This window comes from Lutra lutra, chromosome 5 (assembly GCF_902655055.1).
Source record: "Lutra lutra chromosome 5, mLutLut1.2, whole genome shotgun sequence".
NCBI classification, from domain to species: Eukaryota; Metazoa; Chordata; class Mammalia; order Carnivora; family Mustelidae; genus Lutra; species Lutra lutra.
Window position 1 is genome coordinate 131227249 of NC_062282.1, and position 854820 is coordinate 132082068.

General features: G+C 37.4%; 2 protein-coding genes and 1 pseudogene across 4 annotated transcripts; 2 read left to right on the forward strand and 1 right to left on the reverse strand.

Moving 5' to 3' along the window:
- Positions 1 to 27591: 27591 nt before the first annotated feature.
- On the reverse strand, positions 27592 to 548605 carry FBXL17 (F-box and leucine rich repeat protein 17). 3 transcript variants are annotated; one of them, XM_047731562.1, is made up of 10 exons: positions 547601 to 548605; positions 528640 to 528762; positions 524935 to 525192; positions 500457 to 500588; positions 382438 to 382545; positions 356982 to 357112; positions 196486 to 196562; positions 56583 to 56725; positions 30337 to 30499; positions 27592 to 30293 (listed from the first exon to the last, which is right to left on the reverse strand). In XM_047731562.1, the coding sequence occupies exons 1-9, from the start codon at positions 548582 to 548584 to the stop codon at positions 30359 to 30361; spliced, it is 2097 nt and encodes a 698-aa protein (XP_047587518.1). In that variant the 5' UTR covers positions 548585 to 548605; the 3' UTR covers positions 27592 to 30293; positions 30337 to 30358. The 3 variants fall into 3 exon arrangements, with proteins under 3 accessions (XP_047587518.1, XP_047587517.1, XP_047587519.1); XM_047731561.1 differs by having other exon boundaries at positions 27592 to 30499; XM_047731563.1 differs by lacking the exons at positions 27592 to 30293; positions 30337 to 30499; positions 56583 to 56725 and adding an exon at positions 184508 to 185045.
- Positions 191668 to 191775, forward strand: LOC125101350 (uncharacterized; annotated as a pseudogene).
- Positions 538523 to 554783, forward strand: LOC125101207 (collagen alpha-1(I) chain-like). The gene is made up of 4 exons (XM_047731803.1): positions 538523 to 538600; positions 547698 to 548223; positions 548277 to 549943; positions 553680 to 554783. The coding sequence occupies exons 1-3, from the start codon at positions 538523 to 538525 to the stop codon at positions 549389 to 549391; spliced, it is 1719 nt and encodes a 572-aa protein (XP_047587759.1). The 3' UTR covers positions 549392 to 549943; positions 553680 to 554783.
- Positions 554784 to 854820: the final 300037 nt, after the last annotated feature.

Consider the following 854820-nt stretch of genomic DNA (forward strand, 5'->3'; position numbering starts at 1 on the left):
CCAGCTCTGGCTTTCTGAGTTATTTAATGGTCAGGTAAAACACAATCCTAATATCTGTCCAGCAGATCTCACTGCTGAGCCTGGAGGGCAGTGGTAGAAAACGATCAGGATCCCCTTGAACCTTTTACAAATGAAGGACCAAAAAGGTTCCTGATCAAAAAGTTTCTTCACCATAAATATCTCAGTTCTCCCTAAACCAAGTTATAAATTCAACATGACCTCAGTAAAAGTACTAACAGCTCTTTTCTAGACTTAAATAAGCCAGATGATTTTAAAGTTCATATGGAAAAATAAATAATCAAAATAACCCAGAAACTTCTGAAAAACAACTGGCCAGAGGAGGATTTCTAGAGGCCAGCTCTAGTTGATATTAATAAAAAGTCCCAATTTTTAAACATTTTAATCTATTTTGTTTTATTTTGTTCACCCAGCAGGGAGCCGTAAGTGGGGCTTACACTTACGACCCTGTGATCAAGACCTGAGCTGAGATCAAGCCCCAAAGTCCCAGTTTTTAAACAGTGTGGTGCTGCCATATAAAAAGACAGACCTTTGGAACAGAATAGAAATTATAGAACAATAAAATACATATAGAATTTAGTATATTATAAAGATTGACTTTTTATACTAGACTTGGAACCACTAAGTGTCATGTGCTAAGGGATAAAATGGGATCCATACTTTATATAATTCACCAAGATCAATCACTTACATGTGAAAAATGGAACATAAAAGTACTAGAAGGAAGCATGGGAGAATCCTGGTATAGGAAAGCCCTTTCTAACTATGACTAAAAATTCAGAATCCATAAAGAAGGAGACTGATAAATTCAGCTACATTAAAAAAAAAAATTTCTCCATGCAAAAGTAACATAAAGTCAAAGAGAAAAAATAATTGCAATTCATAGACAAAGTGCTAATTTCTCTATAAAAAGAACCCTTAGAAAAGAAGATAGAATCCAACACAGAATAATTACAAATAACATGAAAAAACTATGGAAAAAGAAATACAAATGCCAAAACATACATATATCAAGATGGTCCGTGTCACTCATTACAAGAGAAAAACAAAATAAAAATCTACAGAGATTCCATTTCTTTCCATGAGACAGACAATAATCCAGAAGTTGGACAACACATTCTATTGGAGAGGCAGGGCAAGAGGAAACTGAATATACTCTCTTACTTTAAATAACAATGACAAACAGAAGAAATATTTGAGGCAAAAATGTTTATCCATTGGAGAACAGCATACAGAACAACTGTGATGGTTAATTTTATGTGTCAACTTGACCAGGCTACAGGATACCCAGATATTACTTTGGATATGTCTCTGAGGGCATTTCTGGATGAGATTAATGTATGAAACATATTCAGTAGACTAGATAAAGCAGATTGCCCTCCCTAGTGTGGGTGAGCCTCATTCAATCAGGTGAAGGCCTGACTAGAAGGCCTAGAGGATACCTTGAAATAAGAAAGAACACCTTCCTGACTGCCTCAGAGCTGGGACATTATTTTTTCCCTATTTTCAGACTCAAACTGACACATCGGCTTCTCCTGGATCTCGGACTAGAATTACACCATCTGCTTTCCTGGGTCTCCATCCAGCTTGCCGACTGCAAATCTCAGGACTTGTCAGACTCCATAATCACATGAGCCAATTCTGGAGAGACTCTCCTGGTTCCAGCCTGGGGGTGGGGGAGTCCCAAATCACCTTCAGCATGGGTAAAGTTGAGTTCAGATTTCAGGGAGGTTCAACTTCATGGGACAAAGTCCCAGCGGCATGAGATCTCACTGAGAGAACACCAGAGATCACAGTGTTCCCTTTGGATCTTTGCCTAGGACACTCTTGATCTATAAGTTGGTGTCAGTTGTAGCTACCTCTCATGGTGGGAGCATCTTTACAGATTGTGATCCTTGACTTCAAAGACCCAGTCTCCACACAACAGCACCTCCACGGCCCAGCTCTCTACTTCATTTGGTGCACAACCTGAGAAACAGAGATCTAGCCTGAAGGCAAATGTGTCTGTGTTGGACTCAGTGGAAGACCTGTACTTGTTTCCAGCATAGTGCCTTTCTAAGAGATTTCAGAGATCATTTTGATCACCTGCTATTTTCACCTGCTGTAGACTTTATCTCTGTGCAAAATGCAAATCAAATGAAATGATAAGAGTACTAGATTTTGAGTCATGAGATTGTTGTAGGCTCCAATCTGTCACAGGACCTTTCTGGGTGTGTTCTCATCTTTACAAAAGAAAGTTGCTTGGCTACTTGATCTCTAAAGACCCTTGAGTTCTAGAATTCTAAGAAAATTTCTAATAATGCATCACAGTTACAAATTTACAATACTCCAAGATAAGGCATAATTGCACTAGTTCTAAAATATATAGTTATGCTACTTAATTTTATAATGCGACTTAATTAATTCTTTCCCCCCCAACCCCGCTGTCAAAAACCCCCAGGGAATAATTGTCTTTGCAAGCAGTACAGAGATTTGGTGTGCTGATTGGACACTCTGGGTCCCCATTTGCTCTCATAGAAGCAGGAGAAAACCTTGGCAAGCAGCAATACTTTATTCACTGGAGAAAAGGACAAGGGAAAGCCACCTCTCTCCCTCTCTTTGCAGCCCCAGAAGCCCTTCCCAAAGAGATGGGGCCAGGTAAATGGTGCCAGGTAAGTGCCATGGAAAGGCTTTAATTCCATGGATAAATTTTGTTCTTTCGGCTGCCTAGAACAGGTGAATCCAGCTGAAGCCAATGTTCCAGTGCGCACTCTTTCATATAGCCTTTTTGAAATAGTCAGTGCCCCTAGGCCCCAGAGCCACCAGGGAATGTCTGACGTAACCACAGTTTTACTCATCTTTCAGCTGAAGCAGACCTTCAAACATAGACTGGAGTCATTGGGGGCATTGAGTGGATTTGTGACCCTCCTGGAGGCGGTTGGCTCCAAACCCCGAGAATGTGTTATATAAAAAAATAAATGCCTTTTTTTTAACCATCTGTGAATGAAAAACATTCTTCATATGTTTAACTTTTTTAAATTGCCATATGTCACACACACACACACACACACACACACACACACACACACACACATGCACACACACGCACCCCACATGCCTGTTTCGGGGTTGGAAGCAAGTTGGTTCTATAGGCTTTAGGCTCTTCTTCCAACCCTCTGCTTTTTCTCTCAAGGAGGCTATATAGGTAAACAACTTCCAGGTTTGGACCTACCCAGAAATAGAGCAATTTTAATCTTAGCAGGGGTGCTACGGCTGACTTTTCTGGAATTTCAACCATCTGCTGTAATTCTCCCCCTCCCCTTCCAACCATTCGCTAAACTGCCCCCATGCTGCCACAGAATCATAAACATCTGAGCCCCAAACCATGGCAAAATAGGGCAAGGGCATTTTATGTAGTTTTATATTATGAGTGGAATAGATGGGTAGAGAGAAAAGGGAAAAGGAAGAAATTAAAAGAACCTTCTGAATTCAACTGTCCCTCATTAACTTTGAGTTAAAAAAAAACTAATTGGCTTCTTTTAAAGACTTTTTGTTTGGTTGTTTGTTTAAAATCATATTTCTGGAAAAACTAACAAACTAGAGTTTCTCTTACTGTCTGAAGTTTACTAGTCATCCGTCAGAGCTCTTGGAGGATGAAGCAAAATCCTTAATAGTACCCACGGTGGGATCTGTTTGGATCTGACCCTCCCATGGTGGTTAAGGAATTGTCCATGAGCAGGGTGCTAACTCATGGAAGCATTATTTTCTAAATCTAGGAGCAAATAAATCCTCTTATGAAGGACCTTTCTGACTCACAGATATTGCCAAATAAGCCCTTTAATAGCAAGCAGTCCGTACTGTTATTTGCCTACCCAGACCGGCCCCCTCCCTGACCTGCTGGCACAAATGTTTCTGAATTGCCCCAGAGGATTGATAGTGATTCCATTCTCCCTGAATAAGGTTTTCATTTGGTCATGACCATGTGACCCAATTCCAGACAAAGAGCTGTAAAAGATTTGGAACTTCTGGGGAAAGTGCTTTCTGGAAGATAAAGCTAAAGTTCACTAATATCGGGTTCTCCTTTCCTTCCAAACACATGGAAAACTGTGCTTCCCCATTTCCTTGAAGTGAGGCAGGGCCTTGGTAGAGTTCTGGCCAATGAAATGGAAGAGGAAGTTACACGGATCATGTTAGGCCAAAGGATTTGACAGCAGGAGCTAGAGTTTTCGACCTTCTCTTCCCTGCCACTGCAAAATCTGAAGCTCTTTTTAAAATGAGAGCCTCGCTCAGCATGGGTTGGTTAGAGTGAGCTAGCAAAATGTGCAAGGCATGGAGCATGAGCAAGCAGTGTACTTTTACCATCTTAAGCCATGAAGATTTAGAGATTTATTTGTTACTACAATAGAACCTATTTTTTAGAAGATTTTATTTATTTATTTGAGAGAGAGGGAGCCGCAGGTAGAGGCCAAGGGAGAAGCAGGCTTTCTGCTGAGCAGGGAGCCTCATGTGGGGCTCGACCCCAGGACCTGAGGATCACGACCTGAGCTGAAGGCAGAGGCTTAACCGACTGGGCCACCTGGTTGTCCCAGTATAATCTATTTTATCATGACCAATACAGCTTTTCTTGGTCTTGAGAAACAGACACCAGGTGCAAGAAGGCCGAGCCTCCTTTCCTAACCCAGAGACTGTTCTGTGAGGCTCTGACACTTGGAGCTGCTGCTGCAGTCCTGCAGCCACGAGGGCACAGACTGGATCAGCTCAAGTCGGAGGTGAATACCAAGACCAAGAAAGGGGGCCCCTGAGAATATCATCGAACCTCAAAATTAAACCTAGAAGGGCTTGTGTCCAGAGTTCCTCTTATGTGAGTTAATCAACGTCTCATTTTTACACCACTTTCACCAGGTTTTCTTATTTGCAGCCAAAGACATCTTAACTGATACACTGCCGAGGAGTTCATCTGCCTCTCTCCTTCTCTGTGTATCCGTCCATTCATCCATCCACCCACCCACCCATCCTTGTGACAAACCAATATAACACTTCCTTTTCAAGACATGCTAGCCATGGGAAACAAAACAAAACAAAGAACTCTGTAGTTTTAACTAAAGTTATTTACAGAATTCCTGGAACTCCAAATTTCCTCCAAATCCCCCCAGTCAGTGATCACTGACCCTGCTTTTATTACTGACCACCTCACCTCCTCCAGGAGGCCACACGGAGTCTTCTAAGGCAGTGCTGGAAAGCTGAAGGTCATCTGAACTATAGGGCCTCTTCTCTGGCTACTTTCAGTGTTTCCGTTTAGTCCTTCGACAGATAAATCTCCTGGGTATATGCTGGGTGCCGCAGGGGTAGGAAGAAGAAGTGGGGGGCTGGGCAGGGAGGTGAGACAGACAAATCAACAGGCCACTTGAATACAGGGCTTGCCACTGTGATCTGCAATTTCCCTGCAGCTTCTCATCACCTTCTCTTCTGGAACCCACTTTGCCCAGCGTATCTGTGTCCAAAGCTGGCTGCTCATCACAGCAGGGCTGGGCCTGTCTTATAAGCTCTGAACCCTCACAGCCAAGGATTCATCAAGCCCTGAAAGAGGCTTAGCTCTGTGAGGTCTAGACTGATGCCTGTAGGTGGAGCGGAGCTTTTCTTTAACTCTCCACCTGCCATATTACAGCCCTGCTTTGCCCACGTCTAGCAGGTTGAGTGTTTCAGGATGGTTCCTACCTGCCGGAGGCTTCCAAAGCACCCATCACCAGGATTAGGAGGCGGTCTTCACCTCTGTCCCTCTGGCCCCTGCCTCTAGGGCCAAAGATCCTCTCAGAGTTGGAAATGGAATGAGTAGTCCAGAAGCAGATGCTTATAGATAGAGTTTGGGGTACCAGATTTTCTTTAGGGAATTACGGCTGTGAAGGGAAAGCAGAGAAGGTAGGATTAGGCAGAGGAAGAAGTCACACTGTGCCACAGGACCAACAACCCCCTGCCAACCTAGGGTGAGTACTGCCCTTCAGTGGGGACGCCATCTGGATGAAATGGCCAGGACTTCACACTGCTTCTCTCACTCAGTCTTCAAATGAGAGGTGCCCTGGAAAGAGCATGATCCTGAGAAAGGCAGCCTCCACAGCGGAGGCAGACCACCATGGTAACCTGGTGGCTGGAACAGTGTCTGCTGTCATGGCTGGGCGGCAAGTTCTTCCCTAACGGGAATCTGGAAGGCACGTCTCAGTGCCCCACCCCTCCACATGCCACCTTTGAGCCGCTTGGATTTCCTTCTCCATATGTGTTCAGGGAACAGCATTTCTAGGAATCCCATGGGCCTCTTTTAGAAAGGGGAAACTAGTGAATAATTACAGCTGCCAGTGTGGTCATCTGAGCAAGGCAAGTGCTTTCAGGGCCCATAGTGAGGTTCATTTTCGTATTCTCCAGTCACAGGAACCACCTCTGCTAACCTTGGTGGCTGGACCTAGACCATCTTCTCAAAGGATCACCATATCTTTCTTTAATGATGTTGCTGGTTCTGTCTAGTTAGAGTGACAAGTAGGCAAGTCATCTTGTTTCCCATAGACTGGTTCCACACATAGTCCTCCTTGCTCCCACAGTCTAACAGAAGCCCACCAACCCCTGGTGATCAGGGTCAGTTACCTCTGTCATTCATCTTGCCAACATCTCCCTGAGTATGAGGATCTTAAAATGCCTAGGCAACAGAAACAGTTAGAATTTAATGGGATCCTTGCTATGTCCTCTAGAGGAAGTCTATCCCCTTTGGGGCAACTATGGATTTGCAGGGACATGAAGCACAAATTTCCCCAGTGGGTCATTGGGAGTGGGGTCCATTCCTACTTTTCTCTTCCTATTGAAAGCATAGTGCTGTAGGGACACAGTGCCCTACAAAGGCCTTTGGTTCAATGCATGTCTTATATCCTGGGCAGTGTGGAATGTAATATGATCTCAGAGTCACCCCTGTGCTATAAAGTGGGTCCCCTGATGGGATGCAATGTTACGTGGGTTCCTATGCCAATGGATCAAGTATTACTACATGAGGCCTTGGAGAATAGGGCTGACTCTGGCCCTGTTAGTAGGAAAAGTAAAGTCGTGTCTAGATTATATGTGTCTATTTTGTGACAATGAACTGCTTGTTGGCCCTTCTAGGAAGGAAGAGGCTCAGTGTAGTGAACTTACCACTAAGGGACTAGCTGATATCCTTGAGGAATGCCACCATTTTGAGCACTCAGGGTCAGTCACTGTTGCTGGAAGGTGGGACAACCAGCAGAGCCTTAGCTTGAGAGCCTTGGTAAGTGGGAGTCCCTGCTCTATGTCCAGCACATAGACCCCAACTCTGTTGCTGTAGCCCTTTCATTCAGGTGCTCATCAGGCCAGCACCAAGGTGGCTGATAACAAAGGTTGGTCAAGGTCAACTGGCCTCGTTGTTTTATCTATCTTCTCCCGTAGTGCTTCTGGAGTGGTTGTTCTCTGGTAGGCATTATTATATTATACCATGATCTTCACACTTTGTGTGCTCTCCTGTATACTCATCTATATGCCTCTGCCCCACACTGCCTTGTCCTCAACCTTTGAATCTGTTTCCTATGAGGCATATGACCAGCAAGCCAGCATATTTGTTATAGTCCACAATATATATTCTAATCTTGGGTCATTTCTCTTTCTACGATTTGATGACCAGATACACCATATGAAACTGCTCATATGGAAGATTTTCTCTTGACACTGTCCTTCAAGGCCATTGCTGATGAGGCTATATCAAAGCTGCCTTCCCTTTTTGGTCAAAACCCACATACGGAACCAGATTCTGGTTCTTCCCTCCATTTTCAGTAAGTCACACAAGATGTCCCACACACCCATAAGGAAGAGCTGAGGCAGGGGCACATTCCACAAGGGAAGTGCCACGGGTCTGGGCTACCTGGTCATGTAGTTTGCTTATGTACTCGGACCTGCTTATGCTTGATCCCAAATGGATCATGTCCCTCTTATCATGGATTGTTGCCAGGTCTTCAGAGGTGGTGGCTCTGACAGGAACCAAAACTTGATGGGCAGGGTAGGCTCCCTGCACTTGGTGTCCTGTGCTTAGGCGACCAAGTTTGCTTAGGACTGAGGGATTTCCTGTAACAAGGGACTTTCATTGCTGAAAATCATGGGCAAAGTACGATGTGTTGGTCATCCTACCCATGGTCAGACATTCGTATCTAGTAAGGCTCTGTTACCATGATAGAGTTGTATTTCAAAAGGTACCAAATTCCACAATGAAGATACCTTGGCTTTGTTCCAGAACTTCAAAGCCTGCACTGTTGTTCTCCCACTAGGATTTGCCATACATCCCATTGGATGTTCTCATGTGTCAAGGTCCCAAGTTTCCTAGACAGGACCCTGACCTTGGGTTAACAGATCTTTCTTGGTTGGCTCAGCCACTCTGACTTGAAGACCTGGGCTTAGTCCTTGCTGTGCTGTACTCTCCACCTAGGGAAGAGGAATGCTTCACTGTGGGCAAGCAAGGAGACTGTAGGCTTTCATCTCTGGTTTTCAGTTACTTGTTACTTGTCTTCAGCTGTTTGTGATCTTTCCTTAGAGTATCAGCGATACTTAGCAGTATTTGTCTAATCCCTCATCTTGATGTCCACATAATCATGTTTCAGGTACCTTATATATTGTTGTCACTAGTATTCTCTTCCACCAATATGCATACCAATCCACCACTGAGGAAAGTTTGTTAAAACTTATAGGACCACCACCTGGTGCCAGAAAATGGGCCCTAATGGTGAGACAGTTGGAGTGATTTGGCATTAAAGCTCCATCTTATCACCCTCCTACTTTCTCAGACCTCTCTCAGTACCCAAAGGCTGATTCTCCAGAGGCAGTTGCTGAGGCAGTTTGGAATGCAAGATATTTATTAAGGATTAATACCCATAAAGGGAAGGGGAAAGAGTGGAGGATTGGTCCAAGGAAGAAAGTGATCTGCAGTGCAGGCCTGACAAAGCTCTGGCCAACTGGGCAGAGTGCTCTAGAATAAATGTTGTCTAGAGTCTCACCCAGGCTGCCTGGGAAGAGTGTAACTGGCCACGTGACTCCTGCCGCTAAAGTTGCTGCTAAAGCAGCTAAACTCCTGCAGGCTGAAGTTGCTGACAGCTGGAGGCTGGCTGTTTAATTGCACTCATTCCCTATGGCTGGCCAGGAGGACCCACCATGAACAGGAATCTGCAAAGCACATGTCCATGTCTAGCACCCAGTTCCCCTCAGACAACTCAGAGACCTCAAGAGACAGTGCTGAGGCATTGCACAGGGTGGGGGGTGGGGGCAGGAACTAAGCCACACTGTGCATGGGTTCTATTAACCAGACCCTTTATTTTCCCATCGTAGAAGGAGGGGGAAGATGGCAGGGAGGACCTAAAGAATAACTGTGTACAAGTTAAAAGATTAAAAGAAAAAAGTACCACAATGATCTAAGGAGAAGAAAACCAAAAGCTTGTCCCTCTCCAAATACTCTCTTTCTTTGTATTTTCTCCCCTACCTTTTTTAGTCCAAAACCCAGAATAAGAGCATCTGAGCTGGGAATTTCCCTAAAACCTCCAGGAAGAGAACCAGGCATATCTGTGTGGACCTTCCTTCCATATTTTTGGCAGAAATGTTCACATGGTGGTTGCTCTTCCTTGTACAGGAGTCCCCCGTTATCTGCAGGGGACATGTTCCAAGCCCTGCAGTGGATGCCTGAAACCGCGGATAAGCACCACATCTTATACATACATACCTGTGTAAAGTTTAACTTATGAATTAGGCAGAGTAAGAGGTCAACCGCAATACCAGGTAATAAAGTAGAAAAATTATAACAGTATTCTGTACTAAAAGTTATATGAATGTGGCCTCTCTCAAAATATCTTACTGTATTGTACTCACCCTTCTTCTTCTTGTGATGATGTGAGACCATAAAATCTCTGCATGATGAGATGGGAGGTGAATGACGCAGGTATAGTGAGGTAAATTCAGGCTACTATTGACCATCAGATGATTCGTCAGAAAAGGGTCGTCTGCTCTGGACCCTAGTGGACCATGAGCAACTGAAACTGGAAGGTGGAACTACTGACAAGAGGGGACTACTGTATTTGGAAATCCAAATGGAGAAAGAGAGATCTCTTACTGTGTTCCATAAATGCCGGTTCCAGGAATTCCACCGTTGGTCCCATTTCCCACCCTATCCCTAACCATCTTGAACCCTCCACACACTGATCATCTTGTAGGAAACTGACCAAATGTGTCATCGTTCTGCTATGACCAGCCATGCAAATACAGTGAGGCATTTTCTATAGGTCTACAACATTGCATGTTTAAAAAGTTAAGATCCATTTAAAGTGCAAGTATTACTCTGAAAATGCTCCCTAATTAATAAATGTTCTACATTTTTATGTGGGAATGTTTAATATTTAATTTTTCAATAATTTTATCATTTATAATTTATTAAATTTATTTTGTGGCTTGTATTTATTAAAAATTGATATACTTCCTATTTTTTTACTCCAATGTTAGATTATTTTCATGCAAAATGAAAAAAACTGGCGCTTTTAAGTCACAGAATTCTTTTTTTTTTTAAAGCCTCGATGGCAGCATATTAAAGTTCCAATATCCTAGGCCTCCCTTATGATATCTCTCTCAATATTTTTTCAATGACTATGGTGTTTCTGTAGGTCAGGGGATCAGCAACCCTTTAGAAGTGAGCTAAGATGTTCAGTTTTTGTCTCCAGTGATCTGGGAGCAGAGGTTATTGCAGTGCTAAATTTCCTGGTAAAAGAACAATAGGACTTAGAGCCACGATGGTACACAGGTCCCTGAAAATGCAGACTGGAGATATATGCAGATGGGTTGAGTTGGGACTTGGTAGCTCAAGCGTGTGACTTTGCAGTCAGGTAATATAAAAAGAGGAAGCAGTGGCAGAAAATACTACAAGCGGAGTTGGTGGTAAATGTCTCAACCATTCAAAACCATTGTTTTCAAAGAAACAAAACATGTCTGATGTCTGTGGTCCGGGTACTGCAAGTTTATAGCCTCTGCAAGGGAACCATTGAGACTTGAAACTGAAGTCTGAATATAGGGCCGTATGTCCTCCTAGGCGGAGGAAATGGCATTATTACACGTCTTTTCATACTGTGCATTTGGGGCAGCTCAAATTACGATTAAGGTCAGGAGACCACATGTGTGCTAATGGAGAGGGATACTAGGATAACATTTGGCAAGTACACAGCAGGTCCGGTTCATTCAGCACACACGTGTTTATTGAACATTTACTATGTGAACTGCCCACAGGGTCAGATAAAAAAAGAGGTGTGAACAGCATTTTGGTGAGATTTGGCAGCATGAACAACAGAAGCGAAGCATGAGCTCTGCCGCATTGTTAGTCACCACAATTCTATGAACCAAAGTCCAGTTACTGCGGCTACGAAGTGTTGGGAGATGCTGGGTTTAAAAATATGATATAAAATCACTAATGTCACTGCTCACCACATTTGACATTTTTAATGACAACTCGTGAATATGTTTCCTCATCCCCGTTAGAACCAAGGTCAGAGTCCACATCTGTTTTATCTTTATTTCTTGGCATCCTGCGTAGGGCTTTGCTCATAGTAACTCCCATAAAGATGGGCCAAATGAATCAATGCTTATACCCAGACCATCTCTAGCTTGTAAGGTACAGGAGAATAGATTGTATTTTTCATCAACATGTCTTGAAAGGAGCCTAGAACAGTTTTTTTTGCATGGAAGGTGCCGAATAAATGTTGATTCGGTCAGAGAAACCTCCGATACCCAATTCTTTTTCTCATCCAGACCTCCCCCAGTGCCCTTCTCCCAAACCGGCAATGCTGAGCTGGGTCTCCTTCAGTGCCAAGCACTCCTGTAATCTAGCTGCTGAGTGTCTGTAGCATTCTGATATAATGCATTAAAACATTTCCTCAGCCAAGTGTTTTACACAACATAAAATATTTTCCTATGCTAATGTTTCTTTTATTGCGTTTTTTACAAAAAAAATTATCACACATTCTACAGATATTCAGCAACACTTACTCAACTGAAACACAAAATAAAATTACAGAAACACCAAATACAGACATTCTCTCAAATTAACTGGAAAGAACGGATTGTTTGTGAGGAATACATGCCACCAGGTAAATTGCAGCATGGCCCTTGCCTAGGGCTCTCTTCCATCAGACATCACACAGTTGGGGCACCTCACGGTGGGGGGGGGGGGTCAGGGCTACTGTCCCTTTGTCGGCTAACCCAGCCGTCAGGACTGAGCGATTCACGGTTATGTCCTAGGAGATGGCTTACACTGGAGCTCCCGGTTTCACAAAGCAGACAGAGGCTACCCCTTGTAGGGCCCTAAAGGAAGGAAATGAGGAAGAGATGTAGACTTGCTAAGAACTACTGAGTTGAGAAGACACTCCCTGCCAGAGGAAAGTAGAAGTGGCATCACCCTGGGGAAGGACCATTGCCTGGGATAAGAAAACGTAACGTTGTCAGAGGAGAACAGATATTAAAGGGCTGGGCATGGAGATTGTGACCAGGAGGAGGTATAGGGAGGGTGGTGGGTAGGAAGTCAGTAAAGGATGGTCATGTGGTGGTGCCTCTGTTCTGGGAAGTAAGGCCTCAGCTTGTGTATGGCATGAGGGGGAAGACATAGAGTGGGCTGACCGTGCAAAGTTCAGCTTTCTTTTTTTTTTTTTAAAGATTTTATTTATTTGACAGAGAGATCACAAGTAGAGAGAGAGAGAGAGAGGAGGAAGCAGGCTCCCCGCCCAGCAGAGAGCCCGATGCGGGACTCGATCCCAGGACCCTGAGATCATGACCCGAGCCGAAGGCAGAGGCTTAACCCACTGAGCCACCCAGGCAGCCCCAAAGTTCAGCTTTTTATATTTCCATCTGCAACCTGAACCACACCCATTTCAACCCCTGTGGCTCAGAGGCCAAGGGCCAAGGGGCCTGGACCTGGGGCCCAGAGGGGTAGCAGTTGTGCATACACGCATCATATCTGATTCTTCAAGTCACCCACACATTTGTCATGAGTGTTTTCACTTCTTTTTTTTTTTTTTTTTTAAAGATTTTATTTATTTATCAGAGAGAGAGAGGAAGAGAGAGCGAGCACAGGCATACAGAGTGGCAGGCAGAGGCAGAGGGAGAAGCAGGCTCCCTGCCGAGCAAGGAGCCCGATGTGGGACTCGATCCCAGGACTCTGGGATCATGACCTGAGCTGAAGGCAGCTGCTTAACCAACTGAGCCACCCAGGCGTCCCGAGTGTTTTCACTTCTGCTTGACAGATGAGGAGACCAAGGACTGGGAAGCCAGACTAGCTTGCAGCTGGCAATCTGTTGTACTCCACAGAGAGGGGGAGGCCAGGCTGGATTCAGTTCCTCTGACCACTCACCCACTGGTGTGCTCTTCCACTTCATTTACATCTCTGTTTGGATTTCACTCTTTAGGGGAAGGTTTCTCTGATCACCATTTTTTAAAAGATTTATTTATTTTTACGGAGAGAGAGGGAGAGAGAATCTCAAGCAGACTCCATGCTGAGCACAGGGCCTGACATGGGCTCCATCTCATGGCCCCGATATCACAACCTGAGCCGAAACCAAGATTGTGTCATCCACACGCCCCCATCACCATTTATAAATAGGAACCCTCCCTCCACATCAACACCTATTCCCCCTTTCCCTAACCCCACACCTACGGCCCCAGAAATACTAATACTTACTTGTCTGCTTGTTTATTGATCTTTTTCCTTCCCCCACCACAATGCAAGCAGAATTTGTCTGCTATATTTACTACTGTATCCGCCCAACTTAGAACTGTGCCTGGCACATCACCCTTGCCTAATCCTATTCAAAACGTGTGGACCAGGACCTCTGAATCCCCTGGACATCTTGTGCAATTGCAGATTCTGATGCCTGGCATAGGGCCTGTGGTGCTGATGTGCTGATGTGCCTGGTCTGGGGACCACCTCCCATGAAGTTTGATGTTCCTTCAGCTCTGACTGGGTGGTAGATGGAGATGGCCATAGAGGAGGGCAAAGCAGAGATAGAACGGAGAGGGTAATTAAAGCGAGTCTCTTGCAGATAATTTTCTATGCTTGGTAATTTCTCTTTAATCTTATGAGCATCTTGAGTGTGTGATATTTCTAAATTCTAAATTCCATAACATCCTGATCAGCCACCAAGCCTCAGATCCACCAGCCTCCCTCAAGGGGACGTTAGGAGCCGCACTGCAGCTGGAAACCTGGTTCAATTCCAAGCATACCTTAAAAACAGAAAAGTCTCAAAGGCTGCAGCTGAAGGAACCAACTCTCTGAAAACAGGGATTTTCTTTAGGGTCTGTTTGGCAAACACGTATGTTTCTTACTTTGAGGCAGGTCATGTCAGCAGTTTAATTTAAGACATCAAATGAGAAACAATCTGTCTGGTATAACCTTTTGCCGGTGAAATGAACAGCCTCTGAGCCAGCTCCCAGAGAACACTCTCATTATCCTGGTCTTCGTGACATGGGACATATTGTCTCTTTTCTTGACTTGACCTTAACACATCACTGATGCAAAACATATTTCTAGTTTGAAAAATAGTCATCTAGAAAATAAAACCATTTCATCATCTCAGCCACAGTTCTGAGCCTCAGCACTGTTGAAAATGTGTTTTATTTGTTTGATTTGTACCACTGACTGGTTCTAGCCTTTTAAAAAATTAGGGAAATATTTGTGAGCAGAGAGGTACACTGCAAAAATGTATCCTTTCCATTCCGAACATAAGGGGAGCAAACTCAGATCAATGGGAATATGGATTCTTTGATTTTGGTCACCAAAGTGCCTTAAAAACTGAAGGTTGGGGCACCTGGGTGGCTCAGTGGGTTAAGCCGCTGCCTTTGGCTCAGGTCATGATCTCAGGGTCCTGGGATCGAGGCCCGCATCGGGCTCTCTGCTCAGCAGGGAGCCTGCTTCCCTCTCTCTCTCTCTCTCTGCCTGCCTCTCTGCCTGCTTGTGATCTATCTCTGTCAAATAAATAAATAAATTCTTTAAAAAAAAAAAAAACAAAACTGAAGGTTGAAGAGAGTTTTGTTTGGAAGTAAAGGCTCATGATCAAATTAAAGGAAAAAATACCTAAAAGCTCCCAAACTCTTTAAAATTGCAAAAACATGGTTTATATCATGGCGAGTTTGGGTGGAATGGGGGGAGAAAAGTTAGGGACCATTGAACTTAACGAGAGACTTTCACAGATGAGGAAATTGTGGCCTAGAGAGGGACACTTGCTCAAAAATATGTAGCCGCAGTTGGAAGAGGCCGAACTAGAATTCAGGTCTCCTGGTCTGCAGGCTAACGGCCTTTCCACTGCAGTTACTTTTCTCCCTGACAAAAGTCCTATACATGTTGGGGTTATGGACATTGGGGAGGGTATGTGCTATGGTGAGTGCTGTGAAGTGTGTAAACCTGGCGGATCCACAGACCTGTACCCCTGGGGCTAATAATACATTATATGTTTATAAAAAAATAAAAAAATTAATTAAAAAAAAGTCCTATACAATGGGCATACTGGTATTTATTGGTGCATTACTTGTATGAGGGCCTCACTGGACTTACATCACTTAGGGTTAGCCTCAACTATTACCAACAATGGCTGAAATAAGATAAAAATTTATATTTCACTTATTTGAAAGAAGACGGGTTGTAGGCAGTTCTGGCGGAGCAACTCCCCAGAAATTCGGACCCACTCTCCTTTTAACTTTGCGCTACATCTTTTTATTGTCAATTCATGACCCAAGATGGATGCTGAGATTCCAGCCATTATGTCCACATTATATACTGGAAAATGAGAAGAAATAAAGGATAAAGTATCTTTCTTCTGCTGTCTCTTGAGGAGACCTCCACAAATTTCCTTCCAATAATTTCTGCTTACATCTCACCAGCCAGAACTTAAATTGCTGGGAGACTGGGAAATGTGACTCCATATCAAATTGGGGCTCTGTTTCTGAGGAAGAAAAAGAACATGGGTGTTGGGAGGCAATGAGCCGTCTCTGACATGGTATACTGTCGATGTACCACTAAAAGCACTCCCCTGTATGTCTAAATTTGGCCTCTTTCAACCAATACGGTAGGAGTTATGGTTCTGGGAGTGGTAGAGCAGCTTGTATTGGACTAACCCTCCCACAGGTAACAATTAAACTCTGGGGATGAACACAAAAACAACCTCTTGAAGTTACTGGAGAGCAACCCAAAGTGGGCAGTTAGTAAAGGTATTTCAGCCATCTCAAGAAAGGAACCACACTCATTGGTCCACATTTACATGGTTTCCCTTGAGGGTGCTCCCCACTTTACATAGTACCTGCGCAGAAAGGTGCTATCTGTAGACTTGAAGGATCAGAGGAGTCCAGGAAATGGGAAATTGAATGGGGGAAATCCTGGAAATAAAAGAGACCCATCAGAAGCTGCATACAAACTCTCTGCCAATTCTTGCCTGACTCCTCCTCTGTGCCTTCATGGGGAAGACTAAAGAACCCAGTAAAAAGCAACAGTTGGAAAATTGAAAAGATTAAAAAGGTGTTTCAGCTCTGTCAACGCAGGCAAGAAAGGGTTGAGAGTTGAAGTCCCCCCTAAGTTAGAGGGACTTGGCTATTATTCTTAAAAATATTTTTCTCTCCCTTTCTTTTCTTTGTCTGGGATTTCAACTGAACATATATTAGGCCTCTTGTACTGCAGGCCACTGAGGCTTTGTTCTTTTTCTTCCCTTTTTTTTTTTTTTTTTTTTTGCTTTCCATTCTTCAGATGACATCATTTCTATTGCTATATATTCACATCCAGTGACTCTTTTGCCAACTCGCATTTGCTCTTAAGCCCATATTCAATGAATTTTCTATTTCAGATATTGTACTTTTCAGTTCTAGAATTTCCATTTTTTAAAATATAGTTTCCATTTCTCTGCTAAGATTCCCCATCTGTTCACTCATTATGATCATTTTTTTTTCTCAAAGTACCAGGGCATATTTATAATAGTTCCTTTAAAGTTCTCGTCTGCTAATTCCAATATCTGGATCGTATCAGGCTTATTTCAACTGACTGATTTTTTTTTTCTTGATTATGAGTAAGCTTTTCTTTTTCCTTCACATACCTATTAGTGTACTATTCTGTTGTACACAGGACACTGTATAGATCGTATGTTGCAGAGATTCTGACTTCTCTTCCTTTGTTGATTTTCCCTTTTTTCCATTAGACAGTTAGATTATTGGTTGATGACCTTGAACTAATGAAGGCTTTGTTAGAAAGAAAACACAGGTCACCAATAGCAGGATGGAAAAAGGCTATCATTTTAGATCTTATAAACATTTAAAAAAACTAACAAGGGACTATGAACAATTTTATGCTAATAAATCCTATAGTCAGATGCAATGAAAAAAATCTCTTGTGTTCTTCTGATACGAGAGAAAATTAAAAAATGGAAAACCTTCCCACAGAGAAACTCCAGGCCCTATGATTTCATTGGGGAATTCTTTTTTTTTTTTTTTAAAGATTTTGTTTATTTATTTGACAGACAGAGATCACAAGAATTCTTTTAAGAAATAAATATACCTGGGGCACCTGGGTGGCTCAGTGGGTTGGGGCCTCTGCCTTCGGATCAGGTCGTGATCCCGGGGTGCTGGGATTGAGCCCCACATCAGGCTCTCAGCTCAGCGGGGAGCCTGCTTCCCCTTCTCTCTCTGCCTGCTACTCTGCCTACATGTGATCTCTGTCTGTCAAATAAATAAATAAAATCTTAAAAAAAAGAAAGAAATATACCAGCTTTACATAGTCTTTCAGAAAATAAAGAAATACGAGATCATAATATAGCAGAAAAAAAATGAATGTGATAATCTACATGACCATATCAATCAATTTAAAGAAATACTAAAAAGAATTTCTTCAGGATAAAGAAAAATGATATTAGAAGAAACTTACCTAAAATTATATAACTATATAGTTTATATATATTTACAATTACTTATATAAAGATAGGGTAAAGAAAATAATATTTGAAGAAACTTATATAAACTTACATAAATATATAGTGTTTATATATTTATAAATATTAGTATAAATATAAAGTAATGAAGGCTACCAGAAATAATACATTTGAGGGTAGATACTAAAAGATTAAGAAAAACATTTGACAAAATTCACTATACATTTGTGATAAAAACTCTCAGGGGACTAAAAATAGAAGTGAATCTTTACAATCTTATGAAGGTCATCTACAAAACCCTATAACTAAGAACACACTTAATTGGGAAAGACTAAACGCTTTTTCCCTAAGATCAGGAACAAGGATGTCAGCTCTCACCAAGTCCATTAATATTGTATTGGAGCTTATAAGCCAGTGCAATAGATCAAGTACAGGGATTAAAAGGCATAAAGATTGGAAAGAAATAAGCATTATGCTTAATTACTGCAATTTTTTGGTTTAAAAAATCCTAGGAATCTGCAAAATAACTAAGATGTAATAGTGAGTTTGGCAAGGTTGCTGGATGCAAGACAATATACAAAAATAAACTGTAATTCTATAACCTAGTAATAAAAAATTTTTAAAAATTTATATTCCACTTACAGTAGCATCAAAATACATAAAAAACATCGGAGTGATTTTAATAAAAGCAGGGCAAGACTTCTGAAAAATACAAAATATTGAGAGTAACTAAAGAAGACTCTGATAAATTGAGAAATATGCTTATGGACTAGAAGACCCAGTATTGTTGATAAGTCTATTATTCACAACTTTATCCAGACTTTGAAATAAAACCCCAGTTAAAGTTCTAATGGACCCTCAAAACAGCTAAATTTAAAAGATTGATAACATAAAATGTCAGTCAGGTTGTGGAATAATGGGAACTCTCATTCAATGGTATTAGTCATAGTAGAAATATGTATAACCAATTTAGAAAACAGTTTGATAGTACAAGGTCTATGTTTATATATATATTCTATCAGTCAGCAATTCTACTCCTAGGTATTTACCAAAGTAAATTCACTCCTAGGAATATATACCATAAAAAGAGTTGTACAAAATTATTTATAGCTGCATTATATATGGTAGTCAACAACTGGTACCAACTCAAATATCTATTAACAACAGAATGAAGAGATAAATTGTGGTATATTCATACAATGGAATACTACTCAGCAACAATGGATACACACAATAGCATGGATAAATCTCAAAAACAATCATGTGAGGGAAAGACCTTAGACCCAAAGAATACATACTGTATTCTTCCATGTATAAGATATTCAATAAAAGGCAAACACAGTATGTGACAGAAATCAGAACAGTTGCTTGTCTGTGGTGGGGTGAGAGGATTGGGGAAATTTCTGGGGTTGTATATACTCATGTGTATATATAGACACAAACACGTATGTATTATATGTATATAGTTTTTAATAAATTGTATTGCTTGTTTGCAATGCTTGTTACAAAAGTCTACACCTTTGTCAAAGTGCAGAGAATGGTACCTTAATATATGTGTATTTTATTGTAGGTGAATTACACCTCAATTGAAAAAACATGAATTCTCATCAATTGTCTGTTTTGGTTTGAGCACGCAGAGGAAAAGCCCACTTTTCAGCAAAGTCAGGACAGCTAGCTGGCCACTTAATTGAAAAGTTTATTAAAATAATCATTTAAGGGGCGCCTGGGTGGCTCAGTGGGTTAAGCCCCTGCCTTCAGCTCAGGTCATGATCTCAGGGTCCTGGGATGGAGCCCCGCAACGGGCCCTCTGCTCAGCAGGGAGCCTGCTTCCTCCTCTCTCTCTGCCTGCCTCTCTGCCTGCTTATGATCTCTCTGTCAAATAAATAAATAAAATCTTAAAAAAAATAAATAATCATTTAAGGTCGGTGGCTCAGTGGGTTGGGCCTCTGTGTTCGGCTGGGGTCATGATCTCGGGGTCCTGTGATCGAGCCCTGCATCAGGCTCTCTGTTCGGCGGGGAGCCTGCTTCCTCTTCTCTCTCTGCCTGCCTCTCTGCCTGCTTGTGGTCTCTCTCTCTCTATCAAATAAATAGATAAAATCCTAAAAAAAAATCATTTAAAAGTATATATGTTCATATAGTATTTCAATACTTTATTTTAATGTAAAACAAATAAACATATATCTCATATATATACACTTATATTAAGATAAAACACACACACATACATATACACCTTCACTGGCTAATCTTTTGATATGTAGCTAAGGCCATTTTTCTTTGATTTGTGTTCTACTTTGTCATTCTTGTATAAATCATCACCATAACATATCATCTATGATTTTGAGTGTCAATTTCTTTAAAAAGGAGTAAGAGCAGTAAGAAATTAAATTCACTGTTGAAGCAGTCTAAATGCAAACTCCTTCTAGGTTTTTATAATTTTTCCCACATTCTACATCTTGTGAGTCCTGTCACTGACTTAAAGATTTGTTTTTGTGCTGCTCCTTCCATCTCAATTTCCAAAGCATTCGACTTTGTTTTCATAACAGAGTGACAACTCTCTTTTTCCATTCTTATTTGATTTGTTTATATCATATTTAATTTAACTGCATCATCACAATAACCATACAATCTTGCATTAAGGCACTGCTCGGATCCCTGTAACTTCTCATTTAAGCCCAGGATAATGGCCTCCCTCCACATCCATCAAGATGTAATAAGGTCACAGTCACGATAAAGTCCATGTAATAAAGGAAGGTAAAAGCTTTGTCTTTTTTTTTTTTAAGATTTTATTTATTTATTTGATAGAGAGAGATCACCAGCAGGCAGAGAGGCAGGCAGAGAGAGAGGAGGAAGCAGGCTCCCTGCTGAGCAGAGAGCCTGATGCGGGGGCTTGATCCCATGACTCTGAGATCATGACCTGAGCCGAAGGCAGCGGCTCAACCCACTGAGCCACCCAGACGCCCAAGCTTTGTCTTTTTTTTTTTTTCAGCATAACAATATTCATTGTTTTTGTACCACACCCAGTGCTCCATACTGTCCGTGCCCTCTCTAATACCCACCACCTGGTTCCCCCAACCTCCCACCCCCCCACCTCTTCAAACCCTTCAGATTGTTTTTCAGAGTCTTTCTAATCTATAAACCTCTTAAAGGGTCCCTCACCTTCCTTGCCCTCTTTGCCTACCTTTTGTCCCACCAGCTAAAATTCACAGTGAAACTTGGATACTTGATACTTTCACACCTTTCATGTCTATGTTCTTTCTTTTCTCTGAAATGGAAAGGCAAACATTGTTTTAGAGATCTTTAGAATGATTTTTTCCTAAGTGGCCACTAAATATAATAATATGGTACCCAGCTTTTTTAATATTTGGAGAATGCAGACTACAATCATGATAAGATACCACTATAGGCCCATCGGAAGCAAATGAGTGGTCATGACGAACTTTCATCCTCTGCCGGGGGAAATGTGAACTGGTTCACTCTTTGGAAAATGGTGGAGCATCACCTAATCAAACTGAAGGTGCGCAAATACTAGCACTTACTCTCCTAGGTCTGTATCCGGAGATGCGTGCTCACACCTGTACAAGAATGTTTTTGGCAGCAGGATTTGTAATTGTCCCAAACTGGAAGCAAGCCAGATGCTTTTTCAATAGCAGAATGGATAAATGATAGCATATCTACACAATAGAATATTAAGTAGCAATGAAACCTCTAGTGTGAACTAGAGGTACACACAACAAAACGGATGGATCCTAGAAACACTATCAAGTAAAGAAAGGAAGGCACAAAACCAAACACAGAGTATGATTCTTTCATATAAAGTTCAAAACCAGGCAAAACCAAATTAGATTTTTAAGGATGCATATAGGTAGTACAACAAAAGTAACAAGAAAATTATTTCCATAGAGGCCAGGAGAGTGGTTACATTTGAAGGTAGGGTGATGCTTGGGCCAGGAAGGGGTCCTTGAGGAAAGGGCTGTTAGGGTGCCAGTCGTGCTCTATTTCTTCACCTAAGAAGAACTTCCTTCACAACCATATTACAACTTTACAAATATGTGTTATATTCCCTGTTGTGTTCACAGCAAAATGTTTTAAAATAGTGAACGTTTTACGTAATTCATTTAATTCTTCTTGTCACCATCATCACCCCATGTTCCCAATTCCATGTTCGGGGATCAATTTCAAATATATCATTCGTCCTTAGAGGCATGAACAGTGTGATCACTAATTTTCTTAGATTCTTTGGTTAATGATAAGAACGAACTCCGGCTAAGAAGAAACAGGAACAGTAACATTCAACAGCAGGAAAAAGAGGAGAGAAGGGGACTATCATTCATTAGTATACATTTGAGCAAATTCAGTCATTTAAATTATCTAATAGAGATATCTAATTTTCACATTAAACCCAATTATTTAAGTTATCTGTAAGTGTGCTTCCTAGTATTTGTCTCTCCGCATCCAGTATAGTAATCCAACTTTTCATTTGGAATCAAAGAAACATTAATAAAAGCTTTTATTGAAATCCAATTATCAAGACGCCTTTTTTTTCCACTCAATAAGTGACTCAGTTGCAAGATGTTGCTTATCATTTCTATTAACAAAACCAAGCTTGCTGAGATAGTTCCACTTATTTTGGTGTTATTTATAAAAATTACCCTTGCCATCACCACCCAAGACCATCAAGGCTCATCTTTTTTTTTTTTTTTTTTAATAGCACTTATTTTTAAAAAGCCCCTCTTCAGGCACTAATTTTTCATTTTCCATTATGTTGCTTACTAAAAATTTCAAAGAAACAACAGAAAGTTGAATAGACTGCATTCAGTAGGCATCATTTATGATTGGATTTTACACATGAGCACACGATCATGTATACACACACGCGCGCGCGCACGCACACACACACGCACACACACAGAGGACTACAGTCACACCATTGGGAGATTTTAGGCTAGGGAAAGGAATTCAGTCAGTGCCCATCAGCCTGTCTAGCTGTACATTCCCAGGCCACTCCATGTTAATGCCTCTCACCTCCAGATCTCTCAAGCGATCCCAAACTGTGGGAAAAGTGCACGAAACATTTATCCAAAGAGCCAAAACAAGCACTTGCCCTTTGGGTGTTTCTCTTTCCTTGGGCTAATGGAATCCATACATAGCTTTATTAGCCAAGCAGAATCATAAAAAAGGGATGCTATTTGGAGTTCTTAGAGAGATGATTTTAGTTTGCTGAATTTTTTTTTTTTTTTCTTTTCTGGAGATGGCTGTGTTTCAGGGACCGAGGAAGCTATATCCCTGTATTTGTAACTACAAAATATATCAAGAAACTGCAATTAATTTTTATAAGCATGATGCTCCAAACAGAAAGCAACACAATATCCACAAATGGTAGCATGGGTAAATAAATTACGGTTTATTCATATAGTGAAACGGAGAGACTTGACCCTAACTGTTCATTTTAGCTATAGGTTATCACATTATCAGACAAGTCTCTGTATTACTAAGTGGTTTGAAACCAGATTTATCTGTGTAATTAAAAATGAAGTGATAATGAAAGGGTCCCCCACTGCTTTACAAAACAGTGTAGAGGTTCTTTGATTCCTGTGGGAATGACATGACAGATATGCCACAAGAATTCTCACAGCTGTCTCAGTGCCACATGGACAGCTGTTCTGCTTAGAATTCCAACGATAGTCGGAGAGAAATCAGGAAGTTGTGCAATGCTATGCTCCCAGCACAGGAGAGGAGAAGGGTAAGACTAATGTGTGCCCCACCGCTGCCAGCAGTTTCGACATGGGATTGTGTAAACTCTGCTTCACACAGAGCTAACCTCCACTACTGAACTGGTAGGGAACCTGGATCTAGGTTTAGCAACTCTTGATAATCAATTTAAACAAGGTATACTACCTTTTCCCCTTAAACTTTAAATAAAATCTTTGACACAAAATAATTTTTTACATAAACATACATTATGAAGCAGATTAATAAAACAAATACTGGCGAAGCCTCTCTTCAACTTAGGGAACCTACAGATTCAGTTGAAGTCCTTTGCGTCAGGGCACCTGGTTGGCTCAGTGGGTTAAAGCCTCTGCCTTCAGCTCAGGTCGTGATCCCAGGGTCCTGGGATCAAGCCCCGCATCGGGCTCTCTGTACAGCAGGGAGCCTGCTTCCCCCCACCCTCTGCCTGCTTCTCTGCCTACTTGTGATCTCTGTCTGTCAAATAAATAAATAAAATCTTAAAAAAAAAAGAAGAAGAAGAAGTCCTTTGTGTGGTCTTGCAATCTTAACCCACTGTCTGCTCCTCACAAAGATTATCACTGCTCTGTGGCTTTCCAACTGTTACCTTTTTCTTTTTCCCTTTCTATAAATACATGTGTGTCCCTAAATAATGGCTTACATAATTTTGCTTGTTCTCACTTGATTCTAGGATAGAACACACTTCGGGTTTTCCTCCTACCATTCAGATTATTCCACCTTCTTTCCCTTGCTTTTCCAGCCTTGCAAATCTTGGAGCGTCTGAAGACACCATCCTGAGATCTCTTTCTAGCCAACCTAAGGGGTTATGATGATCACAGACAGGTTTGTGGGTTTGTTTTTTTTTTTAAAGATTTTATTTATTTATTTGACAGAGAGAGATCACAAGTAGACGGAGAGGCAGGCAGAGAGAGAGAGAGAGAGAGAGGGAAGCAGGCTCCCTGCTGAGCAGAGAGCCCGATGTGGGCCTCGATCCCAGGACCCTGAGATCATGACCTGAGCTGAAGGCAGCGGCTTAACCCACTGAGCCACCCAGGCACCCAGGTTTGTGGTTTTTTTTTTTTTTTTTTAAAGATTTTATTTATTTATTTGACAGAGAGAGATCACAAGTAGACAGAGAGGCAGGCAGAGAGAGAGAGAGAGAGGGAAGCAGGTTCCCTGCTGAGCAGAGAGCCCAATGTGGGACTCGATCCCAGGACCCTGAGATCATGACCTGAGCCGAAGGCAGCGGCTTAACCCACTGAGCCACCCAGGCGCCCGGTTTGTGGTTTTTTTTTTTTTTTTATTTATTTATTTTAAAGATTTTATTTATTTATTTGACAGAGAGAAATCACAAGTAAGCAGAGAGGCAGGCAGAGAGAGAGGATGAAGCAGACTCCCTGCTGAGCAGAAAGCCCGATGCGGGGCTTGAACCCAGGACCTGGGATCATGACCTGAGCCGAAGGCAGCGGCTTAACCCACTGAGTCACCCAGGCGCCCCCGGTTTGTGGTTTTTTAATGCCACCTATAAACCTCTCTTCTGAACACACCTCCTATATCCAACTGTATATTCAACCTACTCACTTGAATGTCTAATAAGCACCTCAAAAGTAACTCTTCCAAAACTGAGCCTTTGATACTCTCCTCCAACATTTTTTTCTTCTCCACAAACAAATGGAAACTCCATTATCTCTTTAAATATTGCCTGTCTCCTATTCTATTTTTCCATCTGCAAGATTAGATAGATAGGTTGGAAAAGTCTCACACTATGTCCCATGTGTCTTAACCTCTCAGTCTTCCACCTGGAAATTATCCATACAAAAGAAAAAAGACTATTTTTTTTTAAACTTCCTTTTTACTTTATTCAGATCTGCTTTTCAGTTTATAAATTCTTCCCTTAGCTGATTACCACTACTACTCAAGCCTTCCATTTTAATTTCAATTATTACATTTTTCCTTTCTAAAAATTCTATTTAGTTCTTTTAAAAATATATCTGTTCATTTTTTGATTTTTTTCTTCTATATGTTTTAAATAACATATCTTTGAATATACCAAACCTTTATTTTGTACTGTGTATTTGAAAATTTAATATTGAAGCCTTTGAGGATGGGGGTCTATTGCTCGTTTTTTCTTGCTGACTTGCACTAGTGTTGACTTATTTTCTGTTGTTCTCTGTGATTTTAGCTTGTGAGTTTATATTTACTGCCTTTCTATTTGTGGGGTTTCTTTTAAGGCCTGGATTAAAGGTTATCTTTCTCAAGGGATGATTTTTTTGTCTGCTTTTCTTAGGCAATGAGCACTCCTATAATGAACCCTTTTAAAAATACAAATAAGCAACACAAAATATGCAAATAGTGTAGATTCAGGTACTAAACCATGTGAATGGTAGCCAGTGGCTACTAATTTTCAAAAAACATTTAAAAAGAGAACAAAAAAACCCTAAACCCATGAATAACCACGGCTGAAAATGACAATTTTCCTTGCTATTTGTGTCTTCAATTTTTGTTTTATTTTTGTTCACTATTTGTAAAACGGTATTGCCTTTCAGGATTCTGGCTTTATGTGAGATGAACTCTTGATTTCTCTCCCTGTTATTCACTGACCCGAAGTTTTGTACACATTCTCTAGGCTACAGTGAACAATATAGTCTCCCATATTTTGTTAGTTTCTAAGCTTCTCTAGAGATAGAAGTTTTAGCCTGCATCAGAGTCATCCAGGATGGGCGATTTTCTAAAATACAGACTGTATGCCCTTTGTCACAACCACTCAGTTCTGCTGTTGTAGCATAAAAGCAGCCACGGAGAATACATTAAAAAAAAATGCATGCAGTTGCAGTCCAATAAAACTTTATTTACAAAAATATGCATCAGGGCATATTTGGCCTGGGGCCATCGTTTGCTGACCCCTGCTCTAGACTGATGCTCTTATTCCGTACCTGGTCACAAGGGGTTTCTTTCACTTTCTTGCACGCATGTCTAGTCAGTGAAAAGGGTTTAAAAATATGAAATATGAAATATAAAACTGAAAAGTTTTAGACATTACATGGCAGAAAATCTTTCAGGATCTTCATTCTAGCATACGGACAGAAATAGAAGTCCTGCATTTAAATTTCTACTTGTTGAAAGAATTTAGGGCAAGACATTTTAAGAAATGACCTTTCCTACAAGTCTCGCCTCTCCAGTGTCGAAGAGGAGTTTATGGTTAGCCCTTGTTTTTCTGTTGAGGCTTTTTCTACCCCCTGCCCCTATAGAACACATACTCTTCTACTTGACTTGGTTGCCTCAAACACCCTAAATTTGCCTTGCTGTCTCATACTCTCATGACTTTGCACATATTTTTCCATCTTCCAGGTTGTTCTCCCTTCCTTCCCACAGTAAGTTTGGTAAATTCCTGTTATTCCTTCAACCCTCATTAAAAGGACCTCTTCTGTGAAGCTCTTCCTTCCCAAAGCTGCTACTGTTTCCTATGCGTTCCCTCTAATTATGCCCACCATTTCACCTATTGTACTCCACTGTTATTGCTAGTTTTCAAGAATGTCTCTTTGCTAGGCTATGAGAAACTCGAGGATGGGAGTGAGTTTTATTTATCGTTAAATGACCAGTGCCTGGTCCATGTTTTTTACTCAATATATTTATTTATTTGCTTTTGAAAAATTGAATAAATGGCTAAGCAAATGAATGAGTCTTTAGGGAATGGGATTTTAAACAAACCACTTGTTTAGGGTTTTAATCTATCTCAGTAATCACTGACCAAATTAGAACCTCCTAAACCCAGGCTTGTTTATTATTCCGGTTAGTCAAACCTACATAAAGTCAGTAGTGAAACACACAAGGACACGGACCACTGCATGCATCCCACCCAGCCAGCACCAGGGAGGCCATTTATTGTCTCTAAAATAAAACAAAAGACACAGTGTTTTGTTTCTCTTTTATTGCAACCCATTGCAAGGTCAAAAGATTCACGGAAATATAGAAACTACAAACTGGGTGAATTTCCTTTATCCACTCAAAAAGACATTAAAGACAAAGGACCAGAATTTTTCACTACAGCAATATATTTCATAGTCTTTATTCTGAAAATACTGTTGACATTTTGGAGAGGATAAAAAGCCCTGCATTAAATGTGTTCACATATATTTATGACATTCTAAGCAAAACAAGAAACTCTATATTGCCCAGAAATCATTTTAAGCCTCATTTCAAAGCATCTAATGAGAACACATTCAACAACCATCACAGGATCACTCAAGGTGATGCTTTTTTTTTTTTTTTTCCTGGTTGTTTTTGAGATTAATGCTTTGAGGCTGGATATGATATTTCTACAGATTTCTACAAATATACCAAAGCAGTTTTCCAGGTTATGTTGCATCAGGCTTTCTGGATTAGTCAACATCTTAAGGAATAAGTGCAAGTCCCCCACCCCACCCCACCCCCCAAGCTAAAGCATGTTATAGTGCTGTATTTTAGATTCAAACAATGCAACATTTAAAAAAAATCAATTATACACTTCTGAAACCGTTTGACAACCGAACTGTAACACTCTGAAGATTATTACAACTTTGAACTGAAATGGCACCATCCCTATCATCAATGACTCTCTCCCTTTTTTTGTCTTTTTTAAACTATTTAAAATATAGTGTGACATATATAAAAATTAAACTTTTGTTTATTCACTCAAGCTACTATTACTATACATACTGTCTTATAAATTAGTTTTGGATTAAAAACCAGTTAAAATATTGTGAATTAAAATATTTTTTCAGTGGTGGGGAAATGAATATGAAAATGATACCAATTGATGTGCAAGAAGAACTTTTTTATTAATAATAAACAGCTTTTTTTTCCTTACACAAATTTTATTCCTTTCAAATTAAATTAGTAACCTATTTAGTGATGGAAAAAATACCCTTAAGATTTTCTTAACTGATTGGGATTAAAAGCAAAAAACATGCCACATCACAAACATGTTGACATAATCAAAGGAATCAGTGTTTACAAAAAAGGAGTCATTATAAATAAGGGAATGGTATTTGAATGTAAAGCTATATTTTGTTTCTTACAGCTAGTATCATTTTAGCCATATTGGGACTTACTGAAAGTGAAACTCAAACCTTAGTATATCTGTTAAAGACCAAAAAACCAGTTATGTCCACACTGGGGAAGAATAAATAGCAAACTCACAAGGCAGGGTTTTGTGTCTAGCTCTACTGTGAAAGATAATCAGTCTTTAGCTTAAAAAGGCTCCCTGCTGTCTTGATCTAGACACAGGAAAGTTTACTTGAGCCCGAGTCCCTACTATGAATTAATTATAAAGATGTGTGAAATCAAAACATATATTCATTTACTGATAGATATTGTCTTAACTGAAAGCTGGCAATCTTTAAACAAAGAAATGCTTATTTCTGACGAGTGTAAACAGAATCTTAAGGAAAAGATTTTCTTAATTTTTCTCTTAACTCATACATTAACCAGCAATAGATCTTTATAGTAGCACAAGAACTATTCAAAAATAACATGCATATATCCAAAAAACCTGTTCTAAAGCCCAAAGCAAAGCAAAAAAAAAAAGAAAAAGAAAGAAAAAAAAGATAAATCAATAGAAAGATTGTCTACTTATATCTCACTCATTAATCTTCTATTCATGTGATTACCTCCAAATCTCAGGAATATATTTTCATAATTACCAAAATTAACAAAAATAATTAAATGATCTGTAGGTTTTTTCTTTTTAAAATAACTGCACACTATTAATTACATTGGTGCCTTTAATGTGGATAATGCTAAGATTAGCTCCAAGTATCATTAAAATATATCCGGACCAGTTACTATCCATGAAATAAAAACTAATACAACGTTAACATAAAACTTAAGTAAAATATTCAGGACTCAATAGAACACATTTGCAGAATAATGAATAATTAACTTTTGTAAGCTGGCCAGGGGAGTTCAGATTGCTGCCTCCACATAAAAATCTTCACAGAAGGCTTTATTTTCTCTAGTCCCTACCTCACCTCTAGACAGCAAGTCAGCTCCTGCAGGTAGACTGAGGCAGAGCCACAGCGGATGACATGTTCCCTCAGGGACCTGGAGGAAGGCCCCTTCTGTCAGAAAACGATGTAGAAAGAAACTGCCCTGGAGTTTGTGCACACGTGCTCATGTACACGTAGAGGAGGGGGTGTGAGAACCTATATGTGTGGGTGTGCCTACAATTTCGCAAAGTACTGGTTTCCTAGTTTCTAATTAGTGCAACCTCACTTCTGGTCTGGTCATCCTCAGGAGAAGTGCACGATTCTATCTCATCAAAAGAGAAGGCACATGCCTTCCTGTTGGGGCATCTTTAAGAGGCAGTAATTAGAAGATCAAAATAATAGACCAAAGTTTTTTGGTTTTATGGTAAAAAAAAAAATTTCCTTTAGAGAAATAAGCCTTTGAACTTAAAAACTAAAGGTTCTGTGGCTTTCGAAATCTTTAATTTTTAAGGAAAATAACTCCCAGCTCACCTGGGAACAAATAGCAGTTGCGCTTATGCTATGCAGTATGCAAACAAGACACAAACATACACACTAGGGTACACCCGTAGACATGGAACAGTTAAAACCTTTCCAAGGGATCACCCACCCCAGATCTCCAATTACCCTCCACCCTGCTGAATGATCCGAGTGGACGTGCCACGGACAGGAGTGTTAGGAGGAGGCGGCAGACATGTTGGGGGTCCACCCCATCTGATAGGCTCTCTCCAAGGTCCTCTTGCAATCCTGCAGCACGGTGCTGAAGGTGATGTGGGGGTACTGCTGTACCAGCTGCTCCACCGTCACTTCGTTGACCTGCAACCACAGAAGAGCTGCCGTCACGCACACAGACTGCTGAAACCACCAGCTGCCCACATCCTCGGGCTTGCTGTCGGTGGCACTGGGAACCCTCACCCTCACCCTCAGCAGCATGAGAAAGCGTTTTATAAGTTACGTGTTCCTTTTTGTCTGGCCTTCCTGATTTCCTAAGTACTGGTATTCATTCACCCTTGGAGATTTGGAGATTTTTGAAAAATACTTTTGCATTAAGTAATGTCTACCTGTACCTGGAGATTTGGAGATTTTTGAAAAAGACATAAGAAATCAAGTGTGTTTTCTAGAAGCACAAATGATGGTGACTTACTGAGAGCTTAACAATACCCATGGAAAAGCTAATGCTTGGGAGGAGAGGCAGTGGTACGATAGCATTCTTATGTGCGTTTGACTTCATCATCGACCTCACAGCTTCTTTAGGATAAAACTGTAGCTTGGTACAGAAGATCCACAGGATTCTAGATAGAAGTGTTGAGGAAAATGTTTATTTTTCTTTCCTTTAAATGTTAAGGTATTGCAAACTTCAAGTCCCTTTGTGAAAAGGGCTGAAATGTGAGGAATCAATAATTAAAACATACATGGCTGGCAGGTCAGGGATGGCCCCGGTAGACCTTAACCATCAAAGATACCACCTTGATTCTTGATTAGACAAGGCAATCAGACAGGCCTAATTAAAACTAACACCTTTACAATTGCTGTGCTGTGAAGGGATTAATTTGTCAATTATTTTTAAGCTGATTGCAGTTCATATCACAGAAGTAGACAGCTTCCTTCATCCTTTAGATAAATAAATGATTAACCTAAGAACCACAACTTTTAGGTAGCTTTATTTAAAATCTTTATTGAACACTTGGGCATTTTCAAATACATCAATATTTCATTTATCCTGAGTAAGCTGGTCTGAAAGAAGGTGCTTATGATACACAATTTTATGCTCCCTCTCCATGTCTGTCCATTATCGAAAAAGATCAGGACCACCAGGAAAAACCTAAAACAACATCAAACCCTTGCTGTTTGCTTTGAAAGTCTGTTTAGAAGTATGATGACCATGACATTCAGTCATCTCCACTTTTCTGAAATAACATGATGTTTCTGGATGATTTGGAAAACTATGTTATATATAATCTTTTTTTTTAATTGAGAATTGATATTTCAACATTGCATTGATGATACTTAATCTGTCAGAATACCTCTCTATTCAAGACTTGTTTGTATTTAAATCAACTTTCGTTCCAAATTCAATCAAATCGTGTAGTTAATTCTTTTTTGTATCTTTTTAGATACAGTGTATAACATTGTTTTCAAAAACAAGAAGAAAATAATCTTAAATAAAAAGGAAAAACTGATATATAAATTAGAGTTGAGAATATGAACTGAAGGCCTTAAGAGGATTTTTAAGCAGTGTTTTTAATTTTTTAATTTAAACTTATGCTCTAAGTATTGCTTGAGTTGAGGCAGCTTATAACAGTACAGATAAAAGCTCATGTACCATAGAGCCCTGCCTATCTCTCTAGCATATTTTTGATACTCCAGTCACCTGACATAATTTCAGATCATCAAAATATCCAAGTTTCTTCTGGTCTCAGGGTCCTTGCACATGTTATTTTCTTTCTTTCTTTTTTTTTTTTTTTTAAAGATTTTATTTATTTATTTGACCGACAGAGATCACAAGCAGGCAGAGAGGCAGGCGGAGAGAGAGGAGGAAGCAGGCTTCCCGCTGGGCAGAGAGCCCGATGTGGGGCTCGATCCCAAGACCCTGGGATCATGACCTGAGCCGAAGGCAGAGGCTTTAACCCACTGAGCCACCCAGGCGCCCCGCACATGTTATTTTCTTTCCTGGAATACTTTTTAATCCACTTTCCCCTAAAAACCCCTTCCTTATGTCTACTTCCTAGTCATTCTTGAGTTCTCAGCTTCAGTGTCATTGCCCGAGGAGACTCTGACCACTGCCCTATCCTTGCTCCCCTTCCGAAGCTAGGTAAGGATTCCGGGTTATTTATTCTTTCGCCATTGCCCACTTTGACTTCATAGCACTTATAAAGTTAGTTTATAATTGCTTCATTTAATATCTCTTTCTCCTGCTCCAATGTACAATCCACAAGAGCCAAGATCATGTTTGTGTCCCATAAGTCAGGCCTAGTGATTAGTGAATGAATGATAACATAAATACCAAATAATAAAGAAAAAATAGAAACTAAAAGCAAGGCAAAGTCATACACTAACATATTAATCACAAAGACCAATGATTCCCTGGGGAATTCCTATTTGGCTCAGGAATTCCCTTCTTCAGAAGTCTTCCCTAAGCAGGCCTATCTCCCAGAAAGGTTGGGGTAGGTAACCCCTTTCCTGTGCACCTGTGGTGGGCACCTTGCATGGTTTTTCTTTACTTAAGCACTCTCACGTTGCAGTCATCTCTTTACTTGCCTGTCCCTTCCACCTGAACATAAGCCTCCGGGGACCAGGGGACTGCCTTTTATCTTTAAGCCTAGCAAGCTGCACTCAACATGGAGAAGAAACATGGCAACTGTGGTTCATATCATGGACTTCAAAGTCAACCAGAAACAGGCTAGAACCCTGGTTTCACTTTATTTCTTCAAGATTTAGTTTCCTCAACTGTATACACAGGAAAAAAGTACTTAAGTAATAGGACTGAGTATAATGATATGCTTAACATTGTGACTGACTTAAAAAGGTCCTCAAGTGGTAGCTCTTAATATTTTTTTTAATTAATTTTATTTTTTTAAAACATATATTTTTGTCCCCAGGGGTACAGGTCTGTGAATCGCCAGGTTTACACATTTCACAGCACTCACCATAGCACATACCCTCCCCAATATCCATAACCCCACCACCCCCCTCCCAACCCCCCCCCCCCCCCCACCAACCCTCAGTTTGTTTTGTGAGATTAAGAGTCACTTATGATTTGTCTCCCTCCCAATCCCATCTTGTTTCATTTACTCTTCTCCTACCCCCTTAACCCCCCATGTTGCATCTCCTCTCCCTCATATCAGGGAGATCATATGATAGTTGTCTTTCTCCGATTGACTTACTTTGCTAAGCATGATACCCTCTAGTTCCATCCACGTCGTCGCAAATGGCAAGATTTCATTTCTTTTGATGGCTGCATAGTATTCCATTGTGTATATATACCACATCTTCTTTATCCATTCGTCTGTTGATGGACATCTAGGTTCTTTCCATAGTTTGGCTATTGTGGACATTGCTGCTACAAATGTTCGGGTGCATGTGCCCCTTCGGATCACTACGTTTGTATCTTTAGGGTAAATACCCAGTAGTGCAATTGCTGGGTCATAGAGTAGTTCTATTTTCAACATTTTGAGGAACCTCCATGCTGTTTTCCAGAGTGGTTGCACCAGCTTGCATTCCCACCAACAGTGTAGGAGGGCTCCCCTTTCTCCGCATCCTCGCCAGCATCTGTCATTTCCTGACTTGTTAATTTTAGCCATTCTGACTGGTGTGAGGTGATATCTCATGGTGGTTTTAATTTGTATTTCCCTGATGCCGAGTGATATGGAGCACTTTTTCATGTGTCTGTTGGCCATTTGGATGTCTTCTTTGCAGAAATGTCTGTTCATGTCCTCTGCCCATTTCTTGACTGGATTATTTGTTCTTAATGTGTTGAGTTTGCTAAGTTCTTTATAGATTTTGGACACTAGCCCTTTATCTGATATGTCATTTGCAAATATCTTCTCCCATTCTGTCAGTTGTCTTTTGGTTTTGTTAACTGTTTCCTTTGCTGTGCAAAAGCTTTTGATCTTGATAAAATCCCAAGAGTTCATTTTTGCCCTTGCTTCCCTTGCCTTTGATGATGTTTCTAGGAAGATGTTGCTGCGGCTGAGGTCGAAGAGGTTGCTGCTGGTGTTCTCCTCAAGGATTTTGATGGTTTCCTTTCTCACATTGAGGGCCTTCATCCATTTTGAGTCTATTATTGTGTGTGGTGTAAGGAAATGGTCCAATTTCATTTTTCTGCATGTGGCTGTCCAATTTTCCCAACACCATTTGTTGAAGAGGCTTTTTTCCATTGGACATTCTTTCCTGCTTTGTCGAAGATTAGTTGACCATAGAGTTGAGGGTCTATTTCTGGGCTCTCTATTCTGTTCCATTGATCTATGTGTCTGTTTTTGTGCCAGTACCATGCTGTCTTGATGATGACAGCTTTGTAATAGAGCTTGAAGTCCGGAATTGTGATGCCACCAACTTTGGCTTTCTTTTTCAATATTCCTTTGGCTATTCGAGGTCTTTTCTGGTTCCATATAAATTTTAGGATTATTTGTTCCATTTCTTTGAAAAAAAAAAAACGGATGGTACTTTGATAGGAATTGCATTAAATGTGTAGATTGCTTTGGGTAGCATAGACATTTTCACAATATTTATTCTTCCAATCCAGGAGCATGGAACATTTTTCCATTTCTTTGTGTCTTCCTCAATTTCTTTCATGAGTACTTTATAGTTTTCTGAGTATAGATTCTTAGTCTCTTTGGTTAGGTTTATTCCTAGGTATCTTATAGTTTTGGGTGCGATTGTAAATGGGATGGACTCCTTAATTTCTCTTTCTTCTGTCTTGTTGTTGGTGTAGAGAAATGCAACTGATTTCTGTGCATTGATTTTATATCCTGACACTTTACTGAATTCCTGTACAAGTTCAAGCAGTTTTGGAGTGGAGTCTTTTGGGTTTTCCACATATAGTATGATATCATCTGCGAAGAGTGATAGTTTGACTTCTTCTTTGTCGATATGGATGCCTTTAATTTCCTTTTGTTGTCTGATTGCTGAGGCTAGGACTTCTAGTACTATGTTGAATAGCAGTGGTGATAATGGACATCCCTGTCGTGTTCCTGATCTTAGCGGAAAAGCTTTCAGTTTTTCTCCATTGAGAATGATATTTGCGGTGGGTTTTTCATAGATGGCTTTGATAATATTGAGGTATGTGCCCTCTATCCCTACACTTTGAAGAGTTTTGATCAGGAAGGGATGCTATACTTTGTCAAATGCTTTTTCAGCATCTATGGAGAGTATCATATGGTTCTTGTTCTTTCTTTTATTAATGTGTTGTATCACATTGATTGATTTGCAGATGTTGAACCAGGCTTGCAGCCCTGGAATAAATCCCACTTGGTCGTGGTGAATAATCCTTTTAATGTACTGTTGAATTCTATTGGCTAGTATTTTGGTGAGAATTTTTGCATCTGTGTTCATCAAGGATATTGGTCTGTAGTTCTCTTTTTTGATGGGATCCTTGTCTGGTTTTGGGATCAAGGTGATGCTGGCCTCATAAAATGAGTTTGGAAGTTTTCCTTCCATTTCTATTTTTTGGAACAGTTTCAGGAGAATAGGAATTAGTTCTTCTTTAAATGTTTGGAAGAATTCCCCCAGGAAGCTGTCTGGCCCTGGGCTTTTGTTTGTTTGGAGATTTTTGATGACTGTTTCAATCTCCTTACTGGTTATGGGTCTGTTCAGGCTTTCTATTTCTTCCTGGTCCAGTTGTGGTAGTTTATATGTCTCTAGGAATGCATCCATTTCTTCCAGATTGTCCAATTTGTTGGCGTAGAGTTGCTCATAGTATGTCTTATAATTGTCTGTATTTCTTTGGTGTTAGTTGTGATCTCTCCTCTTTCATTCATGATTTTATTTATTTGGGTCCTTTCTCTTTTCTTTTTGATAAGTCTGGCCAGGGGTTTATCAATCTTATTAATTCTTTCAAAGAACCAGCTCCTAGCTTCGTTGATTTGTTCTATTGTTTTTTTGGTTTCTATTTCATTGATTTCTGCTCTGATCTTTATGATTTCTCTTCTCCTGCTGGGTTTAGGCTTTCTTTCTTGTTCTTTCTCCAGCTCCTTTAGGTGTAGGGTTAGGTTGTGTACCTGAGACCTTTCTTGTTTCTTGAGAAAGGCTTGTACCGCTATATATTTTCCTCTCAGGACTGCCTTTGTTGTGTCCCACAGATTTTGAACCGTTGTGTTTTCATTATCATTTGTTTCCATGAATTTTTTCAATTCTTCTTTAAATTCCTGGTTGACCCATTCATTCTTTAGAAGGATGCTGTTTAGTCTCCATGTATTTGGGTTCTTTCCAAATTTCCTCTTGTGATTGAGTTCTAGCTTCAGAGCATTGTGGTCTGAAAATATGCAGGGAATGATCCCAATCTTTTGATACTGGTTGAGACCTGATTTGGGACCCAGGATATGATCTATTCTGGAGAATGTTCCATGTGCACTAGAGAAGAATGTGTATTCTGTTGCTTTGGGATGAAATGTTCTGAATATATCTGTGATGTCCATCTGGTCCAGTGTGTCATTTAAGGCCTTTATTTCCTTGTTGATCTTTTGCTTGGATGATCTCTCCATTTCAGTGAGGGGAGTGTTAAAGTCCCCTACTATTGTTGTATTATTGTTGATGTGTTTTTTTGATTTTGTTATTAATTGGTTTATATAGTTGGCTGCTCCCACGTTAGGGGCATAGATATTTAAAATCGTTAGATCTTCTTGTTGGACAGATCCTTTGAGTATGATATAGTGTCCTTCCTCATCTCTTATTATAGTCTTTGGCTTAAAATCTAATTGATCTGATATAAGGATTGCCACTCCTGCTTTCTTCTAATGTCCATTAGCATGGTAAATTCTTTTCCACCCCCTCACTTTAAATCTGGAGGTGTCTTCGAGTTTAAAATGAGTTTCTTGTAGGCAACATATAGATGGGTTTTGTTTTTTTATCCATTCTGATACCCTGTGTCTTTTGATTGGGGCATTTAGCCCATTAACATTCAGGGTAACTATTGAGAGATATGAATTTAGTGCCATTGTATTGCCTGTAAGGTGACTGTTACTGTATATTGTTTATGTTCCTTTCTGATCTACTACTTTTAGGATCTCTCTTTGCTTAGAGGACCCCTTTCAACATTTCCTGTAGAGCTGGTTTGGTGTTTGCAAATTCTTTCAGTTTTTGTTTGTCCTGGAAGCTTTTAATCTCTCCTTCTATTTTCAATGATAGCCTAGCTGGATATAGTATTCTTGGCTGCATGTTTTTCTCATTTAGTGCTCTGAATATATCATGCCAGCTCTTTCTGGCCTGCCAGGTCTCTGTGGATAAGTCTGCTGCCAATCTAATATTTTTACCATTGTACGTTACAGACTTCTTTTCCCGGGCTGCTTTCAGGATTTTCTCTTTGTCACTAAGACTTGTAAATTTTACTATTAGGTGACGGGGTGTGGACCTATTCTTATTGATTTTGAGTGGGGTTCTCTGAACCTCTTGGATTTTGATGCTTATTCCCTTTGCCATATTGGGGAAATTCTCTCCAATAATTCTCTCCAATATACCTTCTGCTCCCCTCTCTCTTTCTTCTTCTTCTGGAATCCCAATTATTCTAATGTTTCGTCTTATGGTGTCACTTATCTCTCAAATTCTCCCCTCGTGGTCCAGTAGCTGTTTGTCCCTCTTTTGCTCAGCTTCTTTATTCTCTGTCATTTGGTCTTCTATATCACTAATTCTTTCTTCTGCCTCATTTATCCTAGCAGTGAGAGCCTCCATTTTTGATTGCACCTCATTAATAGCTTTTTTGCTTTCAACTTGGTTAGATTTTAGTTCTTTTATTTCTCCAGAAAGGGCTTTTATATCTCCCGAGAGGGTTTCTCTAATATCTTCCATGTCTTTTTCGAGCCTGGCTAGAACCTTGAGAATCGTCATTCTGAACTCTAGATCTGACATATTACCAATGTCTGTATTGATTAGGTCCCTAGCCTTTGGTACTGCCTCTTGTTCTTTTTTTTGTGGTGAATTTTTCTGCCTTGTCATTTTGTCCAGATAAGAGTATATGAAGGAGCCAGTAAAATACTAAAAGGGTGGCAACAACCCCAGGAAAATATGCTTTAGCCAAATCAGAAGAGATCCCAAATCGTGAGGGGGGAGATAGGGGATAAAAAGAGGTTCAGTAAGAAAAAAAAAAAATGAAACAATTAAAAGAAGAAAACGAATAAAGAAAAAATATAAAAAGGAAAAAATATATATATATTAGATAAACTAGTTAAAAAACGTTAAAAAAGAAAAGGGTAAAAGTTAAAAAAATTTAGCAGAAAAAGGAGAAAAAAATTGAAAAAGAAAAAAAATTAAATTAACTGCAAGGCTAAAGAATCACGGGGAGAAAGCCATGAGTTCCGTGCTTTGCTTTCTCCTCCTCTGGAATTCCGCTGCTCTCCTTGGTATTGAAACTGCACACCTTGGTAGGTGAACTTGGTCCTGGCTGGATTTCTTGTTGATCTTCTGTGGGAGGGGCCTGTTGTAGTGATTCTCAAGTGTGTTTGCCCCAGTCGGAGTTGCACTGCCCTTACCAGGGGTCGGGCTGAGTAATCCGCTCGGGTTTGCTTTCGGGAGCTTTTGTTCCCTGAGCGCTTTCCGTAGAGTTCCGGAGGGCGGGAATGAAGATGGCGGCCTCCCAGTCGAGAGCCCGGGGCCCCACTCCTCAGTGCGCCCTCAGAGAACAGCGCCCAATTACTCCCGTCACCCTGCCTCCAGCCATGCTCTGAGCTGACCGAGCCTGCGACCGATTCAAGGTAACCCCCAGCTTAGAGCTCACTCCTCGGCTCTGTCTCTGTAGCCGGCTTCCCTGTTCTAATACCTGTAAGCTCTGCGACACTCAGACACCCCCGATCCTTCTGTGACCCTGTGGGATCTGAGGCCACGCTGACCCCCCATGGGCTTCACCCCGGTTAAGCCTCTGGAGCGATGTCCCTCAGCGGAACAGACTTTTAAAAGTCCTGATATTGCTCCATTGCTCCGCCGCTTGCCGGGAGCCGGCCCCTCCCCCCGCGGTCTATCTTCCCGTTGCTTTAGATTCACTTCTCCGCCAGTCCTACCTTTCAGAAAGTGGTTGATTTTCTGTTTCTAGAGTCGCTGTTCTTCTTCTCTTCGATCTCCCATTGGATTTGTAGGTGTTTGCAATCTTTAGATAAGCTATCTAGCTGATATCCCGCTACCTGAAGTAGTCTCAGCCTGCTACTTCTCTGCCATCTTGACTCCTCCAATATTTTTTTTTTTTTTAAGATTTTATTTGTCAGAGAGAGAGCGAGTGAGCGAGCACGGGAGAACACAAGCAGGCAGAGCAGCAGGCAGACGCAGAGAGAGAAGCAGGCTTCCCACTGAGCAAGGTGCCCAATGTGGGACTCAATCCCAGGACCCTGGGATCATGACCTGAGCCGAAGGCAGCGGCTTAACTGAGCCACCCAGGCATCCTGGTAGCTCTTAATATTAAAGCAGGTGCTCAATAACCAATTAATTCATGATATGTTAGGGTGACCAATTCTCTATAGTGATGCTAAATATTGTTCAATTTCTGAGATATTTCAGAAATGAGCTCTGATAACATTAGTTGTAATGTTCAAAATAAAATCATCACAGGGCAAGAGGTAACCTTTAAAACGTACTTCATATACAAGCAGAATCTATTATATCTTATTATTCTCTGTGAGAGATTCCAGAACTTTCCTTAATAAAACAGTTCAGGCTTTAAATATCTACTTTCGGAAAATCCTCCCTTTTCTTTACTTGATGCTCCCCATTCTGTTGTTAGTTTACCTTCCTCCCTCCTGCCATCAACAAACCCGTAAGGATGCAGTTCCCATTAAGAAAGAAATGAAGTCACTTGGTCAGAGAGGATGCCCAGAAAATCTACATTGCATTGCAAGGGAAGAAAGTGTGGTCCGAGCCACTTGATATTCAAGGAACAGCTACCTGAAAAGAGACGATAAAGAATGGAGAAGAAAAGACATTTAAACCCACCCTAAAGATGGGGACAGCCCATCTGTATGCTGTATGTTTTCTAATCTACACATGGGCCCGAATAAAGTCCTTTACCTAGGACTGACAGGCAATTGTTTTGGAGATCCAATTTTTAAAAACAGAAAATATCTCTATGTGATAACTGTTTTACAGGGATATAGATATAGATACAATTCACCTTAAGCAAACTTGATATGTGACGATAAATTTATGAAGCACACCGATGAGGGGATAATTGTCCACTTGGTAAAGTCCTCCACGGTGAGGTTAATTTACTTTTTCATCTCTCCCAATGTCTTTTATACATCCGTTGATTTACCAAAATTCAAGTTACCTACTTCTTTTGCATTAAGTAATGTCTACCTGTACCTGGGAATACAGAGTATATTAGCTCTCTGGCTTTCACAGGTTATGAGTAAGAATAGACATTAACTTGGCCTCATATGGCTGTATGAAAAGCAGAACAAATAATCCTCTGTGGATAGAATATGTCTTCAAAGCAATCTTTTTGCTAACAGTGCTCTGTAAATTCTAGAAAACAAAGCAGAGGGGAAAATGCAAATATTCCATGTTGGAGCTTTGTTGGGCAGAAGCTATTCAGAGGAAATATCTATCTTTTCCTTATAGTGTCTCCTGGCGATAGAGTGTGACAAATTTTATACTAAAGTTATTTTCATTTACTCCTCAGAAGTACAAATTATGCTCACCTCTTTGTATAGAATCCATAAGCACTTTGGTGTCTTAGAGAAAGAGTTCAGTGTAAGACACCAGGAGGGTCCAAATCATTTTAAATCGTTACGCCTACATACACATTTCTGCAGACATTTTGTCATGCACAACTCTACTGGCTAGAATGAAAAGAACCATTCTCTGTTCCAACTCACAAAATGTGTGTAATATAAAAAAGGAACGTAGATGAATTTTTTTAAATTTCCCCATGATCCCTGGTTTTCTGTATTTAATTTCTTTTCCTCTTGCTGAAAACTATCAATGGCAGCTCCTATATTACACAGGAGATTTGAAAAATGCAGCCTATCTTCCTAAAGAAATATGCACTGGTGTCATTTGAAGAAATTACTGTGATTAAAGGGAAAACAGTGTGTACCACAGGTTTTTGTTTTTTTTTTTAAATATAAGAAAGACTGGATTTTATAGTTCTCTCCAAAGACTACATAACCATAATTTACATTTTCAAAATTATTATAACTCTTTTCAAGGTAGTAGCAATTTGTCTGGTATTTTAATCTATTTTGAGTTAACATCTATTAGCACTTTTTGAAAATGTGAGGTAAATTGCTATGCTAATTAAGGTAAATCACACCATAGTTTCATTCTACTGCTGCTGCTACTATGGAAGGGTGAGGAGAGAACCTTCAGAGCTTCAGAGATTCAGCTAAACTAATTTATCTAGACCATCACACTGCTGTTTCACCTCCTTATCAATACTTTCCCCAGAAAGTTCCAGCTAAGTGTAAGCCCAAGCCTGAAGTAGCTCCCTAATGATACCTACGGTTCAAAAAAATACTATTTCTGATAAAATTTGCTGAAGAAACCATTTATATTATGTGATTCTTATTTCCTCTTTGCCTTATGTTTTTAAAATAGGACATGTTTCTTATGAGGGAGGAAATATTTGACACCTGAGTATATAAAAATCACACTTATAAATATAATAACCCACCTAAAATCACTTTTTTAAAAATCACTTTTTTCTAAATGGAGAAAGTTTCCCTGCAGAAAGTGGCCACTACTGAAAATACCATTACCAATAACACATATTGCGTTATCTCTAGACTGAAAGTTCCTTGACAGCAAAGAGTATTTGAGTCATCCCTTTGTTTTCAGTCCTATGTACATTGCCCACTGTGTTCTTACCCCATTAGATTATGAGCTCAAGAGACACGAGTTTCTATTGGTTTTGTTCAATGCCAAATCCCTAGCACCTGTAGAATGCCTAGCACCTAGTAACAACTCAGTAAATATTTGCTGGCTCAATTAATGCAGCAGTCATTCAATGAATAGGTATTGAGTAAACACAGAAGCACCGATAAGTACTGCGCCAGACATTGTGGAGGTAAGCTCACCTTGTTCCCAGACTGTTCCAGCTACAGTGATGGCAGTCTCTAAAGTCTTGACATTATAGCGGCTCCAAACTCCTTTCGTCCCTTGAAGCTCATACCCAAGGTGATTCTTTGTGCTACCCTCCTTTCCATGTGACATCACAGGGTGCCTCTTTCCAGACACACCTTCCCTCGGGTTTCCAACAGTTTTACACAGGAGACCAAAGTAGCTCATGATGGTGGTTCAGCCATTTTTGTTGGGTCATGCTGTTGTCAGGCAGTACTCAGGAAATGCCCAAGCTGTGCTTCAGTTAAATGATAGTAGCCTTCCTTACTGGAGATCAGTGACATATCATACTGGTTGGACAACACCGAGAAAGATGTTTATGGTCACTAGATATGAGCCAGTTTCCAAAACTTCGCGAAAACCCACATGGTTCAGAAGATTTAATGCTTCTGCTTACGGCATCAGCACCCTGCTTAGTGTGGCAGACCCAGGAGGGCCCCACAGAAGATTCTGAAATTCTGTGACATTTAAGGTCCCTTCTCATGTCACAGTTATCTGGTGGTGGAAGGGGAACTGTAGGCATATCTCCTGACTCCGAACAATGCTATCTCCTGTAATTTTTTGGGCTTCCATAATTCTACCTGTCTTCACTGCTACCTGGGGGAAAATGGCAACCCGAGGAACTTTTTGTTGTTGTTGGTTTTGTCATCATGGTGGTGTTAGGGATTTTTCATTCCAGATAGCACAAAAGTAATACTCAAGCCATCATGAGTGACTCATGGTAGAGTCTCAGACAAGGAAAAATTCTGCGACCCAAACTGTCCAATGCACTCCACTGAGAAACACTGTGCTCATCAGAATTAAGTACTCATGTGGTAGGGGACAAATCAAACACATTTCTTCTCTTCAGCATGGTTTACTTTGGCAAAATACTTGAACATAATTTGCTCATTTTTAATCCTAATGACCAATAGAGGCAAAACAAAAGCATGTCCCCATTCTAGCATGGAGGGAATGGGAAAAGTATTCAATGAGCATTTACAATTTTTTAGGCATATAAGCATTAATGTTCCCTATTATAGGTGACCTGTGGCTCAGAAAGAACTGGTATTTCACACAGGGTCATGCAGCTGGTAAATAGGAGCCAGGATTTGAATCCAGGACCCCTAAACACGAATGTTCTCTGCCTTGTGCTGTGTTGGCCCGGCATACAGATAACAGAGACTGACTGGGGCCTAACCGATCACCGGCCCCAGTAAAACATTCACTGACGTTCAATTTCCATCTACGTGACAAAAAATGATTTCAATTTACATACAAACAGATTTCAAAGTCCTTTACAATGTTTTCAAAATGGCTGTTCTGTGCAATGTAAATTCTAATGGATCTCACATGGCTTGGGGAATATTCTGTTGAGGACTTGTGGTTGCACAAGACTTTGAAACATGACAGAGACGTAATGATGCTGCAGGACAGACAAGGGACCTCCTGGCAGGGCACACAGGCCCATGACATAAACAGGCACTGCTTTCTCTCCAGTCCCTGGCCCATCAAAACATTTTTCTGTGTCCCAGAGGTACAATGACCAACATGACAGATATGGTCCCTGTCCTCTGGGAACAGGGAAAATTGACAATTACACAGCCACAGCAAAGCCTGAGAAGCCCTTTCTAGGGGAAGTGCAGGTGGCTGTGGACAGAGGCACCCAGCCTTCTCCAGGAGCGTGGGAAAAGGCTTTCCGAAAGAAGTGGTATTTAGTTGAACTTCTGAAGGACAAGGAGGCATCAGCCTGTGCACATATGTGTCAAATACACACATATTATTCAGGGAAGAAAGGAAACCTGTTCGTGCGCCCAGAAAACAACTCCACTCTGTCCCTTACTTTGTAAGCTTTGTTAAGGCAATGTTTCTGCAGCTCACCTAGCAAACTCAAGGGTATAACTGAAGTAGATCTTGTTTCACGTGGCTCTGTTCTGAGGAGAGGAGGGTGAAGAAAATGAACCCCTCTATCTGCAGGGGGGGAAGTAAGGAACCCACAGCACATCTGTGAAGGGGCTGCAAATAGCACACTCAACTCCTCTCTCCTAATTCAGGGCTCTTGCCCTCACACTGGTCTGTCATTCTTCACAGACTCCCTGGGCAATGTCACTCACTGCTAACAGCCCCAGCGGCTGACTCCTGGCGGCCCAGAGGCAGAGTGTTGTCTGTCGGGCAATCCACCTCCAGAATCTGCTTCTCTCTGACTTTCTTGGCTCTCTGGGAAACTGTACTGCTTATCTGTGGAACCTGGCATTCACAAGGTGTAGCAAAAGCCATCATGGAAAATGCATATTCATATGAGGCCCAATAGCTCTTTAGGCAAGTGCCCACTGGCCCCAAGACGGGCACATATCAAAATGGATAAAATGAGGGTAATGTAAATTCTAGTAATACGTCAAATTTCCATGTAAATGAGATGAGTCATCTAAGTGCAGTTTAAAATATTTTAAATAGGATACTAAGAAAAGAATAAAACAGCAGATGATACATTGATTTTCCTGGGACCCTGCACAGCCAACACCATGCGCCAGGCTCTCTTCAGGGATTCCAATTCCTTCCCTTGCAGCAGGACTTGTCACGTCCCTGTTTGGGTGATGTGCTGTATCCCGCTGATGCTGCCCTATGTTAGAACACAGAGGTCCAGAACACCAAAAATTGGGAGTGACTATACACTCTCTCACTTCACCTTTCTCTTCAGAGGCAAAGCTAAGCCTCCCAGAAGTCTGGAGGAGGATACAGCAGTAGCTCGGTAGGCACGAACAGACTGTGGGCAGAGCCCACAATGAAGAGAAAGGGTCTTCCCCAGACTGGTGAGGGCTGTGAAAATGATTCTAGGTGTGAGCCAAAGCACCTGCTCTTTGTCTCTACTCTACAGGCAACTTCCCATTCTTTTCCTTCCCTCCACCTCTCTCAGTCAAACCAATGTCCTTCTCCATGAACTCCATAGTAACTCATACATAACAAATGTGTGATATGTGTTTCTGGACATGGGATGAGTTAAACTGTGTCTGCAACCAACAACACAAACAAGAATATAGTGGATCTCAGCCCAGCTGCTCACTAGAATCACCTGGAGAGCTTTTAAAAATCCTGACACTCAGGTCATATCCCAGACCGATTGTATCTGAATCTTGGGGGAGTGGATCCCACACACCAGTAGTTTTTAAAGCCCTCCCCTCTGACTCCATATTTCAATGTGCAGCTCAAGTTGACACCTACTGGTCTATAGATTTCAACTGAAGAGCCTGTAGGGGGTACAGGTAATTTCTGTTCTTGGGAATCTGAAGGCAAGGTCTAAACTAAGATCACTTAAAGATAACAAGTACGTCCTTGCCTCCCACATTGCCCTCTGTGTTAACGTGAGTCAGGGCTTCTGGAGAAAGAAACTGCTGCTCCTACAGCTTATTAGTCCATCATTTTACAAATACTCATCACTACGTGAAATAAAAGGTACATTTTTTGAATGCGGTAAAAACAGACTAGTTTCCTCTCCTTCAGCGTCGATCAGTATTAGGACTCTAGCTGGGCACAGCCAAGGAAGGTCACCTTCTCACCTTCCCAACAGCTGATGAAAGGGAAGCCTCCATTAAACCAAGCTGTCACATGGGTGTAGGCGGTGCTTCCTCAAGGGACCACCCATGAGATGGAAGTATGGGGCATACACGACTACATATTTAATAAAATTTTAAGAAGAAAAACAGATAATCTTATTGGAGACTAAAGGCCGCCTGCTGAAGATGGGAGTCAACTGACCGATTATAGGCCACTCACAATGCACTACGCTTCATGCATGAACCTCTTACTACTGGCCTGAGGCCTTTAAGGACTTTTTTTTTTTTTTTTACAGAGAGAGGTAAGAAATATTACTCTTGGGTGGCAAAAAACTCATCTAAAAGTCCCAAAGCATAGAAAGAGACAGATACTGAGAATGCAATGAACCTGACAGAGGCAGGCTCATAAATTCAGTCAACTTTGTCAAATGCAGTCATTCCATTTCAGAATCTGCAATGATTGGAAGTGCTATGCTCTGTCAATATCACAACAGGCCTGGCTTCATGCTGTCTCTTTTTCATGAAATGTGGGTTGCCTGTTAACACTAGCATTGCTTTCTATTCACTTGAATTAGCACAGTGAGAAAGCAGCAAAGAACCTGGGAGGACGAGGATCACAGAAACGCCTGCAGTGTTAAGTTGAGAATCGGGGCTCGCCAACCTGAAGCCTCTAATTAGAGATTAGTGTGACAGGAGTCCAACAACCAGACTGTCAGAGAGAGAAATTAGTGACATTTTCATTCCCTGTTCCACCAAGCAATCTTCCACCAAGGAGGATGTTTCAAGTCAAGTGTAAGCTCTATGTATAGCCTCGTGTCATCCATTCAGAAGCCACAGACCACTGGCCTTGGAATTGACCTATGGCACAAATCTACACACTTTTTTTTGGTATAGATTTGCATGTGTGGCACAGATGGGAACCAAAGCAGACCTGTGTGGGACATCAAGATGGAGAAAGCCACTTGGGGAGTCATCTGCGAAGCTCTAAATGGTTCAGCAAAAGACTGACTATTTGAGAAACACTGGGCCCTAATAAGATAATTAATGTAGTCACTAACTGAGCAGTAAGTGCAATGTATTTTTAGAACACATCTGGGTGTTTCTAAATTCAACTCTTCAAGTTAAGCTGAAAAACACAATCGAGAAAGAAGACTCTCAGAACTAAAAATGTCTTGTCTTTTATGTTTAATGGGTTTCTTGATTTCAGTTTTTATTTTCTTACATAAAGCCTAGGGCAGTGGTAATCACCGGTGAACACCTAATGAAAAAAAAAAATCTTTCTAAAAATGGCTGTTTCCATCAGGTAGAATTGATGGGGTTGACCTGTTTCCTAAAAACAAATTTATTACCAACAAAAATTTATTCTACATAAAAGTGATCTGTAAATCTGTAGATGAGAAAACCTGAAAACAGGTGATATTTTTGGTGCTCAGAAGAGAGACTCTACATAAATCAGAGCATTTGGGGGTTAGGCTCTGAAGGGATCAGAGTCCAATCATACAACAGATGCCTGGACTCCATCTGTGACTCTCCTGAACCCCAGGGGCTTTTGGCTACACTCGGAATCCCCCAGTTACAAAAACTGGTATTAAATCCAAGGTATCATCTTTCTTAGTCATTTATTTCCCTCTGTCCAGATAGTTTTTAAAAATGATTTTATTGATCTATTTGACACAGAGTTGAGAGAGAGAGAGAAAGAGAGAGAGAACACAAGCAAGGGAAACAGGAGAGCGAGAGGGAGAAGCAGACTCCCCGCCGAGCAGGGAGCCTGACTGGGGGACTTGATCCCAGAACGCCGGGATCACGACCTGAGCCAAAGGCAGATGCTTAACCCACTGAGCCACCCAGGTGCCCCTCCAGCTACTCCTTGCAATCTATAAAACTATTAGAAGGAAGTGGGAGCTAATGTTTTTCAAACTTGCTTGTAGCTGTATAATACCTCGGCAAACCAAAATAACAAGCAAACCAAATAAGTAAACTAAATGAATGAACCAATGAAAGTGGTTGAAGTTAGATGTAAGGACCAGGCCCCCTGCCCACTCTGTCATTCCCAGAGCCTCCTCAGAACCTTGGAGCTACACAGAATGCAGAAGAGAAACACAGCCCATCCTCCCCGCCACTGAAACATGTTTGTTTAGTAACTGTTATGTACCATCCACTGTGGTAGGCTCTGGCAAGACAACCTAGAAGCAGAAATCCATGGATCTTATATTCAAATGAGCAGGAGAGGGATGGGGACAAGGAAGGTAAGCATTCACCGTCACAGCAAATAAGAGCTAATGTTTATTGCTTGCTAAGGAACTTTCCATACATTAACTCCTTTAATCCTCTCCATAGTTTACGGGAGAGGTATTATTTTTATTTCCACTTCACAGATGAGGGAAGCAGCCCGGGAGATGGAGATAGAAAAGCCAGGAGCATGGTGACATTGAAGGCAAGAGAAAAGCATTCTCATGAAGGAGGACATGGTTACCACAGTGATGCAGCTGCTGCGATACGAAGCAAACTATGGACAGAAAAGTGGCCACTGGATGTGGTGATGAGGAAGTGACTGGTGATGCTGGAAAGAGCAGAATTAGCAGAGTGGCAGAAAACAGAATGGCAGAGGACCTCGGCTGAAGGCAGATGCAGGATCAAAGCAAGGTTCTTTATGGAAAGGAAATATACTTTGGGGTGCCATTTCTGACAATTAATTTGCAGACTCACAGGACACACTGTAATTGCCTGCTTGCTTGTCTGTTTCCCCCCCGGAGACTGCGGGCTCCGTGGGGGTAGGGACTGTCTCATTCACTGTTTTTTCAACCTGTCACCTATCACAGTGACTGGAACACAGGAAGCGACTCAATGGAGATATCTTGAATAAACGGACAAAATATATGATAACTATTGGGGCAGGGGAGGGAGTTTAGGTTTCTTCTTGAAAAACTACTTGCCAAACAAAATTTTCCCTGCAAACCGGCTGCTGAATGGCTGGGTCTCCCATGCAGGCTAAGCCGGTTCCTTCCAGAGGGGCAGTCATCCCCCAGTCTCCTAAGCCATTGCAAGCTGTCCTTGCTTCTACTGTGAAGTCAGGTGCTTAGGAGTTCTGGGATCTAATCTGAGCCTTGTTAAGAAACTGCTGTTACCTTTTCTATTTCTAAATTAGAAAAATAATATGAACCTGAAACCTAATTCTTTCATATAATTATTTAAGCCAAATCAAAGTTCCAAGGAGATTATTTACTGCAAAGCAATGACGCTCCCAGGTGCCTTCAGGCAAACTCCAGCATAATATTCTATTCACCCTACAGCATCTGGGGAACAGCAGACCCTCTCCTTCCTTTCTAAAAAAAAAAAAATTCACTATACATCAATCCCATAACAGAAGTGAACAAAATAGAAGCAGTTACTTACAGCGTACTCCCTTAAAAGGTTCTAGGGGAGATGTCGATTTTCCTGAAGAAGCAAACCAAACAAGTCTCAGCCTGGACACTGTGTGGCCATCTAACCTGGCAAGTCTTTACTCTGTTCATAAGAAAGGACTGCGACCTACCGGTCTCTGAATTTCTTCTTCCTTTATAAGTGTTATTTAATGGGTTTTAAGTATGAAAAAAATAGATTCTACTTGTTCCTGAGAACTGCTACGTCTTGGGGCTTAGTTTTTCTTTGTAAGATATTAGCATGTGAATTTATATTCACGGATACAATCTTATGAACCAGGTAGTTCATGTCATGGTTAAATATCACACACAAGGTTCCAGAACAGATATGTATATGAGAATAAATACGGTAGTAGTCACAGCTGACATTTACTGAGGGCTTACAGCGTGTGTGACATTGGGCTGAGCACTCTGTGCTAATAGCTCATTTAATCTCAGAACAACCCTATGGAGTAAATACATCGCAGTTTTTTCAAGCAGTGAAACTGAGGCTTTTAGGGATTAAGCTGTCCAAAATCCCACAGACAGTAAAGTGAAGTTAGTAGAATCTGAAAACCCAGCAGTCTGACACCGGTGCTCACCAGTTTAACTTCTGCCGTAAAGCTTCATGTTGTGTTTCTTGCCCTAATACTGAAATACAGGGAAGGCCTTTTGGGTGAATAGGACTGGAAGAGGAGGCGGTGGGAACGCTTGGCTGCTTCGAGGTTGTGAGGTAACCTCTGAATTCCAGCTGATGTGTTTTTCTGTTTCAATTACCAAGAATAATCAGGAGAGAGTTGTAAAAATGTGTTTTAAAGTGTTCCTATGCGAAAATCACCTGGAGAAACTGTTTTATCAGCAAAAGGAACAAGATGCTGATCCTTCAAGGGAAGGACTGAGGTTCAGATTTTCGAGGCCCAGCCAGGCTCTTTGACCATTTTTCATCTTCCCTATTCCTCTGAGGACAGGATGGTGGGCCCTCCCGGTCATGGTTCTGTCTCCCAGGCCCCGGATGGCACAGTCAAATACAGTCAACACCACTCCTGCCTTATTAGGACAGAATATTTTGTTTTTGTTTTTGTTTTCACTGATAAGGCATAAATTTTCAATTTTCAGTTTTGGCTATGGGCAGTCTGGAAACAGCTGTGCATGCATTGCAGTGGAGCGGGGAGTCCCCGCAGGTACACACTTTGTTTCATGGCTGAATTGCTACCAAAACTGTTCTGGACACAGAGCCCCACAAATTATTTTTCCTTTAAACTGATTTTTCCAGTTAGTTCTGTATATTAGTTACAGAGTCCTATATTATTTTCCCCATAGGGCTTTCCTGCTCCTGACTCCTAAACAAGCTGATAAAAACTCCATTTTCTCCACAGAAATATTTAGGTGGTTGAGAATTTCTCTTACCATAATTACTTCCTGAAAAATGCAGTGGTCAATTTTTCCCTGAATATTTTTACATTAAATGGGGCACACTAAAGTTGGCCCTTGATATTTTAAGGTTGTAAAGTAGATTTCTGGCTTTAAGGAGATGACTGGTTTCTATTACTTGCTTTCTGTGTTGGCTTCTCATTGATTTGATTAAATCTCTCTACCATTTAAATGAGGAACTCTGTGTGAACACAAGAATTTATTATGACCTGAAGAAATCATTTCTTACTGAAAGAAATCATCTATTTCACTCCTCAACTAAGTACTTCAGGAATTGGAGCAGGTGAGGAGAAACTGGTCTCGTCAATGGCAGTTTGATGAGAAATGAATTAATTCGATTATTTCCATGGTGTGGATCAATAATAGTCAGCCTCACAGAGGCCCCTGGCCTGAAGGCAGCTGGATAATCAATAGGATCACACAGAGGCCTCTCCTCCCCCTGCAGCCTCTCTGATCTTTTCTGGGCGGACTCTTCACGCCTGTGTAATTCTAATTTATGTCAACTAGAAATCAAAGAAATTCCAAGAGGCTTTGGTCATAGGACATTGGGGTGGACCTTTCAAAATCTATTTATGTCTATTCCTTAAGTAATGTGGCCCCCACGACCCTCCCGGTGCCTCTAGAGGCCAAAGAGAAGGAGCCTCCTGACAAAAGCTACCTGCTCCAGGCAGAGGAGCAGCGTGAGGTAAATCGAGGCACACTTTCTCCTTCCTGTCTACAACTCTGCAGGGACATAAGAACAAATAAGCATTTTTAAGCAAAATGCTTTGCCAAGAGTGGCTCCTTCAATAACGCTCTTTAATGATACCCCAGACGCTGGCATTTTCAAATCAAATGAACAGTGTATAAAATTAGTTCTGCATGAAGTTAAAAAAAGAGAGAGAGAGAGAGAGAGTGAAAGGGAGCTTTTAAAAGCTCCAGCATTTCTTCATCCAACTGCTTTTCACAAGGGTTTGGCATTTGAGAATTGCTACATTTATGATGTTATTCGCTGCTCATAATTCAGGCCCGCTGTCTCCAAACTTCTGTATTAACACACACTGCAGAGGTTCCCACCACGACATTTTATCACCGAGGTTTTCCACACCAGCCAGGCTGCCTCTGGCGAGGTCTGGTTTCTCAGCCAGTGCCATGCCACTGGGTTCCCTCCCTTCTCATCAACCCTGTTACCCCAAACATTTTTCATTAACCTCGAACATTGCATTTCCATTTGCCCTACAGCTTTCCCATGATTTTTTTGGGTCCTTTTCAGTTTTGTTCTCCATCCAAACTGCCTTGTAAGAAAGGAAAATATCATATTATTAGAAGAAACGGATCTATCGGGAATCTAGAGTTCTAAAGGATATTTTATTCTGAAGTTCTGAAAATGATTTCTATGACCAAAGCCATTGAATGTCTATAATCATGGAAAGCAGAGTAAACATATCGCTCGTATTAGAGTCCCGTTGATTATACAAGCAGTTTTAACTAAATCACCAAATAAATGCGTGTTAAGTTGATAGGTGATTTCGGGTCAACTCTAATTCCCAAGGTCAAGTAAGCCTTTGAACAGTCTTTAAGAATATAAGTTCACCCCAATTCATCAAAGCCGTCTCACACAGCGTTTTCTTCTCTTGGTTCTTACAATGCACTAAAGTTTAGGAGATTAAGTGGCGTCGGCTTTAAAACTCAAAGTAATGCCTCTAACATGCTTATCCATCCAGCAATCAGAACAGCTACTCAAACACGGGCTTCTTAATGCACTTCCTAATTTTACAAGTGCTCAGGGAATGCTGCGTTTGAGGAATGGCTAGAGGACTCCGCCCTGGGAGTCACCAATGTTGCCGCCCGGACACACTCACTGCAGTTTAGCTTAGTTTAGCTTAGACGTTGTCTGACAATCTAAGCGTACGTTGCTTTCACTGCGAAGAATACATTGAACGTTTCTCTTCAGTTCTTTGTTTACCAAATGAAAGAGAGAAAGAAGAGGGAGACAGAGGAAAACACCTTTTCCTACAACAAACGCATTTTGTTACTCTTTCAATATCTCAAAAGCCCAAGTGAGGAAAAAAGCTCAAGCTTGGTAAAATATAGCTCCCATATTAAATATAAGTGGCCCCAAATGAAACTGGCTGCCTGTGAAAGAAAATATTACTTGCCCTCAATATTTCGCAGAACCACAGGATCACAGAACTCAAGCCTGGGACACACAGACATCACTAACGCCATCTCTCCCCAAAGCAGGATCCCCGGGACAACATTCCTGACAAGGGCGTTAATTGTGTAGATTGTCAAGGCTTCTTGCCTCTCCTCTGTCACCAGTTGGTGTGCAGAAAGGGGAAGAACTCAAATTGGCGAGTTATTAATAGTTAGCAAATTTGGTTAGGGTACAAAGAGAAGGCCGATAGACCCAAACCAGTTTTGTTTTTTTTTTTTTATTTGACAGAGAGAGATCACAAGTAGATGGAGAGGCAGGCAGAGAGAGAGAGAGAGAGAGAGGGAAGCAGGCTCCCTGCTGAGCAGAGAGCCCGATGTGGGACTCGATCCCAGGACCCCGAGATCATGACCTGAGCTGAAGGCAGCGGCTTAACCCACTGAGCCACCCAGGCGCCCACCAGTTTTGTTCTTAATTATTGGTTGGCACAGCTGATCACACTGAGATAGATAATAGGGTCTTTTTCTCCATATCTTGATCATGATGTCTCTGTGTTTTCTATTTCTATTCTTATTTTTCTCCATTATTATTACTTTTTGTTTGTTTGTTTCCCTGCTTATTTGAATTGTCTTATCTTCAACTCAGCCTCTTCTCCCACTGCAAATCTTTCTTTATCCCTCTGCCCAGGTCTGTAAGTTGATTCCAAATACAGAAGGTTCCAGGAGGTATTAGTTTCCCTTTGTCGAGTGTGTAGAAAATGTAAATATTGACATCTTAGTACAGAAAATAATAATCTTAATTTTAAATTTAACTGAGGAAAAAGTAAAAGGGTAATGTCTTCTCTAATCTCAGTTTGTATTTTCTCTCTAATTTCTTTTCAAAATCGGACAACAGTACAATTTTTTTCTCATTTGGAAATTTCAAATATCAAAACACAGGTTAATATGACATCGATAAGGATAATCAGTAGCACTGAGCATTTTATATATCACAAACATGATTATTCTAAGAATTTGGTATATGTTCATTTATTTAAATGCTCACAACAACGCTACAAGATAGGTACTATCATTATTGTCATTTTACAAATGAGGAAACAGAGGCACTGAGTAGGCAACCACCAAAGATGAAAACTACAGAGAGCAGAGCCCAGATTTGAACCCGAATTCTGGCCTCCAAGTTCATGCCCTCAGCTATTTTAACCTCTTTGCTACTCAAGTCTTTCTGAGTCTTGATAAAAATTTAAAATCTGGAGATAGATTGCATAACATAAATTTTGAAAGCTGAGTAGCTACTTAACTCTAGATTTCCTTCCAACTAAATCAACAAACAGGCTATTATGTGCAAGGCTTTACTTGCACTTTGTGGGTGGTTTGGAAACTTCGTCCGTCCTCACAGAACCTCTCATGTCTGGCTCTGAGCTGCATAAACCTAGGGACGCCAGGCAGCAAGTCTGGACCCAGCATGCCCCGGGGCCGGGCTGCTCACCGATTAAGGGCAGACAGGGTGGTGCTAGAGCCAGCAGCTCACAGAGCAGCTCACTGGTTGGAGAAAGGACTCAGAGGCCGCCTGAGGAAAGGACTACTACAGTCTCAGGGATACTGCTAATCAGAACAGCCTCCCCATCTCACTTTGGAGAATTTGCATTTAGGTAGAAAAGGATCTATTCCGGGATGCCTGGGTGGCTCAGTTGGTTGGACGACTGCCTTCGGCTCAGGTCATGATCCTGGGGTTCCAGGATTGAGTCCCACATCGGGCTCCCAGCTCCATGGGGAGTCTGCTTCTCCCTCTGACCTTCTCCTCGCTCATGCTCTCTCTCACTGTCTCTCTCTCAAATAAATAAATAAAATAAAATCTTTAAAAAAAAAAAAAGAAAAGGATCTATTCCTTCACTTAAAATAAGCAAGATACTGGTCAGCAAATATGTCTGGAATAATCTCCAGTAATAACTGGAACATAAACTTCTACAACTCATCTCTGAAGGTGGAGCTGACCTCAACAAATCTAATGAGCGTGGACTAGAAATATGGTAATTTCTAAGAATGCTCGTGGATACGCAGATACATTTTGAACACATACATTTTGGTGCCCTTGGTGGGGAGTACTCAGGTAGCAGTTTCTTCTGGCAGACACTGAGCAAAGCTGTTGTCATTGTTTAGTGTTTCTAGAATACTCTTTCTACTGTAGACTCTTTAACTTGTTTTAAAAAGAAATCCTTTTTTTTAAGATTTTATTTTTAAGTAGTCTCCAACGTGGGGCTTGAACTCATGACCCCAAGATCAAGAGTCACATGTTCCACTGACTGAGCCAGCCAGATGCCCCTAAAAGAAGTCATTTTAAAGTGACAGGGTTAGTAGCAGCATCAGGTTGGTTAGTAGTGAAATTTGACGGAAACTTGCAACCCCTGGGTCTCAGTGCTGTTGCTTAGTAACAAAGTCAGTCAGCTTTTTAGGCTCGGCTGAGAATATATAGTAAATTCTCTGTAAACATAACTAACTGGCAAAGGCCTAGTATAAGTTGGGATTTTAAAGCATTTGGAGACAAGAACTAGGTCAATTAACAAAAATGACATAGCACACAAAGGATTTGGGCCATTCTCCTATTTGCCCCCAAATATGCTACATTTAGAAAATGCATGTCCTTGGAGAGAAATATATATTTAGTTTCACTCTCTTTTGCTAGATTTCTCCCTAATCACCATTTGCAAAAGTAGCACACATGTGTAAATTATTTTAAGATGCTAGCAAGTTCTGAGCAAGTATCCGAGCTGGATCTTCCCCGAGAAAGCCATCTCTGTGCCCAACGACTGCACCCAGGTGTGCCATGACCCCTACCCAGACTCCAAAGACCTGGGGTCAGACCTTGGGTAAGTAGCCTCTGGCCAGTGCCTGCTCTTTCTGAGCCTCCATTTTCTCCCCTTCGCAGTACAGATACACACTTCTAAATTTACAGGGGAGAAAGCACCTCTGTAGTGGCTGGTGATCAATACAGATTTTTATCATTTTTCTTCTTAGTCCTCAAAGGGCCCCATGTTAAATGTGGCACAGTTTCCCAAACTCACACCCACATCTCCTGGCTAGCTCCACACACCTTCAGTGGGACCTTGGGACCATTTCTCATCATGTGCTAAAAGTGGCATCTTAAGTGTGGAAAGGTGCAAATTCCCACATAATATCCCCTCCCTGGCCCTTTCTTGCCCCCAGATGGCTGGAATACATAGATGTTGAACACTGAAATCACACACTTCAAATTGCGAAAAACCAATTTGGCACCATTCTTTCCCCCTTACTCTTGCAGGAAACTTGGAACCCAGAAAAGAATTTTACTGTTAGACCCTGCACATTGCTATGTGCCATGCAAACATTTTTAATTTTGGTTCATGGACTTAGGGAGAGGAGGCCAAAATCTAATTTGACTGTGTATGACTGCTTTTCCTTTCTGCCTAAGCACAAAATTCATTTTTAAACAGAGAAATGCAAAAATAATCTCAGATTCATTTTAAAAATCAGGCATCTTGCGATGAGTAGCTATCATAGTACCTGTATATGCATGTACACATTTGTACATATATATATAGAGAGAGAGAGAGAGAGTGCTAGAAAGCTATTACCTACTCTGATATACAGAAAACAAATTTGAGAGATAACTCTTACTTTATCGCATCTCATCAGCCCCAGATATCTCAGGGATTTGCTGCTCTGTGCAATGAGGGTGGCTCCTTGATCTGTAATTTCCTTACACCATCCAACATCCACAGTCTCTATCGTCATGCTATACCGGCCGATGGCTATCAGCGCTGCAAGGGGGGACAGAGAGAGAGGGAGAGAAAGCAAGCATAAATGTTAGTGGTGAAAGGGGCCTCTATCTTATTATGACTATTCCTCTCATTTCCTCACTAAATTTGTTCCTGAAAGGTTGTGTGTAAACGAGTGTTTTGTAAACGAAATTAAATTTGAAATGCTTTAGGAAAGCTTGCTCTGTGACAAACCCTTGCACAAAGTGAATAATCATTCCATAATTCCCCTTCATGGGAACACAGCCTCTTATCAGTTTTACTCATTACAAGTTTACCTGTACTTTCAAACATTCACATCTGCAGAAGGAATAAATTAAAATGAATTACATATATAAGGTTACAGAAAACCCCAAGTAGAAACTAAATTTCACCCAAGATAACTTGAATAATTTTTTAAAAGAAAAAATCCACGGAAGCACCATTTTGAGGTGTGTTATAATGCATGTGAATTTCTTTACCGACTGACATAATTTTTTCCATCTGTTCATGATCTGTAAAGTGTAAGACTATGTAATATTTTTCACATTAGGCCCTCTTGGCACTGTTAGGAATTAAGAGTACATTATACATACAGTTGAACTTAATTGGTGCCATGCTAGAGTGCAGTAAAGGGAATGTGTTTGTTATGGTAAATTTCCTCACCATTATCAGAAGTCTTCCTTCTATTAACATATAAAATGAAGCCTGTCATCTGCAGACTATCAGTATCTCTAGTCTTCTTGGCTGTTTAGCATTGTACCACTAAACTAAAGTGCAAATGCTTATCCCATAATCTACGATATGCACTACTTATCGCTGCTCCATTACCCCTCACCCTAGTCCTGAATGGTCAGAGCGACCAATTGGGGAAGGTGGCTCTTTGCTACAGTATCTGATTTGATAGACGTGCACACCTCTACATTTGTTGGGCAGAGAAACAGACTTCAACACCTCCAGCCAGAATAAGTTTATGGTGCATTGGTTTGTAAATGAGAACCCTGAAAACAATGCCACACATATTAAAAAGGAAAGAAATTGTTTGCTAATTATTTCCTCATTCTAAGATAGGATGCGTTGATTTCTGTGACATTAAAGGCGGATGATATTTTCCAATTGACTAGATTGATAAGAGCAGAGTGAATTACTCATGTAAATAAATGTTAACTCTTACAGCTCACAGAAAAGAACTTGGCAAAATCTCTTTGCTAATTACCTCAGTAATTTTTTTCTTTTAACTAGGAAATTCATGCCCATGCATTCAAGTGTCAAGGCACTTCTAAGTAGCCAGACATTTAAGGTTTATAAAAACAACCATGATCCCAGTGTTTTCCAGTGAACATGCTACAAAGGACAACTTTTTTTTTTTTCTCCTAGAAGTTCCTCATGCCATGAATTTGTTCATGCTGTCATCTTTACATGCTACCTCGACATTCGGTTTCCAAGGGAGTGGGAGCAGGATGGAGGGGGAGCTGCCAAAGGTTTGGTTGCTGAATGGTCTGAGTGGTATTTTGTGTGTGGAAGCTGTATCCGAGGTTAATCCCAGCAGTGTCCTTGCCCTAAGAAAACTGTTATATCTGGTATTGTCATAATTTTCACTAGTTATGATATCCCGAGGATCTCCTATGATAAATGAAGTAGAAGATACATAAAAGAAATTTCTTTCAATACAGAGTGCTCAAACTCTGATTTCAAAAGACGACAAAGGACAAGTTGCAGGATGGCCCCAGATCAGTAGATTGTGTACTTTTATTTAGGTTTGGGGCTAGAACATGAAAGCCCGGCACCAGCCAGGAAAGGATAAAAACAAACGATCTGAGGATTTTTCAGAGGCTGCTTTATAAGCAAATGAAGAGTCAATAGCTATTGATTCTAACTGCTAAAAACTCTGGTGGTTAGTATTTCCCTTTTTTCCCCCCTTTCTTGTCCAAATGAAAATAAGCAGTAAATAAGACACCTGAAGATAAATCAGGGTATTCGGTCTTTGTTTTGACATAGTTCTATATACTGAAGTAAGAATTACACTTTGTTATTCCTTCGTTCCTTCAGTTGCTCAGCCAACACCTCATGAGTCCTCACGCTAGAGCACTTTGCCCAATATCCATTGACCGTCCCCGTGTTAGGCACTGGGCTAAGAATTTTAGGCATATTGTCTCATTTAATCCTCTCAGAAACCTTACAAAGTTTTATTATTATTTCCATTTTAAAGGTCAGGAAACTGAGTCACAGAAAGACTGAATAACTTTCCCAGTCACAAGATACTAAGTGGGAGAGTGAATAATAAGCTGAGAATTGGCTCTCAGCCCTGTCACCTACCAGATGGACTGTGTTAGATGCCTGGGGCCTTCTACCACCATTCAGGACTTCAATATTACAGCTTATAGGTAGCCAAAGATTTACCCTGTGACCATAACCATGGGTGCAACAGAATCTTTCAATTCCACAATCTATAGAGCAACTTACCTCTTTGTGACTACATCCTACCTTTGGATATATTTTCATTGTTGTTCACAAGCTAGCTGTGAAACTTGTAGTGTGGTCTAGTCTCTAATTCATGTCCAGCCTCACTACTTAGTTGATGTCTGATCTTGGGATATTTCACTTTTCTGAGTCTCCACTTTCTCATCTGGACAATGGGGATGTTGACTCTATGTCCTTACTTCTCAGGGTTGGTCTGAAGTTCAAATGACATAATACATGGAAGGGACTTTGTCCTATATAAGTGTCATGATCTATGTGATATTTCCCTAAAGCATTCTACAGTGGTGCAGTTGATATGAAATGAAAAGACTTGAAAGGGTTTTGAAAAATAAAATGCTCTGGGCAAATGAGAGCATTACAGAAGCACTTAGTCATTATGTCAGTGCTGGTTCCTGAACTGCCCACTCTACATTGGTGAGCATGAACTCATGGACTGCATTTGGGACGATAGAGCTGTAAGTGTAATGTGTGATTAGTACCTTCATTAGGACCTGTTGACACATTACGGTGATATTTACTGAGCCTTGAAAAGGGATAAATTATGCAAGGCTAATTCCTAATCTCAGTGCAATTTTAATATACTTTTTAATGTGCTAAGTACAGTAAAAAAAATGAAATTCTAAAAAGTTACACAAGTTAAAAAATGTGATTCAGTAACTTATATAGTGATCATGGATATACATTAACCCATTAGAAGGCATTCCCATAGGCATACAGAGGAACTGAAAGCCATGAGCACATAGGTACTTAATTTTGACTAAGACATTCCATTTCTAGGAATCTGCCCCCAAAATACACTTTTAATAGTACAAAATTACATATATATGTAAGTTTATTCATTGGAGCAACGATTATTATTGCAAAATAATGGAAATGGCCTAAATACTCCCAAATAGGAGAATAGTTAAATGATGCTACACTCTCACAGAATACTACACAGCTGAAAAAAAATGGACAGGGGAAGATCACTAGGTACTTCTAAATCATTCAGTGAAAAAGGTAAAGTGCAAAGATTTATATGGTGTGCTAACACTATATAAAAGAGAATGTAATTTAAAAAAAAAAACACAAACAAATCTGCTCCTTTGTGAAAAAGGAATATGGGAAATATAAACCAGATAATAGGGACTGTTTAACTATAGAGTGTTGGTGGGGAAGGGGAGGGAAGAAGGGGGCACAGAATTTGGGGGGTGAGGGGTCAGGAGAAAGGGACACTTTCAGGAAGATCTCTTTGGATATAGCTTGACTGAGCATCACGGTAACATTTTACATACCTCCCAAAATAAAAAAATTAAAACCAACAAGGATTTGGAGGAAAGAGGAGTAGAATACAAACAGTAACAAATGAAGCTAATTGTATTACAAATGAAGAGCATGACCCAGGCGAATAAAATAACTACACAGAAGGGGATGGGAATTAAGAATTAAGTCACTTTGGAAAACATTATTTCGGCAGGATATTGCAAGGTGAAACCCAAAAAGAACTGTCAGCAAATACTGTACTCTAGTTACTAAATCTATTTCTCACAGGGGTATGAGTTAGTGATTCAGTAACTACTTTATGTGTAATCTAGGATTGTAAATAATGAGAGCTAGTCTTTTTACTGTTAGAGAAAGAAGTTATAAATAAGAAAAGAGGAGCAGTTTATAAAGATCCCAGTGTTACTGAATTGGAGTCAGAGGTATTAGAATGAATTCATGGTCATACATATATATATATATATATATATATATATATATATATATATATATATATAACAGATACACAGATTTCAATATAACTAATAAATATGATGTATGTGCACGCATGGCTTAGTATACAGACATATACTTCCTATCTTTTTCAGCTCAGAGAATCTAGGAACAATGATGCTCCGGTAGCAGTGATCTACTAGCACCCAGATCTTGGTTTATAAATATCATTCTCCAATAAAAAGAATTAGGGCTTCTTACAGAAATGGTTGATTCCTAGACTGGGGCAAAGAAAATACAAGATGAGTTTGAAACATCTTGTGATATCAGAAAAAAAGAAGTGCTTAAAAAAGAATGAGTGGGGCGCCTGGGTGGCTCAGTGGGTTAAAGCCTCTGCCTTCAGCTCAGGTCATGATCCCAGGGTTCTGGGATCGAGCCCCACATCAGGCTCTCTGCTCAGCGGGGAGCCTGCTTCCTCCTCTCTCTCTCTCTCTGCCTGCCTCTCTGCCTACTTGTGATCTCTGTCAAATAAATAAATAAAATATTAAAAAAAAAGAGAGAGAGAATGAGGGCATGTCAAAAGGACACAGGATCCAATCAGAAGAAGCTTCCAGTGGCCACAGCTGGAACAATGTGAGCATCAAAATAAATAATGAGAGTATTGGGCTATACTTGAGAAAACTGAATAAGCATCCACAAGTCTATATGGTAGAGATAGATAGATAGATAGATAGATAGATAGATAGATAGATAGGCAAGCTAGGAAGGACAATTCTTCCTTACAGAAAAATCCCAATTAATAAGTGAGGAAGGAATGGGGGAAATACAAAACAATCGTCAGGCAAAGACCACGGTAATAACTGCTGCAGGCCAAACCCACCAATGGATGCTAAAATCGGAAGAGACCCAGCAGCCACCACCTTAACCAAAAGACCAAGCAAGATTCACATCACCGGCAATAATACATAGAGATACCATGTACCCCCTGAGCACTTCTGCAGTATTCTTGCCAAAATAAATAATCTCCATCTATGCATTAGGAAACGCCACACAAACCCAAACTGAGAAATATTCTACAGATCTAAAGGGCAGGGGTAATGGAATGTAAGAAAAGAATGGGCAAGTGTCACAGATAGGAGAAGATTAAGGAGACACCCCAACTGTGAGATCCTGGATTGGATCCTGGAATAGACAAAAGAATTAGGGGAAAAAATACTTGGTGAAATTCAAATAAGATTTGGAACTTAGTTATCCCACTGTTTTCAATGTTAATTTCCTGGTTTGATAATTATACTATGGTTATATGAATTGACAACATCAGAGGTAGCTAGGGGAACAGTATATGTGAACTGTCTACTATTTTTTCAACTTTTCTGTAATTCTAAAAGTATTTCGGGGCACCTGGCTGGCTCAACTGGTGGGGCATGTGACTCTTGATCTCCGAATTGTGAGTTCGAGCCCCATGCTGAATGTAGAGATTACTTAAAAAAAAAAAAAAAAGTATTTCGAAACAAAGATTTAAAACACACAGATAAGCTGGGGCGCCTGGGTGGCTCAGAGGGTTAAGCCTCTGCTTTCAGCTCAGGTCATGGTCCCAGGGTCCTGGGATCGAGTCCCACATCGGGCTCTCTGCTCAGCGGGAGCCTGCTTCTCTCTCTCCCTCTGCCTGTCATGTCCTCTGTTTGTGCTCTGTCTCTGGCAAATAAATAAATAAAATCTTAAAAAAAAAAAAAAACCACACACACACACACACACAGATAAGCTAATAACAGATCACAAATGAATGAACTAAGGAGAGAACTAAAATTTCCCAAGTGAAAGCAGGTATTACTTTCACAGTGAACAATCTGATATATAAATGTTACCACTAGAAATACATTTTTCTCTTCAGAGGAAGAAGATTAGTCATACGAGTGCATTAACAAGTGACCTGCAGCTGCCATTTTGTCCTTTCCAGTTCTATCTTCCACTACGGATCTCTGTACCTGAAACACAATCAGAAGAAATGCCCTAGTGCTTGAAAGAACGGGGGTTAAAATTTAACAGTAGAATTAACATCTTTCATGTAATACATGGATAAAAGCCATTTGCAAAGAAATTTCTTGGCATGGGTACAAAGAGATAAATGTGAGAAGCGCTCTTCTTTGTAGAAGCCACAGAAGCTCCCAAAACAAAGACAGGACACTTGGAGACATTTGTTGCGGTGTGATGGTCCCAGGGAGGGCTCCCTTCGCCCTGCGGGGACTACGGCAACCACTGGCGCTTCCGGCTAGCCCTGGTGTTTCCGGGGAATCACAGGGGCCTAGAAAAAGTACAGATGCCCAAGTCCTACCCCTGGAGATTCTGATTCAGGAGAAGAGATGAAAGCTCCCTGGATCTTGGTGGCAGGCAGGGCGGAGAACCCCTAGAACAGCCTCCGACTCGGGCAAAGTCAATCGACTGAAAACAAAAGAACTCATTGTTAAGGATCTGCAGAGCTTTGTGTTCTGATATTTTAATACAACTTTATCTCTCAAACAGTAGTGACTTCTTGCATAGACTCCAATACTTTTTAATTTCTTTATTTCTAATTTATATCCTTTCCTTCCATTTTTATACATTACCATTATATTCCTCCTATTATTAGGTAGTAACTGGACAGTGACCATATTCTATTTTTAGTAAATATTTTTCTTTACTTCATTGCACTTACTTATATTTCTAATGCAGCACTTATCAGCATTTGTTTCATATTAGAATTATTTATCGACATGCCTGTCTTCCTACTAGACTGTAAAGTCTTGTTAGCAGCAAACGTGGGGAATGCTTTTCTAGGACCTCCAATTCTCTGAAAATCAAGTGTCACTCATTTTTTACAGTTTCAATGAACTTTTCGGAAGTATAGCATGCATGCAGAAAATTGCACAAGTCCTAAGGGTACAATTTGATGGATTCTGACAAAGTTAACCCAGCTGTGAAACAGTATCTAGATTGAGAGACAGGGCATGACCACACCGCAGAAGCTCGCTCGTCCCCAACGCCAGTCACTACTATTCTGCCAACAAGGATAACCACTATCCTCACTTTTAAACACATAGCCGAGTGTTCTTGTGTTTGAACTTCATATTCATAGAGTTAAACACTGTGCGCTCTCATTTCTGGTTTTTCAGCTGTCCATCTACATTGTCGTGTGTACTGGTAGTTCGTTCATTCTCAATGCCCTCTAATATTCCATTCTACTGGCTATGAAGTATAATGCTACTGTAAACATGAACATACATGTGTGGACGTATGTTTTCCTTTCATCTAGGCAACTACTGAGGAGCGAGGTGGGATTTATGGGCTGTATGGTTAAATGTATGTTGAACTTCATAAACTGCCAAAATATTTTCCAAAGTGGCTCTTTTCCCACCAGTAATGTCTGAAGCTTTCAGGGTCTCTACATTCTTGCCAATACTTGGTAATATCCGTCTCTCTGATTATAGGCATTCTGGTGTGGGTGAATTGCTACCTTATCGTGGGTCTTAATTTTCATTTCCATAAGCACTAATGATATTGTGCATCTTGTCATGGTGTCATACATTGTTTTAAAATCCTAGCATAAAATTATGTGCTTTTATCCTTACAAGTACTCAATAAATATCTATTAAATTAAACTGATAAACAAGGAAAGGCACGTAACTTTTCTATTATTAAACTACATAGCAAATAATAGCTTTCTAGACAACAGATAATTTTCCACATAATTTGAGGGAAAGTACCAGTAAAATAAACTTAGTCTATCCTCTGGAGACATGAAAAATCTTAAAGTTTCTTAAAATAAGAAAGTAAATTTAAAAGAATTACAGTTATAGAAAGCTTTCCAAATGCTCATTTATTTGTGGAATTTCAAAGATTGTGGAGTATGCTTTATATAGGAACTCTAAATCTCTGAAAATCAAGTGAAAAATAAATATAATACAAAAATTGCCCAACAATGGTGGATAACATTAGAGTGAAAACTTTGAATTATGGCAGGATTTTCAAGACATTGCACGTAGGGGCATTCATTTTACAGAATTCTGTTTACAGAGTTCAGAGTAACAACAACGCAAGTCGTATCTGACAAAGGGAACAAGCTGGCTGTGGCCCTTGACCTTTCGGGGAGAAGACTCTGTTGCCCTATACATCCTGAAATGGAAACGCAACATTATTTATAGGCTGCACCTGTTTTCCTTCTTATGAGATAAACAAGTTGGTGGAAAAGTAAGAGTTCAAGTGAAGAATTTTTTTTTAAAGGTCTTTAAATTCATCAGAAGCAAGGATAAGTGTTTTTTACCTTTTATGTTTTTCACATTTTTATTTTAATAGCAGGAAGACACAAATCTGATTGGGTAGGTAGAAGCTATCTTTGAGTATGTGACTTCTGAAAATGTAATAAACAAAAGGCATATTTAGAACTAACCTCCATTTAACAGGAAACCAATCCACTGCCCTGGTTTTCAGTGGTGCTATGTTTGGTAATAACCAGCCTTCTGAGTGGAATGTTAGGTTCTCTTGATAATCCTTTATTAAACTTTAGAATCCAAGATGAACAAGAAAAAAAGCCTTACTACTCTTAACATTGGCTGAGAACCTTAAAGTCCCTGGGTCAATGATTCTTTTTTATTGTAGCCTACATACATACATATATTACTTATCAAAGAATTATCCATCTTTTTCAAAATGCTGACATTATATTAGAGTTCTCCACTTTATGAGAAGTGAATGCCAGGCTTAAATATGTTGGTTCATGGATATGGAAAAGGACATTAGTGTTTCTGTCATATATCCGCCTTGTCCATCTTTCTAGGCTGTATTTTGCAGACCACCCTAAAGACACGATGTCAGTTTCAAGCGGGCATCAGATACAAATATTTACGTGACCCAGTGCAGGACAGAGAAGGATGTGACTGCAGCAACTACCTTCTAGAGGTACCAAGGCTGCTGACAACACGTGTTATCAGACTGCCCAACCCACACTGTAAAAGTGTCTTGATATTGAAGGGAAGCAAGCCAAAGAAAGAGGGAAGAATACATGGGGATGTCAGCAGAGTGAATATATGATCTCTTTCTTCTTTAAACAAGCACTAATTGAGTACCTACTATGCACCAGGGAGTGTTTCAGCAGCTAGGAATAAAGAGATCAAATCCCTGCCCTTGTGGGGCTTGTATTCTGAATACAAATAAGTAATTATTATACATAATTTGTCAGGTGGTAATGAGACTTTGGAGAAAAATTAAGCAAGGACCAGGAGTGAGAGTGCTACAATTTTAATTAGGGTGAACAGGGAAGGCCTCATGGAGAAAATGACATTTGAACAAAGATCTGAAGAGGTGGGGGAACAAGCCATATAGACATCTCAGGGAAAGGCATTACGTGTAGAGAAAACTCAATGTCAAGGCCATGAGATAGGAAGGTTGCTGCCTTGTTTTAGATTGAGCAGAAGAGCAAGATGGTGAGTGGTGGAGAGGAGATTGGGGAGAGTTAATGGAAAAGGGGGTGGTCAAAATCGTCTCACAGATCATTTTAATGACACTGGCTTCCCCTCTAAATTAAATTAGAATCCACTGTAGAATTTGGGACAGAGGAGTGATATGGTCTAACTTAAACTTTCAAAGGACTTCTCTGGCTTCTGGGTTGAAGACAGACTGTAAGGAGGCAAGAGCAGAAACAAGGAGACCAAGAAGGAGGCCACGGCAATTATCTAGACAAGAAGTGATAGTGGCTTGGCCCAGGGCTGTGTTATAAAAATGGGGAGGAGGAGTTGAATTATGACCATTTTAGAGAGGACCAACAATACTGCTGATAGATTAGATGTGGAGTTAGAGAAAGAGAAGAGTCAAGGATGTTAAAAGAAATCTTTTTTTGGCACTTAGATTTGAAAGAAATTTCCTGCGTAAGATTTTACATAGCTGCTCTCTGTGTCCTTGTGTGTCTCAGTGTCCTTGCATTAGTAGGAATATATTGGTTTCTTTGCTGGGATATAAACTCCGAGAGGAGCAAAGACCACCTTTACTCATCTTTATATCCATTGTGTAGCACAGCATCTTCACTTGTTAGTATTCAATATATGTTCATTTAAATATGTGCATCTTACATATCACAATTAAAGGCACTTAGGGGAAAAACTCAGAAAGGGCTCTATGATGTCTGCAGGTATCTTTGGGGGAGATTATAAGCAATAAATATTTTCCCTGTATATTTCTGCATTTAAAAATTTTCAACACTAGGCATGCTTTGCTTAACAAAGGAAGTAAAAACCAGTTTTTAAAAAGGTGTGCTGGACAGATTTCTGTATTTTATCAGAGTGAAGGGAAAAACTTAACATTTCTGACAGTAGGGTTTCTCTCTAACCTTGCTCCTCAAGGCAAACACACACATTTCCTGGTGCCAAAATTCAATACCTAAAATCATGTGAAATCCTGTGAAAAAAAGCATAAAGCTATTTGGAAACTAGAACTAAACAAAAAAGGTAACCTCACTTATTCCTCCTTAACTACAACCAGAACAACTGTAACTCAGAGGCTCGTTGCCCTGAGCATGGATTAGCTTAGATACTGGCAACAATTTTGCTTATGGACCTTTCTACCATAAGAAGGGAAAAGGAAATAAAACCATGAAATTCAAAACATTTCAATTTGAGTTTTTAAAGCTTATTAGAGAACTAGATTAAGATTCAGAGAACACTAAACTTTCTATATTCTTTTTGTTTTCAAGGGAGAAGAGAGAATCCCAGTTCTGGATCTACTCACCTGTAAGCTTGAACCACGCACACTAGTGCACATGATTACACATGCAGGGAGACAACAGTCACAGACCTGCAGATGTACACACATTATTCTTGGGCCCTAATTCACAGGTAGACTTACTTTGAAGCTACTGAAGGTTAAGCTTCAGGGTCCATCATTTATATGGACCTTCATAAAGGCCTGGATCACAGAAATGTATTCACGGGGTAATGTATTTTCATAAAATTTGTAAAAAAAAAAAAACAAAACCAAAAAATCAACAGGATGCTTTTCTCTTATTTTCTTAAAGAGAGACCTCAAATTGTTTAAACCTCAGGCCGTGAAAAATACTGAATTTGTCCCTGATCCAACTAAGAATATTCTGATTCAGTGGCTTTGGGGGTGGATACCAGGGGGCTGTATCTTTTTCCTTCTTTCTTTTTTTCATGTCACCAAGTGATTTTGATACACAGCCAGGTTTGGAAATCACTGATGAAGGACCACAGACTGATCAGTTTAATGAGTCCCTGACGTCTAGGTAGTATTTCTTTCTGGAGCTCTGCCACCATCGATTGGGACATAAACCATATAACACTATGTAGTTTGGAAAAGCTGACAATTGGCAACATTCACTTCCACATTGCAGTGATGAGTCACATAACCCTCTGTGCCGAGTAATTAACTATCCATTTGTATGTACTGGCTGTAGCGATATAGTTCTTTTCAACGAGGAAGGAAGGGAATTTGGACATAACATTAACAGTTGTTAATACCAAGCAAATAGAGTAAATTGGATTTATTAAAAAGAGTATGTGTGTGGATTTTTGCCCTAGGAGTTGATATAATTTGTCTAGCTTTCTAATTATAGCTGGGACAGAAAATGGCTGAACCCAAAGACCTCTCACGGTATCTAATAAACTTTTACTTACAGGGAGAATATTTCTTGGGTTGGAGAATGACAAATAATTTACTAAGCTTTTCCTGAAAGATAGCTAAAGGTGTTTCACCTATATCTAGCTGATGAATTAGCTTTAGCTAATAATCAGTGTCATGAGACAAGGAAGAAGCAGCCTGTAATTACTTTGAAAGGAATGAAGGAACAGATCTGATAAAGGAACTAAATCAGCTAATTCCTCTAGGGGCATACTGAGTGGGAGAGAAGCTTACCTTACTGCCAGTTTAAAGGGAGGCAAAGATAGAGGGCATGGGTGGTTTTCACCTGCCCGACTTCCAGCCCCACTTTCTGGTAACAAACCCTTAATTTTCCTTTCGAAAGGTGCAGTATAGAGGCTCTAATCAAAGGTTCTCTCCCTTCTCCAAGATGTGGGTGGGCATGGGACCCAAGTCCATCTAAGCATACTCACTCCCCAACATCTGAATTCCGCCCAGAATGATGTCAGAAGAAAAACACTGGAGACAACCACCTGGGGGAGGTTCCCAAAAGAGACTGTCATTAGTCCCAGCCACCTAGAGATCCCATGTTCTTGTCTTTCTCACAGCCCAATTTATATTTTCATTCTTGAAGTGACCCCATCTTCTTCCAATAATTTCTTTGCTTTTTTGGGTTTTGTTTTCACTTAAAGTGGCTCGGTTGGTTTCTGTAACTTGCAACCAAAGAATCTTAACTAATACAGAAAACTACGCACACGGTAACTGTTATTTTCTACAATAACGGAAAGTCAAATGGATTCTCAACAATGCCCAGCTGAAAGAGTCACACCAGCAGAAAATATAAATATGGTTCAGTAAGTAAACATTTGTTTTGTCGGTAGATGTTCCTGACATACCTGTACTTATTCTTCAGCAGTCAAATTAAAATAATTTTATTCAGTTCCATGGTATCTTTTTAAAATTTTAATAATAACTCTATTGACTGCATAAAAAATGGCACAACTTACTGTAAAAGTTAAATCAATAAAGGAAAGTACAATAAAGCTTTAAAATTATCCCAAATCCCATTGTCCAGAAAAACCATCATTAATATTTGGTAAGCATTCTTCCAGCACCTTCCACATACAGACAGCACAAAAGAAAGAGAAAAAATAATATTGGAAATCTTGTATATAATTACATGTGTTTTTAAAAAAGTATTTAACTTGTTTTTACTTGAATTTATCCAAAAAAAGGAAATTGAATTGAAAAAGGATCACAAAACTTCAGTTAAGTATTTCTTTACCAAACAAGGTAGTTTTTCAAAAAGTCTACATAAATTTAAAAAATTTGTGGGGATGCTGGATGGCTCATTTGGTTAAGCATCTGACTTTGGCTCAGGTCATAGTTGCAGCGTCCTGGGATGGAGTCCTGCATTGTGCTCACACTCAGTGGGGAGTCTGCTTCTCCCTCTGCCCTTCCCCCAGCTCATGCTCTCTCTCTCTAAAATAAACAAAATCTTAAAAAGAAAAAAGAAGAAAAATTATGAAAACCTTTAAGAATATGGAATTATCTATACTTTACCTCAGACAGAATTCACTGACTCCCTTCTAGAAAAATTTTAAAAAAAAAAAGATAAGAAGAAAACTGGCATTTCTCCTTCTTCCTTTCATATTCATCAGCTATATAATTATTTTTACATTGTCAGGTTCCAATGTTCCCACCTGCTTTTGTAACCACAATTGTCAAGGTTGTTTTGCTCTGGTTCTATACTAAGTGGACAAAACACAATGAACTTCTTCATCATTTTTCTTTTTTCATTCCTGAGGTCTTTTTTCAACTAAACTTTTGGGAGGCTAGACACAATCTTTAAGTAGTGTTTTTGTTTGTTTGTTTTTGTGTTTGTTTTTAAAGAAAGATTCATCATATATCTCCTAAATTTTGAATGCTAGAGAAAGATTGTTATGCTTATGTTTAAGTAACAACATGGGCTAAATACTAAATTTGGGGTCATACTTATTTTTTATCTTCAGATGCTTCAGTTTTGCTGTGGAGAAACTTAAGTCCAATCTGATTTCTTCCCCTTCATACGTATCTTGCTTTAATATCTGGAAGCTGTATGATTCTTCTTTTATCTCTTAGAATCAATATCTTTATCAGACTAAGTCTTTGTTATTCTGCAGTGATTTTATGGAACATGGCAAATGCTTCTGATTGTTGTAGATTCAGAACTCTTTAGATGCAGGATCCATGTGTTTCACTCTTGTTCTGTTGGCCTCACTTCCCCCCACCCCCACCCTTTGCAAATGATGTCTTCAAATAAAATGCTAGGAATAGATGCTGTAAATGATCCTATATTTGTTCTTTTCAAATTCTTCTACTTAAATTAACCGAGGATGGCTATCTGTTGGGAATATGGGGAGGTGAGTAAAAAGCTGGAGCTAACTGAGAATCATGGTGTCCAGTATCTTCATTACAAGTGGGTTATTACCTTTATCCTGACACAGCTGTTCTCTCAGATTTCTACGTTCAAGATGTTATGTGTTACTAATAACAAAACTGAGCCATTCTGTACTGAATTTTGGTACCTTCTGCTTCTCTCCCTCCTTCACCCATTTCATTTCTGCCAGTCTCCTCAATTCTGAAGCAAGGTGGCAGAGATAGCTCATTAACATGGTTTCTGCTTTGGGGACCTCTTCTCTGACATTTTGGAATGTAAAACTGGGACTCTACACGGGCATAGGGATTTGTGGCTCAAATGAAAGAATTGCTGGTTGTGCATTTCTGAATGGTGATACCTATTTCATGGTAATCATAAGTATCCCCCAAGATGTTTTTTAAGATTTATTTTTTTGAGAGAGAGAGAGAGACACAGAGAGAGTGAGCAGGAGAAGAGGTAAAGGGAGAGAGTGAGCATGGAGCCCACAATGGGACTCCATCGGAGGACCCCGAGATCATGACCTGAACTAAAATTAAGAATCGGCCATCCAACTGCCTGAACCACCCAGTGTACCCCTCCCCTCAAGATTTTTTTTAAAAGAATTATGACGTTAGAGTCAATAGTGTTGACAAATATCAAATTATGTAGAGAATTATTGAACTGTAGGCTAACTTGACTAATATTTATTGGAGGCTTACCACATGCAAAATAACGGGGGTAAAAAGATGAGTAAAACAAAGTCCTTGTCTTTGTTTTCAGTGTGATTAGGGAGAATAAATTAAATAGAAGATATTTATATTATAATGACTATGTAAATACTGTTCATTACTGAGCCAAGTGGTATACTATGACCAAGCTTCATTTCTTAATTTTTATCTGGAGTTTATATTTGCCTTATATTTTGTTTACTTTTTGTCTATTATTATTCTTTAAATTTTCCTACAGATAGTTCAAATCCCTATCCATATTTTTTCAAAAGCTAAAAAAATAAATCAACTGATTAGTTTACATTACCCAACCATATCATCCTGTCTCCGTGCCCCCTCTTCTGAAGTCCTCTAAACTCCTGCTTGTGGCTAAGCTGTAGGCTATTAGGGGTAAGTACAAAATCAATCTAAGATTTCCCCTTTCAGCTCTCTTATGGGTGCCATGTCTTCTCCTTACCATTGTTTATTCATTTTTGGATGAAACACATCTTCTAAAGGGTTGATGGGAGATAAAATTTGAGCCCTTACATGTCTAAAAGCATCTTTATTTTACTCTCATAATTAATTAATAGTAGGGCATTGTATAGAATTCTAGATTGAAAACCATTTCTCCTTAGTTTTGAAGGCACTGCTTCATCATTTTCTAGCTTCTCATATTGCTTTTTCCCCAGTGTCATTGAGGTTTAATTGATATAGAACATTGTGTAAGATTGTACATAATGTATTGATTTTATAGACTTACATATTGCAAAATGATTACTATCCATATTTCTTTTAAGATATTTGGAATCACCCTATTTTCTGTAGCATGGATCCGATCTTCTTTGTTAGGAAAAATTTAAAATTTTCTTTTCATCCTTCACAATCTAAAATTTCAAGATAGATCATCTTTATTTGCTTTCAGGTAGATCTATTTTCATACAAGGTGCTGGGCATTTGGTGGACCCATTCAATCTGGAAACCCATGTCCTTCTTTCTTTCATAGCAGCCTCTTCTTTTTAAGGATGGAATTATTTTTCTTATTTCTGAAAATAGTACTTACAGTTTTTAATGTTTTCTTCTGCAATCTGCATTGCTACTGTTTCCTCATAACTTGATTTTTCGGTTTGTTTTTTCTTTTATGTTGGATGCTTTTCTCAAAAGGCTTGTAACCTAAGGATCTTTGACCATTTGAGGTTTCTTTTTTTTAATTAATTTTTTAATTTTTTATTAACATATAATGTATTATTAGCCCCAGGGATACAGGTCTGTGTCACTTGAGGTTTCTAGAGTATCTGATGCCTCTGAGGGCTAAGACTTGCTGGGGATCTGTAGGCCAATAAACTCACCTGTTATGGAGTCCCTCTCTCATAGTATGTGGTCTATAAGTTCCTTTGCTTTTGTTAAGATAGTTAGCACTCTTAATGTCTGATTTCTAAAAATGTGTTGACATCTCTCATCCTTTCTTACCTCCTTTCCTATTTTCTTTGCCTTAAAAAATCCCTTTAACATCATTTTTCCAAGATTTTATGATACAGAAAAGATTAATGCATGTGGACTGCTGGCAATTTTAATTGGTGAGAAAGAGCATGGGAAATGCATGGTCTTTCCTAAGTGTTCCCAGTTTTAGGTGTTCATTAAAAATTGCTTCCTTTGAGCTTGAGTGAAATGTATCATTAAAGGAAAGGTCAGTCTCTTTACATATGTATGTGTTACAGACCCAGTCTATTAAAGGCAGAGTAAAAGAAGGACATCAAGGGTGACCGGTATATCCTGGAAATGTAAGTAAACTTAATAATTAAATAATATCTTTTTAGTTATTCCTGGCTCCTGAACTATTATTCTCCTATGTATTTTATATTACTCTCCTCTATATTTAGGCTAATCTATATGGGTAATAGACTGTTACTTGAGGTAACAGTCTCTTACCATAATAAGATTTTATTTTATTTTACTTTATTTTATCAAGTAGATAAAATACTTTATTTTATCAAGTAGAATACAGTATTTGCCATTGAGTTAAACAACATTTGAAATTAAATCCCAGATGCTTGAAAATTCTCCATATATTCTCAAGGAATAGTTTCTGTAATTTGGATGTTTCCTTCATAATATATTTGAAACACTTTTCCTGATTTCATTAATACCTTAATACATGAAATATTTTTATTTTAAGATATTTGAAAACAAACAAGTAAATACCTGGTGTTTTATGCAAGAGAATATTTTTAGTAAAGAGAGTATTTTTGCTAAAAAAGGTGTACTAATATGACTCGCTCAGTGCATCAGCTTGGTTAATTGTAACAAATCCTAATGAAATAGTACTGTGCTTCCATTTACTTCATTCGATCATCTATCTATAATATATGTAATAGTCATGAAATTCAGTCAACTTTTTTTTCAAGTTCAGAGAGACATGTCTTCAAGAAAATAGCCTATGACTGACATCTCCCTCAAATAAGCAATATCATAAATATTTATATATACAGTTATAAACAAACTATTACTAGTTTAAGAAATGCAATTTATGCTCAGTGATAATAGCTTTGAAAGTGAAAAAGCAGAATTTAAACATTTCAGTTCTCTGGAATTTTATGCTTTCAACAAAAATAAATTGTTCTAACTAAAGAATATCAGATAATGTAGTTCTCTATTTACTAATCATTACATTTCTTTCCTTTTTTTGGGTATGCATGCAGAATGTAGTAACTATTACATGGTTAAAAATTATTTGTGTGCACTAAATACATTACTTTAAGAACTGTTCATATGCCAAGAAATTAAAGATCTTAAATAAAATTGCATCCCCCAAAGTTTCTGTTTTAAGGCCTTTTCATTTATTGAAGCTTCTTATAAAATCTACTGAATTTCAGGTAATGACCACTTTTTAAGATGAACCTCATGAATTCAAGCAGAAAGTTGCACCCATAGAGGAGAACCAACAAAGTGCAATGTAGTTAGTTTCTAAAATGTATTTATTAGATGCTAAATAGAGTAAGCATCTCCAGAGAGAGCATTACATATCGGGGGATGAGAAGATTTGTAAAGCTACTATTCTCTCACAATGAGGGTTTTATCTACACAAAATATTTTCAGTCATTTCACTCAGAGTACATTTATCACATCCATGAACATAAGCTATATTTCAGACTGTAATCAAGCAAGGTATTATATATTTCTATTGTTTTTATAAGATTCATATAATATCTGTAACTATTCTTCAGAATATTATGAATTTTATTAACTCAGATAAAGCACTGTCTCATTAATTTGGAATTGCAGGATAGAATGAGTTCCATATAAGTGAAATAAAAAAGTAGCAGACACCACTTTACAACAGATTCATATGAAGTTGCCATTTTTGTGGGTCGAAAATTATTAAATATGGAAATTTTACATAGATCAGTATTTACATACCAAATGATTCTTATTTTAACTATTTTAGAGACAAAGAGTTCTGGAAAGTTTTACCTATTTCTTTATTTTTTTTTTAAGTAGCATTTAATGTACCCAAACTTCCTTGATTATCATGATTTTATGCTACTCTAATAGGAAGTTCAGAACTATAGAAGGGCTCTCAAGTAAGCCCAAATGTCTAATGGGGCGTAGGTAAAGTAAATGAGCAAAGTTGCTTTCTTATATTATTTTGACATACTTAGTTTACATATTACACACAGAAATATTCTTCTCCTTCATAAAAAAAATGTACTTGTTCCCTTTCTATACCACTCAGTCCACTAAGACTGCTTTCCTATTCCTTGTTTTGATGGAGACTCAGATGTAATTTAAACCACATTGTCAAAAAATATACAAAGACAAATGGCAACCAATACTAATCTTCAGTGTTGGGGAGACATTGGGGCTGAGTGGGGACTGTTAATATTGAAATACCCTCCCTAAAAGTGGAGGACTGGCAAAGTGGATACCACATACACTGCAGTCAGTCTGAACTCCCAAGAGCTAATGCCTTTTAGGAATGTAAATTCAGTTCTGCTAGATCTTCAATCTTAAAGAGGGGCCTGAAATCAATTTTTTAAAATGTGAATCTGATACTTTAGTGTTAGCACCTGAAAACAAGAAATATTGTGTAGATCAACATAATGGGAGCTAAACAAAACATATCTGAGAGATGAGTATGGCCTATTAAGCACTAATGTGAAATATTTGCTCTAACTGGTCTCACATTATGCTGGGTGGTTTTAAGTTCTTCTATGTATTTCTCTCTTCCTTCTTGTCATGGCTATTTTTCAGTGTCTCCTGAGATTGTTGGATGGCTTGAGAAATCAGATAATCTCATTTGTCACAACTGTATACAAAGTTGAGATGAACAGGTTCTATAGGAGTAAAGGACAAGAGGTTTCTCTGAAAATAATTTTTAACTTAATTTATTGATTCCCACATGACATCACAGCATGGGTTTTAACCAAATATTTACTGTTGATGCAGTACTAATACAACTAGGAATGTCAGATAGACAGGCAAGAAGAGTAGTTGCCATGCATTTTTACCCTATCACAGCATCCCCCCTTTAGGGTAGGAGTCGCAGTCAAAATTGTTAACACTGTAAGTTTTCAAACAGCTAAATTAGGACTGTCCTTCAGTACCTAAGCAAAAAACATGGGTAGCTCAGAGTCTATTTTCTTCGTTCCACAATGTAAAAAGCTATCTGAAGATGATGTACTCTCGAAAACCATCTAAAAATATCTTTTCATACTTTCTTCTCATCTGCCTTTATTTATTTTTTAAAAGTTCTTATTATGGAAATTTAAAAACAAAAGTAAGAGATTTTATGCATGTACTTTGTGGTATCTATTTTAATTGCACAAAGTTTTTTTTGTTTTTTTTTTTTTAAATAACTTGCAGGCTTTTGGTTTGTGTTCTAGTTGAAGTTGGTTGATAATTGATCTCCAGACAATTGAAATTTTACTGTAGTTTGTATAATAAAAATCATCATTCAGAGCATTGACTAAATAAAAAGTAAAGAGAACAGAAATTTGTGTTTTATCTCAGTAACTTATGAGACCCAAGACCTTTCTTTGTGTATTTCATCAAACTCTCTATATAAAAATGAAAACCATTAAGTCATTTTGATTGTGTCTTTGTAACTGTACCTTGATATATAATCTAAGTTTAAACAAAAAGATTTAGGCAACATACTTCTGGAAAATATTTCATATTTCACAGACCATATAGTGAGACATTCCTCCAACCACTTCAGATTTTCAATTTAAGCAATTTTAGCTTTCCTTGCTATTTATACATTTAAAAAGACTACCATTGAATACAGTTAATTGAGGTACATTTTTAGTGGTAGTAGTAGTCACATAGTAACTATTGAAAAAATTATTTACTAAGAAACTTCAAGATAGCTTAAACACAGTATCTCATCCTCACTATAAGGTTACACAGTATTAGACTGAACCACATGGAACTGCTGTTTAGGGAGACCAGCAACTGCAAATGATTCAATCTAATAAGTAATATTAGCATAACCCTTATATTACAGAAAAGAAAACTGAGCAGATAGAGATCGATAGACAGACTTATCCAAGGTCATGTAGCCAGTTAACAGCAAAGCTAGGAATCACACCCAGATCCACTTGGTCCCAAAGTCTTTGTTCTTATATTAAGGAACTGTGGTGGGAACATCTGATGATAGGTCAAGATAGAACTAAGTGGGAGAGGTAGAAGATAGTCCCTTAACTCTAAGAGGTTTATAGTTTGCTTGAGGAGAAAATAAAAATACCCAAATTAACCAGGAAAAATAGAAACCATCATACCACAAAGTGCAAAATGATTGGACATTTGCTTTCACACCATGACTTGAATTTACTCTTACAACTTCAGAAGCAATTTTTCTCTGTCCCTATTCATTCCCCCAGAACAAGTCTCCCAAGGACACCAGGGCATCATGTCATGTGCTGGTAGGAGGGAAGCCTTGATCTTATGATCCAAGGACTACAAGGGCAAATTTGTCTAATACATTTATGATCACACACTTATAAGGGTAATATTTTGACTTCTGTATATTTCACTATAAAAGAAACATTAATGACTCTAAGCCTAACCACATCTCCAGAACTACATACTGCACTTAGGCTTCACCTAAATTCTCCAGAGGTACTCAAATGCAACAGGTCTAAAAAGAGACTCACTACTCTTGACTCCAAATCCATTATTCTTCTTATTTCCTATCAGGTGATGGCACCAATGAGTCACCCGGGTCAGAGTCAGGAGTGTCATCCCTTGTTCTTCCACTTCCCTGGCCTTCATATACAATCAGTAACTTTCTATTGATTCTGTTTAACAGCTCTTCAGTCTCCCCCAATCTCTGCATCCCCAAAGCCTGTGTTCTAATTTGGATCCTCATCATTCCTTGCTGACCAATGACCCAGTCAAATTGGTTTCCCTGCCTTTAGTCTTGCCCCACTTCAATTTAGCCTTCACAGAAAGCAAGCTTTCTGATACATTCATTGTCTAGTTTCTAGACACATCAAGCTATTTAAAGATGATAAATGATCTTCTTTACTTACATATGTTAATCTGTGGCTTGGATCCCAAAGCAAGGACATAATAAATATTAGATAACTCTATTTCTTGGCAGGTAAGGAACACTCACTGACAACAAGATTGGGCCTATACACATAGGTTCTTAAGGGAGTATTAATTCATGCCAATAATCAAATATCACTGATTAATGACCAAAAACCTAAGTATATTTTCCCTAAATAAAGTCACCAAAGGATTAAAGGTATAATACAATAACAACAGCAACAATTTCAATGCTTATATAAACTTATATAAATATAACTTATGCTGAATTGCTATTACTGTTTGTGTATTTGTATTACTATTGCTGTTGTTTACTTTGGGAGCACCACTCCAGCAAATTGCTAAAGAACGCTGAATTCTGCTGAAGTACCTCCAGATACTTCACCAATTCTGGTGGGGGGGGGGCAGAAAAGGAAGAGGGTGATGGAGAGAAGCACAGGGAGAAAGAAACAAGAGAAAAGGGAAACTTCAAGTAACTTAGATTCCTGGGACCTGCTTCCATCTCAAACAGGGCAACTCAACTTTTTATTTTTGCTAAATATATTGTGGCTCTTCATAAGATTTAATTATAAAAGGGTAATAATGCTTAAAAGAATTATTTAAAAGTTAATGCCCTATAATCTAAAAATTTAAAGTAGATGAAAAATATTTCAATTAAAGTGTAGTCACTAATGATGTATGTAAAAAATAGCTTTTTGTTAAATAATTGTTAACACAAAGCCTATCCCCTTTCCATAAATATAAAACTACTCTTTCTGCACCATAGAGGAGAACACAGGCAGTAACCTCTTCGATAACAGCCACAGCAACTTCTTTTAAGATATGTCTCCAAAGGCAAAGGAAACAAAAGTGAAAATGAACTTTTGGGACTTCATCAAGATCAAAAGCTTCTGCACAGCAAAGGAAACAGTCAATAAAACAAAGAGGCAACCCACAGAATGGGAGAAGATATTTGCAAATTACAGTACAGACAAAAGGCTGATATCCAGGATCTATAAAGAACTTCTCAAACACAACACACACAAAACAGATAATCATGTCAAAAAATGGGCAGAAGACATGAACAGACACTTCTCCAATGAAGACATACAAATGGCTATCAGACACATGAAAAAATGTTCATCATCACTAGCCATCAGGGAGATTCAAATTAAAACCACATTGAGATACCACCTTACACCAGTTAGAATGGCCAAAATTAGTAAGACAGGAAACAACGTGTGTTGGAGAGGATGTGGAGAAAGGGGAACCCTCTTACACTGTTGGTGGGAATGCAAGCTGGTGCAGCCAATTTGGAGAACAGTGTTAAGAAATTAAAATTAATTAAGAAATTAAAAATAGAGCTTTCCTATGACCCTGCAATTGCACTATTTACCCCAAAGATACAGATGTAGTTGAAAGAAGGGCCATCTGTACCCCAAAGTTCATAGCAGCAGTGGCCATGGTCGCCAAACTGTGGAAAGAACCAAGATGCCCTTCAATGGACGAATGGGTAAGGAAGATGTGTTCCATATACACTATGGAATATTATGCCTCCATCAGAAAGGATGAATACCCAACTTTTGTATCAACAAAAGGGGATGGAAGAGATTGTGCTGAGTGAAATAAGTCAAGCAGAGAGAGTCAAATACCATATGGTTTCACTTATTTGTGGAGCATAACAAATAACACGGAGGACATGGGGAGATGGAGAGGAGAAGGGAGTTGAGGGAAATTGGAAGGGGAGATGAACCATGAGAGACTATGGACTCTGAAAACAATCTGAGGGTTTTGAAGGGGCGGGAGGGTGGGAGGTACGGGGAGCCAGGTGGTGGGTTTTATGGAGGGCATGTATTGCATGGAGCACTGGGTGTGGTGCATAAACAATGAATACTGTTACACTGAAAAGAAATTAAATAAAAAAAATTTAAAAGAAAAGGAAAATTCTATCACTGTCAATGAAAAATAAAACAAAACAAAACCTACCCTTTCTGCATCTTCTTAAAGATTTTCTGTTTACAAGACAATATATATATTTTTTAATTTTATTTATTTATTTGACAGATAGAAATCACAAGTAGGCAGAGAGGCAGGCAGAGAGAGGAGGAAGCAGACTCCCCGCAGAGCAGAGAGCCTGATGCCGGGCTCGATCCCAGGACCCTGAGATCATGACCTGAGCTGAAGGCAGAGGCTTTAACCCGCTGAGCCACCCAGGTGCCCCCAAGACAATATATTTTTAAAAGGAGTTTAGCCCAAACTGAAGACTTTATCCAACATTATTCTGATAAATTCACTCTGCTCCAATTTCTCACACAATCTACTTTTGATTTTTGAACAAGAGTACCCATAAAACAAGGTGTGTTGAATACATCCCCAGACTTCCATGTTAGTATTTGTTTACTATTTGTGGAATAGTGTAGAGCTAATACTTAGTATATATTATGAAAATTAGACCTTCAAATATATCAAATATGGACAATGGCAGACATTTGTAGTTAGATATGGCCAGTGACAGGTAAACCTAAACATACAGTCACAATGTGTGTGTATGTATATATGTTTATGTGTGTATATATATATATATATATATAGCTCTTCTCTTTGGATATATAGATGATGTTACAAGTCACTTACCCTAATGTACCACTTTTAGGTCTTTGCCCTTTTGGAATTATTTTCATAATGGAATTTCATATTTTGGGGGTGAAGTCTTACCTTTTAATAAATTATGTATGTTTCACATTTTCTCTGGGCCTCATCTACCTCAGGTAGCTGTGGCCTCCTGTGGTAATTTGTGGGTCTAAGTTTGTGCCTCTGGGCAACATTTCTTGAGAAAGAAGCATGGGACTGCAGTCAAGCTCAGCAGGAATATAAGGGTATGCCCATGTTGGGAACCAATCTAATATTATGCCCAAATGAACTGAAAAGAAAGAGAGGCAGATTACATGCTTAGCATGAACTCTTTTCTCGGGAAGTTTAGCAAATCTGGTTAAACTCCATAGAGCCAAATGTACATTTTGACCTTTTCTTGGAAACTAGATGACAAGCCAGTCAAAGAGTGAGAATCATTTTTACTAATTCACATTTTTGGAAAGCATGTTTTTTAAACATCTCAAGTATCTAAGATGTGTTCTATTTAGCAGGTGCATACTAGATGTAAATAAATATATTGGAAATTATTACTTTAAGCTTCATATACTAAAGCAAAGTGGGTAAAACTATTTTAAATAAAGGTAAAATAAACAATAAAGAAATACAGTATCTGCTGAAGAGACTATGAATAATATAATAATAACAAAAGAAGCAATAGTTTATGACCATGTGTTATCTGGTAAGTGCTTCTAAATACCTTTACATACATATTTGGTAAGTGCTTTTCTATACATTTACCTAATTAATCCTCATCTCATTCTTGTTATATAGATGCTATTTGTATTATATAAATGAGGGGACTGGGCGCCTGGGTGGCTCAATGGGTTAAACCTCTGCCTTCAGCTCAGGTCATGATCTCAGGGTCCTGGGATCGAGTCCTGCATCAGGCTTTCTGCTCAGCAGGGGGCCTGCTTCCCTCTCAGTCTCTCTCTCTCTGCCTGCCTCCCTGCTACTTGTGCTCTCTCTCTGTCAAATAAATAAATAAAATCTTAAATAAATAAATAAATAAATGAGAGGACTACATTTCCAATGAGGTTAAACAACTGAAGTCCAACAGTTAATGAGAGGTAGGGCCAGGAGTGGGGCCCAGGTCCATCGACTGTGTCAGACTCCATCCTACCTCACACCACTAAGTAATTAAATATAACCCAGAAAAGAAGGAAGGCAAAAGAATCTGGGTAGAGAGAACATGTCCATAAACAGAGCTAATAAATGTGAATTGTTATAAATAGTAAACTAAAGTAACCAAAGAGATTAAAAAACAACAAAGCAATGGGATATCCTTTCTTTTAAACGTCCAAACAAGACCAAAAAAGTATATAGTCATAAACATTATGCAATATTTGGTAGCATATAATACCACTGTTACATTAAACTTAATTTTCTTTCAATCAGGTATATCTCTAAAGTAGTTTCCATTCTGCATGGAAAGTAACGTGATGCTACAATGCAAGGGCAGATATCTCCTAGTCAGACTTAGAAATATAGTCAACTTTGACTCACAATTAATATCTCAGTAAAACAGATAAAACTCCCATGACATGTACAGTAATTCGTTGACAAATGGGGCAAAATATTAATAGCTAATTTGCACCTCCCTACCCTCTTGTCCTCTACCTCTCCTTGGCTGTATCATCCATTCACACTTCACACATTTACCTTATAAAGATCTATGAAGTGTGACTACAGTGTAATGAATAAGGAATAATCTCAAAAGATGACTAATTTGAAGGCAATAACAGTGATCTAAATAAAGAAGTTCTAGTATGTTGGTTAAAGATTAGTAACATTACTTTATAGACATTCTTTGTGCATTGTGAGTGAAATTATGCAGTAGCCACAAACTATTATATGTTCATACATACTCAATACTAAACGCCTGTGTAATCCCAGGTCAGGATGGCTGCAAACTAATCCCTCTTCAAAGTAAAGCAGAACACAGAAAACAAAAAAATGGAACCAACCTAGCAAACAACCCACAGGATTCCATTTGGTATCCCCTATACTTAGTAATATGTTAATAACTAATTCTCCCTATGTTGGTTACTTAGTCATAACTAGATTTCTGCTAATTTCCCCAATATTCAAATATTGTCTTCTGCATGCAGAGAAATCCATTCATTTACTCAACAAATGATTTTAAGTATCTACTAGGTTCCAGGCAAAGTTCTTAGGCACTAGAATATGAAAGAATGGATTGGATGGGATAGTGTTAAAAACATACGACTTTTTAAGCCAAAATGTCCATATGTTCAAATTTAAAGGAAACTTGAGCCCATTAAAAAAAATGATATATATAAAAACTGAGAAACATGACCAAAAATCTGTACAACTAATTCCCGATAAAGAGCCATGGGTTCAAAGATAGGGAGAATACCATGTGTGCTAGGGTAGTCGGGAAGACTTAAGTAGTAGTGGGCCATAAACTCAGCTATGAGACCATGGGCTGAGAAGGGAGGAGAGGGCGCTCAGAAAAGGGCGAGGGGAAGCGAAGGCTCTGGGGAGGGAATGTGCATGGTGGAATGTAGTTCAACCAACATATCCATGAACATATGAATCTATGCGGATAAATAGTGGGCATCAAGGTAATAAATGCAGGTTGGGTTCTTCCTACAAATGTCTTAAAGTGCTCGTTTGGGAAGTTGAACTGTGCCGAAAGCTCCCACCAGCCTTACACTTCAGAGCTTAGAACAGCGATCTCCTTCTGAAATGGTTCTTTTTGCTGGGCTGACCCATGCTTGTGCAGGCTGTACTCTGCCCTGTGTGAATTGTGATTAACCAAACCTGTGACGATCCTACCTGCACATGTAAATGAACATAGACAGATGTTTAGAGCAGCCTATACTGAGATTCTGGTGAGGAAAAAAATGAACAAAATTAAACATAATTCTATACTACAAACCAGTGTAGACTGACTAAAAACACAGAGAAGAAGTATTTCCAGTCAGACCGTTTTGAAGTCTCATTATTAACTTGTTTAAGTGGGTCCTGAGTACTTCAGAACAATTGTGCCAAGTTTCCATGGAAAGAAACACAATTTGTGCACAGTGCTTCAAGACTGTCAAATTAGTTTCAATAATGATACCTACTGTATGTGAACAATGTTTATTGCTCAGTGGCTACACATAACTTGAATATTCTTTAGACTAACAGCGCTTTAAACCATAATTAGCTGCCTTGCCTAATGAGCACATGGAACTTTAGGAAGGTGATTGAATGAAATCGTCTTCAAAATCCTTAAGCAACCATGTGAATGATGGAAATACAAAGAACAGCTATTAGGTTTGCAGGCCTTTGAAACATTTTTCTCCTGAACTAAAACATTTCGCCAGCCTATCCTGCATCATAAGCTTAAGTAGCAAAATCTTACTTTTCTCACTAATTAAGGCCTTTTTGCCTCAGGGACTGTTCAGGAAAACACAATACAAATGGCAGCATCTCCTCCACTTCCTTGCCCAATGAATTCTGAGACTTTAAATAAAATATAAAGCTTGAATGTGAAGATAAGAGAGGTAAGGAGGAAGGCTGCATACAAAGATGGGAAGAATGTTAAAATCAATCTGTGTTAACATAGCTTATCCCAAAGAATCCTGGGCAGAATTTGGTAAGCCTCATGCTCTGGGTGCTGGGACCAGACCAGAACTGGCCTCTACTTCAAGAAAGCTTAACCATTTAAAGCACGAAAGTTGATCTTGAAGAAGGTAGACAAGTATGCTTATAATTACCTTATTGTTATTGAGGCTTAATGGCTTAATATATAGAACATACTGATTGCATTATAAGAATACATCTTCTTTAGAAAAGTCAAGCCACTAAATTATTCTTGGAGAGCTACATACACTGAACTAAAATGACCTCACATAAGCCCCTCAGATAAATGCAGTTCAGAATCTCCAATATCATTTGCTTGTAGGAAAAGAGATAATTCAGATGGGGTGAATTCTTGGCCATGGGAGACTGAGGGACAAACTACTCAAAGAATTCAAGAAAAGGACAATTACAGAAAGAAAAGAAATCATGGAGTTGGGCCTGATTCTTCTGAAAACTAAGAAAGAAGCAAAAGAAAATTAATTTTAAAATCTTACACTCCCAAGTGACAAATTACAAGTAAAACTACTAGGACTTCCACTAGGATACAGATGAAGAAGGCCGCCATAGACTTCTTAGGCTAATTGTTTCAGTCTTCAAAAGTACAAAATGAGCAACGAGAGGGTCCCAAGAAAGAGCGTCCCTCTGAAACCCACAGCAAACATCAGACCGGATGGTGCAATAGTGTAAGTGTCCATTACAGCCAGAAACATGCCAGGGATGTCTCTGACATTTGTAGCACCCAGCACATTCATGGCCCTAGAAAACGGTGATAAAACAAGAAAATATATGAGAAGGAGAGAAAATAATCAGGAGTTTCAAAAATTGTGATTTCAAGAGACTCAAAGTATTAACTATTAAAAATACTAGGAAAGTTTCGTATGTAAGCCAGTTATAACATCCACAGATCCAACTGCATTCTGATGTAATAACAACCACCAGTTAGAATTTAAGAGAGAAAGAAGATCCCACTGATAATAGTAACAAAAAAAAGTGTTATACCAGACTAAAGCTTACAAAACATGAAATAGCTTTGTAGAGAAAATTGTTAAACTTTATTAGAAGATGTAAAAGAAGACCAGAAATAGAGAGCTATGCCTAATTTATGGACGGGAAAATACAATGCTATATATATGTCCTTTCACTTCAGAAAAATCTATACATTCAATGTAATTCCCCCCAAAATACCAACATAGTTTTTAAATGAAATTTAAGAATTGATTATAAAATTCATATGGAAGGATACTGTATAAGAAGAAGGAAGACAATTTTGAAAAAGAATTAAGGGGGGATAAATCTACCAGATGTCCAGTCAGAATGTGAAGTTATAATAATTAAAACAGTATAGTACTGGTGATAGAATAGAAAAATTGAAGACATTCCAGAAACAGGCCCCAGAATATAAGAAAATGTTGTCTATAAGAGAAGTGCCATAACCAGTCAGAGGGGAAAAGATATCAATAAATGATGTAGAAACAATTCATGATCCTTATATAAAAATAGGTAGATCCCAACCTCATAAATAAAATAAATTTCAAGTGGATTAAAGACCTAAATATTAAAATAAAACTGAAATAAGTACAATACTATAGGAGAGTATCTTCTGTATTTAGGGTTGGGGGAGGACTGACTTAATAATAGAAAACATATTATGTTGGCTCTGAAGCAAGCACTTTACATGTATTAATTCATATACCTTGTGACAATCTATAAAGTAGATACTATTATTATCCTCATTTTACAGCTCAGAAAATGAAAGTAACTAGAGGTTATGTAAGTTGTCTAAGACCTCAGAGTCAGTAAGGGGCAGAGCTAGCTCTCCAATCCCAACTGCAAAGCCTAAAGCACAGAAAAGATCGGTAAATGTGGCCCTATAAAATTCAGCCTTTTTAAAGACAAAGATACTCAAAGCTAAGGTAAGAGAGAAAACATTTGCAGCATGTAAACAACAATTAGTTTTAAAGTTAGTACATTTTTTAAAGTGTGGTAAAAGTCTACAAAAATAGCAAAATGTCCTAGGGTACAAATAATTTAAAGGAGTAATAAAATGAGCTAATAAACACATAAAAAGTATTCATCTTCATTAATAATCAGGAAAATTCAAATTAAAACATCACTCAGAGGACATTTCTTATTGGACAGAATAGCAAATAAAACGGTTTGATAATACAATGTCTTAGGAGGAGTTGGGAAAATGAACACTCTCTTATACTGCTCAGGGAATTCTAAATCAATGTGGCCACTTTAAAGAGCAATTTGGAAGGACCGATTAAACTGAAAATGAGTACAATTTAGGATCTAGACATTTATGACACTAACAGCTCACTTTATGGAGCACTTACTATGTACCAAGCCTGTAATTCAGCACCTTTCATGCCTAAACTCATCTAATCCTTAAAATAACTCTATGGTGAGGAGAAAGAAGCTTAGATTGTTTACGTAACTCATCCAAGGTCCCATAGCCAGTAGGGTAAGAGTTGGGATTTAACAAGCAAAATATATTGCTTCACTACACAAAAGGAGATGCACTGAGGAATTTGTAATAGTGAGAAATAAAAACAGAACTTAATGGCTTTCAACAGGGGAACAGACAAATACAACATGGTATATTCATTTCATGGAGTTCACAGAGTAGTTAAAAGGATGAACTAGATCTATGTGCATCAATACAGATGAATCCCAAAGAATATTGCTGAATGAAGAAGGATATTGTTAAAAGATGTTTATGCTAGAATTCATTTGATAAAAAATAAAAACAATACTATCTATTTTCAAGGAGTGCATACACATATAAATGTGTATAAAAATAGTCAAAAAGAACTACACATGTCTCAGTGGGAAGTAGGGTGGTAGCTAAAAGGAATTTCAGTTTCATCTTCATAATTTCATAATACATGTTTTTTTACAAAGTAGTCATCTGTTATCAGTGTAATTAAAATGTAACAATAAAATTCATAATTTGGTACCCAAAAGGCCTGGGTTCAAATTCTAACTTTGCCACTTACTTCCATATTTGGCCAAGGAATCAAATGTTATAAAGAGGTGTGCTATAGGACTTGAGGAAGACTTTATGTCTGATGTCTAGGTGAGCCCTAGGCCACTTTGAGAGAGAGTTTCAGTGGCTTGACAAGGTGGAAAATGGTTCTCATAAGATTGTAAGTGGCTTAAAAGCAGACTATATTGTATCTATTTGTATCTTAACAGTAATTAGATTTTCACACAATAGGCTTACAATAAATATTTACTGAATTATTAGAGACCTTAGGAGGACATGAGTTTGTGAGGGTAGAAGTGGAGGAAGCTGATATGGACCATGACTGACTGCAGAGACAGCAGCCATGAAGGACGAAGAGATGGTGACATTTTTGTGGGATTGACAGATTGAAAAGAGGTTTATTTTGCTCCTTCATTGCATTCCGAATATGTTGAGGAGGAGATACAGGAATGGTGTGAAAGTCTTAGAGCTGGGCAGAGGACATGGGACATGAGAAGCCTATGTGAAGACTGCTGAGTTAAGGGAAGTAATATTTTCTTCTGAGATAGGAACAAAGGAAAAGAAAAACCATGAAGAGATGGTGGTGATGGTGACAATCATGATAATGAGGATGGTGTCTTCTTGTAGGTTCCCTTGATCCCCTCGGAACTGCACTTGGGGATTAAAGGCTTTGAGCTGCCTTAAGAATTTTTGAACCTTAAGTGAAGCAGAGCCATGACTTTTTTTTTACTGAACCCCATCTTGGAGAATAGGAGTGTAGGTTGGTAGGGATGAAATGCCATATTCTAATCCTAGGACTTCTCCCCTTTTCATGTCTAAGGAGAGCATTCAGGGCTTGGCTTCATAAACTCAGCACAGGAGGATGCTATTTGCTGAGGGTTAACAGTATCACTGCTCATTCTGTGAATACTGATAGTGGTGGGTGGAAATCCAAATCCAAATCAGGACCAACGAGGGCAATTTAGAGCTGCTAAAAACATAAAAACATGTGCCATACAGGACTGAAATGTACCTATTTGGATGAGCTTGTGCAGAGAAACAGAAAAAAATAAAGGAGGAAAACTTCTGATTCCAAAGTTTCCATCCTATGAGGGGTTTTGTTTTGGTTTAGCACAAGAGGCACTCCACACAATGACATGAATGTAAAATGCAACCATGAGTCCATCATACAAAAGTCCAGCATTCTACAGGAATACGTCATTATAGATTTAGTAGAAAATCTTAATGTAAAACCTGTAAAACGTTTCCTGTTGAATGAAGCTTTTCTCTAAATCCTACAAGTGGTTTATTGAAACCAGAAGAGTGGTTCAAACCAGAGTATAGTCAATTGAGGTGGGCTGTTGAGGTACTAGAATCAAGGGGGAAGACTCTACTTATGTCTAACGATGACTTTTCTCCTTTGAAAAGTGAATTTGCTTCTAACAGATGTTAAAAGTTAACATTTTGAGATAAGGTTGCACCATCCCGACTGGAAATACCCAAATAATGGGATTGCATTGTCTGCTGAGAGGTAAAAGGGATGATGGGCAAGATAAACTTTCCTAAACCAACTTAAGCCTCGGCAGGTGAGACAGTCTCCTTTTTAGGTACACAGTTGCAGAGAACGGTCACTGGCTTCCTCCTAATTATTTGGTCTCCATCCTCTTTCCCTTGTCCTAAAAACACTCGGAGCTTTTAAGAATCAACCTGTCCCCAAATTCCTAGCTGTATGATATGGGACTGCACCCATCTTCAACGCTGGGGTTAAGGCTTCAAAGAGCTAAAACACACCTGTGAATCCCGTCGACTTGGCCACAGTGATTAGTGGACATTAGCCAATTCTACCAGAGTAAACCCCACAGCTTTCTGCTGGGAATGCTGGGACAGATTTTTTCTTTCCTTAGGATGGTAATTATGATGTTATAGGTCCAGAACCACCATGGCCCTTGTTGCTTCACAAGGAGAGTTGGCCTAAGGACACCACCAATATATTGAAGGAGGCAAATTGAAAAGATTGCAGAAATACAGAGCTGGAGGCTGAGAATCTGGAACTGCTGGTCTAAACCTCACATGTAATGACAACTATTTTTTCAGTTCTGTGAGCCAATCAGATTCACCTCTCTTTTTTTGTTTAGATCAGGTAAGCTGGCATTTTTATTAATTGCAACCAAAAGATTCCTAACCGACAGTATTTCATTTACTTGATTAATGGTTTTTAAAATATGGATAGAACACTGAAAAAAATCTTTTAGTCTTTGATGGAGAGGCTAATAAACTGTCTTTTGTGTAGAGGAAAAACTAGTTTCTTACTATAATTGAAAATTTAAAATATATTATTTGCTTAGACCCAAGCATCCCTTCATTATTTTTGGCACTTCCTAAAATTTATTCCATATGGAATATGGAGGGGGATGTTTGAATTCTAAATGAAGAGTCTCAACCATTACAAGCTGCATAAAACATAAGTAAAACATTTTTGCCAATTTTTTTTATTTGTATACCCTATTTTAGATCTGGGAATCTGACACTAAAAATGGTCTCAGATTTAATGCTGATTTGTATTCAATGCCAACAATAAAAAGAAAAAAGAACCCTAGTTAATATGTCTTTGGTGTTTTTATTTTAGAGAACTGCTATTTCATAAGAGTGCTTTCCCAGATTGTGTAGGGGCTGGGGTGGGGGAATGGTTTATTCTTTATATGTTAAGAAAAATTTCCACCAATAGTCTGGAAAAAACATACAACAGTCTTTCTGCAAGAACTTATGAAAGTAATGAGATTCATCCCCCCCTTGGCTTCTAAGAAATTTACAGCGAGCCACATTGTTTCTTGCGTCATCTAGTCTTGGGACATATAATTTTAGAATCTGAATGTACCTTTTTGCATGCAAAAATAAAAGTGATTTTGGTACTTATAATAAATCAATAGCTAAACAGGAGAGCTGTGTTTACTCTAGCCTTGTCTGCTGCCTTGTTCAACTGCTAGAACCAAATACCTTAATCCAAACTTGACTTCCCAAACATTTCATCGTTATTGCTGATTCCTGCTGTCTCCCGTCTGTGTTCAATCAGGCTGACATCTACTGGTTCAAAGACCTTTACACATCTGCCCGCAGACAAAGAGCGCTTGGTGCCAGATCTCCACGCTTACCAGTAGGCACCTCTGGACTTCTCACCTCACTGTTTTGCAGGTATTTTCTTTCACTATATAAAGTCTCATTTAATACCTTCTTCACTTCGAACAACAGATTTTTCTTCTGGTGATGTGCAGTCTAATAAGAATCTAAACTGCTTGCTTCAATATCTTCTGTGTAGTGCAGACCTCACCTAAGCCCGGCTGGTTAGTGTAGAAGGTGCAGGACACACGAAGTCCAGATCCCAGGTATTAGGTCCATATTTATTCAATAAGGACTACCTGGTATGGGACTATAATAATCAATCCCTTGTTTTCACAAGGTTTTATAAAATGTAAGACCACCTAAATACATTTAAGGTCATGCTTCTAAAGTCTAAAACAAAATGTACAACAGAGGTTGAGAAGGCTCTTAAGTTGTGGCTGACGTCACTGTAAAGACCCCACCTTATCCACATCCCAGGGGAGCACAGGGCTGGGTAGGGTTACCCCACTTGCCCCAACCTCTTTTCTGACGCTGAGATTTTCCTTGAAGCTGCATCATTTCCTACTTGCCTTTTTAAATGTAGTTTCATGAGATAAAAATGACACGAAATAAAGAGGTTTGGGAATCTACAATTCCGACAAGACTGTTTTTTCATCCAAGAAATTCAGCAGTAAATAGGCATTATGTTTAATCATTTTAAATGAAGTCAAGTCTAAAATTTGCTATTTTTATTCCAAAGCACAGGCTATACAAACATCTTTCTTCTTTCTTATATAAGGAAATAAACTTCTTAAATAAGCTAACCTATTTCCCATGGCTGCTGGGCATAAAATGTGCTATTTAACAGAAGAATATTTTACCTCTTCCCTTTATCTTGTTCATTTCCCACAAAATAAATGTACACCCTTCACCTTCAGATAGATCAAATAAGGAAATGCCTTAAACATATGTGGTTAAAGAAGTTTGTTTTCTGAATTAAAAATACTCCGAGTGAGAAACTGTTTTCTCAACATGCTAAAAATGCTAGTCTTCGAGCATGATCAAAGGTGTGTTGCTAAGACATAGCAACTTTTGGTCTAAGAATCCTATTTAGGATTTCCTATTTCACAGCCTGGCAGGGCATTTCTATCCTTTCCTAAAGGTACTTCAAAGAAACGAGTAAAAAGTTTCTTGAATATATAGACCTTAAATATGTTTTACCTTGTTAGCTTGTAAATATTAATAGATTACAACCACCACCACCACCATTACTGTTACAAGTATTTGCTGACAGCAAACGTCAACTCACTGGAAGGGAACATATATATGGGGTGGGGGAGGCTTCCTATTTTCCTGTTCTAATTTCTAAGACTCCTGAGGATTTAAAGTGATCTTGTGCTGGTAAAACCACAGCTGAAAATCCAGAGAATGAGCATTCTATAAAGCCCAAGAATGCAATAGTATCAAAAGCTTTAGAAAGCTGTGGATTTTTTTTTTTTAAGAAGGTAAAAGATGAAAGGAAAACCTGTACAAGTAGCACACCAAGAAACAGATGGTCTTTTTAAAAAATGAACCAAGAGTGTGCCTTCCACAAGCATGCTTCTTAATTGTAGCATACTGCGTACTTTTATGCAGATTATTCAATTGCTAAGCGCAGAGCTGAATAAACAGGGTTAGCTCATTGACACTAAATGACATAGTGTACTTTGCAGCTCATCTACTATTTAGTCTGTAAACACCTGATATGCAAAATTGTGTGAAGAAACTAGTGCCAAGACGGTTTAAGATTAACCAATGTTCAGGGAAGACTTAAAAGCTTGGCTTTCATTTTGCTAAAGATGCTCCCTTTCATATTGAATCAATGAACTCAGTTCCATCTTACGAGCTTGATTTAGAAGGTAGGATTTTGTTTTATTTCGGCTTATTCCAAAATAAGTTAAAGAAAGATTATAACTGGGGAGGGGAAGTGTAACTCAAGAACTGATATGAGTTAAAAAGCAACAAAATTTCACAAGAAAAATTAAAAAACAAAGAGGTTACTGGATTTACCTTCTGCTGGGCAGACTGAGGAATCCTGGTTTGAATGTTTATTTCTGTTTAGCCTAGGAGCAAAGAAACGTGAATGATAACCTTCAACTAAGGTCTTCCCCTGCCTTCCTCAGTTTGGTTTGCTGGCTTAGTGTCCCCTCATTGCTTGCTGTCCAAGCCTTTCAGCGAGGGGAGAGGCATATCTACTCATGCTTAGGAAAGCAAGCTCTTCCTTGGTTCCCTGGTGGGAGGAGAGTCGGAGCAATGGGGCCTGCTCTGTAGGAAGAGAGGCAGATCTCCCTTGGTGGGCTGAGGGGAGCCCTGTAGGTGACAAAGCCAGAAGTGACTCAGAAAATACGGGCACAACTGTTCTCCGGCTTCCTTGGACAGCTGTTAACACAGCCACCGGCACCTTTCAGAGTGGGCTGGGGACTCCTGGGGCATTTGGGAGAGTTGTTGAGATTATACTACTCATTATTTAATGCATAGAGATTTTTCTTTTAAAGAAATCTTGCTCAATATATTCTCATTAATATGGGTATTAAGTTTCCAAACTGAACTTTTTTGTGGACAAAACAAACATGTTGAGGGGCACCTGGGTGGCTCAGTGGGTTAAGCCTCTGCTTTCGGCTCAGGTCATGATCCCAGAGTCTTGGGATCGAGCCCCACATCAGGCTCTCTGCTCAGCAGGGAGCCTGCTTTCCTCCTATCTCTCTCTGCCTGCCTCTCTTTCTACTTGTGAGCTCTCTCTGTCAAAAAAAAAAACCAAAACAAACAAACAAACAAACATGTTGAGCAGTTTATATGTACCCTTAGTTTACTATTGCTTTTACTGATCATTGTAGCCAAACAAGTTCTGAATACTAAAATTTGGAACAAGAATACGAGTAAGTTTGTATTCATATAACTATACTGCTGGCCTACATATACATAAAAAACATACCCTGTAATAGCTACATGAATCTATCTTTAATATATCTATATCTTTATTTGTAAATTCCATTACTGACATATATCTCTGCAAATGATATAAATAAAATCCTAGTTCTACACTGAGTCATGAGAGGCAAATTGCTTTCACTAGACTTTTAGCTCCTCAAGGACAAGAAATATGTCATATCCCTTTGTTGATTTCCAGAGCTTAGCCTTACTGTGAGTGAGTAACTATATCAACCAATCTTTGTTCAGCCTGCCTCTGGATTTTGTCTCCTGATCAAGGGAAGTCATGCATGAGCTCATGTTTTTGTTCCACTTATATTTCAAACTTGACCCTCTCTCTGCTTGCATTACTCATGAACTGTAAGATGGGGGAGGGATTGTGTCAGAGGGGTTGTATTTGGTAACATAATTTTCAAGCAGCATCTCTATTTCGTGTTACAGTAGTAAAACTTTGTTTACCTTGCAACAAATACTTCTTGTATCATGTTGTTCTTTTTATAGACAAAGAAACAGATTTTCACTGAGTCAGTAAGAGAAAAAATACACAGGGTCCTGAAAAAACAGAGACTGGATTCCCTGTTTTGGATACTACATAACAAGTCATTGGGACTACGAGGCTGGCAGTCTTGACTTCCGTCTTGCTCTCATAGCCGTATCATAGCCGTATCTGTTCCATTAGTGAGTCCTGTTTGCTCTGCCTTCCATTGATCTAGAATCCAACTGCTTCTCCCCACCTTAACTACCCCTTTCTACCCCAGGTTCAAGCCAGTCTCCTCTCCTGCCTCAATTACCAATGATTGCAACAGACTCCTGACTGGTCCCTCCTCATCTGCCTTTGCTCCCCTAGAATTTATTCTCATGAATGGCCAAAGGGATTCTTTTAAAGGGAATCAGCTCAAATCCCTCCTCTGCACATCAGCCATCTACAAGGGCTCTCACCTCACTCAGAGTAATGCCTAAAAGGCTCTACACACTCTGGCTCCGGCCTCCTTCACCTCCTGGTCTTTATCTCTTCCCGCTCCTGCTCTTGCCCTCTCCACTCCAGCCACACTGCCCTCATCACTGTTCTATCAAGAAATGAACCATCCCCCCATCTCATGGCCTTTGCACCTGTTGTTCCCTTTACCTAGATATGCTCCAACCTCCCTCCCCCCAGATCCTCCTGGCTCACACTCTCACCTCTTTCAGACCTTTCTTTCATAGTTTCCTTCTCCCTAAGGCCTTTTTCTCACTCCCTCTGTTAAAAAGACACTTATTCCACCGCCCCCTATCTGCCCCCCCATCTGCCCTGTTTTATTGGCTTATTCTATTTATTTACTTAAACTAGAATGTAACTCCTCCCCCTCCCCATAAGGATTTTTGTCTGTTTTTTTTTTTTTTTTTTTAATTGTTTGTTTCTTTCTTTCTTTCTTTTTTTCCCACTGCTTTACTTCCAGGACCTAGGACAAATCTGGGATACAGTGCTCAGTAAGTGCTTAAAGAATAAATGAACAACAGTTAAATAGTTCAGCCCAGCAGACTTTCAAGATCTAGCTTTATGCTACAAGTTGCAAAATGCATATTCGAAACTTAAACCAAAAGAGCAAAGTTATTTAGTGTCCTGACTCTTCAGCCATTATAATTTTTTTTAGATATTTTTTAATGACATACTACTAGTCCTTTTTGACAAATTTGCAAATTGAGAGCCAAAGTGCCTGAGCTTGCTACCTTCGTACTTGAACTGTGGACGTGAATCTTAATTTATGTCCCATAAGCCCTGGCAGCACTGACTTCGTCACTTTGTCAACACAACTCTGGGGCCAGAAAGAGTTAATACAATGTTTGGGCAGATAGGAATTACTACAAAGGACTGGGACAGGCTAGCTCTATAGGAATCTGTGAAGAATTTCTAGATGGTCAACGTTAAGGACAACGGTGTGATGCCTGGGATATGAATAAATCCACACCCCAAATTCTGAAGTGAACTTCTAAGAAAATTGAATGACTTCTGTATAGCACCTTTTATAAATCTAGCAGAAACCAAATTTACATCAATGCCAAAGGCAGAGTGAATCTTTCTCCAGGAAGTGCCTAATCCTGCAATAAACCTGTTGAAGAGACAGGTTTAATGTTCACCAAGGCTAAGTGTTTAAGAGGTCTCCACGGTATAATTTATCACGACTACGAGTTTCTCCTTTCTTTTAAAAGCCATGAAAATTGCTCCACAGTCCCACTAGGAACTAAGTTGCTCATGTCAGGAACACGGTTTACAATTCATTTCTATTTTTATAGCAATTCTTTGTTTATTCCTTGTTGAAAAAAAATATATGCTATTTTATATACTACAGAGCCACAGGGTATAGTCACATGAAAATTCAGAGGATAAAATATTTAAAAACTAGCACTGCTTGACTATAATAAACTGAGTAAAAACAGTATTATATTGTTTATTTGACATGGCACAACAATTTGAAAAGAAGGTTTCAAATTTACATGGGAATGAGGGAGGTGGTCATTGTATTTTTATTTCCAACCTAGTCAAAAAATTATTTCTTCTTGCTTTTAGCAATTATTATTATTCTTGCTTTTAGCACAGTGACTAGACTGTAGTCTGTAAGACTTATTCAGGAATTCTGTAAGGCTGAACATCCCTGAATCCTTTTCATCATACCGGTTGTAAAAGAAAACGTGTACTAAATTTACCAAGAAGAGCAGTGTTCGAGATTAGTGTTGCAGAAATATAAAGAGAACATTTTTTGTATTTAAATGCCAAATACATAAAAGAATAAATAAGACACAGTTGGCAAAGACAGTATTTTCCTCTTATTCTGCTTTAAAAACAAACCAATTTAAAAAATTGTGCAAGTCTATATACATACACATATATATTTGATGTCAGGGTCCATTTCCGGGAGACATCCATTTACTACAATACTGCTTATTACTAAATAGTCCTTCATAAGAGGACTGGTAAGGTATGAGGAGCTTTTTATCATTAGTGATAAACTAGAACGTTCTCAGATTTCAGTTCAGAATATCCTATGGTAGAGTTTTATGTAAAGTGGTAGGAGGCGATTTGGTGCTAGTTTTTAAAAAAATTCTGAATATTTACTCCCAACTTTTGATTGACATTTCAGATTTTGGCCTAGAAGGACTTGCTTTAGAAATGAAATTTGCTTCTCATCTCCCTCATCTCTAGTTTATGTATCATATATGATGCAGAGGGCAGTGGCTGGGCACATAGATTCCCACATTCATATATAACACCACACTGTTCCACATATTTTCATACATAGTATTAAGATATCAACAATACAAAACTTGGTGTTGATCAGCTCATCTAATGAATTTTTCACAGCCAAAAGCAATGCAATCGAGAAGCAGAAAGCAGTGTGGTAAAGAGCAAGGCATAACAGGTGGCGTGGCATGAAGGAAAGGGCCAGTCATAGAAGAGAATGGAGAAAATGGAGGCAACCAGCCAAAATTCTCATACTTATTATACAAAACACAACTCCACATAGAAGTTGAGGAATTAAATCTAAGCTGGCTGTCGTGATGGATAATGAAAACTAGGAAGGAGCAGCCAGGACGAACAGACCAACACTTAGGCGTCCCTGGTGAGGGATTAAGTGGACTGGGGTAGACTCCTGTGATCCCAGGAGGGGACCCGGGACCAACATTGCATCACATCCATGATCTTGGCCAGGATGCTGGTTGACTGAGAGGTAAGACCAGGAAAGAAGAATCTGATAATAAAAATCAAGCATCGATCAGAGATTTGGCCAGGGAGAGTCACACTTTAGGATAGGGGAGAGACACTCCCCCCTCAATCTATACATAAAGGAGATCTCTTCTCTTTATTGCGCATGGGTCGACTGTACCTGAAATCAAAAAAGACTTGATTTCTCTCTCCTTTTCTGCTATCACTGCTACTCCTTCCCCCATCTCTTGCTTTCCAGGGAAGATACAGTTCACGTATCTCAAACCTGATTTGGCTCAGATTTACTAAGTCCTGATTCAATTCAACTTTAATATCTATGAAGCACCTGCTGAATACAAAGCTCACATTTCCTGTAACCACATGAATAGACAGTACTGCTGGGAGTCAGGAGAGTGAAAAACAGATCCTCAAGCCCTTGGCAGAGATCTGGATAGCACCAAACAGATTCTGAGCACGGATGCCTGCCGTTGGCTTCTCTACACATGTACCAAGGGATGACAGGAAAGCCAGAGAGAGGCCATTAAGACCTTCTTTCCCTTAGTGTATGGAACATTTTATTTCCAAAATGGATTGAAGTCAGACAGAAATACCACAAGGCATGCTGAATCTCTGAATGTGAAAGGTTTGTGATGTGTGCTGTGGGCACTGGAGTTACTAATATGTATGAAAGTCCATGGGACTATTTTACCATATAATACATTACAATGTTGGAAAAATCAATGTCCTAGGGCACAAAAAGATGAATACAGAGCTTTTCAATTATCTTTTTTCCCCCTAAAAATGTTTCTCCCCTCAAACAGATTCAAAAGGCAGTATGATATTGTTTTCATTTTTGTTAAGAAGATATTGAGTCTATGCAAGGATCTCACCAGTCAATCCCACTGGGTAATGGCCCACTGGGCAGAAGACTGTATAGACCCTGAAAACACAGTAGGTTAATAAAACTCTCCCTGAGAACTCAATGAATGAGGATGAGATATCTTCAGGAATTGACTTGTCTGTTGAACAGTCTAGCTGCACCCAATTGCTTTCAGATTGACATTGTCTTTTTTTTTTTTTTTTTAAACCAATGTCTTCTGTCAGTAAGTACACAGATCACGGTATTGTTTTAAAATAAAAATTTCCTGTCATACTCACATCTTGGGAAATATAACAGAAGCATTCCTAAAATCCTAGCTTCTTCATATTCAGTCAAATAAGAAACCAGAGTCGGTTTATGACAATAGCAGAAACCTAACTTTCAATCTCAATTACCCAAAAGGCACAGGGTCACTTGCTACCTTTGAAAAAAAACAGGCCTACATGTAAATGATGAGCTCCCAAGAATAAGTCTGGAGTCTTTCCAACTTGTTGGGGGGCAGCAAAGAATATTCTAGTGGGACACAAAGCATTCACTCTGTGTTTTGGAATAGATATATTTTACCTAATACCTAAAGCACTCTCTACCAGTGCTAATACGGTGTGAGGAGAAGGCTTGTTGGTCTTGTTATAGCAGCAAAGCCCTTTCTCCAAACTAAATTTTATACAAAAGGCCAATAAATAATAAAATCAAAAGCTGAGTGTCTCTGTAGCAATGGGTATGCAAGTGTGCTGGGAGCGGGCGAAGGAAGAGACGAAGGAGGCTGGAGTCAAAATAGTGCTCGTGCACAGAAGCTGCTTGAGAAATACTTGTTATTAAGAATAAATGGCTTATCATTTCAGGAAAGGACAGACTGGATTGCTCTAAAGTCCCACAGTGCGTTTACCTCAAATAGACTCAGCCTGTCCTTTCCTCTGGTGGCCTATTATGGCATTTTCATCTACTCTTGGTCTCGGGAAGAAGGCCCTTATAACCAGGGAATGCCTGAGGTGCCTGAGCCTTGAAAAGGTGGGGATTTATTGAGCCTTTGATTCTTCCTGTTTCTTAGTTGATTCATGTTGTGTTAAGTCCCAGGTACTCCCCCAATACAGCTCCCCAGCTGCCTGACACACTGAGCACAAGGGTCTGCTTCTGGCCATCCAACCCTTGCATCTACTGTGCCCTTGTCAGAAAATCTGTACTCAACAGCTCAACATTCTACTGAGAGGCTGCCTCTTTTTCAGGTTTTTACATTGTTACTGCAGTGAAATAAAATGCATTTTTTAAAGCTAGAAAGAGTTAAAGTTCTTCCCTAAAACACTAGGGTACTTGATATGCTACATTTATTTTCAAGGACACAGGATTCTTAATATCCATTCTTTCATTGATTCATTCAACAAAAATTTATTGAGCGCCTACTCTGCGGGAAGTGCTGTCCTTGACATTGGGGGATAACAATGAATAAGATAAATTCTCTTCCTCCATGGCAGTAACATTCCAGTGGGTAAAGTCAGAAAAACATACAAACAAATAAAGGAACAAGAATAAATAAAGAACACAAGAGAGTTATGAGTGGGCTGAAGAAAATTAAATAATGAGGTCATGGAGATGAGGGACGGGGATGAGGGTCTATTTTAAACGGAATGACCAGAGAGGTTCTACCTGAGGCGGTAACATTTGGGCTCAGTGAGACTTGACTTTTTGAGTGTGTGTTCCTTCGAGATGTAACTTTGTAGCCTTCACCAGGAAATACCAAAAATATGAAGGAAGTACATAAAATATCTTTTATTTGTCTCCATTTATGTGTTTAGGTTCCACTAAAAGCTGAGCTTCATGGCAAAGAGCCACATGTATTTCTAATTGGGTACAAGGAGTCTTATTAGAGAAATATTTATTACATGAAACTGGGTAGAATACTCCAGATGGTATCTGGGCATTTGCATATAGCTTCATGACAAATTAATAATCATTAATTAAGGTTTAGATTATTCAGAATAAACTGGATTGGACAAAGATAAATAATTGGTCAAGCCAGGGCACCTGGGTGGCTCATTTGGTTAAGTGATTGCCTTCGGCTCTGGTCATGATCCTGGAGTCCTGGGATGGAGTCCCACATTGGGCTCCCTGCTCAGCAGGGAGTCTGCTTCTCCCTCTGACCCCCTCCCCTCTCATGCTTTCTCTCTCTCTCTCTCTCTCTCAAGTAAATAAATAAAATCTTAAAAAAAAATAATTGGTCAGGCCAGTACTAACCCCCTGTGAAAATTTCAAGTAGACAAAGTTTGGCCTTGAGGCTGCTCAAACCTCCTTCTAGAATTCTCTTTTTATCATACTCACCACCAATGCACCCAGGGTCTTCAAACTTTACATTTTAGCAATTCTGGACTTAACCAAGTAATTGAAAGAATCTGCCCTAGAAGAGTCTGAGGAACCCTCCTTTTAACCTAAAAGCAATTTCACCAGATGATCTGTTTTAAATTGAGTAAACCATCCATCACAAAATTCTTGAGACCAATTTAAGAATTCAACAAAATTTCTTGTGCCTAATAACACCCTTGCTCAGCTGCAGAGGAAAGTTAAGAAGATAATATGTGAAATAGAGTGATTCTGAAATCTTTGCATTTTCTGATTTGTGTTATGGTATAATACAATGAAAGAATTGCTTTTGACCCTGTCAAGTGGAACCTCAAGGACAAAGATTTTATCGTTTCTTTTCCTGGAAAATTGATGTAAAGATTCAATTTACTTTGGAGTGTCCAAGTGCTTCAGCAACTAAGGAAAAAAAAAGATTGATTTTTTTTTCATATAGATGTCATGTAATTAAGTTCTAATTTGATAAAAGAGCTGATCAAAATGTGGTGACCATTCTGAAATGTTCCTTGGTGCCAAACAATCACTTGTAATGCTTTTAGAAAGAAAAACGCCTAGGTCTATTTCCTTTAGGTAAGTCAGGTGTTGTGTTTCCATACTAATGGTCCCACCCTTATTCTGAGAAAGGAATTGGAAATCCAGTGTTTGTGCACTCCTCTTATGTTTCTATGTATTTTGAGCATGCCACATACTGCCTTATATCGTAGTTTTTGGGTGAAGATCTATGTAGCAAATGCTATTGGCGCCCTCTCAGATCCCTTCAAAAGTCATTGTTTCTGAAAAGGCCAAGGGCTTCCTGTTGCAAGCACCTCTGATTGCTGAGAGCATCTCTGGCCCCACAACATGCCTGGACTGCACATGGTGCTGGATGGAAATGCTACGGAATTAACTCCCCAGAAGCAGCCTTTGGCCAATGATAGAAAGGCAATGGTTGAAAAGTACCCCAGCTTATTTTCCCCTTGGGGATACAACTCAGCGTCCTACTCTAGGTCATCTTCTAGAGACCCCCAAGTGGGACAGAGTCCCAGTTGCCTGCTGCTGTGATGTGTTCATTAACGTATCTTCTAATGGCTTTCCTTTCCTGCCCTGTTTTCCATCTCCACTCCCTTACCAGTGCTTCTTGGGATAACCTCCTAAATAAACCACTTGCATTCAAATCTTTGCCTCAGAGTCTCTTGGGAATTACAACCTAAAGTTATCTACATCTTAAATATGCAGAGTCCAGAGTGCTAACCATTACACCATGGGGCCCACTTGCATATGCACTTCTTTGCATATGCATACTATTAATGCTAAAGAATAGGTCCAAAACAGGACTTTTTTTTTTTTTTTGCATTTCTTAAAACTTAAAGCTTAATGCACTGCCTTTGTACAGAAAATGTGGCACAGATAACGAGGAAGAAAACATCCAACATCGACTGAATACATCTATGTCATGCGCTGAGCTAAACTTTATATCTGATTTTCTCAACAGCCTGGTAAGGTAGATACTATTAAAGGCACAGACTTTATCTGGTTTGCTGCTGAGCCTCAGCTCCTAGAACAGTACCTAAAACATACCAGGTATTTGTTAAATACCTGTTGCATAAATCCAATTTTACAGATGATGTAACAGTGACTTGGAAAAGGTTAAGTAACTTGCGATGGTTCTGCAGCTATTAACCACAGAGCTGTTGCTACAGTTCGAGCTCTTAAGCCCCACTCTCCTAGAAGATGGCCTAGATGAGGAAGAGGACTAGGGAGTCCACTTGGTAAATATTTATTTGCTCTGGGCTTTGCAGAGAGATTAAGCTATTTGTGGGTTTGCCAACGCAGCTGTTGTAACACACACATAAAATCTGTACCCCTTGCATCTTCATTTGCTGATTATAGTAGTCCTAATCCTTCTGGCTACCTGTATTCTCTCCTATTTTTTTTTCCTGGGATCTTCTGAATAAGCAAACCCATGTGTCTGTCCTTACATATGTATGGTAACATATCAACATTTCATTTGGTGATTAACACGTGTCGTGATCTCTGGCAAATGTCCTACTTGTCTAACAGCAATTTTTCAGGTTAAAAGTTAGAAAGTCAGAGTAACTAACCTGCCTGTGCTAGGTAATATGTATTTATATTTTCTTTTATTATTCTTCTCATTCTCATTATTATCTTTAAAAAACACCAATATGGAAAGAAGCAGGTACAAGTGGTAGTAGTGACAGTATTTATTTTCTGCCTCAAAATAAATTAGGAACATTTAGTATGTCAAGAAAAAAAATTTTTTTTCAGTTACTAGTACACATATTTGAGCTATCTATATGTTACTTATTAACTTACTAAAGTTAATTGCTAGCCCATCAACTGGAAACTTCTTGATTTGTGCTGAGTTTTGTTTAAAATCAAAGCATAATAAAATTATGAATTAAGCATGTAAAGAAAACAAAACAATAAATGATGTATCTAAAAACAATTATAAATTGCACAGGTGAATGAGCAATTAAAAAATAAGCTAAACTTAGAGTGATCTACAGAACAGGTCTCATTAAAATAATGCCCCTAAAGTCCTATGACTTTTAATAAAAACACTTCATAGAAAAATAAATGCTAAATCAATTTCTCTTCAAATATTTAAAATGTTAAAGGTTAATCTATTTGGGTGAACTAGCCATGACAGACGGACATACTGTAAATAATAAACGACCTCTAATAATAAGAACTGTAACTACATTACATAATAGCAACGTTTAAATAATGGCTCAGAGCCACATTGCATGCTGTAGGCAATTAGCTGCGTGAGGGGAAAAAAAAGCAATGGTGATGCGTACTACAGACTTCTGTTACCCAAGATTTTGTAGAGGAGCAAGTGAGTACTTGAGACTCTTTGGAAAGCTTTAAAGTCTGATTCTTGAAAATCCCATCTGTCCAATAGCTAAGAACAATCATTTCCTTTTATATAAAAGATTATGAACCAAATGTGAAAAACAAAACATCCAGAGAAGAATTTCTCCAGTTAATAAGCTCTCATAAGTCTTTCACTGTAAACACATAAGGATTCTCTAGTAAATAAAACCAGATATAAAAGAGCTTTTTATCTACCACAAGGTTGTATTTTTCACCAACACAGTAATTTTTTTCTGAAGAAAAGAGTCTTCAACTTCAGATAAGGGCTCTTTCATTAGGGGGGAAAAACCCTTCAATTAAAAAAATTATGGTAAATTGACACCCAACATAAGCAACCTTTTCTCTTGACACTTGCTGATTGGCATTCTACATGTCTTCCAAGAAGTTAAGGAGCAAGAATGAGGGGGGTGGCACGCTGTTCTTTTTCAGATCATGTTAGCAATTACTCTTTCAAATTTGCCTGTCCTTACAACTGACCTCATTTGGCATTTAGATATCAAATATCCAAATATTTTAAGGGTGGCAAATGATATTATAAAATGACTAATTTCCTACCATTCATCTACAGAGCCTTTAAAAATATTAAGGTTACCCTGAGAAGAGAAATTCTGGGGTAGTTCCTCTCAACTATGACAAAGGAAATTCTAAATAATAATTAATATGAGAAAATACGACGGCTCTTCGAGCACTGGAGTAGGGAACGTGGGTATGTCTTAAAGTCTGGTAAAGAGAAGCAGCGTGTAGAAACACATAAAGAGAAAATAGGGCTCCTATGGGGCCTGCTCAAGCTCCAAGGAAAGCTTTTCACTAAGATTAAAGAGGTAGTAGGAGAAAAAAAGCCTTTGACTAGCTTTGCAGGAAAATACATATACAGTAGCAATCCATCACATCCTTAGTTGTGAAACATTTATTCTTTTAAACCTGTATTTACTTAAGTGAGTTTGGCTCTAGGATTGTTCTAAGAGACAAAAAGCTACTTTGATTTTTAAAAAAGCCAGCAAAGATGACCTACCGGAATACTCGCTAGCTGTTTCTTTTTGAAGAAGCTACAACTGCATTCAAAAATAAAAACACATTTTTAATTTTACGTACAGAAACTCAACAATTATTCCTACTTCTCAATGATCTTATATGCTCATACTTGAGGAAGGCATGTAGTTTGCACATTTCGTTCACTGATCGATAGCTTCAAAATTTTATTTTATGGGAAGGACAGTGTCTGAAGAGAAAGAGGTAGCGGTTTTAACAGGATTAATACCTAACATATTATTACTATGAGAGCGAGAAGGCATGTATCCCTAATCTTCCGAGTCAAGTTCTTTCATCTGCTATTTAGCTGTAGGCCTGCCTATGATTATGCAATCATCACTGGAAGTGAAAGCAGCCGTTTGTGGAAAACGTGCTCTTAAAACAGAAGTTATGTATTTCCTAATTACCTCTCTGGAAGAAGAATCTCTTGCTAAAGCAGATTTTTTTTTTTCCCCAAACGCACACTGACACCAGAAAAAAAGAAAACAATCTCCCTGTGCAGAAGTGAATCATCTAAGGCTCTCCATCTCGTGCATTGCCATTTTACCATTTACCTTTCTTTACATAGTTCAGTAGAGGGGAAATAACACAAGGCAATGAAAGGTGAAATCTCTCTCCACCTCAAAGGAACTTTCCATATTGGTAGTGAAAAGAAACTCACTGTCAATATTGAAAACTGTGAAGACTAAACAGACACAATAGGGAAAAGTCTTCAGAAAAGAATTCATTTTTAAATGGCTTGTCTTTTGTTTCCTTTGGAGTTGGGGGGAGGATATGGAGTCAAGTGCTTTTGAAAGTCTAAATCTAATTATTCTGTGGTTTCCGATTTTTCCCGATGCTTCTTTTCCTACTCTAGTCTCATTACTTCAAATGAGCCACATTTGTTTGGCATTATTAAATCTGATAAATTAACCTAAATGCTGTAAAATTACTTTTACTACTACTTAGTGGAGAAACATGAAATTATTATGAAAACAACATTTAACTATGATAGGTATATAAGTGTGTGTGCTAGTAAAAATGAAAATATTTTACATTTTTTTTCTGATTTTTAGAGCTTCTAAACACTTCAGCAGACTTTCTTGGATTTTATTCTCAATCTAAAATGTTCGTTCATTCATTAAAAATATGAACATGGCATTTAAAGCAAAATTAGGAGTTGGAATCAGATACCTGTGAAACACAATGGCTCCAAGAAACATTTGCTGATACAATTACAGGACCCCATAATGCTTACAGATCCCTGTGGGAGGAATCAAAGAGAGAAAGGCTCACTCTGCTTCCTGCCCCTCTGTGTATGCAAAGGCAAAATGCTTTTGTGATGACCTCCCCAAAGAGGACAAAGCATAGGGTGGAGAAGGGATGGGAGCTAGGAGCTGTGAAATGTTTAGTCCCTATAGTCCTTTCATTTCTATACCTATAAAGTCTGGATTTGCATATATTCTTCCTGAAAATAATACTCTAAAAATGTATGTAAATTCCAGAAGAAAATCCAATCCTTCAGCAAAGTCCATTTATTCTGCCTCCAAAATATACTTTGAATCCCTTCACTTTGTCCATCTTCATGCTTACCATCATCTCTCTTTGGACCGCAGCAACAGTCCCCTAACTGGTCATTTTTGCAACCCTTTCCCTCCCCAACTATTCTGTATGCAGTAGCCAAAGAAATTTCATGAACAGTATTTTTGATCACATTGCTTTGCAGAATACTCTTCAACAGCCTCTCACTGTGTTTAAAATAAAAGCCAAGTGCATTGCCACTGCCCATACAGGATAGTTCCACCTACCTATCTGACTTCCTCTGCGTATTTTCCTTGTCACTTGGGTTCTGTTGCAATTCCATCAGTTCCTTCAACTTGCCAAACTCTCTCCCCCTGCAGGGCCGCTGTGGCTGTTGTCCTCTCAGTTTGTTTATCCAACTCTTCCTATACCTGTCTCTTTCTCATCTTTCAGGTTGGGACTTCGATATTACCTTCAAAGAGTGGCCTTCTCTGATAATTCTGTGTCAAGTTGGCCCCCCACCCTGTTTTGTGTCTCAGAATCCTTAAGTTCCCGTAAGAACAATTTCGTTCCTTAGTTTGTTCACACTGGTATGGCCCGCTCTCCAACCAGTACACAAACTCCAAGTGCTGGGCATGGTTACGTGTGCTCATTCTAGGCTGCAGCCCAGTGCCAGGCATTGCCACTCAATAAGAATTTGTTAAATGAAGAAACACAGAAGAAGAAAGTGAGGTGAACAGGAGATCTAGCAGCGTCCTAGTGTTCTGTATTTCACTTCATTGTGCTGCCTGTGTATATATAAGTATGACCTACAGTCCAAACTGTTACTGCAGGCTTATCTATAAAAGATGACTGATTTTAGACATTTGTACCTTAAAACTAATAAATACTGGAAAGTTATGTTCTTTTTTTTTTTTAATAGGTTTATTTATACTCGTTTGTCAATATTTTCTACCTTCACATTTCCTATTGATTTTTAAGCGTCTTTTGGACTTTAGCTCTATTTGTCAATTTTTTGTGCTGGGTAAAAAGTAAATACGGATATTTTTCCTTGGGGCTCTCTGTGTAGCCTATGTGACTAGTTTTTGTGAGCCACCACTTGGGGTTGAGCAGAGAGGCTGGTTGACCTGAGCAGAACATAAAGGCAAATGATGTATACTTTCGAGACCCAGTGCACATCTAAACCGATCAGGCAATAGGGATATCCTCAAGTTGAGCTACTTGATACTGCTTTTGCTACAAATTGGGTAAGAAACCAAGACGTCTTTAGCATTTTTGGGCTATTCATGCTGAAGACAATGCTTTTAATTGAGTAATTTAAACAGGTACCTTTCTACTTTACTCCATAGTAGATTTATTCTTACTCATTACAAACATGATTTCATTTGACATTTCCAGTTCAAAACAGAATCTCTAGAACAATATGTTTAATTAATTTCTATTAAAGTATAAAGGCACCTAAGGCATGGAATTCTAGATAAATGTTTATCTGTGTTGTCATGTCACATGTTCAGATTTTATATCCATTAGAAACATAAATTTAAGGGGCGCCTGGGTGGCTCAGTGGGTTAAAGCCTCTTTCTTCGGCTCGGGTCATGATCCCAGGGTCCTGGGATCGAGCCCCGCATCAGGCTCTCTCTGCTCAGCAGGGAGCCTGCTTCCCCCTCTCTCTCTGCCTGCATCTCTGCCTATTTGTGATCTCTATCTGTCAAATAAATAAATAAAATCTTAAAAAAAAAAAAAAGAAACATAAATTTAAATCAAGTATTAATCAGGGTGCCTCGGTGGTCCCAGTCAGTTAACTGTCTGTCTTTGGCTTGGGTCTTGGACCCAGGGTCCTGGGATGGAGCCCTGCATCAGGTTCCCTGCTCAGCATGGGTCCTGCTTCTCCCTCTTCCTCCGTCCCTCACTACCCCCGCTCTTTGTGTCAAATAAAAAAATAAAATCCTTAAAAAAAATAAATCAAGTATTTCTCAATGCCATTTCTACTAGAATAACTATCACTTAGTGTTACACTAATTTCTTTTTGTGTCCATCTTCTTGATATACAGGTGCCCTCAAATTAAGGAGAAACACTGAATAACTTTATTTAGGAGTACATCTTCCTAGGTCCTACCTGCAGATTATGAATTAGTAGGTCTGGGCTGGCATCCAGGAATCTGCATTTTTAACAAATTCTGCAGGTGACATGGATGCTGATAGAAAGAGACACACACAGTGAAAGCCCTGGTCTAGTCTTTCTTCCTTTGCAGGATTTTTATCTAGTACTTTTTAATGTCTCCTGTAACACTTTGCACATTACCTGGCATCTCATAGGCATCGATAAATTTTCACTGAATGAACTGTTCATGAGAATAGAAAGTTTATTATATGACTTCATGAAACATCTAATGGACTATTCTCATTGATATAATATATCCTTTGAATAGTAATAATAGCTAATACTAGTTTTTTTTTTTAAAGAACTACATTTAAGGAATACATTTATGTTTAAAACTTTCTATGAATACAATGAAATTGGATATTTTAATGACCTCCATGTGACTAGCTGCAGGTGGAATTACTGTGAAGAATACGAAAGCACTCTTTACTACTTGATCTATTTTATGCAATTCCATGAAGCGGCTTGAAATAAAATGCTGACTGTTGTCTACTGAACTCTCAACCCCAAATATATTTAATAAAACAAATTTGATTTGTTTTAAAAGCATTATCATATCTCAAATCACTGAACTAAGACCGTCTTTTTTCTCCTTTAGCATATGGCGAAAAGATTTTTAAGAATCAAAGAAAATCCTAAAATATTCAAATTGAACATGACTTATTTCAAAATAAGACAGTCTTTTTTCTTCTTTAGCATATGGTGAAAAGATTTTTAAGAATCAAAGACAATCTTAAAATATTTAAATTGAACATGATTTATTTCAAAATAAGAGATATCTGTTAAAATAAGTTTAAAGAGAAACTGGAAAGAACAGTGGTGGGGGGAAGGGACCCCATAGATGATCTCTAAAATGGTTTTTAGAATCCAAATTACTCTAAGCCTGAAAAATCTATCACCACCAAAAGTAAAGAGCCTGTGAAGGAATATGCAGGAAGTCTAGTTCCATGTTGATTGTGGATATACACAGGAGTGCTAGGAGTTGAGGATAAGATTATGGTTATTATGAGAGCACAAATGGAGATAGAAATGGCTTGAGGAGGGATAACTGAATAGTATCAGAAGATAGGAGGAAGCAGAAGTAAAGAAAGAACAGGACTTTGGATCAGAATATACAAGTTTGAGGTCCAGAAACATGACCTTGTCCAAGTTACTTTAAAAGAAATCTCAGTGTTCTTGAGGTGGGAAGTGGTATGGAACTCAGAATTCTAGGTAATCGTTTTCTGACTGCCATCTAATACATTACATGAGAATTTTACATCTGTTAAATGAATCTTTTTCTTAATTTCAAAATAGTCATCCTGGCAGAATAAGCAGATGTGATATTATGATATTTTTTAAAAATACTTTTTTTAAGGGGCGCCTGGGTGGCTCAGTGGGTTAAAGCCGCTGCCTTCGGCTCAGGTCATGATCCCGGGTCCTGGGATCGAGCCCCGCATCGGGCTCTCTGCTCAGCAGGGAGCCTGCTTCCCTTCCTCTCTCTCTCTGCCTGCCTCTCAGCCTACTTGTGATCTCTGTCAAATAAATAAATAAAATCATAAAAAAAATACTTTTTTTAAATAACAAAGTTATTGAAAATTCAGTTAAGCCTTAAGCCTTTTTCGAAGCAGGATAACTTTACCAAAGGTGTTTTTTTCTTTTTGAAACTAAATACATAGCTCCCAATGTCAACGATTGTTTTCTTCCTATTTTGTTTTCTTAATTTCATTGTCTTCTCATTCTTTCACAATGCACTCTTCATCTGCAGAATGAATCTGGTTACCAGATCCAAAATGTGGTCCCTATCGGGGAGAGTTAGAGAGGGGGGATTTCCAGCCATTGCTCTGAGTTCATTTCAGACTGGCCCCTGACAGCAGGAGACACAAAAGCTGGAATCTCTCACTTTGTATTGTATTTCCTATAAAAGTACAGGAATGCAGCCTGAACTACTGCCCTACTTACACACATTTTATCACATATTTTAATATACTTTGTAAAGTACATAAAGTCATGTTCAAAAGGTAGGTGCCAAATGTCACTCTAAAACACAGCACTCTTGTGGTTGGAAAGAAAATGTGTTCTGAAAGCGTGGACTTCAAGTCAGGTGGCCTGTGAAATGAGTTGTTCTAAGGAGGTTGTTGTCATCTATCTACGGTAAAGAATGGTCGGTAAATCAGCTAGGTGATGTCTTTTGTTTTATTGTACTTTTTATACACAAGGTGCTGTTTAAGTAAAAAGTAGTATTTTTTATATATGACTTAAATGTCAGTTTCCTTACAGAAGATGCAGAACAGGCCTAGATGAATCTCTTTGGTTGTTACATGTGAGTAACTACCTTCAAAAATCAAGGACTCTTAGGAATTGATTTCAAAGTAATTGCTGCCCTTTTTGCTTTAGCAGGAAGACTGTAGAAAAGGTATATAAATATTACTGACTTGCCTTAACTTTCCCATAAAAACCAAACTAAAGCAAACAAAACAATGCTTTTGATTCCCAAAACAAAAGGCATGGACATGCACACACACAGACTCCTCTCAAAAGTGTTGTCAGGGGCAGCAGAACACTTTCCACGGTGATTGTTGGGAATCTTTTAAGAAAGAAGGTAACTGTGCTTTCAAAGTTTACCTTAAAAATATTTTACACTGAACTGCTTTAGAAGTAACGATGAAATAAATGCTTTACAAAATAGCATTACATCGTTTGTTTCTTAGACAGTTTTGCAAAATGTAAACATGTTAGCTGGCATATAGGACCACTTTCTATTTACTAAACCAAAAAGGAATGTTAGGTAACATATGTGAATAGAAGTGCCCGCACCAGTTTGTCCAAGAGGTTCACAAGATCTCGTTGTACAGATCAGTCTAAGCAGGGGAAGAAGCAAAGGAGGGGAAGCTAAGATATCACCATGGCAACCTGAGAGGGTGTGGAAAGACAGAGAACCACATGCTACCTGCTAATCAATTAGGAGAACTGTTTGCAAGCTCAAGAAACCCTGAAGAATCTGAGTAGGGCTGGCTGTACTACTATAGTTCAGAGTCAAGTAACACAGATAAACTTAATTGGGCATTCTCTTTTCAACTTTTAACACTCTGTCAATATTGCTAACACCCATATATTAATACTACTGTATTTCATAGCAGCCACGTTGCTGTATGCCATTTGTCCCAAAGAAATCTTATTTCTTTATTACTGTAAGTATGATAACCATTAAAAAAAAGGTTGCATCAATAATTTCCTTTTAGTTTGCATTAAACTGAATTATCAGATGAGTTTGAAAAAGAACTTGATTTTTGTTTTAAGAGATAAGGGGTAGGTGAGAGAGAGAGAGAATTTTAAGCAGACCCCACACCCAGCACAGAGCCCAACGCGGGGCTTGACAGCATGACCCTGAGATCATGACCAAGTGGAAATCAAGAGTCCAACACTTAACCAACTGAGCCACCCAGGTGCCCTTGATTTTTTGAACATAGCCTCTCACTAAGGCATCCTGTAATTGTCTATTTTATACTCTTAAATCTGTTCAAATTTAATAAAACAATTTAAAAATTTAAAAAACAAAATTAAAAAAAATTTAAAAAACAAATCTGTTCAAATCTTAATAGCTTAATAAGTCAAGTATAAATTATTCCTAAGATTTATTTTCTTTGTGTGCCAAGATTATTTAACTTATTGTTGATGGGCGCCTGGGTGGCTCAGTGGGTTAAGCCTCTGCCTTCGGCTCAGGTCATGATCCCGGGGACCTGGGATAGAGCCCCGCATCGGGCTCTCTGCTCAGCAGGGAGCCTGCTTCCTCCTCTCTCTCTGCCTGCCTCTCTGCCTACTTGTGATCTCTCTCTGTCAAATAAATAAATAAAATATTAAAAAAAAAACCTTATTGTTGAGTGGGGTCAAAGAAGCTTGCAAGTCACTTAATTTACTATTTTTTATTTTTAACTTACTCCCTCAGACTAAGAATCCTCTTAAGTTTGTTACTTTCTTTTGCCTTCTGGCTAACTATTCCTCCACCCCTTGTGCCATCTTCTACCTTGGCAGATCTAACGAGCATTCTTTGTCCTACTTTTCTTGAATTGAAAACTATTGATGACTCTACATTAGAAGGATGACTGATGTGTTACACAAAGGCCCCTATGTAGGTGAAGTCTGGAGATGTCCTAAGAAGCCCATTATTTTTTACAGTACAGTGATCTGCTTGTGGAATTTTCAGAAAACATTTCCAAGAGACAAGACATCAGAGCCTGCATTCCTGTTTTATATTGACTTTTGACCTAACATTGGACCAGTAAATCGCATGTGTAAATATGAGGCTGGGTGGCAAGACTCACTTTCCTAAATATTTATAGTGGTAAATTCCCCAGATTATAGATTACAACAGCAACAAGATGATCAGCTTTACCCACCATGAACTTGTCTTTAACACTTATTTTTGTGTTATATTAAGCAGGCTAGCAAGAGTTCGACTAGTAGTATAAAGAAACTCAAAGAGGAACAAAAAGTAGTTTAAACAGTTCACTGAAAATAACTATGGATAAGAAAAATGACTGGGGAAAAAACACAACAGCCAATGTTAGCATAGGGAAATGCTTCCTAAATTAAAAGAAGAAGAAGAAGGAGAAGGAGAAGGAGAAAGAGAAGGAGGAGAAGAGGTAGTAGTAGTTGTCAAGATAAAACTTGGGTAACAAATAAGTCTTATTATTATGCAAAACTTCTATATTCTCATTTATAAACACAAAAGTGTGTGAATTAACTTAGTGATAAAAACATATTAAATGACATATATGAAACATCCAATAATCATCTGAACGTAAAGCCGAGATGCTCAGTCAGCAGTCGGGGAAGCAGGGATGCAAATCAGCTCCATCTTACTCAACCTATTGTGTGCAGTGATTCTCTGAGCATAGAATAAAGGGCTCAGAAGCCTGGGTTAGACTGTGATTTTTGTCTTCTGAGAAACACCACTTAATGGCTCTGAATATCATTAAGAGCTTTTGAGATAGTCATTCAAAGGCTGCTGCTGTAGACTGACATGGGAACTTTCAAAATGCACACACAGAAAGAGAACTCATGGTTATAGATCTTTTTACAAAAAAAGTCCAGTGGCCAAAATGCTGAAAAGCTTACTCTGACCTCCAGTAGCCCTTTTTTGTCTGTCCCTCCCAATCACAAGATAGACTTTTATCATCACACAGTAACACTGTAAGCTCCTTGAAGGTAGAAATTGTACCTGTATCTCTTTCTATCTTGTGGCACCTTGTATGTGTCTCAGTGAATGGCAGGTGTGTAATAAAAAGATGCTGAATTGAATTACCGCATGAGATCATGTACTCGTCCCCATCAGCAGAACCCACACACCGCTCACTGCCAATATTGAGATGACAGGGGTCACTGGCAGCACTCTGCCTAATGGTGTGCTGACTGACAGAGTAGAAAATCAAATCAAGAGGGCCAGCATGACCTTTGTGTCAGGCAGACAGGGTGCACACTCACTGTAGCAACAAGGTCAAGATCAAAGTGATGAATGTCCAACCTTCTGGTACATGGCTAGAGACCTGAACTGACCACATCGGATTATCTGCGCAATTTCATCAGCATCACCTGTGAGTAATATGTTAGCTGATAGTAAGCAATGAGAGAGAAGCACAAATAACACATTCCCAGACTGCAGCAAATTTACCAGCTTGAAGAAGTGCACTTGACAACAGGCTTCTTGTGGATTATGCAAGCCTGCCGATTAGACACGAAAACAACTGCTTTGTGGTGACCCGAAATGGGATTAACGTAAGCTGGGTAAGTGTTAGAAATTCTTTAAAGAACCTGGTGAAGTACCATTCAAAATGATACAGCCACATCATTAAAAAAAAAAAAAAAATCCTGGGAAAACAGAGAAGATGAGATGAATCTGGTTATCAGTAATCAAGAAATGGGACAGCTCGTAGTGAGAAACACTGTGGGAAAACATGATTCCAGGCATCAAAGTCACCAGTTTCTATGAATCTAGGGGTGAAAAGGGTTATTAGTCACTTTTCTGTCTTTTAGCCACATCAGTCGTCAGAAACGGCAGTCAGAACCAGTAGCATTATCTTTAAACACTAAGGACAAAAATAAATACACCGTATGTAAATAAATGCTTAAACGATTTTTACATTTAAAAATAACTTCACTTTTGGCTATTGAAAAGCTCCTTTAATTCTAAGAGAGATAGTAGGTGACTAAGGCATGGCAATTTACATCTGCTTAGTGGTGATATATTAGTCTAATCTCCAGAGGGCTTCCAACTTGATTTTCTCCATATGTTACCCATATGTTATATTACCATAAACATGTCTTCTGGAAAACAGCCATATGCTTCACTTTTATACCTGAATAATAGTGGCCCTTCTTTATCCTTTGGTTGTATTCTCTTTTGTGGATTTTGAAATATTTACAGGAATTGAATATGAAAGGAATTACTTTAAAATCAGTTGAAAGTAACCCCTATTATTCACAATACTGCATTTCTAGGGCCTACAAGCATCTTTCTATAATACTAACATTCTCAAGCTCGAGGATCAAGGTAGGGCTATTGTTTAAATTTGGGTCAAACAGAATTTAGCACGAATTTTAATGTATCATCCCAACCAATGTTACTAAGACTGCACTGGAAGTGGAGGATTTTCTACTGACGAATGAGTCATGGACAATCACCATCAATCATCAGCATCAACCTCATGAGATCAACAACAGTTTATGGTTACTGAGTACAGATGACATGCCAAGTATTGTGCTATGGGACATAATATATCTTTTTTTTTTTTTAACCTACAAGTAAAATGTAGTAAAAAATGTAGTAATGATGTTTATAGCAACATCATTTAATGTTGAATTAATATAATTTTCAGTCATCACAATGGTGATTTGCATATATCTGACCCTGACAATCCTGGTGCTTCTGGGGCATGCAACATGAGAAAGAGTGAATAAATGATCTGATTCTTTGATTACTCTTTTTTCTCCTTATTTCTCCTTCTAACCTTCTAACTACTAGAATCTCCAGACTTAGACTAGGGATCCAGAAGGGCTGTGATGATCTGATTTCAATGAATGCCTCTGGGCAGATGACTGTAGCTATAAAATATTAGTGTGTATACAATTTTTTATTTCTGCTCTGGAGGCAGAAATTCATAATCAGTCTCTACCCTAGGTAGACTCTCATTATCTCACTTCAGATTTTGGAGGAATTACTCTATTTCCAGTATTTCCTATTTCCAATCACATAAAACTGTATAAAATGATTCTGTTCATATACAATCTCAATTGTTTCACTCTCTTGCTATGGCATATCCTTTAGAAATCTAGGACCCTCTGCTTGTCTTTCAAACTATTCTACAAACTGATTCCATGCAGCTCTGTCTACTCCCTTCTCCAAGCCAGCCAGTAAGGCCTGGGAAGTGGGGCAGGAAGGCTCAGCCAACCCACACCAGATGAATGCAAGCTTCACTGACCCTGCTTCACCTGCTGCCTGCTCTATCCCTATCACAGGTAATCCTTATAGTTACATCCAGTTAGAAATCAATTAGGAGGCAATAAGAACAATACCAGTAGCATTTAATGCTTGCTACGCACTAGGTACTATCTTACCCACTTTGTGAGTACGATCCCATTTAATTCTCACAAGCCCAGGTAGGAAATAGTATTATCCCCACTTAACGGATAATGAAATTGAGACTCAGAAACATTAAATAACTTGCTCAATGTTGCCAAGCTGGTACGTGGCAGAGCTTTCATTTGAACCCAGCCCATCTGACTCTGAAACCCATGCTATTACTCCCCATCAAATGAATCTTTATAATAAACCTCATTCCTTCATATGCTGGGTCCTCATTATGTGTTAGGTATTGTATAATAATACAAAGAATGGCAAGGCCTGGACCCAATCCCCAGCTAACCCGGTGTTTTGGAGGAGGGAACCATACAGATCAACAGCGGTAAGTGAGCAACTGAGGGTGATAAGGATACACGGTGCAAAGAGAAGTGAAGGCTGCCTGAGAGAACCACGACAGTTTTGCTAAGTAAGGGTCCTGTTGCCTAAGGGGCATCTTAAAAAGTGGAAAGACTTCAGTGGGCAAGGAGAGGGTCTCTGCTCCAAAATATTTGCTAAAGCATTTGAGATGGAGGTATTTGAGAAAATGGAGTATTACTGTGGTAACCATTTCGCAATATATGCAAGTCAAATCATTATGCTGTACACCTTATACTTATACAGTGTCGTGTGCCAATTACATCTCAAGAGAAGTAGAAAAAAGTGGGGGAGTTAACGGGTATGTAAATAGAGCAGACTAGCATGGGCTTACCATTCTAGGAAGGATCTTAAACCCTAAGGAGTTAGGCTGTTTTCTGTTCACAAAGGTTACTGAGTTTAGAGGCATACAGTTAGATTTGCATTTTAAAAGGCAGGGGTTCACAAACCTGGCTGCATATTAGAATCATCAGGGGATCTTTTAAAGAACTACTGGAGCCCCAACTCCACTTCCAGAGAATCAAATTCAATTGATCTGAGGGAGGACCTGGGCATCAGTATTTTAAAAAGCTCCCTAGGTGATTCAAAAATGCAGTCCTGGCTGAGAACCAAAGTCTCCTGGCTTCTAGTGTCTCATTTATAAAAAATGTATTTTTACTAAGCATTTGACACACAAAAGCAAAACATAACCACCAAAATCCACAAGATTCCACCTAAGATATAATTCTGAATAATGTCTCAAACAAAATTAATGCTAAATAAAGTGAAAATTCAAAAACAAAACCACTTTTGCCTGTGATTACATGTGAAAGTAAGGGTTTGCTGGCCACATGTGCATCAGAATGCCGAGGTGTTAAGTGACAGCATGAGACGATGAAGCAGTGTGGAAAAGCCATGACATTTCAAGGGGTAGAAAGGAAATCAACCACTCCTCTTAAAAACCTTCTTCTCCTAAAATTCCATGATTCTCTACCAATGTCTCTTGGGTGACAATAGTTAAAAATCATCTCTGTCTTCACACGATCCTACAGAACCATGGCTAAGCTCTGGAACACGCTCAGCTGAGTTACATAACGGATGTCTCTGAAGCAGTGAAAGTTATTCCAGCTCTTGGGTAGAATGATAGATGCTCTGCAGTTTCTCCGGACGTGGAGCCACGAGGGACCTGGCTGCAAGCATGCATTTTTTTAGACACCTCAGCTAATGTGAAAGTCCTCGTGCAAACATTAGTGCTTGGGAACATTAAATAGGCTTGGGATGCTTCCCCAGAGAGTTTCAGTTCCATTAACACAAGACTTGGTGGCTGAGGATGGATATAATCCCGATCCCATGTTAGAGATATAGAAAGAGAAACTCTCCACTGTCTTCAACTTAGCACTCACATTTCAAAAGATAAGAACCTTTCAGTGTCGACAGGACTAAAGAATTCAAGCAGCACCTAATTTAGCATCTTACACATACCCCCTTCCCCCAAAAGAGCTCAAGTGGCAGAACAGAGCTAAACTATTTCAATCATTAGAAGAGAGGAAGAGAGATTTTTAGGCCTCATTTCAGTGACTGCTGTGACTGAAAGTTCTGTTATTGAGGTACTGGCCTTTGGTGGTTCTAACTGTTGGCTCTCGAATCCCTAAAGCACTGTGGCTGCAAGTGAAGATGTCTGCTGCCACCTCAGAGATGCCATGATGGCCGCTGCCCACAGAAGTCCACTGTACACATATGTTCTTGTGTAGAGCTTCTATCTCTCTGCACAAGACTAACGTAGCAACACCAGCAAATCTGCTGAGCTCCCATAATTGGTCTTAAAGTGCCTAACATTCCCTCACTAGGCCTTTCCCCAACACCATGGTCCCTCAAATCACATAAGGCAGGCCCTAAAAAGAAAAACAAGACTGTTCTCTTGGAGAGTTCTGAGAAGAGGTGGGGGGGTCTCCATGGACATTTAAGGTTCCCCAGAAGCAGGTCCCACAGCCATTCTTTCCTCACTACCAACCCCCTCCATTCCAGAACACCACCACCCTCCGTTCTGCAGCATTCGCTCAGTCATCCTTTTCCCCTATTCCTACTTTCACAATTCTGGTTTGGAACTTCATTTTTTTTTTTTTAACACCCTATCCAGTCCAGTCATTCTATAGTTGACCTTCCTGCCCCTACTACATCTTCTCCTCAATCTATCCTCTATCCAGTGATTGGTAAGCTATGACCAAAGGCCATCTCCTGCCTTCTGCCTGTTTCTGTACATGAAATTTAATCAGAACAAAGCCACTCCCATTCATTTATGTATTCTCTATGGCTTCTTTCACGCTACAATGGAGAAAGAGACCACATGGCCCACAAAACCCAAATTATTTACAATCTGGCCCTTCATAGAAAAAAGTTCACCAGCCACACTATTGCCAGGATGATTCTGATCAAAAGTATAAATCTGATCACCCTGGTTCCATGCTTAAAAGACTTCTGTAGCTACACTTGGTAGCGAAGGACCAAACTGTAGTTGCCAAATGTAGTATTTCTGACCACATTAAATAAACTCCTGCTCTTGAAGGTGTCTTGCATACGCACACCTTCTTTATTTCTATAAAACTTTATATATTTTTCTATTTGTATTTATTGTTTGGTATTTCCTTCATTCTTCCATCTACATGTCTGGCTGCCTTGCTGAGTTGTAAGGAACTGGCTTAAACTTCCCAGGATTAAACTTTCAAATGAAAATAATGAAGATTTTATGCTCCTATTTATATTGAGACTACTGTTCTTTCAAAATACTTTGTGTCTGCCTTCAGCATGCAAGGAAAGCAATCTTAGCAATCTGCCATTATATCTCATTTTAAGTTAAATAAAAAGTCACTCTTCAGCTTCATCACCAAGCTTATTCTAAATTAAATCTGACCGTAAGGGGAAAAAAAATCTACCAGTGATGGTAGGTATTAAATAGTTTACAGCAGGCTTTAAATGTATCTTATAAAAGAGAAATTTCCAAAGTATTTTCAGTGATGGCATCCATTTTGAAATAAATATTTCTGTTGGGCTATTAACTTTGATGGGAATGCTTTGTGGTCTAGAATGTATTTTTTATTTAATGACACTGTACAAAGGATGGAATACTCAATACATGATTAGCCACATTTAAAAAAAATTGGATTCAGGTGGATAATAGACCTAAGTATAAAAACAAACTAAACCTTTTAGGAGAAAATGATCTTTATAAATATTACATGGGGAAAGCTCCTAAAAGGTGAAAGAGAAGAAACAAAAGAAAGCAAATGATGATAAATCTATCCCCATTAAAATGAAAAACTTGTCCGTGAAGATACCAGAAACAAAGTAAAGTCAAACCATAAATTTAAAGAAGGCATTTGTAAAGCATACAACTGACAAAAGATTAACACCCAGATTGTCTAAGAGTGACTGCAAATCAATAAGATAAAAGCCATCTCCTAAACAGGGGGGAAAAAAAAAAAGACATGAATAGGCAATCCAAAATAAGATTGGACTTAAGGTCCAATAAACATTCCTAAAAATTCCCTACCTCATCATAAATCAAGTAAATATAAATTAAAGTCATAACGAGATATCATTTCACACCTATCAGTCTGGCAAACATTAAAAAATCTGGCAACACCAAGTGTTGGCAGGGATACTGAGCAATGAGAAATCTTATACCTGATGGTTGGGAGTGTAAATTAACACAACTTTCAGAGCAAACTGGCAATATCTAATAAAGTTAAAGATGCACTCCTACATTTATTCTTAGACACAAAGATAAACACACACACACACACACACACACACACACACACAATATTCACTGCAGCTCTGTTTGTGATAGAAAAGAGAAAAATCACCCAAACGTCCTTCAACTGGAGAATGGGAAATTAAATAGGGATTTTTTACAGAACTTTTTACAGAACAGAATAAAAAATAATTGAGTTAGGACACATATACCAATGAGGATAATCTCAAAAGCATAATGCAGAATAATAACAAAAAAAGTGAGAAGCACAAAATGTTTATAGTAAAATAACACTCATGTCAAAATTAAAAAACCTAAAGAGGAATGATCAATTATAATGTTCAGGGATACATGCAAATGATGCAAAAGCACATAGATGTGTGTGAGAATGATAAATACCAAAATCAGGAGAGTAGTTATTTTTGAAGGAGAAAGGCAGGCATGTAATTAGGGACTTTAATTGTATCAGTAATCATTTGCTTCATTAAGTGAAGGAGTACTGATGGTTTTATACTATTCTCTGTGCTTTTCTGACTATCTGGAATTTTCACAATTTAAAAAGTCAATCACTTTGAAGACCGTTCCTTTTGAAGGAAGTTGCTGTAACATGTACCTCCACATCATGAATCTAACAGCCAGACATATTCCAGTGCCTGACAACAAATTGGTAAGATTTTAAACTACTTAAACAGTGTTTTTCAGTCCTCGAATTAGAATTTACCTTGAAGTTTGGCCAGTCTCACACTCTCGAATTTACAAGGAAGGAAATGGCAGGAGTAACTCTGTATTATCAGACTGGCCAGTGAAAGGGCTGGACAGCTGGATCTGTACCCTCGCTGCTACAACCCGAGACACAGAGTATAATTAGATAGGGGCACTCTCAAGCATTCCCAGTATTATTACTTTTGTCAATCTTACTTAAGCTTGAATCACAAACATGTATGTTGAAACTTTCATTAAGGGCAGAAGCCCCTAGATACATTCTGGGCTTGAGATGGCTGTGTACTGTGAGTCCTTATAATTATTTATCAAATGAAAATGGAAGGTGCACAACAGTGTGTATAATACAGAATCACTTTTTTTTGTTTAATGAAGGGAAACAAGAATATTATATTTGTTTGGCTTGTGTATGTGGAAAAATACCTATAAAGGATAAATCAGAACAGGGTTAACTGTTAGGAGGAGTGGGTACAGGGCAGAGGTGACATGATTTGGAAGGTGACTTTTCACTATATACCTTTTTACAGCTCCTCTATTATGAAAGATACATTATTTTTCTCACCTTCTTCTCTCGGTAAACACTAGTTCCAGCTTCTTATCATGCTTACATGACTTTCTTTCATGGACTGATCAGAAAATGATGGCTGATGGTCAGGGCCTGATGGCCATGACTTAAGCATTGCTATGGGCCCCAATGTCAATGTTAAGTCATCTTCTTATGTACTAAGACTTTGGTTTTAGCTCCAGAGTTGAGATGCTTAATGCCTATTGTCTTTTGCCACTAAGGAAAGCTCTTCAAGCTTGCCTCAGCTGTGAGGTGCTCAGGTTTCCTTTGGTGTCTGAAATATACTTGCCAGGCCCCCCCCCCGGTAAGGCTGTCACCCCTTAAGTCCTAGCTGCCAGTGCTTATTGGTCCTCATTATCCTGTCTCATCTGCCTGACCTTGACCCTGTGCTGCTGACTCTCACTAGGGTATCTGTGCTAAGCTCCTTTCCCTTTCTTCTCATCTGCCTCACCTACTGATCTCTAAAATGTGAAGTTCTTGCTGACATAATTTTCTGCTATGATTACTACCACCACTCAGGTGGAAGCTACTTCTTCCTTAACTTTGAATTTTTTTTTTCTTCTACAGCTCCTTTCTAAAGAGCAGGGTTTTTGAAGAAGGTGTTAAGAAAAGTCATAGCCACTGAGAGATCCTAAGACTGAGGATCTAAGGCTCCCAGGCTGGACAGAAAGAACAACTTCTCTTGTCCTTACTTCTTCAACTTGAAAATGAACAGTTTAGTAGACATTATTGGTAAGGTTCCTTATAGAGCTGAAATTCTATGACTCTCCATTTTTTTTTGTTTTTGTTTTTTTTTTTAGATTTTTATTTATTTATTTGACACAGAGAGAGAGATCACAAGCAGGCAGAGAGGCAGGCAGAGAGAGAGGGGGAAGCAGGCTCCCTGCTGAGCAGAGAGCCCGATTCGGGCCTCGATCTCAGGACCCTGAGATCATGACCTGAGCTGAAGGCAGAGGCTTTAACCCACTGAGCCACCCAGGCGCCCATGACTCTCCGTTTTTAAAAAGAATTCTCTTCTACCTCCTACCCCTTCTGTTCCTTCTTCCACCTTAACATTTCCAACATGCTCTGAACAGAACAGATGTGTTTAGACACATGTACCCAGGATTTAATCTCATAGAAATCTATCAAAGAAGACTAAAAAGATTGGAAACATAAAGGCACAAGTGGGAATTGTTGCCTGCCAACTTTTCTCATGGGAAAAAGACATTCTCTCCTGGACAGAAAAGTCTCTTGAGGTACTATGGCTATAAAAAGGCCTCCGTTTTCTCATAAGGACATTGTCTTATATAATTTCTCTAAGGATGAGGTAACAGAGAAGTAAACCTTTTGAAAGCAGTCTCTTAGTTTTAGCTTTAACGTATAGCATCCATGCATGTAGCACCAAGATAGTTTCTAAACACATAATCATCTAAGTAATTTCTCCTTAGCCAATTTATGTTTTTAATCACCACTGTCATCTTGTGGCTGAAGCTAGAACCCTGTGAGTCACCTTGGAGTCCTCCTTTCCCTTGACCACGTGTCCAACTAACCACTAAACCCTACTCAAACTCCAGAAGAGACTTTGAACTACCCACTTCTCTGCTGCTCTTCTGCCCATGCAGCCATGTCTTGTCTGAACTCTTCCAAAGCCTTGTGGTGACTTCAGCGCCCTCTGGCCATCCTCTAATCTCCTCTCTGCAGAGGAGCCAGAGCACTCTTCTATTTATTTCTTATTTTTAAAAATTTTTTAAATTAACATATAATGTATTATTTGTTTCAGGGGTACAGGTCTGTGATTCCTCAGTCTTACACAACACACAGAGCTCACCACAACATATACCCTCCCCGAATCCATCACCCAGCCACCCCCTTCCTCTAACCCCTCCCCTTCAGCAACCCCAGAGCAATCTTTTAAACCACAGACCTGGCTGTGCCCCTCCCCAGGAATCAGTCATCAGTGTCATACCAGTGGCTTTTAAAGCAAACCGACGCTCCTTCTCTAGCCTACAAACATACAGGATTTGGTTCTTGTCTACCTCTCCATCACTAACTAGCTATGTGAGCTTGAGCAAGTTATGAAATCTCTCTTTACATTAGAAATCATATGCTATAAAATGCAGCTCAGGCATAGAACCTATCTTTAAAGTGCTCATATTTCCTGGTATACAACAAGCACCCAATGAGTGTTAACTACCTGAATATTTTATAGTTAACAGACACACAGGACATCCACTCTGGGTAGTACACCAAGCTAGGCACTTCAAAAAACTAGTAAACTCTTTCTAATACCTCTCCCATCATATACCCTTTTCTCATTGCTGTGTCAACAAGGCGATTACTATATTTAACTTAACTATATAAAGACTTACGCTTGGGTTAAAGTATGAGTAATACCAAAAATGCCTTAGAGTACTTCACAGCTAATGTAAAAAGACCTTGAGAATCTTAGGTTACTGAAAGCAGCTAAGAGAAAAGAGCATGGTGGCTTCCACACCATGCACACACAATGCACACATGAAAAATAATCTAAAGAAATTCTAGACCGTGATATTACTGAGAACTAAAGCAAGTCACATGTTTCAAGAAGTCACATGTTTCACTGGTCAGATAACATTTGGTTTTATTCTAGGCCCTACATTTTACTAGCGGGATTCACATGTGAATTAAAGATGAATTTAGGACAAGTAGGAAGGGAAGGGGCCTGCAAACAATGTTACATATGAGACAGTCAAGAGAACTGAGGTAATTAGCCTTGGGAAGAAAAGACCTGAAAGAGAGGATGGACGAGATGTTTCAAATATTTGAAAAGTCTTTTTATAGAAAACACATTATATATATCTTAATGAGCAGAGCCAGACCCAAAGTATAGAAGTCACAAGGAAGAAGACTTCAATTCTCATCATTAGAACTACTCAGAAATAGGAGGAAATAGGAGAATAACAAATGGCTCTTCACAGGGAAAGTTTTAAGTACAGGCTGAATGCTCATCTTCTAAAAACCATGTGGAAAGAATTTCCTTTTTGGATAAGAGCAGGGACTGGATAATAATAGCTAATATTTACTAAGCACTTAATGATGTGCTTAGAGCTTTAGAAAATTACTCATTTAATCCTCACAACAACTCTATGAGATAGATACTATCATTTTGTCGATGAGAAAATTGATATAGGTTAAATGACGTGCCTACAGTATAACAGGAAAATAGCTGAAACAGGAGTTGAATACAGGCTGCTTAACTCCAGAATTTGGACTCAGCCTCCTTGCTACAAAACATCTTCTAACCAAGCTGATTTCTGAGTTCTCCACCTATAATTCCCATGTCTCCATCTCTCACAACTTTCTGCAGTTACTTGTTAACTGGCATCCCATGTGCCTACAATTTCCTGTTACTAAGATTTGTTAGGAAAGGAAGGTTTTCTGAAATAGATGATGGTGTAGCATTTCTTGGAGATATACAGGAATTCATAGGTCAGAGAGATAGTTGCAGCAGAAGGGAAGCATTAATCTATATAAGCCCTCCAAGGGAAAGAAGTCTCTGTAACCAAAAAGGACCCTGTAAGGTTAGAAGGAAAATTTCTGAGATGGTTTTAGATATGCAATCATTTAAAAGATACAATACTCAATACTTAACAAAGAGATCCAAGAGAAAAGTCAAAAGCTATTGCAACCTTTACAAATATCTCCTGCTTGATTAAAAAAATGATAATTGCAGATAGTTATTAAGACTGATAATGTTCGGGGCACCTGGGTGGCTCAGTGGGTTAAAGCCTCTGCCTTCAGCTCAGGTCGTGATCCCAGGGTCCTGGGATCGAGCCCCCCATCGGGCTCTCTGCTCAGCAGGGAGCCTGCTTCCTCCTATCTCTCTCTCTCTGCCTGCCTCTCTGCCTACTTGTGATCTCTGTCTGTCAAATAAATAAATAAAATCTAAAAAAAAAAAAAAAGGAAAAAAAAAGACTGATAATGTTCTGAAAATAGAATTATAATACCATATTCCCCATAAGGAGAGAGTTTATAAAGTAAACTTTTCTGGAGTATTTTTGAGATCCAGATAAAAAGAGGGTGGATGTATAATGACAAAGAGCAAAACACCCCACAGAACGCACAGATATTCTGTTCTGATAAAAACTTCTGGGTGTATTACTATGCTCAAATGTCTCAGATGGTCTCATCTGGCACAATTTTGCAGTGATAGTAAAAAATACAATTTGCTCATTTAGAACATGTTTTAGAGCTGGGTGAGAAATAATTTCCCTAAATTGAATATTTGGGAACCAATTACAACCCCAAATCTGCTATTAACCTCAGAATAGGTAATTGCAAGTTTGTGTCTAAATCCATTTGTCATAATAGAGCAAATTAAGAATCACGTGATGGACGTGATTAATGTGTGACAGTTATCATGAGCACCATGAGCCAAACTAATAACAACATCAAAGAGAGATTCCAAATGTGATGCAGCCATGAAGGCAAAACTAATTTTCGAATTATAATAGCAACATCCAAGAAAGCTAATGTTTTCTTTGTGTGATAGTCACGGCTGGGCATCTGGAGATGGCTGTCCACTAATGTCCTAATAAATGGTAGGCACACACTGGAAAGGTTGTCATCGTGGGGCAAGCTGAGCACCGTTGTTGCTGCTCTTGTCATAATGGACCAGTCAGGCAGTGGGTCACAGGGTGCTGGAAAAAAGTAAGTCTCATTACAGGCTCAGCTCAGGGCTCTATGTGCCTGTCAGTTCTGACTCACACCACAGAAACACACTTTCAGTGCATATAAGTAATATTCCTGCTTTATTCTCATGCAACATTTCTTCCCTATTTTCTCTCAACAGAGAATACCAGAAAACTCCGTAGTGTTACAGCAAGAGCTTGCATGAGGCAATAGCCACCTTGGAGTTAAGATAAGAAACTTCGTGCAGATTCTGTGAGAACAGGGGCTTTAAGCTGATGTCACCTGATACCTGGGGGTGGGGGCCGGGGGAGACACTCAAAACTAGCACGCGCTGGCACGCCTGGTACTGCCAGGTGAACCACGCAAGGGGAGGCACTGACCCTCTTCCACCAGCCTGAGTGCCATGAGATCAGAAAGAAAGTCTTTTTCATCTCCACATCCCTGGCACCAGGCATGGGGCCCAGACTAGAGAGCCCAGAATTGAAGGATATATTATATAAGAGAGTTAAGCAAATAGCTTTGGAATCCCGGCTCCGCCACTGTCTAACCTCTGTGACCCTGGGCAACTTATTTGAGCTAAGTCTCAATTTTTCTCTGCAAAAATGAAAAACAATTGTGAGGATTAAATTGAATAATGAATAAAGCACTTTGTACACAGTTGTGCTAAAAATTGCATCAAATACATTTTAATGATGAGAGCTGCCCAGGAAGTATAAGGTAAGGGAAGACAGAGAAAAAGCCAAGATAGTCATTTTTCATAGATCAAAGGTGGCAACAAAACTTTCCCACATAGTGCTCCATGAGGTGAATACAAATAACCTATACTTGTCCCAAGTACTTAGAAAAAAATCTAATTGGCTTTTTAGCATTTTTCTTGTAATGGTTAAACAAGTTTTCCCCCAAACAGTAAATCTCGTGAGAATAAATACTGATTAGAATTAATATGTCTTGCCTGACTTTAGATCAACAAACTTCTTAAAATCTTGACTACTTTAACATCTGTAAAACCTCAAGGATAGGAATACACATATATTTAAACAAAACCAAATCTCCTTTTTTACTTTTAGTCATTGGTGTATGTAACAACGTATCTGCCAATTTAAGTGTTGAAACATAAAATAACTAATGGCTTCTCTGTCTCAAACATTTTTCACATTTAGTCTTTGTATTCTTCTGTAATGACATTTGCGTGGTTTTATCTCTTTTGAGAGGATATAAATTGATTTTTTTTCTTTTTTTGCATTGCTAATAGTCTTAAAACTAAAGTAGATATTTTAGGTGTTGGCAATTTTCCCCTATCTGCCTCCAATATTACTGAAGCTATCTTAGTATCATCTCTGAGGATAAATAGTATTATTAGTTATTTGTAGACTCTAGTCACAGAGTTCATTAAAAATGATGAGTATGTTAACATAGTTCTTTTTCACTGAAAAGTTAAATTTGAAGAAATGTCTGTTAGGCCTTTGAGGACCTCTATGCATTACAATTTTCTGATGTGTATCAAATTTTGGGTTCAAAATGTATTTGTATTATCTACTATATCACCAAATAGCTTAGATAATCAAATGACGTTTTCAGTAGTTCTGTTTAAAATGTTGGCACGTTTCCAAAATATGGACCTAGAATAAGTCATCAGAGATCAAACTGAGGTTATTTGAACTATTTAAATGGCATAAGTGGGACATTAAAACATCCACATGTTCTGACTAAACTACATTGGGTATGTGAATATGATTTATCCTAAAGAAGTCCAGCTTTTCTTAGAACAGGCAACATGTTAATTTGACTTTCCTGATGCGTTAGATATAAATATTCAATTCGTATAACAAGGTGAAATCCATATATATGTCTTGTGATTTGTGATTATTACCTTCTAAGAAACACTTCTCTGGTGCTACAGCATGATGTCCATCTCCTCAGACACAAAGACGGGACAGATAGTCGGGAGCCAGGCACTGTGACTCCTTCAGTGATTCCCCTTACTCTGCGTAAGCTGTCATCTCACATGAGGGTTATCACTTCTCCTTAACACTATCTCTGACCCTTGACAACACATTCCCGTCTGCTTTGTTTTCCAATTCAAAAACCACAGTGTTCCTCCAGGCTCAGCCCTCCTCCTTCACTCTCGGTAAGTATCCTCTATTCTCAAAGGTCAATGTCCTTTTATGCATTCAACTACGACTTATCTGTGGGCAAGTCTGAAATGTTTCTTTGTGAAATGTTAAAATGCAAGGCATCTTAGGACTCTCTTATTTTACATGTAAGAAATGGAAGCCGGAAGCCATGAAGTCACTTGACTAAACCTACCCACCTGGTTGGTTGGCATCTGGGAGAATAGAGCACAGGTGTCCACAGATTCCAGCTGTCTGCTCTCTACCATAGAATACTGCATCCATTTCTAGCCTTGGTGTCTCATTTTATCTTCTGTACTTCTACCTTCTTACTGGATATCACACTTGAATTGTCCAAAACCAGATTTTTGACCTTCTGTCTTAAGCCAGCTCTCATGACATCTTTTTCACTAATGGTATCTCATTCTCCAGGTTATCCTAGCATGAAATTTTAAGATCACCATTGACTCCTTCCTTTTATCTTCTAAATATAATTAATAGGAGGTCTTTGATATAGAGATGACATAGATGTATACCCATCTTTCAAGGACAAGTGTGACTACCAGCTCTTCAAACAAGGTTTCCAAGGTCATCAATTTATACTGATTTCTCTTTTTTTAAGATTTTATTTATTTGTCAGAGAGAGAGCACACAAGGCATGGGGAGTGGCAGGCAGAGGGAAAAACAGGCTCCTCGCTGAGCAGGAAGCCTGATGTGGGATGTGATGCCAACACCCTGCGATCAGGGCCTGAGCCGAAGGCAGATGCTCAACTGAATGAGCCACCCAGACATCCCTTGATTTCTCTTTCCTCTGAAATCACAGAGCATTGCTTGAGTCTACACATTATTTTGATACTTAATCATTTACTTTATTGTGTCATTAATTACCAAACTTTATTATTTTTTTTAAAGATTTATTTATTTATTTGACAGACAGAGAACACAATTAGGCAGAAAGGCAGGCAGAGAGAGAGAGAGAGAGAGAGGAGGAAGCAGGCTCCCCGCTGAGCAGAGAGCCCAACGCGGGGCTCGATCCTGGGATCGTGACCTGAGCTGAAGGCAGAGGCTTTAACCCACTGAGCCACCCAGGCACTCCTACTAATTACCAAGCTTTAATAAACTTTTTTTTTTTTTAATTTTTTGTAAGACCTAGAAAAGTTTATGCACATAACAGGTACTTGGTAAGTCCTCATTGCTGAATATTTCTTTGTAAATGTTACTGCCTGATATATCTCTAAAATATGAATAAGTGGCTTAAAAATATTTTCTGAGAGTTTTGAATATTAAAACAAAAAATTGAATTCTAAATAAATATTTCTTTAGGAGAGCATCTTATTTAATATAATATTTTCCAGTGAAGAGAAAGGTAAATAGCACCTATGCACAAGATAAAATGGATATAAAATAACTCTATCAAGTATTACCAAAATGTTTTTCCTGACACATCTTTGAAACACACAAAAATAATTTAAAATAGCAACAGCTTTAAGAGGTCAGTGCTGTCTTATTAGGAAAGATCAGTTCAGAAAGTAGGCTGAGTCATGCACTGAATAGCAGTCACTGGGCCTGCAGGGCAATGGGGGGTGCACTGTTAGAGCGTGCAGGGGTCCTCCAAAGGAAAACATTCCATTTCAATTTCCCACCTCTAACTTGGGGAATCATTAGCAGGCAAAGACAGCTGATTTTAATTGTTCACACTGGTACACAGGGAGAATGACAATCTCAAAAGTAAAGAATTCTTTTCCCCCTCCTAATTAGTCAAAGAAAGTTGACATACCATGGCATATTCATGAGTCTACAGGAGAGGAAACAGATTTTAAAAGGAGAGATGAATGAAAAGATAGCAGATGGAGAGAAAAATGGTTTTGATCACAGATGACTAAAAATGAAGGAAAACTAGGATAAACTAGTATTAGAAAGCTGAAATGGTTAGCACAAAATTAATAAATGTAAAAACCAGAAAAGAAATGGAAAAAGGTTAATTATAGGAAAACTTTCTCATTTTTATTGTTATCTATAGAATTAGGCTCAAGGAACTAACTATAGATTGTATAATTACTGCTTTGATACAAAATGTGACTTTAAAGCCAGAGACTTACTCCAAAAGTCACCCAGGAAATTTACGCTCATTAATTTACTGACAGACCTTAGATATATTAAGTATGGAACATGTAATGCATTTTGAAAATTGACTCTAAATTTTATTCAACTTCAAAGAAATATTTTTTTTAAACTACAAAACAAACTCTCACAAGAAGTAAATCCTGACAACCAGTAAACTATAAGGAATTTTATTTTTTATTATATTTGCTGATATTTGAAAATTATTTCTAATAAAGAATACAGTTCTATAAACAAAATAAATGCATTAAGGAGGAGGAAGTGAGGTCCAAAAGAACCACAAATTCCATGCATTTCACAAAATCATTCTCCCTTGCACCTGAACAGCATAAGAGGAAAAAAAAAAATTAGAATGAATAATATCAGTAGCATGAGTTTGGGATTTTTTAAAAACAAATAGCTTAGAAAGATTACAAAGATGTTTCACTTTTTAAAAACTAATGACTAAGAAAGATCACAGAGATGCTTCACTTTACCACAAACTGATTCTGAAACCGTCTTTAGTGTTGATTTTGCAATCAGGGTAGAGGAGCTCAGAGCTATCGCAGCTCCCTGTGACAGGAGTCTCCAGAGGAGATGAATGAGATCATCTTATTGATAAGGTCGCAATCGATCTGAAGCAGACCTTTTTTAAATTAGCAAAATGTTGCAGCACTTTAGGAAGTGTCACCAACTGCCTTTCTCCATGAAAAATGTACTGGCTTATGGAAAACTAATTTTTTAAATTAAAAATTTGTCTTATAACAACAACCAAAAAAAGTGTTGCTACACTTATTTTTCCCCAATTTTTTATTATTTCAGAGACACAGATTCTCAAGATCGCTCACTCTCATATCTGGTTTCAGAAGAAACCAAACTCTTCTAAAATAAGTTGTGCCCACTAATTAAAATCAATGTTTGTGGCTAAACATGTCAAAAGAAAGATTCCCCAAAATACTAAGATATCAATCTTAAATAAAATTCTGATCCCATCAAAATGAAAACATCTTTAGCATTACTTAAAGTGACTTAACTCAAAATCAATGACTCTTGAATTAATCTAGAAAGCAAACCAACAGCTTCGGCTTTCTTGGGAAGAAGAAAGTGGGCAGATAAGGAATACTTAGATTGTGAAGGGGCTGACATTAAAGTCACCAAAATCTTAACCATCATTTGGCAAGAGAAGTAAAGATACAGATATACACAGGATGGATAGATGATTAGATAGATAGACACAGATGATTTTATTAATGCCTTTAGAAAAGTGATTCACGATGTGAAAATCTGTTTCAGAATTACCTGGGGTACTGTTAAAAATTCAAATTCCTAAGGACACATAGGTGGCTCAGTTGGTTAAGCATCTGACTCTTGATTTTGGCTCAGGTCATGATCTCACAGTTGTGAGAGTCAGCCCCGTGTTGGGCTCTGTGCTCAGTGTGGAATCTGCTTAAGATTCTCTCTCTCCCTCTGCCTCTGCCCCTCACCACCACACTCCCTTTCTCAAATAAATAAATAAAATCCCAGAAAACATTCGGATCCCTAGAATCTGCAAGTAAGGCAAAGGATGTGCAATATTACAGTGTTCCCCATGTGATTATTTTGCACAGTAAGGTCTTGGAACTACTGCCATAGAAGGACTTGGTTAGCCACTTGTGTACAGCATAGTACTGGTAATCTCTGGCTTTCTTTCTTTTTCTTTCTTTCTTTCTTTCTTTTAAAGGTTTTATTTATTTATTTGACAGAGATCACAGGTAGGCAGAGAGGCAGGCAGAGAGAGAGGAAGGGAAGCAGGCTCCCTGCTGAGCAGAGAACCCGATGTGGGGCTCTATCCCAGGATCCTGGGATGTCGACCTGAGCGGAAGGCAGAGGCTTTAACCCACTGAGCCACCCAGTCGCCCCTCTGGCTTTCTTTCCAAAGGAATAAGGTGTAGTGATCAGAGGTCACATAGACTGAAGGCTCCAACTCTCATTCTTCCCTCCACAATCTAACTTTGGGCAAGTTATTCTGACTCTCTGAAATCTGGGTTCCTTGTTTTGAAAATAAAGCTTTTAATACATCATAGAGGTGCTATGGGGATTAAAGAAAATTTATGTTAGGAGTCTGGCACACAGGAGGCTCTCAAAGATAGAATTATTCGTTCAATCCCCACAGTGACAATTAACTTGTTGTGCAGCTGGTCCACAGAATGTACCTCGAAACAGCAGCCAAGAAAAGAAATGGGCTATTTTGGGTTGTGTGTTCCTATTCCCCATGACATGGTGATTTGATGAAGCCCTGAGAAGTTTTAGTAATACTCCACAAAGTTAATTTTGTGGGAGTGGGTAGAAGAGACACTGTTTCTTGGACAGTTAAGGGGAAAGTCAAGAAAAGCACTGAAAAGAAATGATTCTAAAACAAAGGTAAATTTTTGCATTTTCTCTGTGCCCAAATCTAAGAATGTATAATGTTGGGAAGGTAGCAAGTGAATTTGCATAGATTTCACATTTAAAATTAGGACATAATTTGTCACCTTCAGGACTGTAAGATTGATTTAATTTTAAAATTTACATGGTTTCACTACTTTGCTTAATATAGTCACTTCTTGATTATTCCTTTCTTTCCTCTGTGCTTTCTCAACCTTCTAGTGTCACTGATTAGGAGTCCTTACACCACACATACACAGCCAAGAGGACAAAGGGCATTGGCTTTATAAGTAATCCAGGTGAGGATAATGGAGACAGAGACCCAGGAAGAGCGGGTATAAACAGCATCTGGTTCCACCAACTGTTCCACTATACTCAGCCAATTAGTGTGATCAGGAAGTAACAGGCTAATAGACAGTTCTAATACTGGAAAGGAGAGAAAGGAAACAAGGTATTTTCATTGGTTAGGGAAAAAAATGGCTTCAGGCCAAACTATTTTTAAAAAATCACTTAGGAAGAAGAGATTCTTTAATTCCTATTTAGAATATACATTTAGAAATACTTTACTTGAAAAGGACTGTCCTTAAAACTGATATTTTGGTGAAGACAATGTTAAACGTCCTCTGTTGGAGTTTCATAAAGACTTTAATGCATTCATGATATTTGATTCCTCAAACTGGGGTACGATCTTTCTCTCCATCTAACAAAGCCATGGAGCTCTCTGCCCACATCGACTCAGGTACAACCTAAGCGGCTCTGTGTGTCCAAACACAGCACAAAACACATATTTACGTACACATGTAACAAAAGGAAACAGTTTTGGTAGTATTTTGACTATAGTGCATACAGTCAGTGAATATTTAAAACACAATTGTGGTAGAAACTTCCTAGTGATTCAAGTGGATTGAGAAAAAAACAAAGGGTGTTTAAAAATGAACCTCCATTTCCCATTTTCAAGGAGCAGGTTGAAGATGATCTACTTGATTCTTCAGGATGATGTCCGTCGACATGTAGAACGTGTCCTGAAACAGCAGTTTCTGGACCAGGCATCCTGCGCAAGGTGTGAGGCCCTATATGCCCACGTAATGAATTCTTAACTGCCGATGTGGTGGAGAAAAGATCTAAGGTACAACGGCCATGTAGTACAGGTAGAAAACATAATTATCTCCTTTATGATTGAGTCAACTATGGTACACAGAGATGGAGTGGTTTGTAAAAAAAAGTGAGTCATGAGTAAAAATAGAAGGAGAAAAGATAGCCCAGATTTTTTTTTTTTTGTCAGTTGCTCTCAGCACAGAGATACAGAACTGTTCCTTTATGTCTGTAACTTTAAATATCTCCTTTCCTCTGATTAGCCATCAATGTTTCCCCTTATTTGGCTTTAAGACTCCGATTGACTAATATAAAATCTTTACTCTGAGAACCAAAGATCTACTGTACTGATCTCAGAATGATATGTACTACCACCAGGCAGCTCAAAATTCGAGAATCTACATCTCACATAGCTTTTCCTACCTCCTCTTGTGAAGAAAGAAAAACTTTAATTATTTATTCCTCTGTAGTAATTCCAGCCAAAATTAACTTGTCCTTAAAAAGAACCGAAACACAAGTAACTTAGCTGTTTAATGTGGAGATACCTGTTCCATGCTCCTCTGTCCTACGGCCTCACTTTTTTTTTTTTTTAATCCTCCATTTCCTCTCTAATTTTATTTCAAATTGATGTTACATAACTAGAGTCCAGTAAAAACATGACAAATGAGAATTTACAAAAAGCCACATGTTCTTTATTTTATTTAAAGGTGTGACCTACAGCATGCTTGTGGTTTGTACACTTCAAAAAATACCTTATGAAGAGCTCCTTCCTCATCCCACATGGAGAGTTACTGGAGCCCTCGCCCACACCACATCCTTCAATAGCTGCTCTTTTAAAGACCTCTGCTCATGCCAAAGCTGTGACCTGTTCATCAGCAGCCTACGTGGGACACAAATGTGATGGGGGTCTGGTGATTGTGCAAGCTCTGGCCTTACTTCTCTGAGGAATGGTGCAAGGGCTCCCAGCACACCCCTGAACAACTGGCTCTTCCTCTCGTCCTTGTCTCTTCCCACTTAATGGGGCTGCCAGCTAACACCCTGTGAAGTGCTTTCCTTCCATTAGACAGCCCTCTGCTTCCTCAGAGGTATCTAAATTAAAAGGATAACTTTCAAAATTACACACAAAATGATCCTGTCATAAAGCGAAGACGTAAGAAAATGAAGGAAAAATTGCATCACGTTCTACATTTTATAGGTTATTGCACATCTTTCAAAATTTTGCATCTTTAGTTTTATGAATGATGGGCAATCACACATCACACATTTTCTTAAAATAAATTCTGTCACATTGTAGTTTAAAATGTCAAGTGTGGTTGGTCAAGGTTCTGTGGAAATTAGTGGAGACGTGAAGATCAGGTGCTTTAGCATCAGGAAGTGACTTGAATCATGTGGTCTCCATGGTAACAGCCTTGGTGCTTACATCAAAGGGCCTTCTCTTACATGCACAATACCCCATGATATTTCTGATGAGAGCTTGGGCCATAGGATTGTTCTCCTCATAGGTGGGGGCCCTCTGAATTCAGGGCTGCTCATTAACCTAAGTCTGGGATACTGATGGGTGAAATTATCAATCACAGAACCCTGGCTCTAACAAGAGTACAAAACCCACTTTGTGCACAGAGGAATGTTCAGGAATCAATTAGAAGAACCTCGTGTATTTTCAACTTACTTTTATCCAAGTACACGAAAAATTAAAGTGTTTTGAGCTGTGATCACTATTTAATATACAAGGCTGTTATATAATTATCACACACACATACACACACCCACAAGCAACTTTCATTATCGAGAAAGATTTAATTTCCATATACATTTTGTGATGTGCCTCACCTGCCTTTCACCTGGTTCCAATCAACACCTTATACCTCCTTTCATTCGCTTATCAAATTCACTAGCTTATTTGCTTGGTCAGACTTCAAAGCTAATCACTCCTCTTCATGTTATATTTTAATAGCAGTAGCTTTTATTATGCAAAAATATTTACATCCCCAATGTACAAAGTATCAGTTATTACAACATGGGGACTATGCTGTGTTTTTGTTTTTGTTTTTTTGTGGGTTTTTTTTTGTTTGTTTTTTTAACTAAAAACAGTTTCACAACCCTTCCCACGTGGTCCTGATCAAAGCAGAATAGAGTTTAAAGTGGCTTGCTAAATTTGTGGCTAGAAATGGCCTCTGAGCTCCCTGTTTTTTGTTTTTGTTTTTTTAAATACTTTGTCTTTTTGTCTTTGGAACTAACATGGTCTCACAAAGGCAAGAGAAGCTCTGGGAGGTTTATTCAGCACTTTGTAACAAAATCCATACTTACTGCAGGGAATGTTTCAGTAGATCTGTTCTCAATGACTAAAATTAATCTGTGCACCTTCCTTCTCACGTAACACACAAGTCCCAGGGACTTATTCTGTTGTGGAAACCAATATTCAGATTAATCAAGAACAGGAATGATATGGGCAGCCCAGAAGGCAAATTTGGAGAATTTTGCGGTTCCTGTTGGTTTTCAATTCCTTTTAATTTTTGTTCCTCTGAATAACTTGCTTTTCAGGTGGGCCAGAGCCCACTCATTTATCCACGGTTCTGGGAATTAACTTGTTCTCACTGAGTCTCCTGACATGCATAGTTGCTCATTCATCTACTTTCTTCTTAAAAGTACGCCCTAAAGGTTCCTGATAGACTGAAAATACAAATACAGCAATTCATTGTTCTGGCTGGCTACAATTGGAAAAATTCCCATACTGTAAGATTTATCTAATAACTATTTACCGACTGCCTCCTCTGTGCCATATACTGTGCCAGGACATAGGGATGCAAACATTTGTAACTCTCAATACCAAGACTTAGGGAGTTCCCAGTCTAGAGGGAAAGCAGGACAGTAAGTATGAGTTCTCAGAGGACTGTAATGCAGGTTACCTGAGTGCACAAACAGGAAGTTATGGGTATACAGAGGGAAGGAATGTAGGCTGACCGTCAGAGAAGGTTTCCTTGAAAGCTGAAGTCTGAGCTCAGCCCAAAGTGATAGGAAGAACCAGCCTGTCTGCAAAGAAGTGGGAGTCCAACCAGGAAGGGACACATGATGAAATAAGCAACACACAAAAGAGGCACAGCCACGGGAAACTCAAGCACAGTCAACTTCAGATAAACCAAGCTAATGAGCGGGGAATGGGCACCAAAAGGATGGGGCAAAGACGGGGGAAATAGTTAGAGGCGATTCAAACTTGTGGTTCAAATAAAATCCAAACCTGGCACAATGTGGATAAAATGGAACTAATATAAAATGTTTGTCTTAGTAAATACTTATTTCTTTTTTTAATGAAAAAAATTTTATTACAAAAGTAGCACATATTTGTAAAAAAATTCAAAGAAAAGAGAAGTGCATAAAACAGATGTTATGAGTGCCCAGTATTCCCTCCCACCCTCAGGAACAGCTACTATGAAGAGTTTGAATATTCTTCCATTTCTATTAGCCACGTCAGATGGACAGACAGATAAATAAAATACAGACAGATCTGCCACTTTTCCCCTGGTCTTTTTTCCTTTTTCAGATATTTCTCCAGTTAATATCTCATTCTGCTTAACATATGAAAAACTGGTGAAGCCATTCAGCAAATTAAATACTTATTTCATAAAATGATACCTGGTCTGAGAATGCTCTCATTGAGATGTGAGAAAGACTCAGTTGCACAGCTTTCTCAGCTGAACTTTTTAATTTCAAGTGGCCGAGGGTTGGGGTATGTGTATGTGGGACTGGATAGGAAGGAGCAAAGGACAGAAGACGGGTTCTTGGAATTTGGGGAAGAAAAGATCAAGGTCTTCATAATGAGAACTTTTAGTCATTGATCCCTTATAGTAAATGTGACTTATAAGAGAGCAAAATGCTTTTGGGAAAAAAATAGGGAACTCAATAAATGTTCACCATAGATCTGTGAAATACACTTTTGTGGTCTAAGTTCTTAAAAATAAAACATATACATAGTTTCTGTTTGGAAAGTTCTATAAATGGGTAGTGATGGTAGCTGCACAATACTGTGAAGGTACTTAATATCATTGAATTGTACACTTAAAAATGATTAAAATAGCAAGTTTTTTGTTATGCACCTTTTACCAAAAAGTTAAAATATATATAAAGTTACGTATAGTAGTCTCCCTTTATCTATGGGGAATCTGTACCAAGACCCCCAGTAAATGCTTGAAACCAACCATGGATAGTACCTAATTCAAAATATACTATGTTCTTCCTATATATATATATATATATATGTACCTATGATAAAGTTTAATTTATAAATTAGGCATGATAAGACATTAATAATAATAACTAATAATAAAATATAATAATTATAACAACTTACTGTAATGAAAGTTATGTGAATGTGGTCTTCCCCCTCTGAAAATATCCTATTTTCCTGTATCCACCCTTCTGCCTCTTGTGATGATATGACATGATAAATGATGAGATGAATTGAGGTGAATGACATAGGCATTGTGACATAGCATATAATTATTGATCTTCTGATGACACACCAGAGGAGAATTATCTGTTTCTGGACCACGGTTAACTACAGGTAATAGAAACTGTGGGAGGTAAAACTGCAGATGAGGGTAACTACCATATATATTATATGTTAGCTATAATACATAACATAACCTATGTAAATTAGGATTTATAGTACAAAACTTTTTATGTAGGGTAAAACATCATTGACAACATTAGTTAATAACACATGCCTTCACTGTGGCTGTGAACAGTCTGCTCTATAAATAGCTAAGCATTATTGACCATCTACTCTGGCAGGCCTCCCACACAACATACAACACTGGCTGTATGTTGATACTAGTATTAATCCCCTTTTACAGATGAAGAATGCATATTATTAGGGTAATGACAAATGTCATTTACAAGCAAAACTGAAAGACCGTCAAGTAGAAGTTATTGCTTTTACCTCACAATCCGAATGGGATTCTGTCCTTGTTTCTCATACTCTTAAATGCACTTTAGAAGTTATCTATAAGCCATTTTCTTTTAAACTAATAACAGCAATTGTCAGGTTTTTTTCATGAACAACTTTCTGTTTTATTTTTTTAAAAATTTGTCTAGCCATAAGCTAATTATTTTCTTCATAAATTAGAACAGAGAAGTGGTTTATCAATAAATTTACATAGCTGATGAATTTCTTTTAATGACTTCAGTAATTTCAAGGTCCATAGAGGAGTCCTCATAGATATGTCTGAATTTGGTAAAATGATAACATTTTGTAGGTAAGACAGTTATTTTAAACAATGCATGTTACTCAATCATCTAGTTTTAAAAAGCTATCTGAATAATTTCATAGTACAAAACCCATCCTCCTTTAAGGAAGCTTTTTTTATTTGTAACAAGAAGTTATCTATTTGTGATGGAGGAAAAAAACATGTAAAATATTTGGAAGAGGTAATCACAAACTACTGAAGAATAAAGTATTTTCTTATTATTCGTAGGATTCTAGAATCTTGACCTTTTATTAAACTACACATATTTTATAAATACCAGGACTTTACCAGAATACTTACAGAATCAGCTTCAAAGTTAGAAGCCTATGGCTCTGGTACTGGCACACCCATCCACCTATTCCTTGAAGAACTACTGTGGGCCAGACAATGTTCTTAGGCACTGATGAACATGACTGATTGATTGATTGATTTTTAAAGATTCTATTTATTTATTTGATATATAGACAGAGAACACAAGGAGGATAGCAGCAGAAGGAGATAGAGATAGAAAGGTGGACATCCCGCTGAGCAGGGAGCCCAACATGGGGCTCCACTTGGGACTCTAGGATCATGATCTGAGCCAAAGGCAGATGCTTCACCGAGTGAGCCACCCAGATGCCCCCAAAACTGGATTTGAATCCTGGCTTCTCTAGTTAGTAGTTCTGTTACTCAACAGCTGTGCTACTGAAACTTTCTAAACTTTAATTTTCTTACCTGTAAAATGAAGAGAGCATTTCTTTTTGAGTGTTATTCTAAATGTAAAGTATATAAAGTATATAAAATGCCCAATAAGACCAATGAAATACATGGTAGGTGTTATTATTATCATAACACCTCTATTTTTTTTATAAAGTACAAAACTGAGCATGAAACACATTAATTCTGGGAGCATGGAAAATCATTTTACTTCTCTATGACTGTCGGTCATCTGTCATTGTAGCATACAGACAGTCCCCAATGTACAGTGGTTCAACTTCCGATTTCTCGACTTTACAATGGTTCAAAAGCAATATGTATTCAGTAGAAACCATACCTTCAATTTTGGTCTTTTCCGGGGCTAGCCATATGCAGTAAATAGTCTCTCTTGATGCTGGGCAGTGGCAGTGAGCCACAGCTCCAGTCAGCTAGGTGATCACGAGGGTAAACAACCCACACTTATAACCACACTTTGTATCCCTACAGACCTTTTTTTCACTTTCAGTAGAGTATTCAATAAATTATGCAAGATATTCAACACTTTGTTATAAAATAGACTTTGCGTTAGATGATTTTATCCAACTGTAAGCTAATAGAAGTGTTCTGAGCAAGTTTAAGATAGGCTAGGCTAAGCTGTGATATTTGGTCGGTAGGGATATTAAATGTATTTTTGATTTATCGTATTTTCATTGTAGGATGGGTCTATTGAGACGACCCTACCGTAAGCTGAGGAAGATCTGTATTCAAATTTTGGAGATGCAAAGCAACAATTTAATTATTTGGATACTTGCCCTAGGGTTTATGGAACAGAAAGTAAATTGTGGTTAAGTAGATTATTTTCTAGTTAAGGAGGTTAATCATCAGATAATTTAGAACATCTAAAAATTCTGAACAAATGCTTAAGTTTGTTTTCTCTTTGCTGGTACAAAAGAGAACTAGCACATTTATCACTGAGGCAAATGTCCAAATGAACAAAGTTTGAGGAATATGAATAAAGTAGAATAATTTTTATATCAATATGAGCTTTTTAAGATTTATTATAGTCCCAGTCTAACAGAGACAGGTGAATTCACGGCACAGCTGCCAATTTTTTATTTCACCTTGTGTAGGGACAACCTGGCATCAAGCAAAGGTGCACATTTTCTTTATCCAAATGGATAATTTCTGCCCAAAGAGATCACTTTGTCATATGAGCTATCATGTGGTGAGCTGGCAGATTTGTGGCCCCCTTATATGATCAAACAACAACCATAAAAATCACAGGGGAGGCAGTGCATGGGCAAAGCACAATTAGAGCCATGAATAATTCTCAGGGATAAAAATTATTACTTGGAGAATAAACACCATGAAATTACTGATTCCTATTCCTTTCATAAAATTACCCAAAGTGAAGAGTACTGAAATGTAATACAAATATCAAACGTAATACAAATATCCTGACAGGATCCTAACTGCAGGAGATGACAATCCTGAGCCAAGAAGCTGCACCCAAATCACATATTTTAAACAAAGTATCTTAATAAAAATGATAGTTCCATTCAATGTTGTCCCATTATCATTAGCACACAGTTACAAGTTTGTATAGAATGGATAACTTTACCTTCAAGGCTATTTATAGGACGCTAATAACCGAGACCCCAAAGACCTCAATTTGCATAAAAAGAAGGCAAGGCTACATTCACTCAGGTATACAAATGGCAACCATATAGACAAAAGCTCTAAGAACTCATAATCTCTTCTTTTCGGATTTCGTCAGGGATGGCTGGCTAATTGGAGGAACTCATGAAAGTTCCTTACAATCCAATTAGCACTTCAGTGCAATTAAGTGGTAGAGGCTTCCCTATTCTGCAGAGACTGCCTTTGATCTTGCAGTGAAAAGTGTCCTTCCTTAAAGCTCGGGTTTTGATTTTTTTCTCAGTAATTAGTGCTAATTGTAAACCCAAGCCTGACCTGCTATAAACAGAGTGTTTTACCGCATTTGACACTAGGACCTTAAATCAGTGTTCTCTTTTGTCTATATTGTACTTGCTTATTAGAAGTCTGGCTATTTTGCTCATTATTTGATGCACAATGGATAAGTACATACTAAAGTCAGCTGAAACAAATGCCTTGATCTTAAGAGCTTGTGTGGGTATTTTCACTGATGTCTTTTAAGCCCAGTTACCATAAAAGTAGTTGATTGAATTTCATTTAAGGAATATACTGTAGTTTTTCCAAATAAAGAATGACTATTCAAAAGCAATTTCTAAAGAGGTTTAGTGACCCTTGTATGTTTGGAAAATAAAAACAAAAGATGAAAATGGTCTTTTCATGAGAACAAACATAAAGAACTGCATAAATCAACTGCAGTGGTCCGCTGAAAAATACCTACTATAACAATGTCTGCAAAATCAACTCATTTGTTTAGACTCATAAAAATGAATTAAAATGTAAGCCTATTAATGAGTAGGCCAATGATGTATCTCTATATGGAAATAAGATACTGCAAAATATAAAATCCCAGACCTTCTCTAAGATAGAGATAAGACCCTTTGAAATCAGCACACATTTTCTATGCAAAGCGGCTAGATATTAGATAGGACATTTCTCCCTCAAACATGTTTTTAAACATACCCTATTCCATTACTTAGTAAATGGCTTTCTCAGAAAAAATCATAAATGAAACTAGGCCCACTCTGATTATACTATTAGACATTCTGAATTAGGACCAAATTAGTGATCTTGAAGTCGACATAGTCTGATGTACAGACACTAAATTATCAGAGGGAAAAATACGTATCTAAGTAGAAACACACAGTACACATAAAATATGATGACACCAATTAGCACTCCTTAGAAATAGCTATTTTGGTGAATCTCTAGATTTCAAGAAATCTAGAAACAGTATTTTCTGTAGAGGGCAATATGACTGAATATGACTGAAACAAATAAAAGACAAGATGGGCTCTTATAAATCTTCCCTTGTTTTATGTTTTTTAAATTTATTTTAATCATTCACAAAATCAAAGTATTATATGCATATAGTTTAGAAATCAAATAATGATTAAAGGCCTGTTAAAAACTTAGGGGTAACTAAAGAGAAACAAAAATCAGAAAAGAAACTGGTAGTTGATGGGGAGGGGAGGTGGGTGGGGGAGGGGTGGTGAAATAGATAAAGGGGATCAAGAGTACATTTATCACTGAGCACTGAGTCAAGTATGGAATTGCTGAATCATTATATTGTACACCTGAAACTAATATAACGCTATGTTAATTATATGTCAATAAAAAAAGAAAAAACCCTTAGGGTTATTTGTTGTGTCGCATCCCCTCCTTTCCTTCTCTCCGAAGGAAATGACTATCAACTCTTTCAGTCATTGCTTTGGCTCTGAACCTCCATGTTTTTAAATCAGCTATGACTCTTCTAGCGAGAGAGCACCCAGGGATAAGTCCTGACTATCTGCATTCTGGGGCTCATCATGGAGAAATATCTCACATTTAATACCAGACTTGCACTTGTGTTTTCTTTATGGTTGCTCACCCTCTTCAGGCCATGTAGTCTCCGAGTCCTGAGACTCTCTGATTTAGTCTTCCCGAGAGCTTATGCTCAGGCCTGGACAGAAGTGGTGAGGTCATCTAACCAGGCACAGTGGAGATGTGGAGGAGGGGAAGATCAGGAGGTCTAGTTGCAACTCGCACACAATTTCAAGCAACCCCTGTTTTCACTATCCTCATCTTTTATTACTATCTGGCCTCCAACTTTGGAGCCTTCTCTGAGAAGCAGATTGGCTAGCTGTTCTTTGGTACTTCCGACCTGTAAGTGTTTTTGTTTGACCTCTCTTCTCCTTAGTAAATCACTTACTCATTTTTTTTTTTTAATACTTACTGTGGTACAATACATATTAAAAACCTACCATTTTAACTATTTTTTTCATTTTAACTATTTTTAAATGCACAATTCAATGGCAACAGTTATACTTCACATTATTGTGCGACCATACCAATATCTATTTCCAAAGCTTTTTCATTATCCCAGTCATTTCTCATTTTTCCATCTACTTTTAGCTTCACAACTGTGTTCTCAGGCTAGAGGGAGCTCCTACTTTCATTGCAATTGAAACTTATGTTTGGGCTTTTTTTTTTTTTTTCTAGTTTTAGGGTGATTTTCAAGAGAAGGGTACAGAAATGTTTTTATTCTGTCATCATAAAACCTAAAGTCCCACCGCTTTATTTTAAAGATGGGACAACTCTAGCTTGAAAAGATTAAGCAACTTGCTACTGATGATTTGCCTAATTATCTGCCACAGCACTTTCCATCAACTACACTATTCATATCATTACTGGAGTCCCTGTGAATTTAGATCTTCTCTTTCTTTCTTTTCCCTCCTTTCCTTTCTTTCTTTCTTGTACACAATTTTAATTTATGTATACCACAGAGATCGAAGATGGTGTTGCTATAGTAATTATGAGAACAGTATTGGACAGTTGATGCTCAGGAAGTTAGATCTTCCTAAATTCCTGTGGTAACATCAACCAGGAAATTAAATAATAGAATTAAACCTCTGGAACTTCTTGGAAGTGCAGTCATGGAGGAACTTGCTGACCAATGTTGATAGCTAAACTTATCACCTTCTCCTAGAGCTGGCAGACTTTATTTCAGAAACTGTGTAATACAAAATGTTCTATATTTTGCTGAGAATGCATCCCAAATCAGATGTAGATAATACTTGAAACATCTAATAATGTAATAGTAAAGTGATAAAATTACATCTTCTGTGCTATGATGTGGCTTTTTATGTTATAAAGCCCCACTGCCTATATTCCATATATCACTATGGCCGCCTATTTCAAAGTGAGAGAAATTATTTTAATCTTAGGGATTATCTCCTTCAGTGATGAACTGGAAAGAAAAAGAGCCTCGACAGGACAGTGTAACTTAAATGGCATGTTAAATGTTAAACCTGTTGTTAATGTGAGTGCTGCTGGAGGAAGAGGGGAGGAAAAAGAGAAGAATAAGGGAAAAAACCCCAAAGAAATAGAACAACAATGCTCTCTGATAGGTACCTTTGTCACCTCTATTTTATAGATGAAAGAGCTAAGGTTCAGAAAAGTCAAGTAACTTGCCTAACACCACACAGCTATGATCTGAACCCAGATCCAGTGCTCTCAACAGCTCAGTTCTGTGGGTAGGCTAAAAAGTTCCCAATAACTCAAAAACAAAGTTTGGTTATGTGAATAAAGTAAACTGAGAGTAAGCACAAAATATTACAGTACGCTGATCATGGTGAGGGCAGGGCAGTTTCTTCTTGTTTGAACGGCAATTTAGTCTCTTCTTTTTGAGTAGACACATCTGTTACTCTTGATAACTAGTCATAAATATGGAAAACACCGGACGAGACACACTAAACTATGCCCATGAAAATGTAGTTGAAAAATTTGTTCTTACTTTTAAGCGAATTTGATGTAGAGTTATAAAAACCCATTGAACCACAACAAAATTATTTTAACACAAAACATATTTTACACAATTTGGTCAAGAATCATAAAAATGGCCTCTGAGCAAGCACAGAGAAATGCACCGTTTGCTTTCTCTACTAGAAAGCCCTTGGCCCCTCCCTTGGGAGTCCGGTGACTCTTCTTTTAGGGACAGTTCTAGTAAGTGAGTTTTTTTCTTTTTTCTTATAAACCAAAGCCCATCAAAAGCAATAATCAGAAAGGGATGAGATACTGCTAAAAGAAGGAACACAAGAACATCAAAACATGACCGTAATGAACTACTAAATTACTCAAGAAGGTGGTAGCTGAGGTCAGAGGTTGTCAAACCACAGCCTACAGGCCAAATTCAACTCCTGCTTGTTTAGTGACAAAGTTTTAATGCAAATCAGCTATGCCCAGGGCAACTCACAGAGCTGAGCAGCAGCAACAGAGACTACATTGCCTGCAAAACTTAAGAGTATTAGTATTTGGTCCTTTACAGAAAAAGTTTGTTGACCCTGTGATCTAGCTCATTAAAAGCCTGGGTAAACAGCTTCCCATACCTCACTGGGGCCTATGGTCATAGTACATCTAAGTTACCCAGAAATTATCGGCTTATGTTTCGTATACTTCAGTATGTACTAATTAATGAAGCATTGAAGGCCACAATCCACTTTATAAAGGTCTCCGGGAAAAATTATTATTTTTAACTGACATGGAACAAACATTTCAGCCAACCAGGAAACTGCCTCTATAGAACCCCCGAATGAATTATGTTTCTAAAGGAAAATCTAATATTTCCAAAAAAAAAAAAAAAAAATCAAACCTATTCAGAAGTTAAAATCTTAAAGTTATTTATTGGCACAAGCAGGTCAACAAAATGAAATCATTTCAGATGCCCTTGCTGCAGTATTCTTTCCCCTTAAGATCAAAGTTCAAGTTCTAATTTCCTTCAGGTGATCCAGTCTCGGGGCTATAGAAGACTCATGTTCCCTAAACTGAGCACATTGGAAACACTGATATCAGACAAGTGAATTGGCATTTTTTGAAGAACTACTGCTGTAATTTAAACTACTCCTTGATCTTCCCCAAAGCATGCTAGAGAACCTAATTTCCATAAAACTTTCTAACCCAATTTGAAAAGTATAATGTGGACAGTGGGGAATAAATGGGTTTGATCAATTATGAATTTATATGATATGTTAGTAAGCTATTCAGGCTAAGTCTTACAATTCAGTATTTTGAACACTAATGCCATGCAACATAATTTTAAAAATGGTGCATTTCAGAAAAACCTCACTAGGGCATATTTGCATATTTGGAAATCTAATTAACCCAAGCATATCTTAAAGCTTTCAAGAGAGAACATACAATAACATTTTTGTCAGCTGAATGTTTGCTTGAGGCTATGTAAGGATTTTATCATCTGGTATAACTTAACCCTTCAGCTCCCAATTTTTATGCAAGGGCTGTTTAACCTGGGAGTGGGGTGTGGGCACACAGAACATTCCCCTCTCTCTGGGCCTGCGATTGGGGGTTTGGCATGAACAAGAGGACTCTGGCCACTTCAAGAACACCACGAAGGGCCCCTGATGTCTCTCTCTGCTACCAAATCCAAGTCCCAAACTGTCTCTTCTCCTTTATCTTAGATAGTATAACTAAGAGCTGTTTTTCTTACAGGAACACTTGAATTAGCTGGGAAAAAACAAAACAAAACAAAACACCACATTGCATAGATGAAAATCATCTCTCTTACATTTTTTATGGGGGAAACTATTTCAAAAGGACACACGGGCCTTAAAAGGGACACTGGCTGACCCACCCTGACAGGTACCACCTTATCTGGCCCTGAGTATAATTTCCTCCAGTGAGATTCTCCTCTTCCTATAAGCCTGAATCAGTGCCCACTACCAAAAAGGAGAGAGCAGAAAGTAAAGGCCAGTTCTTTGGACCTACTAGCTCCCTACCAAAAGGCAACACTTTGATCCCTATATGCATCACTCTCTCCACATGCCTGGTAGTGGAGACTAATCCATGGTCAAAGCCCCAGTCTCCTGAGATCATTCCTTTGTAGTTGTGGCCATTTGCCTTGCCTGTGTGAAACAAACCAACCAACCTGCTGTCCTGTTACTGCATCTTTCCAAGGGTTGCTGTAAACATGGAGGCTCAGACTGCAAGGCACTATTTGCACTCACACGGCCTTCACCTGTTTTGCCCAGTTCCCTGTAGATGCTTCTATTAGAGAAGCCTACAGAAAAATATTGCTCTGGAAGAAATGGAAGTCCCAGTATTAGCATTAGTTAAGTAGAAAACAAAATTTATGAGAAATCCTGATATGCTCAGTAGAATCCAAACACATTATATTTGAAATTTCAGGAGATATAATAAAAAAAATTATGTACTTAATTTGCAACAATATATAGTCAGTTCTGCAATAACGCTCCTTTTAAAATTGAAAATTTGCTCCAATAGGACTGATTTATTAGGGAACAATTTGAGCATAATGCAAATTTTGCATTTGCTTATTGTGGATTTCTTGGTAAGAAATGCTAGGTGAGCACAGAAAACTGTACCCAGGTGAATGGAATTGTGGAGAAATTTACAAAATGCACACAAACACCCATCTCAAACTTCTCATTTCACTTCTTGTGTTATGACTCAGTTACGAGCCACATTTGTGCCCATCTGCTACACAACTTTCCATCAGATTTCAAATCACCTCCTTCCACTACACTTCACCCTCTGATTCAGACTTCCACAAGCGTTTTTCATGGTCTTTTTCATGGTACACTGCCATACTTATTGTAGTATCCATGTAATGACTGTAGTATTACTATATGTTCCTTAACTATTTAACATGCATAAAAACCAGGCCGCTATTTTTCTATAGTTCACGATATAACCTTGAATTTGTTCCATTTTTTGAAATGTCATTTATGTAATACATTAAGGTCATTTTGAATTCTAGTTCTAGCTTTCCAAATGTTTGTGACCCCTGTTAGCTTAGTGTAATGTCCAAACCTAAAGATTTTGTATGTCCCTCATGAAGTTTTTGAATGTTTGTCTCTAACCCCATTTCCCCCTAAGCTATAATTTTCTATGCAGCATGATGAATTTAGAAACATGTATGTCACCTTATAACAAAACTGACTGTAAGTCAGATTTCATTGTTTTATTAAAGATCAAAGAAAGGGCAGAGGACAGAATCAATAACATTTTAGTTGATAAAATGAAACAAATGTTTTTATGTGTCTTGCTAGCTAGAAATAATCAGTTCACATAGGATAGTCCTCTTGGCATTTTAGCGCGCACTGGGCCCCTCTTCCCATAACACCTCGATTCAGCTCAGATGTCATCTCCTCCGGCAAACCCTACCCAACTTCCAGAACCACCCTGATCTGTATTAGATGCATCTACTACGTCCCATGTATTTCAAAGCTGCCTGCTCATTCCTTTGGCCCAGCCCTCATCACATCACACTGCAATTCTGTTTACTCATTATTCTCATTCTCTACACTGTGAGCTCGAGAGCCGTCTTTGCACATGTATTTGGATTCCGAGCATGTAGCATAGTGTCTAGCACAGGGGAGGTGCCCAGAAAATGTATGTGAAGGGAGAATAAAGGAATGTCCAGTTATTTGTATTACTCACAGCCTTGAGCATAACGCTTTGCAGAGAGAGCAGGCACTCAATGGACATTGTTGAATACACGACAGAAAACCAAAAACAAGAAGTGTACTTATTTAGACAGGAAAACGGCAAGCAAAGTCATTTCTTGAACGTGTCAAATAAAGCCTTAGTATACTTAACTTTATAGATGCATAAGAAAGGAAGAGGACTATGACATTTTACGACCATGAAATAATGCTTAAATTCCTCAAGAGGTAATCTGCCTTAGCTCTACCATCAAGCAGATCAGCTCTTAAGCTCTCCAACCAGGAAGGCTGATTCCATTTTAAACACCTTCGAAGATGGTATTGTGTCTCTTGGTAGCCTTAGACAATGCTTAATGATAGTTTATAATCAAGAAATCCCTACCAATGTAAAAGCAAGCTCTCCCTTGCTACTGTAAACTAATGTTCTTTTGTTCTTTCTTCTGTAGGGATGGAGAACTGGTCAGCATTCTTATTATAACCCTCTGTATACTGTAAGACAGATATTAAGTCATCTCTTAGCTTTCTATTTTCCTGGCTAAGCAACGAAACTCCTTTAATCTTCCCCCACATGACCTATTTTACATCCCATTAAGCATTTCTGTTGTTCTTCTACAGACCTTTTCCAATTTTCACAGTTCCTTTTAAAATGTGGAAACTCAAAGTTGACAAAACAGTTTAATAAAAGCTTATACAACGCCAAAAATAACAAAGGATTATTTCCTAACTCCCTAAATCCCAGTATCGTATGAGTTTTATAGCATGCTTTGCTAAAAGCCAACAAGCTCTTACCACCTCTCTGTGCCTGTCAATCCTCATGCACTCTGTGAACGTGTGGCGTCTGAACGGACAGCTGCTCAATGGTGCCCTGAGCACATGCGATACCCTCTGCGTCTGTTCTCACCAGCTTGCTGAACTAGGGCTTTGGGGTGTGGAGTGTGTTCCAAGTGTGCCTCATCCTGATTTTCTATAGTTCAGGCCATGAAGGAGCTAAGCGTGTCTTTGGCAGAGCAAAGCTTGGCCTTTATCATCTTGTTTTAGGCTGGGCACTACTCTCCTGACTCACCTTGAGCTCACAGCCCTCTTCTTGTCATTTCTGTGCTTGGATAATCTTCTTTCCTCTGCTGAGAGTATTGTTTACTTTCTTCTCTCAGGATATAACCTTGAATTTGTCCCATTTTTTTGAAATGTGATTTATATAATTTATTAAGATCATTTTGAATTCTAGTTCTAACTTTCCAAATGTTTGTGACCCCTGTTAGCTTAGTGTAATCTCCAAACCTAATCAGTATGCTTTTCATTCTGTCACCTAGGAAATAACGAAATGCAGAATGAAATCTAACATAGGCACCAGGACTGAATCCTGAAGATCTCTAATTAACAGACCCCTATGGCTTATGATAAGGACTTTAGAGGGTGATCTAAAAAAAAAAAAAAAAAAAAAGCCATGTTTACTTAATTGTGATTTGTGATGGGATCTACTTAGACATAATCTTCTTACTTACTGATAAAGGGTAAAAGGGTAGTAGTTTATGGGACGGAATTAAGCATGATCGCAAACAGATAATTACTCCATCCATTGCTTTCCTTTAGCCTGTGTAGGTTAATATTTCACCATAAAAGGAAATTATACCACTTTGGATGATTTCCTATTCGAAAAACAAAAAGATGAAATTATAACCAAGGTTGTATTATTTATTCATTTATTTATTTTTTAAATAGTCTCTATGCCCAATGTGGGGCTCGAACTCATAATCCCAAGATCAAGAGCCAGATGCCCCTATAATGAGGTTTTGTAATGGTGATCGTTATTGATTATTGTCACTGTGGAGCTTAAAAATAAATCAATACCTAATTAACTATTTAAAATATAAAATGTAAAAAGATTTTTAAGTCGATCCAAGAGCTAAATATAGGGACCTGATTAATTTAGATGACTGTGATAATCATATTGTCTTGAGCTCAAGTTGCTGAATGATTCACCAAAATACTATGTAACTGCACAGAAAGGGAAAAACTAGTGAAAAGGAACATTAAAGTTAAATACCTTCACTAAAAAGATTCTATTACTATTATAACTACTATTACTTTCTAAACTTCAAACTAACTTCAAACTAAATACTCTATACAGTTACAAAAGAGTAAAGCAATTATATCTTAATGGTTGTAAAGGCTTTCTTCGTTGGTAACTTTAAATTAGGTAAGTAAATTTAATTTCCTCTTAAAAATATTTGATAGTAGAGCATTTCCATCAGATAACATTTTTATCATTATTGCAACAATTTCCAAAAGATATAAACAATACACCTAGAGACAATTAACAAAATGTCCTTAAATAACAGTGTTCAGTTACTCAAGAATATTTATTGACTGAAAATTCAGTTGCTCCATAGAACCTCTACTTGATTATTTCTTAATTTCTTTTAGTTCCAGGTTCAGTTATTTTGTTATTTTAGGCTACTAGGTTGTTTTATGCCACTGTTTATTAGATGTTTTCAAAACTGCACAGAAATGGGTCAAGGGAGAATTACAAAATATTATCTCACCAGACTCAGATTTATGGAATGTTTGATAAAGGGATATCTGCTGTTAACAGAAAAAGGAACATATATCAAAAAGAAGAAAAAAATCTGAGCTGTTTGTTCAGCAAAGAGTGAACTGACCTTGGAATTGTATTGTATAAACATACAATTCTCCCCCATTTAGTTTTCTGCTGGCATATACACTCTGTCTGCATATAATGTTAATGCATCATTTATTTATATCAAAAGCCTTCCCTAGACAAGCATCCTAAAAATATAATAAGATAACTATGTTCTGGTAGTAAAGAAACTTAAGAAAATTCTGATTCTTAAAATATGCTCTTCTATAAAATCAATTCTCAGATATTCAGCGTCTAATCAATGAGCTGTGGATTGTCTATAAACATGCTCAAATACTTCTCTTCCTCTTCCTTCCTTCTCTTCATGTATTGGCTTTCAATGCTCATTAGCACATCCAGGACAAGATGGGCTAGGTGACACAAATCTATCAACTTAGAAGCCTTGCCAAAAACTTGTGGAAATTCATTTCCCTTCAGTAATCTTGTTTTTCATTACAGATCTTGAAATATGTTTAATTAACAGGATTAAGTCCAAGGTCAAGTAAACAGGTCATATAAAGGAATGATATCATAAAATATAATTTTAATTCTAACATATCATCAGCTTATATTCTTACTAAATACTACTTGGTATTTGTTTTCCTTTTAATTTTATATACTTTTTAAGATTAAAAATTTACATAGACCCTTAAAAATTAATGCATGGCTTTTATTTGCTTGGGCACATTCTGTTACACTGAAGAGTACTTGAAAAAATTTGTCATTGTCGGAGATTTGGATACTATTTTATTATAGTGGGTTTTTTATTATAATGGCATGAGGATTAGTAGAATTTGACTTATGAATTGAAATGTGCAGGACAAACTTACTGTTTTCTTCAATAACACACAAAGAATTCTAGAAATCAAAAGGTAAAAGATGTGTGGAATCTGAATCAATCTAGTGTAAATTTGACAGTCCATTTTTACTACGAATGATAATTAGAGTTTTTGAGATAATAGGCTTATAAATAATATCAAAGATTCCGTTTGTATGGTTCAGTGAGGAGTCTTACTCATGCTAGATTGTTCTGATATTCCTACTTTAGTTAAATCAGATTTTTCAAAAAGAAACTTAAAGATGGTTTACCTATTATAGGTAACAAAGTTTTACAGGGTAAATGTTTAATATTCCAACATGAAGATAATCATGCCAATAGGGGGCATTTGTAAAATTGTTGTGTAATATCAAAATAAATATACATTATAGTTTTTCCAGCCCTTTGTTTTATAATACATCTAACAAATGTGGCTATGATAGCAGGAAATTCAACAAAAGTTAGAATGATTATGTTTGTATGTTTGAATTGCTGGAGTGATGAAATTTTCCCCTACAACTTCTGTATCTTTCAAATGTTTGACTAAGAATAGGTATCATTTTTACAGACAGATAAAAAAGATGTTAAAATAAAAAAGTTTAAAAACTAAATACAATTCTGAGAAGACTGGAAGATTTCTGCTAGCATCCTCCAAGGGATCATAAATCTCCAGATGTTATATATGATACATGCTGACTTCTCTCAAGGCTGATATACAATCACTTGGAAGAATCATGACTTTATTTTAAAAGTCTATCTTATCTCCACTGGTTACAAGTAAAGAACATTTTAAGCATTAAGGAAACAGAAAAATCTAAGATTCTCTATCTGCAATTTTTCTTCTCATTGCTAGATTTCCCTCAAACCAACTACTGAAGTTGATGTAAAAATGTCTGAAATACAGGGGAAGAAAAGATATTTGAATTATTCATGCTATTTGAAGCAAATTCATAGTATTTAGTCAACAAAGAGTTATTGGGTTAATTTTAGTCAGCAGTAGATGCTGGATAAAAATGAAGGAAAAAAAGACCCTACCCTTTCCCTCTCGGGTCTCATGATGTATGAACTCAAAGTCTAGCTGGTGGTGACAGTGGTGGCAAGGATCTGTGGGCAGGAGGGATCTGCCCATCATTTCTCATGGTCCTGTAGTGTGGGCTTTCACCCTGTTTAGAGATGCCTCATTCCAGACAACAGTGAAGAAACAACCACAGGAGATAAGATATAAGTAGAAAATGGAACACATTTCATTTTTTAAAAATGCTTTAATGACATTTTTTTTTCTCTCTTTGAGACATTTTATGTTATGGCAAGCAATTGGAGGGGAAAAAGGATAAGACAATAAAAGAGATCCTGGAGGAGATTCCAGTATAAATAAATAGTGTTTAAAATGAGGTCTCAAGCTATAACATCTAGAGTTAAAAACAACTGATTCTAGTCTTGTGGCGGCGGGGAGGGGGGTAGTGGGTGGGAAGATGGGATAGTATAAGTACTAGAATGTATGTCTAGTATATTCTCATAGAAGACCAAGACACATTTTAAGTCCACATTCACCTTCACTCTCTTCCCTCTTTCCAATGTCATTATCATTGGGAATTGACTGGAGAAGGGGTTGGAAATTTCAAGGGTGTCTCCTATTTAAGTACAAGTTAAAATTAAAAAATGTGTATCCCCTGCCACACTATAGGACAAAGAATATATAGTTGGGTGTAGGCAGACAGGGATTAAGTCTTATTTGTGTATTACACTAAATTATTCATTAAACATAATTCTTTCCAGGCAGGTTGACAAAGAATCATAATAAACTTTTTAGTAAAAGCAGGGTTTACCAAACTGTGCATATCCCAAATGCAGTTTTAAAAATGAGAGGCAAGTGGGTTATCTCTGAGTTATTTATTTTATTTATGGGTTATCATTTATTTTCTTTGTAATTTTCTATATTTTCCAAATGATAAGGATACACATACATACGTACACACACACACACACACACACACACACACACACACAATTTAATGAGTGCCTTACATAATGCCAGGAGTTTTAAATTTATTAACGCTAAATTTTCAATGATTCTAAAATATGAGTATTATTACCCCTACATTTATAAAGGAAAAAAAAAATGAGGCTCAGAAAAGGTTAGCCCTGCTTAAGTTCACACATAGATAATTAAATGCCACAGGTCAGACTTTTTTCTTTAAGGAAAAATACTAAAGAACAGAGATGAACTGCTTATTGTTGCTGTGAGGGGCATTTATGGGTCTTGGATATTACCGTGACAAATCTTTATAGCTATTACCTGAGGTTCTTTACCTAAATCCCAGGGACATCTCATGGACTGGTTCCAGGCAAACATGATTAACAAATTCTACCGGGGCATACATATGTGTCTGGATAGACGTATTTGTCTGGGCAAGAGGTTCATAACTTTGATCAGAGGATGATTAAGGTGCTTGTTCCTGAGAGAAACCTAGTACATAGTTTGTTCTTCTAATAAACTTAAGCAGTATTCCGGGGTGCCTGGGTGGCTCAGTGGGTTAAAGCCTCTGCCTTCAGCTCAGGTCATGATCCCAGGGTCCTGGGGTGGAGCCCCACGTCGGGCTCTCTGCTTGGTGGGGAGTCTGCTTCCCCCCACCTCTCTCTCTGCCTGCCTCTCTGCCTACTTGTGATCTCTCTCTCTCTGTGTGTCAAATAAATAAAAATAAAAATAAAAATAAAATAAAATAAAAAAATAAATTAATTAATTAAAATTAAAATTAAAAAAATAATTAAAAAAATAACCTTAAGCAATATTCCTTGTATGGTTGGATTCATTAAAGATAGCAAAGTGATTAAAGGAGGGGTTGGGGGTGTGTGGGCTCTAGTGTGTGTGTGGTGGGGTGGGAAGTGTGGCGGGGAAGCCAGAAGGCAGCTGTAGCTGGGACAGATGTAGGCTGGGAAAGCTGGCTGGGAACTGAAGCTTGAGAGAATAATGGAAGGCCGTGATTCTCAAATTTCAGCATCATCAGAATCACCCTGAGGTGTTGTTAAAACACAGGTTGCTAAGCTCCATCCCCAGAGCTCCTGAATCGGTCAGGCTGTAGTGGGGTCTGAGAATCCACATTTCTAACAAGTTTCCAGGTAATGCTGCTGTTGCTGGATAGGGAGTAACACACTGGTTTGAGACAGACTCTGGGACTCAATAGGGTTTAAATCCTTAGTCTACTGCTTACAAGGGTAGGATCAGTAACAAATTACTTAGCCTAACTCTACCTCAGTTTTCTAATCTGTAAAGTGGGCATGATTATATCTAATAAAATTGAATGGGATAACACATGCGAAGGGCTTATTCCAGTGTATGACACACATTAAGAGTGCAGCAGACTTTATGCATAAATCAATAAACTCAATAGCTTAGTAAACATATATATACACATCTAATAAAGTTTTATATATATATGTATGAATACACACACACACACACACACACACACACTTGGATTAGAGTTATAAAATAAAACAACTCCCATAGAATAGGATAATATACCAAATCAAAGCAAGTTGAGTATAGTATAGTTAAGATAGTTTTAATTGTCGTTCAGATAAATAAGCCCTTTTCAAATTATTGAGTCAAGCTAATCATATCATTGCTATTTCCTTAAATTTGCAGCAATTCAATCACGGCAGACCCACCAATGCTAAGAGAATCCATGGTAACCACACAAAGTAAACATCCACCTACCCGTTAGTGCCAGCAATTATTTGGCATTTGTTATGTTAGTTAAACTGTGTAATGGTGTGTGAGAAATCAGTTTCTGCTTCCTTGACCCTTTGGAAAGCTGGTTTTCCAACCCAGCATGCCTTGCCGAGACTCCAAAGTGTGACAGCTGTGACTTCAGGCACTGATTCTCTCACAAGCCCCTGCTGGAAATGAGGCAGCAAACATCATGATCTCCACCAAAAGAGTAAGAATCTATTACAGGAGCTTGATTATTGATAATGACCATTTCTATTTTGGGGCTAACAGCTAACTAGGACTTATACTGTTCATTTTAACAAGTATTCATCATGAACCCTGAACTATCTTTCAGAGAATATTAATTTTAGATGCATGTTATACACAAGAACACAATGAAAAGATTATTTTCATGCTTTTAGATATTAAGAAATACATCCTGTTTACTTGTATAGAAGATGTACAAAGAGATTTAAAAATAGTTAAGGACAGTTTTTTTTTTTTTAAAGATTTTTATTTATTTATTTGACAGATAGAGATCACAGGTAGGCAGCGAGACAGGCAGAGAGAGAGAGGAGGAAGCAGGTTCCCTGCTGAGCAGAGAGACCGATGTGGGGCTCGATCCCAGGACCCTGGGATCATGACCTGAGCCGAAGGCAGAGGCTTTAACCCACTGAGCCACCCAGGAGCCCCAGTTAAGGACAGTTTTAAATGTAAATGCATCTTCTTGCTCTCACAAATCCTTAACCTTAATTTTAAAGATACTAAGGATCCAAAACTACACAGAAATTTTACTCAATATAATTTTTAACTCACCAGATATTTACTATGTCTCCTTAGTAAAATCTCCTGTATCAAATTCTTGGAGAGATACAAAAGTGAATAAGCAGCTTAACTATTATTAGGGAACTGATAATTCATAGAGATGAGATGTGATCATGAGGGGGAGAGGGAGGGCCTCTGGGGCATGGCCAAAGTCACAGAGACTGGACTGAGGATGAAACATTTATAATACAGTGAGAAGAAGCCCAGCATGGCTTGAGTAGAAATTCATGTTCTAGAGAAGTAGGAGATACTGTGAAATAAAAGAAGACCTGGGGGTGAAAATGAATTCTACGGACCTGATCATTCTGTTTACAGCCATAGGTTTTGTTAGCCAGAATCCTAATGCCATCATAAGGCCCCCCCCCCCCCCCCCCCCCGCTTTACTGTTTCTGCATCTTTGTGCCTCTCGTGGATATACCTAGGAAGCTGTTTACAAGGAATGACCACAGCCCTGGGTCAGGCTCTTCTCTGTCTCAACAGACACCAAGATTTGACTAGGAAAGTAACCTTTGGTAGGAGCAGAACATAAAGAGTAAAGGTGGAAAGCTGCTTGGCTTTCAGCCAAGGAAGGTGGTGGAGAAGGAATGGTGGGGAAGGGCTAACAAGGTCATCCCCCATCCCCTCCATTAAGCTTCGAGTGTCCCACTTGTCTAATGAACACGTGCTCTATTCTGGCCTGAAGACAGTATGTTCTCTTTAAAGAAATCTGGGTTGGCAATGGCAGCTTCTATTTTAAAGCATAACACAATATGGCACCAGGGCAGGGGACATTATACAAGAAAAACATTCTCCTTGACATTCTTGCTGGCATGCGAAGGGGAGAGAAACCAGTGAATAAACATAGTAAGAAAACCAAATATTTATTCTAGAGCCACGCCCAGATGACTTTTTTATTCCATGTTCGTTGACCTCGTCCACTTCTTCCCTTCATTGCAGCAGAAAACACAATGCCTCCCTACGGATAGAGTTATGTTTACATGTAATTTTACCAGAGAAATAGGAACAAAGAGATTTGAACTAAGCTTTATTAAGAAAATGTTAAACACTGCAGCTTGTTTACTGTGTAATATTTCTAATATAATTTTAGAGTAATGCAGAGTGGGGTCCTAACTATAAGGATAAAGAGGAGAGTTTCACATAATATTTTTTAGGTGGAAAAAAAGAGGCAAGAATGAATCCTGAGCACAAAGGTAAATAAAATACATTTGAGAGTACTTACTCTCCACTTAAAGTCAGAGAGATTCTCATCTTTAACTGCTATGCAGATAATATATAAATGAATTTTCTTTCATTTGTAAGCAGAAAAGCTTAAGAGGATATTTGTACATCAGGGCATACTTTACAGGATAATAGTAGTAGGCCATCAATATTGACCTTATCTATACAAAGATTTTTATATTGGGATGTCAAGGAAATGTACCAAGTTCATACAAAAACAAGTGCTTCAACATTCAGTAACACAGCTGTGAAGTGAGTATTCTGTTTTATAATCCTTTCACTCTGTGCACTGCTGAATATAATACATGGCAATGAACTTGCTATGAAAACAACAACTGATATTTCAAAATGAAACTTTGCTCTGCTGAGACCCAGAGGAAGAATGCATCCATTTGCTCAGGGCGCTGCCTGGCTACACTTCATTTATGCAGATTTTAGGTTAATTGATAGGACTCACAGACAAGGGTTCTATAAACCATTTTACTGAGCATACATCCTGATTATAATGTCATGTTAAGAAATGGAGTGCAATCTGTCTTCATGTCATATTTAATAGATTTCTAGTAAATAGCCCACAAGTGCTCCTTCTAACAGGTGATGAATTATATTAATGCCCTGTTGTACTTTCATAATTAAGGGTCTGGCAGGATTTCCATTATAATCAAGACTCATGGTAGGAAACAAAAGGAGTGGTTTTTGTGTTTCCTGGCCCTGACCACAGTGCTCCCTTCATGCTCACAGCCACTTTGGGCCATGGGGAATACACCTATGAGGCTAGACTCAGAAAAAAAACCTGCTGTTTGGGTATTATCAAACTCCATTTTTATCAAAGCATTCCCTTTCTTTTCCTGGCTCACTTGCTCCTTCCATGAGCGTCTGCTCTCCCTTTTTTCACTCATAAAAGTTGAGTTTTCCTTCATCAGGAGCAGGTCTGGTGGCTCCTCTTTGATGCCATTTCCTTTCCCAGACTTCATTGACCTGCTGTTTCCTCTGGAAGAAACCTGGCTTCCCTGTATCTGAGATGCACAGTGGCAGCATTCTTTACCTTTTGAATAACAATGAATGAAGTTCATAAACAAAACCAATATGAAGATGGCAAAGGGAGAGGTGAATATGATTTATGGGAACACTCTCTACACAAAACAAAGATGAATTTACCAGAAAATTCAGAGGATAGAACTAGAGTCTCTAAGAGCCATTCTAAAGTAGCACTTCTAACAGTAGGAACATCAGAACACCTAAGCCAGAGGGAGGAGGGCAGAGGCCAGATAGGATGGGAAACCGACCCTGTGTCATTTTTCCTCAAGTTCTTTTGGGTGGAGGCATCACACCCCATGTGTGTTAAGACTCATCAGAAATGGAAAGAGAAGGGGTTGGGTAGCGTGGAGAATAACAGAAGTGGAAGGAGAGATGGGAAAAAGAGGAAGACACGATGAGAAAAAAGGAGGGGGTGTGTTCAGGATTGGTTTAACCTACTTTGAAGTAAAAGAACTGAGGTCCAAAAGGGAAAAGGGAAAGAATAGAGTTGCCATTCATCCCCTTTCACGGATTAGCAATTTTGAAAAATCTTGTTATTTCAATCACAGGCAGACGATGTGGTCTAGTGAGCAAGCCCAACCTTCAGTGTCTGTACAGGTGAGGTCTCTGATCCTTACCTCTGCCCCGCCCCACCCTGCCTCCCATGAACCAATTGCATCAAATTAGACAAGTTACATGGGGACAACAATATTAATTTCCCAGAGCTTTTATTTATTTATTTTATTTTTTATTTAGATACTTAAAATATTTTCAAGGAGTCACAGTCTCACTTCTATCTCCTTTTATGTCATATAAATTTCAAGTTATTTAATTTTATAAATTTGTAATCTAAGTTGTACTCAAGTCTTATTTTTACAAAATTCAGACATAGTTCATTACTATTGCTGGTGTGTTAATATTGCTGAGTGACAATATTAAAAAGGTCTAGTCCCTAATAGTGTGAGGTCCACAGAGATGTTCTGGGTCTGTTCCACACTGTAAGAAGCCAGACATACAACTTCGGTTCCCAGATGCCCACGAGTTCCTGTTACCTACTTTTTACAACATATACTCCAACCTTCTAATGACCTTTCCCTTTGGTCAAACCTGAGCAAATTTTTGCTCTTGCAACCTAAAACAGTTGAATCAAAGTCAGATAAAAATGAAAAGAATGCTTATCATGCCATCTAAATTCCTACTTGTTTTGCATTGGAATTATATGACCGTGAGGGAAAATAATTTGTTATGCTTTTAAGGTAGGTGAGATATTCAAATATTGAGAGATACTATTCAGAAAACGAGTATCCATTTTATCTAGCACACATAAGAATATTATGCATAGAATCCTCATATACGCATTTCTGGGCAAAAGAAAGTATTTTTGTTGCTAAAGTTGTATATACTTTTCTAGAGTAAAACTTTATACTAACCTTTTGTAGAAAATCAGAATGAATTAGTATGGTATATATGATAACCTACTATGTCATCGTGCCAGAAGTTTGACCAATTCCTTTTCATGGAAGTTTGAAAATGTCAAGTTCATTTTTAAACCCATGGCTAGTTTCATCTACTTTAAACCAAAAGTGACAAAATAGGAATTGACTGGGGGGAAAATTCTGCAATCCACTGTTCTTAATATTTGATAATCCATGTGAAGCAGGTTTACCACAAACTGCTGTGACAGAACAAAGATGACAGATAAACTCCTGTGACCAAATTAATTGGAAATAGATGCCTCAGTCTTGTGATCCTATTTCAGTTTTTGAAAGAATTATATGCACCTTCAGAGCATGCCACGTCTAAGGATGATTAGTCCTTGTACTGCTGGCATCAGGCTGATATGGCATGTTGCCAAGTGTCTCAAGAGAAAGCTAAAAGTTCAGTGGAGGTGGTGCAGACTGTGTAGCTATTCCAGGATTACCTCAGAGAACATTCTGGCTTTTCTGCTGAAAGCTTGTCAGAGTTTGATATCTATTCTCTTTGTGCCTGTGATGTGTGTTTTCAGACTGCCATAAATGGGCTTCCTTAAATTGGTCTCTTGTTTTTTTCACTTTTGCCATATTGCTGAGAAACATAAGGTAACTTCAGGCATTTTATCAGGCCATCTACAGCCACATATCTTTTTCTACCTTTATTAGGATTTATACCTGTCAGAGTGATCTGGTATTAAACCATGGCTACTAATCCCAAAGAGAACTCTTAATGTTTTCCGTTTGGCTGGAAACAAGAACATGATGTTTATTACATAGAGGTAAATGGTCAAGCATCTATAAATTTGCAACTAGCCAAACTAGACCCAAATATTAAACATAACCAAAAATGCTGTTAATTAAATAATGAAATATCCTACAAATGACAAATTATAAACATATCATAATGTCTCTTGCATTTGCTTCAAAATAATTCAGTATGTGGGAAGTGAGTAGGGAAGGTGAGAGTATAGACAGAACCAGTTTAGCTGTCTATTGTAACCACTGAGGCTGGACACTATGTCCATAGGCTTTCATCATAGTTTTCTGTAGAGACTTACGTTAACATTTGAAATTTTCCATGATAAAAACATTTTAAAACATAAAGCCTAGCAACTTTGGAAGGTTATATTATCTAATGTGGTTGAAATAAATTTAGTTTTCAGACTAGAAATACAATCTACTGAATCATCAGTATCGAATCTACTTTACACAGTAACCATTAATATATGAGATAAAATATATCTGTAGCTAGAGTAAATATTTCAAAGTCCAATATAGATATATGCTTTTTATACTGATAAATCTACTGCTTGCCTTGTCAAACCAACCATAACTAATGTCATATAAGGAAACCTGAAAGAAACAATTATTTTCACAGAGACTTTTCTTGTGGCATGTTTAACTTCAAATGACAAAGATGTACATGCTCTCAAATTAACCTTTTGTTAAGGCAAAAGGAAAATTAGAAAATTAAACATACACAAAAAAACAGTCTACTCAAATGTTAGAACAACCTACACAAACTTGACACTAATTTTGACATATTTATCCTTTCAGCTGAAATATGAATAAGGCTACAAGAAGTATCTCCATTTACACTAAAAGAACTCAGCTATCCATAAAATATCTCGATAGTCTCTTTTTTTCCCTAAACAAAAGCTTTTTGGGATCTTTTTTTTTTAATTTAAATTCAATTAGCCAACATATGCTAATGATTAGTTTTTGATGTGTGTTTATTAATGATAGTTTTTTTAATGTAATAAGGATATACATTGAAATCAAGTAAACTGTTTGAAACAGACCTAATTGCCTAACTTAAAATGTAAGTTTAAGTAGAATAGTCTTTCAAATCATATTATATTAGAGTTATTTTGACAACTTGGTAGCTATTCTCGTTTAAAAAACATATTACATATTAACCCACTGAGTGTTTTACTTTTTTAAAAAGATTTTATGTATGTATTTGAGAGAGAGAGAGAGAGAGAGCACAAGTAGGCAGAGAGGCAGGCAGAGAGGGAGGGGGAAGCAGGCTCCCCACAGAGCAGGGAGCACGATGTGAGGCTCAATACCAGGACCCTGGGATCATGACCTGAGCTGGAGGCAGAAGCTTAACCCACTGAGCCACCCAGGCTCCCCTGAGTGTTCTACTTAATAGAGTGACACACTTACGAATGTGCAGCCTATTTATGACAATTTCAAGAACTATCATTCAAAAATCAAAAATATGTTCCAAAAATCAGTAAATATCTAACAAATAATATAATTTTATTATCTGTAAGATCAATTGTGGGAAAACTATATTGATATGGCTGGGCACATTTTTTTAATTTTAATACTACCAAATTTTCTTAAAAGTTATATAAATTTAGTGATATCTTAAATTGAAAATTACTAATAAACTCAGGCCAAAAAAGTCACATTATTGAAACTTTAACAAATTTTTGAGTGAGTGCATTTATAAAAGGATAACTGGGGAGGATTTGCTTCTTTGAGAAGAACTAGGGAAACACAGGAGTGGGAATTTACAAGTATATTACAGCTCATATACTTCAGATATTTTGTCTGTATAGTCTTTAATTATTAGGAAAAAAGAAGAAAAGGTAGTATTAAGAGAAAAGATATTTTTATGTGATACAGAAAAGCCTCAAACCACATAAGTAGTATAGATTTTCAGCTACTCATATCTGTTATTCCTAATGTTTTAGCCAACACTCTGCCTTTCTTAAAAGAAAAAACAAAACAAAAAATAAAATAAAACAAAACAATAAACCTTTAGATGCAATACAGTCATTTCTCCTAATTGTAAAAAACCTATCCTGGAAAATTTTTTATTTTAAAAGAATAACAGCAATCACAGAATTAAATTTTTTATACTAGGTGCTTTGTATAAGTTCTCTCATGTCCTCCTTCCTGAACTCTTAAATTATTTTCAGGTTAGGAAAAAGGCTCATGTAAATTCAGCAGCTCAAGACACAATCTAGTAAGAGAGTAGTAGTTCCTGGGCTCAATGCCTGCTCAGTTCTTTGCATATTGTATGTCCAAAAAATAAAACCTGTCTTCAGTGGGCATCTTGTTTATTGTCTTTAAACAATGTTTACAATAAAAAAACTGAAAGCCAAGAAATTTAGCATAACTTAGCATATATTAAATAGATGCTCTAAACCATGGCTGAGTATGAGAAAATTGAGAAATGGGTTTTAAGTGTCCTTAGGAATGAATAAGAAGCTCGGTCAGGGCAAGCAATGAGTAAATCTATACCTATCTTAATGATAAAAGATAATACTTTGGTAGTATTTAATTCATCATGAATGTATTAGGTGAAACTGAATTGATGCTGATGCCTGAATTATTTTCTAAATTAATTAGATTCTTTTATAGAAATATTGGTACCAAAGAATACCAATGGAACTTTTTTGTGTGTATATACACGTGATATATGTACAAACACACACACACCGTGTGTGTGTGTGTGTGTGTGTGTGTGTGTGTGTGTATATATTTGAAAACAAAAATCTAATAATGAGAATTTAAAATCACCAATACAAATGAGTGGTATCACCTGGTGTTCTTTAGCGCACCAAAACAATCTTAAAATATTTCTTCTTTTTTTTTTTTAAAGAAAAATAAACTTTCAAAAAATAAGGATCAAATGACAAAAAAAATTCAGAATCTCCTCATAATATATGCTGTATGTAATATAGTTACAACACCCTGAATTCTATGATTAGTATGAAACCAAGTAATTCTATACCCAGGAGCCTAGCAAGGTATCACCTTTCAATTCATTACCACTTTTTTCCTGCCGTAGAAACAGATTAATCTGAGAACTTACTGGCCAAACACTTTTCCTCCACTTTTGCAATTAAAATTTTTTTCAATCATTTTTTCTTGAAGATGTCATACAGGGTGCTAACGCTTTTATAAGCACAATCAACACCTTCAGAGCACTGAAAAATTGATATGAGTTGAACATATAGGGCTGCTTCAAATAGTCTCTTTCTAAGTAGTTTTAGAAGTAGTACTCTTGAAGAACCAAACAAATGATTTTATAAAAAGTAGAGCAATACATTTACAGATCATTTACTACATATGAATGAAACCTCAAACACAAATAATCAGTACTATTGAAAATAGACCACATTTGGATGTTTAGTTTCTAAACGTGAAAATTTTGCTTAAATTGATTAAAAGAATAAAATTACTCATCTAGATATGGCAACACAGTTGAATGTTTTGATCCATTAGTTTAAAAGTGATTCATTAATTAAAGCAGCATGATAATCTGATCTTTTGTTCAGCCTAATGTAGGTAACCACCCACCTGGAATTTAACCCCAAGCTAAATTTTCTCTTAGACAGCAATGAAATTTGGCAGAGAAAGAATTTTGTGCAAAGGCAATTTTTGACTAGACTTAATAAGTAAGAGGATAATCCCAAATGGCTATTTAACCTCATATTATGTCTATTTGCCCATAAAGTGTTCTCATCTGAACATCTAAATAAAAGTCTATTTGATGTATTTGGAGTTTTTAATATTTCTAGATAAATATGAAGACATGCTGTGATTCCCTGAATTAAGTTAATTTCTCCACCAGGTTCTCCCTGTTGGAACTGTTTGTGGATCTCTACTCAAAAAGGCCACCACTGCTAGGCTCCAAGAGGGAGCTTTGATGTTCCCTTCTTCTCCTCCCTTAACTTCTCCACATTTCTCTCCAGGGGGGGAATCATGTGGACCTCAAGTTGAGTAACAAGTTCTAGGGATGAAACTTTCACAAGACGCAAGAACTTTTCTTTACCCAGTATGGTGTCACTTGCTTCTGGCATCCTTCTATGAGGTCCTACTCAACACACTCCCCACCATCCCTTTTCCCTCAGGATGGGCAGGCAAAAGTGGAGCTACTGCTCCAGGCAGAGAAGGTGCAGATGGATGTACCTTTTTGTTTCTGTGCGGTTACCAATTTTAAGGATTGGAGTTTGGGGACAGAAATCCACTTGGTTTTTCCTTGGACAAAAGGAGCACTCCATGTATTTTTTTTTTTTTAAGAGTTCTGTGTTAGGTTTGGGGCCAAGATATTAGAATATCACTTATTCATTCAACAGTTGATTATCAGGTGAGTAATAATTCAGGGTGCACACTCAAGAGTCAGTCTCTGTAATCTGAATTCTAGTTCTATCACTGTAAAACTGCATAACTTTAGCATTAATTTCTTTGTGTCTTAGTTTTCTCATCTGTAACTTGGGAATAGTAATAATAATAACTCCCAAGTCAGGTGGTTGTAAGAATTGATTAAGTTAATAAATGTGGAAACTCTTAAAATGGATCTCACATATAATGAGTGCTCAATAAACATTAGCTACTATTATTGATAATTAATATAATAAATACTAGTAATGCCAATCTTGCTTGGCAAGCAGCTAAGCAAAGTGAAAGATAACGTTCACAGCTAAGCATGTGAAAGATAACGTCTCTGCCCCCAGGGAAACTGTCTTACAGTACTAAGCATTCATCTTCTTAAGGACTGCTAGGATTTGTCTGAGTCATGATTCCTAAGGTAAAGTACCATCTTAATAATAATCTAAAATTTTATCTTTATAACAAATATCAACTTTCAGAATAAGACCAGGGCCAAATCTGAGGCTCATGGGCTAACAGGCTAAAATCTTCTGTATATTTAAAGGGGCCTAATTTTATACTTGAAGCTTGATTTACTAACAAGTGATTTTTATAAAAGTGAAAATATTAAATAGGTATCTGAAAGTCAGATGTCATGAGAATGAATTAAAACATATTTGACACAAAGGATGCTTCTGAGCTATTTATGCCTGCCTTCAGTCATGGGGTCTTGTTTTCTCAAAGCCTCTGGTTCGTCTAACATGACTTCCCAGCTAACACGGCTATGTGTGTGCACAGATGGAGCAGGTAAATGGTCCTTCTGAAAGCAGAGACAAGAGTATAAAGGCTGAGTCCAAGGAGCAAGGCTGAGGCTTCATGGGTAATAGTGCTAGAGGCCTGGGAAGCGTCATCAAAAGCAGACGTCATGCACGTAGAAGATGCATTTATTTTTTAATTCACCTTGTTTTGATTTAAAAGAGCATAGTGTTTTTAAGTGTGCTATTTAAAATAGCATAGTTGAAGCAGTGAAACCTAAAATATAACCAATTGTAAAACTCATCAGAGAAACACTAAATGGCATTAACAAAATCCACAGAACTCTGCTCACCACCCCTAACCCTCACGCCATCCCCGCCGAGAGTCAGATTTCATAGGTCTGGTAGAAAGATGGTCATTTGTAGTTTCCCCATTCGCAGAGCTACCCAGAATATTTGAAAATATTACCAGGGTTGGAGGCACTCATCTCAATCTGTTCTTCAGAATTATCATCCAGCCCCCAACTTCTTCTTTTTTTTTTTTTTAAGATTTTATTTATTTATTTATTTATTTGACAGAAAGATCACAAGTAGTCAGAGAGGCAGGCAGAGAGAGAGAGAGGAGGAAGCAGGCTCCCTGCTGAGCAGAAAGCCTGATGCGGGGCTCAATCCCAGGACCCTGAGACCATGACCTGAGCCGAAGACAGAGGCTTTAACCTACTGAGCCACCCAGGCGCCCCTAGCCCCCAACTTCTACAGAGACTGTGGTTTTACCAGTCTAGGGTGGGACCTAACACTAGTATTTTAATAAGGCATGCCTACATGTTTCTAAGGTACAGTCAGACCTAGGGACTATTGGCTTAGTTCAACACTTTCCTTCTGAGCAGTTTATTACAAAACTGGATGTGATTTCTGTGCTTCAAATCTAAGATATGCCAATGTCATTACCGGCAGAAGTTACATGAGCTCTTACTCTGCATAACCTACGGCACCAAGTGAAGATGCAAGAATAACTTGGGGTATACATCCTAACTACTGATGAAGCCAAATTATAGATAAGATTAAAAATTAAATTCCAGGGTGACAGAAATACCATATAATCTTCATCCACTTCCACAGAAATAACCCGAAGACTGCTCTTTCAGATCTAATTTTCTCTTACTACTTTATCTCTTTCTCTTTTTGGTATTTAGATACTGCTTATGCTGGGAGAAAAACAATACTGCACGGTTTATCTGCTTTTTTACAATATCCTTTCATCCGCTTGGAAAAATGAAGAGTCAACATAATTTATTTTCAGGGGTACCTTACATAAAGCACACTTTAACATATCTAAGCATATCATTCCAGTGCTTAGGGTAGGGAGATTTAATCACAGTATTTAGTGAAATAAGAACGAATTACCTAAATCAGAATTTCTTTCAGATGAAGTGAGAGGAGTGATGAAATAGGACTTTATCTATTTGCATCTAAAAATACTGAGATAAAAATTACACATACACACATACATGCATACATACTGACATTTAAGGATATAAATTTGGGGGCAGCTGGGTGGTTAAGTTGGTTAGGCAACTGCCTTTGGTTCAGATCATGATCTGGGACAGAGCCCCACATCGGGTACCCCTGCTTCTCCGGGGAATCTGCTTCTCCCTTGCCCCCCCCCACAAATAAATAGATAAATAAATAAAATCTTAAAGAGGAAAAGATATAAAGCTGAGGTAGGTATATGACCACCTATAATGTGCATATGACCATAATACCATGTAATGCTGAGATTTTCCTTATAACAAGGACTAGTCAGAACAAGGTACAGATCAGCTCTTTATACAGTTTAATGATCAACAGATTCAGTTAGACTCGGAAGGAACTAACTTCCCACTATGGGAATACAACATACCACAAATATCCTGTATTAACATGAAAAGTATAATTAAATACAGAGAAAAATGAAATTTTCTATTATTGCACATCAGACAAGAACACTTTGTCTCCCTGAGACTGGAACGAGACTTGCAAAACTGCAAATGTATAAACAAGGCTATGACTCTTCCAATTTCTATCATTATTTTTTTAATGTTAAAAAAATCTTTCAAATTGAAGAAGACACAAAAAGATGGAAAAACATTCCACGCTCACGGATCGGAAGAATAAACATTGTTAAAATGTCTATGCTGCCCAGAGCAATCTATACTTGCAACGCCATCCCAATCAAAATACCATTGGCATTTTTCAAAGTGCTGGAAAAAACAATCCTAAAATTTGTATGGAACCAGAAATGACCCTGAATTGCTAAGAAAATGTTGAAAAAGAAAAACAAAGCTGAGGGCATCACATCGTCTAATTTCAAGCTTTATTACAAAGCTGTGATAACCAAGACAGCATGGTACTGGTACAAAAACAGACACACAGATCAACAGAACAGAGCAGACAGCCCAGATACAGACCCTCAACTCTATGGTCAATTAATCTTCAACAAGGCAGGAAAAAATATCCAATGGAAAAAAGACAGTCTCTTCAATAAATAGTGCTGAGAAAAATGGACAGCTATATACAGAAGAATGAAACTCAACCATCTCTTATGCCATACACAAAGATAAACCCAAAATGGATAAAAGACCTCAGTGTGAGATAGGAATGGATCAAAATCCTAGAGGAGAACATAGGCAGTAACCTCTTCGACATCAGCCACAGCAACTTCTTTCAAGACATGTCTCCAAAGGCAAAGAAAACAAAAGTAAAAATGAACTTTTGGGACTTCATCAAGATCAAAATGTTCTGCACAGCAAAGGAAACAGTCAACAAAACAAAGAGGCAACCCACCAAATGGGAGAAGATATTTGCAAATGACACTGCAGACAAACGGCTGATATCCAAGATCTATAAAGAACTTCTCAAACTCAACACCCAAATAACAAATAATCAAGTCAAAAAATGGGCAGAAGATGGGGTGCCTGGGTGGCTCAGTGGGTTAAAGCCTCTGCCTTCAGCTCAGGTCATGATCCCGGGGTCCTGAGATTGAGCCCCACATCGGGCTCTTTGCTTGGCGGGGAGCGTGCTTCCCTTCCTCTCTCTCTCTGCCTGCCTCTCTGCCTACTTGTGATCTCTGTCTGTCAAATAAATAAATAAATAAAATATTTTTTAAAAAATGGGCAGAAGACATGAGCAGACACTTCTCCAAAGAAGACATACAAATGGCTAACAGACACCTGAAAAAGTGTTCATCATCATTAGCTATCAGACTAAGCAAAATCAGGCAAATCAAAACCACATTGAGATACCACCTTACACCAGGTAGAACGGCCAAAATTAACGAGGCAAGAAACAACAAATGTTGGAGAGGATGTGGAGAAAAGGGAACCTCTTACACTGTTGGTGGGAATGCAAGTTTGTGCAGCCACTTTGGAAAACAGTGTGGATGTTCCTCAAAAAATTAAAAATAAAGCTACTCTATAACCCAGCAATTGCACTACTGGGTATTTACCCCAAAGATACAGATGTAGTGAAAAGAAGGGCCACGTGCACCCCAATGTTCATAGGAGCAATGTCCACAATAGCCAAACTGTAGAAAGAGCTGAGATGCCCTTCAACAGACAAATGAATAAAGAAGATGTGATCCACATAAACAATGGAATATTACTCAGCCATCAGAAAGGATGAATACCCAACTTTTGCATCAACATGAATGGGACTGGAGAAGATTATGCTGAGTGAAATAAGTCAATCAGAGAAAGTCAATTATCCTATGGTTTCACTTATTTGTGGAACATAAGGAATAGCATGGAGGACATTAGGAGAAGGAAGGGAAAAAGGAAGGGGGGAATCAGAGGGGGAGATGAACCATGAAAGACTGTAGACTCCGAGAAACAAACAGTGTTTTAAAGGGGAAGGGGGTAGGGCGATGGGTCGGCTCGGTGATGGGTATTAAGGAGGGCACAGATTACATGGAGCACTGGGTGTTATACGCAAACAATGAATCATGGAACACACTACATCAAAAACTAATGACGTACTATATGATGACTAACATAATAAAAGTAATAAAAAAAAAAACCTTTCTGTTATTAAGCAGATTTTCCTCTTTATCCTTCTACATGATATAAAAGGTAACTGGTGGCACCTTAGAACAGAATTATTTATATAAGTTTTAAATGTGCTTTGGGAGACAAAACTTTAAAACTTTTGTCATGAAAAATTTCCAACATACACAGAAGTCAAAACATTAGTACAATGAACTTCCATGTATCCATCACCTAGTTTCAACAATTAACCCACTGGCAACATTGATTTATTAAACCCCCATTCACAAATATGTTCTAAACAAACCTATTAATGTGTGCAGTTTTCCTGATAGTCCAGACATCAGGAGCGTTCAATGTCAGTGCAGCCTCTACTTTACCTTCATTTGACTAAGCAATCAATAGTCTATGCAGATGCTTTTCATGTATCTAAAAGCCAAGGCCCACATAAACATGAAAATCTCTTATTTTTCCCTAAGTTTAAAGTTTAATTCAATATACATTTTTCCTAGTGTGTTCCATTTTCACATGTACTGTCTTCTTTTAATATAACATATATGTTGAGAAAGAAGGTATGTGTTACTCTTTGGAGACCCTGCTTCAAATCATACTTCTTAGTATCATGATGCTACCCCAAAGAGATAAGTCATAGCAATGCTAAAACAAAATGTGGTGGTAAATCAAAATTTATATTTGAGAATTCCACAGCCAACCAATTTTTGAATAGACCCCCCCTCCTACCAGATCGAGCTCACTTCAAATTAACTTCCTTTAGCTGAAGAATAAGCCTTCCTGTAGGTGACTGTGGTGTGGAACTCGAAGAACTAGGAGCGATTCTCAGTATTACATTAAAATCATACTGAATTTATCCTTATGGTTAATTCTACATATTTAAAAACAAATTTTAAAGGTAAAAATTGTGTCTTATTAAAGAAGGCTTGAAAGAGGCAGAATAATACTGATTGATAAATAGAATATACTCTGATTCATAAAGCTGGAATTTTTTTCTTTATTTTAAGACTTCAAAATTACTTCCAATAAAGGCTAGTGACATGGTGTCATAAAAATTGTTTTAAAAAAGAAAATCCTCGGGGCGCCTGGGTGGCTCAGTGAGTTAAGCCGCTGCCTTCGGCTCAGGTCATGATCCCAGGTCCTGGGTTCAAGCCCCACATCGGGCTTTCTGCTCAGCAGGGAGCCTGCTTCCTCCTCTCTCTCTGCCTGCCTCTCTGCCTACTTGTGATTTCTCTCTGTCAAATAAATAAATAAAATCTTTAAAAAAAAAAAAAAGAAAATCCTCCATTTTGATGCCAAATAATTCCAAATGTAAAAAAAATTTTTTTTTAAATTAATGAAATAGTGTGTTTTCTTACTATTGCACTGTTTTAAGTCAGAAGAATTAGTGATAGGACAAAATCTTTGTGTGTGTGTGTACTCACACATGCGCAGATTATTAGCCTTCCTTCCTCCCTTTCAGATCACAGGTAATTAATTTATAAATAGTTTATCTTCAGGCTGAAGACAGCATTACATTTCATATTTAAAATAAAACATAAAAAACAACAACAAAACTTTAGATACTACTATAATGCTACATATATTTAAAGAAAAACATTCTCTAAGCAGAAAAGGAGGCAAAATTAATCTGTGCTATTAGAAGGTAACGATACTGATTACCCTTAGAGTAGCGTGATGACTGGAAAGGGTCAGGAGGGGTGAGGACTGTGGGGCAGTGAAAATGTTTCTTGATCTTGACGTTTATTACAGATATTCAGTTTGCCAAGATCCACCGAACTTACGATATATGTGCACTTCTCTTCACATTACACTTTATAAGTTTTTAAAGTAGAAAATGAATTAAAATATTAGACCATTTTTAAACTTTCTATATTTGTATATATTAGTAAATAGTTTCACATTCATTTTATTTACATACGTATGTAAAATATAGAAGTGGTTCTTTTAATGTCAATGCTGTACAAGACAAATTATTTCCTACCTAACCTGATTTATTTAAAATACATATTCCTTTGAGGAATTAGGAATAATTCTGGATATGACTTAGCCTCCACCGGGAGTAAAGATGGATAAATAAACTCTTTTAGTATAGTATATTTAAACTATCTCCATCAGGTAAACCAAAAGAACCAAAGAACAAGTATATATTCTTCATTAATTTTAACAGGCCTTGTTTTAGAGACTACAACATTCCCCTTACTTTTAAGGAAAAAAAAACCTCATAAGTTCTATAAGTTTGTATCAATGTAACCGAAACCGTGCATCAGTGTAACTGAAAGCCTAATGAACTCAAATTTCTGAGGGCTTTTATAAATTATTCAAGACCTTTAAAATAGTTATTTTTGAAAAATGATATGAGATGTATAGTAAGAAATTCAAGTAGTCTGGTCTCACTTAAAGTTTAATTTAATAATATTATCAAATAAAAATAAATAATATTAAATAAATAAATAGTATTAGGTCAATGAGCATTTAAATTAATTCTGTGAAGCCTAATAAAAGACATAAAGCTGTTATCCTAAAAGTAGGTGAAAGTTCTGGACATGGAACATTGAAAATGGAAAAATGCAGACATCAAAGAAGACATTCAGACAAAAACCTGAAATCGGCAGCTGGTGAAGTATATGGAGTAGCTGATTCTGGAAGAGACCCACTGTGACAGATTTCTCTGTTTAGATACATTAAACACTCAGGCAGAAGAAACTACCTAATTTTATGGTTAGATTATGACCAAAAGCCATTAACTTGAACCATGTCAAAATGCTCAGAATCATTACAGATTCCAAATGTTCTCATATATGCCATGTCTGTTGTCACCTTTGTTTCTGTGATACAGCTCACTGTATTGCCCAGTTTTCCTGTCCAAATCCTTCGTTCCTTCTTCCACCAGCCTGACATCGTCATCCTTTTTGAAATCTTCTCGGATCACACCCCAGCTCCCAATATCTTTTTCCTTCTCTGAATCCTCTAACACTAAGAACTTAAGTCTTACATAAGATGTGTTTTATAAGTGAAACTCTTTTTTTTTTTTCTGATAGGAAAAGTAAAGAAAGGACAGATTCCATCTACTACTTTTTCTCATTGAATCTTTCTAACAGTCCAATTCATAGATGAAGAAATTGAGACTCATGGAGAGACTAAATAATTTGCCTGTCTTCATACAGATATTAAGAAGCAAGACTGGGTTCTGAACATGGGCCTGCTTGACTCCAAAATATTAAAGCCTCCAACTGCCTTCAAGAAGATGGTGACTTTGAAAGGACAGAGAGAACTGTACTTTACTATGGTATCTCTTCTAGAAAGTGGGTTGCATTAGTAACTTCACTACTCCTTGCACCTTGCCTGAGAAAGACTTAGATGTAAAATATTAGAAGATAAGGAATCTGCATATGTTCATATACTCTGTGAATGGCAGGGCAGGTACTAGAACTGTCTCCTAACTTCTCTGCACCATGTTCCACTGAACACTCATAGCATAGAGTGTTTAAGGGTGAAAGATTTTATCTAAGCACACAGCATACTGCGGTGGAAAGGATACCAGATTCAGGGCAGAGAAATCTGAGTTTAAATCCTTTCTAGCATTACTTTATATCCTTAGGCAACATTTGCAAATACACAGCATATCTCCTTATTAGTACAATAATAGTAATAAAGATATTAAAGATCTATAATAAGACTAAGGGATTTGATAAATATTAAATTACTAACAAAATACCAGTCTTGCCCAGTCCCAACTTATATGTAATAGTGAAATGCTGAACTCTGGTTTTCTACTGACACGTCATCATCTGCAGGGGTTTATCATAAAGCACAGTCCAGAAATCAGGAACATGTTCTCTACTCTACAAGGCCCCTCCATGTTTCCCTATACAAGAATAGTGCTCCCTGCTATTTAATACTCAAGAGTACTCAGGAGATGGCCTCTTGAAAATAATTTCAAGATTATTCATTATCATATCAAATAATACAGAGGGCAAGGAGATGGATTCCTTTTTATTTCTGTCCGATTTGTTCCTGTCTATCCTCCAGGATGGCTGGTGAACAGTCGTTTTATTTATAAATTACCCTACAGCTGAGAACAAAACGATGAGATCATAAAAAGCCTCAGAAAGATGAAGAAGGAGGAAAACTTAAACTCTGTTAACTAGATGGATGAATTAACAACCTGATTCAACAAGGTAATAAAATAAATGAAATCCATGTTCAGTGACTGGTTACATCTTAGCCATAAAAGGAAAAAAAAACAAAAAACAGAAGTCAGACTGACATTCATTTTTCTCATATGTCACTAAATTTAGAAAGAATCCTAGAATGGAGATTTACACTAAAGATGGATAATCTAGAGCTGTGTTCCAATACAGTAGCCACTAGCGACACATGGCTATTGAGCACCCCAAACATGGCTAGACAGAATTGAGATGTGCTGTAAATGTAAAATACACACCAGATTTCAAAGATGTACTATATAAAAGAGAATGTAAAATATCTCAATAGTGATATTTTTACTTGATTACATGCTGAAATGATATTTTAGATATATTTTATTAAATAAAATACATTATTAAAATGAATTTTACCAGTTTCTTTTTACTTTTTTCAATGCACTTCTAGAAAATCTGAAACTGCATGTGTAGCTCAAATTTGTGGCTTGCATTACATACTTGTTAGCCAGTGTTGGCCTAGAATAAGAATCAAAGATACTGACATTCAAGCAAGTGATCAGACATGAGAAATACTCTCTTCAAATCAAACAAGGGGAGCTGAACTTCATTAAGAATTACATCTGCCAACTGTTTCCCGAGTTACAGACATTCATGTGATAGTATTCAGTAGGTATTTAGCGTGTTACATTGCTACCTGAAACGTTTTTGCTCTTCAATATAGTGATCTGCAGAGATAACATTTGAAGAACTTAATTCTAAATATATATTTAAAGCATAAGTTCTAAATATTTTTAGTGACATAGATGTCACTAGAATACCAGATTTCAGTGTATCGTGTATATAAATGTATAAATATGTATATGTGTTTATTTGTTTACTTTGAGGTCAGAAAGTCAAAAGCAAAAGCAAAATCTCTGAGAAACCTTAGATTTGTCATCTCTTTCCTAAACTACTCCAACATCTTCCTTCTTTATTGGTCTCTTCATGATCTCGTCTCATTGCAACCCATCCTCCACACCACTGCTAGAGTTCTGGTTTGGAAGATAAATTGGATTTTGTCACTTTTCCTCCTCAAACACCTCCGATAACTCCCAACATTTATAGCATAAAGTCTAAATTCTTCAGAGTTAAAGCTTGCCAACATCTCACTCCAAATTTCTTTCCATTCTCATCTCAGAACTCTCCATCACAAGCAAATGCCTTGCTCTTCCCAATTGTGCCAAGCCTGCTCAGAGCTCTGCTTCCCCCATCTCCCTCCTTGTGTGCTGGTGGTATGTCCTTGCTTTCAGTGATACCCCTAGATGACTTGGGATGGCCTTTTCTCTACTCTTTGGATATCTCGTATATTGATATCATCATATATCCCATTCATCACATTATATTGTACAGGGCTATCACTCCACCCAAAATCAGTTTGAGAGGGAGGAGAGAAAGATAAGTGCCTTGATATTATGCTTTTGTATTTCTAGATCTAGTACAGTGACAGACATGAACTGGGTCTTCAATAAATATTCATTTTTTTCCCTTCATCTTAGGTATCAGCCATATAAGTCTCTCATGGTTTTGAAACATTTAGAGCTATCTTACAACTGTAACCTATATCCCTACTCTCCTTCCACAGTTTGGAATGTTTTTTTTTTCTCCTCTTAAAAATTTTAAAAGAAGATTCTACTTATTTGAGAGAGAGCAAAAGAGAGAGAGATCACAGAAGGAGAGGGAGAAACAGACTTGCCGCTAAGTGGCAAGTTCGAGGCAGGGTTCAATCCCAGGACTGAGATCATGACCTTAGCCAAAGGCAGATGGTTAACTGACTGAGCCACCCAATGGAATGTTTTTCTTTTTGAAATTTGTTTCCTTTTGTTTTTACTTTTATCAGAAAAATACATGCAAAGGGTTTGGAAAAAAAAGTTAGGGGCACCTGGGTGGCACAGTGTTAAGTGTCCAATGCACTGGGCTCCGCACTTGATGTGGAGTCTGCTTGAGATTCCCTCTTCCCTCTCACTCTGCCCCTCCTCTACACTCTTCCTCTCTCTCAAATAAATTTTTTTTTTAAAGATTTTATTTATTTATTTGACAGAGAGAGATCACAAGTAGACGGAGAGGCAGGCAGAGAGAGAGAGAGAGAGGGAAGCAGTCTCCCTGCTGAGCAGAGAGCCCGATGCGGGCCTCGATCCCAGGACCCTGAGATCATGACCTGAGCCGAAGGCAGCGGCTTAACCCACTGAGCCACCCAGGCGCCCTCAAATAAATTTTTAAAAACCACCTAAAAAAAAAGTTGAATACCACAACCAGCAGTCTCATGTTGTATGTGTCCTCATTTCCAAGACCTACTTCCTGAAGTCAAAAAACTTCCAACTCCTTTAGGTGTTTCTTTTTATTCTTCCTTCATTCTTGTATTTTTTAGACCTTGCTCTCAAAGAGCACATAGGCACAAGAAGGCAGGTTCATCCGATTCTGCATGCTTCCTAAAATATCTTGTAGAGTACTTTACACATAATAGATACTCAACAAACACTTGTTAATTGATTAAAGGAATGGATAAGTGAATATTCATGCTCTTTGGTGCTTGAGCATAAACTACTCAACAGTCTTAAGAGTGGAGATGCATTCATATACCAGAGTCAAGGCAAAGAAATAAGTTAAAATGGGTACCAGTTAAGAACAAACAGGAAGGAGATAATGAAAGGCTAGACAAGGAGGGCAGATACCAGGAATCTTCTAAACCAAGAAAGTCAGGGTAGCCTGGGAATAGAGGCTATGTGAATGAGTTTTAAAATCAGATACATTTAGATTTGCCTTCTAGCTAAATAACCTTGAGCAAATCACAGAACTTTCCAGGCCTCTCTATTTACTTATCTACAAATGGAAATAATACTCTCTTCAAGATTTGCTATAAATGAAAGCTGCTTTATTATTATTTTGCATGCATATGCAAACAATAATAACAATAAAAACAACATCACTCTTGCAACCTTGAAGATGGGCTGACTTCTGGTCTAACCAGAAGCTTCTTGTACATTTACTGCTGAGGCTTCCTCAGGCTAGGGCAGAAACAGAAGGAAGTGGTTATAATCAGTAATGGGAAATATACAGGAAGACATGAGGACAGATTCCTTCCTTCTAAAGCAGAATTCTACTTACATCTATATGTTAATCATCTTTTTTGTTGCTTGTTTGTTTCAGAGAGTCTACCATGAAAAATGTCTCTTTTTTAAATGGCACACTCAAAACACAATAACAGTGTTTTAGAAATGACAACGGATATCTGATTACTGCTAAAATTTAATACATATACTTGATGGAAGAGTATATTTCATAATATCCTATACTAATGTAATCCATACACTGACTAAAAACTCTATATTCAACTTTCTATTAAGATAGATTTGCCAGAATCTCAAGACAATAAAATCTCACCAGAGAATATCATATACCAGAACCTTAAATTGCTCTCAGCATCTCCATGATGATTCAGTGCATTAATGATAAGTGATTGGTTAAAAGCATTTAAATCAACCTTATGATCTTGAAATTTTCCATGAACAAAACCAATATCCGTTTAGAAAGATCTTATAAAAATGATTTTGTTGTAAAGAAAAAGAGAAATACAGCACAATAAATTATTTTAAAGCATTTAGCGAGTGAAGTAATGTCATCTCCTAGAAGGAAGGTAACACAAGCCCCTGAATCACAAACTGCTTGTAGATGGCAGGTAATCAAAAACACCAGGGCCCACTTCCACCTACCACAGACACATGAAATTATGAAGTAGCTGATACACAAAATCATTGAGCTCACCTGCAAATATAAAACTTCAAAGGGACGAACAATAACAGACTATTGTCCTTACAGCCCTAAATAACCTAAGGGTGGAGGGCAGAAAAATTCTCTTCACATATGGTAGTGACTTTGCTAGTTTTGCAATATTTTTATATATATAACAACTGTAACTACTTAGCAGTTGTGAATCACTTTAGAGAAAAGAAGACGCCAAAAAGAAAAATAAGGATGGTTTAAATATGGATGTTTTTGTTTTTAATGAAAGTACAGCAAGTCTAAACCAAGTCTCTAAAAATGGAATCAATTTCCAATTAAATGACTTTAGCATTACAAATTTTTAAAGTCAATGCTCATTCTAATAGCAAAAGTAGAATTTCAGTGATCTGAATTTGGATATTTAAATAAGTTAAAAATGTATTTCTTTCAACCTAATTCTTTGGCTAACAGAAAAGAAGAGAAACTCACTTCTTTGGGGCAGTTCTTTGTGTCCTACAATAAAAAACTAAAACAAATGACAAAAATATCTGTGGCTAATACATTTGACATTCTATTGGTGTTTTCCTCCTGGGCTGGTAAGGGCCTGTGATGACTATAATAATCACAAAAAGAGAGAGAGACACACACACACACACACACACACACACACACACACACACCCAGGGAGAGAGTGGAGGGAAAGGAATAGGCACGGATATGATCACTATATTGCAAGTGAATATTTTCAAATGACAAAAATTTCAACTCAAATTTCTCTTATTAAATTGTAGATTAAAAACAAACAAAAAACCTTCTCTTTCAAACATTGGTGTGCCCCAGATATACCAAAAAACCTTTAGATTTCAAAATAGCTAGAAATGCTGGATGATTTAGAATAAGCATTCTTCAAAACACACAGCTGACTTTGTAAGAAAGCAAGTAAAAATTTACCATACAACTCGGCAATTCTTCTAAGTATCCACTCAAGAGAAATGAAAATGTACCCATATTGAGACTTGCATGAGAGTGTTCATAATAGTGTTTCATAATAGTAAAAATGTAGAAACAATCCAAATGTCCATTAACTGATAAACAGATAAAGGCAATATGGTATATGCATGCAATGGGATACTACAGAGCAGTAAAAAGGGATGAAATATTGAGATATGCTTCAACATAAATGAATCTCAAAAACATAATGCTAAGTGAAAGAGGCACATGCAGAACTGCACACCTTGTATGATTCTGCCTCTATGAGATGTCCACACAATGGAAATCTATATAACCAGAAACTAGAATAGCAGTTGCCTGGGGCTGAATATGGGAATAGAGATTAACTGTTAACAGATAAGAGGATCTCACTGGGGTGGTGGAAATATTCAAAAACTGGATTTTGATGATAGTTGTATAACTCTGTTAATTTATTAAAATAATTGAGTTGTGTGCTTAAAATGCACTTATATATTTTACGATGTATAAATAAATATGTATAAATAAATAAATTTCTTTTATAAAAAGAAAGTGAAAAAAACTAAGGACCCCCAAATTAAGGAAGAATGTTACAATTACCTTGGGGAGACTTGCTAATCTTGGTAGTCTGAGTTTAATGACCCATGTAGGGCTGAGAACAGAAAGCTATCTCATCTGAGAATCAGCCCTATACCATCCCTCACATAAATTTGGACTATGAATTACCCTTTTTTCCTGCTCTTGGAAATCCTTGCCCAAGAAGTAAACTCAAACTCATTTGTCCAAATTGGTGGTGCCCCAGAGCTCCTGGTGGAAGTAAACACAAATTTTTAAAGGCACATCCATTAGCCCAAGTCCATCTGTAGTTCCACAGATAAAGCTCAGAGGAGCTCACAGTTAAAACACAAAACAAAACAAAAATAAGAATAAGCCCCAGAGGACTTCAGATTTTAAATTACAAGATTATAAATGTAACAAATGTATTTAAACTATTTGAGAAATAAAAAGGAAACTGAAAACATGAACAAATAAAAAGACTATCTAAAAATGAACCAGAATTTCTAAAAATTAAAACTACGATCATCAAAATGCAACAGACAGCTTAAAGGGTAAATTAGATCGAACTGAAGAAAAAATTAATTCATTGGAAGACAGATCTGAAGATAACATCCTTCATAACACAGGGATAGATAATATAAAAGAGATCAATAGAAAAGAAAGTCTAATATATTACTAACTAAATTAAATTAACTAAGTATCCAGAAGAAAAGCATAGAGATAATAGAAGAAAGGCAATGTTTGAGAACATAATAATTGAAAGTTGCCCCAAACTGATTAAAGAATTGAGTCTCAGATTTAATATGGTCTGCAAATTCTAAGCATGACAAATAAAGAGAAATATGTAAGTAAAGCTGTCATAGAAAAACTGCAGAAGAACTAAAAGAAAAAAATAAAAAAGGTATTACAATAGAGGAAAAAGGAATCACTAACAAAGGAATGATTATTCTCAGTTCTCTCAATACAATGGAAGCCAGAAGATAGTGGAACAGTATCTTCAAAATACTGAAAGAAAATAACTGTAATGTTAATATTGTATACATAGCTAAATACCATTCAGGTACTGGGTAAACAAATTGTGATCTTGTATTTTTAAAATACTTCTGTATAAAAGTCCCACACACTTTTCTTCACAAACACAACTTTCCCATTCTTGAATAAACTGACAAATAACAACATTATCCTATATAATCCAAACTATTAGGTAAGAAATTATATATTATTTTTTAAATTTATGTAAGAAGTTAATAAAGACATTTCTGAAATCAACATACTAAAGAAATAATATTCTGTTATAACATGATTTACTTAAATGATGAACATATTTTCTACCCCCTTTCCAATTCTAAGGAAAGGTAGGCCTGAATGGTCGCACAAAGAAGCCTGAGGTTAGAAGATGGGGGCACCACGTGATTTGATGGGAGACCAAGGCCTCCAGCCAGGGAAAGAGGACTGGTTCTGGAGCTGGGGGAAACTGAACCTCGGTCTCCTCCACTTTAAAAAGCAGGGGCTTCAAAGAAATCCCTATTTCTGATGGCTCCTATAGCTCTCAACCCTGATAATCTTTTAGCCCAATCCTATAGGATGAAATTTCTGTCTTCCATAATCTCAGAACCTATAAAAAAAAGCTAGCTGGAAATACTTCTAGATGGAATTTGTAGCACATTATATAACACATTCTTGCAATAGTTTCCCACTAATAATTGTATTAGCTAGAAGTTTCCAACTTTGACTGCTCATCCCCCAATCCCAGGAGATTTAAAAATAGAAACACCTGCTTTAAAAGATGTTTACAGCTTTTTTTCCAAGAACACTGTGCTGGTTAGGGGATACTAGGTGCCAGTTTACAGGTCTGTCCAACAATAGCAAAGAAAATTGCTACAGTAGCAAATTTTCAATGACTTTTTTTTTTTTTTTTTTTCCTGTTTAGTTGTGCCATTTGGGGACTAGACTGATACATTAGGGATGCTTGTGCTAGTCGTAGTGATTTTGCTGCCTCGTGTTAGCTAGGCCTCCTCCCTCATGCAAAAACAAAATGGAAACTCTAAAAGTGCTTGTACTTGCCACTAAGTCTGGACTGTGTGTAAGGTTTCAAGAGTCCCCAGTAAGGCCAGGTAGTCCAGAGTAGTAGTCCAGAGGCAGGAAAAAAAGGGTACAGAGACAGCAGTGCCATACTGCTGAATGGCTTACACCTTTTATCTCAGTTTTAGGAGTAAAATGTCTGTTCCTTAAAAAACAAACAAACAATGCTGGGCAGAAAAAGCAAGAAATATGGTAGTTAGATATCTGCCCTCTAATAAATACAAAATAATGTTAAAATTAATGTCAAATCTCAAGCTGATTTAAAGATCCTACAGTGGGTTAAGAGCTAACAAACGTCTCCTTTTCTGAATGAGAAGTTGACCTTTGGTTAACTTCCTAGATCTGTTCCCCTAAAATGGTACATTAACCATGTTACTTTAAAGTAACATTGCTTTAAAGTAACATTGCTTTAAAGTAACAATGACAGCTAATTGGTAGATAGCAAAGAGCAGTATAAATACCTGATGGGGATACCAATGCTTTGGATTCCTTCAGTGCAATCATTCTTGTAACTAGCCATGTAACTTTCAGGGATGCTAGATGTTATGCCTATTGGTCATTCCATGAGATAGTAGTTCTTGGGAGTTTTATGTTTCTAAGCCAGGGCAGTGCCCATAACCACACTATGTGGATCTCATCTCCTTGCACTTGAGCTTCATCTGGTGGTAAAAGAAAATGCTTCCCTGACTGCTGGGTGAGCTGTGGCATGGAGTGCTGCAAGGTCTACAGAAGAGGACTGACTAACACTGTCCTCTGGCAAGCTGAGGTTCCCATCCTCATCATTCTGAATCAGCCGTGCCAGTGGTGGTCTATGATGGCTTAATGTTAAATGTTTAGTTGCACATAGTAAATCTTATGGTAGGCAAAGCTTCTACATGTTTAATTTTTAGTGTTTCTCATGGTTTTAGGTCTATAATCCAGGACAAACAGCATATTGCTAAAGTCATGAACTAATTAACTTTAGTAACATTTTAATTTGTTCTCCATTCAAGAATTTTTTAGAGGGTTCATTAGTAGCCACTCTGTGATAAACAGACTGTAAAGTGAGAAGACAAACAGGAAATACAATGAAGTGGCCAGTGTGGTTATCAGTGGAGTTGGCTCTATTTGAGATCTATTTCAAGGGTAGAGCAAACCTGGCTTATTAATGGATGTGATGAGAGGTATGAAGAAAAGTGAGGCATCAGGGACGTCTAAGTTTCGGCTGGGATAACAAGGTGAACAGTGATGCCATTTACTGAGTCAGAGAAGACCAGCAGCGGTTATAAAGGAGCAGTAGAAATGGGGGTGATGAATAACAGCCCTTCTACTCTGCATTTAGATTAACCCACTGAAAAGTAAGTACTTCCACTCGGCAGTGTGGGGAAATGATGCTTTGAGAAAAGTGATAATATAGATCCAGTTTTATAATCGGCATTATAGACCTAATTCCTTTTATAGGAAGTGGGGATGAATAAAGAAGAAAAGGTAGGAAAGGCAAAACACAGCTTTAAGTGTGCAGCACATCATGTGTTAAATTGAAACAACCCCAAAGTTCAACTTCCTTCACTGTTCAAGGAGAAAATCCTTCACTATGTACTTCAGGATAAAGGATTTGCAACTATATGGTGCTTGAGAAATATGCTATTGCTGTAATTTAACTCACTGTATGTGGGCTTCAAGATGCACAGTGGCATTCCAAACCAACTTTTAAAGAAAATTGCATGGAATTTTCAAGACATCAGGAGCGTTCTTTAAAGTTATGCAGAGAAAACGGATTTTTGATAGTTATGAATTACATTTAGTGCTGCCAGATTGCAGGGAACACTCTTTTTGCCTCGGTATGGTTAGAATTACTGTTGACAAAGTTTTAATTTAAATTTTTAAGGATTTAAATGGAAGAATATAGATCACTGAATTTTCATTCATTGTGTAAGTATTACTGGTGGCAGAAAGCAAGCTTTGTTAGTGAGGGTCCAATTTTGGCCTGGGAGTCCATCTTTTCTGTAGTAGTTGGGAATTGAGTATGTGTTAGTGAGAATAATTTGGCTCTCAGTCAGTCAATCAGTGGGCTGAACACGCACAGTTAGAAACCTGCCTGGCACAGAACAGAAGCTCGGTTCAGAAATATTAAATGCATTTGTGAGACAGACTCAAGTCCACACAAATCATATATTACAATCACAAGCTGGAAGGGATTCGATCTTTCCTAGCAGGTTGTAGATTTAGATAGATTTGTAATAGTCAGAAAATACCCTACACAGCCCCAAAGTCTAATTCTACAATTTTCTACTGGTTTCCTGAAGTTGAAAAACAGAGGTAAATATTTGTAGAGCCCACTGCATGTAAAAAATGTTTTCGGGAGCCTTGCCATATCCAGGAAACCATAAGAAATTATAGTAGGTGTCTAATTTAAATGTTGTATCTTAAAATAACAAATGTAAAAGTATATGCTGTGTAGGCTATTAAAAATAAAGACCACTTCCTTGAATAGAAATTTAAAAATTATATTTTTTCACAAATGTGGAAGAGTAGAGTAAGTTTCACAGCTACAATCTAGCAAAAGGATAAAGTATGTGCTGCGTGAGAAAAGCAGCATATTGTAGAAAGGCACAGCCTCTCGTGCCTTTGTGTGTGTAGTTGAGAGGGTCTTTCCTCGGGTCTGTGCTGTTTGGTGTCTTATTGTCCTCAAGGGCCACCAGCTCTAGAACCCATGTTTTCCTCCACAGAATGATAAATATGATGGATAACACTGACATGTATGGCACATACTCAGGAGCATTCCCTAAATTACTTCAGCCCAAAATATTGCTGAAATAAAAGAACATGACAGAAATTTGGGGGGAACATGCATATGGAGAAGTGGTGACTGGCTTTCATAATAACACAATTCACAAGCATGTCAATAATGAATAATACTATACTGGTAAATACCGCACGCCAAAAGCTGTGACAAGAAAGAACCTACAAATTATGTGCAAATTTCAACATGCTTGCTAAACTCACCCCTCCTGCTGCTCAAGAAAATTCTACCAGAATCCAAGTGACTTTAAGACGAGAAATTATTGAATTTGTCCTAATTTATAATTCTTTAGAGAGTAAATCATTTCCAAGTCTTGAATGCAAGGTGTGTTGTAATGGCAAAGCCGAAAACGAATGCTTTAAAAGATTTCATGCAATTTCTTATGTAAACTAGAGCAGAAGGTATGATTCTCAGAAAAAGCCAAGATACATTTGCCTCAACATAAAATAGGACTGATTGAATTACAAAGTCTTCGTTTATTTTGTAGAGCTGAAATGTTAAGTTCCTTATTGCTGTTCAAAATTGGCTTGAATTGTATGCTATTATATATGTGTAATTATAATATATATATTATTCTCATTCATTTAAAAGAAGTTTTTGGTTACTATAGGATGTACATGATGTAAATTTCAAATATATTCTCCTCAAGCACATTCAGAAAGTGTCATTCTGGATGATTTCAGCTTGGTCATGAGCAGCTTCTTGAACAACTGTCTTGTCCTCAGTACACCAGAGAAGCATCTTTGGACTTTAGATCTCCAAAACGGACTTCCCAAAGCTGACTTCAGAGAGATTCTCAAACAGACAGAGGGCAGGGAAGGGGCTGGAGCCTACTAGGCTATTACTGTGATTTTAAATCTAGAAGAACAGAAGAATCCTTTATGAGAGAAAATAAAACACCTTCATAGCAAAACTGCTTTCTTGGAGAAGCTCCTAGACTTACATATATGTGAGGAAAGAGTTAGTAGGAAGGAAAAAAATTTCATCTGAGAAAGAGAGACATGATTAAAAATCATCATTCAATCATCAAACGATACTTAGCTACTTTTCTATGTAATTTTTTTCTGCTTCTAAGAATTATTTACCATGTAAAAATATCATGGCAAGCAAATTTTACATTGTATCAGTATGAACGTAGTTCATTTTGATGGATATATATATATACACACATATATATATATCTCAACTAGAAAAGTAACATAACTCCCTAAAGATAGACAGAATTTTCTTTTGTTTACTTCTTATTTCTAATTCGTAAAATCTCTTTCTCTCTGCCCACACTCAGTCATTCTTAATGAAAGACAAGTCGCTTTCAGGTGTTCGGCACACACTGCACACAGACACACATAGGCTGGATCAGCCACGTCAACTCAATACAATTGTTTGAAAAGTTGAAAAGTTCAAACTATTTATTTAATGTCATGCAGATAAACCTAAGAAAAGGAACACATTTGACAGATAAATTTTAGGTGACTGAATCTTAAAATCCCAAGGAAACGTATTAGGATAAGGGTTAAAATGAATAGTTTAATATATAAATTGAAAGTACATTTGATTTACCAAATTAGGAAATTAACAAAACTACCTTTTTTGCCTCCAGAGAAAGTTCCATTTAGTATCTGTCTAAGGTGAAATCAATCATCAGGAGAATCTCTTTGCCTCTCTTTCTCCCAAAGATATAAGATGGAAGCACTACTAATCCCTTATTTCACAGATAATAAAAGCAACATGCAGGATTTGATGAGCATGGGAAGGTTGGCACCTTCTACCTCAAGAAGATCAGTGACCATTTTGTATCAAGGAAATCCATCTGTTTTCTACTCTTGAGCAGGTCATTGACTGACAGATGTAGTTCTTATCTATACATCGAAGAAGCTGAATCACAGCAGTTCAACTGCTGGTCATTCTAGTAAGAGATGAAATCAATTTAGTGAGAGTACAACAAGCACTATAAATGCAAAATGCATTTTTCACTGTAGGACAAGAAAGTCTAAAAGCCCCTGAATGAGATTATATAAGACCATACAGTTTGAACAGTTTTCTACTTATTTCCAAATGGATCCAAGAGGTCTAATTTTAGTCCTTACTTAAAACAAACGCAGAAAATCAGACAAATAAAATCAGAAGGAAATCTCCAAAAAGTTGATGGAGTACCTAAAATGTAAAACTACTTCTCCTTCCTAAGTCCCACCTCTAACTTCTCCAAAAGCAGAACATGCCAGTAAGATTAAGAGAGTGTCGGATATAAGGGACTAGAAGTTTCTAGTATGTAGGAAATCCCTAAATGAGGATGCTTTAAAACTCAAGGACTGATATCGCTGAATTGTAATGGGAGGATTGGATTTGTGCTGAAATATAGAGTAAGTTTTAAGCTGGAGGAATAAAAGAAAATACAGTGATATGAGATTCAGAGTGCAACAGACTTTAAAGGAGGAAGTTCTCTAAATTAAAGAAGAAGGGGGAAAAAAGCCTAATTCACTCAAAGAACCAGAGTTCTTTAGAAAAGCAGCTGATGCCATGTCTCTAATATGAAATGCACAAAGTGAGCCTGTTGTATCTTGACATAATTGTTCTATATCAAAAGCACACAGGAACAAACTTACAGAAGCTTCCACTACCAAAGGCAGGACAAACTGAGTATCAGTAAGAAAACAACTACAATAGATTGCTGAGCTTATAATGATAATGCAACAACAATAACTCTTCACAGGTTACGTTTAGAAGATGGAAACCTAACTAATATTTTGAAAGCTGGTCAATAAAGAGAAAAAATAATGTATTATTCTTTTCTTTCCTGTATTAATTGAACTCAGGTAAACCAAAAAGTCAATAACAGAAAGCTGTTCTTAATATACAGAAGTCCTACTAATAAGTGGAAAGAGAAAGACCTGCTATAAAGCTCAATTACTGTCAGTGTTAGTGGATATAATGATGTGAGCCTACCTAGTGACAGACATACAGTAAAATTAATTATTTTCATGTTCGATTTATATTTTAATATGAGCATTACTATCACTTCCTAAGGGGAAACTTAATATGTGTTTGTTTTGTTTTGTTTCAAAATAAGTTAGATGACAAGTATCTTAAGTACAAGTATACTTAAGTATACTTATATACATATATGTACTTATACTTAAGTACAAGTATACTTAAGTATCTTAAGTATCTAATTGACCAGCAAATCATGAAAAAGATTTAGTCAAACATCCGCTGAGGAGGACAAAACCATTTCAAAGAGAAGGTAAAACCCTAAAAAAACACTTTTAATTGCAGGATATATGGTTTGATGCTTTAGAAGGAAGAGATGCAGCTCTTGGGTTCTCCTCCCTTTCTACTCTTACTTTTCATGATATCTGAGAAAATGAGCTGCTCTAAAATTAAGAGCATAGAGGAGGTAGAGAGCAAAGCTACACCAAAGAGATTCTGTTCTGACTTTTCAGAGAAAATTATTGGAAGAGGCTCTCCTTAAGGGAAGAAAAGTAATGGGCACCTGAGACAGATGATGACACTGAGGAACTTCTGAGCTCAGGTTCACGGTAGATGAACTTAAAGAACAGTTGCTTACGTTTTTGAGAATGGTACAACTGCATATCTCTAGAAATAGCTGTACTTTTAAAAACTGCTATGAAATTATGTCATTTAATGTTGGCTAAAATTGCTTTCAAAGGACTATTTCAATGAAGAAATTATTTCTATATGAAAAGCAGAGACATTTGAGGAGTTATCTGCACATAATTCAGTAAGCGATTTACAGTAGGAGATTTTAGTTCTAGCTTTACTTAATTAATTAAAACTGTCTGGGCTCAACTTTATTCTCTATTTAAAAAAATCAATAATATTTCTGCTTCCTTCATAAATTTGGGGGGAAAATTTAGAAAGGAGATGTAAAAAAAAAATTTTATTCCTGAAGAATTATAGATAGTTTTGAAATTATTAAGAAAATATTTGTTGAATACATGAATACACATTGAACATCAATGAGAGTCTCTACCTTCCGGCTAGGGAATGTTTAATCACAGCATGCAACTGGTATTTGGTGTCGGCATAACAAAGTTATAGTGAATAAGCACATTAAACCTATTAAGTTCTATAATGATATAATTAGATCTTAAGGGGTAGCTGCTTTGTGACATTGTTTTTTATACACAGATGGACAAACATGGTAGCACAGGATTCAGTTATATTTTTTAAGCTCTGAGAACTGGGAAAATCTAATAAGGCTGTCTAGCAATAAATACTTATAAGCACATCACTGACCTATGAGTGATTACGCAAGAGACTTGACGTACCACTGAACCCATACCACATCACTACTCACAAACTATGTGAACCTAAGCCTTTCCAGGCCTCAGTTTCTATATCTGCAGGCCTAAATTTAATAGTACAATCTAAAGTGGGGTGTTAAGGGGATTAAATAAATAATACCCGCAGAAAACACCTAAAAAATATTAACTATTTTATTATTATGATTATCATGAAAGTTTACCATTTGATTTCCTTCAATTGAACTGGATACTTGATTACTTAGAACTCAAAGTAGTGTTTCCTTTTATATATGTTAAGTGAAGTTGTTACCATGGGAATGGTGAATAAGACAGGAAAAGTTGAGATGAAAGTTGGAACTTACCCTGAATTTTCAACTAGAATATTTTCATAAGGTTTCTTCAAAATTTGCCCGTGTGTGCACGTAATCACTTTGGATGATTTCTGTTCTTTCTTTAGATTAACCAACGCATACAAACTCATCCATTCAGACACCTGTTCTTGCTCTGAGCCTTTCCTAGGGCTGCACTACCTCAAATGCCCTTCCTTCTCATCTCTGTCCTCCCATGCCTCTTCCACCACAGATAGTTCCCCAACGATTTAAATCTCTGATGATCGGCCCTCCTGAACCCCTATTTCTTAGAAGGCCTATTTTTATATTTGACCTCATCATATTGTTTAATATGTTAGGGAGCTTTTCACTGCTTCTATCTTATTTCTCAACATAAGAGTGTATACTTTCTATCCATCTCCATATTCTCCACACCCCCCAGGCAGCACTTACACAGTAAATATCTGCTGAATGAAATAAAGCACAAAACCAGTCCAGAATAAATCACAGGATTAGAAAGGAATTTAAACATCATATAGGTCAATTCCTTACTCAATGCTTCCATCTTTCCATATTCTCCTAAAAGAGATTATCTCAGCATAAATAATGCTTTTTAAAGATTTTTAAAAAGTAATCTCTACACCCGATGTGGGGCTCGAACTCCTAATTCTGAGATCAAAAGTAGCATCCTCCACCGACTGAGCCGGCCAGGTGGCCCTCAGCTTGAATAATCCTTGTAATAGAGAAGTCACTACTACTCAGGACTTCTATTTTGAAGAAGTTGCTTTTTTTTTTTTTTAATTTTTTAAGATTATTGATTTATTTGACAGAGAGAGAGAGATAACAAGTAGACAGAGAGGCAGGCCGAGAGAGAGGGGGAAGCGGGCTCCCTGCTGAGCAGAGAGCCCGATGTGGGGCTCGATCCCAGGACCCTGAGATCATGCATGACCTGAGCTGAAGGCAGAGGTTTAACCTACTGAGCCACCCAGGCGCCCCTTGAAGAAGTTTTAACATCAGGAAATTGTTACTCGTGTAGGATCTAGGATTATTGCGATTATCTTGGTGTTCATTGCAGTCCCCTTTAGATCTATTAACCACTGATAATAATCAATAATAATTCTATTTATAGTAAAGCATGGTGCAAGGAAAACAAATGCTTAGTCTGCATACTCAAGGACACAAAGCAATGAGGGTTAAAGATGAAAACTCTGAAAAATGACTCTGATTTGGGACAAATTTCTTTTACAAGATTAATGTTAAAAACAGCTAATTAAAATTAAATACTACATTTTAGAAATGCTAAAAGTGAGAAAAGTTGGAAAGTTAATATTTCACTTAATAATTCAGTTAAATATAGAAATTTAGTATTTATTTATAAAAAATTAATAAATTAATTTAGAGCAACAACATATATGCATTTGGAGTTATAAGAAAATTTAGGGGCAATCAAATAGAAATTGGTCTGTTTGTCTTTTAAATGTAGGTTAAAGGTTTCTTAATTAAAAAAAAACAACAACTCCATTATAGATGAAGCAAGAGTTCATCTTTGAATTGGTTATGGGAGTATTTTCTTGAAGAAATGTCTTTTAAGTCCTTCTCAAAAGATTTGAGATTCTGTGGTCTATTATGGCAAGCCAAAGTGATAAGCATTATTATTGTTCAGCCTTTTATTTCAAGGTTATGTAGCTGTGGTCTTAGGATGACCTAGGAACTGAGGAAGAAAGTCAACAATTTCTTTGCTGCTAAGCAAAGAAAAACATTTAGAAAAAAGTTGCAATTAAATACCAAATACCAAATTTTTGGTGAGAAATTATGACCATTACTGAGAAGAAAAAAAAAAGGATATAGTATTTGCTAAGGACAACAGTAGGCATATCAATCTAGTAGTGAGGAACTCCAGGAATAAAAATAGAGAATTAGAAGTGAAAAGAAATAACTCTTAAGATGGACATATAAACAAGGGAAATTTGCAACAATAGAAGATTTAGCAATTTAGTACTATTTTGTTAGAAACAATAAAAGCTATCTATATTTAAATGATAGAATGGAATAAAAGCATGAATAATCAACAGTAAACAATAAGACATTCTTTTTGACTTGCAAATGTATTTTCTAAAGTTCTTTTCTGTCACTTTACAACTATTAGAGTTATTCCTGCTGACAAAAGGAGCTGAATTTTACCCAGCAATCTTGGAACAGTTTGAAATACAATTTGAAAATGAAAAAAAAATGTAAAAGGAAAAACCAGGAATTTAATTTTAAATGGAACATCATTGTATGTAATGTATACCTAGTAATATGAAAAATAATGTAATATATATAAAAAGAACAAAATTATTTTTGGTATGAGCCTTTTTCTTGAATAATTTATCAGTGTTGGTTTGATAAGAAAAGATGAAGCACTCTTGATATGAGCATAATCCAGAACGCTTGTTAGGATTTCTTTTTGTTTCTTCAGTGTGCTTATTTAATTTAATAATGCATCCAGGATCCTAATTTGGGTTAACTAACAGATGAAGAGATCTGGTTGTCCAAGAAGAGATAGGGAATGTACAACCTATAAATCATTCAATAACATTAGAAGGTCAACAAGGCTGAGGTGAGGTGTGGGTTACAACAAAGAAAAGATTAATGTCAGCAGGCCACTCCCTGCCATTCTTCTTGTCTGGAGGAAGGAGATGAATTACCCTTTTTTTTTCCCTTAAAATGAGCAGGTTATCCCTGTTCTCTCAATCCCATCCGATTGAAAGCTCCGAGAATACAGAAACTATTTATATCTTGCATCGAGAACAGACCCCAGCACACAGTAGGTGCTGAATCTATCTGCTGACAGAATGAATATGTATCATGTCTGTTGCATGGCAGACCAATTGAAATGACATCTCAAGCTTTGTGCAGTGGCAGTATCGTAGCCAATGAGGTTTATCCGAGGCGCGATTATTGCTGATTGAAATGACATCTCAAATAGATAATTATGGGAATAGTGACATCCTTGACTTGGGAGACCTTTTGCTCAGAGCAATCCCAAAGTTTTGCAGGAGGCTTGAGGTTAGGTTTAAAAGTCCCAAATCAGACAGCAGTCCAATGGCAAACAGAGTAAGAGGCAACCAAAGACTGCCCTGGAGCAGTAGCCCCAGGGACCGTGGGAGTGAGAGAGAGCCCACGGAGTGGCACAGAGTGAGTCCGTGGGTTGTCAGTGACCTTGTAGGCCACAAATATCAGTCAGCAGTTAAGTGTTTACAGTCCTCTTTAATTAAAGTTTATTTGACAACTTGAGAGGTAAATCAAAAGATACCCTCTAGAGTATATTTCTAGGGGGTCTCAGGAGTGGCTGAAGTCAAAGGAAATACGATAATAACCCAGAAGGAAACCTAGGTCCTTTTTACAACTGCTCCCTGACACAGGGTCACACTGGTAAAACTCACTCTGGAGATATCAGGGGAGGCAAGCGCTTTATTCATCCATCCCATTCATTACACTTCCTGTTCTGTGCCATGCAGCCCCAGACAGACTGGCTCTGACCTCCACAGGCTTGAAGGATACATGTCACTTTCTATTCCTTGTCTTCCTTTCAATCCCAAGGATACAATTTAAGAGGACTTTCAACAGAAAAGTATTTGAAGGCAAGTGGAGAGGTAGGTTGAAAACTAGCTGACAATTCTCAGAACAAAAGAAAGCATAATGGGAGCCGAGAGAAAATTATCCAAACAAAAATGAAGAAGAGATGCCTCCCCTAAGATGGGGAGGCAAATGAAAGATTTTAGCTTTCTGCCGCATCTTTCCCTTTGCTCCCTACTAATAAGAATCTGGCTTAGATAGCTTAGGTATAGAAGTCAACGAGACAAGTACAGACTAATACAGGCCAAACTTCTAGATCATGATTGCATAGACAGGAAAGCCACACTAGGAGAGGTTTGAGGGAAGAGGGGGAGGTGGGAGAGGAGGCGGAGGAGAGCCGATTCTTCTTCAGAGAAAGAGATGATTCTATTATATTAAGAATTGCCAATTAATGAGTACCCACTATGCCACGAGGCATGACGCAGATGTTTTAAATTCATATTCACTACCTTTTATGGTACATTTTATTATGTGCTTAACAGATGACAAAACTAGGAGCTTAAGTAACTTGTTCAAGGTCATAAAGAAAAGAAAAGGCAAAACTAGATTCTAACCTAACTCTCTGACTCCTAAATTTGAGTTTTTCCTCACAATACTGCCTATATAACATTTATTTGTTCAGTGATAGAAAAGTGACGATATTAGATTTCTCTTCAGGGAGCAATTTCCCAAGACTATATTTTCCGTTTAGCTGGCTTGAATTATTGATTTGTTTATAATTGCCATCCTTTACCATAAAGATCTATGTTCAGTTTGGGGAATAAGAAGTCTATTAGAATGATAGTTTTCTTCATGACAGCTATATCATATGTCAATTAAAATGAACATAACTTCATAACAGCCTGGCCAGGTGTTGCTACGTACTATAATAACACATTCAACATCTGTGAGAATCTTGACAAAAATTACAAATGATACACCAGGCGAGCTGCTGTTTCTGAATCAATGCATTCTGCAAAAACTTCAAAAATCTCCGTATACTATAATGAAAGCATGTACAATCACAGCACCACAGAGGGAGGAGGTGAGGACAAGACTAACTAGCTCGAATATGACTAAAGCAATAGGAAGCAGAATTCTGGAGTAGTCTCTCAAAGGATGAAACTCCCTCAGTATCAGGTGTACAACAAATCTTACAACTTTTCAGTAGCCTCAATAATCTAAATAGGAATATATCTAATCTAAATAATCAATAATCTAAAAGGAATATATCTCTACTTATTCAGTTAAAGAAGAAAACAGGCATCTGTTTTTCTGTCTTAAAATTTATAATTAACACAGGGCAAAGGATCACAGCCAGCCTTCCCCAGCAGAGCAGTTACCTCCAATAACATGCCGTTTCTCTGGTTACAAATGAATAATCCTTTTTGCTGTCTTTTTTGACAAAAATTATTCATGTGTTATTGGCATGTTACCAGGGGAAAAGAGCTGAGCTGAGCTGAACTTTCAGCGATTTTTTAAAATTTTATAATCAAATAGCAATTATACTATAATCTCATAAACTATCGACCTTTACCCCTCCTCCTCAATTGTGCCCCAACATTTTGAAGAACAGAATCAAGAGATGAACACTGGCTTTCCATGAACCCTCTGAATACCTAAAACCAAAGGAAAGATGGAAGAGAGATGAGGTGAGGCAGAGAGCTTAGAGCTGACACGACTAAGGTACCAGAAAAATTGTGATAGATTTCTCATCACCACGGCAAGGAAGTCCCCTATATGGCCATTTCTGGCCCTTTCAAATGGACTGGATCAGTTGTTCTCAACTTTGGTTCATGTAACATCATTTAGGCAGGTTTTACAAAACCTGTGCCCGGTGCTACCTCATAGAAATTCTGATTTAATTAGTCTTGAATAAAATTCAGGCATCAATATGCTTTAGAAACTCCCCAGGTGACACTAATGTGCAAAGATCCACCAACCTAAGTGAATAAACGTAAACCATATTGGCAAGGTTTTAACAATGTTTTTGCCTCACCAGGAGAAAAAAATCCCAAAATTTCTAAACACCAAAACATGTTAATATCAAGAAACAACAGCAATAAACAATAACAATACACAATGGCAACAACAAAAACCTCTTCCAAAACCTAGGAAAGGAAAGATGGTAGAAGAATTTTGTAAAAAATCTTTTCCCCCTTCTGTAGGAAAGCAACATTTACCAACACTAATCATTAGACTTGGTGCTGGGTACATAAATATGACATCAGACATGTCATTTGACTCAAAAAACTCATTTGACAAATGAGGAAACTGAGCCTCAGAAATGTGAAGGAACTTCCCTAAGGCCAAAGAACAAATAAAGACAAAAAGACTGAACTTGGTCCCAATTGTATCTCAAGTCCAAAGCTTTTGTTCTTCTTCACATCGCCTGGAACATTTCTTTGCACTTGCTAACTTAACAGGTGCTGGGACAGAGTGTAATTTTAGCAACATTTCCACTGTAGGACCTTGAAGAGTTCATTCTAAGGAACTTAATCTGTAGCTCTCTGGGCCATTATCAATCTGACATTGGCACTGCATAGGTAAAGGGGAGAAATATATAAAATAAGATTGGAGGGGCAGGTAGTAGACTAATGGTAAAGGAGCTTGAATGCCAAGAAAAGAGTTGGAATGAATGAATGTATTAGCTAATTAACAAATCTACCTGTATGCCCTAGATTGACAGAACTCTCTAAGGGCTACACAACAGGGAGATAGAATAGGTTTTAGAATTACTGTATCTAAATGGCAATCTAATATGTGAAACCAGAAAACAAAGTACAAGGAAAAAAAATATCAAAACACTCCTTTTGCATGGTATAAGTAGGAAAAGACCCCAACAACCCAGAAACATGATGAATAAATCCACATAAGACTCATTTTCCATTCTAAAAAATAAACTCGGAAAAAGAAATTAGCATTATTTTAAACCGAATATTTTATGTTATTTTTTTTATCATAGCTATAGTAGGTAGAATTTTTCTAATGATTTAATTTAGTAGCTGATAAAATACAGTTCTCCCACTCAGGACAGATGGTCACCATGACATCCTAGGATTGGAGTCATTTATTAGCATATGTCAGAGTTAACAATAAAAAAACCTTGATGAATTATTAGTTTCCCTCAAGGTAAAAAGCACAGTCTCAAATTTAAACAAACAAATTAAAAAATCAGAAAAGAAAAAAGAAAACCAGTTCAGTCTCCCATAAAAACTGCTTAAAACTCTAAATTAAATACACAAATTACTAAGAAAAAAATACATAAAGCTGAATAAAAAAGGAAAGGCTAGGTTATTTTCCTTTTATTACTCCAACAGGATGATTTCACACTTCTCTTTTTTTTATAAAACAACTTGCTTTTCTCTACTTTAAAGAGATATTGAAAATTAAGATAATTTAAAATCTTGCATACAAATGTATACCCTTCACTTCCTACATATCTAAACGTGGAAGTTTCCAAAGCTTTAAAAAATGTGAAGCATTAGGGGTGCCTGGGTGGCTCAGTGGGTTAAAGCCTCTGCCTTCGGCTCAGGTCATGATCTCAGGGTCCTGGGATCGAGCCCCGCATCGGGCTCTCTGCTCAGCAGGGAGCCTGCTTCCTCCGCTCTCTCTCTCTCTCTCTCTGCCTGCCTCTCTGCCTACTTGTGATCTCTGTCAAATAAATAAATAAAATCTTTAAAAAAAAATGTGAAGCATTAAACAGTGTGCCATTTGGAATGTCAGCAGGGAATGTATTTGACATGACATTAAATTAAGCAAATTAACTCTAGTAATAACTTCTTTAGTTATATTTATTATACCAAATATTTAGTTCTCCCAGTATTTATTTTCATTTTATAGCTTTTTTAACAACACATTTTAACCCTATGTGAGTGTGTGTGTGTGTGTGCACACACGTGTGTGTGTGAACTGATACACATGTTCATTTTACTCTGGGTCCTAGCCTTATGATTTCTTAATTTCCTTTGGTGTGACCAGAGTTAGTGCAAATAAAGATTAAGTAGATTCTATGAGGTAGTAGCTCGTGATTTCTTTCAAAAAGTTTTCACAGATTTTATAACTTTTCATTCTAAAAAAAGAGTAGGACAATGACTCTTTACATACCATAATCTGTGATTTTACAGGACACCAAATACAGCTCTTTCAGGTTTTGTCCTTCCTTTGCAATGACCTCCACACACCTAAAACACACACAAAAAAGTGGTGAGTTACACTAATATATTTCAAGTTAAATTAGCAAGAGTTTGGCCATGACTGGAACAGGAAGAGGTCAGCTTTTGATGAATGCCACAGCTCTCTTCTTTCAACAAACTTCTTTCAAGGTGTTTCAGGAAAAAGTGTTATATTCCTTGCTTTAAACTCAAGTGCTCTAATACCCAAATGACTTTAATTAAGTACATTTATGACTAGTGCATATTTTAAAACCAAAGTGATGAAAAGTGTTATTTCTATCAGAGTAATGTCACTCTTAGCAATAGACCAGTAAATAGGTTATACAATGAACATGTCATTTACATAATAATATAAAAGCAATTATAATGAAACTAGAATATAGATGATGGTCATTATAGGTGGATAGTAATATTATTCATGTTTCAGTTATTAATGATGGAGTCTGATAACATTAAAATATACATTTTTGTGTATTGTATTCAATATAAACCAGAAATATTTAAAAATCTAACACTGGTGATAGATAAAAGAAAAAGTCTGCACATGTAAGAACTGTAAGATCTTTTACTTTGAAATTTTTAAATCTTAATATTTTAAGTGAATTGTTGCATAGATATGTAATATAGATATAGATACATAAGATTTACAGTCTTTTCTGGTTTCATTTAAGTTAAAAGGTTTTTGAATGGTGCACTCAGATTTAATAGCCATAGCAGAACATGCAGTACAGAACTGAATGAACTTTAAAAATAATGATTAACAACGCCATCCATTTTGTGGCTCAGCCTCCTACAATATCAGAAAAACCTGTACAGTCATACTGACACATAGGAATATGCATCCTTCAACGTAGTCGCTGCTTTAATCTTTATAAATAACAGTTAAGTAAAAGGGTAAAAGCAAAAAGAGTCATTAACCTTTCCTAGGAAGTAAGGATCAAGTAATTTGATACCTGTGTGTATAATCCATCAAAAAATTACTGAGTATCCATCTCTGTCTTGCAGATATTTTATTTGCTGTCTGGCTTATTTGTAGGAATCTTCATAAAATGTCAGAAAATTTTATACAATTTTCCTTCACATAATTCATTACTGAAGGTTAAATTAGTTATAAAGAGGACATATTTTTCCTTTAGAATATTTTTATAGAATATTGTTTTAATGGAATGATAAACATTTCAAAGTTCCTTGGAATAACTGAATAAACATTCTTTTTTGGCTTTTTTTTTTTTTTTAAAGGATTTATGACAAAAATGGAGAGGTTCTTCCATGGCTACAGCAGAAAACTTAAGACAGCGATACAATGCAATTACCATTGATACAGCTTATTATAAAGGGAAAATTTTAAACCTAATTCCATGTCATTTGACTTTAATGTAATATTTGAATAAACTCATAAAAACGGAAGAACAAAAGCAGATAAGACATTACAGGCAACAACTATGTTTTATTTACAACTTTAAAAATGAATTTTCATATGCTAAGGATAAAAATAAAGACCCTAGATGATTACAAAATCCTAAATTTAAAAAAAGTCTGATTACTTTCTGCCATATCAAAGATACACATTTCATCCTCCTCTATCACCTACCAAAAGTTAACAGTGCAGCATTCTGTATGACTACCACAAAATGAAATGAATTAGTACAGAAATAATGTGTATGTCATTTATTTTTTTCTCATGCTCTTTCTAAATAGTCCAAAAAGCCTGATTTTACATTTGATTGTGAAAAAACTCTAAACAAATGCCATATCCTCTCTGCATTCCTGCCACCTGAGTCTATAAGATACATGACAAGCACATAGGAACATTAAAGACACACAGAGCCCACTACAAAGAAAAAAATAACACAAATTGATTTCACTGTGTAAGCCAGATCAAGTGCTGTTTCATAGGCAACAAGAACCAGTATTCATAGAAAATAAGGTAATCAAACACTGGATGAAAAGTCTCTAAAAACTGATGAAAGGCCATGAGCATCAGGTTTCCCCCCTGTGTGTCAGAGGGAAGTTTTTATGAATAGATATAGTAACTAAATTTAGCTTATTCAAGAGGCAATAGCCAAGAGATAACACATGATCAACAAATAAGCAGTAAATATCTTTTAGACAGAAAAAGAGAAAGGAAATATAAGAGAAAAGTACTTTGCTTTCACAAAGGATCACCTAGGATTTTTGCTCTGGTTTTAAAAGTTCGGTTGCACAAGGTTTTCCAACTAGTTTTAATTACCCTGTAATCACAGCCACTGTGCTAGAAGTTATGCATAACATGGAAGTATTCCTTGAATAAAGATTTGTGGAGAAAAACACATTCCTTAGAAGATTTGTAGCAAAACTTAATTTCTTTAATGGAAATATCACATCATTCCCAGATGTGGTATTTGAGGAGAGAAACCCCAAGTTCTGTGAATGTGGACTGAAACTCTCAACACAAAAATATTACACAAAATTGAGTGGTTCAAATAAATACCTCAAATAGCTATTGTTTTGAGAATTGAAAGTGGAAATGGTTTGTATTGTCCTGTTACTGCAAATTGATGGAAATGAAACCCCACATCAACTAGCTAGTGCCTGAAACCTAGTGATTAGTCCAGGTCTCCTCTCCCAGGCAGCCTGCAGTGACAGCACGTCTTGACAAGAGGCCTGCACGGTGACTATCCTTTCCTCTTGAAACTTCTAGAGTCCATTATAGTATGTATTTACAAGAAGTACATGAACATAACTCTGGTCTGTGGACTTCATTTATTCTAAATGATTCTCTGTTTTAAAGGAGTCCTGGCTGTAGTCATGACATTGAGTGTTATTAATATCAGAGCATTTCCCAGGTCACTGTATAGTAGGTATGCAGGCAACAAACAAGGTGGTAAAGGGCAGTAATTATTGAAACTTTTTGATTATAGGTACTTATGTAAGTTTTTTAAAGGGTATTTTTTAAATGGTACCAATAAAATAAGAGAAACGTTTGTAAAGTGATAGAATCTTAAAGGAGAGTAAAAGACTGCCTGGGTGACTTAGTCAAGTGTCTGACTTGATTTTGGCCCAGGTCTTAATCTCACAGGCATCATTTTGAGGCCCACCCTGGGCTCCACGCTGCATATGAAGAAGAAAGAAAGAAAGAAAGAAAGAAAGAAAGAAAGAAAGAAAGAAAGAAAGAAAGAAAGAAAGAAAAGAAAGAAAAGAAAGGAAAAGGAGAGTAAAAGAATCAAAAATCACATTTAAAACCTTCGTTTCTCCATCTTCTCTCCTATTCACAAATAATACATCAGAGAGTATCCATTAATCTCAAAAATAAATTATAGTTTTGTCCCTAGGGACAAGCCATGAGTCCCTAAACTCAGAATCTAGAATTCAAATTTTTCCCATTCTTCACCCCACCCCCTGTTCCCATTATCCCTGAGGACAAACTTCAAAATATCATGTGATGGACATTCTCCATAGGTCAGTACATTCAAAGATTTCTCATTTCATGCATGACAACATAAAGAATTATAAAACTTGGGAAAAGAACTATATCCTCAGGGAAAGTAACAATCTATAAGATTATTAAGGAGAAATTAATAATGGGAAAATGGCATAGTTGAAAACAGCAGAAAATCCAATATTCTTAGACTAGCCCATGAACATCAAACACAAGCCAACTAAACTATTTTCCCAAATTCTGAGAAACGAAATGATATGTATCTTAACAAGAAAGAATTTAAAAATCTGGAAAAACCCACCCTATTCTTACCTCCATGAAACCACAGAACCACCTACCTCCTTTGAAACCCCATACTCTCATTCTCTATAACATGAAGACCTGTACAAAGAGTTTCTCCAAATCAAATGTTCCAGGTTCAATATATTTTAGTTTAATCCTGCATTGCCTCCCTTCAAATATTTTCTTCTTTGACAGGGTTCAGGAGAAAAAAAAATTGTTGCTGAGAGAAAGAGCAGGGGTGAAGGGAGGGTGCTACATAGGGAGAGAATCTGATTGATTGATTGATTGATTGATTGATTGATTTTAGAGAGGGAGTGGGAGGAATCAGGGGAGAGGGAGAGAGAGAATCTTAAAGCAGGCTCCACGCTCAACGCAGAGGCTGAGGCAGGCTCCATCTCACAACCCTGAGATCACGGCCTAAGCCAAAATCAAGAGTCAGATACTTAACCGACTAAGCCACTCAGGTGCCCCTGAAGAAAATTTTTAAAATTGCAACCTTTGTAAATTCTTGAGTAACAGCTATTGAGTGTGTGTGTGTGCGTGTGTGTATGCATGTGTATACATACATATATATATATACAGTGAGTATATATAAGTATATATGTATATACTCTTCTAGAGTATATACATATAGAATGTATATTCTATATACATATAGAAGAGTATATATGTATATACTCTTCTAGAACTCCAAAAAGCATAAGAAAACCTCCGAAGTATCCAGAATTATTATTTATAATAACACAATGTTATGCTCACTTGCTTTTGATAATGTTCTAAAATGCACCTAAAATATCTGATGGAATCTGAAAAGCAACAAAAAGGTTACTTTTGTCAGTTATATGGGATTTTTTTTTTTTTTTGAGAAGGCATTTACTTAGTTTCAGTGGAGGGAAAATCTGTCTCCTTAGCAATAGATTCCTAATCACCTGATTTATGTGAAGGGTAAAGGTTAATGAATTAAGCTGTGTAAGCTTCAAAACTATCAAAGGAATTCAAAAGAGCCCTGAATTATGGAAAACAATGGCTCATTCTACATACATACCAAATTTTTATGTTTTTTGTCTCCTACTCAAAAGCTGGAACATGGCATTAGTGACAATTGAAAAGAACTAATGAGGAAATATGACTACATTGCTTGCAAGAGGAGTGTCCTAGGAGACCTTGTTACTGTTTGTGATGTGCTTCAAACCCAAAAGAAGCTAATTGGAGCTGCCAGACACTGGTTTGCAAATCTCACTTTAAAGGACAGGCTCAATCACCTTAGAGGTGTGGAAAGAAATGTCCCCATTAGAGATGCATTAGTATGGGCTTGGTGAATTTCTAAATAAACTTTAGGATGTTCTTTCCTAAGCCACTTTTATATTTGAATAATAGATATATCTTCAAGCAGAGGAAAAAATGCAACAAGACAAAAACAACCCCACAGATTTAAAACAAAAAGTATGAAAAGGGCTGTAAAGTAATTGGCAAATAAGTACAATGGGGAGCTAGATATCTTTAAGACTGAATAAACATGTAGATCAAACCTTAAAACGTCTGAAATGCAAACACATTGTAAAAGGGATCTATTTAGGGGTTTAAGGAATAGAACTTCATTTTCATCATTTCTTGAAACTCAATAAGCCACCCTATATTATATAGCTTATAAATGGGTAAAAGCATAAAAAGCTGCAACCCACAGACACATACAAATGAAAAAGGAATAAACAGGATTTAAAAGATCTAAAGAGAGCAAAAAGGGAGCAAACTTGGCCCAATCCTGTGCTATGAAAGCTCATCCTGACTTTAGGTCATTTAAATGATAGCAGAGGTCACCAAAACACAATTTGGCATCATATAGAAAGAATAATGATATTTGATTGATTTTTCTAAATCCTCAAATTGAGTTTACTGAAGAATAATCCGATCCCAGTGTAGCAAATGAATTGGCATGATTTACAGGTATATTCTGCTTTCAGAAAATGCCTTTCTGCTTTCAGAAAAAGATTTCTATTTACATAAAAAAGGCATATTTACAGGTAAATATGTACAAGATGAATCAATTCAATAATCTATTAATAATAGTATATTTCCTCTTATTACATAGGACTATAATTGTATCTATAAGCACTCTATTTATAGTTACTTTTTCTAGTAATGTAATACTTTAACCTCACAGAAATAATATGCAGTATTATTGCTGTCTTTAACTTAAACAAGTGCACATAATGACAAATGAAAGACACAAGGCATCAGAATGATATGTGGAGTGTCCTTTGTATTTTATAATACACTTTCTTGTAAATGTTCTTCTATTCTATCCCATTAACAACACAGTACCAAATATATACATAAGTCAATTTTTCACATAAATGTCCAAAAATATTCTCATAGAAGAGATGTTCATTGCAAGAGAGATTTTTTTTTTAAAGGTTGACTTGCAATGAAAATGCTAAAGCATTTGCTCAAAGCACGTTCTTAATATACCACAGGGGCAAAGACTAGCAGTGACATGCAAAATGTCACCAGCTCCACCAGTTAACAATAGTTATCTTGGGACACTCATTAAGTTCTCACTTACCAAATGTTATTCTCCAGAAAGCCAATATCTGATTAGTGAAATCTAAGATTAACTTAGTCATTTGCTACTTAAAAGAGTGGAGAACTGATGCCCGTTTTGTCACACAAAGATAGCAAAAGGTTACAAAATGAGAATAGTAGGTGTTTTGTTTTTTTTTAATGAGACTTTAATAAGTGGCTACAAATGGATATGTTATTGAAACTTAAGGTCTACTGGTTTCTACCTTTGCCAAAAGAGGTGTTACACCTTTGAGGGAGGCAGAGCACATGCTGTCATCGCTGGTTCATTCTGGACCACTCTTTACCTAAGTGTCTCTAACATCAGGTCGTTTCCCAACTAGTGAGTAAGTAGGAGTCAGCACTGAAAAAAGGAGTTATACAACAATAATATTTTATAATATATTTAGGAAAGACCATTACAAACTAGCTCTTACAGAAATATTTTGTAAAACAAGTTTTAATTTATTTCTTAAAGTGCTTTAAAAATGTTCACATAGAACGAAGCCTGCACTATTTTAAAAACGTACATTTTCCTTAAGCTACTAAGAAACAAAATGGTTAAAGGCTCTTCTAAAATGGGTGGGGGGAAGGAGATTAAACTAACAAATTTGTGATAAACTTGGCTTTGGCTTTAATGTTTCAGATGTATTTATCCAAAAGTCTTACTTTTAATTTTACCCATTGTTCCATCTTTTTACCGCAATTACACTAAATTATATAACAGCTTGAGCTCACTTCTTCTAAGTATTCCTCAAAATATGCAAGAGGCAGAAAAAAGATTCTAAGGTTCTATTTATTTATTTAACTCAACCATGTTCTATTGAGTGTAAACTCTGTGTTAGAAATATTCAAAGATATAATCAGAAGCCCACATTATTATAAAATGATGGCCGTAATGCTTATAATCTTGATAGATCAGCTACTATTTATTTTTGTTATTGTTGATGATAATATTCCCACCTAGGAACAGAAAAATCTTATCATTGAAAATAGTTATATTTCAGGACTAAAGGAAATGCTAGAAGAGAAAGGGAGAGGGAAATGCAAGGGTAAGACTTCCTAATTCAGCCGTTTATTCGTTCTTCAATGGGGAAAAATGTAGTTACTTTGAAATAGGAAAAGTTAAGAATACTCCTCCTTTTCAACTTTTTGGGATTCCATTAATTTATGACCAATAACTCTGGGGGGAATCCAGGCACTGCACAGTGTTGATACAGTTAAGACTGGTGCTATCTTTATGGTTTCCTGGCATATTTTAAGACAGAGGACAGAAGAGAAGGTTTTTAGTATCCTACATGTTAGAAAAATTTATTGTGTGGAAGCAAAAGTCCAGGCCCTTAAAAAACTCAGGAATATAAAAACATATAAAACTATGGTCCAGTTTAGTGCATGATAATTCATCAGAGGCCACTTCTTTTCTAGAAAAAAAGTGAGGCAATACTGTGGCAGCTCTAAACCAAGCCCTACCACCACTATCACCAATAATAAATATCAACTTTAACAGTAAAGCTAAAACTATTTCAAAGAGATCGTTGGGCTTCCAAACAACTAAAATGAAATTTAGGAGGACTATTCAACATATAATTGAAAATAATCTTCCCGCCCATCTCTACCCCACTTACTGTGGTTGCTTTAAGTATTGATAAGAAAGTCTCAATTCAAGAGACATCATATACTTTATGCTCACCTTTGGTTTAAAATGGCTACGACTTAAAACTAAATTATTTTAGTGGACTATAAAAACACCCAGAAGATGAGATTCTAGGCATCGTTCAGGAAAGAGTTAAGTACTTCCTTACCAGAAGACGCCACAAGTCGGCTTTGTAGTGACTAATTGCCTCTTTAACCTCTGTACTCTGGGAGCTGGCCTATGCTTCAATACCAGTTTTGTGATAGAGCCAAAGACTGATGTTCAACATAGACCTCCCATGACCTACGTAGCCAAGGAGTTAACTCAGACAAGATGCTGACAAAAGGTTTCCTTCTCACTTGGGAAGGCACACAATCTCTTTTTGGATAAGCCAAATTCTCAGAAGACTATAAAGCACAGTAGGTAAAGACAATTTATAAAAGTCAAAAGAATAGTTTCACTTTGGCTAACAATGATTCTAAACATCCAAATGTATCATTCAAAATTTTGTCTGAGAGATAGTTTTAGAAAAGAAGTAGATTACTTATTTTAAAATGCAATGAAGAGGGCACCTAATTCGATATCTTTGAAAGCTCATGATTAGATAGCAGTAATAAGACACAAAGAAAGGAGGTCAAACATTCTCCATTCCAAATGCTTTCTATATGCTCCAACCATTCATACTCAGGAAGCCTGTACTTTGTCATTAATTTTTAAGCTTAGAAAGTTTCTGGCCTGATCAAAAGCCAAATGAATAATTTTTACAGGTGATTTTCAGTAGTGATTACATAAAATGTAAATAAAACAAATTCTGCAATTGTGAGAAAACCCTAGTGAAGGTTTCTTGTTAGTTTCTAAAAAAGAAGGGATGAGGAAGGAGTTCTGGATTAGGGAGCTGGAAAAGGGTGGGCAGTGGTAATAAAGTAACCCACATAATTCACCACAAAGAAGAAAAAAGAAAGATCACATGGGCTTGATGAAGGCAGGGACATTACATAAGTTTGACTTTACTAATACTCAGCTAGATTGAACTCTGAACCCTCTGAGGCCTAAGTATCATCACTGCTGAATTCATAAAACCTACTTCCAAAGCCCTGAAACTGCAGCTACTTTATTCTTATTTTCTCCCATATCACTGCATAATTAACATTCACGTCAGAGGTAAAATAATCTTTGCTCTAACATTTACAGGAAAGAGAGGAAGCAGGTCATGTTTAGTTGTGTTGGTACACTGAATTTACACAGAGAGATAACTTTTTTACTTAAAAAAAGGGAAGGATTACACTTCTTTTTCAAAAAAAGTACAAATATTTCTACAAATGACAATAAGGGATATCAACCAAGAATTCTCTTATGAAAAGTATACAGTTTACATTTTCTAAATCCCAACAGAAGGATGTTGGCTGGTTTCAGTTAATTTTTATCTGAAGAATACAGAAAAAAGGTCCTTCAAATTTTCTTCTTAAATAACATTCAAGTAAATATAATAGAATGAAATTTAGAAATTCCAGGGAAAGGCTATTAAACCTTAGTTTTTCTGGCTACCAGGACAATTCAGTAATTCCTAATATAAAGTCCATTTGCCTATAAAATATCCATCTCAAGGATTCTCTCGTAACTCTCTCCATCAATGAAAAGACTTGTTCATCAACCATTTAATTTATATTCAAAAGAGAATGTGGTATGTATATGTGCATACATGTATATATATTTATGAATATAACGCTTAACAAATACATTTTCCCTTACCAACACTGTCATTAAACCAACAAAAATATAATTATTATAAATGCACTCAGTAAAAGAATTTTAGCAGCCTAGCCCCTAAAATGTCATAATCACTAAAATCCAGGTTGCTTTGCTTGGACCAGTCACCAGCCTATTCTCTATAGGGAAAAACTTCATCTCCTTGTTCCTGGGGAGTGTGGTGGAAAGCTAATGAAACCAGTGTGTAAGACTGATAGAAACCATGGAGGGAAGCATTACTCAATTTTCCCTTGCAGAAAGTTGCAAAAGCATGGAGAAGTAAGGAGGTCATTTCACCATTTGTTTCAGACAGTGGGTACCTTTGCAGGCAACATCACATCAGACAGCCAGCAAGAAAAAGCAACACTCCCAAACCCAGTACTCAGCTTTGTGTTATTTTAAACTATAAATCAAAATGAATAGTACATCTTTGGCATATTTCTCAATGTTCTACTGTTGATTACAGTACAGTTCTGTCTGCATAAGCAACAAAGCATGTAGCAAAATGGAGTAACAATATTAAGATTCCTGCTCTACACACACACAAAAAACACTGCTCTCAAGTACCCAGTAAAGAAAACATGCTGCTATTCTGAGGAAAAAGCAAGACTTGGAATTGAGAAGAGAGTTTATTGTTTTTAAAAGTCATTAGTGGAATAAAGAGGCAAGAGCAATGCCAGGCATTTGAAAAAAGGACATCAGGTAAATGTGCTTGTAATTCAACTGCTCAGTTTTGTGCTGCCATGGGTCGTGAGAGTATCATGAGGTCTGCCGTGATAATGATAGAATTTTATTAAAAAAAATTTTTGGAGCACAAATTCCTTTTTGTGATCTTTTACTGAAAGGTAAAAGCATAATCATCAGACACACAACACACTCAGGCGCTTTGGCAAAACTGGGGGTTTTGGGGGAAATAATGGCAATTTAATGCCACATCATACTTTTAAAAAGGAGAAAGAAAATATAAAGGGCAATAGTATAAGCAAGTCAGCAAATGTGATATAAACTCAGGGATGTACTAGTTGAGTTAGTGGCTTGACTTAAGGTTGAGGAAAGAATATTGTAGAGGAAAAAGAAGAAAACAATATATGCTATGTATAACAATAAAAATATATAACATAATATATGCAATAATTCTTGTTACATGTAACATATATGTAATAATGAATATATAACAACATATTCATATATTTCATCATTAGTAAGGGACCTGAATTTATTTTATCTGTTTACTTACATCTGGCCTTATTCCACTAGAAATGCATACAAAATTATAAAAGAAATATTTAAGTCAAGAAAGGTAAGAAATATGGATAGTAAAATAGTGAGTCAGGGGTATACTCACCTTAAAGGGATTCATATGATTCAGTCCTGAAAAGCCTCTACAAGTGGGTTAAGATTTTGGAAAGGCTTTCAAGGAATCAAAGTAAAGAGAAAAGTATGATTATTTCTTAGATTCATAATATCAATGACTTAAAAAAATCAGATGTTCAAAAGAAGCTACAAAAGACTAGATATGCTAAATTTTACCTCTGAAACTAATACACTATATGTTAATTAATTGAATTTAAATTTAAAAAAAAAGACTAGATATGATTGAGGCAGTTCTGGGGAAAGGCTAAGGTTTCAAGAAAAGTAACCAAATATTTTGCATCATTTAGAAAATTTCCTTTCATTTCTTAACACCACTATAGACTTAATCCACGAGAAACTGGACATTCAAAAAATTTAAAAATTAAAACTATATTGCACATGATTAAAAACATAGTGCAATAATATAACAGATTTAGCTACATCAAGATTTTGCTAAATTTTAACATTGCACGCACAAAATCAATCAGTTATGGATAATGGAAATATGTTTCAGATGCTCAGACTGTCAAAGTTGTGTGAGCATCTGTGTATGTGTGTATACACAGTCCCTGTATTGGGAATGTAATTCAACTTTTCTAAATCTTTTCTGTAAAATGGAAATTACAGTATCTACCTCCAAGGACTTTATAAAGGTTACATTTCATAATGTTTGCAAAGGCTCTTTTAGTTATTCAACAAACATTTACTAACCCTTACAATGCCCCTAACTGTATGGATACAAAGATGGATAAGCCAAGTCTCTTCCCAAGGGGTATTCAAATCTTGTCAACTTTAACATCCTCCACACAAATAAGACAGGGTTATTTAGAACAGAATATAATTTCCTAACGTATATTTCTCAGAAAGCTAGCACTTTGGGGCTTTAATAGTTTAATAGCATATGCAAGAAAGAAATGTATGGTTCAATAAGTTCATGTTAAATAACTTTTTTTTTTCCTTAGTAAAAGGAAAGTAAAGCACATAGGAGAGCACCAGGAACACAGTAAGCAATTAAACATTAATTAATATTATTTAGGCCCAAGCACAGAACTTGGCACATAAAAAAATGTCTGCAGCAGGCTGAAGAACAGCCCTGAAAGATAATAACTCCTGATCCATGGAACCTGTAAATGTTACATTTTATGGAAAAAGTGTCTGTGCAGATGTGATTAAATTAAGGATTTTGAGATGGGGAAATCATCCTGGTTTATCTGAATAGCCTCTTAAAACAATTCCTAGTGTACTTATAAGATAGCAGCAGATGGAGATTTGACAAAGGAGAGAAGGCAAAATTACTGGAGGCAGAGATAGAAGTGATTTGGCCACAAGCCAAGGAATGCTGGTAGCCACCAGAAGCTGACAAGAGGACTAAAAGATTCTTCCCTAGAGCTCTTGAGGGGGTGGTGTGGTGGTGTGTGAAACCTTGATTTGGACCCAGTGAAACTGATCTGGGATGTTTGGCCTCCACAACTGTGAGAGAATAAATATTTGACGGTTTGTTGTTGGTGGTAAATAATAGAAATGTTTAACTGTACCTGTTTTGAGATGTTTCCTTTTGTGAATTTAAAAAAGGAAAGGAGACAAATTTCTCTTTTACAAAAAACAGAATGAGTTGCCTTTTTGTTGTAGATGGCTCCAAAAGAATTTAGTTTTGGTGTTACTGATCTGGAATTGCTTGGGGTTACTGGATGAAGACTTGAAAGACAAAGCAAAAATCTGACTTGGCCCCTCAACCAGAACAGATCAGAAAGCTGAGGGAGCAATGTAGGCTGCTCTGTAGTCCCTGTGGCAGTACCCCATGACCCTAAGGCTGCCCGATGACTGCCTGGCACTTGGCTGTGGTTGGCGTTCAACCTGTCACAAGCGGCTTCTGAGAGCGCCTCACTTGCTCCTCTGCAGGCGGTCGAGTGCTTGCCGAGCCCTAGTGTCCAGGATCCAGACTTTGGGCAAGGCGAGGGAGGATGCCTGCAGGAGACTGTACTCCTGGAAGCGCAAGTGTGTAGGGAGCGGGTTCTAGGCTGTAACTGGCGGGGACCAACCCCATGGGCAAGGCAGGAAAGGGCTCTGGGTTAGGTGGGGATCCGATCCTACCAGAACAGCTTTCTCTGTTCTGTCTCACTGACTGTGGTGCTCAGGGAAACCTGATTCACCTGTTTCTTCTTCTCTACAGGATTCCATTAAGCTTCCCAACAACTCTTTAATTTCTTCCTCATGACTGAAGAATCCAATTTTCTAGGCGGTTCTTTCTCTCTGGGTGTTTGAAAATTCCTCTTTCCCAAAATGTGCTTCAGGGGATATACTTTCCACGGGTGGTTCTCTGTTCTTTAGAAACCTACTGCCCCTCCCACTCCACCAAAGGGCTTTCCTGGGCTTGTCTCTGGGACATTTTATCTCGGCTGTCCCTGGCAGACTATCCCTCACAGGTCCTCCGGTCAGAATCCAAGTAGGATGAAGCCACTTTCACGGGTGCCACATGGCCCTGAGATTCCAGGGGGTTGGTTGGGCATCTACCGGAGAAGAGCCTGAGCCCACTACCCACATCACCCTTCTTTTTCAGGAGTGTGTTACTCCCATAGTTTGGTTTCTTTTTAGAAATCTGCTATGAGTGGATGCTATTTTGGTAAGACTTCTACTGAATTTCAAGTTTCTTATTTCTTCCATTTTTGCATTTTCTAAGGAAATATCACTGAAATCACCAAAAAATATTCCATGTGGGGGGGGGTCTGGTTTTTCTTATTGAAGCTATTCTGCATAACGGGCACCTTTTAGCTGGAAGGATGTGGTGAAGGGGAAGTAGAGAGCACTGGAATGTTAACACCTATCTTTGTTCCTACTTGCAGCTGAGGCCAGGAGATGACTCAGCCCAGGCCATTCTGTGGGTGAGAGGGAAAGCCTGACTATGAGGCCACTATTCTGGCATTGTTTTAAGCTACCAAGTTTATAGTAATTTGCTATACTACCAACAGGAAATAAATACAGTGCCCAATAAATGTTATTAAACTAATCACTGGATTATACATGTGGCAACCAAGGAATATGATTTGCAAAGGTAAAAGCTAAATGCCATTAATATGATGTTACTGGAGGAAGCAAGATGGCAGAGGAGTAACAGACTGAAATATCATTAAGTCACAGGAATTCAGCTAGATAGTTATTAAACCATTCCAAACGCCTACGAACTCAAAAGGAGATAGAAGGGAAGAAGAGCAGCAATTCTAGGAACAGAAAATTGACCACTTTCTGGAAGGTAGGATGTGCGGAGAAGTGAATCTGAAGCAATGGGAAGACAGACTACAGGGGGAGGGGCCGGCTCCTGGCAAGTGAGAGAGAAGTGGAGCACAACATTGGAACTTTTAGAAGTTGGCTCCACTGAGAGACATCGCTCCAGAGGCTAAGCAGGGAGTGAAGCCCTTGCAGGGACAGTGTGGTCTCAGGACCCACGGGGTCACACAAAGACTGGGGGTGTCTGAGTGTGGTAGAAATGCCAGGTATTGGAGAGGGGAAGCTGGCTACAGAGACGGAGACGAGGAGTGAGCTCTCAGCTCAGGGTTACCTTAAACCGTGATCTAAGGCACAGTCAGACCACTGCTCTTTGAGCAGGAACCCCACAAGTGGCAGATCCAGGGAGACCTCTCTCCTTCCTCCTCTGGGAAGAGCTGTGGAGGGCACAGCAGGAATCTGCTGGGTTTGGAGACTCCAAACAGGGCTGTGCACCAGAGACAGAAACTGTCACAGGCTGGGTGAGTACAGAGTGTGGCTGGAACCAGGGAGACAGGAGGGATTAACAGCTTTTCTCTGAGGACACACTGAGGAGTGGGGCCCCGAGCTCTCAGCTCCTCTGGGCCGGAGATTGGGAGGCCGCCATTTTCATTCTCTTCCTCCAAAGCTGTACAGAAAGCGTTCAGGAAACAAAAGCTACCGAGAGCATACTGGAGCAGATTATTTAGCCTGGCCCCTGGCAAAGGTTGTGCAATTCTGCCTTGGGTAAAGACACTGGAGAATCACTGCAACAGGCTCCTCCCCCAGAAGATCAGCAAAAACAGCCAGCCAAGACCAAGTTCACAGATCACCAAGAACTGTGGAACTCCAGAGCCAGGGAAAAGCAACACATAGAATTCATGGCTTTCTTTCCATGATCCTTTAGTTTTGCAAAGTTAAATTTTTTTAATTTTATTTTTTTCTTATTCTATTTTTTTAACTTGTCCTCTTTTCTCTTTTAACTTTTTTGAACTATTTTATCTTAACAATACCTTCTTAAAAAAAACTTTTTAAATTTTCATTGTTACAGTCATATTTTAACCCTTCATTGTATTTAAAATTACTTTGGGTATACATACAGGGTTTTTTTTTCCTTAAAATTTTGGGATAAAACTTCTAATAGATCAAAATATACCCTAAATCTACCACATGGCTTTGTTCTAGTCCCCAGTCTAGATCACAGTCTCTCCATCTTTTTTTTTCTTTTTCCAACCAACATATCACAGTCTCTCCATCTTTTTTTTTCCAACCATCTTATCAATTCCTTTTTTAAAATCTTTTTTTAAAATTTTCATCCTTACAATCATATTCCATCCCTTCATTGTATTTACCCTTATTTTTGTATATACGTAAGTTTTCTTTCTTTAAAATTTAGGGAGGTCGTTTCTTCTAAGAGACCAGAAAACACCCTAAAACAAGTGGGTACCTCTGTTCTATTCACCAGTTTAATATACATATATACATATACATATATATATACATATACATATATATATATGTGTGTATATATATATTCCCCCCCCCTTTCTTCTCCCTCCGGTTTCAGGTATCTTCTGATTTGGTTAGCATATATTTTTCTGGGGCCGTTGCCACACTTTTCATATATTATTCTCTCACTCATATATTCTTATCTGGATAAAATAACAAGGAGGAAAAACTCTCCTCAAAAAAAAAAAAAAAAAAAAAAGAACAAGAGGCAGTACTGACAGCTAAGGACCTAATCAATATGGACATTGGTAATATGTCAGAACTAGAGATCAAAATGACGATTATCAAGGTGCTAGCTGGGCTTGAAAAAGGCATGGAAGATATTAGAGAATCCCTGTCTGGAGAAATAAAATCCGTCTCTGGAGAAATTAAAGAACTAAAATCTAACCAAGTTGAAATAAAAAAAGTTATTAATGAGGTGCAATAAAAAAATGGAGGCTCTTACTGCTATGATAAAGGAGGCAGAAGAGAGAATTAGTGATATAGAAGACCAAATGACGAAGAATAAAGAAGCTGAGCAAAAGAGAGACAAACAACTACTGGACCATGAGGGGAGAATTAGAGAGATAAGTGATACCATAAGACAAAACAATATTAGAATAATTGGAATCCCAGAAGAAGAAGAAAGAGAGAGAGAGAGGAGCAGAAGGTATATTGGAGCAAATTATAGTAGAGAATTTCCCTCATACAGCAAAGGGAACAAACATCAAAATCCAGGAGACACAGAGAACCCCTCCAAAATCAATAAAAATAGGTCCACACCCCATCATCTAATAGTAAAACTTACGAGTCTTGGTGACTAAGAGAAAATCATGAAAGCAGCACGGGACAAGAGGTTTATAACATACAATGGTATAAATATTAGATTGGCAGCAGACTTATCTATAGAGACCTGTCAGGCCAGAAAGGACTGGCATGATACATTCAGAGCACTAAAAGAAAAAAATATACAGCCAAGAATACTATATCCAGTTAGGCTGTCATTGAAAACTGAAGGAGAGATAAAAAGCTTTCAGGACAACAAAAAAAATTAAAAGAATTTCCAAACACCGAACCAGCCCTAGAGGAAATATTGAAAAGGGTCCTCTAAGCAAAGAGAAAGCCTAAAAGTAACAGATCAGAAACTGACAGAGACAATATACAGTAACAGTCATCTTACAGGCAATACAATGGCACTAAATTCATATCCTTCAATAATTACCCTGAATGTAAATGGGCTAAATGCCTCAACAAAAGACACAGGGTATCAGAATGGATTAAAAAAAACCAGGATCCATTGATATGCTGTCTACAAGAAACTCATTTTAGACCCAAAGACACCTCCAGATTGAGAGTGAGGAGGTAGAAAACAATTTACCGTGCTAAAGGACATCAAAAGAAAGCTGGGGTGGCAATCCTTATATCAGATCAATTAGATTTTAAGCCAAAGACTATACTAGATGAGTACAGTCTAGAGAGGAGGAAGGACACTGTATCATACTTAAAGGGTCTGTTCAATAAGAAGAGCTAACAATTTTAAATAACTATGCCCCTAACATGGGAACAGCCAATTATATAAACCAATTAATAACAAAATCAAAGAAACACGTTGACAATAATACAATAATAGTAGGGGACTTCAACACCCCCTCACTGAAATGGACAGATTATCTAAGCAAAAGATCAACAAGGAAATAAAGGCTTTAAGTGACACGCTGGACCCCATGGACATCACAGATATACTCAGAACATTCCATCCCAAAGCAACAGAATACACATTCTTCTCTAGTGCACATGGAACATTCTCCAGAATAGATCACATCCTGGGTCACAAATCAGGTTTCAACTGGTACCAAAAGACTGGGATCATTCCCTGCATATTTTCAGACCACAATGCTCTGAAACTGGAACTCAATCACAAGAGGAAAGTTGGAAAGAATTCAAATACATGGAGGCTAAAGAGCATCCTACTGAAGAATGAATGGGTCAACCAAGAAATTAAAGAAGCACTGAAAAAATGCACGGAAACAAATGAAAATGAAAACACAGCTGTTCAAAATCATGGGGACAGAGCAAAGGCAGTCCTGAGAGGAAAGTATATAGCAATACAAGCCTTTCTCAAGAAACAAGAAAGGTCTCAAGTACACAACCTAACCCTATACCTAAAGGAGCTGGAGAAAGAACAGCAAGAGAAGTCTAAACCCAGGAGGAGAAGAGAAATAATAAACATCAAAGCAGAAATCAATGCAATAGAAACCAAAAGAACAGTAGAACAGATCAATGAAACTAGGAGCTGGTTCTTTGAAAGAATTAATAAGATTGATAGACCCCTGGCCAGACTTATCAAAAAAAAAAAAAAAAAAGAAAGAAAGAAAGAGAAAGGACCCAAATTAATAAAATCAGGAAGGAAAGAGGAGAGATCACAATCAACATCAAAGAAATACCAACAATTATAAGAACATATTATGAGCAACTATACACCAGCAAATTTGACAATCTGAAGAAATGGATGCATTCTTGGAGACACATAAACTACCAAAACTAAACCAGGAAGATATAGAAAACCTGAACAAACCATAACCAGTAAGGAGACTGAAGCAGTCATAAAAAATCTCCCAACAAACAAGAACCCAGAGCCAAATGGTTTCCCAGGGGAATTCTACCAAACATTTAAAGAAGAATCAATACCTATTCTCCTGAAACTGTTCCAAAAAATAGAAATGGAAGGAAAACTTCCAAACTCATTTGATGAGGCCAGCATTACCCTGATCCCAAAACCCGACAGAGACCCCATCAAAAAGGAGAATTACAGACCAATACCCTGGATGAACACAGATGCAAAAATTCTCACCAAAATACTAGCCAATAAGGTCCAACAGTACATTAAAAGGATTATTCAGGGGCGCCTGGGTGGCTCAGGTCATGATCTCAGAGTCCTGGGATCGAGCCCCGCATCGGGCTCTCTGCTCAGCAGGGAGCCTGCTTCCTCCTCTCTCTCTGCCTGCCTCTCTGCCTGCTTGTGATCTCTCTGTCAAATAAATAGATAAAATCTTTAAAAAAATAAATAAATAAATAAATAAAATAAATAAAAGGATCATTCACCATGACCAAGTGGGATTTATCCTGGGCTACAAGTCTGGCTCAACATCTGCAAGTCAATCAATGTGATATAATACATTAATAAAAGAAAGAACAAGAACCATACAATACTCTCAATAGATACTGAAAAAGCATTTGACAAAGTATAACATCCTTTCATGATCAAAACTCTTCAAAGTGTAGGGACAGAGGGTACATACCTCAATATCATCAAAGCCATCTACGAAAAACCCACAGCGAATATCATTCTCAATGGGGAAGAACTGAGAGCTTTTCCAATCAGGAACATGGCAGGGATGTCCACTATCACCACTGCTACTCAACATAGTACTAGAAGTTCTAGCCTCAGCAATCAGACAACAAAAAGAAATAAAAGACATCCAAATCGGCAAAGAAGTCAAACTCTCACTCCTTGCAGATGATATGATACTTTCTACGGAAAACCCAAAAAGACTCCACTCCAAAACTGTGGAACTCATACAGGAATTCAGTAAAGTGTCAGGATACAAAATCAATGCACAGAAATCAGTTGCATTTCTATACACCAACAGCAAGATAGAAGAAAGAGAAACTAAGGAGTCAATCCCATTTACAAGTGCACCCAAAACATAAGATACCTAGGAATAAACCTACCTAAAGAGGCAAAGAATCTGTACTCAGAAAACTATTAAGTACTCATGAAAGAAAATAAGGAAGACACAAAGAAATGGAAAAAAACATTCCATGCGTATGGATTGGAAGAACAAATATTGTGAAAATGTCTATGCTACCTGAAGCAATCTACATATTTAATGCAATTCCTATCAAAATACCATCAATTTTTTTCACAGAGCTGGAACAAATAATCCTAAAATTTATATGGAACCAGAAAAGACCCCAAATAGCCAGAGGAATGTTGAAAAAGAAAGCCAAAGTTGGCAGCATCACAATTCCAGACTTCAAGCTCTATTACAAAGCTGTCATCATCAAGACAGTATGGTACTGGCACAAAAACAGACACATAGATCAATAGAACAGAATAGAGAGCTCAGAAATAGACCCTCAACTCTATGGTCAACTAATCTTTGACATAGCAGGAAAGAATGTACAATGGAAAAAAGATAGTGTCTTCAACAAATGGTGTTGGGAAAATTGGACAGCCACATGCAGAAGAATGAAACTGGACCATTTCCTTACACCCCACAGAGAAATAGACTCGAAATGGATAAAAGACCTCAATGTGAGACAGGGATCCATCCAAATCCTTGAAGAGAACACAGGCAGTAACCTCTTCCACCTCAGCCACAGCAACTTCTTCCTAGAAATATCGCCAAAGGCAAGGGAAGCAAGGGCAAACATGAACTCTTGGGACTTCATCAAGATCAAATGCTTTTGCACAGCAGAGGAAACAAAACCAAAAGATAACTGACAGAATGGGAGAAGATATTTGCAAATGACATATCAGATAAAGGGCTATAAAGAACTTATCAAACTCAACACCCAAAGAATAATCCAATCAAGAAATGGGCAGAAGACAGGAACAGACATTTCTGCAAAGAAGACACCCAGATGACCAGCAGACGCATGAAAGAGTGCTCAACATCACTTGGCATCAGGGAAATACAAATCAAAACCACATGAGATACCACCTCACACCAGTCAGAATGGCTAAAATTAACAAGTGGGAAACAACAGATGTTGGCAAGGATGCAGAGAAAGGTGAACACTCTTACACTGTGGTTGGGAATGCAAGCTCGTGCAGCCACTGTGGAAAACAGTATGGAGGTTCCTCAAAAAGTTGAAAATATTGTAAAATTTATCTATATTTCTATAGTTTTTTTAAGTGTACACAACATTAAAAGTATATATATGATATAATTTCCTCATTATGCAGAAAATGCTTGGTATAAACTTTTTGCAATAGCTATTTTGCCCAGATGCAACATTTCATCTGCTAGGTCTTTGGGAAATCTTCAGGACTAATTCTATTCCTTTAATCATCTTTATTGCAGGCAATCTAACTATCCAACAATAACCAGGTAACTTTAGGAAAGAGGCCTTAGTCCTTTCATATACATTATTTTATATGTTGTCTTCCATATTATCTCTCATAAGTTGAACTAGAAGCTGGAAACCAATTTAAAATCAGCTTCGAACAATGACTTCCCCTTTAAGCATCAAGATTTTCATTTCTAGCTGACATGAATATTTGGTGGAAGACATTACATAATATTGTGACTTACAAGGTAGACTGCTTATTCTATCATCAAGAGCACTGTAAAAAAAAAAAAAATATGGCCAGAAACTGGATACTGGATTAGGACTCTGGCATTAGTCAGCAAATAGTAAAAGCTGGATACCATGGATCTCTCTGCAGAATTTTCTTCAATTACAGAGGATAAAAATAATGGAATTTTCTTTCTTTTACTGTTTCTAATTATTTAAGTGAATTGCCCAATTTTAAGAAACTTGCAATCTACTGATTTTCATAGCTACATAAAACACATATAAAATAAAAATCTTCACTGAAACATGCTGGAAACATGGACATTTTCAAATAGATGGTTAGTACTGCTGAAGAGACAAATTAGAGATTCTCTAATCATAAGTGAACACAGAACAAAAAAGATCAAAGAGAACTTAACCCAACAGTTTATCTTTTTCACTCCATTGTAAATTTTATTTATGTCTCACATACAGTGATTAACCTATGACCTAGCTGATTTGTGCAAAGCAACCAAACTCCAGGTATTTAAAGAACTCTTTGTAAACACAGCTTCCAAATAGGAACAAGGAAAGAAACAGTCATACATCTTTTAAAGTAAAGGTTCAAGATATACAAAAGTTCATGGTAAGCCATGCTATGATGTGTCAAGCACATATTTGAGGATTTCTGCTACATGTGAAAGACCTTTCTCATATATAATATAAAGATAACTTGAAGGTATTAATAACTTTATGCATATTACTATAAACCCTACATGATCAAAGTCTGGTATTCAGTGAGAGAAAAAGATACCTTTTTCACAAGTATGTAAAAATATGGTAAGAATTCTATGAGTTACTGTATTATTTTTCATAGTATCTATTTAAAAATGAAACCATGGAGAAATAATTGCTAAGTTATTAACTCTATGAAAGCTTTTAAAAGTAATTTTACACATTAAACGTACATTATTCAATTATCTCATATAATTTTCAAAACATTCAACCTAATTCTTTTTAAAGTAAACTTTAAGTACTGACTAGAATCAATGTTCACACATCCCTGCAAGGGGGAATGAATGCATGTCTATTGCAAAAATTAATACAGGCCACAAATCTGTAAGTTTGGGAATCTCTCTTAATAGCTAGTATAACCAGTATCAAACATTAATTATAGTCATTCAGAATTATCTGGGGAAGGAAGGAGACTTAATGGCCTGTGGGTTATATATTCATAAAAATAGAATATGGCTGTATTTGTTATTGAGTCTAGCTTCCAACACCCATGCTCAGTCACCCTGAGTCTGGTCTTCAGCCAAACACCTAACTTCTCTATTCTTGGAATCTTAAATTTTATTGCCTTATTCAGGCCACATTAAGGAATATAGAGGCCATGACATCCTGGGGGGAAAAAATATGGCTCCTCTTCCATCTGTAATTGTGTAACGATTTAAAATTCCACTAAACTGTACAATTCCTGAAAGGAAGATCAAAGTTGTTTTGTTGTTTGTTTGTTTGTTTGTTTAATTTGTTGGGTTGTTTCAGATTGTTTATGTTGTCCTTCTGGTACTAATATCCTAAGCATGCACTTGGTCTGCTTAACAGTAATCCAGTAGAATCCCTGATCTTGTAGCAACTGACTGCTACTTCACTGGGAAGACTATCACCCCATTTTATGGATCAAAATGATTTTGCCACTTTTTTTTTGTTCAAGTTTTGTCCTTCATCTATTTCTTTCAATGTAGACTGAAACACCAGGTACTCACTTTTGGCCCATATATTCTACATAACTGTCTGATTTGGTCCACTGAACACATGTATTGCCTAGACGGTTTCTCAAAACACTATGCCTTTCATGTATTTAGACTCACCAGAGCCAGAAATAGACAGCCCAGCCACATTTTGTATGGCTGAGTCTGTGTTTTAAGCAAATATCTGAATATGATGCCTTTAGATCAGACATGTGCTCTCAGTTGTAACAGTCCCCACCATTCCCTAATGAATACGTTTGATCCACTTTATTCATTTCTATTTGTTGTATGGTTTTTATGGACATTTAGGTTTGCAACCCCTGAAAATACCATGTATATTCATCCACGTGTGTTTAAAACCCTTATATCAGTGTTGGTCTCTTCTCAGACTGACTGTTGCTCCTGACCCTTAGTTCTCCCTCCCCTCTGTTGTGATCACTGTCTGAAGTATATGTCATCATCCTGACTTGACTTCTAGATCTGACCTTATGCAGGGCCCAAGTTTTACTCTTCTTTGATGTGATGCTCAAGGCAGGTTTGTTGAATGAATGAGTGAAGGATTGGTGCTGATAAGATGCTGATAAGACAAGTTGTGCCCTTGTATATAATTAGAATGCTGAATAAAAAGAACAAATGCATCATTTTTATTAAGAACATGTCAACAAAGTAGGGCATTATTTTTAGGGATAAGGACTAGATCATTTGTAGTTATAAAGAGAAACATCTATGTTAAATTTGGCTAATAAAAAGGATGAAGAGCACATAATAACAAAATATAAAGGGATTTAACAGGAGAAAAACTGTACACGAAGATCCGTAAGGTTCAAGGATAATAATAAGAACGTATATTGGAAACATAAAGTAGGTTCTGCTAAATTTCTTTTAGTAGAAATATCGTCTATACTAGATAAGCCAAAATGATTGAGAAGATGCTATAATATTCATTCTTAAGCAAACAAAAGAAGCAACAAAAAATAATAAATTTTTTGAAAATGCTATGGCTACTGAAAATTATAAATTGCTATTAATTTCAAGGAGCTCACCTTATACTTCTTGATATTGGAAAATATTTACCTAAGGGAAGTAAATTCATTTTCCATGAAAAGTTCCACTTCAGGACAAAGAAAATATCACAATTTGTCAATGTGAGAGTAAATATCAGAGTAAGAAAATAAATGTAGGTTCTACAAGGTATTATTTTCAAAGAAGGTAGATGAGGTAAACAACATGGTTTGAAAGTGCTTTTTTATTTAAAATACATACCCTTTAACACTTATTTGCTTACAGAATTAAGACAGTGTGTTTACTAGAAGGGTCTGGAACACACTTCTTTTTAGTGTAATTTAGAAATGTCAGTGCTTTCAAGAGACAGAATGACAGACAGGCTGCTATGGAGCACAGATTCAGCAGTCGGAGTGCCAGGAAGCAGAACAAATCCAGACTTGGGGACATGAGCAAGTTACCAAGCCTCCCTGTGCCTTACTTTCCTTAACTGCACAGGGTTGATACGAACATTTACTTCAAAGGCGTTTTGTAAAGATTGAAAGAAATAATATATGTAAAATGTTTAGAATAGTGCCTTGCACATATCAAATGATACATGTGTTAGCTATTGTTACTTTATTTAAAATTTCCATTATCTCTAGACATTATGTGCCTCCTGTTTTAATGAAGGCATATCCAGCATCACCTATCCAGTACATTGCTAAAACCCAGGAACCCAATTTAATCAACTTCCTATTTACCTGTCAATTCATAGGCAATATGGGGGGTTGGCAAGGAGCAACATATTTTATGGCACCATAAGAAGACAATCAGCTAAATCCAGAATGTAAGAAATTTGGCAAGACAGATGATTCATGATTTTCAACAAATAAATGACATGCAAAGGCAGAGGGGTAGGGGGTATAATTCACCAAAAGAAACTTAAGAGATGTATCAAATCAATCCGATGCAATATGTGACCTAGTTTGGATCCTAATTCAAATAAACAAGCCAAAAAAAAGTTTTAAGAAATTACTGTTATGTTTGTTAGCTGTAATAATAGTACTGTATGTGTACATTAAAAAAATCTTTATCTGTTAGAGATAATTGAAAAATTTAGATACAGGAATTTGTCCAGGATTTAGTTTAAAATACTCCAGGGGGAAAAAAAGTTTGGGGGAAATCAATTGATGAATAAGAATGGCAAAATATTGGTAATTATTAAGTTTGGGTGATAGGAACACAAAAGTTCATTTTTTGATTCTGTATTTATATGTGTTTGAAACTTTCCATGATGAAGTCTAAATTTTACAAAATTTATTGTATGGTGGATTTAACACAGGTTTGACCTCAAGTCTCTTTATGCCAGGCATATTTGTTATTCTAATTATGCAATTTAACTAAATATTATAATAAATTAAATGTGAAAGCAAAAAAGAGAGTTTTATTTTTATAAAACAATGTTGAATGGTTTATATATATTTGATAAAGGCAACTCACTAAAAAATGTTTTTGAATTAGGTGTGAGATAATCTAAAAAGTTTAGGGGAAAGTCTATAATATTTAGAAGGATTTTACTTATATTGCTTCAAAGTGTTTTAGTGCTCATTCCACTTTAATGTACTGAAAGCTGGAAATCACTGATGATACAGTTGGGGTTTATGATACAGAATGATTTGAAACTCCCATCGGCATGCTCTTATACAAATAAAAGGTCTTGGTCCTTTAGCAGAAGACTGGTGAATAAGTAGGCATTTACAGAATTTTAAATGATGGAAATTATTTAAATATTTTATTTTACAATTCCCATCCTCCCCCCTTAACTCCTTAAATGAAAAAAATACTAATCCCCATCAGGGCAGAAAAAAAGGGTTTCTACTAAGTTGCAAGTTTGTTCTGTTCTTTAATAAACATTTTGGACCCCTTCTTAAGTTAATGAAATCCAAAGATTATTTCTGTTTTAATTCCTGTTCAAAACATTATTTCAACTATTTAAATTAATTGATTGATTTGTAACATAAGATACAAGAGGTATAAATTGAGAAAACGATATGATGTTTTACAGTTTTAAAATGAATTTGGTCATATTACCAAACTGATAGCCTCAACAAATCCAGAAGCTGCAGGCCTTCCTAAATTGCAAAAAGCTGTATTTCGCATTTGACCTAAGACAAAATATACAGTAAAATGTATTGATATCAACTAAACTCAGAAAATGACAAGTTATTTATTTATATTCTGCCTACTTGACGAAAGAATTGACAATAGCTTAAAATGAAAGTAAATGTTCATTTTAACTGGTCATTAGACAATGAGATGATGACTTTGAAACTGCTCTAAAAGGAAAAAAATGCTTAAAATAAGCTTCCTTTCCGAAGCCAAGTTATGTAAAACATTCAAAGTCACTATCATAGAGTACCAGAATTTAAATACGCTTTCCTGTTAAAAATTATCAGTCTTCATTTGTACAGTTGAATTTCAGCACTAGCATAATTCTGATTTTATTCACACACTTTGGGGACAATAATATAATCACTGAAGGCTACCCCAAATCTGAGTTTGCATGTTCTAATAAACTGAGATAGAAAAAACTGATCTCAGTAAAATATATTTTGTTATAGATTTGATTTAATTATAGCCCCTATCTCAGAGCTGTTGGAAAACATGACAATGCAGCAGATCAGCATAAAATGAATACATAATTAGTGCTTAAGGCCCCATGCCAGAATTCCTCATCATCATAAATTTCAAAATGATATTGTTTGGTGGTTTATTTAAAAATAGTAAAAATGTTGAGGAGGAGTCAAGATGGCGGAGAAGTAGCAGCTGAGACTACTTCGGGTAGCGGGAGATCAGCTAAATAGCTTATCTAAAGATTGCAAACACCTACAAATCCAATGGGAGATTGAAGAGAAGAAGAACAGCAATTCTAGAAACAGAAAATCAACCACTATCTGAAAGGTAGGACTGGCGGAGAAGTGAATCCAAAGCGACGGGAAGATAGACCGCGGGGGGAGGGGCCGGCTCCCGGCGAGCGGCGGAGCAACGGAGCAAAATCAGGACTTTTAAAAGTCTGTTCCGCTGAGGGACATCGCTCCAGAGGCTTAACTGGGGTGAAGCCCAGGCGGGGTCAGCACGGCCTCAGGTCCCGCAGGGTCGCAGAAGGATCGGGGGTATCTGCATGTCGAAGAGCTTACCGGTATTGGAGCGGGGAAGCCGGCTACAGAGACAGAGCCGAGGAGTGACTCTCAGCTCGGGGTTGCCTTGAACCGGTCGCAGGCTCGGTCAGCTCGGAGCGCGGCTGGAGGCCAGGGTGAAGGGAGTCATTGGGCGCTGTTCTCTGAGGGCGCACTGAGGAATGGGGCCCCGGGCTCTCGGCTCCTCCGGGCCGGAGACCGGGAGGCCGCCATCTTCACTCCCGTCCTCCGGAACTCTACAGAAAGCGCTCAGGGAACAAAAGCTCCCGAAAGCAAACCCGAGCGGATTACTCAGTGTGGCCCGGGTAAGGGCGGTGCAACTCCGCCTGGGGCAAAGACGCTTGAGAATCACTACAACAGGCCCCTCCCCCAGAAGATCAACGGGAAACCCAGCCAGGACCAAGTTCACCTACCGAGGAGTGTAGTTTCAACACCAAGGAGCACGGCGGAATTCCAGAGGAGAAGAAAGCAAAGCACGGAACTCATGGCTTTCTCGCCATGATTTTTTAGCCTTGCAGTTAACTTAATTTTTTTTTTCAATTTTTTTTTCTTTTTCTTTTTCTCTTCTTCTGCTAAATTTTTTTAACTTTTACCGTTTTCTTTTTTAACGTTTTTTAAATAGTTTATCTAATATATATATATTTTTTCCTCTTTTTATATTTTTTCTTTATCGGCTTTCTGTTTTTAAATAGTTTTTTTTTTCTTTTTGAACCCCTTTTTATCCCCTTTCTCCCCCCTCACAATTTGGGATCTCTTCTGATTTGGTTCAAGCATATTTTCCTGGGGTTGTTGCCACCCTTTTAGTATTTTACTTGCTCCTTCACAAACTCTTACCTGGACAAAATGACAAGGCAGAAAAATTCACAACAAAAAAAAGAACAAGAGGCAGTACCAAAGGCTAGGGACCTAATCAATACAGACATTGGTAATATGTCAGATATAGAGTTCAGAATGATGATTCTCAAGGTTCTATCCGGGCTTGAAAAAGGCATGGAAGATATTAAAGCAACCCTCTCGGGAGATATAAAAGCCCTTTCTGGAGAAATAAAAGAACTAAAATCTAACCAAGTTGAAATAAAAAAAGCTAATAATGAGGTGCAATCAAAAATGGAGGCTCTCACTGCTAGGATAAATGAGGCAGAAGAAAGAATTAGCGATATAGAAGACCAAATGACAGAGAATAAAGAAGCTGAGCAGAAGAGGGACAAACAGCTACTGGACCACGAGGGGAGAATTCGAGAGATAAGTGACACCATAAGACGAAACAACATTAGAATAATTGGGATTCCAGAAGAAGAGGAAACAGAGAGGGGAGCAGAAGGTATATTGGAGAGAATTATTGGAGAGAATTTCCCCAATATGGCAAAGGGAACAAGCATCAAAATTCAAGAGGTTCAGAGAACCCCCCTCAAAATTAATAAGAATAGGTCCACACCCCGTCACCTAATAGTAAAATTTACAAGTCTTAGTGACAAAGAAAAGATCCTGAAAGCAGCCCAGGAAAAGAAGTCTGTAACGTACAATGGTAAAAATATTAGATTGGCAGCAGACTTATCCACAGAGACCTGGCAGGCCAGAAAGAGCTGGCATGATATATTCAGAGTACTAAATGAGAAAAACATGCAGCCAAGAATACTATATCCAGCTAGGCTATCATTGAAAATAGAAGGAGAGATTAAAAGCTTCCAGGACAAACAAAAACAGAAAGAATTTGCAAACACCAAACCAGCTCTACAGGAAATATTGAAAGGGGTCCTCTAAGCAAAGAGAGACCCTAAAAGTAGTAGATCAGAAAGAAACAGAGACAATATACAATAACAATCACCTTACAGGCAATACAATGGCACTAAATTCATATCTCTCAATACTTACCCTGAATGTTAATGGGCTAAATGCCCCAATCAAAAGACACAGGGTATCAGAATGGATAAAAAAACAAAACCCATCTATATGTTGCCTACAAGAAACTCATCTTAAACCCGAAGACACCTGCAGGTTTAAAGTGAGGGGGTGGAAAAGAATTTACCATGCTAATGGACATCAGAAGAAAGCAGGAGTGGCAATCCTTATATCAGATCAATTCGATTTTAAGCCAAAGACTATAATAAGAGATGAGGAAGGACACTATATCATACTCAAAGGAACTGTCCAACAAGAAGATCTAACAATTTTAAATATCTATGCCCCTAACGTGAGAGCAGCCAACTATATAAACCAATTAATAACAAAATCAAAGAAACACATCGACAAGAATACAATAACACTCCCCTCACTAAAATGGACAGATCATCCAAGCAAAAGATCAACAAGGAAATCAAGGCCTTAAATGACACACTGGACCAGATGGACATCACAGATATATTCAGAACATTTCATCCCAAAGCAACAGAATACACATTCTTCTCTAGTGCACATGGAACATTCTCCAGAATAGATCACATTCTTGGTCCTAAATCAAGTCTCAACCGGTATCAAAAGATTGGGATTATTCCCTGCATATTTTCAGACCACAATGCTCTAAAGCTAGAACTCAATCACAAGAGGAAATTTGGAAAGAACCCAAATACATGGAGACTAAACAGCATCCTTCTAAAGAATGAATGGGTCAACCAGGAAATTAAAGAAGAATTGAAAAAATTTATGGAAACAAATGATAATGAAAACACAACGGTTCAGAATCTGTGGGACACAACAAAGGCAGTCCTGAGAGGAAAATATATAGCGGTACAAGCCTTTCTCAAGAAACAAGAAAGGTCTCAGGTACACAACCTAACCCTACACCTAAAGGAGCTGGAGAAAGAACAAGAAAGAAACCCTAAACCCAGCAGGAGAAGAGAAATCATAAAGATTAGAGCAGAAATCAATGAAATAGAAACCAAAAAAACAATAGAACAAATCAATGAAACTAGGAGCTGGTTCTTTGAAAGAATTAATAAGATTGATAAACCCCTGGCCAGACATATCAAAAAGAAAAGAGAAAGGACCCAAATTAATAAAATCATGAATGAAAGAGGAGAGATCACAACGAACACCAAAGAAATACAGACAATTATAAGAACATACTATGAGCAACTCTACGCCAACAAATTTGACAATCTGGAAGAAATGGATGCATTCCTAGAGACATATAAACTACCACAACTGAACCAGGAAGAAATAGAAAGCCTCAACAGACCCATAACCAGTAAGGAGATTGAAACAGTCATCAAAAATCTCCAAACAAACAAAAGCCCAGGGCCAGACGGCTTCCCGGGGGAATTCTACCAAACATTTAAAGAAGAACTAATTCCTATTCTCCTGAAACTGTTCCAAAAAATAGAAATAGAAGGAAAACTTCCAAACTCATTTTATGAGGCCAGCATCACCTTGATCCCAAAACCAGACAAGGATCCCAACAAAAAAGAGAACTACAGAACAATATCCTTGATGAACACAGATGCAAAAATTCTCGCCAAAATACTAGCCAATAGGATTCAACAGCACATTAAAAGGATTATTCACCATGACCAAGTGGGATTTATTCCAGGGCTGCAAGGTTGGTTCAACATCCGCAAATCAATCAATGTGATACAACACATTAATAAAAGAAAGAACAAGAACCATATGATACTCTCCATAGATGCTGAAAAAGCATTTGACAAAGTACAGCATCCCTTCCTGATCAAAACTCTTCAAAGTGTAGGGATAGACGGCACATACCTCAATATTATCAAAGCCATCTATGAAAAACCCACCGCAAATATCATTCTCAATGGAGAAAAACTGAAAGCTTTTCCGCTAAGGTCAGGAACACGACAGGGATGTCCGTTATCACCACTGCTATTCAACATAGTACTAGAAGTCCTAGCCTCAGCAATCAAACAACAAAAGGAAATTAAAGGCATCCATATCGACAAAGAAGAAGTCAAACTATCACTCTTCGCAGATGATATCATACTATATGTGGAAAACCCAAAAGACTCCACTCCAAAACTGTTAGAACTTGTACAGGAATTCAGTAAAGTGTCAGGATATAAAATCAATGCACAGAAATCAGTTGCATTTCTCTACAGCAACAACAAGACAGAAGAAAGAGAAATTAAGGAGTCCATCCCATTTACAATTGCACCCAAAACTATAAGATACCTAGGAATAAACCTAACCAAAGAGACTAAGAATCTATACTCAGAAAACTATAAAGTACTCATGAAAGAAATTGAGGAAGACACAAAGAAATGGAAAAATGTTCCATGCTCCTGGATTGGAAGAATAAATATTGTGAAAATGTCTATGCTACCTAAAGCAATCTACACATTTAATGCAATTCCTATCAAAATACCATCCATTTTTTTCAAAGAAATGGAACAAATAATCCTAAAATTTATATGGAACCAGAAAAGACCTCGAATAGCCAAAGGAATATTGAAAAAGAAAGCCAAAGTTGGTGGCATCACAATTCCGGACTTCAAGCTCTATTACAAAGCTGTCATTATCAAGACAGCATGGTACTGGCACAAAAACAGACACATAGATCAATGGAACAGAATAGAGAGCCCAGAAATGGACCCTCAACTCTATGGTCAACTCATCTTCGACAAAGCAGGAAAGAATGTCCACTGGAAAAAAGACCGCCTCTTCAATAAATGGTGTTGGGAAAATTGGACAGCCACATGCAGAAAAATGAAACTGGATCATTTCCTTACACCACACATGAAAATAGACTCAAAATGGATGAAGGATCTCAATGTGAGAAAGGAATCCATCAAAATCCTCGAGGAGAACACAGGCAGCAACCTCTTCGACCTCAGCCGCAGCAACATCTTCCTAGGAACATCACCAAAGGCAAGGGAAGCAAGGGCAAAAATGAACTTTTGGGATTTTATCAAGATCAAAAGCTTTTGCACAGCAAAGGAAACAGTTAACAAAACCAAAAGACAACTGACAGAATGGGAGAAGATATTTGCAAATGACATATCAGATAAAGGGCTAGTGTCCAAAATCTATAAAGAACTTAGCAAACTCAACACCCAAAGAACAAATAATCCAATCAAGAAATGGGCAGAGGACATGAACAGACATTTCTGCAAAGAAGACATCCAGATGGCCAACAGACACATGAAAAAGTGCTCCACATCACTCGGCATCAGGGAAATACAAATCAAAACCACCATGAGATATCACCTCACACCAGTCAGAATGGCTAAAATTAACAAGTCAGGAAATGACAGATGCTGGCGAGGATGCGGAGAAAGGGGAACCCTCCTACACTGTTGGTGGGAATGCAAGCTGGTGCAACCACTCTGGAAAACAGCATGGAGGTTCCTCAAAATGTTGAAAATAGAACTACCCTATGACCCAGCAATTGCACTGCTGGGTATTTACCCTAAAGATACAAACGTAGTGATCCGAAGGGGCACGTGCACCCGAATGTTTATAGCAGCAATGTCTACAATAGCCAAACTATGGAAAGAACCTAGATGTCCATCTACAGACGAATGGATAAAGAAGATGTGGTATATATACACAATGGAATACTATGCAGCCATCAAAAGAAATGAAATCTTGCCATTTGCGACGACGTGGATGGAACTAGAGGGTATCATGCTTAGCGAAATAAGTCAATCAGAGAAAGACAACTATCATATGATCTCCCTGATATGAGGGAGAGGAGATGCAACATGGGGGGTTGAGGGGGTAGGAGAAGAGTAAATGAAACAAGATGGGATTGGGAGGGAGACAAACCATAAGTGACTCAATCTCACAAAACAAACTGAGGGTTGATGGGGGGAGTGGGTTGAGAGAGGGGGGTGGGGTTATGGATATCGGGGAGGGTATGTGCTATGGTGAGTGCTGTGAAGTGTGTAAACCTGGCGAATCGCAGACCTGTACCCCTGGGGATAAAAATATATGTTTATAAAGCTGTTAAAAAAAAAAAAAAAAAAAGAAAAAAGAAAAAAGAAAGGATGAATACCCAAGTTTTGTAGCAACATGGACGGGACTGGAAGAGATTATGCTGAGTGAAATAAGTCAAGCAGAGAGAGTCAATTATCATATGGTTTCACTTATTTGTGGAGCATAACAAATAGCATGGAGGACAAGGGGAGATCGAGAAGAGAAGGGAGTTGAGGGAAATTGGAGGGGGAGGTGAACCATGAGAGACTATGGACTCTGAAAAACGATCTGGGAATTTTGGGGGGGTGGGGGGTGGGAGGTTGGGGGCACCAGGTGGTGGGTATTGTAGAGGGCACGGATTGCGTGGAGCACTGGGTGTGGTGCAAAAATAATGAATACTGTTATGCTGAAAAAAATAAAAAAAAAATAAAAAAAAATAGTAAAAATGTTGAAATGTTGAAACACATCACTTCATATCTTGGGAAACAAAACAGAAAACTTATAGTTTCTCTAAACTGAACTTTCAAAATTATAAGAAGTTACACAATTAGGTGTCATAAAATCTTGAATTATGAATAAGCACTTAGAAACCCAACACTGCCTTTTAAAACTATAGTGGATATTGTGACTGCTATCTAGGAGCTACCTCAATCACAGCCGCTGCTAAGAGTTTCTGATCATTTGGAGCCTCTACCCTCACTCTAAAAGCAGTTTATTTATAAAAAGAAACATGGACTTAGTTGTCAACTTCCATATCTGGCTGTGGGAAGGCTATGGGGAAACAGATACACATGTAGCAGGAACATAAATTATCAAAACCATTCTGGAATGTACTCTGGTATTACTCATTCCTTCATTTTATGTACTTATGGACCAACATACATGGCATAGGGATATACTAGATCCTAGTGACACAGGATGAACAAAACTCAGAAAATTTTCAGTGACTATGTCCTATGACCCAGAGATTCTAGCACTGCAAACACAAATAGAATAGGTTAAATAAATTATGGTATCCAGATGTAGGCATGTAGTAGGATAATATATTTTTTCCTTGACAAGTCAAAATTTCAAGAAATAGTGTTGAAATAAAGTCACAAAGCCAGCATGGCTAACACAATCCTTTCTATATGATAGCTTTTTAATATTCCTTACTTATTTTTAAGTTGGTTTGGATTCAATATCTTTCTTTCAAAACAGTGTCATTTGCCAGATGATTTGGAGGAATAAACAGAAAATTTCTGAGGTTTTGTGGGCATGAGATTTTTACAATGAAAGTTGACCACCAGACATTAAATATGCAAGAATATAAAGGCAGAGTGCAGAGTTGGGCATGTAGGAGAGATTTGGTTTGGATATTTGGGGCAATAAAGCAGCTATTAAAATTGTAATAATGTATTAATAAATAAATAAAAAATAAAAATGAACCAATAATGTATTAACAAATAAATAATGTATTAATAAATATATAATAAATGAATATTAATAAAAATAAAAATAATGTATTAATAAATAAATTTAATAAATAATGTAAAAATAAATAAAAATAAAAATTGTGTTAATAAATAATGTATTAATAAATAAATAATGTATTAAAGATAAACAGCACAGGACTTGGAATCAGAGTTCTAGGTTCTAGGTTCACATCTGGTTTTGTCTTCTGATGTATGACTATGGCCCAGGTTATTTAACCTCTCTGGTCTCTTGCCTTAATAAAAAAATGAAGATAATGACTTCACAGGGTTACTGCAAAGATAAAATGTTATAATACATGTGTAGTGATTCATATTAATAAATGAATCAATTATTATTTCAATTGGTAGCTATTATTAATACTTGTAATGCTTCTAAATCAGAAAATATATATTTGTAAAATAATTTAGGGTTTTTTTCTTTTGTATTTTATAATTAAATTTAAAGTATTAAAATTATCAACATGGGAATGTTCCTCTTTCCAACAAAGGAGGCACATGTTTAATCAAACTTCATGATTGGGTATTAAGTAAAAAAGATTTCTCATGCTATGGTTTTGATACAGTGCTGTGCTCAGAAATTTCAGCATACAGAAACTTACAGACTCACAGGCTCTACAATAAATTCCTATAAAAACATCTGGGAAGCACTCTTTGTCATCACTGATGGCATGAAAATAGACCCCTGGACTATGATCTCTACCAATTTAAGCATATCTTAGATGGAACAAAATGTTATCAATGATTTATATGTTTTGAATTTTTTTTTCAACAATACAATTTTAGGACTTTTTCTCTCTGCACACTTAACGCCTACAGGAAATTACAAAATGCCCATATAACTACTAGCACCTGGAAAGCGAATTCTGAATAGATGGCTGCAATAGACAGAATAAGCAGCCAAGGCTTTAGAGACATATCCCAGAGTAATCTAGATCTTTCTCCTAAATATCCAGTAAGGAAATGGAGATTTATCAAAAAAGACAGGTAAGGGATCTACCACCCAAAAGCATTTTGCAAGTGCCTTCAAAACCCTCAGTCCTATTCAAAGAGGTCAGATACACAAATGAAGAACTTAGGCAAAAAAGTGTTTGACATAATGTAAGATAAGTATATGTGTCAAAATAAATTTTAAAATTTGTTTTTAAAAAAAGACAAGCTTTTTGTACTAAACTATTAAAAGTTCACATCAGAAATTAATTTCAAAACAAAATGCTTTAAGATAACTTGTACAAAATTTCAATGCCAATAGTATCTTTACGTTGTGAAATCAATGATTTTAATAATGACATGTATTTAACGTAACAGAAGAAATTAACATCATAATTTTCAAGAATTTACCAAGAATTAGTTTCCCATAGTTCTAAAATGTAGATTTAAGTGCCTCAAAAACACATTTTTAAAAACATCTTTCCCATTTAAAGTTCCCACAGACTTATAAAATTCTAACTCCATCTCTCTCGTCTCTATAAATTCTCTTTTTGGAGCCTTTCTGATGAATGAATTTGACCTATATACAATTCAGCTAAAAATTAAATGCACAATCTTCAAACACTCTAAATCTTTTACAGTTGTGCTGTTGAAGATGAAAGAACTTGTATACAAATGTTTAAAAGTATATAATAAACCTTCCTGTTTAAGATGGAAAACAAGAGGCTCAGTACTTTTTCTTAAATCTGTCCAAAGGGATTTTGTTAAAACAGCATGCTCTTTCAGCAATCCCATTACAATAGATATTTCACTGGAAACAAAAAGGTTCCACTGTCAGAGTAGTAGTCAATAATAATTTTACTACTACCAAAAAACAGAATTATTAATTGGTCCTTCAAAAATCTTTTGAAATTGGGGTGCCTGGATGGCTCAGTGGGTGGGGCATGAGACTTGATCTCGGGGTTATGGATTTGAGTCCCAGGTTGGGAGTAAAGATTACTTAAAAAAATAAAATCTTAAAAAAAAATCTTTTGAAATTAATTATGCATCTATTATCTCAGTTTATACTTGAAAACACTGTGTATGATGGTTTTATTTTCATTTGACAATTGGGGGGGGGACTAAGTTAAAGAGATCTTAAGTCCTGGGGGCAATAATATTATATGTTGTGATAGTTAGTAATGAGTTAGTAATGGAGTGAGACCAGTTTACTGGCTCCTCTATCTGGGACCCCTCTGCTAGACAATGAAACAATGAAGGTAATTAACACTAGTGAGCATTCAGTGACTGGTAATTTGCTAAATATTTACCTATTTAATTCTGTGAAATACTACTCCATTCTACCTAACATTTTACATCTCCATTTTATAAATGCAGAAATAGGAGCTCAGCTGCATTGGTATATCTAGTAAGTGGCAGATTTAAACCGAGGTTGGCATGATTACGATTACAAAGTTTGTGTTTTTCTCTAAAAGATCTTAAAGCCAGAAATAATTCCGAAGCTCTGACCAGTTACCTACATGGACACTTACTTATATGACAAAGGAAAGGGGGAAAGGAACTCAAAACACCGGGTAAATGTGGGTCAGGTCTGTAGCTTCTTACTATTCTGATACTCCTATACTTCTTCCTAAAACTGAATTCCTAGCCTTGAGATGCATCTATAAAACTTGCCCCTGGAGACTAAAGCAAGCTAGGAGAAGGGTAGACTTTAGGAAGAAAAATACTATATTTGATGATCACTTAGCTGAATACTGAGAACAGCCAAAAACATTGTTTGCCAGGATGTAGAGACTTTACACACACAAAAAAGACAGACTTCATTCAAAACAGTTGAAAAAACAGATCCGTGGGTCACAGTGCATATAAGCACAGAAAAAGCCCTGAGCAACATTGCAGAACAAAGGCTCATTTCACTTGGCTTGACCAAGTGTTCTCAAGTGTAAGAACTTACACCCAAGTGTAAGTTGTTCTAGGGAACAACTTCTGATACTTCAAACTTGACTCTTAAACTACACTGTATTTTTCTCTTACAGTAATTACTACATAGAGGAATCTTTAGTACATTACCCACTAGGTAAAGATCTGTAGTATATTTTCTAAAGGTATAGACAAGGAATAGCCCCAGGGCAGATGGGACTAAATGGCATAATCTCTGGATATTAAATCTGGCAGGGCCTTAAGGATCTTATCATCCCTTCATTTATGTATGAAGAAGCAAGAGCCTAGAGGGGTTGAGAACCTACTCCAAGGTCACTGGGCCTTGGAAAGTGGCTGCACTGCTAATGAGTGATGGCCTCTCCTCACCACTTGGCCATGGTGCTTCAGTGGGCTAAGAGGTCAGAGTCTTCTCATCCAGCACTTGCCTGGCATTCTCTGCTGGTCTGGTCCAGAGCAACCAGGCTAAGCAGGAGTAGCTCTGGGCATCATAAAATATTGCCTCAGGATGCTGTTGTTCTGCTTTTGTGCTCTGCTGCTTTGTTCTCCAGAGGAATGGTCCCAAACATCACAGTCACGTTGCAATTTTGAGCATGAAATGTTTGCGGTGGGAATATCACACAGGTGTCTGACATCTTAGATATTTGTTTCTAGGCTAATATAGCCACAATTTTCCCCCAAGTACTATATTGACAGGCATTTATGACACCCAAGAGTATTTCTAAATTTTATAAGGATAATTTGAGGAAAAAGTCAAGCGCTTTTCATCATTTCTGCAGAAGGAGTGGTTTTAAAGTGGTTTTCTAAGGGAAATAAATATATATACCTTGGAATTCAGGAGGAAATCATAAGTTCCTATACATGTAGTAATATTTGCTAAGTATATATCTACATTTTATCTAAATATCTTTATATCCAAATATGTTTATATAGAGACACAGCACAGCTAAAAAATACACTGAATGGTATTAGTGAATTCTGTTTCATGCCATTTTTCAGTTAGGTGGAAATTAAAGTTTTTCTTAGAGTTGATTCAGTAATCATATTATTTAAGAAATTAATCTGGTTTGCATTATAAATGGTAAATGAGGTACAGTGAAATCACATGGACATTTCTCTCCTGTTCAACCAATCCATTATTTGATATACTAAGCTCCCAGCTCTAATAAGTCTATGGGACACACAGCACTTTTTTAAAAATATTATTTATTTAAATTCAATTTAGTTAACATATAGTGTATCATTAGTTACTGGGATAGAATTTAGTGATTCATCATCCAGTGTTCATTCCATCAACTGCCCTCCTTAATGCCCAACACCGAATTCCCTCCCCCGAACATCCCCCAGAGCAAGCCTCAGTTTGTTTCCTAGAGTTCAGTGTCTCTTATGGTTTGCTTCCTTCTCTATTTTCATCTTATTTTATTTTTTCTTCCTTTCCTCTATGTTCATCTTTTTTGTTTCTTAAATTCCACATAGAAGTGTACTTGTACAGTATTTGTCTTTCTTTGACTTACTTCACTTTACATAGCACTTTTTCACCTATTTTTTTTCACCAGTCAGAATGTGTCAAATGCCAGCAAGTTCAGTAATCTCTTATGTATTAGTAGGTTAGCCACTAGACTCCCACTATGTAGTTATTCTTCTGAAAATCCTTTTCAGAAAACTATCTTCCCAAAGCTCCATTCAACACTGAAAGCAATGACCTCTGATCTCTATACTTAAATCTCTAAATTCACCCATCACTCTTTCAAAAACATAGCCTTTTTTGTTTTTAATTTTTCTCCTTCCATCCAGGCCTTCACACCCTATGTATCCCTTCTTAATGTGAGTCAAACTTCCCCACTTTGATCCCCGCTCCCACACACATAGTAAATCAGTCTACACAATACCACCAAAAGTGGAGGTGATAAAAAGACCTTCTGAGTCCTCCTAACTTTGATTTTCTACATCCCCAAAGCCCTGCCCCATAGATCAGTGCAAGGAGGTTGAGAATCACAGACCTGAATCCAGACATATTCAAAATAAGATGGTTGTTTACTATTATTATTTTTTAATTCCCTATTTTCTATTAATCTCTTACTCATTACTCCATTCATCTCTTACTCCTCATTTGAATTGTACCACTGAGATCATTTATGTCTTTGGGAAAAAAAAAAAAAGTAGGGGGAGAAAGGGAAGAATGACAGGAGAGAGAGAGAGAAAGAGAAGGAGTAAGGGAGAGAGAGAGACTGAGATTCATTAAATGAGGGAGGGGCTAATTCCAGAGACCAGACCTTTCCTACTGCCCCGAACAGACCCCATCCATAGACTGCTCTTTCTCTGGCCCACTCAATGCATAGCCATAATAATAAAACTTTAAAAAGTCTGACCCTGTAAAGACTTTCCCTTTCCCTTTGAGTTCTTTTTATAATTTCAATATTTAAAGGCATAAAGTGAAAAGTCAAGTTCATGAAGTTATTCTATATTAGAGCTCATTTTCGTTATGTCACCATTCCCCCTAACTGGGCTATGACAAGAATGTACTAGTACCAATTTTTACTCCCCATGATTTTGTTACTCTTTGAGCACAGCATAAAGGTGGTATCCACGGCAAGAAATGCTGAATACTTTCATGCATATATATTTAATTAAAATCACAACTTCCATTGTTGCAGGTGTGGGCTTCCTTCCATCATTTAAGCACTCTAGACTTCATTTTTCCTACTTAAAAAAAAAAAAAGAAAGCCAGGGGAAATGCTACTTATGCATAAAACACTTTGAGCTCCCCAGATGAAAGCCCGCATATGTAAGTGTGATGCGTGTTTATTGCCTCTTCTCTGATGAAAAGTGGCAGCCTTCTGCTTGAAATGGGATTAGAAATTCTGACTATAACAGAGAAGAGAGAAGCACAAATGAGTAACAAGCAGTCAGAATAAATAAAATTGAAAAGATGGAGAGCACTCCTTTTACAAAAGGAACATCAGTTGTGAAACTTGTGGTTTAATTTGGTATGCTTTCCACTTTTAAAAAATTGGGCTCAACTGCATGTATAATGAGCTACAAGCAGAAGGTACATTCAGTAGTATATGAATAAAAAATGACCTTTTCATTTGCTCTTCCGTAGCTTGGCATTCCTATATTATTAAAATATAATGTATTAAAGATTAAGTAAGCATATTAGCATACAGACATCATGCTTATGTGGCCATAGATACAAGGGCTATCCAACATAAAGCTAGAAATTCAGTTATATAAAATTCATATGTTTAACAGTATAGATATCAATTAAAAAGAACACCAACTTTCCTAACAACAAAGTTGGCTATTGTGGCAAGAATGGAAAAGAAAGGAATGAGGAGAGAATCTCTAAAGAGAGCCACAAATAATAATCACAAACTATTCAGTAGCTGGGAGTAAGCTGGATTCCATGTTATAGAAAACCTATTAAATAGAAAAACTCCTTAGCCTAATGAACCAAGAGTTCTCAGTCTAGGATTTAAAATCCTAAGGCAATTTTCATGCCAACATTTTTTGGGAGAATAAACTGTTTACTAAATATTCTTCTTGTATTTATTCCTTCTATGGCTTATTTTCCTTTCTCGCTTCTTCTTTTTCACAATATAATACCCAAATTTAGAGAATTTTAAGAGTTCACAAAGAAGTAATTACAAAAACACAGCATAAAATTATTAAATTTCCAAAAGATAAGGCTTTCTTTTCACCTCATTATTAGGTAAGCAATATAGGTTCATAAAAGAAAATTTGGGGTTTAGGAAAGTAAACAGAGAAAAAAGGAAATAATCCTATGAGTCTAATGCAGTCACCGGTCACCTCTTATGTATTTCCTCTTACTGTTTTTCAATATGTAGCTTTCTGTGTTTGTGCATGTGTATGTTTTCTTTCTTGTGTCTCATACACTGTTAGAGACACAATGTTACATCACACTCTTTTCCTCAAGAAACAATTTAAACCCAAAGCATGTGTGTTTCTTCTTTATTTAAAGTACATTTTTGCCTTTTAAAAATTGCTTTATCGATCACGATGGAAGGTTGACATTCCCCAGAACTTTGTCATTTGTCCTACAGACTGTTCTCCAATGGCTTGAGAAATGGTCTTATTTAAAACACTGGGAGAAAAGGAGATGCCACAGCACACTGGTATCTAAACTTAGTGAGGCATCATCATTTCTCCTAACCCTATCTAAGGACTTAGCCTCCTGTCTCATATACAAGAAAGCCTGAGGTGAGGTTCAGTACGAGGCACAGGCATCTTAGCTTAACTTGGCTTTTAAAGACCTAAACTGTCAATATTCCACCCTCACCACCTCCCATCCTACTGTTAACCTGTGGAGAAATAGGAAGTCCCGCCCTTGAACTACTATCCCTAATCTGTCAGATTCATGAGTGAACGGTCTCTATGGGTACCTATAACATAAGCATGATTTGGAGAGAAATTCCTTCATATGTACATTCATTAAAAAGAATAAAATTCTTCCCTAATTTAGGAAATTAGGTAAGATGAAAATCAGACAAAGAGGGCAACTAAATTGAAAAGTTGAAGGAAGAAGCAAACCTTTCCTTTTAAAATGATGTAAATATGAAACAGGCATTTATAACAGATACGTCTTTCTTGTTTTCTCTGTCGTTCTCTTGGATGAAAAACAACAGTGATTTTTTTAAAACAGTTTGCTATGAATAAAATTTATCATGTACTGATGCATTATTTCTCACTTTCCTTTTCATATTATCTCTCAGAGATAAATGGCAATAACAAAGACATTAAAATGACACGAAGAACAGCTTTTTATAGTTTTAATTATTTTTTCCTTTTTGGCAATAAAAATGATGTGGTACGCTTGCATGTGTTATATATTGAGAAGCAATAATACTGGTTAAATATTCATAATTGTGGAGATAATTTTTACTTGATATTTTAAATATGAAATAGATTGCTTCTGGTCCCTAATATAATGGCCCTGTTTATTAATATATATTGTAGCACACCTATATTTATGTCAGTCAATCATTTACTGTGCTTTTCATTCTATTCTGAAGTATTCTGCACAGATAACATTCTTTCATGAGTCCATCAAGTTTCACTTTCTGAGAAATAATATCACAATTTCTAATGTAGATAATGAGCACTCACTTTCCCACTTCTCTTGGGATTTAAGCTCATTTTAGTCTGTGAAATAACAACTAAAGAGCTGAAACTAAACTCCAAGGCAAGGGAGACCCTGATGAGCGGCAAACACCACGTGTATCCGGCCCTGTTACAGGCATGGAGCAGACCTGGCATCTCTGGGCGCCAAGTGGAGTTTGGGCAGGCCTCTCGGGGGCAATGCTTCATCTGGTCACCAAAGTAGGGACTGCAGGAATGGTTTTGTGCTTATGGGGAAATTGAGACACCTAACTGGGATAAACTCATGAAAACTGAACTCCTATAATGCTACCTTATTAATTTACAATGACACCTGCCTATAATACAAGCTGGATCTCTGGCCTCGTCAGATTAGGGCATTCTCACCCACACGGGAACTCAGTACAGAGTCTGTGAGACAGCTGTTCAGACCTAAAGGACTTGGTGGTCTTTTCTCAGGGTGCCTGGGCTTAACTGGTTTGGGTCAGTCTTCCTCCCTGTACCTTTCTTCCGTCAAAGGTTCTCACCTGGCCTGTTCCTTTTAGTTTTACTTTTCAACATTCTATTTATTTTTAGATATATATTTTTAGACATTTTATATTTAAATGATACAGCTGTAAGACAGTGAGAATGAAGTCTGCCTCCACTCCTCTTTTATCCCTAAATGCCCTGTTTCTCTCCCTGGAGGCTAGCTCTCTACCCTATTATCAATTTCATGAGTAGCCTTCCAGAGATAACTTATGCATTTACAAATATATGCCATATGTGTGTGTGTGTGTGTGTGTATACATGTGCATGTTATCTATATACATATTCATATAATTTGTATATAATTGTATATATTATAATTTGTCTCCCTATAAATAGCAGTGCATACACGCTGTTTCTGCATTTTACTTTTTTTTTTTTTTTTTTTAAGAGTTGAGTCTCGAGATTATTGGGAGAACTTTTCTTTGGACATTTTGCCAGCTTCCTTCTGTTGGATTTTTTTACTGCATCCCCTGATTGTGCTTTTGTTCCCTAAACTATGTCTTAGGTAAATTCAATTCTTCTTCTACTGGTTTTCACCTGAAAACTTTTCTTGGGCTTTTCTTTACTCTTCTTTTGTCTTTGACAGTTAAATTCTTGGACTTTATCCCCTGAGAGGTATCTACTTATCAAGATAAGCTCTGTAGGAGACATACCCAATTCAACCTCCAATATCAGTGGGACCAGAAAGTCTGATGGCAATTTCCCAGTGATCTTCTAGTTCTATTTTTTTTTTAACCTAAAGAATAAGACATGCTCATTGCGTAGTTGGACTATATACCTCTCTACGTATCTTTGACTAGAGAATAATTTCAGCTTCTAAGAGGCCTAGACTGTGGTTAAGTACCTGCGATCATTCTTTTATTCCTAATAAAATACTTAACGTCTAAAAGAAAGATGCATTTTACTTTCAAACTTTCCATACACAGAATTTTTTAGTTTTAACATGTACATTGTATTTACAAATACAAATAACACACACAATAAATATCCTTAAATATTATTTTACACACATGGTTGTTTATCTGTTAGATAAATAGCTCAAAGTAGAATTCCAGTCAAAAGCTATGCACATTTTTTTATTTAGAAAGTATTGCCAAATTTTCCTCATGTTTCATAATGGTAAAAACTTAAAATTCAAAAAACACAACATAGCAATTAACCCTTTTCCATGCTGTGACTACAGAAGGATTTATTACAAATTTTTAGAGGAGGAAGACAATTCAAAATTAATAAATTTTTCATCTAGTTACCCTCTTACTTTCTTTTCTTTTTTTTTTTAATTAAAAGATTTTATTTATTTATTTATTTGACAGAGAGAGAGAGAGAGGGTGAGAAAGAGATCACACATTGGCAGAGAGGCAGGCAGACAGAGAGGGAGAAGCAGGCTCCCCGGTGAGCAGAGAGCCTGATAAGGGGCTTGATCCCAGGACCCTAGGATCATGACCTAAGCCAAAGGCAGAGGCTTAATCCACTGAGCCACCCAAGTGCCCCAACCCTCTTACTTTCAAAACTAATAATTCAAGGTGTATATCTGATTACAGATCCCTGGACAACGAGCCATCGGTCACAAGGAATACACTGCCTGATAGAGAGGAAAACAAGAAAAGTACTTGGGATTGAATATGAAAGAAAGGATTTTAAATCTGGGTTTTAAAAGAGTGGTTTTTTTCCAGTAACCTTCAAGTTGCAGGGCTAAATTCCTCTCAAGCAAGAGATGAAGAGAAAAGAGAAAAGAAAAAGAAAAAAAAAATGAGAAAAGTGAAATGAAACCACCAGGACTCTTTAAACTAGAAATCCTACGGTTACTGATTGGTCTCATACAAAGATGGGATGGTAACTGAAGGAAATGTGGACAGTACCTGGGAAAGGAATGGCTTCATAAGGGGTCAGGGGACTACTGAAGGTCAGGCTTTTGGCAGGGATTTTCACTTACACCTTTCCTGAGGAAAATGTCTTTCAAACGCTAAGAAGGGGAAGCGAGGAAGAGAAACTGGGCAGACCTAGGCTCTGAAACTCAAAATGACTTTCTTGAGGACAACAGAGATATCATGACACTGATTTTAAGGAAGGTTATGAAATCTTAACGATCACTCAGAGTCTGCTAACTACTGCTGTCTGTTATTAACTAAGTCACTATATTGGCCTATGAAAGTAACATTTTAAATCTCCAAGATATAATAACCATTAATGTTAATTTATGTAATATATATGTAAACCAAATATATAGATTATCTTTTGAATCTTTTTTACTTAAGAAATGTGGGATATAGGGCGCCTGGGTGGCTCAGTGGGTTAAAGCCGCTGCCTTCGGCTCAGGTCATGATCTCAGGGTCCTGGGATAGAGTCCCGCATCGGGCTCTCTGCTCAGCAGGGAGCCTGCTTCCTCCTCTCTCTCTCTGCCTGCCTCTCTGTCTACTTGTGATCTCTCTCTGTCAAATAAATAAATAAAATCTTTAAAAAAAAAAAAAGATTTTAAAAATTAAAAAAAAAGAAATGTGGGATATATACTTGGCATTGTCTAATACATTGATATGACCCCACTGCCTTATCATATACTTAAAGTAAAAGCATCCATCATATGGAGAGGAGAAGGGAGTTGAGGGAAATTGGAAGGGGAGGTGAACCATGAGAGACTATGGACTCTGAAAAACGATCTGAGAATTTTGAAGGGGTGGGGGGTGGGAGGTTGGGGGCACCAGGTGGTGGGTATTGTAGAGGGCACGGATTGCATGGAGCACTGGGTGTGGTGCAAAAATAATGAATACTGTTATGCTGAAAAAATAAAAAATTAATTAAAAAAAAAAAAAGCATCCATCATAGTAATTATGACTTCCATTCTAAAGTGACTTCAAACAACTTGAATAATTCCTGGGAACTATAATACAATCTTTTAAACTTTATACAGGAATTTTCTTTAATAAAAGCAGGATATAAAATAGGTTTCAAGTGTATAATTTGTATCTAAAATTTGAGGACAGCATCAAAATATTAAAGTGTCCTTTTCACTGTGTATCATTTTGGAAGGTGAACAATTACAATTTCCCTCCATTTTATTATCTGCTTTACAAACTTGCATATTGTCACAAAGCTATCACCTGTTCTATAATTATAGTATTTACCTGAAGTAAGATTTAAGAATTTCTCTTTTGTTCGCAATTATTCAAAACACAACATATATGCCTTCTGAGTATGATTTTCTGATAGTATATGAAAGTAAATGAGATAATTATATCTTAAATAAAGCATTGGATCTTGAAAATAAGAACTGAGCATTAAAGTGTAAAAGCTAAATAACAGTTTAAAGCAAAAATATATTTTACAAATGGAATTATTTAGTTTGTCTTCTGAAAAATGAATTATTAATTTTCTTCTTATGGGCGCCTGGGTGGCTCAGTGGGTTAAGCCGCTGCCTTCGGCTCAGGTCATGATCTCAGGGTCCTGGGATCGAGTCCCACATCGGGCTCTCTGCTCAGCAAGAAGCCTGCTTCCCTCTCTCTCTCTCTGCCTGCCTCTCCGTCTACTTGTGATCTTTCTCTGTCAAATAAATAAATAAAATCTTTAAAAAAAATAAATAAATAAAAAATAAAAATTTTCTTCTTATATCTACAATAAAGCAAGGTCACGGTATCCTACAACTCTGAATCAACACTATGTTTTAAATAGATGTCCTAAAAGACATAACTAGCCTGTATCTCATAGAATAGATATTCTGAAAGAAATGAGGTGGATATCATTAATAATTTACACAACAGGAAAACTTATTACAACCATGTGGAGTTTTTATGCACTAACTATATGGTATATCTGACTCCTGTGAAATAGTACCTACCTCATACAATTTTACTGTTATACATGTACTTTTTTTTTTAATTTTATTTATTTGACAGAGATCACAAGTAGGCAGAGAGGCAGGCAGAGAGAGAGGAGGAAGCAGGCTCCCTGCTGAGCAGAGAGCCTGATGTGGGGCTGGATCCCAGGACCCTGGGATCATGACCTGAGCCGAAGGCAGCGGCTTAACCCACTGAGCCACCCAGGCACCCCTATACATGTACTTTTTAAAATCTTCTGCCCAAGAACATACATATCATTGTATTCCTACTGGTAGGCACCAAACCTTATAAACAGTGGAAGTTCATTCAGTAAATAATCACACAATGAATACTGAATAAATGAACTGACTATAACATTTAATTTTCAGCTAAAACATGCAAAAGCACTCCTAAAGTAAGTGGTAAAATAAGAAAAAATACTATAATACGTGACTAAAAAACAAAAACTCAAAGGAATAATTATATTTCCTAGAATATTCGTTTCTGGAACCATGGAGCTTGAGGGTCTCTAGATCACACAAGCCCTTCGAAGGCCTGGAAGCAGCCTCGCATTGTATGAGCCTCATAATACGTTTTCATAAAGTTTTTTTGTATAATATTCTTACTGAGACTACTACACGTTTGGAGTCTAATTTTTTCTTCATAATTTTGTATTTGATTTCTTAAGGGATGGACGGAAAGTTATAAAAGCAACAGACCCCACAAACTCAGATCTGCATCTCCATAGTTTCCTAACACCCTGAGGACAACCTAACACAGGAATTGAAATGAAACACAACATTTGGGCAGGTAACAAAGAATAAGTTTACATTCATAAAGATCTGTCATTGTCTGCTGAAAAATCAAAACAGGGCCAATTCTAAGTTATGGGAGAGCACAGTATTCTGAAATATACTTTATCATCTAACCGATCATGTGGTGAGATTTCAATCATGTATCAGCACATTTTCTCATATCACAGTTTTCTTTTCTGGTAATTATGCTTGGACATTTATTGACAGTTAACAGCTGCTCTAGTACTTCACTTCTTTTACTTCATGTGTTGACATTTCACATTTCTTCATATTTTCAGATAGCTTAGAGTACTTGAAGAAAACAGACACTTTGATATTACTTCTTAAATTCTTGAATGTTTCATTCAACATGTGAAAATATCATAAAGTTGTTGATTTCTGCCGCTGTGATCTAACATGTCTCATTTAAAAGTGTACAGTAATTAAACTACACATGTAACATTCACTTTTCAGTTAAATATTTTGACATACTTATTCTACCAAAATATCTAAAGTCAACTATCATGAAAGCATCATGAAATACTTTGAGTCCATGATGTTTTTGTTAAAGCTAGCATACAAAAAAGTCCTCTTTACACCAATAAAATATAAATACTCCTAATTGCTAACAGACTTTTTCTGACAAGTGTTAGCCCAAAATGAATATTTACAGCCTATGCTGAGAATTGAACGCCTGGAAAATAGCATTTACAATGGAAACACCGACACAGTTTTAACCAAAAGCAAAACAAAACAAAACAAAACCCAAAACACAAACTTGAACATTCGTGCTAGCTATGGGGTGATTGGAATACTCTTGGCTTTGGAATAATGCAAGAAAATATTTAAAGAACATCTGATTCCACTGAAAATAAGATCATTAGATTTCTTGTTAAAACAAATGCCTAAAGGTATGTGATACTTTACACACACACACACACACACACACACACACACTATGGTCTACAGCAAGAAATATTTTGATCCTTTTCATAGGACATTTTGTTATTTGGAGAGCAGAAGCTAAGAGAAATAAGAAAAACTTACTCTGAGAACATGCCCTAAAATTTACAACTGAATCATATTTACTATAACTATAACATCATTTGTTTTTCCTTCTTCTGTCATGCTGTATCTACATTAATAACTGATTTTGTATTTTAAAAGGGGGATATTAAGGATTTAAGGACTCAATTTAACAGTTGGGCTATTTGGGAATGTATACCTTATTCAGAAAATAGAAACCTTAAGGACATAGTTTTTTAAGGCAAAGAAGATAGGGAATATGAATGATGTCTGTATATAAAAAAATAATAAAGGAAAATCAGTTAAAGGATAATTTTGTATAATTTCTGTTAATGTGCTTTTGTTTATGCATCATATCAACAGTATGTATACATTGAAAATAAGAACTCATAGGAGAAAGTCACAAAGAAAATTATTCTCGTTAAAAAGTTAGACTCTATAGCCTGTCAATCAGGATATCACAGACGTAAACTTCCTGTTGATCCATGGAGGAAAGGAAGATTATTTTTCCTGCACCCTCCCCGCTACCTTGGCCTGGTTAGCATTTGTAAAGAAAAGTGTCTTATTTTTCTTGGCTTGAGAGGGTACCGTGTCCCACACAGCTGGAGGCAGAAATGAGAGCTGACGACTCCTTTTATATATCTTTTTAATTTCAAAAGCTTCTTCACGCAGAGCCTAAAACCAAATTCTATAGTGCTGACAACTGATTTTTTTTTCATTTCATATTCTAGACCACTAACTATAATTATGTTTCAGCTATTTTGACCATAGTACTCCAGTGGTAAAATAACAAAACTAATCTGTAGAATGTTTCTACAAAGAGAATTACCCATCTATGTTAGCTGCTTCATTCTTCCTCTGTTGCTGTCCTAAGATATTTCTTTGGACATATGGCATATATTTCAATTTAAAATATTATGCATTAGAATGGCAGATTAAGTAGAAGTTATTTTCCAAATAACAGATTTGTAAATGAATCTACCAATGTTGGAAATCTCAGCATACGTTGATCTGTTCCCCATGACATTCCATGACACCCATTAAGGTCCTGCAGAGCCAAATTTGGTAAAAGATTCAATAACACACCTAACCTTAAGGCTCTGATCAGGTTAACAGCAGTTTTCGTCAGGACTACATTCGTCTTCCTGAAGTGTGGCTGTCTTTGGAAACAGCTGTTCGGTTCAGAGACAGTAACTTTTAAAGATACTCCTAACATTTCTTCCCTATTACTAAAAATCTTATCTTTCATGCTAGCAAATGCAAAGAGCTTTTCATGATAGCATGAAGAAAGAGAGTGCTATAAAATGAAAACTGAAAAATTAGACTGTTCTTAAGTCACCGATAGGGCTTATTTCACAAGGGTGTACTTCATCACTAGAAATGCTTCGAACCCATCTCACAAGATGCATCTGCTTTCCTGCTGTCGTTTCTACTGCATAAATCAAAACACTACTCATTAGTGTAAACTCATTAGGATAAACCAAACCTCAATTGCAAGGATCTCAGCATTTTTGAAAACATAGATATAAAGATATCCAAATTAATGTCACTTAATTAAAAATATGTAGTTTGCTTTGGACAGTTTTTACTAAACCTGATCCTTATTATCTGGACTAGGGAGATTAAGATAATTTAGGGCTGACTAATTCCAGAGTGCAGCAGAGCATAAAGGCCTTCTAAAATAGAGAGGCCCAAACCCATAATACCCACTACCATGTAACTACAACTGGGAAATGCAATTTTAATTTGCAGCAGGATTCTAAGGAAAACACTTTGCTGTAAATAAAAGTGAATCCTTAAAAAAAGAAATTTAGTAATTTTGCAGATGAAGCAGACAAGGCATTGCCATGACACTTTTCTTTTTAAAACCAATCAAATGCAGTTTCTTGATGGAGAAAACACTCTCTGAGTTAATTAGAATCCAAAGCATCTTGAGATAAAATTTCACAAAATTAAAGATCAGTTTGTGAAAATACTGTTACTGAGCTTACAAACACCACTACCACCCATAGGTGGCACCACTGGGACAAATTCAATGGTCTCCCTGAAATTCCCAAAGCATAACTTGGTGGAGTTGCCAAAACAAACATTTTAACAATCTGTTTTGAAAGTAGAAATGCAGGCACTAAGGTTTTCATGATCCTACATATTCAAATGAAGTCTATCTGTGCGATGTTTTCAGGTAAAAGGCAATGGAGCAAAATCTGTAACAGGAATTACCTGCTTTAGGACTCAGAACATCTGAAAAACAAAACTCCATTTGTGTCACATGTCTCACGTGTAGACTTGAAATTAGACCAAAAATTTCACTACTGACATCTCCAGTTGTGAGGCTGACTTCAGCAAACTACATGGATTCCTTTTGGTCCAGTCTCAATCTAGGTCCAAACTGACACCAGTCTGATTCCAAGTCACCTTCCTCATCCACAACACCTGTGAGTAGGTGAGTGGTGAGAGTCATTCTGTCTTCCTCGAAACTTGCTTTGATGTCACAGAAGAAGTAGCTCTACTTCTTTCCAAGCCTAATCTTTTCAGTCCCCAGTTGATACTGTGATTTATAATACATACATATTTGGTCTTCCTCCTTGTTTCTAGCAGAGAGCCCCTCAAGCCCTTGGAATATCCTAAGTGGTAGGGGAGATAAAGGTGCCTTTTGTTACGTTAATGAGGTCAGTTTTGATCCTGCGCCCAAGGATGGGGCCTGGGTGCCAGGAGAACCAACACTGTGATTAGAGGGTTGTAACTAACTTCCTGTCATTGCCCCAACCCACCCCCGGGAGGGGAAAGAGGCTGGAAGTTTAATCAATTCCCAGTGGCCAATGGTTTAATCAATCATGCCTATGTAATGAAGCCTCCATAAAACCCTCAAAGTATGGGGTTTGGAGAGCTTCCAGGTGGGTGAACATATGGAAATTTGGGGAAACTGGCCCATTCAGAGACAGCATGGAACCTCCTTGCCCTTTCCCCAGACCTTACCTTCTGCATCTCTTCCATCTGGCTATTATATCCTTTTATATATCCAGAGTTATATCCCTGTATAATAAACCAATAATCTAGTAAATAAAATGTTTCTCTGAATTCTGTGAGCCACTCTAGCAAATTAATCAAACCCAAGGAAGGGGTTGTTGGAATCTCCAAGTTACAGCTGTTTGGTCAGAAAAGCAGGTAACAGCTGAGCTTACAACTGGCATCTCAAGTGGAGGGCAGCCTCGTGAGACTGAGTCCCTAATTTATGGGATCTGATGCTCCCTCTGGGTCAACAGTGTCAGAACTGAGTTGAACTTCAAGATACCTAGCTGGTATATGTATGTATGGATGGATAAAGAGCACTGGTTGGTATGGGAGAAATTCCCAAACGTTAAAACTGGTGATCAGAACCCTTACCTGCTCCTTTGAGACCCAACCATTTTTTCTCTCTCACTCCTCTCTCAAATCTCAGTCAGCCTCTCTCTGTCTCTGTGTTTCTCAAATTCTAAAAGGAATGTCCCTTATTTTGCCTATGAAATCATTATCACACATTTTCCCCTTCCCTTCATGATTACAGGCCAACTCATTTAAACTTGCTGTCCCTTCTGTCTCATCTTTCATTGATTCCTTGGCACATTATAATTCACTTTCTATCCCCTACATTTTAGAGTATAGCTCCAGTAAAACTGCCTATCATAGGATTCCCTAAATCAGAAGTCTAGATCAGAATCTCATCTTAACACAACTTCCACAATATCCAGATTTGCCAAATAACCTCGTACATTAAACCATCTTCTCTTGGGCAGCATCAGATTGGTTCTTCTCCTATCATCCTGATTGTTCTGAGCTTTCCAACATAATGCTGGAGGTGTTTCCTCAATTACCTTGCATGGAGTGACCTCACCTAGTCTAAGTGATGGGTATATCATTCTGCCTGAATGACTCCCAAAGGCATATTAGGCCCTGATCTTTATTATTAATCTTTATGCCTGCAACACTTGTCTACACAGACATAGACTGAGATTCAACTTGTCTAAAACCCGCCATCATCTTTTTCTCCTCATACTTTAACCTAGCTAAAGTTTGAGAGAATTTACTTAACAAAATGTAATGAGGTAAGAACATGAAAAAAAAAAATCTTACTAACATCCCCAAATCTTCACAATACATTGTGTACATGAGACAACTATTACTACAAATTCAAGCATGAGTAACAAGAAGTCACGAACAGTTACACTGTCACGATCTGCAGAAACTCTCCCAGAAAGTATGACAAAGAAGTCCGCAGCCATAGCTTGATCTCAACCACTAACAACACTTTCTAACTCATTCCTCATTAACTCTTCTGCATTAGAAACACTTCAGATGTCTAAAGGAAAGCTAAGGGGCACTCAGCTCTCTTGACATGAAATATGTTGCTTTTAGTCGAAAGATGTTATGGAGCTAGTAAACAAATAAAAGGACCCCATCTCAAATGAAAAAGATAAAGGTATATAGGATCATGCCCATAAAATTATTGAAATACATATGCTTATTTCATGACAGCCTTTTTTCACTTACAGGTATTTTTGCTTCAGGAAGAACACTTTAAGTCCTTGTCAAGTTACAAAAGTTAGAATGCCAGCAAGCCTATATTTTAATGATATTTCACAGTAATAGCTGGTTAAATGGCAAAGTAAAGAGGACAAAACGAAAAATAAAAAACTCAGTGTGTATTCTCTTACAATGAATAACACCAAATCTCGGAGAAACTACACTTAATGCATAAAAACTGAACTGTACTGGTTTTGAAATTTAGACCTAAAGTGGAGACAAGGGGTGAAGAAAACAGTATTTTAAATAGTTATTAACACCAGCTTACTTTCTGTAACATCTATGAAGACTTGAGACAGAACTAAAATGAAAGAAATGTTACTCATGAATTTAAATGCTACAAGTTATAAGGTATTATCTGTAGGGGCCTAAATTGAATCAAAACCTATCATGAAAAAATATTATACCTGAGGAAATGAAAGATAACCAAAAATGAAAAATAAATAAGTAATTAACCTGTTCTATCTGGAAGGCTCAGCAGATGACCATGACAAAACGGTAACAAGGCTTTATAGCATAAGCAAGTTTCCCCCTAAATCCAACATGTTAAGGTCCTTATTATGGAAAGCACTCAGTGCTATATTTAGAACGTATCTTCTATACTTAGAATAACATTGATATAAATTCTTACTGAGGATTAGGTCAATCTCATGAAACCAGTCCCCAGAAGTTAACTATTTTTAGCTAGGAAAGAGGTAAGAAAAAAAGGAGGGTGCATTATTACAATTTTATGGTAACGGAAATACTATTGGAAAAAATTGGTTACTAAGAAAATTTTTGCAGTTTCTCTATGTTTTATAATAAGCAAAATCAAGTAGATTTAAATCTTTTTCTTGCTAAAAAAAAAAAAAAGGGTAGGACACTGAAAGCTCTATGGCTGCTCATTCATTCACTCTTCATCCAATTTTTACCTGTTAACCCATTAACTGCCAGACTTGATACTAAGTAATAATGAAGAAAGTACCTCTCCTCACACAAACAAACAAATACCATGCAATATGGTGAGTGTCATCACAAAGGTTTTTGTGAAGGTGCTATGGGAGCTTTGGGGAGATGCACCTAACCCAGCAGGTCTCTCTTGTTGAATGTGAAGGAAACTCAATTAGAAGTAGGCCAGATGAGGCTCTCTGCTCCTCCCAGTTCAACAGACAGCTGCATCTTCTGGTGCAATGCCAGCCACCTCCCTGAGAATGAAGATAAAGGTGAAGGTCGGAATAAACAGATTTGGCCATTTTGGGTGCCAGCCACCATGGCTGGCAAAGTGAATATTGTCACCATCAATGACCCCTTCGTTGACTTGAACTACATGGCCTACATGCAAGCATGGCAAATTCCGCAGTACAGTAAAAGCTGAGAATGGGCAACTTGTCCTCAATGGAAAGCCCACCTCCATCTTCTAGGAGCGAGATCTCGCCAACATCAAATGGAGTGATGCTGGTGCTGAGTATGTTGTGATGTCCACTGGGGTCTCTACCACCATGGAGATGGCTGGGGCTCATATGAAGGGTGGAGCCAAGAAGGTCATCATCTTTTGTCCCTTTGGTTGATGCCTCCATGTTTGTGATGGGCATGAACCATGATAAGTATGACAACTCTCTTAAAATTGTCAGCAATGACTCCTGCACCACCATTTCCTTGGTCCTCTCACCAAGGTCATCCATCAAAACTTTGGCATCATGGACCACAGTCCATGCCAATTACTGTCACCAAGAAGACCATGGATGTCCTCTCTGGAAAGTTGTGGCATGATGGCCAAGAGGCTGCCCAGAACATCATCTCTGCTTCTACTGGTGCTGTCAAGGCTGAGCTGAATGGGAAGCTCACTGGCATGGTCTTCCAATTCCCCACCCACAGCGTGTCAGTAATGGATCTGATCTGCTGCCTAGAGAAAGCTGCCAAATACGATGACATCAAGGAGGTGCTGAAGCTGGCATTGGAGGGCCCCCTCAAAGGCATTTTGGGTTACACCAAGGACTAGGTTGTCTCCTGTAACTTTTAGCATTGTTCTCAATGACAACTTGGTCAAGCCCATTTCCTGGTATAACAATGAATTTGGTTACAGCAACAGGATGTTGGACCTATGGTCCACATGGCCTTCAAGGAGTAAGAGCCCCTGACCTACCAGCCTCAGCAAGAGCAAGAGGAAGAGAGGTACCTCAGCTGCCAGGGAGTCCTTGCCACCCACTTCCACACTCATCCACAAAACGCTGAGAATCTCCCAACCTCCACAGTTTTCATTCCAGATCCCTGAAAAGAGGAAGGGGCCTAGGGGGCCCTACCTTGTCATGTATCATCAGTAAAGTATATTGTACCCAGTCAAAAAAAAAAGTAGGTTGAATGAAATGCCAATAAATTGGGTTCCACATGAAAGTAAGATATATTCAGGAATGACTGGAAGTAGGATTACTGAAGTCCCCTTCTCTGAGTCTCTTTCGACTTCCCTCTCTACACTGGCTTCATTCTCTCATAATCATTTTGGCCACAACTCAGAATCATGGCTGAGAACATGCTGGGCTCACACCCTCCCATCCTCTGCACTGGAGTGGTAAGCTTGAGCTGTATTTACAACTGATCAAGAATAACACTCTCAGGAAAGCTACCTTAGAGATTCAAAGCCAAATACATCTGATTTCTGGGAAGATAGTAGAATGTGAACAGCAAAGTTCACATGGTTAGTCCTGGTTCAGGAGGAATTGTACATCCTGGACACGCTTACTTTTAGAAAGCTGGGTGTTTCCCAAAGAAACTTTTACTGAGTATGGCTACTTAGCTGAAAAGTAATTTGTATGGTAACAGGGCAAAGTGATCCTAAAATGCTCTCTGTAAGGGTCTTTTTGGAATTTTGGATATATGCCTAAAACAGGAAGTCTCAAGATATAATCACTAACTCCTGATTGAGAAAATAAAATATAAATAATATATTTTATATTGTTTGATGTGATAAAAGCCACAGGGTAGTTTCAATGCTGTTGAAGACAAGACATTCTTTACCTGTATTTTAATCCTCTGTATTATACAGGGACCAGAGAAAGTCATTAGAGAAAAATAAAATAACCCCAAACTCAAAAATCCCATCATTATTAACCTCTGCTTGAGAAAGTTAAATGTGTAATTATAGGCTCACTGGGAAAACATAACCAGCGTGGTTATAAAAAACTGTATAGTTATTTTGTGGGTACGAGCAATGAAGTTTTAAGGATTGTCTCACAGGGGGGTTAGAAACGGCAAACCTGTGATGTATAGGTTTGCCTATATTTAGGTTGCATTGTATTGCATTTAGGTTGTATTTAGGTCGCATAAAGCAGGCTTGTCTCTGGTTTACTACCCAGCAATTGCAATGGGCCTAATTTACACAACAATTACTTAGAAGTAACTCCTTTGAAGTGCATTGTGTGATTAATTGACTTGGCTTCAGGAATGCAGTGTTGTTTCTACATTGTTGTTCACTTCAACCTAATGCCCCCTAGAGCACAGATCCAATTAAGAAACAAGGCCGGGAAGCAGATATTAAGTGTAGTATTTCTATATTACACAGCACTTCTGTATAGGATTGAACGCCACCCTCTACTGTCTGCAGGCACTTGATTTATTCAGTGCACCCTTGTGACACCGGACGTATGGCTCACGGAAATGAACAGGATTTAAAGTAAATACCTTAGAGAAAAACTGAAACCAGATAAATTTAACTTAATAAGAGATACTTTTAAAAATGAAAGCCTAAAGGAAAACGAAAGCAAAAATAAATAATTGGGACTTCATCAAAATGAACAGCTTCTGCATAGTGAAGGAAACAATCAACAAAACTAAAAGGCAACCTATAGAATGGGAGAAGATATTTGCAAATGACATATCTGGAAAGGGGTTAGTATCTATAATCTATAAAGAATTTACAAAACTCAACACTCAAAAAGCAAATAATCTAGTTAAGACATGAGCAGGGCACATGAATAGACATTTTTCCAAAGAAGACATCCAGTTGGCTAACAGACACATGAAAAGGTGCTCCTATCATTCATCACAGGGAAATACAAATCAAAAATACAATATCACCTCACACCTGTCAGAAAGGCTAAAATGAATAACATGGATAACAATAGGTGTTGGTGAGGATGCGGAGAAAGGGGAATCTTCTTACAGTGGGAATGTAAATTGGTACAGGTACTGTGGAAAACAGTGTGGAGGTTCCTCAAAAAGTTAAAAATAGAACACCCCTACAACCCAGCGAATGCACTACTAAGTATTGATACAAAGGATACAAAAATACTGATGGGAAGGGGTACCCCAATGTTGACAGCAGGATTATCAACAATAGCCAAATTATGGAAAGAGCCCAGATGTCTATCAACTGATGAATGGATAAAGGAGATGTGGCATATAACGTAATGGAATATTACTCATCCATCAAAAAGAATGAAATCTTGCCATTTACAATGACATGGATGGAGCTAGAGTGGATTATGCTAAATGAAATAAGTAAGTTGGAGAAAGACAAATACCATATGATTTCACTCATATGTGGAATTTAAGAAACAAAACAGATGAACATAAGGGAAGGGGGAAAAAAAGAGAGGGAGGCAAACCAAAAAGACTCCTAACTATAGAGCACAAACTGAGGGTTGCTGGAGGGGAGGTGGGTGGGGAATGGGCTAAATGGGTGATGGGGATTAAGGAGGGCACTTGTGATGAGCATGGCTGTTATATATAGGTGATGAATCACTAACTGGTATTTAAATAAAACTGGAATTCCACTAACTGGAATTTAAATAAAAACTTGAAAAATAAAATAAAAATAAAAGCCTAACTATAGTTAAAACTTAATTTTCTCATAGAAATAAAAAAAGATAATGATCTGGCCTCTCTATAGTGACAGTAGAATTTTCTTCTGCCATTAAAAGTCTCTAAACAAATTGGCATCAGGAAACAATTCTTAAATTTCAACAGGGACCTGCATTTCCCATTCTGCTAAGAAGAAATCATCCACTTTGTTAGGAGAGGCAAAATCTGGAATCAGCAGAGTCACAAAGCAAATGCCATGTCACACAACCTTTGCATTTTGAGAAGTTAGGGTCCTGCCTGCAAAGATTACCTCCTCTAAGATAAAAACCATGTGACAGTCACAGGGTCTCTTTATAATTCTGTGTTCAGACAGTACTCAAGCTTTGCCTGGCAAATGATGTCCAAATCATTGCCCCAGACCCTGCTCCATCTGTACCCATCCAATTTCCACTTCCTTTTCTTGCCTCTCCAAGTAACTTTCTACTCTACCTGCTTAAACTCCAACACTCTCTGGTCTGTAACTTCCTCAAGAAGAAAAAGCTTAAGGCCAACAACTCTCAATTCTAGACATACCTTGAGGAAAGAGGCTTCCTAGTAGAACAGATCTTTAAAACTGTTACCAGGGGAGAGCCCCAGAGGGTGAGAAAACCTGAAACCAGGAAGCCCACAGTCTCAACTCTATTTTACTTCTATCCCTAACATCTGACCTTGGAAACGATACTCAGTGTCTCAGAGCCAGTTCCCTCTGGTACCAAAACACTATTTCTACTGCTGACACATGGCAAGAACAGTGGTTCCATCACATCCTGCAGGCTCACACTGCCTGGCTCAAATCTCACCTTGGTCACTTCCTGACAAGTGATGTCTGGTTTCTCAATTCTAGAATAGTGATACACCACACAACACTGTTATGAAAATTAAATTACGTAGCATTATCAGTAAGTGTCTAACATAATGCCTGACACATATTAAGTGCTTGATATATGTTAGTTGTTCTCATTGTTACTCTAGAAATTTCCACCCAAAGACAAGTGCACAGGAGCCACCTGACTATGCTGCCTGTTTCACAGTAGACAGAATTCCACACAGTAGTGATTTCTTCTACGTATTTCAAGTTCTTTTACTTACAGTTATTTTTTAATTTTTAAAAAAGATTTTATTTATTTGAGAGAGAGAGAGTGAGCACAAGCAAGGGGAGGGGCAGAGAGACAGAGGAAGAGAAGCAGACTCCCTGCTCAGCATGGAGCCCAACATGGGGCTCAATCTCACAACCCTGAGATCACAACCTGAGCCAAAACCAAGAGTCGACATTTAACCAACTGAGCCACCCAGGCGTTCCTCTTCTCTCCAGTTTCGGGAATATTCCTTCACAATCTGCAATGTGCTCTAAGAACATGAATTGCCATGACAGCCCAGAGTGATCTATAAATTCCTATTTGTAAAACATCAGAATAATAACAATAATGGAAACAAAAAGAGTGTAATGATAGCATCATTGTTTTGTCTCTAGTCTCTTTAGTAAAATTTATTTCCCAGGCTTTGATAAACAGATCAGTTTTATCTTGGCCAAAAGTAATAAGAAAATATTGTGGAACAAAAGTGAAAATAGTTGAATTCTTGCAGTACCTAGCAGGAAGTAGAGGCTTTCAGCAGTATCTGGATAATAAAATTTGTTATTTAAAGAAACATTGCACTTGTCAGTCAGCTGTTTGCATTTGTTCAGGAAGGCAAGGTTGCACATCGGTACTGCTAAAATTTTATGGAAGTAATGCATTAATTGGTCTTTGCCTGTGACTGAAGTTGGGAGGCGATACAAGGAAAAACAATGGAAAACATAATCCCATAATAATGTTTAAGAAGGTATCAAATATGAAAAATCTGTAAATGGTTGAAAATATTCACGTAAGGACTGCAAGAGGAAAATAAAGCAAGAAACACTAGACCCCCTCTCCATAGCTTCTCTCTCACCTTCAGCTCAGAAAACACCCCCTCCACACACACATATTAAGGCAACAGCTATCTTGATCATGAACATAGGAATAAACATTTTCTATTCCTTCCCCAGTTCCATATGTACCCACAAAACATTGCTCTTTAGGATCTACCCACTTGTGAAACAAAACATCAGTCTCAGAGTTTATGAAACCATTAAACTATGGATAGCTTAAAGCATACTGGAAATGTAAATGTTCTCATAAAATAAGATTACACATAAACAAAAATATGGATGGCATAATTGCACCAAACAAAACAGAGCAGGCGGCCAAATGCAGAGACCTGGACCTTGAATCCTGACCAAGCATCCATAGTTTGGAGACCAGTGCTTAGTATCATCAATATGAAGGGTCTGACTGACACCTCAGCTAGGAAAGCTGGGGGGGGGGGGGTGGGAAGCAACTTTGGAAATGGAAAATAGTTTCAGCCTGATTTTCATAAGAAAGGTAGAAAACTCACTGTGTTTAATCGTTTTTACTTAGTAAAGAATTTATCTTTCATATTCTTATAAAGTGGCTTTCTTCTGTGTTATCAATAAAAACTAACAGTGACCTTCCTCCTGGAAGGTTAAACTTCTAGCTTCTGTTTGAAACGCTAGAGTGCCTTCTCTCAGAAGAAATGCTACATATACGTGCCGCAAGCAATGAGAGAATACACCATCCCTCCGACCCTTCATTAGTCAGAGGATCTTGGCAACAGCAATGCTACTTCTATACGGTCTCTGCATGAAAAACTGTTTTCAAAGGTAACCTTGCCAAGGGCTATGTTCTGTCTTGGCAAAAGGAAGCAAACTTTACTTTTCTACCAATTGGTTCGCTCTGCATGAGAAACAGGTGTTAAGGTATGAAACGGGGCTTGGAGCAGTAGCAAAATAAAACTCACCCAAAATAAGTTTTATCTGGAAAAAAACACAACTCAGATAATAAGCCTGCAGGGCCGACATGATTTTGCAAAATGCAAATCATGAAAACTGGTTAAGGGATTAAATGCTCTTTTGCAAAAATGACCATGGAGATTATAATCATTAATTAAAATCATGTAAATAATTTTCTGAAAGAACTCTCCCTTTTTATCTCATAGGTTTCAAACAGCCTAATGGTAAAAAGGTTTAGTCTCAGAAGACATTCTCTAATTAAAACCAGAAATCTGGTATAATTAATAAGTGTCAGTCTGCAATCTCAACCACTTAGTAAAGGCAGAGAAATCAAATGCTGGTGTTTTATAAAAACTCCAATAAAATCGCCAAGAAAATGAAATTTTATAGCCTCTACTTCCTATCTATACAATAGGTGTCCCAGATGTGACTGGGAACTTGTTAAGTGGATAAATATTTTAACACTTACAATTCCTATATCCCGGTTTTATTCGTTTTTCTTTGCTCTTTGGCCCCAGCAACAGGCCACGGCTAAGTCAGTCAGTCTTCTCTAAGGCTCCCCCTGGACTCCCCCTGGACTCTGTTCCAGCATATGCTGGTGCTCCAGGCACAGTGGAGCACTCCCAGGACCAGGCCTGAGCTCTCACAGCAGATGCTCCTTCCTGCCTGGGGCAGGGTGGTTTGCAGAGGGGATTTCCCAGGCCTCTTTGCTCCTCTGCTACCAGCAGAGGTCAGAGAGAGGGGAAAAGCCTTTGGTGTGCTGAAGCTGACAAGGCGAGAATCCCAGAGAGTGGAGCTGAAGCTGCTGGATTAGGGGAACTGGGAAGCCCACCTGACCTCTGGGCCTCTGTTTACATGAGCCAGTGAAGTCCCTGACAGTTTGAACAATGTGAGTGGCTGTAGCTGCTTATAACATAAAGAATTCAAACCACTATAAATGTAAACAAAACATTTGATTTAAATATGTAGGAAATTACATGATAGTGATGCTAGAGGTAAGATGTGCTGCTCAGATCCTCCTTCTGGCAAGGGGCTTGCTGCCAAGTTTGGGGTATGGGCAGCGCCAGCCTCAGCTGCTGATCTCTGCCACACGGTTGACCATCCTGCGGTGCTGCCCGCCATTGTGGCTGAGCAAGGAGGGGACAGAAAGAACCACCCATTCAGCCCTGAACAGGCAATGCTGGTGACAGAACACTCTGCAGGGCTGGCCAAGACCGTGCTGTGCCTGCATCACAGTGTGAACTTTGCCTCTGCCCAATCCTTCTTCCTGTCTACTTCCTTTCACAGGAGCTGATCCCTAATAAACACCTTAGACCCTGACCTCCATCTCAGTGTGTGCTGTCAAAGAACCCCAGAGTGATAGGTACAGTGTTTGTCCAAGTGCACATTATAACATATTATAACAAAATAAGAACACAGAAGAAAAGCAAATAGAGATGCAAAACCATATAAGGAAAATCCTCACCAAAGGTCTATAAACAAAATGCATAACACAGATTTTCTTCTGTCCCGTCCCAGCCTTCCCATTTTCCAAACTTCCTTTAGTAATACAGTCTCCTTCAGCCACATACAGAAGAAATCTGGGTAAGGGAGGAAGGCATTTTTTACTAAACTGAATTAATACAATTAAGTTGGCTAGAAATTGACAAGGCCTATGAGCAATGTAGTATTTCCCATGAGTCACCAGTTTTGTTTTTAGTCACTTTGAATGTTGCAACAATAACCTTTTTCTCATTATTACCGTTTTTTTATTAAAGGAGATTTGATATATAATCTGGGTAAGATTTAAGTAGTGATGGGAAATAGATATTTTCAATCAAAATTTGCTATGAAGCAAATTTCTTTTAAGTGAATGCTATTTTTTAATTAACTGCCATTGTAAAGTTGGAGATCGAATGAATAATAAAAAGGTCACACCTGGGAATGAAGGTTTTCTTTAGAACTAATATAGTTAAAGACATAAATAACTTCAATAAAACAACAATTTAGGGGTTCTATTCTCATTGCCTCATCAAAACATTTTTTGCTCTAGACACCAAAGACATTCACATCACAACTCCACGGACACTCCTTACTCCCAGTCTGTAGACTTACTTCTCTGAAGCATTATCATTCCCTTGACAATCTTCTTTGACTTCTACCAAACAACAACTCTTGGTTTCACTCTCTCTTCTCCCTGCCCTTCATCCTTTCCAGGCTCTTTCTCTTCCATGCAATCATGAAAAGACATCCCTTCAAGCTTGGTCTGAGGCCCTTTGCCCTTCTCAATCTATAAGCGATTTCTGGTGTCCACACAACACCAGGATTCTAAAGCAGCATCTATCCACAGGTGACTACCACAGACATACACATAATCCACTCATATGCAGACCACTCACAGAATGCTTCAGATAATTGCCTACAGGCAACCCCAATTCCACACGCTGAAGACTGAACTTTTGACAGACCCTCTCCCGGATTGCCTAGCTCAGAGAATGGTACTACTCTTCATCCTGAATGAAAAACCCAAACCAAATAGCCTTAGTGACATCTCCTTCTAGTTCACTGTCTCTACATCCAAATTCATCATCAAGTCCTGTTGGTTCAGCCTCCAAAATTTGCTCACAATGATAAATTCTTCTTATGATTTATTTTTCCAATGACTGAAAAGGTAAAAGCAACTTCTGGCTCTTGGGCCAGTTTTAGCTCACAGGTGGTGAGCTAGATTTGACCTGTGCACTGTAGTCTGTTGTCCTGGGTCTTACAAGACACACTAGGGGCTTCTCAAAACTGCATACCTTACTCGGTTGGTATTACATGAGGGTTTCTTTCTTTCTTTCTTTCTTTTTTAATGATTTTATTTATTTATTTGATAGACAGAGATCACAAGTAGGCAGAGAGGCAGGCAGAGAGAGAGGGGGAAGCAGGCTCCCAGCTGAGCAGAGAGCCTGATGTGGAGCTCGATACCAGGACCCTGGGATCATGACCCGAGCCGAAGGCAGAGGCTTTAACCCACTGAGCCACCCAGGTGCCCCTACATGAGGGTTACTTAAGGGGTTTTCAAATGTCTGGTACTATTTTGTAGGTTGCTACACATTAACACCACACACACACACTTTTCTTTGTATAGTAAAGAAACCAATGAATAAAATTGTGCCACCAAGTTTTGCTTTTTGCTCCTATTGCAAGGAGGGCTCTGCTTAAAACAATCTCTTCTCTTGCCATCTAGATTTAACCGAAGACTACCACAATGTGATATTAGCAAAGCAAGCAATGAAAACCAAACAAAACCTTACCATGTAAAACTACTTAACTGTGAGTCAAGATTTTTCTCCGAAATGTGCAACCTGAACAAATAGAACAAATAGAAAGTTGAGGCTAATGCTGTATTGTAACTGCTACCCAAAGCACAGAATTTAAAACTAACAGCAATACCAGGAGTAATTAACATTTCTTGAGTCCTTACTATAGACCAACCCTTTCACTACTTATTTAAATTTTTTGGTTCATTTAAATGCCCTTGCTTTTTTAATAACTTCTTGAGTAAATATATACATCTGAACTTGTACGACAAAATTAATAGTAGAAAAACCCCTACATTTCTCTGTTTTCGATGTTGGTATTTTGCATACAATTTCATTTAGAAAGGAAGTCTGTCTGCCTTTATGTTTCCTTTACTATGCCACCCACTCTGACACTTATTGCATGTTCTCATTACTTGCTGCTCTGCTGTTTGCTTTATACAAACTTTGCTTCTTCTAGAATCAGGTTGTTCCTGAGGATGGGCACCAGGCTCTATGCTTTTTCTCCCACTCTTTATGCTACATCTCCACTACTTACTCACAAAACGTGTACCCCACGTACTCGCCTAAAGCAGAGCTTAGCACATAGCAGGCCCCCAAGAGATGGACTACCGCTTATAGATGCAAATTTTTAATTAATTTGTGAATTCCTTAAATGTACACTTTGCCTAAATGCGCTTCAGTTAAACTGAGGTACATATAAGAATTCTTGTAAATTTTTGGGGCGCCTGGGTGGCTCAGTGGGTTAAGCCACTGCCTTCGGCTCAGGTCATGATCTCGGGGTCCTGGGATCGAGTCCCGCATCGGGCTCTCTGCTCAGCAGGGAGCCTGCTTCCCTCTCTCTCTCTCTCTCTCTCTCTGCCTGCCTCTCCGTCTACTTGTGATCTCTCTCTGTCAAATAAATAAATAAATAAATAAAATCTTTAAAAAAAAAAAAAAGAGGGGCGCCTGGGTGGCTCAGTGGGCTAAAGCCTCTGCCTTCGGCTCGGGTCATGATCCCAGGGTCCTGGGATCGAGCCCCACATCGGGCTCTCTGCTCAGTGGGGAGCCTGCTTCCTCCTCTCTCTCTGCCTGCCTCTCTGCCTCCTTGTGATTTCTGTCTGTCAAATAAATAAATAAATCTTAAAAAAAAAAAAGAATTCTTGTAAATTTTTAATAAACTCTAATCCTTACATTATGTTATAGATCAGAATAATATGTGGGTAGCAAAATAAATTATTTAGTTTTAGTAACAGCAGAAAACATCTACAACAACTTGTTTTCTTTAGTTAATTTATGCATCAAACTCTTCTGTCCAGAAAACACAATCTCCCTGCTATGTTTATATTATGGCAGTAGCTTTGGCACCCTCTGGCAATCTGCTAGGCTGAGAAAAATTGTGACTTCAGACAAAATTAGTTCCATATATTCCTTTACATACTAAAACTTAATTGAATGTCCCAACAAAATGAATCAGCGTCTTTTTTTGCCATGAAAGATCAGAGAACATCTCTACAAAGCCCCACCTTGTACACATGGACCAGTCCATATCTGGACTTTTCCTAATGACTCTCACATGACAGAGAAAGTTATTCACAATGACAATAGCTACATGAGACCAACAGTTGGCTTTGAAAATCCAAAGCTGGAGCTGAGTGGGTCTGTATTTACATAAATATGAAATTTACAGAATTTGGAGTTGTTTTCTTTTCATTGCCAAGAAACATTTAAAGGTCTCATTAAAGGCTTTCTCCTAAATGAGTACACAAACAGGTCTTTTCAATTACATACCTAAGGGATGAATGATGAATGATTCCCAAAGGGAAGAAAATGAAAACAAGCAGTAAGTACTGGATTTGTACATACTGTTAAGATGTGTTACATAATATAGAAAATTTGATTATTTTTCTTTTGTTTTAAAGGAAAAAAAGATGAATTGAGGAACTAGAGTAGGCTCTCTTCAATTCTCAAAATAAGTATATAATAAATCTGTGAGATAATTATGTGGAGAGAATCAGCAATGGAGAGGGGAATAAAACGTTTCTAAACCATTTACTTAGACAAATGATAAAATATTTAATAATTTTTAATCTGACACACACAGACCTCTTCACACACTCCCTCCTCCCTATACATGACATTCTCCCTAGAAGGGAGAGTCACTTAAAATTCAGTATTTATTATTTGTTAAAAGTGACAAATATTTCCCCCATTGAAAAAGATCCCTTTTTCTGTATTTTATATCCCATAATCAATTTTTATGATAATAATCTCACTAAAAAGCTTAATCTACTTTAAAAAATAAAAGACTGAAGCTCAGCCCAGACCGTTCTCTTCCTTCCCCTGGAACTACTGCCCCCTTGAGTTTTAAAGGAAAACTTGGTCCTGCACCACGCCCCAAGGCATTTTGCCAGTAATTTGCCAGGGAAAAGCAAAACTTTATGAGGACACAAAGTTGAATCTATTGATGTGGAGCATTAAAATGATTACTAAAGAAGATTTCTTTTGAATTTCTAATAAGGAACTCATCTTGAAATGTACCCAAAAGCTGAAAAGGCAATTTGCACTGCCAGATATTCCCTAGGGTCACCAATGAAAAAATATTATATCACACTGTGTTTAGCATCTTAGCGTCTTAGAATAATTTCCTTTACTCCCATTCAAGTTCACAATCCCACACTGACAGTTTTTAACATCTTCTGATTTGGTAATTTTAGTGCATTTATATTTGCAATGATTATACGCAGACCTGAGAGTTAAGTGGGTGGATCTGTCTAAGGGTAAGGACAATAGAATAAGATTTAAAATCTTTAACTCAGTAGGGTGTCTATGTTTTATTCTAATGCCTAACTTTATTTCAAGATGTAATGTAAATGTATGATAATGTGGAAAGAAACGAGCACGATTTTTAAAAAATCAAAGCCATCAGGTACTGAGAAAACCACAGATTCAGGACGCTAGAGACAGACTACATCTGCATGTACTGTAATCCTTAATTTTAGCTGTCCATATTCCCCTCTGTAGTTCCTCAATCACTCAGTGTGCCAAACGGCAGCATAAAGTCAGTGGTTTAAACAACAAAATGTACATAGTATGCTGCCTGGGAGCCGCGCGGTCCAAAGTCTTGGGCTCATACACTTACAACGATTACTAGAGTGCAGGTATAAAACACAATCTGTGGCACTTAGCAGCATGTGCTTTTTCAGTCATTATTTTGTGCAAATTAAGCTCCCTGCGACCAGTTAGTTCATCAAGAAGCAAGAGCAAAACACGAGGGAAAAGCCCTTCTGCACAAACAAGTTACGAAATCATCTGATAAAATGGTCAAAATTAATTACGTATCTCTGTGTATCTTATATCCAGAAACTTGTCCAAATCCTGGCAAACTCAGTGGTTCTGAGAGAAGCAACTATTATATGCTCATGCTTCCACAATACAAATGCCAGCAGGACAAGCATATAACACTGTGTAAACAGTATGTGTGATTTGGAGAAAAATCCGGGAAACCTCTCCCTGCTCACTCATTCTCCTTCTCTCCTTGATCTTTAAAGAATACCAAAACTATTTCTAAACTCTGTTTTGCACATTCCTGTGGACAATAAATATTTAGAATTTTCTCATTCACATATAAAATGGGTCTTGAGGTGAAATAACACAAACAAAAACCATAAATGTGCTCCTGTAACTGGAAATACATTACTTTCAAAATCTGGATGGGTGTTCATATTCTGCTCTGAAGAGGTGAAGAGTTACTGTTCTAAACCATTTCTGTGGACTAATTATTATATGATTTGCTATGGTTAGGAACCCATGGAAAGTGAAACAAAAATGAAAATGACTTTAAAAGCTTACTTTTGGGGCGCCTGGGTGGCTCAGTGGGTTAAAGCCTCTGCCTTAAGCTCAGGTCATGATCCCAGGGTCCTGGGATCAGGCTCTCTGCTCGGCAAGTAGCCTGCTACCTCCTCTCTTTGCCTCTCTGCCTACTTGTGATCTCTCTCTCTCTCTCTTTCTCTCTGTCAAATAAATAAATAAAATCTTAAAAAAAAAAAAAAAGCTTACTTTTGGAAAGGCTCCCATCAAAATCAATAGAAACAAGGGTACAAGTAAGTAAATCAGTGAGAGGCCTCTTTCGAAAAGTCAACCGAAAGTTCATCTCAGCCTGCGTATTGCTTATGAGTTTTATCGGAGCACTTCAAAATTGATTGGGAAGCAATGCTACCAGTCAACACAGGGAGGAAAAAAACTTGTTTCTCTGGCCAAATCTGTTAAGTGATTATATTTAACTTTTCTATTTTATATATAAGTGAGTCCTTATAGAAAGCAAATGTGTTATTTATGACATTCATTTAAAAATCATAGTATGTTGTATCTTTACACTTGGGGGACAGGAGGATATGTATTTTTTTCTTCCTATTAATAGTGTTTTACATGTACTCAGAATCCTGCTTTATATCTCTAAGTTACTTTTATAAATACCATCAGATGGCAAAGTTGTTTACCTATAGTATGAAAATGAAGAAAGAACGGGGAACAGAAATCAGTGACAACATCAGATGCTTTCTCACTTAATACATGGTATGTGTTTAACCTTTACCATACTGTTATAAAGAGGAGGAGATAGTATTTATGCCCATTATGTGTGAAAACTCAAGCTATGTAAAATTTAAATGTTATTTTCGTAAGCTATTAACAAAGAAATTAGAGAACAGAAGTCTCTTCCAGGCTTAACCCAATATTCTTTTTAGAAAAATATCAACTGAGTAGCTACTCACATTAACAAAATGCTATCTAGCATCCAACTGACTTGATAATCTCCTGACAAATGAGATCCTTTTCCTGTTACTTCAACAAATCTTAATAATATTTGTTGTATTAGGAACACATTATTTGGGGTGCCTGGGTGGCTCAGTCGTTAAGCGTCTGCCTTCGGCTCAGGTCATGATCTCAGGGTCCTGGGATCGAGCCCCGCATCGGGCTCTCTGCTCAGCGGGGAGCCTGCTTCTACCGCTCCCCCTGCTTGTATTCTCCCCCGCCACCCCCCCGTCAAATAAACAAATAAAATCCTTAAAAAGAAAAGGAACATATTATGTGTTGGGAATTTTTATGTATCATTTATCACTGCTAATATTAAGCCAGAGGTAATAAATGGCAAATGTAGTTATGTTTTATTCACAATAAGTGCTGATGTGATGATAAATGGCATCATTCATAGAGTTTTCACCTTTAAGTCAGATGTCAGAACAAAATGACACAAATTCAATTGTTTGAAAAGAACTAGGGAATTTTATGAAGAGAACTGTCTTCTTAGAAATAAGAAAAACTAATAAATCAATATCCTAGACAGGTAAAATCAATGCTGAACATGGGCATGCTGTCTATGTCAAAACATAACTTTAAAAAATAGAGATAAAATTGGTTTTTTAAAGTTTAAAATCCTAAAGAGCTGAAAAATGTTCTGGGTCTGTTTAAACAGCTTGATTACCATATCAATCTAGTTATCTTCCTCAATATAGATTCAGTGTTCTAAAACTGTTAAGCTTATTCACAATATCATAAAGTTAAAGGGGTCAAAAGTATGTGATTGATTACCTAAATGCAAAATATCTTATCTGATTTTGCTTTTAAATGTCGGGTATCCTTTTTTATAGGTGCTGAAGCAATAATTTATTTAGGCATGGAGATCCCACACATAAAACACTAGCAAAGAAATTTTTCAACTCTGGAAGAAGCCATTAATTCATTATCAATAACATTGCTCCTGCGCAAATGGAAAATACAGTATTTTTCAGACATGAGCAGGAACAGCACTTAATTTAGACAGTTACCCACATAGAACAACCCTACTATTACAAGACGCATTATTTCCAGAATGTCTGCGGTGGCAGTCCAAAGTTAACACCAAAGTTGTGGGCATTGTCCCAAAAGACCACCAGAAAAATGTACTGAGGTTACCCTAAAGGGAGAGAACATGATCAAGAGCGTGGGGGAGTGGAGTGGAAGACAGAGGAGGAGACAGGAGTTAAGCTTTCTTACATTCACACATGGCCCAGATTATCCAGAAGTAACCTCTGGAAGAACGGGAGTTTGGCCTCAAGGAGACAGAAGACAACAAGATAGGCTTCCCTTATTTGGGGCATAAGGGTTTAGGCAGCACCCACAACATACCTGGATAGCCAATTAGCATGAAAGAGAACAGGAAATAAGGAGCTGTCTGAGCAACGAGAAGGCAGTATGAAGGTTTTGGGTGAAAGGGCAGGCCCCGCAGCAATGACTGGAAGGCCAAGAGAAGCAAGCCAAACCTAAGTATCCTGCTTTGAGTTTTGCACTGCAAGTTACAGAGCCCTGCAGTATAAGAGAAGGAAAGCCACTTACAATATATTATTGAATGACGGACTGGTGTGGATTCAATGCACTTCTCTGGAACATTTTAAGAAGTCCTCTGATTGGTCAAGTAAAATCAAAGTACACATATCATTTGGATAAAACCCCGGCACTATGAAAGTGAGGGAGAGTTTCAAGATTTTAGTTTTTAACAAAGAACTAAGCAAGTCACCTCTGCATGACTGCCTCTTTGTGACATTCAGACCTCGGTTTAAAAATTAAACCTGCATAGAGGCCCCTCCCTCACGACCCAATACTTCTGTCCACCACATCATGCTACTCTAATTCCCCAAATAACATTTTACACTGTATGATAGGTTTCTTATTTATCTACCCACAACCCCTAAAACAAAAGCTTCACGAAAGCAGGAAATTTGCCTATCTTATTCACCACTGGTTCTCCTACACACTTAGTAAACTTTTAGTAGGAACCAAACAAATATGAGTTGAAGAGCAGCACCAGATCACAGTCGTCAAAGCCTCATCATGCTCACCTGAGAGTCACTGGCGTCTCCCTGATGCTTCCTTTCCCTCTGAAACCAAATCAACAGCCCCGCTGGAGTAAAGTTTTCACACCAGGAATTCACCAAAATATGCTTATTCTCCAGTTAGACAACACTATAAACACAGTTTTAAAAAACCGAACTCTACAGGGCGCCTAGGTGGCTCAGTCAGTTACATGTCACATGGCCTTCAGCTCAGGTCATGATCCCAGTGTCTCAGGATCCAGTCCCCATCAGGCTCCCTGCTCAGCAGGGAGCCTGCTTCTCACTCTCCCACTCCCCTTGCTTGTGTTCTCTCTCTCTCTCTCTCCCTCTCTCTCTCTCTCTCTGTCAAATAAATACAATCTAAAAAACAAAAGCAAAAACAAAAACACCTGAACTCTAATGTAGTTAATTAGTGGTCAAACTAAGCCAAACAAAAATGAAGTATAAAATAGTTTATTATGTGATAAAGACATCAACACACTTACTTTCAGCATCTAGACCATCTATCATTATCTTAACTGAGAGTCAGTTAGCCAAAACTTTTCCATGTCCACAACATTGTAAGTTATAACCATAAAAATGCACCATTTTCTTAATTACTTTATGGAGAGCAGATTATGCCTGGTATGGGTTTATTGCTTGTGTTACAATATAATCGTGTTTTTAGAAGATTATTCATCTGTGCATAACCTAAATTAGAGACTAATTGAACTATCCTGATTATGTCAAGGACCCCTGCATTTCAGTTAAGACACTATTTGTAACATGACTTTTATATCCACATCTACACTATCATTCTAAATACAACCACTGAAGGAAAAATGAATTATTTATATGTCATAGGGTTACGTGCATATCATAAAACTTTTTAAGTTTTTAAAAGTGTCTCAGATTTTTGGATTTCTTTAGCAAGAAGATATTTCATTCTATGAACCCATTCTGAACCACGAGAAATTATTTTTTAAATTTTTGTTATGAAAAATCTCATACATGTAGAAAAGTAGAGGAAGTAGTATAGTGAACATTCATGTATGAATGACCACCAGATCGACACTGACCAACTCACAGCCAATCTCATGTCATTTATATGCTGACCTACTTGTCCCCAACTCCCCTCTCCACTTCAGACTGTTTTTTAAGCAAATCTGAGAAATTGTCTTATATTTTTAAGTATTTCAAAACTTATTTCTAATAAATCCTCAGATTTTTAATATTTACATAATGCAGCTTTGCGATGCTCTTATTGAGCTGCTTATACCCTACTAGGAGTCTGGTTTTATAACACAGAACTAAAATATGCTTGAATAGGACTTCTTAGGAGGCTCTTCTCGATAATTTACAAAATCAGCTAAAATAGCTTCTATTCCTGGCTTTTTCAGGTATTTTCTGGCAGGCTCTGATTAGAGAATTTTTGTCCTGTTTTTAAGAATAAGTTAGAATGGAAAAGCAAGTTATAATGTCATAGTTTTAATCAATCATCAGGGCTTAATTTTTCTTCCTTTCTTTGCTTTCAAGGCAAAAAAACTCAGAAGATCAATTCATTCTTAGAATTTGGATGTACTGAGACAAATTTAGGCATTTCACTACAATTACCGATGGAACTGTAAACATAAAAGATCAGAACATCAGAAATTCCATCGCAAAAATCTGTGGTAAATTACCACAGCTTTCAGATGGAAGACATTTTATGGAGGAGAAAACAGTGAATGTCTACACTGCTCTCTAGTTTAATGAGTTTGTTCTGCAAGTCTTTGATGTGAATTTTGGAGAGCTCCCCAATAAAAGGGTTGGGCTATGTCATTTTTACATCAGCCACTTGTTTCTGGGCCTGCTAGGAAGAGAGGCATTCAAGAACCTCTTCAGAACTTCGCTTTCAAAGTTTAATTATGAATGGAATAGCGTAGCAGGAAGACAGAAATTCAGTGTGTGTACATAGAACTCTGTCCACAGGCCAAGATTTTATTTCCAAGGGACACAAGGCCTTCTGACTGAACAATGCTCTGGTTAGCTCATCATACTGACACAGGGCCTGTGCCAGGGCATTTAAGCCTTTCGATGTTCATTACTCCCCGATGCTTGCCAAGGACCAGACTGAGCCCATTCAGTATAAACTTAGCGCTGGGCCCAATCAAAAGAGTTCAAGGAAAACATGAACAAGTGTTTTGTATGCAGAATCCAGCCGCTGGCAGTGTCTATTAATGTAACACTGTTCCCAGCTAATTTTCATTTAGAAAATGGCTTTTGAACTAAATTGAGTTACCTCGCTGCTGTTTTTTAATGTTAACTGGCACAAAAAGGAGAAAATGTTTATAATTAGTCATTTGAAAATATATTTTGTAATGTGATTTTCCAAGCCATCTTCTCCCACTCTTCCGGAGTCACTTGGGCAGGGAAACTAGACAACAAGTACCGACTTCTAATCATCACCTACACTAATCTGTTGCTTTTATTTTAACTAACAAAAATTTTCAAAAACACTAAAAATATAGAGTGGAATGTACAAAGGATGCCACTTCAGCTGGGAGAAAATGCTAAAGATATACTTGCAAAAATTTTAAAATAGACATCACAGAAGCAAAATGCTCTTGAGAAAATGGCGTATTTGCCTGAGACCTGTGTGAACACGTTCACCAGCTCCCACCGTAGCTGAGCTCCTGAGCAGCTGGGGCTCAAATGAGAGAAGCTGAATCAGTTTCGGCAGCTCATCCTCAAGAAATGAGGATTAAACACAGTTCACCCCCCTCCCCAGAAGAGGTGGCTATTGCAAACTAAAGGGCTTCTGTCTGCAAAGAGTGAGATTCATGGAAAGGGAGATGGAGAGTATCAGAGATGCTAATCCCCAAATGAAACAAACTCATGGCATGTACTATTTTTAAATAGTAAAAGTTTTAGTCCCAAAACAGTTTTCAGATTAGGAAAACAGTTTCCTCAGTTTAGGAAAATAATTTATTAAAAGTTTCAATTCCCTTTGACTAAAAGTGGCTTTCTTTTTCTTTTAAGATTTTATTTATTTATTTGAGAGAAAGAGAGAGAGAGAACATGAGCAGTGTTTGGAACAGAGGGAGAAGGAAAAACAGGCTCCCAACTGAGGAGGGAGCCCAAGGACCTGGGGGCTCCATCCTAGCACCCTGAGATCATTACCTGAAAAGTGGCTTTATTTCTACCAAATATGTAGAACTGAGGAAACAAAATTTTAAGTGTGGTGACTAAAGAAACAGAGTTTTGAATCAGACATACCTGAGTTCTATCCCTGATTCAACACAAACTGGGACCTTGGGCAAATTATTTAATCTTTCTTCACCACAGTTTCCTTATTTGTAAAATGGAAATAACGCCTACATTGTTGCTTGGAATTTGGAGTATGTCGTGGTGAGGTTCTTCCCACGTTAGCTTAGTCTATTCTCTCTCTTTTTTTTTTTAAGATTTTATTTATTTATTTGACAGAGATCACAAGTAGGCAGAGAGGCAGGCGGGGGAGGGGGAGTCGGGAAGCAGGCTCCCCGCTGAGCAGAGAGCCCGATGTGGGTCTTGATCCCAGGACCCTGAGATTATGACCTGAGCCGAAGGCAGAGGCTTCAACCCACTGAGCCACCCAGGTGCCCCGCTTAGTCTATTCTTGATCAGAAATGCTTCAGTCTAAAAGCAACTGTCGTACTGTTGACACTCTCATTGGTTTTGCTCTGATTTAAGTCCAGTGGTATACATATGGTGTAACAACAAAGAACATAGAACAAAAAACCTTCCCGAGAAAAGATTTCTGCAAACACAACACAGGCAGAGTTTTCCCAGTGTGTCACTAATGCTTAATTGTCTAAACAATTCCTGGCAGAAGAAATATTTAAATTGTACCTTTTACAAGATTGAGAATCTTATGACAAAGCAATTTTCTCATGACATTTTTTTTCTGCCAATAACATTTACTATTCTGAACATTGTAAAGTCAGAGTTGAGAGACTGCATAAAAGAGGTGATATTGACTAATAGGAAAAAGTAAATATGTTATAAAAGCACCACAATGAAGCCAATCAGAGGAGGAGAAAAAGATATTTCCCATCAGAATTACTGGGTGCTTTGCAAATATGTATAACTTTTTGTGAAGCTGTGGAACTATTTAATTTTTCTGTCTTTTAAAGGTTTTATTTTATGTGAGCCAGTTAATCGGTCCTTACTCTGCTTTGAGAAACCATCGGCTGTGAATTCACTTGGATAGAATTTGGAAAGCAATCAGAGCAAAAGCGACCCATTACATCAGCTTTATACAATTATCCAGAAAGTAACTGTGTTCAGTAATTCAACTTCTAAAACTTCAGAAGACTTGATGCCACACCGGATTTTCAGCTGCAGCCCCTTCGCTTTCCAGTGGCATGAATAAGTTTCATATTCCAACAGAGTTCCTTAGAGAAAAGCACAAGGCTGGGCTATTGCCTGTGCTTCAAAAACAGGACGTTAGTTGTTGTTTAAGTGATCACTTGGTAGGGGATCCCACCATTGGTACCTTCAGTGTAAACCTTTAGTATAAAATACTATTCATCTAATTGGAGAAAAAAGTAAAATAAAACAAGGGTCAACAGATGATTATGAGCATCAAAAGAAAAATTCATGAGAAGACTAATTTTGATCTTTTACGGCACGCCATGTGCTTTATCAAGCAATCTCATATACTTTTGCAGTACGGCTTTCTAGTTTTCAACTGTTTCAGCCCAAATGAGATATTTTCTCTTTCATTTACCACAAAACTTGTACCTTTTTACTTTGATGGAAGAGGAATTTGGGGAGGCGGTAGGGCTCTTACTTTATAGTTAAAAGGAAAACAGGTCTCTTCCATGGTTTTTGTGTTGACTATCTATTTACTTCTCAAAAAGTTTTCCGTCTTTATTTACCTTTTTTTCTCAGCCTACAAGCTGCTCTTAGGCTTTTTGTTGATTTTTCCCTTTCCAGTCCCCTCTGGCTGCTATCCTTTTCCTTCTTCCACAAAGCAAACTCTGCTAGACACCAGGCCTTCTGCGGGACCCTCTCAAATTTCCGTCATCAATTTTCTTCTCTCCTCTCACCCAAATATTAATTTTATCACATTTCTGAATCTTTCATTAGAAAGATTACCTACAATGAAAATAAAGAGATTAATCAATCCTCTAAGAATTCTCCTGAATTTACCAAAGATCACACTGAGATACAGACTCAAAATGTCTAACTCAACCAACAATCCTTGGTGAATATCTGCTACAAGACAGACTTAAGAGCATCCCCGATGGGGAAGAGCAAAAGCAGAAGATGTAGCCTCTGTCCTTCAAGAAGTTTCTGATTTTAGTTGGAAGAGTAAGACACATGCAAAAATCAAATAAAAACAGACATATAGAGTAAAGGATTCATTCAATGAAGGTCATAAATGATTTATAGTTTTGTGGCAAAGCAAGTGCTACAAAACAACATGTAGAAGCTGTTTCCAATCCTGTTATAAATATATTTGGCTCCACAGTACAGATGACCAGAAGGATACTCATAGACAACACTGGGGAGCTGAAAGGACTTTCCCTTTGTCTTCACGTACTTTGGCTATGTCCAATCTTCTAAAGTTTGAATTGCTGTTCTAATAACAAAGAACAAACAATAAATAAAATGACTCCTATGGGTAAAGAGAAGCGAAGGTAGAATAGGACGGGGCCTTGAGGAATAGGCAGGGGTGATGGGCCAGGCAGGAGGCAAAGAAGGCGCTAGACACTTTCTAGAAGCAAAGTTTTGGGACTTGCAAATGATTATAATTATGCCAATTTGGTTTCAGAAAATGATTCAGGTAAAACTGTAGCAGAAAATTCAGGCTGCTGTAAGCTGGTGGCTTTGACATGATTTTGCTATTAAGCCATTAGATCTTATGTATGTTTCTCAAAGTTGCTTTTAACTACAAAGAGAGTAAAGGAGAAAACATAGCTTTCTTTGGATAACATATCCAAGTTATAAACATAAATAGAGAAAATGCAGGAAAAAACTTAAAATGTTACAAAGGGAGCTACTTCTTCAACTCTTAATTTTCTGTGTCTATAAGATTACGTGCTTCATTTCTTATCCTAGACAAATTATAAAATTCTTCCCAAAAGGAAAAGGACAAAAGACGAGCTTTGCTTTCAACATTTTTGCTGACATGAATACTTCTAAAGTTAAGAAACAATAACAATGACAGAAAAGAAACTTAAAGCCTTTTTAGAGTTTGCATTCTATTAGAAAAAGGCCATTAAAGCAAAAACACTATCTCCCTGTGTTTACTCTTAAGTAAACAAGTATCAAGCAGAGAGTAAGAGATGGTGACAGAGAAGGAACAGCAAGAAGAGTCTGATGCTCTGTACTTTGCAAATTAATTCTACAAACTATTTTATTGCCAGAAAGTGGGGAATTGATCCTATTTGAAATAGTGGAAAACTGAGGTTCTCAGGAGTAAAATGACTGATTTACTCAAGGACTCAAGGTGGAAAATAAGTAATAAGCTGGATCTGGAAGCCAATTCTTCTAAGTTTAGCATTCTTCCACACCACAGCTAACAACTCCAGCACAGTAATGTAGCAGGAAAATGAAGAGTACAAAATAACCAAGCAGGACAGTTTTCTGGTTCTTGTAAATATGAAAATTAAAGGAAATAAAATTTAAAAGACAGACTAACAAATGTTGGCAAAAACATGGGAAAATTGGAACCCTTAAATACTGCTGATAAAATGGTGTAGCCACTTTGGAAATGAATGTGGAGTTCTTTTAAAATATTATACCTAGGGCGCCTGGGTGGCTCAGTGGGTTAAAGCCTCTGCCTTCGGCTCAGGTCATGATCCCAGGGTCCTGGGATCGAGCCCCGCTCGGGCTTTCTGCTCAACAGGGAGACTGCTTCCTCCTCTCTCTCTCTCTCTCTCTCTCTCTCTCTGCCTGCCTCTCTGCCTACTTGTGATCTCTGTCTGTCAAATAAATAAATAAAAATCTTTAAAAAAAATATTATACATAAAGTTACCATATGACTCAGCCATTCCACTCCTAGATAGACAAATATATACGTACTTGTATAAAAAATCTCCAAGGGAAATGAAAATTTCCATAAAAATTTGTACACAAATGTTTACAACAGCTTTACCCATGATAGCTGAAAAATAGAACTCATGTCCATCAACTAATGAATGGATAGACAGAATGTGGTATATCCATACAATGGAATATTATTTCCAATAAATAGGAATGAAGATAAATGCTACAACAGGGAAGAACATTGAAAAAAAAAGTCCTAAGTGAAAGACACCAGACTCAAAATGGTACATATTATACTATTCCACTGATAGGAAAAATCCAGAATAAACAAATGTATATAGGGCCAGAAAGTAGCCTGGTGGCCAAGGGCTGGGAAAAGGGAGTAATGAGGAGTGACTATAAGTGGTTACAGGGCTTCCTTTTGGGTTCATGGAAATATCCTAAAATTAGGTATTTCTGATGGTTGCACAACCTGTGAATATAGTAAATAATACAGAATTGCAAACTTTAAGTTGGTGACTTTTATGGTATGTGATATATATCTATATAAAGGTGCTATTTTAAAAAGAGGTGAAAAAGTAAAATAGAAAAATTTTTAAAAAGAAAATATTACAAAAAATGTATATAATTTCTTTCTTAACAACCTTTGAGTTTTAGACACAACTATGGGGGTTTTTGGTTAATTAAATGACATAATGAAGTGAAAGTTTTTCAACTAGGATCAGGCATTATTTTATAATTCAGTTTCCTTTGCAGTTAAAGACATCATTTCAACATCATTTCCTCCTGTAAGGGAAACCTCATTCTTTTCATTTCACAAGTCTTAATTACATCAGGAAGGTGAGTTACAGAATCAAATTATTTTATAAAATATTTCATGACTCCTGGGTGGCTTAGAGGGTTAAGTGTCTGACTCTTGATTTCTGCTCAGGTCATGATCTCAGGGCTGTGAGATTGAGCCCAGAGATGGGATCCGGGCTGGCTGTGGAGCATATTTATGATTATCTCTCTCCCTCTCCCCCTCTCCACTCCCTCTCCGTCTCTCTATCTCTCAATTTAAAAAAATTCATTTGAATGGAAGATGAAGAGAGATAAAGTGAAACATATTTTTAAAGGGACATACAATGCATACATAAAGCAAACACACCTCTTGGGAGCCATAAGGACTTTGACAAGTCAGGATGGGCACCAATTTCTTTAGGGTTGACTCATGTAAGTCCTTCCTACCTCTTCATTCAGCTCATCACTCTTCAATGTATTGTTCTAATGGATGTCTACCAAACGAACACTCTTATTTTGATTCTGTTTTCATTGAAATTGAATTAATTATATCATAGGCAACATTTTTTTCCCAAGCTTATATTCCTTTTTGTTTTTCTGTAACTTGAAAATCTGTACTACAAAATGTAAATAACATTCTCTCTTTTCATTCGATTCAGCACATGTGCTTATTGAGATGTATGATATAGAGGATAAGGGCAGAAAAGCAGAGCCAGACTCCCTGGGTTCTAATCTTACTCTGCTACTCACTAGCTGTAATTCTAAAAACCCAAAGTAGGTCACTTGGCCTCTCTGGGGTCAGCTTCCTCATCTTTAAATGGGAAAACAGTAGAAACTTCCTTGCACACTTGTGTGAGGATTAAATGAGTTAATATATGCGAAGCACTTCGATCAGTACCATGTTCATAATACAACATAAGCAAAGCCTAAGAGTTAGCTCCTTTGTTAATAATGAAAACAGGAACAATCACCAGGGTCAGCCTTAACCCAGATGAGCATCTGGGCTGACAGAGCACAGGGCAAGCAGCTGGACTGTTAACCTTTGTTCCCTATTTCACCCACTCCCCTGAAACCACTGAATCATCCTTTGCCCAGTGGGCCCATATCAGAGAGAAGGGGCATTGGGTCCATCACTACAGAGATAATAATACGTAACAAAGAAAATCTGCACATAAACTCATTTTAATATCCAATGTTCATTTACGCTATCCATTTATTGCCTCCATTTTCTATTCTGTTCCTACCCCAGAAGAGTCCTCTTGAAGTATTCCTCTAAAATTACACACATGGCCGTCAGCCACTCATTGCTATACTACTAAGGAATGGTTACATGTAACGGAAGGGAGAAAAAAAATCTTAAGGAAATTGATCTAGACTCTTGAGTGTGTGTTTTTAAAAAAATGAAAATTTCTATAATCATTATAGTGAAAAAATATATATAACTATTTACTATATTCATAATGCTGATATCCAGAATATTACCTCCTAGGCTACATGCAGAATGCTCTTACTTTTCTGAGTAGGAGGAAATGGAAAAAGCAATGGACTAAAAAAAGAGTTTAACATTTTCTTTCAGCTGTAGTCTAGGTTCTGGAACAGAACGAGGTTTGGGAAAGTACAGTTGACCCTGAACAACATAGGTTTGAACTCTGCGGGTCTACTTATACACAGATTTTTTTTTTTTTTAACAGTACTATAAATGTATTTCCTCTTCCTTATGGCTTTCTTAATAACATTTCCTTTTCTCTAGAGAGCTTACTTTATTGTAAGAAAACAGTGTACAACACATCTAACATACAAAAATCTGTGTTAACCGATTGTTTATGCTGTCATAAGACTTCTGGTTGACAGTAGGCTATTAGTTATTAAGTTTCAGGGAAGTCAAAAGTTAAAGGCAGATTTTCGACTGTGCAGTGGAATTGGTGCCCCTAACCTGGAGTTATTCAAGGGTTAACTATACTTAGCACTTTGGAAACTCCATTCTCAAGCTCAAGTGTGGAGCAGCAACTTGGGGTTGATATATGTACCAAGAAAGGTCAAGAGAAGTCATTCTCCAATCTTCTCTTTAATTCCCACATACAATCCAGCAGCACATACTGTTGGCTCTAGTCTTAAAATAAGCACTAAATCTATTTCCCACACACTCCCCACACACACCCCGTCATCCAGGTCCACACCACCATAGCACCCAACTACTTGCTTCCATGCTTTCCTTGCTACTGTGTATTCTCTACCCATCAGCCAGCATGATTCTTTTCTTTTTAAATTTTTTAAAAGATTTAATTTATTTATTTGGCAGACAGAGATCACAAGTAGGCAGAGAGGCAGGCGGCGGTAGTAGGGGCAGGGGGAGCAGGCTCCCTGCAGGCTCCCTGCTGAGCAGAAAGCCCGATGTGGGGCTTGATCCCAGGACTCTGGGATCATGACCTGAGCTGAAGACAGAGGCTTTAACCTACTGAGCCACCCAGGTCCCCAGCCCAGCATGATTCTTTTAAGCAATAAGCAAGATCATGCCACCCTCTCATTCACACCTTCCAACAAGTTTCCATCACATCTAAAACTCCAGATCACTTCTGGGGCACCTCTGTGGCTGAGAGGGTTGAGCCTCTGACTCTTGGTCTCAGCTCAGATCATGATTTCACAATTGTGAAACTGAGCCCAGCGTCAGGCTCTGGGCTCAGCGAGTCTACCTGAGATACTCTTCTTCTCCCTCTCCCCCTACTTACATATTCACATCCTCTCTCTAGCTCTAAAATAAATAAATAAATCCTTAAATATAATAGTAAAAAATAAAAATAAAGTTAAAATCCAGACCCCTTCACATGACCTATGAGGCCCAATATAATCTCCCTACTGGCTAGCACTCCAACCTTATTTCCTACCCCTCCCTCCTTCACTGACTTTGCTGTAAGCTATCCTCCTCTCTGTTTCTCAAACACACAAACATGGACTTGCTTCAAGTCTCTGCTCCATTAGGAGCTCCCTGATGAGTCAAACCCTCATCACCCTATCGAAGACTGCAAACAATAACCCCGAGGCTACTCCTTACATCCACTTAAACTGTTACACTTTTCTTACCACTATCTGATGTAAAAAAAAAAAAAAAAAAAAAAAAAAACATTTGACTTGTTCATTACGCATCCCTCCCTACCAAAATGTACCTCCACAAAGGCAGGGTCTATCTGTTTTGTTCACTGCTGTAACTCCAGTGCCAAGAATAGGGAGCTCAGCAAGTATTTGTGGAATAAATGAATAAACAATCAGATGAATCTCAGTGAAAGTGCTTAGAAAACTATGAAGTATTATCAGCTCTCAGACACAGCAATCATCCTTGTGCCCCTAGGGCTGAGCATCTAGTAAGTCTGAACGATGGACAGACAGATTCATGAATGAATGAAATTACTATGTTCAAGGATAATCAGGTTAGGATGGAGCTATATATATATATATTTTTTAAAGATTTTATTTATTTATTTGACAGAGAGAGAACACAAGTAGACGGAGAGGCAGGCAGAGAGAGAGAGAGGGAAGCAGGCTCCCTGCTGAGCAGAGAGCCCGATGCGGGACTCGATCCCAGGACCCTGAGATCATGACCTGAGCCGAAGGCAGCGGCTTAACCCACTGAGCCACCCAGGCATCCCTGGAGCTATATATTTGAATAAAGACAGGAGTAGCTATTACTAAAAATTTTTTTAAAACTTTCTTTGGCTTTCCTATTATAAAAAAAAAAAAGTTCATCTTCTCCATTTTTCTTTTCAGCTCTGAGTAGAGCACACCTTACATAACCTGGATATGTGTCCTTACTTAAAACGAGACAAACTGGGAGAACGCACACTCATTAGATCCAGTTCCCCAATGGGCCGAAAGAGTCACACCCTCAGATAAAGACCTACCAAGAAAGTAAAAAGGGAGAGAAGGCAGGGAAACACCTGCGGTTTCCAAAAGGAAGGATAAAGGGTGATGGAGAGAATGGAATACTGGCCAGAGCTCCATTCCCAGGATTCCCAAGCATGGAGTTTTATGATGTATATTATTTTATTGCATATGCTTAATATAAGCAATATATATCAATACAAGAGCAATATACAACTAAAACATTTTATAATAATTTTTATGGGAATACTACATTTCATCTGGTCAGTTTTCACATCCCCTCCACACACACACTCACTAGAAGCTGGGGGAGGAGGAGCAAGAGATATATCCATTCTGTTAAAAATCGAAGAAATAATTCCTTTCCTGAATAATAAAATATTTTCTTTTAGAAATGTGTCATATGGGGGCACCTGGGTGGCTCAGTGGGTTGAAACCTCTGCCTTTGGCTCGGGTCATGATCCCAGGGTCCTGGGATCAAGCCCCACATCGGGCTCTCTGCTCAGCGGGGAGCCTGCTTCCTCCTCTCTCTCTCTCTGCCTGCCTCTCTGCCTACTTGTGATCTCTGTCAAATAAATAAATAAAATCTTAAAAAAAAAAAAGAAATATTTCATATGCACAGCATAAGGTATAGAGAAGCTGAATCACTATGCTGTGTACCTAAAATTAATGTCACATTATGTGTCAACCACACTCAAAAAAACTTTAAGTCTGTCATATCACAAAGTCAATGCCTTTACTCTCTTCTAGCTTACAAGCCAATAATGCAATGAACATCTTAATCCACAGACACTAAAGTATGGCTGCTGTTCCTCACACACTCCTGGATGGGACAGGTGTGCCCCCAGCTCACTCTGGCTCCCGGGCCTGCCGAGCAAGTTTCTCTTTGCTCCATGAGCTCTTATTCTCAACTCACTTTAAAACAGATGTGAAAAAACAAAACAAAACAAACAAACAAACAAAAAAACCAGCGACTCAAAAACAGCCCAGCAGAATCTGAAGCATAATTTTGAATTAATCTCTTACAAAATCTTCTCTTTGAGTTCAATCTGAAACAAAGTCTTCAGTGAAGGAAGCTATTTATTTATATTAACAAGTGAAATGGACTAAAGTACATATAGTTCTAAATACAGGATTTCTAGTATTTAACTGCATATTAATAGAAATAACCACAGTGTATTATAGCTATGCCATTTAAAAAAGAATAAGAAACAAATGTATTCATATATGTATCATAAGCAAAAAATTCCACCTGACTGTAGGAACTGGATTTTAATTAGTGGGCCCTTTATCAAGTTTGTAAATAAAGTTTAAATAAAGTTTCGTGCTGAAAAATAGTTTCCTATTTAAAAAAAAAAAAATAGTTTCCTATTTAGAGCCCTAATTTCCACACAGAGGAAAAGAAGGCTTTGAATGATTTCAATTTTTAAATGCTGAGTAACGTAGAATTTTTCAAAGTATTCTTTATTTTATTATTTAAGAATTTGTTATTTTTGATGAGAATAATCACTTGCCAATCCTATTGTGGCTCTCATTCTTTCTTTTTAGTACATTGGCAGGCTCTGAAGAAGGCGGGGGAATAAAACAGATTTTGCCTGAAAAATATTACACAGCCATTTGCTATACCTTAATTTTTTTTAAAACAAAAAGCCCCACACATTTTATTTAGGGTGGCATTTTATGTGTTTCCATGATTCTAATTAGTGATTCAAATACAATATCTTAATAGTTACTAAACCTGGGCTCTAAGCCTCCTTTCCCCTCTCTCCAGTACATCGAAGAGTCCATATTCACCGGCATCAAGCCTCTTTCATGAGGACAATGGCAACAAGAAATCTTCAACAAGTGCTGGCCTGACCCCCTTTCTTTTTCTATGATCCAGCTGAGCAGCAAAAACTGCTTGAAATTCAGCAATCACATTTCTCACTGTTCCAGAATGACCTATTTCGCACTAGAATGAACCAGTGAATTCATACATATAAATAACTATCTGCAGACACTGCTTTTCAAAATATGAACAGGAATAGCCAAAAAAGGGGGAACAGTAGTTAAAAACGAAGGTTTGGCTGAATTGGTACTTTTCAACTGTTTGATATGACAATTAGAAACAAAGCAGGTCTACAAAATTTAGATGTCAATGTTATATTTAAAGTCCTTAAAATTACCAATAAATAATATTCAAGATAGTGCAAGCTAAACCAAGTTTTTCTTACAACATGCATTATATTCTTATTGTGTATTTATTTAAACTGTCTTTATTCTAGAGGACTAAGAAATAAGTTAACATTTCTGAGGAGAATATGCCTATAAATTAGCTGCAGCAACCTTCATCCTCAAGTAATTAGTGAGTGCTATTGTGTGCAACATCTAATTGTATGTTACAGCCAGCAAATGCAAAGCAGTCTAAGACCTTCTGCTCTCTCAGGAAGAGTCTACTCCATTCTCATAATCTTTCAATGTATAAAGCTGTACACGCCAGCTTTCTCCACTAGGCTACAAAATCATGCTTTATTCATTTCCACATTCCCCATGACTGACAAAATCCTATCATATAATGAACTCTCGATGAATATTTGCATATGGATTGATTACTTAGTCCCAGCTCTTGAGGACCTTAAAGAAGGTCAGGCAGTATTCACGGACAATCTACTGCACGGCTCATGTTAGAACTCTGTGTCACAAATTCATAGGGACCTATGTCCTATCTTGAACTGACGAAAATTCTTTTTCTTTCTTTCTTTCTTTTTTTTTAAGATTTCATTTATTTATTTATTTGTCAGAGAGAGAGACAGAGACAGAGAGAGCACAAGCATGGGGAGCAGCAGGCAGAGAGAGAAGGAGACTCCCTCCTAAGCAAGAAGCCTCATTGGGGACTTGATCCAGGACCCCAGGATCATGACCTGAGCCGAAGGCAGAGGCTTAACGATGAAGCCACCCAGGTATCCCTTGAACTAACGAAAATTCTGACTTCAGGCTTCTGATTAGATGATCAAAAATCTTAAGTAAATTAAATTCAGGTTAAAGATTTTTAAATGTTATAACAATAAAGTTTCAGCAGATTCTGGAACTTCTGCTTCTAGCCATGATGAGAAAAGAAACCAGATTTACCCTCCTACCTCAGAAAACCACTAAGTCTGACAACATATATAAAAAACAAAACAGGACTGTTATTCAGACACTGAACAGGCAATGCAGGACAGTGATATTTGCTAGAAGGGAGGACAAAACAAGTGAACCCTACATATAAAACCCCAAGGAGGCCAGAGTCCGCTGGACAGAGCACCAAAAAGAAGGGAGTTGCACAGAAAGAGCAAATGAGCAATAGGCACATTTGAGAGATAGATATTTCTATCTCTCTATTTGAGAGATAGAGATAGAGATATTTCTCACAAATGAGAAATAGGCACAGGAGTCTAGTCAAGTTTTTACCTGAATACTAGCCTTATTGTACATAAAAGAAAGCTACTGAGGCTAGAGAAAGAATCATTAAGGAGCAAATGGGACAATTATCTGGAGCTCACAAAGGGCCAGCAATCCTTGAAATTCCCAGGAGCCAGGACAGAAAGCCCTCCTAATCTACAGGCCTCAGAAGGTCAAGGCCTTGCTAGTGTGGACGAATTACCCCCAGCTAACATTTGTTCTGGACCCACTGAACAAAGCTTAAAACCAAGCCACAAATGATCAAACTGTGTCCAGATAACTTAACTGCATCCCAGAGCAAAGTCCAGAAATCCAAAAAATATCAGTGCTCAACAAACTTATATTTGCAAGGTCTGGCATCCAAACAAAATTACTAGTTGTGAGAAGTAGCAACAAAATATATCCCATAACCAGGAGAAAAATAAATCATTAGAGGGGCGCCTGGGTGGCTCAGTGGGTTAAGCCGCTGCCTTCGGCTCAGGTCATGATCTCGGAGTCCTGGGATCGAGTCCCGCATCGGGCTCTCTGCTCAGCAGGGAGCCTGCTTCCTCCTGTCTCTCTGCCTGCCTCTCTGCCTGCTTGTGATCTCTCTCTGTCAAATAAATAAATAAAATCTTTAAAAAAAAAAAAAAAAAAAAAAAAAAAAAAAAAAAAAGAAAAATAAATCATTAGAAATAGACACAGAAATGGCATTGATGATAGAATTAGTAAACAAAGGCATTTAATCAGTATTATAAATATATTGCTGCTCAAAAAGGAAAAGAAAAGCATCAGCATAATCAGGAGAGAAATGTTAGATGGAAAAAGACCCAAGTCAGAATTTGAGAGATGAAATAATGTGCTGATATGCTTCAAGGTAAAAATATTCTACATTTAACAAATATCATTATTTTCCCGAAATCCTTAACTTATTCCTTTGATTTCCTCTGATATTTAAACCCTAATATAAGGGTAAAATGGGGGTGAGTAATTATGTCACACTCATTGATTCCAAACTTTCTCTTAATGTGATACTCATAGTCTTCATCATTTTTTCTAATATTTCTCATCATTCTACCCCCATTTACAATTAAAATTAACTCCTCTAAAATTACATAGCAGATAGTGATCCAGTTGAATGTGACTTAAATTTTGTTAATAGATCAGCCTATCTTTCTCATACTTCCACTCTTATCTAGACCTCTATCCTCCATATGCGTTGGTGTTGTGAAGAAGGTGTGGACAGGACATCAGGAGACGTGAACTCCCATCTGGTCTCTTCCTCTGTCTGAGGACCTCAAGGGCATGTGGCTAACGTTGGCTGGGTCTCAGTCTCTTTATCTTCTAGAATAAAGAGAAGATAAACTAATTTTCAGATTAAGATCTTAATATCATCTTAATCAGCAACTTTTAAATACTTTCCAGCCGCTGAGCCCTTTAAGCCAAATAAGACAGACAGACACAGGCTATGGTACTTTGGAATGGGTATGTGTGTATTGAAGGAGAAGCGCAGATGGGATGAAACAGACCCCCTCTCACATATTCCCTCCCCTCTGGTGCTGGGTATTTAGTTTCAAAACTATGGATTATCTCAACCAGTCACCTCCAACGTCAGACTCATTCATTTACAAGTATTCATTGAACATCTGCTCTATGTCAGCTACTGGGTGAGGTACTGGGGACATAATTGTGGATATGACAGCATGTCTGCCCTCTAGAAGGTTGTAGATGAATGAGGAAAGATGGGAAGGATGGAGAGGAACAACATACCATCTTTTATTAGAGTTGGTGTGATTTAGTATTTAGTATTTATTAGTATCAAATAATTAAGCTGTATCACTCTGATAATCAGAAAAATATTACTGTGTTGCCCTAATCCAGGTCCCATATACAGGCCAGGTTACTGCTAATATAGCCCGAAGCTTAGCAATGAGTATTTGTTACTAATAGTCACAGTAGTTTTTAAATGACTAAAGTTGGTAGCTGTGAATATAGAACAGAGTCACTTACCATTGCAGATAATATAAAATCAGGTGATGGGAAAGTTCTATCTCCTTAAATTTTGCTTTGAGTATGTCAAGGATGGGAAGAAATACAAATGGGGATAATATATGTGAGTCAATCCAGTAAATGAGAAATATGGGCCAGGGGAAAGAAAAAAGTACTTCTGAGATGTCTTTCTCAGAGGCAGGAAAACTACTGAGGGATTCTCATAACAGAGGTCAAGACACCATCAAAAATGGATGAGTCTATGAGAAAGATCCTCTTACAAGTAAACACCCAGTTCTATGGATGCCTATTTTAAAATCCTCCTTTCTTTTTTGTTGAACAGGAAACCACAGGCCCAAAATGACATCACTTAAGATCCCAAGTCAGCAAACCAAGACCCAATACCTAACTAACTATAGTCTCAAACCCCAAGAAATGTAACCTTTAGCCAGTCAACATGGGAATTTCCTGGTCAGCACTAGGAAATTTACTGATAGACCCTTCCTGTTCCCCTTACGAGGGTGACCTTGCCTAAAACAATGGATTCTTTGCTAATAATTTCCATTTTTCCCCACTCCCTCTCTACCTTTAAAAGCCTTTCCTTTTCTGTAGCCCTTTGGAGCTCCCCTCTACTAGCTAAATGGTACACTGAGCTCTTCATGAATCAATTAGTAAAGCCAATTAAATCTTTAAAATTTACTCAGTTGAATTTTTGTTATTTAACATTGTGAAACTGGAAAGTCTATCCCCAGAATCTCTTACATAGTACATCCTTCTGTCTTGAAATAACTCCTGCACACTACACCTGAAATAACCATCCCAGGATTGTAGCTGTCTAAGCCATTTTTTCAGAAAATTGGTTTTTCAAAAGAAAAAGTACAATAGAATTAAGGCAAAAGTAATTATGAAATACACATTTTAATATCTTCTTTTTTTTAGAACTTGTGCATATGGAAGAAATTAATAATACTTTTGTAAGTTATTTAAACAATAATCTTTTGTGTGTCTTTTTCACTTAGAGAAATAGACTTGTGGTGATAACTATTTGGATTACACAGTAGTGCTATATATGAAGATCATAAAGCTAATCTTGGTCATCATTATCTGTAATAAGTAAACTAGAAAAAAACCCTCCCCTAAGGTGTTTATAACCATTTTATGATTAAAACATGTATAGATTTTTATATACTCTAACTCCTAGAACTTCATAATTGTTTATGGATTTATTGTGCATGCTAATAATGTGTTTACTCTTAAAATACTTTTGATTTGTTAGCATCTTAGTGAATTCATTTCATTCAATTCCCTATAAGTTGTTGTCTCTGGCTTCCAAATTACTATAAATTCAGCATGACATCAAGCATAAATCATCATTTATATTAATTGAGTGTTACTGTTATTGAAAGACAATTAGGTACACATCACTAAATTTCTGATTGAAACAAATTAGGCAAGAAAATAATTTTATAGCCAATAATGAGAAATAAAGTTGTTGTATGTTCTTTGTTTGTGATGGTGTAGGATATCAAGTGACTTTCATACTCTTATCTGTGGACATTTGTTTTTCAAACTACGTATATCAGAAAGACATTCAAATAGGCAAAATTTACCCTGATACTGAATGGAACACACAAATGCTTGGCACATTGCAAAATGTTTCAAGCTTGGTTGACTTTTAAATGCCTGAAAAGGGAATAAGAGAGAGGCCACTGAATGCTAATCATACCGCTGCATCTACTCACTACATTTAAATTCTTAGTGTGAACATATTTATCATTGACTTGTGATGCTACATCATTTTTTAATATTGCTCTCAAGCTGCTGGATAGAATTTCATGCCCTAAGTCCAGAGAACCAAGGTAAATGACAAACATGTTGCAGATTTCTTTTCTTATCTGGAATATTAATAGACTGCCTCTAATGCTGTACACAAATGCAGTCCAAAAAACGTAGCCATTTCAATAGGGTATGCACTCTTTAAAGTGTATACAGGATTACAATCCCCAAGCTATTTTCTAAAAGAATGCATCAATCCCTCGACAATTGGGCAAACTCAAGACAGACCAGAAAAAACTGAGGAATAATCATTAGGAAATAGAGGTGCAGGTGCGATAATCTGGTAGAATATTAGGTACTCCAGTTATGCAAACAACAATACTTGTCTTTTCCAAGCACCCATCACAAAATCAGAAAGTTCTTACTGGTGAGGAAACAAACAAACAAAAAACCAAAAAAATAGGAAAAACATACATTTCATTCATTGATTTTTAGACTAAGTCTTTTATATTTGAGAAGGTCATGTGTGTGTATGTTGAATCTTATATACGAAAATATATTTATAGTAAATTAAAACAATTTTTTCTTTAAAATGTACATACTGAAAAAAAATAAAATGTACATATTGTCATATACATTAATATTAATCTTTAGCTTCTAGACCGGCCTCATTTCTTAGACTGGTTTATATGTAAACCCCATAGGCTCTCTCCATTGTAAGAAGGGTGTGGTGGGGACTGGGGCAAACAGGCCCATGCCCCCAGAGGTGGAAGCCAATATTCAGCTCAAGCTGCTGGGGGAGAAGTGTGAATACAGACATGGTATTTCCACATCTTCCAATTTTTAGGAAAAATAGCAAAACATGAAAATCTCCCAATTTTTTAAATTTTTGCAACTAATTCAAAGTTGAAAAAGTTATTTCTCTGAGTAGTTCTACAAAATGACATCTCTCTCTCTATCTATAGGCATGTTAGTGATGAGCAAACGAGTAAGATGAAAAGGATTAAGAATTGGAGCAATCAGAGATGAAAGCAAAGGCCTAAAATATTTTCTCATCTGGCCCCCTGTCCTCAGACAGGTAAGGTTGAGTTTAAAAGTTTCAAAAAGCTGATGTGGACAAGGCTCAAAGGGACTAAAAGGAACACAACCACACTGAAATTAAATAACATAACACAGTCTGACCACTTCCCCCGACTGTTTTTTGTTGGTTGGTTGGTTGGTTTTTTAAGCTAAATAACCATTGGTTAAGAAATTCTACTGACAAATCCTTGCTTATAAAAAGTTGAAAAGATAGAACTGAAATTTTGAAATAAAGATGACAGGAACAAAATTCCTGAGAAAGAATGTAGTAAACCGGAAAGAAAATAGAAATAAGAGAAGTCCTAACATTAAGGAAGTACACAGTGTGGGAGGCAGGAAGGCTCTCAGCCTCACAGCAGGAAAATGACTGCAGAAGTTTCAGGAGAAAGACAGGGAAGCAAATTAGGAAGTGAGTGCCAACCAAGCCAAGTCATGAGAGATTAACAGCAATCCATGGAGGCGTAAAGAATATGATCAATCCAACTGGACAAATAACAAATAGGGGCACCTGGGTGGCTCAGTGGGTTAAAGCCCCTGCCTTGGGCTCAGATCATGATCCCAGGGTGCTGGGATCAAGCCCTGCATCAGGCTCTCTGCTCAGCAGGAAGCCTGCCTCTCTGCCTACTTGTGATCTCTGTCAAACAAATAAATAAAATCTTAAAAAAAAAAAAAACAAACCCACAAAAAACAAATAGTAAAGGAGGTTACAATAGGGGCACCTCAGTGACTCAGTCAGTTAAGTGACCAACTCCTGATTTCAGCTCAGGTCATGATCTCAGGGTTCTGGGATGGAGCCCCATCGGGCTCTGTGCTCAGCAGGGAGCCTGCTTGATATTCTCTCTCTCCTTTTGCTCCTCCCCACTGTGCACGCTCTCTCTCTCTAAAAATAAGTAAATCTTAAAAAAAAAAAAAAAAAAGAGGTTAAAATAAAGAATAAGGAATGAAGGAATCACACCACGACACTGTTTTCCACAAAAAGCCATGGGCATAAAAAAGTCTCATCACTCTAAAAAGCAGGTCAGATAGATCCGACCTGGAATGAACACCCAGGTTTTTCCTTCCCAGCCTGGCCAACAATCCTGAATCCTTAGCTTCAGCAAGACTGAGACAGTAATTCTCTCACATACTTCATCATATCTGTGGCTCTGCACCCCCATAAAGGGAAGGGATACATACAAAATGAAGGAAGTGGGTCAAAACAACTTTAAAAATCACACTTTCGTTAGGGTCAAGGATGTTTTATTCTATATTTAGGGTGTTTGAAACATTTAAGAGACTTTGACACCTTAGGAAATCAGCCATTTTAGGCTTGTGACTTTTATTTAAATATTTAAAAGAAGTTTAATAATAGTAAACTTGAGATTTTCATTTGAAATATTTAAGGGTAGTTTGACTAAGTTTATTCATAGTGTTTGAAAAACTGATGGGCTGACATACACTTTAGGCTTTCAGTTTGTAAACTGTGTTTAAAGGCCACGGGAGATTTCTGAAATATTTGTAAGGCTGTCTTGCTAGAGGTTTAAAGTGCTTGGGAAAATTAAGTATATTAGAGGTTAAAGTTTGAAATGCTTAAAGGAATTTAATTAATCAAGTTTAAGAATGATGTAAAATGTTTTGAAAAATTTGTCAAGTTTATAAGCTAACTGATTATTAATCAAGGAACAAATGAAAGTGTTTAGATATCACTTAAAATTACTAGAATTTTCAAGTTTTATTTATTTAAGAACTCTCTACACCCAGTGTGGGGCTCAAACTCACGACCCGGAGATCAACAGTTGCATGATCTTCCAACCGAGCCAACCAGCTGTCCCTAAAATTACTAGATTTTAAAATGACAAGATTTGTAAGTTGAGCTTAAATTCTTCTAAAATCTCAGCTGTAAGATTTAAAACTTTAAAAAAATGATCACTAAAAATGCAAGAAATATGAGTTTTTCTCTCAAATATAAAAGCCTCTCAGGGGCACCTGGGTGGCTTAGTGGGTTAAAGCCTCTATCTTCCGCTCAGGTCACGATCTGGGATCCAGCCCCACATTGGGCTCTCAGCTCACCAGGGAGCCTGCTTCCTCCTCTCTCTCCGCCTGCCTCTCTGCCTACTTGTGATCTCTGTCTGTCAAATAAATAAATAAATAAATAATCTTAAAAAAAAAAAAAAAGCCTCTCAAACATTAAAAGCCCAAATGACTATATGAAGACATTAATTTCTCCAATCAGGAGATAAGCATTTTTTCCAATACCTTGAGATATCAATAGGTATTCCATGAAGAGAAAGGGTCTGTAGTTTAAAAAAAGAAAAATTCAGGAAGCAACTACTAACTACATCCCTTTCCCCAGAAATTTTTAGTGTACATTATTAAAGGTTTTGAGAAGTCCTGGAATAAAGTAATGTTTCACTTTTGCTTTTTTGAACATGAAAGTTCACTGAATGCCTTTTAACACTTTGCAGAATTGCAGAAGTTTCTGTGGAACACTGTTTGGGAAACCCTACATTAGATAGTTGTGAGAAACTCCTTCAAGGATTCTTCTTTGTCAGAATGCTGGCACCATAAGGAATCAAAGAGCATTTATAAGAGATCAGAGTTTCCATGATTTGGTAATATCACACAACAGATGGTAGGTAGGCTGCCTTCCCATAATCCATACATGTTAATTCCTTAAATTTTTAATGTGATACCCATTGTCCCACATGCTGTGTCTCCTATTTACCTATTTAGACCCCATCTCATTATGGTCTCCATACTTAACCTTGTGTTCTAGATACTTCCAACTTCTTGAACTTCCTAGCATATGCCATAACCCTTCAAATCTCTAAGTCTTCCCACTTGCAATTTTCTCTTTTGGAGTGCCCTTACTATTATTTCTTCTTGCAAAAATCTCCTACATCATCCATTAAGACTCCTGTGAAATGTCTCCTCCTCAGGGAGCTTCCTCTACCCTTTGCATACTTCCCAGGTTACACTAATTCACTGCACTTTATTCAAATATGCAAAAGGCATTCATTCCAAATTGTGGCAATCATTTGCTTTACAGAGCTTCCTTGCCCACTAAGACTCAGGAGGCATGGATTATTTTCTAGATATTTAAATTTAAAAAATATATATCTAGTACAGTTACCTACATTAAGTCAATATCTCCTAAAATAAGTTTTTAAAATCCTAAGTTTATAATTTGATCATTTCCTTCTTTGCCCTGTTCTAATAACCCTCTCAGAAACTCTAGCAGAAATGGCTATCTCACATCCCCCAACTACTTTTTTTTTCTATTTCTTTTTTTTTCCAGTGTTCCAAGATTCATTTTCAACTGACTTCTCTTTTTTTATTTTTATTTTTATTTTTTTAAAGATTTTATTTATTTGACAGAGAGAAATCACAAGTAAGCAGAGAGGCAGGCAGAGAAAGAGGAGGAAGCAGGCTCCCCGCCGAGCAGTAAGCCTGATGTGGGGCTCGAACCCAGGACCTGGGATCATGACCTGAGCCGAAGGCAGCGGCTTAACCCACTGAGCCACCCAGGCGCCCCGACTTCTCTTTTTTTAAAAGATTTATTTATTTGAGAGCAAGAGTGTGCATGAGTGGGGGGAGGGGCGGAGGGAAAGGGAAAATCTTTTTTTTTTTTTTTTAAGATTTTATTTATTTATTTGTCATAGAGAGAGAAGCGAGAGTGAGCACAGGCAGACAGAGTGGCAGGCAGAGGCAGAGAGAGAAGCAGGCTCGCTGCCAAGCAGGGAGCCCGATGTGGGACTCGATTCCAGGACGCTGGATCATGACCTGAGCCGAAGGCAGCTGCTCAACCAACTGAGCCACCCAGGCGTCCCGAAAGGGAAAATCTTACACTAACTCTGCACTGAGAGCAGAGCCCCACAGGCTCCATCCCATGACCTGAGGCGAAATCAACAGTCGAACACTCAACCAAATGAGCCACCCAGGCGCTCCTCCTTTCTTTTCTTTTCTTTTCTTTTCTTTTCTTTTTTTTTCTTTTCCTTCCTTTCCTTTCCTTTTCTGCTTTTTTCTTCTTGGCCAACAGTAAGTCGTAAATGTCCCCTTCTCTTTTCTACAACTAAAGGACAAAATATACTAAAGTTTTAAATATCTTAATTTTAATTTAGGTCTCTATTGGTCACAAAATCCACATACCTGCAGGATATGAGAAACTGGGGGGCTTGGACTAATTCTGACTGAGAGTGCAAAGACACTTCCCTTAAGGAGAAAGTTGATTCAATTAAACAAATTACTGAGCAACCACGGAGAAGTCACTCTTTGAGGAGAGATGTAGTGCTAGCTCAGACAATGCTTTTTTCCCTACCTGCCAAAAACCACTCATGACAGCTAGCCTTCCACTCTTTTGGACCCTACTGAAATAATCTAGTGCTTCCAGTACAATTTACTATCCACAAGAGACCTTTCCTAGTCATTTTCTCTCTGCGATTTGTCCTTTGTGTTTAAATATAACTTGGGTATTTGGTTAGACCACAGTATATAAGATTTTATTCATTAATATGTGCTCTTCCATTTGTTTCTCAACTTCTCCATTTCTCTAGGTTTTTTTTGTCTCAGGAACAAAAGCATTGTTTCCTGTTTTATTTTTGTTGTCACACATAGAACCTAGCACAGTGCTCTGTGTGCATTACAAGCTAGAAAAAACACAAGTGTTCTAAAAGGTAATATTCCAGGATTATGATTTTCATGTATCAATATCTTTCGTCTAACAACTCACTGGTTAACATCCCTTTTGTAATCAACTTACCATACAGTCAGGCTCAGATAAAAGCAAAAGAGGATGTCAGTACCTTATTAAAAATACAAATACATGAGAAAGAATGTGACATTTCAATAGCCTCTTATCACTCTTGTTAAGTGCTCAGGGTAAGGACTGCGCAAGGTCAGATGGGAAGCTCCCACCTGACCCTGGCATGGATAATCATGTCCTGAGGTTGTGCAAGGGGAATGCCACTAGTCCCAAATCAACAAGCTCATTCTATTCATAGCCTGGAATAAATTAGGCACTTCAGGGAATGGAAACTGCTATTCTCCCCAGGAGGAACCAGGGCTATATGAGCAGGTCAGAGTACCTGCCTTGGGCATGTCAGGTGCCCAGCCAGCTGTGAAGTTCTTCCTAGCCTTGCTCAGTTGGAAGCAGCATAATAGGGCCCATTGTTAACACCGAGAAAAATCAGGAGCCTCAACTTTAGAAAGAATGTATTTTCCATCTCTCCCAAACTCAATGAAGAAAGTTCTGGAATGTAGACCTTAAGGATTAATAAAATTGTAGCATTCATATTTTTGTCAGAAAATTAAATAAGTATATCTAATACTCTAATGAGGAGTTGGCTGTATAGTCACTTGCTACATGCATTAGACATTTTGCAGAAGTTTCTGTGTAATGAAAATACAGGCCAGTATGGTCTACTCAGTTTGGTATTTATTTAGTCCCCTTCCATTATAACAATAACAGCAACTCCTGATCATTTCTCTACATTTTCAAATCATTCCAGGGAAGACGAGCCAATAAAAATTAACCTGTGACTAGATTTCCATGGTACAGAACTCAGGAAATACAGAAGGTGGCCCAGGAATAGTGGGATCTGCCGAGCTGCCCGCTGGCTCCGGGGCACTGCTCTATCAGGCACTGGCATTAGCCTCGCTTCACATCGTGCATCCACCATTAAACTGCCGTAGTGTCAACATATGCTGCTTTGTGCCGTTCGCGTTGCCTTTACAATTAACATTCATCTACCCTTCATTCCATTCCAAAAGCAAGGTGCTAGGGAAAGGGAAATTAACTTGAGAGAAGTACCTGATCCTTATCAGGAGGAACACAAATTCCTCGTAGGGATGGGGAAGGGCAGAAAATTCCTCAATCCCAGCTCCATGGCCTTTTGGGACAAAAAGGTTGGTCCACGAGCCAAATAAAATGAGTTTAAATTAGGTAGCAACCACCACTATTATCCAAATTTAATGAAAAAGGTGGCAAGATGGAAGCTCTGTGAATAATCCCGTTGTAGTTAATCTCCCCTTTCTAAGAGACAGTGTTTCAGATTTAAACACTGCATACAATAACTAAGATATTTAATGGAAGGGAACAAAAAGCCATTTGAACCATATAACACAGTAAAGAAGAAAAATTTATTAGTTTATTTGATGGTTTCATTGATGTATCCTTAGGGCCTAGAATAGTTCAGATATTGATTTATTGAATGATTAAATGAGTCTATCCTCACCATGTTTATTATGTTCTCTATATTAGTCAAAAGCCTAAGAGAATGAAAGGGTTTCAGATTTAGTCTGTCACTATTAAATAATTTCCAAGGAAATAGGCTACAACATTTAGAAAATTTTAATGTTTTTTGGCAATGGAATATATAGAGTAATGATAGACAGACACCCATGTACACTCCTTCCATACACAAAGGCTTGACAAAAACAGGAGGAAAAGAAATATTTCTAAGTTATATGAATGAGCCTATGCATATTTTCATATATAACTGTGCATTATACAAAAGGAAAAAAGGAAAAAGCTACATAAATCTAGTGCATACAAAACTGTGTTTATAATTTAAATGTTTTCTTCATTTTATTTTTAAAGATATTGAAAAGTAACACTTTATTAATATACTTGGTATTTTGATATTCCAGCCTAAACATTTTAAGTTTATTTGCATAAGTAATATTCTAATTCCATCCACTGGAAAAGAGTGGCATCAAATTAATAAATACTAAAAACATCTGTGAAATGCATCAAAATACTATTTTCTAAATTATAAGCTGAATTTTGACAATATATTGGCCCTTCAGAATGAAAATACCAACAAAAGCAATAGCATACTCTTATGAAGAGCTTACTATGTACCATTTATAATATATATAGTTTTCCTATAATTTGTATAACATAAAATAAAATACCAAGTTATACATAATACATATATATATACACATGTACTACTTATACACATGTACATACATAAATATACATATTTTGTCCTCAAAAAAATCCTATGAAGTAGATAGCATCATTTCCTCCATTTTTAACATGAGGAAACAGAGGCACATAGAGGTTAAATAACTTGTTAATAAGTCACAAAGCTAATAAATAACAGAACCATTATTTACATTCAGACAGTCTGGCTCCTGAGTTCACATGCTAAATCCCTATGCTGTATTTTATAGAGAAATAATTTTAATTTTTTGTGAAACTATCATAAATTAAGTATACTGCTAGAAAATATCAAGTTAAATATTTGTAATGCCTTCTAATAAATCCATTTATGAACCGTCCTTCAGGTGTGGACCTAACTTGTATTACCACAAATAGGAAGTACGTGCATACAGAAGGAAAGACCTCTTATACAGAAATATACAGAAATAACCTCTAAGGAGAAATACCTAAAACTAGAAAATCAACATTACAGGAATTTAAAACTACATGCCAATTTTGTCTTCATAAAAAAGACCTTTGCGTAACATATACTCAATGTCAGTGAGGCAAATGCAAATGACTCTCAACAGTGTCTACTGCATTGACTGTCAGCAAAAGGCTTTACAGAAAATGCCCACGAGGAGCAGCTAAGATAGTATTGCCCTGGCTTCTTCCCACGGCATGCTTTAGTCCTACAGCATTTTGGAAAAGCATATGCAAGGAAACAGCATGCTCCCACGATTACCTCCTGATTATTGGTGGGGCTATCAAATTCATTAGCCCTACATTTAGTTCACTAGAGCATCTGCTTCTGATCCTGCCAACCCATGACCTTAACCTGGGCTGAGGGATACAAACATTATTATTTCTCATCTCTAGCCTGATTTTTGCTCCTTATTCCTTAGCTGCAGAGAAGATTTCTTACTTCACCATGCTGGATCTTTTAGGAAAAGAGTGTTTTTGTGGCAACGCTACTTTGCATGTGTATGTGGTTGGTTGAGCTTTTTGCCTCTTTCTTTTTTAATTGCCACCACATGGTTTGGGCAAAATCTTCTGCAGGAAAGTCAGGATTTTATAGGAATTACTCAAATATCTCTATTTTTAATACAGCTTTCTCCAGGGAGAAGTGCATTAGCCTGTTAATTTCCCTCAACCTCGCCTCTTTTTTTTTCCCTCTCAGCACAGGCAAAGTTCTGAAGAGCAACATCGGATAACATCAAGCCGCTCTTAAAGTAATAAAGTAATGAAAGAACGCTACCTAAAGATCAGCAATTAAGTATGCCAATTCCTAAAGACAAATCTTCAAAATCACTGTAGGCATTGAAACATTCAGCTACCATGTTTACATTTCCATTTGATAACTTTAACTCAAACAAATTACATCCTGGTGTTTTTGTATCATTGAATTTTTAGTAGAGACACATCACTGCATCTTTTCCTTAGAACTTACTTTCCAAATTGAAAGGGGGAAAAAAAAAACAACAACCAGGAGTCTGAGTAAGGCAAACTCCAGTTTCATCCTATTTCAGCACACCTCCAACTGTCGTCTCATTGTCACCTTTCATTAGCTGATACGCCCTATTTCTGTGTCTCTTCTATACACCAAAAGAGTGAAGGGAAAAAAAAAAAACAACACTGCAAAGCATGAGATTTCCTAGTTTCTGCTCTTGGGTAAAGGGGAAGCAAACCAAGAAACTCTGAAATGGTCAGTCAAAATCAATATCTTCATATACAAAAGACATCACATTATTATCAGGAGAAACCACTCACAAAATGAAAAACTGAAGCTCCTTTGTAACCTCGGGCTGTAAGTTCTTCTCCTGAGTCCCAAAGACAGAGCACCTTCCAACTTGTATTCTTTTTGAAGCTATATTAAATGATGCACTAAGTGTTAGGATCAGTGACTGTCAATTTATTTGGGGTAAAAAAATCACTTCACATCCTTTCTGTTGGCATTATTGAACTGCCTTGACAAAGTAAGATAAACACTGGATTTGCTTATGCTTATTTTGGCCTATGGTTTCAAAGTTTTAACCAACTTCAAATAAGTTCTACATATTCATCTAAAACACCGCAAATTTCAGGTCACCTGGAGGTTAGGTTAAGCTGATAAGAAGAAAAGGCATTTATATTTCTGAAATAAACACATATTATGTGCAGTAATTCATAAGATAGGAAATATGTCTGCAAAGAACCAAAGTAATGGAGGAAAACTTAATTTCAGTTTCATTCATGCAATTTTCTAGGTCTCTGACGTTGCCATGTATTCCTTAGTTCCTTGGACCTCAGCTTCTTCAGAGAGAAGACAGTAAGGCTGGACCAGACAAACTCTATGGTTCCTTAAAATTCTTACACTCCAAACTTAAACAAATTTATCAGAGTTTTAAAGAACAAACATAATTACAGGTATTTAAGCTCTGAAATAACTAAATTGGCCTCTTACAACACTATGCAATACTACTAAAAACATTTCACTTTGGCTTAAAATGTTATTCTACTTTAATAAGAGTGCTACCCAGCTAGTAAGCAAATACCTGTACATCGAAAATATTTTTACAGCAAGCATAAACAGTTTGACAGTAATTTGTATCATTCTCACGGGAAAATAACTTCTCCAATCTCATCTTTCTAGTCTGTGTAGCAGTGCCAATTTATAGGCATATAAAATTCGAAATCTCTTCTGTGCATCAATTATAACTTACGCAGCTCCCTGAGCAGCATTTAAAAAGCAAAGAAGTGCAAACAATATTCTGCTTGCTGACATAGTAAAAAATTTAGCTAACATAGCTTTAGAACTTCACAATTTAACTGCAATCAAATATCCTCTTTTCAGGAAAGTAAAACGACTAGGATAATATCCTAAGTATAAAACTTCATGTCTAACTAAACCATACCTGAAATTATCTAGCTAATCACCCAACAAAAAGGGCTGTAGGGTAGAAACCTAGTTAATAATATTTTTCCTTGTTATCAAGGTACTAGAAGTCATAAAATCCTACATTTTATTTTTTAAAAAGGAATGCACTTAAAATCAAGATATAGGGGCACCTGGGTGGCTCAGTCGGTCAAATGGCTGACCCTTGGTTTCCGCTCAGGTCATGATCTCAGGGTCCTGGGATGGAGCCCCGTATCAGGCTCCGTGCTCAGAGCAGAGTCTGACTGAGATTCTCTCCCTCTGCTCCTCCTCCTGCCATACTCTCTCTTCTCTCTCAAATAAATAAATAAAATCTTAAAAAAAAAAAGTATAGACACATAACTATGTAACATAAAGAAAAAGATCAATGCAACATAAATAAGGGATCATAACCACTGGCGCCTTTTCTGCATTGTACTATTTAGAAAGATAATATAAATGTACATTAAAAATAAACTAGACAAACTTGAAAGTTCCAGAAAAATCAAAAAAATTAGATCAGGGTCAAAACTGAGCAAAATGAGTAAGACCTAAACATCAATCAGAATATATGTGAGACAGAAATAAGAACTTTCTGAATGAGATATTCAAAATTTATATCTACGAGTAACTAAAGGAGTCTCTGGGAGGTGGGCAGCTAATGGAATAATATGAATCCTTTCAAAACTGGCAGTAGTTTTGATCAACAATGATTGCTTTGGTAGGCTATGTTAATGGATATGTGGGCAGATACTTGGATATAATTTTATGGTATTACTAGCACTATGCTATGCTTTGTGTAGGGGAGGGAGGGGATGCTTTTTAAGCTAGATAGTTTATGTTATTATCATTTAAATAATATCCAAACCCTAGAAGCAACTAGAAAACTTTCCTTAGCTGTATACGTTCTTCTACTTCCCTGAGAAATGTAACCAAGTGAAACACAACACCTGTATATTCTCACAGTCCAAAGGGCCCCAAGAGTCAACAAAAATTCTGAAAGCCCACAAGTGTGAAAATCCTATTTCTCAACTCCTTAATTTTAGATTGCTCTGATGGAATGGAGCTTTTGAGAATTTTCTCTAGAGCAATCATGTGCAGTTATGAGTGGTGCAGAGGCAAGTACTTTCTGGTCAGCTGTAGACTGGAGATAGTCCTAGGGTTCCCTGCTAATAGCACATGGCTTAAGTAAAATAGAGAGCATAATTTAGCTTCTAATTTCATCAGTTTAAAAATCAAGTAGGAAAAAAAATTGGGCCCTAGGCTAGAATCTGGCATTTGAGATACCAGCCCAAGGGCATATTTTCTTAAAAACTATTTTGGAGGTTTTGTAGGTGAAACTAGATAAGATTTACTTACTTCTCTCTCTTTTCATTTAAGATTCAGTTTCTTTTGTTAAACCATGAAGTATTTTTTTTTAAATTGGTCTGCTAAAGTACTAAACTGGAAATTTTCATCTAATTCAAATCAGACTATTTTCACTTCAGATAAAAAATGATTTTATTAACATTCTAGACAGCTAAGACCCTATGAAAAACTGCTAGTTTATATTTTTACCAAATATATATATATATATATATATATATATATACTTATATATACATACACATGCACACTTTATTGCACATATATAATAAAGTGTGTGTGCATACTTTATATATATATAAGTGTGTGTGTGTGTGTGTGTGTGTGTGTGTGTGTATCTCATTAATTCTTAGAGCAAAAGAGCAAACATACAGCATGAGTCAGCTAAAGGCCTATTTTCTAAAAGATGGGTCAGATCAAAATATTTACTGACTTTAAAACTAACAAGACACATTTTAGGTAACCAGGTGTGGTCTATTTAGCTCACTGAAAGACAAATTTGTGGGGAGAAAGGGTCACTGAGAGTCAAAAGCTGAGAAGAAAACATCTCTCTGGTCAGTGAAGAGAGTATTACAAACATCATCACACAGATTCTATTTAAGTCACCAGAAGCTTTTAGGTATCTAAAATCCTCGAGTCAATACAATCTCAGTCTTGTCTTTGCTTCTCTGTATTATGCTTCGTGGTGGTGGTGGTTGTTTGGCTTGTGCCAACAGGAATAAGAAGGAAGATATCAATATGAAATTTGAAAAGCCATTTTTGTCTAAGAAAGTGATTCCAAATTTGGAAGATTCAGACATGAATGCCTCTGTAGAAGTTGCTTTCAAATTGCCCCACATGCTCCCTATAGTACAAATTGAGGCCACAGTGACAGATTCTGATTCTCAGCTACAATGATGACAAATACCAAACTGCTGTCATTGTCCTGTCCAAAACACGACAGGAAGAACAGTGTGGAATAGCTACACAGCACAAGGGGGTTATGCACCTTGATTCCCTTTTCAAAACTGCCATTGGTGTCCCCTCCACTCTTGTAAGTGAGCCACAGAGTCGGCATATCTAACAGGGCTTTGAGTTTCAAAGGTTATTGACACACATTTGTTCCCTGGGAGAAAGGGAGGTGCTTCCGTGTTAGAAAGATGATGAGAAAAGAGGTTCTTGGAAATACAAGACACTAGGAAGGGGAAATTCTGTAGCAGGCCATTTTTCCAATTAAAAAAAAAAAATCTTTAACAGATTTTTAAAATTCTGTTTTAAAAAACTATATGTAATATAATAGGAACTAGAGATCAGTTTTTAGCATTTTTTAAAAAACTTCTTCCCTAATGCTAATTTCTTTTAATGAAATCACAATATACTAAAAAACAAGCAAGCATCAATTAAAAGCTGATCTTTAAACATGCTATGTGTAAATGCACTCAAACACTGAAAAATGTTTGAATAATAAGCCCACATGAGGTTTTAAAATTAGAGTTGTTTTTATGAAACAATATTTTTCCTACTTTTTCTACCTATCAGTTATTAAGAATTTCTCCTTATGCCTCCATTGACCAGAAAATCTAATCATCATCCAATCATAATCCTTTGCTTTCCCTGGATTTTACCTGTGATGTAAGGTCAATGTTTTATGCTCTTCATTTCTGGTATTGTTTCCTCTAATATTAACAGTTAGTTGTGCTATTGGGGATTCCTTAGTCAACTAGCTTGGCTCAGCTTTAATACTAAAAATGCTACTACATGGGTGCCTGGGTGGCTCAGTGGGTTAAGCCGCTGCCTTCGGCTCAGGTCATGATCTCAGGGTCCTGGGATCGAGTCCCACATCGGGCTCTCTGCTCAGCAAGAAGCCTGCTTCTCTCTCTCTCTCTCTCTGCCTCTCCGTCTACTTGTGATCTCTCTCTGTCAAATAAATAAATAAAATCTTAAAAAAAAAAAAATAAAAATAAAAAAAAAATAAAAATAAAAATGCTACTACAATAAGAAAGAAGGTTATGAAATAGATGAAAAGGGAAAGAGTTAATATAACGACAATAATTTATCACCTTCCTATGACTAGCCCTGTGGCACACGGAAACACTATGATAAAAACAACCACCAAGAAAACTTCCTTTAACCCAGCATTTCTGATGCCTTGTCAAGATACCAAAACCAACAAGAGTCTACAAAGCACAGTTAACAATTATGTGAAGATCCGTAGCACAATTTTTTTCAAGCACTTTAAAATTTTAATGAGATATAGATCGCACAACACTAGCTAAAGAAAGCAACCGGGATACACCAGGGAGTATAGCTACCAATGTATAATTTCTGCAGATAATGCCAACTGTAAGGAAAATAAACTTTTCAATGTTATACCTAATTTCAGCAGGAACATCTGGATATTTAAATATCTGCAATATAAAAACAAGCTAAACCAAGTTCAATTATTACATTTATGTTCCCAGTATGTAGAAATTCATTTCCCCATCTAGCTATTTAAATGGAATTTTCTGGTTGATGTGATTTTTAAGTAGATGTGATACCAATTGCTACTGAGAATTGCATTCTCAGAGAATTGCATCAAATAGATTGACTTAAAAATGCTCTCAAGTCTTGATTATTGGTAGCAGAAAATCTGAATTTAAGTATTTTTTTTCAACTGTAAGCAATCAATCTACCTATATCACATCCTGACGGAGCACCTGAGTTAAGAAAGGGAAAACCAAAGGAAAGGCTCTTTTAGCACCATCTTTTCACTAAGTAGGATTTTACCAATTTGTTCTGCAGTTGTATAGGGTGTCAGGTATTATGAAATCAATGCAATGTATTCACTAGTTGTCAGTCACAGGATGACAGTATTGTAAATTAAGGGGATGCATCTTCGAGCAGGGTTGCATACATATTTCCAAGGAATCCATTTGCAGTCTGATTTATGCTCTTAAAATAGACAACCTACCACTATCTGTTGAAAAGTCTCACAGGTATGAAATTGTCTAATTGAATATCATTTTCCTTTATAATCAAAGTAGGCTCCCATTTAGCTTCAATCACTTTGCAGTTTTAACCTTAATATTTTCTAAATAGAGAAAAGGAGTCAAAAGACTTCACGAACAGTTTTGAATAACATTACTGATTTAAATATGTCTCTACTGAGATGAAAATTACCGAGTAAAAATATGTCATGGTAGTTGCATAACTCCTGAGAATATATCAGATAGCATTCCTTAAAGCAGTAATTCATTACCATCGTAGTTTTTAAAAATCTATTCTAAAACCTGATTAGAACAAGGATTTTTTCAAAATAGGTGAAAATAATTATTGGCTGGTATACTAAGATCTTTTAAATTTAAAATAATGTTAAATTATCATTTTTCCAGAGAGGATTTTCAAGAAACTGCTTTATATTCTTTTATCTAAATAAACTATGTCTTTTAATCCCACAAATTTAATAATCTAATAAAATAAAAATGGCCAGGCAATGTAAGAATTTATACAAGTTCTGGTAAATCTATATAAATAATTCAATTTTTCATGACTTTATTTATTAAAATAATATTTTAACGGGAGATAAATTGTTTTAAAGGGCAGATAACTTTACATAAACTATTTGTATTTTTCAGGTTCCCATCCAGACTTTGTCATGCATTTTAATATAATCATAAATATAATAATAAATATAATTGATTTTGACATGTAATTTTTATTAGAGGTGAGAAAACAAATACCAGAAAGTTTTCAGGAAGTCAAAACTGTGACTTAGAATAGGAAAGAAATGAGAGGAAGAAAAATTTCTCTTTCTCTCATACACACATGTGAACTTGTCATTCTAACCTAAGAATTGCAAACCTTAAAACTGGCAAAAAATCGTATATCTTACTTAATAATCAAGCAGTTGTGGGTGGGAGTGGAAAAGTAAAATAGTATTTATAAATATCTGGAAGTAGTCATAGAATTTTGGGAGAGGTCCTTAACATTACAATGAAATCATTACGTATCAATGTAATTATTAGGCCTATGCATGGGATGACAGGAGCTGATATACATGTGGATTCAATTTACATGGATAAAGTAAAAAAGGCTACCTGTTCAAGATTTTACTCCAGGTGGCTAAATGTAAAAACCTAGAACAAGTTCATTTGTGAAGACTGCTCTCCTGTGTGCTAAAAATTTCCCAAACCAATTCTTTTCTATTCTACCTTATAGGCATATTTATCAACTTCAAAGGTTTAAAGTATTTTTAAAAATCTGCTTTAATATCCCACAATAGTTTTGTTTTGTTTACTTTACATAGACTGTCAATTGTGTTCTAACTTCATAATAAGATTTATTTACTCAAAGATGGCCAAAACGACACCTGCCAGGTGTGCTAAGATTAGGATGGGTCTTATAAATTCAATTAATAGCCCAATATTGCTGTGCCCTATCCTGAAAGCCTGCCTTTAGGTTCCAGTTCTCAATTTCCATATAGTTCTCATTTAGATTTTTTTTCTGAAAAATGAAGCTAGAACCAATATTTTTTATTATTCCAAATTTTTCAAGTCTTTCTAAACCTTTAAATTTTAGAAAAACAGCAAAACTCAATAGACATACTATCCACATAAATCTCTATGTCATTCTTGACTCTGCTACTGAAATAAATAACATATTTCAAACAGGAATAGCAACAATTTTACAGGGTTAGATCTACTCCTGTTTTATGTCTCTTCTGACACGAACTTCTTGGTTCAAGTTATTTCTGACACCAGTAAATTATTACTTCCTGGTTACATTAAAAGGTTCCTTCAGCATCTAATGAATCTTAAATAATAAATGTATCTCCTTGACTATTCACCATTGGAAGTTCTGAATTCTATTATAAATAAATCCATGACTGTTTGGTAATCATATTTTGCTGTAAGTGTGATTTATGAAGGATTTGCAAGCAGCCGAAGAAACAGGTACCAAAATCACAAATGAAGAGACCCTCACAGTCCTCATTAATAGGATGACTATAAATGATTTAAAATTGTAGTGAGGCAGATGCTTCTATAGAAAGACAACCTACATGGGTGTCATTGGTTTTAATAATGAGAACCCACACCTTTGAAGGAAAATCCTTAATAAAACATTCCATTAGGAAAAAAAGTGGGGGGGAGAGGATATACTCCTACAAGCTAATCACACTGTGAATTCTCTTATATTCTCAGAGCAGCAAGAGACTACATTTCCATCAAAATATAAATTCTTACCACAGAGGGAATTTAGAACACAGACTGTTTTGTAAGAAAGAAATAATTATTATAGTATTTGTTATAATTACAAATGTTAATTATTATATAGCTATAGTAATTATGGTTCCATTATAACCTCTAGTTTTCTCTGATAATTTCTAAAATTATCTCAATAAATGTCAAGGCTGAATTTTAGGGATTTTTTTTCATAAAATCACTTTACTCATTTAGAGTAACTGACACACAAATTTACATCATATTCAAGCCAATATTCTATTAGAAGCATAATCATATGTTTTCCCCAAAGAATTATTTTATATCAACTTTGACTAAAGGTAGTCCCTTTTAAGAAATGCCAAAACGTGAACAATTCACACACAGCTCTGAAAACTCAAAATTATCTCTTACATACAGATAACAATGACCACATTAGATTGAAACCCCTGGGCTGTTATTAAGTACAAAATAACAGAAAACCCTAATTAGTTAATGCACTAATATTTACGCCTTATTAATGGATATTTGCCAAAGTGTACCTAGGAATATTATTTGGGTGGGTGGATGTGTGTGTTTTAAGTAAACTCTACACCCTACATGGGACTTAAACTCATGACCCTGAGATCAAGAGTTTCATGCTCTTCTGATGGAGCCAGCTAGGCACACCTATTTGGGTGTGTTTTTTATAAATGAATAAACTTTTTTCTTTTCTAAAACATGTTGTGTTTATTACAGATATTCAAAATTTATATAAATAATGTTTTCTCTTTAAGAATTACTAGAAGGACTTTCTGATTTGATTGGCAAGTTTAAAAAGTTTACGTTTCAGTAGCTTTTCATTCAAGTTAACAGTGACATACAAAATACCTTTAATTTCATTATTACCTCCTTTTAACAAACACATCATTTAACTGTTTAATAACAATGGTCTAACAGAACAAAAAGTAATCTGATTCCCGAGACAGTATGAATAAACATCACCACAAACCATTTAAGTTACTTAGCCATATCTCACCAACACTCCATAATCCCAAATATGAATAGAACATCTCCATTTGGATATCTTAGTTTACCTCAAACCCAGCACAGAAACATGGAACCAAAAGAAAGGAATGCTCTCTGCATAGAGAGGTTACCTGCAGTATTACTAGCAGTGGGAAAAAAGTCAAAATAACTTTAATAAATTTTCCCTTCAAAGAGGAAAATAGAAATGCTTAAGTAAACTCTGGCAAATATCCACTCAGAGGCACATTTGGCAGTAATCTAGTCATTAATATGATCGCTCTGAAGATTCTGGAGGGACATGGAAGCAAACATTAGTGAAACTGTACAAGTGCTAGGATTACAATTTAAAAAGCACTACTAATAAAGGGTTGGAAGAAAAAAATTTTGAAATTTTGTTTTTTTTAATTTTATAAACATATATTTCTATCCCCAGGGGTACAGGTCTGCGAATCGCCAGGTTTACACACTTCACAGCACTCACCATAGCACATACCCTCCCCAATATCCATAACCCCCCCAAAAAAGTGTGTATACAACCTGGACATAAAGGAGAGATAACAGAAGAGAGGGCAGGAAGTACCTGTTAGAGGGAGAGGTGAGCAATGGAATTTTATATGTGGAGAGATAGAAGTAACAGTATATTGTTCAAAATAATACATATATTTAGATTTTTTCACAGCGTATCTCTATTACTGTCCAATCAGTACCACACATCACATGGCACATCCCAAACGTATATTCTCAACACCAAGACTCTACCATAAGGCCAGCCGCCCACCAGCCATGACTTCCTAGTCTCATTCTACAAAAGTTTTCAAAGGTGCCAGCAAGGCTACTGGTGAGCTTTTTAGTAAAAGCCAAAGCCTTAAGATGTGTATAACTTTGATTCTCCATTTGAACTGTAAAGTATGTAGTCTACGTAAATAAACATGGCTACATGAAAAAAATAATTAAGGGAATGCTGTCACATAGACATTTATAACAGCAAAACTTTTTGAAAAAACCTAACTAGCCAAAAATTGGGGATTGGCTAAACAAATTATGGGCTATCTCTACAAAGGAATCTTTTGTCATCATAACCAATGATGTAGCAGATTACCAAATGGAAAGATGACCCCTAATCACCAATAAGTGACAACAGCAAATTACTAATTATAAAGAAATGCATAATATAATCTCCTTTGGTGATACTATAATATTGTTAAAAGACTACATACCAAATACTAACAATGCTTATCTATGGGTAATGGTATCATGGGGAATGTGCACTTCTTTTACTTTCTACTTTTATATAGTTCCAATTTATTCAATAAACAAGTATATCTTTTATAGTAAAAAAAAAATTTTGAAATTTTGAAATTTTGAAGGAAAAATTTAAACTTCTCCCATAAACTATTTCTTCTCTGAACTCTCCTCTTTCAGACTGTCCCTATATTTGGCTCTTTCTTTGAGGGGTCATTAAATGATACTATGCCTGAGGGAAGTGGCCACCACTTTGATTTTAGTACACTATATTAAATATTTCCTAATAGTTTATGCATTTGAAATCTATCTGCCAATTTAGTCTTATAGTAATAATAACCTATTTGGGAGTTATGAAAGAAATCTAAAATTTCTATGTTGTTTTCTCCATTCATTCATTTTTACACTCATTCGCTCAGAGTACAAATGAGCAGCCCATTCTGGAGACGAATTTTAAACTCTCTGAGGGCAACCAACACTGATTACTCATTGCCAACCACAGTGTCAGTAATCCAGACAGTATACAGAAATTTGTTGGAAAAGAGGAGGAAAAAAATGGAGGGGCAAGAGAGAAGGAAGGAAAGGAAGGTGGGCTGTATGTGGCAAATAAAAAGAAGGGAACAAAAAGGTAGAAGAAAAGAGTTAAAAAGGCTTCGGCTTTAGAGTTACACATCTCAGCTTGGACTCTGTACCTAATTCTTACAAGCTGAAAATCTTGAATGTATTTAAAATCTTATGTTCCCTTTTTCCTTACCAGTTAAAAGGAAAGTCAAATGAGTTGGCACCTGTAAAAGGTTTAGCAGAGGTCCAATCCACAGTAGGTGCGCTCAGTAAATACTGGCTACCCTACTACTAATACCTCAACATCCTTGGAAGAATTGGTATTTTAAAATCACTTCTAAAATTCTAATATTATAAATGTAAGCACTGCCAGTAAAGTGACACTGAACATTGGCAGTCTTTATTAGCTGTTTTGAAGGATATAACTATTACTTAGAAAAGCCCAATGTTCTAACCTCATTTTTCCCAAAATTGGCAAAAAACAATAAATAGCAATCCTTAAGATAAGTCCAATGGCAAACAACTTTAGTACTTGTTATATGACCGTAATGGTTTGCTGAGGGAAATTATATGGGAGGGAAAAAAAAAAAAACCCTCAAAATTAGCATTGAACACAAATATATGAATATGTATGTGATAACTAAAATAGAACATATATCAGGGGATCCAAAAAGGGGGGAATCCTCTTCTTTGTTTTAAGAAATCATTTTATAATGAAAATAATCCCATTATAACTTTCTCTCATTTTTAGGTTTATAATTAAAGATATCAGGTTTTCTTAAACTGGACTTACTTGTACATCTACCCATGGGTTTTAAAATAACAGATAGATGTAATTTCAGAAAATGACAAGTAAAAAATGTAACTATTTTTTTTTCCTCAAACCACTGAGCTGAACTGTGGCCACTCTTTCTGGGATAATAGCAGAGTTCTCTTTCCAAGGAGTGCTTGGCACATTATAGTGATGAAAAGAAAAGCACACCAGCAGAAACAAAGGAGGAAAAAGAGAAGCACCACTGTATCTGCAGAGGCACCCCAGGGGACCAACACTGCAACTATAGTAAACACTGGAAGCTCTCCACGAAGGGGTCCATCTTAAAATCACACATATGTGCAAGATGTGTGCTATATGCACATATCCACTGATTTCCTATTCTGATTCCAACAGCATCCTGGCTCCCAAAGTCACCCACAGTTTGGCAGGTTCTTCTGTAGAAATCCTCAGATCCTGATTACTTTCTCTTCATTTCTTTTCCACATTAAGCCTGCACTGCATTTCCTTTTCTTTCTCTTCCTTATTAACCAAAAAAAAAAAAAAAGAAAGAAAGAAAGAAAAAAAAAGTTGCTATGAATTTAGTGAAGTGTTCAATTAATTTCTATCTGAATAATCACAGCATCATCCAAATAAATTTTTTCTCATTTTATGTTTAGGTAGAAAGCATTATTGCTATTTCCTATAGTCCAAAATAATGCTCTGTGATCAAAGACTTACTGATTTAAAAAGGTTAGCAACCAGGGCACCTGGGTGGCTCAGTGGGTTAAAGCATCTGCCTTTGGCTCCGGTCATGATTCCAGCCTCTTGGGATTGAGCCCCACATCGGGCTCTCTGCTCAGCAGGGAGCCTGCTTCCCCCACCCCCTCTCTGCCTGCCTCTCTGCCTACTTGTGGTCTCTGTCTGTCAAATAAATAAATAAAAAATCTTAAAAAAAAAAGGGGGTTAGCAACCACCTATCTATTATGTCCCATATTTTTAGTGGCAGCTTTAGAATTTCATTGAAGAAGGGGACTGGGGATGTCAATCAGATTGGAGGAGGAGCACCCACAGAAATCATCTTAGCAGTGTGTTTACATAACTGCCCCAGAGCTTTTATCTGTTCCTCTGAGATAGTTCTAGAGTTGCAGAGAATAAAGCTGGTAGTGCTTCTGAGAAGAGCTAAGGCTCTCATAAATCACTCCTTGTTACAGTTCCTTCATGTTGAAAGGGGATGGTTTCAATGTAGAGTTGGATTGAAGGTAGGAGTCAAGGGCAGCTTACTCACAATGTGCTGTTTTTGTTCCTTGTAATATTACCCTGATATTCAAAAGGGTAAGGATTAAGCAAGCATCTGGACCTTGGTGAGAAGATGTCCTTGGCTAACTTCACACATCTTTGAGATTCAAACCATACTTGTAAGAGATTCAGGGCTCCACCAATGTCTTAACTACTCATCAGCAGTGAAGTGAACAGATCTAGATTCTCCACTGTCCATTCTCCTTCACAATTCTTTATATTCCCATAAATTTATTTCCAGGTAAACAGTAAGGACCTTAGGCTACACGTGAAATTCTGAGAAAACCAAAGACAGAAAGGGGGCTAAAAGGATCCTTACTTTAAAATGTGACATCTTGGGGGTGCCTGGCTGTGTCAGTCAGACAAGCAAGTGACTCTTGATCTCAGGGTTGTGAATTCAAGCCCCACATTGAATGTAGAGATTGTTTAAAAAGAAAATCTTAAAAAATAAGTAAATAAATAAATAATAAATAAAAAATAAAATATGATATCTGTATTTGGAATTTCCTTTCTTTTCAAATTTAGATTTGGGGCTTATAGGGGCCTAGGGGTAGAAGGATAAGAAAGTTATTTCCTCTCTAATCAAACTATATAAAAAGTTGAACATCTCTGATCTCCCCCAAAAAGGAATTTTTTAGATGAATATTTTAGGAGGCAGCAGGAAAGAGGGAATGAAAGTTCTAAAATATTCACCTAGTCCTCTGACACCATCCAGTTGTCAATACCTCCAACATAGGTCTTTGTAGTCATGGCAAGGATAAGGGATATTTCAATCATCAATGAACAACAATGGTTTCTGTTTCAGCATAGAGGAGGAAAAAAAAGTAGGATTACTTTTGAAGAAAACATTTTGTTTTCATCTCAAAATATATGTATATATGTGTGTTGTGTGTATGAAAAAGAAAAAAATTGTAGACGGGTCAAACCTCTTAAATTTAGAAATGGAAAGACCCTCTTTTATCTATTTATAAACTTAACTCTAGAACTAATTCAAACTACTACTGATTAATGTTTCTTAAATCATTCATTTCCTCTGCGTAAGTTTCATTCATTCCCACAAAAAGGAAAATGGGCTAATGCATGTTAAGCTTGCTAAATATGAAAAAATTAAGTATTCAAATATCAAATTCAAAACCACTAAGTTATAGTGATATGTTTCTTGGTATGCTGCAATCAAGTTTAAACAATGGAATTTTTTACTCAAAATGGACTGTGGACCTCAGAGCTAGTTTTTCTTGCCCAATTAAGAAATATGGAGGGGTGCCTGGGTGGCTCAGTGGGTTAAAGCCTCTGCCTTCAGCTCAGGTCATGATCCCAGCATCCTGGGATCGAGCCCCGCATCGGGCTCTCTGCTCAGCAGGGAGCCTGCCTCCCCTCTCTCTCTGCCTGCCTCTCTGCCTACTTGTGATCTCTCCCTGTCAAATAAATAAATAAAATCTTTAAAAAAAAAAAAAAAAGAAGAAATATGGAATGAAAGCTTATGGTCAAAAAAGTGGCTATAAGAACTAATGGGGCGCCTTCGTGGCTCAGTTGGTGGGGCGACTGCCTTCGGCTTGGGTCACAACCCAGAGTCCTGGGATAGAGTCCTTGCATCGGGCTCCCAGCTTGGTGGGGAGTCTGCTTTTTCCTCTGACCTTCTCCCCTCTTATGCTCTCTCTCCCTCTCTCTCTAATAAATAGATAAATAAAATCTTTTTTTTTTTAAAAGAACTGCTGTGCCAATTCATGTAAGCACAAGGTAGTATTTAGTAGTACTTTACTCACACCAAAAAATATATATACTAGTACATAAAACTGATCCCTCGGGGAAAAAAATTAAAATTATAATAAATTTGCACTGTGAAGAAAGCCCAACCTAGTGAAAATTTAGAAGTATAGAATTTTCTAGGAGTGACTATTATTAGGTATGTGGTCTAAACTCAGGGGAACCTCATGTTTCTAAGTCTGAAAATTTGTTTTGATCATTCTATCTCTTCTTAACACAGCAAAAAAAAAAAAAAAAAAAAAAAAGTTAAATGAATCCAGGATTGTTGAGACTGAAATCCAGTTTTAGTTTTTTGATTAAAGGTACAATTTAAAATTATATACAGTTAGAAACATTTACTTTAAGGTCCAAAAAACTCATTTTAATAACCAGATAACATCATCCAGTTTTTTAAACAAATTACAATAAAAATTTTTAAATAGAGTCATCAGAAATTAGATATTAACCCATAGTATTGTAAAAGTTGCCATTAACTAAAATTCTCTATGAAATAAATACATTTCCTCTATAATGAAAATCATGTTAATCACAAAATATGGAAAAATCCTAAGATGTACTTCAGTGTATATTCAGTGTAATCTCTTGAAGTATACTCTACTTCATTCTAACGTGGGAATCTTTTAATTGCGCATGATAGATAGCACATTTTGGCAACCTAAGGCTGTGGGGGAAGGGTCTGAGGATCAGACACTGCTCTCTCTTTTGCATTACCCAGAAAAGCTCCCTCCCTGCTCCTTGCCTCCACACTATAACATGTTGCTCCTTATCTCCCCACCACCCACATTCACAAAAGCAGGAACACCACTAATAACCTCCGTGTTTTTAAAAATTGGCATGATCACCTGCTAGTAATCATGCATGAGAGTAAAGTGGCATGCCACTTTTTGAAAAAGCTGCCATAGATGATAAGTGCACACTGATGAGAGCATTTAATTATTCCAGAGCTTATCACTGCCTGACAATTATCTGCTTCATAAAATGCACTATACTTGTGAATTATCTATTTCTGGTGACAGTCATGAAATCAGTTTGATAACCAAAGTTTCTGGACAGGTATCTTAGCAGCGCCCCTCTTCCTCATAATCAATAGTATAACATGACCACTTATACATTTATTTCATATAATATCTTTTAAAGAAAGTAAACCTTCAAATATGGGAAAAAGAAGAGCATTTTATTTTTAAATAATCTCTATACCCAATGTGGGGCTCAAACACATAACCCCAAGATCAAGAGTCACATGTTCTACTGACTGAGTGCAACATTTCTAAGTTAAAGGCCCCACAAGCTATTAAAACTATTTATAACTGTTTCCTACTTGACTTCTAAGTTGCCTTATTTTTCTAGAATCTTTGTGCCTATTTTATGTAACTTCCCATAGAAGTTTTCAAGACTAGGATGTTTTATGATACAAAGATGATTTAAAGATTCCAAATCAAAAGGACAATAAGACTATGGCAAGATAATATATTGTTTAGTAATTTTCCAAAGTTATCAAAACAGACCCTAGCTCACTGGGGCACTCTTATTAGCAAAAGTAAAGCAAGGCCAAGCAAAAAGAATATGTTTCAGACTGCAAACCTCAAAGTGACTGACATTTTTAGAAAATCTTAACTACTTCTCATTTTCTTTTTCTCCCTAATATGGCTGGTTAATTTTTCATTGGTTTTGTTTGAAACATGCATGACCATAGAACTTAAGCACAGAGAACAAAAGAGAAAATTTAAAACTCTCAATTTTTTTGCCCAACAGTAATTTTGGTAAAAGACTTTGTGTGGGCTTTTGGATTGTATGCAGATTTTATGCTTTTCTCCTATTCCAATGCCTAGAATAATTGAGCATGGTGTCAAACAGACAAGTAAACATCTCTCCTTGAATTGGTCAAAGCTAAACCAGATGATACAGCACTGGGGAGAAGAGATGAAAAGAAGTTAGAGTCACAAATAAAGTTTTATTCTTCCTCTCTCTCACTCATGGCTTTTGCACTGAAGAAGTAATGAGTCATTCATGCATTTACTATTGTTTTTTCTTTATACTTTTATTATTTACTTACTGCTGATTCAGTGTCTAATTTGTGCCAGGCAACAAGGAGACAATGGAATTAAATAGAGAGATGAGTGAGACTCAGTCCCTGCATTCATGGAATTCAAAAATATACAGATAAAGCATGAAATTCTGTGACAACTGCTCTGTGGACAAGAGGCTATGGGGACAAGGACCTCTATGGAAAAAAGGCTATAAGAACAGGCAGGCAGAGGAGATCGGGTTGTCTATCCGAAGCGGGGATAAACCTGGAACAGGTTTTGTGGAGAGAGCCACATAAGAGTTAGACTCTGAGGTAAGAAGTACCTTAGATTTACTAATTCATTTAGGAATAAGCATTTATCTTCCTTCAAGGCACATCATTCATCAAGGAGTAAACTCGTATTCTTACATGACCAATATAGAAATCTTTAATACTCAGATGAAATAATCTGACTGAAATAAGGAAACTTGCAGGCCTAAAATAGGCAATGGACTTAGAATTAAGATCACATCACTGTGGGAGGCAGGGGATGGCATGTGTGGTAATTATGAACAGTGTTTAAGGAACTGAGGATATTCCTGAATAAGAGACACTAAATAGGAAACAAATTATGTCCACTTGTGTCTAAAATTTATAATTTTAGAACTCATAGAATTATTCCGTCTACTCTGAAATCTACAAATCTGAATTCATGGAATTTGATAGCTGTCTTATACCATCCTTGGTTCACAGCATCTCCAGATTCAGTTTCAATCAACATTTTTTGAGTTTTCATAACTGGGCTGCTGAGTGCTGCTGGAAGAAATACAACAATCATGTGGACTGGTGCCACTACAAATTTATGGTTTGCAAGCTCTCACAACCACTCAGCAATTCTACATCCTGCTGGTCAGCTCCCTCTGCCATAGCAGTTCTTCCAAATGTTAGCTCCTGTCCCAAGGGGCCTACCCAACTCCCTCCTTGCCTCAGGCTTTTATCTCAGAACTTGTCTGGTTTCAAAGAACAATTAGGGGCCATCAAGATGCACTCTTCCAATTTCTTATACTCCACAAAACCTCCGAGAGTCTTTGGAAAACAGTGTGGAGGTTCCTAAAAAATTAAAAATAGAGCTACTCTATGCCCCAGCAATTGCACTACTGGGTATTTACCCCAAAGATACAGATGTAGCGAAAAGAAGGGCCATATGCATCCCAATGTTCATAGCAGCAATGTTCACAATACCCAAACTGTGGAAAGAGCCAAGATGCCCTTCAACAGATGAATGGACAAAGAAGATGTGGTCCATATACACAATGGAATATTACGCAGCCATCAGAAAGGATGAATACCCAACTTTTGCTTCAACATGGACGGGGCTGGAGGAGATTAGACTAAGTGAAATAAGTCAAGCAGAGAAAGTCATTAATCAAATGGTTTCACTTATTTGTGGAACATAAGGAATAGCATGGAGGAGGTTACGAGAAGGAAGGAAAAATGAAGGGGGGAAAACCAGAGTTGGAGAAAAACCATGAGAGACTATGGACTCTAGGAAACAAACTGAGGATTTTAGAGGGGAGGGGAGTAGGGGGATGGGTGAACCTGGTGATGGATATTGAGGGCACGGATTGCATGGAGCACTGGGTGTTATAGGCAAACAATGTATAATGGAACACTACATCAAAAACTAGTGATGTACCATATGGTGACTAGCATAATTTAAAAAAACAAACCTACAAGTGTTTAATCAGCACCCACCCTCTATTCTAAGAGGTAGGTGGTATCTCTCTCTCTCTCTCTTCTCAAGATTAATTCATCTTGATATTCTCTGATTCCTAACCAGGCCCCTTGAATTTCTCTTAGACCTCACTCCACGAATTCCCCCTTCACCTGTATGTCTCTCATTCTCTTATCTCCTTTGCCTCAGGTGCTAAACATATTCAAGTGTCATCCACCTTGAAAAAGTGAATAAAACTCTTTGATCCACTATAATCTGGATTTTGCTTCCCCTCCCAACATCTTTGCTAAAACAGCTTTCACTAGAATCAGCAAGATCCTCCTAAATGCTAAATCCAAAGGTCTTTTCTCAGTCCTCAACTTCATAACTATCACTGAAGAATGTGATACCTCCTTGAAATTTTCTCTTCTTTTGGTTCCAAGTAACAATGACTTCCCTATTTTTCTGATTCCCCTTTTTCATTTTCTCTTGGGCTTCAGCTTCCTCTGCCCACTCCTTAACCAATGGTGTTCACTGTAGTTATATCTGGAACCTTATACTACAGTAATCTTGAGAGCACATCCACACCCAAGGCTTTAACAGCCACCAAATATTGACATCTCTTAATACCTGGCTCAGATTTTTTTCCCACGTTATATTCCCTAAATTCAATAGCCAAGTAGCTACAAACTCAAGGATACCCCACCTTATTCACTGAATAAGTGGCACCGCTCAGTTACATACACAAGAAACTTAAGTCATCCGTTTTCTCCCTCCTCACACCAAACCAGATGCCAAAATTCATTAATTCCATCTCCTAAATCATTTTTTAATGTATTCCCCTCATACTTTCTCCCTATCCCTGCCTTAAGTCTAGTCATCATCATCTCTTGCCCGGTCAACCCAAATTGTCTCCCTACATCAATGACCCCAAATCCTGATCCTATTTTTCCTAACATGGAAATGTGATGATGTCACTCCTCCACTTAGAGTTTTCTTCAGGGTGGCCCTTGAAGAGTGGCCCTCTTTTGTTTTACCTCCTACCCTTTATGCTCTAATATCAGTGAACTATCTCTATTCCTCCACACATGATAATCCCTCCTATGGCCTAACTCGGTCTGCTCAGAATGGCTTATTTACCTGGCAAAATCTCCTTCACAAAATTACACTCAGCTTCTAGGTCTGAGATCCAGTGTAAACCACCTTTGGATTCGTCCCCTGACCCACTACACCCACCATGCACACAGACCTTGAAGTTTCTCGAATTCCTTTTCCTTTTGTCAAAACAACTGCTCTAACTATAGACCTCTTCTCACTACATTCTACTTTGTTGAAATTCGTGTTAGCTGGCTATTCTGTGGGCAAGGCCAGGCCAGGTTACCTTTGCTCTCTAACTCCAGAGTTTCGTATCATGCTCAGGCAACTGTAGGAACTAATTTTTTTTTTTCCAAAGAAAAAGAGGGCACTGATCTTTTCTCTTTCAGAACACTTTTCTCCTTCCATACATCTATGAATTCTATTTCTAAGAGCAGATCCTATCAAGTTACTCCCCTAATTAATCTAAAGACAATGAGCAATCTTTGAAGGAATCTCCAAATACCTCAGTTTGGCATCCAAATAACTACATAACCTGCTTGATCTTTGTTTGCTTCTCCACAATCACTTTGTACTTCTTCACCCTCAAACCAGACCTTCTAGTGGTATCAGACTGTATGTTGTTTTATGGCTCCAGGCCTGCCCATATGGATACTGTACTCCCCAGGGGAAATCTCCTTCATCCTTCAAGACATTACACCTCTATGAGCATTTAGTACCTGGGAATCACACCTCTTTGAAGCATTTCTGACTTCACCATTCCCATCCCTGGCTGAGTTGATTCCCCTGCTCTCTGGTATAACTTTCACGTAATTCAATATTTTCTGTTTAATTCTTGCACTTTAACTTATTTGTTTAAAAGTTTGTTTCTCCCTCAAGAATGTTAACTCCTCCAGAGTAGAGACTGTTACATTTATCTTTGAATGTCTGGCACATAAAAGCCTATGTTTCAAGTGCTAGCAGGAAGAGCAAGAAGATAAGCATGCACAAACACAAAAACACAAACACATTATAACTCACTTTAGTTGGCATCAATTTGTCTACACTTAAATTATTCTCCCCCTCTATTTGTATCATTTTAGCACTGGCACTTTAGAAATTATAAGAGGCTACACGCTAATTATAATTATTTTGAATTCAATGTTTTGCTTTCCTGGTAATCTTTTTCGCAAACAGTAATTTTTCAGACTGTTTAGGGAATTTTTTCTCACTCTACTTCCAGCAAAAGTAAGTTCTTAAAAGGTGTTTAATGGACTAAATCTGTACAGACCCAAAATGATACAGTAAATGGTAAATCAGCTGGGTTTGAATTTCCAGATGCTCCTTATTATTTCCTTAAATCAACTCAAAGCAGCAGTTCTCCAGCATTCACGAGAGCACCTCTGTCCAAAAAATGCTGTCTGTTTATAAATAAATATCAATTTGTTAACTGATTTTCCCCCCTGGAGCCTACATAAGTAATACTAGTCATTGCATTTAAAAACGAACTGGAAACCAGGAACACCACAGGAAAAAATATTTTGATAAGGAATTAGGGCAAGATTTCTTTTAACTGTTAAAAGTCCTTACATCATGAATTTCAGTGCTAAAAGAAGAAATTTTTGGCCTTACTGGTACCACCAAGTAGAATTATTCAGATTTTAAATATATTCTTTAAAAAATGAATATAGAGTACCAGTGTGGGGGTTTTTTTTTCGTTTTATTTTATTTCTTTTCAGTGTTCCAAGATTCATTGTCCATGCACCACACCCAGTGCTCCATGCAATACGTGCCTTCCGTAATACCCACCACCAGGCTCACTCAATGCCTCACCCCCTCCCCTCCAAAACCCTCAGTTTCTAATGTGTTTGATCAGAAAAAGGGTACTCACATATTCATAAGAAGAACATAATATTAATGTATTTATTCACTGCTACAGTATTTTATAAAGAATCTCAAGTGCGACAGCAGGCATCTCTCCATGCCCAGACTTTCCATGACATGCAGTCATTATGGAATACTTGGTCTTCTGACTATACCTTCCTCTCTCCTGCCTCTGCTTTTACTAACATCCGCATCAAAAATCCTTCCATCCTCATTCATATATGTGAATATTTAAATATATTTTGAAGCCCAAAAGCCCTAACAAAATCACATTCAATAAACTTTCATTGAGCCCCTTAACTTAAGTGAAGGTGTTTCTAATGCTCTTTATACCTGTGACCTTACATTTTTTCATGAAAACAAAGTATGTACAGCTGTCTTCTTAGATGGATACTCATATTCTGCCTGTGGGTGAGCTTCAGCAATTTGTCTCCATGTGAAATCGTGAGAAGACTCCATTTGGGTGGGGAAAATAAAAAAGAATATAATCTTTAATTTTTTAATTTGTGTCTCAGGAAGCTGGTAAAGAGATCTTGATTTTTAAAAAACCCAAGCTAATGGGCAGAACTTATGACTGAAAAATTATAGAGAAATGTTGTAAGTCTTTTCATTTTCAGCTTTAAAAAAAAAAAAACTGACTAGATGAGTGGCTCAGTCAGTTAAGTGTCCAACTTGATTTCAGCTCAGATCATGATCTCAGGGTAGTGCGATCAAGTCTCACATCAGGCTGCCTGCTCAGCGGGGCATCTGCTTCTCCCTCTCCCACTGCTTCTCAGCCCACTTGTGCTCTCTCTCTTTAAAATAAATAAAATATTTTTAAAAAATCAACTAACAACTCATGTTTCTAAAACGGTAGTAGAATCAAGAATGTGTGATACCTTTGGAACCCTTGCTTTGGTTTTATAATTCTTTGGTATTTCTAATACACTTACACTAAATTGAAAGAGTCAAAAGTTAAATAAAATAAATTTTACCTGAGCCATTTCTCAAAAAAGGAAATTGACTATATCATTAGATTAATGTAATCTAGTATATTTGATTATACCCCAATGTCCTCAAAGAGTTAATGCATGTGCTATGAGGGAAGGTGATTCTTAAAAGGTGTTTAATGAGCTAATCCTATATGAACTAAAAAATGATATGATAAACATTAAATTATTTGGCTTAAATTTATGTACTCTCACGGACCAATATAAATGCACTGGAATTATTTTTAACATGAAAAATCCCTCATTTAATCATTTGTCAACTGGAGAAAGCAATTTCCCACAGCTAAAAATATTTAAAAATCTGATATAAGAATAAAATTATATTAAAATGGCATAATACATGGATCTGGCAACTTGCCAAGGGTAGATATGGACTTTTGCAGATTTCTCTTTCAAAGATATACCAAGCATTCCAACATTTCTAATCATTTGATAGTCAACTGCTGTAGGCAAAAAACTGTACCTAGTAATTCTGTACTGCCAATATATTTTAAACTATTTCATAAACATTGCTCATACAGTATGTCTAATAGATTTTGCATACTTTTTCTTATCAGAAACTTCTTTAACACATATAATCTACAGAAATTCTCAAACTAAATTAAATCATAATAGGAATGAAACTGACAAAATCTTTTAGTTGGCCTATTTTACCTGGAGAAACTAGTAAAATAGGGCTCATGACTGAATCTCCATATATATTGAAAATAACATGTTTAATATTCAAGTAATTTGGTTAGACTCACAGACTGATAATTTTGCAAATTTTTCTATATTTAAAAATGCAAATGTGATAGAGAAGCACAACAACATTTTAAACATATTGTTTTAGAATTATGTACTTTCAGTCCACACTCACAGAACCAAGACATTAACGGCATTAAATAGACAAAACAGTTGCTTCATTATCAGAGTTTCACAAAGCTTTTTTTTTTTTTAAATGGTAAAACAGGACTCAATTTTCCATATACTTTGATGTATTCTAGTTATGGCACTTGCCATTTATGAATTGAGAAACATAATTTGTGACTTAAAAAGTATGCATGAAGTTTACTTGACAAATCATTTTCTACTTCTGTCACTGTACATTAAGAAGTACTTGTGGAATAAATACATCAAGAACAAAACAATCAACTGTACAGAAATAAATGAGTAGGGATCATGTGGCAACTGTAGAACTCTATACTTGAAGGACACCAGCATCTCAGATCCCCTCTCTCAGAACTGTTAGTGCGAGACAGAACTTTGAAGTTCGTATAATCCAATGTCAGATAGGTCAAGACAAATTCCATTTCATCGCCTCAACAAACCAGTCTACTTAAAAATTTCCCTCATTAAGTACATACAACATTAAACACATCCTAACTCACCAATTTCCTTCTTCTCTAATCACTTTCATTTACTAACACAAATGTTAAAAAGCGTCTTACAATGTTTATTACTGTGGGGAAGTCAAGGATATGAAACAGGTTGTATTTTTAGCTTGAGTTCTGCAAATAAAGAAAGTGAATTATTAAATAAAGAGAATTATTCTAAACAACAGAAAGGTCAGTTTTAAACATATTTGAAATTAGAACTTCAGGTGTCTCATTTAGTTTCCAAATGGCCTTTCTGAAGGACAGAGAAAGAACCCTTACAGAATATAGAGTATAGCACCATATCCCTGTTGCCTAAAAAACAAAACTTTACAATTTAGAGACAATCACTATCAAGACTCATGGAGAAATGCACAAAGATACTATTAGTAAGCATAAGCTACTAAGCCTCTAATCACCAAAGCAGAACCTTAGAATCTGAATTAAATTGTCATTCTTTAGCATAAAAAATATTTAAATGAGGATTATTTTAATTCATGCTTCTAAATTAACTCTGAAGTTACTTTCTGTTTTATTATCACTGTAGTAGGATATAACAAGAATTTCTCCATTCCGGTTCAGGTCCTGGTATGCCATGTCTCTTCCTCTAGTCCAAGTGGCTACGACAATACACCTCAGGGTCTCAAAGAAGGAATCTTAGGAAAACAAGAATCAAACCCCTTTGAGTTTCTTTCTTTCTTTCTTTCTTTCTTTCTTTCTTTCTTTCTTTCTTTCTTTCTTTTTTTGTTTCAGATTTTATTTATCTGTCAGAGAGAGCATAAGCGGGGTGAGCAGCAGGCAGAGAGAGAAGCAGGCTCCCCTCTGAGCAAGGCGCCTGAAGTGGGACTCAATCCCAGGACCTAGGATCATGACCAAAGGTGTTGAACTAACTGAGCCACCCAGGTGTCCCTTCTTTGAGTTTCAAAAACCCAGGCTTTTGAGTTGCAATGACCTGGTTTTTAAGCTTCAAAAGCCTTAAGGACTTGAGTTACCTGGTTTATGCCAACAAAGATCTATGTAAAATTTCCCCATAAGAGGACAGGATATAAATTCAGAAAAGCAAGGTCCTGAGGTGAGTGCACTGGTACTATAGGCTAGATACCCCCAAACAGGTTCAAACAGAAAAGCATCTGTGAAATCCTAACTAGCAAAGGCCAGAAGAAGAATTAAGAACTCAGAGATTTCCACATGGAGCATGAACTGGGAGCAGAATAAGAATGTGCTAATGCAACAACAACCTCCTCTCTCATCCTTAAAAATACTGTGCTTAGAGAAAACTGGCAGGAACATAATTTTGATGACATTTCTTCACAAGAAAAATAAAATTACATTCTTGTATTTCCAAAATAAAATACATTCATGATTTAAGAAATCCTATTTTTCACTTGCATTTCATGAAGCTTATTTTTTTACAGATACTCTTTTATGGCATTATTAAACTATTTACCTTTTTTGAAGGCTTATTTCTCTCTCTTCTAAATAGTATGCATGTACTTTATATAACTTTTAACAATGTCTAATTATAGTGCTGTTATTTTAAAGTTTTTTTCTCCGTTTTCAAAGAACTTTCCTTAAAATAAAATCTATGGCCATGGTTCTTATTTCCTTTAAAGGACCTTGTTTTGTTCATTAGGTACCTTCTTGAAATTTAATTGAATTTTTAAAGAGAATATCAAATTATTCGGGAACTCAAATTCAACTAAACACAATGGTTTTTAGTTTTAATAAGATAGTTAAGGTTTATTGGTGTAATGACAGTGAATCAAATAGATTAATTATAATATATTTACTTAATAAATACTTATTAAGTGACTAATTTAATAAATGACTAATTTAAATGACTAAATGATTAATACTAAGAAATTATTTGATATAGAACCACTGCCTTATACAATAGTCATTGAAGCTTCTGATTAAAAAAAAAGAAACTTCTGATTGATGATGAGAAGAAAAAAGATGGAGAAAAATGTATAAAATGCACCTACCTCCAGCTGTAGTAGGACTTTAAAAAATAAGAGATTTCTTTTAAACTCACATTAGAAGAATTTGATAAAGATGACAGACAAAAGGTAAAAGATACAAAAAAGAAAAAAAAAAAAGCCCTTGAAGTTAGCCCTGGTCCAAACTAAATTTGTTAATATATATCTTAGAAAATAAAAGCACTTAACTTTCTTTTCAAATTAAAAAATGACATTTGAGGCACCTGAGTGGCTCTGTTGGTTAAGCATCCCTGGTGGTCTAGTGGTTAGGATTCGGCGGTCTCTGTTGGTTAAGCATACAACTCTAGATTTCAGCTCATATCATGATCCCAGGGTTGAGAGATTAAGTACCTTATGGAGCCTTCTTAGGATTCTCTCTCTCCTCCCTCTACTGCTTTCACCAACCCCACTCTCTCTCCCTCTCTTAAAAAAAATAAATAAATAAGTGACATAGGACATTTCTGTGAAAGCAGAAAATAATTTTAGATACAATAAATATAAATCTCAACCCACGTAATTATTTATGTAAGAAATGTGATTTTTAAAAAGATTTTATTTATTTATTAGAGAGAGAGAGTGCTCGCTTTGGCAGCACATATACTAGAGAGAGAGAGAGAAAGAGAGAGAGAAAACGAGCAGGGGGGAAGGGCAGAAAGAGAGAGAGAAACAGACTCCTGAGCAGAGAGCCCAACTCAGAGCTTGATTCCGGGAACCTGAGATGATAACCTGAGCTGAAGGCACATGTTTAATCAACTGAGCTACCCAGGCACCCCAAAAATGTAATTTTTTCATTTTTCTATAGGACCATATGATTATTCTACTGCAGTAAGCTATGGTGAGAAGAGCAATTTAATTCCCTTTCATGTCTAAAATGTTTATTGAATATAGTACTAAATCTCAAGAATCTTCACCACAGTTTTTTTTATAATTTAGAGACTATCAAAATCAAGACCTAAGTAGCTCAAGATAGATCTGAGGAAATTATCTAGAATGAGCACAGACAAATAAAGAGATGAAAACAAGGATAGGTAAAGTGATATGGACTAGGAGTTAAAGAGAAGGAAGCAACACATATATAATCAAAATTCCAGAAGAACACACAGCATATGGGAAAGCGAAAATTTTCAAAGACATAATGGCAAAGGTGTTTGAGAACTGATGAACACTAATCCCAGACTTAGAGAGCCCAATGAATTGCAAGCATAATAATGAGAAATCCAGGGGCGCCTGGGTGGCTCAGTGGGTTAAAGCCTCTGCCTTCGGCTCAGGTCATGATCCCAGGGTTCCTGGGATCAAACCCCCATCAGGCTCTCTGCTCAGCAGGGAGCCTGCTTCCCCCCCTCTCTCTGCCTGTCTCTTTGCCTACTTGTGATCTCTGTCAAATAAATAAATAAAATCTTAAAAAAAAAAAGAGAAATCCAAACTTCAAAACATCATGAAACCATACTATATGAAAGGCAAGAGATGTAAGAGTTTGTCAGAATGTAAAGACTGATCATCTATAAGGTAATATTAATTAGACTTAAAATGACTTCTTAATAGCAATAAAGGATGCCAGAAGGCACTAAAGTAATATCTTTATTGAGATGAAAGAAAATAATTTGTAAACTAGAATTCAACACTCAGTCAAACTATTTCCAAAGGAAAAATGAAAAAGTAAAGATATATTCAAAATAACAAAACCTGAAAGAGCTTCTCATCAAGGGAAATTCTCAGGAACACCTTGGAGGAGGAAGGAAAATGATTCCAGAGAGGAGGACAGAAATGCAAGAAAAAAGGGTAATAGAAAATAGTAGTAAATATATGGGTAAGATTAAATAAATATCAACTGTATAAAATAGTAATTTCTGACATGAGAAGGGAAATGTAAGTTTGACAAAAAAGTACATAATGACTGACTTTATACCTTGTTAAGTATGCATATTAAAATAGGCATGGTAGGAGCATTTGGGTGGCTCAATTGGTTGAGTGTTGGACTCTTGGTTTGAGTTCAGTCTCATGGGCCCTGGGACTGAGCCCCATGGTAGAATCTGCAGTCATTGGGGAGATTGCTCGAAGATTCTCTCCCTCTGCCTCTCCCTCCACCTGCCCCTCTTTGCGTGTGCTCTTTCTTTCCCTCTTTCTCTTTAAAATAAATAAATCTATGAAATAAAAATAAATAAAATAAAATGGTGATCATTAAAGAATGAACACAGAAAAAACAAATGTCAGTGAATCCAAAAGAAGGGAAATGGAATGGGCAGAAAGGTTGGGAGAGCAAAATAAATAAAAAATATAATAACTTGGCAAAAAAATTCCAATATACGGACAGTCCTCGACTTATAATAGTTAACTTACGACTTTTCAGCTTTACAATGGTGGTAAAGCAATACCCACTTCAGAAGCCACACTTCAAATTTGGAATTTTGATCTTTTCCCAGGCTAGTGAGGTGGGATATGACACTGTCAATGTGAATGTTATGAACACATTTAAGACAGGGTAGGCTATGATGTTCAGTGGGTCTGGTTTAGTAAATATATTTTTAAGCATTCTTTTTTTTTTTTAAGATTTGTTTATTTTAGAGAGAGAGCACATGCAAACCAAGGGAGGGAAGAGAATGGGAGAGAGAGAATCTCAAGCACACTCTGTGCTGAGCATGGAGCCCAACTCCGTGAGACCTTGAGATCATGACCTGAGCCCAAAACACAGAGCTGGAGATTTAACCAACTGAGCCACCCAGGGCTCACCAGATGCATTTTCAACTTAGAATAAATTCAACTTAAAATGGGTTTATCAGGATATAACTCTACCGTAAGTTTAAAAAGATCTTTATTAGAATAGTCATACAAATGCAAATGGATGAAACTCAGCAGCTAAAATGAAACTCTTTAAAAGAAAGCCAATGAGCGGGGCACCTGGGTGGCTCAGTGGGTTAAAGCCTCTGCCTTCGGCTCAGGTCATGATCCCGGAGTCCTGGGATCGAGCCCCGCGTTGGGCATTCTGCTCTGCGGGGAGCCTGCCTCCCACTCTCTCTCTGCCTGCCTCTCTGCCTACTTGTGATTTCTGTCAAATAAATAAATAAAATCTTAAAAAAAAAAAAAAGCCAATGAGCTCTGTTAATATCAGACAAAAGATTACCTGAAGTCAAAAACATTAATAGATAAAAAAAAGGGACATGACAGAACAACAAAATATTCTCAACGGAAAAATACAGAAATTCTAAACTTGTAAGATCCCAATAACAAAGCCTAAAGCAAAAGAGTTATGTAGCAATAGATAAGAAACACAACTGCCATAATTTACAAATATTGCGATTGTCTATGTAGAAGACACAAAAGAATTTAGAGATAAATTAATAAAAAAGGATAGTACAGTTATCAGATACAAAAATCAGCATCAGAAAGTCCACTGTATTTCTGTATCCCAGTAAGAGAAAACTTTTTTTAAAAAATGCCTTTACAACAGCAATGCCATATCTAGGAATAATTAACAAATGCATGCTAGCTCTTGATGAGGAAAATTATCAAATCTTATTGTAAGACATAAAAAAAGACCTAAATAAATTGAAAAGTATGCTATCTAACCCAGAAAATGCAAATTAAACTACAATGAGATTTCTTTTTAAACTCACTAGTTCCAGCAATGATTAAGAAGCTAGTCTCACAAGCATGTATGAGAATATGAGGCAAAGCAATGCTCATTCACTGCTACTTTGAGTGTAAATTTATTCAGCCAACTTATTCAGTTGGGAAACAGTTTGGCATCCCATTGGGAAGTGGGTCATGTACAATCTTACAATCCACCTGTTCTGTTCCTAGTATATGCCCTCAAGAAACTTTTGTACATGAGCTTGGGAGATGTGCATATGAACATTCACGTGAGCAACACTGCTCATGACAGCCAAAAACTGGAAACCACACAAATATACAAAATAAGATGGATAAATAAGTGCACATAACGACTACAGATTAATTTCTCAGGGAGGTTTCAAAGGGCACAACAGGTCAAGTGATTTCATCCTCCACATTAACACATGTAATTCTGAGAGCCGCCATCAAGTGGCACTTGGTGCCCCAGGTTCTGGAGAAAATAGAGAATGCTGAACCAGGGCCACAGAGATATTATTATTATTATTATTACCTATGAAGTGGTAACTATGAGTCAGTGACTGTGCGCTGGTAAGACATTATCACTCCTCGTTACTCATAAGCAAAGTGGGAGTTTCTCACTTTGCTCATGATAAAACCAAGACTCGGGTCACTTTGTCAAGGTTACACAGTATGTGGCAAATGACAGGGTTCTACTTACGTGACTTCAAAGCCTGGTCTCTTAGCACCCTTGTTTTGTGGCATGTATCACAATGCAGCTTTGTAGAACAACCATGATTTGTAAACATACCATATCTCATTCAACAACCTATAACTTCCAAGGGTAGGATCTTTATCTGGATTCATTGTCCTCATAGCCTTCAAAGTAAACATTCAATTTAAAATACCTAAATTATGTATGGAATAAACATTTTACTTTCTCTAGCCTTTTCACACACATGATCCAATCTAAACATTCTAACAGATTCTCTGAGGGAGGTCCATAGAAGACATACTGAAATGAAAGACTGGTGAGTTAGAAGGACCAGCACCATGCTGAACCTACGTTTGCGTTGGGGCAAGTCATTTAATGATGTACATTCTATAGGCTTTTATGGAGGAGCAGACTTTCAGTAAATAGTCAAAATAGAACAACTAAATAATCGATTAAATATGAATTATCATTGCATGTAAACATTAAGAGAAACTGGCATTTGAAGTATGTCTTAGCTACAGATTTTTTTTCCACTTTGAAGTGTGTTAAGCATGTGGTAAGCATAAAAGAGCTGGGCTCTGCTTCTAGCTTCATTTCCTACCCTGGACACATGAGTCTCTGGATAGTCCATGATAGTGGCTGCAGCTCTGCGTTCCAAATACCATCCCACCAGGGTTACTAATAGATCTAATCACAGTCCCCACTCTTTGTATCAGGAAGTCACAGTCATTTCTTCTCATACAAAGTCCAAGTTCACTATCCATTAATTTATTATAATGAAAAGAAAAAGCCCTAACTTTAACATATCTCATATTCTCTGTTTTTTTTTTTTCATGTGCCATATGACTTGTGTCTTCAAAATAATCCTCAATACTTTATTTTCCTGCTCCTAAGTCGAAGGCATAAAAGTCCAATACAGGAAACTCTTGGGAGATTTCCTCTGATCCCATGCCCCTTAACTTCTAATTAGGGATGTGAAGCTTATTTGTTTGATTTTGGCTTTTACTTTTGGAAATTTTCAAATATGCTGAAAAGAAGAAAGAATAGAATGTATACTATGAACCTTCCACCTAGATTTGTCAATTCTTAACATTTCACCACATTTGTCCTATTGCACTCTCAAAATACATCTTTTTCCTCTGTAGAATCACTTATTAAGTAAGTTTGAAACATCAAAATATTTTATTTATAGGGGCGCCTGGGTGGCTCAGTGGGTTAAAGCCTCTGCCCTCAGCTCAGGTCATGATCTCAGGGTCCTGGGATCAAGCCCTGCATCAGGCTCTCTGCACAGCAGGGAGCCTGCTTCCCCCTCTCTCTCTCTACCTGCCTCTCTGCCTAACTTGTGATCTCTGTCAAATAAATAAATAAAATCTTTAAAAAAATAATATTTTGTCTATAAATACCTCAACATACATCTCCTAAGAACTACGACATTCTCTTATTAAATAATGATATCCTTTCACACTCAAGAAATTTAACTTTGATATAATCATTTTTCTCTAATACAGCCTATCTCCATTTGTTCCAATCATGTTCTTAAGAGATGTTTTTTCAATCCAGGACCAAATGAAGGATCAGGCATTACATTTAATTGTCATGTTCCTTTAACTTTTACTCTTGCCTTTCATTAGATCAAATGGTTTAAGAATCCATATTAATTGTTTTACGGGATGTCCCATAATCTTGATTTGTCTGATTATGACTTTGTGCTTAAATTCAAATTAAGCATTGTTGGCAAGAATACTATAGGAGATGTTTTACTTCTCAAAGGAGCATATCTGAAAGTACAAAATGTCCATTTTCCCCATTATTGGTAGTAATGATTCATCACTTGATTAAGGTAGAATCTGCTGGATTTCACCACTGCAAAGGCATCTTTTGCCCTTTACAACTAATAATTTGCCCTTCATAATTAATAATTATAAACTATCTTTTCTCCTACAACTTTCCACACAATGATTTTAGCTTTGGTGATGACTATGACAACCTTAATTTTTATGTGGGCCCCTCATTCCTTCTGGTCGCTATACTAACCAATCAGTCCTTCTCAGAATAACTGCCTAAGTAACATACCATAAGGTTCTTTAGTGAGGCCTATAGTTTTAGTGTAATGGTCTACTGAAGTCCTCAGTATAAAGTTCCTCTCCCTTATTTCCCTTTCTCAATCTTATTAACTGTCTTTTAATAAGAGCTCCAAATATAGTATTTAAATGGTAGTTGCCTCGTTGCTCATATTGGACAAACTATTCTATTTGCTTGCCTTACTTTCTATAAAAAGTTATCCATACACAAGCAGAACTAAACTAAACCCATCAAACTTGAGCCCATCTGTCTCACTGGTTAATAAAGAAAATTCTCTTTGCTTCATAAAATTACAGGACAATCTGTCAATCAAACTCCTAGCTTGTCTCCTAAAAGATTTGTACCAGTTGTCTGTCATATCTACAGCGTTCTATATTTGCTGTGGATCTTACTTTATCAGCTCTAATGAAGCAAGCTACATAAGAAGGTGAAATAAGGTTTCTATCAAAACCTTAATTCCCAAATCAGAAGTCAAGAGGGCAATCCTAGGAAGACAGAGCCATCTGTAGACACCTAGAAGAAACTTTGCTAAGACAGATAATTACAATAGTGGAACTTTTTGAGAAAATAACTGTGACCTAGGCTTAAATGTTACCCATAAAAATCAAAACTGATCTTTCTATTATGCAAAATGGAAAGGTGATTTAAATAAGAACACCTATTTTTCCACTTTATATTTTTTCCTCTGTAAAAACCCTGCAGACATTTTAAGTAAGTAACCTAGGGATGAACAATGTGCGTTAACACCTCAATAATGAACACAATATGCTCCAATGACATTCTTTATTCTCAGAAACTTTAATACCAAAGCTGGAGAAAAAAAAAAAAAAGTTCAACTTAAATTATGTATTCTCCCACAGGAAGCTTAAATGGCCAGCAGAAACCACAGTGAACAAGAAACACTAGTCTCAACTTTGCTATTGTGATCAGTTTCTTCATCTATGAAAAAGAAGATTGGACTTGATGAGTTTTAAAGGTGTTATGTTCAGAGTCATCTATGAACCTAAATGTACTGGTGACTAAGTCGTGAAAACATAAGTTGATACTCAAATAAAATAACCTTTTGCCTTCCCCCAAAAGATTTAACCAGAAGCACAAGATTTAAAGAGGCACCAAAAATACTCTGTAATCAAAATAATTAATAGTTTAGTACAATATTTTTTAAAAATAAAAATAAGGCACAAATCATGATAAACAAAATACCAAAATGTTAAACAAAAACAGGCTGTGGTTTGTTTGATGATCCTGAGATAACTATGTAACGGGAACAGTCATTTACCATCAGCTAACAATTCCCAGTCCATGAGGCTACTTCCTGTCAGGAAGTTTTATAAGAGTTGAGAATGGGGTCCAACCCACTGGGCAATATGCCTTTTATATATAGTCAGACTTGTGTTAGAGAGCTTTTATTGACTTTTTCCACTTGATACAAAATATGGGAGGTTTTTTTTTAATAAGTGCATATTAAGTACACACATTTTTAAAATAATTTTGCTTGAGGCTCCAATATGGCTCAGTAGGGCACTGGATTTAAGGATTCACTCTTTCAACAGGTGAAGCACCAAAATGTTTAGATTCCTCTATTCTGGGAGATTTCAGTCTCAAAGAAATGAAGAGTCATTTTTTAAAAAAAGTGAAATGAAATACAAAGTACCATGGAGAGAAAACAAAAATCCTAAAATTCAGAGATTTTAGAGCTTCCTATTTGAAGGCAAGGGTGGGGTGGAATGAGAATTAGAAACAGGAAGTGGAAGAGAGTCCAGAGTTATTAGCAAATAGAAATACAATCATTGTATGAAATACACATTTTTAAAAGGTTTTATTTATTTATTTGTCAGAGAGAGAGAAAGAGAGAGCGAGCACAAGCAGGGGGAGCAGCAGGCAGAGAGAGAAACAGGCTCCCCACTGAGCAAGGAGCCCCATGCAGGACTCGAACCCAGGACTCTGGGATCATGACCTGAGCCAAAGGCAGACATTTAGCTGACTGAGCCGCCCAGGCGACCCTGCATGAGATATATTTATACTAAAAAGTATTTGTTTTTTTTTTTTAATCTTAAATCCAAATTAAACTGGGCATCCTGTATTTTATTTGGCCATCGTAAAGTGGTGGGTAGTATATAACTTCAATTGTGAAATATGGATCTAAATAAGAAATTCCTATTTTACTATTTTGAAACTACTATTCAACAAATAGAAAGCATATGACACAAGGCACTGAACTGAATTCAAATACAATTCTGGCACCAACTAGGTGGCTAATACTGGTAAGTTTCTTCTGTGAATATTGCTCCTCAATATTTTAGTATTATTTACCTTATATACCTTGCAGAGTGGGCAGGCTCAGGAAGCCCAATATTCCTAAAAATGCTTTATGGGGTGTAAGCATTAGTGAAATAAGAATTTAAGTTAAAGCAGTGTCTTATTGTGGAAGCCAACGTCTATACTGCTGATCTAACCCCACTGTTCCATGGAACAGCACTTGGTCCAAGAACCATGGCATCTGTGACTAAGAGTTAGGAAATTGCACTAAAAATATATCAAGGACCAGCTTGGCTTCTTAAAAACAAAGTTATAGCCTCTTGTTAAAGGGTAAAATTCCCAAGAACACTCACTTTCTCTGTTATTAGGACTATTGATAGATGGCTAATTATTGTGTAAAAATGTGTTTAAAACTTTTTTAAAAGTCCAAATGCTCAAATACCTTAGACACTAATGTCTGTGTGTACTACACTGTTATTCAGGGCTCAGTCAACTGATAAAAAGTTGCCCCTTGTGGGCAGTGCTTTCTTCCAGGGCTGGGTAGGGACTCCTACACATTCCAAAGGGATGCTTGTCAAATCCGCTAACTAGGCCATCAGGTGAATTTGAGAGTGATGTCAGTATCAAGAGACTGACTTGACTGTGCTGCACCCACTACCTGATACCTGAGATATGAACACTTGATTTGGAAGACAAGATTAACTTCAAAATGGAAGGATAGGAGACAGACAAGAGAAAGGTAAAATACACAACTGGAGATGGGTAAATTCAAGAGATGAAAGAAGAAAATGGTGTGAAAAGGATTACAGATAATCTCAAAAATGAAATGAGAGAGCTGGGCCGGGGGCAGAGGGAGGGAAGGAGATATGAAAAAAGAGACCAAAGGATGATGAAAAAGAACCTGAATAAAAGGGGTCAAAAGAGAAAATGTGGAGATTACCCAGCCATTATCCCTAACACACCTGCCTAAAGAAATTGGTCAGGACCATAATATTCCCAAACTGAATATTGCTCTGAAAGCAAGAAACCAAAGACTGGAGTCAAGAAAGTACTAGTAGAGGATTATAAATAAAGAGACTACCTTTTATCAAAAGTGGGGCACTGATTAAAACCTATTTTAATTTTATAGAAGAAATTTATATGTAGTTATGATTAGTTATATACAGTGTTATCCATCATAAACTATTAAAACTTAGGGTACATATTTGTTATAACCCTGTAAGGGTTTTTTGTTTTTGATATTTTTCTTCTTATGATTTCTATTATAATAAGCATCAAATTATGCTATAATTACTTATTCATAAATCTGCCTTTCCCCTTATTGACACCTGTGAGCAACTTAAGACAAGCAATCACATTATTTATTTACCTTTCTGTGCCCAGCACCCAGCACACTGTTAGAATAGGTGTCTAATAGGTACTTAATATATATAAATTTGAGTTCATGAAATTAATTGAGAGAACAAAATCCTCCATGGAACATAAAATATAAATATATTCAACCTAGGAACAAAATCTATGTACTTGATATCAATAAATAATTTCTGGAGAAATGGACATTAATGTGGTTCTAGCTATAAAATCCTACTTGTACACTCTAGACATACTATATTAAAGTATAAAAAAGAAGAGTTGTTTCACAAATTAAGGATTTAAAAATTTCTGGAGTATCAAACTTGTTGATTTTTTTACCATCTTGTTCTAAATCAATCCTGTTTATTTTTCCTTACTTAAAGAAATTATAAATGTGTTGTTACAAAAGCACTTGATACCAACAAGTTTTCATCTATTTTCATATAAACAAGTTTTAGGAATCACTGTATGATTCTGTCTAAATGAAATTTTTCTTAAAATATACTTCTAGCTTTACATACCAAATAAGAAACAAAAATTAAAAATAATAGTAACAATTATTCTTCTGCTCTACTCTGAAGTTCCAAGAATAACAATTTGATTCTAATGCATACCTTAGTTCCATCGCATGGCAAACAGACACCAAAAAAATAAGAAAATTAAAATAGTGAGGATCAGTATTAGTTACACAAAGGGCTAAATTGAAAACCTCTTAAATTATATAGTTTTATTTTTAATCATTCTTGAAATGATCTATTTATTCAAATTAAAAACAAGAGTTTCAATAACCTATTTTATATAATGAATCAAAGCACGAGTTAGATTTAGCTGTTAGATATGCAAATATCCACCATCTGATAATATGCATCATGTAGTATTCGATTTTTCACTTCATGCACTCCTATGAATGGCACTGAACAAACTGGAAAAGAAGAGTAAGCTAAGGACAACATACAAATGTGAAATAACTGTGGAATATTTTTTAAATAAAGAAATGAAGGGGGAAGGGTTTTTTCCCCTAATTTTTTTCCATTCCAAATAACTCATTTTGTTGTGCAACACAGAGTTATTAAAATACATTCTGTCAACAAATAGTCTGCAAGTCTAAATCACTAGGAAAGTATGTTTTATATACAAATCTAGTCATGGAAATAGCCCAAGGTATCTCTTACAGGAAGGTTTCTTTCTTTTTTTTTTTTTTTTTTTTAAGAAAAAATGCAACAAAGTCAATACAACACTTTTTTATTTTAAAAGAGCATGTTTGTTGTGGTCTATGCAGTTTTAGGAACAGTCTGTGAAGACTCAATAACCAGAAATTCAACTTTGATTTTTCTTAAAAACTTTGAATGTAACCAACTGTGACATATTCAGATTAGGGAGTTGAAGACAATAGCATCTGAGAGCTAAAACTAGAAAAGAAAGCCTTGGTAAATCTATTCAGTCTTACATTTTCTCTTGGGGAATAGAAGACACCAGAAGAGGCAAATACAGCTATGGGAAGCTTCTACGGCCCAAAGGTATACCTTGAACCCTCCTGGAAGAAGGAAAAGGGAACCAAGGTTACAGGGAGGTTCCTAACAAGTAAATGGTGGTATTTCAATCAGCAATCCATCTTTTAGATTTATAAAGGTCTCAGAGAATAAAGATCAGAATGTGTTTGGTCTAACATCACAAATAAATACTCCAAATAGAGAAATCTACTCTAGAATATCGAGTTGTAGGTATGTTCTCATATCTTTCACAGGTCGAAGCAGACAAACTCAACTTTACCATCCCCCTTTTCTTTGCTCAACAAAACACTATGCAACTCAACTCAAAAACTACTAAAGCAAAAGGATTACTTAGGAAGACAACCTTTCAGATTTGTATTAATCTGGTGATATGCGACACATCCTATACAACATATAAAGATATATTGAGAAGTGTTCAGACTTTTCATAAGGGGTGAAATTAACACAAATATTTCATTTGCTATGATATTTTCTTAACTTGTACTAAATTCATGATGTCTTGTTAAAAATCCATAAATACTACATGAAGTTATAAAAGTAAAAAGAGCAATGATAAATCAGTTTAGATCCCAGAATTATTTTCTCATTAGGACAGTGAAACTTTGTATGTTTTCCCTATATATAAAATAAAACATGACTGCAATGAGAATTTTAGTTAAATGGTATATCCCTGAAAAAGTCACTGAAAAAGGTTAGAAAACCAAAATCGCGACAAGTTAATTTACTTCATCCAATACCTAAAAATTAAAGGGTCAACCAGTGACTTGGAGTGCCTATTTCTACTAATTGTGGTGACCACGTTTTACAAAATTCAGATCCTAAAACCTATGATGAGACACAGTGAAAGGATGCACAATTAATACAAGTTGCTTGCAATAATCTCTTCTCTGCAGTACCAAAGGCCTTTAATAGGGTGCGTGTACTATAATACCAAGATTAGATTTATATATCCTAGAAAATGGGTTACACGCTGATGAACAGCATTAAATTGACATAATGGCTCTTAGTGGTTATAAATGTAGCTTTTTTCTTACTTTAATTGGCAATGACTAGACTGACCTTTTCTCTATAATTGTAACTACTGTACAGTAATTAGACAAACCACTACTTACTTCTGAAATAAAGAGTAGCGGAAGAAAGCTTTCAGTCACTAGCTTTGAGAATGCAGAGTAAAATTGGATTGGCATTCTACTGGGGAAAAAATGAACTATCAATAAGAAAACTAGTTTCATAAATTACGTTCTATGTTTAGCTTCATATCTGAACTAAGGGGAAAAAAATCCCAGAGGAAAGCCCTTTTTGTGTACTTAGGCAATCCCCTTACTTGAGGTTAAAAACCTATCCTGGAAACAAGTTTGAAAGTCAAGGGGTACTTGGCTGGCTCAACTGGTGGAGCATGCAATTCTTGATCTTGGAGTCATGAGTTCAAGCCTCACACTGGGCAGAGACATTACTTTAAAAAAGTTGGGGGCGGAGGTACCTGGGTGGCTCAGTTGGTTGAGCGTCTGACTCTTGGTTTCGGCTCAGGTCATGATCTCAGGATCATGGCAAAGAGCCCTGTGTTGGACTCTGAACTCAGCAGGGCATCTGCTAAAGTTTTCCTGTCCCTCTGATCCTCCCTGTGCCCACTCTCTCTCTCTCTAAAAACAAAAATAAATCTTAAAAAAAAAGAGCAAGAGAAAAAGTAAAAAACCTGAATTAAGGATATTATTTGAGATAGAAGGACAGGAGTGGAGAGAAGGTTTGCTCCCAGAGATCTAAAAATAATAATGATAAAATCTCTTCCATCCAAGTACTAACCAGGCCCGACCCTGCTTAGCTTCCGAGATCAGATGAGATCAGGCGCGTTCAGGGTGGTATGGCCGTAGACTAAAATCTCTAATAGTGGTACTTGCAGGAATGCTTTCCTTGGGCTCACATAATTTCTCAGGGAGGTAAGAATCATGACTGGGGCCTTGGGGAAAAGTCAGCTGCCAGTCATCCCAGAGGACTCATGACTCAGGCTGTGAACAGAGCTGTTTCTCCCATCTGAGAGAAACCACCCTTTCCTCCACCCTGTTTCTGGGCCTCTGGGGAAAGTCAGCTAGTCTTCAACCCTTTAAGCCTCCTCAGTGAGAAACACTATGTCCCTGGAGGAAAGGTGCAAGATTACTTTCCTCACAGCCAAGAGTATGCATAAGCGATCACCTGCCTGAGTGACCCTGGGGAGAAAATCATGGCATGCTGAAAGAAAAACCAATGCAAGCTCCACCGGTGGGTTAGTTCTTGTTTCAAGTGGCATCTTTAAGGCCTTCACAGAAGTTAGACTCTGTGTTCCAGCTGTGGCAGCTGGCACGTAGTCACACCACTAGGCAATGATCAATCAACTCAAGACTCAGGATTACTTTCTCATGAGGACAGTAAAACCTTGCTCATTTCCCCTATATGTAAGAAGAAATACAGTTGCAATAGGAATTCTAGTTAAACAGCATATCCATATTTGTCACTGAAAATCAGTTAGAAAATCTCAATGAGAGCCAAGGACCATCTTTTGTCAACTAGAACAATGAAATCTGGTATATGAAAGGCAGTTTAATGAAGTCACTGTATAATATGTGAAAATCCAGGTTATAGAAAAGCTCAATGTGCAGTAATTAAAAATTATCCATACATGTGAATTGGAGACCATTTATCTTCCCAATTATAGAAATGGCTAATAAGGCTCAGAGTGTACTCAGTGGAGTTAAAAGGGTTGACTAGAAATGATGAAAATGAAAACTGACAAAAGTATTATATAATTATCCAGAAATCCCTTGACTATATCAGAGGTAAGTATTAATACACTACAAACTCCATGAAGGCAGGGAACACAAATGTCCTGCTCACTACCCTATCCCAAATGCCTAGTCCTGGTAGATACTTACTAAATATCTGATGAATGAATGAATGAAGAGTAAATGAAATCAGACTCAGTAATTTTCCCTCACATAGTCTTGGATCACACAAGTAACTATTTCTCATATAATGCTTATCAGACACAAAATAGACAGATGTGAATATTGCTTCTACTTTACTTAGGATAGAAAACTATATTCTACTGGTGTGACACTGGGCTACTAAGTTAATCTCTCGTACCTTTATTCGCTCCCTTGAAAAATGGCAATAGTAACAGTATGTACCTCACAAAGTCTTTGGGGGTCTAGTATATGGAATGTAGTTAGAACAGTGACTAGCAGAGCCGATACTATATAAGTGTTAGTGGTTTCTGCCATTATTCTGTAATAATATTCAGGGAGATCTTTAAAACCCTATGGTTATTCACTGGTCTTATTAGTCCCTCTCCTGGCCACCAGGCAGAGACCATTTCTTATTTAACTATGTATTGCCAGGACTAAGCACAATGCCTGGCACATAATAAATGGTCCAAAAGAAAAAAAGGAATACAAATTGTATTGAATCAAACCCTAATATTACAATGTTCTCATCAGAAAAAAAAAGTCATCTAGGCCCATTATGATTCAGAACATGAATTTCCTACATAATAAATCCGAATGTGACAAGCATTTTCCTCTAGCATTTGATAATATCTAATTAAGAGACAGTTATAATGAAAAAGCTTAAAATATTTCATTTTTGCCAGGCCCATCATACAGTCAACCTCTATTCCTTTATACTTTTCCTTACCATTTATTCATCATGCAAAAACTAAACTTTCAATCCTTTAAATGTATTACTGTGACATCAATGACAAGGATAGCAGATAAGAAGGTTCAACTGACAATCAAACACTGGGAAATGGGCTAAGATGTCAACAATGCAGGACATTAAAACATTTTTTAAGATCTGTACTGAAGATATGGAGAACTACACATTATTCCAAATGTAGTTAGCATTACAAGCACACTTCTTTGCAAAATAACATGTTAGAACTCTAAAAAAGGGTGGTTTTGTTTTGTTTATAAATTTAAAATTTTCCACCTAACTGCTATTATTCACCCTGAAGTATTTCTCCCTTTGGTTTCAGAAAAATAAAATCTCAATTAATACCCTGATATAACATGCTGGATCATCTAAAACCCGGCAATAACATCTTTCCATAGTTTCTTTCCTAATATTTTAAGCAGTACCTGATAGGTAAGAATGAGCTTTCCTCTGAGCACCTAGAAATAAGATTGTCCCCGAAATTAAACCATGAAATGAATAAAAAATAGAACAAATGAGCAATGATAATAGTCAAAATAGCTCCCAGGCCACAGAAGAATTTAACATCACATCATCATCACAATGACAGCCACAGAAAGAAGATACCAGTTGGAAACAGGGAACCATCTAATCAATGATCCAACCATGACATTAAGCCAGATATAAATCAGGACTGTGTTATACCAATTGAGACAAATGGTCACCCTACATGACAAGAAGTTTTGGTCCTATTGGAAAATAAGAACATAAAATAGGAGAGCAAACTTTGGTATTGTCCGTCCAAGTACTATAAAAGGATCCTGTTTCATGAAGATATCATACATTTGGTAACTCCAATATTTTAGCCCACGTCTGTTCTTATGATGTAGTTTTGTGTTGTTATATGTAACTTAAGTATGCAACTTTTCATCTACTTCTGCTTTATCTCTTCTGGTATATAGTAAATGTTTTTGTTGACTGTGACAATGTCTCATGTATCTTTTCAAATTCCACATTCCGGCATTGTGTACTATAAACTGTAGACAGAAATCAACTGCTTACTGGCTGATAGCAATAATAATCATTATTATGGCTGACATGTATAGAGTTATAGCTATGTGCCAGAAACTGTTCTGAGTACTTCACATGTTTAAGCACAGTTAAATCATACAAAAATTTCATAAGTAAGTACTATTTGTATCCCAATTTTACAGATAATAAGAGTGAGAGATTAAGGAACTTGCCCAGTGACAAGCAGGTACGAAGTGCCAGAGCCATGTATCAGTCCAGACTGTCCAGCTACAGGGCCTGTGTTTATAACCACTAGGCTATCCTGCCTCTTGGTGGAAAATACGTTTTTGTGCCTCAATAATTTATTACAAGTTTTTTTCAGCCATTAAACCTTAAAGCTGTTTTTAAATTCTCCAAAATAGTTGCAATAACATCCAGAAGTGGAACAGGTATGCAGAAACGGACACTAGACATATATTGATATAATATTCTGCAGGGAATTAAGCAAGATGTATAGAAATTTAAATATGTATACATTTCAATGCAGAAATTCTACTTCCAGAATTTAACCTTGAGGAGATGAAAATAAAAGCGTACAAAGAAATAGGTATGAGAATGTTCATTGTACAGTTATTCATAGGAATAAAAATCAGAAATAATGCAATGTCTACCAATAAGAATCTGGTTAAATACAATGTGCTAAAACACTAGCATGGATCCATAAGAAATGGTGACATGGAGCTATAGTTATTGAAACAACAATAAATCCATAATATATTGTTGACTTTCAGACACAGACTGCAAAACAATATGCATAATGAAATTCCAAAAGGAGGTAGGGGGAGTACAAACACATATGTGTCTATCTGAAAAGATGTTCATCAAAATGTAAACAGTAGAAATGTCAGGAGAGCAGGAATTTAGGTAGTCTCATTGTTTTAAAAATATTCACTAAAAATCTCCTTGTGTATGTGTTATTTTGTCATTCCCAGGGGCATAAAACAAATATGAGAGCCTACAATCCAGAGACACTCTGTCCATTCTAGGACATGAATGAAAACAAGTGTTGGTGGCAAATAAGTGGCTAGCTAGTAAGAAAGGTGAGCAAGGAACTGAAGCAGCCTCTGAGTCAGGAGGAAGCAGAATTCAGGCTCCACCTTCCCTGCAAGAAAGCTGAACAAACCCGCACAAGTTACAGATGATCTCTGAACCTGTTTCAAAACTGCAAAATGAAGGAGCTACGCAGGGTGTTCTGAGAAGTTCTTTTCATTTCTAATGGTTTCTGGTTAAAATTTTCGGAAAGAACAGGTAGGAAGGAACAGGACAATTCCTCTATCTCTTGCTAGTCACAAGTGGATTATTGTGCAGTTTATGAGCCTACACTTTAGTCTGTTTGTACAGAATGTGAACTATCAAAGTCCAGAAAATGAGAACAACAGTGGAAACCCACAAACACACTCAGGCAACTTGTTACGGGAAATGTGATTGTTCCTCAGAGAGTGGGGACAGTATGCTCTCCTAAGGAAGAGACCCTCATCATCCCAATAAAAGTTCATTTCCAAAGAGCTGACAGTTTATAACATTTCACTTCTATACAGATTTAAAAAAAAAAAGTACATATGATCCATCTGACACTGTGGTATTTATGTCTACTGACAAAAATCTAAGGAATAGTCAAGGGAGACTTTGATGTTGCATTCCACTGTTATTCAGATATATCAATAATCAAATCTGGAGAGCTGCCAATAAAAACAGAATAAACATCATTAGCATTTTAATAAACCTGCAAGCCACAGGGCTGGAAAAACCGAGTGAGACAGAGTAAAGGGAAATCAGCATGTGCAATGTCTCCCCTCCAGCGGTTTGCCCTTGGCAGTCCACTATGTCCTCCCTGCTCCACTCCCGCAAAACACACACTCCAGAGAGACTTCTCTGTATTTTAAAACCCCTTATAGACCTGCCCAAGCTCTTTAGTTAAGAGGATACCTACAGTTTTTTTTTTAATCAAGAATAAATAACCTGATTTTTAACATACTTTAAGAAACTGCTGATGTTGTAGTTCTAAGAAGCATTTTGAGCATCATGTAGTCAGACTGTGATTTTATATGTTAACTTAATGGACCCAGATGATAGATGAAGGAAAAAGTGATAAGAAGATGGAAAGAGAGAGAAGAGAGAATATATGCAAAAGCCAAAGAATCAGGAGCTTTGACAGAGAAGGCTGAAACTACTTCCAAATCAAATCCTCTGACTCTTGGAATATATCAACTCAGAATTACATGTAAACATTCAAAAGTAAATAGTTAATTTTTCTTAATTTGGCATCATTACATTCTCTCAACTGAACTAGAAATTAGAAATTAAAAGCCCTGCTTCCTAGAAAATTTTGAATTTCATTTAATTTTCCATTAACCCACTGTGCATGTATGTGCAGGTGTGTAGATAATGTGAAAGTATTTTTGAAAAGTGTAATTCGTTAAAGTATGTTTGGATAAAAACTGTAAGTGAAAATCACTTTACAAAGGTAATGTAGCTCTACATTAAGGGATCTTATTTTATAGCAATATAAGTAAGGAACACTGTTGCTGTTTAAATCTGAATGTACTTTGTGCATTTAATCTGAAAACAAAGAGACATTTATGATAATATATAATAATTGGTATACTTTAGTTGTCTTATTTTCTTCAGATAATTGTAAAACTGTGAACACTACAATGTCACTATATAATAAGCAATTAAATAACCTTCAAGAATCGGCTCGTGTCTTGAAGAAGTTTGATTTAAGACATCCGCTGTCAATTTATGGGAAACCATGAGGCTACAATGGTGATAAAGCATCAGTGATAAACGGTACCACCCAAACCACCATTCTAATAATGAACTAATGATTCATACTCAAGGTGCTTTTGAAACATGATTAAGCTTCCAAACATTCCACTAAGGTAGGTTCTCATAACCCCAATCTTATAAAAGAGAAGTTAAATTAAGTTTACCAAGGTTACACAATGAATAACTCAATGATTAAAGTTTGGAATAACAGCAAAATAAACAACACAAAGGACCTCAGACTCCTATCTCCCACTGCAAACCCTATTCATTAGTATTGCAGAGAAGCCTTTCAGAGTAATTTATTTCTAACTGACCTTCTCTGGTGGCTACTGGCAAGTGTTTGCCAAAATGTCACTGACCAAAAAATTCCTTACAATGCCATGTATTATAAAATGAATATGTCAAGAATCAGATGAAAATGTCATCAGTGACACTGACAACAATAAAAGAAAATATTCTACAGATTTAAGGAACGGAAGAAGATCCAAGTGAAAGGGGAAAAAAATTACCTGAGAAAATGTCATCAGTGACTACAGCAACAAAAAAGTAAAAGAGACCACAGCTTTAAATAAAAGAAGAAAACACAAATCAAAGGGGAAAAAAGTTACCTGAGATCCAATGCTCTCTAATGGATCAGAAAGAAGAAAGACTCCTTTTATGGAGGCCTGTGGAAAAACGAGGTTGGTCTCCTTTTGAGATCACCTTATTGTTTCTGGGGGAAGTGGAATAGGGAGATGAAGCAACATGTCTAAGCACCTGTGAGAGTTCTTCAGATCTGAATCCCAAAGTCACTCATTTTATCATTTGCATGTCAAAATGAATGGCATAATTTGTGAATGTCATAAGGAGTCACAGCAAATTAAATAGAAATTGAACAAAAATTTCCTCCTTGTTGCCCTTAAAATAGAAAGTCAAAAGTTGTTGATTTCCCCATTTAGAAGTCTTTGGAAGTTTCACTTTTATAAATACTTAAAGTCAAACAATCCAGTTGGATATGTCTAACCTTTTTGAAATTTATATAAGTACATGATATATTCATATCATATATATTATATATGTATGTGACTTCACTGAGAAAAATACTTTTACACTAAGACTTCAGATTTTTTTCTAAATGGACCTGGCTTTAAAACTTAAATTAAAATAAATAAAATGGACCTATCTTCAAATGTGATTACTGAAATCAATGACTGCAGTTCATTACTGATGATCAGAATATATTTTTTGTATATTCTGGAATTTTCATCTGTATGTGATTGGCACTTTTAAATAAAGCTTTAATAGAACATTATAACATCTTTCAAAATAACATGTTTACATACTTTTGATTATCTGCCTGAGGATAAACTGTTTTTAAGATTAACCACAGTCCAGATTTAATCTTAGGCAGTTTGTTCTAACTAAATGTTTACAGGACACCCATCCTCCTAACAATCAAGGAAAATCAATGCTAATAGAGTATTAATAAAGCAGAGAGAAGTGCACATTGGGATTTCTTGCTATCCTGGATTGCTATTCCATGTTCTCTCTATACATATCCTCAAGCTCATCAATGGTTCATCACAAATTCTAAAAGCTTTATCAAATGCAATATGCACTTATAGAATTTACCTAGTGGGTTGAAATATAGTGTAAAACTAACAGTGACAAGTTAGGAAAGATAAATGCAACCGTTTAAAATGAACATTAGAAAAATACTATCAATGGGGGGGATCACAAGTAAAATAAATATGCACAGAGTAAGCAACAGGAATGTAACACAATAAAGTTACTGTAACCTTGTCCCTTTTCAAATAGCTACATTTTCAAAATGGGAGCAGACCATCAAGTGGCAGCAATGTCTTCCTGGATGTCCAAACGTCTGTCAGGGCCTACCTGGTGATACTTTATGCTTCTCCTCCTCTAACCAGCTTCACTGTTATATTCTACTTGGAGATGGTTGGCTGCCCAAAGCCATCACCACCCCAATAAAGCTCCTCTATAACATAATGATGTTTTCATACTGGGAATAAACTTGTGAAACAAAATTCTTGGAACCAAAAAGAAGATGGACATCTTTTAAAAATACAAATTACTAAACATTCCTATTTTAATAGGACTACAATAACCAAAATATTAACTCTATGGTAAGTAATATATATATTTTCATAAAGACAGTTATCCCATAAATGGCTATAAACCTGGAGAAAGGAATGTTACAGAACACAACTCTTGTCTTTTTTTTTTTTTTTTTTCAAATTCATTACTCAGTTTAATGAAGCCAGGGCATTGTCTTGACACATATTGTCATCCTCTATCTGAATAAATTTTGCTGCCATAAGGATATCATGTTTCTCCAGGGTTTTTCCTCCTTTCTTCATCATTCAGTTTTCTTAATCCAGTAAGGTTAACATGCTGTCAGTTAGACTAACATTGTATCCACGGACCTCACACACAAACTACCACTCTCTATTAGAGAATTCAGTTAGTGCCTCTTTAACTCTTCCATTACATTTACCAAGCGTTTTTAAAGGTTATGTCTATACCCATTAAATGAACTTGATTATTTTGAATGGCTTATTTTGACTTGCTTTATTTCTTGACAGACTTGAGCTGTTCATTTTATTTTTTTTTTCTCTGTTACCTTGAACACAAGCTTATGGTCTGATCGCCATGTAATCAATCAACACACATATACAGAACTTCTGGTTAGGAACCCATGACTATGGAAAAGTCACAATTCCCAGATACAGTTTTAATACCTATGCTGCTATCATTCTAACAATCGAAGAAATTTGTAAACCATCTGAGTATAAATTAAAACTAACAGACAAAAATATGACTTTTTCTCTCTCTTCTCCCAAACATCAAGTAAGATTTTCTAGGTATATAGTCATAGAAAGCAAAATATTTGTCTGTATATGTGTAATACAATAAAACATCAAAATACTGAAATACAGTAGTGATTTATTGATGGAGAAGAAGATATTAATCAAAACCAAAAATAAGAATTCAGCTTAAAGTCAAGTTAAAAGGAAAACAAATGGAAATTGTATTTCCCAAATGAAACTAGTTCTCAAAATACTACAATAAATCATGGAGGAAATGCTCCCAGGCTTTATTTAATAGGCAATAAGACCCTGAGGCAGGTCCGATTAGTGTGCTGCTATGGTAAATGATAAGATGAGCAATGATATATATATATCAGAATCAACTACTATTATTAACCAGTTTATTGATGTATAGTTATTAAGGTAATAGTTAAAATTTAAAATAAAACCTTCCAAAAATGAAAAGACCTCCACTTCTATTTGTGGAAATTTGTGATACGTATTAAGTACCACTACTTATACTGCCATAGAAGCTACATCCTTACAAGACTTATTATTAGAAGACATAAATGCTGAAGGTAAGAATATAATGGTGATTAAGCCTCAGCCACAACACTTTTTTTTTTAAGAGTGTGATGTAATGCATATGTATATTTAAGGAGTAATTTTTTTTAAGTCTTTATTTATCTATTTGACAGAGAGAGACCACAAGTAGGCAGAGAGGCAGGCAGAGAGAGGAAGAGGCAGGCTTCCTGCTGAGCAGAGAGCCCGATGAGGGGCCCGATCCCAGGACCCTAAGAACATGACCCGAGCCGAAGGCAGAGCCTTTAACCCACTGAGCCACCAGATGCCCCTCAGCTACAACACTTCTAAAGAAGGGTCTCTTCCCTTCCATTTCTTCCTAATTTGACAACTGAATAAAAAAAGAATATATTATTAAAACTCTAAAACCAGGGTGCCCGTGTGGCTCAGTTGGTTAAGTGTCTGCCTTTGGCTCAGGTCATGATCCCAGGGTCCTGGGATGGAGACCCGCATCGAGCTCTTTGCTCAGTGGGGAGCCTGCTTCTCCTTCTCCCTCTGCCTGCTGTTTCACCTGCTTATGCTCAATCTCCCTGTGTCAAATAAATAAAATATTTTTTAAAAAAATCATTAAACCCCTAGAATTGTTTTTAGTACAGCAGTTGACCATTTGAACAACACAGATTTGAACTGCACAGGTCCACTTATTCACAGATTTTTTTTTATGAATACAATATAGTACTGTAAATATATTTTCTCTTCATTATGATTTTATAAATAACATTTTCTTTTCTCTAGCTAACTCTATGGTAAGAAGACAGCACATAAAACATATAACATACAAAATATGTGTTAACTGACTATTCATATTATCTGTAAAGCTTCCAGTCTATGGCAGGCTTTTAGTGGTTACATTTGGGGATGTCAAAAGTTACACACCAATTTTCAAACCTGCAGGGGGTTGGTGCTCCTAACTCCGCATTGTTCAAGGCTCAACTATATACACAGAACTGAGGCCTTATATTCATGTATTTTTTAAATCTGTATTCACACTATTCCCTTCAGACTCAAAGCTTTTATGAGACCATAAGAGCTATCTTTTTTCCTATGAATTTTTTAGACAAATACTCAAGATTAAGTACTAACACTAGAAACTGCACATGGATATTATTTTATTATAATATTTATTTTATTCAATGATATTTATTTTATTATAATGATGTTTGGCTAGCACTTACATTCGATAGACTCCATTGGTAGATTTAACTGCTTATGGTAACCAACTGTGTTTTTAAACTCAGAATAAGCTCTTGGAGTCAGTCTGATAGATGGAATTGAGGTCAGACAAATCTACATTCAATCCTGACTCTGCACTTACTAGCTGTGATCATCAGCAAAATACTTTACCTTTGTGAGGCTTATTTTAGTTCATCTATTAAAAAGGGCATAATGGTACCTATGTCATAGAGTTAACGTGATAATTAAATAAGATAATAAATAGAATACTCTTGGCACCTTGCCTAACAATATAAAATTCTCAACGAAGAGTAGCGACAAAGTCTCTGCAATTGATTGCCGTATAGCAAACCAATCAAAACTTAGTAGCTTTAAAAACAAAACCAGCTCTTATTCGCTCACTAATCCATGGGCCAGCAACTTGGACTAGGCTTAGCTGAGAAGTTCTGTGGCTTTCATTCACAGGATTGCAGGAGTCCAAAGTCTTGACTAAAGCCAGGTAGTCTAAATGACCTCACTCACATATATGACAGTTGTTCCTGACTGTTGGCCAACCCTCTATCTCCCATGTGGTTTATCTTCAGAAAAACTGGTTTGGGCTTCAGGTGGGGGCAGCATTCCAGAAAGGCAAGAACAGAAGTTGCAAGGGCTCTTGAAGCCAAAGCTTAGGAGTTCCACAACATAAATTAGACTACATACTACTGGTCAGAGAAAGTCTCAAAGCCAGCCTAGATGTGGGAGGATAGTGAAATTGGTGCCACCTGTTGATGGGAGCACAGGCAATGTCACAGTGTGCAAAAGCATGCATACAGGGATGGGGAAAACTTATGGCTGTAATTTGCAATGTTCTAAAGTCTGCAAAAGAGTGACAAATTTGTATAGCACCTATGCTATCTTTCAACATTAGATAATTGCAGAATTCAAGTTCTGAAGGCCAAGGAAGTGCTAGTTTGAGTTTATCCCAAACTAGAGTAACATCTGTTCTGCTGCTTCAATGACAGATTTCAAAAGACAAACAACCTGGTCCCAGTGACTCATAGCAAAATGTAGGTTTCTTTGGTTGCTTTTCTGGGCTAAGGGTTTTCAACACTTCTCTATTGGTTTAATTCAATAAATTTATTTTCATCTGATTTAACAGTTTACCTTCAACAAGCAGCTTTCTAATTGAAGATTTTACAACAAATAGCATCACCCAGAAATCAGGATCAAGTGCAAAGTATTTCTAGAAACTATGTAGTATGTAAAAGAAAATGAAGAAAAATATATCACTGTAAAAAGTATATATAGTTTTGTTCTTCTCCATGAAAACGATCACTAAGGAAAGTTTAGTTTTGTGATGCAGTTAATTGGCTAGGCCCAGAGATCCATTCATACCGAATTAAGGAAAGATAAAGTAAGAAGTAAATTAAAGAAAATAATTTTTAATTTTTATATCTTCTACGAAACAAAAAGTAGAATGCCAAAACAAAACCTAAAATGTATCTTTATTGTCAGATCTCGTTTTAACAAATATCTTTCTCACTTTCTTATCACAGCCATAGAAAGTCACAAAATGATAATTGCTACCAAGACTTCCTTTAAGATATATGTCTCCAAAAGATTTATCTTGAGAGCCACAGTCCTTAATACAATAAAATCTGTTTGTTTCAGAGAATTTCACGGAGCAGGATATGCCACTAAACACACCGCATGATAAGAATTACTCCTTATGGAAGGAGAGAGGTGAAAGAAAGAGCTTCTTGCTGTTTGACAATATGGTGAGCAGAGAAGCAGTTTGGGGAATGGCTAATCCCCCCACTGACATTTCTACATTTTTCCAACGAAGAACCAATTCCCTGCCATTTTTTTTCAGCTGAGAATCTGTTATAACATTGCTTCATAGAGAAACAGTTGGAAACTCAAGTAGTTTTCAATTTTAGACAAATTGATGCTGCCAAAATTTTAATATTCAATAATAGAAAAACTTCAATAACATGAAGCTGGTTTTTAAGACCTTTAAAAGTCCTGATTATTTTATGAGAAGCCACATAAGGAGCCAAATACACATTCAGTTAGAGAAATACCGCTAGCCAGTACCATCTTTGGTGGCGAAGTTTTGTCTCCTCCTGCGTGAACAAGGCAATTTAGCATGCTATTGAAATTAGATAATTCTAATTGATAATTACAGATTAAAGATAACCCCAGGCTACAGCTCCTGTACAGGTAATCTACTTCTCAATTTATTTTTACAGGAAATCCTGTAAATATCTAAAACACTCTCATTTTGCTTTAATTATTTCAAAGCCCTTCACCAGTGATAGATATACTATACAGGTTCATATGGAATAGTTATCACTTCTGAAAAATAGTGACTATTCTAACATTCTTTAATTATACTGCTTACTAATCTTAATTGCCACGATTTCAAAAGACAGTTCCAAGGTGCATCTTGAACAAACAGAAAAGCAATTAGCCTAAATTAATTGCTTTGCTGATGTGATTTGCAGTAGGTATGCTTGGTGGTTTTGAAACTCCTGCCAGTGCTTTCACAACTTGATGTTCTGATGATTTTTTAGCCTATTTTTGCACCAGAGCAATTAACCAGATAATTGCTCTAATGTGAACCTGGCCTTAATCAGTATGTTTAGGTTCATAGTAGCAATTAACCAAATATTAAACATACTTTAAAGAGCAGCACTTAAAAGTGCTACGGGAAGAGTTAAGGAAAAACTTGCAATTTTTTTCTCAGACAGCCATACTTTTCTCACCAAGAAGCAGAAAAAAAGCTGTAACTGTCTCCTCTGCTTCTTTTCAATTAACACAAGGTATCATTACATACGAAAGGAAAGTGAAATTGCTGGTTCTTCATTTAGAAGTATTTCAAAGACCCTATTAAAAGGGCAAACCCAATGATTGAATATTAAAATCCTACTTATCGTTCAAAAAGAGAGGCTATGGCTTTCAGACAAATAGCATGCAATACATAAAGCAAGCTCTATCTGAAGCCAGACAATGACATTAAATCCTCACCTTATTACATTCTGAAATAAATAAATCTGAAGAAAGAGGGCATTTGAACCAATTGCCTGGATTTCAGCCAGAGTTCAAGCCAAATTTAAAAAGCAGATTTATACATCCTACAAAAGCAGCATTTAGAGTTCTCTCACCACGCATGTATTAAATTACTTCTCTGAGCTGGGCCCTATGGGAGGTGCCAGGGGCTGATGGGGCAGGGGGCCCAGGATTAAGACACAGATCCTCCTTACGAGGAGAAAAACTCCTACACAAAACATTATGCAGCCACAAAATGATAGATGCCACCAGCCGAGTGACTGCTGCGGATTCGGCCAGACAGGAACATGACGCAGCTCTTCATTACGACAGCCATTATTATTTCATCTTTTCTTTAAAGAAACTCACATTCACTTTAAGGGAAATTGTCAGTAATGCAACTATAACTGTTACTGGAACAAGTTTGCTCTTTCAACTTCAGTAAGTGAGGAGTTATTTTATACTACCTTAAGTGAAATATTTTATCAGTTGGGGAATAACATAAAAACCTTCCGTTTTCATGAGGCAAAGGGCTCAAGCAGAAAGTACTCTGTCATTCTTCTTGTCTTCACATCTTCATGTCTTCTTTCTTAATTTCTGAAAGGACTGTCACACAGAAAATAACCCAGGCACATATGTGTTAGGTCTGCGATTTTTAATTATTACTAATCAAATTCCAGCAATTTCTCCTCTGGTTAAACATATGTGTACCCATCTTCCAAAATATTTCTTTATGCCACAGTTCATAAAATATTTTAGGCTGAAGCAAATCCCTTGCACTAAATTAATAACTAATCACAGGAGATATTTATCATCTCAAGCCTTTTACAGGAAAATTGTCAGATTTAATCACCTTTCTCATATTTTCACTATTTACTGGGCTTCATTTATCATACATTCAAAAATTTTGACAACAGCAAGTTATTTTAATTACCATTTCTGGTTGTGGATTAAGAATAAGACAACTCCCGGGGGAACTGGAGAAGGAGGGATGTTCCTAAGTTTGTCAAAACAAACAATAAGTTATTATCGTTTTCATCAATAAATGATGATTTTTCTTCACTGTTGACCATTTTAAAACAGGTTTGAGGTTAGGAAATCTCCAAATCCACGAGTATACAGCATTGCATTCATTATCACATAAAACATGTCCCATTCCTCCCATAATTTGATCATGAATTCTGATTTCATACCATGTAAGACATATTTTTTAATCTCCCAAATGAAATGATTAACATATGTTTACTCACATATATATTGCCTGAAAAACACAAAAGCAGCAGCAGCAGAGTAGTATATCCAGAAAAGTTAAAGATACGATTCTATAGAAGCTCTGTTAATTATCATTTGTAGAAATGTTTACTTGTATATTACTGCTCAATAGGAACCAAAGACAAAGCAGAAATTTAAAATTACCATTGTATGTCAGAACTATCATAAAAATTCACATTATTTTTAAGACAATATAATGTGAACATGGAGAACCAAAAAGACAAATTCATCCACACATCAAATCCAGCTTCCAATCTTTCTCCAGAATTAGAGTTAAAAATCAAACCAAGCTGAGATTTATACATATCATACAGATTTTCCTTTCAAGGGATTTTATTAGATTAAATACTCCAGAATATATATCAATTAATATTTCCTTAAAAATGACACTTAGTTATCAGAAGTACTAAAAGAGCCAATAGCCAATATTACTGTGTACCAAATAATGAAAAAGTTCCTTGAATTTGAATGCACTAAAAATTTCATCTAAGGATAGATGCACAAATCATTTTATCAGAGAAACTTTATGTTTTTCACAAAAATGTCATCAGCTATTTGAAAAACCACATATACTAGGGGAGACTATACCAATTAGTTATAGCAAATATACCTTGTCAAAGGTACTGAAAACCTTCAGTAAAGTTAACTTCCTTCTTTTTAACTCAGTGACAACTTACTCAAAGTATACACCCAGTATTCTCTTTTACTCTGCAATGGTTAAGTATTTGCTACAACTGACAGGGAGCATTTACAGATAATAAAATATTTACAAAAATAAATCTGTGTCAGAAAGACAAATATCATATAATTTCACTCATAGATGGAATTTAAGAAACAAAAATGATGAACACAGGGGAAGGGAAGGAAATATAAAATAAAAACAGAGAGAGAGGCAAACCATCAGAGAGTCTTAACTAGGGAACAAACTGGGGGTTGCTGGAGGGAAGGTGGGTAAGGGGATGGGGTAATTGGTTGATGGGCATTAAGGAGGGCATTTGTAATGAGCAGTGGATGTTATATGCAACTGATGAAACACTAAATTCTACCCCAGAAACTAATAATACACTATATCTTAACTAACTTGAATTTAAATTTAAAATTATAATTTAAAAAAATGTGTGTCGTATGCTTAAATACCTATTCAAAATTCATTTGTGAAATTCTTTTCGATACCAACTATGAACCAGGTGTAGTACAAGACACAAAAATGGGCAAGACTTTCTAATTTACCTCAAGAAACTTAGTAAGAAATCAAGAGTATTTACAAATGGGATTGTTGGGGAAGAATTGCTTTTCATTACAAAATTAGCTATTTTGAAAACCTACAACTCTATGTAAGATATCTAAAACTTGTCACCTCTCAGATATCCCATATAGAAAAGAGAAGGTAACATTCTAATGATGTTTAGAATGATCAAGCATAGTCTAATGCCCGAGGTAGGATGACCACATAATTTATCACCCAAACCAGGGTACTTCGGAGCACAGAAGCACTAATCCTGACAGAATTTCAACATAACAGTAATGGACCAGAAATGACATGAGCAAATCAAGACATTAAGTCATTCCAGGTCTGAGGCAGAATAAGGTACTGAGGAAACATGAGACCTCCGTGGTTAGACCTCAGACTTTGTAGACATACTAAAATGGATTCCAGTCTTAATTCCACCAGTAACTACTTGTAAGTTACCTAACCTCTCTGAACCTTAATTCTTTCATTTGGAAATGGGGTTAATTTCTTCCTCAGGGTTGTTGTAAAGACTAACTGAAAAAAAATGTCTATAAACACATAGCACAATTAATGGCATATATTATAATAAATGATATAGCTTTTATTAGCTATTGTTATTATCCTCAGTCCAAAAAAAAAAAAAAGAGGGAGAAAGAGAGAGAGAGAAAAAATACTACACACTCTGACCTTTCTAGCATTACAAGAACAAATTAGGGGTTGGTTGGTTGGTTGGTTGGTTTGGTTGTTTACTAAGCTCTATGCCCAACACGGTGCTCGAAGTTACAACCCCAAGACTGAGGGTCACATGCTCTAATGGCTGAGCCAGTCAGATGGCCCTAGAGCCAATCATAATTTTAAAGAGAGGGTCCTTCTGTAGAAAGACACAGAAGACATATTTTTACAGATGGTTTGAGAACCTGAATAGTAGTTAGTCTAATACCATGCTGTTCTTCCAGGGATGGTCTTACAAATGATTGTAAATATAAAATTGAGTGTCAAAAAATATGCCAAGCTTAAACAAGTGTCACTAGCCCAGAAAGACTCCATCCTGTCTCTATAATGCCCTCAGAACTCAATAAAATATTTCTTATTCTTTTTGCAAAGATATGAGTAAATATCATAGAAAGTAAAAAATTATGCAGTAGATTACAAAAATAAGCTAGAATTCAGTTTTACAAAAGCTCCAGCTGACCAGCCCAGCCACTTTATTAGGTACCAAAAGTATGAAGCCAGACTGCTCCACGTTCCACACAGGCGGGGACAGAGCTCTATAAACACCAGCAGAGAGGTGCTTCAGAAGTCAGTGTTATTTTTGCAACCTCTTGATTTCCAAGTTTTCAGACTTTTACATGAGAAAATTGTTCAAACTCCACAGTCAATATGCCAAGGTGAAAAGTATTCCTCTCCTCCAGACCACTTAACTTTAATAGAAAACAAAATATTCTCAAACTCAAATTCAACTATGCCTGCTGGATTTAATGGATAGGTTTGTCCCCCTTGGGCAATCTTTAAACCTCAGTCTCTAGGAGAATTAAGTAATATTAGGGGATTGAAATGAAATAAAATTCTAAGTCCACTGTGACATGACATTCACAGGAAGATGGTAGATTATCCGCCCAGTCCTCGAACACTTATAAATACAATATATAGCATATGTTCACAAAACAATTCTTGGAAATAAAACACAATGGGAACTCAGCAAATAGTTTATATCACCAACACCTGCTCAAATCCTCTCTGAACTTTATTTCTAAATGTCACCGTTTTTTATTGAATCAATGGAAATTTGAAAGAAGAAACAGAATAAACACCCAGAGAAGATCAAGGGAGTTAGAAAAATCTTTATAGAAAGCCTCATTGAGTTTTCCATGAGCCAGGGCACTGTCAGTCTCCCTGAAAGGGGTGTGGAGTAATCTGTCATTCTACCACTTCAACCTAAGTACACCTAAAAGACTAGAAAGGATTATACACAGAAGAAGAAAAAGAGAAAGAATAGTGTTAAGATTTTTCTTAGTGCTATCAACAAAGTCATGAGTCACTGGAAATAAGTTCATTTTAAAATAAACAATTTTAAAATCACAGCCTTGAAGTTGGAGGGAATTTTATAAACCAGCTCAGCTCTCTTTGTAATTCAGGAGACTTTCTGATTAACACTCTTGTTTGAACACTAAGTGGAGGTGTGCATTTTGGATAGCAGTGGATGAAAATAAAGTTTTTAACTCATTTAAAGCTGAATTCTGTTTCTTGTTATAACTTCCACACATTGGCCAAAGTTCTGATGTCTAAAATAATGAAGAACTAACATAGGGAGACCAATTAACTATTATCTGTTGATATATTTTATCAGACTCGGTTTAAAGAGAACTACTTGTTTTGAAATAAGAAATATCTAAAAACAAAACAAAACAAACAAACAAAACAACCAAAAACCCTCTACATTCTTGAATTGATAAAGGAGAGTTTAGTATGTAGACTGGGGATAGTCAGATGATACAAGAGAACGTATCATGCCCGGCAGGAATGGTGGAGGACTGGAGAATAACCAGAGAGAACAGCCTATTTCTCATCCTGGAAAGAATGTGAGTCTAGTGTTGCTAGATCTGCAATTTCTCCAAGATCGAGCCCAACTTCAGAATCTTATGCAAACTATTCCAATTTTTAAAGTGTTGGCAACTGTTCAACTTTTTAAATACACTATAAGCCAAACAAAACGACTTCATGGATGGGACTCAGCCATAGCCCACCAGTTTGTAATTTCGATTGGTCTTATCGAAAAGCTTTAAGAGAAAATATCCATAGTTATTATTCTAAACACCAGTATATATAAAGTGAAATGGCAGTGTATTATACATGCTATTTTATATTTGAAAGAAACTGGTCACAATAGTCTAAGATTTAAAATTCTCCAAATTTTAGAATGTCCACTGATACAATAGCTCCTTTGACATACATATAATATTCACATGGCAAAATTAACTCTTTAAAGAAAGTGTCCTTAGTTACTGATGTTCAACAAGCTCAATACATTCATTTTTTTTTTAACTGCAAATTCAAAGAATAAATTACTAGCTACAGAAGTTCAACTACTTGGCAACATAACCTATTACAACATCCAGCCTGGTATTTGTTATGTTTTGTAATGTTAGCTGATGGATGCTAGAGAAATTTTCATTTCTCTTACATTATTATCCTGATTCATTAGCAAGCATGGTCAACAGTTAATGAATCGATCAAATATTTGATAATGAGTATATGGATCATGTGATTGAACTTTTCTCATGACTAATATTAAAAACTGAAAATGGGGAGACTAATTCCCTCTTTGATAGCCAATTAAAAAATTTTAAATAGCTTCTGTGAAGATCTATTAGATTTCATTTAATTCTTCCTGGCAAAAAAGAACAAAAGAACCATTATATGGCTATCACTATAGATGCTAAGAACCATTCAGCTTTTCACATTATCAGCTTGTTACATCCAAAGCAGGCTGCTTTTGGACTCTGTGCCAAACATACAGAAATGGTGAAGACCAAATTGGATGTGAAATAACAAAAGATTTATATCAAATACAAATAAACATTTCAATAAACTTAGAGTCAGAGACAGGAGAAGAGATACAACAATCAGATGTTTAAGTCACTGATAGAAATAGTCAGTGTCCTCTTTTCATAAACCACTTGGATTTTATTTGTACTCAAAAGCAATGGTAAATGTCAAATGACTACTAGACCATCCTTCTGAATACAAGAAAATATCATGCTGTTTAACTCTGTAAACACAAAAAATGTTTTTAGAAAAACAAAGATAAAGAACAGCATGTCTTAGTCATACACATCAGTTGAAGAACCACAAAATGCTAAAAGATATCAAGAGCATAACTCTAACATCCTTCAATTATTACATATTTTAAAATTTTGAACTTCAAAAGAAAGTTTACAGATAAGAACTTTTAAAGTCCAAGATATATCTTATATCTAAAGAGCTATCAAAGTTTATCTTCGTGTAAGGAATCCTATTCAAACCAGCAGCATTAAACACAGATCCTTTTCATATCTGCAATGTATAAAATAACATCAAAAGTTTCTATTATATTTTTATTATGAAAGAAAATAAGTATATTACTTTTAAAATGACTAAGAATTTTACATAAATGTTAGTTATGTGTGATTCCCAACTATGAAATCAAAAATTGACACAACCACCATTTGCTTTTTCTTCTTTGTCATCACCTGGTTTTTAAAGCAGCAACGATGGAAAAATACATCCGTTGGCAAAGCCGAAAAAAAGTCATACAGATGGTCTACATTTAATAGGAATATTATGACCTTCCACAAAACAAAAAGATGTTGAAAGGATTAAAAGATAACACATGTAAAGTGCCTATCAATTACCTGGGCAATAAAGGTTACTTTCTTGCCCTCTATCCTTACAAGGCCCACTATTATCTCACTCATTAAGTCTTATGTCACCTCAAGAGAGCACCTTTGAGAACAGGAGGGACTCACTGCCCTAGAGTTTGAGACACAGTACCATGTATTTAGTAGGGGGTTAATAAATGCTCCCTGATTTACTAGAGGATAAGAATAATGAACAAATGTAAAACATGTTAATTGATAGGCTAAATGCATTAGTGCATTCCAGTGCCCTCTATATGAAAGGTGACTAACCCATCTCAGCTAAGTGCTGAAATTATAATTAAGTCTGATGGGAAGTCCTAGATTTATACCAATATAATTACAAATATTACTTAGCTTAGTGATAGAGTATGGCAAGAACAATGAGATGAGTAATTTAGATGATACTGCAAAGTGGGTTTTAATGTTTGAAACTTCTATTACAGTACACAGGATAAGTGCAAGTAGTGTAATTAAAACCTAAAAGAGTCTAATTTTTAAAACTCTACTGCTCAGCCTCATTAAAATGCATGTTTTCTCAATTAATCCAAACTTTTCCATTAAATACATAAAAACACACTTTCATTCCTTGCAAATAAATCTCTACAGTATATATATTTAGGATCAAATATCAAATAACCATCACAGTTAAGTAGGAAAAAATTATTGAAATAGCAAGAGCTTTGAATACATAGAGCCTAACAAAGGGAAGGAAAGACAGAGTGAGGGCTGCCCACGTTCTCATTTGTAAATACTCACTTATGACTAAGCATTTGAAGAGCTAGAAGATTAGAAATCCCTAACTATCTCTATGTAAATGATATAAACCTAAGCAAAATGTTTATTTCTTAGAAGAAAACCCTTCTAATCATATATGGACTGCTTCTTATTTAACCCTGTATTCTTTAATTACTTATTTTTCTACATGTGTCAAGTACACAGAAAACTGTTGTGTCATAAGAGGCAATCATTTTCATTATCATTTTGTTGCAGAAACAGTTTTTTCCTTTTAATTCAATACATTACTAAGAAGTTAATCTCAATATTAAGCTAATGCAAAATACCACAGGATAATGTTTATTTATGTACTTTATCTTATTAGATGCTATGAAAAATATTAAAAGATTATTTCAAGTTGTCATATAATCGACTGTAGAAGAATGCTGATTATAGGGAAGAACTTTATTTTTTAAATTCTTATCAGTTCTCTATAAATTTTGTAGATGTACTTCATATGACTATTACTCAAAACCAATAAACACCTTTTATAAATGATGACCATGTGACTAGATTAGAAAGTTTTACTAAGAAAGAGTCAAGTCAAAGGCTATCATATAATCATAAGGGTCATGTGGGGTAAGTTAAGAAAATGTCACTAGAACTTAACCATAATTGAAGAAAATGGAGTCCCTATAACTTTCATTTTAAGTACAAAAGGAAATTAAGAAAGGAGGGGGAAAGTATTTTAAATTTAAAGCATCATATGACACAAACTTAATAAATCATTGCTCCTATTTATGAAAAAGTTTTTAAATCTAAATAGGTTCTAATTTTAGCTAAAATAGTACTTTCTATTTCAAAAGCAAAATATTTTAGGAGCCTGAGTTCAAAAAAACACATTTTGCCCTAAAAGTCACTGGGCAAGCATCTTGTCTCATGCCTGTATTTCAGAACCCACCTCCATTAATCAACAGTAATGGAACAGTGCTACTCTGTGCTCATTTTCATTAAAAGAAGTCTATTCTCAAGAGTTCTTTCATCTTTTTTCTCTTTCACGTAATATTTCAAAGAAAAATGGGTGCATCACTGTTTATAAGAAGAAAACTACACATTTTACACATTTTTATATTATATGTTAAACTGTCCATCACATGACTTCCATTTCCAAAACAAACTACATTAATACAAAGAACAAAATATCATCCTTTAGAAAGGATCTTAATGCATCATGTTTGAAATAGTTTTTCAGAATCATTTTCCTTGACAAATGGACAGCAAATCAACCACAAAGTTGCAAAAATATTAAAGTGACAAATAAGCAACATACCTGGATGGGTGGCAAAGAAAAATTCGACAGACTGCTATTGTTATTATTGTTCAGGCAAACATTTGAATCAAAGCACATAATACCTTGTCAAAAATATGAACAATGGATGGATGAAAAGTATACAGCTAGATGGTTTTCAGATCTTAAACATATCTATCTTAAAAGGCATGGCGATATTAAATTTTCCTTAAAATTGACATGCCTTATCATAATGATAATAAGTATTTGTCAATGGAACACACATTTCCCTCTGGAAAAGTGTTTATAAGATGTTATAATGGTTACCTGTCATTTATGATCCAGTTCAGACAGAGATTGAGAGAGCTAAGATTTTTGCACCTCTTGACAATTTCCATCACGGTTTCATTATCCAGTTCAGTGATATGACGTAGGTCCAAGCTGGAAAGATTTCGTAGCTAATGAAATAAATAAAATGAAAGATGAGAAAGGTAAATACTACATTCATTCTCAAAAATTATATGGATTACTACAAAGTAGAATATCACCATATAATATTCAAAATAGATGATAGTCCAAGCAAACTCATTCATATAATATTTTACATACTAAATTGGAAATGAATGCAGACACCTATGGTAAATATATGAATGGCAATAAATATTAAAATCAAACAGATTTTATTTAACATATTTTTATTTAACAGATGTTTCATGAAAGTCAGAAGTTAGCAACCTCATAGGTGGAGGAGCTGTTAAACATATTACATTAAGTACCTTACGTTTGATAAGATTATGCTAACATTGTTTGAGGGGGAGGAGCAAGATGGTGGAGGAGTAGGAGACTACAATACCATCAGGGCCCAGGAATTCAGCTAGATAGTTACCAAACCATCCTGAACACCTACAAACTCAACCGGAGATAGAAGAGAAGAAGAGCAGCAATTCTAGGAACAGAAAATAACTACTTTCTGAAAGGTAGGACATGTGGAGAAGTGAATCTGAAGCGATGGGAAGATAGACCGCGGGGGAAGGGGCTGGCTCCTGGCAAGTGAAAGAACAGTGAAGCACAAAATTGGAACTTTTAGAAGTCGGCTCCACTGAGGGTCGTCGCTCCAGAGACTAAGCAGGGGGTGCAGCCCTGGACAGTGTGGTCTCAGGACCCACAGGGACAAAACAGGGATGTCTGAGTGTGGCAGAGCTCCCAGGTATAGAAGCAGGGAAGACGGCTGCAGAGACAGAGCTGAGGAGTGGGGTCTCAGCTCGGGTTACTACCTTAAACCATGATCCAAGGCACAGTTGGGCCACTGCTTTATGAGCAGGGACTCCACAAGTGGCAAATCGGGAGAGATCCCATCCTTTCTCCTCCAGGAGGAACAGTGCAGGAGTATGTTGCAGGAATCTGCTGGGTTTGGAGACTCCAAACTTTGGGGACAAGGGTCAGAAATAGAAACACTCAGTCACAGGCTGGGTTTGCATGACAGTGTGACCAGAGATAAGGGAGACAGGAGGGATCAACTGTTTTTCTCTGAGGATGCACTGAGGAGTGGGACCCTGAGCTCTCAGCAACTCTGAGCTGGAGATTGGGAGGCTGCCATTTTCATTCCTGTTGTACAAAGGTCAACGGAAAGCGTTCAGGGAACAAAAGCTCCCAAGACCAAAACCGAGCAGATTACGTAGCCTTGAACCTGGAAAGGGCAGTGCAATTCTGCCTCAGACACGACATTTAAGAATCACTGCAACAGACCCTTCCCTGAGAAGATCAGCAAGAACATCACACCAAGACCAAGATTACTGATCAATGAGAACTGCAGAACTCCAGAGCTAGGGGAAAGCAACACATAGAATTCATGGCTTTTTTCCCATGATTCTTAAGTCATTCAAAGTTAAATTTTTAAATTTATTTTTTTCTTATTCTATTTTTTTAATTTTTCCTCTTTCATATTTTAACAGTTTTTAACTATTCAATTTTATCAATAGCTTTTTAAAAATCTTTTTAAATTTTCATTGTTATAGTCCTATTTTATCTCTTCATTATATTTAACCTTATTTCTTGTGCACATATAGGTTTTTTTTTCTTTAAAAATTTGAGATACAATTTCTTCTAATAGATCAAAATATACTCTAAATTTAGTGCATGGCTTTGTTCTAGTCTCCAGCCTGATCACATTCATTCCTCTTTTTTTTTTTTTAATTTTCTTCAACCAACTTCCTATCTTATCAATTCCTCTTTTAGAATCTTTCTTAATTTTCATCTTTACAGTCATATTCCATCCCTTCATCAGGTTTACCTTTACTTTTGTATACATATAACTTTTTCTTTTTTTAAAGTTTTGGGAGCTAGTTTCTTCTAACAGACCAAAATACACCCAAAATCATGTGTGTGGCTCTCTTCTATTCACCAGTCTAATACATATACATATATATATATACATACATACATATACATACATATATTTTTCTTTTCTTTTCTTCACCCTTTCTTCTCCCCCCCAGTTTTGGGTCTCTTCTGATTTGGTTAGTGTATATTTCCCTGGGGTTGTTTCTACCGTTTTAGTATTTTGTTCTCTCATTCATCTGTTCTTATCAGGATAAGATGACAGGTGGAAAAACTCACCACAAAAAGAACAAGAGGCAGTACCATTGCCTGGGGACCTAATCAACATGGACATTAGTAATATGTCAGAACTAGAGTTCAGAATGACAATTATCAAGGTGCTAGCTAGGCTTGAAAAAATCATGGAAGATATTAGAGAATCCCTTTCTGGAGAAATAAAATCCCTTTCTGGAGGAATAAAAGAACTGAAATCTAACCAAGTTGAAATTTAAAAAGCTATTAATGAGGTGCAATCAAAAATGGAGGCTCTTACTTCTAGGATAAAGGGGGCAGAAGAGAGAATTAGTGATATAGAAGACAAATGATAGAGAATAAAGAAGTTGAGCAAAAGAGAGACAAACAACTACTGGACCATGAGGGGAGAATTCAAGAGATAAGTGATACTAAAAGACAAAACAATATTAGAATAATCGGGATCCCAGAAGAAGAAAGAAAGAAAGATAGGGACAGAAGATATATTGGAGCAAATTATAGTAGAGAATTTCTCTCATATGGCAAAGGGAACAACCATCAAAATCCAGGAGGCACAGAGAACCACCCCCACCCAAATCAATAAAAATAGGTCCATACCCTGTCATCTAATAGTAAAACTTACAAGTCTTAGTGACAAAGAGAAAATCCTGAAAGCAGCTTGGACAAGAGGTCTGTAACATACAATGGTAGAAATAGTAGGTTGGTAGCAGATCTATACAGAGATCTGGCAGGACAGAAAGGACTGGAATGATATATTCAGAGCACTAAATGAGAAAAATACGCAGCCAAGCATACTATATCCAGTTAGGCTGTCACTGAAAATAGAAGGAGAGATAAAAAGCTTCCAGGACAAACAAAAATTAAAAGAATTTGCAACCAACACACCAATCCTATAGGAAATATGAAAGGGGTCTTCTAAGCAAAGAGAGAGCTTAAAAGTAACAGACCAGAAAGGAACAGAAACAATATACAGTAACAGTCATCTTACAGGCAATACAATGGCACTAAATTCATATCCTTCAATAGTGATCCTGAATGTAAATGGGCTAAATGCCCCAGTCAAAAGACACAGGGTATCAGAATGGATAAAAAGACAAGACCCATTCATATGCTGTCTACAAAAAAACTCATTTTAGACCCAAAGACATTTCCAGATTGAGAGTGAGGAGGTGAAAAACAATTCACCATGCTAATGGACATCAAAAGAAAGCTGGTGTGGCAATCCTTATATCTGATAAATTAGGTTTTAAGCCAAAGACTATAATAAGAGATGAAGAAGGACACTATATCATACTTAAAGGGTCTGTCCAACAAGAAGAGCTAACAATTTTAAATAACTATGCCCCTAACATGGGAGCAGCCAATTACATAAACCAATTAATAACAAAATCAAAGAAACACATCAACAATAATATGATAATAGTAGGGAACTTTAACACCCATCCTTACTGAAATGGACAGATCATCCAAGCAAAAGATCAACAAGGAAATATAGGCTTTAAATGACACACTGGACCCAATGGACATCACAGATATATTCAGAATATTCCATTCCAAAGCAACAGAATACACATTCTTCTTTAGTGCACAGGAAACATTCTCGAGAATAGATCACATCCTAGGTCACATATCAGGCCTCAACTGCTACCAAAAGACCGGGATCATCCCTGCATAGTTTCAGACCACAATGCTCTGAAACTAGAACTTGATCACAGAGGAAAGTTGGAAAGAACTCAAATACAGAGCATCCTACTAAAGAATGAATGGGTCAACCAGGAAATTAAAGAAGCACTGAAAAAAATGCATGGAAACAAATGAAAATGAAAACACAACTGTTTAACTTTGGGACAAAGCAAAGGCAATCCTGAGAGGAAGGTATATAGCAATATAAGCCTTTCTCAAGAAACAAGAAAAGGCTCAAGTACACAACCTAAACTTACACCTAAAGGAGCTGGAGAAAGAACAGCAAAGAAAGCCTAAACCCAGCAGGAAAAGAGAAATAATAAAGATCAGAACAGAAATCAATGCAATAGAAACCAAAAGAACAGTAGAACAGATCAATGAAACTAGGAGCTGGTTCTTTGAAAGAATTAATAAGACTGATAATGATAAACCCCTGGCCAGACTTACCAAAAAGAAGAGAGACAGGACCCAAATTAATAAAATCAGGAATGAAAGAGGAGAGATCATGACCAACACCAAAGAAATACAAACAATTATAAAAACATTATGAGCAACTATATGCCAGCAAATTTGACAATCTGGAAGAAATGGATGCATTCCTGGAGACATATAAACAACCAATACTAAACCATGAAGAAACAGAAAACCTGAACAGACCCAGAACCAGTAAGAAGATTGAGGCAGTCATCAAAAATCTCCCAACAAACAAGAACCCAGGGCCAGATAGCTTCCCAGGGGAATCCTATCAAACATTTAAAGAAGAATTAGTTCCTATTCTCCTGAAACTGTTTCAAAAAATAGAAATGGAAGGAAAACTTCCAAACTCATTTGATGAGGCCAGCATTACCTTGATCCCAAAACCAAACAGAGACCCCATCAAAAAGGAGAATTACAGACCAATATCCTGGATGAACACAGATGCAAAAATTCTCACCAAAATACTAGCCAATAAGGTCCAACAGTACATTAAAAGGATTATTCACCACGACCAAGTGGGATTTATCCTGGGCTACAAGTCTGGTTCAACATCTGCAAGTCAATCAATGTGATACAATACATTAATAAAAGAAAGAACAAGAACCATACAATACTCTGAATAGATACTGAAAAAGCATTTGACAAAGTATAGCATCCTTTCATGATCAAAACTCTTCAAAGTGTAGGGACAGAAGGTACATACCTCAATATTATCAAAGCCATCTATGAAAAACCCACAGCGAATATCATTCTCAATGGGGAAGAACTGAGAGCTTTTCCGCTAAGATCAGTAACATGGCAGGGATGTCCACTATCACTGCTGCTATTCAACATAGTACCAGAAGTCCTACCCACAGCAATCAGACAACAAAAAGAAATAAAAGACATCCGAATCAGCAAAGAAGAAGTCAAACTCTCACTCTTTGGAGATGATATGATACTTCATGTGGAAAACCCAAAAGGCTCCATTCCAAAACTGCTAGAACTCATACAAGATGTAACATCAATGCACAGAAATCCATTTCATATCTATACACCAAAAGCAAAACAGAAGAAAGAGAAATAAAGGAGTCAATCCCATTTACAATTACACCCAAAACCATAAGATACATAGGAATACACCTAACCAAAGAGGTAAAGAATCTGTATTCAGAAAACTATAAAGTACTCATGAAAGAAACTGAGGAAGACACAAAGAAATGGAAAAATGTTTCATGCTCATGGATTGGAAGAACAAATATTGTGAAAATGTCTATGCTACCTAAAGCAATGTACACATTTAATGCAATCCCTATCAAAATACCATCAATTTTTTTCACAGAGCTAGAACAAATAATCCTAAAATTTATATGTAACCAGAAAAGACCCTGAATAGCCAGAGGAATATTGAAAAAGAAAACCAAAGTTGGTGGCATCACAATTCCAGACTTCAAGCTCTATTACAAAGCTGTTATCATCAAGATAGTATGGTACTGGCACAAAAATAGACACATAGATCAATGGTACAGAATAGCGAGGCCAGAAATGGACCCTGAACTCTATGGTTGACTAATCTTCAACAAAGTAGGAAAGAATGCCCAATGGAAAAAAGACAGTCTCTTAAACAAATGGTGCTGGGAAAATTAGACAGCCACATGCAGAAGAATGAAATTGGACCATTTCCTTACACCACACACAAAAACAGACTTAAAATGGTTGAAAGACCTCAATGTGAGACAGGAATCCATCCAAATCCTTGAGGAGAACACAGGCAGCAACCTCTTCGACCTCAGCCTAGCAACCTCCTTCCTACAAACATCACCAAAGGCAAGGAAAGCAAGGGAAAACATGAACCATTGGGACTTCACCAAGATCAAAAGCTTTTGCACAGCAAAGGAAAGAGTCAACAAAACCAAAAGACTACTGACAGAATGGGAGAAGACATTTGCAAATGACACATCAGATAAAAAGCTAGAATCCAAAATCTATAAAGAACTTCTCAAACTCAACACCCAAAGAATAAATAATCCAATCAAGAAATGAGCAGAAGACATGAATAGCTATTTCTGCAAAGAAGACATTCAGATGGCCAACAGACACATGAAAAAGTGCTCAACATCACTCGGCCTTAGGGAAATACAAATCAAAACCACAGTGAGATACCACCTCACACCAGTCAGAATGGCTAAAATCAACAAGTGGGAAACAACAGATGTTGGCAAGGATGTGGAGAAAGGTGAACACTCTTACACTGTTGTTGGGAATGCAAGCTCGTGCAGCCACTGTGGAAAACAGTATGGAGGTTCCTCAAAAAGTTGAAAATAGAGCTACCTTATGACCCAGGAACCACACTACTGGTTACTTACCCTAGAAATACAAATGCAGTGATCCAAAGTGCACCTGAATGTTTATAGCAGCAATGTCCACAATAGCCAAACTATGGAAAGAACCCAAATGTCCATCAACAGATGAACAGATAAAGAAGATGTGGTATATATATACAATATAATACTACACAGCCATCAAAGAAATGCAATCTTGCCATTTGCAATGATGTGGATGGAACTAGAGGGTATTATGCTGAGCGAAGTAAGTCAATCAGAGAAAGACAATTATATGATCTCTCTGATATGAGGAATTTGAGAGGCAGGGTGGGGGGCTGTGAGGGCTAGGGAGGGAAAAAATGAAACAAGGTGGGATCAGGAGGGAGACAAACCATAAGACTCTTAATCTCACAAAACAAACTGAGGGTTGCTGGGGGGTAGGGAGCGTAGGGATAGTGTGGCTGGGTTATGGACATTGGGGAGGGTATGTGCTATGGTGAGTGCTGTAAAGTGTATAAGCCTGATGATTCACAGACCTGTACCCCTGGGGCAAATAATAAATTATATGTTAATAAAAAAAAATTCGCTAGTAGTCTTGGGTTATACAAATCACAGAGGATCTGAATAAACAAAAACTTACAACCGAGATTTCCTGAATGCTTCACTCCAGTTTTTAAACATTTAGTAAGGTATTTTAAAAGAAACCCAAGTCAGAATGTAGACTGAGCCTCATGGTGGGTATTATGGAGGGCACATATTGCATGGAGCACTGGTGTGGTACGTAAACAAAGAACTGAAAAAAATTTTTTAATTTAATTTAAAAAAGAATGTAGACTGTAGATAATCAACTTTCGGGTTAATTCTTCTTTTATTGAGAAAAAATATTACTTATAACCAATTCAGGTTAAAGACTAAAATTAGTCAATGACTAGTACGGCCATGTATGTACTTAAATACAAAATGAGACACTAAAATGTTACCTAGGAAACAGAGTCTTGAAGGATTATAAAAAGACCTCAAATGACTTCCAAGTTCTCTTAAGACTCTGGAAAAGTCAGGGGGCCTGGGTGGCTCAGTGGGTTAAGCCTTGCCTTCGGCTCAGGTCATGATCTCGGGGTCCTGGGATCGAGCTCTCTGCTCATCAGGGAGCCGGCTTCCCCTCTCTCTCTCTGCCTGCCTCTCTGCCTACTTGTGATCTCTTTCTGTCAAATAAATAAATAAAATCTTTAAAAAAAGAAAAAAAAAAGACTCTGGAAAAGTAAAAAATTAAACAAAATCCTCAATTGTGCAGATTGACTATGGTGGATGAACCAACATAAGAGGACTCACAGGACCTTGGCAAAGGCAGCAGGGATGTTCCACCATTTCAGGCTAACAAGGATAACTTACTTAGGTGAAGCTAGTTGGAGGTGATAATTCTTAAGAAGAGTATAAACTTCTGCATAGTTAAACATGTTCAAATGCTAACCAGTCCTAAAATTACTTTTTGCCAGCCCTGCAGATGCTGGTTTTATTGGGCTTGGGTTTTGAAGCAATCAGTTGTAATCTGCAGGGAGTGAAGTCAAGGGTTAAAACAGGCTGCCTTGCTGATGACAGGGTTACTGAGCCTGTAGATCAGCACCACACATTTATCTGCCAAATACCTGTCAGCTGCCAAGATAGAGATCATGGGAGAGAGTAGAGACACAGGGAGAAAGAAGGGTCCGGGAAAGGCAGTTTCTTTTGGGGAGAGTCTCTTATTAAGGACAGGGAGCGAGACACAAGTAATAAAGGAAGGGAGTTGTAGCACAGGTCTTGTATGGGAAAAACAGGAAAAAAGGGAAGAAATTAAGACTGCTGGGGGGGCACCTGGGTGGCTCAGTGGGTTAAAGCCTCTGCCTTTGGCTCGGGTCATGATCCCAGGGTCTTGGGATCGAGCCCCACATCGGGCTCTCTGCTCAGCAAGAAGCCTGCTTCCCCCCTCTCTCTGCCTGCCTCTCTGCCTACTTGTGATCTCTGTCTAATAAATAAATAAAATTAAAAAAAAAAAAGACTGCTGGGAACAGAAAAGAAAGGAGCAAAGAGGGAATTTCTGTCCCTGAGCATAGGAAGGCTTCTCCACCTTGACAGGGTCTGATATCTACATTTAGAGAACCTGGTTTGACAAGGGAGAGAATGAAGGGCACCCCTTCAACTCATCACCTCAGTCTGAACCTCAGTTTTATTAAAGCTTGTGCTCAAGTACAGAAATGGTAATAAGAGCTAGATAAGCCAAATTTAGGACACTGGGCAAAATTTTCTCAGCACCTCATAGAACCAAGAACCCCAGGGTAGAACTGAAAGCTTTTAAACAGCCTGAGATCACAGCACAGACAATAAAAATTTCTAATTCTAACCATGAAAAAAGGACCTCAGGGTCTTGAATGCTGTCACATCCACAGTAGCTACTATGTTAATTTTCTGACACCTTCTCTATGTATTCCTTCCAACCACTGCCTTCTTAATCACACTGGGCTGCTGTCTCTTTGCATTATTTCCAAACCCAAGGTCTGTTTCACTCTGCCATTCTCCTACTAGATCTGACATCTTTTGCCATTTTATTCACATCCTGTTTTGCTTTCTAGCACACTTTACTGCACTGCTTCTCAGAGCTGTCCCTTCTAACTCTGCCTTGGCACATTACCAGCCAGATTAATCTTCCTTAAATAACTTTGACCATGTCTCTCACCTTCTCTGAAACTTTTAGGAAACAAAACTATTTCAACTGCAAAAAAAGAATCCCAGAACTTGCCTATCAAAGCCCTTCACTGTCTACCACTGCCATTTCCTGAAATCTGTTCAGCTAGCTGAAATCTCTTTCCCCAAATTTTGAGAGGTTTTTCTCAGTGTACTCAAAGAGCTGTGCTCATTACTTTAAAAACTGGTCTCACTTCACTCTTTTTACTCAGATAATTTGGAAGTGTGTTTTCTTCTCTCCCTGCCATTTATTCAACTGCCTGCTTCCTACTCCATCTTCTCCACAAAGCCTTCTCGATTACTTTGGAGAGAGGGAAAATTTAGTGAGTCTTGGAAATACAATATGCTTGCCTAACACAAATTATTAACCAGACAGTCCCCAAAGTAACCGTGCCTTTTAGACAGGATTCATCAATTGGCAGCAACTGCCAAGGGACCAGGAGAACAACCTTCTCTTCTTGCTGCAAGTATTTGGATGTCCCCTCTTTGTCAACTCCTTTACCTTCCCCTTCCTGTCCCCTCCCCCTCCCCAACCAGCCCTTCCCAGGCTGTGCTATTCAGGACCAAGCTCTCATCCCAAACACTTGACATCCAACCTTAATACTTGAGAGCTGGTCCGAATCTAGATAGTTGTAAATTTTCATTCATTCAACTACACTTACTTAAATGTCTCCTAAGCACCTGACTCTAACTTGACTGTACATTAGAAACATGTGGGGAACTTTTTAAAAAATACTGATAAACAGGCCCCATCCTTAGACATTCTGATTCATTGGCTTGGGGTAAGGCCAGTTGTTAAGTATTTCCAAAAAAGTTACCCAGCTGATCCCAGACTAAATTGGGAACCACTTCTCTAATGGACAGCTACTGGTATTTAAACCCTGAAAGTGTAAAAATAATTTGTAAAGCTCAGCCTTTTCCATCACTCAAAAAAGAATGCAGAAGATATTATTCATATGATCAATAACTACTTACTGGGCACCTATTATGTACCAGAGGCTATTCTAGCTGTTAAAAATACAGCAGTAAATGAAACAGACAAAACCCCTGTCCATGGGGTGCCTGTACTCCTAATTGGAAACAGGTGAGGGGAACAATAAATAAAATACATAAACAAATTATTCAGTATGTTAAAAGTGCTAAGGACTATAGAGAAAAAATAAAGCAAGGCAAGACAGATGGAAAACAGTGGAGAGAAGGCAGATGGGATGCTATTTAAATAGGCAGTCAAGGAGCACTTGGGTGGCTCAGTCAGTTAAGCATCTGCCTTCGGCTCAGCTTATGATCTCAGGGTCCTGGGATCGAGCCCCACGTCAGGCTCCCTGCTCAGCGGGAAGACTGCTTCTCCCTCTGTCTGTTTCTCCCTCTGGCTTATGCCCATGCTCACTCTCACTCTCTCTCATGCACTCTCTCTCTCAAGTAAATAAGTAATATCTTTTTAAAAATGAATAGGCAGTCAAGGATGATCTCATTGAAAAGATGATCACAGAGCACAGATCTGGAGGAGGTGAGGGAGCACACAAAACATGGGGATGTCTGGGGCAAGACTTAGTGAAAAGGCCCTGACATGGGAATAGGCGGAGCATTTTGGAGGATTAGTGAGGAGTCAGAGGTGCTATGGCAGAGTGAACAGAAAGAAAACTAATAGAAGACGTAGCCAAAGAGGTGAGTGAAGAGGGACGACTACATCAAACCTTGTAGGACAAAGTAAGGATTTTAGCTTTTGCTCTGAGGAATTTGGGAAGGCACTGGAGGGGTCTGTGAAGGAGTATAACATAATCTAACATATTTTTTAAAGATCCTCTAGCTTCTGTGTGAGTCTAGAATGGGAGCAAAGGTGGAAACAGAGAGAGGATACACTGAATTAATCCAGTCAATCAATACCGTTGACACTACAGTGACAGCAGCAGGAAGTGGTATGAAGATCCAATTTTGGATATATTTTAAAGTAGAATCAACAATATTTTTGACAAATATATCATGGAGCATGAGAGAAAAAGAAGAATCAAGGGTGATGATAATGTTTTCAGTTTGAACTCCTGGAAGGTATTATTCCAATGACTAACATGGTCTGGTAACAGGTAGGAAAAGAGTTTGGTTTTGAATATGTTATGTCTACAATGCCCATTAGATAGCCAAGAAAAGATGTCAAGTAAACTTGGAAGTCATCAGCACACAAATGGCATTTATACTTTTAAATTCAACATATAAAAGTATTAATTGTATATAAATATGTTAAATCCTTTTTATATATAAATTATACATACTTATATTCAATTATATATCTTATAAATACAAAATATAAATTTGTAAAAATATTTAATTATTTATAAATTATATAATTTACTTATAAATCATATATAAATATGTTGAATTCTTTAGGTACAATGAGAGCAGCCTTCTAATTTGTGGTGAGTAAATAAAATAAAATAATTAACTGATTAAATTAAGAGGCAGTCAAACATACCTATAGTAATAAAATATAAAAACATAGTGAGTTAGTCTGATTCTAAAAAGATTTAAAAATGCATCAACAGCAATAGTATCCTGAGCCACCTGGCGCAGTTACAGGCTGGCTTCATTCCCTATCAAAGCATAATTCAGCCTTAATGGCTCCCATAATGGCTCTGTACAACTGCCTGGGATGCCCATAGTGAGTAAGGGACTGCCCTCTGTACACCCACTGTTGCTGCTTGTTCTCCTACCACAGCCTAGGAAAACATCAGTTAGAGACTGTTCTTCCCACTAGAGTCAAAAGCAAGCTACTAGAGGTCAGGTTCATGGCTATTCACCTTTGTGTCACTAGTACCTAACACAGTCCTAGGTGTATCACTCATTTATTAACCGCTTATTGCTGAATGAGCAAATTTGAAATCAGGACCAAAACTTTAAAGATAACTTCATTGATTTAAGTTTCCAGAGATCAGGTGTCTGTCCCTCTAAGCATATCAAATGCAGGATCTATAGTTCTAAAACTCCATGTTTTTAAAAGTGATATATTTGAACACAGATTTCACAATATGTGAGGATTAAATAATAATAAACAATGGTCTCATTCCACACAATTAAAGGTCATTTTAGGACAAGAAGCATAATCAGTTCACTATTTATATGTTGGTTTTTAAAATAAAGAACAATTTTTTTTAAAGCGCCTATAAATTGTCAGCATTTTGATGTCTGTGGCAAGAATTCTGAATAGTTCACCAAAATTTTAATCACTGTCTTCTGCAGCAGAAATATGAATTTGTTAATTGGATTTCTGCGTGTTAGTGTACCAATTCAGGATGGATGCTCCGCGCCTCCTCTCTCACTCTGGCAGGAAGCAGTCTCTAATTGACTTCTTCCTAGGACTTTCCTTTCCACCAAATCCCTTCCTTTTTTTCCACAGAAGACTTTGGGAGCACCGAACAAACTACAAACAGCACTTAAAGTTAGCAGCACGAAGTAGTGCTGTCACTTTTTTACCCAGCAGAAGCTAAGAGACAGAACTTCTCCTCAATTAAAAAAATAAAATGTTCACACTGTTTCACTTAAATAAGAAAAAAAAAATCAAAGCTTAAATAAAATAAGGGCAAATTAAGTCAAATGTGAATGCAAGCCAGAAGAGATTATTTCATCTCATTGGACTGGCTATGTAATTCACTTTCATTTCCTCATACCAAGGTCAGAGATCTGTTATAAAAAAAGACAGCTCATGGAATTCTGAACCGATTTCAGTCACCAGCATCGTATAGCACACTTCAGTGCGTCAAAAGTTTTGGAAGTGCATTCCAAATAAAAGTTTCACAACCTAATTTTTTAAAGTTATAAAATAAGTGAAACTTAACCCAGGACAAACTGAACATTAGCACAGGGCAAAAGCTTACCATTTCCAAGCCAAGTGACCTGTACACTGACCTCTTGATCATATACTATGAAGGCAAAAATACCACATTATTCCATTCTTTATTTTTAATTGTGTGCAGCTGGAATACAAAGAAAAGACATTCATGCTTTTTAATTAAAAATATTCTGACATTTTTATTTTCTGGAGTTCCAGAAATATTACAGAAATGTTGTACCTACTCTCTAAAATATCTATTTTTTTTTTCTTTCTTCCTGGTTTAGAATATGCAACTGGGACTCAACTTCACACTGAAAATCTCTTAGCCTGCCTTACACTCTCATGTCTAGGTCTCAGCTAAAAGCCACAGCTCAGAGTAAAAAAGTGCCTAAACCTTAATTTCAGAAAAGATTCTTCCTATTCTGTGACCAGGTACTATTTCAAGGAGTGTGAACCAAATCTGGAGCACAGATTAACTACCAGCTGAGCCACTTCCCATCTTTGGGCCTTCCATACCACTGGAAAAAGATTTCCTGACACACGAGGAATACCATGCGGCCTCTGTTAATAGGTCCCTGCAGCTTCTCTCTCTGGTTTGCCCTATAGGTCTGGAGCACCCTGAGTCACCAAGGAGGAAAAGGCTAACCCAGGCACCCATCAGCAGCCTTCTCTCCTCTCAACCTCTAAGCCATTTTTATGAGAAGCAATATCCCAAAACATATATATAACTCTTCTTCCTACTGTCCTCCTTCTAGTCCCCACATAAAACCCCAAATATTCCTTCTAGTCGGAAGACACATCTGATACTAACAATCTAAAAATTAATAATCACTACTAGTGAGAAAGGAGTCACAGAATCCAACCTAAATCAAGATATAAGATTGGGAAAAGTACTGTTTCTTCATTTCTGGCATTGTACTTGATTTAATTATTCATGGCATTATCCAAGTGCCCCAACCACCTACAATAATGAAAGAATGAACACTTTTCCAGGTAAGAAAAATCTCAGAAGACTCAAACTTTTTAAAGGGAATGTAGGATGTATACTCAAAATCCAAGTCAGGAACTCTCCAAACACTAAATCAGATTACAATTGTTTTATCTTTGTTCTGTAAGAACCACTCCAAGAAGCAACAGCATTTGGTTTAAAATATATTTAAATAAATTTATTAATAATAAATATTTATTTGTTTATTAGTAATAAATAAATTTATTTAAAATATATTTAAATAAAATATATTTAAATTTGGAATTGGTAAGTTTTAGTTCCTGACTCTGCTAATCACACTCAAGAGTTAAAAGTGAATGATCCAAATTCTAGGTTATTATCTATGCTACAGGCAGTGTATCAGTTATCAATAAGAAATGGTAATCAGAAAGAAGCCTTTAGGAAATTTTCTCTGATACTAAATTTCTCTGATACTAAATAATGCAGATCATGAAATTACATTATCATTAAAACAGATAATACAAATTTTTCCAAAATAAACTGCAAAAATCTTGCAACTTTTATTTATACACTGAAGTACTACTTTCTGATACAAAGAACTATATCTATCTGTAATTCTACCCTCTCAATCTATTTTGCCCACCTACAAGTAAAAAGCTTCAACCAAATGAGATCAATTTAAAATAGCTGGTGTACATCTAACATATAATTTTAAATATCAAATTATGATTGACCCTAATAATATATACCGAGTCACTTATACCTTCTCATATCAATGAAAAAAGCATGACCAAGATTTTTTGAAAATTAAAAAATAAACAAGTAGACATGATAGCATGTTATTTTTAATCAGTCAAAACCATCTAAGATATAACTTAAACCAACTAGTAACTGATAACCAATAAGCCAAATAACTAGTTCACAAATCCTTACTTAGTCAAATACTTGTCTTTATATTTGCCTCTGAGAACTGACATTACAGATATAGCACTGAGGAAACATTTAAGTTTTGTTTTGTACTAGGAGCATGTACAAAAACTGCCTTTCTTTAATTAAGCATCTAGCCCACTATCCTATTTTGGGGACTCGCCACGGCCTTGTAGCTTCCTTATTCTTTACTGTCACATAGCTAGCTGCCCCTGTCTCTCTAGCCATAGCTTGTCGAGATCCATAACAGAAGTATGGCTAGTGGTAGTTTGAGGAAGGGACAAGACTAACTTAAATCTTACATTACGTGCCACTCTCTGCTTTGTGCTTTGATCTCCACTACTACAAGATGCTCTGAGAGGAAATAAATATTGGTTCTATTCTCTTAAGTGGGCTCTCATGTAAGAAACCTGGAATGATGCAGAGAGATATATTAGGGTCTAAACAGGAAAACAGAAACCAATATAAGTATTCATTAATTACATGAAGGGAATTTCATTAAGGAAATTGGTTATTCCGGTGAGGCAGAGGCTGAGAAGAAAAACTGGAGAGGCCAGTATAAGCCAGAGATTTCACAACTGCAGGAAGACTATACACCCCAAGGCTGGAGGGACAAAAGAAAGTCAGTGTTACTGGAACCAACAAGCTATGGCCATTCAATAGAAGCTGGAGCTGCAGAGGATCCGTCCAGGGCTAGAACCATGGGGGATATAAAGCTGTTGCCAGTAAAGTACCTGAGACAGAAAGGGAGGGAGAGAAATACCCTAGTTTTTCCCTCCCTTCGGCCTGGGCTGCCTCCCACTAAATGCAGCCTGGAGAATGAAGCCCCCAACGATGCAGAAATTAGAGAGAAAAAAGAATCTGAGGGCTAACACACCTAGGATCAGAACAAAGCAAACAGAAAGAAGGGGAAAGGGGGATCTGGTTTCCAACAATGAAAAAAAGCAGTCAATCTAATGGGAGTTTTTTATAACAACCCAGAAGTATAATTATGCCAGAGTATTCCTGCAACTTGCCTGAGAAACACAGGGTGCTAACCAGCTTTGTTTTTTTTTTCAAGCCAGATGAAAGCTCTAAGAGCCATCACTTGCCCTGCTTTCTCAGGCACAGGGGTATTATTTAATTTTTAAAGATCCAAGATTGATAGCCAATTGCTGTTGAAAAAGTACCTCTGATCAAACATAATAACCAAGAATATCCTCTAGTGAATATAATAGAGAAAGTTCCAGTGGGAAGCTTTCTTTTGGAGAAAAAAAAATGTTGATGGCCAATCATCCCACTAGGATATAATCAATTGAAGGGAAGTCTACAGTAGGGAAGCAGCTATGCTCCGAAAGGTTTTGTAAATACAGTGTGATCAACAGCTTTTGTGTAAATGCCTGTGATACCTCTGGGCTGGAGAGCAAACATGTGAGGAGCTCAACTGCCTTCGGTCAATGGACTCTACTGGCCTCTATTATTGGGCCAGTGTGTCTGGAGAAAAGGGAGCTCAGAACCAAACTGCATTACAAAAGTTATTGTGGAAAATAAGGAGTAATACTATGTAAGGCCCAAATTCTGGTTCACTATTGAGGATTCAAGCTAAGATTTCAGAACACACACCCCTACTGTCACATAAATAAATCAGCTTTTGACTAACAGAGAGTTACTATGGAAATGAATTCCCTATTGTCCAAGAATGTGACCACAAGAAAGACACAACATAATTTATCGTCCTTTCAGTATCCAGGAGCCCCGTTAGATCTTCATTACAAACATCGCACAGTGTTACACAAAATTGTAAAGAAAAATCTGACTATTTGGGTTCTGAGTAATGACTAATGATTGACATAGTGTGGGTGTGTACTGTGTTTAAGTGTGTGTGTGAATGAATATAAAATATGTTCATACACAGGCACTTCTCTGTGTCTGACAAGACCTGCCCAGGTGCAGTGAAAACAGTACTTAAGTAGGTAGCTAAATTAATTAAAAATAAGACACTGTTAATTATTGTATAATCATTCAAAACTATTAACTGAATACAACTGTCAATGGTTTTATATAATTGAATATGTCCCTTATATCAATTTGGATCCTATTTAGCTCTAATTCTCAATAAATATTCATTTTAAATTAATAAATGAGAGCTGCTTACTTTATTTTTTCTCAGTAATATATTTCCTCATTAAGTTTCATAATAGCTTATTCTCATTAGTCCCCAAATATGTTTTCTCTAATTCGGGAAGTCTGTTCTGTCAGGGCCTCATCAGTGTCTACTATCACTATTTATGTATAAACCACAAGACTAAGAGAAGTAGACTCACACTGGTCCCTAAATAAAATTTCTCTCACGAATCAGTGTGAACAAATTTGAAAGTCTAAGAAAGCATGAAAGCAACATCTCTTAATCTTTCTTAGATAAAGACTGACCTCATGTGTTAGAGACCAGATAAAGTTGAAATTCTTTTTTATAAGAATATTTGCAGCAAAACCATCATTTATAAATAGTAAGTGTGTGATAAAAATTCAAGGAGTGAAATGGGGATAATATAAGCAAAGTAAAATAATATTTAAAATATAAAAGCCAAGATCCAAGAAAGGTCCTTTCAAAAAAGACTGCCAACTTTCCTCATTTTATATTATATATTGATATTAAAGCCTGAAGCAGCCATTTTATCAAAGGATAGATACAACAAAGAAACTCATTTGTTCATTGTACTTGTTAGGACTCTCACAAACTGAATCATCTGAAAGATGAATTCATTCATTTTACTAGTGTCACACTGATACATCCTGCCGTTGTAGTTGTTGAAATGAAAAAGCACCAGAAACAAATATATATTACAACTTGAGTATAAGTAACAGAGTTATAAAATATAAGAGAAGCCTCATTGAACAGGGATCACTGATTTAACAAAATGAAAAATTAAAGGCGATATGTTGCTACAGCTTATGTAGACCTTATACTAATTTAGAAAAGTAAAAATCAAAGTCACTAATTCATGCAGTAATAATAAGGTACACAACAGTATATTCACCCAATTCAGTATATTGCTGTAGTAGAAATTACTTAAAATGATTTTATTAAAAATACTATTTTAGTTGTTCACTGCATGAACTTAAATCATTAAATAACCCTTAAGGGGTTCAGCAGGAAAAGGAAAACAAAACAAAACAAAACAACAAAGAGCAGACACACAGTCATTAATCTTAAGGTTTAGCACTGGCACTCAGGTAGAAAGAAAGGTCACAAATATTTTAAATAAGATTTATTTTCACAAAAATTATTGTACATTTTTATTTTAATGAAAGAACAGGAGCGAATTAGGACTAAAGAATTATAGGGAACTTTTATACACCAAGATGAACATTTTTATTACTTACTTATTTTTCAACTATATCCTTAGTAACTTTCCAAACACTCTTCCTCTACAACCCTAGAGGTAGGGTGATGCTATTATTTTTATTCTTATTTTATAGATGAGGAAACTGAGGCAAAGAAATTTGGTGATTTGCCCCCAGTCATATAATCAGTAGTCATGCCCTTAGCTTTGATGACAGAAATAAGTGGTTACTGTCCATTGCAAAACTTCTAAAAAAAAAAAATTGATTAATGGATCATGCCAGAACTAGATAATCATTGCCTATACTCTCAACATTCAGGTTTTGGGCCTAACTCTTAAGCTCTGAATGGCTAAAAGGAACCAAAAGCCATGGTCATCCAACAAACACCCCTTCACAATACTCACTGGCTCATACTCACTATGAAATATTTTAGAGCTGAATGAATTTAAGAACATGTATTTTTTCCAATCTCAAAATAACACTCAAGTACTATAATTACTTAGAAACAAATGAAATTATAATATATGACTAAACACCAATATCACCTCTAAAGTAGCAAAATAATATGTTCTTCCTTTAGAATAAAGCATTCTAAACTGATCAGTTGCTTGGAAATTTAAAAGGCAAGAAAGGTCATCTTTCATTTCTAGTCTCTGGATACATAAGAAAAGGAAGACAAAAATTGAGTTAGTTGCATGAATGAACATTCTTTCAGTTACTTATGTTAAATTGCCTGAAAAAAAATCAATTTTGTTTTCCTTTAGAAAACATTTCATACTTTCAACCATAAGCACTTTAAAAATATGTGGGTTTTTTTAAAGTTCTTTAAATATGATTATGGTCCAAGAAAATATCAGAAGTTTGGGCATTTTGTTCAGCTGTCTGTTACCTTTCCAAAAAAATTCTGTTTAAAAACAGAAACAAACAAACATCAAAAACTTCAACCAAACCCACACCTGACGTAGCCTAAAAATTCAGATCATGCTTATAAATTGAATAAAGCAACAATAAGATCTAATGTAGCATCAGAATTAATATTATTAACTAATGCTTTATAATATTTAGTAGTCTTATTATATTATTCATATTTTAAAATATTATTATTAACACAACCTTAAAAATATATCAACAATCTAAAAAAATACATTGACCTCTAAGTTATGGCAAATATGAATTTTTATATGTCATATAATAAAAATGAACTTTTTATCAAATATTCTTCTCTCTCTTTCTTAGTAGTCATTTAAAATAAGATCTAGGGGCGCCTGGGTGGCTCAGTGGGTTAAGCCGCTGCCTTCGGCTCAGGTCATGATCTTGGAGTCCTGGGATCGAGCCCCGCATAGGGCTCTCTGCTCTCTCGGGGAGCCTGCTTCCTCCTCTCTCTCTGCCTGCCTCTCTGCCTGCTTGTGATCTCTCTGTCAAATTAAAAAAATAAATAAATAAAAAATAAAATAAAATAAGATCTAATAAAAGATTAAAATCATTTGGGGGTGGGGTGCCAGGGTGGCTCAGTCCTTAAGCATCTGCCGTTGGCTTAGGTCATGATCCTGGGATGGAGCCCCACATCCGGCTCCCTGCTCAGTAGGAAGCATGTGTCTGTCAAATATATAAATAAAATCTTTTAAAAAAATAAAAAAATAAAAAATAAATAAAATCATTTGGGGGCACCTGGGTGGCTCAGTCGGTTAAGCACCTGCTTTTGGCTTAGGTCAAGATTTCAGGGAGCCTGCTTCTCCCTCTCTCCCTCTACCCCTCTCCCTGCTTCTGCACTCTCTCTCTCTCTCTCAAATAAATAAAATATTTTTTAAAAAAAGGTTAAAATCATTTGAACTGATTTGATGTAAACTCACAGTGGATTTGTGGCATTAAATTCATGAACCCACAGCATTTCTGTAGTTTGTGCTCTAACTACAGATGAAAATAAATTGCCACGTTGACATTTCAGTTTCCATAAGTCTATTATTCAACTGATTTTTAAATTAATATTATATGTTAATATTCATTATCTTGAAAATTTCCAATGTTATTATACATTCTTAAAAGTATGATATTGAATAGTGTGATTTTATCATGTAACATTAATATCAACATTTTTAATTTTTGACCCCTAAAAAGCTATTTTTATCATTATGGAAATTTTCAAATATAAATAAGGGTAATGAGAATAAGGTAATAAACCCCCATGTCCTATAACCCATTGGAGGGAAGGTTTTTAACTACAAATGGAATTTTTTAAAGAGATATAGGGGTATTCAGGTTATGTACTTCTTCTTGAGTGAGTTTTGGTGTCTGTGTCTTTTTTTTTTTTTTTTGGTGTTTGTGTCTCTCAGACAAATTTTTCATTTCATCTGGTTTTTTAAATTTCTAGGCATAAACATGTATAATATTCCCTTATCCTTTTTATATCTGTAGAATCCATAGTTCTCTTGCGATATTGGCAAGTCGTGTCTTCTTTTTCTTTCTCTCTCTCTCTCTCTCTCCTTTTCTTAATTAGTCTAAATAGAGATTTATCAATTTTATCTATTTTATCATAGAACCAGCTTTTGGTTTGAATAATTTTTTCTTTTATTCTTGTTTTCCATTTCATTGACTTCCCTTCAATCTTTATTACTTCCTTGCCTCTGCTTACTTTGAGTTTAATTTGCTCTTTTTCCTTAAGTTTCAGAAGGTAGAAGTTTATGAAGTAGAAAGTCACTAATTTGAGATCTCCCCTTTTTCATATATAGGTGCTAAGTGATATTAATTTTACGTAAAGTGTATTTTAGCAGCATCACATTAAATCATCACTATTTTGTTTTCATTCTCATTCAGTTCAAAATACTTGCTATTATCTCTTTTGATTTCTTCACTACTCATGGGTTATTTAGAATTGGGTGCTCAAAGGAGATCAATCTACAGACCTCTGGGATTCCCTACATAGTTTTCAATGGACTTCTCTCCACTCCAGTACTCTGTCCTCCGAACTTTGGCTGTCTTGGTCTTCTGGACTTTGTTTTGTCTCAACTCAAGAGTGTCTGCTGAGTTTTGCCTGCGTTACCCCTCCTTGTGCTGCAAACTGGAACTTGTTTCTATACATTAGATGGAGGTAGTCATAGGACTGCTCTTGCTTCTCATTATCTCAGGGATCACTGTCCTTAGTTGTCTGAAATCCAGTGTGTTAAAGACTACTGTTTCGGGGTGCCTGGGTGGCTCAGTGGGTTAGAGCCTTCGGCTCAGGTCATGATCCCAGGGTCCTGGGATCAAGCCTCCCATTGGGCTCTCTGCTCAGCAGGGAGCCTGCTTCCTCCTCTCTATCTCTCTGTCTACTTGTGATCTCTGTCAAATAAATAAATAATTTTAAAAAAAGACTACTGTTTCATGTATTTTGTCTAGTTTTGGGGGATGTTTCAGGGAAAAGAGTAAATCTAGTGCCTATTAAACCATCTTAGTTGGAAAAAGAAATACAGGTTTTTTTTAAATATATCATTATGAATCCACAATTTTTATACATTTGATTTGCTTTAATCCACTGCAGTCATTTTCCTTCTCAATGCTCGAAGTATGCCAGCCTAGCCCAGTGGGAACCACTTCATGTTTGTTTTGGGTCTTTTTGACGTGTTTCTACTAGTTTCTTTAGCGGCAAATGATACTGAGGCACTACAGTCTAAATATAAGGGGTTGATTACATATTTGCATTTGTTGAATCCATTTTTAAAATATAGGAGGGAGACCAAGATAGAAATATTTTTTATTTATAAATAGGTACAACTGCAGTGAAAAGAACAAACACATCTGTGTTGGAAAAGACTCAACTATCACAAATAACAAGTCATAACGTTCTCGACTGTTAAATGGAGACCTGAAAGTTCTTAGTATTGCTTCCTAAGTATGGATCTAAAGTTTCCAAACACAATCTAGTGAAACTGACATTACCTTCTCAATTTGGATGCATTCAGTCTTAGCTATTTCTGGACTCTAATTTACAGTCATAGGGGCCTAGAAGGAAGAGCTCTTACTCCAATATTGTTTAATATTAGCAGAATTCCTCTGAAGACTAAAGGTGTGTCATGAGTAAATATTGCATAGTGAATAAGAGTCTAGCCAATGCTGAGCACATCAAAGTAAAATTAGGCCCAAGGAACCATAGTTATAGGATATCAACATTCTTCCACCTATTCCCAATCTTCTGTCTTCTTGCCCTTGGTGTAACAATCTGAGCTGTCACAAATCCCTAATTTTTCTTTCTAAATTACTAAAGACTTGACATTTCTTAGTTTTAGGGAGAGCCCCGCATAGTCCCTTCCAGGTCAATGATTCTTAAATGTGTAGATTCTTCTGGCTACAAGTAACTCTAGAAAGAGATCATCTAATTCAGGCACATCTCTTCATTGACAGGAAACTAAGGCATGGAGATTTTATACCATTTGCCTTTTAGCAAACTGAGAGCCCAAGACTTAGAAAAGTAATATGTTGGAGAGAATTTCGAAACCATATAAAATTAAACAAATTTAGACCAATAGCTCTCAATACTCTCTATCTCACATCTCTGTAATCATTTACTTAAAAATAAAAAACCATGATGATAATAAGGATAACACAGCTTCCCAGGAGCATTTATATATTAATAAACATTTTGCGAATATAAATTATATTTTGTGTAATATCGTAGTATGAAAACTATCAGGATGCAAATATTTTAACAAAAAAAGCTTTTATTTTAGTAAAACCTGAGTTCTCCTAGTTTTCAAAAGATGAAACAATTAAAACAGCTTTACAGAAGCTATGCATGCTTAAAATGTTACCTTGCCTTCACTTGATTCCAGGAAACTAAGCAATACTATACCACAAACCAGTCTTCTCATCAAAGCAAAAGACTTTGTTGAGCAACAAAGGTGATCCTCAAAAGTTTGTGGACCAGCTTTGATATTAATCCAGTAGATTCAGACTACTGACAGTCCAAACCACCAGTTCTGGCCTATCATCTTCAGAAGAACATTCTCAGTAATTTGAGCCTTCCAACACAGACATTTGCCATTTGCTATAGCTGCTATTTTGTTACAGAGAGTCATTCTGATCTTTTAAGTATCAGTGTACCATAATTTTTGGCCATCTCAGAATGCTCAGGGAAGCACTTACTGATCTAATAAGTCTTGTTTTGTCTTTAATGAGTACAATTTCGATCATAAAAATCCCACATATGGTCATTATAACACTTGTTGTGCACAATCTGTTCATCCAAAGGCATTTCTACTCTACACTATAAACAACATTAGATGTGACTAGAAAAACATCATCCACCAAGATGTTCAGGCCAAGGTTATATGAAATGACTAAAAATTATGGTTATGTATGGTCTTGGTTACACTAAGATATTCTGATAGAACAATAATTGAGACTAACGTGCTTTTCTTTTCCAGTAGTTTTAGGCTCTGATCGTCAAAATACAATTAAAGCTCATCAATTATCAGTCACTAGAGACAAGGAAAATCATAGGATGTTTCAGACACACTAGACCAAAACAGCGATTTGTTATTTTTTCCTCAAAGTTTGCTCTGACTTTTCAGCAACTTAGATATCACAAAATCCATTTTAATACTAGCAGCTAACATTTACTTAGCATTTACTGCAATCTCCATACTGAGGCAAGCACCTCACATATATTATTTCAATTAATACCCTGAAAAATAATTTCTCCACTTAGTTAATAAGTGCCAGAGCCACGATTCAAACTCAAGCTAACAATAGAGCCCAGGCTCCTAACCACTGTGCCTTACTGCCAGAGTTCATTGTTTTGTTTTGTCTTTTGCTTTGGTTTATGTGTGTGTGTGTATTTTGTTTTTTGTTTTCGTTTTTGTTTTTCACCAGAGTCCTAAGTAACTCACAATCATTTGCTCTTTTCCTAGAAAGGAAAGACAAAGACTATCTCCCATTAAACTGTAAGCTTAAAGAGACCTGAAGAGACCAAGCCCAAAGAGACCTGGGATCTCACCTGTTTTATTTCAACATTGTGCTATTAACACAGCAGTTGCCTAATAGTAATGAAATGAGGAAAGGGTGAATGAAAAGGTTACTCAGCTATTAAGTGTGAATGGCAAGATTCATACCCATTCTCCTAAGTACTACATGGGACAGTTAAAATCTATTCAGTGACAAATTTCAGATAATACACGGATAAATTTTATAGTAGCCAGTTTTCCATTACATTACACACATGTAAGAATTTAGTCCTAATTATTTTAAAGCTCTGGAGTGAAGATGGCACATAAGTGAGAGGTTACAAAGGAACTGGCATTGTCATCATTGCTAAAATGTAAGATTTCATATATTTGGTATAAAAGTGAACTCTTTGAACTAGAAGGTTAATTTTTGACACAGATTTATCTCTCTTTTCACCTTTCATGTTCACCTTAATCATATGCACTGGCCATATGCACTTCTTAAAAGCCAAATGCTCAGAGGACCTAATTATATGTAAGCAATTAAAACCTTAATCAAAATATATTCTAAATGTAATAAGTTAATGTTTAAATAGTTTTTAATGCATATATTTCATAGTCATTAGCAATGAAAAAGCAAAAAAGTAAGCTTCTTGTTTAAATGAAAGTCCCATTTAAGAAAAGCTACGTTGGGTACTGTTGCTTTAAACTGATTTTAACTATCAAACCCTAGTACACTTCTGTAATGGTCTGACTATCCTCACTCAAGTACATTCAACAATGCTAGGGCACTGATAGGAATGAATGACACACTAAGGAGGGGGTGCCTGGGTGGCTCAGTTGGTTAAGCGTCCGCCTTCAGCTCAGGTCAAGATCTCAGGGCCCTAGATTGAGCCCCGCATCTCGGGGCTGCCTGTTTAGCAGGCAGTCTGCTTCTCCCTCTCCCTCACCTCTGCCCACCCCACCACTCATGCTCTCTCTCTGTGTCTCTCTCAAATAAATAAATAAAATCTCTTTAAAAAAAAAAATAAGAAGAAGAAAGAAAGAAACCCTAAGGAGATGGAGCCATGGCACCTACCTTGGTAAGGTGAATGACTCCTTTAGAAGTAACTGAACAACCCATGAAGCCAACGTACTGAAGTTCAGGACAGTGCTCAGCAAATGCTTTCACCGACTGGTCTGTCACCTAGGGAAGAGACGTGAAGAACATTATTTAAGGTGGTGTTCCAGTCAGCTTAAGGATCTGGCTCCTGCAAATTCCCTCTGCCGTAGCTTGTATCATTAATATTTCCCTTTCCATTGGAGCATTTGAATCTGTATACAAACATGCAGCAATATCTCCTGTGAGTATTTTTAAGTTTATGTTTAATCTCTACACCCAATGTGGGACTCAAACTCACAACCTCAAGATCATGAGTCTCATGCTCTTCTGACTGAGCCAGCCAGGGACCCCTCTCCTGCAGTTAAAAAAAATTCTTCCTTCGTCTCATGTCCCTTTTTCCCTATCACCCCCCCCATTTTTTTTACTTCTTCATAGAAAACATCTCAAAGATGCCAACGTCTCTACCATCACTTCTTCCTATCCAATCTCTCTCAATGTATAAATTTCCTACTGATAAATAATTCTCATACTATAAAATTCACCCTTTCAAAAGGTACAGTTCAGTGGTTTTTAGCATATCCACAGGTTATGCAATCATCACCAATATCTAATTCCAGAACATGCTTATCACCCCCAAAAGAAACCCCATGTCCAATAGCAGTCCCTTGCCTCTCCCACCCCTTGCCCTCAACCCATGGCAACTTTCGGTCTCTAGGGATTTGCCAAGTCTGAACTTTTTTTTTATAATGCAAATTATATAATTGGTCCCTAAAAGGCAACAATGGTCTCTTTATAAGTTTTCTCCCTTCAAGTGTTTCTTCCAAGGAATCTGATTTTTGCCCCTCACTGCTTCAAATTCTTTAAATTTGGGTGGTTGGTGGTTAATTCTATGTGTCAACTTGACTATACCATGGGGTGCCCAAATATTTGATTAAAGAGTATTCTTGGGTATGTCTGTGAGGATATTTCTGATGAGATGGCCATTTGAAATGGTAAACTGAGTAAAGCAGACTGTTCTCCCCAATGTGAGCGGGTCTCATCCAATCCTTTTGAGGTATGAATAGAACAAAAAAATTGAGTAAGGGAGAATTTGCTCACGCTCTCTCTCTCTCTCTTGTTCTTTCTCTATCTGACTACCTTCAAGCTGAGACATCAGTTTCCTACCTTCAGATTCAAACTTGGACGGGAATTTACACTGTTGGCTCTACTGGTCCTTATGCCTTTAGACCCAGATTAGAACTATATCATCAGCTTTCCTGTGTCTCCACATTGTGACCTCAGATTTTAGAACTCCTTGGCTTCTATAAATGTTTGAGCCAATTCCTTACAATAATCTCTCTATAGAAACACACACACATACACACATACAGATTCTGTTTCTCGAAAGAACCCTGACTAATGTAATGCATATTAGAATCCCCTGAGGAGTTCATTAAAACCTTAGAACCAAAAAGGGTGAGGCTAAAGCTTCTGTATTTTTAAAAAGACTGTAGGTGTTTGAAAGCTTGAGATCCCAGTGTCGCAAAGAAGTTACCTTGACAGCTTTTGACATTTCTGCCTGGCCCTGCTTTAAACAAAGAGCAGAGTGAAATTCCTTTTTTGTCCCTCCCCACAACACCACCTCTGGGAAAATTTCAATGTATAAAATTATCTTCGTGTAATTATAATAAAATTTTCTTCACTATTCTACAAAGGGTAATTTATAAAAGAGGGTCCAAATATTCTCTACCATAGGCTTAATTTCAGATTCACTTCCTTCACAGTCAAGATGATAGCAACAAGTTAAATACCTTTGTTAGTTTTTCAAATAGCAGGACAATTCTCCTTTGCATTAGCTTAATTATGGGTGCCTCCTTGTATGTTCCTTATCTATTCTGAATAGATATTGAAAAATAAAGGTATGTGGGTAGCATTAATTCTAAAACAATCACAAGAACATTTTCCTAAAATAATGAAACCAACAGCATCCATGGTACATCTGATAAAAGATTAATTCTGCCCTCAAAAGTAAAGTATGCTTTAGCATATTAAGACTAAGGATGCCATTGATAAATTAAAAATGGGCCTTCCTGACACTCAGCCTTCTAAAAACATTATGTTAACAAAGAATGTTTCAGGCACTAAAATTGCCTAAAGCCTCAATGAAAACCAATTTCTATTTTTTTTTTAAAGGGGGTTGGGGCTAACAGAGGTTAATACATGCAGTCAGTTTGTTAAAAACCTTGCGCAATTTCACTCTAACATCTAGCCTTTCCTGTATGCATCTTCAAGGAAGGAAGAGGAACTCCGATAAGGATTAAGGACACAAGAAAGCTCAGGTATAAGGTGTTAAATCTTTCACAGAGAAGAAAAAAGGGTATTACAAATTTGGTTTGCCAGTCTTTCTCATTCAGCTCATGCAATCAGAATAAGGGAGCTCAGAGGAGATTCCAGCATCAACAAAGTCCTAGAAGTCAAGTAAAACTGAGTTAGTCCTTGGGAGTATAGAAACACTAGTAGGTTTGGGTGTGTTTTAAGAGACTAATAAAAGGGCCTTGAAGATTTGGGTGGGGTCTGGTTCCATTCCGAAGGATAGAAGATCAGTTAGAAATGGGAGGCTAAACATCTGGCAAAAATAAGTATTGATTACAAAATGCAGGTACTGGTGAGTGTCAGCTTCTCTGAGACCCTGCAGCCTGACTGCCTCTTTTCAAATCCCAGGTGGGCTACTTATTAGCTGTGTGCTTTTAAGCCAGTCCTTTCATCACTCTGTACTTTTTTCCTTCTATATGACAGAGAAAATAATAGTACCTAGCTCACAGGGTAAAATATGAGGGTAGATAATGCATGTAAAATGTTTTGAACAGTGCAAGGTACATTGTAATTGCTCAATACATCTTAGCTATTATCATCATAACAATCACATGTTCTCCTTTCTTTAGTATTCTAATTCTTAGACAGGACTAAGGGGTTGTCATGTGTAAGAAAATAATTTCCAAAAAAAGTGTGGTCAAAGTATGCTAGCTTACTCTCCTACTTATTCCAAGAGATACTGGTCATAATTTGGGGGTTCTAGGTTATGGACTAAACTGTGGGATCAGAGTGAGGGAAACATAGGTAGAAGTTTATTATTGACCCATTATGGTAAAAAGAATCCCATTTTGTTAAGGTTCTCAGCCTGGACTATACATCAGAATCACCTGAAGAGCTTCCCGATTTAATTTCTGGCAGAGAGCTGTATCAATTTTATTCTGAAAGCTCCCCAAGAGAGGCTAATGTGCAGCCTGGGTTATGAAGAAGTTTCAAGGCCTTTCATTCGAAGTGCGGTCCTCAAACCAACAGCACTGGCATCACTTGGGGCTTGTTAAAAATGCAAAATCTCAGACCCCACCACAGACCTACTGATTCCTAATCTGCATTCTTACTAAGATCCCCAGATGATTTTTTAAATTAAGTAACCTCTACACCCAATGTGGGGCTCAAATTTACAATCCTAAGATCAAGAGTCTCATGTTTCATGGACTAAACCAGCCAGACACCCCCAAGGTGATTCATATGCAGCAGAAACTTGAGAAATACTGCTGAAGAGATAAGGGATTATGTCGTCTTCTTGGGGACATAAGGAAGCAAAAATTGGGAGCTATCTCATAACCCAAGCACTATGGAGAATTTTTTAAACAGCCTTATTGAGTTATAATTTATATACCATAAAAATTCACCCATTTGAAGGCATAATTCATTGAATTTTAGTAACTTATATAGCTGTGCAACCATCACCACAATCCAAGTTTAAACTGCTTCCATTACACCACTTCCAAAATCCCCTTTATCCTTTTTGCCCCTATGCAGTTAATCACAGCTCCCCTCCCAGGCAAACGGTAACCCGCTTTCTGTCGCTGTACGTTTGCCTTTTCTAGAAGTTCCATATAAAAAGAATTATACCATAAGCAGTCTTTTGTTTCTAGCTTCTTTCACTAGCATAATGTTTTGGAGGTTCATCTTTGCTGCTACATGTATCAGTTGTTGGCTCATTTTATTGCTGAGCAGAATTCCATTATATAGTGACAATAACTTTTGTTTATCTGTTCACCAGACGATAAATATTTGAATTGTCTCCAGTTTGAGCTTTAATAAATAATGCTGCTGTGATCATCCACATGCAATACTTTGTATGGACATATATTTTCATTTCTCTTGGACAAATATCTAGAAGCAGAATTTCTGAGTCATGTAAGTTTCATTTTTTTTTACACGTTCTAAAAACTGGGTTATCTTCTTAAGTTGTAAGAGCTCTTTATATACTCTGAATACAAAGTGAATAGTGCAAAGGTGATATTCATTTTTTTTTTTCAGACAAACATCCAATTGTCCTAGCACCATTTGTTTAAAAAACCATATCCTATGGAGGAATGCTTAAAAGCTCCAGCTTGGGGAATGCCTGGGTGGCTCAGTCTGTTGAGTCTCACAGTCCTGAGTTCGAGCGGCAAGTTGGTCTCCACCCTGGGCATGGAGCCTCTTAGGGGAAAAAAAACAAAACAAAACAAACCCAAAACATGAGTATGAGCTGTGTGCAGAGATTGAATACATAGTCCAAAATCACATTTATAAACAGCTACTCTCCAAGCAAAATTAGTGACCCTGTACTGCTCATCTTCTGCTCTTTCTCTTCCAGCCAAGAGTTTTTTAGTCATATATGGCCATCATATATGGCATATAAAAGTCATATATGGCCAAATAAAAACAAAACAAAACTCCAGCCTGGTATGGTTGGCCTTGGAGGATCATATTTGCTCACAGACTGTGGGAAAACCAGACAGCAGAGAAGAATTTATAGGCAAACAGAAATGTAGCTCAGGTTTTAGAAAGAAACATCATAAAAGAAGGAAAGAATGAGATCAGCTTGCAAAGAAAATTTTGATCTCTTTGTCAAAGATGTGATGGAAAGAGGAAGATGAGCCTCAAATTCAATAGTGTTATCTCTTTACATGGCAGAGGTACAGAAGGATCATATCCCTAAATTGGCATTCAAAAGCCACACTTTTACATCTGCAAAGGAGGGTACAGATACATTTAGTGTCATAAAGACAGAAAGCATTGGTGGTAAGGAATGTCTGTTGTGTCTTCAAGGTTGAGAGAACCATGAAAAGCCTAAATAATACAAACATGCACAAAGATTCTAGTAGAGTTTCAGTCTGTGAATCTTAAGGGGGCCTTCTCCAGTGGCTAACCTAGAAGCAAATGAAAACCAATAATGCAGGGGGCAGAAAGGAAGAGGAAGCTATTGCTCACAAACTCCTGGGAGCTGCACTCAATCAGATATCTTTCTTATGAAATCTAACATGGGGACAAGAGAGAAACATTTCCAGGAGGTAGAAATAATGATCTATAAAATTCTAATACCAGGGAGAAGTGTAATAGTCACTGTGGTGGAGATGGCTATATATGACTAAAAAACTCTTGGCTGGAAGAGAAAGAGCAGAAGATGAGCAGTATAGGGTCACTAATTTTGCTTGGAGAGTAGCTGTTTATAAATGTGATTTTGGACTATGTATTCAATCTCCGCACACAGCTCATACTCGGTAAAGATTTGGGATACTAGCAGCCAGAGTTGAAGAGGGAGTAGGTGATAAAACAGCTAGGTAATAAAAATGGCTGTATTTATTAAGGCCTTATCCTATGCCAACCTTAAGTCCTTTCTCTGCATCATCTGAATCTTCATTACAACTGTAAGAGGCATGGCTATTTCCATTTCATAGGTGACCAACATAACCCTATTAGAGACTGACTTCCCCAAAATTACACAACTAAAAGGTGTCAAAAATGTGGAGTTTAAACTTCAGTCTTTAAGGTTTTGAAACCCATGTTCTTTACCTTATACAACATAGGTTGTGATTCATTTCATGGTGCTAATCTCACTCAAATGCAAGAGCAAATTCAAGGCCTTCCCTTCAGCCCAAAGACACAGAGTAGCAGGGGTCAAGGCACAATGGCTCTACTTTTCGAAGAGTTTTCTAAGAGAAGTGCTACCCTTGATTACTTATTTCATCTCTGCAGATAAATAGGTATGGTGCCAACACTGTGATAGTCTTCTATATCCTGAGAACCCTCCCAAAAGAGGGAAGCATAGGAGAACATTGGATAATCTAATTCAGAAGTGTTGAAGAAGCAGGATTAATAGTAGTGAATTATACAGTCACAGAAGTAAAATTGGTAATCCAAGAAAATGCCTTCATCTAGAAAGAATTAAAATTAAAAACAAAACAAAAAAAAATAAGGATGGGAGAAGCTTTTATATAAATTTCAGGATTCTAAATGAAGAGATGCAATTTTATTCTTATTTTAACACTTAAATGTTTCCTTGGAATATGGGAGAAGAGATCCCTCTTTCTCAGATATCTGGGAATGAAAGGACTTTGTAGTATTAATTCTAAAAAGGTGGAGCAACCTTTGGACATGTTTATACTGCTGACATTCGAGCATGTACATGAGTGTACTAATATAAAACTATTTCTTGACCTTGCTCAAAAAACTTTAAAAAAATTTTATTTTTCTTAGACTTCACCTGAAACCTAGTAATCCAGGACCCAAAGATATATACTTTTAATAAGTTTTCTTAATGATTCTTACAGAATCATTCCAGAAACAGTCCTATTTGGGGGTGTCTCTTTTTAAAGTTTTTACTTAAATTCCAGTTACTTAACATAAAGTATAATATTAGTTTCAGGTGTACAGTTTAGTGATTTAACACTTACATACATTATCCAGTACTCATCACAAGTGCATTCCTTAATTCCCATCCCCTATTTAACCCATCCTCCCACCCTCTTCCTCTCTGCTAACCATCAGTTTGTTCTCTGTAGTTAAGAGTCTGTTTCTTGGTTTTCCTCTCTCTTTTTCCCCCACTATGATCATTTGTTTTGTTTCTTAAATTCCAGTTGGTCTCCCCATCTATCCCATTTACTACTCTATCCTCGGTGCTGGGCACAGGACCTGGCATACCACAGAAGCTCCAAAAATAAAAATGACTGAATAAATAAAGTACTGTTTTGATGCATGTTAATGGCTTCTTAGTTCAGTATTGAAAAACAACAAATCCTTCTAATGCCAAGAAAATGTGAATTGTCCATCTTATTTGTACCAAGAATCAAAGAATAAGATAAATGGCATCATGAAGCTAAGGATGGAGTTTTCAAAGAAAGCGAGAGCAGCACTTCAATTCTGGAGTGGACAGGAAAACTAATGTGGGGGAATTAGCAGCATAGCTGGCGAATCTCACTCGAGACCTCAGAACCCATTCAAGGCCTTCTTTCTACCTCCAGAAAAAAAGAGCAACAGGAATTAAAGACAATCTACTTTCTAGGACTTTTTCAGAAGGAATGCTAACCTTTGCTCATTTTTTTCATCTCTTATAGCCAAAGTGGTCAGTGGACCTGTGGGGTGCCCTCGTCTTCTGAATGCAAAATAAAGCCAACATAAAGCAATCTGCTTAGGTTGGGTTCTAACTGAGCATTATAACCAAAGGGCAAAACATTTCCACGTGTTCCAGTTTAGTAAGATTCACCAGACAAGAAAAGCCATATGGATGCCAGGCAGGAGACAGTTGGAGTAGTTTGGTTGTCTGAGGAACTATTTGGTAGTAACTGTCTGAAGGGATTATGGGTTTAAGAAAGCAGAAGGAAAGTGACCCCAGTTAAATGACTACTCCCCTCCACTTAATCAGCACTATCTTTTTAAAATAAACAAAGGAATATTTATAGAGTATTTAATGAAGGGCTTATTTCACTCAAGGTTGCTGAGTTTCCTAAATCCCTTTAAATCAACAAATATTTGAGTACCTACTACAGTCATACCACCTCATGTTAAATACTAAGGCAGTATGAATATAAGATACAGTCCCTACCTCTATGAGCAGAAGCTAAAGGCTGGATAAGAACAGGTCTAGCTCCCACAACACCAGAGAGATTCCTGGGAATATTTCAGTCTGTACATTGCATCCCAGTTTAGTTCAGTTCAGTTTACCAAGGTCTTCAGACTAGATGTGAAACCCAGGTTGAAGACATAACCAGATCATGAAGGGCTGAAAGCAGGCAGAATGGTTATGACTTGATAATGAAGGAATCTGTTTTAATGGTAATATAAGAATTATGGGGCTAAAACATACTGCAGACCCATGACTAAGGAGCCATTCATTAAAGGCACTAAGAGAAGGGTGATGAAGGGAAAGTTGTTCTGCAAAGTCCAGCAGCTATACACAGGACCAGCCAAATGGATATTTTGGCCTCAAAGAAGCTGCCCAGAAGGCTATGGCCACAGCAGAGTCCATGCCCCCTAGGGAACATTAGTATACAATATGGGTTAGCTTGGTTACGTCTAGCCACACATCAGAATCAGTAAGCACCCACACCTGACAACTGAAAAACAATATGTCAAGTACTGTGATGATAAAAATCTCAAATGGAATAAATTTTATTTAAATTCCCAGTAAATACACATTATACTTATAGGACCTTTGAAAATGGAACACAATAAAAATTTTTCCATTTGTTCTTTAAATCTTGAAAATCTACAAAAAAAATCTTTAATTTTCATTTTCTGTATTATATCTTTCCCAATTAGTGGATAAGAAAGCCTTCTTCTGTGAAACAGTATTGCAAAACACACACACACACACACACACACACACACACACACACACACACAAAATGGCAACTGTCACATAACAAGAAATACCGAATTATGGAGACCAAACACTCAGTAAAGTTTTTCTGGGCACCTGGGTGGCTCAGTGGGTTAAGCCTCTGCCTTCAGCTCAGGTCATGATCCCGGGGTCCTGGGATCGAGCCCCGCATCGGGCTCTCTGCTCAGCGGGGAGCCTGCTTCCTCCCCTCTCTCTCTGTCTGTCTCTCTGCCTACTTGTGATCTCTGTTAAATAAATAAGTAAAATCTTAAAAAAAAAAAAAAAGAAATCATTTCAGTCAGACCTTTACCACTGTGCTCTTCATTTAATAAAAATTCATACCTTTAATAGAGTTTTAAAAGAAATCCAAAGGCAGATTATTTAAACATCATTTTCTTTTAAACCATGATCAGACAACAATACTTACTGAGCCCTTGATATGTGCCATATACTGTGCACCACACAATGATTAAGCCTTCATGGAGTTTACAATTTAGTGAGGAGGACAAATGTTTAACATCTGATGCAAGTATGATCACTATATTAATAGAGTCATTGAATTATTACATTCTATATATGCCATGCTAATATGGTTCACAGGGAAAGAGACCAAAAATATGATTAAAAATTATACTTAATTATTACAAATAAGATTTTCCCCAAGCATCTGAAGCTAAGTCTTAATTACATGCCTGCTATCTTTCCAGTAGAGAGATATAATAAATATTGATTTTGTATATCATGAGAAAAATAAGGATTATTCAAGACCTCATATTTGCTAATACAACTCTGACTTTAAATTAGCATGATATAGTTGTTTCATTTAGTAAATCAGAAGCACAAAGCACTGAAATTTAATTTTTCAGCTTTTTTTAATTTTTAAGTATATTGACATACAATGTTATATGTTTCAAGTGTAGTACAACACAGTGATTCGACAATTCTGTATATCCAATTCTCACCATGATAAATGTAGTCCTGTCACGTACCCCATTATAACAATATAATTACTAAAATCCTTATGCTCTACTTTTCACCTTCGTGACTTTTTTATTTTATAACTGGAAGTTTGTATCTTTTAATCCCCTTAATCCCCTTCACCTCTTTTACCCATCCCCCTAGCCCCCTTCCCTCTTTCAGCTTATTATAAAATATTTCAAAAATATATAATAAAAGACAAATTAGCAACATAAACCATTTGCCAAATACCTAGTTTCAATAACTGCTAATTCATGGCCAGCCTTGTTTCACTAATAGCCCCATCCACTTATAAAACATCACATTTATCAGCAAATATTTTAGTATATCTCTAAAAGATAAGGCTCTTTTTTAAATCATAGCTATAATGCCATTATCATTTCAGCAAAAATGTTCATGTAAGACTTAATATGAACTATGTAGAGTTTTTATGGAGATAATAATCCAACACAGTGATTTAAAAATCTCATTAAGATTTTACCATAATTTTATAAAAACTGACCCTTTGTCAACAAGGGCATTGAAATTCATAACTAATCATTTTCTAAAAGTCTAGAATTCGATTAGCGTCCAATGAGAATCTGATCATTTGATTGCTTCTTTGACCTTCCCTGATTTTTGCTCATTCTATCTTGCTTAATGTTAGTCTGGGTCTGGAAAAGTCAGATTGGCTGATAAAAAGAGATTTATAAGTTATGCATTAAAAGTATTGTGAAAGGCAAAGACATTGGTCCAGAACTAATGGCATAGATATTTGTCCCTATTAAAAAGATCTATGATAGGCTGGGTATAACTGAACCACTTTCTTGCAATTTGCTGACCAAGTTTCTTTGACTAATACTGCGTTAGTTTATTGAAATCAATATTTGGATAATCTAAATAAAACAGAAGAATTAGTCTATTCTGCATTGCTCACCCTTTAATTAATGAAAGGGTGAATCTAAAGGCAATCTACTAATGTAATAACCATAGGTGTATTTAGCAATAATATTTACAAAGTATTTTCTAGTACACATACACATTTGTACACTCACTCGGTGAGATAAATGGGCAGGTATGATTTCTTTTTTTTCAAATGAAGAAGTAGATAAGTTAAAGTAATTTGCCCGTGGTTACATATGAGCCCCATGCTCTTTTCATTACAACATAATCAATAATGTACTCAAAATAAAACCAAAGAATCTATATGAGCACTAAATTTGGGATTAATTATTAAGTACGTATAATTGAAAACAAAGTAGTTGTTTCATAAACATACAATTAATTCTTTGGTCCTATCACCAAAAAAAGTTTCAGTTCTCTGAAAGCAAAGTTTTTCCATTCTGTCAAATTGTATTTCTTTTTTTTTTTTTTAATTTATTTGACAGACAGAGATCACAAGTAGGCAGAGAGGCGGCGAGGTGGGGTGGGGTAGGGGGGTTAGCAGGCTCCCTGCTGAGCAGAGAGCTCCATGTGGGACTCCATCCCAGGACCCAGAGATCATGACCGAGCCAAAGGCAGAGACTTTGACCCACTGAGCCACCCAGGCATTCCTGTATTTCATTTCTAAATAAAACCTTTAAATTAACAGATATGGTTAGATTGAGGATTCATTTCAAAGAGCATAAAAGAGAAATTCTAAAGAGTATGACTGAAGACTAAATTAAATCCATCAGACAGATGACTTATGAAACTTTCATTATGTGTATGTGTATCATGTTATGTAAGAAAACAGGAAAAAATAGAAATTATACATACAACTTGAATTCTGAATCATCTAACTTTGAATGAAGTTTCATCATAAAGAGTGAAATGAAATTAAGTCTCAGAGGGCTAACACAAAATGAAGAGCAGAAGAATTTTGAACAGCAGGAAAGCTAGTTAGTATTTCAAAAAGTGTGCTAAAATTCACAAAGCAAGGGGAAAGCCAGCCATAATAAAAGCAATTGTACTAAGATTTCCAAACTTTCTCCAGTTCTTTACCTATGTAACTAGGCATCCTCTGCTTCCTTCCCCAACTTCTGAGAGAATCCCTCTTTCTCTGCAAGCCATTTCTTGTCCCTTCCCCTTTCCATTTGTCACCTCACCTCAACTCACCTCCTTTCTCTGGGTCTTCCCTTTCCTTTTCCTCATGTTTCTCCTGAATCTTTTATGTCATACCTTTTCTTAAGTGGCTGGTCATAATATGGAATGAAAGCATTTTAAACACAATTTTTAAGAGGATTTTATTTATTTATTTGTCAGAGAGAGAGAGAACACAAGCAGGGGGAGCAGCAGGCAGAGGGCGAAGCAGGCTCCCAGCTGATGGGGAAGTCCATGAGGGACTTGATCTCAGAAGCCTGGGATCATGACCTGAGCTGAAGGCAGATGCTTAACTGACTGAGCCACCCAGGTGTTACTGCATTAATTTCAAATCAGTGATATTAAACGTTTTATTTATCTCAAATAGAAATCTCAGATTATATGGCTGTCTAAGAAATCATTGAACTCAGACAGCCTGGGTTGCAATTCACCTCCACCTCTTCCTAGCTCTGTCACTTTAAGGAAGTTATTTATTATCTAAAAAGTGTGAAAATAAGATATGAACCTAATGGAATTCTTGTGAGCATTCCAAGAGAATCTATGTGCTAATCACCTACTATGCAAAGTGCTCAATAAACATTAGCCACTAATCAGTGTATACATTATCTTTTCCCAATTCCTTGAAGATGGAACATTATTGTACTAAGTTAATTTTTACTCTTATCCTATACTTGATAAAATATAAATTAGCACTTAGTGAAAACCTCTGTTATAATATATTCCACCTACCACCACCATGTCATTGTAAAGAGAAATAACAATTCATAAACTGTTCTGTTCTATACACGTTCACCTGGCTGAAGTTACATACTGGGGGGAAAAAACACAAGTTAAAGGAGACTTTTGCTTAGTAAAATATCAGTAAAAAGTTTAACAAGTACACAACAGGTTCACCAGTATTTTGCAATATATTTTAAATAATAGGTAATAAAAGGAAATAACCCAAGTAATTGTATTTTGTTAGGGTACATTGATTCCATTATTAATGTTCTAATGACAAATTATTTTACTCTAAGCCCTTAGATATGACAGCACATTCCCACTGTTGTTAAAGGCTTTGTAAGGCCCAACAAAGTTAACACACCCCAAATTAGGCTTTGTAATGCTTTAAATATACAAGGTGTTGGGTAATAAGCAGAATAGCTAAGTTTTTTATCTGTAATTATAAGGAAGGTTTCTACAAAGGTATTTTAACCCATGAATATATAAGTGGCTTTGATTTAAATGTATAATATTCTATAGCAACAAAGAACACACCCCTCTCTGGGAGACTGATATATAATATGCAAAAAGAAAATTCACAGTAGCAAGAGCACAACCTTCAAAAAGTCACTTGTGTTTGTGAAAATATTTCAGATTAGGCTTTAATATTTTAACAGGAGAAAATGCTTCCCAGGATGAATAAAATCTAACCAAGGTGTAAAGCCCTAACAATCCGTGTTTTAATCATAAATGAAAGACAATAATCACTTGTTAAAAAAAAAAGAGTACAAACATCCTAATGTATGAATATAGAACATTTCTTACATATTCACGTTAACATTCTTTAAACAAGAAAACCTATCATCAAAAAACAAAACCTAAAATTAGGTTATACATTTTTCATCATGTCAGACAAATACATTCATAGCTCACTAAATGTTCTTTCTTACATTTCAAACAGCTTATAAAATTCCACCTCATTTAATAAGGTTCCCACAATAATTGGAAGTAAGATGGCGAGTCCGTCACCCACCCTTGACCTAGTCCACTTGGTACGCACACTTAACCTTCACAAAAGCAGCCATGCTAAGTAAAATGAATGCAAAAAAGGCATTTTCTTTGTCCATTCTGGCAGACAAAAGAAAGCATATTGTATAAATCTTGTTCCACTTCACTTTTTAAATTAGAAGCTCAGAAAGGGGGAGCTCATGTTGTACAAGGTCAAAAACAGATTCATTTCTCCAGGTATAGGAGTCAAGGAAGTTCTCAATTATTTTCATAATGCTCTCCCCAAGTTCAAGTCAACACATACCAGTAGCACAGGGTCTGACAGAGAGTAGGTGCTCAATAAATATTTACTCAGTACATGAATGAATGGATAAATGAATAAAAGAAATCCAGGAGGAGCACATGGATAGCTTAGCAGATAGAACACATGACTTAATTTGGGGGTCATGAGTTTGAGGCCCACTTTGGGTGTAGTTTATTAAAAAAAAAAAAAAAATCCAGGAAAGGCAGGTACTGGAAGAAACCATTATCACTAAGGATGAAACAACAAATAAAATGCTGAATTTCTATTGTTTAAAAAAAAAGTCAGGGCGCCTGGGTGGCTCCGTTGTTTGAGCGACTGCCTTCGGCTCAGGTCATGATCCCGGACTTCCAGGATCAAGTCCCGTATCGGGCTCCCAGCTCCTTGGGGAGTCTGCTTCTCCCTCTGACCTTCTCCTCTCTCATGCTCTCTCTCACTCATTCTCTCTCAGATACATGAATAAAATCTTTAAAAAAAAAAAAAAGGTAAAAAAAGTCAGCTTTTGAGTGCCTGTTTGCCAGGTACTATGCTAGATGATTTCATTTATATTTATTTAAACTACAGTGTAAAATGCTTAAGGATGATTACACGTTTTAACATGGGAAGAACACTTCTGGGGACCTCCAGGCAACAGGCTAAGCAGAGAAGCAGACAGGTTTGTGGACCAGAATGCTCACTGCAGCACTATCTATAGTAATGAAAAACTGAAACCTCCGTAATATATTATAGTGGTTGAATGATGTTGTATATATTTTTATTAAGATTTTATTTATTTATTTGGCAGAAATCACAAGTAGACAGAGAGGCAGGCAGAGAGAGAGGAGGAAGCAGGCTTCTTGCTGAACAGAGAGCCCAATGTGGGGCTCGATCCCAGGACCCTGGGATCATGACCTGAGGCTTTAACCCACTGAGCCACCCAGGCGCCCGGATGCTGTATATTTTTGATAAAGTCCTATGTGGCCAGGAAAGATCATATTTCTTAAAAACATTTAATAAAGGAGGAAAATACAACATAATTGAAAAAGCAGAATATACAATTATTAAAAGTAAATATATGATTCTATTAAGCATATATGCAGAAAGAAAAAACTGAGAGATAAAATGTTAACTACTTCTTTGTACTGGGATTATATAAACGTGATTTTAATTTTCTTTATGCTTTTCTTATTTTCCAAACTTCTACATCAATATTTTTATTCGTGTAGTCATAGAAGAAAAGTGCCAATGCAGGGGAAAAAACATAGGAGAGGGCTTTTTAAACTTTATTGTTTTATTTAACCTAAAATTTTCATACAATTTGAGAAAAATTAAAGGAAAAAATATACATTTTCTTAAAAATCAGGAAAAAATAAAATATAAATTATTTAATATTTTAATATAAAATATTAAATATAAATTAGTACTATATGTCAACCTGGCCTTTATTTTTTTAAGTTTTTTTTTTTAAGTAATTTCTACATGGAACATGAAGCTCAAAGTCAAAAACTCCAATATCAAGAGTTGCTTGCTCTACTGACTGAGCCAACCAGGCACCCCAGTGGCCTTCATTCTCCTAAAATCACTTCTATAAACTATGCTATAAGAAGAAAATACACTATAAAGCACTATACAGTACATCTAAGTATACTTTGCTTAGGTAGGCCAAAACCAAGTTTTTAAGAATCTGCTTATATTTTTCCCTATATGTTAAAAAAAGGTAAGGGTGCCTGGGTGGCTCAGTGGGTTGAGCCTCTGCCTTCGGCTCCAGTTGTGGTCTCAGGGTCCTGGAATCGAGTCCCGAGTCGGGCTCTCTGCTTGGCAGGGAGCCTGCCTCCCCCTCTCTCTCTGCCTGCCTCTCTGCCTACTTGTGATATCTCTGTGTGTCAAATAAATAAATAAAATCTTTTAAAAAAATTAAATAAGGTAAAATTTTTAAAATTATTAAACAACAGGAAGAATACTGTATAGAGTCAATTCACTAATTTAAAACTGAAATACAAATCAGAAATTTTTCCAACATATAGCTAGATTACAAAACAAGATATACCGTTAGACCTCAGTATTAAAAGTTACTTTCAATGTACACAATATGAGACGTGTTGTGGAGGGAAGCATCCAGGAATTCACAAAGCCAACTGCTTCAGCAACATGGTGACAATGTGCTTGTATTACACAGCTCTCACCTGTATTTTGTCTGAAAATAATATAAATCAAATGTACCCCAGACCTCATTCATATGAGACTATAAAACAGGGTCAAATTTGCTTTTAATGACCTAATTAGGGAACTAAAATTCCCCCACTAGCCTGACTGATGAAATTAGCATCTCTAAATTTTCTCCATAGTCATTTCTGAGATGCCCATAGCAATGCCTCACTCCTGCCCCATGCCCCTCTCTGTTAGTTGCTATTCCCACAACGTGCTGACTTGTTCTGCTCCTCCTACTCTGGTTCCTGTTGCTCTGTGTCTGTTACAGCAGAGCCACTCAACAGAACTGAACGTGTGTCCTGCCTCTCACCACCACCCCAGTATCACAGTGTGATCTCCTGCAGCTCTTGAGATTTTAGCCCTTGGAGTGCCGTAGCACAGCAGAAATAGATCCAGCGGAATCCATCCTCCCTGACTCTGTGCCCACCCTCCCTACCTGAGTCCCACCTGAGGCCTTCTGTTGGGGCCCACCATCTCACTATGTCTGTCTGTCTCTCATATAGAATTTCTGGCCCTCTCCCTCTAACCACAGAAATTAAGACCAAGGACAAGGGGCTGAATGAAGAGAAGACCTACAACCTACATCTTCCCTTAGTCCTTCTACAGCAAATCTCTCCCACTTCTGCATGTTTTCAAAATGTACACATCAGAAACTGGCAAACACTATGTGTAAAAGCATGTATATAAGAAGAAATACGTGACCAGGCATCTCTACAACTTCAGATGGTTAAAACTTGGATCTGGAGTCCCCAAACTGGATCTGAATCACTCATTTCACTATACACTGGCCACATACTTAATCTCTCTAAATCCCAATATTGTCATTTTAAATAGAGCTACTATATTATTTGCCCCCATCAAGTTGTTGTGAGAATTACAAGAGATAATGCATATAAAGGACCCATGTAATACAAGTTCAGTACAACTGTTTTCATATGAATCTGTTAATTTGGCAAAATATACAAAAGATTATATGTTAGTCTCGGCTGAAACCTAATTTTCAGAGTTTCATAGAGAAAAAAACCACTAAAGCATCAAAACAAACATATCTTTGTTCAATGAGGTTTTTGGTTTAGTTGAGGAGACTTGGTCTCTTAAAATCTTGGGCAATTTGTACTCACCTAACATTGTATAGTTCATTAGATTCAGAGGATGCCAAGGACCATAATAAAGTGCCTAACTGGGAGTCAGATTTTAATCTGAATTCAGTTCATAAATGTTTACATTCAGCTATGTAAAGGCCCTGTCTAGTATGTATATGTGTGCAGTGGTAGTAGAGGATAATATACATAAATACCCATAATAACATGAGATAAATGCTAGAATAGTTTTGCAAAATTGCTTTGGGATCACAGAAGACAAAGCAATTTGTTCTATAAATTTGTAGAGGGACCAAATTGTATCTTATAAGTTGCAAAAGGAGAGACCTTTAAAAGATCATCACAGTCATGGAGATAAGGTAGGACCGAGACAGAACAAGAGGTGCAAGGGTTCAGAAATGTGAATGTACAAAATATATGGTAAGAATGAAAAAAATCCAGGTATCAAATTCTGGCTCTGCCATAGGCAGGACTGTGGTCAGCTTGGATGCAATACTGAATCTTCTGTACCCCAGGTCTGTATTCTGTAAAATGGAGATAAGACTATCAGATTGAGGCTTTCTCATAAATAAGTCCATTCTCATAAAAATATAAGATATAACAATTAAATTTGCTTTACTATTAATATCAGATGCCTTCTAACCTCTGATTTGAAATTTTTAATATGGCTTTATAAAATTAATATATAAATTTTTGATATTCAATATTGATTTTTTTAAAGTTTTGAGAATATTTTAATTTTTACTCAGGCGGTTTAGCTTTTACTGCCTTCTAGACATCTTCAGAGTATTCATAGCTTCTGACAGTTTGTATCACTCATCTACACAAAGCTAGGAAGTGACATGATTCCTACCTGCCAGGTGTCAAGAATTAAAATAGACAATCCAGAGAGTTTACCACTGTGTTGTATTCAGATTCCCAGGAAAAGATAATCAAGAGATGCCAATACCAACATGATGTAGATTTTGGAATTATCTGATGAAAAATATTAAGTTGGCCATCATAAAAATGCTTCAGTGAACAATTATATATATTCTTGAAGCAAATAAAAAAGTAGGACGTATCACTAAAGAAAAAGAAGATATAAGGAGAAGAACCAAAAGGAAGTTTTAGATCTGAAAACTAAAATAACCAAAAAATTATTGGATATTCTCAACAGCAAAATAAAGACAAGAGAGGAAACAATCAGTAAAATTGAAGACAAAACAACAGAAAGTACCCAATCTGGAAAACAAAATGAACATACACTGAAAAAAAAAAAATAAATAACAAAAGCCTTAGATAGCTGTGTAACTAAATCAAAAGACTGAACATTCATATCATCAGAATTCCAAAGTAAGAGGAGAAAGAATGTGGAACTAAAATAGTGCTCAAAGAAATATTGGCAGAAATTTCCCCAAATTTAAAGAAAATAAGCCTACAAATTCAAGAAGATAAGTAAACCCTAAACAGGATAAACCCCCCAAAATACATGCCAAGACATATCATAATTAAACTCTTAAACACTAAAGACAAAAAAAAAAAAATCTTGAAAGCAGCAAAATCTCCCCACACTTAAAATTTGAAAAACAAATAATTATTACAACAGGCTTCTCATCAGAAACCATGGACACCATAGACAAATGGGACAATACTTTTCAAGTGCTGAAAGAAAAGAACTGTCAACCCAGGATCCTGTAACCAGCAAAAATATCCTTCAGGAGTGAATAAAAAACCAAGACATTCACAGATAAAGAAAAACTTACAAAATTTGCCAGCAGATCTACTCTAAAGTACAAGAAGAAGAAATTCTTGAAATGGAAAGGACACAATAAAAGAAATTATCTTGGAATATTAGAAAGTACAGAGGATCAAGAGAAAAAGTCAAAATATACATGAATACACTAGACTTTCCTTCTCCTCTTGAGTTTACTGAATTATATTTGACATAGAAACATTAAAGCAAGAACAGGCCAAGAAAAATGCAAACCAGGATTCAACCCATCATAATCTCCCTTTCCCACCCTTTTCTCTCTCAACCAGTAAATGGACACATGATCTTGATCCACTGGCCCAGAGACCTGACTCAATCCTGATCCTGCATTATAATGAGTAGGGATTCTTTGTCCCTTACTGCTTTAAGAAGGAGATTTCAGTCTTTCACCCTGCTACAAAAGGGATGCAAAAGCCAGGAAGGCTTTTGACTGATACAAAATCTTGAACATGATTTCTAATCATTGCAGGAATAATGATTAAAAGTGAAGGCTGATTCTACTTATGATCTGGCCAAACACTACTAAATATACTGCCTTCTTCTGTACCAATATGGTAATTTATGAAAACATATATAATCAATATTACAAACACTACCAAACATATTTTCTTATAAATTAGGAGACTCCTACATTTCACTTCTTCAAAGAATGAAGCTGGTTGATCTGCTACCTTTGTAAGGCCATGAACTTGGATAAGAATGCAACTTACACAGAAACAGAAAGAAAAGGGAACACTGAATCCCTACATTCAGAAATGCTACCTACTCCGGCCTCAGTTCATAATGCACTAGTCCAAGCAAGATGCCCTGAGGACAAGTGGAGAGCTAAGTACAAAATATATATCACCCATATTTTCCAGATCATGCTATTAGAGGTCACCTGCCCATAATCAGACATATTCCTATACTAACAAAATATGAGTGCAGGGAGAATTCCACGAGAGCCATCACTAACTCCTCTTTCCTTTACCCAAAAGAAAATCCTGGTGAGTGAAGAGATTGTAAAAAAAAAAAGTTAGGAAAAGCTGACAACTCTCCTCTACATCTAGGAAAACACATTTTTTGCATGCCAAAAAAAAAGTGACCTTATTATTCTTTAAGAACTGTTACATATCTAAGCAGCCATATAAATCTCTTCAAAGGTTTTTAAAAGGTTTAAAAGCCAGGAAATTTAGATGTTTCAGCACCATTAATGCTAACCTTGGCACTGTGACTGCTACCAATCAATTTTTTCCTCTTAGAAAGAATGAATAATTTTGATGAATACTATTGCAAATTACACACTAAAAACATAATTTTTCATATGAATGGGGCCAATGTCTGTTGGCACGCTTGTCACCATCACAATATAACTGCTAATCTTCAAATACAGTTATTAGCAACTTCAGAAAATCATTTAGAAGACCAATTCTCCTTTTTAAGGTCAATGATTACCACAGTTAATGACCAATTGTCTTTAGCCATTACTGTCCTGACCTTTACATCATGTTTTAAACTATCAAGACAATAAATAACTATTAATAATGACCTATTTTGAAGGGTGTTTTTCAGTGACCATCTATGTTCACTGAAAACATAATTGTTTTGTGTTTTATATAACCCCTCAGTCACTTCTGATTTTTGCTTGTTTTCTTGCTGTAGTTGGTATTATTTTATCATTAAAGAAAGAATAAGGGTGGAGGATGAGGAGATAAAAATCAAAGGTAATCTCTACTGCCACTTCAAAAAACAGTAGATAAACATGTCTTACTTTATAAAGTATACTGAAAGGTACAAAATGAAAAGTAAAAGCCGTCTTTTCTTCACTTTCGTTTCCCAAAGGTAATCAATCTTAGGTTTCTTATCATTGCTTATAAAAACTGTTTAATGTATTTGTTTTATAAAATATAGGTACTTGTTTGTTTTTCCTTTTAAATTTCATACAACTGTTTCATACTTGATACATTGCTCTGCAGCTTTGTTTTTTCACTTACAATCTCCTAGAGACCCTTCCATCTCAATATGCACAGGTCTATCTCAATTAATGCACAGTAAGAGCTGCACAGAGTTCTATCATGTGAAAATGCAAATTAATTTAACCAATCCTATACTGATGGATATCTAAGTTGTCTCCCCTTGTGTTGTTTATTTTGTTTTGTTATTGCAAATGATATTTCAGTGACTATCCTCATAGTACATTTCGTAGTTATCTGCAGTGATTCCTTAGAATGCCACTGCTGGGTCCAAGAATAAGTGTTTCTTTAATTTTGAGAGATTTTGCTACACTGTCTTTCAAAAAACTGCATTGACTGATATCAGCAACTGAAGAGGATGCCCCTTCCTGCACATCCACTAGTGGGAATTATCTCACTTCTTACTTTCACCACCTTGCAAAGTAAAAATCTCAGTGTTGTTCTCATTTAGAGTTTCTTCATTATAATAAGGATGTAAACCTCATATGTTTATTCAAGAATGGTTGTTTTCAATTATTTTCTTGTTTAATAAGAACAAGAAAATCAAGTCTGATTCCTTTGGTTTGGGGCTTGATACATAACAGTTACTCAATAAATGCTTGATCCCTTATCAGATGACTCGAACAACAGTTTAATAGAAATCTTCCTACGGCCAGACTTTATTATTCTGATTCAATCTAATAAATTGTTTTCTAAATTCACAAGATTCCTTGACACTGAGCCAAAAGAAGCTGGCAAAACTACATACAGGACAAGCAAGTTACAAACACTAGGACACAGAACAGTAAACACATTATACACCCACTTTCCTGTAGCTATAAGCACAGACAAATTTCTACCCCATTATACGTAACACACAATTCTCTACATTGTATAAGCCCTTTGTATAAAGCCAAATAATATTCTATCATCCTTTATAAGTGGTGTTTTACAGTTTTACTATTTATATAAATAGGATATTGTATATATCCTTCTACAATTTGCTTTCATTTTTTCATTCAACATTATATTGCTGAGATACAGTCATAGAGATCTAGTCCACTAATTTAACCATTTCCAACTCTTTAATATACAGTGATTTATTTATCAATTATCTTATTAAATGATATTTAAATCACTATAATGTGGCAATGAAATTCTCTCATATCTCTTTGAACACATGTATAACAGCCTCTGTACAACATGTATGTGTATACAAGTTCACACCTAGCAGTGGAATTGCTGAATCTTAAAAAAGCTCTTGCACACGGGTGCCTAGGTGGCTCAGTGGGTTAAAGCCTCTGCCTTCGGCTCAGGTCATAGTCTTGGGGTCCTGGGATTGAGCACCACATCGGGCTCTCTGTTCAGCGGGGAGCCCGCTTCCCTCCTCCCCCTCTGCCTGCCTCTCTGCCTACTTGTGATCTCTCTGTCAAATAAATAAAATAAAATAAAATAAAATAAAATAAAAGCTCTTGCACAAGTGTGGAAGAGGATATAAAGAAAAGAGAACTGCCTTACATTATTGGTGAGAGCATAAAATGGCCTAGGCATTTTGGAAAGCAATCTGGCCATATACTGATAAAGTTTCTTAATCTATAACTATGAATTAGTTTATTCCTAAGATTTGTCCCATTCATAATTTCCTAACTGGGAATTTTTTTGTTATCAGATACAGAACTGGCTCAGGTACTGAGTATTCAGAGCAATTAAGCAGCAATGAGAAACATACTAATATATGATCGAGGAACAGTGCTTGACAGGGTTAAAAAGCATCATAAGCACAAAATCAAATCAGCAAGCTTTTTGATAAGACAGAATACCATGTTGATAACAAATTCTGATAAACCAGAACTCTAAAAGAACATCACTTTCAAACTGCTCCTAAAATTTCTAGAACAAATGAAGTAATTAAAATGAGGTAAAAACAGAGTGATATATTTGGTATGGATTCCAGCTGTCATTTGTTATCTGAAAATTGGCAATGCACATATTCATGACAATTTAATACCTACCTATTTCTACTACATACAAAAAGATACATGAAAATTTATCAGACTATGCCTTGGTTTGATAGGAGGGTAAAAAGTCGAAGAAATAATTCTAGGTCCCCAATAAAACTTTATAGATATTAAATTTCCATGAAAGCCAAGAGGTAAACACTATTTTATTCACAAAGCTGGGTAAAAGGTACTACTACTGTTCTTTATGCTCTAATTAGAAAATTCCCAAATTTTCATCATGCATAATGCATAAATCTGAATTGCTGTCCAGACGAATCTATTACACCTGCAGTCTTAGAAAAGGCATAAGCTCATGTGAAGATGATCCGAGGCTCCTGAGTCGAGTCTTTGGATCTTTTAAAAGACTTGCTTAGATTCTCTATCAATGATTTACAAGATTACAAAGAACTACAATCATTAAACCAGCTCGTCAAGTAAAAGCAGATCTCAGTATCAATAAAACACTCCCAGAACAAACATTCAAAATTATTACTGCATGATCAAAGCAACTGCTGAAGATAATGTAGAAAAGCATAGCTTTCCCAACCTGGATATGAAAATTCCCTTTAAAGCACACGATTTTTTTTTTTTTTTTTAAAGGAGACTTGATTCTAGAAAAAAAAGGGTATCTGTTTTTTTAGGTATATTTTTTCTTCTTCTGTGCCTCAGCAGATTTTCTATAGTGGTAATTCTTGTGTTTAAGTATGTAGAATTGTTTCGGTGAAGACTGCCTTCATGGGGCGCCTGGGTGGCTCAGAGGGTTAAGCCTCTGTCTTCGGCTCGGGTCATGGTCTCGGGGTCCTGGGGTCGAGCCCCACGTTGGGCTCTCTGCTCGGCAGGGAGCCTGCTTCCCCCTCTCTCTCTGCCTGCCTCTCTGCCTACTTGTGATCTCTCTCTGTCAAATAAATAAATAAAATCTTAAAAAAAAAAAAAGACTGCCTTCAAATGCGTCATATTGTTAAATGTATTACTTTAAGTCCCCACTACTATTTCTTTATTTGTTAAAGTATAACATAAAGGTCAAAAGTACTACCTTATCATTTAGTGGTTGCTTCAGTTCGATTCATTAAATTCTATTCCTTTCTATTTCTTTGTTTTCTCCTTACAAGAGAAAATGAATAAAGTATACCAGATCTAGCCACCGGCTAATCTCCCTACTTGGCCCATGCTCCTTGCTCTAACACCTAGCAGTAGGCATAATGGATAATTAGAAGTAGTAATAATTCAAGAAGTAATTATGCAAATAATTTAAAACTTGCAAAAAGTATCCACATAAAAGCAATAAATAAATGTGAAATCACCTTTTCCCACAATATAGGTATCCTTAGGCAAATCTGTATTTTGCACTCATGGAAACAATTAAGACATGATTACTTTTCATAAAGTCTAAAACTTCAAATTTAAGGAGTTTCAAATTGCCTTATATTTAAAAAAACTTACTGGTAATATAGCTCTTAACTAGCAAACTGTGCTTCTAAAAAAGAAAGAGGAATAAGGTTTTTAAAAAATTGCAACATATTCAAGTCAATTTCCCCAGCTGAGCCTGAATTGGTTAAATTACATATTCTCTCTTGTGTTTCAGAGGAGACAAGACACCAACTACTAATGTCTAAAATTCTCTGCCTATACATAGCTTCTTCCCTAATTCAATAACCACCTAGAGAGAAAACTCTGTCCCCCATGCTTTCCATTACTCCACTGTTTAAAAGACTGATGTGACTAAGTTTGATGATCTAGTAAGGATATGAAATAATCATCAAGACATCCTAAAGACATCACTTATTCCCAAAGGATGAATCAAACAGTGAGAGAAAATGGAAATCATAAACGCCTCTAATTTCTCAAGCATCAATTCTATAATATTGAAGAGTGACAGATTCCTATTTAATTACATTCCAAGGAAAGACACAATATGATAATTCATAGAAATAATACTTAATAATTTAAAATAATCCATATTTTCACAAAAATATACTTTTATCCCACAAAGTTGAGCTAAATTATAATGGTGAGACCAGAGAAGAAAGGACAGCCCTACCCTCTCTGCTTTTTCCTCAATTAGAGCTATCAGAAGTACTGCATTATGCTCTTCAGAAAACTATTCAGTGTCAGTGTTTAAATTAATCCTAATGTCCTCCTCCTCAAATTGACTACACATATGTTATTCAGCTATTAGATTTATTGTAATAGGGCACTGTGCAATCTGCATACGAAATTTGTTGCCTTACACACATATCTATGCTATGTGAGATAATTAATGTGGCTTTTGTGAGTGCATAAAGAACTTATACCGCTTAATGGAAAAGAGTGTTGAGTGTTACCTCCATCAAAGAGATTATGTAATCAATCTTGAAGAAATGTTCATATACATGTATCTCAATATACATTTACTCTTTATACTCTGGCAACCTGAAATATATTTTTTCCAAAATCTTTTTTTTTTTAAAGATTTTATTTATTTATTTGACAGACAGAGATCACAAGCAGGCAGAGAGGCAGGCAGAGAGAGAGGAGGAAGCAGGTTCCCCGCTGAGCAGAGAGCCCGATATGAGGCTCGATCCCAGGACCCCAAGATCATGACCCGAGCCGAAGGCAGCGGCTTAACCCACTGAGCCACCCAGGTGCCCCTATTTTTTCCAAAATCTTAAGAAACATTAAGGCTGAACATAATTGTGGCAGAAGATAATTATTTTATAAATAAAGTGTGTTCTAGTGTCCTGAAGGTTCAATATGCAGAGGATTTTAATACATATATATATATATATACTGTAAAATGGATTTTTTTAAAAAGATTTTATTTATTTATCTGAGGTAGAGAGAGAGTGCAAGCAAGCATTAGTGGGGGCTGGAGGTGGGGGCAAAGGGAGAAAATCTCAAGCAGACTGCGCTGAGCGCAGAGCCCGACCCAGGGCTTGATCTCATGACCTGAGATCATAACCTGAGCCAAAACCAAGAGTCAGACACTTAACAGACTGAACCACCCAGGTGCCCCCATAAAATGGATTTAACTTTTTCATTTGGTTGTTCCTATAATCTTTTCCTTGTAGTATTTTATAAAATCAGAAACTTAGAAAATGATATAATTTTTAATGCTTGCTCATTAATCACTATATTTAAGTAGATTCAAAGGCAAATTTATAAAAGAGAAAGAATAGGTTTCCGGGGGATGGGGTGTTCTGTTTTATTTTTTAATACTGTCTAATAACTGACTTTTAATTCGGTAGTAAAAGATTTTCCAACTTCTATTTTCCCACAATAGGTTTATGGGAATATAACAGACCTAGGTTGGGCTCATATTTAGTCCAACCCCAAGCAGTCCTCTGGCTTCCTGTTCATAGAAAGACTGACCAGTCTCACTACATGATCTAGATCTACCTCCCAGGATATCATTTCTAACTTGTCAGGCATGTTAATTTATTTCCACACATTAAGTTTGTTTTCACGCATTATATTGCTTTAAATTGGCTGTAAACCAAATACCAAGGGTCTTAAAGTCCAAAATAATGCAAATTTTTCCAAGGATTTGGAAAACAATACATCTTTTTTTTTTTTTTTCCTCCTTAAGCATCTTTCTAGCGAAGCAACCTTAGCCAAATCACTTAGGAAAACTCAAATTTGAAGGTGTTGCTAAAAATATATTCCCCAGGTTTTTTTTTAACCTGGTCTTGGGGAAGGCAGAAATAAAACACAGAGAGCTTGTCATAAAGATCTTGTGATAAGGAGATCTTGTGATATATAAAAGTACTTAGCAGGGGCACCTGAGTGGCTCAGTGGGTTAAGCCGCTGCCTTCGGCTCAGGTCATGATCTCAGGGTCCTGGGATGGAGCGCACACCGGGCTCTCTGCTTAGCAGGGAAACTGCTTCCCCCTCTCTCTCTGCCTGCCTCTCTGCCTACTTGTGATCTGTCAAATAAATAAATAAAATCTTTTTTAAAAATAAATAAATAAAGTACTTAGCAAAAAATCAGGCACATGATAAGCATTTACAAAAACTTCAAATACTGGCTTCCCTGTTGACTCCAAAAATAACCAGTTCCTTTCCTTTAAATAAGCTATTAAACCTCTCTAAGCCTGTTTCCTCATCTGTAATCTCTCAATCCATATTCCTGGATTCTAACCATTCTGGTTAGAAGAATTCTGCCTCAAAGGACTGGTCTGGAAGGAACTCTGAGACAGCATCTTGTTCTTATCCCATATAAATATTGTAACTAAGTTTTCAGTACCTTTACCTTTGTCCTATCATAGTTACTCAGAAAACATGTTCACAAATGAGGAAATATTTTTCCTCATATATAAGTAAAATCTGAAATGAAAACGGAGCAACAGAGGAAGACATCCTGCCTACTGGATTTGTCCAACTGAGTAAGTGTCTTCCTAGGAAAAGTCCACTCAAAATAAACAAACAAACTAAAATGCTGAGAAGCCATGAGAAAAAAAGGGTCAAAATAACCAAGACTAGAAATAGATTAAGATCTAGAATAAGGCCAAGTCTGCAAATCATAAACAAGGCCAATACCACTAGAAATATGAGCTGTAATATTAACCCAAGGCCTGAGGCAAAGCTCAGAGTGAAGAAGGCTCAGGAAACCCTGTTCTCCTGGCAAGTATTTTCTACTATCTTCTATTTAGGTTATTTGTATAAATCTCATCTCTGACTAGATCACAACTTTCTTGGAAGCAAGAATTATTGTCTAATTTACATTTATATCCCCTGCTATGCCTAGCACATCGCAGACATTCAGTTAATATTAGGCAAATTAATTATAATATCTTCTAAAGAAAATCAATGCTTATCTTGACATTCAAACAAAACATCAGCTAAGTTAAAGTCAAAATATTTATGATTGGGCAAATGTTTTTTTTTATTTTTAACTTTCATTTTATTAAAATTATATATGTATCTGACTTGAATAACAAATAACTTCGGAAGCTTTAAAAAAAAAAATAGCAGACTCCTCTCCCCTCACCCTCATTTCTCCCTTCCGAGAAGTAATAAGCATTTTCAGTTTTCTCAGATGATTAGTTTGATGTTCGTTATGTTCATTATTTTGATGTTTATCATGACTATTGTGACCCTTTGGCATTTTTAGGAGCACCACAAATATTTAAATTGTTTTTTTTTTTTAAAGATTTTATTTGACAGAGATTACAAGTAGATGGAGAGGCAGGCAGAGAGAGAGAGAGAGAAGCAGGCTCCCTGCTGAGCAGAGAGCCCGATGTGGGACTCGATCCCAGGACTCTGAGATCATGACCTGAGCTGAAGGCAGCGGCTTAACCCACTGAGCCACGCAGGTGCCCCAATATTTAAATTGTTTTTAACAGTATTTTAGTTACCAACTTTGTGTTTCACTGAATAGGATTCTGTTAGACCTGGATAACAAATTGCCTTTATATGGGTTAGGGATATTTCAAATGTTACCAACTTTTCACTATTCATATCATTTAAAAGTGTTGAACTGTTTGGGGGGGTGCCTGCGTGGCACAGTTGGTTAAGCATCAGATTGTTGGCTTCGGCTCAGTTCGTGATCTTGTTATTGTGAGAATCACCCCTGTGTCAGGGTCCATGCTCAGAGTGGAGTCTTCTTGAGATTCTCTCTCCCTCTTCCCCAACCCCCACTCACGTGCTCTCTCTCTAAAATAAATAAATCTTTTTTTTTAAGAGTTGATTTTTTTTTTTTAATGGACTATAATGGAAACAGCACAAGAGATGGAGGCAGACAGAGCTGTCAGGGCATTCTGGCTCACTATAAGTGAACAAGGAGTCACTCACTTCTTTGAGCCTCAGTTCCTCATCTAGAACATAGGAATTGTTGGCATATTATAAGTTCATTTCTGATCTCTCTACCCACTGGAATAATTTAAGAATAAAAAAAACTAAATAAAATTGCCCATAATCATTTACCTTTCCAAGACATGAAACAGATTTAACTGACATTTACCAATGCCCTAAATGACAAAGGAGGCATTTTTATGGCTACTACAGAAAGCAAATAAGCTAGAGTCATTTGGGCCCCAACAGTTAGGAAGAGTAGCAAAAAAAGATAATAATCATTATTAACTGAATACTTACTATTTTTCTTTTTCTTTTTTTTTTTTTTAAGATTTTATTCATTTATTTGACACAGAGAGAGAGAGAGAGAAAGAGAGGGAACACAATCAGGGAGAGAAAGCAGGCTTCCCGCTGAGGAGGGAGCCTGAGGCGAGGCCCAACCCTAGGACTGTGGGATCATGACCTGAGCCAAAGGCAGAGCCTAATGACTGAGCCACCCAGGGGCCCCTGAATACTTACTATTTAGCAGGCACAGACTCCTTTACTCCTCAGTGTCAGCAGCTGAGAGGTTTAATTCCAACCACCTTACAGATGAGCTGAAGCAGAGTGACAAATACCCTATTCAAGTTCACAGATGCTAAGTGACAGACCCAAAATCTAGGTTCCAAATCTAGGAATTCCAACGCCAAAGAACACACACATGTACACTCAATCATGACCTGATAATGGATTCCATTAAGATTTAAACAGCAACTTAAATGGGTAAAATGATCTTAAACTGATCATACATACATTATAATTTTTTGAAAGAAAACCCTGTTCATGCCTGAATTAGGGAATTGAGAATAATCCAATGAGGTTGCGTGAGATTTTCAAAGGTTGCCTGAGATTTTCAAAGGTTGCAGAAGAAACTGCTTGTATCAATCTGTCATCTCCTCAGTCCTTGACTTTGACCCATTAAGGATGATGTGAGGCAGGCATATCAGCAGCTGTAAGGAATGCTAGCACTTCAAACGGTTATGATACACAGAGCATGCTATGAACTGAATTGTGTTCTCCCAAAATTCCTATGTTGAAGTCTTAACCCCCATGTGACTGTATCTAGAGATAGAGTCTTTAGGAATTAACTCATGTTAAAAAGGGTCATAAGGGTGGGGCCTTATGGGCCCAGATTATGGCTTTATATGAAGAGAAAGATCTCTCTCTCTCTCTCTTTCTCTCTCCTCCTCTCTTTCTCTCTCCCTCTGTCTCTTCCCTTCTCCCTCTCTAAGCCAGGTGAGGACACAGTCTGAAAGCCAGGAAGAGAATGAACTCTGTCAGATTTACATCTTGGACTTTCCAGACTCCAAAACTGTGAGAAAATAAATTTCTACTCTTTAAGTCCCCCAGTTTGTGGTATTTTTGTATGGCAACCCAAGAAGACTAACAGAGCACATCAATGTAGAAGAGACTTAATAATGTTAGCTCTCTTTTCTTCTTTCTACATTTTCATATGCCTGAGGAAAAAATAAGCAGCTAAGAAGTCGTCAGTTGTTGAAAAGAAAAATAATGTGAGATTCCCACAAGAGAAACAGATTCAAATAAAAAATACAAAATTTCTGTGTACCATTCATTAAGGAGATTAAGTGGTTAGCGTAAAGAACAAGAGTTGGAGTCAGAAAACCTGGGCTCTGGGGGAGGTGTGGGCCCTTATTTGCGAAATGACTTTGGACAAATCATTTAATCTTCAATTTGCTCAGACATAATCATGGAAGTCAGGCTAGATGACCTTTGACTTCTTTTCTGCTAAAACATTTAAGATCCTATAATCTAGGTGGTGGAAAATTAATCAATGAAGAATCTGCTCAAGATACATTCCTAAAGTGGTAACAACGAATTTAAAAGAAATTCCAATGACACAAATTAGATCCCAGTCATCAAGAGAAAAACTAAATGTATTAAAAAAATAAACACTGTGAGAGGCTATATCCAGACTACATATTTCCAAGACAGTCTATAGATTATAATGAAAGCAATTACACAATTTCCACTTAAATAACCAGTTTCTGTGATTCAAAAGTGGCAGGTGCCCCCCACCAACAATAAGTCCTTGGCTGCTATCAGCTATTTTCTCAGCATAATCTGAATTGGAGAAAGAAAGCACAAACAACACTGTTTTCCCAGCTGTGAAAATAGGGAATTGAAGAGATTTGATCTAGGAGAAAACTCAGGTACAATGCAAGTTATGTTGGTTTAAGAAAAAATACAGCATAATCTTTCAAAAATGCCTACCAATATAGAATATGTGTGTTTGTGGAAATATTTAACTTAAGAGCTTCTAAGCAGAAGGGATGCCTAGGTTGGCTCAGTCGGTTAAATGTCTGCCTTCGGCTCAGGTCATGATCCCAGGCTCTTGGGATCGAGTGCCACATCAGGTTTCTTGCTCAGAGGGGAGCCTGCTTCTCCCTCTACTTGCTGCTCCTCCTGTTTGTGCTTGCTCTCTTTCTCTCTGACAAATGAATAGGTAAAATCTTAAAAAAAAAAAAGTTTCTAAGCAGCAAAAAAATGTGAGATTCATTTCACTATAAAAAATAAAGACCAGTTTTCAAAGAAATCAGAGGATTCTAATGTGAAAAATTACTCCCAGTGTAGTGTAGTATAGCAGACAGAGCCCTAGAACTGAAGTTGGTCCTAGGTTTACATCCTTGGCCTGATATTTACTTGCTGTGTCATTGTAGCCAACAAAGTTGACTCCTCTGAGCCTTAGAGTCTCCTCCACATAATGTCAGTTATAAATAAATGCAATTAATATATGTAAAAGGGCTCTCTAGAAATGTTGCTAAAAAATATGAGCGCTTCTAAGAAGTCCAAGGCATGTTCAATTTCCTAATGTCAAAGACATGATAATAGATAAAAAATATAAAGCAAAACAAATAAACGGCAAAAGGAATTCCCAAAGTGAAGAATCATACAAGGATACAGAGAACCCCAAAAGGAAATTTTTTCAATAACTAGAGAAATCAAAATTTAAATCCTAGAAGGCAATGCAATAAAATACTATTTTTAAATTTACCAATTTGAAACTAATCATTTTTTAACCTAGGGTAAGATAAAACTTGCTTTGTGGTTACCTATAAGGTAACATATTTTCATGTTCCTATTAAGATGGTAAACTCCCTTCACTACTGGTTTCCTCCACAAAAATCAATCCTGAAGAAACTACAGCTTGGTAGAGGAAATAGTTATAAGGAACCTAAAAAAGAAAAAGAAAGAAAGAAAGAAAGAAAGAAAGAAAAGAATAGGGAAAAAAAAAGGAAAGCAAAGGAAAGGAAAGAAATGAAAAAAGAAAAGAAAAGGTGACCAAAAGAAAACTACGTACATTAGAGTCAGGGTGCTGGAGACTATGTTGGAAGGAAACAGGCTGCTGGAAAACTTTTCAGTGCTACTCCTACCTCTCCTCTGAGATAAACAAAGTGTGTAACTTCACCACACCATAGAAACTGGGCAGCAGATAGCTGGTTGTTAATGTCAACAGGGTAATATGGGGCAGTTTAAAGGTTCTTGTGAGATGGGGATGAAACCCCTAGATAGAGAAGAGGCAATGAGTGATGCATCAACCGGAAGCCAGTGGTGCCTGTAGTTCAAGGCCAGATTAACAACCAGAGGCTGGCCTTCAGCCCTTCCCAATTCACATTAAAAAACATAGTAATTATGTCCTGGGAACAAGAGTAGACCTAGAAATCTAGATCCCTGGACATCTATGAAGAACAGCCATAATTAAATGAATACATAAATATAAACATGTAACACTGGATTCCCTTTCTGGTAGGAGTAAGGAAAGAGTAGGAGATAGGAAGTGAAAGGGCAAGCAAAGCCATGTCAAGCAACACCATTCCTAGAAGCAGGCGGGAGAGTGGGTTCCTAAACTCCTCTATTTTTCAAAGCCTAATCATTCCAATCAGACACACAAAATGAAAGACAATTAACTTAAAATTATAATTGCTGCTGCTGAGCTGAAACTCACAAAAGAAAACTAAATCGTGTCCATGGAAATTTAAGACAGAAGAGGCAGTGGCCGCTAGGGGGCACCAAACCACAGCAAGGACTAGGACCACTTGGGCTCTCAGTCTAAGGCCCAGAAATCCTTGCAGGCAAACTGCAAAGGCTTCCTCCAATCCTATCATCAATATCAACATTACATATTTTGGCACCTACACAATTAAAAATCTGAACTCTATAATCTTTTGGAGTTTTATACAACTACTAGAGCAGAATTATTGAAATAGTTGTACCAATAATTTTAAAAAAACACAGTATACTAAGGCAATAAAGATATCAGCAGTGTGAGTCATAAGTAAGAAATTATTAAAAAATAAGAGACTCTTAGTATCACAAAACAAACTGAGGGTAGCCGGGGGAAGGGGGTAGGGAGAAGGTGGTGGGGTTATGGACATTGGGGAGAGTATGTGCTATGGTAAGTGCTGTGAAGTGCGAAAACCTGGCAATTCACAGACTATACCCCTGGGGCTAATAATACATTATATGTTTATAAAAAATTTTTAAAAATTATAAAAAATAATTTAGTGGTATAAAAACAAAGCAGCTATAATAAAAAATAAAACAGAGGAAAGAAATAGCAGGATGGATACAGCTAAAGGACGAATTACAGATTTAGAAAATCAGATACGACATTATTCTGAAAAGGCAACACAAAAGGGTAAGATCTAACAACATGAAACGGAAGGCAACAGATGGAAGCAGATGTGAACAGCCAGAAAACAGGAGTCCCAAGAAAAATGGTGGAGGGAAGTAGAGAGAGACAAAGAAAATCTTCAAAGGAATAATTAAAATAAATGCTTCACAACTAAAGAAAGATGAAATATCTCTGAATGAAAGGGGCCTCTGACAGGACAAATAAAGAAGACTTTATTCTATGACACAGTATGGTTAAATTTTAGAGCAAAAAGAAAAAGATAAAATTCCTAAAGCCTCCAGAGAGAAAGGAGATTAACTTTGGAACAACACTAGATAGAATACAATATAGTAACATTTTAAAGTGTTGATAGTAAATAATTTTGGCTGTAGGGTTTCATATCAAGTCAAATTATTTCTCAAAGGTGGGGCAGAATAAAAATTGTAGGCATACAAGGGCACAGATGGTTTGTCTCACAAAAACCTAAACTGAGAACGCTCTTAGAAAAGGTACTCAAATTAAAAACAAACAGAGGAGCCTGCATGACTCAATCAGAAGAGCATGCGACTCTTAACCTCAGGGTTGTAAATTCAAGCCCCATGTTGGGTGTAGAGATTACTAAAAAGTAAAATAAACTTTCAAAAAACCAAGGAAACAAACAAAATAAAATTGGGAAGATAATGTAAGTATACAGGATTATAACAACCCTTTTTCATCAAAGACAGGTGTGAGGTTGGGTTATAGAACAAAGAAGTAAAATACAGAATGAAAAGGGGGAGTGTTAAATGTTAGATTTTTATTTTAAGTAGCATAACAAGTAGAGGCTAATGGTTGAAAACCCAAATAAAATGGATAAATTCCTAGAAAAATATAATACGCCAGAATTGGCAAAAGAAATGGAGAATCTGAATATAACAAATATCATGATATAATGTGAAATAGTCAAAATTCCCCTCTCAAAAAGCCCAAAGCCCAAAAGGAGGGTTGCAGTAAGCTTTCCAGAAGCATTCATGACTTTTATAAGTTGTACCAGCAAATAGGAAGTGTGAAAATCCCTAATTCATTTTCAGAAGTTGATTAATGGAATCTTGATTCTAACATCAGACTTTATAAGAAGAAAAAATATATGGGTCCGTTTCACTTATGAGTTAAATGAAGAGAAAAAAAAACAACCTCTAAATAAAATATTAGCTAACTGAATCCACAATTACATTAAAAAATGATAATACATAATGACATCATGAGGTATTCTCTAATGTAAAGGTGGTTCAATATCTTATGATTTTATCAATTAATACAAGAAAGGCACTTAATAAATTTGTTAGTCACAGTTTTTTAAAAAATGCAAGGGCACTTCCTTAAGTTGGCATGAACTATACAGGGATACTGTCCCATCTGAACTTAGATGAACATCTGCTGGTCAAACTCAGTAACAAAATCAATTCAAACAAATTTTCAGTTTTCAATCTTCCTCACTATCTTAGTTCTCACCACTCACTATCCAAAATTCATAAACCGTATATAACCAAATAATTGAAATCATCTTTCTCCACCACCAACCAACTATCTGAATCCAGGCTTCAATCCAGGCTAATCTTGGATAGCAAAGAATACCCGCATAGCAAACACCTACATGGAGCATTATATTTAATGAAAAAACTTTATTCTTTTTAAGATCAGGAACAAAAGGAGGGAGACTACTAGCATCACCACTCATAAATGAAGTTCTTGAGGTTATGGTCAAAATAAAATAGAAAAGAAAATTTTTCAAGGTTGGAAAGAAAGGGAAAAAATTATTATTTTTAGATGATATAAATATCTACCTAGAAAAAAAAAAAACGTTTTTTAAGTTCGAAATAGAAGAGTTCAGGAAAGTTGTCAGACAAATTAAAGGGTTCTTATCATTAAGTCTCGAAACTCTAACAGACCCATACATTTAGATGGAAAAATAAATTACGTTTTTATATTCAACAGCCTTTATTTCCTTTCCCTAACTTTGATTACATTTTACTTTCACTTTCCTCTATTTAGCACTTACTTCTGTTATAAATATAGGCAACAAAATACAGTGGTTATCACCAACAGAAAATATAGTTGTTTCCATATCACATTAGAGTTGTTGCAGATATCTTGATATAATATTAATTTTTATTATGATTTCAAAATTATCAGTCATTGGCCAATATTATTATTTAATACATTAAAAAGAAATACACATCTATGTATTTTTATACGTCTTTGTATTTTAACATTATCCTGAGAAAGTTTCTAGTCTCTACCAGATTGCCATGGTGTTCATGACATTTAATCAATTCTTCAAAACCCATAATTAAGGAGAAAGAGAAAATTATCTTGACTTGGACACACTACCCACTATGGAAAGAAATGTTCAGTATGTAATTAAAGTGTTTTTTTAAAGAATCTCTACATCCTTTTTCAATTAACACATTCTTTTCAATTAACTCATTTGGTCCCAACTGAGAAAGACAGCAGGTACTCTTTGGTCTCTATAATTTAAGAGCACCTAAAACATTCCATGGGTCAGGTGCTCTGTCCCAAATGATCAAAAGATAAGGGGAAAACTAGGGACAGAACTAAAACTATTTAAACTGGTAAAGAGAAAGTAGACAAAAATATTCAGTCAAATTTATGAATCGTTACACAAAGTAAGGTAACAAGTTGGTCCCTGTCTAGGCTAGGTCTTTGTTTCAATGTTTATCAATTTAGAGGCTTAAAGTAAAAATGAAGTCATTCCAATCCAAAATAAGTTAAAATTTTCTGACACTCAAGTGAAATAGGAAGTACTCAAGATTTTCATCTGGAAGCCTTTCTCAACAGATCTTATATTCATTTAAAAAAAAAAAAGTTTCAAGGTTAAGAGAAAAGACAAGATCAGTGCTCTAACCTTTGCCTGCTTTACTGATTCATGACGATAACTTCAGTAGAAGAAATTTAGTAGTATGAAAGTACAAATTATAACTCTTCAAATTTCAATGAAGAAAAAGAAACCAGTCAATTATTTCCTTAAAAAAAAAAAAAGATTTTATTTTATTAAGTAATCTCTACACCCAGCATGGGGCTTGAACTCCATCTCTACAGCCATCCTGGCTCTCAATCTCAGGATCAAGAGTCGAATGCTCTACCAGCTGAGCCAAACAGACACGCCCTCAGTCAATTATTTTCTACTTCCCTAATTTACATTACCTAATGCTATGTAATACTAGTAAACATAAAAAGCTATAAAGAATTATAACAACAGATGAGAAATATATTTTCAACTTTCACTGACACTGGGATAGTATCAAAGCTGTATTTCTTTTCTATGATCCATGGATTAGGTTCTATATTCAAAAAATACTAGATGAATTAATACTGCCAAGAACACAAAACTCTTTTTAGAAAAAGCAAAAGAATAATTAAGAATTTTGTTTTAATCAATGATTTGTCTACATTGAAAATCTTTTCTCTGCTTTCATGTTTGGACACTTATCATTTCATTGCCCTTTTAGTTGCTTTGATGATATGACTAACCTATGGCAGTAGTTCCCTGATTTCTTGAAATACTGATTTATCATTCTACTTAAATCAGGAAAAGGAACAAAACAAAACTATTGATACTCATCTTCAGGGAGGAACTTTCACTTTGACATTTAGAGATTCTAATACAATTCTTAAATCTAGACAAATGACCCAATTAACCATATATATTTTTAAATGACAGAAGACAAAAGCCATTATAGCCAAAAGTACTTACTTTTCTTATTCTCATTTACTATACCTAGAGTATGTTCAACCTAATACGACTTTATAAAAATTTAATGAAAAAAAAAATCAGCACACACTGAAAAGATCCTACTTACAATTTCCCAAAGTTCAATTGCATTTTATCAATCTCTGTATCATTTACAAGAGAGAATTTAAGCAACCACTATTCTCAGGCCTCATATATAGAGTAACATGTTTCCTTCCAACAAGACTTATGGAATTTGTACTAGTATTAAATATCTTAATAATCTCTGAAAAACAACATTCACTATTCTAAAGTCCAGTCCTGTTTTCATTTTCACTTGACCAACTTATTCTAAACCAGAGCACTTCAAACTTTAAGGTGTATACACATCACATCTTGTTAAAGTGCAGATTCTGAGACAGTTGAGTCTGGTGTGGGGACCTGAGATCCTGTATCTCTTGAAAACTTTAAAGCATGACTCGTTCTTCAAATCATACTTTGAATAGCAAAGTTCAAGACCGCAATTAAATTTAACTTCTACAGCAATGCAATATACTTCATTTCATATAGATACTTAAATATCCTTTGGCCTTCTCTGACATAGGTGAAGTAATTCAAATTCCTTCTAGTTTCTAAATGTAAAATGTGATAGTTGAGTGAGTGTGGTAGAGTTGAGGCATAGATAAATGTAAGAATCTTTTTTTTTTAGATTTTATTTATTTATTTGACAGAGATCACAAGTAGGCAGAGAGAGAGAGAGAGAGAGACTGGAGGAAGCAGGTTCTCCACTGAGCAGAGAGCCCGACGTGGGACTTGATCCCAGGACCCTGAGATCATGACCTGAGCTGAAGGCAGAGGCTTAACCACTGAGCCACCCAGGCGCCCCAATGTAAGAATCTTTTTAAGACTTAAAAATAGGAAGCAAAATTTGCTTGAAATTTCACACTGTAGGTTGAAGTAAGGTGTAACAATTAATAGTAACTACATTACTAACTTAACATTACATTACTAACATAACTAACAATATTCAAATATATTGGGAAATAATTTTTAATAACTCTAATGATTGGGAAATTTAGATTTATTATGTAACATAATAAATTGCAACTACTTACAGTTTCCACACACAAAAAAAATTCCCTTAAAAAGGTTCTTACTATTAAAGGTACTTAACGTTACATTGGGAAAAATTTTTAACTAGCATTAATATTTTCAGGATTTTCCCATAACAAATATGAGTAAAAACTATATAGGGAATCATTAAAAATCTAGTTGGCATTAGAGAACCAGTTTCCCTAAATAAAAATAACAACTTAAGAAAAACTAGTTCTATTATCAATACTTTGTCTTTTGGTATTATGTTACATAATCTATCAAACAACAAAGCATGTTTATATCTAAATACTCCAAGTATTTGTAAAAAAGGCTGCATTATGTGTACCCCTAATCTTAATTTTCTGGGTTGGTATGGGCTGTATGTTCATTAAACATCACTTGCAAATGCCACCTTAATAATACTTTTAAGTTTGAAAGTGTATATTCTAAAATGTTTACCCATTCTGTTAATACAAAGTTTCTAAATTTACACACACAAATCTGAATGTCTGGGATTAGTTTTTTCAGGAAGCTTCTCAGTTAACATGCTACAGAAAATCTAGCATGTCTGAAGCAAAATTCTCCAAACATAGCAAAAGCAATATTTCCAAGATATACCTTAGAACACATTAATAAAACAGACCAAATTTTTGCTACTGGAATGAAAATCAAAAAACTCCACTATTAAGTGATACATAACCACAAATTATCCAACTTCTAGTTTAGATACAGATTAACAAATTTAAGTGGTTAGAAATTCTTATTTAGGTAAACTGTCAACAGATTCAGGGTGTTACTTAATCCTACCCCTACTAGTAGTAATGTAACCTTGGCAAAGTTATCTTTAATTATTAATTTTCATTTTTATAGGAAGGTAAAAAATGCTTCCTTTGTCTATGGTTTATTCAACAAATATGTTGTGCCTATTCTGAGGCAGGCACTGGGCTGGAGTGAGTAAGACCAACTATCCAACACAGCATTTGCAATCTAACACAATATACAGGTGGATGGACAAGCAGATGATGAATAAAGTATGTCCTATGAAGACAGATACGGTTGGATAAGAGTATGGCTGCTTTTTTAGACCGTGTTATATTGGGGAAGGCCTACTTGAGGAACATTTGAGCAGAGACCTACCCCTAGGATGTTATGAAAAGCTAGTGATCATGTTCTTTGTTTCGAATATATTTTTTTAATTTTATTATTTAAAAAATCAACTTTCATTTATCCCTTATAATAATAAATAGGGATGGCATAAGCAACTATATGCCAAAGATAAATCCCAACTAATTTTGGTTCTTCACTTGATCACTGTTAAGATACAAAGTTGCCTAAATTACTGTGTGTCCCAGGAATGATCCACCCTCTAGCAGAGTTGGTAATGAGAAAAAAAAAAAAAAACAAAACAGAACTAGAGGTTTATGAGTAGGGAGCTGATGGGAGAAGAGTAGAATAAAGAGAAATAAAGTGTATGGCTGATCCACAAACAGGATAAACAGCTCATGAAAAAAATCATGAGTAAATGACATTTCTATTTTCATTTTATTCCAAAAAAAGCAGCAATTTTAATGGAGTGGGGTGTGTGTATGCACACATGCATATATGTGCCATGGCTTTTATACCTAATTTCACCTAGCACTTTCCTCTTTTTACTTTCAGAGCATTTTATCTCAAAGGATAAGGTTTAAAGGCAAATCTGTAACTATAAAACGGCTCTGGTTCAACCTTATCAGAAAAGGACCAGAACTTTAGATTATATAAATTCTCATGTTTTTCTTCCAAGATGCATCAGCCACTTGGTACAATACTTCAGTCATTTCAGAAAGCCTGATTCTTCACTCCTTCCCTGATAAACTGTTCAATCAGAACTGTGTTGAATTTATTTTTAAGTATCAAACTAAAAAGCTAGAATTTCAACCCCTGAAAAAAATGACAAAGGGGAGAAATTCATTTCTTTAAAGATAAATAAACACGACTCTAAAGAGGTTGGTAGCAATTACTACATGTTATAACGCTTTTTTATAGGTTTTTAATTCAAGGATTTTAAAATCAACTATATGAATTATCTTGGAATGTATTATTTCCTCCTACTGTTATGAAAGTTTTCAATCTATTGCTTAGATGAGATCCATGATCAGAACAAAAGTACTAAGATCATTACCTCAAGATAATCCAAGATAAGAATAATCTGAAGACTTTAATAAAAAGAATGTACACAATATGCCTACCTCAATCAAGCTTAGTTTTTAGATACATATAAATGTGTGAACTGCTTCACTTTTTAATGAAGAATATCTTTTTGGGGGGCACCTGGCTGGCTCAGTGGGTTGTGCGTGCAACTCTTGATCTTGGAGTTGTGAGTTTGAGCCCCACAATGGGTGTAGAGATTACTTAAAAATAAAATCTTTAAAAAAAATTTCCTTTTAAATGCAGTTTTAGGTTCATAACAAATTGAGGGGAAGGTACAGATATTTCCCAGCTATCCCCTCCCCCCACACATGCATGACCTTTTCCATTAACATTTAACATTCCATTTGTTAACAACTGATGAACCTACAATGACCGAAGTGCATAATACTTTACAATATGGTTCATTCTCAGTGTCATACATTTCATGGGTTTAAACAATGTAAAATGGAGTGTATCCATAATTATGTGTCATTTGGTGTATTTTCACTGCCAAAAATCCTCTGTGCTCTACCTATTTGTGCCTCCTCTCACCAAATCCCATCGTTTTTATTTATTTATTTATTTTAATATGGTTTACTTTATTTTTTTAGTAATCTCCACTCCCAACATGGGGCTCAAACTCCTAATGTTGAAATCAAGTTGCATGTTCTACCGGTTAAGCTAGCCAGGTGCCTCCATTTTATTTATTTTAATATCAGCACAGGCCCCACATGATCATAAAGCTGGTGCACAGAAGAATCTTGACTCTCCATACCCGTAGCAATCTGAGGTGAAACAAGAACATGAAAATATTATTGAATCTCCTCCTCATTCTCTCTACCCATCCACTACTACCCAAAGAGCGCCCCAAAGAGTGGACTATGCGAGGCGCCTGGGTGGCTCAGTGGGTTAAGCCTCTGCCTTCGGCTCAGGTCATGATCCCAGGGTCCTGGGATCGAGCCCCGTGTCGGGCTCTCTGCTCAGCGGGGAGCCTGCTTCCCCCTCTCTCTCTGCTTGCCTCTCTGCCTACTTGTGATCTCTGTCAAATAAATAAATAAATAAATAAAATCTTTTTTTTTTTTAAGTGGACTATGCATTGTTTATCTTTGAATCTACCACAAAACAGACATTCAAAGGACAAAGAATATCAGCTGAAATCTTTTAGATGAGGTTTTTCCTCCCAAAGTTAATGTATTACTTAAAATACCAAACAAAACATTGGTACTACCCTGAAATGCATTTCCCCTACTATTACTACAAATATCAGTGTGAAGTAGCATGGCTACAGCCCCTTCAGGAGACTAGGCAGATCTTGACAAAACCAAAAAAAGCAGCAGTAGCAAGTATCCAAAGCTAACAGGTCTCCTCAACAACTTTAAAACTTAAGTTTTCAAACATGTAGATTGAAAGACATTAGAGAAGTAAACAGTCCCCAGTCATTGATAAGACATCCATGGGAGATAAAAAGGAGGCATGTTATCACATGTTATCACACAGTTAGATTCTTAAAAACAGTAGAAGCACTTAAGAATGAAAAGGGAGGGGTGCCTGAGTGGCTCAGTGGGTTAAGCCTCTGCCTTCAGCTCCGGTCATGATCTCAGGGTCCTGGGATCGAGCCCTGCATGGGGCTCTCTGCTCAGCAGGGAGGCTGCTTCCCTCCTCTCTCTGCCTGCTCCTCTGCTTACTTGTGATCTCTCTCTCTGTCAAATAAATAAATAATCTTGGGAAAAAAAAAAAAAAGAATGAAAAGGGAGCCTTAAAGATTGAGAAACCCTCAATGTCTGCAGATACCCTAAGAAGAACTGATGCATTTCTCTACACTCCTCTGCAGTGATAGGCTGAAAAGAGGATGCCTCCCTAACATATATACCAAATGCAGTTAAGTCATGCACTTAACAGCTTTAGATTCATTGTGTGAAAAACCAAGTTCCTAAGGAAATTTATCTATTAAAATTAAAGAAAGGGAGTATTCATTAGCTATAAACCTTGAGAATGTCATTTAAAATTTCTTTTCTCAGTACAAAGTTTATATAAATTTCTATGTTAACAATATTTTCTTAAAATATTTCTCTTATATCCATTTTTGATATTACAGGAAGGAGGAAAATCACTTAGTAATAAGGAATAATAGATTGCTGAAATTTACTTCCAAAGTCTAATTCTTGGTAAACATCTTTCTGTCTCCTCTCCCTTTCTCCTCATGTGCACATGCATGTCCACCTCTTCCCAGTTACATCCAAGTGAACAGTAGAAATGATGGAAGACAACTGATTTGGCGAAAAAAGATGATGTAAAAAAAGAAAAGTAAGAATAGGGGCACCTGGGTGGCTCAGTGGGTTAAAGCCTCTGCTTTCGTCTCGGGTCATGATCCCAGGGTCCTGGGATCGAGCCCCGCATCGGGCTCTCTGCTCAGCGGGGAGCCTGCTTCCTCCTCTCTCTCTGCCTGCCTCTCTGCCTACTTGTGATCTCTGTCTGTCAAATAAATAAATAAAATCTTAAAAAAAAAAAAGAAAAGTAAGAATAGCAACAAGAAAGATTATAGTTAATGAAAACCAATACCTAGTAACTAAGCAAATCATGACAGAAATCATGAAATCTGAAAAGTCTCACTGTCCCTAGTGAACCACTGAAATAAATCACTACACTGGAGCTTGCTTCCCTTTCTGTCTGTTAAAGGCCTATCCTCACTAATAATCCTACAAATATCCAAGTCTTATCAATGAGTGGCAGCTGCTTCTCCTCCCACTCTCTAGCCAGATTGATTGTGGTGAGAAAAGAAAGCTATGGGCTCAAGAAAACACTCATTTCACCCACTCATTTATATTTATTCATCTCACTTTTATTAAGGGCCTTCTAAATTCCAGGCCCAAGCTCAGCTAAGCAAAGGATCATTGCTAAGGAAAAGAAACACTGGAAAGGAAGAGAGTTGCTCCAAACTCAAGACTTACTCCATGAAATAAGTCTGGACTCTCAGGCTTCTTCAGTTCTTCCTCTACCATGTGGCAACACACACATACACACACCCCATGTATGCAAAGTACAAAGCAAGTTAAGATTGCTGCTGAGCCCCCGAACCTGGCAAACCCACAGAAGTTCTCTTTATTCATTACACTATAGATTCAAACTGTGGAGAAAAAACTGGAAGGTGCTGCAATGAACACAACACTGTGAAGATGGCCCTCTACCATGAAGGAAACTATCCTTACAGGCAACTTCATGAGAAAACATTTGTGGACTGGTACATGGTTTGAGTTGGGTATACCTGCCAAGAGATTACAAACTGTAACAACTACAAAATAATATGCTCAGGAAGACTCAAGTATAAATGGGAGGTTTTGCTATCTATCTGTGACATGTTAATATTTCATGAAGCTCCTTTCACCCTGTTGGAAAAAAACCTTCCAAGCGCTGAGTAAGAAAACTAGAAAGGAAACATAGGTAAGAACTCTTCAAAGATCTCGAGAACAAGAATTTCTGGCTCCCCCACTTACTACCTGTGTGACCTTGAACAAATTAATCTATGTCCCAGTTTCTTCATCTATAAAATATAGTAGTAACAATATGGACTTCCTAGGATCATAGGGAGAATTAAATGAACTAATATATCGGAATGATGTGGGGAACATAAAAAGCAAGGAACACATGTCAGCTATGACTTTTATAACAAATTACCCCACACTTTCCAAGTAACAGGGTCTCTTACTTCATTTAAAATAAGATCAATATTCTTTTTGACAGAAACATATTACATATTAGTGACCTATTAAGAGTTACACTATGAATAGTTATTTTTACACAAATATGTGTACACGTATATAAAAATAATCCACAGAGTATGGTATGAAAAAGGTAATCATAATTAACAGTTAACAATTGGCATTTTGTGTATAATAAGACTTCTACATATATTATCTTTTTTAGATGGAGATATAATTGATATGTAACATTACATTAGTTTCACGTATAGAATGTAATGATTCCATATTTTCCATATTTGTATATATTGTGAAATGATCACAAGTCTAGTTAACATCCATCACCACATATATTTACATTTTCTCATGATGAGAACTTTTAAGATCTACTCTGTTAGCAATTTTCAAATACATAACACAGTATAATTAACAACAGTCTCCATGCTATATGTTGTATCCCATGACTTATTTATTTTATAACTGAAGTTTGCACCTTGTAACCACCTTCGCCCACCTTTCATAACCACCAATCTATTCTCTAGGAGTTGGTTGGGTTTGGGTTTTTTTTTTTTAAAGACTCTACAGGTAAGTGAGATCATATGGTACTTTTCTTTCTCTGCCTCATCTCACTTAACATCATGCCCTCAAAGCCCAGCCATGTTGTCACAACTGTCAAGGTTTCCTTTTCTATGACTGAATACTAATCCACTGTGTGTATATGTTACACATGCACATGCACACAGCTGACCCTTGAACAAAATGGCTTTGAACTGCTGAGGTGCACTTGAATGTGGATTTTTTTCGATAAATACAATATAGTATCATAATGTATTTTCTCTTCCTTATGATCTTAATAACATTTTTTTCTCCAGTTTACTTCAAGAATGCAGTATATAATACATATATTATATAAAATATGTGTTAATCAATTGTCATAGGTAAGGCTTCCAGTCAATAATACATGGATTTTTTCCACTGCACAGGGGGTTGGTAGGCCTAGCCCCTGCGATTTTCAATGGTCAACTGCATATATGCCACATTTTCTCTGCCCATTCAGCCACTGATGGACACTTAGGTAGCTTTCATGTCTTAGTTATTGCTTTTTTTTCATGTCTTAGTTATTGTAAATAATGCTTCATAGAAGATGAGGGTTGCATGTACCTTAAAATTAGCATTTTCATTTCCTTCAGATAAATATTAAAAAGTGAAATTGCTCTATCATTTGGCAGTTCTATTTTCAACTTTTTGAGAACCTCCACACTGGCTGCACCAATTTACATTCCCAACAGCATCCTCACCAACACCTATTATCTCTTCTGTTTTGAGAACAGCCATTCTAACAGATGTGATGCAATATCTCATTGTGGTTTTGATTTGCGCTTCTCTGGTGACTAACAGCCACTTCCCCACAGGGCAGGGGGGAAGTAGCAGTTAGTGCCACTCATTCTTCAATGAGGCACAAACAAGTTAGCTGCAAGAGAATGGGAGCAGGGGATAGTAGAAAAGACTGTTGCCCCGAACAACTTCTCAGTCTCATACTTATTAGAAAGTAGGTAACAACCAACAAAGAAGCCGGAGTAGGTTACACATTGACCATGAGTCCTGTAGATAAGTAAGAAGAAAGGCAAAATGTGTCTGGCCACATAGTATATGACCTATAGTTGGTAAGCCCAAACAAAAGGATTGTCTGACTAACTGCAGGTGCTCTCTGGGAAAGGGGAGATAACAGAAAAATGAAGCAGGCAGTGTTCCGCCCTGAGCAAGCCAGGCATCCCCAGCTGCTCAGCTTCAAAGACGTCTATCATCCTCTCCTCCAGAGGCCTGTTGCCAGTACATGTTTTTCTTAAGGCTACATCTAAGCATGCTTGGTAACTAGTTAAATTTCTCATGGATTATATTTTAAGCAGTACGTTGTTCTGAGGGTCAGTTGCAACTAATGATGTTGATCACCTTTTCATGAAACTGTTGGCCATCTGTTTGTCTTCTTTAGAAAAAATATCTATTTAGATCCTCTGCCCATTTTTAAAAATCTGATTGTTATTTTGCCCTAGAGTTGTATAAGTTCTTTATATATTTTGGATATTAATCCCTTATCAGATACAGGATTTGAAAATATTTTTTCTCATTCTGGTAGGCTGTGTTTTCATTTTGTTGATGGTTTCCTTCACTGTACGAAAGTTTTTTAGTTTGATGTAGTCCCACTTGTTTAGTTTTGCTTATGTTGCCTTTGGCTGTTAGTATCAAATTCAAAAAATTGTTGCCAAGACTGATGTCAAGGAGCTTACCACCTATGTTTATTTCTAGTTTTATGGTTTCAGGTCATAATTTCAAGTCATTAATCCATCTTGAGTTAATTTTTGTGTATGGTGTAAGATAAGGGTCCAATTTCATTCTTTTGCATGTGGCTGTTCAATTTTTCCACTATCACTATTTAAGAAACTGTCCTTTTCCCATTATGTTCTTGGCTCCTTTGTCATAAATTAACTGACCATCTACACGGGTTTATTTCTGGGTTCTCTATTCTGTTCTATTAACCCATCTGTATGTCTTTATGCCAGTAGCATACAGTTTTGATTATTACGGTATTTTAACATAGTTTGAAATCAGGAAGTGTGATCCTCCAGCTTTTCTCTCTTTTTTTTCAAGACACATATGTTATCTTAATTAGTTAAAAACAGAACTACAGATTTAGGTACTATTAGTACACTTTTTTTTCTTTTTTTAAGTAGGCTCCACACCACTAGTGGAGCCCAGCATGGGGCTTAAACTCACAACCCTAAGATCAAGACCTGAGCTGAAATCAAGTCAGATGCTTAACCAACTGAGCCACCCAGGTGCCCCATGTACTCTTAGCATCCTAATTAAGAATATAAGGAAACTAAGAAACAGGGAGATTAAAATCTAAACAAAGGAAGTGACTGACTCATAATTAGAATTCAGGTCTGTGCAACCCCAAAACCAGAGTTTCTCAACTATATGAACACTCCCTCCACAAATAACTATCAATTCACTCAGAATTCTAGATAGATAGATATGGAGACAGAGAGACAGACAGAAAGAACTTAATGACCTTTAAGATTACTTGCCATGAATGCTGAATGAAGTGCAAATGTGTAACTTATAAAGTAGATGACAGGGATAGTTCCTTCAGCATAAAACTGCAATGATAGTTCTGACTGACTGAAGTAGTACTTATGACACAAGCCTCCAATAAACCATTTGGTCAAATAAATTAAGCCAGGTTTTTTTTTTTTTTTTTTTTTTTGATTGGGGGGAGGGATGTAGTAAATTAAATCAAAACAGTTACATAAAATCATTAAAACAATTTTTTAAGCCACAATTTTAACCTTCTAATAGTCTTGGCCTGTGATAAGCCTATTGTGACTTACCCTGAGTATATCTTCATTGGAAAGTAAAATAATGACCATGCCTCCCTTCTACCTACCACTATTGCCATTGAAAAGATCAACTGTTTTGTCTTTGCACTCATACAGGAGAGGTGGAGAAGAAGAATGAAATTAAACATCTTTGAAGTGCTATTTTGTGTCAAGAACTATAAAACAAAAACTATGAGATTAAAATTATGAGATTAATCCTCACAACCACCACATGAGCAAGGTAAGATTATTCTCATTCCGCAGAAAAGATTTATTCCTCTTGACTAGATCACCCATCCAGTAAAAGAGCCTAAATTTGAACCCAAAACTACTTCTAAAGCTTTCTCAACCAGGGAGCAACATATATCCTCACTTTCCTAACCGGTTCTAATCTCCTAATACAGCAATCCCTCCTGTGTACAATTCCAGAACTAACTGGATGGGGAATCCCGGGTAGAAGGGAATTTATATACTGCATGTAGATTTCCCCTTCAAGATAATCAAAAGAAAACAATATGAAGAGCTGTTACATGTAAAATTTTTAACACTACATCAAAACTTGAAAACAAATAACAAAGTAAAGATGATGAAATACTCAATTATCCTTTATGTATATTCCTTAGCCAGACACTTGAGGAAACTAACACTGGGGAGAAAATAACATTTCTAATTCCAAGAATAAAATGAAATGCTCAATGAATTAGTTGAATTTTTTTCATGTTTCCCAACCTGTTAAAATTTTGTATTTCACTAAGTCAATGTACCACAGAACTTCAGGAATTAGACATAGTAGTTTATTCAAAATACTAGAATTGCTTTGTAAGAATATGAAAACATTACTTTCAGAGAAACTATCAAATGACCTTGATGATCTATACAACATTCATTATAGACTGGTAAACATTTGTGAAAATCCTTGCTGTGATGATTGATTGCATTTTTCCCTGCTTCAGTTACCTCAAACTAAATTGCCTGTCATTAAAATGATGACTTCTGTCAATGTAGTTCCTTAATCCTTCCTCAGTCCTTTCCAGCAATGACAACCTTAGAATAATATACTGTAAGTCTTTATGGATCAATAATGCTCAGTATAAAACACTGCAATCTACCACCAAGATTTTTATCCCCCTATTTATAATGATGTCTGACAAGCTAACTAACAGTAAAATTTCTTACTAAGGGGAAAAAAAAAAAAGACATCTAACAAACAAGTCAAATACAATACTATAAACAGTATATGCCAATCCAAACAAGTTTAGAATTTTGAGTGAAGCTCAATGTTAGAAAATGCTTTTATCCTAAAGTAGTTAATGACTGAGTTGTCATTTGCAGACTACTCCAAGAAAAAATTATTATTCAGGGCCCTTACTTAGACATTTGAAATGATTATGGGAGGTTATTTATGTGAAAAGGCTTCTCTGCAATGTCAGAAACAGAAAGCTTCCACTTAAAAACCTATAAAAGATAAGGCAACATGCATATTCTGGTTAATTTTTTTCCATAGGCAATTATAAAAGATATTTTTCCATTTAACCTATATTTAGATGGTACCTTGGACAACTTAATGGAAATTAACTTTTAATTGCCTTTAAACACTACAATTTAGATGTTTTCATTTAAACCAAGAATACTAAATGCATTGTATCAATGAAAACAGAGCCATGACACTCTTTACAACTGACATTACCGTCTTTTATATGAGGAGTTATATTAACCATGCTTTCTCTAAATCTCTTGTGTTTCATCATTTGTTAAATTAAATCTGAAATCTTTGACAGTAGTAAACTGGAGGGGGAAAAGTTTCAACAAGGTAAAAGTTCACCATATTTTTTCTCCTAATTTATCTAACTACAGAATAAGAAACAATTCATTTTTACTATTGGGCAGTTTGAAAAAAAGAGCAGATTTTATTGTAGTTAAAGAATTAACAACACATCAATTTATCACTTTAAATTATCCATGGGGCAAAATGTAACTTTCATGCATTCTTTCTCAAAAAAAATCATCAGAGGGGCGCCTGGGTGGCTCAGTGGGTTGGGCCGCTGCCTTCGGCTCGGGTCATGATCTCAGAGTCCTGGGATCGAGCCCCGCATCGGGCTCTCTGCTCAGCGGGGAGCCTGCTTCCTCCTCTCTCTGCCTGCCTCTCTGCCTGCTTGTGATCTCTCTGTCAAATAAATAAATAAAATCTTAAAAAAAAAAATCATCAGAGGAATTAAAACTGAGAATTAAAACAAGAGGGAATACAGAAAACAGGAAAAATAGGGATCTAACAAAGAAAAGAGACAAAAGAAATCTAAATTGAAGCAAAAGGGCTTAGGGTTCCAGAAGGAATGTCTCTGAGAAAAAATAACAAAATTAACAACAACACTAATTATGTTATTGGTTTCATATTTAAAAGAGTTTATAGTTTGGTCAGAGTTTAAGATAAGAATTAGAAATTGGTACAATGAGGGGCATCTGGGTGGCTCAGTGGGTTAAGCCTCTGTCTTCAGCTCAGGTCGTGATCCCAGGGTCCTAGGATCGAGCCCCACATCGGGCTCTTGGCTTAGTGGGGAGCTTGCTCCCCCTCCTTCTCTCTCTGCCTGCCTTTCTGCCTACATGTGATCTCTGTTTGTCAAATAAATAAATAAAATCTTGAAAGAAAGAAAGAAAGAAAGAAAGAAAGAAAGAAAGAAAGAAAGAAAGAAAGAGGCGAGGGGAGGGAGGAAGGGAGGGAGGGAGGAAGGAAAAAAACCAAAACAGAGAGAAGAATGTAGGCTTTGTTAGACAAACTGGAACTCCTCTACTTATCAACAGTGGCATGGTAGACAATGACTTACCAGCTCTTTGCCTGGGTTTTCTCATGTACAAAAAAAGGGTAACTATAGTATTGATTATGATTAGTTATTTTGTGGACTAAATGAGATAATGCAAGTGAAGTGCTTGATACACTGTTATTCTTGACTATACTAACCACTCAATATGTTCAAGAAATGAATAAGATGGTATGGAAAATACAAAGATGCAAAATACATGGTTTCTACCTCAACTAGCTCACTGTAATCAGGGTAGGGGAGTAGAGGGGCAGAAATGCAGTGGTGATATGATAGGTCATGGCTTTGCAGTCAAGCAGTTCTGTGGTTCCAATCCTGGTTCTATAATCCTAAATTCCAAGATCCAGTTTCCTACATAAAAGTTGTATAACAGTAATTGCCTTGCAGAACTGCCTAAAGATCAAGATAATATCCTTAGAGTAAGAGTAACTACCACAGGATATCCAGTAGGTGGTATTTTTTTTTTTTTAAGAGAAAGAGAGAGTGTGGGGGGATGGGGGAGGTACAGCAGAGTAAGAAAGACAATCCCAAGAAGGATCCATGCCTAGCTCAGAGGCCTCATGGGGCTTGATCTCACAACCCCAAGGTTATGACCTGAGCCAAAATCAAGAGTCGGATGCTTAACCAACCCGACAGAGTCAACCAGGCGGCCCACAGTAGGTGCTCAATATTTGTTAACTCTTGGTCCTGTTAGGATTATCATCAAAGAGGCATACATTCAGAAAGAGAATACTGAGAGAAAAGGTTTGTATATATCAGTTGTAAATTTTCACAAAAAGATAAAATAAATGCAAATTCTTAGTGAGAGAACTTACTTTCAGGTAAGAAAAACCTGGAATATTCTTTCTAGATACCCTGGCATTTAAAATTCCATGTTCCAAAGATCCTAAGACACATGTTTTCATGTTTTAAAATCTCTGAAACAGAATATACCCAGCAATGATGATATGTCAGTTTAACTGGCAACTTTTTCTTAGCAGGACATAAAATAATAATGCATCTTAGAATCAGTAAAGTATGGTCTATGGGGATGAAGGGAATTCTGCAGAGAGCAGCAATACCAAAGGCACAATACTGCAATTCCTAGCATGATGTTGGCATATACAGTCTGAGTGAGCTAGCACACAACTGTATACAAAGAGGAGTTAGGCAAAGAGTGAAAGGTAGACTATTCCGTTAGTTTGTTCACCTGTGTGATTATCCACTAGTTAATTTACAATTAATTATTGTTTCATACCTTAAGGTAAATTTGATATGTAGTAGGAGGAATCTAACAAACTGTTTTGTTCTTCTTGACCCTTACTCTTCTATGTCAATCTTAAAAGCAGACTGTGAAATGCTGTAAAAAGTATGAGTTGAGATTTTGGTCAGAATTATATTGAACTTGATGGTTTCACTTTGGGAGAATTTCTATTCTTGTGTTTTCCCATCCAAGAGCACAGTATCTCTTCTCCATTTATTTAGTTCTTCCATCTTTCAATAAATTTATTCAATTTTTACCATAGAAGTCTTGCACATCTTTTGTTGAATTTAGTCCCTGGTATTTATTTTTGGGGTTATTATAAATGGTGTTTAAATTATGTTCTGTAAGTTGACAGAATATTCAGCAATCTCAAATATGTATGGCAATACAATATGTTCAAGCTTACTTTTCTGTATGTTTACACATATCACAATTTAAAAATTAACAAAAATATTTCCATGATACACAGAATACTACAATTTCAAAAGTCCAAATATAAAATTCTTAACTCATATGCAACTTGATTTAAAATAATTAAAGCACAGATTTAAATTGTCCTGGAAATAAAAAGCATCCAAAACTTATACTCATGTATAATATATGATACATAAGAAATGTTGGGTTATTAAATATTATACCAATTTATTTCTTCTGTCTTGAAATAAATGAGTGGTAATAGCACCAAAGCAATTACTTTTGCTCACCGTAGTGATTTTATTGTCAACTCTCAATTTCCCACATCAACTGAAAGAAATATTGACGCATACAACAAACCCCCCCCCCCACAGATAATGCACCCAGGTGAGTTGACTATACATTAAAAGTAGGCATCCCCTACATTTCTATGTATCCAGAACAGCTGGGTCATTATCTGCTCTCCTTTCCCTTGAGACGACTTCACTGATCACATGAGACAGCTGGTGGCAGAGAATTCAAATTTACTGGCAGTAGAAACAAATCCGTTTCCCTGAAATCCAAAATAGACTACACACAGACATTAATTTTTCCAAAATTTCTCTAACCCAATTTTTAAATTCTCCTTACTTTCATTATTTTTACCTTTTCCTTAGAGAGTCATTAACAAACCAAAAAATAAAATTGATGAAATGAGTTTAGGTGCCATATGCTAACTTCAAAATTTCTATCTCCTGGGCTCCAGATCTATAGACATCCAACTGCCTAGTTGGACATTCGTTAAGCTACTATTCTCTGACATCTCAAAAATGATAGGTCCAAGAGGAGTAGGAGACCTTAGTTTCGTCTGCTCCCAGGAATTCAGCTAGATAGCTTTCAAATCATTCTGAACACCTGCAAACTCAACTGGAGATCTAAGAAAATAGATACAAATCTACAAATAGAAAAGTGACCACTTTCTGCAAGGTAGGAGGTACACAGAAGTGAATCCATAGCAGTATATGGGAAGATAAACCCCAGGGGGTAGGGAGTCTCCCTACCCCAGCTACTGGAAAGTGACCTAACAGCAGAGCACAAAATCAGAACTTTTTAAAGTCTGCCCAGGTGAGGGACATCCCTGCCTGAAGGGTGACAAAGTGGGGCAGAAAACTAGCAGCATGGTCTCAGGGTCCTCAGAGTCACAGGAAGACAGAGGGAGCCTCAGTAAGGCAGAGTTCCCAGACGTTAGAGAAGGAAAGCCAGCTGTAATCAGCAAGCCCAGGAGTGGGCTTTCGGCTTGGGGCTGCCATAAGCCACGAATTCCAGCACCCTCAGGAAACCACTCACCAGGTGAAGTGAGACAAGTGAGACCCCCCTTCCTCCCTCAGGAGGAACAGGACATCTGCATGACACAGGAGTCTGCAATGTTTGGAGACTCGAAGCAGGGTCACGAGCCTGAGATGGAAACACTAGGTCACAGGTTGGGTGAGCACAGGGTAGGAAGGGAGACCAGGGAGATGGGAATGACTGATACTTTCCCCTGAGGACACACTGAGCAGTGAGGCCTCCAGTTTTCGCCTCTGGGGCTGGAGACTGGGAGGCTGCCATTTTCATTTTCATCCTCTAAAGTTCTGGAGAAAACCTTCAGGAAACAAAAAGCCACATGGAGCAATCCACAGCAGATTATTTAGCCTGGCCCCTGGCAACGGGGGAACAATTCCAACTCGGGCAAAGACACTTGAGAATCAACCCAACAGTCCCCTCCCCCAGAAGATCATCAAGAACAACCAGCTAACACCAAATCTACCAATCATAGAGAACTGCAAAACTCCAGCCTAGGGGAAAATAGCATATAGAATTCATGGGGTATTTTCCTAGGACTCTTTAATCTTGCAAGTTTAATTTTTTTCTTTTCTTTTTCAACCAATTTATCAACTTTTAAAAAATCATTTTTAATTTTCATTTTTACAGTTGTATTCTATCCTTTCATGGTATTTTATATTTGTATATATGGGTTTTTCCTTCTTTACAATTTTGGGATGCAATTTCTTCCAACAAACAGACCAAATTACACCCAGAATGTAATGAATGGCTATGCTCTCTTCACCTATCTGATCATATTCTCTTTTTTCTTTTTTGTTTTGTTAGTCTTTTCTAATTTTCATCTTTACAATTATATTCTATCCTTTCAAGATTTTTTTTTGGTATATATATGTTTTCCTTTCTTTACAATTTTGAGGATTTTTTTTGCTTCTAACAAACCACAAAAAATACACCCAGGATATAGCGTATTGCTCTATTCTGTTCACCTGTCTATGTTCCTTTTTGTTCTCTTTTAATTTTCATTTTTGTAGTTACAGTCTATCCTTTCATTGTATTTAAATTTATTTCTGGGACATATGTAAGTTTTTCTTTCTTTATAATTTTGGGATCTAATTTTCTAACAAGCAAACAAAAATACACAGATGAGCCAGTGTATTATTCTATTCTGTTCATCTGTTTATAGTCTCTTTCTTTTGTTTTTAATCTTTATTTATTTATTTTTCCACCTTTGGGTCTCTATTTAGTTTATATTTCTCTGAGATCGCTGTTGCCATTTTAGTATTTCCTTCTCGCATTCATCTAATCTGCTCTGGACAGAATGACAAGACGGGAAAACTCACCTCCAAAAAGAGAACAAGAGGCAGTACTGACTGCCAGGGACCTAATCAGTATGAATATAAGTAAGATGTCAGAAACAAAATTCAGAAAAAATGATTACAAAGATACTGCCTAGGCTTGAAAAAAACATATTAGACACTAAAGAATCTCTTTCTGGATATTGTAAAAAAACTAAATATAACCAAGTTAAAATCAAAAAGGCTATTAATGAGATGCAATAAAAAATGGAGGTTCTAAATGCTAGGATAAATGAATAATAGAGAATTAGTGATATAGAAGACAAAATGATGATGAATAAAGAAGCTGAGAAAAAAGAGATAACCACCAGATCTCGAGGGGAGAATTTGAGAGATAAGTGATACGGCAAAGCAAAACAGTATTAGAATAATTGGGATCCCAGAAGAAGAGGAAAGGGAGGACAGAAGGTATACAGAAGAAGAGGAAAGGGAGGACAGAAGGTATAGCAGAGAACTTTCCTAACCTTGGGAAAGAAACAGGCATTCAAGTCCAGGAAACATAGAGAACCCCCCTCAAAATCAATAAAAATAGGTCAACACCCTGACATATAACAGTGAAACTTGCACATCTCAGAGACAAAGAGAAAATCCTGAAAGCAGCTCAGGACAACAGGTCCATAACCAACAAGGGTAGAAATATTAGACTGGCAGCAGACCTATTCACAGAGACCTGGCAGTCCAGAAAGGACTGGCATGATATATCCAGGGTGCTAAATTAGAAAAATATGCAGCCAAGAATACCTATTCGAGCAAGGATGTCAGTCAAAATAAAAGGACAAATTAAAAAGCTTCAACAACAAACATAAACTAAAAGAATTTGTGATCACTAAAACAGTCCTATAAGAAATACTAAAAGGGATCATTTAAGCAGAGAGAGCCCAAAAATAACACAGACCAGAAAGGAACAGAGACAATATACAGAAACATTGACTGTACAGGTGATACAATGGCATTAAATTCATATCTTTCAATAGTTACTATGAATGTAAATGGGCTAACTACTGTAATCAAAAGACAAAGTGTATCAGAATGGATAAAAAAACAAGACCCATCAATATGCTGTCTGCAAGAGACTCATTTTAGACCCAAAGACACCTCCAGATTGAGAGTGATGGGGTGGAAAACAATTTACCACACTAGTGGACATCAAAAGAAAGCTGGCATAAAAATCCTTGTATCAGACAAATTAGATTTTAATCCAAATACTCTAATAAGAAGGAACTATATCTTAATTAAAGGGTCTATCCAACAAGAAGTTCTAACAATTGTAAATATTTATGTCCCTAACAAGGGAGGAACCAATTATTTAAACCAATTAAAAACAAATTGAAGAAACACATTGATAATAATAAAATAATATTAGGGTTCTTTAACACCTCACTCAATGCAATGAACAGATCATCTAAGCAGAAGATCAACAAGGAAGCAAGGGCTTTGAATGAAACACTTGACCAGATGGACTTTATAGATATATTCAGAACATTCCACCCTAAAACAACAGAATACACATTCTTCTTGAGTGCAAATGGAACATTCTCCAGAATAGATCACATCCTGGGTCACAAATCAGATCTCAACTGCTACCAAAATATTGGGATCATTCCCTGCATATTTTCAGGCCACAATGCTCTGAAACTAGAACTCTATCACAGAGGAAAGTCAGAAAGAACTCAAATACATGGAGGCTAAAGAGCATCCTACTAAAGAATGAATGGGTCAACCAGGAAATTAAAGGAGCATTGAAAAAATGCATGGAAACAAATGAAAATGAAAACACAACTGTTCAAAATCATTGGGACACAGCAAAGGCAGGCCTGAAGGAAAGTATATAGCCATACAAGCCTTTCTCAAGAAACAAGAAAGGTCTCAAATACACAACCTAACCCTACACCTAAAGGAGCTGGAGAAAGAACAGCAAAGAAAGCCTAAACCCAGCAGGAGAAGAGAAGTAATAAAAATCAAAGCAGAAATCAATGAAAGAAAAACTAAAAGAACAGTAGAACAGATCAATGAAACTAGGAGCTCGTCCTTTGAAAGAATTAATAATGTTGATAAACCCCTGGCCAGACTTATCAAAAAGAAGAGAAAGGACCCAAATTAATAAAATCAGGAAGGAAAGAGGAGAGATCACAATCAACACCAAAGAAATACAAACAATTATAAGAATATATTATGAGCAAATATACACCAGCAAATTTGACAATCTGGAAGAAATGGATGCATTCCTGGAGACATATAAACTACCAAAACTGAACCAGGAAGAAATAGAAAACCTGAACAGACCCATAACCAGTAAGGAGACTGAAGAAGTCCTCAAAAATCTCCCAAAAACAAGAAGAGCCCAGGGCCAGACGGCTTCCCAGGGGAATTCTATCAAACATTTAAAGAAGAATTAGTTCCTATTCTCCTGCAACTGTTTCAAAAAATAGAAATGGAAGGGAAACTTCCAAACTCATTTGATGAGGCCAGCATTACCTTGATCCCAAAACCAGACAGAGACTCCATCAAAAAAGGAGAATTACAGGGAGGGAGACAAACCATAAGTGACTCTTAATCTCACAAACAAACTGAGGGTTGATGGGGGGAGGGGGGTTGTGGGAGGGGGGGATGGGGTTATGGACATTGGGGAGGGTATGTGTTATGGTGAGTGCTGTGAAGTGTGTAAACCTGGCGATTCACAGACCTGTACCCCTGGGGATAAAAATATATGTTTATAAAAAATAAAATTTAATTTTAAAAAAAGGAGAATTACAAACCAATATCCTTGATAACCACAGAGGCAAAAATTCTCACCAAAATACTAGCCAATAAGATCCAACAGTATATTAAAAAGATTTTTCACCACAAGCAAGTGGGATTTATTCCTGGGCTTCAAGGTTGGTTCAACATCCATAAATCAATCAATGTGATACAATACTTTAATAAAAGAAAGAACAGGAACCATATGATACTCTCAATAGATGCTGAAAAAGCATTTGACAAAGTACAGCATCCTTTCTTAAAACTCCTCACAGTGTAGTGATAGAGGGAACATACCTCAATACCATAAAAGCCATCAGTGAAAAGCCCACAGCAAATACCATTCTTAATTGGGAAAAACTGAGTGCTTTTCTCCTAAGTCAGGAACATGGCTGGGATGTTCACTATCACCTCTGCTGCTCAACATAGTACTAGAAGACCTAGCCTCAGCAATCAGACAACAAGAAATAAAAGGCATCTTAACTGGCAAAGAAGAAGTCAAACTCTCACTCTTTGCAGATGACATGATACTCTACATGGAAAACCCAAAGACTTCACCCCAAAATTGCTAAAAACTCATTGAAGAATTCAGCAAAGTGACAGGATATAAAGTCAATGCACAGAAATCAGTTATATTTCTATACACTAACAATGAGACAGAAGAGAAATTAAGCAGTCTATCCCATTTACAATTGCACCAAAAACTGTAAGATACCTATAAATAAACCTAACCAAAGAGGCAAAGAATTTGTACTCAGAAAACTATAGAACACTCAAGAAAGAAATTGAGGAAGACAAAAAGAAAGAGAAAAACAGGATTGGAAGAACAAATACCATGTAAAATGTCTATGCTATCTAGGGCAATCCACACATTTAGTGTAATCCCTATCAAAATACCATCAACTTTTTTCACAGAGCTGGAACAAATAATCCTAAAATTTGTATGGAACCAGAAAAGACCTGAATAGACAAAGGAATGTTGAAAAAGAAAACCAAAGCTAGTAGCTTCACAATTCCGGACTTAAACTCTATTACAAAGCTACAATCATCACGACAGTATGGTACTGGCACAAAACAGACATAAAGATCAATGGAACAGAATAGAGAACCCAAAAATGGACCCTCAAACTCTACAGTGAACTAATCTTTGACAAAGCAGGAAAAAATATCCAATGGAAAAAAGACAGTCTCTTCAACAAATGGTGTTGGGAAAATGGACAGCCATTTGCAGAAGAATAAAACTGGACCATTTCCTTACACCATACTCAAAATGAATGAAAGACCTAAATGTGAGACAAGTATCCATCAAAATCTTATGGGAGAACAGGCAGCAACCTCTTCAACCTTGGCTGCAACAACTTGTGGCTAGACACAACTCCAAATGCAAGAGGAAAAAGGCAAAAATGAACTATTGGGACTTTACCAAGATAAAAAGTTTCTGCATAGCAAAGGAAACAGTCATCAAAACCAAAAGACAACTGATAGAATGGGGAAGATATTTGCAAATGTCTTATCAGATAAAGAACTATAAATCTAAATAAATAAATTTGAAATCTATAAAGGACATATCAAACTCAACATCTAAAGAATAATCCAATCAAGAAATGGGCATAAGATATGAATAGACATTTCTCCAAAGAAGACACAGATGGCCAACAGGCACATGAAAAAATTCTCAACATCACTTGGCATCAGGGTAATACAAATCAAAAGCACAATGAGATACCACCTCACACCAGTAAGAATGACTAAAATTAACAAGTCAGGAAATGACAAATATTGACAAGGATGCGCAGAAAGGGGAACCCTCTTATACGGTTGGTGGGAATGCAAGCTGGTGCAGCCACTCTGGAAAACAGTACGTAGACTCCTCAAAAAGTTGAAAATAGAGCTACCCTACGACCCAGCAATTGCACTACTGGGTATTTACCCCAAACGTAAAAATGTAGTGACCCAAAGGAGTACCTGCACCCTTATGTTTATAGCACCAATGTCCACAATAGCTAACTGTGGAAAGAGCCAAGATGTCTATCAACAGATGCATGATTAAAAAAAAGATGTGGTATGGGGCACCTGGGTGGCTCAACTGGTTAAGCGACTGGCTTTGGCTCAGGTCATGATCCCGAAGTCCTGGGATTGAGTCCGACATCGGGCTCCCGGCTCCATGGAGAGTCTGCTTCTCCCTTCTCCTCTCTCACGCTCTCTCTCACTCTCAAATAAATAAAAATCTTAAAAAAAAAAAAAAGATGTGGTATGCAATGGACTACTACTCATCCATCCAGAAAAAAAAAAAAATGAAATCCTTTACAACCACATGGACAGAACAAGAGGTTATTTTGCTAAGTGAAATAAGTCAATCAGAGAAAGAGAAGTGTCTTAAGATCTCACTCATATGTGGAATTTAAGAAAAAAAACAGGATCATGGGGAAGAGAGGAAAAAATAAAACAAGATGAATTCAGAGAGGGAGACAAACTGTAAGAGACTCTCTATCATAGGAAACATACTGAGGATTGCTAGAGGGGAGGAATAACTGGGTGATGGACATTAAGGAGGGCACATAATGCAATGAACACTGGGTGTTATATAAGACTGATATCATTGAACTCTACCTCTGAAACTAATAATACATTATATGTTAATTAATGGAATTTAAATTTTTAAAAAGGACATGTTTTCTATTGAAGTCCACCCCTATCCCAAAACTATGCGCTCTTTCCATTAGTCCCTATGTCAGTGAGTAGTAGCTCAAACTAGATACCCATCTTGAGTGATCAAAAAAACAAAACAAACAAACAAACAAAAGAAACATTGTGAACCTCAACAACCAATTAATCATCAAGACCTGTGGACTGACTCTATCTCCTTAACCCCTCCCTTTTTACTCTCACTGCCACTTAGTTCAGGTACTCTTTTTCCTGTACTGTAGAAATTTCCTTAATTGACTTTTCTACCCTCATCCTCCATAGTATGACCACAATAATCTTACAAAAATGGAAATGGGTACAGGTTCTTCTCCTGCTCAAAATTCTTTAATCCCTCACCAATGCTTACAGAATAATATCCAAAATTATTGCCATAAGACCCAAAAAACTTAGCCTACATCTCCAGTCAGCTTCATGGTCCACAGTCCCCTCTTCGAAGCCCTGCTCTCTAAATGCCTCCACACCTCTGCACATAGTGCTCCCTGAACCACAAACCCCTTCTTTTTTTTTTTTTTTAAAGATTTTATTTATTTATTTGACAGAGAGAAATCACAAGTAGGCAGAGAGGCAGGCAGAGAGAGAGGAGGAAGCAGGCTCCCCGCTGAGCAGAAAGCCCGACGTGGGGCTCGAACCCAGGACCTGGGATCATGACCTGAGCCGAAGGCAACGGCTTAACCCACTGAGCCACCCAGGCGCCCCCACAAACCCCTTCTTTATTTTCTCTTGCCACCTGGAAATATTCTTCAATTCCTTATAAATGAATGAAACATCACAATCTCACAAAAACCTTCTGCGAACCTCAAAAAGTCTTAAGCACTGCTCTAAGTTTCTTTCACATCACGTGTTATAGCACATATAACACTGCATTTTACTTTGCTACTAATGTTTTTCTCTTCCTAAATAATATTTAATTAGGAAATAACCAAACTTAAATCATAGTCTCAATACTTTTCAGACACCAAAATACTTGCTGAATAAGCACCATATATTTCTCTTAGCTTCTTATTAATCTGAAAATATGGTTATCACTGATACTTTAAAATATCCCTTGGTAGGAATGATTACATCTAACAATGAGAAATTTCTACTAATAAAGCAAAATACTACATATGAATATGGGTTATATACTGAATATAAAAATATATAATTGAAATATTTTACACTAATTTTAGTTGGCTTATTCATTTAAGAAAAACTGAAAGCTTCCGATTTAAACCAAACTGCGAAAACTGTAAACCCAATAATTAAAGATATTTTCAAATAGGGAGACATGCAGAATTTTATTGCTAGAAAATAGTTTTGAAATATTTCTGTTTCCCCTAAGTTTTAAAATCTCTGCATTATCCTGAGCACACATCTCTTACAGAATAATACACAAATCTACTAAACAATAAAATAAAATTCAAGATTATAAGACTTTATTTTCATCCTCAAATGTTTAATTAAATCCCCCAAATAAATTACTATATTATGGCATATTTTATAATCATAAGATGAAATAACATACAGAGTCAACAGAAAGCCATCTGCAGTTAAATTATTAATTGTAGACTGCACAAATTATTTAAGAATACTATCAACAGTAAGCGTCTCACTCAGGAGTAATGTATGTCAATCAAAAAAGAAATTCAAAGCAGACACACATAATATTAAACACAGACTCTCAATGCTATACTTATTTCCAACATAAGCATTCAATCACAGAAAGAAAATGATTAATATCAATGATATTTTTAAAGTTATGTAATATGTATACTATTAATGATACTAGATTGCAAAATAGAAGATCCAACCCAACAAAGAATCAAATTTCTTTATTGTCTAAAAAAAAACCACCTTTTATAATTCCAAAAAGTTGTAAACTCCTTAAAAATACTTAGCATTACAATCTAAGCTAATATTAACATTACTCAGTGATTCTCATTCATTATGAATGTTTTTATGAATTTTTGAGAACTGTCTAGATTCAGAGGCCTGTATCCCAATGGATGCTTTTAACCTTCATCTTCCAATGCCACATCATAAATAAAGATTTCTAACTAAAGAAATCAGATTTAACTATAACATATATTATAAAAAAATATTCTGTTGACATTTCCTTATGTACCCCTCTACCCCCCCTTCAAAACCACTGAAAAAAAGTCAAGGAAATCTTCACTTTGAACTTGACTGAACTGATGAGAAAATTCATAAAGCAAATAAGGATGGAAGAAAATAAAACAAACAAACAAACAAAAACCCAGTAAATCTAAGACAGTCAAGTCAAAACCAAATCTATGTCTGCCATAAGCCTTGTGATAGAATGACCTATTTCAAATATTCTACAGTTGTTTTTTAAAACCTTCTACTAACATAACTATAACCCAGCCTATCTGGAAAGAAAGAAAAAAAAAACTGTATGCTAGGTCCTCATTTTTTAATTTAAATGTCTACCCTAAAAAATAAGATGCCAATTTTTCATTTATTTTCTTTTTTTCCTTTTTTTTTTTTCATTTTCATTTATTTTCTTAACATTATTTCTCTTTATCACCAAAAACCATTTTGGTAAATAGTTTAGAGTGAAACTACTTTAACATAATACGGCAACAACTTTAAGACAAGATTAAGCAGTTATTTATGTATGTGTACATATTTTTTAACTCTAAAAGACAAACTTAATAAAACTTTACGTAACTCAATTCTCAGTTGCACACCTTTTAAATAAAATGGTTCTCACATACTCAAGATTTTAAACTAGCTTTAATATGTGATATTTCACTGCTAAAATAAAAAGTCTTTAAGAACTTTGCTTCAAATTTGTGTACCTTCCCCAATACTGAAATATATTTAAATGGCTTATTTTCTTTTTAAAATAATAACTGTTAACATATATTGAGGCTTTACTACATACCAGTACTGTTCTAAATATATTACATATATAAACACATTTAGGGTCTGAGTATGTAAATCACTCCAGGAGACAAAGTAAACAAACTCTTTACCATAAGTTTACAACCTCTTGTGTGCCAAGGAATATGCTTGGGACTTAAAATTCAAAATAAAACAAACCACTGCTTTCAGTCACTGCTTCAGAGACTTCCTAACTATTTATACTTGCATAAACTAATAATTGTTCTAGTGATTAGAGACCATCTAGTAATATGACCCAAGTGCTAGTAGAGCTCAAATCTATATGATTAATTCTTAAAAAGTGACTCTTCACAAAGGAGATAACATTTGGTTTCAAAAGGTGAGAAAGAGAACAGGGAAGTAAGGCTCTAAGAATAGATTGGAATTGGATCCTAAGGTCCCAGTGAAAAACTTACAAGTTCTACTGAAGATAGGGTAGAATAGGAAAGAGCCTGGAAACAATGAAATGAGTTAGTAAGCTACTGGATTAGCCAGAGGGATAAGGAAGACTGAAGTAGTGTAACAGTGGGGAGAGAAGAATGAGGAGTCACTTCCAGTGTTTAGAAACTGAATTTCATGGTGAAAATGAGAGACAGGACTGACTCCGAAGTTTCCAGCTTACAAAATAAGCAAAAAGTGGTAACATTAAATGGGTATAGGAAAAAGCAACAGAAGTTGAAGGAAACTGGGGTATGATTTTTAATTTGAAACAATCTAATATAGTCGACATTATCAGTCTTAATTTTAATATAAAACATCAGTTACCTTCTGTTATGATACATAAAATATCAATATAAATAAATTTATCTTTTTGGCTTTATTTATACTGTTTTCTTGGTAAGAATATATATAACACTAAGCATGGAACACTAAGCATGGAATTTCTTCTTAGAAAGTATAACCTAAAATAAAAAGATCAACCTCCCTAAAACCCAAAAGGACTGATTTATTTACTGTACATTATTAATGGATGAGGGGTTAAGACTTTGATACAGCTGTAGCACTCACTTTGAAGTCAGTAGCGAAAGAAGTACCATAGCTGCCTTCTGTACCTAGTCTTAATGAAAATACAGTTTTCACATCTCTGAGAGTATCAAATGTCACTTCAGATATTTTTTGCTTTGCTCTGAGTGGTTTGTTTTATTAATATTTGTATTCATATCAATTATTAAAATTAAGATTTTAAAATTAATAATTTGCTTTATTAACGACTACTTTAGTTTTATCTATTTCAAACAAAACATTCAACATGACAAAGTGTAAAATTATATAAAATACTAATAAAAATAGTAATTGCTGTTTCTAGTATAAAAATTCTTACTTTTTTACTTCAGACTGCTATTAAGAAAAATAATTTAAAAAGGATTTTTTTCTTAAATATTAAATCTAGCAGCATTCAGATTAATGCATAAATAACACAGGAATCACCAAACTGTTCTTCCTCAATTTGATAATTTCCACATAAGGCAAATAAAATAATCATCTCTCTTAATAACTTAGTAAGTAAACACAAGGTTAAGACCATCCACTTCCTTAAAAGGAAAACTTACATAATTCAGTAGAATACAGCAATAAAGTTAGGAAAATTTACATAGTAAAGATGTTAAAGGTGGATCATTTTATAATTTATAATAATTAAGGCATTCTGGTGGATTTTATGAAGTACAGTTTTTAGACATAAATCTATGCTGTGACAGAATTATATAAGACCTCTATTGTTAAGGATTGTCATTATTTCACAACAAAATTTTTTTGCTGAAATCACAAATTAAAATACATTTGTTTGACCAACAGGTGGTGCTCAATCTCCACTTATAGAGAAAATAAACATTCCCAAAAGCATTTCTAGCAAAATAAAATCATTTTCAGACCATGTGGCAATTTTAAAAACACAAATACCAGGAGAAAAACCAATGCATAAATACTATTTTAATTGTTTCTACTGTGCAAAGGAAAATTATTTGGTTACTTTGCAAAAGAATTTTAAGACTGACACTGCCCATTCCTTTATAGACAACTGCTAAACCAATTTCAATGTTGCAGAAACATTTCTTTTAAAAGTTAACACTTTTAAATAATGCAAAAAATGTTAAGCAACTTAGAAATACACTTTAAGAAATTACCCGAGTGTTCATTATAAATTAAGAAATAATTAACTTTAGGTCATTTTATACCAATTCATGCTTCAAAATTCTTACTAAATATTTAACATTCTACCCTTTGCTACAAGAAAGATAGCTTTAAAAACAAACAAAAGCTAAGAAATTCAGCTAAGCCAGGAATCAGTATGTTTTTGAAAATTCAGGTTTCTATATGACATTATATTTTTTGTTTGTAAAAAAAAAAAGTTTAAGACCCAATCATCTGGCTGAATTCTAATTGTACATGCCACTCTCACCTGAAGCAATGTTGTTATTTCTTACCGGAAGGATGCTAAAACAATTTCACTCTTGCACTACCAAAAATATCCAATTAGGGCTTCTACTATACAATTTTAATTTATCTACTAAACAACAAATTCTTTCTTCCTCTAATGGAAGAAACACAAAATACTACAGAAATTCTACAAAATATAGCATTCTATGATAGAAAATACCGCAATGCAGTAATTTTTTCTGTTCAAGTTACAGTCTTCTTGCTACTTAATGTGAAGATAAGAAGGCACACATTATTTGACTTCTGAACGTCAGAAAAAAAAAGGATAGAAGACACTAAAAAAATTACTTTTTTTGCATAACATCTCTACACAGAAAAAGGTACTGCTAATGTATTAGTCAAAGGGGGAGCTATAAAGCAGGATAGACAAGATTTAAACTAAAATCCAAACAAAACAATTTCAATAGGCTTTAGTTTTACTGGAAACATCTAAAGCCCTAAGTTTTGCTTTACAAAAATTGAATGCCACTGATTACACTAAGTCACCTAATGGTGTTAAGAAGAAATCAGCTCAAACTCAGACTGAGAGATGGGAAACAATGTTTTAACGGTAGAAAATATATAAATGAATTTTTAAAAACAGCAAAGTTCTTAATCAACAAAATCACAATTCTTCCCTTGATAATACACTATTTTCTCATATAGAATTTTAAAGCATCAGATGTCTAACAATTCCTAATTCATTCTGTTTAATTTTTAGATTCATGCTAATTTATTCCCCATCATTAACTAGCCACGAATCAAAAATTTAATTTAGTTCTTACATGTTTTCAAAGCAACAAAAAATTTAAACTTAATATTTCAGCACTTAAAATATACATATTTATTCTTGCAGTTAATAAAATGAGTCTTTTCTTCCATATCCACATGAAAATTCTGGCTCACAGATCTAAATAATATTTAAAATTAACTTTCAGTTTTAGTAAGTGACAGTATTTCATTAAAACACAATATAGCAATTTTTCCTGTTACCTAACTGCCAATAGAGATACCTAATTTTAATGGGTACACATCTGAAAAAGTAGGCCCAATTTATTGTTGCTGTTCTAAACCAGTCTGACTTACAATAGTTTCTAGAATTCTTTAGTATTTTTTAAGTCATTAGTAAAGATTCTACCAAAAATCTTGTTTTTCTTTTAAACTGATGGCAAAGTTCTATCTTTATGATATACAAGATAAATTTCCAGTTTGCAACAAGTTTAAACATCCTTTAAATAAATCCCTCTCTTCTACTTCCTTAGTAAACCTGAGGTTCCTACCTCCTAACAAGTTATATTTTGTGCATACAGAACAGTTTGGGTTTTTTTTTTCATACCTACACAAGCATGTTTACATTACAGAAATAGGTACTAGAAAACAAAGATATACTTAGTTTTTAGAGACTGAAAAATGTTTCAGTTACAATGTAAAGTTATTGAGTTATTGAGAAAAGCCAGCATGTAGGAAGGCTCATTTCTACACAATCCTTCCATTTTAGATAAAGACATATATTTCCTACAGAAACTCACTGGCTTTTACTTTCCAATAAATTGCTAAAATGAGTATCTATACTTTAAAATGCAAAAAAATATAAAAATTTAAATTAAAAAAAAAAAAAAAACAAAGCAAGCCAGTCTGCCCCTGTTCACAATTGCCTGCTTGTCCAGTAAGACCTGGGTCCCTAGGTAAGTTATCCACTCTGCAGGAGCTGATGGAAGTAGTGCATGTGAAATTCAGAAGGCTCCAGGAGGAACTAAATAGCGTGGAACACAATAACACGATAAAATGTCAGTCGAGAATCTGAAAAAAAGGGTAGATGCCAAGGAAAAATCATTAGATATCTCTTCCCAGAACATCTGAAATGATGGGCAATTGAACCTAAATGTGCAAGTTTAGACCCTAAATTTAAAGGTTTTAGAAAATGAATTTCTTAGAGCTCAAAGGGAATGTATTCATTATCACAGGGGATTACAATTACAGTTTTGTCTAAAGCTAGAAATAGATGGTTACTTATCAGCTTGAAAAATTTTTTTAAATGTTTTAAACTAATTGTTGGTTCTGCTAATGAATAGATTAAATAGTTTCATTTTTGTATCTCTGACTCAAAAAATTGTAGGGACATAACTAAAATAATTTTATATACTTTAATATTCAGCTATGGCACATATCTAAAATAAAGAACTCTTTAAACAGAGATACACAATCTCCTTCTCCTACTTGTTTGAAGCGGCCCAATTTAGAGACAAATAGGTTCATGATTTTTTTTTCACAAACAGTTTTTGGCAGGCGAGAATTCTACCACTGAACCACCAATGCACAAACAGTTTTTGGAATTGTACAATAAATGCTTCCAAAAAGAAAGATAATGGTTTTAATTAAATGTGCAGGCCAAATTACCTACTGTATTATAGGGTAGTTGTTAAAAATTAATGACTATAATAAAAGATATGTTTCTTTTATATTGCTTAATTATCTCCATATGTAGATTTTTACTGTAAACTAAATATATTTAACAATGTTCTATATACAGAAGAGATGTATTCATTCTATGGAGTTCTGCTTAGTTTTATTTTCCTATGGTAGCAATTTTGGGAAAACCTGGAGGGCAGCTCCTAGCCTTAAAAATTATTCATTAGTATGAAATAATTCACTTTGCTTCTTTTACACACACAAAAAAGGCAACAAAGAGAAAGCAAAAAAATAAAGACATATAACTGGCTATATTTTTATTACCTAGAATTTGTATAATGAAAGCCTACATGTAATTGTTTTACATACATAAGGGTAGAGTTCTGCTAGTTCCAAAATACTACTGACTCAAAATGATTTATAATTAAAGATCATAGTTAGGAAAAATAAATGTATATTAAGGAATACATATATGTTTAAATATGTTATAGTTTAAGTAATAGCTTAAAATAGGGGTCTATAGTTAGATATAGAAAGTAAACTATATTAAAGTATATGTACACATGAAAAAGCAAAAGACCTGCCAAAGGTGTTTCCATGTTCATGGAGTAACCACTATAGCATTTCAGTTGTAGCTTTCACTGCATTTTTGTCTACTGAATTTAAGAAACAGTAGACATAAGATTCAGGGATCTGAATTCTGTTATTTCCACCACTTGTTTAATTCTGTAACCTTTGGCTTATTTTATTGCTCAGTTTTCTATAACTAGTCTTAAAATGGAGGAGGCACATATTTATATAGATAAATTGATAAAAAGTGAAAATGGGTTTAAAGCTTTAAAAATGCATATTAATAAAGAATTTTAAAACAAGTCATCTTTTCATGAAGAACATACTGGAATCATTTGAATTGCAAAACAACTGTAAGCCCAGTAATTTTCCTAAATTTCTTTCAGCACACAGTTACTACAGTTTACCTATGCTGCAAAATTCTTAAATCTTTCTTACACAGCACTTGAAGAGATTTAAATAGCAAAAATTTAAAACCTATGTTAACCACCCTCTGAATGTAATGGAAATTAATTGAGGCAAGTTTTGTGTTTCTGTTTTTAGTTGCAGTACCGTAGATCTAGTCTTAAGAAAAAGACAAACACTGGAGAAATAACACTTATTCTTGCATCGATTCTAAGTGGCAAACTCCATTATTCCTGAAAAATTATGGTTATCAGTAAATGGAGTTATCAGAGTCAATTATATTAGTTATAACTTATCAGCATAATGGAGTAGGTAATATTTACTAAGAGACATATTTTTCTATTTAGAGGAACAATCAAAATTTGGAATCCAAAGAAGTTTGGCAATTTAATTCCTAAAATGATAATTTCTATGAATTTATAAATAAACTCAGCTAATAACAAATCTAAATATTTTCTCATTCTTAATGGGAGATGTAAGTATTGATATAATATAACAGGATAACTAATTTTAAGAATACCTCCTAGAAGGACAGGCAATCCAACCAATTCTCCTGTCGTGATTGGAATATGACATTTCTGTGCGCCAACCCATCATAAGTCTTTCTGAAAAACATGCCACAAATTTGGACCAATCAATAAAGCAGTTGGTCAAGGCTAATTTAGCTGAAAATACAGATGTCATCAATGTAACTAAATTGACACATCCAAGGAAAAACAAAAGTTTACACTACAATAAAGACAAAGATAGTGTAATGATTATTCCTATATGAATATAAAGTCATCACTAGTCAAAAACACCTCCATGAATTTTATCAACACATTGTAATTGAAGAGTAATTTCCCTCAAAAAAGTGAGTGGAGGGTTCATCTGTGATTTTTGGAATAATTACCTCAAAGTACCAAAAAGAAAATTAGAAATACAGATTGCTTCCTGACTCTATTCAGGTAAGTCTTCTGAAGACTCTCCAAATAAATCTTGAACATGAAGAAATAAGTAATCACTTTCAAATTAGCCCTTTTTAAAAAAGTGAGTTAACTCATCATGCCTAGGCTTAAGAGAAGCTTTGAAAAATTAAGATACTTACAAAATTTTACATACAAAACCTGAAAATTTTCTTCTACAAAACAACTATAATTAATATAATAATTTACTTCATCAAACCCTAATCTAATTGGACCATTAGGAATATATGCAGTATTTTAATTGTATGTGCTATTTACTATATTTAAATAATACTTTAAAGTTATATGTTTATATTTCATGGGATATTTTAATATAAAATCTTTTCAGACATTGGCATTTAGCCCTTATATAAATAATTTTTTCTATAATGCACCCTATGGAATTCATAGATAGATATATTTCACTTTTAAGAAAAACCTATCCTAAAGAAAAATCAGTGATAATTCACAGTTCAAAATAATTTTTTTATTTTATAAAAGAGCCACAGAATCAGGGCATCTGGCTGGTTCAGTCAATAGAGCATGTGACTCTTGAAACTGGGGTTGTGAGTCTGAAGCCCAGGCTGGGCACAGATTACTTAAAAAGAAGAAAGAAAAGCCACAGAATTTCTTTCAGTCAAAAATGTTACAACTAAATTAACATATAACTCAATGTAAAAGAAAAAGAGAAGGTGATTTGCATTCACTTTCTAAATAGAGTACCTAAATATAAAGCTCCAAATACTACCAACTGTTTAAAAAAACAATTGTACACGAAATTGCACAGCTTCACCATTGTATTCAAGTCCCTGGTTCTAATCCAGCTGGGGTTAGTAACAACACAAAATACCAAGATCTTAATATAAAGATTCTTCCTAAGGTTCAGAAAGATCATGAGATTCTCTCATATAGAAGAATGCTTCAAAACAAACTCCCTTTACTAATTGTGATCTCTAAGTTACCTGCAATAGAGCTCAAATAACGGCCATATAGTGAACCATAATGTATGACTAAAAACAGAAAGCAAACGACCACCATTAGATGAGCCACCCAGACTACATTTCTAGTACCAGGCTCAATTCCATTTGACTAGATCACTTCTCCTAAGCACGTAGACACACACACATTCACACACCCCACAGTCAATACTATCCATCTCTCTTTTTTTTTCCTTCATATTTTCATCTTCCAATCTAAAAGTAAGTACAAACAAAGCCAAGTCAAATTGTTTTCTTTTACTGTGGAAAATAAATGAATTTAAAAGGGATGAGTGCTCAACATAATATACACATATTTTGAAGATGGTTAATTTCTTGCTTCTACTAAAATCTTCTCCCATTTGAAATAAAGAATTTCAAAACAGAAGTATTGTAACTATAGGAGCAGTTTTCAAAGTTTGATCCAGGGTTTCTCACCTAGGACCTGCTCAGGGTATCTTAAAATCAAAAACTATTTTAATAATAACAGGTTAAATGCCTTTTCTACTCACTTTCTGAGTATACAGTGGAGTTTTTCAGAATTATATGACCTTGTAATAACATAATCACTCTGATGACTAATGGAATGAATGCTTCTATATTCAAAATTTACTTTTTTAAGTACAAAAAATATCGAAAGATACAAAAACATAAACAAAATCTCTTTGGAGTACTGAATAATTTTTTAAGGGTATAGAGTGGTCCATAGATCAAAGAGTTTGAGAACTACGAACAGAAGAAATTTGGTCCCTACTGTAAATACTGCTTTTAATGGAAGGGAATATCATATATCATATTCCTTCCTATTTATCTTTCATAGCCCAAAGACATGTATCTCCATCCCTCTCAATTTTATTACAGTTTTAAACACAAAACAAATACAATCTATCATGGATGCTAAACACTTTCAATACAGTTGTTTTAAATAAATAAGAAGCTAAAATTGCCATGTAAGTTTGTATCTACTACCCTAAGCTTTTTAATTAAATCTGCTTTTCCTCAGGTGCTAGCATTTGAGAAAAACTATTTTTGTCTTCATTTGAATCACTAATTTTAGTAATCACATTTCAATAGTAATCTATTTTTATTACAATATAGTATTTAGTAGTTCAACCTGATAAAACCTAGATGAGCTAACCAAAGAATATAATTATCACCTATAACTGTCTTCATGAGAAACCATTTTCTAGGTTCCAATCGAACTCATAAATATATCCGTGGAATATAGTCACTTTTTGGTGAAGATTTCCTCTACTTAACTGAAACTAAGCTAGCAAATACACACAAATATATACATCTGCTTTAATTTGGCTCTTTAGGTTGCAAAGGATAAAAAAATCAAGTCAAATGAATTCCAAATATAGAAAATCTCTTACAATTATCAACACAAGAACGAAAAGACCTAGGAACCAAGAGAGCTCTTATCCTCTCTCCCTCACTTGGTATTTCGACCTCTCACACTCAGTAATTTCTTTTCTGTTACTTTTTGTCTCTGCTTCATACATACTCTATAAAAAATAATATCCCACCCCTGAGTGGAGGGAGACCTCTTTCTGATCTTTATCTATGATAAAATAAAAATAAAACTTTGCCATTGGGAACTGATTCTCTACTGTATGTCTACAGTAAGGTTTTTCTATGAGGAACTAATTCATTTTCCCAATTTCTAATTCCCAAGAGAGGAATTTGATCAGTTCCTGAGAAGGGTAAACTTTCTAAGCTTTAATTTCCTCTCATCTGAATAATGGAGAGGTAATAATACCTACCTGATAAAGCTGTCATAAACCAACAAGTCTTAAAAGATGAGCCTGATGGAAAAGAAGGGAAAGAGAATTTTGAGCAGGAAGAATGAAGTGTGAACAGCATGTTCAGAAAACCACACATGGATTCAGCTAGGGCAGAGTGGGTTTGTAGGGGCATAGTAGGAACAAGATTTGCTAAGCAGAAGTCAGGCCAAGAGGAATACTGCCAACCATTCTAAAGAATGTGGAGTATCTTACCTTTTATGAGAGGGAAAATAAAAATTGAAGGGTTTTACTCAAGAACAAGAACACAGAAAAAAAGTAAATTGAGAGAAACAGGTACATAAAATTATTAATTCAGTCCAGTCAAGCTATGAGCATTGCTCAGTTTGAACTGAAAATAAACATTCAAATATAAAGACAATAAGACTAAGAATTATTCGGCATTCTCAGTTTACAGGAAGTAGCTGAAGTCAAAACTTAAGGAATTGCTAAGTGGCCCTTTTCCAACTATTTTGATCCATCTCCACAAAAAAAAAAAAATCCATACATTCATCTATTTAGTTCCAAAAATTAAAGTCTGTTAAAACAATATTGACCTTTACTGTGTAATACATCTGATCACCTCTATTCCTATTAAAAAAATAAAAATAAAAACCAACTTCCAGTTTGGGTCTAATAGCAAAACCTACTACCCTGCACCTTTACCAGCAGAGTAATACTGATCAAAGGTACTACTGTACTCAAAGACTGATATCTAAGGGCCATTACATTTGAATTTTTAAATCTTATCCATAACTGTCCACATAAATGGAGAAATACATGAATTTCTATATTTTTAAAAGATGTTTTGAGCACCTGGGTGGCTCAGTGGGTTAAAGCCTCTGCCTTCAGCTTAGGTCATGATCCCAGGGTCCTGGGATCGAGCCCCACATCGGGCTCTCTGCTCCGCGGAGAGCCTGCTTCCTCCCTCACTCTCTCTGCTTGCCTCTCTGCCTACTTGTGATATCTGTCAAATAAATAAATAAAATCTTTTAAAAAATAAAAAATTAAAAAATTAAAGATGTTTTTACTTTAAAGATAAATTTTCATGCATTTTCTTGAAAAATATATATTTATTATTAGACATAGGGAAAGTATACTTCCCAATGCCTCAAGTAGTCCTGAAGACTTAATTTGATAATGCTTTGAAATATGTAAGAAAGAAACACTGGTGGTTATACATTTGATATAAATTACTAAAGGATATAAGTCTCCAAGAGGAATTTTTACTTCTTTTCTGCCTAAAACATTAGACCTAATTAGCTATGATAGAAACAGCACAGAGCAGTGGTTAAGAACATGAATTTTAATGACATATTGCCCAGATTCTAAGCTTGGCCCTGAAATTGACTAGCTTTCATCTCTCTGTGCTTCAAGTTTCCTCATCTGAGAAATTAATATAATAACAATACCTACCTCATAGAAATGATCTAAGAATTAAACTAGTTAAAATATGTAAAGTGTATCACAGAGTGTTGGATGCAAATGTTAAATATTATCATTAACCTTGGAACAAGTTATCCAGCCAGACTTGTGCTTCTTTTAAGTAAAAGGGACTTTCACTGTGGTTTTGCCAACTATTTTATCATTCTCAGTATGAAAAATAAAGTTGCCATTTTTCCATCATGATGTCCACAGAGCACTGAGTCATAGTATTTTTGGCTGTGTGCAACCTGAAGGTCTTACATAAAGAAAAGAAAACTTGAACCTTCATACTCTTTCTCTTCTCTAATTATCACTAGTTAGTATATAAAAAATCCATAACATTGACACAAGTGATTGCCCCATGCCATTAAATGTATTAATTCACTGTCATCATTATGACTTCCTCAATCACTATCATTTATTGGTTCTTATACTATCTCTTTGCTGTGGTACATATTGTTTTTAGGTATCCATCATGAAACCTAAAAATAATAGTCTAGGACCATCAACTATGAGGTCAAGTCCTCTTATACCTCTCAATTGTCCCTGAATGTATCACTGTATATAGCACAGCAATGTTATTGATATTTATAGTGATGACCCTGAACCAGAAAAGTCTATCTTAATATATTCTCTTTAACAAAATATTTTAGAAAGATTCAAAAAGGTTTAAATTTAAATGAATAAGCTTTAGTTATTCAGTCTAGGGTGTAAAACTTTCTGTAGATATTCTACCAAATTATTTGTTGTTACAGGATAATGTTTAAAATATATTAATTAGTGAAGTCATGTACAGAATATAACATTTTTTGAAAAATACAAATTCTATTTACACAGAAAAATATGGACAATATTCATTCAAGTATAAATAGTGATTGATTTGTCTTGGGGGGATAGGTTATGGGAAATTATTTCTACCATTTTTTCTTTATGTTTTCCAAGCTTTCTTTAGTGACAATGTATCAATTTTATAATTTAAAAAGCAAAATAAAAAAATAAAAGAGTTCTCTACATCTCCTCACCTGTTTATATTTAAAATAACAAATACTCTATATCCAATACTTCAAGTGAAAATTATTCTATTTAGCCAATCTCATGCCTAAAAATCACTAAAAAGTTTTTTAAAATTCAAAATTTCTATCAAATGTAATGTATCATTTTATAAATTAAATATTTAAGGTTTCTTTTAAGGCAGGTGAATTTCTGTGCATGATGGGTTACTTTTAAATAATTCTGTTCAAGAATAATTCCAGGTCTTCCTGAGCATCACCAGGATTTTCTGGAATAGCATTTCCTATAGGAGATGACAGTTTCAGAATTTCAAGGTCTCACAGGAAAGGTAAAATTTCTGAGTGGATTACCTTTTTCCATAGCAGCAAAAAGACAGGAGGGTTAAGAAAAAGCACTTTCCATACTATCCATTTACACTGACCAGTAAAATATGAACTAAACATTCCTTTTCTACCCAAGTAGCTCCCTATTACAAAATTTAAAAACTGTTTTACTCTAAGAAATAATTTTTTTAAATAGCCTCTGTCCCAAATTTACCTACCCTGTTTTCATTTAATAATCCGGTTAGGTTATCTCTATCCCAAAATGTTTAATTATGTCAGAAACTGCCCATTTAAACTCTGTAGCTTTAATAAACAACCTAACTGGTTACAATTAATTTAAAATTCTAGTAAGTTGTTTATATTTTTTAAAAAATTCCATTAGAACTTTGAGACATTTTTTTAAACTGTTTCCAAAAACCACTTTAGAGATACATCTACTGAAGAATCAATGAATTATGTATATTAGAATACTTATTTAATTTTATTGCAGGGCCTTCTGCCACTGCTGTATTAAACAACCATTATATCATTATTTAACATCAAAGTGTAGATCAAAGGTGTGGAATTTAAGGTTTTTGTTTTAAATAAAAAACAAGTATGTGACTTGCAAACATCCCCTACTTACACATGTCCTATACAGCCCAAGACTGGAAATCACAGATAACTTTCTTTTACTATCTGCTATTGCCAGATAAAGACTTAACCTCCTTTCCTCTCCTAGCCACATTGTCAGCAAACTTCTTCAGGTAATTCTAGCTATCACTTTAGCTTCAAACAGGGAACAAATTAAGACCAGGTCAACACAAATTAAATTTGGGACAAAAGGGGAAGGGGAGATAAGGGAAAGGTAAGCACCACTGAAATCATCACAATCTACTTTCAGTTCTTTACTGCAAAAAAGTTACTTATCTACCCTTCATTCACATACTTTCTTTAATCTCTAATTCTTTACATGCTCCTGGAAATGTTCCAAGAAGTCTCTCTGATTGTTCTTCCAACACAGAAAATGACTTTTGGTTTCTGGATCCAAAAATACCCACCACTGATATCCTATTCCATAAGAAACTTTTTATACCTTCTCCAAATTTCTATTATTTCTATAATTCCTATTATTTGTATGTACTGTTAGAAAATAGTCCCCCTCAAAAAAGATAGAAGATTTGTTCTGATGACAGAAAAAGAGAAGGACATGCTAAGACTATTTTGTATCTTAAACAAAAGAAAGAAACCTTAGTTAGAAAAAAAAAAAAAAAAACAGGTGATAAAAGGCTAGTAACAAACCTATGAAAGAGAAGACAGATGAAAGCCCACTGCCAGGAAACAGTGTGCTCTAGGTATTTTCAATGGAAGAGCTCCAGTCAGATTCTTTAGTTTCTACTCCTGTGCCCCCAGCTAGCTCATTACTAAAGTTTCTGTCTGGCCTTTGCAGCCACCATGAGAAGACAGAAGTGTTTCCTCTGGATCTCCTATTCTAGTGCTCTGAAGATATTTTTCTACAGAAACATTCTTACTAAAAGTAGCTATACCTCGTAATACCAGCATTATTATAGATCATATGAAAGGGTATTTATTGTAGATGAGCTTAGAAACACATTATATAAAATACTCCTAGAAAGAAAGTGTTTCTAGTTCCACTCAACTCCTTAAAAAAGCAAATCTTTAAAAATTCAACTCTTAAAATATTGCTCATTTGTAGATCATGAACTACCTACACTTCTGATACAACCATAACTAGTATGGCAACCTTTCCACGTAGAAAAGCAATTTCCTTTATTCCTATTAAAAAAAAAAAAATCTCCGGTTTCTAAACTTAAATATCCTGAGTAGCAGATTGCCTGATTGTAGCAGTCCAAGCCATTGCTGGAAGGCGACCCAACAGTGGGATGAGAGTAATTTCACACGTATCTTCTTTTTAAGCAGTCACACATGTTATGACACTGCCCAAATGCCAAAGTGTGAGCAAAAAAACTAACTTTTATAAACTAAGTTTCAGTTGAAGAGCACTATAAAGCTAAAGGAAAAAAAGGCTGCAATTCTAATCCTGAATTTGTTACTTCAAAAGTACAGATATGGTAAAATTGTTTCTATCCAAAAAAAAAGTTTCTATCCTTAAAAATACAATTATGTAAATTTTTCACTACCCTGAGCAAACAAAAATACATGTTATTCTATATAACATATTCACAAAGATATGTCTTTACAGGCCTCTCTTATTAAAATGCTCTAATACTAACAATTTCTAAGTTAGTATATAGTCACTGTAGTAGCTAACATATTCTTCTTTCATTGCACCATAATAAGCTAGTGGAGTCCTTGACTTTTGTTTTTAGGTCAGACCAAAGTTACTCATATGAAACACAATTTGAATTTAAATGTAATCAATTAACAAACTCCAACTGATCATCTGCCCTATTTTTAAATGGAAGTGAACATTCACATAAAGCCAAATGTCAGTTACTAAAGATCCCACTATCCAATGCTCTCACTGCTTTTATTTGTCCCTTCCAACTTACACTTTCAGTTCTTCTTCACTTCTTACTTCACTGAACAGACAGGAGAAATTTGTTTTTAAATGTTGCATAAATCAGGGCACCTGGGTGGCTCAGTGGGTTAAGCTGCTGCCTTCGGCTCAGGTCATGATCTCAGGGTCCTGGGATCAAGTCCCGCATCGGGCTCTTTGCTCAGCAGGGAGCCTGCTTCCCTCTCTCTCTCTGCCTGCCCCCTCTGCCTACTTGTGATCTCTGTCAAATAAAATAAAATAAAATAAATCTTTAAATGTTGCATAAATCAGACAATTACAAGTTGTTAGAAAGAATTCACCTCTTCCAACTTTGTTCCAGATGAATAATCCTAACAACGCTGATGTATATATAAGCTGTTCTATTCAGGTAAGTACCTGGGATCCCAACTCCTCTGGAATAAGTCCTAGCAACCATTTACATTTACTTCCAAACTTGGGTACCTGGATGGACTGGATAAACACACTTTGAGAGCAGGTATTTCAATCTGGAAACAATGGGGGCATTTATCTTCAAAAAACAGAGGCTTACAGCCATTTAATTCTAACTTTAACTTCTGCCACATGGAATTCCATCACTGTGTTAGTGAGGTAGGAATTAAAGCAGACAGACCTAGTACGACATTTACAGCAAGCTAACAACTGCAAAATAAGCCCTTCGTAGCTATACTAAACTATTCTGCTCATTTACATTTCAGAAAGAGCTGGATAGTAGCAAAAGAAGGATGAAACAAAAGCTAATATTGAGTTTGCCGATTATCTTCAATTATTTATATTTATATGTACCAAATTCCCATTATTTCTCTACCAACTTCACTAAGAGCTATCATTTCACTCATCAGCCTCAGTGACAATGAACACAACATATTCTGTAAAATATTTAGGTAAATGTCACCATTTACAGTTCTATACGTTGTAGTTATTTAATGCCTCAGTCCCAAACCATATTTAAACAATATTTTTTGAACATCCAAGTTATAGTATTTTTATTTTACTTTATAATAAAAAGTTTACAAAGATTAGATGAAGAACTTGATGAAAAAGATCTAAAAATAAAAAATAAAATTCCTAGTACTATGAATACTATCAAGAAAAATACATACTTTCAGAATCAAAATAGAGGATGATGGGAAATACCATATTTGGTGGCAAAATGTCAAAAAATTAGTAAATCTGGGTAAAGTGCATATGAGTTATTTCTACTATTCTGGCAACACTTCTACTTTGAAGTTATTTCAAAATGAAAAAATTTAAACACCTAAAATGAAAGAAAAGGACCATATTTAAAACATTTTCTTTAATATTTCCAATATTTAATAACTAATTGAACAGGCTTCAATGCTACCATTTTTCTACATTCTTCTGAAAATGGTTTCCTAAACTGTGGTAAAGAAAAAAATCTATGACTTCCAAACTCTCTTAAAGATAATCAGGGAGGGCGCCTGGGTGGCTCAGTGGGTTAAGCCTGCGGCTCAGGTCATGATCTCAGGGTCCTGGGATCGAGTCCCGCATCGGGCTCTCTGCTCAGCAGGGAGCCTGCTTCCTCCTCTCTCTCTGCCTGCCTCTCTGCCTGCTTGTGATCTCTCTCTGTCAAATAAATAAATAAAATCTTTAAAAAAAAAAAAAAAAAGATAATCAGGGACTTTGCATTGTCTGCCAGTCTTAAAGTTGTATAATCAAAAAGTTTTAAAATCATGTTTGGTAATACTAGATTTATAAGAGAATAATAATTCAGTATGAAATAACAAACTCCTAAGATTTTTCCATAAGTGAATTCACAAAATTAGCACAAAAAGGGAAATAATTTATAATTTACCATTCTATTACAATGATTGGCACACGTTGGGTTCCAAGTAACAACTTGGTATTATTTACTTTAATCCTAAATTTTGTTTTTAGTTGAGTATTTCTTCTTTCCCATTACAAATTTAATTCAGATTAACATAGTGTTAGAAAGTTAAATGGTCTTTACTATCTAGAAATTAGGCCAAAAAAAAATTACATTCAGTTTCTGAAATTTCTACTTTTTAGAGTGATGAAATACATTTACTTCATTTAATTATTTTAAAATAAGGCAAGAAAGTCTCTGGAGTCCTAAGAAATAATAGTATCATATTTGTATAACATTTATACCTTATAAAATCCTCAAAAATCTATAACCTTGTCTTAGTCTATAATCTTGTTTTAGTCTATAATCTTGCATGCTAGTTAAGAGAGGTATCATAATACCAATTGAATAGGTAAATTTTAAAACCCACTGTAATATTTAATTTAAGACCATCTATTGTCTTATTTTTTTATCTTAAAAACTTTTACCGTTTTTATTTTTATGAACAAAAAGACAAATGCCATGCATTATTATGTTCACTATGAGGATCTCTAAAAATAAAGAATGATAGATGAATTATTTTTTTAAACTGATCAATTAGCAAGGTTGCAATGCAGCTCATTAGAAAGTGAAAATAATCAAAGTTTAGGAAAACAGCGTATCAGGTCACATTATTACTGAAGCAAAAAAGATGAAACACGTTGCAAAAAATTCTAATATACCTTCTTTAGAATCTATCTAGAACTTATGAGATCTAGAGAGGAAAAGAAGAAAATTTTCTTGAGTTACCTATTTTCAGTTTTACTTGTTTTGAATTTGTAGTTAAAAACAGAAATACCTTAGTAAGATCATGAAGAGTCTTTCATTTATAATTTATTATTTTGTGTCTCTGAATGGTGAGGTGAAAATACTTATGTATAATTTTAGTAGTGCTGCAGTTAATAAACTGTGTTGGATATACTCTATTTCAAAATATTTTCTTATATATAAAAAATGAAATAATATACTAAAAAGCACCCCAAACTTGCATAATTTTAATCAAATCTGATAACAGTTTTCCTTCAGTATTTTTCTTCCAATACAATACAACCTAAGAGACTTTTTATTTTCTCCCAAAACATGAACGTTGTCAAAAAAAAGAAAATCCCTTTAAGCAACCAAGCATCAAGCATATGCTTATTTAATTCAGCATCATTGTCTCATAAAAACTCAAAGAATCTTCAAATACAATTGAAATTATGCTTGTTAATCTTTATCATTTGATAATTTAATTAGAATATAAATCTAACATCTTCTAAATATTTAAAAGATATATAGAATATTTAAGAACAAATTAACATGTTCTCAACCTACAGAACACTTTACAATTGATAAATAGGAGACATTTGTCTTTGATATATAGAGTAAATCCAATAAGTAAATAGCCCTCATTTTTAAATGTCCCAAAATGAGCTCAAAATATAACTGAAGTCTGACAACAATGCTGCCCTTACAAACACACATACTTTGTTGATGAGGCCATCTTGTGACATCTATTTAACAAGGGTCGTCAGTAATGAAACTTCTTTGAATCAAGTTCCACACATATCTATCCCAAATGGGATGTATCATGATTCATGAAAAAGGACATAATACTAAGCCAATGAGACTACCCATAAGAAAGATTAAGACCTTCATCTTGTTTACCTGACCCTCTAAAAACTTTAAAGGAGATAAAAAGGTGATCCACTTTTATTAAAATACAAGACAAATACATTTTTAAAAGATTACCAAAAACCAAAGAATTGTATTAGAAATATAACCCATGTTTACATGACAATACCAATTTTAAGCTTTAATTTCTCATGAAATAACTCTATAATAACAATTACTTCTGTCACAGATTACAAATTAAACCTAAAAGACACTTAATAGATGATTAGTAAAATCCTATCTTTCACAACACAAGCACTGTGTAGATGGCATTTGTATGGCAGGCAATCAAAAGTTTATACATACATCATAGCTGTCTTTAAATATGAACTGTTTTTAACATTAAAATACCAAAACAAAAAAGTGAGAAATGTCTTCCAACTCAGAATACTGATTTCTTGTATTCGATGATCCCTACTCATTATTAAACAAACTAGATTCCGTATGGTTTAGCCATGCCAATCAAGTCTATTACTTTTTAAACAGTACTATCATGTTCTAAAAACAAATAAATAAATGATGAATTAAATAACAGCATACCAGAGGAGACCATAAAATAAATATTATATATTGGAAATTATACTTGACATTTTAGAGATCAGTAAGCACTAACTTATACCAAATTATTAAACTATTAGCAATCTTGTAACTTATTCTAAACTCAACTAATTACACAAAATACCAATTTTGACATTGACCCAATATAATTCGGTCCATTTTAGGTTTTTAAAAATTACTTGTTTGGGGCGCCTGGGTGGCTCAGTGGGTTAAGCCTCTGGCTTCAGCTCAGGTCATGATCCCAGGGTCCTGGGATCGAGTCCCGCATCCGGCACTCTGCTCCGCAGGGAGCCTGCCTCCACCTCTCTCTCTGCCTGCCTCTCTGCCTACTTGTGATCTCTGTCTGTCAAATAAATAAATAAATCTTTAAAAAAAATTACTTGTTTGTGTAATTAGGCCATCACATTTAAAATTCTTTATAATAATAATTACAAATCATGAAAAATAATTTCTAGTTCTGACTTATGTTTCTATCAAATCCTAACAGGTATTAAGTGGAACAGGTGTCTCGCTAAATGTTAATTTTCTGATTGTAATTTCCATGAAAAAGTTTTTAAAAACATGTAAAGTTGACATATGTTTCGAAAATTAATCCTGTATATATTCATTTATTTTTTACAGTCACACTACCAAAATTTTAGTCATAACTTTTTAAAAAATCAGATACAAAGAGCACTTTTAATGATAACAAGGACTTTCCTGCAATTTGCTGAAGAAAATACTCTCAAGTATTTTTGGTATAAAAATTAAGATTTATTACACTGAAGATTAACCACCTTAATGAAGTACATAAGAAAACATTTCTATACATCTTGATATGCCCAAATTCACAAAAAAATTATACCAATATGCACATAACACGTAGTCATATTAAAAATATTACCTTAAAGCAGTATGATTAAATTTCTATCCCAAGACCTATAGGGAATTTCTGTGATCAAATCGAATAGTATAATATAGCATCAACATATTTGTACCTTACAAATCCAGGGATTTAAATGCAAAAGCATTCTGTCTATGCATCCTGTCAGTCTATGTACCAGCAAATAAACAATCAGATAAAACTAAACTGTTTTTATTGGAAGTGTATTTGCCAAAATAAAATCCTTAATAGATCATTAAATAACAATAAAATTAAATACATGGCTCTAACCTAAAATGACTTTAATGAAACAGTTCACAAAACATTTCAATGCCTATACATATGATAAAATAACATACTAACAGACAGCTATAGAGTGTGTGAATGTTTTTCCTAACAAATGAACGCTGGGTTCTCTAATATAGAGGAAAAGACCCACACACACAACAAAAAGACATCCTGTATTCTTAGTAATTTTCAACTAATTTGTTTTAAAATAAGAGTAGTGAGTTATAGTCACAAATCACACTCAAAAAGAGAACAATACCACATCCAGTAACTTAATGTCTTAGCAGGTTTTCACCCTTCCTACGTCTTAAATGAAACAGTAAGTTGTACAAATATCAAGCAAAAGTATTTACTAATCTCCTATTATATACCTTACATGGTGTTAAGTGTTAATATCTTTGCAATCATTTTTATTTTTATTTTTAAATAAATCCCAAATAATCCAACGTACCTTAAAAAAAAAAGTATATAGAAAAAAGTGTTCCTCAATAACCAACATGCAAAGAGGCCCTGAAATTTCTGAGGCGAGAAGTGATAACTGGTTTTAAAGACTGACAGCATTTAGTATCTTTTACTGTTTGTATATGATATTTTCAGATACAAGGCATTATTTTAGTTCTTCCTCATCAAAACTGTGTTTAATTCAGCTTTTCTGGGTACTGTATACAACCATAAACAGAAAACAATAGCCCAATATTACAGGCTTGTGAGACTTAGAATTACAGTACATGTAAACAGCACACAAGATACAATTTCTCTCAGACTGAAATGTTTAACATTCCCACCCACAGCATTAAAATCATAAGCAAAACAAGTAATGGTTATGAAAACAATTGCCTAACGTTCATTATATTTATAATAGGACAGCTACAATTAATTATTAAAAGGTTTTTAACATTACTGTTTTAAAAATCACAGAAGAAATTAAATATCCATTTAAAAAATAAGTTATAGCACAACCCCAAAACAAGGCCAAACCCAATCATGACTGACTATGCTTGATTTGACACAGCTGGAACATTCTGCTTTGTCTACTCCCCCTAAAAGACACAAGGTGGGAACAAACAGTGCTGCCTTCCAATGGTTTTGTTCTACACAGACAGACAACAAAGAAGTTTTTAAATAAGCCACTCTATTTAAATTTTTCTTCTACATAATTGTGTTAAATTACATAACCATAACCAATCTTGTTCTTACTGATCATTCTAAGTGCAGAATGGGCAGAGATAGTAATAGGGGGGAAAAAATCATCATTCCCATTAAAACATTTTAAAATACATCAATATGTACTTTCTATGAAATTTTCCAAGATAGGAAAATTATCAGTGTTGCATTACTCCTACAGTAAAACAAAATTAAGTATCATGTTTCTTGGATTAAAGCATTCCCAGTTTGATTAGAAAAAACAACTACCATTATGGGAAGGTTGTATGTAATAAATTTTAACTGTGTACTACAATGCAAAAAGTATTAACAATGAGACAGTTTGAATTATTTTTTTCAACAGAATTTACTTATAAGAAATTCAAAATAATATGAACATTTCAATGTTTTAATAGCAGCATTACACTGTATTTCTTATATGCAAAATAATTTTGAAAATACTTATGAACACCCCTAAAAATATATTTTAGATAGACAAAAAAATCAACAATCAAAAATTATTTTAGTTGGATAGAATTACCTCTCAGAAAAGCAATATAATTTAAAGTTTTTATAACTTCCACTTTTTAAATTAGTTATTTGTAAATGTCTAACTATTACCACACAAAGTAGAATAATTACCTCTAGAATCTATGCTAGACACTACCAAAAAGTGAACAGCAATATTTTTCCTCAAATAAGTGTATCTGAAATGTGGGCAGTGAAAAATAACTTTATCAAACATGGCCCAAAATTGTTTTCTAAGATCCAAAAGTGATCTATTGGCCTTGAGTATTATTTATACATCATTTAAAAACACTCAATTTTGATATTATATTCTTTTAAAAAAATCCATTCTCTTAGCTGAAAAAGAATTTTCTGAGATGATAATGAGATCTTTCTTCATTTAGCGCTGTATATTTATCTCCTACTACTTTCAACTTATTTCATCATTTTTAATCCTCAGTGTTCTTCTGCTCCTTTACCTTGAACATTATTCCTTTCCTTACCTTCTCTTTTACGCCCTTGTTTTTGTCTTTTCATATTTCATTCTTTCTTTAAGCCAGCAGCATATGAAGCCAAAGTAACCTATGTCACACTAGGTCTGTGATAGCTATAAAAAACAAATTCTTACTATTTTTAAGGATAGAAAAACAAGCCAGTTATCATCTGGGAGTGGATGAGGGGTTTTTAACCCACCAGACAAGCCTGTCCAATAAAACTCAGACTCGAATCAAGTGATTATAACTTCTCATGCACACACATAGAGCTCTTGGAAAGCATCCAAAAATTTTTTTTGGCTTCCTCTCTCTTGCTTAGAAAAGAGAACTAAAAACATAATTGAGCTATAACAATTCAATCTCTTTTCACAAGTTTATTGAACACAAAAACGTTGCAAATAAAATCTTTATAAGCTAGGACTCTAAGTGTCTTGACAATTTTTTTAATTTTATTCGATTGTTTTTATTTAAACATCTGAGGGAAGGCTAAACTGTTTTCTGTTTCCCACACATTTTTGCTCCAACTTATTAGAGTATCAATTACTAAATGTGTAATTGCTAGATTATTCAAAAAAGGAAATCCCAGATTTTGCAACTAAAAAAACAAATAACTAAAGTAATTCCCAAAGCCTTTATAAACTTGATTTTCAACATTATGTATTTGAGTTGGCCACTTTCAAATAGTGTCTTTAAAAAAAGATTAACTCTTAACAATTTATAGAGAATGCTGATTTTGATTTCAAAACAATCATACAAATTTAAAGGAAAAGCACAGTTTAATGCCTATCTGCAAATAAAGCTTTATGTCAAATATCTAAAATTAAATAAATGATCACCAACTAGTTCACCTAGCAGGAGTGTCCTAAGGTTATGTATTCAATAATATATCTAAGGAGAATAATTTTGATGTTGCCTACAACTATTGCTTATAAAAATATTATTATTATTATTATTACTACTTACATATCATATGGCACATATGCATTTGTTTATGTTTACTTCTATAGCAATACTCACAGTTAAAATCTTTAATTAGTGAATCAGTATTGCACTGAATTGTAAGAAATTGCTATGAAGTGACTCCAACTAGAGATATATTCACAAATTTTAAAATATTCATTCTGCTTCTCTTTTGAGGACAGAAGAGTAGAGAATGAGCCTTCTTTCCAAATGCTGATTGAATTAAGTGTATGTCTTTTATTGGTGCAGATCTGAAAGAATGGGTAGACATCATTTCCACACTTTTTTCACATTAAAAAAATGGCCTCTGATTTATAGAAATGCAGACTGGTGTTGAATGCTACTATATAAAAGTACATCTGCATTCTATTGTCCTAAAAATGTTCCAATGTCTCTGCCACACAAGAAGTTGTACAATTTATGTTGCTAATGTTCCTATTACCTGAGGTTATTCTAGTACATTCATAAAGTGCTGCTTCTGCCTTTCTAACTACATAACAAACTTCAGAGGCCAAAAAAGGAAAAGATGATTTAAAAACAACAACAACAACAACAACAAAAAACTTCTATGTGGCAAAAATGGGCTACAGCCAAATGAAAAATGGAAAAAAAATATTTAGAGCTCTAATCACATAAAAAAAACCCTAGTACCTTGAATAAATAAAAAGTACCCAAGAATACATAAGAGAAAGATCAGCAACTTGGTAGGAAAATGAGCCATAGATGAATAATTACAGAAAAGGAAATCCCAGTGGTTTTTAAACATGAAAAAATGTCCAATCAGACTTATAAAGCATGAAATAAAAATTAAAACCAAGTCAGATACCATTTCTTGCTTATCAAAATGGCAAAAATCTAATATACTGACAACACACTACAGGCAACGCTATGGGAAACAAGCACTCTAAATCCATTTCCACGATTTATAGGAATACAAAACAACACAACCCCTAAGGAGAAAAACTTGACAATATCTACCAAAATAAGGTATCACCAACAGGTATCTGTACCCCCTGACCTAACAATCCCACTCTCAGAATCTCTTGACAAAGGGGCGCCTGGGTGGCTCAGTGGGTTAAATCCTCTGCCTTCAGCTCGGGTCATGATCTCAGGGTCCTGGGATTGAGCCCCGCGTTGGGCTCTCTGCTCAGCAGGGAGCCTGCTTTCTCCTCTCTCTCTGCCTGCCTCTCTGCCAACTTGTGATCTCTGTCAAATAAATAAATAAAATCTTTAAAAAACAAAAAAAACAACAAAAAAAGAATCTCTTGACAAATACACTTACATTTTGTACAAAATAATATACATGTAAATAACCTGACAACTCTTGTAATAGCAAGAGTGGATATAACCTAAGTATTCAACAATCACGTGCTGAATGAATGAATTATGCCACCTCGAAATAATAAACAACTATATCAGTTATAGAAGAAAAAAAACGAGAGAGATATTATGCATCTGTTATGAGAGATCTGTGAAGTAAAGAAGATAAAAGTGCAATACACATACTAATTTAACTTTTGTGTAATTAGCATGCTATCCTTTGTGTAAATACTATCTACTTTTTGTACAAGAAAAAAATATAAGAATGTATGATTCTACTTTCTCATATTTTCATAAAGAAACAGCAGGTACAGATAGGGGAACAAGATTTCTTGGTATGTACTTTTTTAAATTAACATATAATGTATTATTAGCCCCAGGGGTACAGGTTTGGTATGTAATTTTTAAAAGAATTTTATTTTCAAACCAGTAACTATTCCAAAAAGTGCTGATTTTGCCAGAAGTGAGTGGAAAAAAACCACTACTTTAGCTATCTTAAGTCATTTGTAATACTGCCATCAGTTATTTAATAGATGTTTCCAAAGACAGTAATGAAGTAGCAAGGGCCATATCAATGCCTATATAGTCATTACTTGGAATATTACTTGGAAACATACTGTATGCAAACCTCCTGCAAAAATAAAAAAGACAAACCCCCAAAACTTAAGTTAATGCCAATATAGCATGATTCATTTATAGCTAGAAAAAAGTATACTCTAAATGACTATGACAAGTACTTTTCAATTAAAACTGATAGAATGGGCCCACAGCTAACATCACATTCAATGTTGAAAGAGTAAAAGCTTTTCTTCTAAGATAAGGAATAAAGCAAGCATGCCATTTTTTGCCACTTCTATTTAATATAGTAGTGGAAGTCAAAACCAGGGCAACTGGGGTGAGGGGAGCATCCAAATGGGAAAGGTAGAAATAAAATTATCCCTGTTCATAGATTATATGATCTTATACATAAAATACCCTAAAGATTACACCAAAAAAACTGTTCGAATAAAGGAATTCAGCAAAGTTACAGGATACAAAACCAACACACAAAAATCAGTTGTATTTCTCTACACTAACAATGAAAAAAATAAGAAAACTATCCTACATACAATGGCATCTAAAAGAATAAATTATTTAGGAATAAACCTAACCAAGGATACTGGAAATAACAAAATATTGTATAAAAGGATAAATGGAAAGATAGCCCATGTTCATGGATTGAAAGATTCAATACCATTAAGATGTCACTACCACCCAAAGGGATCTAAAAATTTAATATAATCCCTATCAAAATCCCAATGGCACTTTCTGCAGAGATTAAAAAAAAAAATCTATCCTAAAATGTATTTGAAATCCCAAAGAATCATGAATAGTCAAAACAATCTTGAAAAAGAACAAATTTGAAGGTCTCATACTTCCTGATTCCAACTTATTATAAAGCTACAGTAATCAAAAGTGTGATACGGGCATAAAAACATATAGTCAAACAGAATACAGAGCCCAGAAATAAATCCTTACAAGGGAGGTAAGACCATTCAGTGGAGAAATCTTTTTAGCCAATGGTGCTGTGAAAATTGGATATTCATGCAAAAAAATGAGCTGGATCTTACCTTACACCATATATAAAAATTAACTCAAAATGGATCAAAGATCTAAACATAGAGATAAAACTACAAAAAAGAATTTTAACTGTTTAAAAAAAATAGGAGAAAAATTTCATGACAATGGATTTGGCAATAATTTCTTGGAAGTGCCACTAAAAGCATAGGCCATAAAGTAAAAACAGATAAACTGAACTATATCAAATTTTAAAATGTCTGTGCAGGGCGCCTGGTTGGCTCAGTGGGTTAAGCCGCTGCCTTCGGCTCAGGTCATGATCCCAGGTCCTGGGTTCAAGCCCCACATCGGGCTTTCTGTTCAGCAGGGAGTCTGCTTCCTCTTCTCTCTCTGCCTGCCTCTCTGCCTACTTGTGATTTCTCTCTGTCAAATAAATAAATAAAATCTTTAAAAAAAAAAAAAATGTCTGTGCAGGGGCGCCTGGGTGGCTCAGTGGTTAAAGCCTCTGCCTTCAGCTCAGGTCATGATCTCAGGGTCCTGGGATCGAGTCCCGCATCGGGCTCTCTGCTCAGCAGGGAGCCTGCCTCCTCCTCCTCTCTCTCTCTGCCTGCGTCTCTGCCTGCTCATGATCTGTCTGTCAAAAAAAAAAAAATCTTAAAAAAAAAAATGTTTGTGCATTGAAGGATGCAATCAACAAAGTGAAAAGTCAACCTACAGAACAGGAGAAAATATTTGTGAACCATATGTATCTCTAAGAAGGGGTTAATATCCAGAATATATAAAGGAACTCATAGAACTCAACAACAGCAACAAAAATAATCCAATTTAAAAGTGGACAAAGGACTTGAATAGACATTTCTTCAAAGATATACAAATAGCCAACAAGCACATGAAAATGTGCTAAACATCACTAACCATAAGGGAAATACAAATCAAAATCACAGTAAGATGACATTTCATACCCATTAGGGTGGTTACTATCAAAAATAACAATGTTGGCAAGGACACAGGGAAACTGGAATGCTTCTGCACTGTTGGTGGAAATGAAAATGGGGCAGCCACTGAGGAAAAGAGTATGGCAGTTCCTCAAAATATTAAAAATAGAGTTTACCATACGATGCTGCAATTCTACTTCTGGTTATATACCCAAAAGAACTGAAAGTAGGGCTCTTGAAGAGATATCTGTATATCCATATTCATAGCAGCACTACTCATAATAACTAAAACATGGAAGCAACCCAGGTATCCATTGATAAATGAATGGATAAACAAAATGAGGTATATAGGCCATTATTCAGCTTTAAAAAGGAAAGAAATTCTTACACATGCTACAACATGGATGAACTCTGAGGACATTATGGTAAGTGAAAGAAGCCAGTCACAAGAGGGCAAATATTGTATGATTCCACTTATATGAGGTACTAGAGGAAATCAAGCTCATAAAGACAGAAAGTAGAATGGTGGTTGCCTGGGGCTTGGGAGAGAAGAAATAAATCTTATTGTTTAATTGGTATAAAGTCTCGGTTTTCCAATGAAAAGAATTCTAGAGATTGGTTGCATAACAATGTGAATGAAGTTAACATTAGTGATCTGCATACTTAAAAATGGTTTAAATGGCAAATTTTATGTTATATGTATTTTACCAGAACTAAAAATAAAATAATTTTTAGAAGAGGTGAAAAACTGATATAAAGGTACTACCTTCCCATTCAATGTGCCACCATCAAACTCAGTCACGGAGGAAAAGGAGTGATCAACCAAGAAGTAACACCTTGTAATCAAACCTTATGAAAGAAGCAGAATGCATCAACCGTTATCTCAAGAAAGAAACAATACAGACAGGGAAAAATATAAGACTGAGCAATACTCAGCAAGATGATAGGCAAAAACCTGATCTTAAAAATAAGTGAAAAGACCTGAAGAATACCTGGGATTTATTTTGACAGAAGGGAAAGGGTTAGTATTCCAGGAAAGAGAAGAATAAACAAAGGTTTTTAAAAACTATGAAAAATAAGAACAAAGGGAAAGAGAACTACGAAGATAGCAGCTTCTACACCTTTCCAAAGAAAGTGTTATCATTGAGAAACAGAGTAAATATTTTACTGATTTGTTTGGAACTGATTTATAGGTAAACCCAAGGAGGAAAGGGTGACATCTGACAAGCATAATGAGATACTGCAATTCACACAAAAACAAAGGGGCTAGGACTAAAGGGTTAGCAGTGGAGACTAGAAAAGCAAGGTATCAGTTAAAGGAAACAAGACAGTCTAACCATGAGTGAAATACAGAAGACAGAAGAGAGTAAAGCATAATAATAAAATTTCCTAGTTTATGAGACCAAAAAAATTCACCCATTCAAAAATTACTTTAGAGCAACTATCATATGCCCGGCACTCTTCTGGGCAGAGGATACAACAGTGAATAATGCAGATAAGCAACCTACTCCTATTGAGTTTATACCCTAGTGGAGCAGCATAGTACACAATAACAGAGAAAAAACAGCTGACACTAGGCAACAAGTTTACACAAGACACAAAGCACTTACCATTGAGAAAAAAATGACAAATCTGACTTCATCAAAATTAAAATCTTCTGCTCTTCAAAAGAAAATGAAAGGAAATGAAAAACGAAAGACAGACAAAAAGTAATCACAGTGCATATATCTGACACAATAACTTATATCCAAAACATATAAAGAACTCTTATAATTCAATAAATAACCAAATTTGTAAACAAAAAAAATGGACAAGATATTTGTATAGCTATTTCACAAAAGAAGAGAAAGGAATGGCTAAAATGTACAGAAAAACGTGTTCAACATCATCAGACATCAGGGAAAAGCAAATGGAAAATTACAGTAAAGTACCACTACACACCCATCAGAATACCTAAAATTAAAAAGTCTGACATTACCACCTGTTGGTGAGGATATAGTCAAATAAAGCTATCAAACATTGTTGGAAGGAGCATAAAACAATGGAACACCACTTTGCTGTACAAAATGCCAGCTGTACTCTGGCATTGAACTCTGGCAGTTTCTGACAAGGTAAAATTTAAACAAACCCTTACTGTGTAATCCAGCTATACCAATCCTAGACATTTACTAAAGACAAATGAAAGCCTTTGTCCACTCAAAGACTTGTTCATGAACGTTCACAATAGGTTTATGTAGAACAGGTGAAAAACTGGAAACAACCAGAAAGTCCATTAACAGGTGAGAGGATAAATCGTTGTTTACATTTTGTACCAAACATAAAATTGAGTACAACATTCTCAGCAATAAAAAGGAATTAATAATCACACACACAGAAAATATACTTAGGAATTGTTGCAAACAATCTGTGAACTATAAATGGATCCAAACTGAGATTGAAAACAGCAAAGCAGAAAGCTAAGAGACTAAAAGATCCAGTTCCATAAATCAACTGTAAAAGATACTGAATCGAATCAACCCGAGACCCTGAACTACTTCTACAAAGTTCAGTTATGAGTCAATGAACTTATCTGAGCAAGCTGAGTGAGGTTTTCTGTTGCTTGCAATCAAGTGAATCATAGATGGTATGATGTAGCTCATAACAATGAATACAATATTAAATAGTAAGAAAATTTAACTGCTAAGAATGAAGATTCACGACAAAGAAAATGATAGGAACCCAAGGGAAAAAAAAAATCAATCAACTAGAATCACAGTTGTATATAAGTTACCAGGAATACAAGATATAAACCAGTAAAAAGGATAAATAGAGTTTTTAAAAATCAAGCAAACACTAGTGGTCAAAGATGACTCTTCCAGAATTCACACCAAGACGAAAGGCTCACTGAACTCTAATACATAAAGCAGTTACCTTTCCTCCTTGCCAAGCCGTTCAGTAGTTAAAGCATTCACTATCAGCAAAGCTTTAGCAATGATTTCCTTCCCAATTCCTTCGGTTGTGAAGAGAGAGAAGGGATATAGCAGTTGGGAAGATAATGTGAAAAAAAGGGAAATTATTATTTCATGATGCCCAGATGCTTGTTGGGCAATTTACATATGCTATATCTCAGTCCATTTAATTTTCTCAATGACCAAAACATATAGCATCATCTCCAATTATAAACAAGGGAATCCCCACTCCAAAATCTTTAGGTGCTTAAGAAGGAATCCACAACTTGAAAACTGGTAATGCCAGAATTGGAAGTCATATCTGTCTGGCACAAAAGCTACCTTTTTGCAAAACTCCTGGTGGGGTAAACCTCAAGAGGTCTGTCAAAATGTGTCCCTTTGGCCTGGGCCAAAGGGAAGTATCAGTTACTTTTCATAAGGAAAATACATTCCCAGGGCGCCTGGGTGGCTCAGTGGGTTAAAGCCTCTGCCTTCAGCTCGGGTCATGATCCCGGAGTCCTGGGATCGAGCCCCGCATTAGGCTCTCTGCTCAGCAAAGAGCCTGCTTCCTCCTCTCTCTCTCTGCCTGCCTCTGTGCCTACTTGTGATCTCTATCAAATAAATAAATAAAATCTTAAAAAAAAGAAAAATACATTCCCTAATGATATGAATGAGTATAGAATATCGAATATTTTTTAAAGCACCTTGTTTATTCTTATCTCTACCTCCAGGTGTTGAACTATTTGATGGTCTCAGAAAAAGGCCAACTGAAGATATAGTCACTATTTAAAAGAAAAAACAAAAACATTAGGAATGGAAATAAAGAACCATATGTAGAGAAGACATGCTTCTTGGTTTAAACAAAATTATCAGCAACGTATCATAAAAAGGGCACACAGTGGGGTACCTGGGTGGCTCAGTTGGTTAAGCATCTGAATCTTGATTTAGGCTCAGTTCATGATCTCTGGGTCGTGAGACTGACCCCCAAGTAGGGCTCCACACCTGGCAGGGAGTCCGCTTGAGTTTCTTTCTCCTTCTCCCTCTGTCCCTCTGTCTGCTTGCTCTCTCTTTTTCACACGTGCTCATGCTTGGGCGCACTCTCTTTCAAATACATAAAAATCTTAAGCGGGGGGAGCACATAGGAAAACAGAAAACCAGTGAAATTTGTGGTTCTATCATTTGTTATGGAGGGAAAAGAAAGACCCTAACTATCCAGCAATAATGTATTGTAGAACAGAATATGTAGTATAAATTTTTAAAATAAGAACATATGCATACATATTGTTCTATGCATTGAAAGTTAAGTTATCTGTAAATAATTATCAGAAGGATTAGCAAGGTCTTTCACTTTTCATTTTCTACTTTTCTATATTATTAGAACTCCACAACTATGCACATGCATTGTTTTATGACAGTAAGGGGGCTATGTAGGCATTTTACGTTTCTCAGTATCTTCTTACTTTATTTAAATTCAATTAATATATAGTGTTTATTAATTTCAGAGGTAGCGATCAGTGATTCATCAGTGGCATACAATAATACCACCAACTCATTACATCATATACCCTCCTTAATGTCCATCACCCAGTTACCCCCATCCCCCCACCTCTCCTCCAGCAACCCTCAGATTGTTTCCTATAGTTAAGAGTCTCTTATGGCTTGTCTCCCTCTCTGATTTTGTCTTACTTTATTTTTCCCTCCCTTCCCCTATGATCCTCTGTTTTGTTTCTTAAATTCCACCTATGAGTGAAATCATAATTGTCTTTCTCCAACTGACTTATTCCGCTTAAATACCCTCTAGTTCATCCGTGTCATTGCAAATCTAAGATTTCAATTTTTTGATGGTTAATATTCCATGATGTGGAGATAGATAGATAGATAGATATACACACACATACATACACACACACAAACATACACATACGACATCTTTATCCATTCATCTGTTGATGGACATCTGGGCTCTTTCTATAGTTTGGCTATTTGTAGACATTGCTGCTATTAACATTGGGGTACAGATGCCCCTTTGGATCACTACATTTGTATCTTTTGGGTAAATACCCAGTAGTGCAATTGCTGGTTGTAGGGTTATTTCTCAGTATTTTGTAGAATCCTCCCAAATATATATATATATATATATATATATATATATATATATTTTTTTTTTTTTTTATTTTTTTTTTTTTTTTAAGTAGACTACACATCCAGCATGGAGCTCAGTGAGAGGCCTGAATTCACAACCCTAAGATCAAGACCTGAGCTCAGATCAAATGTCCAATGCTTAACTGACTGAGTCACCCAGGAGCCCCCCAAATATTTTTTAAATTATGGTCAGCTTTTAATATTTAAAAACAACTTGACAGATAAATGGCTAAAGGAAAAATGTTACTGATCACTTAACATGAGACTACTACTCATATATAAGCTACCTAAGGTAATATTTTTATTAATGCTATTAACATGAAAACCACCTCAGAAACACTGGCTCAAGGTTACTCAACAAAGGGATACAGATAATATTTAAACCTTTGTCTTCCTAATTCAAGCTCCAAAGCTTTTCCCATTAATATCACAATTGCCTATTCAAAGAAAGTGTTTTCAAGTTAAAATGTGCTTAGGTAAGTATTTCTGTTTGTATTCAGGTATATCCCTCCTCTTCCAAAAAGGAACTGAGGCAGTTCATAGAAACTTTAACCCTACAAGAAAAAAAGAAAAAAAGTAGAAATGAAAACTAAGGCAAGGGAACATAAGGGTTAAAAACAAAAGTTACTCTATAATAAAAGGACAGAAGTCCTGAAATGCTTTGCCCTAGATGAATTACTAATTACTAATTTGTTTCTTGAGTTCTAAGATGCCAAAGTAAAGATGGACAGGAAACCAAAATGTCTTTTATAAAATTCACAGTAATAAAATAATAAAAGAAAAAAAATGCTCAGAAGTCTTTTCCTAGTACTATGACCAGGGGGAATATTTAACTGAAAGCTCTCAGAAGCAAGGATTCTATGTGTATAGTTAACAATGTCCTTATAAATATCCTAATAATAATTAAAACATTAACTCAATGGGATAATGCCAAAACCCAATTCATTATATTTAATTCTTGAAGACTACAACCCATATACTACCCAAGTACTACTGTGGCTCAGTGAAACAAGTCTTTCTTTAAAAGCAAACTATCGGGCGCCTGGGTGGCTCAGTGGGTTAGGCCGCTGCCTTCGGCTCAGGTCATGATCTCAGGGTCCTGGGATCGAGTCCCGCATCGGGCTCTTTGCTCAGCAGGGAGCCTGCTTCCCTCCTTCTCTCTCTCTGCCTGCCTCTCCATCTACTTGTGATCTCTCTGTCAGATAAATAAAATCTTTAAAAAAAAAAAAAAAAAAAAAAAAGCAAACTATCTTGGGCACCTTGGTGGCTCAGTACTTTAAGCATCTGCCTTCAGCTCAGGTCATGATCCCAGGGTCCTGGGATGGAATCCCAGATTGGGCTCCCAGCTCAGTGGGGAGTTTGCTTCTCCCTCTACCCTTCCCCCACTGCTTGTGATTTTTCTCACACACACACTCTCTCTCTCTCAAATAAACAAAATCTTTTAAAAGCAAAATATCTTTACAAACAACTAAAACAAAACTTCAATTTTAAAAAATTTTTAAAGGGGCATCTGGGTGGCTCAGTCAGTTAAGGGTCTCCCGTCAGCTCAAGTCATGATCCCAGGATCCTGGGACAGAGTGCCACAGAGGGCTCCCTGCTCAAGCAGGGAATCTTCTTCTCCCTCTACCCTTCCCCAGCCCCCAACTCATGCTTCTGCTCTCTCTCTCTCTCTGAAAGAAATAAAATCTTTAAAAATGAATAAAATAAAAAATAAATTTTTAAATTAAGAAAACTAAAAGAGGGGTGCCTGGGTGGCTCAGTTAAACATCTGCCTTCAGCTCAGGTTGTGATCCCAGGGTTGCGGGGTATTACTTTCCTCTGCAGCAGGCTTTAAAGAAAATAAAAGATAGTAAGAAATATCTCCTATTACTTAAAAGTTACTATAAAGTAGGCTGGCATGACCCCAAAAACTGGGTCTGGAAGCACAGTACTGTGTATGTAATTAGTATTCAAGAAATGCTTAAAAATGAGTGAATGGTAAGATATTGGGCTTATAAAAAATCATTTTTTAAAAGTCTTCTTTGAGAGAGAGAGTGAGTGAGAGAGAGAGAGCACAAGTAAGGGGAGGAGCAGAGGCAGAGGGAGAAGCAGAGTCCTCACTAAGCAGGGAATGCGATGCAGGGCTCAATCCAGGACTCCAAGATCATGACCCAAGCTGAAGGCAGACGCTTAACTGACTGGGGCACCTAGGTGCCCCAAGGGCTTATAAAAAAAAATGTAATTTACAATGTAGCTAGTAACCATAAAGAAACCAAGGAGAATATATTTTACAGAATTATACCAACTGAAACTACAGCATCATTTATTTCCAAGCTTTTGTATCATTTTCTAGGGCACAAAATGTCACTCCACTTTCAATCTTCACCTGTAAGCTTAGCTTCTATTCTCTCAAAGATCATAAATCAATGTATTTAATGATGCTGTAACCATGTGATAACTTTTTTCCATTAAATTATCCAAATGATTGGTATGCATTGAGAAAAAAAAAAGAAATAATACCATTATATGTTTAGAAAATTATTTGATACTTCTTTCAAAAAGCAAACAAGGGTGGTGACCCAAAGGGGCACATCTACCTGAATGTTTATAGCAGCAATGTCCACAATAGCCAAACTATGGAAAGAACCCAAATGTCAATCAACAGATGAATGGATAAAGAAGATGTGGTATATATAATGGAATACTATGCAGCCATCAAAAGAAATGAAATTTTGCCATTTGCAACAACATGGATGGAACTAGAGGGTATTATGCTAGGCAAAATAAGTCAATCAAAGTAAGACAATTATCATATCACCTCTCTGATAGGAATTTGAGAGGCCGGGAGAGGGGTCATGGGGTTTAGGGAAGGAAAAAATGAAACAAGATGGGATCAGAAGGGAGACAAACCATAAGAGACTCTTAATCTCACGAAACAAACTGAGGGTTGTTAGGGGGAGGGGATATGGAGAGGGTGGCTGGGTTATGGACACTGGGGAGGATATGTGCTATGGTGAGTGCTGTGAAATATGTAAGCCTGATGATTCACAGACCTGTACCTTGGGGCAAATAATACATTATATGTTAATTTTTTAAAAATGTAAAAAAAAAAAGCAAACAATGGAGTACTGCTTTGTTTCTTCAGGTGTACCTCATATTACAAAACACTGAATAAACCTCAAGGAATGAACTACATGTAGCTTCTCAAACTACAACCCTAAATGCTTTCTGCCAACTGCATTTATTATTCACAAACAATCTCACCAAGATATATATTGGAGAGAAAAGATAAATCAACAGTTAATAATAAATGGACCTCTTGGACTCCTTTGTGGAGCAAACAAAGCATAGTTCATCAGTATAAAAAAGGGGGAAAATGATCTCCATTTTAAATTCCAATTACATTAATCTGAAATCACTTCACCAACCTTATTTTATAAATATGTTATTTTATAAATATATACTTATACAAATATATGTATGTATGCAGGCATACACACACACATTATATGCATGAGTTTTCCAGTTGGATTGAAAAATCTCCTAAAAATGAAGATTGGTACAAAGCCTAAATGTATATCCTACATTCATGGGGGCACCTGGGTGGCTCAGTGGGTTAAGCCTCTGCGTTCCTTCCGCTCAGGTCATGATCTCAGCATCCTAGGATCAAGCCCCGCATGGGGCTCTCTGCTCAGCAGGGAGCCTGCTTCCCCCTCTCTCTCCCTCTGCCTCTCTCTCTGCCTACTTGTGATCTCTTGTCTTTCAAATAAATAAAAAAATCTTTAAAAAAACATGTATATCCTACATTCTTGTAAATGGAATTGATCATAACTTGCTCAGAAGGGAAAAAAATCTGTTGTAATCAAAGTTAAAATGTGCTAATTTGATCTCCATGATATTAATTAGTTCATTCAATATACAAATTATTAGCCATTCTGAATACTAACTCTTCTTAGGTATAATCAACCATATTTCCAAAGGATTACCAAGAACATGAAGGCAATATGTATATTTATTTTTATTTTACAAGGAATCCATGTTAAAAAATAGAAACTAAAGAAAAATCCAGGGGCGCCTGGGTGGCTCAGTGGGTTAAGCCACTGCCTTTGGCTCAGGTCATGATCTCAGGGTCCTGGGATCGAGCCCCACATCGGGCTCTCTGCTTGGCAGGGAGCCTGCTTCCTCCTCTCTCTCTGCCTGCTTGTGATCTCGGTCTGTCAAATAAATAAATAAATAAAATCTTTAAAAAAAGAAAAAGAAAAAAAGAAAAATCCACCTGTAGTCAAGCAAATTTGCCATTTGGTTTGATTTCACCAAAACTTATTTATCAGACCAATACTTACTTACTAACCAATCTAATGAACTACACTGGGGGGAAAAAGACACTTTTCTGTAAATTAGTAGCTCTGAAATCACACAAAGTTTTAAAAATCAACATAAATATGTTAATATAGTTTTTCTCGCCCCCAAAAGCTGTTTTTAAATCAATAGTATAATTAGCAATCAGAGAAATTTAGCTCAATCACTTTATCCCTATGAAAAAAGACAATAGTTGGATTTATTATATTACTAGTGACACATTAAATTGATAAGTAAAACATAAAGGTCATTTGGTAAGCTTAAAACTCACTTACTTCCATACCAAACTGGTAATTATTTAGCTATTCTCCTAACCAGCTACTTCTATCACCTAAAAGAGGAACCTTTCTAACATGTACATCAAGTCACAGAAATTTCTACAATTGCAATAAACCAAAACTAAGAAAAGACTTGCCTCCCTATATTTATAATTTATAAATGAAAGATGCAAACTGTAAGGGAACAACATATAGATATTGTACATTCAATCTAAGTTCTAAAGATCTAAAATATCTAAAAGATCTAAAATAGATCTAAAATAACATGAAAATAAAGCAGAGACTATATCACAAATTGGATGTAAAAAAATACCAAGTTTAAGTTCAGAAACATATTTCCTTATATTGACAAAATTAAATTACTCTTAAATAATACATTAAAATATTTGAGAAAGCACTGTTTTTACCAGTTCATCAATGACCTCTTCAGAAATTTACCCGATTAAAAACGAGTAAAAACTGAACTATCTATTGTTTAGGCACATATACATATGTAACAAAATGGGAAAAATGATAATCATAAAATTCAAGATAGTGGTTACTTCTAGTTACCTGTAAAGGGGAGTCAGAGATGAGAAAGGGAAGGAATACACGGGTAGATGAAAGTTACTGGCAATCTACTAGTTCTTACTTTAAGACAGGGGTTCTTGAGTAAATGTTAAAATAGTTTTTAGATAAATTAACTTTTGTAAGAAAATAAGATCACTCATGGACCAATTTTGACAGCAAGCCATAAACCAAAGATTATGACTAGCAAAATTTTATGTTGCTAAGGTCCATTTTGAAAAAACTGACATTTACTTAAAGAAATTTACCTTTCGGGGCGCCTGGGTGGCTCAGAGTGTTAAAGCCTCTGCCTTCGGCTCAGGTCATGATCCCAGGGTCCTGGGATCGAGCCCCACATCGGGCTCTTTCCTTGGTGGGGAGCCTGCTTCCTCCTCTCTCTCTCTCTGCCTGCCTCTCTGCCTACTTGTGATCTCTCTCTGTCCAATAAATAAATAAAATCTTAAAAAAAAAAGAAAAAAAAAGAAATTTACCTTTCACAAATGTTTCTTCCTAATAGTATTAAAATATCAGCACACTCAAATTCTTTTTGCAAATATTCCGATCGAAGGGGAGACTGGAGAAGTGTTCTCAAGAACCAAGTCCCAAATCAAAATTATTCTCCTCCCTAAATCAGAGTAATATTATCATGTTGGTTTCAATTTGCAGTCCTTCAGATGCTGTTTAGGGCAAACCTATTAAAAATGTTATATTGCGGGGCACCTGGGTGGCTCAGTGGGTTAAAGCCTCTGCCTTCGGCTCAGATCATGATCCCAGGGTCCTTGGATCGAGCCCCACATTGGACTCTCTGCTCAGCAGGGAGCCTGCTTCCTCCTCTCTCTGCCTGCCTCTCTGCCTACTTATGATCTCTGTCTGTCAAATAAATAAATAAAATCTTTAAAAAAAAAGTTATATTGCTATACACCTAAAACGTCCATAATTTAAAAAAAAGAAAAAAATGAGTCTACTTGTATTTAAATGTGTGATACAACTGTAATAAATTTCTTAAATTTCAAAGAGCTTCAGAACTAGATACAGAATCCTAATTTATAAGACATTTTATTCCAAATAAAATAAATCAAATAAAAAAATATATCTTACCCAATGTCAACATAAGAACGCCTAAGTCAAAGTCCTTAAAAATACAAACATATTCATGATAATTTATAAGCAAAGTTTGTTTAAAGGCCAAATCAGAAATATCAGTAGTATGCTCAAATATATTATTCTAAAATTTCTCAAGCATAAAATATACTTACAGCCAACAGTAGTCTAGAAGCCAAATATTAATTTAATATGAAGGTAATACAACATAATATATATTTTATATTCTTTTATAGTTCTAATTGTATAAAGGAAGATGATTTAGGTTATCTAAGAGTATCAAAAACAATTATAAGAGTTCATGAAAAGATATAGAGTCAGACGAATTATTAGATTAAAAATCGCTTTTAAAAGGCTGAGGAACTAAGACTATTTTTCTTTTCTTTTTTTTTTTTTTAAAGATTTTATTTATTTATTTGACAGAGAGAGATCACAAGCAGGCAGAGAGGCAGGCAGAGAGAGAGGAGGAAGCAGGCTCCCTGCTGAGCAGAGAGCCAGATGCGGGACTCGATCCCAGGACCCTGAGATCATGACCTGAGCCGAAGGCAGCGGCTTAACCCACTGAGCCACCCAGGCGCCCTAAAACTATTTTTCTTATTCAAAAATCAGTAATTCTAAGAAAATCTTACTTCTAGAATTTGAGGACAAAATGACTGTTAACTACTTATGAAATGAATGAAATTCAGCACTATTTAAAATACTGAAAGTTGAGACAATGAAAACTAGTAGAGATCAAATCTTTGCTATTAATGTAAAGGAAAACACCATAATTGAAATTTTTAGAAATATGTCTCAAATGTCAATTTATCAATATAGCAAGCTAATGAAAGATAAAAATAGCATCCTTCTTCTAGACATTAGTCATATGCTGTCTAAAGATGAAAGGGCATGGAAAAAGAACTGTACATACAAAACCCCAATGAGATTCTCTTTAAATTTTCTTTCAACTGACTTGATTAGAAAGGACTACCTTAAGAGAAAATATAACAATAAGTACTTAGAGAGAAAAAGTTAATTCAAACTTACTGAAATTACTTAGTGAGGTAACTTCCAAAATTTTATCATGCAGGGACCTACTATGTGCCAAGCCGAGCACTCTCCACTTTATAGTCATTATTATAAGTTTATAAATGTTCTGATTAAAGTTATAATTAGATGCTTGAAAGAAGAGTTTGGTGACTTCTAAAGCCTGTTCTATACTGCACTAAAACTTGTTCATTAGTACTATCTCTAAATACATAGTGTTATCAAAGTTAGTATGGGAAAACTTTAATATTTTATTCAACAGAGAATGACTTCTCTAACTTCTAGATAATTAAAGTAAAAAATTTAAACATCCAAATTGCCCAAGAACTAGGAAGTAAAAATCTTCTGTACTCCAGTTAAGCTTCCATTCTGACTTCTAATTCACTGTACATCAAAGAAAATCAACTTTCCCTGACACATAAGGACTATTCCCTTCAGTGATCAGGCAGGTGTTGAGGCCAGAAAGAGAGCCTATTTTCCACAGCCCTTTACCTTGTTTGATCACTGGTTACTTTTGATCTGACACTGCCCTCTCTCTAGTAATGACTTCCCCCTCATAGACCCTACCTCACATCTGTCAGAAAGAATAAAGGGCATCAAACTGAGACCTGACAACGCCTATGGGCCATGCGATGGGCTGCCAACTGAATGTTCCCCAGCTCCCACAATTTCCAATTCAGTTTCTTTTGTTCTGGTAGGTACAGGGTTAGGGTACCAATGACAGCAGAAAGGATTATGCAGCAACTGTGAAACCAAGCATTCTTGAATGTGTATCTTTTATCTTTGCTTCTTCATCTTCTTAAATGCTGCAAACTTCATGGTGGTTACTATGAAATACATATTCAACAAGTGCAATAGAAAGTTTGTTTAAATCCTTTTCCAGGAGAAAACAAAGGACACAATGTATTGTAATTCAACTATAAAGCTCTAAGGAAAAAGTTTCAAACCCATGGTGTGAGATTAGTAAAGGCCAGCTGTCAATGAGCATGTTAATAGTAAATGAAACCAAAACAGTTTTACTGGGAGCACTATTTAGTGGGTATTGCGATGCACCACCAAAAAATGGAAAGATCTCCTAAAACAATGCATGCATTCACAAAAGGCAATCATTTCAATTGTTAAATTCTCATACTAATTTGGTGTGAGAAAGTTTCCCTACTCATGTCTAAATAATGTACTGAGTTTATGTAATCTTTTTTTTTTAAGGCATTAATAATCTAAATGCTAGAAAGAAGAAAAATCTAATCAAATATCATTTTGGCACCATTCTGTTAGTAATTTTTCAACTGTCATTAAAATACTGCATGAGTTCTTGAGTATTCATCAATAAATAATCCTCTCCATACACATCCACAAGGATGGATAGCTCATTATTAGGCATGCAATAAAGAGATTTATAGGAAGCAGGTTTGGAGGCCTTTAAGATCACTTTCAAGGTTAAGTCATCAGCTTTTTTTTTAAGAAACAGGAATTTTCTTAACTTTTTAAAAGCTCAGAAGAAGGAAGTGCATGATCAATAACATATGCAAGCAAATCTAGTGCACCTTTAATATTATAATGCATAAAAATAAATAATCTTAGACATATGCAAATACAAAATCGCAAATATGGGAGGTAAGCATTAAGGTGATTACAAGCTGATTATAATAGCTGAAAGAAATCAGTTTCTACAACAGCTGAAGAAAGGTATGCTTTAATAGAAAAGGGAAAGGCACAAACATTTAAAGAATTAACCTGTGACACTAGGCAAATGCATACACTAGAGTGAAAATGATTTACCACTAGAAAAGATTATACATGAAGTATCTCCTATTCTTATACTGATCAGCAGTCTGCCTAATTATATTCTTCTAAAAAGCAACAAAAAAAAAATTCTTGACTCTGACTCTGTAATCAAAAAATATCATAATGTAGAGAAAATTAGAAAATGTGACTGGTTTAAATACACTTTTATATATTAAAAAGAGATGACTCCTATATGCTTGGACTAACTTTACAGCCTAAAACCATCAACATGTACCAGAAGAGATATCATTTCTAGACTGAAAAAAATACATCTTAACCCAAGATTAAAATACAGTTGTCTGAGCAAATACTTGCCTAATTTTTTTTCCTTAAGTTTTCCAAATGCCACTTCAATTTCCAAGAAAAAGAACATATAAACTTCATTATTCTAGTAAGATACCTATTTATGCTTCTTTTGGTTATTCTTTCCCCAATTTTTGACTCTACAAAATCACCAGAACATTTTAAAGAGCAAAAAGATAATAATATAAATGGAATCAATTTATGAAATTATGGACTAAGACTTTTACATAAAGTGTTTTTGAAAGAATACTTGTCAGTGTCATTTCTGTATAGTGTATTACTCTCTAAGCATGCAACATCAGTATCCTAAGTAAATTTAACACCAGATTTGTGGCACATTTTGTTGGTACCAAGCAACCAAGATACTTATCAAAAATTATATTTCATCTATCTCTTTCTAATGGCAACAATAAAAGCAAGCTCCTCTAAACAAACTCATCCACAGAAGCAACTTGATAACTTCCATCTTTTCAAGATTCAAGTGATTAAAGTTTTACAAAAGGAAAAAAAAAAACACAATTCTTAGCAGTCTTGGAGAGATTTTTGTTAGAGCTGTTAGAAAGCAGGGGAAAAAAAATGCACTGGTGGAAGCACTAAAGTCAAATATCCTCAATGGGATGTAAACCAAGAAATGAAATTAACAATAAAAAATTTTTAAAGACATAAATTTCAATGTTCACTTTTATAAAATCATTTCCTGAAAACTACTTAATTCTTGAAGAGTTTAGACTTCTTTGGGATTTTTACTTTCTTAAGCTATCACTGACATTCTTCTGGTATGAACACTAATGAAAAATCACTTGACACTGCTATAGAATAAAGCATATTTCACCAATTCATTTGTTAATAAAAACTGAATCTTATGTACTGAAAGCTACATTATATGTATATACCAAAGTATAAACAGTCATCTTTAAAGTTTCTGGCATGTGGGGATGCGTGGGTGGCTCATTCGGTTAAGCATCTGCCTTCAGCTCAGGTCCTAGGTTGGGTCCCCAATTGGGCTCCCTACTCAGTGGGGAGCCTGCTTCTCCCTCTCCCTCTGCCTCTCCCACTGCTTGTGTGGTTGCACTCTCTCGAATTCTCTGTCAAATAAATAACAATCTTTTTTTAAAAAGTTATTAAAATGTGTCTCATTAAAAATGCTAATTTTTAACAGCTTTCTTCCTTGTCACAAAAGTAATTTTTCCAGAACTAATGGTTCATTTTCATTAACAGTCCTTTTCAAAAACTTTACGATTTTTATGTAGAAGACCTTTAATTTTAAGAACTCCTAAAAGCCATTTAAGTAAAACACTGACAGATAAGTCAGATACTAACCACATGTTGAAAAAAAGACATTATCACTCCCATTTACAAGGAGCTTATACGATTAAACTAAAGCCTTGAAACCTACAACAAGGTATCAATGGATTAATAAAATATAAAATATAGGAAGAGCTGATAGGATATAGGAAGGTAATAAATGTGGTGGAATTCTTAAAGAAAGTTTAACAAAAATAATATTTAGCTGAGTTTGAACATATCAAACACTTATTAGAAGAAAGCAAGATGATAAGAAAAATGAAGAGTAAATGGACAAGTTGATAATGTAATGAGAATAGAGACTAGTAACTGGAGCAATCTTTGAAGTTAGCCATTATAGATTTCTGAAATGATGAAAATAGTATTTTATCAAGAGCATTCCTGGATTGTGGATGTGAAAAATAAAAGGTCAATCTTTAGAAATGTCTTAGGACATGACTGAATTCAGTGGAATATATATCATTATCTTTCACACTGTTTTGCATTAAGTTCTTCACTCATAGGCTTAAAACAAATGTAATTTATGGAATGTATACAAGATCACATAATAGAACTTCCTACAATTATATATAATGAGAAAAATACTTATTAATATGTCAACAGTAGAAGGGTATATACATGTGTACAAAATTATGTCCTGCAACACCTTAAAACATATGAAATATAAAGCTACTCAAAATAATATTCAAATATTTAAAGTTAACATTAACCTAGTAAAAAGACATGGAAATTCATTTGACTCACTAGTCAGAAAATCTACAAATCAAAACTTAACCTAATTCTACCATGTTCTCAGATGAGTCAAAATGAAAAGCTAACATACATCATGAAAATAATTTTATAATCTATAGGCATTCAGATAGGCATTTAAGCAATAATTTTCCTCTTTATTTTCTCAAAGATATACTCAAAAGGAGAAAAATAAAAGATAATAATCACCCAAATATAGTTCAACTAGAAGGACTCTGATTTATAAGTATTTTTCTTTGAATTACACATTCTCAAGATATCCATTTATATATATTAAAATGTATGACAAATATTCTAGATTTTATGCTTAAATCAAAAACAGTCCATGAAAACCTGGTAATAGACACTCTAAATTTTCTACCCCCCAAGTACACTCCTAAAGTAATTCACTTCTATATTTTAGAAACCCAAAATAGTGAAGTACAGTAGCTACTAAAGAAAAATACTATATTGGTCATTTCTGTGATCTAAATTTGATGTGGCTACACAAGTAAGATGCAGTAAGAGAGTTTAAAAACTAAGTACATATCAAAAAGAGTACAAACTTCATCTGGCTTTTCAAGTACTCAACTACTAAAAACCAGAAGGTACAATCCAAGGAAAAGAATTTACCCCAACACTCTCAGGACGATTCAGCCTTCAACTGACCAGTAGGAAACTTCATGTTTAGACTTTTAACAAGAACTTCAAGAAAGACAGCAAAGGAAGATAACCTAGGTATAATATGAATAGGCAAAGTCTGGTAGCAGGATTACGAACAGTACTCACCACACAAGTTACCTAGACAGGAGCACAATCTGTAGACATTTTACCTGGAGAAAGGATCACTGGTGAAAGCCCAAGAGGCATAGCACTTTCACAGCAACTTATCTTTTTGATAATAACTGTAAAAAAAATGCTAGAAAAGAAGCATCCTATCACCTGGTAGCCAAATTCAACTGTAGTTTGTAAATGATATTCAGAAAGGCAAATCTAAAAATACAAACAAATAAACAAACAAAAAAAACCCCTAAATCCGCTAATTCTTTTCCCCTTAAGCTTAACCACTAAAATAATAAATGGGATTAAGTCTTAGGTATCCTAAAACCCTAGCACCTCATTACTGTGGAAAGCTAAACACAAGCCAACTAGATCCAAACAATACATCTTACTTGTTGACTGACAGTCTAGAAAGGTAGCTGAAGAACATGTACTCATAACTGACAGGCCTAATGCACTCCCAGAATCCCAATGCCATCCAACGCTAGAAAATTTCTATTTGTTAAGTCTAATGACTAGGCATTTCCCTCTCAATCCACAATCTCCTGTAACCAACACCTGAGTAAAAACCCTAGACAGCACTTTCACACTTGTATCTAAGATAATTTGACTTGCTCCAAATCTTTGATTTTTTAAACATGTGGTGCTAAAAGAAAGTAAACAAAAATTACATCTTCTTAAAAAAAAATCTCTGAAGTAAAGAATATGTAAGTGGAAAATAACACCAGCAAAAGAATCCCAACACTAGAAATAACTACCAACTATAAATTTTAAACCCAAAACAAGTTGGATATTTTTAGTAATCTAGAATTCCATCCAGAAAAAAAAAAATGTTTAAAGACCAAGTAAATACCATTTGGAGTCTCCTATTTTTAGCCATAATAAATTCTGCATTGTCAAAACTGGACTATCTGTATTGGAACTTGTAATAATAGGTTAGCTTCCTCCGGAGATGCTATTTGTATTTGAGCATCTCATAGCATCACTTGATAAGTCCTGAGTTCGTGAACCAATTTTAATTTTACTAAACTAATACAATTAGGCAAGTAAATATGCTGGGTAAAAAACTACTGCATTTTGAATACAAATTCTTTGGATATTATTCAACTCACTGCCAGCCCTCCATGCCACACTGGTACACAGGGGAGGAAAAGGTACACACACCAGACACAAAACACACACACACAGACATACACACGCAAAGTTTTCTCTGCCTTTCAAATGATGGAATACAATTCATTTATATCCTTACCAAAAAACCTAATATAGATACCCAGAGGCATACACTTAAATGATGACAGTAATGTATAGAATAGTTGAGTCACTCTATTGTACATCTGTAACTAATATAACATTATACGTCAACTACAGTGGAATTAAAATAAAAATCTCAATAAAATTTTTACAATTTTTTTTAAAAAGAGAAAAAGTAATTTCAAAAAACATTTAAAAAGGATACCCCAGGAGAAAGGTAAGAATAGATTAAAAATAGATAGGATAAGCTTTAGCAAAAAATATACAATGAGTAAAAACATACTTATTCTTCAGATTGAAAAATCTGCCAATAATATTTTAACTTTGTTTTTCAAATTATTTTTCTGCCAAATAACTTCTTCTTTTAATTAAAGTGGGTCTTTTGAATACTATTCAACAAAACAAAACTAATTTTGTTAACAGTAAGAATGTATAAGCCCATGTAATTCTAATAAGAATATAAATTATAATCTAGTTGTTCAGAACTGCGTATGGCTAAAAGAAACCATTCTAGAATAATCTCCTTCATTAGTGACTTTGGCTAGATACATTTGATACATAAAGAATGGTATCACTAATATAATATCCAGAACAAAGAAATTTACTTATGTGAGAAGTCAGAAAACTATTGACTCTGAATCTTTAAGCTATTTTTCAAGTTTTTTTTTATATACTTAAATCCATCTTCTTTTTAAAGCATATTCCAGGGACGCCTGGGTGGCTCAGTTGGTTAAGCAGCTGCCTTCGGCTCAGGTCGTGATCCCAGCGTCCTGGGATCGAGTCCCCATCGGGCTCCTTGCTCGTCGGGGAGCCTGCTTCTCCCTCTGCCTCTGCCTGCCATTCTGTCTGCCTGTGCTTGCTCTCTCTCCCTCGCTCTCTCTGACAAATAAATAAATAAAATTTAAAAAAAAAAAAAAGCATATTCCAAAAACACTTGAAAAAATACATTTTAAAAGTATGTTCAACTCAGTAATAATCCATTTGTCACTAAACCAACATTTATTGAATGTTTATTATGTGCACAATGATGGGGGATGGATAAAAGAATAACTAGATACTCCCTGCCCTCAAAAAAGTTTGACAATGGGGGCACCTGGGTGGCTCAGTGGGTTAAAGCCTCTGCCTTTGGCTCAGGTCATGATCCCAGGGTCCTGGGATCAAGTCCCGCATCGAGAGGCGGAGTGGGGAGGTGTCTCTGCTCAGCAGGGAACCTGCTTCCTCCTCTCTCTCTGCCTGCCTCTCTGCCCACTTATGATCTCTGTCAAATAAATAAATAAAATCTTTAAAATAAAAAAGTTGACAATCAGGATAAACCTGCAAACCCTGATTTCAATTACTCGTGAAGAGCAATTTGGCATGATGTAGTAAAAATGTGAAAATATACATATCTTAATTACATTTCTAGATGTAGATCCTAGAGAAATTCTTAAGAGATAAGTGTGGAGACTTACACAAGGATTTTACAGCAACACTGTCTGTAATGGTAAAACACTGGAAGCAATACAAGTGTCTTCCAGTAAGTAAGGAATGGACAGAACACTAACAGTTACAAAGAATGAATTACATATTCATTATGGCTAGATGTCAAAAACAATTTAAGGGCACCTGGATGGCTTAGTCTGTTAAGCGTCTGCCTTCAACTCAGGTGATGATCCCAGAGTCCTGGGATTGAGCCCTGTGTTGGGCTCCCTACTCAGTTGGGAGTCTGCTTCTCCCTATCCCTCCCTATCCCTCCCTATCCCTATGCCTGCTACTCCCCCCCTGCTTGTGCTCTCACTCTCTCTCTGTCAAATAAATAAATATTTTTTTAAAAAGTAAAAATGCAAACTGTAGGATGATAAATACTTTGTAAAAACAGATATTTAACAATATGACATCAAATAAAAAGTATACATATAGTTTACAAACTATAGTTTGTACATATTTTACAAAAACTATAGTTTACAAACTATATATATAGTTATACAAACTAAACAATACTATATTGTTCATGGTGTCTATTTTGTATGTTAAAGTTTTCTTTTTAATTTTTAAATTAAATTTTAGGTCATCATAGTAGTTTCTAGGAGATAGTGGAAATGATATGGGGAGCAAGACAATAGAGACTTAAAATTTATTTGCTTTATTAATTCAAAAAGAAGTAAATTTAACAAAATGTTAAACAACTGTCAATGTGTAGACAATGGGCATATAGATGTTGTCACTTTTTGTATTCTGTTTTTCTTAATTTCTCAAAATTAAAAATATATATATAAGACTCCAAAATTTGATCACATTTCACATTTGCTGAAATCCCATGCTATATTTCCCATTACCTAGAGACACAAATTCCTCAGCATGACATTCAAAAGTCTTATCCTGATCCCAACCTTCCTTTACTTCCTTCCACTTCTACTTCCTTCCACTTCTACTTAATTTACTTCCCCCACTGCCCTGCCTATAAAATCTTATTTTAACACCTACAACATATCAAACATTCCATATATTTTCACAATGCCTTGTCTTTGTTAGTACTGTTTCTCACAATTGCAAGCACCCCAAAAAATGTTCACCTGCACCATATTCATCACAACACTATATATGGTTCAAGACCCAGTTCAAATGTCAGCTACTATTTACAGGATTTCCTGATTCTTCTCTTACCTCTTATAGAAGTAACTACTTTTGTAATTGGCATTTCCATAGCACTTTTATAACTAGACAGGGATCTCCTCCCTTTAGCAGTATAACTTAATTTCTCAACACTTCTCATAGAGCCTGGCCCATGCTAGGTATTCAAATATTAAATGAACTGAATGAACATCTGAGACAATATTAAGAAACAGAGTAGAAAGTTACCAGTTCATTGATTCATTCACATTTCTTTTAAATCTGGACAAAAATGAAATGGTATTTAGTTTCTGAATACAAATTTCACAAAAAATATAAAATACTATGCTTTTACAAAGTAAAATATTTTGCATAAAGAATGCAATTCTACTATTAAAGTTAATTATGTTCATATTCATATAGGATTAAGATGAATATTCAACGCCATCTATGGGGGCACCTGGTTAAGCCTCTGCCTTCGGCTCAGGTCATGATCTCAGGATCCTGGGATCCAGCCTCACACTGGGCCCTCTCTCAGCGGGAAGCCTGCTTCCCCCTCTCTCTCTGCCTGCCTCTCTGCCTACTTGTGATCTCTCTCTCTCTGTCAAATAAATAAATAAAATCTTAAAAAAAAAAAAACACCACCTATAAAACCGTTTTCCTTTGATAATTTTAGGAATTTTCCAGGAAGAGTTTCAATAAATCTCCATTGGTACTTCCCCTGAAATCAGTTATCATCCTAGCAAAAAGATATGTCTCTTTTCTGCTTATGCTAATAATTAACATCTCATCCTTTGACATCTCACAGCACCTGTCAGTAAGTGTTTTAAAGGCAGATAAGGTCTTTTGGAAATTACTGCATGGTTAAAAGGTTAACTCCATCTGTGATTTCCATGAAAAGGTTTAAGGACAGAAGTTTGGGTATCTAACAGATCTGGGTTACAATGCCGACTTTGACACTTATTTATTGTTACTTAACTTCTCTAGGTCTCAATTTCCTCATCTGTGAAATAGAATAAAAATAAGACTGCCTCATATAATGGTTTTGAGGATTAATTATGTAAAACTGCATACTGCCTGGCACATCATACTCAATAAAAATTACTAAATATTTTTAAATAACAACAAATGACAGCAAAATTCTGAAATGTAGCATTCAATAATAAGATAAGGTTCAGTATCTTTAGGTAGCCTTCTTTACAATGCCACATTCATGCACCAGGGTTTACTGGAAATTACCACTCTGGATGTAAGTGAGTACATGCCTATTCCATTTAGTGAGAAAAGGGCAGTGCCTAGATGGCTCAGTCAGTTAAGCTTCCAACTCTTTTTTTTTTTTTTTAAGATTTTATTTGTTTGACAGAGAGAGATCACAAGTAGACAGAGAGGCAGGCAGAGAGTGAGAGACAGAGAGGGAAGCAGGCTCCCTGCTGAGCAGAGAGCCCAATGCAGGACTCGATCCCAGGACCCTGAGATCATGACCTGAGCCGAAGGCAGCGGCTTAACCCACTGAGCCACCCAGGTGCCCCAAGCTTCCAACTCTTGATTTCAGCTCAGGTCGTGATCTCAAGGGTATGAGATCAAGCCCACCATCAAGCTCCAGGAGGAGAGCATACAGCCTGCTTAAGAGTCTCTCTCTTCCCTCTCTCTTTGCCCCTCCCCCACTTATCTCCCACTCTAAAAAGGAGAAAAAAGGAAGAAGAAGAAGAAGAAGAAGAAGAAGAAGAAGAAGAAGAAGAAGAAGAAGAAGAGGGTAAATGACAATGAAGGCAAATATCTACCCTAGGAGATTTGGAAGTTAAAATGAATATTTAGAAAAGGGAATCCCTCACAAATGTAAATTATTTAAGTCTGGGATTACAGGTAAATTCACCACACAAGGAGTGTTTGAGAAATAAGATAAAAGAAATACAGTGGGAGAACTGATGGAAAGAGGGGGACTAAATCCCTTAACATAGTAACTCTAAGTTGAAAAGCAATAGAGTCAGGAAACACAAGCCTTAATATAATGCTGAATTAGCTACTGCTATTAAACTCTGGTGCAAATGTTTACTTTACACACACCAGTTGATGATAACATGACTACCAGGGCATTTACTTAGCTGCAGCAACAACCTCAAATCACACCAAGCAGCAAAGAGGAATGAAACTGTGAATAGCTTAAGAGTGAAATCAGATCACTGTAGGTAATATTGGGCAGTGACAGCCCAATTCAAATTGGTAGACTCCAGAAAGTAAACTCTGGAAGGAAGAGGAAGTAAAGAAACCTTTATCGAAGACTTCTTATTTTGGGGACAGTAAAACAAACCTGGTACTTTGCTTCTAAATCTCATTTAGTCTGATGCTCATAAGAACATGTTTGAGGTAGCATTATGCCCTTTCTTCAAACAAGGAAATGAAAGCACAAAAATTAAGAACTTAACCCAAGTCACATGAGTAAGAAACATTAGGATTGGGGCTCCTGGGGGACTGAGTGGGTTAAAACCTCTGCCTTTGGCTCAGGTCATGATCCCAGGGTCCTGGGATCAAGCCCCACATCAGGCTCTCTGCTCAGCAAGGAACGTGCTTCCCCCTCTCTCTCTGCCTGCCTCTCTGCCTACTTGTGATCTCTCTCTCTGTCAAATAAATAAATAAAATCTAAAAAAAAAAAAAAGAGAGAGAGAGAGAGAAACGTTAGGATCAAGGTATGAACTGAATTTAGTTCAACTTAAATAGGACATTTGCCTCAATCACCCCTCAAAATGCTTACAGCCTCTAAGAAGGCCTGAAGATGTGAATTCATACATGCAAACCTCCAAAAATAAATAAATAAACAAAAAACATCATTAAAAAATGTCATGGCGGCCACCAAAGAACTCCATGAGATGTCATATAATTATAAAACTAATAAAGCAAAAATTCATCGAGAGATTGAGAAATAAAAGTTCACAAACAACTTTCAGGACATCAAGTTTTAACCAGGAAACATTTATTACTTCCCTAAAATTTTCTAAAATTTATTCATAATACATTATGTGTACTAGCATACACACAATACATTACTACTTTCTTTGTTATTCAGAAACCTATCCTAGTAGTTCACAACTCAATTCTATAGAGTAGAAGGTATAAAAAAAAAGAGAGACTAAATAAACACAACACATACAGATCTAAACAAAATATAATGACCCTCATAGAAGCTATTTTTGAAATAAATTATAAAATCCTAGTACTTTCAAATGTCAGGTTGTATAATAATTGGCAGATAATCCAATCCCTCTGACCCCATCACAACTGAATAAGAAGATAGCCAAAGAACTTCTCTGTCTAAATTTTAGTAAAGGAGCAGAATCTGGAGCAAGTAGAGTAAGAAGCAAAGAGAATATACTTAAAAAGGTGTCTAGGTAATCAATAACTGTACATACAAACTAAATATGACTTAAAAATAACTTTGTAGCCAGTACTACACAGATGTGATATAAAAGCCACACCAGAAGAAGGAAAATAACTGTATACAATATGCAAGAAGCTCATCATAGTTGCATTCTTCAAATCTACTTCTAAAGTCTATACAACAGATTCATAGCAAATACAAAATACATCATAGAGGATCACGGTACTTGTCTCACTCAAAAATGACTAAAACATAAATTCATTCTCTGTTGAGGAAGATTTTACATGTACATGCTCTCAATACTTTACCTTAAAATGTAAAGTCATTTTCCTCACTTTCCACCTGAGTAAAACTTCTCCTTCTGACAAACACAGGAATCCTTCCCCTAAAGTTTACCTCACTTAAATCAGTGCCACAGAGAATGTTCAAATAGCTTTCTATTTTGTGTAAAATAGCAAGTTTATATTGTAACGTTACAGATGCAACTAATATTTCAAAATTTTTAAAGAAATATTCACACCAAAACCACCTAAAGGACAAAAATTAAAAATAAACTATAATGCCTGTAGAAACTATGTACAAGCATTATATCTTTATAGTTAATATCAAGGACACAAAAGCTATGTCACTGAAATATACAAAGACAATGCTGCCATCTAAAGGTCAAGATAGAATATGAAGACTACATATACTTAAGTACTGCCAATATAAAAAAGCAGAGAATTTGATATTTTAAAGTCAGCAAAGTTTACATTTCCAAAGAAACACTATGCTATGATTATATTTAGACTATACAATGAACCTCTAAAACTCCTGAGAAGAAACAATAAGAGAATTAGCAAAATAATTTCGTTAATGATCAGTATCGGTACAAATCAAATTCTGTTGGCATCCTTTCAGACACAGCATTCTCTAAATAGCTCTATTAGTTGTTAATTTTAAAAAAATTTAGTGATGTTTAGTGATAATTCCGCCTATAATTACATATGCAGTATAATTTTATAAATATATAAAAGTATATTAATATTATTTGCCTTTAACCAGACTGCTATTATTTCTACTCACCCCATATAAAATACTTGTTTTTAAAAGACTAATAATAATAGTTCTCAGGATGAAAAGACCTTAACTGCTTAAAATTACAGCTTTGTAAGAATTTAAGGATTTCTCATTATTTCATGAATTCTAAAACTACAAAGCAAAGCTCGAATGGGAGGATAGCTATCAATAATTCAATTGCTCAGTGCAAAGAGTTTAAATGATTCTAAGTTTCCCTTTCTAGAACCTTAAATTGAAGGAACTTTATTGAACTGAACTTTAAGATTTAAAACTACTTCAAATTTCCAATGAAATCAAATGTTTACTGAGTAATATTACATGTAAAACTGATTCCCTTAGCATGTTAAGTATATAACATCTTTTTAACGGACCACAATATTAAGGAAAAACAAATGTGAACATAACTAGAACCTTCAAAATATATACAGTTAACTCCTTTGGGAAACTGTTGACTAAAAATTTTCATGTGTTAAGGAAAATGTTTCTCTGTGTTTACTCAACAAGGAAATAAATAATAACTACTCAACAAATATTCCCATTATGTAAAGAATATAAAAATTTTAAGTTGGGTTCACCATCCTTCAATTTGAGTATAAAGTAGAAACCAAAAGACAACAAATACAGACAGAATGTCATAAAAAATGTCATAAAACTAGAATGTCATTCTGGTTTTTTAGTGCCTCCTATGGGTTCAAGTTTATATTACACAATTTAAGGGCCTTATGTCATTTAATTCTCAGAGCTATATACCTGCAAAAACACAAGTATTAATAATCCTGTCTGCAGGGGAGGTTCACAGAGCTTAAGTAACTCCCCCAAAATCATAATACAAGTGAGTGAATACCAGGTTTAAAAAATTCAGTATCTCAGGGCACCTGGGTGGCTCAGTCAGTTGAACATCTGCCTTCGGCTCAGGTCATGATCCCATGGTTCTGGGATTGAATCTCACACTGGGCTCCCTGCTCAGCAGGAAGCTTGCTTCTCCCTCTCCCCCTGCTTATGCTTGCTCTCTCTCTCCCTCTGTCAAATACATAAATAAAATCTTTAAAAAAAAAAATTCACTATCTCTGACCCAGAAGACTTCGTTCATTCTACAAGATCATACTGTTTTAAAAGAAGTTATTAAATTTGTATTAAATGTAAAGAGAAATATGAAGGATTGTTACCATATATTCTCAGGAGAAAATATAATTCTATTGGCAAATATAATTCTATATAATAAAAGCATTTACTTTTAATTCATAGTGCTTTGATTTTTCTAACTGGAATCTTCTTTTAAAGTAGCATTATTGGGCACCTGGGTGGCTCAGTAGGTTAAGCATCTGCCTTCAGCTTGAGGTCAGCATCCCAGGGTCCTGGGATAGAGTCCTGCATCTTGCTCCCGACTCAGAGCAGAGTCAGTTTCTACCTCTTCCCCTCCCCCAGGTTGGGCAATCACACACTCTCTCTCTCTCAAAATAAATAAATAAAAACTTTAAAAAATAATAAAGTAGCATTATCTCAGGGCACTTGGGTCATCCAGTCAGTTAAGTGTCAGACCCTTGATTTTGGCTCAGGTCATGATCTCAGGGTTGAGAGATCAAAATCCACAGCCAGCTCCATGCTGAGCATGGAGCCTGCTTAAGATTCTCTATCTCCCTCTGCCTCTGCCCCTCTGCCCCTCTGCCCTCCCCATCCCCACCCTCTCCCAAATAAATAAATAAATAGTAGCATTATCTCATTTGAAGTGCTGACACTTCTAGAGACCCTTCAAAACTTACATTAATTTATGAGATGTATTTATCAAATTTTATAAACTAATTCCAAGGAGCAACAAAAAGAGCTCCTTATTTGAGGAATACAATTAAATATCAGGTCTCCTTTGTAAATATGCAACAACACCTTGCCTACATTTTTAAGTATACTAGTGCTCAACATGGAGAATCTACAAGTGCCTCCCCGATGACAACCTTTTCTGTTAACTTATACTATACCTATCATCAAAATCTAAAAGATGTGGAGTATTACTCAACCATTACAACGACTGAAGCTCTGATACACGCTACTACATGAAAGAACCTTGAAAACATTATGCTAAGTGAAAGAAGTCAGACACAAAATACCAAATACTATGTAAATTCCATTTGTATGAAATGCCTAGAACAGGCAAATCCATAGAGATAGAAAGTAGATTACCAGGTGCCTGGAGCTAAAGGAAGGGCGAATGGATAGTGACAACTAACAAGCACAAAGTTTCTTTGGGGATAACAAATCTGTTCCAGAAATAGTGATAACGACTGCATAACTTTGTGAATATACTAAAAACCACTGAGTTGTAACACTTTAAAAGGGTGAATTTGACAATATGTGAATTATATCTCAATAAAAGAAAATTAAACGGTTTTTAAAATTTATCACACATTAAGAGTGATGAGTTATATATATATGTGCTTAGAACATGAAAATCTATATAACTACAAACATTATCTGCCTCAGTTTAATAAATCCCATTTTTCACCATACTAAATGAAAGGTTCTACTTCACATATGTACATCTTTCTTAACAGTAAAAAATTCTAACTACCTAAAAGTATTACAATCCTTAGGGAATCAGAAGGAACAACAACCACATACTTATATTTAGCAACTACAAACACTTTTTTCCAATTCACCTGAGTTAGTTCACTGTCAGAACATAGAAAAAAGGAATTTTTAACTTTCAAGTATCACATAAAAGCACCTGTAGAGTTATAGGATCAATTCATAAAATCATTGTTTTGAGAGGATTCTTGCTTTAAGTAGTATTTGCCTCTAAAACACCAAAATAAGCAGATAAAAATTTGTAAGCGAAGTTATAAGGAAATGAAAGGTCAGAAACAAAATAAAAAACACAAAGATGATAACAAGTACTTACTAATTTGTTTTCCTGCATATATATTCTTTGTAATTTCAGACAGCCCTTAGCTATGACGATCATGCCTTCATCTGAGATCTTGTAACACTGGCCAAAATGAATATCTTTGAGTTCTCTGCACTTTGAGCCCAGCTGTAAAAAAAAAAAAAAAAAGAGAGATTTGACTGAATGCTGAGAAAATAACAAAGATAACATATTCCTAGTGGGATATCCATATAAGTTTTAAAAATAGCAATACCAAAGTTAAATATAAACTACTTTTAAAATAAAACAGAATGTAGGCAATCTATAACTTAAAGCAGTATGGTGTAAGTTTTAGCATCTTATAATTACTTCCTTGCATCAACTACCTTATATTATATGCCTACCCAAGGTGCCTAGATTCCTTAACATTTACCTCAGATTCACATTTTTATTTCTCCTGATCATTTATATTACTATATTTGCAGGGCCCAATTCCAAGGAATAAAACAAAGGTCTAAGAAGTGAGGCAAAGGTCTAACGAATGAAAGAATATTTAATTCATTAGATTCTTCCACTTCTGATTACCCCAATCAATCATTTCTCTCCAAAAGCTCTTATTCTGTGAAAGAGAAAAAAAGTCTGAATATGCTATAGATTATATTTTAGAGAACTTACTGACATACGGAATTGCATAAACTGAAAACACAAGAACTAAAGATTTCCTGACTGAAATCCCACTGTACCTTAAAGAGTTACCAAACAGGTAAAATGTTCCCATTAAAACCATTAAGCAGCACAAGGAACAAATTACATACATTTCTTTTCAAAAGCTACACCTGAGATTAGATGATCAAAGCAAACTATAAATGAATGCTATTTCATGAGTATTACATATGAATAGAGTCATTTTAGAGCTAAAATAAGAAACTTATTCAGTAAAACTTTATATCAAAAATTATCTAAAAAATTACATTAAATAAAACTCGGTGTCAGCAAGGATTAGAAAGAAGTATGCAAAATACCACTGGTAAGAGTGTAAATAATACTAAAAATCTTCCTGGAGGGCTACTCAGCATTAAATAAGAAAATATGACTTAGTTTTACCAAAAAATTAACTACAGAGGGATAGATAATTGGATAGATTATGTGATAAAGTAAGCATACTAAAATGTTAATTGTAAGGTAGAGGGATGGTGATGGGGTTTGAGGAGTGCACTTGTCATGATGAGCACAGAGTGACGTATGGAACTGTGGAATTACTACATTATACACCTGAAACTAACATAATGCTGTATGTTAACTAACTGCAATTAAAATAAAAATTTTAAAAAATACAAAAAAGATATTAAATATACAATCTAGGTAGTGGGTATATAGGTGTTCACTGTAAAATTCTTTCAAAATTTCCATAAGATAAATTTTTTATAATAAACTTGGAATTAAATAGAAGTACTTGACTAAGATTTAACTATAAGAAATTAGCAAAAGGGATATTTTAATCATAACATATAGAAAACAACCTAAAGATACAAATTACAGTGTTTTCAGAAAACTGAAATAGCCATTAAATTATATAGCCATTAAAAATGAAGTACACACTTGAGAAAAATGAAACTTTTACACAAGTTTTTATAATATAATCCAATTTTTGCAAATTATGCACATTTAAATATACATATGTGCATATCCTTATAGAAAAGACTGACATTACACCAAGGTGTTAACAGTGGTTTTTTTTTTCTGATTAGTGCAGTAATGCATTTTTTTCTTTTCTGCCTATCAATCTTCTCACATCTTTTTAAAAATAAATGTTACTTTAATAACTAAAGAAAACTTTCAAGTTCTGTTTCAAGTAAAGCAATGATATGTGAACTCAGTTAATTTTTCCAGGGGTGCTGATATAGTTACACTATGTTATTTTCATCTAGGCCACACTATAACCAATTATATATTCCACTAGAAATGTAAACTCCACAAAGAAAGAAGTTTGCCTGATAATTAACTGTCCCTGGAGCCCAGTGTCTTCTGTTTAACTTAGCTGATACTCAGTAAATATTTGTTGAATGAATGAAAAGGCTGATCCTGGCTATGTGATGTAAAGAGGCCTCTTTGAAAAATGGACGAATATGGGAAACCATAATTATGGTCTCATATACCACCATGTTCCAGTTAATTCAGGAATTCTAAATTGGGTCCACAAGTAGATTTCAGGAATTCCAGGAAAGCAGATGAGAAAAAAGGAGTACATTTTAACTTTCATACTATCCTCTAACTGAACTCTAGCTTTTGCTTCACTTATTAATGTAAATGAAAAATCACAGTAGTTTGGCAATACATCATGACTTTGTAAACAACAAAAATCAAAGATAATTTTATGTAATATTACTACCACTGCAGAGAGCATGAAATACCATTTTTGTTCATTAGTATTCATTATATTCATTAGATCAACTACCAGATCTAATAATGTATAAAAGCACACATATACTTCAAGAACAAATGTACAATGGCACATCACTCACACCTAAAAAAGCTGACTCCAAAGCCAACAGTGGGTAAAGTGTAAAAGCAACTTGATAATCACTATACTACAAAACTCCTTATAGGCTCACACACGTCTGGCATTGAGAGTGCAGCTGGCATTAAAAACACCAGGATTCTTTAAAGTCTATTTAGAGAGAAGTTAACCACTCAGATCCCCTCCCCATCACTGCCAAGTCCACTCTCCCACAAGAGCAAAAAGATCAGAGTTCACTGGGGCGAGTAAAACACAGGGTTCTTGGACTGGGGTACACCATGCATAGCTGACAGCAAAAGCATACTGCTGAAAATGTGGGGGTGATGTGAAAATTTATAAGGCAGAAATGAAGAAATTCAAATGAATAATTCTATAAAATATTCCGGGATGAAAGGGTGTGAGCTGAAAGAGCTCACTTACATGTCCGGCACAAATGACAAAAACAGACCCATGGCAAGGCAAATCAACACAAAATGTCAGAATTAAAGAATATAAAAAAAGATTTTATAGACTTCCAGAGACAAACAGATTTCATACAAAGGATTAGGATAAAAAAGGCATCAAACTTCTTAATGACAATACTGAAAGACGGCAACAGAGCAATGCCTCAAATGACAATGCTGAAAGACGGCAACAGAGCAATGCCATCAAATTCTGTAGGAAAAGGACTTCAAACCTAGAATCCTATACTCAGGATTCAAACTATGAATTAAGTGTGAGGATAGAACAGAGACATTTTCAGACTGCAAATTCTCAAAAGGTTTACCTCCCATATATTCTTTATCAGGAAGCTCCTAGAATCTGTCCTCTACAAAACATAAGAATACACCAAGAGAAAGAACCTATGACATCTAATAGGATATCTAAAACAACTGCAAGATCAGGAAACCTCAAGAATAATGGTAAAGGTTAAGATACTCAGATGACCATTACTGCAAGAGCACTTGTATGAGAAAAATCCAAAATGGAGCCTTCAGACTATCCACAGAAAATCTGCTATGAGAAGATATATTTGACTATCTACATATCAATATACTAATGCAATTGTGGAAAAACCTTTAGTTCCATTTGTGTTAAGACCTTTAAAAAAAAAAGTAAACTAAAGGGGACAAAAAGACATTTATTAATTTCAATAATAACAAAATTCTATAGAGAAAAAAAGGTATGTACATAATTGTAAAGTGTAAATATCAAATACTTATGTAATCAAAATTATAAAAGAATTATGTTGGGAGGATGAGAAAATAGGAGACAAGGAAGGGTAAGTAAGCTAAATTCCCATCTTCCATAGTAAGGAATCAGCCTAGATAGTCTGAAATGGATAAATCAAGAAAATATAGATGGGCTTGGAAGGGAATTGCTTCTTTTTTCTGAAGAAAGTTCGATTCGCCTAATTCCTTGTCTCTCTGCTGATTAGTTTGTGTTTAATGAACTGGACATGTTCAGCTCATTTCCACCCTTCTTCCTCCTGGACCACGGCAAACAAGCATCCCTTCTACATTTGCAGGCCCCTCTGCTGGCCTGACTGGGCTGATTATGAGCGGGTCTGCTGGCCAAACTCCAGAATTAACAAGCCCATTTAACTCTAAACAATATTCTCCAATCTAGCCTTTCTGAATAACAAAGTTGATTTGATGTTTTTCCTCTGTCCCTATTCCCTTCTCTTGTTAATTTGTTTAGATCCTAGGAAGTAAAGAGGCCTCAACACCTTAATGCACCAACCAAGATCACTGAAAAATACAACAGAATCTATATAGCAGGAATGAATGAGGGGCGCCTGGGTGGCTCACTCAGTTAAGCGTCTGCCTTCAGCTCAGGTCATGATCTCGGGGTTCTGGGATCAAGCCCCCATTGGGCTCCCTGCTCAGGAATCTGCTTCTCCCTCTGCCCCTCCTCCTGCTCGTGCACTCATCCTTTCTCTCTTAAATAAATAAAAATCTTTTTTAGGGGCGGGTATCTGGTAGGGTCTTAGACATTAGTTTGTGTAGCTAGGTTGGCAGAGTCGCATGTTAACACATGTAAGTCACACTGCTATAGGCTACGAGAGAGAAAGTTTTAAGCTGATTACCTGGTATTTTGACTTTAACAAGTGTCTTTGATGGACTTATATGCAAATAAGTGACTTTCCATATAAGTAGGGGCTACACGGGTAGCCATACACAAATAAGAACAATGTAGATGGCTTCAACAGACATCAGCATTAGGAAAGTCCCAGAAACTTACCAGAAAAGAGTACCTCAGGAGGTAATTACTGTCATTTATCCTCACTGCAGAAACTGATGTTCTAGTCTAGACATCACCACTGGGCATGAGAGGCAAGACTACATTTCCATGACTGCCTATCTATACTAATCACATTACCCCAACTATAAATGTCCTAAGGTTCCAGGTTATCCAGTCACTGGAGAATCAGTCATTTTACCCGGTATATTTTCCAGTTTTCTTAATGTTCAGCTCTCTCAATGCTGCAACTGTCTTGTCCATTGTCCATAGGAAAACATTCAGGGGTCATTAACCAAGGCTTATATGAATATCCCTGTCAATATGCGCTAAATTTAGTTCAATTACTCCTCTACCTAAAAACCACAGAAGTGGTATAGAACTCTTCTAAATGTGGAATTCTCTATTCAGAAAGACAGTACTAGAGACATTGATGCTATGGCCCTACCAAGAAGGAGAGCCCTGGCTATCAGATGGGATATAAAAAGGTGGTACTATAGAGTAAGAACCAAGCCCCAGTATAAGGCCTTTCTAAATTACTCAAGTTATAGACACTGTACTTTCCACAAATACACTATATTAAGCATAAAACTGAGTGTAAACAAGATTAAGATTATCATACAGCAATAGTATTTTTTTTTAAATCAACCTGCAGGTTCCAGTCCAGCGTAGGAGGAAGCTTTTAAGTTACCACTCCATACTAACAAGTAAAAAGCTGAACAACTGAAAAATCAACAACTTTTCTTAGAGAAGTGAGGTTTTAAGGAAAACCTCTGTCCCCAAAATTGGATAGACAAAAAGATGGACATAGAAAAACAACTTGGCAGAGCAGAAACCCACTAGAAGAAACCTCTACAGGAACCAGTGCCAGGGTAGGAAACCCTAAATTATAATCCATCTCCTTCTGTTATCAAGTAAATAGTTTAGTCTCATTAATTCTTATCCCAGCAAAAATTAGTACCTAAAGGATTTACAAACACCTCAAAATTATCCCCATATTACTTTCTACCTTGCCAAAGAACACTCTGAAATGTTAACTACTCATCATTAGATAAAAATCCCTATCTGGCTGATGTTGATTAGATGAATATCATCACTTACCTTGGTTGGGTACTCTGAAACTGCTGCCTGAGAGCCCTGCCTGGTAATGGAGATTATCAATCTTTTGGAATTTTAGCTCCAGTCACACCTCTCCATTCTCACCCAGCCTGCCCTTCATTGCTATTTGTATCTGAGGCATTCATGCCAAATACAATCCTAAAGATCACTCTTCACCCAAGTAAATGATCTTATGGACCTAACACATAGAAACCAGTTTAAGAGGTTCTGAATTTTTATCAACATCGGTTCAGTATCTGGGTACCTGTAACAGGGACAAGTCAGATAAATAGTGATAGAAGACCCCTCTGTAACTCAGGAAGAACAATAATGTGTCAAAGGCACCCACCAGTCAACCTTGAAGGGAAGTGTTAAATGAAAAGGGTGCCAATGGTCACTCCATCACGTAAAAGAATCCACTCCATCCACGCATTAAGCCACAGTTCATTTTCACATGTGACAGCAATCAGAACTACAAATGGACTGAAGTAAATAAATAGAAAATGGATTGTTCTTGATTCATTCTCTTCTTCTTTATGGTAATCATTCAAGGTTATTCACAAATTTGCTCAAACACACCCAAAGGTATTTTTCAAATTTTTCTATAAAATGTTGAGAGGTAATTTTCCTACCCATCTCAAATTTTAATTAAAATACTTACTGAACACTACACTTGAGAATTCATAATAGAGAATCTGTTTTAAGAACCATCTGTGGGGAGCCTGGGTGGCTCGGTCAGTTAAGCAGCTGCCTCTTTGTTTCAGCTCAGATCATGATCTTAGGGTCATGAGATCAAGCCCCACACAGAGGTCCATGCTCAGTGGGGAGTCTGCTTGAGATTCTCTCACCTCCTCTCCGTCCACCCCTCCCACCACTTGTTCATTCTCTTTCTTTTTTTTTTTAAGATTTTATTTATTTATTTGACAGGGAGAGATCACAAGTAGGCAGAGAGGCAGGCAGAGAGAGAGGGGGAAGCAGGCTCCCTGCTGAGCAGAGAGCCCGATGTGGGGCTCGATCCCAGGACCCTGGGATCATGACCTGAGCCGAAAGCAGAGGCTTTAACCCACTGAGCCACCCAGGCGCCCCTCTCTCTCACTTTCTAAAATAAACAAATAAATCTTTTTTTTAAAAAGGAAGACATCTGTTATCACCACATAATTTTTATAATAAAACAAAACCTTAGGAAGAGTATACTTCAATGGACAATGAATCTAGACAAATGAAACCACAACAATGTTATGGGATAAAAACAAGATTAGGTTTTCCAATGCCATATGAAAGTTGCTCAAAACCATTATTAAGAAAATATTTTTTAAAATATGTTGCCTTCACTAGATAAGGAAAGTTATTCCTTCTACTTTCCATTCCCAATCTGTCACCACTGTAATTATTATACAAATGCAAATGAGAACAATGAATAAAATTCAATCCATATCTTCTAGCAACTTCACCCATCTACGTTAACTGTTCATATTTATAAAAATCATAAAAATGACAATTTTATAATTTGGTTCATTAGTTTCATCATTTGTAGTACAGTGGCACAGACAATGAGATATGGAAGAAAGCAATGCAAATCTTTCAAAATGCCACTCATCTGACCCACTATAAGAACTCAAATTTGAATCTTTTCCCTACATTTATATCAACTTTGCCTCATTTAAAAAAAAAAATTCCAGGGGGCACCTGGGTGGTTCAGTGGGTTAAGCCTCTGCCTTCAGCTCAGGTCATGATCTCAGGGTCCTGGGATCGAGTCCCACATTGGGCTCTCTGCTCAGTGGGGAGCCTGCTTCCCCCCATCCCCCGCCTGCTTCTCTGCCTACTTGTGTTCTCTCTCTGTCAAATAAATAAATAAAAACTTTAAAATTTTTTTTAATTAAAAAAATTCCAGGGGCGCCTGGGTGGCTCAGCGGGTTAAGCCGCTGCCTTCGGCTCAGGTCATGATCTCAGAGTCCTGGGATCGAGCCCCGCATTGGGCTCACTGCTCAGCAGGGAGCCTGCTTCCTCCTCCCTCTCTGCCTGCCTCTCTGCCTGTTTGTGATCTCTCTCTGTCAAATAAATAAATAAAATCTTAAAAAAAAAAAATTCCAGTCAATACAATGAAAATATGCCACATAAGCTCCCAAAATATGTGCCAATACTATTTTTTTAAATTTTATTGGCAGGGTGTTTAATTAAAATTCAGAGTAAATGAAAATTCATATATGGAATAATACATTTTAACATATATGGAATAATCATTTGATTATAATCTATTACACACTGAAACGATATTTTACTTTTTAGAAAACCAGCAAGAATGCTATTTAGCACCAATTCTCCCAAAACCTCTGTCACTACTGTTTCAACTAAGAAAATATTGAGAACAAAATTTTTCCAACTTAACTTTAAAAGCACAGAAAGCTATACACTTAAATCCATCAACAGATGAATAGAAAAAATGAAGTTTATACATACAATGGACTATTATTCAGCCACGGAAAGGAATGAAACTGTTATATGCTACAACATACATGAACCTTGAAAACATGCCAAGTGAAATAAGCCAGACACAAAATAATTAATATTGTATGATTCCACTTATATGGAATAGCTAGAATAGGCATAGGATTCATAAAACAGAACTCAAAGCAGAGATTACTAGAAGATGAGAGAGAAAGGAAATGAGAATACAAAGTAATTGTTTAATTGGTATAGAATTACTCTTGGGAATGATGAAAAAGTTCTAGAAATAGATATTGGTGATAGTTACACAACACTGTATAGGTACTTAATGCCACTGAATCGTATGCTTAAAAGTGGTTAAAACAGTAAATGTTATGTATATTTTACCACAATAAAAGATATCAACATACTGAAATAGAAAGTGCCAATAAAAGTGAGGGAAAACACTGCCAAGAAGCAGGGATGTTTGTACCCAAATCTGTTTTTTCTGATTGTAATTTTTATAATATAATTATATTAAGAAATGAATGAACTGACTTAATAAGAAGAAAAAAGAAACTTGTTGCTATAAAAACTAGGTTGAATGTTTTGCATTCAATGAAGGTAAGACATAAAAAGCTGCTGCTGAATTAGTTTTAGGTAAGACAACCATATGGTCCCCAACTTAGGATGGTTTGACCTATGATTTCTTTACTTTAAGATGGTACAGGGGCGCCTGGGTGGCTCAGTGGGTTAAGCCGCTGCCTTCAGCTCAGGTCATGATCCCAGGTCCTGGGTTCGAGCCCCGCATCGGGCTTTCTGCTCAGCGGGGAGCCTGCTTCCTCCTCTCTGCCTGCCTCTCTGTTTACTTGTGATTTCTCTCTGTCAAATAAATAAATAAAATCTTTAAAAAAAAAAAAAAAAGATGGTACAAAAGCAATACACATTCAGCAGAAACCATACTTCAAATTTTGAACTTGGTCTTTTTCCAGCCTGGCAATATGAAGATACACTCTCTCGACGCTGGGTAGCAGTAGGGAACCATGGTTCCCAGTCAGCCATGTAATCACAATGGTAAATAACCAGTACACTTAAAATCATTCTAACCCATACAGCCATTCCATTTTTCTTCACTTTCATATAATAGTCAATAAATTACATGAGCTATTCAATACTTTATTATAAGACAAACTTTGTGTTAACACAATTTTGCCCAGCTATAAGCTAATGTAAGGGTTCTGAACAAGTTTAAAGTCAGCTAGGCCATGATGTTAGGTAGGTTGGGTGTACAGAATACATTTTGGAGGTGAGTGGGTATCTTGGTTAGGTATCCAACTCTTATTTCGGCTTGGGTCTAATCTCAGGGTCAAGAGATCCAGTGCTGGACACTCCATACTGGGCATGGAACCTGCTTAAGATTCTCTCTCCCAGGGCACCTGTGGCTCAGCAGGTTAAGGGTCTGCCTTCGGCTCAAGTAATGATCTCAGGGTCTTGGGATGGAGCAGCTGGCTGTCTATCTGCTCAGCAGGGAGTCAGCTTCTCTCTCTCCCTGTGCCCCTCCCCCCCCACCTTGTATTCTCTCTCACTCGCTTTGCACTCTCTCTCTCAAATAAGTATATTTTTTAAAAAAAATAAAAATACTCCCTCTCTTCTCCCTCTGCCCCTCCCCCTCCTCTAAAAAATTGTAAATACATTTTTGACTTAGGGGATTTTCAATTTATGATAAGTTCACTGAATGTAATCCCATGGTAAACTGAAGAAGATCTGTACTGGAAAAATCATATTCTGAACAAAGCTGCACTCCTATTTCATTAGTAGTTCTAAGTTCCTGTACTATTTCAATGAAAAAACAACTAAAAATCATGGAGGTCACATCATTGTTATAGTTTAAGCATAAAAAGTCCAAGCTCTACCTAGTCATCTCTAACTTTAGAAAAAGGCTTTAACCCTGTATCAAAAGACAAAAGACTCACTAATGAATTATATAATTTTTTAATTAAAATGTTTATAATACAGATTGATTTTTGTGACTCTATTACTTAACTGATTTTTAGTTAACTGACTAACTTCTAATCTTGGGCCAATCAAGCTTATACAATGCATACCTATACTCACAGAGTTGTTGAGAAGATTAAAAAATGAAAATGCACATAGAAATGCTAATTAACATACTGCAAGGCATATAAAAGTGCTTCATATATGTTATGTATCATTATTAATTATTATTAATGGGTAAAGAAGGAAGCTATTTGAAAACTCTTCAGTAGGATCCATGTAAAGGGAATGTGTCAGAAATGCCATAAAGATGATTTCCAGGACAAAAAAAGCCTCTTGGCATTATAATAAAGGCTCTACATTTCTAGTTATAGATGAAAAATACTCTCTAGTCATTGGACTCTCTAGAATTGGATATCCCAGCATAAAATCCTAGACATGACACCACATGATATGATTCAGAGATCAAGCAGAATTGAAAAAGAATATTGGCTCCATACTTTCCCAGCTATATGAACTTGAGCAAATTCCTTAACTTCCATGAAATGACATTTTTCACCTTGAAATACCACCTCAGTGCTGTTGTAAAGATTCAATTGTGTAGCATATACAAAAAGCAACCAACATATATTTGCAATGCTCATTTAGAAAGAGAATACTTAAAATATCCTTTAAACATAACAGTTTGATAAAAAAAGGTTTTTCAGGACTCCTGGGTGGCTCAGTTGGTTAAGCGGCTGCCTTCGGCTCAGGTCATGATCCCAGCATCCTGGGATCGAGTCCCACATCGGGCTCCTTGCTCAGCGGGAAGCCTGCTTCTCTCTCTGCCTCTGCTGCCACTCTGCCTGCCTGTGCTCACTCTCTCTCTCTCTGGCAAATAAATAAATAAAATCTTAAAAAAAAAAAAAAGGTTTTTCAAGATCTCTAGTTTTTCAGTCTAATAAACATCAATTATCAATATAGGGATAAGACATGTGTCATGTCATCTGAAAACTGGAGGGAAGAACTAAGTAGGTTTAGTATGAACTCTAGACGCCCCTGGATAGGAGTGTCAGTCCTAACACTTACTACTTCACCTCAGATAAATTACTTATAATCTCTCCGTAACTGCTTCCTCATCTATACACAAGGATTAATACCTATCTCATAGAGTAGATGTGAATTAAAAAAAGGAATTAAACATATAAAAATATAGTAAGAACATATGAACAGTGCCTGACACATGGTAGATGCTCAATACCTGCTCATTCTCTGATTGACTGAACATCACTCAGATCTATAAAGACAGAACAGATGAGACTCATATTTTCCTTTATCTTATACAAATCTGGAACCTAAAAACAGGTATTCCTTTTTCTCCTTTGTGGTAAAATATATAGAACATAAAAACGGCTATTTTACTCATATTTAGGTATTTAATTCAATGACATTAATTACATTCACAGTGTTATGCAACCATCACCCATATTTATTTCCAAATCACCCAAACTCTTTACCCATTAAGCAACAACTCCCCACTTCCTAATTCCCCCCAGCCCCTGAAAACCTCTATGTTACATCTCTATTAATTTGTCTATTTTAGATTATTTTATATAAGTAGAATCATACTATGTTTGTTCTTTGTGTCTAGCCTATTTAACTTTGCATGTTTTCAAGGTTCATTCATGTGGCAACCTATATCAGCATTTCATTCTATTATATAGCTGAAGAATATTCCATTAAACATATATATATTTTATTTACTCATTCATCTTTTTTTTTTTAAAGATTTTATTTATTTATTTATTTGACAGAAATCACAAGCAGGCAGAGAGGCAGGCAGAGAGAGAGGAGGAAGCAGGCTCCCTGCTGAGCAGAGAGCCCGATGCGGGGCTCGATCCCAGGACCCTGAGATCATGACCTGAGCCGAAGGCAGCGGCTCAACCCACTGAGCCACCCAGGCGCCCCTACTCATTCATCTCTTAATGGACATTTGGGTTGTTTCCACACCTTGACATTTTTTGAATAATGTTGCTATGAAAATTAATATAAATAAGTGCCTATTTCAGTCACTGTTTTCAATTATGTGGGGTATATATTTAGGGTAGAAGTGTTGAGTCATATGGTAATTCTGTGTTGAATCTTTTGAGGAACCACCAAAATGTTTTCCACACCAGGTGCACCATTTTACATTCCCACCAGCAATGTACAAAATTCTAAATCTTCCAAATCCAAATCAACACTTTGTTATTTTCTCTTTTTGGGGGTTCGTTTGGACTTATTTATATCAGAGCAGGTATAAAGTGGCATCTCACTGTGGTTTTTATTTGCAATTCTCTAATGGCTAATGATGTTGAGCATGTTTTCATGTGATTCTTAGCCATTTGTATCTCTTCTTTGGATAAAAGCATATTCAAGTGTTTTGCCCATTTTTCAATTGAGTTCTTGGAAGGGGTTTTGTTAATCTTGAGCTGTTAATAGTCCTTTAGATATTCTAGATATTAAACCTTTTTCAGATATACGATTTGTAAATATTTTCTCCATTTTGTGGGTTCCCTGTTCATTCTCTTCAGAATATTCAAACACAGGTTCTTAATTTTAATCAAGTCCAGTTTATGTTTCTTACACTGTTGCCTATGCTTTTGGTGTCATATTTAAGAAATTATGACCAAATCCAAGGTCATAAAGATATACACTTATACTTTCTTTAGAATGAGAAATGGAGCCTGATGACTGAATTGCTGCAATCTCAGGATAAAACATTAACAGATAAAGGGTTCCCTTTTTTTTTTTTTTAAGATTTTATTTATTTATTTGACAGAGATCACAAGTAGGCAGAGAGGCAGGTAGGGGTTGGGGGCGAAGCAGGCTCCCTGCAGAGTGGAGAGCCCAACATGGGGATCGATCCCAGAACCCTGGGATCATGACCTGAGCCGAAGGCAGAGGCTTAACCCACTGAGCCACCCAGGTGCCCCTAAAGGGTTCCTTCTTATGGATAAGCAAAGAAAGTAGTTTCTTTTATAATTTTATTTTTTTAAGATTTTATTTATTTATTTGGAAGAGAGAGAGAGATCACAAGTAGGGAGAGAGTCAGGCAGAGACAGAGTAGGGGGAAGCAGACTCCCTGCTGAGCAGAGAGCCTGATGCGGGCCTTGATCCCAGGACCCTGGGATCATGACCTGAGCCAAAGGCAGAGGCTTAACCCACTGAGCCACTCAGGTGCCCAGAAAGTAGTTTATAAGATGGAATCTACTCCTAATGAAGATGCTGTGAAACCTGTTGAAATGCCAGAAAAGGATTTAGAACATTACATAAACTTAGCTGATAAAGTAGCAGCAGGGTTTGAGAGGACTGACTTCAATTTTGAAAGAAGTTCTACTGTGGGTAAAATGCTATCAAACATCATTGCATGCTACAGTGAAATCATTCAAGTAAGAAAAAGCAACTGATGAAGCAAATTTCACTACAGTCTTATTTTAAGGAACTGCCACAGCCACCCCAAACTTAAGCAACCACCGCCCTGATCAGTGCCAACAACATGGAGACAAGACCCTCCACCAACAAAACGATTATGACTTCCTGAAAGCTCAGAAGACAGCTAGCACTCTTCAACAATAAAGTAGCTTTTAATTACAGTGTATGTACATTATTGTTTTAGACATAATGCTACAGCATACTTAGTAGACTACAATTTGGTATAAGCTTAACATTTAAATGCACTGGGAAATCAGATTCGTTTGACTTGCTTTACTACAATATTCACTTTACTGTGGTGGTCTCGAACCTGTAAAATCTCTGAGGTATGCTGCTGTATAAAACCATGTCATCTGCAGACTGAGATAGCCTGACTTCTTCTTTTCCAATTTTAAAGCCTTTCATTTCTTTTTCTTGCCTAATTACTCTGGCTGGAATTTCCAGTACAATATCGAAGAAAAATAGCAAAAGTGAGCATCCTGGTTTTGTTCCTGAACTTAGAGGACGTTTTCAATTACCATTGAGTTTTCAATTCACCATTGAGTATGGTATTAACCATAGCTTTGTTATAAATGGACTTTATTACGTTGAGGAAGTATCCTTCTACTCCTTGTTTATTGAGTGATTTTATCATGGAAAGGTGTTGGAATCATCAAATGCATTTTCTATACCAATTAAGATGATTATGTTTTTCTTCCTCCATTCTAGTAATGTGGTATATTAGATAGATCAAGTTTTATATACTGAGACACACTTGCAATCAAGGAATAAATCACTTCAATATACTGCTGGCTTCTGTTTGCTATTTTGTTGAGAATTTTTGCATTTATACTCATCAAGGATATTGGTCTATAATTGTCTTTTCTGATAGTTCCTTGCCTCGCTTCAGCATCAGAGTAATACTGGCCTCATAGGAGTCAGGAAGTACTGTTGCCTCTCAAACATTTTGGAAGAGTTTAAGGAGGAATCATAATAACTCTTTACATGTTTGAGCAAATCCACCAGGGGAGCCATCGGGTCTCTGTCTTTTCTTTGTTGGGAGGATTTGTATTACTGGTTCAATCTCCTTACTTGTTCTAAGTCTATTCAGATTTTCTACGTCTTCTTGGGTTCGTTTTTGTAATTTGTGTATTTCTAGGAATTTTCCCATTTTATTTAGGCTCTCCAGTTAGTTTATAATTGCTCATCATTTTCTTATAATCTTTTTTATTTCTATGAAGTTGGTGGTAATGTTCATGCTTAAATTTCTGAATTAGTAAATTAAGTCTTTCCTCTTTTTTTCTTAGACTACTTAAGTTTGTCATTTTTGTTAATATTTTCAGAAAAACTAGTTTTTCTCTACAGTTCTTTTTTCTGTTTCATTTATCGCTGTTCTGATCATTACTGCCTTCCTTCTGCTAACTTTGGGTTTAGTTTGCTCTTCTTTTTCAAGTTCCTTCAGGTATACATTTAGATTATTAATTCCAGATTTTTCTTCCTTTGTTTTTTTGGTTACTTTAGATCTTTCTTCCTTTGTAATGTAAGCTTTCAAAACCATGAATTTCCCTCTGAGCACTGCTTTTGTTACATCTCGAACTTTTGGTATATTGCATCCTAATTTTCATTCACTTCAAGGTATTTTCCAATTTCTCTTATGATTTCCTCTATGACTCACTGATCGTATAAGAGTGTTTTGTTTAATTTCCATATATTTAGATGTTTTTGAGTTCTCCTTTTGTGACTGATTTCTAGATTTGTTTCATTGTGATCACAAAAGACACTTGCATTTTAATCTTTTTGAACTTACTACTTATTTTGTGGTCCAAATATGGTCTAATCTTGAAAATGTTCCACATGCCCTTGAAAATTATATATTTTGTGTTGTACAGTGTATTACATAGGTCTGTTATAATTGGTTTAGAGCATTGTTCAAGTCCTCTGTTTCCTTGTTGATCTTCAGTCTGATGGTTCTATTCTTCACTGAAATGCAGTATTAAAATCTCCAATTAATGGAGAACTATCTATCACTCCCTTCAAATCTTTCCGTTTCTGCTTCATATATTACACTCTGTTAAGTACCTATGTGCTTATAATTGTTCTATTTTCCTGAGGAATTAAAACTTGCATCAATACATAGCGAGATTCACTGTCTGCTGCAAAACTTTTGACTTAAAATTGATTTTTTTCTGACAATACAGCTACTCCAATTCTCTTTGGTTTTTAGCATTTGAATGGACTTTTCCACCCTTTTTTTTTTAAGATTTTATTTATTTATTTGACAGACAGAGAGAGATCACAGTAGGCAGAGAGGCAGGCAGAGAGAGAGAGGAGGAAGCAGGCTCCCCGCTGAGCAAGGAGCCCGATGTGGGGCTCGATCACAGGACCCCGGGATCATGCCCTGAGCCAAAGGCAGAGGCTTAACCCGCTGAGCCACCCAGACGCCCCCTTTTCCACCCTTTTACTTTGAACCTCATTCTATCTGTATCTAAAAATGAGACTCGGGGGACCTGCATGGCTCAGTCCATTAAGCATCTGCCTTCAGTTCAGGTCATGATAGGAAGTACTGGAATCCAGCCCTGCATCAACTCCTCACTCAGCGGAAAGTCAGCATCTCCCTCTCACCCTCCCATCTCTCATGCTCTCTCTCACTCTCTCTCTCAAATAAATAAATAAAAATCTTTAAAAAGAAATAAAATAAAATGAGACTCTTATAGACATTATATTCATGGTTGATTATTTTTTTATTCATTCTGCCAATCTTTGTCTTCTAGAGTTTAATCTATTTAACTTTTTTTTTTTTTTTAAGTAGACTCCACCCCCATTATGGGGCTTGAACCCATGACCTTGATATCAAGAGTTACATGCTTGGGGTGCCTAGGTGGCTCATTCGGAAGATCATATGACTCTTGATCTCAGGGTTGTGAGTTCAAGCCCCATGTTGAGTGTACAGATTAGTTAAAAATAAAACTTTTTTTTTTTAAGGATCACAAAGAAAAATAAATAAATATAAAATTTTCAAAAAGTCAGAGAGTGCCTGGCTGGCTCAGTCAGTAGAGCATGCAAATCTTTAGAGAGAATCTTTTTTTTTTTTTTTTAAAGATTTTATTTATTTATTTGACAGATCACAAGCAGGCAGAGAGGCAGGCAGAGAGAGAGGAGGAAGCAGGCTCCCTGCTGAGCAGAGAGCCCGATGCGGGGCTCGATCCCAGGGCTCCGAGATCATGACCTGAGCCGAAGGCAGCGGCTTAACCCACTGAGCCACCAGGCGCCCCAAGAGCATGCAAATCTTGATCTCAGGGGTTGTTAAGTTCAAAGCCCACGCTGAGGGGCACCTGGGTGGCTCAGTGGGTTAAAGCCTCTGCCTTCAGCTCAGGTCATGATCCCAGGGTCCTGGGATCGAGCCCCACATCAGTCTCTCTGCTCAGTGGGGAGCCTGCTTCCTCCTCTCTCTCTGCCTGCCTCTCTCTACCTACTTGTGATCTCTGTCTGTCAAATAAATAAATAAAAATCTTTTACAAAGCCCACGCTGAGCAGGGAGCCTACTTTAAAAAAGAAAATGGGTCACATGTTTTACTGACTAAGCCAGCCAGGTGTCCCAATTAACAATCTTAACATAAAGTAACCGCTGATAGGGATTTATTTCTGCCATTAAAAAAATATTTGTTTACTGCACGTCTTCCAAGTTTTTTGTCCCTCAATTCCTCCATTACTGCATTTTTTGTATTTTATAGATTTTATGCAGTATACCATTTTATTCTCTTCCCATTATTTTCCTGCACATATTTCAGTTATTTTCTTAATGGTTACCATGGAGACTGCAATTAACATCTTAAACTTTAATAGCATAATCTGAATAATATAGTTTCAACAGCATACATTCTATTCCTGTATGTCTCTACCCCTTCTACTGAAATTGTTACCACAGATTACATTTTTACACATTATATGCTCATTAACATAAATTTTTAATTCTTATTCTACACATCTGCTTTTTTAATCACATAAGAAAAAATAAGGAGTTACAAACCAAAAACGAAGTAGAACGGTCTTTTATATTTACTTATGTAGTTATCATGTTCCTTTTTCTTCATTCAGCTTTCAGTTACTAGTTACTGTCCTTTTATTCAACCTTAAGGACTCTTCTTAGCATTTCTTGTAGGGCAGGTCTACTAACAATGAATTCCCTCGATTATTAAAAAAATTTTTTTTTTATTTTTTTAAGTAACCTCTACACCCAGTGTGGGGCCTGAACCTACAACACCGAGATTGAGAATCACATGTCCACTGACTGAGCCAGGCAGGTTCCTCTCCCTCAATTTTTATCTTATTGTTGCCTTCATTATTGTAGGACAGTTTTGCCAGACATAGAATTCTTGGTTGATATTTCTTCTCTCAGCACTTTAAACACATCAGTCCATTACTTTCTGGTTCTCATGGTTTTGTATGAGAAATCAATTGTTAGTCTTATCAAGGACCCCTTGTATGCTAGGAGTGGCTACTCTTGTTGCTGCTTTCAAGATTTTCTATTTGTCATTGGCTTTTGACAATTAACTATTATGTGTCTCATTGTAGGTCTCTTTGAAATTAAACTACTTGGAGCTCGTTGAGTTTCTTGGATATATAGATTCATATCTTTCACCAAATTTTATACATTTTGGTCATTATTTCTCCAAATATTCTTCCTGCCTCTCCTTTCTCCCTTCTCCTTCTGGGACTACCATAATACAAATCGTGTTCTCCTTTATGTTATCGCACAGATCCTTTAGGCTCTATTCACTTTTCTTCACTCTTTTTTTCTTTCTCTTCTCAGACACAGTAAGTCACTTTGTCCTGTCTCTAGATTCACTGATTCTTTCTTCTGCCTGCCCTCACTTAATGTTGCATTCCTCTAGCATATTTTTAAATATCAGTTATTATACTTTCCAGCTTCAGAATTACTATTAAGTTACCTTCAATAATTGCTAAATCTTTGTTGATATTCTCAATTTTTTCATACATCACTTTCTAGAATTCTTTGTCTCAGTTGCTAGAACTTGTAGTTGTTTGTCTATGCTTTCCCTTAACTCTTGGAGCATGTTTGTAATAACTGATTTAAAATATTTGCCAACGTCTGGACTTCCTCAACAATTGTTTCTATCATTTTTTTTTCTTGAGTGAGCCATTCTTTCCTGTTTCTTTTTTTTTTTTATTTCTTTTCAACATAACAGTATTCATTGTTTTTGCACCACACCCAATGCTCCATGCAATACGTGCCCTCCCTAATACCCACCACCTTGTTCCCCCAACTGCCCACCCCCCGCCCCTTCAAGACCCTCAGGTTGTTTTTCAGAGTCCATAGTCTCTCATGGTTCACCTCCCCTTCCAATTTCCCTCAAGTCCCTTCTCTCCATCTCCCCATGTCCTCCATGTTATTTGTTATGCTCCACAAATAAGTGAAACCATATGATAATTGACTCTCTCTGCTTGACTTATTTCACTCAGCATATCTCTTCCAGTCCTGTCCATGTTGCTACAAAAGTTGGGTATTCATCCTTTCTGATGGAGGCATAATACTCCATAGTGTATATGGACCACATCTTCCTTATCCATTCGTCCGTTGAAGGGCATCTTGGTTCTTTCCACAGTTTGGCGACCGTGGCCATTGTTGCTATAAACATTGGGGTACAGATGGCCCTTCTTTTCACTACATCTGTATCTTTGGGGTAAATACCAAGTAGTGCAATTGCAAGGTCACAAAGTAGCTCTATTTTTAATTTCTTGAGGAATCTCCACACTGTTCTCCAAAGTGGCTGCACCAACTTGCATTCCCACCAACAGTGTAAGAGGGTTCCCCTTTCTCCACATCCTCTCCAACACATGTTGTTTCCTGTCTTGCTAATTTTGGCCATTCTAACTGGTGTAAGATGGTATCTCAATGTGGTTTTAATTTGAATCTCCCTGATGGCTAGTGATGATGAACATTTTTTCATGTGTCTGATAGCCATTTGTATGTCTTCATTGGAGAAGTGTCTGTTCATATCTTCTGCCCATTTTTTGATATGATTATCTGTTTTGTGTGTTGAGTTTGAGGAGTTCTTTATAGATCCTGGATATCAACCTTTTGTCTGTACTGTCATTTGCAAATATCTTCTCCCATTCCGTGGGTTGCCCCTTTGTTTTGTTGACTGTTTCCTTTGCTGTGCAGAAGCTTTTGATCTTGATGAAGTCCCAAAAGTTCATTTTCGCTTTTGTTTCCTTTGCCTTTGGAGACATATCTTGAAAGAAGTTGCTCAACTCTATGGTCAAATAATCTTCGACAAAACAGGAAAAAATATACAGTGGAAAAAAGACAGTCTCTTCAATAAATGGTGCTGGGAAAACTGGACAGCTATATGTAGAAGAATGAAACTTTACCATTCTCTTACACCGTACACAAAGATAAACTCGAAATGGATAAAAGACCTCAACATGAGACAGGAATCCATCAGAATCCTAGAGGAGAACATAGGCAGTAACCTCTTCAATATCAGCCACAGCAACTTCTTTCCTGTTTCTTTGCATAACCTTTTGTTTTTTGTTGTTGTTTTTGAAACCTGGACATTCAGATATTATATTTTAACATGGTAACTTCTATAATTATTAAAGGTCTAGCTCATGTTCAGCCAGTGTTCTGACTGATATTTCCTTGAACACAAAGAGCTTAAAAACAAAACAAAACAAAATGAAATGAAATGAAACAAAAACAAACATTTCTCCTAGATTTTACAGACTGGTTTTGTGCTGGAGTATTCCTTTAATACTTAGGCATGCCATTTACAACTCTGCCTTGGCCTTCACTTCCTGCAACAAGCCTAGACATGAGCCAGGGAAAGTTTAAGGGTTTCTCAAGGTACTTCCTGAGCATGAGTCCTGCCCTGGGCATGCACATGGCTTTCTAAATTCCCCTGTATACACTGGCGCTTCGACTGTTCCAATTTCCCAAAGGAATTATCTACCTGACTTTTCTTCTCAGCTTTAAGGTATGACTAGCCATAATCTTTTGCCCCAAGCATCTGCAGGTTTCCATTTGCCTTACAGTGCTTCAATCAATGCCCACTGCTTCTCGAGCCTCAGTTAGGTGAAATAGATGGAAAAACCTTTCATCAATCCTTCAAGAAGCTCCCAGTCAGGTTAGAATAGGCAAGGATGATAATTTTTTAATAAACCCTGCTTTGCTCCCTCTGAAACCAGGCTGCTATCTTCATGACTATGGACAAGCTGGAGAGGGTAGGGGACACAAACAAGTAAAAATGCCACAAAGCTTTCCTACCATTTTTTAACTGCCTTTTCCTTGGTTCAACATTCGCTTGGTTGCTCAAAAGCACAGATGTTTTCCAGAGTTCTGGCAAAGTTGGTTCTAACAGTCTCTGCTTGTTTTTTTTAGGTTTCTGTTGAGTAGTAAGATTTTGGAACTGCCTACTCTGATACTTTGCAGATGTCACTCTAAATATTTATACTTAAAGACCTAAAAACTCATTATAAAGCAAGACTCAAATTTACTAATGCAACATTTATTATTTGGGTACCATTTTAATCTGAGGAGATACCTCTAGTGAATATTTCCAAATTTCTATAGAAATTCATGAATTGTATCAATTGCCTAAAATCAAACACAAGCAGTCACATAAAAGATTAACTTAATGGATACAAATTCTGAGATTTCTTTGAATACTATGGCTATCACTATCTCTTGTTTGCTGGCAAGTGTTAGATGGCAATGAAATACTAGAAAAACTCAAAGAGCTTATTATTCTTAATGCTTCTCCCCTCCAAAAATGTTATTGTAATTTTAAAAGATGTACATGACAGAAATTATATTCCATTGGTAAAATTACTTGGAAGTTATTTTTATGGAAATAAAAATACCACGATTTCAAGGTGGTATTTCACAAAGAACATATTATTCAGCCAAAAACAGTCTGATATTTAGGTGTTTCACCTAAGTTTAAGAAACATTGTTAAGTAGAATGCAATACTTAAAATATTAAAATTTAGATCCATCAGAACTCTAAATTGAAATACTTTATGTAACTATTTTAATAAACACATAGAACTCAAAAATACATTCATGTATTTGCTAAAGTCAATTAAAATTATAGCTGTTATGACAAAAATATAAAGACGTTATCATAAATACACGTATATCACTCTAAAACATTTGCCAATTTTTACTAACAGAAGAGAGGGGAAAAAACCCAAAACCCTACAACTTTAACTGCAGGATCAACCACTCAATCAAATACTATATTTGAAAGAGAAAAAAAGAAGAAAAAAATCCAAGGAAAATCCATCAATCATGAACAGTTCCATTCTAGGTCTTGTGAAACTTTATATAATATTTCTCAATTGTTAGTTCACTAAAACTATAGCATACTCCATAGCACACCTCATCAAACATCAATGGGACATGAAATAAATTTACTGAGTGGGTGGGTCAAGGGCAACATTTATATAACATAATAGTATAGAAAAGAAAACATTAATGTATACTGTACATAATGCTATGTATTGCTTCACAAAACTTTTATTCTACTTTATGTATATATGAAAGCCATTCTCTTTCTACTATACCACAACACTATTCCATCAGAAAAAAAAGAAGCTAAAATAAGACACACCCTGCTACAGTACATTGAGCATAGAAAAGTATTATATATAGCAAAGTATACATAAGAAAGTATACTTAAATGAGGTTCCTTTGTAGTTACTTAACGTAATTTAATTACTTAAGAAAGTTACTTATGGATGAAAAAGATTTAGATTTTTTTTAACACTTTTACCAGGATTATTATCTCACATATAACTATAATTCAGAAACCATAAAAATCTGAATTAAACATCTAATTTATCATAAATTAATGGGTTTCAAAATACCTTACATTCTAGGGAAGATTTAACATAACTCATCTCAAAGTTGTAAAGATAGATAAATTCATGATACTTGACTGGCATATTTAAGTCTAGCTCCTTAAAGGACTTTTTATTTTCCCTCTATTTCAACCATAACTATGGATCTTATTCTTAATAGGAACACCCTTAACGGTCTGCTCAACTGGTACCTATTCATATTATATCATATTTAAATATATAACAAATTTAGTCCATTTCTTCATAAATACACACACCTTTAAAAATGTTTCATTGTGAAGTATAATTTGCTGGGACATTTATATCACAAAAAAGTCATACCATGTCAATAAAATTTATAATTTCCCCATTAAAGATTCTTTTGTTCTAATACATTTAAGAACTCCATATTGCAGGGCACTTGGGTAGCTCAGTCAGTTCAGTGTCTGCCTTCAGCTCAGGTCATTATCTCAGGGTTCTGGGATCAAGCCCTGCATTGAGCTCCCTGCTCAGTGGGGAATCTGCTTCTCCCTCTCCCTCTGCCCGCCCCACTGCTCACGCACATGCTCTCTCTTTCAAATAAATAAATAAAATCTTAAAAAACAAAAACAAAACCAAAAAAAAAAAAAAAAAAACTCCATGCTGCTAGTGAGTAATCCTATATATAACAGAAATGGATCAGGACAAATATTAAACCAAGTAACACTGTTATTGCCCAATTTCCCTTTGCAGACAAAGCAGACTTCCATATACATTTTAGCATTCTAATATATAAATTAGACTGACACACCCAGTACTATTTAGGACAGAATATTCTCAAATTTCATCTAATACCAAGCTTTCAGTTAATTCATATGTAGTGTTTAAATTAAGGAAGGGCTTTTCAATTTATTTCTAAGCTCATCTCAAATCAGATTTAAATCTAGGCCTTTACTGATACTCAGCTTTTATTGGGAAAAGTCAGAACAGCACCCCAATTCTGAATTTAAACATTAATCCTGACAAAGTTCTTGAATGAAATTATTAATTCTTTCTTCCAAAAATGTTTGCCAAAGGAACGGTAGGTAGAATGGCAAATGTGCATGGCCTCTGCCCTCATAGAGCAGGTCCCTTTATTCAAGGTCTTTCAAAGGAGATCTTTAGTCTAGTGGAGTGGAATAGTGGAAAAATGGAAGAGATTTTGAAGAACCCAGGCTTTAAATCCCAACTCCATCATTTGCTAAACATTAGGTAAGTTAATTAAATCTCTCTAAGCCTTAATTTCTTCCTTTACAAAATGAGTTTAATACAAACTATTTCACAAAGTTATTTCAGGGGTTAAATGTTAAAATACAGTAAGAGCCTACTACAATAGTGGGAACATTACTAAATATTCACAAATTCAGGGCCTGGCACATGGAATCCATTCAATATTCACTGAATAAATAATCCACTCTGAGACAAGAAATCTTAAATGCCATTTCCAAAAGAAGTGCATCAAAGAAAAAACACAAGTAACAGTATTTTTAATACAATTATTGGTCTAAATATAGGTAATTACCACCCTTTACTTCATTTTATACTCTTTAATTTGGACTTCGTTTATGCCTTAAAACATATATTTTAAAGCACATAAGCGAATCCTCTAGTAACATAAAAGAGGAATTAAAAGTTAATTTTTAAAATGTCATGCTGACCCGAACTGCACACCACTGGTACCTAAAGCAAAATTTGGTATAAAATTTAAGTAACAAAAGAATAAATAAATGGGTTGTCACAGTTCAGGCACTCACTACAAAACACAACAAAGTTAACTTATCAGTTATAAACATGACATTCTAGTTCACTAAAATAAACATTTATAGGTACAAAAAAAAGATGGCTTATTCTAGTCTCTACACATTATTTTTAACATAATAATCTTTTAAAGCAAACATTTTGAGTTAATCAGAGTAAAATCATTTTATAGATGCTAAAATTTACCTGTTTGAGTCCTTCATCAGTAAGTTTGTCCTGGTTGCCTACATGAACTTTCTGAAGTAAAGGACAGTGAGAGGCAACTGCAATAATAGAAGTGTCAGAAAGCTGTTTACACCTGTAGGCTGTATACCTAAGAAGTCCAGGACACTTAAATGCTAGAACACATACGCCAGTATCAGACATACTGCGACAATCAGAAATGTTGATTTCAATTATATTCTGACTTCTTGATGCAATTTTTTCCAATAATTCATCAGTGACCTATGAGAGAAAAAAAGCAATAAATTTAAAATTTTGCTACAAGAAACTTACTTTCTATTCTTTTATTAAATTTTCCCTAATAAATAATATAATAGCACAATCAAAAGAAAACCTTATTTAATATTAAAGCGTAACAAGAACTGTGCTATAATACAAAATACATACCTGGTCTTTTTCCCAGTTCCTGGAACAGAGCTCCTAAAACTCTTGGCGTTTCCTGATTAAGAGAAGTCTCTTTTCTTATTCATAACAAGCCCCTTTTGACCACACAGGAGTTTGTACTAATGAAATGACTTAAGCTGAGGTTCCCCAAAAGCTTCATGTTAGGGTCTGGTCACCAGAAAGACCAAACACCATGTGATTAGAGGGTGGTAACTTTCAGCTCCAAATCCTGACTTCCTAGGAGGGTAGGTGGGCTAGAGACTGGGTGATAAAAACACTTGAACATTGAGATTTGAAGAGCTTCTGGGTTAGTGAACACCTTAAAGTACTGGGACGGTGACATGCCCACAGACCAAATGGAAGCGCCACATCTTCTCCTCTCCCTCTCTCGCCCCACCAACTTATGTTGTCCTATGCATCTTTTCCACCTGGCCAGTCCTGAGTAGTATCCTTTACAATAAACCAGTAAATCTAAGTATTTTCCTGAGTTCTGCAAGTCATTCTAGCAAATTACCAAACCTGAGAAAATGGTCAAGGGAACTCCTGAATTAACAGCTAGTCAGTGAGAAGTACAGGGGACTCCTGGGACTTGTGACAGGCCTGCGAAGTGGAGACAGTCTTATGGGACTAAGCCAATAACCTGTGAGGCTTTGCACTAACCCCAGGAGTTACTTTCAGAATTGAACTGAATTGTTGGACACCCAGCTATTGTCAGAGATTGCTAGAATGAAAAACTCCACACATTTGGTGTTGGAAGTGCTGTCGAAAACACCAAGCAAGAATATATTTGTTAGGGGCGCCTGGGTGGCTCAGTGGGTTAAAGCCTCTGCCTTCAGCTCAGGTCATGATCCCAGGGTCCTGGGATCGAGCCCCACATCTGGGCTCTCTGCTCAGCAGGGAGCCTACTTCCTCCTCTCTCTCTCTCTCTGCCTGCCTCTCTGCCTACTTGTAATCCCTCTCTGACACATAAATAAATAAAATCTTTAAAAAAAAAAAAAAGAATATATTTGTTAGTTTTCCTTAAAATCTTAAAGATCTATCCTTACTAGGAAAGTTACTTTAACTTTCAAACTCACCAAAAACTCCCCATAAACAAAACTGTATTGAGGATTTTAAATGTTTTATTGTCTATTTTTAGCCCAATACAAATAAGCCCAAATACAAGTAACATTAAAATTCATGTGGTTAAAAACTCACATGGTCATCTCAATTTCAAACATAATTTTTAAAAAATCAACCTCTACATATTCCCTACCCAATCACAGAATGAATAAATCACGGGGATGAAAGGTACAGCATAGGGAATACAGTCAATGGTGTGGCAATCACTGTATAGTGATGAGTGCAGCATAACATACAGAATTGTCAAAGCACTATATTATATACCTGACACCTGACACTAACGTTAACATTGTACATCAGGTAAACTTCAACAAAAAAAATAAATAAATAAAATTTTAAAAGAAAACAAAGTTAGTATTATTCAAGTCCCTTGAGGACAAATAATGATGAAAGAAAATGCACATGATGAAATTTAGAACACAAGAAAGAACTGGAGTGTTCAGGAATACTAAGTAAGAGCCAAGGTTGCAACTACCTTTATACTTGCTGGGAAAAGCAAAAAAATGCAGAGAGTTACCTTCAAAGCTAAAACTCTGGCATACCTCCCCTTCTATTTTTATTGTTTTTCATCTCCAGACCTAACTACCAGAGGGGTGAAAGGCTATTCTTGGTCTGATTTTATAACAAATAGCTCAAATATCCAAGACTAATTAAGTAAAGAGCCAATGTATTATTTCACATTACTTCTTCCCACTCTTCCAGCCACAATTAGCTAAATACTCACCATTTTCCTAGACACAAATTTCATGGACCCAAGCAGGGAAATAACTAATTCTGTAATTATTTCAACCTCTAACCAATGAGGCAGAAAAACAAAAAGGAACTTACATGCTCAGGAATTTGCTTATTTTGTTAAAAGTGAATGAGTTATACACATACACAAACACACACACACACACACACACACACGAACTACCAGTGGTGTGCTGAATTTGGCTTGTACGAACTTACAAGAGCCTGTAACATGTACCTCTTTCCAAATCAGTGACATCATTGCATTCAGTGATACCACATTGGTAGCCTGAAATTGGCCACGCTGGGAGCATCTGTACCACAAAAACCAGCAAATACTATAATACACAGCTTTCTATTTGTTTTGAAAGCTAGTGATTCAACACGTACCAGCACCCCACTACCTAAAAATATCATGGAAGGATTTGGAGCAGGTTCAGCACTCCAATAAAATCGTATTCTTTTTGGATATTTTTATGTATTCCTAATGCAAAATACCAACAACCAAGTCTAAAAGAAGAATCCAACAAGTACAACAAATTATATGAAATAAACACTACTAACTCTATCTTTTTTCCTAATTTATGCCGCCATATAGACACACACTAGGCAGCCAGGCAATAAAGAAGACTGGAAAATTAAAACAAGATACGTTAGTCCATTCTACTTCTAAATCTTCAACTATAAAAACTGTATAAGAATATTTATACTAGGGGCGCTTGGGTGGCTCAGTGGGTTAAGCCTCTGCCTTTGGCTCAGGTCATGATCCCAGGGTCCTGGGATCAAGTCCCACATCCAGCCCTCTGCTCAGCAGGGAGCCTGCTTCCCCCTCTCTCTCTGCCTGCCTGTCTACTTGTGATCTCTCTCTGTCAAATAAATAAAACCTTGAAAAAAAAATTTATACTATTCACCTATAACAATAGTATAAGAATACTATTAATAGTGTAATAATAATATATTAAAAGGAATAATACTAGTATCAACTCATAACAATGTTAGAAGGATAAAATCCTTTAGTATGTGTATAGCCCATAGAATAGTACATGGCATATCAGCAGTACTATATAAACATTTGCCATCGTTTTCTACTATTAAACTAATATTCATGATTATAACCCCTCCCCTAAAAAAGGTGAAAAGTTTAATAACTTTCTTTGAAGGTAAGGAAAAAAGGGAGAAGATATAGAGGATTTAGACAAAGAAGATTAAGAAGCAACCCAAAATTACCAATCCACATTAAAAAATATCTTCTTCATCACAAACCTAGCTTTAACATGATTCACACACAAAAAAATTACTAAACATGTAATTATAAATTACAGTCACTTGAACTATCTTGAAAACTACAACATGAAAGAAGTTATTTCTGAAGAGGAATAAAGACATTTTTTGAGTAGGTCAAAGTGAGTTTCTTAGAATTAGATTCCATACCTGCTGACGACTACTAAGATCCAGCTGCTTCCAAAACTGGAAATCTAAACAAAGGTCACGCCAGTACTTGCAAACCAATGAGGCAGAAAGGCAACGCTCATCCAGGGATAAATTGGAAAATATCTGTAAATAAAAAAGGAACCATATAATATGAACTAATCACTTTAAAAAGGCACAGGAGAAGATTCTTATTAGTTAGAAAACATTAACTTTTTTTTTAAAGATTTTATTTATTTATTTGACAGACAGAGATCACAAGCAGGCAGAGAGGCAGGCAGAGAGAGAGGAGGAAGCAGGCTCCCCGCTGAGCAGAGAGCCCGATGCGGGGCTCGATCCCAGGACTCTGAGATCACGACCTGAGCCGAAGGCAGCGGCTTAACCCACTGAGCCACCCAGGCACCCTGAAAACATTAACTTTTAAAACAGAAAACCATCTTGAATATAAAGGCCATTATTAGAAAAGTCATTGTTAAGGAGTAGCCTAAAGAGGAAGTACAGTATGAGAGCTAAGAATATGTGCTAATATCACCTTTCATGTAAAAGGAGGGAGTGGGGAAGCAGAGGGAACACAAAGAGAGAGTTTGCCAATATTTAGAAGAAAAAAAAAAGGATGGGCTCGAGAAGCCAAAAACTAATAAAAATGCTTACCTTTAGGGAAAAGGAGAAAAGATTAGTAAGGGAAGGATGAAAGTGAGACTATTTTAAAGGTATGTAGTTTTACAGTTCTGATCTTGAAACCTGGTGAACTTTCATATAATTTTTTAAAAGAATGATGAAAATAAATCATAAGACATTTTACCTCCATCATATTTTTTTCCAGGAATTCATGACCCCAATCAAAACCTGAGAAAAATATCATATATTCTAACTATGGAACAGCCTAAAAAGTACCTGATAAGAACTTCTCAAAAAAATTCAAGGTCAGAAAAACAAGGAAAGATGGAGATATTATCACAGATCAGGGGAGAATAAGGAGAAATGACAAGTAATGCAATCCTGAATTGGAAAAACATCAATAGAAGGACTATACTGATACTGATTTTACAGTTTTGGTAAATGTACCACGGTAAAGTAAAATAATTAAATTAGGGAAAATTGAAAACAGTTAAGGAATATACAGGAAACTATACTATCTTTGCAACTTTTCTAAGATTATTCTAAAATAAAAGGCTTATTTTTAAAAGAGATTTAAAAAGTTAAAATCACAAAGATGGATTAGGACCAATATAGAATCTTTATAATTAAGATATGTACCAACAAATACAATGTGTGGACTATACTGAAATCCTTAACTGAACTATGAGAAGATTGTCCTGAGACAATCAGATAAAACTGAACACAAAATAGATACTAGATGATTTAAGGAAAATTAATCTTCACTTTTTAGGTTTTGATTATATAGTGGTTATATCCATACTGTAGCTATATTATGTTTTAAAAGCTATAATGCATTTTAGTAAATAATGCATTTTAGTTATATACGTAAGAGTTTATAACTAAAATGCTATCTAGAATTTGCTTTCAGATACTTTATCAAAAACAAAGTTGGTGAAAGAAACAAGAAAGGAATAATACCGAAAACTATTAAAACTGGTTGAATGATACATGGCAGGGGCCATGTCCATTATAATATTTTCTACTTTGGTCTGTATGTGAAAATTTCCATAATACTAAGTGAAAATTTTAGTAAGAACATATGCTCTAACACTAAACTGTCTTATGCTAGATTTAAATCATGGCTCCACCATTTATTATCTATGTAACCTCATGCAAATTACCTAATCTCTCTGTACCTCAATTTCCTTATCTTTACTTTTTAAAGATTTTATTTGAGAGAGACAGAACAAGCAAGCACGAGTGGCGGAGGGGTAAAAGGAGAGGGAGAAGCAGACTCCCCACTAAGCAGGCGGCCAGACACCGGGGCTCAATTCCAGGATGCTGAGATCATGACCTGAGCCAAAATCAGATGCTTGACCAATTCAGTCACCCAGACACCCCAATTTCCTGATCTTTAAAATGGGGATAATATAGTATTGACCTGACAAAGTTACTGCAAGGACCAAACAAGTATAGATAAAGTTTGGGGGGAAAGGTCTTGAACAGAGTTAAGCAGTATATAAATGATTCCTATCATAACTATGATCTAAAATGGAAACCTCCAGGCAACAAAAGTTGTAGACATCTAAGCTTAAAACTCTACTATGCTTAAATCTTTAACCTGGGGAAAATAACTACCTCCTCTTCACAACTATCATTCCTCTTCCAAGGGTCTAGTGAGAAATAAAAAATATATTTAAGAATCATAAGCAAAGATGGAGTCAAGCCCACTAAAGCCTCTCACACCCACTCATGACAACACAAAAGCAATTAACTCAGGACTCTAAAAGGTTAATAACAGATGGACCAGGGAGGTGAGCCAAAACTTACAGAATGACTAATAAAAGTAATGAGTTTCCTGAGGTTTTTTTTTCCTTTTACCTCCCATCATGGAACAGGATGACCCCTGTGCATAAGTGTATGTAAGGCACAACTAAAATACAGAGAGAAAGCCATTTTTCTGGACAGAATGTGATCCAGAGATTATGAGAAGAATCCTTGTTTTGGGTTTTCTCTTCTTTCCCTTTTCTCTTTTTTCTCTCTGCTGGCCAAGTCCCAAATACAGCCTCAGTCACAGAGCTGCAATGTGGCAGCTATGTAGGCACCTAAAACCCTGAAAGTGAAACCATCTTTCCAGTCAGTAGAACCAGCAAAGAGAACTCTGTGGACCAAAGAGTGTGAAAGGAATCCTCACTACCTTTTTCTTAACATTCCACCATAAAAGTAGCCCTGGGGGCACCTAGGTGGCTCAGCTAGTTAAGCATCTGACTCTTGGTTTCGGCTCAGGTCATGATCTTGGGGTCATGGGATCAAGCCCGCATCACACTACATACTGGGCAGGGAGTCTCCTCAGGATTCTCTCTCTCCTTTTCCCTTAGCCCCTCCCCCTGTAAAGCAAATAAAATTTTAAGAAATAAAATAAAAGTAGCTCCAGTTATACAAAAGTGATAGCAGCAGAGGCGGCTCTAACTCTGAAAGAAACTCTATCTTTCCAGCCAGAGAACCAAGAAAAGAGGCCTCTAAGTTAAAGAGTGTAAAGGAAGGATGAGAAAAGAAGACCCTTAAACTCTTAACTCTGTGTATAAAGTGACAAAAATCCCAAGTTAACCACAAAGCTGCATGTGTACAGAAGAAACACAAAGTAGTACAGCAAAGTCTTTCAAAACTGAGCCAAAACTGTAATCACAGGCCAAAGAAGATAAATTTCAGTCTAAATGTAACAGTCTAAATTTCAGTCTAAATGGGGCACCTGGGTGGATTAGTCAATTAAGCATCTGCCTTCAGCTCAGGTCATGATCCTATCAGAGTCCTGGGATTGAGCCACATGTCCAGATCCCTTCTCAGTGGGGAGTCTGCTTCTCCCTCTTCCTCTGCTTCCACCTCTGCCATTTGCGTGGGCTCTTCCTCTCTCTCTCAAATAAATAGTATCTTTAAAAAATGTTTAAAAATAAATAAAACAATGCTGATCCCTGACAAACCTAATGAAAGCCATGGATCTAGACATTCATAAATTCAGTGAACACCAATAAAATTAACTCAAAGACTCTATACCCAGACATATTATAATCAAATTGTCAGAAGACAAAGAGAGAACCCTGGAAGCAGCAAGAGAAAAGCAATTCATCATGTACAAAGGAGTCTCAATAAGGTGAACAACTTATTTCACATCAGAAACTATGTAAACCAAAAGGCAATGAGATCACATATAGTGCTTAAAGAAAGTACTCTATATATGGCAAAACTATTCTCCAAAAATGATGGAGAAATTAGAATATTTCTAGATAAAAACTGAGGGAGTATGGCCCCTAGCACCCCTTTTATTTTCTACATGACTGAAAAGGCAACTATATAAAATAATTAATTATAAATCTTTATGAATGGGCACAAAGCCCACATAAAAGTTAAGTTGTAACAATAACAACATAAATATAAGAACAAAGTTTTATATACCATGAAACTATATTGGTATTCATAGTTTAAGTGTCTGACAATAATTTTCACTTTAGTATGTCTAATATTAAGCATTTAATTGCCATGACATCCATTTCAAAAAAACATTTATCTTGAGTAAACATATTGCCAACTGTATGACATAACTACTAAAAAAACAACAAAAGGAACTAGGTTCTTACCACCCATTAACGTCTTTCAGAAAACTCCAGGTAACTTAGATAACTGACTGCTTGAGTGACCCTGTTTCTCCCTTCTCATGACCTAATTCCTGCTTTTCTGCTTTAAATTAAACAACAGAGAGTAAACCTGCAAAACCCTTGACATTCCACCCTTGAACTCTAATAAGGGCAGAGCCCCAAGACTACTCTTTCTCTCTACCCTCAACGTGGCTAGATGGTGCCTGGTGTGTAACATATGTCATAATAAGAACCAGAAGACCTGGCCCAGCTATTAATAGGGGCCCTGGTAGCAGAAATGTCTGTGGAACATGCCATAAATAATGTGTGCCCAGACAAACACTACAGACATTTCTGACAGGGGGTACTACCATCAGTAGGCTCAAGATAAACAGAACAGTATTAATTCAAACTAGAATGTTATAAATTATAATGTTAATTATAACCCCACAACAAATATTAAGAAAGTAACTAAAAATATATATAAAATGTATATTTATGTATATATTCACACACACATACATACACTAGAAGAAAAAGAAGGTAATCAAAATAGTACATTAAAAATGTCTAATACAAATGGAGCAATGGAGAAATTGATGAACAAAAAGTATAAGACAAATAAGAAAATGGCGAAAGTCTTTCCTTATCATAATTACATCAAATATAAAAACATCAAACTCTCCAACTTAGAAATAGAGAATGAAGTAATGAAACAAGAAGATGGTCAGCGGCGCCTGGGTGGCTCAGTGGGTTAAAGCCTCTGCCTTCAGCTCAAGTCATGATCCCAGGGTTCTGGGATCAAAGAGCACCTCATTGGGCTCTCTGCTCAGCAGGGAGCCTGCTTCCCCCTCTCTCTCTGCCTGCCTCTCTGCCTACTTGTGATCTCTGTCTGTCAAATAAATAAATAAAATCTTTAAAGAAAGAAAAAGATGATCAAATTACATAGTGTCTATAAAAGACTCACTTTAGATCTAAGGACACACATGTGTTAAAAGTAAAAGAATGGAAAAATGTATTCTATTCAAATAGTAACCAGAAAAGCCTGAACCTGTTTTTAAAAAAGTCTCTCTTAGCTAGGTTTGACTGCTCCATTGCAAAACCTCCTTTTGCAGCTCAAATAAAGAAAATGGTAGAACTTATTTAAAAGCAAACAGTCTTAGGTCTGTAAGAGTATGAGGAAATAAGAATATTTGTGGGGAAACTAGAGAAGCTCCATGAAAACTTTTAAGAAAAAAAAAAGGCCCAGATGCAAAACAAAGAGAGAAAAAGACAACACAAAGAGAATATGTTTAGTGGGAAAAAATGAGTAAATTCACATAAAAATCTTCCAAGATGTTTGATGATATGGATTATACTATCTGACATTTTTAGGCTTGGCTGCTCAAACAACAAGAAGCATCAGAATTGGTTAAAAAGTTCACAGAAGTAATTATTTTAAATAAATTTTTCAAAAAAAAAGGGGGGGGAAAGGGGAAAAAAAGAAGAAAAAGAAAAATCATTGTACAAGATTTCCTAAACAATTAATTCCCCTGTGCCTTCAATAATTAAGATAAACTACTTTGGAGGGGGAAAATATTGGAGAAAGAAAAAAAGAGTATTGAAGCAACTGCTTTTGATCTAACGTGGATGATGAGTAACACTTCCTAACTCATTCTATGAGGTCAGCTTTACCCTGATACTAAAGCCAAACAAAGGCATCACAAGAAAATTATAGACCAATGTCCCTTATGAATACAGATGCAAAAATCTTCAGCAAAATAGCAAACTGAATCCAGTACATATTAAAGCATTATATACCATGGTGAAGTAGGCTTTACCCCAGGAATGCAAAAGTGGTCCAAATGTAGAAATAAATCCATTTAATATACCATATTAATAAAATGAAGGGGGCTTTTTGGTATCAAATTTTTATTTTATTACCTATGAATTCCACCCCCTCCTCCAGTAGATCAAGAAGGCAATGCAATAGCATTTTTGACAGTTTGCATTCCTTTTGGAATATACAAGTTTCCATCCGTTTCATTGCTTTTCAAACTAAAGTACATCTTTTAGCACTTCTTGTAGCTGATATGAGTTGATGAACATTTTCTCAGTTTTGTTCATAACACATTATTTTTGTTTCTTTTTTTCCTTTTTTCCTAAGACAACTGTTGAGTGTATACAGAATTGAGTGTATATACAGGTTTTTTGTGGGGGGTTTTTTCCACTCATCACTGGAAAAATGTTGGTTCAATAGTCTCTAAAATCCATTATTTTTGAAGCTATGAATCCTTTAAAATATTGTTCCATTTATATACAGCACTATCTTCCTCTCACTGCTTTTAGATGTTATGAATTGTTTTTTTTTTTTTAATGACATCTCAACAGATGCAGAAAAATCACTCGACAAAATCCAATACCCTTTCTTGATAAAAATACTTAGGAAACCAGAAATAAAAGGAATCTTCCTTAACTTGGTAGACAGCACATCTATTAAAAACACATAGCTAACATTGATGGTGAAGGACAGAACATTTTCCCCTGAGATGAGGAACAAGATGAGGAACAAGGCAAGGATGTCTGCTCTCTCCATTATACTAGAGATTCCAACCTGGGCAACTATTCAAGAAAAAGAAATGAAAGGCATCCAGGAAAGGAAGAATTAGAATGTTCTCTATTCACAAATATCATGATCTTTCTTATATATAAAAAATCCTAAAGAATACACACAAAAAATTTAGAGCTAATAAGCAAATATTTCCACAGATTAACAGTGAATAATTCAAAATGAAATTTAAAAATCATTTCCATTTATAATAACACCCAAAAAAATGAAATACTCTTTTTATAGATTCCATTTCTTCATATTGAGATTCACCATTTGTCGAGTCAGTGTCATATTTTTTGCTATAATTTGAATACTTCCGTTTTTTAACATGTTTGTAGTTTTGTCCTTTAAATCTAATATCTGAGCTCACTCATAGTTATTTTCTATTAACTACTTTTTTTTTCTTAGTATAGGTCACATTTTTCTGTCTCTTGACATGTCTCATAGCTTCTTATTAAAAACTAGACATTTTAGGAGTGCCTGGGTGGCTCAGTCAGTTAAGCATCTGCCTTTAGCCCAGATCATGATCTTGGGATCCTGGGATCAATCCCTGCATCAGGCTCCCTGCTCAATGGGGAGTCTGCTTCTCCCTCTCACTCATGCTCTCTCCTCTCTCTCTCTCTTCCTCTCTCTAAAGTAAGTAAATAAAATCTTAAAAAAAAAAAAAAAGGATATTTTAGGGGCACCCAGGTGGCTCAATTGGTTAAGCATCCAACTCTTGATTCATGAGTTCAAGCCCAGTCTTGGTCTCAGGGTCGTAAGTTCAAGCCCTGTAGTAGACTCACAACCCTGAGATCGAGAGTCATATGCTCTACCAACTCAGCCAGCCAGCCACCCCCCGAATTTTTTTGACATTTTAATTTCCCTGGCCTTAAACTGTGGGATCTATGTCCCCTGCAGTGTTGATATCTCTGCTCAGGTTTTAATACTTACATACTTTTTTACTCTGGGTTCCAATGGAGGTTACCCTGTCTGCATAGCTTAATTTTCAGCTAGTTGTCTGTGCAAAGGTATGCTCATACATCTCAAACCTGCTCTTCAATCTGTGCCTGGGATAGGAAGAGCACATTCAAGGCTTAGCCAGTTCTCAAGTCTGCCTTGGCCCTTGTCTTTTGCTAAACACTTCAGGTCTCCCCTGTACATGTGCGTGGTTTCACAGTTAACAAGGGATATGCGGAGAGCTTATCCCTTTATAGTTTTCTCACTTCCAAGGTCTGACCCATCCCAATTGGCACCAAAACCTAAGACTTACAAATATGTGGGTTTTCACTATTATATTTCCTACCAAGTTCATCACTTCAAGTTGACACATACAGGTTTTTACATGTTGCCACAAGTTGACTTAGCCTCTGGCAGCAAGGCTCCTAGTTTCCCAAACTCTGGTTCTTGCCAAAGGAATTGGGGAATGCAAGAATGCTGTAGACATCAACTGTTCTTATAAGCACTAGCAATTTTCCTAAGAATAAATGCTTCTCAATTTTTTTCTGCCTTCAGTCAATCTCCAAAGCCCAAATAGTTGTAGGCAATTTTGCCCAGTTTTACTTTACTTTTATGGAAAAGATTTGCCACTCTTCCTGCAGCTATAGCTGGATGTCCCTCTTTTGTAGTTATTTTTATGCTCATTCTCCTCATTTTATAAGATGAAAAAATAAAGATTCAGTCAGGGAAAGTAGACCATTTGTTTAAAGTTAAAGAACTATGTGGTTTTAAGGAGTTAATCCACCCCTTAACAAGTAAAAGATATGTAGAATATGGTCATGGAACCAAGAAGCACCTTGTTTAAAATATATCTGACTTTGGATTGTACTTTCTTTGAACATTAGCTTGCTCTTTTGTTAAAGTGAGATGATTGTTATAATCCACAGATAACTGACTAAATCTAGGTGGATCTCCATGAGTTTTAGTTATCCAGCTGAAAGGAAATCTCATAAGTGTGTGAAGGGTAGATAAAACTGGTCAGAAAAGATGGATTAAAAATAAAAAGGCAAAATATTAAGCTGATATTCCAATACATATATAATAGATCTTTGTTTGTGGCAGGCAATCTGCACAATGGTTATTTATTTACACTTATATAATCCTCTCCCTGAGTGTGAACTGGATTTAATGACTGATCACTTCTAATGAACAGAGTATGGCAAAACTGCTAGGATGTTACTTTTGGGATTACGTTAAAAAAACAAAACAAAACAAAACAAAAAAAACTGTGGCTTCCATTTTTGGGTGTTCTTGGATCTGTTGCTCTGGGAGGAGTGAGCTGCCACACTGCTGTTAGCCCTATGGAGAAGCCACAGGGCATGGCAAGTAACTTAATTAAGCATGTTAGCCAACAGCAATGAGGACCTGAGGCCTGCCAACAATTTCACGAGTAAGTTTGGACAGGAATTCCTCAACCCCAGTTGAATAGCTCCAGTCAACACCTTGAATACAGCCACGTAAGAAACCCGGGATCAAATGGGACCCATCGAAATCTCAAAGGGATTAATACCCCACAGAAAATATAAAATAATGGGGCACCTGGGTGGCTCAGTGGGTTAAGCTGCTGCCTTCAGCTCAGGTCATGATCCCAGGGTCCTAGGATCGAGTCCCACTTCGGGCTCCTTGCTCAGCAGGGAGCCTGCCTCTCTCTCCGCCTCTGCCTGCCTCTCTGCCTGCTTGTGTGCTTTCTCTCTCTCTCTGACAAATAAATAAATAAAATCTTTTTTTTTTTAAATTATATAGTCAAAGGCATTTCTGAATTTTCTTTGGATAATTTGAGATTCAAGAGAAAGTGTACTTCAAAATTGAAGAAAGAGAATGTTGGTCTGTCAAGGACTGACCTGTAACAACATTTTTATTGAATAAAGAAAACTATAAAGGGGAAAAAGGAGCCTGAAGAACATTGGCATGTCACTTGTATCAACCCAGGAAACTGCTTACTTTAACATAGGTGTGTTACCAATAGTTTGGACATGACAGAAATTCAAACTAAGTAGGTGTAGGCATTCTAAGTATGTAGAAGATCCAGGGAGCTATCATTTTGTACCTTGTTGTTCTGCCATCATTGCCTTCAGCTACTAAATGGAAGATGGCTTATTCTTATAATCCGGGTTGTCTAGCCCTAAAAAAACGAAGAAGAAGCAAAGGGCAAGCAGCTGCTTTTATGGTATGACTAAGAAGTTGTACACATTACTTCCACTCATATTCTATTACCTAACATTTAGTCACAGAGCTACACCTATCTACAAGAAAGGCTGAAAAACAGACTTTAATTCGGTGACCACATGCCACGTTAGAACATGGTAAATTCCGTTACTAAAAAGAATATGAGGGGAATGGACACTGGGAAACAGCAGTGACTTCTAATCAGGACCTCAGTTGAAAACAAACTTAATATTCTTGATCTTTGGTGGCGGATCTGGAAAACACAACTAAAATATGAATTACCAGGGGCACCTGGGTGGCTCAGTGGGTTAAAGCCTCTGCTTTCGGCTTAGGTCATGATCCCAGGGTCCTGGGATCGAGCCCCATGTCAGGCTTTCTGCTCAGAGGGAGCCTGCTTCCCCCTCTCTCTCTCTGCCTGCCTCTCTGCCTACTTGTGATCTCTCTCTGTCAAATAAATAAATAAAAGCTTTAAAAATAAATAAATAAATAAATAAAATATGAATTACCAGAAAATGTACAAATCATATCACAGATATAATCTGAAATAATCACTCCCAGCAACATCCAAATATTCCTAAGCCTTGAAAGATTCTATTTTTGACCAGGGCATCAGTATAAAATTTCAGAAGATAATTCAAACTGAAAAAACTTCCACAAAACGCATTGTTGTTTAACACTTGCTCAGACCTATCCCACAGAACCTTATAGTACTTGAAAATCAAAAAAGCCAATACCTATATTTGGCCATCTAATTTTTGATAAGGAGATTTTATCTGTTATCAAGTATTATTATAAAAGTTTATGAATAAGCAGATGGCATGCAAGTTATAGAAATAAAAGAAGCAAACCTGTGTAGCTATTTTATATTGATTCCTGTTGTGTCAGGGACTATGCTGGGTATCATGAGAGACACAGAGGTGTTCAAGATAAAACACAATATTCTTGGGGCGCCTGGGTAGCTCAGTTGGTTAAGCATCTGCCTTCAGCTCTGGTCATGATCCTGGGGTCTGGGATCAAGCCCTGTGTCAGGCTCCCTCCTGAGCAGGGAGCCTGTTTCTCCCTCTCCCTCTGCTCTCTTTGTCAAATAAATAAAGTCTCAAAAGAAAAAACCCCGTAATATTCCTGACTACTTATTGTATGATACCATTTATATGAAATTCCTAGAAAAGGCAAAACTATATAGGCAGAAGGCAAATCAGTAGTTGCCTGGGGATAGGGGTGTGAGCAGAAATTGCAAAGACTTTTGCAGAGTAAGACTGCAAGGAGGCACAAGGAAACTATTTGAGGAGTTCTAAAACTGGATTATAACGATGGTTGTACAGCCCAGAACACTTGTTAGAACTCAAACTGTAGGGGTGCCTTAGGTGGCTCATTTGGTTAAGCATCTGCCTTCAACTCAAGTCATGATCACAGCTTCCTGGGATTAAGCCCCTTGTTAGGATCCCCACTCAACAGAGAGTCTGCTTCTCTCTCTGACCCTCCCCCTGCTCATGCGCTCTCTCTCTCTCTCAAATAAATAAAATCTTTAAAAGGAAAAAAATTCAAATTGTACACTTAAAATGAGTAAATTAAATATCAATATAGCTGTTTTTCCCCCAAAACATCCACAAAGCTCTGTATTTCTATCATTCTATCATTTTTCTTCCCAGAATCTTTGAATTCCTATTTAAGACAACATAAGTGCACATACGCGAACATCACCTGTTACAATAAATAACTAAGCAGATAATATCCTTAAGATTCGGATAGATTTCCTCTTCGCAATCATCTCAGAATTAACTATTTCAACAAAGTTCTACTTTTCTGCCCTTTTTCAACTTTTTTCCACGTATATCATCCCTTGCCTCTTAAATATTCTACTCATATTACCTGCCAAAATCTTGAAAGTAACATGTACTAAATAGTCTCTTGAATAAAGTACTGTTCAGAAAAACAGAAACGCAAAACCTACTTCTGGTACTTTTCTAACCACACACCCACAGGAAAGTCACATAAAACTATTTCCTTATCTATAATTTAAAATAATTTCTAGCAATTTAATCATTAAAATTTAAGGCACAGCGAAATTATAAAATCCAAACTATTACTACAGAGTGCTACTCTACAGTACAGTCAGATATTATGAAATTTACAGAAAAATAAGATTTATTCTAGAGCCAGTCACAGAATTCAACAAAACACAAAACTTTTTTTTTTTTAAGTATTTTAGGAGGAGATACTAAGAAAGGATGTGTCCTTCCGACATATACCCATTATTCTTTGAGCAATTCCTTATGCTCTAGGACAAAATTTTCTAGGCTCATCTTGTACTTTCCTGGTACCAGTTCTGTAATCAGCCATTTCTCCAACAACACTGATTCATTTTAGGAGAGAATGGTTTTTAGAGGCTAAGATCTGGATTCTAAGTGCATACACTGTTATTGGGCATTGCTTCTGTAAGGCCCTCTCAAGTGGACAGGACTAGGGAATATTTATATATGTATGTATGCATGTAACCAATCACCCATCACTATTCTAGCTTCTTCCTCCACATAGATGCTCTTAGCACACCACTTTGGCTCCAAACTTGAGCAAGACTCTTGACAAACAAAAATTATATTCAGCCAAAATTAAGCAACTTTTTAGGAAATTATGCTAATATTAAATGTTTTCATATACGCCTTCACTTATTATTTCGTATTCCCTAACATTTATACAACCTGGTATCCCAAATCTGGGGGGGGAAAGGCCCAGCATTATCCCCTTGACAGCTACATTACAAGGCACCAAAACGTACAGAACTCTCAAGATAAGAAACAAATCTCACCTTTTGTGGTCTAAGTTAATCAAGATTACTTGGCATTCTTCAACAAAGAAAAATCTTGAAACTGACTTCCTAACAACATTCCATTTCAGAGCTTACTAAACTCATCCCTAGAATTGCAGAGATATACCTTCTAGAGGTTATCTGGTACTAGAGTAGTAAGTTAAGCATTCATGAAATGCTACATATAACTTCGTTCCTCTTACCCACTAGTAGTTACATTCAAGGCTTTAAAAAGCAGTATTACGGGACGCCTGGGTGGCTCAGTTGGTTAAGCAGCTGCCTTCGGCTCAGGTCATGATTCCAGCGTCCTGGGATCGAGTCCCGCATCAGGCTCCTTGCTCAGCAGGAGCCTGCTTCTCCCTCTGCCTCTGCCTGCCATTCTGTCTGCCTGTGCTTGCTCTCTCTCCCTCTCTCTCTGACAAATAAATAAAATAAAATAAAATAAAAAAGCAGTATTACTTTTTTCTTTGACTCCCATTTCCATTGCTTTCATCCTTATTTTCATATCTTTAAAAAAAAAAAAAAGTCAAGTATATAAGCCTTCCCCCAAAGCACATTTCTCTTATAAAATTCTTTCTTGATCACTAGAACAAGCTGCTAGCAATAAAGCTGTAAAAAATCAAGACTTAATACCTACCAACATATTATTAGGGGTGCACGCATGGTGCAGCAGTTTTCTAATTGTGGTGACAGATTCTAGATCTCTTACCTGGTTTTCTTTGGGGGAAAAAAAAACAGGTCTGCTGACAGAGAGCAAGATTCCTAAACAAAAGCACACAAAGTCTCTAAATATTAAATACAGATCTCAAAATACCAGTTACTCAAATAGTAACACTGAAAGAAAAGTATTCCACTGCTATCATTTAGTAAAATTGTTGCATAGTGGCTCTACAATATAAAATTCTAATTGTGATATCACAAGGCAGGATTGTTTTAAGTTATAAAGGCAACAGGTGTCAAAGACCTCAGTTCAGGGGGCGCCTGGGTGGCTCAGTGGGTTAAGCCGCTGCCTTCGGCTCAGGTCATGATCTCAGGGTCCTGGGATCAAGTCCCGCATCGGGCTTTCTGCTCAGCGGGGAGCCTGCTTCCTCCTCTCTCTCTGCCTGCCTCTCTGCCTGCCTCTCTGCCTGCTTGTGATTTCTCTCTGTCAAATAAATAAATAAAATCTTAAAAAAAAAAAAAAGACCTCAGTTCATCCAAACCAAGCCATCAACCAGTAAAAGATCAACTGTGACAGGCTAAAGTCCTTAAGAAAATGCTATTCCCACAGATGACCTTTGAAGAGCCATTCCCTACTTCTCAGATTTCTTATATTTAAAGACCACAATTCAACCCTACAGACCCAATTATAAAATTAGCCTGTGACTCATAATAGCTTAGAAGTTGTTGGGGCGCCTGGGTGGCTCAGTGGGTTGGGCCGCTGCCTTCGGCTCAGGTCGTGATCTCGGAGTCCTGGGATCGAGCCCCGCATCGGGCTCTCTGCTCTCTCGGGGAGCCTGCTTCCTCCTCTCTCTGCCTGCCTCTCTGCCTGCTTGTGATCTCTCTGTCAAATAAATAAATAAAATCTTAAAAAAAAAAAAAAAAAAAGAAGTTGTCTAGTGTAAGCTCCTCCCTGCCAACCCCAATTCAGGAATCTCTTTCATAAAATCTCTAAGAGAAGATTACTGAGACCCTCTTTCATAATATATTGGAAAGCTCTCTAGGCCTGCAAACACGGAGAGGGATTCCAGTCCAGGGCCCGACTTTCATTATCTAAAATGTCTTAAAGTCTTCAGGCTTGTTTTTTCATGTGAAAGAAGTGGGGAGTAACCAGATCTCAAATGTCTCTTCAGATTCTGAAGTTAAAGCTCACTATTTCAAGAAACAATTCATTGTTTTTACACAGCTCGTGCTGGTAGAAAGGATTTTCTAAATTTCTAAATGTACACATTCTTCAACCCTAAAATTCCACCTTCTTGAAATTTACCCAAAAAAAACCTGACTACATATGCACAGAAAACATCCGTTAACATTGTTGGTAGTAGCAGTAAGTTGGAACCATTCAATAATAGAAAACTACAGTAGGGTATAACATTGTGGAATACTATGCAGCAGTTAAAAAAGAAAGAAGAAAGGGGTGCCTGGCTGGCTAAGTCCATAGTGCATGCAGCTGTTGATTTCAGGTTTGTAAGTTCAAGCCCCAGGCTGGGTGTAGGGATTACTTAAATAAATAAACTTCTTTCTTTTTTTTTTTTTTTTTAATTTTTCAGAGAGAGAGAGAGCGAGCGAGCACAGAAGCAAGGGGAGCAGCAGGCAGAGGGAGAACAGATTCCCCGCTTAGCAAGGAGCCTGATGTGGGACTCAATCCCAGAACCCTGGTATCATGCATGACCTTAGTCAAAGGCAGATGCTTAACCAACTGAGCCAACAGCCACCCCTAAATAAATAAACATTTTACCAAAAAAAAAAGAAAGAATGAGAAAAATAGAAAGAAACTATATACATACACTACTTACTAATAAGGAAAGACTTCCAAACCATACTATCAACAAAACAAAAAATTCACAACATGTACATTTTGATGCCATTTATGAAAAAAAGCTATGAAGGTTTACACAGGTCTTCCTACAAAGACAGAAATGTTCTGCATCTGCACAGTCCAGTATGGTACCAGCCAGTCACACATGACTACTAATCCCTGAAATGTGGCTACTGTGACTGAGACACTGAATTTTAAATTTGATTTAATTTTAACTACTTTAAGCTACTGTACAGAGCAGCTCTGGTAGAACAATCTAAACTAGTAACAGTGGTTAGTTACCTCCGGAGGGGAAACTAGATGAGAAACTAGGGGTGACTCTAGACAAACTTTTGTCCTACCTGCATTATTTTAATGTTTTAAGACAAGTTACATAAAAAGAAAATTTTAAAAGAAAATCTTTTGATATTGAACCAAAACTCTGCCCTATGAACTGCCATCCATAAAAAGAATTTAGGTAGGGTTTTGGTTTTTTGTTTGTTTGGGTCTTGTTTTTTGTTTTTTGTTGGTTTTGTTTTGTTTTTTGTTTTTGTTTTTGTTTGGGGGGGGTTGTTTTGTTTTGTTTTGCTTTTTGCCTGGAAAAAAAAAATTTACCTGGAACAAGTTGGTAGTTTTCCTTAAAAACAACCCTTAAATCACATTTCCTTACATTTCTCTTTCAAACTCTCCTTCCTCCACATCCCACACCCCCCCCCTTTTCACAACTACAGTAACTTCTGGTACAAAAGATAACAGCAATATAGTCATAAAGGCTACTGATCCATAATTAGGGACGAAGGGCATGCTTTCTAAGAATTTTTCCAATAGAGGTGATAGATTTGTATCTCTGTATGCAACAGTTCTTCTTGTACTATAAAAACATAGTCATAGGGCACCTGGGTGGCTCAGTCAGTTAAATGTCTGCCTTCAGCTCTGGTCATGATCTCAGGGTCTGGGGATTGAGTCTGGCATTGGGCTCTCTGCTCAGTGAGGAGACAGTTTCTCCCTCTTCCTTTGCCCCTCCCCCTACTTGTCCCCTCTCTCTCTCAAATAAATAAAATCTTTAAAAAATAAATTAAAAAATGAAAACATCATCATAGCTCCCAAAGTCTTCTCTTCTACAAGAAAAACACCTCCAGTTCTAACCAAAAATTGAGCCAGACCCTTTCACCATCACATGGCTTTTATTGTGGCTCACAAAACAACTCAGGTCCGGATATTAACATTTCTTAGAGGCTTTTCTTAGTGGCATGGCATATTCACCTAGAGTATCGGCCCAGACTTCCTAAATACCTAGCCATCCATTTGTTCATGAATATTTACTCAAACCTACTAAATACCAGCCACTGCACTTAGCGGAGTGGATAGAACAATGAACAAAATCTATGTTGATTGAGCCTCTTCCACCAAAAGCCCTATTCCTAAAAGTTGGAATGCACTGGTAAACACTCAAAAACCTCAATTCAATTCATTCCAATAGCCTAACTCACTTCGTGCTGAATACATCTATGACTATAAGACACACACAGAGAATCTTTACTCAAGTTTCTAATACAAGGAAATCTACCTAACATGTGTAAATACTCCAGCACAGAGCGCCTGAGTGGCTCAGTCATTAAGCATCTGCCTGGGGCTCAGGTCATGATCCCAGGGTTCTGGGATGGATCCAGGCACTGGACTCCCTGCTCCACAGGAAGCCTGCTTTTCCCTCTCCCACTCCCTGTGCTTGGGTTCCCTCTCGCTGTCCTCTGTCAAATAAAAAAATGAAATCTTAAAAAAAAAAAAAAAAAAAAGAAACCCCCCACCTTTAAAATAAATAAACACTCCAGCACAACAGGGCAAATCCAATGAGAAATCCTCAAATGTCCTTCAAACCAAGTGTTGAACAGTCCAGAGAGAAATCTGAAAAAACATTTTTAGCAGATAATCTATTCTAGCGAAACTTATTCTAAACAAATTTTCTTTATTATGGGATCATGTACCCTTTTTTGGGGGGGAGGGGCATTAAAATGTTCTCTGCCTCCTGAAATGTGATTTGGGTGGAAAGCAGAAAGTACCTGCATTTTGTTTTGGTTTTTAAACAGTCTTACCTGCCAAATAACAAGACAGCAATCAAACTTCTATACCAAATAGCTGATGACATTTGTCATTTGCTGATTTAAAAGACTCAAGAAAGTTGCTCTTTCCTAAAATGCATACCCTGAACACAGAGTAGGCAATTACTCCTCCAGAAAGCACACCTCCATAAGAGTTAAATCATTACATTTTGACTCAAGGAAAAGTTGTGCTTTCCCATTCTTTTGCTATATTATTTACAAGAACATCGGTATCACAGTAAAACGAATCTAAACACACAGGATTATAAATGTGCAAAAACTCTAATCAAAAAACTTTATTTGCGAGAGTAACAATTGTAACTGATGATAGTTACATCAGTAACAGTAAACGTAGCCAAATTCTTATCTAGGTTATTTTTACCTGGTATTAAATATCTCCCATACTGAAAAAGAAGGTTCATATTTATTAAGTTGGCCAAGGGGGTGGGGATGGGCAATGAGGAAAAAAATAACTTGCTAGCAATAATAACACTAACTTTGTCACTTAAGTTTCAAACTAGCATTAACAAAACTGCAAATTTTACTTAGTAGAAAGTGAGACAAAGCTCCCATAGGACAACCACGTCTTCTCCACTCACCCATATTCCCAACAAAAAAATACTTTTGTCTCTACCTTCTGACAAACTGCATGGTTCTACATAAGGAATAAAATGTAGGAAGGCAACAAAACATAACATAAACCAAAGGACTTTCAAGTCCAGCAGACTTAACTTCCCCAGACTGGCCCTTTGTGTGTGTGACCTTGGACAAGTCATTCAACTCTTTAAGCCTCACTAGATTCTTTTTTTTTTTTTTTTAAGATTTTTTATTTATTTATTTGACAGAGAGATCACAAGCAGGCAGAGAGGGAGGAGGAAGCAGGCTCCCCGCCGAGCAGAGAGCCCGGTGCGGGGCTCGATCCCAGGACCCTGAGATCACGACCCGAGCCGAAGGCAGCGGCTTAACCCACTGAGCCACCCAGGCGCCCCAAGCCTCACTAGATTCTAAACTCCAGAGAGCAAAGACCACTTCTGCCTTACTTATTACTGTAGGCACACGGCGTTGAAATATCAATGTTTTCTTGTATAAAGTGGTGTTGTTAATACCTATTTCACAGCGTTAAGTTGGTGATTAAGATATTATGTATGTAAAGCTCAGGCACAGTGCCTGATCATGGTAAATGTTCAATTAAAGATCACAGTTAATGACATCAACTAGCAGCTATCAAACCGGTAAGTACTGTTGGAAGACCTTCAAATACTAATATACAAAATCTTTAGTAGTAAATGTAAATCGCTCAACTGATAAAAATATTTTCGCGGAAAATCTAAGAAGAGTTTCTAAACTAGTGGGAATCCAGTAACAGATGAATCCGGAATTGTGGTAACCCAAGCTATTAAAAGACACTAACCAAACTCCCAAGTTTTTCTACTTCAAAAAACAGGCCATAAGCATCTTCCCCATTGGCTTCTCCCCTTCGGACTTCTCTGGCTATCAGGGAACCCCCTCCTCCGCACTTAGGGGGAGGAGAGAGAAAACCTCCGAGGCGGGGGCCGGGGTTGGGGGAAAGCACGCATCCCTGCGCCACTCGCCCAGACCCACCTTGAGCAGGATGGATGGCGGCAGCTGGTTGATGTCTGGGGTTTCAGGGGGTGGATCCCTGTGACAGTCGCAGGGGTTTTCGGGGGGCTCCTGACAGTCCGCGTCGCCGCATTCATGCTGCTGCTGGGCGGGCGAGGGGGCGGTGCCCCCCGCTCGGGCCGCGTCCCCGCCGGCCTCTGTGGGGGCACCTTCGGAAGTGGGAGAGGAGGGCGGGGGGCAGAGCGGCTGCGGTGGCTGCTCGGAGCCCTGGCAGCAGCCGGCGTCGGGGGGCCGCGGCGGCGAGGCGCCTCCCCCCGCAGGCCCTCCGCCGCCGCCGCCGCCGCCGCCGCATCCCCCACCGCCGCAGCGGGGCTGCTTACACGGCGTGCAGGCGGGAACCCCGGCCCCCTTCCGCTTACACACCATTTCTGGGGGCGTAGGGGGCTCGGCCGGCGGCGGCGGCCCCCGGAAGAGTTGCACGGCAGCGGGCGGCCCCAGGAAGCGCACGGGCCCCACGCTGGCCAAGAAGAGGCTCCGGCCCTGCTGCTCCCAGGCGGCGGCCGCGGCCAGCCCCAGCTCTTTGCAGCAGGAGGCAGGAGACGAGGCCGAGGCGGCGGCAGCTGCGGCGGCGGCGGCCGAGGATAGTAGGAAGCGGCGGGCGGCGGCAGCACAGTCCTCGGCAGCCAGGGCCGCGTAGCGCCGCGCCAGGTGCTGCGAGGAGGCGGCCGCGGCGTAGGCCCCGTCCCGCGGCGGCGGCGAGAGCGGCGGCTCCTCCTCTGGGCCGGCGGGGGCGGGCGCGCCGGGGCTGTGCACGATGAAGCAGAGCATGCAGGGCCCGCGGAAGAAGCAGTCCCGGCTCCCGGGCGCCGCCGGCTGGGGGGGCGCCTTGGCCGGGGTCCGGCGGGGCAGCCTGAGGAGAGGGCGGCGGCGGCGGCACCAGCTGCAACAGCGAGGCCTCTTCTGGCTCGGGCGGTTACGCGGCTCCTTCGAGAGAAGGTGGCCCATATAGAAGGCCCCGAGGAGGGGGACCGGGACGGGGAAGTAGGGAGGCCCGGAGAGGCGAGCTCCGGCAGCGGGACAGGCCTCTCGCTGGCTCGGCCTCGGGCCCGCGGCGGGGTCGCCCGCCCTGCGCACACACACGCACACACGGGCACACACGCGACGGTGGGGGGTGGGCGTCAGCTGCGGGCCGCCCGGGAGCCCGACGGGGGCTACATGCTTTGCCCCGGGAAGCCGGGAGAACGATGGGCGCGAGCTTTGGGGACGCGACGGAGAGAGCGAGCCTGCCGGCTAGGCAACCAGTCCAAGCCTGACCCGCCGACTCAGTCAGTGCGGCGGCGGGGGGGGAACGCGGGGTCCCGCTCGGACCATTTTAACTGCGGCTCCGCCGGCGGTGCGCGCGCCCGCGACACAGCTCGGAGCCGCAGGAGCGCGCGGCCCGCTCGGGGAGGGGGCGGAGCTGGCTGCGGCGACGCGCTTGGGGCGGGGGCGCGGGCGCCCGGCTGCTCACCGGGGACGGCCGCTAGGCAGGGGACTGCTGGGAAGAAGCGGGCCAGCGAGCGCGCGGGGCTCGCGGGGAGAGGCGCACGCCCCTCCCTCCCTCGCCCAAGGTTTCGCAGAGGCCGCTGGGCCCACGCCTCTTTTCTGGGACGGGAGGAGACGCTTCCGAGCCAGCTGTGTGACATCCGTTTGCACAGCCGCGCTGACGTCTGTAGGTGTAAGTTCAAGAACTGCCATTGGCCGGGAGCCGCTGCGCTCTTCCCCTCACCCCCACCCCCAGTCTCGGAGACCGAAGCCACGGAGGAGCCGTAAAGGGTTCCGCCGGAAGGCCGACTTGGGTCCCCCTGCTGCCTCTCCGGTGCAGCACCAGATGTGAGGCCTTTGGGTGGTGTGACCCTGCGTTCTCAGGTGAGGAGCTAATGAGTGGTGCCGCATCTTTATGTATTCCACGTGTTTTTATACTTGTTGCTTGCGGCCGACTGCTGACTTCATAACTTTATTTCAAAGTGAAAGCATATATCAAGTTACCTATGCACGCCGAAAAGATAAAACAGTTTCTCAACCGACGGAGTCATCCAGCAATCAAGCTGCAAGATGACTATCATCTGCACTCTCAGAGTCCCATCTCTCCATCCATCCTACACCTTAAAAATGATTGCGCACTGCCTACTGTATGATAAACAGTTCTAGGCGGACTTTGGTGACCCAGATGAGAAAGAGGAAATAGGCTTCGCAGACAACCCTTTAGAAAGCTTGACTATCGTGAGTCCAAAGAAACAGGGCAATGATTAGAGCGGTACCTGGTATTGCGAGACAAATGGAAAGAGGCTTAGATGATGGGAATGCATCAGAATAAAAGAGGAGGTAAGGAGATGGAAAGGGATAATACAAGACCCCTGAGATGGTGGAATGGCAGAGTATCTTAGGAGGGATACCGTCTTCACTGAGCAGGAGGGATAAGGGAAAGATAAAGAATGGACACAGATAGATATGGAAGTGAAAAAGTTCCTTTTACCGGGTCTCTATTTTACTTTAAGTGGAGCTTGGTTACCTGCTAGAGTGGAAGGAAAGTGGCAGTATTTTAAAAAGCTGCTAAGAATAACTTGAGAGAGGGCGCCTGGGTGGCTCAGTGGGTTAAGCCACTGCCTTCGGCTCAGGTCATGATCTCAGGGTCCTGGGATCAAGTCCTGCATCGGGCTCTCTGCTCAGCGGGGAGCCTGCTTCCCCCTCTCTCTCTCTGCCTGCCTCTGTCTACTGTGATCTCTCTGTCAAATAAATAAATAAAATCTTAAAAAAAAAAAAAAAAAGAATAACTTGAGAGAGATGAGGAAGCAGTATGTCAAGATTCAAGGTCCTTCAGCTTAGAGATGGTTGTTTGAGCCTGTGTGACTTCTCCCACCCCTGTGGCCAGCCTCACCCTCCCTGTCTTTGCCCAAACTTACCATCAAACCTTTGCTAATAATGGCCTCTTTGTCAAGAATGACTTTTATTTTAGGCCTGTCAGCATTCAGGGATCTCTGTTTCTAAGCTTGATCACAGTGCAGTGGAATTCCAAGAAACCTAGAGGCAAAGATGTGTCAAAGGGTTTTACATATTTGTTACTATCAAATGCAGTGCCCAAACTACATTTCTACAAATATACACACAGTTCTGGTCCCTCTGGGACTGTGTAGGAATCCTCTAGGGCTGCAGAGCTCCAATACTGAGGTGAAGAGGTTGGTAGTGACAGGGTTTGCCTAAGGCCTTATAACAGGTCCTTTGCCATCTCTACCAAGCTGCACTTTGAGCAAATGTAGAGGGCATTCTAATCTTATTGCTTCATGTCAAAATTGTGGACCCATTTGTTTCATATTAGTTAAATATACACTAATACCAAGGATTTCCACTTACAGGTATTTACTGGCGAAATAGAAAAGAATGTATCTACAAAAAGACTTGTACATAAATATTCATAGTAACTTTATTCACAATCACCAAAACCTATAAACAGCCCAGATGTCCATCAGTAAATAAGCTGGTATACTGATTTGATGGAATATTACTCAGCAATTAAAAAGAAAGAAAATTTTAAAACATGGATAAATGTCAAAAACTTAGGCTGTATCAGACTCTGGAGTTGGGGCCCTAGAATCTCTACCTGATTTTAACAAGCTCCCCATGTGATTACTACACAGCTGGGCACCACGCAGACCTATCAGAATTATACATATAATCTAACTCTAACTTCTTGCTTTCAGAATATGAGGTATGTGACAGACTTTTGAAGTGGTTTTTGAAATTTACAGCACTAGTTCTTCCAATTCCAGAGCTGTTCAGTCATAAACGGGTGGCTGTTTTTGAACACAGCATGTAGCAGAGAATCTTGTGTATTTTAGTAATGATTAAGTAAGCTACTGCTGTGGTCACCAGAGCCAAGATGAGTTTTAGAACAAATTACCCTAAGTAATAACCCTGATAAATATTCTAAATATTCAGGAAACCAAGTTATGAGTAAGAGTTATAAGTAGCAATTTAGAAACAATTATAGTGCTTGATGGTTTTTTTTAGTTGGAAAAAGAAAAGCAGCTCCTGAACAACAAGAAGCTGGCCTGGAACTATTAGCTGGGCCTTGGTGTTAACTGGCATGCTCAGCTAGGTCTGAGTGTTCTTTTGAACATCAACAATCTCACAAAACATCAATATCATTCATGGCTACTCTGTAACCATAAGAGACCAGCCAAAAATAAGACCCTTCTGTAATCATGTCTGAACAAAGCAAATACAAGAACATTCCCCATACCACAAGAATGACCAAGCATTCGGGCTAATATACATGACTTCTGTTTTTTAACCATTATAACTTAGCTTTGCTCTGTTCTTCCTACCTTCTAGAAAACAGTTATTAAAATACTCAATCATAGCATTACCTGCTTCCTGACAGCATCCAATTCAGAGCAAAGCCTTGAACTTTCCTAGAATCACCTAGCACAAGTCCAATCCTTTAATAAGTCTTATACCTTTTTTACTGAGACTCTCCGCGGTTCCTCTTGGTGTGCTGTGTCCTTGTGACAAACCAATAAACCCAACTTGGTTTGACTGGGGGTGCGTTCCTGCTGGCCTTTTGGCTGACGGTCATTAACATTTGTTATAATCAAAGGTCACCACCCTACCTAAAATTACTCCTTCCTGATGCATATAGCCTGAACTTACATAGTTATATGTCATTTTTATCCCATTAAAACTGAATTATTCCCTCCTTTATTCTTTCCTCTTATCCTTTTTCTATTTTCTTTATACCTCATTATCACATGTTTATTTTGACTCCGGGAAGACAGTGACTTTGTTCAGTTTTTAGGAACCATAATCTGGTAACTATATAAAAGATGAACTAGAGAAGGAAAAGGCTCTTAGCAGGAAGACTAGTTAAGATTGTTCAAAGGGTCAATGGAGAGAACGTAAAAGCATGAGAAGGCAATTATCGTAAGGAGATGAAGTAGGGGTAGGATTCAGGATTCTTTCTTTTTTTTTTTTTTAAAGATTTTATTTATTTATTTGACAGAGAAATCACAAGTAGGCAGAGAGGCAGTCAGAGAGAGGAGGAAGCAGGCTCCCTGCCAAGCAGAGAGCCCGATGCGGGCCCCGATCCCAGGACCCTGGGACCATGACCCGAGCCGAAGGCAGAGGCTTTAACCCACTGAGCCACCCAGGCGCCCTCAGGATTATTTCTTATGTGGAGTTTTCAGGAATTCATAATGTATGAATGAGGTAGAGAAGAGGGGATGATGGGTAGGGAGGAAATGAAGAACACTGAAATAATGACTTGTTTATTCAAATGTTTTTTTTTTTTCCCAATGTGTAGCTAGTTGTGGTGAAATAGTGGGTTCTATGATAAGTATTTTCATATTTCAATAAAATTCAAACCTAGGGTTGACTTGTGTTATGACATAGATTCACACTGAAAGCCAGTATATAAATTTAAAATGTTGAAAGACAGTTTAAAGAAAAGCCTCTTCTTTCTTCTTTGCTGACATAGAATATACTTACTTTGAAATTCACATTTGTCTATAAGAAGACACTTAAGTAGAAAAGGTTTTAATGCTTCCACTTGGGTAATGATGGTTGTTATAAACAGGTAAAACATCCTATAGCACCGGTGAAATAAGTAGAACGCAAATAACAAGCCACTGATCCCACCGATTGTGGTAGGTGCAACTGATGGCCTAGAAGAACACTCTAGGAGCAGAAGACATTGTCTTATGTGTGGAAAAAGCATGCAGCACCCTAAGTGTTCAATAAATTCAATTCCTTATTGGATTGTGGTTTTGAAATACTCAAAACCAAAATTAATACACAAACCCGCTTTTGAAATACTTTAAAGCCAAATATAATAGAGAAAACAAGCTTTTAGAGAACTCCCTTCAGAAGGACAATCTGTACTCTTGCATAGTTTGTTTCAGATACAGTATAAAAGTTCACCTGGTGCGGGGGAGCCTGGCTGGCTTAATGGCTAAAGCATGTGACTCTTGATATCAGGGTCATAAATCAAAGTCCCGCAATGGGCATAGAGCTTATTATTAAAAAAAAAAAAGTTCAGCTGCTGCCTGCACTGTTCTTCCCTCAGCTCATCTCATGACTGATTGATGCTCCTCTTCTGGGTTTCAGCCCAGATAGCACCTGTCACAAGAGCTCTGCCCTGGTTGTTCTGTCACAGTGCGCTTTTCACTTCTCTCTCAGCAGCTCCCGCATTCGCTGTGTTTGAGAATTGGTTGGCTGTTGCCTACAACAGAATTAAGCCCTACTCTCAAACTGAGCTCTCTCCCGAATCACTAGCACCTATACTCACTAATCAGTTGCATTTTAAAGAGAGATTATCTTGGGTAGACAGGATGTTATCAGGTGAGCTCTTTAAAAGAAGATCCAAGAAGTCAGAGAGAGTCAAAGCAGCAGCACATGCTTTACTGTTGGCCTTGAAGAACCAAACTCTCATGTTGCGGAGAGAATGATGTGGCTGATGGTCCCTAGGAACTAAGTAGCCCTGGTGGATGGGCAGCAAGAAGGCCAGTCCTCCAACCTATAGAGTTCTAAATTATGTCAGCAAATACATAAACTCCGAAGATGATCCCGAGATGCAGAAGGGAGCACAGGCCCACAGACATCTTGATTTCAGCCTTGTAAGAACCTGAGCAGATAATCCAGTTGACCCCTTGCCAGAACTTCTGATATATGTAATTATGAAATAGTAAATAAGCGTTGTTTTAAATACTACATGTGTGATCATTTGTTGTGTGGAGATAGGAAATATACTTAGCCAGGAAACACAGCCCTGTGGAAACAAAGACTTAATGTCACTTATCAGGAGAAAGGAAATAATCAATTATCCATACCACTCCAAAGATTAATTCAAAGTCAAGAAAGGAGACAATCAGGACTTAATGGAGAGAATTCACTGTTCTCCACTTTTATGTAAATTAATGGGATAATTGAGGCAAAGCTGGGGGGTTACTTTTCTTTCTTTTGCTTAGGACTCACATGTTTATCTTCTACTTAAATGAAATTAATACAACACAAAGATGTTCTTCCATTTATAATCTCTCAGTTCTGTGTCCAGCTGTACCCTCCATTGTAATTGATGTTTTTCTCATTTTCAACTGCTAGAACAGGGATTTTAGATAAAAGAATTGAGTTACATGTGTCTCCCTAATAAATTTTATGTTTTTCCTCCAAAGTTTAAAAACATTTGGGTTTCTTACTATATAATTTTAAAATACATGCTTGCTCACAATAAACAAAGAAAGGCCAGATAATTAAAATTCCTTTCCAGGGTGGTAAAGAGTCCCATCTTGATTTCGGTACAGATCATGATCTCGGTTGTGAGATCCAGCCCCACATCTGGATCTGCGCTGGATGTGGAGCCTGCTTAGGATTCTCTCTCTCCCACTCCCATGGCCCCTCAGCCCCCCAAAAAAATTACTTCTAGCGACTCACAAATAGCAAGCCACAATTCTACGTATTGACAATTTGTGGCATCAGTACAGTAATCAACGAATGTCAGTGCTCTAGCTTTGTTTGCCTCACTCCCAGGTCTAATAACTTGTCACAGATGCCCCTTTCTAGCTAGTTTTCTAGATAAAATGGGTTTTCTCTCCCATTCATAACCAGGATCCACAAACTGAAGGGATTAAAAAAACATTTCAAGGGGCGCCTGGTTGGCTAAGTTAAGCCTCTGTCTGCAGCTCAGGCCATGATCTCCGTGTCCTGAGATCGAGCCCCACATCTTCTGGGCTCCCTGCTTAGTGGGGAGTCTGCTTCTCCCTCTGTCCTTCCCCCAACTGGTTCTCTCTCTCTCCCTCTCAAGTGAAGAAATAAAATCTTAAAAAAAAAAAAAAAATTTGGGTGCCTGGGTGGCTCAGTGGGTTAAGCCTCTGCCTTCAGCTCAGGTCATGATCTCAGGGTCCTGGGATCGAGCCCCGCATCGGGCTCTCTGCTCAGCAGGGAGCCTGCTTCTCTCTCTCTCTCTCACTCTGCCTGCCTCTCTGTCTACTTGTGATCTGTCAAATAAACAAATAAAAAAAAAAATTTAAAAAAAAAAAAAAAAAAAAAAAAATTGAAAAGAAAAAAGCCTTTCAAATTACATGTGTAATGCCTCCTGGCATGGGTAGAGGGCAGAGGAAGAGTGGCAGGAGGAGAGATTCAGGAATCAAACCCACCTCTCCTCTGATCCTCTGATACTGTTGGCTTTATTAATCCCTGGATAAGGGGACTTTTTGTCTTATGCTGCCTCCCCAGCCAAGTGATGAGGCATTGTTCTTTGTTACTCCTCAGAGATCGGTTAATACTCCTTGGGTATAGAAAGGTGAAAAGGAGGTGCCTGGGTGTCTCAGTGGATTAAAGTCTCTGCCTTCGGCCCAGGTCATGATCCTGGAGTCCTGGGATCAAGTCCTGGGATCGAGCCCTGCATCGAGCCCCGAATCGGGCTCTCTGCTCAGCAGGGAACCTGCTCCCCCCCCTCCCCCGTCTGCCTTTCTGCCTGCTTGTAATCTCTGCCTGTCAAATAAATAAATAAAATCTTTAAAAAAAAAAAAAGTGCAAAAATACTTTTTTTAAGTTATTTTTCCTCTCTAAAAATAGAAAGTTAGAGTAATACCCAAGTGTAAAAAGAATGGAAGAAATGATTTGGGAATCAGTTGTCTTTAACCTCTTAAGTTACATAAATTCCCTCAACTTTCTGGAAGGACATTTTATCAATATATCGCCTTTATTATCTTCAGAAGCTGTCAATTTCCATTCTGTTTTATTTGATTTTTAATTACATACTACATTTGTTTTATCATTTTAAATTTAGCTTATTGTGTGTTTCTGTCCAGTTATGCTTATATAATGATGCAAATGCATCAGCCCAGTTTGGGGTCCATTATTTTCTACTAACTACATGTTACGATCCAAGTACAGGGATTAAAAGTTATACTGTCTTTAATTGTTAAAGCAAACATAAACCTCTTCTTTAAATTTGGTTGGTCAGTAACACTTATTATTAAATCCCCTCTCTTACCGCATCTGAAAAACAGGAATAAGTAAAATACGGATGTCAGGGTCTTTTCTCCCCTCCAAGGGAACTGATTCCCAGAGCTTGAGAACCACTGTTACAAGAAGCATATTGTCCCCTGTGACTTCTTTTCCTTTCCCCTCTGCCTCATATATTACTTTCAATCTTATTTTAGGAGAATGTGTGTGTGCGCACGTGCCTATGTATGTTTCTGTGTATTGGAGAGTCAGGGCTTCTTTCCAGTTCCTATTGTTTTGCCAATGATTTTCCCTTACAAATCAATATATTTCCTCAAGAGTTCAAGCCCAATATTGGGTGTAGAGATTACTGAAATAAAAGTTCTTCTGTGTTTGTAAAAAGTAACATCCCAAAACAATAATGAATTAGGTCTAGGTTGAGTAATTTGAATCTTCTTTTTAAAGATTTTATTTATTGGGGCACCTGGGTGGCTCAGTGAGTTAAACCTCTGCATTCGGCTCAGGTCATGGTCTCAGCATCCTGGGATCAAGTCCCATATCGGGCTTTCTGCTTGGTGGGGAGCCTGCTTCCCCTTCTCTCTCTGCCTGCTTCTCTGCCTACTTGTGATCTCTCTCTGTCAAATAAATAAATAAAATCTTTTAAAAATTTTTTAAATAGATTTTATTTATTTATTTGTGAGAAAGAGAGACAGCACAAGCAAGGTGAGGGGTAAAGGGAGAAGCAAACTCCCTGCTGAGGGGAGCCGATGCAGGGCATGATCCTGGGGCCTCCCGGATCATGACCTGAGCTGAAGGCAGACACTCAACCAACTGAGCCACCCAGGTGCTCTAGGTAATTTGAATCTTTATTGAACTACAAATCAAAGATGTTCACTGCTGGCTTACTGATAGATAACAAATGCAGGTAATGATAGATGCCATTTTCAAGTGCTGTGGATCTGGAGGAACTCTATTTCTAAAATTAATATAGTCATTTTCCATGTCAATTTTGAAAGGATAAATAGTTCCCTAATCACCAACACTCTACATATTCTTATAAATTTAAAAGAAAGAGAAGGAGAAGAAGAAGAAGAAAAAGGAGGAGGAGGAGGAAGCAGAAGAAGAGGAAGAAGAAAATTTACTTTAGAAGCCTTAGGGGCACCGAAGTGTATTAGGATCTTCACCAAAATATATGTGGAGCACAAAGCCAGTGGAAAGTGACCAGAATCTATAAAGAATTACAAGAAAACTGGTTATTTCAAAAGAAACTCTAATTCTAAGAGAAATTAACCCTAAGACCTAGTTTAAATAGTATTGCCTATTTCATATTATTTCATCTACTTTAATTAACAACCAGTCTCTCTTCGCTCCTGAAATGTCTCATTTCTAACTATGCCTTTCTATTCCAGATGACACCTCAACAATATTGAGATTTGCTTCATAGTCTCTTCTTGGAGATATGGTTTGGAGAATAGTCTATGAGGAAAATTACCAATCATTTTCAGGCACATTATAGGAAATATTTGCAAGATCAAATTGGATAATGATTACTCTGAAAAGAAATTTTGAAGAATGGGTTAATGGGGAATACTAGTTTCTAAAATAAAATATGGGGATATCTGGCTGGCTCAGTCAGGGAAGCACACAACTCTTGATCTCAGGGTCAAGAGTTCAAGCCCTATATTGGGTGTAGAGATTACTAAAATAAATAAAAACTTCAAAAAATTGTTCCAAATAAAATAAAATATGAACCTGCAACACAATTTCTGGGAAGCTATTGGTTTTTAGATTACATGAGGTATGTATGAAAGACAGAGAGATAGAAAATTTCTCCTTTTGTATTATCCTACCATTAATAATAATTTTCAAGAAATACCAAACAACTCCTACCTTTAATTCAGTCCCTTCCTTTAGTAGAGAAACGCTAATACATACAAGCAAATAAAAATCCTCAGGATTGGGGCCTTCTGGGCTGCTCAGTGGGTTAAGCCTCTGCCTTCGGCTTAGGTCATGGTCTCAGGGTCCTGGGATGGAGCCCTGCATCAGGCCTTCTACTCAGCAGGGAGCCTGCTTCCCCCTCTCCCTCTGCCTGCCTCTCTGCCTACTTGTGATCTCTCTCTCTCTGTCAAATAAATAAATAAAAATCTAAAAAATATATATATATATTCTCAGGGCTGGGAAAATTCTGGGACCCTTCTGAAAAGACTGAGACAGGCATGGGGCTGGGTTTATAATTTCAGCCAAAAGAGAGAAACCTTGAAAGGAGAACAAAAAAAAAAAAAAAGACAATAGGGGAATGAATTTAATGTTTTGTTAGGGTGGAATCTTTCTAATGGCACAAAGTCCAGAAACCACCCTTTCCTGTCCCCCAAATCCTCAAAATCCTTAAAGTAATTTAAATTAAGCTCATAATGAGATATCCCCACACACCTACTAAAATGGCTAAAATTTAAAAGATTGATATTATAGCAAATGTCGGCAAGGATAGGGAGCAACTAAAACCTTCATACACTGATGATGGAAATGCAAAATGGTAGCCAATTTGGAAAACATGCTGCCAGTTTCTTATTAAATTAAACACGTAGTGACCATTTGATCCAGCAAGCTCAGTCCTAGGTATTTACTAAAGAGAAAAAGTATGTTTACACAAAAGCCTATATGTAAATATTTATAGCAGCTTTATTTATAGTATGACTATGAGGTGCACATAACTCATTTTTCCACTGGCGAGTGGATATAAACTGTGTTATATCCACAACAATGGATAAATCTCAACCACATTACAGTAAGTGGAAAAATCAGACTCAAAAATGCTACATTCTGTATGATTTCTCTTCTACGACATTCCCCAAAAAGCAAAATTGTAGGGACAGAAAATAGAGCCATGGTTGCTTAAATGGAAGTTTTGGGAGAGTTAGAAGTATTCTATAACTTGATTGTGGGTTACAAGACTAAATTCATTCATCAAAAATCATAGAAATATACACTGAAAAAGATGAAATTTACACTACATAAAGTATGTCTCCATAAACCTCGCTTTATTTTTCTTTAAAGATTTTATTTATTTATTTGACAGAGAGTGAGAGATCACAAGCAGGCAAACAGAGAGAAGGAAGCAGGCTCCCTGCTGAGCAGAAAGCCTAATGTGGGATTCAATCCCAGGACCCTGAGATCATTACTTGAGCCAAAGACAGAGGCTTAACCCACTGAGCCACCCAGGCATCCCTCTGTAAACCTAACTTTAAAAGAAGAAATATAGGACATAAATTTATAAGACATCTAATCTAGAATCAAAAATTCAAGATTATGAAAATAAAAACTAAGATATCTGAACTAGATGTAAATAGTCTAAAGAAACAAAAAAACCAAATGAAATGTACGAACCTAGAACGGATTCTGGTTTAAAATATTGTGGTTTTGGGTGCCTGGGTGGCTCAGTGGGTTAAGCCGCTGCCTTCGGCTCAGGTCATGATCTCAGGGTCCTGGGATCGAGTCCCACATCAGGCTCTCTGCTCAGCAGGGAGCCTGCTTCCCTCTCTCTCTCTGCCTGCCTCTCTGTCTACTTGTGATCTCTCTCTGTCAAATAAATAAATAAAATCTTTAAAAAAAAAAAAGAACATGGACATTTAAAAATAAATAAAATAAAATAAAATATTGTGGGTTTTTGGGGGGGTTTTTTGTTTTGTTTTTTAAGATTTTATTTATTTATTTGTCAGAGAGCGAGAGCGAGCACAGGCAAACAGAGTGGCTGGCAGAGGCAGAGGGAGAAGCAGGCTCCCTGCCGAGCAAGGAGCCCAATGTGGGACTCGATTCCAGGACGCTGGGATCATGACCTGAGCCGAAGGCAGCCGCCCAACCAACTGAGCCACGCAGGCATCCCTCTGGTTTAAAATACTGTAACAAAACAACTAAGAGGGGCGCCTGGGTGGCTCAGTGGGTTGAAGCCTCTGTCTCCAGCTCGGGTCATGATCCCGGGGTCCTGGGATCGAGCCCCTCATTGGGCTCTCTGCTCGGTGGGGAGCCTGCTTCCTCCTCTCTCTCTTTCTCTGCCTACCTCTCTGCCTACTTGTGATCTCTGTCTGTCAAATAAATAAATAAATCTTTTAAAAAAACAACTAAGAAAATTATCTTTGTACAATAGGGATTTGAATATGGACTGACTATTGGATGATATTACATAATTATTGTTAATTTTCTTAGGCATCAAAAGATTATGATTATATATAAGAATGTCTTTTTTTGTTAGGAGATTCATACTGAAATATTTAAGATGAAATATAATGATATTTACAATTTACTTTCAAATGGAGCTACCAAAAAAGCTGATTTTTTTGTTTGTTTGTTTTAGAGAGAGGGAGCAGAGAAGTGCAGAGGGAGAGAGAGAATCTTTTTTTTTAAGATTTTATTTATTTATTTGACAGAGAGAGAGATCACAGTAGGCCGGCAGAGAGAGAGGGGGAAGTAGGCTCTCTGCTGAGCAGAGAGCCCAATGTGGGGCTCGATCCCAGGAGCCTGAGATCATGACTGAGCCAAAGACAGAGGCTTAACCCACTGAGCCACCCAGGTGCCCCGAGAGAGAGAATCTTAAGTAGGCTCTGTGCTCAGTGCAGAGCCCGGGACTCTGTCTCACAACCCTGAGATCGTGACCTGGACCAAACAGTCGAATGCTTAACAGACTGAGCCACCTAGATGCCCCCAAATGCTGATCATTTTTAAAACCAGATGAGGAGTCTGTTGACATGAGTTGAGCTCATTAGAAAAATGTCTTTTAAGTGTTGTGATAACACTAGAACCTGAGATATTACCGTTTTTACATACCAATGCCCATAGTGGTTATTATTAAAAGGAAAAATCTAGGAAAATAAGTACTGCATGATTCTAGGTTTTAAAAATATATATGTGATTTGTATGTATAGATCAATCTTTTTTTTTTTTAAAGATTTTATTTATTTATTTGACAGACAGAAATCACAAGTAGGCAGAGGGGCAGGCAGAGAGAGAGAGGGAGAAGCAGGCTTCCCGCTGAGGAGAGAGCCCGATGCGGGGCTCGATCCCAGGACCCTGGGATCATGACCTGAGCCGAAGGCAGAGGCTTTAACCCACTGAGCCACCCAGGCACCCCTAGATCAATCTTTTTAAGTTCCTAAATAATTTGGTGTTGCTACAGATGATAATGAAGTAGGAGTACTTACTGGTAAATGAGGTGAAGGAGCAAAAATTGGAAGGACCCAAATAGAAGTTTTATTTAATACTCTGTACTTAATATTTTAAATACTTATTACACTTTACTTTTTTTTTTTAAGATTTTATTTATTTAACAGACAGAGATCACAAGTAGTTGGAGAGGCAGGCAGAGAGGAGGAAGCAGGCTCCCTGCTGAGCAGAGAGCCCAATGCGGGGCTCCATTCCAGGACCCTGAGATCATGACCTGAGCTGAAGGCAGAGGCTTAACCCACTGAGTCATCCAGGTGCCTCTTTATCACACTTTAAAATGCTGAAAGACTTTTGGATGATTTCTACTTTTCTTGTGGTAAAAGACTCAAGGCGGAAAGAAGGTAGAAAAGGAGGTCATCTAAAGCCTTATTTTTAATGCTTAATTTCATATCTGCACAATGAGATTAAAATTCTTTCCAAAAGACTTTTGACTCTTTCTAAAACCAAATCCTGCTTAAACGAATGAATATCTACACTGAGGTATTCATAATAGAACACTTCTACATTTCAAAGCAATCTTACAGAAGAATTTCAAGAAATATTGTCAACAATAACAGCATCATTGTTAAAAGATATGCAACCCATGAATAATAATTAGGCAGAAGTAGTCGAAAATTCATTTGTAAATTATTACTAATCTTGTAGTGATAAAAAATTATGAAAGTAGAACCTTTTCCTCTTCTGTTCAAGAAATGTAGAAATGTTACTAATGTTTTTATATAATCAACAAAAGCTGCTTGGAATGCATAACACATTTCTCCCACACAACAGTGTTGAACATGTTGGTAAGACATGAAAGTGCAGATTGGAAAAGTTTATTTAATCCAAATATGATGGAGCTATAGTAGTAACAGTAAGCCTCAGTAAATATCTGTAGTATGAGAGAGTGAGAGAATGGATAAGTCAATAGAAATGACCAGGAGTTTCACTAGATTGTGAACTGAGAGGAAGGAACTATTCTTCCTTACTCATGTTTGTATCCCCAACATTTTGCCACATAGTTGGTTATCAGTAAGTGTTGAATTAATAGAATAATCCAAAAACTATCTTCACTTTGCCTGGGTATGGAACTGGACATTAACAGTAAATTGTCTTAACTCGTTGCTAAAGGATACTTTTTTTTTTAAAAGATAGAACCACGAGGGGCACCTAGGTGGCTCAGATGGTTAAGCTTCTGCCTTCAGCTCAGGTCATGATCTCCAGGTCTTGGGATTGAACCCCATGTGGGGTTCCCAGCTCAGCGGGGAATCTTCTTCTCTCTCTCACTCTGCCTTTCCCCTTGCTTGTGCTCTGTCTCTCTCTCTTTCTCTCAAATGCATAAGTAAAATCTTCAAAAAATTAAATTAAAAATAAAGATAGAGGGACGCCTGGGTGGCTTAGTTGGTTAAGCAGCTGCCTTCGGCTCAGGTCATGATCCCAGCGTCCTGGGATCGAGTCCCACATCGGGCTCCTTGCTTGGCGTGGAGCCTGCTTCTCCCTCTGCCTTCAGTGATATTTTTTCCTTTGTCATTTCAAAGTCTTTCACAATTCTTCTGGACAGTCTCTTCTTGTGAGCATAATAATTTCAAAGATTATTCTTAATTACACCAGAAGACTGATTTTATTAAGTTTGGCTTCATTGTTTTCACAACTGAAGCAAGGGCAGGAGGAGTTAGCTCTTACAAAAGAGACGACACCCCCAAAATGGATGCTAAACCAATGTCACCAACCTGAGACTTATACGTAACCTAACTGCGGTTTCAATCTCTCCCAGGAATGTTATCTTAAACCAGCATATCTGGAATTTCCTGGTCAGCATCAATGAGGCAATCCACCAGATAGACCCCTTCTGTGTAGCCCAAAGAAAGATGAGTTATTCTGCTATTTCCTTGTCCCTGTCTTTTTCTGCCTATAAAAGTCTTGTTTTGTTCAGCTTTTCAGAGCTTCTTTTTATTTGCTGGAAGGGATGTTGCCTGATCTGTGAATTGTTGAATAAAGTCAATTTAATCTCATTTGAATTTTTTTTTTTTAAACACAGCAAGCTACAACCTGTGGGCTGATTCCAGGTTTTGTACCTGCTGGAGCTAAAAATACTTTTTACATTTTTAAATGGTTGAAAAAAAAATCAAAAGATAAACAACTTTTTGTGACACATGAAAATTCTGTGAAAATCAAATTTTGGTCTCCATAATTAAAGTTTATAGGAATACAGCCAGCTTATTCACTTATATATTGTTTGTGGCTGCTTTCCAACAATAATGACAGAGCTGAGAAGTTGTCACAGGCTCACAAACCAAGGCCAGAACTAGGGTGAGCAATTGAGGTACTTATCTTGGGCACAAGGTTTGAGGGGGCACCAAGAACTAAGTAATGAATAGAGGTGCCTGGCTGGCTTTGTAGGAAAAGCATGCAACTCTTGCTCTTGGGGTTGTGAGTTTGAGCCACACATTGGTTGTAGAGATTACTGAATAAATAAATAAATAAACTTAAAAAAAAAAAAAAACCCTGAGTAATGAATAATGAATGAATTTTACTTGGATGCAATATTTTTAAAAATCAAGAGGAATGAAAAAAATAGTTAAAGCTTTAAACAAACACAGAATGACTATTACTGATTTTTCCATTTGCCTCAGGCTCCAATACAGCTTGGCAAAGCAGTGCTACATCTCACTCACCTCACCCTGTTCCTGGCCTTACTGGAAGCTTAGATTATTTACTCCTGGCTTTTGGAGAAACGTTTATGAACAACAGTATTAACCAATTATATAAGCTACCTTGAGGTTGCTATTCCAACTTAAGCACTAAACTTCAAGTCCGCAAAATAAACTTCTGATTGGGAAATTTAATAAGGAGTCTTGGACCGGAATCTTAAAAGCTTCCATTACTGGCTATCCTATGGCTAAGAAATCAAGTCCCAAAACATCTCTCCCAAAACCAGACTTCTTCTGCAGTACCTATAAATTCAGTGATTGCCTCATTTTTGAGGTCCTCAAAACGGGCCAAGTTTTCTGGCTTGCCAGTAAGTGACCTTCTTCTTACTTATTTGTCGACCTCTTTTGTCGCTGATTTCAAATGCACCACTCTCAAATCATACACTCCAGGCAATTTCTCTAATTATACCTGGTTTAAAGGTAGATAGATTCTTATTGAACATATGCAACCATATGGTTATGAAAAGCAATGAGACTTAGTAAAGTTTCTGAATTTAGGTGTGTCAGTAAGAATCAAATATCGTGTGAAAATGTTTTATTTCAGCTTATAAAAGCAGAATACTAAATTGTTGTGGGTTATAGGGGCTCCTAACTGGCTCAATCGGTAGAGCATGTGACTCTTGATCTCGCGGTTGTGAGTTCAAGCCCCATGTTGGGCGTGGAGTCTATTTAAAAAAAAAAAAAAGGAAAAGAAAAGAAAAAAACGCAATAAATAAATAAATTGTTCTGGGTTACAGATTGCTTAAGAAGAAAGAAAAAGGGCTTCCTCATATGCCTAAAAAACAAACAAAACAAAATAATAACACAATAAACATTATTCCAAACGAATAACCACAATAAAATTTTCCTCATCACTCCACTCAATCCTCTGTAATTAACTTTCACTCTTCTAGATCTTGATTAGCTAGCAGTCTGCTCTCATGAAGACACCAACCTCTGAATGAAAAAGAATTAGAAAATTATGACTCAGTTCATTTGTAAGGTCTGAAAGTTATCTAAGTGCTCTCAATTCAGAAGCTAGAACAAGAGTCTGTTTTTTGAACTGCCAATAATTGAAAGTACCTATTTTAGTCCTTTTCCACTAGTCTCTAACACTGTCCTTGTTTGTTGAAGACAAACTCTAGCTGTAATTTTTTTTTTATTTTTTTATTTTCTGGCTGTAGTTTTTAGCAGTCCCTAGGCAAGCTTTAGAGTAAACAAAACAAAACAATTTTATCTGTAGATGACAAAGTCTCAATGGCCATGTTTCATTTATTACTGCACCCAATAATATTAGAGTGGAAGAAAGTAAAATTCTCTCTTGGGGTGCACTGCATAACTATTTCCTAAGTTGTATTCTGGCTTCCCCTGGAAGTAAAAATATAGACAGCAAACATTTAGGGATGTCCCATAAAGCACGTAAGTTCTGAAAATGTATCTCAGTAACGTTTCTTACAAATCTATATGCTAGTGAAGAGGAACATCTCTTCTGATCGCACAACTCTTGCCATCCACTTCTGACAATAGAAGTATCTCAAACCAAATTGTTTCTAGCATCTCTCTTTCTTTCTTTTTTTTTTAAAGATTATTTATTTATTTATTTATTTATTTGACAGAGATCACAGGTAGGCAGAGAGGCAGGCGGAGAGAGAGAGAGAAAGGGAAGCAGGTTCCCTGCTGAGGAGAAAGCCCGCTGGCTGTGGGGCTCGATCCTAGGACCCTGGGATCCTGACCTGAGCCAAAGGCAGAGGCCTCAATCCACTAAGCCACCCAGGAGCCCCAACATCTCTCTTTCTATAAGGTGAGAAAGCAAATCTTTGTGACTTTTTCCTGGGGTCCTTTGAAAATCTCAAAGATGCTTATAGGTATAACAGGTATACCGAAATATTTATTTATTTGTGAAATTAGGGTTCTGACTTGGGGCAGGCAATTTCAGAAGAGTTGTCAGAGGATGTGTAGACAGTTAAGATAGGATCATGGGTTACTGAGAAACAATGCTTAGTTACTTATTTAATCAAAGTGACAATAAAAGATTTTTAAAGTAAACCTAGAAGATTAATAGGACTACAAAGAACATTGGCACTTTCAAAAGTGGGAACACTGGGATGCCTGGGTGGCTCAGTTGGTTGAGCCGCTGCCTTCGGCTCAGGTCATGATCCCGGAGTCCTGGGATCGAGTCCCACATCGGGCTCCTTGTTCTGTGGGGAGCCTGCTTCTCCCTCTGCCTCTGCCTGCCGCTCTGTCTGCCTGTGCTCGCTCTCTCTCTCTCTCTGACAAATAAATAAATAAAATCTTTAAAAAAAAAAAAAAAGTGGGAACACTTTGTTCTTTTTTTTTTCAGAAATAATAAAAAACGTTATAAAATCAACATAAAGCACAAATAAATTTATTCTGATAAGCTACAGAATTTTTGCTATGTAGGCAGATAACACAAAAGGTTAAGAATGAGCTTTCATCTTGTAAGTGCTAGCTATTAATCAGTGAACCAAGGAAGTAAGCTATTAAAACTAAGTAATCTTTGCTAAAATTTAACATATTTTATAACCTATTACAGACTGAGGTATTATAAAACCAAAGTAGATAAAATTCCCTTTATAAGTCTTCTCCATTATATTATGTTATATTCTGGAATAAACTGACCCTTTCCTTAAGGATTGTTTTAGTTCATTTGGGCTGCTATGGCAAAGTATCATGGCCTGGGCAGTTAAAACAACATTTATTTCTCACAGTTCTACAGGCTAAGAAGTCCAAGATAAAACCACTGGAGATTTATTGTCTGGTGAGAGCCTTCTTCTTGGTTCATAGACAGCTAACCCTTGTGTCATCCCATGGCTGGAAGGGGGTAAGGGAGCTCTCTGCGGTCTATTCCATGAAAGCCCTAACCTATTCATGAAAGCTCCACCTTTACGACCTAATCACCTCCAAAAAGCCTCACCTCCTAATGCCATCACATTGGGGATCAAATTTCAATATATGAATTTTGGAGGGACACAATCAATCTATGGAGAGGACTGAGTGTGGTCTCAGAACCTGTAGGGTCCCTAAAACTCTTTAGAAGATGCGTAAAGACTACTTTCATAATAATATTAAGATGTCATTTGCCCATTTCTTTCTCATTCTCTTGCAAGTATAAAGTACAGAGTGTGATATCACAACAGATTAAATGCAATAACAGATACAAGAATCCAACTATTTTCTAGTAAGCCAGACATTTAAGAGATTCCCAACAGTGAAAAATGCCATTCTTCTCAAATTTTTTGGTTTTAGAAAATATAGTTATTTTTCATAAAAATGGTATTTATTTTAACATGTGATAGGTTCATATGATATTGCTGTTTTCCAAAGATTCAAAAAATAAATGTTTTTTACATTTTTTCACATAAACAAAATCTCTTTGGAGTCCTGAATAATTTTTGATTTTCTGAAAAAGATTTTATTTATTTATTTGACAGAGAAAGAGAGCACAAGCAGGGAGAGTGGAAGAGGGAGAAGCTCCCCTGCTCACCAGGGAGCCTGATGCCGGCCTTGATCCCAGGACCTCAAGATTATGAACTGAGCTGGAGGCAGTCACCAACTGAGCTACGCAGGCACCCCCTCAATAATTTTTTAAGTGTAAATGAATATGGAGATTTTTTAAAATTACATTCTTGGGGGGCACCTGGGTGGCTCAGTCGTTAAGCGTCTGCCTTGGGCTCAGGTCATGATCTCAGGGTCCTGGGTGGAGCCTTGCATTGGGCTCCCTGATGCGTGGGAAGCCTGCTTCTCCCTCTCCCGCTCCCCCTGCTTGTGTTTCCTCTCTTATTCTCTCTCTCAAATGGATAAATAAAATCTTCTTTAAAAAATTATTTTTTGGGGGCTCCTGGGTGGCTCAGTGGGTTAAAGCCTCTGCCTTCAGCTCAGGTTATGATCCCAGGGTCTTGGGATCGAGCCCCACATCGGGCTCTCTGCCCAGTGGGGAGCCTGCTTCCCCTCCTTCTCTCTCTCTGCCTGCCTCTCTGTCTACTTGTGATCTCTGTCTGTCAAAGAAATAAATAAAAATTTTTTTAAAAATACTTTTTTTTTTTTTTTAAGAGAGGGAGAAGTGTGGAAGAGGGGCAGAGGGAGAGGAAGAGAGAGAGAATCTTAGGCAGGCTCCATGCCCAGTGTAGAACCTGATGCAGGGCTCCATCTCACAACCCTGAGATCATGACTTGAGTGGAAATCAAGAGTGGGACGCTCAACCGACTAAGCCACCTAGAGGCCCCTAAAAATTACATTTTTAAAAAATATTTTATTTATTTATTTGACAGAGAGAGAAACAATGAGAGAGGGAGCACAAGCAGGGGGAGTGGGAGAGGGAGAATCAGGCTTCCCGCTGAGCAGGAAGCTCAATGTGGGGCTCGGTCCCAGGACCCTGGAATCAAGACCTGAGCTGAAGGCAGACGCTTAACAACTGAGCCACCGAGGCACCCCCAAAATTACATTTTTTTTAAAGATTTTATTTATTTAAAAAAAAGATTTTATTTATTTATTTGACAGAGATCACAAGAGGCAGGCAGAGAGAGTGAGAGGAAGGGAAGCAGACTCCCTGCTGAGCAGAGATTTTTTTTCCCCATGCGGGGTTGATCCCAGGACCCTGGGATCATGACCTGAGCTGAAGGCAAAGGCTTTAACCCACTGAGCCACCTAGGCGCCCCTAAAAATTACATTTTTAAGAGAAAAAAAAAAAAAACCCTACTCTTTTTCTCTGAAAAACAAAAGCACATGCATAATTTTATTTCTCTGTCACTCTTGCTCCTATTATGGCCTCAACCACTCCTAGTAATTCCAATTTTATTTTTAAAAATATTTTATTTATTTAATTGACACAAATCACAAGTAGGTAGAGAGTCAGGCTGAGGGGTGGAGGCCGGAAGCAAGCTCCCTGCTGAGCAGAAAGCCCCATGCGATGCAGGGCTCCATCCCAGGACCCCAAGATCATGACCTCAACCGAAGGCAGAGGCTTAACCCACTGAGCCACCCAGGTGCCCCTAATTCTATCTTTAAAAAAAGAAATTGGCAAAAAAAAAAAAAAAGAAAGAAATTGGCTTTTATTTCATAGAGAAAATGATGGTGTAGGGGAGAAGTGATTAGAACTATTTTAAACTTAAAACATCTGACCAATCAGCAGTCACAGAAACATCTAAACTGAAGTAGATACTCCCCAAAATTCAGCTGCCATTGACTGCTCTCTGAGAGATTTTTCTCATTGGGAAGAAGTTTGGCCCTTAATACCAGGATGTACAAATTCAGCTTCCTTTAGCATCATAAAGACCAACAGAAAACAAAATAATAAAGAGCAATGAAACCTTCCAAACTTTCCAACTAAAGCCCTAAACCTATCTGTTTATTAAGTTGGTATAACCTTTACTTCTGTCTATTCAGTGAGTCATTCATTACTGGTGACTTTTGTGAGCAAATCTAAATAAACCTTGTCTTTTCTCCTGTCTATTGTTAGTTAATTTGCAGGTCCCTAGGAAATGAACATAAGTGGCTATAGAAAAATTTTCTCTCTCAACAGAGATGGATTGTTGAACAACTGTTCACTATACACAATCATTTGAGCAAACTAGCATATGAACATAAGTAGCATAATTTCTACAATAACATATATCTCTTTTATACCTTGTTAAGATGGCAAAAAGGAACACTTCGTTAATATGACTGAAGGTTATAGCTCTTTTAACATATGAACTAGGATGAAAAGTAGGTAAATTTCAAACTTTGCTTCATAATCAATGGTTCAGTATTCTGATTTGTGTAGAAATTGTCCTGTATTCCGTGATTATCTATTAATTCAATTTAATAACAGTCCAAGGTTGTTTTTTTTTTTTTTAAGATTTTATTTATTTATTTGACAGACAGAGATCACAAGTAGAGAGAGAGGAGGAAGCAGGCTCCCCGCGGAGCAGGGAGCCCTATGCGGGGCTCGATCCCAAGACCCTGGGATCATGACCTGAGCTCAAGGCAGAGGCTTTAACCCACTGAGCCACCCAGGCACAGCACAGTCCAAGGTTTTAAGTTACCTAAAGATCTTGGAAATTATCTTGAAGCCAACATACTAAAAAACAAAATTACTGTTGCAATTACAACTTTGTCAGAATAATCACTCAATTTAGTTGAACAATATTTACATTTAAAAAATTCTAAACATCATGTAGTAGCGATGTCAGCTTATTTGATTAATAAATGTGAAGCTTAGGGGAAAAAAATCTGAGTAAATAAAATATACATGAAGGAGTCCAAAATACGACGCCCGCTGTGATATAAAAGTTACTTTGAGCAGAAGGTATTTATGTCCCTGAATTCCCTTATCTACCTAAAAAGCAGAAACATTCAGGTTTAACCACTTTTTTAGGTCTTCATTTCCTTATGAAGTCTCCCATGTCAGAATTTCTGGCTTCACAGACAAATTCACAGCCAAGTTTATATGAGTTCCAGTGCTCAGGGGAGTAAAGGTGAGGTCAGAGGTCCTCGCGGGTATATTGGTGAGTTTTTTATAAGTGGCATGTTTAGAAATCTATAATTGTCTGTTCTTTGAAGGGGACAGTAATCACTAAGTAAATGACTAAGTTCTAGTTGTTTAAAATCTTTTGTTTATGTAAGTCATCTTGTAGTGACAAAATGCTATGAGGAGTATGGTTCCTATTTTGTAGAAAATAGAGCTGTTATGAAGTTTTTTATTTAGTTAAAACAAAAGTAAATACTTCAATGTGATGATTTAGAGCACTTCAATTTGGTAATGTCTCCTATTTTATTAAAATGAGTCAAAATAATTAAATCTTCAATGTTATAGTCTTTAATATTATTTTTATTTTCACATTTTTTTCCATCTCCTGGCATTTTTAACATTTCAGAATTTATTGAAACTTACTACATATGTCAATTTTTTTTTAGGAGGAGAGGGCCAGAGGCAGGGGAAGAAAAGAATCTTAATCAGGCTCCATGCCTAGCTCAGAGCCTGACACAGGGCTTGATCCCACGACAATGAGATCATGACTTGAGCCAAAATCAAGTTTTTTTTTTAAGATTTTATTTATTTATCAGAGAGAGAGAAAAAAATAAGAGAGAGAGAACATGAGAGGGGAGAGGCAGAAGGAGAAGCAGTCTCCTGAGCAGGGAGCGCTAAGAAGGACTCTATCCTGGGACTCCAGGATCATGACCTGAGCCACAGGCAGTCGCTTAACCAACTGAGCCACTCAAGTGTTCCTACATATGTCTATTTTTAAACTATTAAAATATTTTCTCTCATTGATTATGATGATGCAGATTCTTTGTTTCACTAAACTTTAGACAGGCTCCTGAAGCTTTCCTAGGCCCATCCATGCACTTCCTTGTAAAATACAGTTTTACCAAGAACTCTGTTAAGTTAGTTTAACCAGAACCCCCTACCCTGCAGATCTGATCACACCTGATATCTGATCAGGTTCCACATCACCCCACCCCACCCCATGATGATTGATCACTCTGTCTTGTCTTCAGCAAGAATCCTGTTAGTTTGGCTTAGCCAGAATCACCCTCACCCCTGATATTTTCTTGGTAATTTTCCATTCACTGACCCCCCGACCCTGTGTCTTGGCTATAAATGGCCACTGGTCTGTGCTATATTCAGAGTGGAACCCAAGCTCTCCCGGAAACCAACTGTAAAATCCCATCGCAGTGGTCCCTACACCTAACTTGATGGTCCTGAATAAAGTTTGTTTTACCATCTCTGACAAGTGTCATTGATTTTCATTTTTCTTTAAAAATGGTTTAGGGGCACCTGGGTGACTCAGTGGGTTAAGCCTCTGCCTTTGGCTCAGGTTATGGTCTCAGGGTCCTGGGACTGAGCCCCGTGTCGGGCTCTTTGCTCAGTGGGGAGCCTGCTTCCCCTCACTATCTCTAACTGCCTCTCTGCCTACTTGTGATCTCTCTCTCTGTCAAATAAATAAATAAAATCTTTTAAAAAACGGTTTAGAGAAAAACTCTGTAGGGAAAATTATGTATTTGATTTTCATTAATTAAGGAAACACAAGAGAAGAAAGAATTGTTGGCAGGTAGTATCTTGAGAAAGATTATTATCCTCATTTTTGAGAGAAAGCAATCAATAAAGAATAGTATTCATCTTGGGGCACCCGGGTGGCTCAGTTGGTTGGGCTCTGCCTTCAGTTTGGGTCATGGTCTCAGTGTCCTGGGATTGAGCCCCACATAGGGCCCTCTCTCAGTGGGGAGCCTGCTCCCCACCCCCCCACCTACCTCTCTGCCTACTTGTGATCTCTCTCTCTCAAATAAATAAATAAACTCTTTAAAAAAAAAGTATTCATTTTATCATCTCTTCAAACTCTATTTTTATAATCTACTATCTTCAGAAAGCTAGAATTCATTTCTAACTCTCTTTCCTTTCTCCAAACTGAATTTCTAAAATTATTTTGAGGAAGTACCAAATGTATATGTCAAAACCATAGCATAAGAAATTTTTCTCGGGGCGCCTGGGTGGCTCAGTGGGTTAAGCCACTGCCTTCGGCTCGGGTCATGATCTCAGGGTCCTGGGATCGAGCCCCGCATCGGGCTCTCTGCTCAGCAGGGAGCCTGCTTCCCTCTCTCTCTGTGCCTGCCTCTCTGCCTACTTGTGATCTCTGTCTGTCAAATAAATAAATAAATAAAATCTTTAAAAAAAAAAAAAAAAAAAGAAATTTTTCTCATTTGCCATTACTTGCCTCTGACAGGAATTGATGACTCACCCTGGCTGTGTTAAAAAGTCATAAACAATATACACCATATCCCAAGTCTTTTAAATATTCCTGCAATCTTGTGAGAAATCAATTACATCTTAGAAAAACACTAAAATGTTCCCTCTTTGTATACATCTTGTAGAAATCTTAAGGAAATACATAGCAAACTTTGCAGGTGAATATGAGGGGCACCTGACTGGCTCAGACAGAAGAGCATATGACTTTTGATCTCAGGGTTGTGGGTTCAAGCCCTACATCTGGTGTAGGATTACTTAAACAAACAAACCGAAGTTGTTTTGTCAAGATGCCCTCGCTTGGAAAACTAATAACAGGGAGGGGACAGGAAAAAGCAATTAGCTAGGAAAGAGACAGAATGAAAGGAATGCTGAGAATGAAGAGTATAACAAGTCTTTTGGGAGGGCAGAAAACAAGGATCATCTAATTCCAATGAGGGAAGTGGAGAGATCTTTTGAAAAGGCTTCTTCAGAATAGGGCAGTTGAAATTTTTTAAAATTTAATTAATTATTTACTTATTTGACAGACAGAGATCACAAGTAGGCAGAGAGGCAGGCGTGGGGGGCGGGTAGCAGGCTCCCTGCTGAGCAGAGAGCCTGATGCAGGGCTTGATTCCAGGACCCTGGAATCATGACCTGAACTGAAGGCAGAGGCTTTAACCCACTGAGTCACCCAGGCACCCAGTTGAATTGTGTTTTTTTTTTTTTTTTTTTTTAAGGATGATACTGACAATGACAACAGTGAACGTACTAGATGCACTTTGATGCTGCTGCTTGATGGTGGTCTGAGGCTGGTATGAAAGATAATTTGGGGAAGGTATTTTAAACCCAAGTTACGTTAAGTCTGGAATTACACCTAGGGAATCAGCAATAGATAGGCAATCTTGCAGAACAGATCTTGACTGGCAAAATCTACAGTGCAAAAGTCACTGTTCTCTTCACCCTGGTATTTGTCTGTTCTTCTCGGCTGAGTATTTTAAGCTCTCTCAAATGCTATAACACAACTATCTCCTACCCACAGCTTTCTAGTGAGTTTAGTGGCCCTTCAAAAATCCCATTTATCACAGTGAGCAATCATAGAGAATACACAATATTCCAACTATATCAACCCCACACTTTTACATAAAAGAGTAAGAAAGGAGGTTTTGTTTCTGTGAGTGGTGGTGGTGGTGATGTCAGAATTTCCTAGGAGAGGTTTCAGTTACCTCTTAGAAAGTATTAATAGTTTTTGTAACCCAAAACTCATTCTGGCCCCATGCCTTCCAAAATTTTCCATTTTGATTTTACTTTCAATCAGTGAGTCAGTACTTCAGTCAGTGGATACTTCCCTCACTACCCCCCAACACACACACACACACACACACACACACACACACACACACACACTCTTTTGGATGGTAATAGCGCATTTAATTGTTCAATGTCAGCTATTCAAATCCTTCAGGTGGGGAATAGGATTCATTAACATCCCAATGATGGCTATCTCTTATCTAAACCTTTCCTGCTATGCAAAGGAAAAGTCTATTTAAATCCATTAATTCTCTGTGAGAGCCTCCACCAGATCATTTATAAAAATGCTAAGACGGATACTACCACTAATTCTTAAGAAATGAAGCTTTCACATTCTCATTTATCTCCTCCATTCACTTCCTCTTTCCAGGCTGGCTTTCAGTTTTCAACAATTCCTACCAATTTCCCTAATTTCCATTTTAAATCATTAGGAAAAACTATGTCAGCCCTTAGTCCCCTTTATACACATTTTCTGCTTGGAAGAATTCCAGTAAAGCAAAATTTCATTTTGCAAAACAGCACCCATGTTTTCGCTTGGTAATCCTGCCGTTTTTAAATCCACTAGGTTAGACGCTTAATAAAGAGAAAGTTAAGGCAAATTCCTTCTCTGGGAGTCAGTTTTCTTATCTGTAAAAAGTTCTACACCACAGACCTCTTAAATGGTTAATGAGCAATTCTGAGAGGCTCTACCTAACACACAGCCTGTAGGTTCATAATCACCCAGTTTGAAGGTGCCTCTTCCGCACACCACGGATCCTCTGTGACTGGCTTTCGAGGCTCCAAAACTATCAGGTTTATGTAGTTTGGCCAATAGTCGTTCAGTTTTATCCTCAAATGTCTTCACAGTTCCCAGATGTTTTACTCATTTTTTTTTTTCCTTCCCTAAATCATTCTATTAACCAAGCAGGGTAGTATACATGTGCATGCACATTTTTTTTTCCAGTGGAACTTGCAGCATTTTAGATATGAATCTCCCTTTGATATGGTAACTCACATATATACAGTTGGGGGATCATTTACGCATTCAATCAGGGAATAGTTTTGAGCGCCTATTCCGAACCAAACACTTCTAAGACACAGTGCTGAATAAAACCATGAGAATACCTGCTCCTAGTGAACTTAGATTGTAGAATAAAGAAAATATATGTTGGGGGCTGGGAGCTATTTTAGATAAGGTGATTAAGGATAGCCTCTAGGTTAAGTAATATTTTATTTATTTATTTAATTTATTTGACAGACAGAGATCACAAGTAGGCAGAGAGGCAGGCAGAGAGAGCGGGAAGCAGGCTCCCTGCTGAGCAGAGAGCCCGAAGCCACCCAGGCGCCCTAGATTAAGTAATATTTGAACAGAGCAAGGAATGCAATATGTAAGTAGGCTATGCTGGTATCTCTAGGAGGGGAGGTCAATGGAGGGGCAGAGGCAGTAAATGCAAAGTCTTTGAGGTGTGAATCCCAGAACCGCAAGGAGCCAGTGTAACTGAACCAGAGTGATGGAGGCAGAGTATAGTAGGATTTACAGTGGCAGGTAAGGGCAATTCAAGAATTACTTTCTTTACCATAATAATGACTTGGAACGTCATTCTGAATGGATGGAAAACCACTAGGCACAATTCCATTTCAAGCTGGATTTCTCTGCCTTAAAAAAGGACCAATGCAGTGGCACCTGGATGGCTCAGTGGGTTAAAGCCTCTGCCTTTGGCTCAGGTCATGATCTCAGGGTCTTGGGATCAAGCCCCGCATCCAGCTCTCTGCTCAGCAGGAGCCTGCTTCCCCCTCTTTCTCTGCTTGCCTCTCTGCCTACTTGTAATCTCTGTCTGTCAAATAAATAAATAAAATCTTAAAAAAAAAAAAAGGACCAATGCTGAAAATCAACTCAGTCTGTACACCATTTTTTTGTAAAAGGATGAATAGTTGTTTTTTTTTTTTAAGGCTTATTTATTTATTTTAGAGAGAGAGTATGTGTGAAGAGCAAAGGGAGAGAATCCTCAGACTCCCCACTGTGCAGGGAGCTCAGCGTGGGGGTGTGATCCCTAGACCTTGAGATCATGAACTGAGCCAAAATCAAGAGTGGGATGCTCAGTTGACTGAGCCACTCAGGTGCCCCCCCCCCTTTTTTTTAAGTAGGATTCATACTCAGCTTGGGGCTTGAACTCACAACCCTGCGATTAGGAGGTGCACACTCTACCAACTGAGCCAGCCAGGTGCCCCAGTATGTACACCATTGTGTTTCTACCCTGGAGCATACTCTTAACTGTATGATAATAATGTGATGTAGAGATCAGCAAACATTTTCTGTAAAGGACCAGATTGTAAACATTTTAGACATTTCATTCTGTGTAATTTCTGTTGCGAAGACTCAATTTTGCTATTAGGGTGCATAAGCAACCATGGACAAAAGAATATGGAACACCAATAAAACTTTTTGGACACTGAAGTTTGAGTTTCATATAATTTTATATCATAAAGTACTGTTTTTCTTCTGATTTTTAAATCCAACCATTTAAAAATGTAGAAACCATTCATAGCTCATGGACCATACAAAAATATGCATTGGGCCGGATTTAGCCCACAGGGCATAGTTTGCTCAGCTCTGACTCAGCCGTAACTTGTTAAAATAATTAGGTTTTTATTTATAGGCCACTGAAAGAAGAAATGAGAAATTATGGCAGAAAGAGAAAAATTAATCCCATTTAAAATCTGTCAAGCAATGCATTTATATATATATATTTTTTTTTAAGATTTTATTTATTTATTTGAGAGCGAGACAGTGAGAGAGCATGAGGGAGGAGAAGGTCAGAGGGAGAAGCAGACTCCCCATGGAGCTGGGAGCCCGATGTGGGACTCGATCCCAGGACCCTGGGATCATGACCTGAGCCGAAGGCAGTTGTCCAACCAACTGAGCCACCCAGGCGTCCCTGCATTTATATATTTAAGACAAACATATACACGAAAATGTAGTGAAATCTTCTTAAGTGATACAAGATTTTTCTTTATGACCAGATTACATATAAAATAGGAAAAAAAATAGCTTTTGAAAGTAATCTGAAAAAGACATCTATGTTTTGTTTTTAAAGATTTATTTATTTGACAGAAATAGACAATGAGAGAGGGAACACAAGTAGGGCGAGTAGGAGAGGGAGAAGCAGGCTTCCTGCCAAGCAGTTTGCCCAACAGAGGACTCGATCCCGGGACCCTGGGATCATGACCTGAGCTGAAGGCAGACACTTAAAGAATGAGCCACCCAGGCGTCCCAAAGTCTATGTTTTAATAGCTCAGAAGTAAAACACAAGGTATATTCAGAAATAAACCTTAAATGTGGATTTTTTCTTAAGAACCTAAAGCCAGAGTGGACTTTATTCATAGACTAGATGACAGCCATCACTGAGTAATTTCCAGGGCAATGGACAAGTTCTAGCACTCTTAGAGAAGGCAATTACATTCTAACAGGATACCTAGAAGTCAGCAATGAGGAAGTCATGGCCAGCTATCAGGAAGGTCACAGGCCTGTCTTGGCAGCACCCCACAAGAGGCCAGATCTAACCAGACAAGCTCAATGATGGTTGCCATGACAGGAAATCCCTGACCAAATTAGGAAGAAAAAGCAAGAAATGCTGTTTCCTACCCCCAGGTGATAAATATTCTGCCCCCTAGTTAAGAGCTGTCAATAAAAGATAGAAACACTCTCCCCCCCACCCCCTGGCAGGGCACACAGCTCTCTCTCCTTGGAGCTCACCAACACTCATATCTCGAGTGTACTTTTGTTTTAATAAACTTTCCCGCTTGTGTTACTCATCCACTGTGCTGTGTCTGTCCTTGAATTCATTCGTGTGACAAGACCAGGAACCTTTGGCGACTCCTTTGAGTCTGGCTGGATCAAGGCCTCAGGGCCCATGGACTCCTCAGTTCACCCAGCATCAGCACCTTCCCAAGTACTTTTCACCACCAGCTTTATGATACCTGAAAGTTTCTTTAAACAGGATTGTAAGGGCCTATTTAGCGAGAGCAGCTCCATCCAATTAAACAGTGATTTTGTTGTTTATGCAGTAAAACTTAAACTGACCCTGCCTGGCCCCCCCCCCCCCCCACCAGGGAACTTACTTAAAAACAAGTCCCAGAAACCAGTCCCATGTAACAAAGCCCAAATACAAGGGTGGGTCAGGCTAGGTGGAGGTATCCAATCAGTGGGGGCGCATACTGTCTCCCTAGCTACCAAGGAGTATGGGCCCTTCCCCAATTCTGACCAAGGTGATAGGCTAGTTCAAGTATCTACTATGGGTAAATTTTAATTCAATTGGTCCCTTATGTATGACCTAGCATGACTGTGCAGCTTTCTCTGTGTGTTACAATCTCATTGGCCACCTGTGTGTGGCCAGGCCCAACCACATGGCCCTTGCCCTTTAAAAGTTAGTCGGTAAGGCAGGGAGGGGTCACCTCTTTGTAAGAGACGGCCCTGGCTGGTCAGTTTGATTCTCGATGCTTGGTGCGAAATAAAGCTTTGCTTGACCTTTGCTTTGTATCAGTCTCGTTCCTTTGACCATGGACCCAACAGGATGAATCCTTTTATTCCATAAATACTAAGTTTAAATTAGAGTTAAGTTTTAAAAGGTAAAAATAGGCGCACACCGTGGTGATATCTGAAACTTTCCAGTATGTGCATTAAGGCATGTCAACATCCTTATGCACTGTTTCCTAGAATTGATCTGTCTGAAATGTCTGATTCACCATTGGTATAAAAGAATGGCATATCCTTCTCCTTCTCCACCCCAAATCTCACTAGGGCGCTTGGCTCAGGAATGTAAACCCCTATGAGGAACCAAAGAAATAATCAAAATTTTTTTTCAAGGAAACACCTGACAGTGATTAATTAAGGCATATGTGTCTTATATGTATTTCCATTAAAGATGAAGTTCTGAGAGGTCCCTGGCTGGCTCCACAAGGTGGAGTATGCAACTCTTGATCTTGGGGTTGTGAGTTCGAGCCCCATGTTGGGTGTAGAGATTAAGTAAAAACAAAATCTTAAAAGAAGAAAGGTTGGGGTCCCTGGGTGGCTCAGTAGGTTAAGTTTCTGCCTTCGGCTCAGGTCACAATGTCAGGGTCCTGGGATCAAGCTCTGCATTGGGTTCTCTGCTCAGCGGGAAGCCTCCTTCCCCCGCCCCCTCTCTCTGCCTGCTTCTCTGCCTACTTGTGATCTCTCTCTGTCAAATAAATAAATAAAATCTTTTAAAAAGTAAAGAAAAAAGGTGAAATTTTGAGAAATAGGGTTTGACCCATGTGGAAGCATTGAATTCACAACAAAAAGGAAGAGTAGATGATGATTCTTATTCTTTTAAACAGAAATGGTATGCTTTGTGAAGCTACCGAAATTTTGAAATATATTGGATAAAACCCACAGATAAAAATGAAACATTGCTTCTTTAGGTGGAATATGCTTATTCAGAGAGGTAGTTTAGACCTATTTCAGCAAATCTTCAGTCACCGATTCCAATTATAATCAATTATCCTGTTTTAACTTATAAAATATTTAATAGTCTATCTTCTATTAACAAGAAACAAACTTATTTAAATATATGGTAACAGTTTAGCTGTTAACTTAAAAACGAACAGGCACATACACAGATTTTCATATTTATTTTAACCAACTGAGCCACCCAGGCGCCCCATATTTATTTTAATGAACAACAATGTTTGAAAACAATTGCTCAAGAGAACCGGGGTGGGGGGGGGGCTTGGTTCTTGCAGTGAGAATAAGAAGACAGGGAGAAGGGGAGACCTTGGGAAACTTGGGGGACAGGACAAAGAGGTTGCTGAAAAATCCAAACGCATTTACTTTGCTATTTTCCAAAACGAGCAGCTCTAATGCCGTCTACTAAATTTAAATCCACCCTCTTCCCACCCCTCCATTTGAGATTGGACAAAAGAAAAGGAAGTAGAAACCAGCTTTATTGGGGTTTCCTTGGGCAGAGTAACAGTTTAGGATTGGCTAAAGTTTGAATAATTGCAACCGCAAATCTACAAGGGTGGTCTCTGGTTGTCTGTATCTGGCCCTGGGAAGATTTAAGGTAGGGGAAATACTGGCTTAGGGTGTGAGAGTTAGACCTAAGGAGCTGGCTGGAGCTCCAGATTTCAGATGGATCAGTTTGCATATGAAGATGTGCTCTCAGCCCAGTCTTCCATCTCAAAGAATTGGCTGGCCCTGGAAGACACAGTCTATCCCAGGCTAGCAAGCTTTGTAAGACAGCAAAATATCACAAAACAGAAAATATTTAAAAAATGATCACTCAAATTATTTGTTCATATCTTTTGCTCATTTCCTAATTGAACTGTTTCTCTTACTACGAACAGTAAGAGTTCTTTTTTTTTTTTAAGATTTTATTTATTTATTCAACAGACAGAGATCACAAGTAGGCAGAGAGGCAGGGGGGTGCGGGTAGGAGGGGAAGCAGGCTCCCCACTGAGCAGAGAGCCCAGCGTGGGGCTTGATCCCAGGACCCTCAGATCATGACCCGAGCCAAAGGCAAAGACTTTAACTCACTGAGCCACCAGGTGTCCCTACAGTAAGAGTTCTTGGTAAATTCTGGATATTAGACCTTCTTCAGTGGTGCTTGGGTGGCTTAGTCGTTAAGTGTCTGCCTTTGGATCAGGTCATGATCCGAGGGTCCAGGGATGGAACCCTGAATCGGGCTCCCTCCTTAGCAGAAAGCCTGCTTCTCCCAAGAACTCTGAGGGAGTAGATGTAAGATAAAGGAAATGAGGTTGAGAGAGATGAAGCAAATCAGTTACAAATACAGTTATTAGGGTGTAGGGACAGAAAACTTGAACTCTGTATTCTGGCTCTAAAACCTTTGTTCTTTCATCCATCCCTCAATTTCACAACCACGAGGGTACACCAGGTTGAGTCAGTGCTTCTCATTACACGATGTCGTTCTTCATCAGAGAACACCATCTCATGTCTTAGGGCTTGCAGAAAGAACAGGGTATTTGAAGTGGAAAGGAAAGCTACAGCTTCATGCAAAATTTCCTCAATAATTAATTCCCCAGTGTGTTTGAGATTTATTAAATCAGACTTCTCACAAGAAGCCAGTGACTGTTAAAGGTGAAAAAGAAGTGGTGAGCCCCAGAAAATTTTCATGTTTAAGAAATTCACTCTCACTTTGAAACTATGCTACTAGGAGGGGGAAACTCTTCATTAAAAAACTCTTTCTAGCCCAGAGGAAGGAAAAAAACTTCTATTAAGTAGAAGAGAAGGCTATAGAATTGGTGACAGCCTCCAAAAGTATTCCCCAGGACCTCCTATGGAGTTTTCAATTTCTGTCAAGAAAGAAAATAAGGAGAAAGAAAGAAAGAAAGTTGCTTTGAAGACTCTCATTTAGAAAAATCTACTAAGTTCTTTAAGAACATAAATTTGGCAAAGAAAGAATAATGTATTTTTCAAATTCTCCTAAATAATTTCCAAGACCCCTAAAACCTTCATGAAGACTCTTTAAAATCTTCAGAGTTCTGTTGACCAAGAAAGAATTCACTGACAGGGGCGCCTGGGTGGCTCAGCGGGTTGAGCCTCTGCCTTCGGCTCAGGTCATGATCCCTGGGTTCTGGAATCAAGCCCGGAATCAAGTTCCCTGCTCAGTGGGGAGCCTGCTTCTCCCTCTCTCTCTGCCTGCCTCTTTGGCTACTGTGATATCTCTCTGTGTCAAATAAATAAATAAAATCTTTAAAAAAAAAAGAATTCACTGACAATTTAAGCAAATAGACATTTATTTGGGCAATTACAGCTGTAATTTGGGAGATAGAAATTCAGGTAGAAACCTGGATCAGGTTCCTGGGGAGACAAAAAGGGAGCAGTTATATAGGCAAAAGGCTACTAATATAGCTCACATTTAGGCCTACCACGAATAGGGATTGAAACTCAGTTACCTGGGATTGGTTGGATTAATATGCAAAAGAGAGATCAAGCTTGTTAAAACATTGGCTCCTTTTGACATGAAGAATGCAGATGATTCAGGCGTCATGATGAGGAGGAAGTTAATTAAGTCCAGGCTGAGGGGCTTACAGCTGGCTAAAAATCTGTTTTTTGTTTTGTTTTTGTTTTTATGGTTGGTTGGTTTGTTTTTTTAAGTTCATGATTTCCCTGATGAGGACTTGCATAAATTCCTCCTCCCTTATGGCAGCCTGAACCTGTTTTTAAAAAAGTCTCTCTTAGCTAGGTTTGATTGCTCCATTGCAAAATCTCCTTTTACAGCTCAAATAAAGAAAATGGTAGAACTTATTTAAAAGCAAACAGTCTTAGGTCTGTAAGAGTATGAGGAAATAAGAATATTTGTGGGGAAACTAGAGAAGCTCCATGAAAACTTTTAAGAAAAAAAAAAAGGCCCAGATGCAAAACAAAGAGAGAAAAAGACAACACAAAGAGAATATGTTTAGTGGGAAAAAATGAGTAAATTCACATAAAAATCTTCCAAGATGTTTGATGATACAGATTATACTATCTGACATTTTTAGGCTTGGCTGCTCAAACAAGAAGAAGCATCAGAATTGGTTAAAAAGTTCACAGAAGTAATTATTTTAAATAAATTTTTCAAAAAAAAGGGGAAAGGGAAAAAAAAGAAGAAAAAGAAAAATCATTGTACAAGATTTCCTAAACAATTAATTCCCCTGTGCCTTCAATAATTAAGATAAACTACTTTGGAGGGGGAAAATATTGAAGAAAGAAAAAAGAGTATTGAAGCAACTGCTTTTGCAAAATGGCAGGTTTTCTAAATGTACTGTAGTAATTAAAGCTAAGTATTGGGGCACCTGGGTGACTCAGTGCGTTAAAGCCTCTGCCTTCGGCTCAGGTCATGATCCTGGGGTCCTGGGATCGAGCCCCTCATCGGGCTCTCTGCTCAGCAGGGAGCCTGCTTCCTCCTCTCTGCCTTCCTCTCTGCCTACTTGTGATCTCTGTCAAATAAATAAATAAAATCTTAAAAAAAAAAAAAGCAAAATATTTAGATGAGAGGTTTTCAATGTAAATATTTTATAAATAAATCATTTTGGTATTTGGTATTAAAAAACAAACCCATCCTAGACTTTATGACTTAGTGAGTACAAAGAAGATTCAGTTTCTCTTTTTTTAGCTAACTTTTCAGTTTGGGTAATTGATGATCAACCATAGTCTCATATTAGAATCATATAGGGGAATTTAAAAAAATATATGCATATGCCAGGCTTCATTTTCCAAAGACTTTGATTTAGTTGGTCTGATATAAAGAATTAGCACTATTAAAAAAAAAAATCTTTCCAGGTGATTTTTTCAAGTATATTAAGTTATACTTGTGAATGTAGCAAAGGTAATAAATCAATGGTTACAAAGAATTGAGGATATGTATTAAGAAACTGTTAAACCCAGAGAAAGACAAATGCCATATGATTTCACTCATATGTGGAATTTAAGAAACAAAACAGTTGAACATAGGGGAAGGAAAGGAAAAATAAAATAAGATGAAAACAGAGTGGGAGGCAAACCATAAGAGACTCTTAACTAAAGGAAAAAAACTGAGGGTTGCTGGAGGGGAGGGGGGCAAAGGGCTGGGGTAACTGGGTGCTGGGCATCAAGGGGGGCACATGACGTAATGATCTCTGGGTGTTGTATGTAACTGACGAATTACCAAACTTTACATCTGAAACTAATGATATACTATATGTTGGCTAATAGAATTTAAATAAAATTTAAAGGACAAAAACCTGTTAAGGCCAATTTGACAGAATAATTTTATGCTGTTGAATTTAATGGTAAAATATGTTTTTAAAAAAGATTTTACTGGGCACCTGGGTGGCTCAATGGGTTAAGCCTCTGTCTTTGGCTCAGGGTTCTGGGATTGAGTCCAGGGACGGGCTCTCTGCTCAGCAGGGAGCCTGCTTCCCCCTCTCTCTCTGCCTGCTGCTCTGCCTACTTGTGATCTCTCTCTCTGTGTCAAATAAATAAATAAAATCTTTTTTTTTAAGATTTTATTTATTTATTTGACACAGAGAGAGAGAGAGAGAGATTGAGCACAAGCAGGGGGAGCAGCAGAGGGAGAGGGAAAAGCAGACTCCCTGCTGAGCAGGAAGCCCGAAGCAACAAGCCAGGAAGCAGCAGGAGCGTTGCTAGATCCCAGGACCCTGGGACCACAGCCAGAGCCAAAAGCAGTTCCTTCCTTAATCAACTGAGCCACCCAGGTGTTCCGATGGTAAAATATTTTGACTTGGATTTTATTTGCTTTTATTTTCATTTTTTTCTAATTAATTGATTTGTAACTTACCAACATATTGGTCTATAATCAAGTGAAATTTTAAAACTGAGAATCATTATTAAAAGGGCTTAAATAGGGGCGCCTGGGTGGCTCAGTGGGCTGGGCCGCTGCCTTCGGCTCAGGTCATGATCTCGGGGTCCTGGGATCGAGCCCCACATTGGGCTCTCTGCTCAGCGGGGAGCCTGCTTCCTCCTCTCTCTCTGACTGCCTCTCTGCCTGCTTGTGATCTCTCTCTGTCAAATAAATAAATAAAATCTTTAAAAAAAAAAAAAAAGGGCTTAAATATCTTCAACATGGATTTTAAAGATTTTTGCTGCAAATATAGAAGTCTTTTTCGAGCAGAAGGAGCAAATTATTTTTTCTTTCTGATAGAAGTAATAGTTGATGTAGTATCAGAAGGGTCTTAAAAAAATAACTGTACAGAGACGTGTCGACAATAGCATGAGCAAAGGCCCTGAAGTCATACAGACCCCAGAGGAGGTCCAGAGGGCAGGAAGAGAAAGTGGTCAGCTTGTTTATTCTTGCCATGTGGACGTGGGTTAGCTGTGTGCCTCTGTGGAAGGCCCCAGCGTCTGTCAGATGCCCCCTCCATGCTTGTATTATCTGCGGCTCCCTTTACTTACCTCTCAGGCCAAGGGGTTGCCAACCATTAACCACCTTCCTTAAATCCTACCCACATCTTAAATTCTTGCCAAATTATCCTGTTTAAGGGAGTTTGTTGTCTGTCCCAAACAGGACCCTGACAAACACCCTCTCCACATTTTTGTACTTAAAAAGAAGACAAAACCTGTACATTTCCCAGTTTCCTTATTTGCTTGAATGCAAACATGAACTAGATCCCACCAATCAGATGTAACCTCTGGGATTTGCATTTGGAGCTGAGTTTTGCAGGGATACAGGTGGGGTAACAGGGCATCCCTTCTGCTGTCATAGATTATTATAGAGGGAGTGTGTCAGTGAAGTTCATTCAGGGAAGCGGGACCATTATGAGTATACGAAATAAGGATTTATTGTAGGAATTGACAGTTCACAACTGGAAGAAGGGCTGGGGCAGTAAATCCCCCCTCCAACACTGGACGATTAGGGAAAAGGCCAGTGGTTCTGCAACACTGGGATGGGTGAACAAGTCAGACGTGGGAAACCAGGCACATCCAGCTGCTAGAATGGGACCCTGAAAGGCTGGTGTTGAAGTGAGCTGTTCCCTCGCCTTGGCGGTTGTCTCTGGGTTCACAGCAAAGAATTTGATGGTGGGCCTGCGATTGCTTTGCTGTTGGTCAGAACTGTCTGCTGTTGGGAAGGACTGGGAATGGGGCCAGAAAGAATGAGTACAAACTGGATCCCATCAGCACCTCTGTGTCCATTTCTCACATGGTCTCTACCCCAGTGACCTCCAGAGAGCAATGGCTGCCACTTCTCACCTTCCGAATCTCTTCCCTATTTCTCTTAGGGTCACCTCTAACCCCGGGCCATACCATTGTTCTGCAGTCTTTCAGGGAGTTTTTTTGGGTCTGCATTTCCATCAGTGGTCACTAGATGACAGCAGGACACTTACAAGACTCCGATGGGATATTAACCCACAAAATCACGGGTAGCCGCAGATTTGGTTTGAATGCTGAGTTGGCTGTAGTGGAGACGTCCATACAGGGTTTGGCAAATCTCTGTGAAGTTTTCCCCTACGACCCCAGGGTTATGCCAGCTTGTCACTGATGTCTTGACGTCACCTGGACGTAACTCCACCTGACCTTGCTGGACAGACCATGGCAGCAGGAGAGTTTGTTAGCACGACTGGAGGACAAGCCCCTGGAAAATGGTGACCATCTGATCAGCAAGGCTCCTGAGAGGAATACTGCATTCGTTTTGTCCCTTTTACCGGCAACTGAATTCTTGCCCCACTTGGAAGCACCTTGCTCCAACTGGCCCCTGAAATACAGTTTCTAACATACTATCAACTAAGGATGATTATTTTCTTCAGAAGAAAGGGAAAATCCTCTATTTGAGAAACAAAGCATGAGTGTCATCAGTTGTAAAACAAAAGCCTTGTCAATATAAATCTGTTTTGCAAAGAGATTTATTAGAGAAATAAATCTTATAATCTCACCTCTGCCTTCTCTTTTTATAAAATATTTGGTAATTAAAATTAAACACCAACAAGGGTATATACCATGTAAAGTATAAAGAATAAAATAAAAGCCACAGTCTCTTGAAAGAATGATTCATTCAGCAAGCTGCAGGAAATCCGTAAAGACAGAAATGCATAAAGATAAATTTAGTCATTGGCCTCTCCACGTTCTCCCTATTGCCCAGGCATTTCTCTGCATTTCACTTTATCCAGCTTAACTTAAATGGTTTATTGTTTTAATAATACCTCCTGCAATTCTCTAAACTCCTATGCCCTTTTATCTTTTCATCCCATGTCTAGCAAAATCTTTATCCTGGATAAAGCCAACTACGTGCTCTGTTCATGTCTGCAAAACCACAAAACCACAGCTAAACAATGATGACAGAAGTCACACAACAGAGAAGATTGTCCCTACTACAAACTCATGATTATTGACTTCAATCCTGCTGGATTTATATGAGCAGTTCATGGTCTTCCTCTACGAGGCTATTTCTTTAAGCTTCCAATCTTCCTAGCTCCCCTCTGTATCCCCTCAAACACTCCAAAACCCTCCCCTTTGCTCTCAGTCATCACACGTCCCTTACTTCACAAAGATAATAGAAGCAATCAGCGATGCTCTCTTCCCACTTGCAAACATTCAGACTCAACCTCCTCCGTGCTCTGTATCCCTGTGATGCAGGCACAGAACTGTATACTGGGCAGTCCTGTCCAAGCATTACACTTCATCGCCATAATAATCATGTGAAGAGGGTCTTATCATTTCTGTTTCTAACTTTTTTTAAAATTACAAAAGTAATCTTGCTTATAGTACTTGGGCTTTTCCAAGAGCCCCTTTTAGCATTTTATATTCCCTGGGGCTGGATTGCCCTCACCGAAAATGTTTAGCTGGGGTGGGGTGGGGGCCCGGGGACATGCAAACCTAGGGCCTGTTTTGTGTCATCCTAGATTATTAGTTGACAGTCATGCTGTGTTGAGGAATAAAGCAATCAGGGCTGGACCACTCATTTATTTCTTAGGACTACTGCTCGGGGAAGAGAGGCTGCCTCACTTTATTATAACTGCTAAGCCCATGATTGCGGGGAGGAGTGTGGGTGGATCCCTGATGACACGAAAGGGCGGTGAGATGGGAGAATGTTGGCCCTTACTGGCTTCCGCCTGTAGCTGAGTTCTTACACTAGCCAATGTTACTCAACACCTTGGTCTTGCACCTGGATGGAGTAGCCACCCAAGATATTGCAATAGCCAATGGGCTTGTCTAGGAAACGTGGGGAGATACAGGGGAAGAACTAATGAAACCCTCTCTATCCCATGCTTGTCCCTTGTGTCCGGCCTTCATCTACTCTAACTTGCATATCCCCCTCCCTTCCATGATGTTATCCCCTCTAGGCACATTCTCCACAACCGTTGTGCTTCCCACAGTTGGGGGTTAGCATTGGGACACACCAACCACCCTCTAGCTTTAGCACCATATATGTGGCTGGTTGTAGGGGAGGAAGCCACAGGCCACGCTGGTTAGGAACTGGCGATGTTACTTTCTAAAACGCTTTATTTTCAGTTCAGAATAACTTGAAAACATTTTTATATCATTAAGTATAACTGTCACAATTTGGGTACAACTGGCTTCTTTGGGGGGGTGATCTCAGGAAGGACACGTGGACAAGCGGTAAAAGTGAGACAGGGTGGCAGTGAGAAGGATAAAAGTGAAACTTTGTAAAGAGGGCAACGAGGAGCCTGCTGGCACCAGGAGCCGCTCGAGGCCCCCAGAGCCCTCTGAGGAAATGTTTAGAAAATACCTCTGTGGGGCGCCTGGGTGGCTCAGTTGGGTTAAAGCCTCTGCCTTCGGCTCAGGTCATGGTCCCAGGGTCCTGGGCTCTCAGCTCAGCAGGGAGCCTGCTTCCTCCTCTCTCTCTGCCTGCCTCTCTGCCTACTTGTGATCTCTGTCTGTCAATAAATAAATAAACTCCTAAAAAAAAAAAATAACTTGAAAGCGCATATCCTTTAAAAAAAAAAAAAGAAAATACCTCTGAGTTTTAGTCTGGAGGGAGGAAGGATGAAATATTTATTCATCCATATCCTTCCTTCATGCTTTGCCCCTCAGGGGCTAAAACTCCCCTATCCTGCCAACTATTCCTGCTGGCCAGGAGTAAGCTCCTTAGGTGTCATAAAGAACTCTCAGGCAAAGAAGTGAGAGGCGTGCACCCCACCATGCTGGAAACTGTCTACAGAGGATGCAGGTAAACTCATGGGGTTGAGGGGACAGGGGATGGGGAACAACCATGTTTGATGACTACAGAGGGACTAAACTAGTGGAAGGATAGCTTACGGAAAGGATAATAACCAGACCCTTCACGGTTTTTTTTGTTTGTTTGTTTCTTTTTGTTTTGTTTCCAAAGATTTTATTTATTTATTTGACAGAGAGAAAGAGAGAGAGAAAGAGAACACAAGAAGGGGGAGCAGCAGAGGGAGAGGCAGAGGCAGGTTCCTCGCTGAGGGGGGAGCTCAATGTGGGGCTCGATCCAGGACCCTGAAATCATGACCTGAAATGAAGGTAGACACTTTATCGACTAGCCACCCAGGTGCCCCCAAACCCTTTGTGTTTTAAGAATTAAAAATGCTGCTTGCCCTGTGGATTATTCTCTGTGGTAAAAGGCAGACATAGTTTTGGCATTAAAGAGACCAAAACCAGAACCCAGTCCTGCCCCAGTTCTTCTGGCCTAAGAGAACCCCTGAGAGGTGTCTGTGTATGAAAAATAGAAGGAGCTGAGCACAAAATGTTCCTCTCCCAAGGAGCCCAAGCAGGGGACACACTTGGCTGAGCTGGCACTGAGGGGAGGGACCACCCCCCTTTCAAAGGACAATGTGCCTCTACTGAGATTTATGTCAGGATTAAATGAATTATATGGACTTAAAAACACTTTTTATTTTGAAATAATTCTGGACTTCCAGAAAAGTTGTAAAATAGTATAGAAAGTCCCATATGCCCTTCACTCAGCTTCCCCTAATGTTAACAGCATACTACATAATCATAACAATTAAAACCAATAAATTAACACTGGAACAAGAATATTGACGAAGCTGCAGGTCTTATTTAAATTTTGTTAGTTTCCTCACTAATGTCGTTTTTCTATTCCATTGAAGAACCCACCTTGGATTTAGTTGTCATGCTTTCTTCATCTCCTCTAATCTGTGACATTTCTTTAGTTTTCCTTTGTCTATCATGATCTTGACACTTTCGTAGAGTACTTACTGGTCAGTTTTTGTTTTTGTTTTTGTTTTAAGATTTTCTTTATTTATTTGAGAGAAAGAATGAGAGAGAGCATGAGAGAGGAGAAAGTCAGAGGGAGAAGACTTCCCATGGAGCTGGGAGCCCGAAGTGGGACTCGATCCCGCGACTCCAGGATCATGACCTGAGCTGAAAGCAGTCGCTTAACCAACTGAGCCACTCAGGCGCCCTGGTCAGATTTTTGTGTGTGTGGTTTTATTTTTTGTTTGTTTTGTTTTGTTTTTTTTTAAACACCCTTCAATTGTATTTTTCTGGTATTTTACCATGCATGGTTAGATGGAAGTTATGAATTTGGGGCAAAAAACCATAGAAGTGAAGACACTTTTCTCAGTCTTATCAGAAAGAACATGATATTAATGTCATATTACTGGTGACGACATTAACTTTGATCACTTGGTAAAAGTGGTGTCTGCTGGGTTTTTCCAACATAATGTTTCTATTTTTTCCCTTTTCAATTAATAAATTATCTTGGAGGGGCGCCTGGGTGGCTCAGTCTGTTGAGAACCTGCTCCTGATTTCAGCTCAAGTCATGCTTTCAGGGTCGTGAGATCGAACCCTGTGTGGGGCTCCGTGCTCAGCATGGAGTCTGCTTGAGATTCTCTCTCTCCCTCTCACTTTCTCCCTCCCCCCAGTCATGTGCTCTCTCTCTCTCTCTCAAATAAATAAATAAATAAATAAATAAATAAATAAATAAATAAAATCTTTTAAAAAATGTCTTGGAGAGAAATTCTTTGATGTTTGATATTTCTCATTATTCATTACCCACTAATTTAGGCATCCATTGATGGTTCTTGTCTGCACATTATTACTGTGCTGTTTGTCTAATGGTGATTTGCTATTTCCCCCCGGTTGTAAGGACTGATTTTCAGTTCCCGTGGGGCTTCAGTGGAGACTAATGACAAGAGTGGGCTGATTATGGTGCAGTTCTACCTGTATAGATGTAGAGGAGGATGGATCTCCTTCTGACCTTTGGGGGATTATAATGGCCATGAGAATTATTGGATAGATGTGTAGAAGGATGGAGGTTCAAAAGGGAGACACTAGACTTCCTGCTAATAAATCAGTTGGGGAACTGAATAATTAAATCAGAAATACGTGGATATATTAAATGTGTTTCAGTGTTATCGGTTCACTTTTCTGTAGGGTAATATTTGCTCCTAATGAATTTGGGGTCCAGCAATGTTATCATTTTCCTCCTAAAATATACTTCATGCTAATCTATTTTTATTTTATTCTTCTACATCAAATTTTCCTGACATTATTAAACATTGTTTTCTAAATTTTTTTCTTTTTGTCGGAATAAATTTCTTCCAGAGTATGCTTTTTGTTTTTGTTGTTTGTTTTTTTAATTTATTTGACAGAGAGAGAGAGATCACAAGTAGGCAGAGAGGCAGGCAGAGGGGGGGGCGGAACAGGCTCCCCGCTGAGCAGAGAGCCCGATGCTGGGCTGGATCCCAGGACCCTGGGATCATGACCAGAGCCAAAGGCAGAGGCTTTAATCCACTGAGCCATCCAGGTGCCCCCAGGGTATCTGGGGGCTTCTGGTAACTTTGGATACCAGTGTTCACTTCCTTTTTTCCTTTTGTTATACTCTTCATAGTGTAGCACTTTGCATCATTAAAGATTATCTCTTTTATTCTCACTTTGAATCAGAATAGTTTATCCAGGATTATGATTTGCACCCCCCAATACCATATATGGCCTCTTGTTGACTTCTTTTCCTATTTCCCCAGGCAGTATTGGAGTCTTCACTTAGAGCTAGAAGACTAGATATGTTGGTTTGTATTCCCTGTTCAATTATGCGGCTGTATGAGATGGGTGGGAGGAAGCTACGTCTATAGGCAACTGTATTCAGAGAAATTTATCTCTGCTCTCTGTTTCTTCATAATGCTGTTGAAACCCCTGCACCCACAGCTAGCCGAGTTGGGACAGTGATATTTCCTAACAAATTGTGAAGACATATTACCTTCAGTGTTTTGCTCTTCTTTCAGGATGAATGAACCATTTTGGTGAACAGTTAAAATATTTTTTGTCTTCTGTGTGGGGGGGGGGCAGGGGAAGCTGTGCCTGTATCCCCACACTTATTTGCCTTCACTTGACACTATCACTCAGGATCAAGATAGTGGCCCCTAGCAATTATTCCCATCTCTCTCCCACTTTTTTTTTTTTTTTAAGATTTTATTTATTTATTTGACAGATCACAAGCAGGCGGAGAGGCAGGCAGAGAGAGAGAGAGGAGGAAGCAGACTCCCCGTGGAGCAGAGAGCCTGATGTGGGAATTGATCCCAGAACCCTGGGATCATGACCTGAGCCGAAGGCAGAGGCTTTAACCCACTGAGCCACCCAGGCACCCCCTCTCTCCCACTTTGTAATGCATCTAGGGGAAAGCCTCTTGCTTGGTTTCTCTTCTAGTTTCTGTCTCGGAGTGCTGGCTAGAGGACTTCAAAGAATATATTCCATATCTTTCTCCTAGTATGCTACTGTCATTAGTTCTGGTATTTCTGAATTGGATAGCTCCAAGGAAGTTTTTGAGAACATCTTACTCTCCCATTTTGGTCTTTCCAGAAAGGAAATTCTCTTTGACTTTTGGTATTTACATTTACTGTGCTCTAAATTGAATTATTCTTCATTGGTGCCTCATGAAGTTTGTAGACAAGATCAGATATGTCCCCTTTGTCCAATACTGATATTATTGTCTTTGTACTTTGCTTTTATTTGTTGTTGGATTTTTTTTTGTTGTTTCAAATTCTTTTAAATTCATTTATGGGAGGAATCAATACACTTTCTGCAGCATAAAAAGCAGGTTTCACCTCTCCTACCAACAAAACAAGATATATCTAATTGCCATTTTTTTGTGTTTTGGGAGTACAAAATATCCCCTAGTTGATTTTCATTGTAGCAAATCTCTTATAGTTTCATAACGTCTACATGTTTTATCTAAATACAAATTTTGGAGTTCATAAAATGTGAAAGTACTCACTTAAAAGGTTTTGTTTCTATTAAAACTTTTTTAGGGGCGCCCGGGTGCCTCAGTGGGTTAAAGCCTCTGCCTTCAGCTCAGGTCATGATCCCAGGGTCCTGGGATCGAGCCCCACATCGGGCTCTCTGCTCAGCAGGGAGCTTGCTTCCTCCTCTCTCACTCTCTGCCAGCCTCTCTGCCTACTTGTGATCTCTGTCAAATAAATAAATAAAATCTTTAAAAAATTTTTTTTTAAATAAAAAGAGGCGTTAAAATACAATTGAAATAATTCCAAGGACATAATTATATGTGATGAACTTATATGACCACCAGATGTCACTCTTGCTCCATGTCATATTTCACCCAGTGCAGAGTAAGCTAACGAGAATGCTGATTTTCAAGTGGTGAAATATTTTTATCAGCAGGGAAGGCTTATATCCTCTAATTAAACAATAAGACATAAAAGGGAGTTCACGTTGATAGTGGAAAAACAACAACAACAAAAACCTTCTCTATTGACTTTAATTATCACAAGAAAGAGGTAATTCTTTAAAACACCTGTCACCTAAGGAATGAAGAAATTATCGCATGGAGCTTAGCTTGTGTTAATTATGTATTGGCTTTATTAAATTGACATGTACAATAGCTGCTTCATAGTTTAAATTTATCCCAGCACAATTATGGTAGAAATTTAAAGTATCAGTTTCTCCTCAGTTTTGGCAGAACTGATTAAGTACAAACTAGAAATTATTATAAATGTCTTGAATTCTCCTATTAAGGAAATAGCGAGTGTTAACTTTTTGGAGATCACTCTTTCCGGTGGCATGTAAGATGATTTAATTTCATAAATACTATACAAAAGTTATCTTAAGGATTTGCACATTTCAAAAAAAATTTAATGTCAATATATGAAATTGCATCTCAATTCTAATTCCTAACGTTTATTGTGTACTCCCTAGATACTAGGCGCTATTCAAAGTGCTTTTTATGTTTTAACTCATTTATTTCTCTCAATAAACCTATGGGGTCCATACTCATCATTTCTTTCTTTTTTTTTTTAAATTTAAAGATTTTACTTATTTATTTGAGAGCGTGAGAGCGTATGTGCACAAGCAGTGGAAGGGCAGAAGGAGAGGGAGAAGCAGACTTTCTGCTGAACAGGGAGCCCACCGCAGAGCTCAAATCTGTGAGATCAAGACCTGAGCTCAAGGCAGGTGCTTAATCAACTGAGCCACCCAGGCACCTCTCATCATTTCTTTCTTAGAACTGAACAAACTCTTTCTTTGACTCTGAGAAGATTTCCATGAACAACTCAAGATCAATCAGATCATGAAGTCTGGTTTGGGAACCTACTGCCATGCCACTCAGTAAACTTTTATACACCAATCAACTATTAAAAATTTTGTAGAAGTTAAAAATAAATAAATACATAAATAAATGAATGAATATTTGTTGAAGTTAAGCTACCACAGAATATAGGGTAGTTAGCCATTTTATAGTGGTTTTACAAGTGTGGTTATAAATCAGAAAGCTATATACTTCAGCCTACAGGCCAGATTATTTTTGTGTCAGTCTCACCTACTCGCTTTCAGAATCTAATGTTCTAGTAGAAAAGAAACTTAAACACTGATCAGCAGCTAGAGGGGGAAAAAAAGTATGTACAAAAATTAGTTGTTAAAATAAAACTATTAACACTTCTAGGTTAAGATGCTGAATAGAATCAGTGGTATTATAATAGAGCTATGTGAGAGCAGATGGTAGCCACACTTGTGGTCAACGCAGGGTAATAGATAAACTTGTCGAATCACTATGCTGTATACCCAAAACTAATGCAATGTTGTGTGTCAACTGTACCGAGATTTAAAAAATAAATACAAAGATGTTGACTGGGATAAGATGGGGCATCCAATTTAATTCCTTACCTAAACCATATTAAAATTACAGACAATGTATATTTTAAATAATCAAAACTCAACGTGATGACAACCTGATAGGAGAAAACAGCAACAAAATTTTGTAGGGTGGAAATCTGATGGTTGAGAACAAACAAACTGGGAGACCAGATCTCAACCTAACAGCCTAGAAGGCTGTGAGCAAATACAATTCCCGATTTACTCCAGAGTCTTGAAAAAGTTCAGAAACTGTTAGTTCCAGGTACATTTGGAACTGGATGTTAAATGTGTCCATTTGTGGAGTGCCTGGGTGGCTCAGTGGGTTAAAGCCTCTGCCTTCGGCTCAGGTCATGATCTCAGGGTCCTGGGATTGAATCCCCCATTGGGCTCTCTGCTCATCGGGGAAACAGCTTCCTCCTCTCTCTCTGCCTGCCTCTCTGCCTACTTGTGATCTCTCTCTCTCTGTCAAATAAATAAATAAAATCTTAAAAAAAAATGTGTCCATTTGTGGATGTGTGTGTGCATTGGAGTCATGCTATAATAAAAAGAATGGGTGGGGGCACCTGGGTGGCTCAGTGGTTAAGCCTCTGCCTTCAGCTCAGGTCATGATCTCAGGGTCCTGGGATCGAGTCCCACATTGGGCTCTCTGCTCTGCAGGGAGCCTGCTTCCTCCTCTCTCTCTCTCTGCTTGCCTGTCTGCCCACTTGTGATCTCTCTCTGTCAGATAAATAAAATCTTAAAAAAAAAAAAAAAGAATGGGTGACTGCTGCCTGTTAGATTTTTAAATTTCCTCCTTTCCTTGGCTGTGTGCGTATGTCCATCTGTGTGCTCATTGTCCATCTGGATAGAAGACTAGGAGTTTATATCTGGAGACTGCAAAGCAGGATCTCTGCACAAAGGGTAATGGGGAAGAGCATTTTAAGCAAAGTTGAGAGAACATGGCTACAATGCCAAAAACAGGAGGAATGAGTTACCATATACTGAGTATTGAATGCAAAACCCTCTAGACATCATCCCTTACTTGGCCTCCAGATTAGTCAGCCAGACTCTCATTCTCCAGGCAGGGTCAGAAGATTCTAAAAATATGACTAGGCCAAAAGAAAGTACCAGAAAATATATCGATGCCAGGGCTTTCCTAACAAATGACTCGTCCAGATAAACTTAAAGAGAAGCCCATAGTTTATAGGTCTCATTCACATGCTCGGAGTCTCTTAATGAGCTTTTTAGTTCCTTCTTCTTTTTTTTCTTTTTTTTTTTTTAAGATTTTATTTATTTATTTGACAGACAGAGTCAGGCGGGGGGAGGGGTGGTACGGTAAGCCGGCTCCCCACTGAGCGGAGAGCCCAGATGCTGGGCTTGATCCCAGGACCCTGAGATCATGACCTGAGCCAAAGGCAGAGACTTTAACCCACTGAGCCACCCATGCGCCCCGGTTCCTTATTCTTAATCAAGGTCAGACGGCTAAGGATTTCCAGGTATATGAAGAAAGCTAACAAAAAAAAAAAAAAAAAATAAGGACAAAAACAAACAGAAAACAGCAGCTTGGAGGAAACAGAAGCTATCCAGGTAGAAGAAAACTTAAAAAACAAAACAAAACAAAACAAAAAAAACAGAACTGAATGAAACCAAAACCCAACCCAGGATGATCTTCAATATTCTCAGAGAGACAGACTGTTGTAGCTGTGAAACAAGAAGAGGATGATAAACAATTTATAAAGAACAACAACAACAAAGAAGATGTGGAAATTTAAAACATCACAGCAGCAGGAAAAAACTCAGCGGAATATTCGAAGATGGAATTGAGACGATGCCCCTGTAAGTGGAGCAAAGATGTGAAGAGATGGAAAATGGGAATGAAAAGATAAGAAAATTAGAGGAGGAGTCCATTATCCCATGTCCAAATACTAGGAATTTCAAGAAGAGATGACAAAGAGAACTGAATCATTCAAAAATCGAAGGATGTGCGTTTCCTGATTGAAGGGGCCCCAGAAGCATCTGGGACGACAGATGCAATGGGCAAATAGACTTGAAGGGCTGCGAGATTGGATAAAATTCTCACTGTGGGGTTCACCGAATCAGCTGGTCGACAAGCTAACTGGCATCAGGTTACTTTGTCAGCTGGAGAGGCCGTACCCAGATTCAGCTTCCCCTGGGATCAGTGACTTCTGTCCCCTGGAAAAGGGAGTGCTAGCTCTTTCCACAGACCCCATCATCATCAAGTGCAAGCAGCTAGTATTCTCACACAACTCCTATGGAAGTCCCAAACCAGACTATGCAGTCTCTTCCCCCTGAATCTAGGCTTGCCTAAGAGACTTGCTTGACCAAGACTAACAGAATGTTGTGGGCATTTGAGGTCCAAGGCTAAATCCTAAGAAGTCTTATCATGTCCACCCTGGTCTTTTGGAACACTTGCTTATGGAACCTAGCTGCATGCTGGATAGAAGCTCAAGCAGCCCTGTGGAAAGGAACTGAGGCTCCCCTGAAGATTGTAGCTAGCCTTCTAGAGGGCAGTACGAATGAACTTGCTCCATGGAAATGAGCTAACCTGGAATTTGAATTGACAGCTGCAGTCAAGCCACGTCAACAAAAACCGTAGGGAGCAGAGTTGGAGTACATCTACCAAGGCCTGCTCAAATCTCATGAGAAAATGAATGATTGGTATTACATTTTTTCCTCTTAATCTGCTAATATGGTGATCTTCATTAATACATTTTCTGATATTGAACTATATTCTTGGAATATACCCTTTTCTATCTTGATGTACTCCCATCATTTGGACCCCATACTGAGGATCATGATCATTTATGGAAAAAAATGAATTTATGGGGTACCTGGGTGGCTCAGTGGGTTAAGCCTCTGCCTTCGGCTCAGGTCATGATCTCAGGGTCCTGGGATCCAGCCCCGCACCGGGCTCTCTGCTGGGCAGGGAGTCTGCTTCCCCCCGCTCTCTCTGCCTGCTGCCCTGCCCACTTGTGAACCCTTTCTCTCTTTCAAATAAATAAATAAAATCTTAAAAAAACAACCAAATTTACCAAATTTAGTTAATACGAATTTACCAAATTTACCAAACAATTTACCAAACAAGTTAATAATGTAAAAAATGCATCAAAAATGTTTCCCCCTGTTTCAGAAAATCTCAGACATATGGATAGAACATGATGAAGTAGTCCAGAGCAATTTCTGCCTGGTAGCCCTGAAAAATACAGTTTGCTTTACTTTATATAATTAGAATTTTCTTTAATTTGGAACACTTACTCCAAAGGAGCTAGTTTCTCCTAAATTTTTCAGCTATTTTGAAGGTTGTGTTTGAAGTTCAGTGTTTCCATTTGTCTTTTTTGTGATTCAATTTAGGGACTTGATGAATGGCATTCCATTCAGAAAGCAACTGAGGCTTCACTAATCTGAAATAATCTGAGGTAGGACTCTCTCTCTCTCTCTCCCTCTCTCTCTCTCTCTGTCTTATCCCACTGAACATTTCGTTTAATGAATGTAATCAACTGTTTGTGTAAAAAGAGAGAAACACAATGAGCCTTGAGAGGCTTTTGAAAATGAAAAATAAGAAAAAATAAAAGTAACAAGGCCCCCTAGAGGCTTGGGGCTGCTCTAGTTTGAAAAATTTATCAAGTGAGGGGCGCTTGAGTGGGTCAGTCAATTAAGCATCTGACTCTTGATTCCAGCTCAGGTCTTGATCTCAGGGTCATGAATTCAAGCCCTGCATTGGGCTCTAGCATGGAGCCTACTAAAAAAAAAAAAATTATCAAGTGGAAAGATGTTTTCCTGCTTTTCAAATATTTAGGAGAGAACCTCCTACTCACCCCCATCCCCCACTCTCCAACTCAGCCCACACCCCCGCCACACACACTCACTCACTCACTCACTCCCCTATACCTCCCACCCCCTTTAAGGTGGTGTTCTTTTAACCAGTTCCCCTAAGCGTTCTTTCTAAGACAGAATTGACAGACCCTCCCCCTCCTCCACCATCCTGTCATCACCATCCTTAAGAAACTTACTTCCTACTATGGTCAGTGCTGTGAAGTGTGTAAGCCTGATGATTCACAGACCTGTACCCCTGGGCTAATAATACATTATATGTTAATTAAAAAAAAAAAAAGAAACTTACTTTCTAGGAAAGAGAGAGAGAGAGGCCTTAGCAAATTCTCTTTGGGTGCATTTCCATTTCTAAGATTTTTCAGTAAGAATTGTCCCTAGACTAGCTCCCGTTTGGAAAATTTACTTAAATCCCAAATAGCAAGGGACCAGCATTTATTGCCAGAAGTGACACTAGTAGAGAGTAGAGTTCCCAGCTGGGAAGCTGTCATTATGTAAATGTATCCTTGTGACAGCCCTTGGAGGAGGACAAACGACTTGTCAGTGACTTCTTAATCAGCTTGTCTCTAGCAATAATAATCTAATCACTGGTTACCTAATTAAAAATGAAAGAAATTAGTGCCTTTCCAAACACTGAGCTTCTAGAATCTCAGGTTACAGTCTGTCATTAAGCAGAGAGCTGTCAGCTGTTTGCACGTCACACAGCAGAGAGGCTGAACTTTGTGGGGTGCTTCATGCTCATGTATGTGATTTGATTACCCTTGTCATCATTCATTTAATGCATTGATCTGGATGATTTGTTGCTATGGGCCCCTCATTCATGATTTCCACCACTGGTATTTACTCCAGGCTTACTCTATGCTAAGGGTTATGTCCTGGGGATATAAAGATGAATAGAAAGCTGTTCCAGCGTTTGGAATATATCACTGTAGGGGAAACAGATATAAAAATATTAAACTATGACCTAATTTGATCAAACTGTATTAGGGATAACGAATATGCATGCCTATCGCATATTATGGAAGAGGCAAAATGGTAGCCCACTGGAACCAGTCCACAGAATCTGAGATCTTTTTTGGGGGTATATGCTCTTCACGTTACCAAAAACTCCACTATATCCTATTCTTTAAAACTTAGTCTGCTTCTTTCATTTGGTTATATGCTGGTCCTTGTTAAACTTTTGAGTTTGAGATCCCAGTATAGAAACAGGCTTGACAAACAGACACCTGTTAGGAGAAGCTACGTTATAATTGATTTAGGTACTGTTCTTGTAAATGAGTTTTAAAGAAAATTTTGCATGGTGTGTTAAAAAACTCTTTATTACACTCCTCTCAGGTATGGAAAAAAATACCCCACTAGCCACCTGTGCTGCACAGCAGGGAAAGTAAAGAAAATTAAAAGTTGTCAATCAATTGCATCTAATAGTATCTGTTTCCATTTTATTTATTTTATTTTATTTTATTTTTAAAGATTTTATGTATTTACTTGACAGACAGAGATCACAAGTAGGCAGAGAGGCAGGCAGAGAGAGAGAGAGAGAGAGAAGCATGCTCCCTGCTGTGCAGAGAGCCTGATGTGGGGCTCGATCCCAGGACCCTGGGATCATGACCTGAGCTGAAGGCAGAGGCTTTAACCCACTGAGCCACCCAGGTGCCCCCTTTTTTTTTTTTTTAAAGATTTTATAGTATCTGTTTCCATTTTAATTGTCTTTTGAGGATGTTCATTTTCTTTGGGCTCGGTGCTCAGTCTTTAATTTCTCTTCCCTCTTAGTTGCTTCTCTTCAGATAATGTTAGGTGTTTGGGGGCTTTCTTGACTCTGGGATGGTAGGGAGAAAAACATCACAGACTCATTGCTGGTCTTCTTGCCAAGTGGCTGCTCGGCTGCTTCAGACCACTGACTGTGGAAGGGAAGCTACTCTGTGGCCTGTTGTGAGCTATTTGGGCATAGGTACCACTGCTGAGTCAGTCCTTGATCACAATTATTTGTCCTTGGATCCAACATTTCCATTCATGGTGGCCTCTTTCTCCTGCCGTCAGGCTTTTGCTCATGTATAGTCAGCTGTCGTAACACTTTTAGGCTAACTTTGGGCACTGAAAACTTTTGGATTCCCCAAAATTCATGAATTTTGATTATGGTTTTAATTGTACTGGGATCAAAGAATATAGTTTATGAGACATCAATCTTTGAAATTTGCTGGAACCAGCTCTAAGATATTGTTTGTGATCAATTTTAATAAATATTGCATGGGAGGTTGAGAAGAATATGCTTTTCTTTTCTTTCTTTTAAAGATTTCATTTATTTGTTTGAAAGAGAGAAAGAGCATGAGTGGGGTGGGGCAGAGGGGGAAGGACAAGCGGGCTCAATCCCAGGGACCCTGAGATGGTGACCTGAGCCAAAGTCAGACATTTAACTGACTGAGCTACTCAGGTGCCCCAGAATATGCTTTTCTTTCTTTCTTTCTTTTTTTTTTTTTTTTTTTTTTTTTTAGATTTTATTTATTTATTTGTCAGAGAAAGAGAGAAAGAGTAAACGCAGAAGCAGGGAGTGGCAGGCAGAGGGAAAAGCAAACTCCTTCGAGAGCAAGGAGCCCAATGTGGGACTCAATCCCAAGACCCTGGGATCATGACCTGAGCAGAAGGCAGACGCTTAAAGTACTGAGCCACCCAGATATCCCGAGAATATACTTTTCTAATGGTTGAGTGTATATTAGTTTTCTATTCCTGTGTAACAAATTAACACAATCTTAGAGGCTTAAAATGACATCAATTTTTATTATCTCACGTTTCTGTAAGTTGGAAGTCTGGGCATGGGTTCTCTGCTCAGGGTGTCATAAGACTGAGATTGAGGTATCTATTAGCAGTGTTCTCATCTGCGGCTCAGGGTCTTCCAAACTCATTCAGGTTGTTGGTAATATTCAATTCCTTGTCATCCTAGAACTGAGGTCCTCATATTTTGGCTGGCTGTTGGCCAGGGTTGCTCTCAGCTCTAGAGCCCCTCTGGTCCTAGATACGTGGTCCTTTCATACATGGCAGGTTACTATTTTTAAAGCAGGAGGAGAATCTCTCTCCAGTCTGAAATGATGGAGTCCTATGTAACATAACGTGATCAAATAAGTATCTATCTCATCATATCCATGGGTCCTGCACGAGCTAAAGGGGAGGGAATTATATAGGGCATGCACATCAAGGGGTGGGAATCTCGGAGACCACATCAGATTCTTCCTACTATAGAGTATAGGGGTCTTCATATGTTGATTAAATCCAGCTTTTTATTTTTATTTATTTTTTGAAAGATTTATTTATTTATTTATTTGTTTGACAGACAGAAATCACAAGTAGGCAGAGAAGCAGGCAAGAGAGAGGTGGAAGCAGGCTCCCCGCTGAGCAGAAAGCTCGATGCAGGACTCTATCCCCGGACCCTGGGATCATGACATGAGCCGAAGGCAGAGGCTTTAACCCACTTAGCCACCCAGGTGCCCCAAATCCAGCTTTTTAACTGTGCATTCAAATCTCCTTTCTGTTTATTGTTTTCATCTGTTTGATCTATTTTAATCACTAATGGTGTTGTGTTGATGGTGTTGGATTTACTGTTTTTTCTTGTAGTTCTATCTTTTTCTTTTTTCCTGTTTTATATATTTTGAGAACAGTTTATTAGGTGTATACAGTTTAGAATTATGTTGACTCTCTTTAACTCTGCAATGGCTTTTGTCTTAAAATCTATTTTGTTTGATATTAAAATAGAAAGTTGGACTTTCATCTTGTTAGTATTTGTCATATATATGTATATATATATGTATGTGTGTGTGTGTGTGTGTGTAGTCAATCTCAGCCACAATGTACCTTATTTTTTAGTGTCAATTATCTCCTGCTTCTTAACACGCAGCTCCAAAATTCTGTAGCTTATTAAAGCAATCACTTGATTTGCTCATGTTTTTGTGAGTCAGCAATGTGTGTTGGACACAGACAGGCAATTTTTCTGCAGGTCTTGCTTGGAATTATTCATGTGGTTACAAGTCACCTAGCAATCTGACTGGTGCTAGGTAGTTCGAGATCCTCATAAGTCTGGCAATTATTGTCAACTGTCAACTAAGCCATTCTCTCCCCATAGATGCGGTATTGGCATGTGAAGACTGAGAGCAGAAGTTGAAAGTTTCCCTGAGGACCAGGCTTGGAAATTCATAAGTTACATCTTTCATACTCTCACTGTGTTCAGCCAATGGCTAGGAACAGTCAGAGGCTCTCTGGCCTTTGTGTGAACTTTGCAAGGATCCAGAGGCATGTCAGTCAATAATGCTCCTCACGGCAGTTTCTCTGAGAGGGAAGAATGGGCAGTGCTTCTCCATGGCCACCACATAGATATGGTTTAATGCAATAATTAAAAAATGTTTCAGACTTTTGCTATTAGTGAGAAACTTTGTTATTGACTTCTATTTTGAGATTTCAGTGCTTGTGATTTCTTCTCACATGTATCATTTGAAGAATTCATAATGAGAAAGAATAAAGATATACCTATTGCGTAGGGATTCACCTTTAAAAACCAACAGTCTTGGGGCGCCCGGGTGGCTCAGTGGATTAAGCCTCTGCCTTCAGCCCAGGTCATGATCTCAGGGTCCTGAGATTGAGCCCCGCATCGGGCTCTCTGCTCAGTGGGGAGCCTGCTTCCCCCCCCCACCCCCGCCTGCCTCTCTGCCTACTTGTGATCTCTGTCAAATAAATAAAAATTAAAAAAAAAAAAACAACCAACAGTCTTAACCATTGATCGATTAACCTGCACAAAAAATATGAACTTGTTTCCTAATTTTTGTAGAAATTCGAGTATACTTTTTTTTCCTAAATAACTAAGCTGTAAATGACTATCATTAAAACAATGTAGGGTCATCTGGGTGGCTCAGTCGGTTAATCGTCTGCCTTCATCTCAGGTCATGATCCCAAGTGGGATCAAGTCCCACATCAGCCTCACTGCTCAGTAGGAGTCTGTTTCTCCTTTTCCCTTTGCCCCTCTGCCTGCTCATGCTCTTGCTCTCTCAAATAAATAAATAAAATCTTTAAAATAAAATAAAATAAAATAAAACAATGTAATTGTAAGTGAAGATTTTAAAAGATGTTAAAACAATAATTAAATTCTGTTTCTCAACCCTATTTTTCAGTCAAGAGTGTAACCTTCAGAGTGATATTCATTCTGATTCTCTCCCTTCTGCAACACAGTCCATTGTCTTTAATATTTGTCTTTCCTTTTTCAACTTTTAGCTGGGCATATGGCTGCCACTAATGAAGACTAGTTGTAGTTGTGTAACTAAGTTCTGGAAAATGGGATTTTGGTGAAAATGATAGATGTGACTTCCAGAAGTGTCTGTAAAGAGAAGATGAATGCTCATCTCCTCCTCCTTTTCTCTTTCCTGCTGGCTTAATGTAGATACACAAGAGAATTGGAGCTGGAACAGCCATTTTTAAACAAGTGATGGCTGCAGAATGAAGTTGACAGAGCAGCAAGGCAAATGAAGCCTAATTCTATCATTCCAAATCTAGATGATAGATCTGGATATTTCGATGAGAGAAAAATAAAATTCTATTATGCTTAAGCCATTGGTATTTTGGGGGTTTTTGTCACGGGTTGCTAAAGTGAATCCTAAGCAATTCTTTTTTATTTGTTTGTTTTTACTCACCATTTTATCCGCAACATCTGCTATGGGACGTGATGGGAGCTGAACAGTGAAAGACAGCCATCTAGCAGAAGAAATGTGATGGACTTTGCCTAGGCTGGGAAGGAGGGTGTAAAAACAGGAGTCAAAATTAAGGACAAAACCATCTCTGGTAAAAAAACATACACTTAATAAATATTTGTTGAATGAATTAATGAGTATAACAGGTAGTTGTCATATTTTTCAATCAAATATTATACCTGTCTAGAGGATCTTGTTCATATATCAGTTAATCAACTCCTACTAAATCTCTCAGGATCCAGCTTAACGGTGACTTGCTTCCCCAGCTTCTCCTGGCATTGGGTAATGTCTACCTCCCTCTGCATGCCTCTGCCTCTCTTCTATCTTTGCTATCATCTTATTGTATTGGAACTTCAGAGCAGTGCCCATGACTTTCCATTTTTGTGTTCTTAATACTCAATATTATGGCTGGAAGGACAGAGGAGAAGCAAGGACACAATTCTTCCAAACATACAAACACTGATATAGGACTTTCCTCTGACGATTTGCTTCCTCTGTGATTTAGGAACTGCATATATATATATATATATATATATATATATATATATATGGAGAGATTTATTTTAAGGAACTGGCTTATGAAATTGTGGGTGCTGGCAAATCTGAAATCTCTGGGATAGACTGGTGGTAGGTTGGAGACCCAGGAATAGAGCTGATGCTGCAGTCTCACATTTCAAGGCAATCTACTTGGAGAATTCCTTGTTCCTTCTCTTCTTTTAAGGGCTTCAGTTTATTGGATGGGACTTATTACAGAGGGTAATTTGCTTTACTCAAAGCCTATTGATCTAAATACTAATCATACCTGAAGAATACTTTCATCACAACATCTATATTGGTGCTTGGTTAAAAACTAGGGTACCATGGCATAGCCAATTTAACACATAGACTTAACCATCAGAGCAACCATAAAGAGAAGGGGATTTATTTAATAATTTTTTTTTTTAAAGATTTTATTTATTTATTTGACAGAGAGAGATCACAAGTAGATGGAGAGGCAGGCAGAGAGAGAGAGAGAGGGAAGCAGGCTCCCTACTGAGCAGAGAGCCCGATGCGGGCCTCGATCCCAGGACCCTGAGATCATGACCTGAGCCGAAGGCAGCGGCTTAACCCACTGAGCCACCCAGGCGCCCTTATTTAATAATTTTAAGTTCAAGTAATACTGTTTAGATGACCTTTGCCAAGAAAATTGCATTTATTATTCAGTATTATAGCAGGTCATCATGAAGTCAGAAAAAAAAAACCTCTTGATTATGACAAATGAGAGAGAGGTCCTATAGAAAGCAATTAGAAAATATAATCAAATGTGTTTGATGACTTCAAATGCATTACTACTGCTTACATAAAGAAAGTTCACTCTCACAGAGCATTTGCAATGTGATAGAATTAGGCCAAGCTCATATGAACCAGGAGTTGTGGGAGAAAAACAAAAAGAACGTGCACATCAGCAATTTCATTTAAGGTTAAAAGAGTTTTACTATTATTAATCAAGAATTTGAAAACCTTGAAGATATAATACTTTGCCCAGGACAAGATGTCCTATTCATAGGCCAGATGAAAACTATATAAAAAGGAGGAATGGTGGAAGTGATTCCTAGTATGTGTTGATCTAGATTAATGGTTCCAGTGTGCAATGTTGTAAATTTAACTTTTCTTGCTGTTTGTGCACTAAAGGGTTCTCAATTGGCCCAAAAGAAATAATGCAACTTCTAAAAGTAGGCCAACTAATTTATAGGCAAGAGCTTACATACCAGGAAATCTGGATCAATAAGCAACGTTATATTTATTTCCAAGAAACCTAGCAATATTTTCTCAATGAAAAGCGAGCAGGGATAAAGTCAATCATAAAGCGCTTTTTTGAGCATGAGCATAGGGAAACACCTCTCTCTGGAAGGTGTATACTGCAGTGAAGGTGTGGAGGAAGAGAAGGAAAATGGACATGGCAAAAAATCTAATAGATCTTTCTCAGTCTGGCTGAAAGGGAATGTAAAGAATTGGGGTCCAAAGTAAGGGCAAGAGGTGCCTGCGTGGCTCAGTCAATTAAGCATCTGCCTTCAGCTCAGGTTATGATCTCAGGGTCCTGGGACTGAGTTGCATGTCAGGATCACTGTTCAACAAGGAGTCTGCTTCTCCCTCTCCCTCTCCCTCATCTCTACCCCTCTTGTTTGTGCTTTCTCTCTCAAATTAAAATCTTTTAATAAAATTAATGTCAACACCAAGAAAGAAAAACCAGTCCTTTCTGACATTATTACTAGAAACCCACTTATCTTCTCTTTTATTCATTCATGTTTCAATCTACTGTTTATTCAGCTGTAGTTTATAGAGTATACACCAGGTGCCAGAGCCTGATCTATGAACTGATGCTGTAACAGGCCTAGTCTACACCATTCTTGCCCAGCCCGTGTCTGCCCAGCCTGCTCTGGAGGATGCCTGTACACATTTCCTACACAGGATACCTAAGTTTCTCTGCTGAGGGTCTTTGCCAGATGCAGGCATATGCTCAGAAATGTGTTAACACCTCTGATGGGCTCCTCAACCAGTGAGATCCCGGAGATGTTTGATAAATGTAATAGTCCCCTTACCCTTGGATGACTGAGGCCCAGTTTGCTCCCAGTGGTGATCTGCTCGTTGACGTTCTTTTCATTGGCTTTCTTCCCTTCCCTGTCTCTCTTCCCTGTTCCCTCCCTTCTAGTATTGTTTGGACTTACCTTACCATCACATCTTTTTCAGTTTCGTGGGTTTTGTTTTGTTTTGTTTTGGTTGGGGGGGGAGGGAACCTAACTAAGCTGGAAATAAAGCAGATATGGTCTTCTTCTTATGGAATTTATCATTTGGGAGACACAATAAACAAGTCAAAGAAATAAATCTACAAAATAATTAATTCTGATTATTGTCAGGACCCAAAGAAGGTAATAACCAGGATCGTTGGGGAGTTGGAAGGGAGTGGGCCTTGTCTGGGCAATCTTGGAGGTCCTCAGGGAGGAGGTGACCTATGAGCTGGGGCTGAAAAGGAGCCAGGTTGGTAAAGAGATGTGGGAAAATTCCTTTCCCATGAAGCTCTTTCTAATGTCACCACAATCCCAAGGTTCTTAGGGATACTTCTTTCTCTTCCAGAGCTGTCCCCCATTCCCACAGGGCCCAAATATGTCTGGTTGTATCACCATTCTTCATTCTGAAACTTGGACTATGTCCACTGAGAATGAAAGAGGTCTGTGAAGCAATGTGGGCTTTACTACTTTGGGGCTAGGCACAACAGGACGTTGGGGGTAGTCTTCCAGGACTTGTCCTCCCCAAGATCACTGTCTGAAGTCCCTGGCACTGTGGTAGATGGTCTCTGCTGCAATGCAAACCCCTTCTTTGGATCCATCCCTTTCCCTCCTGCACAGCCAGCAGTGTCTCATTCTGACCCTTTTTCAAAGCCCAAAAGGACCCGGGCAGAAGAGGGGAGACCCAGTGGCTGTAGCTACTAGAGTTTCCTTTCCCCTTTTCCACTGGTCACAGCCCCACGGCCTGGAGCTTCTTCAGTCACCACTCTGGGCTGCTCTGGGTGGGGGAGAAAAACACGGGAAGCCACAATGAAGGGGTTTCCCTATACCAGGCGTTTCCTTTATTCCTTCCATCAGAGGAGAAGATGATTTAGGTTCTCACCTGCATAAGATCTGGGTCATCACCCTCCCCCCACCCGCCCAAACCCCCATGCCAGTTCTGATCAACTCGTGGTATACATACAGAGTACGGGTATGTATTTGTACTCTGAATTTAGTAATAAAGGCGTCATTTTATAAGGAAAAACTGTTGATTTCTTTTTTCTTTTTTTTAAAAGATTTTATTTATTTATTTTACAGAGATCACAAGCAGGCAGAGAGAGAAAGAGAGGAGGAAGCAGGCTCCCCACCGAGCAGAGAGCCCCATGCGGGGCTTGATCCCAGGTCGCTGGGATCATGACCTGAGCCGAAGGCAGAGACTTTAACACACTGACCCACTCAGGCGCCCCAAAACTGTTGATTTCTTTATAAAATTACATACTGTCATGCAATGATCATGATGGAGGACCGCAGAGCCGGGAAGTCCCACCCCCTTTTAAACTCGCAGCCAGTCATCTTGTTCCGGCCACGCTCCATCCGGTTCCAACAGGTTCCAACATCCGGGTCCTGCAACAACGCTGAGGGCCGGAATGCGGTCAGAACTCCTCGGCCTGCACACTAGCCTGATGCCGGTCTGTTGCCTCTCTAGTTCCGGTTTCCGGCCTAGAGATGGGGCCCTGCTTGTTCCTGAGTGATTGGCGGCCTCTACTCAGAGCTGCCTTCTCGCCTCAGCATCCGGCAGAACACAGTACGCCTCGCTGCGTGATCCCGAAGGTTCCCCGAGCCATGTCTGCACCAGGTTGGAAGGGGCGGCAGCAGGAAGGAGGTTGTTTTGCTACTGACCTTTGAGAGAACAATGTCAGCGTAGATATTGTTCTGGGAACGGGGTTATGATATGACGGGAAAGATTGGATAGAGAAGGAAAAGTGTTCATTTGAGATTTTGGTCATTAAGAAAAGAAAAAAAAAAATCCCAAGAATGGGAACTGGAGGAATCCACAGGGTGAAGGAACTTTTAAATTTTTTAACCAAAATGAGGTATATCTGAGCATATTAGAAAGGAGAGGGACTGAAAGAGGAGAAGAGACGAGAGGATTTATGAAGGCAGTTTCTCAGTGTCACAGGCATTGTCTTACTTGCATTGTACAGCCCCCAACATTGACAGCAGTCTCGTCCTCCCATCACTTTCTCCTCCTCTGTCCTTTATCGCCTTGTCCTCCCTTCCATTGACTTAATATTTCATGTTGGCTCTAAAGAGAGAGAATATATAAGATAAAGGTCTCAGAATCTGCACCCAAGCTCTGTGATAATTACTGATGTACAACAGTTTGGTGAATATTCCTATAGATTTAAAATATATTAATACCCACATAAATGACTGTTTTTGCAATAACTTATATTTTCAAATATCAGATCATATTATATGTTAACCATTAATTTTTTTCTATTGTAATGACATATGTATAATTTTAATATACTTACACTTTCTTTTCTAAGAGGTATTATTGCCATGTGGTTAAGAGACAGTATTCTTTTTTTTTTAATTTTTAATTTTTTAATAAACATATAATGTATTTTTAGCCCCAGGGGTACAGGCCTGTGAATCGCCAGGTTTACACACTTAACAGCACTCATCACAGCACACCCCCCATAATGTCCATAACCCCACCCTCCTCTCCCAACCCCCCGCCCCCCAGCAACCCTTAGTTTGTTCTGCGAGATAAGAGTCTCTTATGGTTTGAAGAGACGGTATTCTTGTGTCAAACTGCCTGGGTTCAAATTCTGGCTAAGCTACAACAGTCAGTCCTTTCTTTGTGTAGTTTTGTTATGCCTGAATTTCAGTTGCTATAGTTAAACAGTACTAGACGCTCAACAACACAATTCAGAGGGTACCTGGGTGGCTCAGTTGGTTAAGCATTTGCATTCAGTTCAGGTCATGATCCCAGGTTCTGGGATAGAGCCCCATGTCAGGCTCCCTGCTTGGCAGGGGAGCCTGCTTCTCTCTCTCTCTCTCCCTCGGACTCTCCTTCTGCCCCTGCTCATGTGCTATCTCTCTCACTCACTCTGTCTCTCAAATAAATAAATAAAAAAAGATTTTATTTGACAGAGAGAGAGAGAGAGAGATCACAAGTAGTCAGGCAGACAGAGAGAGAAGGAAGCAGGCTCCCTGCTGAGCAGAGAGCTGCATGTGGGACTCGATCCCAGGACCCTGAAATCATGACCTGAGCCGAAGGCAGAGGCTTAACCCACTGAGCCACCCAGGCGCCCAGTAAAATCTTAAAAATCTTAAAAAAAAACAAAAACCCGAACACAATTCTTAAATCTTAAAAATCTTAAACAAACAAAAACCCCGAACACAATTCAGATTTCAGTTTACCACCTAAGTAATTGCTCAAAGAAGAAATGTTGCTGCTACCTTTCAGACCAGTGACCAGTCACATAATTTCTTTCAAAATCTGTTGGCGATTGGTCATTGTACATCTGTTACTCAGTTCACCTACACACAATAAAACACATGATTTGTGATGCTTCCATGTTTCCTATTGATAAACCCATGTGACATTTTATGGTTAATAAAAAAGAGAATTGGCTAATAACAATGAAAGGCAGTAAAAAAACAAAGTGATAGTGCTGAAAGTGAAATTCAAGTAGAATTTCTAGAAGAAATGACTGACTAGGGGGATGTTGACATTGCTGCCACGTGAGAGACACAAATATGCAGCCAAATGACTTAGTGAGGGTGAGGAAAAATGAGGAAATGTGCTTGTGATGGAAAGGAGGAAGATGTCCCAGAGGAAGTGACACCTGCAAAAACTTCACATCACAGACACCATGGGAGCTATTTCACAACATTGAAAGCATAAAGGATAAAATACTGGAAAGTGATTCAAACTGAAAAGTGAAATTACAGTTTGGGTGCCTGGGTGGCTCAGTCAGTTAAGCGTCCGACCCCTGATTTCAGCTCAGGTCGTGATCTGAGTTGTGAGATCAAACTCGGTATCCAGCTCTGCATTGGGCATGGAGCCTGCATAAGATGCCCACTTTCCCTCTCCTCCTTCCCCACCTCTCCTCTAAAAAAAAGAAAAAAAGAAATTAGAAAAATGACATTACAGTTTGCCAAGGCATAGAAAGATGCTCCCCAGCACAAATTATATGAGATACAATTTGAATGAATGTTCAAACTTTCTGATGAGTATTTTTACAAAGAAAGAAAACACTTTTAATTCTCAGTATATTGGAGTATACTATCATTTGTATTGTTTTCATTTCTCTGTGCATTTATAATAGACAGTAATAGTATGAGTATTTGTAATCTTTTGATAAAAATCTTTAAATCATGGGCCACCCGGGTGGCTCAGTTGATTAATCGGCTGCCTTCGCCTCCGGTCATGGTCCCAGGGTTTTGGGATCGAGCTCTACATTGGGCTCCCTGCTCAGTGGAGAGCCTGCTTCTCCCTCTGCCTTCCACTCTCCCTACTTGTGCTCTCTATTTCTCTGTCAAATACATACATAAATCTTTAAAAAAAAAGCTTTAAATCATTATTTTCTCATTGATTACAAGCTCACTTTACCATTTTCAACGTGCATTGCCATTTTATGGTCCTACATTAGTGTGTAAAGGAAGGAATACTTGCATCTAGCTGAGTATCTTGAGTGAGTTATTTGTCTCACTTGTTACCAGTCTTTGGCTCATTTTTTTTCACCTGAAAAAAAATGGGGATAATGATGGTATCTACCATACAGGGATGCTGTGATAGTTACCTGAGTTAATATCTATAAGGCAATTAGAATAAATAATAGGTAATCAGTAAGGAAATAGCATTAATTGGATGCCCTATTATATTTTATTGTATGACCATATCTTAACTTTTTTTTTTTAAAGATTTTATTTTATTTATTTGACAGAGAGAGATCACAAGTAGACAGAGGCAGGCAGAGAGAGAGAGAGGGAAGCAGGCTCCCTGCTGAGCAGAGAGCCCGATGCGGGACTCGATCCCAGGACCCTGAGATCATGACCTGAGCCGAAGGCAGCGGCTCAACCCACTGAGCCACCCAGGCGCCTGACCATATCTTAACTTTTAAATAGTCCCTTATTATTGGAAGTTTATAATGTTTATAATAATTATCTGTGATAAACAGTGTTGCAGTGATCATCTGTGTACATAGATCTTTGAACACTAGATGCTTTTTTAAAAAAAATTTTTTTAAAGATTTTATTTATTTATTTGACAGAGAGAGAGATCACAAGTAGGCAGGCAGAGAGAGGTGGGGGGAAGCAGGCTCACTGCTGAGCAGAGAGCCCGATGTGGGGCTTGATCCCAGAACCCTGAGATCATGACCTGAGCTGAAGGCAGAGGCTTAACCCACTGAGCCACCCAGGTGCTCCTGAACATTAGATGTTTTTGTTAGATAAATTCTTAAGTATAGTAGTGTTACATAAAATGACCACTTACAAATATAATGATATATTAAATATAAAGAAATGTATATTATATATAAATATAGTATGTCATATATTATATGTAAATATAACTAAATATAATATAATATAATATAACATAATATAATATAATAAATATTTCTAGATTGCCTTCCAAAAAGGCACCAAGGACATATAAGTCCCTATTTCCCCATAGTCACACAAATTCTGAATATTAGAAACCTTTTAAGTTTTTGTTAATGTGCTAGGCAAAAATAATACCTGATTTTAGCTAGTATTTCTTTCTTTTTTTTTTTTTTTAAGATTTTACTTATTTATTTGACAGAAAGAGCACAAGTAGGCAGAGAATCAGGCTCCCCACTGAGCAGAGAGCCCAGTGGAGCTCGTTCCCAGGACTCTGGGATCATGACCTGAGCCAAAAGCAGATGCTTAACTTACTGAGCCACCCAGGTGCCCCTTAACTAGTATTTCTTTATTAAGGAATGAGCATGATAATTTTTCACATGTTTATTCACCATTTTGTATGTGTCTTGCTAAATGGCCTCTTACAGTTCTTTGCTTATTTTTCTATTGATGTATCATTTTCATAGTGATTCTTTTCCTGTTTTCTTTTATTTTCACACATTAAATAATGAAATTAAATGTTGCAAAAACAGTCACTATACTATGTAAATAAAGTTAAAAGCAATTTTTCCATATTTGTCAGTCCGTCAGTCTAGGCAATAACATATTTACTCATATTTAAAGCTTTTTGTTTTAAAATAATTATAGACTCCCCTGGATGTGGCTAAAATAGCATGCAGAGCTCTGTGAATCCCTTACCCGTTTTTTCCCAATCATGACATTTTTTTAGATTAACATATAATGTATTATTTGTTTCAGGGGTACAGGTCTGTGATTCCCAATCATGACATTTTATATAGCTATAGTATTAAATCAAAAACAGGAAATTGATATTGGCACAAAATTTTTAACTCGATTACAGACTTTATTCAGTTTTTATTCCTCTGTGTCTGTAAAGTTTATGCAGTTTTATCTCATATATAGATTTGTGTAACCACCATCATAATCAAGATACAGAACTCTTATCCCCAAAAAGGAACTTATTTGTACTACACATTTATAGTTGCACTTACACCTGTCCTTGTCCCCTAATAACCACTGATCTGTTCTCCATCTCTTTAGTTTTGTCATTTTAAGAATTGTATTTGTACAAATGCAAGCATATAGTATGTAACCAGTTGAGATTGGAATTTTCTACTAAGTATAATGACCCTGAGATCCATCCAAGTTGTTTCATCAGTAGTTTATTACTTTTTTTTTTTTTAGTAGTTTATTACTTTTTACTGCTGAGTAGTATTCCACTCCTTGGATATGCCAGAGTTTGTTTAACTGTTCACCTATCGAGGGACATTTGGGTTGTTTCCAGTTTTGACAGTTGTGAATAAAACTGATATGAACGTTCTTGCACAGGTTTTTTGTGTGAAATGTAAGTTCTCATTTCTCTGGGATAATTGTCTAAGAGTGTGACTACTGGGCAATGGTATGCCAGATGCATGTTCAGTTTTATAAGAAACTGCCAAATTATTTTCCAGAGTGGCTGTACCATCTTACACCCCTCAGTAGTGTATGAATGATGTATTTTCTCTGCATATTTGCCAGTGTTTGATATTATGACCGTTTTTTATTTTAGACATTCTGATAGGTGTGTAATGATACCTTATTTTTGTTTTATTTTTATTTTTATTTTTATTTTTTTTAAGAGGCAGACAGAGACAGAGGGAAGTGGTTCCCTGCTGAGCAGAGAGCCCGATGTGGGGCTTGATCCCAGGACCCTGAGACTATGACCTAAGCAGAAGGTAGAGGCTTAACCCACTGAGCCACCCAGGTGCCCCTCTCATTGTGGTTTTAATTTGCATTTCTCTAGTAGTAAGTAATGCTGAACATCTTTACATGGGCTTAGTCTCCATTCATAACTCATCTTCGATAAAATGTCTTTTTACCCATGTCTTTCACTCATTTCCTATTTCTTTCTTTCTTTTCCTTCTCTTCTTTGTTTTCTTTCTTTCTTTTTAAAAAACTCTATTTATGAGAGAGAGAGGGAGAGCGGAAGCAGAGGGAGAAGCAGGGTCCCCGCTAAGCAAGGAGCCCCATCCAGGATTCCATCCCACACTCTGGGATCATGACCTGAGCTGAAGGCAGATGCTTAACCCACTGAGCCACTCAAGTATCCCTTTCACTCATTTTCTTACTGGGTTATTTGTTTATTTTTGCTATTGAGAGTTTAGAATTATTTATATACTCCAGACGAAATTCCCTGGTGGTTTGCAAGTATTTTCCTTGTCTTTTCATCTTAATAGAGCCTTTCACAGAGCAAATGTTTTAATTTTTGATAAACTTCAGCTGATCAGTTTTTCTTTTATAGCCTTCTTATTGATTTTTAAGTGCTCATGTATTAGGGAAATTGGTCCAATGATGGGGGTATTGGAAATATTTTTTCCAGTTTTTATGTTAGTTTATTCATGGTACTTTGTTCCACATCAAAGTTTCTCTTTTTGTGTAGTTAGATCATTTTTTTTTTTTTTTTTTTTTTTGCTTAAGATGGGCACACTTTATTTTATGTAAATTATTCCTCAAAGTTGATTTAAATAGAAATTAATAATTTTTGGGCAAAGTTATTTAGGTTGTAAATTATAATTTCTTAGCATAGCAAAATTTTTTTTATCATTTTAATATGTTACATATTTTCTGCTACGCTGTTTCTAAACCTCTTCCTTAAAATTCTGTACTTTTTTGGCTTTTCCTTGTGCTCTGTGATTTATTCAGGTGCCCAAAAGTAAGTCATTGGAAGAAATTCTCAATTATTGACATCTTAATGCACTCACTTTTTTCTCTCTGTATATTTTTTCCAGCTGATCTTGTGTATTCTCACAGCTTCAGCTATAATCCCTAGCTTTGGTTTGTAATTATAGCTCCAAACTGATTGGACAGTTTCACAAAGATATCCTTCTATCTCCTGAAACTCTCAAATGTCCTCAGAGGAAATCATTATTCTCCCCACTTTGGTTAAGGACATTCCTATCATCCTAGGCTAGAAACTGCAGATCATGTTAACCTTTTCCTTTCTCTTATAAACACATCAGTAGTCATCAGTTCCTACTGATTTATTTTGCAGGATCCATTAAGTCTCTTTTTCCCTGGCTCAGACTCTTGTCATCAATAATTTGAGATGGCACAGTTGTCTCCTAAATGGTGTTCCCATGTCTTCTCCTTTTTAATCCACCCTATACATTATCGTGATTGTTGTCTTCCTGGGACAGAGTCCAGGTTTATCATTCTTCTGCTCAAAATCCTGCAATAAAAGGAGAAAGTAAAAAAAGAAAAAGAATAAATATATATCAGTGGGTAGATGAGAGACTAAAACTTTAAAAAAATTTTGTTTTAGACTAAAACTTTTATGGAGGAGTATTATGTATAACTATGACAGTTTAAAAATCTGGGAAATTGCTTTTTTCCTAGAATATAAATTATCAAAATCGAATAAATAAAAAAAACTTGAATATGTCCGGCATTGTGAAAGGGATGCAGGGGATTTATCGTTCGAAAAGGTACTGGGCCTAGTGTTAGTTCTTACAAAGGAGGAAAAAGAAATCCAAGGGGCGCCTGGGTGGCTTAGTGGGTTAAGCCTCTGCCTTTGGCTCAGGTCATGGTCTCAGGGTCCTGGGATCGAGCCCCGCGTTGGGCTCTCTGCTCAGCGGGGAGCCTGCTTCCCTTCCTCTCTCTCTCTGCCTGCCTCTCTGCCTACTTGTGATCTCTGTCTGTCAATAAATAAATAAAATTTAAAAAAATCCAAAACAAACATACACTCTCTACCAAAATGAACTTAAGGCCCACTAAAAAATTTTCAAAATCGACTGTAAACAGGTTCTATTTAATAGTGCACAGGTTGGATCTAGCAAAGCAAGAGTGTGACTGGTTAGATTACTTCTTGATTCTTTTAAATTAATGGTCTTTATCATTATTTCCCCCAAATCAAATACCTTGCGTATAGAAATGACAAACAGAAACAGGATTTTTTGTTTTGTTTTTTGCATTATTTTTGTTCTCTGGAAACCTCAAGATGGCAGCATTTCACTTTAGAAGAAGGTATTTATTTCCTGTGGTACCCATCATGTTTTTCTATTCATAACAGCACCCAGGAGCCAGGCTGTTGATAGGGGGAAAGGAAGGGAGACAAGGTAGTATATGTATTTCATAATAATCTGACCTTTTGCATTTTTCTCTAATTTACCATCCACAAAGAGCCTCTGTAAATTGGTACTTGAGGTAAACCTTCAGGTAAGCAGTTTCAGGTATTTCATTCTAACCACATCTGCTCCACTCCAGTTAAATAGCTGATTTTTCTGTTCCTAATAAATTTTACTTTTCATCTTAGAAATTAGGCAGTAGAGAGTCAATTTTATAATTGTGTATTGGTATCAGACCCTGTCCAGACTGAAATGGTTTCCTTGCCTCCTTAGAGCCTCTTTTCCAAACTTCCTATCATGTCATTCTCTCATTCCCAACATCCTGTGGGAATATCCATTGCAATTAAAATAAACCCGGACTCCTTACTGTGACCTGCACACACTATAGGATCTGACCCTCCCTGCTTCTGTGGTCCTCTGGTCCTCCCTGCTTCTGTAACCTCATTTTTATCATTCTCTTTCTTGCCTGCTCATTTTGTTCTAGTCACTGTGGTCTTGCTGGACTTTAACACAGTGAGATTGTTCCACCTCAGGGCCTTTGCACTTCCCGATTGTCTTTGATTTTTTTTTTTTTTGTCTCTGATTTTTGCATGGTTTACTTTCTTATTTAAGTCTCAAAATGTCACTTATTTATTTGAGATCAATAGAGTGAGAGGGAGAGAGAGAGAACGTGAGCTGGGGGAGGGAATGACAGAGGGAGAGGTAGAAGCAGACCCCCTGCCAAACAGGGAGCTGGACGCGGGGCTTGATCCCAGGACCCTGAGATCGTAACCCTAGCCAAAGGCAGACACTTAACGGACTGAGCCACCCATGTCACCCTGATGTCTCTATTTCATCTCTCTTTGTATGTGGTTGTATGCCAGATACTTTGAAAGTAGCAGTGTAAACCCTAATGAGGCAGTCTTACACTAATTCTTTGAAATTTTTTAGACACCCATGACCATCTACATTTATTTATTTATTTATTTATTTATTTATTAAAGATTTTATTTATTTATTTCACAGAGAGAGAGATCACAAGTAGGCAGAGAGGCAGGCAGAGAGAGAGATAGAGGAGGAAGCAGGTTCTCTGCCGAGCAGAGAGCCCGATGCGGGACTCGATTCCAGGACCCTGAGATCATGACCTGAGCCGAAGGCAGAGGCCTTAACCCACTGAGCCACCCAGGCGCCCCCTCTACATTTATTTATTAAAGATAGTTGATTTAAAATAGTTTCTCCTGAATTGCCACTAAAGCAAAAATGGTCAGGTAAATGATAGCAGTTAGGTATCTTTAGCATTTAAGTAATTTCAAAAACATCAGAATTAGCATCAGATTATTCTATAATAGATCTGTGGAATTAATTTTTAGATGAAGTAAATTTTACTGAGAAGTTTTGCAAGTTACCAAAAGAACTTGTCACTTATGTCAAAAGAGTATCTGCATTACTAATCCTGGATGTTATTTTGTCTGCAAAACAGCTCTGAGGCATAGAATATTCAGGCTGCAAAGAGAAGACTGTAAATAATTAAGATGTAAATTCAATTATGGCTATGTCCCCATTACAGTTCTTTTTTTGGTAATAGCAATATACCGTGTCCTCAATTTATAAATGGAATTGGATTGGATATAAGCATGTGGAAGAGAAATTATGAAAAGTTCTTGGTAAATAAAAAGGAATTCATTAAATTTTCCCAGCTGTATGGATCTAGTTGTACTCAAAATATTTTTTTTTTTTAAAGATTTTATTTATTTATTTGACAGAGAGAGATCACAAGTAGACGGAGAGGCAGGCAGAGAGAGAGAGAGAGGGAAGCAGGCTTCTTGCTGAGCAGAGAGCCCGATGTGGGACTCGATCCCAGGACCCTGAGATCATGACCTGAGCCAAAGGCAGCGGCTTAACCCGCTGAGCCACCCAGGCGCCCCAGTACTCAAAATATTTGATTCAGTTTTGCAACCACATAGAATCCCAAAATTTAATTATAATATAATTTAAATAGTATTCTGAAACATACTAAGATAGTCTTCTACATTCTTTTTTTAGCAATAATAAACAATCATTAAGCTGAAAAATACTAAATACCTTCTTATTTGAAGTGGAATTAGGAATTAAAACAAATAGCTTGTTTTTTCATAGTAACACACTGAGTGTTCCTGTCTGTCATTTTTGTAAATGCTCATTAGTTTAGCTCTTAGTATTTTAAAAAATATTTTGATTATTTTGTTTATCCTTACCATATTATAACCAATAGTAATAGCTATCATTTTTTAAAGATTTTACTTATTTGATATACGCAGAGAGAGAGAGAGAGAGACAATGACAATGAAAGAGGGAACGCAAGCAGGGGGAGTAAGAGAGGGAAAAGCAGGCTTCCCCCTGAGCAGGAGGCCTGATGTGGGGCTCCATCACCGGGCCCTGGGACCATGACCTGAGCTGAAGACAGATGCTTAACGACTGAGCCACCCAGGCACCCCCGACAAATGAGACTTTTTTTTTTTCAAATGAGACTTTTTAACACAATGTATTTACAAGAAGAGAACCACCTAAATCAGGCGACTGCAATGAACAGGGACCTATGCAGCATGACAAATTGGATTAAATTAGAATAACTTTTGTGTGTAGGAGAATATTGAAGCTCTTTCATATTTTATTTCTAAATAGCGTTCTTGGCATTTAAACGTATTAATGCTGACAACATTTTTCTCTGCCTGTTTGCAAAACTACAGAGTCTGATGCATGCATTATTTACAGTTATTTTCAAAATAGACATCATCCATGTGAATTTGATCTCTTGACTGTGGTGTGGCAAAGGACTTTAGAACCAGTACCTCTCTACCCTCTCTGCTAAAGTTTGCCTTTGCCCAAATAGCCCCATCATCTATGACTGCCATAGTTGGCTAAGTTTGTTGCTGCTGCTGTGTCTATACATCGGCATTGATACGATTCTGTGAAACCTTGTTAATGTTTTTCAGCTCACTTGTGCTTTGACTCACTATAGATTAATTCATTGTAGGGAGGTCATTTTGATGAAGAACTCAAAATCTCCTCAAAGTGGTATGACAAGATGGCAACTCTTCTTCTGGCATGCCAGGGTAGATATAATGGATATCTGTGGTTTATCCATACTCAACATCCATTTCCCTGTATTGAGGTAAAAATATACTCCTTTAAAGAACCATTCTCTTTCATTGACTCAGTTGATGCCTGTGGTTCAGCTGGAGTTGAATCTTCCTCTAGAGCCAGTGGTTGGTACATGAAAGTTGAGAGCAACATTTGCCCTGGTCATAGAGACTAGTTCAAAGGTAGTTCATAGAGACTGTGATCCAGGCAGTCCAGTCACAGCTATAAACATCAGTTTAGGACTTTCTGCTTGAACCAGTGAGAAAGAGAAACTCTCTTTTGTCTGCGGGGGTTGCTAAGCCTATACCTTCTGATGGGCATTTTGCCACCACTTGAGCTCAGCCTGAGAATGAAAGCAACATGGGGTAAGCCAAGCTGGGACATGGAGAATATACAAACTACATTGCTTGAGTACCTACATCTAGCTTTACCGGAAGCCAGTAACAAACCCTTAATATTGCATTAGCTTAAGTTAGTTGAGTTGTTTTCTGCATTTTGCAACCAAAAGAATCCCGGATAACACAACGAAGATGACCATAAATCACATTTCAAGAGCAGTGATGTGGCTTTATTTGCCTTCTCAAGGATGTAAACAGTTGACATTTTCCTGAAGAGTAGAAAGTGTGCTTCACTTTCTGGTGTTAAAAAGTGTGCTTCACTTTGCTGGTGTTGTTTTACAGTTCTGCTTTGCTGTCCTTTATCCTATTTGTAAAACTAGAATGTCAGAGAACAATAATTAGGGAAATGCTGGTGGTATATCATCTTGTCAACTCTGTAATCATAAAACAAATCTTAGTATTTGGTTGACAGGTGTAGTAATTAATCAGTAGAAGGGGAAATTTTAATTGAGGTACCAAAGAATTTTCGTGTGATGAATGTGCTTTTGAATTTAGGCTCTGTTTTCCAGCCTTGTGATCATGGTCAAGTTCCTTAATCTCTCAGTCACATTTGCTTCATATTTAGACTAGATATAATAGTCCTGCCTAATAGGGCTTTTAAAAAAAAATAGACGGGTTAATTTAAGGAACAAGTTAGAACAGTGCCTGGGCGTAGTAAGTACTCAAAATACATTGGTTATGATTATCATTCGCCTGTGTTTTTAGGCATTACAACATGTGGTCCCAGAAAGGAACTCCAGATTTGTTCATGGTGATACCATCCTCATCTGTTTCTCCACACATATTTGGACATGAGTATGGCAGCCCAGGGTCCGAAGACAGACCCTAGATCATGACCTGAGTTGAAGGCAGATGCTTAACCAACTGAACCACCTAGACTTTAGCATGTTTTCAGTTTCTTGTGGGTTAATGGTTAATATAGAAATGCAACAAAGTATGACTGCTATATCAAGATTATATTCAGCCTTGAAGCAATTTCCATTTTTATATGCTCACTTATAGCAGTTTGTATGATATGAAATCAATGAGAAAGGAACTGTGTTGGCAAGAACTCTGCCTAGATAGATTTTAGAAAAGGTGTTTTCTTAGACTATATATATATATATATATATATATATGCATTTAAACATTGCTATTTATTTATTTTTTTAAAAGATTTTATTTATTTATTCATCAGAGAGAGAGAGAGAGAGAGAGAGCGAGCACAGGCATACAGAGTGGCAGGCAGAGGCAGAGGGAGAAGCAGGCTCCCCACAGAACAAGGAGCCTGATGCGGGACTCGATCCCAGGACGCTGGGATCATGACCTGAGCCGAAGGCAGCGGCTTAACCAACTGAGCCACCCAGGCGTCCCTTATTTATTTATTTTTAAGATTTTATTTATTTATTTGTCAGAGAGAGAGAGAGAGATCACAAGGAGGCAGAGAGGCAGGCAGAGAGAGAGGGGGAAGCAGGCTCCTTGGGTAGAGAGCCTGATGTGGGGCTCGATCCCAGGACCCTGAGATCATGACCTGAGCTGAAGGCATAGGCTTAACCCACTGAGCCACCCAGGCGCCCCATAAACATTGTTATTTAAAAATGTGTTCTTTCCTTGCAAAAATGTGATTACAGCATTACAAGGAAGACATTGTAGTTGCACAATAGCCTTCATTCAGCTCTCTTCAAGCAAATATTGTAGCTGTCTAGTGTAAGTACAACCACATATTATAATGGGAAAAAAGTAAAAAGATGTAATGGTCAGAAAATCATGGAACTGTTGGCTTTTTGGTACTTTTAGGCTGTTATTTGTTGGCTTGAATTGCTCCTTATGAGCTTCTGTTATAGGAATAAAATTGTTAGAGAATAAAAATAAAGCATTAAGGTAATTTAATAATTTTTTTACTAAGGTAATTGATCTCAATTTTGAGTAAATAATTACCCACATCTCTCATTTGTGACTGCCTTTAATACTTTTCTGCTTCCTTCATTGTCAGACTGCCAACTATCAAATATTAAAACTGTCAGCATGCCTGAGTCTAGAAGCTACCCCTTTTAAGTTCTGGCTTCTAATCTGCGGTGGAGAGGAGAATTAGATCCCTTCTTCCTTCCTCCTCTCCTCTCCTCTTCTCTCCTCCCTTTCTCCCTTCCTCCCTTTTTCTTTTTCTTCCTCCCTCTTCCTTTTCCTTTCCTTTTTTCTTTTTCTTTTCTTCCTCCCTCCATCCTTCCTTCCTTCCTCTCTTCCTTCCCTCCCTCCCTCCCTTCTTCCCTTCCTTCCTTCCCTCCTTCCCTGCCTCCTATTATCTCCTTCCTTCCTTCCTTCCTTCAGTAGGCTCCACAGGGGGCTTGAACTCACAACTCTGAGATAAAGACCTGAGCTGAGATCAAGAGTCAGACGCTTAATGGACTGAGCTACCCACATGCTCTAGATTCTTTCTAAAATAAAAGTGAACAGGCTCTGAGAGAGAGTCAGTTTTGTAGTGGTGAACTGAGTGATTTTAGTGTGTTGGTTTGTGATTCCCCCCCTGGATTTTTAAAAAGATTTTATTTATTTATTTATTTATTTTTTTTTTTCCATTGTATTTATTTATTTATTTTTTTTTTCAGCATAACAGTATTCATTATTTTTGCACCACACCCAGTGCTCCATGCAATCCGTGCCCTCTACAATACCCACCACCTGGTGCCCCCAACCTCCCACCCCCCACCCCTTCAAAATTCTCAGATCGTTTTTCAGAGTCCATAGTCTCTCATGGTTCACCTCCCCTTCCAATTTCCCTCAACTCCCTTCTCCTCTCCATCTCCCCTTGTCCTCCATGCTATTTGTTATGCTCCACAAATAAGTGAAACCATATGATAATTGACTCTCTCTGCTTGACTTATTTCACTCAGCATAATCTCTTCCAGTCCCGTCCATGTTGCTACAAAACTTGGGGATTCATCCTTTCTTTCTTTCTTTCTTTCTTTTTTTTTTTTTTTTTTTTTACAGCTTTATAAACATATATTTTTATCCCCAGGGGTACAGGTCTGCGAATCGCCAGGTTTACACACTTCACAACACTCACCATAGCACATACCCTCCCCGATATCCATAACCCCACCCCCTCTCCCAACCCCCTCCCCCCATCAACCCTCAGTTTGTTTTGTGAGATTAAGAGTCACTTATGGTTTGTCTCCCTCCCAATCCCATCTTGTTTCATTTACTCTTCTCCTACCCCCTTGACCCCCCATGTTGCATCTCCTCTCCCTCATATCAGGGAGATCATATGATAGTTGTCTTTCTCCGATTGACTTATTTCGCTAAGCATGATACCCTCTAGTTCCATCCACGTCGTCGCAAATGGCAAGATTTCATTTCTTTTGATGGCTGCATAGTTTATTTATTTATTTATTTATTTAGCACATGCGCACACACAAGCATGAGTGGAGGGAGGGGCAGAGGAAGAGGGGGAGAAGCAGACTCCTCACTGAACAGGGAGCCCCACATGGGCTTGATCCCAGGACCCTGAGATCATGACCTGAGTTGAAGGCAGATGCTTAACCAACTGAACCACCTAGATGCCCCTCTCCCTGTATATTTAAAGGCTTGTGTTTCTTCTAGGTTTCTCATCATGTCCAGGTGAAGATGTAGCCTTTGGTTAAATAATATGATTTTATAACAAATTAAAAATTTCAGGGACTTTTTCCGTAGCTAAGCTTTATACTTACGTATAATTTATTTTCACTTGCTTAATACCTTGCTTCTGACCTTCCAATGGGAGTATTTAATTTCAAGAGGAATATATCTAGGTTCTATATTTTTTATCAGTTGTTCTTCCAAATATCATTTGTTCTTCCAAATTTACCCTTTCCCTTCTCTACCAATCTAAGATGGTCATGACCTCATTACTGATTCCTCGATATACCTTGCTTAACGTAATATTTACACTGTTGCTTTGAGTTAAGGCACATTTTCCTATCCTGTCAACCTTCTTATCTTTCTTTCCTTTCTTTTCTTTCTCTCTCTCTCTTCCTTTTTCCCTTTCCTTCCCTTCCCTCTTTTCTTCTTCTCTTTTAAAGTAATCTTTACACTGAACAAGGAGCTTGAACTCATGACCCTAAGATCAGAAGTCGCATGCTCTACCAACTGAGCCAGTCAGATGCCCCTCTTCTTAAGTTCCTTAAGTCATCTCACAGACAGATGTTTTCATGACTCTCAACTCTGGACCACATGACTCCCTTCCCATTCTAATTGCCTGTAATTACATAGTTTTTCCCATTGGGGAGCTGGTCAAATACTATTACTTATCATTCTCTATTTGGGTGTATATATGCTTATTATCTCTAAGTATGCTATTATCTACTCTGAGTAAATATATGTTCTTTCAGTACAGAGAAGTTCTTTCAGTACAGAGAAGAAAAGAATATTATTACTATCTCTTTTATATTCTTCCCATTATCTTGTCTTATGTCTGGGAGAAAGGAAATGACATCTATTCAGTGAGGGGTGACAGTGAGGCACAAGAAATCTAGTGATTTGAGCAAAATTGTTTGCCCTTCTTTGTCTGTATCTTTATTTTTCCTGGCACAAGCCTTCTTTGTAGAAAAGAGTCTGGATGTTGTCATACTTTATTGGAGTGGGTGGAAAAAAGTGATTCCTTGATCACTCATGTGTATTTGTGCAGGGCTTTAAAAGAAATTTGAGTTCAAAGGATCTAGTTGCTTGCACAGAAGTGAGATATCAGGTCCACTTGTAGATATAGGATGGTTTCAGGCATTTTTTTTCAGATAGAGGATTTCTTGTCTTCAGTATATGGTTCAGATACATGATTGATACATTCTCTAATCATGGACCATTAATATGTCCAATTATGGAAGAGCAATTTTTTTCCAGAAGAGCATCTTTTTATAATTGTTATTCCCATCTCCATGTTTATGTTTTGTCAAAGGGAGTCTTTTCCATTAAGTTTCTTCTCCACTTTGAAACCACTCTAATGGAAAATTTGCTCTACTGATTTTTTTTTTTTTTTTACCTTCAGATGAAAGTTATTTTCCTCTTACTCTAACTACTTGTTAATGAGTCACATAAATCCTGTGGGCTTTCTTGACCTAAATTCCAAGTGTGTGTGTGTGTGTGTGTGTGTGTGTTTTTTTAATCTCAAAACAACATTGCTTCTCAGCCTTTTGGCTAAGATTGAGTGAAATCTCACAACATGACAAACACTTATTAGAAATGAATAAAACCCTTCATGGAAATGAAATGTGTATCATTAATTGGGCAAGCCATCAGAGTCTCCACTTAATAATTCATGGAACCCAGGAAAGGATTCAAAAGTATCTGAGTTTGGTTACAACAGGATGCTAGTGATGATAAGGTCAGAAGAGCCTCATTTCAGCCCAGTTAGTTTTTGTTTTTTTTTTTTAAAGAATTCTCCTATATATTATTTTTTTAATTTTTTATTTTTTTATTTTTTTTTAAAGATTTTTATTTATTTATTTATTTGACAGAGAGAGATCACAAGTAGGCAGAGAGGCAGGCAGAGAGAGAGAGGAAGGGAAGCAGGCTCCCTGCTGAGCAGAGAGCCCGATGCGGGACTCGATCCCAGGACCCCGAGATCATGACCTGAGCCGAAGGCAGCGGCTTAACCCACTGAGCCACCCAGGCGCCCAGCCCAGTTAGTTTTTATGCTAATGAAATTTCTGCTCTAAATGTGTACACTGTTTTTTCAGTGTAGGCAGCTATCTCAGTAATCCACCTGCTGTCAGGAAGGAACTGAGTGGCAGCCTCACCACTGGGAGCGAAGTTTCAAAGCAAAGAGCCCATATTTCTGTGTATGCAGGGTCAATGTATGTCAAACCATGGTTATTTATTTTTAAATAATCTCAGAAATTAAAGATCTCTGCAGTGCTGTGTTCCAATTTGTGTTGACCCAGCCCCATTCTTTTTTTGGCGTCATAACTGGCCCACAAAATGATATAGGGCATCAACCTGCCGCGATTTCACCAACTGTACTCCTACCTTCTTCCCCAAAGTTTATTATAAAGAAGAGTTAATTACAGATCTAACTACACAAAGCGGACACATATAACACATAAAAAGCTTTTTATTGCCATATAAATGCTTTCTCAGTTGCAGTCATATTGAACAGCAAATGGTGATATCCAAGGATGGATAATTATAGGTCTAAATTCCCAGTAGATTATATTGAGGTTGTATCCTGCACTCCACCTCCTATTTTAATGCAGAGGCATGAATTTGAATTAGGTAAAACTTTTTACTGTACCTGTTATAGCTAAAAAACTTAAATTTCTTGACTCGAAGGGGCAAAGGATTAGTATAAACTATATTTTATACTTAAAATATATTAATTAACAAGATAATACTGGCCTTTGGTGTCTTATAAGTTTATACAAAGAGAATTTTGATATTTTCACATTTATTTCCCACCCCTTTCTTGTGAATAACATGTTCCTTCATAAGTTCTTCGTGGAGATTTGAAAGTTTGAAGGGAAAATACCATCTTAAGAAGAAAGGTTTGAAAAATAATCCAGATTTTTATTCCATTATACTTACAAGCAGCTTTTGAGCTCTTATTCTTTAGATGTCTAGCAGAAAATGACTCTTTATAACTGTAGAGCTTAGATAGTTTTTGTTGTCACTTTTTACTTTCTGGGTATTGTCCAATTGTCCATTTATTCTTTGCCTATAGAGGATTGTGGTTCAGCAATCATATAGTAGGCCATCCTTATCATAATGTTGATTTTCAATGAGGCCACACATTAATGAAGCCTCTCTCATGGAAAACTTTTATGGTTTGTTAAGAAAAGGATCTATTTGTACAAGATTATTCTATCAACAATTTTGGGTGTCCTGTTGATATCAAGTATCTTTAATCTTTAATTTTTTTTTAAGGTTTTATTTATTTATCTGACAGAGAGAGATCACAAGCAGGCAGAGAGGCAGGCAGAGAGACAGGAGGAAGCAGGCTCCCCGCTGAGCAGAGAGCCCGATGCGGGACTCGATCCCAGGACTCCGAGATCATGACCTGAGCCGAAGGCAGTGGCTTAACCCACTGAGCCACCCAGGCGCCCTTTAATCTTTAATTTAAAAATTAAAGATTAATTTTTAAGTAAGCAATACATTCACATAGAAAAGATTTTAAGAGTTATAAAACATATATATAGTAAAAAGTGAGCCGCCTTACGGATCTATAGGGCCACCACTGTTACCAACATTTTTTTTTTTTTAACCTTCTGGAGATATTCTGTGCATATATACACAAAGAATTCCATCTATTTTTATACACAAATGGCAGCATGATATATTACATTGTTACACCTTGCTTTTTCATATAACAATATATCTTGGAGATCTCTTCAGATTCAGCAATCTTTTGGCTTTTATGGTGAATATAATATTCTATCACAATTCTTTTTTTTTTTTTTTTTAAAGATTTTATTTATTTATTTGACAGAGAGAAATCACAAGTAAGCAGAGAGGCAGGCAGAGAGAGAGGAGGAAGCAGGCTCCCTGCTGAGCAGTAAGCCCGATGTGGGGCTCGAACCCAGGACCTGGGATCATGACCTGAGCCGAAGGCAGCGGCTTAACCCACTGAGCCACCCAGGCACCCCTATCACAATTCTTAAATACACAAACGACCTCTAATCTTTTAAGACATATTTAAAATGAAAATACAGGGGCTCCTGGGTGGCTCAGTGGTTGGGCTTCTGCCTTCAGCTCGAGTTGTGATCTCGGGGTCCTGGGATTGAGCCCCGCATCAGGTTCTCTGGTCAGCGGGGAGTCTGTTTCCCCCTCTCTCTCTGCCTGCCTCCCTGCATACTTGTGATCTCTCTCTCTCTGTCAAATAAATAAATAAAATCTTAAAAAAAAAAAAGTTTAAAATGAAAATACATTTCTTTTCCTGGTAATCAGAATACCTGACGGTTTATCTTCCTACTCTAATTTAGAATATTTTTGCCCAAGAAAATTAACATAGTATGCATACTCATGCAAATGCCATGCAAATGCTATGTGGTTTCCAGTACTGACACTTTCTAGCTAAGTGGCTTTGGACATACTACTCTCTGAATATGAGTTTTTTCATTTGTGAAATGGAGTAGTATATCTCAGAGGATTGTTAGAAAGATTAAATAGATTTGTGAGCATGACATATTTTAGCTCATTACATGGCACGTAGTGCTATGTCTAGAACACTTACATCTATATTTACCTGTGTATCTATATTTATGTTTATATTTATATACATGTCCATGTTCATGTCTACAAGAATGCCCATATCTTTCCTGTATGAAATTAAAATTGGAGCATTTGGGTGGCTCAGTTGGTTAAGTGTCTGCCTTTGTCTTAGATCATGATCCTGGAGTCTTGGGATCAAACCCCACATCAGGCTCCTTGTTCAAGGGGAGTCAGCTTCTCTTTCCCTCTGCCCCTCCTCTTACTTGTGCTCTTTCTCTCTCTCCCTCTCATATATATAACATCTTTAAAAAAAAAAGAAGAAAAGTTAAAATTAAGGTGACTGTCTCATCTATAACCAGTCCTGTGTTTCTGTATTCCTTTTCAGTACTTTTTCTTCATAGCACTTATTGACATAAGTGACATAACACAGCTGACATTATATGATTATTTACTGTTTGTTTCTATGAGAATATAAGCTCCAAGAGAGCAAAGACCTTGTCTAGCTTATTTACCACTGTGTCCTACAGAGCCTAGAATTATGCCTGACATGTCATAGGTACTCAATAAATATTTGTTGAAATAATGAAGGAATTTACTAAATATTTATGAAATGTATATCTTAGACCCTTACATTGAACTTGACTCTTACAATTAAAGTGTACATTGAAGATTTACCCAATATCCTTTTACATATGACACATGCTATGTGATAGAATCTTGGAATCAAAGCCAAATGATGTGCTTGATGTACACCATCACAGCTTCTGGTCAAATAAAATAATTAGTATTAGAATCAGATTGTAACAGGTGGAAGGGATCTTAGTGATCAGGATACTGGTTCCTTAGTTCACAAATAAAAAGAATTCAGTCTGGGGCACCTGGGTGGCTCAGTTAAGCATTGACCTTCGGCTCAAGTCATGATCCCAGGGCCCTGGGATCCCAGAGCCCCACATCAGGCTCCCTGCTCTGTGGAAGCCTGCTTCTCCCACTCCCACTCCCCCAAATAAAAATAAAATGTTTAAAAATTTTTAAAAAATTAAAATGCTTATTAAAAAAATAATTCAGTCTGAGGAGCAAAGCTTGAATTAAAAAATGAGGTCTGACTCAGATATTTTCTGCCATATTAATTTGTCTCTGAAACATCTACTGTGTGTTTAACACTTTACAAACCACTATGGGAGTCTAGGGTTATAAAGCAACATTTCTGTCCTCAGGAACCTTATTTGAAAAGACAGGTTTAGCACATGTGAACTGTTTCTCACAGTTCCATGAACTGTGCTAAATACTTTGAGGTAGCATGGTTCTAAAAGCTATAATATATAGTAAAGTAATTCAGAGATAGTCAAGGAAAGGTATCATAGGAACCATGGAATTTCAGCTAGGCCATGAAGAATGAACTAATTTAGATAGAAAATTTGGGAGCAATATTACAGATGGGGGAGACACATGGAGAACACCTGGGGATGAACATGAGCGTTTATGAGTCAGAAAGACAGGGAAGCAGGTGACACACTGCAGAGGTACATGATAGGTAAGCAGTGGGAAATACTGTTGGTTAGGGGATGTTGGGCAAGTAAAACAAATGGATTTCACAACATTTATTTCTCTGTGATAAAAGAATTGAGACTTTTATTTTAAAAAGGAACAGATGAGGGGCACCTAAGTGGTTTAGTTGGTTCAGCATCCAATTCTTGATTTTCGCTCAGGTCATGACCTTGCATGGGCACTATAATCTCAGCCTGTCAAAACTCATCTCATCTTCTTTCCCATACTTCTCCTTTTCCACCTTACTTTTACCACCACAAACCTGAGAGTCAACTAAGACTTCTCCTTTTCCTTCTCTTACTATTTAACCAGTAAAATTTGTATTAAAAAAAAATTTTTTTAAAGTAAGTTCTGTGGCCAGTGTGGGGCTTAAACTCATGACTGCTACATCAGAGGTCACATGCTCTGCTAACTGAGCCAGCCACACGCCCCTGAATCAGTCTTTAAGTCCATTCAGTTTAAACCCCATTGTATGATCACTTTTCTTTATATCCCGACTGGCACTGACTTAGTCTTGGTTTAAAGGATTACTATATATTGTAACAGCTTTCCAACCAAACTCCTGTTTTCAGTTGTGCTTGTCTAAATTGCCCTTCAGGTATTGTCACTTCCTTCCTTCCTTCCTTTCTTTCTTTCTTTTTTTCTTTCCTTTTTAAGATTTTATCTATTTATTGGACAGGGTTGTGGGGGGTGGGAATAAGCAAGCACACAAGCAGGGGGAATGGCAGGCAGAGGGAGAGGGAGAAGCAGGCTCCCTGCGGAGCAGGGACCCTGTTGTGGGACTTGATCCCAGGACCCTGGGATCATGAATTGAGCTGAAGGTAGATGTTTATCTGACTGGGCCACCCATATGCCCCAGGTATTGTCAACTTTTAAGAAGCAAAACCATCATGTCCCTCTCATGCTTGAAATATTTTATTTGTTCTTCACCTGCAATATAAAATTTAAATTTCTTGGCATGGCAGTAATAAGCTCTTGGTGATTTGGTTCTAGCCTCCCTTTTTACCTTGCCTTTTATTTGTTTAATAAGCAAAGAATATGTGCTAAGTGCTCTGCTAGGCAGTGGAGACAGAGAGAGAGTGAGATGCAGTCCCTGTTTCTAAGGAATAGGGTAGAATGAAATATAAACAAATGTTTCCAAATGGGGAAGCAGATGGAATACCAAGAGCCTAGTCCAGGCTCACCTGTGTAGTCTAATGTCAACCTGGGCACCCAAACAGGTGCAGTTGACAACTCAAAGAGCTGAATCAGGGCAGAAGATGTGTTATTTTCCTCTGGCTGCTGTAACAAATTACCATAAATTTAGTGGCTTAAAACAACACAGATTGGGGCACCTGGCTGGCTCAGTTGGAGGAGCGGGTAACTCTTGATCCCAGGGTGGTGAGTTTGAGCTGCACATTCAATGTAGAGATTACTTAAAAATAAAATCTTAAACTTTTTTTTTTAAAACCGCAAAAAAAAAAAAAAAGGTTAATTGCTTTCTAGGTCTAGAGTCAAATTTGAAATTAGTTTCACTGGGATAAAATCAAGGTGTTAGAAGGTTGGTTCCTTCTGGAGGCGTTAGGGGAGAATCCATTTGTTTACCTTTTCTAACTTCTGAGACTGCCTTGGCTCCTGACCCCTTTCTCACATCTTTCCATCCTCTTGCTTCCATTAATTATCTCCTACCCCATTTCCCACCTATAGTCAAATCTCCCCTACCCTTCCTGGTCTAAGGACACTTCGGATTATGTTTAGGGTCTACGCAAAGAGTCCAGGATAATCTCCACATCTCAAAGTCCCTTTTGCCATGTAAGGTAACATATGTACAGGTTCCAGGGATTAACACTTGGATATCTTAGGGACCATTATTCAGCCCACCCCAAAATTCACAATATGTTTGGTTTTGCCTACAGAGTGGTAATTTTAAAACAAGAAAACTTGCTAACCATGAAAAAATATAAGGTATTACATGAAAATCCAGATTTCTGGCTTCTCTTGAGACCTCTGTGAACCTGCACCCCTCATGGCTACTATATGGCCTTTGAATTGGCCAGCATTCAATTCAATTCAAGAACAGTGCCCCCCAGTTCTTACTGCTCTGCACTGAGCTGGCTTTGCTCATCTATACTGATTTCGGAACCTCTGCCCTAAAATCTGTTTCGTACATAACTCTCCATCTTTGTAGATGTTCATCCCCTCATCCTAGAGTTGTTTTCCTTATTCTCTCTTCTCCGAAGTCACCTAGATACTCTTACTCATCCTTAAGGAGTATAATTGTCTTTCTCTGGGATCCTTCTCCACATCTCCTGTTCACTTTTAGCACCGGTGTTTTAACATTTGGCTCACTACATTTGTTATCCCCGTGGAGGCAGAGTTTTGAGTCTTTTTTGTTATGTTACCATATCACCCACAGTAGGACTTAGTAAAGGTTTACTGAATGCATAAATGTGATGGACGAAACTGGTGGTACATTTAATGTAAAGTAAAAAGTGCTATGAAAAGAAGAATTTTCAGAGGCATCTGGGTGGCTCAGTGGGTTAAAGCCTCTGCCTTTGGCTCAGGTCATGATTCTAAGGTCCTGAGATCAAGCACTGCATCGGGCTCTCTGCTTAACTGGGAGCCTTCTTCCTCCTCTCTCTCTGCCTGCCTCTCTGCCTACTTGTGATCTCTGTTTGTCAAATAAATAAATAAAATCTTTAAAAAATATAAAGAATTTTCAGCTTATAAAACAGGATAATTTAAATTTTCTACTATAGAGCAGCTTTCTGGAAAGACTAGATAGGATGAGATACTTCTGAATGAGAAAAAATTTGAATCCAGAGAAAGTCTTGGGGAATATGGAGAGGAATCAGCGCAGAATCAGGAGAGTGGAAAGCCCTGCGGCAAGTCTCAGCTCTGGGATCTTGTTTTGTCCTGTAAAACTTGGTCAAAACTGCTTTGCCTCACAGCCTAAGAACAGATCTACAAATAGTAACATCAGAAACTGTGACATCTAGTATCATTTCAATTCTAGCCTGGCTAAAGTGTTCTAAAGAGGCACAGTTTGAATAATAAAATTGGTAAAATCTTGTGGAAGACACAGGGGAGATGGAAAGCTTACCTGAGTCATGAATTATTCATGCTTCGCTGGAGAACAATGAGGCAGAACTTGGCTTTTATTACTGCTTCTGATACACAGTGATTAGTTTTAATTTAGATGATTGCACATGCTTATGTAACACACTAAATTCTATTTGGATATTAACATTTTTGTTTCGACCATTCCAATTTAAGACGATTTACTTGAGGTTATGGAATTGTTTCTTTCTAATGAATGCATTAGAATTGAATATTAAGATATATGGAAGACTTCTTCCCAGTCCTCACAGTTAATCAAATAAAGTAATTTTTGTCTCTGATGCAGAACCAGAGATGAATGACTTTCTGAACTAAAATTAGATTAAAATGAAACAGTCATCTGAAGAGCAGAAATATACACGTCCTTTGCTAATATTTATTACAAGAGAACATTCTTGTTTTCCACTGTTGATCATAGAGGTGCTGGCTATACCTAATACAGTGAAAGTGAGCTGAAGTCACAAGTTGAGTCTCTGAACTTGGCAAAGGTGGTTCAGCTTTTTCCCCACAACTACGAATATAAGCTATGTAGTGGTAGATAGCAACAATTTAATACCAGAGTTGTTGACCATAATAATCACTTGAATTTAGCCATAGATGATAACTTGTTCAGTTTTTGCTGATTAACAGTTGCCACAGGGATTTTAAAACCATAATTTTTTTTTTTGGTTTTCTTGCATATCCTGCTTGTTTTCAAGTTCTGGAGAAAAGTAGTTATGGATCCCTTATAAAACTTGAAAACTTTTGGTATTTTTATGTATATTAAAGTAGATTCATTTACCTATTGTTTTGATTCCTGAAAAGAAAGTTCACCAAGGCAGAGAAAATGGTCGTTCTTCTTGTGATATGGTGTGTTCTATTGCTATAGGGAAAATCAAAAGAATGGCTGCAATAATTTAAAAGACAACTGGGTGAATTATGTTCCAGTTAACTAAGATCTGTCAATAGAATTATATTAAAAATCCTGATTTTACTCTTAAGGTGATGATAACCTTTAATCTTATGATCAAGACTTAATTTTGATTCTCAGGCAGTTAGAAAATAACAGCTCTAAATGCCATTAAGCCTCTAGTGATCATAGACTGTGCAAATCTCCCTTAGAGTAAAATGAGTCCCAATAAGATGAATTGCAAGTGTTTTTCAAAAATTCTTGTGATGGCCTGAATCTGAAGAGAAGTTTTAATTTCTACATTTGCAACACTGAAATGATGATGGCAGAAAATGATCTTTTTTTCACCTTGACATTATGCATTTTGAATTAAAAATGTATATGTAGATCAAATAGTGGTTGTAGAAATAATTGTGTACTCAAACACTTGCTGCCTGTGCTGGGATCACCTGTTAACTTGCCTACCCCCTTTTTTTTTTCCCCCTGAAATGACAGGAAACCCACCCACTAATATTTAGAGGTAATTTTCATGATTGAATTGTATTTTTAGTATGAACAGAGATAAAATGGATTTGGAAGTCTGAAATGTAATATTCTCTCCCAAATTGTAAGGATAAAGGTTCATCACCACAAACTCTGTCAAGTGACATTTCTTAAAAACCCTTTTTGAGAGAATACAGGAGATAACAATCTATATTTTTAGGGTCAAGAATGACAGGCCACTTTTTAGTTGCCTTCAGTGTGGCTTTAGACACCAGTGGCTGTCGTGGCCGGTGTGACAAATCGACCAGGGTCGAGAGGGTAAGAGGATGGTGAAAAGAAATTAAGAGACAAAGAGATGGGGGCAGGAGGAGCACCAAGGAGGATGTCCAATAGTGCCAATTTTATTCAAGGCAGCAAGGCATTATATAGCTAACAGAAACAATCATAAGAAAGTATCTATTTTTAGCTGATTACTAAAGAGTTTGCAACATGCACAGAAAATCCTTCAAGCTTTCCCATTATCTGTTTCCCAAGCACCAACAGCAGACCCTCTAGTGCCAGATGTACTGACTTCAAGGCTACTCAAGACATAGTTTATGTAAGCACAGCACAGTCTTATAGTGGTGTAGTCTATAGCCCGTGCAAGGACAGTAAGGACCAGCCAAGAATTTCTGACCCCGACCAAATCATTTCTATCTGACTAGCAAATGTGTGGGAAGTCCCGTAGGCAAGCGCACAACACATAGCACACACAGACCCTTTCTCAGTGCTACTTGACTTTATCGACCTAAGCCTTTTGTTCGGCTATTCAGCCTTTAAAGGAGGCACAAGTCAGGGCCTGGTTTGGTTCTCATCACAAGCCTTACCGTGGCCTCCCACAAGTGGCATGTCTTGTACTGTATTTTGTAGGTATTTCCTGTCTGGCCATTTCAAGTGCATCTTCCCATAGCACAAAGTGGAATGCTCTCCCTTCCTTTCTGACTTAGGAGTCCTTCCTGATGCTTCATGAGAAGGGCTTTCCCCATCTAGTCAGAAGAGTTGAAGAACCACCACCTGCTTAGCCCTAACTAAATGAGCTGGGCTTAGTCATCACACAGTCCCATCTCCCTCACATTTCCCACTCCCATGCCCTGAAAACCAAAGCCCATCAGGTGACAGATGATGATCATTAGGATATTGACTCTGAAAGATTGATGGCGCATACTTGAGAGATTTTGATTTGATCAGATTCTGAAGTTTTTTCTTTTGTCTTTCACATCAGTTTTTTGCTTTACCTTCTCATGTCATACTTTCTCAACAGGAGAAGAAATTCAGTGGTAACATCTACTTCCTTTCATAATCATTCCTAAGAATATTGCTTTTGTTTGCTTACTACTTGAAGGTTCTTGGAAGAAAACTGCTATGTGCTTGGAAAAGGCCTGAAACATTTTTTTTTAAAGATTTTATTTATTTATTTGACAGAGAGAGACACAGAGAGGAAACACAAACAGGGAAATGAGAGAGGGAGAAGCAGGCTTCCAGCCAAGGAGGGAGCCCGATGGGGGCTTGATTCCAGGACCCTGAGAATATGAGCCGAGCCATAGGCAGGAGCTTAATGACTGAGTCACCCAGGCACCCTGGGTAAAATAAAATTTTATTTATTTGTTTATTTTTGGATTTGTGAAGAGATTTACCAAATTGAATGCCTCTCAGAATGAGACTGAACTTCTTTCTTCTCTTGGAGAAGAAAACCAGGAAAATGTGAGAAAGCACTGTATTCATCTGAAGCTTGAAAGCTCTGTGAGTTGAATTTCAGATTTTAGAGGGGTTAAAAATTAGAGTGAGAGAATGTGGTTGTGCTCAGTTCAGTGGGTTTCAACTAAAAGTTTCTTTTGTTTAATATCCTTGAGGAGTCTTTTTGTTTTTGTTTTTGTTTTTTAGAAAATTTTATCTATTTATTTGAGAGAGACAGAGTGTGTACCTGAAAGCTGGGGGTGGGGGCAGGAGCTGGGGGGTGGGGGAAGGAGCAGAGGGAGAGAGACACATGCAGACTCAGTACTGAGTGTGGATCCTGATGCAGGGCTCGATCTCATGACCTGAGCCAATTAAGAGTCAGATGCTCAATCAACGGAGCCACCCAGGCGCCCCTGGCTTGAGGGCAGCAAATCTGTCACTGTGATGTCTGAAACTGTGATGTCTGAAAACATGTGAAGTGTTCATGAGGAATTCAGTTGTTTTAATAAATTGAGGTAACCACTAAGGAGAAGCACTGGGAGGATCTAACAATCTGTGGAGAACTAGCTACACTATGAGAACTACTTTAGGGAGAAATATCACATTTTATAATGTAGTAGTATAAAATTCTATATTCTCTTCTTACTCTGAGGAAAAATATTCTCAATTTTAAATTTGCATGGGAGAGAAAACAAAACCACGAGAAGAGGCAACATCTATGTCTGGTATTATACATGCCAAGTACTGTTAATTAATAAATAACTAAGGCATTCTACCTCTCAAAGAGGAATTCAGATTGAGGAGGATGGACATATAATCAAATAACTAATTATAACTAATTAGATGAGCTCCTCAGAGAACAAAATGACCAATGATTGCTTGCTAGACGTTGCCACATATAGTTCTCTTACAAGTCATACTCTACAGACCTTACTATATCTTTTCTGTATGGATATCATAGGTAATGTTGTAGGCTTCCTGGCAAAGTCTTCACATACGGATGTATGGTATGCTGTGGAGATACGCAGTGCACTACCTACATAGAGCAGATGCTGTGGCCCTGTGCCTAGAAGGGATTACTAATGGAGTAAACAACTTCTGTTAGGTAGAAGAAGAAAGAGAGGGAGCTTGAAGGTGAAGCAGTTTTGTCTTGCTTCAAAATAAAGTCCTCTATATAATAGATAAAAACTCCCTTTTATAATAGCAACAAGTATTGAAGAATAAAATTAAGAAATATCCAACACCTCTGCAAGGTAAATCTTGAGACACTTCTGAAAGACACATACATGGATTTGAACAAATGCAAAGTATGTCCTCTATTCTTGAATAGGAAAATATGACATTCCCCCAAAGTGGATTTATTAATATGATGCAAATCCAGTAAAAACGCCACCAGGCTTTAATATGGAGTTAGAAGAGTTAATCCTAAAGTTCCTATGGAAAAACAAACAGTAAGAATTGCCAGGAAAAAAAAACACTAAACAAAAATTAAGGAAGGACTACTCTTACCAGGCATTAAAATATAATACAAAGTTCCTATAATTAAAGCAGTATGATACTGGTGCAAGAATGGACAGACAGACAAGTAGTACAGAATAGAGAGCCCAGACATAGATCCAAGTTCATACAGAAATCCAGTATATGATAAAGGTAGCATCTCAAATCACCAAGTCATAGATTGTCTGGGTAGCCATCTGGGAAAAGATAAAATGAGATATTATAGTATACACAAGATAAACATCAAGTTCATCAGAGATCAAAGTGTAAAGTTCTAACAATTTAAGTACAAGGAAATATGGGTTACCGCATCTTTCATCTTAGTATGGGAAAATCTTTCTAATTCTGACTCAAAATCTAAAAACAATAAAAAAAGAGGGATGAATTTAACCACAAAAATCAATATTTTTTCCCATCACTTCTTTGATACTCCTACCAAACAACTTAATCTGAATTTAATCATAAAGAATCATAGGCAAACCTAAATTGAGTGATGTTCTACAAAATAACTGGTCAACAATGTTTTAAAGTGCCAAGATCATGAAACTCACTGACAGAATGAGTCTCCTTCCACAGTGGAGGGATGTGATAACTAAAGGGAACACGTGGTTCTATATTAGATCTTTCAGCATTAAGGGACATTTTTAGTACAATGGGTGAAACCTAAATGAAGATTGATGATTAGATGGTGGTAATGTATCAGTGTTAGTTTCCTGAATTTGATGCTGTATATTGGTTAGAGAGGAGACTTTCCTTGTTTTTAAGAAAATTACAGTAATACTTGGGATAATGATGCATCATGTCAACAAGGCACACTCAGGGTTTGGAGAAAAAACAACTTTGTATTTGCAACTGTTCTGTAAGTTTGAGATTTTATGTATATGCACATGTAGGATGTATAATATATATAATTATATTGATGAAATGATAAATTTCATAGGAAAAAAAATTAAATTAACAAAACTGATCTTAGGAGAGATTTGAAAATACAGACAGGAATTACCAGAGAAGAAGTGTGGAAAGTTGTCAAAAAGCAACCCCCCAGGGGTGCCTGGGTGGCTCAGTGGGTTAAGCCTCGGCCTTCAGCTCAGGTCATGATCTCAGGGTCCTGGGATCAAGCTCTGCATTGGGCTCTCTGCTCAGCAGGTAGCTTGCTTCACCCCCAACACCCGCCCCCACCAGCCTTTCTGCCTCCTTGTGATCTCTCTCTCTCTCTGTCCAAAAAAAAAAAAAAAAAAAAGCAACCCCCCCCCAGCATCATTACATCCAAATGTTCTCACAGGTGAATTTTATTTAGCTGCTAAAAGTCAGATAGTTCCAATACTATCTAAATTTTTACAGAATATAGAAGAACTAAAGCTTCCAAATCTTTTTTATGGAATGAGAAAACATTGATACTAGAACCCAGATAAGACAACAAAAAAAGAAAAGAAAACAAAAGAAAATGACAGGTCAGTCTTTCTTGTGACTATAAGTTAATAAGTTGATAAGTTAAATAAAACATTAATAAACAAAACTCAGCAGTACATTAAAAGGATAATAAATCATGACCTGACCAGTAGCGTTTTATCTAGAAGTATGGGAATAAATTCAACATCAGAAAACTATTAATAAGATTTATCATAATAATCAAAATGGAAAAATTATATCATTATCTTCATAGATGCTGAAAACGTATTTAATAATACTCAGCATCCATTCATTATTAAGTAATAAAACAGGAATCAGTAGATGTATTTTATCATGTTAAGGAATAATTCATCTCCACCTTCAAGTGACATCATGTTAATTTAAGATTGGATACTGGAGGGGCACCTGGGTGGCTCAGTTGGTTAAGCGTCTGCCTTCTGCTCAGGTCATGATCTCACGATCCTGGGATCAAGCCCCGTGTCCGGCTCTCTTCTCAGGATGGAGTCTGCTTCTCTGTCTTCTGCTACCCCTACCCCGTTCATGCTTTCTCTCTTTCTCAAATAAATAAATAAAATCTTAAAAAAAAAGATTGTATACTGGAAATAGTCTGTAAAGTGACAAGCAAGACAAGGATGTCCCTATTTAATATTGTTCCAGAAGTTCTGGTTAACTCAATTAGATAAAGCAAGGAACCAAATGAATAAACATTAATAAAAAGGAGGTAACAGCATTGTTATTTCTAGGCGATAAAATTATTCACCTGGAAAGTACCAAAGAATGAAAAACTACATAAACATCAAGAGAATTCAGTAAGGCAGCAGGGTACACAATCATATAGAAATAAGTATCCCTTTATAGGTATGCATAAGCAGTGTTAAAAAACCCAACTGCTGGTGAAGGACTTCAGCATTTCCAGTATTATCTTTGGAATTTTTTCTTTTTTATGTGGATATACTTCAGAGGTGAGTTACCAAGTCCATTATTGTTCTATTGTAGGCAGTCTGATTTTTCTCTCTGGTAGCTTTTAGGATATCCTCTGTGATTTTAATATTCTCAGTTTCACTATGATGTGGTTAGATGTGCATTGGTTTTACTCTCCTCAGGACATGGTATATCTCTTTTATTTGTGACCTCACGTGTCTTTATATTTGGAGACTCTAAACCACTTTTTTATTTAAATATTGCTTCTCCCTATTGTCTTTATTGTTTATTCCTAAAATTTCGATTAGATACTGGACCTGATCATTCTAATACCCCATGTCCTTTCTTATCTTATGCATATTTTCTATCTCTTTATGTTGCTTTTGAATTCTCTGGGAGATTCCTAGATCTCTCTCCCAATTCATTACTTCCTTTTAGGATGTATTTAGTTTATTGTTCAACTTTACATTGAGACTTTAAAATATTTTTTAATTGCTTATTTATAGGTTCAGATTTTTAAAGTTATATTTTAAGTGAAATTTGAATGTATTAAGTTAAAGGAGAAATATTTCACACAGCTCAAAACTGTCATACTGACCAGAAGTCTATAAACATTTTTTTAGGTATGAATAAATACTCATGATAGCATTAATTTATGGCTATCTAATATGCCCTTTGCTTAACATTTTCCTATTTTTGACAACGGAGGTTATTTCAAATTTTTGCTAGTGTAATTAATTTTGAAATGAATGTCTTTATGCATGAGATTCTTCATTTTAGATTGTTTTCTTAGGAACGATTAACCCAAAATACGTAGTTTTAACATTCTCAGTGCTTATTGTCAAAATGTTCTTTAAAGGGATGAGCCAGTTAAAATGTGCTAGTTTGCATCAGACTGACAGACTGCCACATCAGCAGCATTGGGTATTTAAATTTTGTTTAATCTTTTTGCTGATTTAAATGATGAAAATAGTATCTTCTTTTTGAAATTTGCATTTATTGGATTACTCTGAAATGTTCAGTAGTACTGAACATTTTTCCTAAGTTTGCTTCCTGGCTGTATTCTTTTGAGGGTTGTCTTTTTGTTCATTTTGTACTTTATTTATTAGAGTCTTTCTGCTTTTCTTATTGATGTGTATCACTCCTTTCATAATACTGATATAAACCCATCTTCATTTTTGTGGCAGTTTTTCTCCCAACCTCTGGTTTTCTTAAACTATAAGTTGCTGTGAATGCATTCACTCTCCTTGGAACAAAACCAGCTCTTCCTTCATTTTAGTCAGCTTAAAACTGAGGAATACATTTTCTTCAGGGAGATATAGAAGCTGCAGCTCTGATTTCAGCCTGATGAGCTTCAAGGTGGCCTGTAATGATGTGCTTCTCAGGAGTGGAGATGACAGGGATGTCCTCGTGATAAAGGGGCATTGCTGCATCAGGGACAAGTAGGGGCTGTTCACCTGACCATTGTGGCCAATATATTGGGGAATTATTACATACTCAGCACACAAACCCGAGCTAGCTTGAGTAACTTACTTCGGAAGTATATTCACATAATCAAAAAAAATTCCCAAAGGAATTTTTGGATGTGCTGAATAATTTGCCTGTAGTTAGGTTTCAAAATGTAAACTGTGGAAATGCACATGGATTGAGCTTAAGCCATTTTCCTTCTTCACACCGTATGGGCTGAATTTTGAAATAAGCAGTTAATACACCTCTGTTTTCAGAGTTGCTGTGAAGACCAACAGGTGTGGGAGATATATTCAAGCATATGTTCTACAGTTTGTGAATATAGATAGTGTAAGAGATTGAACAGGGGACATAATTAGGAAAAACATATCATATGTAATAATCAGCATTATTGAACTTGGAGCTAATTGGCCCCCAAACAGCCAAACCTGAATCATTGCCAAATGACTGAACTGATTGTGGCCAGCGATCTATTGTTATTAGTATCAAATTACATCCTTAAATGTAGATTCCACTTATCCTTCCTGGTAGAATTGCTTAGTTTTTCCCTCAAGGGTAGGTTTATTTGGGAGGAAGGTGATGGGGAGCTTTAAATGTAAATCTGATTGTCTCCGGTGTTCTGGTCTTTCTCCCCAGTGCAGGTGTGACTCAGAACTAATCTTTTGGTACTGTTCAAGAGCCAGTACTGTCCAGAGGTCTCTCCCTTCTCCTCAGTAATCCTCAGTGACCCTCTCCAGGGCAGCAGGCTTCTGACCCTACACAGTGTCCTTATGTACTTGCACAGGCAGTGGTAAATCAAAAGAAACCAGAGCCCCATCCTCATTGCTTTTATTTCTGAAAGTGCACTGGAGTGATGAATTTTATTTCAGACTTCCTACACGGAGCCACAAGATTTATTTTCCACTACTTGCCTTCTACTTCTCAATAAAAGCAGTTAAGCTGACCACGGTAATCAGGTCTTTTCACTAGCAGTAAAGCACAAATACCACAGGTTTGAGTTCTTTTTTAAAAGAAGCACAATTTAAAAACCTTTAGAAAGTTGATGCCTAGAGCTGGGTGGTATAATGACCTTTCCTTTCAAATCAACATTAGACCCAGATTGTATTTCCAAGTGGAAAGGCTGCTGGGCCACAGAAAGTGACCTTTGGCTGAGTGACTACTTGTTACCTTGTCAGCTTTGGTGCTGCCTGCCATTAGGAAGAACTACCAAGTAATAAACTATTTACAGCCTACACTTATTTATCCCCTACAGGGCACTTTCTGAGGAGGGAAAAAAAAGGCAATTGATTTTCTCTATTCGATAGTCATCATCTTATACTTAGGTGATCTAACTGCCTAGTACTGCTTATGTTCAATTCTCAGGGTACCTTTATATAAAAAGAGTGGCTTATTTATTTATTTATTTTTGACAGATTTTAAAAGCCTCATGCTTTTGTACAACATAAAAAAATACCTAAAGCCATAGAGAAATGAGGTGCAGAGACAAGGAAGACAGATAGAAGCTTTCCTGTCCTAAAGGATCTCATTTGAACCAAGCTATAAAAGGAATGTCTAAATTCTCTCCCCTTCCACTCCAAACGTTTTTATTCTGATGAACTAAGAATTATCTTGAACTCTGAAAATTTCCTTTGGAAATGTTTAAAAAAATGAAATCACTTAATCTCCAAATCCTGGTTTTCACATTTGAAAACTAAGGCAGTTTTTTCACCTCTAAGTTTGCTTAATTCTAAGAAGTAGATTCTAGGGTCAGTCAGTCAGTGGCTCAGTCAGTTAATTGTCTGAATTGTGATTTTGACTCAGGTCATGATCTTAGGGTCATGAGATGGAGCCCTGCATCAGGCTCTGTTCTGGGTATGGAGCCTGCTTAAGATTCTCTCTTTCCCTCTGCCCCTCTCTCCTTGTACTGTCTCTAGGAAAAAAAAAGTAGATTGGAATAATATGTGACAAGAAACTTTAATTTTTATGGTTAGTTTATGTGATAGAACAAGCTTTTAGACAAGGAAGCCATTGTAAAATACTTTTTAAAAAGAAAACTTTCATGTAAATATTTTAACAGGTATATTTTGAAGATCTTACATTCACCAGCATCAGGGCTATCTGGGCGCTAGAGTTCACCAGAAGCCTAGGGCTTGGTTCTTATTTTCAGGTCTTTTAACCTTGCTGGAGAGATAAGATGTGTACAAATATAAACCAAGTAGAGACTAAAATAGTACACATTCCTGTGGGGCTGACAGTAGACCGGACAGAACTAGTCCTGGGTCCTAGTGTTTGCCATTGAGTGCAGTAAATATGACTTAAGGGAGAGACAGAAAGCAAGTTCCCTACATTAGTCTGTAGGACTTTATGTTTTGTAGAAGATATGTTTAGAGAGAAGGGTGGTAAGGGGTTTTAGAGGAGAAATACGAATTTGAATTGGATGTAGATCCTCTGGGAAATGCCTTTTATTTTGAGCCTTTGGACAAGTAGTATCCAGTAGGGTGCACACATACCAGGAGTTGCACAAGGTAATTCATTGGGATGTGGAAAGAAAATAGTAGAACTTTTATTATATTTGTGTTTCTAAATATAAACACTGTGTTGCACCCTTCAAATAGTTCTTTTTTTTTTAAATATTATACATAACACATTGGTGTATGTGCAAATCATTTATAAAGAAATATATATATGTGTTGAGGTACATTATTCAAAAAAATTTTTTTCTGATAGAAGTGAATAATCAAAGACCTTTGGAGATCATAGTTTTATATCATTTTCGTTATCATAATAATTACTACCATTTATTGAGTACTTAATATGTGCCAGGGACAGCGTTAAGTACTTTATGTCACAATGTGTTAAATCTAACCTGCACAATAAACTCTATGAAGTCGATAATGTATATGATTCCATTTTATGGTATTTGAAACTCAGAGGTAAAGTACCTTGCCCAAAGCTACTCAGATGGTAAATGGTAGAACCAAGATCAGACCCCAACCTGCTGGCTGGCTCCAGAGCCTATGAAATACGTTTTCACTGTTTTGGTTTGACAAAACCTTAATTGTCAGATCTTGCTTGATACAAGTAGTTTGGACTTTTTACCCTCTCATATATAAAGCAAAGGTGAACTGTTTTCATAATAATAGTTTACGAGAAACCAAGTGGTAGGAAGCTTTCCGAATTCTCTTTCTTTCTTTCTTTCTTTCTTTCTTTCTTTCTTTCAAGGGAGAGAGCGAGCGAGCGAGCTGGGGCACCTGGGTGACTCAGTTGGTTAAGTAACTGCCTTCTGCTTGGGTCATGATCCTGGAATCCCTGTTCAGCAGGGAGTCTGCTTTCTCCCTCTGGCCCTCCGCCTGTCATGCTCTCTCTCTCTCTCTCTCACTCTCTCTCGCTCTCTCAAATAAATAAAATCTTTACAAGAAAAGAGAGGAGGGACACGTAAGAGGTGGAGAGTGGCAAATAATCTCTTTTTAATATATATTTTATTTTATGGATATACCACATTTTTTTAGTCATTCATCAGTTAATAGACCTTTAGATTATTTCTACCTTTTGGCTGCTGTAAATAATGCTGCTTTGAACATTGGTGTACAGGTTTTTATGTGGCTATATGCTTTTAATTTTTTATTTTAATTCGATTAATTAACATATAATGTATTATTGGCTTCAGAGGTACAGGTCTGTAACTCATCAGTCTTATATAATACCCAGAGCTCATTATATCACATGCTGTCCTTAATGTCCATCACGCAGTTACCCTGTTTCTCTACCCCCCTTTCCTCCAACAACCTGCAGGTTGTTTCTTATGATTAAGAGTCTCTTATGGTTTATCTCCCTCTCTGGTTTCATCTTGTTTTATTTTTTTCTTAAATTCCACATATTAGTGAGATCATATGATAATTGTATTTCTCTGATTGACTTATTTTAGTGTAATACCCTCTAGTTCCATCCACGTCATTGTAAATTGCAAGATTTCATTTTTTTTGATGGTTGTGTAACATTCCATTGTGTGTGTGTGTGTATATATATATATACCACATCTTCTTTTTTCATCTGTCGATGGACATCTGGGCTCTTTCCATAGTTTGGCTATTGTGGACATTGCTGCTATGAACATTGGGGTGCAGGTGGAGGGGCAGAGAATCTTAAGCAGACTTCATGCTAGGTGTGGAGTGTGACACAGGGCTTGACGGCACTTGATACCATGACCCTGAGATCATGACCCAAGCCAAAATTGAGAGTCAGATGCTTAACTGACTGGGCCACCCAGGTTCCCCAGCTTTCAGAATTTTTAAAAGTATTTTTATTGGATTGCATGGTATACCAACACTGGAGTAATTCCTTACAGTCCTATAAAAACAGTTGACCCCTTTTGAACCATGTAGGTACACTTATATATGGATTTTTTTGATAAATACAGTACATCACTGTAAATTTATTTTCCTTATGGTTTTCTTTTCTTTCTTTCTTTCTTTTCTTTTTTTTTTCTTTTTTGGTAAAGATCTTATTTATTTGTTTGACAGAGACACAGTGAGAGAGGGAACACAGGCAAGAGAAGTGGGAGAAAGAGAAGCAGGCTTCCCTACTGAGCAGGGAGCCCAATGTGGGGCTCGATCAGTGGGGAAGCCTGCTTCTCTTTCTCCCACTTCTCTTGCTTGTGTTCCCTCTCTCGCTCTGTCTCTGTCAAATAAATAAAATCTTTACAAAAAAGACCTGAGCTGAAGGCAGCCACCTAACAACTGAGCCACCCAGGTGCCCCTGGTTTTCTTAATAACATTTTCTTTTCTCTAGCTTACTTTATTATAAGAATACAGTATATATTACATGTAACATACAAAATATGTTAACCAGTTGTGCTGTTGGTAAGGTTCTGTGTCAACAGTATGTGAGTTTGGGAGGAATTTAAAGTTATGGATGGATTTTTGTCTGCACAGGGAGGGGTTGGTGTCAGCACCCCTAACCCTCGTGTTGTTCAAGGGCCAACTGTAATTCTGTTAATTTGTCAGCTGGTCCTCCTAAATCCTTTGGGCATTTTTGGGGTAGAGGTAAGTGATTTAACTATACATGTCATTCTTTTAGCAGCCAGGAGAGGGCACCATCTATATAGACTTAAAGGTATGTGGCCAGACCTCCCTTGTTAACTTGAAGGTAGAGCTATATGGAACATGAAACTAGAAAAAACAGAGAAGCCAAAGGTTAAATTCTGTTCTATAGAATCCTCTGTGGGGACAGCAGTGGACTCTTCTACTTCCTTGTGTTGCCCAGGACCACACTGACAGAAAACAACTGAAATCTGGGAGCTGTGGGGACTAGTTGCAGGGCCATCTCTCTCACTTATAACTTGGGGGTGGGTAGATACAAGGCATTCATCAATGTCCACTACTTTGCATATACCCACAATTGGGAGTTTTAGCACATTGTAGTACATAAATACAGTGTTTGATACCAAGCCAATCAGAATTTTCCAGTTTTGATCCATCTATAGGGCTAATTGACCTGAAGCTTCAGTGCCTTGGAATAATAATTTCTATAGAAGTGCCTGGCATGTCTAAAATCGTGTATATTAAAAAAAAAATAAAACCATGTATATTATGTTCATATGTGCAATGTTTAAACACAACCGCAAATATATCTAAGGCAAAGATACTGAGTTTGTGACTTTAAAAAAAATGGCATGAATCTATGTTTGTTAGGAAAATTGCCCAACAGTACCTCTTGACTGCCTAGTTAATGGTCGGGCTTTCACAAATTGTAGTAATTTACACCACTTTTACCATTAGAAGATCCATGTTGTAACAACACAGTATATAGTGCAGTGATTTTTTATTGGAAAGTTGGTTCTGCCAGTTATTTATTTGTAATATAAGGCAAATTACTGAACTTCTCTGTGTGTTTTCCATTTGTAAAATGGTTAAAAGAATAGTTCCTAGTTCATAGATTATTGATAGAATTATATAAACTAATACGTTTAAAATGCTTATCTTGGGGCACCTGTGTGATGCAGTTGGTTAAGTGTCTGACTCTTGGATTCAGCACAGGTCATGATCTCAGGGTCCTGGGATTGAGCCCTGCATCAGACTCTGTGCTCAGAATAGAATTTGTTTGAGATTCTCTCTCTCAACCTGTCCCTCTTGCTTGTGCTGTATCTCTCTCTTTCTCAAATAAATACATAAACCTTTTAAAAAAGATAAAATGCTTATCTCAGTGCCTGTCTCATGCTAAATGCCCCCAAAATATTAAGTATTATTGGGCACCTGTGTGGCTCAGTCAGTTAAGCATCTGCCTTTGGCTCGGGTCATGATCCCAGGAGGGATCCCCAGGAGGGATTGAGCCCCATGTTGGGCTTCCTGCTCAGCGGGGATCCTGCTTCTCCCTCTCCTGTTCCCCCTGCTTGTGCTTTCTTTCTGTCTCTCTCTCTTAAATAAATAAGATCTTAAAAAAAAAATTAAGTATTGTTGCAGTTATTTAAAAGACTTCTGAATGGCCTCTTGTACCTGTTACCCCCCATTCTACAAGGTGTGGAAGCTTTGTCTTTGGAGCAGGAATTTTTGCCTCAGTGGTGGTGAACTGATGTTGAGCGGGGGGCTTGAAAGGGAAAGGCTAACTTTACTGAAGACTTATTATATGTCAGGCACTGTTGTAAGTGCTGGGACTCTAAGCAAGATATTGTTCCTTCCATCATAGAATTTAAGAGTTTGATGAGGAAGGAAAAGCACAAGAACTGATGGTATCAGACCGATGAATGGGTCCAGTTGTGAGATGTGTGTGTATGTGTATTACTCTACTATCAAAAAGAATGAAATCTTGCCATTTGCAGCAATGGGGATAGAGATAGAGTATATTAGGCTAAACAAAATAAGTCAATCAGAGCAAGACAGTTACCATGATTTTATTCTCGTATGGAATTTAAAAAACAAAACAGATGAACATAGGGGAAGGGAAAAAAGAGAAGGAGGCAAACCATAAGAGACTAACCATATAATATATATTATATAATGTATATACACTATATATATTATATATTATGTATATATTATATATATATTATATATATAATATATATACACAATAATATATATACACAGTAAGTATAGTGATCATTTGTCACTAGGTTTATCCCTTTACTATATGATTGGGGTATAGGGAGAAAGAGGAGATAAGCACTTGTTCTGAATTTGCTACTTGAACCAGAAATCCCAATTTGTTATCTTGAAATTTATAAGAAGTGCATTGTATTTCTATAGAATGTTAAATATTTGAATAAGAGAAATGATTATTTTACTAAGTGACAACGTCACTTAGATTGGGAAATCTTGGCCTAAGATAGAGCTTCTTGCACTGAACTTAAGCTGAGAAAATCATATTGTATAACCTTCACTGGCCTAGTCTTTTGATGAAGTTTTAAATATGACATTCAGATAAATGCCTCTTATAAAATATAAAATGCTGACTAAGCACACAATTGTAAAACACTCATCAGACCCAGGCTCAGATAAAATGAAAAACTTCATAGGAAGCAAAAGGATAAAAGGAGTAGATGGGAGAAGGTAATGAATTCATGAGTCAGCTAGTAGAACTTCTTGTATCAGAAAAATGAACACCACATTTTTCATAAACATTTAATTTCCATTTGAATGTTGCTATTGAGTTTGCTATAATTACCTCTTTAGGGAAATGGTTCCACTTTCTGACTGTAATTAGCTCCAGGAATATTTTCCCAGTTTCAGTTTGAGTTTGCCCTTTGCTCTTGCTTTACTGTTCTTCAGACCTCTTCAGTCTAAAATCTGTTTTCTTCTCAAGTCAGGCACTTTTTAAAAGTTTTTTTCTACCTGAAATGTCATTTCTTTAATCTAAATAAATCAGATCTCTTGACCTCTTTTTGGTAGCTTTCTTCTCATATCAGCAACTATTTTTTCATTTGTTTCTAGAATTTAAGGTTTTTCTCAATATTTTTTATTTTTATTTTTAATTTTTTAAAAAGATTTTATTTATTTATTTGACACAGAGAGAGAGATGACAAGTAGGCAGAGAGGCAAGCAGAGAGAGAGAGGGGGAAGCAGGCTCACTGCTGAGCAGTGAGCCCTATGTGGGGCTCAATCCCAGGACCCTGGGATCATGACCAGAGCTGAAGGCAGAGGTGTAACCCCCTGAGCCATCCAGGCGCCCCATGGTTTTTCTCAGTATTTTAACTGACAAATTCAGTTTTCACATAGTATCTAAATGCATCTTTTATGCAAATATAACATAGCACCCTAACTATTTGGTAGTGAAAACTCTTCTGTCACCTTTCAAATCACAGTTGGGTGAACCTTTTTTTTTTTTTTTTTTTTTTAAGATTCTTATTTATTTATTTGACAGAGAGAAATCACAAGTAGGCAGAGAGGCAGGCAGAGAGAGAGGAGGAAGCAGGCTCCCTGCTGAGCAGAAAGCCCGATGTGGGGCTTGAACCCAGGACCTGGGATCATGACCTGAGCTGAAGGCAGCAGCTTAACCCACTGAGCCACCCAGGCTCCCCTGGGTGAACCTTTCTTTAATAGACACATACAGGGGCACCTGGGTGGCTCAGTGAGTTTAAAGCCTCTGCCTTTGGCTCAGGTCATGGTCTCAGGGTCCTGGGATCAAGCCCCGCATCGGGCCCTCTGCTCAGCGGGGAGCCTGCTTCCTCCTCTCTCTCTGCCTGCCTCTCTCCCTATTTGTGATCTCTGTCTGTCAAATAAATAAATAAAATCTTTAAAAAACATAGACACATACATACTGTAATTAGTATATTTAAAGATGAATCTTTTGCGGTGGGCTCCTAAGGCAAAGTCGTGCACTATTCACTGCCTTTATGAACTTTTTGTGCTGTGAACTCATAGATTCTGCAAGTGTTACTTTATCAACTAATAAACCCACAGCTATTCATGCAATCTCTGCACCCAGCCATTCATTTGTTCAACACCAATTATGTGCCAGCCACTGTGTTAGCCACTGTGAAGCCATAGTGAATTAAAAACAAACTGACCCTTGGGGCACCTGGGTGGCTCAGTGCTTAAGCCTCTGCCTTCAGCTCAGGTCATGATCTCAGGGTCCTGGGATCGAGTCCCACATGGGGCTCTCTGCTCTGCAGGGAGCCTGCTTCCTCCTCTCTCTCTCTCTCTCTGCCTGCCTCTCTGCCCACTTGTGATCTCTCTCTGTCAAATAAAAAAAAAAAAATCTTTAAAAAAAACAAACAAACAAAAAAAACAAACAAACTGACCCTGCTCTTATGGAGTTAGGAATCTTGTAGGGGAAAAAGTTTCAAATGTGGTAAGTACTATAAGGGAATATCATGGAATTAACTTTGATGGGATAAGAGGTGTTCAGGAAGGCTGCTTGGGATCACAGGTGCAATGTGCAAACATATTTGTTTGGGTACGTGTGTAAATGATGTTTGAGAAATATCTGGGGCTTTAGCAGCAATAATTTGGTGGTTTTTTTTTTTTTAATTTTTTTTATTGGGGCACCTGGGTGGCTCTGTTAAGTGGCTGACTCTTGATTTATCCGCAGGTCATGATCTCAGGGTCCTGGGATCAAGCCTTGCATTGGGGCTCCATACTGCGTGGAGTTTGCTTCAGGAGTCTCTCTTCCTTTGCTCCTCCCGCCTCATGCTCTCTCTCTGTCATTTGAGAGCAAGAGAGAGAGAGCATGAGCGTGAGGAGTGGCAGAGGGAGAGAGAGAGAATTTCTAAGAGACTCCCATACAGGGCTCAATCCCATGGCTCTGAGATCATGACCCCACCTAAAGTCAGACACTTGATGGACTGAGCCACCCAGACATCCCAGCAATAGTTTTATTTTTAAAGAGTTATTGAAATATAATTCATATAATGCACAAATTACCCACTTAAAATATGCAAACCAACAGTTTTTGGTATGATACATTATCAAGTTTTAATTTTGGTTTTGTGGTGTATATGCATATAACCGTAAAATTTGCCATGTTTATGATTTTAACTGTGCAATTCAGTGACACTAATTGCATTCATATATTAATACAATGTTATGCAACCATCACTATGAAAACTTTTCATCACCCTAAACTGAAATTCTTTATTTGTGAAGCAATAATTCCCAGTTCCCCTCCCCCATCCTCTGGTAAACCCCATTCTAAATTTTGTCTCGGAATTTGCCTATTCTAAGTACCTCATATATTTGAAATCATACAGTGTTTGTCTTTTTATGTCTGGCTTATTTCACCTAGATAATGTGTTCAAAGTTCATTAATGTTGAAGCTGTTGAAGCATATATTGGAACTTCATTCTTGTAACTGAATAATATTTCATTGTGTGTGTGTATATATGTACATACCACATTTGGCTTATCAGTTCATTTGTTGATTCCCACCTTCTGACTGTTGTGAACAGTGCCTCAATAGATATTGACAAATGAGTACCTGTTGGAGGTACTCCAAAGGAACCTGTTGGAGTTCCCACTTTCAGTGCTTTTGAGTAAACATCTAGAAGTGGAATTACTGGATCATATGACAATTTTATGTCTACATTTTTGAAGAACCATCAAATCATTTTCCACAGTGGTTGTGCCATTTTCTATTCCCATCTGTAATATATGAGTATTCTAATTTCTTTACATTCTCACCAACACCTGTTATTATCATTTAAAAAAATTATAGCCATCTTAGTAGGTATGAAGTGCTGTTTTGTTTCCAACTTTTGGGGAAACTGGCAAACTATTTTCCAAAGTGACTGTGCCATTTTACATTCCCACCAGCAGTGTATGAAAGTTTCAATTTCTCTGTGTCCTTGCCAACACTTGTTATTACCTAATGATTTGATTCTAGCCATCCTGGTAGGTATGAAGTAATATCTCATTGTGATTTATATTTTCATTTCCTTGGGGAGCCTGGCCGGCTCTGTCAGTGGGAGTATGCAACTCTTAATCTCAGGGTTCTGGGTTCAAGCTGCACGTTGTATATAGAGAGTATTTAAAAAATAAAATCTTTAAAAAAATAAATTTGCAATTCCTTAATGACTGATGATATTGATCATCTTTTCATGTGCTTATTGGCCACTTGTATATCTTTGAAGAATGTCTATGCAGATCATTTGCCCATTTTTTTTAAGGTAAAATACCATTTTATTGATGATTAATCTGAGATTTCAATAATATAATGCTATTTTCAAAGATTTTTTTAATTAACATAATGTACTATTTGTTTCAGGGGCATTTGCCCATTTTTAAATTGGCTTATTTGTCTTTTTATTATTGAGTGATATAAGTTCTAACAGCAGTAGTTTTTTTTTATTTTTTAAGATTTATTTATTTACTTATTTATTTTACACAGAGAGAGAGAGACAGCGAGATAGGGAACACAAGCAGTGGGAGTTGGAGAGGAAGAAGCAGGCTCCCCACTGAGCAGGGAGCCCAATGCAGGGCTCAATCCCAGAACCCTGGGATCATTACCTGAGCCACACAGGCACCCCACAGCAGTAGTTTTTAAAAGAATTTATTTATTTATTTATTTGAGAGAGAGCATGTCGCGGGGGAGCGGGGGAAGGCTGGGGGGAGGAGGAGACAGAGAGAATCCCAAGCAGACTCTCCACTAAGCATGGAGCCTGAACTGGGGGCCCAATCTCAGGACTTTGAGATCACCACCTGAGCCAAAACCAAGAGTCAGACATTAAACTGACTGAACCATGCAGGCCCCCATAACAGCAGTAGTTTTATTTTTGTTTGTTTATTTTTTTTAAAGAGATAGAAAATGAAATGGAGAGTGAGAGCTCCGAGACAGCAGGAGAGGGAAAGGAAGAAACAGACTCCCCACTGAGCAGAGAGCCCAGCTCTGGACTCAGTCCCAGGACCCTGGGATTATGACTGGAGCTGAGGACAGATGCTTAGCTGACTGAGACACTTAGGCGCCCCACAGCGGTAGTTTTCATTCAAAGCTGCTGGGCAATGGTTTGAAATGGAGCTCTTCTTCAGCCCAATAATAAAATATACCTGTAATTCCTGGGATGTTTTTATGAGTCTTTCAGTACTTCAGGGATTTATGGAGGTTAGTTCCTGTGTTAGATTCCTGTGGGGTTTTCGCAAAAGTCAAATGATTAATTCTAAAAAGAAGAGACTCATTTTAACCCAGTACAATAGTCAAATACCTAAATCTTACTGTTTCCCCCTACGATTTTGTTATTTTTCTGTGTAACAGTTCTCCTTGGGTTTTCCAAATTGTTTTGGTTTAGTGTGTAACTATTTTCCAAATACTTAAAATTATTTCCACTGTTTCTTCCTTCCTATTTGGTCAGACTCATTGAGTTTCATAATCTTTTTTTTTTTTTAGCTATAATTGATATACAACATTATATTAGTTTCGGAGGTACAACATAATGATTCACTATTCATATATGTTGTGAAATGGTCACAGCAGTAAGTGTAGTTAACATTCATCACTGTGTGTGGTTATAGATTCTCTTTTTTTTCCTGTGATAAGAACTTTTAAGATTTACTCTCTTATCAACTTTACAGCATGGTGACTATAGTTAATAATACTGTATTGTATAATTATATCATTTATACCACTCCTGGGTCATGGGCAATTTTCATGTCAAATTAATTCACATTTGATTAATGTCAAATGCATTCAGGGTTATTAGTGAGAAATTGTACTTGGGATTTATAAAGTAATTTCTACGTACAAAGTACTCTTCAGATTGTAACTAATTATACTTTACAATACACCTGAAAGATAGATTTACTATTAATAATATTTGTCCTGATGTCAAATTCCATGAAGCACCCCTTGACATAAATGTCTAATGTGGTATAAGTTAATTGAGAAGAACCTTTGCTTCTCAACTTGCAGGCAACTGTTTATCCAGATATCACATCATTTATCTCTTGGCAGATGTTTTTTTCAAAAGCAATACTCAAAGTGTTACAAATACTTGATAAATTATACCTTGTCTTAATAGAGGAACCATGAATAAAAATCTGCCTTTTGGCATTTGATTTCAAGATAAAAGGAAAGGAAAATTATTCAAAATTTTTAGTTTGAAAGGTAAATGTCTTGAGAAATGATCAACCTCTTTAAAGCACTGTGAATTTCAAGTGGGTTATTTGAATACATAACAGTGGAATAAGTTCAATGATTATTTAAGATAAAGGGAGTGCTAGGGACCACAAGAATGGAGTTCTGTTCTAAACCCTGACATTGAGGACTTCAGTGATGTTTGGGCAGGTCTCCTAACCTCAGTTACTTTATTTTAACAATCATGACATCTCTGTAAGTCAGTTCTATAACTGATAGTTATAGAATTAAGAATTAAGAATGATAATTACAAATTGTTTAGCCCACACAGTATTTTTTAAAAATTTGACCTAGTTGCGTAAGTTTTAAAAAATGGCAGATTACATATACAAATTCAAATTTGTAACATCTCTTGAAAAAGTCAGGTGATCTGACAATAGTTGTCCATGTCTTGACTGACACATACTTGGGATTAAGTAACTGCATACTTCCTTTCCTCCCATCCCTGGCTAAGCAGAATGTGGCTGTATTATTTACCACGCCTGGTTCAGGTTATTCGTTTATGTCACTTGCCCAGCCTTTGTAGTCACTTTAGTGTACTACTATAACAAAATAGAATACTTAAAGTTAAAAAAAAAATGTATCTGTGGTATCGATAGCAGAATTCTAAGATGGCTTTCAGATTCCTGCCTCCTGGTGAGCAACCTCTGTATAATCATTTCTCTTGAGTGTGGTCTGAACCTGTGAAAATGATGGATGTCACTGTTGTGATTATGTTATATGGCAGGAAATATTATAGGTGTAATTAAGTTCCTTAACAGATAACTGTGACTTAATTGAAAGGGAGATGATCCTGATTGGGCCAGACCTAATTAGGTGGGCCCTGAAAGAAAAAAGAAGCAACAGCAGATACTTTCCTCATGATTTCAAGGAAAAGAAAACAGTCATATGGTGAACTATGTACATAGAAGGGTAGTCTCTAGAAGCTGAGGTTCTTTTTTTTTTTTTAAGATTTTATTTATTTATTTGACAGAGAGAGAGATCACAAGTAGGCGGAGAGACAAGGGGAAGCAGGTTCCCTGCTGAACAGAGAGCCCAATATGGCGCTCGATCCTGGGACCCTGAGACCAAGACCTGAGCTGAAGGCAAAGGCTTATTAACCCACTGAGCCACCCAGGCACCCCTAGAAACTGAGGTTCTTTTTTTTTTTTTTTTTTTAAGATTTTATTTATTTATTTGACAGAGAGAGATCACAAGTAGATGGAGAGGCAGGCAGAGAGAGAGAGAGAGGGAAGCAGGCTCCCTGCTGAGCAGAGAGCCCGATGCGGGCCTCGATCCTAGGACCCTGAGATCATGACCTGAGCCGAAGGCAGCGGCTTAACCCACTGAGCCACCCAGGCGCCCGAAACTGAGGTTCTTGATCCTACTACTGAAGAAACTGAATTCTGCCATCAACCTGAATGAGCTTGGGAAGAGGACCCAGAATATCAGATGAGACCCTATCCCTTGGTGACAGCTTAATTATCTTAATTTCAGTTTTGTGAGACCTTAAGCAGAGCATCTGGGTAATTCATACCCAAAGTCCTGATCCAGAGAAACTGAGATAATAAAAGGATATCGTTTTAAGTCATTAATTTTGTGGTATTTTGTGGTGCAGCAGTAGAAAACTAAATTGTGTCTATGATGGAATAAAGAAAAAGATACATATTTGGAAATGAAAGGATATGCCAAGAAATTGAATTTTCTTAATGTATCATATTCATTTAAAAAGAAAGTAATGGAGATGCCTATCTGGCTCAGTTGGTAGATAGAGCATGTGACTCTATCTCAAGGTTGTCAGTTTGAACCCCATGTTAGATATAAAGATTACTTAAAAAAATAAAATAAAACAAAAAGAAATTAATAACTCTAAAGAGCATGAGAGAGTTTTGGGTGATGAAACTGCTGTGTATCCTGACTGTGTTTGTGGTTACACAAATCTATCCATAAGTTAAAAACCATAGAACTAGGGCACCTGGGTGGCTCAGTGGATTAAGTCTCTGCCTTCAGCTCTGGTCATGATCTCAGAGTCCTGGGATTGAGCCCTGCATCAGGCTCGGCAGGGAGTCTGCTTCCCCCTCTCTCTGCCTGCCTCTCTGCTTACTTGTGATCTCTCTCTCTGTCAAATAAATAAATAAAATCTTAAAAAAAAAATAGAACTATATACCAAATGATAAAAGTTCAATTTTACTCTAAGATAAAAAGACCAAAAATATTTGAAAAACGAAAAAGTAAATAAAATGACTTAGGATGTAGATCTGAAATGTTAAATATCCTGAGTTTTTATTTTTATTAGTTTATTTTTATTTTTTTAAAGTTTTATTTATTTAAGTAATCTCTGCACCCAGTGTGGGGCTCAAACTCACATCCCCAAGATCAAAAGTCAGATACTTTACCAATGGAGCCAGCTAGGAACCCTTATCTTGAATTTTTCCACAAGAGTTTGTCTTGACTATTATATTACTTCTCAAAGGCCCAAAGTTAATGAGTTTCATGACTCACATAAGGGCACTAATGCCATTCATGAGAAATCTGCTCTCATGACTGCATCAAAACCTACTTACCTCCCTAAAGCCCCATCTCCTAATGTCATCATATTTAGGGGTTAGGGTTTCAACATATGAATTTTAGGGACACAAACATTGAGTCTATAACACTCCACTATTTAACATTATTCTGGAGGCATTAGCCAATATAATTAGACTAGAGAAAACAACTGGAGGTGTAAGTACAAAAAAGGAAAATTATCTCTGCAAGTTATATGATAGTATACCTGAGAAATTCTTGAGATTCATGATAAAAGCAACATAAACAAAGAGTACAGAAGTGTAGTGGCATATACAATTATCATGCAAAAACAAATAGCATTTATATACAGGAGTAATAGCAAGTTACAAGGTAAAACAAATAGGAAAAACCCTATCCACAATAATAGCAATAAGCAAAATACTTAGGAGTAAACCTAACAAGAAATGTTCAAAACTTACGTATTAGTTTCCTATTGCTACTATAGCAAATTACTATAAAATTAAGTGGCTTAAGCACTACAGATTTATTATTTAACATTTCTGGAAGTTCAAAGTCAAAAATGGTGAGATGTGGACTATAATCAAGGAGTCTGTAGGGCTGCATTGATTTCTGGAGAGGCTGTGGGGGAATATGGTTTTTACCTTTTCTAAGTTCTAGAAGCTGTTTGCATTTGTTGGCTCATGGCCTTCTTCTATCTTCAAAGCCAGCAATTGCTGGTTAAGTCTTTCTCATACCATGTCACTCTGACATTGACCCTTCTGCCTGCTTCTTCCGTGTTTCTGCACTTCTGCATCTCTCCCTCCTCTCTTTCTTTCTCTCTGTTGTTTATTTTGAGCCCATCCAGATATCCAGAATAATCTCCCTATTTAAGATAAGCTGATTAGTTACCTTATATTCATCTGCTATTTTAATTCCCCTTTGCCATTTAATGTAAAATTTTCACAAGTTCTGAGGATTAACATGTAGGTAGGCATCTATGGGAAGCCATTTTATGCCTACTACAACTTATATAAAAAAATTATAAGACACTCCTGAGAGACAAAAAGTAAATTTTCCATTTGATGTAAAATATTGTATTTATTTCAGAGAGTGCAGTGGGGAGAGGGAGAAGAAGGATCCCTCTTCTCGACATGGAGCTCAGTCCTGGACCGTAGAATCATGACCTGAGCTGAAGGTAGACACTTAACCTGACAGCCACCCAGGCACCCCAGAGATAAAATCTTGATAGAAAAAGTTGAGGAAAGGACATAAACAGATAATTCATAAAGATAGATATAAAACTGGCTTTTTAACATAAAAAGATGTTCAACATCACTCATAATCAGGGCAATACAAAATAAGGCTACACTGAGACAGTATTTCTCATTCAACAGAATAACTAAAATTGAAAAGCCGGAGAGCACTTTCTGTTGATAAGGTTGTAGGAAAACAGGCACTCTCATACATTGCTGGTTGGAATGCAATACGGAAGTGAGTTTAGCAATGTCAAATAAAATGATGCATGCATTTATCCCTTGACCAGAAATCTCACTTCTAGGAATTTCTCCTGAAGATGCATCTCCAACAGTATAAAAATATGTATGCATAGCCTATTTACTTTAGCATTATAAGTACAAAATATTATGAATTGCCTAAATATTCCAGCATAAACTATGGTACATACAATGGGGCACTATGCAACTGCAAAAAAGAATGAGAACAATCTCTATGAAATTATATAGAATGATTTCCAGGAAACAATAGTAAATAGCAAAAGAGCATATATTGTATGCATTATTTTGTGTAAAAGAAAGGAAAATAGAACATCATACTCACATCCTGTTGCAAAGTAAAAAAGCAGAAATGATAAATAAGAAACCATTTTTTTTAAGTTTACTTATAACGTGTGGGAGGGGATAAAGTGGAAAGGACACGTGTGAGAGTAACACTTCTCTTAGTGTAACTTTTTGTATAGTTTTGGCTTTTCAAAGCATGTTAATATCCTATATATTCAAAAGTAAAATTAAATCAGTAAGTATGAGAACAGGGAAAAAATCTTGAAAGAAATTATACTGCTTTTATATAAAATAAATACCAGAACCATCCTCAGGGAGAGGAAACAAAGAAATCAAGAAAGAAGTAATACAATAACTTATGCACATGGGCTTTCCCTATATACCCTCATTTTGGAATAGGGAAGAGGCTAAGAAGAGAGAGGAATCGCAAACAGACTGTGATCACTTTTTTTTTTTTTTAAGATTTTTATTTTTAAGTAATCCCTACACCCAACATGGGACTTGAACTCACACCCCCAAGATCAAGAGTTGCATTTTCTTCTGACTGACCTAGGCAGGTACCCCTGTGACACTTTTATTTTTATTTATTTATTTATTTTTAATATTTTTATTTATTTATTTGACAGACAGAGATCACAAGTAGGCAGAGAGGCAGGCAGACAGAGAGAGGAAGGGAAGCAGGCTCCCTGCTGAGCAGAGAGCCCGACGCGGGACTCGATCCCAAGACCCTGAGATCACGACCCGAGCCAAAGGCAGCGGCTTAACCCACTGACCCACTGAGCCACCCAGGCGCCCCCTTGTGACACTTTTAAGTAGGTTTATTTATGTGGTGGTATGGCAACAAATTCCGAGATGACTTTGAATGCATAATAGGATTAAGCAAATGAGTAAACATGTTGATATTGGAAGCAAGAATTCTCATTGAGGGGGGTGCCTGGGTGGCTCAGTGGGTTAAAGCCTCTGCCTTCCGCTCAGGTCGTGATCCTGGAGTCCTTGGATGGAGCCCCGCATTGGGCTCTCTGCTCCACAGGGAGCCTGTTTCCCTTCCTCTCTCTCTGCCTGCCTCTCTGCCTACTGTGATCTCTGTCTGTTAAATAAATAAAATCTTAAAAAAAAAAAACAAAGAATTCTCAATGAGGAAGAATGGACATACAAATGTGGAATATGAGCAGGGGTTAGAATTGGAAATATTGGTGTATAGTCATGATTTCTAAAATGTGTATGTGTGTAGATGCATATATTAATATATTTCTAACAGCTTAAGACAACAAACATTTATTATCTTACAGTTTCTGTGGGTTAGGAATCCAGGAATAGCTTAGCTGGGTGACTCTGACTCCCTGTCTCTTATGAGTTTGCAGTCAAGCTGTTGACTAAGGCTGCAGTCATCTTCAAGGTTCTTTGAGGCTGGGGGACCCACTTCCAGCCTCACTAATGTGATTGTTGGTTGAGAGCTTCAGTTGTGCATTATGTGAGCTTCTTCACAGGCTGCTTAAACCATGGTAGCTGACTTCCTAGAGAGAGTAAAGGGAGGGAGGAAGAGGGGGAAACAAAAATGGAAGCCCTACAATGTCTTTAATAACCTGATCTCAGAAGTGACATATCATCAATTCTGCTGTGTCCTATTGGTTACTCAGACCAAGCCTCTCACAAAACCTTGCACCAGGGTGTAAATGCCAAGAGGCAGGGATTGTTGGCACCATCTTGAAGTCAGGCTGTCACAATGCATGTGTATGTGTATGTGTGTATATGTGTATGTCTACATGTTTATTTGTATGGATGTGCATGTATATATGGCTAGACATACATGTATTTCCTGGCTCTGTCTACTGAAAAAGCCAAGAGGCAAAGTCATGGCAGTAGCAATCAGCATACCTAGCAACCAGATTTTAATCTCTAATACCATTCTCAGTAAAAACTAATAGGGCCTCTCAGATAAGTGGTTGATTCCAGGGTTGGAGCAGGTAGGTAGAAGATGATACAGGAACAGCCTTTGCTTAGGTTGTTCCTCTATCATGTTCCTGTATCAAGAAATACCCAAACACATGACAGGGAAATGTCCAAGGATGCAGAAGCTGGCTGGAAGGATCCACCACCAAATCTTGACTATTTGAACATCTAAATAATTTAGTAAAATAAGTTATCAGTGATTGAAAAAAAATGAACTCATGCATTTTTACTGATGATTGTTAGGAAGGTAAATAGATAGATGAGTTCTCTTGCTTAAAGGAGAATGACTGGGCCTTACTGGTAAATGTAGATAGAGTGCTGGATTTAGGAAGTTGTCATTTGCAATTGTACTGGTAAAGACTGGATCATATAAGAGTCATCAATGCATGCTAAACTTAAGATGAAATTTTAGTGAAGAGCAAGATATTTATATAGTCTTGAAGAATCTTCCCCACAGACTTATTGGTTGCAACTGAGGGAAAAGATCCCAGTGATTACAGAATGGAGAAGTTGGGTAACACCTGGACCAGGTGATGAAAATCATGAGTGAAGGACAGATGTACATTGCACCATCCAGAAGCCCCTCCTTTTGAACCTTTAAAGCAGGATGAGATCAGTTTATGCACCTACAGCACTTCTTATCTATTCCAATATGCAAGGGATTTTAGGATTACTTAAGCGGAAGAAATTCATGGGCGTATTTTTAAAAATGTATATTTATATTTTTGGAAATAATAAATTCACTTAGTTCAATATTCAGGATGTGCAAACAGCCAAATAGTGAAAAGTCCTCCTTGAACTTTTGTTCCCAAGCCACCCAGTTCCCCTCTCTGGGCAATTAATGATAGGAGCTTCTGGTATATCTTCCCAGGCATATTTTGTGAATAAACATGAAAATATTAGTAATATACTGTCTTTCTCAGGTGAATGATAGTGTGTTAATTATACATACTGTCCTGCACCTTATTTTTATTTTTCACCCATGGTGGATCTTGGAAATCCTTCTATGTCAGCTTATAAAGAACATTTCCATTCTTTTCTGGGTTTAAGAATATTTCATCGTGTGAATGTACCATTGTTTAACCAGTCTACTGATAAACATTTAGGTTGTTTTCCATCTTCTGCTTTTGCAAATAATGCTGCCATAAATATACTTGTATATGTGTCACTTTGCACATGCTTAAACATACCTATAGGTTAAATATTTGGAAGTGGAGCTCCTTTGTCCAAAAAATCCATTTGTAAATATGATAGATACCATCAGATTGTCCTCTATGAAAATTGTTACCAGTTTACATTTCTCTACAGTGGGGAAGCATGTCTATTAATCTCCTTGATTCTACCACATAGTGTTTTTGTTTTTTTTTTTTTAAGATTTTATTTATTTATTTGACAGACAGAGATCACAAGTAGGCAGAGAAGCAGGCAGAGAGAGAGGAGGAAGCAGGCTCCCTGCTCAGTAGATAGCCCGATGTGGGGCTCAATCCCAGGACCCTGGGATCATGACCTGAGCTGAAGGCAGAGGCTTTAACCCACTGAGCCACCCAGGCGCCCCTCTACCACATAGTGTTCACCAACATTTTTTGACTTTTGACAAGCTAGTAAACAAAAAATGCTGTTTCAATAAAATCTTATTTATATTTCTCTTGTTCTAAGTGAGATTTAACATTATCTTATATGTTTAAGACCCATTTGTATTTCTTTTTTTTGTGAATTCTAAGTTTATATCATTTGTACATTTTTTCCCTTGGTTTGTGGATCTTTTTTATTTTAGAAGGTTTATATATAATTAGGAAAATTAACCCTTGGTCTTTGATATAATCTGAGAATACTTTTTCCAAGTGTGTTATCTTAGAGGCTTTTATAGTAGCTGTTTTTTAAAAATTAAATTTATTGAGGTATAGCATACACACAAAACATACTTAAATTAGTGATTCAAAAAAAAAAAAAGTGAGGGCACTCATGTAATCACCATCCAGATCAAGAAATATAATGTTTTCAGCATTTGTGGAAATATTGTTAATTCCAAAAAGAAATGCAAAAATAAGTCTTTCAAACAGATAAAGCATTTTGGATAGATTAGAGACTATAGACAGTTAGCATTTTAATTTTCATTATTTATTTAGTAGAGTTGTTTGGATACCGATGTCAAAAAGTTGTATTTGTAAAAGAGCAGAAAATTGTAAGGAATAATGATTTTTTTTCTGGCTAGATTGCATATTTTAATACTAGCTTACTCATATTCTTTTCTGATGAAGTGAAACATACCCTACAGTAAGTGCTATAAAGAGAGTCTTGAAGAATATTAATTTTAGATGAGCCACAGAAGAGTGATTCATCACTTTGCTCTTGGAGCAAGGATCTAGGGATGTTCCTCTGTACTCAAATTTGCTACTAATTATTTTAGGGTTTCTGATGCATTTTAAATAACATGAAAGCTTTTCTTGTTTGGGTCAATGATGATTCATTCAAATGCTTATTTCCTCTGAGTATTCTAAATGTTCTAGATGATTATCCACTGAAACCTTTCCAGGTACATCACTGAGGCTGTGGCAGCAACATCTGAGGAAATAATTTCAAGGCTGAACACACAGTGTCAAAAAGACCTCTTTAAAATATCTTGATTTTAAAAGGCATGCAAAAAGTTTGACCTTAGACCGCTACTAATGGCTATTAAGAATGATAGCGGAAGGGTGCCTGGGTGGTTCAGTTGGTTGGGCGACAGCCTTTGGCTCAGGTCATGATCCTGGAGTCCTGGGACTGAGTCCTGCAGTGGACTTCCTGCTCAGCAGGGAGTTTGCTTCTCCAGCTAACCTCTCTCCTCTCATGCTCTCTCTCATTCTCTCTCTCCCTCTCTCAAATGAATGGGTAAAATCTTAAAAAAAAAAAAAATAGCGCTCTCTTAAAAAAAAAATGATAGCAGAAGAACTTTTCTTTGAATAAATACAATCCAGCCATAGTCTCAAATTGGTGAAATTACGTTTTGTCTTTCTGTTTTAACTACATCTTTAAATAAGAAATCTTCACACCCGGTGCCTGGGTGGCTCAGTGGGTTAAAGCCTCTGCCTTTGGCTCTGGTCAAGATCTCAGGTTCTTGGGATCGAGGCTCATGGGACTCTCTGCTCGGTGGGGAGCTTCCCCCTCTTTCTCTCCCTGCCTCTCTGCCTACTTGTGATCTCTCTCTCTCTGTCAAATAAATAAATCTTTAAAAAAAAAATCTTCACACCCAAACTGGATTTTAGAAATACCCAAATTTATATCCGCATGGTAGCCCAGGAGAATGACAAATGAGTAACAAAAAAGCTCCAAAGGCAGGAATTGCAAGTAAGCTGTAGCAGTATAGTGTGTTCCCACCTAAATTTGATCAGTTTTAATTTTTACTTTGGCTGTGCCCCTTAGGTATCATGAAGAAAATGTATGAATTTTGTAAATTTAGTTTTATTTTTTTTTGCCTGCTTTACATATCAAACTCACCAAAGACTTCTTTCTTGCATAGCATTATTTTAAGCTGCCATCATTAGTGATGTCCCTGTATCATAAGACTTTCCTGTAAATATGATAAAATCAGAAAATCAAAGGAACAGAGACTAAGAGAATAGCTAGAAGCCATAGTGCATATAAGAATTTTTACAAATGAGGAAAGAGCCTTATCAGCTGTGAGAGAATTTCACCTCTCTCTTTTTGTAACAAACAGAATGTGAAATCATGAGCCAGAAATCCTCTCTTCAACCTTAGGACAAGAATTATCCTCACTGTTGATATTCAAATACGTGTTCTGTATGTGTGCTTTGAAGAGCCTCAGAACATCTTGCAAAACTTCACTAGAAAGGGACATACATCAGCTTTTTTGAGGCTAGTTCAGTATTCCAAAATATGCAACTTGTCTCTCTTAATCAGATTTGATCAAGAGCAAAAACTCAGCAAAATACAAAAGCCAGGAAATGCTTTTCATCTGTATCTTCCTTTTTTGTACCCTTTCCCACATTGCTGGCATTCACAACTTAGCCCAAATCATTGAAGATTCCTAATACCCCTTCTAGTAAAACACCTGCTCTTGTCTCCATCATGAAGAGGCAATAGGGTGAAGAAAACACTGAATGGATATCTAGGTTTTTATAGTTCTGACTTACAATGAGGTAGATGTCAGGTAAGATGTTTCTATATCTCAGTGGTCTCTATGTATCCCAAAGTCTCAACATTCTGTATTTTACACTAAAGTATAAATGACTGACAACTCAGTTTTTAAATTTATTTCATACAAAGTTTAAAAGCTAAAAATGAAAGTCTGCCCTTCATCTTAGCCCGTTTGTTGGAATTGGGAGAAGGGCAGAGATAGCAAGCAGGGACCACATAGGCATGCAAGAAGAGGGATGATAAGAGAACATCAGAGGTTATATGGTGCTATTTCTTTTGCTTCTAAAGAGACCAACACAAACTGGAGACCAACACAAATTATGTAATAAATATATATGGCTTAAATGTTGCCAGCCTAAAAATAAGATATTGGCCCATATTTCTAAAGCTCTGATATTTCTTTTGATCCTTTACTGATACTATAGTTATTTTTCTCTCATCAAAATTTCACCTGAAGAACTGGAATAAAGACAGACATACAGACCAATGGAATAGAATATAGAGCCCAGAAATAAACCCTTGCAAATAAATCAAGTTATTTTTGACTGGGGTGGCAAGACTATTCAGTGGAGGAGAGGATAGTCTTTTCAACAAATGGTGCTGGGAAAACTGGGTATCCACATGCAAAACGATGTTAGGGACGGTTCAGTAGGTTAAGTGTCTACCTTTGGCTCAGGTCGTGATCTCAGTGTCCTGAGATAGGGCTCTCTGTCCAGCAGGGAGTCTGCTTCTCCCTCTCCCTCTGTCCTTCCCCTGCCCTCCGACCCCCAACTTGTGCTCTCTTTTTCTCAAAAAAAAAAAAAAAAAAAAAAAAAACCAAAAAAAAACAACAAACAACCTTGAAACAGTGATATGATCCGTGCCTTACAGCATATACAAAAATTAATTTTAAATGGACCAAAAACCTAAACATAAAAGCTAAAACTATAAAACTCTTAGAAAAAGATGTGGGGGAAAAAGATGTATGACACTGGATTTGGCAGTGATATCTTGAATATGACACCAAAGGTACAGGCAACAAAAGAAAAAAATGATTTTTTTAAGGCAGTAACTCATTTCTTTGTTTGTTTTTCTTCCTTCCTATAAGTTGATTGAAACATTTTTCCTTATATGCAGTTCTACACCATTTGGCATCCATACCAGTGGGAGGCGGTAACTATATATATATAAATCTTCCTTGACCTGCTCCATACTCCACCAGAATTTGCATGATTTCCATTCATTTCTACCATAATCTGCCAGAGGTTTGACTAATCTGATACATTATAATCAGGTAAAATATTAGTCCCTGATAAGAACTTCCTTATTTCCCAAATCACATTAGCATTGCAAGGAAACTTCAGTAGCCCCAACCAAGGAGTTCGGCAGTTCAGAACTTGGGTCAGTCTCAGTCAATGGAATGGGAGCAGAGGAGGGCTGAGGGTAAGAAACAGTTTGAAGGCAAAAGGATTTTGATGTCCCTTCAAATTATACACTGTAAGGATTAACTCCTCTTTCTATACAAATAGCAAGTTGGTTATAGCCTGTGCTGTCAAACTGATTGGGATGAGTCTTCTTTTCCACTGTTAGAGGGATGTTTCACTAGGTGAGCAACCATTCTAATTTTTCCAAAAGGGAGGAATTTCCCAAGACATGGGGCTTTCAGTTCTAAAACCAGGAAAGTCCTAGACAAATCATGACAGGGCAGCCACTTCCCAAAATGGAATGACTCTGTAGGTCTCTAAAATTTCTTGAATCAGGGGCGCCTGGGTGGCTCAGTGGGTTAAGCCGCTGCCTTCGGCTCAGGTCATGATCTCAGGGTCCTGGGATCGAGCCCCACATCTGGCTCTCTGCTCAGCAGGGAGTCTGCTTCCCTCTCTCTCTCTGCCTGCCTCTCTGCCTACTTGTGATCTCTCTCTGTCAAATAAATAAATAAAATCTTTAAAAAAAAATAAAATAAAATAAAATTTCTTGAATCAGAAACTTCAGTGTAACTCACATATAATTATTGTCACTGAATTGCAGAAGTGCATTTGTGAGTTTGGATGTGATGAAGGAAAATGACGTAGGAGAAAAAATATACCATGTTCTCAGTCATGCAAAATCTAATTATGCAGTTTATGGAAGGCCCAACTTCCCCATTCACTTTCCCACTTTTCTTTTTGGCCATTTCACTGCCTTTTTTTTTTTTCCCCCAAGAACACCAGATTGGGCACTGAAGCTGGTGGGAAAACTCTTGTGGGTTAGTGCTGCTACTGGTGTTCTGACCCTGCTTTAACCTTCAGTTCCCAGTACCTCAAACCTACTGACTGATGTGCATCCAGACTTTCCATTATTGGGTTTTGGCCATCTTCTGTTTGTTTTGCTTTCCTAGTGTTATTCTGTAATCTTTTCATGAAAAATAAGAATGACCAACATTTACTGTGTGTCAGATACTGTGCTATAGATTTTGAATACATTACTTTGTCTAATTTTCACTAAACTTTGAGATAAAAATAATAATTTATCCCCATTTTACTGATGAGACTGGTTAAGCAGTTTTCTTGAGGTCATAATGGAGAGGGAAGCTAGCATGAAAATATGGGTTATCTGACTCTGTACAGCAATTCCTAAGCCCTGCCTTAACTACACTGTCTCTGTAGCCTTCTAAGGTTGGAGAGAAACCTATAATGCAAACCTAACTTTGTAACTCTAGGCCGTCATCACCAGATGAGATGGGTCTGAATGTTGGGAAAACTCTTTATTTTTCTGACTGTCAGATATATGTATGTACATAGACCTATTTCAATAGCGGATTTCCTCTTTTCTCTTTGGCTGTTTCTTAGTTTCATTTGCATACTTTGCCTTCAACCAGTCAGTAAATGACGGCATTCCTCAAATCTCCTCTCTCTCTCCTTTCTTTTAACTCTTCACTCTGTCCTTTAGTTATCTGATCCATGTTCATGTCTCACAGATGCTCATCTTTAAACCCTCTCTTCCAAGCTCCAGACCTTACATCCAGCTGGCTACCTGCTCTCATCATAGATGTCCCAAATGCTTCTTATACTAAACATTCTATATCAGATTAAAGGAACTTCTCATTGTACTTGCTTGAATCGACTTGGAAGACCTGGTTCTTTCCTGCATTTTCCATATTACGGCTCTGTATGATCTGATTATGCAAACTGGGAAACCTAGGATTAATCTTCATTATCTCCTCATCTAATCTATGACAAGTACTGCTAGTGTTTCTTGGACAATTGATAAAGTTTATTTATTTATTTATTTATTTTAAGATTTTATTTATTTGACAGAGAGAGATCACAAGTGGACAGAGAGGCAAGCAGAGAGAGAGAGAGGAGGAAGCAGGCTCCCTGCGGAGCAGATAGCCCGATGTGGGACTCAATCCCAGGACCCTGAGATCATGATCTGAGCTGAAGGCAGAGGCCCAACCCACTGAGCCACCCAGGTGCCCCGATAAAGTTTATTAATCAGTCTCCCCATAATCATTCTGCCTTCTTACTCTTTTTTTTTTAATTACAGCCAGAGAAATTTTAAAAACTTTTTTATTAAGTTTTTCATTTTAATTCCAGTATTAACACAAGTGTTATAGTAGTTTCAGATGTACAGTATAGTTGTTCAACATTTACATGCAACACTTGGTGCTTTCTTTAATTCCTTACAAGTGCATTCCTTAATCCCCATCACTATTTCACCCATCTCTCTACCCATCTCCCCTCTGGTAACCATCAGTTTGTTCTGTAAAGCTAAGAGTCTGTTTCTTAGTTTGTCTCTCTCTCTCTCTCTTTTTCCTTCGTTTGTTTGTTATGTTTCTTAAATTCCACATACGGGAGAAATCATATGGTATTTGTCTTTCTCTTAACTTATTTCGCTTAAGATTGTACTCTCTACCTCCTTCCATGTTGTTGCAAATGGCAAGATTTCATTCTTTTTAATGGCTGAATAATATTCCTCTCTCTCTCTCTCTCTCTCTCTCTCTCTCTCTGTGTGTGTGTGTTTGTGTATCACATCTTTACATCTTTATCCATACATCTGTTGATGGACCTTTGGGGTGGTTCCATAATTTGGCTATGCTGCAATAAACATAGGAGTGCATGTATCTCTTTCAATTAGTGCTTTTATATTTTTGCAGTAAATACCCAGTAGTGCAATTACTGGATTATAGGGTAGTTCCATTTTTAACTTTTTGAGGAACCTCCATACTGTTTCCCAGAGTGGCTCTACTAGTTTGCATTCTGATTAGCAGCAATATAAGAGGGTTTCTTTTTCTCCACATCCTCGTCAGCACTTTTTTTTTTTAAAGATTTTATTTATTTATTTGACAGAGATCACAAGTAGGCAGAGAGGCAGGCAGAGAGAGAGGGAAGCAGGCTTCCTGCTGAGCAGAGAACCTGATGTGGGGCTCAATACCAGGACACTGGGATCATGACCTGAGCCGAAAGCAGAGGCTTTAACCCAATGAGCCACCCAGGCCCCCCTCAGCACTTGTTTTTATATGTGTCATGGATTTTAGCTATTCTGGCAGGTATGAGGTGATATCTCATTTAAGTTTTGATTTGTATTTCCCTGATCATGAGTGATGTTATCATCTTTTCATGTGTCTGTAGTCCGTCTGGATGTCTTCTTTGGGAAAATGTCTATTTAGGGCCTCTGCCCATTTTAAAATTAGATTATTTGTTTTTTGGTGTCATTTGCAGACATCTTCTCTTATTGCCTTTTAATTTTGTTGATAATTTCCTTTGCTGTGCAGAAGCTTTTCATTTTGATGTAGTCCTCATAGTTTATTTTTGCTTTTACTTCCATTGCCTTATGAGACATATGTAGAAAAATGTTGATACAGCCAATGTCAGAGACATTACTGCCTGTGCTCTCCTTTAGAAATTTTATGGTTTAAGGTCTCACTTTTAGTTTCTTGATCTATTTTGAGTTTGTTTTTGTGTGTCGTGTAAGAAAGTGGTCCAGTTTCATTCTTTTGCATGTATCTATCCAGTTTTCCCAACACTTTGTTGAAGAGACTGTATTTTTTTTTTTAAAGAGTTTATTTGTCAGAGAGAGAGCACAAGCAGGCAGAGCTGCAGGCAGAGGCAGAGAGAAAAGCAGGCTCCCCACCAAGCAAGGAGCCCCACGCGGTACTTGATCCTAGGACTCTGGGATCACAACCTGAGCCGAAGGCAGTGGCCTAACCCACTGAGCCACCTAGGTGCCCCTGAAGAGACTGTCTTGTCCCGACTGCATAGTCTTTCCTTCTTTGTTGAAGATTAATTGACCATGGGTTTATATCTGGGTCTTCTATTCTGTTTCATTGATCTGGGTGTCTATTTTGTACCAGTAACATATTTTTTTTATCACTATACCTTTGTAATGTAAATTGAATCCCAGAATTGTGATTCCTATGGCTTTGCTTTTCTTTTTCAGGGATCTTTTGTGGTTCCATGCAAGTTTTAGGATTATTTGTTCTAGATCTGTAAAAAATGCTTGTGGTATTTTCATAGGGATTGCATTAAATCTGTAGATTGCTTTGGGTAGTATAGACATTTTAACAATATTTGTTCTTCTAATTCATGAGTGTGGAATGCTTCTCCCTATCTTTGTGTCATCTCCAATTTCTTTTATCAGTGTTCGGTAGTTTTCAGAGTACAGGTCTTTCACCTCTTTGGGTTAAATTTATTCCTAGGTTTTTTTTTTTTTATTACTTTTGGTGCAATTATAAATGGGATTTTTTAAAGTTTCTCTTTCTGCTGCTTCATTCTTGGTATATAGAAATGCAACAGATGGGGCGCCTGGGTGGCTCAGTGGGTTAAAGCCTCTGCCTTCAGCTCGGGTTATGATCTCAGGGTCCTGGGATCAAGCCCCGCATCGGGCTCTCTGCTCAGCAGGGAGCCTGCTTCCCCCTCTCTCTCTGCCTGCCTCTCTGCCTACTTGTGATTTCTGTCTGTCAAATAAATAAATAAAATCTTAAAAAAAAAAAAAGAAATGCAACAGATTTCTGTACATTCATTTTGTATCCTGCAATTTTACTGAATTCATATATAAGTTCTAGTGGTTTTTGGTGGTTTTTAGGGTTTTCTATATACAGTATCATGTCATCTGCAAATAGTGAATGTTGTACTTCTTTCTTACCAATTTGGATGCCTTTTATTTCTTTTTGTTGTCTAATTGCTGTGACTAGGACTTCTAGTAAGTACTATGTTGAATAAAGTGATGAGAGTGGACATCCTTGTTTTGTTCCTGACTAGGGAAAATGGTTTTTCATCATTGAGTATGATGTTTGCTGTGGGTTTTTCATCTAGGGCCTTTATTATGTTGAGGTGTGTCTCCTCTAACCCTACTTTGTTGAGGGTTTGTTTTTGTTGTTGTTGTTTTTTTATGGATGGGTGTTGTACTTTGTCAGATGCCTTTTCTGCATCCGCTGAAATGATATGTTTTTAAACCTTTGTCTTATTGATGAGATTTGCCACATTGATTGATTTGTGAACGTTGAACCACCCTTGCATCCCAGGAATAAAACCTACTTGATCATGGTGAAAGATTTTTTTAATGTATTGTTGGATTCAGTTTGCGTGTATTTTGTTGAGGATTTTGCATCTGTGTTTATCAGAGATATTGGCCTATAGTTCTCTTTTTTTTGTGGTATCTTCATCTGGTTTTGGTTTCAGGGTAATGCTGGTCTCCTCAAATGAATTTGGAAGTTTTCTTTCTTCTAATTTTTGGAATAGTTTGAGAATAGGTATGAACTCTTCTTTATTTTTTTTTTTCAAGATTTTTGTTTATTTGTCAGAGAAAGAGAGTACACACAAGCAGGCAGAGAGGGAGGCAGAGAGAGAGGAGGAAGCAGGCTCCCTGCTGAGCAAGGAGCCTGATGAGGGACTTGATCCCAGAACCTCAGGATCATGACCTGAGCTGAAGGCAGTGGCTTAACCAACTGAGCCACCCAGGTGTCCCTGAACTCTTCTTTAAATGTTTGGTAAAATTCACCTGTGAAGCTCTCTGGTCCTGGACTTTTGTTTGTTGGGAGTTTTTTGATTACTGATTCAATTTCATTGCTGGTAATCAGTCTGTTAAAGTTTTCTATTTCTTCCTGCTTCAGTTTTGATAGGTTATATGTTTTTAGAAATTTACCTATTTCTTCTATATTGTCCAATTTGTTGGCATATATATATATATATATATATATATATTTTTTTTTTTTTTTTAAGATTTTATTTATTTATTTGACAGAGATCACAAGTAAGGCAGAGAGGGTGGGCAGAGAGAGAGAGGAGGAAGCAGCCTCCCCACTGAGCAGAGAGCCCAATGCTGGGCTTGATCCTAGGACCCCAGGACCATGACCTGAGCTGAAGGCAGAGGCTTTAACCCACTGAGCCACCCAGGCGCCCCTGGCATATATTTTTTATAATATTCTCTTGAGAATTGTTTTTATTTCTGTTGTGTTGGTTATTTCTCCTCCTTCATTTGTGATTTTGTTAATTTGAGTTCTCTCTCTCTTTTTAGATGAGTCTGGCTAGAGGTTTATCAATTTTGTTGATATTTTTAAAGAACCAGCTCCTGGTTTTATTGATTTTTTCTATAGTTTTTGTTTTGTTTTGTTTTAGTTTCTGTGTCATTTATTTCTGCTTTAATCTTTATTATTTCCTTTCTTCTCTTGGTTTTAGGCTTTGTTTGTTGTTCTTTTTGTAGCTCCTATAGGTGTGAGGTTAGGTTGTTTATTTGATAGATTTTTCCTGCTGCTTGACGTAGGCCTTTATTGCTATAAACTCCCTCTTAAAATTGCTTTTGCTGCATCCCAAAGATTTTGGACCATTGTTTTTCATTTTCATTTGTTTCCATGCAATTTTTGATTTCTTGGTTGACCCATTCATTGTTTAATAACATATTATTTAACCTTCATGTATTTGTGGTCTTCCTAGATTTTTTCTTATGACTGATTTTTAGTTTCATACTGTTACGGTAAAAAAAATGTGTGGTATGACTGAATTTGCTGAGACTTACTTTGTGGCCTAATATGTGATCTCTTCTGGAGAATGTTCCATGTACACTCGGAAAGAATGTGTATTCTTCTCTTTTAGGATGGAATGTTCTGAATTGATCTGTTATGTCTGGTCTAGTATATCATTCAAAGCCACTGTTTCCTTGTTGATTTTCCGTTTGGATGATTTGTCCAATGATGTAAATCGAGTGTTAAAGTCCCCTACTATTATTTTATTACTATTGATTAGTTCCTTTATGTTTGCTGTTAACTGTTGTATGTATTTGGGTGCTTCTATGTTGGGTGCATAAATATGTACAATTGTTATATCTTCATGCAACTCTTGATCTCAGGGTCATGATTTCAAGCACCACGTTGGGCATAGAGATTATTTAATAAAAAAAAATGGGGGCGCCTGGGTGGCTCAGTTGGTTAAGCTTCTACCATCAGCTCAGGTTACAATCCCAGGGTCCTAGGATTGTGCCCCATGTCAGGCTCCCTGCTCAGTGGAGAGCCTGCTGCTCCCTCTCCCCACTGCTCATGCTTTCTCTCTCTCTTTCTCAGATAAATAAATAAAATCTTAAAAAAAAAAAAAAGAATTAAGGGCTGCCTGGCTGGCTCAATAGCATGCAACTCTTGGTCTCAAGAGTTTGGGTTCAAGCCCCATATTGTGTGTAGAGATCATTTAAAAATAAAATGGTAGGGGAAAAAAAGCAATTGTTATATCTCCTTGTTGGATTTTCTTCTTTATTATTAATGTCCTTCTTTGTTTTTTGTTATAATCTGCTTTAAAGTCTGTTTTGTCTGATAAAAGTATTGCTACCCTGGCTTTCTTTTGACATCCATTGTCATGATAAGTGTTTCTTCATCCCCTCACTTTTTAAAAAAATGTATTTATTATTTATTTGTCAGAGAGAGAGAGAGAGACAGCAAGTGATATGAGCAGGGGGAGTGGAAAGAAGAGGGAGAGGGAGAAGCAGACTCCCTACTGAGTAAGGAGCCAATGCAGGCCTCCATCCCAGGACCCTGGGATCATGATCTGAGCCAAAGGCAGACATTTGACTGGCTGAGCCACCCAGTGGCCCCTCACTTTTAATTTGCAGGTGTCTTTACGTCTGAAATGAGTCTCTTGTGGGAACATATAGATGGGTCTTTTTTTTTTTTTTAGTCTACTCTGTAGCTGTTTCTTATGTTGGAGCACTTTTTCTGTTTACATTCAAGGTCATTATTGGTAAGTATGTATTTATTGCCATTTTTTTACTTGCTTTTTGGTTGTTTTTGTAGTTTTTCTCTCATTCCTCTCTTGCTCTCTTTTATGGTTTGCTGGCTTTCTTTAGTGATATATTTGGATTCCTTTCTCTTTATATTTTGCAAATATACTACTGGATTTTGATTTGTGCATACCATTAGGTTTGTATATAACATCTGCTGCACATAGCAATCTTTTGTTTTTAAGATTTTATTTATTTATTTGAGAGACAGAGAAAGAGAGAGCATGAGAGCAGGGTAAGGGGCAAAGGAAGAAGCAGACTCCCTGCTGAGCATGGAGCCTGATGTGGGGCACCATCCCAGGACTCTGGGATCATGACCTAAGCTTAAGGCAGAGACTTAAATGACTGAGCCATCCAGGCACACCTGTATATAGCAATCTATATTAAGTTTGAACCATTCTTTACTTCTCTCCCCCCACATTTTAGGTATATGGTGTCATATTATATATTTTTCTATTTTGTGAATCCTTTGACTAATTTTTATAGATATACTTATTATTTTTTAACTGCTTTTGTGATTCCTACTTTTCACATTCTTCCATATGGTCTTTCCTTTCTTATTAAAGAGTCCCCTTTAGTATTTCTTGTAGGGCTGGTTTAGTGGTCATGAACTCCTTCAGTTTTTGTTTGTTTGAGAAACCAATCTCTCCTTCTATACTGAGTAATAACCTTGCTGGATAGAGTATTCTACAGAATTTTTCCTTTTAGCGCTTTGAATATATCATGCCACAGTCTTCTGGCCTACAAAGTTTCTGCTGAAAACTCTCCTGATAGCTTTATAATATTTCTCTTGTATGTACCTGTCTTTTTTCTTACTGGTTTAAAATTTTTTTTCTTTATCACTACCTTTTGCCATTTTAATTACTTTGTGTCTTGGTGTGGACTTCCTTGGGTAGATTTTGTTGAGGAATCTATCTCTGTGTCTCCTGGATCTGGATATCTCTTTCCTTCTCCAGATTAGGGAAGTTTTAAGCTATTATTTCTTGAAATACATTTCTGCCCCCTTTTCTTTTTCTTCTTCTCTGGGACCCCTATAATGCAAGTGTTACTATGCTTGATGAAGTTGCTGAGATCCCTAAGTTTATTCTCAGTTTGCATAATTTTTTCTCTTACTTGCTCAGCTTGGTTCCTTTTCATTACTCTGTCTTCAAGGTCATTAATTCATCCCTCTGCTTCTCTAGACTGCTATTTATTCTATCAAATATATTTTTAATTTCATTTATGTGTTCAGCTTCTCTTTTAACTCTTTGTTAAGGGTCTCATTGAGGTCCTCCACTCTTTTCTCAAGTCCAGTGAGTATCTTTATGATCATTACTCTAAAGTCTCTATAAGGCATATTACTTGTATCCATTTTGCTTAGGTCTCTTGCTGTGGTTTTGTCTTGTTCTTTCATTTGGGACACAGTCCTGTGTCTCTTCATTTTGTCTGACTCTCTGTATCTGTTTCTGTGTTAGGATAGCCAGCTACTCTTCCTGCTTTTGCAAGTGATGGCTTTATGAAGAAGTTCTGTAATGCTCTGCAGTGCAGTGTCCTCTGTTCCTCAGGACTTGGTGCTTCAGGGAGTGTGTGTGTGTTGCCAATGCCCTGTGTGTCCTGGCTGCTTTTTTGTTCAGTCCAGTCATCTGCAGAGATTCTCTTTGCCTGTTGTGGGCACTGTTTGGTCCCAGCCAGGGTCGGGCACATCTTAACAGCATGCACACTGGTCTGCTTGTGAAGTGAGACCTGCCTCTGCCCTTAGAACCAGCACTCCACAAAATGCAAGGGTCAGAGTCATGGTGTTGGCAAGGTTGAACCTGTCTCCTGGGGGAGGGGCCCTGCAACATGGGGACTGAGGCAGGCAGACTGGGAAGGGTGGATCAGGGAAAGTGATGTGACATGGGGCTTGGCGTAAGCAAGTGAAGTAGCACATGTCAGTGCTGCACTGGATCTTATAGGTGTCCGTGTGTTTATGCTACCACCAGGGAAGGGAAATGGCATCTGCCAGATCCTTTATTCCTGGAGGGCTTTCCCTGTCATCCCATACTCTAAGATGAGTACATAACTCTCCCTCCCATATATACCCCAGACATTTTCTAAACTGTTGCTTCTATGCTGTATCTGCATGGGCTATTTGTCAGCTCTTTCTTTAGGTATAGGGACTCAGCTTCCTAACATGTTCTGGGCTCTCCCAAAGCTGAGCCATTGATTTTTAAAATTTCAGGGTGTAAGTCCCGCTGGTTGAAGAGCTAATGAAATTCAGCCCCTCTTGCTTTCAAATCCAAATGCTACGGGGATCCATCTTCTCCTGGGCTTGCCAGTGTGATAGTCTGTTTCTCACCCTTCTTCATGCCACTGGCCCTGTCCTGACTACAGATAGTCTGTTAAGCTCCCAAACCATTTCTCTCTGCCCTTCATACCTTCTTCAGTGTAGTCTCCTGTATACTTTTAGTTGTGGAGTTTGTTCTGCCACTCTTTCGGTCATTATCTGGTTTTGTAGTGATGAGAGTGTTATCTAGTTGTATCTGTGGTATAAGGTAAGCCTAGGGTCCTTCTACTATAGCATCTTCCCAGCTTCCTCCCAGAGAAATCTTAAAAAACAAACAAACAAAAAAAACCAACCAACCAACCAAACAAACAAACAAAAAACCCATACCATATTAGTATGGTTGTTTCCTTATCTATCTCTTCTGTCTCATCTTATACCAAAATTATTCCTCTGTATCATGCAGGGCTCCTTCACAAATTAGATGATAAAATCGAGTTGGATAATTTGAGGAGAGGCTAATAAAGTTATAGGCCGTGTTAATGACCCCTGGGGTTAGTAGTAATGATACTGGGACCACCTAATGCCTAATGGGGGAAGAATTACCATAACCAGGAGATAGTAACTGTATAGAAATATTATCTGATAGAAATATTGTCTTTTGGGTAGGAGAAGGCTGATAATCCATGACTATCTTGTCAGGGAATGTCCTGGGGAAATAAGTAACTCAACTTATTCTCTTTCTGACACTCCAGTCCCATCCTGGTGCCTCTCATTAGTTGAACTCAACAGAAAGTTGGGTCCAAAAGAGACCATTGTGACAGTGCCTCAGCCTCCAGGGGACTTCCAGAATAGGGTAGAGGCTAGATAATGGCCATAACTAAGAATTATACTTGCTTATACCATCATCACTAAAATTCTCCTTTTCTAGATGTTGGGCCCTTCCTCATTAGTCAACCCCATTCACAAATGTTCTCCCTCTAAGCCCTGCCTGACCACTTTGGAGATTCTCCCCTTCTTTGTCGTCTTCTTCTTCTTCTTTTTTTTTTTTTTAACTACTTATTGCCTCTAAAATAGTTCATTGTTTTATCCTAATCCAGGAAAAGTCTGTTAGTTTTCCTTTTTAACATATTAGGCATGTGTTGTTATTCTTTACTTAAAAATTTTAAAAATATATTTACGTAAACAAAAATCATATAAAGATACTAACACTGACAGGAAGTGAGTTACTTAGATGAAATTGTACACCTCTTTAAAAAGAAAGTGTTTTATAAATATTTGTCAGCTATTTAAATTGTATCATTCTTATGGGAAATGACTGTATGCTTGTGCTGACTATAATATATTTAAAATATTTGGCAAATACTTTTATGGCTTCTACTTCTAGAAATTTGGCAGATGTAGATGTTCTGAAAAACTCTCCTAGTATAAGCACCTAAGAACACTGCTTAAGATCAAATATACATCTTTTAAAATGTAAAGATGAGCTCACAATAAAACAGTGAAAAATCTATAAGTGTCAAAAATGGAGAGAAAGATGTCTGCCTCTCTGCCTACTTGTGATCTCTGTCTCTCTGTCAAATAAATAAATAAAATATTTTTAAAAAAATGGAGAGAAAGAAAAGCCTGTTCATGATGCCCACAGGTTGCCTTGGGACATCTCAAGTCTTTTTTTTTTTTTTTTTAAGATTTTATTTATTTATTTGACAGACAGAGATCACAGGTAAGCAGAGAGAGAGGGGAAAGCAGGCTCCCTGCTGAGCAGAGAGCCTGATGCGGGGCTCGATTCCAGGACACTGGGATCACGACCTGAGCCGAAGGTAGAGGCTTTAACCCACTGAGCCACCCAGGCACCCCAGGACATCTTGAGTCTTAATGAATCTAGAGAGGAGAGGTTTAATGGCTGTGAGGGGACCTGAGACTAGGTATAGGGGCTTCTCCACATGCGGAGCTGGAACTTCCCCCCCTGCATAAAGTCCAGACCCTCAGAAAGTCAGTGTTCTCTTTTTCTTTGTAGAATAGAATGATATATACAGATATATACAGTTTTTTAAAAGTAGAAATTGATTTCAGATATTTGGGAGAGGTATAAAATATAAATGCCAAACTGCTTATAGGAGGAGGAGAGGAGGGAGACTGAAGGAAGTGAATGCAATGGAAAAAGGATATACATGGGGCTTCTAGTATATTTACAGTGTTTTACTCTTGGGGTATGTCCACCTGAGTTTTTATATTTTTGTATTTGTGAAGTATTTCAGAGTGAAAGACCATAAAGAAAATTTAAAAATGAGGTTACAAAGTAGCATATATGGTATGTCTGTATCAGTGTGTGGCATGTATATACCATATATATATATATATATATATATATATATATGGTATACTTCTAGAAGGATGAACTCTTAAATATAGACTAAGACAAATTGCAGAAGAATTCATATTGTAAGGCAACACAATGAAACAATACTATTAGTACTTTCAGATATGTATTCACATAATACCATTATTAAAAGAGAGGTGTTATATATGAGAGGTTATATATGTTAATATATGTGTGTATATGTGTGAGTGTGAATGTATGTGTGTGTGTGTGTATGTGTGTATAAACACCAAGTTAAGTAGTGGTTATACTGCAGGGGAGGGTGGGGAACTCACCTAAAAAGGGCCACACTAGGTGGATTGAACAACTTTGACAATATATTGTCTCTTAAGCTAAGTGGTAGTACATAAGTTTTAGTTATGTTTTTCTTCATTTCCCCTTTTTAAAAAATATTAAAAAATAAACTTAAATTTTTATAATGAAATATTTTGGTGTCATAATCTTCTTAACAGCCCTTGGGCATGCTTGAAGCCTGTGGAAATGCTAGTGATCTGATATCTTTGGAGAGTGACCACCTTAGCTCAGAATTGCCTCTTTGATTTTTTTTCCTAATGTGATGATTTATTTTATTAGGAGTATTTATTGAGCTCCTACTTATGTCCTGTCCCTGTTTTAGTTGCTGGAGATACACCAGTCATTAAAACAGACAGAAAGTATAATCTAATACATATGAGATTCATACAATCTCAAGAAAGTCTTGACTCTGCAAGAAAAATTGCTAAATAGACTCTCTTATTTGCTGTTAATGGGGTTGTTAGATGGCTGGTAGAGAGTGCTGGAAGCTTTTTGGGATTCATTTCTGAGAGTGCTGTATATCCTCAATAAATCTAGAAATCATGATCAAATCCTTGGGTCAGCAGCTGATAAAGTACACCAATAATTACTATATCACACACTGTTTGGGTATATTCATCAGATAGGCCTGGAGGAAAACGGAATTGAATTAAACTAAATATTATGGCAGCATATTTCATTTATCAGTTGTTCTGATAAGATAGTCTTGATATTGTTGTGGTTTAAATTTGCATCCTAGAAAGCAGGCAGGAATCTGCTTCTGAACCTGAGAAGTCACCATATATCATCCTCCCTCCCAAGTATTGATTATGGTTTATTTGCACCATATTGTTGACTGATTTCAACTATCTTTTTCAAAGGAGTGGCGGGTCATGCCTTCTTGAAAGGATAAAAGTTAACCTGCTTTTCTAGTCGCCACCTATCCTCATCACTTAACAAATTGCTCAAAATGTGATGCCTTAAACAATAGTCATTTCATTAAGCTCAAAATCTGTGGGTTAAGAATTTGGGCAGTGCTTAGATAGGCAATTCTTCTGCTGCAGGGAGCCCTGAAGGGGGTCACTCAGTTGTATACACCTGGTGGCTATCAAGCTTTGGAGAGTCCAAGAAGGATTCATTCACATGTCTGGTGCCTTATTTGTATTGATGATGTCTGAGCTCAGTTGGGTCCCTCTCCCTTTTTTTATTGTTTCAGGGCTTTTCCTTTTCCACGTGGTCTCTCCACAGAGTAACTGAACTTCTTACATGATGGCTCAAGGCTATAATAGAGTGTGTTCCTAGAGGCAGAAAGTGCGAGCTGAGACACCGGATTCAAGAGGAGTGGATATATCTTCCTGAACATATATCCCCTGTTGGCTAGTGAAACTGGATTAGGATCATTTGTACTCTTTGTTAGGACCGCATCATCTGCTTAGCACACTGAGATAAGCAGACTCAGTCAAAGCAGGATAGGTCAAAACAGGACTGATATATTAAACTCTCTTTTGGGATGCCTTTAACCAAAGGAAAGTAAGATAATGTAGTACTGGACAGCAGGTTAGCCAGTTAGCTGGAACAGTGACCCAGCAACCGAGAATTAGATGTTAGAGCCAGAATATCATTCCTTCATTTATTCACTTCATTCCACTTAAAAAATACTTATTGAGTGCCTACTACCTACCAGTTAGTACTAGACAAAAGGGTGAGACACTTGTTCTCATGGATCCTATAATTTATTGGAGGTTAATAGTAAATGGGTAAATGATAAAGTAACCTACAAAATATGACAGATTTGGCAGGGCTAGAAAGTCTGTCAGTAGTCAGGAATAAATCTCTATAGAGTGGAGGTTTAATCTGATTATCAGAATGGTACAGAAGAGCCAATTTCAGAAAGAAGCACATTCTGGAAAGAGAAAGAAGTAAACACAAGGTAGGACAAACAGGATGAAGGTCAGGGTGTTCGGAGCACTATGAATGATAGGAGAGTTTAAGAGATAAAAATGGAGAAAGATAGAGAAGTCAGATAATTGAGGGCTTGGAAAGCCATGCTCAAAAGTTTGGGTTATATTTCTAGTATGAATGGAAGCCATTAAAGGAATCGGTTCAGGAGAGTGGCATAATTTGATTGATATTGTAAAAATGCCTATGGCTGCTCTGTGGGGAATGGACTGTAAGAGCACAGAACAGGAAGAAGGAGACCATGGGTTAGTGCAGGGTGTGTGTGTGTGTGTGTGTGTGTGTGTGTGTGTGTGTCTGTTTGTCCCCTGATGAGAACTGAAGGCCGGGTATTAGTGGTGGAGATGGAAACAGAAGAGGGATTCAAGAGATATTTAGAAGGAAACCTCAATAGGGCTAGGTGATAGATTGGAGGGGTATAAAGGGAGAGGAAGGCCTCAAAGGGAGTGAAGGTTTCTGGTAACTAGGAACCACTGTCATCCCAGCTCACCTTCTCACCCAAGTTAGGACAGAATATTTAGATCATTATTTTCACTCATCTCGAGCTTGCTTTTGAGAGTGAGGCTTCTATATCACCATGTGCTTCTGTAAATGCTACCAGCAGCCCAGAAATGTTCAGAGATACTAAATATATTTTCAAAGTGCCTTTCAATTCACTAAGGGAAAAAAGAGGGGAAGTGCCTCCCTAACCCTTTCACTGTCAGCATATCAGGCTAAGCCAAGAAACACAAGCTCTTCCCAACATGAGTGTCATAGAGCATCTTTGAAAAGTAGCTAACCTGATTATGAAAATGAAGTTGAGAGACTCAGGCTCTGTGGGAGACTATGACTTATTCCCCCAGCCTGCCACAGAAATAGCTCTAGGATACCTCACTACCCTGCTACATGATGCTGTTCCTCTTGATTTATTTTCTCAGATGAAGGAATGTTGAGTGATCACAACTCCAGCTTTGTGCCATCACAATCAGCTTTCATCAATCATAGTTTCAGACACTGGACCAAACGAGATGCCAGAAAAAAATCTGAGTGAGAATTATTTTCTGGGCATGTTGTTACAATTCTTCAGAGTGTAGTTTATCATTCTAGTCTGAGTGGGGGTGAGTTTGGGCTCCAGGATAAAAAAGAGAGGAGTTCAGGCATACCCTGAAGATGTAGCAATGGAGGGAAATAAATGTGCTTCACTAGCCAGGAAACGCTGTGGGTTCAAATTTTCAACCTACTTAGCTTCACTTAGCTCCTTGTTCATCTCCCTTGTAAAAATGTCTAGATTTGGGTGAGCAACATATACAAATAAATCTAAGGATCAGAGTCAAAGCACTTTAGTATTTAAAAATCTGTGGTCCTTATCTTTAACCAGTAAATTTTGCATCAACTGAATTGCTTCTCTGGCTCTTCACATGCAGCAATATGGTCTGCTCAACTTAGAGCAAGATGTTTTAGAATTATTTCTAAATGTACACAAATAAATAGAAATTTGTATTCAGTGTCCTCTCTCTGCACCATGCTAACAGTTCCAAAGACCTCCAGTGTGCAGACTAAATATCTGGCACTCAGGGCTGGTTTGTGGAACAACTCCAGTAGACACCATTCATACTGTATTGTCTTTGAGTCCTGGCCACTGGATAGTTAGCCAAGGGGTGTCCTTCACATGTCTCATCAAGGTTGTGGAATGAGGCAGCCTTGTTACTCACCATCCATGAATCAGCTCATGAACCTATTAAATACCCACTTCCTGCATGTGGCATGACCTGTGGTACCTAGCGTAAGCCTCCAGGCATTCTTGGGCTTACACAGCTACAGACTTCAACCTCATGGTGCTTCTGTAATTTATAACTTGGCTTTTGCTTTGGTTTCTGAATATATTCCATCCTACTGTACTAGAACCCTACCCTAAGCCCCACATAGCTCTTTTCATTCCCTTCTCTAGAGGACTAAAATCTGTTTCCTGTAGCCACCCTGTGCTCTACTCCAACACTTGGCTAGAGTCGTGGCCCAGCAAGCATAATTTGCCTTAATCTACTCCAGAAATTCTTTCTGGCAAATTTCATCTATCAGATCCAATTAAGGCCAAGGCCAGGTGTGCTTACCCCCTAAAACATTGTGACTTGTCTTACTGTGAAATCATGCCCAGACTTCATCCTGCCATTTTGGGCTTATTCCCTTTTTCTTGCAGGATCACTTTGAGGATCTGGTGGGCAACACAAGAGATGACATTCCATTTTAAGTCCATATCATTGGACGTGTAAATGTGGGCTAAGTTATAAATAACTACAATTCAGAGCCTCTAGCAGGAATGTTTTAAGTTTAACTGATGAAACATGTCGATAAATACCACTTTTTTTTCTCCCTATTTTCTTTGTATTTGAAAAGCACAAAGTATTTGGATGATCATTTCTCAAGATTTGGATCTTCTTGCGTTGGGTAGGCTAGTGACATAAACTGCACTGTCATTCTCTCCTTTCTTTCCAAGCTCCTCTATCTTTTCACCCCAGGGAATCCTTAGAAATTTGGACCAAAGGAGGAAGTTAGATATAGGAGAGGCAAGCCACAGGTTGTCTTTATTGTTGGTTTCCTTTGTGGTGAGTAGAATGAGATCTGTACTTGTCTTCCTAAAGGGACCCATAAAGCTCTGGACATAATGAATTCTATTCTGAGAAATAAACCAAAAATTGAAATTTGGATTATTTTAGTGCTGCACTCCAGTGATCCAAAGAAAACAATGAGTTGAATATTTGCAAATACTGTAATGTGACTTAGTTACAACATTGTAATCTAGATACAGATTTAAGACACATGAAATCCCTGTGCTCCCTGGTCTCCCTCCAGGGTTGACATCACTTGTTATGAGGTTAAGAGGGAGTAGCTCAAAGAATGTAATGGAAAAATCCCAAATGCATATGTAATTGGTTATGAATCCCAGAAAGTTCACTGTGTTTACACTAGGAAGACTGAACATCTTTTAGGAATCAAGAGTCTTTTGTTGTTACCACAAAACTGTCTGTTAAAGATCCTGTTCTTCCTATTTACACACCCAGATTTTGTTGGAACTCATGTAAGTTTGGGGGACCTTTAGCTACAGACTTTTTGGCAGGAATGGGAGGTGGGATATCTAGGGACATGGGGTAAAACCCCACTGCTTGTGTCTAAGAACCTTTTCCATTTCTAGAGTGAGAAGGTTTGGGTAAATGGCCAAAGACTGTTCTCCCTGGTTATGTGCAGTAGGCACAGCACAGTGAAAAGAGCCCTGCTTGGGTATCAGACTCACTGACCTGGGTTTAAATCCTGATGGTTACTAACTGTGTAGCCCTAGGAAAATGCCTTGATCTCCCTGAATCTGTTTCCTTGTATGCAAAATTGAGGATAAAAATACCTACCCTGCAAGAATTGTTGTGAGAATTGAAGATAATAAACTATTTTCCATGTTTCCCATGAGATAGAAATTCACAGCCAATAATAGCTGTTTTAAGTATTCATAATTATTATTACTACTATTATTAACTTATCATCTCCCTTTCCTATGATTTCCTCCTGAGAATTTCTTACAAATTATCCAGTGACAGTCAAGTTCTGAGGAATATTCTGTTTCTTCTTTTCTTTTCAGGTAGTCTAGCCCCCAAACTTACCCCAAACTGCTAAGAATTCCTCAGCCTAATGCCTACCTGAGTCTCCTGACTCAGAACCTGAACATGAAGAAGCTGTTGTGCTTCACTCACCATTGCGGAGCCCCCTCTCTCATGCTTAGAAAGTCCCAGAGACAGTCTATAGCTCCACTGTTGTAGTTCAAATCAGGCCACCAGCATGTAGCATTGCATCTCTTCATGGGAAGTTTAGTCATTGTTTGTGCCTTGAATAAAGGAATTAGCCTAATCATGACACTTTGCTTAGATATCAGAAATGGTCACTTATTTCTAACTTTTAATAACTTTTACACCATAACCATAAGTCTACCTATGACCATAGATTTTAAATTTATATTCCACTGAAGTATGCAAAAATGCAGTTTTTTGGTATCTCCATGATTTAATTCAACTTTCTTAAGACCCTATCCTATCTCCACTCACCATTTCTTCAGATGTTGGGAAAGATGATCTTGATTTTGCAGATTAAAGGTAATTTAGTCAAATTCAATTTAAAATTTAGTCTCTCAGCTAATTATATTCAGGTCAGAATTTAGAGTCACACAATTCAAAGTTTGTAGCCTTTCTTTCCATTCCCCAATATGTACTATTATGTCAGGTAGCATGTCTAGTCTACAGACCAGCCTTGGCTCTTCAGAAGCTTCCTTTAGCTCTTTAGGGATTGGCCTCTGAAGCACCATACCTGCTGCTGATATATCTGATCATACCTGCTTGGGGAACTTGGACAGAAATATGATGCTGATGTTTGTTGTCCCTGCCAGAGCCTCTGGTGACTGGGTCCATGTCTTCTACATCTCGTCACACCAACTGGGGTCTCTTTCATTCCTCTGGCCCTTATGGCCCTGCTCAGTACCATTTAAGGGAGGCATGAACTTGTGGATGACCACCATATTGTGCTTAGGTCTTCGCTCTGCTTAAACATACAACCCCTGCCTTGCTACCCAACTCCATCTACCCTGTGACAATCCTAGCACACTGAGAGGAAATCTCCTTTCACAGATTGAGACAACCAGGTGGGCGGGAGAACTTCTCGCTGTTCAGCCTACTTCCAAGCCACCTGGGATTTTTGTAGTATTACATTCTTTCCTGAGACTGAGGCCTAGGGGATGGGGATAGGGGGGATTGCTGTTCTATAGTTCTTCCTATGGTCTTTCCTGCTAAAAGAAACCCAGTTTGTTCAGGATACCAGTGTGATTAGTATCAATATTCATCTTTTCAGATTTCCTTTTACTTAGTGACGGGCAGTAAGATATAAATGGGAAAAAAAGATATAAATGGAAATAATTGGATAAGCTTCTCAGAAGTTTTTGTTTCCAGGAGTTAAAAAAATAAAAAGCTGACATGTATCTTTGCTTTTGACTTTTCTCCTCCTTGCTTATTGAAGTGCATTCATGTTGCTAATAGGTAGAGTACCCATCTTATAACTGGCAAGCCATAAGCTAAGAGTGCAATAGGATGCCAGGAGGAGTCTGGACTGCTGATGAACTACTTATCTTCAAACTTCTTGTTAGAGAGAAAAAATAACCACTATTTACTTAAGTCATTGTGATCATGTCACTTGTACATGTATCTAAAAGCAATAAAAATTGATCAACTTGGGCACCATATAGATCTTAGTCTTGCCATTCCTAAATATGCATGGCCTCCAGGACTTTCACTTTCACCCCCAGACTAACAAGTGCTTATTGACATTCTGTGTGTCAGGAAACCACTGTTATATCATTGTGGGGAAATAAAACTTCCCTGGATTCCTCAGCGCTCATGCAAAAAGCTGCAGTCTCCTGAGACACAGAAATGTAAAAGATACAAAGATCGAGAATATTGGCTTTTACTCCCCCTGGATGCATTTTCGCATGCCATAAGGATTAGATCTGTAGCCATTTATTTTTCTAATGATGTAGCTAACAGCTCTGATCTGAAAGGATAATAAAACTTATCTTATCTCTCCTAAAGTCAAACATCCTGAGGTAGCCACCTAGGTTAGCTCCTAGGAATTTATATATAAAAAGAGATGGAGGCAGGACCTCTCTAGGTTGGAACACTCCAGGCTTTTTCACACCTAGAAAGATTTTATTTACAAACCAAACAGGGTGAGAACCCAGCATTGTTTCCATCCCCGAAGAATCTGAAGTTTTTTTGTTTTTTTCCTTTCTTATTTGGGGAATGGCATGGAAACAGCTGCTTCTCTCCTGTGTTATACATGGAGAAAATCCATTATTCTCTGCCCCACTCCCCCCAAGTTAAAAGATTCCAAGGCTGTCATTGAAAAGTCTGGGAAATCGGTGTGGGGGACAGACACTGTAATGTTATTCTGGTTGTTGATCTGGTTGTATCAATAGAGGATTCTTTTCTCTGCCCAGAAACCTCATGTCTGCAGTATACACATCTAAAGACTAGGTCACTGTGCGAGTGGCATAACACGTCCCCAGTTCTTGGCAAAACAATCACGCCTGTATTCTTACTATTCTGTGGTCTACTTTATAGCCTCTATTCTTTTTGATTTTACTAAGTTCAGGCTCATTTATTTATTTATTTTATGGTATACATACCTTATTTTTATTTAATTTTAAATTTTTAAAAAATTTTTTTAATTTTATTTTTTCAGTGTTCCAAGACTCATTGTTTATGTACCACACCCAGTGCTCCATGCAATACATGCCCACCTTAATACCCACATAGGCTCACCCATCCTCCCACCCCACTCCCTCTAAAACGCTCTTTGTTTCTCAAAGTCCACAGACTCTCGTGGTTTGTCTCCCCTTCTGATTTCCCCTAATTCACTTTTCCTTTCCTTTTCCTAATGTCCTCCACATTATTTCTTATGTTCCACAAGTAAGTGAAACCATATGATAATTGACTTTCTCTGCTTGACTTATTTCACCCAGTATACTCTCTAGTCCCATCCATGTTGATACAAAAGTTGGATATTCATCATTTAATACTACAATTTCTTCTTGCTCTAAACAACCTGACTCTTACACTCTTATATGAAGTGAACTTCATGAACTTAATGTGGAAGTCTGAACAGGAACATTAAATCTTTGGTCTTTGCTGTGCTCTTTCCTTATTCTGAAGAGGGCCTTTAGAGAAGTAATCTTATGGGAATAAAATATCCATAGTACAATATCTCAGAGTATGAGCCTGTTGTATTTTTCAGTGTTAGCTAGTATGACATTATCATGTTATATCATGTTATATCTTTCATGACATTATAAATTTAACCTGTTGTCAGACTTGTTCAGAACCACAGTAAACAGTACCTCTGGTGACCTTACTGTTCATTTTGCATTGCACTATTTCCCTTTCTCTCTTTTTACAGTGTCTTTCTTACATGGACATGGTACTTGGCATCTTGGGGTGGTGTAATGTATGTCCATCAACCTGCTTGTCTCCTTTTTTCATTCAAATCTGATGGGTTAAGTGGCCACAGATTCTTTGATCCTCTTCCCATTGAGAAGTGAACGCTGTTTTCCTTCCCTCTGAATCTGTGCACCATCTATGTGCAACATAGAATATGGCAGAAATGACACCGCACTAGTTTATGGGTCAAGTCCCTAAGAGACCAGCTACTTCTACTTCATAGGAAACACTCTTGCAGTTTGAACCTACCATGGAAGCAGCCCAGTTCCCCTGCAGAAAAGATCACATGGAGAGGACAAGAAGTCCAGCTATGTTTATGCTTCAAACTCTCCTTGTCAAGGCATTGAGCATGTGAAGGAAGTTAGCCCAAACCCTCCAGACCAACTCCAGCTGAATACCCAAGTGACTCAGGTGGATTTCTTGTGGAGCAAAAGAATTGCCCAGTTGAGCCTTACCTGAATTCCTGACCACTGCAAATTATGAGATATAATTAAATAGACTTGTTTTAAGTCACCAGTTTTTGGAGGACTTTATTACATCGCAATTCATAACCAGAACAACCATGCTCATTGCTGTCTTTCTTCTTGGTCACCAGCACCCATTTTCTCCCCTTCTCCTGAGGATGGTCTCATAGCATCCCCAACATTGATTATATCCAGATGCTATTTATTATAATAACAGTGTTTCAAGGAACCATATAGAAATCTAAATGCCAGAAAATTGCTTAATAGCATAGGATGTGAATTGTAGTAATTATGTTTGGTCGTAAAGAGGACCTAGGTCTGTCTTCTACTTGGTAGGACATTGTATTCACTCAGAAAAAGTCCTTATCGATACTATCATTCCTTATGCTGACAGAAGTGTTGGTAGTAATAAACCTTGAACAGCCTCAAGGTTTGATTTCTTTTCCATTTAGATCTGCTAGGATTCATAAAACACAATTTTGATGAATGCAAAGAAATACATCAACATACAATGATGTAATTTTTGTCCAAAACCTTTGAAAAAAATTAGTATTTAAAAAATTTTAAAGCAGAATCAGGATTGAGTATTTGTGCTTTCTACAGAGATTTAGAGAGATGAGAAAGGAGAGGGTGAGGAGGTTGCAGTGTGTTTGCATAGTCACGTCATCTTGATTTTTCTATTAAAATTTTAGAACCTTTCTTCCTTCAAAAGTTCTTTTTTGCCCATGTGGCATAGTAGACAAATCTAAAATCCTGGGTAACTCAAGCAGTGAGTATTGACTCAATCAAACCCAAGCCCCCTTACTGTTGTGAGATGAAATTCATAGGTAACATAATCTGTCTCTGCAATATTTTGAACAAAATATATAATATCCTAACTTAAATGTAAAAGAGAAATAAAAGGAAATAATTCATAATACAATATTTTAACATGTAAGAACTTGAGATCAGTAATACTGCAAGAATAATGAAAAATCAGAATCAGGTGCTTGCGTAAACAGATACAAGCTCTATGATGGTGATAGCTACAAATGATTCAGGTGTGGCATATTGATGACTCAAATACCACTGTGTTCCTAAAGGTGATACCCAATTTTCTGGAATGATGAACGGCTATTGGTAACATACTAAACAAAAAGTAAAATTATCCCTTGATTTACATACTTGTTGCATTCTTATTTTTAAGATTCCATTGTATGTTGAAAAAAATTCATTGTACATTAAAACCATCCCAGCTTACTTTGTTTTCATGAGTGTCCAATGGGATATTCAAAAGTCATATGGCTATGAGACAATTCTCTATTATGTAAGATTGTCCAATACATGAATAATATCCAGCATCCCTGCTCCTTCCATCATTGTGATGAAAAAGTTTCCCTCCACAAATTTTGGAAAGGCTCCGTAGGATAGGGTTGCCAGATTAAATCTCAGATGCCTTATTATATTTGAATTTCAGAGATACAACAAAACATTTTTTAGTATAAATAAGTCTCATGCAATATTTGGGACATTCTCATTAAAAACAATTATTGTTTCTCCAAAATTCATATTAAGTGGGCATCCTGTTTTTACTTGCTGAATCTGGCAACCATACACTAGATGGAGGTACCAATCTCTTGAGAAGCTCTGCTCAGCAGTCTACTCTCAAGTCTACTCACAACATCTGGAATCATGACCCCAGGGAACACTGAGAATCTCATGAGAAGAGACAGCATAGAGTATGAAGCAGAGCTGCTTTCCCTTTGTTTCATCCACTGCCCACAACATGCAGAAGTTCTCTAACACGTGACACTGTTTTCTGGGGTTAGTCAAACTTGCCCACGGCTCTGCATTTGTTTGTAATTCAGTTCTTTATGCTAATTTTAACTTAAAGGAAGTCACAAGAGGTCCAAGTTTGATTTTTTCTAATAAGCCATTTAAAACATTTCCTTTGTCAGGAGAAAGGGACAGTTAACCTGTCACTGATTTTCATGTCAGCATGTTTTTCTCTCTGGATACAATAAAGATAAATGGAGAAATTACATAGCACTTTATTGTATCTTTTGCTGCAGATATTTCTTCTGAACACCGAATACAGACATGGGTGATATTAAGGTGGGGGAGGAAGAAGGGAGTAGGGTAAAGGTGTACATGTCTGTCTCTCCTATATGACCTCTCTGATGAGAGGTGTCATGATTCTTACTTGTATGTCTGCCTAAAGGTGTCTGACATAGTACATTGTAATGGTGGAACTTCAGTTTCTTTCAAACGTGACAGAAAGACTCAGGCACCAGAGTAGAATCGATCTCATATTAAATAATGTAATAATTTATGTGTATCAGAAATAAATTATTTTTACAAGACCTAAGAAAATTTTGGAGCAAGTTTCCTCAGTTTTATAGATGAGGAAAATAAGATTCAAAAAGTCTTAGCTTCTTTGAATAATATGTTGAGCTAGAAGCCAGGCATCCTAAAAATGTCTCCAGATTTTATTTCTTTAGACATATTCTTAGCGGGACCCCTGGGTGACTCAGTTGGTTAAGCGTCTGCTTTCTGCACAGGTCATGATCCCAGGGTCCTAAGATCAAGCTCCCACATTGGGCTCCCTGTTCAGTAGAGAGCCTGCTTCTCCCTCTCCTTCTGCCACTCCCCCTGCTTGTTCATGCTCTCTCTCTCTCTCTTCTCTCTCTGTCTCTGTGTCAAATAAATAAAATCTTGAAAGAAAGAAAGAAAGAAAGAAAGAAAGAAAGATAGATTGATTCCCAGAAGGTTGGAGCTCAGTTGCCCACAATAGCAACTGTTACCACATGTGCACATGCGTGCGCGCGCGCACACACACACACACACACACACTTTTTTAGCTTTATTCCCTTCCTCTCTTACATCCTCACTCCCTGTGATCACTTCTAAAATAAATACTTACACTCAATTTCTCATCTCAAGGTCTGCTTTTAGGGGAACCCAAATTAAGACAATGGTGTGTAACAGTATAATTTTCTTGGTTAATTTTTTTTTAAGGATTTTATTTATTAGAGAAAGAGATAGAGAGCATGAGCAGTGGGCGGCGCAGGGGGAGAAGCAGGTTTATGGCTGAGCAGGGAGCCCCATGTGGTACTTGATCCCCAGGACCTGAGCCAAAGGCGGACATTTAACCAACTGATCTACCCAGGTGCCCAGTTAATTTTTAAAAAAGATTTATTTATTTGAGGGCGGGAGGGGAAGAGGGAGAAGCAGATTTCCTGCTGAGTGGGGAACCAATGTGGGGCTTGATCCCAGGATCCTGAGATCATGACCTGAGCTGAAAACAGATACTTAACTGAATGAGCCACCCAGGCGCCCCCTTGATTAATTTTTTTTTAAGGATTTTTATTTATTTATTTGACAGACAGATCACAAGTAGTCAGAGAGGCAGGCAGAGAGAGGAGGAAGCAGGCTCCCCGCTGAGTAGAGAGCCCTATGCGGGGCTCGATCCCAGGACCCTGAGACCATGACCTGAGCCGAAGGCAGAGGCTTTAACCCACTGAGCCACCCAGGCACCCCTGATTAATTTTTAACCTGTTATTTTATGTATTATTTGTAACTGATGAATTCCTCTACAGAGACCAAAGTGATTTTATTTCATAGACAAAATGTGGTTGTCACTGGGACTATTGGCAAATGTTCTGTTTCTCCTTACTTTTACTTTCTTTCTTTCTTTTTTTTTTTTTTTCCAAGTAGGCTATATGCCCAGCATGTAGCCCAATGTGGGGGTTGAACTCACGACCCTGAGATCAAGACCTGGGCTGAGATCAAGAGTCAGACATTCAATGAAACTGAACCACAGAGATACCCCCTGTTTCTCCTCTTTCTAAGCATATTGTAGGATTGCATGCCCTCTCTTCCAAGACAGATATGGCTATTTGACTTGACATGACCTATGAAGACTAAGCGGAGGTGATATATTTTTAAGAGCCAGTCCATGGCCTCTCATGTTCACTACTTTTTTTTTTTTTTTGTCTTGCTGGGTAGTGGACAGACTCTAAGATGACCTTTAAGATGATGGTGTATATTGTTTTAAGCTGCTAAGTTTGTGGTAATTTGATGCACAACAATAGAAAACTAATTGTCAGTTGCAGCAGTACAGAGATGTAACCTCCTGCGAACTGGGTCGCAGCTGACCCAGTGAAAATGTAGTGTTACTGAAAAATAAAACTTTGGGGGGGCCTGGCTGGCCTGTTCGGTGGAGCATGTGACTCTTGATCTCAGGATTGTGAGTTTGTGCCTCATGTTGGATGTAGAGAAAATAAAATCTTAAAAAAAAAAAAGAAAGGAAACTTTGGTATTTAAAACCACTGTGATTTAGGAGTTGTTGCTGTAGAGTAGTTTGGCCTATACTAGCTGAATTATAATGCAAGTCTTTTACTTCCCCCTCCGGTAACCTATATTATTAAATAAAGAAAAAATCCCTCTGTGATATATGATAGTCACCTTAAGTTACACAAAGAATAGAATTTTGCATGGAACCAAACTTGGTTAAAAAGTATTTTTCTTTAAATTAGTATTCATCTATAATAATCTTCATCTTTCTCAGCTACTGGTTTTAAAATGTAACCTCATCAAAGTTAAGACTTATTCAGATCTCATCTTTGACATACAAATGCCCTAATACTGATGTGCTAATATCCTACCAGATTTCTGAGTAGTTGCCTCAAAACCTAAAACAGCTAGTTCTATCCTTGTTGAAAATAACAACAACCCAGCATCTTGCTCTAGTTTGGTGATTTGCCTTTCTGACATTTTGTGTTTAGCAGGAGGTTAATTAGACACAATTGCAGCACTGCTGTGCTGCCCTAGGGCACAACACAAAGGGCCAATTTGGAGACAACTGTATCTTGGAAACCCTAGGAGATACCAGCTTGAAATTTCCAGCAGGTTTAAAACAGAATCTTCTTCACAAATTTAGTAGCTTTATTGGAACCTTAGGTCTGCAACATAAACCGTAATTGGACTAAAGTTTTCGTGGCAATGATCTGCTCAAGGACATAATGAAAAGTCAACTTTTCTATGTGTTTATCTACTTCTTGACTTCTAGGCACAATTGGAAATGCTAATATCCAGATGCCCTTTTACAGAAAGAAACAGGACTTTTAATTTGAATTATAGAATGCAGTTTTTTTCTGTCCCCAAAATGAACTCACATGGTTAGACCACCAGGGCAACAGAAAGTAAATGTTAACATGGAAGGTGAGTATAGTAGAGACAACTGCTTAGCTCACTGTATGCTGTAACAAAAGGAAGAAGTAACCTCTCCTAGCATTTGAGGCATTTCCTGGGTAGGCAGGTGAGCCTTAGGCTCCTGCCTGCCAGTCCTTTGTTACCTCAGACACTACTGTGAAGGCCCTTGTTCTTTTTTGGTCAAATGTGCCTTCCTCTAAGACTCTGCATAGATCAGGTCACTTTTCTTGAAGGGTCTAACTGGCCCACCGAATTCAAGTCATTGTAGGATTCAGGTCTGGATTCCAGTTCCAGATCCCTCACTTACTCATTGCGTGCATTTAATCAGATTACTTTTATCTCTCTAACTTCAGTTTCCCCAAACAGGTTTAATACTTCAGAGGTTGTGAAGAAGATTAGGTGAGACAATAACTGGAAAGTCCTCCTTGATCCCTGGCTGGGTGCCTTGTTAAGAATTTGACTAATTTTTTATACCACTCATTCTATTTAGCTGCTAATTAGTTTGGCCTTTGAGGTCTCTGAAAAAATGCTACTTGTCATATTTTTGTTTTGCTCCTTAGCCATCTTCTAAGTTTCATAAAAGCAAGGACAGACTGTCATTATTCTTTAGATCAAACCAACTCCTTTTTTTAAAGATTTTATTTATTTATTTGTCAGAGAGAAAGAGAGAGCACACACAAGTCTTGGGCGGGGGGCAGCAGGCAGAGGAGAAGCAAGCTCACTGATGAGCAAGGAGCCTAACACAAGACTTGATCCCAGGACACTGGGATCATGACCTGAACTGAAGCCAGACGCTTAGTCAGCTGAGCCACCCAGGCATCCCTAGGACTAATCAACTCCTAACACACATTAAGAACTGGTCTTATGATGTCAATGGGAAGGCATTCCTATCACAAGGCGATCTGGACCAGTCACAGTGCCTGGCCCTCAAGAGTGACTTAATATATTGAATGATTGATGAGACACAGTAGAGAGGTTAGAGAAATGCTAATTTCAGTGACCTTGCTAGAATATGATAATTTCACTAAGGTGAATTGTAAATGTAAGCATTTAAAATGAATAACTTTTATTTTCAATATCTGTGGGCAGGAGGCATTCAGTTTGCTGTGCTTTATAAAGTTAGAGTCATTTGATTTGTCCCTATATGAGTGCTTTCAGACACATTCCTGTATTAATTAAGTCTGTTTTTTTAGGGATTTTTAGCAGCACATGCCCCATGTATTCAGGCATGAAAGGCAAGATCCTCTATACATATTCATACATTTGGAGAGGAGATTTGGAGCTTCTCAGGGGAGGGTAAAATTTGTGGAAGGAAGCTCTCAGATGCTTGAGGCTGTTTACTCTTCCAAGGAGAAATTCTCACATTGGCCTCTTTTCCAGATGGTACAAAGGAATACACACATCTGTGAAACTTCTAAGACCCAGAGACATTGCCCTGAATCCAGAATAAACTCTTTTGTGTGTAACTAAGCCGGACTAGTGCATATACAAGTATTCTAATATATTCCATTGCTGCATTAAAAATCCTTGGAAATGGAATTCTAATAACACAGAGAAATTTAAAGACAACTTCACTGCCAGGAATTTCTATCAGCCTGCAGCTGCTCTGAGTCTGAGGAGTGGCAGAACACAGGCCTGATCCACAGCAGTCAGAACAGGTGATGGATTTTACCTAAAGGCACAAATTGGATGATTCATGTTATTCCTGTGCCTTTTTGCCCTCAGTGGGTAGCATATTTGCCCTCAAGTTTTACTGAAACCGTCAATATTAAAGATTTATTTTAGTACCAGTTCCTTGCAGCAAATGTGTGTCTAAGAGAGAGAGAACTTGTGGTTCCACACTTAAGCCACATCTCTCCATTTTCATTTCCCATTTACATTCTGGCCTTTCTCAAAGGATCCTTGGGCATGTCACCTCCTCTCTGATACTACAGTGTTTAGTGAAGAGATGTGAAGTCTGCACATGCACAGTACTCAGCACAAATGGGCTGCTCAGGATGCACATTTGCTGTTGTCGTTATAACCTATATCATCGGTTCTATTGCATGTATTACCCTGTATGTTGTTATTGTGGATTTTTTAATAAAGTAATCTTGACATGAGCAGTTTATTAGTGGATACATCAGTTGATAACAAATGGTTTGTTGTCATGACAATGAAAATGATGATGATGTTTAGGCTGGTTCTTACAGTAGTTAAAGTTTTCTGAGTTGTTCCATCAGAGAGGCATAGGATTAACTGTGGTAACAAAGTGATCCCAAAATACAGTGGCTTAATTTAGATAGAAGTTTCTTTCCTTTTTATGTAACAATCCAGAAGCAAACGTCTGCTCTGTGTGTTTATCCAGAGACTAGCTGGTTTGGTGCAACAATCCTTAATGTGCAGCTCCGTGTCTAGGTCCAAGGCAACTCTTCTAGTTGTTGCCATTTCCCCTGATGTCTGGAAAGAGGAAAGAGGGAGCCCAGAGTTTCTTTATGGACAAGATAAGAAGTTCACACATCAGTTATTGTCCCATCCCAATGACCTAAATCCCATTTGGCCTTACATGGTTGTATGGTAGCCTGAGAAGAGTAGTCTCTAGCTGGTTAGTGATGTGCCAAGCTAAACCTTAGGGCATCTTTTTATTAATGGAACTTATGGAGAATGAATGAGGGATAATTAGCAGTATTTGCCAAACACCTTTAGGACTAACCAAAATGGAGCAAGACCCACCAGGAGAGGCCTTTCATCTTTTTTATGCAGTTCATCTCCAAAACATATATCCAGAAATGTTTGATGGTCAAAATAAGACACATATTTCTGATTTCTGATTATTCTAACCTAATATAGATTTATGGTATCAATGGATCTACCAAATAAAATAGTTTTAGAGAGTATAGAAGCAAGAGGCCTACTCAGACCTGAACATTCCTTTCCACTTACAAGAGTTAGTTTTCTGGCATAATGGAAGCAGTCATTAGTCCAGCTGTAAGTCTTGTGAGCCCTGTGTATGGGGACCAACATGACATGTCCCACTTAATGGAGTACCATCATGTGGAGAAAAGGGACAACCAATAGACATTAACCCAAAAAACCTAACCCAGAATGCATCTGGATCTTGAATGTGTATGTATTTGTCAGCTATATAGAATTACATGCAATTAAGAATCCTGCTTTGGTTTGTTTTTTTTTTTTAAGATTTTATTTATTTATTTGACAGACAGAGATCACAAGTAGGCAGAGAGGAAGGCAGAGAGAGAGAGAAGGAAGCAGGCTCCCCGCTGAGCAGAGAGCCCGATGCGGGACTCGATTCCAGGACACCGGGATCATGACCTGAGCTGAAGGCAGAGGCTTTAACCCGCTGAGCCACCCAGGCGCCCCCTGCTTTGGTTTTGTTAACTGGTAAGTGAAAGAGGTCACCATTTCCAGAGCTGAACCCTTTCTCTATTTTCGTGAGGCATAGATAGCATTAGATAATTGATCAGTGGGTAAATACACCTTTTTTTTTGTTAGCTCCAAAGCCTCAGTTTATCTGACTCAGCGTTCTTTTTGTTCCTGCACATAGCAGATAAAGGAACAGTCTTCTGATAGAAATATAATAATTAAATTGGTCAAATTTTTACACAAAAGTTTTTTGGCAAGTATGTATTTTAAAAATGTAACTACAAAGAAAAGTAATTACTCTAAACACATTTCTCTGATTGCATTTTATGCAGTTCCTGAAGAGTAATATATGTAAATTTAAGCCTCTTTCTACTATTAGATCCATAGTCATAATTGTATCACTCTATTGAGCAAAACATATTTGCAGTTCAGAGGTAGGTGGATATTTGTGATATTTGTGTCACTTATGTCTATACAAAATAAGCTCCTTGGCTAGATATTCTTTGAATGTATGATAAGACATCCTATGATTTGCTTAGTAAACAACTCTCAAAATGGGGGGAGGGACAAAATTTTTTGTTTAGTGTGATTATAGAACATTAAAAAGAGTGTTTAAGAGCTTATAAAGAAAAAAAATGAGCTTGTTTTGACTCACAAAGTCATAATATGGAAATTTTTTTTATTATAAATGATAGAAAATTAATATTAGCCCACTTATCTTTTTTAATTAACACTCTGGTGAACTTAGCCATGTACAGCATATTTTTAAGAGAAAAGTTTACATGTGATGAAGAAATTTCCAATTCTTTGATTGCTTTTCAGTTTTTTTGATGTTAAAATAAAAAACATAATCGCATTTACACTTCTGACTTCCTAGCATCCTCCCCTGGTTAAGAATTTCAGAGAATGGGGCGCCTGGGTGGCTCAGTGGGTTAAGCCGCTGCCTTCGGCTCAGGTCATGATCCCAGGTCCTGGGTTCGAGCCCCGCATCGGGCTCTCTGCTCGGCAGGGAGCCTGCTTCCTCCTCTCTCTCTGCCTGCCTCTCTGCTTACTTGTGATTTCTCTCTGTCAAATAAATAAATAAAATCTTTAAAAAAAAAAAAAAGAATTTCAGAGAATGAAAGGTCTGGTTGAGTGAGTTTTATAATATGAATCTTCAAATCAAATCCAATTAAGGTGGCCTTCAAGGACTAACCAAATGCTATATTTATACTACAATTCAGCCCCAACTTGTAAAAAAGCAAACTATACAAGTATATTGGCTGAGACTCAGGGAAATTTATAGTCTGTAAAGATTTCTATTGGGATGTTATTTCCAAAGTTGGGATTTAGCCTGGGGCTGAATGAGTGAAGCCTTGTGGAAGGGCCACTAAAACCAAATAAAGGCCAAGAATTGGGAAGGAAAACTAAGGAAAAATCAGACAGTGGTCCCAGCATCACTGATAATTACTGATGTCAGCCACAAGCAGGTTGCATGATAGGACTGGACTAGAAAAATCAGGAGTGGAATGACAAGCAGATGTTAGATGTTTACATTATATAAAAAGAAAAGAAAAATGTTCTATGCCAGACTGGTCATATTTGGAAGACATCTTCATATTATAACCATTGTTTTGTGTGTGCATTTTCCTCATTACTGTAGATCTGGTTGACAGTGCTGAGTGCTTTATTGAATATCTTTCTAGATATTCTGAAGTTGTCTGATAGATGTTGAAAATAGAGATAATAAAATTTCCCATATTGTAAATATATTTTTGTTAAAATTCATATGAAATATTGTTTTGGGGGGAAGGGCTTGGAAGAACCATCTCTTCAAGCAGTACACATTGTATTTGTGCACTGCTTAAGGGAGGGAGGAGAAGGAAATGTAGAGAATTCTATGCCAGTGTGTTTATAGTGAGGTAAAATTAACCATTGTTCCTTATGTTCATGCATTTTTTTTTTAACTCTTCAGGATATAAGGGTATAAATAGACAATTGGGTCATCATTTACAACATCCAATCTTTCTAGATGTTAAGAAGATTGCCAGTATATGACAAAAGTAGTAAATTAACATATTTTGTACATTTTGTGCTAAAATTCTTAAGAAAGGTTGTCTTCTGAAAATTTGAACATTATGGTCCACTGGGTCCAATGTTCCATATGGAACATTATGGGTCCAGTGGAAGAGGGAGAGAAAGGAGGATTTTAGGCCAGAATGTTTATATTTTAAAGACACTTTTGAGTTGTAATTGTTGTTACATGTTTGCAGTTTAATTCAATGATTGCTGTGTGTATCATGAACAGATTAAGTCCTTATTTGAAACATCTAATGGAAATACCTGATATATGTTAAAGTAGAGGAGGTAGTAAAATAGCACTTTGTAAATATCTTTTTGCTAAAATTCATACGCAGTATTGTCTCTTGGGAATGGAATTGTTAAATCACCTCTGTGAATAGTATACTACTATCTATACTTGTTCAGTGGTTTGAAGGAAGTGGGAAAGAAAGAATTGTAAAAGTTAATATGCTAATGTGTCCATTCTTTGACATTTCCAACAAAACTATTTTTCTGTATGTTATGTGCATTTTTTTGCTGTGATTATAGTTTAACTAATGAAAAATGAATCCTAATGTTGCAACATCTAGTCTCTAGATGTCAAAGAGGTTGCCAGTCTATGACAAAGTAGTAAAATTAGCACATTTTGTACCCTTTGTCTTGAAATTCATAGGTAAGCTTGTCTTTTGTATGTGGCCTTTGGATATAATTTGTTGAATCACTTCTAAGCATTACACACACCCATGCTTCTTGTCTACTGGTGTAGTAGAAAAGAGAGGAAACTGAGAAGGGAATGTTTGTAAAACCAAAATGGTTTTATTCATAAGATATAACTTGATTATAACCATTTTTACATGCATGCAATTTTATCGAACAGTGCTGTGTACATAGTAGACAAATAAGATTTTATGTGCAATATCTAGTCTTTCTAGATATTTAGAAATGCTTGATGTATTTAAAAGTAGAAGTTGAATAATACCTTTTGTAAATAGCTGTATGCATGTGTGTATGTGTTTACATACTCCATTTTCTTTATCCATTCATCTATTGGGGGATACTTAGGTTGTTTCCATATGTTGGCTAGTGTAAATAATGTAATAAACATAGGGGTGCACATATCTTTTCTAATTAGTGTTTTCATTTTCTTTGGGTAAATACTCAGTAGTGGAATTACTGGATCATGTGGTATTTCTATTTTTAATTTTTTGAGGAAACTACATACTGTTTTCCACACTGGTTATATCAGTTTACTTTCCAACCAGTAGTGCAGGAGGCTCCTTTTCTCCACATCCTTGCCAACACTTGTTATTGTCATTTTGATACTAGCCATTCTAACTGGTGTGAGGTGATACCTCATGTGGTTTTAATTTGCATTTCCCTGATGATGAGTGATGTTGAACATCTTTTTGTCTGTTGGCCATCTGTTTATCTTCTTTGGAAAAATGTCTATTTAGGTCCTCTGCCCATTTTTTAATTGAATTGTTTGTGTTTTTGGTATTGAGTTGTATATGCTCTTATATATTTTCGATATTAAGCCCTTTTGGATATATCATTTGCAAATATCTTCTCCCATTCAGTAGGTTGTCTTTTTGTTTTGTTGATGGTTACATCTTTTTTTTGTGAATCCCTTGACTGATTTTTATAGGTATAGTTGATTTTACTGCTTTTGTGCTTTAACCTCTGCACTGGTTTTATAAGTGATTAATCTATTGCTTTTATTATGTTTGCATTTATCTGAAAATTCCTAATTTTCTTACTCCTGATTATGGCCTTTTCTTTCCACTCAAGGAGTCCCCTCTAACATTTCTTGTAAGGCTGACTTAGTGATGATAAATTCCTTTAACTTTTCTTCGGGAAACTATTTCTCCTTCTATGCTGATAGTCTTACTAGGGAGAGGTTTTTTTTTTTTTAAAGATTTTTATTTATTTGACAGAGAGAGATCACAAGTAGGCAGAGAGGCAGGCAGAGAGAGAGAGAGGAGGAAGCAGGCTCCCTGCTGGCAGAGAGCCCGATGCGGGGCTCGATCCCAGGACCCGATCATGACCCGAGCTGAAGGCAGAGGCTTTAACCCACTGAGCCACCCAGGCGCCCCTCCATAGAATATTCTTGGTTGCAGGTTTGTTTTTTTTTTTTTCCCTTCAGCACTTTGAATATATCATGCCCCTTTCTCCTGGCCTGTAGCTTCTGCTGAAAAAATCAGCTGATAGCCTTGTGGGATTTCCCTTGCATGTAATTGCTTTCTTTTCTCTTGCTGCTTTAAAATTCTCTACCACTACTCTTTGCCATTTTAATTATTATGTGTTTTGGTGTGGATTTTCTTGTTTTTGTTTGTTTGTTTGTTTTGTTTTGTTTTTGTTTTTTGTGGTTTTTTGGGGAGGGCTCTTTGTGCCTCCTGGATCTGCATTTCTTTTTCCTTCCCCAGATTAGGGAAATTGTCAGCTGTAATTTCTTCAAATAAATTTTCTGCCCCCTTTTCTCTCTCTTCTCCTTCTGGGATTTCTATAATGCTGTTATTATGCTTGATGATGTCACTGAGTTCTCTTAACCTATTCTCATTTTTTATTATTCTTTTTTCTTTTGGCTGTTCAGCTTGGGTGCTTTTCATTACTCTGTCTTCCTGATTGCTGATCCTTTCTTCTGCCTCCTTTAAACCACTATTGATTCCCATTAGTGTATTTTTTAATTTCAGTTATTGAGTTCTTTATCTCTGATTAGTTCTCTTTTATATTTTTTATCTCTTTGTTGAAGGTCTCACTGAGATCCTCCACTCTTAAGTCCAGTAAGTATCTTTTTAAGAATTACTTTTGAATTCTCTATAAGGCATATTGCTTATCTCCATTTCATTTAGCTCTTTTGCTGTGGTTTTGTTCTGTTCTTTCATTTGGGATGTACTCCTTTGTCTCCTCATTTTGTCTAACTCTCTGTTTGTTTCTGTGTATTAAGAAAGTCAGCTACATCTCCTGATCTTAAGAGTAATGGCCTTATGAAGAAGAGATTGTGTGGTACCCTATAGCTTAGAGTGCCCTATTCATCAGAACCAGGTGTTTTAAGAGAATCTCTATGTGTATTGTGTGTGTCCTATTGTGGCTAAGCTTGTTTTTCTTCAGCCCAGTTGACTGCAGTGGCTCTCTTACCCTGTTTTGGGTTTGATCCTGTGCTAGCGAGGGGCAAGTTGGAGGCTGTCATGGGCTTGTAGTTGGGAGGTGACAACAATTGGACCCCATGCCTACCCCCAAGGGTGTGGTTGCACCATGCTACAGGATTCTCTCTGTGGTTCCTCTTGAGAGGTTTTTGTTGATCAGCTGGGTAGCAGTCAGACCAGATGTCTGCCTCTTGTCCGTCTGCTGGGGATGCAGTCAAACTGGTGTGTGTGGTTATCATCTCTTCTCCCCAGGGCAGGAGTCACTTTGGAGTAGTGTTAATCCCTGTTGGGGCTGCTTGCAGGTTGTGACATGGTAGGATTCACTTTGGAGGGACTCTTGCCAGGTAGGGCAGGTTGGATCCAGGGATGGATCCCCAGAAAAATGCAGGAGTCCAGTGAACAATGTAGGTGGAGGGTGTTCATGCTGGTTGCCACAAATGTCTGGCTGTCTAGACTTGGGGTGGGGAGAGAGAAAAATTGTTTCCACCAGCTCTTTTGTTCTTGGAGAAGTCTCTGATCCCTGCACCTCTAATACTCATTCTGAAATTAGTAAATAAATCTTCACATAAATTCCAGGTGCTTTTCAGACTTTTACTTCTATGCTGTATCTCAGCAGGGTTGTTTGTTATACTTGTTCTTTAAGAGTGGAGACTCAGTTTCCTATAGCCCTCCAAGCTCTGCCAGAGCCAATCCTGCTGATTTTTTTAAAGTATTGAAAATTAAGCTCTGCTGACTATAAATACTTGCAAAGTTAAACCCAGTTGCTTTTCAAAGTCAAATGTTATGTATGGGGACTCATCTTCCCAGTGCCTGTCCCCCATGTCTAGGGTGCCTGGTGTGGGGTCTTCTTTTCTTCCTTTTTCATTCTTGTGGTGTCCCTCCCATTTGTGGTTAGTCTCACTGGGAGTTTGGCTCCCAACTGCATCTCTGCCCCTCCTACCCTTTTTTCTTCTCTACGATCAGCTGTGGAGAGTCTGTTCTGCCAGTCTTTGGCTTATTTTCTGGGTTGGACACACTAATGTAGTTGCCATCTAGGTGTGTTCATGGAATGGGCTGAGTCTAAGATCCTCCTACTCTGTCATCTTCCCAGAAGTACATCTATATGTGATTCTTCTAAAAAATGAAATATGACACACAAGGAGTCTCTAATACAGTTCCCTGAAGAACAATTTGGAGCACTGAGGCTCCTAGTATTGAGCGTAGGATAAAAAGAGAGGGAGCAGATGAATAAGAAAATGCTTTTTCAAAAAAAAAAATTGGATAAAGATATAAATGAAGAGTTGGGATTTGGTAAGAGTGGTTTTATATTAGAATGGGGTAATACTGACTAGTGGGATAAAGAGTAAATGTGATTTGAAAAAATACCTTGAGGGAAAATTCCAGACTGAGGACAAATAGCAAAGGTGCACATTGCAAAAAACATGTATCTTTTTTTTTTTTCTTGCATCCCCACTAAATAATAGTGATGGGATTTAAAAAAACATATACCTATACGGACACCAGAGAACAGTTTAGGAACAAAACAGCAACAGTATTTTGGAAGTCAGAAAGCAGATGAGTAAGTGTTAAATATCAGGACAGATGTGAAAATAACTATACATTAAGCCAGCTGTGAGGAAAGCAGAGAAACAACCTGATTTATATCATCAAATCCCCAGATGCCTCAGAAATAGGTAGTACTATGTGCCTCTAAAAGTGAGAGTAAGGGGAATTCAGAAAGTAAGGAAGTCTGGGTGAGAGTCTGCTTAAGAAGCAATTAGATCCCCATATTTTCTCCCAGCTCTGCGCAGCCAGGTACCTGATGCTGCCCTCCTGCAGCAAAACTCTTCCTTGAAGAGAATAAAAGAGAAAGTATCTAGAATAGGGGACACTGAAAATGAGGCAGTTAATTGATTGTTTCTATACAGAAGGCTAAAAGCTTCAGAGGACAACCAGTCATTGGGTGAGAATTTCCAACATGACAGATTAAAACAAGAAAACAAAAGAAAGCAGTTTGGATGCAGCAGATTCTTCAAGGAGAAGAACTTTTAGAAAAGAGAATTTGTGTGTGTGTGTGTGTGTGTGTGTGTGTGTATGAGAGAGAAAGAGAGAGAGAGAAAGGGAAAATCATATTTATTTTGTATTTTTACTGTGTATCTTTTATAATAAAAGCATTGGGTAGAATAATAAAAATTACCTGTAGCCCATCTCTATCATAATAGGAGACAGAATGCTCTGAACTTCAGTTTACATTAGAAACAAACATCCAAGACAAGCACCATCAATTCCAAATCACACAGAAGATTTAGTGTTTAGGAAGGGATCATGTGGAAGATGATCACGTGGATGTTCACCCAAAAATCATATATGGAGAGGATTGGGTGGAAGGAATCATGTGGAGGATGGAGTTCATCTCAAAAATGGTGAGAGTTCTGCTTGCATGGGAAAATCCTAACAGCAAATCTGTGACCTGAACATTAGGGAAAAGAAAGGGGTTGGAAAAAAAAAAGAAAGAGAGGGAGGGAGGGAGAGAGGAAGGGAAGAAAGAGAGAGAGAGAGGGAGGGAGGAAGGAAGGAAGGAAGGAAAGAAAGAAGGAAGGAACGGGTTGGAAAATGTATTAAACCAGAGGTGTCAGTCTTGGAAAAGCACTATTTCTGGTTGAGAAGGAGGTGGTATCTCTTATTAGCTTAGTGGTAAAGGCACAGAAAGAAGTAGCTCTGTAAAAAGACCTTTAAAGTAAAATAAAAATTAAAAATAACATTTTCTAAAGCAAAATTTATTAAGGGAAATGTATTTTATCAACAAAAGAAGGCAATCCTGAACTAAGAAACAAAGTAAGCCACGAAATCCCTTCTTACTTGCTATTGGACTGCTTATTATTTCTGGGCCTAGAAAGCACAATTCAAATAATGATGAAAAATAACTTAGGCTACATGCAGAGTTATGTGGAAAAAAAGGTGACACTCAAAAGTTTACTGCAGATGAAAATATTAAAAAACAAAATGAAGGAAAATAAAAAATGAAACAAAAATCCTGTGATGAGCTAAATACAATCACAAAAGTAATCATAGCTGTGAATGAAGCCCACAAATCAGACATTAAGAATTCAGAATAGAAAGGAACAAGCAGTAAGAAAATATGAAATAGGATCTGAATAAACTCAGGGAAAAGGTTTTTTTTTAAAAAGATAAAATCATTTTTTTTAAGACAAAATCATTTTGATGGTGAAGACTAGGTTATAAGGTGCCCAGAGAAAATGTATAGGACCCAGTACACTAAGATCTTAGAGAATAGAAATTAAAAGAGCCAAGAAAATTTTAAAAATTAAGGCGGAGACAAAAAAGGAACAAAGAAAAGTAATTCAGGAAAAGAAGATCCAAAGTACATATAGTTGAAGTTCAGGAAAGGAAATACAGCATGATAGAATACAACTATATTTAAATAGAACTATATATTTAAAAGTAAATTCAAGAAGTTTTTTGAAAGAAAAAAGTCTTGAATCTACATATAAAAGAATCCAGTCTATACTGGGGAAAATTGTCCCAAGTAAGTCAACTTCAAAGGATGAATTAGTAGAATTCCTTGATCTTAAAAAAATAAATACCCTTTGGGTTCTCTGATCACTTACAAAAGAAAATAAAATTGGCATCAAATTTCTCAATAGCAATAAAAAAAAAGGAGAGAAACAATTTCAAGATACTTAAGGAAAATATGAACTGAAGATTTTAAATCCAGCTGTTTTAAAGGCTATAAAACATTATTTTTAAATGCAATAGTTCAGAAAATATTTATAGTTGATTTTAAATGGTCAGAAATTGTTTTGACACTCCTTCCACTGAGTTCTAAGTTCCCTCCCCTTGAATCTGGGCTCCAATGACTACTTTGACCAATAGAATATTGTGGAAGTCACACGGAGTCAGTTTTTAGGTTCAGACTTTAAGATATTGAGAGTTTCCACTTCCTATGTCTGGAAAAACTATTTCAAGTAACCCTAAAGCTACAACTTACGCAGTCTACTGTCCTACTGGGAAGACCACATGAAGAGGTGAAGAAGCCTTGAGACTACACGGAAAGAGACTGAGCTCAGCCTCTCAGCCATCCCTGCCAAAGCATTAGCTGTATGGGGAAGTCGTCTTGGACCATTAAGACTAGCACAGATGCCAGCTGAATACCATATAGTGACATCAGTTAGTACTACGTGGAACAGCAGAACCACCCAGCCAAGCTCCATCTGAATACTTGGTTCACAAAGTCATGAACTATAATAATGTGATTTTATTTATTTACTTATTTATTTATTTAACCTGTCTCCCTCTTCCTTTTTTTTTTTTTTTGATCTAATTTATCTATTTTAGTGAGACAGAGAGCATGAGCATGCACGGGGAAAGGGGCAGAGGGAGAAGCAGGCTCCCCGCCAAGCAGGGAGCCCAAAGTGGGGCTGATCCCAGGGTCCTGGGATCATGACTTGGGCCAAAGGCAGACACTTAACCAACTGAGCCACCCAGGCACCGCTAACATGATGTTTTTCAATCTGCCTTAACCGACTGAGCCACCCAGGCACCCCTAACATGATGTTTTTCAATCATGAAGTTTGGGAAAATTTATTGTGCAAAAATAGTTAACTAGAAAAATACAGAACTCTAAAACTCTTCTTAAAGAATCTGTAGGGGAATGAGTTTAACTAGGGAATGAGTTTAACTACAAGATAATTAGAGAAACTTCAGCAAAAGGACTAGTGGTGCACCTGAAAATATTTAATTGAAGATTTAAGATTAGAACAAGATGAGAAGAGTGGAAGAATAGTATAAAAATGTTATATGTTTTGAAAAATAAAAATAATAAAACTAAAACAAATATGAGGAAAAAGGGGAAAGAAAGGAAGTAGAAAAATCTCATTGATTGCTGTAGAAGGAACTGATGGCAGTCAAGGCATAGACTGTAACATTTTTGTGAATAGAAGTTTATAAGAAAAAAAGGGACTAGATGTTATCTAAGGTATTTGTATAGAGGCTGCCATGAACAAAAAACCCAAACTTGTATAAATATTAAACATTTTCCTTAAGTTTTAAAAGAGCAAAGAGAACAGATTACATATTGAAAGGCACATTCACATAAGATCCATTACACTCCTGAGATAAAATTCGTCTTTATTCATAAATGTTAAGTGGGCTTAACTCATCTGCTAAAATAAAGGATTTCAATGTCTTATAAAACGAAGCAAAGACATATACCTAAAACAAACTAATTCTGAAAGACTGAAAATAGGGAAATGTATATGAGGCTAAAGCAAAGAAAAAAAAAGTTTGTGTTTTTGATATGTGACATGGTAGAATAACTGAAAGAACAGTAAATGAGGGGCATGTGGGTGACTCTGTTGGTTAAACAACTGCCTTTGGTTCAGGTCATGATCTCCGGGTCCTGGGATCAAGCTCCGTGGTAGGCTCTTTGTTCAGCAGGAGCCTGCTTCTCTCTTTGCCCTCTCTCTTGCTCTTTCTTTTAAATAAATAAAATCTTAAAAAAAAAAAAAGCGGTAAATGATAAGGAAGAGCATTTTATGATGCTAGAGGCCATAATTCACAATGAAACGGTAGCAGTTATAATTACCTACACACAAATAACACAGCAGCTGGATAAGACAAATTATAGGAAATGTAATGAGAATAAAAATATGTAACAAAAGGTGACTGACATTACTGTTACAGCAGCCATAGAAACTAGTACAAAAGCCTTTTCTCAGTGAAGGTGTGAGAACTATATGGTATTTGGAAAAAAATAATTAGATCCATACCTTGTGTCATTTACCAGATAAATATAAAAAAAATCAGAGCTCTAACTATAAAAATTGAAATGGGTTTCAAGAAGTCAAGGGTAGTTTCCTTTATAAGTTGAGAATAAGGAAAGATTTTTAAACTATGACTCAAAATCTGGATGCAATAAAAAAGGGAGATAAATTTGACTACATAAAAACTGGGAGAAAAAAAAGCCCAACTAATAGTTATAGAAACTAAATCAACTAGTGGTTGCTTTAGGGCTGGGAGTATGAAGTGTGGGATACCTTTTTAAGGTAATGAAAATGTTTTAAAATTATGGTAATGAATATACAACTCTGTGAAAATACTAAAAACCAATGAATTATACAGTATATGAATATTTCAATAAAGCTGCTAAAAATCAAGACAATAAAAAAAAATCCAGTGTCAAACACAGATGACAAGCTGGAAGGTAACTTTTGCAACTCTTATCAGATAAAGAACTAATATTCCTCATATATAAAGAGGTCTTGAAAACAGAGCAGAAATTGAACAAAAATCTGAAGGAAATATTAGCAAAATACCTGTTTAGAAAGGCAAGTGCTGGGGCACCTGGGTGGCTCAGTTGGTTAAGCAGCTGCCTTCATCTCGGGTCATGATTCCAGGGTCCTGGGGTTGAGCCCGGCATCGGGCTCCCTGCTTAGCAGAGAGCCTGCTTCTCTCTCTCCCTTTGCCTGCCGCTCTGCTTACTTGCGCTCTCTCTCTATCTCTCCGTCAAATAAATAAATAAAATCTTAAAAAAAAAAAAGAAAGGCAAGTGCTCTTAAACAGGAAGAGATGCTCTATTTTGAGTACATATTCAAAACTGAGATCATTTTTCATCCATTAGACAAAAATTCAGAAGTTGATGACATATGCTATTGACGAGACTTTGGAGAAACAGACATTCTTTTTTGTTTTGTTTTACTTTTAGAGAGATAGACACTGTGTGGGGGATGGCCACAGGGAATGGTAGAGAGAGAATCCCAAGCAGGCTCAGACTCAGTGCAGAGTTCAGTACCGGTCTTGATCCTATGACCTAGAGATCATGATCTGAGCTGAAATCAAGAATCAGATGCTTAATCAATGGAGCCACCTAGGCACCCTGGAGAAACAGACATTCTTATACATTACTAGCAGGAATGCAAATGGTACAGCCATTATGGAGAAGAATTTGTCAATCCACTGTAATAAATCTGTCCTGACACTGTATCTATGCAAATGTACAACAAACATATACACAAGGTTATTAATTGTAGCACTACTTTTAATCTCAAAAGATTGGGAATAACTGGTTGAATAAATCATAATGCATCACTATAAAGAAGGACTATTTATCCTTCTATCATAAAATAATTAAAAAGATCATGATAACATATATAAAGTGACCTCTAGGCAAGTGAAAACAGAAAGCTGTACAACAGGGTATATGTACTATGCTAGATTTTGTATAAAAAAAGATGTAAGAATATATACATACTTGCTAAATATTAAAAAGCTAACATAAATCAGAAACTAATAAATAATTTTCAATGGAGGGAAGAGGAGTTGGGTAGGATAGAAATAAATATGAAATTTCTCTGATATATCTGACTTCTTTTTGACTTTTGAACTAAATAAATGTTTGATGTATTCAAAAATTAAATAAAAAAGAAAACCCCCAAATAAAAAATAGAGTGAAATAAATGAATCTAACTGTATACCAAATTAGTGACTACACAGAAGAATTATTTCAAGTGACTTTTGTACATAAAATTTTTACTATATATCCTTAGATGATGACAAAAAAGAATTGCAAAGAAATTTTAAACTTCACTCAGTAGTTTTGCTGTTAGGAATAATACGATACTATAACTAAAACTATATATAAAGAGAAAATACATAATTGTAATAGATATAAACATAGTTTAAATATATATAATGAGATATTATATAATACATAAATATATATAATTATGAACTGATTTTTAGTGTAAGGGAAAATAAAGACAATATAAAATCGAAGAAATTAAGGAAAAGTTCTATAATGTTATACTTGAGTTGGAAAATTTTAAATGAATCTATGGTTTAAAATTACGTGTATTTTTTAGTTCCATTTGCTGAGAGGCAATGACATAGTGATATCCGTGAGCATATCTAGTACTCAGATCCTGATTTCCATATTTCCCCCTAACAGGAATCAGGGCTCTTGGAGAAATTGCTGTTTCTAGGGTTAGGAGAGGTAAAATATAAGCTGTTTTGCCAAAAAGCAAATATGTAGTCAAGGATTAATGAAGGTGTATTAAAAGAATACAGGAGCCATCTTAAGGGGCTCCTACTAGGGTTACCTGAGTGGCTTAGTTGGTTAAGTGTCCATCTCTTGATTTTGGCTCAGGTACTGATCTCAAGGGTCTTGTGATTAAGCCCCATGTCTGGCTCCACGGTCAGTGGGAGTTGGCTCAGATATTCTCTCCCTCTGCACCCCCCCATTCACTCATGTGCACTCTCTCTCTCAAATTAATAAATAAATCTTTTTTCAAAAAAGAGGGACTCCCACTGGTGAAATTTGAGACAGTTTTAGCAAAAGAAGAATAATTGTAACTTATGATTTAAAAAAAAGTTGAAAACCATAAGAGACTCTTAATCTCACAAAACTGAGGGTTGCTGGGCAGAGGGGAGTAAGGGAGAGGGTGGTGGGGTTGTGGACGTTGGGGAGGGTATGTGCTATGGTGAGTGCTGTGAAGTGTGTAAACCTGGCGATTCCCAAACCTGTACCCCTGGGGCTAATAATACATTATATGTCTATTAAAAAATAAAAAAATTTAAAAAAAGTTGAATAGATAAAAATCCATGAGGCCTAGGGGGTGCACACAAAAATGGGCATTTTTTTGACACAGCCTGGCTAAGATGAAAAGAGTACATGGTGCAGGGCCATGGTTGCTGGACTGATTAAGTAATCACCAAACCAGAGTGAAAATTAAATGGATCAATCAAAGTTGGAGGGAAAAAGCTCCAGCAAGGCTCTGACTTGTACATTGTAAAACAAAGAAATAAAGAATAATGCATTTGTTGGAAACCTTCCCTCCAATGTCAGTTGAATAAAGAGCTTATCAGATATATAAGCCAAAGTATATTCAAAGCTGCATCTCGGAAGAAAATGTTAAGCATTTGTGATACTTGCAAATTCTGGAGAAGTGACACTTGCTCATCAGAAATGTACATGTAGGATTTATGAAGGCCAAAAGATGATTTTGAATATTGCACATGTTTCCCACAGAAATTGTCTGCATGCAAAATGACAGGATCTGAGGAAGAAAGGACTAGTCATGTGTAAAATAATTTCAACTGCAAGTGACATTGATGTAGTTTAATTTCAGGGATAGTCTGGACTCCCATGCATACCATAAATGTGGAGCACTAGAACTTTCAGATGAAAGAACTTGGATAATTGTTGCCCTGCGCCGGAAATATTGGAAAACATTTTGAAAAGAGCCAGGTTAACTATCTGTAGTCTGACTTACACATCTTTTTATTTGGCCTCCAGACCTCCAAACAGCTCCTGTGGACCACCTCACTGTCCTCAAGGCAACCATGAATGAGAAGGAATAGCTGGAGAAGTCTCTACTCAGCCAAGAGTTCGTCTGGTCAGCTGAATAAAGAAAGACTCATGTCTCTGCCCACATTGTACCTAGGACAAATTGAGGGCTTGATCAATGTGCTGAATTAAACACTTGGTATTAAACTCAATGGAATTTTTCCATTGAAACTCCATTTCAAATTTCAGGGCAAAACTGCCCTGACTCACAGACCACAAGTCCAAGAACATTCTTCTTACAAAGTCACAACCCATATTAGAAGAGGACAACCAAAATACTAAATCTAACCTCTCTGTTTTTCAAACTGTTTTCTTGACTTCACACAGGGCATAGGCTGCATGTCCATTGTGGCAAGGAGAGTCCCTGCCCAAGCAGAGAGTACCCAAAGATCCTATTTGAGGGGCTCAGTTCACACTGTTAAGCCACAGTGACTCACATCTTTGCATTGCCAATGTGAAATGAAGACTGAAATCTGAAGCTGAGAAAAGCAATCAGCACAAGTGTGAAAAGCACGCAGATGGCAAAGATGCCAACAATAAACTTTTTCATGATACCAATAGGCTCAATTCATCTAGGCAGAGAAATATAGGCACACAATGAATACAAATGTACTTTCCTTCCCCAGTCACTTAGCAGCCTCAACATGCTTCCTTAACATGGAAGAACAAAGAACTTCCAACTACAAATCTTTATGTACTTAAAAGAAAACAACAACAACAAAAACCCGTAGTAAATCTTCCCAGAAAAGTCTAGGATCCTAACTTGGTCAATGGTGGGTCAGAGTGTTGACTGTGAATGAAAAAGACCAAGAGAGACACGTGGGTGGTTCAGTGTCTGCCTTCGGGTCATGATCCCAAGGTCCTGGAATGGAGTCCGGCATTGGGCTCCTTGCTTAGCGGAGAGCCTGCTTCTCCCTCTGCCACACCCCCTGCTGTGCTCTCTCGTTCTCTCTCTCTCTGTCAAATAAATAAACAAAATCTTAAAAAAAAAAAGAAGAAAAGAAAAAGACCAAGATACAAAATCAGGTTGGAAAACAGAAGAAAAATCAGAATCACTCTTTCTTAATATTTTAAGTAATATGTAGAAGTTACTAGAAAACTGGCATGCCCTTGAGCAGAGCTTTACACTCAGCCTTTAAAAAAAGAGTTACAAAACGGAAGGTAGAGTAAATGCTTGTTCTTTTTTTTTTTCCAATTTATTTTTATTTAAATTTAATTAACATATAATGTATTGTTGGTTTCAGAGGTGGTGGTCAGTGATTCATCTCCCCTTATGTAATGCCCAGTGCTCATTACATCACATACCTTCCTTAATGTCCATCATCCATTTACCCCATTTCCCCAACCTTCTCCCCTCCAGCAACCCTGAGTTCCTGTAATTAAGAGTCTCTTGTGTTTTGTCTTCTCTGATTTTGTCTTGTTTTATTTTTTCCTCTCTTCCCTATGATCCTCTGTTTTGTTTCTTAAATTCCACCCATTGGTAAGATCATATGATAATTGTCTTTCTCTGATTGATTTAGTTCTAGCATAACACCCTCTAGTTCCATCCATGTGGTTGCAAATGGCAGGATTTCATTTTTTGATGGCTGAGTAATATTCCATAAATGCTTATTTTTATCATGTTTGTATGACTGCAAAGTTCAGTAACTCAACTATGTCAGCCCACTTAAATGAGGATTATTTTAGCTACAGAGGCATTCTTATGGAAATCAAGAGATAGGTACCATACTATAGCAGGACATCATGAGAACAGGTATGAAATCTGGGAGGGCAACAGGTTATGGAGCAAATTTCTTCATGTGTTCAGTGGCCATGTGAGACGTACAAAATGACCAAGAACAAAATTACCTGAATTAACTTATTCCAAGTTTTTGCTTTAACTTTGTTTTATAGAAAATTATCAATAGTTGTCTTTCATTCAAAGCTAATTAAAACATTTAATGAAGAATTAAAAGTTACAGCTCAAATTGAGAAAACATAATGCGTTTATACTGGAATATTTTTAATGTGCTTGTAATTTGTACTTGGGTTTTTTTTCTTTTCTTTTATTGAGATATAATTCATATACCCATATTCACTCTTTTAAGGCATATAATCTGTGATTTTTTGGTATATTCACATAGATGTGCAACCATCACCACTGTCTAAGTCCAAAACATTTGCATTACCCCACAAAGATATCCTCTTCCCATTAACAGTCACTCTCTATTCCCCATTTACTCCAGTCCCTGGCAACCACCAGTCTACTTCTTGTCTCTATGGATTTGCCTATTTTGGGTATTTTATATAAATGGAATCACTGGAACCATACAATATATGGTCCTCTGTATCAGGTTTCTTTCACTTAGCCTAATTTTTTCAAGGTTCATTCATGCTATAGCATGAATATCTCATCCTTTTTATGGATAAATGTATTTCATTGTGTGGCTATACCACATTTGTTTATTCATTCATAAATGATAGACATCTAGGTTGTTTCCACTTTTTAGCTAATATGGACATTAATGTACAAACTTTTGTATGGACATATGTTTTCAAATATCTTGGGTATATACATAGGAGTGGAATTGCTGGGTCAAATGGAAACTCTATGTTTAATATTTTAAGAAACTGCTAACCTATTTTGCAAAGTGGCTATACCATTTTAATTCCTACCAGCAAATTATGGAGGCTCTAATTTCTCCTTATCCTTATCCACAGTTATTTTCCTTTTTCGTTCTGTTTCTTTATGGCTATCCTTGTAGATGCTAAGTATATCTCGTTGTTTTGCATTTCCCCAATGACTTACAGTATTGAACATCTTTTCATGAGCTTGTCTGCCATTTGTATGTCTTCATGGGGGAAATGTGGATTCAAATCTTTTGCCTGTTAAAAAAAATTTTATTGTTGATTTACAGTAGTTCTTTATTTATTATGGATACTAGATGCTTTTTAGATGTGATTTGCAAATATTTTCTCCCATTTTGTGGTCTGTCACTTCACTTTTTTTTGATAGTATCCTTTGAGGCATAGAAATATAAAATCTTGGGTGCCTGGGTGACTCAGTGGGTTAAGCCTCTGCCTTCGGCTCAGGTCATGATCTCAGAGTCCTGGGATCGAGCCCCGCATCGGGCTCTCTGCTCAGCAGGGACCCTGCTTGCCGCCTCCCCACCCCTGCCTGCATCTCTGCCTACTTGTGATCTCTCTCTCTCAAATAAATAAATAATTTTAAAAAATATATAAAGTCTTTATGAAATCCATTTTACTTATTTTTTATTTGATGACTTGTGTGGTGGGTGTTATATCTAAGAAGCCATTGCCTAATTCAAGGTCACAAAAATCTACACTTACGTTTCCTTCTAAGAAATGTGCCATTTCTGGGCGCCTGGGTGGCTCATTTGGTTAAGCAACTGCCTTCAGCTCAGGTGCATTATCCTGGAGTCCCAGGATTGAGTCCCGCATCGGGCTCCCTGCTCAGCAAGGAGCCTGCTTCTCCCTCTGACCCTACCCACCTCATGTTTTCTCTTTTCCTCATTGTCTCTCTCTCTCAAATAAATAAATAAAATCTAAAAAAAGAAAAAAGAAAAAAAGAAGTGTATCATTTCTTCTAAGACGGTGTCATTCCCCGAAAGGGAGAACAGGAGGAAGAATACTGCCCTGGTGCAACACTCTACTTGATTTGCTTTTCTTGGTTTTGCTTAGAGTTTTTCCTCCCATAACTTTGGCTTCTTTTTTTTTTTTTTAATTACTATTTGTTTATTTGAGAGAGAAAGCAGGAGCAGGGGGTAGGGGCAACGGGAGAGCGAGAAGCAGACTCCCCGCTGAGCAGGGAGCCCAATGTGGAGCTCGATCCTAGGACCCCAGAATCCTGCCCTGAGCCAAAGACAGATGCTTAACTAACTGAGCCACCTAGGTGCCCTTAACTTTGGCTTTCTTAACACAGGTCATCAACGCCTCTCTGTTTCTGCTTTCCTTTCAGTGTTATTGTTAACTGATTGAGTTTCTTGATTCCCCAGTTTCAGGAAAAGAATCTTACTGACCCAGCTGTTTTTTGTTTGTTTGTTTTTTTTTAAGGAAGTCACATAGTCTATAGTTGGATCACAAGCATTTGGGACAGATGCCCACCAGATCTTGTGAGCTTTGACTTTTAGAGGGAAGAGAGAGACCACGTTAATAAACACCTCCACTAATACGGTATTTTGGACAGGAAATTAATTTAGAGAGATAGTTCTCAAAAATATATCTGATGTTGTGTGTGGGAGTTTAGAAAATAAGCTGCCAGGAATCACTTGTAATATTAAATATTATTGCAGTAGACCTGTGCCCGTGACCACCTGATTCCACCAGTTTCCCCTTAAGTTCTTTTGCTCTTTTTGAGTGCTTTTAACCAGACCCCAAGTTAATGCTAGTCCCCAACCACAGGGCACTTTCATATTGGGGTATTACTTTTCAATGGGTTGCTTCTGGTGGCTCCCTCCCCATTCTGTTTATCCTCTAATATCAGTCCAAGCATTCCCATTCCACTTTACCTCTCCACTGGTGTCTTCTGTACCCATAGAGATCCAGAAGTGTATAACCCTACATCTCAGGCTGATTTCATGGGTGTTCAGAGTTTTCTGGTAGATATTTAGCACACTTTAGGGGACTGATTGAAACAGGGTCTCCTACTTCTCCACATTTTGCCCCTTCTCTACCAAAATGTGTGTGTGTGTTTTTTTTTTATAGAGATTTTTATTTATTTGACAGAGAGAGATCACAAGTAGGCAGAGAGGCAGGCAGAGAGAGAGGAAGGGAAGCAGGCTCCCTGCTGAGCAGAGAGCCTAATGCGGGGCTCGATCCCAGGACCCCGGGATCATGACCTGAGCCGAAGGCAGAGGCTTAACCCCTGAGCCACCCAGGAGCCCCCCAAAATGTGTTTTATAATAAGAGGTTGGTATTTGCCTGGCTCCTCTGAATAAATCTCCACAATGCGGTGAAGGTAATATTATATTATCCTCATTCTGTAAAATAACTTGCCCCAAACCTGCCTCAAACACATTGTTCATTTAAAAACCATCAAGAGGAGACGCCTGGGTGGCTCAATCGGTTAAGTGTCTGTCTTCAGCTCAGGGTGGCTCAGTCGGTTTATTGTATGCTTTCAGCTCAGGTCGTGATTCCAGGGTTCTAGGGATGAAGTCGAGTCCCACATCAGGCTCCTTGCTCAGGGGGAAGCCTGCTTCTCCCTCTGCCTGCCACTCCCCTTGCTTGTGTGCTTTCTCTCTGACAAATAAGTAAATAAAACCTTTTAAAAAAATAAATAAAACCATCAAGAGAAATCAGTCTCTTATTACACAATGTAACTTGGAAATCTTAGTAATTTTTTGAAGTGTAATTAACATACAATGTTTTATTAGTTTCAGATGTACAATATATTGGTTCAACAATTTGTTACTCAGTGCTCATCACAAGTGGTCACCATATATCACCATATGACAGTATTATAAATATTATTGACTATATTCCCTCTGCTGTACTTTCCATCTCCGTGACTTAATTATTTTATAACCGAAGTTTGTACCTCCAATCCCTGTTATCTATTTCACCCATCCTCCCACCTACCTCCCCTCTAGCAACCATCAGGTTTTTTCTCTGTATTTAAAAGTCTGTTTTTGTTTATTTGTTCATTTTTTTTGTTTTTTAGATTTCATATGTAAGTGGAATCAGATGGTATTTGTCTTTCTCTGACTTATTTCACTTAGCATAATACCCTACCCTCTAGTTCCATCCATATTTTCACAAATGTATATCTAAATATACATATGTATATATAACTAAGTTTAATATTCAAATAACTGGAATTCCAGAAAGAGGAAAGAAGGAAAAATAGAAGGGAAGAAATCATCAACAAAGTAATAGGGGAAGAAATTCCTAGAATTTCTAGGACTTAATTTCTAGACCGAAAGGGTGCACCAAGTATATAGCACATATGAATGGAAAGAGAACTATATTGAGGTTTATTACTGTGAAATTTTAGAACATAGAGCACAAAACAAGAAACAAAGAGAAAGGGGGAAAAATTGGTCAAACGCTAAAGAAGCTAGACTCTGAATACTTCAAACTTTTCAGCAGTAACATTGAAAGCTCTAGAGCTTGATAGAATAATGCCTCAATAATCTGAAAGAATTTCGTCCCAGTTGAGATTTCTGTTCCCCAGCCAACAATGTGTTAGAACAACATAAAGCATCTCCGGAACACACAGCTTCCACAGAACATCACCTCCCATTTCTGTATTTTCAGGACTCTTGAAGATTAAGTCAAGAAAGAGAAAAACATAGGACAAAGACCAGGAGAGCCAACCGAAGAGGAGACTAAAAGAATGCTAGGATGATGGTGAAAGATCCCAGGATGAGAGCTATCCATTAGACCTCAAGTGCTACCATTGCAGACTGGAAGAAGTCAGAGGCTGTTTGAGGCCCTTCATTAGGAAGATAAAATGGAGGTAATGAATCTCAACAGTTTTGAGAGGAGCTTTTGACAACTGATTAAAAAGTCAGGGGATGGGGGCGCCTGGGTGGCTCAGTGGGTTAAGCCGCTGCCTTCTGCTCAGGTCATGATCTCAGGGTCCTGGGATCGAGTCCCGCATCGGGCTCTCTGCTCGGCAGGGAGCCTGCTTCCCTCTCTCTCTCTCTGTCTACTTGTGATCGCTCTCTGTCAAATCAATAAATAAAAACTTAAAAAAAAAAAAGTCAGGGGATGAATTAGTGAAAAGTAAATTTAAAAAATCAAGACAACAAAAAATTAAGATAGTCATTAATTCCTGAGAAAACAAAAAGTTATACAAGAAAGAATAAGTCATTAGAGTTTACCATTTATTTTTGCTAAAGCTAACTTTTACATCAGCATAATAAAATAAACTCTGGTATTAACCTAATTAAAATTATGATATAATCATATTGGAAGGATGAGATAAAGGAATGAGAACACATGTATGATAGGAATGTGGAAGGAAAAGGAGCAAAACCTTCATCTTCCATGGTGGGAGGACATTAGATAATGTCTAAAATAACAGTCAGTGGTAAAAATTCAAGTACAGTATTTTGAGTGATGGAGGTAAATACTAAAATATTTACAGAGTTTAAATTGGTTGTTTCTTGGAGAGGTAAATGCTGGGGTGGGGATGGAAGAGTATTCTCTCTCATTACAAACCTTGTAGAACTATTTGATTCTAAAGTAAATGCATATAAAACTTAGATTTTATTAGTTAAAAATAGGGAAAGAGACCAGAGCTAGAGAAGAAAAGAGTACAGGAAAAATAAAATCAGTAATAAATGCAGAGGTTCATACCTTATTTAAAAGGAAGAAATGGAATGTTTTTGAAGTCTATAGAAAAAAATATGAAAAATAACTCTTTTCAAAATGTAGTCTGAGAAAGTTATGTTATTTATTTAATAAATCCAAAATGGCAATGTGTGTGACACACATCCAAACATAAAAGGACCTAAATGGTCTTTTTTTTTTAATTATTAAAGATTTTATTTATTTATTTATTTGACAGAGAGAGAGATCACAAGTAGGCAGAGAGACAGAGAGGGGAGGGGAAGCAGCCTCCCTGCTGAGCAGAGAGCCCGATGTGCGACTCAATCCTAGGACTCTGGGATCATGACCTGAGCTGAAGGCAGAGGCTTAACCCGCTGAGCCACCCAGGCGCCCAGGACCTAAATGGTCTTAAAGAAATATATCAACTAGTCACTTCCATGGAGAACTAGGGCATATTGCTGAAAACAAAGACAGGAGCATGGTAGGTGGAAAAGTGAATACAGAACAAATGTGTTATCAGTTTACAGATCTGTTACCAGTTTTTAAGAAACAAGTGTGATTCAAGTCACTATCATCTGGTTGTTCTTATGTCAACAGATTAAACAGTTATGGTGCAGCTACTGAAAGAGAAAAACTGTAAACAACTAGGCAGAGGAGCTATGTCTAACATAAGGCTTAGATCTGTGGGGAGGGTACATCCTATCAAAAAAACTCCCAGGGAGGAAGAGGGAGAATACTGCATAATTGATGGATATAGGTGTCAATCTATCATTGTATGTGAGCCCTCTAAATTTTATTTGCAAAATTAATTTAAAACAGACTTGAATAAGAATCTAGTTATATTAAAAATGCTTGGGTGATTATAAACAATGGGCAAATGATTAATGATAGCATAATTAACTCTAGGGCAATGTGTAGTCAGGTGTTGCAAGGGTCTGTGTTGGGGCTGGTCTAGTTTAATGCCTTTAATGATCTGGAAAAGGGAGTGAATAGAATTTATAGATGCTACTCAGTTTTCCACTGAGTTCATGGCCCTGAATAGAATGTTTTCCTGGCATGGTATGGGTGGCACTCAATCTGGCATAGAAAAGGATAGATTACAATCTCTAGTCCTTCACCCTTGAATGCTTGCCTTGTATATTAGAATTAATATTCTTTTCACCTGCTCCATTTTGCAAGACTTGGCTTTCTCTGAAACATTTATCCTCTGATTCCCTTTACTCTACTTTCTGCTTAAAGAACATGTAGAACAGCTCTCCTCTGTCCTATATGTCAGCTACTATTACTCTCTCAGGGTTCGAATTTATGCTCTGGTCTCTCATATGCATGTAGCATACAAGTCTACTGTAATTTTAGTTCAAATATGACCATCTTGTTCTGTGAATTGGACAAGCAAATTGTTTATATATTTGTATATATTTATAAGTCATATATGTTGTTTGATCTCAATATTTTCATGTCCCTTTCAAAACCATTTCTTTAAAATCTTTCCCTTAAATCATGGGCTAAACAATGCCATGTTACTTGTTGATAAGGCATTCAGCACTTTGTAATCCAATTAGGAAACTTTATTTTTCTGTGTGATGTTGTGCTCTGTCCGTACTTCATTCTTAGTTCCCTAGGAGAGGTTACTAACTTGATTACACTTTCTTTTTGCTTTTGATGGCTTATTGAATAAGCTTATTTCATCAAAATATTCTAGTCACTTGAAGGTTATGATAGTGCTCTGTTATCCATGCATTGGGTATTCAGATGGGGAAGAAATCTACTAATACTGCAGGGCTTTCATTTTAGCCAGAAATTTCAACCAAAATCAGCTTTTTCCCACGGTAGAGGAACACAGAAGGAAATGTGGCATTTGATTTTCATTATTGCCCTCTCTCTGTTCTCTTTATTTAAGGAACTAAGGAGGGAAGAACAAAAATTAGATGGGGACATCAACTTGAGAGTTGATGAAATCATCTGCTTGTAGGCAGTTGACCCTAATTGCAAAAAACCTTGATGTAAAGTTAAAAGAATCAAAATAGAAATGAGAGCAAAATAATGGAATGAGCACATGTATGTACTTCTCTTGCTATATCAGTCCCTTTTAGCAACAGAAAATATATTTTACAATGAATAAATCTTTAGCAGCCCAAGAAAGCAAATCTAAAAATTGTGCTATCAACAGATAAAGAATTTTGGGAAATTCTTGGAATGTAGAAAGCAGATAGGACAAAAATGGAGGAAAAAATAGCCTTACACACACACACACACACACACACACACACACACACGTGCATGCGCGTGCGCACGTGATCACAACCACCACCATCACCACCACCACCACCACCACCACCACCAAATAACTTTAAAGGTAATGACACATCCAGAGAAACTTCAAGCTCTGACTGAGTAAATAGCACATTTAAGAGGGGGTCTTGGGCTAGCTATTAAAAATATTAAATAAAGAGATGGATGAAGAATGCCAGGGCCAGTGGAATTCCCAACTCAACCTCAGCAGTAAGATGTAGTGACACTTGATCTTAGGTTAAAATCCAAGACCTATGTGATAAAGAAAGTGAACTACTTACTAGAGAGCGTTCTCCATTGAGGGTAGGGAATTAAGGGGAGGAGAATAGACTTTATAGTTACTGTATATCCAACAGATAAATCTCTTTTATCCTGGAGTAAAATGTCCTAAGGACCTTCATTCCTCTTGTAAAGCTTCCTTATTTTAAGTAACTTGTAAAACCAGCCAGCCAGTGTGCCTTAACCACCAATTCACTTTGCTAGAGTTTTCAATTCACCATCCTATAAGATAAATGATGAGCCTGTAGGGGAAAAGATCCAGACTTACAAAAAGAAACTCAGTGCACATGTGATAGACAGATTCTGAGATGGCATCCAAGATACCTACCCTCCAGTGTACAAATCCCTAATCTCTTTCCCTTATGTGTGGGTGGGACTTACGATTACAATAGGATTTTGCTCCCTTGATTAGGTTACTTAATTGACTTTGAGTTAATAAAAAAGACCATTGCACTGGATAGTCCTGGAATTATCAGGTGAACCTGCTAAAGATGTCAGGGAAGTTTATAGCAGCAGAGGTATTTTCCTGCTGTCACTGAAGAAGAAAAAATTCATGTGGTCAGCTGCTTATCGCAAGATTCTAGGAGGTGACAGTGACCCTGCAGAAAGTCACCAAGGAAACAAAGGCTTCTGTTCTACAACCACAAGGAACTTAATTCTGCCAACAACCAGTGAGTAGGGAAGAAGATCCTGAGCATCAGATGAGACTCCAACTCTGAATCTTCATTTCAGCCTGGTGGAACCTTGAATAGAAGACCCAGCTGACCCATGCTGATTCCTGATGCACAGAAACTATGAGATAACACATTTGTGTTGTTTTCAGCTGCTAAATCTGTAGTAATTTGTTATGTAGCAATAGAAAATGAATGTACTACCTTTTATTTGACCTAGTGTTTTCCGTCATTGAAGTACCCTGATAACCAAGGTACCAAATGCATGAATAGGAAGGACCAAGAGGAATGAAGAGAATGGCTTCTGAGAAAGCAAAGATAATTCAGAGGACAGAAAAGAACTGTAAAAAAATCTTAGCAACTTTTGTTGTTTCGGAGAAAGGGGAACCCTCTTGCATTGTTGGTGGGAATGCAAGCTGGTACAGCCACTCTGGAAACCGGTGTGGAGTTTCCTCAAGAAGCTGAAACTAGAACTACCCTACAACCCACCAGTTGCACTACCAGGTATTTATCCCAAAGATATAAATGTAGTGATCTGAAGGGGCACCTGATCCCCAATGTTTATACCAGTAATATACACAGTAGCCAAACTATGGCATGAGCCGAGATACCCATCGACAGATGATGAATGGATAAACATGTGGTATATATATATACAATGGAATATTACTCAGCCATCAGAAAGGATAGAATCTTAAAATTTACATGGATGGAACTGGAAGGTATTAATTATGTTGAGCGAAAGAAGTCAATCAGAGAAAGACCATTACCATACGGTTTCATTCGTATGTGGAATATAAGAAAGAGCACAGAGGATCATAGGGGAAGGGAAAGAAAACTGAATGGGAAGAAATCAGAAAGGAAGGCAAACCATAAGAGACTCTTAACTATGGGAAAGAAACTGAGGGTGGCTGGAGGGGAGGTGGGTGGGTAATAGTGATAGGCGTTAAAGAGGGCATGTGATACGATGAGCAGTGGGTGCTATATGCAACTGATGAATTACTGAATGAGTAAAGGATAGGTTATTTAGTAACAGTTGGATCAACTAGTTTTCCATTTTGAAACATGAAAAGGTTAGATTAATACTTTAACTCCGTATAGAAATTCTTATGAATAAGGAATGTCTATGTGAATAAGAACCTACAAAAGTATTAGTGGCAAATATAGAGAATATTTTTGTAACATTGGAGTGAAGACTTTCTTAAACAATACCCTAATATAAAGCCATAAAGAAAGAAACTAAGAACTTGGGTTACAATTGAAAACTTTTGAAAGATGAAATGTCATCTTAAAGTTAAAAGATGAGTAAAAAATAACCCCAATCACTATCAAAATGATATAATGAATTCTTACAAATCATTAAGAAAAAGACATTCAAACTTTAAAATGCATAAGGAGAACAAGCATTATAAAGAAAAAAATACATGAATAGCTAATAAACATAATTTAAAATAGTTAACTTTTGTTTTTAAAAATTTATGTATTTATTTGAGAAAAAGAGAGCAGGGAGGGGCAGAGGGAGAGAATCTTCAAATAGACTCCCTGCTGAGTGTGGAGCCTGACACTGCGCTGGATCCCACCACCCACGAGATTATGACCTGAGCCAAAACCAGGTGTTAGATGCTTAACCGATGGATCCACCCAGGCGTCCCTAAAACAGTCCACTCCCTTAGATGTGAGAACAGTGCTAGTAAAGTAAATAGACAAAATGTGTTTTCTATCTTATTTGCAGAAAATTATCAACTGAGGGCAAGCGTGTGAGGGAAACAAATTCTCTGGCATTCTTTGTATATAGTAACCAAGCTTTTATTAGAGGACAGTTTTGTATTATCTAGTAAAATCTTTGGATTTAACCTATGACCTAGAAAATCCACTTCCAGATGTCTATTCTAGAAAAATACTCAGAAATGTTCACCAAGAGACAAGAACAATAATGTTTGAGATATTATTTGTGGTAGTGAAAAACTAAAAACCACCAAATATCCATCAGATAGATGGACTACATGGTGTGAGCATTACAGTGAAATATTGCACGGAGCAGGTTTAAAAAAATGAGGTGGATCATGGCCAGGGAGAGTTTACCAAGATACATCATTAAGTGAAAAAGGCAAATTGAAGTACAATCTACTGTTATATAACTTCAGTATTATTATGTAAAAGTAAAAATAATTCTATATGTTTTTATGTGTTCATATACATATATGGATAAAAAGAAAAAGGCCTGAAAGAAAGGAAGGAGATAGGGAAGAGGAAGAAAAGAAGGAAAAAATAGGGAAGAGAGAGGAAAAATTGAGGTTTATCACAGTTCTGATCTAACAATTATATTCCCTGTTATGCTTTTATGTTTGGAACTTTGGTGCAGAAGAAAAGAGTTCTCTGCATATAGATTTTATTTTTAATTAGCTTTTGATCTTTTAAGTCAGTTGTCATGCTTATCAGAAAAATCGGAACTTTACTTTTTCCTCTCTTACAAATAAATTTGCACTTACAAGCCAAGAAAACTGTGAGAAAATCTCACCTAAATCTATCCCTTGTGTTTCATTCAAGTAAATGAGGGAAAATAAATTGTGTGTGTGTGTGTGTGTGTGTGTGTAAATCAGAAACTAATAAAACTGATTACCTGCAAGTGATGGATGATAACAGAATGGGAGGAATAGGGAATGCAGTGTTATCTGTTAACGTCTATTTTACTTTTAAAGCAAGTCATTATTTTACTCATTTTAAACAATACAGTTATATCAACAAGGAAGAAAAAAACCTAAAATTGAATATAAGCAAAAAAAAAAGAACCTAAATTTGTGAATGTCAAATTTACAATAAAAGCACAAAAATGAATCAATTCAAGTAGGGCCTGAACACATTACACTGTATGCACACAGTTTATGCATGCAGAAAGGCAAAGAAATGTGGGATTTTACCTGGCTTGTCACTGGTAGTAGCATAAGTATACTGATTCAGAAATAATTTTGTTTTTATTATAGAATGCAGCCAATGATTATATGTATTAATGTTTAGAACCAGAATTCTCACTGTGGGAGTGGAAATACAGTAAGGAATAGATGGTGTTGAAGTAGAATGGTGTTGAAGTAGAATAGACTTTGAGTCAACATACCAGGTGAGGGGAATGGTTATACGCATGAGCCAAGAAGAAGATAAGTACGGCTTTCCTTGCCCGTGTGCATACTAACACAAGACCCACCTGTCACAGTGGGCCATATATACTAACAGAAGAACATGGAGGAAAGAACATAAAATTATTAACTGTCTCCAAAGGTGACAAAAAACATACTTCTGACAAGTTAGCTTTAATTCGGTGTGGCGTTTTGTGTGTGTGTGTGTGTGTGTGTGTGTGTGTGTGTGTGTGTGAAAGAGAGACACCAGCAAAGTTGAATATATTCTCATGTGTTTATTAGCTATTTGGATATTTTCTGTCCAAGTAAAAGCTTATTTTTGTGTTGTCTGTCTCTGTTAATTTGCACGATTCTTTACATAACCTGTTTCCAGGTTTTTGGTTGGTTTTCTATATTACAAATGTCTTTCCTCACACCATGGGCTGTAGCTTTTCTCCTAAAATGGTGTCCTTTGAAACAGTTTTTTAATCTAATAGTCTAATTTGTCAGTTGTCTTCTTTATACAGTTAAATGCTTGGTGTGTTTTGTTTTGGAATTGTTGCCGGAGTCACAGTCAGAAGATACTCTGTTTTCTTCAGGAAACCTTTACCTTTCACATTTGCATCTGCAGCCCTCTTAGAATTTTCTGTTTGTATATGGCTGGGGAGGGGTTATAGATTCTTTTTTTTCCCTTCCATATAGATAGCTAATGTACCCAGCACCAGTTATTGAAAAGATAATCCTTTCTTCCATTGCACTGCAGTGTCAGCTTTCTGATGAATCAGTTCTGGAGACCCACTGTAGAGTATGGTGATGATAGTTAACAATAGTGATTGTGTACTTGGAATTTGCTTAAGTGTTCTTACCATTAAAAAAAAAGTAAAAGAAAAGTATGGTAGCTATGTGAGGTGATGGATGTGTTACTTAGCTTGATTGTGGTGATCATTTCACAATGTATACATATGTCAAAACATCAAGTAGTACATCTTAAATATATATAATTTTTGTCAGTTATATCTCAGTATATCTATTAAATATATATATAGCTATGCAGATAACAGATACTGTTCAAGTAAAACCCACTGATTCATATCAATCCTGACATTAACCATCCACTCTGAGTCCAGTAGTTTCATATCACAGGGTAGTCAAGGCAAATAATGGTGAGTGAGAAAATAGAAGGAAATCAGAGTTCAGGGGTCACATGAAACTTGCTAAAATCAGACATCTTTGCAATTCCAGTTGATATGTTTCACTTCCTGTCATTTTGCTCCTTTACACTCTGGCTGAAAGGAGACAAAAGTGGAGCCATGTTCCAGCATTATCGCTCGTTATGCAGGTTATGGCTGCTGTCAAATTCTCCTCTAAGGAGCAGCCCCTCATTCCCCAGCTGTGTGTGTTATTACGGTCTGCATATCTTCACTGTCTTTCCTCCTAATTTTCGCATTCCACTTGCTGCTTCTGGGTTTGCTCTATATCATTTCGGTGTTGTCTCTGAGTGACAAGTGAGTCTTCAACTTTCTCTCTTTTCATGAGAGTGTTATAGTATCTAAAACTGAAGAAATGCCATAATATCTTTGTGAAACTGATGGTAGTACTGTCAAACCTATGGAAAATTTCTTTAGACATGGGAATAGGGAATATATTTTTGTCAACAGGCTTATCTGTTCATTAGATTGAAAATTTCATGCAAGCCACATTTAAAGTCTTGTCTGATATTAATACTAATCAGTGTTTATTAACATTCAGACATGTCCACAACTGTTGTAGCAGCTGAGTGCCTGTAAGTTAAATTGATTTCAGTCCTTAGATACCCATTAACAGCACTGCTTCCTATTTTGGTAATGGAGTACAGTTGTTCGGGGTGTTTATGAAATGACATCTATTTGATTTATAAGTAACCTTGACTAGGAAGTCTCTGGGTGTTAGAATGTAAATGATCACCTCCCCCACTTTGATTGCCACACTGCAGCTGTGCATTCCCATTTCCAAACCGTAAGAGACCAAAAAAAGATCTGCAAACACAACAAATACTAAGTTAGAGTCTCTCAGCCTCAAGCAGATATTTTAGGGGAGATAGCATTCAGATTTGCCCTTAGCCAGCCCAAACACCACAAGCACACTAAGGGGACTGTGTGGTGATGTAGTGAAGCAACCTCAGGAGATTTTCTGGGTTCAAAAGAAATTTTTGAATTCTGGCTCAGTATGCTGACAACCTGTTCTCAGGTAAATTTTAGTCCTGAAGAACTTTAGAGCGTGACTTGAATTGTATTGATTTGAGACATTCTATTAAAGCATTCTCCAGAGCTATAGCTCTGCCCTCTGTAGAGGGCAGAAAATATCATCCTCTGGATTTCTGCTGAAGTGGGACTTAGAGTTGGTTTAGAGATTTACTGAAATCAACCTGGTTGCAGACCCTAGGGTCTTGACACCTCTCTGATTCTCTGAAGAAGTGTGCACAGAGCAAGTAGAGGGATTGACAGACTGTTCCTCTGCTTCAGTGATACTCCTTTCAGGATACATGTATTTGAATTTTTTTTTTTAATCTTGACAGAGTATGAGTGCATTAACCAAGGAAAGATAGCTCCAAGTGCTATTCTTCCCTAAGGAGGGGTGTAGAATCAGGCAAACACTCTGAGAGGGTTCCCATTCTGATCTAAGCCCACTTTTAGATAGTAACAGTCTACTTTCTGAATTTTAGCTTAAGAATTGTGTCAGTTTTATTTTGAGCACAACAGCAGGCTCAACAGTATTTTGTAATTCAGTGTTTTATTATTCAAGGTTGAATCACAATGTCCCTTACATGGGTGTTGCAAGGCAAGTTTATTTAATTGATAGGAGAACTCTTTACGTGCCAGATTATTCTATGTGTAACATTAAAGGGGAATGTTTTTATAAGAGAACAGATTCCCATGGGTTTCATGGCTAAAGAATTATCTGGATGCTGATGTTCTGAGTGTTCCATTTTCCTTCGTAGGTAGTAATGCACTGTTTCCACAGACAGTAAATCTTTTTTCAGGGAATTTTGTGAAAAGGAGGCAGATGAGTGGCTATAGAACTAAGTAGGAAATGTGAATGCATGCAAGTTACATTTGGAATAATGTAGATAATAGAAAACATGTCAAGAAAAATGAGGTAAGAAAACACGTAAGATTGAAGTGCAATGACATGTGTGCATCAGGAAGATTATCCTCATAGAAAGGAAAGGAACAAAGAATAGAGCTGTTAGCTTTTGGGATTGGGAAGTGCTGACCTAAGGTCATGTAACAACAATGACAACAATAAAGCCCCCATATATTTTATGGATCATTTCTGTGAGTCTCCATCCTGTGTTCTTTTGCATTCTACCACATACCACCCACCTTACTTGTGGTATTCTTTAAAAATTGGGCCATCCCAAAGTGGAAAGATTTACATATTCAAAGCTGTTATGGTGATTGTCCTCACTCTTGTTTCGCCCTCCTTTTACCTAGATTTCTGCTTCCACCAGTTGCTAACCTTTTGGCTCTGCATTTTCAGCTTCAGTCCTACCTCTGACCCTGACCCGCATCTCCTGCAGGGTGTTGGGTGACTTCCTTTATCCCTTATCTCTCTAAGCCCTGGGCAACCAACCTTAGGACAAACCCTTGGATCCACCCCAGCCATATGAGCAGTGGCGAAGCCAGCCAAACCACTATTCACTTCCCAGATGAGTTCTTAGTTCTTGACGAAGTCCAAGACAATGATTTCTTTCCATAAGTTCACCAGCCAGTCTAGGAGACACATGCAGAATTTTTCTGAGAGGGGTGTGTGTGTGTGTGTGTGTGTGTGTGTGTGTGTTCATTCCTATCTGGTTTTTTGTTGTTGTTTGTTTGTTTGTTTTGTATTTGTTTTTTGGAATAGTGACTTTCATCTTTTTTAGATTTGTTTATTTATTTGGGGGGGGTGGAGGGAAATGCAAGTGGGAGGGACAGAGGGAGAGGGGGAGAGAGTTCCAAGCAGACTCCACGCTCATCGTGACAAGGGATTTGATCTCACGACTCTGAGATCACGACCAGAGCAGAAACCAAGAGTTAGATGCTTAACAGACTGTGCCACCCAGGTGCCCCAGGAAGGGTGACTTTTGAAGAAGGAAGGAATTATATGGGTTCTCCTGGGTGGCCACTTTTTTTAGAGGAATATAATTATATATCTTCTAGAATTACTATTTTATTCTATTGCAAATTCCCATGCTTATGGAAATAGGAAAAAGGAAGAGAAAGAGAAGGTTGTAGAGGTGTAAAAACAGGAGAGAAATTTTTATTACTTTAGGTATTAGTAATTTGCGCCACCCCCCCAGGCACAATATTCCCATGTAGTACTTACTCTTAAAACTGGTCAGGCCCACAGTGTGAAAGGTTTACTTAAATCTATTTTCTTTTTTTTTTTAAGTTTTTTTTTTAAGACTTTATTTATTTATTTGACAGACAGAGATCACAAGTAGGCAGAGAGGCAGGCAGAGAGAGAGAGCAAGGGAAACATGCTCCCTGCTGAGCAGAGAGCCCAATGTGGCCCCGATCCCAGGACCTTGGGATCATGACCTGAGCCGAAAGCAGAGGCTTTAACCCACTGAGCCACCCAGGCGCCCTTAAATCTATTTTCTTGTAGTCACATACCCAGAATTGAAATATGTAATGAAAAGAGCATAGAGGTAAACCGGTCAAATTCTAGTTCACTCACTTCTGGGCATTTGAGCAGCTTGGGAAACAGGAGAGCTGTTAAGGAGAGCAGTGAGAGCTGTTCTGAGACATCATGGGTTCCCTTGCCACCAGACCTTGAGCCATTTAGAACTGTTGTCCACTGGCTGAACTCTAGCAGTGGATGGTATACTCTTAATTTGTTGTCACTACTGAGGTGGTGTTAGACCGTATTCTGTCAGTTGTGGTATCTTAATCAAAAAGGGCATTGTCATGGAGAAAATCTGGGTTGTAGATATAATTCCATATATGGTTCCAAATAATGGCATTTTGGGAGAGAATTATGAACCTGAACCACCAAATCTAATAATGTTTGCTGTAACATCTGAGCTATTTGTGTTGTGTTTTCCAGATTTCCAAATTCCTTTCTATGCTTACTCTTTTAGAATTTCTGAGAAGTTCTTTTAAGAAAGAAAAGATCTTTTCCCCTGATTTCCCCCAGGTCTTCTGTACATCTCTATACATTTCACAGATATGGAGTCAGAGGGTTGGATACTCTGACTCCAAACTGGGAGATTTCTAGGAATCACTCTAACTACATCTTCCTCATAACCTGTTTTATTTCCTTTTTAGTTGAACATGTGTTGGATGTTCTAAGTTAACCTATATTATACAGGAGCTTATAATACTTGAGTTTGTTATGAAAATGGTTTGAATTCTATTTGAAAACCCTAATGTGTTTGCTTATGCTTTAGCGAAAAGGAATAGAGTAACAAGAGCTGATTGTAAAATACAGCTGTGCTAGGTACAAAGTGGTGCACAGGGACTCTTTGCAGAGCTAATATAGAGGTGGAAGAGCAGACTGCAACCAGATATCTAAATTCTGCAACCAGATATCTAAATTCCAGAGTGTATATATAAGTTGGTAAGATCATTCCTATGACTATTTCTCTTTGAAGGATGACTTTCTTTCTATTGACATCTCTAAAGAGCAGGAGGAGAGTCATAAAGGAAGAGGTAGCATAATAGAGTGTTCTGTCCTGGGACAACTTCTTTCCCAAAGTTTTTCCATTTTTGTCAACACCATGTGTCCTTCTTGCTCTCAGACATCAATTTAGAAAGAAGAAAAATTGTTCTATTTGAGGGCAAAAGGAAAATTGAAATGGGCTTTAGAGTCTGGTAAGAGAAAAACGTGCTTAACACGAAGTATCCTGAAATAAAATGCTTGTGAAAATAGGTAAGTGGACTGAGATTTCCTATCTCCTTATTTGGTGAGGGAATTATATTTTATCAGGAGGTACCTGTTGAGTTATACATGAAGATGGGGAAAGCATAAACTACAGCTTAGTTGTGAACCAGAGTCTCTCTATTATGTGACAGAAACAATGTGAAATTTAGAGAGAAATTTATTATTTGTAAACAAAAAACATGTAACCTTGGTAGCCATTGGCAGTCATTTCATTACCAGGAGAGAAGCCAGCCTGAAGACCAGACTAACACAAGGAAGAGGGCAGAGCCGAGGACCAGGGAAAAACGGAGCCAGAGCCCTGATCAAACCATGCTTGAAGCCTACATGATTGCCAACTCTTAATTACATGAGCCAATAAATCACTTTTGATGTTTAAGCCATTCTGCATGTTGTGTTACTTCCAGCCAAATACATCTTAATGGACAGAGAATTTGTTTCCAGAAATAAGGTGTTGAAAATAACAGACTATAAAAAGTGGGAGTTGCGGAGTAGGAATTAGATGGAAAGGTGCGAACACACCTTTGTTCTAGTCTGGGAAGTTGGCAGTTTTTTTCATGTGCTAGCAATCTGTGTTTAACTAATTGTTTTGCTATGTGCCAACTGAGGCTATTAGAAAAACTGGTAAGAAAAAATTCAGTAGGATAAAATGCCACATAGTCTTCAGTATGATTCTAAAATAAAAAGACAAGCTTAGGCTTAAGAGGGTTTGTACAAAGACAAAGCAGGGAGTATACACTTTCTAAGAGAGTGCCTCTCTGGAAGACTGATAATCTGGAGTCTAGCCATGTTTAAAAAGCCCAGACAATTGCAGAAAAGGGATGCAACCCTGATCAAATTTCATCTGAAACCCGAAACATAAACGATGTAAGCTATAAACCCCCCTTCCGTGCTTAAGCCAGTTTGAGTTGCATTTTCAGTTATTGTTACTAATTTCCATTGAATTTTTACTTACCCTTAGTTACTTTCTTTAGCCAATACAAGGCCTAAAATATGTTATTGTTGTCATTGTTTTTCTTTACTTTCCTTTACTTTTCCTTTATTTATTTATTTTTTCACATCCCCATCCACCTCCTGTCTGGTATCGAGCAGTTTGTTCTCTGTAGTTAAAAGTCTGTTTCTTTCTTTTTATTATTATTATTATGTTCAGTTAGCCACCATAAAGTACATCATTAGTTTTTGATGTAGTGTTTAATGACTCATTGGTTTACTAAAACACCCAGTTCTCATCACAACACGTGTCCTCCTTAATACCCGTCACCCAGTTACTGCATCCCCCCAAGCCCCTATTTTCTGTAACCCTCAGTTTGTTTCCCAGAGTCCAGAGTTTCTCATGGTTGGTCTCCCTCTAATTTCTTCCTATTCAGTTTCCCCTCTCTTCCCCTGTGGTCCTCCATGCTATTCCTTATGATCCATACCACTGAAACCATATGATAATTGTCTTTTTCTGCTTGACTTATTTCACTTAACATAATCCCCTCCAGTTCCATCCATGTTAGTGCAAATGATAGGAATTCATCATTTCTGATGGCTGAGTAATATCTCATTGTATATATGAACCACATCTTCTTTATCCGTTCATCTCTTGAAGGGCATCTCTGCTACTTCCACAGTTTGGTTATTGTGGACATTGCTGCTATGAACATTGGGGTGCACGGGACCCTTCTTTTCACCACCTCTGTATCTTTGGAGTAAATACCTAGTAATGCAATTACTGGGTTGTGGGGTAGCTCTATTTTTAGCTTCTTTTTTCTAAGATTTTTAAAAAAATTTATTTATTTGACAGAGAGACACAGTGAGAGAGGGAACACAAGCAGGGGGAGTGGGAGAGGGAGAACCAGGCTTCCTGCCAAGCAGGGGGCCCTAAGCAGGGCTCGATCCCAGGAGCTTGCCTCTTGCCGAGCAGGGAACCTGATGTGGAACTCGATCCCGGGACTCCAGGATCATGACCTGAGCCAAGGGCAGTCACTTAACCAACTGAGCCACCCAGGCGCCCCATCCATTGGATGTTCTTTCCTGCTTTATTGAAGATTAGTTGACCTTAGATTCGCAGGTCCATTTCTGGAGTCTCTGTTCTTTTCTTTTGATCTGTGTGTCTGTTTTTATGCCAATACCATGCTGTCTTGATGATCACAGCTTTGTAATAGAGCTTGAAGTCAGGCATTATGATGCCCCCAGCTTTGGTTTTCTTTTTCAAGAGTCCCCTGGCAATTTGGCAATTTGGGGTCTTTTCTGGTTCCATACAGTTTTAACATTGTTTGTTCCAGCTCTGTGAAAAAATGTCAATGGTATTTTTTGATAGGGATTGCATTGAAATCCCTATGTTGGATAAATATTGTTCTGGGCAGCATAGACATTTTAACAATGTTTATTCTTCCAATCCATGAGTATGGGATGTTTTTCCTCCATTTATTTCATAGGTGTTCTGTAGTTTCTAGAGTGTAAGGATTTTACCTCTTTGGTTAGGTTTATTCCTACATATCATATGGTTTTTGGTGCTGTTGTAAATGGAATACATTTCTTAATTTCTCTTTCCTCAGTTACATTGTTAGTGTGTAGAAATGCAACTGATTTCTATGTATTGATTTTATATCCTGCCATGTCGTTGAATTGCTCTATGAGTTCTAGTAACTTGGGGTGGAGTCTTTTGGGTTTTCCACATAAAGTATCATGTCATCTGGGAAGAGGGAGAGTTTGATTTCTTCTTTGTCAAATTGAGTGCCTTTTATTTCTTTTTGTGGTCTGATTGCTGTTGCTAGAACTTCTAGTACTATGCTGAACAATAAAGGAGAGTGGGCATCCCTGCCGTGTTCCTGACCTTAAGGGAAGAGCTCTCAGCTTTTCCCCATTGAGAATGATATTTGCTGTGGGCTTTTCATAGATGGTTTTATGATATTGAGGTATGTTCCTTCTATCTCTATACTTTGAAGAGTTTTAATCAGGAAAGGATGCTGTATTTTATCAAATGCATTTTCTGCTTTGTTGAGAAGATCATATGGTTCTTGTCTTTTTGTTTATTAATGTGCTCTGTCACATTATTGATTTCTGAATGTTGAAACAACCTTGACTCTCACCTGGTTGTGGTGAATAATCTTTTTAATGTACTGTTGGATCCTGTTGGCTAAGATCCTGTAGAGTATTTTGGCATTCATGTTCTTCAGGAATACTGGTCTGTAATTCTCCTATTTGTTGGGGTCTCTGTCTGGTTTTGGGATCTGGGTAATGCTGGTTTCCTAGAATGAGTTTGGAAGTTTTCCTTCTATTTCTATTTTTGGAAAAAGTTTCAGTAGAATAGGTATTATTTCTTCTTTAAATGTTTGGTAGAATTTCCCTGGGAAGCCATCTGGCCCTGGACTCTTGGTTTTTGGGAGGTTTTTGATTGCTTCTTCAGTTTCCTTGCTGGTTATTGGTCTGTATGGATTATCTGTTTTTTCCTGTTTCAATCTTGGTAGTTTATAAGTTTCTAGGAATGCATCTATTTCTTCTAGATTGCTTAATTTGTTGGCGTATAGTTGCTGATAATAATTTCAAATAATTATTTCTATTTCCTTGCTGTTAGTCTTGATCTTTCTCCTTTCATTCATGATTTTATTGATTTGGGTCCTTTCCCTTTTTTTCTGGGTAAGTCTGGCCAGAGGTTTATTGATCTTATTAATTCTTTCAAAGAACCAGTTTCTAGTTTTGTTGATCTGTTCTACTGTTTTCTGGTTTCTATTTCATTGATTTCTGCTCTAGTCTTTATTATTTCTCTTGTCCTGCTTGGTTTAGGCTTTATTTGCTGTTCTTCAGGTCGTTTAGGTGTAAGGTTAGGTTGTGCATTTGGGATTTTTCTCATTTTTTGAGATAGGCTTGGATGGGAATGTATTTCCCCCTTAGGACCTTCCTTGCAGTATCCCATAGGTTTTGGACTGATGTGTTTTCATTCTCATCAGTTTCAAACTTTCTTTCTTTTTTTTTTTTAAGATTTTATTTTTTCATTTGACAGACAGAGATCACAAGTAGGCAGAGAAGCGGGCAGAGAGAGATGAGGAAGCAGGCTCCCTGCTGAGCAGAGAGCCCAATGTGGGGCTCAATCCCAGGACCCTGGGATCATGACCTGAGCCAAAGGCAGAGGCTTAAGCACTGAGCCACCCAGGTGCCCCAATTCTCATTAGTTTAAGTGAATTGTTTAAGTGCTTCTTTAAATTCCTGGTTGACCCAAGCATTCTTTAGCAGGATGCTCTTTAACTTCTAAGCATTTTGAGTTCCCTTCCAAATTTCTTCTTCTTGTTGAGTTCCAGTTTCACACATTGTGGTCTGAAAATATTCAGGAAATAATCTCAATCTTTTGGTATTGGTTGAGACCTGATTTGTGACCCAGTATATGGTCTATTCTGGATAAAGTTCCATATGTGCTCGAGAAGAATGAATATTCTGTTGTTTTAGAGTGAATGTTCTGTATATAGCTACGAAGTCCATCTGGTCCAATGTGTCATTCAAAGCTCTTCTTTGTTGATCTTCTGCTTAGATAATCTGTCCATTACTGTGAGTGGAGTGTTGAGGTCTCCTACTATTAATTTATTATTATGAATATGTTTCTTTATTTTGGTTATTAATTGGTTTATATAATTGACTTCTCCCATGTTGGGAGCATAGATATTTACAATTGTTAGATCTTATTGTTGGATAGACCCTTTAAGTATGATAAAGTGTACCTGTACATCTCTTACTACAGTCTTTGGTTTAAAAATCTAATTTGTCTGCTATGAGGATTGTTACCTCAGCTTTCTTTTGAGGTTCATTAGCATGGTAAATGTTTCTCCATCCCCTCACTTTCAATCTGGAGGTGTCTTTAGATTCAAAATGAGTCTCTTTTAGATAGCATATGGATGGGTCCTGCTTGGTTTATCCAATCTGGAACCCTCTGTCTTTTCTTGGGAGCATTCAGCCCATTTACACTCAGAGTAACTATTAAGAGATACGAATTTTATTGCCTATGAAGTTCCTGTTTCTGTGGATCTTCTGTTTTGTTTTGCTTTGTTTTTTCTGGTCTATGTGACTCTTGGGGCCTCTCTTTACTTACAGAATCCCCCTTAATATTTCTTGCAAGGCCAGCTTGGTGGTCACATATTCTTTCAGTTCCTACCTGTCCTGAAAGCTCTTCATCTCTCCATCCACTTTGAATGATAGCCTTGCTGGATAAAGCATTCTTGGCTGTAGGCTCTTTTCATTTAGTACCCTGAATATGTTTTGCTAGCCCTTTTTGGCTTGTCAGGTTTCTGTGGACAGGTCTGATGTTATTCTGATGTTCCTCCCTCTGTATGCAAGGAACCTCCTCTCCCTAGCTTTTCTCAGGATAATTTCTTTAGCTGTAAAATTTGCAAGCTTCACTATTATATGTTGAGATGTTGGTCAATTTTTATTGATTTTTGGAGGCTTCCTCTGTGCCTCTTGGACTTGAATGCTTGTTTCCTTCCACAGAGTAGAGAAGTTCTCAGCTATGATTTACTCAAATATACCTTCTAGCCCTCTCTCTCCACTCCCTCAGGGATCCCAATAATTTTGACATTGGAACCTTTCATGGCATCATTAATCTCTCCAATCTTTTTTTCATGTGCTGTTAGCAGTTTATCTCTGTTTTCCTCAACTTCCTTCCTTTCCATCAGCTTATCTTCTAGATAAGAATTCTAATTCTCTCTTCTGCCTCATTTACCTTGGCTGTTAGAGTATCCTGTTTAGACTGCCTCTCATTCATAACATTTTTTAGTTTGTCCAGATTAGATCTCATTTCTGTTCTTAGAGATTCTGTATTGTCAGTAATGCTTTTTTCAAGTCTAGCTATTGACATTATGATTGCTATCCTGAATTCTGTCTCTGATATCTTGCTTATTACCATATCCATTATTTCTGTGGCAGATGACATTGTTTCTGTTTCTTTTCTTTGTTGAGAGTTCCTCCTCCTAGTCATTCTGTCAGGGGATGGTTGAGTGATCGAGCAGTCCAAAATATCAACCATGACCCAAGCAAGATGCACCCTAGCAAAATCCAGAGTGGTCAGAAGCCATCACTGAAAAACAAAGCCAAAAAGAAACACAAGAATAAAATTAAAAAATTAAAAAAAAATTTTTAAAGGGGGATGGGGAAACTAATCTCTCAGTGTGGAAAAAACAGGGTGTTTCTGTTTGTCCTGGGTGTATTCTGGTCTGTATGTTGGAGGACGCTACGTCCCAAAATTACAAGGAAAGTAAAACTTGTGTATGTATATATGTATGTATGTATATATATATATATATATATATATATATATATGTAAAATTGAATAGGGTGAAAAAAGGACTAAAATGAGGCATATATGTATAAAAAATACAGGTTTGAAAAAATACAAGTTAAAAAGCAATTATGAAATATAAGTTGATATAATAAGCATCTAGTTGAAATGAGGGGAAGGTAAAAAGAAAAAAAAGGAGAAAAAGCATACGAAAAAGAAGAGGAGAATTTTATCTGAAAAATAAACAAGTCGTGAGGTCACACGTAGAACTCAATACACATTTTCCCCTAGCGTTAGGATTTTACAGTCTTACGGGATCCACAGGATTGTCATCCACCTGTTCTTCCAGCCTGTCTTGGGGAAGGGCCTGGTGCGCTGTTTGTCCGGTAACCCTGACTGTCTGGAGTTCCCCTGCCCCCCTGTCAGGGGGATGGGCTTAGTGGAAACAGATTTTTTGTGTGGCTTTTGTTCCCTGGGGGCTTTCTGCACCTCTTCAGAGGATCAGAGCAAAATGGTCACAAAGAAACCTCTGGCCCAGAGCAGAAAATTTGCAGTCTGCCCTCTTTAATAAACCCTCCAGCACAGTTTCCACTTCTGTATGTGCCATGGAGAACCACGGCCTCCAGCGGTGCATGCCCATAGCAACTCTCTCAGAGGTAGACCCAGGGGCCTGGGAATGTCACTGCCCTTTGTGATTCTTAACTCGCAAGTGGCTGCAGGCTCATATGCACCCCTGAAGCTCCTGGATCATGTCTGGGTACCACTCTAATGTCCTTTCCAGGTTGCTACTGCCCTGTGAGTTTTTGCCTGGTCATGGATCCAGGTTCCAGATTTTTTTAGGCTGCTCAAGAAAAGACCAATTATCAACCATCCAGGCTCATGGTTTATGGCAGTTTGACCTGATAGTTACTTCCTGGGCTTAGTGACCATAATCTGCTTCCCAGCGACACTGCTTAGGCCCTTTACCAGTTCAGGAACCCTCTTTTGCTCTGTAGTTCCTCGTATCCCGAGACCATAATGCCCTATTTAGAATTCTGCTTTTTCATTTCCAGAGCCTCTTTCAGAGAAGGATGTCTCTCTAGAGCAGATTTCTAAGGGTTTCTAAGGGTTCTGGTGTTATATCTCCAGGAGCCAGGTTATGGAGGCTCTCTCCCCCTTCTGTTTATCTTCCAATATCTCCCTGCGGATTCACCACTTTGCAGGTCTTACCTTGCAAAAAACAGGTGCTTTTCTGCTTGTTAAGATTCAGATATGTATTCTTACATCTCAGGCTGATTTTGTGGGTGTTCAAAATGGTTTGATACAGATATCCAGCTAAATTCAGGGGACTGGTTGAAACGGGGTCCCCTAACCCTCCGCCATCTTTCCTCCTTCCTTGTCATTGTTTTAAAATCTTTATTCTGTTCTATTGTTTTTGCCTTTTCCAGGAGACTCAAGGTTTGAATATTCTTATTTTGAGTGCCTGACTTCTGCCTGATCTGAAAAAAATGGATGAGCTAAATACTACACTGCTTGAATAGAGTAAATTCTTAAACCATGTAATCACAAATTTGAATTTTGAAAACAAACCTGAGTTTGTACTTTATCAGTTACTGCATGATAAGATCATCTTCATTGAGGCTGGCTCTGGACAGATCTGGTATTTGAGTCATGAACCAGCTGTGTCTTATTGGTGTTGGCTTGTGATTTGATCCTTGCCTTCCCTGGTTTTTACTGAGGGCTTGGTAATTTTCTCACCCAGAAAGGGGCTTGGTGAATTTTCACCCAGCTGGCCAAACCTTGGGAATATAGTTTTTCATCTGTTTTTTGATCTTCAACTTCTCAATATACACCTTTTCTTTCCAACCCTTTTTAAAAAAATCCCTTCTAGGATAGTCATAACAACTATGTGGTAGTCTCTTTCCATTTTCTTAGCTAAAGCAACATTTTCCATGGATACTGAAGACTTCAGTTGTAAAGTATAGAAACACAGTTCCAGCTACCTGAAGGAAGAATTTCCTGGTTCACATTACACACCATAGAAAATCTGGGATCTGACCCCATGGATGATTGGATAGAAGACTCAAAGGTCAACAGGACAACCTCTGACTCTGTCTCTGAATTTCTTCTCTGCTTCTTTCTGTATGTCAACTTTGGTCTTTGAGGCTAGGTCCTCACAAGTCTCTAATGATGTCCAGATTTAGGCTTACATCTTGATAAGTTCTTAACTAGATTTGAAAGAGTGTTCTTCCCTGCCAGCCCCAGCTGGGAAAATCCTGAGGAAAGGCTCTCATTGGCTTGACATATATCACACACTCTTAATGTAGTCACTGTGGCCAGGGGGAAGGTATACAAGGTTTGGCTGACCTGAACAGGGGTCTACTTCTCCTGATAGAGTATGATGATCTGCATCCCTCAAGAGAGTCACGTGGCTGAAGTGAGTAAGGAACAATTCCCAAGGGAAGGGGAGAGGGGAACAATCTGTGCAGTAGTGAGGTGAGTGTGCATAATAATTGGTGACTTACATGCAATAGGTTCTCAATAAATGCTACTAAATGGATGGATTAGTCTTGAGTTCTCCAGCTTTAAAAATGGTTTTTACTTATTTCTCTTAGTCTGGAGGTGACTGTTTAACCTTTGTCTCACCCCTATTCTCAGTCTGAGGTCTTTCTGCCTAACTTCTCAAGAAATCTTGATGACTCAGAAATAAAGCTACCAGTAAGTCGGGACATTTACTTGTCTCATTCCTTCTGCAAATTGAAATAGATTCTCTTCCTCAATCTTTGCTACCCCCAGCCTCAACTCTTCGCTCCCCCTTGAACTTTGTGGTTTCCTCAGCCACAGTTAGGAGAGTTTTCTAGAAGACTTACCCTGTATTCCAGATGCAAGATTTACTTATGGTATGTAAACACCAATGGCAAAAGTACAATCACACGTATAGCCTACATTTAGGAATCTAGATTACTAATCACATGGGGATTCCTCCATTTATTGTAAATCCCTGATGTGTTACTGATGACATGTGCAGAATGAGTACTTCCTGAGTCCTATTTCTAACCAACAATAAACATGGAATATCCTGAAGCCAGTTTTTGAGGGGTTTCCTCATTGAACTTTCTTGCCAACTGACTGCCTTATTACAACACAACATGTGGAACACAGACAAAGTTCCGGAAGAGTGATCATTAGTTGACTATAAATAACCAGGAGACAAACGTACACTGGAAGCACAAGGAGGATTAGCTTGGCAACTAATGTGACAAGAAAAGAAACAGAAATGGATAACTGCTTCCTTCTTAATGGTAAAAATTCAGAGAAATAGCATAATTTCTCAATGTCTTACAAATAAGAAATTTTATTCTAAAAAACAAGGCAATAAAAGCTTTGGGAGAAAAGGAGACTCAGAATCACACCATCTTGCAGCATAACTACAAACAAGAAACTCAGATAATTTCAAATAGAAACACATGGTTTACAGCATTACCACTGCTGTCTGAAACCAACACAAGAATTTAAAATATTGATTCTGGCAACACTGGTATGACTTTCCATTACAGCAAAGTTACTGAAATGGAAACATGGACTGCCGTTTTGCAAAAAGGATAATCTCAAAAATATGGCCATGTTGAGAACAAGAACATGCAGACATTGGACTCTTTATTTCTTCTTTATTATTGCTAGACTCTCAGAATTCACAAAAACAAAACAAAATACTTCATTAGCATTTACTAAAATGGAAAAAATAAGAATCTCCTATCTGGTATGTCAGATTAGTCATTGAGAAAAATGCAAATTAAAACAGCTTGTGGGGGAAATGTGATATTCTGTGAATGTATCTAACAAGTTTAAAAAGGAAAGTGGTAGAGAATAAAAGGAAGCTTATAATATTAGTAGCTGACATGAGTTGTCCAAAAATATCTGTCAGGAACTTGTGTGCTGTGAGCTTCATAGCTGATCACTGAAAGTATCATATCCTCTTTTATTAAATAATACTGATTTATGGTTAATTCAAAACACTAAATTTTAATTACTTGTATTTTTTAAAAGATTTTATTTATTTATTAGAGAGAGAGAGAGATCACAAGTAGGCAGGCAGGCAGAGGTGGGGGAGCAGGCTCCTTGCTGAGCAGAGGGCCCCATGTGGGGCTCGATCCCAGGACCCTGAGATCATGACCTGAGCTGAAGGCAGAGGACTAACCCATTGAGCCACCCAGGCACCCATTACTTATATTTTTTAAAGCAAAATATATTTCAAGACAAAATCATGAAAACTAAAAACTCAAGATAATTTCAAATGCCAAACCAAATAAACTGTTTGTGAAATTAAGGCTGTTTTTCCCCAAAGAAAGTCATATTTTATTTTATTTTTTTTTTTAATTTTTTTATTTTTTTTAAGAAAGTCATATTTTAAATGCACATGTATGGTATTTCTGTCATTGTAAGAAAGGGTGTGAATCTTGGGATTCATGTCTAGAAGATGACATAAGTGAGTATTGGCATTTCCTCATATAATTCCCAATAATCCAAAAAAAATTGAAGGGTGGGGGGGTGGGGATTAAAGTTAAAAGAAAGAGGGGGCACCTGGGTGGCTCAGTGGTTAACCCTCTGCCTTCAGCTCAGGTCATGGTCTCGAGGTCCTGGGATCGAGTCCCACATCGGGCTCTCTGCTCTGCAGGGAGCCTGCTTCCTCCTCTCTCTCTCTCTCTCTCTGCCTGCCTCTCTGCCCACTTGTGATCTCTCTCTGTCAAATAAATAAAATCTTTAAAAAAAAAAAAAAGTTAAAGAAAGACTTCGAACTTCAGCAGTCATGGAGATGATGGCTGTGACCAAAGCTACAGCATTCGTAGAAAGGCAGTGGATAAAGGAGTGACGTGTTGTACAGGGGCTTTTTATATGGTGCCCACTTGTACTGGTTGTATGAAGGGAAATCATGAATTGATTTCAGTAACGTGTGAATTCCTGGAACATTTGTCCTCGAAGAGACCTTTGATGGGCTCTCACCCCACACTAGACAGATAGGTAGACCAAAATGGGCTGGAAGGTTAACTCCATGTACAGCATCTGTTCAACTCTTGCTGGCTGATGACCATTTATAGGTGAGAGCTCTAGTTCTCAGCACCACAAACACAAAATCTCTGGGGGCCCTGTCCCTGGAAATGAAGCATAGGTTTAGTTTCCATTTTACAGATTTTCATTTTCTGTCTTTTAAAGAGTGGCTTCAAATCTGTACTATAGAAAATATGTGCTTTGAAGAAATCTAGCCAAGGTTTTTCCTATAACTTGCATTTTGGATTAGCCCATGGGCCATAGTGAATTTTAGAGGTGAATTATAGAATCCCAGTATATTTGCATTTAAACGGCCTTAGAAATCATTTAAAAGCCTATCCTTTTTTTTCCACTTATTTTATTTTATTTCTTTTCAGTGTTCCAGAATTCATTGTTTATGCACCACACCCAGTGCTCCATGCAATACGTGCCCTCCACAATACCCACCACCAGACTCACTCAACCCCCCACTCCCCTCCTGTGTATTCATCTGTTGATGGATACTTGGGCTGCTTCCATAATTTGGGTATTGTGAATAATGCTGCAATAAATATATAGGGGTGCACATGTCTCTTTGAATTAGTGTTTTTGTGTTTTTGCAGTAAATAGTATTGTAATCACTGGATGGTATGGTAGTTCTATTTTTAACTTTTTGAGGAGCCTCCATACTGTTTTCCAGAACGGCTGTACCAGTTTGCTTTCCCACCAACAGTGCAAGAAAGTTCCTTTTTCTCCACATCCTCATTGGCACTTGTTGTTATTTATGTTGTGATTGCTATTCTGACAGGTATGAGGTGTTATCTCATTTGAGTTTTGATTTGTATTTCCCTGATGATGAGTGATATTGAGCATCTTTTCATGAGTCTGTTGGCCTGCCATCTGGATGTCTTCTTTGGAGAAATGTCTGTTCATGTCTTCTGCCCATTTCTTGACTGGATTTTTCATTTTTTGGGTGTTGAGTTTGATAAGTTCTTTATAGATTTTGGATCCTAGCCCTTTATTGGATATGTCATTTACAAGTATTTTCTCCCATTCAGTAGATTGCCTTTTAGTTTTATTGATTGTTTCCTTTGCTGTGCAGGAGCTTTTTATTTTGATGTAGTCCTAATTTTTTTTAAGATTTTATTTATTTATTTGATAGAGAGATCACAGGTAGGCAGAGAGGCAGGCAGAGAGAGGAAGGGAAGCAGGCTCCCCACTGAGCAGAGAGCCCGATGCGGGGCTCGATCCCAGAACCCTGGGATCATGACCTGAACCGAAAGCAGAGGCTTTAACCCACTGAGCCCCACCCAGGTGCCCCGATTATTATATGTATTATATGTCCTAATTATTATATGTATTTTTTTGCTCATATTTACCTTGCCTCAGGAGGTATATCTAGCAATATGTTGATTCCGCCAATGTCAAAGAAATCACTGCTTATAGTCTCTTCTAGGATTTTAATAGTTTCAAGTCTCACATTTAGGTCCTTGATCCATTTTGAGTTTACTTTTGTGTGTAGTATAAGAAAGTGGTTCAGTTTCATTCTTTTGCATGTGCAGTTTTCCCAGCACCATTTGTGGAAGAGACTTTTTCCCATTACATATTCTTTCTTCCTTGGCAAAGATTAATTAACCATATAATTATGGGTTTATATCTGGGTTTTCTATTCTGTTCCATTGATCTGTATGTCTATTTTCATGCCAGCTTACTATAGCTTTGTAATACAACCTAAAGTCTGGAATTGTGATACCTCCAATTTTGTTTTTCTTTTTCAAGATTGCTTTGGCTATTTGGGGTCTTTGTGGTTCCATACAAATTTTAGGATTGTTTATTCTAGTTCTATGAAAAATGCTGTTGGTATTTTAATAGGGATTGCATTATATCTATAGATTGCTTTAGGTAGTAAGGACATTTTAACAATATTCATTCTTCCAATTCATGTGTGTAGAATGTCTTTCCATTTCTTTGTGTTGTCTTCAGTTTCTTTCATCAATATTTTATAGTTTTCTGGCTATAGGCCTTTAACCTCTTTGACTAAGTTTATTCTTAGATATCTTGCTTTTGGTGCAATTTTAAATGGGATTGTTTTGTGAATTTCTCTTCCTGCTGCTTTATTGTTAAAGTCTGTATCAGAAGTCTTGTACTGAAGATGCTGGTAATGTGGACTTTCTGTTATCACTCCCCACCTCCATGAGTTTGGAAGCTCCCTAAGAAGACAACATAATAGAGATTTTCATGACAGAAACTGCTGCCAGACCCTGATTGGTCTTGCTTGGCTCTAACTTCGTATTTCAAAATGCAAGTGAGCTCCATGTTTGAAGACAGAATTCATTCATTGTGGAAACTGCCCTAGGAAGGTTTTTGAACATAGGTCAGTCAGTTGAACAGTTGAACAGTCTTTCCTCTAGTCCAAGGGCATTATCCCTCCTCCATTAGGCACAGCTCAGAATATTCACATGGGTGGTATACTGGAATGTTCAGGCTCTAAGGTAAGAAATGCAGAGTGGTAGTGGGGAATTTGACACTGGAAAGGACAAATGTGTGATACTCACTTGTTAACACCTATAACTGGGCCTGAAATTACATACATCCTTCAGTCTATGCATAAGATTCAAACCATGACTTGAAAAGTGTTTAGCATTAGCAAAGGACATTGTCTACTCCCAGGATCCCCACTTACCTATACTCTTCTCTCAGGTTAAGCAAAGGTACTTCCCCTTGTGCCTGGTGACCTTCCCATAGCAACTAGCTCCTCTTCTTCCCCTGATCCCCCTAGCCTTCCCTCTGTACTAGGCAGAGCTGATTTGAGTTATGGCCAGTGCCTGCCTAGAAAAGGAAATTAGTTTGGTTTTGAGTGGCTTCAGAGGATGAATTTAGAGCCATTCAAACAGACTGGAATCAGCATGGGCTCCCTTGTTGTATATTCACCTTTTGATCTCTATAGGGTGGAATGTAAATCTAGATGACCACTGATTGTAGTCATTGCTGAGGAAAAGATGGGCCTCTGGCTTTCTCACCTTTCTTTCAATGCTAGTCTATGAGTTGATGATGTCTTTTGTTCATTTAAATCAGTTTAATACTGGATAGAACTTGGGAATTGCACAGAAATAAGCTAAAAATGAGGTAATTATTGAGACGTTCACATCAAATTTATTCCCTAAATGTATGCAGAGAGACAGGGAAAGTCTAGGCAACTCAGAAATAAAAGATATTTCCAAAATACTTGTGATCAGAAAATGAATTATCAGCATCCATTTATTGGAAGCACAGAAAGATGAACACTATTTGACAGATATTCCCAGCATTGTCTAAAAATGAAAAACAAGACCAGAAACATTTAGCAAATCCTAAGGATGTATTTGTGAACATGTCATTCTTCTGAACTGGTGAACTCTAGAGTCCTGTGGTTTGGTGTATGAGGACTGATTGCTTTAATTAAATTATACAAAGGTTTCATGATTACAGTTTGCTTGTCTTTATGGATTTCTCCTAGCAATCCCCATTTTTTGTAAGAAAATACAATCAACAAATAAGTTCTTTTCTCTTCGAAAATCTAAATGTTAGGTCAGTAGCAATTTTTTTAGATTTGAAGAGACTTTCTCACTTCTACTTGTATAAATAATTCAGGAGTTACTGTTGTAATTTTGGGTCTTTTTTCCCCTTATTTCTTAGAGAAATCTTCTGTTTGTGGTTGAATAATTGAGGGAGAGTAACTGCTATCTTCCTGGCTATATCTAACCTCTGAACCAAAAATTTGGTGTTCTCCCTTTGAATTTGTCACAGCTTACATATTTGGTAATCCACAATGTTTTGTACACTGAAATCCAGAAACCTCAGAAATAAGTCTTGCTTTGTTGTTTAGAGGCTTCAGGGTAATAGGCAGCAAGTTTATGCAAATTCCATTACATTCTGGACTGTGTACTAGCTCGGGTGGGAAAACATCACAGGTGAAATGCAGGGGAAAAACAGAACTCGCCATAATAACCAGCACTGCCACATATGATATTCTAGCACAAAATTACTACAAAGCTAGCCTCAGTCAGAAAGTCCTGGATTGAAGGTGCCAGAAAGAAGGGTGGGGATGGGTCCCAAGTGAGGACACATACAACTTGCATGTATTATTTCATTTAATCATCATATTAACCTCTACTGTTTTATAAATGAGGAATCTTGTGTGTCAAGAAATGAAGCAACTTGCACAAAGAACTAAGAAGTGACAGCAGCAAGATTAAATTCTTGCTATAATTTCAGGTTCAGGGGAAGGAATTTACTGAGAGGACAAGTTTATCCTCCTACTGACTGACTCATGAAATTTTGTTATTTAAATTAAATGAAATTTAGGGGTGCCTGGGTGGCTCAGTGGGTTAAAGCCTCTGCCTTTGGCTCAGGTCATGATCTCAGGGTCCTGGGATTGAGCCCCATATTGGGCTCTCTGCTCAGCAGGCAACCTGCTTCCCCCTCCCTGCCCCTGCCTGCCTCTCTGCCTACTTGTGATCTCTCTCTTGTCAAATAAATAAATAATTCTTATAAAAAAATTAAATGAACTTTATATAGTGCTTTTCCAAGTACATTCTTAGAAAAACAACTATTTTTGAAGCTTTCATGGTTGTTCAGTGGTTCTGGAATGTTTTATTTTAGTTTCATTCATGAAATGGAGTTCCACTGTTGATAAAATGCTTGTGTTATAAACCAGTGCCTAGAAAATCATGAAATTATCTGTTTAAATTATTATCAGTTAATTTCATATGTAAATGTAATGCATTGCACCTTACAAAGGAAGGAATCAATTAGAAAAAAAAAACTCCTCTCTTTTGTTACTCTACAATTAGAATTCTGTCACCGTCTCATTTGTCACCTCTTTTAAGCAATATTTATTGAAAGAATTCATGTTCTTTCATTACATCTGAACATGCTCTCTTCAACCTACTCCAGTCAGGGTTCAGTATCAGTCATGTCTTCTCTAGTTTGTCACTACTTTATTGGCCAAATTGAACCAGCCAAATTCGAGGTCTTTTTTTTTCTTTCTCTCATTTTATGTGACCTCTCAGAAACATTCAGCATAGATGACAGCTCCATTCTGCAAACCCTTTCCTTCCTTATCTTCAAGGATACCACCACATTCACCTGGTGTTCCTTTTGCTTCCTTCCCTAACACCTTTTTCTCAGTGTACACTGCTGATCTCCCTCCTCAGTTTGTCCCCTAAATATCGGAGAGGGCTGCACTGTCCTCTCTGTTCCTCTTAGTCCTCCTCTTGAGTCCACAGACTTAAATATTATCTACATGCTGAATAACTGACCCCTACCTTTAATTCAGATTCATATATTCAGCCTCTCACTTGATATCACTACCGAGAAGTCTAACAGATCCTACATTTAACATGCCCAAAATAAAATTCCTGATCTTTCCCCTCTCAAACTATCCCTTGTCTATTCTGGCCCATTTTGGTAAGTGACAGCATTGTTTACCCAGTTGTTCAGAGTGAAAACATGGGAGACATCCTTGACTCATTTTTCCTTTACTTCCTACAGCCAATTTTATCAGCAAGTCCTCTCAACTTTATCTCCAAAATACATCCTTAGTCACTTTACCTATCTCCAACACTCCTGTTGAAATTCTAGTCCAAATAACCAGAATTTCTCATCAGTTACTATCCTACCCTTCTGCTTCCACTCTTCCCCCTTCTTGAATAATCTATTCTCCATACCATTCATAGCTTAGGGATTCTCAACCACAGCACTACTGATATTTCAGACTAGCTGGTGTGTCGTGGGGGTTATCCTGGGCATTATCGGATGTTTAGCGGCATCCCACTGGATGTTAGTAGGGCTCCCCAGTTGTGATGACCAAAAAGTATCTCTACACATTAACAAATGTTGCTTGGGGGGGCAACAAAATCACTCTATGCTGAGAACAACTGCCTAGCCAGAACAATTTTTATCTAGAACATGAATCATGATTGATTATGATATAAATATTAAAATAAAAAATGAAATAGTAAAGAAATTATGTCTCTTCCCTCCTTTAAACCCTCCATGACTCCCCCTGTCTTTCATCATGTCTAGGAAGGCTCTGCATGATCTAGCCCCATGTCAGCTTCAGCTTGACTTTAAGGTTCTCATTGGCCTTATTTCTGTTCCTCACATGAATTAAGCTCATTCTCACCTCAGGGCATCGTACTTCCTTATTCCACCTAGAATGCCTCTCCCACAACTTCTGAACTTCTTCCTTGCTCCTTTCTCCACATATTGGATTCAGCTTTTTAGCAAGCCCTGCCCTCACCACTCTACTCTACGTTTTCAGATCTGCTTTCTTCATAGTGTCTATAGTTACCTGAATTTAGTTTACGTATATATTTGCTTGTCTGTCTCCCCGCCTACAACATAAAGAGGAAGCCTCTAGTCTGTTGTATACCCCTGTTCCACCTCCGGCACTTAGAGCAGTGCTGTGCACACAGATTAAGGCCAGAAAATATTCATTGAGTTTTAAAATTTTTCATGTCTTGGCTTAACATACTGATACGGTTATGTGTGAAGCTTCACAGTCTAATGTTTGCAAGTGTTTTTAATAGAACAGGATGCTAGTCACACAAAGCTCAAATGAATTCCTGTGTTTGATGAGACAAGTGTGGAGAGTACCTCTTTGGTAAGGAAAGCTGCCAACATGATTGGATTGTGACTGGAGCCCAAATGCCAATAAATAAAGTTTGGCAAAGTTAACACCATGAAATTCATCTTTTTCAAGTGACCTAGGCTGTGTTGAAACCCCTTCCCAGAGGTGAAAGCCTAATGAATCTATCTATTGTGCCATTGAGCCTTCTGTTTGATAGAAGTTTTGTCAGGGGAATGAGGTATTGACGTTTTAATGTCTGTGGAATATGTTAATGTGCTTAACTATATTGATCTGTTCAGCATTCTGTACTTGCTTTGGCTGCCATCCCAAAAACTCCAAGAGAAGGAAGTGTCCAGATGGCCATAACATGGTCTATGAAAAGGGATCAAAGAAGTAGGACATCACTGTAATTCATAAAATATTAGTCATCAAATTTTGACACCTCACTTAAGCCACAAGCCTAATGGGAAGGTGCTTAATGAGCTAAATTAATCCTACCACTGACAAAAACCCATGTGTGTGACAAGAATGAGGACTTTCCAGCCGACCTGCAGTCTGGGAGTGACAGAGAAGTAACTTTCCATGGGTGGTGAGTCCTTGGGTTCTGCCATTCAGGCAAGGACCTCAGAAGTAATGCACGAATGGGTCACACAGACAAGAGGCACAGAGCACGGGCAGGTCCAGACAGGCCTGGTAACAGAACCAAGACAAGAATTAGTGGAATGAAAAGTACTGAGGGTCTGAAATTGGGTGGCTCTAGATTAACCCCCCCTGTTCTGCCAGTTACTGATAATTTAGCATGCCTACCTGTTGGTTACTTTATTTCCTTATACCTTCATTTTTTTCACCTGTAAAATGAAGGAAATAATGTTGCTTCTCTCCTAACATGGTAAGAGAATAAACTATGCTAATGTAAAGTACCTGGACTAGAAGAGGCATACAGGTCTTTCCTTTTTTTTTTCCATTCGCTTCCAGACTTTGTAGCGTCTACTCTAATTAAGACACTATGTGCATTACCTACCTGACCTTGAAACAGCAAAGACCTTCAAAGAGGGAGCCCAGAGTCAATCTTCTGTTCTTAGCAGCTTTTGTCAGCTGCCTCAGAGGAAAGATTAGCCTATGTGAGTTGCTGACATTGAGTTACCCTCTGTTCTGTAAAGGTGATCTAAGGTTTGGCAGGAGCTGTTGGGGAGGGACTGCTTGGGGAGCATCTGTGCCCACCTGCCAGCCCACAGGAGAAGAGCAGGGAACAGCAGACCCCTGTCCTGCCAGGCTGATCCCCATCACCCCCAAAATGACACTTTATGGCCATTATAATAAACGCTGAGTCTGCCAGCCCTGGCTTCATGAGACGAGGGGATAAACAATAGCTAGCAGATTAAATAACACGGGACATTTTATATTCAAGTTTGAGAGTTTAGTAGAAACTGAGAGCATCATAAATAAAAAGGACTGCAGTAGACTTTAATAAAGCAAACAGACCAAGGAGTCATTCATTTACAATATGAAGGATTTGTTTTCCAGGGCAATCATGCAAAAAGGCTTAGCCTACCCTGCAGATGAAAAACTAGCTTGACCCTATCCTGCCCAGCTGAATGAACTCCACAAACAGGATTTTCAAAGTGCTCTTTTTCAATTAATGTTTTAATATTTTGAGCCCTTTCATGGAAATTATAGCTTTAACTATTCAAGATGACTTAGTGACTGCCTGATTTACAAATGCACCCAAGCAATGCCAATGGCCTTTGCAAATTAGATTTTTAAAATAATTCACATGGTGGCTTTTTAATGTACTCAAGTGCTTCCCATATGCCGCCTTCTAGCCTCATTCTGAAGCACAGATTTTTCAGAGCCTAGTACACATTTCAACTCTTCATTTTTAGATAATTTCAACACCACTTTTCTTTATCATGTAATGAAAAGAGATCCACAGGGCTCAGGATGAGGAGATGTCAATATTTTTTTTTATTTTTTTTTTTAAGATTTTATTTATTTATTTGACAGAGAGAGATCACAAGTAGATGGAGAGGCAGGCAGAGAGAGAGAGGGAAGCAGGATCTCTGCTGAGCAGAGAACCCAATGCGGGACTCGATCCCAGGACTCTGAGATCATGACCTGAGCCGAAGGCAGCGGCTTAACCCACTGAGCCACCCAGGCGCCCCGAGGAGATGTCAATATTAAAACTTCCTTCCCATTGAGGCTCAGATCATCACCAAATCTTCAACCCTCTCTCATCATTTTGCTTCTTATATTGTTTCTGTAGTGTCTTGCTGTTTTCATCCACTCTATACACTGCGACAAAAGTATTTAAAAAAATAATAATAAAAAGGTTTTATTTATTTATTTGTCAGAGAGAGAGAGGAGCAGACTCCCCCCTGAATGGGGAGCCCTATGTGGGTCTCGATCCCAGGACCCTCAGGACCATGATCTGAGCTAAAGGCAGACTGACCCACCCAGGCACCCCAAAAGTATTCTTAAAACATTGCTCTTACCACATGGTTCCCAGGTCAGGAGATATAAAAGCACCCTGTTGCCTCTAATCCAAACCTTCAACTCCTCATCCTGAATCTCCCCTCCCATTTTAAAAAATAGACTATTATTTATTTTTAAACACTTTATTTATTTAACAGAGCACAGAAGCAGGGGGAGCTGCAGGCAGAAGGAGAAGCAGGCTCCCCTCTGAGCAAGGGCCCCCATGTGGCACTCGATCCTAGGACTCTGGGATCATAACCTAAGCAGAAGGTAGACACTTAACTGACTGAACTACCCAGGTATCCCAAAAAATAGACTATTTTTTTGAGTAGTTTTAGGCTCATAGCAAAATTCAGAAATTATAAAGAGATCCTATACATTCCTTGACCTCACACATGCACAGCCTCCTCGACTATCAACAATCTGCACCAAGTGGTGATTTGTTAACATTGACACATTATCACCCAAAGTCCATAGTTTATATTAGGGTTCACTGTTGATGTTGCACATTCCTTGCACATTCCAAAGAATGTATCCACAAATGTACAATTATGTGTATCCACCACTGTAGTGGGATATAAAGTAGTTTCACTGCCCTAAAAATCTTCTGTTCCCTGCCTCTTCCCCAATTCCAGGCTACCACTGATCCTTTTACCTTCTCCATAGTTTTGCCTTTTCCAGAATGTCATAAAGTTGGAATAATACATCATGCAACCTTTCCAAATTGGCTTTTTTCACTTAGTAATGTGCATTCAAGTTTTCTCCATGTCTTTTTTTACTTTTTAACGCTGAACAATATATTCCATTATCTGGATGTGCCACAGTTTATTTATCCATTCATTTACTAAGGGACATCTTGGTTACTTCCAAGTTTTCACAATTATGAATAAAGCTGCTGTAAACATCTGTGTGTAGGCTTTGTATGGACGTAAGTTTTCATCTCATTTGGGTATATCCCAAGGAGTGCAGTTGCTGAAATGTATGACAAATATATGGTTAGTTGGTTGGTTGGTTGGTTGGTTTTTTGTAAGAAACCACCCAAATTGTTTCCAAAGTGGCGGTTCCAATATGCATTCCCACCACCAGTCAATTAGAGTTCCTCTTGTTCCACATCCTCACCAGGATTTGGTGTTGCCAGTGTTTGGGGTTTTCTTCATTCTAATAAGTGTGCAGTGTGACTGTTAAACCCCTCTTTCAATTCACCTTGTCTTTGCAAATTTATTTTTACTCTTCTCAAACAGGAACATCCTACTGTTGTGTAGCTTGTGTTCTGGGTTCCCACGGGCCTCTGTCCCAGCTCTGTGCTTTTGCTCATGTTTATCACCACATGAAAGTCTACCCTCTTCTTCTGTGCCAAATATATCTATGCCCTTCTTTATGGGATCTTCTTGACTGCACCAGACAATTTTTTTCCCTTTGCTATGAATTTCTCTAAAGATATTGTTCTCAACCCAACTAATGGCTGGGTTCCATCCCCAGAGATTTTCATGTTATTGAGCTGGGTGCAAGGACTTTTAAAAGTCTCCAGGTGACTCTAAATGTGCTGCTAATGTTAAAAACAAGCACTAGGACTTACAGTCCTCACCAGACAAGTACTTTACTGTATTCTAAGTACATTGTATAATGAATATCAACACTGGTATTTTTTTAAAGCTCCCCAGGTAATTCCAATGTATAGTTAAGGCTGAAAATCACTGGCATTCCACCTTACAATTTGCTTCAGTATTATCTATCTTATTTAGCTAACTAGATTGACAGTTAATAAATGGCGTTTCTACTTTTTGATTGCTGATCCCATTCTACTCCTCCATCCTTAACACATGCCATAATACTGAATACACTACAGAAAATAGTAAATAAATATTGGGGTGCCTGGGTGGCTCAGTGCGTTAAGTCTCTGCCTTCCGCTCAGGTCATGATCTCAGGGTCCTGGGATGGAGTCCTGCATCCGGCTCCCTGCTCAGCAGGGAGCCTGCTTCCTCCTCTCTCTCTGCCTGCCTTTCTGCCTACTTGTGATCTCTCTCTGTCAAATAAATAAATAAAATCTTTTTTAAAAAAGAAAATAGTAAATAAATATTTAAGTAGATAAGTACTTTCTGGTGGCCTGTTGATTTTTCCCCATCTAGGGTACATGGATTAGAGGCATGATCACATATTTAAATCTCAAATGGGTTACTGTCCTTGCTCAGATTAAATTCCCATCCCACAGCCAAAGGCTAAATATCCTCTTGGAACTGCCCTGCAAATAATATATCCCATCTTTTAGAGTAGAAACCATCTGAGCAAGTGTAAATGATTTATTACAGCCTATTATATCACTGAGGAAAAGAATGTCAGTAAGAGATGAGGAGAAGACATATTTGAATTTACTTAGAATTTTTTGTTTTGAGGATTTTGCTCCTGCTTGTTCTGTGATTGTGTTATGATGCCATTTATACCAACTGCTACTTAAAAAACAAAACAAAAAAAATAACACAATTAACAAGACAACACATGCTATTTGCTGGCCTGCCTGCGCTGAGTTTCTAGATTTTTCTTACCCACTTCAGCCCATCCTGAAAATATGATTCAGCCATCTAGAAATTAGTCTTAATTCTTTCTCAGGTGCAACGTATATCTGGAAAAACCCATTGATGATCAGTCACAGCAAAGTTTCTGGAGGATGAGTTCTTTCTCATGTAATGAAACCACAACCACAAATTAGCCCATTGACTCAGTTGCCTGCAGTAGTGTTCAGACTTTGCTTTTCCCAAAATTTACCTCTTTTAAAGTTTCTTGTTCAGTGTGTTACCAGACCAGTAAAGAAGGGTTATTTTGTGAAAATATATTGCTTTCAAGAATGCAACTGATGTTGAAATGAACTAAGCTCATCAAAATGCAGAAGCCAGGTTCTGATTTAAGAAGATGACTGAAAACCTCTATTTATTTCTCCTCTCCAGTGTCCCATAGAAATGACAGTAAACTGTGAAGTGTGTAAACCTGGCAATTCACAGACCTGTACCCCTGGGGCTAATAATACATTATATGTTAATAAAAAAATAAAATATTATAAAATAAAAATATATATATATATATAGTCTTGTAAAAAAAAAAAAAGAAATGACAGTAAAGATATTTGAAGAGGGATAAACCCAATAATAATATGTGAGACTCATCCTTTCTTTTCCTCTTTCAAAAAAATAATCTCCCTCAAGAATCCTTTACACATTTCTCTAAAAAGAGATTGTAACATTTCCCATTACCATAAGGTTGTAGAAATCCTTCCTCTTCTTTACCATTTATATATACTCTTGTAGGCTATACTGCGGACCATATATCAGCTATACATTATAGCTGGCTTGTCTTTGATGGGTCAAGCTTTAGACTGTCTGCTTTACCCACAATCTTTTTCAGAAGAGATCATCCCTAAAGGGGCCTCGCTGTTGTATATGGCCCCAGGAGAATGAACCAAGGTAACCAATCAAACCCACTGGCTGGGGACAGTTTAGGGGGCAACATGTGAGCTTTGGCTAAATAGATCTTTCTCAAGGAGGTCTGCACTTACGGCATTAGAATGAACCATTCATTTTGGGAGCAAAGTGAAGCACGCAGAGGGAAGGTAAGACACTGAAGTCATAGATACTCAGGAGGAATGAAATAGAAGTGATGTAGAAAAGAGAGGGAAAGTAGAGAGAAGGTAGTTAGAAGCAGCAGAAGCAGTAAAAATAGAGATAAAAAGTAAATGAATGTGCCAATAGAAGCTGAAGGGGCTTTGGGGAATCCTTTTAAAGAGGACGGCCTTGGTCAACATGCTTCTTTGGCTTTTAGACTTTCATGAAAATGAAAGTCCTATACACTAAGAATGTCAACGCAGGAAGAGATAAGAAATCTGTTCCTTGCTTAAGCCACTATAGATGAGTTTTCCACTACCTAAAAATGAAAAATTTCAGGTGATGTGTCCTTTCTTTTTATCTTTGTATTTATTTGTTGTCCTTTGTTTTTTAACTCTGGACTTCAATGCATAGAATTGGATTCACCTTAAATTTAAATCTTCGTTAATGGCATACTGCCATCATTGGTCCATTCATAACTCTCTTTCATTTTCTCTCTCTCTTTTTTTTTTAAGATTTTATTTATTTATTTGACAGAGATCACAAGTAGGCAGAGAGGCAGGCAGAGAGAGAGGGGGGTAAGCAGGCTCCCGGCTGAGCAGAGAGCCCAATGTAGGGCTCAATTCCAAGACCCTGAGATCATGACCTGAGCCAAAGGCAAAGGCTTTAACCTACTGAGCCACACAGGCACCTCTCTCTTTCATTTTCTTTTATTTCTTGGTAATACCCACAAACCACTACACAATCCAAGAATTAGAATGTTAACAATGATTTGAATCTCCCATGTCTTCCTCCCCATAGCATGCTCTTGCCTTCTTGACAGAAATAACCATTTTCCTAAAATCAGGGTTTACCATTATCTTGCTTTCTTATTCCTTATATGAATGTATGCTTAATCAAAATATTTATTTAATTGTTTTTGAACTTTGCTAAAAGGGCATCATGTTGTATATAATCTAAAATTTGCTTTTCTCATTTAACAGTATGTTACCAAGATTCATATATACTATGCCTATAGTTACAATTCATTCATTTTCACTGTTGCATAATATTCTCTACTTAATGTGTACATTTCCCTGTTTCTGGGCATTTTGGTTGTTTCCAGTTTTTGTTTGGTTATTGCTATTACAGTGTTGCTGTAAACATTCTTTATAAAACTCCGGTGCATGTTCCTTTGGGTAAATACTAAGGAGTATAGTTTCATGCTACAGGGTATGTGAATGTTCAACTCTACAAGATAATGCCAAATTATTTTCCAAATTAGTTGAACCAGTTTACACTCCTAGTTGCAACATATGAAATATGCTGTTGCTTCATCTTCTCCAATACACAGAATGCCAGATTTCTTAAATTTTGCCCAAAAAGTAGTGATAAAATAGTATTTCATTGTGGATCTTGATTTTTTAGCAGTGAATATGTGTTGCTTATGAAATCAGGTAGAAACAGTAAATATTTTAGTTCAGAAATTTACATTACATACATATAAACCCTAAAGTTAGAAGTTCCCTATGCTTCAGTGTCAGTAAGAAAAACATTTCACAATGATATTATGAGCTGAATGTGAACAAGGGCATAGACTATGTAGAGTTTCTTTCTAAGCTGCTTACCAAGACAAATATACATTCTCTGATTCTTTTTTCCTGCTTAATAGTAAAGCAGCTCTTCAAGAAGATGTAGCCTGTGGCATTAAGGGGGAAAAGAAAGTCTGGATTTCAGTCCTAGGATTTCTTTTGAATTCAAAGTCTGATTCCATAGGTTGTGTTTATGTGACATCAAAGTAACTATTTTAACTTAAGGTGCAAAAAGTGTCTGTGACATCACATAGAAAAGCGACTTGAGGCACTGGATTATATGTTTAACCACTCCGGCTAGCATTTATAGAAAGAGCCCCTCTTCAGTCAGACTACAATGTAGTTATTTTCCTCTTCCATAGAAGGGCTAAAAATTATTTAGAAGATCAACTGGCAGGTGTTATATAAACACCAAATGCAAGTGAACATTCCTTTCAAATAGTGCCGTAGTAAAACCAACAAGGCTCAAAGAATTGCAGTACTCCAAAGAACACAATACAAAAGCCTCAGAAATACTGATATTATTAGTGAAATAAATCTACAACTTTGAATTTGAGGGGGCAAAAACAAACACTAACATGATAAGGACACCAAAAAAAGAACAACAAAGTCTCTATGTAAAAGGAAGCAACCAATATTAAAGTAAATAAAATGCCCTCCTATAACGAGAAGTACTGCTGCTTCCCACAGGTTCCAACTAAAGTGTTTTTATGCTGCAGAATTATAGTTTACAGTGGCTTGTGTGGTTAAGAAAGTAACAGTGAAAATGCCTATCTCCTGGAAGGAACAAAAGCCAGGTATAATGTAGGAAGGATAAGCTGTTTCCTATTATTTTCCTCAGGACTTAAAAGTCAATTCAATCCAACAAGTATTCACTTGATTTCTATGTGGGAAGGCCCCTCCTTTTTAGTTTGACTTAATTCACAAGAACTTACTGAGCATCTAATGTCGGTCTCTGGTGAAGGATGTTAAATCTTTAATGGCACAGAAGACTCAGTGGTGGTGGGGGGATTCAAATGGGGATAACACTACGTGGCTGAAGGGCAGAAAAGACACCAGATCGAATTTAACACCTGAAAGAGACCTTAAAAGATCGGGCTTGTGGAGATGGCTGCAGACTGTGTTCTAGATAGAGCAGTGGGAGCAAAAGCAGAAATGTGTAAAATCATTATACTTTAAGACAAGAGCAAATAGTTTAACATAATTGTAGAAGGATAGGAGGAGACGTTCAAAAAGATAAATGGAGGCAGTATTGGTCAGAATTCTTTAAATGGAAGGTCACTGCAGTGCAAGTAAAACTGGACAAAGCTCGGAAAGGCATGCACTGGCCCACTTCCCTGGAAAGACAAGGGATGCTCTGGCTTCAGTAGAGCTGGATCCAGGGACTCCCATCTTGCTCTCCACACTTCACCTCTCTTCTCTCTGTTGGCTTCATTATCATGTTATACTTGTTAACTCCTGGCAGCTCCGATCTTTTATCATTGTTACACCTAACAGTTTCCACAGAAAATGAGCTTCTTTCTCAAATGTTTAGGCAAAAGCCTCAGAATAGAGACTCACTGTTCTGATTTAAGTCATTTCTGCCTCTCCCTGAACCAATTACTGTGTCTTAGAGGGTGTCATTTGTCCACGTCTAGAGCCAAGAAGAGGGATCAGTGCCAACCAAACCAAATGTATTAGTGAGTAGGGGGTCCCCACAAGGAATCTTAAAGGCACTTACCACAAAAGAACTGGCTTCTGGGGAGGAAAATTTGCAGATGTCCCCTCCTACAAAGCTATTTTGGGGGCTCTGAAACCATGCTGATGAACACGCACCTGATTCAGCAGTGGAAGACCATTAAACATTTTTATGAAGAAAAGTACAATGATTAGAGCTGCCCAAGAATGATCTGGTCCAGGATGGAAGACAAGGAAGAGGTGGGAGTGACTGAAAGTCAGACAAGAGATGAGAGGAGCCAGTGATAATTGTCTGAAGAATAAAATGAGGACATGAACTAGAAATGTTGGCCCTGATATTTGAGAGACAGTGGAATAAAGAGACATTTTGTAAGTTGCACCAATTGCTTATTGGATGAATTCTGTGGAAGAGAATGAGGCATCAAAGATAATTGTGTTTTCAAATCTAGTCAACTGGAGAAACGGGTGTCAGAAGTTATTTGAGGGGCGCCTGGGTGGCTCAGTGGGTTAAGCCGCTGCCTTCGGCTCAGGTCATGATCTCAGGGTCCTGGGATCGAGTCCCATATCGGGCTCTCTGCTCAGCAAGAAGCCTGCTTCCCTCTCTCTCTCTCTGCCTGCCTCTCCATCTACTTGTGATCTCTCTCTGTCAAATAAATAAATAAAATCTTTAAAAAAAAAAAAGTTATTTGAGAATGAAGCTAGTTTAGCTTGTCAGTGCTGAGTTTGAGGATAAGTGGTTCTCCCAGTAGAGATCTTATCAGGCATCTGGGAAGTGAAGTCTGAGTAAAATCCAGAAGCCAGATCCAAACAGTGGGAAACACCAAGATAACCCCAGAAGGCAGAAAGGTCAGGATAAACAAGAGCATTCTGAAGCAGGGAGTGACCAATCCAAATGCTTCTTATGTTTGTGGCCAGAAGTTGTGTGTAGAGTCCCAGCAGGTATTGAAGACAATCAATGGCCTGGGGTTTTTGCCCAGCTGGTCACTGTGGATAAGTAACAGAGACAAGGAAAGAGTACAGGGCAGATTATGTGACCAGCTGATTCTTTTCTTCATCTCTCCCCTAACAATTGAAAATTCTTATTTCTTCCACTTTCTTACTTTTCAGTCCTTGTGTATAGACTAATCCTCCAAGTTGGTTAGCCAGTCTGCAGATTGTTTTCATTCCCCAGTCTCTAGTTAGTTGTTGTCAGAATAGCTCCTCTGTGGATTATCAGTTTCCCCATGTTTGTAACATTCATTCCAGTGGCTCCTGTGAAGGAAGCCATTTAAAGTTGGACTAAGATCTTTGCTATGTATCAGAGTTGCTGGGTGACTGTGACTGAGTTACTAGCCTTTTGAAACCTGTTTCCTCATCTGAAAAAGAGTTAGTAACATACCAACTTCATAGGGTTGTCCTGAAGATTAAGTGAAATACATGTGTACAGAAACAATAGTGTTGTGTTTAACTTGCCTGGTTTTGTGTCCTAGTGAAAAATAATTGGCAAGTGAGTTCAAGGCTGGAAAAGTATTCAGTCTTTCTGTTCTTGAATTTTTCACTTCACTCATTATAGGATCCTCCTCCACCTCCAACCTCCCTCCACCCCAGAATCACATGGACACACTTTGAGAGTCTTATGGACAGTCTTCATTTCCACAGGGACATTGTGCCTGAGCAGAAGGAAGTATGTGATCCCTCCCCTTTCACCTTCACTGTAAGCACAGTGAGGCTATTTTCATGGTAAAGGCCCTCATGAGGTTCAGGGTGTGCAGAAGCAGAGGAAGGTGGAAGGACCTTCCAAACCCATGAGCTGCTATCTCTTTTTCTCAACCTTCACGAATAAATCAGAATACTATTTTAGCATTAGTGCTAACCAAGAACATAGGGGTATGATGTAGGTAGGGGCATATTGTCATTAGATGTACTGTAGGAAGGAGCCTGGCACATAATAGAAAGGGGCTGGGTGCAGGTGTGGGAGTCTCAGAGCCCTGGGGGGAGGGTGATGAGCTCAGGTGTACAGGTGGCCTGGGAAGACAGATGATGAAAGGGAAGTAGTGCCATTTGAGAGAGGCAAAAGGCAGGACTTTCTCCTTTGTCCCTTTGCTACAGATTAGAGTCAAAGTCTACATCCTCCTTGTCTTTTAAATATTGTGGTATCTTGACAAAAGGAGTAAAGTAGGAGGATGTGCACAGCCACCACAGGTGACATTGGAGGGGACTGGGAGGTGTGTGTGTGCTGCAGATGGGGAGCAATTCCTCATTCCCACTGTGGGACCAGGCAGCACCAAGTGTATGCGAAGGAATGACTCTTTAATGAATCTTGCTGTTTTGAAAAGGCTGTTCATCTGTCAGGCTGACCAAAATAAATAGAAGCCCTAAAGAAAAGCCCTTCTCTTCAGTACTCTGATTACAGCTGGCGCTGACGTTCCACAGAATGTAATGATTTATTCAGCCTGAAGATGACTGGCTGCAGGGCAACAGGGGGATTTTCTTCTGCAAGAATTTCTGTTACGGCCTTTTTTGACCCTTCACCCTGGTGATTGAAATTTAAAAGTCAAATGAATGCATTTGCCATGAGTTATTGAGTTTTCCTACCCTACACTTAGCATAGCTTGCTATTTGGGGGAAAATAGGATAAAGGGCTCTGTTCAGTCAAATGTCTGAATTAATGATCTCCCCAAGCATCTTGGATTTAGATGGTGGATTTGAGGATATAGAGAACATGGGTGTTTTTAGTAAGGGATGCAGCTTTACTGGGGTTTGTTAGAGAGAAGCGTATCAGCACATTGGTGATGAGACAGAAGTGAGGAAGGCAACTGCAGCTGGAGAGGTGATTTTAGGCTGTTCCAGTGAATTGTGGTTTCCAAGCCCTCTCTGCTCCTGCTGACCTGGTTTCAGGAATTGATTCATGAAAGCAGCAGCCTGGACCTTACCAAAGAGGGTGGTAGAAAGATAAATTGTATTAACATTATATATGCCAAAATGAATCTGGAGATTTAATTGAAAAAGAATGGGTATCAGTTAGATCTTGGGGCAGACAAGGCCAAAAGGAATCATAAGGCAGTTCTTTATTTTCCTGAAATTGCTTTAGAGATAGTTTTTATATTTAAGCCAAAAGTTTCCAGGATCAATAGTGATCTGACACTATAAGAAAGGCCATGTCAAAAAGCCAGAGAAAATGAATGTATGTTGGCATAATATGTGATATACAAAAACCTATGCACTTGGGACCAGCCTGTGGTTGGCATTGTTTTTTTCTAGCTAGAAGTTTTTCCCTCAAGCTGTCAGAGTCAATGACACAGCAATTTAAAGATAGCAAGGCTAGAAATACAGATATCCATATTAAATAGCAGGGACACACAGCATAACTCAGAGAACAGTGTCTGATTGGAACTAGGAACACCTTTTTCTAAGATGGCTGCTTGAGCAGCCATGACCACAACAGCCTTCCACTGGAAGGATAAAGAGAGAGCTGAGAGGCTTCCTAAAATTCTCTCGTCCACTAAGCATCCCTACTATGCGTCAATGCCTGGCAAATCAAGATATGACTATAGTATCCGGCAAACATTTGTTCAGCAGCACCCATTAAGAAGTAAGCCCCAAGGGGCAAGGAATTTAGTGTGTTTGGTAAATTAGTATTACTGTTGCAGTAAGAACAGAGACAGCAACAGTAACAGCTACTCCTTATTGAGAGCCTATGATGTCTAGCACTGTGGTACAGAGTTTTCAAATATTCGCTCATTTTAATCTTTCACCAGCCTTATGAAATAGATATTATCCCCATTTCATTGCTGAGGAAACTGTGACTTGAATTGGAAAAATCAACTTGCCTGATGTCACACAAGCTGAAGGACAGAGGAGCAAAGATGAAACCTGAGCCTGCCATTGAAGAACAGGTAAGAGGGCATGGCCACAAGGAGGTGGCCAACCGACAAGAAACATGGAAGAAAAGTATGAGATTAGTTTGATGCAAGTCACAGGACAGGTCATGGTATGACAGCTGTGCCAAGCCCATACAGGAGAATCGTAGATAACAGAGAATGTTCCTGCTGGATAGCATCTGGTCTAAGGCTCACTTTAATGTGTATATGAATCACGTGGGGGTCATTTTAAAATGCAGACTCTGAATTCAGCGTTTCTAGCAAGCTTCCAGGTGATACGATGCCCTAGGCAAAGGCTTCAATTTGAGTAGTAGGAGCTGGGGCACCTGGGTGGCTCAGTGGGTTAAAGCCTCTGCCTTCGGCTCAGGTCACTATCCCAGGGTTCTGGGATCGAGCCCCGCATCGGGCTCTCTCCTCAGCAGGGAGCCTGCGTCCTCTACTCTCTCTCTACCTGCCTCTCTGCCTACTTGTGATCTCTGTCTGTCAAGTAAATAGATAAAATCTTTAAAAAAAAAAAAAAAAAAAAAAAAAAAAAAATGAGTAGTAGGAGCCATCCATTGGTCTCAGATGCTGATCTAAGAATCAGTACTCAACAGTCTACGAAGTCCAGAGTTAAATGAAAACAATAAAGGTAACAAACTGAATTTTTTATATAATTTTATTCAGTTTTTTCTTGTTATTTATGTTGTTATAATTCACTTTATTTGCAATACAATGTTAAGATAGACTATATGAATATCAGAGTTAGTCATAGACTAAAACTCTGGCAACCCTATGTCGGTCTCCAATATTTTTTTTTTTTTTCAAAAGCCTAGGAACCACTAATCTAATCCAAACTCTCATTTTATAGGTGGAGAAGCTGAGGTGTAGAGTGGCAAAGTGCTTTCCCAATTAGTAGAAGATGCAGGCTGAGAGTTTCCTGGCCCTGAAAGTAAAAGCTAAGGCTACAAAAGTAGTTACATTAAAATACACTGCAGAGAGCATTACTTAGTCACATTGAGAAGCCTCGATTTTGTAGTACAAGCAAAGACAAATTATGGAATATTTTGATAAGGGGAAGTGACATAATGAAATGATAAGTTGGGGCAACTGGTCTGGCAATGAAGTACAGCATAAGTGCCTAGAGGCAAGGAGATGAATCTAATGCCTGATTACCTTCATCTATAAAATAAAATCTAAGATGCCATCAGTTATAAGAAGTAGTTATATACCCCCAAAAAAGAAAAATTCCTATCAATAAAACTACAACAAAATGATTTATCATTTTGGAATATTATCTTATGCATATTGAATTGCTTCTGTATAGTTATTTAGATATTGTTCTCATTTTTATTGTATATTACTCTTGAGCATTTATAAAAGTAAATTATGAGCCAGATGGATGGTTAAAGCCATGGTTCCCAAAATATGCACCAAGCCACCTCAAGAAACTCATAGCAGGATCATGGGATATTTTATATTTTCATGGGAAACACAGTGATCCTTGGACATCTGTTATTCCTGGTGCCAACAACGAGCTTGAGGTTATTCATAATTTTAACATTAGGTCAGGCTACATTCTATATTCCTTTCAGTATTTTGTGAAGCTGGAGTATTGGCAGTTGCTGTGAGAAAAAAACAAATACTGAACTTCCAGTTGTGAAATAGATAAGTCATGGGGTTTAATGTACAGTGTGGTCACTATAGTTAATAATGCTATATTTTGATATTTAAAAGTTTGCTTAGAGAGTAAATCTTTAAATTCCTCCTCACAAGGAAGAAAATTATAAATATGGTGATGGTTGTTAACTAGACTTATTGTCATGATCATTTTGTAATATATACAAATATCAAATCATTATGTTGTACACTTGAAAATAATATATGTCAATTATAGTAATAAAAAAGCAAATAATGCAAAATAATGTGGAATAGGATTAAGAGTTGTGCAGTGCCCAAAAGCATACCTGCCACATTAGAAAGTAATTCTAGTTATTTAAGAGTGAAACAAAATTGGGGTGCCTGGTTGTCTCAGGGGGTTGAGCCTCGGCCTTCAGCTCAGGTCATGATCTCAGGATCCTGGAATCGAGCTTCGCCTCGGGCTCTCTGCTCAGTGGGGAGCCTGCTTATCCCCCTCTCTCTCTGCCTGACTCTCTGCCTACTTGTGATCTGTCAAATAAATAAAAAAAATCTTTTTTTAAAAAAAGAATGAAACAAAATATTATTTTTTCAGATTTCCAAATGGCTACTAAATTGTTGGACCTAAGTATTTAATAAATACAACTGTTAGATATTTCTTTTGGCCTCATGCTGTGAAAAAGAGCTGAGACCCTAGAAATGCAGTTAACCAGGGAAGTTTAGGAATCTGTGGGTTGAGATGTTCCTAAAACTTCTTCACATTCATAGAGCAACTCTTCTGGATCACTCTTGTGATTCAGAGTCTGCACCTCTGTTTTATCTATACATTATCTTCCGTGCCATCAGATGCATTGGTGATGCCTCATTTTCTAAAGAGTGTTCCACTAGAGTCACCGCAATTTTTTTCAAGCCCCTTTCATTCTGAAAATTTTGTTTATGGAAAAAAATCTCAGGGTGTTTAATAGAGGTTTTCAGATAATAGTCAGGGCTCATATTCCTTCCTTACGCATTCTGTTAGGAGCTAGCAGTCGAGAACAGTGAATTCCATTCATACCACCAGGAAAAATATGTCAGACTGAGCTAACATAGTCCATGATGAATGCACTACGACTGCTCTCTGGCCAATAACAACTGTAAGTTGCCACAGAGTGAAAAACCTATTTCACTTGCAAATATGTTAAAATGTGAGAAAAGATATGTTTATCAATAAACCAACAACATGTATTGCTATCTATATCACATTGTTACAGGAGTTGAGGTAATAATGTGGAAAGATGATCTGTAAACCATAAAGCACCACCAAAAGTATTTTAATGAGGGACCAGGTGATAAGGGCCTGAACAAGGGTATTAAAAAAAGGCTGTAGGAGAGGGGCTACACTGGGGTTGAAGCACTGAAATAGAATCAATAGAATTTTAAAATCAGAACACAAAGTAGGTTGCTCAGCAAGTCTCAGGCTAAAGAAGACTGTCCTGTAAGTGCTTGATGAGGTAGTATGAGAAATGTACGATCCATCTGGCAGCCCCTTGGTCCTCCTTGTTATAATCCCATTCCACAGTTAGAGCTATAGACTCAAGTTATGTGCTCCTGACCCTGATGTTTATCCCATGGTAAAATTTAGTGTCCTTGATAAAGTTATGATGGAAAGGAAGAAAATGTTCTAGATATTTATAGCAAATCACTTATATACTTCATTTTTAAAAAGCAGTTTAAATTTGTAGTTAAGGTATAAATTTACGTGCTTTGGTAGAAGCTGGCCTGGATTACAAGTTCCCACGAAACCGTTTAGTAGATGTATGACCTCAGACCTCCAAACCTCAGTTTCCCTCTCTCATAAAATAGGGCTAATTATAATATCAATCCATATGATTGTAATGAGAATTGAATGAGATAAACCATAACTCATAGTGCTTAGCTTACGTTTAATATTTAAATGTCAAAAAGACAAAGATACTTTAGTTCTTCTGTCACCTCCTGGCAGGGTTGGAATACTTTCTCATGGGAATTTGTTCCCATGCCTAAAATTTTGTTTTGAAAAGTTTCATGATGTATCAATAAACAGAAGCAAAAGTCAATCATATGTAGGCTCTTTCCACTGATTCCATCTTCACTAGTTTGCCATAGTGTATGCTACCATCATGTTTTTTACAACTCAGAATCCTTCTACTTGGACATCTTTCTGCTCTTGACTCACTGGAATCTATTCTTCACCATTATTTTTCTTCTTTTTCTTTTTTATTTTTATTATGTTATGTTAGTCACCGTACAGAACATCATCAGTTTTTGATGCAGGGCTTAATCCCAGGACCCTGAGATGATAACCTGGACTGAAGGCAGAGGCTTAACCCACTGAGCCACCCAGGCGCCCTGAGATTGTCTTTTGTCCATTGGATATTTTTTTCTTGCTTTGTCGAAGATTATTTGACCATAGGGTTGAGGGTCAATATCTGGGCTCTCTGTTCTGTTCCATTGGTCCATATGTCTGTTTTTGTGCCAGTACCCTCTCTTGGTGAAGACAGCTTTGTAATATAGCTTGAAACCAGCTTTTTTCAACATTTCCTTGGTGATTTGGGGTCTTTTCTGGTTCCATACAAATTTTAGGATTGTTTGTTCCAGCACTTTAAAAAAGTGACAATGGTATTTTGATTGGGATGGCATTGAAAGTATAGACTGCTCTGGGCAGCATAGACATTTTAACAATGTTTATTCTTCTGATCCATGAGCATGGAATATTCCCTCTATCCTTATACTCTGAAATGTTTTAATCAGCAAAGGATGCTGTATATTGTCAAATGCTTTTTCTGCATCAATTGAGAGGACCATGTGGTTCTTCCCTCTTCTCTTATTCATTTGTTCTATCACATTAATTGATTTATAATGTGAAACCACCCTTGCATCCCAGGGATAAATCCCACCTCGTTGTGGTAGATAATCCTTTTAATGTACTGTTGGATCCTATTAGCTAGGATCTTGTTGAGAATTTTGGCATCCATATTGAACAGGGATATTAGTCTGAAATTCTCCTTTTTGATGGGGTCTTTGCCTGGTTTTTGATTCAAGGTAATGGCCTCACAGAAAGAGTCTGGAAGTTTTCCTTCTGTTTCTATTTTTTGAAACAGTTTCAGGAGAATAGGTATTAATTCTTCTTTGGATGTTTGGTAGAATTCCCCAGGGAATCCATCAAGCCCTGGGTTCTTGTTTTTTGGGAGGTTTTTGATCACTGCTTCTGTCTTGCTACTGGTTATTGGTCTATCTAGCTTGTCAATTTCTTCCTGTTTCAGTCTTGGAAGTTTATAGGCTTCCAGTAATGCATCCATTTCTTCTAGGTTGCTTAACTTACTGGTATATAGCTTTTGATAATAATTTCTGATGATTGTTTCTCTTTCCTTGGTGTTAGTCATGATCTCTCCCCTTTCATTCATAATTTTATTACTTTGTGTCTTTTTTCTTTTGGATAAGTCTGGTCAGTAGTTTGTCAATCTTTTTAATTCTTTCAAAGAACCGGCTTCTAGTTTCATTGATGTGTTCTACTATATTTCTGGGTTCTACTATAATTCATTGACCTCTGTCCTAATCTTAATTATTTTCCTCCTCATGCAGGAGGATAGACTTAATTTGTTGATTCTCCAGTTCTTTAAGGTGTAAAGATAGTTTGTGTATTCGGGATTTTTCTATTTTTTTGAGTGAGGCTTGGATGGCTTTTGTATTTCCCCCTCTGGACTGCCTTTGTCATATCCCATAGCTTTTGGACCAAAGTGTTTTCATTCTCATTGGTTTCCAGGAATTGTTTAAGTTCTTCTTTGATTTCCTGGTTGACCCAAACATTCTTGAGCAGGATGGTCTTTAACTTCCAAGTGTTTGAATTTCTTCCAAACTTTTTCTTGTGACAGAGTTCCAGTTTCACAGCATTGTGGTCTGAGACTATGCAGGGAATAATCTCAGACTTTTGATATCAGTTGAGACCTGATTTGTGACCTAGTATGTAGTCTATTCTGGGGAAAATTCCATGGGAACTCGAGAAGAATGAGTATTCTGTTGGTTTAGGGTGGAATGTTCTGTATGTATCTATGAGGTCCATCTGTTCCAGTGTGTCATTCAAAGCTCTTGTTTCTTTGTTAATTTTCTGCTTAGATGATCCATCTATCGCTGAGAGTGGAGTGTTGAGGTCTCCTACAATTAATATATTATTATCAGTATGTCTCTATTTTGATAAACAGTTGGCTTATGTAGTTGGGTGCTCCCACGTTGGGGGCATAGGTATTTACAACTGTTAGATCTTTTTGTTGGATAGACCCTTTATGAATGATATAGTGTCCTGTATCTCTCACTACAGTCTTGAGCTTAAAATCTAATTTGTCTGATATGAGAGTTGCTATCCCAGCATTCTTTTGAGGTCCCTAGGCATGAAATATAGCTCTCCATCCCTTCACTTTCAGTCTGGATGTATCTTTAGGTTCAGAATGAATCTCCTATAGACACCATATAGATGGGTCCTGTCTTTTTATCCAGTCTGCAACCCTGTGCTGTTTTATGGGAGCATTTAGGCTGTTCCTGTTGAGAGAGATTATTGAAAGATATGATTTTATTGTCATCCTGTTGCCTGTGAGGTCCTTGTTTCTATATATTGTCTCTGTAAATTTCTTGTCTATACCACTCTTGGGGCCTCTCTCCTTTTATAGACCCCCCCCCCCCATATTTCTTGCAGGGCCAGCTTATTGGTCACATATTTCAGTTTTTGCCGGTCTTGGAAGGTCTTTATCTCTCTATCCATTCTAAATGACAGCTTTGTCAGATAAAGTATTTTTGGCTGCATGTTCTTCTTATTTAGTACCCTGAATATGTCTTACCAGACCTTTCTGGCTTGCCATGTCTCTGTGGACAAGTCGGACGTTATTCCAATGTTCCTTTCTCTGTATGTAAGGAATCTCTTCGCCCTAACTGACCTTAAGATGGTTTCCTTGGTTTTAAGATTTACAAGTTTTACTATTACATGGCTGGGCATTGGTTTGTTTTCCTTGATCTTAGGAGGGGTCCTCTCTGCCTCTAGGACATGAATGCTTGTTTCATTTCCCAGATTAGGGGAATTCTCAGCTACAATTTGCTCAAATATATCTTCTGGTCCTCTTCTTTCTCCACCCTTCGGGGATCCCAATCATTCTGACATTGGAACATCTCATGGCATCATATATTTCTTTAATTCTGTTTTATGGATTTTAAGCTGTTTATTCTAGGCCTCCTCCTGTTCCTTCTTTTCTATCAGTTTGTCTTCTAGATCACTAATTCATTCTTCTGCCTCATTAACCCTGGCTGTTAGAGAATCTAGATTAGATTGAATCTCACTGACAGCATTTTTTTAAAATATTTATTTGACAGACAGAGATCACAAGTAGGTAGAGAGGCAGGCAGAGAGAGAGGGGGAAGCAGGCTCCCTGCTGAGCAGAGAGCCCGATGTGGGGCTCGATCCCAGGACCCTGGAATCACGACCTGAGCTGAAGGCAGAGGCTTTAACCCACTGAGCCACCCAGGTGCCCCCACTGACAGCATTTTTAAGTTCTGCCAGGTCACCTCTTATTTCTGCCTTTAGAGAATCTATGTTGCCATTAATGGTTTTCTCCATCCTAGGTATTGTCTGCCTAACTGTTACCCTGAAGTCTATTTCTGACATCTTGCTTCTATCCATTTCCATTAGTTAGTTGAGTGGTAGAGATCACAGTCTCTGAATTTTTCCTATATTGGGGGTTCCTATTCTTAGTCATTCTGTTGAGGGGCAGTTGAGGGAATGTACAGAGTCTAAATTACTGACCACAACTGAAGCAAGATGCACCTGTTTTGCAGGGACCTTAAGGTTGTTGGCCTTTTGTTCTTCCAGCCTGTCTTCTGGAGGAGGGGCCTGCCACTCTGTTATTTAGGCAACCCTGTTTGGGCAGAGTTGCTCTGCCCTCTGTTGGGGGGGTTGGAATGGGCTCAGTGAAAACCTGTTTTGAGGGGCTTTTGTTCTCTGGGTGCTTTCCATGGTGGCTTTCTGCATCTCTTTCCAGAGACAGAACAAACTGACTGTATCCAAATGTCTGTCTCAGAACAAAGAGATTGCAGTCTGTTTTCCAGAGAGCCCTCCAGGCCACACTGACTCTGTTTTTGTCTGTGCTGCTAAAAACCAGTGTCCTAGGTTGTGCCCCCACAGCAACATTCCCAGCCCTCACTTCCAGGTCCAGGCACGTCTCTACCATTTGTGCTTCTAAAAACCGCAAGCTGCCCCAGTTTGCACACATGCCCCTGCAACTCCAGGTTTCAGTCTGGGGGCTGCCCTAAAGTCCTTTCCCTCCCACTACTAGTCTGATTCTGTGCCTGGTCCCCAGCACAGAAGGCTTTTGCACTCTGGTAGCACAGGATCCCGGAGGCTTCTTCCCCCTTCTGTTTAGCTTCTGATATCTGCCCACAGAATCATGGCTCCCCACTTCATACCTGGAAACCAATTGCCAGAGATATCCTGTTTGTAAAGATCTGGGTATATCTTCCTACATCTCAAGCTGATTTTGTGGGTGTTCAGAGTAGTCTGGTAGATATCCAACTCAATTTAGAGGACTGGTTGAAGTAGGGTATCCTACTCCTCTGCCATCTTTGTGCTTCCTCTCCACATTCAATTTTTTTTTTTAAGATTTTATTTATTTATTTGACAGAGATATCAAGTAGGTGGAGCGGCAGGCAGAGAGAGAGAGGAGGAAGCAGGCTCCCTGCTGAGCAGAGAGCCCGACGTGGGGCTTGATCCCAGGACCCTGGGATCATGACCTGAGCCGAAGGCAGAGGCTTTAACCAACTGAGCCACCCAGGCGCCCCTCCGCATTCATTTTTAAATGTCTTTCCATTCTGTCATTATTCAGGTTAAAATCCTTTTAACAGTTTCTCATTTCAGTGAGAATAAAGCTCAAATTCAGTACCTGGATTTTCCAGATCTGATGTTCTATCTTACATCCTACCATATCACTTCTCTCCAGCAGTGTTCATCTGCCCTCTGTTCCTTCAGCATGCCAAACCCATTCCCATTGTAGGAACTTTTATGTTCCCTGTGCATAGTACTATTCACTCACTATTTTTCTTGTTCATTAGTTTATTTAACAAAGATGTTTTCTCCATCTGCTCCCAGTTCCATCCCTTAGAATGTCAACTCCATGACAGCAGATGTTGTCTTGTTCTTTGCTATATACCCGGTGCCTAAAGCACTATCTGGCACATACAAAGCATTCTATAAATAATTGCTTAATCATAAATGAACACTTACAAATTAAACATAAGCAGAGTACCATTATATATTTACCCTTTGGGGTGTACATTTCTTTTTTTTTTTTAAGATTTTATTTATTTATTTGACAGATAGAGATCACAATTTGCACAAAGCCAAGGAAATGATGTCTTATTGTCTTTCCCTTTGTTTTAAAAGTATTCAGTAACCAAGAGCTCACTGTAGTGTTTTTCCTTTTATATCTAAAATGCCTTCTGGTTCTAGTTCCTAAAAGATTTCCTTGTCAGTTTATTTGAGCAAACAATTCATCTCAAAGATTGACATTCCATAGCAATTTAAATCCCTTACAGTTACTTGATTCTCCTAGTATTTAACATATTAAGCCATTCTAAGATGCCAGGCTAGAGTGTGCTCTGAATAGCCATCAAGTGAAGGAGACATTTATCTCTCCATTTATCTATCCACATATAGGACTGAATCTCTCTCTGTCTTTCCTTTCCTCTACTTGTTGTTGGTAGAGAAAATTTTGATTTACAAATAGAAATTTATATCTTTGAATTCTTTACTCACAAAACTGGCAAAAACTGGGGGCCAGACACATTTATTCCAGCATGAAGGACTAGTCTCTTTCAAGCACTCAGCAGTAACAGCTTATAAATCTGTCTGCCTAATAGTATTTATTCAAGGAAAATCTGTAACTTAATTACTGGGAAGGTACAGCAGAAAGAAATGGTCCTCAAACTCTGAATCAATGTAAAAAGATTCTGTTCAGTTTATTTAAATTAAAATGTTTATTGAACCACTATTATTCCCCAGCTATAGGCAGTCATCAAGTCAGACACCCAAGGTGGAAGAAAGAGCCTTGGGAACAGCATGTAAAATGTCAAGCACAAGGCTAGACACACAAAAGGTACTCAGCAAATATTGGCTTTCACCTCAGTTTCTTGGTTCCTCCTATGACTCTGGAGACATGTTTTCAAAGGTAGTGTAACTCAACTCAGATATACACTGAGGTGGGTAAAGGTGGGGGCAGCAGCCCAATGTGACAGTATTCTGTGCCCAGAATGGGGTAGGATACTTCACATACATAAAATCTAATTTCCATCCTTGTAGGTAGGTATTTGCCAAAGTGGGAAATGGCGGCACTGAGAAATTAAATAAATTGCCCAATAATATGTGGTAGACCCAGAATGCAAATTAAATTCTGGTCACTCAGAGCTATGTTCATTTTGCTCAGAACACATTTATTGTTCACCTTGAAGCCCTGAGGCTGAGGATTCAAACAAACAGGACATGCTCCAAATGCTTAAAGAGCTTTCACCCAATGTGAGACGAATGTCGCGGCCGGCGCGGCAAATCGACCAGGAACGTGAGGGTAAGAGGATGAAGAAAAGAGCTCAAGAAGCAGAGAGATGGGGGCAGGAGGAGCACTGAGGAGGATGTCCAACAGTGCTAAGTTTATTCAAAGCATTAAGGCCATATATATAGTGATATTACAATAGGAGAAGCAATACATCTGTGTCTAGTTAAACAACCACGAGTTCCCATAAGTTTCACACTTGACTATAAACAGACCTCATGACGCCAAATGGCTGATGCCAGTACAATTGTTCTATATTGATACAGCAAATCTGAAAGTAATTTATGGGCTGTACTAGGGCAGCAAGGACCAGCCATAAACTTATGACCACAACCAAATTGTTCTAATTTAGCAAGCATGTGGGAAGTCATGTAGGTGAGCGCACAACACATAGCACAGACTCTTTCTCAGTGCTACTCAACTTTTCCTGTCCTAAACCTTTTGTTAGGTTATTCGGACTTTAAAGGAGGCACAAGTCAGGGCCTGGTTTGGTCCTTGTCTCAAGCCTTATTGCGGTCTCCCACAGACGAAACATAAAATAAGTAACTCTTTTAAAGTGAAAATATGGGGTGCATGGGTTGCATAGTTGGTTAAATGTCTGACTCTTGATTTTGGCTCAGGTCATGATCTCAAGGTTGGAACCTGCCGAAGATTCTCTCTTTTCCTCTCTATCTGCCCTTCCCCTGCAAAAAAGGTGAAAATATTTTAACAGAACTGTGCTTGGTAGGACAAAAGAGAAAACGTCTCACTTTGCCAGAGTGAAGTGAGGGTGGGCAATAGCAAAGACTTCCCCAGGATGTGGTAACAGATGCGTCTTGAAAAAATACACAACCACTGCAATCTTTGAGCAGTCTTTGGAGAGGAGGAGAATGAGGAGTTGAGGTGGTAAGGGAGTGAGGGGGGAGGAAAACAGTCTGGGTGTTGGGAATTGCAAATGCTAGGTCCAGAGGACTTTAGGGAATACAAATCTTCCCATTTGGTCTGGAATGTGAGCGTGTGTGATGGCAGTGGCAGGAGATAAGCCTGAAGGAGGGGCAGGAGTGGCTTGTGGCAGGCTGAGTGCTTCAGACCTCACCTTGTAAGTAATGGGGACCCAGTGAAAGATCTTAAGCCAGGAGATGACATTCTCAGAATGGAGGAGTCAGGGAGATCTGAGAAAAGGCTTCTGCACCGGTAGTCCTGGCAAGAGAGGCTGAGGCTCTGAATCAAAAGTTCAGAAATGTACCTCTCTGGGTACTCTCCACTGCCCAATTTAGCTTGGTGTGCTCCTTGTAGCAGCTCTGGGCCTTTGGCAACATTAACCAACTTCCAGGGACAGGAGAGAGCCCTGTTCTCAGCCAGTGTCTGGCACTCACTCTTCTGTTCAGTCCTCCAGTTAGATTTTATGTAGGTTGTTGTCCCAGTGATGTTGACTTTGCAAGGGTTCTGAAATTAGCCCATTAGTCACTCCTCGCATCAAGTTAAGGAGACTCCTATTAAAGTACATCAGATTCCCTAGGAGGAATGCAGCATTATCAGCCACTAATGCCCTGCCCTTAATTGCTCCACCAGATTAATTGGGTGGCTCCCCAGCAGGACCTTAATCAAAGGAGGGCAGAATAGGTAAATGTTGATGAAGTGACAGAATAAATGAGATTCAAAGCATTGGGGAGAAAGAACTGTGTTCAGCAGCCTGGGCAGAAATGGAGCATCAAATACACAGGAGAAGATCAGGAAAGGAGGAGGAGCAAAGAACTTAAATACAAAGGATGCCAAATGGGCTCATCAAGCAAGGAACCCACTTAAGGTATCCCTTTTACCATCTATGACCTTCCTTCAATCCTAAAGAGAGACCATCTCCTGAGAAAGGAATGTAGAATTATCACTGTCATTCCTACTTTTCATTCTTCATTCTTACAATGTGCTGAACAGAGTACCGGATACTTTCTATGCATTTTCTCAGTCAGCCTCTACTACCATGATATGAACTAGGCTTACTGTTTCCAGGTTTCCCAGGAAGAAACTGAGGCTCAGGGAGCTTAAGTAAATTGCTTACAGTCATTCAGCTGAGTAGCAGAGTCAGGATTTGAGTCTAGATACATCTGGTTCCAGAGTCTTAACCAGTAACTCAGCTACTTCACCATTCCATCAGTCACTACCTCAACTCTTCTGACTGGTGTGGGTCAGCCTTTAGTAATCATTGGGTGCATTTTAAAAGGCTCCAGCACCAACCCAGTTCCCATCTGCACCAAATCTAGGCACCTTACTATATCCTTACCATAGCCAAGAGCTGCACTCTGTGGCTCACCAGGAAATTCATTATGCCTGTAGTTTGAGCACAAACAGAAGAATGTACATCCTGAGGAAGCTTCTGGATTCTTGCATAGTAAGAAGTGTCTTCTTACTATGTAAGAAAACTCCTTACTAAGTAAGAAGTTTAAGGTCTGTCTGACCTTAAATGCATGTGTATTTTATGACTCTCTCAGGAGATGATGCTTGAGCTGAACTTGAATGATAGATCATAGAGGTGAAAGTGGAAACTGTAGGCAGAGGTAATACCATAGACAAAGGCATGTAGGCATGATGTAGCCAAAAAAAAAAGCTTGGAGAATGGTGAGGAAGGTATTTGTGGAAGAAGACAGATAGCAAGAGATGAGAATGTTATTCAGTTGTACTGAAGCTTTACAGAGGGATAAGTAAAAATCCTAATAAGAGCTGTTAACAAACAGTTAAAGACTAAACGTGAGTACTTACCTGATAGTTTACCAAAAAGCCCTATCTCCTGCTGCAGGAGCCAATCACATCTGAGGAGCAAGATCAAGATGTGATCACTGAGGTTGCTGAACTCTGATATTTAAATGCTCACAGTCAAAGTAGGTCTTATGTACTAGGGTAAGGGCTGACATTGGGAAAACCTGGGACCCTGAAACATGAAAGGGAGACATCTGAGTGAGTGCGTCTTTGGCTCTTCACTGTGTAGAACCCCCTCAAATCTCAGAGCTTGAAGAAATGGCCCATCTCTCTGGAGAAGAGTTAGAAGCCCCAAAGGGGAAGATTCAGCTAAGCTCTTTTCCCCATGAAGCAACAGATAACCCCCTTAGGAGCTCATCCCACCTTCAGTCCTGGCTGCCAGGCTAATAACTAGGATTAAATCCCCACATAACTTGGCTGAGAGCATGTTGGGCTTGAGAAGGATGGAAAGAGATTTTGGTTAAAGAAATTGGAAGAATTACCCTATGTATACACATGCACTAGGAGAATATCCCTGGGATTGAGTTTTGAAGGTGTTTAATCAAAGGATCAGAGCATAAAACTGAATAAGCAGAAAATCAGCAACTGGTAACACTTTCTCAGGACATAGAACTCACCACCCTGGCATGGACCCAAGGGAATGAAGCAAACTTTCAACTTGGGTGACTTTTAGGAGCCTGGGGGGAAAAAATGTCATCTTGTGCTAGACAATGGAAATGCCTGAGTTGCCATGCATATGGTCGAGGAAAGCATAAAAAGGCTGCAGGAAGTGTGATACTGGAATTGATATATTATATGAAACTAAAAGACCTCCTGTAGGAAAATATTCCATGGAGGACCCCAGAGCAAGTATCATTCACCAAGGCCATCAGGAATGTATACCTACAGCATCCAAATGTTCAGTGATGGCCTCCTCTGTAGGTATGGGATGATGGTAAAAGAGATAGTCCCAGGGGCGCCTGGGTGGCTCAGTGGGTTAAGCCGCTGCCTTCGGCTCAGGTCATGATCCCAGGTCCTGGGTTCAAGCCCCACATTGGGCTTTCCGCTCGGCGTGGAGCCTGCTTCCTCCTCTCTCTCCACTTGCCTCTCTGCCTACTTGTGATTTCTCTCTGTCAAATAAATAAATAAAATCTTTAAAAAAAAAAAAAGAGATAGTCCCAGAGCTGGACTCATGATGGGGAAGCAAAGTAATGGAGGCCAAGCAGTGGGCTCAGCTACTAAAAGCCAGCAGGTCACAATTACTGTAACCAGTAAGGAGAGTAGGGCAGCCAAGGATGCTTGACTTTAGGGAGTTGTGGAAAAATTTATAGAGAAAAAATTGGCCAGTATTTACTAATATCTACAACCAGAAGCATGACCAGAGGGCACAAGTAAGCTACATGAGCAAGTAGCCTACCCCTATATCACAGTTGCATCAGAACCATTGTCCCACATCTATGACTGTATATGGGGCCCTTTTGATCAGCCATAGGTAGAGGAAAATCTCTAGGTTTTGTTTGCAAATGGATCATCTTAGTATATCTGTACAAGCGAAAAATGGATGGCAGCTGTATAGCCACATTCAGGGAGAGCTTTGAAATACAATGGCAAGGGAAAATCTCCCCAGTGAGCAGGTGATATGCCTCATGATTTGCTTTGTGTGCAAGAACAAGTGGCCCAAGACAAGAAAGAAAACACACACACACACACACACACACTCTCTCTCTCTCTCTCTCTCTCTCCTGGGCAGTGACAAGTAGCCTAACCAGATGGCCAGGAACCTAGAAGAACAAGCACTTGAAAATCAGAGATAATAACTTCTGGTGTAAAAGCAAATGGATAGCATATGGAAGTGGGTACAAAGTATGAAGATTTTCACGCATTAATGCCCAGGAGAAAGCATCAACTATGGAGAAGACAGTGAACAACCAATAAGAAAAAATGGCAATTTACATCACTAGCTTTCATCACTGCCACCCCAGAATTGGAATGAGAGACATATAATCAGAGTGGCCCAGTGGCAAAGATGGAGACTACTTATGAATATAACAGCATGTATTCTCATTTGCTAACTGTTACTGTCTCTGAATAGCCAACCTTTGAGCAACAGAAACCAAACAGTGTTGATCCCTCAATCTGGTGCTGTTCTTTCAGCAAATTGACGATCATCTTTGTGGAAAGTGAACTACACTGAACCCCTTTCACTTTAAAAGGTTCACTCTCACAAGGGTAGATATATGAGTTTGCCTTTTCTTTCCATAGATCCTCAGGCAGCATCACTATCTGGGGGCTTACAGGATGTTTGATCCATAGGGTGAAATCCATATAACATAGCATCTAATAAAACAAAACAAAACAAAACAAAAAACCACTCCTCAGCAAAGAATTCACTGTTTGCGTTATGCATTGCACCTTCCAGAATCAGCCAGCCTCATACCAGACTGTAGTAGAACAACCTACTGAAGACACATCTGAAATAACATTCTTAGATGCAGTGCTCTGCAGGGATAGGGTGCCATCAGAGACCTCTAAATGGCCTCAGTAGGAAGAAAGCATGGATCTGGAAACATGGAAGTAGAAATAGAAATGGTCTCATTTAACATCATTCTCAATGACCCAGTGGAGATCTCTGTGTTTCTCATTGCTTCCAACTCTGGCCTCTGTAAGATTAGAGGTCCTGGTAACCAAAGGGTTACATTCTCATGAGAAACAGAGTAAGGATCCCCATGAACTATAAGCTATGATTCCTGCAGATCGCTGTGGACTCCTTGAGTCCAAATACTGGCAGGTAAGACGTGGAGTCAATATCTTGGCAGAGATAATTTAACCCAACAAGCAGGAAGAGGTAGGGCTGCTTTGACAAAACAAGGACAGGAAAGTAGATGTGTGCAACAAAGGTGGTTTGGTTGGGTGTTTCTTGGTAACTTTCTCGCTTGTAACTGTGAATGGACATGTGTGGCAACCATAGCCTGAGAAAGTTACGATTTCTAAGAGATCAGACCCATTAAGATTGAGGTTTTGGGTTATGGCACAAGATCAGCCAACAAGACTGGCAGGAGAGACAGTTTAGCATGAGAGGAGGGAGAAGATGAGTATCGTTGAAGCTCGAGATCAATGGTAGCAATGGAGGCTGTAGTTATCCCTACAGAATTCCCTCTTCTAAGTTTCCCTTCAGGAATAGAGGTACATGAGGACCATGGAAAACATGAATGGAGAAGTGAATCTGTGCAGCATATAGTGTAAAGTGTGGCATTCATGGAGATATGCTGGTTCAGACCTCCAAACTGCTGTAAGATACACAGTTAATGGATGAATTCTGTCTTCTACCCTGGGAACACTGAGACCATACTTTTCACAGACGGCCCCCAATTGCTAAGTACAGCAGGGTCATAGAGCCAGTCCACTTCTGCTCAACATGAGATTCCTCTAACAGGAAACTTTGGCTCAGTGATGTCTCATCAGCACAGCTGAGATTTTCTTAGAGTTGTACTGTGGTCTGTGGTTTTCCCATCTAATCCTAACTTCAATCTCTACTTTCACGGGTAGTCAGATCTGCAATGTGATTTAAAAGCTCTCTCTGGCTACTTCAACACCCTTCTCTTGCACAGGCACTTACCCCAGTAGATCTCTTGGATGTCTGATCCCATCTTGGTAACTGTTTCTTAGAAGTCCCGAACTGACACACCTACTATATGTTCCAGAAAACGGGAATCATGTCTGTGTTGTTTACTACTGTATCCACAGTGCCTAGCACCATTCCTGGTAATTGAATTAACCAGTGCACTCGTTAATCATAGCAGCATCAATAGCATGGTAGCAGTGGGACCCAGACTGGATGGAAATGGAGCCAAGTTCGGAAGTCGGGGACACTCTTTCAGGAACTGAAAAAGAAAAGAGAAAGAGAAGATTTGGGGGTTGAAGGAGACTAGAAAAGAAAGCAGTATTGAAAGGAGCTCTTTTGGGCTTAGAGAGGTTTAGTCACATAAGCTGAGGAGAAGTCAGTGAAGAGGGAAACACTGAAGGTGACCAGAAATAAGATAAAATTAAAGAAATGAGGAATAGAGGATGGGGGCAGGAAGGGGTGGGAAGCTGAGCAATTGCCTTGGAGTCCCTATTTTCTAATGTTATAGGACAAAAGATCATCTGCTGAAAGAGAGAATGGGAAATGAGTGGAGACTAAGGAGGGATTGGGTGAAACAGCCCCTGATGGTGAATGGACATAAGAACATTCTGGGACACGTGGAAGACTAAGGGGAGGGGCCTCTGCTAAAGCTGGAACCATGCATCTGTAAATCAGCTATGGGATTTTCTTCAACATCTCCTAGGGGCGCCCCTAGAATGGAAATATCAGACAACTATGATAATACAGAGTTGGAGTGGCAGGCTCTGACAGGGACTCAGATGAAATAATGGTAAGCAAGAGGAAGGTGATGGTAACTTATTTTAAACAGTGATTTACCAGAATCCAGATTTGAAAGAAGGAGACCTATTCCCACTTAATGGAATATTAAAGTAACCACCTTTACTCCTGCATCTTGTCTAATTGTCCCATCTGAAAGTATTTTCCACCCACAGATGAAGTCCTGGAGGCTCAGAGAGTTTCAAAGAACATGGCCATGTTCCCTCAAGTTGTGTGTGTGGAAAAAGTCTTTCAAGGTTTGGAATTGACTGGGGTTGAGGTGGGGGTGGGGAGAGTGATATCTCATGCTTAAATCTCATCTGAACATTATTTTATGCTTACTTTTAAGAATGTGTACTTATTTAAGATTTTTAACTTATTCTTAGGAATATTCAAGAAGGGAGGCTATGACTTAAATGGTTCGAATACTCTAGGTCACTAAATAAATAGTAACTGCATTGATTTTTCAAAAACTTATGAGCAAGTGTTTGGGCTGAGTTCCATTGTTTTCTTCTCTTTTAACAAACATCAGGGCTGTTTTATATATAAATTTAAAAATGATTTTTATCAAGCAGAGAGACAGTTTTGTAGGTGAGCATACCAACCTTTGCTATGTGTGGGATGAGACACCGTATTTTTATGGTGTGGTTGATAATCTGTGTGGATTTCAAATTTGTTTTTTTTCCCTAAGATTTATTAAGAATGAGAGAGAGAGAGAGAGAGCAAGCGCACATGAGTAGGGGGAGGGGCAGAGGGAGAGAGAGAATCCCAAGCAGACTCCCTGCTGAGTATAGAGCCCGAGGTGGGGCTCATTCCCAGGAACCCTGAGATAATGACCTGAGTGGAAATCAAGAGCTGGCTGCTTAACCAGCTAAGCCACCCAGGTGCCCCTGAATTTCAAATTTCTTAATGTGCACTTATTAAGTGAGTTTATGGTTTTGGCTGTTGTTCTCATTACATGTTAACTGTAACATATCATAGATAGTAACTAGGTCAAGGAGGTTTTTCTTAACAAGAACAGAAATAATTGCCCTGACTATGTTCAAAATGGGCTCTGACAAGAATTTTAAGAAGTTTTGCAAATGAGGTTGCTCTTGGAAACTTGTTTACTCGTTATGAGGCCCTTCATCCATTATCTGATAAAGATAATTTGAGTCAAGTAAAGGGCAAAGTTCAAAATGAAAGCAATAAAGGATTCATTTTCAAATCTAACGATGACTATGTTCCCATAAGCATTCTAGTGAATTTAGATTTATGGACTTATGTGACTCTGCAACATGTCTTAAAATTATCGTGGATTCCCTGTGGTGCCATCTTTAACAGCTGGCCTCATGCAAATGTGAGACTGGACTATTAACCACACAACATTACAGACAAATATGAGAAGCATGGTTCAGGCTGTCATTCTTTTGTTTTTTAATAAATTAACTAGAAGAAATGTGAGAAGATTCATTATACACAAAAGAGGCAATGGAATCGCTTTCCTTGTGTTTTTTTTTCTACTAGAGCTGAAAGAACTAGTTTGCTGAATTATGTGTCATGAATAAGCACTTCTTTGAGGAGAAGTTTTATTAAAATAATATTTTTAAAATCCAAGATGAGTCAGATCTGCCAAATTTTTTGTGAATTGTTTTTAAAAAAATGATAGTTCACTAATAGTGCCAGAAAGAATTTGTGCTGCCAGTTGATTCTGGATCACTGTTAATCAGGTAAGACCCCCAGTTATAAGTAGTACACAACTTACAGTAGGTTTATGCTTCCACTTATTTTGTAAGTGGGCAATTCAGAGCTCAGGATGCACGGGTTGAAGAAAAAGTACTGCCAGCAAGCCAGCGTTGGCCAGATTCATGTCACAAGAGGAGTTTTAGATACCAAAACCTTGAGATACCTAATCCCACAAGGCTTCCCATTTTTTAAGTGAGAGTGGAGGCTCACAGGTAACCTGCATGGAGCTGTAGTCAGGACCAGCAGTGTCAGTCTGTGGTGTGTGTCCTGTGAGAGGGCCATGGCACTCAAGACTGAAGACACAAAGCTCAGAGAAACTCTATCCAATTCTTAGTCTGGTGAACTGCCAAAATAGAGATTGCCACTTCCACATGCAAATCTTTCTTTCTGGCCCAGCTCTCTTCCAAACCTTGGTGCCTCTGACACCTCCCCACTCTCCCTTCCAGAAAAACTGAAGCTGTTTCTTGCCTGAGCTGGCACCTGGTTCCCCAGCAGCCTGCCCAGGGGTAAAAATAGCCCCCAGATAGCAAAAAATAGTATTTTGCCCATGGATTCTAACATACACAGAACTGCAAAAACTGTTTAGAAACAGAACCCAGCCCAGCTCAGTTTAGTCCCCAGGCAGAGAGATAATCAAGATTTGTGGCAATGGGACTGAGAGCAAGAAAGCTTTACAAAGAGGATGGAGAATGGAAGGGCGATGAATTTCCAAGCCACAAAGAGTTTGCTGCAGCCTGATAGTCATGGATGGACACAAGGGAGAAGGATAAACAAATGGGAGAAACAAGTCATTTCTTCTTTTTATTTTATAGGCTCTTGTGGTGGTTTTTAATTACATCCACAAATTCTTTCACTCTCCTCTCATCAACTGATATAATCTGTAGAGCCTCCCCTTGAACCTGACTGGACCTTTGTGACTGCCTCCATGAACAGAGTCCAATGGAAATCACACTGAGTCACTTCCAAGGCTAGATTAGAAAAGCCCATGCAGCTTGTGCTGGTAGCTCTTGTGATACTTGCTCTACTCACTCCGGGAGGCCTTGGCCACTTTGTAAGGATTTTGCTACCTTAATGCTACCTGACACCACATGGAGAGCCACAAAAAAAAAAAGTGCCCAAGACATCCAAACTGTTGTAGCCCCAGCTGTTAGTGTTTTCCTAGTCCAGGCTTCAGTTCTGTGAGTGCCTTCATGATGGCCCCAGCTCCCGCCACCTTTCCACTGCAACCACATGAGAGACCCCAAAGGAAATGCCCAGGTCCTGTCGACTCCCATATTTGAATGCCAAATAAAGGATTCCTTTTGTTTTGAGCCAACCTGGTATGCTTTGTTACCTAGCCATAGACAACCTGAACAAATTATGTCTCTATAAAAAAGAGGCTTTTACTTTTCCTTTCTCAAAATGGCAAATATTCTGAAGGCCTGGAGCCTTCTCTGCTCAGTGGAAAGTTAAGAAGTTTTATTTTGAAAAGCCTGCTCTCACCCTAGCTGCTTCTTCTTTTTTTTTTTTTTAAGATTTTATTTATTTATTTGACAGACAGAGATCACAAGTAGGCAGAGAGGCAGGCAGAGAGAGAGGAAGGGAAGCACGCTCCCCGTTGAGCAGAGAACCCGACGCGGGGCTCAATCCCAGGACCCTGGGATCATGACCTGAGCCAAAGGCAGAGGCTTTAACCCACTGAGCCACCCAGCCCCCCCCCCCCCAACCACCACTTTCTTTTTAACAGGATTATTAAGTAGAGAGGGAGAGCTCTGTTGATTAAGCAAGAGAAAGGAACCTAGCTATTAGAATGGATGCCCTCCCTCCAGAGACTAGAAAAAGTGGAAGGTTCATGGGGTCTGGGGATTGACAGTCATGCCAGTGGCTAACTTGGGTGCAGAGGTAGCAGGGGTCATGACTAGCAGAAAACCACATTAGCACGAATGAAGGAGGAGCTCAGTACCGCTATGATGAGTGCAACACCAGGTTCTCCTCTCTTGAGTTTTTTGAACTGCACAAGCTTTTTGAGATTCTTACATCATGCTAGATGGGAAGAGGGCCTCCTAAACATGACTGATAGTAAATTTCCTGTCACATGATGTGATTTTGAAAACTTAAGAAAAATAATCCTCTCTTGTCCCAAGATTTATTAAACCAGTCTTGGTTATATATATACATTTGTGAATGACAGAAATTACCTTAACCCTCCCAAAGGTGTTTGTTATCCTGACAAGAGGCTTTGACATTAAAAAATTAAACGAATTTCTCATTGAGGAGAATTTTAGACAACGTAAAAAAAAAACAAACTTAAGAATAATTAAGTCATGGGAAGATCATCATCCGGGGCTTTAGAAGATCCATTAAGCTGACTTTGCTCCTGAGGATCCCTGTTCCTCCATTTCTGAAATGATGAGATCTTTCAAAGCTCCAAGGTGGTTTAAGCTTTTAAAGCTCCAAGGAGACTTTTGTTTATTTGTAGAGATGTCAAATGTGAAGTTTGTTTGACACAAAATGCCCAGGCCCACATAGCTGTTGCTATGAATCATATCCTCTGTATACCAGGGAAGATACCTCAAACCGTTCCCATTTTATTTCCAGATAGCCTTGAAAATAACCAAGTGAGATTAGTCATTTAGATTTAAAGACCCAGAAACTGATTCCTGGAAGCATTTAATCCTTAGTGTTGCCTCCTCTTCCTTCCTGGTCTCCCTAACTAAAACAAACCAGTCATTTGTCTTTGTCCATGAAATAAAATTAGATCGACTAAGATCTCTTTGCAATTTTTTTTCCTGTCTTAACCATGTATTACAGTTGATCAGAATAATTAACAGCGATCCTATCTAGGTGGGAAAGTATTTTGATAACCCGACAACTGATCTGAATTCCAACTCTATGCATACCATATGAATTCCAAGTATATGCACTGTTCAAAATGAAAGAGGAAAAAAAATGAAATCCTGGCAAAGGTGGCGCAAGATGAAAGCATTGAACTCTCTCGTTCCTGAGAACTGCTGATGAGTTCTTTTCAAGGTGAGGTGTGCCCTTGCATGCAGACAGGACAGGAAGGGATCAAAGGAACAAATAAACAGAATGTGTTCTCAGAACTCCTGGCCTGATTGCCTCAAAGAAGAAGTAGAACTAGATCAAATCAAAGCATTTTTTAAAAGATGCCAAGGTGGCTTTTTAAAGATCAGCATCCTAAATGCCAGGTGGCTAATGAAGTTCAGACAGGCAACTTCCATAATTTGTCTTTATGTGTGTAGTTGTGCACCTTTATTAGGAAAATGATGGATAACTTTCTCCTTAGCAACTTTTCGAGAGTATTTTTTTCTATAATATGTAAAAAATTAAAAATATGACTGCAAGCATGTAGTAGCATAAAAGCAATTTTTTAAAAAAACTTTATTCATTTGACAGAGAGAGAGAGAGATCACAAGTAGGCAGAGAGGCAGGCAGAGGGGGAGGGGGAAGCAGGCTCCCCTATGAGCAGAGAGCCTGATGCTGGGCTCTCTCCCAGGACCCTGAGATCATGACTTGAGCCGAAGGCAGAGGCTTAACCCACTGAGCCACCCAGGCGCCCCATAAAAGCAATTTAAAGTTTATTTTTTTTTCTGGTATCGCTAAGAGAGCAAATGAACCTCAAGATAGCCGTGTTTATGCTCCCAATGAGATTAATTGCTTTGCTTATACCTAGAGGAGTCTTAGTGAATCTGAACCATATTTTTGCTAACTTTTGACTTCAAGAACCAAAGCTGAAGAGGGTAAAGCTAAAGCAAACACTGTTAAAATGGCTTTTGTAGTACAGATTTTAGAGACTAGAGGGCATAATTGTTTTAGCTGATCCAAGGCAACGGAAAGCAAAATCTATTAATCTGTTTATTACACAGTGACCTAGAGGCTTTAAAATTTGGATCATGAATGCAAGCTTGTTTTTCATTAAAAATCCAAATCACTGTCTGCTGGAAGGAGCAACAGAATAAAATGCGCATTTTCTGTGGTTGTTGTAGGTGTTTTGCAGAGGCCCTAGACTTATGACAGAAAATAGAACATGCTTAGAGGGGCCTTTTGCTTTAACATATTTTTCTGTCTTAAATCTATCAAGCTGTCCACTCGCTCTTCACTTGGCCTTTTCCTCCCCAAAATAGCAGTCCTCCCTCCCCACAAAGAATATGTATGTGCGTATGTACATGCATATGTATGTGATGTACTTGACAAGGATCTCAATAATTAATTTAATATTATTATGAAATTATGGAGTTGATTCTAGGTAGAGATTATATTTTATTAATTTCTTAATATGAACCTCTCAATAAATATTTCTTCCGAAGAGATTAGCTAGTTGATGACATCGTGTGGTCCTAATGCTGTTTTTGTCTTTCTTTCTTTTTTTTTTTTATTTGACAGAGAGATCACAAGCAGGCAGAGAGGCAGGCAGAGAGAGAGGAGGAAGCAGGCTCCCCGAGAGAGCAGAGAGCCCGATGAGGGGCCCGATCCCAGGACTCCGAGATCATGACCCGAGCCGAAGGCAGCGGCTCAACCCACTGAGCCACCCAGGCACCCCTGTTTTTGTCTTTCTTTGGCCTCTTCTTACTTAAGAATTCTTGGGTCTTCTTTACCATTTTACCTTCTTTGATATGACATGCTTCTGGTTTTCACTCCTTACATATTATATGTGACCCTAAGCCCCAGATCACTTTCCCCTGTGTTAATTTCTTCTGCTCTGTTCATGTCAGCACACCCATATGGAGGGGGGATGGTGGAAAAGTGACTTCCACACTACAAATTCCTGCTTAATTTCATCATGTTTTTGCTTCACAAACCACAATTCTTATTACCACTGTTAAAAAAAACAAAATTCAACTGAGTAAATTTGAAGATCTAGTTGGCTTTATTTAATGATTCATGAATTGGGCAGCATCCCATCTAGCAAGTAGAAAGGAACTCCTAGGAGTTGTACAAAATGGAAGGGTTTTTATAAGCAGAAATAGGGCAGGTCAAGAAGGTTATTAGCAAAAGAAAAGAAAGGATTATTTCAGACAGGGCATTCCCTTCAGGGCAAGGGCAAGGGGTCTTATTTTGCAGATTACTTAACTAGTGCTGATCAGGAAATTCCAGGCCGATTGGTTTAAAATACAGTCTTGATTGGGGCTCCTGGGTGGCTCAGTGGGTTAAGCCTCTGCCTTCAACTCAGGTCAGGATTCCAGGGTCCTGGGACTGAGCTCTCTACTCAGCAGGGAGCCGGCTTCCCACCCTCTCTCTGCCTGCCTCTCTGCCTACCTGTGATCTCTGTCTGTCAAATAAATAAATAAAATCTTTAAAAAAAAATGTATGTATTTATGCATTACTTAAATCTTAAAGAGAAATAAAATCCACTCTTGGAAGAGGCTGAAATTATAGTTAGGGTAGGTATTAAGCCTTGCAGGGGCTTAGCAAAAGTAACTCTATTTGGGGTCTCTTCTTTCTTTTTAACCCCACATTCAAATTTTCCTTGACTGATAGGTTGTCCTTCCTCTTTTTCTGCACACTGAAAGCCCACAAGCAGATTATATGTAGACTAAGGAATGCAAGTGCTGAAGGAAATGGTCAAGGCCTTTAATAAGTTTCTAGATACGGGATAAAAATCTCATTAGATAAAATGTCAAATACTTTTCAAAACAAGCTTTTGGCTTCTACCTCCCAAATATATTTCAGATCCATCTGAGATAGGCAGAATTTTGGTCCCCATGACCTTTCCCCCCAATTTTACTCTTGTGAATGTTACTTTTCATGGCAGAATGGATTTTGCAGGTAGTAATTAATGTTACTAATCAGATGATCTTAAATAGGAAGATTCTCCTGGATTATCCAGTGTAATCAAATGAGCTCCTAAAACCAGAGCTATTTCTCTGGTTGGTAGTAAAAGAGGAACTCAGATATTTGCAGCCTGAGAAGGATGTAATACGTCATCGTTGGCTTAAAGATGAAGGAGCCATAACAAGGAAAGGAGAGCCTAGTTCTATAACTGTCAAGGAACTGAATTCTGCCAATTACCTGAATGAGTTTTAAAACAGAAACTTGAAAGCAGAGTTTGAAAGCTCTTCCTAAGAGCCTACGGATAAGAACCCAGTCTGGCTGATCCTTGATTTCAGTTTCCTGAAGCCCTGAGTAGAAGACCCCTGAGTAGAAGACTCCATTAAGAAATGCTGGACTCAGAGTTGAGGGCCACACCACTATGTTTGTAGTCATTATTTACAGCAACAAACTAGGATAGAAACTATCATATCAACTTTTCTTATGTAGGATTTAAAAAGTCTTTACTGTTTAAGCTGTTTTCATTTCAGTTCTTCTATTGTTTATAATTGAAAGTTTGTATCTCCTTCTCGAACTGTGAAAAATAAGTCCTTAAATTAGAATGTTTCCTTCTGTACCGGGGGCCCTTGAATGTGTTAGCACTTTGATGAAAGAATTATCTTTGCATTGGCTGAATGCCTGTTAAGGTCTAGGTTCTGTACTATTCAGTTTACATATCCTACTTTCAATCCTTACGGCAAATTTTATGTGCTACAAGGGAATATAAATGATCATATTGGGGGAAAAATAGTAACCACCTTTGATGGTAAGAAGAACAAGAAACATTCCAAAGGGAAGCGGGCATATAAAGAAACAGTTTATTTTTGAATGTGACTCTAATATGCAAAATATCCAGGATTTCAAAAGCCAGCTACAGAGCAGAAGTGATTCTATTTTTAAGGCTAATGAATTTTAGGCCACAAGCTGAACTGTACAATAAATAGAAATTTTTAATTTTATATGGCAGCTTAGTTGTTTACTTTTAAGTCCTGTAAAGAAAAATTGTGCCAGACCAGTTAAATAAGCAAGGAAAACTTTATTCAAGATTATTGCAAAAGGGGAGAGAGACTGTTGCAATAGAGAGAAGAGGAGAGAAGAGGTGAGCCCTACTGAAGGAAAAGGCAGAAAGATTCCTAAATGCTGGGGTCAGCTAATGGAAAAGTGCTGGAGAAATTGAGGGAAAGTTAGTCAATGACATTAGGCCATCCGCATTTACTAATTTTGGGTTTGTTTTATTTTGTTTTGTCTTGTTTTTTTGAAGTTAGGATCCTACTTTCCACAAGAGTGGAGACGGGCTCTTTCTCAACAATTCCCTTTCAAAGGGATGGCTCCCCTGTGTTGTAGAAAATTTACATTTAAAGGAGAAAGAGAAATAATTTATAATTGCAAATTTTCTAAAGCAACTGTTCTCAGAAAAAGGGAGCCAGGACCACCTGATTGGCTTGGTGGGTGAAGTATTTGACTTTTGATCTCAGGATAGTGACTTTGAGCCCCATGTTAGGTGTAGAGATTACTTTAAAAAGATAAAATCTTAAGGGGAAAAAAGAGAGAGAGAGAGAAGGAAAGAAAAAGGCCGCCAGAAACCTGTAGTCAGGAAGATGTTTGTCTGACGTTTGGTCAAGTTGAAAGGAATGTTGGTCAGTCTCAATTTTGCTTAGCCTTTGGAAAATTTAAATGTAGTTTTTTTGAAGAGTTTTATTTCTCAACTGCCAGACTCATTCCAACCCCTGCCTACCTCTCACCAATTGTTCCATGGTTCCAGGCACCAAGGGCCAAGGTGGACTCCTCTGAATATCAATTGTCTACAGCTCAGTTTATGTCAGAGTGGTCCATAGTGCTGATTAACACAGTTCCTTATAAAACCAGCAGCTCTCTGAAACTTCTGTGGCAGATTTGGGGCACAGAAATTTTACTTCTAAATGGTCTATGAGCCAGTCAACCTAGATAACCAGGATGCTTTTCTCTCTGACACATTCTTCATCTGATCAAACTAACAGCCTGATGGAGAGAAAGAGGGTACAAGAAATAAAAAGAAAAATAATATAGTTAATTTCTCGAACAAGTTTTTCTGCCACATCCTAAAGAGTAGGCTGATTCATTCAACAAACATGAAAGCATTAAGATGCTAATGTTGTGAATTTATGTGCTAATTAAGGAAAACAAAGAAAAATGCATCTCTTAGCCTGAAATCATCAGAGTCTGAGTTTAACCATCATATAGTTTATATAGTATTTAAGGACTTGTCTGAATTGGAGCAGTAAATTTAAATATTAAATAATTTTTTTCCCTAAGTAGCATATAATACTAGAAGTCATGGTAATCATTCATTTTTTTTAAAGATTTTATTTTATTTTTATTTATTTGAGAGAGAGACAGTGAGAGAGAGCATGAGTGAGGAGAAGGTCAGAGAGAGAAGCAGACTCCCCGCGGAGCTGGGAGCCCGATGCGGGACTTGATCCCGGGACTCCAGGATCATGACCGGAGCCGAAGGCAGTCGTCCAACCAACTGAGCCACCCAGGCGTCCCGTAATCATTCATTTTTAAAATATGCTTTTACTCTCATATTCTTAAAAGTTTTTGAGTACATGCTATTGCTACCTGTATAGGGATTTTTATAATTTAAGTTTTTTTCTCTACCTTTCTATTTTTTTTTAAAGATTTTATTTATTTCACAGACAGAGATCACAAGTAGACAGAGAGGCAGGCAGAGAGAGAAGGGGAAGCAGGCTCCTTGCCGAGCAGAGAGCCCGATGCGGGGCTCGATCCCAGGACCCTGGTATCATGACCTCAGCCGCAGGCAGAGGCTTTAACCCACTGAGCCACCCAGGCGCCCTGTCTAACTTTCTGATAATCACATTTAGTGGGGGGAAAAAAGGGCAGTATATAACATACCATATAGAATGTATCTATTTGTGTCATTCTACAAAGACAAAATTTGGTTTTGCACATAATCTCTGTACGTGAGAATGAAGCCTATGATAAAATTCTTAGAGATCATTTATGTGTTGAATATGGCTCTGGTGTTCCTGTCAGGCATAAGCATTATAATAAGTCCATGGGACGATTTCTAAGGAGATTGAGCGATAAAATATCAAGATTTTTTTTTTTTTTAGAAAATCGTGCAGTTTTAAATATCATAGCAGATACCAACAAACATTAAGGTTGAACTCAATTCATGATGTTGCCATGACAACAGATCTTGAAAACTGCAAGGGAGGATAAAGATGAATAAAAATTTGGTTTGTGGACCTCAAAGAAGGATCAAATCCTTAATTTTTTAAAAAAGAAGTGTTCCAATGCACAAAGTTTCTGTAGCTCCCTGGGCAAGTACACCTCCTCCCTACTGGGTTTTACTTCTTTCTTTGCCTGCTAAAGGTTTCCTGATGCTTCCACCCCACCCAGCCTCTTGAGTCTTTCTGCTTCCCTTGGCTCTTGACTGAAAAGTGGCAAAAAGAAAAAAAAATAATTTCTTTGTAGAGCAACAGAAACAGCCTGGAATGTTCCAAGGGAGATTTTAATAAGAAAACAAAGGAAAACAAAAATAATACTTTAGCTCCCCCAAATCATTTTTCAATGCTTTCCAGGTGTGGCTCTCTTGGCTTGAGCAGATTATGAAACTGTGACTATGGAGACCAACCCATCCCAGCTTTCCCAGGAATTCCCTGGTTTTAGCACACAAGCTGGGAAACCTCCTGATCTTGGGAAACTGGGATGGTTGGATACCCTACCTGTCTGTGAAAGGATACCCTAAAAGCCGCCTTTTCCAGTTCTTAGAGTTTTTCCCCTACAATTTCAACTCCTTTCTTTTTTTTTTTTTTTTTTTTTTTTTTTAAATTTGTCTGTGTGAGAGAGAATGAACTTTCTGCCTCAGGGGGAGGGAGAAGCAGATTCTCTGCTGAGCAGGGAGCCCAATGTGGGACTCCATCCAAGGACCCTGGAATCGTGACCTGAGCCGAAGGCAAACGCTTAACCAACTGAAACACCCAGGCATCCCACCTCCCCAACTCCTTTAGTGTCCCTTTAAGGTAGACACAGATGGTAAGAAGGTTGAAAGAGCTGATTTGGCTCACGCAGAATAGAAGAGTCCCACTTATTCTAGTATGTTAGTATGGCAATAATCAGAAGGCCATTGAACCATACTTATAAAGAAATATTTCACCACCTTAACCAATACTCTTAGAAATAGATGTCCTCAAGCCCCAGCAGTGGACAGCTGCCCAAAAGGTTATCACAGGTATTGCAAATGCTGATATCAAAGATAAGCTGGATCTTTGGGTGGTGTGAATAGTAGAACAACAGCTATTGTACTACGTACTTCCTCAACAGATAAAGTGGCTTCGAAGACTTCTTGATCAAATAATTCAGCAGACTTGGTCTATTATAGACCCAACCCACAAGTATGGACAAAGAGAATACCCTCAAATATTTTAAAATACCATATATAGTGAGTAATTAGAGGTGAAGAATTGGCTTTACTGGAATTAGAATTGCCATTTACCTCAAATATGAATGGAAATTTTTTTTTAAGCAAGGTCCACACCCAGTGTGGATCCCAACACAGGGCTTGAAATTACAACACTGAGATTAAGACCTGAGCTGAGATCAAAAGTTGGACGCTTGACCCACTGAGCTGCCCAGGTGCCCCATGAGTGGAATTTTTATAAATAACTTTTATGCTTTTTTAATTTGTATCCATGTAGAAAAGAATGAAAAATACAAAAAAAAAAACCCACAAAAACAGAGAAGACAATGAAAATCATCAGTAATCTTATTACACAAAGATATCCATAGTTAATATTTTATCATTTGTTTCTGACCTCTCTCTGTATATAACAATACATGTACATGTATGTATCCTATAACTATAATGTGCATTTGGTTTTCTAATCTCCTTTTTTTTGACATAACCTTTGTTATGGACAGAATGTTTGTGTCCCTTTCCAAATTCATATGTTGAAGACCTAATCCCCAATGTGATGATGTTATTTGGAAATGAGGCCTTTTGGAGGTAATAATTAGGGTTGTAGTCATTAGAGTGGGACCCTCATGATGAGATTAATGATCTTATAAGAGGAGACAGCAGAGCCCTTACCCTTTCTCTCTCCCTGACATGTGAGGACAGAGCAAGAAGGCAGCCAGGAAGAGAGCTCTCAGCAGGAACTGAATCAGTTAGTATCTTGACCTTGGACTTCCCAGCTTCTAGAAATGTAACCAGTAAGATTCTGTTGTTTAGGCTGCCCACTCTATGGTATCCTGAGCTGACTAAGAAAACATTATATAATGAAAAACTGTGGTAAGCATTCTTTGAACACAGTATTTATAATGGCCAGATAGCAATCCATCATATAGCACAAATGTACCATGCTAATTCTACCAAACTGCTGGTTTAATCCATACACACACACACTTATTTTTGGTTGCTCTCGCTGTTTTCCAAAAAGAAAAGTGATTTTGTTTAGAAATGTACTCCTTCTCCATGTAACCATGCACTTCGAAGAGAATGCTATTAGGAGTTCCAGTAAAGGACCTGGTTGGCCTAAAAATAATACAATTCTTTTTCCCTGGCATGTGGCCACTTCTAGCTGAAAAGATGTGAAGGAAAGTTCTGATGAAGAGATTTGGGGAGTTTTTCCTCACATCTAAGACAGAGCTATAAGAAGAAATAATCTTTCTTCTTCTTATAGACATTGTGAATTGTGGGTGGATAACCATCTTACTTTCTGCCAGCTCTGAAGATCACAGAACCTAGTTCTTTGATGACATTGATGAATTACTGAATCACAACCCTGAAACTTACCTCCTCTATTCTTCCTGTGATAAGTTTCCCTTATATTTAAGTCAGCTTGCATCAGGATTTCTGGTACTTGTAGTTGGACACAAAATATTTTATAAGTTTTGCTGTTAAGCCATCTTTGTGCATAAATCTTTGTCCACATTTCAGATTATTTCCCAGAATAGAATCTCTGAATAAAAAACCCTGAGTCAAAGATAATGAACATATTTAATATTTTTCATAACTATTGCTAAATTTATTCTGAGAAAGGCTGCATCAGTTTGCACTATCAGCAATATGTGAACAACTATTTCAGTGTACCTTTACTAGCGCCAGATGTTATCTTTTTAAAACTTTTTTTAAAAGAATTTTATTTATTGGAGACACAGAGACAGAGCATGAGCAGTGGGGAGGAGGCAGAGGGAGAGGGAGAAGCAGACTCCCTGCTGAGCAGGGAGCCCCACCAACCAGGGCTCAATCCCAGAACCTGGAGATCATGACCTGAGCCAAAGACAGATGCTTAACCCTCTGAACCACGCAGACACCCCTCTTTTTAAAAACTTTTTATTGATGTGGTAGAGAAATAATGGTACCATCTGTGATATTGTAATTTGCATATTTATTAAAGGGATCAAACATGTTTTCATATATATTTATTAGTCATTTGTATTTAGTCAAATGTACATTGTCTCTTCATGTTCTTGACTACTTTTTCTTACTGTTTTCTTAAGTGAAATTTAAGGATATGTAGTCATTTTTAAAAGATGGTCATAAGGGGCACCTGGGTAGCTCAGATGGTTAAGCGTATACCTTTGACTCAGGTCATCATCTCAGGGTCCTGAGATTGAGCCCCATGTCAGGCTCCCTGCCCAACAGGGAATCTGCCTCTCCCTCTCCCTCTGCCTCTGCTGCTCCCCTTGCTCCTACTCTCTCTAGCTCTCCCTCTCAAATGAATAAATAAAACATACAAAAAAAAAAAGTTGGTCATAATATACTTTTCATTTTAATATATTTGTGGTTGGGATGAAAGACATATTATCATAGGACAGAAATTAATCTTGGCTTTTTAGTTTTTAAAATGAAAAAAAAAAAAAAAACCCTGAAACTCACAAGAGACATAAAAAGCTTCTTTTCTTTAAAAGATGTTCATATCAGGGATGCCTGGGTGGCTCCGTTGGTTAAGTGTCTATCTGCCTTCAGATCAAGTCATCGAATTCCACATTGAGTCCTGCATTGACTTCCTTGCTCAATGTGGAGTCTGCTTCCCCCTCTCCCTACCACTCCCCCTGCTTGTGCTCTCTCTCTCTCTCTCTGACAAATAAATAAGATCTTTTAAAAAAGTAAATGAAAGGTGTTCGTATCTATGGAGTTTGGGTAAAGTCATGCAAGAGTTTAATAGTTACAATCCAAATTCACATGAAGTCTTCCACTTTTTTATTTCTCTAACCAGTACTCTTGGGCTATTTAACTGCTCATTTTAAAGCTTCATTTATGACCTGTTCAGCAATATTTAGGTTTCCCTCCACTGCTTTAATAACCCAGTATGACTACCCTCATGCACCCTCTTGCTAAAAATTGTTTTATGTCAGGGCTTAGCAAATTTATGATCAGCTGGAGAAAAACATGGGTATGTGAAAGGAAAAATGAGTCCTAATAATAATATATACTCAAGGTATAGGAGGCAACATTTGTTCATTTTTATTCTGAAAGTGCCAGTTTTCAGCATTTCTGCAACTCTGGAAAATAGCGTAATGCAGTCATCATTATTAATGTGTTCAATTATACCTTTTTATATAGGTTGGCCTTAGCTAGGTACTCTCTTGAGAGAAAAAGGGAGACATGATGAATGATACTCATTCCCTCATGCCAAACTCCTCCCATAACTTTGGCTGTATTGTAAAGAAGAATATTACAAAGTATAGCAGTCTGCTCTGCCCCGGATGTTAGAAGGAAAATCTATATCACTTTTGGGTCTGGTTTATGTGTAGGAAGTGTGGCAGCCTTTTCAGTGTGATTCAACAGGTCCCTCTTAGGCAGGAGTGCAGGAGCCAGGAATCATGAATGGGTGGTCCCTGAGTTAGATGGGCCTTATCCTAGAAATCAGGTAGAAGGGCTATAATCACTGAGGTTTGGAGGCCGGACTTTAGTGACCCAGGAGCAGTTGGCCAGGGGAATGTAAGTAGCAGGACAAAAAGCAGAGAAAAAAAGCATATCCTGGAAAATGAAATACACAGTGGTGAAAAGAGCTTCTGTCAGAGGACAACAGGTCTCTTCCATATTTGACAGGCAGCAAAGGACACTCAGAAATGTGGGCTCCTAGTGGTTGGCTCTGGAAAACCCAAATTCCACGTCTGTAGAAGGGTAGCAAAACTCTACAAACACGTTTCAGTGAAGAGAGGAATGCAGAAGGGCATTGTAGGACCCAAAGGCAGGAATTCAAGAAGAAATTGGAATTAAGAACAGGAAAATCACCAGGAACTCAGGTCATGGTCTGCTGTCTCTTTTCTCAATGTACATCTGCTACATTCTTCTCTCTGTATGTGTATGGATAACTCATTGTGGTCCACGATGAATGCTGCATCTCCTAGCTTTTGAGTTTATATGTCATATTCCAGCCACACAAATTCTGAATCTCTCTTTATTACCCTTAGTCTCCTGTAATTTTATCTCTCTAGAAAGCTAGGTAGAAGATAGCTAGATAGCTAGATAGATAATACTCTATTGCGATTTCTATTCACTGATAAGCCCAGCTCTAGTCCAGTCATTTGTGTTCATGGCACGTAGGGTCAAAGTGAACAGACAAGACCATGTGAACTCAACTCTAGAGAGTGGAGCCATCTACTCAAGATTATTCTGAGCCATCTACTCAAAATCTGAATCTTACTGGATTGGAGAGGAAAAATGAGACTCTCAATGTACTGGCTGTTCCATATTGAGATTGGTCTTTGATCTATGGACCCAGCTATTGTTAAGGGCAGTAGATTGAATTGAGTTTTGGTCAGTCTTAAGACAGTATTTGATATAGTTCCTGCCTTAAGGAATACTTCTGAGGAGTGGTTACATAAATGCTTATAATTTCTTCTGGTAAGTGTATATATTTAATATATATTTGTTTTTGTTCTTTAATAAATACTGAAAACTGGGCACCTGGGTGGCTCAGTGGGTTAAGCCGCTGCCTTCGGCTCAGGTCGTGATCTCAGGGTCCTGGGATCAAGTCCCGCATCGGGCTCTTTGCTCAGCAGGGAGCCTGCTTCCCTCTCTCCCTCTCCGCCTGCCTCTTTGTCTACTTGTGATCTCTCTGTCAAATAAATAAAATCTTTAAATAAATAAATAAATACTGAAAACTTTGAGCCATGATGGAATAATAGGACCTGGATTTGCCCTCCCATATTCAACAGTTAAAATACCAGATGATATATAGAAAATGATGATTTTCAAACATGAGATAATAGTGCCAGGATTGTGATCCACGAGAGAGGAAGCCTGTGATTACCTCAGTTTACTGCCAGGAAAGGCTTACAATACAGGTAATGGAACCCAAATAGAGGCTGGCAGTTTTATGAGTTGAAAGTCCAGGAAGGCCAGAGAGGCTAGAATTTGTGGGACAAAGTAATGAAGAGAAGGAAGCTGCAAAGAGAGCGAGCCCCAGAGATCTACAAAGGGCTTTCTTCAACTCTTCATCTGAGTAATGATCTGAGTAGGCATGCGTGTGAGGAAACTACCCAAGGCCAGGAAGTGAACCAACAAAAGGGAATAAGAACAAGCATAAATATCACTAGAATTAATGCATAGCTAGGAGTAGGTTATATTCACACCAGCCGAAAGGAAAAGATGTCCTAAGACGTGAGACATTAGGTAGACCTCTCAAATGGCTATTGCCTTAGTGGTGGGGCCAAATTAGCTCTAGGCTAAAGACTGTTCTGGGCCAAATCAGACAAACTGAAAAGCAAGCCTGTAAATGATCAAACACAAATTCTAAATGTACCCAAACAAAGCCCAACAATAGTTAAATGAAAGCAACAAAATCTAACACTCAACAAAATAAAATTCAAAATGTCTGGCATCCAATAAAAAACTACCAGGCGGGCGCCTGGGTGGCTCAGTGGGTTAAGCCGCTGCCTTCGGCTCAGGTCATGATCTCAGGGTCCTGGGATCGAGCCCCACATCGGGCTCTCCGCTCAGCAGGGAGCCTGCTTCCTCCTCTCTCTCTGCCTGCCTCTCTGCCTGCTTGTGATCTCTCTGTGAAATAAATAAATAAAATTAAAAAAAAAAAAACTACCAGGCATGCAAAAAGCAGGACAATAGGATCTTTAACTAGGAGAAAATCAATCACGTGTGTGTTAGAATCAGCAGATAAAAATTGCAAGTTGAAATAAGTATTGTAGATATATTCCATATGTTTAAAAAAGTAGAAGGAACATAAACATGATAAGAGAAACTAAAGATTTAAGAAAGACCTTTGGAACTTCCAGAGATGAAAATATAATATCTGGAATGAAATCTGAAAACCATATCTGAATTGGAAACTACATTGTTTGGAATTAAGAGCAGATTAGATGCTACAAATAAACAAAGATTGCTGGACTTAAAGACTAGCTATAGAAATTATCAACAGAGAGGGGAAAAAAAAAGACGAAAAAAAATTAGTAGAGCATCAGTGACCTGAGGAAACATATCAAGCAGTCTCATACACATGTATTGGAGTCACGAAAGGAAAAGTGGGCTGCAAAATAAGAAAAAAACCTTTCTTAAAGAAATGTTTTCCCAAGTTCAATGAAAATTGTAAACCCACCGTTACAAAAAACTCAACATAATTCAAGTAAAGAAACATGAAAAAACCCAACATTTTGGTAGGCAGAATCATGGTCCCCCAGAGATAATCATGTCTTAATTCCTGGAGTCTGTGAATATGTTACCTTATATCATTGCAAATTAAGAATCTTAAAATGGGAAGATGATCAGGCTATCTGGGAGAACCCCATATAAAGTCCTTCTAAGACCCAGGCAAGAGAGTCAGAGAGAAAGAGATGTGACAGTGGAACTGAGGTTACAGAGTGATGTAAGGAGCAGGCCAGGGGCCAAGGAATGCATGCAGCCTCTGAGAGCTGAAAAAGACAAAAAATGTATTCTTCCCAAGAGCCCTTAATAGAGGGCAGCCCTGCCACAACCTTGATTTTAGGTCCATTGGACGATTTTTAAATTTCTGACCTCTAGAACTCTAATATGATAACTTTGTATTTTTTGTACTTTTTTAAGATTTTATTTAGGGGTGTCTGGGTGGCTCAGTCGGTTAAGTGGCTGCCTTCGGCTCAAGTCATGATCCAGGAGTCCTCTGATCGAGCCCTGCGTTGGTCTCCCTGCTCAGTGGAAAACCTGCTGCTCCCTTTCCGTCTGCCTTCTACTCTGCCTGCTTGTGCTCTCTCGCTCTCTATCTCTCTGTCAAATAAATAAATAAGATATTTTTAAAAATAAAGATTTTATTTATTTATTTGAAGAGAGAGTGAGCACAAGTGGAGTGGAGGGGCAGGGAGAAGAGAGAAGCAGACTCCCCGCTGAGCAGGGAGCCCAACGTTTCGCTCCATCCCAGGGCCCTGGGATAATGACCTGAGCCAAAGGCAGCCACTTAATCAACTGGGCTACCCAGGGCTCCCTAAATTTGTATTTTTAAAATTGAAGTATAGTTGACGCATAAAAGTTGTATTGTTTTAAGTCATTAAATTTGCCATCATTTGTTGCTGCAGCAGCAAGAAATTATGTGAATACCTAAGCACTTCATAGAGAAATTGCCAAAACTAAGTGCTAAACAGAAAAATCTTAAAAGCAATCAGAAAAAAAAGGAGCACATTGAATAGTGAAGAAAAAGACATATTTTTCTTTTTTTTATAATTTTATTTTTTTTTTCAGCATAACAGTATTCCTTTTTTTGCACCACACCCAGTGCTCCATGCAATCCGTGCCCTCTCTAATACCCACCACCTGGTTCCCCCAACCTCCCACCCCCCGCTGCTTCATACCCCTCAGATTGTTTTTCAGAGCCCATAGTCTCTCATGGTTCATCTCCCCTTCCAATTTCCCCCAACTCCCTTCTCCTCTCTAACTCCCCTTGTCCTCCATGCTATTTCTTAGGCTCCACAAATAACTGAAACCATATGATAATTGACTCTCTCTGCTTGACTTATTTCACTCAGCATAATCTCTTCCAGTCCCGTCCATGTTGCTGCAAAAGTTGGGTATTCATCCTTTCTGATGGAGGCATAATACTCCATAATGTATATGGACCACATCTTCCTTATCCATTCGTCCGTTGAAGGGCATCTTGGTTCTTTCCACAGTTTGGCGACCGTGGCCATTGCTGCTATAAACATTGGGGTAGAGATGGCCCTTCTTTTCACTACATCTGTATCTTTGGGGTAAATACCCAGTAGTGCAATTGCAGGGTCATAGGGAAGCTCTATTTTTAATTTCTTGAGGAATCTCCACACTGTTTTCCAAAGTGGCTGCACCAACTTGCATTCCCACCAACAGTGTAGGAGGGTTCCCCTTTCTCCACATCCCCTCCAACACATGTTGTTTCCTGTCTTGCTAATTTTGGCCATTCTAACTGGTGTAAGGTGGTATCTCAAGGACATATTTTTCCTAATGATTTTATTTATTTATTTGAGAGAGGGAGAGCTTGAGCGAGGAAGGGGCTAAGAGAGAAGAAGAAGCAGACTCTCTGCTGAGCCAGGACCCTGAGATCATGACTTGAATTGAAGGCAGACCTTTAACTGACTGAGCCACCCAAATGCCCCTGAAGAAAAAAATCTTAAAAGCATCCAGAAGGGGGGAAGATTCTGAACACCACTGACTTTATGTTGGAGTTCACTCATTATGCCTTCAGTATATGTTTTGGTTCTCTTTTTTTTTTTTTAAAAGATTTTATTTATTTATTTGACAGAGAGAAATCACAAGTAGGCAGAGAGGCAGGCAGAGAGAGAGGAGGAAGAGGCTCCCCGCTGAGCAGAAAGCCCGATGTGGGGCTCGAACCCAGGACCTGGGATCATGACCTGAGCCAAAGGCAGCGGCTTAACCCACTGAGCCACCCAGGCGCCCCTTGGTTCTCATTTTTACACAGCTTGGAATGTTGTCCTTTTATTAATAATTGCTCTCCTTTTAATGAGCCCTTGCTAGAATGGGCAAGATTTTTGGGATAGATTATTACTATTCCCAACCTACCCCCAAACTAAGAAGTGAGGTTTTGAACCCAAAGATAGGTGATTAGTAAATTTAAGAGTAGGGTTCAAAACCAGATCATCTTGAGAGGACATGCTCATTTCACTGTGAGCACTTTTCTTTCCTTAGGAAAAACCCATGTATTCTTCAAATCCTTACGTAGGTCCCATCTCTTAAGTGAAATATTTTCCTCAATAATCCCAAGTGCAATAATTCTTACTGTCACTGAGCTGTGGTAGCTTGTCTTTAAGGATATGCCTTCCCCTTCCCCTGCCTCCATGAACCAGACTCCTGATATTAAGGTCCTGTGTAATCCTGGTCTGGGATGACTCTGTAACTCACTTTTGACCAATAGTATGTGATGGAAATGGAACTGCATAACTTCCAAAGCTAGATAATGAATAGCCTAGTAGCTTCTTTCTGGGTCTCTGAAATGACTTCCTCTTAGAACACTTGCTCTAGGGGAGGCCAACCGTCAGGTAACAAATCTGACTACCCTTAGACTGCCATGCTGTGAGGAAGCCACTCTAGTTACATGAAGGAGACATGTGGAGAAAGAGTCGAAGGTCTGACTAACCCCTAATGGTTCCAGAATCCCATTCTCAACTGAGGCAGAAAAAAAATTATATCAGATGGAAATTTGAATCTGGACAGAGAGATGAGGAGAGGCAAAAATGGCAACTATGTCCAGAAATAAAAAATAATTATTTTTTCTCATTTAAAAAAATCTTTAAAAAAAGATCAATGACATTAATCAAACATAATAACAGTATATTATGGGAGTAATATGTAGTACTAAAATTATGACAATATGACAACAGCACAAAGCGAGAGGAGAGAAATGAAGGCATACTGTAGTATAGTTCTGTAAAGACACTTTGAGGAGGTACAATATTATTTAAAGGTATACTGTGATGAGTTAAGGATGTGTATTGTAAACCCTGGAGCAGGATTTGGCAAACTAGGCCTGCGAGCCAAATTTGTTTTGTAAATACAGTTTTACTGGAACACAGCCAAGCCCATTTGTTTTCATATCTGTACAGCCCACAAATCTAAAATATTTGTTCTGTGAACGCTTAGAGGAAAACTTGTCAACGCTGCCTTAAACAAGCACTAAAAAAAACCCTATCAAACAAAGAAGTATAGCTAACAAGTCAATAGTGGAGATAAAACAGAAACATAAGAACTTAATCCAAAGGTAGACAGAAAAATAGGAATAAAGTAATAATCTCTCTGCCTCATCCCATACCGTTGAGCATGCTAACCTTGAGTTTTCTTCTCCCCCTTTGGTTGCTCCTCCTTCGTCTTTTTCACCTACCTCTGCTCCTCTCTTAAATGTTGGCCCCCATCTACCACATTAGCTGGTCTGCCACTCGCCACATGCATTCCCCCTCTCCACACCTGCAAAATCATCTACAGTTCTAAATAGTCCATGCTGCTTCATGCATCTGGATCTTTGCCCATGATATTCTTTCTCCATGGACCTCCTCACTCCTTCCACTGTCAGCCCTTACCTCGGCTACTGCCCTGTGCCCTTGCGAACTCCACTTAACTGTAGCTCAAACTAGAGGATTCAACTTAGACATGATCTCATCCATCCCACAAGCCTTCCCTCACCCCACCCCACCCCACCCGTGCCCAAGCTTCTTTCTTCTACTAAAGCACTTACTGCACTGAATCATAATTATTTATTTACTTGTTTTTCTTCTCCCTGAAATTCTAGGATCCTCGAATCAGGAATAATGTCTTTTTTTTTTTTTAAATTCCTGATATCTCTATGGAGTGGGTGTTGAATACATATTTGTTAAATAAATAAATGAAAGATGAAATGAATATCTACTTATAATATGAGGATATTATAAAATAGCAACAGAAGCTAACATTTATTAAAGGACACTTGTATGCCAGACTCTGTCTAATGTGCTTTACCTGCATTAGCTTATTTAATTCCTATTAGTCCTATTCCTATAAAGTCCTATTAGGTAGGTGTTATTCTCATCTCCACTATTTGATAGGTCAAGTCTGTTTCCTAAAGCGGTGAAGAAATACCCAGCGTTCGAACCTAGGCATTCTGATGCCCCAGCCTAATTTCTGGAATGCTTGAGCTGAAAGAAACCCTTCACGATTGTGTGTCCTACCCCCTCACTTTTACTGATGAGGAAGCTGAGATTCACCGAGCCAGTAATGAGGTTCACAAAACGATACTTGAACGTTCAGAAGTATTTATAAATCCTTTGTCTTATTTAGCTTTAATAATAATGTGTGATTACAGTTGGGTTACAGAGAAGCTGCAGTTACAGAAAGCCTCTTCTAGGGATCTCTTGTCTTATGAAAGAGTGGAATGTGCATGACTTAATAAATACGTGGAAATCCTTGGAAGAAAGATGTTTCCAAAGGTAGAAGAAGAAGCTTCATTCAAAGAGAATTTATAGGTTGAAACACAGCAGAAGAAATGTTTGTACTGAAACTTGATAGTGAAAGGAAATAGAAACAAATTTAATGAATTTTTTTATCTATAACAAACACTCCTAAGTGACACTATATGAAACTTATTTGTGTTTGTGTTTATGGAAATGTAATATCCTAAAAATCTGTATGCTGGAGTCCTGCATTCCTATCCATTCCACAGTAGTTAGGCTTTCTTTTTTCAGCTTTAAAAATAAATAAGATGGACTCTGAGATTGGCTCTTTTACCACCCCCTAAGTAGAATTTAAATTTTTTCTGTCATGTTTTGGAAATGGTTATGTTTTATTATTTCTAGTAAAGGATTTTTTTTCACCTCAAATATTTACCTGTATCTGGTGAGCAGATATTAATAGCAAAATAATACTATACTATAATTCTAGTGGTGAGACGGGTGATATTAGTTGTAAAGGACAGGTAGAATATGTTCTGTATTCCCAGGGTCCTAACAAACAGATTATTAAAATAAGTTGCAGCTGAGATTTAAGAAATCAATGCAGACAAAACAGGCAAGCAGAGAATTTCTCAAGAGTAATCTCATATTTACAAGGCAAAAAGTCTGGTAGTTTTAGATTCAGTTTTTGCCTAATGAACTTGCAACAGGAAGATTCCCCATATTCCCAAAGAATAGGCCACGTAGGTGGGTTCGAATACTGAATGTTAAATTAGAAACGTGATTTTGACTTTGACTTTGATTTATTATTTATTCTCAATTTATTTGTATCATTTATATTTATTCTCTACTTATATATTTATATATTTATTCTCAATTTATTATTCAGTCTACCGTTTGAGGTAGTTTTCTTGATTTATTTTTTTTTAAAGATTTTATTTATTTATTTGACGGAGAGAGATCACAAGTAGGCAGAGAGGCAGGCAGAGAGAGAGGAAGGGAAGCAGGCTTCCTGCTGAGCAGCGAGCCCGATGCGGGACTCGATCCCAGGACCCTGGGATCATGACCTTAGCCGAAGGCAGCGGCTCAACCCACTGAGCCACCCAGGCGCCCAGTTTTCTTGATTTAAAGAAAATTTCTTGATTAAAAGAAAAGATTTAAAGAAAATAAATGGTAACAACGATACATTAAATAAAAATTACATCCTAAAGGACATTTGGACCTTTTACCCACTTCTATTAGAAAGCAGCCCCCCCCCCAAAAATCCTTTGAATGAGTACACGTTTCCCATCGATGAGTGTAGTTTTCAACTTTCCTAACTCTGAGGACTTTGAGTCCTCTGATACCCACTTCTGGATTAAACACCAATCTCTCTCCTTAAGGAGATAGGCTGTGGATGCTTTCTTTTTATGAGGCAATAACTGCAGTCTCTACTGAATAAACTCAGCAGCTGAGGTATTTATAGGAAATAAACTCAAGGCTAAAAAGCTAAGGGTGTTTTTAGCCTAGGATAGAATGATAATTGAGTATTTCCAGGAGTACACCCTCAGGTTAACTCTATTATACTCAACAGGCATGTCTCTCCACCTTTCCATTTTTCTTCAGGATCTTTATTGTCTCTCTCCCCCTTTACAAGGTAGATCCAAATTTTGTCATAAATTTCTCACTTTTGCCATAACAAATGCCTTATTTTTAAATAGTCAGTCCTTAAACCCCCTGCGAACTTGCTAATTTTTAGGTCATCACCTAAAAGAAAGGGCTTGGGTCTCCTTTTCGTCAGCTGTAAGAAGCACAGGGAAAACATTTATTAGAACCCGTGATTTAAAACCAATTAAAAACTACAGTCATAGGATAAGGAAATAAATAAACAATTGTAAAACAGCCTTCAGCTCTGTCCTTTGGGGACATTGTGATTTCACCGCTTATTACGTTAGCTCATTTTAGTTCTGAAATCAGTTTGTTACGGATAAAAAGAAAATGGGCTCTGCAAATAAAATGGAGTCTCTGCTTGCTTGCTGCTACATTGCGAGAAAAAGTAGCTGAGCAGATTTCACCAAATTTGAAGGGTATATTGAAGATGATCTGATATAACAAAAAACAAATTAAAAAAAAAAAGCAAAAAGGACGTTACAAGTGTGCCCACACAATTCATTTTGAAAAATCATTAGGATGGCACTTCAGAGAGACAAGAAAGTCCTCCAGGACAACTGCAGGCTTTCCAAAGGGCGATCCAATCACACGTGCACATGTATCCCATATGTCTCCAGCATGAGTAAAAGCAGTGACAATTTATTTGACAATGGTTAGTTATTGTCTAGAACAGTGTTTGGTTGGCTTGCTTGATGCTGCAAATATTTCTTAATGTGTGACTCTATAATCAGTTCTAGTATGTTCTTAGAAATGGATATCATTTTTGTTTCTTTTTTATATTATAAAGGTTCCTTAAAGAGGAATTTACAGGATGAAAGCTAATTTGTTTTATGATACAATTTCACTGAGGCAGAAATCCATTATCATTTATTTATGAAATAAACTGTTCTAACACAATAAGGAAAATTTCTGGCAATTACTTGTTTTGAATTAATTCATATCCTGTAGCAGATGCTGTCAGTGTCCCACACAGATCCAATGAGCTAATGTGCAGCTCACCTGTAACTTGAGCAGTGGTTCTGTAGACACCAAGAGTTCTCCTTTCTTAAGTGCTTACATCTCCTTCTCAGCCCACACCTGCTGCAGGCTAGGAATACCAGGGAACTCATCACTTTAGGAACAATGGCCAATCCAAGAAGGATGAGAATTGGTAGATTAATGTGCCAGCTTCCTTGCCCCTTGGCCGATCAGTTCTGAGCCACATTCTATAGTCTATCAGAGTTCCCTGGGGGATCGAGCCCACACAGCAGTTTATTGATAAACCCTTTACCGGCTTCCCTCTTTTCTCTGCCTTACCTCCTCGGATGTGTGCTCCTGAGATCACCTCCCAGATGAGCTTACGCACTCCCAACACATTGTGTCGTATTTGCCTTGAGGAGGAACCAAACTAAGAAACACTTGAAGCATTGGCAATTTCTTATCCTAGTAGCACTTTTCACCCCCCCCTTTTTACATCTAGTTTGGTGGTTAAAATCATAAGCTTTTGTATTAAACAGCCTTAGATTTAAATCCAGCTTTCCATCTACTTAGCTGTGTAATTTGGGGGCAAGTGACTTAACCTCTCTGAGCTTCAGTCTTCTGTGTCTGTAAAATGGGGTTAATAATGGTACCTGCTTTAAGGTGTTGTGTCTTGTGTCTGTTAATTTAGATAATACACTTAGCACGCTGCCCAATACATATAGTAGATATTCAATAAATGTTAGCTGTGGTTTCATAACTTTCTGGGTTTTTTCTGCAAGAAAAATTATTTCATCTTCATCTGAAGTATATAATTAGGCTTCAGGGGCACCTGGGTGGCTTAGTTGGTTAAGTGTCTGCCTTCAGCTCAGGTCATGACCCGGAGTCCTGGGATTCGAGCCCCACATCGGGCTCCTTGCTCAACCTGTTTCTCCCTCTCCTCCCTGCTTGTGCTCTCTCTCACTATCTTTGTCTCTCTCAAATACATAAATAAAATCTTAAAAAAAATTGATTAGGCTCATAGAGGAAGTAAGTGGTTACTCACTGAGAATTGATATGCGAAGGAATGTTTAGAAGCAGCCTCCTTTTGTATAGCCCTGTCAACTGTTTAGTCAGTTAGCATCTGCCTTCTACTCAGGTCATGATCCCAGGGTCATCGGGCTACCTGCTCTGTGGGGAGCCTGCTTCTCCCTCTCCCTCTCCTGCTGCCCGCCCCTGCATGTGCTCTCTCTCCCTCTCTCTGTTAAATAAATAAATAAAATATTTTTAAAAAAACGATCTCTGTTCAAAATTTCATATTGGTTCTTTCTCTCTAGAGTATCCTGACTAATACAATCTTCATAAAGTTTAAATCACATTCAAAATTCAGTGTTTTAGGAAATGCTATGTGAGAAATCATCTTTGGATGACATTTAAGAACATATTTATTGGGGCGCCTGGGTGGCTCAGTGGGTTAAGCCGCTGCCTTCGGCTCAGGTCATGATCTCAGGGTCCTGGGATCGAGTCCCACATCGGGCTCTCTGCTCAGCAAGAAGCCTGCTTCCCTCTCTCTCTCTCTCTCTCTGCCTTCCTCTCCGTCTACTTGTGATCTCTCTCTGTCAAATAAATAAGTAAAATCTTAAAAAAAAAAAGAACATATTTATTAATATCTATTTACTTAATAAATTAATTTTAATTAATTTTAATATAATACACATATTTAAGACAATTATATTACAGAGTAACAAGAAATTATTTTCGCTTCAGACTTTCTGGTGAAAGTTAATGTTTCAGGGTCAGGAAGACAAATTATGTCAACAATAAAAGCAAAGCTTATTGTTTATTACTAGCAACCCATAACCTGTAGATATTTATTGGATAATAAGTAAATAAAATGAATTTAAAAATCCTAACCTTGGATTTCTGGAATGATCAAGAACCCTTATAGAATCTTAACACAGCATGGGTTTTTATGGGTGCTTGGTCCTCTTCACTGTAAAGCATGAATAAGAAATTTAGACCTAGGAAGGTCACCTGACTAGTAATGGGCAGTGCTTGAATTACAACTCATGGTTCAGTGTTCTTTTACTTCAGCCTAACACTTCCCTATAAACAAGGTAGAACTCAAGGACCTGTGAGAGTTAGCCTGGAGGCCCTCCTCTTGCCAGTGTTGTGTATAGCGGCGACCCAAGGATGTTCTTCAAGTCATCCCCCAGACTCCTGCCACTGGAGACACATTGCCACTCATCACTCTCAAGCCCCTACACCAAAGTTCCCAAACCACCTATTACTCTAGATTCTTTATAGCAAACAACAGTTACTGATTCTGGCTAATTCAGTCTAAAAAGAAAATGAATCTATTGTAAAGTTATCAAGTAGCCCGCTGAGCTAGTAGGGCAGCTGGAATCCTGATCTGGAAATGAACAGGGACCAGCAGGGTCAAGTTGCACAACAAAATCCCATCACATTAGTAGCCTGCTGCCATCAGACACTCATGCTACCCTGCTGGCCTCCACATTCCTGGGCGCTGGCTGCCATGAGGCAACCATTGCAGGCCATCCCCGCCTCACATAGGAATATCTGATTGGCCAAAATTGGTAACATCCACCTCCTCCTCCCCCTCTCCAAGTCAATGAGCTGTTGGGAGAGGGAATATTTCCCATTCTTGAAGTTCATACTTGGGAGGTAGGAGCCTTTTTTTTTTTTTTTTTTTGTAATTTTCATGGGAAATTTTTACTAGTATGTTTTGAAAAGATTCTTATTGTCTTTAGTAGAAATTAGAACTAATATTAAAAATACATGCAGTTTTCATAGAGTTGAAATTTGAACTGAGCATGTAATAATGTCTTGCTGGTTATTCCAGTTGAACTGAAACCTGTTCATTCACTGTTAGAGCCACTTTATAGATTTTTTTTCCCTCAATCATACAACCCCTATCATACAATGATAGGAACATATTTAAAACAATGTTTAAAAATCAAGTTGTAAAAGGGGTGCCTGGGTGGCTGAGTCAGTTAAGCATCTGACTTTGGCTCAGATCATGATCTCAGGGTCCTGGGATTGAGTCGGTGCTCAGCAGGGAGTCTGCTTGTCCCTCTCCCTCACTCATGCTCTCTCTTTTTCTCTTTCAAGTGAATAAATAGAATGTTAAAAAAATTAAAGTGTGAAAGTTTTTTTTTTAAGATTTCATTTATTTATTTGACACAGAGAGATCGCAAGCAGGCTTTATTTATTTATTTATTTATTTATTTATTTATTTATTTGACACAGATCACAAGTAGGCTCCCTGCTGAGCAGAGAGCCTGATGCAGGGCTTGATCCCAAGACCCTGAGATCATGACCTGAGCCGAAGACAGAGGCTTAACCCACTGAGCAACCCAGGTGCCCCTGAAGTGTGAAAGTTTTTAAGTTGCACAGGACGTTACAAAGATACTGTGCTGTATTTTACTCGAATTGTTAGATTTCCTTGAGAGCATAAGGGAGGATGCGGATTGTATTGATTTCTTAGTTCCCATAGACCTCCAGGATTCTGTAAAGAGCAACCAGTTAATGAATGAATTACTGCCTGGCTGTCTGGCTGCCTGGCCGGCTAACTAAATGAATAGATCTGTGTACCATGCATTGCTTTTCCCTCATGGTTTCATCCTAAGGGTTAAATGAAGGAGTAATGTCTGGCCTCTGGCAAGCACTCCAAGAATCCTAATCATCGCTATGACTTCTGCCTGTAGGTGGTGTAGGTGGTAAAAAGCACACTGCCGTAGGGAACTCATGGGTTGCAGCCCTGGCCGCCTGGTTAAATCTGGGCCAAGTGTTGGCCACACCCTTCTTGTGCCATCCTGTGGGCAGGACTGGTAAACACAGTGAAGCTACAGGGAAACCAAGACTTTGGTGAGAGGTTTAAACCTGTAAACCTAGCTCAGCTCCACCGTAGGTTTTCAGATAGAGGAATGTAGGTGTTTCTAAAATATTTCTGTATATCACAGATATAGCAGAGCAAATGGGGGTGGGGGCTTTCTTCTGTAGGATTTAAATGTTACATGATGAACACTGAAAAAAAAAATTTTAAATCTACCCTTGATGATATAATTGAGTTACCAATGTTATTTTGTGTTCAGGCAGTGGGGGATGTGCTTTTTCCTTTCTTAATTATGTAAAGAAATGTACAACCAAATGTTAATGCCGCTAATTTTACTTCCTGGAGTTTGTGGTGTTCTCAAAGATGCTCAAAAACATGTTTATTTATTTATTTATTTATTTATTTTTTAAAATTTTATTTATTTATTTGAGAGAGAGACAGTGAGAGAGAGCATGAGAGGGGAGAAGGTCAGAGGGAGAAGCAGACTGCCCATGGAGCAGGGAGCCTGATGCAGAACTCCATCCCAGGACTCTGGGATCATGACCTGAGCTGAAGGCAGTCGCTCAACCAACTGGGCCACCCAGGTGCCCCTCAAAGATATATTTAGGCTGAAATTTGTTGTCACCTAGTTTGTAATACAAAATACTGTAAGTGGCCTCCATATCACCCCCTTCACACACACACACACACACACACCCACACAGTCAATTAGCCCTCAGCATCCATTTTTACCCCTTTCTCTGTGCCTTCCCATAGGATAGAACTACTTTTCTCTGACTTTCTTGCAGCTGTGGTTCTGGGTGAGAATTTGCTTCCACCAATGAGATGCTGGAAGTACAAGGCAGGCCTTCTTCATAGTGAGCTGGCTGCTCATTAGTGTTCGCAGCCGGACTCGGCATTCATTCCATTGTTGAGTTACCAGCTTTGTCATGCTTGAAGGCAGTGTCCTAGAGGCACTAGTCACCAACTTCAGTGGGAATTGAGGAAGTCCAGCACCCAAGCAGTGGAAACAGCAGCAATTTCTCGACCTGTGGATTAGAGTGGTCCTCGAAATCAATATTTGGTAGCAGACCACTGCCTTCTACTCCTTGATACTGTCCCACAATTTTGTAAGTGCCAAGTTTCTGGCTTTAAGTTCCTTTCTATCTGAAATACCTAGAGTGATTTCTCTTTTTTGTACTGTATCCTGACAGATACTGTATGGATGTCACAAAGAATTAAAATCTATATAGGCTACAAAACAATAACTATTAGAGTAGAAAAGTAAAAGTAGGGAAAAGGTATGTAAAGTATACATTTATTCGTGTAAGAATACACGCACACGCATATACTTGTTTATACATAGAAAATATCAAGAAGATTTTAAAGAAAATGAAATTAGTAATTATTTCTGGGAAAATAAAAGTAAAGCCTGAGATGGGAGAGAGATTTCCATTTCTTTTTTTTTTTAAGATTTTTATTTATTTATTTGACAGAGAGAGATCACAAGTAGGCAGAGAGGCAGGCAGAGAGAGAGAGGAAGGGAAGCAGGCTCCCTGCTGAGCAGAGAGCCCAATGCCGGGCTCGATTCCAGGACCCCAGGATCATGACCTGAGCTGAAGGCAGAGGCTTAACCCACTGAGCCACCCAGGCGCCCCTCCATTTCATTTTTATACCCCTTAATAAAGTGTTGTCTTTTTTTTTTTTACCATGCTCACAAAATATTTTTTTCAATTAAAAAATTTTAAAATACAATAAAATGGCAAGTTTCTATAACAAGTTGCAAAAGAAAAAAGCATCGATTAACCCATCGATCTAACATAATGTAACGTGTTTTTACATATTCCCTCTAAATCTTTGTTGATTGAAGTTCTACAGTGAGATATGTACACATACAACATTATAATCGTTTTTGGGGTTTGGATTTTTTGTTTTGTTCTTTGGGTTTGTTTTGTTTTGTTTTATTTTGATTGTTACAGTATATGTAACTAACACTTAGGAAATATTTACCATGTGCCAGGCATGGTGATTAGAAATTTTCTTGACTCTTAGTTCATTGAAACTGAGATATTACTGATTGTAACATGCACCATTATCTTGTGTGTCATTAAGAAAGAACTTAAAAAAAAACTGCTCACTAAAACTCTAACACAAATAACACTTAGGGTTTTTTCCCTTTATTGAACCTCATATCTCTAGAAGGTAAGCAACTTCTGTCTAAAGGCAACAGGACATTTCTGACATCCTGACACTTGACACTTTAATGATGGTTCCTCATAAGGCATAAATTGGTTATACCAGCCTCTATTACTTTGAAATATCTTTCATCTATTTAAAGGGATTTCATAGTTGTCTTTCTTTCAGTGGCTTTGCTGATGTACGATAGGCTCATAGTTTAGTCCCAAAATGTAAGACAGCTTCCTCTTCAAGGTTGCTTTGCATGAAAGTAGAGAGTGGCAGTCTTTCCTTCAGGGACAAATAGTTGTTTTGTTAATATCAAATTTAAGTTCTATTCTCCTTCCGTATCTTTGTCTATACACACTAACCTTTATTTCCATGCTGAATCACAATGTAATTTTTAAGGCATTTTAAACATCAATTATATTCAAATTATAAATTACTGCAATGTACATAATTCAGTTGATGTGACAACCACACGAACAGTGATGGTTACATGTGTAGACAACTCTGTGCTTGTAAGATACCATCGACTGCCAGTGATAGCCCAATATCAGAGATGTTAAGATGTGGAAAAGTTCTTATTAGAATAGATTAAATGTTATCCATTTGATCTTCAAACAACCTGTAAATCAATTCTGTTATTCCTCAAATAGAAAGCTGAGAAACAAAGAGGTTGTCAAGGTGCTTCATTATTAGGAAACAGGTCTTTTAAAAATGCAGTCAGTCTGGTTCCAGTGCTCACCATCTTAACCATTAAGCTATGTTGTCCCTTGTTGTTTTAAAACTTCCCTTATTGCTACAGAATTGTCCTATTATAGTTGTTTAATATTCCATCAAAAGGACAAACTAGAATTTATTTGACCATTAGCAAATATTAGATAATTAGATTGCCTCTAATTTTTCCACCATAAGTTATACAATTAACATATCCATGCATATGGCTTTTCATGACCCAAAGGGATATGTTTTATTTTCTAATAAAAATATAATACTTATTTTAGAAATTTTGGAAAATACAAAAATTATAAATAAGCGAACAGTAGTTACTATGATTTCTTCATCAAGGGGCTACCATTGCTAACAGGGTGGTGAGTTTCTTTTCCAAAATTTTCCACAGCTCTTTTCATATAGCTGAGATTATAATGGAAATGCCTTTCTGTGCTCTACGTTATTCTCTTAGAGTGTTGTATTAGTTTTCTGTGGCTACCATCACGAATTACCACAAATTTTCATGACTTAAAACTACAAAAATTTATTCTCTCACAGTCCTGGAGGCCAGAAGTCCGAAATCAAGATGTGGGAAGGGCCATTGTGCTCCCTCATTTAGGACCCATCAAAACATGTTGCTTTTATAATGTTCTAAGATTATAATCATAAGTGAAGAGAATAACAACCAGTTGTGACTATTGGCAGCTCACTGCATTGCTTTGGGAGCCAGACATACTCCCTGTTCCTCATACAACCTGGAACCTAGCACAATGTGGCTGGAACAGACTCAGCACCTGATAGATGTTTTTGAATGAATAGTCTATCTAGTAAGGCAGTGTTTTCCATTGTGGGGCAGCATGATTGTTTAGAAAATTTTCACATATAGAACCCACTAAAGTAGTTATTTTTAAATATTTGCATTTCTATTCTATTCCCCTAGCATTCTCCATGTGATATTGATTCATTAGATAGAAAAAGGGGAGCTTATTAAACTTATAATTAACCTTTTCTCTTGACATGTAATTAGCTAGGATTTATGAGATGCTAAAGGCTGCAGTGTCTGAGAAAAGGAGCATAAATAAGGATATTTTTGTTTTACTGAGCTTGGAATAGTACAGTCATTTATTTTCATTGAAATATTATTTACCTGATATATTTTTCTTTTTAAAGTGGCTAATGATCTTCTGAACAACTTTAGATAAATTATTCTAGTCCATTCCAGGGGTATAGATCTGATTCTAATTTTTTCCACCAAAATTGAGGATCTGATTAGGTCAGATCTATGTAAAACATTGAGAAGTGTGAATTCACTTTTCATCCCCATTTTGTTAAGATAATTTTATTATTGTCATGCTATCATAAATTCAAAATATACTGTCAATAGGGTAACATTTTAGATGAACCAAATAAATCTTAAAGGAAAGATGTATTAAAATTTATATTGAACTACCACTGAGAAGGGTTTGTTTGCACTATGTTGCAAGCAAACTTTTACCAACTAATTTTTAAATTTTCTTCTTATTTAGGAAGAAACATCTTTTTTCCTCAAATATAATGGGGTACCTTCAAAATAAAGAAATGCCTTATGGTAAGGAAACAGATTACAAAGCATCTTATTTTTCACTTATTTGGAAAAAAATTTTAATTGACTTGCCAGATGAAATGTGAGAGATTCTTATTTTTGGAATCCTCCTACACTTAAAAATGGCTCACATTCTCTGTGTTGTCAAGAACATAGACATCCAACCTCATTCCCAAACTGTCTTTTACTTTATAGTTCTTGGGATTCTCTAGCGAAAACCTCTCTAATGTCACTTAGACCAGATATTTTCATGTACTGTAGTTGCATGTCATCCAATTATGGAGGCTAAAACAAGCCACTGGACCTCTGATTCCAAGCACCACTTTTCCTTATCCATGCTATGATAAATCATTTTTTTAAAAATTATTTTAAATTCATTTTCTAAAGTTTAAAACAGAAAAAGGAGGCATTTCTATTAGGCTCAGCAGTCTTCTGTGGCTTCCTATTTATTTCAGTTCTCAAATAGGAGCTTTCCCCATAATTATTGTCATTATTATTACTATCTCTGGTCTTTCATAAGTACATCATATGTTCTGCTAATCCCCCTCCCCGCTTGCTAGTTAGATATATGTGATCTTTTGTTAACAGGCTTTTATTATAGTCTTCACAATCCTCCTTTCCCATATTTGCTTTTCCCAATCATTTGAATTACATTTATTTATTGTTTTCCATGATTTGACAGTTGTTGTTACAGTGACTTTTATAGTACACTGTTTAAAACGTATTTTAATAGCATAAAATATGTGATTCAAAGGAAGTAAAAATGCATAGGAATAAAAAAGCTATAGGAAAAGAAAGAAGCAAAGTTTAGTTAGCTGAATTGTGATCTCTTGCTATCTTTTTTTTTTAAGATTTAATTAAATTTGTTTATTTATTTGAGAGAGAGCACAAGCAGTGGGGAGGATCAGAGGGAGCAGGAGAAGCAGACTCCCCACTCAGCAAGGAGCCTGGTGCAGGGCTCGATTCGAGGATCCTGGGATCATGACCTGAGCCAAAGGCAGATGCTTAACCGACTGAGCCACCCAGGCGTCCCGAGTTCTGTATCTTATGAGACCTGCCATAAGTCAAAGATAGGCTGATCTAAGTTCTTGATTTGTGCTTAAGATGAGCAGGAAAAATGGCTTCAGTTACCTGGTCCAGTATCTGTTCGAACACCCATAATCTGGGTGTTAGTTTTCATTCTGTATTTTGAATACGATCCCTGGAAAATTTTCTGTTTCCTGTGATAGCAGTGGTTTTTCTCTCTTAGAGTTGCTGATGCAAGGTCAAAACTAATTATTTCCCAACCCTCTTATAAGGGTTTTATTAAATGGCATCTGTCTGTGCTTAAATATTAGGTACCAGAGCTATTAGGAAGGAAAGCCAGGAGGATGACAAACATAAATATCTTTATCTCTGCTGCTAGGACAAGGTGACCTGAAAGATAGTCACTGTATTAATGTTAATGAGGATAAACAAGCCCTGCAGCAAGACTCAGATAGCAGAGCCCAAATCACCATGTTTAGTTCCAAGCACACTAGGCTCTGCAATTTGAATGCAGAGATGCATGAGATGCTCTGGCCCCAAGAAGCCTGTGTAGCTTCTTTGTTCCTATGAGGATGGGAAACCCCTATAGATCTGGGGCATCACTGTTGGAATAATGTAGTAGAACTCTCAGAGAAAGCCAGTTAAGTATATCTTAGGTTGAGAAAGGTCAGACACTGTGTGACATAAATTTTTTAGAAAAAAAAAATTGGATTTTTGCAACTAATATGATAAATCTGCAAACTTTTACTACTAGATTTATCAAACAGCTCATATTCTACTGCCATCTTGATTTCCTCCCCACTTAATTCCTTAACCTCTGGAGATCACCCGGCCTGATCACTCCTTTGAAACTACCTCCTGATCACTTAACTGAAACTACATTCTAAAAGGACATAATTTCCTGATTGTTAACTTAATGGTAAAATATAGGCAGACCAGCAAGGTAGTTAATAGAATGGTCTTGGAATCAGACAGACTTGCATTTAAAATCTGAGTCCACTGCTTACTAACTAGCTCTGTGACCTTGAGAAAGCATTTTAAAACCTCTTCTGTGAAACTGGGATAATTAAATCCATCTCTTAAGTGTACCATAAGGATTAAGTGAGATAAAATATGTAAAGCACCTAGCACAGAGCAAGGCACATAGTTGTTGCCCAGTAATTTCATACGATTATTATTTTTAAAAGACTTTCACAGTCTTTATTTCTCCTGACATTTCTATAGCACGTGAAACATGTCACCATTCCATACTTACTAAATATGTTTTCTTTTTCTAGGCCACAAACCTTAAATAATCTTTAATGTCCAACCCTTGGATTGCTCTGCTTCATTTTCTAAGAAGCTATTATTGTTTTTTGCCCAAAGAAGGAGAGAAAGTTGGGGGCATTTGGGTGGCTCAGTTGGTTCAGCACCCGACTCTTGGTTTCACCTCAGGTCATGATCTCAGGGTTCTGGGATCGAGCCCTTTCGTCAGGTTTGTGTTCAGCAAGGTGTCTGCTTGAGACTGTCTCCCTCTCCTTCCCCCATGGCCCCTCCCCCATGCATGCTCACATGTGCATTCTTTCTCTCTCTCTCTCTCTAAGCAAATAAAATAAAATAAAATTTTAAAAAGGAGAGAAAGTTGTACTACTTTGAGAGAAATAACTCTAAGTGAGACTCAGGGAGACAGAGCCAACCTAAGGCAACACTTGCAGGAGCTTGAGTAGTCAATAAATCCGGACCTCACTCTTCTCCTTCTCTCTAGTCTACTGCTGGGGTCCTTATTGGCTGAGAGCATAAGAGACCATGGATATAGTCCCCAGAGTCCAGCCTCCCAGAGTAGAGAACAAAGTGAAGAAGAGTGAGGAATGGACATAGGGAAGCCAAATGGGAGATACCTAACACAGATACCTAGAAACAAATCTAAAAAATATGTGTAGGGGCACCTGGGCGGCTCAGTGAGTTAAGCCTCTGCCTTTGGCTCAGGTCTTGATCTCAGGGTCCAGGGATCGAGCCCCGCATCAGGCTCTCTGCTCAGCGGGGAGCCCGCTTCCTCCTCTCTCTCTCTGCCTGCCTCTCTGCCTACTTGTGATCTCTGTCTGTCAAATAAATAAATAAAAATCTTAAAAAAAATGTGTAAGATGTGTATGAAAAAATACACAATTTTCTAAACAGAAATCCATGTTTATGGGTAAGTAGACTCAATATTCTGAGAATGTTAATTTCCCAGAAATGGATTCATAATTTAATGCAACTTTTAAAAATACTAAGAGTATTTGATGGAACTTTTTAAAAAAGTTTTTTATTTAAATTCCAGTTAGTCAACATACAGTGTAATATTAGTTTCAGGTAGATAGTCTAGTGATTCAACACTTCCATACAACATCTCATGCTCATCAGAAGTGCACTCCTTAATCCCCATCACTTATTTCACCCATTCTCCCCACCAACTCGCATCTGTTAACCATCAATTTGTTCTCTATAGTTGAGTCTTTTTTTTTTAAGATTTTTTTTTTTTTTATTTGAGAGAGAAAGAGTGTGTATGAGTGGGAGGAGGGGCAGAGGGAGAGAGAGAGAATCCTCAAGCAGACTCCCCTATGAGCATGGAACCTGATACTGGTCTCCATCCCAGGACCTGAGATCATGACCTGCGCCAAAATCAAGAGTCAGCTGCTTAACCGACTGAGCGACCCAGGCACCTCAAGAGTCTGTTTCTTGGCTTGCCTCTCCCTCTCTTTTTTCCCCCCTTTACTCGTTTGTTTTGTTTCTAAGATTCCACATGAGTGAAATCATATGGTATTTGTCTTTTTCTGACTTATTTTGCTTAGCGTAACACTCTCTAGCTCCTTAATGAAGTTTTTTAAGCTGATTCTTAAATGTATAAGGAAAACCAGGGGTATTTGGCTGGCTCAGTTGGTGAAGCATGAGACTCTTGATCTCAGGGTTGTGAGTCTGAGTCCCATCCTAGGTGCAGAGATTACTTAAAAAAAAAAAAAAAATGTATAAGGAAAAACCAAACAAAACAATGAAAAATGCCAATATAATTTTGAAGAGCAAAGTACAGGATACTTAACTTAGAACTCTCAAGGCTGGGGCGCCTGGGTGGCTCAGTGGGTTAAGCCGCTGCCTTCGGCTCAGGTCATGATCTCAGGGTCCTGGGATCGAGTCCCGCATCGGGCTCCCTGCTCAGCGGGGAGCCTGCTCCCTCCTCTCTCTCCGCCTGCCTCTCTCTCTACTTGTGATCTCTCTCTGTCAAATAAATAAATAAAATCTTAAAAAAAAAAAAAAAGAACTCTCAAGGCTAATGATAAATGTATGATAATTAAGACATTAGCAAAGCCCCCAAACAAACCCATATATATATATGGAAACCTAATATATAACAGAGGTGGCATTATAGAACAATGAGTAAAAGATGATAATGATGCTGAAAAAACTAGTTATCCATCTGCGGATTAAAAAATTTTGAGAAGGGCATCTGGCTGGCTCAGTCAGAACATTCAGCTCATGATATTGGGGTTCTGAGTATAGAAATTTCTAAAAATAAATAAATAAAATTTCGACTTCTCACCTCACAGAATATATGAAAATTAATTTCAGGTGTGTTAAAGACCTAAATGTGAGAGAAAAATATGACTATGTAGAAAGTAAATATAGGAGACTATCCTTATGATCTTGGTATAAGGAAGAACTTTTTTTTAATCCTACAAAAAGTATTATGATCTTTGATAGGAAAAATTCCTAAAACAAGACACAAAAGGTATAAATATCTTAAAATTAAGAACTTCCATTCTGAATTAGTAGACATGGTAAAGAGAATAAAAGACAAGTCACAAATTAGGCAAAGAAGGCAAATATTTGTAGTATAATTATTGACAAAGAGCTAGTATATAGAATATAGGAAGATCTACAAAACAATAGAAAAAGATATATAACCCACTAGAAAAATCGGGAGATGACTTAAACAGGAACTTTACAAGAGGAAAGTCAATGGCTAATACAAATAAGAAAAGATGCTCAATTTCATTAGTAATCAGGAAAAAGCATATGTAAATAACAAATCTGACAATACCAAGTATTAGTGAACTATTGGAAACTCCTAATCCTATTAGTAGAACTGTTAATTGGTACAATTTCCTTGGGAAAATGATTAGCAGTACCTAGTAAAGTTGATTATAGTCATATTCTACCACAGAGAAATTCTACTCCTGGGTAAGTGACCTAGAAGAATTCTTGCCCAGGTGCACAAAGATTTTTATATAATAATATTTATACCAGTTTGATTTGTAATAAGCAAAAGCTGGAGATAACTAATGAATCCATTACAGTAAAGTTGCTAGATAAATTGTGATATGTTTATACAACGGAATAGACGCTTGGTAACATGAGTGAACCTCACAAAATATTGTTGAGTAACAGAAGCAAGAAAAAACAGAATGCACAAAATATGATTTCATTATATACAGTTCAAAAACAGAGAAGTCATTAGAGAAGTCATCACTGTCAAAAGCAGTATGTCATTAGGGATACATACATAGGTTATATAAGTATAAAACCAAGCAAGAGAACATCATCATAAAAGGAAATATGGCAGTAACCCCCAGGGTTGCGGGGGATGGGGGGGGAGAGAAAAAGATATGTTCAGGTGAAAAGCACTAGGGGCTTCCAAGAATTGACAATTTTTTTTTTTGTAACCTGACTTGTAGATAGTTTATTATTTTTCTTTCAATTGTGTGTATACATTTTATATACTCTTATGTATATATATTTCACAATATAAAAAAAGAAAACCATATTTACTCCCTTTGTTAAAGTAGGTTTACACATGATATTATACCATCAGCCCACTTAAATAAATACATTCAAACCCATTTCCTAAATTTAAAAAAATTAAAAATACATTTAATTTATATGTATACAATAGTTGTATATTACCTATGGAAAAAATATTGGTAAATACAGTCAAAGATACAGATAAAGACTTTTATCTATATTATATATTATGTATATTCTATATTTTTATGGTTAGGAATAATAAATTAATCAGCATCTACTACATGGCTTAACTGTGATTAGTGTTTGCATATGCAACATATTTGTTCACATATTATTTCTGATTCCTTGGTTCTGAAAGTTAGACATCACTATCCTCGATTTTTAAATAAAGACACTGAAAACCTAAATTAACCAACTTGACCCCAAATAACCCAGCCATTCGGCCCACAGCCCGCTCATACCAATAAAGCCATTTGAATTGATTGTTTTCTGATCCTCCAACTGGGATGCTTTCAGTTATATTACAAGATGGTCCTGGGGCACCTGGTTGGCTCAGTGGGTTAAGCCTCTGCCTTGGGCTCAGGTCATGATCTCAGGGTGCTGGGGTTTAGCCCCACATCGGGCTTTCTGCTCAGCAGTGAGCCTGCTTCCTCCCCTCTCTCTCTGCCTGCCTCTCTGCCTGCTTGTGATCTCTTTCTGTCAAAGAAATGAATAAAATCTTCAAAAAAAAAAGAAAAAAAATGGTCCTGTTCTTTACTCTCCTATAGTCTTTGGGTATACTTTTTCATATGGTTTTCTGAGGAAGCTTTAGGACTTCTCAAGAAGAAATGATACCAAAGTTATAGACTCTAGAATTAATTACTTCTTCCAAAATTAACTTCTTAATGTTCAAAATGAAGAGTCTAACAATAATTCCTTTTTCTTAAATTGAGATATAATTGATGTCTAACATTGTATTAGTTTTAGGCTATATGCCTAAAACTTTAAATACTTCTTTAAATACTAAAAGTGTGTTATTTAAGCATGAAAACATAAAACTGTCACTCACTTTCAAATTCCTTTTTTGGTTATGGGTAGGAAACTGGATTAAACTAAAAGAAAAGAACATAAATACAAGCCAGGTTCTTACATCAGAAGGCCATTTTTTGGACACTTGTTTGTTATGATAACGTCTGTCTAAATCACATTAACTGTGAAGCACCGAGGATAAATTATGAAAAGTCTAAATTATATATTTGACAAAATGTCTTATTTCCAAACTCAGTTCAGAATTATCTGATCGATCTAAAAGTACAATACCTAGTTAAGTTAGTTTTATGGTCCAGATGTAATGAATGATATAGAAAGATTTCTGCTTAGTGTTTCAGTTGCTAAAATCTAAATAGTAATTCAGAGTACTTAAGGATACTTTAAAAATTAGAATCTTAATAATTAATAATTGAAAAATTCTTCTTGTCACTTATTTACTCTTAGTTTGTTGAAAAAGAAAATACTTCGTAAGCACTGGCATACTTCAACTAAGGCTTCATCTGAATACTGACAACTTTTTAAAATTAGTTTGATGCACATTAATTCTTCTATGGTACTACTTTTAATATGCTGTATAGGAAATGTATCTCTGATCTTATGAATGACTGAGCATGGTATCTAGAACAGATACAATTAGATATAATTATAGCAATGATGAATTAATGATCCTATTAAAGAATCTGTTATTTCAAAATATTTTACTCTCCTATTTCTCAGTGGTAAATTTAACAGATATATGTAGTTTTCTAACTGTCCTCAAGCAGGGCTGATTTTGCCCTCCATGAGACATTTGGCAATGTCTGGAGTCATTTTTATATGTTATGGTGGGTAGAGGGTCAGCGCTACCAGCACACTGTCTAAAGCCAGATATGCTTCTAGACAGCCTACAATGCACAGGCCAGTCTCTGACAAAAAAATTATCTGGTCCCAAACCAAAATATTAATAGTGCTAAGACTGAGAAACCTCCTCTAGCCCAAACTAAAGGACTCACTACAAATTTCTGTCTTTAAATTTTTGGATGTTAAAAAAGATAAAAGATATATACACATATGTGTGTGTATCTATTCACACTGAATACACATGTTATGAGATGGGCTTATAAAATGATGAGGCCACTTTGTTAGCATATGAAATTAATTGCTAACATTTACATAATGTTTATAAATACTTTCTTGACACTGTCTCGCAGGTAATATTATCTATACCCATAGAGTCAATTTTCATCTCTATGATTATGACTTTCAAATATTTATCTCTAGCCCAGACTCCAGTGTGTTACCACATCCCACTGATTTTCTGTAGTCAGTTTTTCCTCTCTCCCACCCTTTGCCCTCAGCACCACTGCAGTGGTTTGGCCTCATCCTTATTTTTCTGGATTACTATGTGACTCCATTGTCAATAGTCACACCATCTTGTAGCTATAAAATAAGGAAACCCTATCTTTTTTTTTTTTTTTATAACACATTAGTTTTTAACCACTAGGTTTTTTTTTTTTTTTTTTAAGATTTTATTTATTTATTTGACAGAGAGAAATCACAAGCAGGCAGAGAGGCAGGCAGAGAGAGAGAGGAGGAAGCAGGCTCCCCACCGAGCAGAAAGCCCGACACGGGGCTCGAACCCAGGACCTGGGATCATGACCCGAGCCGAAGGCAGCGGCTCAACCCACTGAGCCACTCAGGTGCCCCGGAAACCCTATCTTCTTAGTGCACAAATTATAATAGCTTCAATCCTCACTAACTCCCGGAAATCAGCTGTCATCACATTACCTGCCAGCTGCCTCTAAGAGCTCCCCGGGTTTGACCATGCAGTCTCTTGAAAATGTCCATGGGGTTCTTGTGTCCACTAAGGCTGGATGGCAGCAGTGTCTTCCTGTAAGGTCCCCCGACCATTCAGCTGGGCATGGCTTTCTGCCAACTGTTACCAACACACTGATCTCAAGGAGGAGGTGTCCTGCTCTCACCTTTTCATCTCTTCCTGAAGCATAGGACAAGCCCTCCCTAAATTCCCCACAGTAAAACTAAATCCAGACCATAACTTTCAACAAAATTTTGCTGCAGGTTTAGAAATAAAAAGAAAGGATGTAGAATGAGGTAGTTATGTACAACCTGCACAGGCCCAGACCCATGCAAAGATTCCATGCAGGGACCTCATTCCTAGCCAAACCTCCCTGGCCAAGATGGCTTTGGCTCTAGAAATGCTCTAGGAATCTCCATGACTTGGAGTCCATGCCAAATGGATCCTGGCACCAGAAATAGAAGGAAAATTTCCCTTCACCTGTCTGAGATCTGTCAGTTTCCATACTCAGTATGATTGACAGAAGAATTTAAATTCCTTGCAGACAAAACTTCACCACCTCCCTAATAGGGACATGATCCAGCTCCCAAATATAAACATATCTGAATACACTGCCAGAAAAAAAAAAAAAAGAATACACTGCCAGTATCGGTTCATTTCCTAAAGTCTGAGTAATTCAGTTTTAAATAATTTTTCATGGGAACATCAATAATCCAGAGGAAGCTGGACTGCATCAACCTCATTCTAGCTCATTTTCAGTCTCTCATCACAAATGGTTTAAAATCTTGGTGTCAGTCTCACAAAGAATCACACTGTTATGACAGAGGTGACTTTCTAACCAATCTCCTTCCAGTCTGGCCTCATTGAGTCCACATCTTTGCTGCTGCCTGTGTTCTATAAGGGATGCAAATCTGATCAGTTGCTGCTGCGGCTGCTCCTTTCCTTTTTAATTACATTAAAATTGTGGCAATCTGAATAGCAGTTCAGAAGTTTGAAAAACAGGAACCTAGGCAAAAGTTGAAGATATTGCTAATAAAGGGCCCAACCCTGATGCGGCCCACCTTCAAAAACATGGCCCCATTTTCATGTATTTCCATGGCTTTGGAGACATGGTAGTTGACTCCAAGTTGTTTAATGAGTGGGAATGTGGGCCCAGAGGCGAGAACTGATAGGGACAGTGTAGAGAAAGAAGTCCTGCAGTATGTCCCTCTCCCTGGATTCAATTGGCTTACCCACAGGGTACCCCTAGGAACGTGGTGTTGCCGGTATAGCCCTGAGTACGCAATTGCTGACTGCTCACTATGACCTGAGGTGTGGCTAGAAGTCCCAGCCCACCTTCTGCTGTCCTCTCAGTCATGGGAGGTACTGAAAACCTCAGGCAGGTCTCATCAGGTATTTGTCCCTAAGCCACTTGAGCCGGACCAGGCTAGGCTGAGGCAGTTCACCTCCCTCAACCCACCTCTGCCTGCCCTCTCCTCTCCAGGAGAGTAGCTCTTTAAAATTCAGTAAGCGGGAACTTCATGCTTCATTCTCAACTAGTCTTTTCTTCATGTAAGAGTCCACAGTGGTTCCGGATGGCCTTTATGACTCCCCTCTTGTTTCTTTAGCCCCATCACTTCTCTTTTCCCCATCTATGCTTGAGTACAGTCAGGACTACTACAAATCCCTGAGCTTAGATTCTTTCTCAGGCCTCTGCCTTTGCTGTGGTCTAGGCCGGGAATGCCTTCCACCCCATCATCAATGGGACATATCTTATCAGCTGCCATCTTCTCCAGGAATTCTTTCTTTGCCTCATCCCCAAGCCTAGATTAAGATCTCTTATCTGTAATGTGGAGAACGTCCTATGTATCTCTGGCACACCTCTTATCGTACAGAAATGGTTTGTGTCTTCCATGAGTCATGGGAACTTCCTAACGGCAGAGGAAATGTTGTTACCCTCTGTACTCTCAGGTCCCTGGCACAGGGCCTGCAATACTAAGTGCTCAGTTAAATTCCATGAAGGTTGACTCCGTATTTTCATTAGATCCTCTTGACAATCCTGGGAAGCTAGTGTTGTTTCCAACAGTGCTTGTAAGCAGTGAATCCATTTAATTTAAGACTAAGATTAAAACAACCATGAAAATTATGGTTACAGATTACAAGGTAAGGTGCAGGAATCATGACAATGTAGAAACAAAGTAACTAACAAAAGAGGATAGGAGAAAGGGGTGAAGAAGTTGGGTGTGTGGATGATGTTGATTTTCTCTATATTGTAGCCAAGGTTACAAAGTCAAGTTTTAAAGTTGACAGATAAGTCATAAATGTATAATCACATTTCAAGATATAAAAGTGAACATTAGAGGGGTACCTGGGTGGCCCAGTTGGTTAAACATCTGCCTTCAGCTCAGGTCATAATCCCTGGGTCCTGGGATCAAGCCTGGCCTCTACCTCGGCCTTGACCTCTGGCTCCCTGCTCAGTAGGGAGTCTGCTTCTCCCTCTCCTCTGCCCCTCCTCCGCAGTCATAGCTCTCTCTCTCACTTGTGCTCTCCTTCTCTTTCAAACAAATAAAATCTTAAAAAAAAAAAAAAAGTAAATATTAGAAAATGTAGAAAAATCATTCAGTTAATTAAACTCAGGTTTTAGAGGATAAGGAGTGGAAAAGGGGGATATTACTCATGGTTAGGAGTGTATGTAAAGTAAAAAGAAATAGAAAATAAAGTATATTATATAAACTTATGGTAAATTTTAGCCTAAAAACAACCTAAAATGCAAATTTTTAACATGTTCAGAAGAAACACGCACATGTAAAATATAAGATGAAAATAAATATAAAAATATAGAGATCATATACAGGAAAAGATAGAAATTAGGAAATTTAGGGGCGCCTGGGTGGCTCAGTGGGTTGGGCCGCTGCCTTCGGCTCAGGTCATGATCCCAGGTCCTGGGTTCGAGCCCCACATCGGGCTTTCTGCTCAGCAGGGAGCCTGCTTCCTCCTCTCTCTCTGCCTGCCTCTCTGCTTACTTGTGATTTCTCTCTGTCAAATAAATAAATAAAATCTTTAAAAAAAAAAAAAGAAATTAGGAAATTTAGAAGGAATGTCTATTATATCAATAAATTTACCAATGGAAACAAAATGACCCTCAAAAAGATTATGGAACAAAATCTAATTAAATATGAGTTAAAAGATATACCTAATACCAACTACATGGAAAAGTTGAGAATTAAAAAGTAAAAAAGCAAGTCACAGAGTGAAACAAATAACTGATTGAGAAAATACTCCAAAATATTAAGAAAAAGGTTGATGGAAAACTCAATAGAAAAGTGGGCAAGAAACTTGATACTATCAAAGAGCACATTTTTTCATGAACACATGAAAAGGTGTTCATTCTACTTCATTATTAATAGGAAAATGCAAATTAAAATCTCTATAAACCTACCAGAAGGACCTAATACAAAAAAGACTAAAAATACCAAGTGTATACCAAGTAAAAATACCAAGTGAAATTAGAAGTCTCACACACTGCTGGTAGGGTATAAATTGGTAGAACCACTTTGAAAAGCAATTTTGTGTCATGTCATAAAGTTGCAGAATGTGTTCTCTTTGATGTGGCAATTCGATTTCTACCTATATACCCAGCAGAAATGTGTGCATATGATTACCAGCATGCATGTATAAGAATTGCATTGGCCAGGGGCACCTGGGTGGCTCAGTGGGTTAAAGCCTCTGCCTTCAGCTCAGGTCATGATCCCAGGGTCCTGGGATTGAGCCCCGCATCGCCTCGGGCTCTCTGCTCAGCAGGGAGCCTGCTTCCCTCTCTCTCTCTCCGCCTGCCTCTCTGCCTACTTGTGATCTCTGTCTGTCAAATAAATAAATAAAATCTTAAAAAAAAAAAAAAAAGAATTGCATTGGCCAAAAGCCTGCAATGATTAAATGTTTGTCAATGGTAGTCATATATATTCATAGAGTGTAAAACAACGCACCAGTGTAAATAAATGAATTATAATGGGAGCCGTGACCCAGAAGAATCTCACAAACATAATGTTGGTCTAAAGAGAAAAGACTACGCAGTGTTGATTCCATTTATATGAACTTCAAAAACAAGTTAAATTAAACTCTAATCTAAGTAAATGCACACTTAGATGGTAAAAGAATAAAAACAGGAAATTCTACGTAATGTTTCCCATCAAAATAAGAAAGAAGAGAGGGAGGAAAGCAAGGAAGAGAGAAAAGAGAGGATGCTGTGGATGGGAATAGATATGGAAGTAGTGCTTCTTGAGTTTAACCAGTGATCTACCTCTTGACCTGAATTGGTGATTACATGATGTTAACAGTAGTTTATACATTAAACTGCATGTTTATGTTGCTTGCAATTTTCTACTTACATGTTTTATTTAACAATAAAAACATTTTTAAAGTAAAATATAACAAACTCTAAAAACTTACTCTGAATTTTTTTTTAAAGATTTTATTTATTTATTTATTTGACAGACAGAGATCACAAGTAGGCAGAGAGGCAGGCAGAGAGAGAGAGGAGAAAGCAGCTCCCCAAGGAGCGGAGAGCCTGATGTGGGGCTCGATCCCAGAACCCTGGGATCATGACCTGAGCTGAAGGCAGAGGCTTTAACCCACTGAGCCACCCAGGCGCCCCTCTGAATTTTTTAATAGCCTTTGAAAGATGTTTGTGAATGTTTAGTATAAGAATATCCTTCTTTTAGGGGCTCCTGGGTGGTGCAGTCGGTTAAGTATCCAACTCCTGGTTTGGGCTTAGGTCGTGATGGCAGGGTGGTGAGATCAAGCCCCCATCTGCAGCTCGGTGCCCAGCACGGAGTCTGCTTAAGACTCTTTCCCTCTCCCTCTGCCCTTCTCCTCCACTCTCGCTCTCTCAAATTAAAAAAAAAAAAAAAAAAAAAAAAAAAGAATATCCTTGTTTTAGAGGTCTTGAAAATTAAAAATATGAGAGGTTACAGTCTGTCAAATACATTATATCTGCACATGGAAGCTTTATCAAGTTCATTTAGCAAATTCATTCCTTTCAAAGGTTAATCAGTCCTAATGTTCTTATGATGCTATGTCTTTGCTTTAAGATAATTTTTGCTTTGTTCACTCAAAACCAACTTTTAAATTTTAAACAATGACAAATCCATGGGTCATAAAGAGGGCATATTCTAAAATGATGAGTCTGGTGACATTACTTCAGAGTTTAATAACAAGTGTTAAACATCTAATTTTTTAAAATTTCTAGTATTCATTTGATATTATTTCTAAATATATATATATCATATATATGATAAAAAAGATATACATTTCTAAATATATATATATATTATATATGATATATATATCAAAAAGAAAAGCATTTGCAATTGATTTTCTAATAGCCATTAGGTAGATAGGTATTGAGAAAAAAATGATCAAAGTTATATATTCTAATATATTATTATATGAATTAATCAGTTCCCCAGGGACATTTGGCAATGTCTGGAGATATTTTTGGTTGGGGCAATGAAGTGGGGAGTGGTACTAATGGCATCTACTTGGTAAAGGCCAGGGATGGTGTTAAGTATCCTACAAAGCACAGGAACACCCCCTGATAATAAAAATATTATCTGGCCCCAAATGTCAATCAAGCTGAGGTTGAAAAACCCTGCAATAAATGAGCAAAGAGAGGAGTTGTCACATATTGTTAAACAAAAAAGATGAAAGTTAGTGTGGTTCCATTTTTTGTTTAAAAAAAAAAGTGTGAGCGTATGTATAGTGTATATACATGCAAGCATGTTAACAATGGTTGGCTGGGAATGCTGAAATCTTGGAAGAATTTTATTTCTTTTTCCTTTTATTTTGCTTATCTGAAATTTCTGATTTTTTCTATCATTAATTACATTACTTGAACCATATGAAAAATACAAAGTTTAGTTTCTACCAAAGAAGAACACTGGTTTTGGTATCAGAGGAACTGGATTTCAACATTGGTTGGCTTTCACTGAAAGTATTACTATTTTTAACATTCTGAGAGTGTTTTCTTTGGGTAAAATGGGGACTTGATACTTCTCATACTGGCATATTGTTCCTTTTCTTTATTTTAGTTTAAATAAAAGTACACACACACACACACACACACACCAACTCAATTCAAGAAAAACTTGAGTAAGAATTCATTTTACTACTATCTTTAATGTTTGAGGGAAAGTATATTTATTTAGAGGGTAGGAAGATAGATGAAGGAGATTATAAAGGTAATTTCTAGGCATGTTCACAATTTAGAAGTTAGCTTTCCATTTATACCTATTTCACTTAAAACCTCTGATTTAACAATGAATTCCTTTTTTCATTCAGAATACATTAAATGAGTACCTGTAATGTACCAGACATTGTGCTAAGCACAGTGAGAACAAATGGGGGGGGGAAAAGACTCAACCTATTTTCAAGGAAGTCTAATACACAACTGGTAATAGCACACTGTAGCAAATACAATCATAGACACATCCAAAGGATATTGTGGGAACAAAGAGGAGGAACAATTAGCTGTGCTAGCTAGTATTACTAGTATCCTATAGCACTATGCTTACTCTTCATGTTTAGATCCATTTTTTGGTTCATAAATAAAACTAATAAAGTAATTTTCTAATCATAAACAGGAAAGACAAAAAAATAATGGACATGAATGTACAGAAGGTGCTTAAAGTAGAATTACAGTGTTGTGAGCAGCAGTAAGCAAAGGAAATTAAAGAATAAGAGGCAGAAGGTAGATGGTGGGATGATGTTGAATCAATCTCCATCCTGTTACCATCAGATGGTTCTGAAATGCCTGGCGAGCATCTGGGGTGGAAGAAGAGTAGGAGGTGAAAGGCTCCTGAGTGGGAAGAAGAAGAGTCAGTGCACAATCATTATGTGTCAGATTGGGATAGAATTCTTACAAAAATCTGCCTATATTCAATAATTGCAACTATTTAAAGTGCTAGTATTACTCTATCGTGCTAGCAGGAAGTAGTTAAGAAATAAACATTTTGTGGAGGTAAGGAGATATTTGGGATACCAGGAACCCAATGTGCTTCATAATGCACGATGCTTTGAATAGCTTGTGATCAGAGAATAGAGAGGAAGAGTACATGGTTACAAAAGAAGTCAACATCAGCTGAAGAACATAGTGAAGGGTACAGCAGAACAAAAGTTGGAATTGAGTTTGGATCCTTGGTTTGACAGAGGATTTTTTCAAGCAAGTTAGTTGTTTATACAGCAGTCCCTCCCTCATCCTCTGTTTCGCTTTCCACGGTTTTGGTTACCAGTGGTCAACTGTGGTCCAGAACTAGATGATCCCCCTTCTGACATACTAGGAGGTCAGCAAGTAGCCTAACGCTATGTCACAGCACCTCCATCACTCATCTCACTTCATCACATCACACAGGTATCATCTCATAGCATCACAGGAAAGGTGAGAACAGGATGATAAGAAACTTTAAGGGAGAGAGAAAGAGACCACAGTCACATAACTTTTATTATAGCACATTATTATAATTGTTCTATTTTATTATTAGTTATTGTTAATGTTTTGCTGTGACTGATTTTTTTTTTTTTTTTTAAGATTTTATTTGAGAGAGAAAGCATGGGAGAGAGCACAAGCAGGGGTAGCCACAGAGGGAGAGGGACAAGCCAGCTCCCCGCTGAGTAGGGAACCAGCCCAGGGCTTGATACCAGGATTCTGGGATCATGACCTGAGCCAAAGGCAGATGCTTAACCAACAGAGCCACCCAGGCACCCCTACTCTGACTAATTTATAAATTAAACTGTATCACAGGTATGTATGTATAGGAAAAAACCATAGTATATATATAGGGTTAGGAAGTTTTAGGCATCCACTGGGGGCCTACTATGGGGCTACGGAAGATAATGGGCAGGGAACACATCTGAGGAGTTCCACTGTTGGTGCTAGGCCAGTACTGGCATCCTCCAGCTCAATTCCTCACGCACCCTATTCCCTAGGCCTAGATGAATATCATTTGAGTCTGGCTGATTCCTCCTCATTGTTCAGGTCTCAACTGAAATAGTATTTCCTCAAGAAAGTCTTTTCTTTTCGGCCCTGTCTCCATCCCCTCCCCATAAGTATCTCCCTATTATAAGCTCTCAAGGTTGTAAAGAAATAATGTGTTTGGTGGTTAGTCAGTTCTCTCATAGTCCAATCAACCTATCATCCTTAAATAATCTTTAGAAGGGAAGAAGGGTGGGGACCTTCAGTTTTTTTCACCAAGGGGTGAGCGTTCATCTGCAGCACCTTGTAGTATTGACATAGCATGTAATCAATAAGCATTTATTGAATCAATGAATGAGCTTGTCTTAACCGTTTAACACTGCTAGGCCCCTAGGAAGCACTCAACAAATAAAGAGAACTTACTGATACACACATTCATTATCTCATTTAATTTGCACAAAACCCGAGACGTATTAACCCCGGTACGGCGGTCTAGAAAACTAATGCCAGGTACGCAGCCCGCCGGGAGGTCAGGCGACCCCTGAGCAACAGCGCCGGAATGGGAGCCCGCCCTGTCCACTTCCCCGGGCGGCGGCCCCAGGGCTCGCCCTCTGCGGCCTGCCATCCCCGGCGGCCTGCCCCAGATGAAGCCCGTTTCCGCAGTGGGAAGGAGTCCCCTGGAGAGAGGCAGCGCCGGGGTCGGAAGGAAGACCTTCCAGGGCCAGGCGGGTGGGAACCTGACTCGTGGAAGGGAACCGCTCCGCCAGAGGGTCGCATCCCGGCGTGGGGCCTCAGGTGGTCAGCGCCCTGACTGCCAGAGGTTCCGCCACTCCAAGTACCTGGAGCGCGCGGCGGAACTCCCACGGTCAAAGTTCCCCGACCCGCAACGAGGCTCGGGTCCCCGCGGGCCGCCCGCGGCCGCTCTAGGACGCCGGAGTGGGGGGAGGGGCCTCCTCTCTGTGGTTGGGCCTGGGAGGCCCCGCAGGGAGCCGCCTACCTGGCCTGAGTCCCGGGCGGGGCGCAGGCCTGGCGTTCAACTCTCCAGCCCGCGAGCCCGGGCAGGACCTGTGAGAAGGCGAGGAGGAGAGGCGGACGCTCTGGCCTCTGTACCCAACTCCATGAGCGCGCTGTCTCTGGCAGATCTGATTTCTATATATCTCGGAGAACAACGCGGTCAGTTTTGCCCCAAATTCCACCACCTTTGCTGCGTGGCAAGGAAAAAAAAAAAAAAGAACCTTACTATTTCTTAATTTGTCTTTCTTATTCTCTAGTGATTTCTTGTGTATTCCCTTGATTTTGTTTCTAATTGTTGCTATAGAAGCTTTGATGTGGTGGAAGCATTTTTGAGAGTTAACCTCTCTGCGGTTCCCTAAGGCTGAGTATGGCACTGGGACCTCTTTTTCTCTCTCCAAGCAGAGCTAACAGCCTTAAAGAAAGGATCAAACAATTGCTTGACTACCCATACTGTAGCCAATTTGGTTAATTAGCTCAGACTTTGCTAAGTACACAACGATGGAGGAGAGGGAAAAAAGAGCAGCACCATAAGAACCACAAACATTAAAGATGAGGAGGCGTAGAGCCCAGGACACTGAATGCAAATGGAAATAGAAATAAATGCTAACAAACAAACAAACAAAAAAGGGAGGTAAATGAAACAGCAAGGAAAATGAACTGGTACATGTATTTCCAAATGTACAATTATTGACTCAAGAAAGTCTTCATGACCAGGTTTATGAAGAATTCTTGGAATACCTTGCTGGCTCAGTCAGTAGAACCGATGACTTGATATTAGGGTCCTGAGTTCGAGCCCCATGTTAGATGTAGAGATTACTTTTAAAAATGTATATTAAGAATTATTAGTAATTCTTAAATATTCTGCAATTAGAAGAGTTTCTGCCTTATGAAGACAATTTATAGGATTTTAGCAAGATGGTGAAGTGTGATTCCTTCACATGCTTATTCTTTGTTCAAAAGGCTTTTGTCAGTTCCCTGGGTCTTTAAGAAGTAGTCTAATTCCATTTATTTTCATAGGTGTACTCTGATAAATACCAATACCAAAATCAAATGTGTCTTTAAGTTTAAATGGGTATAGGTAGAAACATTCTTGCAGTGGGTTAGCAAAGAGGTATGGATACTTTAACAAAACAGAAAAAAAGTAAAATAAAATTGATGGCCCTGACTAGTTAAAAACCCCAAGGAATTCAGTTCTGGTTGGAAAGCGTTAGAGCTATTTCAGAATACTTATTAACGAGCTTATTATATTATCCGTTTTAGAAATCTGTCTTGGCAATCTTTTATTCTTAGTGGTTCCCTCTAATAACGTCCTCATTTTATTGCTGTGTGCATAATCATGTTCTTTAGTATATCCAAGAGAGTTTTTGATGTTGGAATGTGCAATGACTCAAGTTTCACTCTAGCAGCTTGAAGGAGTGATAATGAGGTGCTCTCCTTTTTACATTTATACTCCCCTTTCAGGCGTATAATTTCATTTAAAAGTTGGTATTATTCTTCTCGATTTTCTATTCAATAATGAAATGTAAAGCAATGATTGTTCCCCTAAGAACAACTTTAAGTTTTCTGAAAGCTATGATAAGGACTTTGCAGCAAACTGTAAAGGTATCATTTGGGAATTTAACACAATATGCTCCAAACCCAGATAAAAGGAAAGGTTCTAAATTAAAATGTGTGGATGAAAATCTATAATTTGGCACTAAATCAGTGGAGATATAGTGGGTGGCAAATTGAGTTGCAGGAAGGAAGTGAAGATATCTGGTTGCCTATTTTATTAGTACTGCTCAAGTCCAGCTCAGCATTGTAGGAAAAATTACTTAGATCACAAAGACAGAGGGAAAAGGATATCCGAGGGTGCGAAGCTCAATACTAAAAATAATAGTAACAGTAATTAATGTTTATGGAGCGTTTATTAAATGCCAGGCACCATGATAGACATTTTATGTGCATTATGCCATTTAATTCTTGCAACAACCCTATGAAGCTGGTGCTTTTATTATCCTCATTAAGACTTAGTTAAATAGTTTCCCCAAGGTGGGAAATTGTGGAGCATGTTCTCAAACTTAGGTTTGTCTAAACAAACTTAGGTTTGTTTTTAAAGCTATACAGGGATTTTTTTTTTTTTTTTAAGATTTTATTTGAGAGTGAAAGTATGAGCAGGCAGGGGGGAAGGGCAGAAGGAGGGGAAGAAGCAGTCTCCCTGCTGAGCGGAGAGCCCAACTCAGGACTCATCCAAGGACCCCAAGATCATATCCTGAGCCGAAGGTAGACGCTTAACCAACTAAGCCACCTAGGCATCCCCAAACAGGGATTTTTATATCAGCTGTGTTCATTTTAACTTTGCAAGATCTGATCATCCCTACTGTCCTGTAATTTTGCACAGATAGTGGTCATACTTCTTTCCTTTCAAAATCACTCCTCTTCTTCTGAATCAATACACCTAGTTACCCACGCACCTGTGATGACTAAGTGACTCTCGCATTTCATTAGATCACTTGGATTCAAATCACATTATCCCTATTTTTTTTTAAGATTTATTTATTTATTTATTTATTTGATACAGAGAGAGAAGTCACAAGTAGGCAGAGAGGCAGGGGGGGCGGGGGAAGCAGGCTCCCTGCTGAACAGAGAGCCCAGAGCGGGCCTGGATGCCTGAGATCTTGACCTGAGCCAAAAGCAGAAGCTTAACCCACTGAGCCACCCAGGTGCCCCACAATATCCCTAGTAATAAGCTGTGAGACTGTGAATCATATATTTAACCTCTCTGCCTTTCTTTCTTTCTTTTTTTGCATCTGGTAATATTAAAGCCTACCCCATAGGGTTTTAATAATACTTAAGTGAGAGTGCGTATAAAAACAGTTGGTAAGTATCTGAGTACATAAGTACTCAGTTTAATACTATTTTTACTGAAACCCAATAGTGCATACGATAGCATTCTCTAACAAGAGTCTATGAAGACTCGGAGGCATAGCTGGCATCTGCTGTAGGAGAAAGAAGTAAAACGTTTACTTCTCCCTGCTTTTGGAATGTGTGAATAGTTCACTCAGGGTTGGGGAAGAGGAGAGAAGTAAGAGTTTATCAGAGACTAAATACAGTTTATGACTGTATAGGAAAAGCAGTTTCTGGGTATTGTACAGATTAGTGATGGACTAAGTACTAAAGCATTCTTCCTAAATTTGAACACTCAACTAATATCACTAAATACTCAGTAAAGACTCGGGCTCACTCTCTAAGGAAAAGATTTATAAAGAATGCCTTTGTCATACCAATCTAACCTGGCTTATTAAGGTTTCTGGTAGATCTTTCTTTCTTTCTTTCTTTCTTTTTTTTTTTAAGATTTTATGTATTTATTTGACAGAGAGATCACAAGTGGGCAGAGAGGCAGGCAGAGAGAGAGGGGGAAGCAGGCTCCCCACTGAGCAGAGAGCCAGATGTGGGGCTTGATCCCAGTACCCTGAGATCATGACCTGAGCTGAAGGCAGAGGCTTAACCCACTGAGCCACCCAGGTGCCCTTCTGGTAGATCTTTCTTAACGCACATAATATTGATGGTCATTATTGCTGCACTGTGGTTTGAAGCCTACTTATGAACATCCAGATTCAGAAAACAAACACATATGGATGTAGTTAGTCTAAGTTTATTTTGAAAAGGATTCACGAAAGGATTTCTTTAAATTCATTATTTGTAACCTTATTTGGCATTTGAATTTTACTGTGAATAGAGTGCTATTGAAATAACAATAGTGAATGCTTAGCCAACTATCGCTGTTCTAAATTTTTATACATATTAGTGTATTTATTGTCAAGATTTTCTTTGAAGTTGTTTGTATTATTATCTTCATGTTACAGACTGGGAAACTGAAGTACACAATTTAAATAACCTGAGTAAGATCACCCAGCTATGATCTCACCAGGGCAGGTTGTCTCCAAAGCCAAGAGCTTTGACTTGAACATTTTCCTCAGGAAAGTGTGCCTTACTGTACATATCCATATCACATAACCTTCCAATTTTCCATACAATTTTATGGCACATGGACTCCCTGAAGTCCGATTATAAACCCCACGATAAACCTGCTACAAATAGTAAATATCTCTAATATATGTGTATGTGTTCCAAAAATATAACTTATAAACAATCTGTTAGGAAATTCTTAATTATATAAAAGTTCTCATGTTCTGAAATGGAAAACAGCATACAGAATCCCCATACTATCTGTCCTCTTTTAGTGACCCGTAATCAGTCTTTCTGCAGCTGCTCGTAGTGGTAATCTGTGGTAGTGATTAGCACCCATCCCTTCTTTGGAGAACTGCTTTGTCCACCTAAGCTGTGTGATTCCAGCAGAAGTTGCAATACACTAAGCTTCTAATATTGTCAGATCTTAGCTTGCATGTAATGTATTTCCTTCAATGACACATTGTCATCTTTTGACATTGCCTATTGCAAACATCATGGCACTGTAGCTTTGATTATTTTAATAGTATTTCTAAATATATCTATTACATTCATTTTTCTGTTTTGCTTTTCTCTTTTGTTTTATTTTCATTTGTGTCGAGTCTTAAAAGATTGTGTTGGGCACCTGCGTGGCTCAGTTGGTTAACCTTCTGCCTTAGCTCAGGTCATGATCGAAGGGTCCTAGGATTTGAGCCCCTTGTCAGGCTTCATGCTTCTCCCTCTCCCTCTGCCCCTCCCCACAGCTCATGTGTGCTCTCTCCCTTTGTCAAATAAATAAATAAAATCTTTTAAGAAAAGATAATTTTATATTAAAAGATTGTGTTTATTTTATATTAAATATATTTTATATTTATATTTTATATTAAAATTGTGTTTACATTAAAACATTTAAAATATTATTTTATAGGGCGCCTGGGTGGCTCAGTGGGTTAAGCTGCTGCCTTCGGCTCAGGTCATGATCTCGGGGTCCTGGGATTGAGTCCCTCATCGGGCTCTCTGCTCGGCAGGGAGCCTGCTTCCCTTCCTCTCTCTCTCTGCCTGCCTCTCTGCCTACTTGTGATCTCTCTCTGTCAAATAAATAAATTAAAAAAAATCTTTAAAAAAATATTATTTTATATTTAAAATATTTATGTTATTAAAAATATTATTGGGCTGGTGGGTATAAGTCAATGCCTTGGTTTATATGTAAGTTTGCTAAGGCTGCTATAACCAAATACCATAGACTGGTTCGTTTAAACAACAGAAATTTATTTTCTCACAGTTCTGGAGATAAGAAGAAGTCCAAGATCAAGGGCACCTGGGTGGCTCAGTGGGTTAAGCCTCTGCCTTCGGCCCAGGTCATGATCCCAGGGTCCTGGGATCGAGTCCCGCATCAGGCTCTCTGCTCAGCAGGGAGCCTGCTTCCTCCTCTCTCTTTGTCTGACTCTCTGCCTACTTCTGCCTACTTGTGATCTCTATCCGTCAAATAAATAAATAAAAAATCTTAAAAAAAAAAAAAAAAAGAAGTCCAAGATCAAGTTGTTGGCAGGTTTGGTTTCTTCTGAGGTCTTTCTCTTTGGCTTGCAAATGGCTGCCTTCTTGCTGGGCCCTCACACAGTCTTTCCTCTGTGGGTACACATCCCTGGTGTCTCTGTGTATGTCCAAATTTCCTCTTCTTATAAGGACACCAAGTCAGATTGGATTAGGGCCTCATTTTATCTTAATCTTCTCTTTAATGGGCCTGTCTCTTGTCATATTTTGAGGTACTGGGCTTCAACATACGGATTTGGGGGAGACACAATTTAGCCCATAACAGCATAGCTTTTGCATTTTTGCACATTGCAATACCAAATTTATTTTCTTTCCAGAGCATACCTTGGAGCTTCTTTCTTAAAGATTGCATAAGATAAAGTATATATTAATTTTGTATATGGTACTATAGGATTCCTGGTGATTATTTAGAACTCTATCAGTTTTCAAGGTGCCTGAAAAATCATCCGAATCTCCTTACACGCCAGTAGTTTGACAGTTTGAGAGAGAGAGAGAACTGAGTTCAGACCTCTTTTCCTAAAGTTTTACTACTTTTTCTAGATACAGCCATGATAAAATTATTTAATTTTTATTTTTAAGTTGTTAATGGACTTTGGTTTTGGATAAGTTTTAAAAATTGTTCTTTATTGGAGATTGTTTTCTCACTACAGATATTTCCACAAATAAAATACTGTGCTTCTTGACAGCAGAAATACTTTATGAGTAAGGATTCATACAGCAGAAAACCAGGGACTTGTTATGTAATAAATCATTGTTGGATCAAGTTGAATTATATTTTTGTTACAATTATGTGCAGTTATATTAGAATCTATTATTTTCAACAATAATATCATCTTAAAGATACTTCCTAAGGGGTACCTGGGTGGCTCAGTGGGTTAAGCTTCTGCCTTCCGCTCAGGATCAAGCCCTGCATTAGGCTCTCTGCTCAGCAGGGAGCCTGCTTCCCCCCTCTCTCTGCCTGTCTCTCTGCCTATTTGTGATCTCTCTCTCTCTGTCAAATAAATAAATAAAATAATAACTAATAAATAAATAAAATCTTAAAAAAAAAAGATACTTCCTAATATATCCTGTGTTCCTTCCCTGTTTTCCATCCTAGTGTTACCATGGTAATCCAAACCAACCACCATCACCACTTCCTAGACCATGTTCACAGTCTCCTGGTTCCCCTCTTGCTCTCCTACAATTCATTTTCCACATGACAGCATGAATGATCCTTTTTCACAAAGTAAAACTAATCATTATTAACCTGCTTTGAACAATCTGTTGGCTTCTTATTGCAGTTAGAATAAAATATAAAGTCCTGTTCTTACTGACAAAGCCGAGCTCAGTTTCCAGTTTATCTACCTGCCTCCTTTCCATAGGTTCGGTATGTTCCATTCACATTGGTTCTCTTTCTTTCTGTTCATGGGATACTATGTAATTTTTAAAATATTTATTTATTTGAGAGAGAAAGAGTGAGCACAGGGAAGGGCAGAGGGAGAGGGAGAGAGAAACTTCAGCAGACTCCCCACTGACCGTGGAGCCCCATGTAGACTTCATCATACAACCTTGAGATCATGACCTGAGTGGAAGGAAACCAAGAGTAGGAGGCTTAAGTGACATTTAGAGCCCCCCCCCCCCCCCGGGACATTTTAAATTGTTTCCATCTCAGGGCCTTTATATGGGCTATACTTTGATAATCATTGTCTAGAAGATTCTGCTTCCAGACCTTCCCATGGCTAGCTCCTTCCCCTTCAAGTCCCATTTCAAGTGTCACCTTCTCAGATTCTTCATGTAATACTTAGCAGGACCATCTCTGCACCTAATAACACATAAGCTATTTCTCATATTAATTTGTTTCATTTTCTACATAATTTCAGTGTAATCTGAAAATGATCATATTTACTTAATTGTTTATCATCCTTCCCCCACTGAAATGGAATATTTACTGCTAGTATATTTTAGAAACTTAATAAAGTACCACTTGGTAAAGAAATAAACATAAAATACAAAGTATTTATTTAAAAGTAAAATTCTCACAAAGCTATAGGAATTAAAACAATATGGTACTGCCAAAAAAAAAAATGGGGAACAGAATAGAGATCCCAGAAATAAGTCCTCACATATATGGTCATATTTAATATTTAACAGGGGACCCAAGAACACTCAACAGGGAAAGCATAGTTCTTCAACAAATGGTGTTGAGAAAACTGGAGAAACACATGCAGAACATCGAAATTGGGCCATTATCTTACACCACTCACAAAAATTAACTCAAAATGGATTGAAGACTTACATATAAGACCTGATGCTATAAAGTTCCTAGAAGATAACAGGGGAGGAATTCCTTGACACTGGTCTAGGGAATGATTTTTTTTTCCCTTGGATATGACTCCAAAAGCATAAGCAACAAAACTAAAAATAAACTGGTGGGGCTATATCAAACCAAAAAGATTCTGCACAGCAAAAGAAACAATAAAAAAAATGAAAAGGCAACCTATTGAATGAGAGAAAATATTTGTAAACCGTATATTGGATAAGGGGATCATATCCAAAATATATAAAGAACTCTAACAAGTCAATAACAAAAAATTCAATTAAAGGATGGCAGAGGAACTAAACAGACATTTTTCCTAAAAAGACATTCAAGTGGTCAACAGACACATGAAAAGATGCTCAACATCACTCATCATCAGGTAAATGCAAATCAAAACCACAATGAGATATCATCTCATACCTGTTAGAATGGCTATATCAACAAAACAAGAGATAGCAAGTGTTGGGAAGGATATGGAGAAAAGGGAACCCTGGCACTGTTAGTGGGAATGTAAATTGGTACAGAAACTGTGGGAAACAGTATGGAAGTTCCTAAAAAAATTAAAAATAGAACTATTAGTGATCCAGGAATTCCATTTCTGGATATATAGCCAAAGGAAATGAAACAGGATATTGAAGAGATATCTGTACTCTCATGTTTATTACAGCACTATTTACAATAGCCAAATTATGGAAATAGCCTAAGTGTCTGTCAATGGATGAGTGGATAAAGATGTGATATATATTAAATATATATAAAATATTATTCAAGCCATGAAAAAGAAGAAAACCCTGCCATTTGTGACAACATGTATGGGCCTGCAGGGCATTATGCAAAGCAAGATAAACAGAGGAAAGCAAAGACTCTATGATATCGTTTATATTCGCAATATAAAGAAGCCAGGCTTGCAAAAACAGAGTGGAATGGTGGTTACCAGAGTTTGGGGTTAGGGGAAGTGGGGATCTATTGTTTAAGGGTGCAAACTTGGAACTAGTAAATAAATCCTGGAGAGCTAATGTATAGCTCAGTAATTGTAGCACAGTAATTATAGTCCACATTATGTATTATAAACTTAAAAGTTGCCAAGACTAGATCTTGATTATTCCTACCACAAAAAAGAAATGATAATTATGTGATGTGATAGAGGGCTAACAAATAGTAACGTGGTAATCGTATTGCAATATATAAAATGTATTGAGCCAACCTGTTGTTCACCTTAAATTTACACAATGTTATGTGTTAATTATAGCTCACTAAAATAAAAAAGGAAAATCCCATTAATTACAATTAAAAAAACAATTCTCTCTTTATAAATGAAACATAGTGATTTCTGGCGGGAGAAAAAAACCAAACTATAGTTTTGGCCAGGTTTGGAGAAGGAGGAGATAGACAGAATATAATTTCTATCACTCTTATTTGGAGAAGGTCTCTCAGGTTAATACTTTATGATAAATTAAAATTTTTAAATATAAGTTGTTTAAAGACCCTCATTTTGCATCACTTACTCAGTTTCTTCTTAGTGGTAATCAAACTGTTAAAGAGCTTGTAACAAAGCAAGTAAGGACAAACTCAATTGTTTTCCTCGAAAATGCCCCTAGGAATAAATAATGAAAAAATATTCCTGTATTTAGTTTCTTTTGATATCCTAGATATCCTTCAGTGAGTGAGATGATGTAGATAAAATTATAATCTCAAATTAGTTCTTTTTAACTTAGAATTGGAAAAGCAATCAAACACAAACTGCTGACATACATATTTTACCTGCCCCCTGTGAGACTTTTTTATCAATCCCAATTGTAAACTGTGGTTATAAACTACATGTCAGCATGAACAGATTGGCTCAGGCAAATGAACGGCTCTGTCAATATCACCTTCTCAGTTAAGCTGATGGACCTGTGCAGGACTCCTCAGTATGAAATGAAATTTTCCCTTTGCTTTACAAAAAGCCAGAAAAAAATGCCTCAAGGTGCTAAAATGGAAGGGTTTTTTCCTTTCTTCTTCAGCCTCTTTCTCCCAGTTTATGATGGGGAGTTTTATCTGCTAAGCAGAGAATCTTTAACTTTAAATTATTAGCATGACTTTCATTATTCATCTTTTTATTACCTAATTTTATTTTATTTATTTTTTAAAATATTCTATTTATTTATTTGACACAGAGGGAGAGCATGCGAGCACAGGTAGGCAGAGGGAGAGGGAGAAGCAGGCTCTCCACGGAGCTGGGAGCCCGATGTGGGATTCGATCCCAGGATCCTCGGATCATGACCTGAGTTGAAGGCAGTCACTTAACCGACTGAGCCACCCAGGCACCCCACATAATGCCAATTTAAATGCAAATATAACTTGTATGTGGAATCAGCAAAATTACAGAATTCATATTTTGTAGCTTGTACGCCAGGATGGTGAAAACTACACAAAACGAGCTCAATTTTTTAATTTCGTTTCTTGGATATGTGCACATCTAGCAACCCTCTCTAGCTTTCTCTGATAAGTGAGAAAGAACAAGAAGGGAGGGGCGCCTGGGTGGCTCAGTGGGTTAAGCCGCTGCCTTCGGCTCAGGTCATGATCTCAGAGTCCTGGGATCGAGCCCCGAATCGGGCTCTCTGCTCAGCGGGGAGCCTGCTTCCTCCTCTCTCTCTGCCTGCTTGTGATCTCTCTCTGTCAAATAAATAAATAAAATCTTAAAAAAAAAAAAAGAATAAGAAGGGAAATTAAATCTTTGATGTCCTTTCTCTCCCTTTTCTCCTCTGTCTTCATTTTAGTGTAAGTGGTTGGTCAATACAAGAAGTGACACAAGTGACAAAGAAGCTGATACTGTTCCTTGGATGCTCCCCTTTCTTAGAATGCCACTGCCTTTTCTCTGTGTTTAAATGACAAGCATGTTCTCTCAGGATTGTCAGTGCCTCTGTTTACTCTGTGACAGACATAACACACTGACCTTATACTCACTTCAGACTCGCTGAATCTTATGCATTGTGAGTCCCCTGGAATGCTGTACTCATGAGGCCCTGAGAATACTGATGAGAATAGAATGGAAAGGAACAGTTGGACACACATACTGGGCACATCTTCTCTGTTTACTTCTATGCTCCACTGTCCCTTTAGACTTTATTTGCAAAACACAAGTTCAAAGATAAAAGTTATTAACATTTCAAGAAGGTGGGGCGCCTGGCTGGCTCAGTCAATGGAGCATGTGACTCTTGATCTCGGGGTTATGAGTTTAAGTCTTAAAAAATTGTTCTAGAAGGTGATGGGAGAGCATTAAATCAAGGACAGGTCCTCTCTGAATGGAGGGACCTGAACAACTACACTGTACCTGCACCAGCATTGTTACCTGTATCCATCTCCCTGAATGCACCCACCTTTCCTTTAATATATCTATGGGGAAACTTTGTATGTGGTAAACTTGCCATCTTAAGATCTTTGAGGGAAGCATCAAGGTTACATATTTTCCTGGGCCCCTGGAATACCACCGTCCAAGGTATTAATTTTTTAAGAGCTCTTCAGTTGATCCTTAGCAAAAGGAGCTGCATTAAAATTTAGCAAATCAAGTGTTCTTGACTAACAATGTCGGAATAAATGGTCTCCACAAAAGCCAAAAGCTTTTGATTTTATTTTATTTTTTTTTTTAAGATTTTATTTATTTGACAGACAGAAATGACAAATAGGCGGAGAGGCAGGCAGAGAGAGAGGAGGAAGCAGGCTCCCTGCTGAGCAGAGAGCCCGATGCGGGGCTCAATCCCAGGACCCTGGGATCGTGACCTGAGCTGAAGGCAGAGGCTTTAACCCACTGAGCTACCCAGGCACCCCAAAAGCTTTTGATTTTAAAAGGAAATAATAATGTAACAGCATATTTGATAAGAGCTAAAAGTGAATAGGAGCATTGCTATTTCAACAAAAGAAATGAAATATGTAACTTAGAATTTTTCCAATTTTTAAAAAATTTCTATTACTGGGCGCCTGGGTGGCTCAGTGGGTTAGGCCGCTGCCTTCGGCTCAGGTCATGATCTCAGGGTCCTGGGATGGAGTCCCACGTCGGGCTCTTTGCTCAGCGGGGAGCCTGCTTCCCTCTCTCTCTCTGCCTGCCTCTCCCTCTACTTGTGATCTCTCTCTGTCAAATAAATAAAATCTTTAAAAAAAATTTCTATTACTGTATATAGACAAATACACATTCACATATCCATGAAAGACATTATACACAGTTTAAAAATACACTTTTTCAGCCCTGCCTTCATTAGATATACCTTCCCTAGAGCTAAGTCATTAATGTGAGCAATGGGGGATCTATCTGTAAGGTGAACCCTTCCATCCATGGTACTTAGTACTTATTTCAGTTAATAGGGTTTCCTGTCATTCCATGGTAACATACTGCAATAATGACAAGTGTCTGACAAATACATATAGATTTTTAGTTAAGAAGGGGACCAGAATATTAGTATATGTTTATTACTCTAGTGTATGTTTATTAGAGTATATTATTTTACAGGAAAGTAATAATGGCTGAGAAATGCTCATTCATTCATCTGCTAATGGTCCAGACATAGGAATTCTAGCTCATCTGGTCATTGATGTTTTTGTAGAGATGAAATTTGAGTTAAGCTTGAAAGCTTTCTTTGGAAGTGCAGAGTTTTATACTAGCTACATGGCCTTTGTCAGATGTCTGATTTGAAAAATTTTCTCTGGCTTATCTTTTCATCTCCTGCCAATATCTTTCACAGAGCAAAATTTCCTAATTTTATTTTCTTGTTGAACTGTAATTAACAGACAATGTTATATTAGTTTCAGGCATATAACATAGTGATCCAGCAATTCTGTACGTTATTCAGAGCTCACCAAGATAAGTATAATCACCGTCTGTCACTGTACCATGTTATTAGAGTATTATTGACTGTATTTCCTATGCTGTACATTTCAACTCCACGACTTACTTATTTTATAACTGGAAATTTGTATCTCTTTATCCCCTTTATCTATTTCACCCATCCCCCCATCCACCTCCTCTCTGGCAACCACCTCTGTATTTAAGAGTCTGGTTTTGTTTGTTTGTTTTGTTTTTTTAAATTCCACATATAAATGAAATCATATGGTATTTGTCTTTCTGAATTATCTCTCTTAGCATAATACCTTCTAGGTCCCTCCATGTTGTCACGAATGGCAAGATCTCATTCTTTTTATGGCTGAACAATAATCTGTTTTACACACACACACACACACACACACACACACACACACACTTTATCCATTATATATATTTTGTGGGTAGACATTTGGGTTGCTTCCACATGATGGTTAGTGTATAAAATGCTGCATAGACATAAAAATGGATATATCTTTTGTATCTTTTATTTCTATTTTTAGTTTTTTTGAGGAACCTCCCTGTTGTTTTCCAGAGCGGCTGCACCACTTTACATTCCTACCAATAGTGCACAAGGGATCCTCTTTCTCCACATCTTTGCCAACACTTGTTATTTCTTGTCTTTTTGCTACTAGCTGTTCTGACAGGTGTGAGGTGGTATCTTCATTGAGGTTTTGATTTGCATTTGCCTGACGATGAGTGATGCTGAGTATCTTTTCATGTGTCTGTTGGGTATCTGGATATCTTCTCTGGAGAAATGTCTATTCATGTCTTTTTCATTTTCTTTTTTTCTTTTTTTTTTCCAAAGCTGTCATTTTTATTATTTGCATTTCCACTTAGGATATTCTTACTTGGTATTCCCTTTGGAATTCTATTCCCTAGATTTTTTTTTTCTTTCTTTTTTTTGGGGTATTTTTAAAATTAATTTTTAAATTTCAATGCCAGTATAGTTAATATACAGTGTTATATTAGTTTCAGGTGTACAATATAATGACTCAACAATTCCATACATTGCTCAGTACTCATCATGATCAGTGTACTCTTTAATCCCCTTCACTTACTTCACCAATTCCCTTTAACTCCCACCTCTGGTAACCATCATTTTGTTCTCTAGAATTAAGAATCCGTTCTTTGGTTTCTGAATATTTTGTTAGTGTTCAATCATATGAGATTTTTGTATTTTGTATATTAACCCCTTATTGAATATGTGATTTGTAATTATCCACTTCCATTCACTGGGTTGCTTTTTTGTTTTACTGATGGCTTCCTTTGCTATGCAAAGCTTTTTATTTTTGGTGTAGTAGTCCCAATAATTTATTTTTACTTTGTTTCCCTTGCCTGAGGATACATATTCATAAATATTTCGCTAAGGATGATGTCCAAGAGATTAATGCCTGTGTTTTCTTTTAGGAGTTTTAAGGTCTCCCATTTAGGTCTTTAATCCATTTTGGGTTTATTTTTGTCTCTAGTGTAAGAAAGTGATCCTTTTGCATGTAAGTGTCCAGTTTTCCCAACACCGTTTTTTGAAGAGACTAGCTTTCTCCCATTGTATATTGTTGGTGAGAATGAGGAGAATTGGAACTGATAGGAATGTGAAATGGCGAAATGTGAAATGGTGCAGCCACTGTGGGAAAAGTTTGGCAGTTTCTTGTAAAGTTAAATATATACTTACCATTGGGCCTAGAGATCTCAGCTCCTAGGTATTTGTTAAAGTAAAATGCAAATATATGTCCACACAATAAAACCTATGTGTGAATGTTTAGAGTAACTTTATTCATAATCACCAAAAAATTGGAATAAAATTGTCCCTCAACTGGCAAATGGATAAATAATGAAATGCTACTGTGCAATAAAATGGAAGAAACTGGTAATACACACAGTAACATTAGATGAATCTCAAATACGCTCTGTGAAGTGAAGGAAGTCAGAATCAAAAAGCTATATACGATGTGATTATATTTATGACATTTTTTAAAAGATAAACTGCGGAAATGAAGAACAGATCGGTATTGTGTGGGAGGAGGGCTGACTACCAAGGGGTGACATGAGGAGATTCTGTGTGTGTTCATGTGCGTGTGTGTGCGTGTGTCAGCCTGCAGTTTGGAACTGTTCCACATCTTGATAATGGTGCTGGTTACGTGCCTGTGCTTAGTCAAAACTCATAGAACTGTACACCAAAAAGAGTGAATTTTACTGTATGTAAATTAAAGAGAAATTAAACTACGTGTAGAGGCATAAAGTATTCCACTGCTGACAGGGAAGAGGGAGAGGTAACAGTGAGGTGGAAGAAAAGCCTAGATAGTTAAATTGCTTATAGATTTATAAAGGGCCCCGAAGCCAAGTTCAGAAACTAGATTTATCTCTAAGACAAGGCATCTGAGTGTGAGAACAACAAAATGAAAATGATAGTTGGTTGAATCTGTTGACAGTGTGTACCATAGAACCCTAAGGAAGCAGGCAAAGAAACCAGTTAAGAACTTGAGAAGGTCTCCCCTAACGTTGAAAATCTTACATATGAATAGGAATTTATAAATGGAAAATCCATTCATTTACTCCATCTCATTGAATCCTCATAAGAACCAGTGAGGTCAGAATTATTATTTGTGAATAATAGACCCAGAAAGGAAGGCTGAGGAAAGTTACAAGGGGGGATGTGCTGAAATTCATAATTCTGTAACTGTGAAGCTAAGACCTGAATCTTGGTCTTTTGATGCTTTTCCGTTCTCTTTATTCCCTCACACCATTTTATTCATTTCCTTCCTTGCATTTATCACAACCTGTAGATTGTCTGTGAATTTGTTTTCAAGGGTACTGTCTGTATCTCTCTCTGGACTCCAATGGAGGAGTCCTGACTCTGTGTTTCCCTGTCATATCCTCAGAACCCCCACAGTGTTTGGCACATAATAGGTGCTCAAAAAATTCCTTGAGTGAATAAGTGCTTATGTCTGGTATTATCCTTTTTTTTTTTTTTTTAAAGATTTTATTTATTTATTTGACAGACAGAGACTACAAGCAGGCAGAGAGAGAGGAGGAGGCAGGCTCCCTGCTGAGCAGAGAGCCCAATGCGGGGGCTCGGTCCCAGGACCCTTTGCCAAGCCAAAGGCAGAGGCTTTAATCCGCTGAGCCACCCAGGTGTCCTGGTATTATCCTTTTAAATATGTATGCCATCTGTAGTGATGGGGACAGATATCTGCTCATTGTCCCCTTCTTTAACCCAGTAGTTCTCAAATCTGGCTGGACAACAGACTCACCTGCAGATCTTTTTAAATTATTTATTTATTGTTTTTAAAATTTTTCATCAAAGCAAGACAGGTGAAGTGATATCCTCAGATTTATAACATGAAGGATCCCCAGTTACTTTTTAGTTCCCCTCACCAGCTCCATTGTTGGACTCTTCTCTCAGCACTGGTGTTTATCCTTCCTACCATGAAGCAGACTTCTATCAGCCTTTCTTCTGTTTTCAGTGTTAGGAATTATCTGCTGATTCCTACTACAGAAGTAGATTTAGCTCTCTCAACTACTTTCACTCAAGAGTTTCCCTCATCTTATTCTTTTTTTTTCTTTTTTTAAGATTTTATTCATTTATTTGACAGAGAGCACAAGCAGGGGGAACAGGCAGAGGGAGAGGGAGAAGCAGGCTTCCCACAGAGCAAGGAGCCCAATGTGGGGTTTGATCCCAGGACCTTGGGATCATGACCTGAGCCAAAGGCAGACACCCCAGGTGCCCCGCCCTCCCCCTATTCTTTTTATTTTATTTTTAAAATTAACATAGAATGTATTATTTGTTTCAGGGGTACAGGTCTGTGATTCATCAGTCTTAACAAGTTCACAACACTCACCATAGCACATACCATCCCCACTGTCCATCACCCAGTCATCCTCTCCCTTCCACACCCCTCCCCTCCAGCCACCCTCAATTTGTTTCCTGAGATTAAGAGTCTCTTATGGTTTGTCTCCCTCTCTGGTTTCGTCTTGTTTTATTTTACCCTCCCGTTCCCTATGATCCCGTCTTGTTTCTCAAATTCCTCATATCAGCGCCCTCGCCCTATTCTTAAAATATTGTAGTGCCTACAATATTATAATTTGGGGCTAAATCGACATTCAGTTCTTAGATTAGGAAGATTATGCAGTTATTTTTTAAGGCAGAGTCACATGCATACTATGATTACATTTTTAAAATGCAGAGTTTAATATAATTTTTTAGGTAGTAATTGCGTCATTTTCCATTTGCTTCATTTCTTAAATTCCTGTTTTTAATTCATCTCCAAATTGTGTTATAATGCTAATACAGCTCTCTTGTAGTGAAATATGTTGAGAATTCATTGATCCCATTTTTTCTTCCTTGGAGATAATCAGTTCTGGAGACTTACCTTCTCCTGCCTTAGTCTACACTGGTTGCTTTTTAGGCCTGTCGTACAGTTGCAGTCCTAGAAATTTCTTTCACCATCATCTTGAGTATTCCCTTTTCCTATCCTGCTGTTGATCCATGCCTTCATCTTTTTTAAAATTCCCACTTTTGATGGAAAACATCTTTGAGTACCTCCCTGAGAAAAGTTTCCATAGGAATAAAGCTTTTTGTAATCTTGCGTGTCTGAGGACACTTTCATTTTATCTTAAACTAAATAAAAATATTTTTTATTTTGATTTGAATCTTACTTTTTTATACAGCATACATTTCAAATGAATTGTTTGCTAGAAAATAATTAATAGTAACCTGTAAATTTTCATAAGATATTTATAACTGCCAGAGTTACTATTCTTGGCTAATGATTTTCATATATAACTTTAAACTGTTTTTAAGATTGCTTTATTTTATCTTAGACTTTATTGGTTGGGTTTGTAAGGAATTCTAGGTTGTAAATACTCTCCCTTTGGAGTTTAAAGATATTTGTCTGTTTTCTTCTGGTTTACAGCATCATTGAAAAGCCCAATTCTCTTCTCTGTTATCATGCCTAATCCTCTGTCTGCAGTCTTTTACTCTATCTGAAGTATTTAAGGGATTCTCTTTATCACTGCTGTTCTGACATTGCCGGATTAAATGCCTTTCTGTGAGTCTTTTTTATTCATTTTGCAAGGCAATCACTAGATGGATTTCAATCTGGAAAAACACTTTTTTCATTTCTGGGAAAATGTATTTCTTTGATAATTCCACCCCTCCCCCCACCCACCTCTTCTCCTTTTGGAACTCCAGGCTGGATGTTCTATCTCCTTGATTGGGTTCTAGGTACTTTGCCATAAATATCTTTGGGGTAGGTATCTTTGCTGCAAGCATTTTTGCCATAAATTTTTCACTGCATAACTAATTGGCCCTAAAGCAATTTTATCATAAAAGATAAAATAAGGAAAAATTAAAGAGGGACATTTAAAAAGCTCATAGCAAAACATGAACAAATTAATAAAATTATTAATTTCTTAGCTCATTAAGAGAGGCATCAGTCTTCCAAATACTAAGATGCAGTATATATATATATATATTTTTTTTTTTGAAGATTTTATTTCTTTATTTGACAGACAGATAGCACAAGTAGGCAGAGCGGTAGGCAGAGGGAGAAGCAGGCTCTCTCTCCATTGAGCAGGGAGCCTGACGTAGGGCTTGATGCCAGGACTCTGGGGTGGTGACCTGAGCCGAAGGCAGATGCTTAACTGACTGAGCCACCCAGGTGCCCCCAAAATGCAATATTTTTAACTGAATTTTGTATTGCATTATGAAAGCCCTCTACACTGTTGTTTGCTCTTGGCATGTCCTCACATGCTCTTTGATAGATGTTCTAAAGTTCAATGGGAAATGTGGAAGAGATGCTAATGTTGTAATGCATTTCTAACTGAGCTTTGTTATTGTTGCAACTGATGTGTTACCGTTTTCTAGGACAGTATGTAATCTGGCTTTACACTATTTCACACTTGCAGTAAATTTTATCACGGTATTTTCTATCAAGGCGATAATGTAGTTGTTATCATTCACTGTTTTAAGACCACCACGTCTGCTGTATAGACCATTATGAGGCCTAGCTAAGATTTATATAATATAAAAATGGGAGCTTTGTCACTGGAGAATTGAAACAAAACTGTCAGTCAGTTATTTTATCTTTTATGACAAAACTGCCTTACAGCTAATCAGTTATGTGAGAAAATGCTTGCAGCAGTGATGATACAGCAAAAACGTTGATGGTGAAAATACCAGACACACCTGGATTGATCCTAGATTTTCTTTTCTCTCATGTTTTTCAACTGCTTGTCTTTTTGTTCTTCGTTGGAGACTTTGCAACTTCATTTTATTTACTTCTTTTCAACTTTAAAATTTATTTTTTAATTTCCAAAAGATCATTTTTTTTTCTTTGAAAATTTCTTTAAAAGAAGAGCATCCTGTTTTCAATCATGACTCTTTTCTTTGTTTAAGGATATCACTAATAGTTCTCAGATTTCTTTTGTTGTTGTGTGGTTTTTTTTGTTTGTTTGTTTTCTGCTGTGGTTACATTCAATTCCACCCCACCCCCAACCTCTGCAGATTTTGTTTGTTTTATTGTCTGGTTTTCATGACGGTGGGTTTCCTCAAAGAGTGTGGTGATCCCCAGATGTTTATTCATATGTAAGAATGAGAGAAGTTGCCTGCCTGGCTGGAACTTGTAGATTGGCAGACCTCATTTTAATGTGATTAGGCAGGTGATCGCTCTATTGGAAATCACCTTCCAGTATCCATAAAAGTATTTTTCATTAGGCAAGTCAATTTCCTTTCAAAGGAATCCTCTGATATCCTCTCTGCTGGATACAAATCTGGAAAGTGCCCTTATAGGAGCTAAGTGGGACAGGAATTCTCACAGTTCAGTATGCAGACCTTCAGTTACTCCCTTCACTCCAGTGTGCAGTAGGACACCTCACCTCTATACTCAGCTAGCTGTCTCCATGTCTTCAAGGCCAGAGCTTCTCTAGTTCACCCTTGCCAGGGAATATATCATATTGTCTCTGGATTAGGTTAGGGCAGTATGTTACCTAGCTGTTTGGTTGGGAAGTGATGTGAAGGTCTACCAACTCCTAATATAGATTATCAACCAGTTCTGTTGTTTTCAAGCCTTTCTTCTCATGAATGGCTTCAGAGATCCCTGGGTCTTGGATTCCTGGTGATCTGGATCTGTCTTTATGGGGTGCCAGGGAGTTTGGGGAAGGAGCAGAGATAAGTGCCTATATTTAATCCACCATGTTGACCAGATTCATTGTTCTCATTCCAAACAGATAGATTTTCTGAACTCTCCCCTGACTTTTCAAGTTGGAACCTTTGGAGGGTAAATCAAGGAGTAGGTATTTTTGAAAAGGTTCTCAGGTGCTTCTGATGAAACTAGTGTACTTATTCACATTTGGAAGTCATTATTCCAGCATTCCCCCACTGGTACACATTTGACAGTTATCTTTGAAGTCCCAGTGAACTAGGAAGAAGGGAATGAGGAAAAGGAGAGGTAAATTCTGAGAGAAGGATGACGTAAAAAGGGACAGGCCTTGAGTGATCCAGGGCATTTTGGGGAGGACATGTCTTGGTTGGGGATACTGACAGTCATATTTCTCAATGGTGAGCCAGTCAAGGAAGCAGGGGAAACAATATCAGAGTGCTAGAGGACAGCCAGCTTTTTGCTAGGAGGATGGTTGTGAGATGGTGTTTTAATGGCTTTGTTATCTAGTTTGAAGACAGAATAGAGATTTTCCTCCTCCAACTCTATCTCACCTTCTTTTCTCCCCTCCTTCCCTCCTTCATTTTCCTTACACACATTTGTAAAATAAAGGAAGCCATGTAGCAATTTGGAAAGCCAAGGGGAAAAAAAAGGCCAAAAGAAAATCTCGCATAAATGTGACCGCTAGTGACAGTATTTATTCAAGAGAACATGTTTCAAAATCTAGGAAATTTATATATGTACTGAAAACAGACACTGCAGCATGTATAGAATAAAGACAGTTATGATTTCCATAATGCATGCCTCATCACGATCTCCATTTTATGAGGTTTGTGCTGGTAGTTAAGTATGAATTGTGGATTAGAGTGGGCAAAGAGTCATAAAGCAAAGGCGAGGGCAGAAAGGAGGAAAGAGAAGAACTATAGGTTAAGGAAAAGAGTGAGGGGTAGGTATGGTGACTGTCATACTGAGATGGCACACAGCCAAGATTTCTCTTGAAGTGAATTATGAGAAATTATTAAACAGGAAAATGGGAGAGGTAAAGATAAGTGGTGGAGAAATAGGGTAAGGAAATAACTTTTAAAATAATTTTTTACGAAGATTTTGTTTGTTTATTTATTTATTTAAGTGGGGAAGGGAAGGGCAAAGGAAGAGGGAGAGAGAGAATCTCAAGTAGAACCCCCCTGAGCGTGGAGCCTCACATAGGGCTCCATCCCACGACCCTGAGATTATGAACTGAGCTGAAAAAGAGCTAAAAAAAAAAAAAAAAAAAAAAAATGTCAGTCACTTGACTGAGCCACCCAGGTGCCCCTAAAATCATTTTTAATTAATTGTTGAAGGTTTGACATCCACATTATTGTATTCATTTGTCCAGGTAAGTAATATTATTAGAACAGACAAAAATTGGTATTTGGTAAAATGGAATATATACAAAGGACTTTTTTTTATCTGACAGCTAGGCAGTACTGGGGCATTTTAAAAAGTCATGGTAGTACTTGGTATAGATCTAAATTTTAATGATAGAAGAGTCTCTTAAATCCTATACTAGGGGGGCGCCTGGGTGGCTCGGTGGGTTAAAGCCTCTGCCTTCAGCTCGGGTCATGGTCCCAGGGTCCTGGGATCCAGCCCCACATCGGGCTCTCTGCTTGGCAGGGAGCCTGCTTCCTCCTCTCTCTCTCTGCCTGCCTCTCTGCCTACTTGTGATCTCTATCTGTAAAATAAATAAATAAAATCTTAAAAAAAAAAAATCCTATACTAGGTGTGCCTGGGTGGCTCAGTCATTAAGCGTCTGCCTTCGGATCAGGTCATGATCCCGAGGTCCTGGGATTGAGCCCTGCATTGGGCTCCCTGTTCAGTGGGGAGCCTGCTTCTCTCTCTCCCACTCCCTCTGCTTGTATTCCCTTTTTCGCTGTGTCTCTATCAAATAAATAAAATCTTTAAAAAAAAAATCCAATGCTAACAATTTCAACTAAGATACATGTCCCTCTAGGCTATGTGGGGGTGTCTAATATTTTATATAGCCTATGGATCACGTAGATAGGAAATTATTTTCCTTTATTCTTCCATACTTTTCCTACATTTACAAGATGTAAGAAAAGTTGCACAGTATTTTTGAAATCAGATGAAATCAAGTGTTTATTAAATTTGTTGCAATGCAAAGTGATAATTAAAACAGATGTAAAATTTAAAGTGGATTTGCTGTAATTGCTTTTTTCAGCTTCAAAAATGCAGTATATGTCTTTGCCACATTCATTTACTTCAAATACATTCACTCAAACTTAAATTTCTTAGTACAATGGTTGGCATATGGCACACAGTTTTTAGGTTTCTTGAGTGAATAGGTAAGAACCCAGAATATTGTTGAGGAACTGGAAAGATTCTGTTTTCAGAGATCTGAGTTCCTTATCACACACATAAAAACATACACACACACAATGTATATCAAAGTGTTCTAGTTCACCATTAGACTTTTATTTGAAACTACTTTCTCCAAGTATGTAATAATTAATTTACCAAACACATCCTTCCAGGTTTAGATTACCTTTGTATAAAGGTATAGAAATCCTCAGGTTCTTGGAAAAGATATGCCTTAGCGGAGCAATCCCCAAAGCTGTATTTTGGCTTTACATAATGATTTAATACACAGACATTCATGGATTTCATTTATATTGATATGATATATATCACAACATTTAATATTCACAGAAAACTAATTTGTTTTACATATGCTTAGTTTATGCCGTTAGCAGTCACTACAAAGTACATATCAAACATTAACCTTGTTATCATTTCTGATTCTATTAAAATGCATTTGTAGTTCAGCAATTAGGTATCATCTAATCTGAGATCATTTTTGAGAACAAATTAAAAACTAAAATATAACAACTTTCCTTACCTTCCTAGTCTCAGTATTTTGGGCATAAGTATATGAGGAAATAAAATTAAAAATAAAATCTTTTCCCAACCCAGAAATCCTTTTCACAAAGGTAATGACGGAATAAAACACAGCATTAAACCAGAATGTGATGTGCATTACAGGTGATTAGGAAAGAGATTGTAAAGACAGAAAAAAATTTCACCTCTTTGTATAGCCAAACAGATTAACAACCCATTACATAAGTTTTCAAGATAAACTATAACCACTTCTCAAATAAGAGGCCTTGACAATACCATTTGCACACATAATTCATCTTAATTTTATTGTGTAATTGGGGTGACCATACTGTGTTAATTAATTACCTTTATCCAGAGGAGAAACAACCTTCTCTTATCTTTATGACAGAAGGTAGTTTTGCAAGTTGGAGTGATTTTCCCACTGAAGTTAGACTCTTAGTTTCCCATGGAAAGTGGGTGCTATCCCCCTCTGCTTTCTATGGCAGTATAATTGACATATTGGTTTCAGGTTTACAACATAATGATTTGGTATTTGTATATATTGCAAAAGGATCACCATCTTAGTATAGTTCACATTTGGAACCATAACATAGTTACATGAATTTTTTGTTTTTGTTTTTATTTATTTTTATAAATTTTTTTTTTAAGATTTTTTTATTTATTGATTTGACCGAGAGAGATCACAAGTAGACAGAGAGGCAGGCAGAGAGAGAGAGAGGGAAGCAGGCTCCCTGCTGAGCAGAGAGCCCGATGCTGGACTCGATCCCAGGACCCTGAGATCATGACCTGAGCCGAAGGCAGCGGCTTAACCCACTGAGCCACCCAGGCGCCCCCTGTTTTTGTTTTTAACTTGTGATGAGGACTCTTAAGATTTTCTACCTCAGCAACTTTCAAATATTTAATATAGTATTATTAACTATATAGTATTATTAACTATATATATACACCATGATGTACATAGTTACATACCCATGGCGTATTTATTTTATAACTGGAAGTTTGTGCCTTTTTTAAATTTTTTAATTTTTTTTTAAAGATTTTATTTATTTATTTGACAGAGATCACAAGTAGGCAGAGAGGCAGGCAGAGAGAGAGGAGGAAGCAGGCTCCCTGCTGAGCAGAGAGCCCCATGTGGGGCTCGATCCCAGGACCCTGGGATCATGACCTGGGCCGAAGGCAGAGGCTTTAACCCACTGAGCCACCCAGGTGCCCCAGTTTGTGCCTTTTGATTCCCCTCATCCATTTCAATCCTACTCCCAATCATCAATCTGCTCTTTGTATCTATGAGTTATTTATTTAAGATTCCACATAAGGTAAGCACCTTGGGTATTTGTCTTTCTCTGCCTGACTTTTTTCACTCAGCACAGTGTCATCAAGGTCTATCCTCAAGGTTGCAAGTGACAAGCTTTCGTTCTTTTCTTCTGGCTGAAT

Coding starts and splice junctions, on each gene's coding strand:
- LOC125101207 (XM_047731803.1), top strand. CDS start 538,523: ATGGCTTATTCTTATAATCCGGGTTGTCTAGCCCTAAAAAAACGAAGA. Junction 538,601..547,697: donor GGCAAGCAGCTGCTTTTATG/GTATGACTAAGA, acceptor GGCTCCTGACAG/TCCGCGTCGCCGCATTCATG. Junction 548,224..548,276: donor GGCGGCGGCGGCCGAGGATA/GTAGGAAGCGGC, acceptor AGGGCCGCGTAG/CGCCGCGCCAGGTGCTGCGA.
- FBXL17 (XM_047731562.1), bottom strand. CDS start 548,584: ATGGGCCACCTTCTCTCGAAGGAGCCGCGTAACCGCCCGAGCCAGAAG. Junction 382,546..500,456: donor ATATGCAGGAAAACAAATTA/GTAAGTACTTGT, acceptor TCTCTTCCCTAG/GTGACAGACCAGTCGGTGAA. Junction 30,500..56,582: donor GGCTGATGAGATGCGATAAA/GTAAGAGTTATC, acceptor CTGTGGTTGCAG/GTCAACGAAGTGACGGTGGA.